We start from the raw sequence: 1,128,572 nt of genomic DNA on the forward strand, positions 1-1,128,572 counted from the left end.
AACAAACAACAACAAAACATTTGATTGTACTCCATTGTGTCTTAGGTTTAACCATCTTGTTTCTTTGTTTCTTGTTTAACGCCACACTCAGTAATAATCCAACTATATGACGGCGGTCTATAAGTATCGAGTCTGGACCAGACAATACAGTAATTGACATCATGAGCATCGACCCACGCAATTAGGATCTATGACATGCATCAACCAAGTCAGTCAGCCTGACCACTCGATCCCGTTTGTCGCCTTTTACGACAAGCATAGTCGCCTACACGTATTTTATATAGAATCATCCGTGACCAACTCGTGCTATTCCGGGACAAGCCGAATAGCAAGTTACGTAAAGGGGAGAGTGGTGACGAATGATGAAGAATGCGTAACAGTACTAGTCAATCACGATCTCCTGTCACTCTGATTTACTGTATTTTTATAATTACAGTTAAAATGTTAACTTTGCTCCACATATTGTTTCCCGGCAAACTACAGTACTCCACGCTACAGAAAAACACACAGTATCATATATGTAGTTTGAAAGAATTTTATTCCTGTTCACAATGGACTTGTACATTGTCAATTATTTGTCTCAGACAGAATTATTTGAAATCGCAAAAGACCCTTTCTCCATCGACGAACCATCTCTCGAGACACTCGGAGTCATTATCCCAGCAGTCTAGGCTGTAGAAAGATGTAATCGAAATTCACGTTGGCATGAACAACTAATAATGTCATAACGACATTGTGAAAATTGGGCTAAATAGTCATGCTCATTTGAAGTTCCCATATATGAAAAGTGGACTTCTTTAGGTTTGGTGTCCGATATTGAAAAGTGGACTTCTTTAGGTTTGGTGTGCACTATTGACAAAGAGATCTTGATACAATCAAAACGTTCAAAACCGATACTTAAAGTGAGGCTTATAAAAGTTATATATGGTCAGTTTCAAAAGAATCAGTTCCGAAAAGATGAGGTTATCACAAATACGTCCACTAAACTTTAATTGTGCCGGAAGTATCAGATTGATTCAGAGTGTTTCAGATTGTGTATGAAGTATGTGTCCGTGTCTTAAAGCTACAATACCACACGTTAGTCAGGACAGGAAAAGAGCTGATCATGATAATAGCCCATTAGTCACATTCCATCTCCAAAGTGATTTAATCAACTGCCGTATCTTTGAAACATTTTCATAAAGAACGCAAAAAACATGTATGATAAAGCAATACTTTCACACAACTTGTAAATATTTCAAAGCAAACCTTCGTTCAGAAAAAGCAAAACACTGTTCGGAAATATAAAATATGATTATGGTAAGAAAAAAGTAGGGAGTCTGTCCGGACCCAGTGATCATGGAACAGGAAAGATGAAATCTACAGTCAAACAATTGACAATTAAACAATCGACAATCGACTGCTATCAATCTGCCCCAGTTGACAGGGAGAACCTTGGTTCTCACGTAACGTAACGGTCAGGTGAGGTGAATTGGGTTTGACGTCGCGTTTATGAATATTTCGCTTATGTAGCGACGTACATGCACCTCTGTGTACGTGGCATCTCGTACTAGTCCTGACTGATACTGGTTTTATAGCGTTAGCCCACTGAGATACCAAGCCAAGGATACCCGATTCAGCTACATTATGTTGACTCCGAACCAACCAGTCTCTGTTGCATTTATTCATTTATTATTTTTTTATTTCTTTTCATATTTGCAGATAAATAGCCACGATTCATGTGGCCACTACATCCCCACGTGACCAGTGGGTGGTGGGACATTTTGAATCATTTGAAGGAGATGCAGGCAATAGTATACAGTATAGTGAGTGAGTGAGTGAGTTGGGTTTAACGCCGCTTTTAACAGTATTCCAGTCATATCGCGGCGTGTCAGCTTAATGTGGGAGGAAAGCCCGAAGTGGTGCAGGTTTTAGACGTTTACCACTTCGGTGAAACCCACGAGCACGGGTATGGTGCTGACAAACCTAGAAACATAATTGGGGCGAACAGTATACAGTATAAAAAGATAAGATCAGATAGGTAAGATAAATGATAAAGTGGATAGGAGATGGGGAGATAGATACAGAAGTATTTTTATGTTACTAATTATGCAGCAATACCAGACCAAAGTAGACACAATTTATGGATAACAATTTCTTTAATACTGTAAAGGCGACGTTTCGGTATAGATACCAGACCATTTGTTTTGAAATGATGCGTTATTGCACCCATGTATGAATTTTTCAATGTAATTATATTTTTATGCTACTAAATATGCAGCAATTTAATATACCGGACCAAAGTAGCCACAATTTATGGATAACGACCATTTGTTTTGAAATGATGAGTTATCGCACCCATGTATGCTTTTTTCAATGTAATTATATTTTTATGTTACTAAATATGCAGCAATTTAATATACCAGACCAAAGTAGCCACAATTGATGGATAACGACTATTTGTTTTGAAATGATGAGTTATCGCACCCATGTATGAATTTTTTCCTTGTTATAACATGGTTTTATCATTTCAGTCTTTGTTTTATCCTCGTTGTGAGTACATGTTGATTTGCACCAAAGTCAACAAAAACTGTACCTATAAATAATCGAGTGGGACAAACCAGTGATTGAAAGCATGAGCAGCACCCGACGCAATCGGGGCACGGCAACACGCAGTCACACCACCCGATCCCCAATTTAGTCGTTTCATACGACAAGCATGACGTACTACGGGAGTGATTGTGACCCCGAATCGCCACGGGTATTCACCAGGGAAACCATGTTATGTTGTGTATTACGACAGGCATGGGTTGCTGAAGACCAATTCCAAACCAGATCTTCATACAAGTGTATACTACGGGAGGAAAAAAGGAATACACAGAATTACCCACGAGTCAATATCTTGTTAAAGCGTACTTGGGGGGGTGGTAGACAGTAGGGCTTCCTGCAATTGACCTGAAGCTCAAAGGCGAAAAGACCGCCTCCGTGGTCTAGTGGTAGAGCGTCCGCCAAGCGGAAGGTCCGGGGTTCGATCCCCGCCCTCGTCATACCAAAAGACGTTAAAAGATGGTACTTGTTGTTACCCTGTCTGGCGCTCGGCATAAAGGGGCTAGAACAAAGGACTGGTCGGCTCGGAGTCAGTATACTGTGTCTAAGTGGGGTATTCATGTTATAAGTATAAGTGCAATAATCTTGGACGCGACGTTAAAACCACATTTTACCTCACCTCAGCTCAAAGGCGAAAAGAGAGGGGAATAGTGTAACATAGCCTGCAAGGGACGTCAAGCTGAATGGTCGGGGCGATGTTGAGGGTAGTGAACAACGTTGACTGCCCGTGACATTCTGCTGAAAAGGAGAGATGAAAGGAGAAGGGCTGAAGTAGTGGCTGTGGCAAGTGGATGAATGGCGAGAGGTGATTGTGAAGGGTAGTCGTTAAGGTTACCTGCAAATGGCGTTGGCATGAAGTTGGCAGATGGACGATGGGTCACAAGCGGACCTGGACGTGATCACCGGCTCTGTTGTCAGGACAATGCCCAAAACGCCTGAAAAACAATTTGTGGACATAAAACCCAGAGAGACAATACAAATGTGTCAATATTCAACGAGTTGTTAGCGTTTCTTAGGTAGTTCACAAACATTTGATATTTTCTTCGAGTTAGTTTCTTGGTCACAGAAGCGTCTTGAACATTATGTGAAATGTTTGATCATAAATACGATATGAAACTTATCACACAGGTGTAACATTCTGTGTGGTGATGCCACTTAAATCACGTTCAATATTCATGTGTGCGCTATGTAAAGGTCAAAGCAACAGACACATGTTGAGCAATACTTTCCTGCATGATCAAGCAGATAACGCAAACTGCATACATGTATGGTCGAAGCAGTGTAATTAAGAACAGTGAAAATATTACTTACTTGCAATGACGAGACAGAGGATAATTCCTTTCATGTTGCCGTCAACACTCTGTCAATAATAGACATCGTAACTCAATATAGCACAGTATATATACTTTACTTCTGAATGCGTTGTGCAGATAAAGTGGCCGTTAAATCTTCAAGTGTGTTTTGCCAGCTCGTGCCTTTCACAGGTAACGATGACAGTCAATGAAAATGTGCTTCATACCTAATATAATGTTTACATGTTGGAACAGAATTGCAATTTTAATCACGATTCGCTCGTAAAAATATTTTCGCCTTAAAACCGTGAATTTTGTGGTCACATTATCCGGTACTTCCCATAATATATACTTCTCGAGTGCCTTCAAAGCGAGTTATGTCATTTTACAGATCTAAGTCCTGAGTTTATATTTGAATGTTTAGTGCCATAAAACCCGCTTGGGGATGACGACCACATCTCAGTGAACACTTATGAAGGGCGTCTATTTTTTTATCAGTCTTTCTTAATTTCTAATGACAGCAAAGAGTGTTATAGTGATATAGTACGTATTTAAATTTCACTACAATGATTTTTTTATCGACATGTACATGTATGTATGGGACAACTTATCTATCCCGGTTTTGCTTACGGCATATGAAACAAAATAACGTTAATGATTGATTCTGAACTTTTTTTTATAAAGTCAGTTAATTATTGTCAGTTAATAGAGCATTTAAGCCGTAGATGCATGCCACTGAGCTGTTGAAATTGTGGAAATGATTTCTTAAAGGTCAGGGAAAGATAACAGTAAGGCAGACTGAACATTCACTGGTATGAGACCGTCACCGTAGTGAAGTTGATCGAGCGTCTGCCCGGAGAGCGGAAGGTCGGTAGTTCGAATTCCCTCTCCGCGTCCTACCAAGAGACGTTAACATTTGGCGCTTTTTGTTCGCCTGAATGGTACTCGGGATTAAAGGGGATAAAATAAGCACTGATCAGCTTGGAGTCTGTTCACTGTGTCTGAGTGGGGTATCCATGTTAAACTACGGCATGGGCTAGCACCATAAAACGCGATTAGTCTGGACTAGTACAGGCAGCCACACGCACACACACACACACACGCGCACGCACGCACACACACACACACACACACACACACACACACACACACACACACACACACACACACACACACACACACACACACACACACACACACAATCCACGTCTCTATATAAGTGCAATATAACCCTAACGCGATCTTAAATTCCATTTCACCTCGTCTCACAGGTATGACATGCCATCGTGCCATATATATTTGTGTATATTGTGTATGTGTTCTAGACTACACTGAGGATCTCGACATTGCATATTACCTATGGAAAATAGTTAAGCAAACTGCAAAACCGTTTCAATTGTTGTAATCATTTAAGATTTCAATTAATATACCACGAGTGTTATGTGATTCGAGGACGTGATTTGAGGGCATGTAATTTGTACTGTTACTATTCTGATGTGATTGCTAAATCAGAGAGTTCAATACCCTACGTGTACCTTCGATCTAAGTATCTCCGTGAAGGGACGTTCTTACATGACCGGGGGCACGGGTTGCCCAGTCGTCTAAGACATCGCAATTCGCTGTGCAGAGTTGCGTCTCTTGGGCATGCCAGAAACCTATGATTGTGGGTTCGAATCCCTGTTCGCCCCGATTATGTTTCTAGGTTTGTCAGCAGACTCGTGGGTTTCACCAAAGTGGTAAAAGTCTAAGACTTGCATCACTTCGGGCTTTCCTCCCACATTAAGCTGACACGCGGTGATATAACTGGATTACTGTTAAGGGCGGCGTTAAACCGAACTCACTCACTCACTCACTCACTCACTCACTCACTCACTCACTCACTCTTACATGACCAAGTATTTTGTTGTCTATCTCGAATGAATAGTCCACAACATTACAAACTGTGCATGGTATTTACATTGGCATTATTTGATATATCGGCTGACATTTATGGCATTATGCTACAACAATAAAGTGTACGTGTACATTACAGTAAACTACGTTTATAACGAACACGCTTTTATCGAACTGGCGGATATAACAAACTTTTCTTTTGGTCAGGCCATTTGCTGTTTATATGCTGTATACATGGTTATAACGAACTACTGTTATAATGAACTAAAATTTGTGGTCCCTTTCAGTTCGTTATATTCGTAATTTACTCTATAACATTTTATGGATAATACCTTTATCCATTTAGAACTGAATTTATTGAATAATGTGCTTGAAACGATATTTATCTTATGTACATGTATTCTGAAAAGATATTGGCTATACATCATATATGACGTGGAAATGCCTCTTGAAATGAACCGGTGAGTATTTATTCATTGAAAGCAATCCCTGCCTATATTATGAGTGAATGCGTATGGTTTTACGCCGCATTGAGCAACATTCCAGCGATTTCACGACAGTAGACAGAATGGGCTCCACGCATTGTTGACCTGTGGGCCGGAATCGAAACCAGGCCTTCTGTATGACGAGCGACCGCTTTTACCACTGGGCTACTCACCGCTCGTCACGTAGATTCATGTGTTATGGAAAGTTATACATGTTTGGTCACAAATAATAATTCATGGCAAACAAACATTACTGAAAAACACCGAATAGCCTGGTTTGAAGAAAGTTTATTCTTGTTTACAATGAGCTTGCAAACTGTGGAATATATTTCTTCAATATATTTATTTCAATTCGCAGAAGACCCTTTCTCCATTGATGTACCATCTCTCGAGACACTCGGAGCCACCCTGGCCATTATCCCAGCATTCCAGGCTGTAGAAATATATAAAGAAAGTTCATGTTATCTTTGTTTCCAATATTGATATAAATTGTCAATGCAAGGGAATAACCAGTCTGGATTATCCACGAAAGAGATTAAATTATATAAAGAGCAAAACAGCTGTGAAAATTACATTAATGGACCACCGAAAACCAGTGATGACACCAGGGCCCACTTGCACAAAGCGATCCTAATGCTAAGACTATTGTAAGCCTATGTTAAACTGTGGGAGTTACGATCATCTTAGCTCTAAGATCGCTTTGTGCAAGTGGCCCCAGGTGCTCGCGAAATGGGTCAGCACGACCAGCCTCATGGGCAGCACCCGCAAGAATATTGCATAAAAAAGTACAGTAAACTACGTTCTTAACGAACACGCTTATAACGAACTGGCGGATATAACGAACTTTTTTTTTGGTCCGGCCATTTGCTGTATATATGTTTATAATGAACTACGGTTATAACGAGCTAAAATTTATGGTCCCTTTCAGTTCGTTATAACCGAGGTTTACTGTAAATATACATTGCCTGACGCCGCACAGCAGTACTCCTGCCATACGGCGGCTGCCTGTAAACAAAGTAGACAGTCCAGTGAAAATGCAATGGCACGATAGTGCATTTTTTGATTTTGTTGAAACTCATAAATATTATAAACCGTGATGTGTTTGATAATCAATCGACATTGACAAAAGATCTTGTAAAACGTATAATGATTTCATGCAAATTGGAAGTCCCCTTAGATAAAATTGGATTGTTTCCCTCTAGTGTCCAATACAGACAAAGAGAATATATAATTGGAACAACTGAAACGTTCAAAGGCAATACTTAAAGTGAGGCTTTGATAAGTGATATCTGATCAAAAATAAATTCCACAACTATGTCTTTATTGTAGGTATGTGATTGTGCACTAACATTTTATTTTCTTATCAAGTACCTGTTTATAAGTAAATATAACACCCTGACGACACGAAAAGAACTGCTTAGATTACGGCCCCTCCGCGAAATTACATTTCCAAAGTGATCAAATTAACTTCATAGTTCTTTTCTCATTTTCATGACGAAAACAATTCTTAAAATTGTATGATAATGCAATACTGAGTGCATTCATTTTTTGAATATAATATATCATCAACTAACTCTAAATACAAACTTACAAAACACAACGATTCTTTCGGAGTGCAAAATGCTACATGACCAGGACTGCAATAATACAATTACTGGTTACAATAATAATACAATTACTGGTTACAATGACCTTGCATGAAATAACAAGGCTTTCTGTCCGGCCACAAGAGCTACGGAAGGGCAAGAGAGCCAAGCAACCGACGGTCAACAGACTGTTATCTTGGCTTCCCAACTCCCAAACTGACAACGACAACCTAGATTCGCAGCTCGTTCATTGACACTTCTACACATTAATACTGGCTTCATGACATCAACACTGGTACGAAAAACGGTATAGGAATAAAAAAAAAACAGTGGTTCGATAGCTACAAACATTTGGCCCAACCTGATTCTAATAGAGGCGTTCTAATTGCTTTGTTCGGTGTAACGGAAGCACGTACGGAAAGCGCAAAGAGATCTATCAAATTAGAAGCAGAAACGACTCAGCTACATGGTCGTATGGAGACAATAATTATACATTCGATTTCAGTGATTAAATGTTAATTAACAACATATTTTATTCGCTTCATACGACAGGCATGACATAGTGGGGACTAATTCTGACCCGGCATCTCCATCTCCACGGGGATTCGACGGTAAACCACATCACGTTGTGTATTACGGTATAACATTGTTAGCATGCATACAACTTTGGTTGGGTTTCTTATATCGATGATCTGATAGCGCTCAATAACAATCAAATAGCCTATTCGCTTCCACTGATTTACCCAGCTGAACTAGAAATAAAGGCGACTAATGAGACATCATCTGTTTCATATGCACAAAGATTCGGGGTGACAAAACACTCCCAAAAAAGACTGTATGACAAGAGGGATGACTTCAACTTTCCAATAGTCAACTTTCCCTTCATGTCGAGCAATATTCCAGCAGTTCCAGCCTCTGGTGTTTACATTTCACAACTTTTGAGATACAATCGAGAATGCTCTTTCTACCGATATTTCAAAGAGCGTCATACGACTCTTGCTCAGGGTTACAACATTCAAGGCCTAAGTGAAGCTTTCAAAAATATTTATGGTTGACGTGTAAAGGACATTTCCAAGTTTGACGTATCAGTGACAGGTGAACAATTGACTTGCCTTTGCATGCGTTTGTGACGGTGCCACCGGAGGGGCATTATACTATTTGATAGTGATTCATAAACACATGCTAATGATATAGTCGGAATCGTATAGTTGACTCTGCTTTATGCAGAGATTTCTATTGGATATGGAAAGGGTTTTGTCCCTTTATTTCACACTTCAGTTCTCCTAGCCATTCAAAACACGATGCCAATAACACACATGTACCCGTATGACATCAGGCAATATGCCACGCTTTGCAATACCCGATCCCACCTTTAGTCAGTCCACACGACAAGCACGACGTACTGGGGACTAATTTTGACCTGTATCGCCAGGGTGGTTCAACAATGAAACCATGTTATGTCAGGCATGAAGTTACAACGTTGTTAGCATGTACACAAACAACTTTGGTTTCGTTCACACGTCATCTTTTCAGTCTTTCCAAACCTTATGCCTTCAGCACGCGTCAGTCCCTACTGATGTAAATATATAACTATACTAGGGGCTATAAACTCCCCTTGAATGTTCATGAGGAATTGTAGACGACATTCATGAATGTCAAATTTTGAATCATGAATCCATCCTAGAGTTTCAAATGTCAATATGCTCATGTAAAATGTTCGAAAGAAGCCAGCGCTACAACAACTACAGCGACTACCCGACCGCCTCAACCCATGTCTTAACACATACTTGTAAGTCAAATATTTAACCCAAAATGTCATCAACTATTAATTTACCATTAGGCATTTTCACCCATATGTCTTGTTTTGAGTGTTATACATTGCATGCTTGCCTTTGCTACATCCTTTTCTTATTTTGGTGTAGGCTACTTGAAAGCTCCGCTGAACAAATACTCAATAACATATGACCTTGATTAGAAGGATGACGTTGAAATAGACTAAGTATATTTGGCCTTCATATAATTCTTTTTATCTTTTTGTTTATACCTATCAAAAAATAGTCTGGAAGGTAATATAAGGTACCGACGTTTACTACAAATTCTAAAAAACTCTCGGACCTACTCCAGTCAAAGTTGGTATGAGATTATTAAACAGTCATACATAACTGGATATTACATTTAAAGACAATCGGTGCATGAATAAATAATGCACGGGAATCACGCACGTTGAGACGCCCAACGCTAACGCTGTATTCGTGCATGCGTGATTCTCGTGCACCCTTTCGAGTTGAGTTGATTGGTTCAACTGTGTCATATGGCCCTGTGACGCAGGGTAGCATTATGCAGATGGCTGTTACAATGAATGCTCGTTCCACCCGTGACGAACAGGTCTGGTTGTTGATGAAATATAGTGATAGCTAAATAGACAGATTTTTTATTCATGCACCGATTGTCTTTAAATGTAATATCCAGTTATGTATGACTGTTTAATAATCTCATACCAACTTTGACTGGAGTAGGTCCAATAGTTTTTCAGATATTGTAGTAAACGTCGGTACCTTAAATTACCTTCCAGACTTATATGCTGAAGAGGGAGAAGGAGTAATTAGGGTTACCTGCATGTGGCGCTGGCATGAAGTTGGCAGGTGGACGATGAGTCACAAGCCGACGTGGACGTGACCGCCGGCTCTGTTGTCAGGGCAATGCCCAACACGCCTGAAAGACAGTATGCAGATATATAACATAGGTGAGGTGAGGTGAGGTGAGGTGAGGTGAGGTGAAATGGTGTTTAACGTCGGGTCCAAGATTATTGCACTTATATAGCGACGTGCATGTATGTGTGTGTGTTTGTGTGGCTGCTTGTACTAGTCCGGACTGATGCCGATTTATAGTGCTAGCTCACTGAGATACCATGCCGCAGTTTAACATGAATACCCCACTCAGACACAGTATACTGACTCCGAGCCGACCAGTCCTAGTTTTAGCCCCTTAATGCCGAGCACCAGGGTAACAATAAGTACCATCTTTTAACGTCTTTTGGTATGACGCGGTCGGGGATCGAACCCCGGACCTTCCGCTCTCCGGGCGCACGCTCTACCACTAGACCACGGAGGTGGTCTATAAAACCTAGAGAAACCATATTGTGTCAATAGTCATCAAGTTTATGCCTTTATTTAAGTTGTTCACATCTTGTGACATGTTCTCCGAGCTGGTCACTGAATCGTCTTGAGCATAATGTTTCATCACTGATTGGAAAAGAAATTTTTGATACTTACAAGCAACGACAAGACAGAGAAACACTCCTTTCATGTTGTCAACGCACTGTCGAATGTAGACATTGAAGCTGAAAACAACACAGTATATATACCACAATTCTGAAGAGTTGGCTCATGAACAAGGGCTATTAAACATTAACGTGTGATGTGCCGGTCTGTGTCTATCACTGGTATCGACGACTGTCAAAGAAAGTGTGCTTATTCCATTATATACTGTTTACAGGGTCGGACAGAATTGCAATTTTAATCAGATTTGCTCGTTGAGATGTTTTCATCCCGAAACTTTGAACTTTGTGGTCACTTTACATGGCATTGTCCCACAAATAAATACTTCTCGAGTGCCGTCAAAGCAATTAAAGTCAGTTATCATTTTATAGCTTCAAATCTCGAGTTAATGCTTGAATGTTTAGTGCAATGAAAATCCGCTTGAGGATTAACTCCACATTCCAATGGACACTTTTGAAGTGGCTCCAGGCCCTTTATCAGTCTTTATTAATTCTAGAGGTGGGTGAACCGACTGTGATAGAGGTAGTTCTCTAAAATGTACATGTAAGTATAGGGCACTATCCCGCTCCCGGCTTTTCGTAGGGCATACTAATTGAAAAAAACACTTTAATACTTGTATCTGAGTTAAACGTTTTGTTAAAGTCAATCAAGCGCTGGACGGTTAATCGAGCATATACGACTACAGATGCATGAGCTGTTGAAATAATCACTCACTGGCATGTGTATGCTGTACCTACTCTATGTTCATGTGTTTGGGATTTGGTGTTGCAAGACAATTTCCAAGATAGAATTTGAGAATCGCAACATCGTAAATTACCTGTGGAAAATAGCTAAGCCAATAATCTTGTGCATTATATTTAAACACAATGAATAAAATGATGTCAAGAAAGTATAACTTACATCTCCAACAATATCAGTTTCATACCTGATGAGAATTTTGAGGACATGATAGGTGTAATTCTACCACTGATCTGATCTAATTGCTGATTCAGAGAAGTCAGTACCTTAGAGTCATAGCGAAAGAATACAGACTGGAGAACTATACAACCGAGCCCCGTTGTCTCGAACTCGGACGTGTCGAATTCCCGGTTACGTCGAACTCACGGTCTGGTCCCGGTTAGGTCAGGTAGTAATATGATCGAGTCGGATGAGTCGAACTCCAGATAAATCGAACTATTTTTCCAGTCCCCAAGGAGTTCGAGACGACAGAATTCGACTGCTTATAATAGTCTTTTTAATACCTGATTGGTAGCTATTTGGCAGCTTCAGACAAGCGAATGAAGTCGACATAATGCTGTTTTGTTTGTGTATATCACCTCACTCGCCGATATTCCAGCTGTTTGACGGCGGCCTATATATAATCAAGTGCGGACCAAAATCGAGTGATTGATGTTATGAGCAATTATCCATGCCGAAGGTGTATGATAATACGGTATCAATAAAGCCTGACCACCCGATCCATGAGGCCTAATCAAAGGTAGACTGAAGTTCAGTTTCCAGGAATAAATGCTATAGTGCCTTTTTAGTGGTAGAGCGTCCGCCCGGAGAGCGGAAGGTCCGGGGTTAGATCCCCGGCCGCGTCATACCAAAAAGACGTTAAAAGATGGTACTTGTTAATACCCTGTCTGGCGCTCGGCATGAAGGGTCTAAAACAAGGACTGGTCGGCTCGGAGTCAGTATACTGTGTCTGAGTTGGGGATTCATGTTAAACTGCGGCATGGTATCTCAGTGAGCTAGCACTATAAATCGGCATCAGTCGGGATTGTACAAGCAGCCACACACACACACACACACACACACACACACACACACACACGTGCATGCACGTCGCTATATAAGAGCAATAATTTTGGACGCGACCTTAAAAACCCCATTTCACCTCACCTTACCTTTCTTGCTAAATGTTGTGGGTTTATTCTTGTCATTGTAAGTCCTAGCGCGTAATATGTACTAATATCTGCATTGTTTACTGGAATATCGAAAATATATATGAAAATTACTGTTTGAGTATGTACGGCGATGTATTGTTTTAGTCGTCATGTGATTCTCATTTCAATAGGCGACCTACATGTCTAGCACGGCAAACATTAACCAATGACAGGAGATAATGCCAATCGTTAATTCATTCAAAACAAGTGTTTGTGTTTAATCATGACACAATGAAGGTACACATATTGTGCTTCGAATGAAATACATATGTCAATATTGATTTCATTTCAAACCTCTAAATTAGCAACTAAATTAAATATAAATATCTCAGAGCAACGACCTATACCCCTAAATTCAGCAAAAACACTTTAAACGGCATTGCTGTCATATCAGTTTTATGTTTAAGGAAATCCGAGGCGATGCAGGTTTTCATACAAGGGACAAGAGATTTCATATTATTACGGAAATGGATTTGTCTGTTCAATAGCCATTCAACACAGGTGAAACCAACGAGCACAGGTATGGCGCTGACAACCTAGAAAAATAATCAGGGCGAACTGGGATTCGAACCCATAATCACAGATGTCTTGCACGCCTGAGCGACGCAACCCTGCACAGCGAATTCAGACGATAAAATGACACGAATCATCTGTACCCCGAATGTTTATGAAAATAAGAACAACACATCCATGTAGAATATATGTTAAGCTCCACCGGCTGCCTGTGTTGTTTTACGGGTACCACCGGTGTGGTAGGATATAGTCACCTTTTCGCGAACACCTTTTATCATCCCTATTTAATAGTTATTCATAAACGCATGTTCATATCTATGTGCATAATACAGTTGATGAAAGCCAATCACGATTCCGCTCATAAACGTGCTCAATCGAGAATATATACTCAACAACAAAAGTTCCTGTGACACCAATATTTTAGTGTATTTTTCAAAGTAAAGTTTGGTTTTCAATATTGTAGTACATGTATGGAATCAACTCACAAAAACGCAACTGCTACAGAAAAGCATGCATTCCATGCAAAAGATGACTTTAATGCAAGTCCCATGCATTTCACTACCCAAGGATGAGTATAAAAACATGTGTGTTGACGATTCCATAAGCATTGTCTAGCATCGTGCTGACAACAACCACTCAGAAAAACAACAAAATTACGCAATTATTCAACATTACGAAATGCCACGCCTGTCCGAAAATGAGCGTCTGCGAGCCATTGGTATGCTTGAAGCAGGATCGAGTCAACGTGATGTTGCAAGACAATTTAACGTCCACAGAAACACCGTTTTGTGTTTACCGACGTCGAGATGAACGTTACGTCAATCATCGTGTCATGGAAGAAGATCGGTTCGGGAACGGCAGCGTTATGGTATGGGGTGGGATTACAGCAAGACAGAGGACCCGTTTGATAGTGGTGGAGGGAAATCTCAATGGACGAGATCATCGGCCCTGTTGTTTTTCCGTCGTCATGACCCAGGCATTACCTTTCAACATGACAACGCCCGGCCTCATTTCCTCGACTTGTTCAGGATTCTCTTCAACAAAACACCGTGAATGTCATGCCCTGGCCGGCTCGCTCCCCTGATCTCTCACCAATCGAGCACATGTGGGATGAGATGGATCGGCGCCTTCGACGTCAACCACATGTTCCACAGACACTCCAGGAACTTCGAAACATGCTCCAGCAGATATGGACAGATATCCCTCAGGACTTTGCGCGACGACTGGTCCATTCCATGAGACGAAGATGTGTTGCTTGCATCGCAACCAGAGGTGGACACACACGCTATTGATTTGTGAATTGACATTTTGGCATGTTCATGTTTTTTAAAGAAATCACGCATTTTCTGAATTCAGTATGGCAAATTAAACCATTTGAACACTTACAGGAGTCTTTTATCTGTTTCAAACCGAAATTGTTTCAGATTTGGTAAAAAACATAACTTGGCATTACATCTTATTCAATGTCACAGGAACTTTTGTTGTTCAGTATATTTGCTGCTACTTATGGGTAACAAAGAGTGACTAAATGTTTGTAATGCCAAGGCTGCAATATGACAACACATCCTGACAGTCTTTACCATCTAGTCGAGCTAGGACACAGTTCATATTTGATAGTGATTCATAAATACATGTTCATGACCATGTGCATGGAATAGTTGGAATTGTAAATCGATTCTGCAGTTAACAGAGATTTCTTATGAATGTGGACAGGGTTCTCCTCTACAACGACGAATGCCAATCACGATTCCGCTCACAAACTTGGCACTTCTTCCCTTCAATATTATGCACGCAAAGATTCGGCTCTGTTTTTTGTTGTCTGCGAATAACATTGAACTATTGAATCAGAGGTAGTCTTAAAAAAGTAACCAACAACGGAATAACACATGGTTCGGAACAAACTTTCATGCTGAATTGGTTGGGACGTGCATGTCAAGACAAATCTTCACCAGTCTTTAATTTGGTTTAAGAGTACGGCGTAAAACGGGCTATGAAGATGGCTGACCACAATACTTCATTACGACTTGGGGGTGTTCTGGCAGTATTCAGTTGTTGTCAATAGTTGCATTTATCATTTTTATACAATGTTTTATAGACCGTACCTGAAGACTGTTCCACAGCATTGAAACTAATTTTAACCTCGCTGAATTTAAATTGATCCTTGATCGCATGTAGTTCTTTAAAGGTGGGTTAAAAATATATACACATCGATTTTATGAAAATGCTTTGAAGGGAAGAAATTGCGAGAGACACTTCGTTCTGTCAAAGTCACGCGTTGTACGACCTCGTATGATATAGCGCGACACATACTATTTTCCCGCAGAAGAAACAGCACAGTATTACACAATAAAACGAATATTGACTTGACAGATTTCTGTACAGTACAACGCACATAATGATGAAAGTGACAATTTTGCGTTTGGGTTTGCTATTTTTGTACCAGAGTGTCATTACTGCAGAAGAAATAAATTTGATGCATTTCGTTTTGTAATGAAGTGCCACCAAGATGGTTTCAAATAAAAACTAGATCGAACATGGGGAAACGGAATAGGCTTCTCTTCAAATTAAGTACTGGTTTAAAGATTATCGTTATATGGAAAAAAAGGTTTTCACATTGTCTCTGATTATACTTTCAGGAAGAAATCTTTCGCTTGGTTAATTTTATGGCAAGGAACAAAATATTGAATTTAGATAAACTTAATATCATCTCAAACATTTTTTTCGGGAACGTTTTCATCTCGTCCATTCGTGTGATCAGCAGAGCATATTTCCTTATGGGAAAATGATGAAAACCTAATTCTAAGTTATACGATCTGTGATGAGAGGGGCGTGTCTGTTTGGTCTCATACATTTCTCATAATGGCTTCCATGTTCTGCTGATGGCTTTCGATCGTTATAGTCCAAGACCTATAATTATGTAATGATATGCTATGAAGGACCGCTAGCTCCAAAGATTACAGGCTTGCTGGCTGAGTTCATTTATTCATTTAACGTGGGGATGTGCAGGAAACGGCTTAGTCACACTATGCTAAAAATACTTTCCTTTACTAATCAAGCTCAGCATTCACAGAATCGGATGAGGACATCAAGTTTTGCTATCAGATAAACAAACCAACTGATGATACTTGCTTTACGTTATTTACTTCACTGAAAAGGCTAGTGAACATCCCTTGGGGACTCGGGTAAAATGTATCCCCAGCATCTCATTGCTGGTTGGTAGAATTGGAATTCGAATTCGATTGAAATTGATCTTCAGCAACCTATGCTTGTCGTAAGAGGCGACTAATGGGATCGGGTGGTCAGGGTCAGTGACTTGGTTTACACGTGTCATCGTATCCCAATTGCGTAGATGCTCATGATGTCAGTCACTGGATTGTCTGGTCTAGATTCGATTATTTACAGACCGCCATCATGTTGCTGGGATATTGCTTAGAGCGGCGAAATCATAAATCAAACTAATGAAACATGAAGGGAAGTATTTATGCAATATTTGTCTTATATTTTCTGCTTACTATATATGTATTTAACCAGCAACCAATGAATCTACTTGGTGGAAGCAATTGACAAATCGAAACGCATTTTCCAAGTTAATGTTCATCATCTGAATGAACAGATGCATGTGCTATATCAATGAGTCATTTAGTGCTTCGTGCAACTCATTGCCTATCAAACTGATTACTCAACGATTAACCTGACAGATATTTTATTTGCTTAAGTGCTCCATATTCTGAAAACAAGAATCATTTAAAAGGGGGATAAAGATGATTTAAAGATGTTTCAGGGACACGTCCTTGGGCGAGTATGCAATGCTTCTTTGATAGATTTCTACAATCGTTCGTAAAATCCTAACACAATGTGAAACAAAGGCTGCATGGTATCAGACATATGTGACTTGTCATCTTAAAATTGATGCTGACATGACGCTGTCGGAGGCATGTGTCGGAGTTTAAATAAGTAGTCATATTCCACGCAGCTTTGGTTCTCTTCTACGTGTGAACCTTTCCCGTACACGTATTATCATGGACAGATATTACTATCCAATAATGATAATGATGATCTAGGAGAAGATGGGCCTTCTGATCAAGGAATGACGCCAACTCTCCAATAGTCAACTTTATCTTTCTGTCGAACAATCTCCCAACAGCCCCAACCTTTGGTGTCTACATTTCACAACTTTGGAAGTATAATCGAGTATTGCACTTTTTACGAAGATTTCAAAGAGCGTACGAGTCTAAAGTTGTTTGATCACGGTTACTTCATTAAAGGCTCTAAAAAGCTTTAAAAAAACGTATGATAGCCATGTGGGGTGTTCGCGAAAAGTTTTTCACATAGTCAATACTACATTTACCATTACAATCATTTATCACATTGTCGAAATGACACCACAGTACAGATTCGGTCGGCTCTATATTGACTTAATTTTAGCGTATCAGCAACAAAAATATGTCCCGTGCAGTTGGCTATTTTAATTTGTAGAATATGTTCCCTCGTGTTTTCAGGTGAACAATTGCCTTTGCATATCTCGAAGAAAAGGAGTCCGTTGAGGGAAACGTACTTACATGACAGAAGAGTAATTGCGTGTATAGTAGAACTCGTTTAATTTATAAAGAATATTCATATAAGGAAACAATATATCCATGAAAAGTATTATGTCCATCCTGCACTAGATAAATTTAATACTTTAATGTGTGACTATGACCAAACTACAATTAGAAATATTGCAATGTATTTGTATAACGCCTTTAATTATCGCGAATATGTATTACTATATTACTATATTTATGCTATACTATTACTATATATGTATATGTATGCTGTGGACCATTAAATGTACCATGGGACGTTGGCCTACACATTTACGAATAAATAAAGACTGCATATTAAGATTAGGTGAGATGGATTCAGAAGAGTAAATCTCATTTGAGTGAGTGAGTTGGTTTAAAGCAGCTTCGAATAATGTTTCAGTTATATCACGGCATTTCATGGTCTTATACGTTAAGTATTTTGGTAAAACTCACTAGCACTCATTTCATTTGGCAAACGTAAGAGGTAATCTTTGTACACAAAAGCACCCAATGCGGAGCACTTTACACCCGTTATTGGACGGATCCACACACGATAGGCAACGATTACAGACAACCTAATGCACTTTTCCTTACGTTTAAAGTAATGGTGCCTGCATGCCAGGACTGTATAAACAATTTTTTTGTATTTCAAATCAATGGATCATTGGATTTATAACGACATGCACTGTATACGTAGGCAGAACATGTTTCTGGAAAACGTCAACGATTTAGTTTTTGGAATAACTGGATCTCAATATACATTACCGTGCAACATCATTCTTTGTATAATATTCAGCACTATATCCTTAGCCCATCTTCTGATTATTCAACCCGTTTGGTGGTTCATAGTCAACAATACGTCGCAGAGTACATAGCTTCAATCACAGACCACTTTACATCTGACCACAACTGATGTCAAACTAGTCCATCTGTACTGTCCTATCCTGCTCCGGTTGACACGCGACCCGTGAAGATTCCGGGGTAGAATAGGTCTTCAGCAACCCATGCTTGCCATAAAAGGTGACTATGGTCAGGCTCGCCAACTTGGTTGATGCATGTCATCGATCCCAATTGCGTGGATCGATGCTCATGGTATTGATCACTGGATAGTCTGGTCCAGACTCGATTATTTACAGACCGCCGTCATATAGCAGGAATATTGTTGAGTGCGGCGTTTAACAACAAACCAACCAACCAACCGGTTGACACGCAGCAAAGGCTGAACAGGGTCAACAAAATATTTGACCAGCGTCTACCAAATTCCAGCGATACGTCCAACGAAGGTCAGTACACTGTTTAACTCTGTCTTTGCACTGTTGAACCAGAAGGCACCTTGAATTAGAAGTGAATTTAATTCAACCTTTGTTTGTTTCTAATGTCGCGTCACAAACTTGATGAGTCCTTAATTTTAGATACTCGCTTGGACAAATGATTGAAGAGCCAAAATGTAATTACAATCTGTCTCCAATATATCATCACATTGATTCAACTTAATGACAGGTTAGGGCCAGTAAGACGACGAGCTTAATTCAAACTGAACAGGAGCGGCATAGAATAGCGCTTAGCAACAGAGAACACTGCTGCATAACATGCGATGAAAATATCAGTAAACAGAAGAACTGACCAATATGTCTTCTGGTACGTTTGCCCTTATAGTGGTATTGGGTTTTACCGAAAGACATAATCCGGAAAAAAAAGATTTTCTCCATGTATAGAAAATACTTTTAAAATATCACATCATGAAGTATTGATTATTTCACTTTCATGTTCTTTTCCCCATATGTCAAAAAAAATAATTGAACGAAAGTCCTGAATCTGAACCAAAGGTCTTGGCATGTGACCTGATTACGGAATAAAGTGTCTGGAAAAGGCATTTTCAGGTTTAAAATAGGTTCTATTGATATGAACCTTTCGACTCCATTCCTTATCGATCTCCTTTACTTACATTGATTAAACAAGACCACAGACGTTAATCTGAAATGCTCATTACACTGCAAGAGTAATTGGTAGCGCCCACTTGATGTAAACGTGTACATCACTCAGGTCCCACGAACACCATCACTGTTGGGAGTGCTCATGGTGGTGGCCAGACTGTTGACATAACGCAAGTAATAGCTTCTTGTCGTCACTTTAATGTATTAGTATTTTCTGTAGTGTGGTTGGCGTTGTTGTCGCCTACGTGATCTCCACGTGTAACACTCTAAATCACCGACGAGTGTCTCTGTTGAGAGGACGTACAATTGACGTTGGACAAAGTTAGCCCTAACTGCTGCGTGAAATGCTATCAATAGATTCAGGTGGTCCTGCTAATGCATTACTTTGATTCCGTGTTATAGTGAGTTCTTTAAAATAACACAGTAATGTCTCACAAATAGGCATTCTTTATCTTTTCTTTTACAGATGGTACGAGGGTTTGGAGGTGTGTGTGTGTGTGTGTGTGTGTGTGTGTGTGTGTGTGTGTGTGTGTGTGTGTGTGTGTGTGTGTGCCAGCTGAGTTCGGTGGGTGTGGGTGTCAATTGGTTTAAGTTGTGACATAGAGAGACAATATTTAACCATAGCCTTGTATTAAGTGTTGGAATCGTATTGAAACCAGCGACTCTTTGAACAATGTTACACTGATCACGGTGTGCCGGATTAATGCCGGAGGAAAGCCAATAGTAATGCTAGAAAGAGGTTTACCATTTTTACCCACGATGACGGGTATGGGTTTTCAAAACCAAAAGTCTTAATGGAGGTGATTTGAAGCCAAGATCAATCTTTGAACGCAAATCTGCAGAGCGAATTGTGTTTTTTTGCTGCTGAGCCACCAGTGTCCTTGTGCAAAATGTCTCGTTTGCAGGATTTCCTGTGAGTGTATGGCGAGGATCTTGACAGCATATACTTTTAAGTTTCAACGGTCTCTGACGCAGTCAGCTTCAACACAACATCCCGGTGGAGTTGTCCAGACGAATCAGTAGCTGATGGAATGAAAAACAATCCACGCTGTCGGTATACATTGTTAGAAAAGTCACAATATGTTGATTTCGATGTCTCCATTTACCTCATTCTTCTGACATTGAAATAGAATACTGTCATATATTGAATAACTTACACTCACATATGAATTAGCGCTTGCCTGTTCTTTATCATTGTACCATGGACATTAGACCCGTGAAGATCCGGGGTAGAATACGTCTTCAGCAACCCTTGCCTGCTGTAAAAGGCGACTATGCGTGTAAGAGGCGACTAACGGGATCGGGTGGTCAGGCTCGCTGCTTTGGTTGTTGCATGTCATCGATCCCAATTGCGTGGATCGATGCTCATGGTATTACTCACTGGATTGTCTGGTCCAGACTCGGTTATTGTGTAGACCGCCGTCATATAGCTGGAATATTGCTGAGTGCGGGGTTAAACAACAAACCAACCAACCAACCAACCTTGGATATTAGATAAACACAGTCCAGTATATAAATGCATTAATAATACGTTGTACGGTATTTATCATTACGATGTTTATATGCAAGGAAACAACTGCCATGTCGTGCTTAATAGTTCATATACGAGGGTTGATTGATACGTTGAAAACCTCACTTAGAAGGAATTGTTAAGAGTGAAAAGTTTGTCATGATGTCATTGAAGTATATCCACAAACACTTGAGTCAGTGTAGCAAACTGTTTCGCTGTGACAAGTCAGTAAAATGAAAAGGGGTCTGTAATTTTGGGAAAATGAACAAACTTGAGGAACATACACTGATAAAGTATCTTTTGGACTGTGCGCGTTAGATAGTACCCTATCGGCGTGGATCGTTGCAAACGCAGTCCTTACCCAGACTTGACTGTCATACAGATGGAATATTGCTGATTCGGGAGTCATATAGCATTCACTCACTCAACCTCTACTGTCTTCATATAAGGACTTTTTTCAACAAATCTATAAACATGTACTTTATGACCGACCCGATGGAAACATCAAACAATTAGCTTTATTACTCATGTGTCCTAAGAACACGAACGGTGGAACGATGTTTGGTTATCAGCTGATCAATCGAATGGAGGCAACTGTGCACAACGTTAACTCCCAGTCAGATAATCTACTCCCGATATACACTGGTAATTTGTACAAAACTCCATACACGCATAGACATATTATGCATGCATCTCAAAACACGCTGTATTATTGACATATTTAATTTGAATTTGTCCGTGAGATTTTTCAGTTGCCTATAATCCATTGCAAAACACGTTTGAATGGAGAGATTATACGGACTCGCAATTGTGTATTGCAGTATTGCAAGCATTGCGGCATCATAAAGGTCCAGCGCATCACTAATAAACAAAACATTGTATTATCACACCATTCATCACCGCGTCTACTTACGACCTTGAACTTTATTTTGAAAACATGAGGGCAACCGGGGGCACGGGTGGCCCAGTCGTCTATGGCGCCGAGATTCGCTGTGCAGAGTTGCGTTCCTTGCGCACTCCAGAAATCTATGATTGTGGGTTCGAATCCCGGTTCTCCCAAATGATGTTTCTAGGTTTGTCAGCACCATACCCGTGCTCGTGGGTTTAACCGAAGTTGTAAACGTCTTAGTCCTGCATCACTTCGGGCTTTCCTCCCACAAGCCGTGATATAACTTTAATACTGCTAAAATCGGCGTTAAACCCAACTCACTCACTCACTCATGAGGGCAACCCTTGGACAAAGTGGCCAGTTGTTAGAAATATGGTCTGACGTCAAATGATGCAATCCCGTATAGTGAACCTTTAGTGCACTGTTATCGGTTGCTATTATCATTACAATCAACTTTATAACATGAATTACCTGCTGACTCGTATGAAACCACATAGCAAACATGACATGACTGACAGAATCGATGACTCGTTCCTCGCTCCGCGGGCCCCCGCGCCTACCCTGAACCGAGATTCATTTTAGGAAGCGTGATTATCCCTATGCCTGCAGATGACTTGGCGATGTTTGCACTTTTAGAATCTGTATCTTATCTTTTCTTACAGTCTAGGAGTGAGCTGCTCACTGTATTGCCATGTTGCACTTTCGTGTGTTAGATACGTTTGAAATACACTCGAAATGAGAACGGTATCAATCGGGGACTCGTTTTGTTATCAATATATACCATGTCAATGCAAGAGAATAACCAGCGTAGGTTTTCTACCGAAACAGATTCCACTTGGCTTAAAGCAAAATAGCTGTGGAAAGTATATGAATTGGACCACTGACAATCAGTGATGACACCAGGTGTTCGCGACAAGGGTAAGCATGTTATATCGTAGACGGCCTCCGCGGTCTACTGGTAGAGATTGGTGGTTTGATCCCCGCCAGCGTCAAACCAAAAGACGCTACAAAATGACACTTGCCTGGGGCTCGAGAGTATGAGCATAAATCACTATAATGTGTCTCAGTAGGGCATCCAACTATCCTAGTACGAACGAATACAAGCAAACACACACGCGCGTGCGGTCGGGTTCAAGCACTATCGCTGTGTAAGTATAATAATCTTGAACGCGACGTACAACCTCATTTCACCTCCCCATTTATATACAAGTTACAAAGATCCAAGCAACTTGTCAGCGTTGATGCAGAGCTTGGTTGATTATACCGGCAATAAGACAGATCTTCCTCAATGATGATGTAGCTTTGAAAATGACACTCATGACACACATAGCAGGATGAACCAATTTTTTCTTACACGTACGACTGTCCACTCCAGCTGAAACAAATACTGCCCATCGAAAAAATCGTGTCATTCACAGTTGAAATGGTCGATATCTACCTTGCATTTCTGATATAACACGCATCTGCCTTACGACCACCGAGAGGACTTCTGCTAAACCAGAGGGAACATCCTATTTTTACACCACCATTAAGACTCAGTTGATTGCATCATTGGAGTGCATTGTGTGGGTTTGTCCCAAGGCTGTGGTAGACTACAAGGATAACTAGCAACACTCCAATTCAATGAAGATGAGGAGTGTCCATGATCACGGTACTATAGTAGCCCTCCAGGGTATAATGTCTTATATTAAGCCGTTCCATCAAGACGAAAATATTCGTAATTGAAATTGAGAAATCAAAAATCCAGCAAATATCTCAAATAAGAATTTCGTTGTGAATGTGGAATACAGCAGACAGCAATATACAGTAAATTTTTATGAACAGTTATACCCAAGAAGAAAATTGCCGTAAGGAGTTGGGATATGAAACACTCAACCAATATCTCGAAATAAGCTTCTCATTGTTAATGTGGAATATGGCTAACGGCAAGATGAACTCGTGATAATCTTTAGCACAGGTACACACACTGCAACTATCACCGGCTCAATGATATAACTTAGACAGCAATTGTTTCTAACGTGAACCTAAGATCTCTTAGTGTACGTTGGTACATATCCCCTGATACTAAGTCCTGATTGATAATTATATATTCAAGAAAATATTGATGAGTCTCCATTATGGATAAGAATGGCGGTGTGGACGTCATCCTGTTCAAGCTAGAAATGCGTTTCTATTTTAGTCAATAAGCCTCTATTACTGTTGGAACTTGTCTTTCGTCCCATGACACTTATGACACGGGGGGCACGGGGGGGCCCAGTCGTCTCAGGCGCCGCGATTCGCCGTGCAGAGTTGCGTCACTTTGGCACGCCAGAAACCTATGATTGTGGGTTCGAATCCCGGTTCGCCCTGATTATGTTTCTAGGTTTGTCAGCACCATACCCGTGCTCATGGGTTTGACCAAAGTGGTAAACGTCTGAGACCTGCATCACTTCGGGCTTTCCTCCCACTTTAAGCTGAAACGCGGCGATAAAACTGGAATACTGTTAAAAGCGACCTTAAACCCATCTCACTCACTCACTCACTTATGACACGTACGTACAGTGAAGTACATTATTTTTAATTGTATAAAGTAGCCAATTATAATGGAATAAGAGCGACAAAACACATTTCCATAATCAGGAGGAATATCTACTGATATTGTACGATTCCGACATCATAAGCATATGGTAATAATTCACTATAAAAACTAGTGATGACACCAGGTGTTCACGAACAGGTGAGCGTAACCTGCCAACCGGCGGCACCAGTCACAATAAGTCCGTGTCGCAATAAAGTGGAACAAACCTCTTTCGAAAATGTTGTCCCGTAAGACACACATTTATTATTTCACAGTAAACACGCGGATCCACTAACACAATTAGTCGTATAATACACCGTGTTCATTTATATGTGCCTATATGAACAGCAGGTCTTCCTCAATTAGGAAGTAGAACAGACATGTTCGCTTTTTGTTCGACCTCGCTTCGACACGGTAACCACAGAAAACTCGATTTGCTCTGAAACGTTTAGACTTTTTTTCTACTTTCAGCCGATTAAGGACACGGAAAATCTTTTACCCTACTGAAAAGACCACAGTCGCACTTGTTACGATAGTCAATTGATCAGATGTATTTGCTGTGTTCCCTCCCGCATATTTAAACTGCAAACAAATATGTGCTTTGGCGCAAAATGCTAATGACTATTGACGGTTGGTTCGATCCGGCGGCTAAATCCGGCATTCTAGTATTTCTATGTCTGTGTTGGTGATTAAAGAGGATGCCATCATAATGGGGGTTACTGACCACCGGAGTCAAAGGAGGTGCCTTTCTGAACAACTGTACTTTGAGCCGTGTGTTTGTGATGTATTCAACACATAATATCTCTGCTGTTAATAAGCCAGACACCATCAAATAATTAGCGATATCAACGAAACTAATAATACATGATCTCAAAATGTAATTACTCATATATCTGTTCTGTTTCGATTAGCACGCATTGATAATTGTTAGAATTCGCAAGAAGTGACAGTGACAGATTCATTTTTCGATAGGATATTTTGGGATTAAATGTGTACACGAACCCTTGTTCATTTGGTCAAGGCCTCGCTCGCATTGTATAATGGTTTTCGCCCGTATCAACACGTGTCATAACTGATTTTCAGTGATCCATTCATATAATTTGTACCGCTATTGTGACTTTGATGCCCAATGTAATCTGTATACGACAGATGCTCAAGACTGATTATTCCCTGGCGTTGGTGTTTTATTTTAAACATGTTTACTTAAACAGTCATCGCAGTGAATAAGAAAACGTAAAACTTTATGGATAACAAGTTCTGGATTTTTGCATAAAGCGACGTTTCGATGTACATTCTTACATCGTTATGAGTGAGTGAGTGAGTTGGGTTTAACGCCGCTTTTAACAGTATTACAGTTATATCACGGCGTGTCAGCTTAATGTGGGAGGAAAGCCGAAGTGATGTAGGTCTCAGACGTTTACCACTTCGGTGAAACCCACGAGCACGGGTATGGTGCTGACAAACCTAGAAACATAATCGGGGCGAACCGGGATTCGAATCCACAATCATAGGTTTCTGGTGTGCCCAAGGGACGCAACTCTGCATAGAAAATCGCGGCGCCTTAGACGTCTGGGCCACTCGTGCCCCCACACCGTTACGTGCTAGATAGGTAACATCACTTATGATTTATCCGGTAAACAATAAAGCTGTTTACACAATGAGACATCATGACACAGTACACACATAGATTTTACTTGACGGGATGAAGGTGATTGAAGCTGGTTGTACATGTGTGGATGAAGCGGGAACTGAAGCCAGTGATGCAGCTACAACTGACTGGATGGTCTAATTAGTTCCTGGTTGTCTGGAAGGGAGAACATGCTTGATCTCTGTTAAATGACGGTTCACGTCCTTTGATGTTGATTGCGTCTGTGAGTTTTCTGATTTTGTAGTCTGAGAGTACGCTGGTTTGCGAAGCCAAATAGTAAGCGCCGACATCCACCACCCATTATTTCGATCATGCCCATAATAACAAATTGATGGTGATTCATACATATAGAGCGTCAAGGCCAAAGACTAGTCTCGATTATCCACCGAAACAGATTCCATTGGGTGTATAAGGCAAAATACATTTCTTATGATACAGTCGGAATCGTACAACGGACTCTGCTTTCTTATGATCCTGGAAATGTATTTGTGGCTTTTATGTAAATGTTTCCCCTTTCTTGCCGTTGTGTAATATAACGAATTTGATCTTCGAATGAAGAATCGGTTTGGAAATTTCTTTAAAAGTAAACTAGGATGAAATATTTCTGTGCACCACAACAAAAGATCATCTACAGTTTCGGAAAGCATATGAATCAGGTTTGTTTCTTGAAGCATACACGCAGTCGGGAAAAGTTTCCTTGAAGAACAAATGTAAGTCTGTTTGTTAAAACTGCATGTTATTCTAAGAAATGCATACCATAACGGGAAATCTTTCTTTTTTTCAAAACTATATTGAATTTTAAACATTACGACTGCATAGAAGTGAACATGTGCATTACCACATTTGTTTCAACCAAACTGATGATTATATGCATATTTTAAGTTAATTCTGTATGTGGTGGACTTTTTTCCATATTTGATGATTCCAACTGTATATTAAGCATGTGTTTATATATCACTATTAAATAGTGATGAGACTAGGTGTTCTCGAAATGGTGAGCGTATGCAGTTCCACCGGTGGCACTCGTCACAAACACCGCAAAGGCAAGTCAAGTGTTTACATGAACAAACACGGCAAAATATGGTACAAGTCAAAATGGGGAATTGTATCGGACATCATTTGGTCACATGCGCCAAATTTAGAAATATTTCTACCATAAAACCTTTTCATAAGGCCTTGAGCAAGAACCGTAGGACGCTCTTTGAAAGCTTCGTACTTAAAGCATGCCAATATAAATGCTATCACAACAGTTTACAAAACTTTGTATCCAAGCCGATGTCTTACACAAAATTCCTGTGGGAGCTCGATATTCGTAGGTATAGTAGATCTTATTTTCCCCTGCTTATCCGAAAAACAAACTTATGAGGATGGCTGCAATATGTGATCTCTCTTATTTCAAGTCATTGTTTCCTGACATGTGTCGGTCGTTGCTCAGGACATCAGCCACTGGCTTGCCTGACCAAGGTTCGATGAGTTGAGACCCGCCGTGATATAACGGTACATGGACTGCGGCCGTCAAAACAAACGTCACTCACTTCACTCTGTTCAAAATTTTACTTGAGACACCAATGTCTTTATTGTGGCATCCACTTCCTTATTTTTCAACCGTCTGAAGCAAAATTCTTTTTTAAAGACGTTTTTTTAACCATTTAGTTTTTACGATAACATTCCCGAAAATCAAATGGTCGATCCCTTACGTCAAATCCGTGTCCAAACTATGTGGGTGGTTTTGATGAAGTACAAGACTTGAATCTATCAAGAACCAATCTTAAGTGTAATTGGGACTCAGCTAACACCGTGCTTAAACCCCTCCGATCTATTCTAATGTCTAGCCGCTCTCGGTATACCTTACCAATATTTCCAGTTATAACAAGTACAGTCCATAATCGAAATATTTCACCAGCCTTCACGATGTCTGACCAGATTGAAGAAATTCTGTATTACGTTTCTGCAAGCTCACATACCCATTTAGCTAAATTGGCTTGAACCCGACACAACCATCTCTCATCGATTTTAATTTCTGTTACCTTGTAGATGAAAGAATAATCAGAAATGTTCATTATGTATTTACGGGCGTGTTGGTGTCTACAACATTTGACTTCTTATGGGGATTATCGCAGTGACTGCAGAAATAATGTATAGTATTGGTATACCAAGGAAGTCAAAATTGTTGAAGATATGAAATTAAGAGTCTTAGGCAGTTCTTCCATTAGTTTTGTATCAGCTACAATACTATACCAACTGGTGGACATTCTTAAATACATGATTGTAAACGAAGATGATTTGATGTAATCTGCCGGGTAAAAGAACGTATACACTTGAAAATTGTATTTGATCAAATCTTTATAAACGTTATCAAAACGTTACAACACTGAAAACAGTCGCCGAAACACAGCAAACCCAACGTCCAAACACAACTGTAATACCCGTATCAAATACATCGCCACTGAATAACCATTTCGTGCTTGTTTCGTTTTAAGCCACCCTCAAACATGGCTGTATATTGTTTGTTTAATTTTTAGCCACCGTCAAACATGGCTGTATATTGTTTGTTTAATTTTCAGCCACCATCAAACATGGCTGTATATTGTTTGTTTAATTTTTAGCCACCATCAAACATGCTTTCTTTTGCCCGCCAGTTTAGTTTTGGTGAAGTCGTACGAGCTGCTCCGAATTTGTACGCAAGTTTAATGAGATATTAATTTCAGCTTCACATAATCTGTGACAAAAAATTCTGGATCAAGGACGATCGAAATTGATACGTTTTCAAAAAAAAAAATCAACATGTATCATGAAGATGTCTTTGATAAAAACCAGTTGTTTAATTGGACCATTTTGCAATTAAATGTGAGTACAAGATAATGCCTCCAGGACAAGCCAATTTCCTCTCACACCAGCAATAGATGTAAAATAATACAAATGCTGTCACACAATAGTGTCATTTACGACCGAATTCGTATTTACATCTGCTTCTAATAAAACACAAGACAGATAGAATTGACATTTGGTCCTGCAGTGCGATTGGTTTTGTTTGTTTGGATGCAGTGGATGGAAAATGACATGTGTCTATGATACGTTTTACTACAAATATCAAATCAATTCTTCAAATATTTCAAATTGATGGTTTGACAGTGAGGAAGAAGGTAACTTGAGTCGAAAACGAGATGGGACGTAAGTGCAGTTTGTATGTTGGAGTAATTAACTGTCCGACTGTGGGAACGGTGGTCACACTTCACATAGTGACACCGAGCAGCAAGACATGTTCCTAACTAATAAACATTGCTAGACACGGGTCAAGTCAAATTGGGTTTCAAGTCGCGTTCAAGATCATTGCACTTAAATAGTGACGTGCGTATGCTGAGAGGGTGAGAGGGAGGGAGACAGACAGACAGACAGACAGAGTTTTTTCTCCCAACCCTCACGGTCCACTCACACACTGCGTTCCCGAGGCATAGAGTTCCATCTATTTCTATCAATTTCTGACGTGCGGCAAAATTTTACTGATGTCGTCACACCTTGCTTTGACGTCACGCAACGTAGTAATTGCTTAACAAAGAGTGGCAGCGCTACCCCGAACACCCCGACTCCCTCCATTCTGTTTTACCGAAGATGTATGCGAGCTTTGTGGCAATTGAAGTACATACACGTTTGGTTTGATATATAATACCTAATCTTCGACAAAATGACCTTTTGTCTTTGATTTTTGACTGAATCGGCAGAACCGTTTCACATTGGCGAAACTTTGATTTAGAACATGTCGTGCAAAGAATTCCGTGTCACGACTATTCCAGACACAAGACACAAAAACACACAGGCAGACAGACAGAAATCCTTTTGTCCACATGAATTAATGAGTTACCACAACGTTAACCTTCATCGCCAAGCAAATAGGATAACGATCGTATAAACTGTCATTGCATGCCGTCTGCGACATGCATCCATCAATTGCATTTAATGTAAAAAAGGGAACTAAATGGAATCTGTTGAACCACACTGACTACAATCAAACTGGTGAATGGTTTGACAAGTGTTGTTAATTCACCTGTGATTGACAAACTCTTCCACTTTGTGCCTCAATATTACGACGAGCACTGCAACAGAAACCCATCACATCGACATGACAAATAGAATGACAAAACCCTTTCCATAATCACACAAAGTTCCACATAAATATATAACGTCAACGGCAGAGATCAACCGGCCTCGATTATCTGCCGAAAGCAGGTTTTATTGGACAAATTAACAGGAAAGGTTATATAATAGGATCACTTGAAATCAGGGATGACATTTTCATGCTTTTATTTTGCCTGGCGCCGCAACGAGTACTGCTGCCATACGACGTCAATTCATGGACCAGATAATTCAGTGACACGATATAGTATTTACTGATTTTGCTGAAGCTTAAAACTAGTTAATTTTAAGTCACACTAGCATATAAGAATTTAAAGGGTATAAAATGCGTTACTTTCTCCTTTTAACTAATTGCTATGAGTTAATACTGACTTTGTTGATTGAATCGCATTGAAAATATAAAAGAAGATGGTATGCGTATGAATGACATTTTTTTCTTTTGTTTTTTCTATTAGTTTTGGTATTCATTATAACTTTATTTTGATGTAAAACAATAGCATTCAATGTAATTATCACAGCTTAGTTATATTCTATATTTCCCGCCCTTCACATAAATTTAAAATGTCTGTTAGTCTATTAACTACTGTGTTATTATATAAAAATATTAAATCTCCTTCCAAAATGTACCATTGTATACCCCAAAATATATTTAATAATATACATTTATCATATGTATATATGTATACGCGTGTATATGTATGTGTGAGTGTAAGCAGGTATATGTGTTTGTGTGTTATAATGTATATATACTGAACAACAAAAGTTCCTGTGACATTGAATAAGATTTAATGCAAAGTTATGTTTTTTTACCAAATCTGAAACAATATAGGTTTACAACAGATAAAAGACTCCTGTAAGTGTTCAAATGGTTTAATTTGCCATACTGAATTCAGAAAATGCGTGATTTTTTATAAGAAACATGAACATGCCAAAATGTCAATTTACAAATCAATAGCGTGTGTGTCCACATCTGGTTGCGATGCAAGCAACACATCTTCGTCTTATGGAATGGACCAGGCGTCGCACAAGGTCCTATGGGATATCTGTCCATATCTGCTGGAGCATGTTTCGAAGTTCCTTGAGTGTCTGTGGAACATGTCGTTGACGTCGAAGGCCCCGATCCATCTCATCCCACGGGTGCTCGATTGGTGAGAGGTCAGGGGAGCGAGCCGGTCAGGGGATGACATTCACGTTGTTTTATTGAAGAGAATCCCGAACAAGTCGAGCAACATCAGTCACTGTTGCTAGCTGGAATCAATTTCGTGTTGTTCGAATCCAGTTGTCTTGTCGATTATTGGTTACGCGTGGCCTGCCACTCTGAGGATGGTCTCTGACTGCATTCGTCTGTTGCCAACGTTGTCATAAACACCAAATGGTGTTTCTGTTGACGTTAAATTGTCTTGCAACATCACGTTGACTCGATCCTGCTTCAAGCATACCAATGGCTCGCAGACGCTCATTTTCGGACAGGCGTGGCATTTCATAATGTTGAATAATTGCGTAATTTTGTTGTTTTTTCTGAGTGGTTGTTGTCAGCACGATTCTAAACAATGCATATGGAATCCCGTTAACTCACATGTTTTTATACCCATCCTTGGGTAGTGAAATACATGGGGCTTGCATAAAAGTCAACTTTTGCATGGAATGCATGCTTTTCTGTAGCAGTTGCGTTTTTGTGAGTTGATTCCATACATGTACTACAATATTGAAAACCAAACTTTACTTTTGAAAAATAGACTAAAATATTGGTGTCACAGGAATTTTTGTTGTTAAGTATATAAGTATATGATATTATATTATCTCATTACTCGTATATAATTTCTATGCACTGTACATTTATTCTGCACTATCATTATTCACATATTACATTGTAAAAAAATGTATATAGGAGAAGGCCTCGTAAGTGTGTCACTTGTGCCTGGGCCATTTAATTTTCCGCAGTACAATATGTATAAATCAGGTTACATGCGTCACCAGTGGGGTGTCCGGCATTTTACGAGCTGAATGCGCATGTACACCGCGGGAAGGTCGAATGGTGTATACGAACGTTCAGTTCGTAACATCCCGTGATGTCCGCTACTGATAGATGTAACGAATGTATTAATATGTATATATTTCAGAAGTTCAGAGACTTAGCGTCGGAGAAATGTGTGTGTATGACATTATCCGATCTGCATTACGACCACCAGAGGTTTCGGTGTGGTGACTCAAAACGTAAAACGGGTCAATTATGACGTGATATAAAGATGACGTCATATTAAACACTATATGATGCCAGATCAGGTCGTCCATCAAACTTGTATGGATTTTTACCAGACGGAGATTGGCCAGCCAGAGAGCTGAATTGTATTTCGAACGATGATACAATGCGTTACAAATTCCACTTTTTTATTTTCACTACAGAAAACGCCCTTTATATCGTCTAATTAATATCAAAGAGAAAAAATTCAACTTCGACTGGTTCTTGTATTGTATATATTCTCAAAGCAAATATGCTTGTTCTAATCCATAGTTTGCCAGCAACGCATTCAAGTTCATTAGTTTCACCTTCGTGGTAAATCCTGTTAAGCCTTGGCTTTGCCTTTCCTTGCACATTGAGCGACAGCTTGTAATGTAAATGAAATATTGGCGTTGAACCCAACTTAATCACCTGCTGTATTCATATCTCTAAATATCCATGATTGTCAAAGATAAAAATAAACATTAAACAGCGTTGGATCAAGAGATAATGAAACTGAAAATATCAGTTTGCCATAATTAAGAACAGAACAGTTTTATATTTTACATTTTCAAACAGAACAACGTCGTCCAACATTATAAATAACAGTAAATACAGATGGTAGTAGTGACCCACACTGAAGAAAGCTGTTTACATGATGGATTGGACGGTAAATTGCTCATCAGGTGATCAAACAGATCCGCCTTATATTGATTCTGACTGTACACACAACAGGAAATAAATTGAATTACGTTTGTCTGTAAAAAGACATGAAGAACCGAATCTAAATTTCTGCTCTGCATGAGTGGCAATAAATTGTTCTTGATCAGTAAGGAAGCAGAAATGCATAAACATGTAGAAGACAATCATCATACAATGTTACTTAGCACATTATCCTTTGGAAGTGAAGGTTGTTTTGAGTGAGTGAGTGAGTTGGGTCGACCATTATTCCAGTTATATCACGGAGATAAACCCGAAGTGATGCAGGTCTTAGACTTTAAGCAGTTTGGTGAAAAGCAAGAGGTATGGTTTTCACAAACCGAAAAACATATATGGGACGAACCAGGATTCGAACCCACAGTCATAGTTTTCTGACCAGCCCAAGAGTCGCTACTCAGCAAAACTAATCGCGGGACCCTAGACAACTGGGTCTTGCCCCCAAGGTTGTTTGATTCATGATTATCCTCACCTTACCTTGTTGTTTAACGCCGCACTCAGCAGTATTCCAGCTATATGACGGCGGTCTGTAAATAATCGAGTCTGGACCAGACAATCCAGTGATTGACGTTATGAGCATCGATCCACCCAAATGGGATACGATCACATGCATCAACCAAGTCAGCGAGCCTGACCATCCGATCCCGTTAGTCGTCTTTTACGACAAGCATAGACGCCTTTAACGGACCCGTGAAGATCCGGGGTAGAATAGATCTTCAGCAACCCATGCTTGCCGTAAAAGGCGATTATGCTTGTCGTAAGAGGCGACTAACAGGATCAGGCTGGCTGACTTGGTTGAAGCATGTCACCGATCCCAATTGTGTGGATCGATGCTCATGATATCAATCACTGGATTGTCTGGTCCAGGCTCGATTATTTACAGACCGCCGTCATATAGTTGGAATATTTCTGAGTGCGGCGTTTAACAACAAACAAACAATGCCTTTTACGGCAAGCATGGGTTGCTGAAGACCTATTCTACCCCGGATCTTCACGGGTCTCACATTAATGAGACATTGCCACAAATGAAAAATAAGTGAATTGTGCTTTTTATGTTTACATTAACAGACAGCATGCTCCCATTAGTTGCATCATATCCTATAAATTGTACAAAAGTCAACTGTTTGTAGGTACGTCGATATTCAGTCGAAGGTTAACACTAATATTAAACGTCAACGTCAATCTCGATCATCTGCCGAAACAGAATGCATTGGGGGTAAAAGGTGAACTAGTTATGAAAATTAAATGAATGGATCACCAGGTGTACGCGAAACGTGTACGCATGCCTCTACAACGTCAACTATCAGGTGAATATACACTCAAAGCTTTGAGATATTGATTTAAATATGTTTTGATTCGATATACGGATGATCATAAAATAGAGAGTGGCAGACTTGGATTCACTGATGTATGTTCAAAAGGGGACTTGTAAAAACCGATAGCTTCCTTTTCCAATTATATGTAGTTATATCCGGAGTAGACTGTATTGAAGATCAGACCAACATCTGTCTGCACATTCTGTATCTACATGTACATGACCATTGAAATGAGTGATCATGAGTGAGTGAGTTTGATCGTTCAATAATAGTCAAATAGCCAATTCCCTTCCACTGGTTTCCCCACCTCAGCTAGACATATAAGAGACCAGTGAGGCCGTCTAAAAACTTTTCATGGGGGATGACGCGAATCAAACTTGTGAACAATGCATGCCCACATATCTCAGTTTTAGGAGGATATTTACAACTAAAATAACACAGAATATTACACCAGCTATCTCATATGCACAGGCTAACATTAATAACCAGACACAAGACATGAAGAAAATTTGCATCCGGATACCTTCCGGAAACCCTCCAGATACCTTCAGCAACCTTCAAATTTCTTGGTATTTTCCAGATAATTTTTTTGTGTGTTTCACACTTAAATGAACAAAATGCAACCCCAAATTTTGACATTTTTTTTGGAAGGTTTCCGGAATGGGTAGGTATCCAGAAGGTTTCTGGAAGACGGAAACCTACACTTTTTTTGCTGTGTCAACTTTCCAATAGTCAACTTTATCTTTTTGTCCAGCAACAGTCTTCCAGTAGCTCCAGCCTTTGTTTATTCAGGCCACAACATTCACGGCCGTAGTAAAGCGTTCACAAAGGTTAATGTCTTTGTGGTAGAACTGTTGTACTATATGGTCCCGTTTCCTGTTTGTGCAGGAAAACAATTGCCTTAAAATCTGTTTGTGACGGGTGGCACAAGTGGGGCAAGATACGATCACCTTTTCGCGAACACCTGGTATCATCACCACTTTGAACAGTATTTCAGTTATACCACGGCGTGTCACGAAGTGATGCAGGTCTGAAACGTTTGCACTTTGATGAAACCCACAAGCATAGGGTTTGTCGTACAAGCCTTGAAACATGCTCAGGGCGAATTGTGGATTCAGATCAACTGTTATAGGATCTGGCACACCTGAAGGACCAAAACTCTGCACAGATAATTACAGCGCCTTTGGCAACTGGGCCACCTGTGCCAATATATTTTCGCCACCACCATATCCAACTGTGACTTCCAGACGTACACAATTATATAAAAGGGGTCTTATCTTACACTTCCCTTAAAGAAAACGTCTCATTTATCGCCACGGGTTAATATAATTTACGTGTTGTCATCATTCTAGGATTGTTTTTGTCAATTCCAGTTTTTAAAATCGGCTGGGAGGTGACTTGTTATAAGAACAAATAATTAATTTACGTTTTTAGTATTCTTACCGGAATTGTAGAATAAAGTATTGGAGCTCTTAAAATAGCCATCGTGTCTAAAAATCTGGTATTTATAAAGATTGCTTCCGATGTGCACTGTAGCTGTAATTTTATTCTTTTGACCACGGTGGTGCTGGTGTTTTTGTAATGAGGATTAATTTTGAAGTACATACCTGACTTAATTATTAAGGTAACTTTTTAACTTGCAGCTGACGGCACTCCGTTGTGCATGGACGGTACCAATAATGGATGGATACAGATCTGGAGACAATGCTGTAAATGAATTGTGTCTTAAAATAGAAACAATACAAAGGCAATATTTGGGTAACTAATTTATTATTACTACTGTATATACACAGCTGAAGAATCGACAATGAGCCCGCTGAACGCTTGGATGGCACGAAACGAGCAGAAGTCGCCAATACACAACCACAGAAAACGTTTGACGTTAAAAAGTAATTCACGTCCTCTTCGCATTCATGTGCATCATGAGGTTCTCTGTACATCCACTTTACAAAATATGAGAGGATCTCCATCCCGACATACGCTTAGATTTCCTACGCCTGACAGCTAAAAAAGACAGGAAAAAAAATCAAGAACACAATGTCATCTGAGGTCTTGAGGAAGGACCAGCCCAGCAGGGTGTTGATAGGGCCTTAATGTGTCCAGGGCGACCACCGACATGTTATGGATGCGTCATACCAAAACCGGAAGTGCCTCTGACAGGCCCAGAGCAGGATGGCCAAGAGTCATACTCATACACAGGACCGCTGCATTACTTTCAAGAAACCCTGAAATGGCTTCACAAGATCTACCACTACCACAATCGTATTCGTGGCATGCGATTCATCTCCGATCAGACGCTTCCTAAACGCCTGAAGGAAACTGGGTTTCGTGCTCGTCAATCTTCCAGACATAAGATCCTGACAACACGTTATCATGCTGAACGTCTACAGTTCAGCCCTGTTCTGTACCGAATCATCTTATTTGCTGCAAAGGAAAGATCGTAGAGCATCAATGTCCTGTGTCATCATATCGTGATGTATGTGATCGAATATTGATGAGACATCATCACTGGCGTCATCACTGATTTCCAGTGATCCATTTATATATATTTCACCACTATTTTGCCTTTTATGCCCCACGGAATCTGTTTCGGCGGATACTCGAGACTGGTTAATTTCTGTCGTTTACGTTTAACATTTCTGTGGATCAAGCTTTAGCAAAAATAGATGTTTGTTCTGCATTTTCACAATTCAATTCATTTATATAATACTGAAGTTTCCCTTTTTCAGGTGGTCTATGATTATATTGATCAGGTTTGAATCCAGTTCTACTTTTCTAAGTTTCCATTTGTGACCAATATCTGAAACTGTGACCTTTTATGGCATAAAATAGCAATACATTGTTAACTATGTTATAAAACTAGGCATCAATGTCTCACCAGAAACTGAACTGTTGTTTTCTTCTTGACAGATGTGTCGCAGCATTGGTTTATTTCAAAATCTAATCCACGTTTTCACAGCTCATCTTGAAGCTGACTGTCCATTACTAACACACTCATCATCGTACTGGTGTTTGAATGCGCGTGCACCTCAGGTAACAAACAAATGCCTGTGATATCAGGTATCATAAAACGGCCTATGTCAAATGTTGCAATATCTCGTATTCAAAGAAAGAAGTGTTTGTGTTCTTGTACCATACCGTATATAAAACCATTTCCTATTCTAGTTGTTCCTGAGTGCCACGGTTCTAACTTTTCGACACAAATACCCCGATGTATTTTCAGCACAAGCGAACCTTACTTAATATTATATGTAAAATAATAAAGAGAAATAACCCATGACTCACATAGTCAAAATAATGTAGCCAACAAAGAAGCATAGCAGTGACATCGGATCCATTACCCGACGGAATAAACACAGTGGGGGATATTTGTCTCATCAAATCCTTCTTCACACTTCCTATTCAGTTGTGATAAAGAGGTAAATGATCCCTTGAAATGGGTAATCATTTGGCTTGAAACATTGGACACCATTTCGCATCGCTCCCATTGAATTTTGTTGCTGTAATCAGGAAGTAGGTCCAATGTTCGTTGTCTTGTTTGCGTAAACGTTGGCGTCCGCTGAATGTATAGCTTACACAACCGAGACCCCAGGGTGACTGTCTTCGTTTAACAAAGGTTGCAAAGACGAAAGAAAAAAATATTAATAGTGTCCTTTATTCAGCATCGTGCATGAGAAATATTTCCGACAAAGAAGACTGTCCCGACTGCTACAAATCATTAATGTCATTCCTCAGTGGAAGTGGTAATCTAATAAGTATCGCATTAGTGTGAATGCGATGGTGCCGCAACTGTTTCGCGAAGAAAAGATTCATGAAAAGCCACTGTAAATAAACATTCTTGAATATAGCCTTCATGGCACGGCAGCCAGCGCAGTTTCGGCACAACACCCGCAATTTGATCTGACAACATTCAACCAAGTGCTGATAGTGTGACCGTATATCAATACAGTGTTAATTAGTTATCTACTGAGGACACATATTACTTCAAAGACTGTTGCTTTTGGAAGACACTTCAATATAACATCACGTAGTGTGACGGTTCTTACAGGAGATACATGTACGTATATGCCCAGGGCTCCCAAAGCTGCCCAAAGCCTTTTTGAATGTCTGCTGGCAGAAGGTGAGGGACAAGGTTATGTGCCAGTGGTCTTTAAGATTATTTTGAATTATAATAATTACGTTTAAGACAAAGACAACTTCAATTCATAGAATACGAATGCGTACGAAGTTCTGTAGGCAAAGACAACTTCAAGTCATGGAATCGGAACGCGTATGTAATTTTGTTGGTGGAGGCATTACAATATTTTGTTATTCCAATTTGAACTTGATCATCGCTATTGATTACACCAGCTCAGTACATTAACAGTACTATGGATGAAGAAAAAAATTATTATTTTTGCCACAAATGGAATCAGTCTGGGTTCGAATCCCAACTCGTGCCTGTTATGATTCTTGGTCTGTTAACCAACGTGATGCATGTATATAATACTTGTCCCGACACACAATCATGTCCACACACTGCTGTAAACGATGCAGGAGTACCTGGATCTCACTGGTGTGGAAAGATTACTCCTGGCGGTGTAACAAACCTCTGCACAAGAAAGGGCATCATCTTTAAAAAAATAATTCTTTGCATAATGCTTGCCATACAGTTCTTTGTTGAAGTTTGGCAAGAGCTGGAACTGTGGCAGTGCCAAATCTTGTTATTAGGAGTTCAAAGTCACAGTCATGCAGTGAAGCCATGGCGACAAAAGACTTGTGCTCAGGTGCATTATCCTGGTGGAACAACACACCTTTGGTTTGCATCACATGCAGCACTTTCGTCCACATCTACCTGGAGCAGTGGGGTAGGCTTGTGGTTAAAGCGTTCGCTCGTCGCATCGAAGGCCTGGGCTCGATTCTCCACATGGGTACATTTCCGGTGTTCCCCGCCTCGATATCTTTCATCTTGATGTAATCTTACACATTACAGTACTAACTACGACAACGCTTGACAGATATAAAATCACCCCAATACCATTTCGGTCGTCAGGAATCCATATTCGTACACGTCACAAATGCATAACTCTGCAAGCTCAGTTGTTGCCCTGTTTGATATATTCCAAGTATTTCTATTTGCTTTGTATATATCCAAGTTATAGTAATTCCTTGTTTCTTTAAGACCTGCAATACACGTTTTGCCAAACTGACCGTCAGGATGTAAAAAAACTTGCACCTGGATCTGGTGGTGCGCGGATTAATGTTATGTATGACACTGTTCTGCCGGAGAATCCAAAGTGATTAGGATAGTCGACCCGAGTGGACCCGAGTATGCCAACAGCAATATGAAAAAATACATTGTATCTTGTTAATGCAATCGTTTACTGGCAGAAATTGCTGTGGAAATGATAATATCATTTTCAATGTGAGATAAAAAAAAACGTCTTGTGTTTGTAATTGTCGACACAAAATTCTTTATTTCAACAAGTGATCCTGTAAAATACACAGAAATGTTTCCCTGTAAATGTCATGGATCTGTAAAGTGCACACGCTTCTCAAGTCCATTCAACATCGTTTCAAACATAACACACTTAGTCTAACCATACACCTCTTCTTTCAATATTTGCCAGCACGGGCAAGCCGTATGTTATATCTCGTTCAGGAGAGAAACGCATGTCCTTCGGTTTATGATCAACCTCGCCTCGACGCAGTCTCAACAGAAAACTCGATTTTCAAGCTGAACCACAAGGCCTTTTTTCTACTTTGAGCCGATACGTGACAAGGAAAATCTTTTACCGTTCTGAAGAGATCGTGTCGACACTTGCTGCGGTAGTCAACGGGTCGAATTCATTTGATATGTTACTTCCCTCATAAATTAACCACAAGCAAATAAGGACATTGGCACTGAATGCTAATGACAATTGACAGTTCGATCCGACGGCTGAAAGGCAGTCTCTGCTTTAAATTTCTGTGTTGGAGACTAAAGATGAGGTTATTGTAATGAGGGATACTGACCACTGGCCAAGGATAAAGCCACTCCTAACAAATATCTTATTCATTTATTCATTATGACAGAATAATATGTCAGTAATGACCCAAAATAGATCAACTGGTTTCAGCACGTCACATATAAGAATGAGATTATTTGTTCGAAATAACCCGGACTGACAGTCTCTTGACTGTGATTTCAGAGATCCATTCAAATAATTGTCATCGCTGTTTTGCCATTTTATCTATTTCGGTGGCTAATCGAGACTGATTATTCTCTGGCGTTGACAAAAACTAGCCACAAGACTTGTCTGTATGACAAGGGGGGTTCAACTTTCCTATAGTCAACTTTCCATTTACGTCAAGCAATACCCTAGCAGCTCCAGCCTTAAGTTTGGTGTTTACATTTGATAACAACTTTTGAGCTACAATCGAGCATGCTCTTTCATACGACTTATGCTCAACCGTTTATGGTCAGGTTTAGAACATTCAAAGCTTTCAAACCGTTTTATTGCTGGAATATTGCTGAAACCATACCAACTGACTCACTCACTCACTCAAACAACAGACTTGATTTGTGACCTGCGCGCTATGCACAGGACCACGTCCCTGCGTGACATATAATGAGAGACCTATTCAATTGTTTTTCTTAAATTTAAATAAATTAGAAATAAACTAAATTCATATTTTATTTGAAAACCCGAAACTGCCTGTCTGGTTTTACTTCCTGGATACCGAGTTATTTTTTCTGCACATTTTTATAAAGCTGAAACATTAACGTTGTACGAGAATTGCGGTTGCGCGGCACTGGGTCAACCATTGACTATAAAATGACGCAGGGATCTAGAATATTAAATTTCCTATCTGATGGTGTTAAGGTAATTGGAAACATAGCCTGTTTCGAAAAAAAGCCCTTTCAATTGGTGTTGTCCGTGATTTTGTTGTGCGCAAAAAAACCCAGCAAATTTCGCCACTTTTTATCGTACACCAATAAACTTACTGTGGGATGAGTATTTTTTATTTGACAACTTTACGTAAACTGTGAGCGAAGAAAATACTGCCTTATACCTGAACGTCAAAAAGGATACATGAAATGGTTTTTGATGCTTAATATCTATATTGTTAGACATTTGACATGGAAATAACTTCTAATTTAAATTACGAAATTTGGGGTTTCTTTTTTACATCAAAAAGAGATAGAGAGGTTTGTTTGTTTGTTGTTTAACGCCGCACTCCGCAGTATTCCAGCTTATATGACGGCGGTCTGTAAATAATCGAAACTGGACCCGACAATCGAGTGATTGATATCATGAGCATCGATCCGCGCAATTGGGATACGATCACATGCATCAACCATGTCAGCGAGCCTGACCACCCGATCCCGTTAGTCGCCTCTTACGACAAGCATCCGTTGCTGAAGACCCTTATCTACATGTAACCTTGACAACGGTTTGACAAAGTGGTATGCACACGGATAAAGTTTAGGGGTCATAACTTGGCTGTGCTTAAAATTAGGCCATTGTAACTCAATTCTCCTCGTGAGAATTTGTTGTGGATCACGACAATATGTTTTCGCCCTTGTTTTGTTCACGCGTAATAAAACTGTTCCACTAGGAGCAATTCGTCATTGATTTGTGGCAAAACGCGCACCTGGTGCACAGGTAGACATCAATTCTCTTTGAATCAAACGACCACAAGCAATTATTTTCTTTCTATATTCCTTCTGCAAATGTGCCTATATTTACATTATTACATGTTAAAATATTATATTCAGTTTAGTTCCAGTTACACCGCGGCTTTTAAGGGATAAAATCAAATGGCTATTAATTAACCTATTTATATAAAGTAATCAAAGGAAATACGAATATAGTGCAGTTAAATTGTCGGTTCATCTTCCAAAGTGGGAAATATGGTATACGACACAAAATGTGTCAATTTCATATTATCTTAATGTTGTTCAAGCAAATAGGACATTATGGAAATGCAGAGATATCCTGTTGTCGTTGTACGTTGATAGGCTTAAATCATGGCGTAACGAGACACTGAAACTTCTGTTGAATTTAACGCATAACTGTAAAATATATATACTAATGGAGAAAAGTAACTGTGCATCATTTTTTAGTGGTGTAAATGTTATGTTATTGAAAATAACAACATGATGTTATGCCATTCGTCTCATCAATGTTTTATCATAATAAATTCATTGACAAAACCCATACCGTATCGCTGGACGTCGGGACCGAAAGCTCTCTCAACCGGTTTCGTACTGTTCTGCCACTAAGTGGTCTCAACCGAGGACTTGTCCGAGCTGTCAATGTGGCAGTTTGGTATCGATTCCGTTGATGCACCAACCGAATATGGTTGACATGACGTCATACGTGGACGACCGGCCCGAGGCAAGTCATGAGTTTTTCCCTACTGTATATAACGTCTCCAAAGAGATGATGTTTTGTTTCGATGAACATCAAAATGTCTGGCAATTTTTTGCGCCATTCTGTTTTCAGCAAATTATGACACTGGGTCAGCAATATTTACAGTTAGAAAAACTTTGTTAATGAGCACACGGTAATATGAACGTGCAAATTGTTAATCACGACCTTAAAGTGGATATGTCTCCATGAATATGTATTGAAAGATGTATTATTTTATTTCATTATAAATGTATTCTTATTGAACTTCATCTAAAGCACAGTTACTTTTGTCCGTTAGGATAATTTGATTCCCCATTTTTTTCTACGATAATCTTCCCATGCACATTCACAATATCGTGAGCCAATGCATACACCGAAAAGACGAATGGATCTCCCAAACTGTTTACAGTTTTAGATTGCACACCGTTTCCATATTTCATGTATTTCGATTTTATTTCATTTGGACCATTTATACTAGTGAAATCAGAGTATATCCGATAATTAGATTTCGAAACACACAAAAGAACGTCGTGAATGGTGATTTAGTCAAATATGAAAGCAGAGACCATATATCGTCTCTGGAAAAAGGAACGATGTTGACTCTGTATCAATTTGCAGAGGTCATTTTCAATAATTTTACTTTATTCCCAAAATAACCATGAGTGATATCACTGAACAGATAGTTTCCCACACAATTCGAGACAAAGCCTATTTGTGTGCGTAATGTAATTTGTTTCTTTGTGTGTTGCTTAATGCATCTCTTAGCAGTATTCCAGCTGTATGATGATGGTCTGTAAATAATAGTCTGGACCAGACAATCCAGTAATTGACACCATGGGCATCGATCTACACAATTCGGATACGATGACATGCATCAACCAAGTCAGCGAGCCTGACCACCCGATCCTATTAGTCGAAGACCATTTCGAGCTCGGATCTTCAACCGGTCTGTGATGTCTTTATATTTACGGGGCGGTCGGGTAGCCTAGTGGTTAATGCGTTCGCTCGTCACGCTGAAGGCCAGGGTTCGAATCCCGAGGTGGGTTCAATGTGTTAAACCCATTTCTGGTGTCCCCCGGCGTGATATTGCTGGAATATTGCTAAAAGCGTTGTAAAACCATACTCACCCACTCACTCTTTAGCTTAACTCAACTTCAAAGTGAGGGTTGAAGAGGAGGGACAAATATGTCCCTGTGGCATCAAGGGAGTTCTAACACATTTATTTATTGCGCATAAACTGCAATTTAACAAGGTAATCAGAAACACGTGTACAAGTTCATGCATTTTAAATGCAACTTTTTAATATTAACATATACCAAAGTTTGCCATGAAACATATGCAAGCTACAAATATGTGACCGACAATGTATGTAACCCCTCTACAGAATACCCCGCCCCTCATTCATGCATTTAAGAGCTTAATAATTGTGATGAGACTCAAAGAGGAACATATACCACGAGAAAGAAGTAAGATTCGACTTTTCTTTCAACTTTCAAGTAGGTAACAAAACACTTTTTTTCAAGCATATAGCTTGATAAATACTTTAATGGTCCACCGTACGGATCTAAACCTTTGGACATAAGAACATTGATCTGCAGGTCCAATATCATATGGAGAATGTCCATTTTGTGACTGGTGACATGCATAGCGGGTGTATGTATTGAAAGAGTGTGAAACACATAAGTTGTCTTGAACGAAACTCAAGGTATTAGAGGGCGGTGGGGTAGCCTAGTGGTTAAAGCGTTCGCTCGTCACGCCGAAGACCCGGGTTCGATTCCCGACATCGGTACAAAGCGTGAAGCCCATTTCTGGTGTCCCCGCCGTGAAATTGCTGGAATATTGCTAAAAGCGGCGTAAAACCATTCTCATTCACTCACTCAAGGCATTAGAAACTTGCCGCATTTTTAGATTCTGACCAAAAACAATCTCCAGGAGAGTTATTTGATCTTGGAACCCGACTGATGATGCCGTTAGATCACGACATGTTGACCCGCATCACATCGACACGACATTTCTTTTATGACATATATATTTTTTTTAATCAGACTCCTGGATGTTTTTAACCGTTCCTTTCAAGATACGAGAAACGCATTTGAATACCACTAACGAACTGAGTTTTTAGAGTCGTTTTCAACACTATTGAATTATGTTCACTACAAGAAACCCATTTAGTGAAATGCTCGACGGTCTGGCCCCACCCAGTCATTGAGAGGTTGGCCATCTCAAGCACATACCAAATTTGAACTACATGTACACTCTATGAACTTAGCGATCGAACATATATCCGAGTCCAAGTAATTTCCCTTCACTGTTCACATTTACGGAATTTAACCTGTCGACTCCCACTGTTGAAACGGTCGATACTTCTTTGCCCTTTGTTACAACTAACCGCAGTGGCCTAATATCCATCAACATGACATGGGGTCTTGGGTGGTTCAGTTGTCTTGGGCGCAGTGGTAGGGGTGCAGTTGCGTCCCTTAGCCATGCCAGGATCAGCAGATCGTATGCTCAAATGCGAATTTGCTGCCATAATGTTTCTTAACCTGTCATCACCATATTCATCCTCGTGAGTTTCTACAAATTCGCGATTTCCTAATACATTGAACTGATATACTGTGATTTAGCTGAAGAAATGTCCAACAGGTCAGGACAGTTATTTTGTCTTATGTTTGATAACCTCGAAATTGATTATCATGACATATTGAGAAGACCCCTTGAATTTGGAGGTGAGGTTAGGTGAAATGGGGTTTAACAAAAGTTATTGCACATATCGATGTACATGCACGTGTGTGTGCATGTGTGAGTCTCTCTCTCACTGTGTGCGTGTGTGTGTGTGTGTGTGTGTGTGTGTGTGTGTGTGTGTGTGTGTGTGTGTGTGTGTGTGTGTTTAGCTGCTAAAGCCGATTTTTTAATGCTAGGCCACCGAGATACTATGCCGCAGTTTAACATGAATACCCCACTGTGACACAGAATACAAACTCCGAGCCGACCAGTCCTTGTGTTAGCCCCCGAATGCCGAGCGCCAGGCAGGGTAACAACAAGTACCACCATTTATCGTCTTTTGGTAGGACATGGTCGGGGATCGAACAACCGGCCATCCGCTCTCCGCGCAGACGCTCTACCACTAGGCCACGGAGGCGGTCCCTTGTCTTTTGAGCTGAATGAATACATGATTGATCCCACTAAAGTCTCCCTTTAGGAAATCACTAAGATATCTTTAATTGAGATCTCATATATAATATGAAGCCACAATACAGTCTACTTCTACCATTAATTGGCTTCAACATGTTTTATCGGGCAATGTGGCAGTTCATGTGCATGTACGTTGTGATTCTGAACATATTTTGATTTTTGTCTTTTTACACTTGACGTTTGAATATATTTAAGCGTTTCTCCTGAATCGAAGCTGCAGATGGTTAGAAGATGAATCCTTAAATGGATCCGCCTTACCATGGTCTCACTTTTGTTGACTTCAAACAATGAGGAACCGCTTAAATCTAGTGGAACCACATTTTGTCTGAAGCTGCAAACCCAAACAGGATGATTTTAGCAAGATCATGGCAAATGTCTTGCTTTCTCACACCACGGCAACAATACTGAATACGACCCGTGAAGATTCCGGGGTAGATTAGGTCTTCAGCAACCCATGCTAAAAGGTGACTATGCTTATCGTAAAAGGCGACAAACGGGATCGGGTGGTCAGGCTCGCTGACTTGGTTGATGCGTGTCATCGATTCCACTAGCGTGGATCGATGTTCATGATATTAATCACTGGATTGTCTGGTCCAGACTCGATTATTTACAGACCGCCGTCATATAGCTGGAATATTGCTGAGTGCGGCGTTAAACAACAAACCAAACCAAACCAAATCAATACTGAATACCAGCATTTTGAATCGTTACGTGGTAGTGTGCGCAGTCGGTATGTTCTAAATCTGTTCAAATGTCGCTTTGACCCTTACACTTTGCTGAATCCAGTCACATGTTTAACCTTTCTGGAACAACGCTACTACTTGACGTCTGTAGATTAATTCAAACTTATCCTCGAGACGGGTAAGGGCCCCTCTCTAGTTCCATATTCCACATTCTGCTTACTAACCGTCATTAGGGTGAAACACTATTGACACTAACTCACTAAACGAACGAAACAGAAACACCGATGTGATATCGGTTGTGCTCACTCACACAATTACATAAGAAGTGAAGTTGGCTCCACCCCCATGTGTATTGCAATAAAGTAAACTTTGCTCTGAACTATTACAACCTCAATTGTATAACTAACTATCAAAATTGCAATTGAAGCGGCTGGAGACGTGGGTCGCGATGACCTGATGTGAAATGACGTAACCGTTGGAGGAAAATGTCAAAGAAGAGAAACAGCGGTCGTGTTGACTACAGTGGCTAATTCTCCCACGCAAAGAACAGAGGGTATGGTCATGTAACTTTTCAAGGATGATTCATTCCTGTGGCATGTGACAGACATGTTTCCCAGCATACCAAGGCCCGCATCAGACAACATTGTGGTGGCTGCAGCTCATGCACAGTTGTTTGTGAATGTTTGGGATGACCCGCAGTGTGGGAGACGGCACGGTTCACATCTTCCTGAAACTGTTTTCACGCATGGGGTGCTGGGAATATCCATGTCCTGAGTTCGGAATCGAAAGGGGTCACTGACAGAAAACATTATTTGATTGATTTCGTTTAACAAGACAGAGTTTTAAACTCCTAACGGGGCAGTTGTCACCATTGGTTTGATACATTCGTGTCTGTTTTCTATTATAAACCATAATGTATGTTTTTTTATCAGATTACTTCACCGATCGATAATTGATGTGGATGTGTCATCGTCATTGACAGGAATGATAGGCAATGTTACCAATGATAAGTTAGCTATTTCACGCGGAGCGGTGCTTTGAACAACACCATGACGTCAAACCATTATGAGTGAGTGAGTGAGTGAGTATGGTTTTACGCCGCTTTTAACAATATTCCAGCAATATCACGGCGGGGGACACCAGAAATGGGCTTCACACATTGTACCCATGTCGGGAATCGAACCCGGGTCTTCGGCGTGTCGAGCGAACGCCTTAACCACTGGGCTACCCGACCGCCCAAAAACCATTATGACGTAGCTCATAAGTATATAATGGATGTATAACCAACGTGCTATTAATGCACTATCGCGTGAGTGGTTTGCAGTTTGAAGCAATAAATAGATATTTTTATGCCAAGTGTATGAATGGCTGTTGCTAACGGTAGGGCAGGACGTGCTTACCCTTTTCGCGAACACCTTGTGTCATTACTAATATCCAGTGGTCCATTCACATAATTCTAACCGCAATTTTGTCCTGAATTTTCTTGCATTGACTTTTTATATTTACATCGGCTGTATTTTGTAAATCCTCCATATAATTAGACCACAGTCTTAGTAAAATGATATCAATCAGAATAACTTGATCATAGGATAAATGGAACATCAGTCGTGCCCTAAACTAAATTGAAGGGCCAAAGAAAGTATACCTCTCAGTTGATTATATCATGTTTCATTTTCATTCACAAATATATGTCACCGACATTATATCTAAAACATTAACTGTACTGGCGCTTAGCACTCAAAGAATACTTCTTCAAGGTTGTATTTTGTAAACTTTAATTTAAAACTTTTAATTCATGCATAATAATCACATGATGCACAAATACCGACGGGTACCTTAGACATCTAGTCTTTGAAAATGAATAAATTTACTTTTTTTCCGACACAAATCTACATTTCAAACATGGTTGGGTCATTTGGAGGCAAAATCACTTCTTAACAGTCTTAATTGGATAAATGTACTTTTACACAATATCACGAAGAGTACTTTTTACAAACTGTAATTGGTGATGGTTACAGCGATATAATCAAATTTAACAACAGTTCTTTAAATTTTCAATTACATAAAAAAATCGGTATATTTTCTTTTGCCCCCGAGCTTATACTATGCCCGAAGTAGGAAACTCAGTTCAGCACAATCTGACAGGAATTTCAGTGTCATTATCCAATTACTATTATTATTTGTTTGAAGAAGGGTATTTTGTATAACTTTTGTATATCTGTGTAAGCTATACTATTTCACCGATAGATAATTGATGTGGATGTGCCATCGTCATTGACAAGAATGATAGACTGTTGCCAATGATCACGTGGGAAAGTGATTTGACTTTGGCCCATGACCTAATTATAACTTAAAAACTGTACCTGACTGCAGGATGAAGTACAACTGGGTGATCTTAGAGGCCCTTTATCATCCTGGCATTCAGAGAGCCCTCCAACCAAACATGTGTTTGTGGCGTAGATATTTTTGCGCTATTCCGATCTTTCTTTGCCATTCACGTTACTTGAAAGCCAGGTAAGTATTGATTTGAGTTCTTTTTGTATTGCATTCTCTTTTATATTGCTATTAATTAGGTAATTGTTGATCTTGTATTCTGTTTAGGAAATCTCATATTAAACAAACTGTAATTCCATTGCGTCAACGAAAGATGTTGACCATTATTAGCTTTTTATTACATGTTACAGTAGAGTGGCATCTTTCTGTTCGAACGGTATACATGATCTTGTCAAGACATTTAACCTAGTGTTCTCATAGAATAATACACTTCTCTAAACAAACTATTGAATCACGTATTTCTAAAAGAGGTGAGGTGAAATGGGGTGTAACGTCGCATCCAAGATTATCGCACTTATATAGCGTCGTTCATGCACGTGTGTGTGTGTATGTGTGTGTGGCTGCTTATACTAGTCCGGACTGATGCCGATTTATAGTGCTAGCACACTGAGATACCATGCCGCAGTTTGCCATGCTTACCCCACTCACACACCGACCAGTCCGAGCCGACCAGTCCATGTTTTAGCCCCTTAATGCCGAGCGCCAGACAGGGTAACGACAAGTACCATCTTTGAACGTCTTTTGGTATGACGCGCCTGGGGATCGAACCCCGGACCTTCCGCTCTCTGGGCGGACGCACGACCAGTAGACCACGGAGGCGGTCTATTTCTAAAAGAACACATCTGAGCAATTACAGAAAATACAGCCAATAATGTATAATTTTGGGGGAGCTGGAATCATAATTAGAATCAAAGTGTCCTTCCAAAAGATGAATATTTGCAAAGTTGACTATACCGATTTTATGGAATAACAAGTTTTCTACATTTACTCGAAATTTATTTCGAAATAAAACGTTTGACTTCCTATTTTAGTTCAACATTGGAAAAACAAAACAAGTGGCGATACAAATTATTTGCTACTGTGAAGTTCCTGACTAACGGTAATTCCCTGTATTGTACCCATGCACCGATGTACGAAGGGATTTGAGACCGCGTCATATAGCTGTAATATTGCTGAATGCGGCGTTATTAAACTAAACATCACAAAAAACGAAGGAATTGAGAATTAAAGTCATCATTACATTTTAGACGAAAACGGCCATTATCATGTTATATGTATGCAGCTATAAATCAACGTGTAAAACAACAATAGATGGTGTATTGAAAAGTATCTTACCATTATCCTTAAAGTTTGCTATCAAATTGCTCGAAAAGTATTACTTGACTGCTATCCCTGGCAACATTACTTCTTGGGTCCAACTCTTACTTAGTGGAAGAACAAGGTACAATGGTAATGAGGTTTTATTGGTGTTTAACGGCTGATTATATGCAATGAAGTCCCGGTAGCGCAGACCGTTTATAATAATATCCATACTACATGTATTGTATAGTAATGATTTACAGAATAACAGGTGTATTTGGTGAAATGAATGAGATAAGATCGTAAGAATGTTCAAGTCATTCCATTCCCGATATTTTGTAAATCGGCATTGTTTGGGTGGGTTGATGAACTGAATTAAGGAGACACAGACAGTAGCTTCAAATTAACGTATAACACTGTTCAAATAATGTTTTAGTTGTTATTCTTCAATCGCATATTTGACAGTCTTTGTAAATGTCTAGCTAAGCATGCAATTTTAATTATGATTGTAGGTCAGCGGACACAATGTAGAAAACCCTTTCTACTATCTCATGTCCAGCCAATCTTAGTAAGCTTTAACTATCTGTCAAGGTCATAACAAGTAGTCCATATTTAACCAGCATTTACGATGACTGACCAGATTGAAGAAATTCAGTATCACCTACCAGCGTGCGCTCCATCAAGCTTTAGGGATAGTCTTGTCATATTCCAAATTAGTATATAATCGTTTGAACCCTCAAACACCATTCCTTATCGACTAATTACAGTTACGTTTATGAGACTATTCAGAAATGTTCTTCAAACATATACCGATATGTTGCTGTCTGTTGAATGTGGTCTTATACTACGGTGAATATGACGAGGATTGTCAGTGTAAAAATATTGTGTAATTGCCGTTTAACACAGAAATCCAATATCGTTAACGATATGACATTAAGAGTCTCTTCTAGACAGTTAATGCATTAGTTTTGTATGTGTCAATGAAAGTGCTATGATTTGTGATAAGTGTGGTGAGCATGCAGTAAAATCAGATGTATGTAAAAAATATACACTTTCACATTGTATTATCACAGATGAGAATTACAACTGTCACGTCCTTCAGAACACATTATATTTAGTGGAGATAAAAATAACCTTTTCACGTTTGCAATTGGCTGCCCTCTCCTTGAACCGTTTGGGATTATTCTCATTTACATTTGTCGTCTCAATCAGGAGGTGGGTCTAATATGAAATGCCCGTTGTCTTGTTAGGGTCATTGTCGGCATCCGGTGAATGTAGAGCTTTCCACAAGCGGTAGCCCAGGGGACTATGTCAAAAGGGCAAACAAAGAACTGCCGTATAACAGTAGCCGAAGAGACAAAAGAAAGCTATTAAAAGTGCCCTTCATTTCAGTATCATGCATGAGGTTTTTCATTGGAAGGGGAGGACTGCCCCAACTGATACAAACCATTTATGTCATTTCCCAATGGAATTGGTAATGTAATAAGTGTCGCTTTAGTTTAAATGCGATGTTGTCACAGCAGTTTCTCAGGGAGAAATGGATAATGGTAAGCAGTGTTCGTGATTACCTTCATCGTATCACGGCAGCAACACGAGATTGGATCTGCCATGTGTTGACGGTGTGACGGTCTGTCAACAGATGTGTCACGCAGTTCTGACAAAGGTCTTCGTGGTGCCATTGTTTTATCCGACACTTGACTGTCTTGGAGTCAGGATGCGTGATAGTTTTGACGGTAGTTCATAGGTTAATAAGTGAATGAATGTTGTTTCATGTAGTCAACGGTATTATTAAAGTTATACGAGGGTGGCATGTAACTTCTAATGCTACAATTTTATTAAAGAAGAGGGGAAATGTACATAGTGCATAAAATTAAATCGGTGATGAAATATATTGTTTATTGCAATGTCCCAGTTATCAGTGACAAATATTGTCCGCTGCAATTCCCTTTTTTGACTTGTACCATATGTTACCCTGTTATTCAGGTGCACAATTGGCTTGCCTTTACATGTGTTTATGACCGGTGCCACTGGTGAAACAACTTACGCTCACCCTTTTGCGAACACCTGGTGTCATCGCTATGGAGACGGGAAGGTATGTGGTTCTGTCGTCATACCTAAAGACGTGAAATGATGGTACGTGTTGTACGCTGATTGGCGCTCGACATCAAGTGGCTAAAACATGGACTGGTCTGCCCAGAGTGTCGCATACACACACACACACACACACACACACACACACACATACACACACACCCTCACTCACATTGCAGTGAAATTGTGTGGTATCACTACAGCATTGACCATTGTCGTAGGTACCGGAATGCACCAACTGCAATATATTTATACACGGTCACTGTCAGTTTACGGACAACAATTGCTGTGGAAATGTTATTTTTTACTGGTGTAGCTGATGTAGCAATGGCAATCAACAGAGCACAATTATGCATGCTGAGAAGAAACACATATTTTTTTGGATGACCCTCTCCGTGTCCTTGAAGAATTTGTTCAAAAGGATTAAAAGGAAAAGCACATTACATGATTGTACAATGTCCGTTTTTACATGACCCTCCCTAGAGATTGTCATATATTTTGAGTGACCCTCTCCTGATTCCTTCTGATTTGATTGGATGGGACAGACAGATCTTCTATCAATTCTATGTCTGTGTCGGAGATTATAGTGAAGGCTGTCGGATTGATGTCTAGAGACCACTGATTGAAGGTGAAGCCACTCTCAACAATATCAAAATATTGATATCTGTTTGTGATGTATTAATTATGACAGGCTATAATTACAGTAATGGCCAACATGGATTTAATGGCTTCAATACATAAAGATATAAAAATGAAATTATGTGTTCCAAATGACTGGAACTGACAAGCAGTATTCTATGTAAGCGCATCTACGAAGCAATTATGAACTAATAACATATATAGTATTTACAGTATGGAACTTAAGAAACGAAATTGGCTTGCCTTTACATGTGTTTATGACGGGTGCCACTGGTGAAACAACTTACGCTCATCCTTTTGCGAACACCTGGTGTCATCGCTATGGAAACGGGAAGGTATGTGGTTCTATCGTCATACCTAAAGACGTGAAATGATGGTACATGTTGTACGCTGATTGGCGCTCGACATCAAGTGGCTAAAACATGGACTGGTCTGCTCAGAGTGTCGCACACACACACACACACACACACACACACACACACACACACACACACACACACACACACACACACTCACTCACTCACTCACTCACTCACATTGCAGTGAAATTGTGTGGTATCACTACAGCATTGACCATTGTCGTAGGTACCGGAATGCACCAACTGCAATATAATTATACACGGTCACTGTCAGTTTACAGACAACAATTGCTGTGGAAATGTTATTTTTTACTGGTGTAGCTGATGTAGCAATGGCAATCAACAGAGCACAATTATGCATGCTGAGAAGTAACACATATTTTTTTGGATGACCCTCTCCGTGTCCTTGAAGAATTTGTTCGAAAAGGATTAAAAGGAAAATCACATTACATGATCATACAATGTCCGTTTTTACATGACCCTCCCTAGAGATTGTCATATATTTTGAGTGACCCTTTCCTGATTCCTTCTGATTTGATTGGATGGGACAGACAGATCTTCTATCAATTCTATGTCTGTGTCGGGGATTATAGTGAAGGCTATCGGATTGATGTCTAGAGACCACTGATTGAAGGTGAAGCCACTCTCAACAATCAAAATATTGATATCTGTTTGTGATGTATTAATTATGACAGGCCATAATTACAGTAATGGCCAACATGGATTTAATGGCTTCAATACATAAAGATATAAAAATGAAATTATGTGCTCCAAATGACTGGAACTGACAAGCAGTATTCTATGTAAGCGCATCTACGAAGCAATTATGAACTAATAACATATATAGTATTTGCAGTATGGAACTTAAGAAACGAAGTAGGATTTTGAGCATTAACATAAATTACGCGACGAAATCTTGAACAGCGAGAAATAATTGACTCTTATTTTCAGCTCAGTTAAACACAAGCGACAAAACCATTTCCGTATTTTTATAAAAATATTTGCTCGCTAACACCTGCCAAGTTTGTGATCTTTTCAATTGACAGATTTGTTAGGATACGACCAACTCTGGATACCAAGACCTTCAAAATCAGTTGGGTATATCCAGAGAACGTTATTCGTATAAACAATGACGATGCGATCTACCCCGGCGATCAGATACGATTTGAATTTTGTTGGGTAGTTCGTTATGTCCGACTTCGTAATGTCTGTCTTTGACTACATATGGTTTTATCCTGCTTGTAGCTGGAAACCGACATGTGTTATTATGAAGACTGCCTCGGTGCCATGTTCGTATTTCCAGGCAGCAAAAAGAAGGACCTGTGAATTAAAGGCAACAAAACATCACTTGGTATTAGCGACCTAATCTGTGGAGCAATGTGTGCGTGATGGATTAGACGTTAACGGCTTATCTGGTGATTGAACAGGCCACCTTTTTTCTTCATCGATTTCAATCGATTGTACAAAACGAAGTGTCCAAATAGTGTTTCTTTTAGATTAAATTGAATTCATGTTTTCTGTTGAAAATTGAAATACCTTATCTAAATTGCCAGTCTGGCTTACTTGTTCTTCAATCGTAAACGGTTTTCGCTGGGACAAATATACACGACACGCGTTTAAGGTGTTTATAATTATATAACAGTTTCATTTCAAACATTGGAAATGCAATGTTTCAATACTCCATCTCTTAGCGCCATGACTAAAGAGAAAGTTAGGGATACTTTTGTGAATGAGTTTTGTCTAAGCATTATTCGAGATAAAAATGGTTATAACACAAATAGCAAAGGAAACACGCATGAAAACCAATACCGAAATATAATGAAACCCCGTTACCCCGAATATTTTTAACTCTAAATAAAAAGCTGATACGATGTAAGATTATGGTTATTGCACAATTTGTTTAATCAACACTCCGCATGTCCGAAATGTATCTCGATATTTTATCACTGGTATGGATGAAATTACGAGCAGTCTGTGTGTACATTTATTACCATATTGATATGAACAAGGATTGATAAAAGGGTTATTGCACCGGTCAGCCTCTTTTAAAGGTTGTCACATTCGCTACGGAAAGATATCCACACAAACCCAATTTGCTTATAAACATTTGCAAGCTGCATATACTGTGACCAGATAGAAGTAAGATTTCATGTCTCACTTTTGTCTGAGACTTCAAGCTGAAGAATATTTTTTGTTTATTTGTTTGTTTGTTGTTTGACGCCGCACTCAGCAATATTACAGCTATATGACGGCGGTCTGTAAAAAATCGCATCTGGACCAGACAATCCATTGATTAACATTATGAGCGCAAATGGGATCAATGACATGCATCAACCAAGTCAGCGAGCCTGACCATCCGATCCCGTTAGTCGCCTCTTACGACAAGCAGAGTCGCTTTTTACAGCAAGCGTGGGTTGCTGAAGATCTCTTCTACCCCGGGTCTAATGAAAAAGTACTTTGTTCAGGAAAATGTGTGAGACTCAATAACTGAATGCTCTCAGCTTGGTTGTATTTTCCGAACAGGTGTATGTCAATTCTGCTGCTATTGATAGAATAACAGGATAATTAATGTTTTTTGCTTGTACATCATTTTGAGGTCATTTTAAAAAGAGTCATGTAAAAACAACTGTTTCAGTAACTACAATCTAGGGATATATCTATGGTTATTCTAACGCCTACCTTAAAGTGCTTACATATAGACTAAGTGATGTTCTTGGTGTATGGAAACCAATTGAGCACAGTTCTGACAGGAATTCTGCTATCATTATCAAATAACAATTATTATTTGGCAAGTTCGGTAAATATATGTACGGTCCGGAGAAAAATGCAAATCAACAAGAACGCAAATATGATGGTCATAGAAGCCTTTCACCATCAAGGCATTCAAGAAGTTTGAGTTAGAAGTGACAAAAACTTTCAATAATCATTATACATTGCTGCTAAAACACGAAACCTCTAAACCAATGCAAAATGTTTTTTGTTGCGTGAACAACTTTTAGCCAGATTCCGATCCGTCTTCTGCCATCACTCCAACTAAGAAGTGTTCAGGAAAAAGGTAAGTATTAATCAGGTTCTTATGTTGTATGCTCTTCTAAATTTGTTGGTAACGAAAATGAAGCGTGTTTCTTTACGTATTACTTTTTATTCTATTTAAAAAATACAATAACCTTTTCCAGAAACTCCTGTACAAGCTGGTACCTAGGATATGTACTCCACAGGCGTCAAAGTAAGATTGTAGATGGCTAAGACTAGTCGGAATTCCCCACTTGTGTTATTTACACAAGCAAAGTACTCTGTGTTGCAGTGGCTCTGTCACATTGTACCGGTGTTGGGAAATGCCTAACGTGGTACACGTGCTCACCTTGAAATAAAATTTAAAACTGTATGAATTTTGGAAGTCTAGAGCAGTTCTTTTTAGCTGTGATAAATCGAACTAACGTACTTTTTGGTTTTCCTTTCCTTTGTAATACGCAGTCGAGATGCATTGCATAATACGAAGAAAGTCAGAGGCCTATAGTATATGTATACCAGTAGTTGGGGTATAATTGTATAATAGAATATGCACCAATAACCACAAAAACTAATGAAATCAGATCGTTGAGTAAGTGCATTCTATCTCCGATTCATAGCCTGGAAAGTGAACAATGACAAAAAACATTATTTGTCACAGTATTTTAAGAATTCAAAGTAAACTTTATAAAAGTGAGGATCCTTTATAAAATAATCTTCAATGAACTGATTTGTTTTAAGTCGATATAAAATGGATGATATTCATCTTAGATATTATTACACACCATAGTTGACAAATTCTGGATTCCACAGTGTCTACCTGATTCAATTAGGAGATATTGAGAGATCCATCTAAATATTTATTCTCCTATCTTACTGATGTTACAGGTATGGCAACTCTATCCAAGCAGTTAAACAAATGGAACGAATTATTACACCTTTACATATTAACGAACAAAATGGCTTCCTCCTTAGAGACAACAACTTGGCCCTACGAGTGACCAATAATCAATTGTTGGGCCATAGAGGTTGCTTCGGTATGTCTTATAGAAGCATCAGCAGACGAGTAACGTAAATGTTGAATATATATCACTTTAGGAGGAACAGGATGGATAGAGTCTGTTCCTACAAATACATAATTAACATAAAAATCTTACTGACTCCAAATACTGACCGCCCAACTCTTGTGAAATCATCATGGACATCCTCGCAATGTCTCGAATACTTCGTTTGTGTGACGATTTCAGGACTGAAAATATTGGATGAATATACAGCAGAGTAAAGAATATAGGAGTGGACATTATGTACTGGAGTATAGAAATAAGTGTAATCGAGTTGTGAAGAAATATCAATATCCGAAGGGAACATGATTCAACTTAGACACCCAAATAAGATTAATTCTGATTGCGGACAGCGTTTTGTCGTTTTTGTTACTTTATCTAATAACCCAGAGAAATCTGTTTAGAAAAACTCGGGAGCCATCACGGATATCGATCTGATCGATTGACGTGAAATAGAAAGTGATAGAATATATCTATAATGAAATCATTCTTTGTTACACAATAATACATATCTGATAGACTGCACTTTAAAGGAATCTTTTGACTGATTTTCATTTGAAGTGTACATATTTAGGGTAATCCATTTCAGCACTGATGAGAAACAGTTTTGCAAACCGTATTTCTTAACAAAATGATAAAAGGGTATTTTATAGTAAAAAAAGAAAGATAAAGAAACTACCCCCACCATCGAAGAGCTGTAGGTTAAATTAGAAGAAGTGAACACGTTGATGAGAAAGCATTCTGCAAACACTCAAAGAAGCAGAATAAAGACCAGAATAAACATCACAAGAACTGAAGTAATGTTGTTTCGATTAAAAGCAGACAGGAAGAAAAACAGAAGTATCCAAATTTTTTGGAATCTAGACATTTTCTAAATATAGCATTTCCCAGACGACAAGATGGTGACAAAAAATTGCACAATCAATTAAGGTAACTCCTATCTTGAGACCTTATATAGTAAAAGTTGGAAGGGAAGCGACGAAGTCTTTACATAAGTACCAGCATTAATTCTACCAATGATTTCCACTCGAAACCAAAACAAGACTTCATACAGGCCGAATTAAAGTAATTAACAGAAACGTACAATGATGCGAAGATCTTATCCTTCTGATTTTACAAAAGATTTATATACATGTCCATTCATCTAGATAAATATATACTATTGTTGTGAAGACATTTAAGCTAGAGTACTCATAGAACTATTCACTAGTCCAAAGAAATAGATTTTGTACAAGCACAAATATAATCAAATTGTTCTCCCCGACGATCAGATGTCAAAGCGATACATTATGAGCAAAGTTCACGGATTTTATATGATACCAGGCCTTCTGCTAATTTAATTAATTTCGAAGCAAAACGTTTGGACAATCCAGATTTCATATTTCAGCTGATACTGAATGAACAAAAGGCTTTTCATAATACCGCATGTAATGACGTTAAAATAGTTTGGTATTGATTGTTTCACAATTCAAAATGATTTACCTCCTCTACGCTTTTCGAATGAGCCATCAACACATGTTCTTGTTCACGCACATACAATATATTTACAATTCAAATACAGTGGAAGCAAATTCATCCGGACCTCACTCTGTACCAAGTGAAATAATCTGTAAGAAAAATCAACATTTCTCATTGATTCTGAGAAATGCTCTTTGTGTGTGGACGTTCCAAGAAGTAAGTCGTCCTGTAAGTGTGGTTTTAGGGCTACCTTTGTGCGGATCAATGTGAGACAAGCTTCTGAGAATATGGTAGTGTCACGTTAGCAGCGTAAAACCATTGTACGACTTTATGGAAAGAAACATACTTGACGTCAAAGCTACAGACACATCCTTTAAACAATTCCGTTATATGCACGTTATGCGACAATGTTTTAACACTACATGTAGCTTTTCCAGTTTGACGGAGGTGTAAACAATGAAAAACCTTTGGCAGTTCATTACACCACGAGGGAATTCTGAATTACAAGAAGCCATCTTATCTGAAACGAAATCATCCACGAGCATGATGTATGAATGTTTTCAATAATTTGAAGTGTAATTAACTAGATATCAGCAGACCCGTGAAGAATCCGGGGTAGAATAGGTCTTCAGCAACCCTTGCCTGTCGTATTAGGGCGAGTATGCTTGTCGTAAAAGGCGACCAAAGGGATCGGGTGGTCAGGTTCGCTGACTTGGTTGATGCATGTCATCGATCCGAATTGCGTTGATCGATGCTCATGATGTCAATCACTGGATTGTCTGGTCCACACTAGATTATTTTACAGACCGCCGTCATATAGCTGTAATATTCATGAGTGCGGCGTTAAACAACAAACAAACAAGATATCAGTAATAGGAAGAATTTGTTTTAATAGATGTTTTTTTTCAATTTTACTACTATCACTACTACTTTTAACATTATCACTACAGCTTCTTAGGACCATATAGTCTAGTTTTGAGAGACGACTAAAATGAGAATTGGGCGGGGAGAATGTGTGCCACGGCGGGTCGTGGACAGTCGAACCCTGGACTGTTTTTGTTCATGTTATACATGTTTCCCTGATATCCGCATATAACAGAGTGACTGAGAAAGTAGGTATTCCGATATTTATGTGAGAAACTTCGATTTGTTTTGTCTCCAAATTATACGATTCGTCACCTGTTTCGTGTTTTTAAGACGTACCTGCTTTTCAGTTTATTCTCAGATGGTTACATTGTACATCATTGTCAGATGGATGTGTGTTATCAATTCCGAGTGAATGACGAATGTCTCCGTCAATGTCGTGGGATATTGTGAGTCATGTTGCAGTCAGACTACAATGTATATAATTAGTTATCAAACTGTTACATCAATAACTGAAGTACAACTACTAAATGCACGTACCGGTACGACATATTGGCCGTATTCCACGTACACTACTGTCTAATGTGTCATAATGTTAGCGTGGCAATGGGATAGCCTAGTGGTAAAAGCGGTCGCTCGCCACGCCAAAACCCGGGTTCGATTCCTCATATAGAGGTGGAATATAAGTCCATGACTGATACCACGGGCATAATCTCGATAATATTAATAGGATTAGATCCAATTATCAATAACATATTTACATATATAGCAACTGAAACCTCATTTTTCACCGCTCGACACGAATGCAAAATTTTCCTAATATATTTTTCAGCAACAATTTCGTGTTTTACTTTTGAGGTAAAAAGATGTAAAAGAATATAAAAATACACTTCACATCGCCATGACCGTCCCTGAAAAGACCTTTAAATAAAGATAATATGTACGTCTTAAATGTACACATGTCTTTCTGGTGCATTCAGTGTGTCTTCAAACATCAATATTTATCATAATGATATAACCCTTTTTTCAATGTTTGCATACAAGGTCTGAAGTAAGTTCTACCTCATTCCACAGAGAAAACGCATGACTTCCAGTTTATGTTCGACCTCTCATAGACACTCGATTTGCTTTCAGCCACTTGGATTTGTTTCCTACTTTCAGCCGACTCGGGACACGGAAAATCTTTTACCATTCTGAAAAGATCACAGTGACACTTGTTACGATAGTCAATTGATCAGATTTATTTGCTGTGTTCCCTGCCGCATATTTAAACAGCAAACAAATATGTACATTGGCGCTGAATGCTAACTACTATTGACGGCTGGTTCCTTCTGGCGGCTAAATTCAGCATTCTAGTAGTTCTATGTCTGTGTTGGGGATTAAAGAGCATGTCATCATGAAGGGCACCCCTAACTAGTGGTCATGGATTGCGCCAGTTTTCATAATATACATACAAAAACACATATTACCATATTCCCAAACCAGGTTTGGACCTTATGCGTGACAAGCTAATGCTTAAACCACTGAACGTAACGTTGACACACACACACACACACACACACACACACACACACACACACACACACACATACACACACACACACACACACACACACACACACACACACACACCATTAAGATCAAGGTTACAATTGAGACTCCAGGAACCGGGTGGTCAGACTCACTGACTAGGTTTATGCAAGTCATCGTATCTCAAATTGCGTAGATCGATTCTCATTGTGTCAACGAGTGCGGAGTTATACAGCAAACAAACAAATTCTGCGTGATGAAGTATATCAAAATTGGAAATATACTGACACACATGAAAAATGATATCAACAAAATCATATATTATACTTCCAAATGAGGGTAGGGAAGAGTACACAGTGAAAATGAAACGGCAAACGCATGTTAGGCTGATTTCATCGATCTGACATAACTGTAATTGAAAAGGGTTATAGGACTCCACGTAGAACAATGGCCGAGTCGCATGTTCGAACTAAAAACTACGTCCGACAAATAACATAAAAGAAATAGAACAGAAAATGGTATTAAGCCCAAACCTGAGGTACAACGTGTACATGATGGATTAGACTGTACAATACTCGTGTGCTGATCAAACAGACCGCTTTTTACAGTTATTGATTCCGATTGTGCAGATAAAAAGGAAAAGAAACCACGACTTTTTAAATTTTAAAGTGAGTTATTTTTTACCATTTTGAAAGAAGCAACTAATCTTATTTCAAATCTTGTCCAGTTTAGGGGAGAATGAATGCAAAGTTAAAGAAGTGGAAGGGCAAAAAATCAACCGATTTAAAAAGTCAGTGAACTCAACAAGCAGTTCGTCATTAGTATTATGTAAACGTTTTGGACATTTGGAGTACTCTGTCTACAATGCCCCATGATTACTAGAGCTGATGCATGTGGCTCCCGTGGTTACAATGTGTGGACAGATTGATACTGTGTCATCATACCATACGACGAGGACCGTTGTTCATACAGTCAGCTACTCGTTCATCTCGTCCTGCCTCGGTTATTTACATACAGGTCTCTTATACATTAACTTGACTAATTCTATATGTGTCATACATCCTATTCACTCACACATTAACACATAATATGAAAGTGGGTGGGGTAGATCTGTTTTCAAGCGTTCGCTGGTCAGGCCGAATACCCTATTTGGATTCTGGTGCCATATAATCATTTGCTGTAATGAAGAAACATGTCGGAGCAAAGGATCGGAAAACGGTTCGTTGTAATTATTCTATTCGAAATAATAGAACTTTTGATTCATTGCCCCCTCCCTCATAGTTGTGATACAACTTGGCGCCTACACCCTCCTTTGGCTGTGTAATTTCGTAATGACCCCCGAATCCCCACCCCCCAACCCCATCCCAAATACTACATGATCAGTGACCAAAGTTTGTAACAAACAACAGGGATTACAGATGTAGATAGTGGAAAGGTAATGTTCTTCATTGTTCCTGGCCTTTACATCCTATTGTCTTCCTGTTTGAGGGGCTGTCAGGTAGCCTAGTGGTTAAAGTTCGCTCGCGACGCCGAAGGCCCGGGTTCGATTCCCGACATGATTACAATGTGTGAAGCCCATTTCCTGTGTCCCTCGCCGTGATATTGCTGGAATATTGCTAAAAGTGGCGTAAAACCATATTCACTCACTCACTTACTTCCTGTTTGATACATGTATCTAGGATAACACCCCCACCGAGATGGAGAACATCAAGGACAAACCATTTAACCAATCAGGCTCACTTCGAAGGTTTTCATCCCAATTTCCGTTGACCTTGAGTCAGTTTAGATTCTTATAGTCTTATCTGTGGATCTTCACAACAACTGATAATGTTATAAAGGGTACCAACAATTTGCAAATAAAGCCACCATTTCTTATCGGATGTTGGCAGTAGAACCGGTAACGGGTTAATTATCTTAAAGACCCTGTTCAAGGAATGCAATTATTTCCACAGTGGACAATCAAAAAGATTTTATTGTTTCTTTCATCAAATTGTATCAACAGAAAGAGCTCTAGAGGCCTAATTTTACTGTTCCTCTTTCCAGCTCTGTCTCTTTGTGTGTATTGACCCGGCTTATCTGACTATGTACAATCTCGTCCTTCCTCCTATTATAGAATTTTATGCTTTCAATTTGTGTCCAAGTTCGGCCATCCCCAAGCCTTCTGGGATGGTAAACACACACTAACCGGACCAAACAGATGACAATATTAATCTGCGCTTGTGGGTTTCCCCAGAGCAGCATCTCGAAGGAAATGGATTTGCAAGCGAGACCAGTCATTATCTTTATTAGGTTGTGTCTACACGACAAAACTGAAGTATTTCATGTTTCATTTCATTTCGGAGACGGTTTCTAAATGGATATCTAGAAACGTTTTAACAATTTTGTACGATATGAATATTTATGTCTGTTTAATGGTTTGTTTCCATTAATGATGGAAAAGAAATAACGCTTGTCCTACTTTACATATCCACGACGTGCCAGAATGACATGTATACATTGATGTGTATATTATGAAAAAGGAAAGCTTAGACATATAATGTGCAGTTTTAATCTCAGAGAGTTATCGTTTCGTTTAACCATACATGACATAAAAAAGGTTTCCTGAATTACCATATATGTTATTATTTCACCCCCATTAGATATCGGGAATTAATAAAGTAAATAAATAAAAGTAAACGTTTTCGTATTGCCGAAGTTACATATCAATAATTCAATCAATCAACGTCATTAGTTCTGTTTATTCATCAAGTGGATTTCTGACCCGAAACCTATGGTTACCATTCAAAAGGTCAAAATCAATGGAACGTCTTCGATGAACCAAGTACAGAATATCCCACCAGTTATAATTCCGAAGACACGCGTTTTGCGGTTGTATACATGCGCGAATGTCCAACTACACGCCGTAAGTGTACATACCCATACAACACACATTGAATTACTTCTGTCTGAGTGCACCACTCTTTGCAATGGTTCAAACTGCCCATGCTGCACTCTCCCTTAAAAAACATTTACCTTGACATCCCCGCAGGCTAAAAATCAGTATCTCAATTAAAGAAAAATACCCCTTGGCTGAGTAAATGTGGTGTGAGAAAGCCTGGGCGCACTCTGCTATTTGTTGTACAAATACCGGAGCCTTCGAACCTTTTTAACGACCCCCAAAACACCAAGTTCTCAAATTTGTAGTGTACCTACGTACACAGAATATGGATTGAAAGAGATAACTAATTTAAAGCCATGACGACTTACTTTATCATTCCTCATAAAGGCTCTTTCATACACACTTTTTCAACTTTTGGGACCATGCTGCATATATTTTATATGTTACGTTATGGTTAAAAAAATGGATACCTTCCCACTCCACTGATGGAATGTTTCCTGACAGGAATCCCTCATAAATTACAACATTTGGTTGTCAATGTTGTTCAATTAGGATCTAAAAGTCACAAAGAAAACTGAAGGTTGCTGAAAGCGTCAGGATGCAAACTGTCTCCATCTTCTGTCTCATGTAAATAATGTTTTGTTCCGATTCCTAGTCTGCTAGTACTTTATGATCTCTCAAATTCCTTTGCGATCCTTAACATTAAGTTTACAGAGGATTATGTACACGTATTGGCCATAACCAACCATCCCACTTAGAATTGCTTATTCAGATTCATCTGACAAAATTGATCACACTCACTTGTTTTTCTTGGTTCATTTACGGATGTATTTTTCCAGCCTTCGGTGGTCGGTGGAAGTAAAATTAAATCAAATTTTGGTATGACACATTTCGTCTAAAAACATGTTCCCACATGGAAAACCTGATTGGCCGAAACAGAAGACGTGACATCTCTAATTATATTTTCGGAATTTCTGTAATATTGTCTGCAGCCTCTGGCTCTTTAACGGCTTTAGCGGAACCAAGACCTTTACATCAATTGCCCTGGGTCACCATGACCTCGAATCCCAAAGTAAAATCGAAATAAATTTTTTTACTACCTGTCAGTTGTACTACTGACAATAAACCTTTTTTGCATCCTAATGGATTGGTAGATATGTGTCAGCGAGCAATTTTCGATATTGCTGAGGCAGGTTTGCTTCATTCGTACGTAATATGTTACATTCTGGGCGACTTCAGTGGCAACTATTTGATGTACGCCAGTATTGCATGACGGTGAAAAAATCTTTTCAGTGTTTTAGAATATTGTTACCATGTTACAAACATTGCAATCTCATTTCATTCTCAGATTTACAAAATAGATTTGAAATTTGAAATTTTCATGGTTCCTATTTGTTTCAAGTTTTCAAAGCAAGGGGAATAAATTGCTGTATATATTGTGTTAACGTTTGTTTTACACTTCTCACTTAATTATTAACAATTGCTGTGACAATGCCATCCAAAATTTGTATGACTAAAGGTTACAAGCATAAACGTTCAGATGCATTCAATCTGCAAGCGGAGATTTCTGACAATATCTATTACTACCTCAAATGTTCACATTCGATTCCGACTTCTTTTCTATTCCCTAATGCATAAACGCTTTAAAGGATGGGTTTTCAGTTGAAATGCTTTCGCTTCACTCTTTAATCTAAAACCTGAAGTCGTAGGTATGTGTTTAAAGTTGAAACGAAACGCAATCTTCTGAAACACATGAAATACATTGTGCCATAACTCACCCAACATTATTTCTTTTATGTGGTCTGAAGCGTTCTCAAAGAATTGAATATCGTCTTCGAACAAATTACATTGTGCTTGTAAACTGAAGCTTGTGATAAATCAAACAATGCTAAGTGCGCTTTGCTGAAATTGAGGCATTTCACCTTGTTGGCAACGACGTCTGTCACGCTAACATTTGCGTCATTGCTTTCTGCCTTGTAGGTCATCGTTCTCGAGCAATACTTACTATCCTGGCGAATGCTTTTAAGGGTGCATTAATGCAAATTCCGATGCAGAATAAATTAACAATCAACAACGAGCTGGCCATCGAGAGCATGCCTGTCTTAAACTATCTACAAGACTCTACAACAAGAGGGATGACTTCAACTTCCCAAAAGTCAACTTTCCCTTTAAGGATTCCAGTAGGCCAGGTCTTTGGTGTCTACATTTCACCAAACACTACTGCAACTGAACAGGATATTAAGACGAAAGCGTAATGAGTATGTGTATAACTCATGTCACCTACGATCACCAACGAACTCCACGATCTTCGCGTGAAAATGATCATGAAGATCAGAATGAGTGTTAACATGGTTACACACGGCCGTAATGTTCCAAGACACACCCATATTGATTGCCATGGCTATCCTCCAATCAAACATTGGGAGATAATGCTGAGCTATCAACCGACCATAACTCTGCTTGACAAGACCATTAAGTTCAGCTTAATGGCAACCGAAGTATCATAATTATATGCTGTGAAAACTCGTGTACACAGTAGTTAACACTTGTCGAGGTCATCAGCGTTCGTGAAGCACGGTTGTCTTCATTCGGTTGACGCCACAGTACTGATAGGTCTACACTAATTCGCTACCGGTGTGAAGGGACGTCAGGACCCCGAGGTTCCTCGGACACGGACTTCTTGTTTCTACGAGTTCTGGTTTTTTATACGACTAACTCACTAGGCGTGCCCTTTGCTGAGTTAGGGAGGAGTTATTGACCATCTGGTGGAAGGTCAGTTCAGTGCAGGTTAGGGTCAAACTACAGAATGCTCATATCAATGAAAAACGTCGGGCAAAATATAAATTGAGAATATAAACTCAAAATATAAATCTTGAGTTCAAAGCTGAACGCTCTCAATAAAGTCAAAGCCACAAATATGTATGCTGTAACCATCCTTCCGTATTCCTTTGGTGTTGCTGACTGGACGAAACTAGAAATCCAGGCTTTGGACACGAAGAATCATGTCAGACAATCGATCCCACCACACTCTCTTCCCTCAATCGCTTATATTTACCAATCATGATGGGAGGGCGTGGTTTGCTTGACGTGGATGCTCTTTAGAATTTAAATTTGAACTTTTGCACACATTTATTTCTCTGATAATCCTCTTGTGAAGCATATCAAGACTCACGATGAAACAAGGCGTTTAAAAATGTTCTCTAAGGATGTGGGACATCATTTCAAAGTCAATGTTGATTTTGTTGATGGTTCTGTACTGCCGGGCGGTACAGTAATGCCATATCAAATCGGCCCAGACACAGTTTTTCAAGAAGAGGCAATATGAACGATCACTGCATCGAGTTCATGTGCAGTGTGTTGAGAAGATCAGCAACCCTACAGAGCCTTTCACTTGGATGAAGTCGGCTGGCCTGAAAAGTGAAACTGAAGGTTTTCTGTCTGCTGCTTAGTACCAGTCAAGTCCCACTCGAAACCGTCAATGTATGATTTTGCATCAAAATGTAGATATGAAATGTAGATTATGCAATGAATTTAATGAGACTGTCCACAACATTGTCAGTGGATGTCCAGATGTCGCACAAACACAGTATCTTAAGTGACATGATAAAGTAGCCTCTTTCCCTATGCGTATGATTTTGACACAGAGGTCAATCCATGGTTCGACCAAGAATATGAAGAGGGGTCATGGAAAAAGACAAATACATAATTCTTTGGAATAGGCCCGTATACAGCCTCAGACCTATACAGGCCAACAAAACCGATTTCACCCTTTTTGATAAATCCAGTGAAATCATTTATAATATTGAATGTTCTGTCCCTTTTGACACTAATGTGATTGATAAGATTCAGGAAAAACATGGCACATAAGCGGACCTTACTTTCGAAATGTCCCGCTTGCATCCCAAGTACCAAGTTGTCCGACTCCCTATTGTTCTCGGTGCCTCAGGTTTGGAATCAGTTGTCTGGCATTGGTACCCGGATTTGGTGACAGGGCAACCTAGATAATGCAGAAGGCTGAATTGTTGGAGGGGGTGGGGGTGGGGGGTGGGGGGGGGGGGAGAGGGGGAGGGGGGGGGGGGTAAGGGTGAGGGGAGGTTTTCACATTTTCCGAAAAGTACTCGGTGGGTTGGACTAGGCAGCGCTTGGAATAAGTCCTATTCGCTGTCTAGGTTGGGGTGCAATGGCCGTGAGCTGATATTAACCATCATGACCGTGCCGGGATCACCCAAACCCCCTTTGCTGCATTTGTTTATTTAAATCTGTATATTATAATATTACCATTTAAACTAAACCATTGTCAAAGCGCTACGGTATTACGCCTGTCAATGGATCAGTGTGCGCTGATTCTCATCACCTTGTGGAGAATACAACCCCCAGTTTGCATGTGAGGCGCTATAAGGTATAACAGTCACATTACCATGTCATCTTACCGGGTGTACATTTCCCGCTGGGTGAACAAAGGCACATTTCGAACAAAGTCACTTGGCAAAGGAGACATCACATGTATCACATGTGCTTCGTTGTGAGGCAGAACCGAAGCGCTAGAAACCCTTATGGTGTCAAGCTGCCGAATAAGATGGCCCATCCAACTTCTCAATATCGCCTGATGTGTGACCTGTGCGCTGTACACAGAACCACGAGCCACCAGGTGCTTTCTAACCAGAGACATTGTTTTTACCAGCAACGTCGTGTTCAATGTCCGTTCATGGAGAATAATGTGTGCTACACTAACGAAGTGAACCATTACATTGAAAGCATGGTATGTGCGATATTGACTGGGATTTAGAAAATGAGGTTTTCGGTGGCTTCCTCGTTGTCATCAAGATCTGTGCAGAGCATAAAGTCAACAACATTGAAGGTAAGTTGTAAGGTGAAAGCTGGAGGTCGAAACCATCCAGCGTTGTTCTTCGATATAAAAGCTACAGACACATGTTGTTTGACAATAAATAAGTATTGCGATTTCGCGTATTTTGAATACCTCTAGCGTTTTCTGTATAATAATCAGAGCATGAAGAACAATATTCACAAAACGCGTATTTTGTTGCAGATATAATTATCTCTAAGCAACGGAAGTGACGCAAGGTCTAAGACAAAGATAATGTCACTACCTCATGATCTCCTGCTACTTACCATCCTGGTTTAAGTGCTAACGCAAAATATCACAGAGGAGGGCGCCTAATTTGAAGGAAAGAACCCGCGATATTTTGCCTACATCCATGGTTTACACGTATGTGCAAATGTTCATTCCTTCACAATCAATTTATTAGCGATTATTCAAACGAGACAGTTGCTTATTTTTGAAGTTTGAGCATGAGGCTTCCTATCAGACAGCCAAATCTGACGAGGTTGGATGAATCTCAGTTGCAAACAGATTGCAGCAAAGCAAAGCATAAGATCGACAGAAAAGATCAGCATTTCATGTTAAAATCAGAGTTCCCTACGTATAACAACATTTTCCCATGTCTACATTATATTCAAACCGAGTATCAGTAATCGTCTATTTATAACAGTAAGTATATAGGGACTGATGTTGAGTAAGATAATAATCTTCAAGGTAAACATATATGCTTTTGTATCTTGTTCCCTGATTGGCACGTTTGACGAGACAAGACAATGGAAAAACTGACGCAGTATTAATGACCTTTCAGTTACATCAGACACTATCTCAACCATATCATTACTATACAGTGGAAGGTTTAACTATTTGATGCAGAACAGAGGCAAAATATTCCAGACATTCAACGTTGCACTGTATCTAACCCAATTCTACAAATACAAGCGACAAATTCCTTTCTACAATCATAATAAATCACTGTAAAAGTACCTCCCGATGTACAATTCCGACTATGGCATAAACATATGTTTATGAATCACTATCAAATACAAGCAGTTTGCGAAAGGGTGAGCGTATCCTGCCCCATCGGTGGCGCACTTTCACAAACACGTGCAAAGGCAAGTCAAGTATTCACCTGAACAGACACAAGAACATATCTACACATATCTTCACATGTCTACAATAAAACTCTTTGAAAGCTTTTCTGGTATTGGATGTTGTAACCCTGTACTCTGTGTACCCACTTTACATGAATTAAGCAGAGTGAATGATATGATGAAATCCATGAAAACGCTCTCGTGTATATTACGATGCCGGCAACAGCAACAGCAGCACTCAGTGTTTTTATTCATTCTACAGCCTGGATGAAGCATGGCTACACACAGCGTGACAAAATATGTAAAACTAATTCAGCGAATATGGCTCAAAACGCTGTGAGCGCCACATATTGATGGAGGGATTGCCATACATCTGAGATTCTTCCCGTGAGTAATGATAGTAAGTATGTAACGTTAGGGTAAAAACGAAGAAAGCATAATTAGCGTGAATACTTCCTTTTTACCATTCCTTCTAATGATGTATTGTATTTAGAATGTGCTGAAAAGATGTCCCGGTGTTAATGGAATATGGTTATGTAGAAGGACGGAAAAAAGAAGATCTCTGCTGGTGCCTAACTAGTATACGACGGTGCTAAGCAATAGCATTTTGAGTTATCCTGTGTAGTTCCGTTGTGCCAATGCCGTGATTAACGAGATTGTCCAGGATGCACTGCTCTGAGCACGCACCTGATGTGCAATATACAACTTCAACGTCCGTGAGTGAGTGAGTGAGTGAGTTGGCTTTAACGCCGCTTTTCACAGTATTCCAGTTATATCGCGGCGTGTCAGCATGATGTGGGGGGGAATCCCGAAGTGATGCAGGTCTCAGACGTTTACCACTTCGGTGAAACCCACAAGCACGGGTATGGTGCTGACAAACCTAGAAACATAATCGTGGCGACCCGGGATTCGAACCCACAATCATAGGTTTCTGGCGGGCCCAAGGAACGCAACTCTGCACAGCGAATTGCGGCGCCTTAGACGACTGGTCCACCCGTGCCACTTCAACGTCAGAGAATAATCAGTCATCATAAGAATAAGCATTAGAAATATGTGGGGATAGCAACACATGTGAGCCACAGATCTTACAATCATATATACCATGGTGTTTGATTTCATTACATTAACCAGTCAGTTCTATCTTGTATTTACCAAACATCCACATGCATACACAACTCTTCCATGACTTCCATGGCAACTGCACGTGGTGCTTTGTTTGCAAACAGTGAGTTTAAGGCCGCTTTGAACGGTATATCAGATCCATCACGGCGAGTCAGTGATATTTTTTGTTTGTTGTGTAACTCCGCAAAATGCAATATTCCAGCTGTACAGGGGCGGCCTGTAAATACTCGAGTCATCCACCAACCGTGTCAGCGAGCCTGACTAACCGATCCCGTTTGTCGCCTCTTCTGACAAGCATGGGTTGCTGCAGACCAATTCTAACCCGGATCATCAAAAGGGAGCTTGAAATGATTCAGTTCTCAGACCCTGACCACGTTATTTTGCTGGAAAAGTAGCAAAATAATCAGGACGAATTTGGAATTGCAACCACCGAAAATTGGTTACTGACAGCGCAAGGGACGCAACTCTGCATAACGAATTGAAACGCCTTAAATAACTGGGATACTCATGGCTCTGTTTCGTGCGTACCCTGACATTTCAATATGTGGCATCTACGTCCTTGTGTCCAGCGACGCCCGTGTCTTCGTTTGCCTGAAGAGGAATGTGTGACTCAGGCGCCACATTTCGCTGTGCAGAGTTGTGTCCCCTGGGCACGCCAGAAACCTGTGATCGTGTGTTCGACTTTTGGTTCGTCCCGATTGGTGTTTCCACGTTTGTCAGTACCATACCCGTACGCATGCTCGTTGGTTTCAACAAAGACGTTAACAAACGTCCGAGACTTGCATCGTTTCGGGCTTTCCTCCCACGTTAAGCTGACACACCGTGATATAACGAGAATACTGTTAAAAGCGGCGTTAAACCAAAATCACTCTTATTCGTTTGCGTAGACAGCGTAGATGTTCCCAGTAATATCAACAACTAGTGGGTCTGTCACAGACTACAATATTTACAGGCCGCAGGGATACAACTTCCGTCAGTGAGTGAGTATGGTTTTACGCCGCTTTTAGCAATATTCCAGCAATATCACGTTGGGGGACACCAGATATGGGCTTCACACATTGTACCCATTTCGGGAATTGAACCCGGGTCTTCGGCGTGACGAGCGAACGCTTTAACCACTAGGCTACCCGACCGCCCCCGATTCAACTTCAGTTTTGCTGACTGTGGCGTCATTGAACCAAACTACACAAAAACTCAAGTGTTTTATTTGAGAAGTCTCTGTAGACACAAAATATAATCTACTGAAGATGACAGGTTTCTTTTTAGAGCTTTGATGATCACACTGCTCTCATGGTGGGCTCGTGTATGATGTTTCACTGTTACATGTACATGTACGTATCATGTCTTGGGTACAATGTGTGAAGCCCATTTCTGGTGTCCCCCGCCGTTATGTTGCTGGAATATTTCCAAAAGCAGCGTAAACCCATACTTACTCACTAACTCACGTATCATGTCTGAAACATGTATTACCATTTTGATATATGTACTTGTCACGTGTATCAAAATGGGAATAATGTATATGGTAATGTATGACACGTCTATATATCATGTACGTACCATGTGTTATACATACATGTATGTGATAAATTTATAAACCATATATGATACATGTATGATACATATTGGGTTTTGTGTGTTACATCTTGTATCATGTGTTATACTTTAATGTATCGTGTGATAATATGTGTGTCCAATATTCGACACATGTATGTACTATGTATTGATGTATTGGTGAGCGAGAACCTAAATCTTCAATGTAATTTAATGGTAACTACCTATATAAAAAAACATCATTTCCCCTTTTTTTCTATGGAAATATAGTAGATTTAATTTACATTGAGTGTATTAAATCACGAAAAGGTAACATAAAAACTTATTTCCAGAATATGTTTTAGAATCATTAGCAAGTGGCATGTCTTTTCTGAAGGGTGGTCTCATCTGGTCAGAAAATCACACGGATTTGTTGAGATCTTTGAAGAGGCTGTATGACGGATAGGGCGAATAGCGTTAAGAGGTGCTTAATGAGAACCACAGCTGGTGTATTGGAATCAACTCATTCTCTTAAGTCCTAACTATCGTTTGGCTGGTCTTGATCCAGTGTCATGTTGTCTTTATACGTTGACTGGACAAGTCTGTGTTCCAACATGATGGGCCAACCTATTCTACATCTCTTTGCGTCCCATGGTAATGAGGGTTCCAGGTTGTCTCCCTGTCGTAGGCCAACATTGAATGAAATTGATGCAGATAAATTTAGAACTTAAAACAGTTGTGGTTATGAAGTTTCTTTTTGTTCTATGCTCTAACTATAGAAACACATGGGTTCATTTAGACGACTTTTTTAAAAGAGTACCTCAAAGCATATTTAAATACATTACGTAACGGATATTACCGACGTGCAAAGGAGAAAAACGTGTTTAATCTACAAAGTCGACACATGTCGAGATTTTGAAAGGATTAGGAGGGAATGTGTTGGCTTTGTTCCAACAATACGGTCTTCGTATAAGGAACCCATCCATGTATGGAATCGGACTCGGTTTTGAGCATAACATCCTTCTCTTTAACCACCACTACTTATACGAATTTTGTAAACAAATAGTATTAAAATACAAAAATACATTTATATGTAAATGCTTACAGGTAAAGAATAAAATCTGTTAACAACACAATTAGATTAATGTTACCCTCCTCCACAAAAAAACCCATCATCTCTGGTTGGTTATGACCAACTGTTAGATGCTGACACTGTCATTTAATTATTATGATGAGTATTATTATCTAAAACTGCCTCGTGTACTTGCTGGACGCCGTCTCCTGTTAAAACAGCGGTAGAGAATACTGATATTTGCGTCTATCATGTATGCATTTATAGGACAAAGGGTAATCAACAGGTTGTATGTCATGAAAATAAATGAAGATACTGGATATGAATATAACTTAAAATGTCAATGACAGAAAAATAATAAAAGTTCATGTGTGTACTGATACTGGCATTCACATATGTCTGCGTATGTACTCGGGACCAAAACCTAACACAAAATTAATCCCAATAAATTGAACGACAGAAACATGTATGATGTCATCATTGGACGAAACATACATTCGAAAGCCCAGTTTCAGAAAAAGAACTTTTCAGATCCAAATATGCATTACGAAAGAATGTATGAGCATGGTCAAAACACAAAGGTCAAAACGTAACACATTGCGGAAACCAGAACATATGTAAACATATATGGTCGCCATCGTGATGAGATAAGTATGAACTCCTTCGAAAATATCCCGAGAACCGAATGTTACTATTCGCATGATAACTCGTCCTTAGCATCCCTACTTTCTCTGTTACCATCGGCTTCGTAATGCGGTTAGATTGATTTGTTTTCTCAAATATTCATTTCGAGCTGTTTGAGAAAGTGCCACTACATTACCGAATTCCCTTCCCCTGATGGCACACTTAACTAATTGCGTCACATTTTTATCTGCTTTCTCAGCTTTTAACGTTTGTAAAATACCCACAGAGGGAAGCTCATATCTTGAGGAAGTATCCACTACCTGATAGGAAACCCTGCGCCTTTCTCGGGCGACCGCGTAATTGTTAGAATCACTATCACCCATTGGACAAGCAACAAGACCATTCTATGAGCCATTCCCCCGCGAGCCATTTTCCGTCCCATTCTGAAAGGGGGTACTTCTACGAGCTAATCCAATTTGTACCTCTTTTTTAAGCTTGAATTTGCAGTGGTTTGCTACAACTTTAACATTAGACAGATTGCTCTTTTGCTTCACATTTACAATAAATAGAGTCTAGCAATCCAGTGTAGCATTGTCCAAGCTGTTCCACTACTTGCTTTGATGACATTGACTCTGCGACTGTGGCGTATAATCATTGACGTGCTAACGTTGGAGTTGAATGGAGTACATGGAAGACTCTATATATTGCTGCAAAGGCAGTAAAACTAATTAGGTTGGAGATTTAGTGTCTAGGAAGGTTTGAATAGAACGTGGCACACGATTGAAATTGCCAAGAAACGTTTGCTCCTTCATGAAAGTTTAACAAATCTGGAAAGATGTCATGCTACAATGTCATTTAGTGTGTTTCGTTTAAAAATATAAACATTTCTCTAATGCCTGTTTCAACATGTCTCACTAAATCACTCCTATTGAAAGGATGGACGTCATTTTTACACCCTTGCACTAAAACTTAAATATAATATTGAAAAGGCTCTTCAAATCCCTCACTATACCTCATCCATCTTACTCAAAAATAGTTTAAATGTATTTAAATTTTCTTCTCTGGAGGCGAGACCAGAATGATGCCATATATTGATTGAATCATAATAACTGACAGTTTAAAATATTGGCCATGAAATGCTTCAATGAATGCACTTAATTGCTACCCTCGGGTCTTCGGTTCTGATTCAGTTGGCCATTAACTGATACTATCCGTCTTTTCATCCCAGCTTCTGCTGTTCAGAAGCCAACGCAACTCATGGACGGAAACAAATGGCCCCCAACGGATTTGGGAAACGGAATCGCTTTGAGCATCTATACAAACCAGTCTCCGGAGGCCCATGAATCGTAGGGAGGCGGTCGTATTCAGATACACCATAGCGTTTAATCATGTTTGGATAATCTAAAGATGACGTATCATGATGTGTTTGTTGTTGTAACTGATGAATGATCGATGTATTAGCTTTATGCAATCGCTGACACTGCCCATGAACAGCTTGATAAACATCGGCTTTAGTTATTTTATAACGCGTGTCTCTAAAGCATCGTACTGAGTCTATATAATCCTTTAACAAGCTGTCTGTTCTTTGACCCCAATACCGTCCTGATGGCCAGACGTTCACAGTCTAGGGTCCCTTGTGAGCTACGCTGCCAGACCATGCTAATATAATGAAAACTATTCATGAGTCTGGCGGTTTATCAAATTAACGGTATAACTTGCAACGTAATCACGTTAGGTATGGACAGCATCTTTACAGATCCAAGTTAACATCAACAATAATATCAGCCATCAATTATGTGTTTATCCCAATTGTTTTCATTGCGGAACGTGGAAACAGTAGCCACAGGGTACATGAGATTAGTAGTTAAACTGAATATACTCTGTACATGATTATTGTGCAATATTTCGTTGTAGACAGAATTGGCTTATACTTTACTGAAATTGAAAGAATAAAGACGTTGAAATGCATGTCAACTCTGTCCTCATTAAAAGTATAGTTTCATTAATGCCAGTTAAAGATGTAATATTTCGTAGGTTCGTCCTTATATCTATGTCGTAACAAAGTATTAATTCGTAAAGTTGATCATCTATCATGACAATGACAATGCAGATTTGGAACATTTAACAGTAAGTGAGTGAGTGAGTGACTGAGATTTTACACCGCTTTTAGCAATATTCCAGTAATATCACAGAGGGGGGATACCAGATATGAACTTTACACATTGCAACAATTGAGGGAGTCTAACCCGGTGAGACGAGAGAACGCTTTAACCACTAGGATATCCCACCGCCCTGAACAATTTATGTTTTAGTTATGATAGATACATTTAAAATCAAGTATAGTTGTCACAGTCATTTGTTCAAGCATTTCACACAAAACAAATAATTCTTGCCTACAAAAATATGAATATTGGTTGATCTATTAATATGAATATATTTCTTTCGTGTTTTCTTGGTACACATGGACTATTTTTCAGTCGTGATATTATTACGTTCCCATTGTACTAAAACATTCCAATCGGCCGTTATTATTATATTCTTTACTGTATTATATTGGTAATATGTCATAGACTATATCACAACTCTTGCAATATCCTAAAACACGGTTATTGCCATTAATGATGAAAATCTTCAAGTATTATAGAAACACAATACTCCCCATGGTAATTCATTTTGTAATAGCAACAGGAGCATAGACATGTCTCGTCCTATAATGAATTTGAATCTAATCCCGGGTCAAGCATTCCACAGCAGGGTTCCAAACAAGAAGACTAATGCTATGTCTATTGGAACGATCTCTGAAATAGACATGCAAATGTCCTATATTATTTCAAGAGTCTCGGAGCCTGAAGCACTGGCACTGATCTCCACGGAGGCAGATCGTGTAACTCGACTCGGTATTGAAATGTATTGCAATGTAATGCAATGAAGATATAATATTCCATACACTTAGGTTTATTGATAGACTTCGATCAAGTCCATAAGGGTGAAAACGTGTGAAGGTACCATTTCTCTGAGATATGAACCACAGTATTGACTGGGTAATTGAACGTAAATTGCGCAAGAGATATGTCAGACCAGAGATTTAGAAGTCGGGTTTCTTCTGTCTGGCTGTTGGTGTTGGGAGATATTTCATCTCAATTGTTCATTTTGCCCTTAAACCGTTTATTACTTGTCAGTGGTCTTCTCAAGCAAAGCGAGTCGAACTGTGAGATCAGCACGTAAGACAATGAAAGAACTAAGTGAATCAAAGGTTATAAGCTGCAGATGGTCCTTGTGAAGGTCTAAAAGATCAAATTACATAGACTGTAGTTGTTGTCAAATGCGTAACTAATAATAGTGGGTGAGTGTGGTTTTACGCCGCTGTAAGCAATATTGCAGCATTTTGGGAATCGAGCCCAGTTCTTCGGCTTCATGAAAGTACGCTTTAACGTAGGCCACCCCACCGCCTTGAAAATAGTCGCCAGAGTACATGTAGCAACAACAGTGCATTTCGGGTACAGGAAACGAATTAGGTTGCAGGAGTCTTAGAGCCAAGACGACCATATCTCACATGCTTTAAGTAAACTTCGCTGAAATCCATGTGGGGAGAGACCTAGTCCAATGAACACGTAAAAGCATACCATCGATCCTGGGGCAGCGAGAAAACAGGAGCAATAATCTAACGAAGTGAAATAGGTGGTGTTAAGATGCAGAGCATGACATGTGGTTGGCCAGGACGGAATACCTTATACGGGTTTCTGTTCGTGGGATGCTGTTGTTCAATGATTACGTTCTGTCCCTGGTTTTCCGTCGGGTGGCAGGAGTACTGCTGTGCGGCTTAAGGCAAACAATACTTACTTCTTTTAATGCAAACTGTTTATTATAAATGGCAGTAGGTAGGGCAGGACATGTTTACCCTTTTCGCAAACACCTGATGTCATCACAGACTTTCAGTGGTGCATTCATATACTTCAAAGTTATTTTGCCCTTTACGCCAAATCGAACCTGTTTCGGTGGATAATCAAGACATAATTCACATTGATTATCACTGACATTCTATGTTCACTAATCGTGTCTAACTCGTTTAACGAAAATTTACAACGATTAGATTTGAAGTTTTTTTTAATGTTTTTAATATCCTTCGTGTGACAATGATACGAAGATTTTTTAAAACTTTTTATTCTGCAGCATTTTCATTTTATATTACGCATATTGTACATGTAGTTATTGTACATTACGAGAAGAGTAAATGACAGCTTGACAAGTACCTTTTAAAATATCCAATATCATAATATATATTTGCAAAATATTTTGTTCGTTGAGTAAGCTCCCATTTGAATCCTGGAAAGTTCGCATATTTTGTTGAATTCGTTTGTCAAATATGAATTTTTTCAGCATCAAAATAATGGTGTTTACAGGATTTTATGTTTTGTTCCCTTTGAGAAGCCAGTTTTCCATATTGGACCAGACTGGGCGTATCTTGTGACATTACCAAAATAGGTGGGAAAAAGTTTCTTTATCATTTCAGCAATAGCTACACTAGTCACTGTCGACGTATCTTATTTTATAAGGTAGCGAAGTTGTATGTAGAATATGATGTGATATTTGATATTAAAACCTCTGAAATGTACATGACTGTGTACACCTAAACGGTATAAGATAGTAATGTTTACGATCTGCTTCGCAGATTTCACTTCCAAGTAGATACGAATATGTATAATCCTTAGGCACTGACATTTTAATTTCCTTGCCGTAAAAAATCAATTCGTGAATGTCACACGCACAGGAAAAAGAGTTGGATAAAAGTTTCATCATAGGCCGGAGTAATCGTTTTGTTTTTATATATGTCATTTATTTATTTGTTACTGCTTGGAGGCGCCAAAGAGAGTAACGATGCTTCTTTTTATGTGTCATTTGTATTTCATTTTAAGAATTGACTAAATGTCGAGGGAAGGGATTTCCGCAAAGATTGTTCTGTTCAAGTTTATGCCTGCATAAACGCAAACAGATATTGAAGTCTCATATTTTATACATAGATAAGTGAACCACAATAACTGCTTATTTAAGCATTGACATAAAACAGACGTTACGAATTCAGTGACATTGTTCATTGCAATAACGCCAAATAGCGTACGAAAGTAGTCCGCTAGTGGTCGTGGCCAATTATTTTAGGTTTATGGAAACATTAACGCAAAGAAATGTCATAGTTAGTCAATAAAATATCATGGTATCACTTGCAATTTATCTATTTCTTAAATCCACTGTCATGAGGCGTGATGAAGTAGTTTTTTGGTCAAAATGTGACCCAAATATTTCTTGGTGTATCTGCCATGATACTGCTGGAATATTGGAGAAAACACCCACGTATGAGTTTGCGTATAATGTAATGGTTACAAATTACCTTAATGTCAAGAAGGACAAGATACTGCTGGAGTATTGCTGAAAGACTTACCTGACGCTCACCTTTCGCGAAGAACAGCTTTCATCATTATTTCATAGTGATTCAAAAACACATGTTCATGATATAGTCGGAATCGTACAATCGACTCTGGTTTTGGCAGAGATTTCTTATGAATATGGAGAGGGTTTTGTCGCTTTATTTATTTGCGTATAATGTACGTGAATACAATTATGTTAATGGACGATATATTGCTGAACGAGTTCACGTATGTCTTGGTGTGTAATGTGACAGCATTATTTATATTCAGTTATATTTAAGTGAAATCATATGCACAGATGTGTCATGTAACACTGACTGATGGCAACCTACATGTACAAATCACAGGTGTTGAAAAAAGAACATTCTTTTCTAAAATATCGTTACTGACGAGGAATTCATAGGATCCACCTTCATTGCATCTTCTCTGGCAAGGTTAAAGGAATGACGTAACTTAATGCAACAAACGCAACATAAACAGTTTTTACTCATTTATGTGGAGAATTGCAGCTTCTTTAAACCCTGTAGCTGAAATTTGTGAACGAGAACTGACAACCAAAGTCCGGACTGTCTCAGTCAAAATTACAAAACGCACGAAATCATTAGCGTCGTGTGACACATATCGAATGTTCCTGTCCCTTGCGATGTTTTTACATTGAATTCTCGATCCAGCATTAGCTGAGTATTGGACCGGTATGGATGAAATACGTTAAAATAGCGAGGATTTCGTATCCTTCGATTCGTGCCAAATTACGTTTTGGAAGGTCTTTTTGCGGAGGAATAATCATCTTGATCGTACCATGGCCCCCGGGTAATACGTCAAAATGAAGTATTTTCATTCAATAACAACTGTCATTTTCCTCATCGCTTTTTCGAAAGGAACGATCAAATCTTATTCAATAGACCATGGCTCATTCTCCTTCTGTGGCGTCGAGTTGAAAATTGTCTTCAAATATCAATATGTATCTGTAAAATAGCTTTAAATTCGTTTTAATGCAGTTGGCGCTTGATGTTTTGGGCTGTTCCCGGATTATATATGTAAGTTACACGGATACCCTTGCTATGGCTTTGTGAAATAGTTTTATTGACTCGAACAGCTTGTATAACTGGTTCCTACTCTAACACAATTTCATTGACAAAACGAGAAAAACAAATCATGTCAACTTATGGTTCTGACAAGCTAAGGAGCGAATCCAAGATTCAAACCAGCGATCAGCGAATCCTGACATTAATAAAAAACTCTTTCACAGTTTCACAAAACACTTAACAATCCAAACGGTAACAATTTGGTGACACCAAAGGTGATTATATTTTCAAACTCGATCGAAAATGCATCCTCCAAACCCATAACATAGCACAGGACTGTTGACACAGTAGTAGCCTCTATGTTAACTGATGTTGGAAACTGTCTCCAAACATTCATTGGCATTTACATTACCTCGAACAATATTTTTTGATGCAATAATAACAATAGCTGGATGGAAATTGCTATCACGATGTACATATAATGATCTTATATTGCTGTTTCAGAAACCCCCCGAGAAATTTATTAGATTGATTCTGCATCAGCAGACATATCCAGGAGCTTTGGTTCCATGTTGAAGTCTACATAATGCCTTTGAAGATGCGTTCAGTCAGGAAAAACTGTTGTTATGTCTGCTGACAAAACATATTTCCCTACTATGTTGGGTGAACCAACGTTATATGTGCTGAAAAGTAATTCAAGTAATATGTATTATGAAAGAGCATACCGTAGCTATTGATATCGATTATATGTCGGGGATATTATACATCTATACGTGATGTACATAGTTACCGTGTCTTTAACTTGTATGGTGTCTAGACACCCATCAAACGTGTAATATTCCACATGATGTGTAAATCACAAAGGACGAACTCAGTGGGAATTTCAGGTAGGTTAAGCATGTATGTACCGATCGTTTATACAAGGTGTGTAAAACGACAGTCAGACTATTTAACAATGCTGATGTGTATTTGTTCTTTGTTGTTTAACGCCGCGCTCAGCAATATTCCAGCTAATGGCGGCGGTCTGTACGTAATCGAGTCTGGACCAGACATTCTAGTGATTGATATCATGAGCATCGATCCACGCAATTGGGATACGATGACATACGTCACCGAGCTTAACCACTCGATCCCGTCAGTCGCCTATGACGACAAGCATAGTCGCCACACGCTTCTCCCATATCCCGATGTGCCTATCACATAAGCTTATCCCAGTAGACCTACTCAATAAGCGTCTTCCAATACGGCAACTGCCGATATGTCAACGGTATAAGCTTCTCCCGATATGTTTGTCTGCTAGTTGATATCTTATTATGTTTGTTTATGTTACAGCTTAACGTTTCCTTACAGGCACGGAGACAAGATCTCACACATGGCATTAATTATGCAGAATTAAATGAAGGAGAGGTGATAGATATATTGATAACTTGGCTTATTAAGAAGCAAAGTATTCACTAGAGCTTACTCTTTGGTGATATTAGATCATGGACTAAGCACATGAATACACACATTAACTTTGTCCACAGGGGAATCAAAAACGTTACGCACTGCTCAAACATACATAATTAATAACGACAAAATCCTTTCCATATTCATAAGTAATCGCTGCTAAAGCCGGAGTCGATTGCACGATTCCGACTACATCATGAGCAAGCGTTTATGAAAGCTAATAACAGTATACACGTTCTGTTTACCGCACCACTGGGTAGTATATACCATGTCAATGATTTGTGGGTGTTAGCAAGAACTCAGCAATTATCATAGTATAGCTCATGAAGTATGATTTATTCAACTACTTAAACTGATTTCCCTGAATGACTTGAGGCAATGTCTCAGGTCCACGCAGTCTTCTATGTATTCTGTCTTGAACAATTCTTGACGTGACCAGAGTGTTCGGCCTAGCGCCATTTTATATCCACACTTTCCTATTATTGACAGTCGGTAATATATTTGTAACCTTGGGATAAGGCTTTGATTTGTAACGCGTTTGTTTCACGACGATTGCGAGTGTCGAAGACTGTTCATTCTGTGTGTTATTATGTATCAAATAGTCATAAGGCTTTTCCGTCTCGATGGAATGAAAGCTGATGGAGCGTTAAGTGTTTGTGACTTCCCTGAGAGAGTGACTCCCGTATTTGCTGAACACACACAATTGATTCCCAGCAGGAGAGCATTATACACAGCTAGTTGTAGATGTCATTTTGACCTGATTCCATAATATTGAAGGTCATGGTCAATCAGTAGGAACGAACGAAGCGTAAAATAACATGTACATTATCCTATAGGATTGCTTTTCATTACATACAAATTACCGTTACGTTTTGGTTTCTCAATGTGAAGTGGTATCCATCAACGAAAGACAGTAGGATAAACAAACAATTATTTAATGTTTTTTTCTTATGTTTGGGGTGGACCCGGGGTAGTAGCTGTGGAGAATTCCTTTTATCCTGTATCTTAAAAAAACATTTTTTTAATACTCCCACCACAACCACCACCCCACTCAAATGAAATACTTAAATGACTCTATTTGAAACTTACTACAGCGGAACCCCGTTAATTCGGAACAATCAGCAGTAATGTCCGCATTCTTTTATTTCCGGATTAACGAACCATGACTTTTAGCACCTCCGCCAAAGTAATCACCTGGGGATGTTTCGCTGTCTTCGTGAATAAGTATATAATCAGTAATGTGTAGAGGAGGGGGTTAAATACAAGCAGGCAGTGTCAGCTAGACTGTCACATGTATGAGTGGAAAAAACAGATCGGAGGCAGTTAGTCAGATGATAAAATCCTTCACACAAATTGACCCATGGGACCAGACACGTATCCACCATTCCGAACGTTCTTCTCACACGATTCTCGTTGTCGGGAGTAAGAAGATGACATGCGAGCATTGCTTGATATGTTCTGAGCCTCATATAAACTGAAAATGGGATTTGACAAAAAATTCAAACGTATTCAAAACGTGACTAGATTGAAAACGGGGACTGATGCAACGTGTGACAGCGGTTAGGAAGTGCCTAGCACGAAAAACTTTGGCCATGGTGTGCTCGAAAGAAAGAGGGTTGCTTTTTAGTTGAATGAAACATACGGGCAGTTGAAAAGAGTATCCATAAACGCCATGAGTATACATTTTTTGTTCAGTAAACTACGGATATAACGAACTCAAAAGGGACCACTAATTGTAGTTCGTAATAACCGTAGTTCGTTATAAGCATGTATACAGCATATATACAACACACGGCCGGGACTAAAAAATACGTTCGTTATATCCGTCAGTTCGTTATAAGCGTGTTCGTTATAAACGTAGTTTACCGTACATATGAAATGATCGTGATAAATAGGATAAAATGGCTTAAGAACAAATATCAAACGTGTACCTTTCAAGCTTCGCAATAAAGACAAAACAAAGAGAAATGCAAGGGCAATAAATCATTGCCATATATGTAATGAAGGCACGTACGTCATTCTACACATTCACGACCTTTGACCTGCCTTTGTAGACTTTCAGAACTCGGATACATTGAAAAAATCATTCTTAACCGATCGATAACATTTCAACATCACACGGCCGCATTGATAATTGCACAATAATCCAATCACCCAATGTCACAATAGCTCCGCAGAAAGTGAAGATCGAAGTTCACAGGTCAACATCTGGCTGTGTCGACACAAAACAGAGTAGCGTTGTCTGAAACACGGCCACGATGATGAAAAAGCATCGTCATCGTTTTTTCCTCTGTGGGGCGTTTGTGATATTTGTCAAGGTGATTCAATCAACACAAATGATTCTGATCTATAATTTTCAGTGGGAGCATTGCTCTTGTGGTGTCGATTATGAGGTTTGTGCCTTGTTGGCCACAGTTGGCAATTCTCTGTGTAAAGCTCCTTAGCCCTGTTAAGATTTGCCATGTTTTGTTCGTGGCCAAAATATATCCGATGTAATTTCCTATTTTATTTTGTACCATGTGTTCTCGTGTTTGTTCATGTGAACGCTTGACATACCTTTGCATGTGTTTGTGACGTGTGTCACCTTTTGGGCAGGATACAATTATCTTTTCGCCAACACCTGGTATCATCACTATTTGATAATGGTTTATAGACATATGGTAATGAAAGAGTCGGATTCGTGAAATAGACACTTCTTTTGACAGAGGTGTCTTATAATTCTTGTCGCTAATGTTGAAATATTCTGATACATGAAGCTGACACGCCTTTGTAACTGCCATATTGTACAGTGGGTATGTGAGTTCGATTAGACAATGGCTGTTTACTACTTTCCTCCAAAACTGCTTGCGTAAGGGGGATACTGCATCCTCGGGGTCGAACATCTGGCAAGATGATTCTTAGAGCCGCTCAAGTTGCAGCCCCAAAATCCAAGAAGATGGACTGAACAGCAGGTTGTCTGGGCAGAACGGCAAGCAACCACTCTAGCCCTACACAGGTCCAGTGTCAGTGGAGAAGATATCTCGCATCCTTTATCCCTACGCAAGAAACCAACTGGAACGTGCTCATTCACCAACTGTAACAAACTAATGTAAAATTGAATAGATAAGTAAAAAAAATAGCATGACAAGTAAAGTTATGAAAATGATTATTAAATGATGGTGTGATATCCATTATTTAAGTAAGGAATACTAACCTTTATTTATTAACATTTATTAATATCCACACTCCTCAAAAGGGTTCAGAAGGACTCTTCGGAACCTATTCCATTTAACCATTCGGATAAGGCGGTCTATACCGAATCGTGGGACTGTGATGGGTCATTGCTGTCTGTACTTACATGTTCCACAATTGTGGCAGCCGAATGGAACAGATTCGCAAGCGTCAACTCCTTTTCACGAATAATTACTTACAATCAAATGACAATTTAAGCAATACTCGCTTGCCTCTTCACTTTGAGTGACCATCCGGTAAAGTGCTGGACCTGGCTGGCTGATTACGATCCTTTTGCTGTAGCACAGGTATTCTTCTTATTATGTATGCTGCATTAACTAAGGTAGGTTGTCTGCTCTTGTCTGCTCTTCTGTTTTCTCGTCTCGATCAACTATCGTGTTTTTGTTGGGTTTTTTTGTTGTTTAACGCCTCACTCAGCAATATTCCAGTTATAGCTATATGACGGCGGTCTGTAAATAAACGAGTGTGGACCAGACAATCCAGCGATTGTCATCGTTAACATCGATCTACGCAATTGGGATACGATGACATGCATCGACGAAGTCAGCGAGCCTGACCACCCGATCCCGTTAGTCGCCTCACACGACACGCATAGTCGCTTTTTACGGCAACCATGGCTTGCTGAAGACCTATTCGTGTGCGTGCGTGCGTGCGTGTGTGTCGTGTCATTACCGAGGGATCTGAAATGGTAAATGTAAATAAGGAAAACATGAATTACTGTATAAACAAATATAAATATATAAGTAAATGAACATGATTAATGGATGCCATCTTCTTCTTTTTTTTTTATAAAACGTATATTTAATATGACCTTTCTTCGGCATCTTCAACGTTTTCTATCGGAATGGAAAATGCCTCTTCTACTATGTTTGAGATATCGGGTACCGTCGTTGAAGCTAGGCTGATGTTGGAGTGGGGAGTAGGAAGTCACTGTCTGTGTATATCTCTTCTTGAGAGGTTTTAAGAGTAACCTGTAACGCGGCTTCAGTCTGTGGCGTGTCTACTCTACCGCTTCCATGAAGAGGTGTCTCGTTGCATTCTGAACATAGGATGCCACTTCCATTGTTCAAAACTTGTAAAGTCCTTCTTTGAGAGGCATTTAGAAGTTTGAGTACTAAGTAAGGATAAAATATATGGATGAACAACTTCTTTATTGCAAATAGAAGCGACGTTTCGGTGTAGGTTCTGACACCGTTATCAAGCAAGTGATGTTAGAAGAATATGGTTGACAAGTATATACACAGGTATGAGACAGTGTTTAACTATGAGATTTGTTAACCGATGACAGCCACGTTTATCCACGTTTCACTGTCTTCTTGCAATCCGAGCAATTTCGCATCATGATGACGTGTGATCATTCCAACTCATGTTATCGCACTTTTATATATATATATATATATACTTTAATGGGTATAGCTAACTAGTTTCTATAACATTTACACACCATTACAGAAGCCATTTCAGTGTCAGTTGTTAAAGATATGTTAAATTATCTAACTGTCTACAATCAATCCACGAAAATACAATCACAAACCTTAATCAACGATGGGTGAGTGAGTGAGTGGGGTTCAATGCCGCCGTTAAGAGTATTCCAGTTATATCACGGCGTGTCAGCTTTATGTGGGAGAAAAGACCCAAGTGATGCGGGTCTTAGACGTTAACTGCTTGGTAAAAACCCACGAGCATGGGTATGGTGCTGACAAACCTAGAAACATAATTGGGGCGAACCGGGATTTGAACCCCCAACCATAGGTTTCTGGCGTGCCCAAGGGACACAACTCTGCACAGCGATAAACGACGATGGATTAGTTTGACGTCTTCAATATTTATTGGTTTGTTTGTTGTTTAACGCCGCACTCAACAATGTTCCAGCTATATGACGGCAGTCTGTAAATAATCGGATTTTCCCGAGATCGCGAGTTAACAAAGGCTTCACCGTACGCGTCTGTATTCTGTCCAGGAACAATAGACTGACTTGGATAAAGACTTGTACAAAGGCGACTTCTCGTAGGTTTGGAGGTTATACTTTAATCAATAGCAGCGTATAGGAAGATGTACAGGAATCACCAAATTACGGATAATTTGTTGCGAGAATATGCACTTGAAGAAAACCCGTATTCCCTCGTTTCTATCCAATAACAACGGCTAGACTATACTGGGCCAGTGCCCATTTTCAGTGTAGTGTACATGTAGGTCTAGACATTTTCATTTGTGTGAATTAGAAACATTAGGTCTGTACCGCTTTAGCATTTGTGAAGACGAGCATAACGTACTGGACCGGTGAAGATCCGGTGTAAAATAGGTTTTCAGCATCCCAAAGGCGACTCTGCTTGTAAGAGGCGACTAACGTAATCGGATGGTCAGGCTCGGTGACTCGGTTGATGAATGTCATCGTATCACAATTGCGTGGACCGATGTTCATGATGTCAATCATTGGATTGTCTGGTCAACACCCGATCATTTACAGACCGCCGTCATATAGCTGGAATATTGACGAGTGCGGTGTTGAACAACAAACAAAACAAAAACCATGTAGCTATAGAACGACTTGTACATGTTCTAAAAACAAACACCTTGCATATAATGCATTTTTTTGTGACAGACAAATTCTTGTTTATCCAACAGGCTAAAGCATTATTTTCTTTGAAGCATTTTCTGGAGCAATTAATTTTTTCGATTACAGGCCAGAGCGCTGGCACATTGTTTCGAGTGGCAGTAGTGTACCCGAGTGGTTAAAGCGTTCGTCAATCCCCGCTTCGCTTCCCACAATGTATGAAGTCCATTTCGTGTGTCGTGATATTGCAGGGACATCGTGAAAAGCAGCGTAAAACTCACCTCACTCACAAACACTGTTCACAAAAGGATTCGATAACGTCCCACTAGAACTCCGTCTCAGAGAAACGTTGATAGTGTAGACATGTAAGTTAAAATCGGACTACACGTCAACTCCATTGAGAAATGTTCATGCAAATTAAAAACTGAAGTCAGATGTAACGACCACTGCACTATTCCATGTGGGATGGGTCAGAAACAGACATTATTAATTGAAATTGATTTGAGTTTTCGATATGTGTAAAAGTTTATAAAACACACTTATTTGCAAAAGTAAACGCTTACGTGCGGAAAAAAAGCCCTCGGGCTTTGGCCCGCTGGCTACTTACGTTCGCATCGTGTCTACTGTTTCGACCAATCCCTTGGAGCGGTGTTTCAGTATATATATAGCTGGAAATATAATTAAGGTAAACAACCATCTTGATGGCATCCGTCTACACACAGTAAGAGTCTCTGAATTATTAAGATAGTTCATTCATAAAGTCACCTTACTCACCCACCTTTATCACTAACCCAGCTTAAAGACACCCCGCCGGTAAGCCAGTGCACGAATCTGGGTGAGGTGCTTCCCTGTGGAAATTAATTCCTTCATCCTAAAATAAAGACATTTGAAAATTTTATTGCAAGGTATAACCTTGTGATCCCGTGGCTACTAAGACCACGGACACAAGCGAGATTTAAAGCCTGGGTTAATTAAGTGGACGTGCTAGTACACAACCTTGTCTCAGTGCAAGAAGATGAGGCGTTGAGTACCTCTTATTACGGTCGACACGGGCGGTATTGTTCAGGAGGCCATTCAATATGCTTAAAGTAATACATGCTCTCATCGACCTGTGCGATATATACCACTTAAAAGAAGTTAAAGAAGATCCGATTTCCATACAACTATAGTTGATCTGACATAGAAGGAGCTCATGCCATGACAGATTAAATACAGTAATATGAAAAAATCGGATGTTATGTAAATTCTTTTAAGTAGAATATAAACAAAACTGATGGGAACTTAGGTTCTTTGGGGAAGTCGAATTGATGTAGGGTTTGTGATGTTGAAACCTACGCTCGTGATGCAAGAAATAACATGGTTGTTTCTCTGAATAGTTACAGTGTGTGCAACCCGTTCACGGTTAACGCAAAAATGTTGAACAAAAGCTTTTGTCTATAAGAACAAGCCCATGTGTTGACGACCGTCTCCGTGGTGAAGCCTCGTGAGTGAAAGGTCTGTGGTTCAATCCCATAGCCGCGTCATACAAAAACACGTTAAAAGAAGGCACTTCTTTATTACCCTGATGGGGCTCTGCATTAATTGGATAAATCAAGGATCGGTCGACTGGGAGTTGGATATCCAATGGTTCTAAGAGTGGTATCCATGTCAAACTACGGCAGGGTATCCCAGTGGGCTAGCACTATAACACCGGCACACGTGCCGAGCTCTCCCGAGCCTAAGTCGGTTAGGACTCTGGAAGAGACTACATATGTATACGGGTATCATACAAGTACGCTACGAGTGTGTTACGAGCCCCATAGGAGTCCCATAGTAGTCCAATAGGACTCTATTAAGAGTTGCATACGACCACAACGATCTCGATACGAGCTGTACGACTTTGGTACGACTTTGGTACGAGGTGGCTACGAGTTGCTAATAATTCGGCGGGAATGTGTTACATGATTTAACATGGAGGTTCGTATAGCTCGTATTAGACTCGGTCAACTCGGCAATAAATTTTGCAGACGATCCTCATACGAGTTCCGTGCGAGCACCACGAGGTTGCCACGATGGTACTACGAGTAGGACGAGTGTGCTACGAGTTTGTTACGAGTTTGTTAGGAATAGGTTGGCGTCCCGAGTCTCTTGAGCAGTTCCAAAACGCTCGTAGGTCAGTACGAGGTATCCCGAGTTACCCCGAGTTTAGTACGACCTCGCTACGAGCTCCATACGAGTTAGCTCGGGTCCATACTCGGGACGCAACTCGGCAAAGTGTGATAGCCCCTTAAGACAATTTTGAACGCGACGTTAAACCCCGTTTAACTTCATCTCAACTTCTTTTGTCGGTGGTGTGATCGTGTGGCAAAAGCGTTCACTTGCCTTATTACTCCATGTAGCCAGGCTCGATTCCCCACATGAGTGAGTGAGTAAGTATATTTTTACGCCGCTTTTAGCAATATTCCGGGACACCAGAAGTGGGATTCACACATTGTACCCATTCGGGAAATCGAACCCGGGTTCTCGGCATGACGAGCGAACGCTTTAAGCATTAGACTACCCCTCCGCCCCGATTCCCCCACAGGAACTCGATGATAGCGTGTATTGCATTATATATTTGCAAGTTCACGAGTTCAAACCCGTGTAGCGCCGTAATTTCCGGCCACCTTTTTCTTGTTTACCTCGGCGGCGAAGCTTAGGGTTGAGATTTGATTGTTGTTTTAAAATAAATACGAGGTGAGGTGACCACAGATGAACACGATTGTTTAGCCTATGGTTTGTTTAGCAAGTTCCAATAGGTTGAAATAAGTGACATTCATATTTCATGTTATATCGAGCTGTGATTCGAACCGAGTGCGAAATCTTGAATAAAGACCAAGATGGCGGGTGTCTATATGGAGTTGAGATACTCCTTGTCTATAGAGGGGTTGAATTTTTTTTCTATACGAATATATTACGCTATACACGCTAACATCGAGTGCCTGTGGATTCCCCATATAAGTACAATGTGTAGAGACAGTTTTGGGTTAAGAACCAATGTAAACGAAAGGTTCCTGCCGAGCCAATCTAGGAGCGGCTGTTGACCTTTGTGGTTAAATCCGTCACGCCTAAAACCCATGGCATTCAATACATCGGAACATTAAAACTTCCCTCTAAATCTGTCGAAAAGTAAATAAACTCAGTTCCGATATGGAAATGTCTCTATGCCACATGTACAATTGTAGTTTCCACATGTACCATTATCAATACCGCCAGCCGGATATAAAGGTTTATATCTTGCTAATTACTCTGTGTTCAATATCACCTGCATCACACTGGTGCCAGATTCCGTTGGACGTGGGTCCGAATCCAAGATCATGATCATTGGTGTATCAGAACGTACAGATTGTGGAAACTCACTTTCTTGACAGAACAATAATTTGTCTATGAAGTTTTACCTGTTTTATCCTTTCATGTTTGAAAAGATGTACTCATATCGCGAGAAAAACTATTGTGAAACACAACTCCAGTTTGTATCAAAACATTCATTTTATCGACTATTGTCCATTTTTTATGTCATGTCGCCTCTAATACTTTTTATAACAAATTAAAGTCACGATCACTTACAGTGTGACCAGTTTTTAAACAATTGCTTTAGAGAATCAGGTTAACGGTTTATGGGTTTAGTTGTTGAATATCGATGGTCAGGATATCAATTATTGGATTTCTAGTACAGATTTTATTATTAACAGTCCGCCGTCATAAAGCTGGAACATTGCTGAGTGCGACGTTAAACAACACTCAAACAAAAAAGAATATCCCATCTATATGACGGAAGTTAGTAAATAATCTTGCTTGGACCCAATAAACGATTGTTATTTCTGAAATCAACGACCATCCGATCCAGTAACTCTCCCCTTACGACAAGCTTATCTTTACAGGGACCAGTCTAAGCCGAAATTAGCAAAGGGAAAAGGCAAGTATGAAATGTATGGCAATGAACAAGAACACAATTTAACATGTACATATCGCGGAGCAAATTGTGAAGCCTCGAGATTGAAAAGTTGCAAAACAACATCAAGCGGACGGAAGTGTTAACATCATACATATCTCAAAGTAAGTTATATTAATAGGAACAAATGTGAACACGCTCCCATGCAACGTGCACAGATATATCACATAGTCAATCGGAAAACTATCCCGTGAAGATCCGGGTAGAATAGGTCCACAGCAACCCATGTTTGCCGTAAGAGGAGACATTTTTTTTGTAGTAAAAGGCGACTAACGGGATCGGGTGGACAAGCTCGGTGACTTGGTTGATGCATGTCATCGTATCCCTATTGCTTTAATTGATGCTCATGATGTCAATCGCTGGATTTGGGTTTTGGACAAACTCAAAATTTGTTTTTCTCTAAGTTACTCGTCGAGGATGCGCGCATACAATTATTCCGAACATCTTTCCAACTCCGAATGTCCACCCCCCCCCCCCCCCCCCCCCACACACACACACACATACACAATAATCCGTGATACTTGAATACTGATCAAAATAGGGCGTTTGATCATATGCCTCATATAGTGTCAAACCGATGCAATATTAATTCACTGGCAAATGAAATTATACACTCGATAATTCATACTCCGCTTGCTCGTTACTGTGTACTGCAAATGTACGTCATGTGCGCATCACCTGCTGTAAGATACTCATTGATATGATGCATGTAATATCGCCTATGATACTCGTACCAAATTCATCACCATCGCATCATCTTTTTCTTGTTTGTTATATATTTATCCACCATAAAACATGGGTGTATACTATCTTTCGCCTGACAGTTTGCATGTCCATGTAAATAGCATACTTTTCAAAGCAAAGTTAATCCGCAAATCCAAACTATCCAAACTGGGAACAGAAACCAATATATCCAAATATCCAAATAACCATCGGTTTTTGAAATCATCTTGATAGAAAAGAAAGGAAAAACTAACTTGTAAGCACTTGTAGAACGTGTTCGTTTCTGTTTGAAAGTCTTCGGTCGCTTACAAGGACGCTCCGTGTCAATCTACAATAAAAGAATGAGAAAAGTAATCAGTTAAACGTAGGCAGGGAACCTGCAACGGTTAGCTAACCTTCATTACTGTCCCCATCCTATCAGTTGATTATTCATCAATGTTTAAACAAGGGGCCAACCTCTCCTTCAATTAAAATCTTCAAAAGAAATGCTGATTTTTCCTTAACGCCTGACTACCAACATCACTGCATAGTTCATGAGATACTGGGCGTAGTGAAGAACGACCAGTTTCTTTGCTGAATTGTTTTGTGATGTGGCAATACTAAAGAAAAACAACGTCGTAAAAAAAGATTTGTCTGAGTCTTGTCGAAATTCTAAGAATGATAAGCCACAACCCTATCTTCCTCTACGACAGCAGACCTCAAGGCTAGCTGCGAAAAGACGTGTTTGTAATTTGAAGATAACAAAAAAAATCGACGGCCCTGTAGAAGAGGTCCTATGTTCGTGTTCCATTACGGATAACTTTCAAGGAAGGTTGTTTAACCGTAGGCTAAAGAAATCGAAAGAATATTGTTTCCTAAAAGTCTTGTTAGAAGAATGTTGCTCTCGTTCAACCAATTCTGGATGTTACGGGTGCAATATCTATTGGTAAAAGCATTTTCTCGTCACTACGAAAATGGGTGTTCGATTACCAATGTTGGTACCCGTAAAGATCCGAGTTTGAATTTTGTCTTAAGAAACCATCCTTGTCTTCAGAGGAGACTTCTTTGTAGTAAGAGGCCAATAACGGGATATGATGGTCACGCTCGCTGATGTGGTTGATTCATGTCACCGTATCCTTATTGCGTAGATCGATGCTCACGGATAGTCTGTTCCAGAATGGAATATTTGCAGACCGCCGTCATATGGAATACTGCTGATGGCGTTAATCAAGAAACAAACAAACAAACAAACAAGGTGTACCGATTCTTGCCCTTATCATGCTATTGCTGGAATAAACAAGAAGGTGGCGTAAATAGCTGCTTTCTCTTGTCGTTGTTCGGTACCTATGATTAGAAGGAGAGTAAAAGGTGGTTTGAACATAGGTTTCGTGCTTACAATTTCTTTAATGACCTTAGATCATCCAATGTCATTATAATTCTCGTGAGGATTTCGGGAAACAATTGCCCCTAGCAACCTGTATGCATGCTGGTCGTAAGAGGCGACTTTATGGACTGGGCTTCCATTCTCCCCACGGGTACAATATGTGAATCTGTACATGTCTTTGTATTACAATCCTATACTAGCGGCAAACAGTAAATATGCTTAAAATACACGTCAGCAAAAATGCATTTATTTTGAAAATACATCTTTCAATTCATAACCATGAAGATGACTTAAAGGTCGGTTTTCACAATTTGCACGTACATGTTGTTTGGAGTATGATATTCACATACGTTGAGCTATCAGGTACTCATAAAATATTTTTGTTTAACTGTAAATAACGCTTGCGCAAAGCCACGACTTGCTGAAATTCAGATCTACGCGCCGTGCACGTGGTTATGCTACAAACAGGAATAACGCAAAACGAATTTGCCAAACAACACTCTTGAATCATGTCACGTCACGTCAACATGATAACCATGTTCGGTTGGTGCATGTACGGATCTACCAAACTGCCACATTACCAGATCGGATAATTTCTGGGTTGTGATCAGTTGGTGGCTCAACCGTTCCCAACCGGTTGAGGGAGCACAACATCCGACATCCGTATCCAGCGATACGCCAAGTTTTACTTCAATGTCACCGTGGCCTCGCTTGATGTAGACAGCATCTGAGGTTCAGAAGTCAAGTGAGTGAGTGAGTGAGTGAGTTGGGTTTAACGCCGCTTTTAACAGTATTCCAGTTATATCGCGGCGTTCAGAAGTCAAGACTGGGAAAGAATATTGTTTACAAGTTGGTCCATGTTTCATATGGACAGCACTGAAGGTCGACAGCCTTCAAGATCATGTTCTTCCCTTTGCGCAAATGCAGGGACGTGAGGTCATGTTGCAGCAGGATGATGTCTGCCCATATGTTGCATATGTTCCACCTGACTTTTTGAGGAAGCATAACATTGCTGTACTGTCATGGCCGTATGTTTCTCCAGACCTCTCCCCCATAGAATATAACTTGATGACAATGAACGACGCCTATAACAGGACCCGAACAAGCCGATAATGCCAATTCAGTTGGACCAGTATTTGATTGACATTTCGAATAAAATCTCCTAGGCTGTTTTCAATCCCTTAGTTTCTTCAATACGCCGCCGCTGCTTCGCCTGTATCAACGCAAATGGTGGTCACACCCGATGTTGACATTGTTAATTGTATAGTATACCACCACTCTTTAAAGGGCGTGTCGCCCTGTCTCCTATCACCAGGTACCAGTTTCATCAATGAATTTGTTCTGATGAAACGTTGATCAGACGAATGACCATATTTTATACATGTTCTTATTTTCTATAACATAACATTTACACCATTTTATATGAAGCACAGTTACTACTTTTCGTTAGTATACAGTATGATAAGACATACCAGTATTACCTTGTCACTGATATAATTAAATAAGTACTGCAATGATGTGTACATTGGCGTGTCAGAGACGGTTTAATGTGATTATTGCCGATCGGGGATGTGACCTGATCGCGTGTGTCGTCGTGCCCGCACAGGGTTGGTGGCTACTCATGCGTTAAGGTGGGCATTCCCCAGACACGCAATAATATAAATGAAAGGCTGTTCAGAGCGGAGTTAAACATATTGGTGTGTAATACTTGAGTGTCCATATCACGGCTTGCCAGCTGAATGAGGAAGGCCTTTCAGAAATGATGCAGGCAGTAGACGTTTTTACGTGTACTTCTGTGACTATACCTATGAGTACGGGTATTGTTCAGACAGACTACGGATCTTCATTTTGCATTCAAACCCATGAAATGCATCTTCCCGAGGCAAGGGAATTAACTAACTTTAAAGTCCAGTTTCCACCCTTGCCGAAATAGGCTGGTATTATGGAGGTACATTTTGACTGGAATAACGAGTCTATACATAGTCCAATCAAACTCGGGCAACGAAATCGAAATCCGGTTTGTAAACTGTCGTGCAGATTTCGGTCGATTGCAGGATTTGCAAAGCATGTGCACCGCCAACTCGTTGTCAACAGATATTTTCCAAACCTTTCCATGTTTTTAAACAAGGTGCTCGCGTGATATATTCCCGTTTTATCACAATATAGATCTTGATTATCGATCAGATCGTCTTGACTGGGCGCCGCCATTTTGTTTGAAAAAAATGCAAGTGATGGAATCGGATTGTCCATAGGAGCATCTTAGAAGGGACATAACTCATGATAACCACTGGTGGCGCTACGATCGAGCCCAGGAATTCCAGCCTATTTCGGCAAGACTGGAAACTGGACTTTTATAGTCACTGACAGTTAAATATTTTGCCTCGGGAAGATGCTGAAATGCAGATCATATAAGTTTATAAAGGTGGTATCATGTTTTAATATCGCTTAACAAATATTTCACAAAAGAGGAACACAGTCAGGCAAACGTCTTTTTCATAAATGTAATCAAAAAGTTCAAAGTAAGCGAATAGGTACAGACAGTCAATCATTTGTCAGTCATGACCCAAAAAACAACAACACATGTTTCATTCTTGTATTTAGTCATTTCTTTTTTCTATTTACTCCTGACCAGAGAAGTTACTCTAAAAAAATCCCTGTTTACAACAAAGTGATTTCCTCGGGCTGAAACAAGAAAGTAAATAAACAAAATAATTCTTAAAGGGACTGTGTACACCGTCCTACGAATATATATGGTAGGTAATCTGTTTCATGACGTCCTATACTTTTAAGACACAAAGGGTCGTATTTTGGTTCATGGTCACTTGTTAACATGTATACTACTGGGTAAATATGTATATTAAATACATATAAATCGGCCTACCATGACATTCTTATCGTCTTTTTGTACAGATATTGTTCGCCTATTCAGTGGGGTGATCATTTCCAACCGCACCAAAAGAACCATATTCGGAAAATATGAAACGACCTGAAGCCGGATCTGCACGCAAACTAAACGAACCGAAGGATGTTTTATAGTGCCTAAGATGTTGTTTTAGCTTCTTTGTCTTAAAAAAGTTGATGAAATCAGACTGGACATAAAGGAACAGTTTTGTCAAGAAATTGGAAAATTGGTGAAAAAACACGAATAAGCCTATCACTCTGCTAATATGTTCGCAAAGCCAAATTCTGATACACAACATGTTTGAGATATGTACAAGCGGTTTGTTTTTAGCATGATCAAATAAGCCTAAGCCTCTTTTCAACGCCTTAATGCCATACGCTATTTCACCGTGATTCCACAAAGCCAAGGCATGAAATATCAAACGAAGGCATACGACTTCGATTTAGATTACTCAGTCCTCGACTCGGGCGAAGATGCCATGTTATTTAAAACCACCATAAAACGTAGAAATTGTGTTCACAGCTTGCCGTGCTGCAAACACTACAACTTTTTCAGGATACTGCGTTTCAAGAAATTTATATCATATGCAGTTTATGGAGACAGGAAGATTTATGTCCCTCTGAAGACAGTTTTACTTGCTATTCCAGATTGGGTAGAATTATTCCAAAGGTGGACCAAAAGATATAAACCCTCATAACAAACTCTATATGTGTTGCGTTCAGTTCTTTAACAATCTTAAAGAAATGTAAATCAGAGTACGATTTCACCTGACTGTCTGGTTTGTTTTCAGGCAGCTGTCGCATGGCAGGAGTTCTGCTGTAGGGCGTCAGGCAATTAATACTTACTTAACTGTGTGCATGGCATGTGCTACCGGTAGCACGCCTGGTGTCATCACTGATTTTCAGTGGTCCATTCAATTAGTTTTCACAGCTATTTTGCCCTTTGTGCCAAATGGCACCACCCGCAACAGCCGCGATTTGCATAAAAAAGTATGAATCCTGGTTCCAAACACTTGCGGTATCAGTCGAGGTCAGTGGGCTCGGAGGTAACATGTGTGACCTGGCTGTGATTGGATCCTCATTTATGGCATGGATCGATGCTCATGCTGCCTTGATGCTTGATGCTTTACAGGTCGCCATTTTAAAAACATATTGCTTTTCTGCGGCTAAAAAGGAAAATTTTAACAATCACGCATCTAGGTTTGGCCAGTGGATTCATGACAATATACGTATCCATTTGCTTATCTGTCTGTAAATAGTGTCTCGATAGTACAGTGTTTGTGCGTTTATTTGTTTGGTTGTGACTGACTTAGGCACTGAGTGTACGTAAGTAAGCTTACAACAGTGACCGGTTAGGGGTGGATCTCTAAAGGTGATGTCTCATACTTTGAAGTGTGGCAATATGCTTCACAGGACAAATAGGTAATAAAAATTGTAAAAAAATGAAACAATGCAATGACGGCACAGTTTCATTTTCCTAATATATAACGGTCATATCTCGAAAGACCACCATGCAGCTCACCAATGCAGCAAATCCCGACCTGATCATATATTCCGGTGAATAATTTATCGGACTTGTGGGAGGACTGAACATACTATAAGAAACATCTCTGTTCAGAATAAAAACTGTAAAAGTAATTTCAGTTCATTTTAAAATAAATAAATAAATAACTGTAAAATAAATAACTTTCCATAATATATCAAGAATTACTAACGTAATTTTGATACAAAAGAACCAGTGAAACAATAATTTGTCAGGAACTGAAAAGAAACTCAAGACGATAAATCTGCTTTGTTACAAAAGCATGACGATAAATCTGCTTTGTTACAAAAGCATGACTATTGTACATTCATTTCAACTTTATCGTTACCTGGAGGAAGCATGTCACAAGGCTGACTCATTTAGAATTAACACATGCAGGTAGATTTTCAAGGATTTAATGATTGTTTTGATAACGTAGGGACCGTGTCACAAGTGGGGACTAGTTAACTGGCGTTCCCCTATACTTTATTGAAATTTTACATTTTGAGTGAGATAGAACTCGTATCGAATCATTAAATCAATCACTTTCGTACCAAATTAACCAAGTGTCGTTCTCGCAGTACCTCCACACCGGGGTAGTCGAATGGTCTTCAGCAACCCATGTTTGCCCAAAAAGGTGACTATGCTTGTCGTAAGAGGCGACTAACGGGATCAAGTGGTCAGGCTCGCTGACTTGGTTGATGTATGTCGTCGTATCCCAATTTCGTGGGATGCTCATACTGTTAATCACTGGATTGTCTGGGCCAGACTCGATTATTTACAGCTCGCCGTCATATAGCCGGAATATTGCTGAGCGCAGCGTTAAACAACAAACAAACAAACAAATAAAAAAAACCTCCACACCTGGGAATAATGTACATTAAGCTTGGCTTTGTCGTCATCAGAGGCAAATATGAAATGCTGACGACACTACACCCAAAGGATATACATGATTGAGCGTGCTCGCTTATTTAGTGGAAACCGCAATATGTCTCGAAGATTAACGATAGCGGTGTAAAGAAACGACCCCTTACTCCATCTGTCAAGAGTGTAATTTGCTGACTAAACTTTCAAAGTTGTAAAGGATATTATATTGTCTTTCAAGAGTGACACAAACATGTACATAGCATGGATGCATACTTTCTTTATCCGTCAGTATACATGTACATGTTATTAACATAGAGTTTCAAGTGGAGTAAATTACCAACATTTAAAGCCCAGTCGTCTAAGGAGCCGCGTCGATATATGCCTGAAATAATGCCGATGCGACGTTAAATGTTAACTCACTCAAAGGAGCTGCCATTTGTTGTGAAGTGTTGCGTCCCTAGGACATGATGCTTGTGGGTTTCACTAAAGTAGTCCACTTCTGAGGCCTACTACACTTCCGGCTTTCCTCCCATATTTTGTTGATACTCACTCACCAAAATCCAAACGTTCCCAATATGTCCACTTAGCCACTTAAACATCGGTTTTTGGTAACACATCATTGCAACCATCTTGATTGAAAAAAAGAAATACCTAAATTGTAAGATCTTGTAGAACGTGTTCGTTTCTGTTTGATAGCCTTTGGTCGCTTACAAGGACGCTCCGTGTCAATCTGCAATAACAGAATGCAATAGTAATCAGTTAAATATACGCAGGGAACCTGCAACGGTTAGCTAATCTTCATTACTATCCCCATCCTATCAGTTGATTATTCATCAATGTATAAACAAGAGGCCAACCTCTCCTTCAATTCAAATCTTCAAAAGAAATGCTGATTTTTCCTTAAAGCCTGACAACCAACATCACTGCATAGTTCATGAGATACTGGGCGTAGTGAAGAACGACCAGTTTCTTTGCTGAATTGTTTTGTGATGTGGCAATGCTAAAGAAAAACAACGTCGTAAAAAAAGATTTGTCTGAGTCTTGGCGAAATTCTAAGAATGATAAGCCACAACCCTATCGTCCTCTGCGATAGCAAACCTCCAGGCTAGCTGCGAAAAAACGTGTTTGTAATTTGAAGATAACAAAAAAATCTACGGCGTTGTTGAGGAGGTTCTGTGTTCGTGTTCCATTACGGATCAGTTTCAAGGAAGGTTGTTTAACCGTAGGCTAAAGAAATAGAAAGAATACTGTTTGCTGAAAAGTCTTGTTAGAAGAATGTTTGTCTAGCTAAACCAGTTCTGATTATTGCGGATGCAATGTCCATTGGTAAATAATTTCATACTTTGAAGTTTACACTGTTTCTTTCATGCTGATTGGCTGAATGGGTAGTCACGTGATCTGATATTTGGAAATCACACACCTGTGAACGGACAAAAAAATGTTCACACGATGTGAAGTTTTTTTTGTGAAATTGATCGTGTGAACTTTTGCCGGAACTACTTTCGGGGGTTACCCCGAATTCTCGATCAGTGTTTAAAATCAACTTCAATCTGTAAAATTACTTGTTTTCGGAAATAACAGGAATCTAGCAACAATGAAAACAATGTAGTACCCTACTCAGATTTGGCCGCTGACACAAAGCAAACGCGACTGCTCCTGAACAATTCCAAACTAAAACACGATTCACAATCGCATCGGGAAAAAAATCTAAGATTTAGAGAAACCATAAAACATAATTTAAAAAAAACACACTTGCCTGTTTTACCGATTGATCATCAGAGACGAGAAAATACCCGTAGACGGAATTAGAAATTTACAATTCCGGTTTCTGAGTTGGCCGACCTTCTCTTTGCATGTATCAGGAATATAATTAATTTAGAATTTTTGCCTTTCTTTTGTAATTTCGTCTGACTTGAAAATAAATAAATGCTTTGGTTCTGGTGTTTAATGTCGTCCAACTGCTAGGCCTAGATGAAACAAAATGGAATGTCCTCACGGTGATTTGGATATGGAATGGCGATCTTTCAATACTAATAACGCAAGTGAAGAAAATGAATTCTGTAAAATTACTGAGGTGAACGAAATTGAGTTATTAAATGAGCAATATTGAATTTGATGCCTTGTTTTCGGAAATGACAGGAATCCAGCACCAATGAAAACAATGTCGTACCCTGCTCAGACGTGGCCGCTGACACAGATCAAAGCGACTGCGCCTGATCAATCCCAAACTAAAATCCGATTCACTATCGTATCGGGAAAAAATCAAAGATTTTGAGAAACCATAAAACATATAAAGGTAAGGAAAGAAACTGTAATTAAAACAAAACAAGAAATACGTGCCTACCTGTTTTACGGAGTGGTCATCGTAGACAATATCCGTAGACGGAATTACCATATTCCGGTTTCTGAGTTGGCCGACCTTCTCCGTGCATTTTAGGCCGAGACGCGGCGGCACATGAGGAATGACGGGGGACAGAAATGGAGCCAGTAGGCCCATCTCAGGTGACAAGAGACACCAGCTAAGCAAAGTATTACAGCACACACGACAAATCCCAAACTCATTTTTCAGCACATCCTGACGTTGAAAACACACAAGTTTCAGAACACTCCATTCAATTCCCTCAAGTACATTCCGCATCGTCCGAATTGGTTTGCGATGTTCCAAACACAAGCAACACATTCATAAATCGGTGATATTCCCAATTTGCTAGTGCCATGAGAGGGTTCACGCGTCGAGGTGTTTTCCATAACTGCTCCATAAACGACATTTTCAACAGCAGTAAGTATAAATTTCATCCTCATGCTCCCGTTCGACTCGAAATGCACCTCTTTACAAACTTATGTGACGTCATATATAAATCCGCGCTTGAAGGTTGACCTCGCCTCGGTGCATCGAGGCCATGTTTATATTTTTGTTCACCTTGCTGTAACCTATTTTTAACATTTGATTTATCCCAAATAATTTTTGTAAATTTGTTCTGAGAACGCAATTATGTTGACATATTTCTAGATTATGTTGTATATACTCAGAGAACTATTTTTCTTTGCGTAACTGAGTATGAGTGGGGAAATGTGACCGAGAGCCTGCAAATGCCGACAAAATAACATTGTTGCTATGTTCTTCGGCGAAACCAGAGTTCTTCAAATTTAAGCAAACATTGTTACGATATTATTCGGCGAGACCAGTAAACTACGAAGTATGAAATTATTAAGCTCGGAGGTTCACACATGTAAACCAGCGCTTTTAAATCGTTCACACTTCAATGAACCCATCCAAACTGACGATCAATTCTTAAAAGCAGTCGCTCGTCAATACGAAAATAGTTGTAACCATATGGGTACACTGTGAACCGGACCGTGAAGATCCGGGTTAAAATTTATCGTAAGCAACCCATGCTTGTCGTAAGAGGAGACTTTTATGTCGTAAGAGGCGACACACGGGATAGGGTGGTCACTCTCGCTGACTTGGTTGATGCATGTCATCGTTTCCTTATTGCGATGATCGATGCTCACGGTGTCAATCATTGGATTGTCTGTTCCAGACTGGAATGTTTACAGTCCGTCGTCATATAGCTGGAATACTGTTAACTGCAGCGTTAATCAAGAAAGAAACAAACAAGGTGTACCGATTCTTGCCCTCATCATGCTATTGCTAGAATAAAGAAAACGGTGGCGTAAAAAGCTCCTCATTACTTTTCTTATCGTTGTCCGGCACATAGGCTTAGAAATAGTGTTATTAGTGGTGCTAACACGTTTCTTATGAATTTAGATCATTCAAGATCATTATAAACCTCCTGGCCACCTCTTTCTGTTTGTTGTTCGTTTGTTTGTTTTTTAACGCCGCACTCAGCAGTACTCAAATATGTGAGGGGTGGGGGAAGCTCTGTCTTTGTATAACAATACTATACTAGCGAAAACAGTAACTATGTTTAATATATAGTTTAAATATATGTATTCTGAAATTATATAATGCATCTTTCAATATATATCCATGAAGACATCTCCTCCACTTTAAGCACTTTACACCCAGGTTTACAGCAGGGTAATGTCCGCCTACATGTTCCAAGTATTGTAACTGACTTTTTGAGGTAGTGTCTCCAGACCTCTCTCCTAGAGAATATATCTGTTTGACATCGAGCAAAGCCTACGACAGGACTAGAACCAGCCGGTATTGCTGGCTCAGTTGGACCAATCTTTGGTGGACATCTCCCAGGCTCTTCTCAATCACATTTTCTCTTCAGTACACCACCGCTGGTGTATCAACACAAAATTAAGGAACTTTGTACACAAAGTTGACGGGTAATTAAAAATAAAACCATCAGTCCGAACCTGAAAGAAGTTATATCATAGGCAAGCCGTTTCATAACACAATCTACGTTTTAGATAAAGAGGTTGTTATCAGGTTCATTGTCAATATGTGTGAATAGGTAGGTATATACATTATAAACATATACGGACAAAGAATATTAAAATCATGCACTGGGTTTGTTTGACAGTTTTCTTTCGGTTTAATGCTTAGTGGCACCGGCATCAGGGGCCACTTCTTCTGCATCAATACACCTTGATTATTTCTTATCTCCTGAGATTTCTTTAACTTGGTTTCAGACACAAAACGTCATTTTGCAGTCTTCTGTTCCCAAAAGAAAATCGAATATGAATCTAAATAGGACTTACACATTTCCAAGCGTACCCATTGAACCAGATTCGGAAAATATCAGACGAACTGGTACCGAATTATATCAATTTGTCAAAAATACGCACGCAAAAGAAAAGAATTGAAGGATGTTTTTTAGTGCCTCAAATGTTGTTTTAGGTTCTTTGTCTTCAAAAATCTTGATTAAATTAGGTTGGGCGTAAAGGAACGGTTTTGTAAAGAAATTGGAAAATTGGTGAAAAGCCATGAATAAAGCTTCTCACTCTGTTGATGTTTCCGCAAAGCCAAATTCTGATATAAAACATGTTTCAGATAACGTACAAGCGGTTTGTTTTTAGCATGTTCAAATAAGCCTAAGCCTCTTTTCAACACCTTAATGACATACCCTATTTCACCGTGATGCCCCAAACCAAGGCATTATGAAATATCAAACGAAGGCATGGGACTTCGATTTTGATGACTCAATCCTCGACTGGAGTGAGGAAGCCATGTTATTTAAAACCACCATAAAACGTAGAAATTGTGTTTACAGCTTGTCGTGTTGCAAACACTGTAGCTTTTTCAGGACACTGCGTTTTAATAAATTTAGATTATATGCAGTTTATGGAGACAGGAAGATTTATATTCCCCTGGAGACAGTTTTACTTGCAGTTCCAGATTGGGTAGATTTTTTTCAAGGTGGACCACAAGATATAAAACCTTTATAACAAACTCTATATGTGTTGCATCCGTTCTTTAACAAACTTAAAGAAATGTAAATCAGAGTACGATTTCACTTGATTGTCTGGTTTGTTTTCAGGCAGCTGTCGCATGGCAGGAGTTCTGCTGTGGGGCGTCAGGCAATTAATACTTACTTACCTGTGTGCATGGCTTGAGCTACCGGTAGGGCAGGATATGCTTACCCTTTTCGCGAACACCTGGTTTCATCACTGATTTTCAGTGGTCCGTTCATATAGTTTTCACATATATTTTGCTCTTTACGCCAAAACAACCCGCAACTCTTACAATTTGCATATTTTTTTTATGTGTTTGTTGCCTGACACCGCACAGAGTCATTAACGTTGAATCTTACGTCTAGAAACAGTTATCGTAGTCCAGTTGGACCCATTTATTAACAAACCAAACATGTAGTAGTAGTAGTGGTGGTGGTGGTAGTAGTGTGGCATTATGCAAAATATTCCGGAATTATATTCTGTGAAGGACCATTCCTTCAAAATCACAAAATTAATTATAGAGAATATTACGCCTCATGATCAGTTAAACTGTCTACGGGTAGACCAGATTTAACCATGTCTTGCTGATTGCCTGCAAGATTTCCAAACTGCAACTTCTCAACGTTATCCTTCGTGGCATTGTTCTTATTGTTCCTACGGACATCATTGACCACGTGGGGATTCCTCATCAGAACAAGTCCCCAACACTTTTAGTACTAGTTATAGTCGAACCCGTGAAGATCTTGGGTAGAATAGATTTTCAGCAACCCATTCTTGTTGTAGGAGTCGACTAGCTGGATCGAGTGGTCAGGCCCGCTGACATGGTTGATGCATGACATCGTATCCCAATTGCGTGGATTGATGCTCGTGATGTCAATCACTGGATTGTCTGGTCTGGTCATTTTCAGACCGCCGTCATGTAGCTGGAATATTACTGAGTGTGACGTTTAACAGGAAACAAACAAACTTTACACCGCTATCGTTAATCGTCAAGGCATATCGCTGCTTTCTCTAAATAAGCGAGCAAACCCGTTGATGATATAATGAGCAACGATAGACAACATCAAGGCACTATCACACACATTTCTCAAGGTCACCTACAGGTTTATGTTATATACTCAAATGAGAGACGTTATAAAAACGTGTACAACTCTGAACCTTAGGTCAACGAATTACCCACTTGATACAGCTGTGAGTTCCTTACAATGTTCCTCATGGAGATTCCGGGGAAGGGTTCTTCTGCAGTGTCCTATGCTGTCTTGAAATCTATCTACTTCACAAATGATATCATGTTCAAAGCTCAGTAAATACAGTGCAGAATTGCGTCCCTTGTGCACGCAAGAAACCTGTGATTGTGGGTTCGTCCCATTTATGTCTCTATGTTTATCAGCACCCATGCTCGCGGTTTCACTCACACACTCACTCACTCCAACTTTCCTATTATTTTCACTTATCCACTTCATCATTGTTTTTTTGTAACACATCATTGCAACCATGTTGATACGGGTGTGTGTGTCGGGGGGTTGGGGGGGGGGGGGGGGGGGGGGATGGGAAAGAAAAACCTAAATCATAAGTACTTGTAGAACATGTTCGTGTCTGTTTGATAGCCTTTGGTCGCTTACAAAGACGCTCCATCTCAATATGCAATAACAGAATGAGAAAAGTAATCAGTTAAACATACGCAGGGAACCTGCAACGGTTAGCTAACCTTCATTACTGTACCCATCCTATTAGTTGATTTTTCATCAATGTTTAAACAAGGGACCAGCCTCTCCTTCAATTCAAATCTTCAAAAGAAATGCTGATTTTTCCCCCTTAAAGGGACACTGATCTAACGCAATTCCCCGGGACTGGTTGTTGCCTATGTTATTGTTTTTTCCCAGTGACTACCCGGATGTATAGCAGAAATCTAGACTAGTTCGCGACCTCTGCTGCGCCATTCGTAAGCGCATTAGTCACTTTTATTGGTAGTGATAAGGGCGTGTGGTCACATTGATAAAAAAACATGAAATACAGTTTTCGAGATAATAAGGAAATGTAGGTATCTTTGCGGCTAGCATCGGTAATGGTGACGAAATTTTGATAAGTCACTTGCTTGGTAATTTTGCGATTTTCGTTTACACTATTTTGACTTGCAACAAAAAGTAAATATTTCACCTGAGCATTGTTTTTTTTATATAGTGTGTATATTTTTTTTACTGTCAAAATGTGTAACATTTTCAAATTTATTAAACGCCTAAACATTCAGTTATTTTACCAAGTGACTGAAAAACATTTCCATCTGTATTATTATGATAACGAATTCCAAACATTTTGATGTTTAATGTCATCACCAAGAGACTGAAAATGTTACGTTGAAAAGTACATTTCTATGTTGTTTGGCTTCTAATCCTACATAATAATCTGTTGTGATGTTTTCAGGCCCTTTTGATCGTCTTAATCAATTTTAGTCAATCTGAAGAATTTCCCAACCAAGACGTAGAGGAACAAGAACGAATCGGTTCAATGCTACAGCAAATGAAGGAAAACAAAATGCAAATACCATAATTACAACCTACCAAATTTATGTGTATAAATTTAAGGCAGCTTCCTTGTTCGAGGAATGTTTCCGTGAATATCCACACAAAGGAACAATATCCCACTTGTCTGCAGCTGTACAAAGAAACTTATTCGATTTCACGTGTCTCTGTAACAATCAAATATTTTTAAAGATATATATCGTTTCAGGATATTATAACCCGTGTTCGTTTTTCAACTGATCACTTAGATTGTTTCAGGTGTTTCACATAGGTGTCAAGTCTCAAGGGTCGGCTGAGAAAGGCCACGTGACAACTATTTTCATAACGTCCACGGTTCCTAAAAAATCCATTGAGTGATAGATAACAATGAGCAATCAATCAACGTATTATTAGTTAACCCTTTGAACAAAGTATGTTGTTTTTACATCGACACTTCACGCCATGATATGAGTGTATTCCCTTTGTTTTAGTAAACCTAGACATGTAAACACTCCCTTTTGACATATCCACTGTGCAAGATAAAAGTGATTAATCAATCAACGTATTTTCTGTTAATCCTTTGACGACTAGGAACGATCTGTTGATTTACAAAAATAGTAAATCAACTGATCATTCACCTCTTGCTATTGATATTACATAACACACATTTCACCTCACTTCAAACCTGGATTTAGATTGAATAATTACCCCAGACACAATAAAGGCCAAATGGGAACCTTTGTCAGGTAATCTAAGTGGTGCTACCACGAATTGTACCTGTAATAAATTCATTAACTGAGCATCAAGTGAATGACGACAAATACACAAGTGTAGGGTTATACCAGAAAACGTGGATGACAACAAGTGAGTAGTAATCGTATTATCGACGCAATCCGAAATCCGAAAATGCTTTCACTGCATGGATACTTTTTTTTATTATTAAACTATAACCATCTGGGGTATTTCCAAAAGACATCCGATGAGCTCCGCCGTTCTTTTTGTCTGTTTGTTTAGGCTGAAGAAATTAAATAACATGCGCCCTTTGTCGAAATCTTTATAGATCACAGTTAACCAATCAGTGTTCAAAAATGCGTAAAACAAATATTGCCTCCAGCCTCCAAGTTTATTTAGCTGTCCTTGCAGACGGTAGCCCAGTCTCTGGTCACGCTCAGTTGCGCTGCGTATCATCCGGGTACTCATGGGGAAAAAACAATAACAGAGGCAACAACCAGTCCGGGGAATTGCGTTAGATCAGTGCCCCTTTAAAGCCTGACTACCAACATCACTGAATAGCTCATGAGATTCTGGGCGTAGTGAAGAACGACCAGTTTCTTTGCCAAAATGTTTTGTGATGTGGCAATGCTAGAGAAAAATAACGTCGTAAAAAAAAATTGTCTGAGTGTTGGCGAAATTCTAAGAATGAAAAAAAAACTTTTTTTTTTAATTTGAAGATAACCAAAAAAAATCGACGGCGTTGTGAAGGAGGTTCTGTGTTTGTGTACGGATCAGTTTCATGGAAGGTTGTTTAACCGTAGGCTAAAGAAATAGAAAGAATACTGTTTGCTGAAAGCTCTCGTCAGAAGAATGTTTGTCTCGCTAAACCAATTCTGATTCTTGCTGTCTATTGGTAAAAACATTTTCTCATCTACGAAAATGGGTGTACACTGTGAACCTGACCTGTGAAGATCCGGGTCTAAAGCAAACCATGCTTGTCGTAAGAGTAGACTTCTATGTCATAAGAGGCACGCTGACATGGTTGATGCATGTCATCGTATCCTTAATGCGTAGATCGATGCTCACGGTGTCCATCCAGACTGGAATACTTACAGTCCGCCGTCATATATCTAACTGGAATACCGCTAAGTGCAGTGTTAATCAAGAAAGCAACAAACAAACAAGTCGTACCGATTCTTGCCCTTATCAGGCTATTGCTGGAATCTAGGAAAATGTGGCGGAAATATCTACTCTACCTTTTATATCGTTGCTCGGAACATAGGATTGGAAAAGTGTTATTGTTGGTTTGAACATGGGTATCGTGCTAACAAGTTCGTTATGAGCTTAGATCATTCAAGGTCATTATAAATCTCGTGGGGATTCCGAGATACATTGCCATGCTGGTCGTAAGAGGCGTCTATATGATTGTAGATCGGGTGGTCTAGCTCGGGTAAGCGTTCCATATGTGTGTTCTGAAGATGTGATCCCTAACTGTGACGCTAAATATTCCATACGAACTGTGTTTCAAATGCTAGGATTATCAATAATACGTGAATCTATCTGCATTGGTCGAACGAAATTGCTGCACTAAACATCCCTTGGACGAGTCTCCCTTTAATAAAACTTCAAGTCACATCAAACATTGGTAACCGTCTGTGACTGTTCAACTCCGTCTTCACAATATGTGAAGCTCTGTCGTTGTATTACAATAATATACATGCGAAAATAGTAACTATGCTTAATATAAAGTTAAATAATATATATTTATTCTGAAATTATATAATGCATCTTTCAATATAAACCATGAAGAAGACCTTAAGCACTTTACGACCAATTTTACTTCCATGTGACACTCCGGCACGACTTGATTGATGTAGACAGCTTCTGAGGCTCAGAATACAAGAGTGTTCACAGATGAGTCCAGCTTTCAACTGGACATCTCTGATGGTCGACAGATCATGTTCTTCCCTTTGTGGACGTTACGTTACATTGCAGCAGGGTAATGCCCGCCTTTATGTTGTTGTTCATGTGTTGAAACCGACTTATTTTGGCAGTGTCTCCAGACATCTCTCCAACAGAATATGTCTGGATGACATTGAGCAAAGCCTACGACAGGATTAGAACCAGCCAGTAACGCTACCCTGTCAAATAAAGTTTACTACGGCCTTGCATACCAGTATTACCTTGTCACTCATATAATTAAGTAAGTACTGCCATGATGTGTACGTTGTCGTGTCAGAGACCGTTCCAAATGATTAATGACGATCGGTTATGTGACCTGATCGCGTGTGTCGTAGTGCCCTGAAGGAGTTAATGGCTACTCGTGCGTTAAGGTGGAGATTCCCCTGACCCGCAATGACAATAACATGCTTTTCAGAGCGGAGTTAAATATATAGGTGTGTAATATTTTAGTGTCCATATCACGGCGTGTCAGCTGAATGTGGGAGGATAGTCAGAAGTGATGCAGGCAGTAGACGTATTTTCATGCACTCCTGTGACTGTACCTAGAAGTACAAGACAGACGAAGGATCTTAAGTTTGCTTTCTAACCCATTAAAAATGCGGATTGCATAACTTGATAAGTGTGCTTACCATAAATTTAACAAATAAGTACTACAAGGTAATGTTCAAGTCTTTTACATAATAGTAATATAAAGGTTCGAAGTTGGCAAAAAGGGAAGCAAAATAAATCCTTTGACAATCATGACTAAAAGTAGGCTCTTTATCTCGTTTATCTATTCATTCCTGTCCGAAATAACTTTTAAGAAGTCACTCTCAGAAATCCCTATTTACAAAGTAATGATCTCCTCAGACTGAAACAAAAAAGTATATAAACAAAATAATCCCAAAGGGACTTTGTACACCAAGTTGCGGCGCTATCAAAAATAAAAAAAATAGTCCAACCTATAGAACAAACATCATAGGTAAGCCGGTTCATAACGCAATCTAGCTTTTAGATAAAAAGGTTGTGATTAGATTCATAGTCAATATGTGTGAATAGGTAAATATATACACTAAAAACATATACGGACCCAGAAAACTAATATCATGAACTGGATTTGTTTGACAGATATCGTACGCCCTATTCAGTAGAAGCAACCGTGTTTAATTCTTAGTGGCACCGGCATGAGGGGCCACTTCTTCTGCATCAATACACCTTGATCATTTCTTATCTCCTGAGATTTCTTTCACTTGGCCATGGTTTCAGACACAAAACGTCTTCTGTTCCTAAAAGAAAATCGAATATGAAATCAAATAGGACTTACACATTTCCAAGCGTACCCAATGAACTTGATTCGTTACGAGCAGGTCCTGGATTATACAATTTGTCAAAAATCCGCACGCAAACGAAAAGAATTGAAGGATGTTTTATAGTTCCTCAAATGTTGTTTTAAGTTTTTGTCTTAAAAATGTTGATTAAAACGGATTGGGCGTAAAGGAACAGTTTTGTCAAGAAATTGGAAAATTGTTGAAAAAACATGAATAAAGCTTTGCAAAGCCAAATTCTGATATAAAACATATTTCAGATAATTTACAAGCGGTTTGTTTTTAGCATGTTCAAATTAGCCTAAGCCTCTTTTCAGCACCTTAATGTCATACGCTATTGCAGCGTGATACCCCAAACCCAAGGCATTATGAAATATCAAACGAAGGCATGGGACTTCGATTTTGATGACTGAATCCTCGACTCGAGCGAGGATGCCATGTTATTTAAAACCACCATAAAACGTAGAAATGGTGTTAACAGCTTGCCGAGTTGCAAACACTGTAGCTTTTTCACAGCACTGCGTTTCAATACATTTAGATTAGTTTATGGAGACAGGAAGATTTATGTCCCTCTGAAGACAGGTTTACTTGCCATTCAAGATTGGGTAGAAATTTTTCAAAGGTGGACCACAAGATATAAAACCTTTATAACAAACTCTATATGTGTTGCGTTCAGTTCTTTAACAAACTTAAAGAAATGTAAATCAGAATACGATTTCATTTGACTGACTGTTTTCAGGCAGCTGTCGCAAGGCAGGAGTTCTGCTGTGGGGTGTGCTTTCGGTACAGGACAGGCTTACCCTTTTCGTGAAAACCTGGTGTCATCACTTATTTTCAGGGGTCTATTCATATAGTTTTCACAGATAGTTTGCCCATTTGCATAAAAGATGTATGTGTTAGGTGCCTGACGCTGCACAGAGTCATAAGCATTGATTCTTACTTCTAGAGCAGGTATCGTAGGCCTGGTTGCAAACTTTACGAAAAAAAGCAACTTTTCAACGTTATCCTTCGTGACGTTGTTGTTGTTGTTGTTGTTGTTGTTGTTTTTCTTGGCTTGCATAATGCACAACCACCCTTAGCTAAAGTGATGACGTAAATCCTGCTGGGGTATCTTGCAGGAAGCCGAGGTACTCTAAGTCCCCATGATCCCAAGTGAGGTGGCCTAGCTTTGGTTACTGATGGCCTATATAGCCCGTGATTTGAAAGTATATACATGATCTTGTTATGCTCAAATATGTTTTATAAATTGTTTTTAAATATAACATTGACAAATGACTCAATTGTAAGCCAATTAACTTGGTCTCGTCACTAAATGGCTTAAATAATGCCGATGCGACGTTACATTTTAACTCACTCACTCACTATTGTTATTTACAGATTAAAACTAAAAATGCAGCAAAGAGGGTTTTAGGTGATCCTGGCACAGTCAGGCTGGTTAGGCTCATCATCAGCTCAGGGCCCTTGCCCCCTCTACATGCAGCCCAGACAGCGAATTGGACTTCTCCCGGGAAGCGCTGCCTCGTCAAACCCACCCAGAACTTTTCGGAGACTGTGAAGACTCCCCAACACTGCAGCCTTCTGCATTACCCAGATTGTCAGAAGGGCTGTGTTCCTGGCAGCAAACCCGGGTACTCTCCCAATGTCAGTCAACAGATTGGAGGTACCAAACCTAAGGCACCGAGAACAATGGGGAGTCGGACAACTTTGTACTTGGGGTGCAAGTGTGACACTTCGAAAGCGAGGTCTGTATGTTTTCCATGTTTTTCCTCAATCTTGTCAATCAAATTACTGTCAAAAGGGACAGAAAATTCAATGATATGATTGATATCATTGGATTTATCAAAAAGGACAAGATCAGGTTTGTTGCCCTGGATATGTCTGAGGCTGAAAGCGGGCCTATTCTAAAGGATTTTGTATTTATCATTTTCCATGACGTATATTCACAAGCCACAAGCATGGCATGGCGGTCATAATATGATCGAGCCACCATATCATGTCGCTTAGGATACTGTGCAAAAGCTGGGCATCCACTGACAATGAGTTGGACAGTCTCATTAAATTCAATGCATCATCTACATATCATGTTTACATTTTGATGCAAAATCACACCTTGATGGTTTTCAATTTTATCATTTTTCAGGCCAGTCGTCCCTGCAGGGTTGCTGATCGTCTCAACATACTGCACATTAACTTGACGCAGTGGTCGTTCAGAGAGCCTCTCTTTGAAAAAGTCTATGATTATTATTATTATTGTTAACTCGGTTTACAACGCCGTTACCCCGTGGGGATTCCTGATTCCCAATACATATGCGGTAACAGTCGACGTCCGTCTGTCCGGAGATAACATGTAACCTGGCTGTGATTGTGGATCCTCATGGATAGATGGCATGGATCGATGCTCATGCTGGTAACGATTTGCTTGCCTTGATTCGTTACAGGTCACCATTGTTACACCATATTGCTTTTCTTTGGCACAAAACGTTAGGTTGTAAATTACTTTGGTAATGGGTGTACGTAAATAAACTTACAACAGTGACCAGTGAGAGGCGGATCTCTAAGGGTGATGTCTCTCACACTATGAAGTATGGCAATATGCTTCAGAGGAGAAAAAAGTAATAACAATGATAAAATTAAAATAATACAATAACGACACAGTTTCATTTTCCTAATAACTGTCATATCTCGAAAGATCATGATCACCATGCATCTCACCAATGCAGCAAATCTCGACCTGATCACATCATATTCAAGTTTTCACTGTGAATCATCTATCGGACTTGTGGGAGGACTGTAAATATAACAAGAAACAAAACTCGGTTCAGAAAAAAAACTCTAAATGTTAGTTCATTTTTGAGTAAAATAAATAACTTATCATGATATATCAAGCATTACTTTTGTAAATCGATACAAAAGAACCAGAAAAACAATATTTTGTCAGGAACTAGAACGAAACTCAAGACGATTAATCAGCATGTACATTCACTTCAACTTTATTGTTGACTGGAGGAAGCATGTTGGCAGGCCGACTTCTTAAGAATTAACACATGCAGGTAGATTTTCAAAGATTTAAGATTTGTTTTGATAACGTAGAGAGCTTGTCACAAGTGGGGACCCGTGAAACAGCATTCATCTATACTTATTGAAATTTTACTTTTTTTAATGAGTTAGAATCCAACCAATGCATCTCACCAAATTAACTAAGCGTCATCCTCGCAGTATTTCAACAGATGCAGATAGTGTTTCCAGGTCGTCTCCTGTAGAATTAACAGATAGAGATTGTGCTGCCAGGCCGACTCATGTAGGTTAAACAGATGCAGGTAGTGCTGCCAGGCCAACTCCTATAGGATTAACAGATTCGGGTAGTGCTGCCAGGCCGACTCCTTTAGGATTAAAAGATGCAGGTAGTGCTGCCAGGCCAACTCCTATAGGATTAACAGATTCAGGTAGTGCTGCCAGGCCGACTCCTTTAGGATTAACAGATGCAGGTAGTGCTGCCAGGCCAACTCCAATAGGATTAACAGATTCAGGTAGTGCTGCCAGGCCGACACCTATAGGATTAACAGATGCAGGTAGTGCTGCTAGACCGACTCCTATAGTATTAACAGACGCGGGTAGTGCTGCCAGGCCGACTCCTATAGGATTAACAGATGCGGGTAGTGCTGCCAGGCCGACTCCTATAGTATTAACAGATGCAAATAGTGCTCCCAGGCAGACACATGTAGGATTAACGGATGCAGGTTCAGCTTGCAAGCACACTTGCCGGCTTCAATTGAAAGGATCAAGGGTTGAATGTTTGTTTTGATAACGTGGGGACCAGTGGACCGGCGTTCACCTATATTCTATTGAAATTTTACATTTTGAGTGAGATAGAACTCGTATCAAATAATTAAATCAATCAATTTCGTACCAAATTAACCAAGTGTCGTTCTCGCAGCACCTCCACAACTGGATATCCTTGAAGATCTAGGGTAGAATAGATCTTCAGCAACCCATGCTTGCCCTAAAAGGTGACTATGCTTGTCGTAAGAGGCGGGATCGGGTGGTCAGTCTTGCTGACTTTGTTGATGTATGTCATCGTATTCCAATGGCGTAGATCGATGCTCATGATGTCAATCACTGGATTGTCTGGTCCAGACTCGATTATTTACAGACCGCCGTCATATGGCCGGAATATTGCGGAGTGCGGCGTTAAACAACAAACGAAACAAAACCTCCACACCTGGGAATAATGTACATTAATCTTGGCTTTGTCGTGATCAGAGGCCAGTACGAAATGTTGACGACACTACACCCAAAGGATATACATGATTGTTCGTGCTCGCTTGTTTAGAGGAAGCCGCCTCGAAGAGTAACGATAGAGGCGCAAAGAAACAACACCTTACTCCATCTGTCTCAAGTGGGTACTTAGCTGACTAAACTTTCAGAGTCGTAAAGGCTTTTATATCGTGTCTCATTAAGTCTAACACAAACATGTACAGAGCATGGATGTATACTTTCTTTACCCGTCAGTAAACATGTACATATTATTGACATAAAGTTTAAACCGGAGTAAATACCAACATCCAAAGCCCAGACGTCTAAGGAGCCACAATTTGTTGTGCAGTGTTGCCTCCCTTGGGCACGCCAGACACCTATGATTCCAGGTTCTGTTACAGGTTCGCCCCAATTATGCTTCTAAGTTCGTCAGCACCGATACTCGTGGCGTTCACTACCAAGACTTGTAACAATTCGGGCTCTCCTCCAACATTTTGTTGACACATCGGGATATAACAGGAGTGCTGTTCAAAGCGGCCTTAAACATAACTCACTCGCTCACTAACCAAAATCAAGACCTCCCCATTTTGTCGACTTATCCTCTTCAACAGCTATTAAGGAAACCCATCATTGCAACAATGTTGATGAAAAAAACAAAACCTAAATTATTATAACTTGTAGAACGTGTTCGTGATAGCCTTTGGTTCGCTTACAAGGACTCTCCGTGTCTATATGCAATAACAGAATGAACAAGGGACCAACCTCTCCTTCAATTCAAATCTTCAAAAGAAATACTGATTTGTCCTAAACGCCTGACCACCAACATCACTGAATAGTTCATGATTTACGGGGTGTAGTGAAGAACGACCAGTTTCTTTGCTAAATAGTTTTCTTATGTGTCAATGCTAAAGAAAACAATGGCGTATAAAAAGATTTGTCTGAGTCTTGGCGAAATTCTAAGAATGATAAGCCACAACCCTATCTTCATCTGCGACAGTAGACCTCCAGGCTAGCTGCGATAACAACGTGTTTGTAATTTGAAGATGGCACAAATTCGACGGCCCTGTAGAGGCGGTTCTGTGTTCGTGTTCCATTACGGATCAGTTTCAAGGAAGATTGTTTAACCGTAGGCAAAAGAAGTAGAAAGAATACTGTTTCCTTAAAAGTATTGTAAGAAGAATGTTTACCACGTTATACCAATTCTGATTCTTTCGGGTGCAATGTCTGTTGGTAAAAGAATTTTCTCGTCACTACTAAAATGGGTGTACCCATTTGGGTACACTGTACTAAATCCGCCTGGTCTTAAGCAACATATGCTTGTCGTAAGAGGCGACTTTTTTGATAGGTTGTGTGTCATCGTACCCGGATCGTTGCTCAGAACATCCATCACGGGATTGTTTGTTCCAGACTAGATTATATTTCCATGAAGCTGGAATATTGCTGAGAGCGATGCTGAACAACAAACATTATATAAACGTAAACACATCATTCCATATGTGTGTTCTGAAGATGTGATCCCTTACTGTAAAGCAAGATAATCCACACAGACAGTGTTTCACATGCTAGGATTATAAATAATACATGTGTCTAACTGCAATAGTCGAACCAAATGGCTACACCCAAGACCATGGGGACGAGTCTCCCTTTAACAGCAACTCATCTCACATCAATCCAGGGTTACCATCTTTGATTGTTCAACACCATCTACACACTTGCAGATGCAAACAATGTTTCTTTGACTGATTTGGCTGACGATGCGGACGAACCCTTGACTAGGGTTCGACTCTCCCCACGGGTACAATACGTGAAGCTCTGTAGTGGCATTACAATACAACACTAGAGGAAAACAGTAACTAAGCTTAATATGAAATATATTCTGAAATGATATAATGCATCTGCCAAACATACCCATGAAGACATCTCCTTCACTGAAGTTCATGATTCAACGTGTGTGAGGATCATACTCCCAAACAGGATGATGCCCGCCTACATGTTCAAGTGTTGTAACTCACATTTTGAGGCAGCATAACATTGCTGTACTGCCATGGTCGTCTGTGTCTCCAGACCTACGACAGGGCAAGAAGCAGCCGGTAACACTAGCTCAGTTGGATCTTTAGTTGATTGATCGGTTGGTTTGTTGTTTAACGCCGCACTCAGCAATATATTCCAGCTGTATGGCCTATGGTATGTAAATAATCGAATCTGGACCAGACAATCCAGTGATTGATATCATGAACCTCGATCCACGCATTTGGGATCGATGACATGCATCAACCAAGTCAGCGAGCCTGACCACCCGATCCCGTTAGTCGCCTCTTACGACAAGCATAGTCACCTTTTACGGCAAGCTTGAGTTGCTGAAGACCTATTCTACCCCGGAATCTTCACGGGTCGATCGTTAGTTGACATTTCCAATAACATCCCCCGGGGTGTATTCAATCACATTGTGTCTTCGTTACGCCGCCGCTGCTTCGCCTGTATCAACGCAAATGGTGGTCACATCCGATGACATTGTTAATTGAAGTGTTACACCACCCCTCTTTAGGGGCGTGTCGCTCTGTCTCCTGTTACCACGAGTTTCGTCAATGATAAAATGTTGATCAGACGAATGACCGCACATTATATATGTTCTTACTTTCAATAACATAACACATTTAAACCACTTTATATGAAGAACTGTTCCTTAGTATATAGTATAATTAAACATACTAGTATTAACTTGTCATTCATTTGATGAAATACGTAACGCAATGATTTGTACATTGGCGTGTCAGAGATGGTGTCAAGTGATTCATGATGATCAGGTATATGGCCTGATCGCGTGTGCCTTCATGAAGTTCATGATTGCTCATGCGTTACAGTGGGTATTCCCCAGACACTAATAATATAACTGAAATGCTGTTCATAGCGGAGTTAAACCTACTGGTGTGTAATACTTGAGTGTCCATATCACGGCTTGTCAGCTGAATGAGGAAGGCTTGTCAGAAATGATGCAGGCAGTAGACGTTTATATATGTAGCGCCGTGACTTTACCCGAGAGTACAAGTATGGTTCTGACAGATTAAGGATTTTAATTATGCATTCAAACCCATGAAAAGCGTATTTCATAAGTTTATTTAGGTGGTATCATTTTACAAATCCGCTTACCCAAAATGTCACAAATAAGTTATACAAGCAAACAGTTGGGCCGTTTTCATAATGGTAATAAAAACGTTCAATGTTCATGAAAAGGGAAAAACAGTTAATACTTTGTCAGCCATTTCCAGAATCCTGTTTTATTCATTTCTTTTTCTTCTATTATTTCTGACCGAAATAACCTTCAGGGATCCCTCATAGTAATCACTGTTTTCAAAACAAATGAATTCTTCAGACTGAAACAAAAAAGTAAATAAACAAAATAATTCCAAAGAGACTTTGTACACCAAGTTGCGGCGCCATAAGAAATATAACCATCCGTCCGACCTAAAAGGCATATCTATCACAGGAAGCCGTTTCATAACGCATTCTACCTTTTAAATAAAAGTGGTCGTTATTAGGTTCATGGTCTTTTGTCAAAATGTGTGGATTTTGGTAAATATATACATTAAGAACATATACTTCGGACCCAGAATATTAATATCTGGGTTTGTTTGACCGATAATGTGGCTATTCAGCGGAAGGAAGCGGGTTTAATACTTCTTGGCACCGGCGTCAGGGGCCACTTCTTCTGCATCAATACACCTTGATCATTTCTTATCTCCTGAGATTTCTTTCACTTGGCCATGGTTTCAGACACAAAACGTCATTTCGCAGTCTTCTGTTCCTAAAAGAAAATCGAATATGAAATCAAATAGGACTTACACATTTCCAAGCGTACCCAATGAACCAGATTCGGAAAATATGAGACGAGCCGGTGCCGGATTATATCAATTTGTCAAAAATCCGCACGCAAACGAAAAGAATTGAAGGATGTTTTATAGTGCCCCAAATGTTGTTTTAGGTTCTTTGTCTTCAAAAATCTTGATTAAATCAGATTGGGCGTAAAGGAACAGTTTTGTCAAGAAATTGGAAAATTGGTGAAAAACCATGAATAAAGCTTCTCACTCCGCTGATGTTTCCGCAAAGCCAAATTCTGATATAAAACATGTTTCAGATAATTTACAAGCGGTTTGTTTTTAGCATGTTCAAATTAGTCTAAGCCTCTTTTCAGCACCTTAATGCCATACGCTATTGCAGCGTGATACCCCAAACCCAAGGCATTATGAAATATCAAACGAAGGCATGGGACTTCGATTTTGATGACTCAATCCTCGACTCGAGCGAGGAAGCCATGTTATTTAAAACCACCATAAAACGTAGAAATTGTGTTCACAGCTTGCCGTGTTGCAAACACTGTAGCTTTTTCAGGACACTGCGTTTCAATAAATTTAGATTATATGCAGTTTATGGAGACAGGAAGATTTATGTCCCTCTGAAGACAGTTTTACTTGCAATTCCAGATTGGGTAGAATTTTTCCAAAGGTGGACCACAAGATATAAAACCTTCATAACAAACTCTATATGTGTTTCGTTCAGTTCTTCAGCAATCTTAAAGAAATGTAAATCAGAATATGAAGTCGAATCATGTTGTGTTGGGTAAGTGCTTGTCAGACATTCAGTCAATGATATCCTACGCAGGATCCGTTTCAGGATTGCTAAGCATCGTGAAACGGTTACAACGATAACACGTGGTATTGGTGATATGTGGTGGTGTGTTTGTTTCAAAACGAATATATTTGTTTCTTAACTTTCAAGCAGCATAATCTCTACTACTTGCACACAGTAGGCGCATGGCAGGAGTATTGTGTGATTGACGTGGGTTACCGGTAGGATTTGGTTTGTTGTTTGACGCCGCACTCAGCAATATCCCAGCTATATGACGGCGGTCTGTAAGTAATCGAGTCTGGACCAAACAATCCAGTGATTGACAACATGGACATCAATTCATGCAATTGGGCTCGATGATATTCATCAACCAAATCAGCGAGCCTGACCCCCCGATCCCATTAGTCGCCCTTTACGACAAGAACAGTCGCCTTTTCCGGCAAGCATGAGTTGCTGAAGATCCTTGAAGATCTTCACGGACCTACCGGTAGGACAGAAGGTGCTCACACCTGGTGTCGTCACTGATTTTCATTTAGTATTGTACCGTTGACGCCGAAAGGAATCTGTTTCGACAGATAATCACAGACTGGTTATTCTCTTGCATTGATGTTTTATATATATTACGGAAATAGTTTGCAGCTAGTCGGAGGGTTTAGTAAGAAGATATAAAACATCAACGCAACGAGATTCTAGATCAGAACAGATCCCCATCACTTCTGATTATAGTCGACTTCTGTGGGTCCGATGGCAACAATGTGTGACCTGGCTGTGATTAGGGATCTTCATGGAAGGAAGGCATGGATCGATGTTGTGCTGGTAACTCCTTGTTTGCCTTGATTATTTCCAGGTCACTATCATCATACTGATATTGCTGTCTGCGGAGCAAAACAAAATTCAACCAATTACGCATCCAGCCATTGGCCAATGGATTCATGTCGGTATCACACTCCATTTGCATATGCGTCTGTAAATAGTGTCCCCACAATGCAGTTTTTGAACGTTTTTTTGTTGGAAATAAATGACTGGCGTTGAATGTAAGTAACGAGACTTACAATAGTGACCAGTTAGAGGTGAATCTCCAAAAGTGATATCTCTCACACTATGAAGTATGGTAATATGCTTCAAAGGACAAATATGTAATAAAAATGGTTAAAAGTAAAATACTATGACCCACAATTTTATTTCCCCGATATCTGTCATATCACGAAAGGGCGCACTGCAGCTCACTCATGCAGCACTTCACGACCTGATCACATATTCTAGTTTTCACTGTGTATAATCTATCGGACTTGTGGGAGGACTGTAAATTTTATGAGAAACATAACTCGTTCGGATAAAACTGTAAACATATTTTTAGTTCACTTTTGAGTAAAATAAATCACCTGACATAATAAAGCAAGGGTTATTTATGCCATATGGATACAAAAGAACCAGAGAAACGATAATTTGTCAGGAACACCCAGAACTCATCAAAATAAAATGGTCAAACTTGAGACGATTGATCCGCTTTGCTACACAAACATGTACATTCACTTCAACTTTAGTGTTACCTGGGAGGAAGCGTGCTGCGAGGCCAACTCCCCCAAGGACTAACAGAAGCAGGTATTGCTGCCAGGCTGGTATCGTTTAAGGGATCAAGGATTTTATGCTTGTTTTTATAAAGTTTGAACTGTGTCCCTTTTGGAGACCAGTGAAAAAATAAAAGCGACAAAATTCGTTCCATATTCATAAGAAATCTCTGCTAAAAGCAGAGGCGAATGTACGATTCCGATTACATCAGGAGCATGTGTATATGAATCATCAAATAGTGATGATATCAAGTGTTCGCTAAATATGGAGCGTATCCTGCCCTACCAGTGACACCCGTCCCAAACACATGCAAAGGCAAGTCAACTGTACACCTGATAAAAACACGGGAATATATGATTCATGTCAATATAGGAGATAGAAGATCCGAGTAGAGAGGAGGTCTTCAGCAACACATGCTTGTCTTAAGAAGCGACTAACGGATCGGGTGGTCAGCTTCGATGACTTGGTTTGATGCATGTCATCGTATCCCAGTCGCGTAGATCGATGCTCATAATGTCAATCACTGGATTGTCCTGTCCAGTCCCAATAATACCCTGCAAAAAAGCCGCAAAAGTAGTAATATCTTAAATATCTGATAGAGTGTAGCTAGAATCCATACAATATTAATTACCAAAAGTGAACTGGCCATTTCTGCTTGGATTGGAATTGATTTGTGTGGAAAGAATGAGGCACTGCAAAAATGTGGTGAAAAGATGGGAAAATCGCAAAAACACAACCACGCGAGAGCCTGGCCCTGAAACACACCAGCATAACATGCACGTGCAACATGATTTTTTGGGCTATGAAAACGTTGGGTTTTCATTTGCATGCCATCACCAATATGACAGCAATTTAGCTGCGAAAAAATGCAGCGGCTGACGGAAGCCCAACGCAACAACACCATCGGTAGACCGCAAACAGGAGAATCATCTTTGGCCGTAGCCAGGATTTTCCACATAACACCAAGCATCATTACAATACCGTGCAACCGTTATCAGACACATAGGACAACATGCGACCACGTATAACTACCAGAACACAGGACAGATTCATACGGCTATGTCACATACGTGAAAGAACCACCACAGAATGTGCACTGTGACGAACCGTTTACGCGCTCAAGATATTCGCGCTAGACGACCATTTCGAGGTGTCATTTTGGCGGTTTTAAGGTCACAGAGTATGGCCACTACTGCTATGGAGACAAATTGCGTTTAGTGACGAGTCACGTTTCAATGCTTCACCCTGTGGGTGGTAGATGTCGTGTTTATAGGCGTTGCGGGCAACGTTGTGCATCGAACCGCATACAGGACGTAGTGTGATGATGTGGGCAGATATCTCCTACACTTGTAGGACTTACTTGGTGCAAGTTCTGGAAAACAACGTTACACGGATGAGATTCTTTGACCACACGTCCTTCCCATTTTCCAACAAGACAATGCCCGACACCACACGGCAATACTCATGAGAGCGACAACAGACCTTTTGCAGGAATCACAACGTCTAGGTCCGCCATGGCCCTCCATGTCTTCATTTAAACCCATCCATGGGATGCACTGGACCATCGAACGCTAGCAAATTAGCACCAACCACAGACCCCCGACAGTTGGCAAAAGGACTACTGCCAGAAGGGGTGAACAGTCCCCAGGCCCCAATTTGGGATTTGTCAACTCGTTTCGTAAAAATGGAATCTGACGAGAAAAAGTGTAGTATTCTCTGTATATGATATATAAAATATACATCAAAAAATCAATTTTGCGTTGTTTCTTTGCAGAGTATATTTACAGACAACCGTTAAACAAACAAACAAACAATAGGGGACTTACGCTCACCTATAGTGAAATTTGAGTTAGGACACGTTTCCAATTAATAAATCAACCACTCTCTTACCAAATTAATTAAAGGTCAGCCTCGTAGTACCTCCCCACCTGGGATGAATGCTACACATCATTCTAGGCTTTGTCAGAGGCAAATACGAACTGATGAGGACACCACATCCAAAGGATATACAAAAGTGGACGTGTATATTAGAAGACCCAGTGCGTTCCAGACATTGCTGGAGGCTATATTTTCTGTTAAACGGCTACCCTGTTTCCAATACAATGTACTGTGTTGATTGAGGCGTCATTGAACATATCGGCAATCTATTATTAAAACCTTAATTAAAGCCCTTTAACTCCAATGGTTACACAAAATATGTCTCAGCAAATATCTACATCAAACAGTGTCCATTCTATTTATGTGAATAATTTGATTTGTTATGCAAATAAAGGTAGATACACTCGTGAACTGGAAGTTCAAAGGGATATTTTCGTTGTTTGTGTCATAATTATGACAGTGATAAACTGCCGGCCAAAAGAAAGTATACACTTGAAAACCGGATTTGACCAAACTATTGCTAACGTTATCAAACGTTACTAGCCTTGAAACAGTCACCGACATATTTCAAACGTAAGGACCAATGCACAACTATGATTCCAGTATTAAATCCATCAATTGTGTCTTGTTAGTTTCATTTCCAGACACCTTAAAATATGGGTGTATACTTTCTATTTTGCGGCAGTTTAGTTCATGGTGGGGATTAAATTGAAGAATAGCGAAAGGGCACCGTTATTGTTTTGAGAAAATACAAGGTACCCATCAAACGTATGTTATTTTAAAAAATGGACACGGTTCTTTTCAAAATAAATATGACACTGATGGAGAGAGCGGTTGTTTCTCTACGCTGCTATCGTCATTCTTCCAGACATATCGCGGCTTCCTCTTAATAAACGCGCAAACCTGTTGATGATAGCATGAGCGACGACCAACGACATCGAGGCACAATCACACACATTTCTCAAGGTCACCTTTTTTCAACAACCCTATCTTACGACAGCGTAGGACACTGCAGAACAATTCTGTCCCGGAATTTCCACGAGGGACATTGTAAGGAACTTACATCTGAATCAAGTGGGTAATTCGTTGACGAAAGGTTCAAAGTTGAAAATGCTTTTATATTGTCTCTCATTAAGTACAACACAACCATGTACATAGCAACCAGGGTGTCGCGGCGTCAGCGCAAAGGGACGTAACTGCAAAAAAGTTGTCTCCTTTGATCAGTAAACGCATTAGACTTTTAGTCAAATCAAAGTATTTGAAACCGGTTAACTGTATCTGAATATCCAAGGACTATATGCAAGCATCAGTTTGTTTTGTTCGTTCCCATTGTCAGTTAACCAACACTTTTCTGCTTATCTAAATAACACTGAACTTTGAACATTTAATGTTTTGGATTTGGATTTGGAGGTAAAAACGCGCTTGTTAACGATAGACAGCCTAGTGGCGTGAAGGAAACTGTATTCTTATGCGGTAATGTTTTTGGGGGATTGGGGAAAAAATCTTTCAGTTAAATAAACATGTCTGTCTACAATACCGTGCCAATGAATACATTTTCTTCCTTCAAAGAAATATGCTTCATTACTGGACAACCCGAATTGCGTTAAAGCATTTTCATTTCTCTGATATGCCGATGGGAGAATTAAAACGAGGAATGTAGCTTTGAACTTTAGTAAACACGATAGAAGCTGCTACGAAAATTAGCCTAAACTTCACGCAGACAATTAAAGTTGTCGGACTGTCGAAGCTCCTGACAGCCCCCTCCGGCTCCTGTCATCCGCAGCAGTGCCATCATTACTCAGACACCTAACCAATCCAGCAGCCATGTTTTTGGACCTCCCTGGCACAGTTATAAATGATAGTTTTGCAAATGTCAACAACTTCCAGACCGGTGACCCTGTTTATGGCCATGACATCACGATCGCCATCTAATTTATGATAAGGATTACAACGTGAAATTATTCTTGGGTGAGTTCTGTGCCGCTAGTGAAGAATGTTAGGACTCGTGATGAAAACAAGGCATTCCACAGTGTTCTTAAACGAGCCAAGGATGTGGGATATGAATGTTGATTTTGTTGAAGGTTCTGTACTGCTGGACGGTACAGAAATGAGCAGCAACCAAACGAAGTGCCATATCAAACCAGACTCAGTTTTGCAAGGAAAGGCTATCTGAACGACCACTGCAGTGTTTACGTGCAGTGTGTTGAGGCGATCAGCAACCCTGCCGAGTTTTTGGCTTGGATGAAGTCGACATGTAGCTTATTCTGGTTTTGACGGGGCGGTCGGGTAGCCAAGTGGTTAAAGCGGTCGCTCGTCACGCCGAAGACCCGGGTTCTATTCCCGACATGGGTACAATGTGTGAAGCCCATTTCTGGTGTCCCCCGCCGTTATATTGCTGGTATATTGCTAAAAGCGGCGTAAAACACTACTCACTCACTCACTCAGTCTGGTTTTGACACAAAGGTCCAACCATGGTACGACTCACGCTATCCACAGAGGGAGTCACGGAAAATTATAAATACAAAATTCTTTCTTATAGGCCCGCATACAGCCAAGGAGCTATCGAGGCCAACAAACCTGATCTTGTCCGTTTTGATAAATTCAATGAAATCATTTATATCATTGAAATTTCTGTCCCTTCTGATACTAATGTGATTGACAAGATTCAGGATAAACATGGCAAATATGCGGACCTCGCTTTCGAAATATCACGCTTGCATCCCAAGTACAAAGTTGTCCGACTCCCCATTGTTCTCGGTACCTTAGGTTTGGTACGTCCCAATCTGTTGACGGACAGTGGGAGAGTACCCGGGTTTGCTGCCAGGAATACAGCCCTTCTGACACTCGGTGTAATGCAGAAGGCTGCAGTGTTGGGGAGTTTTCACATTCTCCGAAACGTTCTTAGTTAGTTCAACTAGGCAGCGCTTCGCTGTCCCATTCGCTGTCTGTGCTGTGTGTAACGGAGGTAAGGGCCCTGAGCTGATGATGAGCCTCACCAGCCTGACTGTCAGGATCACCCAAACCGTCTTTGCTGCATTCCTTTGAAGAAATCAATTTCGTCAAACACACAGTCGTTACAAGCTACTAGCGTATCATCGATCATCGGGTGAATCAGGAATTGAAACCCATGTTACTGAATCTGGGTTCGACCATGAAACGCAACTCTGTCTAAAAAACGTGTTGACCACTGAACCCACCCGAGCCTTCACATCAATAGGTGGTCCTCTTACAATATATGTCACGCATTGCAGAACACATGAAACCTCCGGGCTTTGAGATAGCCCAGTGGATAAAGCGCTGGCTCGTGACACCTAAAATACGGGTTCGACCCCTCACGTGGGAACCATGTGTGAAGCCCATTCACAGCGTCCCCGACTTTCTATTGCGAGTATGATGCTAAAAGCGGCGTAAACCTCAACTCAACCATCCATCTTGAAACCTTGGGTCATTGTTTTTACTCTGAGTTTCTTGTAATGTAGTTTGGGAGGTCGTTATCCGTATATCCATATACAATGTACTACACTGCACCTATATCGCAATGGCCCAGTCGATTATTCCAGTGATGAAACAAATCGTATGTATCGATCTTCTTCTGATCTTCGTTCCAAATCGGGACAATAATAAGTGAATGACTGAGTGTGGCTTTACGCCGCTTTTAGCAAATTATATTCTAACGATATCACGGCGAATGACACCAGAAATAGGCTTCGCACATTGTACCAATGTCGGGAATCGAACCCGGGTCTTCGGCGTGACGAGCGAACGCTTTAACCTCTAGGCTACCCGACCGCCTCGGGGACATAATAAGTTTCCGGAATTCTAGACAATAGACTTTGGATGGAGAAAGCCTGGTTTGAGCATGGATCTGGTATAAAGTGTACCTATTTCATATCTCTTGTTGGGGCGTCACGTATGTTGTTGTCTGACGAAACGCGGTGAACATAGGTTGTGTTGACATGGACGTCCACGTTGTTGCTATTGTTTTGGTGGAGAATGACTACTCACACCATCTCTTATGACTAACCAAATTTTTTTAAGAGAAGTAAAAGAACACCCGATTCGTTCATATTACTAGCCAATGTATGTTGTAATGACCCAATCAATGATACGGTATATATATAACAGCATGATAACTGTCGCATTAAATTGAATAAAGTAATATGAAAGAATCGGGCATTTTTCGTCTTCTTGTCAATAGCATACTTTGATTTTGTGAAATAAGTACATTTTGTCCTTCATCGTAAAGTCCTATTCACGAGTTACCTCATTTCAGTAACCTGTTGTCTCTCAGGCAGATGTCAAGAAGTAGTTAAATCGTATTTTATTTTGCACTCTGTAACCTTCAGATACACCAAAAAAGTCTTTTATGTCATTATCATGGAATAAAATTAATTTGATATGATGTTTTTATCATCTTTGAAGTAAATTGCGATTTGGCACCTAACACGTATCTTAAACGATAATGAGGCATAATATTGACGTGAATTTCCTTGAGTTGTCAAAGGGTTGCCGAGTTACAATTCATTTTAATCATCTTAAGAAAAGATTGGAAAAACGGAAAACGTTTTGAGGTTTAAAGTCAACGATCAAACAATGGTTGCAGGATCTTGATTGCCGGAGGTTTTGTGAAAGCTCATTAAAGTAGGTCGTGCACTGAGTACTTAAAGATTATTTCGATAATATAACTGTTATACAATAACAGTATTCATAACCAATACTATGAACGTAACACAACATTGCTGTAACATAATGTGATAACAGTGACACTGTCATACAGTGGGCAAATTGATAAAATCACGTGTTTTGCTACTGTCTATAACAATAAAAACTGTACTGGAGTATCAATAGAAAACCGCCAAAAGAATATCACGACCAACTGCAGAACAACGGGGGCTACCGATTTGAGTGATCCAGATGGGTCACCCAACGTCCATGCTGCAAGAACCTCTGGCTGTTCCAGGGTTCCAATTGGTAACTTGATGATTCGGTTCACACAGACAGGTCGGCCTTCTGATAGACCTAGAACAGATAGAAGTCACCACGCGTCACAAGTCAGCGGTATGGCCGAACTTTGCGCTTACGTAACTGTTTTTTGACGGTGACGTCATCAGTAGCCATGGCATTATTGATCGAATCGTGTGAGTCGACAGACAGTAACAAGAAGATTGCGTGATGGTGTCAGATCACACAGACCATACAGGGTGACGACAGTGACCAAGAGACATCGTCATGTTAGATAACAATGGTTCAGACATGTTAGGCATTGGCAATTACGCTATTGGCGAATGGCCATTTTTCGGGTGAGAGTAGGTTCTGCTCCTCCAGGAATGATGGCAGGTCTTTAGACGAAGAGGGGAGCTGTGCGTTCGAGACCTATGGGGGTGGTAGCGTCAGGTTGTTGGGTGGCATCTGGCGATAGGACAACAGACTCGTCATCTCTAACGGTAATCTATCTGCTCTAAGTGAACCCTGTTCTCATAGGAAAACGCCAGTCCCCACATTGCACGTCTCTGTCAAGACTGTCACAATAACGTCAACGTCTTGCCAGGGCCTTCATGCTCTACATACATATCATCTGTCGAGCATCTTGGAAACCACCTTGACCGTCAGATTTGATTGAGACAGCAGCCATCATTCAACAGACAGCAACAGACACAACCTCTAACAGAGGAATCCAAAAAGACGTCATCAGAATACTCGATGCATGTGTTCGTTATGGAAATTCCATTTTAGATCCCATGTGTAACCTTTCGGTCTTGATGTCTCAGTTACTTACGGTAGTCTTCAATAACGTAGTGCTGAATAACCTTTATTATTGATTTATTAAACAACTGCATACAGAACTTCCCTCACATTACATCTTAGATCCACATATATTGCACTTGTAAAGTTTCTTTTAAGCCGTGAGAAAATAATTTTGCGATAGCTGTAACAATACGGTTACTTTTTCACACAATACGGTATATATACATGTAGCACAATACGATACCTGTTACACAGTACGGTATACATAACGGAATAGGGTAATAGTAACACAATATTGCCTTTCCATTTGCAGATGGATGCCAAAGGCACATGGTCGTGGGTTGGAGTAGCAGATTCGCCCTGATAATGTTTCGAGGATCGTCAGCACCATACACGTGTACATGTTCCTTTCACCAAAGTAAGCGAGCTGACACGATGCTATACATCTAACATAGCGTTCAATGCAACGGTAAAAACTACTCACTCACACATTCCACTTATTTTGTAGATATATAGTTGTATGTGACTTATCTTTGCTATCACGTGTCAACTGACCATGAACATATGCAGTAAAATTATATTATACTTTGTTTGCAATATAGGTCACACGTTGCTTGGTCTTAAGGTGCCATGCACCTAAAATTCAAAGGTCAACGGAGATATACATGTCACAATCGACAATTTCAATATGGTTATAGCCTCGGGAAACTTCTGGTATCAAAGCCATACGCCTAGACTGACACGTCGCCAGTCGAGGTGAGAGAGCTGACGTCGTTGTGTCTAATGATTACTATTCCATTATGATGGACACTGTCTTGAGCTTCTTTAAGAAATCTTCACTGTGATAGATCCCATAAACTATACTTAGCATTGTCTTACCGGAAGCAATTGCGCCTTAAAATCCGGACAAGAAATCTTCACTGTGATAGATCCCATAAACTATATTTAGCATTGTCTTACCGGAAGCAATTGCGCCTTAAAATATGGACAAGAAGCGGAACAGTAACAGTAACCTTAAATGTTATCTTTCACTACAATGGTTCTCCGTAAACAGTTATCCATGACATATAGTTCAGAATCAAACAGATTTGGATGCAAATGGCTTCCTTAGACTGGTTTTCATCTGTGTAGGATATTTCAAGGAGGAACTTGATCAATCCTGTGTCCATTTTAGATGACGTTATAATTAGTGCCATGTTTAATGTTATGACATTTTTCTCTCTGCATTAAGGATTCGCTGTTAAAAAAACCTGCATCACATCGGACTTTTTTCCCGAGATGTCACTCCATGGCATAACTGAAACTGAAAGAACTTCACCTTTCAAAGCAGCGTTAAACTAAATTCATTCACTCACTCACTTTAACTGTACAATGATCTCGACATTTACAAAAGCCAACTTTGTAGGGCAGCACGTGAGTGTCATCGACAATACGAAATTGTACAGTAGAGATTTGGATTTCCACATAAATGCAATTCAAATATCCTTAGAATTTTGCGATTGCTGTAAAGTGAGAACTCCCACACCCTGGATCCGAAATGATCCCCAGGTTGCCATGCTTGTTTCATTGATTTTTGGGTAAGGATCGGATGTTACATTGTGTTACCTGGACCCGTGTCACGAAGCATTTTAATGCGGCGAGTATCGTTACACTGGGTTAAAATATTGGAGGTAAAATATCAAAAGCTTCATGGGACGTGGTTCTGGTTGATGGTGTGTTGTCGTGCCTGAATGGTGGGATTCGTTGTTCATGCTGTTATCCACTGATGCGTCCCGATTATTAACTGGGGTCCGTGACTGAGACATAAACATTACATCCACTCACTTACAGGTAAACTGTCCCGGCCCATATTTTACCACACTTGAAAGACGGAGATATTTACTGTTCAAAGAGAACAAGTAATCTTGCTTACGCAACCTGTCAGTAATTTAAGCCTCTGTGGTGATCATTCGAACCACTTAATGATAAGAAAAAACGACAAACCATTTCAATGATCATCAGAAATATATGCGATTCCGACCAAAACATGAGCATGTGTTCATGAATCACTGTCAAATAGTGATGAAACAAGGTGAGAATATCCTCCCCCAACAGTGGCACCCGTCACAAACACAAGCAAAGGCTAGGCAATTGTGATAATAATCACATGTAAATATGTAAGTCCCGAAACAAATTTCATCAAACGTTGCAACTTAATGATTCCAAACACGAAAGGAATTCTATTTCTCTGACGAACGCCCATTGAACTCCACTGATGTAATGGTTGGTAGAAACGTGAATATTGTCCCTTTGAAGAAAGAACGCTCCATAATTCATTCGGCCAAAACTCTCTTTTACAAAAAGGGTCTGTTGCCATGACGCGCCGTGCAGTATTTATGTCAAATTTGACAATATTGATAATTTTATACTAAAAATACATCGAATCAATGTTTACTGCCGCTCTGGAACGACGGTACAAGTGTTATGGGAATGCCGTCTCCTCGAGTATCTTCTCAAAACTCCATCGAAAACTACGTCATAAATCTGATTTTACATGTGAAGGACTTGGATGAAATTACACACCCATAAAGTTTGCAAAATTACCCAAATACGACGCCAACATGAAACATATCTGCATGTGGCCTTAAGTGTAAATTACTGGTTTTGCTTACCTACGGTTCTCCCCATTAATACGAAAAGGAATTAGAAAACCCTTATTGAATCAGTTCTAATTCATTAAAAGGATTAATTATAACCTCAAATGTCCTCCATTTGGAATCATCAATTCCCATTGTGTACTTCTTCCAAAACCTGATCTGCTTTTATCTGGACCATCTGAAAATGTTTTAGCTACAGTTTGTATGTGTTGTTGAAGCTGCCATGTTTTTCTCAAAATGAGTCCTGTCACAGACAATGCTGCGTGTAAAATAATTGGAGACAAGTTTGACATGTTTTGTTTTTTTCTCTACGCGGAAACTATCGATTATTTATCAATTTGGGAATAAAGGCCGCCTATAGGATTTGCAATATCAATCTTTTTTCAATTGTGGCAGGTCGGAACTGATTCTGTATGGGATCTGTATGTAACTAATGTAATTTGCCGTAACTTCTGCATGAAGAAAAAGGATGTTTTTTTCAAAAGGCGAAATGGAATTAAACATACATGATATGTAAATTAACAATTTGCTGAAGAACTTAAAAGGAATATTTTTTCATAACTACAAAATACTTTGAATTACAAACAGCAGTTGTCAAGTCACTTTTTAGTGATAATTTAGTTTGTGTAGAAGACCTAACTTAAAATGGCACCAACCGAGAGTTGAATTATATAGCTGTAATTTCAACCAGTGATTTGGAAAAAATATAGTCGATTATAAACAGGTTCTGCGATACGGTTGCCACCAGCAGCAGTGCTATGTTTTGTCGTATGTTTGAGAAATCCAAAACGTTAGTTCACTCAATGCACTGCTCAAGTTGGTCTGGTTTGTTTACGGGCGCCATCGCGTGCAGGAGTATTGCGTCTCACAATGGAGACATACTTTTTACTTGCTGTAGTTCGATCCCCGGCCGCGTCATACCAAAAGCCGTTAAAAGATAGTACCTGTTGTTAGCCGGCCTGGCGCTCGGCATTAAGGGGCTGAGACAAGGATTAGTCGGCTCGGAGTCTTGAACGCGACGTTAAACCTCACCTCACCTCACCTCACCTCACCTCACCTCACCTCACATCACTTGCTGTGGGAGTTGCGGCTGCTACCCGTTTCATGAACTCCTAGTGTCATCGCTGATCTTCAGTGATTCATTCATATTGGCTGTGGGTTAAAATTCCATATTCGATACATTATGAACTTTGGTCTGTCAGCACTAGAAGTATAACCATTCTCGTTGGTTTCACCACATCGTACACCGTCTACAATCTGCTTCATCTGGCTGACACGTCGTGATATAACTTACATACAGTTGAAACCCACTTTTACACCCAACTCACTCATTCCCCCATACGACCAAACGTGCACTGTGAGTCACGAGGATGCTGTATATCGACCATACAAATCCTCACGGGTACCCCAGCTCGCATCGGTCGATGGTAACCAGTACCACCAGGGCGACTGTAACACAACTGGAATATTAAGAGGCATTGACTCTCACTCACTCGATATTCCAAGGTCTGTGTTGACCATTATCTATCAGTTTCGCCATTCTTTTGTCTCTTACGCCAAATAGAATCTTCTTGGTCGGATAATCGAGACTGGTTATTCTCTGGCGTTGACATTGTGTATTTATTTACTGAAAGTAAATTTGCATGATTATGATGTTACCGGTAAACTTTTGAAGACGATATTGTCAGTTTTAACTTAATATGGCACCAACTTATTACTAAAATTATAACACAATACGTCATTTTTGACTGAATAATAAGTCTCAATTATCTGCCGAAACAGATTCCGTTGGTCGTAAAAGGCAAATATACTGTCATTTATTAGACATTTAATCGAAATTGTAAAGGTGCTGTTGGGTAACCTTGCAATTAAAGTGCAGGGGACCTATTCCTCTCATGGATACACTGTCTGAAGCCCGCTGCTGATGTGATATTACTGGAGTATTACTTATTGCAGCGTAATAATATTCATTCATTCACCCTGAACGACCATATCAAAGATCCCCGTTTGCTTAAAACCAACGTTAGATATACACTTTACCTTCAGACATGTTTCACAAGATCGGATCTAGATTGAAGTGCTTCTGAGAAAATGGATTTATCTGTCCTTTTGTCAAGGCAGTTTACTGGTCGGAGAAACGTTGCACTTTCAAAGTTGCCAATTATCATTTAGAAGATGCTTTAGAGAAATAAAATCGCTAATCGATGTTTTTTTTCAGTTTAATATACCCATGTTTCAAGTTACTTTTAACGTGATCGTGACTTGAGTAATAACGAAATTGGGAAGCTGAAACAACAAAACCTCGTTCAAAGAATTAACGAACAAGCTGCATTGAAAACAACAGAAAATCGATTTTATCGTAAAATTAAATCTCCGAATTATCTTTTCAGGCAGAATGCAGATTTAAAATAGCACATCTGTGATAGAGGAGCCTCCAAATGTTTTATTCACCTCGACAGAACGGTAGGAATCACATCTGTAGCTGGTCCCGACGGGTTTCCGTAAGTTTCTTTCAAATACATGGAATTACCATTGACGTAACCTTGGCGTTACTTTGGGAACTAAAAGACACCATATTACTGTAAAAATAAAAGTGTTTTCACATGAATATTCCTTTGTCAGTTCTCTTCTAACGTTTTACATGCATGCAGCTGTGAAGAATTTGGCAAATGTAAACCGACAATGTATGTTAGAATAATGATGTTTGACTCTTCGATCAGATTATATTCACTATTTGAATATCAACCAGAACTAATTATCTCGAACTGAAGGGACCTACAGAAATAGCTTAAAGGTTAAAGAAAATTGAATACTTCGAGGTTTCTTTTAAAATGTGGAAACCTTGGTAAGTGACACATCTAGCTTAGGCAGAGTTCAAGATTTCCCAATTTACAAATTCTCCAGCTGATGCTATCGTGTTTAGAAACAATGTCAGTCAATTGCGCGAGTTTTCAAAGGAAATAAAGTATTTCGGATAGGTGAGTGAGTGAGTGAGTGAGTTGGGTTTATTCCAGTTGTATCAAGGCGTGTCAGCTTTGCTTTGACTCACGTTTACCACTCTGGTGAAACCAACGAGCACGGATATGGTGCCGACAAATGTAGAAACATAATTGGGGGTGAACATTTCTAAAAGCGCGGTAATTTAATACATTTGTGTTTACCTCTTTCTTATGGAAGCAAAGGACCGCCACCGTGGTATAGTGGTAGAGCGTCCGCCCGGAGAGCGGAAGGTCCGCGGTTCGATCCCCGACCGCGTCCTACAAAAAGACGTTAAAAGATGGTTCTTGTTGTTACCCTGTCTGGCGCTCGGCATTAACAAGGTTAAAACAAGGACTGGTCGGCTCGGAGTCAGTATAATCTGTATGAGTGGGGTATTCATGACTGTTAAACTGCGGCATGGTATCTCAGTGAGCTAGCACTATAAATCGGCATCAGTCCGGACTAGTACAAGCAGCAATACAAACACACACACGTACATGCACGTCGCTATATAAGTGCAATAATCTTGGACGCGACGTTAAACCCCATTTCACCTCACCTCACCTCATCTATGGATGCAAGGAGGTACATGTAAGTGTGTGACTATTAAGACTACCGACTTGGTCTGTATCAACGCTGTGAAACAAAGGAAATGTGGTAATTTTCAATGTTCGTAAATTCTTTCTCAGAAAGGTAATACATGTACCTTGCCTAAAACGGACAGTCTCATCATGTCAAGGATATCTCATTGATTAGAAGGTCTGTACCAGAGCAAACTGGCTCTTTCAAGATTCCAAAGCATGATGAAGCAATGGCTCTAAGTGAATAAAAAAGTCTTTCTCTGACATCTGCTTGGCAAAATGCATAATTTTAATCATTTCAAGAGTTTTCGAGAATGCAGTTGTGCCACGACTTAGAAATACGGTTTATCGTGTTTGAAGTTCATGTCTAAAATAAAAGGAAGAGAATCTTTAATAAATTAACATTTCGATCAAAGCCCGATGGCTCTTCAGATCTTATACTTAATAATGTTTTGCTTCCAATTTTAGCAGTTCAGTCAAGTATAGAAATTACTAAAGTTATTAAAGATTCATCCCAAAATCAATACTTTCTTGACATGGAATCAGAAAAATAACTTTATTTCAATTCCTATGATGAAAGGGGCCGTTCGCCATCATGCTCAGAAACAAATGTTGGAATGTTAGGAGGGGGACGTGTTATTTATTTCCAAGTGTGTTACGTATAAATCAGATTGGAGATGGCTGGGGCAAGCGTAGATTGAAATGTGTAACGTAGCGAATAGAATGGCAAATAAAACTGCTCCCTCGTCGAAAACGTTACATAGAATTCCATCGTTTTGAGTAAGGGTGATGTTTTAAATTCGTATTTATAACCGTTATCTTTGGTACTGGTTTTGGAAATTTCGACATAACATTTTCCGCACTGTCCTGTAATGAATCTACTCAGTTGCTGCATTTAGCGCACGTTGCTCTAAACCCTTTGTACAACAGATACTGGCAACCTTAAGTCATGAGTACAACTGAAGTCATCAATACATCTGAAGTCATCAATACAACTGAAGTCATGCATACAACTGAAGTCATCAATACAACTGAAGTCATGCATACAACTGAAGTCACCAATACAACTGAAGTCATCAATTCAACTGAAGTCATGCATACAACTGAAGTCACCAGTGCAACTGAAGTCATCAATTCAACTGAGGTCATCAATACAACTGAAGTCATGCATACAACTGAAGTCACCAATACAACTGAAGTCATCAATTCAACTGAAGTCATGCATACAACTGAAGTCACCAATGCAACTGAAGTCATCAATTCAACTGAGGTCACCAATACAACTGAAGTCATGCATACAACTGAAGTCACCAATACAACTGAAGTCATTAATTCAACTGAAGTCACCAATACAACTGAAGTCATCAATTCAACTGAGGTCACCAATACAACTGAAGTCATCAATACAACGGAAGTCATCAATACAACTGAGGTCATACATACAACTGAGGTCACCAATACAACTGAAGTCATAAATACATCTGAAGTCATGAGAACAACTGAAGTCACCAATACACCTGAAGTCATCAATACAACTGAAGTCATGTATACAACTGAAGTCACCAATACAACTGAAGTCATCAATTCATCTGAGGTCACCAATACAACTGAAGTCATCAATACAACTGAAGTCATCAATACAACTGAGGTCATGCATACAACTGAGGTCACCAATACAACTGAAGTCAAACATACAACTGAAGTAATGGATACATTTGAAGTCATCAATATAACTGAGGTCATGCATACAACTGAGGTCACCAATACAACTGAGGCCATCCATACAACTACCAACATACCTCTACTGCTACAAATACTACTCTACTTCTGTTGTAATTCACGCATGGCATCATCAACACTATCACTATCGTCACTATCACCATCCCTAAATCCCAATTACTACCGTCACTACTACTACCATCATACCCCTAGTGCCATCATCACTAATCCACCAGTTAATTTACATCGTTAATTTACCATCGTCACAATCACCACCCTCATGTCCCTATTGTCATCGTCATTACCATCACCATCACATCCTTATTGCCACCATAACATGTTTTCGCTTATATTTACATGAACCAAGTCGATTTGACATTTTGTCCCCGAGGAATATGACTAGAGTAGCATTTAACAAAACACATGTTGAACGAACAACATAGAAACTGTTTGGGCCGAGACAGTAAAACTACCCCCACTATGCTGCAGACGGGACTGATGCAACATATGGTTTAGATTGCAGTTCTCGTTGTTGTCCGCTGGGATATCATAAAATCGACCTATGTTCAACATGTATGCAATTTCTGTTTCAAAAACGAAATTTCCTTTTCAAATATCATTAATATATGGTCAGTAGAAGAATATTTTCATTTCGAACTCCTCTCCATGCGGTATTTCTTCATGTGGCACAAAAGGTGCAAAACACGTCTCACTGATCCTGAGATCTAACTTTTCAGCTAAAACCATTGAGGCTGCACAAAGTAAGAACAAGACTATACTCTGTGTCATTGACAGAAATTAAACCACTCCAGCAACTTGTGCTGATGAGTGGGACTGCAAACACCAATACCCCACGGTATCGACAAGAGAGTATAGTTCTCGATATTGCTTTGAAACCATTGGCCAAACCAGACTCCACTACATCAAACAAAGACCACATGTTCTTGATTTTAAAGAAATAGCAAACAAGGGAAATAATGCCTTAAATGCACCTAACATTCTCAGACAAAAATAGGTTTCCCAAAAATGTCCCCCAATATGTCTAATTTCAGAAACCAACAATTTCATTATCCTATTCGAACACCATCTCATCCATTTTGTTCAAATACAGGAATGTGTAACAGAACGTTGACTGTTCATAATGTCATGACAGTTCATGATGTAAATTCCACCACTTGTGGAAGACTCGTCATCCTGCTACCAACCCGAACAATATCACCCGTCGTCAGTTATTCACAGAGCACCCTTCTACTAATTTGGATCGCAATCCATAATCATTATGTGTCGAAACACATGCCAACCAATTGGCTAAAATAAAAGAGGAACCTCTTTCACGTCTTTCTGAGTGAGCACAATCAGCATGTGATGTTATCATTGGTAGAATGCACAAAATGAAAAAAGAGGCAACAGAACTGGAATAAACCCAGTCTGTCCTAGCCAGCTGTCATCCTGCATGAACAGTTTGTAGTTGTTCCCACTGAAAAGGCCTCAAATTACATAACCCTTACATGTAAGCAACGCTACATTGACGTGACATATGAACATAACGCAACATGTAAGGCTAGTATGGTTACCGAGGAAACCATGCATCATTAATATCAACTTATGGCTTGACTCTAAAACCCGAAGACAAGTCCATTCATCTGTTGTACTGGATTCCAAAGATCCATAAAAAAACATTCTAATTGAAACACATTGATCGGTCCAGCAAATCCCAGTCTCATAGATTAACCATAATCCTTAATACAATCAGGGAAGGTATTTCTTTATATTCATAGAAGGTATTCAAGATACCTAGATTCTAAAAAACATTATTTGCGACTTTATACAATCGCAGAAAAGAACCAAGCTGAATTATGCCAAAACGTTTGATTCTTCAACTTTGTACACCACTACCCTACATTAAAAGCTTAAGGAAAAAAATCATTCCCTGATCCATGGGTGCCTCTGCTACAAAACGCGGTGACCATAGATACAGTAACATACGTATCTTCAGAGGTTCAGGGAAATTTGTCAAAAATGAAACCAACTTTCATCTGTGAGTGGGTGAGTGAGCTGGGTTTTACGCCGCTTCTAACAGTATTCCAGTTATATCACGGGGTAAATGTCATCTGAAGTTTCTGAGAAAACAATATGTGAAATGCTGGACTTCCCTCATTGATAACATCTATGTAAAACTTATGGGAAAGACTTTTAGGCAAGAAGTAGGCATCCCCATGGGCACCAATTGTACTATCTTTCTTGCTGATCTGTTTGGTTAATGCATATGAATCAGAATGTCTGTTGGCATTGGCAAAGGCAAAACAAGGTAATTTGGACAGGAACTTAAGCCTCAGGAATATTGATGATCTGCTATCGTTCAATAACCATCAAATAGCGAACTCCCTTCCACTGAACTCTCATCTTAACCAGAACTATAACAGACCAGTGAGACCGCATCATCCGATTGATATTTAGATGTACATAACGATTCAGTGTGACTAAAATTCCACAAGACTGTATGACAAGAGGGATGACTTCAGCTTTCCAATAGTCAACTTTCCCTTATGTCGAGCAATATTCATGCAGCTCCAGCCTTTGGTGCTGATATTGAGGTACACTCGAGCATGCTCTTTCTTCAAAGATTTTAAAGAGTGTCATAAAACTCTTGCTAAGAAATTATTTGATTAAGGCTACACTATTCAAGACCTCAGCAACGCTTTCAAGACGTTTAATGGTAGTCATGTCGAGGATATTTCTAAACTTCACGCATTACTAACCAGAATAATGTCAGATGAAGTTCCCTATTTTGACTTGAACCATATGTTGCCGCGTTTTTTTCAGGAGACTTATTGACATGCTTTTGCATGTGTATGTGATGGGTGTCACTGGTGGGGCAGGATACGCTTACCTCAACGCGAACACCTGGTATCATCACTATTTGATACTGATTCATAAACGGATCTTCATGATCTTGTCGGAATCGCACAATCGATTCTGCCGTTAGCAGTGATGTCTTTTGAATATGGAAAGGGTTTTGTCGCCATCGCCATCCCGATCGCATCGTCACTACCATCAACAACGACCGCCTCCGTGGTCTAGTGGTAGAGTATCCATCCGGAGAGCAGAAGGCCAGAGTTCGATCCCCGCCCCCGTCCTACCAAAAGACGTTAAAAGATGGTACTTGCTGTTACCCTGTCTGGCGCTCGGCATTAAGGGGCTTAAACAAGGACTGGTAGCCCCAAAGTCAGTATGCCGTATCTGAGTGGGGTATTCATGTTAAACTGCGACATGGTATCTCAGTGGGCTGGCACAATAAATCGGCATCAGTCCGGACTAGTACAAGTAGCCACACACACACACGTGCATGCACGTCGCTGTATAAGTGTAATAACCTTGGACGCCACGTTAAACCCCATTTTACCTCATCTAACTTACCATCACCATCACATCCCTGTTATCATCATCACTAACCTGTACTTAACATCTGTATTGACATCGCCACTCCCTTCATCACTGCATCCCTGTTGTCACCATCACTAGCATCAACATTACATTCCTGTTGTCATCATTAGCATCGCTATCCCATTCCCATTGTCATCTTTACTGGCCTCACCATCACATCCATATTGATACCGTCCCTACCGTCACGTACCGTTATATCCCAATTGCCATCTTCGCTAGCATCCCCATCACATTCCTGTTGTCATCATCACTAACATCACCATCACATCCCTTTTGTCATCAATACTAGCAACCCAATCCCATCCCAATTGTCATCATCACTACCATCACCATTAGATTCATTTTGCAATCTTCACTAGCATAAGCATTACATCCCTGTTGTAATTATCACTAGCATCACGATCACATCTCTATTGTTATTATCACTGGCATTAAGATCAAATCTCTATTGTCATCATCACTAGCATCACGATCATATCTCTATTGTCATCATCACTAACATCACCATCACATCCCTCGTGTCATCATCACTAGCATCACCATCACATCCCTATTGTCATCATTACTAGCATCACCATCACATCCCTATTGTCATCATCACTAGCATCCCAATCCCATCCCTGTTGTCATCGTCACTAGCATCACCATCACGTCCCTATTGTCATCATCACTAGCATCCCCATCACATCTCTATTGTCATCATCACTGGCATCACCATCACATCCCTAGTGTCATCATCACTAGCATCACCATAACATCCATATTGTCATCATTACTAGCATCACCATCACATCCCTATTGTCATCATCACTAGCATCACCATCACATCCTATTGTCATCATCACTAGCATCCCAGTCACATCCCTATTGTCATCATCACTATCATCCCCATCACATCCTTTTGTCATCATCACTAACATCACCATCTGGATCCTATTGTCATCATCACTAGCATCACCATTAGATCCCTTTTGTCATCATCACTAGCATCCAAATCACATCCCTGTTGTCATCATCACTAACATCATCATCACATCCTTTTGTAATCTTCACTAGCATCACCATCACATCTCTATTGTCATCATCACTAACATCGCCATCACATCCCTATTGTCATCATCACTAGCATCACCATCCCATCCTTTTGTCATCATCACTAGCATCACCATCACACCCTATTGTCATCATCACTAGCATCCCAGTCACATCCCTATTGTCATCATCACTATCATCACCATCACATCCTTTTGTCGTCATCACTAACATCACCATCTGGATCCTATTGTCATCATCACTAGCATCACCATTAGATCCCTTTTGTCATCATCACTAGCATCCAAATCACATCCCTGTTGTCATCATCACTAACATCACCATCACATCCATAATGTTGTCATCACTAACAACAATATCACATCCCTATTGTCATCATCACTAGCATCCCAACCATATCCCTGTTGTCATCAGCACTAGCATCCCAATCCCATCCCTGTTGTCATCATAACTAGCATCCCAATCACATCCCAATTGTCATCAGCACTAGCATCCCAATCAAATCCCTGTTGTCATCATCACTAGCATTCTGATCACATCCCTATTGTCATCATCACTAGCATCACCATCACATCCCTGTTGTCATCATTACTAGCATCACCATCACATCTCTATTGTCATCATCACTAGCATCCCAATCCCATCCCTGTTGTCATCATTCCTAGCATCACCATCACATCCCTATTTTCATCACTCCTAGCATCACCATCCCATCCCTATTGTCATCATTCCTAGCATCACCATCACATCCCTATTGCCATCATCACTAGTATCACCATCGCATCCCTATTGTCATCATCACTATAATTACCATTATATCCCTTTTGTCATCATTACTAGCATCACCATCACATCCCTATTGTCATCATTACTAGCATCACCATCACATTCCTGTTGTCATCATCACTATAATTACCATTATATCCCTATTGTCATCATCACTAGCATCTCAGTCACATCCCTGTTGTCATCATCACTAGCATCCAAATCACATCCCTATTGTCATCATCACTAGCATCTCATCACATCCTTTTGTCATCATCACAAGCATCACCATCACATCCTTTTGTCATCATCACTAGCATCACCATCACATCCCTATTATCATCATCACTATCATCACCATCACATCCTTTTGTCATCATCACTAACATCACCATCTGGATCCTATTGTCATCATCACTAGCATCACCATTAGATCCATGTTGTCATCATCACTAGCATCCCAATCACATCCCTGTTGTCATCACTAACATCACCATCACATCCTTTTGTCATCTTCACTAGCATCACCATCACATCCCTATTGTCATCATCACTATCATCACCATCACATCCTTTTGTCATCATCACTAACATCACCATCTGGATCCTATTGTCATCATCACTAGCATCACCATCACATCCCAAGTGTCATCATCACTAGCATCACCATCCAATCCTTTTGTCATCATCACTAGCATCACCATCACATCCCTATTGTCATCATCACTAGCATCACCATCACATCCTTTTGTCATCATCACTAACATCCCAATCACATCCCTGTTTTCATCACTAACATCACCATCACATCCTTTTGTCATCTTCTCTAGCTTCACCATCACATCCATAATGTTGTCATCACTAACAACAATATCACATCCCTGTTGTCATCAGCACTAGCATCCCAATCAAATCCCTGTTGTCATCATCACTAGCATCACCATCACATCCCTATTGTCATCATCACTAGCATCACCATCACATCCCTATTCTCATTATCACTAGCATCCCAGTCACATCCCTGTTGTCATTATCACTAGCATCACCATCACATCCCTATTGTCATCATCACTAGCATCACCATCACATCCTAATGACATCATTACTAGCATCCCAATCACATCCCTATTGTCATCATCACTAGCATCACCATAACATCGCTATTGTCATCATTACTAGCATCACCATCACATCTCTATTTTCATTATCACTAGCATCACCATTACATCCCTATTGTCATCATTACTAGCATCACCATCACATCCCTATTGTCATCATTACTAGCATCACCATCCCATCCTATTGTCATCATTCCTAGCATCCCAATCCCATCCCTGTTGTCATCATCACTAGCATCATCATCACATCCCTATTGTCATCATTCCTAGCATCACCATCACATCCCTTTTGTCATCATCACTAGCATCACCATCACATCCCTATTGTCATCATTACTAGCATCACCATCACATCTTTATTGTCATTATCACTATCATCACCATCACATCCCTATTGTCATCATCACTAGCATCACCATCATATCCCTATTGTCATCATTACCAGCATCACGATCACATCCCTTTTGTCATCATCACTAGCATCACCATAACATCCCTATTGTCATCATTACTAGCATCACCATCACATCTCTATTGTCATTATCACTATCATGACCATCACATCCCTATTGTCATCATATCTAGCATCACCATTACATCCCTATTGCCATCATCACTGGCATCACCATTAGATCCCTGTTGTCATCATCACTAGCATCACCATCACATCCCAAGTGTCATCATCACTAGCATCACCATCCCATCCTTTTGTCATCATCACTAGCATCACCATCACATCCCTAATGTCATCATTACTAACATCACCATCACATCTCTACTGTCATCATCACTAACATCACCATCTGGATCTATGTTGTCATCATCACTAGCATCCCAATCACATCCATGTTGCCATCATCACTAGCATCCCAATCACATCCCTGTTGTCATCATAACAAGCATCACCATCACATCCATATTGTCATCATCACTAGCATCCCAGTCACATCCCTGTTGTCATCATCACTAACATCCCAATCACATCCCTGTTGTCATCATCACTAGCATCAGCATCACATCCCTATTGTCATCATTACTAGCATCACCATCACATCCCTATTGTCATCATTACTAGCATCACCATCCCATCCTATTGTCATCATTACTAGCATCCCAATCACATCCCTATTGTCATCATCACTAGCATCACCATAACTCGCTATGGTCATCATTACTAGCATCACCATCACATCTCTATTGTCATTATCACTATCATCACCATCACATCCCTATTGTCATCATAACTAGCATCACCATTACATCCCTATTGTCATCATAACTAGCATCACCATCACATCCCTATTGTCATCATTTCTATCATCACCATCACATCCCTATTGCCATCATAACTACCATCAACATAAGATTCCCTTTGTCATCTTCACTAGCATCCCAATCACATCCCTGTCATCGTCACTTACTCAAGCTTTACCATTACATCACTATTGTCATCGTCATTACCATCATCTTTAGATTCACATGACATTATGCCATCAGCCGGTAGGTTTTGATGGTCCAGATAGTGGAAACGTGAGTAACATTGTATCTTTAATATCGTTTCCCTTCTACCAAATGTTACCATGATTCGCACATCTTTTCATCTCTTTGCCCTAGTTGTTTCCGAAATAAATCTGCTTTGTTCTTTACTCTATAACATCCATTTCTTATCCCAATCCACCTTAATACCAACAACTGCTGCTCGTGCAAGCGCTGATGCTGGCATTGTAACAATGATGACTCAACGATAATCACATATTGGACACTGTTTTGTGCGCTGAAGTAACTGTTTTTGCTGTCGACGTCATAGCAGGAAAGGAGTCCGAAGATGAAAGGAAAAGAACTTTCACGCATGACAATGATCCATCTTTCTTGGGCCGGTCGAGCATGAAAAACCTTTCAATGAAAAGGCTTTAATATACTTACCGCTTATATGTTATTACCATCGATGAAGGTGAATCTTTCTACGCTTGACGAATACTCTGCTAAAAATCTTCAACGTGAAAGCATTGGGTTTATTCTATGAGTGTATTTGTTTGAGTAACTTTTGAACTAAAAAATTTGGTATAATTTAATGTTTCAAATATGTCCTATTTTGATATATTTTCGTATGTTGTTCATAGTTGTGACATCGTAGTGTTGATGTAAGATATTAGTGTGCGTGAGGACATTGTAGACTGTCTCGACCGACATGTTCTATCATTTATTATGACGAAGTGGGAAACACAATATATTAGAATACATATGTGTAGGGATGTTACAATGAGTCGTGGCATAATGTAAACCAAATGGGAGTGTGCGGCGTAATATAATTGGTTACGACCATTGTTAATTGGGATTCGAAGTCTTAAAATCTTCTTGATTTGTCATGTCCAACATTCGAGGAAGCAAACCCATCACGCTCGGCATGCGAAAAATATTTACCAGTATAACTTTGATAAAGTTGATCTGTCGCAGCATTCTACATGCACTAACCTGTCAGGTTCAGTTCAAAGAACATGGCATAATCCATTGTAACATGACGTCACATAATGCCAGAGTGACATTATGTATGTCTCACACCTGTTTGTGTACGCTTAGAAACATACTGCTTCGGAAAATTACCTTTACGTTACTGTTTCGTATTTTACAATGTCAAAAACAAAATGCAAATGCACTTCATATTTTTATTATAAAAAGGTTCATTTCACATGACACTCCCCAAATTTCGGTATTCTATTGTATTACCCTTCTCCAGAGACTGTTGTGATCTTTGGTGACCCTTCCATTATTTCCTTTGACCCACCTTACCCTAAACTAAATCACCGGTCCCTAAAAACCCAATAACTCTCTGAAACAAATAATCGTTTTCCTGCCCTTCAATGAAAATAGAACCCTTCGATATTTATTTTGTCATGAAACAACTTCAGTTAGGTTGACACTAAATCCTCCTAAGGTAACAGTAGGTAACGTGTTATTCCCACCAACACCTCCACCCACCTACCCCACCCACACACTACACCACACCCGTCGTGGTATGCCTGGAATAAGCTGCGTAAAACCCTACTCACTCATTCCATCCCTCTAAGACTCTCGAAAAAGTGAAACCGGAAAACAACACCCCCATAGTGACGCAAATTCCTGTAATACTTCTTTATCTTTTAAGATATACGTGCATAATACAACACTGATATTGTTTTAGCGTGATTCAAGAGACACTCCTATTCCAATCTGTTGATGACTGTGACGTCTTTTATCTCTGAATGATCATTCCAAAGTGTGTAGTTTCACTACACAAACGCCACAATCTGAATGGAGTGTCACAAAGCCAGACACATATCAGTCTGATTACACATCCCAGGCTCCAGATCATACTCCTAAACAGATTGAAGACTAAAATGACCACAACAGCAAATGTTGGAATCTTAACTCGACACTCGTCACAAACCGTGATGTTAATGGTGCCGGACAATGTAACCAGCACGAGTCAACATAGGTATTCATCTTCAGTTATTTACTGTCAATGTCTGAAGACAAGTGTATCTCGGATGTCTCCGGAGATGCTGTTCACACAATTACGTCTCATGCCGCTAAAGCTGATTGTACAGAGGATGCTGGACAGATTTAGCCTAAATGTGCTTCTGTGATTTGATTTTAAGACGTTCGAACGCGTATCCTTGGTGAGAGTGAAGTTTACTTTTCTCATTGTTACAGCTGAAACTGCGAAGTTTTATGGCTCAATTAATTTGAAATAAAAGAGATAAAACCATTTCTACAAGAAAGAAAAAATATATGCTAAAAGTAGAGTTCACGTATGTATGTATGTATGTATGTATGTATGTATGTATGTATGTATGTATGTATATATGTATGTATGTGTGTGTGTGTGTGTGTGTGTGTGTCTGTCTGTCTGTGTGTGTCTGTCTGTGTGTCTGTCTGTCTGTATGTCTGTTGGTCTGTATGAGACACATGACCAAGCTACAGGTACCTACTAAGCAGCGTTCTCTGAGAAACAGTCGTTTCCTGCATGCGCAGAGCAATGGACAGTATTACCAACACGTTCGGGCACATGCTATTAAATCTGTGTTTTACCCCTAACCGTTATATATTCAAAGGTAGAACTGCAGGAGATTGTGATGGTAGCTATACCTGTACATCCGAACAGGGATGTAGTGTAGTAGACTCTTTTATTGGATCACCAAACGTGTGTAGATATTGTACATCGTTCTTCATAAAAATAGAGTGGAATCTAAAGATATGTTTGATTCACTTTGAACGTAAGCCAATGGAATGTCATAAATGGAATGAATACCAATCTGCTGTGTATCTTGACATATTAAACAAATGTAGGTGTTTTGATGAGACGATTGTCAAGGTCGAATTGGATTTTAATCTTTCATCTGAAGGTATGAAATAGCCTTTTTCATAGCTTACCATCTAATGACAGTTTCTATGGGTTTGATTATAACCAAGCTAAGCGTCAAGCAAGAAAATGTCTTGTACGATTCAGCTTCAGTAAAACAGATTAACATTAACGTATCTACTACCGTATAAGAAATGTATAAAGAAATGGATGCAGACAAGCTAAACGGAATTTTCAGAGTAGGAAAAGAACAAAGCTTCAACTTGAATTAAAGACTCAGGTTGCTTTTGGAAAGAAATTAGAAGTATTTAAGGGCGATCTGTTAATCAGTCCAATATCGACAATGATTCCTAGTTCACTCATTTTAAGAGTGTATTTACCAAAGGTTATACTCACGTAAATATTAATGGCGATATTGTCCATGATAATTTGACATTAGGTTATGTTGACCTGTATCAGCTCGACTCATGTATAAAAGAAGCAGAACTTAACGTAGCATTGCATCACTTAAGAAATAGCAAATCACCTGGAGAAGATTGTACACTGATTGACATGTTGAAGCATTCTGTAAATAATACTTTTTACTTTTTTGTAAAGCTGTCTAATACGGTGTGTTCGAATCTGCTTTGTTTCCCGATACGAGGACAAATGCAATAATAGTTCCAATTCATTAGAAAGGATTGAGAAATAATCCTGATAATTACAGGGAGATTTCTCTGCCTGTAATTGGAAAAATATATACAAGTATTATAAATAATTGAATTTCGACCTGGGCACGAATTCGGGAAGAGATACCAAGCTGGTTTCAGACAGGGTTATTCCACTGTAGATCATTTTTTTCTTTGTACGCAATCATTAAGAAACGCTTATCAAAATGAAAAAAGAAAACTAATTTGGTTTTAGTTGATTTAAAAAACCCATTTGATTCCATGAATCGCACTAAACTTTTGGAATGCTTATTTTCAGCTGGTTTAAGTGGAAAAATGATAAAAGCACTTGAAAGTATATATTCATCAGTAATAGCATGCATGAGTAAGAGGTAATAACAAATATTGTACTGTTATTGTGAGTGTCCCATTGGACTAAGGCAAGGCTGCATACGAAGCCCATTGTGGTTTGTCTTGGAACTAGCAAAATAAATTTTAAGAAATGGAAAATACGGAGTGCAGTTGTTTCTGGACATGTTCGAAAATCCTGATGATGTCATCCTGTTCTCTGACGTAATATAAGGATAGCAGATGCAACTGCACTTTCTTGAATGATACGCAGATGTGTGGGATCTAACGGTCAATATAGAAAGGACACATATTGGTGTATTTAGAAGAGGTTAAGAGGTGTTGCATATATAAAGGGAAGCAAATGTTATCTGTAAATATATGTATATATATTTAGGAAATATTTTCTCAAGTACTCAGTCTCTATAAATGAATATATGCATTGAAGACATAGCTGCAAGAGGTAAACGAGCTCTAATGGAAGTAACTGTCAATTTAAGCAAACTTGACTTAGTTGTCTCTGTAGTATTAAAAGACATATTTGATACACAAATACATTCAATTCTGTTATATAGTTTTGAAGTTTTGGGCCTACAACATATGATAAGATAGAATATGTACATTTAATGGCATGTAAAAAGTTCTAAATATTGACGAAACATACACATGCTAATCTTAGCAGTTTCTGGTTCGAGAAAGATATTTACCGCAAGTTTGAATACCGTATTGATAATATCCTTATTGTAGTGTTGACATAACTGGTCCTGTTGTACGCTTTGCTCTTGGAAACTCAAAGCAAGCTCGTTGCTCTATCTGGATTCCAGTGTGACACATTATTTAAACAATCGATAATGTCTGTAATGTAACAACAGTGAACCTAATTTGCGTTAGAGTATTTATGTTTGTAGCGGATATAATTGACAAAAACTTTGACAAACTGTTATCTTTATTCATTGAAGTAACCCTAAAGGTTCAGTCTCGTAAATTAAAAACACTGACGATGACCTCCAAATCCATGCATTACCTCTTTCCATCACGATAATGCCAAAAATGCCATTAGTGTTTCAACCATTAAAGCACAGACAATTTAAATAAAAGACACTTTACTTGATTTAATGGCAACAGATATAATCGTGACACACCTAGTCCCAAATTACATAGGAAAGGGTTTGACGTCAGAGCCCATTTTAAGAAAATTGAAAAAACATTTCAAACAGTTACAATTTTGAATAAATAAAACGTTTATGTAAACAATATATGTTATGTCATCCTAGTTCTGGTGTATTTAAATATGTGCCTCATATGTGTCTTGATTCGGAAAGGTTCGTTGATGTAGCTTTGACATGGAACAACACAAGCTCCAAGCATGCGTCCGTAGTGAATGTTAAACAGAAATCACCGAGACCGTGATTTGTATCAGAGAGTGAATATGGTTTTACGCCTTTTTACCAATGTTCCAGCAATATCATGGCGGGGGTCACCAGATATGGGCTTCACACATTGCACCCGTGTCGGAAATCGAACCCATGTGGCGAGGGGAGCTTACACCAACAGGCTGGGTTATCGCTGATAGGAAGATGTCATTTGCACATGTAATGCAGAGATCTGTACAGGTCCTCTACCACCTTATTGTGTTGTTTTCTACAAAGAAAGATGTATGCAGCTGGAAATGTAAGCCGTTTGCACGTTCATCCAGCCTCTCAGATACTCTCTGACAAGCAATATTCATGTGGACGTACTACTGTTTCATTTGTTGGACAAATCCATTTGCAAATTCGGTTCAGGGGAATGAGTAAGTAACGTTGATGCAGAACTTGGTAAGCATACCTATTATAGGCCGCTTGGTGTGGGGCTATTAAGTTAATGGGTAAGCCTATGCAAAGAAAAAATAAGATGATTGTTGAAATGCAACGCTGTATTCCTTCAGCAAGTTTACATGGAGGCAGACACACACACACACACACACACACACACACACACACACACACACACACACACACACACACACACACACACACACACACACACACACACACAAACAAACAAACAAACAAACAAACACTCACACACACTTCTCATTGCGGTTGATACCGCTGGTCGGAACCGAGGAGACCTTCATCTTGAACAGTACTGTATACGACTAACAGTCAGAACATATCGGATGACAGTCGGAACGTATCGGGTGGCAGTCAGAAGTACCGAGCATAGCGACAGTAATGGAGACCGAGTCATCAAGTGGAGCAGGTGCGAGACCACCGATGTAATCCTTGTGGTGAAGCAGTCTTCTTCAGCGCTAATTGCCCCAGCCTTTCCGCTGCAACGCCGTCTCCTTGACTATGAACTGAACTGGGACACTAATATCTTAGCCTGCCTGTATATATATGTATCTATGCAAAATGTAACCAATCAGCAATTCCGGTATCCCCTAGCAACAAAGTACAATGTTTTCCTTGCTATATCAACAGAGCAGTTTGCTTCTAATAGGCCTAGCAAGTTACAACCGACTAAATGCATCAATATTAGAAGCCGTCTGGACTGGTGTTGTTTGCGCATAATTTACTAATGTTGAGTACGACATTTTGGCTGTTTTGATGTACAAGGTTCTAGAGTCATCAGAAATATCAGTTGGGGAAACATAAGACATTACATGTCAACGCAATTATCATATAATCGCTATGTCATGGCCTTTCCGTACTTGCGTACAAGACGGCAGTTGTCGACAAACCCAATCAGTGCTAAATTATGAATCAGTTGCTTAATGTAGCATTTCCTGCTTCCAGACAACAGTAAGTCGTATACGAATGTGTACACGGTACGTTGGAATTGAACCATGTTCTCCTTTGAAGCACAGTAATATGATCATCCTGATCCGTTGTGTGTTGATAACGCTTGGAATTATTGGGTGTTAATGTTGTGACAAGTATATGGCCATACATCATTTAAATTGCCAAGATACATTAGGTCCGTACTTATCTCAGACCGTATCACTCATCCCTTGCCGTAAACCACCCCTTCTATTTAAACCAGTCTTAATTAAAATCAACGGTAAACAGTCAAGAAATTCCTATCGGCTACCGATCGCGTCTAGACACAACCGATATGCGAATATACGCCTTAAGATTCATGAACCGTCCCACAGTGTGTGTCCAGACATTTGTGGTTCTTCTGATGGCCTGGATATGGAGTATTGGTTGCACGCATTCAACTGTAGCTTTATAGATCAACTAAATTGGGCATCGAATATGTGCTAGACGTCATCACGGGTTTTAACTGGCAATGCACAGACCGTTTGGGGAATGCTAAAACCTTTCCTTGCAGCCATTTTAGGATTCATTTTCTGCTGTTGGGACTGTGTGATCTTCTGAGGGTAGTTATGCTTCCTCCAGATTAACACAGCCCTGTTGTCTAGGTTATCCATTGTCCACCAGAAGTCTCGGTTGCAAGTCTTTCGGAGTTGGGAGGACGTTGGAATTCTGCAAATAAAAGTGACAAAATTCATTCGATAATCATAAGAAATCTCATCATAAGAGTCGAGTGTACGATTCCGACTGTATGGTTTTAATTTGTTAATGAATCGCTATCAGATTGTGATGATGGTAGGTGTTGATGAAAACACCCGTCACAAATACATGCAAGGGCAAGTTATTTGTTCACCTGAAAAAAACATGGGAACATATGATACAAGCCAAAATAGGGATATACATCAAAAATCATTTTTGTCATTGATGCGTGAAATTTGGAAATATCTTCCACATGTCTACTTTCTAAAAGCTTCACTGAGACCTCGAATGTTGTAACCTGATCAAACAAGGAATGAACTACACGTGAGTGCAAGTATCACATTGTAATATACAGCCTGGAATCAGTTAACATATGTTTTTTTTTTGTTGTTTACATGACACTCAGCAATATTCCAGCTACTTGACGGCGGTCTTTATATAATCGGATCTGGACCATACAATACGGGGGCTGGAATCATGATCGTCAATCTATCTATACGATGACATGCTTCAACCAAGTCAGAGAGCCTGGCCAACTGATCCCATTAGTCGCCTCTCACGACAAGCATGGGTTACTGAAGACCAGTTCTAAGCTGTATCTTCACTGGGGTGTAACATGGGTTAGATTGTAAAGGTATTGAACAGGTTTGCAATGGGTAGTTGGAATACAAGTGTCAATTTATATACACAACGTGTTTGCATGTGCATGATCACGAGCATGGAAATACACATTTTCAATATTTCTATTGAGGTGGCAATTATCAAACTTGGTATTTCACAACTGATTCGAATTAAGCAATGTAATTACTACATTGATTGATGTAGTTATGAAAAAACTGATTAAATCTAAACACCATAAACAATTACGTTTGGACGCATGAACATGTGCATTCATGCTCATGTAAGAATTCTGGCGTCAGTTATTCAATACGGAAAAAAAGAGATCGAAACTTTTTTTATTTTATTATTCATCTGAAACCATTAAAATTATCAGTACCATTTGAGTCATATCAAGGGATGTGTTTAGTAAGTAGATATATGCTTCCAAGGATGCATTACAATGTGGAAGCTATGCATTGTACAGAGACCAAACATATATGCCATAGAAAATGCTCGTCGTATGGTCTTTAGGATTCATAGTTTCCAAAGGCCAAAGATCAGCAACATAAACCCTTTTATGGTCAATCTTCGACCACAAAACATGATCCATGAAATATTTGCATAATATCGAACCGCCATGTCTTGTCTGTCATCAATATGCACCCAAATGACGGCGTCATGTCGACCACACAGTCGTTAAACGTCGCGTCCAACTTTATTGCACTTAGCGACTTATATACAGACACAGTGTATCGGGCCACGGACTCCGAACCGACCTTGTTTTAGCCCCGTACCGCCGAGCGCCAGACAGGGTAACAAGAAATACCATTTTTTAAGTTGTTTTGGTATGACTCGCCCGGGATCAAACCCCGGACCTTCCGTTCTCCGGGTGGACGCTCTAGACCACGGAAGCGGTCCCACACAGTCGGGATCCGTTCTTACGAGAAACATGGGTTGCTGGGGATCAGTTCTAACCCGGAATCCCCACTGTCATGTCTCTACACGATGAACCACCACGCTAACCAAACGTATCCAAAGTATGATTTACTTATCCTTGCAGCTCCTGTATATGAAAATATAGCTGAAAGGAGATGCGATCCCATCTCTTGGGCTTCAAGAAAAATGACTTTGAAATAAAATTTCAGAAATCATTACAGATAATTGATTTTTCACAGTACCCAAACCTGAAGGGAATTGTCAATTGTGTTATGCTTCATAACTTGAAAAGCAGTTTTTGCTCTTTTGACATTCATGGCTCAAGGACACAGCCTGAAGACGACAAATTAGGACAATAAGAGATTTGAATGTCGTAAAAATCTCTATCTGTACAGTTCTTAACTACCTTCATGTTGCGAAGGTTGTGCAAAGGAAGGGTTGGTTGGTAGGTTTGTTGTTTAACGCCGCACTCAGCAATATTCCAGCTATATGACGGCGATCTGTAAATAATCGAGTCTGGACCAGACAATCCAGTGATTAACATCACGAGCATCGATCCACGCAATTGGGACCAATGACATGCATCAACCAAGTCAGCGAGCCTGACCACCCGATCCAGTTAGTCGCCTTTTACGACAAGCATAGTCACCTTTTACGGCAAGCATGGGTTGCTGAAGACCTATTCTACCCAGGTAATCTTCACGGGTCTGCAAAGGAAGGATGCATGTGTTATTCGTGTGTTATTGCATTAAGTAATTGGTCCCCATGTTTCATTTCGCTAATTTTAACATTGTTTGTACATGATCTGCCAATCTGAGACTTTTATCTCATGCATGTATTGCAAAAAGGTCTGCAGTAATGCAGGTGTACATCTCACACATGTTGACATGTTTAACAGCAATTAATTTCAGTTTAGAGAACAGTATTGATTACAAATCGTGTCTTGAACTCTAAAATTTACATTATGGAATTGTCTTTTAGTTGTATGGTTGTTTGTTTGTGTGTTGTTTAACGCCGCACTCAGCTATATTCCAGTTATATGAGGCGGTCTGTAAATAATCGAGTCTTAACCAGACAATCCAGTGATTGATATCATGAGCATCCATCAACGCAATTGGGATCGATGACATGCTTTAACCAAGTCAGCGAGCCTGACCATCCGGGCCTGACCACCCGATCCCGTTAGTCTTACGACAAGCATAGTCGCCTTTTACGGCAAGAATGGGTTGCTGAAGACCTAATGTACCCCAATCTTCATGGGTACTGTCTGTAAATAATCGAGTCTGGACCAGACAATCCAGTGATTGACACCATGAGCATCGGTCAACGCAATTAGGATACGATGACAGGTATGAACCAAGTCAGCGAGCCCTCCTCAGTTTGCTATGACATTTAATCATCATGTAATCCAATACATCACTTCCCCTTCCGGAACGGAATTAATACCCAGATAGGAAGGATGGATACAGCGCGTGAACCAGCAGATTGGAGGCCATCGTACATTGATGACGTGGATCGTTGTTCATGTTATCAACCACAGGTTTGCTTGTCGCAGGGATATAGTGTAAACTTTGATTCTGTAGTAAAACAACATCCACCATCTCATGTGCTTGTTAACCACATGAAGGAAAATTCTGTATCCTGTAAAATGTACTGATAACAAGTGAAACAATTGACGTTTTGTGTCCAAGGGTAAGGAATAAACAAATATAATACCTCGCAAAACTGAGACGAATATAGTTACACTTGTAAAAACGTTGTATGCGGCGAACATGTATTCCTTTTTCATTGTTTATCACAAGGTGCTTTATTAAATTAACAACATTGGTTTTTGATCCACATGAAACTGCTGATTACTTGACGTACAGCTGATGACAAAACAAATGTTTGTTTGTTTGTTTAAGACTGCAGTAATTCCGCTATAAGACGACGGTTTTTACATAATGCATTCTGGATCAGACAAACCAGTGATTGATATTACAGTAAACTACGGTTATAACGAACTCAAAGGGACTACTAATTTTACTTCGTTATAACCGTAGTTCCTTATAAGTACATATACAGCATGACTACAGCAAGTAGTCGGGGCAAAAAGTAAGTTCGTTATATCCGTCATTTCATTATAAGCGTGTTCGTTATAACCGTAGTTTACTGTATAAGTAATCATACCCGCCGTCGGAGTCCGATGACATACTTTCAACCGAATCACTGACTGACCACCAGATCAGTGAAGTAACAGTATAAAATGGTTCATTCTAGATGCAACTGACCTGCACTCTTGGAAGTTTAAAATAGGACGTTTTATCTCTAATTATCTACGTGACCCCTCAATAATAACGCTGAGTTCACATGTATAGGTACCTGGGCACCCTCAGGGCGAAGAGTGGGAACGGGTGGCCCAGTCGTCTAACGCGCCGCGATTCGCTGAGCAGAGTTGCTTCCCTTGGGTACGCCAAAAACTTATGGTTTTGGGTTCGATTCCCGATTCGCCCCGATTATGTTTCTAGGTTTGTCAGCACCATACCCGTGTTTGTTGGCTTCACCGAAGTGGTAAACATCTGAGACCTGCATCACTTCGGGCTTTCCTCCCACATTAAGCTGACACGCTGTGATATAACTGGAATACTGTTAAAAGCGGCGTTAAACCCAACTCACTCACTCAGGGCGAAGAGTGTGAAATGATGAATACGAAATACAGCCGATTTCAGAATTAATGATTGACATGAGGTATTCTTATTTGAGAGCCCACATTAAACAGTACCCTCCGATATACAATATGGATAACACGACCATGTTACAGTATTGTTGTTGTTGGTATGTTGTTTGCAGCCACACACAGCGATATTCCAGCTGTATGACGGCGGTCTGAAAACAATCGAGTCTTGTGTCACCCGTTAGTCGTCCTTTTCTACCAGCATGGGTTGCTGAATATCAATGTTAACCCGAATCGTCACGGGTCCATGTTAAACCATGTAAACTAATATGTTCCGAAAGCTGCATGTTGGTCATGACGCATACACACCACCAATGAGTACTTCACAACCCGCTGCTTTAGTCACAGTGGTCCGACAGAACAAAGTCGCAAATTAGGTTTGGTATTTGCATGCGTCCTGTCCAGAGGGGGAATACAAATGATGTTCAAATCTCACAATCCCCATGTGAGGTTTTCTTAAACGACACTAGCGGTGTCAACTACAAATATTCATGATCATGGGATTTCCAGGAAACTCATGCACAATGTCCAACCTCTTGCTACTAGTGTTTAATTGCATCCATATATTGCACATACGTTGCAGGTGGATTTGTGAAAAATATTGCTTCGCATTCTTGTGTAGTTGGGGGAATCCATGTTCAACAGAAAGTAATGTCTGCTTTTAAGCTTACTCAGCATCTGTATGTGAACGCGAAGAGGTCGTTTTGCTCAGTGTGCTATTTATATTGCACTGACCTGCGATCATAGAACGTTTATGTCCATTGATATTCATAAGCCAGATAATGAATCTCCCGTTACTATCATCCAAGTTAATTGAAACAGCTTGGTCGTATCTTTTAATATATATAATTTACATGAGGTTTAATAATGACATCCTTAATATATATTGATCGAGAAGATGATTGCTTTGGGACATTCAATTGTCTAATGACACTCTCAGCATTCGCGTTCAAGCATAAGACGTCCCTCAGGTTTCATCAGATTGTGTTGGAAGAGGCAAATGGCATGGGTTTGTACTTGTCATTGCTGATAACCATCTACACTTTGACAGTGAACAGTCGAAATGTTCTAGATGACTTTCAAGATCAAGTAATTTTCTTGATGAAAGTTTACTTTTTGGGTTTTATTCAATTTGACAGATGTAGATTCAATAATTGGCGAAATGATAACTGGTGGATTTCTCTGATGTTTGCTGAAATTTGTCCATAGCGTTCTTCGTGAACCTCTGTGAAATACTCTTCAGTCGAAGATTCAGTTCATGAACTTTTAATAGCTTTAATTTAATAGCTTTAACTGTATCTCTGCTTTCTTTGTGATGCTAAAAATGAGTTGTCTTCATTTATAGCTGCATTACTACTTCTGACGTAGAGTATAGGGCCATTGTTGAAAAGAATATATATTGAATAATGTCATTACTGCACCAATTGGGGTTACATTGAGCTGGAAAGTTCTGAGACCACCAATTCACTATTGCGAAAATCATATTTCGATAAGAAAAATGATCTAACAGTCTTGCATTATATTCCAAGTATGAAAGAAATCAATACGGGACTAATGGAAAAATATCAAACCTGGACCAAAACGGTTGATGAAAACCAAACAGACAAAAGACCATGCGCAGAAAGTAATGGTGAAGTAACCAGGTTTAAGGATGCTATTCAGTAGATGTATTTGGACACATGCTTTACCGTTTTGTCTAGCATATAGAAGACAGGGCTACTCCCTGCTTTGATCTGCAATAAATCATAATTTCCCTGACGCCCTTTGTCAGTCTCACTATTAGCCATCAAAGCTTGACTATGGAACCTAAAGCTGTTATATTTTGCCCAAAATCCGTTCCACGGTTAATATCATAAAGCTAAGTGGGCAATTCTGTTTTAGGTCTACGCACAAGACTCTTCGGGCGATTGGGGAGACCCAAGGCTACAGGCTCTCAATCCTCTGCCCCTTTTTCTCATGCTTCTGAAATCCCTTATACTGTTAGTACTATTTGAGGTGTCTGGGAATTGATTATCCCATTGTAAAGCCTAAATCGCTATCTTCTTGGAGTATTTAACAAATTGATTTCCATCAGTGTAGAGCGATTCTCGTGATGTTCCCTGCCCACTTTTCACCAAGAGCCGATGCTGTATGAAAGTTCAATATTTGCTCAATCGAGACGTGATCAGGCTGGAAAATGGTTACTAGTTCGGTTAACTTGTTTGACTATATGGAAAATCCTGCATTTATGCTTGAAGACTTGCGAAAATGAATAGCACTGATATTTAATTAGCATTGAACAGTATAATGAAATGGTCTAAGCAAATACTGTAACACGGCTTGAATAAGGTTCATATTGTTACAATTGTGTGAAAATAATCTCTTTTTTACATTCGCAAAATTGTTATTGTACATGGAAGATTTTATTATATATGTTTCATTGACGTACGCTACAAGGTATCTTGAAAGAGGAAGTTTAGAAGCTGTGGTGTCAATGAAGACCGATGTATTTCAACTTATCTTTTCTTTATCCCTTCAATGCGAGTGGTACTTGCCTAATAAAGGAACTAGCAGCTGTACCTAAACGTTATTTTAGATGAATAAAGAAGTTGAAATCCATTTAATCCAGTCTGCCTTCATTCATAAGTATGTGAAGCCCATTATCTGGTGTTGTCGCCGTGAGGAGCGGTCGGGTAGCCTAGTGGCTAAAGCATTCGCTCGTCACGCCGAAGACCCGGGTTCGATTCCCGACATGGGTACAATCATTATGTGTGAGGCTTATTTCGGGTGTCCCCCACCGTGAAATTGCTGGAATATTGCTAAAAGCAGGGTAAAACTATACTCACTCACTCACTCGACGCCGTGAAGCTGCTGGAATATTCATATACGGCGTAAAACCACACTCACTCACTTACGCACTCACTTCTGTCATATGCTACAGGTTGTACATATGCTGTTCAGTGTGTACAGCATCTACAATCATGCAGTGTATTTATGGATTTATCTTGGACAAAAATTGCGTGCAGTTGCTCACTCTAACTGGGTCAGTGCTTATCATTTCCTCCTAGAATGAACTATTCACGTTATATGTCTAAATGAAGGGAATGTTATGGTCCAATTTACAACGCAATATTGTTTGTACCATTGAGATATTATTCAGCTCTCTCCAAATGAATAAGTAAATATCCCATTATATGTGTCTCTTAAACGTGGGCTCTTTCAACGGAGAAACATAGTCTCATGCAACCAGCGTCACAAATATTGCGTTAAATGGCTAGCGCAGCATTTTCCAAACAAATCTCTTGACATGTATACAGATCTATGACCAAAATGCTTTCACTTAGGACATGACAATTTGTAATAACCGACATTCGGAATCGTCATATCACCGTTGATGGTATCAGGAACGTTTGATTTACATCCACATAACTTCAGGACATATTCCCGCGATTGTTTGCATTGATTCGCAGCCCGCAGGGAACCCACCATTGTGTTGTTTCTCTCTTGGAACAACGGATATTATCAGAGCTGATCGAACAGAAAGCAATGAATGAGAATTGGCTAGCTAGAAGTGACAACTCTGTGGCACTTGGCGTCAGGAATTCCAAGTGGTCTTACCATCACTTATTTAGACCCACTACTTGACAATGATGTAGCAATAAACGAAGTTTTTATAGATCTTGAATATATTTACGTTAATTATCCGCAGGAATAGACCAAACACCATTTCTATGGCAGGCGATGATAGTAAATTGGTATTGGAAATATTGCCATAATATATTTGTGATTGATAAACAGAGTGATGAGATCTAGGTAGCATTGATCTATATTCCTACAAAGACAGAATAGCTTCTCGGTCGCCAGAGTGATGTATAAGTAGCGAATTAATGTAACTTTGCGCACAGCGGATCACACGGTGTAGTCGATTCTGACTATCCCACCAAAGGCTGTGTTATATTATTTGATATTTTAACCCTAAGCTGCTGATGTGTATGTCAATTCCTAATGCACTTTAATTAACGATGTACTTTGATACCACATGAGATGACTCTCGACGCAAAACCATATTCTTCCCTTGCTAATTACGTTTACTAGGGTATAAAACCTGCCACATGCCATAAGAAAGTGTGCATGTCACTACATGGTGTTCCTTTTATCGAGCTTTATGCCTTATAAAAAAAGGTAATAACATTATTTTCCCCAAATGGACAGTTATGATTAAATCCATGGAGCTCTCATGTAAAAAATGAGGTAATATTTTTGGAAGCAGGCAAATGAGACTTAATCTCATTTTGACTCACATTACAGTTCTGCCCACAATGTTGGAGGCACTGAAGATGATCTTTGCTATATTAATTAAACACGGATATGATTAATAACAATCTTTCTATGATTTTCTAGCTGTTTAAGCAAATCTACGACATATACTTTTCAAAAAGGGGATCGTGAAAACTACATGTAAGTACCAAGTATTCAAACAAAGAAAAGTGTTGAAGACAAACATTGTATGCAAGAATGTTAATGTCTGTAAAACAGCAAAAGACAGCCAATAGTTTGCACATGCTTCATGCAGTAGCGCCACACACGTGCATATAGTGTCGTCATTCCTGATTTTGACACTTTCAAGGAAGGTAGATTATTCGCTGTGGACTATTTTTTCTGTTAATCTTAGAGATTCAGCTTATGATACAGTTCTTTACTTTATTGCAGTCATTGTTTGTATATGAACTCGTGATGTGGTGTCTGCAACGCACAGCGCGTCAAAGGGCATGCTGGAAACTGACAGAAGTTAGTGACGATCGACCCGTTTAAGGCGTACCAGGTCAACGACAAGAGTACAGGATCGATTAATCCAAAAGCAGGCTCAACGAAATCAAGCTCAAACGTCGACTCAAATCAGGCTAATGGGGTACGAGTTACGAGTTGCGCCTGCTCGACTGCCACGTGTTGTGGTGCCACTTACGAATCGTCAAACTGCCAACAGATGTCAGTGGTGTACACAACGTCGAAGGGGGGCACGGGGGGCCCAGTCGTCTAAGGCGCCGCGATTTGCTGTGCAGAGTTGCGTCCCTTGGGTACGCCCAAAACATATGATTGTGGGTTCGAATCCCGGTTCTTCCCGATTATGTTTCTAGATTTGTCAGCACCATATCCGTGCTCGTGGGTTTCACCGAAATGGTAAACGTCTGAGACCTGCATCACTTCTGGCTTTCCTCTCACATTAAGCTGACACGCCGCGATATGACTGGAATACTGTTAAAAGCGGCGTTAAAGCCAACTCACTCACTCACTCACAACGTCGAAACTGGAGTTATCGTCGCTGGTCACGTGTCAAGTTGTCAGATGAGTCCCGATTCATTTTGCAAAGGCGTGGTCATGTCAGTCAAGCCAATGTCAACCTGAGACCTCAAGACAGATATGGCATCACAATGACTCGAACTCCACTCCATATTGTGCAAGGAAGGGTCACTGGACTGGACTATCGGGACAGCATCCTGACACCCTTTTTGTCCCGTTTTGCAAGGCGTGTGGGTCGACGTTTGGTTTTTCAGGACGAAAAAGCCCGTATTCACCATGGATAAATCGCTAATGCTCACCTCATCCGTAAAATGCCATGGCCAGCAACGAGTCCAGACCTTTCTCTCTTTGAACAGGTCTGGGACAAGATAGGAAGACGTGTAGGTCAAAAGCCGCCGACCACGTTGGCTGTACTTGGCAAGGCACTGCAAGAGGTGTGAGACAGATTCCTCAAATCGCCATTGGGAAACTCATACGCAGTATGCCTCGTGAAGTGAATGAATGTTTAACAAACAGGGGTGGTATTACGCACAACTGATCCGAAAATGTCAACTTTGAAATTCCTTAACCCTATCGTCCTTAAAGATCGTTGGTGGCCATAACGTCCACAGTCGTACTTCACTTTATTTTTTTGTGTTCCCAATTTGTTCATTATTATCATACAACTATTGCCAGAAACAAATATATCTTACAATTTTGGAAATTTTAAATTAATTCCGACTTCCCCTTACTTTTTTAAGAATATATATTATGGTGGTATCCTGAATGCTACTTGCATAAATCATGTGCGTTCGTTTGAAACAGTTCTCAGGCCCACAAAGTTTCGTTTGGTATCTTAAATCACACTGTTTTTGTCTTCATTCATATGAACTTGATCAAATACTACAGTAACTGATGAGCAAGAACATTTTATGACATCTTCATGGCATTTTACACACATCTTGGCCAAATGGTATTGTTATTTCGTAGTACCTCCATTGCGTGTTGCTGTAATTTACATTGTGTGTTTGCAGGTTCAAGCTGGAAAATACTCAAACCATCCTATGTGTCCCATTACGCAGAATCAACGAGTGGTCAAGCTGCTTTTAGAAGACATGGAATACTGAGTAGGTGAATGAGTTGTTCAGCACTGCAGCCATCAATATTCGGGGTATATACCGAAGTGGATTGTAGATATATATCGTGAATATTACCATCCCATATTTCAGAGTACAATGTCACACATTAAGACAAGTCACAGAGTTTGACCATCTGGTTCAAATTATTCTGCTCTTACACAAAGCAAGGGAGTGATAGATCTTCAAAGAGCGACTATTACAATAACACCTTCAGAGAATCCAATATTAAGATTGTATTTAAATAATGTATTTAATTCGCAAAGAAACGTGCACCCCAAGCCGGCACATGAAATTTGCCACTGACGACCAACCCAGTGTGGTGGGTTTCAATTGTTTTCCAGGAATTATCTGACGCTTGGATGTGGCGTTGACGTAAATGGGAACGGACGATAACACTGTGTTGACGTAACGACGTCACACGTGGACGTCCATTACTTGGGCGATACTGCCCATTGTCTGGCGAATCTAGATGGGGATGCTAATACCCCCCCCCCCCCCCCCCCCCCCACACACACACACACAGAGAAACACTATTTCAAAAATTATGGATTTGATAGTAGTGTGGTGAACCTCTAGATCTCTTGCGATTCCATCACACAGCTTCCATGATGTTCAGTGTTCGTTGACAATCGTTTATCCCTTATCTGGTTATGGTGCATTCCATGTCACCCCAAAATGCAGTTATTTTGGAACTTGTTTTTTTAAATGTTGAAATTGAACAGTCCCTGTCATGGCGATAGTTGAAGTTTTACTTTTGTAAAAATAAAAACATATATTTTCTGTATTGAAACATGTTCGAACAAATATTAAAATTGAACAATATATTAGAAAAGAACACTAACTTTTAATATTTGCGGGGTCGTAAGACGCCATTAGGACAAACCGCCCTTCCACTATTGGCCATCATAAATCAGTTCTGAAGCACACAGCACGTCGGACCTGTCGAGACACACGCTCGTCTTAATTATTCTGGAAAACAAATGTTCTGATTTCACGTAACCTGGATATTCCTATAAAGTTGAGATGTCAGATTAGGTCGTTGCGCTATGTTTTTGTCAGAAACGGGTTTAACTGATGGTAGGCACTGTCGAAAAAAACAGAAATACAATTTGGGTTCATTCATGAGATGGTCAGAAGTTTCGCAGAAAATCAATGGCGAGAAAGGATACTGACAGATTTGAGAACCGACCTGATCAACCACTGTGTCATAGAAGAAGTCACAGAACCACATTTATACCATATCGATTCCTTAACGATTAGGTCTGGATGTAAGGTATTAACTTAGTTATAGAATTAATGCAGAAAATAGCCGTTTAGTTAATCAATGTTCATAATATTCGCCGTATCCTATGAGGGATGATACTGTCGGGTATGTCCTGTAAGAGGTTTCGTAACCATTTAGTAATGAAACCCCGTTTGTAACCATGGGTGGCATAGCAGTCTTATCATGGAATACCGGGTTGTGTATGAAGAATGATCTGAATTTGTTTGTTCATCGTGGTCTGTGAGCAGATTCTCATATCCACCAGTAATGGTAAATATTGATGCCCCGTAAAACGTTAATGATGCCTTCACACATTTAGCTGAAACACCGTCATATTACTGACATACATTACATATAAAACGTCAGTCTCGATTATGTGCTGAAACAGATTCCATTTTGGGCAAAAGGCAAAACATTGGTGAAACATATATGAATGGATCACTGACAATCACAACAGCTGCTTGACCAAGAACTGACCATACAATCCTGAGACCCGAAAGCAAGTTTACTGATTTGCTGAAATTAATAACTACGAGAGCTGCGCAAAACACCAGAGTTTCTGTTGCTTGCAAGTACATAAAAACACTTAAGAAATATATTTGTATTGAAACTTAGTTTTAAAACAACGTTAAACCTCACGTTTAATGTTTCATCAAACTACAATACTTCCACTGCAATATAACCACATGACCTGTAGATGTGTTTCTCGGTTATATATATTTGATAGTTGGGGCATTGGTAGGCCTGGTTCTGGATGTTTGTCAGGCACTATTCAATCCCAGTTGTAAAAACAGCTGATCCATCTTTATTGTGTATGCTATTCATATCACATTGGGATACTATAGAGGCCAAGCTGTTTCAGTTTCAGTTCCAGTGTGCCGTTCAAATTACAAGGTGCTGCATCCAAGATCTCAGTACCTTAAAGCAAGTACGAAGTACTTTGTAAACGCAGTAATACCCAATCAGCAAGTCAATTACAGATGGAAATTACCCAGATACATATAAATTGTTGCAATTGCCAGTGAGCTTCCTTCCTCTACAACAGCCAGACAGATATATCGCTACATCAGAAGCGAATACGCCCGGAAAAGTAGGTTTAAAGAAGATATTAAGTTTGCTAATGTTTGTCCTCTTCAGGCGGCCCATCCCGTGACCAGAATACCGATCGGTCTGGGCCAGGAATATATACATGTAATAAGACATAGATGTCGCTGTCTTTCCCCAAACCACAAGCTTTTGTTTACTATCCAGATTAAATCCTGATTACCCCAACATTCAGAGATTCCTATACCTCTGCAAATGACCACAATTCTCCATTCTTTTCACAGATCTGTGATGGACACTGTTTACAGACTGGCTGTTACAGAATCGATTTTCGAATAGGTCATGGTCGATTCTCTGATTAGATAATTGGGCCGTGAGCCATGCTTGCTGAACAAGGGCTATCGATGATGGTGACGACAGGCTCACAGTAAGAATGCAAACGATGCGAGGTTAACGTGCTAAAAGATGTACTGAAGCTAATTAGGGTGTACAAGGACTTGGCTTTAATGACTGACCTCTTAATGTTTCCTTTACACAAAAACACAACGTAGCTCTGTGATTCAATACAGTATGTGGATAGATCTTGATATGTATTCTCAGGCATATTTCAGAGATGTTTAAGAACATGACTGATCTTATTTACTTCATATGGTTTATATGTAGTAGTGGACAGCTGGCCAAGCCAGTATAACAGTTTTCCAGGGACAATTAATTTACATTCTACATTAACGCGTCTGTCATTCTGTAATTGGTTCCATGAATCCGCTTTTGATATCAAGAGATGTTGTTTTTAAAGGTTGAGATTCAGTAGGGTTTACCCGTTTGTTGTATATTTTTGTAGTAGATAAGTATTAGCTTCCAGCATTATTCCAGCCAAATCCATGCAGGGAATCGAACTGTGGAATACGTTTTAAGTTCCTTCTGTTACATCATGCCATGTAAATTCAACCAGTCTCGAATATCTGCTTAAATAGATTCCATTTGGACTAAAAGCCAAACGAGTTATGAACCGTTTATGAAATGATCACTGAAAACCAGTGATGACTTCATGTCTTCGTGAAAAGTGTAAGCATGCTTCTCCTGGTCTACCGGTAGCACCCGCCATTCACACAATTGTCATTGAAACAGTAAGCATTGATGAAAGAGGTGCAGATGGTAGACGCCTACTGCTGCAAGGTGTATGTTACAGAACCTTCGTCCGCGAAAACTTAGCTCGTCACACGTATGACGATTCCTCATATGGATACAATATTAAAGTCAAGTCTTTGAAAGCTTTAGAAGTGATACACATATTAATGTTCCCGTCAAAATGTTCACAAAGGGGCAAACGTTCTATTTGAGCTCGCAAGGTCCAGTTATCCAAAGGATTCACTGAACAGGGATTATGCAGCAGATTTTGTACCCTCAAGTAACAGCTGGCATCGGCGACACCAATTACCATAGAAAGGAAAGAGTTTGTTCGTCACACGTATGTCCCGAGTTCGATTCCTCTCACAGATGCACTATTTACAGCCTATGCTCCCATGTGGTCAAGGGGAAGCAAACGACTATGTGCACTTTCTATTTGAGCTGACAATGTTGAGTTATTCAAAATATTCACGCGGAAATGGATTATCCAGCACATTTTGTACCCTTACGGAATGTGACAGCTGGTGCTAGCCACACCAATTACCATAGGCCAGAAATCCACATACTTCTTAAATCGAAGAGCCTCCCGCATCCAACATCAGTACGATAACAATAACGAGACTTGACGCGTCTTAGCTTTAGGGTTTCAGTTAATGAGTTGCACATGCCATTTGTACTTCTGGTTAGGGTGAACCGAAGTGACACGGTATGCTAATATACCTAACTAGTTGGAAAGATCAAGCAAGGTCTAACCAATTCACAACGACCTTTTTATTTCATTCATGGGAATGTCCTGTTTTTTGACAGAAAATCAATGAAGGCCACATCAGTGGACAGGACATAACGGCAGAATAGTGATCTAAATAAGATCAGCATGTTAAAATTGAAGGCAAAAGGAACACTAAGGGCCGCTAAGCCACCAACGCTTCAACCCCTTTTTAAGTACACACATATTCATGTGCTCCTTAATTAAAGGCGAAGGCGAAAATATCAAATCTTATCCGTATAGACAGGTTTTTTTCCTTTCCGATTAGAATTATTTCATAAAAGAAATGTATTTTCGGTTACTACATTAGCGTTGTGGGAACATTGATGAATGTTTGTTTATATTTGAATCAGCCCACACATTTAATTAATTTTGATACAATATATAGCATATTTGTGCTTCTTAATAATAACTGACATTTTAATTATATCAGTTTTAAAAATTGTCGACTAGAATTCAAGAATTACACATGCAAAATGGAAGTTTGTGCTGATACATGATCATGTCATATTCCACTCTGTGATTTGAATATTTTCTTTCATCAGTATGAAAATGTATACACTGTTTCACACAGAACACCCAACTTAACACCGTATGACAGTATGGCACCCTAGATTTCAGTTTATTACAGTATGACAATCTAACATAAGTTTAATACATTGTGACAATCTTACCTCAGTTTAAAATAGTGTGACAATCCACCCCTCATTTTAATACAGTGCGACAATCCACCCCTCTGTTTCATACAGTGTGGCAATCCACCCCTCAGTTTAATACAGTGCGACAATCCACCCCTCAGTTTAATACAGACAGTGCGACAATCCACCCCTCAGTTTAATACAGACAGTGCGACAATCCACCCCTCAGTTTAATACAGTGCGACAATCCACCCCTCATTTTAATACAGTGCGACAATCCATCCCCCAGTTTAATACAGTGCGACAATCCACCCCTCAGTTTAATATAGTGTGGTAATCCACCCCTCAGTTTAATACAGTGCGACAATCCACCCCTCAGTTTAATACAGTGTGACAATCTACCCCTCAGTTTAATACACTGTGACAATCTACCCACTGTTTAATACAGAAGGACAAGCTACCTCTCCAGTTAATACAGTATCGCAATATACTCATTTTAATACAGAATGGCAATCTACATCTCAGTTCAATACAGTATGGCAAGCTACACCTCAGTGTAATTCAGTATGACAATTTAACCTAAGTTTAACACACTTAGGACTCCAGTGTAAATGGGTGAGTAAGTATTGTTTTCCGCCGCTTTTAGCAATATCACGGCGGAGACACAATGATTCACACATTGTACCCATGTGGGGAATCGACGAGCGAAAGCAAGGCTACTCCACCGCCCCCATTGTAATTGTAAATCGTTCACGAGAAACCGTCTTCCTTACCATGAACACATTTCCTCCTATTCAGATGAACATAATTCACATAACATCAACGATACTCGACTCTTAGAGATGAAACCTTTCCATTATCATGTTTTTAAGAACAACACCTTGCGTAAATGTCAATGCCATGTCTTTTTTTTCAAGAATATCGGGGACAATTTATTCCCCTTACAACCCTGAATATCAACAGGTCGGTCCATAAGACAGGTATGAGGATTAGTTGCAAATTGAATGCAACACTAGTTTTGTTTGTTTGTTTGTTCTTTAACGACTCACTCAGCAATATTCCAGCTAAATGACTGTGAATAATCTAATCTGGACCAGTGATTGACATCATGGGCATCGATCCACGCCATTGGGATACAATGACATGCACGTTACAAGTCACCGAGCCTGACCACCCTTTCCCATTAGTCGCCTCTTAATAACGTGTAGTCGCTTTTAACGGCAAGCATGGGTTGCTGAAGACCTATTCTGATCCGAATCGTCGCTGGTGGCAACACTAGTTTTAATATGAGTCGTCAGAAAGGCATGTATGGACCACTTGAGTACGAACTGCCCTCATCTGTCGCTGGGTAGAAATTAACATTGCACGGAAAGTAGACAACAAACAATGAATTATTCAGTGTTTTCTATATGTACATACAGAATATGTTTCCTTGCAATTAATCAGTACGAATTCAGAAAGACTGAATAATACATTGCACGTTTATTCAGGAGACATCCATATCAGAAATCATTACTCTTGAGATCTTCTTAGATAACCATATAGTTGGTGGTCAGGAAAATAGGCAGTTGATCATGAAGGCAAATCGCTATTTCATTTAGAATCTGGCAGCTTAATTAGACCTGTGACTCTATCCTGCGCGCCTATGTAGTTGAGTATGTGAAGGGTGTAATTTCTCCGCTGAATGAAGGGGACTGTGGCATTGGAATCAGAATTACGTGACCCTATTCTGACAGAAGATGCTCATTCTGCTCAATAACAGTAGGATTTACATATTGCTTATTTGCCGTTCCCACGCATATTGGGGTCAATAATTGGAATGCATTTTGTGCTGAAACTCAGTGAATAATGGTTGTATGACTACGATTGCTTGTATGACAAGGGGCAGTTCTGGGTCTTACTGAACTGATGTATGGGTTCGTTAGGTCGTCATCAAGTAGTTATTTAGCACTAGATTTGAGTGTTGTACAACATGATTATAGGCCTCGAAACAAATTTTGAGATCATTCAAGATTGATTTCGGTTTTACTCCAGATATGATGACTCTTGTTATTTACGATAGAATTGGCCTTCAGCGACATTATAATCTGGATGTCATATTTCGACTGTTTAATATCTGTTGTGTTTTACTATGTTAATATTTGCAAAAATATAATAAACAATATGAAATAAACATATGTGGTTTCTCTTACTGTGTCATAGATTAAATCCGAATTTGTTCACAGATGAATAAAAGAGTTAATAAAATATTGACTCGTTATACGCGTCTAAACAACAAAGGGTAACAAAGGATAATATATTAACCTGAAAAATACATTCAAATCACGATTCTAAATCTCAAAAGACGCAAAAGTGTTCCTTTACAGACAAAGGATGTTGCTTTGTGGCTTCCGATGCAACCTTCCATTACAGTGAACTTAGTGGGTTCGAAACATATCCCTTTGTATCGTTCTGGGTTCGAAATATATCTCTCAGTATCACACTGAGAAAAAATATGATAAATGATGTCAGATTAGCATCCAATTATGCAGACATCGATCGATCCCTGTTAATAAAAACTTAGGGTTAGGAAAGTAACATTTCAGAGGCAGCCCGGCAAATACAGACATTGGGACCTGACATAAATCTGAGTCAAGTCCAAAATTACATTTGTTTCACAAAGGCCCGTCTTTCCCCGACCCCTACCTTAATAAGCACCTATTGTTGTTTTGGCAGAGAGCACCCTCTATCAACCTTGCAGTAAAGGCGGAAATTGAAAAGAGCCTCTCGTTGACTTCACTGAAAGAAGTAAGAAAATAAATCAACTTGAACAAGCATCAAGCAAAATGGTCCATCTCAATCTTTCGGGAATTTGATAATAAGACAAAATAAAATACTCCTGTTGTACGTAGAATAATGAATCAATAAACACGTGGACTACTGGCGATGCAGTATTTAGGACCAAAGCCCTAGTTTCTGAGAAACCAAATGATGTTAATATACAATGCAAATGAAATATTCTCGCTAAAAAAACACGATGGAATAACGGCATCTCCGTAAATTACCGTTGACCTTTTCTGTCGACCAAGAGAGCAAACTTTCCAGTAGTTAAGAGTTGATTCAAATTGTGTGCTTCTCTGACCTTTGAGTGTTCTTGCTAGAAGGAACATCCTTTACATCATGTTTCAAAGAATGGAATTTCTGACGTAGCAATTCAGCTTGCAATGTGTAAATATTATTCATTCCACTGTAAAAGGAAAACAAGAGATGGATGATATCGTAGATTCTCGTTGAAAAAGTGCTAATTTTTCTTTTCATCGATTTAAGTTAAATCTTTGTTATACCCAATATTTTGTCGCTCTACCGTTTAAAGCAGCAATTTGTCACATTTTCATTCGGTAATAAAGTATTATTTATGACAAGTTATATTACATTTTAAAGGCATGGTATATACTTTATGTAGTCATATCTAAATCTTTTCGAGTAGAAAAATGAAAACGGGAAAACTTGCCGTCAGAACCTCCTCCGATAACCTATCAGTGGAATTACCTAATAGGATCATTATTACTTGGAACAAATGCTTCTGCAGCTGTGTAGAACACAGCCAGCAATTTATGACTAAATCAGCAAAGAAGTCGGTGGCTGATATGGCTTGCATTCGGGGAAGCAGGACATTATTATGCCGCCTGGTAAACAGGGGAAGTCCCATTTAAATTGAAGTACTATAAACCCAGTCGTGGTCAGTTTGGTCACCTTGTACGACAAATATGGGACATCTACCCCTACAGACACACAGAGCATCGCATTTGGTATGAATACGTATGCCAACACATGATAAGATTGGTGGTGTTGGAGTAATCTCTCAACAGATAGACTCTTAATAGTTCCACACCATATTATCACAACACAATATAAGTATGACCTCTTTTTCTGCACAACAGTTTATTTTTGTCTTGTCAAGTTTCAGGGCTATTTCTTTACATTAAGTGTGTTTTTGTTGACTCTTAAAACTTCTGAGTACATAACAAGGTGAGCTACAGAGCCAGTGGCACTATTCATACAGGATTCCAATTACCTGTTTGCTGGAAAAGCAACATCTAACATAATTGGTTGTGTAACGTACCTTGTGTAATAATCTACATCTACGTCTGAAATGGTTACCCAATGGCACCACGCCTACTATGTTTTCCTATTAGGAAATAGACACGAATCTTATAGACAACGAAATGGTGCATATTTCCCATCTTTAAGGCATCATGTTGTAATTGGAAATGTTGTACACGGACGTAGTGATCTTTAGTTAATAAGACTCTAATAGCACTGCTGCTTTCCATGGCTCCGTTTTATAAAACAAACAAATTATATTCTTCATGAATAGAAATGCCAGAGAGAGTTATTGCTCAATAGTGACGTGGTATTGACATAATGGTCACGTGAAAATTTTGGCTATTTGAAATCAGGTGCCCCCAAAAAACATGTGCCTAGACTATACGTTATTTGAAATGTTTCTTGTGTCAGAAGACGTATGTAGAATTCACATTCACAATTCAATAATTTCATGTACAAGCCCAAACAATATGATGGTTATAGGTGATGTAGTGACAGTAATATTCCACTTTTGCGGTGGCCTAGGTTCATTCAACAGGCCGGAACGAGAATTCCTTTCCCACAATGGTACAGAGTGTCAGCCTCTTATCTGTGTCATAACAAAGAACGTTCTTTTGTTTACTGGTATATTCAAGAATACTGATTGTTTGTGTTGTTTGTTGTTTAACATTGAACAATATTCCATGTAACTTACGGCCGCCTGTAAATAATGAAGTCACATGACCAGAGAAACCAGTGATTGATATTTCGAAAAACGATCACGCCATCGACCCGTGAAGATCCGGGGTAGAATAGGTCTTCAGCAACCCATGCTTGCCGTAAAAGGCGACTATGCTAGTCGTAAAAGGCGACTAACGGGATCGGGTGGTCAGGCTCGCTGACTTGGTTGATGCATGTCATCGATCCCAATTGCGTGGATCGATATTCATGATGTAAATCACTGGATTGTCTGGTCCAGACTCGATTATTTACAGACCGCCGTCATATGGCTGGAATAATGCGGAGTGCAGCGTTAAACAACAAACCAAACCAAAACGATCACGCCGGCAGGAGGCGCTGACACGCTATCATCCAAATCACCGAGCCTGAACATCCGATCCGTTAAACCTCTCACAACAAAGAGGTTGCTGGGGTTCAATTCTAACCCTTAATCCCTACTTGCTCAGTTGAACCACTTACTCGGGTGATGCTTTATATATTTATAGCGTGTTATACTGTGCCATCTTACAGGTGCTTCCCTTCAGTTGTCCAGTAAACAAAATATTTGTTTGTTGTTATAACGCTGTTCACAAATAATATACTTCTCAAACAAAGTTAAGGGTCACTGATTCTTACAAATTACTATAGTTAATCTGTCGTGCTTTTACATATTAACTATAGTGATATGAAGAGAATCGGGTGATCCTTAACTTCTTTTGAGTAGTATATATGTCTGAGCACTGCGTTGAACGAGAAAAGTCAGCTATCTGTATGCTGACGCAAAAGAAAAACACCTGCAACAATACAGTTCCTTTGCGAGCGAAATTGATGGTCAAATAACATCGTTATATTATGTCTCACATTATGGTTGCACCGGAAGAACTAAAATGTTTAATATGTGAAGAATTGATGCATCACACAATCACATAAATGTTATTTACTTCAGCACACATTCACACACACCCTTCATTCCTTAATCCAATAGAGCGTCGATTGTGCCGTAGATTAAGCATTGTTGAACACGTAACAGTATCTGAAGGGTCTAGCGGTTTGGTCGATATTCCCATGTTAGCGCGACAGTCGGTTACAAAGCAGGAACGTCTAAATTGGCACACTGTAGGCGCATTCGGCTTAACATCTTATAGATATGTTACATCTAATTGTATTGTCTTCGCTGTCAGTGCCTACGTGCACACTTAAAACATTTATTGTCATTTGGAACTGTAATTATCAAACCACTGAGTTCAACGAACTCCCATGTCTTTCCTTCCAAGCGGGCTTTCCATGAATGTGCTGATCTTTTGAGGCAACAGGGGGAATTTCAAAGAAAAGAACAGTTACTTCTGTGCGGGATGAAAATGATTTCATTCGTTAATGCCATATCCAAGTTGAATCTTCCTAAAACGGTCTGATCAATCAAATATAAAAGTGTGCGTAATGGTTTTTATTTCTAAAACTGCAGGCATCTTTTAGTTCCCCTGTATTCATCTTGAGAAGATTCCACAGATGCCACCAAGATTACCACACATCACATGAGATTGGCAGACCATGTTTGACTTCAGCAATCAGTTGACCAACATAATGTTCTACATCAAAGACGCTATGTTTAAAGCTTGACATGGGCGATTTAACCATCAGGGGCAACCGCTGGTTAGTTTCCGATTCCCGTGACATGACCATTTTCAACATCCTCTCTTCTCCTCATATTCCCCCGGAGATCTAAAAACCCCACTACGTATACACGCATGTGTCAAATTGTGCTATTTCGTCAGAAGTAGAGAGCATTATGAGCTACAAGCCAAACACTCTGTCAATCTTATTGCTAATTTGTCTGGACTAGTATTTATCACAACTTGCCTCTCAAAGTTAACGGTCAAAGTCTCTCGAGAGGCACACGGTCGATATTTCTTTAAGGACTTTGCAAAGACATTAGACCAAGAATCAACAAGCACTAAATGCCAGTCCCCTAAATCTGGAATTCAGCAATGCCATTATTTGGTTCTGGCTATTATTCTGGAAGCACTATGATTATAATGAAATCTATTGGAGGTCTTATGACTTCATTGTGATCCCTTTTGATTTATGCACAAGGACTCTGAGTATTGAAGAGACGTACTCTTTATTGTCCCAGAATATATGTATATCAGTTTACGAGCCACGTGTATCTACTCACAAATACTAAATAAGTCATGAATGGTCCACAATGGTAATCATTACGATGCTAAAATTGTACCAAAAAAACACACGGACTCCTGATAATGGCCATCAGTACCACCATAGACGCAATAATAAAAGAGCAATGGGATGTGTTTATCTTGTTCCCTTATGAAAATAAACGCATGAATAGTGAAATAATGGGCCGGAATTATAAGGTACCGTAAAAGCCATAACAAAAGGGTTCAAATCAGATTTTGATATAAATTCATTTATCGTTAATAGAAATTTAAAATGTGGTAGTACCCAAGTTGTCACCACACACCATTTAAAGTAATTATCTAAAAAACAAGTTCATTTGATCAGTTTGGTTTTACGCCGATTAAGGCATTGTCTAAGTCAGTCGAATGCATGTCTGAAGTTGTTCACTCATACTGAACCTCCCATTCTAGAACACCGTTATGTGTTGCCAGGAAAATACCGTTTTGAATACCACGCAGAGAAAAGTATATTCGAATAATACTATAACAAAAAACGCAATGTAATATTAATGATCGTATACGAGGTGTGTAATGTTTAAGTCTTCATTGTGCAAAAATTCCAGTTAATTTCGTAGGGGATAATAAGAATTCGTACATATTGTTCGTGCATTGTAAGCATGTTTGGAAGCGACCATGTTCTTAGAACCACTTAACGAGTCAATGCTTTAAACAGCTAGAGAAGACCTACCGTCCTTGGAAATACACTACTCAACCTTTCTTTGGGAAATTGATATTGCCATAATGTTGCAAAACTCATGAGGATAATTTAAAATGATCGAAATGTATTGTAGTGCTAACTGTAACAAAAAGCGGCAAAAAACCAGATTCATATCAACCATGAATACTTTTCGTATGACAACATATCAATGCATTCAGTGAAAGTTTATCCTCATCTGGTATAATACGAATATCGATCCCTATCAAAACCTGATTAGTAAAGGTAAAACAGGCGATGGAATGGATATTTTGACAGATCTTGGAGTACTGATAAGGATCATACCACAGCTGGTTCAACTCTGTGCTGTATGTATAAAAAAAAAACGTTACGAATTTTTGGTGTAGCATACCTTATCAGCTGAATTAAGCGTGACTACAGTGTTCATTGACATATATGCACATATGGGGAGTGATCTATGGCACCAGCAGCAAGATTACAGATACATCGTTACATATACAGTGTCCTTCTAAATACAGGGACGGTCGGGTAGCCTAGTGGTTAAAGCGTTCACTCGTCACGTCGAAGACCCGGGTTCGATTCCCAACATGGGTACAATGTGTGAAGCCCATTTCTGGTGTTCCCCGCCGTGATATTGCTGGAATATTGCTAAAAGCGGCGTAAAACCATACTCACTCACTCACTCTAAATACAAATCAGAGCATAACAACTTACAGAAATGTGTATTTGCGTTTGGTTGATTGGGCAGCCAAATATTTAAAGTGTTCGCTCGACACGTCGAATGCTCGGGTTCGATTTTGCACATTGGTGTCCGCCGCCGTGATATTGCTTTAATAATGTTAAAAGCGGCGTAAGACAAAACTCATTGTCTTTACGTTAATTTTAAACTTGAAGTGGAACTGGAAATGTATTACTTTCATAGCAAAAGCTAAAACTCTCTGTATGTCAACATGTAAATCAAACAACGCAGTCAAATACCCTCCCCGTCTGGACAATTATAATCCTAGGAATTGTTAAGTAATGTACGTCCAATGAAGACAAGGTGTCAGACACCACGACTGGGGAAATACGGTAACCCTGACTTATTGACTTTTACCATGTAGGAAATTCGAAGGAGATGAAAAGACGTCGCGATAATGTGTGTTTGGGCGTGTGCTGTAAACTGTTTGCATGCACCATGGCATTTGGTCTGCACTACAACTTGTTTGACTGCACTCCGGCAGAATCTGGTTACTCCAATAAAATAATGAAAGGTTTCTAATTCCCGCATGGGATGGGAGAGCTATTTTTGAAACCGTAGAATACATTTTTTGTGATGAACTGTGCGTATCTTTCTTATACATCAGAGTTCAATCGATGGCAGAAGAACACGCAAGAAAAAATCATCCAGGGTGAACGCACGAATATTGAAAATGGGCCTGATGGCGACAACTATTTATTTTCCCCCGTAATATAATTTTCTTGCACAGAATGTTGACACGTCTCTAAAAACAAACTGGAAATTTCATCGTTCAATAACCAGTCTAGACTTAGACACTGGAGAGAATCTACGCCAGTGTAAATTTATGAAACTCGTCTCTGTCTCGAGCATGGAAAATGTTCGGCCAACCTCGGCTATCCTCGGCCATTCTCGGTCAACCAGGCTCAGTCGTATACTTGTTTCCATCAATTGTTTCTATGAAATACGTTAAGATAAGAGTTTGGAGAATCAGTGAAAATGTGCTTTACACGGTTTGTAACAATTTCTTAATTTTATGACTGAAATTCTTGTTTGAGGTTGTTTCTTGTCATGGCCACATGAAATATATGAATATGCTTCCTTAATGGATTTGGAAAAATGTCATTTGTTTGATCTTTCAAACAAATCATTTATTTAGGAAATATGTAACAAATCAGCCAAGCTTGGAAAGCAATAGTTATACAAGCCACCACTTAGAGATCTGTACATACATACACACATGTTGCCTTGTGCTAACTTGTAGATGGGTCATAATAACAGTTATGTCAATAAATCTCATTATAATGTACATAATATACTTATGATGAGTGATAGACCTTAACAGAGACATTAACCTTGACTGACACCACAGTCTTCCATAATGAAGCAAATCACACCAGCATGCGAATGTCCGAACCCTTGTGTTTATGAGTCACTATAAAGTAGAGACGATACAATGTGTTCGCGAACAGGTGAGCATATATAGGTGGCACCCGTCACATACGCATTCAAAGAATTGTTCAACTAAAATACCACTGGAATGTTCTTTATGGTACAAGTTAAAATAGGGAATTCCGTTATTACATTATTTTTGTTACCAGTGTGTCAAATTTTGAAATATCCACCATAAACCTCTTTGAAAGCTTTGCCGATGCCTTGAAGTTTGTATGAGTTACAGCAAGAATCGTATATCGATATTTGAAATATTCGTAGCAAGAGCATTCTTCACTGTTGTGAAATGTAGACACCAAAGGCTGGAGCTGCTGGAGGACAATACGAATTAAAGATGAATAAACGTTTCAGAAAGTGATGAATCGCCTGTATAATTAACAAGGCAACCATGCACTATTAGACAGACACGCAGCCACCTTTAAGTTCACATTTGGCTCCAATCTCTTCAGACGCTGTAACTGAATAATGAATGTTGTTTGTCTAATTTCCCAGTAATTGCACAATTGATGAAGGAACGTCTGGACTATCTCCCGGTAAAACATATTACCAATATAAACCAATCAGATGAGGAACTCATTCTATATTTTGCGAGGTTATGTATTCTCTACTCATTCAGTAATCACAAATTTTCACTTTAGCCAGATTGTGCCAGGAAACCTGGTGACCATTGCGACCCTTACTTCAGATGTAGGTTGTCAATGGTCGATAAATTAGAAGCTGCATATTTGACATCACCTCGAAATTTATCAGCTTTGAACTACGTGTTGTGGCATAAGGGACATCTCTGCACAGCGGATTTTGACACCTAGTTGACAATACGATTGAGTTTCCATCAGAACCTGAAACATAATCCTGTTCGAATTAAAATGGATTTGGTGTTTTTCATTGAAATGTGTCCGAAAGAAGTTAAAGTCTTGGATCACTTGCATGCTTCTGTCACACTGAGCTCTCCATTTCGTTTTGTCTCAATTTCATCTTCAGAGGAATCCGATTCAACTGTTAAGGATACGTATTCAGTTTGTAAATTAACCAATAATTCTCAATTTCTATGAAAGTGTGTTTTTTCTTTTACGTACCTTCTTTTACGTTCCTTCTTCAATGTATCATATTATTAGACTAACGTGAGGTTCATGGGCCGATTACAAATACGCACCACCAGTTTCAGTGACACATTATAGACGTTTGTGTTGTATAAACATTTACATTTACATTTACAAAAACTCCATTCACTCCACATCCACACTACATATATATACATTATTTATGCCCATGTCCTCTCCGTTCGTCCTTCACCAATGTCACCATATCATAATTCCCGCTAAATTCTCGAATTCTTCAACTGATATTCTATGAAACCATGCCTTCCACACACACCACCTGGTCATCTGGACAAATGTCCTTGCCATTACGCAATGCCTTCAGCATTCCCCTACGCCAGTTTCAAGAACTCTCATTTTCTAACACCCAGCGCTCCAATTCCCCAACAACTTCCCGTATGGGTCTAGGCTAGGAAAGAACAGGACCCCATTGCTATCCGTAAGAGGTGATTGCATTGGATGGGCTGTCCGTCTCTGTAACTCCACTCATGTTTTCATCCACTGGTTGGCATAAAATAATATGTCCTGCTGTAGGTAGAACATTGCTCAGCCTATATATCTTATTCGCACAGTCCACATATCCAACTATTTGTAAGATTCAACGCATCGCCATGTCTACGCACACATCATGTGTATTGTCGTTGATGGAGGAGATATGTATGACTAACTGGACACGCAATCTTGACAAGCAAAGGCCTGGGCTGAGATGATAATGGTAATCTAGATCCATCGATTTTCTCGTCATTCTTTCCTCAGGTCCATTTACATGCAAGGTTGGTACTGTGTTCCCCTCTAAGACGGTTTCATTTCATTGTTTATATGAATACATTACACACACATGACAAATGTATTTACATCATCATCGATCCCAATATAAGAAATCATCCTACCAATTTCAGTAAATTTCATTGAAATATGTCATCTCCCAAACTCGTTGAACAGAGCTCAATTTGGAATTTTGACGTTTGCTGAAAATGAGCATGATGCAGGATAATTACGAGCACAGGCAAAATACTGTACATTGGTAGACATAGGCAAGAAGTTGGAAGTCATTTCAATTGTATGACTATTATAATATAATTATTAAAAAATTAGCTATACCATGATGCCATTGGTCGTTTGATTCATACTTGCTGAAACATAAGTGTTTCCGAAGGTATTCTCCTATTCCATTTGCTGCACATATTATATGTTTGACATAAACGATACTGTTAGAACATTAGATACATGTCCATTGAAGAGCAGGTTTGGGCAATATAGGAACACACACACACACACACACATACACACACACACATACATGTACACTCACACACGCACACAGTCACTCATACACTCTCACACACATTCATACACCACACATGCATACACACATACAACATTATACATATATGTACGTTAATATTTAATTTCTGTAAAATGACGTTATAAAAAATGAACCATTGTATCATTTCATATTGATGGTTTTATTATCTAGCTCCATGGTAATGTATCAATCCTCAAGACAAATATGTCAGCGTGAAAAAGTTCAGCACCAGCGGCGATATTCATTTGGTATGTATCTTTTAAGTTCGTATTCATGATATTTTTCTTCTGAGTATGTAGTGATGGAAAATAAATATCCTCGGGATGATAACGTGATATTTTGTGTATGACCCGTCTATTTAAACTATCAACAAAGGTTCAATTTATTTGTTTCAAGGACTCGAAAGAATAATACGTGTCTAAAATGCTATTGATTTTTCATATAGTGTCATCAATACATCAAAGTACGATACGTCGTGCCCTTTTTGTTGTCATATGTAAATTTCTTCTCTGAATCCTTAAGATTTGCAAATATGTTTGTATTAACGATACGTTCATGTGGATGCAATTCAATAGTCAATATTGCAACTTCAGTTATAAACGACCCAACGGCCCTATTTGCAGATGCCATAATGTGGTATTTAACGTTGAAATTATATATTTCTCCATATTTGTAAATATTTGAGTTTGTTATTATCAATGACTGATCAAATTCTGGAGCTGATCCAATCGAGCCTATATTTGATCTTTCAACTACATGGAATTGATCATTAAGATATCATTATGGGAGCATGGTTTGGCTGACGAGACCGCGTTTGTATCTGCAGTCAGTATCTGCAATTTCATGCAGATGTTGTATCTGTATTATGTAGTGACACTTCATGTTGATGACACGTGCCACAGATATACCGTGCGACCCTCTGCTGGGTGCTAAGGAAACACCACATATAACATGTGCGGGGCATTACCGATGCCCCAGCAACTCTCAGGAGTCACTCTTGCACGCACTCAGCAATATTCCAGCTAATGGACTGCTGTCTATCAATAATCGAGTCTGAACCAGACAATCCAGCGATTGACATCATGAGCATCCATCGACGCAATTGGGCTGCGATTACGTGCCTCAACCACGTCAGCGAGCCTGACCAACCGATCTTGTTAGCGACCTCTTACTACAAGCAGGGGCTTCTCCGGATCGTCACGGAACTTTCAGAATCAGGGGACACAGTAGACCCAGTGATCCACGATGCTCTGATTAGTATCGTTGATACCACAGCGCAATACGTGAGTTTCACCTCAGTGCAAAACGTCTAAGACCTGCGTCCAAGACCGGGAGCCACCGATGGGGCAGGATACGATCCCATGTTTCCGAATACTTGGTATCAGCACTATTTGATAGTGATTTTTAAACGCATGCTCGTTATATAGTCGGAATGTACTCTGCTTTTAGCAGAGATTTCTTATGATCATGGAAATGGTTTCCTCGCTTTTATTTAATTTAGTCCCACATTAAATCTGATACATCATGTTTATCTAAAGTTACGCACTGCCTCGCAAGAGTTTAAAGTTGTTTCATACTATATTAAATGATTAGGAAAATGACGATTAACAACACGTGGCAAAAAACTATGCATGGAGTCGTATTGTTTCGTTTCACAGAATAAAAGATTCCTGCTTTAACTGGTAATGTATAGGCCTTTAGAGAAATGAGAAGTGACACAGAAAGAAACATCAGAATAATAAAGGCGGTTGAATCCTAAAGAAGTTCACTATCTCACGACATTTGAGGATATTAACTTCTGGTTTTTGAGATAAACATCCTTTACACTGAATGGCTGATGTGCAGTAAAAGACGTCTTTAAACTGATACTCAAATGCTCTGCAAAATCTGTCATAAACCTAAACGCGAATAAAACAAGGTGATGCATATTCCCAAAGGATTTATTGGGATCTAGAACTGTTGATTAACAGTCAAGGTCATGTTAACCCAAAGCGATGCCATGTCTACGGGGAAATATAATGACTTATGCTTCCTCCGAACCCCTTGACTATTACTGATGATAAGTAATATTATCATACACACAGAGTACGGTGGGTGTGTAAAAGCTTGAAATATTATTCCAAAATGGTAGTTGGCTTGCTATTTTGGGACGGACATCAATGTTCAGAAATAGTGCTCTTTGAGGGGCCGGGAAGGTAATAAGAATAATTGATATATGAATATATACATGAACTTTTATGCTCATTGGGGCACACACAAACATATATGGACGTTTGAAATCCCTAGTCCAAAAGGTTCAAGATAAAATGTTTATGATATGTTCTCTGCTAAGCATCATGGTAAATTTGTGTAGGCTTCGCATCGTCCACCGAATCGAATCAAAGTTTATCATTACACTCATACTCACAACTGGTGTGTACCATGCAAGAAAACGTATTGTGACTGTGTCCTAGCTGGTGTTCAAAATAGCATGACATGATGTTTGTCGGGAGAGTACCCCGAGAACGGGGTTAGTTGTCCATACATTAAATAATGATAATCTGTATATTGAAATGACCTCACTGTAACCTTTTTATGTATTCGTGACTGTACATAGAATATCTTACATATAACAGAACCGTTCCACTTCATGTACATAGCCAAACTGAAGTACTGACGAAAAAACAAATGTGTTACATCTAACCACTGATTATATAATTACAGTAATGTTGGACTAACGAAGGTCAACTGCCACCATTTTGAAGGTCAGGTCCATTTCACTTCTGGCAAATTGTCCTGTACTTTGAAAAAGAGATAGGTGACTACATCTATGTTCACAGCGTTTTGTGACACATGTCCTATGAATCAGGAAATGACATTTTACCTTATGTTAATCATGTGAGATAGTGATGTACCAAAATGAAATGTTTTGAAACAATTAAACTTGATTATTTTCTGAGATCAAAAATACTGAGATCAAATGTACGGCGTTTCCTTGAGCTTCCAGTACTGAATAGGAAACGACATGTCTTCAGGTTTTAGAGTCAAGTCAAAAGCTGAGAATTCTGATGCTTGGATTTGGCAGATTTTTTTGGCACATACTGGCCTCAGATGTGGCATTGATATGACACATATATTAGTTCTCGGATTAAAAAATAATATTGTGGTTATCTTATTTGCGGACTCGTCAGTGGAACAACTGCAAACGTTTCATCACGTGGAGCCAGACTTTTGATGGCATCTGGCAAGGACAGAATGGGTTTATCCCAATTCTGTTTTCTCTTTTTTCAGTTTGTGCATTCTGCAAATGCCGTCTTAACCCTCATGAAAGTCATTCAAAACTTTCAGAAATCTCCGTTGTACTATTTCGACTGTTTCATTTGCAGGTCTTTATGAATAACTCTTCATCAGTTATGACACCGGGTAAAACATGTTATGCTGATAATTAAATCAAACTTCAGGAATTAAATGACAGATAACCAGTTACTGATCGCAGTCTAGATTTCTGGTGTATATTATAAATGCCTTTGCCTTAAAATATTCTTATTGTTTGCAGAATAAATTCACAACCCTCATAAATCCGTAAACTGATGACTCCTTTTAAAATACGTTTCGCCAGTTTGTTGATACGTGGAATTGCTACAAAGATAACAATGTATGAACGGTAAAGATTTCAGTAATTGTCTGTGTTAGGGTAAGACGGGTAACCTAGGTTCCGGCATCAGTTCCTGGAAAGGCAGTGTTAAATTTCCAAATTGGTCACAAGTTATGATTCCAGTTGTTGGTTATGGTACTGTTATCCTGAAAGCAGAGCAAAGACTACCCATGGTCCCGCTTATTTTAAATCCTAAAGACCCGCCTTTGCCAGTTTTGGCCACTACATCCATGCATGCGTGAACATAACCTACTTTGCTATACTATCAGGAAGTTTGCTTGCGGGCCGAGGTCGGCATGATAACATAGAACGTATGTCAAAGAGAAAGGTCACTGGCAAGTAAGGTCAATACCAGGAATTAGCTTATAGTGATAGGAAACCCATCACGTATTTGAGAAAATGTCAAAGAGACCTAATCAACTTGATAATCCTCAACGTAGGATCAGTGTTATTGGAATCTAGAGTAAGCAGAGCTAGTTTTCGTTCACCATGTCTTTGCTCATGATCCCAGACCTCTGCAAGGACTGATGTCTAGACACCCCACTGTGCCACCTCTTATCATTCAATATCCTCCATGAATCACAAGTGATCTGACGTTTACCAGCAAAGTAATTGTTTTTGTTTGATTAATATCAAGCAGGGATCCATCACGGCTTCGGATGACATATTGGAAAATGGTGCAAAGAATGTGATTTGTTCGATCAATGGCTGCCAAGACTATGGAAGCCTTGGGCAAATCTTTAGAACGTGCTGTTCCCCACTCATGACTACGATTTCTTACATAGTTGATTTCTGGTGTTGGATGAGTTGTACATTAGCCGAATGTGTCCGATTATATCTTTAAACCAGTGTTTGGTGGCGCTTGAAGACGACCGAAAGTGATACGTGGTAGAGAACATCAATTAACAGCCATAGCCGGGATCTTTGGTTACCGAGACAAGAACTAGTTTCAATATGGTTATGGATTTGAGCTGTCAAAGACCATTGGAAACCGGGGACACTCGGTGTTGAGAAACTGTCGACTCTTTTTGTCCAGTTTTATGGTTATTGAACTCAATTTCCATCACAGCTTTCTTGACAAGAGGATCTCCTATTGATGCAATCGTTGATAAAAGGATACCGAATCAATGCTCGTATGAAGGTTGAAATGGGGTAAATGTTTGGGGTATGTTTGCAGTCACTGCATTGCCTAACGAGCCTGTCTAGGAGACCAGGAGTTATCTATGGCTGTTATATATGGAGTGTAGACTGAACCAGTTTCAAGGGCCTTTCGTTTCAAAAGCGAAGGCCCATATGACAGATTGCCCATATTAGCATTCAATGCCGCCTCAGCTGAATAACACTTGTTAAGTGATCATATTATGGAAATGTGTATGCTAAAGTTCAGGTTTAGATCATAAAAATCTTCCATTGGAATCTAGGTCAAGGAACTTATGAGAAAAAATGGAAGGAAATCTGAATGTTTACTGTCCTAACTTTGATGGCACCAACGAGATTATACTTTATGAAGTCCCTTGCTGCATGTTGTGTTCTAAATATCTTGACATGATTGATACCAGGGCGATCTCTAACAATACAAGTAGTTCTTATCACAGAGCACTGGCAATTCTAAACTTTGGTGTTTTTTTATATCCCAATTTCAGTTACATGACAAAAACGCAATATCTTATCTGTAACTAAATCCTGAAAAGTTGTATGACTGCACCTAACAGTACTACTGTGACTAAGTGTATGTCATAAGAAAGGACCATTATACGGTAATAATGATCATTTCTATTTTACTTAAGCACATTATCAGAGCACTAAGAAATGCATAATAAATCCTAATGCCTTAGAACATTTATCACTTAGAATTTTCCACTTAGATCTTTGAACTACTTGACAAAACAGCATGCCTTGTTGAAGGCGTTCAATAAAGACTTTTGTGTTAACTTCAAAGTTTTAGGATGAAGACGGTGAGCAATTAATGGCAGATAAAATGATTGATGGTACAAGGACCATGACAGAGGTCCGAGTCTCAGATCTCACTGATCTGTCCCTTCGAATCTGAAAATACGTATCTTTTAACCAAAAGCAACCGTTATGCCTAAAAGTAATCTCAATTACGTCAAAGTATTTTTTAATGTTTGCATGATATATATTGCTTTGTAGTCAACCAGAAGACTTTAGAAATGAAGTCACATGCGGTCTCTGAAGACTTCAGAAGCAAGCCTATTTTCCAGTCTTTCTAAACTGACGTGTGTAAGTGATATTAATGCAAGTCCCTCAAAGTTAATATCGTTCATGCGGAAACCCATAATGCCCCATGTGAGGTCGGTAGCTGATGGTGTATTTGTATAACGCAATCGTTAGTTTCCACCAGCGATTGGCATAAACGCTAGGGTCGACGGGTTCAGTAAAATGCTACAGTTGTCCACCACGTGAGGGGTTGGAAACAATAAGTCTTAATTAAAAAAACTATTTCCCCATTGCTCTGACTGACACTGAAGGATGCCCTCTGGGAGAGAAAAGATTGACAACGCTTCTAATAAACCAAATCGTACAATTTGAAATGGTAGATGAAGATGTCCCATGTAAATCAAATACACTGGTGGAATTGCGTAATGAATGATCTGATTTCAAGGGGAATAACATTTTATGCTCCTTTATTTGAAAACATTTGACGGTTGTAATGTTTCTCAAATTTCACTATGATTGATAATGTAGCAATTTGCGACTTGACGTTAGGTTTTATTCACCTTTGGAACTTGACACTCACCATGGCACGTTAGGAGTTTCTACAGAATAAGCGGCATCCCAACATTTATTTTATCCCTTGTATGATATTTATACCATTGTGTGCATGGCATCCATAAATGTGGTATCCCCGACAACGAACCAATACAAGTGGTGTTCCGTATTTAAGCCTGATGTCCATGTACGCATTATAGAAGTGAGTGTTTCCACATGGCATGAAAGGAGACGTGTATGGGCGTGTATTGATTGTACAGAACACACGACACACAGGCAGGTATGTTACATAGCCTATTTACATCGTAGTCATCACTTTTGCGGGGGAGGTGAAATGGGGTTTAACGTCGCGTCCAATATTATTGCACTTATATAGCGACGCGCATGCACGTGTGTGTGTGTGTCTGCGTGTCCTAGTCCGGACTGATGCCGATTTACATTGCTAGCTTAGTGAGATACCATGCCGCAGTTTAACATTGATACCCCATACAGACACTATACTGACTCCTAGCCGACCAGTCCTTGTGTTGGCCCCTTAATGCCAAGCCCCAGACAGGCTAACAACAACCATCTTTTCACGTATTTTGGTATGAGGCGGCCGGGGATCGAACCCGGACCTTTTGCGGACGCTCTATCACTACACCACGGAAGCGGTCCCATCACTTTTGCATTGTACTGGCAATGTATATCCAATGTCGTTGTTATAATCTATATGTCGTGCTTTTCCCTTTCAGACAAAAATTAGATTACATCAGATCCCAATAATAGGATTTAAACCCAGATGTATTTAACGTAATAAATTTACTTAGTTCTGAACCATCCTCCACCTACAATAGAATTACTCGGAATCTAAACACAAGACATTCAGTAGCAGACCGGCTTGATACTTTCAACTTAGAGTTATTTATGTACATGTAGGTAAATCTGACAATATTCCATCCCAGGGGAGTCTACGCAAAAATTGAGGTCAACCTCTTCCAGAGCGAGCCGACATGATCAATGTTGTAAATCTGCTGGCCTGCTCCAAACAGAGGGGATAGGTCAAATTATGTTCCAACCAAACTCATTATTCTATCATGGAACTCAGATTAATCCCTTAACGAAATATCGGACCTGTGTATCACATATAGTAGGGGTATCATTGATATTTGTTCATGGAGAGATGGAGACTTCGTATGACAAATGGTATTTGATAGTTCCTTTCAAGAATGTCATTTACTGTCAGTGATTGTTGAAGGATTATGTATGGCGCCCTGTGCTGTTCGGGTTATCCATGAGGATAAGGGATGTTTGTGCTGATATCTGTTTTGTGCTCTGTGGTCTAGTGGTAGAGCGTCCGCCCGGAGAGCGGAAGGTCCGGGGTTCGATCCCCGGCCGCGTCATAGCAAAAGACGTTAACAGATGGTACTTGTTGCTACCCTGTCTGGCGTTCGGCATTAAGGGGCTAAAACAAGGACTGGTCGGCTCGGAGTCAGTATACTGTGTCTGAGTGGGGTATTCATGTTAAACTGCGGCATGGTATCTCAGTGTGCTAGCACTATAAATCGGCATCAGTCCGGACTAGTACAAGCAGCCACACACACACAAACGTGCATGCACGTCGCTATATAAGTGCAATAATCTTGGACGCGATTTTAATCCTAATTTCACCTCACCATCTGTTTTGTGCTGATGTGTTTGTGTCTGGGACTGAACATTTGATATGGTGGAGACTTGGATTTTATCGAAAAACAGATTGTGCCAGAACATTCTTAAAACACATTATCATGCTTCAAACGAATGAAGGAAAACGGAATTGTCTGCCACAAAAACATTTTTGAAGCTGTTTTTAAAAATTAAAATATGCTCATAGTTTTAATTAAAACTATCTGGTTTTGGAAATGTATCTGAAAAAAGTATCTAGTCAAGCATACAAAACTCAGTTACAGTTTGTCCACATGCGTCCTTGACCTTATTTGATCCTTTGGGGTAAGCATTCCAGGGAATAATGAGGTACTAGTAAAAACATTTGAAAGAACATTTTTGACATTGTATCGTTACGCAGTCTCATGCTATCAACCATTGGTGTGTTTGGTCAAGGTACAAATATGTCACAATCATATAACTGAATAACTGCTGACTACCAATAGATGGCATTCACATCAACAAACATGCTTATGTTAGTATTGAGTGCATTGTTTCATCATAGTAGCTTAATGAATACGTGGTAGCATTTGATTAGCGTGATTTAAATGCAGCTTTTCGTCGCAATATACTCCTGAGCCACCGATGCCCCCTGTTAAAGGATCAGCATGGAAGAAAAGATAGCATCAACTACTTTGACATGACGGGGTACACGGAGTACCGCAATGAGTTGCCCCAAAGATTGTCAGGATCTTTGGAGTGTTGGTTCAAATTTCCGATTCGCCATCAGTCAGTGACCAAATGATTAAAATACTTATCGTTTCCAACCCTTCACGTGGTGGATAACTGGACCATTTTATTGAACGCGTCGACCCTAGCGTTTATATCAAACGCTGATGGAAACTAACGATTGCGTTATACAGATACACCCTCAGGCTGCCGACCTCGCATGGGACATTATGGGTTTCCGCATGAACGATATTAACTTTGAAGGACTTGCATAAATATTACTGGAAAGACTGGCAAAAAGGCTTGCTTCTGAGGCCTTCTGGTTGACTACAAAAGAAGATATATCATGCATACATTTAAAAATATGTCGTCGTAATTGAGATGATTATTTATGACGGTTATTATTATCCTTGGTTTGTCATCACACATACCTCGCGCTATACCCATGCCAGATGTGCATCACTTTGAGCTTTCCAACCCCATTAAATTGACACGACGTGATAGTGATATATATCTGAATATTGTCTAAAGCGGCGTTAAACCGAGCTAACATACTCACTCACCTCTCCATGACCTTCATTGAAGGTGTTTCTTCTCTCAACAAGTGCATGTAGATGATGCATTTTGCTCCACAACAGAATACGTCTGTTAGAGGAAACACAAATGAACTAAACCCATGTCCAGTGAATGCACTAATGGCTACTAGGCTGACTGGCGGCCTCCAGGGAAGGTTCATATGATTGATATTGTACATCATATACTGCACCGCAAAAGAAACGTCACCATGGATAGATATATGAGAAACCGTATTTGTCCAAACAGTGTAAACATACTTTGAGACATATCAAACAGATGAAACTTGGCAACACTAATCATCAAGGTTGAAAATTAAAGCAATCTTGAAGATACTGTCGCACAATCTGACGATCCTGACGTCGGCTGGTGACCCTTGGTCTTCCACTACGTGGTCGGTCGTCTGGTACCGTTGTTGGAGCCTGTATATGGTCCTTACGTGGACTTGAAATGCATTGGCTACTTGCTGGGCGGTTTGTCCAGCATGCAAACGTCCAAGGGCTTGGTGTCGCTGATTTCTTGTCAATCTTGGCATGTGGTGGCAATTCAATAACGAATGAATGTTATCTGATCTGGATTTTTATAGGGCAAGAAATGGGGGAATGCATGTGCATTTCAATTTGCACGGAACTCACGTGCATCGGGTTACCATGGCCGTTGCCGTGATGCGTTTGGGCGATCGGTTGTATTGACATCTGCTTTGTTTTGTTTATCATCAAATTTCATTTTCCTGGATAAGGTAGTGTTACATTTTAGAAACTTTGACAAAAAATACCCAGATATTTAAATGACAACTTTTCATGCAATGTTACTTGGGGTGACGTTTCTTTTGCGGTTCAGTATATAAATGACATTACAATATCCTCTGTTCCAAGCAGTCAGCGGTTGGTGTTGCGAAATGCTATGATCCATGTACCTGGTGGCAGAAGGTCGACACTTCATGATGTTACAAAACTCAACCCTCCTGAGGGTAATGTTATTATTTATGAGTTCAGCCGTAACATATATAAAAAAAATGACCTGTAGCATTTTTTGTTTGAAACCTTATTTGGATTAGTAATTGTTTTATGGAAAATAATTCTGAAATCTAACAAAAAACTAAATTCCCAAATGTCGGCCTGTTTCTTGCCATCCATCAGTTAATTCCCTCAAGAATGTATGCGAACGACAGGAATCTTCTTTGCATAGACAACTCCATAAGGCAGATAATGTTTTTGTCCATTTATTTAAAAATGTGCATATATATTTTCCACCAAGGCTGTTGCCTGGTAACAGTATTTTTTCTGATCGTACGGATAAATCCTTACATCTGTTTTACAGTGTGTGTGGTAACATCGAATTTTGGCTTCGAGTTAAACAGTTTATGTGTTGTCTCTGTTCAGAATATAATTTGTTGTAGTCTTGTGGGTATAGTGCTGGCTCATCACGGCGATGTACCGGGTACCCCGTATTGTTACAATGTGTATCAAGTCCGCAATAGACTTACTCATTCTCTATGTTCAATTTGAAACATCAAACCTGCCTATTATGACCACTAGCCAAACGATAAAAATGACAACGATCTCGGTGTGAGTGAGTGAGTGAGTTGGGTTTACCGCTGCTTTATCAAATTATTTCAGTTAGATCATAGTTTGATGTGAATGGAAAACAGATGCTGGTCTCTGAATGACCCGAGTGAAAGACATACCCATAAATTTCAATGGCATACTAGATAAAAGTAATGACCAATTATGAGCAAAATATAGGTTTAAAAACATCAACCCATCGATTACTCTTTTTAAGTCAGAACAGGTGACTCTTTAATGTTTAAAAAAAACATGGAACCAATAAAGTATCACTTTATAGTTGTAATATTTGAAGATACATAAAACACAGACGAAGAATATTTCCTTGAAAGTCCAGATTTCCGGTATCATGTTTCTTCTCTCTTCTAAATTGCCATGGACTCAAAATTAGATTAATCCCCGAGCAGTATTTAAATCAATACCGTCGTGGAAACTCTATGGAAAAATCCCATTATCCACATTGGAGCACTTGCTTACGCTACGGCGAAGCTAACTCCTACATGCACTCAAAAACTAAGTCGACAAGTCTTCGTTCTGAAGTTTAATCAGAAAGGTTTGTTCCGAATGAAATTGAGCGTAACTTTACAATCTTGTGAAATAAATCATTCTTGATACTTCAATTTAGCCATTTCAAATTGCAATAAATTAAATAAGGTCGTAATAGCGAATGTGAAAAATAATATTCCTCTACTCCAATCACTGGCTGAAGATGAATCTGAAGGATTTACGGATTGTTGCTATAAAATGGGCTGACCAAGGCATCATTTGTGAGGCAAATACAAGTTGTCGTCGATGAAGAAAAAACTTACAGACAGTACATCGATATTTGGAAATCGATAGAACCTCTACTTGCGTTTTTGAAGTGGAAATTGGAAATGTTGATTGTCATTTTCGTGAGTTTTAATTTTTGCATATTCGTTTTGAGCTAAACACTGCCACACAATTTGCCCCAACCTCACGCCGGACCATTGGCGCGTTCCAACGGCAACGCATGGGCACCATCACTAGTACTCCACCCTCTCTCAAGGCCATAACATAGACTCCCAATTGATCGCGGAACGACGAGTTTTACGGTTGACACATTTTACAGTTGTGGTACATTTCGATATAACCGGGTTCGTCAAATCCAAGGGGCAAGGCTGATCTAGTTGTCTAAGGCACTGCAAATGTCACCCATGCGTACGCCAGAAACATGTTTGTCAATAAGTCCCGATTGAGATATAGGTTGGTTAAGGTCTTTCCCTCTGGGATTTTGTCTGTCTGCGTGTGGTTATGCTGGTTCGGAGACTTGGATGGTTGTGAGTCGTCGTACCCCGGCGGCGTGGATCGTTGCTCATAACATTAATCACTAGATTGAGTCAGTCTCTGTGTATTCCTTCTGTCAGATATATTCTCAGTATTTAATCTAGCTGCAGTCCCAAATTAAAAGTTGGGTTAGTTCAATTTTTGAACCTTACCTCTTGGTCTGAACTGTCTAGCATGTGTAACATGCATCTAGAAACAGCTCCAGCATTTATTCAACAGATTCCAATAGGGAACATCAAAGTATCTGGATACATTTCCATCCCAATATCAAGATAAGACATGCATGTAACCCAAGATCCGGAGGTTGAATGCCCGACATGACACCAGATATACATTGTACTGAGAAAGTCGATCGTCTTAGCTGGTTCCAGACTAACGGAGTCTCCCTACAACATAAATCATATGTTTCTATCGTATTCGGTTGTGTAAGGCTACAAACGAATGGGGAAGGACATCTAACCGATCTATCTCGATGTAATCATGCAGGGTTTTTTATACATAGTCACGGTTGTTATCAGAATGTAAACACATAATTTTGCTCAACTATACCTAAAGTAAAGTGGGCCTTATCATGTTTCTAGCTTTGTCAAAACAACACTCGTTCTCGTGGCCTTCAACAAAGTGCTAAACGTCTAAGACCTACCTACATTACGCTGATATGCCATGAAATAACTGGAATTCTGTTCATATTTGTGCAAACAAACCAAAGTCACTCCCTCACTCACTCACGTACGCACACGGACGCACGCACGCACGCACACGCACGCATTCACACACTAACGTCACCTACGATAGTACGCACTCACGTAAATATAATCAAAATTGTTTTGTTTTGCAATACTTCTGAGTCGTTGATGCACGAAACAGAGGCAGTTACGTAAGTGAACAGATCATGTCAGAAAATAGCTTTAAAACTTTTTATCTGAACACAGAACGAAAGAATGTTATCTGCCCAGACCTTTGTATCAGCTGCCCCGTGTTAATAAAGTTTGAGTTGTTAAGGGGGACTGTACGTGACTAATAACTCATGTCATCCAGTTACCTCCCAAAGTGGAGATCTCACACTGAATGTCAAGGATGAAACTACTCGCTACTATGCACAAATACAGTTATACAATCTGCGTCAAAACATATTGAATAATTGCACATGACACTAAAAGCCTCATCAAAGGCTGTAAATTAATTAGCAGATACAATTGTATTATCTCCTTGGTTCCTCTGGGTACTTTGGACAGGTTTCTTATGGATTTCTAAATACGTCGTAAGTGACTGCTGTCTCCAGGCTTCTCCCCCTTTGCACAATGCACGTACACGATTATGAAAGAAGACTTAAAAGTACATCATAATGTATTCACTTAAGAGGCGTTGTTTCCAATACTGGGTCTAAGCTGTATGGCAACGCAGGAGGTTTCCACAAGGCTTCTTAATACTCTTTGACCAACATTAAAGGACACTCTGACAATTAGGTTTCCTGTATAACACTTGTTTAAGAAAATTACGTTTTCCTGTTTGAACTGTCTCTGTATCATAATTGTTTTCGAAATGCGTTTTGATTGATGCATAAGGGACGTGCCTCTATATTCTTTTCATTCCAAAACTTATTGATTCTGTCATCTTCTTAACGGCATGTTATGTTCCATATACCTAATTGCATGCGTGTACTTTTACAACGTCTTCCCTGTCTATCAATTATAACTAATATCATAATATTATTTTATTTCTTATCGCATCAACATTGATGTATTTAGCTTGTCAGGCTTTCAATTAATTTACTTTATCTCGTGTCGCACATAATTATCCCATGTATAACCATGTGCTATTCATTTGTCAATGCCTCCGTGTCATCCGTAATGGTTTGGCTTTGATTTCTTTGTCATTTTAACTCAAGTGACTTCTCAAAATATGTCACATTTTTTAATTTAGTGTCACGTTTTCAATGTGTTTCCATACTGTTATTGTTCAGAGTGTGTGAATAGCTTTGGTCCTATCACGGCGTATCAGCTTGATGTGTAAGCACTCTTCAGAAGTTCTGTGTTAGTATACAAGTTCAGGAACAGACAACTATGGTAACAAATTCTTTTAACGATTCATTTGACTTTATATTGTTTATTAAAATATTATTTGCACTCATGAAAAAACAGGTCTAGGATGTTTTATATACAAATAGGCACATGGATAATAAACAACTTAATATCCCACTCATACTGATTGAATATGAAGGGAAACTTCTTATATTCATTTTGGAATTGAAAAAGTACACGTTAATCAAGACCAACTCTTCCTAGAACTCCTGTGTTCGAATACATTGAAAGAAATAAACAACACACTTGAAAGTAAATATCCTTCACGGAGTAGACAATTCCAAAATGGCGAATATTGTCGTCTCGTCTCTACCTTATAGCCATTTAAAGATCCATCCAATCACATGAGAGTTGATCTACACGACATGATAAATGTATTCAAGTTTACGTTAGCACATCGATTTATATACAATGTACAACGATGATGTCGAATACCTTGTATTTTTCCCAAAACACGACACTGGCTACTGAGTATCGTTCATTTTATGCTATGGAGAGACCATTAGTATGGTCCAAAGGATACCTAGACGATAATGTTATTTCAAAGGTCAAAATACAAAGTGATGAATTTGAAATGTCTGAAAATTAATACTATACATCGTAACATTTACTCAAAAGGTAATCAAAGGTGAATAAGCCTGCAAACGTTAACTAGCTTTAAAATGGCCTCTTCACGTTTCCATACATCGAGGTGCGGTATTTTTAAAAATAGTTTCCTTCGATTTTATATTCGCCCCATTTCCTTCTATTAATCTATGAAGGAACGCCTCATGAATTTGCAAATACGGCTTGACAACGCAAAGAAAGAGAAAAAATGCATGTAAGAGTTGCGAGGTTGAATATAGAGCTAACATACCTCTCCAGGCGAACTACTTCCGATTCCTCGATGACACGAACTGGAATCAAAACCTTCAACAAACATTATGGACCATACGCTGAAGCCTTTGTTGATCATCTTCTCCGATTAATAATTCCAAGAATATGATAGAAAATCTTTCGCTGAACCACATGGTCGAGAAGGCGCCAGGCAAGCTCATGAGCATAGAAATGTGTATTGCCACTTATCCTGTGCGGCTTGGAGTACACAAGATTGCCCTGTCTCTCTAGAAGTATCATGCTAAGGCTCTGCGCAGTATCACATATGTGACCGTTGCTACTGCCTAGTGTTACGCCCAGCGCCGACTGCACAAACTTTCGTGCACCTCTCGTTTACACGCCCTTCTATTTGTTGATGGGTTCCTCAATGGATGCGAGATCGATCACTCACGTGGTGGCACATAACAAAGATCGTTAAACCTTCGTCGTGATCACTACAAAAGCCAACTTGATTCCACCGTGGTGCTGCTACTATTCAACAGTACTCGCAACACTATTGCTTTTGAGATTCTTGGATGTTCTTATATTGGACTTTACTAGAAACAAGCGATAGAAGACCAGAGGTGAGTACAAGCTTTAAGGCCAGCTGTTTTTAGTGCCTTCTTGGGTAACGTCTCGTGTCTTAAAGCACATGTCTGGCTCCAGTCACTTCTAGTGCGTATCCGGCTGCATACGATTCTGTGCAGATATCTTACACACTGCTGGAACTTTTACAAAGATTACAATGTAAACAGGTTGTATGATTAGTGGTAGGGGTGACTTAACGCAATTGGCTCATTGCAGATCATGTAGGAGAGCCATCGAGGGGAGTGGATAGCCAAACTTATATACCAGAAAGGCAGGGTCGAGTTTTTTTACACAGGAGATTCTACAAATATGATTAAGAACTCAGATGGGAGTCATGTACGATATAGTTTGGTGCCGCTTTGTCAATATTTCAAGATGGGTTCAATAAGCACTAGATCAATTCGACGGTAGCTGTCTAACGCATCTTGGATTCTGCCATCTCTTGAACTGGTGTGAGCTGAGGACTGTGTTTGTCTCAAAACCATTCTTTTCAAGAACACTTGCCCATTATTGTTGCCTCTGTGCCAGATGTAAGAACGACGTACTTCTTCAAACCGATGGTTTGGTTGCACGAGACGGGGACGCTTGATAATTGAAGTTACAACGAAGAAGTCAGATGTGTCACTCTCCCTCGCTATAGAGACGGGCTATAGAGAGACCGCTTATTCTGACGGTCAGACAAGCTTAAAATCGATCTTCGGTATTCTCTCTACAATATATCTATTAAGAACAAGCTTCACTTTTATACGGTCATGGCTTCCCTCTACGCCATAAGGCGTACATGCTTAATGTACAGACTGGGTTTAACATTGTCAGTAACCTGAATTTGAAGGTGTAAAACTACAGGGGAACTTGTTATGTACTAATCGCGTGTTGCTGAATTAAAATAAACTTTACATGTAATGATTAACGTTGTATAAATATAAGATCACAACCACGTGTTGGGTAATACAAGGGGGATAACTCTGTGGGGAATTCCGTTTCAAAGCTACGCCTTATCAGAATTTGGCTCGGGTTTGCAGTGTCCTCTGTTGTGTGTGCAATAGTCCTCGAAAAGGGCAGTAGTACATTGAGTACCAAACATGTAGTTCACCTAATCACAAGCTAAACCCCAGTTCTTTGTATACAGAAAAAAAGGAAGTACAATACTTTCGAGCCTTATTTCCCAGAGCACACTCAACACTCGCTTCTATGATAGAAATATATTGATTTGTCCGAGATGTGGCTTCTTGTGGGGCATTATTACTCAGTATGCTGGTCTAGTCGCACATAAGAAATGTTCATCTTAAAACGTGATAGATACGTGCATACTGTATCATGCATGTAGAACTGGCTATCTCGTAGCTGCCTCTACATTCATATTATCAATATAGTGTTAGATTCTTCATGACCATGGACACAGGTCTACGTTTTGCGTTGTTAATGCATGTGACAATATTTGTCATTTTCACTCATAGTGTGTTTTTTACCTAAGTTATCTATGCAAAAATTGTTTCCTTACAAAGTAATATGTATTCTGTTCAGGGTATCTTTTCTCTCATAAAACATACGCTCTGAAGTATGTATAAACTCTTACGTGTTTACCTTCTATCCATTAGGCAATTGTGTCAAGGTTCATCCAAGTTCGTTGTGTTTGTTTCTCATAAACGTATAAGAAGATAACATGTTAAGATGCCCTCTTCGTTTAACGATCCAATACTAGTAACCATGGGCATATAGTGTTATCGATGTGTCGATCATAGAAAGGAAGCAAGGGAAGCCTTTGATTAGTGGCAGAAATATGATGCCCTCCAATTCACACCAATGAAATTGCCACAATTTCCTTTGATTTGTTTTTGGAGTATTGAAATACGGTTACTACCGAATTCGTATACTCCTCTGATATTAAAGAAACATCAGTGAAGTGCAGTCCAACACGTCACCTTTTCTTGTATGACTTACTCGTTTCTAAGGACACAGACTGATACAAAGGTTGAGTTTGAGATACTTCAATTATTAATTAACAATCATCTAACTAAATTTCAGGCTTTTCAGAAAATACGACCTTGAAAAAGTGCAAATTGTAGTTATAAATGAAATCTTCAAGTTGAGTACAATTGCTTTTCGCTGATAATGTGATCTTACTTAATAATGCATAGGTTTACGAAATAAACCACAATAGAGAATACCTGCGGGCTTTGTCTTGCCAACCTAGAGCAACCTGCATATATATATATAATTGAAATGAAAAAGACAAAAAAACAGGTATACGGATTGCATTATTCAAAGTGGGACATGCATGTAGATCCACGCTACTTACTGCTGCATAATGTTCGTTAAATGCTGTACCCAGAAGCACAGAGCTCGTTAAACAAAAAATGATTAAAGTTGGCGTTCGGGGATGGTTAGTTATGGATTATGTATTCCCATTATTTCAAGACCTTAGATGTTGGCTGGTGGGGACATTTTAGCAGACATTATCGATGGCCTATTCCAAACGACAGGGTCTCCCCAGTCATCAATCACTCCCGCAGCAGGTGAATGTATTCAAATAACAATCTTCACCATATGACATGTACTTCTACTCATTAACATTGTACAATGTTGTGTTCATTTCAGTTTATGGATTAGCTGCCTGTTTATACATTTGATGGGCATTGTCGAAGAAGAAAATAAGGTTCTTTTGGAGAGTTTGGTTTCCTTTTAAGCTCATTTGGTAATGATTAACGTAGAACGAGACAATACACACTACGATCGGTAATACCTTTATTTCAAGAATGTAATAATAATATGAGAAACCAATTGAGCCCAGCACTAAAGTGATATAAATGGTTCATTTACATGACTTATTCAGGCTGCATTTCATACAGATAGTTCCATCCGGAAATGAAAGCCTGGAACTCTTGGTTTTCGATGTTTGAACATCAAGCAATAATGACGTTGAACGCGATTACAGTGGAAGAAATATTCAGTTCTTTGTGATTTTGACTCTATTAGCACTTTGGTGTGCACATAAGATTAGAATGAGTGTCAATACATGTGCATGCATATATTATACTCAACTGTGGGGAGAGAATAGGTTTTTCAACAATTTGAATGTTTTCAGTTTTGATTTTATTACTGTGTAAATACCCTCACGTAAAATGTATTGATGATATTCATGTATACGGGTTGAAGGCCTAGAAGTCTTTATTGTGTCAATTAGATTTGAACACGTGGATTGTGTCTCGTTGCCATCTGTCAATAAATAAAATATTAGACAATTAATGCTTCACAAGTCCATGAATTCGTTTCTAACTTTCAAATGTGAAGCAGCACGTTTACATATTGGGCGACTGATCAAACAAGATATTGCGTCTGTCAAGTCGTTGTTGTCTTATCAAAGAGATTGTTGCATCTGCTGAAGTGTTTGCTGACCGGCCCAGGAAAGTATTGCATCTGTTGAAGTATTGGCTCACTGATAAAGGCAGTATTGCATCTGTCGAATATGGCTTACTGTCAAAGAAAGTATTGCATCTATTAAAGCATTGACTCTCCGATAAAGTAAGTATTGCATCTGTTGAAGTATCGGCTTACTTTTAAAGAAAGTATTGCATCTATTGAAGCATTGGCTCACTGATAAAGGAAGTATTGCCTCTTTCGAAGTATCGGCTAACTGTTAAAGAATGTATTGCATCTGTCGAAGTATTGGCTTATTGTTAAAGAAAGTATTGCATCTGTTGAAGTATTGGCTCACTGTCACAAAAGGTATTTGCACGTGCTGAAGTATGAGCTCATAAGTAATGGAAAGAATCGCATCTGTTGAGGTATTTGTTGACTGGTCAACGAAAGTATTGCATCTGTCTTTTGAAGTATTGGCTGGGAAGGAAGGGTGGCATTGTGGTCACAGCGTTCGTCACGCTGAAAACCCGGGTTCAATTCCCAAACAGGGGTACAATTTCTGGTGTTCCTCGACGTGATTGCTGGAATATTGCTAAAAGAGGCGTGAAACTATACTCACTCACTCCTTCGCGTATTGGCTTGTTGGTCATAGGAATATTGCCGCTTTCGAAGTATCGGTGGCTGTCTGTTTCCAGTTTAACTAACTCCTATTTCTGTAACGCTCCTAATCGCTTACAGCAGTCAATTTGTCTCCCTACCCTAGCTCTACTCATTCCGGAGCGCATTCTTATATTATTTCGACCTTAATATCAACCACGGCAAACGGCCTAACCAACAGCAACGAAAGTATCAAGTATCCCAGTGATGTTTTGAGATTAAACTGTTTCATCACTAACGGCTGAGGAACACGACATGTAGGCGTCATCATAGACTAGTGAATAATGTCGTTTTACTGTTATTTTGCAAATTTGTACTAAGGGCTAGAACCTGGTACGGTCAAACCATTGGGGTTTCGACCATGGGCGTTGTATAACATACACGAGAAGCCCAGTCACAGCTGATAGCGGATCCTCCCAAGTGGACAGCCAGTTTCATAGATATTGAATAAACGATATAAACACTCGAATACTTGGACGTTTCTGTACTGGAGTCCCCATGCGGTCAATAAAACTAAGAATTTATTCACGGTCGATAATTTGGCATGGCAGGCATGACAGGATGTGATCAAATATTTATTCACATGCCCGGTATCATTACAGTTCCAGTAGTTCTTTGAGTGAAGTAGCCTTGTGGATGAAGCGCTTGCTCGTAACTCTTGTAACAGGTGGGTTCGAGTCTGTACATAGTACAATCATGTGTGTATCTCATTCTTCGTGTTTATGTCGTGACATTGCTGGAATATTACTTAAAGGGGTATTAATAACGCTCATTCGAGCGCACGCACTCACTCACTCAATCACCCACTCACTGAGAACGTGAGAAAGAGGGAGGCGAGAGAGATACAGTGGGCGAGCGACAGGGAGACATGGGTGAGAGAAAGAGAGAGAGGGAGAGAGAGAGAGATAGGCAAGGAACTGTGTATTTATTATATGACGATTGGATACTGGCGGTTCTATCATGCATCCGATTATTCTGACAACATATCAAACAATCCTAAGCGGTATGCGAAAAAGCGTCACATCGTCAAAGATAAGCCTTTCTCATGGAAAAAACACGTAGATCAACCTACATTTCATAACAAGGTGCGTAGCACGTTCGACAGTAGTATGTGTCTTACACTAACACCCTCATAAGCTGCATTGCATAACGTAGTTACACATCTCCATGTATGACGTCATTGCATTATCATAACGGGTAATGACACACTGTGATAAAATACATACATGCATCTGGAAACACTCGGATCAATACTTCATCCATATGAAAAAGATATCCACAGTGTGCGTCCTAGTTTATTAAAAGCACAGCTACATGTACAAACATACCCAAACAATTTGCACACTATTAAAACGATAACAATCGTACCGTTTGTTAAATCATGTTGCTTGAGACAAGTGAGCTTAAACAGACCATTAACTACATAAAATATATATGTTCTCTCACAAAAAGAGAAGAAGTAAAAGCAAAATGGAAGAGATAGATGATATCCTTGTGGTTCTTGAACAGGACAATTCCACATGTACACCACGTATACCTATACTCCACGTATGTCTAAAGGAGGTATTTTACATCTTTATCGTAAAATAGCAGAGATGTTTGCATCTAACTGTACGTTAGTCTACGACATGATAACTCGTTTTTGATTCTCAGAATGCAACCCTCTTTACTGGTAAATCAGTCCGAATCCGAGCACTGATGGCAACCAATTGTCACCCTCAGCTCCCAAAGGAGTCATGAGGTGTAATTTAGATGCATTGTTAAGTTCCAGGTAGTATTTCAAAGATTAATAGCCTCAGCAGTGTTCGCGATCATTAGAATTCTCTGGCGATTTGTTACTTGCCTTTATGTTTTTATGACGAAACAATTGGGCTCGCAAGGGAAAATATATAGATATCAAAGCGAGCACAAGTTAAAACGCATTAATTAATCTATGTCTCTCCGTATAACAGGGAGGTAGAATCCAGGTCTGTCATGATGATCATCTGTAATAGTCCCCGGGAATAGGCTCCTACATATTTGTCCTCATTCTAATCATTGATATCACAAACTGTTTAAAGTCAGGAACAAGAACAGTCATTTAACAAAGTAAAGAGACAGGCAGTTTTCTCCAATAAAAAGAACAATCTGTATTTGAATAGTCACACTCTATCGCTTAAGTATTTCAATTTCTTGGAGATACCCTCACGCAAGGTTTAGCCACTATTTGTTCCAGTTGCAAAATTGGTTCCCTTGAGGCTCTATTAATAGCAAACTTGAAAACTAAATAATCTATTTCTACTAATTCCTCAAAGCTGACAAAGGAATGTGCACATATACCAAAAAATCAATATTTGGGATATTTCCAATTCAGTGCAAAAATATATATTTATCATAAATATATAATTCTCTTTTCCCGAGTAAAATTGCGTCGGTTTACTCGCCTCGAAGGTGTTTTTAGAATATCCGAACAATGCCCCGTCGTCCAAGTTGTTATAATCATCGCCTTTTGTCTCAAGAAATATCGATAACTTACCAGCTTGTCTGAAAAGCCATTGTTGATAGCTTAACTACTTTACATGAGTTCTTTTAGAAGCGAAACCGGTTTACAGTTGGTCTTTCGTGGCTTGCATGAGAGTTAATTACTCTGCAACCAGCGATGAAGTTACTGGTAGGAGAAGCGCAGAGGTATACATTTTTCACAAGTTAATTGTTTGGGTTCGCGTGATCGCCGATCACTAACATTGCATATAGCATGTATAGGCCATGATCGTCATTCATGTTTTATATCAACGTCACTGAAGGGTTGGGGCCTTTTAAAGTCGAAGAGTTTTTTTCAGTCTGGACCTATCCTCTTTTTATGACATTAAAGCATGAAACAGGATGAATGATGTCAGTCGTGAATGTTTTATACACATCTGCAGCCAATGTGGCTAAAAGGTTCTACATCCTCGCCTGTCGTTGCAGCTAGTTAAGCTTATGACTGATGCTTTGACTTTTACATAGCTCACATGCCATACCTTCCCCACTATGTAAGATGATAACACGTGAATACTTTTCTGGGTCCTGTGTTAAGCTGTTTAAGATGTAAATATTAACTATTTTCACATTGTGTTCTTCAAGGCACATGTAGGCAATGCGGTTTCAATCTTACTTTAGTAGCAGATGAAGTTGGAGACTGTTAGACGACGGATAATATCACTAACATGGATGCCTGTCAACTTAATGTGGGATGAAACCTCGAGGTGATGCAGGTTTAGACGGATACAGTGAAACCACGACCATTGGTGTAGTACAAGTCAGAGGGAACATGAGATTCGAACCCACGATCATAGGGTTCAGTCACGTCTTAACTAAATTGATGAACACATTGAGGTCGTCATGGGATACTCATACCATAGACCAATGTCCACCCGCTCCGACCTTCCCTCCCTCTCTCTCTCTCCTTGTTATGAAATGTAGGTTGATCTACGTGTTTTGTTCCACGTGAAAGGCTTATCTTTGACGATGTGACGCTTTTTTCGCACAGCGATGAAGATTGTTTGATATGATGTCAGAATAATCGGATGCATGATCGAACCACCAGTATCCAATCGTCTTATAATAAATTTCTCGTATATTCTTTTTTTGCGGGAGGTTAAAAGACTCGTTGTATTTAATAAGGGTGCTCCTTGCCTCCCTCCCTCTCTCTCTCTCTCTCTCTCTCTCACACACACACACACACACAATGCTTCAATACGTTTGATCCTGTTGATTCCGTAACTAAGAACCTTGAGGAGCTAATTAAACTCAGTACGGACCTGTATACACTCCTGCTCCCACAGGTATGATGAGCGTCTTGCACGAATTGCTTCAATTGTAAGTCATATTCGCATCTGTTACTAAGGATTGTCATTCTCAAGAACTATGACTTTGAATAAATGTAATTCGCGTTTCAACAGAAAGAGACTTGAAACTGTAATATTGAAACTAGGTTTCACGAGATACTTATGTATGGTTATTACATAATTGGTGGCAGTTGTCCGGGACCAGTTTTCCATGGGATCAGTTGTCCGGCACCAGTTTTCATGGGGCATTTGTCCGGGGACGGTTTTCCAGTGGGCATTTGTCCGGGTATAGTTTTCCATGGGGGCAATTGTCAGGGAACATTTTTTTCAGGGGGCAGTTGCTCAGGACAGTTTTCCATGGGATCAGTTGTCCGGGGCCAGTTTTCTTGGGGGCAGTTGCCAAGGGACAGTTTTCCAGGGGGCAGTTGTCAAGGGGCAGTTTGTCAGGGGGCGGTTGTCAATGGACAGTTTTCCATGGGTTCAGTTGTCCGGCACCAGTTTTCGTGGGGCATTTGTCCGGGGATGGTTTTCCAGTGGGCATTTGTCCGGGGATAGTTTTCCATGGGGGCAATTGTCAGGGAACAGTATTTTTGAGGGGGCAGTTGCCCAGGACAGTTTCCCATGGGATCAGTTGTCCGGGGCCAGTTTTCTTGGGGGCAGTTGCCAAGGGACAGTTTTCCAGGGGGCAGTTGTCAAGGGGCAGTTTTTTTCAGGGGGCAGTTGCCCAGGACAGTTTTCCTTGGGATCAGTTGTCCGGGGCCAGTTGTCAAGGGAGCAGTTGTCAAGGGACAGTTATTTTCAGGAGGCAGTTGCCCAGGACAGTTTTCCATGGGATCAGTTATCCGGGGACAGTTTTCTTTGGGGCAGATGCCAATGGACAGTTTTCCAGGGCACAGTTGCCTCGACACCTTTTCTTACCTATTTTCAGGATCATCCTGACACGTTTCATTGCAGATTCATTGCAGGCGAGCAATTTTGTCATAATGTCATATTGTGTCAACATAGGAGGAGGTCTCAAAAGCATGCAAATGATGCAGACGAAAAGTGTAAAAGAATAAAAAAAATGACCACAGAATTTAACCAGAATTACCCAACTGGTGAAAGACCAATTACGTCACGTAAGTGGCAGAACCAGAAATCGGATTGGGGTGGAGGAATTCTCATTCCTTGTTGATGGATGAGACCATATAATTATTGCATTGAAAGACTTGTATTTCTCCACAGACTATGTCATGATATATAATGATGATATATGTCTGGGCATGTAGCACCGGATATTAAGGATCGTGGCAGTTGATAACGAATGGCTATACCATTGCCATACATGGGTCTATTGACAAAGAATGTCATGATACATTAATGTTGATAAATGAGTAGACGTGTGGCCTGATTGTGTATATTTACAGGTTGATAACAGTGAATGCAACATATTTGTATTTCTTGAGACGATCATGTCATTTTGATTGGATGAATTGATATGACAGAGGAGATTATATGTATCCTGACAGGAAATGTCATGACAGAGTAGTATGTGGTAGTGAATGCACTACTCAATCAGAACCCAGTAGTGTCGGCGCAGTAATTGCCTCTCACGTTACATGTGTGTGTACATTTAAATTTTGACAAGAGTGGCACATATCTCAGGATGTGTGACACGTGTTGCCAGTTACGCCAGTTGCGTCTTTATCCATGTCAAGACCAGGTTCAAATTTCAGATTTGATCCGAGTATTATGTTTGTTTTTTCGTCACCATATACATCCTCATGGATTTTACCAAAATGATCAAAGTTTAACACCTGTGCCATTGTAGACTCCCACATTGATATGCCATTAGACTTGGGTTAAACTCCGCTTTTAACAGTATTTCTCAATTATATGACGGCGTGTCAGGTTAATGTAGGAGGAAAGTCCGAAGTGATGTAGGTCTCAGACGTCTACCGCTTTGCTGAGACCCACGAGTACGAAAATTATGTTGACAGACCTAGAAACATATTCGGGGTGAATCGGTTTTTCGAACTCACAATCATAGGTTTCTGGTGTGCCCAAGGAACGCAACTCTGCACAGCGAATTGCAGCGCCCTAGACGACTGAGTCATCGCTATGAAAGTGTAATCCCCAAGTCAACATTTCTTACATTTTGACCACTTTTTAAATGGCATTGTGTTCGTATTTAGAAGAGGTAGAATACCAGTAGGTGTATTTCACATGTTTCTCTATCACAGCGAAGATTCAGTACTGGCGTACCTTTATGTGTAAGTGGTCACTTCAGACCCGTCAGTAAATCTTCATTGGGTAGCTGATTGGTGAATTTGAACTAATCATCACAGAGATCCTATAAAATATATTGACTTAATTCACTTTCCACATTCATGTATATATGCATATTCAAGTTCCAATCCACCACATTCAACTTTTTTAAGTCGCTCATTTTCAGCTAACTTTCCTGCACTTTTAAATCCCAGATACAGCATAAAATCCAAGCTGTAAGACGAGCCCGTTGCGTTTGCATGAAATTCATCAGTCCTACAAAACATAGCGTGACATGTTTTCCTATGTTCCGGCCCATTCTTAATAGCTGGCTATTCGTGGAACCATCTCGGCAATTACGAAAGCCATGTCCGCCTGAGCTGAGACTTTTCTGGGGTCACCTGCTCAATCCATTTCAATTTCTCAAATAGAGACATTTCTCATGGGTCATACAGAAAATTACTGACTTCTGTGAGACTCTATGGAGATGCGAATGCAAGGAGTTCCCGGTCTTGGGCCAATCAAGCAATTTAACCTCGTGGAGTTCGAATGTCGACAAGAGCTGCTGCATTTAAGCTGCCAAGGCTAGGAACAATTGCTTACAACACGCAAACTATATCAAATTGTGACAAGATATCTAATAAGCACAGATCTAATTTGGAAAGAGTAAGTGGGCCTAGTATCTAGAGTTGTAGGCCAGTCGGACAACCATCCCTGCCTTGAATTGTCCAGCATGCAGTAAAAGATGCTTTTCCCTCCATAATGTCTTCAGTCTTGGCTGGCCACCTCCTTGGCCTTTGTGTCAATGCGGATGACCAGACAGATACTCTCTCCTATTAGCTTATTAAATCAAATATTTATCAAGCTGGCTCTTGTAATTTCCCGCCCTGAGTGTTACCCAAAAGTCGTTCATCTAGGCCATGTGTTTCCTTGAGAGGATGTAGTCATCTATTACCTGTCTCCCGCTAGTCCTTCAAGACGAGGGCTTGGGATTAGTTTACATCTAAACTTTATGGTACCAAGTGTCGGAATCGTTGAGGTTGTAATACAACATGATTCAGAGTAAGAAATGTGTGGCTTTATATGGCAGGAGGTAAGGTATTGACTTGTGGACACGATGAAATGAACGTCCCTGCTACTTGCTCCCGAGGACCTGATACTTGATCTTTATACAATATTAATGACTGTCTGCTGGCTTATTAAACGTGCATGCAAGACAGGAATGAAATAGCAGGAAGAAAGTTTATAGGGTGAGCAATTCATATACATTTTATGTCGGAATTGATCAGGGCAAGGGAAATTGTATTGCCTCTGATTTTGTTATGCGAACATCAAACTAGACCCGATAGTGATTTAGTTCAGATGTAATATTCTAAAGTACAATATTAATTGTGATCATATAATGAACTAATACCATGGTGATATGAATCATATGGCATTTCAAATCCATCAATCATCTTTATTCAAAACAAGGATAAAAATGTCCGTGTGTTATTTTATCATTTGTGTATATGTAAAATCTACACTTGAGAGATAGAACCTAGTCCGAGTTTCTTTCCCACGATGGATGTTTAAATGTCATAAAGTCCCCGAGAAAAGCGTTTTATTTAACGTTTAAACCGATTTTCCTACTTTAACATGATGAATATCTACGTAACAATATGGCAAACGAACATCGGTTGGCCGAATACAAATACACGAGCTGCATGGATTGGTCGAGAGTTGAGTTGTTTTTTCCCTATACAGACCTGGACTCGTGGACATTCTCGTGACAAGAACACGTATTGCTTTGGAAATCATAGAAGGTATTGTGAATTTGTGTGATATTATTCAACTTGTGAAACGTAATTTATGACACACATTTTCGATTGTGATTAATCGCTTCAAAAATGACTTCAAAATATCTGCTCTGTTCATGAAGATGCAGTGGCCGGAGGGTAGCTACATGACGATCTTTAGCGAAATGACATGTGATGTGTAAGGGCTCGAATCCCAGCAGCGGGAACTATAGAACAAGCTAATGAGATGATAAAATCCCTGTGATTTGACATAATGTCCCTTCATTTGATGAGCATCGTGTCATGCTGCCTGGGTACGGCATACAATCGGTCAAGGCATAGTCTCTCGCCCGGACCCACTTTAGTCGGCTGTATCAACCACAAGGTACAGATGCATATTTTGACCTGTATGACCAGGTACATGAGGTGCTACGATAAGTAGGATATGATTACACTTTTCGTGAACACCTTGTGTCATCACTGATTTTCAGTGATCCATTCACTTAATTGCCATCACTATCGTGAATTTTAAGCCCTATGGAATCCTTTTCGGAACATATTCGAGATTGAACATATCTGGCGCTGACGTCTTGAATGTATCACTTTTTGTTCTTAACGCCACACCTGGGTTCCACCTCTCACATGGGTGTAATATGGTAAGTCGTGATATAGCTGGTATATTGCTAAAACTCACTCACGTATTTAAATAGATGGATGGTGCCTATTACTTAATAAAATGGAAGGAGTGATAGGAAGAATATGGACGAAATTTTACTCCAAAGACAATTTATTTACAGAGCAAGAAAACATTATCCTCTGGCAGTAATCCTCTCAGACAGTTTGTCAATTAAAGCTCTCTTGGAATTACACGTGGCATCAGTGCCTCCTTCAAAGGCCACACTTTCTTAATCACACTGAAGATAAATATGGTTTAACTAAATAATGAAACTGGCCAGAATGGCGTTCGTTTCTTGACGTCCGCGACAACACTGCCGTCCTCGTTGCCGGTCTTAAATACCATGTCACTCTTCCATTTTCACGCTTTTTGAAGGCACACGCCCTAAGTTGCTGTAACCAATAACCAGTCCGCTGGGAGTTACGCAAACAGTCTCAATTTAACAATGGAACGACATTTTCCACCATTTCCCGTAATCAGCGGCCATTTAGAAAATTAGGATCATGCGCTTAGTAGCCGCTGTCCCGGCATTAATCAGTGGCTATTTAGAAAATTAGAATATGCTTCTATGCCTACGTTAACAGCAGTTAATAGTGCTTTAGCAAATTGACGTAAAACAGGCCATATTGAAAGCATAAGGTTCGGGTGTCGTATTAAGACCGTACAAGATGTATAAGGCTTAAGGGGTTCTCCGAGTGCGATTGTAGATTGGGTAATAAATATGGCTCATAAAATATACGAACTCGTTGACCATTGTCTCTGTGTACAGCAGCTGATTTATAGCTTATAACCTTTAGAAGGTAATAAGGAAAGTAGTTTTTATAAATATACATATAGGGTAGATTGTGATTGTGAAGTTCCTTCAGATGATGGGCTTCAGGACTAATCTGTACATGTCAGCTTGTCAACCCCTGTCAGCTATTTCCGTGAAATTAAATAACCGTTACTTCATCAGATGGTATTGGTGTTTGCGCTTTCAAGCAGAGATAGTCAGTACACGTCTCAAAAAGTAATTTGATTGAATGGATTCCGTTTGAGTCTGGATTTGTGTGAGACGCATTGAAACTGGGAATAACCTGTATTATCAACGGGCTACATAGAGGGACTGAAAGGAGGCTAAATTTAACCAATAATTCATAACATGACTCTTCTAGATGGATTATTGAAGGAATTCTTCATTTCTGTCGTTCCATAATAATAATAATAATCTGGTTGGGTCTGACTAGGCAGCGCTTCCTGGGAGAAGTCCCATTCGCTTTCTAGGCTGCGTGTAGAGGGGGCAAGGACCCTGAGCTGATGATGAGCCTAACCAGCCTGACTGTGTCAGGATCACCCAAACCCTCTTTGCTGCATGTTTTTATTTTATTTTAATCTGTACATAATTATAATAATGATATTAATAATGAATTTATAATTAACTCTGACCTCCAAAAGCCTGTGGCAAAGGGCTAGGAAGTCAAACTTATTTGAATAGAAAATACTTTGTGAGAAAAAATTAGAAAAATTTCACACATCATATGAATATTTATTCCCATCCCAACGGCAACATCCCATGGTTACATCACACTTCAGAAATGATCCTTCATTTCAATTTATCATATAGGTTCCGTTGATTTCAACCCGAATGGACAACAAAGGCATCGAATTATGGATCTATTCGAGATTACGTTTCTTTCCTCCGTTCCAGAAAGCGACCTTTGCCATACGACTGAATTCGTCTACGTTAAAGTACATGTGCGATTATAGTGCAATCCACCATAATTGTGGAACGGCACTGAGTAACCCAATCTCGAATACCTCATTTATTCCCTTCTCTATTCCAGTGTGGGTGATTCATGTGTGTTGAGTACATGTAGAATAGTTTAGTCAAGAACGTAGATGGCCATCTTTGTGATATTGGAGGGAACCAGTGTGTGTGATGCATGTGTGTTGAGTACATGTAGAATAGTTTAGTTATGAACGTAGATGGCCATCTTTGTGAGATCGGAGGGAACCAGTGTGTGTGATGCATGTGTGTTGAGTACATGTAGAATAGTTTAGTCAAGAACGTAGATGGCAATCTTTGTGAGATTGGAGGGAACCAGTGTGTGTGATTCATGTGAGTTGAGTACATGTAGAATAGTTTAGTCATGAACGTAGATGGCCATCTTTGTGAGACTGAAGGGATCCAGTGTGTGTGATTCATGTGTGTTGAGTACATGTAGAATAGTTTAGTCATGAACGTAGATGGCCATCTTTGTGAGATTGGAGGGAACCAGTGTGTGTGATTCATATGTGTTGAGTACATGTAGAATAGTTTAGTCAGGAATAGAGACCTTTGCGTAGGTTTTGTGTGGAGAATTGTAGTTTTCACAGAGGATGCAAGTACAAACGTCATTACATTCTGTCATACTGAATATTTCTGCAACTACAGAAACCGTTGCTCCACTTGCCAATATGTGGAATCCCTTTGTATATTTGTGACCAGGAGATGCAGAAGGATTTTGTCAAGAACGTAGATGAGCGTCTGTATGGGATTTGAGAGTTTCCACGTGATGGCATTAAATGTAAAAACGTGATTCGTCTGTATCATGTTGCTCATTCCTAGTCATACAGTAGACGTTGACTTAATCAACTTAGTGCAAATACGTAGATCACACAAGGTGATTAATGGATATTTTATTCCAAACGTGTCCCATTCCATAAGCGTATAAGTTACTCATAAAGTGAAGCATGTTGCACTCCATCGGCTCTATGAATATTCATCAGTTCCAAGGGTTATTCTAGTCAATATACTTCGCAGTTTTTACTTAGGAATACATCCAAGGGTATAACTGAAATTTATAAATCTCCACCTGAGATCTAAAGTATCGACCGTTCCTGACTACAGTTAATACTGGCCGTGCGATAGTACAGACTGAAAAGACAATCTGATGGGCAATATACAAACTCAGTGCGTGACATTTCGATTTAAAACAGCATACCAACTTTGTAAAGAAAACGAATACGAAATGATATATGGAATTCTTTCCTTCAAGATACCTTCCTTTCTTTTTCGGAAATGTTTATTCAGTTGGACGGGTGATATACAATGTACATATTTGTTTTTATTTCATTGTTTGATTCAATGCTTTGATGTTAAGATAGTTTATGTCTGTATACATGTAGTTATGTTTGTGAAGCATTTTGGGTGTATGTTTGGCTGTCATGATCTAAACTTTGTTTTTGGTAGATTGAATAAATAAATACGAATCTTTGGAGTTTTTCATGAATACGTTTTACATGAATTCAAATTATCATGATGTTCTCTACAAAACTCAAAATACCGTTCACACGGATTTACAGAGGCACGAATTACGTAAATATTTTTGGACATTATTGGAATAAGCACAAGGTCATTGTGTACTGTTTCGTTCCTTGTACCCATGCTTGAGGTAGAAGGAGGTGACAAAGGAGGATCGGGTGGTTATAATGTGTGAGCAGGCTGAAGGTGTGTCATCGTACCCCGACAGCCTGGGCCACCGCTCATTGTATCAACCACTTCCTGGCCACACTCGATTATTATTACTGGTCGTCATGACAACGCTGTGACTGTAACGTAAAACAACATTATCTCACTCATTTAAAGAAAATAACCAATCGATAGAAGACGAAATGAAAGATCAGTCTCTGAACCTAGGATGTAAGACCAAATAAAGATTACCATGACAATGATGGTGGTAAAAGCTAAGACGGTGCTGTGTCTCAATCTTCCCTATTACCATTGCAAGACTATACGTTAAACTAAGTGAACCGCTAACATCTTTACACACACCAAGCACGCGGTTTTGTTGATATGAACTGAAAGTCACAGCCATACAATCTGCTTCACCAGACCATTACAAGCTTCGGTGATGGAAAGACTACGACAACGTTCTCGTTATTGGCCTTTTGCCCACTACGTGTTATTGCATCAACTGTAGTTGCCAAATTACAAAGCAAATACGATATTCTATGTTTTAAGCACATCCTTGGAAGCACAATTGTCTGTCTGACTCGCTCACCCAAAATAGACCATCCGACCTCAAGATCCGAAGAACAATATCCCATTGTCTACACACAACCTTTGTCTAAGTGCAGCTGTGTAGCTTTACCATTAATAGAAGACTGATTGCATTGTTTCCAGATCCTTGAAAATGGGAGCAAGAAGTCATTTGTTTTTACTTTCTTGGATATCTCTTTCAAAGAGAGCTGAAAAAAAGCGAAAGGGAGACCGGCGTTTGTGGAATTGCGGACAATATGGGTTTCACTCAATAGCTCTGGGCATTGAGTTAAATGGGCGCATTAAAGAATTTCCATTGATTTATCAGCGTGAAATCCTTTTTTGAATACATATTTTGTGTAAAGTACAAGTTTCGGAAGCATTTCCTGTAACTAGCCCTTTAATTATTTCATTTTGAATATAAGATCAGCTGCACTTTTCTTTGAGGGTAAAAGGACATTTACAGGATCTCTGTAAACCAATGGTATGCTATGATAATCTATTAGAGGAAATATATGGGATGCTATGATGATCTCTGGGAGGATATAGGGTATGCTATGAGGATGTATAAGAGGATATATGGTATGCTATGAGAATGTATAAGAGGATATGTGATACGCGTACAGAATGAATTGGATTTGGCTCTTTAACAAATAGCAACAATGTGTACAAATGGTGGTAAAATAAATGGTCACGAGTGGAAATCCACTAGGGGATTTTATTCTACCAGAGATCCATAGACAAGAAATGGAGGCTCAATATATTAACACTAAACGCTCTCCATCGTTATTGGCTGAGTCCGTAGAACAGTATAACATGTGTTCATTGCTATATTTGTGTAAAAGCGACAAAACCCTTTCTATATTCATGAGAAATCTCTGCCAAAAGCAGAGTCGATTGTACAATTCCGACCATATCATGAGCATCCTTCCATGAATCACCATCAAATTGTAACACATTTAGAAAATACTTTCAAATGTTCCAAACATGTGTAATCAAATTAAAGAGACAAGATGCATAAGAATCGTTTCATCACATGCACTTTATCTGAATCAAGCATTTTACAGTTAGGTGTTTTTATTTGAATTAGCTTGTTTTCAAGTGTCTGCTTAAACTCAAAATGAAACCTGTTTCTACGACATTCACCTTTCGCTGCACACGTGACTTAAATGAAGCTTCGGTATTCTATACACTAAGGAATCTGTGAGAATAGTTCTCATTTCGTGCTATTATATCGTTGATCAAAATGCAAAGCACCCAAATCGCATTGTTCAAACGATCTGTGATTTTTAAAGGCTTTGCGTTTTGTACAAATGCCATTAAGTTGTTAAACCATTTAACAAATATGTCATATATATCATTTGGGTATGATCCCGTGTGGATCTTGGGTTAGCATAGGCCCAAAAATCTATGCTGGTCGTAAGGTGTGACTGAATGAATCGTGTGGTCAGCCTCGATGACTTGGTTAATTGCGTGTCTTTGACTACAACGACGTGAATCGTTGCTCATAATATCAATCACTGAACTGCCTGGTCCATATTATTTACAGACAGACGTCATATTGCTAGACAGGTGTTTTGTGCAACGCTAAACATCTTTCAAACAAAATAATCGTTTAAAAGTACATTGATTTAAAAACTCAGTCATGTGAAGCCGGCTAATATAATTCTGCCTGCTAAATTGCAATGGTGTTATGTCCGAATTGGAAATGAATAAATTGGAACACCCCCGAGGTTATTTCCCACAAACTGACTCTCTCTGTTCTCAGACAACCATGGTGTGATTCTTCTATGACTGGCATACACCCTCAGCCCACCTTCTACCTATTTTAATCACCTGTTCTGAATAATTGAAATGTTTCGACCGTGATGAACTCACACGTGACTGAGGGGTCACCGGTGGTTCTAGAACTCACAGAAGGGAATTCTGCGGTCGTGGTTGGGCCACTTTCTATATCATAAAAGGTGGTAGTGACAACACTGCTTCTGTTCGTAATGAAAGAGTCGGATTAGGGCTGATTGTGAGCTCTTCCATTATGCAGGTGGATTCGGTGTAACGTCAATGAAGTGGGTCGTACGGTGGCTTGTTTTCCTCTGTAAAATGTCACAGGGTATGACCTCATGTTGAAACAGCATTTGAAAATGCTCTCTTCAAATATGGTTTCGAGACCTGGTCATAGAAATAACTGTTGAGTGACATTGTTAAGTGATTGTGAGCGAGTTTGGTTAAGCGTCGCTTTTAGCGTTATTACAGACAAATCACACTTGGGGACATCACGATGAGGCTTCACACATTGTGCCCATGCGTGGACGTACATGTAGCTACGACGTGATGATCCAATGCTAAAACTACATGGATACCCATCGACCTGACATTGTTAAGTCAAGATGTGTCATCCTCACGTTGTTAAGTCAAGATCTGTCATAAACTGTCTTTTGTATGAAGTTTAACAGCATGATATATCATCTTGTGGAACATTTCAAGGTCATTGTAAAAGAGCTAATTTGGAATTTCTGTCTCTGCATACTGTTAACGTAAATGAGCTAATTAATCACGGGGTACGTTTGAGTATTCCCGAACCAGCTCGTTATCCAAAATATCACAGTGAATCATTACTGTCACCGCTCCTCATCGCAGTGGCATCATCCTATCAATCTGGGTACATCAATGGAATAGCGAGCTATCGCACTGGCATCTAACGATGACCTTCTGATATACTGAACTCATTATATATATCGTCGATGCATATTTGCAGGTGTAAATGATTTAACCATCACCATGACTCTCCTCAGAATAACCTGCAACAACAAATCCACAAACAGACATGAACAGGGTATATCGTATTTAACTCATTAAACTAACGATCATATCCAAATCAGAAATACCCAAGGGGCATGTTCCGTATGGCAACATATATTCTTAACTTACGCAAACAAATAAATAGAGAGAAGAGTGATATATTAATACAATTCTACCACTATTTGCCTTCTACGCGCTATGGAATCTGTTAATAATTTTCAGTATTTTATGTATCTACGTAGGTAAGGCAAATCATTATCTCGAACTTTCAAAAAGACTTATAAATCAATTAAAAAACAAAAGACATTTCGACTCTGTCACAAAGCTCAAGAATCGTAATGCAGATGTGCAAGTTGAAGCTACCCACTGGCTGAACACAAACCTCTTGCAGAGAATATATGACAACAGACGTCATAAAATCTATGCACTAGCTGCATACAACGTTGATTATGTCACATAAATCTCCTTTGGTTCGATCGTGCTTTCCTTTCCCATTTCCTGCCCTTTGCTTCTATCATGCGATGATCTCATAAATGTGAAGCAAAACTTCAACCACAGTCGTAAATAACGGGATCGTTTTCGAACACATACAGTGCTTACTTTGGTAAAATATCGCATTCTTGAGGTGTGTTTCATATTGATAATTGAGAAATGTCAAAATAGGCAGCATGAAGGACGATATTCACAATTAAATTCCCTCAAAATGTTGCCATTGAATTGATCAGCATGCAAAAGCTATGAAAATGAATAATATTCGAAGTTCACGTCGTGCTTTTTTTTCTTTTTATGTGTCATTGGTAATGAACACCAACATTTAACTTACAGTGTATGTACACGGCCAGTGATCTACGTCACTGCAAATCATTGAATATACTTTCATTCTGTAGCTCTGTCAAGTTCCGATGATCGTGAGTTCGAATCCTATATTCGTTGTTTATGATCCTTGTTGTTTCACCAAAGTGCTAAACGTCTCCAGCCCGTGTCTCTATCCTCCCACCGACACGTCGATAAAAACTGAAATAACGTTCAAAGCGGCGTTAAACCAATCTCACTCACTCCACATAAGTCCTTCTTAAAAGAGTACACTAATGTTGATGTTCTAAGGCTCCTAGGAATTGCATAACAACACATACGACCATTGCATACCATTGTACGGTTTCAACGCGATATCCCTTTATAATCTTTCGGATTGAATATATGATTAAACCGCACAGCTGACGAACATTGAATGTCTTGCCAAATGCCGAGGATCAAGGTATTCAATGGTGGATGTTATGTTGCAAAAAATGTATCAACGCCATTAAGTCTGAAAAGCACGATGTGTTGATTGTTCTGCAAGAGAATATCAGGAAGCTCCTTTCATGGACCGTCTATACTCTACCTTGTAACATCGATGAACATGCATACAAGTGTGCAGTGACGCCACTGGGACTTTGCAAACAGCCTTGAAGTACAATTCTCTTATATGGCGCACTGACATATTGTTCCGTTGAAAGATTTAGGTCAGTGAGAACTGCCACAAATTCTCATACATGGTTCTTCGTGAAAGCATGTTCAATATTTGCAACCATCGTATTAATCACTTAAGAAGGCAAACGTCTGCACAAAAGGAAGTAAATCAATGGAATACTTTCAACAATCACATCCCCTTAAACGCGATTGGTACAACTGCTCCCAATACCTTTGGGATGTGTTTCCGGAATACCAAGATATCAATTGAGTATTAATTTATGAGATTTTCCCTCCCTTTGTGAAGTAAGGATGGTAGGAAAGTGACCTTTCTAAGTTAGGATGAGGATCGGCAACCATTCGATATGGAAATATCATCTTCATTCCAATAATGTGAGATTAATGTAATCAGTTCAATGTAGATTACCTTTAATATGTTTTCTGTAATTGGGAACACGAAAGAAATACATCTGATGCAATTTCTCAAATTACATGTATATCTGGCAAGAAGTGTAAGGATATAATTCCGTTTTATTTCGATATCAGCTAAGGAATAAAATGGAAGAATATTTCTCTGGTATCTGAGCATGTCATTCTTTCAGACTTTGTCATCGTTTGCGTGTGCGCGCCATCCGGCAGTTATTTCAGCTCAATTTAAATGTTTTTCACGTTTCTCCAGTAACATGTTATTTGATCAAGACTTCAAAGATAATTGATTCATTTGCTCGAAGGTGATCAATCATTTCTAGCGTTTAAACATAGCCATTACACAGTTTGTCCCCGAAAATACCACTCTCTGCAGCAAATCTCTTGTTATCGCATAGTTCCTCTTCGGTCCCCTAAACAAAATGCCAGGTCGTTTCAATATATTTGGAAAGGAGAGCAGAATTTCTGCGCAACGTAGGGCTACTTATCATTGCACAGGGATATGACCCCGGCTACTATCTGAGCATTCAATCAATTACGAAGAATTAAGTGATTCTAAGTGACATTGTTTCAAGATCAAAGTTAAACAAAAACTTATTCCGGATTTCAACAGTCTTAATGTCTACCTTTAATCACAGTTTGTGTACTTGGTTTATCAGCACCATATCCGTGGTGGTTGGCTTAACCAAGTTGGTTTATTTCTACGAGTTTGGACGCCTGCTTGGCGCCCGACACTAATGGGTTAAAACAAGGACTGGTCGGCTCAGAGACAGCATAATGTATATGAGTGTGGTAATTATGTTAAACTGATATCTCCGTGGGTCAGTGATAGACACACACATAGTACACACACACACACACACACACACACACGCACGCACACACACGCACACACACGCACACACGCGCACACACGCGCACACACACACACACACACACACACACATGCATGTACTCACCCAATCCTCGGACACGACAATATACCCTATTTTACCTCACCTCACCCCACAACAACTGAAATCAACTCACCTGACTTCACCCATTCTTTGCATAACCAATGGTTTCCGTTCAAACTGACTTCGGTTTGTTGCTCAAAGGAAACAAACAGGGGAACGTGCGGAAACGTGTGTACCAATGTGGTGACATTGTATTTGAGCCTCATCGAACTCCTGATCCCTGATCTGGATGCTAATATTCAGAACACTGTCTAGAAAACATGTTTAAGGGAATGGTGTTTCCTTCAATACAGCGTTGCAGTTCAATTGTTGTGTACTTACTTTATCACATACAATGGATCTGTGAGGTATTGGTGTGACACCTTTAAGTGTGGTAATTTCCCTAGATATTACTGATATAATAAAGTGTTGACATGTGATGGAAAGTTTCAATTGTAAAGTTTGTCTTTACTCCTCTATCATCATGATGCCTTTTATTCAAACCACAGATTGATACGATCACATATGAAACGGGTTTTAGTTTGGTGTTAAATACTTTTTCATAAGTCATTAGAGGCTTGTGTTCTAAATTACTCTACTTTTAAAATTAATCAGCAGAATGTAAATCGTTCTAGCAAAGGACATTGACAGCATGTTACATTACACCTATTCATTAACACCTTATGCATCTAAAATAATGCATCATAGCCTGAACCCTCTCTTATCCAATGTTTTGAAATATGGATGTTTTTATTCAGCAGTGGGACTTTCTACTCATGCTCGTTCTGTTGAGATATAACCAATACGGTAGGACAGAAACGCCTTGAAAGTAGTTGAAGATTTTTCTAATAAAGAGATAGAAGTTGTTAAGCCAGCGAATCATCCTTCAGTGTTGCCTGGCGTCACTTCTGAATTGGCTCCTGCATGTTATTGGTTTAACAACTAAGGAAAACAAGGAATATATCCGGAAGAAGATGGAGTGACTCTTCCGATCAATATAGTTTTTTTCCTTCGCACAAACGTCGAGAGTGTAATTTTACTCAAAGAGTTTTCAGCGAGGTCGTTTTATCAGTCCGAACCGGCTGTTGGACCTCGTGTTGCTCCTCCACAAGAAAGGCTTAGTCCCTGAAACACCGATAGACTGAATTAATCAAGCGCGTTAGTGCTAAAATTGATAAGGAAGCCGCTATTTATGCCACTGCGTATCGACAGACAGGAATTGCTATGCTGAAGCCAATGCAGACACACAGTTGCAGTCATTAAATTTGTTAAACGGTGTCTTATAAATCAGCGAGTCAGGATGTGTACATGACAAGATGGCTAAGGAATTAGAATTTCCCGGTAATTGCGTCAATTCATGCAAATCGGTGATGAACTGTGTAGCGATTCTTCAAACGTACTGGTTGGAACACTGATCAGCTACGCCTGAACGACCATCTCGCAGTGGTGCATGCTATAGCTGTGTCATATTGCTTCTTTATTGGACCTAATGCAGATGCACCCTCACTTTACGAAAGGGCGATAATTGATGGACTAATAACATCACAGGGGGCTTGCAGATAAATGTCAATACGAAGCTGCGGGATTTGGTTCAAGTGGAACCTTCCCGACTCCATGTACTGAAAGATGGCCAAATAGATGTTTTGATGCAAGCTGCCGCTCACGCCACAATGTAGTGGGAATGTAATGGTTCGAATGGCATTGTCTTCACCTCAGAAAAAGATAGCGGCATGGAAATGACAAATTCTTCAATTCAAAGAGAAAGCCATAAGATTTCATTCTTCCTCCGAATCCAGACGGAGGAACAGAAAATGTAGATCTTGGAACAATGTCTCTCTGGTGTTGGTGTTCTCTGAATGCTGAATAAAAAAAATAGGTGAATGCGAATTACATTTATTAAGTATTTGCCAAATGTGACCACATTGATTCGGAAAAAGACTTCTTTAGAAGTTTCAACACAATCCCTCTTTTCGAAAGAACATGCATCATATTGTAGGTTTAGTACTTGTGTTATCTTTTCTTGTGCCTTTGGGCATTCTTCAAAATGACAATGACAGAGAAGAAATATAACTGAACAGTTGTTTTGTTTTGTTAATGTAAACTATAACAAGTTTACTGAAGGAAAATAAATATATGTATGATTAAGCCAAAGTTACAAGTAAATTAAGGACACTTCAGAGGAGGGGGAAATTCATTCTATTCCACCCTGGGCGTGTGGTAAATCTGAAACTGTACTAGGAGAAGTGATTTTCAAAAATCCTACACACCCAAATAATGACAAGGTGTGTGCCGAATTAGAAACATATCTTGATCAGTAGATTGAATATACTCCCCAGAGGCATAACGAGGGTAAAATGAACACGTGAGTGTTTGTCATTACTTTCTTACAAACACTCTAGAATCCATATCAGATGGACAATGGCTTGATCCACTGGAGATTACATAGGTTTACAGAGTACCGGGAACCTTGATGAAATGTCTGCCTACACGACAGTTACATATTGGAGTTATTCTAGTTATCATGGACAACTCGAAGGCATTCCCCCAAGAGGGTGCCTGGAGAATACGACTGAACGATTTGTAAATGACAATAGTCACGAGGAGATATTGCAGAGACCTGTCAAACCGATTTAGCATCTTGGAACATATTTATGAAGACATTTGTCTCGGATATTCATCTGTAACATTTCGTCTTTCTCTTTCCCACTTACCGCCTTACATAAAATGCAGTTCTTTCTCGCAGTTCCTAACACAATGACCATCTTGACAGCAACGTGTTTAAATTGGGATATCGTTTTTATTGGTGCGAAGTAATGCATTCGCCAAGATCATTTTCGATCATATATGTCGACACGGAGTCTACACGTATTTTTAGGCTAGCATGTTTCCTCAGATGTCTCAACCAAAACATTGACGAAATCTATAGGCAATTTGGGACTGATCGGTTAAGGGATCGCTGGGACTTGTTTTAGTCAGGATCCGGCCCTAAAACATGACAGCATCACAATAAGTCAGGGGGGTGCATCTCACCTAGTCCGGTAGTGTTTATGCCAACAAAGAAATGTTACCGTCATCATCGATATATTCATGCTATGCATATGATTACGGACGAACATACAGTGTTTCTTCACTTACAACAATGATAAAATGGTAACAATTTATATCAAATATAGTTTCAGCTAGTGTGAATGCTTTAACTTATTTTAACTTTATTCATCCGAAATATGACACAAATGATTACCCATACATTTGATGCCTTTTACACCAGAAAACCCCAAAACTGTGACAAATCTTCAAATATAGCAAATGAAAGCATTTGTGTCTCAGGAAGATGTAAGACGTGTGTAATTGTTGAATTTGAATGCCGTTCATCTGTCGATGTCAGTTGTCTCACTAAAGATTGAATGCAATATGTTTACTAAAGAATTTTGGCAGCTCTTTTTATATTATAAACAAAATCATAATTGTTTTATGTAAATCCCACTTCTACCATGTAATAGTTACCAATATAAATGTCACACTGAGTACAGCAATTCTTGCCAAAAGGCAATCAAATAAGTTTGAATCCAATCATGTTGCTTGATCAAACATGAATCTACTGAAGGCAATTATCAATTACGGTTTCAGCTTTCTTGAAAGCTTGTCGTTTTCGGAAAGGGTGTTCTCGATCCATTACTACGAGAAATAATTAGTTCTCATCTGTACTAACAATCTACTGTGCCAGTGTGAGTGGAGTATACATGGCTATTGTCAGCTTTAGTTCCCCCAGTCTTTAAGGGCATGGTAAAAACAAGGTCAATATCTAAAACATGGCAAAACTGGAGCAGCCCATACACTTACATGTAGAACTCGAAAACAATATTTAAAATTTCGATTCATAATCACATGACGGAGAAACCGAGATTTTCACTCACGGATTGGTTAAAAGAATTACCAGCGGGTAAATAGTAACAGATGGTCTGTTTGATTCAGGAGTATTTCGCGTTATGAACTTAGCAGTGACAAAAGATACATTACCATGCTACATAACTGAACAGGGAGATGAGGAGACAGTGGTATTCATCAATGCCACGATTGAATATCGTTTTGAAGATAGCTAATTGGCTTGGTCTGGGGTGGAACAGCTTGAATGTGGACAAAATAACTGATTCTCACCATTAAAGCACTTCATGTCTAAATCACAGGTATGTCACACGAACATTGTGCATAAAACCCTAATGCTTGTTCATATCAACGTAAACATCGTATGTGTAACGTTGAACCTTCATGTCTTTTTCACAGATATATCACATGTAGATGAGACTGTTTAGCAAACATATGCTTCATGAACATAGCAGATGAGAGTGTCTATATCATACATATGCTTCATGAACATAGCAGATGAGACTATCTATATCATACATATGCCACTTGAACATAGCAGATGAGACTGTCTATATCACACATATGCTACATGAACATAGCAGATGAGACTATCTATACCATGCATATGTTTCATGAACATAGTAGATGAACCTGTCTATACCATACACATGCTACATGAACATAGCAGATGAGACTGTCTATATCATATATATGCTACATGAACATAGTAGATGAGAGTGTCTATATCATACATATGCTACATGAACATAGCAGATGAGAGTATCTATATCATACTTATGCCACATGAACATAGTAGATGAGTGTCTATATCATACATATGCCACATGAACATAGTAGAGGAGACTATCTATATCATACATATGCTACATGAACCTAATAGATGAGATTGTCTATATCATGCATATGCTATATGAACATAGCAGATGAGACTATCTATATCATGCATATGCTATATGAACATAGCAGATGAGACTATCTATATCATGCATATGCCACATGAACATGGTAGAGGAGACTATCTATATCATACATATGCTACATGAACATAATAGATGAGATTGTCTATATCATGCATATGCTATATGAACATAGCAGATAAGACTATCTATATCATGCATATGCCATATGAACATAGCACATGAGAGTATCTATATCATACATATGCTACATGAACATAGCAGATGGGACTGTCTACATCATACATATGCTACATGAACATAGCAGATGAGAGAGTCTATATCATACATATGCCACATGAACATAGCAGATGAGACTGTCTAGATCATGCATATGCCACATGAACATAGTAGATGAGAGTGTCTATATCACACATATGCCATATGAACATAGTAGATGAGACTGTCTAGATCATGCATATGCTACATGAACATAGCAGATGAGAGTGTCTATATCATACATATGCTACATGAACATAGTAGATGAGAGCGTCTATATCATACATATGCTACATGAACATTGCAGGTGAGACTGTTTATATCATACATATGCTACGTGAACATAGTAGATGAGAGTGTCTATATCATACATATGCCATATGAACATAATAGATGAGACTGTCTATATCATACATATGCTACATGAACATAGCAGATGAGAGTGTCTATATCATACATATGCTACATGAACATAGCAGATGAGACTGTCTATATCATACATATGCCACATGAACATAGCAGATGAGAGTGTCTAGATCATGCATATGCCACATGAACATAGTAGATGAGAGTGTCTATATCATACATATGCCATATGAACATAGTAGATGAGACTGTCTAGATCATGCATATGCTACATGAACATAGCAGATGAGAGTGTCTATATCATACATATGCTACATGAACATAGTAGATGAGAGCGTCTATATCATACATATGCTACATAAACATTGCAGGTGAGACTGTTTATATCATACATATGCTACGTGAACATAGTAGATGAGAGTGTCTATATCATACATATGCCATATGAACATAATAGATGAGACTGTCTATATCATACATATGCTACATGAACATAGCAGATGAGAGTGTCTATATCATACATATGCTACATGAACATAGCAGATGAGAGTGTCTATATCATACATATGCCACATGAACATAGTTGATGAGACTGTCTATATCATACATATGCTACATAAACAAAGTAGATGAGACACTCTATATCATACATATGCTACATGAACATAGTAGATGAGAGTGTCTATATCATACATATGCTACATCAACATAGTAGATGAGACTGTCTATATCATACATATGCCACATGATCATAGTAGATGAGAGTGTCTATATCATACATATGCTACATGAACATAGTAGATGAGATTTTCTATATCATACATATGCTTCGTGAACATAGTAGATGAGAGTGTCTATATCATACATATGCCACATGAACATAGTAGATGAGAGTGTCTATATCATACATATGCTACATGAACATAGTAGATGAGACTGTCTATATCATACATATGCTACATGAACATAGTAGATGAGACTGTCTATGTCATACATATGCTACATGAACATAGCAGATGAGACTGTCTATATCATGCATATGCCACTTGAACATGGTAGAGGAGACTATCTATATCATACATATGCTACATAAACAAAGTAGATGAGACACTCTATATCATACATATGCTACATGAACATAGTAGATGAGAGTGTCTATATCATACATATGCTACATCAACATAGTAGATGAGACTGTCTATATCATACATATGCCACATGATCATAGTAGAATAGAGTGTCTATATCATACATATGCTACATGAACATAGTAGATGAGATTTTCTATATCATACATATGTCACTTCAACATAGTAGATTAGAGTGTCTATATCATACATATGCCACATGAACATAGTAGATGAGAGTGTCTATATCATACATATGCTACATGAACATAGTAGATGAGACTGTCTATATCATACATATGCTACATGAACATAGTAGATGAGACTGTCTATGTCATACATATGCTACATGAACATAGCAGATGAGACTGTCTATATCATGCATATGCCACTTGAACATGGTAGAGGAGACTATCTATATCATACATATGCTACATGAACATAATAGATGAGATTGTCTATATCATGCATATGCTATATGAACATAGCAGATGAGACTATCTATATCATGCATATGCCACATGAACATAGCAGATGAGAGTATCTATATCATACATATGCTACATGAACATAGCAGATGAGAGCGTCTATATCATACATATGCCATATGAACATAGTAGATGAGAGTGTCTATATCATACATATGCTACATGAACATTGCAGGTGAGACTGTCTATATCATACATATGCTACATGAACATAGTAGATGAGAGTGTCTATATCATACATATGCCAGATGAACATAGTAGATGAGACTGTCTATATTATACATATGCTACATGAACATAGCAGATGAGAGTGTTTATATCATACATATGCTACATGAACATAGTAGATGAGACTGTCTATATAAAACATACGCTACATGAACATAGCAGATGAGAGTGTCTATATAAAACATATGCTACATGAACATAGTAGATGAGACAGTCGATATCATACATATGCTACATGAACATAGTAGATGAGACTGTCTATAGCATACATATGCCACATGAACATAGTAGATGAGACTGTCTATATCATACATATGCCACATGAACATAGTAGATGAGAGTGTCTATATCATACATATGCCACATGAACATAGCAGATGAGACTGTCTATATCATACATATGCCACATGAACATAGCAGATGAGAGTGTCTATATCATACATATGTTTCATGAACATAGTAGATGAGACTGTCTAGATCATACATATGCTACATGAACATAGCAGATGAGACTGTCTATATAAAACATATGCTACATGAACATAGTAGATGAGACTGTCTATATCATACATATGCTACATGAACATAGCAGACCAGACTGTCTATATCATACATATGCCACATGAACATAGTAGATGAGAGTGTGTATATCATACATATGCTACATGAACATAGCAGATGAGAGTGTCTATATCATACATATGCTACATGAACATAGCAGATGAGAGTGTCTATATCATACATATGCTACATGAACATAGCAGACCAGACTGTCTATATAAAACATATGCTACATGAACATAGTAGATGAGAGTGTCTATATGATACATATGCTACATGAACATAGTAGATGAGAGTGTCTACATCATACATATGCTACATGAACAAAGTAGATGAGACTGTCTATATAAAACATATGCTACATGAACATAGTAGATGAGACTGTCTATATCATACATATGCTACATGAACATAGCAGATGAGAGTGTCTATATCATACATATGCTACATGAACATAGTAGATGAGAGTGTCTACATCATACATATGCTACATGAACATAGTAGATGAGAGTGTCTACATCATACATATGCTACATGAACAAAGTAGATGAGAGTGTCTATATAAAACATATGCTACATGAACATAGCAGATGAGAGTGTCTATATCATACATATGCTACATGAACATAGCAGATGAGAGTGTCTATATCATACATATGCTACATGAACATAGTAGATGAGACTGTCTATATCATACATATGCTACATGAACATAGCAGAGCAGACTGTCTATATCATACATATGCCACATGAACATAGTAGATGAGAGTGTCTATATCATACATATGCTACATGAACATAGGAGATGAGAGTGTCTATATCATACATATGCTACATGAACATAGCAGATGAGAGTGTCTATATCATACATATGCTACATGAACATAGCAGATGAGAGTGTCTATATCATACATATGCTACATGAACATAGTAGATGAGACTGTCTATATCATACATATGCTACATGAACATAGCAGAGCAGACTGTCTATATCATACATATGCCACATGAACATAGTAGATGAGAGTGTCTATATCATACATATGCTACATGAACATAGGAGATGAGAGTGTCTATATCATACATATGCTACATGAACATAGCAGATGAGAGTGTCTATATCATACATATGCTACATGAACATAGTAGATGAGAGTGTCTATATCATACATATGCTACATGAACATAGTAGATGAGAGTGTCTACATCATACATATGCTACATGAACAAAGTAGATGAGAGTGTCTATATCACACATATGCCATATGAACATAGTAGATGAGACTGTCTAGATCATGCATATGCTACATGAACATAGCAGATGAGAGTGTCTATATCATACATATGCTACATGAACATAGTAGATGAGAGCGTCTATATCATACATATGCTACATGAACATTGCAGGTGAGACTGTTTATATCATACATATGCTACGTGAACATAGTAGATGAGAGTGTCTATATCATACATATGCCATATGAACATAATAGATGAGACTGTCTATATCATACATATGCTACATGAACATAGCAGATGAGAGTGTCTATATCATACATATGCTACATGAACATAGCAGATGAGAGTGTCTATATCATACATATGCCACATGAACATAGCAGATGAGACTGTCTAGATCATGCATATGCCACATGAACATAGTAGATGAGAGTGTCTATATCATACATATGCCATATGAACATAGTAGATGAGACTGTCTAGATCATGCATATGCTACATGAACATAGCAGATGAGAGTGTCTATATCATACATATGCTACATGAACATAGTAGATGAGAGCGTCTATATCATACATATGCTACATAAACATTGCAGGTGAGACTGTTTATATCATACATATGCTACGTGAACATAGTAGATGAGAGTGTCTATATCATACATATGCCATATGAACATAATAGATGAGAGTGTCTATATCATACATATGCTACATGAACATAGCAGATGAGAGTGTCTATATCATACATATGCTACATGAACATAGCAGATGAGAGTGTCTATATCATACATATGCCACATGAACATAGTTGATGAGACTGTCTATATCATACATATGCTACATAAACAAAGTAGATGAGACACTCTATATCATACATATGCTACATGAACATAGTAGATGAGAGTGTCTATATCATACATATGCTACATCAACATAGTAGATGAGACTGTCTATATCATACATATGCCACATGATCATAGTAGATGAGAGTGTCTATATCATACATATGCTACATGAACATAGTAGATGAGATTTTCTATATCATACATATGCTACGTGAACATAGTAGATGAGAGTGTCTATATTTTACATATGCCACATGAACATAGTAGATGAGAGTGTCTATATCATACATATGCTACATGAACATAGTAGATGAGACTGTCTATATCATACATATGCTACATGAACATAGTAGATGAGACTGTCTATGTCATACATATGCTACATGAACATAGCAGATGAGACTGTCTATATCATGCATATGCCACTTGAACATGGTAGAGGAGACTATCTATATCATACATATGCTACATAAACAAAGTAGATGAGACACTCTATATCATACACATGCTACATGAACATAGTAGATGAGAGTGTCTATATCATACATATGCTACATCAACATAGTAGATGAGACTGTCTATATCATACATATGCCACATGATCATAGTAGAATAGAGTGTCTATATCATACATATGCTACATGAACATAGTAGATGAGATTTTCTATATCATACATATGTCACTTCAACATAGTAGATTAGAGTGTCTATATCATACATATGCCACATGAACATAGTAGATGAGAGTGTCTATATCATACATATGCTACATGAACATAGTAGATGAGACTGTCTATATCATACATATGCTACATGAACATAGTAGATGAGACTGTCTATGTCATACATATGCTACATGAACATAGCAGATGAGACTGTCTATATCATACATATGCCACTTGAACATGGTAGAGGAGACTATCTATATCATACATATGCTACATGAACATAATAGATGAGATTGTCTATATCATGCATATGCTATATGAACATAGCAGATGAGACTATCTATATCATGCATATGCCACATGAACATAGCAGATGAGAGTATCTATATCATACATATGCTACATGAACATAGCAGATGAGAGCGTCTATATCATACATATGCCATATGAACATAGTAGATGAGAGTGTCTATATCATACATATGCTACATGAACATTGCAGGTGAGACTGTCTATATCATACATATGCTACATGAACATAGTAGATGAGAGTGTCTATATCATACATATGCCAGATGAACATAGTAGATGAGACTGTCTATATTATACATATGCTACATGAACATAGCAGATGAGAGTGTCTATATCATACATATGCTACATGAACATAGTAGATGAGACTGTCTATATAAAACATACGCTACATGAACATAGCAGATGAGAGTGTCTATATAAAACATATGCTACATGAACATAGTAGATGAGACAGTCTATATCATACATATGCTACATGAACATAGTAGATGAAACTGTCTATAGCATACATATGCCACATGAACATAGTAGATGAGACTGTCTATATCATACATATGCCACATGAACATAGTAGATGAGAGTGTCTATATCATACATATGCCACATGAACATAGCAGATGAGACTGTCTATATCATACATATGCCACATGAACATAGTAGATGAGACTGTCTATATCATACATATGTTTCATGAACATAGTAGATGAGACTGTCTAGATCATACATATGCTACATGAACATAGCAGATGAGACTGTCTATATAAAACATATGCTACATGAACATAGTAGATGAGACTGTCTATATCATACATATGCTACATGAACATAGCAGACCAGACTGTCTATATCATACATATGCCACATGAACATAGTAGATGAGAGTGTCTATATCATACATATGCTACATGAACATAGGAGATGAGAGTGTCTATATCATACATATGCTACATGAACATAGCAGATGAGAGTGTCTATATCATACATATGCTACATGAACATAGCAGACCAGACTGTCTATATAAAACATATGCTACATGAACATAGTAGATGAGAGTGTCTATATGATACATATGCTACATGAACATAGTAGATGAGAGTGTCTACATCATACATATGCTACATGAACAAAGTAGATGAGACTGTCTATATAAAACATATGCTACATGAACATAGCAGATGAGAGTGTCTATATCATACATATGCTACATGAACATAGCAGATGAGAGTGTCTATATCATACATATGCTACATGAACATAGTAGATGAGAGTGTCTACATCATACATATGCTACATGAACAAAGTAGATGAGAGTGTCTATATAAAACATATGCTACATGAACATAGCACATGAGAGTGTCTATATCATACATATGCTACATGAACATAGCAGATGAGAGTGTCTATATCATACATATGCTACATGAACATAGTAGATGAGACTGTCTATATCATACATATGCTACATGAACATAGCAGAGCAGACTGTCTATATCATACATATGCCACATGAACATAGTAGATGAGAGTGTCTATATCATACATATGCTACATGAACATAGGAGATGAGAGTGTCTATATCATACATATGCTACATGAACATAGCAGATGAGAGTGTCTATATCATACATATGCTACATGAACATAGTAGATGAGAGTGTCTATATCATACATATGCTACATGAACATAGTAGATGAGAGTGTCTACATCATACATATGCTACATGAACAAAGTAGATGAGAGTGTCTATATCACACATATGCCATATGAACATAGTAGATGAGACTGTCTAGATCATGCATATGCTACATGAACATAGCAGATGAGAGTGTCTATATCATACATATGCTACATGAACATAGTAGATGAGAGCGTCTATATCATACATATGCTACATGAACATTGCAGGTGAGACTGTTTATATCATACATATGCTACGTGAACATAGTAGATGAGAGTGTCTATATCATACATATGCCATATGAACATAATAGATGAGACTGTCTATATCATACATATGCTACATGAACATAGCAGATGAGAGTGTCTATATCATACATATGCTACATGAACATAGCAGATGAGAGTGTCTATATCATACATATGCCACATGAACATAGTAGATGAGACTGTCTAGATCATGCATATGCCACATGAACATAGTAGATGAGAGTGTCTATATCATACATATGCCATATGAACATAGTAGATGAGACTGTCTAGATCATGCATATGCTACATGAACATAGCAGATGAGAGTGTCTATATCATACATATGCTACATGAACATAGTAGATGAGAGCGTCTATATCATACATATGCTACATGAACATAGTAGATGAGAGTGTCTACATCATACATATGCTACATGAACAAAGTAGATGAGACTGTCTATATAAAACATATGCTACATGAACATAGCAGATGAGAGTGTCTATATCATACATATGCTACATGAACATAGCAGATGAGAGTGTCTATATCATACATATGCTACATGAACATAGTAGATGAGAGTGTCTACATCATACATATGCTACATGAACAAAGTAGATGAGAGTGTCTATATAAAACATATGCTACATGAACATAGCAGATGAAAGTGTCTATATCATACATATGCTACATGAACATAGCAGATGAGAGTGTCTATATCATACATATGCTACATGAACATAGTAGATGAGACTGTCTATATCATACATATGCTACATGAACATAGCAGACCAGACTGTCTATATCATACATATGCCACATGAACATAGTAGATGAGAGTGTCTATATCATACATATGCTACATGAACATAGGAGATGAGAGTGTCTATATCATACATATGCTACATGAACATAGCAGATGAGAGTGTCTATATCATACATATGCTACATGAACATAGTAGATGAGAGTGTCTATATCATACATATGCCACATGAACATAGTAGATGTGACTGTCTATATCATGCATATGCTACATGAACAAAGTAGATGAGAGTGTCTATATCATACATATGCTACATGAACATAGTAGATGAGACTGTCTATATCATACATATGCTACATGAACATAGTAGATGAGACTGTCTATATAAAACATACGCTACATGAACATAGCAGATGAGAGTGTCTATATAAAACATATGCTACATGAACAAAGTAGATGAGACAGTCTATATCATACATATGCTACATGAACATAGTAGATGAGACTGTCTATATCATACATATGCCACATGAACATAGTAGATGAGACTGTCTATATCATACATATGCCACATGAACATAGTAGATGAGAGTGTCTATATCATACATATGCCACATGAACATAGCAGATGAGACTGTCTATATCATACATATGCCACATGAACATAGCAGATGAGAGTGTCTATATCATACATATGCTACATGAACATAGTAGATGTGACTGTCTATATCATACACATGTGTTTGTGTGTGCGTGCGTGCGCGGGTGTGTGCTTGTACTAGTGCGGATTTATGCTGATTTTATCGTGCTCGCCCACTGAGAGACCATGCCGTATTTTAAAATAGACCCCACTCAGCCTCTGGGCCGCCCAGTCCTTGTCATACCCATAATGGTAACAGTAAGTACCATCTTTGAACGTATTTTGGGATGACCTGTCTATGGTTCGAACCACCAACCTTCCGCTGTTTTGGCAGATGTTATGTTATATGACGAAGGCGGTCATTATGATAAGCGCCGACTACCAGTTTTTTTAACTTCTGGGTAAGCAACATTTACACACTTACGTCTATGAATACACAATGCCGTTTTAGAAAGTGGTCAAGTGTAACAAGACTCGTGAAGATTCCGGGGTAGAATAGGTCTTCAGCAACCCATGCTTGCCTTAAAAGATGACTATGCTTGTCGTAAGAGGCGACCAACCGGATTGGGTGGTCAGGCTTGCTGACTTGGTTAATGAATGTCATCGATCCCAATTGCGTGGATCGATGCTCATGATATTAATCACTGGATTGTCAGGTCCATACTCGATTATTTACAGACCGCCGTCATATAGCTGGAATATTGCTAAGTGCGGCGTTAAACAACAAACCAACCAACCAATCAAGTGTAACAAAATGTTATATTTGGAACAACAATTTGCGTTGAGTCCCATCCGGAATTCGAACACGCACTTGCAGAGTGAGGCACTTAATCGCCAGTACTGAAAGTCAGCGATCTAACCCACTCGGCCACAGAGGCTTCCACAAAAAGTCCGACAACAGGCAGTCCATATCATGTATTTTGTGTCCATCTCTGACAAGTGTAAATTGGCACGGCTCCAAAGGCCTAAAGCTATGAATACACAATGCCCTTATAGAAAGTGGACAAATGTAACAAATGTTACACAAATAAATGTGTCTGTCTATCTGTCTTTATTACTTGCCCGTGAAGAGATCACCCGTTTAATAAACATACAGCTGTATTACACATTGTGTAATCCAAAACGCGTGCTTATGTACTCTCGGAACACGTTTCACAAACAAATTTTGAAAACTCTCAACATCCCTTGGCTTATTCAACAAAATTGCGGGTGGAGATGATAGATCGCTGAGAGGAGCTTATGCACACTCGATGACCCCAGCAACCTTGTTGCTAGGCTGACGTCACATGGCATTGTTTCGCAAAAGGATCTTGCAACAAAATTCCACAAATTACGTCATCGGGTATTGTGACGTGATTGTAAACTTTGAGGTACAAGGCGATCGTGTGGTAGCGCAACGACACTCGTTGGTCTCAGTTAAAGTATGTGAGTTGCGATAACCTTAACGCTACGATAATTTTGTGGAACGGACGCCTGAATTTAAAAGGTAGACCGTTGTCTGGTATTAAATTCATACGTTTCAACTTTTGACGTGTTTGAAGTATTTCTGTGTTAAACTCAATTGGATAATGCCGTGGATCGTGTAGGTGTCAGCTTATTCACACTCAACAGTATAATTCTAAAAACGTTATAAATGGCCAGTAATAAATAAAATACTAAATTCACTCCCGTGTAAAACCAAAAAAATGAAACTCGTGAACAGTTGTGGTATCTGACGCGCTTTCGCTCGTCAGATACCAGACCTATTCACTCGTTTCATAAAATGGTATTACACGGGATCTCGTTTAGCATTCTATATACATGGGATAACACTTTCTCAGTAGATCTCTGACTGTGTGGGCGACTAGGTGTTTGACTCCGAGAATGCGGGTTCGACTCCCGGGGGGGGGAGGGGGAAACAACCCAGAAAAGTACTAGAATTTGTACTTTACTAAAAAGGTGTTATCCTATTTGTTACTCACACATTATATAAAAAACTGACACCGAATTACACTTCGTATGAAGAGTAAATTCCAGAATGTCTGCAATGAATAAAAGACCCCATGAGTCCTTCCAACTGTGTGCCTTTCTTGTTTCTAGAAGTTGTGGAAATGCCCTACTACCCCAGCTGTATGTAGAAGTGACACTTTAACGACAGCAGGGGCATGACATGACGAGGTGGACTAATGGATCCTGATGAAACATCTGGGTCAGCGCATTGTGCTTGGAGTGGAGTCACTCCCACACACGTGGGTTAATGTTCGGCATTTTAGATCTTCAGACAAATATTGACATTCACATTTGGAGAGGCTTCGAACCACGAACGACACTAATGGTTGTCAAACTGCTGATACGGCGTAAACATGATTTATGCTTTATTGCTGGTAATAAACATATCAGGTCTAAAGTGACCAATATTTTCCATGTGAGTTGTGCAATTTTAAGACTGTCCATCACGAGAGTATATATCTTAAAACCTGTATAAACAATGTATACATGGCGTGGAAAAGTCAAGAAAGGATGTCAACTCCTCTTAAGTCATGCTGCTTGTCATTGCAACGTTAGCAAGAAGTCTGCGTAGAAATTCCCTTATTTAGGAGCTCTTTGGATGGGTCATTGCTCATACGAACCCAGTTAAAATTGAGTTTTGGGTTACAGTGCGCTTCAGTACTTAATAAGGTAGTCTACAAAACGAACCGTTCAATCGTGTACTTCTAATTGTATATATTACTGACATCCTCAAATTGTCCAGTATACAACATAAATGATGCATTGTTTCATATTTACGATCGACGACTGGATGTTTTTTTCAAATGTTTAATCATGTTTCTTTCGCCTCCTGCAGGTGATTAATGGTCGTATCGCTATTCCAAGCATTTGTATCTCTATAATAGATCTCTTGGGAGCTTACCGGAATTCGTTACATTCTATGTGAGAAATTGCACATTTTTTTAAGGACTAGATAGGGCGCCCCTTGCTTTGAGTGTCCCCGAGCGATAAGGTGTGTCAACCTGTCGGCCAAGATGTCTGTAACAATGCATAATGTCAGACTTGAACTTATACAAATGAGTCGATTATTCGGATATGTGACTTGTAAATCAATAGTTAAATATTTCGTGAACTGTACACGGCGTATCTTAGGTTTAACTAAAACAAATGATACTGGGCCTGCGACAAGGACAGGTTTAACAATACGGGGTTCGTGCATTTTAACTCATAACGTAAATAAATAGTCTTATGACCAACCCCATTCACGCCTTAAGATTGTAAGTACATATACACACCTTGAAGGCTGCCTCAGACATACATTGTAGGTAGCTAACCTTACAAGTTGTTCATCCGCGGTGCTTTGTTTATAGCCATTGCACTATTTAATGACAATGAACGAAGTGTCCATAACAATATAAACCATGGGATGTATGAAGACAGTGGTTTGATAATCCGTGAAATGTAAGATCTTAGAGTTGACAATATGAACTCAAAACATTTTGGGAGCAAAAGGCCGTGATAGATTGTCCTTGCGGATACTTTGTCTCCCCCACGAAGGATGACGACCTAAAAAAGTACTAAAAAGGACTGACTTTTCAGGATCTAAGTGAGAAATGTATCCATCAGAGCAACTGAGCCTTCTGCTCTCATAAACTCTTCAAAGATATTGCAAAGACTGTCTCAAACTTTCTCAAAACGCTGGCCATTGGTTTTCAAATTGAAAGGCGGTTGGGTAGCCTAGTGGTTAAAGCATTCGCTCGTTACGCCGAAGGCTGTGTTCTATTCATCACTCGGGTACAGTGTATGAAGCCCATTTCTGGTGTCCCCCGCCGTGGTGGTACTGAAATATTACTAAAAGCGTTATAAAACTCGAATGGAAAGGTATCAACATGATTACTTTAGCTCACCAAAGATGAGTTCTCCAATTACCGAGGACTGTAATGAGCACTTGCACTTAACAATACTGAACAACAAAAGTTCATGTGACATTGAAAAAGATTTCATGCAACGTTCTGTTTTTTACCAAATCTGAAACAATTTCGGTTTGACACAGATAAAAGACTCCTGTAAGTGTTCAAATGGTTTAATTTGCCATACTGACTTCAGAAAATGCGTGATTTCATAAAAAACACATGAATATGCCAAAATGTCAATTTACAAATCAATAGCGTGTGTGTCCACCTCTGGTTGCGATGCAATCAATACATCTTCGTCTCATGGAATGGACCAGGCGTCGCACAAAGTCCTGTAGGATATCTATCCATATCTGCTGGAGTGTCTGTGGAAGACGTGGTTGACGTCGAAGGCGCCGATCCATCTCATCCCACATGTGCTCGATTGGTGAGAGATCGGAGGAGCGAGCCAGTCAGGGGATGACATTCACGTTGTTTTGTTGAAGAAAATCCTGAACAAGTCGAGCAATATGAGGCCGGGCGTTGTCATGTGGAAAGGTAATGCCTGGGCCATGACGACGCCAAAACGGTAGAACAATAGGGCCGATGATTTCCCTCTACCATTATCAAACGGGTCCTCTGTCTTGCTGTAATCCAACCCCATACCATAACGCTGCCGACCCCGAACCGATCTTCTTCCATGACACAATTATTGACGTAACGTTCACCTCGACGTCGGTACACTCGAATTCGTCCATCGCTGTGACTGAGGTGAAAACGAGACTCGTCAGTGAATAAAACTTGTCCCCACTACATAGCCGTCCAGCGTAGACGCTGTCTGCACCACTGTAGATGTGCTTGACGGTGGTTTCCTGTCAAAATGGGACGTCTGGCGGGTCTTCTGGCGACAATCCCTGCACATCTGAGGCGACGACGTACGGTTTGTGAAGATATTCGTCGAAGGCCAGGGATGCTTCTTGCAGTCACTGTTGCTGGCTGGAATCGATTTCGTAGGTGTGTTGTTCGAAATCCAGTTGTCTTGTCGATTATTGTTTACGCATGGCCTGCCACTCCGAGGATGGTCCCTGACTGCATTCGTCTGTTGCCAACGTTGCCATAAACACCAAATGGTGTTTCTGTGGAAGTTAAATTGTCTTGCAGCATCACGCTGACTTGATCCGGCTTCAAGCATACGAGTGGCTCACAGACGCCCATTTTCGGACAGGCGTGGCATTTCGTAATGTTGAATAATTGTGTAATTGTGTTGTGGTTGCTAAACAATGCTTATGGAATCCCGTTAACGCACATGTTTTTATACCCATTTTTGGATAGTGAATGCATGGGGCTTGCATAAAAATCAACTTTTGCATGGAATGCATGCTTTTCTGTAGCAGTTGCGTTTTTGTGACTTGATTTCATACATGTACTAATATATTGAAAACTAAACTTTTCTTGTTTGAAAAATAGACTAAAATATTGGTGTCACAGGAACTGTTGTTGTTGAGTACATTATTTCCGTAGCCAACTGTTGTAGGAGTATTATCAATTTAGACATAGAAGCTTTCCAGTCGTCACTCCCTGAAGGGATTACCGATCGCGAGGCATATACACAAGGACATGTTTACTTTAAAACGCGATGTAAAAATGCGACATGTTTCCTGGCTTTCATGGTAGTGAACGCACTGCATCTCTGTGGCGATGTCACGCCGTGAAATAACTGAAATATTGTTCAAAGCGATGTTTAATCAATCGCAATCATGTGCTTCCATTATTACGTGTATGACATTTTTTGTTATCAGGACGTTTTCATAAACAATGATTATATATTATTATGATGATTATTTGTTATTATTGCGCCACCTGTTTCTGTGAACATGTTGTTATCACGCCGAATAAGCTGCCCATTTGAAGTTCAGTCATGTGAATGTACTGAACCCTTGTTCCAATAGCTTTAGGATGGTGTGTTTAATGTGTTTAATCGAAAGTGGGGTAGCTTAGTGTTTAAAGCCTTCACTCGTTACACCGAAGACCCGGGTTCGATTCCTAACTTGGGTACGATATGTGAGCCCAGTTCTGGTGTCCCCCCCGCCGTGGTATTGCTGGAATATTGTCAGATGTGTTAAAACCACACTCACTCATTCACACTCTAATTGGAAGTCAGTCCTAAAATGTCTTGATTTTGTAAGAGAAGTGTTTATGTGTCCATAGTTGAGCAGTTGATTATTACACATATGTTCAGTCACAATAAAGCAACGTAAAGCAACGTATCGGTTAAAATTGAAGCAAAAGGTCCCCGTGAAGATCCGGGGTAGAATTGGTTTTCAGTAACTCATGCTTGTCGTGAGGTTGATGCATGTATCCCAATCGGTGCTCGTGATGTCAATTACTGGATTGTCTGGTCCAGATTCGACTGAATACAGACCGCCTCTTACGACAAGCATAGTCGCCTCGTACGGCAAGCATGGGTTGCTGAATACCTATTCTAACCCGGATCTTCACGGGTCAAGAGGTATCTCATCTGTAGTTAGACTACCTCATACTTCTAAACACTGTAGGTGTATCTCCGAATAGAAATGACATATTGTATACTGATATAATTCATGAATATTATACAACAAAACAAAATAGACAAAACGTGTTTATTTCGGGAGCCTGTTAATGGTGATGTTGGATTCAAACGTTCGGAATATTAATTCATCATTAACTAGTAAACAATTATACTTGCATAAATAGCTTATTGCACTGCCAGATTTACGATGGCATGCATTAACCAAGTCAGTGAGCCTGACAACCCGATCCCGTAAGTCGCCTCTTCAGACAAGCATAGTCTCCTTTTGCGGCAAGCATGGGTTGCTGAAGACCTATTCTAACCAAGATCCTCACTTAATGGATCAGGTGGTCAGCCTCATTTACGTTGGTGATGGCGTGTTAACATTCCCCAACAGGGTGGATCGTAATCTCAATCACTGGATTGTCTGGTCCAGAGTCGATTATTTACAGGCCGCCGTCATATAGCTGAACTTTGGAATGCAGCGCTAAACAAAACATACGTATAAACACACACAGGAGTTGATGTGCTTGAGGCAACCAATTATTAACAGGAGTCTATACGTTTGTAAATTCTCCTCCACTACTGTCTTTGGTATTATTGACGCAGAACCAGCATGTCCACCTCCTTATGTATATATGTATACCTTCAATTACTTGGACTTCATGGATTTATTTACTTTTTCTCATTAACAAATCAATCACGAAGACATACACTAACATCGAAGGGATATAGACTCACGTAAGGGTATACATATATATATGTATGGCTAAATGGGCGGATACTGTAAGTGGAATTGTTACTGTTATTATCAAAATTTCGGATCACAAAAATCAATGTCAGTATCAACTTTCATCCATCATCCAGGAAATTTATTACTTGTATAGTTTAATCGCGTGATGGATGCTGAAAGAAATATATAGATTTGTGTATTGACTCCAATAAAAGGGGACATGAAAAAGTCAATACGGTAATGGAGATTGGAGTTGTAAAATGTTGCCAGTCTCTGGGCGAAGTTGGAATTAGGCTCAACCGGGGATCTGTTAAGTCGGGACAGGTTCGAATTGCAATATTTCCAGTTATCGATTCCAATATAAAACTCTTTAAAGTTGAAATAGCCCTCAAGAAAAGTGTACTGGGATTTTTTCCTCATCTGAAATCTCTAATATCGCGGGTGCTGTCCATGTTTCAAAATACCCAGTGGTTGTCTTAGGTCCTCAAATCCTCGTGTCAACACATCAACTGCGTTTACATAATGTATATCTGCGTCTATCTGTGACAAAAAACATGCATTTGCTTCATCCTCAATTGGACACCTTTCTTACAAGGAATAATCTTCTTTATATATTTTCATTCCAAACAAAGATATATTTAGTACTGTGAGATTTCGTAAAGCTTTAACACGCCCACTGTATGTTCTACATATTCATATATATATATATATATATATACATTCAAGTACATCTTATAATTCTCTAAGGAAATCTTCAAATATTTTATGACTGACGACTCGTTTTTAAAAGCGCCTACACATTATATGCATTGGCTGTCTATCTTTGTTGCTTTCAGGACAATGATATTCCGTTTTCTTATTCATTGGTATTCGTAGCAACAGCAGAATATATTCTTCTACTTTAAAGCCCGTCTTTCATCATATTGTTTAAATTAATTGCACTCCTGACACAGAAAGGAAAACATGTCTTACTTCTTTATTAGTGTAACATATAACGCAAGATCCAGACACACTATTGCAAGGGCGTTCTACATACAGTTAGGTTTAAGGCTGGTCACAGGTGTGATGTTCGTCTGAGGAGTTATATGGGCCCGAACTTGAGACGTTACTAATTAATACCATTTCCTTCGATGAGATCGTCTTGAAGCACTACAATGACTTCAACCCTTATTACACAAAGAAATAAACTCAAAACCACAAAATGATCGTATTTTTTCGGACGAAAGTATTTCCCACGTATTTGAATGTCTCTATATGTTTCATATTCTTGTTTGATAATACCATTCGTAGTTTTGATCAAGTAACGTGTTAAGCCAAGTTGCTTAGGTATATGTTTTCACAAGTAAGGATATCGTACTGTAGATGTGTCAAGATTGCGGTAGGGGGCGGTCGGGTAGCCTAGTGGTTAAAGCTTTCACTCGTCACGCCGAAGACCCGGGTTTGATTCCCGACATGGGTACAGTGTGTGAAGCCCGTTTTTGGTGTTATTGCTGGAATATTGCTAAAAGCGTTGTAAAACCACACTCACTCACTCACTCACTCACTCACTCACTCACTCACTCACTCACTTTAGCAGTAGGTAAACTGGATAAACGTCATTGGTTTCTGTGTGAAGGACTCTTATGATGTGAGACAAGGCTGCGTTTGTGGGTAGGCGTAGTCCAAATGCGAGATGTGTGTTGGAGAATTAGTATTAGTATTAGTTGGAGAAAGTTTGTGAACAGTACTCATACAAGTAAAGCAAGGTTCATCAGAAAAGGGGTCATCTCTGAGCAAGAAAGCAACATTTATGACTACACCTGATAAGTGTCCATGTTAGTGGTTCATGAAAAATAGATTTTGTGTTGAACAAATGTGCCCGAACCAGTTGTGTTAATATTGTGTAACGCCGCAGTCAAGTATATTCCAGCTATATCATGGTGAAATGTAATTAATCAATACTGAGAAACTGCCCTCATATTCAGGATACGATGAAAAGCCATCAACCTGACTACATGATCCCCACTGTAGTCGGCACATTGTGGGCTTTGGGCCTACTCTGATCCAGAATCAGAGGAACCTGACAACCCGATCCCATTGTAGTCGGCACATTGTGGGCTTTGGACCTACCTTGATCCAGAATCACAGGAACCTGACTACATGATCCCCACTGTAGTCGGCACATGGTGGGCTTTGGGCCTACTCTGATCCAGAATCACAGGAACCTGACAACCCGATACCATTGTAGTCGGCACATTGTGGGCTTTTTGACCTACCTTGATCCAAAATCACAGGAACCTGACAACCCGATCCCATTGTAGTCGGCACATTGTGGGCTTTGGGCCTACCTTGATCCAGAATCACAGTAACCTGAAAAACCGATCCCATTGAAGTCGGCTCATTGTGATCTTTGGGCCTACTCTGATCCAGAATCACAGGATCCTGACAAACCAATCCCATTGTAGTCGGCTCATTGTGGGCTTTGGGCTTATCTGATCCAGAATCACAGGAACCTGACAAACCAATCCCATTGTAGTCGGCTCATTGTGATCTTTGGGCCTACTCTGATCCAGAATCACAGGATCCTGACAAACCGATCCCATTGTAGTCGGCTCATTGTGGGCTTTGGGCTTATCTGATCCAGAATCACAGGAACCTGACAAACCGATCCCATTGCAGTCGGCTCATTGTGGGCTTTGGGCCTACTCTGATCCAGAATCACAGGATCCTGACAAACCGATCCCATTGTAGTCGGCACATTGTGATCTTTGGGCATACCTTGATCCAGAATCACAGGAACCCCACAACCCGATCCCATTGTAGTCGGCACATTGTGGGCTTTGGGCCTACTCTGATCCAGAATCACAGGAACCTGACAAACCGATCCCATTGTAGTCGGCTCATTGTGGGCTTTGGGCCTACTCTGATCCAGAATCACAGGAACCTGACAAACCGATCCCATTGTAGTCGGCTCATTGTGTGCCTTGGACCTACTCTGATCCAGAATCACAGGAACCTGACAACCCGATCCCATTGTAGTCGGCACATTGTGTGTCTTGGTCCTAATCTGATCCAGAATCACAGGAACCTAAAAACCGATCCCAAAAAATTGCAATTTTTTTAAAAACGTTCCAAGACTGAAAACAGTCCCCGAAACATTCAAACATAAGGCCCAAAACACAACTATGATACCCATATCAAATACATCACCATCGAAAAGCTATTTTCTGTTAGTTTCAATTAAGCCACCATGAAACAAAGGTATATACGTCTTTTGACTGGCAGGTCATAAAGGTAGATGTTCTCCGGACTTTGAAACAAGGCTGTATTTCCGATAGGCTGAGGTTTATCACACAGGATTAAGACAAATCAATACAATTGATCTAAACAGCGTTTTATAAATCACAAAAAAGCGTTTTACGGTGCAAATGTTCGATCTTCGATTGCTTTGATAGTTCTGTTCTGTTTCTCTTTCGATAGTTCGACATCAATATATTTCTTATTCAAACGAAACATTTAACCCTGTATTTTACTGTTATTGATTGAAATGCTGTTCTTCAGAATAAAGTGTATTATGTGTTCGAGAAGTATGCTCATTGGTTCAAACAAATCATATAAGACCTATCCTCTGCTTGCTCCCATACTATATATAACACTCTAATTTGTGAAACTTAAAGTATATTCATTTCATAAGTGAAAGTATAAAGGATAATCGGTAAAGTTCAACCCGTTTCAAAACACTCTGATCAAAGTAACTATATTCACATTTTAGCAAACAATTACTTCGTTTTCCACTTATTATGAGTTTGATTCAACAATAATAAACAGTTATTACTCAACAATCGGTTTAATGCCACAGGGAATTAACTCATCCCCAAACTGTAAAATTCAATGAATAAATAACACACAGAGTAGAATTTTGATCGTTTTTATCTGGAAAGTTATTTCAAAACATAGTTATTTACTCACCATGACGGCAGGTGCAGTTGATCTTGTGTCATGGTGTTTGTCATTGCCTGTCCGTCCATAAATATGTATCTTCCCCGAACCCGCCGAAGTGCAGATTGTCCAGAGACTTCAGGAGGGTGTCTGGAACCATGACAAAAGTAAGATGTGTTGACATATTTAAAATCGAAGTTGTCGTTTTTCATTTGACTTTGTCGAAATCCAAATACTGAAGAAGCTTAACGAATCTTATTTTCAGACACCGCGAGGTCTGGATGTATAATACATATTTTATGGTTTGTAGCAACAAAGGAATTAAAATGTGTCCATGCCAGTAAAACGAAACAAAAAGTTCGAATATCGAATAAAGGAAATATCCCTGCTCGAATAGCATAAACTTCAGGGGATGTCCAGCCCAAACTGAAATAAAACACGTTGTCTATTTTTTAAATGAATGTATTGATTCAGGATAGAGTTCAGATTTTTCATGCCAACAATAAGAAAAGCGTGTCTTTAATTGGTACAACAGTAATCTTTGAATGTTTTTATACATTTTGTAAAGAATAAACTTCTCGGAAGTATGTATAAACAATATTCGTCATTGTTGGAAATTGTTCTGGCATCGTTGTTTGAGGAACTGACAGGCTCAGGGGGATGGTATGTTTGTAAGATGTGTAGCACTACAATGGTGTTCGGATGTTCATGACGTTAGGAATAACAAGTAACCATGACCGATTTAGAACTTGTTGAAGGCATCATCTTCACTTAGCTGTGACCATTGTTGACGATGTGGCAAAACATATGTTACATCTAAGAAACAGATGTACCAAATGTGATGAGACATGCCATGCATATATATATATATATATATATATAGCACTTCAAGCTAAAACACATCCATTCTCCTGACTTTATTGCTAAAGATTTCACTATATATAACATTTTATCTCAATTCGGTTGCACCTATAAAGTAAACATAAACAGTTGTACTAATTGCTGTATATTAAGAAAAGCTGAAGCAACATTTTGTGATTGATGTGTTATTTCTGCAATTGCATTTTATTGATCGCATCAAAACTATCTACAGGAACATATGTTATGATAGGAACCCTGTTGACTGATTGACTTGTATGCTGATTAACTTTACACAAATATGTATCGAATTGCCAAATCAATATAGTACACATTGTTCACTGCATGGTTGTGTCGGTGGGAAAGTGAGGAGCGAGTGACTGGAGAAGGAAATTATGTTATCAATGATCTGAAGCAGGCTAATCTAAAGAAATTATGTGTTTATATGTGCAATATCGTGTGTCCAATTCAAATGTGAATTAGCCACATGTGACCGAGTACAGCAGAGATGTCTCAACATAATGAATTACCAGTATACACCAATCAATGGTCGAGTATTGATTACACCACGTGCTCAAGGTTTATATTTCCCATCCGTTCCATAAGGATTCTTCGAGTATACAGAATATTTGCAACTGTTTCTTAGAAATGCACTTCCCTTTGAAGATTGAATGATTTTGATATTTTCTCTTAGCAGATGGGACATCATATTTTTATGCATATTTTTTTGGTGGATGACAAGCATGTTCTCTTTTTGTGTACCTTTAGCAGAGACTATCTTGTAAAACATATTTATGAAAATGAGCGACAAAACCATTTCCATATTCATGAGAAATCTCAACTAAAAGCAGAGTGGATTGTACGATTCCGGCAATATTTTGAGCATGCGTTTGTGAATCAATATCAAATAGTAATGAAACCAGGCGTTCGCGAAAGCCATTTGAACTCAAAACATTTTAAAAATTGCAGTGAAACATTGTACTATGTTCTTTACAAGATACAGCTAACAAGGATACTGTCAGTGTAAAGTGGAATCGGCAATTTGATCATATATTTTGTTCAAGGTGGGGAGGCCTCATAGAATCTACTACGAGACTTGACTGGCGCCTTACACCAAAACCAAATCTAGGGATTATAACACGTAAATACATATATGTCAGTTGAAAGAAATATTTAGTTAGCAATGGATTATGTCTTCTAAATATGACTTCGATGATTAATTACCACAGTTTGGAAACATGATTTCAAATCATGCATTGTTTCAGATCACATTTGTCAAGAAGATTGAGAAAAAAGGCCTCAGGTCCATGAAAGGGTTGTTACACAGGCCAAATGTTACGACTGTCCGCGTAATGAATTCTTGGTAAAGATGGCGATTTTTCATCTGCCATCTTCAAAGTGAGGAGAAGCTGGTAGAAAGGGGTTATACACGTGAGGATTGCAATGATTAGATTCACTCTCTTATATGATTGATGAGACCTCCAAAACGAGATTTGCAATGGCTGCTGCTGTTTTATTTCAACCTGATATCAGGTTAGATCCAGAAGAAGTCTTCACTTAGAACATTTATTTTTCAAAAAAGTTAAACTAACATTTTAATGTGTTACAAAACATTCATTTGTGGGTAAAACCATCTTATACAAATCAAAACTTATTTAGAAGAATAAAATAGGTTCGTCTTTGTAAGCTCAAACTTAATAACATGATACTTTAGTTACAGGGTATTTTCAACAAGAGTTAGCGTTTGGCTATTATTGATCCACTTCCCGAATAATACACTGATAACAGAATTTAAAAATCGGAGGCGAAAGTGTTTACATTAGCCATCCTTGAAATGTTATTTTCAATATACCCAGTTGACACACTTTTTCTCTCTGAACTATTAACGAATCTTCACTATGTTTACTGAAATGGAAAGCAAAGAATTGTTAGTCTTTGTGGGTAACTATAAAAATATGATCTGTTCTTACGTTACTATTTCACAAACACGTCTTCTATACATCTATGAACCTGTTGCAAACAGGGAAACTGATATGGAACAAAACCACTTGCAAATTTCATGTCATTTCTCATGAGTTTTATCTAGAGCGTGCATGGATAATTGCAAATGCCATTTTAGATAATGTCTAAACTCTTTTCTTAAAACCGATTTAAGCATTGGGTTGAAAGGATAAAGCCTTTTAGACTTGAAAGTCCTCAACTTTTATCCCTCACCTTTGATTCTTTTACTTGTGACCTTCATCTGAGAAGGACTCTCAAACAGACTTCAAAGGACGCCCCTTCCAAAAAAAACGGCGATGATAGATTAACACTCCGCTTTGTATTTGTAAACAACTGAATTGAATAAGTTATTCTTGGCGTCATCTGTTCTGGAACTTTGACAGCATAGCTATTGAGTTGTCCTATCACTTCTTTAATATGAAGATGTAATGGTACCGCAATCCATTCAGAGAACAATGAATATGTGTTTCTTTATTCACACAACATATACATGTATGGATTTCAGAAGGAATTGTAATAAATAGGTAGATTGACACTGATGATATACAGATAGATTGATCCCCGAGAAGTGTACATGTGAGGACAAATGGGAAAATATATAGGTTGAACATGGACAGATACGAAGATGTATAGAAACTATTAGTAGGGTGATAAGTAAAGTTATGAGCATCCATACATGACACACTTCCTACACGAAGTTACGGACCAACCGATTCCTTCAATTTACTATAGAACGCCTCCGTGGCCTAGTGGTAGAGGGTACACCCGGGGAGCGGAAATTCGGGCGTCATACCAAAAGACGTTAATAGATGGAACTTGTTGTTACCCTGTCTGGCGCTCGGCATTAAGGGGCTAAAACAAGGACTGGTCGGCTCGGAATCAGTATACTGTGTCTGAGTGGGGTACCCATGTTCAACTGCAGCATGGTATCTCAGTGAGCGAGCACAATAAATCGGCATGCTATGCGACATTAACTATGGTAATATAAAGGAATCGGGTGATCCTTAACTTCTTGTGAGTAGTATAAACAGAAATATAGCCAAATACAACGACAGATAACATCGGTTTGTATATTTCATTGTTACCTATGATGCCTGGTTCGTTTTAGTTCTACTAGTTCTAATCCACAATAAGACCTTTTGTGATAATTACAACGTGGCTCAAAAAATTCGATTACGAATGACAGTAACAAGGGAGTGTCAAGGTATGACAGTTTTAGGCATTTACTAAATGTGGCTCGTCTTGACTTGCCATTGTCTTTCTTACTTGCCTTTGCATATGTTTGTGACGTGTGCAACCGGTGGGCAGGATACGCTCACCTTTTCGCGAACACCCGGTATCATTACTATTTGAGAGTGATGCATGAATGCATGCTCATGATAAAGTTGGAAGCGTATAATGGACTCTGCTTTATGCAGAGATTTCTTGTGGATATGGAAAGGGCTGTGTCGCTTTATTGTCAACATAATGCGCTCATACTGTGACGTATACGTTTTCACACAACCTTACTCACTTCAAACTTTTTCAATGAAATGAATGTAAATGCTACCGGTAGAGCAGGGCATGCTTACCCCACAGAATCTGTTTTGCAAATTATATTATCTCGCATTGATGTTTATTATTATCTAAATTTCATAAATGAATGTTCAAAGGCATATCACTTGTGTAGACCATCTTTTTACCTGTCTCTGTCAGTGAGTTAAAGGGGCGGTGGGGTAGCCTAGTGGTAAAAGCGTTCGCTCGTCACGCCGAAGACCCGGGTTTGATTCCCGACATGGGTACAATGTATGAAGCCCATTTTTGGTGTCCCCCGCCGTGATATTGCTGGAATATTGCTAAACCATACTCACTCACTCACTCACTCACTCACTCACTCACTCACTCACTCACTCACTCACTCATTGTGTTAAAATGTGTTTCGATCCATCTTGGGATCGCATGGTGTCCATTTCTGTTTGTTCTTTCCAACATGGACGGGATAAATTCAATAAACCAATTTAAATGTTAAGATTTTACAATGATGACACAATGTGGTAGGGGAAAGGGTTATCATGTTCTCACCTAGTGGCACAATAAAGACGAAAGGTGACTCTTGACATATACCATAACATAGTTGGTCTCATGTAATTTGAGGATGGTTTAGTTCTTAAGACCAACAAGAACTGTTGGTTCTCGGGAACAAGGCTTCCGATGGAATGTTTGTTTGTTGTTTAACGCCTTCATGTTCATATCACGACGGCCTGTAAATACTCTGGACCAGACGGGTAAAGTGATTTGCAATCAAGCCACCAAGCCTGACCAACAGATCTATTTGGTTGCCCCAATCTGGGGGCTTATTATAACCAGGAATCTCCACAGGTCCCGGTGGAATGCTAAGTAAGATTTCATTTTTATCAAAGAAATGTCGTTCAGAGATTGACGGTGTTAGCGCCCGCAATCATCACAGACATGACAATGTAACAAAACTGTTATATATGACAAACGAATGTCAGTTGCAAAGTAAAAAGGGCTGAGAATGTGGGTAAGTTTTATGTCAACGCCACCATGTTAATAATATACAATTATTGTAAAGTTGTGAGATATCATCGAAGTCTACAATTGTGCGTGTAACTCATATCCACTGCTAAAACAAAACCCATCAGCTACAACAACAGCCTAGCGTAAGCCACTTTAAAACCCATCCATCTTCACCAATGAGGACGAATCTTTAAGCTATATGGTCATTTTTGCTCCGAAGTTAATGCCAAGACTTAGTATAGATCAATGCCTAAAGAACTGTAACTCAGGGGATTTATTGCTTGAAATAACAAACTTAAGGGTGACAATGCTTCTTTCTACATTGAATCTTCTATCAACTAAACAATGAGAAAATGACTTGTTTATTTTCGAAGTCGTATTTGTAGAGGCGGCGTATATTAGAAGGTAAGTAGTGACTGAACATATTTCCTCAGTAAATTGTACTATAGGAATGTGGCAAACAAGGCTGCAATTATTTCAAAGCCATTACCATAGACCTGCATATGTTGTATCTGTTCGTTATTAAATACATTTATACACACAAAAAAGCGACAAACACTTTCCCCAAAACCCATAATCATATGAAACATATGCTAAAAGCAGAGTCCATTGTAAGGTTCTGACTATATTATAAGCATGTGTTTATGAATCACTATCACATAGTAATGCAGCTGGTATTCGCGAAAAAGTGAGTTGGTTATTAGAAATTGAAACTTGCCTTCCAACAGTTATCAAACCTGGGATAAGTTGACATCAAACATGGACGCTTGTCCTCACAAATAAGTTTGAAGATTTGTTTTAAACCTCGGATAAGTTGACATCAAACATGGACTCTTGCCCTCACAAATAAATTTGAAGATTTGTTTTTGCATCAGGTCCTTTCTGATTGTCATTTATCATGTCCAGAAGTCGCTGCCAAGGACACAACATGATGGTGTGCACTCCTTTATCAACATCACAGTCACAAATAGAAATAATCTGTTTATGTCCATTTCGGAGGGATTGTGTGCGTCTTTCGCTAGAATGTAATTTGTCTTGATCAAGTTCACCTTTAAGCTGGACGGATGGGAATGGATATAACAGCAGAATGCCTCCTAAGATAAGTAAAAAGTCCGAAACTTTTTTTCTGGAATTTTCATCAGAGTTTCAAGACTTGTGTCTCGAACATAAACCCATGAATCACTCATTTTTCCAAAGGTGTCCGGTATTTCTAACGGTTCGAATGAGGAGAGCGTGTACAGTTCATCATATATATCACAAGAAAATATTGCTATTATGTAAAAAGCTATGTTTGCTTTTAATGCTACTATATAAATGCATCTATTCGCGTTTTAAAGTGTTTGCGATATTCACTGACAAAATTGTAAAGTCTTTTTTTGTGGCCGGAGCAATTTCTGTACCTTATACTCATTTATTCGAATAGAAACCGACGAAGCTTTGTTCTTCATCGTTCGCAGTTACATGTATTGTGAGGAGACGTGTCTGTTACAATAATACTCTGTCAATCAGTTTTAAATATGTTTTTAAAACGTCAAGGGCATGTCAATAGATGCTTTCTTTGATCGAAGAGCATTTACAAGTAATTACTTTAAATGTCTTGTTTTGTTTGACTGGACAAAATACTCTCTTATTTATTCATTTTGTTGTAATTTATTTCCCAAAGAAAATACTGATTTCGTAGGATTTCGTTTCAGGCCTCTCTTTGTACTCAGCCTCATGTGAAACAAATGTTTCTTTGTTTATTTTACCGTTTTTCTCTTGCCATTCTCCATAAAATATTCAAGTAAAAAAGTATTTATTAAGTATTCACGTCAGAGTAGCATAGGTCTAATCGTTTACCAAGACAGACCTACTTGACTAACGATAATTATATATTTTTTTATATTTGGGTAATGTTTAGGCAACTGTGAAATCATGATCTGAACAGAAAATAGTAGTACATGTGGAATTATGTTTTAAAAAATATTACAGTACGTATTTTCTGTACTTAATCAGAGTAAGTAGCAAAAGATTCTGTAAACTTAAAATTATGTTTGTTTGTTTGTGTGTTGTTTAACGCCGCACTCAGCAATATTCCATCTATATGACGGCGGCTTAAAATTATAGAACTGTTTCATTGCGTATTAACAAAGTATGTTTTCAAGTTACTATTTTGAATTAAAAAATCTGCATTGGTTCATTTTTTCCAGGATTTATATTTGCAATTTTGATGCATATAGCGCTTTTATCACGTCAAGTCTCACCAAATAGGATGTTGCAAAATAGAAATATATATAGCGCTAATGTGACGACGCACCTGTTGACTACGAATTTAACATGTGTGCACTTTAATCTCAAATGACGCGTCGTCAATTTGATCACAACATAATGTAATTAGATAAATCAACTGGCGCATTCCCTGGGGAAATGTGATGGACCTCCTTCAGCCGAATTCAGTGAAAGGGAGTTCGCGTTATATCTTGGTGGGCAAGAAAGAACAGTACTTCACTGCAAGTTAATCTGAATCATTCGTTTTTCGAGATAAATTACGAATTAGACGAAAACAATTAAATTGGAACATAGTTTGGTGCGTCTTCCTCTTGGATCTCATTGATCGCAACCGTCTATATTGTGGAAACATGCATGATGTATGTCTAACTGTGTCTAGCTGGTTGTGTGGGGGGCAGATTTCCTATGACTACAGCAGCCGTACTCCGAGCAATGGGTTAAAAGGGCCTCGTATAGGTTCCAATAAATTTGTAGTCTAAGGAGATTTGATTCAATTCCCTCAAACACCACTGACAGTGTCTGTTAGTTCAAACTGTATTATGTTTATCAACTTAGCAGTCAATTGTTACTGAAATTACAGAGACATTGTCACCCAGGTACAAAATATATCGCAAGACGGAAAATTTGCTCCAGGCCTCTGATCATAAGAAATGTCTACCAAAAGCAGAGTCGCTGGCACGATCACGACCATATAATACGCATGTGCCCACGAATAACCATCAAAAAGAGATAATACCAGGGGTTCGTGAAAAGAGTGTATTCTGCCCAATCGGTGCGAAGGCAAGTCGATTGTCCACCTGACAAAACACGGGATAAATGGTACAAGTCAAAATAGGGAGTTAAGTTGGGGTTGTTATGCTGATTATGACGTTTGTACTTCCGCATGAAATGCTGAATTCTGAAATAGATATGTACACGCATACTAAGTCATTTTAAAGCACAGTAACCTTATGCGGTGGTTTCCTCTTGTGGCTCGGCTTATTGTGTACTATTATATCCTGACGTTATGGAAAAAGTGAGTGAGTGAGTGAGTGAGTGGGTGAGTGTGGTTTTACACCGCTGTCAGTGATAGTCCATCAATATCACGAATGGGGTGGGGGGGGGGGGGGGGGGGGTGAGGCACCTGGTGTGGGCTTCATACTTTGTACCTATTGGGTGAAAAGAACCGGAGCTTTCGGCGTGAGGACGGAACGCTTTCACCACAAGGCGACGTCATCTCCCCCGACGTCATTGATCCGACTCGATTACGTTAACATCACTACCGTTGGCAACCGTAATGACGTTAATAATATCTCCTCATTAACTAACGTCGGGTGCACTTGTCTTCTTGTCATGTTCCAGTTCCGTTATTATTCTGTTCAATTCTGAAAGACATCGTGCAATACTTCCACCAATTGGATATGATACGGCCACCTTTTCGCGAACACCTGGTATCATCACTATTTGATTGTGATTCAATAACACATTCTTGTGAAAAGGGTGTTGTCGCTTGCATTCAATTTTCAAGGTGGTGTTAGATTGGGTACAGTAGAGGACAGTTTGTCTGAACTGTAAAACAAGCGGGTAACCATTAGTGTCATTTCTGTATACCATTTTATAACACTAGAAATTTGATCTCTTACAACAGGGGGCAAAGTGCATCATTGACCTGACGCCAGCGTAAGGCGAATGGATTACTGTAACCTGGTTTTAAAACAATCACTCACCATCTGGGGAAATAATGAATTATATAAGGAAAACGATTCGTCCTGATCGTACTTAATTGACGACAATACTCAGTCGGTACAAGGAGAAAACATCAGGTTTACATCAGATGGAATCAGCATATTTAAATTTCGGTAATGGCTCTGACATATTGTTTTCTAGGCTTCACTCCAGGTACACTGGCTGGATCCTATCACGTGGAAATTGCTCCCGACCTAATTTTAACTTTGGGCTAAATAACTCACCAGCCGCCAACGATTTCATTAAGTTTTCGTTAATTTGAGGAAATAAACGTTCTGCTTTCGGAAATTTGTAGTTGAGGTCACTGTTAGCTATGAGCTGCGCGTTATAAATACTTCTCCCGCATCGGATTTCGTTGAAGGAGATACTTAATGCTTTTTTGTTATTTTCAATTGTGTCTTTTAAACGCCTGAAGCGATTTGCCGCTTATTTGAATAGTTCAATTTAACTGTCAGTGGAAATGTGTCCATTTAAGTTGCTTTGCAAGAAAATTTAATTTTGGTAATTTGTTTGAAAATTATGTCCGCCAAGTGTTTCTTTATCCCCGATGTCGATTACATTTTATAAAAATCGACCGGGACGTAATTTGCTTTTCATGAGGCAAAAATGTAGGACAGAATTTCATGTCGTATATTCCACTAAATGAAGTGTAATTTGAACTGCCAATTCACAAGGTAATTCAATTTTGCAGAAATCATAAAGTTTCGCAACAAATGGTGTAACAGATGCCGAAACATTCTTCCAGGCTGCTGCTTTGTTGTTTTTTTAATATCGGGGTCGACAAATTATTCCTCAAAATGGTGTTTAATTGCGCTCTTATTTCGCGCAGCATGTTAATATCTTTAGTTGAATAAATGCTATAACCAGAAATCCCTTAGGACCTCTGCTCAAATTGGAGAATGCAGATGTCAGCATCTGATGACCTTGGCCCCCTTTGGTAATGACCGATTTGGGTGGCCATCGATCAGCTTTCGAGATATGCAACCGGAAATCAGGCTCACACAGGGTCTGGTCTGGTTGTATGTTCTGTATTTAACTGACTTGTAACTTGATCGGGGAAATTAAGAAGCATTTAAAGAAACCAAATATTAAATTTAATTTGGCTTTTTGTAAGAACGATCTATTATATAAAAAAAACCATCATCAAAACATGTCCATATATGTTTGAGTTCGGGCCAGAAACAATATTAAACTTGATTTGGCTTTTTGTAAGAACGATGTAAAGAAACCAATACCATCAAAACAGTTCAATGTGTGTATGAGTTTGGGCCAGAAACCGTGTTAAACTTGATCTGGCTTTTTTGTAAGAAAGATGTAGAGAAACCTAATGTATTCAGAAACATGGTTTGAACCAGAAACCATTAATGTTACTCACAACGGTTGACAGAGGGTCCATGGGCGTTGACGACATTTGTTTAGATCTGTCCTCTGCCACGATCAGTTAAAATAATAACATACTCGTTAAGCAACAAATAACACACTAAATCATACCTGTTAATTTATTTTGCTTGTTTCTACAACATTCAATGGCTATGTGTCATTATTGTGTGCATTTCACATAAATACTTACTGACAAATACATCCGTTACTCCTGACGTTCTCATATTTGTCCGGATTATTCAAACAATGTAGACAGATATATCATGGGTATTAGGAGATATCTTGATGTGCCTCTAGTCCACATTGTGTCAAAAGATATGTCAGTATCCAACAGTCAATTCTTTTTCGAACCAATCAACAGCTGCAAATGCGTGTAGGCGTTAACTATTCGTAATATATCTCACAGTCAAGTAATGCAATCATGTGAACTTGTAGAGATTACAAGTAAGGTTGAATGTGACCGAGATGTGCGACTGTGGGAGACGACCCTATCACGTATCGTAATGTCGCTCTGGCCTCACACTATCATCCAACAGTTTGCTTGCTCAAAACTGGACAATAGTACACCGTAAATGCAGCGGAAGCGTGACCAAAATATCATGTCTTCAATATCAGAACAGACAGTGCCATATGCTGGTATCTAAACCTTTACTCGCATGAAAGGAACCGAGTAATTTGGGATCGTATTGTGACAACGGGTGACCTGGCAGGGTATTTAATGTTATAAACAGGCGACGTTGCTCACACTATCAACCATTGGCTTGACCGTTTGCTTGTTCGTTGTTTAACGCCATACTCATCATTATACCAGCTATATCTTAGAGGGCGAAACAATCGAGTCTTGACTAGACGTCCCAGTGATTGGTATCATGAACATCGTCGCCTCCTTTGACAAACATGGGTTGCTGAAGACGAATTCTTACCCGGAACTTCAAGGGAATGTTTGACTGCTCAGGATGCCACGATCTGGCTGTGCCCGTCACCAACATTTCTTCATTAACACCAATTCAGCAAGAACTACTTAATGCACTAGTTTACACGATTATGTAGTGTAGTGGTAAAAGCGTTTGCTGATCAAGACATTGGTACTCGTCGGTACAACGCGTGAAGCCTATTTGAATTGGTTGTGTCTTCACACATGAAAGAAACTTCACCATGGTGCTGATAAAACAGCCTGAGGCATTATCTACTCGCTCCCCTGCCATATGGGAAACCTTACAGTAAGATTGTAAGGGATCCCAACCCGAAGTGTCCTTGATGAAACGGTTGTAAGCCTTTCCCATCAAGCCCAACTTGATCCATCATATGCTGTAAAATCGCATCACATAAACCCATGATTTATTTTATGTTTGATTTTATGTTGCATGAAATAATGCATTGCATAATTTTTCATTATTGTCAAAAAATTAAAACAATTAATAAAAATCCATATAATGTTTACGATGCAGAAAACGTCTCTATTAATTTGAAAAGCTCTCTTGCCTCTCCAACATCAAAAGCTGACATTACATTTCTTGGAATAGTTCAAATGAGGACTTGGACATTGATAACTTCCTAATTCCTTATATTGACTACTAGAGGCCAAGAGGTCAAAGGCGAAAGTCAGCTATCGACGTCAAAGAATGCGGGAATTCCTACGCGATGAGATCTCCGTCAAAGGTGGGATTACTGTTGGGAAATTGCCTCTGATGATTTGCATGTTAACTAGCTTTTCAATCAAGGGAGGACTCGCGCGAAGCGATAGGAAGCTTATGTTTTCTCGACGGGCTCTCTGGTGTTGATCATGATATAAAACAAGACGCCACCACCATCCAGTAGTGGTATGCTTTAAACATACATGTAATTGAAGGTCACTTGGCGACAGGACACCCATTCCACAATTGATATTCTATGCATTCAGATGCGCTTAAGATATCGAGTATGTAGATTCAGAGGGATGAGAAGTCATGTTGTGTTAATAATTGTTGCAGTAAAGTGTTATATTTACCGACATTCTTAGAGACATAGCGAATGCTGTGTACATCAGATCGTTTTCTAATCCTTACAAAGTTGTCTCTAGGTTGTAGTTCAATGAGACCACGTCCAGACATACGACTGTAATTACGTACTCCATGTTTGATTTTTAAATGAGACCACGTCTAGACATACGTATATTATTACGAACTCAACGTTTGATTTTTAAATGAGACCACGTCCAGACATACGTATATTATTAGGTACACAACGTTTTCTTTTAAATGAGACCACGTCCAGACATACGAATGTTATTACGTACTCTACGTTTTCTTTAACATGAGACCACGTTCAGACGTAAATTATTATGTACTGCACGTTTGCTGTTTAAATGAGACCACACCCAGACATACGTATCTTATTACGTACTCCACGTTTTCTTGTTAATGAGACCACACCCAGACATACGTATATTATTACGTACTCCACGTTTGCTGTATAATGAGACCACGTCCATATATATATATATATATATTATAACGTACTCTACGTTTGCAGTGGAATGAGACCACGCATATACGTACGTATGTATAGCCGTTACGTAAGCCAAGTTCGCATAGCAATGAGACCCGTCCAGACGTATGACTGGCTGTTATATCTCAAAGTTTACTGCGCATTGCACATCAAGTACTCGAACCCACAATCACCGACTCTTTGGTTGACTAAGGGATACAAATCTGCAGAGGGAAAATGTGTCGCGTTATCCCACATACTCCGTCCTACTGGTTTAACATAGATCGAACATAGATATTCAAACTTGATTGTTGTCCTCCTCTCTGATGGATGCAATCGATGGTTGTTAATTACTCAATTACTAAAGCTTGAATGCTTTCACAGTTTCCTGTTGTGTATGATATGTCCCTGAGTTACGGTATTTGTACGGCAATGAAAACTCTTCTGTATGTCTTGAAAGCGCCACGCATATTCCGCTAAAGCCATCAGACCGGAAGATTCGAGTATCAGTTGAGATTTCACCCATCGATCAAGCAGGAAGTGGCTATTATCATTGTCTTTAAGCTATCATTGGCAAGTCATACCACTATAGAATTAAAGGCTTACAACATCAAAGCCCTGTAAGACTTATTTAAGGAGAAAACAAGAAAGAGCGTCCGTTATAGCTGCAATTGTTCCACGTCTTTAACAGTTGGGGAACTTTTGTCCCATAATGACATTCTGACGGCATACCGTCGTGTTTACTCTCTCCTGGAGGCTGTTTCAAAAGACAGCAATGATGTTGACCCAGGAACAGTTGTGTCCCTCGAGGCCGGTCGTCTATCCACATGTACGACTTGACATTCGGTAATCGGTGCTTACCATCGAGCTGCTGAACAGAACACGGATGGCTACTGGTTGACCCACGAGGATCTTTTAGCGTGTTCAACTAACAACGTTAGTGGACTCCCTGGTCACTCGTGGCCACTGAAAACAAAACAGATCGATCGCCTGCACCAAAGGGTTCCCAACACGCAAAGAGGCAACATGAAGATCCCTCCGCGTTTTCATCTTGTACATGCACTTGAAGGAGGTGGTGATACAACAATTGATTCACCGCTTTCACATGGGTTCAACGACTTCCGACCATCCCTGTATGTAATGGAGAATTGAGTCAATTATTCCATTGTTCGTTCACAAGCACAGCTATAGGGCAAATCTGACACGGCTTACTTCGAGTGCTGGCTGAAGAAACATATTAAACCAATCCACATGATACCTTGTCGGGCTTCAGGTCATCCGTCAGACAAACGTTTGTACATGTATGTTTCCATAACTGTAAAGACTCAAGGTCCGACACACGAGTGTCTGTCTTAATGTCCAATGCAATTCCCCATTTTGACTTGTACCATATGTTCACGTGTTTTGTCAGGTGAACAATTGACTTGCCTTTGTATGTGTTTGTCACGGGTGCCACCGGTGGGCCAGGATACGTTCACGTTTTTGCAAACATCTAGTGTCCTATTTGATAGTGAATCATGATGTTATCGGAATCGCTAAACCGACTCTGTTTTTGGCAGATTCCTTATGAATATGGAAAGGGTTTTGCCGCTTTTGTTGTAACTGAGAACCGACCCACATTCCGATAGTATGTGGATGATCTCATTTACAACGCAAATAGTACACTATTCAAGGGTGGAACATTCCCATTGCCCATGACTGGCACAAGAACTATTGCGAATCTGGTGGTTACAATGTCTCGCAGGTTGACAGTTTTTCATGCCACTCAAATCACATGGACGTCATCAACCAATATATACTACTTTTATACAAGCCACTTGTTTGTCTGGCCCAGACCATTCTCAGGCTGCTGCTTGCTTATTGCTGGCTATGGCGGAAACAGAACTCCTTGACTCCTTATAGTTATCATCCTTGTTGGTTGGTTCCGCGTTAGGCATCTATAGATCAGATAGTACAAAGCTTTAACTATCACGCAACGGATGTGAGACTTCCAAATACCAGTATGGAAGTTCCCTCCAAAAGAACATTTAATCGTTCTGATCGTGACCGGAAAAGTGTGTGTATGATGGTTCAAACAGCTCTGCGTGTTTGTTTATTAATAATGTGTCTCTCTGGGTGAGTGAGGTTTGTTTAAAGCCGCCTTGTTGTTTAGTTGCATAAAGGATGAAAGCCTTTAAATTTTGAGGAGGCCCAGATAGACTAACAGTGACGCATGTGTGAGACGTTTGTCTTTGTGCACGAGTAAGTACTAAAGTAAGGATCATAATCAGTGAGAATCTTGGATTCAAAAGCCCGATCTTCGAATCCTGGCACGACTAGTAGACACAACCTTGTACAGTCTTTAACCTTAAACTTTTGAGTTTCAAAATTGAATTTTGGATACTTAAGGATTTTGGGTTCTCTAGCCACAGACTAGCTTGTACTGAATAATGTGAGGTGGGAGGGCAAAGGTCCAGACTGTCCACAAAAAGATTAGCATGACATGATTCAGGATAACAAAACACTAATCACAAGACAAGACTGTCTGACAATTTGGATGATTGCAACTTCCAAACTTCAAAGTTCTTTAAATGGAGGTAAATTCAAGCAGCTCCAGCCTTTGGGGTCCACATTTTAAGACTACAATCGAGCATGCTCTTTCTAAGAAGATATCAAAGAGCGTCATAGGAATCGTGCTCAAAGGTTGCTTGATAAGTGCGCCAACCTTCATGGCCTTAGTAAAGCTTTCACAAAACTTTCACAATGTTGCCTTTTATACTTTTATACCGGTGGGGCAGGATACGCGGACCTTTTCGCGAACACATGGTATCATCACTATTTGATAGTGCTTCGTAAACACATACTTATTTCATAGTCAAGATCCGGCAAGAATAGGTCTTCAGCAACCCATTCTTGTCGTAAGAGGCTGAGGATGAGGTGGTCAGACACGCTGACCTGGTTGATGCATGTCATCGTATTCCAACTGCGTGGATTGATGCTCATGATGTCAATCACTGGATTGTCTGGTCCAGACTCATTATGTGCAGACCGCCGTCATATACCTGGAGTGCGGCGTTAAACAACCCACGAACAAACAATGCATAGACTGAGTCGTACAATGGACTCCGTATGGTCATGAAAAGGGTTTTATCGCTTTTATATGCAGGCCTCAGTCAGGATGCGTTCGTTCACTGTGGTAGAGCTTTGTGTTCTTAAAACTGCTCTTGCATTTTACGTTATTAGAAGTGTTGTGTAGATTGCCCTGACGATAAAGCTTAGATCCGCCACCCCTTGTACGTGTACACAGAGAGAGAGCGAGGTTAGTACTAAACGCCTGCAATCAAATATAGATTGTGACAAAGATTGTACGATGTCACATTGAATACATCAATGAACTCCAGTACTACTCCGTTATGAATTTCGAGTTCTCGTTTGTACGTTATCATGGTACCAATGCTTTGCCTGTGGTACACGTTCTCGTCAAACATGCTTCGTCGTCTCTAGTTTCACATGGTACAATATAAGGAGAATATGAAACCCTACAATACACTTCCCCACTTTAGTTAATTTACATTTCCTTTGACACACTCTGACAAACTATGATGATAACGCATTCTCCTGCCCTCTCAAACGTTTATCTTTATTATTTTGGATTCTGTTGAACCTGTTATAGTTAAAAAGTGAAAGTAACAAGCCCGATGTTGTTACAATATTTCAGTCTCCGATATCTACTTAAGGGTTTTCTTTCTTCATGTGTCGATCCTGAAAATAAATTTTATTTTATAGTATCTACAAAGCATGTCCTCCACATGAGATATCGCTCCTGGGCGATTTCGCTGCAATGAAATTACATAACAATGTTTTGAATCGATTAACATGACGTCACAATCAAATTATTCACTTATATCTGCCACCAAGCTTGTTAGCTGTACTTTTTACACACAAGACACTGCTTATTGCTGTTTACAAAATGAAAAAGTTATAAAAATTATGTTGGATGATAAATAGATTCTCACACTCGTGTCTTTTGATATCAAATATATCAAACGTCACTCGAGTGAGCTTCTCTATTTTATAACTACGCTCGCTGTGATATGAATCTACCAACTATGGGCTTCATCAAACTTGTTAACATGTGTGTGTAATTCAAAGACCATTTAATCTTCTTGCAGCCATCACAAATCCCAAGAGAAACATATCTAAATACATATTGTTGTGGCTTTTCAATGATCAAATACATCCCAGTAAGTCTCAAATGAGCAACACCACGACGTTTATCGCTGCAGAAGTGTAGTATTACTCAAAATAGAAAGTTGATAGCGCAAGAGACTCTCTTAACGTTTCATGCATTTCTGGAAACCTCAAAGACACGAAGAAGTCACATTAATAACCTCCCTGATTAGCGTATTATTCCTGTTATCTTACTGAAGTGTTTAGTGGTTTATCACATTAACATTGTCTTTAACAGCCCTAATCGTGGCTTCCTAAAGTTGTCTGCCTGGGAGCCCATTTTAAGTTCCCTGTTAGAAAGCGTTTGCATCTACGAAGTTGATGGCGATACAACAACCGCTGGTTCACTGTTCCCAAAGAATGCGGTCACAATGTTTGTGTACGATTGTCTATTAAGCTATTAAGAATAGCCAAGTAGTCATCAATCTCCTGGTCGTACCGTCAGTGTTAACGTTGCGTGTTTTTTCTGGCTCATTTACAGTTATATTACCGCTCATTCTTTGAATAATATTGTGTTAAAGACAATACAGTACAATGTAGGTTAATGCATCGCCTTCCCTTGTGAATAGATCACTTAAGTCAAATAGGTCATTGGACATTCTAGATATATTAGGATTCGCTGTTTTGGGATCCCTCCGACCATTATTCTTTCCCTAATTCTCACAAATGGCTAAAACGTTTGAAAGTGCAACTGTGGAGGTTGTGTAGTACCATAAAGTGACAGAGATTCGTGCAAAAAATATAAAGTGTTGAAACTGTTTAAGAATATCTTTTTTTCAGAAACTCGACCTAGGGATCTGAGATATATACATCGTGCTCATATTTCTTAACGGTATTTAGAGTGATTTTTTTAAATTGAAAAAAAGAACACCAATTAGAAAAAGATATGTTTTATGCTCTTCTCCTCAGAAACCAGGAGAGACATGGAGCTAAAACAGTATGTAAATGGGGGATTTGAAACCTTGTGATCAACAACACTTTTTTATTGTTGCTTAAAATACGTATTTACTACCTGACTCCAATTGTACGTACTTTACTATTGCTACCAAAACTTGTATCATGCCAAATTACACACACGAACCATAAATGATAATTGATAAATAACGTTGGAAAATGAATAAATGTTATCACTTTTCTTATATATTATTTTACCATGAGTGGGGTCCATTAGTCTCAGGTGTACCGGTCCTGTTTCCCTCAGCCCTGACCGGATCCGCTCATCGTGCGTTGGATTTTCAGATTCGACCGCAGCTATAGTTCACCTCCGTGGTCTAGTGGTAAAGCGTCCGCCCGTAGAGCGGAAGGTCCGGGGTTCGATGCCCGGCCGCGTCATACCAAAAGACGTTAAAAGATGGTACTTTTTGTTACCCTGTCTGGCGCTCGGCATTAAGGGGCTAAACAAGGACTGGTCGGCTCTGAGTCAGTGTGCTGTGTCTGAGTGGGGTATTCATGTTAAAACTGCAGCATGGTATCTCAGTGGGCTAGCACTATAAATCGGCATCAGTCCGGACTAGTACAAGCAGCCACACAAACACCAACACGTACATGCACGTTGCTATATAAGTGCAATAATCTTTGACGCGACGTTAAACCCAATTTCACCTCATTATTATTCAGCATGTATTGTACAAATGATGACCTTCCCATCAACCCCACCAAACTGAAGTTACATAATTTATTGACTAGATGTCGCGAATTGAAAGCTGGGACATAGCTCGGAACTGAAATCATAAATACCCCCAAAAGGTGAGAAATTACATGTTTAATTACGAAATTTTGCCACAGTAGCAATAATTTATGACGATGATAGGTATTGTTCTCATCAGTGTACCTTGCAATGTGATTTTCTGACGCGAACATTTTTTCAAGTCAATCACAGGTAGGGGAGCACATATCAACACAGCGATGTTTATATTAAGTCTAAGATCCAGACCTATAGTACATGAAAACATTTGTTTATGTATTAATAATCATACATGTATATAAAGATGTGCATTGGTAGATATACGTATAAAATACACTCTTGGTAACCTTTACATTGAAACCATAGCATAAAGTTATTGAGTGACTAGTGTAATTTCAGAGAACGATGAACATATATAAAAAGACGAAGAATAGTAGTTTTGCACGTTGAAGGCGTAGGCGTACAAGATGTTTATCGGAAGGATAGCACGCACATTGGGATGTGTATTTTAAAACAAAATGATGGGCGAGACTGGTGGTGTCGTAGTGAAACGTTCACACCGAGTTGGATTCCTCGCTATGTGAGAGACCCTTTCTTAGCGCTCACATCGTGACATGACTAGAACAGTACCAAAACGCTAAGCTAATTTAACCTAACGTTTCTCATTCATATGAAGCTTCGCATTCCACATGAATGCGATAAACATGTGACAAGCTGATGATCCAATATCTCTTTTCTGTGGGAAAATTTTATGTCGACAGTTTAATTTCATTCCAACTTTCCACGGCCATTGATTATTGCTAAAACGATTGGTAGCATAATTGAATACCTAAATGGATAGCAAGCACGCCCTTGTGCCTTGGACATAGGCAATACCTTCAAGGAGAAAACAAAAGCATTTTCATTCTATTTCCCTGTTCTCGGTCGTCAGGGAAATGGAAAAGTTTTGATGTTCTTTACGATGGGAGCAGGTGTCTCATTCCTGCTGTTTAAAAAGAGTGATGGTGTTATTCAGTTGTGTAATTACAAGAAAATCCCCGGAAACTGCATATAAACAAGCAATTAGGGGCACGAGAAAGCAGTTCTTGATGCTAATTGTCGTGGCAGAGGGTATCGACTTGCACTCTCTGGTTTTAAACCGACGTACCTAACGTGTGGCTTCAAAACCTACGAAGTTATTACTGTTTGTGGATTTGTAGTTTGTGGCAAACTGGGTGGTCGTTTTGAAACCTTGGCATCACTGTCTCGACAATAGCAATATGCACATGGTGGGTTCGTAGACGGTGCAACTAGAATTTGATCCTTCTATTCATTTGCGACAATGAGACTTTAGACTTTAGATTATTTGCTCGTCAGAATCATTGTCTTCGGTTTTTTCGACAAAAATACGAAATCACCTTTCTTGTACAGAGGGTCCTGTCTTTGTGTCATAACGCAAAGATACACTTTGGTCCATATTATGAATTAATGGGTAATACATAAGTTTGTTCGTTTGTGTTGTTGAATGCGCTCTCAACAATAATCCAGCCATGGCGATGGTCTGTAAATAATCGAGTTTGAACCAGACAATCAAGTGAGTGACTCTATGAGTGTCTATCTACGCAAATGGGATACGATGACATACATCAACCTAGTCACCAAGCCTGACCACCCTGCTAGACGCCTTTTGCAACAAGCAGGGGTTGCTGAAGACCAATTTTAACCCGGGTCTGTTGATACAATAAATACATGAATTGTATGGAACTGGTAGTATAAGTGAGAAGGGTTTCGGCGTGACGAGTGAACCTATTTATAACCACCATAGTACCCAATCGCCCCAAAGGTAAACATTTCCTACAATGTACGTCTATCTCGTATTCCAAAACAGAAACGACATTTTCGTCTTTAAGAGGTTGTCATCACCATCGTCATCATCATCATTATGATTAACAATGGACATCATCCCATCTTCATTTTGAATTTCTTCAGTATCAGTCATTTATTATGTAAATATAGCCACAAAACCCTTTACATATCCAATAGAAATTACCAGGTGTTCGCGAAAAGGTGAGCGTATCCTGCCAATCGATGGCACCCGTCACAAGCACATGCAAAGGCACATCAGTTGTTCACCCGAAAAAATATGGGAACATAGTGTACAAGTCAAAATAGGGAATTGCATCTGACATCATTTTTGTCACTGATGCGTCAAATTTAGAAATGTCCCCCTATCATAAAACTTTTTGAAAGCTTTACTGAGGCCTTGAATGTTGTAACCTTGATCAAACAACTTCTGAGCAAGAGTCGTATGACGCCCTTTGATATCTTCGTAGAAAGTGCATGCTCGATTGTATCTCAAAAGTTGTGAAATGTAAACACCAAAGGCTGGAGCTACTGGAATATAGCTCGTCATGAAGGGAAAGTTTACTATTGGAAAGCTGAAGTCATCCCTCTTTTTCAACAGTCTTGTGGTGAACGTTTTGTCACTCTGAATCTTTATGCATAGATCTGAATAGAAAACAGATGAGGCGTTCTCACTGGTCTCCTTTATTTCTAGTTCATGTGGGTAAATCAGTGGAAGGGAATTGGCTATTTGATTGTTATCCAATCATCATCATCATCATCATCGTCATCATCATCATCAACAGCAACAACAACAAAAAGAAGATGGTACACAGAGAAGAGTGTTACAGATTGTGTTCATTAACTGCCAGTACGTTGAGTTCGAATTCAAGTTTCACCACGAGTGCGTTTCTTTCTTTTGCTCTTACATACTAAAGTTATTTATATATGTGTGTTAATATGTCACAAAGGTTTTCGATTTCATTGTTTCTCAAATATAAACGTAGATATAAATCATTCATCTTTCGTACCTAACCTTTAAAACCAAACCACGATAAGAGATAGCACTTGTACAACACTTTGGTGTACACAGTGCCATTAGCCAGAATCTGCAGGGTAGATTCATGGCTGGGTCCGGCCGGAACAGGCAGATTCTAGCATTGCAAATTAAGGAAATTGAACACACCAGGTGCTAACGGATGCACTTAGTGTGTTTCCTGGCTCTCATTCAGTTGGAAGGGTCTCACAAGTCTTGCAAGAAAGTATGGACAGCAAGCAGTGCCATAATACTAAGCTTGTAATCTCGTCATTACAAAGGTGTTCACTTTAGAAATTGAATTCTGTCTCACTTTAGACGCATATAATGCGAAATTAATTGATTCTTTGCATCCTCATGCTGCGTGCTAACACGCTTATATTTTCCATGCGTATAAATACATATTGACTTGTTTAGTTATAATTATTCGTTGTGATTAGTAGTGTGTGTCAGTTGTATTATATCTTAACACACCAGGGTCAGTATTGATTAAAACTTCTATACAAAGTGCAAAGTGTGTGGTGCTCGTGGCAACGAACGAGAGTTTTAGTTTGTAGTTATAAGATATTGAAACAGATTAACAATGCAATGAATGCTGCTCCGCTGAGAGTCAAATTGACAAAATAAACATTATTAAGACCATAATTGTGTTAGGATCGTGGTTGAAAAGCCCCCAGTTGCTCCATTTTCTTGATATGGTTATTGTTCATGTCATTCATGTCTCAACAGGGGCACGGGTGGCTCAGTTGTCTTTGGCGCCGCTATTCACTGTGCACAGTTCAGTTCCTTGGGCGTGTTCGAAACCTAAAAATATCAAACTGGGTTCGAATCCCAGATTCATCCTGATTATGTTTCTTGATTTGTCAGCACCTACCCATGCCATGCGGTTTTCACCGAAGTGGTAAACGTCAAAGATCCGCATCGGTTTTGGCTTCCCTCAACCTGACACGCCATGACATAACATTATATGAAGTGATATCGCTCAAAGTGGCACTCTTTCAGCCCTTATTCATTGTTTCATTCGACGGGTGTTCTGTTAGCATAAGGCACCACATTATGTTAAACGTTGCGCTGATCCGCTTATCGTAGGTTCAAATCCAAGATTCGCGCCTGTTGGACCCCTTGGTATAGCAGAACCACATTTGACGTTTCACATAATAACCTTCCATCTTTCCGAGGCAAAGGGGTTAACTGACTGTAAAAGTCCAGTTTTCAACCGTAACGTCACTATTACATCACTGATCAGTCATGTGGATATTTCTCACCTTTATGACTGAGCGAATGAATGGATTAACACCACTATAAATATATCATCCCACATATAAGTAATATCTGCAAAAAAGAAGAGATCATTGTACGATTCGGACCATATCATGAGCATGTGTTTCTGGATCACTATCAAATAGTGATTATTCCAGGTGTTCGCGAAAAGGTAAGCAGCCGTCACAAACACATGCAAAGGCAAAGGCATCACATGAATTATGTGACCAATGAAGGTCAGTTATATAACAACATGGCTGCCCCAACTGGTGGAAGTTTACCACTTTGATTAAACGGACGTGTTCGGAAACAGGAATAATGTTCATTGTGGCTTTAAAACCAAATCACTAACCCACGTCCATGGAGAAGGTATTTTGGGTTCCGAATCTACAACCAGCTGATCCTAAAATGGGTCTCTGCAACCGCACAAGCGTGACCCTGTCTCACTATAAACTCCTTTGGTTCTAGAAATATTTTTTTCCAGGGTCCATGTTGTGTATCTAAGGTACCTAAACTTTCATGGATAGTATGTTTATCTATTCATTTTTGCGTATCTGTCACAAGAAAAGTGTTCATATGAAATGGATGCAACAATGATAATATCCTACCTCATTCATTGAAAAGTTCGACGGATAACACCAGGTGTTTGCGAAAGTATTGAATGATTCTTCACAAGCAATACATTTTCAGCAAAACTGCTTAATGAAGATTTTGAAGATGTTAAATTGATAAAAAAATATTAACTCAATACTATACCAAGTTATAGAATTCTTAAGCACCTCTACTGTGGGTTGATTTGCTGCGTCATTAGAAGTAATGTCACATGCACGCTCTGATTGATAGGAATGGGGCCCACCATGGCTGTATAGCTCTTCTGGTGGTTAGCCAATATAAAACAGAAGGAGCCCTGCTTCATTTATTTACTGTCGCAGGACGGTACGGGCTATAGTATCTGCGAAAGTTTTCCATCATGTCCATGGCTTGATTAAACTGTTCATTTGACATTTAGTGCGTCTTTCAAAAACTCTCAATGCTTCTTGAAAAAAATCGAATCAGATTTGACCGAATAAGCGTTGCGTCTCTCCGTCCGCGTTGCTCAATATCAGCTTCCCTTGACCTCTGATTGGCTTAAATCCCTTGGAACCCCGAAAAGGAAGAGTATTAGAAATTATTTGCCATGTTCCCGCCACCTTTTGTCGTCTCCTTTTCAATAATCAAAATCGCGATAGTCTAATTCAAGACTGACATATACCAAGTATGGACGAACACAATTGGCGAACAAAAGGACTTCTTCAGCAAGTACTATCGACCATCTAGAACTTTATTGGAGGTGGGAGATAAATTCAGCAATAAAAATGGGCGCTCCGTCTCTCCCGTTTTGATGCCTTAACTACGATTAAACAGTCATCATTTTCGACGCGTTAGATACAGCAAATTGTCTTAATCATGTTCAGCAGTAAATTGTACCACCACAGCGCCAAGAGGCCTTCGCACATCAGAACACGTGTCATTGGTCATTTGGCGCCTGCAAAGATCCCAGCCCAATCTTGGCAGAAGTATTGTAACCGGACTCCACTTCCAATTTAAGATGATTGCACGTGATGGTCTGCCTCAATCTTGACCTGGCTTGTGTGAGAGGTCATTGTTTTACGGGTTGTGGCTTTGTGCATATGCAGATGATAATGTTCTGTGCGCGCCATGTCTGATTTCTTGGCATGCCGCAATTACTGCCATAAAGGAGAGAGTCATTTGCGGATATAAGATCTGTCAATGACATTTATTGATTTTAAAATTGTACAGATTTACTTTTATTGCCTCCAGCGCTTATTTGAGCAGGAGTTGTATTCTGAATGAGGCGTGGTTATTACAGCTCATATACTACCACAGAACGTGTGTGCATGATTGCGTTTTGATCCTTTGGGTTCAATGCCGACCAAGTAGTCGTTCAGGCTGGGTGTCTCTATTTATATGTCCGTATTTTGATGAATGCATTTATATAGGGCCTTGGTACCTTATCAACTATTCGTTGATTACTCGATGTATAACACCACTGCACGTCAAGACAAACAGTTTGAGGCAAATAGTTCAGTGTTGAAATGGGGTCTAACGTCGCGTTCAAAAGTATTGCACTTATATAGCGATGTGCATGCACGTGTGTGGGGCCGCTTGTACTAGTCAGGACAAATGACGATTTTATAGTGCAAGCCCACTGAGATACCATGCTTCAGTTTGACATAAATACCCTAATCAGACACAGTATACTGACTCCGAGCCGACCAGTCCTTGTTTTAGCCCCTTAATGCCAAGCGCCAGGCAGGGTAACACCAAAGACTATCGTTTGACGTCTTTTGGTATGACGCGGCCGAGGATCGAAACCCCGACCTTCCGCTCTCCGGTCAGACGCTCTACCACTAGACCACGGAGGTGGTTGGCAAGTAATAATGACGTCATGGCGTTAAGTCCACGCGTGACATGTACAAAATGTATATTCAGGCACTGCGATCACTGCAGAGACAAAGAAACAAAAAATATAAATGTTAAGGCTGGATTTCCGCCATTCTAAATGGACATTTTATGTACCTCAATTTGCAATAACAGAAATCCAGCTGTGATCTAGCTGTGTATTATCGCTCACGTCTATCATGCAAGCACATGTAAAATACAAATGTCAGGATTATATAGAACCCGCCATGTATTTACGTATCATATATTTGCAAAGCGTTAATACCAAAGTGTCCCCAGCTGGGGGACGGATACAAATACCTTCTTATGAACATTCGGTGGACTATTTCTGTTCATATAAAATGCAATAATAATTGATGCCCTAATCTTTATAACCATGGTAAACTATGATAATTATTTTCACAGACGCCAATGCAGGCTCCAGGACGCTAAAAACGGTATACCCCTACAGTGCCATGATTACATGAACGTGAAAACTACTTTGTCTCAGGTCTATTATTTGGTTCCTTGAAAATAGCAATTCTGTCTTGTTTTTATCAAATACAAGGAACTAGCACAAACCTTGAACTCAGCTGTGAGCAAAATTACTCTGTCAATATTTTTGTTGAGGCAAAATAATTTCAGAATGATATGTTTGTTTTTCCCCTGACATTCGCCAAGAGCTGTCAGAGCTATCGTAGTCTAAATTTAATACATTGTTATCCTTTCTTTTGACCATGTCACAGAAAGGGATAGCTGCTCTTTCTTGTTACATGGTACGATTTGTGGCATACTGGTATGTCGAAGATGTGTCTAGCATTCTGTTTTTCTCTCGTTGTGTGTCTTACATTGTCGAAGAAAATAGGGACAGATTAAGTTTTGTTTGTGTGTTATTCAGTTCTAACAGTATTATAAAGAACGTAATATTTTTATGAAACTTACTAATGGAACTTTCTATTTTGTAGTCACTAATATGATTAGGCATGCACGAGCCTTGAGAGACATAAGCCACAGAGAATCTCTTTAATCCGCATATTTCGATTGAAGTTAACTTTCACAAGTCAGAAAATCAATATTAAATTATGAGTTAGGACAATATATGTCGGAGTATATTTTATCCAATGTAAGGCGGTAGACCTCATTTTTCTTCATTTTCTTCATGGACGTTTGGTATATTAAGAAAAGGAGCAGCTATAAGATTGCAGTGATGTTCAAATGATAGGTATCGCTGGTAAGGTTAGTCAATCCGTAGTATGGTCACGACGGCTAGTCATATTGGATTAAAATCATTATGGTGGACGTTTTCTCCAAAACAACAGACATATTAAGTCCTCACTTTGCAAAGAGGATAAGCCCCTTGTTCTCTCTCACACTGTCCCATTTGTTTGCATATTGGTGCATATCTTTCATCCAAGATGGCTGTCATACCAGACGTCCACGCATCGACGAATCACTGAAGATGAACTTGATCACGAATCATTTCTCCAATTCCCTCTCCGAAAGTTATTCCTATCGTATCAAACAGAAATTAGCATGCTTACCCCGGTCCTTAATCTGTGCAGTTTATTTTTATATGTTTAAGCTCCCATAAACATGCATATAAAGAAATGTTTTCCATAATAAGGAGAAATATTATGCTAAAAGAAGAGTCTACTGTGCGATTCCGGCTATATCATAGGCATGTGTTTATGACTCACTGTCAAATAGTGATGACTCCAGGTGTACACTGCCCAATCGGCGGCATCCGTCACAAACTCATGCAAAAGCATATCAATTCTTCACCTGAAAAACACGGGAATAAACGGTACAAATCAAAATAGGAAATACATCAGACAGAATTTGTGTATCCCTGATCAAATAAATAAAGGCGACAACACCATTTCCATATTCATAAGAAATCTCGAAGAGTCGATTGTACGATTACGACTATATCATGTGCATGTGTTCATGAACACTATCAAATCGTGATAATACCAGGTGTTCGCGAAACGGTGAAACTGGTGGCACCTGTCATAAACACATGCAACGGCAAGTCAATTGTTCACTTGAAAGAACACGGGAACATATGGTACAAGTCAAAATGGGGAATTGCATGAGACACCATTTTCGTCACTGATGAGTCAAATTTGTAAATTCCTTCCACATGTCTACCATAGACATTTTAAAAGCTTTACTGATGCCTTTAATATAGTGACCTGTCTCAAACAATATTTTAGCAAGAGTCGTATGACGCTGTTAGAAATCATGCTCGATTGTACCTCAAACGTTGTGAAATGTAGATTGCAAAGGCTGGAGCTACTGGAATACTGCTCGACATGAAGGGAAACTTGACTATTGGAAAGTTGAAGTCATCATCTTTTTCACCAGTCTTGTGGAGATGCATAGATCTAAATATGAAACAAATGATGCGGTTTCACGGGTTTCTTTTATTTCCCACTCAGGTGGGTAAATCAGTGGAAGTGAATTGGCTCTTAATTGATGGTTATTGACCGATACCAGATCATCAACTTACGTGAAGCTTAAGATAAACCTATTGGCCAAAGTGTGCCAATCCCAGCACTAATTCTCACTTGTTTGCATAAAGGAAGAATTCAGCGAGGAGTGGAAAACAAATGGTTCCCATGAGGCTGCCTACTACTTGCCTAAATGTCTTATCCCAAATATCACATAGCTGTTATCTATGAGGAAGTCCAGCTTTTCACATTCTTTTCTCAGGAAAACTTCAGATGACATTTATTTTCCAGTAATATTTTTCGGGTATATTTGCTTTCTGTCTCTCTGAGCCAGGTGATCTACAATAGCCCACAGCTCTATTTGACTCTAACAAAATTCTTATTAATCACCTGTAATGTTACAGACAGCTTAAGAGGCGAGCGATAACAAATGGCCGCAATAGTTGGTATGATTCAATTGAAGCTGCGACGAACATATCAAAATCAATTGAAGTATCATCTACCGGAATTGCAAGAAATTCTAACAATGTTACCCTAAGGAGTCCATGATGTGAAAATGCTTCAACTCTGCAAAACAATTCTAACCCTGCACTATAAAAAGGTATGCCTGCCATCAGAACTAAACCCAGGCTCAGTGTATGCTATTAAACAAGAAGCTATACAAAACAAGTATACCGGAGACCCTTCATCCTTTAAGGTCAGGCAACAGATGAAAGGTTTAAGATGTGTTTGTCCCTCTAACACCGCTCTGTATACCGCAACAGCTGTAAACCCTTTGACGATTATTCCAGTCAAAGAAGCCATAAATAACCAACGGAACAGTGTTGTTGGCCCATTGAGGGAGAGGAGCCAGCATCGAAATAATGCACTTATCCCAACCACGTCAACCCTCATTACAACAGGCTGGTCTGGGATGCATCAAGGAGCTATGTAGCTCTTGCTCTGTTCTTGTCCGCTAAATTCACAATGACAAGGAACATTTGTTATCAAGGTGCTTGTGAATGTGATTGACCTCAGACTGCAGATAGTTCAGTCTTGAGACTGAAATGGTAATAGTTGGAACAGTCGATAGACAAGACTCTTGTTCTCTGTGGAATAGTGCCTGGAAGTGGTCCAATCACCCCAAGACGGAATACTATTAAGAAATACGACTGTTTTATCTATCTGTTTAACCAAAAAGCTGGGTCAGACATTTACAAAACCGCTAATTCTTGTAAATGCTACGTTTTAGTTCCAGGGGAAGCAGATATAGCGTGTAGTAAAGTAGTAAAATACGTTTTTCTTCTGAACGCTGCATCTGGACGGTGAAGTCGTTTCAAAGATGAAAGGCTCAAATGTCAAACAGGTCACACAAAGAGATGCTGATGCATCAACGCCCAAACAGAAAATGTACACCAATATATCCTCATCAGACAAACAATACTGCAATGAAAGGGTGTAAGGTCTGCATAACAGTGATGCTAGTAATGAAAGCATCGGCATGGTATGCTGGGGGTTGTATGGAGTGGTGATGATGCAGATCATGCATGCGATGCAAGATTGATTATGGAGATGATCCGCATTGAATAGTAAACACAGCTCAAAAGTATGACCATGATGATAATGCTTTTGATGGTGATGATAATTTAATGGTACGATACATGAATCCGACCGCAACAAAATTGTCAGTAAAGCTATGAAATTAAGTGACCCCAAAGCCTTTCCCCAGTGCTACCTCGTGCCCTCTGATCGAGCAACAAATGCGAATTGAAGCTAACACATGTGAGCACCATACCGCGCGTGGCACCGTCCTAAAGCAGACGTCCTTCAGACAATCTGATATTTCTGTCCCATCAATCATATCCGGATCTGACATCTGAAGAACCGCCAACCCGTCTACAAGAGGACCTCAAAGTCACATGCTGAACTTGTTCGCGGATTTGGGATAACTATCCCTATTCAATTGGTTACTTAACGAACATAACTGCTGGATCATAGCATTTAATTTGAAAGGGATTGGTGGTACTTAAGAGGGTCGATAGAAGAAGGTCATACCAGGGATTGCTGCACCACATGGTATACGGCATCTTTAACCGGGTCCTATATCCTTGGAAAAACACTTTGGATTTTGTGGCAATATTTGCCTGTCACAATATTTACTCATGTCCCTTGGGAAACAACACTTAGCTCCGATAATTTAGTTTCACTCTATTTTTCAAAAAATGAAACAAATTGGAAAGTTAGCTTTTTATTTGTCATGTGGAGTTTGTGACTCATATATCAACAAGAACTTCTGTTTCCCTGTAGATGTATTGAGTACATCATAAAGAAGACAGGCATGTCGTTAGATGAACACTTGCTGGTGTCCAAGTATGTAAGTGGTGTTTGTTTCTGAGAGAAGTAAGGGAAAATGTTTTCATTGAAATCACAAGAGCATTTATTATACCGTTGGCCGTACGTCTGGAGACACAGTGCTTGGAATCTGAGAACACTCACTTGTATCAATAGACGAATAATGTAAGCTTGTATCTCAAATGGCTATGCTTACATGTACATTGATAATTTTCATATCTTACAAATATGAATACCCAGTGCTTTTGATGTCTTCCTTGTGTCTTATGATTTCTCCTGTCAACTTGTTTGATAGGCATTATTTAGAAGTTGACGGTCGACAACGTATAAGGATCTATACCGAAACGTCGCTTTTTTCAGTATTAAAGAAGTTGTTGTCCATAACATTGTGTCTACCTTGGATTTCTCCTGTCTTATTTTTCTCTTTTTTTATGATTTCTTCCTTGTGTCGTATGATTTCTTCCTTCTGTCTTATGACTTTTTCCTTGTGTCTGATAATTTCTTCCTTCTGTCCAATGATTTCGTCTTTTTTGTGATGATTTCTTCATTGTGTCTGATGATTTCTCCTGTCTTATGTTTTTCTTGTCTTATTATTCCTTCCTTGTCGTATTTCTTCCTTCTGTTTCATAATTTCCTCCTTCTGTCTTGGACACGTTCCTGTGTCTTATGATGTATATCTTGAGTCTCATTATTTGTTCTTTCTTTCTTATAATTCGGTTTGTTTTGTTTTGTCTTAGGATTTCTTCTTTATGTCTCGATTTCTTCTTTATGTCTTGATTTCTTCTTTATGTTTTGATTTCTTCTTTCTGTCTTGGGTTCTTATTCTGCCTTATACCGGTGATTCATACTTGGGGATTGTCAGGCTCTGTGACCTGGATGATGACGTGTCACCGTGCCCCGATTGCCGCGCGGGGGGGTGGGGGTGGGGTTGGGGGGGGAAGTCGTTGCTCTCTCGACATATACCATGCGACGATAACATCAATACTTAAGGGGCTGCTCTTCCTCTCTTATCCGTCTCAAGAAAGAAATCAGAGCCGAATCAATGCTGAAATCAAATATTCACTAATCATTGTAACAGTACTCTTATAACTCAATGCCGTGTCTAACCATTACAGATGGCCTTAGAAAAACTATTTTACTACCGCTAAGTCCAATTACGTTGAGTTTGTTTCAAGTGTATCAAAATTAATCTGTGACTTTTGTAGTTGCACATCTGGGACGCAAGAACATGTACAGGCGACACGATTTGTCTTATGTCTTGATGTTAATTATATTTGTTGCACTAAAATTGTAGTAAGGCCTTCATGTGACTCACTGTAATTCGGAGCCTGCAGTTACATCCGCTCAGCGGGGCTCATTTAGGGTTTCTACCTTGGTGTGGATGGAGTTGTGGTGTGTGGTGTAGATAGAGTTGTAGGGTGCGGTGTGGATGGAGTTGTAGTGTGTGGTGTGGATGGAGTTGTGTTGTGGATAGAGTTGCAGGGTGTGGTGTGGATGGAATTGTGGTGTGTGGTGTGGATGGAGTTGTGGGATGTGTGGTGTGGATGGAGTTGCGGGGTGTGGTGTGGATGCATTTGTGAGGTGTGAGGTGTGGATGGAGTTGTAGGGTTTGGTGTGGATGGAGTTGTAGTGTGTGGTGTGGATAGAGTTGTGGGGTGTGTGGTGTGGATGGAGTTGTAGTGTGTGGTGTGGATGGAGTTGTGGTGTGGATAGAGTTGCAGGGTGTGGTGTGGATGGAATTGTGGTGTGTGGTGTGGATGGAGTTGTAGGGATGTGGTGTGGATGAAGTTGAGGGGTGTGGTTTGGATAGAGTTGTAGGGGTGTGTGGTGTGGATGGAGTTGTGGTGTGTGGTGTGGATGGAGTTGTGGGGTGTGGTGTGGATGGAGTTGTGGGGTGTGGTGTGGATGGAGTTGTAGGGTGTGGTGTGGATGGAGTTGTAGGGATGTGGTGTGGATGAAGTTGAGGGGTGTGGTGTGGATGGAGTTGTGGTGTGTGGGGTGGAGGATTTGTGGGATGTGGTGTGGATGGAGTTGTAGGGTGTGGTGTGGATGGAGTTGTGGGGTGTGGTGTGGATGGAGTTGTGGGGTGTGTGGTGTCGATAGAGTTGAGGGGTGTGGTGTGGATAGAGTTGTAGGGATGTGGTGTGGGTGGATGTGTGGGGTGTGGTGTGGATGGAGTTGGGTGTGGTGTGGATGGAGTTGTGGGTGTGGTGTGGTGTGGAGGATTCGTGGGATGTGGTGTGGATGGAGTTGTAGGGTGTGCGGGGTGGATGTTGATGTGGGTGTGGGGTGTGGATTGAGTTGTGGTGTGGATGGAGTTATGGGGGTGTTAGGTGTGGATGGAGTTGTGGGGTTTGGTGTGGATGGAATCGTAGGGTGTGTTGGGGCGTGGTATGTTGGTGTTTGTGAACAATCGGGGCTTACGGGTCCAAATCGAATGTGTTCGGCCCTAGAAACTGCAATGGAGACCTGGCAATTCGTGACATCTGTTTTGAGGCACTTAAAAGTAATCAAGCCACGCATGTCTGTTGATGATTTCGTCGGATTGTTGTGCATATCTCCTCACAGAGAAATGAATCTTTCTTGTGCTTATTTTCTGTTTTCTAATTCCATCGCATTGCCCGTGTGGATAAAACATTGCGTGGTGGCTGCATGCGAAATGACTGCATTCCATTTTCCTATGACAAATAATACTGTTGCCGGACCATTTAACATTCATGTCTCCTATCCCGCTTTTCTAAAATGATATTGAAATATTGCATGTGAATAACTATACATTTTGTGAACATATTTTGTGACTTACATGAATCTCACTCATATACAGTCAAACACCATTGTGTCGAAGTTGAAGAGACCTGCGTATATACTTCGAGTTATCCGAGGTTCGACACAACCAAATCTGATAATTAAAGGAGGAATACGCAGAGACTAAGTTTTTACTTCGACACATCACTGTTCGACACAACGGTGTTTGACTGTATGTTGTAACTAGTATCGGTTGTTAAAAGAGTTTGGTGTGTACATATTGCATACGAACTAAAGGAAAGTAGACCCAGTGTTCGCCTGCTTCCACGCACAATGTTTGACTCCTATGGATCCTGGCTGAATGTTGTTTAATGACGCAGTCAGGACAATTCCAGTTATATCACCGCGGTCTGTGAATAGTCCAGTCGCGTCACTGAACCTGACCACAGGGTCCTCTCTAGACGGCTCTTACGTCTAATCCACACTGGACTACATGTCCAGAGTATGTTGTTACCCTATGCCTTTTAACAGAGTCTACTACCATTGAAATCAGATGGTCACAATAACTGTGTTTCATGAACAAGCTGGACAGGAGACCATTTGGAAAATTAATTTCATTGTTGGCGTGAGACAATGCAGACTCCGACCTGGATTGATGGTTCCAGACAGGATTGAATATGATACAAATGCAACGCTGAGGACAAAAACGCACCATTAATGATTAATATTTTGTGTAGCTCAGTAATAAGTGGTTACACAACATCTAAACAGGTTTTTTTACGATCGGCAAAGGGCAATGTTAATGAAAAGAGTTAAATGCGTATGGGCATTCATATGTGTACCTTAGTGCCAAGCACAATGACAGAGTTGAAGGTGGCCTGTATATACTGTGTAAACTGTCTGGCCCACGTATTACAAAGTCGAACATCATCATGTGACTCTCGGTCTGCCAAATCACATACTGTAAAACGTGAAATTAACGCGAGCGTGAATTAAATGCGAAAAATGCGAGTGGTCTTTGCTCGCATTATTAAACATCGCATTCATATCAACAATAAGACATTTTGGATAGCAGAAATACCAACTTAGACATACGCTGAAAACAAACAACTATATATTCCACATCAATGTTTATTGAGCAGCACTTGTAACAAGTATATAAACAATGTCATTCAAACACTAATTACATCCTGTGAATTGTCACTGCTGGTGTCAAGACAAGCGTTTTTACTCACTCATGTCATCACTGATCACACCTGCAAGTCCAGACAGACGCCACCCAACACGGTGTCTTTGCTCTTTGCGACTGCATCAAAGGTATTTCAACACACAATCCGCAAAAAAATGCCGGTCGAAAGAGAGAGTGAGTGAGTACGATTTTACGCCGCTTTTAGTGATATTCGAGCAATATCAATGGGCTTCACTCATTGTACCCATGTCGGTATTCAAACCTGGGTCTTCGGCGTGACGAGTGAACGCTTTAACCACTAGGCTACCAGACCGACCGCTGAACAAAAGAAACTAAAGACACATGTCTGGTGGTCGCAACAAATGACACAAACAAGAAAAAAATATTATTTTTAGCTGATGGATTTGATACGGGTACCACACGCGATATCATATGCACCATATCATTAAGTACGTGTTTCAAACAACAAATCAGCCAATTCAAAGTTTAGATAACGTTTGTATTTTTCAGGTCAAATACAATTTTCAAGTGTATGCTTTCTTTTGCCCGGCGTTAAACATACACCCTGTAAACATGCTGTTTGTTTGTTTGTTTGTTTTTGTTTGTTTGTTTGTTGTTTAACGCCGCACTCAGCAATATTCCAGCTATATGACGGCGGTCTGTAAATAATCGAGTCTGAACCAGACAATCCATGACTGACATCATGAGCATCGATCCACGCAATTCGGATACGAAGACATGTATCATCCAAGTCAGGGAACCTGACCATCCGATCCCGTTAGTCGCCTTTTACGGCAAGCATGGGTTGCTGAAGACCTATTCTACGCCCGGATCTTCACGCGTCCAACTATGCTGTAATTACGAATAATAATAATAATAATAATAATAATAATGCTCCCTCTGTTTAACACATATACGTTTCCTATACTCCATTCAAACATTCTAGTTCTAATTATACCACAATTCAATACCATCTTTTCACATGCGAGTGCTTCTTTGGCATATTTAGCGTATACTTAGAAAACCTCAGTCCAATTTTACACTTGACATTACGCCTACCATTACATCAAAGGCGTCCTTAAAACCTATTATTGAATAGCATACAAATGTGTTTGTAACATGTAAATTGAACCCATTTAAACTCTTTATCAGTTCAGATCCCATTGACCTGACTGTGCCACCAGTTCACCTGATCGAATTGTCACTTCTCTTTCGTGGTACACGTTCGTAAGTGCTTCAATCAGTATGGTGCGGCTTGATGGAAGCATGTTCGGTGCGACCTCGCAATCTTGATGGTGTAATATAAATGACTCTATTTCTGTTCCCGTGGTCATTTCGTCTTGGCTGACTACTCTCGCAGGCAAAGGTCGAGCTTAGCTCCTTCCAGCTACCCGCTGATGGTATCATGGGCTGTTTCCTTCAAATTGTGTTCGATCGAAAACCAGAGTCCGTGCCCTTCGTTTCATTGTATCGTGCTGTCTCTCTTTCCTCCTCTCTTAAATCTAAAAGTCTCCGGAGACTCTGATATCAGTGTCTTGTCTCAAAGGGAAGATCATCCGTATCAGAAATATTACAATTGCTGATGGTAAATAATAGGAGCTATTGGATCGAACCCGTCGTCGGGAAGGCGGGATGAAAAATACAGAGAAGAAGCAGAAGAAGTGTAAAGAGATGGTTTTCTCGGATGCAGTATTTACAGCAAGACACGTCTCTGTCTCCGCATCAAAATCCGTGCCCATAGGCGCGGGATGACACGCCTATCCCCATAAGTATTAGCGAACACAACCAGGGACACCATACTACATGAGAAAGGAATCGCAAAATCAATGTGCCCATGTTCTGGTTGGGGTGAATCTTTAAGAGCCAGTCTGAATGAGCCCTAGCCGCCGGCTGGTCTCGCTCAAAGCGCGCATTGTGATAACATTGACTTTTCACGACCAAATGCAAACATCGACTTCTGATACGATCCCGGTCCTGATTAGGAGGAGGGAAGGCGCCTCTTAGCATGAACCATAGACTATGGTACTAAGGGACGATGAAAAAGGGGCAAATACGGGCACTGTATTTCCCTTTGTTGATGCTATCAACGACACCTAGCGGCAACGGAGCAATTTGTTAATCGACACGCCGGTCCCTCTTCGACGTTATCCTGCTCCTTTGTGCGGCGTAAGAAGGCATCAGTGGTTGGGCAAAGGGCTTGATGTTTGGTATGAGATTCTCCTGTCTATGTATGTTATACACCGGTTGTTTCTGGCGAAGACGGTGGCGAAATTATCACCGCCATTACTCCATGATGAGGAGCGACTCTCGAGAGCACTGAAGCAAGATGTCAGATACCCTCAACCTCAGTCTCAAACATTCTTAACCTAATCTCACGTGAAATGTGCCTGCGTCTGCGGCCGATTCGGTATCTAAACACTTGACTATGTCTCATTGATCTGTAGGTAGTTGTCATATTGGTCTGGCTAAAGTGGTGTTATATGTGTGCGAATGTATTGAAAAGATCCGTAAATATGTCATCAGCTGATGTACATTTATATTTTAAATAACGTCATTCATGTCACATGATGTGTAGACATCTGTAGCTTTCTTATGAGTGAACTGGTCTTGTTTATCTTGTTTCTCGTCTCTCACGGAGTGTCAGCTTTACATCTGAGAAAAAACCCAACTGAACTTACCAAGCAAATGTCTTTATCGAAGCAAAAATGGACACGATGCCAGCATCAACGAACTTTGTTCCAGGGACCCAACCTGATTTCTTGTCGCAATATCTACATATAATACTGATTAAGCGAACTACGTTGCCACGATTGCAGGACCGTTCATAAACGATTGCTGCTGTGTTATCTGAGAGCGTACACGATACTTTAGTGAAAAGTCGAAAGCTTCATTTGTCTTGGCTGAAATATGTGGAGATAATTCTTAATGTCAAATCTTGAAATAATTGCTGAAATATTTAATTTTGAAAACAGTCTAGACACTTACTGTTAATCGTTTTCACACCTTACCATGGCGAGGATAACTTTGTGGTGGATAGTGGTATTTCTAGATGAAAGCTATTTTGAAAATACTAAAACTGGCACATGTACAACCTCTTGACAAAAATGCCTAAGTACAAGTATGCTGTCTGGGTCTTGTAGAAAGGTTGTTGATCAATAACGTTCTTTATTGATGAGTTGTCTCATAAAAATGACTCATGCCAATGTCTCACCAGAACATGTATTGGACAATTAAATGGCAAATGCCACCCTCGTTTATCACAACACATGGACATTTCTACTTTTGTACACCAAACCTTTATATCAGCGTCAAACAGCACGGTCTCGTCTCTCGGGATGAATATATATGACAAAGAGGAAAGAGGCTTTCAGTCACAAGCCTTTACTTCATTATCATCTTAAGCAGAGAGGGCCAAGGGTGACCCAGTCGCCCTAGCTCAGGCCATTCCCTGTGCAGAGTTGCGTCCATTAGTCGCACCAGGATTCGAGAATACTGTTTCGTCTCCTGGATTTACCCTCGTGGTGATATTGGGTTTATCAGGCAGGTAGTTTTGTGTTTGTTTAAGACACAAGAAATGTATTAATCATAGACACTCGTTCATTGCAATCCAGTGACCACTTTGATTTTGTTAAAGTGTGAAAGACCTATTTAGTTATGGTGATTTTTGCAATGTTTTACAAAAACATTTGTTTGTACCATATGTGGCTGTGTTTTTTTCAGGTGAACAATTGACTTCCCTTTGCATGTGTTTGTGACGTGTGCCACCGGCGGGGCACGATACGCTCTCCTTTTCGCGAACCCTAATATCATCACTATTTGTTAGTGATTAACACATGCTTATGATATAGCCTGGGTCGGACTATCGACTCTACTTTAGCCGAAATTTCTATTGGATGTATGGAAAGGGTTTTGTCGCTTTATTTACTTCTGGTTAGAAAGTCAGCAGGTATATCGAGTTCAAACCTAAATGCTACACGTATGGTGTCATATTAATAAAACCCAGGCTGGAACATCTTGGAACTCCGGACCCGAGGGAAATGGACATATTCTCAATTTCAACATTGTTAATGGATTCCGAACCGTTCATTATTGGTAGATGGTTCTGCCAATGGTCCCCCGGGATGACGCATGTTATTTTGAATCAGTTGTTTCAAACAATATATATTCCGCATAATAGTTACATTGAAATACATCGCCAAACAGAAAGTTTGATATGTGTGTTGACATGTTTTCATTTCACAGTGATGGTGTGACAATATAATCATTGTGTATATAACAAATCATAGCGTGCATGTACTGAAGAACTGACTTCAATATATTTTTTGTTTATGGCGGAAAAACGTGAAACCCGGTCTAGCAAAGTGTACACACCGGTTTTACGTTTGGTTCTCCATAAACGCAAAAAAACAACTAATAAACATTAATTACTTCACAGACTGCTTATATTTTTACGAACACACAAAAAACTGAAGACAACAGAACGAAATCAGTGACCTCGTTCAGCGCAATAATACAACACAAGCCCCACTCATTCTATTATTAACCGGTTAGCCTAGTGGTTGAAGCGTTCGCTCGTCTCGCTGAAGACCCAGGTTCGATTCCCGACATGGGTACAATGTGTGAAGCCCATTTCTGGTGTTCCACGCCGTGATATTGCTGGAATATTGCTAAAAGCAGCGTAAAAAACATACTCACTCACTCACTCTATTATTATTATTAACCAGTCAGCAAACAGTAGTTTCTAAGTGGGCTTTTATGGTTTTCGGCGTTTTCGGTTTATAGAAACATAAACGCAAAAAATATTGCTGTCCAATCCAATCAAATTCGCTTGCAATTTATTTATATTTACACTAAAGAAACCAGACATATTGTAACAGTTGTCTGGTCTCTGTTGTTACGTTTATTGTGTTTCATCGTAGTCAGTGTTTCAGCTGTATATCCCGTCGGCTCGGATATAATCAAGTCTGGACCAGTCAGACCAGGTTTAATATTTTGAGCAATGTCGCTAAACGTTGACACACAATTAGCCAGGTCCCGTTCCACGAAGCGATCTTAGCGCTTAGGCGGTCGTAACTCTTAATACATCAAGACAGACGTGTATTTGTACGACAGCCGTTGCGCCACGATCTTTTGAGGAACGAGGCCCAGGTCACGGAACCAGACCATCCGATCCAATATAGTCGTCTCTCACGACGAACAGTAGAGTTATGGAGACCTGCTGTAACACCTGACCCCACGGGGGTAGCATGTATCTATATGCAAGGCACAGATAACTTTGAACCCTAAATAATGGTACAACAATGTGAATGTTTGCATTTTGATACGTATTCCTATATGGTAGAAGCCCCATAATGTTGAGCTATGTCGTTCTTTTCCCTCACGATGCCCCGATCAATATCAGCTCAGGTCTCACATCACGAAACCACGTTCCACTCTAATCCATGAATGAAAGTAAAAAAGTTTCTCATTGCCTGTAATTGGCATCATGTGTTTCAATTGTGAGTAAGTGTGAGTGAGTGAGTTGGGTTTAACGCGGCTTTTAACATTATTCCAGTTATATCATTATATCACGGCGTGTCAGCTTAATGTGGGAGGAAAGCCCGAACTGATGCAGGTCTCAGACGTTTACCACTTCGGTGAAACCAACGAGCACAGGAATGGTGCTGACAAACCTTGAAACATAATTGGGGCGGACCGGGATTCAAACCCACAATCATAGGTTTCTGACGTGCCCAAGGGACGCAACTCTCCACAGAGAATCGCGGCGACTTATAATTTAGGGGGAGGGGGGGGGGGGGGTACCTGGTGTCATCACAGAGTATAAGTGGTCCATTCATATTCTCTTCACAGCTATTTTGTCCTTAACGAAATGGAATCGGAGGATAATCAAGACTGGTTATTCTCTGACATTTATACATTCACCCTTCCGATCAATTCCCAGATAAACTGATCTCGATTCATCCCTGGTCGTATTTCGCAGGTTACCGGTTCCGTAAGGTGTAACTATGCATATTTTATTGGAACAGGTAACTACCCTTAAATCAAGATGGTCACGGATTATTCACATCTTCACTCCTTCCGACCTTTATGGATGTGAGCATGTCAATGTTCATGCAGAGGTCCATGGGCACATCTGAGGCTAATGGGCCATAGTGTAGCTTCATCGTCAGACATCTGAAGATGCGAATTACTGGTGTTTTATGGTACCATATTATTAACTAGTTAAACTTCTCAGCCAGTATGAAGAAGGATTACAATCGATTGTGCATCACTGTGTAGCAGGCACATATATTACACTTGTCTAGACTTTCACTGATGACTTAATAATTTTGTACTTGGGAAGCACTTATATGTTAAATGGTCATGTTCGGATTTTAAAATGAATTCATGTCACCTGTGAATGGGTAACGATGGTTTAATTCAATATAACATATATTAACCTGTTGTTAATACTTATCAGTTGTATCCGTCACGTTCAATATGTATTTAAACGCTTTGATGATCATACAAAAAGATGAGTGAGTGATTGTATGAGTTGGATTTTACGCCACTTTTAGCAATACTCCCATATCATGGCGGGGGACACCAGAAATGGGATTGACACATTGCTACCGTGTGGGGAATCGAACCTGGAATTTCGGAATGACAAGCGAAGGCTTTAACCACCAGGCTACACCACCGCCATAATTGATGATAATTTTATTAGTCATAATATTAGCTAACTTATCAATCAAGCAAACACAGGACGGTATACAGTGGAACCTTGTTAGCGATCGAAATTATGTCTAGATAATCGAATTTCGATATAAGCGTAGTAGGATTATGGCTAGAATAGTTCCCTAGGAACCTATGCTGGTCGTACAAGGCGACAATATACATTGGATGATCAGATTCGAGGATTGCGTGTCATCGTACCCCCTTCTGTCTGCGACATTGGTCATACTGTCAGTCACTGGATTGTCTGGTCCAAAATTGACTATTTTCGATCGGAGATGGTAGGAGATGTAGTGATGTAGTGACAGTAGTCCAAGCAGTGGCATATAGAGTGAGTGAATGAGTTGGATTTAACGCAGCTTTAAACAGTATTCTCGTTATATCGCGGCATGTCAGCTGATTGGGAAAAGCCCGAAGTGATGCAAGTCTTTGACGTTTACCAATTTGGTGAAACACGCGAACACGGAACCTTGGAACAGGGATTCGAACCCACAGTCATAGGCCCCTGACGTGCCCAAGGAACACAGCTCTTCACAGGGACTGCTTAAACGACATTGATAAACAATTAATATTAAACTATGAACGGATAAGGGAATACGATAACAGCAGCAAAATATATTTGAACTTTATATATATATTTCTTACTTACAGGTTTTCATATTTCATAAGGTGGGTGGAGTAGCCTTGTGGTTAAAGCGTTCGCTCGTCACGCTAAAAGGCCCAGGTTCGATTCCCCGCATGGATTCAATGATTCAAGCCCATGTGTTTGGGGTTTTTTCCCCGCCGTGATATTGGTGGAATATTGCCTAAAGCTATACTCACACACTCACACGAAAATTGTATGTTATTTGTGAGAACCATTTCAAACCCAGTGGCAAATGTTTGTCATGCTGTATTTGTACTTTTTTATGAACTACGGTTATAACGAACTAAAATTAGCAGTCCCTTTGAGTTCGTTATAACCGTAGTTTACTGTAAGTGCAATAATCACAGACGCGACGTTAAACCTCACCTTACCTCACCTCACCCGTGTCTATCATAAAGGTTTGTACGAAAGCAACTGCACCAAACTTTCATAGAGTAACACAATCATTTTTCATAAACAAAGAATATTAAGTAGGTCAACACAATTATCACGTATAACAAAGTAAATTAAGTAGGTCAGCGTGACCTACACCTGTGTTAACCTGTTAATTCAATTCCCCACCTATCCCTGACAAGTGACGGGTACGATGCATCTGCAACCCATCGCTGCTGTGACAGTTATTGTGCTAAACGGATAAACCTAGATGGTATTACACGCACACAAAGTCTCTAATTGACATATCTGTTGCAAATAAATTTATTACAATTCCTTTCAGACGCCACATCTAGTTAGGAGCCAGACGGCGGGAGCATCAGTGACGTTTGATGTGGAGAGTGACCAAAGTTGTTGTGAATTAGCGTATATTCAATGACAATAGTTTTACTTGAAGTCTCGACGAAGCTTGCTCGGACACGCGGCAGAATGTAATAAGCGTATCATGTGTCTGTGTTTGGATATATAATAAGACCAGCAATCGAAGGGCGTTGATTCATTTAATAACGACTCTAAACCATAGGATAAGTGATTTGATGGTTTGAACAGTTGTTAGCTTGTTGATGATCTTAGTAACCAGTCTTATCACACTGACGTTGCTTTTTGACAATCTTCACTGACACCAACCACTTATCTGTTTGGGTTATTCTGGAAGGAACTGTTGGTAAGTTAAATACATAGTGTTGTGAATGTTTTATTAGTTCTAGTTTATTGATTTTGTTTTGAACACGAATCACACAGATGGGATTCTAATGGTTCAACATAAACGTAGCATCCTTTGTGACTATGAAGATAGTTAGGATGATTGTGATAGTCGAGATGATGTTATTCAGGTGATGACACTGTTCATGTTTACGATATTGGTGATGAGATGTCGCGGATCGTTGCTTATGCTCAATCCTGGTGACAAAGGTTATTATGACGCTACTGATGAATATGCCTTTTCAATTAGGATTGGTAATAATGACAATTGACATTACGGGGATGATGATGATAATGATGATGATGATGATGATGATGATCGTGATGATGATGATGATGATGATGATGATGATGATGATGATGATGATGATGATGATGATGATGATGATGATGATGGTGGTGGTGGTGGTGATGACGACAATGATGGAATTGACAAATGTGAAGACGGCGATGGCAGTTGTGACAACGAGATATATTGTCTAGGTGTACATTGTGATGATCGTATTTGGAAACTCGTCATGATTGTTAAATCAACATTTATTTTTTATTAAAGGCTATCGATGCCCTTTGCGTGGGTTCCACCAAAGTGGTGAACGATTAAGATCTTCGTACTATTGAGCTTTCCTCTACAGAGAACAACCAACCTCTATCGTATGTTGCCAGGAACCAGTTATGGTAGGTTCGAATCCAAGATTAGCCCCAAATATCACCCTTGTCTATCAGTAAAATTCTTTCTTGTGGGTTTCACAGCATGCAGAATGATAAGCATCTACGTACATACATGCACATAAATGCGAATATTACCTTTCCATATTAATATTAAATCTCTCATTAAAGCAGTGTCATTTGTAAAATTCTGATTGTCTGTTAATTGAGTATGAGTGTATGAATCACTATCAAATAGTGATGATACCAACTGTTCTCGAAATGATGAGTTCATCTTGCCTCACCGCTTGCACCCGTCGCAAAGACATGCAAAGGTAAGGCAAGAGTTCGCCTGATCAGACACGTTAACACATGGTACAGGCCAAAATAGAGAATTGTAACGGACATAATTTTCGTAACTGACGCGTCAGTTTTGAAAATGTCCTCCATATATCTACAATTAAAAAATGACATGTCACATTGGTCGTTAAATTTTGTCGTTTGTCTTAATATAACTGAAATGCTGTTGAAGACCCGTTGAACCAAAAGAAGTCATTCAGTCACGCTTTCCTCAATAAGCCGACACTTTGGCTTCCCTGTTTTTGATCGAATATGGCCATATATATATATCAACTGTGCCATAATAGCCAGCTCATGCCTATCCGTGCACCGTGACATGCCATCGAATATATATGCACAGTTTCGTCTGCAACATTAATCTTGGGATCAGTGCCACGTGTAAGGAGGAAATGTATTACCTGAAAGTCTAACAGACACATACGTTTCTGTGAGATGCGACATACGTATGTCCCTTACGTCTTATCCATCCACGATGTATGCAAATTCGTGACTGCTGACGTTGTTTGTACAAGATGCATCATGTAGGTGATATTTATGGGGTTTTTTCCATTATATAACTATGTAATGAATAGAACATACATGTGTTATGTATTATTATAAATGTGAGTGGTATTGTGATTTTGACATTGTTGTAAATGACATACACTCTTCTTTGGAGGAGCCTAGCTTTAAATGATGGTCACAGTAATTATGTATTCTTAACATCGTAAAATTTAATAACAGAGCCAAGTATGTGGGCCATTATCTCAGTGTCAGTGTTGATTTTTTTTATGGTTCTGTAATGTACAGAAATGAGTGCAACCAAGTGAAGTGCCATATCAAATCGGCCCAGACTCTGCATTTCAAGGAGAGGCTATCTAGAAGACCACTGCATCGGGTTTATGTGCAGTCTGTTGAGAGAGTCAGCAACCCTGCAGAGTCCTTCGCTTGGATAAAGTCGGCTGGCCTGAAAAGTGAAACAGAGGGCTTTCTGTTTGATGCTTAGGACCAGTCACTTCCCACTCGAAACCGTCAATTTGTGATTTTTCATCAAAATATAAAATATCAAATGTAGATTATACAATGAATTTAATGAGACTGTCCAACACATTGTCATTGGAGGTCCATCCATGGTACGACCCAGAATAAGTAGAAGGCGTTATGGAAAATGATAAATACAATATTCTTTGTAAAAAGCCCGTATACAGCCTCAGACATATCCAGGCCAACAAACCAGATCTCGACCTTTTTGATAAATCCAAAGAAATCAGTTATATCATTGATTTTTTTTCCCTTTTGACACTCATGTGATTGACAATATTCAGGAAAAACATGGCAGATATGCGGACTTTTCCTTCGAAATGTCACGCTTGCATCCCAAGTACCAAGTTGTCCGAATCCTCATCGTTCTCGGTGCCTTTAGTTTGGTACCCCCCAATCTGTTGACTGACATTGGGATAGTACCCGGGTTTGCTACCAGGAATACAGCCCTTCTGACAATATGTGTAATGCAGAAGGCTGCAGTGCTGGGGAGTTTTCACATTCTCCGAAAGGTCCTTGGTGGGTTTGACTAGGTAGGGCTTCCTGGGAGAAGTCCCATTCGCTGTCTGGGCTGCGTGTAGAGGGGGCAAGGGGCTTGAGAAGATGATGAGCCTAACCAGGCTGACAGTGCCAGGTCACCCAAACCCTCTTTGCTGCATTTTTTATTTCAATCTTTACATAACCATAGTCTTGAATGATTTTAGAGAGGTGCTGACTTCGTTGAGTTCGAGCGTCAGTTGATTTCATAGTTCATCACCATACTATTGGAACGATCTGTGTCAAAATGGCTCATTCTTGTACACTTTGGTACGTTTTAAGTGTATGGATCCACGTACGATATACAATGTATACATGACACTATTTTTATGGATAACATCTCCTTTATTCTTTGTAAAAGACGTTTTAGAGCTACTTCTCGCCATCATTCATTCACCAGATGAAGGGGCAAAAAGTAACCTAGAAATGACCTTTGCAAAGCATAAGGAAGTAGTTATCCATAAAAAAGTATTCATGCTCTTCCAACTTCTAAATATCTATCAAAGATTTTATGCACAACGTACGTCAATTCATGTTTCAGCACAAGCGACGCAAACGTACATTGCATTTGGACCAACTGAAATTATTTGTCAAGTTAAATTCGGAAGTTGGGGCAATGGTGGCCCAGTCGTCTAAGGCGCCGCGATTTGCTGTGCAGAGTTGCGTCCCTTGGGCACGCCAGAAACCTATGATTGTGGGTTCGAATCCCGGTTCGCCCTGATTATGTTCTAGGTTTGTCAGCACCATACCCGTGCTCGTGGGTTTCACGGAAGTTGTAAACGTCTGAGACCTGCATCACTTCGGGCTTTCCTCCCACATTAAGCTGACACGCCGTGATATAACTGGAATAATGTTAAAAGCGGCGTTAAACCCAACTCACTCACTCACTCACTTATGACACGTACGCACAGTGAAGTACATTATTTTTAATTATATAAAGTAGCCAATTATCTCACTAAATTCGTAAGTTACTTGAAATTTGTCATTTTGCAGAGTTGCCATACAATTATTGTTTATAAACAGAGTGGTCATATCTATGACTAGTATCTAGTTTATCATGGACTTTCCCATTTTGGCGTGCATAACACCCATGAAAAAATCATCTTGAAAACATGTTGTCTGAACATTTATGAAAGTTTGTTACTTTCTATCTAACTATCATCAAAAGTACATTGAAAACTTTTCAACACTCTGTAACCTTTATAACAACAGACAAATATACGTTTGAGTCTCGGAACATCTTAGAGCCATGTACTGTATGCCCGAGTTGATGCGGTTATATTAGGGTCATAGCTGCCACAAAATATTCGTTATTTTTGCCCCGCTTATTCAAATATGGGTCAACAGAGACATCGTAAGAAGCAAAACTGTTATCATGCAATGATAGTACGATGGGAGAGGGAGCATCTAATTTGTAGTCACTTACGTTATGACAATCAATACTACGGTCATTAAACTTGGCCCTTGCTCCCCCGGGACGATGTAATTTATAGAAACCTTCAGATATTGTCTTCAGACAATATAAGAGAAGTAAATTCAGTTTGGGGTGTCGATTTTGTCGCCTGCTCGTCAATAATTACACCGAAGCATGGACGACTATCGCATGGGACTTGATCCCTTCCATTGACGTGATGTCAAGGTCATGCGAATTAAACAAACACGGAAACTGTGGAATGAAGATTGACGGATCGGTCGAAGTTATTACACGGCGTTATTGTACAGAGACACTTTCAGGATTAATGCCACTCACAAGATCATTTCTTGAAAAAAGCTAGGCTCACAGTTTGATTCTTTGAAAAGTCGTTTGTAACGGTAATCAACAAATTTCTTTACTTTTAAGCTGGCTCGCGGCTCGTGTTATTTGTTAATTTGGAAATTGATTCAGGTCTTGACAATGTGCTTGTTTGTCAGATGTTCTAGCTAAATCTGAGGAATGAATGCTACTTTTGGGAAGGTCAGGAGGTATTTCCTGGACTTTCTTTTCCACGAGTCTGACACAAATGGTGGTCGCGAATATTCTTAAACAAATTCAAAAACTACAAGCATTATTTTTGTGTAATATAGGATAGCTTCGCGATAAAGAACAGTGAAGAACAAGCGTGGTTTATTTCACGATAAAACATTGTTCTATCACGACGCCATTTCTGGAGATTGGAATATGCGCTCTTAATGTGATGACGTCATATATTGCACGACGTTATTGTTTAGAGTAAAGCTATAGATATAGCTGGACTACGCAGATAAACACAGTGGCCGAACGGTTGCATGCAATAGTGGGAGAGATATGACATTCGGTATTAGGGAAGCCAAAACTAATTAGGTACCAAACTACCCACCTGTTCGTAAAATGGACCTTTCCGACATTTCCGAGGTGGGGTTCTATTCAGGGTGTCTTCATATTAAAATTTGGGTAAATATTTTTGAAGCTTGTACATTTCATCAACATCCTTAAAAAGGCTATACATAATAATATAATTGATATCTCATATAAGAAATAAACGAGTCGTACAATAAAACACTCCCACTCGTCGTTTATTTCTTAAATAAACACCAACATTTGGCACATAAAGTCTGTACATAATGCAGGCGTTGACCTACATGTAAGTTGGAAGACGTTATTCGTAATTATGACAATTGTGATGAAATATGCAGAACTGAACCCAGTTAATCCCAATCGCCTTCTCCTCCAGCAGCTGAACATATGACAAAGAGGTAGCGTGCACGCTGAAACACAATTTGGCCTAAATCCTCCATCGCCGAACCATATTATTTGTATAGTCTTATTCATTATTCGTATACTTTATTCATTGGCCCATCTTTCAAAACTTGGCAGAGTGTGTTGGTCAGCATCACAATAGTCAATACTGCTATGGACCTTAACTGTATATATTTCTGATATACTTACTATTACATGTCTTTGATAGGGATTCAGAAGTTGGGAGAACATGAACACATGAATTTTATGAATAACAACTTCTTTTTATTCTTTGTGCGACGTTTCAGAACTACTACTTGCTCCTTCATCAAGCTTTAAATGTTATAACATGACACTTTTTATGGATAGCAACTTCATTTTATTCTTTGTACGACGTTTCAGAGCTACTGAATCGCCTGATGACGGAGCAAGAAGTAGCTCTGAAACGTAAAGTTGCTATCCATAAAACGTGTCATGTATTAACATTAGCGTGTTTGCTAATTACATTTACATCAATAGATGAATTAAGCATATAAAACGTCTGCTGTGTTGGATTTACAAAGAACTTTCTTGGTAAATGTTTATCACGTAGAGATTTGTATTTCGCACAGATAATTAAAAAATGCCAGGCAATAGAAAGTATACCGTAATGCTTGACGGTCGCGAAAAATGAAATAAACATTAAATGGTGATCTGTTGGATACGGGTATCATGGCAGTGTTTTGAACCTTACGTTTTCAGTGTTTCGGCGACTTCTTTCAGCCTTGTAACGTTTTAATAACGTTTGTAATTTTGGGTCAAATCCAATTTTCAAGCGTATTGTTTCTTTTGCCCAAAAGTTTACATGATCTTCTAATGTCAGGAACATTACAATATTTAGCGATTTCCATCTTAAGACAATGAGACTTTTAAATACAATTCTGTTCTGAGTATACCTTTACCAATGAGTAGTTTCTTGTTTTTGAGTCATCATTAAGCGAAAAGTGTCAATTTTGAATTAACATTTGAACCTTAACATAAATTCTCCACTAAACAACCCTTATGGTCTACAAGCTGTGCTTCAAACTCGGACCACAATGTACACAGTCATGTCCTGTTTGCTTTCATCTATACAGTTTAGAGACGAATACTTTTCGAAATCTCCCGTGTAGAGATGGTCTTCAGACACAGATGCTTATCGTCAGAGTCTAACGGGATCGGGTGTTCAGGCTTGCTGACTTGATTGATACATGTCATCGTATCCTTATTGCGTACATCGATGTTCATTGTGTCAATCACTGGAATGTGAAGCTTTAAACAACTAACAAAGACTCACTATTGGATTACTTTCCAACCCACCACTTCCCTCCTCGCTCTGTCTACTCTCCATCTTGCATCCAAAATAACATCATGGTACAGTTATCCTAAACACTTTTCGCCTCTCGCCAAAGTTAGAGAAATCTGCTGTACGCGACTTTTTAGACTTTTTCCAATCAAATGAAATTGCAGACATTAATCCAGGCACAAAAGCGTTGGCGTCTGTTTCATTCAAAGTATATAACACCTCTTAGTCCTGAGACTAATTCTCCATTAATGAGTTCACCCTCCGAGGTGTAAAATACTTCCGGAACCCAGTTCCTGTAACATCGTAGAGATCTCATCTGTGTCACTGCTCGCGTTATCTCACCACATCATTTCAAAAATAAACTTTTTATCTTGTATCACTCCGAACCCAATAATTCAACTCCTTTATATTGCCCTGTTAAAAACGCTGAAGTTGAGCAATGATTGGGACTTTTATTTTGACGAGACGTTATTCTCAACGACGAAATTTGGACCTAATGTATACAAAGTTGCCGTTACTAAAAGCATTTACAGATATCTGGCCACTATATACTTTAATTAATGTTCGCCATCGAACATTCGAAGCCGGCTTTTCACAAAATTTCGATCCACCGATCGTAAAAAGATCGCTGTAATCATTTCAACAAACGTTTGGATCTTTAAGGAGAGGTCAACCTCTAAAATCTATTTCGTAAACGTAGCAAAGAGTTTGATAAACTTAACATCAACTAGCAGAGCCCTTAATATGTCAGAGGCATTCCACAATCAATACATATAAAGATTATATAAGGTCTCTTAAGATGCTCGGCAATTACATGCTATTTGACCAGCAAAATGGACAAAAAGTATAAAGTAAACAGATCAATATTTCACTGGAGTTCAAGCTCGACAATTGCTTCTTGCGAAGAACAAAATGATGCTAGGAAATTGGAAATTACATTACCATGTCTGACCGCCAAGTACAAAGGTGCCCTGTTAAACAAAACACTTCTTCTGAAAAATGGCATAGCGAATATTAACGGTTGAGGTTGTCTAAATGATAACTTTCATGATGTGAGGTTATAATATTCAAACTGGCATGACACTGATGTTTATTTAGATATTTGATTCACGCTGGTTAATGGATCTTTTCTTTAATTGCTTTTCAAAGGTCGTGCAATTATGCGTGTTTTAGGAAATGTGCGTGGCTTGCATTGTGTAGAGGGAGAGATGGGAAGAGAGCGAAATCGGTTTATTCCAGCACCTCCAACCTTTGGCGTCTATATTTCACACATTTTGAGGTACAGTCGAATATGCCCTTTCTACGAATATTTTAAAGAGTGTCGTACGATTCTTGCTCAAAAGTTGTTTGATCAGGGTTACAATATTCCTGGCTTCAGTGAAGTTTTCAAACGTTTTGTGATATACATGTGGAGGACTTTTCCAAAGTGTATGCATAAATTCCCTGTTATGACTTGTACCATATTGTTATTTTTCATGGGTACTACTCTTGGGGCAGGGTACGATCAACATTTGTCGAATACCTGGGATCATCACTTTTTGATAGTGATTCATAAACACATGCTCGTGATATAGTCGGAATCGTAAAATGGACTCTGCTTTCAGCAGAGATTTCTTATGTGCTGTTTGTTTGTTTGTTGTTTAACGTCGCACTTCGCAATATTCAATCTATGTGACGGCGGTCTGTCAATAACAGAATCTGGACCAGACAATCCAATGATTGATATAAGCATCGAGTCACGCATTTGGGCTACAAAGACATGCATCAACCAAGTCAGCGAGCATGCCCACTGTTAGTCGCCTCTTACAAGATCTTCTAACCCGGATCTTTGCGGGTGAGATTTCTTATGATTATGGAACGTTTTGTTGCTTTTATTTAATTGTAGTCCATTTGACTCAGGGCGTGTCAGCTTCATGTGGGTGTAGGTTTTGAACAATTACTATTCTGTGGAACCAATCGACATGGTTTTGGTGCTGACAAATCCAGAATCATTATTAGGGCAAATCTATGACTCACCCAGGTGCATATCTTTGCCTCAGACCACTGGGCTACACGTTTCGGAGACAGGAATACTTTTTAGAAACCTTTTCTTTGTTGTATCAAGCCGTAATAAACACCACACCGGCTATATAACGGCGGTGTGTGTAAGTAGTCGAATTCAGACCCCACAAACCAGTGACTGATATCATGAGCAACGTTCTATATCGTAGGATTCCACGCAATCAGCCAAGGCGCATTTCCTATTAAAGTGGGCTCTTACGACAGAACTTAACACATATTCTCAACCGACGTACCCACGGGGGCCGTATTCATTTACACCTTACCAGTGTCATTTCGAAATCGGTTTCAAATTAAGTTGCCGAGTGATTAAATGTGCGTCGTGGGACCACGATCGAATATCTGCAACAGTAAAATAGAAATATGTGAGGGTAACGTTGTTCCACTTTATTACAACTATATAAAAATATTGAGGAGACAATTAATGGTGAGGTATTTAAGTACAAAGTTATGTGAACATTATTTCAGTTAAAACTGAGAAAGTCCAGAGGGATGCTTTGTGGACGACTTTTACGATGACTGGTGTCACAAACCGGGAATAATTATCGGTGTACCGTTATTGGATATCGGGGTACCATTTTCAGGATACCATTATCGGGGTACCACTATCGGAGTATCATTATCGCGGCAAATTTGGCTTCTTTTTTTCTGTTTATTCAAGATTAATGACAGCAGACGTTTGAAATTTCTGTACAACCTTGCAAGTTTCAAGAGAAACTATTTTTGCATGACACTATATTAATATGGATCAGAGGCACTGGGGCCCAGTCGTCTAAGGCGTCTAAGTCGTCTAAGGTGCAGAGTTGCGTCCCTTTGGCACGCCAGGAAACCTATGATTTTTGGTTCGAATCCCGGTTCGCCGCGATTATGTTTGTCAGCACCATACCTGTGCTCGTGGGCTTCACCGAAGTGGTAAACGTCTGAGACCTGCATCACTTCGGGCTTTCCTCCCACGTTAAGCTGACACGCCGTGATATAACCGGAATACTTTTAAAAGCGGCGTTAAACTCAATTCACTCACTCACTAATAAGGATAAATTCAATAATAACTCGAAAATCAAAATATTTTATTTCAGAAGGCTCTCAATATTTCACACTTATGAGGTCATTAGTCATTAGACCTTTTATTCGAATGTTTTCTTTCACTTGTGACTTCATTGGCATAGGAAACTTCATAAGGGCCTAAAATGTATGAACGTCAGAGCCTGTGCAGATGTAACATATTTCGTTAGTTTGGTTACACAAAAAAAAGATTTTTATAAGAGCAGCATTAGATGAGGAATGCATGTTAAGAACTACCTCACTAAGCCAGTCAGAGTGACCGCGTTTCGTAATTTATTTACGAAACGCGTAGGACAGGACGTCAAAATGGCCGTCACATTCAGCACGACAGATTTCCAAAGTTGTCAATGAACCTATGGCGATTATGTGTTGATCAGTGGCCGGGCATTCTAACGTGATTATAAAGATGAGTCGGATAGACGCAGAATTAAATTTTTAAAATGCGGTGAGTGCTATAAAGAGAGGTGAGGTGAGGTGAAATTGGTTTTAACGTCGCGTCCAAGATTATTGCACTTACATAGCGACGTGCATGCACATGTGTGTGTGTGTGTGTGGCTGCTTGTACTAGTCCAGACTGATGCCGATTTATAGTGCTAGTTATACTATGCCTCAGTTTAACATGAATATCCCACTCAGACACAGTAGACTGACTCCGAGCCCACCAGTCCTTGTTTTAGCCCGAGCGCCAGACAGGGTAACAACAAGTACCATCTTTTAACGTCTTTAAGTATGATACGGCCGGGGATCGAACATCGGACCTTCCGCTCCCCGGGCGGACGCTCTACCACTAGACCACGGAGGCGGTCGTTGCTGTAAGAGAAGTGAGTGAGTGGGTGTTCTTGCTTTTACTGGTATTTTGAGGGATCTACAACTGTAGTCATCATATATTACAGCGTTATGTAAATGAGAATAAAACAAACGAACACCTACCACTGTACCGTTTCAACTGATTGTTTAGGATCCTATGGTTGTTGGTTCGAATCCCAAATTCGCTCTGATCATGATCATTGGTTTTCCAGCGCCATTCTCATTAAACTGAATCTGATTTAACTGAAATGATGTTAAATGCAGCGTTAAAACCAGCGCACTCTCTTTACGCTTATCAGCGAACGGTACCTGTAGGAGAGACCTATGCTGGCACAGTGGTTACGCGTAAAGAATGAATTTATCCTTTAACCTGTCTTAATCCTTTTAGGATTTAAGTTGATTTCTATAGAAGTTCTGAAAGCATTAGAACTTCATGCATCGTGGTCCTCAATTCATTTGATTAACAGCATCTGACATTTTATAGAATGTAGGTCAACTTGCCTCAGAATTTCCATTTCAATAAACCAAAGAAAGGTTACTGAGCATGTCTGGGAAGGAGTCTACCGAGTGATCGCGATACAACTGTCAACTCGGTCCAAAGAAAACGTATTTCACGACACTCTGTAATTCAAATCAAACTCGAGAAAGATGACTTTCTTCTCAAACTAATCACATCATAGATAGTTTTCCATTATTCATAAGAAAACGAGGACGGCTACAAATCGTTACGGACAGCCTGTCACACAATGCCTCCACAGGCACGGTTGTTTTTTTTAGTTCTGTCAGAATTATAGAAAGCTATTTTATTGTTAGGTATTGAATCTCCACATAAGCATCAACTACAACGGACGAGTCATAAACAAGTTGGCAATATGCTTAACTTAAACCAAGAGGGCTTGGAAGAGCGACATAGTTTATTTTGAAAATGGAATAAGGGGTACAATGTAATATATATTGACAAGGTGGAGCCCTCAATCGATTCACTTCGGGAAGCGTCCGTCAAGTCCTAGAAATCGCGCTGTGAGATACAAGTGAGATTCGTGGTGTTTTTTTCCTCTGAAATCTGCCTCGATGGCTTCTCTGGATCTTCAGGGTCTAATGCCTGTACCGTTGTGGAAAATAAAACAAGATTACTTAGTAATACAGTTCTCCTTGCTGAACAGAGGAGTTAAAATATGACGGATTTGCAATTGAAATGAATAGCAGTGTCGCTCTATGTAGTCTGAGCGAAGGGTTTATTTGATTTCGAATTTGGGTTTCATTCGAGGCGGAGGGCATGTTTCTGTCAGGACGAGTATGCTAATGTGGTACTATCTTTGTCCAAGACGAGTTGATGCTGATGCTGGTGATGCTGGGACTGTGATTAGGCACGAAGATTTCGACCGAAATGTTCTAATGCTTGGATATTGTGATCTGATTAGTCGCTGAAAGGGTACCGGAGCCCTACTAAAGAAAGGTGATAGACTTGATATTAACAAGTTAATAACATCATGTGGAGTATGTCAGTATCATGTGTGATGGTCCTGTCAGCTTGCTAACTACACCGTGTAAAATATGTCACTTTCTTCTGTTATAATATCCGACCTGCTCTTACAACCACATTGAATGTGACAGTTCTTGATCTTTGCATTGATCTTTTCGGAAGGAAAGCATGGTCAAATGGAGAATGAGGGTTTCATCTGTAATTATTCATGACCTGGTAATAGGTGTGCATGGATATGTCTGCGAATTATACCATTATCTCCGCATCACGGAAACTCTCAAAAAGAAGTATACATGTATATGCGGTTCAGTGTTTCCAAAAAAATAGATTATGACATATTTCTCGTTTTCAACATTTTCCAGATGAGTATACACATTTTTATTCAATAAATGAATCTGGATTTGTAAACAAGTCACCTGACTTATGAGTGAGTGAGTGAGTATGGTTTTACGCCGCTTTTTAGCAATATTCCAGCATTATCACGGCGGGGGACACCAGAAATGGGCTTTACACATTGTACCCATGTCGGGAATCGAACCCGGGTCTTAGGCGTGACGAGCGAACGCTTAAACCACTAGGCTACCCGACCGCCCCCTGACTTATGATAATACCGCTCCAGTACAAACTAATAGAAACAAAATTATATTTATCATCCAAAACTGGCTTGGGTGAGATCAAGCGATATCTACATTGTAGATATCGCTGCAATGAAATTTGCATCACAGTGCTTTACAGACGTCACAATCAAATGACATCAATAATGGCTCTTGTACTGAAGTTGTTAGCAGCACTTATTTTAACGTAAGACACTGCCTATTACTGTCTACAAACTGAAAAAAGTGGAAGAATGATGTTAAAATAAAATCTCACACTCGTGTCTGTTGAATAAAAGTGGAAAAACTCCTCGGCATGCCTCGGGTTTTTTCCTCTTGTATTAACTCGTGTTGATATATTTGATATAAAAAAAGACACTCGGGTGAGATTCTCTATTTATCAAGTAATATTGATACATGCTGGTGTATATATATATATATATACACACACATTAAAACAGAACATAAACGAGTGGTCAACAGTTTGGTCCGGTTGATGGAAAGGTATTCAATTCTTAAGAAAAGGAGGTCATTACCCAATTAATTCTTTGTAGTTGTCTTTAAGAATGAACTGAATCTTAAATTATTACATTTGCGCAAATCTACCAGAACGTAGGGTGTACACATGGACCGAATTCAAAATATCTAAATTGACAGATTTTGATTCATTTCCATTGCCGTAAAGCAGTGAATTTATACATTCTTCGCATCAGTATATAACGTTTTTTAAAACGTGACTTCAATAATATATTAAGGAATAAACCGGCTTACACGTTTATATCTCCATAAAGGCAACAACAGTTTCATGTCAATTCTTATAATAGATACGCAGACATAATATGTTTACAGACTGGTTGTTTTATCAATAACGGTTTAAAAAAAGAAACCTCAGACAACATTACGAAATCAGTAACATTTTTCCGCAACACAAGCCCGTCGATTCTGTTATCAACGTTTTTTCCCCGCAAACAAAGAAGCTTGGTTGGCCAACAAAATGCCACAGAATGACTTGCAATTTATATATAATCTGATATTATCTCAAATGACTCTTCTGTCATGTACAGATCTTTTTGATAATGCTTAGTAATCTTAAAACAGCCCTAATCGCTCGTGTGTGTGTGTGTGTGCATACACAATACAGCGCATTTCGTTTTAAATATGGTTCACATTTCCATGTTTTTGAAAACCCTGCAATATCGAATGTCATTCCAGACGGGAAACATGGACACGTTGAGGATGACAGCTGCATGTGTAATTATGCATGACCTGGTAACAGGAGTGGATTGGATATGTCTGCCTCTGTTATGAAAGTCTGACAGTCTGCTTGCCTGACAGTTTTATTTGCAATGACGATTAGCAGGCTAACAGTCTAATCTAACAGAACATGTCATTTGCATTTATTTAAAAAGATTCGTTTTCATAAAATGGATAGGGTTAAATATACAATCAACACCAGAGAAAAGCCAGTCTCGATTATTCGTTGAAACAGATTTCATTGTGCGTAAAAGGTAAAATAGCGGTGACAATTATATGAATGGATCACTGGAATCGGTTATGGCACCGGGTAAGCATGTTCTGCCCTATACATAGCACCCGCGTTCTCATTTATAAACATGTTTTGGTGGGTAGCACATGGTTGGTAGTTTTGATTTTCAATCAGGGGTGCCGGGTAGCCTTGTAAAAGCTTTGCTCGTCACGCTGGTCTGAGTTGGAGTCCCTCCAGACGACCATGTGGAAAACTCGTGGGAAGCCCAACCGTGTGTTCCCACTCCGTCAATCTATCTCTCTCTCACACACTCACTCACTCGCGCACGCACGCAAGCACGCACGCACGAACCCACCCACGCACGCACACACGCACACACACACTCACTCACTCACTCACTCACTCGCGCACGCACGCAAGCACGCACGCACCCACCCACCCACCCACCCACGCACGCACGCACACACACACTCACTCACTCACTCGAGCACGCACGCACGCACGCACGCACGCACGCACCCACCCACCCACCCACGCACGCACGCACACACACACTCACTCACTCGCTCACTCACTCGCGCACGCACGCACGCACACACACACTCACTCACTCACCCACGCACGCACGCACACACACACTCACTCACTCACTCACCCACCCACCCACCCACCCACCCACCCACGCACGCACGCACACACACACTCACTCACTCACTCACTCACTCACTCGCGCACGCACGCAAGCACGCACGCACCCACCCACCCACCCACGCACGCACGCACACACACACTCACTCACTCACTCGAGCACGCACGCACGCACGCACGCACGAACCCACCCACGCACGCACACACTCACTCACTCACGCTCCTCCAGATGGCACGGGTTCGATTCTTACGTGAGACGCTCTGTGAAACCATTTCATGTTGTTCTTGTGTAATCGAATGTTTCTGCGTTTTCAGAGATGATAATATACCACACCGACGTAAGGCGTATTTTATAGTGCCGGCCAACTGAGATACCATGCCGCAGTTTAACATGAATACCAAACTCAGACACAGTATACTTACTTTAAGCCCACCAGTCCTTGTTTTAGCCCCTTACTGCCGAGCACCATACAGGGTAATATCAAGTTCCATATTTTAACGTCTTTTGGTATGACGCGGCCGGGGATCGAACCCCGAACCTTCCGCTCCCCGGGCGGACGTGCTACAACTAGACCACTAGACCAGTCTCATTGTGAGAGGAAATGATCTAAAATGAAAAGAATCACTACATTTTAACGAAAGAACAAACGAGCTAGGACGCCATATTTTCTTGGCCGTCGTCTTGGTCAGCCATTTTGTATCACATTTATGCCCTAAGAAATGACCCCATTTCTGTTATTCGTTTACTCGTGTGTTCTCTCAATGGAAGGGAATAGTTCTTGTGATTACAAAGTAGGAAGTTTAATAAGATTACTCCAGTGCACGTATCAAAACTTTCTTCCATAAACAGTTTGCAGAAGAAGAATACTGCAATTAACTAAGAACCAATACCGGAAAACTCGAGGCTCGCCTAAGTGCAAAAGGCACTTCAATAGATTTTATGCCCAATTACAGAAAATGCACATATTCGTGATTCACTCAAGAGTAATGCTCGCACCGAATTATTCATTTTAGATAAGAGAATTGTAAGTATGCCAAGAGTTCTTTTCAAAGTCTGGGATTAAATTGTCAAAGGTTTTTTGATTTGGGGCATGCAATTACTGTCTTAAAATTGGTTACAGATCACATTTGTTGGGTATAGTTTCTGTCGTTCAATATGTGAAATTATTTCAATTTTTCCGTGTGCTGGGTCAGAAAAGGTTCCGATGTACCTGTATTGGTTATAGCGACTTCATGGATCAGATGGTTCGGAGACTTGGTTGACGGGTGTAGCTCACCCGACAGCATGTCATCGTATGCCAGTAGCTTGGATCGACACTCATGATGTCAATCACTAGTCTGGTCGCCGCAATCTAACCTACCAGTCAAAACAATGAATGAGACGTGTCTCTGGGACCAGACCAGAGTAAAGCAAGTGTGTTGTTCTTTGTTCTTTGTTCTTTGTTGTTTAATTATACATTCAGCAATATTCAGCCGGGCAAAAAAAAGCATACACTTGAAACATTGGATTTGACCAAAAATTTACAAAATGTTATCAACAGATTACTTTGCTAACGATCGCCGAAACACTGTTAACTTAAGCCCCAAAACACAATTATGATTCCCGTATCAAATACATCACCATCGAATATCATTTCTTATTTGTTTCATTTTACGCCATCATCAAACATTTGTGTATACTTTCGTTTATTGTTTATTGTTTGTGTTTATGTGAATATCAGTTCTTGTATGTTTCATTTTTCGCCACCATCAAACATGGGTGTATTCTTTCGTTTAATGTTATGTTTATGTGAATAGGGTTCTTTTAAAGATGCAAATCATTTTTTAAGATATGCATGAAATCAAATCTCTACGTGACAACCTTTACCAAGAAAATTCTTTGTAAATCCAACACAGCAGCCGTTTTCTATGCTAAAAACATCTACTGATGTAAATGTAAATATGTATATTAGGGCTGGGACGGGTAACTCGGGTTACTCGGGTACTTGGGTCGGTTGGGTACTGATTAGGGCCAGGGTACCCACAGGACTACCCGGACCCGTTGTTAATCATGATATGCCCGTAATATATTGTTTCATGACAAAATTTCACTATATAACTACATGGTTACACGAGATTTTAAGTCTCTATTGTTCGCATTTATTCATGACTATGAACACGTTCATTCTGACTTATATATTTTTGAACAAAGCTAAAACTTCAGTCAACTTCAGTGTACGCATGACCACACCGTTTTATACGCGTATCTGAAAACATTCTGCCAGGGCTACTGTCAAACGATTCCCAATCAGACATTTTGTACCTATCTCTTGACACCAATAGTGGGTACCCGGGTAGGGTCGGGTAAGAGGGGTGTGGGTACTCGGGTAGTAAATTTGGACTCGTCCCCTAATGTGTATCTGAAAGTTGTACAGTTAATGTCTTTTTACTGTACTTATACTACCCTGTATTGTATTGCTTACCATCACACTCGAATACACACAACTATGATACCAATATCACACACATTAGGGCTTGGACGAGTCTAAATTTACTATCCGGGTACCCGACCCCCTATTACCCGACCCTACCCGGGTACCCACTGAAGGTGTCAAGAGAGAGGTACAAAATGTCTGATTGGGAAACATTTGACCGTACTCCTGTCGAAATAAATTTAGATACACGTATAATCCGATCTTGTCATTCACACACCGAAGTTGACTGAAGTTATATAATTATGCAAGCATATAAAGTCAGAAGGAACGGGTTTATAGTCAGAAAGAAATGTGTGACTTATAGTGTAACCATAGAGTTCTATATATTTTTTGCCATTAAAGAATATGATCACGTGACTAACCACAGGTCCGGGTAGTCCTGTGGGTACCCGGGTCCTAGTCAGTACCCACCCGACCACAGTACCTGAGTTCCCCATCCCAGCCCTAACACACTTCACCATCACACTTCGCTTTTTGAAATATCCCTATACTTTTCCGATCGTCAAAATGGAAATGCATGCAATGTAATCTTTAACAAAGATCTAGCACTTAAGGCAGCGAAACTAAGTCATCGGAGGCATAGGACGAGGTCTTGTTCTGAGATAGATGGATCTGAAAATAATCGATCTTACCCTTGAATTCCCTTTTGACGAGTGATCCTTTGACCCGAAGTACTTGGTATTCATGATACTTTAAGAACAAAACTAACAAATGCTCAGGCAACCTCAGAGTGATAAATACAATGGAATTTTTTGCCCCGTCACGAAAAACGAAGCTACTTCCTATGCTGGTGGGTTAGGGAATGTGAATTGTCGATACGTATAATAACGTAGAATGTCTCTAGAGTGCAGCAGCCACATATCGAATAAGAGAGAAGGCGCTTTGACACTTTGCTTTAGACGTGGATAAAATCAGTGATTAAAGCGGCTCTCCCCTCCTCTGTTGTGCTTCCGTGGTCGTTGTGCCTGAATATGTGACATTGTTGACCCAAGGCCCTACAAGACAGCACATTGATATGATTGATTGATTGACAGCACATTGATATGCTCTCCAACATGTCGTTTCCAGTTGACTGTTGTTTATTCGTGGGTCCCTACAAGAAATGCTCTAGAACTCTCGTCCTAATAAGCCGGTCACTATGTCATGCTCTCAAGATATTTGCATTCATTGGACTCTATTAGTTCTCTTTATTCCTGACGCCACAAGCAAATCTGGAGGTATGCTCTAAACATACAAAACACATACTGTATGTTGGCAGGGTTGTGATCGCGACTGGTTATTCCCTGTGCGACGTCTATATTTAAAGAATACTGTATTTTATTTCGTTCTTGGTACCACAACGGCACGAGTTCCCTAGTAGTCTAGGTTACACACAACCAAATGTTTTCCCATAGACTTCTATAGTAACGTTATATTATTTTTTTTAAATAACTGAGCATTCAACAGCTATTACCTGTACGTGTGTGCACAGTTTGGCCTTAGAGCAGCAATAAAAACAAAAAAAATAACTAGCTTAGCCAGCTCCTTTTCCAAGTACAGGAAGCCAAACACACCACTCCCAGTTTCGCACCAAATGTCACCTACTTGAAAATAGCTGTGTTCACATTCAGCATAAGTCATCATGTTGAAAAAGACAGTACTAAATATAGAAAAACATGGTCATTTTTAATAACTGGATGGATGTACATTTAAAAGACGTAATTTTTTTACACAGTATCCTCCAATCACAGCCTGCAGATATCTCTCGATCTGCACTGAAGGCTAAAACCGCACTGTCCCAACTTGTTCGGATTTGGTGTAGTAGAACCTCTTGGGCACCGCGGTTCATTGTGCAGAGGTGCTTCCCTTAGGCGTGCTTGAAACCTATGTTTGTGGTTTGAATGTATGTTCGCCTGCTTATCTTTCACATGTTTGTTTGTTAGTTGTTTAATATTCCAATAATCCAGCTATATGACCGCGGCCTGTAAATAATCGAGTCTAAACCAGACAATCCAGTGACTGATACCATAGCATCGATCTACGCAGTTGGGATACGATGACATGCATAAACCAAGTCAGCGAGTCTGACCACTCGATCACGTTAATCGCCGCTTACGACGGCAAGAATGGGTTGCTGGAGACCTTTTCTAACCCGGATGCTTATGTTTCAAGATGGTCAGCGCCATACCCGTGGTAAATAGCTAAGACTGCATCACTTTGGGCTTTCCTCTCACATCAAGCTGACACACTGTGATATAACCGAAATGTTGTTCAAAGCGGCGTTATACCCATTCACTCACTCACACCTGGCTTCACAAGAAGACCACCATGACATGCTGTTCTGGCACGCTTTTCATTTGTTAATGAGTCCTCCTTGCCATACGAGCACAGCAAAACGTTTTGTACCAGTGTTTCTATGCATGCATAGAAACCCTCGCGACTTCCCTACCCAATACCTACAGACAGAACATGCATCTATACAGCCAGTATAAACAGCACATGGTGTCCCTTCGTGATACTTGTTGGTGATCGGACAAACATAACACTGAAGAATGTGCTTCATCGATGTTTGTGTACATCTGCTTGATAGAGATAAAGTAAATAAAATGAAACCAAGTAATTGAAGACATACATATATACATAAGGATGTGGACACGTGGGATAGGCGTCGAGTAGATCAAAGGCGCTGGGGGAGAGCTGTACACACTCCTGTGATAATGGGCTGCCATAAGCACAGCAATATGGCGTATAATGAAGGCAAACAAGATATATAGGTCTCTCCCTCTCGTTCTCTCTCTCCAGCATCCCTTCTCTCTCTCCCTCTCCCTCTGTTCACGTATATTTGAATATATTCATGTAAAGCAAACACGTTTCATAGGGAATAACATTTCACATTTAACCAAACATTTCGATTATTCTGGTACATATACCGTTAATCGTAGGTTTTCGCCGAAATACAATGTGGTCGAAAACATTAAGTCAGACTTGGGATGAATCAGTTCCAATATTTGATTATAAATATTCAGTTTCCAAGCTTGTGGAGTTAAGGGAGTATGGTTTGACCTCAAATATGACCCCATCTCTGGTCATCGCACCTATGTATCCTTGTTGAACAAGCATGATCACATTGTCTCTTCTTGGACATATTATCTCCTGGTTGGAGTCAAAATACACCCTGACACTATTTCTGATCTGAAGTCCACATTATTCGATTTCGGCCGAGATGGCGAAGATGATCAGCAAAAAAATTAATATACGAGATATTTACGTCAGTACGACTTTGTACAGCGACGTTTCACTTTCGCTGACATCGTTAATAACGAAGCGCCGGGCACTGCCGGCCAAACTGCGTCGAATTCGCTGTGCAGAGTTGCGTCCCTTGGGCACGCCAGAAACCTATGATTGTGGGTTCGAATTCCGGTTCGCGCCGATTATGTTTCTAGGTTTGTCAGCACAATACCCGTGCTCGTGGGTTTCACCGAAGTGGTAAACGTCAGAGACCTGCATCACTTCGGGCTTTCCTCCCACATCAAGCTGACACGCCGTCATATAACTGCAATGCTGTTGAAAGCAGCGTAAAACCTAACTCAATCACCATAATATCTTTATGCGAAATTCAATCTTTTTTATCTTCCAGTATGGTGCATTCCAAACTTGTTATAACCTGGCATTAATAAAAAGTGAAAAACCTGTCCCTATTCAAAAGAAATCTCTGATAAAAGAAGAGTCGATTGTACGATTCCGACTACATCATGAGTCGGAATGAAACTTTATCTTTACTGGTTTTTTTTATAAAGATGGGAGAGCATAGTGATGACAAAAGACCTGGGTTCAATTCCCCAAATGGGTACAATGTTTAAAGCCGATTGTTTGTACCCTCCTTCGTGATATTGCTGGTATTTTGCTAAAAACGATCTGGAACCACATTCGCTCACTCACCTATTCCTTTAAAAAGTGATTTGCACTGTCTTCTGCCAAGCGAACAGGACACGAAGAGTTCGCGTCAAGGTCGCGATTATTGGTATGTTTGTTTGTTTGTTTGTTGTTTAACGCCGCACTATATTCCAGCTATATGACAGCGGTCTGTAAATAATCAAGTATGACAAGCCAGGCAATCCAGTGACTGATATCATGAACATCGATCTACGCAATTGGGATACGATTACATGCATCAACCACGTCAGCGTGCTGACCACCCGATGCCGTTATTCGCCTCTTACGTCAAGCATAGTCACTGCGATTATTGGTACGTTTGTCCAAGAACGCTAAAGTGACGCGAAATGCTCGCGTCACTAACGGGACCCAGTGATCGCCTTGAGATTTGGTAAACATTGGTGGCTGTGAAAGGCCGCGAGATCCTGCAATGGTAATATACTGCTACTGTAAATCTACATGTATACTGTGGTGTAACATGTATACAGTTATACATGTATGCTGTTGTGTAACTCTCGACACCCAGCCAAGCCAAGACTTCTACACGTGAACGCTGATGGAAACTGCTGAAGGAAAAAACTGACATCTAACAATTGGAAGGCGGCGTATTAGTTTTAAGTTGAATTATATATCTACAAGGAGGCACGTAGGTGTCCATTTCGCTGACATCGATTTATCTCTGTTCTTTTCTCCGTTTAATGTGCCGTGCTGAACTGTGTGATAACATTTCGAGCAGGAAGCCCAACGAGACTGCAGACCACCAGGGGACGTAACTCCGTGATAACACCTGATTCCTATTTCCGGAGTTTGCGATGTACATGTATATATCAGGTTGTTGTCTGTATACCCATCAGCTGCCTGTATGCATATGCAACATCACCGCCTTATAAAACGTCCTTAAAGGGCATTTTACCGCCGCTTCTTATGGTCATTCGGCCTGAGTACAATGAACATGTCAGTCAGTTTTGTGGACAGTATTATCGGAATTATCGGTTTTTATACCATGCATGTAAAACAATATTTGATTTTCCAGAATATTATAAAATGTGCGGAGTATGTCTTCCCTGTGTGGACAATGTATCGCGTGAAAACAGTAATTTTGCGAAAGTCAATATATATTGTTTTTACTTCATGACAGAGGCAATTACTGATGGTGAGGCTATATTATCATCTAGATATGCAAATATTTAGCCACTTATGTATCTTTGTTCCTAGTCACGCTTCAAGGACATTAATCCTATATGTGCCTTGTGCATTCAGACGACAGCCTCCCACCTCCCACTCTGATCTCAAATAGTTCTGCCCGGCCGCTCTGACCTACATGACACACCCTGGCCGACACAGCACATCCAGGCCGACATACCCTGGTCGACATATATAGTGCATCCAGTCTGACATAAAACACCCTGGCCGACATATCACATCCAGGCCGACATTAAACACCCTGGCCGACACAGCACATCCAGGCCGACATAACACACCCTGGCCGACATACGCTGGTCGACATAATTATATAGCACATCCAGTCTGACATAAAACACCCTGGCCGACATATCACATCCAGGCCGACATAACACACCCTGGCCGACATACCCTGGTCGACATAATTATATAGCACATCCAGTCTGACATAAAACACCCTGGCCGACATATCACATCCAGGCCGACATAACACACCCTGGCCGACATACCCTGGTCGACATAATTATATAGCACATCCAGTCTGACATTAAACACCCTGACCGACACAGCACATCCAGGCCGACATAACACACCCTGACCGACATACACTTGCCGACATATATAGCGCATCCAGGCCAACACAAAACGCCCTGACCGACCTAGCGCATCCAGGCCGACAGAATACATCCCGGTAGACATAGTGCATCCAGGCCAACACAAAACGCCCTGACCGACCTAGCGCATCCAGGCCGACAGAATACATCCCGGTAGACATAGTGCATCCAGGCCAACACAAAACGACCTAACCGACCTAGCGCATCCAGGCCGACATAACACACCCTGGTAGACATAGTGCATCCAGGCCAACACAAAACGCCCTGACCGACCTAGCGCATCCAGGCCGACAGAATACATCCCGGTAGACATAGTGCATCCAGGCCAACACAAAACGACCTAACCGACCTAGCGCATCCAGGCCGACATAACACACCCTGGTAGACATAGTGCATCCAGGCCAACACAAAACGACCTAACCGACCTAGCGCATCCAGGCCGACATAACACACCCTGGTAGACATAGTGCATCCAGGCCGACACAAAACGCCCTGACCGACCTAGCGCATCCAGGCCGACATAACACACCCTGGTCGACAAAGCGCATCCAGGCCGACACAAAACGCCCTGGTCAACATAGCGCATCCAGGCCGACATAACACACCCTGGCCGACGTATATAGCGCATCCAGGCCGACATAACACACCCTGGCCGACATATATAGCGCATCCAGGGCAACATAACACACCTTGGTCGACATACCCTTGTATATAGCGCATCCAGGCCGACATAACACACCTTGGTCGACATACCCTTGCCGACAAATATGGCGCATCCAGTCTGACATAAAACAACCTGACCGACATATCGCATCCTGTATGACATAACACACCCTGGCCGACATATATAGCGCCTTCAGGCCGACATAACACACCCTGGTCGACATATCCTAACGACATTGCGCATCCAGGCCGACACAAAACGCCTTGACCGACATAGCGCATCCAGGCCGACATAATACACCCTGGCCGACTTGCCTATGATGACACCACATTTGAATCATGTGCATCAGTGCTAATCAGGACCGACGCCCCAGACACTCGCAATCACCCATCCAGCTACTCTCAGCGACCAACGTTGATTAACTGCGACTGACATGTGTGACCTGTGCGATGTATATAGGACCAGGTGCCACTAGATGACGCCACCATCCAGACCGACATAATATACCCTGGCCGACATAACAGACACTGGCGGACAAAACAGACTCAGGCCGGCACAGCGAATCGAGGCCGACATAATATACCATAGTTGACAACATACATGTAGGCTAATATTATGCAACATAGTCGACATAACATCCAGGCCGACATAAGACACCCTGACCGTCATTGTGCATAAATGCTGACATAATACACCCTGCCCGACATAACGGTCACATAAAGGCCATCTCTTACAGTCTCATATCGTATCTAAGACTATCCCAAAAGCTCCAAACTGATTTTTTACATGGCGCATGCAGACTAATATTACATCTACGCATCCAGGCCGACAAAGGCTATTAACAAAAATGTCACCGCCACCCCCTGGATTGTCTGGTCCAGACTCGATTATTTACAGACCGCCGTCATGTAGCTGGAATATTCCTGAGTGCGGCGTTAAACAAACAAACAAACAAACAAACATACGTATCCAGACCACCACCCTGACGCTGTTCTACCCACATAGCATGTCCATGTGTTAGATGTTGCGTAATTCCATTGAACAACAAACTTGCATCAAGGACCTGTCAATCCAATTTTAGTTCCAGTCACCCCCACTCATAACGACACACCTGTTCATGTTTTGACGTACGAGACAGACGAGTATGAAATAGAGATACGTCTGTACTGTGGCAGTCCATTTGAGTTCGACGGTCGAGGGAGACAAGACGGCTTTGATAACTCCAAGGCCCGCCCCTTTGAACTATCTCGCTACACACTCGTCATCGCGTTGAACAACCTACACCTGTATCTGGATGTCGATCTCGACTTCAGGTCAGGAGTAGTGTCAGGGTGTATTATATCTTCGACCAGGAGAGTATATATGTCCAAGACGAGACAATCCAAGTCATGCTTGTTCAACAAGGATACATAGGTTCGATGACCAGAGATCGGGTCATGTTTGAAGTCAACTCCCTTAACTCCACAAGCTTGGAAACTGAATATTTATAACCAAATATTGGAACTGATTCATCTCAAGTCTGACTTAACGTATTCAGACCACAATGTATTTCAGCGAAAACCTACGATTAACGGTATATGTAACGGAATATTAAAAAGGTAAAATGTTATTCCCTATAGAATACTGTTCTTTAGAAATGTTTGCGTTACATGAATATATTCAAATATAAGCGAGATGAGAGAGGGAGAAAGAGAGATAGAGAGAAGGGAGGATGGAGATGGAGAGAGTGGAGGGAGGGAGACAGAGAGAGGGAGAGAGAGAACGGATGAGAGAGGGAGAGGGGGGGAAGGAGGGAGGGTAACAGAGAGAGGGTGAGGGAGGAGAGAGAGGGAAAGAGAGAGGGGAGAGGCAGAGAGAGGGAGAGAAGGGTGGAGGGAGAGAGAAAGAGAGGGGAGAGAAAGAAGGGGAGAGAGAGAGAGAGAGAGAGAGAGAGAGAGAGAGAGAGAGAAATAGAGAGAAACTCTATGTGTATCGCTACATATCCGAGATTGTCTAATATATCAATTTGATATCATGATACAGACAGTATCGTGTTCATCACTTTTTTCTCCTTGGTTTGTAAGCTTTGAAAAAGAAGCTTGATACGTAGCATGCACAGACAATCCAACAATAATAAATGTAACATTCTCGTCAACATACATACAGAAGCTGAAATGGTGTTCTACAAAACAAAATCAGTGACAACTTCATATATAATTAAAAATATGAGAACAACATCCACTGTACTTTCTGATAAACTTCGATTCTTTATTTGACAAGTGGTTAGCAGGGGACGCCCACTTCTGTGTGTTAAAATGGCTCCAAAGACGCTTACGAGAGAGACCCATTGCTGGGGTCGATAGAGCATTGTGTACTGTTGGTTTTCACAACGACAAGATATTGGCAGCAGAAGCGTAGACTGCTCTTATTACGTCAGGAACCAAGAAGAGAAACTTTGGCTTGCAGATTGCTGGCTTGGGTCGGAAGCTGCCAAAGCTATTGACGTCTCACGAGGAATAGTCACTTTACATGTAAATTCCGTGCTGGTTGAGGCGATCTGCGATGGGGAGTAACGTTGTGACAATCGGTGTTCACTTTGGTTTTGTCGCTGTATGTCCTGGTGCAAAGTGAGTGTGAGTGAGTGAGTTGGGTTTAACGCCGCTTTTAACATTATTCCGGTTATATCACGGCGTGTCAGCTTAATGTGGGAGGAAAGCCCGAAGTGATGCAGGTCTCAGACGTTTACCACTTCGGTGAAACCCACGAGCACGGGTATTGTGCTGACAAACCTAGAAACATAATCGGGGCGAACCGGGATTCGAACCCACAATCATAGGTTTCTGGCGTCCCCAAGGGACGCAACTCTGCACAGCGAATCGCGGCGCCTTAGACGACTGGGCCACCCATGCCGCCCTCCTGGTGCAAAGAGCTGCGGGTGACATGTTCTAATGTTTGAAGGCAACCTAAATAAATGAGGGTGAAATTGAATTAGACCTGAAGCGTTTGGTCAACGAGAGTTTCTGTTCGCACAGTCGTATCGTTTCGCTTGGCTTACTGAAATTAGAGGTAGTGTCACTTAACATACTAACTTGATAAGCCATTTTAATGTTTTGAAATACTTGTAAGCTATAACCTCGCGATTCTCGACAATACGATATCCTGATTGATAAGATATATTACTGAGGAACCCGGTGATACATAGATACGGGTTAGAATTGGTCTTCAGCAATCCATACTTGTCCAGAGAGGCGACAAACGGGATCGGGTGGCTGACGAATGGCATCGTATTACAAATGCGTAGATCGATGCTCAATCACTGAGTGATTGATTATGTCAATCACTAAATTGTCCAGACCCGGTTATTCACACAGCGCCGTCATGTTGTCGGAATAGTGTTGTATGTGCTGAGCGCGGCGTTAAACAACAAACAAACTAAGTTGTTCTTTTCTTTCCTTTATGCCAATGGCTAAACAGGTGGCCCAGTTGTCTGGGTGTCGCAATTCGCTGCTAACAGTTGCGTCCCTTAGACGAGCGAGGATGCGCTAATTGTGCGTTTGAATCCCGGCCTCGCCCTGATTATGACCTTTGGTTTGTCAGCACCATACCCGTGCTGGTGAGTTCCATATCATGTGTATACTCTTTATGAAGAAGCGGACACGGGTGGCCAAGCTTTCCTAAGAGGCCGCAATTCGTTGTGCAGAGTTGCGCCCCTTAGACGAACCAGAATCCTATGATCATGGGTACGAATACCAGATCACCTTGATTATGTTTCTAGGTTTGTCCACGCCAAACCCGTTCCTATGTGTTTCACCATATTGGTAAACGTCTCAGACCCTCGGGATTTCCACCCACGTCATGATCAAGCTGACGTACCATGATATAGCTGAAAACTGTTCAAAGCAGCGTTAAACACATTTACGTTCACTCGATATTAATGGAACCGACATCGGATAATTCCATGATCCACTTGCACTATACTTCAAAGTGCTTAAGCAATTTCGCAAGTCATCGTTGGGACTTCATAACCACTTTATGCCACAATAACATCACGCTTGGCACAACAATGATTTAATAATAACACCTCGTAGTGCCGTAGTTAACGGACCAAAGAGAGTTGTGTAAGCGTCAATACACTAATTTGCAACTGATAGTCAGCAATTGACACTGATGATAGGCACAAGATCAGATTGCGTGTTTTTGTGTGACCATATGTCATTTGAATAATCGTCTTCAGCAATAATTTGTCTACATGTTCCATTAAAAAACATTACGAGTGAAACTATATATTCAATTAAACGCGATACAGGCTGCTTGTCACTGCTCATGACATCAGTGTGTACACACATTTAATCCCACGTTCTATACCTGACCGAGAGAGTAACGAATGTTTAAACACTGCAAGTAAACACTTCAAGCACAGACTGATTCTAGGAGCGTATTCGTCGCGTATTCGCCGCGAGTTCGTCGCGAGGTCGTCGCGTGTTCGTCGAGAGTTCTCTGCGTATTGGTCGCGAGTTCGTCGCATGTATAATGACCAGTTCCTTATTTCCATTTTAAATTCCGCAGATCATCGTCTGGAGAGGTACAAATTCTACAAAAACTTGAAAGTGTTATTATAATACTTTTTGGTAAATAATTGTTGCCTTCAAAATTTGAAAGCGTGGACCTAACAGCTAGTCTGGGTTCTGAATGTATATGTCCCTGGAAGTTCGGAATGCAATTTCTATGCATCTTCATCTAGTAAAAGCTTGTCCTTTGAGAACGTTTATGTTGAGTCAGATGCTCTAATGCAGACAAATTATATAAAATTACTGAAACCTCGTTTCACATACCTACCAGAGAATTGTTGAAATATGTTCTTGTACGTATACGTCGTGACGTCGCAAAGGCTGTAATTGTGTTGAAGTTATAATGAAATCTTAATTTAGATTATTGGATGGGAAAAGGTTGACTATTACATTTGAACCCCTTGAAGTAGTCCATTAGTAGTTGGTTACTGAAGAGATGAGGAATGTATTATAGTAGCAATTACATTATCTTAACCAAAGAAAGTTAGTCTACATTTGACGTCAGATCACACATTTGATGGTGTTGGTATTTAGATGAGATATAAAGTTGTTTTGTCAAGCGGTTGCTACGATGTAGGAGCGTGTTTCATAAAAGGCCGCATGTATCTGTTTTCAAGCAAGATATTTTCCTGTTTAAGGTATGAATGCCAATGTAATGATCTAAGGAATCGAACCTATGACAAAAGCATGCACCACAAACGAGGACAACCACACATTTCAGATGTGTTCAATTTGTAAATGAGGCGGGCAGTTTATTTCAATTTGGACACGGCGGGCCCTGGGGTCAAAGGTTTTTTTCGATGTTCAGAGTTTTTCCCTTACGAACTGGACGCAACTGGCCACCCGCGAAAAGCCATTTCGATATTAACAATGTCAGCGCAACATGTAAGTGCAACTCTCGTTACAAAGTCGTACTAACGTAAATATCTCACATATTAGCTGATTATAACTTAGCCATCTCGGTCGAAGTCGAATAATGTCTACTTCAGATCAGAAATAGTGTCAGGGTGTATTTTGACTCCAACCAGGGTTTACATATGTCCAAGAAGAGACAATGTAATCATGCTTGTTCAACAAGGATACATAGGTTCAATTACCAGAGATCGGGTAATATTTGAAGTCAAACCATACCCACTTAACCCCACATTCTTGGAAACTGAATATTTATAAGCAAATATTTGAACTGAATGGACCCAAAAGTGACTACAAGTATTCAGAGCACATTGTATTTCGGCGAATACCTACGGTATATGTACGAGAATATTCAAAAGGTAAACTGTTTATGCCTTCTTCCTATTCTTTAAAAATGGTTGCTTTACATAAATATATTTGAATATACGTGAAGAGCGAGAAAGAGAGGGGGCAGGGAGAGAGTGAGAGACGGAGAGAGAGAGGGAGAGAGGGGGAGGGGAGGGGGATGGAGAGAGAAGGAGGAAGAGAGACAGAAGGAATTGAATCGGACATCGGTCCCTTGCTAATGCCATTTAACTGGACAATAACCCTGCCTTCCCCCACCTAACCTTGACCTTCACGTGTGTTTTTTGTGTTGTTGTTTTTTGTCAATTTCAATGAATTGGAAGATGTATGTCGACCCAAAGTATTTTACAAACATGACCACTCTTTCATGTTATTCCATCACAGAAATTCGGCTGTTTAGACCATGCATATGAACCAGTTTGAGCTTCAATACAATTACTTTTAGTTCTTCGAGAGAAAAGGTTATGGGTGTCCTGAACTGTTTACTCTGACAACGTTAATTTCCACTCTCTGACTCAGTTCTAAGGGATCGTTTATTTTTTTGTGCGATATCTCATTATGTGTTCAACGCGTACCGCATCAGTCACAAATGTAAACACATAGCTGGCTATTTATTGGCAGGTCGTATGCTAATCTCGACTGCTCGTTCGTCACGCGTAGAAATAACACACACTACTTTGTGTTGAGTGAAACAAGGTGGTGCGTTGCTCACATTGCCTCTTTCCTTCCAGTTTAAGAACATTGATCACCGGTTGGTTGGATAAGAACGCTGACTTCAACTAATGGCCTTTTCGCCGAACACCGCCTGATGGCAGTTCTGATAATGAAATGTTAATATCCAATACAGCATGCCTTAAACATCTATGAATGTGATGTGTACTTGATGAAAAGTATATAAATGCGACAAAAAACATTTCCATAATCATTATGAAAAGAAGAAGTGGTGAGGTGAAACGGGGTTTAACGTCGCGTCCAAGATTATTTCATTTACACTGCGACGTGCATGTACGTGTGTGTGGCTGCTTGTACGAGTCCGGACTGATGCCGATTTATAGTACTAGCTCACTGAGATACCATGTCACACTTTAACATGACACAGTATACTGACTCCGAGCCAACCAGTCCTTGTTTTTAGCCCCTTAATGCCGAGCATCAGGCAGGGTAACAACAAGTACCATCATTTAACGTCTTTTGGGGATCGAACCCCGGACCTTCCGCTCTCCGGGCGGAAGCTCTACCACTAGACAACGGAGGCGGTCAAAAAGCAGACGAAGAAGAAGAAATTCATTGTACGATTGCAACTATATCATGAGCATCTGTTTATGAATTACTATCAATTAGTGATGATGCCCACTATAGACCACGTATGGCACCAGTAATTGGACTCATACACATTGCCAAATTGGGAATCTATTAGCCAACCCAGTACATATGGTCATTGTATTGTTGTCTTGAAAACGATGATAAAAATAATTGTCTGAATATAACATGGCTTTAATAAACGGCATCCACTATCTCCATGGCATCAGCTAAGCATGGCACTGATGCAACGTAAGAAATAGATGCATTCCTGCACGTTGAATGAGAAATTGATTCTAATGAAACTAGTTTTCTTATGTAACTTAGAACCAGTAATAACGATACATTTTCGAACATGAAATTGCAGCATAAAATGATATAAGTATCAAATGTGATTTCCAAAGGCTCCAAGTCCTTGCGCAAAAAGAATGTTTTACGCGTACGATTTCAATTTGTTAAAAAGGTACAAAGCTATTCAGTAACGTCACGATAATTGCCTTAAGGAAATGAGGAATATTATAAAGTTGAAATGTTGTCAATTTTAGTACAGATATTTTTGTTTTATGTAAGCCTGCAACTGATTAAACTTTAAAAAGAAAGACGTCGAGTTATATGTTTCATACTAATAGGCGAAAGAACCAGATGTAGTTTTCGGCTTGTTGCTTTGCGACTCCAAAAAGATCTGTAGAGACTTCCATGTTCTTTTTATGAGGACTGAATGGATTAGGATTTGATGTCAGAACATCGATATTGTAACAATATAGAAACGACCATACATGTTAATGTACGCGAAAAGCTAAGTATCCAAGAATAAATATATAAAACAAACAAGATCGTAAATATAACACATATAAACAACAGGTGCATTTATGTACTACTCACAATATGTTAAGGACCACCCGATTCTTTCATATTACTACAGTCAATCTGTCATGCCATGAGATAACTAATGCTCTCATCAGTTAACAAGAGGTGAGGTGAGGTTTACCGTAAAAAAAAGAAGATCATTGCACTTATATATCAACGTGCACGTGTGTGTGTGTGTGGCTGCTTGTACTAGGCCGGACTGATGTCGATTTATAGTGCTAGCCCACTGAGATACCATGCCGCCATGTAACATGAATACCCCACTCAGACACAGTATATTGACTCCGAGCCGTCATTTTAGCCCCTGACGAGCGCAAGACAGGGTAACAACAAGTACCATCTTTTAACGTCTTTTGGTATGCCGCGGCCGGGGATCAAACCGCGGACCTTCCGCTCTCCGGGCGGACGCTCTACCTCAAAGCTACGGAGGCGGTCTAGTAGATAAGACAGTTTTTGAAAATAAAAGCATATTACCATGGTAACGTGAAAACCACATATCTTGACGAGTCAGTCACCATGTATGTAATATTATACTATGTTGGGACCAGTGGACGAGTCGTCTAATGATAAGTGAGTGAGTAATGTTTTACGCTGCTTTTAGCAATAATCCAGCAATATCGCGGCGGGAGACACAAGAAATGGGCTTCACACATTCTGTCCACGTCTAGGTTTGTCAACGCCATACTCGACTCTTGCTCAAAGGTTGTTCTATGAAGGTCAAGGCCGCAGTACACCTTTTAAAATGTTTTATGGTAGACATGTGGAGGACGTTTCCAGATTTGACGCATCAGTGACAAAAATTATTTCCGATACAGTTGCCTTTTTTGTTCCCGTGTTTTTAGGTGTACAGTTGACTTTCCTTTGCATGCGTTTGTGACGGGTGCCCACGGTTTTTCAGGATACGCTCACCTTTTCGCGAACATCTGGTATCATCACGTTTTTATAGTGATTCAGAAACGCATACAATTGGAATCGTACGGACTTACCTTCCACATCAAGCCGACACACTGTGATATATACTTTGTAAAGCAGCGCTAAACCAAACTCACTAACTCACTGACTGAGTTGGAACTAAAAACCGAATTACTGAGTGCAAGGATAACCCCCCATGTCAAGGGAGCAGGGGTGGACAACTATCCGCTTGCTATGTTAGATACGTTTCCGATCATTATTTAAATAACAGACCTGTGATATCATGTTGCTTTTTCCGATGTAAATGATAAAGAAACCTTTCGGCGGTTTATTTCTCCTCATCTTTAATAATCGACTTTCTGTCCTATTTTTACAAATTTGTTGATACACTCCACTTTTGGCATTAATTGCATCCAAGTCGATGGTCTCAAAAAGAAGCCCAAGCCATTAACATGTCATACATGTAGTTACATTTTACTCAACGTCTTCTCATAAGAACAACCAAAGTTTACATTCATCAAATTTCTCTACATATCTCTGAAACTTAAATTATCATTTTTGTTAATGCGCGGGGGAAACTGAAAACTGGGACAAAATGTGATTAATTCCTCTTATTTTCGTCTGAGTTTGACTTTCTTTGGATAATTGTTTTGATAAATGCACGAATTGAATGGTTGATTTGGTTCCCTATACGACATAAAAACTTCAAACGTAAATAAAAATGTTATTTTATCATTCATCAATCTTGTGAATTTGTCATATAATGACTTTACTCACGACAGTCGCAGGTGGCCTTCTCTTCCATATGTGATGGATGTCGGCCCGAAAGAAGTTTCAAAGTTTAATTATTTGATGCACTGAATTATATGTAGGCGAACTTTAATTTGTCGTTAGGGTAGTTAATTCGGTCGCAAAGAGCTTGGCTATTACTTAAAAGCAATATATTTCAACAAAAATGGCATGCGTATATATATTTCGATGAAGTCAAATTTGTAAATGGATCTATACGTGTAGAAGGTTAGATGAAACGATAGAGAATTGGTTTGGTACATGAATAATTTGTATAGTTGTAGACCTTATATGCATAGAAAGTAAGTTGGATGCATTGATAGGATGTTGATTGATGGAAGGAAGAAGGTTATAAAAAATAAGTTATAAACGAAAGGAAAGTAGTTTGATTTACAGTATAAATAGGAAGAATAATCTATTTTTACAAAGATTGATGATGAACGAAAGAAAGGTAAAGAGGTTAATTGTTTAGGTGAAAGCATACACATAAATTGACGTGGACGAAAAAAAAGATGGATGAATTTGTAAGAAGCAAGAACAAGAAGGGGAAAAGAAATTACGAGTAAAGAAAGTAACGTTTTGGGAAAATGGCGCTGAGAAGGGCGATTTAAAGAAAATCCCACTGCAGCTCATTTTTATTTGTACGTGTAGTCAACAGTGTAAGTGTCAACTGGGGCCCCAGTCGTCTGAGGCGCCGCAATTCGCTGTGCAGAGTTGCGTCCCTTGGGAACGCCAGAAACTTATGACCGTGGATTCGAATCCCGTTTCGCCCGATTATGTTTCTTGGTTTGTCAGCACCATACCCTTCTCGTGTGTTTCAGCAAAGTGTAAACGTCCTCGATCTGCATCACTTTAGGCTTTCCCCCCACATCAAGTTGACACTCCGTGATTTTACTGGTTAAAAGCGGCGTTAAACCCAAGTCCTGCACCGTAAATGGCAACAAAAACACCTTGAAACGTTGCTGTCAGCATTGATATTCTAATATATTCATAAATCCTCAGGACTAAAACTACTGATTGTAATTAAATGATATCATCACAAGGATAGGCATACATGTCAAAGATCATCTCCTTAGTCCGGTAATTTGCCAAATCCAAATATGCCAAGAATGTAAAAGCATGGTAACTTGGCGTAGAATATGAAAACATGATTCGAACCTCGGGTGTTGTCATCGGTGGGAACAAGCATGTAAGGGTTCAGCTTCATTGATCCAGTGGTTTCTTTGGATAGCATGTTCGCGACGTAAGACACACGACGGATAAACAGGGGACATGCGTAAGCTTGCTTGACATTTAGTCAGATGAGCTACAAATGCGTGATGGAAGGTGATCTGAAAGCGGATAACACAATTTGCGTATGTCATTCAGTTAAGTAAACTTCATTGCTGTACATTCTTTCCAAAGTAGCCCTTTATCAATAGCTAGTTAATACATTCCTTGCCATTATCAGTATGGTAAGGATCTATATTCAAATAAAAATATACATTGATCAAAGTATGAAAACACCCGTCTCAAACCCAAACAGGCCAGAACTGACAGCAATTGAAAGTTGTTTGAAACAAAAGCACCATTATCTTTCATAACCGATGAGAAGGGCTTGAGAATTTCATACGCAGCTTTTGTTCTCATTTGATATAATCTTACATTTCCGTCAGAAAATGCATGAGAAAACGTTATTTCTTGCGATAAATCATCACGGCAATGAATTTATGAATAATAAGTGGCATGGAATGGCAACAGATGAGATTCTCAGACAACCAGTCGTGTTTCAGCATACGTCTTTGAGGAACCTTACAGCCATATGGTTTATGGAACCATCACCGTGCAATCTGTCGTATATTGGTGGTGACTTGATGGTTTATGTGAGTAGTAGTCTCGGATGAAGACTAAAAGGATGTACAAATATGACCGCATCGTGTCTGAGTGAACTGACTGAGAAATGTATTCAAATCAGATACTACACATATGTAGTCTTTATTCATAAACCTTTGAGAATCTGAGCGCACTGTGTTGATAAAAGTCAATTGTATAATCATAAGACATCTCCAATCCATTGTACGATTCAGACTACTGGTGTATCATAAGCATGTGTTATCAAATCGCTATCAAATAGTGATCATATCAGATGTTTGGGAAAAGCAAATTTCATTTTTATATTTAAGTCTCTTCAAAAGTTGAAAACTCTAAACTTTAGATGAAACTAGTTTTATACTTTTATCATTTCCGAACACACATCTAGGTAAATGACATTTCAAGATCAAATGTCACCTTTAGTTTCTACAACCTTTTCTGGAGGAAGATGAGTGCATCCTGTACCACAGGTAGCAGAGAACGACACTCATACAAGTGAAACCATCACTTGTGGCCCCTGTCTGAAATTTACAGTTTTAAATGCCGAAGCGTATTATGTAGTGTAAGCAACAAATTTCCCTAATTATAAAGATTCTTTGTTAAGCAGAATCCATTGTAGGATTCCGACCAGATCATGAATCACTGTCAAGAAGGTGATGGTTGTGGTGAGGCTCTTGTTAGTAACATATAGGGGAACTAAAACATACGGTCATCTTGACATAAAACAACCACACTGTACCAACAAGTACATTCTTCATTCATGGTAACAGGTGTATTTGGACAAAGACACTATCAACATATTATAACTGAAAAGAATATATATTATTATGCACGATAGGGATACGATAGGGATAATTAATAAGATCTAAAGAAAATAGTTTGTTGGTTGATTATATCTTACGTCTAAACATTCACACTGATACGATATCTCACAACTCGAGATTCACATGATATCTGACACCTTGAGTTTGTTTGTTTGTTTGTCCTTTAACGCCGCATTCAGCAATATTCCAGCTATATGACAGCCTAAAAAATAAGCATCGATCCACGCAATACGATGACAAGCATCAACCAAGTCAGCGAGCCTGACCACCCGATCCCGTTAGTCGCCTCTAAGACAAGCACAGTCGCCTTTTACTGCAATCATGGGTTATTGAAGACATATTCTATCCCGGATCTTCACGGGTCCAAAAGATAATAGAGAATACTTTTGTAGCTATTGACTCAAATACATACAATACGAATACCAGCACCAGTATCAATACTAATATGTGAATCCAAGCCAATTTCAAGTATACCAACAGCGAAGTATACGTATGTCAAGTATACCAACAGCGAAGTATACCTTTGTCAAGTATACCAACAGTGAAGTATACCTTTGTCAAGTATACCAACAGCGAAGTATACCTTTGTCAAGTATACCAGCAGCGAAGTATACCATTGCCAACCAGACCGACATAAATGCCGCTGATACTGCTTTCTTTCTGACCTATTGTTACCTACCAGTACGTTCAAAATTAAGAGGAATGTATATCTTAAAATATTCATATTGTTTATTGAACTTAGACTTGTCAAATCGGAAATTGATGGACACAACCATTGTGTATACACGGCATCATGATGAAATGTCATCTTGACTGCTTCTATAAGAAGTACATTATGTTTCGACATCACCACTGAATCCTTTTAGCTTCCACATACTAGTATTTGATTGTCAGCTCTGCAATCTAAAAACGATTCAGCTGAAGTTGAAAAAAAACATAACCTAAATGTGTCTAATTCAATATCTGGAATATAAAAAATAGTTCATTGTTAACAGAAGTAAAACAAAAAGTAATCTGAAAAACATTCTTTTTTTAAATTCTTTTTTCCGCTTTAAAGATGAATGGAGTTAACACTTTGTTTGGAGATGTTTTCAATCATGTTCTGATTTTGCATCCTTTGGACGTAATAAAGAAAATCCCTTCAACTAGTTTCAGTGAATGAATTGTGTCTTAGAACCTTGTCACCAATAATCATAATGAATAAGGATAGGTCTCAAACGTCGTTGGACTGTATATGAGGGCATGATGCAATCTTGACAGAGGTCGTTAAGAAAACCCACGACTAAAGGACTCGGTGATGAAAAACCAAGGGGCTTAATCAGGGTCAATAATAGATTCGAACCTACGATCAGCGGATCCTGGAACTGCTAGAAGACGCCCATAGACGCCCAGTGCGTCGAGGGTATCACTTGGGACTTTGTGAGGTGAGGTGAGGTGAAATGGGGTTTAACGTCGCATCCAAGATTATTGCACTTATATAGCGACGTGCATGCACGTGTATGTGTGTGTGTGGCTGCTTGTACTAGTCCGGACTGATGCCGATTTATAGTGCTAGCACACTGAGATACCATGCCGCAGTTTAACATGAATACCCCACTCAGACACAGTATACTGACTCCGAGCCGACCAGTCTTTGTTTTTCAGCTCCTTAATGCCGAGCGCCAGACGGGGTAACAACAAGTACCATCGTTTAACGTCTTATGGTATGACGAGGCTGGGGATCGAACCCCGGACCTTCCGCTCTCCGGGCGGACGCTCTACCATTAGACCACGGAGGCGGTCCTTGGGACTTTGTACCCAGGCAACCTGACACGCTGTGATATTACTGAAATTTTGTTCAAAGCAACTTTAACATAACATCAATATGTGCAAATATATATTAAAGGATGCAAAGGGGAGACATAAATACAAATATATTTTCATTCTGATCATAAACGAATCCACTCATATTAGTGTTGGGGAATTGTTTAGACTACAAACACATCAAAAAGTGATTAAAAACTGTGTCACGAAATTGAACTGTCTTAAACAAAAATGTTAAGTATCCATTGCTTTGAATTTGTTACGTGGATATAAATGTAATGTCCTGGCAGAACTTGAATCCCTCCTGGAACACCTGCAAGGATTGAGATCTGTTGTTGAATTCTCCAGTAACGAATTTACCGTACATATCCAGGGAATCTTGTGAAGCCAGGAGTGAGTGAGTGAATGGGTATAATGCCGCTTTGAACAACATTTCGGTTATATCACAGTGTGTCAGCTTGATGTGAGAGGAAATCCCAAAGTGATGCAGTCTTAGCTATCTACCACGGGTATGGTGCTGACCATCTTGAAACATAAGCATCCGGGTTAGAAAAGGTCTTCAGCAACCCATGCTTGCAGTAAAAGGCGACTACGCTTGTCGTTAGAGGCGACTAACGTGATCGGGTGGTCAGACTCGCTGACTTGGTTGATGCATGTCATGTATTCCAATTGCGTGGATCGAAGCTCATGATGTCAATCACTGGTTTGTCTGGTCATTATTATTTGTAGACCGCCGATATATAGGTGGAATATTGCTGAATGCGGCATTAAACAACAAACAAACAGTTAAGTTTCAAATACCTACATTCAAACATGTCCTTTTGCGACCCTGTCCATCTTCATTCTGAACCTTAATAGCAGGAACAAATAATGCAAAATGATATTTTGATCAACTAGGTATGTCAATTGATGAATATTCGTTCTAAGTACATAAGACTTCGTTGTCGCTGTCGTTTATTATTCTCTTACCACTCCAAGTTTTCAAATGTTAAAGCATACCCAAATTAGTGTAGAATCAGTGTCCGGGTGGATTTGCAGAAAGCTGCTCGTACTTTAATGAAATACCATTAACAGATAATGAGTGCTTTTCCTCGTATTCAGCTGAAGTGAAAAAATATGAAGCCAGTATTTGAATGATAAAGCTTTGTTTGGCACGTTGTTCTCCAAAAAAACCTCATCTGAGAATAACAGATTAGCGTCGTTTATGGCTCCGCGAACTGGTGTTAAAAATAAAGTGGTGTATAGACATGTAGTAAATATTCTTGGCCGTATTCTCGTTAATTTCAGATTTGATTCTACTTTTTGCAATGCGACCCACGCTTCAATTATCTCATAAAATGAAGGCAATTCTTACGCCACATTATCGTCAGAATTGGACAAGTTATATTGAAAGTGTTCTGGGGTGAGTAATTCAGAATAGGAATAAAATGTAGGCTTGTACAAATGGTTCTTGTACTTTTCCTCGAATCTATCCATTGGCTGGGAAGTATAGTGTCAAATCCGAACAGTCTTTGCTTGGTTTAAGAGGCGACGAAATGGATCGGATAGTCAGGCTCTGGGACATGGTTGTTTGTAATCATGGCATAGCCATGACGTGGTCGGTGCTCATGATGTCAACCACTGGATTGGCTGGTCCAGACTTGGTTATTCACAAACGCGATCGCGGTGTTAAACAAACATCATTTTCTCTAATATCACACGTATCAGTGGAGCGGAGAACATTGTTTAGGCCTGCAATAAGCAGGATGCAGATACATCACGAGCATCTGTTAGTAGAAGAGTCTGGAACAGATAGCAGTGGTTGATAGCATGAGCAGCAATCGTCACCGTGGGAAGGTTATATAAAGTGTTCATTGCATATCTGGACTGTAAGCTGGACTGTTTGTACTGATCAGTTTTGTTCAAAAATTAATTGAATGTTTACACTGATTTCGCCAAAATAATGTGTGAACAGATCGGCATCTGTAATATTCAGGACACTATGTGAGCAGCGTAGGTAATTGTGAGTAGTGTGGTTATTGGTTCCTTATGTTTTGCGTTCTCCGCTTGCTGGTAATTTCAAACTAAATTCTTTACCAATTGGCCAACAACAAAAATCGGTGGATAGAATTATATTTCCCTTCTTCCTGAATGTTTTAATAGGCTGATCTATAAAACGCTACTTGAATGCACAGTAGGAGACAGGGTGGCCCACTAATCATTGGCGTCATAATTCTCGGTGCAAAGTTGCGTCCCTTGCCTGTCAGGATCTGCTGCTCGTGCGGCCGAATCCGGCATTTGCCCCGATTTTGATCGATGCCCGGTCAGGACTATACATGTACAAAATGTACCTCAATGAAATATACCACTCAAAAAGTAAACGAAGACCCGATTCGTTCATATGACTATAGATGTCTGTCTCGGAATGACAGATTGACTATAGCTGTATGAAAGAACCGTATGTTCCTTAACTTCATGTGAATAGTATATACTTAAGAGGCATGTATCATTTAACAATCCCTTTTTACCTGCCTTGTTCATCTGATTCACATCCAACTAAGACCTTGGCATCAGTTTGGCAATATCCTGAATTTCTAGATGAATGAAATACATCACTTAAGTTCTTTAGAAGCGGCCCAGCAAGATAAAAATAATCTCTACGTTCCACTTGGGGTAAACTAAATTATCTAGTCTGTTGAATTTGAATCAGTCGTCGAGAATAGAGACTACCTGCTTGATGAATTGCTTCTGAAATTGCCTTGACCCTTCATTAACCAGGGATAACGTTTTTTAAATTAAAACTTCTATGTTTGGAGTTGATGGGCAGTTGATCACTCATTCAAACAATAGGCTTCATTAACTTAGAATCTTAAAATACATATGTAATACTGAATCACACAGCTTCATCAGTCATCGTAGGTACCTCATTCAATTTTATCACTATTTACCTCTCTTGTAAAGACTCATCTGCATTCACATCCTGTGTAAAATCTCATCAACATTCACATCCCGTGTAAAATCATCAGCATTCATCAACATTCATCAACATTCATATCTCTTGAGAAATCTCATCAACACTGACATCCCTTGTAAAGTCACATCAGCATTCACATCCCGTGTAAAGCCACATCAACATTCACATCCCGTGTAGAGTCACATCAACATTCACATCCCGTGTAAAGCCACATCAACATTCACATCCCGTGTAAAGTCACGTCAACATTCACATCCCGTGTAAAATCTCATCAACATTCACATCTCTTGTAAAGTCACATCAACATTCACACCCCGTGTAAAGTCACATCAACATTCACATCCCTTGTTAAGTCACATCAACATCTACATCCCGTGTAAAGCCACATCAACATTCACATCTCTTGTAAAGCCACATCAACATTCACATCCCGTGTAGAGTCACATCAACATTCAAATCTCTTGTAAAGCCACATCAACATTCACATCTCTTGTAAAGTCACATCAACATTCACACCCCGTGTAGAGTCACATCAACATTCACATCCCTTGTTAAGCCACATCAACATTCACATCCCGTGTAAAATCTCATCAACATTCACTTCTCTTGTAAAGTCACATCAACATTCACACCCCGTGTAAAGTCACATCAACATTCACATCCCTTGTTAAGTCACATCAACATTCACATCCCGTGTAGAGTCACATCAAAATTCACATCTCTTGTAAAGCCACATCAACATTCACATCTCTTGTAAAGCCACATCAACATTCACATCTCTTGTAAAGTCACATCAACATTCACACCCCGTGTAGAGTCACATCAACATTCACATCTCTTGTAAAGTCACATCAACATTCACATCCCGTGTAGAGTCACATCAACATTCACATCTCGTGTAAAGTCACATCAACATTCACATCCCGTGTAAAGTCACATCAACATTCACATCCCTTGTAAAGTCACATCAACATTCACATCCCACACAGCCGACTGTCAAAGCTACAGCTAGAGGTGTAATGAGTGATAACCACTAGCCCATACTTAAAAGGTTAAGAAAGTATCACATGATCCACAGTCATACATCACTGGCTTTTCTCTCACGCTGATGTATGGCGTTTATTTCGCTGCGTCTGTCAGATACGAACACTTCAAAGAGGAGACACATTGGATATAATGTCACACCTCACGACAAAGGCAATCCACAAAGAGACATAATGGCTTGTCCATGTTCCTGAGCACTACGTCAAAGGAGTTCTAATGGAGCCTGTATCAGCGCCGGACACAAATTGGCATTATTTTGTATCGTTAAAGCTCATATTGCGGACTATTATTGCTTCTATTGTCTAATCCGTGTTGGCAAGGTTGTAATTCTATGATTCCTTTGCGTATATTTATGTTGTTGCCTCGATTGAAGACACAATTGGTGCTGAAATGTATCTTCAGAGCACGGAAGCTTTACTGGTAGATATGACCGTCCCAAAATGCACGACTCATCCAGTCAGAGCATTCATTTACATCTTACTATTCTCCAGGAAATACTTAACTTTCTTCAGAACGTATATATGTATTAACACCATAACAAACCATGCATGTCACCACCAACAGATCATATATGTCGTTACGCACAGTGCTTACATTTCACCATCCATAACTCTCCGAAATTCATTCATTCATTCATTCATTCGTTCATTCGTTCAATCATTCATTCATTCTTTCAAAGCCAGAGACCATTCACGTCACGCACAGTACTTACATTTCCCCATCCATCACTCCCCGAAATTCATTCATTCATTCATTCGTTCATTCGTTCGTTCGTTCGTTCGTTCGTTCGTTCGTTCGTTCGTTCGTTCGTTCGTTCATTCATTCATTCATTCATTCAAAACCAGATCATTCACGTCACCCACAGATCATGTCTCCATACAACATCATACGTATACACATACCGCTGTGCAGATCACGTACGTCAACGCGTACGTCAATCACTTCCCCCATACACACTTACATACAGTTTGTGTAGCAAATAAGGACACCATTGTGGCCATTGCGATGATTTCAAGTACTTCGCGAAGCAGTTTTGGTTTGTGTATCAGGTGACTCTCGTTGAAGACATCCCCAACTGTTTTAGTTAAGGTTGTAAACGTTAACTCTGGGTTTATCCTTTTATCGTTAAAACTATCAACCGTGTACATTTTTTTGTCTGCTTCAAAAAGATTAGTCTGAATCCGCTAATGGTACTCTGTTACCTCGCAAAGATCAATACTGATATAGACCAGTCTTCGGATAACGTCGTTGTGTATGCAGTGGCCGCCTATCAACGATGACCTATTTGAAGGAGGCACGAAGAAGAACTATTATTCTTCACCGAATCTTGTCAGTCTTGGTCCTGCTATATGAGTGACGTTCAAGAGAAATTGTCCAAACTTCGACGGCTTGTTTGGGAAGATGTCATAAACTCGCCACCGAGTTTATATCGGCGTGTTTGACGGTATGTATTTGGGACAGCTATTAACTTTACGTCTGTCGAATATACTGTCCGGTGCAGAGGATTTATATCCAATCTGAGAGAAAAGTAGGACTCCATAACACTTTGGCATTATTCGTAGTCCATGGAGGATGATTATTTCGCCCAAGCTAAAATGACAGCGTGATTTATCCTCCCGGGAGCCCCAAAGACAGTGTCTTTAAATACCGTCTTATGCCGGGGAATTAGACATACGGGTCAGCGTTTCATCCAAGCCTTCTATCAATGCGGTATGAAAGCGGCTGCGTTGATAGACTCAGTGGAAAACCGATTCTTGGGGCTTAATGGATTATTAAAAATATGTGTACGATATCAGGCATTTTACTATGTTAATTCCAAATTTGAATCAATTTCACATCTTAAGTCTGCGTCGTTGATGTCCTTCGGGGATGGATGATACTAGTTTTTGATAAGGAAACACGAACTGAAGTCACTTACTCTTAATTGCTGATTAAAGTGAAGTCGTTAAAGTCACGTACTGAAAATATATCACGAGCATTTACAGATAACGGTGGAAAAGGAGTTAATATGTTCAATTTCATTTCCACAGTTTACCAATCGATGCAATTACGATATAATGTGTTTCTGATTCCATGGTGCTATCTGTGTTCAAGAATGTGCAGTCTCATAAGAAAAGTCAACCAATTGGCACCAGAACCAATTCTGTGAATCAATAAATGAGAAAGTAAAGAATAATTGGGGTTTGAACGCAAGAATTGTGTTGCAATATGTTGGATCCCGCAATTTATATCGTATAAAAGACACAAATACATCATACCAAGGAAAAGCAATCAGGAAGAGGTTCCTCAATTGTCTTTTCCCAACTGTTGGAGAATACTAACGCAGTACATGTAAAAGATATAACGCTCCCCAGACGTCTACAGCCAAACGGTTATCAACTTACTATTTGGCGTCCATAAAATCGTATTTCTTGGCTTCCTGGTACGACGTCTAAAGATATTGTTAATTCCCATATGAAGCGATCCGACAGTTATAAGCGGAGAGACGCGTGAAACCTTGGTTTGAACATAAAACTAACCCCTTTCCTGACACCAGTACGTCTCCAGAATTCGCATGTCTAGAAAACCTCCAATTCTTAAGGTTTATTTCAAACCAACACGTTTTCATCGATATATTCAATTATAAGCTCTCAACCTTCAAACGAGCTATCAATACGGCGCCACCATGAAGCCTAAAACGTCCAATATACACGACTTCTCAAATTTGGTCTTGGTGTCGCTGCATATATGTTACCACGGAGAAGAGACGTAATATACATCGGTTTCAGCCTATCATATTCCGAATGGTGCCGTTTAGAGTTCGTTAAAGAGGACGCGAGACGGTGTTAGGAACGTAAGCGTAATAAGATGCACAGTCGTTCCGTGTTCCACTGTCTGTCTGGCCTTGCTGATGATTGCTTGTGAACGACAATTTGAGGAGGCGATTTGATAATGTTAAGATATTTGCATTGCAAAACGATACCGAATTTTGGTAGTGGCACTGTTGATGATTGAAGAAGAAAATTATGTCGGCTACTGAATAGACAGTGACGTTATGTCATGAACTTAGCTTCATCTCGTCTGTCAATATAATGCGTAGCACAGATTCTTGCTATTGATTCTTTAATGCTTTGGTTTGGTTGAAGTGTACCACTGTTTTTAAACTGTATTTTTGTAAGTGTTGTTTTTTGGATGAGTGATGTAAGGTCCATCGACGATTCTTCAAAGAAAGAAATGTAATTGGACTGATAAGTGATCTATATCGATAGTGAAGAGGTCTTAAAAACCTTTCCATACGAAGAAATGTTATGTATTGATATAATTAAGGTTCACGCGGGCTCTTAATGATTATTCTCCGGACTAAACGAACCTCCAAAGAGGTTACAGTTTGCAGTCTGAACGTTAACAGATACTGGAGGAAGCATGATAAGGCGTAACAAATTATTTCTGTTTCTTAGTAAGAAGCTGGTCAAACGTATTTATAGTTAATGTCATCATTATGACAAGTAAGCATTACCCTGAAATCGATTTGTATGTTTCGAAATTTAAGCTATAACTTAGTGTTTATTTAACCCCTTGTGGTGTATCACTCAGGTGAAGATGGCCCAACTGCCTAAGCGATTGATTGATTGATTGATTGATTGATTGATTGATTGATTGATTGATTGATTGATTGATTGATTGATTGAGAGAGTGAGTGAGAGAGTGAGTGAGATAGTGAGTGAGTGAGCGAGTCTTGCTTAAAGTCGTCATAAACCATACGTCAGTTATATCACGGCGTGTCAGCTTAATGTGCGAGGAAGCGCGAGGTACTGCATGTCATAAATATTTACCATTTTGGTGAAACCCATGAGCACGTGCAAATTGCGACACATTTAAATAACTGGGCCACCCGTGTTCCTTCTCTTAAAATATCAAATCAGCTCGAGACACGTACAGTCTCTTCATGCAATAACTTCTGTATCCTCCTCCCTACTATGATGCCGCTCCACATAGTTGATAAACAACGTAACGATCATCAGAAACTTTATGCGTAGGAATACATTTTGGAAAGTTACGCTGCCATGGCGTGATGCGGTGCAATTCAAACTCTACGGAAAGCTAGTTCCCTGTTTGATGTTAGATGTTGACCAATCTGAGTATTAAGTGACTACTTTTCTCATCTTTGATAAGAAAGTATTAAAAACATGTTTTAAAACATCAGATTTAATTTAAACCAGGTAGGATTATACTAGGCTTTGCCTCTGGGGAGAAGTAGCAGACAACATCAGAGTGTCACACAGAACGAACTATTCTTTCATCACAGGGATGAAAGTGATGGAAACCTAATCTATTGACATTTCATCGTGGTTGTATATCACTCCAAATGTTTTACGGGTTAAAGAATGTTCAAGCCGTCGTTCCATAACTTGAGGTCACACAATATTGGTTATGCAGTGTATTAAAAATCTACATTCCATTTTGATAAATCATACAATTAGGTTATTATACACTGGATAATCGAGGATTAATAATTGCTATCACATTACACCACTGTGAAAGAATATATATCCTCGATTAGGGGGATACTAGAGTCTGAACATTTGGCAGTTCCTGTAAAAGGTTTATTCAAGCCATCCCAGATCCACTTTTACTGATTACTTTTGTTGTTGTTGTTGTTGCTGCTGCTGTTTAGCAACGCACTCAGCAGTATTCCAGCTATATGGCGGCGGTCTGTAAATAATCGACTCTGGACCAGACAAGCCAGTGATTGATATCATCAGCATCGATCTACGCAATTTGGATACGATGACATGTATCAACCAAGTAAGCGAGCCAGATCACCCAATCCCATTCGTCTCCACTTACGACAAGCATAGTCGTTTTTTACGGCAAGCATGGATTGCTGAAGACCTAGTATATCCCGGTCTTCACGGGTCTACTGATTACTAAATATACTTATGTCCTTAATACCACAGTTGATAATACTTTAAACAAAGACAAAATGCTGGGGGGAAGGGGGGGGGGATTTTGGCCTCAGGTTTCCACACATAAAACAATCAGTCACTGGACATCGTGGGTGTTTTGATATACTTATGAAGCTGGTCAAACGAAGATATAAATTTAATAAAGACACGAGTGGCCCACCGGTGGCGTTGTGTCTCTTCATCGTGCCAAGAACCTCTGATCATGGTTTGACCGCCTCCATGGCCTAGTGGTAGAGCTTCCGCCCGGAGAGCGGAAGGTCCGGGGCTCGATACCCGGCCGCGTCATACCATAAGACGTTAAAAGATGGTACTTCTTCTTACCCTGTCTGGCGCTCGGCATTAAGGGGCTAAAACAAGGACTGGTCGGCACGGAGTCAGTATACTGTGACTGAGTGGGATATTCATGTTAAACTGCGGCATGGTATCTCAATGAGCTAGCACTATAAATCGGCATCAGTCCGGACTAGTACAAGCAGCCACACTCACAAACACACACACGTACATTCACGTCGCTATATGAGTGCAATAATCTTGGACGCGACGTTAAACCCCATTTCACCTCACCTCACCTGATCGTGATTTCGAATCCCAGATGCAACCAGATTGTTTCTAGACTTGTCAGAACCATACCGTGCATGTGGGTTTCGCCAAAGTGGTAAACGACTGAGACCCGCATCACTTTGGGCTATCCACATCAAGCTGACACACCATGATATAACTGTAAATAAAGCGACAAAACCCTTTTCATATCCAATAGAAATCTCTTCCGGAAGTCGATTGTACAATTCCGACAACATCATGAGCATGTGTTTATGAATCACTATCAAATAGTAATGATACCAGGTGTTCGCGAAAAGGTTAGCGTATCCTGTTCCACCGGTGGCACCCATCACAAACACTCGCAAAGGTAGGTCAATTGTTCACCTGAAAAAAACATGGGAGCATATGGTTCAAGTCAAAATAGGGAATTGCATCGGACATCATTTTAGTCACTGATGCGTCAAATTTGAAAATGTCCTCCACGTGTAATACATTGAAAGCTGTGTTAAACCCAACTGACTCACTGTATGTATATAAGTGTTCAGAATACATTGACGAAATTAATGGACGGAACTAGATATATTCCTTCTTACTACTATCTAGATATATTCCTTCTCACTACTATATAGGCATATGTACTTCTAAAGTTCGATGGATTTATTTCATTTTTTTCTTTTAATAACATTCTGTGGCTGTCTGAAATAGAAAATGTCACATAATCTAACCAATTGTTTTTCAAGACCCAATTTCGACAGTAAATGATGGATATGAAGGGAAAATCGACTGAAATTAACTCAAAATGTACCACATAAAAATCCTGAAGTTTCATTGCAAACAAGTGATTTACACTTCATATAAATCAATTCATTCCCTTTTCACTTAATCATCTCCTTGAGGTGTGCCTATATCGGAGAGTCGGGCTTGTTTAAATATTTGCTTTTGTCACGTGATCAAATTCATCTTTAACAGACTACTGAGTAAATACAATTTTATGATGAAAAAGATCGTCGTTTGTACACTTTCCGTTAGATGATGACTTATGTGACTCTTGATATGAATACGTTTCAGTTTCTGATTACGACCAGCATGGTGCTTGAGGCACACTTTAAGCTTTTGTGTAACATTTGTCGTGAAAAAAGTATTTGAAAAACAGATCAAACTTAACATATCTTAAAGCTTTTCCATAATGGAAAAACATGTAATTATTTCATTCAATTATTTAATGAGAGTGAGTGAGTGAGTGAGTGAGTGAGTGAGTGAGTGAGTGAGTATGGTTTTACGCCGCTTTTAACAATATTCCAGCAATATCAGGGCGGGTATTTAATGAAATATCATGTAAAGAGAAAGATCGCGTTTTGTATAACATATACTTCTAATTGTGGAATTCAGGTTAACCCTTAATTTAGTTATTAAACTGAAGGGCAAAAGAAAGTAAACCGAGTTTGTTTTTATGTAATTGAAAATGGAAGGAGCTGTTGTTTAATCTGATTATGTCTATTTAGTCATAAGTCATTCCTGCAACAGATTGTAAAAAATAATCTGTGGCTGGGTAATTTGTTTAAAAATATATTGCTTCGATGAAGACTGGGGTAAGAAATGAATTTGCAACCACCATGTTAAATAGTGTTAATCTGTGCCGAAAAAAAATGTGTTGATTTTCAAAGATACGATGTCTAAGATCCTCATTTTTTCATTTTTTAAAGTTTTAAAGTCAAAATATGGTTTAAAAATAAAACCGCGTCTGGGCGCTAGTAAAGTTCATTGTTTGGATATAATATCGCTAACTTGGGATATTTTGAATTGAAAATTAAACAAATGATAAAATGAACTGAGAGGTATAGTTTCTGCTGCCTCTCAGTATATTTGGATATATTGTTCAGTGATATCGGTTAGCTGTGAAATAGCTAGACACAGCTCCGCTTTATCATCCAACATCCACTGGTCACTAATAAACCGCCAGGCAAAGCAATATACACACCCATGTTTCATGGTGGCAAAAAATGAAACAAACAAAAATTGGCTATTCCATGGTGATGTATTTGATACGGGTGTCAGAGTTGTGTTTTGAGCCTTACCTTTGCAGTGTTTAAACTACTGTTTTCACTTTTAGTAACGTTTTCAAAACTTTTATTACGTTTGGATCAAATCCAGTTTTGAAGTGAGTGAGTGAGTGTGTATTGTTTTACGCCGCTTTTCGCAATATTCCAGCAATATCACAGCGGGGGAACACCAGAAATGGGCTTCACACGTTGTACCCATGTCGGGAATCGAACCCGGGTCTTCGGCGTGACGAGCGAACGCTTTAACCACTAGGCTATCCGACCGCCCCTAATTTTGAAGTGTATACTATGGTTTGCCAGGCTGTTCACATGGCGGACAGTGGATGTCAGACACTAAAAAACTGAGCAGTATACTTAGCTTGTCCCGAACTACGGATAAAGTTAATAGTAATTAATAGTCCTCGGGTCAACGCGGTTCAACTGTATCATGTTTAAGGTTGTGTGTTCTTGCAGCAAACTATAATTGAAGACGAATATAGTTCAAAATTAAACTTCTTTTCCTCTTGTTATTCGGGAAATTGCGTTGTGTGATGATATATTGAATTACAAGATTCTATGTCAAGGTGAGACTGGTGTAATTTACTTAAAAGTATTTTAAGTGAAGTTTCTTTTTTTACTTCAAACAAATATTTCTAAATTAAACTTATCTTATGTTATTTTTATTCTACATATAAGTAACATGAAACGAAACAAAACACGACTTTGTCAGAATTAATCTTATTAATTCGAGACGCGAATATAAACATGAGGCGTTCTTTTATGAGTAATTTGTTTTCATCACGAATGATATTTATTTTGTACAATTTTCAAAACGAATGATATCTAGTAAAAATCAATGTGGACAAATTAAAACGCAAATATGCATGAACTTATAGCATCTGAAATGTATTATGCAACATACATATGCAATGTGCCCGGTAGCTGAAAAGGTACTGCCTCCATTCAACAGGTTCCATTTGTTTGGTATTGGGTTTCCCCCGAACATGTTATCAGTAGGTTAACAAGAGTTGTTCCCCTTTAATCTCTAAGGTTTACGAGGCACACTCGGTGATCTTTTAACGTCCGTTTGGGTGTCTGTCTGTATTAACACGATCCTCAATCACTATCTCGAAACAAATAGCATATATTGACATTATATATCTATATATACTTCTCAAAGCTTCTACAAAATACATTGAAGCTTTATCGAGACTAATGTTTAAAGATACTGAATTCAAATAAAACTATGTATTCTCTTTCGATGATAGATCACAGTGCTTGCATTCTGCGGATAGGTAAATATTTATCTCAGCCCCGTGTAGGTTCCAGGTTAGACTAGGTATTTGTGTGAAAATCATGTTATAATACGTATATATGTGGTCCATATAAGTTGTGTTAAAATTATGTTACATGTATAATTATATAAATTATACGGTCTTTATAATTTGTGTTAAAATGATGTTATAATATGTTGTACTTATGGTCCTTATAATTTGTGCTAAAATTATGTTATATGTTATATATAAGTAATATGGTCCTTATAATTTGTGTTAAAATTATGTTATAATATGTTATAAACGTGGTCTTTATAATTTGTGTTAAAAGGATTAGTCCATTATGGGAAAGGAAAATAACCCCATAATCATGTGGAACTAACCCCATAATGAACATTAGTATTTGTATTATCAACTGCAGGTAGAATGAGATGTAGGTAGAATGAGCTGTAAGCAGAATGAGCTGTAGGCAGAATGAGATGTAGGCAGGATGAGATGTAGGCAGAATGAGATGTAGGCAGAATGAGCTGTAGGCAGGATGAGATGTAGGCAGGATGAGATGTAGGCAGAATGAGATGTAGGCAGAATGAGCTGTAGGCAGAATGAGATGCAGGCAGAATGAGCTGTATGCAGAATGAGATGTAGGCAAATTGAGAAGTCATCGGGTCATGGGCCCTACTGGCAGTACGGGGCTGCTTTCTGAAATAAAGTGTGCATTAACAAAGAGAAGAGTTTGTTTATGTCTCACTTCTGAACACACGTAGGATGTTTGAAAGACATACATACAAGATACAATATAGATAATTGCTTGACTCATGTATATGAATTCACATAGCATATATATTACTATATCTCAAATCAAATGAAACAAAACTAGCCATGTAAAAATGTTTTCTCAGATTTAGCATTAAAAAGCAGATTTTGAAAATAGTAAGAGAAAAACAGTTTTTGCTAAATATAAAACATTTTCGATATCAGGTATAACTAAACAAATTTGTGTTGAGGGATGTAGCAAAAGCCGCCCCCCCCCCCCCCCCCCCCCCCCCCTTAAATTCCCTACTATTGCCCTCTTCAATAATACAAACACTTCGATTATAACATTTCTAGGAAGGTTGGCTGTCAGGAGTGTACACACATAACGAAAATTAACGAAAATGATTTGGGTTCTGGGAAGGGAAGATTCACGTTTCTGGTTTGGGGAAGACAGCAAGACGAAGCGACGACCCCGACCCCGCGTAATCCATTTTCTGAAATCATCCAAGACTGTTTAGCAGTTCACTTCACTCGGGATGCTAAGCCCAACCAATAACAATACCATCAATTCAGCAAACAAACACAAGTATCTTTAGCCTTGCATCCTCTCACGTCTCTAGTTGAGTCAAACTCGTCTCTACAAATCCACCAGAGTTCAATCACTGTGCATTTTCCACGACAATTCTATTACGATTTATCAATATCTGATTCTAGTCAGTGTCTGCAAAATCCAGGAGGCAAAGTTTCGTAGAGTGCAGTTGAATTAAGATACCCCCTCGACCTTTCATACAGGTCATTGATTCCAGACTAACAGTGAGAAATGCCCTCCGTCTGGTGCCTCTTGTATCATTAAAGCGGACAGTGGTCAGATGCCCGTCTGACATCTTAATTTGACCAATACTAATGTCACTGCCCACAACATCAATTTTCAATTAGCCTGGACTTCAGTGTTCGATTTGTCGTTATAATTGGGACGTTATGCGTTATAACGGGGAGGTTATAAGGACTGATAGTTGAAATTTTAAGATGAAGGTTGTCAATTTGTGATGAGGCGACCTTCACAAATCGCACACACACACATGTTCCGACGGGCCTGTTTAAATCCAAACGTTTGGCAAATGTTTAACTACTACTTCTTGTAGATGGTTGGGTGTTGATTGATGTTTACATTTATGGCCTCTCGGTAATCAAGGGTTAGAAGATGAATATAATTTTACTTTAATATTTTCAACGGGGACATTATCTCAGATTGAAGAAGAAGAATACGTTGAGTCCAAACTTCTTTAGTCGGCAATAAAACAAACAAATACAATTACTAATAGAAATATGTCATGCGGAGATTCCAACTCAACTACAAGTCAAGTCCAGCAAGCAGGTGTATCCTACTCGCGGCTGTACATACAGGTGCTGTCGGAATACCAGACTATGAAAATGTAAACATATATATACACTAATGGATAACACTAGACAGACGAAGAGACAATGGCGTTATCCTGGACATAGGACTAATGGGAGTGATTACAGACACGGCCCCTGGGAAAATGGATTCAATCTATAATTGTCATAATGTGAAATGCTGTGTTAGACAATGGTACAACTGACCGCTGTTACGTTTGGATTACATCATGTTAAATAGTCCAGATTTCCTAAACTAAATGTACTCAACACTGTACAAATGGCAAGTAGTTTTTATAATTCTTTAAATATCATGAGTGATATTAAGTCACTCTGTGACAATATGCAGGGCATATAAGAGCATAAGAAACATCTGTCTGCCTAAAACGTATTGTTATTATCCGAATATGTATATATTTGGAAGGCTTCTGTCTTCGAACGATGTAAGTTTACCAATAACTTATGTAATAATCTATGTCATAGTTGAAATGAAATGAAACAATGTTTTGCAAATACTGGGATAATATGATGTTTGTTTTGTATGAAATCATGGACCATTGTAATATGTATAAAAATGCACTTCCTCTGTGTGTGGGTAGGAGCGGAGGGGTAGACCAGCTGTTAAAACGCTCGCTCGTCACGCCGATGACCCGGGTTCGCATCCCCACAATGTGTATAGCCCATTTCTGGTGTCCTCCGCCGTGACAGCGCTAAGAATATTGCTAAAACCGGTGTAAAACCATAATCACTCACTCACTCTGTATATGAGCCTCTCATATGGGACGATTAAAGACTTGACTTGGCTTCGCTGTTTCCAGTGAATATTGTATACTTTAATGCCATGTTCCACATTTTATGTCATGTTCAATTCCTCAGTGATTTGAATTGGACGAAGCGTGAGAAAAATCTTACCCCTGGTAAATTGCTGGGTCATTTAGTTCTATGACTTTCATCATAAATATCCTATTCCCTTGAAGAATGTTGAAAGAGTGGTGCTTGATCCAATATTGACGTTGGCTGAAATAGTGGAATTCACCAAATCTTATTGGCAGCAATATAAACCAGCGAAATGATTCGAATTCGATATCGCCAAACTCACGAGGGTTGTCGAAGGGGCAAATTGAATTTCTCAATGCGCTTAGCGCATGCTTCCTACTAATTGATTTGTCTCGAACTGGGGTCCTTCTGGTTGAAGAAATTCACATTACTTGGAGAAATTTAGATCCAGTCAATTCGATAGCAGTTCTAAATTCATCCATTTTGATACCCCGAATATTTATGATTATAAGGTTAACTGGCATTCGGTTTGGGGAGGTCTCTCAACGGAAACGGTCTCCTTCGCGTTATCGATAAACAATTTCGTCGATGGGGATAAGAACCAACCGCAAATATTGCTTCGAGCGCAAACTTGCCCAACGAAAAAGAAATATTTTACGAGGGCATCTGTAAGTTATGACTTCAGCCGACGAGGAAAAGGTGAGGTTGGGATGTTCGGAAGCCTCGTGACACTTCGTGAATATCCGGAATTTTAGAACTTGGCGAAGGAAAAAACCATTGAAACTATTTCTTGATTTGGCTTTTTAGGTACACGCTATTTTGGTGTGATCTGAAATATTAAAGAAGAATAATACTTAACAAAAATATTGATTGGAGATGTTTGAAAGGTACCACGTGTGTTCCGTATGTCTCCATTCTGAGCCCAAACTGTGGTATCTTTAGCCCTTTTGAAATGAATTTAATTTTTCAAACGTTTAAAGGGTAAAGCTGATTTCATTGTAAAAAATCGTCCGATAGTCAAAATGGTACTAATCGCAGACTTGATATACGTTATCGAATCCCATTTTCGTGGATCGATGCTCATGATATCAATCACTGGATTATCTGGTCCAGGCTCAGTTATTTACAGACCGCCGTCTTATAGCTGGAGTATTACTGACAAACAAACAAACAATAACAAATATTTAAAAAAAGGAGGACGTGTCAAAGACCTGAGGAATACTATTCCCGATATGCAGAAGGGGAATAAGAGTGTGTAATTTAATACGGCTTTGAGCTGTGATATCAAACCGGGGTTCGAACCCACGATCATAGAATGATGAAACGCCTAAGGGACTTAACTCTGCACAGCGAAGTGCGGCTCCTGGGACGACCGGGGTATCCGTGCCCTGTGAAATGAGTGAGTGAGTGAGCGAGCGATTCCAGACAGGGCTACAACTGGGCGTCCGCCGCCGTCATATTGCCGGAATATTACTCATTCTTCGATGTAATTAATTTAAAATGGGTTTACAAAAGGAACTAAAAATTATATGAATGTGTTTTTCAAATCGTCGTAAACATCGTCTTTTTGGGGCAGGGGATTAGTCCAGTGGTTAGGCGCACGCTTATAGCGCTTAAGACAGGGTTTGACTCCCCACAGGAGCGGTCGGGTAGCCTGGTGGTTAAAGCGTTAGATCGTCATGCCGAAGACCCGGGTTCGATTCCCGACATGGGTACAATGTGTGAAGCCCATTTCTGGTGTCCCCCGCCGTGATATTGCTAGAATATTGCTAAAAGCGGCGTAAAACCATACTCACTCACTCACTCCCCACATTGATATATATTTGAAATCAGTTTTTTCTGTCCCGCACAGTGACATTGCTGCATGGGATATTATAAGGGTAAGCTATTTCTTCTGGCATTATCATTTGCGGAAGTCCGAGGTCTTCCATTAACTGCCCGACGAAGGAGGGCAGTTGAAAAGACCGAGGGCTTCTGCAAATGACAATGCTCTGAAATATAGCGTTACCGTTATTTTAGCTAAAATGGATAGAATTTGTTATCAAATAAAAATAAACAATATCGGTTTTGAAACATTTAGTGCAATAACTTTTGTGCAATTTACTTTTACAAATGTGGAAACGTCATAGAACAAACCAGATGACGTCGCTATTGAACGTGGCCCGCTCATTTCTGATAACATGCGAGCGGTTTAATAATAATTCCATCCATTTTAGCTATAATTAAAAATTACAACGTGAAAAAAACTCACTTACACCGCCACCATTGTACCGCAACAGAACCAAACAGGATAAATTACACTAATCATCCTCGATAGAGCTGCATCGCTACCATCGGCGCAGGAAGGACGTGGAAATAAACCTGCCCGTAATTGGACGGCCACTGTCCTTGTCGGACACGTGAAATGTTATGATTAATGAAAATTGTCAAGTTAACAGAAGAGCTTCGGAATAGAACCAGTCGGAAATGTATCACGGAAATCAATTAACTGTCAACACAGCCAGCTCAAATGTGCTTCTTCTGCCATTAAAGCGAGTGTATCATTCCAACGTTATCGTCACTAAGTATCCTACTTTGCAAAACAAAATTCATAAAAAAACACGTGGAAATTGGAAAACATATCTCTCCTGGTATTATATTACTTTTAAGATTAATTACTTGCCTTAAAAAGCTGAACAGAAACCTTTCTGAAAGAAATAATGTGTGGTCAATGCTCGAGCCCGGAATACCCCCAAAGTTTCAAGTTTAGAGTCGTCAAAAGTGTTATCGTGGAAACGACTTTATTTAAAAAATATTTTACTGAAGTGATTTCCGCTATAACAATACATTGATGCCCTGTAAAAGACGTTGTTTTTCAGTCTTAAATTGATCTCCAACCTTCCGTATCTTTAATACGGGACATTTCGACATTCTCGGCGTAACAAATTTGGTGTCTAAATATAAACGCTATTTCTTCCTATTTGGACGTATATTAAAATATTTTTCTCGAAAGGATAATAACTTTACCAATAGATCTGGGCATGTTTCCCAATTAGATTATGCATGTTTACGCCTTGGCGTTCTCTAAGAAAAGTAACAATTTCCTCAAGGTCGTATGGTATACTTAAGACTCATACGTAGATGAGAGATGTGTCCTCCGGACTCTGGGCGAACTTGTAAAAGGTTTTCTTAATAGACGGGATTCTTATATAATATGTTTATAAATTTAGCCTACATTTCTCTAAATAGGATTAACGGAGGGTCGGGTTTTTAGCTGTTATTTAACAAAATGTCAGCCACAGCAAAAGTCTGAAGGACTCGGAGCTCGGTAACAGTTTTTCTCAAACGCACGCACGCACGCACGCACGCACAGAGAAACAGCTGGAATATTCCTGACTACTTCGAAATAACCAAACTAAAAACATCATCTTGTGTCGCCAATGCGAGGATAATTGACTTCAATAATGTTTATGGAGATATTCATTCATTAACAGACAAACAACCACAGATAACACAAGGCCGTAGTTAACTCTCTTTTTTAACAAGCCCGTCCCATTCTATAATCAGCAAATCAGGAAACTGTAGTCCATTAGTGGGCGTGGAAAAACAGACGCATTTTTGTTTGCTTTGTGACTCAGCGATGGTGGGTTTCAATTCCGGTTCGCCCTGGTCATGTTTCTTGTTTTGTCAGCACTATACACGTGCTTGTGATTTCACGATAGCGGCAAACAACCTGCACCACTTCGGGCTTTCCTCCCACATCAAGCAAACACGCTCTGGTAATTATGTTGAATAATTTTGTGGTCATTTTAACTTCCCGTATACCTAGTGGTAGAGCGTCCGCCCGGAGAGCGGAAAGTCCGGGGTTCGATCTCTGGCCGCGTCACACCAAAAGGTGTTGAATGATGGTACTTGTTGTTCCCCTGTCTGGCGCTCGGCATTTAGGGTCTAAAACAAGGACTGGTCGGCTCGGAGTCAGTATACTGTATCTGAGTGGGGTATTGATGTTAAACTCTGACATGGTTTCTCAGTGAGCTAGCACTATAAATCGGCATCAGTCCGGACTAGTACAAGCAGCCACACACACACACATACACGTGCATGCACGTCGCTATATAAGTGCAATAATCTTGGACGCGACGTTAAACCCAATTTTACCTCACCTCCCATATACCTTCAAATTAATGTGTGTAGCGATTTGCTGTGCAGAGTTGCGTCCATTGGGCACGCCAGAAACCTATGATTGTGGGTTCGAATCCCGTATCGCCCCGATTATGTTCTAGGGATGTCAGCACCATACACGTGCTCGTGGGTTTCACGGAAGTGGTAAACGTCTGAGACCTGCATCACTTCGGGCTTTGTTCCCACATTAAGCTGTCACGCCGCGACATAACTGGAATACTGTTAAAAGCGGCGTAAAACCCAACTCACTCACTCACACAAATTAATGTTGCCACATACCCTTCTTAAGCTTTGTTACACCTAGGAATTATTTCAGATGAGCTCTAGATACCCCATACTAATCAAACGCTTAGCTGAATACTTCTGGTTACTGCAATGTGTTGTGACCTATTTATGTTCTAAGTACCAATCATTTCTGACGCCAATTCCCAGAATCGATATGGAACTACATAACTTTTGACATTGCCACCTCACTGATATCATCGAGTGCAGATATTTTGTCACGATTAACTTTATCGTTATCTATCGTCATCAATAAAGATGTCCATCCCAGATAACGGGACATATTAGGAACAATTTAAAGCGTTATCCACGTCCAAGTTTCTTTGGAAAGAGGGCGATTAGGTTTAAGCAATAAAAGTCATCGCGAGGTATTCAGTATCGCGTGATCGTGAAACATGTACGCATGCGTATACGTGTGGCACGTGAACCTCCTGAATTCTCGGGTTAGGGAGTGCTTGGCTTTTGTGGCGGTGCTGATGTGAGCGATGGATTAGCCATAGTTATAAATGTTCCGGAGGAATAAAAATTCATTTGTAGAAATAGACCTGGGAAATATCGTCCTCGTCCCGGGTATATTGTTCCACAGGAACCAATACTCCTGGTATTTCGATTCCTCCAGAACAAATGTTCAGGGGGAACATATTTACTCTCACACTTATCGTTCTTGATTGAACATGACTTAAAATATTTCTCATCAAAGATTCGCTGTGCAGAGTTGCCTCCCTTGGGCACGCCAGAAACGTGTGATTGCTGGTTTGAATCCCGGTTTGCTCCGATTATATTTCTAAGACTGTCCTCACCATACCCGTGCTCGTGGGTTTCAAACGTCCTAGACCTGCATCACTTCGGGCTTTCCTCCCACATTAAGCTGACACGCCGTGATGTAACTGAATACTGTTAAAAGCGGCGTTAAACCAGACTCACTCACTCACCCTTCAAATACATTCTTGACCTTTGATACTTATTTGTTCAGATGGGTTGCTGAGGAAACTGTGTAATGTCCTTAATGAGATCTTCATCAATTTCAGATTCCCGAGAACGCTTGACCGCATGGGAGTGGCCAGATCGTGGAAGGAGGGCGTGGTCAGCGGTAACGATGACAACAGTACATTGATTAAACATGTTTCGTTTATCATGTCAGGGAGTCTACACAAGACATATAGACTAATGTAGACTCCCTGATCGAGTATTAATGCATGGCACGAAACATGGGTACATCAATTCAACAGATGGATGCGATTTAGTGGTGATGTTGTGACGATTCACGTACCTTGTCCTTTGCCCAAAATATGTATGATTGATTAAATAAGGCAATTATTCCAAAAATATTATGCCATGACAGATTAAATAATAAGGTAATATGATGTTTGTTGCTTGTTGTTTAACGCCACACTCGGCAATATTCCTGCCATTTGATGGCGGTCTGTACATGATCAAGTCTGGACCAGTCTAGTGATTGACTCCATGAACATCGATCTACGCAATTGGGATACGATGGCATGCATCAACCGAGTCAGCGAGCCTGACCCACCCGATCCCTCTTCGCGTCTTCGCCTCTTACTACAAGCATAGTCGCCCCATCACGGACCAAGTTCAGACCGTGGAATGCTCCTGACCGTAAAGTGATTATCATGAAATGCTGAATCTTCATTGGTATAATACTATTAAAGAAAGGGGACTTCTTTACCTTCTTTTGAGCATTGACAGATGAACTATAGTAATATGAAACAATTTAGTGTTCTTTAAATGCTTTTGAGTGTTAAAGACCAGGATTATTCCAGGTGATAAGGTTTTTGTACATGTCTTGGGCACTGGGTTTCACGTCTTGAATATAAATATACACGCTTGAGTTTATTCTGTTTCTTTTACAAAACATGTTTGGCATTTGTATCACATCTGACCATATGTGTTTGTTGTAAATCTTTCTACTGTTGTTTTCTCAAGTCTTCGGTAAGTAAGACGAAATTCCTGTTAGAGTTTAATCGCATAGACATAAGTATGATATGTTAAAAATTATTTCGCCTGCTTCTTATTGTTTTGTCATCTCAGTATTCTACATGGGTGCACATGTGCTCGACAAACAATAGAATGATAAATGTCAAGTATCGCAAAAAGTATTTGTATTCACAAAAGGTTTAGCCTTTAACATATTTTCGCAAAGATAAAAGTTAATCAATAAAAATATGTGTGTCGATAAAAGATAATGAATAAAGTTTGAATCACTTTGCAATTTTTTACGAATAGCACATATCATAGGACGAATGTAAATGTACACGTTTTTTGTCTCCAGCCAATACCTTTGAAAAATATTCATTGTTGTAGATGCAGCATCATACAAATGTCATAATAAAATTCATGCACTTCAATTAAATTAAAAATATTAATGGATATTCAGTATTTCGCAATGATCATTCATGCACGTCTTCATTCTTTTTTCCACATGTGATTTTTTTGTGTTCAGCATGTGTTGTGTGTGTGTTCTTCAACAAACAACCATGCTTACCATAATACGACAGTGCTGCCATATCCCAGACCAACTGCTGCGCCGTATTAGAGTAGCCTCCCCTTGTACATGGTTGGCACCTGCGGGAAAATTGACGCCGCCAAGTGGACATTTGTTTTCAGCAGGTTGCTGCGTATCGAAGCTACTGTGACATATAACGAGGTATTTGTTTCTGTCATACGCAGGTCCAACTCTTCGGAATATCCCCCTTTTGTGAAAATATCTGACGTGTATAAGAAATCCAGCACTAAACTCTATTTGATATGGGTATTAAATTGATTGGGTGTCACCAATGTCAGTAGAATTGATAGGCTATAGTTGTTTGTCATTTCAATGAAAATTGTCATTGCCTATGAAATGCATGAGTGAAAGTTTAACAAATATTTGAGTCAGCAATTTAGGATGCTGTTGTATCAATATGTGTATACAATATCGATAACCGGAAATCATGAAGTCTTTGACAACTTTCACAAATGTCATTGTCATGGTCAAATGTGTCCTGTATGCATGAACATGTCAATGTCTTTACTAATTTAAAGTAAAATAAAGTAAACAAATGTAAAGGAATTGAGACATAAAGTAAAATAAATATTAATTTTCTCACTCTAATTTTTCATTTCATTATCATTGTCATAATGACAATAATTTTTAATAGCTGTCAATTCCAATCAAAGTGACTAAAGTAAATTGAAAAGGCATTTATGATAAGGTTGTGTGATATGATCCAAAATGAAGCTGCAGTCAGACCGAGCGGAGTTGCCTATGACGTCCACCTCTTAACCCCTTCTCACCATACTGCCTGCTGTAACAATCTGTATCACCGTTGTGCCTGATATGCAGGTAAGTACAAACTTATTATATTTTATGGTGTGAAGACTTTTTTGCTAACCATTATTTGAACGTCTCATTTCAACTCAGACCTTTTACTTCAAAGCGATAAATTTCTGCATGACGATCTCATTACCTTCGACAGAAGGCCAGGTCGGGTGAACTACTGAATCATCCAATAAAGGTTGAGGTCCATAAAATCTTGGTACAAGTGAGCAAAGTATTCCGACAAGAATGTCTGTTTTCTGTAATTTGAAATGAACGGCTAGTTCCAAATGTAAATAATTAAAGACGTGCCCTGTCATTTTTAGTGCTATCTCATCTACACCCGAAATGTACTACCATTGAAGAAATATCTGTTTTCTTTCGTTAAAAATGAATGGAGGTGGAAGAGATAAGTAGTTTACCTGCTTGTTTCACAAAGGACAAGGAAGCATTATTCAGGTGTATTTTCGGCCCATTGGGTATGTCAAATTGTAACTTTGAAAATACTGGAATGAATATTATTAGACATTTTTTTTTAAATGGCTGACAACATGCTATATCTCTTTCTTACACTTGTGAGTGAGTGAGTTTGATTTTATGCCGCTTTTAGCAATATTGCAGCAATATCACAGCAGGGGGTACCAGAAATAGGCTTCACACGTTGTACCCATGTTTGGAATCGCACTTTGGCATGATGAGCGAGTGCTTTAACCACTGGGCTACCCCACTACCCCTCTGACACTTGTAAGTTTGGGAAGTATTACAATACATAAAGTTTGTGACCCAACATTATGTTTCATATATTTGTACTGTTTGTATCTCTATATCTTAAGAAAATTAGAACCAGTCAAAGACTTGTTCATGTATAAATATTAGTAAAATCTTTCTGAAAACTTCTAAAATCAGCATTTTAAGACATTTATAGCCTAACATATTTATGTAGTGTTTTTGTAAGTCCAAAACACCGTTTGTTGAAATGAACAAAGTCTGGTCCTCTTTCATGTGAACTTCTGTGATAACTTTCATAGCGATTTGTAAAGGTCTTTCACATGTTTAAACTCATGCAGATCCCATACCTTGTTCTGTCATAGTCATGATGGGAAAAGGCAAATCCAAACCAAAAACATCAGGGTCAATCATGTTGCTTTGGGGTTAATTTCTTAAAAATTATGTGAGTTAATTCTTTTCACAAATATGTTGACAAAAAGATATGAAAAAAACTATTTCCAATCAAATGCACCTTTTACGTTTGTTCTTTTACTTTTCCCAAATTAAAGGTAGGTTTGCCTATCAAAAATGAATAGGGTTTCTTTAATGATGAAGAAATAATTGCCTACCTACTCATACCTCTTAAGGGTTTGGTACCAGACACACAAGTCCTTCAAGGGAAGAGGTGAAGTCATGGGTGAGAGATGCCCACTCACTCACTGCTCGTTAGGGTGTTTGACTGATCGAACCATTGATGCCATGCAATTATCCATGACCCAAAGGGTTAGTTAGGTGAAATAGGGGTTAACATCACGTTCAAGATTATTGTAGTTTACAGCGATGGGCATGTGTGAGAGTAAATATGTTCCTCCTGAACATTTGCTCATGTGGAATTGATATATCAGGAGAATTGTTCCTGTGGTCTATATTCTTGTGGGGTATATTGTTTCAGAGGAACTAGTCTGGATTAATGCCGATTTATGGTCCTAGACCACTGAGATACCATACCACAGTTTAACATGGATACCCCACTCAGACACATTATACTGACTCCGAGCCGACCAGTCCTTGTTTTAGCTGCTTAATGCTGAGTGCCAGACAGGGTAACAACAAGTATCATCTTTTAACGTCTTTAGATATGACACGGCCAGGGATCGAACTCCAGGCCTTCTGCGGTCCCATGACCTGATAGCTATTCACTGATGACAAGATCAAGTATCAGGATAATCACTTTATGGTCAGGAGCATTCCACTGTCTGAACTTGGTCCGTGATGGGGTTGTCCAGAATCCCCATGGTACTGCCCCATTGTGGACGAGGCTCAAGCACTGGAAGTACTCCATTACAGGTTGATGTATCAATTATTCCATCACAAAAAAGGCTACTTTTACATTCAGATAAAACAATCATATAACTTTATTCTGAACAGTTATCTCCCAAAGACCTTCCTTGTATTCTGCTGAATATTTGGACATTAGGGATTTGGCTTTGTGTCAAACAATGTATGGAAATCTATAAAGTGGAAAGATGAAAGTTTTTTTAGCTATTTACTTTGTTACACAGTAGTTTTTGCTTAGTAATATGATCTCCCCATCCCCCTCTGCAGAGGGACCACATACTGTTTGTACATGGAATGTAATTTTGCAACTTAAAACTCCACAATCACTGCTCAGATCTGAGCAAATTCTGACCTCTGGAGGATATAGTATATTTCCAAGTATTGCTATGCATTACTATTGCAGTAGTTGCACAACGGTTTCTGTTATGATAGTGTAAAAGTATTTTAAACATATGTTTATTGCAGGTTAACAATTGACTTGTCTTTGCATGTGTTTGTGATGGGTCACCGGTGGTGCAGGATACGCTCACACTTTCACGAACGCTTGGTGTCATCACAATATGATCATACATATGATACTGTCGGAAAGGTACAATAGTATCCGTTATTAGTAGAGATTTGTTTTATTATGGAAAGGGTTTTGTGACTGTTATTGTCATTGTAACACTATTCATGGTTAGAGATATATTTGTTTTCGAGGATGCCACAAGTGTGAGATTAGTCTGAGGATTGTATCAAATTTTGCTGACCCAACCACTTTATGTAACACTATAAGCCCAACCCCAAAATACATGTAACATTTCTCCTTGACCTCCTCTCCCCCCAACCTCCCACCACATCACCCTCCCTGCAATAAGTGATCAGTCCCCCAAAAAGGTTCAAATTCCTCTAATAAATGACCAGTCCCTTTTTAAACATCTTAAAGAAACTAAATCAAGAGATATTTATTCCAAGAATAAAATTACATTTCTAAATGTGTCCTTCAGACACCAGAAACTTATGGTAACTGTTACAATTTTAACCATTCCATTGGCATTCCAATACAATGAATTTTAAACCCTACTATTGCATTGCTTCAGATGCTACAAAGCATCACAGTTACTGATGGCTGTCATTGACTAATATTTCAGCAGTTGGTTCTGATGAGCTACTAATCGATCAGCATTATAGCCCTTTCTGTGGTCATTAAAAAAAGGACTCTATTAACAGGGAAAAAATATATCTAATTCTCTTAAAGATTAGAACTCTAATATGAGCTGTAGAAAACTGATACATGTAATTGGTAGAACGTCATGTTTCATTTATCTCCCTTTGACTGCTCATTGCCTGAGAGAAAGAACCACGGCATTTGATCTGCATGGAACTGTGTTTTAGTTTGTTTTTTTCATTTTGTGAGAAATTATACACATGTATATTGTTTTCATCTGATTGCTAATATTAAGACATATTTTGACATTTTGGGACAGTAATATGAGAAATTAACTTTATTACAAATATGACATGTTTGTTCATTTTTGTTCTTGTTTTGAAATTAATCATGTTCTTATCCAGACACAAGCAATTACATGTCCTTATGACTGACTGATATTAATATTCGATTGACAGATATTAATATAAAGTCTCAACTTTTTCAATGTATGTTAGGTTGTAATGACATGAGACAATCTTACTTTGCCTGAATGTGAGGTGAGGTGAATTGAGTTGAAGATGGGTTTAACGGCGCATCCAAGATTATTGCACTTATATAGCCACATGCATGCACGTATGTGTGTGTGTGTGTGGCTGCTTGTGATAGTCCGGACTGATGCCGATTAATAGTGCTATCATACTGAGATACCATGCCGCAGTTTAACATGAATACCCAACTCAGACACAGTATACTGACTCCGAGCCGACCAGTCCTTGTTTTAGCCCCTTAATGCCGAGTGTCAGACAGGGAAACAACAAGTACCATCTTTTAACGTCTTTTGGTATGACGCGGCCTGGGATCGAACCCCGGACCTTTGCTTTCCGGGCAGACGCTCTACCACAAGACCACAGAGGCGGTCTGACTGAGTGTGAAATGTAAAGAGAGTTGAAAAGTAAAACATATGACTAGTTAATACTTCAGCATGCAGTCGGATGTAAAGATTGGTCCTGCTTGTTCAACTGCATATCTAATGGATAGAGTGTCTGCTCAGAGAGCGGAAGATTGGGGGTTTGATCCCCCTTTGTCATACCCAAACAGGATTCCCTGTTGTCACTCTGCCTAGCATTTAGGGGATAAAACAAGGACATGGCTTGGAGTTGGTAGACTGTGTCTGAGTGGGGTATCTAGGGCTGGGACAGGTGGGTCCAGAGTAGGTTCGGGTACCCAAAGGACTACTGGTACCCGAATCCGTGATTAGTCACGTGATATATTGTTTAATGACAAAAATGATCTAAAACTCTATGGTTACACTACAAGTCAATGTTCGCATTTCTTTCTGACTATACACCCATTGCTTCTGACTTTTATATGTTTGAATAAAGATAAAACTTCAGTGTATGCATGACCTGTAAATAGTTTTTGCCAGGTCTCCGGTCAAACTATTCCCAATCGGACATGTTGTAACTATCTCTTGAGACCTACAGCAGGTACCCAGGTAGGGTCAGGTAATAGTGGGGTGGGTATACCCGGGTAGTACATCTGGACTTGTCCCAGCCCCAGGGGTATCCATGTTAAACTGTGGCATGGTATCACAGTGGGCTGGCACTTTAAGACCAGCATTAGTCTGGACTAACACAAGCAGCCACACTCACATGTGCAAGCTGATCGCTATGCAAGTGCCAGGTACACTTCCATTGTAGCAGATAGCTGCATTAATTGTTTGATGCTTGTAATGAAGCGACACACTACAGTGTGGTTACCGTATTCGATGTAATAAACGCCCAGGGTGCTCTCAATAATAGAAATAGGGGGCTCTTATTAGAATATTATTTTGGTGGAAAAACAGTTGAAAGATAAATTTTGTGGTTTATGCTGACAGCCTGAAATGTTTATGCATGACATATATTTTTCCAGAATTTAATTGCCCATGATTAAGGGTGCATATAACACACGAGTGCATAGTATATGCGAAAAAATAAGTCTTGTTTACATTGATCAATCGGAAGGGGTGCCAATTGGGATTGTTCGCTAGCCAATATATTAGCAAATATCACCGTGGGCGCTTATTAGAGCGAGGCGCTTATTACGTCGAATGCGGTATTTAAAAAACGGGGATAAATTCAACTTTTGATGAGTCCGGATTAGTAGCAGCAGCCACACATACAAGCACATGCACATCGCTACATAAGCAGGGTATGTTTTAATTCTGATTTACCACCTGCACCAGGTGCAACCAAGTGAATTAATCAGGTTGCACCACCAAAATATGGGCTGCACCATTTCGTCTAAACTGAAACACTGTATTTTACTTTATTTTTGATATTGAATAAATTCAAAGACAAAATAAACTTGAGAATGTGCTCCAGTATTTTATTTTGAGGAATTCTGTGTATGGATTTTCACATTTGATATCCAGTAAACAACCGAAAACAGAAGTTTCAAAGTGTCTGTTTGTTGTGAGTGAGTTAGTGAGTGAGTATGGTTTTACGCCGCTTTTAGCAATATTCCAGCAATATCATGGCGGGGGACACCAGAAATGGGCTTCACACATTGTACCCATGTCGGGAATTGAACCCGGGTCTTCAGCGTGACGAGCGAACGCTTTAACCACTAAGGCTACCCAACCGCCCGTTTGTTGTGATTGTAACACCTCATTAGTGACTGTTCTAGTGGTTATTGTGAAGAAATAATTCTGCAAGTTCAGCGCATTCAGGCGTGTGTATTTCACTCATTTTCATGAACTTTCATTTCCTGTATTCTAAAAGATTTGCAGCCATTTCTAAAAAAATTCAGTTTTTGTCATATAACTGCTGCCGTGCAATTGTGGTGGGAAATACCTGGTAATAATAGTTGCCTTCACTTGAAATGTTTTACCTGCAGTGCTGCAGCTTGGAAATAGCGAAATGGATCCCTGATAAGTGCAATAATCTTAAACACAGTTAAACCCCATTTCACCTCCCCTCCTGCTTGTTCAGTCTCACTGAAAGCTACACCTCGACCAGTGTTTCTACAGTTGGGTCAGATCCGTTTAAATACTTTACAGATCACTTTTTAACCATTTTGCTTTTGGGGCAGACGGTCTTCACCATGGAGGCGGTACACTTGCTTCTGTGAAGATTAAAAGCTTCCTTTACCAACATCAACTAAACTAAAAAGAAAAGGACTGGATAGATCATGTTCATCTGAGCTATGCTGTCTTGTAGCTATCTTGTAAGAAATCATGTTATGTGCCAATATTACATGGAAGGGATCCCCATTTTTCAATCTGGCATGATGAATCTTAGATTTTATAATATGTGTACTGTTCCATTCTTGTCATGAACATTAGTGGGTACTTTAGCCCAGTCCTCTAATGCGCATCAATTCATTGTGGAGAGTTGCATCCCTTAGGCAAGCCAGAATCCCATGGCCATCGGTAATTAATTACAGATTAATTTTGCAACAGATGATGGTTTTCAGATCTGCTGACCCATAGAAAATTAAGGCCACACTTTTTATATTAAATGTTTTATGAATTTGATCTAGGTTTTCCACACAAGGTTGGTTAAATTAAAATAAAAATAAATAGATGTCATCTATCTATCTATCTATCTATCTATCTATCTATCTATCTATCTATCTATCTATCATTCCGGCGTTGGCTTTTTTAAGGAATTTCAATTTCGCATTTATATATTGTATAAGAGGGTCTATGTTGCTTGCGGGAGACTTAATAAAAATTAATATCTTTATGTCTAATTTATTTCTTGGAACGCCTGCGTTTCAGTTGGGGCAGTTGGCGTGTGAAACGAAACATAAAAAAGGTGTAGCCTAAGAATGGAAACAAAATCTGCCAAGCTCTATAGTCTTTATTCCTCCAAGTAGCAAAAAAGTGCATTCAATACATCTAACTGCAGGTCTTCAGACAAAGGCTTTACGAGAAAATCTTGACTCAAAGATGCACATCAGACAGCATGTTAAGGTCAACTTTGAAAGAACAGAAGAAAAAAGTGAAATATCTTTTATGTTTTATAATTTGCCCACAAACATTCGAACTTTCCACAAACTTTACTCTAAGAAATATAAAAGTCACGTAAAAACACTTGAAAAAAACAACATGCATCTCTAAAATGGATAGCGTACACCAGTACGTTGTTTCAGGGATCTACATGGGGCTATCAGTTTTTGAGTCCAAGGGAATTTCAGGAAAACAGTTTGGGGTGTGAGGCATGAACATGGGGGGTCCCAATCTGTTCTAGTCCTGTTCAGATAACCAAAAAATTCAGGATTTCATCCCTGATACATAAACAAAGGCAATCATTGGGGTTTTAAAAGATGAAAAACACATATTCGTGTCAACAAAGACAGGCCGCAGTAACTCACTTTCATATGAATATGTACCAGTTGTGGATGTTGATGTGGTGAAACGTTCTCTGATTGGACTATCGATATATGCAATAGTCCAATCATATTTAGCATAGGAAAGTGGGCTTGTTGTGGCAAGGGTGGAAACATGACTTTGATAATATGGCTAGTGGACACTCTTGCCTCAGGAGGTGGCACGGGTGGCCCAGTAAGGCGAAGCGATTCACTGTGCAGAGATGCATCTCTCGGGCACGCCAGAAACCTATGATTGTGGGTTCGAATCCCTGTTCGCCCCGATTACCGGTATGTTTCTAGGTTTGTCAGCACTATACCCGTGCTCGTGGGTTTCACCGAAGTGGTAAATATCTGAGACCTGCATCACTTCGGGCTTTCCTCCCACATTAAGCTGACAAACCGCGATATAACTGGAGTACTGTAGAGGGTGGCGTTAAATCCAACTCACTCAATCTTGCCTCAGGAAGGTGATCTTCCTTGTTAACTTTATAGATGACCATTTTTGGTGATGGAAATACATTTCTTCTAAAAAGTGTTACTGGAATTATTTTTGGTTGCGTCACTTCAATAAGTTCACAATGAGATACGAGGCAATGGGTTATGATTGAATAATGAATTACAGGATACTATACAAATTTTGCAAAAAAGAGATTTAACGTTTGGGCTGTGTGTCCATTCTGAAACTATACTCACCAACAAAAAGAAACGTGAGTACCATATGTGTTGGTTAATATATGAAGACTTTCTCATATTCAAGAGATATTAAATTGGTTCGATGCAAAACGAACATACTGGTATGTTGTGTGAACCGATGCTCATCAATGCATCACGTGATGTCATAGATCCATAATTCGGAATGCACCATTTGTCTCGTGCAGGATGAGAATCTAAAGTTTGGAAACCACATGCAACATATCGTGATAAGAATAAAGACACTCTCTGCTTACACTTGACTTTTATTTTTGTCATTAATTGGTACACATTGGAAACATCTCTTTTTAATGTACATACTTCAGCAACCCATACTTGCCGTAAAAGGCGACTATACTTGTCGTAAGAGGCGACTAACGGGATCGGGTGGTCAGGCTTGCTGACTTGTTTGATGCATGTCATTGATCCCAATTGCGTGGATTGATGCTCATGATATTAATCACTGGATTGTCTGGTCCAGACTCAATTATTTACAGACCGCCGCCATATAGCTGTAATATTGCTGAGTGCGGCGTTAAACAACAAACCAACCAACGAACATACTTCTCTATCAGTTTCTAAGGTTCACGTTTCTTTTGGTATTGAGTATATATATAGTTCTCCTAAATGTTATGACATCATGTGACTATATGTTACAAATTCATGTCCGTTATTCAGTTATGGCCTGATGACACTCGAATGTGGTTCGAGTTGAAAGCGCTAGCCAATTAAAACTGTGTTCAATCTTATTCCATTTATATATTTTTTACTACTATATATAGTATAGTGATGAACAGTGAAATAAACCTTCTTTTCTGAACAGTGACACATGATGATTAAATGTAATTTAGGAACAAGTAGACTTGGCTGGTTTAGAAATTATGACTCCAAGCTCTCTGGGTAATCTTCGACAGTGTTTCTGCCATTGTAACCTTCTTGGACTAACCTGTACTGATGAACTCTTTATGGTATCAACAAATCAGAATACACTGGCACCGATGTTGTTGGTTCACTTTGGGCAGTATTTTATGGGATCTGATAACGTCTTTGGAGCCAGTGTAATTGTTTGTGCCAAATTAAACTGTATGGTCGTTGGTAGACGATGCCCAGACTGGATTGACCTGATGATTTGTTTCCTTCAACCAATGATTGGAATGAGGTTATTTGAGGCGCCAATGGTGTATCTTTAGAATTCTGTACAATTATTGGAGTTGTAACATTGTTCAGTGGCATATCTTTAGAATTTGGTGGAACCATTTTATATTGACCTATTTCATTTTCTTGGTCAATGAGAAATGGTTGTCATATGATGAGTACATATTTGAGAAACATTCATATATGTTGTGAAATTGGTTTCATCATTTTAAGCTCAGCTTGAATGTCAAGTGAACTGTTTGCGCTGTCCGTTTCATTTACTTTTACGTTTTCGACACTTCTTATACTACAAGACCTATGAGGTTAAGACTCTGCATAAATATACCCCACTATGGTGTCTCTAAATAGGGCTAACATTTTTACGATTCAATTTTCAGAATGTCTGCCATGTCACTATTGCCCATTACTTAGTCATATTTGCATGTTTTTGAAATAAAATAATGTAAGTGTCTTGTTTTATTTTCATTTTTTTACCCAGGTAAGAACATGATGAACTTTGACCTGCATGTACTTATTTGTTAGTGTTAATGCATTTTCAACATCTCTTCTGAAACTACTTTATGAAGCTGAAATATTTGTATAAGATCACTGCACTGATGTCTCTAAATACTGTTAATAGAGCTGATCCCATTTCAAACATGGGGGTTGGGTAGCCTAGTGGTTAAAGCGTTCGCTCGTCACGCCGAAGACGATTCCCGACATGGGTACAATGTGTGAAGCCCTTTTCCGGTGTCCCCCGCCGTGATATTGCTGGAATATTGCTAAAAGCGGCGGAAAACCATACTCAATCACTCAAACATGGCTGTCATATTGGAAATATATATTTTTTGTTCATTTCTTATCCAATTTTGCCTGTATCATTATGAAAGTGGATAACAGTAATTATGGTATGATTAGATAACCAAACTGTGTTTTCAATGTAGGGCTAGGTTACCTGTAGATTTAACCTCGCTAAATTGAATTTGGAACTGAACGCGCAGGTGTATTCTGGCAGGTGTCAAGACTACAAGTTTTGACCTTAATGTACTGCTGTTGGCTCATTGCAGTGACATGTTTGTTTGTTAGTTGTTTAACGCCACACTCAGCAATATTTCAGCTATATGATGGCAGTCTGGAAATAATCTAATCTGGACCAGACAGTCCAGTGATTGACATCATGAGCTTGGATCCATGCAATTGGGATACAATGACATGCATCGACCAAGTCAGGGAGCCTGACCACCCGATCCTCTTAGTTGCCTCTTACGACAAGCATTGTCGCTTTTTACAGGAAGCATTGGTTGCTGAAGACCTATTGTATGACATTCCTGATATTTTATGATGGCAACATTCAGGTGAGCTACAGAACCTTGTGGTTCCATCTTTGGTTTGTAACAGTACAATGTACAATGTACCTTCACATGTACAATCAAAGTATCACATATGCATTTTTATTTTTTACATTTCCGTGGCAACAAGATGGACCTAGGTTCCAAACTCTTCTTTTTTTAACAATTTCCATGACAAACTCCACCTCGGTTGAAAAAAGTTAGGGTTGTTTAGATTTAATTATGTCATAAATTCTGCAACAGGGGCGGGGGATATAGCCACGTTAGTGGCAAACTCTTGTGTATCTTTTCATTTAGCTTGTCAAATTGGCAGTGTCGATATTTTAATGATTTTTGTCTTATACTATGCAAAAGTTATCAAGCAAATAAAAATAATTTACATTCATCATAATCAGTTTCTACCAAAAGCAGAGTATGACGCGGCCGGGGATCTAACCCCGGACCTTCCGCTCTCTGGGCAGAAGCTCTACCACTAGACCATGGAGGCGGTCATCAGTAGCATGTGTTTTATGAATCATTATCAAATGCCGATAATACCAGGTGTTGGTGAAAGGGTCAGCACATCCTTCCCCACCTGTGGCACCCATCACAAACACATGCAAAGGCAATTGTTCACCTGAAAATCACATAAAGTTATGGTAGGGGAGAAAATGGGGAACTGCATCATACATCATTTTGGTCACTGATGCCTCAATTTTGGAAATGTCCTCCACATATCTACCATAAAGCTTTTTGAAAGGTTTTACTGAGGCACTGAATGTTGTAACCCTGAATCTTTTGAACAAGAATCGTATGACACTCTTTGAAAATCACCACAGAAAGAGCATGCTCAATTGTATCTGAAACATGAATTGTAGACACCAAAGACTGGAGCTGCTGGAATATTGCTTGAAATAAAGGGAAAGTAGGCTAGATGAAAGGTGAAATCTCCCGCTGGTCATACAGTCATGGAGAGTTTTTGTCACTTTGAATCTTTATGCTTAGATCTAAATATGAAACAGATGAGGCGGCTTCACTGCCCTCTTTCAACACCAATGATGAATTACACCCCAAATCTGCAGACAGTGCCATTATATTGGCAGATTTAATCTCTGGCTTCCTTGCCTTCATGAGGACATAAAGATAATACTAAACAAGGCATGACCATTCTGACATTCTCCAAAACAGGTCAACCACAAGAGTCTGGACAAAAAGCAAAACATTTTAAGAATTTTGGATGAATTCTTTCTATCATGATAGTTACTTCTGAAGGTGAACCGTTTAATATGAGAGTAAATCGTACTCTCTGGCCTGCAATGAGATTATTTCAGTCCTGTCATCGGGTGTCCGCTGATGAGACAACGATCTATGTGTTCGGGAAAGGCAGGGCCATGGCAAGACTGGTTTGGCGCTAATGAAGGTCTTCTTTTACTTGTGTCCTTGTTTGACTTCACGAACACAGAGCAATCATTTTCCCTCATTTTGTTTGCCCTTTGACAGCTGATCAGTCAAGCTTTAAAAATGGCTCGGAAGCAGAATTAGGTCAGCTGTGGTAGATTTGTTTTCTGATTATGGTAATGTTTTTTGTTGACTTAGTAAATTTTGAAAACTAATTATTTCATTGATCGATAAAAAATGAGTAATTGGTTCTTTTCAACACTGTTTGATATATTCATTTTCTTTAGAATTTATTATTTCTATATTATTTCTGATCCCAGTACCATGCAGTCTCTACACACAAAATAGCATAGAACAGACTAACTTTAGTTCTATTTTATCATTTCTGTCATTATACAACATTTGATATAACTATTTTATCATTTCTTTTATTATGCAACACTTGATGTGACTATTTATGTCTCCCCCAGAATGGAGGGAGACATATTGTTTTTGGCACTGTTCCCGTCGGCGTCGGCGTCGGCGTCGGCGTCGGTGTTCCCACCGTTTCCGGACCATAACTCGGAAACCGTTTAATATTTTTTCGCGAAACTTTGTATACACATTAACCCAGCACTGAAGTGGTGCCTTTTGCTATTTAGAGATTTTTGACATTTTTATTTTTTCTCGTTTCCATGGAGATAAGTTGAACATAGGCTCTGAATGGGGGTAAGCTTTGTTTCCGGACCATAACTCAGAAACCGTTTAATATTTTTTCGCGAAACTTTGTATACACATTAACCCAGCACTGAAGTGGTGCCTTTTGCTATTTAGAGATTTTTGACATTTTTATTTTTTCTCGTTTCCATGGAGATAAGTTGAACATAGGCTCTGAATGAGGGTAAGCTTGGTTTCCTGACCATAACTCAGAAACCTTTTAATATTTTTTCGCGAAACTTTGTATACACATTAACCCAGCACTGAAGTGGTGCCTTTTGCTATTTAGAGATTTTTGACATTTTTATTTTTTCTCGTTTCCATGGAGATAAGTTGAACATAGGCTCTGAATGGGGGTAAGCTTTGTTTCCGGACCATAACTCAGAAACCGTTTAATATTTTTTCGCGAAACTTTGTATACACATTAACCCAGCACTGAAGTGGTGCCTTTTGCTATTTAGAGATTTTTGACATTTTTATTTTTTCTCGTTTCCATGGAGATAAGTTGAACATAGACTCTGAATGGGGGTAAGCTTGGTTTCCGGACCATAACTTGGAAACCGTTTAATATTTTTTCGCGAAACTTTGTATACACATTAACCCAGCACTGAAGTGGTGCCTTTTGCTATTTAGAGATTTTTGACATTTTTATTTTTTCTCGTTTCCATGGAGATATCTTGAACATAGACTCTTTCAATATTATTTCATGAAGTTGTAACATACTAACCAAGTCCTGAAGTGGTGCCCATTAGTTGTTTGAAATTTCTAGGAGTTCTATTTTTGTCTCTGTTATTTAGTAATGGAGGGTGGGAATGAAGAGATGGGGTTTAACGTGAAGTAAACGAATGAATGGGGGTTAGGGGAGTGGGGGGAGACATATGTTTTTACGAGTAAAAACACTTTCTAGTTTATTATTTCTTTTATTATGCAACACTTGATGTGACTATTTTATTATTTCTTTTATTATACAACACTTAATGTGACCATGTTCAGGCCCTTCTAATCCTGACAACATTTGAATATTGTCCACCAGGACAGAAGTTGTCCATTTGTCCATGAGCTTCTTCTCCAACAAAGAATGGGAAGAGCCTGAAACTGTAGGAGGATGTGTAGTATCCTTATCTATTTGATTAGTTCACAGCTATAAATCAAACTTATATGTTTACAAAAATATTTGAAAAAATGATTGGACTGTGAATAATCTTTAAGTGTCTTCTGAGAAATTGCATTGTCTGGGCACCAGAAACATTCACAGAGCAGCATACTGAGATTCAGGATTGTTCCTGACAATAAAGCAACTGCTTCTTTTTTATCAATTTGAAAAAATTCAAACTTTGAAAAATAATCTTTGTCTCAACGAGTGCAAAACCTGAGACTTTATGAAGATTTGTAGGACCGTAATATTACTTTCATTTGTCTCTAAAGTTGGAAACTTTTTAAGGTGTTTGATACAAAAAATATGGCTAACATATTTGGCACAGTTCCACAGCAACATCATATTGGTAGATATGTAGAGGAAAACCAGTGTGGTGTGTTACACTGCGGTCAGCAATATTCCAGTTTGTCACAGCAGTCTGTAAATAATAGAGTCTGGGCCAGATGATGACACACTATCAAACAAGTCACCGACCTCGACAACCCTATCCATTTATGTCCATTCCATCCTGTCTCTTATGACAAGCATAGGTAACTTGCAACTGATACTATCATGGAATCCACAGGGGTGGCAAACCAGTGGTTGACAGTGTGAGCATCAAGATGTACTCATTCAAGCATATCCCTACTGTGTAGTGCCAGATCAGTCCTGTTGTATCACAGCAGCCTGCCTCTAGGAATGATGACATGCAGTCAAGCCCATCTTCCTGAGGCAAGGGCATTAACTGACTATAGGCTATTAACTTTCAGACTCGATCATAGCGCCACTAGTGCCTATTGGGAGTTATGGCCCTTCTATGTCCCTCCTACTGACAACCAGTATCACTTGCATTTGCTTCAAACAAAATGGCGTCTCCCTGTTAAGATGATCTGATAGATGATCAAGATCTATATTGTAATAAAATGAGTCTTACCTTGCAAAGTGTATCAAATCACTTGAGCACCTTGATTAAAAACATAACAAGATCTGTAAAATATCTGTCGATGTCCAGTTAGTGGTACACACGGTTTGCAAATCCTGTAGTTGAAATCCATGTTGTTTGTGAACTTGATGTCTAGTTCGTCTCGCAATTTTGATTGGACTATGCATAGACTTGTTAGTCAAGAAAAAATTTTTATTTATTAATTATTTAATTATCAATTATTATCCCTGAGAAGACATATGGCCATTTTGGGGTGTAGTTCCATGTGAAAAGAATAGCCGGCAGTAGCAATCAGCTACACCAAAGTGCTACGCTTAGGGTTATTATTATTTGAAATACATTTAGTGAAAGCTGCAACTAATATAACATTATATTGGAATATATTATTCCTGATAAAAAAAATAGTTTCAGATACAATTTTTCCCGATCCTTGCATCGAAATCCTTGAAAGTTATATCATTGGGTAAGTTTTAACCGAATCATCGGTAGATTCTAAGAAAGAGCGTGTACAACTGATTGCTGGTTACAGTTTAGTTTACGAGAAAATACACAAGGTAATCTTAATCCCTGCATGTAAAACAATGCTTAGCAGAACATAAAATACAATTTAAACGGTAAATCAACATGTCTTGTGATTTTATATCTCACATTTTAAATTTGTACTGACCAAGTTTCTTATCACCCATTCGTTTACCGAAATCGCTGAAGGGGTACAGTGTAATTTTTTTCGGTGCATAATGTTCGAATTTTTTTTCTTCAAAATACTGAATCCGCTAGAGGGGGGTGCGCTTTTTACTTGGGTGCGCACTATACTCAAGAAAATATGGTATTTTTTATCCAGCAAATTAAGCAAGGGCCTGGTTCCGTAGAGAAGGAAGCAATGACGTACTCCAGCCAATGACCTCAGCTTACAATGCAATACTGCTTGTTGGCTCTACTCCACACACTGCTTGTTGCCCCTACTCCACACACTGTTTGTTGCCTCTACTCCACACACTGCTTGTTGCCTCTACTCCACACACTGCTTGTTGTCCCTACTCCACACACTGCTTATTGCCCCTACTCCACACACTGCTTGTTGCCCCTACTCTACACATTCGTCACCAATCGCCCCTTTCCGTAACCTGCATGAAGACTCGTCCCCCTATCGATGAATGTTATGTGCGAAAATACGACAAACCAATCAGAATGCGCGTATGATTTCAAGTTCTTCATCAAAGAATCCTTCAGAAATATTTTTTGATTTTACATGTCTTGCATCTAAAAATATACCCAAGACACAGTTAAATGTGTTCAATCATACTGTATAATTTCCCATGTCCCGATGTGCTTTAAATTGCATCTGAAATATATATAAAATATGGGGAAAGATATGTGAACCATTACGCAACGAGTTGACAATTGTTTGAGGTATGTCCCTTTGCGCTAAGATGGAACCCAGTTGCAAAAATGGCAATGAGAGGGACACGAGTCGCTATTTGGCTTGTCCCGGAATAACACGAGTTTGTCACAAATGTACTCCACACACTGCTTGTATGTCAGACAATGGTAGGTTCATTTGACTTTCATGAGTTATAAACGACCTCATTTCATCAGCTTACTAAAAACACATACATGGCATAGTGGCCATTTGTATTCCTGGGTGATGAAGGGACTCTTTTTACACAAACCCGCGATCTATTGACAATGATTTTTAATGTCAAGTCTCACAACATTAGCTACTGGAACCCCCATGAGATCACGTCTGTATCACAATATTAAACAGACCATAGAAAAAGATGCAAATCTGACTATGACCTTTCATTTTAAATTGGCATTTTCTTCAAAATTCATCCTGATTACAAATATTTGGCTTTTCTCTCCTAAATTGTGGCATATTTGCTTGAAAAATCAGAATCCATAAAACGAAACCTGCATGAGCTTGGTTTGGCTAGAAAATATTTCATCTCAATGTTCAGCCTACACAGCACTAAAGATGAAAAATTGTACCATTTTCCAAATTTTCTAAGTGAATTGTGAAATGAATTACCGGAGTTGAGTTTTTAGCAGCTTTGAAAAACATCCAAGCACTTGATGTGATTGCCCACAAGGGAAGAGAGATTCAAAAACAGACCTGACAACACTAGCATTTTCAGTGGTGACATTTTAGAAACGGTTTCATAATGAAATTATGGTCGTCGTCAAAGATGATGCTAGTTTAAAGGCTCTGTCCTCCGCAATCGGTTTCACCCACGCCCACACAGCTGTACGCGCTGCAGTCATTATATTCAGATCATTTTCTGTGTGATGTCTAACCCGTATTAGTAATCAATTATGGTAATAAAGAGAAGACGGTATGTTTCTCAGGGAGTTGAGAGCATCCTCTGATGATTGTTCATATTAGGATTTTAATGATCAAGGATAACAGAATAGGTCAGTGTTGCTAATTATTTCTGACATTCGTATGTCTGATGTGAAACATGCTTGTCTCTCGTGTACTAATATCTATGTGTCTGCTTTCTGTTATCATTAACTGAATACATAATACTGATAGTCGTAACATGGTATGGTGGATCAGTCATGAAAGGCGCAAACCTCAGTGGAACTTCACAGAAAGTTCTTGATCTCATTGGTAACTGTAGAAATACTGAAGCATAAAGCTGACCTACCATATTCGAGGTAATAAGCGCCCCGCTCTAATAAGCCCCCGCGACGAGATTTGCTAATATATTGGCTTGTGAACAATCCCAATGAGCCCTCCTTCCTACCCTTTTCGCATTTAATACGCACTGCTTCCTTCCCCTATTCGTGTATAATACACACTTGTGTGATATATGCACCCTTTATTATTGGCAATTAAATTCCGGAAAAATATATCTGTCATACATAAACATTTCAGGCTGTCAGCATAAACCAAGAAATTTATCTTTGAACTCACCAAACTTTCACCAAAACAATATTCTAATAAGAGCCCCCTATGTCTAATTTTGAGAGCGCCCTGGGCGCTTATTACGTCGAATATGGTATATATTTATATATTTATATTCATACTCACCACCAAATGAAATGCGAATACCATGGATGTTGGTTAATATGAAGACCTACATATATTAGAGATATTAGATTGGTTTGATGCACAAACGAACATACGGGTATTATGTGTGAACCATTGCATTGAATGCATCGCATGTGACATCATAGATCCATGACTTGAGAAGTACCAGTTATCATGTTCAGGATTACCGTGGAAAGTTTGGAAATCATGTGCAGCATATCGTGATAAGAATAAAGACACTCTGTATTAACACTTGACTGATTGTTTTATTTGTCATTAATTGGTACACATTGGAAACATCTCTTCTTAATGTAGATACTTCTGGTTTGCGTTTTATATATACATACATACATACATACACACCGGTATATATATATATATATATATATATATATATATATATATATATATATATATATATATATATAATAAAATAATAAAGTCCACGTTAGTCCATCATCTTCTTTATATCAGTTTCATATACATAGTACTTTAGCTGTCTCATGACAGCTCTTCAGTGTAACTGACATTGACATATAATGACGTCATACTTATGATTACGTCATAAATTACAACTGTGACGTCATAATGTATTTACACACTCCAGCGACGACACCAAGTAATTTAACAATTGTAGCGATAAAATGAAACAAGGACTGAATAAATTTAAAATTATAAAAAGTACAAGGCAACCAAAAAATCTCAAGCAAATTCTTTGTCCATCCAAATATTCTTGTACAGAGAGTGTACCATGTGTAAGTAGATGTAACACACCAAGATGCGGCACGTGTAACATCATAAGTGAAGGTACTACTTTCCTTTTTTGCAAATGGCAAGGGTTTCAATGTGAAAGCCGACATGAACTGCCGCAGCAAAGATGTGGTGTATGTTATGAGATGTTCGGGATGCGGCGAAAACTACATCGGTGAAACCGGCATGGAATTAAAAGATAGAGTCACTGTACACAAACTGCAGATTAGAGACCCTAATGTTCGATGCTTAGGTGTCAGCAAACACATTGATGATTGCGGAAACGGGAAATTTACTATTTTTCCGTTTTATAAATTGTATACAAGTAACAAGCAGCTGAGACTGGAAAAAGAACAAATGTTTATCCAATTGATGAAACCAAAATTGAACTCTAGAATGTATTAATAGATTTGTCATTTCAATCGTAATTGTTGCACTGTTACTTTACAAATACTGTATATTTAATTCAAATGTCTCCCTACAATTGTTAAATTACTTGGTGTCGTCGCTGGAGTGTGTAAATACATTATGACGTCACAGTTGTAATTTATGACGTAATCATAAGTATGACGTCATTATATGTCAATATCAGTTACACTGAAGAGCTGTCATGAGACAGCGAAAGTACTATGTATATGAAACTGATATAAAGAAGATGATGGACTAACGTGGACTTTATTATTTTATTATATATTACATGTACACCGAGTGAACATTTACCTCATTTTTGTGTATATATATATATATATATATATATATATATATATATATATATATATATATATATACACATACATATACATATATATACATATACATATACATATATATATGTATGTATGTATATAATATATATATACTTAACCTTGTAGGAGTGAGTGAGGGAGTTGGAATTATCACTGATTTGAATTGTGTTTCGGTTACAGTATGTCATGACAGCTAGATGTAGGACGAAAGCCTAAAGTCGTGCACGTCTCAAATTTTAAGCACTTTGGTGAGCATGGGTATGGCCTTGAGACAACCTGGATACATAATCAGGGTGAATCTGGGATTTGAACCTTCAATCATAGGTTTCTGGTAAGCCAAAGGACAGCAAATGCAGCGCCTTAGACGACAGGGCCACCGTGACCCAGAACTGTGTAGGAACTTCAGCAGGGGACTTTTTTATACCACATGCGTAACATGAAAGGAAATAACCTAATACACCAAATAAGAAACTTCATTTACGAATTACCCTGACCTCAAAGGTAACTTCCAGCATACATAACCCTATTACCAGTTGTGTAGTCTGCAGAGTAAATGACCTGATCTCATTTGTTACCCTGCTCAGACAAAGTAACAAGGAACGACCAGGTTGCCAGATCCCTGGCATGTCAGGACTAGATGATAGGCGAAACGATTTATAGGACACTCTGTAAGATGGTTAAGCACCACTAGATTGTCAGTGACAGACTGTACACACAGGTTGTCATCCCTGATCTGACTTACAGTTTCTGTAGTTTTGTGGTGCCGAGCTGTCACATCAGTTGTGCTTCAGTCATGTATTTTTCAGCTTGTTTTTTAAATTGATATTTGAGATTATAATTTAAAGGAAGAGTTTATGGATGTCAGCTTCTTTATTATGAGGAACACAACGTTTCGGAGTATATACTTATTCCTTCATCTTTCCCTGATAAAGAAATTGACATCCATAAATTCTCTTCCTTATGTGTATCACTTCTAAATGCTTCCTGGGAGTTTGTTTTAGCTGTATATAAATAGATTATGCTAATATAATTATCTTTTTGTATCATCTTAAGAATTTTTTAGATCAAATTGGTTTGATGGAGGAGGGTGAATTAAAGAAATAAATACAAGAAGATCTATAAATAAATATATGTATTAAATTTTTGGACCAACTTGGTTTGATGAAGGAGGAAAAAAAACAACCTTGAAAGTAATAAACATTTCCTGACTTTTAGGGTAACTACTCAAAAAACAACTTCTGCAACTCCAAAAAACAAAACTTCTGTAAGCTGTAAATCAGACTGGCAGAGCATGTGGTCATGACCTACGATGACAAATTACCATAAGCAACATTTCAGTTATTTTCTTTATTAGAAAAATGTTCTGTTTCATGACCGTTTGGCTAAAGCAATTTGTTGATATTTTGCAAACAGTATGAAAAACGCCAACACTAACAAATTCACCAACCACAGCTATAACTAGGTGCCATTTTCAGAGAGACGCAAATGTGCATACGACAGTAATCAGGAAGAAGTTATATGATTGACAGTGACGCAGAAGTCATCCGATGAAATTATTTACACTTCTGCTGATGGCAAGAGGAAACTGCAGAAGAGTTGCTTCTTTTTCAATTTTGTAAGAGGCAACTAACAGGATCGGGCTCGCTGACTTGGTTGATGCATGTCCCAATAGGGTGGATCGATGCTCTTAATGTCAATCACTGGATTGTCTGGTCCAGACTCGATTATTTACAGACCGCTGTCATATAGTTGGAATATTTGCTGAGTGTAGCATTAAGCAACAAACAAACAAACAAACGTTACCATTCAATTTAATCAAAACATATCTGTACCAGACTATAAGCAGAGCTATTTTCCCTAAATCTCCAACTTCCCTAGGACACTAATGCACCTGGAAAAAAAGGACTTGTTAGACTTGACATTATGTTGAAAAGAGCCTAGAAATCTGTATTTTTAGAATAAAATGGTACTGAGCATTGAACACTATTTTAGTTAAGTTACGGCATGTCCCTTGATGCGGGAGGAAAGCCTGAAGTGATGCAGGTGTAGCAGGGCCTCGGAGTCATTCCACAGATGACATCCTTAACTTGTCAGCTTGCTGACAGGGTTAACCTCTTTAGTCATGTGAACAAGGCATCCGACCTCGGATCAGAAGGTCCATGGTTCAAATCCCATGACAGGACTCAGAAATTTTATGGCCGCTACATTGGCGGTCAATGTGGGGGCTGAGCATGTTCATATTAAATTGGAGCAAAATAAGCCACAGGACCCTACTATGCAGCCCGGGTCATGCCTTCTGTTGACTGGGGAGTATGTTGCAGGGCATGGAGTCATCCCACAGATGACATCCTTACCTTGTCAGCTTGCTGACGCGGTTAACCTCTTTGGTCATGTGGACAAGGCGTCTGACCTCAGATCAGAAGGTCTGTGGTTCGAATCCCATCACGGGACTCGGAAATTTTATGGCCGCTACACAGGTCTTGGACGTTTACGATTGAGGTTAAGCCTATGAGTACTAGCTTGGTGCTGATTGTAGGTTTGTGGAACACCAAATTGTGGCGTCTTAGATGACTCGGTCACCTGTGCCCAAAGACACTATCGAAGTTCCATGACAATGATATCGCTGTAATGTGTTTTTCAGCATTACATTGCTATTGCCAATCAGTGAATCGCCAAGCAGATGCTGAGGTGGACAAAGATGACCACTGGTTATTCTATTTTTTATGACGGACAAGTAGGCTGTATTGTGAGCTTATGGAGCAATAAATGTACAAAACAGAGTGCAAACTGTGTACAATCTCACTAAAATCAGATCTTAGTTCTTGCTATCGCTAAACAAAGATGTGAGGACATCCCATTATGGGTCACGTCAGAACGACCTTTCATCCAACCAGTCAAAGCGTCGCTTACCAGAACATGAAAGTGACAGTTGGAATGTATTTTCTATATATGCAACCTCAAAAACGTTAACACAGGGTTTTCCGAATGACAGTTACGACCCGTACGACTGATTCTGTCAAAATTATCGTCTGTCTCTCGGTTCCGTTGGATAAACATTTTAATGGAGGAGGTGTTGCACAGTGCGTACTAAGCACTGCAATACATTCTCGACCATACATTAGACATCCCAGAATGTTCGTTCAGTTTTCAAAATGTTAATCGAGAACTGTGTCAATCAGACAGAAATGGAATTCGCTAGGTTGAAACGAGTGCCGTAAAGCTCAAGTATATTGCTTTCTAATTGGCTGATGTCGACTTCTTGTTAGTCATTTCAGTTGTCGGTCAAAGTTCGTCAAATGTCGTCCTGACTTCACCTTAATTGGATGTCCTCAGATCTTTGGTTAGCGGCAGCGAGAACTATGTTCTAATTTTAATGAGATTGAACTGTGTAAATCTCAGTATTGGGTATCAACACAAAATTTGCAAACCATTACTCCATAAACACAAAAAACCATATTGAATTCTATTAACATAAAAACAGTGTAGATGACAGTATAAAATCAATGATATCGTTCAGTGCAATAATGCATCACAAGCCCTGGCCATTCTTTTATCAGCCAATCAGGAAACAGCGGTCCATTATGCGCATAACCTAACTTTTTTCGGTTTATGGAAACAAATGCAAAAATGTGCTTGGTTGGCCAATCAAAGGCCATGGAATCACTTGCACTGTATTTATTTCGGAAAAATGTGAATTATTGGGAAAAGGGTATGACATGTGACACAAACATGAATACTTGTAGCAACATGGTACTACAGCAGATGGAGGAAATCACGCCTCAAGTCACACTTTCATTTTGCACAGTTCGTGTTAATCGAAATGGATTAATCCACTTAGAGTTTTGCTTTCCACTACTTCCCAATTCAGAAAAATAGTGAAACTAGATTGTAACGAAAGTGGTGTTTATTACATTGTCAGATGAAGCGGAAAAGTTCAGATTTCTTCTGCCGAAATAGATTTATGTAGGTTCTTTGATACACACTCTAAAAAAGTAGCTGGTTAGTCTGTTGGAGATGAGATTACTGGATCTAATGACAAGATAGACCTTTAATGCTGAAATTGATTTGTAAAAAACAGAACTTGTCACAAACTGAAAGCTGTTTAATAAGATCAAGGAACTGTTAAAGTGAGCATAACATTGTTATGATGCTCATTTCATCTGTGTATATTGACGTTATTGCTCTTGCTAGGGTAATAATGTATTGCCTTCCCTTTCTGACAATTTCAGTAATGTCTTTATTGTAAAGGTTCATTGTTAGAAATGTTTTTGATGATATTTATTTCTTCCTAGAAAGATTCCAAAGAGGTTAAGCATGTAGTTAACATTTGTAGCCAATCCAAGTAACAAACATCAATTTACAATGGTGCATTTCAGATATGAATAATAACTCTTGAAATATTTGACAAATATGTTACTGAAAGTACTTTTGTCAGTTGAAACATTTGTTTTCATTTAAGCTCCATGGTCCTGTTTTCATAAGATTTCAATAAATAATATTATTTATTTCAATATTATTTATTAATCAAGCATGTTGTTATTCTCTGTTTGAGTAGGACCCCATTAACTAATCTTTGTCATAAGAGCCAACTATTTCCTTGAGATTGTTGCTTAAAATGGCTGTTGAGTTTGTAGTGAACCTGGCAGTGAGGTGAGGTGAAATGGGGTTTATCGTCTGTCCAAGAGTATTGCACTTATCTAGCGACGTACTTGCACATGCAGTGGTTGAAACTGGCACTAGTCCTATAGTCCTTGCTAAATTGCCCAATCATTAAGGTATCATAAGGACAAGTAGAAATTTGCAATTTTTAAGGGTTTTGCTATGTGTTAACATTATAAGGACTAGTGGACTAAAACTGTTAGTTTCTATCGTTGACATATGTGCCTGATGGTCTTGTACAAGTTGGACTGATGCCAGTTTCCTAGTACCAACCCACTCGGGAAGGTCCCGGGTAGAATAGGTCTTCAGCAACCCATGCTTGCCGTAAATGGTGACTATACTTGTTGTAAGAGGTGACTAACAGGATTGGGTGGTCAGGCTCACTGACTTGTTTTATGAATGTCATCGTATCCCAATTGCGTGGATCGATGCTTTGATGTCTGTCACTGGATTGTCCGGCTCAGACTCGATTATTCATAAACCGTCGTCACATAACTGGAATATTGCTGAGTGCAGAGTTAAATAACAAATAACAAACAAACTAACAAACAGTACAAGCCCTCTGAGATACCATGTCACAGCTAACATGGATACCCCACCCAGACACAGTACACCATACTGACTCTGAGCCGACCAGTCCTTTTAACAACAAATATTATATTTAAACGTCTTTTGGTGTGATGCGTCGGGGGAGATCAAACCACCTACCTTCTGCTCTGCAGACAGACACCATATCCACTAGGTCATGGAGGTGGTCATGGCATGAACGTTAACCTGGAAGGATGATCTTAAGAAAAGTTTCTGTCTCAATGATAGCGTTTAGTATTGTATGTGACTGCATACTTGTAGTGCCTAAGCCCACTGAGATACCATGCCGCAGTTTTACATGACTACCCCACTCAGACACAGTATACTGACTCCGAGCTGACCAGTCCTTGTTTTAGCCCCTTAAAGCGGAGCGTCAGACAGGGTAACAACAAGTACCATCTTTTAACGTCTTTTGGTGTGACGCGGCCGGGGATCGAACCCCAGACATATCTAGACGAATAACACTCTTTGAATTCTCTGACGAAAGAGCATCTTTCATTGTACCTCAAAAGTTGTGAAGATAAATGTAACATTTTTCATGACTGCCCTCCCTGTAATAAATTACCAGCCATTAAATAATGTTAAAATTCATTACCTTTTACCTGAAAAAAAATAAAACTGTGATATTTTCTTGTCAATCTGTCTCTATTTGTACATGGTGCCGGTCTGTTTGACAAGCATATTGTATTTTCTTTCTATGTGCAATATTTTCAGGTACCTTTGAGGGGATCATGCCCACATGCTAATAAGGTAGGCACATTTTCTATATGAAGGCTACACATACAGAATACTGGATACCAATCTACCATGCTTGTTTAATGCTGTTAATATAACAGCATGTGATGTGACTTTTTTGAAAATAGGGGGATGAAACTCAAAATAGTCAGAAAAAATGACCCTAGTTGCATTTGTCTTGTTTAATATGAATAAACCTCAAAATTGAATATCCCAGCAACTCATAGACATTGGAAATTGGACATCAACATTGAAATTTTACTCAACAATAAAGTCCCATCATGGTCTGTTACAGCCTCATCAGTGACATCCATTGGGGCCACTTTTCAATAAATAGGGGATATTTTTTAGAAACTTTGGAAACTAAATATGATACTTATGATAGCAATTGTTTCAGGTCGTTGTGTCGGTCAACCCCCCCAAACCCTCGGGGTTTTTTAGCGAGGCAGCTAAAATTTTTGTACACATCATGGCAGAACTTATGCACATTACTTAACAATATGGTGGATGGTATCAGGTGTTTTGAAGTTTAGCCGTTGTTATAATTACATTCCAATAAAAAATGTGTGGACATTTGCATTGCACAGTCAACTTTAAATATCATACAACAGTTTATAGAACTGTCTGGAATAGATACATATGCCTGTATCTGACATTTCCTCACAGTGAAAGTAACATCTTATGAGTCGTCTCCTAGGCAACTAGAGTTTCTATCATCATATTTAGTAAGCCCTTACCAAACTATTTTCTTGTATTACAGATTTCTTGTTTTTATTTGTTTTATGATGATGTTTATAAAAAAACAAGAAAATAGATTGGTCTGGAATACTTATTTCAGTCAGTCAGAATTATTATGTCCATTGTTGACTGGGTTCAAGTCTATGATTTCAAGCATGTTTTTTCCATGATTAACACAATGATACATGGTTTTAATAACTTTGACAACTGATTAATGTTTTCAGAATACATTTAGATTGATTAACTGACAGGATGTTTTAGTGACCCTGTTAGTTATTACTTGATGGTATTTAAACATCTTTACAGATGATAATGTTCGAAAACACACTGAACATATTCCTGTATATATTGCTGTCTGAGACTCAATCTCCAGTATGCATGGCTAGAAGATATATTGTTTGGTATATCTATGACATTGCCATGGTAACGTTAATTTGGATAAATCATGAGTTTCTTTTTAGTTTTATGATCTAATGTTCCCATCTTATTAAAAAATCAGCAAGAGGTTTCAGCAATAGATGATATTGTATTGTGTTTGAGTATAATTGTATTTTTAAAATTGTAGTTGAGAATGATAAAACTTGAACACAAACGGATCCACTGTTTGGGGAACAAATTAAAATTTAACGCATTTGAGCAGATACTAAAGTACTCACTGAAATGAACAAAAACTGTTTTCCTCAATTTAAAAATCGACACAAAGTGTTACGTAGCTGTAAATACGAAATAACAAAACAACTGGAAAAGAAATAGTCTGGATTTGCTAGTTTGATCTCAGTGAACAATACAAAATGTACTTTACAGGAGGTAATTTGTCGGCACTTTCAACATTCAAAAATAAAACTAAGTCCAAATTGACATACCAGAAACAGACTATAGGCATTATGCACCTGTTCTCACCTGTCGTCAAGGTGTCATAGGTCATGGACATTCACCTTGATCTACTTTTTACACCTGGTTATGCCCTGTTTCACAATAGTCTGTTTTATTCACATTTTTACACACTTTTACGTGTAAAAAGGCATAAAAACATTTGATACGCTGTATTTGTGCCACGGCCCAATTAGTACTAATTAAGTTGTTTGAATATTTACATATTTTGTATATTAACTGCATTTATTTAAGATCTGAGGTCGAAAAAACAGTTTTTTTCATTTCCGTGAGTACTTTAGTATTAGGATATCTGCGGTATGTAAATGTATATTAATAATAATAATAATTTGTAAACAGTATGGTATGAAAAATCAATAATAATGTCTGATTTGTGTGAGGATAGGTGTGTTTTAAACGTGAACAAATGAGAATACTTTCAAAATCATTTCAGTATAAAAATAAAAAACCATCTGTTCTCATGTTTCCATCTATGTAAGTCTTTATTAATACCTTGCCTCTCTTAAACTCTTTCTTAATGTGTCCTGTCTAATATTGTTTGCCCTCTGATATTTCTACAAAAATCAATTTCATGTTGTATCATTGTAGAAAGTTGTTTCAAAGTTCCATGAAATTTAATTTGTGTATTTTTTTTCTTTCATCAATATTATCAAATGGCTCATGCTAGATTTTATTAAGGAAATTAATTAATTGCCAGTGGGTATGTAATATAATGCATGTTGTTACAGATGACATGAAATGTACACTCGTCAATTTCACTCGTCAGTTACAGTCATGTTGTTCTTTTCACCCTGAAACATACAGCCGGGGCTGACTTGAGCTGTCAGCAACAAGCGTTGAATAAAATCATTTTGTCTGGTGTTGTTGGTATTATTTCCTGTTTTTCTGGTTATATATTTTGAACCAAATGTTTTATGATCATGTTGCTTCTTTTCAGAGTCTTTTTTCAGTTGATGAACATTGCATCAGAAAAAATATCTACATCAAGAGGATTTTCAAATGGTCATGTAATGGACAATTGATGTTTTGAGAATTCTTTCTGAATGTGGTATATTGTGTAACATATGTGTTTTATCATCAACACATATTTTAGGTCTGGTTTGTTTTCAGTGCTAGTTATATATGATCAAGTTTGGTTCAAGATTGTTGAGATTCATGGTCTGTTTTCAGTGCGTAATCAATTTAGAATGGCCAAGGGAAAATTAAAAAGGTCACCTAATTCATGCACGGGACATCAAAGAAAACGATTTGTCTGTTCCAAGTTATCTGTTTACGTTATATGATAAATATGCTTTGTGTTCATCCTGGTTGTGAAAAGGTCAGCCCCACAAAAGTGGGGGCATTGCCATTGATGGGTTCATTCTTTTAAAAAGATCACCACGAATCTGTTTGATTAAATGACAATGAATCAATACTTATTTCAACTCCCATTATTTTGATTATTTGATTATTCAACCCCACTCCTGCCAAGAGCTCCAAGCTCCTCACAGTGACACCTTGTTCACTTAGCTCTTTGCGAAGAGGTAAAATGTGTCCAACACTGTGAAGGAGCTTGTAGTTCACATGTTGATGGCAATCGTCACCATTCACCCCTTTCCGTAACCTGCACGAAGACTTGTCTCCCTATCGATGAATGTTATGTGCGAAAATAGACAAACCAATCAGGATGCGCATATGATTTCACGTTCTTCGTCAAAGAATCCCTCAGAAATATTTTTTTTATTTACATATGTCTTGCATCTAAAAATATACCCAAGTCATACTGTTCAGTCACTGTGTTCAGTCATACTGTATAATTCCGCATGTCCCAATGTGCTTTAAATTGCATCTGAAAAAGATATAAAATGTGGAGAAAGATATGTGAACCATTAGGCAACGAGTTGACAATTGTTTTAGGTATGCCCCTTTGCGCTAAGACGGAACCCGGTTGCAAAAATGGCCATGAGAGGGACACAAGTCGCTATTTGGCTTGTCCCGGAATAACACGAGTTGGTCACAAATGATGTTGATGGATGCTGTATGTTCTGTTTGTGTTATCACAGAGACCATGTACTGGTATATGGTCTCTGGTTATCAGAAGCATTTGTATGGGAAAACCTGATGCCAACTGCTGCATATATATCCAATTGCTTGCACCATGATTCAAATAGATGCTGCTCTACCAAAATGCCATACTTAAGAATGAAAATCATTCAAAAATATAGCTTTTACAGTCTCCTGTACCGTTGAAATGAATAAGGATTGTCCACATAGTTCATGTGATATAAGAAATATTTCACACAAGCACTGTCTGAAACAACCTGTTATGCTCTGTTTATTCTTATGAATTCTTATGCCTGGGTTGGTGTACTATACTATGCTTGTTGTAGGAGGCGAAGTGTATGCTTGTTGTAAGGGGCGACCAACGGGAACAGGTGGTCAGGCTTGCTGACTTGGTTGATACATGTCATTGCACCCCAATTGTGTGGATCGATGCTCATGATGTCAATCACCTGACTGTGTGGTCCATACTCAATTATTTACAGACCGCCACCCTTTAACTTGAATTTTGTTGAGTGTGGCATTAAACAGACAAAAACAAACAAACTGCAATAATTATGCAAATTGTTTAATAAGAAGATGGATTTCTTCAGTACTTCTCCCTTTTATGATTTCAAGTATATCCACAGTTTTTTACATGTAAAACATAAATTAATAAGGATAAAATAGATCTATGGGTCATGTAATTTTTTTAGCAATGACAAAATGTCATATTTTCATGTTAGAAACAGACAGTTTTTTTTCTTAAACATACATACGTTTTATGTGTTTCATTGTACTATTTCCAAACAATATATTCATATATGTGTCGTATTAATACAAACAGTGTGTAAGCTTAATAAAAAACCTATATGTAAAATCATGGGCTTTTAATGTTTTAAAAAATCCAGAATAATGTTCAGTTGAACCTTTCTCAAAATATGAAAGAATCATTCATGATATATTATATATTTTTTAAATCTTATTCTTAAATCCAGGATGGATGGCAACATGCTGTGAAAATGGTTATGCTTGATTGGGTGATGTCTGCATGAACGGTGTCCATGTAAGAAATATATTTGATATTTTATGGCTCTTTAAACAGTTTCACAGTTATGTCTGTTGTGAATCAGTTTTTTTTATATTTCACAGAAGCAATAAGATTTCATATTTTAGTATAAGCGAAAATTCCATGGAGACAAACTACTTGGAAAAGATTGAAGTTCATGACAAGTGGTTGACAGTTCATATAGCTCTTTGAAAAACATGAGACTTAATTCTTTATAACAACAATTTAGGGCAACTTGTTTCCTCTTAATCAGGGGGCGGTCGGGTAGCCTAGTGGTTAAAGCGTTCGCTCGTCACGCCGAAGATCCGGGTTCGAATCCCGCCCTGGGTACAATGTGTGAAGCCCATTTCTGGTGTCCCCCGCCGTGATATTGCTGGAATATTGCTAAAAGCGGCGAAAAACCATACTCACTCACTCCTCTTAATCAGACGAATAACACCGAGCCCCATCACTACATCATCATTATATTTAATTGCCTTCTCTTTCTTTTACCTAATTGGCTTTTCTCATGATATCGCTATAATTGTACATTGATCCCACCTTGTGGAAACATATAATCATATTAGGTCAATACGATTTTTTAGTATTCACCTGAGGCAAGAAATAACCCTGAAATGTGATTTTAAAGAATAAATTTATTCAATAAACATTTCAAGTTCCTGTAAGTGTTCAGTAGTATTTAAGGTAGAAGTATGTGAATGTCTATAATAGTTTCATTGAGACCATGAATCATCTTTTGAATTATTGTATAGCTGGTCACAAAATATTTGATTCGATAGGGAAATATTTGTTTTATTTTGTAGCCAAAAGGATTGATTCAGATACCTACTCCAATGAAGTTTGAGATGCATAAACAATTACTCATATCGTAGAAAAAACATTGTCTATTTAGGCTGAAGAAACTCGCAGTGAATTGTTATGGAGCATGGTTTGAAAGCAAACATAAATTGTCTACATCCTCTTATTACAATCATTATTAGCTGAAGTCAATAATGTCACGAACACTGCTCAAGAAGTCTTTAGGTAAATGGCATGTGTATTTTTGTAGTGGGATATTTAAAGGTTTGATGACATTTTGTTTAAGAGCATTTTGATTTCAGTGCTTTAGTGTAACAATGAGCTGTATGCTATTTGTTGCTGGGGATGAACCGTTGCTTGGAAGAAATTCTTATGATGAATATACTGACCAGAAAGATGTAGTTGATATTGCTTTTTGACAATAAGAAAACAATTGCTTTACAGGGTCATTTTACAGTTGTTTTTCATGGTGGACCCTCAGATTAAGAGACTAAAAACCAGCTATAACAAACTATGCATTCAAGAAAATAAAGGGATGTTGGAGACATCATCTGAAATTTATACAGACAGCTAATACATTTGTTTTGTATGTGAGTCTGTCTGTCTGTCTGTCTGTGTGTCTGTGTATGTGTCTGTCTGTCTGTCGTGTTTTGATGACCATGTGTCTTGGTGACTCTGTGTGTTAAAACATCAGTGACCATGTGTCTTGGTGACTGTGTTTTAAAACATTAGTGACCATGTGTCTTGGTGACTATGTGTGTTAAAACATCAGTGACGAGGTGTCTTGGTGACTCTGTGTGTTAAAACATTAGTGACCATGTGTCTTGGTGACTATGTTTTAAAACATTAGTGACCATGTGTCTTGGTGACTATGTTTTAAAACATTAGTGACCATGTGTCTTGGTGACTATGTGTGTTAAAACATCAGTGACCATGTGTCTTGGTGACTATGTGTGTTAAAACATCAGTGACCATGTGTCTTGGTGACTGTGTGTTAAAACATTAGTGACCATGTGTCTTGGTGACTATGTGTGTTAAAACATCAGTGACCATGTGCGTGGTGACTGTGTGTTAAAACATTAGTGACCACGTGTCTTGGTGACTGTGTGTTAAAACATTAGTGACCATGTGTCTTGGTGACTATTGTGTTAAAACATCAGTGACCACATGTCTTGGTGACTATATGTGTGTTAAAACATCAGTGACCATGTGTCTTGGTGACTCTGTGTGTTAAAACATCAGTGACCATGTGTCTTGGTGACTGTGTTTTAAAACATTAGTGACCATGTGTCTTGGTGACTATGTGTGTTAAAACATCAGTGACGAGGTGTCTTGGTGACTCTGTGTGTTAAAACATTAGTGACCATGTGTCTTGGTGACTATGTTTTAAAACATTAGTGACCATGTGTCTTGGTGACTATGTTTTAAAACATTAGTGACCATGTGTCTTGGTGACTATGTGTGTTAAAACATCAGTGACCATGTGTCTTGGTGACTATGTGTGTTAAAACATCAGTGACCATGTGTCTTGGTGACTGTGTGTTAAAACATTAGTGACCATGTGTCTTGGTGACTATGTGTGTTAAAACATCAGTGACCATGTGCGTGGTGACTGTGTGTTAAAACATTAGTGACCACGTGTCTTGGTGACTGTGTGTTAAAACATTAGTGACCATGTGTCTTGGTGACTATTGTGTTAAAACATCAGTGACCACGTGTCTTGGTGACTATATGTGTGTTAAAACATCAGTGACCATGTGTCTTGGTGACTATGTGTGTTAAAACATCAGTGACCATGTGTCTTGGTGACTATGTGTGTTAAAACATCAGTGACCATGTGTCTTGGTGACTATGTGTGTTAAAACATCAGTGACCATGTGTCTTGGTGACTATGTGTGTTAAAACATTAGTGACCATGTGTCTTGGTGACTCTGTGTGTTAAAACATTAGTGACCATGTGTCTTGGTGACCATGTGTTTTAAAACATTAGTGACCATGTGTCTTGGTGACTATGTGTGTTAAAACATCAGTGACCATGTGCGTGGTGACTGTGTGTTAAAACATTAGTGACCACGTGTCTTGGTGACTATGTGTGTTAAAACATTAGTGACCATGTGTCTTGGTGACTATTGTGTTAAAACATCAGTGACCATGTGTCTTGGTGACTATGTGTGTTAAAACATCAGTGACCATGTGTCTTGGTGACTCTGTGTGTTAAAACATCAGTGACCATGTGTCTTGGTGACTCTGTGTGTTAAAACATTAGTGACCATGTGTCTTGGTGACTATGTGTGTTAAAACATCAGTGACCATGTGTCTTGGTGACCATGTGTGTTAAAACATCAGTGACCATGTGTCTTGGTGACTATGTGTGTTAAAACATCAGTGACCATGTGTCTTGGTGACTATGTGTGTTAAAACATCAGTGACCATGTGTCTTGGTGACTATGTGTGTTAAAACATCAGTGACCATGTGTCTTGGTGACTATGTGTGTTAAAACATCAGTGACAATGTGTCTTGGTGACTATGTGTGTTAAAACATCAGTGACCATGTGTCTTGGTGACTATGTGTGTTAAAACATCAGTGACCACGTGCATGGTGACTATGTGTGTTAAAACATCAGTGACCATGTGTCTTGGTGACTATGTGTGTTAAAACATCAGTGACCATGTGTCTTGGTGCCTATGTGTGTTAAAACATCAGTGACCATGTGTCTTGGTGACTATGTGTGTTAAAACATCAGTGACAATGTGTCTTGGTGACTATGTGTGTTAAAACATCAGTGACCACGTGTGTTGGTGACTATGTTTCTGAACCTGATGATGAACTGGGTGCCAAATATTAATTTGGTTTGATGAATAGAATAGTGACATGGGTACATGGGTTTATGGATGAAATATTCTGTCAGTACTTAAAGAAGTGAAGGGCTGAAATTGCTGGAATAGCTCAGCATACAATCATACATTGGTTATTAAAGACTGACGCTTGGTTGATAGCTGATTGATACAGAAGTTCGACTCAAAGACTATTATCACATCATCAAACGTCAATATCACATCTCTCTCTTTGATTCACCTTTTAATCTGTCCTACACTGTCTTTCATCTTGGCAAATCGTTGAAGCTTCCTATTCCTCGTTATATTCCCTCTTTAATACTGATCCTTTTCCATTTTTTTCCCCATACTTTTCCAGGATCCAACTTTTTGTATGTCCCTGTGTGAATTCTTCTTATTTCTTTCAATTTGACTTCCAATTTCCTTTTGGTATTTTGTCTTCACACAGCAACACAAGTGAAAACCATCCTGGAGGAAGTGATGAAATTATTTTCATGTTCGACATGTACGAAAAGCAGTATGTGTTAAATCTCACTCACTCACTCACTCACTCACTCACTCACTCACTTACTCAACAATACTGTTAATCACACTTTTGTTCTAATTCCTTTTGCTCAAATGAACATAAAATATTTACCATGTGTAATCCCTACCACAGCTGACAATCACAAATAAATACACTTGTCAAACGTGTAAAAATTCCTTCAAGTCAATCCAAAATCTGTCCAAACCACTGTGTAGTGCACTGACTTTGAATGGTTCAACACATTCAGTGAACACCTTCATCATGTGACTTCGTGACAGCACCTTCTTTGTCATCTTTGCGAGGCAAGAGATTTAACTGACTTTAAAAGTCCAGTTTTCACCCTTGACGAACTAGTCTGGAATTCCTGGGTTCGATCGTAGCACCACCAGTGGCTTTTACGAGTTATGTCCCTTCTGTGCCTATCATATGGACCAATCAGATTTCACCACTGGTATCACTTGCATTTGCTTTAAAAAAAATGGCCACACCCAGGCAAGATGATCAGATCGATAATCAAGATCTATATTGTGATAAAATGGATCTTACATCGCAAAGTGTATCAAATCATGTGAGAACCAAATTAAGAACAGGAAATGATTTGGAAAATATCTGTGAGACACCGAGTTGATGGTGGACATGCTTTGCAAATCCTGCAATCGACCAAAATCTGCATGACAGTTTATGAACCGGATTTCGATTTCATTGTGCTATTTTGGTTGGACTATGCATAGACAAAAATCTAACTCCATAATACCAGCCTAGTTCGGCAAGGGTGGAAACTGGACTTTTATTGTCAGTTAACTCTCATCCCTCAGGAAGATGCTTCTTTGTGCAAAGTATCCTGCTGCAGCAGACAAACTCTTGCTGTGGTTAACCCGTAATAAATAAACTTCTTGGGATAAGAGTGATTCTTCTGAACCTGACTTTGTCTTGTCCTGGTTTGACTGTAGGTTACGATTCCTTGTGATGTATTCTCAAACAGACTTAACGGACAAACAGACTAATCTCATAATCCAACATATCTCATTCTATATATCACCCATCACACACAGTTAGTGGGGTAGTGTAGTGGTTAAAGCTGTGCTTGCATGCATTAGCTGGGTTTGATTCCTCCCATGGTTACAATATGTGAAGCCTGTTTCTGGTGTCTACTGGGGGCGGTTGGGTAGCCTAGTGGTTAAAGCGTTTGCTCATCACGCCGAAGATCCGGGTTCGATTCCCCACATGGCTACAATGTGTGAAGCTCATTTCTGGTGTCCACCCGCCGTTATATTGCTGGAATATTGCTAAAAACGGTGTAAAACCAAACTTGCTCACTCACTCACTCCACTTGCCATCATATTGCTGGAATATTGCTATAAGAGGTAAAGGACACTTCACTCACTCATGCACCTTCAGTGTACAATGATATCTTAATGTCATAGAAAACACTTTGCTCAACTGACTCAAGTTTTTGTGGATATACCCCTATGACATCATGTAATGTCGACCACCTCCGTGGTCTGGTAGTAGCGCGTCCACTCGGAGAGCGGAAGGGAATGGACCCATATTGTGCTGAACACCACCACCCCACATATTACGTAACGATTTTTTATTTCCACCACCCCACCCAAAACACACTCTGTATCCACATCAAGCCTCCTCTGAATGTCTATCATAATTGAATAAATTTTGTATTAAGTAATGTTCAAGGTAATCATTTTATTATTTGAAGAAACAGAAATGTGTCAATTCTCCACCCCCAACCAGGGGCATGGGGGGTCCCAGTCATCTAAGGCGCCGCGATTCGCTGTGCAGAGTTGTGTCCCTTGGGCACGCCAGAAACCTAAGATTGTGGGTTCGAATCCCGTGTCGCCCCGATTATGTTTCTATGTTTGTCAGCACCATACCCGTGCTCGTGGGTTTCACTGAAGTGGTAAACGTCTGAAACCTGCATCACTTCGGGCTTTCCTCCCACGCCATAATATAACTGGAATAATGTTAAAAGCGGCGTTAAACCCAACTCACTCACTCACTCACCCCCCCACCCCCCACCCAGCCATTTTAGTTGTAAGTTTTGCGACCCCTCTCCATTGCTGTGTCATATTTTCATCCCCCCATCCCCTTAATATCACCAGCCCCCATAATAAAAAAACAGTCGCCAGCATCCCTGCTTTAATGTGTGAGAGCTTCAGTAAGATGGTCTTTGTGGATGCACAGTCTCAGCATCTCATGCCATGATTGACAAAACCTTATACCCTCTCAGTCACTTAGTAAACATTTAGGCAACATTGCCATGCTCTATCCTTCAACTCCAATCTTTGTCTGGACTCCCTGTCTCTCGCCATCACTTTGTAATGCTGCTTTTTGTGTGGTTCTTTTCTACTCATTGCACTCTCATTTCTCTCTCATACCAACGTCTCTCCATATACATATCTCCTTCCTTTGATCCTAAAGTAGACAGCTGGTCCTGTAGTCACAAACTACATCATCATGTCATCCTCTTCTCTTTAATCTCTCTTTTTCATTCACTCCTTTTCTTTCACATGTGGTCCTAAAAAAACAGCACTTATATGAGCCTTGGTAACCACTCACTTCCAGTGCCTAGCCCGACCGTGGCAAATATCCCATGGGTGGAGTAGCGTAAAAGCAACATTATCATTCATTTATTTCACTCACACATATTTAGTTCTCTCTGTCTATCACTCGTTTCTGCTCTGCACTCAAACATTTCAATTTTCCTTTCCCTCGTGAGTCCAACACTCCCCTGTACTGGTTCTGCCGCCATGTTGTATTGTATGACATGTTGTACTTGGTAAGACTGTATCCTCACCGTGTTCTGGGACCTACTTCACTGCTGAGCTGCTGGTTAATAATCCACTTAGTGGCGCTGTGGAAGTTTCTCCCACCTACACATGTACTTACTTAGGTACAGGCAGCTGGCCAAGTGGGAGGTGGGATGAGAAATGTGATGAGACAGCTGACTCACTAACCCACCCACCTGCCCATCCATCCTTCCTTCCTTCCCTTCATCTTTCATCCATCCATCCTTCCTTCCTTCAACTGTTTGATAGGCATTACTTAGAAGTTGACAAACGACAAAGTAGACACAGTTTATGGATAACATCTTCTTTATTTACTGTAAAGGTGATGTTTCGGTGTAGATACTTATACTGTTGTCAAGCAAGACCATAAATTGTGTCTACTTTGTCATCCTTCCTTCCATCTTCAATCCATCATCCATCCTTCCTTCTTTCCATGCATCTTTCTATCCACTATCCATTCAATAAGGGATTGACCATGCAATAGTCTGGGGGTGCCTGCTCATCAATCTATATATCCATCCAAAGACCCCACTGTTCCCTCCATTCATCCATAGACCCCACCCTTCCCTCCATCCATCCATAGACAACACCCTTCCATCCATCCATAGACAACACCCTTCCATCCATCCATCCATAGACCCCACCATTCCCTCCATCCATCCATAGACTAAACCCTTCCCTCCATCCATCCATCCATTCAATAAGGGATTGACCATTTGATATTCTGGGGGTGCCTGCTCTTCCATCCATATATCCATCCATAGACCCCACCCTTCCCTCCCCCCATCCATCTACCCATCCATTCTTCCTATGCACCCATCCACTCAGTAAGGGATTGACCATTAGATATTCTGGATGTGTCTGCTCATTCATCCATCCATCCTGCCTTCATCCCTCTTCCTTCTATTCACCCATCCATCCATTATGGGATTAACCATTCGATATTCTGGGGGTGCCTGAGATATTTTTGAAAATCCTGGAAGGAAATAATTTCGCCTCAGGTTTAAGAAAAAGACTGTTTGATGGATGATGGATGCCCAGAATAAAATGTTGTGAAATGAAATAACATTGTTAGACTCCTCCTTCTAGAGTTTTGAAACCAAGACCCCAAAAATATCTTGTTTTCAACAAAAATCCCAGACCCCCAGGGTATTAAGTGGACGGTCTGTAGGTAGGTTGGCACATATGTGTACAAAACTGTCAAAGAACATATTCAAAAAACATTTGAAACCATTTCAAACTGGTGTCTAACTAAGGCTTTCTAAATTTGACACATCAGTGACAAAAAAAATTTCTGATGCAATTTCCCAGTTTGACTTCTGCCACTTATTCCTTTACTTTTTCAGGTGAACAATAGTTGACTTGCCTTTGCATGTGTTTGTGATGGGTTCCACCGGTGGGGCAGGATAAGCTCACCTCATCGCAAACACCTGTTATCATTACTACTTGATAGTGATTCATAAACACATACTCATCATATACATGGAATGGTACAATGGACTCTTGCAGAGATTTCTTATGATTATGGAAATGGTTTTGTCACTTTACTTGAATCCATGATGATTTGCAGAAAGGACATTTTCTGTTATGCGTTCACACCAAGGTGAACTAAGTATTTCTTGCCTGTTTCTCATCAACAGCGACAAGTTGGACAATGCTTTTGGGACTCAGCAGCTGCAAAGCCAATAAGGGCCAAGCCGTGGCCTTTGTTAGAATTTCTCTGATCATCATTATCACGATAATGCATTGTAGAAACCGCTGGCCAAAGATTAGGTACAAAAATTTCCAACCATGAATGCATTTTGTGCAGGCTTGTCAGTGTTAATTAGTATTTTATAAGTTACGACAGGATAGAAATATCAAAATCAATACATTTGTCACAATGCATGCTCTTAAACATTGTATTTGCTAGTCCCTATGGTCAACTGAAGTTCATAAATATCAGCCTGGCCTACACATGTGATGCCATCTGTCATCTGTGAACAATGATGACATTAACATGTATCAGATAAGTGATGATAAACAAAACATATTGAAATAGGTGTTTGAATATAGAATGAAATCCTTGAACAGTTTCCACTTGAATCCGAACAGTTTTCGTTGCATTTGTTTTTAACATATTTATTTATTGAACTGAAGTCGTGAGCATGTTTTCATTTCATGATGTATTTGACCCGTGAAGATTAGAATTGGTCTTCAGCAACCCATGGTTGTCGTAAGAGGCGATTAATGGGATCGGGTGGTCAGGTTCGCTGACTTGGTTGATGCATGTCATTGTATCCCAATTGCATGGATCAATGCTTATGATGTCAACCACTGGATTGTCAGGTCCAGACTCAATTATTTACAGACCGGCGTCAGCTGGAATATTGCTGAGTGTGGCGTTAAGCAACAAACAAAGAAACATGTTTTTTATGACGTTTTTGTATTTGATAATGGGAAAAATGATCTTTCTTTTGTATTAAAAATAATGTTACAAATGTTATATTTGGGACGGGACTCAACCCCAAAAAAGTATGAGAAAGTGTTATCCCAAATATAACATTTGTTACATTTGACCACTTTCACTGTTTTTAAGGTACTCTTGTAGCAATGTCAGGGGCATTGGTGGCTTGATACACCTCGTTAGATGTGTTGACATTCTGCTGGCTTTGCCAGTTGCTCTGGTGATGATGGTTGTAGCTTTGAGTTCCAGATAAATACTGATAATTGAGGGTCTAACATTCAGTGGAAGCTGACAAGAATGGTCCAACTTTCTGCTATTAACTAACAATTAAAGCACCAACATTCTTATATTAACTGACAATTACAGGTCCAACATTCTGGTATTAACTGACAATTAAAGGACCAATACTCTGGTATTAACTGACAATAAAAGGACCAACATTTTGATATTAACTGACAATTAAGGGTCCAACATTCTGTTATTAACTGACAATTAAATGACCAACATTCTGGTGATAATTGACAATTAAAGGACCAATATTCTGGAGTTGACAGACAATTAAGGGTCCATCATTCTGGTGTTAAATGACAATTGAGGTCCAGCATTCTGTGTAGACTGATATCTGATATCTTTTGATATCTAGACTGATATCTTTTGGTTCATGTGCTTACTGCGTCACAAGTCCGCCATCAGGTGACCTGCATCACTTCAGGCTTTCCTACGACATTAAGCTGACACGCCGTGATATAACTGGAATAATGTTAAAAGCGGCATTAAACCCAACTCACTCACTCATTACCTGTTGTTGTTAATGTTAATCTGATGCTGATAACAACATATCTTGTGATACCTCCATGTCAAAATGATGAGATCTGATGGGTCCACGTGATCTTGATAAAATATTGTGTAACCAGCCTGGGAAGGGAATAAATTTCTCAGCGGGGGAATAAATCTCTTATACCCCGCCATGTACAAATCAGGCTGCACGTGGATTCTGAGAGACAGAATAAATTCCTTATACCCTGCTTCAAAGCAAAAAGCCACACTCTTTTTCCGAGTCAATGGAAGTCACAAGACATAGCCCAAGCTAACCTCAGCTCAATTGAACAGCTGTTTTCTATCAATTTTCAATTTGTTTCAATTCTTTTACAATGTCATATTCAAACATGTTGGCGAGATAAATCGCACTAGGGGTACATGGGGTTTTATGCATCCCCCGTTTTATACCACTCACCTCCGACATAAAACCTCCGCATAAAACCCCATGTACCCCACATGATCATGCTACAACTTGTAATGTGTTTATACCTCTCATCACTTGGTTATAGTCACTGCAGCTTGATAACGGTGTAAGAATCTGCAACAAAACATCACTAAATATAATAAACCAGAGATATTATCCAAAAAGTTGGCACTATTTTTATCTGGTCCCAATCCACATCTAACACAGAGATCACACAAAGTTTGAAAACAGCTATCACAGAACAATGTCATAGAATCTCTCGTCAATAGCACCACAATGTAAGCTGTCATGCTTTATAACACCATTCTTACACAGTTCTCACAAAACATTCCAAATAACATCTTCATCGAACGCGAAAGCCATAAAAACAATTCTTAACCTTTTGTGTAAAGTATTCTACACCATAAATTGGCAGATAGGAGATTTTTTAGTTTTATTGACTGACTCAGTCCCTTAGGTGTGGCGGTAATTTGTCTGACTGCAGTTATAATTCAAAGCTTAGTGGCGGAGTTCCAATATATTAAAGCTTTTGGTACCCTGATACTTTTGTTTGATTGGTCAGGTGGAATTGACATGGGACAGTTGTCATAGTAACAGAGTTTTTGTGATGTTGCGATAACCATGTCAAGGTATGGCCACATAAAGAGTTATTTGTTCTGTCCAAGATGTGTTTTTTAAATGCTTTGGGGAACTTGGGCAGGCTTTGTTTTGCATTGGTGTAAATTTACTGTGATAAGAAAGTGGGAATGGTTGTAGGAGATTGTTTTCATCATTTGGGAATAAGTATTAAGTGTGCATTCTTATTTATACTTCTGATGGCACTTTTCAAATTTCCATTGTTTGCATTTTGTATATGATACACAAAGTAGACACAATTTATGGATGACAACTTTTACTGTCATGGTGATATTTCAGTATAGATCCTTATACCATTTTTTAGCGATCTTAACCGAACGTCATCTTTACAGTAAAATTTAGACGTTGTTATCCATAAATTGTGATTACTTTGCCATTCGTCAACTTCTAAGAATCGACTATCAAACAATTTATGATACACAAGGTTGAAATATCTGGATAATTGTGTTTTGTACATATATGTTCGAAATTCAGTTGATGATTAAATATAAAGGATAAAATTGATTTACATGTAACACTTTCACACCCTGGATGAGTTTTTTGTTTGAAATATTGTAAAAGGAACCTTTCGGAAATATTGTTATGCACTAAAATCCCTTTTGTAAATGCCATTTAAACTGTAGATGACACTTGTCAGATAGTATCATGGTTTCAGTAAGACCTTGGCCATCAGTTGATGCCAGACAAATCTCCTGCAGACGATCTTTCCACCCACGCAATGACCTGTCGGAAACCAACTTCAAGACGTAATTGAATTTAACACACTTTTGTTTCCCAGTTGTACAAAAACAATACTTCCTGATTCATCATTTTCTTGTACCTTGCGGTTTATTTTTTTTCAAGAATCTTCATGGCAAAAGGATTGTAGTAGTGTATTAATCATCAGGGTGCTTTACCCCCAACAGCCTCCTCAGTACAGAATCAATATGACATTTTAATTCTTCATCTGTTTATAAGATGCTTATTGTGTGACAAGATGAAGGAAGAATTAGGAATGTGCTTCAAGTTTAACATCTTCAGATGCGACACAGGCAACAAGAAGGTATTGATCAAAATGAGCACCTTCATCCTCTGTGCTAAGTCAAGAGAAAATGTTTTGATAAAAATAAAGATAAACAGAAAGTATAAGACTTTTATAGCACCACATGAGAGAGATACAGAAAGGAGCACCAAGATGACAGTGTCTTTGAAGAACTCCTTGTGTATAATTTTGTAATGGCACATGTGTTGATTTCTGTCCCTAGATCTGATTGAGATTGGTATGGATTAAATAGCATCATGGCTAATCCGAAATGGCTACTCACACCGAGTCGTTTGATGCTGACACCTACAAATATGGCAAGATGTCAAGAAGCTAGATCTCGCAATTTGGCATTGACACATCCCTAACGTGCACAAGTTGATGCTGCTGCAGATTTTTGTGACCTATGCTCTCCATTGTAAAATCCTGAAGGAGCTTAAAATGTCATTGGTATGCTGCAAGATACGGAGACAAGAGTTTCATATCATTAAACTTTCAGTGAGTCACACTCTTCTCAAATGGCTCCCTAGATAGGTGCGTATCCAAACGCTAAGGGTTAATGCATTTCCTCAGCTTTCGCATCATAAGGTTAATATTTAATCAAACTGTCCAGAAATATTTCTGTCAAGCATTTACAAACACTTGAATTTGATTGTGGTTTATTCTTAGTTACTGAAAGGAATTGTCAAGTTTTAAGTGGGTGCTTGCTTTTACTGCTTGTATGGTTGGATAACAGTCGTCACCAGTTGTATTTATTCAGTTGGCAAAAGTTGAAAGAAAGATTTTATAGATTCTGTTTTAGTGTTGTTTGTGTTCTGGTTGATGAATGGAATGGAATGGAATTCAGGTGATGTTTAGCTGATGGGTCAAACGTCACATGGCAACAACATATCTGAAATTATATCTTATGAAGTTATAATATTTCAAATTTTCATCTGCTATTGGTGATGCTTTCTTTCATTTCATGTTGGCACAAAACAAGTGATTCTCAGATGACGCCTTGAATGAGCATCACCATTTTCCCATTGTGTAGATCAGATCAAGGCTGTGTGGCAAGCAAACATCCAGACCATGTGGCTACATACTATGATTTGATGCATGTTATGTCATGGTTGAACTACACAGGGTTGCATTTGCAAGGGTTGCATGTGGCCTGAGGCAAGGGTTGCATGTGGCAAGGGTTACACATGGCAAAGGCAAGGGTTACACATGGCAAGGGCAAGGGTTGCATGTGGCAAGGGCAAGGGTTGCATGTGGCAAGGGCAATGGTTGCATGTGGCAAGGGCAAGGGCAAGGGTTGCATGTGGCAAGGGCAAGGGTTGCATGTGGCAAGGGCAAAGGCAAGGGTTGCATGTGGCAAGGGCAAGGGTTGCATGTGGCAAGGGCAAAGGTTGCATGTGGCAAGGGCAAAGGTTACACGTGGTAAGGGCAAGGGTTGCATGTGGCAAGGGCAAGGGTTGCATGTGGCAAGGGCAAGGGTTTCATGTGGCAAGGGCAAAGGTTGCATGTGGCAAGGGCAAAGGTTACACGTGGTAAGGGCAAGGGTTTCATGTGGCAAGGGCAAGGGTTGCATGTGGCAAGGGCAAGGGTTGCATGTGGCAAGGGCAAAGGTTGCATGTGGCAAGGGCAAAGGTTACACGTGGTAAGGGCAAGGGTTTCATGTGGCAAGGGCAAGGGTTGCATGTGGCAAGGGCAAGGGTTGCATGTGGCAAGGGCAAAGGTTACACGTGGTAAGGGCAAAAGTTGCATGTGGCAAGGGCAAAGGTTACACGTGGTAAGGGCAAGGGTTTCATGTGGCAAGGGCAAGGGTTGCATGTGGCAAGGGCAAGGGTTGCATGTGGCAAGGGCAAAGGTTACACGTGGTAAGGGCAAGGGTTGCATGTGACAAGGGTTGAAAGTGGCAAGAGTTGTATGTGGCAAGGGCTGCATGTCGCTTGTGGCATGGGTTGTATGTGGCCTGTGGCAAGGTTTGCTTGTGGCATGTGGCATGTGGCAAGGGTTGTATGTGGCAAAGGTTATATGTGGCAAGAAGTTAGGGTTACATGTGGCATGTGGCAAGGGTTGCATGTGGCATGTGGCAAGGGTTGTATGTGGCAAGGGTTATATGTGGCAAGAGGTAAGGGTTACAAGTGGCACGTGGCAAGGGCAAGGGCAACCCTTGCCAACCCTTAGGTGTCTGAGGCACAGTAATTCTCTGTACAGAGTTGTAACCCTTTTTCGTCATCTGAAGCATATATAAGTAATATTGATAATAATGATTCATAGAGAAGTGTTTGAGCATTATTCACTAGAAAACTGTTTTGGCCTCCTGTGTCAGGTATTTTTAGCATTTTATACACAAGAAAATACTAGACTAGGCCTAATGCAGCAATAGATTTGGTCTTTTGTTTTTTTCAGAGATTTGTGTTCTTATTTGTTTCCTCCTTCTTTGGGTATTTTTGGAATATTCCACGCAAGAAAATACTACAATAGGCCGAAAGCAATAATTTATTTTGTCTTTGATTTTTTAAGATATTTGTATTCATATTTTCCCATCCTCCTTCAGGTATTTGTGGGGCAAAATTGTGTAAAATAAGTAATTAAGTAGCTATTATTGCATCAGTATTTGAAGCAGTTGGTGATGGAAGTAGGTGTTACTAGTTTTATGGCAATGATGTTTAATTTCAAAGACCCCCATGTTTATCCCACATACTAATGTATGATCCAGTATCTGGAAATGTTGGGGAAATACTTCAATTAAAATGTCATTGATAATTGATAAATTTGATAAATGCAAGCCAATGATGATTAATTTACAATTTTCTGGCTTTGAAGAAGTTACAACTTTGCGGCATTCCTCAGTGTCTGAAAACCAGACGAGACTGACCAATCACATGTCGTGCAGGAAGAACGACATGTTGTCGTGGTCTATGACAATACCACGACCTTCCATCAAGACGTAAATTGATTTAATTAATGCCTTCGATGAAACACATGAAACGAGATGGGTGGAAGGAGAGGGTTATAAATGGGGCTTTAGTGCTTTTATCAGACTGATCATGAAATAGTCAAGCAACATCACAAGAGGGTAGGAGACTTACTAGATATATATATACTGACATCATACAGGTTTTGTTGTGAAGTAATTCAAGGTTGTGTCCTTAATTAGGTCGTAAGAAAACTGGGAGATCTCATTCTTGGTTATTGTTCCCTGGTCTTTGTTGTTAGCGAATTATCTGAACTTCAATATGGATTAGGTTCAGATTTGGTTCAAAGGCATCTTAATGGAGTTTGAGACTCCAGTTGATAATTTTCCAGTCTCCTCCACCGTGATATTGCTGGAATATTGCTAAAAGTGGTGTAAAACCATACTCACTCATTCACTCCCGTTTGTAATGGCAACCTTGACCTTATTTTCGAGGTCATTGGAAGCATTTGATAATTTTTTTTGTTAGCAAGATATCTCAAGAATCTCTGCATGGATTTGGTTCAAATGTGGTGCCAGTGTGTCCTAGGGCCATCTTCAAACCCAAGTTGATAACAGTGACCTTGACCTTATTTTCAAGGTCTCGGAAAACATTTGATGAATTTGCTGTTTGTTAGTGATGAGACATTCCATACCAATTTTATGTGTTTCACTGTATCAGCTGTGAAGTTTAACTACTCCTTATTGCAAATCAGGTTAGAACAAAATACTTTTCATAAGAATATCTAGTAGAGTGAAATAGTACAGAAATATTAGTCAAGAAATATTCTAACTTGCTGGTGGCGGGTGACTTGTTAGTGGCAAATACTGAGAGAGAACAAACACAGTGTGTTTAATGTCATAGGCCTATTTGGACTTTTGCAAGGTAGGACACTCCTTTGAAGTGCTAGAATGATGAACACGTTAGTCTATATGTTGAACTGAAGTGTTACAACAATCCTAGCAGTATCATCCCTTTGAAGCCCTTTGGTTCAATCAAAATAATGGTGTAAAGGGCTTACTTTTTTTTCAAAACCGATCTACCAAATTAAACGTAGGAGTAGGAAGTAAATCTCACGAGGGCTGAATATTTATCTACAACAGACGCAACTCAACACTCCATCCTAGACAATACATATTCACATCCTGAAACGGAAGCCATTATTCATAGTGTTGAAATAAGTATATAAAACTAAGAACCAAACTAGCAGAAAAGACCTGTAGCTCATGTCCCTGTTTTCCAAATGAATTTTAGACCTGGTCATTCAAAGATTCCAAGGGGAATTTTGATTGGCTAATCTTCACTCATCTTCATCCATTGTGGCTCCATCTTCATCCATTGTGGGGGCGGTCGGGTAGCCAAGTGGTTAAAGCGTTCGCTCGTCACGCCGAAGACCCGGGTTCGATTCCCGACATGGGTACAATGTGTGAAGCCCATTTCTGGTGTCCCCCGCCGTGATATTGCTGGAATATTGCTAAAAGCGGCTAAAACTATACTCACTCACTCACTCATCCATTGTGGCTCCATATTCATCCATTGTGGTACTTTCCAAGTCTGCCATTGCATTTTTATCTGCTAAAATAATAATAGTGGCATTGTCTGAAGTGCAAGAATATTTATGTGATAAGTTTTTTTAATTTTTAATTTTGATTGTTTTCTTTGGTTTTGTAATAGTTCTGATGTGTTTTCCTGGGATTGGAATTGTATGTTTCTGCTGAAGCAGTTGATTCTATTGAAACTTGATAAAATTTAAATCACTTGAAATGATTTACTTCATAAATAACCCTTTTTAAATTCAAATTTAGAATTAATAAGAATCCCCAAATACGAGTTTAAATAACATTTTAAAAAATAGTCCAGAATGACAATTGTTTTCTAATTTTCTTCTCATCTTTAGCTAAAAGGACAATTTGAAGCCAGTTAAAAGCATATTACAAAAGAAAAGTCTCTTTCTTAAGGTGAGGCATGTGTGTCCTTATTACAGACAGAATGTTTTCTCAAGAGGACCACCAGATTGTATTTTAATGTAATGACAGTTTGGTCTTTAAAACACTGGTATGTTTTTTTGCAAGAGAGCAACCAATCTTGGATTAAGCATAACAAAGTTTAACTGTTTTTTTTGTTTACTTTTCCGTAATGATTTCACTGTCATGAAATTTTAAAATCTGCATGATGTATTTCAGCCACCACAATAAAAGCCTGCAATCTGTACCATAAATGTATCTTGTCATGGTCTTATGACACAATTCTGCCTTCTTTACATATTCTTTTGAAGATAATAATTTCCAAATATGACTAAGTAAATATATGTTCATAAATGTCCGGCGCTCCTAGAAGGAAATGGATCCACAATTTAAGTGCTAATATTTTGTTACGTTTAATCCCAGGATGGTTGATCTGAAAAAAAACCATGCTAGCTTTTTAAAATCCGAAAAATCATTGTTTCAATTGTTTGGGTCATGGAAAGGAAATGTGTGTGTATTTGGCTGAAAGCAGGAGTAGTATGTACGTACAAAGTTCTAGTTTATTGTGTAAAAGACTCTGATTTCAGAGTGAGTGAGTTGAGTCCTATCCTGCTTATAGTAATATCCCGTTGGGAGACACCAGAAATGGGCTTCACACATGTCAGCAATGTCACGTTGGAAGACACCAGAAATAGACCTCACACATGTGGACTAACATCAGAAGTACTAAACAAGCTAGTGTGATTGTATTTTTAAGAATATGTTTCTGTTGTATCTGATGTTCATATCAGTATAATGCTCACTGATGTTATTACTTTCTGTGTAGAAAATATGCTATCAGCTACAGCAATGATGTTAATTTCAGTAAGTGGCCCCTCCATAAATCTTATGAGATACTTATTCTGATTGGTTCAAATATAGACCAATCACACTTACCGAAACAAACAAGATGGATGGCTGCAAGCATACATCATCTCTGACAGCATGTAGATAGCAGCCATTTATTATGCCATTTCATTAGATCAGATAACCCACAACACTGTCTTGGACTCCTGTGATCTTTGACATTTGAGTAGAAAAGGAAATATGACTGTGTTCCTTTCAGTGTGCTTTTACTAAAAAGATGCAGTGTATTTGTATGTGAATGGGGTTAATGTGACATCATCAGAAACATTTCAATACTTACACATTAGGCAGTTATATTAGATCACGTGTAGAGAAGGAAAAATGGTGGTTGATAAAATGAGCATTTTCCTTGGATTCAGTATTTGCCTCACTGCTGATCACCCATGGTTGAAGGGTTATCAACTGATATTCACCTAAGGTTGAAGGGTTATCTTCATAGATGATCACCCAGGGTTGAAGGTTGTCTCCATTGATGATGACCCACGTTTGAGGGCTTTCTTCATTCATGATCACCAAAGGTTTAAAGTTGTCTTCATAGAAGATCACCCAATGTTGAAGGGTTGTCTTCATAGAAGATCACCCAGGCTTGACATCCTTAGGAGCTTGGTAGTTAACTTAGAATGTACACATTGGCACTTAAGTCTTCAGTCCCAGTAGAAATTGTGGCCACTGGGTACCAATTTTTGAAGCCTCTTAGAACTAGCAGGGGTATGGGTGGACCAGTGTTGTACTGGTACTGGGAATTTGCAATGAAGAGTTGTGGCCCTTAGTTGTGCCAGGAGCATGGGCTTGAATTCAGATTGTTCTGATTGTGGTCTTTGGTTTGTAAACACTTACCTATGATCGCTGGGTTCACCAAAGGTTGCACCAATGACTATGACCTGCATCATGTACAATTGGTTCTGCATCATATACACCAGCATCCAACCCCTAACATTCATCCAACAAACTGCTTATTTGCACCACAAAGAATTGAAATGATATAGAATTATGGATTCTCCAAATAATTGAACATGTAAACCACTGCATGAATTGTCAAAAATATCAGACACATTATTCAAGAATATTTCTGGTTTTCTTCACAAAGATCTTAGCAATCATATGTTGTATATAGATCTTGATATAGAAGCCAAGCTAATGTTCATGATGTTAATTGTACTTGACGCTGCTACACTCTCTGAAGAATTAATAGCATGTGCCAAGAAATAATACATTTCACCAGCAATACTTTTGACTCAAATCGGATCGTATTTTACTCCAAATCACTTTGGTGCATGGACTGTTTGAAGGGAAACCAATAATGTTGCAAGAAGAGTGGCCGTTTGCTTTTGTAAATAAACTCACTGAAGATTAATGTGTTGGGGACGTATTTTGTCGTTTGGGTTAGTCAGCTGGCGATAGTTCTGTGCAGGAACCTGAAGACAAAATATGATGTAGGACTCTCCGTTTGTCATATCATGCAGTGAATCTGCCCTTGGGTGTTTCTTGATTGTCCCACTGGGATTTCAAGATGGCATTTTTATTCTCTTTTTTTGCCTGGTCAAGTTGTGATGTGTTTTTAACTTCGCACTTGTGAGGAATATGTTACTGAATTGTCACTCTCATATAGCTGCAAGAAGATTTGTTCCATTGAAAAGCCTTCTGAGGTCATGATAATGTATTCAGGAACCTTGAAAATCATGGAATTATTGAAGGATTTGGAAGATTTGTCAGGATCAAGAACTGTTAAGTTTGAGCCTGAATGATGAATAGTTTGTAAAATTGCTGTTCAGTTTGATACATGTTTATGATGAAACGAGGAAGTCAATAAAGAGGAAAGACTTCAGGGATGTCTTAGATGACGTTGATGAGATGTCCTCGCCCGATCTGATATGTTTTGCCACATTCTCGGATTATTTCGGTGTGTTTCGGGAGAGTTGATAGTAAGGCAGTTGTAATGGTGAAGGTAACAACCTTTTTAGGTCATTGGTCACTCATTGAGGAAAGCATGGCAGTTGAGATTTCAAGAACCCCATGATTGTAGTACTAGCTGATTATTGAGGATTGGGTGGCAAGAATGTACTGATTGTGTGGCATTTTGCAAAAGCAGTGTCATGTTGGTAATTGAGATATTGCTGAGGTGAATAACAATACTGCAACCTGAGAAACAGAACTTTTTATTTTTTTTATTTTTTATTTATTCAATTTTCTGAGGAACAGAACATGTTCCTTTCCAGAAGAGTTTGGATTGTGTCACAGTTCCAAACCACCTTTTCTCCTGGCACTGACTGTTTGTTGAACATACATCAGATACATATTCAGTCAAGTCTGTAGCATTTTCTGTTTCATTCACATAACATCTTCAAGACTGATAGATAAATTCTGAGCCTCACATAGAGGGAATTGCATTATAGTGAAATCTTTTGTTCTGGACAATACATGATGTCATAGAGGTATATCCCCAAATAATTGAGTTAATTGTGGAAATTGCTTTGCTATGACAAGTCAGTAAAATACGCAGAAATCTGTGACTTTTGGAAATTGGTAAACTTGACGAATGTGCAGAGATCAGTACTTGCAGAAAAAGGTCTTAACACCAACACCCATCCATAAAGATGTCAGTCCAACACTGGGGGAGGATGCCCCTTCCTATATCACTGTAAAGGGGGGGGGCAGCAGTGCTAGCCAGGGGGCAGGGTTGGTTGGTTGTTTAACGCCGCACACAGCAATATTCCAGCTATATGACGACGGTCTGCAAATAATCAAGTCTGGACCAGACAATCCAGTTGTCAATAGCATGAGCATCGATCCACAATTGGAATAGATAACATGCATCAATCAAAGCCAGGAACAGGGAGAGCCTTGAAGACGACCTCTGTCCCAGAGGATCTGTCACATCAGCAACACCAGAAATGATCTAGAGAATCAGCAATATGTTGACGACTGACCAGCGAATGCCGAGCAGTGCAGTGCAGTGACCATGTCCCAGGAGAGAGTACATTCCATTATTATTAAACTGTGGCAATGTAGAAAGTGTCAAGATTGTTAGTTTCCAAAGGTTCTGACATTTGATCAAGAACACACCAGGCACAACATGTCTTGTGATAATCCTGCTGTGTTTGAAGCTGATCTAGAAAGATTCTGGCAAGGATTTGTGACTAGGAATGAAACCTAGGTTCACCACATCCAGCCTGAGTCCAAACAACAATCAGTACAGTGAAAACTGTTGACAACAAAGAAGGCAAAGGCTGTAACATCCGCTGGAAAGGTTACAACCTCCATGTTCTGGGATGCCGAGGGTGTCATCTTTCAAAAGGCCAGACAATAAACGGACCATGTAATGCTGCACTTTTGAGGCAGTTATTGGATGAAATTAAGACTAAGAGATGAAGATGTAAAATCCCCCCTATTCATTGTTCACAAAAGTTAATAATGTTGAAAAATAAAGTACTTAGGTCGAGTCTTTCTGAAAAGGCTCAGAACATATCAATCACCCCTCGTATTATCATTGCAATAACCATCATCATCATTGCATTAAACATCATCCCAACCACAATGACATCACCCCGTTGCAAAAAATATCAACATCACCATAATCATCATCATCATCATCATCATCATCATCATCATCATCATCATCTCTGCAAGAATCATCATCATCATATTCATCATCATCATCATCAGGCATTGGGGTAGCCCAGTGGTTAAAGTGTTAGCTGGTCAAGGCCGGGTTCTGTTCTCCACATGAGTAGAATGTTGCAAGAACAATTATTACCACTACAACATCCATTATCACAATAATCATCATCATCCTTGCAACAACGAGTATCATTATCACAACTATCACCCTAACTGCCATAATTAGTTTCATCATCATCATAATCGCCATCCTCATCATCATATCCACAGCCAGCATCATTGTCACTACAACAGCTATCATCACAACAAGAATAATCATCTATGAAGATAGGATTGACTTTCACATTTCAGTTTCTATGTTATTCACAGTCACTGTGTCCATTTTGGTATGGGTACCAGAACCAAAACATTGCCAAGTTACAATAAGAAATAATTTCAAATCCATAACTCAGTCATAAAAAGCTACATCTTCTCAATACCTCTCTAAGATGTAACCATCATCATCACCACCGCTCACCATCACAACAAATATCCTCATATTGTTCAAGGTCAGTGAAACCACTCCCAGAAACTGAGTTTTACTCCCTTTCCTTGGCACTTTGTAGCTGGGATAGAAACTAAGGACACCAGCATGATGGAACTAATTTCTGAGAGACATAAGCTTGGGTGAACAACCTCCATTATGAGGTGTGTTCAAATTGAATCTGGACCGGTGGCTGGCGAGAGATTGGTCCGGCTGCGGAGATGTGTCGACAAGATGTATGATAACCCTCGGGGTGAGATTGTCACTTTCATTTTGCTCTGAAAAGCACCTAATTGCAGAGTTCAGTAAAAAAAACTTTCTAATAGTGTCAGGTTTTTAAGAATATTTTAAGGATTTTTTCAGGGACATGGACAATCTTTGAGGTATGATAGATTTACGTTCACTCCAAAACCAATAAATTCCAAAAAAGGAAGCGTGAATTTTTTAGCGACATTTTTGCCTGTCATATCTTGACATGAAAAGGTATCCAAATGGTTTCTGTCATGGTAATGTGAAGTGCAATTTGCAAAGATTTCAACTATGCTAATTCCGGCATCTATATATGGCAACCACTGTGTTGCAAAAAAAATGGTTCACGGAAATCATACTTGGCCTCTCATGACCACTATTTTTTCCCCATTTTCACCTGTATGTTTAGGAAGCGAGTCATACCTCGATAGAACTTCTGGTTTAAGTGAATATGATATGTAAGCCACAGGAGATTTTTGTGAATATATGATCCTACAGAAATTCTGCAAAACATTCACCAAAGCTTACTTTCAGATTATCTTTAACAAATACTCATTTCTTCCTTTGATACGTAAAACCATTTAGTAGGTCTGTATAAAATATATCATAATAATAAAATGAATCGTTATTTAAACCATACGATTCCATTAAGGATGTAACTTGAGAAAATTTCAAAGCATCATTCAATGGATCTTTAACACATTTTATTAAGTATGGATAAGATATATGGATGAACAACATCTTTATTACATTTAGGAGCGACGTTACAGTGTAGGTTCTAGCACCGAAATCAAGCAAGTGATGTATGGTTGACAAGTATATAAACAGGAAAGGAGGCAGTGTTTATACAGTTGAGTAAGTTAAGATGCAGTTACACTGCTGGAGTGGAGAAGCCTGTTACACAGAAGGATAAAACTTGTCAACCACACCATGTACATCACTTGCTTGATTACGGTGTTAGAATCTACACTGAAACGTTGCTCCTAATTGTAATCAAGAAGTCCATATGTCTTATCCTTACTTTGTACTCCAACTTCTTAATGCCTCTCAAAGAAGTTACACATTTTATTAATATTATATTCACTGCAAATGCTAAATGGTTGGATTGATGGATCAAATTAAATGTTTACTTAAAAATATCCCTTCAGATTGACTTTTTAATGCCCTGGAGATGTAGTACTCAGTAGAAGTTAAAAAAAACCAATTTTTTCTAATGACTACAGTTAATCTGTCATTATTCAGTATAATCATAAATTGCCTCCGTGGTCTTGTGGTAGAGAGTCTGTCCAGAGAGCGGAAGGTCCGGGGTACGATCCCTTGTCACGTCATACCAAAAGAAGTTAAAAGATGGTGCTTGTTGTTACCCTGTCTGGCATTCGGCATTAAGGGGCTAAAACAAGGACTGGTCGGCTCAGATGAGTCAGCATACTGTGTGGGGTATTCATGTTAAACTGCGGCATGGTATCTCAGTGAGCCAGCACTATAAGTCGGCATCAGTCCAGACTAGCACAAGCACCCACACCCACACATGCATGCACGTCGCTATATAAGTGCAGTAATCCTGGATGCGATGTTAAACCCAATGTCACCTCACCACACTATAATCATATGAAAAAATTGTGTGTCCTTTAACCTCTTTTGAGAAGTTTAAAAATATGCAACATTTCAATTTTGATTTATGACCCATTCAAATCTTAAACTTCAACGCCAAAGAATAATCACGATATTCTGTTGAAACATTCCACTGGAAGTAAAAGGCAAAACATCTAAAAATCAGAGATGACGCCAGGTGTATGTGAAAAGGGTAGGTGGCAGCACCCGCAACTCGCACAATTTGGATAAGAAATAAAGGTTGAGACGAAATTGAACTTGTACTTCTGAACCGCCTGTGCTAAATACTCATTGAAGCTTGAAGACACATCCACAGCTCCTTTGACAGTCAGTTAGTACTCCAATGATTATTTAATTCCCAGGGTATGTGAATACGACCACACACATCGCATACGCAACAGTGATGCTGTTGTCTACAGCCGGCATCAAACGAGGAGGGACTCTTTAAGGTAGTGCTTCATGTGGCTCGTTCTTGTTTATCAGATTGATTAGTCACCACTAATCAAGTCTAATTAATAATTGATCGTTGTGGTTATTTAATGCATTATCTCCGTAGATTTGCACACATGCACTCAATACCCTTCAGATGGCATGGAGGGTGGAGCCTTGGTGATGATGGGTCGTAGTCCAATTATTGTTTTGAACTGTAGAATCCCCTGGGGCATCTTACAAGTAGTGATAAACATAGGTCTTGTACGATGCTACCCCGCGGACATACCTTTGCACTTTGGTGCAAGTACGTAATACTTACATGGGAAGCTTACCTAGACATACTTGTTTATGTAGGTGTGTTAGGTTGTGGATGAAGCATCTGTGATTATACAAGGATAGGTTGGTATTTAAGCTGTGGATTTGCAGTTGATTGAATGTCTGGGTAAAGTGTGAGAACTTGTTAATGCACTGTGCAACCTGTGGATTGATCGCTCAATTACTGTGCCCATGGGTAGCTCAGCTATCATGTTAATTGACTTCTGTTAGTGGTAGAAATAATGAAATAATTATGCTTTCAACTTTGAAATAACAGGTTCAAATCCAGACACATTGCTTTCAAATATATTATCCAGAATTCGATTATTTCCTGATTAATCTTACTATAATTTGAAACTTGTTTGAATCTAAATTGTTGGGGGTTAAAATGGAAATACAATTTGAAAAAAAAGGTTATTAATTTAGTTCTGAAAAGAAAGGTTATTGGGGTAGTAAGGTGAAATAAATAAATAATGCTTTTGCGGAGTGGTAAATCAAAGGGAAAGTTGTTTTCCCAAATGTTGGCTTAGAAGGTTTTTTTCTGATTTAAGTTATAAGTCTTTGCAGGAGCACAACAATAGGCTATTCTCAATTTTTTCTGGTAATCCACATCTGTGACTTATTGATCCATGAACTGTGATAAACTAGAAGAAATTTGTGCTTTGGGTGGGAATTTCTGTCATGACTCTGAAGATAAACTGAAGAGAGAAACCTGTTGAGTTTCTATGTAGAGCAAGGTTACTTGTAGATTGAACTTTGTTACATTGAATTTGGAATTGAACACACAGCAAACTGACAATGAGTCTGAATGAAGTACTTTTCTGTACATATTAGCGTTTGTGTTAAAGCGGACGTTAAATCGTCATTCAGTGTTAGGTGGTTATTGTGATTTGATACCTCTGATTGACCAGTCACAATCAAGAATTGTCCCAATTCATGGCAGAATTGGAAATCAACTGTGGATCGAGTTTTTGTGTTTTTTGTTTGTTGTTTAATGCCGCACTCAGCAATATTCCAGCTATATGATGGCGGTCTGTAAATAATCGAGTCAGGGCCAGACAATGGAGAGATTGACATCATGAGCATCAATCTGCGCAATTGGGAAATGATGGCATGCATTCACCAAGTCAGCGAGCCTGACTGCTCGATCCTAATAGTCACCACTTATGACAAGCATAGTCAAGCAGGGTGAGGTCTCAGGAGGTCAGGGGCGGTTGGGTAGCCTAGTGGTTAAAGCGTTTGCTCGTCACGCTGAAGACCCGGGTTCGATTCCCGACATAGGTACAATGTGTGAAGCCCATTTCTGGTGTCCCCCGCCGTGATATTGCTGGAATATGCTAAAAGGGGCTTAAAACCATACTCACTCACTCTTAGGAGGTCATGCTCTTTGTATTCCTTTAAACTATTTATCAAACCTTTATGACAGAAAATGTTGTTGGCATCCATTATAACTGTAAGCAAATATTTTTGGTGCTGAAAGTTTCAATTATATGATATGAAATTATACATATATGAAAGAAATGCAATATCATGCAAATAACAGCTTTATTAGATAATGCTATTGATATTACCACTGCTAATGACTTGACGTACCTAATCATGATCTATTTGCTTGGTCATGAAATGCCATAGCATCATTGAAAGCACATTAACTGATTGCTATGTTACACTTTGCAAAGAATAGTGGGAAATACACAGAAAAAAACACTTTAGTAGCACAATTAGTTTAGCATTACACAATCGGTTTTACTTTACTGACACTTGCCTAATACATTTGTGCATCCCAACCAAAATTAATAATTTAGTTAGATGATGAATCTTCATCTTGTTATTGAGCTATCCTCATCTATGAACACTTTAATCTCTTCTATTTATGTGAAATATTGTCCTTCAGGAACAGCCAACCAAGCTTGACATAATCATTTAAACACTGAGAAATAGTCTGTCATTAGTTTACGTACTTGGTAGTCCATCTATTAATTTCTATAGAAATGTAACAGTCTGTAGAGCAATTGAGTTAGCTTAATGTAGAATTGTTGTAGTCCAGGGTCAGTGGAATAGACATCTAAAGGGAGTCATTTTGTCTTAATGCATATATGATGTATGCATGCTCATATGGGTCAGACTGCTGTTACAGTAAAATTGGAATTACGATGAGTGTAGTTTTTCGTTTATATATAATTAGTGTTTGATTGGGTAACCTTGTTCATGTTTTTCCAGCTCAAAAAATGTTTGTTTTGCTGACTGAATATAATCCTTGGAAGCCAGGACATGGGTTATGGAAATGTAGAGTAAAGAGATGATAGTCTGAAAAATGAATTACATATCCCTAGAGTGTTGTACGAGAACCTGGATGCTGGCTTGTGATAGTTCGGCTTCAAGGTTCAAGAATACTGCTTTGTTGTAGGTAGTACTCGGTGTGGAGAAGTTTTTAGATTTATTAAATATTTGACATTTGAAGTAGAGTGTTCATCTTTCAGCTTATCCCATTGTGATTCATGGTCTGCTTGGCTGTCACATGTCTTTGGACTGAAACGTTTCACTTGCAAGTACAACTATGAATAAATGTGTTGAGCAAATTTTCAAAATGGCTGACAGGGCAGCCATGTTTATGTATTGACTTTCGACATTTTGACGAATTTCTGATGCCCTGTTTTAACAATGTCTGCAGACACATAAAACACCTGATGTCTGTTTTTTGCTTGAAATGAGGTCGGTAATTGTAATTGTGTGCAAAGAAATGAATGATTATTCAAAAGGTAATGCAATGCAACTGGTCAAAGGAATACGAAAAAGCCATTGCGTCACACCATTTTAATTAAATGTGACCTGTATCTTAAGGCAGACTAATTCATTCAAATGTGCAGTAAACATTTTAACGTACAAAGACCAGAATACATGGTCATTGGAGCTGGCAGTTGTGACACTGTCTGTTTTAAAAAATATCAGACGTCAATGTTAAACATCAATCAGTTTCAACTAACTGCTGAAACAGATTCCTTAGGGCATAAAAAGCAGAATAGTGATGAAAATCATCTGAATGGATCACTGAAATTTCTGATGACACCAGGTGGTTGAAGGTGTCCTGCTCTTCAGGTGGCAGTAAGCCACTCAAACAATTTGGTTTGTCAGCACCATACCCGTGCTCGTGGGTTTCACCGAGGTGGTGAACGTCTGAGACCTGCATCACTTCGGGCTTTCCTCCGCGATATAACTGGAACACTGTTAAAACCCATGTTAAACCCAACTCACTCACTCACTCGAATAATTAGCATAAAAAAGTAAGTGTTTGTTTGATGCCAAATGCCCTACAACAATACCCTTGCAATATGATGGCGGCTTGTAAAAACTCAAGTCTTAGACTCCATTTGGAAACAAATTAGCAGTAATCATTTTATTCCTACTCATCTTGGAAACATTGAAACTTGGTAACTCATTGTCTGACATCAGTGATAACTGCCATTTATTTAAATGTTACTTTTTTAATGTTTTTGCTTCTTAGATTAATGTTATTAAAATCCAAAATAGGCAGGTTCAAGATTACATACTGTCAAATAATAGGATTTGTGTAGGAAATAATGGCAGCTTATATCAGTTTCGAAGCTGTTAAAAGTTGAGATGAGATTTATATTCAGGTAATCACAAAACTATTTATGTGTAAAAAGCATGAAATTATAATAAAATTCTACTCTGAATGTGAAAGATGAGTATATGTTGTTTTTCTCAAATACCTAATATTTTTGGATCTGTTACTCCAGTGAGAATTAAGCTGATTGGTTTGCATAAGACATGCCTCTTTAATTTCTTGGTTGTTGGATCTACTGACCGATCATAAATTTGGAGTAACATTTAGGTTTTGAAATCAGTTGTTTTCTTCCTGTTGTGTTTGTTAATTAATTTTTGTAACATGGCTGATATGTCTTCAAATATATACTGTGCAGAGTTGTGTCCCTTTAATCCCAGTTCACACAGATGATGTTCTAGGTTTGTCAGCTCGGTACCCATGCTCATTTTTCACCAAGTTTTACAAACGTTGTACGTGTCTGATACCTGCATCTTTTCAGGTTTTCTTCCCACATCAAGCTTAGACACTGGGATGTAAATGGAATGCTGTTCAAACTGGCATCCAACCAAACTCACTCACTCATTTGTGTATGAAATCTTTTTGACCACTGGCCCTATGGTTTTGGAAATCGAGTCGGTAATAGAAGTGATTAAAAAAGCAGAAGCAAACTAGAAAGAATGTTTAATGTACCCTGAGGTCTTGTAGGAGCAATATAAGCACTATATACTGACAGTTATCTGAGCTATAACAGAGAATATCATCTCTGTATACTGACAAGTTAGTAATTGAAATGTACACCTCAGTAGACAGTTATCTGAGCAGTAACAGAGAATATCAGCGCTATATACTGACAAGTTAGTAATTGAAATGTACAACTCAGTAGACAGTTATCTGAGCTATAACAGAGAATATCAGCGCTATATACTGACAAGTTAGTAATTGAAATGTACAGCTCAGTAGACAGTTATCTGAGCAGTAACAGAGAATATCAGCGCTATATACTGACAAGTTAGTAATTGAAATGTCCAGCTCAGTAGACAGTTATCTGAGCAGTAACAGAGAATATCAGCGCTATATACTGACAAGTTAGTAATTGAAATGTACAGCTCAGTAGACAGTTATCTGAGCTATAACAGAGAATATCAGCGCTATATACTGACAAGTTAGTAATTGAAATGTACAGCTCAGTAGACAGTTATCTGAGCTATAACAGAGAATATCATCTCTATATACTGACAAGTTAGTAATTGAAATGTACACCTCAGTAGACAGTTATCTGAGCAGTAACAGAGAATATCAGCTCTATATACTGACAAGTTAGTAATTGAAATGTACAACTCAGTAGACAGTTATCTGAGCAGTAACAGAGAATATAAGCACTATACATTGACAAGTTAGTAATTGAAATGTACAACTCAGTAGACAGTTATCTGAGCAGTAACAGAGAATATCAGCGCTATATACTGACAAGTTAGTAATTGAAATGTCCAGCTCAGTAGACAGTTATCTGAGCAGTAACAGAGAATATCAGCGCTATATACTGACAAGTTAGTAATTGAAATGTACAACTCAGTCAACAGTTATCTAAGCAGTAACAGAGAATATAAGCACTATACACTGACAAGTTAGTAATTGAAATGTACAACTCAGTAGACAGTTATCTGAGCAGTAACAGAGAATATCAGCGCTATATACTGACAACTCAGACAGTTTTAGTATATTCTAGTTTTTATCAAATGTATTAATTTACTTTCTCATTTCAAGGGAAGTTTGGGGCGGTCGGGTAGCCTAGTGGTTAAAGCGTTCGCTAGTCACGCCGAAGACCTGGGTTCAATTCCCGACATGGGTACAATGTGTGAAGCCTATTTCTGGTGTCCCCCGCCGTGATATTGCTGGAATATTGCTAAAAGCACTCTCACTCACTCACTCACTCACTCACTCACTCACTCACTCACTCAAGGGAAGTTTATCTAGGGTACTGGATATGTATTTCACACAATAATGTGTATGTAAAGTTGCAGTCTTTTGATTTCAAAATATCAGAAAGTATGCTTCCTCATTGTTTTATTTTATTGTATTGTGTTATGATTTAGAAGATTTATCCAATAGTTTATCCTTGAATCTCCAGGGTTCATGTTCTGGTTAAACCTACACAGCATGGTTTAATGGACATCAAGACATCCTTTCCATCGAAAAGATTTTTGAGGGCTTTCTATTACATGTCAGTCAGTCAATGTTGAATTTCTCACAAACTCTATCGTAATCAAGGGGACTGACCACCATCTTGTTGATATCGCCAACCTAGCATTGAATAATAGCCTTCCAATGCAACTTGTCAATGAGGAATACCATCAATGGATTTTTATTTGCCCTCAAGACAGTTGAGTTCTCTTGGCAAGTAATTTTGAAGGCAGCTTTTGACTCAATGAGGTTAGAGTTATGGACACACAATCAACTCAGTCACCCAGTCTGACCATCTGATAAGTTTAGTTGTGAGGTTTTGTTTGTCTGTTTGTTGTTTAACGCCGCACTCAGCACTATTCCAGCTTTATGATGGCGGTCTGTAAATAATCGAGTCTGGACCAGACAATCCAGTGATTGACAACATGAGCATCAATCCACGCAATTTGACAGGATGACATGCATCAACCAAGTCAGCGAGCCTGACCACCAGATCCAGTTAGTCGCCGCTTACGGTACAACAAGCATAGTCGCCTAGTTATGAGGTAATCAAATGGTATCCCATTTATGTAATTTAATTTAAGTTTCATTTTCTCTTCTGACACAAAATGTGAAAAACATTCTTGTTGTGCATCATTGTGTGATATTCTTGGAATATTGTTAATATTGGTGTAAAACCATACTTGCTCACCAAGCTAGATGGTAGACCACAAGTGTGAACAACACTTTAAAGACATTGTATTATGGCTTGTTTTAAATCTGTTTAGTATCCTGATGAAATATTGAGCAGGAGGAAAATGGAATTAAACTTGTAATGCTTTGCACATTGTAAATCAGGATTTCTAACATGTATGAATGCATACCAATCAATAAAATGGTCTTATTCAATAAAAAGACCAACTTATTAAGTAAACTTTGAACATGATTTTCAATGAATTTATTCATGAAGTTTATGGAAATGATGAACATTTGACACACTGTAAAGAAGATTTTTGGAAACCTTAATCCATTTTGTCACATCCAGGATTGATCAGGCAATAACTTGGCAAAGTATCAGATTCAAATAAAAATAAAACCTTCCCACATTGGCAAAAAATCCATTTCTTGGAACTCACTGTCATATATGATGAAATAAACAAGGGCATTTAAACATGGAAGATGTCAAGATACAAGATAACCATGCAAGATGATTTAGTATGAAATAGTAGGTGTTCTAAATTTGTTCATTAAGTTGTTTTCTCAGAAAACTGATTCCTTATATCTTGATGGATCACAAGTATACTGTTGGTATAAGGTGACCAATGTTCTGTGAAAGCTTATCTGACTTTGGCGCCTTGCTCTACTGATGGCTGGGTTTTAAAGGGTATCCTCACATATTTGTTACGAGTGCCATTTGTTATCATACGATGAACTCTGTAGAGCAGTGAACTTTTAGTAGAGATTTCTTATAATTATGGAAGTGTTTTGGGTTATTTTAAAGTGCAAGTAAAGTGAGAAAATGAGTGCAATTCGTTGTGAATATCAATTTTCAAAGATACACTTAGTCAATTCCCCAGAGAGAGAAAAATTCATAATATTTGTAGAATTTTATTTAAGTGTCCAAGTTAAAATGATGTAATCACATGTTCCACAAACGGCTTCCAAAACATAGCTTTTTGGGTGTGTGGCCTGAAGCTACCGGTGCCACGGTGACGACTGTATCCATTGGCTGATGTGTTTGCTGTGTTTATCTATCTTGTGATTCTTAGCCGTTATACTAGCTGTTTATTTTATTCCGGTTAATCCTACGAAAATAACAACATTGCATACATTGTTGAATGTGTGAAACAACCTTTGATCATGAACATGGATATTACAATTAACAATCAGTAACTAGTGTTTTATTACTAACATCCTGTTTGGGTAATAAAACACCTGCTGACCTTGGCCCTATATTCCAAACATTAAATGCATGACAGGGATTAATCTCTTGAGGAAACAACTGAAGGCATCTTCAGTATTATTACTAAGGTGACATAAGTTGTGGACACAGTAATCACAGGGATAAGCAAACAGAAAAAAGATGAAAGTATTAAAAAATCCAAGGTTGACGGGGCACCCGTTTGTCATCGTGGTCATTGAAATTGCACAGTGCGTCAAACACTGGGATCCCGTTTTAACCCAAATGAGGGGAATCCCCTCGGTGGCAGAATTTTTGTTTGGGGAACGATTTCGCCTGTTGTTTTTATCATCTGTTTCACGCTATTTCCGGTTTTTTTCAAATTCAATTTGTGTCAAGCATTGTGATTAAGTATGCCCTAAAATATGAAAATCACCAAAGTTGCTATGTTGACTCTATTTCCCTTTTAATTAGACAACAAGATAACATGGGGCTGAGTACACCTCTTGCCCACTTGCACAATTAAAACGATCTTAGCGCTAAGACTATTGTAAGCCTATGTCAGTGTATGGGAGTTAAGATCATCTTATCGCCAAGATCACTTTGTGCACGTGGGCCCTGATCCTTTTTTGATGGTCCACCCATTGCAGAACATATCTCACACACACACAGAGACACGCACACACACACACCACACACACACACACACACACACACACACGCACCGCTGCACACACACACACACACACACACACACACCACACACACACACACACACACACACACACACACACTGAATAAAATTAAAAAATGTCAGCCAGGAGAATCACAAACACAACAGCCAAGTGCGTTGCTATAACACACAACTATGAGAGGTTAACAAGTGCTTTACTGCTTGGCAAAACTGCCATTGTATCTTTTCTCTTTAAAGCAGAGATGTAAAATCATTAACAAATTTGCATTATTGATTCTAAAGTATCTATATCATCAATCGAAAGTTAAATTTTCCAGGAGCCATATCAGAATACAAAATGCTATCACTACCCAGTTAATTACAGACATTAAAATGGTATTATATATATTCATGATTGAATCAATAAATGAAACAAATTCAATTCAAAGATAATGTGAGTACTCACCCCAAGGATCAGTAGGTATGGGAAACTTAGATCAGCCTAAGCATGAGTTGACATGAGTTAACATGATGTAACATTATAGTCAACCAAGGTTAACTTGGGTTTATACCTTGGTCAACACAGATTCATTTGGGTCATCCAATGGAAGCAGTAATACCATGTTTTAAACATATTTATTTCACAACTTGTGAACTGGATTGGTAAACAAGCAAAAACAAGCACGCACCCTCTCTCTCTCTCTCTCTCTCTCCTCTCTCTCTCTCTCTCTCACTCTCTCTCTCTCCTCTCTCTCTCTCCTCTCTCTCTCTCTCTCTCTCTCTCTCTCTCTCTCTCTCTCTCTCTCTCTCTCTCTCTCTCTCTCTCTCTCTCACTCTCTCTCTCTCTCTCTCTCATGTAATCTACTGAATAATGTGGGTGTTAACATATAGGAGAAAACTGTTTGAATCCAAGATTTGCACTTAGTATCAGCTTTGGTTTGTCAGCACTGTACCCATATATGGTCGGCCCAATCTAAGGCACCTCATGCCAGCAGATGTGGATTCCATTCCTGGGTCACTCTGATTACATTTCTAGGTTTCTCAGCACAATATCCGTGCTGAAGAGTTTCACCAAAATGTCTGAGATCTGCATCAGGGCAGAGAATAAACCAATCAGGGCTGTGCTCCTCATGGTTTCTTCTCCTTGCAGTGTTTTATTGTACGATAAACAACGACCGCTCTTATTTCTTAAATAAAATGTCGTTAAGAAACAGAATCTGTTAGAACAGTTTAGAATAAAACTGTAAATAATTATCCTATTTATCTTTCTGTAGATTGTGTGGACAGTTTTAAGGATGAATATCCCGGAGTTATCAACACATGACTCTAATGGTGATCACATGTAAATTGATAGTCTTACATGTATCAGGAATGTGCCAACTAACAACTAAATGAGAAGTTTAGTTAATGAGAGCAAAGACAACTCACATTTTTTGCAATTTAATTCACACTTGCGTTAATTTAAAAATTTGTAATTGTTCTAGAAAAGAAATATGACTTCGTCGTCGTCTCTAATTTTGTTTATCACAATCTGTTTGTTCTTTAAACTGTTTTCAGTGTTGGAGCTTAATTAGGCACCATCTCAAAAGTTGACAGCTGGAACAAAAGATGTCTAAACTTTGAAGTTCCCATGCGTTTTCCTCTCATTAACATGCATGTCATGTGTGTTTCTTTACCTTGTAAATGGCATGTGAAGATGGCAGTTTTACAACCATTCTAGAAAATACTCAGATCATAGAACCTAAAGCAGCTGAACCCATTGAGTCAAACATTAATGATTCTTTAGTGTGTCCTTAAATGCTCATAATTTACTATAGAACCAGTTGTGCTAATATTTGAAGTACACTGTGTTGTCTTTCACATGTCATTTTGTACATAATCCCTGAGGTTTCCCTGGTTCCGTAGAGGTTAAAGACTTTGCTGGTCACGCGAAGGTCATGCTCAATTCCCCATGTGGGTAACGTGTGTGAAGACTGTTCCTTGTGTTCCCCAAGGTGCTACTGGAACTGTGCTAGAAGTGGCTTGAAACGCCCATAGAACTATGTCTTCATCATCATTGAAATGTTGTATTCCTGGTACTGGACAATTAATATTTGGTGATAACTTTGGTGCAATTATATTGAAGCACACTGAAGCACATGTAGAACAAGTAGTGTTTCCTTGGGTAAATGTCTTTGTTCAAATTGTGCCTCTGTTCACCCAGCAGTGAATGGGTACCCGGTAGGATGAAATGGCAATGTGGTTGTTAACCTTCTAGCGCCTAACAGGCAGCTTTGGTTGTATACTCCCCAGGGAGCTGAGAAGGATTGTTGAGTGCACACTGATCCATTTACTGGGTTAATAAATGTCTAAGCACTAATATAGCATGCTTATGCATGGAGTACAGCGCCATATAAATGGACTATTATTATTTATTATTATTCATTATTGTTAAATTATTTGCAATGTATCAAGTGATTTGGAAGATACTGATGTCTGTCATTTCTGTGTTATTTTTTTGTTACTTTTTTGTGGGAGGAAAGCCTGAAGTGAGGCAGGCCTCAGATGTTCACCTCTTGTACAATATCCACAATTAGTTGATCCTGCCACAACCAAGGGATGCAACTCTGCACAGTGTATTGTAGTATCATAGGATGAGACACATGCCCCTGTTTATGTCCAGACTGGAACAGTAAGAAGTCTGTTGATACTTTGAAATGGGAGTTTTCCTTTAGTCAGAACCCCGTTCTGATATTCCTGGAATATTGCTAAAATTGGCTTAAAACCATACTCACTTATTTTGATTCTTGCAATTGTTCATTAACATATGCAAACTGTAAAGTAGGCCCAACCATTAAAAGTAAAAAAATGCTCTGTCTGAGTACATATTAAATAGTTAACAATTTAATTCCGCATTACCTATCCCTTAGCACACAAAACACATCCCTGACACAAAAAACGTAAGGTTAAGTTGTCTAAGTCAACAAATAGGGTTTAACTTAGTCTTTTCCATGCCAGAATGCAGATGCATATTTTACCACAAAGTTTATAAACAGAGTTGCCCTGGGACATTTGAAATCTTGCCACGAAAGGGTTGGTCCACTGACATGATGAAGACTATTTTGATCAAAAGACAATGTATTGTTTAAGAGCAGGCATCACGAAGCCAGACTACAAAAAAGCACCAGTGGCTGAAAAATTAATGCTCTCCTAAGCATCACCTCTTTGAAATGGGACATTTAGCTAATTAACACCGACCAAAAGTTGGCGCCAATGGAGTGTGGTCTTGCTATAGACATTTACCATTGCTTTTATGCATGAAGTAAGTGCATCTAACTCTACACATTAATGGGAGCGTATCATGGTGGAATTGTGTGTTGCTCTTATCTATCTGTTCCTTATTCAACACCTTCATTGCTTCTTGACACAATCGTTTAGTGTTTTAAAGCGATATTGTCAGGTTCGAAGGCAACCAAGTTCAACTGGCACATTCTCCAATCCACCGATATTTTTCTAATTGAAGGATCTGCTAAAGATGGACGCTTCTAAATCAGTTTGTCTTTCAACCTGTTGGGTTTCTGTCTGTCAATTTGGGCAGTGCTGAAAGGCCTGACAGACTAAAATGTGTGATATCGGTTACAAGCTAAAAAAGGCTGAAAACTAGATAAAAACGTGACAAAGCAAGCTGCGATATTTATCTCCCCTGTTGGTTCCAGAATAGCCCTTCCAGGACATAGCGTCTTGATTCAATTAGTGTTAATGGCCTAAAACAAAAGAAAAACTTTATTAGGTTTGATGAATTAATTCAATAAAATCATGCCCAAAATATTCAGCAGCTTGCATCTTTGGTGTGTTTGGCTAATTTCTCAATTGGAAAGTTTTGTTTGATTAGGTTATTTTTATGCCTGATGATTCGAAAAGGTATTGCCTGAAGTTATTACATCAAGAATGGTATGAAATATTAAATATTTACCCGGCTTGCTTCTATTTTATAACATGTACAGGAGCACGATAAAACTGACTAGGCATCGTAGCAGAATTCCTGTTAGTTACTCTGTCTTTTACATGGGAAGCTAATCAACCGTAAACTCAAATGTCATTAAGTAGATGGCAATGAATTATTCATGTTTTATGCTTTGTTTATGGCAGGAACAAGGTGTGTGTAAGATTTGGGTCACATAGGAGCCTGTTTTGAAGGATTTGTATTCATTTGGTCAGCACTAGTCTCAGAATCTTAGGTGGACATTGGGTGATCGTCGTGGTTGTGATATACTTACTGCCAAAAGAAACGCGACCCCTAGAAACATAGAGACGTATGTATGTTAAGAAGAGATGTTTCCAATGTGTAATGATAATTATGACGAAACTATCAATCAGCCAAGTGTTATCACAGAGTGTCTTTATTCTTATCACAATATGCTGCATGTGATTTCCAAACTTTACGACCGCCTACGTGGTCTAGTGGTAGAGCAACCACCCGGAGAGTGGAAAGTCCGGGGTTCGATGCCCGTCCGCGTCATATCGAAAGGCTTTCAAAGATGGTACTTGTTGTTACCCTTGTCTGGCACTCGGCATTAAGGGGCTAAAACAAGGACTGGTTGGCTCGGAGTCAATATACTGTGTCTGAGTGTGATATACATGTTAAACTGTGGCATGGTATCTCAGTGAGCTAGCACTTTGAATCGGCATCAGTCCTGACTAGTACAAGCAGCCACACACACACATGTGCATACACCTCGCTAAATAAGTGCAATAATCTTTGATGCAAGGTTAAACCCCATTTCACCTAACCTCCAAACCTTACACACTTAACCGAGACAAATGGTTTATCTTGAGTCATAGATCTATGACATCACATGTGATGCGTTCATGAGCGTTTGTTCACACAACATACCAGTATATTCGTTTCTGCATTGAAACAATCTCATGTCTCTTGAATGTGAGTAAGTCTTTTAAAATTAACAAACATGTATGGTATTCGTGTTTTTTTTTGGCGGTGAGTATATGTTGATTTTGTGTTTGTATACTTGACAAATGAATTGCTGTTCACACTATCAACCACTGGTTTATCTGGTCCAGACTACTGTGGTAATATTGATGACTTTGCAGGAAAAATTAAACTCGCTCAATTTGGTAGTAGGGTAGCCATTTTGACCCTGGCTGATGTTTCCCAATTACAACTTGCTCATGCATACATCATGCTTGTAATGCACTGAATGCATGCACCAAGGATTTGGGTAAAACTTGAATGCAAAACATTTTTTGATTTTGGAGGATTATTTTGTGTGTGTAAATGGCAGTCATCTTTCTCTCTAGCTGAGACTAGATTTATGAAATTTATGGAATTCCCCAGGACACAGGAGATGTATAATACATAAATACTCCTTCCCTTCTGATCACCAGACATAATCTACCCTCACCCGAAATTCAAATTGTATTTCCAACCAACAGTAGACAATATATGTTTTATTAAGAAGATCTCTAACAACCTTACTCTGTCCAACAACCCAATTAAGCTGATAACTGAATTTGGCAGATCTTCATAGCTTCCCCGATGGTCTCTATGCAAATGAGGACCCCTATCAATAGACTTTAATATTTGCTTTGTTGTGTAAACATTGCTAATTGTATTTGTAATTGACACTGAATGAGGTGAGGCAGATATGTCTGGACCATGTGCATAAAAGAAGAAAATTAGCAGATTATTGTCATTGGATTCTTCAAATAGAGACGGGGCAGACGGACATGTCTGGGATGGCAATAAGTCCTATTGAGGTCGGTGTTGTCGGGATGGCGGACTTGGTGGTCGGAGCATGCTCACCTCCTGTTGGTACAGACCACGTGCCACGTGTCTTAATTCCTGACACGACAGAATCGAATTTAGGAGTGTTTCCTGTGGTGTGTGATGAAAAAATAATATGTTCCGGTGAGGCCAGTTGAGACCGTAGAATGCTGTGTTGGAGTGTGTTTTGGTTATGGTGTTTGAGCTGGTGTTGGTACCAATGGTTTTGGTTATGTGTGAAATTAACAGTATTCTTTTCAGTTTAATTTTTTTATATATATATAATTCAAACAAGTTGTTGATTGCTTTGAACCTAGTGTCTAGTGATGTTTTATGTCAAATTTCATACTTTGACCAAGTTTGTTATACCTGTTTGTTCACTTGAAGTCGTTGAAGGGACACGATAATGCTGATCAATTATTTGGACCCTGAAGGTAGCGTTGTTTGTTTTTTAAAATGTCTGGACTGAAAAATTTAAATGTCCGGTAAGCAATATTTTAAACCGGACATTTGAGATTCGCAATCGGACTTGTTCGGTGCATGTGACTGTTTCTGGACCCCTGCTTTGAGGTCATCTTAGTGACGACAGTATATTGACATGTAGTTAAAACAATTTTTTATTTCTTGAAAGACTGCTATTTTGATTATTATAAGTCACTCAAATATAATGTTTTGTGAAGGGTAACAAAAAAGGTTGCGTTGGTGATGATGAGACGATGAGGAGATTGTTATAATGTAAATCCATCCCTGATCACTCTCCTACCCAGTGATCCTTGTGGACAGCCTCGTACGTCTGTCACAGGCCAGCGGGAAAGTGATGATTCGTCACGTCTTACCCATGCATGCAACAAATTATTTGTTTATTGTCCATTTCAATTGAAAATAGTCTACATATTTAGATGAACATTTGTCATGAAATGGTTTACTTTCATTGAGAAAGTATGGGAAAACATGAAAACTATTTCCATTTGCGTATCTATGCTTTGTTTACAATGGTTATTTGGCTCCATGTGCAGTCATCGATGCCCCATGGAAAACTATCTATAGTGAGTTTAATGTATACTCCCCAATGTCACTGTTGTAGTAGCATATCAGAATATTGGATAGAATAGGATTGGAGCTGGGTAGGAAATAAATAAAACAAAAACATATTTATTTTTATTGTCTCCCATTGATAATATATCGTAGACCCTCTTATAAAATATGAAATGTTAGATATCAATTCCATGTCAACATCACAATCAGTGATTCAAGAAGCCAGCTGCAGTTTAACTCCATGGCAGAATGACGTTCACATAAATATATAAATGATTGACATACCGGAAGCTATTTTTTTTTTTATTTCGACTGGCCTTGTGTTGAAAAGCTGGAATAAATCCGTGAAACATAAAATGAAATAAATGAGGCCTTAATCAGATTGAAAGGCTTCCACTTGACCTGACTGCTAGGACTTTTTAATAAGCGCATTTGTTCACAATCAAGAGAACATTCTGGTCAGTTGAGATGCAGATTAGCTTGTGGCAGTGTGTCATGCAAAGTTGCAAAGTGTATGCCATGATGGGATGTGGTAATATTTCTAAAAGTGGCTTCCTACCACTTATTTAATTACTTTCACAATGTGCATCATGTCTGATTGAGTGTCATCATCATGGTTGCATACATTGTTGTTCATGCTATCAACCACTGGTTTTCCTTTGTCTATTTAGCTGACTGCAACAAAAAATGACCTTCACTCTCCCATTCCTTAAAATGATTCATAAGTTCCATCCATCCATCCATCCATCCATCCATCCCCATCCATCCATCCATCCATCCATCCACCCCCCATCTCCCGATTTCCTACCATACGGTGTATAACCCTAAAATAATGACAGAGCAATTTCTACTGAAATGTAACCGACAGTTATCAATGTGGTGGTCATATAATGTCATTCTTCAATTCTGTGCTCGAAAATCTCTTCCCATCTCTCACAAACAATACCTAAACATTTCTTAGAATGTGCATATTAATAAATATTATGTCAGAGGGTAAGTGAGTGAGTGAGTGAGTTTATGCCTTATGTCACATCGGTAATATTTCAGCCATATCGTGACTCAGAGGGTAAGTGATGTGTCAGTCAGACAGTGACAGTAGCCAATATAGTTCCAACTGAAACCTGTTTCTAATACAGGGAAGTAACTACATATAGGCAAAACAATAATTGCCTACACAAATTGTATTTACTTGGCTTTCACAGAAATCCATCAGTCTGTCCGACAAAGTGACTGCCCTTTACCAAAGGGTACCTACTCTATCCCTAGTCTATGAAACATCACAGCCACAGTCAGACGTTGTTGACAGTCAGCCTGTCCTATACATACATATCTCAAGGTCAAGGTCATTACATATTTATTTTTCCTTTTAATGACAGTCCATATTCTTTATGACAAAATGTCTATGAAGTTACTGTTCCATCAATGCTAAGCTAATCCTGGCTTTGCATGGAACCCTATTAAATTCGTTTTTATCTTCTGGAAATATTCCTTTGTGATGTATCTTGCCTTTTCTCTCCATTTTATTCATGTTTGTATGTGATTACTTTACATTACTTCTATCCATGCATGTACAGAGGCTATTAAGCCTGTAGTGAATTAACATTGTGGTCTAAATTCCTGGGATGAAATGATATGGCATGATTTCATGTGAAAAAGTGGAGGGGAATATGCTTGTTTTATCCCTGAAATGATGTAATAAAAGTTACTTATGATGTTTTTATGTTGTCATGCTGCTTGGTGATAAAATTAAGCTCTTTTTCACACATTGTTTTTGTAAGCCAAATGGAAAGGAATCTGTTTTATGTTCAAAGTTAGATAAGTTGTATATGAAAATAAAATTATTTCTGGGTATTTGGCTCAACTGAGCTATAAACTTAAGTTAGTCTATGTCACGGCCTGCCTGTTATTGCCCGGTCATCGTCTGTAAACATCTTCTGATCAGAAACTTCTAGATTTGCAAAACTTGATGCTCGTATGGGTTGTTTATTATTCTCACAAAACCAATGGAATAGGTATGGTGCTTAGGTTATAAATATTTTTAACGATCTATCCAACTCAAAGGAATTTAAATGTGAAAAACATTTAAAACTGAAAAGAAAAATGCTTATTTGGTCGACCTGAAATAATTTTGATATTGAAAACCCCAACTGATTTACTGCTGCTATCAATATAAATAATTTATTCAAAATATTATTGTTATTAAAACCTGTTGAAAATTCATCTTAAAATCTTGAAAACACAATTATGACAAATCACGAGAGGAAATCTAAAACAATATTTGGTATTGGATTTTACATTATTTTTCTTTGTCTGTCTCCCTGAATTATTGGGCCAAAAGAAACTAAAAATATCTGGCCTTTGATTAACATATGATCTCTGAAATGAGAATATTTTCAGACATTTTTCTTTAATTGAGTATTAGTACTTAACAGATAGGAGCCCTGAGATTCTCTTCATTTTCTGAAACCTGAAATCTACACAAAATATTGTGTGGACTGGCTTGAGAGTATCAGATGTGTTGTATTCAGGGTCTGTTTGTTAGTTTGCACTCAGCAGTATCCGAACTACAGGGATCTGGTGGTCAGGCTCACTGACTTGATTGATGCATGTCATTGTATCCTAATTGTGATGTCAATCACTGGATTGTCTGGTTCAGACTCGATTATTTACAGACCGCCGTCATATAGCTGGAATATTGCTGAGTGTGACGTTAAACAACAAACATATGAGCATTTCATTTTGACATTAGACAATATTGCAAGCATACATTTTCTCCTTCTTCTCAGAAACTGCTGCCCTTCATGTCTTAATAATTGGAAGAATGTATGTCCCCATCATGGAGTAAAAATCATAAGGTAATTGAAATTGAATAGTTTAGTTTCTTTTCTGGTAAAATACAAATAAATATATGGAAAAAACTCTTCAGAAAGTATAAACTCTGACAGTTCAGAGAAATGAACCTTGGGTTGGCTTACAGATACAAAATTGCAACCTTTTTGGGGCCTCTGAAATTGACTGGGAAGAAATGAAACTTTATAAAAAGTTTGAGTTTTGTTGAAGGCATCAAGATTAAATGATTTAATCATCAAAGAAAAAATTAAATAGCAATATGTTTTTAAAAAATATATTCTCCATAGGTGCATGGCCTGGAGAATTGAATCTTTGTGTGAAAGCAATCTGGTGGTTGTGTGCAATAACACTGTCAGGTTTTCACGCCACTTTGAACAGTAATACAATTTTTTTCCGGTGTGTCAGCTTCATGTGGGAGGAAAGTCTATACTGATGTGGGTTGTTTATTCAATTATTATTCTATCATGAATTTGGAAAATACTTGGTTGAGATTGGTCAATCAGAGGTATCAAATAACAATAATTCCCTCTGAATGAAACAGCTGATTTGATTGACAACCCTCTCAAAACACTTGACTCAACCCATGCCGATTCACTCAATATATTTGCATACGCCAAAGAGTTTGCATTTATTTAGTCCTGGTAGAATGGAGATAAACATTTGGTGTTTTCAATGTAGAGCTAGGTTACCTGTAGATTTAACAGTGTTAAATTTAACATTTGAAACCTCATGCTGCACTTTCGGTTCGAAATTTAATTTAGAGCAGTTAAATCTACAGGTAACCAAGCTCTACATTGAAAACACAGTATGTTTATCACCTAATTATTATTATTAATATTGTTGTTTGTTCTAATGTGGTTTGGATCATGATGCATGAGCACCATCATGATAGTCATAACAATGCCTTTCTTAAATAGTATAAGATGTCTAACTCATAGGACATTGTAGGCATCAAATGGATTGAAAATATGCTGCACAAAATATGTTAGGGATCATGAAATATGTGTATATGTGAAATATGAAATTGTGGACCTTAAGAGGTGTTGACCAAATGCACAGGCAGGTCACACAGAAGACAACATGTTGGGAAAATCTAAGAAATGTTTTTTCAGAAACACATTCTCACATGCCCTCTCTCAGTTACATTCTCTGACAGAAATTCTCTCCATTTTGGGTGCATGAACAGATATTCGTGATGTCTGTAGAGAGAAAAATAAATCGTTTGAAATGAGATCCCAACAGTTGAATGATCTTGTTTCTTTGCCCAGGTTCTTTGATACTTGAAACTGACTTAATGATTATTCTTTTGGGAAAGACTTCTTGCAGTATAAAATATATTACTATGCAGCCTTGAAGCCATTTGATTGTAACATAAGAGAGCATCAGACTCTCTGTAACAATATCCTCAATAAAGGCAGAGGATTTATGGATGTGAAATTCTTTATTATGAGGAACACAACGTTTCGGAATGTATGCATACTCCTTCATCAGGTGTATGGTGAATGATGAATGATGAAGGAGTAAACATATACTCTGAAATGTGTTCCTCATAATAAAGGATTTCACAACCATAAATTCTCTGCCTTTCTTGTACCACTTCATTCAAAGACTTTGTCCCCAATATTGAATCAGGGGCAGCGTGTTGCTTGTCCTTAGTGTTGACAAATTGGGGATTGTGTGGTTAAAATGTAAAACCTAATAGTTTATGTGGTATCGTTGTTGGGGTTCCTTGTGGCTAAAACCATTTGGACATGACCTGAAATCCACTTTGAGCAATTCATCAATTCCAATTCCAATTAGATTTTTTCCCCCATAAAATGAAAAAATTGACATCCAATTTCCTTGATAATTTTACTGGAATATAATTGATAGAACAGTGTAACGGAATAATAGTAATAAATTTCAAGTTGAATTAATTGTATTTGTTTTTTTTATATTCATATTAGTTCATGAAAGTTACAAAAAAGTTCCCAATCCCAATGTGGACTCCAGGGAAGAATTTGCCTCTTGGCTGTTGACAAAACAGGCATTCAGTGGCGAAAGGGTGAAACCTGACTGATAGATTATTCATGTAGAAGTGGAAGGTTGGGCTTCCTTGAGGCTAGAGTGTTCAATGTGCATGTTTACCTCCAATAACTTATCCCATGGGATTCAGAATAAGTCCTGAGCATCCTATTCTGGTTGTAAGAGGCAACATATTGGCTTATATATATATTTTTTTAATACTTTTTATTTCCCCTTTTCCCTGTTACATGAGGAGGATGGCCATCCAGGGCAATGGTCACCCTCACATTCTGAAGACAATGGGAAGACATTTGGGAAGAATTAAATACAAGTATTGGAAATGGTGCCAAGGTGATTTTTAAGAAATATAACAAAACATACACACAGTCAAACAGATATTGGCTTATATTGCTAGACTTGGTGACTTAAAACTGGCACGTCATCGACCCCAACAGCATGGATCCTTGCCCATAATATCAATCCTTGGATTGTCTAGTACAGTTATATTTACAGGTCACTGTCAGAAAGCGGGAATATTGCTGAGTGCACATTTAACATCAACCTCATCTTGTACCAGATGAACTACTGTGCCGTGGCTTGATTCATTATTGGAACTTTGATATGAAACCATTTGGACATGATCTGAAACCAGCTTAGAACATGTTCATTAATTCAAGTTCCAATTATATTTTTTCCCCATCATAATGAAGAATTTCAAAGCCAATTTCCTTTTTAGCTGGAATTATAATTGATAGAACTGTTGGGGAATAATAGTGACAATCTTCAAAGTGAATTAATTATATCTGTTCGTTTGATATTCCTATGAGTTGCCAAAACTTGCATAAGGCCACACATCTTGCATTTTTTGTTTCATGGGCCGACCACCCTTACTGAAAAGTAGCTGATCCAAGAAATAAATTACCGTATTTTCTTGAGTATAGTGCGCACCCAAGTATAATGTGCAGCCCCCTCCAGCAGATTCAGTATTTTGTAAAAAAGAAATTCAAATAATATGCACAGAAAAACATTCAGCGAGTTCCAGTAAACGAACGTGTGATGAGAAACTTTGTCAGTACAAATTTGAAATTTGAGATAAAAAATCACCAGACACTTTGATTTACTGTTTAAATTGAATTTTTTGTTCTGCTAGGCATTGTTTTACATCCAAGGATTAATTAAGATTACCGGTACATTGTGTATTTTTTTGTAAACTAAGCCGGAAACAGTAATCAGCTGTACACATATTTTTTTGGAATCTACCGTGATTCGGTTAAAACTTACGCAATGATATAACTTTAAAACATTTTGATGCAAGGAATGGAAAAAATTGTATCTGAAACAATAAAATATGGTAGACATAAAAATATTTATTTTTATTATGTCTCCTGTCAATAACATAGACCGTCTTATTCAACAATAAATGTTACATAAAAAAAACATGTCTACGTCACTATCAGTGCTTCAAGGAGCCAGCTGCAGTTTAAACTCCACAACAGAATGACATGTAAAGGAATAAATAAATAACCCGGTAAATAATTGACATAGATAATTATTTTTAATTTTATTTCAACCAACCTTGTGTGGAAAACCTGGATTAAATCTGTGAAACATCAAATAAAAAAGGTGTTGCCTTAGGGACGCCATGTGAACCTAGGTTAGCGTGGGTGCTGGTCATAATGGACCATACTGGATTGTGTGGTCAGACTTGCATGTCATCCAAGCATAACCTGGGTTATTTATTGTTGAGTTCCAGGGTACTCCAAGCCTTGAACTGTAGGGGTTCCAGGTTAGAAAATATGGGTCCCAACCTACAAATTGAAGGTGCAAAGTAATGTCAAAAATTGAATACAGTACTCTACCACAAGTGACATATGATTGCTCATGTTCAGAGGCCATTAGTGAAAAATGGATATGGGGCCCCCAAACTGACTAAATTCTACAAGTGCTTGCACTAGATTGTCCTGAAGCATTTGGTTTTTTGATTATTTGCCCAAATATATTATACTGGGCCTAAAAAACAGGGAAGGAAAAAAGTCGAAAATAGCAGATAATTTTTTACCAGCATGTTTATGAGAAGTCACCATAATTTCTGTCAGTTCCAGATCTGATGGATATGTTTAAAGCCAGGTGCAATGTCTGACCAATCGTAGCATTAGGGTATTAATGCCACAAAGCATAGAATAACGTTTCTAAGCCTTCTTTATCCACTGTGAACACAGTGTAACACTATATAGATTTATGTCTCCCTAATGCCTACGCAGCATTCCGGAAGTGACTATGTTTGGAATCAAGGCTAAACAGCCCCAAGCAAACTGTAAAGATTTACCTCATAGTGTGCCTTCTGTTCTAATCATGTGCCTTCTGTGCACTTGTATAGATCGTTAGTTCACCTCAATCAGGGAGCTTTCATTAACTTCATGAACAGAGGTAAAGTCGTTTGACTCTAATTAGCCCAGCATCACCTAACCAGCTTATGGCAGTGATAATCTGGTCGTCGGGGCTGCTTGATCCTGTATTTTTAATGTCACTGCTTTGGGGCAATAAACTTGACACGCGTACTGCAGAGAATTCTGGGAAGACCTCTCCAATTGTCTTACTATCCGATGGTATTGTACCAATTGATCAGCTGAGCACGCTATATGCCAAAAGTTGAACTGGGTTCTTCACTTCTTCAGACTTTCTGGAGGCATGATTTGAGTTTTTTCATGAATGATTTTCTGATAAGTTAATATTGTTAAATGAATCACAAATCAGATCTGACAATGAGGTCCAGCATTCCTGTGTTATCAAAATGAATCTTAAATTCTAAGACATGCACAGTGCTATGTAAGTGCAATTATGATGAACGCAACATTCGACCCCATTTCACCTCACCACCTTAAATTTTAAGAATATTGATGATTTTGAGTTTTTTTAGATACAATCTTCTTGTAAAAAAAGGAAAGGGTTTCTTGTGCAAGTTTTATACAGTATTATTCATTAAAATGATGTACGTGGTTTAAGTTGTGCTCGACAGAAGCATTATATTTATTATTTCTGTTTTACAACTCTGAGGTGTGTTAGCTAATTAGCACATTTCTCTCCAGTTCAGTTGATTAATCTCATCCTTAATTACTGTTATTTATTGAGAGACACCAAAGGATTGTCCGTCTGTTTTATGTTATCCTGTAATTACTGAATGAGTGGGAACTTTACTGTCCCATCCCTCCAAATTCAAAATGGCCGACAGTAGCAGACGGTCAAGTACCGCATCAATTATGTACTTGAGACCTACATCTACAAAGAAAATAATTTATAACTGTAAGTTTCATATCAGTAGGGCAGGGCAACTTGTGATGTCTTGTTCAGCCTCTAAGCTCACAAGGTACATGAGTATGTAAGACATTTTGATGAGGAAAGCTAGGTTCAATGAGGACATCAGTGTTCTGTAGTCTTCTATGGTGAGAATGAGAAGGATTTTGGAATATCAAATTCACTGTTCAAAGACACTGCACACGGAATGATTGGTGTTGTTGATGGATCATTAAATGAAAAAAAATATAATATTAAAATACTTGGCTGCCAATTTGGAAATTAATCTGTGAAATCGATTCCCTCTCTGTAGCTTTGTTATGTCATATATATTGCATTAACCTACCTTTGAAACACACCAACCTTAGCAAAATTAATATCAAATAATCAATTACTATGTGCATCACGTTAAAATGTTGGCCATTTGGGAGAATTCAGAGAACAAGCAAATAAAATGAACAGTTTCCAAGCAACTGGTACCAAGGGTAATCTTTCATAAAAAATAAGTTTCAAATTTAACTTGTTCTTTTCTAAATTGACAATTAATTAATCAGAGATGAGACTGTTGTATTTCTTATATTATGGCATATACATGCTTTGTTCTCTTTTTGAATGTGTTCATTTTTTTATTCATATAGTATGGTAAATTCTTGGGGTCACTGCATGTGGGTGAGTGAGTGAGTGAGAGTGAGCACAATGGGTGAGAGTATGGACATGTATTTTAAGATGGTAGAATCTGGATTGTTGATGGATGGATGGATGTATGGAAGTATTGGAACATGATGGATTAAGAAGTGATGATCACTGTTATAAGAAGTAGTAAGTTTGCATGTGTATTTAATGGATGATCAAATGATCTGGTAAATTGGTTGATGGATGACCAGACTTCATGATGGATAATGGATAATGGAATCAAGTTCGAGTTGTTCTCTACGAGAGACCAGTCATTAAACTTGTTGACTTCCTGCATCCCATACCCTAAGAGGACCGCCTCCGTGGTCTAGTTGGAGAGCGGAAGGTCCGGGGTTCGATCCCCAGCCATGTCATACTAAAAGACGTTAAAAGATGGTACTTGTTGTTACCCTGTCTGGCGCTCGGCATTAAGGGCCTAAAAGAAAGACTGGTCGGCTCGGAGTCAGTATACTGTGTCTGAGTGGGGTATTCATGTTAAACTGCGGCATGCTATCTCAGTGAGCTAGCACTATAAATCAGCATCAGTCCGGACTAGTACAAGCAGCCACACAAACACACATGCGTACATGCACGTCGCTATATAAGTGCAATAATCTTGGACGTGACATTAAACCCAATTTCACCTCACCTCACCTCACCTCAAAATACCCTAAGACAATGGGATGCAGACAATGGGGAAATCCAAAACAGAAACACTTGACAAGATTTTAGCAAAACATTCTTCTTTACTGCCTGGCTCTGTATTCATTTACAGAACTGTTTCCAGTTGGACATTTCTCATGTACATGTAAGCAAGGATTATACCCTAGCTAAATATTATCCCGGGGAAGTATAGTATCCTACCTTAGTGTGGGAAATCTGGGATAGGTTATGTCCAAAAATTAATGGATATTCATCCAAGTGAAACATACCTAAGTGGAAATAGGAAAATGTATCCTGGGATAATTTTCACTAACTTGAATCAGTGTATGTTATCCCATGACAGACTTCCTTTGCACATGCATTGCATGCTGGCATGACATTCATGCTGTCAACTGATCACATGACTTCATGAGGTTTGACATTGACATTGTTAGTTGATTTGATCAACCAGGGATGGAACAGAGCATTCCAAAGTATTCAATTACTTAGAGGACAAAAATATTCTTGCATTTTCATGTTTGGTTGGGGTGTGGGGTGGGAAATGAGGGGTTAAATACATGTTGATAGGATTAAACACACTGGTATGGGTTCAAATTCACAAGGGAGCATCATCCTGACACTAAGAAGAATTTCATCCCCAGGATAAAAAATAGAGTAGGATAATATTCACTCTTACACTTACACATGAAGTATTATTTTTGATAAAAGAGAAAGGTATATTTTTGTTTGTACAGAAGGTCAGACATATCCTTTAGCCAGTTCGCCCATGGGATCCAGGGATAGTATTGGTTTCTTTGCAGTTAGGAATCCCATGTAAATGGGGATGCTGTCAGTTTTTTTTCAGAATTTGACTTCCTCCATTGCACTTTGTTTTTGAAACTATTCTGTGTCTCCCTTATAGGTTGGGGAAATGTTTTTAAGTCATGTCATGTCAAGATATGTCAAGACATGTGAAGGGTCAATGTCATCCTCAATGTCAATAGCCTGAAAAAAAAGTTTGAGAAGTTTGGAGAAGGATTTAATGTTAGTCAATAAAACTTTTTATATGTCACCTTAGGGCAGATCCCAGATCGAAGAGGACATGAATGACTTGTCTGCAAGGTCAAGGTCGCAATGATAGCCATGCATTAAATATGTATGTCAATTTCCCTAAAATGCTCTATTCCTAAAGATAGTTTTGAAGACTTATGCTTTAAATGATTTGTCAATACTTCTGCATGACATGATTTGGTGGTCAGGCTCGCTGACTTGGTTGATGCATGCCATCATGTCCAAATTGCAAAGATCGATGCTCATGATTTCAATCCTGGCTTGATTATTTGTAGACTGCTGTGAAACATGAAACAAAGAAATTATTATCTCAACCATTGTTTTGTCTTACCAACATTTTCTGCAAATAACAGGGGGCACGGGTGGCCCAGTCATCTAAGGCATCACAATTAGCTGTGCAGAGTTGCGTCCCTTGGGCATGCCAAAAACCTATAATTGTGGGTTCGAATCCTGGGTCATCCTGATTATGTTTCTAGGTTTGTCAGCACCATACCTGTGCTCGTGGGTTTCACCAAAGTGGTAAATGTCTGAGACTTCCGTCACTTCGGGCTTTACTCCCACATTAAGCTGACACTCTGTGATAAAACTGAAATACTGTTAAAAGCGGCGTTAAACCCAACTCACTCATTTTGTAAATAACATCAAGAAAGTGGCTCCAAATATGACTGCATTAATCTATCAGTTGACTAGTTCAAATTTATCAATAACAATTATGCACGTTATCTTTACTTATTGGTTGAAATTTAATATTCATACTTGTACGTTATTAACTTAACTTGACAAAATATGTCAATTGCTTGATCTTGAATGATTGATTTATAATAATTATGATCAAAGATGCAGATAAATGCTCACTTTGCAAATGTGTCTCTGAAGACTATGTTACTAATATGTAGTGACTAATTATAGAGATATAGTGATTAATGAAATTTTAAAAAAACTGCTCTCTGAATGAAAGGTGTGCTGCATAATGATGGTGCAGTTGTACATCTTTCATAACTCTTTATTCCACTCCCACATCACATTCATTTATTCAAAATGATTTCCACAGAGGGAAAGCCCTTTTGTCATGTTTATTAACTTTAAACAATTTCAAAAAAATGTTGATCATATTTGCCCACAAGCTATGACCTGCACGTCTTCAAACCAAAAGAGGAACATTTACAAAAAAATATTCTTTTTTTTTTAAATAGTAGGAGGAAATCCCAATTTACCACACAATGTCTTAATAGATTCCATGTCCAGGTCTGTGAAAAATTGAATTTCAATGGAGCCTCGTCTGTATGTTAGTCTCCTTGATTTGTTGAACATTTCATAGATGAAAATTCCTGGATTGAGTGTTTTTATGATGTAATGCGGGGATGGTGAATACTCACAAGCACACTTCTGCCTTATTTTCTTTCAATTTGCATAAATCTATACGGCTAGTCAATTTTATGAGAGTTCTTTGTGACCACTAAAACCTCGATTGCATGGAAAACTGTCATTTCTCGCGAGGAGAACTGGAGAAAGGAGAGACGATATTGGTAAAAAAGTCAACACACTTGAACCATAGCCTGCTTGTGTTGCATGGACAAGGAAAGCGAGTGGTTGAGTGAATGTCTCCAAGAATTACCGTGCCTGTTGCTGGGTAATAGTGAAATGGTCTGATGATGTCGCTCTCTGATTATTTCTCTGTTGAATGTTATAATGGGTATTCGAAGGATGTGGGGTTTTATTGCTCAGATGATAGATTGATTGCTTGTAATGACTTTCGTGGTGGAGGGTTAGGAAAAGTGGGTTGTTGTGGTTGTGAAATGTGGCAAAGCCCCTAGGGATGTGGAATATTTTTTAAATACGTGTGCTGGTAGTATTCTTGTAAGTGGGTGGACTTCGAATGATGTCAATAATGTAATGTCAACAGTAATTTACAAAAAAAGATAAGTAAAAATATAAGTTAATATTATAAGTTGATATATTACTCAAATTTGTTTTAATACTGCCAACAGTAATTGTACAAAAAAAATGAGTAAAAAAATAAGTTAAAAAATAAGTAAAAAAATAAGTTAATATGATATAATACTCAAATTTGTTTGTTTGAAAAGAGGTTTCATTGCGAAATATAAAATATACGGCTAAGTGCTTATTGCAAAGTTTGAAGCAATGTAGACCGATAAGAGTTATACCACTTTGTTTTGACATATCCGGTTGTGAGGTCCTTTAGGCGGGAAAATAGCGACATTCATGTGTCTTGTGAGTGCGGTCAAGGGGCATAAATTCAGGAATTTCATTTAACGAAAATTGTTTTGTTTCCTGACCATCAACATTGTAAGAACAATACCAACACCCATAAACCAGCTATAAAAAGCATTAATTGCCTTATGTTTGTAATAAATATGAAAATGATTATGAATCATAACAACTGTTATTAAGGTGATGATTAAGAAGGAATTATAATGACTAAGTAATGCTAACTAATTTAATATCTTTTGTTGAACAGAAATTTGCTTTAATATGTCAGAATGTTAAAACAAGATCAAAATGAAAAACAATCAACTTTTATAAAGTATAGGCTATAGGTTCACCCATAATAAAAATAAATTGGTCTAGACATACCGTGGTAATAAAAAAAAAATGACACAAAACAGGGTATGAGCTCCTGAAATTTCATATTTTTTTTATTACACATAGATTTGCTCTGTGAAAAAATTCAATTATCTGACCAAATCAAACCCTATCACCAATTTCAGTATCAAAATTCTATTCCTCATTTGTATTCAATCAGTAAGAATTATGATATGATACCTATGATATGATATTTCCCAAAACTTTCAGCCAACTTATACCAACATCTTAATTTATCTACAGCCATGTGATACTCTTGATAGATGATAAATATTAACATTATCATTTTCTCATCAGTTTGTAGACAGTCTGCTCAAATGCAGAAACAGACATTTCTGAAAAGGGCCAGACCATTTGGTGGGATGCAAGCATTTCAGTGCCAATCCACCCATCTTAATTATTGCCCTGTATTTCATTGTTCCTTCCTGATGAGGATAATGAGTTATGTCTGATTAATCTTGATGATGCAGGGGGCATGGGTGGCCCAGTCATCTAAGGCGCCACGATTCGCTGTGCAGAGTTGCATCCCATGGGCATGCCAGAAACCTATGATTGTGGGTTTTAATCCCGGTTCGCCCCGATTATGTTTGCAGCTTTGTCAGCACCATACCCGTGATCATGGGTTTCACCAAAGTGGTAAACATCTGAGACCTGCATCACTTCAGGCTTTCCTCTCACATTAAGCTAACATGCCGAAATAGAACTGGAATGCTGCTAAAAGCGGCGTTAAACCCAACTCACTCACTCACTCACTCACTCACTCACTCACTGATGTATCTTCTGCATGTAGGTTTAGTCTGAATTACCTGATTCCAAGTTTTATGACTAAAAGGTGGCGAGAGCATTGTCCCTAACAAATAGCAATTGTAGTCAGTGGTTAGCTGTTCATGAATGGAGATGATATTACTGGTATACCAGAACACCACAATTGGAAATACAAATAAATATGTATCACAATACGCTTGGAAAATACCAGTATATTGATTTTTTCAAAGTCATGCATATTTTCATCAAGTTTACATAAGTGTCAAGTCAAATTGAAATTATAAAATTTAGAAATTAGCAACAGATTCCTATGATGAAAAAGCAAAACTATTCGTGACCAGTTTCCTGTATAAGCAGTGAAGAGCTGCATTCCTTCTGCATGCCAGAAGCCGTGGGTTCGAATCCCCGATCACCCCTGATGATGTTTCCAGGTTTGTCAACACCATACTCGTGCTGGTCAAATTCACCAAAGTGGTATCCTGCATCCCAAATAAAGTTGACAGGCCATGAAATATAGTGGTATTAAAAACAAATTATCCCCGGGTTTAACGTGGCATTCAAGAGTCTGTCTGTCTGTCTGTCTGATCACCCGCCCACCCCTCCATCTGTCAGTCCATCAATCTGTCTGTACTAGTCTGAACTATCTAATTCCAGTTCTATCATGCTAGTCCATGAAGATACCATGCTACAGTTCAACATGAATGCCCTATTGAAACACAGTACACTCACTCCTTATTTTAACCCCTTAATGCTGAGCACCAGGCAGGGTAACAAGTACCATCTCTTAACATCTATTGGTATATTCTAAAGTAATATTGACCATTCTGACAGCCCCACTCTGCCTGGGCTTACAATTGTCTTTGTGACGTTTTGTCTGCCATCTATTTTCATAAAGAACTAACAAGAGGGTGTTTGGAGATTCCATAGGCACATCTCTATAAACAGGGTTCTTACATAAATATATTCTTTGTCATCAAGTGCTAGATAGAATTGACAAATATTCCTTGTCAGTGAGTATAAATTTGACAACTAGAGGATTGTTCATATTAATAGAGGACTGCTGATTAAATAGTTCAGCAATATTGCAAGACAAGAAAATGTATATCTGATTTTTAATGTACTTTATTGAACATAATTATTATTTCAGTGTTTCTTGTCAGTAGGTATGCTTTAGGTGCCAGAAATTCAAAAAGCAAATCCTCAATTGTGGATGTCCCCCCCGAAACCCAAATAGCAAATTCATGTATTTTGCATCAAGTGTATGTCAAGTCATTTTTTGTTTATAGTTTCCTGTAAACTCTTGGCGTCTTTGAGCGACACAGCTTACGCTGAACTGGTGTAGGTCCAGTTCAAGGTCAATTCTGAACACTGTAACTTGAGAATTTGGTGAGAACTCGAGACAGTGTCAATAAAGGTAACAGCTAGATTCAGAGACAAACATCCCACAATATCACACCGACGAGAGTCCCGAGACCTGGTAGAAACATTAGATTATAGGTACACCAGTACTTTTGGGGCTTATACCGATATTACTGGACACAGACAATTGTTGATGCCAGACATTAATTCTTCAGTTACAAGTTGAAGATGACATTCATTTCAGAAGATATAATCTCAATTAAATGTTATTACCAGCAACTGACGGGGAGGTAGCAAACCAGCGGTGATTCACATAGAAGCTCATGTCAGGTCCTGGAACCCCTGTCTGTTACTATCATCCTGGGAGTAAGCTATTCCAGGTCAATATTACTGTCTATGTAGATTACGCTGGTTACTCTTGAGCTCCAAATTGATTTTAATATGTCTTACTGCGATGAGTTCACTGTTAGCTGAGTCTGTTGAGAAGAACTTATTTTTGGAATTTTTTGTTAAGCAATAAGGATGTTCCAGAAGAAACATTATTTACGAGAGGTCGGGATAACATCACATTAGAAAACAGCAGTGTAGGCGTTGAGGATGAGATGGTTCACTTCATACAAACCGGTATTGATTAACTAACATGCTTTTTTAGTTGTGATTAAAAAAGTGCATAAAGTTTGTAAAATAAAAGGGATATCTATTTCATTTATATCCTGAAGTTTCTTTATAGGAGTGTACAGAACAATTCTATGGAGTTATCTGTGAAATGAAGATTAATACTTTTTTTGTTTTCAGCAACTCTTTAAATTCTTTATGTATTGATAGTCTTAAAAAAACCTGATTTATTATGATATTACACTCTAAGGCAAGATATCTCCAACTTTTTGTGGATTTAGGGGCCATTCAATTTGCTGAAACGTTTTTATATTTTGTTTGAAAATTGAGAAAAAGTATACTTTGGTTGAAAGTTGTACTTTATTAAAATACATGAGCTGAAGAATAGAAGTTTAGTTTGTTGATGAATTATAGCACAGCAGTATCGGTTACATTAGTGGATTCAAATTTACATTTTGCAGTCAAACCATAGAGGTTCCATAACAGAAAAGGCCCCCGGTGTATCCTACTGGTCATATGGGGTAGCGTAGTGGTTAAAGCGTTCGCTTGTCATGCTGAAGGTCCAGGTTCGATTCCCCATATGGGTACAATGTGCGAACCCTTGCTGTGATATTGCTGGAATATGCTAAAATGGCATAAAACCATCCACACCCACTCACTTTACAGACTGAATAATTTGATAACTGTGTACACAACTGATTACTGCCAAGATCCAACAAATGTAACATGGTCTAGTGGATAGAGTGTTTGCCCAGGCCTGGAAGGTCGGAGTTGCGTCCCACCAAAAGATGTAAAAAGACTGTACTTGTTGTTACCCTGGCTATTGCTTGGCATCAAATATATAAAACAAGACTGGTCAGCTCGGAGTCAGTATACCGTGTCTGAGTGGGGTATTCATGTTTAACTGCGGCATGGTATCTCAGTGGCCCAGCAGTATAAAACGTCTGGACTAGTACAAGCAGACAGATACACACGTGCATGTACATCACTATATAAGTGCAATAATCTTTAACACAATATTCTCACCTCACCTACCTCACCTCACCTTGCCTCGCCTCACCTCACCTCGTTTTGAATAGAAATCCTTACAAGAAATCTATATTCTTTCTTACATCTGCAACAGTGAAGGAAAAGTACCAGGCATTTCATAGTTACCTTGTGTGAAGAAGACACAAATTACAAGGCTAAATCAAAGTTAGTTTTGATTTATATGTTTTTTGTTAAATTGAAAGGGTTCAGAAAGACTATTGGGTACGTCCACTTTACAACAGACAACTCTACATCTTCACATCCTTCTTAGAGTGAGTGAGAATGGCTATAGCAATATTCAAGCAATATCACAACTGGGGATACCAGAAATTGATCCTTCACAGACCTTTGGCAATTGCTTTAACCATCCCACCCATATTGATTGCCAAATTGTGAAATAGAAGCACACAGGACAGGAAGTTTACACAGGACAGGGTAATAGATGATATATTGAGATGGTATTGCCAAAGTTTGTGTATTTCTCTGATTCTGTTCTGTAAGTACACAATCTAATGGGCAGGGGCATGGGTGGCCCAGTCGTCTTAAGGCTCCACGATTCGCTGTGCAGAGTTGCGTCCCTTGGACATGCCAGAAACCTATGATTGTGGGTTCGAATCCCGATTCACCCTGATTATGTTTCTAGGTTTGTCAGCACCATACCCATGCTTGTGGGTTTCACTGAAGTGGTAAATGTCTGAGACCTGCACCATTTCGGGCTTTCCTCCCACATTAAGATGACAGACTGCGATATAACTGGAATACTGTTAAAAGAGGCGTTAAACCCAACTCACTCACTACTTGTGTCTTTAAATATAGTTGGATTTCTGACCATATGGTGTATAAACATAAATCACTAACTCACACATAGAATTAAACACAATTTCCTCTCAATAACTGGTATACTTGACAGGCCCAGTGAATTTGTTTAAGTCCATCAAATACCAATTTAGCTGTCTGTTAGGTCCAGTTTATAATATACTGAACCAAATTAAAAACTTCACAATCCTAAAATTTTAACATTTTGACCAGTTATCATGGTGGGCCCTTATTGTGTATTTAAACAGTAATGGCCACGTATCGTCTTCAGATAACACCCGTTTTTGTGCAGGTAAATCGATCAAAATCATGCGCACAGCACTATAGTGGCAAAAGTGTTTTTTCACGTACAACTGGTCACGTGGCCATAATACTGCACGTGTTTTCAGCCATACTTGTTAGCCGTCATTAACAAAAAAAAGAAAAACACAAGAAAACAAAAGTCTTTACGGACATTTGTCATGCCACGCCTTTCAAATGTGCAACGTGAATGTGCCATCGCAAGGACGATGGGTTGTAGTCGACGGACTGTTTATGATGTACAGACGCGTCTACAGCAAACGGGTACACCGCTGATTGCCCTCGGCCAGGTCGACCACGTGTGATGTCACATGCAGAGGATCATCAGATTGTCTTATGTCACCTCCGTAACCAATTTTTGACGGCTACATCAACCAGAAATGAACTGTTTAGGGGTAGACTGAGTGCGCAAACTGTTTGAAACTGTCTGAGAACTGCTCACCTTCAAGCATGACGGCCATACTGCGGGCCGGTTCTGACTCAATTACACAGATGTCAATGTCAATTGTGGGCACAGCGACACTTACGATGGACTCAGAGGAATTGGAATCAAGTCGTCTTTAGTGATGAATCCGGATTTAATTTTCGACTTGCTGATGGTAGGGCGAGGGTGTGGAGGCGCCGTCATGAACGTTACGCCCAGTGTTGTGTACAGGAAGTTGACAGATTTCGAGGCGAAAGTGTCATGGTGTGGGGTGCTTTCTGTGGCAATGCATGTTCCAGGCTTCTTGTCATCCGTGGCAACCTCAACGCTGCTGCCTACTGCGACCAGGTACTGGCATCAGAACTTCTGCCTTTTATGGCAGCACATGGACCCGGTTTGATCTTCCAACACGACAATGCCAGACCCCACACAGCAAATTTGAGAAGGAATTTCCTTCAGAATGCGGGAGTCAATGTCATGGACTGGCTGTCAAGGTCTCCCGACCTCAATCCCATCGAACACGTCTGGGATGCTCTTGGCAGAAGTCTGCGCACTCTCCAGAACCAACCTCAGAATTTGCAAGATCTTGGCACCACAAGCATCACAAGGTCCATGCAGAGGCGTTGTGTGGCAGTTGTCAACGCACATGGTGGCCATACACGCTACTGAACTTGTGTGCCATCAGATTCTCGTGCTTGGGACTTATGATTTAAACTGTTGATGTTATTACCGAATACCGTAGGTGCTGGGAACAAATTATGGTTACCACTGTTAATTAAAATCCTTCTTTGGACATTAATGATAAAAAATTACCTTCTCTGATACATTTGTCCGTTGTATATCATATATGGGATTACTATTAAAAATGTGAAGTTTTTAATTTGAGTATATATGAGATGTATCAATCTAGCAGTTACCCAAATAGTATTAAGTATATGTCTTGTTAATAAAACTGACGAAACCCTTTCCTTGTGCTTGTTTGTTTGTTTTTTGTTTAAAGCTGCACTCAGCAATATTCCAGCTATATAACGGCAGTCTGTGAATAATCAAGTCTGGACCAGACAATCCAGACAATCTTACGACAGGTATTATCACCTTTTATGGCAAGCATGGGTTGCTGAAGACCTATTCTACCCCGAATCTTTCCATAAGCATTCAAAATCTATGTCCAATCCAGAGTCTAATCCAGAAAGCCAGAAAATGGAGTGCATTCTAACTTTAATGAATGCATATATACTATGAAATGTACTTTAGCTTCAAATCCCTTTTTCACATAAAGTTCAAGAAAATATGATTCTTCTGCAATCTTTTCCTAAAAGGACAGTTTCTCAAGACCTTTCAGAAATTATTCAGTTGACATTTGGGTTATGTTGTTGAGAGCAAGTCTCTACTTTATTGTTGTGTATCAGATGAGACTCTTCGACCAAAAGAATCTAACTGGTAATGGATGTTTTGTGAAAACCTACACTCATTTATGAAAGTAGTTTCTAGATCATGTGTTGGCATCAAGAAAAATGATACCTTTATGACAAATAAAGTTTCATTTGAGAGTACGTTTAAAACCTGATTCCACAATCATAGCAATTGTTGACATTCATTTGTCACAAACTGTGTTTTGTGTTTTTAAAGTGAAAACATGGAACACAGTTAAAAGTTTACAATCAGGTTTCTCTACAGTCTTTTGTCAAAACTCACCAACATGTATAGCCAGATACATTCACTGTACCTTCAAACTCACCAACATGTATAGCCAAGTACATTCACTGTACCTTCAAACTCACCAACTTGTATAGCTAAGTACATTCACTGTACCTTCAAACTCACCAACATGTATAGCCAAGTACATTCACTGTGACTTCAAACTCACCAACCTGTATAGCCAAGTACATTCACTGTATGTTCAAACTCACCAACCTGTATAGGCAAGTACATTCACTGTACCTTCAAACTCACCAACATGTATAGCCAAGTACATTCACTGCCCATTCAATGAATTATTATTGACTATGACAGTATGCAACATCATGCATATATGAGTTATATTTGAAATATTTTGTTTTGCAATAAGAAACAAAGCAAAAGACTTGCATACAAGTATAATAAAAGCAACAAAACCTTTTCCATAATCGTAAGAAAAAAACCTCTGCTACAAGCAGTCTTATGTACATCTCCGACAATATCATATGCATGTGTTAATGAATCAAGACCTAATAGTGAGTAAACAGGTGTGACGCTGTATGGAATCTTTGTAGAAAGAGCATACCTAAAAAGTTGTGAAATGTAAACACCAAAGGCTGGAGCTGCTAGATATTGCTCGACATAAAGGGAAAGTTGACTATTGGAAGGTTGAAGTCATCCCTCTTGTCATACAGTCTTGTGGAGAGTGTTTTCTCTCTCTGAAACTTTATGCACAGATCTAAATATGAAACAGATGAGGTGGTCTCACTGGTCTCCTTTATCTCTAGTTCAGGTGGGTAAATCAGTGGAAGGGAATTGGCTATTTGATGGTTTTTGAATGATATCAGATCATCGATATACCTGTAGCTAAAGTTTCTTCTTAGCTAAATTACCTTGTTTTGACTTTACCAACCTGAGCAGAAAATTGGATTCATATGCATAAAGAAACTGATGAGTAAGAACAGGGGCACAATTGGTGCTCATGGTGATGCCTGATTTCTGATTATATGTCTTATAACATGGTAACATTGTGTACAAGTCAAAATACGGAATTGCATTTAACATCAGTTTTGTCACTGATGCATCAATTTTGGCAACATCCTCCACTTATCTACCATCAAACTTTTTGAAGTTTTACTGAGGCCTTGGGTGTTGTAACCTTGATCTGACAACATCTGAGCAAGCATCATATGACACTCTTTGAAGTCTTTATAGAACAAGCAGGGAAGGAGTGGTCTAGTATTTGAAAATGGACCCATACTTGCAATGCTACATCTTTCTGCTGTGACTCAATCACATTCCCCATGTGTTTCTCCTGACGAAGTATGTCATATATGTAGATCCTAAGCCCCTTTATATCTGAACAGAGGATCAAAGTCTGGCAAGGGATCTGAACGTCAATGACATTTACATCCTACATTGACTTCTTGCACTATGTTGCTGTGTCTTATTTATCAGCAAATAAAATTCACTTGTTTAATTGGCTCTAAATATTTCATGTTGTCTGCGCCGGAGAGTGGCAGAGTTTAATTGGCGATGGAACATGGGAGTTTTATTGCACTGCATCACTATTCAGTCCTGCCTGGGTTTGTGCTCACATCATGTAAAGTCTTTGATTTAACAGTATACATGGAACATTGAAGTCTGAGAATCATTTGGGATGCAAAATGTAATTAAATATTTTGAATGATCTCCATAACTCCAACATAGAGGATATCATTGCAGCTAATATTTCGAGGTTTGTTGCCAAAACAGTTTCAAGAATGTTTGAATACCAAACCTGAAATTACATTTGAAAAGAAGAGAGAATTTGTATCTTAGTCCACAGAGCTTAAAATTACCTGGAGTATTATATTGACACACCTGTTGTTAAGAAACTGACTCCTCCTCCTCCTCCTAAAGGGTGGTCGGGTAGCCTAGTGGTTTAAGCGTTCACTCGTCATGTCGAAGACCCGGGTTCGATTGCCGACATGGGTACAATGTGTGAAGCCCATATCAGGTGTCCCCAGTCGTGATATATTGCTGGAATATTGCTAAAAGCGGCATTAAATCACATTCACTCACTCACTCCTCCTCCTAATATCAAGTCGTATGTCCGTAAGGTACTGCATATAAAAGTTCTCTAGATGATATGACAGAGATCAGAAATTAAATTCTTCTGATCTTCAAGAGCGTTCAATATTTATAGATTTTCAAGGGTTTTTTTTCTATAAAATGTGATACAATGACATTAATGTTCCCACATGCTTTTCCAAACCTAGGTCTTGAGTATGCTTTTGTTATCTTGATCATAATCATCTTAAATAGATGACAGATATGCTGGCAAAGGATTCCGGTATAGTAGACCTGTGTTTTACGAAGACCAACTATGATAGCATATTTATTTCCAAATGGAGTTCACTGAGACCCTTTGACATCCCCTCCTCGGTAGCTCAGATCGGACTCTGATGTGGTATAAGTTTGCAGCAGATACCTTCTGATGCCTCTCATATTCTGCTGAACAATGTCTTAAGAACAAATATGTACAATAAACTACAGTTATTTTAAGATATTGTCCATTGTTCATTGAATACCAACACCCCATTTGCAAGGTTTTGAAGATCAGAACAGAACCATAATAACTGAGGGACCTCTAATTTTAGCTAGTTATAACCATAATCCATTATGAGCGTATATACAGCATATATTTACAACAAATGGCCAGGGCCCACTTGCACAAAACGATCTTAGCGCTGAGACTATTGTAAGCCTATGTTTAAGTATGTGAGTTAAGATCATCTTAGGGCTAAGATCACTTTGTGCAAGTGGGTCCAGGACCAAAACATAAGTTTGTTATAAGTGTGTTCCTTATAAACATAGTTTATTTTTTAGCTGAAAGCTCAGATTACAAAAGTTGACTGCACAACCAGGCCATCAAATCATAAGTCAATCAACAACTGAAAAAAAAGTTAAGCCCCAAACCAAGAGAGAGTTGTAGTGGGAGTCATTGTTCAAAATGAGTTTTATGGGTATTATTTTATGGCACAATTCAATTCTAGTTTCAGCGGTCAGAGGTTTCCTGTAGCAGGTTCCCAGGGGTTTGTTCGGAGAGATGGGGAACTGCAGTCCTTGGTTTCAAGGATGGGATGCCCTCACACTTCATTTAACTAACGACACTCGTGGGGTTGGGGATAAAAATCACCTTGTATAATAGGCCACTGATACCAGCTGAAAGTGTTAGACCATGGACCGGCCGTTGGCATAAATTCGTTTTCATTATGTATTTGTCATTTCATGAAAATTACTATATTCAACATAATAAGAGCCTTGCTCTAATAAGCACCCACAGCGATATTTGCTAATATATTGGCCAGTCTGTAAATACTGTTAATTATTGGCATTTAAATTCTGGAAAATGTATATGTCGTGTAAAATACGCACAGGCTTTTCTTTTGTATCATATTAGGCTGTCAGCATAAACCACAATATTACCAATCTTTCAACTCTGTTTTTTTTTCTTACCAAAACTATATTCTAATAATAGTGCCCTAGGCGCTTATTATGTCGAATACGGTATGGTTAAAAATTCATTTGATGCATTAGTGGAGTGCTTTTGGACGTGTACCAATTGAGATTATTTTGACTTTGGAACTTCTGGAGAACAATAAAGAGTATGTGTTAGTTGAAATGTTTGTAATTTTTTTGTTAGTTTTTAAGTTGGGAATATAGGCTCCATTTGATTTGTCCAGTTCATGTGTAGAGACTGGGCCTTGTGTTGCTGAGAAGAACTGCAAGATTGCTATTGTGGCTTGGAGCAATAATCATGGCCACGAGATCTTGTATTACCAATAGGGACCTAATGTGTATTTAAGGAACTGACTCCATGAAATGAGGGTAATTAGCTATTTCTAATTAAGGTCATCGACTTGAGTAAGTATATGGGTGTAGTCCTTCATATTGTTTTATCTCCTTTTTCTCAAGATGATTAGATCCTAGGTAGAAAAGGTCTTCAGCAAGCCATGCTTGCCGTAAAAACGTATGCTTGTCGTAACAGGCGACTAATGGGATCGGGTGGTCAGGTTCACTGACTTGGTTGATGCATGTCATCGTATCCCAATTGCGTGGATTGATGCTCATGATGTCAATCACTGGATTGTCTGGTCCAGACTTGATTATTTACAGACTGCCGTCATATAGCTGGAATAATGCTTAGTGCAGGGTTAAACAACAAACAAGACAAACAAGCAAAAAAATCCAAATGATTACGTTTCATAGAATGGTTGTGTGCATGTTATGTGAAGAGACTGTCAATGTAAGTCGAGAGACACAAAAAATCCTATGGACAGTCTGCAGACCTTGCAGACTTCAACAGGACATACAAAGTTTTAACAAAGTGCACACAACACTTCATCAATGGAAAGACAGCTTGGTCACAAGAGAACTAGACTATATTCTGGTGTTAATTTTGTTGAATCTTTTCCAGACCCATCATTTATGGAGTCTGGACCCCTCTCTGAATAATTGATCAAAATCTTGCAACTTCTTGTCCACACTGTAAGACTTTGTCCCTAATTGTATTATTTTCACAATCAAGGAGAATAAACGATCTACCTGTAGGCTGTTTATAGACTTGATGAGTGTATCTTGTCTGACAGGGATTAATTACTTTGTTACATTGCTCATGCTGGTCCATCCTGAGAAGCGAAGATGCTGTAAGGATGGTTCATAGGTTGTATGCAGGGATGAGATGCTGGTTGCAGTGTGAATCAGATGGTGTGTATTTTTCTGTCAAAATGAACAACACAAATTTGTTGGGACTGTTTATAATTGCCACATTCTTGTGGAAAAAATGCCTCCTTCCAAACCATAAGAAAACTATTTTTCAGGATTCAAAGCAGCTGCGAAACCAAGTGATAAAAGCATTATGGTGTTAGAGACCTTGGTTTGATTGCCCACGTGAGTACTATGTATAGCTCATTTGGGGGTTCCACTTTGATGAATATGTCCTTTCCAAAGATTTAAGCATGGTATATTGGAGACCAAACTGGTTATTATGCCCTTCTCAAATGAAATTTGCCTGTGGCTATAAACATTTGGCTTCATCTATCTGTCTGTCTGTCTTGTATCCAGACCATGCCTTATACACATCAATGATTAATGCAACACAATGTGCAAATGCAAATATTCAAACTCTAATCTTTATTATTTTAGAACCAAACACACCTACCTAGTTTGCAACTCAAACAACTCTAAATTGGATTATCACCTAAACAAATACCAATTTTCCTCCATCTTATTCACATTGATCATGTTGTGTACCGTAGCTGTTATAAATACATAAATATGTGTGTGTGTGTGCATAAAGATTCAGAGTGACCAGACACTCTCCACAAGACTGTATGATAAGAGGGATGTCTTCAACTTTCCAATTGTCAACTTTCCCTTTATGTCGAGCAGTATTCCAGCAGCTCCATCCCTTGGTGTTTACATTTTACAACTTTTGAGATACAATCGAGCATGTGCTTTCTTCTAAGATTTCAGAACGCTCAGAAGTTTTTGATCAAGGTTACAACATTCAAGGCCTCAGTAAAGTTTCAAAACGTTTTATGGTAGACAGGTGGAGGACATTTCCAAATTTGACAAAAAATCAGTGCAATTCCTATTTTGACTTGAACCATATGTTCCCATATTTTCTCAGATGAAGAATTGACTTTGCATGTTTTTGCGATGGGTGCCACCGGTGGGGCAGGATACGCTCACCTTTTCGCGGACACCTAGTATCATTGCTATTTGATAGTGATTCATAAACACATGCTCATGATGTAGTCGGAATCGTACAATCAACTCTGCTTGTAGCAGAGATTTCTATCGGATGTGGAAAGGGTTTTGTTGTTTTAATTACACTCTTTACTTATTCTCCAAAATACCTTGACAGAATCAAGTGAATTCTTCTATGGATGTTTGCTACAATAAGTGGGTTTAAGTTTGTTGCAGTTTCAGTATGGCAGCATTGGTGGGTGAGATTATACCTGTATAGTTTCCATACATGTAAATAAAACTCAAACGTGTCGGTCAGCAGACTGAGAAAACTGAACCTTGACATGTTTATTTCTTGTCATGATGACGTCACATTTTGTTCAGTATTTAAATGTGACCTCTTTATATATGCTGAAAATATTTGACTATAAATTCTTGCATCAACTTTTTGTTAAGTTGTGCTCAGTTGACATTTTATACTGTTTGTTACTTAACAAGGTGAGCTACAGAACCATAGCACTGTTTTAGGAGAGTGTTTGAAAGAATAAAGAACGAGAGCTTACTAAACAGTTTGCTATAGTTTCAGACTGTTGGAATTTCACAGAGACAGGTTTCCAGGGTGATACAAAAATCTTTCAAGTACTGACAACCAATTACAAACTGATCACACGTGGCACTTCTGCTTCATCCAAGGAGTTTTTTACTACATTTGACCCAATTATGGTGATGTGAATAAGTATAGAGACAGTTATGTTGTTCTAACTGGTTTCATTTTTTGTTGATGGAGGGTAAAGGTGATTTGTCAATGTCATGTCTTTATCAGGTTGGGGACTTGATCATGTGGATGTGAATGTGTCAGATATCTGGTAGTCAGTGACAAGGCAGGGTAAATGTTTTGTGATTGAATTTTAAACTGTTGGATTGTGTGGATGCAGTTTTCAAAGTAAGTGCTTGCCCGTCGGCCCGTGGCAGGTAGATCTTGTGTCGGGGCCCACAGTTTCTGATTTGTATGGGTCCTTATGGCCCGCAGTAAAGTTATATGTTTGTTTTTACATACCGTACATATGACCGCGTATGAGCCAAATTTTGGGGACCAGAAAAAAGATTCTGTAGAAAGGGGTCGGCTTATCCACAGGATACACTTTCATGATAGTATTTTTCAGATCGTGATCTGTCCGAAACATCGCCTGAGTGACGGTCCGATAGAATACAACTTCCCGAAAGTTTGGAAGTTGCCACGACTAGAGCCATTATTGTTATAAATTATCAATAAAGTTACTATTATACACCAATGTTGTCATTATTAAAACAAATGTTAAGCATGTTACTACTTCTGATAATAAGTTTTCAAAGTTCAAAGTTTATCGTTCTTCACAAACTCCGCAATCTTTACATGTAGGTAACAATATATGTTATTCACAGCTATAATATATAATCCCCAGATGAAATTGCCAATAGCTATTATGTACGTTTTGCAAAGTTCATAAATTGATAGTGGACAAGTATCTACCTTATTATTCTGGAAAAATATATCTGTCACATATAAACATTTCAGACTGTCAGCATAAAACACGAAATTTATCTTTCAACTCTCCTTTTTTCATCAAAATATTATTCTAATAAGAGCCCCCTATTTCTAATTTTGAGAGTGCCCTGGGCGCTTATTACTTTGAATACGGTATATTTAATTGTCACAATCAGCTGCTGCTGTTTCATAAACAAATTGGAGTTATTTATAGGAATGACAATTTCTGCTGGCAGTTTATCGCTTCAATTATCGAAGTTGAAAAAAATGGATAAGAGATGAACTTCATGAACACAAAAGTGTCACCATAGGTTCCATCCAACTTTGACTCAAATATACAGTGCCTGAAGAGTGCTGTAAGGGCCGGTAGCTTCTAAAGTCCGGCAGCCAGGCTATTTCATGTGTTTTAAACACTGTATTTATAAGGAAGAGAATTTATGGATGTCAACTTTTTTATTATGAGGAACACAATGTTTCAGAGTACATGCTTACTCCTTCATCAGGTGAAAAATGTATTTATGTTCAAAAGAATTGTTTTTCTTTGTAATCTTGTCTAAGAAGTCACAAGTACACAAGTGCATTTTAATTTTTTTTATCATTAAATTCTAATGTTTTTATTGTGATGGAATTTTATTTCACAGCTGTCTCTGAGCTGTGGCTGTTCAACTCACATGCTGAGAAAATGCTATTTTCTAAAGAACTAAGCCTCATTCACCTTAGAAATGAAATCGTGCAATTTTTAATTTCTTTGTTTTCAGTAAGATGGGTAGGACATTTAATCCATAGACAAGCTTGTATGAAACAAACAGTTAAAAACAGCTGAGAAAGAAATTAAGTGTGAATGTGCATTGAATTCATTGTGGAGCTAGATTGTCGAGAAAGTGTTCTCTTGAGACTGGTTTTAAAGGGAATTGCATTCCAGTGAGCATAGTATCGTCAGACAATTACCCAACACAATTATTCTTCTTGATTGAAATCAAGTTAGCTTGGTATGTTGCATCACTGAACAAAACCCATCTCACCTTTATGATGTTCAGATTTATGGTAACTTGTCCGTAATAGAACTGAAGAACCTTGAGCCAAAATCTGAAGCAAGAATATTCGGTTTCTGTGACAATAAACCAATAAAGGAAGAAATATCATGATTGTTAGTTGTAAGCCTGATGTTATGAAAAGCGTAATCTTATTATGTGTTTTTGGTTTTTGAGATCTGAGAGTTGAAATATGTGTTACTGTTTTTATTCATATAGGCTGATTAACAGTCTCCAAATTCTGTTAAAAGATCTGACAGATTTGTTCCTTAAATCAAAGAATTGTTTTGATGTTAATTTTGATCTGACATTTTATTAAGATCAATTGATTGACAATGAATATTTGTTATTTTCTGCTTTTTAAAAAATGGGTAAACACATTTGTTTCAAGCAGTGGGGAGTTCACATTTCCACAAAGGAATGGAAGATAAATTATGATTTCCATGTCTTGGCTCAATTTTGTGCAGTGGCTAAAATATTTTTACCCAAATCGTGGAAGGCAGAATCTTCGATTCTATATGGTTGATCTAGTTCTTTCAACTACAAACTCATTGCAGCCTGACAAATACCAATACCCATACTTCATTATATAACTGATTTGTCTATTTCCTTATCAACCATAGATCATCCTTTTCTCAATAAACCTATCTATCACATGATGCATGAACTACCTTGAGTCTTTTCAGCCATAAAAAAATGGAGATGGCCATTCTTTCGATTATCCATCCATGTACAGAACAATCTCTCAATCCTTTTATCAGTCCGTTCGTAGTGCTCCACAACCGAATCAGTCACACTCAGAGAGAAGGAGGAGAGACATGTTTCCTCAATATATTTGATTGTTTCAATTGTTTTTACACATTTAACTTTCAGGAAAGAGTGGTCTGTGTCTTAGAGTGGGAAACTGAATAATTGCTTGAGTCTTTTAAAAAAATTAATCAAGAGAAGAGCTTTATATGTGTAGCTTGAATCCTGCATTACGTGCATGTCACAGAGTATTTGTCTTTTATCTGCGAACAGGTAAACTAATACTTTTTTTTGGCCATATGAAATAGATATTTGTGTATCTTCAAATCTTGCTGATGGCCACCATGGTCTAGTGGTAGAGCATACACCCTGAGTTTGATCCCAAGCCGCGTCATACAAGACGTTAAAAAGATGGTACTTGTTGTTACCCTGTCTGGCACTCAGCTTTAAGAGGCTCAAAGAAGGACTGATCTGCTCAGAGTCAGTTTACTGTGTCTGAGTGGGATATTCATGTTAAAATGCGGAATGGTGTGTCAATGGGCTAGCACTTCAAAATTGGCATTAATCTGGACCAGTACAAGCAGACAAACACACACATCCACACATGCACACATACCACACCCACACATTGCATGTTGTTCGAGAAGTTATTGAGAAGGAAGATGGCATCATTGAGAAGAGAGGTGGCATCATTGAGAGGGATGATCATTAAAAAGGAAGATGGCATCATTGCAAAGGAAGGTGACATCAGTGAGAGGGGTGTTGTGTGAACCGATGCTCATGAACACATCACATGTGATGTCATTGATCCATGACTAGAGATCGACCATTTGTCTCCTAACACATGCAGCATATCGTGTTAAGAATACAGACATTCTGTGGTAACACTTGCCCGATTGTTAATTTTTGTCATTAATTGGTACACATTGGAAACTTCTCTTCTTAATTTCCATACTTCTCTATATGTTGCTATGGTTCACGTCTCCTTTGGAAGTGGGTATATTTGAGAACATGACGGTATTTATTTAGCTATGAACATTAATAAAATGTAACATTTTTTAGAAAACAATTAGGATGATAGTGAGCACGCCCTGAGGTAATGTTTTATGATTTTGTCCCTAGATGCCAACTTTCACTCAAAGGCATTAATCTGATGATCAATTTCTTACAATTCCTCAAGAATATTGAATCATATGAAATCAATCGTTCCACATTATATTATTCCCAGTGCAAATGGGTAACAAGCTCAATATTATGTCATGTTTCAAAGGAAGAATCCAGCAAGGTGAGGGTGTTATCAATGCGATCTATACAAGTGATGCCTCAGTGTTTCAAGCCATGTTCCCTTGAGAACATGAAACAGGAATAACAAGAAATAAATAAAATTGTAGATAAATGTATGTTGTTTACATTGAACAATTGAAGGAAGGACTAGGTCATGATAAAACAATTGATGTGTGGAAAATGTCATCGTGAAAATGATATCAATGCTTCTTGTAAGACCTCACTAGAAGACTACCTCTGTGGTCTAGTGGATAGAGCATCCGTCTAGATAGTGGAAGGTCTGTGGTTCAATCCCCTGGCCACGTCATACCAAAAGATGGTACATGTTGTGACCCTGTCTGACGTTCGGCATTAAGGGGAGAAAACAAGGTCTGTGGTCTAGCGGATAGAGAACCTGCCCGGAAAGCAGATGGTCGGTTGTTTGATACCCAGCCAAGTCATATCAAAAGTCTTTAAAAGATGGTACTTGTTGTTACCCTGCCTGGTGCTCTGCATTATGGATATGAAACAAGAAATTGTTGTCTTGGAGTCAGAATACTGTGTCTGAGTGGGATGTCTGTGTAAATCTGCGGTATGGTAACTCTTTGGGCTAGCACTATAAAACTGGCAAAGTTCAGGACTAGCCCACTCACGCACGCACGCACGCACGCACGCACGCACATAGCTATATAATTGCAATAATCTTGACCACGACATTCCACTTCACCTCACACGCTCACTAGAATGAGGATCACACTGTTTGACCTTGCGTCAATGTCAACTGGCATGACTCGTCTATTTCTCGCTGGAAATGTTTATAATGTGCATTATCCTTAATTAGTGAGTAAAAAATAGTCTCTGGACCAAAGGTGAAGAATGATCTTGGGACTAAAGATGGTTGTTTCACAGTGATATTCATCAGAAATAAAAATATAATCCTCAAAGGATGAATTAGGTCAGAAAATTGGCCATAATCATTATTCACCCTCCCCTTTAATCTCATGAGAGCAAATGCAATTCATATACATCAGGATTAGACATTAAGAGGTTATACACTTCAGCAATGAATTCATTAATAACAATTTCATCACTTTTCTGCAGACTTTTTGTGAAGTTTATGTAGAAAAGAAAGTTTAAAGCAAATGGTCTTAATTAGTTAACAAGTTTGTTATTACTTATCAAGTTTTCTAATGGAGTTTACAGATTTCCGCTGAAACACAGTATTTCTGAATGATTTCTGAACATTTTAGGTTAAAAACCTATATATGTTGAAAAGAGATGTTACTTTAATGGTAAAGTATTTTCTTCACAAGGAGAGCAAAAAACTGACCACATAAAGTACAGAAGCATTTATTCTGTATTTGGCAGACAACTAGTCCCAGTGACTTGATGATATGTAGCCTCTGTATCAAATCACTGCTCTCACATGGATCAAATCTAGTAATATATTTCAATGTCGGCTTAAATCCATCTCAGTAATGATAAAAAAGACCCCTGAGCTATTACACCAGTTATATTGTCTGGTTCAGGTTGGTGGTGAGTGTGAACAAGTTGTATGGAAAGTAGGATCTTTGTATAGAATCCATATATAGTTACTTTCTGGCCTCACACTTTAGGATGGTTTGAGCATGGAACTCCCTGATCATGCCAGGTCGACGGACTTGTTTGGTGCAAGAGAAAAAAGTTGCAATAGACATATTGCTGTCAATAGCTATTTCATTTAGGCAATTATTTGGAGTGGCTGTGTTGTTGCGTGTATGTTGATATAGACTTGTGTTGCTGTAAGTAAATTATGGAGATGTGATTTGTACGTGATGAAAGCAATATTAAGTGATAGCTAATATTTTGGTAGAAGAGGTCTGTGCTGGACATCTAATCGGAATGGGAACTGCTGAAGAGTTATGGATCCTGAGTTCTGGTAGTGAAATGATGTTTACATCCTAGATTTACATTACCTGAAATGGTCAATTAAAGGGACTCTCCTGGTTGTTTGTAATGCATTTTTCATATTTGTGTCCGGAGTGGCATTTAGAGAAACTCTTCTGGTTTATGCAATTTCTGCATCTGAATGAAATTTAAAGGGACTGTTGTAGTTACTTTTTATGCATTTTCGACATCTATATCTTGGGTGAAATTTTGAGAGACCCTCTGATTATTTTTATGCAGTTTCCACATCTGTGTCTTGGATGAAATTTAAAGGGACTGTTGTAGTTACTTTTTATACTTTTTCGACATCTATATCTTGGATGAAATATAAAGACTCATCTGATATTTTTTATTCATTTACCTACTCATGTACCTGTGTCCTTAATTACATTTAAAGGGACACTCCTGATATTTCTGTGGCTTTAACCATGCCTTGGATGACATTTAAGGGAGGTATGTGTATTACTTAGTTTTATGTATGTTTATATCAGCAGTTTCATTTTGAAATTGGTACAAATAATTGTTGGCTGTTATTCTTGTAGATTATTTCATTTCTACTGATGAACAAAACTTGGTAGCATCAACAGGGTGTTGCAACTCTTTCATATCCCTATGACCTTTTGTGACGATGGTGTTTCTAATCTTTCCTAAAACAGTCAATTGTCTACATATGTTTCATCTGTCATTTTTCACACTATAATGTAGGACACAATCAGACTGACATTATTGCTGTTGCAGAAGATTCCATTTCGTTGGTAAAAAAATCTTTCTACCACTATAAGCCTTTGTCTACAGCATAAAGCTGTGTGTGTGAGACGACAAGCTCTAATGATGATTTTTGGAAGCCTTCAGGGCAGGAAATTTATCTTTGTGAATAAAACAAATGCCCTGGTACCCGTTTTGAATGTCAGGATGCAGAACCCTTTTGAAGCATCATTACCTCTGACCGTTGAACAAGTCAAAATTATTGATTTTCGACGATCGGACGCCCACAAAAAATGTTCCCGATCTATGAGATTTTCCAATTTTAGCTGCGCCATTGCTTCCCAGACAAGTTCTGTGTCCGTTAAGCTAGCTTCGTTTGTTTACATACGACTTTTTCGAAAGGTTTGCAATTAATCAAAGGATATAGAGCCTCTCGTATCTACCTGTGAGATTGAGTTTGCTTGATAGGATCATTCTGATGAGTTACAGTGTTAGTTATCATTTTATAAGTGTATTTACCCATACTTACTCGATTGGCCGATCCTTTTGACAGATTGTGCAAGGATTGTTGAAGGTTTTGATGGAAGCTTTCCCTACACAATAGATCTTGCCATGAATTTCGTTCCTGGCAGGAGTTGGAAATGATATGGCCAATAGATATTACAACGCTTGATTAAGTTTTCAGTCATTCAGGTTCTGAGGTGGGGCACGATCAGTAAGTTCAGGACCGAGTCTGATGAGGAAAAGTCTAGACAAGAAATCAAAATGGTCACGAGACTTGTGTATTCCCAACAGTTTGCTGTGGATATAGCGCAAATTGGCAAAAATATTCCACAGTTGGATGTAATCAAAATTTTCATAATTTCAAGCTGTGTCTGAAGTCCCATCTGCATCTGTGTTCCCTTGGCAGCTGTGAAATATGTGTCTAGCTTGTCGAGATGAACAAGACAAACGGTTGGAATTTGTCAAAGTTGAGAAAGATGCCAATGCAAGAACAGGTCCTCTGTGGTTTTATTGTCATCCTACACTTGTATCTGCATTCCGATAGCAAAGAACTGTAACTCATGATTTCATTACTAAACATGATTCCTAGAGTGTTAAACAGTAATTACTGGTATAACTGAAGTGTGACATTTCAAGAAGAAAAGAAAACTAGAGATCTTTGAAATCTGGGGAGGCGCAGATGGTCATTGTGTAAGACTCTTTCGTAGGTGTGCAGAGTTCCATCCCTAAGCACTTACAGACTTGCTGGTCAAGGGTCCTAATCCCAGAAAGGTAAAGATCTATGACATCACTAGAGGCACTGATGTTCGACATCATTAGAGGCACTGATGTTCGACATCACAATAGGCACTGATGTTCGACATCACTAGAGGCACTGATGTTCGACATCACTTAGCACTTACAGACTTGCTGGTCAAGGGTCCTAATCCCAGAAAGGTAAAGATCTATGATATCACTAGAGGCTCTGATGTTCGACATCATTAGAGGCACTGATGTTCGACATCACTAGAGGCACAGATGTTCGACATCACTAGAGGCACGGATCTTCCAAGGTTGAAAATAGCTGTGCAGAGTTGCATCCCTAGCCCAGACAGGATTTACTGATTTTAAACTCACTCATTATGAGATCTACATCAACAAAAGTCAGTGTTTCTTACATTATTACATAATGTGAAAGATCGTATTGCAAGGATCTGAGGCTGACACTCCTTCTGAGGTCAAAAAGCTTCACTCACATGGATATTAATGGTTTAGCATTTTAGATTTATTATTTCAACTTCTCATTTTAAATTAAATACATCATGTGTGGGGACAGGTTAAAAAATAGCTTTTATTTTATGTAGTCATGTCATTTTATTCATAAAAGCATAGATGGTTTATATCAACTGCTAGTCGCTCCTGTACTGCACATGTCATTAGTTTCCTTGTCAAATGTCAGCCTGTCATCTTGTCAACCTGAATTAAATTTACGACATTTGGATCACATTTAGTTTATATGAAGTTTCTTTTTAAACATGAGAGCCAGCTGGAGTAATCCATATTTGGTCAATAATCATGACAAGCACCATGATTCTTTCTGTTTCTGCAGGGCAAGAATGAGCAACCAGGTTTGTACGTAATAACCTAGGAAATATATGATCAACAGTTCAATTGTTCTCAGACCTGGTTCATGAAGCAGTGAGTCGGTGAGTCAGTGAGGGAGGGAGGTTGGTTTAAACAGTATTGCATTTATATGATGCACGGTATGTCAGGTTGATAAGGGAGGAAAGTGATGCAGGTAAAAGATGATGACATAAGAGCTCTACTGGAATACATTATGTAATAGAAAATTCAGTCTCTGCCCTAAGTTTTATAGGTAATATATATCGTACATCAAAAAACTCTCACTGGATATACATTGTATTGTAGAATGGGCTGATGTCCTACACGACTTGATAAATAAAGATTTTGTTACTGAGATACATATAATTTTACACACACACACACACACACACACACACACACACACACACACACACACACACACACACACACACACATACTCACACTATTTAAAAGAAGTTACCACCCAATTCTTTCATATTATCATCGCTTGCAAGATTGACTATAGTCATGTGAAAGAAACAAATTTTCTTCAACTTCTGTTCAGTTATATGTCTATGATTTGGCGAAAGAGAAGCTGAAATTGTGTATACATGGTTCCACCAGAGGTCAATAAAATCCAAAAAAGTTAGTCTAATCTTCAGTATATAATCATGGTAGCCATTATTTGCTTGATGTTACTACTTGTCTGGCTGAACTTCAAATTCTACATACCGTATCCAATGTAATAAGCGCCCACGGCGACATTTGCTAAGATATTGGCTCGTGAACAATCCCAATTAGCACCCCTTCTGATTGATCAATGTACACAAGACTTATTTATTCGCATTTAATATGCACTCTGTTATATGCACCCTTAATTATGGGCAATTAAATTCTGGAAAAATATATCTGTCTTACATAAACATAATAGCGTAAACCGCAAAATTGATCTTTCAACTCTTTTTTTCCCCACCAAAATAATATTCTAATAAAAGCCCCCATTTCTAATTCTGAGAGTGCCCTTATTACGTCGAATACGGTAAACTAGAAATCAACCCAAAAAACATATTGTTTGAAAGCTAACACAGGACAGAGACAGAAAAACAGCATTACATCAATGATCTACACTTGTCTTCATGTTCTTGTCAAATATTGATTACATCCATGGGCACAGACTTCTTAAAATACAAAAAAAATACTTTGGAGATAATTTTGTTTTTTTACGGGATGTTTTTATTTTGTTAAAATATATATGGCATGCATTGGTAAAGTAAAAATGTCACAAAAATCTTTATAGTTCCCGAAGGCTATGCTCAGGCATGTGTGTTAAATGGAGGATTCTTGACATTGTTGCTCCTGAACTGGTTACATCTTCCTCAGATGACAGATTTAATGTGAGTTATATGCATGATCACTCTTTGATCTAAGATACTTTTTTAAACAAAAACAACCCTGCCTGCACATGTATTACTTAAAATATCAATCTAAATATTTCTACATATCTCACTCCAGTTGTCAGAAAACTTTTGACTAAAAAGTCCACAAGTGTGTTTCTAGATAAAGTAAGCATCTACTCTGATACATTTATGGTTAGACTTGATTATTATATTTTTCAAATAGGATTTAATTGTTCATGGTTCACCGTCATAAAAGAGTTATATTGTGAGAACAAGATTACAAACATGTGAATCGATCTATATGATAAAATATTAAAATTATGAAAAAATAACTTGCATTTATATCTTCTATGAACTGCTCCCTTAATCCCTGATATACGGTCCAACAGTTGTACCAATGATCTTAGGATCTGTGAAAATCCAGGTTAGAATAGGTCCTCACTAACCCATGCTTGTAAAAAAAGGTGACTCAGAGGATCCAGTGGTCAGGCTAACTGACTTGTTCCCAGTAGATCGAGGCTCTTGATATGAATCACTGGATATTCTGGTCTAGGCTCGATTATTTACAGACTGCTGTCATATTGCTAGAATATTGACGAGTGTGGTGTCTAACAACAAATCATCAAACTATTTGTCTAGTTATTTTGATATAAAAAGTTCAGCAATTTGATGTGCAGAGTGAGCCAGGAATTGCATGACCTGATTTCCTTCCATAGATATTAATACATATGCTGTGATGTTAAGCCCAACTCACTGCATAAGGGGATTAACTCTGCCACCATGTCACCTGTAGAAAATTTAAAAATTTGGATATGGAGACACCATGCTACTGGGAAGGAGAGCAAAGTGAACTAGGTGACCCTCTATTTTGCTACTGGAGGATATGTCCATTTCAAGGAGCCTGAATTTTAACACCACTCCAGATAAAATGAGAAAGCCCTGAATGAATGATAACTTCTGAAAAGTAATAAAGATTGTTGTGACATGGGATTTATTTCATGATTTAAAAGATTCAAAGTCTTCAAATTTCATAAATTTTAGTTTTAAGCTAATACTATTTAAGTCAGCAATTTACAGAAATCCATTCCTTGAAATATGGTAAGTTGTTTAAACTTCCCCAGGAACACACACACTGTGTACATTTTTAATGCTGACACGAGGCTAAGAATGCATAAATGAAATTTCTGACACAATATCTTGATGTGGGAAAACAAAGTTTATCCATTCATCCAAAGTTAGTAATTATTTTTTGTAGAAATAATTGAATCCTTGCACAATGCGAACTTGTTCATATCACTTCAACAGCTGACAGAGGCACTTTTGAAGGCCTGGATTTGGCTTCCATGATGATCATATGTCTCCCAGCGCCTTGAGAACATTCATTCTGAGTTTTCCTCAGTCCTCATTTCTGCATTATTAAACTTTTTGGATCAAAGAATCTTCACAGTCTTCTAAAATTTCAATATCATCTGTCCCTCCCTGGGGATGATTACTTTTGAAAATGGAGTAGATTTTGAAAATAATAATTATTTCATAAATTATAAGCACGTAATTGGTATTTGTAAGTTTATGGTCAAAGAATTAATCTACATTTATTGCTTGTTGCTTTACTATTTATAGTAAGTTAATTGCCAAAATGTTGTGCTTATGAGGAATCCTGATGTTTCAATGGTGTGGAGTGAATGGCAACACCGTGAGGCTTTCTCTTAATTACTGACTGTCTTTCAGATGGAGCTTGTTAATGACTCACTAATCAATTTTTAATTTTTTTTTATTCTTTCAATGCAATGTTTGGGTACTGATGTGGGTATGTTTATCACGCAAGGATATTAAGATACTAGTATCAGTCAGACATGTCATAATGAAAGAAAAAACGAGGTTGAAATCAGTATGTGTTCATTGATACTACAGCTTCTAATATGCCATTTAAAGTGACTGTGCCAACAACCTTTAGTTTTGGCCACTCTTTGTTCTAGGTCATACTGATGAAGGAAACATAAAGATGTCAGGAATTAAAAACACCTTCATACCATAGCAGTCCATGTGAATAAAAGGCCACTATACACCTTGAACTGAAAATGACTTCATGAGAGTAAATTCATCATAACAATTTTACAAGTGAATAAAAGGCCACTATACACCTTGAACTGAAAATGACTTCATGAGAGTAAATTCATCATAACAATTTTACAAGTGAATAAAAGGCCACTATACACCTTGAACTGAAAATGACTTCATGAGAGTAAATTCATCATAACAATTTTACAATCAGAAATTGAGAGATACAGATCTGCAAATGTGACTATCCAACATAAAAAAATAATACAGAAAACATCTACATTTGGATGTGCTTGTAAATATCAAATGTCAGCACAAGAGAATAACCACTTGGTGAGCTGACGAAACATTGGCGTAGAAGGCAAAATAGAAGTGAAGATTACATGAATGGATTACTGAAAATCAGTGATGACACCATGTGTCGCAAAATGCATGACACTCGGGAAGACAGTGGTGATAAGATTTAGTGATTCAGTGATTCCAGGCTGGCAAGGCATGCACTGCAGTCTGTCAATCAGAACCTCTTAAGTATTGGACTGTCTGCTACCCAACATTGTCTGAATTGGTTTATTGTCATCTCCAAACATTCCTTTTCCAGGGTATCACTTTTAAAAAGATGAGGATCTATCTGCAAGTGTATTTATCTACATGCCTTGGTAATGCTCTTTGTTCCTCAACAGGATGAGTCAGACGTTTAGCTTTGAGGTTAACTTGTATGAGTGAGTGAGTAATGAGTTGGGTTTAATGCTGCTTTTAACAGTGTTCCCATTATATCACAGCATGTAAGCTTAATATGGGAGGAAAGCCCGAAGTGATGCAGGTCTCGGACGTTTTCCACTTCGGTGAAACCCACGAGCATGGGTTTGGTGCTGAAAAACCTAGAAACATAATCGGGGCGAACCGGGATTCGAACCCACAATCATAGGTTTCTGGCGGGCCCAAGGGACACAACTCTGCACAGTGAATCATGGCGCCTTAGGCGACTGGGCCACCTGTTTCCCCTTAACTTACATGAAGATGTATCCAGTTTCATGAAAACATCCAGTGTGACCCAGGCAAATACAGAATGTTCCTAAACTGTTGATCACATTGTCAATATAATCGCACCTATTGACACTTGTATACTTAAATTAGAATATATAGTTTGCAATTACAAGGCTTGAAAAATCCACTCGTTCCCTCGTATGGACAAGTGGTAGCATGTGCAGGGCAAGAAAGAATTGAACAAATGCTTGTCCTACCGGGCGAGTACATAATTCAATCGTATCAATTCATATCTTGGTGGTGGGGTTTTCTAGTGGTTAAAGCAGTCGCTCGTCATGAGAAAGACCCGGGTTCGATATATCGAACATGAAAACATGATATGTGGAAAGAATGAACCTCAATTTACCGATATACCGGTAATACCTCACACCCTTAATGGCTTATATTGTGATGGTCTGTATGTCTTGATAGGAACTGAACATACAGGTTCTAACAGCTTGCTACATGATTAACTCCCAAACAGAACTGGACAGTATAAAACCAAATGCCTCCTTACATTATTGATGATGTGTGCATCTTCTCAGGAGGATGAAGAAGTTTCTAAAGGCTATGACCTATGTATTTGATTAATTCTATAATTTTGGTGCTGGGTCTTTCATAATTGTGTTATTTATTTCTGCTGTCTTCCCTGCATTGCCATCACGTTTGGCCAAATTGAGAATTGCTGGAGGAAATTAGCACAATAAACAAATGGCATTAGAATCTAGCTGCGAGGAGTGAGTCTGGCCGTGAAACGTTTACTAACAGAGGTCAGCGTTTACATTTGTTCTACAACAGGCATCACTCTGCATTCAGCTAATTTGGTCAATCAGGAGGCGAGAGTTCATTTACTTGATTTGCATTTACAAGAAGTCCAGCATCAGTCTCTTGTTTGTGTCTTCATGCCGGCCTTAATGGAAACACTTCAGCTTGTTTCAATACCTGGTGATGATATACAGTCAAACCTCACTTATCCACATGAGTTTGCTTAAATAGTTTCTGGATACACAACTTTTCAGATACCGTATTCAACGTAATAAGCGCCCAGAGCGCTCTCAAAGTTAGAAATAGGGGGCTCTTATTAGAATATTATTTTGGTGGAAAAAAACAGAATTGAAAGATAAATTTCGTGGTTTATGTTGACAGCCTGAAATGTTTATATACGACGGATATATTTTTGCAGAATTGAATTGCCCATAATTAAGGGTGCATATAGCACACGAGTGCATATTATATGCGAATAAATAAGTCATGTGTACATTGATCAATCGGAAGGGGTGCTAATTGGGATTGTTCACTGGCCAATATATTAGCAAATATCACCGTGGGCGCTTATTAGAGTCGAATACGGTACTTGAATCCTTTGCCAACTGACAAGAGGTATCTCCCTTGCCTAAATTCCCAAGAGTCAAAAACACCTCATATGTTAATTTTTGAGTAATAAAAACTACAACATATGTTGATGCAATGATGAGAAAGAAGAAATGTGCCTGAAACAATTGTTTTATGATGAATAAAATATTTCCGTATTATGCTTTTTTAGTCGCAGGTTTTTCTATATATATTTTAAATAATAATGACTATAAGCATAGCACATTTCAAGTCATCAATATTGGTAATCTGATTGTGCACATGGTTGCTGTAAACAACGGTGAGTTTGTGCGATCTCTTCCGACATTATTTTGGTGAAATCATTGTAAACAACATCCAATTTAAATTCTGAATAAAATTGATTACAAACATTCCAGGTTACAGTCCAGATATACAATGAATGCTTTATGTAACAAGATTGATATAACAGGACTGTAACAGGATCGTAGCTTAAATTCACTGTCCGGATTCAGAAACCCGATTTCAGGTTAAATGAAGCATTTTATGTAGTTCATATTTCATTTTCAGGTAATAACATCCGGTAGGCAAGGTTTCTGGATATCAGGGTGCCATTGTACAAAGCAATCTTAGCCCTTAGGTGATCATAACTCCAATACCGTAACATAGACATACAACAGTAGCGCTTAGGTTGTTTTGTACAATAGCACTGGTGGATTTTGAGAAGTATTTGTATTCCCAGCAAATAAGATATTATTATTTGAAGCAAGTTGATAAATCCATTATGGGCAGTTGGGTAGCTCATCATAGTCAAGGCCCAGTTTTGATTCCCCACATTGGTTTGTTTCTTTGTTTGTTTGTTTGTTGTTTAATGCCGCACTAAGCAATATTCCAGCTACATGACGGCAGTCTGTAAATGATTGAACCTGGACCAGACAATCCAGCGATTGACATCATGAGCATCAATCGACGCATTTTGGATCGATGACATGCATCAACCAAGTCAGAGAGCCTGACCATCCGATCTTGTTAGTTGCCTTTTACGACAAGCATGGTTACCTTTTACGGCAAGCATGGTCGCCTTTTACGGCAATCATTTGTTGCTCCCCGCATTGGTAAGATATGTGAAGCCAAGTTTTGGTATAACCTACATTTATATCAGCCCGGTTACATCGCGAACATGTCTCTGTTTCATACAAGACACTACAATTACTGTTAGGGCTACAGTCAAGATGTAACTATTCTTTATTTGTTTTCTGTTTGCTTAAGGATACTATCAAAACCCTTGTACATACTGTCACTGTACTATGGACCTCATGGCCAAAAAATATGAATAAAATGTCTGTCTGTCAATCAATCAAAATTGATTATTTTCCAGGTCTTTTCTTGAAAATACCTCTGCTGGATTAGATTTTTAGACAAAACAATGTAAAATATATGGTTGCAATGATCATATCATTTCCTTTAAGTCGGTTGTTTGTTACAAGAAAATGTAAATGATACACCGTGACATTATAAAGAAATGGTGCTTTTGACTATCTTGGTTATATACAGTAACTATATGAATCGTAAGACTGTATACATGACTATCAAATAACAAAACTTATCATATCAACACACATGAGGGTGCCAGGTCCCCTCCCCTGAATTCCTAATACCATCAAATTTTTCACTTATCTGCTTACGGAATACTACAAATCTCCAAAGCACATGCCAGAATTCACTCTACAAAGGCATAATGTCAATCACAAACGAAAACCTATTGAACGTATTCCTAGGTCATGAAAAGTCATGATTTGAAGTTAAATTACCGAAAAAAATAAACGAGGTTAAACCCAACTATCCCAAATGAAAATGACACTATTTACTGAACGACCAATCAGCACTGCAAGGGGTTGTGTTCCCAAACTGTCCCTATTTAATGTCACACTCAAATCACCTAATACGAGTCTGCAGGTGACCAGGTCTCACCCAGAATCCCAACAGAGGTTCCCAAAGGACCGATTTAGACCCCCAAAGGGACTATAGTGATCCCTCGCTATTGAGCTCTTCAATATAGCCCTAACTCGGGAATAGCGTGCAGTAAAGCATGGCTCCCAAAATGTACTGACATAAACTCAAGTCCTATTATCATAACATCTGGTTATAAACAAATTGTTCATTGTTTATCTGGACTAATGTTTGCGATATATTTTATGAATCATGTTTAAAATTTCATTCAATAATTATGATATGTTTACAATAGTTTTGGCGAAATAGTATGCGAAGTGATCACACAACTCACCATTATTTACAGCAACCTTGGTCAGATTACCGCTACTGATGCCTTGAAACGAACTTAAGCTGCAAGAGAATGGATACACATATCATAAATGCTGTACCATGACTCACTAAAAGTCATATTTGAGGCAGTTTGACTATTAAATGTCCACATGACGTTTTCGTAATCGAAATACATGTAGCACAGGAACAGGTCAATTGTTTAATACGTAAAAAAATATCCTGCATACCACCTGTACCAAAGTGCTACGCTTATGATTCTTATAATTTTAGGTTTATATATATATATTAGAAGCTCCAACTAAAATAACACGATATTGGAATAAATTTCTCCTGACAATTGCATCAAACTTCTTTGAAGTTGTATCATCGATTGGGTACTTTTTAACTGAATCACCGGAGGAAACGTGTGCACAGCTGATTGCTATTTCCGGCTTAGTTTATAAGAAAATATACACGGTAATCTTAATCGCTGCATATAAAACATTGCCTTGGAGAGCAGGAAATACATTTTAAATGGTAAATCATCCGTCTAGTGTTGTTTTATATTACATTTCATACTTTTATTGACCAACTTTGTTATACCTGTTTATTCACCTGAATTTTGCTGAAGCAGAGACCATAAAATAGATATTATATTGTCTCTGGCTGAAGGGATACAATTTGTTTTTTGAAAGCGCATATTAATACTGGATTAATCTTTTTTTACACTATGAATCATAAACAACTTCTGTTCTAATCTTTTTTTAAAACTCTGAAACATGCAACGTAGGTCGTGTTAGGTTGGAAGAGCATGTATACTGTTTTGTTGGTCATCTACCACCTACGACTCCACCTTTGTTAAACTGCTGATCATCTATAAGGCTCATCAATTATTTGGACCATTTTAGATCCTCATTAGGACTACATGTATGTTTGATCTTAATAAGCTAGGATATGTGAAGCCATAAGGATATGTGATTACGGACCCGCCGACTCTAATTTAATTTCCATATTTTCTTCCCCCGCCGATAGCCACGTAGTCTGTTATTTTATTTGTTATCATCACCTTTTAATAAAAAACATATGAATTTACTGTTGTAAACTAGTAAAGAGATACATAATTGATCTTTGTTGATCTCGAAGCCGAACATGAATAGCCTCCCTTGACAATTGTCTGTGTTGTAAGTGCTGGAATTTTTATTGTTACAAGGGGCTTTATCGTCACAAATGGTGGTCTTTTGAGCACAGAATCTATTCATAAAGTATGCCAGAGGCATTCTGCATTAAAAAAAATATATCTGGCTTTTTTCTTTTCTTTTTTTCCTCCTCCAACCCTGGACTTTGGGCTGAATAATCCATAATCCTAAAAATAAAAAAAAGCCTGGCCTATAAGGACTATTTTAGATCCTCATTAGGCCTATATGCTAGATCTTCATAATGACTATTTACAAATAAGCTCAAGTTATACCATAAATCAGTTGATTGCCTCAGTGCTACAGCTTATCAAAATCAAAATGCGATGTCACTAACAACGTCCAACCAATCCTCATTATGGGTCAAATATCCTTTCATTTTAATCTTGTTTAATTGTTTTGACTATTTTAAACAATTATCTGAATGACCAATCCATGCACTGTCATGCCCTCCAGTTATCTGCCAAACATGTTATTTTAGAAAATTACCTGGCTGAGAAGCATGGCTTGATTTGTTTTGCAAGTGAAGTTGCAGACCACTTCATTTACTTGACCAACTGGACATTGGTCATCAGGGGAGTCCAGAGACTTGTGAAATAATCAAAAGTTGTGAGGTGCTTGAACATTTTCTGACCATTACTGCTTAATGATTGCCTAAATATTTCTCTTTGGTTTCGACTTTTAGTCTCGGGGGACTCATTAGCTGGACGCCTGGTATCTGGTGGAGTGGGCATTATCAGGACATTGTCAGACAGACCGATGTACAAGGAAGACTGCTTCTCATTGTTTAATTAAACAACATGTGTCACACACTCAGGGCAGTCGAGGCTCCCTCTGTCAGTAAGATCATTTACACAAGACTCATTTGGGGGGATTGGTCGAAAGATTCTGATGCCACTACAAAAATGAAAAGTGGAAAAACCTGCAAAATTTATTCAATTCTGCTGAAGGCAAACTTGCTGGTCTCTCTGAAAGTTGTGGATACATAACGCCAATCTGCAAGACCATAGGTTACAAAAGGTTTCCTGACCAGACAAGCTGAACTAAAACTGCACCTAAGCCACATATTCACTTTTTGTCCCACTTATAATAAAACAGTCCAGCTATTAATTTTTGGCATAGCACGTGTTGTTGAGTTTTGCCTTTGGCATTTGAAAGTCCTTCGGGTAATCAAAAGAAGCTATAGAACAACATTTTGCCTCAATCATTAGATGATATATTTGCAACTCTCATACATGATCAGTCAGTGTGAGACCCGTGAAGATCCGAGGTAGAATAGGTCTTCAGCAACCCATGCTTGCTGTAAAAGGTGACTATGCTTGTCCTAAGAGGCAACTAACGGTATCGGGTGGTCAGCCTCGCTGACTTGGTTGATGCATGTCATCGTCGTCTCATTGCGTGGATCGATGCTCATGTTAGTCACTGGATTGTCTGGTCTAGACTCCATTATCTACACAGACTGCAGTCATATAGCTTGAATATTGCTGAGTGCTGCGATAAACAAACAAACAAACAGTGTGAATTGCCAATTCGCAAAATGTCCTTGTTTTTCAAGAAGCTGTTTCTGTGCTTGATGTTTGCTTGTTTGACTCAAGTTTGATCCATGCAAACAACACTTGCCAGCATTGTACATATTGATCAAACAATTTCTGATTTTATAAATACTGGTATCAGAATTCTGGACACAATGATTCCTTTTTACACATGGTAGTCATTACAGTGGGCTGGTGAGTTTGGTTTAATGCCACGTTGAACATATTTTAGTAACATATCACACCTTGGACGACTGTGTTTTGTATGTTTGTTTGTTTTTTGTTTAATCCCAAACATAGCAATATTCCAGTTACATGACAGTAGTCTGTAATTCATTGTCCAGACAATTCATCGATAGACATCATGAACATCAACCTACACAATTAGGATACGATAATATGCACCAACCAAGTCAGCGAGCCTGACCACCCGATCCCATAGTCACCTCTTACGACAAGTATGACACTAATAATTAATAGGCTTTATATATGGGTGATGCTTACACAACCTCACAGCTCCCCGAGATGAGACTCCCAGAAGATAAGGAGGAAAAAGTTGCACAGAAAATTAATACCAAAGAAAAGGAGAGGGAGGAGGGTGCCGACTTCTGTCCGCCACCAGCAACAAGCGCATGGCAAGTGACAGTCCCACCAATATTCTGATTGGCTAAACTAAGATAATTAGTCATGTGACTTATCCAAAGTCAGCAAGCCTGACCTCCTGATCCTGTTAGTTGCCTTTTTAGACAAGCATTGGTTGATGAAGACCAGCTCTAACCCGATCATCACTGGAGTAGACGACCATCTGCCCTGAAAGTCTTTGGTTGGTTGGCTGGTTGTTTAACGCCGCACTCAGCAATATTCCAGCTATATGACGGCGGTCTGTAAAATAATTGAGTCTGGACCAGACAATCCAGTGATTGACATCATGAGCATCGATCCACTCAATTGGGATCGATGATATGTATCAACCAAGTCAGCAAGCCTGACCACCCGATCCTGTTAGTCGCCTATTACGACAAGCATAGTCGCCTTTTACGGCAAGTATGGGTTGCTGAAGACCAATTCTACCCTGGAATCTTCACAAGTCCCCTGAAAGGCATCAAGACCTAAACTGCATTGGGGCATCAGACCACTAAACATTTTGTTACAGTGTGAAGTCAAACTCCATCATAAATAAAAAAAACATAGCAAAATTTAAAAAGTGGTTTCATCCCAAAGTTGAAACATGATTACGTAAATGTTAAGTTGGCCAAAGAATTGGGAATGATTGAAAATTCAGACTCTGTACTATAAAAAAAGCCAGACCTATCCGAGCAGTAAAAATTGGAATGTACACCAGTGTAAAACATTGCCAGTGTAAAAGACTGAAGAGTACGAGGTCATCTGACATCTACTTGGTTTGATACATGAAGCACTACACAAGAACACAGTTGCTCCACTGAATGATTGCCCATTGCTCTTTCCATTGATGAAGAAACACTATAAACATCTCACGCCCTGCTTTTTATGACCTGGGCTGTACACACAAACTTTGGTTATAGGTGTATGTAATGGTCATTGCCATATCATTAATACGTCGTACCATCTTTCATACAGGAGTTGATCAGTCCTGGTCTGTACATACAGGAAGGATTTGCTATAAGAGTAACGCTATTTTCGAGGCATCATCATTTGCAAAGCCCGGGGTCTGCAATCAACTGCCCCAGGAAGTAGGGCTGTTGAACAGTCTGAGAGCTTTTGCAAATGGTAATGTCCAGAAGACAAGCATTACTGTTTATATAGCTAACATGGAGAGAATTTGTCCTTAGGATCTTAACATCGTAGAATCCCTAAAACAACCTTATGGGAGCAGGGGCTGTTATTCACATGAGAAGACAACAGAAGTCAATGTGACACTGGCCCTGAAACATGTCATCGGCAATGGATTAGGTCACTTAGTCGTGATTCCAGGGTAGAATAGGTCTTCAGCAACCCATACTTGCCGTAAAAGACGACTATGCTTGTCGTAAAAGGCGACTTACGGGATGGGATGGTCAGGCTCGCTGACTTGGTTGACACATGTCATCGATCCCAATTGCGTGGATTGATGCTCATGATGTCAATCACTGGATTGTCTGGTCCAGACTCGATTATTTTACAGACCGCCGTCATATAGCTATAATTTTGCTTAGTGCGGCATTAAACAACAAACCAACCAACCAACCAAGTAAGTCGTGTGACATCATACGACCTTGGTCTTGGATTCTGCAGACATCAGAGGGAGACAATTTTGTCAGTTATTCAAACATTAATTTTGAGAGTTTGCAGGCCATTGACATTGTGATTGATTTTGCAATGATTGATACAGCAGTGATTGAGTTTACAATGATTGATGCTGCCACCTACAACAAAGGTCAGAGTGCAAAAACTGCACTTCCACTGTCGCGTCTGAATTGTATCAGTGGCGATTTAATGGATTGTGTTGTCAGGCTCTGGGATGTGGTTGGCGTGTATGTCATCTTATACTGAGATGGATTGTTGCTCATACTATCAATCACTGGATTGTCTGGTCCAGGTTCAATAATTTACAGGATGCTGTCATATAAGTGGAATGTTGCTGAGTGCAGCATTAAATAACCAACAAAACATTGAAGTATATATATATGTTGATCTTGACGGATAAAGACAGTGATACCTTTCCCAATGATTCCCATTCTGTTCCTCATCCATATTTAGCAATTTATATATGTAACAGATGCAGTGAATTCATACCAAATTCAATAACTGTAGATGACCGATAGTTCACTCGGGGATATTGTGAAAGCTTACAAAAGTAAACACACCACACAGACCATCAAGGCATGGCCACAGTGCCTTGAACTTTACCACCTTGGGGCATCATTGGCTTTCTGCCAGCAGACTGAACTATCTTGATGCTTCTCTCTTGAGGGCTGTTTAAAAACTGGTGGAAAAATGGGTGAAAAAGGTGGCATGTGGTTGTTTCTCCATGGAGAACTTTCTTATGTTTCCAACAAATGGTCACATGTCATTTCCGTTTTTAATGCTCTTAGTTTTTTGTCGATGAAAAAAGGATTTAAAGTGCTTCTTGTCAGAAACAGTTCCCATAAAAAGGGTCAACGTGAAAGATTCATTTACGGTTCTTGGTAACTTTAAATGTCTGCCTGTGTGTCTCATATGTGAGTATGTGAACTCATGCAAGATGTGTTTTTAAACCAGCCTGAGTTGCTAGTAAAATGTTAATCCCCTCAAAAATGGGCTTGTGTTTAAGTGCTCTAGTTTGATGCTTCCTGTGCAGTTGGCATGTTTGTGGCATGGATTCAGTCACCTGGAAAAGTGTGTTCAGTACTTGGTCACTCTCCAGAGCCTTACACCTTAGGACCACAGGCCCTTGTGTTTTTGCTTTAATATTTCAAGATCAGTTAATATCATGAGTGTCAGAAATGCACTATCCTATTATATCTTTACGACAGGCCAGACTACTCATGAAGATCTGGGGTAGAATAGATCTTCAGCAATTAATGCTTGCTGTGAAAATCGACTATGCTTGTCGTAAGAGGCGACTAACGGGATAGGGTGGTCTATCTCACTGACTTGGTTGATGCAGGTCATCGTATCCCAATTGTGTTGATCGATGCTCATGTCAATCACTGGATTGTCTGGTCCAGACTTAATTATGTACGGACTGCCGTCATATAGTTGGAATATTGCTGAGTGCGGCGTAAACAGCAAATCACCACCAACAACAACACAAGGCGAGACACTCCTTACAGCACCGCTTTCCTTGTATCTCTGTTTCTTAAGTAAAGTCGCAAATCATGTACAAAAATTTCATATCTACCTTGTCTAGGGTGATTATTCTATCAATTCCAATACGTGACACATACCAATTCTTTATTGCTATGAAAGAATACCAACCGAAAGCCGTCGACTCACAACTTTGAAACAAAGTAGGCACAAATGGCCGACATCAGACCCACATAAAATGGGGGTGTATTGGAAAGCAGCTCTCTATTTGTTTACTATTTCCAAGGTTTACTCCCACAACTAAAAATATCAACCAATCTGAAAGCTGCTTACTGACACCGCCCCATTCTGTGCAGGTCTCACGTCGGCCATTTGTACCCAGTTGCCCTTGTGCCCACAAGAGCCTGTGCCTTACATATCAGGACTACCTGTGCCAGTTGGATGTGTTATGATGGATATACACAGGTGGATCCAGAGGAGGGGGCAAGCAGACCCACCTCCGCCCATTTTTCCAGACGACCCGTGAAGATCCGGGGTAGAATAGCTCTTCAGCAATTGCGTGGATCGATGTTCATGATGTCAATCACTGGACTGTCTGGTCCAGACTCGATTATTTATAGACCGCCGTCATATAGCTGGAATACTGCTGAGTACGGCGTTAAACAACAAACAAACAAACATTTTTCCAGACAGCTCACATGACAACTCTGCCCTTGTCCAAGCCACTTTCAAAATCCTGGATACTCCTCTGTGTTAGCGTGACATAGAAAGTGTATCAATCAAAACGGAAATTACAAATAATCGAAAATGTGATATTCATTAGGCTTGTACAATTTTCTTGATTTAAAAAGATTTCTCCAGTAATGGCATAGAGACTAGATTTTCACCATTCTTCCATGAGGTATATAAATATATTCTGTCATATTTCATTGCAACCATGGAAGAAAGTGAATTAATCAACATTAAAAACAGCTTGCACACAAGATGCAAAAATTGTTTCATGGATCGATGCTCATATCAATCACTGGATTGTCTGGTCCAGACTTGATTATTTACTGACCGTTGTCATATAGCTGGAATATTGCCGAGTGCGGTGTTAAACAACAAACAAACAAACAAACATTGAAAGGTGAAGCCAAACATTTTCACAACCCTTTTTTTCCCAAATGTCAGAAAACTAATTTCCATCATTTTCCCCCCAATCCCAGGGGTTGAACACAGTGTTCAAGATTATTTCATTTATATTGTGATGTGTGTGTATGTAGCGGTATGTGGCTGCTTGTACTAGTCAAAATTTATGCCAGTTTCATAGTGCTAGCTCACTGAGATACCATGCTGCAGTTTTACTTGAATACCTCAATCAGACACAGCATGCTGACCCTCAGCTGACCAGTCCTTGTTTTAGCCCTTAAATCTGAGTACCATCTCTCAACATCTTCTGGTATGACGCAGCCAGGGAACTGAACCACCAACCTTCGACTTTCCAGGCAGATGCTCTATCCACTAGGCCAGGGAGATGGTCCAAAACTTGTAGTTATGGATACTTGTTATAGTTGAGACAGTCAGGTGTTGTGCAGTAAGGTGGGGCAAGGTGGCCCAGTTGGGTGCTGCAATAGTGCTTGTTTGTATCAATTTGATCTCCTGGTTGTGAGTTCAAGTCCCATTCTGCCTGCATGTTCTTCCCTTCGCTGTCAGCACAATACTGTGAACAGTGAGTATGGTTTTACGACACTTTTAGCAATATTCCAGCAATATCATGGCGGAGGATACACAATACATGTGAGTTTCTTAAAGAATGCAGAATACCGGACATCTTCCTTTTGAAAAGGGATGTGAACAAGCTCCTTCCTCAGTAAGTTTCTAAGTTTTTCAGACACCATTTTTTGTTGCCTTGTAAAAATAGGTGATTTGCTTGAATAAAACGCTTCCGTAAGTGAATGTAATTTTTAAGCACAAAAGTTATCACAAAATTACGTGTGTTTTTAAATGCGGTTGCCCCGATGGATTTCACTGATGAGGTTGTCGCACGCCATTGTGGAACTTCTACTTTTTCAATGTTGATGTCCAACTTTCAATGTTTATAGATTGCTTTGATATTGAATTTCAAGGTTTAATCATATTAAACCAAACAATTGCTAGCAGTCATTTTTTTCTACTTATTGTGAGCTTTATCACTCTATTTATCAAACAGTGATGTCACATGTAGTTATGTTTGTCGCATCAAACAAACATGGCGGACAGGTGTCCTATAAGATGTGTGTGTACCATGGGTGCCCCTGAACGTGTAAGACCAGAGGCAGATCCAAGGTTTAGGAAACTGAGGGGTACACATAATATGAAGTGATTTGTCTGAGGTCACAGTTACCCCCCAGCATCCCCCTTTCTGGTGCCGCCAGTGAACACTTAATTCGCTTAATGCTTTCCTCCCCCTTAATGTTGTCACTCACTCACTCACTCACTCACTCACTCACTCACTCACTCACTCACTCACTCACTCACTCACTCACTCACTCACTCACTCACTCACGTCAACAACCATTCAAAAACTCACTAAACAACTCACTCACTAAACAACTCACTCAACAACTTACTCATTCAACCACTCACTCAACCACTCATTCAACCACTCACACAACAAGTCAACAACCATTCAAAAACTCACTAAACAACTCGCTAAAAACAACTCACTCAACAATTCACTCAACCACTCACTCAACCACTCATTCAACCACTCACTCAACCACTCACTCACTCAACCACTCGCTCACTCAACAACTCGCTCACTCAACCACTCACTCAACCACTTAACCACTCACTCAACCACTCAAAAACTCACTAAACAACTCACTCAACCACTTAACCACACAACCTCTTAACCACTCACTCAACCACTAAACAACTCACTCAACCATTCAAAAACTCACTAAACAACTCACTCAACCACTCAACCCCTTAACCACACAACCATTAAAAAACTCACTCAACAAGTCACTCAACCACTCACACAACCATTCACACAACCACTCAACCACAGTCTCAATCAACCACTCAACCTCTCTTATTCCATTTTTAAACATGCATGTTGCTGGGTTTGATAACAAATCTGTAACATAAAAAATAACTTGTCTTGCGTTTTTGTCACATCAATCTACCGTTTTCCTGGGATACTGGAATGAAAACCGGAATGTACCATGGCATTAAACTTTAAATAATGACTAATAAAAGCTTGGATAAATTTTTTAATTTCCTTTTTATTGTCAGAAACAAGGTTATTAATCATAGCTACACATAAACAATAATATAACCATGTAATTGGTGAAAATATCAAAGAATATGTCATCGTGGAAGCTTGATGAATAACAAAGAGGTGGAGGAGTGATATTGTTTGTCATACATTGCACGACTTTTCACTCCAAACATTTTTCATTGTCACAAGGAGCTATGTTTAGAGATTGAACTTTGAATTAACATCAAGAATTGAATTGAGGGTTTGGTTTCATCAGAATCTCAGGCAAGAGCGACACACTTCAGCATGCTGGCCATAAACTATGCTTGACATAAGAGGCAACTAACAGGATCGGGTGGTCAGGCTCGCTGACTTGGTTGATGCATGTCATCGATCCCAATTTTGTGGATCGATGCTCATGATATCAGTCACTGGCTTGTCTGGTCCAGACTTCATTATTTACAGACCGCCGTCACATATCGTATGGAATGTTGCTGAGTGCAGCGTTGAACAACAAAACAACAAATAACTTTATAGTGCCAAACTGACTATAATGCCCGAGATTTCACTGATATTTTTGTTATTTCACTGTTTACAATGCTATCCGTCATGTATCACCAGATGTTTTCAGAAAGATTTTTCATCCACTGTTTATAAGACCAACCTTGCTGTATCACGATGATTTCAAAAAGATTGTTCTGTCACTGTATAATTGGGGGCACGGGTGGCCCAGTCGTCTAAGGCGCCGTGATTCGCTTTGCAGAGTTGCATCCCTTGGGCACGCCAGAAACCTATGATTGTAGGTTCGAATCCCAGTTTGCCCCGATTATGTTTCTAGGTTTGTCAGCACCGTACCCATGCTCGTGGGTGCACCGAAGTGGTAAACGTCGGAGACCTGCATCACTTCGGGCTTTCCTCCCACGTTAAGCTGACACGCCGTGATATAACTGGAATAATGTTAAAAGCGGCGTTAAACCCAACTTACTCACTCACGGTATAATGTTTCTCTGTTAAGATCACATGGGTAAAATAATGCCACTACCACAATGTCAGAAAACAATGTCCCAGATAACGCCCAAACTGGCTTATTTAAAAAAATGCAGACGTAATTTTGTAATGAGATTTTTTCATGTTTATTTAACTTTGATAATCACCCTGGTAGGGGCAAAGTGAGCAGTGATTAAGCTAACCCGCCAATAATTGCGAACCTGGTTATAATGCCTGGTAAAATATATCTCCATTATAAATGCTCTGTCTATATGTCCATCTGATGAATGGCTATGTCAACATGACAACCCTATGTTCAAATGTCATTAGGGCTGGAATTAGGTTGGAGTTGTTACAGTGTGTGTCTAGCTGAATAGGTATCACATGGTGAGTGAGTGAGTATGGTTTTATGTCCCTTACCAATATTATGTATCATTGGGGGACACCAGAAATGGGCTTAACACATTGTACCCGTGTTGGGAATCAAACCTGGGTCTTCAGCGTGATGAATGAATGCTTTAACCACTAGGCTACCCCATCACCCCTGTCCTATATGGTACCCTGATGCATATGGTGCTCATGCTGTCAGTCACTGGTTTGCCTGCTTGCTGACTTGTTGATGCAGGTCATTGTATTCCAATTGCGTGGATCAATGCTCATGATGTCAATCCCTGGAATGACTGGTCTAGACTCGATTATTTACAGACCGCCATCATATAGCTGGAATATTGCTGAGTGCAGCGTTTAACAACAAACTTCAACTAATTTGCATGAAAAACATTCATTCATTAATTTTTTATAATCTGACTTACATGTTGCCAACTAAGTCAATACAGATAGCCTTAGGTCTGCGTGCTTGTGGGTTTCGTCTGAGACCTGCTTCACTGAGGGCTTCTCCTCACAACATTATTCACCCAGCTCACAAATCATGTAAATTTAAGCAAGTTGGTCGCAGAGAGGAGTTGGATAGGTAACAATGTTCAACAGCTTGACTTCTGCAGTTTCTAGGCCTTTGGTCCTGCCCCACACTGAAGCATATGGCAACTGACTTTGTTTGAAATATGCTTTTGTTCACCCCGCAGTGAACTGGTACCTGGTAGGATGAAATGGCAATGTGATGTTAACCTTCTAGCACCTCACAGGCAGCATGGGTTGTATACTCCTGAAGAAGCTGAGAATGTTTGTTTGTTTTGTTTGTTTGTTTGTTGTTTAACGCCGCACTCAGCAATATTCCAGCTATATGACGGCGGTCTGTAAAATAATCCAGTCTGGACCAGACAATCCAGTGATTGACATGAGGATCGATCCAAGCAATTCTATCCCGGAATCTTCACGGGTCTGCTGAGAATGATGATCGTGTGCCTACTGATCCATTGACAAAGGTACCGTAATAATGTAGCCCCATGATCATTCACTTGGTGGAATTTAGCATATTATGAATGGCTCTTCATTAATTGAAATAAATAAATTGACCAAGATATGTATCTGTCAGGCAGAAAGGGATCAGGCCCTAGATAAAATGTTTTGCTTGTGATATTTTTGCAAATGGCTAGCATTCTGATTTATGCTTCGACTGTTCCTATGTATAGCCCCACAGTGAATACTAACACGAGTATAGACAATATAGATGGATGTATAAGTATGATTTGCTGTTAAGAATATAAATATGCATGTTGTGGACAATATAATCCAGTTTTCTGTCTGCAGAAGTGATTACTTTGAAGGTTTCACACCCATTCCATCATGGAGTATACATTTGAATCTGAATAAAAACACCATTGGAACCTTCTATATAGTATGACCTTTATCGATGCAAGTAAACTCTGTTATAGAAATTACCGTAGCAAAAGTGTATTTGGCATTTAAGTGTTTCCATTTCATATCCTGAATACTGAAGCTATATCATATTTTTGCCAACGTCTGAAGAGAATTGACAACCTTAATGTCTTTGAAGAGCTGGAATTCCTTTATTCTGAACTTGAACCAAATAGGCTATATTTATGTCCAGAATGGCTAACCATTACAATCCCAGACAGGCTTTGTCATTTTGTAGATGAAACTGCAGAGACATGTGTTTGTCAGCCATTGATATCAACAGTGACGAGCAAATCAGATTGCAGGAGAATGAGGGGCAATAAAGCCAGCCTACACTTGTCTCATGAAACTGAAAGCTGAAGCCTCGCGTCCTCTCTCCTTACGATGTTAAAGGCTCTGTCTGGTTAGTTTCAATACCTGGCACTCCAAATCCACACACAATCAAATTTTCTGGAAATTTGCAGAGCTTTGCGAATGATAAGCTTGAGCACAGGAGGTAGATGGGATGCACTGATTACACGAGGGCAAAAAATTAGCAAGTGGATAAGCTTTGCAGACTGGTGTGAGATTTATGCGGATGTTTTTCCACTGATTTCATTTGCTGATTCAATTACTGATGAGCACACAAGGGTCATTTTGAATATACAGGCATCATTGCTGCTTGATTTAGGTGGTAAACCCTTGCTCGCTGGTCCCAAAGGATCTGCCCCTTTCCAACGTTTTTTTCCAATTGAATCAGGGCCTTAGGACGTTCAAAATAAAAGTCTGTTACTAACTTGCTTAAAATGAAGAATTCGATAGTTAATCAACTTTTCTTGTTGGGGCAAAAGCTGTTGGTGACTTGTACATGAAGATCCTTTTAGGAAATTCTAATGAAGCCACAAGCCTGGTGCAAAATCTGTCATGGAAAGATTACAATGCCCCACCTTCTTCTTGCTTGTCGCCCATTTTGCTGCAAATCCAATAAGTTTGATTAACAAAATATTTATGTCCAAGCTTCAGGATGATGACCCAGCATCTTCATTTTCTTCATGGAAGACTCATTGAGTTAATAGAAGCTTTTGCCCCGATTGATTCAACGATCATTTGGCCACTTTTTTATTGTCATCAAAAAGTTGTACACCACTAAACTGGGAATTAAATTGAGCTTTTGGATTCTAGTCAGATGTTGAAACCTTTCCATTGTGACTCTCAAAATGGGATTGGATCTTCCTTGTCATTAAAATGTCAGTTGACTCTCTTTCAACTGATTGAATAAGGAAAACGTCCAGGGAACAAGGTGTTTAAGGAATGCTGTATTGGCAACCACTAGGTCCATGTGGTGTCGGACTGAATGTTAGAGCCCTAATTCCATCTTCATCGTTCAGAGAGCTGTTGGAAGGAATGGGACTAGTCGAGACACAGCTTTTCTATGGTCATTAATTCCAAGTTACCGATGTCTTAATGTAGTTCACAAGTGTACTGAAAAAAGATAAAATGGCTATTTTTTTAACTTTCATTCCTTTTCTTATGTGATTTTATTTCAACCTTCCCTTTTATGATTTTTTGGGGTACTTGTCCTTGAGAAAAAGTGAAATGATCCAAGGGTCTTTAATGAATTATTCAAAATACAATTTGAGAAGGACTGAAATAGCAAAATACATATGGTTTATATATTTACTTACGAATGTCATATTACCCAGAGCAAATGCAGATGCAATTGCAAAATGGTATCTGAAAAATATCGCTGATGTATCATATTGCTTATAGAATCCATGATAGAAATATAATAACAATGAGTTGTTCCAGATATCAGTCTTCATGATGGTTTCAATCAAGATTGTTTTCTTCGCAATATTCCAGCACTAATTTAGGTCCCTGGTACTCAATGCTAATGATATAAAATTTTGCTGGGAAGAAGGGTCGGTTTGATTTGAATAGTGAGTGAGTGAGGGAGTGAGTGAGTATTGTTCTACCTCTGCTTTTTGCAATATTCTCACAATAGTATGGTGGAGGACACCAGATATGGGCTTCATTTGATTTTGATGATGATGATGATCATCATCATCATCATCATGATGGTATTAGAAATAGCAACAGTAATAATAATAATAATAAGAAGAAGAAATTCAGGGTATTGACACCCTCACACGAAGAATCATTTCAGACAATAGATCCCACCACCCTTGCTCGTCCCTCAATAGCTGATATTTACCAATCATTATGGGAGGGCGTGGTTTGATTAACGTTGGGGTTCTTCATGATAGAATTGTTTTGTGCACTTTTGCACACATTTATTTGCCTGATGATCCTCTTGTGAAGCATGTCAAAACTCATGATGAAAACAAGGCATTCCACTGTTTTCGTAAAACGAGCCAAGGATGTGGGACATAATTTCAGTGTCGGTGTTGAATGTGTTGATGGTTCTGTACAGCTGGGCGGTACAGAAATGAGTGTCATCCAAGCGAAGTGCCATATCAAAGCAGCGCAGTCTCAGTTTTTCAAGGAGGGGCTTTCTGAACGACCACTGCATCGAGTTTATGTGCAGTGTGTTGAGAAGGTCATCAACCCTACAGAGTCCTTTGCTTGGATGAAGTCGACTGGCCTGAAAAGTGAAACATAAGGCTTTCCGTTTGCTGCTCAGGACCAGTCGCATCCCACTCGAAACCGTCAATGTGTGAATTTGCATCAAAATGTAAATATCAAATGTAGATTATGTAATGAATTTAATGAGACTGTCCAACACATTGTCGGTGGATGCCCTGCCTTGGCACAAACACAGTATCTTAAGCGACATGATGGAATGGCTTGATCATTTTATTACCATCTTCGCAATGCTTTTAGTTTTGAAACAGGGGTCCATCCATGGTACGACCCAGAATAAGTAGAGGGCATCATGGAAAATGATAAATACAAAATTCTTTGGAAAAAGCCCGTATACAGTCTCAGACGTATCCAGGTCAACAAACCTGATCTTATCCTTTTTCATAAATCAAAGGAAATCATTTATATCATTGAATTTTCTGTCCCTTTTGACACTAATGTGATTGACAAGATTGAGGAAAAACTTGGTAAATATGCAGATCTCTCTTTGGAAATGTCACGCTTGTATCCCAAGTACCAAGTTGTCTGACGTCCCCATTGTTCTCGGTGCCTTAGGTTTGGTACCTCCCAATCTGTTGACTGACATTGGGAGAGTACTTGGGTTTGCTACCAGGAATACAGCCCTTCTGACAATCTTGGTAATGCAGAAGACTGCAGTGTTGGGGGTTCTTCACATTCTCTGAAAAGTTCTGGGTGGTTTGACTTGGCAGCTATAACAATAATAATGATGATGACGTCAATGTTTGTTAGAAATGCTGGATGTCAATGAAAATAAACATGTTATGAGAATATGCAAATTGATCAGCTCTTCTTTTTCAGTGAAAAAAATTGTATTACTGTATTTAAATCTGTGACTGAAAAAATACCCGTATCTCCAACAAAACTCCCAGGTCCTCCAAGTAACTTCAATTTCAGTAAATGTCCTTTTTATGTAGTTTTTTTAGGACAGTTTAAACACCTTGTGGTAGGTTGTGGTAGGGTTGTGTTTGGTGGAGATCACTTTTGATTTTCATTCAAGTTTCTAAATATAATTTAAACGTTTTCACACTGGCACTTATGTGTTTTTATATGTCCCATTATTTCTCTCCAAATTAAACACTTTGGTCTCAACCATACCAGTAATTGGTGAAAAGTTTCTGGTGGAACCATTTTTTATACTTCTCTTTGTGGTATTCTATCTGATCCAGAGACTCATGAATTTAAGATAAGAGCAAAAAGAAATGATTTAAATCAAATTAAATTAAAATGTTAATTTCAGTTTAGATTTGGTGACTGGTGTTACATGTTCGTGGTGATAAGCTGATAATGTTTTTTGATCTGGGGTAAAAACATTGTGTCAGTGTAAAACTTGAGTTTGATAAAAATGTAAGTAAATTTTGGGAGCCATGGGTTACTGTGTGCTATAACTGAGTTAGTGCTATATTGAAGGGGGCAATATCAAGGGAACACTGTAATCTGGAATCGAAATGATTTCAGGAAATTTGCATTTGAATTTTACAAGTCTGTTTGTGTACCTGAGGGATGGATAGCTGGTGAATTGGGCTACTGCGTGTGGTACTAGCAAGTACAAAAGTAGGATTGATAGTAATAATACAGATATGAATGTGGACCAGATACCTGTAATATGAGGATATGGTTTCTTCTTAAAAGCATTTCGTTTGTTAAGAATTTTTTATTTTTTTAAATGATATGATAGAGTGTGAGAGGACACTGACCAATCTCTGATGAGGATGAAAATGTCATTGATGAGTATGATTCTGGGTAAAACTGGGGCAAGCGAAATTTTCTTTGCCAGCAACTGCCTTCACAGCCAATGCCAAAACAATTGGTGTCCTCGCAACTGTCTTGGAATTTTTCGATTACTTTTCCATTCATTAATACTCCTTCCATCATTTATCAATATATTATTATTATCAATTATTTATATAATATTCTGTACATTAAAATATTGTTCATCTTCAAATCCATCCATCCATCCATCAATAGTACATCAACCCAATAATAGTTATCTATCATTCATTCACTTACAATCCATTCAGTATCAATCATCCATCAATAGTCATTCTATCTGTCAGTAATATATCCACCCATCCATACATCGATAATCCATTCAGTCATTGATTTCTGTACATTTATCAATCAATATTCCTTCCATCAGTAATATTTTATCCATCAATAACTGATTCATCCATCAATCAATAGTCTATCCATCAATGGTTCATTTGTCCATCAATAGCTATCTGTCAGTAGTTCATCCATCAATCAATAGTCTATCCATCAATAGTTCAATTGTCAATTAATAGCTATCCTCAATAGTTCATCCATCAATCAAAAGTCTATCCATTGTTAGTTCATTTGTCCATCAATGGCTATCCATCAGTAGTTCAACCATCAATTAATAGTAAATTCTTTAATAGTTCAGCCATCAGTCAATAGTCTATCCATCATGGTTTATCCATCAGTCAATAGTATATCCATCGATAGTTCATTTGTCCACCAATAGCTATCTGTCAACAGTTCATCCATCAGTCAAATGTCTATCCATCAATAGTTAAATCATCATCCATGAATCAATATTTCATCCATCTACAATCCATTTATCAGTCATCATTAAATACTAGTTAAACCATCAATTAATTGTATATCCTTCAATAGTCTATCCATCAATAGTTCATCCATCAATTAAAAGTCTATCCATCCATCCATCCATCTCCAAATCCTTTCATCAATAGGTCATCCATCATTCCACACTTCTTGTCAGGTGAATTTGTTTCCATCAAGTAAGCAATGATAGCGCTATAGAGTCCAATTACCCATAGAACACTTTTCTGGTCTGCAGATTCAGGTTTTGGGATCTTTAAGTTGAAAATCTAGGGTTACTTTCATGCCCATCTGGCAAATCTCACCTTGACATGATACTAGAACAGTCTAGACACAAGTACTAAACCATGAAAATGAGCCTACTTTACCTTCCCCAGCAACCAACCATCCATCTACACATACCAAATCCAAATGTTATACCATTAAAGGTGTACACCATCAGATTTGTACATGTGCTGTTTAGTATTCTGAGTGAAATGTTTCATAGTCACAATTTAGATGAGATTTAAGACTGAAAAGTATATTTACTTCCAACTGAACCTGGGGCTGTCGGGTAGCCTAGTGGTTAAAGCGTTCGTTCGACACGCCAAAGACCCGGGTTCGATTCCCGACATGGGTACATTGTGTGAAGCCCATTGCTGGAATATTGCTAAAAGCAGAGTAAAACCATACTCGCTCGCTCTAACTGAACCTGTCACCACAGAGGATGATCATCATGTTGTATTTTGTAACACTGATAACACCTTCTCCCTCAGTGATATCATTATATCCTGCTGAGACTGTAATAGATATTTCACTTGCTCCAGAATGAACCCCATCAAATTGGGACTGGTTCCTGGTTGTATTTGCTTGGCATAATCTTTATGTCTAGAGATGGATTCTTTACACTGATAACCATGTTGGAAGATCTCATTGTTTATGAAGCCCAATGACTTCATGTAAAGCAAAGTAATATGTGCCATTTGATTTCTGATTTTGAAAACTAAAATAAATGCAGAACTTGGAATTCCAATCTTGTGCCTTTAATACCACGAGATGAGACACTCTTTTGTTACCACCACTACATAACACTGTCTCCCTTCAACTTGCTGTGATATTAGGCCCCAGATTCTTGTTTTTTGCAACTGAAACTGCATCCTCTTCCATAGAAATCCTTAAATTCCATAAATTCAAACTCTTGAATGTTGATATTAAACTTCAGAAGAATATATCCATTCAGCATCAACCAAATCTTATGATAGTCAGTGTTCGATTGACAATTTCCCATCCGAAAAATTTCCACATACAGCAAAGCTAAAGGTCCACTGGTACCCCAATTCCTAGAACGTTGTTTGGAAAGTAGTCTTTACACACAAGCAATGGCTTTGGTGTTGGCAGTTCAGAAATGAAGTGGATCTTTCCTCAAAACCATTAGCTACTGACAATCAGAGTAAGACTGCCTTAAAACTGTGACCACATAAATACTTATTTTCAGACTTTAGTCTGGGTAGGAAAGTCACATTTTCCTCCGCAGGAGGTCAAGTATTGATTTTTTCCTCCTGTGATCACTGTTTGTTACATGTAGAGTCAAGAGTTTTTACTGCATCCAATCACCTGTATTTCCAAGTGTAACCATGCTATGTCTATGGTTATTTGGAGATAGAATGTCTGTCATCCAAATCACAAGGTTTCCTTCGTGGAGGTTGCTGTTTGAGCAAAGAATTTAATGGAATGCCCTGGCAATTATTCGGCCACATTAGGAGGTCATATTTGAAGATGTTGAAGATTAATGAAGGTGTTGTTTGAGGAGCAAATTTTGTAATTGAACTGCCAGTGAATAATTCGAATCAGGGTCAGTATCATCAGCGATCGAGGGGGTCGGCAAATATACTTGGCTGTTGTCGTGCGAGATTGAACTCTTGAATGAGTCTTCCTAAATGGATATTTTTAATGCGTTTGTGCGAACTATGTTTTTTCTCTCTCTTCACTAGATTGTATATTGACACTTTAGACATCCTGTATCTTGCTGTGTAAATTGCCTTTGTGTGTGCTGATACTATCTACGCTCTTAAAGGAGTTTTATTCAAAATGAAAAAAAATCAATTAATTACTGAATTTTTCATAATATAAAACCGGGTAAAGATATTTTTAAAATTATTCCAAAGTACCTTGATATTCATGATCTTTATACTAGATAACAGAGCATGTTATTTTAGTCTAATTTTAATATTTAAAAACATCATGATTCTGGATAAGAATAGGCGCTTAACCTATGCTTGGCGTCGTAAAGTGCCACTTGATGGGTCGGGTAGCCTAGTGGTTAAAGTGTTTGCTCGATTCCCGACATGGGCACAATGTGTGAAGCCCATTTCTGGTGTCCCCTGCGGTGATATTGCTAGAATATTGCTAAAAGCGGCATAAAATCAAACTCACTCACTAATGGGTCGAATGCCAGACTAAGTGACTTTTTGATAGTGTGTTGAACACCAGACACTGTGGATTCTTGCTCATAATATTAATCACTGGATTTGCTGGTCCAGAGTTGACTATTTACTGGGAGCTGTCATATCGGTGGAATACTGCTTATCGTACAACTGAGATTTCTTGTGGCTATGGAAAGGTCTTTGCAGCTTTTATTTCGTAGTTTTGCATTAAAATGTCAACACACATACAAACAAAACTTGCTTATTTTAATTTGATTTTTGCTTATTTTAATTAATTTGTTTAGATCAGGTGTTATATGTTCATATAACAATGAGTAATGCCTAAGCTGCAGACCAAACTAGACATTGGTTTTAGATTATCTGAGATTGGCCATGGTGTATAATCTTGGAGAATGTTCAGTAGAATAGGTTTCTACAGATCACCTCACAGAGACTAATTATGCTACAGCATGCTTGCTGCCTGTCGTGTGTCTGTCCACGCAGAAAGCTGACCAGTCTGATGACCAATGAGGCTGACCACGGTCATTTTGTCAACGCATTGTACCGGTGTTTTCAATCATCCTCTCATTGTCCTCATCATGCCTCAGACAATGGTGGTAAGTTCCTGCACTGGTCAGACAAGGGGATATACATACAGTAGTAATTCCTTATGCTTAGAATGGTGAACAGACTTTCAGATAAATGAATAAGTTAAAGAGGGATGATACTCAACTGTCTTGTTGTTTGTTTGTTCATTTGTTTGTTTGTTTGTTTGTTTAAGACAGCACTCAGCAATGTTCCAGCTACATGACAGTGGTCTGTAAATAATGGAGCCTGGTCCAGACAATCTAGTGATTGACATCATGAGCATTGACACACGTATCTACTGTATTGTTCCCATGTTCAGTTTATCTCTAGATTTTGTTATTAGTTTTGTGTGAATCTTAAGACATTGTCTTATCATTAGTAGGTAATTTTCCATGAATTTGGAAATTGTTCCAATCTGATTGGCAATCAGAGGTATCAAATGAGAATATAGATACACTTATGATTGAAACAGCCAATTTGACATTCGCATCATCAAGGAAGCTACTTCATTGTTGGTGGGGATTACCCAGAAATTGACTATAAGTTTTAGGGACCACAATGGGCTTGACGTTTGGCGCTTCTAAAACTGACTGTGATTTTTTTCATCTCAATGAGCGGTGTCACATCATAAGTGTTAGATGAGCTGTACTTGTTCAGCTTGCTAAAATTTGTTTTGGGGCGCTTACTTCACATTGGATTACAAAGCTGAAATGCTGTACACTTTCAAGGTCTGTTAATATGTGAGTGAAGTATTCTTAAGACAGTGTTTGAGGATATGCAGCACCAGCCTGTGTTTCAACTAGTATCAGTGTAACCTTTATTTAGATAGACAACTCTCTGGACATATTGGACTTCACCCATGACGCTTAAATCCGTATTTTAGCTGACACCAAAGGTTTATCATGATACAGTGAGTGAGTGAGTTAACGCTGCTTTTAACACTATTCCACTTATATCGGGCGTGTGAGCTTTATGTGGGAGGAAAGCGCGAAGTGATGTAGGTCTTGGACGTTTACCACTTTGGTTAAACCCACGAGCATGGGTATGGTGCTGACAAACCTAGAAACATAATCAGGGTGAACCGGGACTCGAACCCACAATCATAGGTTTCTGGCGTACCCAAGGGATTCAACTCTGCACTTTCATCATAGGAAAGAGACGAATATGCTGTGTTTTCAGTGCAGTTGAAGCGAGGTGAAATGGAGTTTGACATCCTGTCCAAGATTATTACACTTATATAGAACTGAATGGTCACCCAGAGGTATTTTCCAGTGTGAAAAATTTTAAAGCAAGTTAGAAAGAGAGTGTAGCCTAATGAATGAGTGCGTGTGTGCGTGCGTGCGTGCGTGCGTCTCGCGTCTCGTGTCTCGTGACTGTGTCGGTGTGTTTGTTGAATTGTCACCAAACAAAAACAATCTGCCACTGGGGTTAAAACAGGTGTCCTTGTCTATGTTACACTGTGCAATTTCAACGAACTAGCCAGCACCTGTCTGCCCGCTTCCACCTCTGATTTTTTAATCGCATTACTGTGCTTTTCTGTCTGCTCATTCATTTGATTACCTTGTCCGTGTCTCTGATCTCGGAGGCAGCAGTTAGCTTGTGGTCCCCATCCAGGATGAAGGTCATAAAAGACTAGTCACAGACATTAATCGTTATATTTATTTATTAACAATGTTGTTTTAACCCGCTCAACAATGTATGCAATGATGTTTTTAATAAGAGACATTATCACACATGGAAGAATACATTACAGTAGGCTAATATGAGATGGACACTCAAAGCTAGAGATACAACTGTAATATTAGATGGATACCTACGTCAAAGATTGTGGTGATGATGGTGAAAATGATGATTATGATGAAGATATTATTGTGGAGGTTATGGTGATGATGACTGAAGTTAATGCATTAAATAACAGCTATGGTAAGAGATAATTGGGTGATAATGATTATTGTAATTATTTTTAATAGATTAAAGCGTGATGTCAAATACCTGGTTCAATGTGTGAAGCCCATTCTTTTTCATTTTCCCTGTCTATGTCTGTAATATTGCTGATAGCAGCACAACTCACTCACCCTCTCACCCGCCCACCCACTCACCCACCCACTCATTCACTCACTCACTCACAAGGCCACACTCATTTTTCTTACTTGCTTTACAATTTTTCTAACTGGAAAATACCTCGGTGGGTGGGTGAAAAAACAAAACAAATGCAATTCAATCTTTTTCTTCTTTTTTTCTGTTTCTGCTCCATGACAGGTTGGCTTTTTTAAAAAATAAAAATTGTTTAATGTGGGAGGAGAGCTTGCAACACAACACGTTGCTTTAACCAATTCAAACCTGACGAATCAAGTGGGAATATTGTTGTTCATCTATGCATCCTATCAATTTCAGGAAAAACAACAAACTTTATTTTGATTCCCATGTTTTATAAATGTCAGCTGCAGTGGGTCCTTGTTTAGAAAATATTCTTTGGTGCAAAATGGTATCAGCTTAACGGCAGGAAAAAAAAAAGGGCAAATTCTGATTTATTTATTTTTAAATTTCGACAAAATGTAACCGGCAGAACCGTAAAAGAAATATGTAAAAAGTGTGGCCTCAGTACATGCCTGGAGACTTTGTCAACAAAACTTTCCAACTTCCTCTATTCACTTTCATTTTGTTTCCACTAAAGCAGTTAATGTACCAGAAAGGGTGATAACTCATTCCCCTCGACATCTGAGACGCCCCCTGGTGAGAAATCTTGATGGTCTATTTCGTTGTACTTTCACAAGTTCAGTGTCCGTGAAGTGACATTAATGATGCAAATACAAGCCTGTTTGGTTTTCTTCAAGTAAATGTAACCTTTTGTTACTGGTGAAAATTACGGTGTAAATTTTATATGATTTGTGTCCCAGCACTATTGACTCCTCGACTGTATTGGTTAAATTTCATAGCTGGTGATGTCAGTCTCACTGGTCGTGTCATCAGTGACCTTGGAACTGCAGCAGTCTTGCAAAGTCTATGATACAAAATGGAGATCTAAAGCTTTTTTCTAATTAACTTATTCAAAAAGAAAGTAGACAATCCCTTCTAGTAAGGCATGTATATGCATGGATAATGTAGAGCCAAGACATTAAAAGCATGAATGGCGAATGTTGTTTATTTCAGTTGTGTATTCAGAATGACAAGTGCATGCCATTAGTGAAATTGATTAGATTGTAAATGTCAAAATGAAAGGAATGGGTCTAAATAGTTAATGAGTGATTCTTTGAAACGTTCCTGAAAACAATGTCAGTTGCATTAAGAAGACATAATGGAATTGTTTACTGGAAAATACAGGTGTGTATTGTGTTTTGATCCAAGATGGATACAAAGGCATCTGTTCTAGTTGTTTCAATATGTTCTATAAAAGTGACGTTAATATTATTATATTTTGAACACTTATTTAAATTCATGAATTCAAGCAGCCTGAATAGCACAGCAATTTGCTGTGCAGAGTTGCATCCCTTTGGCATGCCCAGAGCTAGGATTGGGTTGAATCCCAGTTTGTTCTGAAGATGGTTATAGGTGTGTCAAGACTGTTGCCATTTCTCATGGGTTGCATTGAAATAATACATGTACAGCATCAAGCTAACATGCAGTGATATACAGAACAATCTGCTCAAAGGGGCGTTGAAGCTATAATTTATTCACTCAAGAAATCCCTTGAAACCAGTTCAGTTCAGTTCAGAGTAATATGAACTCGTTGAGTGAGGGAGTATGGTTTTATGTTGTTTTTAGCAATATTCCAGCAATATCACGGCGGGGGACACCAGAAATGGGCTTCACACATTGTTCCCATGTCGGGAATCGAACCCCGGGTCTTCTGCGTGACGAGCGAATGCTTTAACCACTAGGCTACCCGACTGCCCCGACTAATGGTTGAAGCACAATGTACCCTTTTTTATGCTTAACAGTGACATTCAAATTGTCTAAACTCTTATTTCGAAGGGAGAATTATAAATTCAAAAGTCAAAATGAACCTATCAACAAAGAAGATATATGTTGATCTAGTGAGTGAGTGAGTGAAATACTAAACTGTGATATTCTAGTTGTTATACCACTCCCTCACTCACTAGATCTGTTAATACTGTTATTTGTTTGAAATACTGAACTGTGATATTCTAGTTGTTATACCAAACAAATAACAGTATTAACAAGATCTGACAATTACATGACAACACAAAATCAAAACCTGGCCATAGATCGCCAGCAACCAAACTTTGCCAATCTTACATAGGTCAAAGAAACATAAAGTCACCTTCACACTTCAGTTCTGGCGGTTGTAGGAAAGTTCAGCCAACTATTAAAATATTGCATTTAAAACTGTGATAGAAAAAAATCATTGAACAATGTGATCTAACCCCTCAGAGTGAATATAATTTGACACTATTTCAATCCATTTGAAGGCGAGGCTTTCTGAGTGGGTGTGTGGGTGTGTGTGTGTGTGTGTGTGTGTGTGGGTTGGATTATTGGTAGTCAGTTTTCAGTCTTCTAGGATGGCATGTAAACAGGCAGACCATCGACTTCAGTAGGAGCTAAACTGAGATAAAATTGAGATAAAATACAAGAAAACATCCAACTCACAGATAACGTGGCCTCCCGATTCTGTTAAACTTGATCCTTGGGTTGTTTGTTCATTCATTGTGGAACACCACACTCAGCAATATTCCAGCTATATGATGGTGGTCCGTAAATAATCAAATATGGACCAGACAACCCTAGACCAACATCATCAGCATAGATCTACGCAATTGGGATACGATGACATGCATCAACCAAGTCAGAGAGCCTGACCACCCGATCCCGTTAGTTGCCTTTTAAAACAAATATGGGTTGCTGAAGACCGATTCTAGCCTGCATCTTCATGGGGGTTTATTCTTAAGACAAGCATAGGTTATAGGGGACCAAATACATCCTGAAATCACACGACTGTTGATTTGTCCACTTATGCCAATCATCTCATTTGATGATTATTTGTTTCATCAAGTTGTCCACTCATGCTTCCAAAGTTGAATTCCGTGAATAACAGATGCTGTTACCAAACTACGCTGTGATAATACAAGTTGCATGGCAGCATGAAGATAACCTGCCATCAACTTTGTTGAGATTACACAGATTCAATCTTCTGAGTGACAAACCATTTTGAATTGTCAAGATAGTGACAGAACTAAATTGAGTGTCTAAATTTGAACGAAACAAGAGACGTTTTAATGTTGTTTGACCATATCTCATTCATGAATATCATTAGGCCATGCAAAAGCATCTCTCCAACCAGGCTGATGGTTAAGGTGTTTGCTTCATAGGACTAAGACCGAGTTTGGATTCCCCTCATTGTTATTGTGTGTTGATGTCATTATTGTTGTGTTTGCAGTCATTTGGCTGAGTGTTTAAAACAGCATGACACCATGCGTTCACTCACTCACTCAACCTCTCAAACATTTCCTCATTCAACCATTCACTTATTCAACCAAACCACTCACTCACCAGCTCCACCCCTCACTCAACCTCTCGCTCAACCACTCACCTTAAAGCTTTACCCTCCAACCCACACACTCATGCATGCTTGCACGCACACACATACCCAAAACGACTCACTCACCCTGGCACCCTCTCACTCCCTCCCTCCCTCCCTCCCTCCCTCACTCCCTCCCTCCCTCACTCACTCAAGACACATTTCCTGTCTCCTATCACCACAGGGGCGGCCAGGTAGCCTAGTGGTTAAAGCGTTTGCTCGCCACGCTGAAAACCCGGGCTCGATTCCTGACATGGGTACAATGTGTGAAGCTCATTTCTGGTGTCCCTTGCCGTGATATTGCTGGAATATTGCTAAAAGCGGCGTAAAACCATACTCACTCACTCTTATCACAACAAGAAAAGCAGAGGCTCATTATGATTCACTTTCTGGCCATAAAGTTCGAATACATGACTCATTAAACTTTAACTACTGGTTCCCAGGAGATGCAATGTATCTGTGTCAGTCCTCCATACAAACAGTCAGTCCATTGTCTATATTTGGACAGTTAAAATGCTATCAACATCCATCATTTTTTGTGCTGCATGGTGTCACTCATAATCAATACTGACTAAAAACGTCACACGTTTTTGGTCAATGTTCTCTCGTGTGTTTTAACCACATCTGTGCCAGGGTCATGAAATAGTTAAAAAAATGATTGATGGTTTGTTATTAATCAAAATTAATGGGTAGCATTACACGACTGTGCAATTTGGTATTTCCCATCGCCGGTCCCACTCTGCAAATTGAGGATAATGGTGCTTATCAAAAGGCAATAACTACACTCTGTGCTATGTCTTGGTATATGATATATCTATTGTAAAGTCGTTCTTTGGGGATATCTCTGCTAGATAATGATAGCTACAATTTCAATTTGGGACAGAAATGTGGATATATTGCCCAGCAGTTAGATGTGGCTGTACTGTCTGTTATTAAAGTCCTACTGTTGTCAAGATGGCTTTGTCAGCTTTCAGACATAATAACAGTATTTGAAGATGGAACTTACTCAAAATTATATTTATGTTGATTATTTCCTCAAATGTTAAAATTGGGGTGAAGTAGGATATCAGTAGTAGTAGTAAATATTGGAAATGGGTACAGTACCACAAAATTGGTAATTTAATTCCTGATATTAGTCTTGTGGGCATTTGCACTGATACCTTTTGGGCAAGGGATTGGTTGGTTGGTTTGTTGTTTAATGCCACACTCAGCAATATTCTAGCTATATGAGGGCAGTCTGGTCGCAGAGAGGAGTTGGATAGGTAACCATGTTCAACAGCTTGACTTGTACAGTTTCTAGGCCTTCGGTCCTGCCCCACACTGAAGCATATGGCAACTGACTTTGTTTGAAATATGCTTTTGTTCACCCCGCAGTGAACTGGTACCTGGTAGGATGAAATGGCAATGTGATGTTAACCTTCTAGCACCTCACAGTCAGCATGGGTTGTATACTCCTGAAGAAGCTGAGAATGTTTGTTTGTTTGTTGTTTAACGCTGCACTCAGCAATATTCCAGCTATATGACGGCGGTCTGTAAAATAATCAAGTCTGGACCAGACAATCCAGTGATTGATATCATGAGCATCGATCCACGCAATTGGGATGGATGACATGCATCAACAAAGTCAGCGAGCCTGGCCACCCAATGCCGTTAGTTGCCTGTTTCGACAAGCATAGATGCCATTTAAGGCCAGCATGGGTTGCTGAAGACCTATTCTACCGCGGATCTTCACAGGTGTGGCAAGGGAAATAATCTTGACAGCATGGTTTTGGTGTTCTGCTAGCGGTGACACAGGTGGCTCAGTTGTCTTAGGCACTGCAATTCACTGTGAGTTGCATCCCTTGGACACGTCAGAAACCTATGATTGTGGGTTCAAATCCTGGTTCGCCCTGCTTATGTTTCTAGGTTTGTCAGCACCATACCCGTGCTCGTGGATTTCACAACAGTAGTAAACATCCAGTGACCTGAAAATCACATAACAAGAATCAGGGGTAGAATAGGACTTCAGCAACCCATTCTTGCCGTAAAAGGCCACTATGCTTGTCGTAAAAAGGCGACTAACGGGATCAGGTGGTCAGGCTCGCTGACTTGGTAGATGCATGTCATTGTATCCCAATTGCGTGGATCAATGCTCATGATGTCAATCACTGGATTGTCTGGTCCATACTCGATTATTTACACACAGCTGTCATTTAGCTGGGATATTGCTGAGTGTTAAACAACCAAGAAAGAAAGAAACAAAGGAACAAAACCAAGAAGCATTATTTCTTTTTGTACCTTTAATCATAGAGTGCTGTTTGTTATTTCCATGTTTCTCATTATATGAGTGAAACAATTGTGATCCCAATTACACCTCACCTCACCTCACCTCTGCCCAACTGCATGTTTCTCCCAACTAAACATGGCTGGAGTGAGTGAGTGAGTTGGGTTTTACGCCGCTTTTAACAGTATTCCAGTTATATCACGTCGTGTCAGCTTAATATGGGAGGAAAGCCCGAAGTGATGCAGGTCTCAGACGTTTACCACTTCGGTGAAACCCACGAGCACGGGTATGGTGCTGACAAACCTAGAAACATAATTGTGGCGAACCGGGATTCGAACCCACTATCATAGGTTTCTGGCATGCCCAAGGGATGCAACTCTGCACAGCGAATCGCCGCGCCTTAGATGACTGGGCCACCCGTGCCCCCAAACATGGCTGGAGGGGAGGTCAACTGACTCCAAATCCACATATCTTCCTCCAGATGAGTTAACCATTATGAATTATTTCATTTCAAAATAATGACGTGTCCTCCTACATCATGTGATATAACAACAAACATCAAGAAAATTGGACATCTTTGTGTCAACTTTCTTCAGTTAACTGACCATCCAACTCAGTGTTTTTAACCAGGGGTTACACAAAACACAAAAATAATATTTCCCAAATTTGTACATTATAGAATGATGGATCGGTATGAACTGAAACCCTCACTACATAACATTGGTGTATGTAATCCAACTGTCATATCTTAAAGAAAACAAAAACTTTAAGATTGATGATGCTTCAGAAGCAGCATGATAGAACATACGTTGCAGAAGCCTTTCCAAGAGAAGATGGGGTCAAATTATTCCGAAATTTTACCAAACATGCTGCTCTGTCTAAGCATTTCCCCTACTAATATCACTCTAGTGAAAGACTGCTTTTATAATTTGTCCGAGCAATGTCAAATGGGACCACAAAGATTTCACGATCTCGAGAGACTAACAAATTCTAGATGGCGATCCTCGATTTGTGATCACAATGCTGCTTAAGCCTAGAGGATAATTATATTCTCGTTGAATCCAGCCTACTATCTGTTCACAGAGGAAACTCCCTAAGGATTTTATAGGAGAAGCAGTTACATGGCCTGTGAGAAATTTGACATTATTTATACCATCTAAACGCAAGGTATGAGATCGGTATTGGGAGTGATTCGGGCGACTGGTTAAGAGACTATGCTATCTGCGTTGAGTTCTTGTCGGGAAATTCCAATCCAATTGTCACAGAATCTCTCCCGAGTAGTTTAAAATCAATAAATAGGGAGAGGAGGTTGGATGCCAGTACTCTCAGAGCTCGCTGAGGATTTGGTCGAGGTAGCTACCTCTTGCCCCTAATTGTGAAAATAAACTCTCCCGTTATCGGAGACTAAGCGAGGCTGTAGGACTGTGTTTCCACTGACTGTACCGAAGTATGGACCTTCTTGTTAGGCTTGTTTAAATGATATTTTTCCCACCAAAGGGCTTACTTTGGATTCCTATCTGAATGTGATTCCTTGGATTTTAGTGCTACAGTGTTGTTAAGACCAAACTAGCAAGGTAAGGAATGAAATTGAGTGAAATTTACGCATGTTCATTTCAATGCAACAGAGCAGCCTATGCGTCTTACAGGTGTTTCTGCAATAAGTTTGATAATGACGGTGAGAGTTGGGATGTTACAAAATAGATACATTTATTCAATTATCCAGTTTAAAATTGTTTTCAGGTTCATGTGCTGTGGTGTTATATTGGATATAGAATAGAGTCATGAAAAAGGCAAGTGATATTTCACGCACAGTGGCATATCCACAGTGGTGTTTTATATACGTATGCAATATTCATGTCTTGAAAGGTTTGCTTGGTAATTTGCATATAGCAGCTATGACGGAAGCTGATTTGTAGATGTTTAATATATTACCCACAAACTGTTGTACATTTCCCTCGTATCAAGCCTTATTGTCAAGCCTGTCATTTGTTTTATATTAAAGAAATTATTGATATTGTTACCAAAACTCCATTATACAACACATCATAGCTGGAGACAAACCAATCTCCAGACTCAATAGGGGTAATTAATATTTTAATAAAAACGACTTACTGTTTTGGAATTGATTCAAAATTTGGAAAAATGTGTGCAAGAGGTTGATGAAATGTCTATGCTTTCAACAGTGACAGCTCCACATTTAAACACTTTTTTAACAAAATTTACATGCCCTCTCTAACATTTACATTTAATAAATATGAACTTACGAAAATTACCATATATTCATGATTATCCATGATTATATTCGCCTTTATGAAACTCTAGTCATTATTCTCCTACATGAATATGAAACTTATTTCAGAGGATTATGTTTAAGCACAAGACATGATGTTCAGAAAAAAGGAAAATGTGATGAAATTTATTTCTTTAGCTCTTCTCTCTGTGAACAGTTCAAGTCTATTATGTTGTACAGGCCTAATTTCTATGCTGATGTTTAAGCAAAAACAGAACTTTGATAGCTGGTGCACATTGGTAATTGAATGAATATTGACAAGATGCAGCTCGACCATGTCCTAAACGTGTTAAGGTAATGCTCCTTTGCACTTGGCCACGTGATTGACACGTCTGTATCAGCCTAAGAAATTTGTGAACATGTTTGCAGTTACACCTCTGAATGAGTGTTATAGGTGTTCATGTTCTCGAGGGATATTGGCATTAACTTGAAGTAAAAAATTAGTCCTAATCTAATAATGCTTTCATTTATTGCAGAGGGATAAAATAGGGAAAAACGGAAATCATATTTCCCGATATCAAGTGGACATTGATGAAACATTAAAGGCCATAGATTTATATGTCTGGTTATGATGAAGCAAACTTTATTGACTATTCCCTGGTGTGTAGCAACCCTAAAGTGCTGAATATGCAAATAATAATATCATTTCAATTTTATTGAATTTCAAAGTTTCCAGGGAAAAGAATTCCATTGATTTTTGGAATGATGTACAGGTTTTACTGGAACACTTTGACAGCAGTTGATCAGTGAAGATGCTTGCTGTCACGGAACATTATTAGTTTATATTTATTATTGTATTTTCTTTGAGAAAACTTTGGTTTTCTAAAGAAAGATTAATATTGTACTACTTTCAGAGTTGTAGCGTTAGGGATAGGGAGGTTCTTGTGTGCATGGTTTTATTGACTTTCCGATAATTGTTTCACTCCATACATAGGTTTTTGCTGTTTTTAATCTAAAGAAATGTGTGTGAATCAAATAATTGTTGCTGTAGTACAATCAAAAGAAGTTGAATCGAATTTGTCATTGCTGACCAGTGTTTTTTTTTTTCTGTTTCTGTGTCAAGATTCAACCTTTCTCTAATGATTGTGCCTCTAGTTGTTTTGGACCAGCTCCGTGGTCTAGAGGATGGAGCACGTGCCTGGAAAGCAGATAGCCGATGGTTTGATTCCCATGTCATACCAAAAGTCGTTAAAAGATGGTACTTGTTGTTACCCTGCATGGCGCTCTGCATTATAGTTATAAAACAAAGAAGTGGTCGTCGGAGTCAGTACACTGAGTTTGAGTGGTGCCTCGATGTTAAGCTGAGGCACAGTATTTCAGTTGGCTAGCACTTAAAAAATGGCATTAGACCAAACTAGTACAAGCAGGATGTATATATAAGTGCAATAATCTAGATGTTAAACCCCCTTTCACTCGACCACTGGTGGCAAAACTGCCTGAATGTAGCACCAGTCTAGCATATGTCTTACTGCAGACATTATCTGCCTTGTTTGTCATAGTTATACTGGTTGGTCCAATGACATTCAATGCTCTTGTAACTAATTCAAAGAGGAGGATTGTAATGAGTTATTATGGAGATGTGAAAAGTATGATCTATCAGATTTTGTTTTTATGTAATGGGTAGGCTTCCTGGCAGAATAAAGCCAACAGCTTGAGGTTTTACTAAATTTTGCTTTGTTTCATTTCGTTGCTGTGTGGGATATCTGATTGTTTTTTATAATGACAATGTAATATCATCGTCTCATAGATTAGAGTAGCTTTGATAAAGGGCCATTACTCTAGTGGATGGAATGATTGATTGCCATGAAAGATCGTCACTGACAAAGTTATTTTTATTTAAATCGCCTTTAAAAATCATAAATATATTTTGCCCCTACAAAATCAACCAGAATCTAAAATACATGTTTCAGTTGGAACTATATCACCTGATTTTACGGTCCAACTGACTAATCACTGAGCTTGTGATGTAATATATTTATGCGCAAAGCTTGCTAAATACAATGGTCAACCCTAATACAGGACATTGCCATTCCCAAAAACACAAGCGTGGTAACATCTTTATCATATTTTGTCACTCTTAAATTCTATTGTCAAACAAAAAATACACAAACATTTCCTAGAATGTGTGCATTGATATATTGGTGGTTAGACAGTCAGATAGTGACAATAGGTTTTAGGTAATATAGTTTGCCAAGGCTACTGAATACAATGTTATTCCTAATACAGGATACTGAACCATTCTGAAAACACACTCGCTTGATAACCTTGACATGTTTGAATTTTGAAGGTATGATGATGATGATGATGATGATGATGATGATAAGCAAAATAAATAATAAAGATTATGATGCAACATACATGTGTGTGTGTGTGTGTGTGAGTGTGAGTGTGAGTATGAGTGAAAGATTGTGTATGTGTATGTACATATACGAATATACACAATTATATATGCATATGTGATAAATATTCATACGTCATACTACAGCTGGGATTTCACTTAAGCAAGGTAAAGATGAAACTCTTTTATCCAGAAATAGTAATTTTGCTTCAGTGAACAGATAACACATCCCACACTTATCCAAAGTAAATAACCTTTTAGAAACATCCAACATTCATAAGGTCACCCACTCAAGTTGTTGTAGTTCATTTTCATTGGCTTTAAAAAAGCATATAGAAGTGGGGACTGTATATCATCCTCTTTTAGGACTCATAACATCTGCTAATTATTTTGGTCTGTTTTTTTTATTTTCAATTTAATCTTCACAGTCCCAACTGAGTCTTCATAGCATGGTCATAAAATCAAGTCCAGGCTTTAAGGGAACTAATTATTAACAACAATTTCTTGCAAATTTTTCTGTATTAGATGTCGCCTAAAATGATGCACAGGAGAGAAATAAAAGGAGACATTGAACCCTTTTTGCAGAGTCTGCATGAAGGAATGTGTTTAGTCATGTGATGTTTAATTTTCAATTCCGTTACCATTTTTCATTCCTTGAGAAGTGGACCCAAGGGGCCTGGACAGATATTTCAAGAAAATTAGACCGGTCTTTCTGGGAAAGTGGGAATTTGCCAGAAATCAATAAATTTGTTGTGAAGTTTGGTACTGAGCTTATACTCTATGGTGATGCAATGTGTTGCCATCATGGATGCTTATACTCCACGGTGATGCAATGTGTTGCCATCATGGATGCATATACTCCATGACAATGCAATCTGTTGCCATCATGGATGCTTATACTCACAGTGATGCAATGTGTTGCCATCATGGATGCTTATACTCCATGATGATGCAATTTGTTGCCATCATGGATGCTTATACTCCATGGTGATGCAATTTGTTGCCATCATGGATGCATATACTCCATGGTGATGTAATGTGTTGCATCATGGATGCTTATACTCCATGGTGATGCAATGTGTTGCCATCATGGATGCTTATACTCCATGGTAATGCAATGTGTTGCCATCATGGATGCTTATACTCCATGGTGATGCAATGTGTTGCCATCATGGATGCTTATACTCCATGGTGATGCAATGTGTTGCCATCATGGATGCTTATACTCCATGGTAATGCAATGTGTTGCCATCATGGATGCTTATACTCCATGGTAATGCAATTTGTTGCCATCATGGATGCTTATACTCCATGGTAATGCAATGTGTTGCCATCATGGATGCTTATACTCCATGGTGATGCAATGTGTTGCCATCATGGATGCTTATACTCTATGGTGATGCAATGAGTTGCCATCATGGATGCTTATGCTTACAGAAGAGTGTTTACTGAATGGCCAAACTGAGATAAAAGAGTGTTGATTGAATTGCCAGACTGAGGTACAAGAGTGTTTATTGAATTACCAAACTGAGATAGAAGAGTGTTTATTGAATTACCAGACTGAGATAGAAGAGTGTTTATTAAATGGCCAGACTGAGATACAAGAGTGTTTATTGAATTGCCAGACTGAGATTGAAGAGTGTTTATTGGATGGCCAGACTGAGATAGAAGAATGTTTATTGAATGGCCAGACTGAGTTTTTTAAGTTAGACAGGTGTTTAATAAGTAAGATTGGTCTTTATTAAGTAATATGGGTCTTTATTAAGGAAAGATTGAGTGCTTTTTTAAGTAGGATGAGTGTGTATTAAGTAAGGACATTGGTTTGTTTTGTGCCTGCAGAAGTAATTAAATGATTTGTTTTGTAAATACTGAATACCACCCTTATTGATTTGTATTTAATACACATTTCCTCCCCTATAATTTACAGCTGTGTAGAGAGGTGTGTGTATTCCAAAGTGCTACATTTAGGATTTAAAATTATTTTGATACATATCCTTTAAAAACAGCAATTAAAATAACAGGATATCAAGTATTTTCCCCCTGGTACAATACTAGTCCTTTTTAGATATCAATTCTCTTCAAAACCTCTTTTAAGTATTTATAACTGGATCACCATTTTACAAGAACAACTCACATGATAATCGTGGTTATGGGAAATACAATACAAACTGTAAATCTGGTTGACAACAGGGAAACAGAGACAATGTAAGGTAAGATGAGATGCTACACTGTCATCAGCTCATAATGCCAAGTCATGTACTGTTATTTGATTATAAAGGGTATTAACACAAGGTTGATGTTGAAATGTGATAGATTTTATTGACAGTTAGTGCTACAGATACTATATGCTTACTGTTACTCATTATAGATAAGTCTTTTTACTGTTGGATCTGTTTTCAGGATTTGAAATGTTAAACGGTTCTATGAGAGAGAGATTAGGCTTATTTGGCTCCACAGTTTGTGTTCTCATTGGATTTGTTCCAGTCCATTTGCAGAGCTCCAGATAACCTTTTGGTGTTGTGGGTATTTTACCCATGCATTTTAAAATCATTGGGTATCAGTAATTCTATCTGGGTATTCAAATTTCTGTTACCCACTAGTTTTTACACATGTGGGTATTTAAGTTAAATATTTAAAAACACTATTCATCTATTCCCTGCAAACTGGTGTCGTGTGGGTTCGAGAGCTTTATAGGACTAAAAAATACCACGATACTTCCACAAGAAAGTGTGATGGCAAATGATTGTGATGTAACTGTCATCGTGGAGTTGCGCAAGGTTGACGGAATGCCTGTTTATAATTTCAAAATAAGTTGCTGATCGAATACTCAGGGTTACTTCACAATATTTTGATGATACGCACAAGTTTTATTTTTGTAGCTTATCTGTAATGTTCGTTGCGTATTTGATACGCTTGGATTCTATTTTACTGCATATTTCTGCATTTCTGATGTGTATTTTAGGCAGATATGCAGCTTATCTGGAGCTCTGTTTTCCCTCTGTTTATTGTGACATATTGCAGTACAGGTTTCTTTGACAAAACTTATCTCTAGTGGAATTTGAAAATATTGAAATATTGCTACATTGCTGTAATCTTTGACATAACATAATATAATATAAGTGGAACATTTAATTGACAAACTTTGCATCATGACTGACTTAATGATAAGTTCATTGTTTGACTCTAAATCATGTCAGTAAATATCAAATTACAGTCATGTAGAAGCTAGGACTGGGATGGGTAACTCGGGTACTCGGGTAGGTACTGAGTAGGACCAAGGTACCCACAGGACTACCCGGACCCATGGTTAGTCATGTGATATATTGTTTCATGACAAAAATTCACAATATAACTACATGGTTACGCGACAATTTTAAATCTCTAATGTTTGCATTTCTTCATGACTATGATCACGTTCCTTCTGACTTATATATGTTTGAACAAAGCTAAAATGTCAGTAAACTTCAGTGTATGCATAACCACATCGTTTTATATGTGTATCTAGATACATTCTGCCAGGGCTACTATCACACTGTTCCCAATCAGACATTTTGTACCAATCTCTTGACACCAACAGCAGGTGCTTGGGTAGGGTCGGGTAATAGGGGTGTGGGTACCCGGGTAGTAAAATTGGGCTGGTCCCAGGCCTAGTAGAAGCTAATACCAGCAATTGAGAGCAAGAATATTTTTTAGATTTTAATCATCTTGAAAAATCAGCTCTTACTTAAGACAAAACAAAGTGTCACGTGAATAAATTTTCATCAAAAGGGGCTTGTAGGGTAGCCTACTAGTTAATGTGTTCACTTGTCATACCAAAGTCCTTGGTTCGATTCCCAGCATTAACAATATGTTATGTCCATTTCTGGTGTCCACCACTATTATATTGCCGGAATATTTCTAAAAGCACTGTAAACTCACTCACTCATCAAATGGATTTTTTACATAGACATTTCTTCATGCTCGGAAAAAAAATCCAGGACAATTCAGGATCTGGGAACCTTGCATGGAATCAATGGAAAACCCACATAGGACCTGCTGAGGCATTGTTGGCTCCATGAATTGGTCACTCTCAGCTCTTGCGATAGACATTGATCCTAGTTTTTTCTTGCTAACGAGCCCAGCAAGCCACTTGGTTAGAAAAGGTAAAAACGAGGTTGACTGGAACGTTAGTTCTGTAGCATGATGTCCTGCCATACCGAGGAGGCAGGTGCAGCGGTTTTAGTTTCTAAGGAAGTTTTTGATTTAAAAGATGATTTAACTGCCAAAGATTTTTGCTTGAAGAGATATTCTAGGCACAAATGACATGAAAATGGCAGATGGTTTCAGGTCAGATGATTTCTTTTTGAAGATGAAGCACATGGTGGGAATAGTAAGACAAAAACAAAAGCTGTTTTCTATTTTGTGGTGTTGTCCAGTATTATCTTTCAAGCTTGTTATTATTGTTTGAGGGTCAGTCGGGTAGCCTAGTGGTTAAAGCGTTCGCTCATCACGCCGAAGACCCAGGTGCGATTCCCGACATGGGTACAATGTGTGAAGCCCATTTCTGGTGTCCCCCACCATGATATTGCTGGAATATTGCTAAAAGCGGTGTAAAACCTCCCTCACTCACTCACTCACTATTATTGTTTGATAATCCAAAAATTACTTTCTAAGTAGTATCAGTTATTGGCCTTTCTCTAGTACTTCTGTATTTTTCTTAGTATAAGTTTGTCATGGTGAATACTTGACTGTCCAATAAATTGTTATTCTTTAAAAATGAATTCTGTCTGCTATGTCCAAGCCAGTGCAGATATTGAGTTAGACCATTGTTAGACCATCCTATGAGATTTGTATTAGAATTTTTGTGTTAATTGTTAGCATCGCCTTAGCAATATTTCGGCCATCCTTTAAATAATCTTGTCTGTATCAGACAATCTAGTGATTGATATTATGAGCACCATCCAACTATGACATATCAACATTGTCTGCAAGTCAGACCCCCCTGAACCATGTACTTACCTCTAAGGACCAGCACAGGTTGCTGAGGCCTATTCTAGCCTGAGTTCCAACAGGGCTTGATGTGATATTGAAATGATAGCCGTTGTTTCAAAGTATAACAAATACACATTCCTTTATGATAAATTGAGTTTGAATGATGAATCATCAAAGAACTATGCACCTTGCTCATCCATTTAGAAGGTGAATTATAAGATCCGTGATGAATTTCAAGATTGGTATTCCTCCTAGATAAACGTAGGACATGGGAACAGTGTCTGACTGGGCAACTAGATGGAAACAAAGGACTAAACGAACAGTGTATGATGGTGTTCTGACAGTGTTCTGACAGTTTTCTGAAAGATCATTGTTTGTATAGACGTCAGGCCATGACAAGACAACAAGTAGGACAGTAAGGGCTAAATTATCAGTATTTGATGATATTGTGAAGGGTTCTGAAAGTGTTCTGAAAGATCAATGCATAGAAGTCAGGCCGTGACTCTAAGACAACTAGTAGAACACTAAGGGCTAAGCGAACTGTATTTAATCTTGTTCTGAAAGTGTTCTGAAAGTGTTCTGAAAGTGTTCTGGAAGACCCTTGTATGAGAATACTATGGCAGGACTGAGGATCTTTTGATTTTCTTTGAAAAATTGATTCAATCTGAACGTGTCAGGAACTTTGTAGAACTAAGGAAGCTGAACCGTCTATAGAAAACAGGAACTATGCAGAGATCTGATTGCTGATCGAATTCATGGCTTCCAGAGAATGGAAGTATTCTTTTGGACAGGAATCAAAATGTATTTTAAGAGTTGGATGAAAATGGAAACCGATGATTAGGGATACAAAATAGCTCAGGTGTCACCTGGAGGCTTCAGGACCGAAGATTGGGAGACACTGCCTTGACAGTTGGACAGGAAAGTGATTATAGCGCTACATCTGTCGTAAGTCTATGTTAAACTTTGCTTATGCTATGTTTAATCGTAGTATAGGATTATTGGTGATGCAGGTGCTCGTGAATATGATGAATATGTTGATGTGTGATGTATGGACCCAATTTGGTGTGAAGACAGAGCCATTTTGGTGTGATGTACGGACATATTATAGTGTGATAATGGACACAATTTTGTGTGATGAACAGACACAATTTGGTGATATGTACGGACACATTTTGGTGTGATAATGGACACAATTTTGTGTGATGACAGACACAGTTCAGTGTGATGTTTGGACACAAATTAATATGTGTAAGGACACAATTCAGTGTAATGAGCAAACACAATTTGTTCTGATGTATGGACAAACACAATTTGTTCTGATGTATGGACAAACACAATTTGTTCCGATGTATGGACAAACACAATTTTCTTTGATGAACAGACACAATTTGGTGATATGTATGGACACAATTTTATATGATATACGGACACAATTCAGTGTATTGTGCAAACACATTCTGTTGCTTGTTGTTGGCCAGGCTATATGACTTGGCTGACTGACATCCTACGTGGACTGGGACGTTGATTGTGCATCAGTGACTGATTTGCCTGTCCCAGTCTTAATAATGTTTAGGCCATAGCCTTACAAACACCTGACATTGTGTTGCTGAGTCAAAGGTAAAAGTTGTAGCATATACTTTTTTTGTGAGCTAAAACGACAGTGATACTGGCTTTTTCTCCTGATGTGCTTGAAGTATTCAGCATGTATCCATGTCAACAGTATTCCATGCAGTGATGCACATACAACTATCATCCCCAATGTAATTGCTTCATGGAAATTGTTTTCTTAGGTGAACAATTGACTTGCCTTTGTATGTGTTTGTGATGGGTGCCACCGGTGGGGCAGGATACACTCACCTTTTCGCGAACACCTGGTGTCATCACTACTTGATAGTGATTCACAAACACACCCTCATGATATAGTCGGATTCGTACAATCGACTGCATTTAGCAGCGATTTCTTATGAATATGGAAAGGGTTTTGTCACTTATACTTTCATTGACAGTTCTATTTTCTTACAAGTATCAATGATTGGTGGCAGGTTAGCGGTTCCGGTAACAGTCCAGGGTGCTACCTTGTTGTCCATGCACCTTTCAATATGTGAGACCACATCTGTGGTCTAGTAGATAGAGTGTCTGCCTTGTGAGCAGAAGGTCAGCGGTTTGATCCCGACCTGCGTCTTCTCAAAAGACTCAGTCCAGGGTGCTACCTTGTTGTCTCATGTACCTTTCAATATGTGAGACCACGTCTGTGGTCTAGTAGATAGAGTGTCTGCCTTGTGAGCAGAAGGTCAGCGGTTCAAACCCTGGCTGCGTCTTCTCCAAAGACGTTAAAATATAGCTCTTGTCGTGATCCTTCCTGGCGCTTAGCATTAAATGGCTCAAAAAGAACTGGTCAGCTTCGGAGTCAGTATACTGTGTCTGACTAGGGTATCCATGTTAAACAGCGGCATGGTATTTCAGAGGGATAGTGTAAGAGTGAATATTCTCCTACCCTATTTGTTATCCCGGGGATGAAATTCTCTAGTGTCAGGATGATTCTCCCAAGTGAATTTGAACCCATACCAGTGTGTTTAATCCTATACTATACTATACTCTAGAGTAAAACCCCCGGGTTAATATTTAGGTAGGATATAATCCTTGCTTACAATAGTGCTATAAAAATGACAAGTGCACGATGACACAGAAACAGGTACACACATGCTTGCACACATGCTTGCACTCATGCACTCATGCACTCAAGCACATGGTGACAAACACACATCGCTATGTAAGTGCAATAATCTTGAACATGACAATAAACCCCATTTCACCTCAGCTCCAATACTTGACCTTCTTCGTGTATCTGACACCGTGAGCATAGACAAGGAAAGGATGGGGATTGATGCAACTGAGCTGGTTGACATGCGAAGGTCGGGGAACCACATCTTTGATTGATAGGGCCTAGGTCAATGAATGTTCACCTTTACCAATATCACGAAATGTCTGGAACATTGGCCTGTGATAACTGATATCTTTTGTTGAAACTTTAACATTGCCTATCAGACCTTCGTATTTCAATATGGCTCAGTCTGTTTCTATGTTTGGATGTTTTAGAGGATAGTAATATTATACTTTTGCACTTCTTTTGTGATGTTTTCATAGTTATTTGAGTCACTGAGTTTGGTCTAATACAGTTGTGAACACTACATATTTCATTTATTTTATTCAGTGTGAAAGATTAGGAGAATATTTTGAAGTTAATAGCACTCGCTGAATTGGTTGATGCATGTCATTGTGTCCCATTTGGGTGGATCGATGCTTGTGTTATCACTGGACTGTCTTGTCCAGACCCGATTATTTACAGACCGCCATCATATAACTGGAATATTGCTGAGTGACGCGTGAAACAACAAACAAACAAACAAAACCTAGCGCCAGAGATGTAAGAAGATTGTAAGAACCTCCATGTCCATTTTACATATTAGAAGGATGCACAGTGCATATGTAAGCGAGGATTAATATTATCCCGGGGGAAGTTTTACTCCCTAGAGTATAGTATCCTACCTTAGTGCCACACTGGTATGGGTTCAAATTCACTAGGGAGAATCATCCTGACACTTGAGAATTTCACCCCTGGGATAAAACATAGGGTAGGATAATATTTACTCTTACGCGTAGTCATTGATAATATGGTACTGTAAATAGTGAAATAAATGCGTCTCCAAAAGAATGCGACCACTGGCCCTTAGCCCAAAATGCAACTCAATATGAATGCGACATCCCCTCCTCTCAAGCATCAGTGGATTTATATCTATACAAAATGTCCTGTCAGGTTTACAGGAGAATCCTCACCTTAATCCAACCTTACATTAATCCAATCACACACCAAATAGCACCACTTATTAGCGCTAAGTAGAGTACTTCCGCTTAAACAGTACATGCGCGCTGACTCGTGCCGAATTTGACGCAGACGTAAAGAACAAAGACACTGAGTTGTGTGGGTGGCGTCTGTCTGGACTTGCAGGAGTGATCAGTGATGACATAAGTGAGTTTAGAACTCTTGTCTTGACCCAAGCAGTGACAATTCACAGGATGTAATGACATTGTTTATATATATATACTTGTTACAAGTGCTGCTCAATAAACAGTGATGTGGAATACAGAGGGTTTTTTTTCCAGTGTTTGTCTAAGTTGCTATCCAAAATGTCTTATTGTTGATATAAATGCAATGTTTAATAATGCGAGCAAAGACCTTTCGGATTTTTCTCATTTAATTCACGCTCACGTTAATTTCAAGATTTACAGTATTTTACATTTTCTGTTTGAACAATTATAGTTGCAATGGAGTCTCTGAGGATGTACTTCCCTTTTGTTTTATAATTAATGCCTAAAGAGCATTTTTGTGTTTGTGTAACTAGGCCTTCTACCATCTCAAAGCAATAGTTCTCACATAAAGTCTTTAGGAGAATTGTCTGGTTTGACGAAGAAAGTCATAAACATCTGCAACAATCTTCCCACACAACCGTTGTGTCATTACCATGAGTAACTAGTACAGCGATCAGCCAATCAGATCAGGTTCCAAGAGGTCATGTGGTATGCACTGTATGACCATAAATGGAAATAGCATGTTTTGGGGGCTTGGGTCATTTCGGTAATATACGTAAGATGTTGTTTCCAATTACAATCAGTTGCCGTAACTCATTCATTATTTTGTGAGTCTAGTAATGGAAAACAATTAACACAGAGGAGTGTTGTAATTAATTGATAATGATTCTCCCAACCCTTCACCCACAATATTTAAGATATGTACAACTGTACATTATATAATGAAAATGCTACATGCGTACAGCAGTACTTAGAAAACATACAGGAGGATATTGACAAGTGGACAGGGATATCGAGCCATCTTGGGAGACAATTTTTGATTTTGGATTAACTAATTAGATTTTAAAGATCCAAGCGTGAAGGTAAGCAGCCGTAGAAATTGGCACTAGTCCTGTAGCCCTTGCCAAACTGCCCAATAGATAAGGTATCATAAGGACTGGTAGAACTTTGCTATTATTGAAGGTGTTGCTATATGTTATTATAAGGACTAGTGGACTAAAACAGTTAGTTTCTATCACTGAGGTAAGGGAAACATTTGAAATGCTTCTTTATCTATTCATATACAACCAGTCTGAGAATAAGTGTTAGAATTAAATTAAATTGATTGAAATGCATATGAATAATTTGTGTTTTCCTGCTTCTAGATATGCTTTCCACAGCTACTGAAGTAATTGATTGAACATGAAATGAACAAAACACGTAGATGCCCTTTCGAAAACGTTTGAATCTGATGTGCATGACTTCCTACCAACATGGTAATGTCTTTGACAACTGACTCGTGCTTATATTGCTTGATCCTCGGGAGAAATCTTTGAGCCTGAATAAATCCTGCATGTACGAGGGCTGTAAGTATGTAGTTTGTTGCAATACGATATATGTTTTGGTTTAGGTTAATGATTCATTTTGTGGACACTTGACACTTATGTTAAGATGCTGTAAAAAGTCTTGCATGAAAGAAAATGATAGGAAAGCCAATATGAATGTATGTCGCAACTGTTCTACTCAAACAGAAACAGGGATGAGAAGTCTTGCACAGATGACGACACTAGAAAATAGTGTTAGACAGTTCCTTTTCATATCATAAAACATGTCCTTTCTATATTATGCTATATACTCCTTGAAACCTGGTTCACCCTGGTGATGTTTCTATGTTTGTGAGCAACATACACTTGCTCGTGGGTTTCACCCTGGTTGTAAACTTGTAAGATCTGCATCACTTCAGGCTTTATATATTATATGATGAATGTGGACAGTTTTCTATCTACTGAACTATTTTTGTGTAACTTTAATATACAAATATAGGCGATTGATTTAAAACCAAATGAGGGAGACGTAAAACTGCATGTACCCAGCGTGGCCCTGCTACAGCGAATTTATCTAACCAACATGTTATAATATGACATTGGAAAGGGATTAAAACAAATTCAAAATTGAGTTTCGACTGAACTGAGGTTAGCTTGTGCTATGTCATGTGACTTTCACTGATTTGAAAAAATCAGAAATACACAGCCTGTTTTGTTCCTGGTTGGTATAAGGGATTTATTCTCCCGCTGAGAAATATATTTTCCTCAGAGACTGAATTCATTGTATTTTTTCAAGATCACAATCTGTGTGTAATATCACATATTATATCCTTGACAACCATGTGTAATTTCATCATTATATGTTTAACATAATCTTTGTGTAAAATCATTGATGAATTCCTGATAAACATGTGTTGTTTAGAACATCATAATGTGTTATACACCATCTTTGTGTAAAACTGTTCATGAAATCCATGACAACCATGTGCAATTTCATCATTCTGACTCTCTGGAGAGCTTCATGTATCACAAGCTGTCAAACCGAGGCGAGATAGAGTTGATCTTACCCTCATCAAGCACAACATACATTCAGTGTACATAAACATTGCTTTACATTGCTCCTTGAAACTCACACATCTCCAACAACAAAGCCAACTAATTACACAAAGGAGGCCCCGACCAACTGTGTTTTAACTCAAAGATAGGTCAAAATGTTAATGACATCACGTTGAGGTGGACAAGTGTCGCCTCACATCGCCTCTCTCATGGTCATCAGTGGCTGCATCAATAATGCAGAGATCTATATAGTGCAGCACTAGTGCTTCCATTGTGTGGCGCTACCAATTCTGTTAAGTGATATCGTAGAGGATTAGTGTATGTCACTGCAGATGTTTCTCAATGCCTTATCACAAAAGCAGATGAATCAGCAGTGTTGAGAAGAATGGTTATTGTGTACATACATTTTGTGTAGGTTTGTTAAGATACATAATGACACACCCTTGAGAATATTCTATGAGGTGGTATTTGAACTAGATTCTATGAAAAGTTATACTTTACGTGAGGAGGTGTGAATGAGTGAATGTAGTTTTATGTCACAATGATATGTAGCAATCTCCTGGTGGGCAGTGAATAAATGAGTTGGGGCTGAGCAGTTGCCATGTGGTCACTTTTAAGAATATATGGAATGATGAAAAAGTGCTGGTGTAAATATCGATGACTTCATTGTGACACCAGAGTGGCTTGAATCATTGTGATGAAGACATACGGCAGATGAGGTACTCAGTTCAGCATTGCATTGGAAGGTCATTTCAGCATTGCTACATACACCTGCTGCATTGGAAGGTCATTTCAGCATTGCTACATACACCTGCTGCATTGGAAGGTCATTTCAGCATTGCTACATACACCTGCTGCATTGAAAGGTCATTTCAGCATTATGTGGAATTTACGGTAAAGCCGATGTAACCAGTTCAATACTGTGCTGAATTGAATGTTATGTATCCTGAGGTAATCTGTCCAACATTGTGCTGAATTGAATGTTAAGTTGACCCTTAGATAATCCTTTTATTACTGTGCTGAATTGAACGTTATGTATCCTGAGGTAATCTGTCCAACATTGTGCTGAATTGAATGTTAAGTTGATCCTTAGATAATCCTTTCAATACTGTGCTGAATTGATTGTTATGTATCCAGAGGTAATCCATCCAACATTGTGCTGAATTGAATGTTAAGTGATCCTTAGATAATCTTTCCAGTATTGTGCTGAACTGAATGCACAACTGAGACAATGACTTCAGCTTCCTTGCTGAATTTACACTGAAGTTAATGCAGGTTGTGAATGAAATACAAATTTCAACCACATTGTTGCTTGGATGACTATGTCAGCATTGTTCTAAATAATTTCAGATACCAATTCAGCATTCATAGCTGAATTTCAGACGTAAGTTGGCTCTTTCACCATATTGGCGCAATACCTTACTTATATAGGTTGATTATTTGGGCTTGTCTGCCTGAATGTATTCAGCATCATTGTATTTTAATGAGCCACTAATGGATATATTGATGCTGTCAAGTCTCATTACATGATGGTAGATGTACCCTCCTCAGGGAGTTGAGAGCAGAGATGATACAATGATCTTCTGTTTGGCCAACAAACCTTTTCATAGGTTTATATTTGATTAACATTGTAGCCTGATGTTAATGTGCCTGTGGCAGCTTTCATGTCTGACGCTGATGTGCTAATGGTACTACTAATACGACGGGATGTTGCTGTCATTATCAGAACAGCAAACACCTGCAGCATTGCAAAACTTTATCATTCATGCAACTACAACAACTGATCCCGTTGGGATTTCATGGCTGAATAGTCCCTAAGAACCCCATCCGTGAATGAGCAAACTCAGATAAGGGTCAGATTGTTGCAGTTTTGGACGTGGTAGATAGAATAGTTGATCATGCTATCAAGCACCAGCTGGACCTGACCAAACACATGCTGCTCTGTTTCTGCTACTTCTTCATCAATTGTTTGTACTACTAGTAGTACTTTTACTGCTATTGCTGCTACATCTTTGTCTTTATAGCTACTACTACTACTACTACTTATAATTCTAGCCTAGTGGTTAAAGCATTCGCTCGTCACGCCGAAGACCCGGGTTCGATTCCCGACATGGGTACAATGTGTGAAGCCCATTTCTGGTGTCCCTTGCCGTGATATTGCTGGAATATTGCAAAAGCGGCGTAAAACCATACTCACTCACTCACTTATAATTCTACTGACACTACTACTATAGCAAAAACAACTACTACTACTGCTACTTCCACTACTACTACTACTACTACTACTACTACTACTGTCACTACTACTACAACTACTCCTACTACCATTGTTACTATTCCTGCTACAGTTTTGTGTTTTATAGCTAGTACTACCACCACCATACCCACTCCTACTACTACAACTACTACTACCTCTACAACTACAACTACTGCTACTACTATTACCACCACCACTACTACTACTACTGCCACTAGTACTGCTACTACAACTACTACTACTGCTACTGCCACTACTACTGCTACTGCCACTACTACTACTACTACTACTACTACTACTTCTACCACTTCTACTACTACTGATTCTATTCCTGCTACCACTTCTTAGGCTAATTCTGCTACTACTATTGTAACAGTACTTCTACTCCTACTTAGTCTATTATTGCTACTCATAATAGCACTGATGTGCAATAGAGGGTTGCTATGCACCTTCTATGAACCACTGATTTGCTAAACCAGATGCCTGGCTCAATTGCTTACAAGCCACCATGATATATCTGTTCTATAACGGACAGCAGCGTAACACAACATTCACCTACTCACTCTTTTAGAGAACCACATATATCAGTCTTGGAAAAGTCACAGAAGTTATTCAATAATTTCACTGCCTTCATTCTATCACTTTAACAAGCTTCACTGATGCTAACATGCTATTTTCCAGATCGCTTGATTATAAGGTCCATGTGTTCTGAGACTACACAGACAACAAAACAATCCTGGCACCCATGTTCATCTGTTTTAACTACACTATGTAACATCAAAGGGACAATTGAACAATTGTTCAGCGATTCTTCTTTGAAAGTTCTTTAATAAGAACTGCATGTTAGGCATCTATCAAGTTAACACCATTCATTTTGATTTCATTTTTTATGGAAAAGATTATGTGGAATTTACTCAGCAAAGTTGAAATTCCCGGTCATATTTTTCCTAATTTGATTTGGTAACTTTTTTATTTTTCCTCTTTGCATTTTAGTTAAGCAACTATACATTTTGATTTTATCTTTAGACATTTAAATATTCTTTCTTGTCACATTAAATATTCAAATTAGCAACCTCTCGGCTCTATTTTGGGCAGTTATCCTCAGGGAAAGACAATCTAATGTATCATGGTAATTATGCTGTCAGAATAAACCCAAATTCATAGCTCCAAAAAACTGTCAGGAAACGGCAAACATGATCAGTTGGCTTTCTGTTTTTGAAGTTGGGAGACATGAATCTTAATAAATAGAGAGCCTTGATGTGATTGTATAATTTGGAAATAACTCTTGTTCCTTATATTTTGATTCCAATTAAATGCAAGATGTTCCTAATGTATGCAACTCTATACTACTGAGAGAGTGAAGTAAAAATAGCAGTCCACTTAATACTGATTTTAGAAAGTACTCATTGTCTATGGTCTTTCAACCAGGTGAGCTACAGTGCCTGAATATTTTCGGGATTATTTTTTTTATGAAATTGTGTGCTCAGTCTTTACTACTTAAAAAATATTGATGCCAATATTCATGATCCTTCACTTTTTTGTGCAGTATTTATTCAATACTTGTCAATATTTAAAAAATATATATATTTCTATCTATTTCTAAACAGATGAAGCCTTGTGATGTGGAAATAGTCCTTATGTTGTGTGTGTATGCAATAGAATATCAAGTTCTCCATGTTCTTAAATTCTTTGTTCCCATTTCATGTGAATGCTTAGGGATTTCTTCCTAAGTTGTCATAATCCCCCAACTACTTGTATCTCACGAAACACATGATCCAATCTTTGGTGACATCACTGCAGTTTTTAAGATGCTGCTGCTCCCACAGATGGATGGCAACAATGTACATAGTAAATGGTCATTAAACACAGAGTGGATTTTTATCACTGGAATCGTTGTCTGTCCCTTTGCCTTGTACATGATACATCACTTTACAAACCAGAGTAAAATAATGGATTAGGTGTCATGCGTTGCCATGGGCAACAAGCAGTTAGCAGTGTATATATTACTAAACTTCTGCAAAAGTTTATATTTCTGTAAGTAGTTTGTATGAAGATGTAAATGTTCAATGAAGTGAATTCATTACCTGTACTCAATCATATTATGTATCATGAAGATATTTTTGAAAATAACTTGTATATTCTTATTCAACATAGGGAATTTTGGGGAATAAATAAAACAAATGCAAGACATAATTGCAACATAAAGACAATGGCTAGACTATTGCAGACAAAACATTGCAATAAGCTTACTTATCAATGTCAAAGGTCAACTATTATACTTAATGACCATTGATAAACTGATTATGTCACAAACAAACACTTAACTTCTTTACTTTCAAAATGAAACACTTACTTTTGTTTAAGAGTTGTTTAATGAGGGTTACAAGATTCAAGTCCTTAGTATAGCTTTTTTAAAACTTTATGGTAGACATGTGGAGGACATTTCTAAGTTTGACACATCAGTGACTAAAATGATATCCGTTTCAATTCCCGATTTTGTTGTGGTCCATATTTTTCCAATGTTTTATGAGGTAAACAATTGACCTGCTTTGCATGTGTTTGTGATTGCTGCCACCAGTGGAGCAGGATACGCTACCCTTATCTCTAATGCCCGGAATCATCACTATTTGACAGTGGGTATTTAGCACATGCTCAAGATTGAGCCATTGTCATTCTCAAGTTTAAGAAAACAAACATGGCTGCCATGATGTGAAGTTGGTGCCAGTTCTTTCATCCAAATTACTGTTTGTTTGTTGTTTAACTCCACACTCAGCAATATTCCAGCTATATGATGGTGGTGTGTAAATAATTGAGTCTTGATCAGACAACCCAGTGATTGACACCATGAGCATCGATCCGCTCAATTGGGATTCAACGACATGCATCAACCAAGTCAGAGAGCCTGACCATCCGATCCCGTTAGTTGCCTCTTTCGACAAGCATGGTTGCTAAAGACTAATTCTAACCCGGAGTCTTCACGGGGCCCGAAAATTGGGGTAGTTTTAATCATCAATGATAACCATCTGAATTTCATAATGGTTCACATTTGTGCAGGAAAGGTGGGCTTAGTCCCATATCTTAACAATTCTGGAGTGAACACTATATCACCAACAGAAAGAAATTAGGTCTACAAAGAACCCCATACACTCCATTAATTCCCAGCTCAATGACAGGTTCATATAAAATCAACTAACTGTGTGTCCATGTTATTTAAATTTTTTCACCTTCAGTAAATACATAATGACTCAAAGTTATAAAAAGTTACCTTACCATCTATATCAATACATGACACAGTGACCACATAATATTGATCATATACTATGACATAACCTCTTAGTGGAAATTTCCCAATGGGCCATTCTGTCATAGTGTATATAGCCCCGAGTCTGTCAGAGGAAAGCAACCAATTACTTTGTTGTGATATGTCAGAGAAGACTGATTCCAGAGGGCAATAGGGAAACGCAAGTTAGGCTGACTGAGACAGGATTCTGTTAACCTTTGAATTCATATTAAACTTGGTACGGAATGTTAATTTTCTATGTCCAGTATGATCTGGTTTGATGTCAATTGGAAAGACACTTATTTGACAATAAAAGCAGCAAAACCCTTTCCATAATTATAAGAAATCTCTGGTCAAAACAGTCCCTTGTATGATTCTAACTATATAATGAACATATCTTTATGAATCACTATCAAATAGTCATGAAACCAGGTGTTTGCAAAAAGGTCACTGGTGGCACCCATCACAAACACATGCAAAGGCAATCAAAGGCGCAGAACACAAATTTGGTATTTGTTCAAGACTGTTTCGATTTATGTATATAATGCTCATCATTTGGGTGCTTTAAGAAGTTGTTAATTTGAGACTGGGGACGGTCGGTTAGCCTGGTGGTTAAAGCGTTCGCTCGTCACGCCGAAGACCCGAGTTTGATTCCCGACATGGGTACAATGTGTGAAGCCCATTTCTGGTGTCCCCCGCCATGATATTGCTGGAATATTGCTAAATGCGGTGTAAAATCAAACTCACTCACTCACTCACTCACTAATTTGAGATTGATAGTGTATTAATTAATATTGCTCGCTCTAGTATTTTAAAAATTGATTTTTGATAATCACATCACGTTTTAAAATCTGTAACTCAGTATTGAGAATTCAAACTGACACATTTGAAAATCGGGTATTTCATAATAATATATTCATGCAGCCTGAAGCATCTGATCTGAAAGATCAAAGAGAATAACATTTGTCCACTGTTTACATGTTTAATATTGTAGTTTTAAGGTGAAGAACTATTATCCTGACAACATTACTGAAGTTGATGAAATCAGAAATGGAAATATCTAGACTGTCCCATTGATTTCAAGGTAATGAATAGGTTTAAATTTTTGAGTGAAATTGATTTCATTGTTTGAAATTGATTCCAATTTTTCTATCCATAAAAAATCAAACAAGCACTAATTTGTCAAATTTGAAACAGAATGAAATCAATTCTTGGCTACAATTGGCCTTGAAAACACATTTTTAGAGGAACAGTGCAATTGACAAAATAATTTAAGACAATTGTGGCATGTTCAATTTGAGAGTATCAATTATTACTTAATGATAGGTGTAAAATATTTCTTAAATCAAAATTAGGTTGGAAGGTCGCTACTTGCCTGAAATCAATTAGATGTCATTTCAAGACCACGTCAACTTGCAATATCTGCACAAGGGAACACAACTTGAAATTGCGGTTTGGCGTGTTTTAACGAAGAATCACTCAAAAAGAATCCAAATTCTGTCTGAGTCTTGACAGCTTAATTTCTCTGCACAACATGAATCAATAACCTAGGTGTTTTTCTGTTACATTTTTTTCACTTCCAAAATTGTTTGTTTTTCATTACACGATTGGGTTGGATTTTTGACGTTCGATGAATGCACATGTTGAAGAAGTTGCAGCATTACATCACCTACTTTATCAGGAATTACATTGGCAGATCAATTGGAATATGTCTCCAAATACTATTGATAGATTATTGTTGTAAAATTCATTGAGGGGTCGGAATTCCTATGGGATGCTTTGACATTTTGATTAATGCTTTGGTTCATTTATTCTTCTCAGTGAATTGAATATCTATAGATTACCAGCTCGGACCATTTCAGCGGTTGTAGATTTTATCACTTTGGTTGGGCTTTGGGTAAACTTGATCTTTTCAAATATTCATGATCATGATCATGCGTGGTAGAACTTGATATGAAACCATTTGTTGATGATTGTTAAATCTTGCAAGCTTAAGTTTAAAATGTTCTAATGGTTTATACATTGATGCTGATATTTAAACAAGAATACATGCTTGTGAAGAAGGATGTATTGATTTGTAGAGATTTTATTGAATAATTCACTTGAGATTCCTAGTATCAGTACTGAATATTAAAATGAATTTGATATCTTATTGAAATTAGATTTTTTCTGAATAAAAATGACCAATGTTAAAGTTGTTAATGTAATTTTGAACATTCAAAAACATTTCCTAATCCATGAATAAACTGCAAGGTAAAAGATCGATGCATTTAAGAAAATAACACCCTTACACTTTTAACACTGATATGTTTTTGCTGGACTAAAATAACCCAAGAAAAATGTTTCATTTCTCATTTAGCCTTTTTCTGCTAATTGATTCTCACCTGCATTCGCGTAATCTAATTTAATCCAAGTAATTCAGGCACTTTTTACTGTGTGGATGTATATGCAGATCCCAAAATAAATTTTCCCGGGCTAGGAAATTTGAACTATGAAGTGTGCAAAGTTCAGAATAATTTGCACAAGTAGCACAAAATTATGGTTACAGCTTGTCCCATTGCAACCAATTATTGATCTATTTCTGCTCCTGCTGTCATAACACGGAAAAAGAAGGCTATTTTGGAACCTTGATCTGACCCTGTGGAATCTGACATTTTGGTTCCAACCAAAATTTAGCATTGATCCCATCATTGCCAGGCGCAGACCGATTAGCAAGGTCACAAAGTTGTTTTCAGGGTCTTTTTGACATTAAAATGGCAGTTGTTAAAAGTGGCAGATAGAAATAACTTGACTGTTTGTGACTTTGTGAAGAGGAGAGTATATATCATTGTGGACTTCGAGAGTATTGAAACAGAGAGATGGATGGGACTGATGCCTCCATACTGGGATATGTTCAGCTTTGGAATCAGTAGGAGAATTTTTTCGGTCAAATTCGAGGGTAAGGATGTTTTATTAAACATATGTTTCTCTTATGTTACTGTTTCTTGAAAATATATTCAGCATTCTCCAGTTTTAGTGTTGGTGCTTGAGCATGGTGCAAATAGTGATTCTAAAAGTACATGACATTACAATGTCTTGGTGATATATTAAGTTTGATGTCTCTGTTTCACTTGAAAGTCCCAGTTGATGTCACTGGATTGTCTAGTCCATACTTGCTTTCACTGGATTGTCTGGTCCAGACTTGCTATCACTGGATTGTCTGGTCCAGACCTGACTATTTACAGGCGACCATCATATGGCAAGAGTATTGCTGTATGGCATTGAGGAACAAACAAACACTTACTTTTTTGTGCAAAGTGTGAGAGTGGACATACCTCCCCTTTTGCAAACACCTGGTGTCATCGCTGATTTTCAGTGATGCATTTATATAATGTTTGTCACAAGTTTGCCTTTTACGATAGAATCTGTTTCGGCAGATAATCGAGACTGATTTTTCTACGCCATTAGCATTTTTTGTTGATTTTCAGTGACCCATTTATATAACTTTCATCACAATTTTGCCTTTTACACCCAACAGAATCTGTTTCGGCAGATAATCGAGACTGATTATTCTCCGGCACGAACATTTTTTGTTGATTTTCAGTGACCCATTTATATATTTTTCATCACCATTTTGCATTTTACGCCAAATAGAATCTGTTTCGGCAGATAATCGAGACTGATTATTCTCTGGTTTTGATGTTCATGTCTACTCAGCTGCTTGGAGTCTGGGACAGGATAGATCCCCAGTAGTCCATGCTTCTGTAACAGCTACTAATGAGGGTCAGACAGTTACAATCTATGACCTGACTTACTCTCTTTCAGTGTACCCCGACTGTGTAAATCCTTGTATATACTACCATCCACAAGTTGGCATGCTTGTTCGACAACGACTTGATTGTGTAAAGGTCTTCATACAGCTGTTTGATAACTGATCAGATTAAAAAGTACATTCCCTCAGTTCCCTCACAGTCTTGATTTGAAAGAGATAGATTGTTGATGTAATATATTCATGAGAGTGCAGTTCTTACAGCAACAAAATGTCTTCCTCTTTATGATCGCCTCGTTGAAATGGAGTATGCCTCACATCGAGACTTTTTATCTTTCGTTGTATTCATTGGTTCAGTTAATCGTGAAGTGTCAGTCTCTTAGCAACTGATGTCACAACTCATCTATGTCGCATTCATTGCAGGAAGAAATGCATCACCCAGCTGCATAATAGCCAGAGCTTCATTCTCATACACACAACTTACTTGCGTTTTAAGCTGAATAAAAAATGAATATTTTATAAACTCTTTCAAGATTTGGGCCAAATGCTGACTTAATCTGAAAATAATGAAATGATAACATGGTTATGTTATGCATTTCAATTTTCAACTTTTTCTTTGTCCAACTAGTTCTACTTACGAAAACAGAATATGAAGTTGTAATTTCTCTCATTTGGCACCAGGAACTACTATGGTCATGAAGAGGGTCTCTTGTTGGTTAAGAAATCAGAGATAGAAATATTAGTTTCAAAGAGTCACCTTTAGTTTAGTTCGTTGTCATTGTACCATGCTATTATGGTTACTTTGAGATGAGGTGAGGTGAGGTGAAATTGAATATGTCGCTTCCTAGTGACATTCAAGCACGTGTGTGAGTGAGTGAGTGAGTGAGTGAGTGTGTGTGTGTGTGTGTGTGTGTGTGTGTGTGTGTGTGTGTGTGAGTGAGTGAGTGAGTGAGTGAGTGAGTGAGAGAGAGAGAGAGAGAGTGTGTGAGTGTGTGAGTGTGTGTGTGTGTGTGTGTGTGTGTGTGTGTGTGTGTGTGTGTGTGAGTGAGTGAGTGAGTGAGTGAGTGTGTGTGTGTGTGTGTGAGTGTGTGAGTGTGTGTGTGTGTGTGTGTGTGTGTGTGTGAGTGAGTGAGTGAGTGAGTGAGAGAGAGAGAGAGAGAGTGTGTGAGTGTGTGAGTGTGTGTGTGTGTGTGTGTGTGTGTGTGTGTGTGTGTGTGTGTGTGTGAGTGAGTGAGTGAGTGAGTGAGTGTGTGTGTGAGTGAGTGAGTGAGTGAGTGAGTGTGTGTGTGTGTGTGTGAGTGTGTGAGTGTGTGTGTGTGTGTGTGTGTGTGTGTGTGTGTGTGTGTGAGTGAGTGAGTGAGTGAGTGAGTGAGTGAGTGAGTGAGTGTGTGTGTGTGTGTGTGTGAGTGTGTGTGTGTGTGTGTGTGTGTGTGTGTGTGTGTGTGTGTGTGTGTGAGTGAGTGAGTGAGTGAGTGAGTGAGTGAGTGAGTGAGTGAGTGAGTGAGTGAGTGAGTGAGTGAGTGAGTGAGTGAGTGAGTGAGTGAGTGTGTGTGTGTGTGTGTGTGTGTGTGTGTGTGTGTGTGTGTGTGTGTGTGTGTGTGTGTGTGTGTGAGAGAGAGAGAATTTGTGTGTGTGTGTTTGCTTTTACAGTCCCAGTCCGATGAGATAACATGTATACCCACTCAGACACAGTACACTTACTCCGAGGAACCAGGTCTGGTTTTATCCCCTAACGCTGAGCACTGGGCAGGGTAGGAATGGGGGGTACCATCTTTATAATATTTTGGCATGACTCAACCAGGGAATCAAACCAGAGATCTTCTCTCTGGGCAGACACTCTATCCCCCAGACACTACTTGGTTATGAAATGACAACATTGTTGCATGAAAGTATAAAGATTTATCATCTGTGAGCTATTTGGCATTGTGGTCCATTATAACTTCATGTTATTAAATCAAAGAATTGCTATTAAGTATTGGCCCCTTGGTGACGCCATGTTTCTATATGAGGTAGCACTTGTTATAATCCATGGTATTGCATAGTGGCTTGCACATGTGAGTAAGGGAGTGAGTGAGTTGGGTTTAACGCCGCTTTTAACAGTATTCCAGTTATATCACGGCGTGTCAGCTTAATGTGGAAGGAAAGCCCGAAGTGATGCAGGTCTCAGACGTTTCCCACTTCGGTGAAACCCATGAGTACGGGTATGGTGCTGACAAAAAAAAGAAACATAATTGTGGCGAACTGGGATTCGAATCCACAATCATAGGTTTCTGGCGTGCCCAAGGGACGCAACTCTGCAACTTAGACGATGGGTGGGGCTGCTTATACTAGACCGGACTGATGCCGATTTATAGTGCTAGCTCACTGAGATACCATGCCGCAGTTTAACATGAATACCCCCCTCAGACACAGTATCCTGACTCCGAGCCGACCAGTCCTTGTTTTAGCCCCTTAATGCTGAGCGCCAGAGAGGGTCACAACAAGTACCATCTTTTAACGTCTTTTGGTATGACGCGGCCAGGGATCGAACTCCAGACCTTCCGCTCTCCGGGCGGACGCTCTACCACTAGACCACAGAGGCGGTCCTCCATATGTATTGTATCTAATATAATCATGATAGTGATGATAAAGTACAATTGTTTTCTTGCTAATCTTGGCACCAACTCAATTTTGGCTTTGCATCAAAACCACCTAATATTATTGCCATTGTATTATTCCATAAAGACACTGCATGCAATCAATCAGTCCTCAAACATCATAGTGCTGCCAAAATAAATCCACATTTTGATATTTATTGTTCCCCAAGGAATTCTTGGTCAGAATTGGACCCAGGTTCCCAGAGAGTTGTAGCTCATGCTGGATGCAACAGAGTGATGTAGCTCATGAAGGCAACAATGGAGTGTTGTAGCTCATGCAGGCAACAATGGAATCTGTTGTAGCTCATTCAGGCAACAATGGAGTATTGTAGCTCATGCAGGCAACAATGGAATCTGTTGTAGCTCATGCAGGCAACAATGGAATCTGTTGTAGCTCATGCAGGCAACAATGGAATCTGTTGTAGCTCATGCAGGCAACAATGGAATCTGTTGTAGCTCATGCTGGCTGCAACAGAGTGATGTAGCTCATGCAGGCAACAATGGAGTGTTGTAGCTCATGCAGGCAACAATGGAATCTGTTGTAGCTCATGCAGGCAACAATGGAATCTGTTGTAGCTCATGCAGGCAACAATGGAGTATTGTAGCTCATGCAGGCAACAATGGAGTATTGTAGCTCATGCTGGCAACAATGGAGTGTTGTAGCTCATGCTGGCAACAATGGAGTGTTGTAGCTCATGCAGGCAACAATGGAGCGTTGTAGCTCATGCAGGCAACAATGGAATCTGTTGTAGCTCATGCAGGCAACAATGGAGTATTGTAGCTCATGCAGGCAACAATGGAGTGTTGTAGCTCATGCAAGCAACAATGGAATCTGTTGTAGCTCATGCAGGCAACAATGGAGTGTTGTAGCTCATGCTGGCAACAATGGAGTGTTGTAGCTCATGCTGGCAACAATGGAGTGTTGTAGCTCATGCTGGCAACAATGGAGTGTTGTAGCTCATGCTGGCAACAATGGAGTGTTGTAGCTCATGCAGGCAACAATGGAGTGTTGTAGCTCATGCAGGCAACAATGGAGTGTTGTAGCTCATGCAGGCAACAATGGAGTATTGTAGCTCATGCAGGCAACAATGGAGTGTTGTAGCTCATGCAGGCAACAATGGAGTGTTGTAGCTAATGCAGGCAACAATGGAGTGTTGTAGCTCATGCAGGCAACAATGGAATCTGTTGTAGCTCATGCAGGCAACAATGGAGTATTGTAGCTCATGCTGGCAACAATGGAGTGTTGTAGCTCATGCTCGCAACAATGAAGTGTTGTAGCTCATGCAGGCAACAATGGAGTGTTGTAGCTCATGCTCGCAACAATGGAGTGTTGTAGCTCATGCAGGCAACAATGGATTGTTGTAGCTCATGCTGGCAACAACGGAGTGTTGTAGCTCATGCAGGCAACAGTGGAGTGTTGTTGCTCATGCAGGCAACAATGGAGTGTTGTAGCTCATGCAGGCAACAATGGAGTGTTGTAGCTCATGCAGGCAACAATGGAGTGTTGTAGCTCATGCAGGCAACAATGGAATCTGTTGTAGCTCATGCAGGCAACAATGGAGTGTTGTAGCTCATGCAGGCAACAATGGAGTGTTGTAGCTCATGCTGGCAACAATGGAGCGTTGTAGCTCATGCAGGCAACAATGGAGTGTTGTAGCTCATGCTGGCAACAATGGAGTGTTGTAGCTCATGCTGGCTGTAATAGAAGTTGTAGCTCACGCTCACGCTCACTGTAGTGGAATTAGTTGTAGCACAATCAGTTTCACTACACATATTCATCACTGGCACAAGAACAGACCACTTGTAACTTAAGACTCTGACATTTGAATCAAAGCAACAATTGTATTCCCGCAGGGAATTAATTAAGGAAAGATCTGCAGACAGTTTGCAATTAATGAACAGTATATGAAAATAGTCAGTCTTTTGTAAGCCAATAAGTTTGCAACTAATGAGCCATTTCTGTAGAAAGTCAGAAGGTAAACCCACAAGGAATATTTTATTAATTACCTTTGTAAAAATGAAAAAGAATCTTTGCAGGAAGTGATTTGATGTCTGAATATGCATACATTGCACCAATCATCTGAATATCAACATTACCTTGGTCAAATAATTGTAGATGAAAGCTGTTAGTGTAAATGACAAACGCATTTATGAGTGTAACTCACATTTGCTACAGAAATAGTTGTTTGTATAAACTTGATATGCCATGTGTCATAAACAGAATCAGACAGGAAAATGGTACTATTTCCATACTAAATATCAGTGAACCTTTATAATACCCTTGCAACTTTTGATGTGTTAGTGTTATGGTCATTTGATTGCTGGAATGCCGTTAGTACTTTTACGAGCTGACATCATATTCTTATAGCCCAGTGACATTTCCACTGATGTGTGTGGCTTGAAATGATTGTTTTGTGTTCAAGGATCTTGGTTCTTGTTTTACCTGTCTGAATCTGATCTTTAGTATCTGTATATGGATATAGTGGTGTTAAGTTGGTTTTTATGTCAGTACTTAATGATCAGTATGCCATATGCCATATGGGAAAAGAGTTCGTCCGTCTGTCCTTCCGTCTTTCCATCTATCCAGGATCCACTTCTCAAAGGAGAATTTTTTTCTCAAAATTTACGTCAGAGAAATTAAATTTTACACACAGATGTTACTGGTCATGATCTCAAGAGAGTTCCAACATTGGTGGAGTAACATGAATGAAAGTTTGCAGGCTTAACTAAGAGATACTTGTTAAAAACTAAGTTACTTGATCCCTTCAATTATTATTTTTACAGAGTTATTGCCCTTGATCTGTGCTTTTCAACTTCGTGCATACTGTGTGCAAGGGGGGACAAGTTTTCTCAGCAATTACTGAAGTTACCTGAATGATAGTTGAAAATTGGTCGCGTAATTTTATTTTTCACAGAGTTACGGCCCTTGATCAATGTAATTTTACTAGCTTTATCTAAGAGATACTTATCAAGACTGAGTTTTTTTCCAGAGAAGGGGCCATTTGTGTAAATTATATTACATTTAATCAAAATTTACTGATGACTCTTTTTTATAGTTTATGTTCACTATTAGAACGGAGTTTTAATGTGCCCCATGGTGGGTGATAGTGATAACACTGTTATCTTTTTTAAAATACTAGTGAGCGTAATCTCAGCTGGCCCCAAGTACACTCATATTTTACATAGGAAAGTGTGACAGTTTCAGGCTTTTTCCATTGGCCTTGATGTGGATATATAAGACTAAGATGTAGCAGTTTAAGTTTATGACTGATTGCGACAAGCACTATGACAGAGGCTCAGTGAGACAAGCACTGTAACAAGCTAAGTGGGACAAGCACTGTAACAGAGGCTGAGAGAGACAAGCACTGTAACAGAGGCTCAGTAAGACAAGCATTGTAACAGAGACTTAGTGAGACAAGCAGTGTAACAGAGGCTCAGTGAGAAAAGCACTGTAACAGAGGCTCAGTGAGACAAGCACTGTTACAGAGACTCAGCGAGACAAGCACTGTAACAGAGGCTGAGTGAGACAAGCATTGTAACAGAGGCTCAGTGAGACAAACACTGTAACAGAGACTCAGTGAAACAAGCACTGTAACAGGCTGAGTGAGACAAGCACTGTAACAGAGGCTGAGTGAGACAAGCAATGTAACAGAGACTCAGTGAGACAAGCACTGTAACAGAGACTTAGTGAGACAAGCAGTGTAACAGAGGCTGAGTGAGACAAGCACTGTAACAGAGGCTCAGTAAGACAAGCACTGTAACAGAGGCTGAGTGAGACAAGCACTGTAACAGAGGCTGAGTGAGACAAGCACTGTATCAGAGGCTGAGTGAGATAAGCACTGTAACAGAGACTCAGTGAAACAAGCACTGTAACAGAGGCTGAGTGAGACAAGCACTGTAACAGAGGCTGAGTGAGACAAGCACTGTAACAGAGACTCAGTGATACAAGCACTGTAACAGAGGCTGAGTGAGACAAGCACTGTAACAGAGACTCAGTGATACAAGCACTGTTACAGAGACTCAGTGAAACAAGCACTGTAACAGAGGCTGAGTGAGACAAGCACTGTAACAGAGGCTGAGTGAGACAAGCACTGTAACAGAGGCTGAGTGAGACAAGCACTGTATCAGAGGCTGAGTGAGATAAGCACTGTAACAGAGACTCAGTGAAACAAGCACTGTAACAGAGGCTGAGTGAGACAAGCACTGTAACAGAGGCTGAGTGAGACAAGCACTGTAACAGAGACTCAGTGATACAAGCACTGTAACAGAGGCTGAGTGAGACAAGCACTGTAACAGAGACTCAGTGATACAAGCACTGTTACAGAGACTCAGTGAAACAAGCACTGTAACAGAGGCTGAGTGAGACAAGCACTGTAACAGACACTCAGTGAGACAAGCACTGTAACAGAGGCTGAGTGAGACAAGCACTGTAACAGACACTCAGTGAGACAAGCAGATGACTTTACAAGTCATCACAACCAGACATACTCAAAGTGCAGGTTATAAAATTATGACAATCTGAACAACTCTCAACAGAATTAACTTTCCCACACTCTGTGGGATTACAATGGGTTTGATAGCACTTCATGGATTGCTCATTCTGTAAAATGGTTCTTCCGGTATTCTGATTTTAAGAGTTGAATTTGTGGTAGAAATTCGATTAACTTTGATTTAATATTTTTGAAACAATAAGATTGCAAACTGATTGAATTTCATGTTCACTGCAAATGACAACCAAAAACCATCTCCAAACTGACCTCAAAATCTGAGTACCTCTCAACAAGCCCATTCCTCTTGCTTTTTATGCCAACAAAAATTGTGGGCCTTTGCAATGGAACTAAAAAGGAAATTTGGTCTTCGTACATGAGTGTTTTTCTTGTGAACCATCAGAAATTGAAAATCTTTTACTCTCGAATTGATCTTTTTAGCTTTTTGTGGATGAGTGTTGTTTTGGGGAGTATAAATAAAAGAAATATGCATTTCTTTCCACGTCAGTTGAGTTATTGAATTAAAAAATCGATTTTACAACCCATTGATAATTCTCTTCTTTGTCATGTGACTAGGACAAATGTTGCTGAAAAAAATTTTGACAGGTTCTTGTATTCTCGTTAGTTGGAAATTCCGATTGACAGCCAGTTCAGTTCTTTATTGCATCCCTGTCATGTGTTTTTGAGATATTGGATCACAATAAGAAAACACCATTCCTATTTACACTGAAACTGGGAATTTCTCTCAATTTTTATCGATCTTATGTCCAGCAGAAAATAGATTGAAATCAAAGAGCAGTTTCTTTCAATTCCCTCCTCTCATTGTTAAGTTACTGAACAGGTTTGTCTTATGAAGCCATTGACAAGGATGTCCATAACATATTTATAGATATATACTACTCAAAAGAAGTTAAAGAACACTTGAATCTTTGCCCAAATTAATATATTAATATGAAAAGAATTGGGTGAATTAACTCTTCTGAATAGTATATAAGGTTTCAGGAGTTTCAAACAGGGAACAATTTGTCCTTGGCTGCTTAACGCATGCAGTGCCATGAGCATTGTGCGGTATTAGTGCTAAAACAGCTTTGAGCAAGAGGATCATGGCAAGGCTGTAGTTAACTTGGTTGACAGGGGGGGGGGGGGGCAAAATATCTATACAAGTATCACTTATCCCCAACTTGTATTTTCATGATTCAAATAAAAACTGTTTTTCTATATAAAAGAACACCCCCCCCCCCCCCCCCCCCCCCCCCCCCCCCCCCCAGCTTGCTACGGCACTGCATGGTCTTCAATAAGAAAACCCTCATGTATTTTTTTTCTATATATCTGTGATGCTCAGATTCAGAGATCTATCTTCTCATATATCAGAGTCAGCTAGGGAAAGCTGGAATGGAGACTTTGTTATAGCTACATCAACTGCAGTTAGCTATGGTAACCTTATTTCTGTGCTGTTCCCCTTTAAAGGATTTTGATTTTGACTTGTGGCTGCACAAAGTTAGAAACTCCCATGGCATTTCCCCAATAGATTTTCCGATTCAGGACAAACCACACTGACAACCCTGCCATAATTGTGTATGTATATTTCAATCTTGCAACTTTCTCTGTACTTATGTGTTGGGAACCATGGGAAATGTACAGATTTTGGGCTGGCCAATGGTGGATAAATAATCATTTTCTGTTGGGTTTCATACTCGATAAGTGAATTTAGTGTTGCATGATCTAAAATATAAGTACTTGTTTTTGTCGGTTTGGAGGTGAATCATGTTGCATTTGACATTAGATCACAATCCATACAATTTGCTGAAGCATAAAGAGTGATGCGGATTCGGATTGGGGATGTATTAGGAAAACACTATGAGACAGGCCTTAGCTCTGTGACAATTCAATATCCAACTGTTCGTAAGGAGCAATGGAGAGACATAGTTACCACAGCTTAGCCAGGGTTAGTCGTGCTAGATGCTTGGTTCTACAAATTTGTTTGTATATATCCAGTTTTTGTAGATAGAAATTATCCTTTAAAAACATTATGAATTTTCTGTTCTCCATGTTTATTAATGTGGTTGCCTCACAGTTAAACATATGAATGTGAAATATATAGATAAAGACAGATGCCGATCAAAAATATTTTGCAGGTTTTTTGTAGGGATCAAATCATAAAATTGCATTTTGTCAGAAGTACAAAAATAGTTGTATTTTTCGAATATATTTTTCTCAGTTTGTATTTTTTGTTGGGTCTTGTGTATCCAACACATGTGTTTTGATAGACACATTTAGCATGTGGTCCATGTCATCTGAGACACTTTCAAGGCCAATTGTTTAAGAAAGAAATTCAACAGGCAAAGGATTTTTGTGCAAACATATTGTGTGGCTTTGTACTACTGTCAATTAGGCCTCATGGGTAATGGATTCTGGGTGAATATCACCAGTTTGGCAGAACAAACATGGGAATTGTGAGGAGGTTAAACTGTAGAATGTTAATAGAGATTGCATTATTGAAATGCAATTATGGATGGCGTCACATTTACAGGATATTATTTTCTTAGATTAATGGGGCTGGTTATCTGTCGGGCTGAGAAACTGGGAGACTGATAGAAGTTTTACATGGAATATTTTAAATTCAAGTTTTTGATGTTCTGTAACACACTGCCTCGCTGATTTTAATGTGCATGAACAAAGTCGGCAATCTCTCTTTCCTTGTTCAGAAAAAAATAAAAACAACTCCTTTGACCTCACTTGCATTATCAATCTTGTAATCCCAGCACTGAAACATGAGTTTGACGACCAACAGTGCAGCCTCTTCTCGTGACAGGAATGAAATAACTTGGGTTTTGTAAGATTTTCATGTTTCTTGTTTGTTTGTTGTTTAATGCTGCACTGCTGTCAGTCTGTAAATAATGAAGTATGGAACAAACAATCCGGTGATTGATATTGTGAGCAATCTCACATATTTGGGATACCATGATTTACATCGACCTTGTCATTGACAACATGATCCATTTAGTTTCCTGTGACCAGCAAGGTAGCTTGAGACCTATATACTGATCTGCTATATTCTCAACTTTGCTAAAAGACATATATATTTGACGCATATATGAATTTGTCAAATTCTACCTGAGTTTGCATGCATGTTTACGTAAAATATACTGGGCTATTAAATGACAAATATATAATTTGATCCTGATTTCTTTATTTACCAAGTTTTATTTCTACTGGTTTCAGCACAATTTCGAAAAACTTCATGCTCTTGTTTATATCTGTAATTATTGTGAATTGAGTATTGAGTTTCTTTTTTTTACCATTATCAGTTTCGTTTAAATTTGTGTTTTGCTTCTATAGGTTTCAGCACAATTTAAAAAAACTGTATGCTCTGGAGTAAGGCATGATAAGGATATATCTGTCATGATTGTGAATTGAGTTAACTCATTTCAAAAGTCTCATTTCTGAAGAGGTTAATAACATACAGTGAAGAAAAAACATCATTTCAAAAACTAATTTGAGATGTACATAATCATAAAAAATAAAATCCTAAAAGTCAAACCCAACATGAAAACTCTTAGTCCTGTGTGTTATCATTGCTGTGTTAGTTTTAGCAACTAAAGCCCATTACGAATAAAACTGACAAAGCAAGTGTTTGATCAACTCACGTTTATATTTATTTAATATTTTATCCCAATTCGAGCCCCAAGTTGAAGTGCACAGGTCTTGTGAACAACTCTTGCCACGCGTGATATGTTGTTGAAGATAACAACAACGAAAACAACTGTCTGTTCAGAAATTCTGATGGCGACTCTTACCAGAGTTAACTTGTTGATGTGCGGGTCATAGCATGACAAGGGTGTTTACTGTATAAACATGATTTCCATACAATGCTTATACTGATCTCATCAACATCCAATAAACGCTACATGTTACCGATTTCTGACAACCATTTCTAGGAAAGAAACGGAAATGATTTCGTTAATCAAGTTTCACAGTACTGAGGGGATGTTGATTGAAATCAATTATTCAATAACAATGCCCTTCCTTGCAGTATTATTTAATAACTGCCTAGATGCTGCAGAAGGGTTGTTACTGATATTGTTGTCGATGTAATGAATGTTTATGTCTTACGCCATTGTGGACGCCATCTTGAATGTGTTCTGTACAAGCTGGTGATGCTCTTCACATTATCAAGTTTCTTGATTTTTAATCATCAAAGCAATTTGGTTTTGTAATGGAGTTTGGTTTTGTGATGGTTCAGCATCATTCTGGTAATGTCTTGGTGGCCAGAAATGGTCATTTTATTCTCAGAAACAGTATTTTATGCAGAGATTTCTACTGGATTTGGAAAGGGTTTTGTGGCTTTATTTATTTTCAAGACATCAAGTGTATCAAGCAAACAATTTTTAATACCTCCTCCAGCCAAAACATATCTTGTTGTCAGCTCATATTAAAACCAATGAAAACAATTATTGTGAGCATACTGTACTCTCAATGATATGAAGAATCTGTCACCTTCAGTCACGTCACCTTGACATGGACACATGATCCCCCCCCCCCAACCCCCCCCATCCCCACCCCCATTCCCCCTTCCTCCCAGCCCTCCCAGTGTAGTGGTCCATCATCTGTTGCAATGTCTGGTGTATGTGTGTGGTCATTACACCGCGTACATGACACTTTAAATAAACAAGCATCTCAGTAACCTTTTGGTATCCAGTTAACCGACGATGTGTCTGCAGCAGAAATGCTGGTCATTGTTGGTCTGAGTTCCAGTCATTCTGCCCAGTGCCAGGTGTAGATTTATTGTGGAAGTAGTCTGAATGAGAAGAAGTCACCTCCGTGGTAGAGATTTCCATTTCTTAATTGATGGATATAGATGTGCAAAAGATGAAGGTAGAGTGATTTTGTCTATGATGATCTGATATACAACTCAACATTTGCATCCTTGCTGTAAAAGGCGACTATGCTTGTCATAAGAGATGACTAATGGGATCGGGTGGTCAGGCTCGATGACTTGTCATCGTATGGCATCGTATCCCATATGCGGGGATCGATGCTAGTGATGTCAATCACTGATTTGTCTTGCCCGGATTCGATTATTAACAAACTGCCATCATATAGCTGAAATATTGATGAGTTTTGACTTCAAGGCATCCAGTCATTGTTTTAGCCCCTAAATGCCGAGCGCCAGACAGGGTAACAACAAGTACCATTTTTTAATGTTTTTTGGTATGACGTGGCTGGGGATCGAACCGCGGACCTTCCGCTCTCTGGGCGAATGCTCTACCACAAGACCACGGAGGCCGTTGAATGTTGAGCAGTTACACAGTCAGATAGATACTGTGTTTAGGTATTGACATGTTAGTTGTAGTGTTGACCAATAGATATGTTTGGGGAACAAATGGTCCTGTAGTCTAAGGTGCCACAATTCACTGGGCAGATTTGCGCCACTTGTTTATGCCAGAAACCTTAGTGTTTGAATCAAAGTTCGCCCCGATTATGTTTCTAGGTTTGTTAGCAGCACCAGACCTGTGGGTTTCACCAAAGTGGTAAATGACTAAGAACTGCCTCACTCCGGTCATCCCTCCCACATTAAGCTGGAATAACTGGAAAACTGTTACAAGAGGTGTAAAACCCAACTCACTCACTCACTCACTCATTCACTCAGTCGATTTGTTGTTGCTAAATTATGCCTGATGATGTCTTTTGAGACTTTGGTGACTGCAAAGAATACATGTTATTTTGGGTTTTTTTATAACAAAATATTTTGTGAAACATAAGATACAAAAATACTTATACAGCTAAATAAGTTACACAGATTTTCTTGAATTCTAATTATTTTAATGTAAGATTATGTGTCAATCTAATGGTATAAAAGTTACAGCATGCATGCATGCTTGCGTGCTTGTGTGCTTGCTTGCTTGTGTGCATGCATCCATGCTGGTTTTTGTTGTGCTATCCAACAGAGAAACTATGCCGCAGTTTAACATGAATACCCCTCAGACACAATATACTGACTCCAATCAGATTACTCCTTGTTTTGTTCCCTTAATCGAGCACAAGGCAGGGAAACAACGTGTACAATCCTTTAGTCTTGGTATAGCACAGCCAGCTATCAAACTACTGACCTTCCTTTCTCCAGGCAGACGCTGTATCCACGGACCACTAGCAGAGGTCCAGATGATTTGACAGTGCAAAAACCAAAAAGATTAACAACGTGCACAATTGCAAAATGATGAATTTCTTGTGTGAGGCGTTACATTGTTAAGTTCCTTTGAAGTGATGTCTGCATACTTGGGAAATGTTTTCTTATTCTTTGAGGTCACAAGAGATTTCAAAAGAATCCATCAAAATAGTCAAACTACTGTAAGAAGGGCTGGTGGTCTTAATCTAACATTGCTTGGTCACTGAATTCCGATAAACCTCATCTGCTGTGAGTCTCCTTTGTGAAGTGATGGACGACAAAGAAGAAATAGATGTTTTCATTTTCTTTACAGTTATAATATACTTAGAAATGTATCCTTCTAAATGACCTTGGTGAGGTCACTATATGGTGATTGCAGGAGGTATTAAAGGAGGACTACACTTGGTTAGTTTGCTGTCTTAATTGTTAGTCTGTGATAGAGACAGGAGTTATTAAAGGAGGACTACACTTGGTTAGTTTGTTGTCCTAGATGTTAGTCTGTGATAGAGACAGGAGGTATTAAAGGAGGACTACACTTGGTTAGTTTGCTGTCTTAATTGTTAGTCTGTGATAGAGACAGGAGTTATTAAAGGAGGACTACACTTGGTTAGTCTGTTGTCCCAGTTGTTAGTCTGTGATAGAGACAGGAGGTATTAAAGGAGGACTACACTTGGTTAGTTTGCTGTCTTAATTGTTAGTCTGTGATAGAGACAGGAGTTATTAAAGGAGGACTACACTTGGTTAGTCTGTTGTCCCAGTTGTTAGTCTGTGATAGAGACAGGAGGTATTAAAGGAGGGCTACACTTGTATAGTTTGCTGTCTTAAATGTTAGCCTGTGATAGAGAAGGGGGTATTAAAGGTGGACTACACTTGGTTAGTTGGTTGTCCCAGTTGTTAGCCTGTGATAGAGACAGGAGGTATTAAAGGAGGGCTACACTTGTATAGTTTGCTGTCTTAATTGTTAGCCTGTGATAGAGATGGGAGGTATTAAAGGAGGACTACACATGGTTAGTTTGCTGTCCCAGTTAGCCTGTGATAGAGGCAGGAGGTATTAAAGGAGGACTACACTTGGTTAGTTTGCTGTCCCAGTTAGCCTGTGATAGAGACAGGAGGTATTAAAGGTGGACTACACTTGGTTAGTTTGCTGTCCCAGTTAGCCTGTGATAGAGACAGAAGGTATTAAAGGAGGACTTCACTTGGTTAGTTTGTTGTCCCAGTTGTTAGCCTGTGATAGAGACAGGAGGTATTAAAGGAGGACTACACATGGTTAGTTTGCTGTCCCAGTTAGCCTGTGATAGAGGCAGGAGGTATTAAAGGAGGACTACACTTGGTTAGTTTGCTGTCCCAGTTAGCCTGTGATAGAGGCCGGAGGTATTAAAGGAGGACTACACTTGGTTAGTTTGCTCTGGTCAGTTGGATCAGAAAACCAGTATACAAGATCAGTGTTGCCTTAGCTCATTTAAGAGTAAGTTGACAACGTTTCAGTTCTCATCAGCAATAACCTTGACCTTCACATAGTCGCTATTTAAATGCATATTTCAACAACACTCACATTCCTTAGATTCCAAGAATTTTGAATTGAATTAGGATTGATTAAAAACTTACTGATAAGAATGCCAGCCGTATCTATGTGGTAAGTCCTATCTGTGTTTGATTGCCTCTCTTATTGTCCCATCACTAAAACAACAGTTGTTTATCTTACACTGGCTTAAGTAACCTTTTCATTTGGGCATCCAGCTGCCAGATCCTACCTGACAAGGTGCGTTCTGAATGTCATTTAAATTCCACCTTCATATATTTTGGTGTTTCACATAGTGTACTAGCTCAGAGGATGTACTTGAGAACCCCTTTAAATGACCAGCTTGCAGACATGTGATACACGACTCCCACCTTTAAACCATGTAGCCTGCAGACATGTGATACACAACTCCAAACCCTTAAACCATGTAGCCTGCAGACGATACACGACTCCCACCTTTAAACCATGCCACCTGCAGACATATGATACACGACTCCCACCTTTAAACCATGTAGCCTGCAGACATGTGATACACGACTCCCATCTTTAAACCATGCCACCTGCAGACATATGATACACGACTCCCACCCTTAAACCATATAGCTTGCAGACATGTGATAAACGACTCCCACCTTTAAACCATGCCACCTGCAGACATATGATACACGACTCCCACCCTTAAACCATATAGCTTGCAGACATGTGATACACGACTCCCAGCCTTTAAACCATGCCGCCTGCAGACATGTGATACACGACTCCCACCTTTGAAACCATGCCACCTGCAGACATGTGATACACGACTCCCACCTTTAAACCATGTAGCCTGCAGACATGTGATACACAACTCCCACCTTTAAACCATGTAGCTTGCAGACATGTGATACACAACTCCCACCTTTAAACCATGTAGCCTGCAGACATGTGATACACGACTCCCAGCTTTTAACCATGTATTGAATGTACCTGATTTTGCTGCAACATGATATATTTCTTCTATGCTGGAAAGGTTGTATCAATTATAATGTAAGATCAACCAATTCCTCCTGCTATGTGTAACCGCCTCCATGGTCTAGTATAGAGCATCTGCCCGGAGAGCGGAATGCCCAGGGTTCAATCCCCGGCCGCGTCATACCAAAAGGCGTTAAAAAATTATACTTGTTGTTACCCTGCCTGGCACTCGGCATGAAGGGGCTAAAACAAGGACTGGTCAGCTCGGAGTATACTGTGTCTGAGAGGGGTATTGATGTTAAACTGCAGCATGGTATCTCAGTGAGCTAGCACTATAAATCAGTCCGGACTAGAACAAGCAGCCATACACGTGCATGCTACATAATTGCAGTAATCTTGGACTCAACGTTAAACCCCATTTCACCTCACCTCTTGCTATATGTGGATAAACTAAATTTTGCACAAGTGAAATATGTGCCTCAACAGAACTATCATTTCATTTTGTTATTGTTTTTACTAATATTTGCAGTAAATATTTGTTTGCAAATATGATCATTAGTTAAAAGCAACAGATGTTTTCACAGTATGGATTCCAGAAAAGAATGAATCCTCAGTATTCAATTCCCCACATGGGTACAATGTGTGAAGCCTATTACTGGTGTCTCTCCCCCCCCCCCCCCCCCCCCCCCCCCCCCCCCCCTCCTCCCTTTTATTACTGGAATATTGCTAAAAGCGGCACAAACCACTCACAAGCTCAATCACTTAATCTTTTTCCAAAATATATCCATTACAATTTGAAGGGACCAAGGCTCAAGTCCTTTAGAAATACAAGCAAATTAGACCTAAGTCATGCAAACACCTCTTAGTTCGTCGGCTGATCCCACTTTAATGATGTACAATAAGCTAATACGTTATGATCACCCTAATTACACAGAAGCCATGTCTCTGTTACACACATGGCACTGTAATTACAATGTCTGGACTTGGACTTGGACTTGGCCGTGGTGCCCCTTTAGGAATCTGTTCTGTGTCCCTGCTTGGCTTCAACAGAACATCATGATATCCTTTAGTGTTTGGTTGTTAAGAATCTCCAGAAAACCTTGTCAGTTTTTACTTTTCACATCCATGAACCCCATGAAATATTTAGAAAGGATCACCATATAATTGTTAACCCTGCACCATGACTGTAGGATATATGTATTTTATGAAACAAAAGCAAGTCTAGCTAGCTACCAGTATTCTCTATTCCATAGCTTAGCATTGGCAAAATGTCACTTTAATTTTACAGGAGAGAAATGTATTGTGTAATTTAAGATTTCATAGACTACAGTTATAACAAACATTTTAGATTGGTGGAACCGTAGTTCCTTATAAGCATACATACAGCATATTCACAGCAAATGGCTAGGAACAAAAATAATTTGTTATATCCATCAGTTCATTATAAGCATGTTCGTTATAAACATAGTTTACTGTAACTGTGTATTTGGTGCGAAATAGGTCATATATACCCACACTGTGTGGGTATCTAAAGTATTTCCAGTATATGAATCATTTGTTGGGGGCATTTTGCTTTGCACTGTTGATTTGTAGTGAGATTATAATGAATGTGTTGACTTGATGAATACAGCTGTCAGCCACATATGATGGCAATTGCTTGTATAAACCTAAATAATGTCCAGAGTCCATTGACTGTCAAGGGACTCCAAGAACAACAAAGAATATCTATAGGGAGGGACTAGCAGGTCTCTGTCTGGTAACTATTTCCTGTCAGGGTCCAGACACTGTGACCAGTGACATGTGGGCAGTGGTCTGTAATTATGGTAATCATTAGCTGCCTGATTCATAACATCATACAACTGAGTCAGTTCCAGCAGACAATGACACATGTATGAAGTTTGTTGGGACTGTGGCCAGAATCTAGTCACCCTTTGTGGATGCTCTGGAAATATCCTAGCCTTCTGAAAATACAGCCAAGACATTTCGGACGGCATCAAGAATTCAAATTTGGCAGAATGTAACATCTAATACTTGATGGTCTGGGTTGTTTGGCGAAGGTTATGATTGGTGAGGGTCATGTTTGGTAAAGGTTATGTTTGGTGAGGGTCGTGTTTGGTGAAGGTCATGTTTGGTGAGGGTCATGTTTGGTGAAGGTCATGTTTGGTGAAGGTCATGTTTGGTAAAGGTTATGTTTGGTGAAGGTCATGTTTGGTGAACGTTATCTTTGGTTAAGGTCATGTTTGGTTAAGGTCATGTTTGGTTAAGGTCATGTTTGGTGAAGGTTCTCTTTGGTGAAGGGAAGGTCATTTTCGATCAAGATTGTGTTTGGTCTGGATGATGTTTGATTTTTGGCCAAAATCATGTTTGGTTCAAAATCATGTTTGGTCCAGGTGATTTTAGCCAGATATTTTTCGTCTAGGAAATGTTTCATTTAGCTGTGTTTGACCTTTGCTGGACCAATATTATAACCTTCTTTGGGTTGAAACATCTATACCAATCCAGCAACCTTAGATAATTGTCTGAATGTGGCTTTATTACATTTGAAATGAATTGATACCTAATGATAATGGATGCTACTTAAAAGGGCACTTTGCTCCATGGTCTGGTGCTCGTTCCCATTCTAAATGTTGTAATTATCATGCCATGATACTGATACCATGTGTTTCAGTATTTAGGGTAATTACGACCTGCTAGATTGGTAACCAGGAATTCTGAGTCGGAAGACAAATAATGTTTAGTGTTAAGTGACTTTAATCAAACTTGAACTTTCTCCAAGCTTGTTCCCCTTTTTAAGTTTATTTGGTCTCCTCAGGAAGAATCTACTTCATAGTAATGCCAACCTCACTATAAAGCACCACAATGCAGTCAGTACTGAAACTGATATTAAGATAGAATTGTCTGCCTGTGAAAACAGCCTGACTGATAATTGTGGATTTAATAATTCAACAAGTCCTAATGTTCCTGATAACTTAATGATATCTTCAAGACATAGTGCCAGGAATAATTGAGGCTATTTGAAGAACGCATTGATGTTTGACGGTGGAATTTCGTAAAGTGTACCTATGTGGTACCAGTCCGATCAGTCTCGATACTAGAACAAATTGTCCAAACCCGCTGGTAGAAGCTGCTGATGACAGCTACCAGTATAGGGGAACAGAACAGCCTCTAGTCTTGGTGATCAGGTGGTGTTGGCATCCACAACATTTGTCATTAACTTGTGCGACATTTTGTTTGCCTGGAACTCTTGGTAATTGCTGTAGCGGCAGTTTTTCTCAAGGGTGCCATTTCTCTACTCTGCTGCTCTGCACTTCCCACCTTGCAATTATGATAAAATGGAGCTTGGTCGACTTGCTAATTGTACAGAGAAAGGCCTAGTATGGTGACCCTTGAAAGTAGACTCTGATATGGGGCTCAAATACATCATGTCGCCAAAGCTTTCTTCCTCTTTCCTCTTTTGAAGTTTTTGAAGGGGCAATCGCATTTATCCCCCTGGCACTTTCTGTGGTCACCCCTCCTCTTCTTATTGATCATATCGTCAAAATATTTACGACAGTAATTTCAGACGCCCAAAACCAATCCGTCAAACCATTTTTACTTTAAAAACTGGGTCATTCTGCCATACCAGACAACATTACTCTTACAGCTTTCACCCACAGCGTGCTTGTTGCATTTATCTATAATTTGATTTTTCCCCCCAACTTGCAATAACTCAGAACATTGTAAGTATGAGGAAGTTTATGAATCTGATCAAAGTAGTTCTTGCAATACCAGTGCCATTAGATGTTGCATGTCTATTGTTAGTGCAGGCGTTTTTGTTGATGCATTTTATCATCGTAATGATGTACGGCTTGTTTAAACAGGCACAGTATATTATATATATATATATGATAACAGTTTCACCTCAGTAGGAACATGTTTGTTTTCTGGAAGCTTAAATGCACTCAGCACAACCACTGCAGGGTCTTATGGAAAGTGTTCTAGTGGTTCCAATGAGACGTTTCCAAAGTGAAAATTCTTCGTTTTGTGTCATGAGTGCTTTGTGATTGTTAAAAGGTAGGAAACATTTAAAGAAAGTTTCATCAAAATAATTTTGGGGCAGTCTTTAACTGTATTTGAAAATGTGTTAGAGTACTTAATCTTCCTTCACAAATTAATGTGCCATTGTTGTTGATGGGTACAAATGTAAATGTTCCTTTACAGTTTACACATTCTTGTTAATAATAATGATAAAAATAATGATAAAAACATCAACAATAATAATAATAAGGCTCTTTCTGAAGCCCAAGATTCCCCATCACTGGGGGACATGCGCAATGTATATATACAACAGAGAGGGGACAGAAAAAATACAAATGTACACATTCTGTTGTAGCATTCAAAAAGGTACGTTTTGAGTTCTGATTTAAACATAATGACACTAGGTGTAGATTTGAGGCTGAAGGGAAGGGAGTTCTAAAGAGAGAGGCACCAGCGTGAGAGAAGGATTGAGCACCAAAGGACTAAGTTTGTATTTTGGTACACACAAGACAAGACAAGATGGTCATTATGTTGATATTGATGTTTGGTACATCAAGGAAGAAAGAAACAAAAAAAAGAGCCAACTATTTACAAAATACAATAGCTGTGATATATACCCCGGAAATTAATGACACAATGTTAAAATAAAAGGAAAACATGCCACATTTCTTTTGTGATGGGTGCAACTGGTGGAGCAGGATACGCTTGCCTTTCATGAATACCTGGTGTCACAATTTGATAGGGATTCATAAACACATGCTCATGATACAGTCGAATTCGTACAATTGACTCTGCTTTTAGCAGAGATTTCTTGTGACAATGGAAAGGGTTTTGTCTCTTTTATTTACATTTTCATTTGTTTAATATTGCTTTTAGCAAATCTCCAGGCCTATCATGATAGGGGACTCTATGAAAGGACTTGAGACATTGTATCCATGTGCAGAACTGAGCACAGTCCTTCTGCTTGATGAACTATGGCTATATCCTCTTGGCTAACACAATGCCCCTGTATTTCTGGTGAACAGCATCCGGAGAGTCCAGTTTTTACCTTTAATGTCCAGATTAAGAAATATATTTATTAAAAATGAATATACTAAATAATAAAAGTTTTATAGTAGATAGTGGAGAAATTTCCAAATTTGTTGCATTAGTGACAAAAAAAAAAGCAATGCCCTATTTTGGATTGTACCATATATTCCAGTGTTTTTTCAGGTGAACAATTGGCATGCCTTTGCATGTGTTTGTGATGGGTGCAACGGATGGGGCAGGATATGCTCACCTTTTCGTGAACACCTGGTATCATTACTATTTAATAGTGATTCATGAACACAGGCTCATGATAGAGTCGGAATTGTACAATCGACTCTGCTTTATGCAGAGAATTCTATTGGATATGGAAAGGGTTTTGTCACTTTATTAAAGAACCAGTATTGAAAAAAACTAGAAATTTCCAAATGGGATCCTGTAAACAGTTTGCACCTTGAGTAGCTGAGTTTTGATCAGCAAGATGCTGGAATAATGAGGCTTGGAAAATCTTAGCAACATCTTCAAATTCAGAAGACAACCGTTCAAGTGTTTAATATCAAATCAATGCTGTTCAGATAGTAATGTTTCAATGTAAGAAGGTCCCAATTGATGAGGTTCTGGAAGAGGTCTAGATAATCAAGACTCCACTGTTTTCATTCATATAACGCTTTCTGACATCCTGATATAGATAGCACCAGATAGATGAGATTCAGCCCAAGCAACTCACACAAACTCTGACCATGATAAATACATTTGTGAAGCATCTTTCAAAAATGGAACTCAGCAGGAATGATATGGATGTAATTACCAAGATATGTATATATTGAAGATATAAATCTCTACCAAACTGTCAGTAAATACCCACGGGAGCATAGCAGGAGGAGGCGATTTATAATCTTCCCTTTCGTCATCATCGCGTCCAAGTCTGGACACTTTCGATCCTCTGCTGGACCTCCATCCGCAGTTGAGAAGGTAATTTCCTGGGCCCTTGCTGAGGACAAATTGGGTCTTACTTGACGATGAGACAGACTTGCTTGGTCTGTACAATCATGAATGGGGCTTGTTTACTTGGTCAGATTCACTGATGGTAACTTCGGCTGAGGTGCATTAAACTGCTACTAAATTGAATACATGTATATTTCCCTAAATGATATAAGGCTTGAAGACTGTATGTATGTGTGCTAAGTCCCACAATCATTGTGTGTATTCATGGTCAGCCACAGCCACTGGTCCATAGTGCAAAGACCAGTGAAGATCTGGAAGGACTATTTGTATCTCACAAACTCTAGCTATGTTACATAAGCTTGGAGTCTGACTTGAGTGACTTACCACTTAGATGGGTTTTTTTAAAATGGCAATACCCTTTACACCTTTGATAAGAAATCTCTGCCAAAACTGAGTTGATTTTATGTTTTCAATTATCTCATAGTGTCTTATATCCTGTCCCACCAGTTGCACCCATCACAAACACATGCAAAGGCAGATCAATTTTTATTCACCTGAAAAAACACAGGAACATGGGGTACAAGTCATAGTAGGGATAACAAACCCATCCCCTTTATCTGATAGTTAATCATATTCAACATTACATCAAATATCTAGATAAACCAGGGGTCAAAAGTGTAAGCATTAATCTACATTGTCTGGATGCATTAGCACTATATCAGCAAGGTTGTAATTGAATTGATCTGAGAACAAACAATTAATGGCTTGTGAAAAAGTCATTCTTAGCTCTATATTAACACTTACATGGTGTGACGGTTACCATCTGATTCATGCCTTGATCAATTTTGGTGACCGTTCATCACTGACAGACACATTATCATGGTATTTTCATTACTGGAACTAACCAACCATACCTCTATCTAATATGGCAAGTCCTGAACCTGAAACTGTTGTGATTTATCAAGAAATACTCATGGCTACACGTAACATGCACTGCAGCTCATAATGACAGCACATGTGAAAATGGTAATGGCTACAGTTCGGACATCTATCAAACAATCCAAATAATTCACAGCTCAGAGTCTGTATGGTTTCTGTGAGTGAGTGGTTTGGTTTAATGCTGCTTTGAAAGCATTTCATTTAGCATGCCAGTTCAACGTGGAAGGAAAGCTCAATATGATGCAGTTAACAACTTGGTGAAATATGGCTCTTGTGATGGCAACGTCATCTCATATTAATTCTGGCTACTGATGTGGCATTTACATTACTCTAATAATGATGTTATTTGGTTTTTTGCTTGTTCATATTAGTTGACATGGTCAAACATCAACATAATTTAAACTCAGACAGTATTGATCCCCCTCTGCTATATTTACAACCTTAAAAAATAACCCTTGGAATAATTTGATTCTTGGCCTACCTTTGGCGACATGAGACTGGACACGGTTTCAGTGAGACTTGCTGTAACATCAACAACTCGTCTCTGTTGTATAACACAATTAAATAGCCCAGCTTCATTCAATGTCTGGTTCTGATCTGATGTCTGAGTTAGATTGATTTTCAATATATTCCAATTTATGTGTTAGTTCTGAGACTTTTATTTGGATCTACAGGCTCCATGTATAGATTCTTTATCATTTACAGAGATTAGTATCATTATAGCATCCTTGGGGATTGTAGGTTTGTTTTCAGTAGATTTGTCCTGGGTATAAAGTTATCACTATGTTTATGCTTATTGTAGATGCCAATTGAGATATGAATTTGATGGATGGTTGGGGAAGAATCATTTGTATGAGTGTATAGTTTTGATGATTTATTATTTTGAAATATTGAATCACTTTTTAAATAATGTATATTGAATCAATAATCCACTCGCACTGCTCATTTGACATGTTATTAACATCATAAATTATTTCAAAGTGTTTATTGTGATTTCTGTACCAGCCACCCTAGAAATACAAACATGCTCATAAACTATATCAGAAGGCATATGGATTAGCTGTGTCTGGGTAATCAATTGGTATATTCTGATCAGATAAATAAGATACTCTTGACAAGGCATCTCATATTTATGGATCTTGAGTAAGATGTTGAGATTGATTGAGACTGAGGGAGTGTTAGATTTAATATTGTCACTCTATGCTTCTGAGTGGTCCATGTCTAGCCAGACCATCACTCATGTCTAGACATTTAACCTTGCAGCATACTAATGCCAGGATCCATGAACCTATTTTGTGGGATCCATAAATTATTCATAACATTTCTTTCATAATTACTAATTGCATCAATCTCCACTAAAAAACAGTTTGTCATTCTTGAAGGCTACGCCACCGTAGGATTGAAGACCCTACCAGATTGCCTCTTTGGTCAATCCCAGATATGCAAGGACATTGAACAAACAAAACTAAGATATTTTGCATAGTCTAGATACAGTATTTTAAGGAAAATTGATTTTTTATATTTAGTTTGTAGACATATCATTTGAAAAGAGAAGCAAAACTTTTCAGCATTATGTGTCCATTTTATATTCAGTACTATATGCCAGAGATTAACCAGTCTTGATTGTCTGCCAAAACAGAATCCGTTGAGTGTAAAAGTGCAAATATCGTACATAGCCCCTGATCTGAAAGTCATAATTATATAATGTCAGACAAAAATGTCACATGAAGTTAGACATGGTTGTCTTCTCTTCTTACTATACTCTTTCAATATATATTTTCTTCCACTTGAAGTACATGTGTTCTCAAAACTACTCACTTAGTTTGAAAAGAAAAAACCTGTAGGGGTTCTTGATGTGGCTCTTCTCCTCATGGTGGAAATGCCATGCCCCTTACGGTTGTCTTTAACCCACAGAAGATGTCTGGCCCAGCTCAAGGCATCAAGACAATCAGCAACCATTGATGTAATGAGAATGTCAATGGTACAGTTGACCCTCTTGTAACTTGATAACGGTCAGTACGCATAGTATTTACTCTGTAACAGTAGAGGCCTGCTGGAATCTGTTACTCAATTAACTGACAAATCATTGAAATTCATGATTCTAGGTTTTCAGTTGCACAGTTGGTGGAAATTTGCAAGGGTGTATATTTACTCATTAGAGGCTTTTCAGGAAGATCATCAGAATACGATCTGATCTTGACATGACTGTTTGGCTTGGATAATTAAATGTAGTTGGTATTGATTTGAAATCTCTTTGGTTAACCTAAACAGAATGTTTTTAGTCAAAGTATATAACTCCAGATCTAAGCATTAAAGAAAATAAACATTGATACAAGGGGTGGTCAAAAAGTTCCAAGCCTGACAAACAAAACTAACAATTGTGAAAGTGTTTCTAGTTGGGTTTTTTTAAAAAAAAAATCTTCCTGCTTTTCAATACTCTTTTCATATCGATAGTGAAGCTTTTCAATTCTAGTCAGGAAGAAGTGTTCTGAAGCCACCCTGAAAAACCCTTTCACAGCATCTTTGAGGTCATTGTTGTCATCATAGCGCTTTCCACGAATGTGTTCTTTCAGTTTAGGAAACAGGTGGAAATCACTTGGTGCCAGGTCTTGCGAGTATGGAGGGTGTGGAAGCTCTTCGAACCCACATTGTCACACAGCAGCCTTTGAATGTTTAAAGGTGTAAGACAGTTTAAGGAAAGTGTTCCAGCCCATGCACTTGGATGTGTCTGTAATATCACCCCATTATCATAACTAATAGGATCATTTCGGAAATGTCACATGGAATGAATTAGAAAGTTGAAATTCAAAAGTCACCTCTGTCTTCATTGATACGTACCACAGATTCTAAACTGCCACTTACAGAGATAGCTTAGCGTCCATTTCAGGAAACAGATAAGCTATGTAAATAAGCCGAGGGGCCAACCACAATTACATAACGTTTGGTGAACAGATAAGTGGAGGGGCCAACCACATTACATAATGTTTAGTGAACAGACAGATCAGCTATGTAAATTAGCTGAGGGGCCACCCACCACACCTAACTTTTAGTAAACAGACATATAAGCTATGTAAATTACCTGAGGGGCCACCCACCACACCTAACTTTTGGTGAACAGACAGATCAGCTATGTAAATTAGCTGAGGGTCCACCCACCACCCCTAACTTTTAGTAAACAGACATATAAGCTATGTAAATTAGCTGAGGGGCCACCCACCACACCTAACTTTTAGTGAACAGACATATAAGCTATGTAAATTAGCTGAGGGGCCACCCACCACACCTAACTTTTAGTGAACAGACATATAAGCTATGTAAATTAGCTGAGGGGCCACCCACCACCCCTAACTTTTAGTGAACAGACATATAAGCTATGTAAATTAGCTGAGGGGCCACCCACCACACCTAACTTTTAGTAAACAGACAAATAAGCTATGTAAATTAGCTGAGGGGCCACCCACCACCCCTAACTTTTAGTAAACAGACAGGTAAGCTATGTAAATTAGCTGAGGGGCCACCCACCACACCTAACTTTTAGTAAACAGACATATAAGCTATGTAGATTAGCTGAGGGGCCACCCACCACACCTAACTTTTAGTAAACAGACAGATAAGCTATGTAAATTAGCTGAGGGGCCACCCACCACACCTAACTTTTGGTGAACAGACAGATAAGCTATGTAAATTAGCTGAGGGGCCACCCTCCACACCTAACTTTTGGTGAACAGACAGATAAGCTATGTAAATTAGCTGAGGGGCCACCCACCACACCTAACTTTTAGTTAACAGACAGATAAGCTATGTAAATTAGCTGAGGGGCCACCCACCACACCTAACTTTTAGTTAACAGACAGATAAGCTATGTAAATTAGCTGAGGGGCCACCCACCACACCTAACTTTTAGTAAACAGACAGATAAGCTATGTAAATTAGCTGAGGGGCCACCCACCACACCTAACTTTTAGTAAACAGACAGATAAGCTATGTAGATTAGCTGAGGGGCCACCCACCACACCTAACTTTTAGTAAACAGACAGATAAGCTATGTAAATTAGCTGAGGGGCCACACACCCTACTCAGAGGATAAACAGCACAAATTAAAAAGAGGCCAGTTTGATATTAAATCAGTAATTTTGTTTCTAACCATGAAACTCTGTGCCACTGTTAATTCTCCATCACCATGTATCACAAACAAATGTTACTTTCCCATAGGCACTTTCTTACTTTTTTTTATTGAAAGTGTATGAGTGGCATTTGCTACCGGTAGGGCAGGACATGCAAACCCTTTTTGCAAACACCTGGTTCTATCAATGATTTTCAGTGATCCATTCAAATAATAATGGTGCTCATATACAGTAGATAAAAGTTCCCAACATAAAGGCTGGTTATCCAGGCCAATGAGTGAGTGAGTGAGTTGAGTTTAACACCGCTTTTAACAGTATTCCAGTTATATCACAGCGTGTCAGCTTAATGTGGGAGGAAAGCCCGAAGTGATGCAGGTCTCAGACGTTTACCACTTTGGTGAAACCCACGAGCACGGGTATGGTGCTGACAAACCTAGAAACATAATCGGGGCGAACCGGGATTCGAACCCACAATCATAGGTTTCTGGCGTGCCCAAGGGACGCAACTCTGCACAGCGAATCGTGGCGCCTTAGACGACTGGGCCACCCGTGCCCCCAATTGACATATTTTCTTAGATATTAGTGCATATCAAGAATTACCACCACAAGACTAAAAGTGTTAATTTGTAAGACAACTACCAAATTACACTGAGAGGTAGGTAAAATGATTTTATGAAGAAAGTGACATGTTGTGAATGACAGATGCAAAATCTTTGTTTTTAATATGTGTGAATGATCAACTGCTTTTAGGGGTTTTATTTTAATCAACTCTTTTCAGTTCTATGGGTCCTTTACTGTAGAAGTGTTCAGAATTATCCCAAACCAGACATAAACATATCAGTCTAAACATTGCATTTTCATTCACAATGCTCACCCTTCAGCTATATGACCCATACCAGTGTTAATGAACAGACATAACAAATGTGTAGTCCTGGTCATAGAATCCTGGCTGCCAGCAAGACTGGTCATCTCAATAGGACTTTTGTGAATTTGGCTGTCTGGAATATTTACCAGAGGGCTATGGAGTTAACAAGGAATAGAAACGGGTGTTGTAGTGTAAGGTGGTAAAGTTACCCTGTGTGGTGTCAGTTTCCAGAGATACAAGATGATTCAAACACAGACTGTGTTTGTTCCTCAGACAAGAGTGCTAAGGCTGACTACTGGTTTTTTTAAACTATTGAGATATAGTATTGCAATAGTTGTCAAGTATTGCAATAGTTGTCAAGTATTGCAATAGTATTAAACCAACTTTAATGCTTGATGATAATAATAATCAGTGCAATAGTAATGAATTGCCAAATTTTAAAGTCGGCCATTTTCCTCCCTCGCGACTCAAATCAAAGGGAATTAACTCCAGTCTGAAGTCGTAATCCTTACTCATAAACACATGAGTTTTCTAACAGATAATTTATGTTTTATTTATAACTTAATGTGACAACTGAAACTATTGAATGGTATTCCTACTATTGGCAATACCATTTTACTATTTTAATTCCCATTGATCATGTGATAGTTTCAAGATGGTTCAAGATTGTAACAGTGGAGAAGTTGATGTGTCATCAATTGCAAAAATGGGTACCAAGCTGGAAATTTTAACTGTACAAATTTTTGTCAAATGAATTAGAAGTTGATGTCCACATTGCAACCAAATTCTTACTCACTCTGTGTAATATCAATATCAGCCTTAGAACTGAAGTTATGACATGTTAAGGTAAAACAAAACATTGCTTCAACTAGTTGTGTACATGGGTACCCGGTAGAAGTAGACATCTGAACAGTAATCATTAGAACTAATGAAGGAAATCCAGAATTTGGTTTGATAGTTTGGGCAAAGCGACATGTTTTACACAAGACACTTTGTAGCGAAGAAACATTTGGACTATCTTTATTCTGTTATGTTCCTTTAGCATCTGGGGCGGTCGGGTAGCCTAGCGGTTAAAGGGTTCGCTCGTCACGCCGAAGACCCGGGTTCGATTCCCGACATGGGTACAATGTGTGAAGCCCATTTCTGGTGTCCCCCGCCGTGATATTGCTGGAATATTGCTAAAAGAGGCGTAAAACCATACTCAATCAATCACCTTTAGCATCTTATGCCCCTGTTGTATTGTTTTCATTGTGCAATCAGACCCGTGAAGATCCGGGGTAGAATAGGTCTTCAGCAACCCATGCTTGCCGTAAAAGGCAACTATGCTTGTCGTAAGAGGCGATCAGGTGGTCAGGCTCTCTGACTTGGTTGATACATGTCATTGTATCCCAATTGCATGGATCAATGCTTATGATGTCAATCACTGGATTGCCTGGTAAGGGCTTAATTACAGACCGCCGTCATATAGCTGGAATATTGCCGAGTGCGGTGTTAAACAACAAATAAACCAACAAACAAACATTATGCAATCAACCAGTTCTGTGTAAAGAGCTAGGAGGTGTGAGTGATATTTCAAAACATTTCAAATATCACGCCTGGCGTACGCCAGTTACACCATTATCACAAGCTAATTTGCTTATAATGTGACCAGGTTGTTCTTGTGTTTAATAAACAAATGTTATTGTGAAAACTGAACAGGCTGTTCTGATAGAAGCCTTTTAGTGTGCTTTACATACTGTTTTGCATAATTATGTAGATATGCTACTAAATCTGCGACATGACAACATATCTCTACACATCAAAGGGACCATACAACCAGTTTTAACAAAGAATAAATTCGCAAAAGGAATTAGTTTTTCACATTTTAATGTATTTCTCATTAAAAGGTAGCGATTTATGACATGTTGATCTAAATGTGTAGACTTTTCAAAAATGACATATGCAGTTTTTTAATGTCAATTCTCACTGGCTTGTGGCTGACCAAAAGGAACTCTGAGTTGGAGTGTACAAGTATTAGTACCGTATTCGACGTAATAAGCGCCCAGAGCACTCCCAAAATTAGAAATAGGGGTCTCTTATTAGAATATAATTTTGGAGAAGAAAAAAAACAGAGTTGAAAGATCATAAATTTTGTGTTTTAAGCTGACAGCCTGAAATGATACAAAAAAAAGTTATATTTCCAGATATATTTTCCAAAAGTGAATTGCCCATAATTATGGGTGCATATAACACACGAGTGCGTATATTATAATGAATAAGTGTACATTGATCAATCGAAAGGGGTGCTAATTGGGATTGTTCACTAGCCAATATATTAGCAAATATCGCCGTGGGCGCTTATTAGAGCGGGGCGCTTATTACGTCGAATACGGTATTATGATTATCATAACAGTTGAAAGAAATTGCCCCATAGGAACGTCAGTCTTACCAGGGGCGGTAGGGTAGCCTACTGGGTAAAGTCTTCACTGGTCTAGCTGAAGACCCGGGTTCGATTCCCAACATGGGTGCAATGTGTGAAGCCAAATTTCTGGTGCCCCCACCTCCCCTCCCCGGCACAATATTGCTGGAATGTTGCTAAAAGCAACATAAAACCATACTAAGATATACCTTAAGGCCACACTGACCTAAGGTCGGTTCGGCGTCTCCCTAGGGTCAGGAAATCTACCATCCTCTAAGATAGACCCTGTCTGATCTCTCAACTCTTAACTTAACTGAAGTTGAGGTAAGGAATGAAGTATGTCAATAATTAATGATGAGGAAATGGACTCAGCTCTTCAGTCTAGGGTCAAATGACTGTACTAATTAACCTATCACTTTAGGTTCAATGATTCTCTTGTCTGAGTGGCGTGTGACTTGTGTGATTATGTGTGATTCATAGGAGAATCGGTGAGATTAGCCGATTTTAGGGAGATTTGGAAAGTTTCACATGGTGATTGATGATAGCTGCCCTGATGTTTGTCAGTGATAGACATTTTGAAGTGACAAAGTCGATTTCAACATGGTTGACATGGTTTGATCAGCCTGGTTTGAATGTTAGTTCGCTTGTTGTTGCATCAGAGGATAGTTCTTCAAACAAGTCGAATGGTGCCCCCTGGTAGCAGATGATTTTTTGCGTCTTTGAACCAAATCCCATGCTGACGCCTTCAAAGCTTGACAGATTCCTGTTAGCGTGATAAATTAAACATTTATTCTTTGGACTTTGTAACATTAGTGTTAGTTCATATACTGGTACTGGCATCAGCCACAACAGATGAGTAATCCTTAGTGTCCTATTTAATAGAGCTGAGTATATGGGATGATGAGTGAGTAGAGTTGGATGACATTTTTATCAATATTTCAACTCTATCACAGCAGGGACACAAGGAATATGCTTCACACGCTGTACCCACATGGAAAGGTATTCTGTGTTGTGGAGTGGCCAGTAGATGCGTTAGCCATTTGGCAACCTGCCACCTATGTTTGAGTGGAATCATAGATCTAAATTCAAAGTTGTTCCACTTTCTGCATGGAGTCCCATAGATTATTTATTATTCTTATGTATGTGATCCTGTTCCCTAGCAACTCTCACTCTTGTGCACACCATATCTATATCAAATGAATCAATTTTAATTTTTAATATTTAAATGATCATTTCACATACTGGCATTTGAAACTGTAGATGTAAGGACTGGTTTTCGCTCTTGTCGATCCAAGGATTCCAGTCACTGACATCACTGTTACTGTCTAAGAACCTCAGGCTTTTATTACTGGCTTTTTTGGACAATTAAATATTTGGTATGGCTTCCAATTATGAATTGGCGAGTTGGGTTCAATGCCAATTGGAACAGTATATCATTTATGTTATGGTGTGTCATCTTAAAGCTGGAGAAAATCTCAAAGGGATGCAGACATTTACCACATTGGTATAACCCAAGGATCATTACTGGTGCAAATCGAGGATTCAAAGTCACAGTCAGCAGATCCTGTCGGAGCAAAGTCTGATAAATCATGGCATGACTTCAACCTGCATCACTTCATGCCATTGTCGGGCGGTCGGTTAGCCTGGTGGTTAAAGTGTTCGCTTGTCACACCGAAGACCCAGGTTCGATTCCCGACATGGGTACAATGTGTGAAGCCCATTTCTGGTGATATTGCTGGAATATTGCTGAAGGCAGCGTAAAACCATGTTCACTCACTCACTCATGCCGTTGATCCACATTCAGATCATGCAATATGATATAACTAAAGTAATGATCAAGCATTGTTAAACATATCTCACCCACTCAAATATTCCATCACTGTCCATGTGCAGCAGCCATTATGACCCCCCAATCTCGGTTTATGTAACCCTCCCAATAAAAAAGGGGTGTGGATATGGTTCTGCTCTTGAAGCACTGCAGGAAGAATCTCTGTGTGTCATACAAATTTTAATCAAATGTCAGCAGTAGGTATAATAGAATCCATCAAACACATCCCTGTACGGGTAATGCTCGTCTATAAATAAAAACAATCTTCAGATACCATGTTTTCATAACCTCTCTAAAAATCTATTTCCTTTATGCAAAAAAGTGTATTTCCAATGGTTTTTGACATGAAAATAAATGGCCTCTGTGGAGTTTTTTTATTCACGCTTCAAACGCCATTTATTACAAGCGTAATCTGAATTATTCCCAAGTTGGAAGTGGTAAACTAAGCACCAGTCTGCAAGTTGCTGCTAAAACATACATGGTTTTATGCTGCCTGCACTCCATATAAAGACATACAAATATTCCAACTTCGGAAAGCCAGACCAGTTATTTTCATGTCTGCATTCTGTTGTTTCCTCAAATATTCTGATGTTATTGATTTCTGTAAAGTGGAAAGCATTATTTCCCAGGAGTTTATGCAAATGCTGAGACTTGTATATTGCAGCGTTCAAGAATCACCTTGTGTTTCACTACGCAACATTCCATGGAATTGAATTGCCCAAAATGTTTATTCAATAACTTCACAAATCTCAAATTGCAATTTTTGTCATGTGTGAAATCATTACTCCAAATCATGCTAAATTAATGATGGTTTCAAACTGTGATTTTTTTTTTCAATTAGAGTGGTTCCTATTCAGGGAATGGATTTGACTTGGTGTTTTTTTGTTGTCAGTGTTAAAAAAAAAACAAGACATGAAGATGTTAAATTATGTTGATATGTACTCTGCAGCTATTGTTTATGAATAGATCTTTCACAAATGATTTAAGCCAAATTGTCAACAAAAATGATGTCACATATAATTTATTTACAATAAAAGGGTTTATATATGTATAAAACACATTGTGAACACTGGTTGTTAGTATGGATTTTCAGTGGTCCATCCATATAGTTTTCACTGCTATTTTATCTTTTGCGCAAAATGGAATGTGTTTTTTTGGATTGACATTATATATTTCACTGGCATTGGACCCGTGAAGATCCGGGGTAGAAGAGGTCTTCAGCAACCCATGCTTACCGTAAAAGGTGACTATGCTTGTCGTAAGAGGCGACTAAAGGGATCGGGTGGTCATCCTCGCTGACTTGGTTGATGCATGTCATCATATCCCAATTGTGTGATGTCAATCACTGGATTGTCTGGCCCAGACTGGATTATTTACAGACCACCGTCATATAGCTGGAATATTGCTTAGTGTGGTGTTAAACAACAAACAAACAAACAAAACACTGACATTGCCTGTGTTTCTACAATACGACTTACAGGTTAAAGTTGATAAACCAAATTCTCTCATGATATAACTGACATAACTGATCTGGGTTAGAAAAGTTCTTCAGTAATCCATGCTTGCCGTAAAAGGCGACTTGTCTGTCATAAAAGGCAACTATGCTTGTCAGAAGAGGCGACTACAGGGATTGGGTGGTCAGGTTCACTTACTTGGTTGATGCATCATATTGTGTCCCGATTGTGGAGATCGATGCTCATGATGTCAATTACCGGGTTGTCTGGTCCAGACTGGATTATTTACACATATAGCTCGAATATTGCTGAGTGAGGCATTAAACAACAAACAAACAAACACAAAAAAGTTACTCTCCTAAAAGTGCTTTCACTTTTTTTATGTACGTGACGTTAAACAAGAAACTAGAAACAATGAACAAACAAACATGATATGACTGGAATACAGTTCAAGGCAGTGTTAAACCAAACACACTCATTCCCAATGTGATATTGCTGGAATATTACTAAAATAGGCATAAAACACATTCTCTCACTCATCTAATTCAACTGATTGTTTGTTTTGTTTGTTTGTTGTTTAACACCGCACTCAGCAATATTCCAGCTATTTTACGGCAGTCTGTAAATAATCGAGTCTGGACCAGACAATCCATTGATTGATATCATGAGCATCGATCCACGCCATTGGGATCGATGACATGCATCAACCAAGCCAGCGAGACTGACCACCTGATCCCGTTAGTCGCCTCTTACGACAAGCGTAGTCGCCTTTTACGGCAAGCATGGGTTGCTGAAGACCTATTCTAACCTGGATCTTGTCAGGTCCAACTGATTGTAACAGAAAACTAGAAGCTTCATTAAAATACCAACATCAATACCATATGTTCTAATGGACAAGGAGCCTGCAAGATCTTTAAACCTTACTGCCAAGACAAATGAGCTGAAAAAGGACCCTAATTTTACCCTCTTCCGAACTCTGTGTCCTTGAGCACTTAGTGTAAGTCAAACATTAGAAAGGACTGAAAAAAACATGACACAAGAGAAACTAATGTGTTTTAATGGTGCTCCATACTACCAAGCATATGGGAATGTTAATCTGTGAGACAAAACATTTTGGAAAAAACAGTTGTACATCAGTCTAATGAGATGAAGGTGACGCTCACCAGCCATTCTTTCCTCCAGATTTTGGTCATACCCCATCATTAATCATGGTTTCAAAATTAAATTTACAAGCACAAAACAATTGCCACAAGTTGCAAGTGTCGAGAGTGAGCATGTGCAGAACAGGCAGGCAGGATGAGGAAGCTACAAAAAGTGGGAAGTCACTGACTGTACTGTTGATTGTGAAGCAGTGATAAGCTCCAGAGTTACTTAGGAAAGGTTTGCCTTCAAATGGGGTGAAATAGTGTAAAATTATATTCACTCTGAGGGGTAAGATCACATTGTTCAATGATTTTTTCTATCACAGTTTTAAATGCAATATTTTATTCGTTGGCTGAACTTTCCTGCAACCGCCAGAACTGAAGTGTGAAGGTAACTTTATGTTTCCGTGGACCTATGTAAGATTGGCAAAGTTTGGTTGCTGGCGATATATGGTCAAATTTTGATTTTGTGTTGTCATGTAATTGTCAGATCTTGTTAATGCTGTGTCATTTGTTTGAATGAGGGAGTATGGTTTTACGCCACTTTTAGCAATATATCACAGCGGGGGACACCAGAAGTGAGCTTCACACATTGTACCCATGTCGCGAATCATTCACTTCCAAGCTCAGTTGTTGAGATATATCAATGCTATAACTAAGGAGGTGCTGACACTTACTTAAATATCATTTGATATTGAACTTTGTCGATATTACCCTTTGAAATTATACCAGTACCACTAAAATCTGATTGAGACCAAATGACATTTAGCTCTGATTGAACATACTTGCTTGAATTAGTATCAGCCATCAAATGTCAAATATCAGCATTTGAAATATCTTGTTAGGTTTTCCATTCACAAGAACGTGATTACTTTGTCGACTGTTTATGAGGAAAATGAAACTTTAACCAAGAAAGTTAATTCATGTATATGTCACAGGCTGGTACAGCCATAAATTAGATAACCAGAAAATGAGATAATATTGTGTGTAATATGAATATTATTTAATGTCTGTTTTATCACCCAATAATATATTTTAGCGAACTCAAGTCTGTCAAGTCAAGTCCAGTCCAGGCAATCTAGTTGTCACTCAGGTCAGAGTAACCATCCAATCCTCTTAAACCTACCCTTGTGATAAGCATGGGAATGTATTCTGCTATAGAATCTCCACATGGAATTTGGAAAGGGTTTGTTTGTTGTTTATAACTGCACTTAGGACAAAACTAGGGTGACCCGTGAAGATCCGGGGTAGAATAGGACTTGAGCAACCCATGCATGCCGTAAAAGGCGACTATGCTTGTCGTTAGAGGCGACTAACGGGATTGGGCGGTTAGGCTTACTGACTTGGTTGATGTATGTCATTGTATCCCAGTTGTGTGGATCGATGCTCATGGTGTCAATCACTGGATTGTCTGGTCCAGATTGGATTATTAACAGACTGATGTCATATAGCTGGAACACGGCAGAGATTGGCTTTAAACAACAAACAAACAAACAAACAAACAGCAAAACTAGGGTAGGGGGTGTTAGCAAAATATGATACATTCCTAAGGCCAATCCTGCAACCAATGGCACCCAATGATAACACTTGGAAAGACAACAATTCTGCATGTAATTGTAATATATGGACACCAGGTCTCCTATCCTGGCTCTACTCCATACATTAGAGGTCAGAACCTCTTAAAGACACCATGGCTCCCAAACCATCAGTTCTTTGGCAGCAGTTGATTTCTATTGCATATTATATAAATATTCCATCTTCAATCATCCGGAAACCCTTCCATTTCCTAATGCTTTTAAACGTTATTACTCTTGGTTACATAGTGTTACATGGACAGGTAAATTATTACACCACACATAAGCCATTAAATGTGTTCTCGGTGATATTTCATAAATGATTAATCTTTAAACTTCAAAGCTTGTGAAAGTTTGAGTTTGTTAAGAATATTTCTCATTGGCTGTGAGGAATGATGAGGGTTCCATGTCCGTCGTGTGGAAAGTGATATGTAGTCATCTCAACATGGTAATATCAATCTGTTACAAATGTCAGTATTAATTTAGCAAGTTCTTTGTGCAGTGAAAGCATTGTTACAAGATGAAAGCAAGTGAAATTCATTTCCCGAACTCATTTTGAAACATTTTTATGAACACGTAGGTACTGTTGTATGAAATGTATGTTATTCTCATGGATGGTTCGAAATGAAAGATTTGAGATTAGGTATTATGAAGTTTCAGAGAAACTTTTTGCATGTCAGTAAATGTTATTTCAAGGTGACTTTATTCCATTGTCTGATGTGAGAAATATCATTTGTTAAAATGTAATAGAAAGTAATTTAATATTTGTGGCATAGCTCTTTATATACCAGTGGAATAAATGTATCGAACTGAAGTGCATAGGGTTCCAATTGACATCTCATTTTGATCACAGCAAATTACATTTCAAAGTTCCAATACAATACATAAAGCCAGCAGTAATTAAGACATTAAATATTCAATACTTAATCTAAGCAATGATTTGAAAATACTTCAAAAATGTCCCACTCACCACCGCTACTGCTACCCCTACACACACACAGAGACACACAGACACACACACACAGACACACACACACACACACACACACACACTCACTGGTATCTCAGTGATCATAAAAAAGATATGCTTTGAAATTGCTGGGTGCTTTTTCAAAAGCCTGTTTTGAAGATAAAGAATTGAAATGGTGTTCATTTGATATTTGATATTAATAGAAAATTCATTAATGACAACAGTCCAGCATTCAATTTTTTCCTAAAATCAAATCAGGCTTCCAATCCTAGAAAACTGTTGACAATTTTCAATGATTCGAGCTGCACTTTCATGTGGAAAGAATTGATGAAATACTCCTGTTTTGTTTGCAGCAATGTTTTTGCCATTGAGAAGCATGCTGTGGCAATGTTTGCTTTGTACTGACGTTCTTCTTGTTGAGTTCTGACAAACAGGCTTCATCTGTTAATATGCTATTTGGTAGTTTCGTCATCCAAACCAATCAAAGGGCTTGCCCCGCTTTGCTTAACTCAATATTTTAATTTTAGATGTCTTACAAAAACATTGTTATCCAATTTTTGACATTGTTTGGGGTAAATAATCAGAGAAAGACTTTTTTTATAGTGATCAGAAAAACCCATTCAACATTCCTAACAGCATCATGATCAATGTCTCATGAGATATTTTATTAAATTCATATTGACTTTAAGCAGTGCTGATGATTGTCACAACACCATGCTGTGGTGTCATTACAGGGAACACATATTCTTGATGGGCAACACATGATGTCATTGAGGGTTTCATTTCAGTGAACACATAATGTCATTAAGGGCAACACATGATGTCATAAAGGGCAACACATGATGTCATAAAGGGCAACACATGATGTCATGAAGGGCAACACATGATGTCATAAAGGGCAACACATGATGTCATAAAGGGCAACACATGATGTCATGAAGGGCAACACTTGATGTCATTAAGGGCAACACATGATGTCATGAAGGGCAACACATGATGTCATTAAGGGCAACACATGATGTCATTAAGGGCAACACATGATGTCATAAAGGGCAACACATGATGTCATTACAGTGAACACGTGATGTCATTAAGGGCAACACATGATGTCATTTCAGTGAACACATGATGTCAATAGCTAGAATGACTTCTATTTGTTCAGCAAGTAGACTACATTATACCATCAAGAAATGCACAGTAACAATGACTTAATATTACAAATGTCCTCACACCTCATACATAAGAGACTACTTTATAGTGAGCAACAAAACCCTTTCCGTAATCATAAGAAATCTCTGAGTCCTCATGAGCATCTGTTCACAAATTACTATCAAATAGTAATGGCACGAGGTGTTTCAAAAGGTGAGTGTGTCCTGCTTATCTGTGTCACAGATTGCAAACACATGCAAAGGCAAGTCAACTGTTCACCTGAAAAAAAATAAACACAGGAAAATCTGGTCCTGGTCAAAATAGGGAATGGCATCAGACATCGTTGTTGTGACTGATTCATGAAATTTTGAAATGTCCTCCACATCAGCTACATGGTGGTCGAACGTCTTGGTGTATTTGGAAGCTATTCCGCATCATAACACAATGGAATTCAACATTGGAATATCAAGCAGGGTTAAGAACTAGTGTCAGAACTAGTTGAGCACGTACCATGCTGTTATTGGCATTTAAACCTCAACCTGTCCTGGATCTTTAAGGGCAGTGCAGCTGGTCGAAGTATTGACACACTAACAAGTCAAATCAAACTGGCATCCCTGCAACCATATCTAATTTGTTTCAACTTGCTGCCATTAACAGAGTGTTGAAATAGCCGGTGGCATCTTTGCCATTGATATGAAGCACACAAAAATCACAAAGTACATAAGCTGATTCAGGGCCTGTGATCAGGGAAGAACATCTATCATCATGCATCATGCACTCCATGATTGTTTGCATAGACAAATGTGTTCTGTTTGTAACACAACTCACGGTTTATATCTGCAACGAGGTAGAAAATTGCGATGAAACAGCAACCGAAGCAATTTGGAAAACCTCCCCTATGAGAGTACATCTGTATTTGAGAGATCTGTTACACAAATATGCCATACCAAGAGATATCGGTCAGACATTGACACATCTCAGGAACTCGGCAATCAATACTGGTCTTTTACTAAACTGCACAAATTTCAAACGAAGTTTCATGTGAATTTTCCATGCCCGATCATAGAATGTTATCCTTATTGAAGCTCTGCATCCCTGGTTGTACAGGCATCACAATAGACATGCATCCCTCGAGATGAGCATTGTAAATTTGTTCTAGTTCAGTGGTGATCAGCATGGGGAATCATGTTTGTGAGCATTAATCAATCAGCTGTTTGATATTGACATGCAGGCTGCAGCTCCTGGGCTCAAATACATACATGATAAGCCGAACACACTGACTTGTGGGTTACAACCATGTGATGATGAAAACACAGTTTTGGCATCTCTCATGGGAAAAACTTATATAAAGAGGATATATTCAAAGGCGCTCGTAGTTTTTAGAAATATTTGTACCTTAAGAATGTAAGCCTAATGTATTCTTGCCAAATATATGTTGAAAATTACTGATAATGTTTGTAAATCATACAAGCTAGGTATCCATCAGTACAATGTTTGTGAACCATACAAGCCAGTCTTTCATCAGTACAATGTTTGTAAATCATACATGCCAGGTTTCCATCGGTACAATGTTTGGAAATCATACAAGCCAATCTTTCATTAGTACAATGTTTGTAAATCATACAAGCCAAGTTCCATAAGTACAATGTTTGTAAATCACACAAGCCAATCTTTCATTAGTACAATGTTTGTAAATCATACAAGCCAAGTTCCACAAGTACAATGTTTGTAAATCATACAAGCCAATCTTTCATTAGTACAATGTTTGTAAATCATACAAGCCAAGTTCCATAAGTACAATGTTTGTAAATCACACAAGCCAGTTTCCATCAGTACAATTTTTGTAATTCATACAAGCCAAGTTCCATATGTACAATGTTTGTAAATCACACAAGCCAGTTTCCATCAGTACAATTTTTGTAATTCATACAAGCCAGTTTCCATCAGTACAATGTTCATGATGTTTGTAAATCACACAAGGCAAGTTCCATCAGTACAATGTTTGTAAATCATAGAAGCCAGCTGTTTACTCATATTGTCCTTTCATGATCTTCATAATCCGCTGGTGGCAACTATGGCCCAGTAGTCTAAGGTGCTGCAATCTGCTGTGGAGAGTTACAATGCTCAGCCTGGTCAGAAAACTATGATCGAATCCCAGACTTCCCCTGATTATGTTTCAAGGTTTGTCAGAACCATACAGGTGCTAAAGTGTTTCACCAAAATGGTAAACACGTAAGACTTGCATGACACCAGGCTTTCCTCCACATCAAGCTGACAAACATCCAAGTACACAAGTAATACTTTGTAAAGCAAAATAACACGCAAGAGTCTCGTACTGAATGAAGAAGTGGAAATAACGCATGGTAAAAGAATCCTTTCCTGAGTATAACTTGTGGATTTAATATGTACGCTTGTTCATTGCAAACATCATGACATGCCCGTAGTATACATGCAGGTGTTCATTGCATGTGTAGCCGGGCCTGACGTCTTCTCACAGATGACATCTTTACCTTGTCTTCTTGCTGACGGGGTTAGCCTCATTGGTCATATGGACAAGGCATCTGACCTTGGATCAGAAGGTCCGTGGTTCGAATCCCATCAAGGGAATTGGAAATTTAATGGCTGCTCTACCACACTTCCAGCAACATCCATTGTCAAGGTATCAGATCTCATGTGACTGCTCCTGTGAAAGTTTGCCGTAGGAATGTATTGATTTTTTTTCATTTTAAATTGGTTTAGCTTTTGCAGCTGCTTCTATGAACTTTCAGCAGCTATGTGACATACCAGCTTGTGACTCGCACATGCCACAAGTAATAAATAACAAATCAAATTAATATCTGATGCTTTGAATGACATTTGAAGTTACAGACTCGGCGAGGGGAAGTATTTTGAGAGAAAAGATCAACATGTTTTTGTGTTAATGAGGACTAGTTGTGTAGCAATTAATGTAGTGCATTAGAGATGGTTACATGACATGAACAATACCACCAAGAAGATCCGGGTTAGAATTGGTCTTCAGCCTCCCATGCTTGTCGTAAGAGGTGACAATAGGGATCAGGTGACTCCTTGACTTGGTTGATGCATTTCATTGTATCCCAGTTGGGTAGACTGATTACACATTGATTGATGTCAATCACTACATTGTCAGGTGCAATCGCATTTAAATCAGACCCTTGTTATCGCTACTGCTAAACAAAGATCTAAGGACATCCCAGTAGAGGTCACGTCAGAATGACCTTTCATTCGACCAATCAGAGTGTCGCTTACCAGATCATGAAAGTGACAGTCCGAATGTGATTTCTGATCATGCATCCTCGAAAACTTTAACACAGGGTGTTCCGAACGATAGTTACAGGTTTAACAATTGAATCCATACAATCTAGTCCATCTATTAGCGATTCCAAAATGTTCTTTTGTTCAGGTTTCAATTTTTTAATTGAGAATTTGTCAAAATATGTTTTGAAGCGTTGTCGCCAATTTAAAAATAGTGCCATAAAGCATGAGAAAGCTGCCTTTTGATTGGTCATTCCATTGGTCGGTCAAAGTTCGCGCAAGGTCGGTCTGACGTGACCCGTAATGGGATGTCCTCAGATCTTTGTTTAGTGGTAGCGAGAACTAAGATCTGATTTTAATGAGATTGTGTCGGGTGTAGACTATCATGTACAGACCCCTGTCATACAGCTGAACTATTGCTGTGCGCCAATAAACAATGCTCAAAAGTCACAATACTTTTCACCTACACCAAGTTTAAAAAAAAAAATAATAATAATTTCAGTCATGATCATTACATGATCATTTTAGATATTTTTGTGGTGGTTCTTTCACAAATGAAACACTGACCTATGAAAATGAACTATTTCCAGATCTTTAGAAGAATACCAAGCAAATATCATCCATGTTTGGCAACACTATTTTCTGTACTTGTTTGGTTGTGCTAATGGAGTACCATTACTGATTAATAATGACGGGGTGGCTGTGACCTGGCTTATTGTGTTCCATTGTACCCTATGGCTTAGGTGAGGTGAAGTAGGGTCTAACATCATGATCTAGATTATTGAACTTATATAGCAATGTGACATGCTCGTGTGTGGGACCCCTTGTCCCAGTCCAGACTAATGACATTTTTATCGTACTAGATCACTGAGATACCATGATAGAGTTTAACATGAATACCCCACACAGACACAATATGCTGACTCTGTGCCGACCAGTCCTTAAGCCAAGCACCAAGCAGGGTAACAACAAGAACCATCTTTTCACACCTTCTGCTCTCCAGGCATGCACTCCACCCACTAGACCACAGAGGTAGTACCCTTCGGCTTAGACATGGTCATGCTATCAGTCACAGGATTGCCTATCCAGATTTAATTATGTATATGCTGCTGTGATATGGGTAAAATATTGATGACTTTATCATTAAACAGTATTCACTCACTAACTCTTTGTCATTGCCAAATGAATTGGCTACAGTGAGCAATGATGGCTCTACCTCCATCCCTCATCCTGCAAGGTCAAGATAACCTTGTTCTGAACAGTGATGTTTTCAGGCGACTATTGTGTGAAAGACCTTCAAAGCATTAAGTCGATTGTAACTCCCAGTCATGGAAACAAGAGGTTCTTAGGCCAATCACTCAGGTTGGGTTATATTATTATGACATCTCCTCCTCATATGCCGTTTTCTTTCCTTACATTTCCAGAACAGCTAGCATAGCCATGACATTGTGTTCATGTCACAAGACTACAAGAGTGGTACATTATTGAAATCCTATATGAATCTTTGAATGTTCAGCTGTTGAAGTATGGGCAGGCTTGTGTCATGTTTCCTTAACCTTATACATGAAGTATGAGAAGTTATTATAAATAAGCATAGAGATGATGCTACTTAACAATGACAGTTCAATTGAAAGCATTTGATTTTTCCACATTACAAAACCCATCTTTTGTTGAGGTAAATTACAGTATGGTATCTTATACTGATATATGAAATTACACAAGTGGTGCTTTTAGAGAATTGTGTAGAATTGGCTATTTGCCCTAGTAATTTATAACCCCAGTGTTCCTTTGTTAATTTTGTATCTCTGGAGAAACTGCCACTCTAAAAAGACGAAAGGGGAATTTGCACTCACCAAACCCAAACCCTTTGTGTCATGACCTTTAACTAAAATTGGGCTTCAATTTTGTTGGTCATTGCCTTGCCTCTCAAGGCTGTTTGCTTAAAGGAGCAAGCTTACACAAACATCAAACACATAGGGCTAATACAGCCAGTATCCTGACCACCAAAGCCATCAATATGGTGTAGTAGAACAAAGGCTCTGGACATCTCCTTAGTCTTTGCTGAATAGATGACATCAAAGGAATCAGTTTCTATGGTAGTAATTTGCTTGAAATGAGTCTTACTGACAGACTTGTGCTGCTGCTCCCCACACTGGGCTCAATGTCATGCAAATCCCAAACAACCCAAACCAGAGAAATAGCAAAACGACAACTAGCAGTAAATTCAAAACTCTTAGCTCTGAAATACCAATTTCATTGCAAGCATCGATGGATTTGATGTTGGTGTGACAGTGATGTGTTTTTCTTGCCTCATGGTTGGGTATTTAGATGTAAATCTTATCAGAATATTGCCACAATCGTCCTAAGCAACTTGTTTTTCTGTCCAACTGACTGCATTGTCCTGGGCGACGCTACCAATTAGCCCATCGGCGCTATTGATTGTCATTTTCCTTACTCGTCAGGATCAAATTGTTCTCGGCAAAATGATTTATTTCAAAATGATGAGGTATCCCTCATGTGGTTGGCAGGCGAACTGAGTTGGCAATATGCTTTGTTGGGCCACTGTTCTTTGGTGTGAAGAGTATAACTTTGGCCCAAGGGCTGACCATGTTGTGTATACGAACAATCTTAAACTAGCTGTATAAGAAAACATACCTCCAGACCAAACGCAGGATGCCATGGGGGGAAAGAACTAATCTGTTAGAATATTGACCTGGGCATGCAATTTGACAAGTTCAGATAGACCAATTTCCATGTGGATATTTCCAATGCTGTATCCATCCAGCTGGGTTTTTTTCCAACACTTCTTCAAGCGACTATGTAACCGGGTTTGGCACTGAAATGGAATTAAATGTAGGCCAAATTGCTTCCACAATGTCTGTTTGTGTTTGATGCAAGAGAGCAATGTGCAAACCAAACTAATGCGATAAAGTTTTTAAGTCAAATATTGTCATTGATTTTGGTGAATTCTAGTTTCAGGTTCAGATAGAAGTGTTCATTCTGATTTTTGAAGCAGATGTCAAGGTTTTGTCTGGTATCATGAGCTATAGAAAAGCGACCTCTTGCACAAGCTGAAAAATGTCATGCACAAATGGTATCTCAAGATTTTTTTTTTTTTCAGCACAATCTGCAATTGTTTTGATTGAGCATGTTGGAAATCTATAAAATATTGGCAGTTTGGTTCACTTCACAAGGGTGATGCATCTCGTCTATCTATGGTTTCTTCGGAAACCTTTTCACTTTACATGAAAACTGTTTTGGGTTTAATCTTCTTCTCCTAGAACCTAGCTGTTAACAAGAACCAACATTGAACACATGGTAAAAACTTGTTGATTTATAAGATGTGCAGGAAGAACAGCCATCTTGGATCCCGGCTAATATCCTGTTCTTTGCTCCCTGGGCCAGATAGAACTGCTTAATGAAACAGCTGTAGTGATGACGTCTTTCCAGTCTTCTTGATTTCCATCTTGGTATAAATCGTTCGTTTGCTTGTTCCACTGTTTAAGAAAGTTAAGGATTTCTTCAGCATTGTCAGAATTAACCATTTACCCATTTCTTAAATGAAGCTTTCATATGCATTTGTAGTATTTTTATTTTTAAAAAAGTTGGTTGATGAAAAACAATATTTTGAAAGTGCAGCACAATTAGAAGTGATAAACATGGACTTCCGAAATAAATAACATCAGCCCAAAACAATGTTTTTGTTATTTGAAATAAAGACTTGAATAAGAGATTAAGAATATTTGACACCAGATAATTGTTTGAGCTGTCAGGAAGGAAATGGACAAAATATGGCTTACTCAGAAGAAATTTCCATCAACTTAAAATATTAAATATAATTTTCAGTGTATGATCAATGTCATGCTAGTACTGTAATGTCTTACAACAGGGTTATGGAAGAGTAATAGATCACAGTAGAGGTTTACAATAAAAAGATACTGTCAAGACAGTACCCCCAGCAAGAATCAATCCAAAGCAGACCACCCCTGTGAAGATCTAGGTAAGAATGGTCTTCAGCAAACCAGGCTTGTCATCAGAGGTGACTATTCCAATTACGTGGTCAGGCTTGCTGACTTGTTTGATGCATGCCATTGTATCCTAATAATTGCGTAGATCGATGCTCATGATATCGATCACTGGATTGTCGGGTCCAAACATAATTATTATATGGCTGGAATATTGCTGAGTGAGGTGTGAGACAACAAATAAAAAAGAAAACAGAAAAGACAGATAATTGTCTCTACCAGTTACGGTTTGTTTTGTCCAAGATAAAGTCAAATGTAATGAAATCTATGGCGCCAAATTGCACTCCTGTCAGAATGCTTATAGCTCTACAACATTATTACCAAAATCAATTGATCAGTGTTCACCCAAATTTTATTCATTTCCCGGGGAGTATACCACCCTGTGACATGCTAAAAGGTGAATAGTCACATTACCCTATAATCCTACTTGGTACCCATTCACTGCTTGGCGATCAGAGGCATATTTTGAAAATCACTTGTCTAAGGGGACCCCACACTGTTTTAGTGAGATTTTGTGCGATCATGGAAAGGGTTTTGTCACATATATTTCAGTGTCGGTCAGAACCAAAGCCCCAGAAACTCTCAGGTGTCAAGCTTGGTCAACCATCCACTTACTCTCCATGATCAACGTTATCTAACTTAGCCTGATTCCTGACCTGGGTACTTTATACAGGACTACCACCAAGCAGTAGTTAAAGTCCTGTGAATGTTCAGATGTTGATTGAATCTTGGCCATAATCCTACAGCATAGGAAAAAAATATCAATTTTTATATTTTGATTGAATATGAATGACTAAATGAAGAAAAAACTAATAAGGTGAAAAATAGAAATTACCAATAGATAACCACTTAGAAGACAACAGATACGTCGCTTTAACTCGATAATATTGTCCCAGTGTTTGGTCTGTTGAAATGACACTGGGGACAAAGTGACCTTTAAGATAAATGTGACAATGCACACCTCACAACCATGACAGCAACATCACAAATTCAATTATTTCATACGTAACAGAAGACCTATCATAAAATTCGTCACTCGTTCGATAAGAAATGCTGTAGATCTATTAGTCTGATATTAGTATGGGTAATTTTACTGCACGACTTCCAATCGACGATAGACTGGGTATTTACTTCAAATTTGTCATCAGAGCTTTCCGATTAAATTCAGTTGAACACAAATTATGTTAGGAGAGGTCCATAAGAAGCATTTCCGATAATGGAAAGGATTCCAGGTATAAGAAAATTAATGAATCCGTACTTGAAACTTGAAACTTTTATTTAAGTCTGAATTTTCATTAATCTGAAAATGATCTGCTTTTATCATGCTGAGCAAATATGGTAGTTTTCTGATAATAGCTCCAGGTCTGTTTCTTAAGGAGAAACACAATCTGACATGTCTGAAGATCAAGTAAGATAGATGGTTATCACCAGGATCTGTTTTGCCTAATTAAGATAGTTTGGATATTTGTAGATGAAAGTGACAAATCATCAGGATGTCAATTGGCTATAAAAGTGAAAACTTGTTTAATGCTGTGGTTTTTTAAGTTGTAGTTTTTGCTTGAAGTTTACCAGAGCAAGGTTGTAGTTAATTCGAGTGGGATGAGATTTCATGGTATAATTATCTTTATTTAAGAAATAAACGATGAGTGGGAGTTGTTCATCTTACAAAAACACTGCAGGGAGAATAAATATGAGGGGTGCAGCCCCAAGTGTGTGTTTTTTCTCCCTGCAGTGTTTTATTGTACTATAAACAATGACGAGTCACTTGTTTCTTATCTGCAATATCAACATTTTGTACAGCCTCTTTAATATGCTCGCTTATATATATACATACACACACACACACACACACACACACACACACACACACACACACACACACACACACATACATGTATATATATATACCACATGAGCCAAAATATTATCATATCTGCATGCCTAATACAACATTTATAAACCTCCGGTGACGTCATTTGAAGCCTATTGTTCTCCAGTCAGGTTAAATCGCATAAACAGGGACGTTGTAATGTCCCTTGGATTTTATATACTATCCCCAGGATTTTATAGGATATTCAAGTCATATTTGCTATATAATGTGTTATAATATCCAAGGGATTTTGTATAATGTCCTGGGCATTTTTTTATATAACTTCCGTTCAGATTGTAACATGTAATGAAATGTAAAATCAAATGACAAATGTTTTCTTTATATTCCCAAGTATCAAACTCGCAACCTTCATATCTGTAGCCCAGTGAGTGTACCACAAGGCTACAGAGGTGTTGATAAGGTGTTGATTTAATCCCTCGGGATGCGGGTTTTAAATATCATCACAACCCTTGGACATGTTATATCCTATACATATTACATAACATATAATGTCAGTTTCATTGCTTGACGTTATTTGAGAGTACTTGGTTTCGATGAATGAATCATCTTTTGCTAGGTAGGATTTGTATGTATCACATGAGAAGAACATGCATGCTTATGTCAATGATGATCCGTTAGAATGGAATTACTTCTATCCGGAACAAGTATTGCCTTGTGAATATATCCCAGAAAAATGTTCCTTGAGAAAACTGTTCCTTGAGAAAACTGTTCCTTGAGAAAACTGTTCCATTGCTATAAATCCCCAAGAGGAAAAAAGTACTAAGGAACATTTTTTTCTACAGGAACCGATATAATCTGTGAGACTTATAAATCCTGTCTGGGACGACTTGAACATTACTTTTATACTTTATGTCACTCAAGACATTATTACCAAATGATAATGACAACGGTCGCTCCTCTGGTTGGGATAGTAATGAGTTCCATTCTTGTATTATCGGTAGACAGGATTCTCTAGTGTTACAGTATCAAGAGCCATGTTATATGCCAGAATCTAACAACACGTTGTTGTCGACATATTGATTTCTCCTAGAGGGCGCTGCTATAGGGAGGACGCCCCCATGATGCACCATCCGCGACAAACTAACTGAAATTGGTAATAGAATTTACTTCCCTCAGTGTCTCTGGCTAAAGGATCGCGTGCATTATTTATGCACTCTGTGAAAATGTCTTACATGGGGGCCGCAAAGTGACAGACATTGTAAACTGGTGACACGTCACTTGTCACTTTCAAATATCGTTACACTTTATTCTTTAGGCATATTTTGAAAAGATTCATTTGTGTGTTTTGAAATTGTCAAAATATTTCATGCCTTGGGGAAGAACTTGCAGGATTCAAGCTCATATGTCTAATAGGGACTGCAGCAAATTTGCAAATGATTAGCTGCAGGCTTTTGAGGTAGGTATTCCACTGGGAGCCCACACACCTAAGAAGAACCAATGTTGAATTAGCAAACCTGCCCTTTGGGTGAAACCTGATATATTGAGCAGTCCGCTCAAACTGGAACGCTTTGATCATGTTGATGTGCATTACTTGCATGTGCAGCAGAAAAACGACCTTGTGCATGAGGGGAATGATTAGCTTGCACCTTATTGATGATTGTTCTGCTCGTTGTAATTAAAGTCAATTGGAAGGTTGCAAACTTTTTTTTAAGGTGGTGCATAATCACTGTATATATATATATGTAATACACATATTTCTTTCATATAAGTTAGTGATGGACACTCATGTCTAAAGGAGTATTTTTCTTGAAAAAAAGAGACGAGTGTTTTTTATTATTTTATATTGTAAATTTGTACAGCACACTTTTCAATTTATAGCTGTTCAAATGTCCTTAGACCATGATAGATTTTATTATGACACCGGTCAGTGTGTCAGTTTTCACTCAAGTTGCATTCTCAGCTGCCTGAGGAGTATACAACCAAGGAGCCAGCGTGGTGGTAGAAGGTTACTGTCATGTTACCATCATATTCACTGCTTGGCGAACAGAGGTATATTTCGAACACGAATGAGCTTCACATATTAATTCCGCTAGGGAACTAAACCCAGGTCATTGGTGTGATGAACTGACACTTAATGGGGCGGTCGGGTAGTCTAGTGGTTAAAGCGTTCGCTCGCCACGCGGAAGACCCGGGTTCGATTCCCGACATGGGTACAATGTGTGAAGCCCATTTCTGGTGTCCCCCGCCGTGATATTGCTGGAGTATTGCTAAAAGCAGCATAAAACCATACTCACTCACTCACTCACTCACTCACTAACACTTAATAATTAGACCACCCACTGCCAAGTAGTAATTCAGAGAAATTGAGGGCATTGATAATAATCACTGGTTACTTGGGTTTAATTAAATATGTTTATTCACATGGATTGAAAAGGATTGAGTTCAAATTGTAGCAGCCTTCAAAAGATGATAAATAATTAATTTTCAATAACATTTCTTGTTTATTTCTGTGTTGGACCAATGAAAATGCAGGCACCTGAATTGTAGGATTGTGGCTTTAACTCTTGGATGCTACTTGAAAGCAAACATCCTTTTAAAAAAACATTTTGAAATAACTTATTACAAGTTGTGAAGGCCAATCTAGAACCACTAACCCTAAATACATGAAACTGTAAATCTTGCTGAAATGAGAAGCATGCTCACTGGACTATAAGCAACAATGGAAGCAGATGCTTCCTGGCAGTCTTGGAATATTGGTAGTGGTGATCCGAAAGAGGATTTGGGTCTCAATGGCTGCCAGACATATAAGAAGTGTTGGAGTGCATGCATCACACATTTCATTTATGTCACATAACCACTGAGGCAGGGGTTCCATGTGGATGACAATTAAAACTGTGTGATCGGCCTGCCTTGAGTGACACAGATCTCACACCCAAGTCTTTAAAAGGTATTAATTTCAAGCTAAGCTTTAACCAGAAATCTAAGAGGACATGCGTTTTCGTATTGATTCCAAGGCCCAAGATGTCAGTTTCATCACTGGGGGACTTCTGAGGGTATTGGGAGAAATTAAGCTCCGCTAATGACACTCACTGTCAAAGACATGGACAGGTGAATCCCACCGACGCCTTCAAAATTGACAATGCTCAATTTTGTTTGTGAGCCGGAGGAGATCAACATTTACTGCACTGAGATATTTCTTTTGTTGTTGTAACATTTTAGAAGGTAGTACAAGAAAGTTACTAGGCAGTTTTCTTATCTGTGATGTATAACTTAAGAAATTGAATTTGTGTTCTTATGATTATTGTTCTGATGTTCTTTTGTGAACTAATGTACACAATTAATTATCGTCTCCAAAAGATGTCCATTTTTTGCAGATACACTAAATGCTTGTATTTTTTTAACCTTTTAACCTTCCCTAGTAGTTAATCCCATTAAAGTTACACAAACATACAACAGTAAATAAATAACTGAACGGAAATTTACACAATTAATTATAGTCTCCTAAAGATGTCCATTTTTTGCAGATGCACTAAATGCTTGTATTTTTTCCACAAACCTTCCCTAGTAGTAAATCCTATAGTCATACCTCCATGTCAGAATGATGAGGTCTGATTGGTCCACATGATCTTGATAAAATACTTGATCATACCTCCATGTCAGAATGATGAGGTCTGATTGGTCCACATGATCTTGATAAAATACTTGATCATACCTCCATGTCAGAATGATGAGGTCTGATTGGTCCACATGATCTTGATAAAATACTTGATCATACCTCCATGTCAGAATGATGAGGTCTGATTGGTCCACATGATCTTGATAAAATACTTTATCATACCTCCATGTCAGAATAATGAGATCTGAAAGGACCAAGTGATCTCGATAAAATACTGTGTAACCCCACCTTGGAGGGGAATAAAGTTCTCTGCAGGGGAATAAATCTCTTATACCCTGACATGAGCAATACAGGCTACATGTGCATTTCTGAGAGACAGAATAAATCCTTTATACCCCGCTTCAAGGCAAAAAGATGCATATTTTTTCAAGCCAGTGGATGTCCACATGACATAGCGCAAGCTAACCACAGCTAAATGAAGCAGCTGTTTTCTATCAATTTGGTATTTATTTGAATTATTTTACAATGTCATATTTAAACATGTCGGTAAGATAAATTCGTTGTAGCAGGATCACTCGTGGGTACATGGAGTTTCTGGATCGTGGTATAAAACCAAACGTGATGCTTACCGTAAAGACCCATGTACCCGTCATAATCCTGCTACAACTTGTAATGTATCCCGCCTTGAAGGGAAATACATTTCTCAGCAGGCCAATAAATCCCTCATACCCTGCAACGAGCAAGACAGGATGAACGTGAATTTCTGAGAGGCAGAATAAATCCCTTATCCGTCTTAAAGATTTTAAGGACCAAGACCTCGGCTTATCTATGTGATGGGCTCATCTATGGTCACACCCTGTTTCACAGCAAAAAGCCAATGAAAGTCACGTGACATTACACACGCTAACCTCCATTCAATCAACCAGCTCTTTTCTATCAATTTTGAATTTGTTTTAATTCTATTATTATGTCTTATTAAAACATGTCAGTAAGATAAATTCATTGTAGCAATATCACTCAGGGGACATGTGGTTTTATGTGTCGCTCGCCTACGGCTTGTATAAAACCTAACCTGGGACGCATAAAACCCCATGTACCCCTTGTGATCCTGCCTCAACTTATGTTAAAGTTACACGAAAATAGTTCAGTAGATAAATAACTGTCCATGTTCATCATGACTAAATTCCTCAATATTCCTTATTGTTTCAAATTGGGATTGGCATAGCTGCTTACTCTTTTTCATGATTCAGTCATGTGAATATAAACTGAAGTGATAAAATTGTGAGATTAGGAAGCTTACACAACTGGATATGTGAGAAAATTGATAAACGTTGTATCAGCCATTTTTGAACTATATTTGGAGTCTTGAAGATTGATTGCTCATTCAGAATACTTCCTGAATCCTTGTATATCTTTCAAAGTGTAACATTCGTGTGTAAGATGCACAGACAAAAGAAATGATCACAAAAAAACATATTTCCCACAAATCCTGTACCTTGGAGCATTGGGGCAAGAAGTAAACCTAATCTGAAATTGAACTTAAATTGAATTTAAGTTTTTAATAAGAATGGATTCAAACTTTTCTAAGGGAATGTTTTTATGGGTCAAATATACGAGACACGTGTCATTGTATGGAGTTGTGTCAGTATTTACTGGTGTAATGTTATCCTTAAGGATATGACCTTAGTTTGTTTTCCATTGTTATGGTGACAATTGGCAGTTTTCCATGAAGTTGACTTTAGAAGTTCTGTCTGTATTTTGAGTGGATGTTAGTGTTGCTGTTCTCCCATCAGGGACAGATGATGTCAAGGAATTGTTCCTGTTGTATTGTGAGGCTGCACAGGGATGTTGCTGCAAGGTTAGCTCCATGCTCTGTGACATCAAGACACAAGGTGATGACATTTATTCTGACATGTCTTCGGCATGTCTTTCTCCAGGCTCGTGAGCAGTGAGTGAGTGAGTGAGTGAGTGTGGTTTTGCGCCGCATTTGGGCAATATCAGATGGGGACAGCAGAATAATGTGAGTGAGTGAGTGAACGGACAGTTGGGTGAGTCAGTTAGTGAGCAGACGGATGGATGAACATGACAATGTTTCAGTCAACAGTAAATGAGTGAGTGAGTGTACGGATGGATGGGCGAGCGAGTGGCTGATAATGGTTTGCCCATACCAATTTTCTGGTCAGCTTCATTCTTCTCGTCCCCCTATCGATAAATGTTACGTGCGAAAATACAACAAACCAATCAGAATGTGTGTTTGACTTCAATTTCTTCTGCCAAAGAATCCCCCAGGAATAATTTTTGATTTTACATATGTCTTGCATTTAAAAATGTACCCAAGATACATTTAAATGTATTCAACTATGCAGTATCATAATATAAATCCCAATGAGTTTTCAGTAGCATCAGGAATATATATATGATATATGGGGGAAATGTATGTGAATCATTACGCAACAAGTTGACAATTGTTTTAACGATGCCCGTTTGTGCTTAGACGGAACCCAGTCGCAAAAATGGCCACAGGAGAGGCACGAGTCGCTATTCGGCTTGTCCTGGAATAACGTGAGTTGGTCGTGAACGGGTCAGCTTATGACTTGGCAAAGACCTCTGTCTCTGGGGTTGCATGAGAAACATCTACGGATGATCCCTACATCCATCTTGACCTAATCAGGCAGATGTTAGCCCTCAGAAAATGTGAATAATTTCCTCTCCAATCGTTATTCATTTACTGAAGGGGCAGTGCGCATCACCTCAGCTTAAATGTTCTTCATTCAGAAGCTGTTGTGCAATTATCATCAAAGGCACTATTCAGTGGAGTTGGCAATAGCATGTCAGTCTACTTCAAGGATGCTTCCAAATTAGGATGGTGTTAATCGTTCTTGTCTTGAATTTGCCTGAGAATCATTCAGCAACTAGAATCCGTGAGTCTTGTTCCAGGAACTCTTGGTCAGTGGGTGATTACAGTTTACAGGGTAGAGCTCCTTGAATGTTGTTGTTCTTCTTTGTTGAGCAATATTCCAGCATCTCCAACTTTTGGTGTACAATCAAGCATGCTTTTCTACAAAGATTTCAAAGAGCATCATGCAACTCTTGCTCAAAGGTTTTCTGGTAGACATGGGGAGGACATTTCCAAATCCCATGTTCTTAGGTGAACAATTGACTTGCCTTTGCATGTGTTTTGTGGGGCAGGATACTCTTTCAGTTGAGAATACTTATGATTATGGATATTTTGTGTCACTGTATTTAGAAAAAGTAAAACTATTATATTTATTACAGAAACAAAATTTGTTAATCAGAGGCAATCTCTACCAAAACCAGAGTTCATTGTACAATTCTGACTGTATAATAAGCATGTATTTATGAATCACAATAGCGATGAAACCAGGTGATCGTGAAAAACCGTATTCTGCCCCACCAGTGGCACCCATCACAAACACATGCAACAGCAGGTCAATTGTCAATTATTCAACCATGTGGATATGCTAACACTAAGCCATGTCCTGACTGTAGCCGCATCCTTCATGTGTTGTGTTGAATGATGTCATCGGTGTCACAGCAATGCTGGCAACACAAGGGACTCTCACTACAAATGACTACTTCCAATGCAGTATTGATTAGCATTGTGGATGCTTATGTATTGTGTATGATGAGGACGAGCTGCATATACAACACAGCATCAGCAACTTGTTTCATCTTCATTGGCTGCATCATGTAAGAATGTTGAGCAGGCTACTTTACGCCATCCTGTAGCGGTATATCTGAAACACACGTCATTTCATATATATATATATGTGTGTGTATGTATGTTTGAAGTGACATGGAAATATGTGTCAAGATATATATACAGTAAACTACAGTTACAATGAACTCAAAGGGACACTAAATTTAGTTTGTTGTAACCGTTGATCGTTATAAGCTTATAGACAACATAAATACAGCAAATGGTCAGGACAGAAAAAAACAGTTGGTTATATCTGTCAGTTCGTTATAAGCATGTTCAGTGTAAATCTAGTTCACCTCAGTACTGTATCATTGCATTCTCTTTCTTGTGTCCCCTGCACTGATATTGCTGGAATATTGCTAAAATATTCTCACTCACTCACTCACTCACTCACTCACTCACTCCTACTCAAAATGTTTCCTATAATCCTTCTTGTAATGGTGGACTCTTTTGTAATCACACATGCACATACACTCATACATACACACACACATGTACACACACACACATGTACACATACAAACATACACACACACATGTACAGACACAAACACTCTCACACATTATGGGGCACAGGTGGCCCAGTCGTCTAAGGTGCAGCGATTCGCTGTGCAGAGTTGCGTCCCTTGGGCACGCCAGAAACCTATGATTGTGGATTCGAATCCCGGTTTGCCCCGATTATGTTTCTAGGTTTGTCAGAACGGCGTTAAACCAAACTCACTCACTCACTCACACTCTCACACATTAGAGCTGGGACATGTCCAAATTTTCTACCCGGGTACCCAAACCACTATTCCCCGACCCTACCTGGGTACCCGTTGTTGGTCTCAAGAAATAGGTACAAATGTCTGATTGGGAATAGTTTGACTGTAGCCATGGTAAAAGGTATTTAGAAACTTGTACAAAACGATCTGGTCATGCATACACTGAAGTTGACTGGAGTTTTATGTCTATTCAAACATATCAGAAAGTCAGAAGGAATGTGAACATTAATTACTTATAGTGTAACCGTGGAAGTTCTAGATAATTTTTGCCATGAAACAATACATCACGTGACTAACCATGGGTCCGGGTAGTCCTGTGGGTGTCCAGGTCCTACTGAGGAACACCCCAGGGTTACCCATCCCAGCCCTAACACACATATACATAAATACACATGTACACACCCACATACACATTCATACATATGGACACACACACGTGTACACACACAAAGATGTCTCAGTATCTTAGCTATTCCTAAATCTTTCTATTAACAGCAAGGACAGTTTCATTAAGAGTTTGAAGATAAAACTCCTTTCAGGATTTCCTCCATGTAATTGCTTGGCATCAACTGCAATCTCTTGCAAATTTCAAATGTTTGAAATAAGCTTTATAAGGACAAACTAACACTATCCCTTGCCATCACATGTCTTTGTTGCCTAATTCCATTTTTGAGAAAAAAACATTCTTGTGAATTAAGATGGATCAAATGAATTTTTATCAAGGTTTAATTTGCATGCATTAAGGCCTGTGCTATCCATCTCTCAATAAATTCTAAAGAAGTGCTACCACAAAATGTGCGAAAATCAATTCTAGATCAGTACCATTGAAATCCTGATAGAGTTTAGAGTTTTGGAGGACACATTTGATGAGTTTCCTTCACCGTCATTGACATGGAATGGTACAGCAATCAGTTTAGAGTTCCTTAAATTTTACAAAGTGTATCCATCTTCAGTCAAGATATTGATGATTTCATATTGTAGATTAAACTTAATGGAATTTTCCCAATTTTGAAAAATTGGACAGTGCATTGATTCGATTAGAACCTTTCAGTTGAAATAAAATGGTAATGAAGCAAACGTTTACTGGCCAGATAAAACCAGAATTGATGTTTATAATGGTGTATATGCCAGTAAGAAGGGCATGACATCATTAATGGTGTCCTGATCTGCTCCAGTGGATCATGCTCTTGGATGTCACAGTATCTCAAACTTGTGTGTGCCGTCTCCTAGTCTGATGTAATGAGATCCCACCGAAGTTGTACACGGTAGCATGTTTGTGATAGCTGTTCTTAGCCATGCATAGGTATTCCTCTTGTAACCTTTAAGGAATCGGTAATAAATGTTTTTGGAATGTCGGGGAAGCTGAGTGGTTAAAGCTGTCGTTTGTCATGCCAAAGGCCTGGGTTTGATTCCCGAAATGGATATCACATGTGAAGCACATTTTCGGTGGCCCCCACCATGATGTTTGTGGAATATTGCTGAAATAAACTCATTCACGGATCCCACATAGGGATTCTGGTGTAGAAAATCCCCAATGCAACTTATGCTGGTCATCTGAGGCTACCAAAAGGGGACTTGTTTGATTGTGTGTCATTGTACCATGACGATGTGGATGATTGCTCACAATATCAGTCACTGGTTTGTCCGGACCAGACTCGATAATTAATAGGCCATTGTCATATTACTGTGATATTACTGATTGCAGTGCAACGTAAAACAGCAAACAAACAAACAAACAAACAAACAAACAAACACTAGTTTGCTGGAAAATCATATTCTGGTTGGCACATGTTTACCGGTAGCATATCTGATATCTGTTCTCGATGTGTTGTGATATTGCTAAAATGTTGCAAAAAGAAACGTTAATCCAAACATAGGTCTAGTTAGATATAAGCAGCCTTAATCAAACCCAATTCTGCTTTTGTGTCACAAATTCAACACTGCAACTGAAATATGAACTTACAGATTTGAAAATGTACACAAGTTAAAAAGTCTCCTCTATTTCTTTACTTTTCTTTTCAAATTAAACTTGCAAATCAAAAGATCATGGCCCATGACAGCAGTGACAAACTTTGTTTGGACGATATTCTCTAAGTAATTAATGCCATACTGATTTTTTTTATCTGTTCACATTTCATTTAATCTCTTTAATTTGTTGATTAACAGTCTCAAAGTAGCTGAGACAAAATATCAATCAATGTTAAATCTCAAATGAAATCACCCACAAACATGCTTGTTATTGCTCAAAGCAGAACTGAGGTTAACGCATCGCATTCCTCTGGTCTCAGCAATAATCACCTTTAAAAGCATTCTAGCGTCTAGGTTGTTTTATATAATTAGAATTTGTTTTGTGGCTTCGCCTTTGTCCCAAAATGGAGGCTAATGAAGTGAAATTTCAACACTATAGTTATTTTCTTTTTCTTTGATGGCCTTTTGCCACAAGGCTATTGTCATGCTGGCCATGTTCCCAAGAGACAAATGCTGAGAACATGAAACAGCAAGTACATTTTGTCAGTTGATTGGAAATTACAAAATCTCACCTTGGTGATTGAAATCCTGGGATAATGATATTATTTATGTATTTTTTACTTTCTCCGTTCCATTATGAGGCCATAAAGTTCAAAACAGATTTGAATTTTTAAAAATGTACATCTGGTAAAATTTTAAAAGTAACATTATCTAAATTGAAAGAGTCAGAAAGAGTTGCAATATCATATCATGTAACAAGCAGGTCAATAAGGGAAAAAAATATTTTATTACAAATCCTTTTATTTCATTAGTGCGTAATTGAATCAAAGAGATTGGTGACAGAGAACTTGCAAAAATGAATGTTCTTAAAAGGCGCATTAAAAATGTTGAAACATCTTCTTGTGACTCACGGATGTAGTCATGGGGTTTGATTTCTTAGAACTGAGAAATGTGTTAGGCTTCAAATGATGATGTATTATTATTTCTACTAGGGCTGGGACCGGTAACTCGGGTACTCGGGTCGGTGGGTACTGAGTAGGACCCGGGTATCCACAGGACTACCCGGACCCGTGGTTGGTCATGTGATATATTGTTTAATGACAAAAAATATCTACAACTCTATGGTTATACTACAAGTCACAAATGTTCGCATTTCTTTCTGACTATGCACCCATTAATCTGACTCTTCGCATCTTTGAATAAAGGTATAACTTCTGTCAACTTCAGTGTATGCATGACCAGATTGTTTAATACATGTATCTAAATACGTTTTGCCAGTGCTATGGTATCTCCTGATACCTACAGTGGGTACTGGGTAGGGTCGGGTATTAGGAGGGTGGGTACCCGGGTAGTAAATTCGGATTCGTCCCAGCCCTAATTTCTATGACTAGGTTTTCTTTTGATTGAGAAAATGCTACAAAGCATACACAGCAGGAAGAGACGAGTTCCCTTGTCTCCATCCACAGTTTGTGTTAGTTCAGTGTGGTGGGTTGTCTTGAAGTGAAAGATTCAGTACCCACATTTTTGGTGCATCCCACCATAGGCTGGAATCACAGCAAAATTCCCTGCTGTCTGAGCCACGTATGTAATCTGGAGAAATTCAATTTTGAAAACATTTATGAATATAATCAACTCCAGAAACTAATCAGTCTTGATAATTTACTGAAACAGATTCCATTTGGTGTAAAAGTAAAAATAGTGGTAAAAAATTATATGAATGGATCTCAGTGATGACACCAGGTGTTTGTTTGTTGCACAACGCCATACTGCAGTACTCATGTCATACTCCTGTCATCGTGTCTCAGCTGCATGGAACGATGCTCATGATGTCAATTGGGGGCACGGGTGGCCCAGTCGTCTAAGGCGCTGCGATTTGCTGTGCAGAGTTGCATCCCTTGGGCACGCCAGAAACCTATGATTGTGGGTTTGAATCCCGGTTCACCCCGATTATGTTTCTAGGTTTGTCAGCACCATACCCGTGCTGGTGGGTTTCACCGAAGTGGTAAACGTCTGAGACCTGCATCACTTCGGGCTTTCCTCCCACATTAAGCTGACACGCCGTGATATAAGTGGAATACTGTTAAAAGCGGCGTTAATCCCAACTCACTCACTCACTCATGATGTCAATCACATGATTGTCTGTTCCAAACTTGATTACATACAGACCACTGTTATATAGCTGGAATATTGCTGAGTGTGGCGTTAAACAAACAAACACACAAACCAAAGAAAACCTTTTAACCTTGTCTGATAAAGCTTTGTTTCAATACACATGCTATATATACTACAGCACATGATTAAAACTGTGATTGATTTATGTGAACAAGAAACTGAGATGTCATTAAGTTGTGTGGATTTAGCAGTCTATGTAATGACTTGCCACCTGATACCAATGTGTGTACAAAATGTCTGAAAGCAAGGGCTATCAATTGCAAAGGTTACTGTGCAGCCCAGGCCTGATATAGATAATTGAAATATAGACATTGAAATTAAGAAACCGGATTAGGATGAATCCAATTCAATTGTTTCAGTGTTATTAAGTAGCCATTAGATAAAGAAAGGTCAAAGAAAGGTTATTTCAAAAGTCCAGGATCGGGGAGATTTACTGTTATAAGGAAAGCATACTTACGTTAGATGAAGCTCAAATAGTAATAGGGGCACAGGTATCACAGTCAACTAAGGCGCCGCAATTCGATGTGCGAAGTTACGTTCATGAGAGTGACAGAAAACTATGATTGCGGGTTCGGTTCCCGGTTAGTCGTGATTATGTTTTTAGTTTTGTCAGCACCATGCCCATGCTCGTGGGTTTCACCAAAGTCGTAAACATCTGAGACCTGCATCACTTCGGGATTTCCTCCCACATCAAGCTGACACACCATGATATAACTGGTATACTGTTCAAAGTGGCATTAAAACCAAACTTACTCACTCAAATAATGAATTTGAATACGTTTGATACAAATCTTACAATCAAACTTAATGCACCTTACAACATAGAATTTTGTTAAAAAGATGGCTCTGTTCACCTATCAATGAATGGGTACCCGAAACTCACTTAAATATATCATGAAGAAACAGAAATCTATTCCTTACCAATGAGTGAGTATGGTTTCACGCCGCTTTTCTGCAGTATCCTAGCAAAATCACGGTGGGGGACATCAGAAATGGGCTTCACACATTGTATCCATGTGGGAAGGAACTTGGGTCTACAGTGTGACTTGCGAACGCTTTAACCACTAGGCTACCTCACTGTCCCTTTTACCAGTGGTAAGGCAATAAATGTGGATTGCTCCTTGTAAGCCCCTGTTTGATGAGGGTTGGTGGGATAGCATATTGGTTAAAGCATTAGCTCATCATGTCAAAGACCCGGGTTTGATTCTTGTCATGGGTACACTGTGTTGTCTCCCCCGTTGTGATATTTCCCAAAAGCGGTGTAAATCCTCACTCACTCACTCACTCACTCACTCACTCACTCACTCACTCGCTCACCCAAACACTCACTCACCCACCCACCCACTCAATCAATCAATCACTCAAAACTCACTCACTCACTCACTCACTCACAAGCATGTTAATATCAATAGAGAACTCCAAGCCTTAGAGAAAATACTGTTATGTTATCTTGTTAGGACACTATGTAGGAGTCCCACTTGACTTGAGGAGAAGGAACAGAGGTCCCCTGAGTCCATCTCAATCACTGGCAGTTATTTATTTGACATTTCCAAGAAGTTTGATCTGTAGTGATCAAACACTTGGGTTATTTAATTTCATCCAATTTTATCATGTCATAACCTGTGAATTAAAAATGTTCTCTTTGTTGATATGCCCTTATCAGTAAAGCTGATGCTGAGGTCAAAATTTGAATGCTGGGGGTGTTGATTCCAATAAAATCAAATTATCACTGACAGTTTCCCTCTTGTACAGGACCATTGGCACGATTATTAAATGAAGGAAATTATTGATCATCATTTTTTTTTATTCTAGTTGCCCTCTTCCTTAGTTACTTCAAATCTTCATGAAAACATTTCTAGGTTTGTCAGCACCTACATGTGCTCATGACCGCCTCTGAGGTCGAGTGGTAGAGCGTCTGCCCGGAGAGCAGAAGGTCTGGGGTTTTGATCCCCGGCCACTTCATACCAAAAGAGGTTAAAAGATGGTCCTTGATGTTACCCTGTCTGGCGCTCGGCATTAAGGGGCTAAAAGAAGCACAGATCGGCTCGGAGTCAGTAAACTGTGTCTGAGTGGGGTATTCATGTTAAACTGAGGCATCTCTGTGAGCTAGCACTATAAATCGGCATAAGTCCAGACTAGTACAAGCAGCCACACATACACACACACACGTGCATGCACGTCGATATTTAAGTGCCATTATCTTGGACGCAACGTTAAACCCAATTTCATCTTTCCTCACCACATGTTCTCATGAGTTTTACCGAAGATGTAAAAGTATGAGACTTGTATCACTTTAGGCTTTCCTCCCATGTCAAGCTGACATGCTGTGATATAACTGGAATGCTGTTCAAGGCAGCATTAAACCCAACTCACTCACTCTTCATGAAAACAAGAGCACTGGGGTAGCTTGTATGTTAAAGCGCTCGCTCGTCACTCCAATGATTTGGCATTGATTGCCTTCAGTTTGTGAAGGCAAGCCTACCCCTCCCAGAAAACTGTTATCATGAGATGGAATCACCTGACAGTGTTTCAAGGTTTATCAGCAACATATTCTTGTTTGTGGGTTTTTACCTACATCGCTAGTATTTCTCCTAAATGAAGCTCCAACTGCAATGCTGTTTTATGCAGTGTTAAACTCACTCACTCACTCACTCACTCACTCACTCACTCACAAACCCACCCACTCACTCACTCACTTACAAATGATAGTTTTGGCAAAGAACACTATAACTTGTGATGTGTTTCCCATAAGCAGTGCTAATAAAGAAATTACCGGTAATAACAAATCATTCTGACCCTGTATATGGTGAATGCCTCACAATACTGTTCATCAAGTCGTGTCCATACACCATGTTCAATAATTCATAAACAATTTGGACACACTTTAGATAGTTTCGATTCTAATCAAGCTGGAAATAATTATTTCCTGATTGAAATATATCAAAGATTCCTTCATCAGATCATGTGGACTAAAATTAGTTCCATTTATCCATTATAGGAAATATATTTACACATTCTGTCAAAGGACCAATGTGATCATTAAATTCAATTGTAAGTTCCCGGTCTCAGCAAAGATCCCTGCTGTCTCATAAATGACATTCTCCTCGACTTCCTTCCAATTATTTGAAATTATGTTGGACATGGGATGATGGTGTCTTTAAAGCTTCAGCTGTGATGGGGTTATTTTCGTATATCTTCCTGCAGTGTCATGCTGTAAAACCATGCCTGAGGAGTCGAAAATCTGCCATTGAAATTACCAGTGTCATGTTGCTTCTTTGAAATCAAAGAAACATGTTTCTTTTCACCATTATCAAATGTGCTGAGTCAGCTGCTTAGAATCAAAGCTCTCTGACTGTGAGGTATTTCCCAGAAGCCTATTTTGCCTATGAAAGCGCATGTACCCATGGTTTTAATCCTCATCCTCTGCTCCTTTAAGCAAGATGAAGTGGAGCCCAGCTTCATTTCCTTTCTTGAAGAACCGTTGGTGCCGAGGACACATACACTATTTCCTCCTTTGCATTTGATCTTTGGTCCCCGAGTTCAAATGAAAGATAGTTTGGCAATTACATGGATGGGGTGTCTGTAGGGGAACAATCTGTGGCTAATCTTGATGAATGGACCTGTGATAATTAGTCACAAAACTGTCATTAGCTTCTTGCAATGGAGGCTCTGCAGTGTTTGAGGCCTGATTTAAAGGTACAGAGTGTCCTTGATGGAAAAGTGGAACTGGTTTTAAAGCATTGAAATGTGTTCTAAATTGCTATGCTGTTTAATATTGAACTTAATATTGAAATTTTCACTTCGTTAAGCTGACTTTTCACAAAAATTCAGCAATGCAGATATTCTGGCTCAAGTTCATGATATTGATCACTGGATTTTCTTGTCACTATCACTGGATTGTTTGGTTCAGATTTGGGTGTTTACAGCCTGCCATCTCATAGCAAGAGTATTGCTGTGTGTGCATAAGGCAAAAAACACACACTTGCCTTGTTATGAAAATTGTGTGAGTGATGGAGTACAACAGGACATGCTTACTCTATTTCACTGATTTTCAGTGATCCATTCATATAATTTTCATAGCTATTTCGCCTTTTATGGCCAGTAGAATCTGTTTTGGCAGATAACTGAGATATAATATTTGTAATATTTACAAATGTATACAAAATTGCTCTAAATTACATAAGTGGTTCAGTGAGCAGGGTGTTTATTCTCGTGGAGCACCTTTAGAATACAGTACCACAATTTCTCCTGAGGATGACCTCTGCCGAAGGTCACATTTCTCACAGACATGCAACCAGTTTTTGTGAGAATCCATCGGATGCTAACTTGCGACCTTCAAATTGTTAGCCCAACAGTTAACTCACTGAGCTTCATCCACACTGTGAAACTAAGTGCAAGTTCACGTTACCTACAATGGTACTCACGTGTCGCTGTATTTTCTGGTATTTTCTGTATATCAATCACTTGATTATCTGGTTTGTTTACAGGCTAATGTCGCATGGTATGAGTACTACTGTGCTGTATCAGGCAATAAATACCTAAATACCTACTTTTTAAGCAAATTGAAAGAATGTTTGGTGCTACCAGTAGGGTAGGACATGCTTACCCATTTTGCGAAACACCTGGTGTTATCATTGATTTTCAGTGGTCCATTCATATAATTTTCATAGCTATTTGCCCTTTACGCCAAGTAGAATCTGTTTCGGGAGAATATCTAGGCTGGTTATTTTCTCTTGCACTGACAATTTATATTTAATAATTTATTCGGTGATTTTGTCGTAGAAAAGTGTAGGTGGTTACACAGTAAGACAACGTAGATCCTATTGAGGAACTAGGAAGGCATAGACATCGCTACTGGAGGCACAAGACTGAGTCGGCATTGAATCATTACTGACAAAGTGTAGGCCTAGTGAGTGAAAATCATGAATGTGGATTGGATGGAAAGTCCATGACAGTTTCATGTAGCCAAAAAGATTTAACATAACTACTTCATCCTGTCAACTGAACATTTTTGTGAGGAGAATATATGCCTCTGAAAAAGAGAAAACAATAAAAAAAAAAGAATACCCTGACAAGTGCATTTATTTGCAGGCTTCGTTTCTTCAGCTTCAATGCTTGAAAATGCATTAGAAGGGAGTCTCCATCTTTGTCAATACAAATCTAATTGATTTATTTGAAAAGAAGTCTCACAGTTGATAGATAGTGTTTGGACTGGCGACGTTTAGATGTGTGCAACATCGATAAATACCTAATAAACTGCATATTTGTGCATTATAATGAAAACGACCAAAGCAAAAAAATAAAATATGCATATTAGTTCCCATTTACAATACATTCATCCGACTGAGTTAAGTTGAAACCGTAAAAAATATATCGAAGAAATGCTTTCATAAACTGGTGTCTGCTGTAAAACGTGTCGCCACAGGCTATATTTACTGAACACATATTGAAAAATCTCAACATCGCTGGGCTTGCTCACATAAGATCCACAGATGATAGATCACTGAGAGGAGTTTATACACACTTGATGACCCCTGACGTCACAGGGCATTGTTTTACCAGTGTATCTGGTAACAGAATTTAACAAATTACATCATAGGGTATTGTGACGTGTTAGTGGTTCTTTATTCTAAAGGTAGGCTATGCTTGTTGATATCTTGAATTCATTAGAATTCCTGTACGCTAATTGTGTATTTAACTGAAATGTTTCTATATATAATTCAGCATATATCAGTTATTGATAGTGCTTAAAGTATGCGACATACAGATGTAGCGGCCATAAAATTGCCGAGTCCCGTGATTGGATTTGAACCACTGACCTTCTGATCAGAGATAGGACGCCTTGTCCATATGACCAACGAGGTTAACCCCGTCAGCAAGCTGACATTAACAGAAGGCACGTCCCGGGCCGCATAGTAGGGTACTGAAGCTTATTTTGCACAAATTTAAAATGAACGTGCTCAGCCCCACGTTAGGCCCCAATGTAGCGGCCATAAAATTTCCAAGTCCCGTGATGGGATTTGAACCACAGACCTTCTGATCAGAAGTCGGACGCCTTGTCCATATGACCAAAGAGTTTAACCAGCAAGCTGACGAGGTAAGGATGTCATCTGTGGGATGACTCCACGCCCCGCTACATACTCCCCCATTAACAGAAGGCACGTCCCGGGCCGCATAGTAGGGTACTGAAGCTTATTTTGCACAAATTTAAAATGAACGTGCTCAGCCCCACGTTAGGCCCCAATGTAGCGGCCATAAAATTTCCAAGTCCCGTGATGGGATTTGAACCACAGACCTTCTGATCAGAAGTCGGACGCCTTGTCCATATGACCAAAGAGTTTAACCAGCAAGCTGCCAAGGTAAGGATGTCATCTGTGGGATGACTCCAAGCCCTGCTACACAGACTTTAAGCTAATGTGAGATGGTGAAGGTCATGACCGGTGATGAAGCTATGGTGTGCTACTGGTGCTTTTGTTCAGGAGGGACTCTGTGGTTTGAGGTATCGATGGTGTAGAGACATAGTTTTGTGTTTAGTGATAGCTCAAAGTTGGTATTCTCAAATCACCACAGATCCAAGAGCTTGCTTCTAAATGTTTCTTTATAAAACTATCAACTGTCTCTGTGATCTGCTTTAATTGAATCTCCAACTTCCTGCAACCCAATTCCTCGTACACCAATTCCGATTCATCCCTCCCAACGAAAGGGAATTTAAAAAAGTATAAAAAATTCTAATTTTGAAAGTGGTCGTAAGCCAAAATAACTGCTCTACAAATGTTTCTTGTGTCAAAACAATGAATATTTGATGGCAATGGTAAGTCTTTGAAATTCATTTTTCCTTTGAAGGTCATCATCATTAAATGTTACAGATTAGAAACTATTTTAGAGCACAGCATTCGTTTCTTGATAGTTTGTAGTTTTTTGCAGCTAAATTGCTAACTCCTTGGTTATATGCAGTGCATGGAAGTATTCAGGACCAATTGTAACCATTTAATATGGCTGCATTGCATGTTTAAGGTATTTGTATGATGGTAATCTTAAATATCAGAGTTCTCCTTCAGCTTTTCCATGGCAAATGATTGTGTTAGCAACCAGCAATCTAGTTTTTATTTTCTGTGGTTTCCCACATGGCAACTGTTTTTATTTAATTATGTATTATTGCACATGCTAACCTTCGGATAGTAAGTGTACTTAACTGTAAGTATGTCAGACCCAGAAGATAAATCTCTCGTTTTATTTCAAAATTGACAGTATAATGCTTCTGATGTGTGGTATTAGAAGAAAGCAGATAAAGTTTCAAAGGCCATGTGCCTCCATGCCATCATAAGATTTACATATCCTTGCCATGTGTTGTTTGTTAAAAAATAACTACCTTGTTGTCTTGTGTATAATGTGTTCTTCGGAATAACTCACACACATCCCTTCTTTGGTACGGTTTTGGGAAACATTGCTATTTTGTAATATACTCACCAACAAAACAAGAGGAACAAGAGGAAACTAACGGGATCGGGTGGTCAGACTCGCTGACTTGGTTGATGCATGTCATCGTATCACTATTGTATGGATCGATGCTCATGATGTCAATCATTGGATTGTCTGGTCCAGACTCACTTATTTACAGACCACCATCATATAGCTGGAATATTGCTGAGTGTGGCATTAAACAATAAACAAACAAACAAAAACAAATGAGATAACAAACTTGTGTTTCCGGTTACACGAGGCACTTTTATATGCAGAGAAGAAGATTATGTAATTGTCTCAATGAGTAAGTCCAAATAGCAATCAACTGTATACACACCTAAAAAAATCAAAACTCATTGTCTGTGTGTATTATTATTGAACAGGTGTATTTTGGGAGCATAGGTTTGACAGTGTATACTCCAGAAAGGATATGGAAGTAGCAGGTAGAATTAGAAAACATTGTTTCTTGAGGATACCAGAATAAGTCCAAAGTAGTTCAAATGGGGATTAGATGGTCAGGATTTGTGACCTGACGGATCGCTTGTCATTTGGCCCAGGTCACTTGTTGCCCTTTCATTCAGACACTGTCTCCTTCACACTCTATTATTTACAAACTGATTGGCTTGATAATGGCTGACTGATTTAAAACAACATTCGCTCACTTGTTTGTTTTATAAACTGAATTTGCCAACATAGAAATGCATCATACATTCGACTTATTAAATATTTAATCTGACATGGAATATTCCAATTCACCAAGCCTAGACCATTAGGTGTGACCTTGTTCCTCCTGAATATATTTTCGTACCCAATATTCTTGATAGATTATCAACTCTGACCTGCAATATGCATATTCATGATGACTCATGTCATGTCATTTCCATCAAAACGTCTTATCAGAGGTAACATTCAATTAAAACCCTGCTGCCGATAGGGCAGGATATGCTTGCCCTTTTTGCAGGCGCCTGGATTTGTTACAGTCTTAAGTGATCCATTCATGATTTCTTTGCCGGTATTTTTCCTTTTAGGCCTAGTGGAGTCTGTTCTGGTAGATGGTCGGCACTTTTTGTACTCTGGCATTGGAACTGTATATCATTTAGAGAATCATTGGCGGAAATGATACAGAAGCATGTAAATAAATCATTAAAAGTCTTGAAACTACTCTTCATTTAAATTCACTTCAAACAAAAAAACTAAAGACACACCGGTAGCTTTCAATCACAAATTATTGTAATCAAGCAATAAATCACATATTGCATCAATGACTGAAATCAATAAGATTCATTTTATTAATTTTTATATTCATTTCTCTTTAAGTACATAATTCAAAACAAATATCAATAACCTTAACCGCATGTAGAATTATCTGTTTTTTAAACAAGCATGAGCAAGATGATTCCTATTTTTGTCATTAACAATGCTCATTTCATAGTGACGTTTATATGTTTTCCTGGAAAGAGAATCTGTCAATGACTACCGGTAGTCATCCCTATAATTATCTTATGGCCGATTCAGTCTCATTCTGGCATGGACGAGTGTTGGATTCCCATACCAATATTAATTTACAAGATCTTTCTGCTATTGATCTGAGAACATTGTTCTGGGGTGTGCACTGCACTGAGGACGATGTAGATGCTGTCGTTGTTGCTCATTCAAAAGTGTCAGCGTCATATCGTAAGTGAAAATTAGAAGGACTAACGTCATGCGGGATCGTTTGTCTTGAAATATAAATGTTGAGAAGGACATGGATTCGTAACAGGTGAAAGATACTTCTCTCGGAGGAGTTCAAAGTGTGGTTTGCTTGTTCATGGAAATACAACATGATCGATGATTGTCTCTCATTTTTGGCATGAAGGTATGGTGCAGTTTGTTTTACAAGTGTATAATGTGTCTGGTTACAGTTATTTGTTTTGTGTATTCAATACAGTGGTTGTCTCCAGTCTGAGCTGTAAATTTTTAATGGTTGGAATTGAAAATTGCATTACTCCATGTGATTGTGTCGCAAGGGTTTGTGTATGCATGACAATAGTAGTTGCAGATTCGGTGTGGGGATTTGAGATTGTATGACATCAGGGATCCTATGCATATCTCATGAAGTCTGATTCACCAGTGAAATGGAAACAAAAGCTTCCAAACCCTTTCCATCATCATTAGAATTCTCTGCTAAAAGTAGAGTCTATTGCACAATTCCGACTATATCATAGGCATGTATTTATTAAAAAACCTATGAAAAAGCGGTGATATTTGGTGTTCATGAAAAGTGAGTAATGTAAATAATGTATAGTTGTTATAGCATTAATATTGTATTGTATATATACATAGAAATATATAAAGATAGCTACATGATAAATCACAAAGAACAATGAAAAATTAAGTGTGTTATTTTTCATGATGAAACATTGTTCAAAGGTGTCGTCATTTCTGGAGATTCGAAAATACGTTCGCAATCTTATGATGTCATATAGTGGATGTTATTTTTGAGAGGGAAGTATCCAGTAAGTTGTAAATAAACGCAGTGGCTGAACTTTCGCAAGCAAAAGTGAAAGAGATATGACAATCGGTATTGGGAGAAAAGGTACAGATAATCAACGTGAGGATTGTGACAATATGCGGGAAGTACCCACCAGTTCGTAAAATGGACTTGTCTGACATTTACGAGATCAGATTCTGTTGAGGGAGACATCACTATTAAATTTGGGTGAATATTTTTAAAGCTTGTACATTTTATCAACATCCTTAAAGAGGCTATATATAATGTTGAAATATCATATATATATGTTTATTTATATTATATATTATTGAAGTGATTCATCTTGACCTTTGTATGTTGAAATTATTGGCATTGATAAATGGTGATGACGTATATTCCAGAAGGTCAGGAAAGGCAAACATGTGATTGACATTCATTTCTTTCATAAAGATTAGGACAAGGAGTTAATCAAATTCCACAATGATCCTTTAATGTTGACTGTTTATTGTTCTTGTATATTTCATGGAATATCCATTGATGCTTATCTTCTAACTTCAGTGGTAGATAATAAGAAACTTGAAACATTCTATAAACATCTGGTGATTGTTCTAACGATATGACAATACATTTCCAAGACTAATGCATCATTTAAAACTTCATTTGTAACTTATATTGAAAATGACACATACATTTTATTTAATATAAAATGTCAACGCCAGAACAGATCATAATAATTAATTTCGACCCTCTGATGAAACAGATGTCATTGATGTCACCCTGAGCAAGTGTATTATATGCCTCTGTTCACCCAGCAGTGAATGGGTACCTGGTAGGATGAGATGGTAATGTGACTGAAAACCTTCTAGTGCCTCTCTGGCAGATTGGGTTGTATACTCCCCAGGGAGTTGAGAATGAAAGTCAACAGCACACTGACCCTTGAGTTATAAAATAATGATGTGAAAGAGCCTCTGAGCAGGCTAGCTAGTAGCTAGTACTTAGCACTAAATAAACATTATTATTATTATTATTATTTACAGATTAAAATATAAAATGTGGCAAAGAGGGTTTGGGTGATTCTGGCACAGTCAGGCTGGTTAGGCTCATCATCAGCTCAGGGCCCTTGCCCCCTATACACGCAGCCCATACAGCGAATGGGACTTCTCCCAGGAAGTGCTGCCTAGTCAAACCCACCCAGAACTTTTAGGAGAATGTGAAGACTCCCCAACATTATTATGATTATGATTATTATTATTTCTGAAATGATCGCCTGGAGAAGAGCCCTTGTCCTACCCTTGTATTTTGTGTGTTCATCAGGTGTGAACTCTAGGGAGAATAGAAAGGCTATTGTCAAACAACTTTAAACCTGACATTCTGGTCACACAGAAAAGTTACTAATAATTTGTTCCAGGATCCTTTTATATGATTTCTTGCAGCTTTAGGAGATGTCAGGGAAACGGATCAAATTTCAACATAAAAATCAATTCTCCTTAGCAGTTATCACAAAAAAAACTGACATGTGTCAATTTCTTTTTTTTCATTATATCTGTAAGTTGAAGTTTTTAAAAGAAAATGCACTGTAATATTAAATATAAAAACATATGTGTGCAGATATTAGTGTTTAAGATCTGCTAAGTATTTAGGAATTTTGTTTATTCAAATACACCAAGATTAATTAAATATGTAATTAAAACCTGGCAGAGAAGTAATTAGAAGTTCTACACACAAAGTCAAAATGTAGGTTAATTGACAACCTGTCAATCATTTTCAGAAAACATTGACACCTCTGCTCCCCACAACATTAATCAAATCTGTGATTAGTTTGAATGAGAAAGGTCTAGAAATTGTCAAGTTTAGTGAAAAAGGTCCACCTGTATTTGAAAATCATGAAGTTTCAATGCACTTCCAAATTAATAGTGTCAGTAAATTCCCACTTCTTTATTGAAATCAATGATTCTGGTAGAAGTGGATTTAATCAATGTTGTTTGTTAAAGGGGCTGACTGGGGTTGTGGATCTGTTAGTACAAGATACTCTCACCTCCACTGTGTCTCGTACATTCTGTCAGTAGGGGGGCATGGGTGACCCCGTCGTCTAAGGCGCAGTGATTCGCTGTGCAGAGTTGCGTCCCTTGGGCACACCAGAAACCTATGATTGTGGGTCCAAATCCCAGTTTGCCCCAATTATGTGTCTAAGTTTGTCAGCACCATACCCGTGCTCGTGGGTTTCACCGAAGTGGTAAATGTCTGAGACCTGCATCACTTCAGGCTTTCCTCCCACATTAAGCTGCCACGCCGTGATATAACTAGAATAATGTTAAAAGCGGTGTTATACCCAACTCACTCTCTTACTCTGTCAGTGGTATACAGTTTAACATTTTCCAAATTGTAAGTAAGAAATACTTAAAACGAAAGCAACTAAAAGCAATAAGCCATTTGACCTGTGAAGATCCGGGGTAGAACAGGTCTTCATCAACCCATGCTTGCTGTAAAAGGCGACTATGCTTGTCGTAGAAGGCAACTAACGGGATCGGGTGGTCAGGCTCGCTGACTTGCTTGATGCATGTCATCGATCCCAATTGTGTGGATCGATGCTCATGATATCAATCACTGGATTGTCTGATCCAGACTCGATTATTTACAGACCGCCGTCATATAGCTGGAATATTGCAGAGTGTGGTTAAACAACAAACAAACCCACCGACCAGTAAACTATTAACATAATCATGAGAAATCTCTGCTAGAAGTATTCAACCATTTCGACTATATCACATACATGTGTTTATGAATCACTATCAAATAGCGATGACACCAGGTGTTCGCAAAAAGATGAGCGTATGCTGCCTCACCAGTGGCACCATCACAAAGAAACAAATCCATGAAAAATTCTTGAGAATATTTGATACAAAATACAATGTAATGGTTTCAAAAGTTCAATCACAGTACAGATCTGTCTGAATTGTTGATAGGTAACTGTAAAAGATATGGCCTTAAAAGGTTAAGTTTAATTTCCCTTAGGACGAGTTATGATAACAGGACCCAAATTAGTGAAGCTTGTGAAATGAATTGTGGATTGGTATGAAATGGGTTGGACATGATATGTGACTTGCAGGCAGCATACCATGCCAGCCACCCCTGTGATGATCTAGGTTAGAATGGTCTTCTGCAACCCATACTTGACATAAGAGGCAACTAAGGGGTCGGATGATCAGGCTCACTGTCTTGGTTAATGCATATTGACGTAACTTATGTACGTAACAAATGTTATGTTTGTGATCACACTTTCTGAGAAAAGTACAGATTCTCATTCTTTTGGGGGGGTTGAGTCCTGTCTGGGATTGAACCCACACTGCCAGAGTGATCGTCTCATGTCAATCACTCAAATATTTACAGGCCGATGTCATATAGCTGGAATATTACTGAGCGCGGCATTAAACAACGAAGCAATCCTTACACTGTGGCCTGATGATCATGCAGTCGACCACTGGTTGTCTGGCCCAGACTTCATTGTTTACCGGCTGCAGTGAAACTAGTTTTCATCTCAAATTTCCACTAAAATTACGTGCATCTGTTTCAGGAGTTTGGTGTAGCAGATATGTATCTGATTTGATTATTTCAGCATAATTCACCACTCATACTGTTTTTTTTGCATTTAATGTTATTCTGAAACCATATATGTGGACCAGTAATAGCAAGTGGAAAACAGACTTCATGTTACCGATTCCCTTGTCTTAGAATGGCACCTTTTTCTTTGTGTCTAATTTCATCATGCCAGTTTTCCTTAATATGGATGTGGTGTCAGGTTTACACAGAGGAATATATTTTATTTATATACAGAATTGTCAAGCCACCTTCAGAATACAAGATTGTTTTTTCAAGACGATTTTAGACATTTGATACTGCTGACTTCAGAATATGAATTTTTTTTATCAAGATGATTCTGGAGTCTTTTGATACTGCAGGAGACAGAGGGCGATATTTCAGGAAACAATTGTCCCACATGCTTCTTGACCAGGGAAACGAGTGGTTGATAGCTTGAGCAAAGATTCAGTGGTATTATAAACAGGACACAGGTAATAATAAGAAATTATTTATATAGCATGAGCTATCCTGCTGACATGTTGTTATTACCCCAGTCGGTGAATCAGTGTGCACTCTCAGCTCCATGGGGAGTATTCATCCTACCAGGTACCCATTTACTGCTGGGTGAATAGATCAAGGCGTATTTTAACATTAGGAGGCTTTCCTTTGGAGACTCTTCATATGCTTCAGTGTGAGTCAAGACAGAGGCCCTAGAGACTCTAAGTCAAGCTGCCGAACATGGTCACCTCCGCAATCAACATTGAACAGCTTCACCTGATTTTTGACCTGTGCGCTTAGGGCTGTACACAAAACCATGTCACAGACAGGCTACCAGCCATCATGATTGTTGGATCCGTTGGCAAATATGGGGGATTATTCTATTCTCCAAGGGTTGCTAGGTTACATTGCTTGATGAAGAATGCCTGGAACTGCTTAGTTCCATTGAATTTCCTATTTATCATTTCATTATAATATTCAAGCTGAATTCTAGTAGGTACTATTTGATTCAATAAAAATGAAGACAGGTCTAATGTGCTGGTACAATATGTAATAGTTTTAACAGATTATTATGTGCAACAGTTGTTAGTGTGTTGGAATACATGTATTGAATTCAGAACAGCTGCCATTTTCTAACATGGTGGCTAGCTGTTATGACTTTAACAGTGTATTTGTCAACCACTACCGTATTCGACGTAAGAAGCGCCTTGCTCTAATAAGCGCCAACGGCCATTTTTACTAATGTATTGGCTAGTGAACAATACAAATTAGCACCACTTCCGATTGGTCAATGTACAAAAGACTTATTCATTTGTGTATAATGCGCACTCGTGTGTTATATGCACCCTTAATTATGGGCATTTAAATTCTGGAAAAATATATCTGTCGTATATAAACATGTCAGGCTGTCAGCATAAACCACAAAATTTATCTTTCAGTTCTGTTTTTTTTTCACCAAAATAATATTCTAATAAGAGCCCCCTATTTTTAATTTTGAGAGCGCCCTGGGCACTTATTACGTCGAATACGGAATTTAATATTCTCCATATATTGGTGTGATGAGCTGAAGATGATACTTTGAATAAACAGTGATCACAATTGTCACACTTTAGATAAACAGGCATCATATTCAGACATGGGGATAGGATATATTACATTTAAAGGAACCGCCTCGATGGTCTATTGGTAGAGTGTCTGCCCGGAGCGGAAGGTCCAGGGTTCGATCCCCAGCCATGTCATACCAAAAGACGTAAAAAGATGGTACTTGTTGTTACCCTGTCTGGCGCTCGGCATTAAGGGGCTAAAACATGGACTGGTCAGCTTGGAGTCAGTATACTGTGTTTGAGGGGAGTATTCATGTTAAACTGCGGCATGGTATCTCAGTGAGCTAGCACTATAAATCAGCATCAGGAATATTGTTTCACTTATCCTGATTAAAAATTCATGTTTAATACTTAAATTATTAAAAAAAGATTATAATAAGGTATGCGTCGGTAAAGAAGCTAGCCTTAATAAAGTTCAAAATATCAAACATTTATTCAGATATTTTAGTGTATGTTTCCTGATCAAATGAAGATAAAGATCTTCTTTTGTTGTAAAACGAATAGCAGCATTGCCGTGCCCACGTTTAATGACGAGGATGGATCTATACTTTTTGAGATAAGGAGATGTAGTGCTTATCAATATTTAGTGAAATTTTATTTCTCGTGTCCAGAAACTAGATGAGTCATGCTGGTGGCTGTTTTGTTAATTTTAAATATGTGAGTGAGTGAATGAGTTGGGTTTAACGTCGCTTTTAACAATATTCCAGTTATATCGCGGCATGTCAGCTTAATGTGGGAGGAAGCCTGAAGTGATGCAGGTCTCAGACATTTACCACTTCGGTGAAACCCACGAGCACAGATTTGGTGCTGACAAACCTAGAAACATAATCGGGGCGAACCTGGATTTGAACCCACAATCATAGGTTTCTGGCATGCCCTAGGGACGCAACTCTGCACAGCGAATTGCGGCGCCCTGCAAATGAGGAATCATGTTTAGTTATAAGGGTTGATATGTACCCCTTAAAAATGTGTTCAGATTCCTGATAACAAGTTAAAAAAGTAACCCTTTTAACCACCAATGTGTTGACTTTGTTATCAGTCCAAGTCTTTCCATGTATCAAAAGCCATAATTTTCATTTTTTGTGCAATTTCACATATTCATTCAAGATGTTAGGATGCTCTTCAATTTAATCAAAGGATAAGTTTAAAAAAAGACTGGTAGAAATTAATAAAGAATGATGTTAGATTGAAGGGTATGATAAGATAAGGTGACCAGGAACTAATGTGTGCCTCTGCTTCACTGACCAATACAATTAGTGTCCAGAGAACTCGTTTACAAATGGACAACATACTCAATTACTTTCTGAGAACCAGAGCCTTGATGTTCATCTGTCAATGGCCTCATCATTCACAGCAGCAAGAGTAATGTTCTGGAAAATGACCTTGACCCACGTCTCTTTTAAAGGTCAACTGGTTCCACCTTTCTTTGAGATCATTGAGATAACAGAGTTTATTCAGTTTACTCGTTCATTAATAAGACTAGTCATTTAGAATTGCAGATACTTGTTTCCTTGCATGTGTGATAATTACTGCCATGGTCAAGCTTACCATACATGCTTCATGTGGATATTCCTTTACCACTCCCATTTTTCATCTTCACAGATTTATTAAATTACCCCATTTCCTAATAAGATGGAACTGATGTATTTTACCATCCAGACACTTCAGAAACATTCCGATGAGGAACAGAGTGATTCCTTATGTGTGACCTTGACCTGCATTCTTCAAGAAGGTCATGGTTTGGGCTGATGTTCCAACCGTTCAAACATTATTGACTCAGTCATTACCCCCTCTTTGCATATATTAGTCAAGATGGATTTTCACTGAAACTCAAATATTTGCCTCAGGTCTTTGGTGTTTGGTGGGTCTATGTTTAGCATCATGGAGCTTGTCAGACATCAATTTCAGGACACTGGAAATAGCTCGTCCTCAGACGAAATTGTCAGCACAGTCGACTCTGAGAAGAATAGATATAATCGGGGCATTTAAACATCTTTCCTGTGTATTGGACAGAAATGAATAAAAGCATCATGTGTCATGAAAGATCCTTTCAAGATATGATGGTAGCTGATGACACTAGCTGATAATAGTAGCTGATGTTAGTAGCTTTTAACAGTAGCAGAGGACAGTAGCTGATAACAGTAGCTGATGATAGTAGCTGATAACAGTAGCTGATGATAGTATTTTGTTTTTTGTTTACCATAACACTCAGCAATACTCCAGCTAATGTGGCGGTCTGTAAATAATTAAGTCTGGACCAGACAATCCAGTGATTGACATCATGAGCAATTGGGATATGATGACATAAATAAAACAAATCAGCAAGCCTGACCACCCAACCATGTTAATCACCTTTTTACGGCAAGCATTGGTTGCTGAAGACCTGTTCTACCCCGGATCTTCACAGGTGCTGATGACACAGTAGCTGTTGACAGTAACTGATAATAGTAGCTGATGACTGAAACTGTCTCATCCTTTGTCGTATGCTGGCAGAAATTCAATATTGTTTTAATGTTTGAATTCATATTTGCTTTAGCCAGACCATTGATTAAAAATATTTTTCAGAGCTATTTATGACCTGATCCAGCTACAGAGGAATAGTGCATGACACTTTTATCTACTCTTGATGATGATAAAACTGAATATGCGGTTGCCTTTCTGCTGATGAAATCCAAAGCAGAGACAGCTATTGGATACTGTTTAAAGCAAAATTAATTTTCCAAGATAAAGAGACTTAGTTTGTGCTTAGTCAATATTAGGTTGATGCTGATGTTTAATACTGGAAGCAGAATAAAAGATTTTCCTTAAGATGCTGGATTATATTCGAAGAAAAGATATTCTCTAGCTCTTCTTTAAGATATTACAGAAAAGGGACATTCTCTCTTGACTTAATCAATGCGCCTTCAAGACACGGCTGCAACACGTTGGCAAATCCTTTCAGAGTTGGGCCATGTAATAACTTCTCACGAATAGGATCCACATAGTAAGAAGCCGGAATCAATGATTGAATTTTTTATCAAAAGGCAACATTTATGGCATAGATTCACACAAATGTGTCGGCGAATTGTTGGAAAGTGTTCGTCTCAGACTCTGATCTCGATGAGGTCGATGTTGCACTGTGGACAACGATGCTACTTGCCTGTTGTTGCTGTTGATTGACTGTTTCTCACAAGGGATTAGATTGGAATGAGTTGAGAGTTTTCGGCCGACCATTCTCTAAGAAGAACAAATGCTGTTTATTTTGTACTGGTGGTGGAGGAGAAGGGGTATTTTTGTCTGTTGTAGGTGCTTGTCTTTGATCTGTTTTTTTTGTCTGTTTCTTTTCTTAGAGCTCGACAATGGATGTCATAGTGAGTCATTTCCTGTTCTTTTTGGAAGAACGAAACAACTGCAAAACCAGGGCTAAACTAATCCTCCACATGGAGAAAAGTTGTTTTTGTCATCAAGGATTCGACACCATCACGTTACAATAGTACTTTTTGTTGTATTGGACTTTTCTTTTAAATTCCACTAACGGTATCATGTGTTCAGGCTTGAGACTTGGTTGTACAATAAATACACTGGGACTCAAGCCCTGTGGGGAATCCAGGCTACACTAGGTCCCCAGAATCCCATGCTGCTTGTGTTAAGTAGATCAGGTGTTCAGGCTTGAGACTTGGTTGTACAATAAATACTCATTGTATCCCAGCTACTGGGACTCAAGCCCTGTGGGGACACCAGGCTATACTAGGTCCCCAGAATCCTTTGCTGCTGGTGTTAAGTAGATCAGGTGTTCAGGCTTGAGACTTGGTTGTACAATAAATACTCATTGTATCCCAGCTACTGGGACTCAAGCCCTGTGGGGACACCAGGCTATACTAGGTCCCCAGAATCCTTTGCTGCTGGTGTTAAGTAGATCAGGTGTTCAGGCTTGAGACTTGGTTGTACAATAAATACTCATTGTATCCCAGCTACTGGGACTCAAGCCCTGTGGGGACACCAGGCTATACTAGGTCCCCAGAATCCTTTGCTACTGGTGTTAAGTAGATCAGGTGTTCAGGCTTGAGACTTGGTTGTACAATAAATACTCATTGTATCCCAGCTACTGGGACTCAAGCCCTGTGGGGACACCAGGCTATACCAGTTCCCCAGAATCCTTTGCTGCTGGTGTTAAGTAGATCAGGTGTTCAGGCTTGAGACTTGGTTGTACAATAAATACTCATTGTATCCCAGCTGCTGGGACTCAAGTGCTGTGGGGACTCCAGGCTACACTAGGTCCCCAGAATCCTTTGCTGCTTGTGTTAAGTAGATCAGGTGTTCAGGCTTGAGACTTGGTTGTACAATAAATACTCATTGTATCCCAGCTACTGGGACTCAAGCCCTGTGGGGACACCAGGCTATACTAGGTCCCCAGAATCCTTTGCTACTGGTGTTAAGTAGATCAGGTGTTCAGGGTTGGGACTTGGTTGTACAATAAATACTCATTGTATCCCAGCTACTGGGACTCAAGCCCTGTGGGGACTCCAGGCTACACTAGGTCCCCAGAATCCTTTGCTACTGGCGTTAAGTAGATCAGGTGTTCAGGCTTGAGACTTGGTTGTACAATAAATACTCATTGTATCCCAGCTACTGGGACTCAAGCCCTGTGGGGACTCCAGGCTACACTAGGTCCCCAGAATCCTTTGCTGCTGGTGTTAAGTAGATCAGGTGTTCAGGCTTGAGACTTAGTTGATTCCGTGTCACCGTACCCCTGCAGTGTGGATTGTTGCTTATAATATCCATCGCTGGATTGTGACTTGATTATTTACAGGCCACCATCATATTGCTGAAATTTTGCTGTGTGTAGCATTAAACAACAAATAAATATAGAAACAAACACAGGAGACTAAACACAATTTTTTTATGATTATCTAATAAAAAAATTATTTCTTTTGTTACATCCTCAAATTGAGTAAATAAATAAAGCATGTTCTCTAGTTTTCAGGACATTTTTCATCATGATATTGACAACATTCTCAAATAGCAAAGAGTCTTTCAGCAACATTGTAATGCTCTGTACTCGATGCCAGACAGCATCAATATATAATGAACTCCACTGTAACAACATTTCAGCTCTATCAATATGTTCAAATATTTAATTTTTTATTATATTTGTGAGTAATTTGTCCCAGTGATTCGTCTCAAATTTCATATAAAAATATATTTCTTTTCTTTCAGTGAGTCGTCTCAATTTCATAGCCAATCTGGCCTGATTCATTGTAACAATACGTAGACCAGGCCTACCATCCCAACCCTTCCTTGTAGTCCTCTCTGACAACAGGGGTATCTGAACACTAGGGTGTTTGACAAGTAGGATGTCTGACAACTCGGATGTTAAACTCACTCACTCACTCACTCACTCACTCACCCACCCACCCACCCACCCACCCACTCACTCACTCACTCACTCACTCACTCACTCACTCACTCAAATTGTTATGCTTCCAGTGTGGCCAAGAAACCAATGTGTATTTTCACCCAAACTGCCTTTGAATTCAACCTAAACTTCAGGTTTCTATTTTGAACAGTATTTCCAAATTTTCAAATAAATCATTTGTCTTGTTGATTTTCATGTTTGACATGTGTGCATGGGATTAATGCTGCAAAAAATGTGGAGTCCAGATGCTCCATCAATCATCAGTCCGCACATCAGCTGTTTTAAATGGTATAAAAACATGTAATTGACGGCTATTGATGTCAGTAAATTGCCATTTAACAGTGTAATTGACACATGTACTTTATCAAAACAATTAAATCAATTACATTCACAATCTATGAACAAAATCTGACGGTGCAATTTGAAATATGCCTTGACATGATATTACCAGGTTAAGAAAGCCAAAGTTTTAAAAAATCATTCAAGTCTTTAATTGATGATTTATTTACCCTTTTTGACCACTGCTATTAAGACTAGTTGATGATAAAGGTATGTTTTGAAATGATACAGATAACAACCAGATGCACTATATATATGAAGCAACATAACTTGTGTAATAAAGAACTTCATTAATCCAACAACTTGTCTAAATCAAACCAAGCTTTGTTCGAAACAAACACATTACACTTGACTTGCCTTTGCATGTGTTTGCAATGAGTGCCACTGGTAGGACATGACATGCTCACCATTTTTGCGAACATCTGGAATCATCACTTTGTGATAGTGATTCATAAACACATATCCCGATAGTCGGAATCATAAAATGGACTCTGTTTTCAGAAGAGATTTTGTTTTATGGAAATGTTTTTTGTCGCTTTATAGTTTTTTGTCGCTTTATAGTTTTTTGTCATAGTCTTACAGTGTGTGTCATATGATTGCCGAAATGATTTTGCCTATTTGTTCTAAAAGGATACACATGAAAGGATTATTATTCTATTTTAAATTCTTAAATTACACTGCATCATTTTGACTTTTTGTTTCATTTTTTTATGGTAACTTTATCCCATATCACATGATATCTTATACATTTTGAATACTGGACAGTAAAGCAGGAATTGTTTTGCTGAATGCACCAAATGCTGAAGGACTTTCCATAATGGGCAGCGGAGAGTCTTATTTAACATTAAAAATATACCATTTAGAAAAAAAAAATCACTGAAATTTCGACACAATCGATGCCATTTGCAGAAGTCTTTCTCTCCAGTTAGTGGTAAGCACATCTGTAATAAAGACCACAAAACAATTTCCATAATCATAAGAAATTTGACAAATGTTTGTTACTCATGAAAATCAATAACACTGAACTTGGTAAGGAGATCTCGTTCAGCTATCCCGTGTTAGATGGGAAGTTGAACATAGGGGATTAACAACTGATGGGGCCAACAATGCACTGCAATTGCCCATGGCCTGATAGTAATACATAGAGAATGGCACCAGAGCATCTTCTCATGTCAACTATATCAAGATGAGTCGATAAAAGTTTAAAACTTTCGAGGTGTTTTAAACTTTGATAAACTCATGTTGATATAATTGTAATAAATAAATTCTTATCCTTACTGTACTCTAACTTCTAAATGCCTATCAAAGAAGTTATTTCATGCTTGTTGTATCAAATAACTAGAGGTTCATATTTATTCATCATCAATATCATTATTTTCATCATCATCATCATCATCATCATCATCATCATCATCATCATTATTATTATTATTAATTATTATTATTTAATGACAACTTGACTTTCAACATTATTATTAATTGTAGTAGTAGTAGTAGTAGTAGTAGTAGTAGTAGTAGTAGTAGTAGTAGGAGGAATAGTTAAAAATATCTTCAATTTCTTTCATGTATGTGAGCTGCAATATAAAAACAAATATTTCACCGCAAATAACAAGGCTTCAAACTGCGTAACAACACCAAGCCAGTGTTGAGACATTCAACCAAACAGCAAAGCTATTATCCTGCGGTGTGACTAGGTTTTAAGTGTTGCCAGTCAATACAGAGGGATTGATTCCCTATTAACCGAATCTGGGCAAACCGAGGAATATCCTTATCTGCTGAAATCACCTGCAAAGGTATTTATTCCCAACGAGAATCCAGCGAAGCATAGGGCCGCAGTACAAAAGCCGAGCTCACATTGTGATGAGCCTAGTGTTGCGATCGCTGATATGTGAAATGGTCTCTGGTTACCAGTTTCCTGACGTCTGCTCAGGTGGCCATGATGGATTTTGTTACAGTTTGCATCAATTAAGTGTCTGGTGGTTGGAATCATGAAAAAGCATGAAAGAACCTTTTACCATGCAAGGATGACCCAGAGCGTATATGGTCTCATTTTTTGCATACATATCTTGATGGGAAAAGAAATGTAAGTCCCATCATGCTTGGGACTATACTGAAAAAAGAGAGAAATAGAATTGTGCAGGAGTGAAAGCCTTTGGGGTGATTTACCAGAATAAACGCATTATGAAGATCATTGATATATAGGAATGATATGAAGACATTGTTGGGAATTATATTCTTGGTGGTTAATGACCTGTGCATCCATATTTTCATAATATACATAACACACTATTCATAGAGTCCACATATTGTTCAAATGACCCCTTGTTCTTTGAGAAAAATAATGTAAGTTGTAGCAGGACCACGAGGGGTACAAGGGGTTTTATGCATCCCGTGTTAGGTTTTATACCACAAGCTGGAGGCCAGGTATAAAACTTAACGAAGGACGCATAACAGCCATTGTACCCAGTGTGATCCTGCTGCAACAAATGTGTGTTTAGAACAAATTCATAATTGATGGAAAACAGCTGTTCTTATTGAGCTGAGGTTAACTTGAGCCATGTCGTGTGACTTAAGACTCAGAAAAAGCGTGCGTTTTTTGCTTTGAAGCGTGGTGTGAAGGATCTATTCTGTCCCTCAGAAATCCACGTGCTGCCTGACTTGCTCATGGTGGGGTATAAGGGATTTATTCCCCCAATGAGAACTTTATTCCCCTCCAAGGCGGGATACACAGTACTTTATCAAGATCACATGGACCAATCAGATCTTGTCATTCTGACACGGAGGTATAACACTATATGAAGGTGATTTTCATGAACAAATAACTGATTCGTATAGTTGGAATCGTACAGTGGAATCATTCAGTAGAGATTGATTGAAATGTATTTGTCGGGTATATTTATTAGTGGCCCACTGTATTAACACACCACTGGAACAGCCTAGACATATGGCCACATTCCATAAAACACTCTTAGCACTGGAGTGTTTTAAGTCTATGTAACAGTATGGAACACTGAGGAACATTTGTGGAAAGTGGCCATGCATTCTTTGAACTCTCAGGACAGACAGGACAATTCTTATCTGTAAGACAATTTGTTTTATCAGGCAATTCATTTTGGGGATAAATGGAACGCAATAAACATTCTGTGTCTACCTTTCCATGATCAGAGAGTACTTTTTATTGATTTTTTTGGATTCAGTGGATAAATATGAATGATAGATATAAATAGTTTCGTGAATTGGTTCCCCTCGTGAATGACCAACTGTCAGTTGTGTCCTGGGACCCATTACATAAGTGATCATAGCGTTATGATGGCAATCGCAGAACTAAGATCACTTTCCTGAACACCTCCAGCTTATAGTGTGTTTTACATCAGATTAGATTGTTAATGTATAAAAGTGCAAGATTTGCTTTTGAGTCATAATCTTATGATCAATGTTTGTTTTAGTTTACCAAATAACATACTAAAGTTTGAATAGATTTTACATCCCAAAATATTTTATTATATAGTTATACCAAGGTTCCATCTGTCCGTCCGAAAACTTTGTCCGCGCGATTTCTCTTCAACTATTCAGTGGATTCATCTCAAACTTAGTACATAAAATCTGTGTCATATGGAGGGGTGCAGTCAAAAGAAAAAAATGTTTTTATTAATTTTCAATTTTTTTATGAATTTTTTCAAACCCTAACCCTATCCATTCTTTAATTTGAAACTACCGGTACTGACACACTAGGCGGGTCAGGGGTATTGGTGAGCCACGCTCACTTTTGCCCTTGTTGTTATGCTGTTTTTTAGCCCACCTTTTTTCATTCACTAGATATCACCACCAATAGTAACATTCCATGTACACAGGAATACCCCAAACTCCACACACACACAAATTGTTATTCTTTAGCATCAGACCTGTGAAGATCCAGGGTAGAATAGGACTTCAACAACCCATGCTGGCTGTAATATTTCAATATTCAATATTTTTTACATTCATTTCGGCGAAATCGTATGAGAAGTGAACAGAAGATCGCACAACTCACCATTATTTTCAGCAACCATGGTCAGATTACCGCTATTGACACCTTTAAACACACTTTATGGATAGAGAATGGATATATATATCATAAATGCCATACATTGACTCGCTGAAAGTCATATTTATTGTAGTTTGACTAATATATCTCAACATAAAGTTTTTGTTATGCGAGCATGGGAGCATCGACGGTGAATGGTCAAAGTGTTCCATACGACCAAAATATCAATACATAATCAAATCTAGAGAAAATTAACCAGTGATTGATATTAAGAGTATCAGGGTAGCATGACATGTATTATCAACCAAGTCATTGTGTCATATGGAGGGGTGCAGTCAAAAGAAAAAAAATGTTTTTATTAATTTTCCATTTTTTTTATGAATTTTTTCAAACCCTAACCCTATCCATTCTTTAATTTGAAACTACCGGTACTGACACACTAGGCGGGTCAGGGGTATTGGTGAGCCACGCTCACTTTTGCCCTTGTTGTTATGCTGTTTTTTAGCCCACCTTTTTTCATTCACTAGATATCACCACCAATAGTAACATTCCATGTACACAGGAATACCCCAAACTCCACACACACACAAATTGTTATTCTTTAGCATCAGACCTGTGAAGATCCAGGGTAGAATAGGACTTCAACAACCCATGCTGGCTGTAAAAGGGTACTAGGCTTGTTGTAAGAGACAGGATCGGGTGGTCAGGCTCGCTGACTTGGTCGATGCGTGTCATCGTATCTCAATTGAGTGGATCGATGCGCAAGATGTCAATCACTGGATTGTCTGGTCCAGACTCCATTATTTACAGACCGCCGTCTTATAGCTGGAATATTGCTGAGTGCTGCGTTAAACAACAAACAAATCTTAAGCTTCATGGTTGTTGAATCATCCTATAACAACAGGTTCTTCTTGCAGTCTTGTCTGCAAAATCCATGTTTAATTGTCAGGCAGCCTTTTTGGTACAGAACAGTTTACAAAATGCCAGTTCCTGTATCAAATACAACGCCAACCTAGGAATATTGTGATTTTATGATGAATTTTGCCCACCATGGTCAATTGGTGGTGATGAAACATATTTACAAACTTGAGCATGGAGATGCATTATTTCCCCTGTCAAATGTTGTATTTGTTGTGTAATTTTTTACTTTTTAAAGTTTACACACATTCCATAAACTGCAAACATTCTTCACATTATTCCATCTGTATGACAACGGCTTACCGTATATATCGCTGTGCATAAGGCAAGTCTTTTGTACCTAGAATTAGGGGGCTTTCAAGGGGGTCGTCTTATACACAGGGTTGAAGAGTTTTGATGTTTTTCACCCAACACAAAAACGTTACTGTGAGCACGTAACACAGGAAATTCTATGTCAACAAATCTGTTCTGAAGTACGCAAATTAATCATGTCATTACACTGTCTGGTTATAAAAAGAGTTCATTGTCATATATACTGATGTGTGTAATCTATTTTATCAATTTTATTCAAAACTTCATTCAATATTTTTTATATTCATTTCGGCGAAATCGTAGGAGAAGTGAACGGAAGATCGCACAACTCACCGTTATTTTCAGCAACCATGGTCAGATTACCGCTATTGACACCTTTAAACACACTTTATGGATAGAGAATGGATATATATATCATAAATGCCATACATTGACTCGCTGAAAGTCATATTTATTGTAGTTTGACTAATATATCTCAACATAAAGTTTTTGTTATGCGAGCATGGGAGCATCGACGGTGAATGCTCAAAGTGTTCCATACGACCAAAATATCAATATATAATCAAATCTAGAGAAAATTAACCAGTGATTGATATTAAGAGTATCAGGGTAGCATGACATGTATTATCAACCAAGTCATTGAGTCTGACCACCTGATTCGTTTATGTGCCTTGTACAAGAAACAGGGGTTCCTGGCAATTCTAATTCCTTATTCCCACAGAGGCAAGGCCTTTGATCAGTGCCCGGGCAACACCTAATTGGAAGAAATGACGCCAGGTTTCTAAAACATGCTGGGTCCAGTAGAACAGTAAATGAATTATCCCCATTGAGAAACCATAGCACCAAGCCTGTGATTGGCACCAGGTGACCAATAAAAAATAGGACATCACACTGACAAAAAACAGTTTGCTAGGGGAAATATACATGGTGACAAAATCACAGGCTATGAAATCACATGCAAATCTGATTGTCAACGGGGACCAAGCCACGAAAAACGCCAGCCTGTCAAGTTGGATTTAAGTCCCTAAAGATACACTTCCCAAGTGAAGATCCGGGTTGGAAATGGTCTTCAGCAAGCCATGTCTGTTGTAAGAGGCAAGTATCAGGGATGGCTGTTCGGGCTCGCTGACTTGGTTGTAGCATGCCATCGTATCCCAATTGCTTAGGTCAATGCTCATGATGTCAATCACTGGATTGTCTGGTTCAAACTTAATTATTTCAGACTCAAATTATATTTAATCAAGGTAATGACTACTCCAATAACACAAAAGTAGTGTCTTAGTTTCACACATGGCACTGATCTAGACCGAGCCTGGGATGGCTGGGTAGCCTTGTGGTTAAGGCATACACTCATCACACCGAGATCCCAGCTCGATTCCCCACATGGGTACAATATGTAAAACCAATTTCTGCTGTTCCTGTTGATATTTCTGAAATATTGCTAAAAGTGACATAAAACCATACTCACTCACTCACTCACTCACTCACTCACTCACTCACTCACTCACTCACTCACTCACTCACTCACTCACTCACTCACTCACTCACTCACTCACTCACTCACTCACTCACTCACTGGACCTAGACTTGAATTGGCTAGTGGACTGTAGTCTCCCTTCAGCTGTAAAAATTGAACCTGTAACTGAATATCAGTATAACATTATATATTCATTTAATGTGAAGTTTACACGACATTGCAAGCTCTGACGGTCATTTAGTTTAGCCTTGACTCTATAAAGGATCATACTTCAATGCACTTGCACAGAGTTAACTCTTGTGTGTGCCATGAAGGGTTGCTTGAGATAATGAATTGATTCGGATCATATGATCTTTAGGAAAATTTAATTACATGTACCATTCAAGAGCAAAGATAAAAAGTTTAAAGCGAAAGCTTTGTTAATGTTTCATCAATATATCTGCCACACCCAAATCAACTTAATTTTTTTTGTCTGACCCCAGACCCCCTTGGTGGAATACGATTAAATCACTTTACCTCCATAAAAATTGTGGTTACTCCCAACATTGCAACTCCTTGCCAAGCAAGACTGAACACTTTTATCGAAAAACAAGCATTATAAAATATTAATGATTATATTCATGATGAAATTTATGTTTTTTCATCTTCGATAAACAGAAGCTTTACATAACCAACTATGCGGGTTAATGAACCAATGTTAGAAGTATTCATACGTATTGAATATCCTTCTTGGAGCAAATCACCTGTGAAAGTGTTTATTCCCGATAACAAGTCAGTCAGGCGTACAACATAGGAGACTGTGGTCTGTATCACCTTGAATGAGTTCCACCTCGAGATTTGTGCAATGGTCTGGAGAATTTGTTTTGTGACGTCTGCTTTGGCGGCCATGTTTAATCAGCAGCCACTGAAGAAGCACTGTGTTCACTTTTGTCAACCATTATCACCAGTATGGTTCAATTCCTTCAGAAAATGGGAAAGTAAGAGCTGCGCTTGTATTTCCAGACTTAAAAAAAATAAAAACCAGATTTTATTGTTTTTCGTATTGTGTGAGTATTGATCAGTGTGCTTAAATAATCTTCAGGAGTGCCTTTATAGATTTATGATTCTGCAACGATTCTAAGTAATCTTTATGTAGGAAGTCAGGTTGTTAAACTGACGATCAATACATTAATTGAGTGAAAATTACAGTTTTATGGAAATAATTTAATTTGGTTTGTGATAACAACATGTTAGCTTGCCAGTATTTGAAGTGCAAAACTAAAGATTCAAACATTGGTTTAGCAGCAAAAATAACATTATAATCAAGTCAACACTCATTACGATATTGGTAAATCATAGTTGATAACATTTGAAACGCCCATCCGGTATTTGCAGTTTTGGAATAACTGTCATTGAAAATCTTCGCCCTTTTGGAATTCATGATGAATATTTAATAAAGAACTTTTATTTGATTTTTATAAAAGGTTTATTATAAGTATCATTATTTGTGTTTCTGTTGGTTCCAACTTTAATTAAGATCTGGTGGTAATCAAAGCCTTCTGGGTTGATCAATCGACCAGACATTTCTCTCCAATTTGGTCTTGCTTTTATGATGTTTTCATGGTCTCGTGCAGGCAATAGTCAACAGGGAATTAGTATATGGTGCCTTGTTGCTCTTCACCTTGTGTTCACATGCTGGTGTACATCGGGCAAATCTGTTGTTCTGTTGGATATTTGTGGTGGTCTGGCTTCATGATAGACTCTGCTAATGTCACCCAGAGCTTTATCTTTACTTAATGAAACATCAATGTGCCTGCGTATGAATATCAGCCGGGGAGAATCCTCATGGGGGACACCTTGGGAGCAAACATGGCTGTTGAGACAGAATTACCCATGATGCCTCAGTCTTGCTGGTCCAACTCAATGCACAATTAGCGTCTACACGTTATTTGGGAAAGGTAAACAAAAAATTGCCATCGTGTATTATCTTGGTGAGCTATGCTCATCAGACTAGCTTCATCACTGAGGACCCATTAGGAATATAGTACGAAGATGTGGGTCTCAAAGATGGCTCCCAGCTTTGATGGTCGGAATGGTATTTTAAACTGGCTGTACCAATATTAGCCGATTCGCCAAAGTCACTTCTCTCTGTTTTGCTGAGATTCACCTCTTAGTTATTTCAACAGTGATACTCGGATTATAGTGCTTCAGAGCCCAATGAGACAGAGGAGGCGAAAGTGGAAACACTGTTGATAGAAGTTCGGCAAATAATATTCGTGGTAATAATCGGCAGAATTTGTGATTTTGTGATTTGAGACTTTCTCTGGTACCTGAATTTGACATTTGTTTAGGGTAATGAGAAGTAACCAGTTTGATATTTTCACTTTCATATCATCACTTTCGTATTTCTGAGGGGACACAATTGTAAGGGGAATAATCGATCAAGCTTGTCATTAAAGGGTTCAAATTCTGCAAATTTGAAATGTTGGAAGGATTAAATATTAGACTACATCTTTAGATTGATAGTGAGAACTTTAAGTGTTTGCTGAGTTCAGATAGGGCAACAGTTAGCTTTTAAGACCCCTTTTAACTTTGATACCAAATTGCAACGAATTTATGGATTATTTTATGAGTTTGAAACAAAAAATCACAACCGAAATTACATAACGTTGCAACATCTTTAATGTCAATTCATTTACAGGAAAAATAAATATATTTTGCTTATGAAGATTATATAGGACATTCTTTAGAGGTTCAGGGCTTTTAACTGTTTAAATTTGATATGTTGCAATGTTAATTTTTTATCAATATTCCGGCAATGCTTTTTTAAAACGGATTTACAAAATTGATTGCACAACATGTGACAGTTCATCAGTACCCAACACAATATTTGTTATCACATGAAAACGAAAGAGTCTTGAATTTGACATTTCTAAAATTTCTGAAATAACATGCATTGCTTCATTTTACAAGTATGAATGTTTAACAAGGTATTTCAATGCAAAAATATTCTGAATTCTTTAATCTTTACCATTGTGAATATTTTTAAAGAATTTGAATCTTTATGTTTTCTCGAAAAGTGGAGAAGAAATGCCATTTCAAATTGCTTGTGAGATGTTTTATGGATTGACATGTTTTGTATGGATTGACATGTTTTGTATGGATTGACATGTTTTGTATGGATTGACATGTTTCTTGTGGATTGACATGTTTCATATGGATTGACATGTTTCGTATGGATTGACATGTTTCGTATGGATTGACATGTTTTGTATGGATTGACATGTTTTTTCATTTGTATAATCCCCATTGGGATTCCTGGTTCAAAATGGTCCCCAAAAACCGATGTTGGTCATAAAAGGTGAGCAGATGGAGCAAGCGATCAGGCTCGGTGGCTTTGTTGATAGCGTGCCATTGTACTCCAATGAACTCCAATGGCATGGATTTTTGCTCACAATATCGATCACTCATTTGTATAAAGAAATTCATTTTGGCTCTTGATCAAGGAATATAATAAGATGGCTGTCCTTCTCATTAATAACTCAATGTGAAAATAGAGCTTTTGAGGTTGTAAAAACTCTTATACACTTCATGAAAATGCTCCAGATGTTATTTCCTATATAAATAACAGATAAATGTTTTTGAAAAAATATTCATCCAGCATGTACTTGAACACCTTGAACCTTGACTTTCTCCTGAAGGAATGATGTTTTGTGTGTAGGATTTATGAAACAATGTCTGATTTCATGTAGGCTTTCTCAGTCATTGCATGGATGATAAGAACAAGGATATATTTCTGAAAACAGTCGTCAGGGACCTTGATACTCAAAGTATTGGTTTTACAACTATTTGAATGGTATTTATTACATTTTTATTAAGCTTTATAAACAGTATTGATTTCAGTAAAACCTTTATGCCTTGTATCAAAAGCTTTGCGGCAGTAATATCATGTTCGCAACACATTTGTAATCTAATGACTAATCAACATTGATATTTGATGTCAATTGCACCGTACATTACAATGTGTTTACAAAAGAAATTGATCATTAATCAATGAATAATGGTGTTTCTTTCTCTTGCCATGGAGCAAGCTGTAACTGTGATCTTTCCTACCAAGAACTCATAATTCTTTTCACTATTGTGGAACATTGGCAATGCAATTCGTAGTCCATTCACGTGAAGTCAGATTATTACATGGGATAAATTTCCCTCACACACTGACCCGCAGATTTCCGTCAGAGAAAAATAACTCTGTATCATCGCATTAGAGAAGAGTGATTGACTAGTTAGTGTGCATCCTCGTTGAATAGGGGTGGGAGATAAATTTGTGTCCTCATTCCGAAGGAAACGATGAACTTGTGTGCAGAATTGGAAAGTGGTTTGCTATAAATGGATAAAAATTGTGGAATGTTGACACTGGTATGACTTTAACCATGTAAATTTCAGAAATTCCTCTTTGTAAATTGAATTTATTTGTTCTTTTAAATTTAAGCTTTTAAGATTTAGTGTGATATTCACCATTGTAAATTGGACCCATTCAATCTTGTACAGTTCAGAAAGTCTTCTATCTTTCTGCTAGGTTTGAGTTTTGAGTAAATTGTTTCACTGTGCAGAATGTCAATCACTTTGCCATCCACATTTGCAATCAACCAGTGCAAACAGTTTTACTTCAGCTGTTTGGACATAGGTTACAATAAGGCTAGCGTCTGTTGATAAGTTGTTGAGGATACCTGGTGTCTTCACTTACCCAAACCCCCTGAAGATCCGGGGTAGAATAGGTCCTCAGCAACCCATGCTTGTTTAAAAGGTGATTATGCTTGTCGTACGAGGCGACCAATGGGATCCAGACTCGATTACTCACAGACTCCATGGTGATTTCAGGTTAAGAACATGTCCCTACCCACCTTCCCCCATTGTATCGGCTTGGCTCGCTACTCATTCTATAGACAACTGGTGAGCCTGTATATCTGTTTGACCCATGGTGATTTCAGGTTAAGACCATGTCCCTACCCACCTTCCCCCATTGTATCGGCTTGGCTTACTGCGCATTCTATAGATCACTGGTGAGCCTGTATATCAGTTTGACCCATGGTGATTTCAGGTTAAGAACATGTCCCTACCCACCTTCCCCCATTGTATCAGCTTGGCTTGCTCTTCATTCTATAGACAACTGGTGAGCCTGTATATCTGTTTGACCCATGGTGATTTCAAGTTAAGACTATGTCCCTACCCACCTTCCCCCATTGTATCGGCTTGGCTCGCTCTTCATTCTATAGACCACTTATGTGCCTTGCACAGAAAAAACCCCTGTGATATTGCTAGCTGCGGTAATTTTCACCCCCTCATCAGTTGTTTTTCTGGTTGGCTCTCTGTGGTCATGTAGAACTGTCAACATTCAGAAGCATCATGTCAGTTGAGTGAGTGAGTGAGAGAGTATGGTTTGACGCCGCTTTTAGCAATATTCCATCAATATCGCAATCTCTGTGGTCATGTAGAACTGTCAACATTCAGAAGCATTATGTCAGTTGAAAGAGTGAGTGAGTGAGTGAGTATGGTTTGACGCCGCTCTAAGCAATATTCCAACAATATCACATTCTCTGTGGTCATGTAGAACCATCAACATTCAGAAGCACCATGTCAGTTGAGTGAGTGAGTGAGTGAGTGAGTATGGGTTTACGCCGTTTTTAACAATATTCCAGCAATATCACAGCAAGGGACATCAGAAATGGGCTTCACACATTACACCCATGTCAGGAATCGAACCCAGGTCTTCGGCATGACGAGCTAACACTTAAACCACAAGGGTACCAGACTGCCTCCTCAGTTGTATGAGGGTGATGTATGAGGTTATGGTCTAAATGTCTGAAAAAAGTAGAGATAAGTTTAAGATAAAGGACACTGTCAAAACATTAAATAATACTGTGTGTTGACTATATTGTGAACAATAAAACTAAGAAATTAATTCACATACAGCAATTCTCATCACAAGCACATGTATTTTCCCAATATTTCTCAGTATGTCAGTGATCCATTCACATGATTTTAACCTCTATTTGCCTTTTACGCCCCGTTGAACCTGTTTTGGCAGATAACCCAGACTGGTATTATTATTTATAAATGTTTTTCACAAGAACTAATGATGAAAAATACGAACAGTTTTTATTGGTTGTGTATTGTAATAATGCAAACATCAAGATGTTTCTTTTCATGGTTTTCATGTTTAGGGTCATGTGACCAATACAAAAAAATAACTCTTTTTGGCCTGAAATCAGTCACTAGTTGGTCATGAATAATCAGAAGATAATTATTCATAACAAATCACCATGTAAAAACAATTCCATGTGCCACTGATTTTATTTTAATCTGCTGTCGATGGTAAAGAATACAGATAATTCATGTCTTAAGCATGACATAGGCCATCAATCCTATTCTCTAATAAAGGATATTTTCAGATTTTTTTCCCATTCTCCAAGATTCTCTTATGAAACAACTGAGGTCATAAATACATATTTATTGAATGTCTATTTCAAATTCATATTGACAGAAACTCAATGAATCACAGGTAACATGATCTTCTGAGATATGTTTCTTTTTAAAGATGCAATATGAGTTTGTATGTGGAAATAATAATATGTATACGTATGTACAAAGCCATCTTTCCATTGCAGCGCAGTTCCAGGATTCTAAAAGATTTCAGCTTTTGTGTTATAGTCTCTTTCAATTTAATATTAAAAAGACAGAAAGCTGTGGTTGTTTTTCAATTTATTCTTGTATATGTCATGTTTTCTAACTATGAAAGTGTTTTCTTGTATATTTCTGATGGAGTGAACATTTCTTGTACATTTCACGTGGTATATTTTATGATATACTGAACATGTTCTTGTACATTTCACATGGGTATATTTTATGATATACTGAACATGTTCTTGTATATTTCACATGGGTTTATTTTATCACATGCTGAACATGTTCTTGTACATTTCACATGGGTATATTTTATGATATGCTGAACATGTTCTTGTACAATTCACAAATGTATATTTTATCACATGCTGAACATGTTCTTGTACATTTCATGTTGTATATTATATGATATGCTGAACATGTTCTTGTACATTTCACATGGGTATATTTTATGATATGCTGAACATGTTCTTGTACATTTCACATGGGTATATTTTATGATATACTGAACATGTTCATGTACATTTCACATGGGTTTATTTTATGATATGCTGAACATGTTCTTTAACATTTCACGTGGTATATTTTATGATATACTGAACATGTTCATGTACATTTCACATGGGTTTATTTTATGATATGCTGAACATGTTCTTGTACATTTCATGTGGTATATTTTATTATATACTGAACATGTTCTTGTACATTTCACATGGGTATATTTTATGATATACTCAACATGTTCTTGTACATTTCATGTTGTATATTTTATGATATACTGAACATGTTCTTGTACATTTCACATGGGTATATTTTATGATATACTCAACATGTTCTTGTACATTTCATGTTGTATATTTTATGATATGCTGAGTGAGTTCTTGTATATTTCACATGGGTTTATTTGTGATATGCTGAGTGTTCCTATACAATTCACATGGGTATATTTTATGATATGCTGAGTGTTCTTGTACATTTCACATGGATTTATTTTATGATATGCTGAACGTGTTCTTGCACATTTCACATGGTATATTTTATGATATGCTGAGTGAGTTCTTGTATATATATTTCACGTGGGTTTATTTGTGATATGCTGAGTGCTCTTGTATATTTCACATGGGTTTATTTGTGATATGCTGAACATGTTCTTGTATATTTCAGATGGAGTGTATCTATATGTAACATTTCTTGTACATTTGATATGGGTATATTTTATGATATGCTGAATGTGTTCTTGTATATTTCAGATGCAGTATTGGTTTGAGGGATTGCTGATATACATGTCATATCTCATGTCGATAGGTAACACAGTCAATCCAGGTACGTCCATTTCTCTTGCTAATTCTAGTCAATAACACTGTCCCACAGCGATAGCCATCAGAAGCATTGTGTGTAGTGGATTTCGCAGATTTGTTTGACTGATCAAACACCTGTACTCAAACTATTTACATAGTGTTGATTAATATCACAGATATGGACCAGTAGACTAGAGAAAATTCATAAATTGATCAAAAGTATTGTTACCCAATGGATGCAGGATGATCAAACCGAAAGTGCCATTAATTTGGATTGATGAAATATACAGATCACAAATAATGAGACAAAACAAATTTCACAGAACATATGTTTGTTTTCCGTGATGAATGAGTTCCTAAGAAGGATAATACTGTCTTATACAGCAGACTGAAAGCTTCTTTCATTAGTTGGCGCCTCAGAAAAGGTCTTATTAATTATGGTACATAACAGACAGCGCTCTGTTAGCTGGTAGCAGATTACCACTCTGGCAGACAGAATTAAATGCATTGTCATGATTGTTATATAGCTTACATGATTATTCTCTGGTCAAGTCTTTCATAAATAAGGCATGATATAGAACTCAAAGCTGTGCCCAGACAATATCACGTTGTTATTTATTTCTTAAGAGCCCCCCAATGACTTTATAATAGCCAGTGAAGGATCCTCCCCCGCTACTGATGCTCTGATGAAAGGGGGAGACGGAGCCTGTTTTCTTTGATCAGGATACCATTACAACATGCGCAATGATTTTTGGATTCTTCTTGATAATTGTGGCCAACAGAAGCTAATATTTGTTTAGTTATGATATTGTCTCTTTCCTTGGTTGGTTAGTGTATCATAAAATAATGCTTTTGTGATAAAACAGGAAAATTACTACATTTTCGTTAAAAGCTCTGGTTTATGATGATCTTGAATATATGTGATGTAATTTCATGGAATATATTATGTTTCTTAACTTACTAGTATTTCATAATAAAAAAGTAACATTTTATTGAATTTGCAAATTACAAATTTATCTGACAAGATAAGGGACCTGATATGTGAAAAAATTGAATTTTGACTTTTCGTTATGTTTTAAAACTATAGTATCTTCGGAAAAAATAATACAATTCACAAGCTTCAATTCATATTTAACACAGAGTTACAAGGCATCACACATTTGGACTCATTTTCCGACATATAACATGTAATAATTGCAGGTTTTAGACATAATGTCTGATGAATGGAAAGTAGACATGTATGCTGAAAGATTTTGAAATAATGTTTTTATAATGTTTTTGATAATTATGTACAGGCCACACACATGGCAATCTTCATTGAAGTAATTTGACGTCAAAAGTCTTTATGACATCACAGCACAATCGGGTCGTCATATCTGGGCAGGTCACATATCACTTTCCTGAAATGCAGTATAAAATACTGTTCCTTTGCGTCAATTTCTAAAGGACACTGGGGCAGATAGAACTTAAATATTTCATATCAAGAGATGATATGAACTAATTTCGATTTTACATGCTATGAATAATAGAAATAGAATTTGAGAGCTTAAGCAACACCCACTCAAAATGTTGATCCAGGGTCCATATAGTTGTGATATATTCAGTTCGGAGCTATAGAGTTCGCTCTATTAGATTCATATGTAATATGCATATCTTGCAGTCAATGTGTGAAATTAGCAAATGTGTACAATGACTGAAATTTTCACACAGGCAATTTATGAAATGCCTAATTATTTTAGTTATTTTACAAATTGACTAAAAAATCTGTACATTTATTTTATTCTGATAATGAATTTCAAACATTTTTATGTTTAATTTCCTCAACCAGTGATTGAAATCATAAGATTTAAACAAAATTAAGGCACCCCGAATATATATTTTATTATTTTTTGGCTTCTCATCCTAGCATGATTAGTCTATTGTGATGTTTTTTAGCCCTTTTCTACTTCTTAATAATTTCTAGCCAATCTGTCAAATAAATAGACAGATTTTTCATTCGATTTCTAAATTGATTGAATATTTAGCATTTTATATATTGCCAAAGAGGATAACATTTTACACATTGACTGATCTTACACATTGACTGTATAGACCTTCATAAGTGTCTTCAGCCATTCAGATGTATGTGTATGATCGTCCCATGTCTCTTGAAGGATGTTTATTGCTTGAAAATAATACAAACTGCATAAACCGAGTTGTATACAGTGATCCCTCGCTACAAGGCTACCTTTGGGGTCCAAATAATTGACGAGAGTTATAGATGATCAGCGGTTTAACGAAGGTCGAGTCGTAGGTGGTAGATGACCAACAAAACAGTATACATTAATCTGCCTACCTAACACAATCTGCGTTGCAGGTTTCAGAGTTTCAAAAAAGATTAGAAGAGAAGTTATTTATGATTCATAGTGTAAAAGAAATTTCGAGTATTGATATGCGCTTTAGAAAAAAAAAACATGGTATCCCTTCAGCGAATTCAGGTGAATAAACAGTTATAACAAACTTGGTCAATAAAGGTATGAAATTTGATATAAAACATCACTAGACATGATGAGTTACCATTTAAAATGTATTTCCTGCTCTCAAAGGCATTGTTTTATATGCAATGATTTAGATTACCAGGTGTATTTTCTCGTAAACTAAGCCGGAAATAGCAATCAGCTGTGCACACGTTTCCTCCCAATCTACCGGTGATTCAGTTTAAAAGTACCAAATGATACAACTTCAAAGAATTTTGATGCAATGGTCAGAAGAAAATTTATATGAATTTATTATAACAGGAATAATATATTCCAATATCGTGTTATTTTAGTTGCAGCTTCCACCATTTATGCTTAAAATTATAAGAACTTTAAGAGTAGCACTTTGGTACAGATGGATATTTTTTGACATATGGAATGTTTTGATCAGTCACTGTAGTCACGTTATGTTGACATTTCATAGTCACACAGCCTTAAATATGACTTTTATCAAGTCATGGAATGGCATTTATGATATGTGTATCCATTCTCTTGCAATTAAAGTTCAGTTTCAAGGCATCAATAGCGGTAATCTAACTGTGGTTGCTGTAAATAACGGTGAGTTGTGCGATCTATCGATCACTTGGCATACGATTTCGCCGAAATTATTGTAAAATTATTATAATTATTGAATGAAATTTTAAATATAATTAATAAAATATGTTGCAAACATTAGTCCAGATAAACAATGAACAATTTATATTGTAATAATAGGATTGAATTGCATACTTCAGTTCGGATTTGTTGACTGGTATTTCTGGTGTTATGTGATTGCGGTGATGTTTTCTGAGATGGGGGAAAACATGCTGTCATTGGAAAACTTGAGTTTATTAAAAATGTTAGTAAATTTGGGGAGCCATGCTTTACTGCATGCTTTAACCGAGTTAGCGCTATATTGAAGAGCGCAATAACGAGGTAACACACCAGTACACACACTATTCGTAAACCTGTTTTAATGTTTCGCAAACTACTAGTGTCATCGCTGATTTTCAGTGCTATTTTGCTTTTCATGCCAATGGAATCTGTTTCAGCAGATAATTAAGACTGATTGTTCTCTGATATTAAAGTCACATATTTTCTAAATTAGATCGTCTTTCAACAAGTTAGTTTATTTGAAAGTTTGTGATGAAGGCACAGGACATAAAGTTAATTTATTTTGAATAGTTGTCATCCTGTAAATAGGATGCTGGAATGATACTTATCCCTGAAAGCCCTGTGCTTCCCGTAAAAGGCGATGATGCTTGTCATAAGAGGCGACTAACGGGATCGGGTGGTCAGGTTCGCTGACTTGGTTGATGCATGTTATTGTATCCCAATTGTCTGGTCCAGACTGGATTATTTACAGACTGTCATAATATAGCTGGTATGTTGCTGAGGGCGTCATGAAACCAAACCCTGTGTCTGGTGTCCATGTTAAGTCTGAAGTCAAGTGGACCTATATTCCCTAGTGTGCTTCATCGGGTTATCAAGGGGCTCAAGTAGGCCTATATCCCCCAGTGTGCTTCATTGGGTTATCAAGGGACTCAGTTAGGCTTAAATCCCCCAGTGTGCTTCATTGGGTTATCAAGGGGCTCAAGTAGGCCTATATCCCCTAGTGTGCTTCATCGGGTTATCAAGGGGCTTAAGTAGACCCATGTTCCCAATTGTGCTTCATTGGGTTATCAAGGGGCTTAAGTAGACCCATGTTCCCTAGTGTGCTTCATTGGGTTATCAAGGAGCTCAAGTAGACCCATGTTCCCTAGTGTGCTTCATTGGGTTATCAAGGGGCTCAGTTAGGCTTAAATCCCCCAGTGTGCTTCATTGGGTTATCAAGGGGCTCAAGTAGGCCTATATCCCCCAGTGTGCTTCATTGGGTTATCAAGGGGCTCAAGTAGGCCTATATCCCCCACTGTGCTTCATTGGGTTATCAAGGGGCTCAAGTATGCCCATGTCCCCCCGTGTGCTTCATTGGGTTATCAAGGGTCTCAAGTAGGCCCATGTTCCCTAGTGTGCTTCATTGGGTTATCAAGGGGCTCAAGTAGGCCTATATCCCCCAGTGTGCTTCATTGGGTTATCAAGGGGCTCAAGTAGACCCATGTTCCCTAGTGTGCTTCATTGGGTTATCAAGGGGCTCAAGTAGACATATATCCCCCAGTGTGCTTCATCGGGTTATCAAGGGGCTTAAGTAGACCCATGTTCCCTAGTGTGCTTCATTGGGTTATCAAGGAGCTCAAGTAGACCCATGTTCCCTAGTGTGCTTCATTGGGTTATCAAGGGGCTCAAGTAGGCCTATATCCCCCACTGTGCTTCATTGGGTTATCAAGGGGCTCAAGTATGCCCATGTCCCCCCGTGTGCTTCATTGGGTTATCAAGGGTCTCAAGTAGGCCCATGTTCCCTAGTGTGCTTCATTGGGTTATCAAGGGGCTCAAGTAGGCCCATGTCCCCCAGTGTGCTTCATTGGGTTATCAAAGGTCTCAAGTAGGCCTATATCCCCTAGTGTGCTTCATTGGGTTATCAAGGGGCTCAAGTATGCCCATGTTCCCTAGTGTGCTTCATTGGGTTATCAAGGGGCTCAAGTAGGCCCATGTCCCCCAGTGTGCTTCATTGGGTTATCAAAGGTCTCAAGTAGGCCCATGTTCCCTAGTGTGCTTCATTGAGTTATCAAGGGGCTCAGTTAGGCTTAAATTCCCCAGTGTGCTTCATTGGTTTATCAAGGGGCTCAAGTAGGCCCATGTCCCCCAGTGTGCTTCATTGGGTTATCAAGGGGCTCAAGGGGCGGTCGGGTAGCCTAGTGGTTAAAGCGTTCGCTCCTCACGCCGAAGACCCGGGTTCGATTCCTGACATGGGTACAATGTGTGAAGCCCATTTCTGGTGTCCCCCGCCGTGATATTGCTGGAATATTGCTAAAAGCAGCGTAAAACCATACTCACTCACTCACTCAAGGGGCTCAAGTAGGCCCATGTCCCCACAGTGTGCTTCATTGGGTTATCAAGGGGCTCAAGTAGGCCTATATCCCCCAGTGTGCTTCATTGGGTTATCGACCGCCTCCGTGGGGTAATGGTAGAGTGTCCGCCCAGAGAGCGGAAGGTCCGGTGTTCGATCCCCAGCTGTGTCATACCAAAAGACGTTAAAAGATGGTACTTGTTGTTACCCTGTCTGTCATTCAGCATTAAGGGGCTAAAACAAGGACTGGTCGGCTCGGAGTCAGTATACTGTGTCTGAGTGGGGTATTCACGTTAAACTGCGGGCATAGTATCTCAGTGTGCTAGCACTATAAATTGGCATCAGTCTTGACTAGTACAAGCAGCCACACACACACACACATACACATGCATGCACATCACTATATAAGTGCAATAATCTTGGACGCAACGTTAAACTCCATTTCACCTCACCTCACCTCATTGGGTTATCAAGCGGCTCAAATAGACCCATGTTCCCTAGTGTGCTTCATTGGGTTATCAAGGGGCTCAAGTAGGCCTATATCCCCCAGTGTGCTTCAATGGGTTATCAAGGGGCCCAAGTATTGCCCCCAAGCCAGGAATTAATTGGCCATTCTGACCATTGGTGTAAAACAAGAATAAATTGTAGAGACGTTATATATCAACCATAACATGGAGTGACGCTGAAATCTGTGGATTTCTTCATAACAAATTCAGGTGCTAAAAGGACCAGATTCTATAAAACAATAGAAGCAACAAAACCCTTTCAATAAAGCAATCCAGTTGTAGTGTTGCATCCCTTAGCCCATCCAGGATCTGCTGATCATGGTTTGAACCCCACATTTACCCTCATTATGATCATTGGTCTGTCAGCACCATACCCATCTTGTGGGTCAACACTTTTGGCTCAAGCAACATTAATCGGCCATGCCGTGATATAATTGATATCCTTTTTCAGAGTGATGTTAAATCAGAACCACTCCCTCATTCACTTATACATGTGTTCCCTGTCAGTTTGTGGATAAGGTGCTGATGTCATATGCCATATCAAAAACAGATCATGTAATATGTTGTTTTGTCGTATATAATTCACTGTGCAGAGTTGTGTCCCTTGGGCATAGCAGAAACCTGTGATTGTGGGTTTCGAATCCCAGTTCGCCCTGATTATGTTCCTAGTTTTGTCAGAACCTTACTCATGATTGTGGGTTTCGAATCCCAGTTCACCCTGATTATGTTCCTAGTTTTGTCAGAACCTTACTCATGATTGTGGGTTTCGAATCCCAGTTCACCCTGATTATGTTCCTAGTTTTGTCAGAACCTTACTCATGATTGTGGGTTTCGAATCCCAGTTCACCACGATTATGTTCCTAGTTTTGTCAGAACCTATCTCATGATTGTGGGTTTCACCAAAGTGCTAAACAATTCAGACCTGCATCACTTCAGTCTTTTCTCCCACATAACACGTCGTGATATCACTGGAATACTGCTAAAAGAGGTGTTAGACCCAACTCACTCACTCTTGATATACTGACACACTATGAAACCACACAGTGGAATTTGGGAAATAAGTTTCAATGAAGTGACAGAAAATGAAGAAATTGATATGTGGTAGTGATCGAGGCCTGAAGGCATGCAACATTGCAATAATGTTGTCTGAGTTTGAATCCTGATTTGTGTTGTCATACCTAGATATAAGCTTCCAGTCACCTGTTACTTATCAAGAGTCAAAATCCACTATGCATTGCAAAGTGTTTTTAGTGAAAAAACCATGACATGTACAAAAGAGAATCCAAATTAACAGTTTCAAAGTTTCCAATTTCTTGCACTTTTACACTTAAATAATGCACAGAAGCATATTTAAAGAATGAGACTTATAAGAATTGTATTCCAGTATAATGTTTTACTCTCAACAATATTGTCTTCACTGTGTTGGCACTAATTAGCACCAAGAGAGCAAAGACTTCACACACTAATCTTGACGATGAATTGTCAGGCTCATTCGGATGGTATCGTCTTACCAATAATATGGTAGTCTTTTATTGATTCCAGGATAGGAATAATTACGTTCCAAATTTGGAATGGATGGAACCGACTCCTACTGCTATTGGGATTATAGGAACCTAATATCTTTTGCAATCAACAATATATATTTAGAAGTTAAATATTTTGTTCCACCTAGAAATGTTTCCAATTAGATTGATTTGAAAAAGCGACCAACTTGAATTTGTTTTTTTGTAATGAAAAAAGGATACATCTTAGTCTCACAAGGTTAACGTTAAAAGTCAGTTTGAAAAAAGTTTTATTTTAATCTTGAAATTATTGAAAAGTACAGTTTTGCCCAGACTTTAGAGTAACCATTGATCTGGTTGACATGCTTGACATGACCTCTTGACAATGGAGTTTTTATTCATGGCAACCATTCCAACCGGCGACATGTAAATAAAATGTTGCATTTTCTATATTTTCAGTATGTACCAAAGTCTAAGTTGGACCTTTGTTTCCTAATGTAAGATTAGTTACCACATATATTCTAAATTAATTGAACTCTCGAGACACAAATCTTCTGATCAGATACAGTGTAATGTCACCCACACCAATCTATTTAAGTTCCAGCATTGACAAAATATGGTTAAACGCTCTAAAAAATTAACGAAGTCTAACTGTCGCCAGCACTCCATCTTTCCACGTATCACCTGCCTGTTATTGTTCAGATTTCCAAATGGACATAAAATTAAATGGTTCCTGGAGGCAAGAGGTCTGTATAATTGAAAGGTCACTGGTTACAGCTTGGACAGGTCCAGATGCTCATTGTGCCCAGTAATCCTGGTTTTGTGGTTTAAGAAGAGAAATAAAACACCGTTGAGGAGACAAGTGGATGTCATCTTCTGGCAGGTTCTGCTCTCCTTACCCAAGCATTGAGGACCAAGACATTACCAGGCCTTTAAGTTTTCCTTGCAGCTTTCAATTTGAGCCCTCTCTTGCTGCAAGGGGTTTTGGGGTAATTGGGTCAAATTGGGAATGGTAAACAGAAGTGTGGCTGATCTTGTGAAGCACTTGCCTTAGGGTGGTAGGATGGAACTGGTCCTGGTTGAAAGGTTTTGGATGAAATCAGATACTTCTTGTCAAATTCCCGAAGTCAGCGTGAGGTGCTGCTTTGTTTCTGCTGTCATTGTTAGGCCCCATTAGTTCCTTTTCCTGGGTCTGTAATGTTGTGTCAAGAGGTTTGAAGTGTATTAAGAATGGACTTGGGTCAAGAACGAGTTAGTGTGAAAAAAATAATCCTGATTATGATGGTACTTGTCATATTCCAACACTAATAGTATTAGGTGTTTGTGGGAGAGTATGGAACCCGTTTAGTCTGCTGTATTGTGAGATGGAGTTGGTTTGTTGGGTTCCAGCATTACATCAAGAATAGCAACCCATGCTTGCTGTAAAAGGCAACAATGCTTGTTAAAAGGATAGGGATCGGGTGGTCAGTCTCGCTGATTTGGTTGATGCTTGTCATCGATCCCAATTGAGTGGATTGATGCTCATGATATCTATCACTGGATTCTCTGTTCCAAACTTGAATATTTACAGACCGCCTTCATATAGCTGGAATGTTGCTGAGTTTGGCGTTGAACAACAAACAAACAAACAAACATCAAGTATACAGAGTCATGTGGATATGTTACCAAGGAGGGAACCCTTGAAGATGTGGGCTTAGAATTGGTCTTCAGCAACCCATGCCTGTTGTGAGTGACAAATATGCTTGTCGCAAGAGGTGACTAAGAGGATGGGTGGTCAGACGCACTGACTTGGTTGATGCATGTCATTGTGTCCAAGTTGTGTAGATCAATGATGTCAAATACTGGATTGTCCAGACCAGCCTGGATTATTTACAGACTGCCATCATATACAGTACACTATGGTTATAACAAACTCAAAGGGACCACTAATTTTAGTTTGTTATAACCATAGTTCTTTATAAGCATTTCGTCTGTCAGACATCTTGGATAGTGACATTTCCTTACTCTAGAAGTCGCTTTTTATAGAATATATCCTCTTCAGTAGCTGTAACGTAATCACTGTTGTTTTGTTAATTGAGGGTGTAAATTGAAAACAAGATGTTGAGTGTGGGGTTAAACAAACAAACAAACAAACCAATGACGGCATGATTCACTGCAGAGTTGCATCCCTTAGGCAACTGCCTCCATGGCCCAGCATTAGAACATCTGCCCAGAGAGCGGAAGGTTCGGGGTTTGATCCCCAAAAAGATGTTAAAAGGTGGTACTTGTTGTTGCCCTGTTTGGCGCTCTGCATTAAGGAGTTAAAACAAGGATTGGTCGGCTTAGAGTCAGTATACTGTGTCTAAGTGGGGTATTCATGTCGAAATGCGACTTGGTATCTCCGTAGGCTAGCACCATTAAACAGGCTCGTCTAGGTAGCCATGGACTTGTACAAGCAGCCACTCACACACACAAGTGCATGCATATCGTATATAGGCACAATAATCTTCAACGCGACGTCAAACCCCATTTCACTTCCCTTCACCTGCATCCTGTGATTGAGAGTCTGAATCCTAGCTTCATCTTGATCATGTTTCTAGGCCTAGGTTTGTCAGCATTACACTCATTGGTTCCACCAAAGTGGTAAAAGTCTGAGACCTGCATTATTTTGGGATTTACTCCCACATCAAGCTGAAATCCTATGAAATATATCTTCTAAAGCATCCTTTAGCCCAACTCACTCACTCACTGACTCTTAAAAACATATATTATCAGCATTTCATATACTACACATCCAGGTACTGCATTATTCGGTAGTGATTCATAGACAAATGTTTTTGTGACAAGTCGGAGTTGTACAATGAAATCTGCTTTTAAGCTTTAATTTGAGAATTCTTATGATTATGTAAATGTTTTTTGGCACTTCTATTTTGATCACATGATATCTAGACAAGGGTTAGTATGAACATATATCAAACATACATCAACGTGGTGTCCCACATCCATGACCATGGTGCCATAAATGGCAGAAATATTTTATTTTTACCAATTCTGATCAGACTAAATTCAAATCCATTTGAGGAAACAGGAACTATGTTCATGTACGGGTTATCAATAGAATGAGTGGATTATATTCAAGTGACAAGACGCCGGTAGAAGAGCTTCCTATGCACAGAACATGGCTCATTATTTTCAAAATTCAGGTTCTCGAGAAGTTCGGCCATATGTGTCTGGTCTGAAAGAGGATGAGAGGAACGATCTTGTGAGACGTTGCTCATAATTAATATTAGGTTTTCTAACCATTGGGATCAAGTGAATAAAATGTGGAATTGTCATTATCTTTCACTTCAATGTCTGTAAACACCAAAACACTTATCTGAAAATATTCATTGCATTTCCCGTCAGATATTTGAAGATATTATCGTAAAATACCATACTTTGTCCAACATCACTGGACCTGATTAACATTTACAGAAAATGACTTTTTGTCATCTTTGATAGCTGATAACTAACTGCTAATAAGAAGGATTTTAGTATTAATCTCAGTCATTTTTCAAAATTTTCATTTTTTTTCCCTTATGAAAAGTAAAACATAATAATAAAGTATAACAACCTGATCATGTTAAGAATTGTTTCAAGTGTGACCTAGACTTTTACAAGATCACTCAACAGGAATCAAGACTGAACCATCATGTTTAAGGGCCAGACCTTTTTGAAAACTTGGTTCACAAATCACTGCCTCCTAAAAATTTAGATATGAACAAATACATTGAAAAGCAGTGTTTGGGGTGCTTTTCGTCAACCAAAAATAGATAAAATTTAAAAAAAAACACAACTCATTTACTGTCTCTATCAGTATAAAAAAATATTTAAAATACTATCATAAAAGCCTGTTGAAATTTATCTAAAACTTAAAAACAACAAGAGTCATTGTTTCATTGAAATGCTTTCAAGTTTTTTAGCTCAATATGCTTCTTAGTTTTTATAGAAATATGTTTTGAAATTTGGTCATCGATATGGTGTCAAATATGCTCAATGACTAATTGATTTGAACTGTGAAACACATTCTTGTCAAATATTCCAATTTTTTTAAGTGTCATATGTTATTTTAAAAATTCACATCAATTTGATGACTATTATGTTAGGATATTTATCATCAAGTTGCATTATTTTATAATTTTGTCATTCTTATTGGAATTCTAAGAATGCTATATTAGTCAATGTAATAATGTTTACGTCAATGTGGCATATCACAAAATAGTGATATTCAAATGAGCCGACATTTACATCAATAATGAACTGAAATTGTTATTCGATGGAGATGTATTTAATACAGGTATCATAGTTGTGTGTTGACCTTGCAGTGTTTTTTGGTGACTGTTTACAAGAGCCTCGTAATTTGATAATGATTGTAATGGTTTTTGATCTTCAAATGTATACTTTCTTTTGCCTGGCGGTATATTTGGAATTTTAATGATTCTGCGAGTTCCATGATCTGTTAAAGATTTTCCTTGTTTATTGCATCCTATTGCCAAGTTTTCAAAGTAGAAGTGACAAAACCCTTTCCATAATCCTTAGTGAGTGAGTGAGTATGGTTTTACGCCACTTTTAGCAATATTCCAGCAATATCACAGCGGGGGAGACCAGAAATGGGCTTCACACATTGTACCCATGTCGGGAATCTAACCCGGGTCTTCGGCGTGACGAGCGAACGCTTTAACCACTAGGCTACCCGACTGTCCCCCATAATCCTAAGAGTCCATTGTATGATTCTGACTATATCATGAGCTTTTAACATGGGAGGATTTGTTTGTTTTGTTTGTTTGTCTGTTGTTTAATGCCGCTCTCAGCAATATTCCAGCTATATTACGGCGTTATGTAAATAATCGAGTCTGGACCAGACGATCCAGTGATTGACATCATGAGCATCGATCCACATAATTAGGATCGATGACAAGCATCAACCAAGTCAGCTAGCCTGACCACCCGATCTCGTAAGTCGCCTCTTACGATAAGCAAAGTTGCCTTTTATAGTCACCTGGGTTGCTGAAGACCTATTCTACCCTGGATCTTCACTGATCTAACATGGGAGGAATTTGGTACAGAATATAGGTCCCCAGCAACCTATGCTTGTTATTAAAGGTGACTAAAGGGATTGTTTGAGCAGGATTAGTAACCTGGTTGATTGTTTGTCAGAAAATCCCAATTGCATGGATCGATGCTCATGATGTCAATCACTAGACGGTCTGGTCCAAACATGATTATTTACAGACTACTGTCATATACTTAGAATATTTGTGAGTGAGGCATTAAACACTAAACATGCATAAACACTAATAAGCATGTGTTTATGAATGACTATCAAAAGGTATGACACAAGGTGTTTGCAGGAAGGTGGCAATATCACAAATACATGCAAAGGCAAGGCAATTGTTCACCCAAACAAACATGGGAACTGATGGCACAAAATAGGAAATGGAATCGGACATTATATTGGTCAAATTTGGACATGTCCATGTCTGTAACCATAAAACATTTTGGAAACTGGAATGTTGTAACCCTGATGAAACAACTTTTTAACAGGAGTCGTATGACATTCTTTGAAATCTTTGTAGAGAGAGCATACATGCCTAATTGTGAAATGTACACACCAAAGGCTGTTGTGACATGAAAGGAAAGTTGACTATTGGAAGTTGAAGTCATCCTTCTTGTCGTATACCCTTGTGGATAGTTTGTTGTCACTCTGAATTGCATTGAACTGAATATGAGACAAATCAAGTGCTTTCACTTTTCTCCTTTATTTGTAGTTCAGGTGGGTAAATCAGTGGAAGGGAAGTGACTATTTGTTCATTATTAACAACATCAAATCATTAATACATAAGGTATTTTTGGATGTTGATTAATAGTAATTGGAAAGTGGATGAGCCTTGGGGATGATCCTTAGGTGAGGTGAAATGGGGTTTAACATCGCGTCCCAGATTATTGCACTTATATAGCGACGTGCATGTACGTGTGTGTTTGTGTGGCTGCTTGTACTAGTCCGGACTGATGCCGATTTATAGTGCTAGCTCACTGAGATATCATGTCGCAGTTTAACATGAATACCCCACTCAGATACAGTATACTGACTCCGAACGGACCAGTCCTTGTTTTAGCCCCTTAATGCCGAGCACCAGACAGGGTAAGAACAAGTACCATCTTTTAACGTCTTTTGGTATGACGCGGTCGGAGATCGAACCCCGGACCTTCCACTCTCCGGGCGGACGCTCTACCACTAGACCACGGAGGCGGTGATGAGCCTTAGTGATGAGCCTTAGGGATGAGCCTTGGGGATGAGCCTTGGGGATGAGCCTTAGGTATGAGCCTTAGGGATGAGCCTTGGGGATGAGCCTTGGGGATGAGCCTTGGGGATGAGCTTTACGGATGAGCCTTACGGATGAGCCTTGGGCATGAGCCTTGGGGATGAGCCTTGGGGATGAACCAGAGGTACTGTGTCAGTACCCGACGACACCTTGGACATTTGTTTACCGTAGTTCCTCCAACAAACACAAAGGATGTTCTCCTTTTTTTAACAACTTTTATTCACCCTTTACTAGTCACTCAATTAAGAGACCTCGGCCGCAAGGCTTCAGTCTCAGCCAAAATTGTGGTGTCTTAAGATTATTTCAGAGTACGAGTTTAGTGACTGTAAGGCAAGAGCGGATGTGCACCGGACTCCAGATTTGGGGGTCTGCCCACACCTTAAAACCCGGTTCCCACGTCACAACAATCATCATTTTCATTTACCAGTGGTCAGTAACCTTTCCCCCCTCAGACTATTCTCCTCTAGTCATAGCTCTTTCACCACGAATCCTTATTTGGCCTTCTGTTAGACAACTCCACGATTTCCAGGAATCTGAGCTCGCCTCCCTAAAAACCGTATATGTTTTATTTGTTGGTCGGTCTCTTATCAGTACTGCTCTGTTTCTGACAGTTTAGATGTCATTTCTAACCTTATTACTCTTACCATGATACGTGATCAGAGCTCCAGATAAGCTGCGTATCTGCGTAAAATACGCATCAGAAATGCAGAAATACGCAGTAAAATAAAATCCAAGCGTATCAAATACGCAATGAACATTACAGATACGCTACAAAAATAAAGCTTGTGCGTATTATCAAAATATTGTGAAGTAACCCCGCATATTCGATTAGCAAATCAGCAACTTATTTTGAAATTATAAACGGGCATTCCGTCAACCTTGCCAAACTCCATGATGACAGTTACATCACGATCATTTGCCATCACATTTTCTTGTGGAAGTATCGTGGTACTTTTGAGTCCTATAAAGCTCTTGAACCCACACGACACCAGTTTGCAGGGACTAGATGAATAGTGTTTTTAAATATTTAACTTGAATACCCACATGTGTAAAAACTAGTGGGTAACAGAAATTTAAATTACTGATACCCAATGATTTTAAAATGCATGGGTAAAATACCCACAACACCAAAAGCTTATCTGGAGCTCTGGTGATAGACCCCTTGCCCTCCTGGCCTTGTGCTGCTCTCACTTCGGAGAGCTGGATATCTACTCAAGGATGATACCTGCTCAATAATGTCACCCCCCTCTTGTCATTATATCGGCTATATATTCCTCTTTTTTCCATGAGTTAATGATTTAGCTCCCCTTTTAGTATCTAATTACTTATCATAATTTCATGTCTATAATACCTGAAGCTTAAACTTAACTTCTTGACCAAATTCTCTTGTTTTGATTGTGCCAATCCAAGAAGACATTTCAATTCATATGCATAAAGAAACAGATCATCAAGAAGGAGAACACAAATGGGGCTCTTGGGGATACCCATTTCTTGCCTAAATGTCCTGTCTCCAAATTTGATGATCAATGAGCATTCCAAAAAATCCAAAGGAAATTGTACAGGCAGTACGTATGCCCAAAGTATTTTCTCTTCAAAATCCATGGTTCAGTCTTGCAATTTGGCGATATATGCTACTTTTTTGCATTAATAATATGTTATTTTTGTTATACATGGTCCCCAAAGCATATACAAAATTCAACATAATAAGTTGAAATTTCACTTATTTTTTTGCAATTTTTAACTTTAAAATTTCAAATTATCATAGAAACCAATTACAAATGTCGGTCAGTAGGCCTGAAAATTAATAGGTTTTCCAATCTTTTAGCAAAAGTCAGCCTTTCTAGTATTTCTATATAAAATTATAATTTCCCCCTTTTTTTATTGTAATTCCTTTCCTGTCAAGTGCCTGTCTGTCTGTCCGTCTGTTTTACCCTATATCTAAGCAGGCATGATTCTGTAAGCCAGTTCATGAAAACAAATTCTTACAATTTTCAGCAAAACACAAAATCAAATCAGCAGAGCATCTTTATTAGGGAAATAATTAACATAATGCTTAAACAATCTTTGAAACATAAATGCCTTCTCATTTATCACTTTAACTGGATATTGTAATTGCATGAATAAAATAAAATAGTCCTGCACTGTGAAAATATGTTTTTTCCAAAATAACTTAGACCTTTTAACACTGAACTTTTTTCCAACCCAAAACATTATATGTGAATATGAAACTTGCGACATTCTGACTCCTGGTTGAATTTGTGAACGTTATTATTGTACTGAAGATTACTCTATTGTCTTCTTTTGGAGACAAGCACATCTATCTAATCTCAAGATTTGTCCCAAGGATGCCCCATTTGAATGTTTGACTTGCAACAATTGATCTTCATAACCGTTGTGAAATGAGAACAAGATTACGACACACAGATGTGTCACTTTCTTGTCTTTGTATTGTGGGTCATGTGTTTGACGTAGATCTAGACCTTCAGGTTCGTAAGATGTAGTCTTGTCCTCAACTGATGAAGATGGTCAGTGCATATGTAAGTGATTTATGGGTCCTGGGAGGAATGTCTCAAGGGAATACTCCAATGGTAATAGGTTGCATGGAACTAATAACTCCTTCGATTCCCATAACAGACTTCTATGAATATGGAAAATTACTGACAGCCAAGGGGTGGTCGGGTAGCCTACTGGTTTAAGCGTTCGCTCTTCACGCCGGGTTCGATTCCCGACATGGGTACAATGTGTGAAGCCCATTTCTGGTGTCCCCCGCCATGATATTGCTGGAATATTGCTAAAAGCGGTGTAAAACCATACTCACTCACTCATTGACAGCCAAGTAAAACAATATTCACTCACTCACTCTGTTATTGGGAGAAGTGGAGATGATATTTGATTGTTGCAGTTAGTTGTCACCAGAAAGCAATAAACATAGACTTTCAGAAGCCTTCAATATACAAAAGCGCCAAATTAACAATCAAATATTAATAACACAAACTAAACATACTTTTTTTTCAAATCAACAGGAAAAACTGCAAATTTATATGTTGTCTACAATGCTCTTGAGAAGGAATTATGTGAAATCAATAAGGAACGTGTCTCTCTTTACTGGATGCTATTTATGTGTCTTTCCAAAACAGGTAATTTTAAACACTGTCTTATTGCTAGTAATAAAATTGGAAGTGTGTTCATGTCTTCAAGCTTTATTGAATGCTGAGAATCCTATTGAATCAGAAAAAACAGCATGGCTTGATATGATGATAGATTTGTTATTTCCTCTATGTTCCAAACACTAAAGATTTAAATTAAAGAAAAGCTTTCACCAAGGAGATACTCATTCTCCATGTTTTTCAAATTCTTCAAAATTAGAACCAGAGTCTCAATATTCTAAATATTTTTTAAATATTTTTATCATTTTACAGGATAAAAGTTTTACTGAAAAGATGCATGTTGGAGAGATTATTCTTCAGAAATCTGGAATAATGCTTCCCAAATTTTAATGATGTCCCTTGAGTGACAAAAGGAAGCTTATTAGAAGTGCACCTTTATGCTCAATGTCTTCCTCTAGGCACATTGGAAAATGTTTGAAAATACTATTATTTCACATCTCATCTTACTGTTTCAAGACTACTCACAGCATCCTACCAAGTGAAACGACCAAACTCTCATCCCCATAATCATCGGGGATTTTTTCAATAGGTAACTATGTAATTTTAGGCTTCAAACAAAAAGCAATATCTTGCTCCTTTACACAATGACTTTTTATTCCCTTCCTGAGGCAAAAAATTAGATAAAAAAAACTGTCATTATATTGGGGGAACCTCTCCTGGTCTATCCCCCTGGCTGACGAGAAAATTCCAACTGCAAGGGTTCTTTCGGTTGCTGTTTTTTGTACGACTTATTGATTTTTGCCCAGGGTATATTTTCTGCTTGTTAAGGGCTTTCTGCAAGAAAGTGTGAGGTTCACTGTGCTGGTGATATAGCGATGTAAATGTCAAGCAGAGCTTGTACATCGCAGTCGTGTTGTATGTTGGTGTACATGTCGACAGTGGTCTCAGATGGACAGAGTTGCATATTGCGGTGTATATTTATTTTTATTCTTAGAACTTGATATAAATGTCAAAACAGTATGCTCATTCCATTTCGTTGTATTATGTCGAGCCATGTGATGATGGAGCGGGATGTCTTTTGCATGAAAGTGGTGTACATTTCAGCTTGGAAATATATAGGTATTGTCATGCAAAGGTTTTTATTTCCACTGTGGTTGTTTATTGCTTGGATACTGATGTAAATGTCAAAGTTGAATAATGTGCTGTTATTTCATGCAGTTTTTATTTCTTAATTGGTTGTTAATTGCTGGGACATTGTCAATATAAGTTAAACAAAGTTCTGTTTCAGCTGTTACATATCTTTTAACTTTTTGCGTATTACGTTTCCGGTCGTTGGATATTTGATTATCCAGCTGTGCCATAAGTACTTGCTTCCTGGAGTAAATGTCAAACATAGCTTGTCCATTTCAGTTGATTGATGTTCCAACTCCATCAACAGTGAGACATTAAACACAAGTATATATCATTTTGTTAGGGTATCATCCCTGTGTGCACAAACATTTTTAGAAAAAAGTATTTCTTTGCACGTTCCATGTTGATTTCATACTTTTCATGCTTGTGTGGCATAGGATGGATTGCCTGAAGCACCTTTCCCTGTTGTGCTTTACTGCACAGATGAATAGATGAGGTTTGTTTGTTTGTTTGTTTGTTTTTATACGCTGCACTCAGCAATATTCAAGCTATTTGATGGCGGTATGTAAATAATTGAGTCTGGACCAAACAATCCAGTGATTGACATCATGAGCATTGATCCACACAATTGGGATCAACCAAGTCAGCGATCCTGTTAGTCGCCTCTTACTTAAAGGTCGCATTGAAGATTATTCTGTCTGTCTGTCTGTCTGTCTGTCTGTCTGTCTGGTTTAACATGGATACCCAACACAGTATACTGATTTGGAGCCGACCAATTCTTGTTTAATCCCCTTGATGCCAAACACCAGGCAGGGTAACAACAAGTATCTTCTTTTAACATTTTTTGTGTGACGGCCAGGGATGGAACCATTCACCTTCCACTCTACGGGCAGATGTGCTATCCACTAGACCACGGAGGCGGTCCTGATGAATAGCATGGTTACAATGGTGGTGCCTACTGTGCATGTCATGTGTGTCACGTCAGGAAATGTATTGTGTCGTAAATCCATCTATCATCCTGTAAATGCTTTTTGCAGATATTCTGCCATTTCAAAAAGATATTATTTCTGCTGGAGAGAATTCTCTTTATGTGCATATTTCATAATCAGACAGGCATTAATTTCTTTTATTTCGGTTACATTTTTGTATTGATTTCATTGTTGTCAGAAATATTTCTTAATCTTGCATATTTTGTTGATTGATATGAACTACATTTCAGTTTTTATCGAGACAATAATCTATTCAAAAAGTTTTCACAGGTTTCCTCGGAGGTCTTTTGGGGACTTTTATTTATTATTTATTGTGTTCAGAGTAAGTCTACATTGCTGTGCCCATAGCTGTGCTTAGAACACCTGGTCAACAGTTGAATCTCTGAGTTTTTCACTGATTATGATCTTTAATTTGCTATCTCCATGCCAGTGTTTGTAGGTTCCACAATGGTATTGTTTATTTGTTTGTTTGTTTGTTTGTTTAATGCTACACTCAGCAATATCACAGCTCTATGATGGTGATCTGTAAATAATCAAGCGTGGACTAGATGGTCCAGTGATTGACAATTATGAGTATCAACTGGGAAACGATGACATGCATCCACCAAGCCAGCGAGCCTGACCACCCAAACCCTTTGTTGCCTCTTACAATAAGAATGGGTTTGTATAAGACCAATTTTAACCTGGATCTTCATGGGGGACAAGCATGGGTAACTGAAGGCCAATTCTAAAAATGGATCTTCACAGGGTACAAGCATGGGTTACTGAAGACCAATTCCAAAAATGGATCTTCACCAAGGGACAACCATGGGTTGCTGAATACAAGGTTCTTACAGACTTGAAATGGCCTTGAATTTAAGGTCCCTCTTAAAAGGCCTTTTAAAAGGTTATTAGTGTCAACGTTGAAAAGCTTTGAAAGTCACCCAAACAGTTGAAAAGACTTGATTCTGTATAAAATAACATTACCTTGTCAATGTAAGTATTAAAACACACACAAAATATAGTTATGTACCAAGTATGTTTAAGTGTGATTCATCACAGTCATAGATTTGACACTTTGCCAAATACCTTGTTCAATTAATTTATTTTATTTGTTGGGTGTGAAAATAATTCTCGTTTGAAATCTTTTGATGTTCACACTGCTTTTTGGGTCTTACAACTAATATATTTTATGCATGATTAAAAAAAACATAAATATACATATATTATTGACTGAGGCCAATAACCCAACTAAAAACTCTTGATTATCCACCGAAACAGGTTCCATTGGGCGTAAAAGGCAAAGGTGAAGGTTAGGTGAAATGGGGTTTAACGTGCATGCACGTGTGTGTCTGGACTGATGCTGATTTATAGTGCTAGACCACTGGGATACCAAGTTGTAGTTTAACACGAATACCCCACTCAGACACAGTATACTGACTCCGAGCCGCCCAGTCCTTGTTTTAGCCCCTTAATGCCGAGTGCCAGACAGGGTAACAATAAGTACCATCTTTTAACGTCTTTTGATATGCTGCTGTGGGAGATCGAACCCTGAACCTTCTCCTCTCCAGGCGGACGCTCTATCACTAGACCACAGGGGTGGTCATGTGAAAGGCAAAAGAGCAGTGAAAATTATGATAATGGAAAATCAGTGATAACACCATGAAATATCAATGCTTGGAACACATAATTCTGCAAACAATGGTGAAATATGAAAATCTTGTCTGTAATTTAGTAGCTTTTTCCTATCTAAGACTCAAATAAATCTCATTTCCAGATACAAAGTCTTGTGACACATGTATGTGTACAGAACGCGTTCCTAATAAATTGACACCATTTTCATACGGATAACATTTTCAGAAAGATCGCTTTCTTCTCATAGATATTCCATGACATGACAGATCCTGGTGCTGTTGTGGTGGAAAGACTGCTGTACAATGTAGACTTAAGTACCAAATAGCCGTCGATTATCTTCCCCTTTAATCCTACCTCAACTGAGGGCAGATTCAATTTGACTAATGCCAAATGTAATTCAGCACCGATTTCCCTGGAAACGGTTCTCTGAGTGATCCCGTGGCTTCAGTCTTATTTGATGAATAGACTATGGCTCTGGGAGTTTTAGGAAAAACTAACCTTTGCTATAATGAAGCACTTCAACCATTATCAAAAAGCTTTGAACCCTTTTGATGGATACGTTTTTTCTTAAAAAGTTAATCTCATCCAACAATTTATGTAGTATATGTTCTAAAAAAGGTTTGAAGTTGTATATGGATTGATCAGATGGAAGCAATTCCATTATTTCTTGGAAGTTCGATTTTTTAGATTTTTATCTGCGTTTAAAGGTGGTGCAGGGGTAAAAATCTAATTTAATTTCACATTTTTTAGATTTTTTTTGTAGCAGAGATCATCTACTATCGGTGAACTTATTCTTCTGCTTATATCACATTGGTAAATTGTCATTTTATGATATTGCACAGGATCTCTCGGCTGTGCCGAAAAATGCAGTCTCAGCATTTAATTTAGCGAGATTATTCACAAAACACTTCATCATATATATCTCATACTAATGCTTGAGAAATATGGATCGGTCTTCAGAGCATGGATACTTCGTAAGAGCTGACCAAATTGGTGATTGGGTTGATAAAATGGCCGATATTAGACTATTGCTCATGGTGACTTCCATTTGGGAGCTGGTTTGAACTTGAATATTTACAAAGATTGTTGTAACATATCTGACAGCTGACTCCGTTTCGCACATAAGTACAGTTTTAGCTATCAGTGTTGCACAGAGATTATTTCATATCCCATGGAAAGAATTTTCTGAACATCAGTTGTCGCACCCATTCTGGCAGAAGTCGTGCTATGCCAAGCCATGAAAATAAGAAAAGTCATTTTCAAACCAATCGGAACTGAAATGAGATCTCCGTTTATTTTCATATGTTGTCATCTTCCTGAGGCAAGGGCATTAACTGACTATAAAAGTCTAGTTCCCACCCTTGCCAAACTTGTATTACAGAGTTGCATTTTGGATGGACTAACGAGTCTATGCATAGTTAAAATCGCGTAAAAAACTACATGGATTTCAACGTGCAGATTTCAGTTGACTGCAGGATTTGCAAAGCATGTGTACTGCCAAATGGGCATTGACAGATATTTTGCAAATATTTTCATGTTTTTAATCAAGGTGCTCAAGTGAGTAGATGCACTTCACGGCATAAGATTATCGATCAGATTGTCTTGACTGGGTGTCACCACTTTGTTTGAAGTAAATGCAAGTGATATGAGTGATGGACTCTGATTGGTCAATAGCAGGGACGTAGAAGGGACATAACTCATAATAGCCACTGGTAGCACAACGATAGAACCTGGAAATTCCAGTGTAAGTTCTGCATGGGTGGGAACTGGACTTTTGTAGTCTCTTAATGTCCTTGACTCAGGAAGATGATATGTTAGGGATACAGGCAGACAAAAGTGTTTCAATTGCACATGACTCAGATTGTTGCTTTGAGTCACAATACTGTGATGCCATCATCGTTCAAAACATTTCTGAGGTACATCAAGTACTGTACTTTTTTATTGAGGAGTAGTCCCATGTCCCAAGTCCAATCAAATCCCAAATCAAGAAGGTTTGAACAAGAATTCTTCTCTTCCTCCTCTACCATCCTCACACCCTACCTCACACCCCCACCTCACACTCCCACCCCACAACCCCACCCCCACCTCACATTCCCACCTCATGCCCCTGCCTCACACCGCCACAATTCTTCAAACATTGATGATATCATAAAAGGTAAGCATATCCTGCCACACCGGTGGCACATGCACATGCAAAGGCAAGTCAGTTGTTCACCACAACAAACATGTGAAAAAATAGTACAAGTCAAAATTTCACCAGTCATCATTTTGGTCACTGATGCATCAGTATCGGAAATGTCCTCAACATGTCTGTCATAAAACCGTTCTAAAGATTTGCTGATGCCTTGAATGTTATGACCTTGATGAAACTACTTTGGGGCAAGAGTCATATGACCTTCTTCGAAATCTTGATAGAAAGAGTATGTTCGATAGTACCTCATATTGGTAACTAATGTGCCAAATTTGGAAATGTTCCTGACATCTGAAATCTTTACTAAGGCCTGATGAAACAAGTTTTGAGCAGCACTGTTCATCCAGAACCCTCATTTTCTGGACAGTAACTGCTAGGAACATCTGTATCTGGAAATGTGTGAATTTGTATGCTTCCATCTGGGGATATCTGGATTAACTTAATAACACTGTATGTCATTCATGATTGGAATCTCAATAGGTATTCAATATGTTACTTTTAACTTTCTTTCGGACATGCTGCGACTTAACACTATATTGCTCTATGAAACAGGGCTCAGCTGCATGGATGGGTCAGTCATCTTAGGCGCTGCAGTTCACTGTGTGGGGCGGTCGGGTAGCCTTGTGGTTAAAGCGTTCCCTCGTCACGCCGAAGACCCAGTTTCGATTCCTGACATGGGTGCAATGTGTGAAGCCCATTTCTGGTGTCCCCTGCCCTGATATTGCTGGAATATTGCTAAAAGCGGCGTAAAATCAAACTCTCTCACTCAGGTCACGGTGCAGAGTTGCATCCCTTGGGCACGCCAAAAACCTATGCTACATGTTTTGAAATCTGGTTCGCCCTGATTAGTTTTTAGGTTTGTTGACGTAAATGACTGAGACCTGCATCACTTCAGGCTTTCCTCCCACATGTAGCTGACATGGCATGATATAACTGGAATACTGATCAAAACAACATTATACACAATTCAAGGAGAAGAAACAGGCTTATGAAGCATTGTTATGAAAGGACACTGTATCTACAGTATATTATTGATCAAATACAAACTTCGATAAGATTTTGTCAATTTGGAACATTATTCACTTCATAGTCAGTATGAGGATGATCACAATCAAATTCCACAACTTTGACCTCAATAAACATAAATCTTAATGTTATCTTAATAATTTCACATAAAAATAAAATCTAAAATATAAAAACATGCATTAATTCTTTCTGGCTGATCCATCTTGGCGTCAGGAATCGTTTTTTAGATGATGGTTGATATTTTTTGTTGGAAGAAAAACCTGATATAATTTTTCTTTGTTTTGAATTAAATCACCATAGTAATAGTAGGGTGTCATTCAGTAAGTGTCACAGAGAGAAATCTGGAATAATGAACTCCAAAGCAGAATTTATTACAGACATTGATAAATGTTACTTAGATGAAGAACATATGATAAATGATGGTTAAAGATCTGCCTTTTGGACAGAAGAGGAAAAAAGACCATTGTTGCCGACTTGATCCCAATGTATTATGGTGACGATGCTGGCACTTGCCCATTCTTTCTAAGCTTAACAAGTCAAGGTTCATTTTTGTCTCTGATAGAAGCCATTCCTACATGATTTAGAAGAAGCTTAAGAAGGATTTGTTTGCAGGAATGTTTCATGTTTAACAAAATTATGTGGAGATCTCGACAGTGCAGTGCATCAGTTAACCTGCTGTTAATGGTTCAAAACACCTGTCTCATTTTTGTTAATTAACATGTTGCACTGAGGGTTATCCGTTGTCGTGTGTTGTTACCCTGTCTGGTACTCGGCATTAAGGGGCTAAAACAAGGACTGTTCGGCTTGGAGGCAGTTTACTGTGTCTGAGATTGGTATTCATGTTAAACTGTGGCATGGTATCTCAGTGGGCTAGCACTGTCAATCGGCATCAGTCCAGATTAGTACAAGCTCACACACACACACACACACACACACACACACACACACACACACACACACACACACACACACACACACACACACACACACACAGACACACACACACCTCACCTCACCTCACCTCACCTCACCTGTTCGTCACGATATGGCTGAAATATTGCCGATGTGATGTAAAGCATAAACTCACTCACTCACTCACCTCACCTGTCATCATGATATGTTGTAGAGTATGCATATTTGCATTTTACTTTTACATGTGGTGATCCTTTATTCATTAAGGCTGACACTTAATATGTATTGCTCTTGAAATCTCTTTAATATTCAACAAGGCATTGGTTATAGGACATGGGAAATTAATAATTTGTTGCACAATCTTGTGAGAGTACATCTAAGTTTGTTCTTTGAATTTGGATGACTGAGATATTCGGTATATCCGAAGTTTGAGTGGACACACAATTGTTCAAGCTCCTACAAGATTACCTTGTTCTTTCAAAGAGCGTCATACGACACTTGCTCAGAAGTTGTTTGATCAAGATTACAACATTCAAGTCCTCAGTAAAGCTTTCAGAAAGTTTTTTGGTAGACATGTGGAAGACATTTCCAAATTTGACGCATCAGTGATAAAAATGATGTCCGATGCAATTCCTATTTTGACTGGTACCATACGTCCCGTTTGTTTTTTCAGCTGAACAATTGACCTGCCTTTGCATGTGTTTGTGATGGAAGCCACCGATGTGGCAGGATAGGCTCACCTGGTATCATTACTATTTGAAAGTGATTCATAAACACAAGCTCATAATATACTGTAAACAGCTTTATTTCTGCGCCGTTAAAATATTGCGAATACCACGCCAAAGACAATACTGCGACGAGATATTTTTGCGAGTTGCCGTGTTGCGATGACCCCTCGCGTACCAAACAATAGACAGCTTCTCTCCGAAGCTAGTTTTTCTGAGTTGGCCGGAAAGTTGACCGGAAAGTTGACCGGAAGAGATTGCGACCAATTATCAAATACGATAATTGACTCAACTCAGTGTCATGTCATGTGTGGACAAAATTGCAAAGGACACTGATGCAATCAAGCGAGGTTGGAAGAAGGCAGGATTACTGTGAGGTAACAGTGACACTAACTGGTCTGTTTACACTGTCATTTGTGATGTATTGTGTGACCATTCTGCATTCATTTCTGTTTTTAACTTATTGAGTAACTTGTAGTTCTGGTTGATGATTTCAACATTTGATGACGTGTTGCAATGAATAAAGTTTGTATGTATTATTTATACTTATTTTTGCGTCTCGTTCGCAAAACTCGCAATAATAAAACGGTCGCAAAAAATTCCCTGTTTACAGTAGTCGGAATTATACAATCGACTCTGCTTTTTGCAGAGATTTCAGTTGGATACAGAAAGGGTTTGTTGCTTTATTTACTGGCTTCAACTAATCTCTGTGTAAAAGGCCTCATGTTATGTACTCACCGACAAATGAAACGTGATTACCATACATGTTGATTAGTATATGAAGAATTACTCATATTTAGGAGATATTAGATTGGTTCGATGCACAAAGAACATACTGCTATGTTGTGGGAACCAAGTCTCATGAACGCATCACTTGTGACGTCATAGATCCATGACTCGAGATAAAACTTATATCTTGTGCAGGATTAGTGTGTAAACTTGGAAATCACGTGCAGCTTATCATGATAAGAATAAAGACACTATGGTAACACTTGACTGATTGTTAGTTTTGTCATTAAGTTGTACATATTGGAAACATCTCTTTTTTAGGTACATACTTCTCTGTATGTTTCTATGGTTTGACTTTCTTTGGCGGGGAGTATATATTATTTGGTTTTTTTTAATTATTTTCGAAACTCGGGCTTAGATTCTTTTGAAAGTGATTTCTCTGAAGAGTGCTGGTCAGTTGTTTCTTGTGATGGCACGACAAAGGGTTCCATCAACTTAGGAATAGAACTACGATGAAGTTTGGGACTAAGAATTATTTTTGAATAATTTGTTCCAGAAAAGACTTGGAATTTCGCTTCAGGTTTATGCCATATAGGCTTGATGTCCTGAAGATATGACTTGATGCTATAACCGGAATAATCCTGACGCTTAGCTAAAATCCATTAAGTGACCATTATTATTTAGTTAGATAGTGCAGATCATTGTAGCTTTACAGCTCAGCTAAATATGCTGAGTGAGTGAGTGAGTATGTGAGTCGAAGAATGGCAAATAAGATCTTAGCACTAAGATCACTTTGTGAAGAGGGCCAGAGTCATGTATCAAAGTTTTCTTTAGTAAATGGACACTTTTCGAGATCGCCCATCCTTTAACTGTGACCAACACATATAGTGTCATTAAGTGAGTGAGTTGGGTTTTACATTGAACAGTATTCCAATTATATCACAGCATGTCAGCTTGATGTGGGAGCAAAGGCCTATGGGCGATTCTGGTCTCAAACATTTACCACTTTAGTGAAATATGAATGACAGACAGGACATACTTCTTAACAGCAAAATGTTTTGAAAAGATATCAAGCGATATAATAACTACACAAACTGAAATTTAAATTGCCTGAAGTCAAATTCGACATAACATTGTCAATAAAGCAAACTGTGGAATGTGGGCCTTTAAATTTCACTCCTGTGTTTACTGCCCTTGGGTCTTGAATATTTGGCAATTGCTCAGGTCTCTGAGATTGGTTAATTTTACCATGACTTAGATTTTGATAAAAGCACCAGGCAATGTGATTCCAGGATTAGTCTAGCTCACCAGACAATTTTCCGTAAACTTGAAAAGCACTGACAACTTCAGGACCAAACAGAGAAGCGAGTATTATTTGATTTGTTTTATCCGCCCTCAAGCCGGGGTTGGAGAATTAAATTGTAATCACTAGTTGAAATTATTTGGGCAAGGATTGGCTGAATGTGTCCAATATGAAGTTATTATTGAGCTTGGCAAGTATCATGGGAATGCAAGTAATTTGAGAGATTGAAGGACTGTACTAATTTCGGGAAAGGCTGCAAGGGTTTCTACTGGTGGCAAAACAGTGGTTTGCGAGGGAAGGGCTGTTTGTTCATAAGTTCTCGATGTTATGGACATATGCAAACAAGTGATGGAGATTTCGATGGGTCTACAGTATTCCCCAAGAAAAGAAAGTGACCATTAGTGTCTCCTGTGTTTCTGAGATAAGAAATAAAGTGCTTTAAGTGTCCTTTTTGTGGTCCTTTAGATAAAATGATGTCTTCAATGTCTGCAGTGTTCCCTGAGGTAACTGAGATAACATGTTGTGATTACCGGTACTCATATAAAAAGTATTGCTATCTGATTGGCCAGTCATGGTCTTATGATTCAAAGTGACAAAAAACATTTCCATTATCACAAGAATTATCTACTAAAAGTAGAAACCTTTCTATGATTCTGACCATGTCATAACCATGTGTTTAAGAATCACTCTAAGATATTGATGACACCAGGTGTTCGAGAAAAGGTGAGCATATCCTGTCCCGATGGAACCTGTCACAAACACATACAAAGGAAAGTCAATTGCTTCCCTGAAAAAACATGGGAATAAGTCAAAATAGGGAATTGCATCGGACATCATTCTTGTCACTGATGTGTCAAATTTGGAAATGTCCTCCACATGTCTACCAGAAACTTTTTTAAAGCTTTACTAAGACTTTACCTTGATCAAACAACTTTTGAGCAAGAGTTGTACGATGCTCTTTGTAATCTTAGAAAGAGCATGCTCGTTTGTAAGTTATGAAATGTAGACTCAAAGGCAGAATCTGCCGGAAAATTGCTCGACTTAAAGGACCGCCTCTATGGTCTAGTGGTAGAGCATCCGCTCGGAGAGCGGAAGGTCCGAGGTTTGATCCCCGGCCCCGTCATACCAAAAGATGTTAAAAGATGGTACTTGTTGTTACCCTGTCTGGCGCTCGACATTAAGGGGCTAAAACAAGGACTGGATCGGCTCGGAGTCAGTATACTGTGTCTCAGTGGGGCATTCATGTTAAACTGTGGCATGGTATCTCAGTGAGCTAGCACTATAAATCGGCATCAGTCCGGACTAGTACAAGCAGCCACACAAACACACATACGTACATGCACGTGTCTATATAAGTGCAATAATCTTGGACGCGACGTTAAACCCCATTTCACCTCACCTCACCTCTACTTAAAGGGAAAGTTGACTGTTGGAAAGTTGGAGTCATCCCTCCTGTCAGACATGGAGAGAAACCCATACAAATCCACTGCACTTTGTGAAATAACACAAGTTATTTACAAAACTGAATTAGCATCGACAGAATTAAGATTTTGAAGCCCATCTGATGACTGCAGGACGCAGAGGTCATATTTTTTAAAAAAAGGTCAAAGGTATGATCAGTATAATTTAGTTTTGCTGAGAGCATTGAGTACTTCACATCAAATGTGAAATGTTTTTTGACAGGTTTAACTGACAAGGAGTCCCTTGCGACCCACAATGACCCCCTTGGTGCTTCTCGAATAACTATACATGACTTTGCTTTTTCATTTTTTGCACAACTAGAGTTATTCCATTTCTATTTGACATCAATCAATGCATACAACAGAGAATGATTGGCAGGTTTGATTGCACTGTGTCACCGAAGTGTTTTTTAATGTTGTGACATCAGCATTGAAGAAACAATTACATTTCAGTCATACTTGATCTGCTATCTTCCACACACCATCAAAAGAAAGACAAATAGATGACTCTAGAACTTGTCAAGTACACATTACCTCTGTTTGCACAAAACATTCGTCAACAGAATGATAACATATTTGCTTATGTTTGCAATATTTACTCAAACTTAGGTGCAATCTTGTGTCTAGCTGGTCATACAGTGCATTTGTGTTACTATTTGTCTGCATAATAATCACTCAGATTCTGAAATCGATGTTCATTGATTTTTGTGTTTGCATGACATGTAAATATTTCTGAATTCCCTGGAGTGTAGTTTCTTGGTGGTCGGACAAATAATTTCAATTTCATTCATGATGGAGAGCATTCTGTAGAATCAGTACCAAGTACATCCAATTCAAGTCATAAAACAACCAGAACGATTCTGTTTCGGTAAAGACTTGGACTTTGTACCCCTGTATTCGTGGAGGAAATATTTTACAGCATTTAATGATTTTACTTTGAAATTGAAAGGTGACAATTAAGGAAGAGAATTTGTAAGTAGGATATACTGAGATAGGACAGTAATTGTCAGGACAACAGTGAATGGAGGAGCAGCATGTCTGGATGGTGGTTTTTAAGAACACAAAGCCTGTCCAGGAATACGATAATCATGGAGCCAGAAAAAGGTCAAAGGAGATAGTTCTTTACAGACTCGTTTAAGGACCAGGAACAGATCTTGGTTAAAAGCCTTGGACTGACAAGCATAATCTATCTTGATTGTGATTTAGGTTTATACCTGGAAATTATTCCAAACTCTTCGGATGATGAGATTGATGAGATTGATGAGGAGTTTGTGATGAGCATACTTGTCATGCTGGAGACACGGCTGCTAGTTCCCTCAGGATGTAATGGCTGAAGACGAGTGTTGGTCAATACTGTGCACGTTTGTTTGTGTGAAGTTGGGTCTCAAAGGTTTCAAAGTGTCCCATGGTTTCTGTTAGAGCAAGGATATGATTACACTGGGGTGGCACAGTTAGTGTGTGAGTGTTTGATAGTGTGACATTGTACCCTGACTATCTGGGTTGTTGCTCATGCTATCACATACTTATCTTCCTGAAAGACTCAGTCTGTGCCAAATAGTTTTGAGTTTCTAGCCCTAACTGTGCTGTTAGCATCACTTTGTCCGCTTTGTGTTGATTTTGATGTTATTATTTGACTATTACTAGCTGAACTTAGTAGAACGAACAGAATGTTACTAGACTCTGGCTTCGGACAGTGGCTAAAATCACAGACTGCAGAGACTGCCCTCATGGTCTAGTGGTAGAGCATCCGCCCAGAGAGCGGAAGGTCCGGGGTTCGATCCAAGGCTGCGTCATACCAAAAGATGTTAACATATGGTACTTGTTGTTACCCTGCCTGATGCTTGGTATTAAAGGGCTAAAGCAAGGACTGGTCAGCTCAGAGTCAGTATACTGTGTCTGAGTGGGGTATCCATGTTAAACTGCAGCATGGTATCTCAGTGGGCTAGCACTATAAATCGGCATCAGTCCGGACAAGTACAAGCAGCCACACACACACACGTGCATTCACGTCGTGATATAAATGAAATAATCTTAGACGTGCAGAAGTTAAACCCCATTTCACCTCACCTCACAGACTACAGACTTAATTATTTATTGGCAACAGTGATGTAGCTTGACTGTGGTGTCAAACTATATTCACACACACTTTAAGAGCTCGAGATATGTTCATCCAGTTTATCCAAAAATATTTGCCAGAAAGCTAGCGTATGAAAGTTGTTGTGGACATACTTTGATAATTCCCCACTTGCTCTGTACCTTGACACAAAGTATTATGGTTGACCGCCTTATTGGGGATTCCAGGTTAGAACTGGTCCCCATCAAATTACCATGATGGCGGAATCGTTGTTCACAAGAACAATCACTGGATCGTCTTGTCCAGACTTGATTATTTAGAGGATGCTGTCAATATGGCTGAGTGCGGTGCTAAACTATAGAATAAAATTCAGTATAAAGGGTTATATGTTAAAATAACAAGGTTATTAGCAGCCCCATGGAACGCGGGTTGTGAATTGGTCTTTGGCAACCCATGCTTGTCGTAAGAGGCGACCAACAGATTTGGGTGGTCAGGCTTGCTGACTCGGTGATGCAAGTCATTGTATTCCAATTTGAGTATTTGATGCTCATGATGTCAATCACTGGATTGTCTGGTCCAGATTTGGTTATTTACAGGCTGCCATCATACAGATGGAATATTGCTGAGTTCAAACAACAAACAAACAACACTGCAGAGATTGAAGCTGATGTTTGTGGATGATAAATTGAATGTTTGGCCACTTCATTTAAGCATGCTCAGGTCATGGGTGGCCCAGTTGTCTAAATACAGCAATTCTCTGTGCATTGTTGCATCCCATAGATGTCCCAGGAACCTATAACCTTTGAATCCCAGATTGGAATTTGTTTGACAGCAACTTATCATTGCTCATGGGTTTAACCAAAGTGCTAAACATCAAAGACCTGCCTCACTTCATGTTATCTTCCATATCAAGCTGACACAGTGTGTATAATGTTTGAAGTGGCTTTGAACCTCACTCACTCACTCACCAACCCTCTCACTACACTCACTCACTCACCAGCCCACTCACCCACCAACCCTTTCACTCACTCACTAACCCTCTCACTCACTCACTCACCAGCCCACTCACTCACTCACCAACCCTCTCACTCACTCACTCACTAACCCTCTCACTCACTCACTCACTCACCAGCCCACTCACTCACTCACCAACCCTCTCACTCACTCACTCACCAACCCTCTCACTCACTCACTCACCAACCCACTCACTCACTCACTCACTCACCAACCCTCTCACTCACTCACTCACTCACCAACCCTCTCACTCACTCACTCACCAGCCCACTCACTCACTCACTCACCAACCCTCTCACTCACTCACTCACCAACCCTCTCACTCACTCACTCACCAACCCTCTCACTCACTCACTCACTCACTCACTCACCAGCCCACTCACTCACTCACTCACCAGCCCACTCACTCACTCACTCACCAACCCTCTCACTCACTCACTCACCAACCCTCTCACTCACTCACTCACCAGCCCACTCACTCACTCACTCACCAACCCTCTCACTCACTCACTCACCAACCCTCTCACTCACTCACTCACCAACCCTCTCACTCACTCACTCACTCACTCACTCACCAGCCCACTCACTCACTCACTCACCAGCCCACTCACTCACTCACTCACCAGCCCACTCACTCACTCACTCACCAACCCTCTCACTCACTCACTCACCAACCCTCTCACTCACTCACTCACCAACCCTCTCACTCACTCACTCACTCACTCACTCACCAGCCCACTCACTCACTCACTCACCAGCCCACTCACTCACTCACCAACCCTCTCACTCACTCACTCACCAACCCTCTCACTCACTCACTCACCAACCCTCTCACTCACTCACTCACCAGCTCACTCACTGAAAAGAAATTTGTATTTCCTACTACTCATGTAGCCTCTACATTGTCTTATTAGTAAATGTGATTTATGTGGTGTTTGAGAATATCTGTCATGACATTGATTTTATATGCTTATTTTGTGGTATATCTTATTTCACTCGACTACTTCTTGCATTCATTGAATGAGAGCTGTTTGAAAAGAAAATAAGTTAATCATCACCGAGGAAATTAAGAAATAGGCTAAACTAATATCTGAAAGTGTAAATTCGTTTATATTATTATTTTGTATTCATTTGATCCCTTTGATGCCTCAAATGAGACACAACTGTGGAAGTTATTATATTTATGGGCACAATAAAAGTTTTAATGGATCAAATTTATAGACAGCAGACACGCACTTTGCGAAAGATGTGTATTTCTGTGGTTGCTTTGGCTTAGTTCTTGCTTGATATCAGCCCATTACAGCATGGGAGATCAGGAAGAATGATGGACACTGTCTTCCCACTGGTGATAATTTCAACTGAAAGAATATTATAAACTGCATATTTCATTTCTTGTGCCCTAGCCGTTTCATCGACTGGTAGAGCAGGACATGTTTACTGTTTTCATGAACACCTGGTGTCATCACTGATTTCCAGTGATCCATTCATATAATTTTCACATCTAATTTGCCTATTATGCCAAAAGGAATATGTTGTTTGATAGGCCTTAATTCAAAGCTGATGGGTGGCAAAGTAGACACAATATTTGGATAACGTCTTTGACAATGGTGTAAGGATCTACATCGAAACATCGTCTTTACAGTAAATAAAGAAGTTGTGTTCCATATATTGTGTCTTCTTTGTCAAAAGGAATATGTTTCATCAGTGGGGCAGGATGCGCACTCATTTTCACAAACACCTGGTGTCATCACAATCTTATCATGATTCAGAAACACATGCTTATGATTTTGTCCGAATCCTACAATGGATTCTTTTTGCTTATGGCTGTAAATAATCGAGTCTGGACCAGACAATACAATGATTGACATCATGAGCATCGATCCACTCAATTGGGATATGATGACATGCATCAACCAAGTCAGCGAGCCTGACCATCTGATCCCGTTAGTTGCCTCTTACAAAAAGCATAGTCGCCTTTTACGGCAAGCATTGGTTGCTGAAGACCTATTCTACCCCGGATCCTCATGGGTCGATAGCCATTACTAAGCCAACTTTTCATCAAACAGTTCTGACATGTGGTATGGATTTACTTAGTAATGCTTAATATATTTTAAATTCATTCATAATGCATAATGCTTGGCTTTGGCATCAATATTTCTTTTTCTGATGACATCATAATTTTTCAAATCAGTTAGGATTTCTGTATTAGTTTAAGTGAGTGAGTGAGTGAGTGAGTGAGAGGGTGGGTGGCAGGGTGGATGGATGAGTGAGTGAGGGAGTGAGAGGGTGGATGGATGGGTGAGTGAGTGAGAGGGTGAGTGAGTGAGTGAGTGAATGATAATAGTTTAAAGCTGCATCAGCACTCTTGCTGCTATTTGCAACAATGCAGAAGATATTTATATATCAATGCTGACAGCAACTTGAAGTGTCCCTCTTTGTATACATTTTAAACTGTTGAAACTGTTGCCATGGCACTATTTTTCAAATATATAAGAATTCTTTTGTGACTTCATATTCATCATCATACCATTTTCACAAATACTTGTCTGGCATTAACAGAGAAAGACATCAATAAAGAATTTTTTCAAATACAGAAAACAGTAAGTGTTTAAAGAAATCACATGATACTTTGATCATAACTACTAATTTGAAAAAATAGATTTTTCCCAAAAAACTATTTCATTGATCCAGTATTTTTGCCATGGTTTTGTTTTCAGTGTCTTTGTTGTTTTCCAAAACAGCTGACACTGCAACCTGACTTTTTTGCTTGACAAGAAAAATTAGAAGTTTCTTATTTGCCTGATACCAACGGTAGAGTTGAAAAATTGAATGTGTCCCAGTGAAATTGACGTGATCTGTCTAACTGTGTAACATACATGCAGACAAATGAAATTGACCATGCACAAGTGACAGCTGAATTAACTTGATTCATACTGGGTTGCATGTTCAGGTTGTTTCTAAGAGGGTTTAAAGAACAAGTTTTGATTTGTCTGGCAACTGAAAGAAGTCTGGTCAAGATGTAGAGTGTAAGGTCACGTTGAAAGTGATGTTCTAACAATGTTATGCACCCTTGTGAGCTTGAGTGATATGATTACCAAGTCTGCTTCCATATTTAGAATTCAAACTTCAGAAAGTGTTTATCATTGCATTGATCTTCAGCGTGTCATGATTGATAGTTTCGTGTGATGTATGTCTAGTTTCTTACTTAACTGCCAGAAAATATTGTTTGTGATCATTTTACACTTCAATGGTAAGAGCTGTCCTAAATGTTAAACAAGCTGTTTTTGTGAAATTGAATATGGGTATGTTTATAATTCAAGATGAAATGTCATGACATTTTGTTGAATTTTAATGAGGTGCTTAAACTACGCAGTTGACTTTCCATGTTTTAATGTCAAATGTTAACATGATAAACATATCCTTTCAAGAACACTGCATGTGGTAGGGTGTTGTGGCAATTCCAAGGGACCATGTTTGAGGTATTGATATTTACTTGAAATATTTGATGGTGGTCCACACAGAGCTACATCATTTGTATGTCCTTTTTCCTCAGTTGGTATGAGAAAATGTGAACTATGTTATCTAAGAGACTGCCTCAGTGGTTTAGTGGATAGAGCATCTGCCCAGAAGGTGGAAGGTCTGTGGATTGATACCCGGCGGCGCCATACCAAAAGATGTTAAAAGATGTTCCTTGTTGTTAAGTTGGCTTGGAGTCAGTATACTGACACGCACACGCACGCACGCACGCACGCACACTTCAACTTCAGTGTATGAAAGACCAAATTGTTTAATACATGTATCTATATACGCGTTGCCACGGCTATGCTAAAAATGTTCCCAATCGGACATTTTGTGACATCTCCTGAGACCTACAGTGGGTACCCAGGTCAGTATACTGTGTCTTGAGCTGGGTATCCATGTTAAACGGATGCATGGTGCCTTGGTGGGATAGCACTATAGTTGGGACTGGTACACGAACACAGACAGACGCAGACAGACACGCAAACACGCACACACGCACGCACACACACACACACACACACACACACACACACACACACACACACACACACACACACACATACACACTTCAGTGTATGAAAGACCAAATTGTTTAATACATGTATCTATATACGTGTTGCCACGGCTATGCTAAAAATGTTCCCAATCGGACATTTTGTGACATCTCCTGAGACCTACAGTGGGTACCCAGGTAGGGACGGGTATTAAGGGGGTGGGTACCCGAGTATTAAATTTGGACTGGTCCCAGCCCTAGAGCACAATACACATATCCTGAGTTGCATGGGTTCTACCAAATCAGTAAACTTGTTCAATTTGAGTCACATTTACTTAACGTAAAGTTCACACAGATGTAAAACCTGACTTTCTCAAGGGTGGATGACCGTTCACATGTGAGGGTGTAGTCAGGTAATTGCAACACTGTCAAAAAGGATACAAAATGGGAAAGGTTTCCCAGTGCTTGTTGCTGATGCCTGTATCTTAAAGAGCAGATCTAAAGTTTGCCATCGGGTAAAAATCTTAATTCCTTAAGTTTTGTACTGCAGTGTTGGGATTTACAGTTCACGGCAATAATGACAGCTCTAATCGTCATATATTTATCCTGAAAATAAACAGCATCTCCATTGTTAGTGAGGTATAAAAATGAGTTGAGTGAAAAAGCAGTCATCTTGACATTCTCATTCTGCAGCATCAGCTTTTTAATTCATTATGAAATAGGATTTCTTTGTCAAAGGAATTTCTTTGAGGTGGCAACATGTTCACAATTTGTGGAATTTTGACGGTAAAAGGAGATGTCTAAATATTTAAAGAATTAGTTTTTAGCCTACATTGAACTTTCTAACTGCTCCTCTATTCTCATGGGTCCCCAGTGGTCTTAGGTTCCACAACTTGCTGAGCAGAGTTGTGTCCCTTTGGTATGCGTTCAAATCCTCATTTGGTCTAACGATGTTTCTAGGTTTGTCAGCACCATATGTATGTTCATGAGTTTCACTAAAGTAGGAAATATCTAAGACCTGCATCACTTGAGACTTTCCTCCCACATCAAGCTGACATGCCGTTATGTAACTGAAATACTGTTCAAAGTAGCATTAAACACATCTTCCCGAGGCAAGAGAGTTAACTGACTTTAACCAGTGGCTATTACCAGTTATGTCCCTTCTAAGCCTCTCCTATGGACCAATCAGATTCCACCTCTCGTATCATTTGCTTTTGTTTCACACAAAATGGTGGCGCCGAGTCAGGACGATCTGATTGATAAGGAAGATCTATATTGTGATAATACAGGTCTTACATTGCGAAAGGCATCAAATCACCTGAGCACCTTGATTAAAAACATGAAAAGATTTGGAAAATATCTGCTGACAATGAGTTGGCGGTTCACATGCTTTGCAAATCCTGAAATCAACCGAAATCTGCACGACAGTTTACGAACCGGATTTCGATTTCAGTGCACGATTTTGATTGGACGATGCATAGACTCATTAGTCCAGCCAAAGTGTAACTCCATAATACCAGCCTAGTTTGACAAGGGTGGAAACTGGACTTTTATAGTCAGTTAGCTCTCTTGCCTCGGGAAGATGCATTAAACATCACTCATTCACACACAGCGACATACTCTATGAAATCAGCATCATATTTAACACAATATTGAATATTGGCATTACATAACATGCATGTTGGACATTTCTCCATATGTAAGACAAGTATGAGGTATTTTCTAAGATCTGATGTGAAAAACTGCAGCTTTATTCAAACTATTGATCAAATGTCAATGGCGCCATTCCACAAAGTGATCTTAGCGCCTCCACTGACATTCTTCCTACTATAGATTAACATACACTTATGTAGTCTCACTGCTAAGACTTCTTTGTCCAATTGGACCCAGGGTAAAATGTCAGGAGAGCCTGTCCATGGATTTTACTATAAAAGAAATTGCATCATTAGAGCAGATAAACTTCTCCAAGATGTTTTATGGCAGGATGCAATCAGTACCAAAGAAGTAGATTAAGGGAAAGGAAAAGGAAGATTAGACAAGAAAGGAAGGCCATTTTCTTGGGCATGTCAAAGAAAGTACAAAATTCTCATTAGGCCATAACAGCATAATTGTCAGTTGGAAAAAGCTACCATTTATTTTACATGTGAATAATTTTCCTTCTTTTTTTTTATATATCATTATACTCCAATTGCTATATTTAACTACAAAGTGAATAAATGACTGTAAGGAGAAAAAAGAGGTCTATTCATGGATATGATTCTGCTTTGAATATGATCTGGAGAAGAAGCCATGGTCAGCAGATAAATCAAGGAAAGGAAATTCTGAACTTTAGATAACACCTGAATCTGGTACCATTTGGTTAAAAATAGTTGAAAAAATGCCATTTTTTTTCATAAAAATCCATTAAACAAGGAATTACGTTTTAGGTATTGTTTTTTTCCCTATTTTTTGTGACAATGATTGAATTGATGGCATCTTTAAAGAAGTCCTGAACAAGGTGATGAAACTGAGGTTTGGACTTTATATATGGGTTACTAAGTTAATAATATATAATTTATGAATATTGGTGTGGCAATGATATATGGAAACTATATTTACCTGGAATATGGGGATAGAAATAAACTGCAAGTGAATCCATGGCATTTGATTGGCTAATCAGATTTAGTTTGTGTTCATGTAAGCCTTGCCCACCAATGAACTACTGTATCCTGATTGGCTGATAATAGAATGGGTGGAGCTTGTTTAAACATAAAAACCAGGTGCACGCTTTTTGTAAATTTGCTTTGATTTATAACTCCATAAATGCAAAAATATTGATGTCAATGTAGCAATAATCATCAACAGGGTCAACAGGATTTTGAACTGATGACCAACAAAATCTGGCAGCTACATGATTATACTTGAATTGTGGTGGTACGCTTCACTGGGCTTTCTGTTGAAATGTTTGTGTTCTGTGACCATCATTTATCATCCAAAACTGGCTCCCACAGGAGATATGGCTTGTGTGGGATCAAGCAAATTCTACATTGTAGATATCGCTGCAATGAAATTGCATCACAATGCTTTGAAGGCCATTGTGACATCATTGGTTAGTAACCAATGGTTACCATGACGTCACAATCAAACGACATCAGTAATGGCTCTGCTACTGAAGCTGTTAGCAGTACTTTTTACACTTAAGACACTCCTTATGACTGTCTACAAACTGAAAAAGTTGGAAGAATGATGTTGGATGATAAATAAAATCTCACTCGAGTGTCTTTTGATATAAAATATATCAACAGTCGTTGGCAAGCCTTGGAGTTTTTCCACTTTTATCCACTCGTGTTGATATATTTAATATCAAAAGACACTCGGGTGAGATTCTCTGTTTTTTAGTTGTGCAAGTGTTTAGAATACACTAGTACATGTTAAAATTATGGTTAAATTGTATGGTTACATGTGATGTGTCATAATCTGGTTAAAGTTACACTTTACAGTCAGTTGTCATGGTTTTATTGAATTTTGTGGTAACAGTTACACGTAGTTACATATTATGGTTGAATTACATGTTACAGTCACATTATATGGTTACATGCTGTAGTAATGTATCATGGTTAAATGCAGATGTCACATGTAAACATAAGATGTTATCTTTCTGGGAGACAAGCAAATTTGTGTTAGTCCCTCAACCAGTATTCATTGCTATTTCAAATTATATTATGTATATCAATTTATCAGTTATTGATTTCTCTAATTACGCAGAGCCAATGTATCAGTTTCGTCCATGGTGTTACCATGTTGTGAGTGAGTGAGTTGCGTTTACCGATGTGAACAGTATTTCCATCGTATGTCAGTAGCATTTTATGAAAATTGAGTGAGTGGCGGGTTCTGCTGGTAGAGAAGGTTTTGACTTACATCTAGCCTCTGAAATGAACATTTTTTCATGTACGCCTAATGAAATCTGTTCGGCAGATAATCGAGACTGATTATTCTCTGGCGTTGACGTTTTGAATTCCACATTATTCCACTGGGGAAACCAATAATAGGCTGCCTATATATGGAATCAAACTCAGATTGATGAGTGAACACTTTAACCACTAGGCTATGCACTGGTGTATGTTAAATAACTCAAAGTTTGTGATAACATCTAATTATGAGGCATCATGTCATACTTCCTCTCTGGACATCCGAATACAGAAGAGGGATTAGCCCAAGAGGAAGGAAGCGTTTGATTGGTGGGGGTCAAACACACTGGTCATGTTGGAGCATGTGTGCAAAGATGTCTGACGCCTATCAGGTGACCTCAAAAGTGCCAGTAATTGGTCAATTTCCAGACATCATTTCCTGAAACGCTTGCGCCATGTGTCGAAATTGCAATTGTTAAGGATGGTCTCGCATCTATGATGCATTACGTTGAAATTGAGAAGTAGTCTCTTGTCATATGAACAACTTTTTTCGTTGTGATAATGCAATTGACGAACACGTTACATGTCAATTTCATCATGTCATTCATTTCTTCACCCAAGCAAACTGGGGTCAGGACTACATGCGAAGGAGGACTCTTACACTGGTGATGACCAAAGTACACAGTGTATATTACTACACCTTATGGATGCTTATGACGTCTTTTTTTTCTGTTTGTATTTGTCTTTGGTAGGACTACGGACAAGGGAAAAATACATTTGTTTTATGAGTTACAGAAAAGCCTCATGAAAGCAAACAAATGTTTATTAAATTAGGATTCATTTATATGAGTGAGTGAGTTGGGTTTAATGCGCTTGGAACTGTATTCCAGTTATATCATGGCGTAGCAGCTTAATATGGGAGGAAAGAAGGAAGTGATGCAGGTTTCAGATATTTGCCATTTTGGTGAAAGCCTTGAGCACAGGTATGGTGCTGACAAACCTAGAAACTGGGATTTGAACCCACAATCATAGGTTTCTGACATGCCCCAAGTACACACTCCTGCACAGTAAATTGTGGTGCCTCACAAGAGTGAGTGAGTGAGTTGGGTTTAATGTGACTTTTAACAGTATTCCAGTTATATCGCAGCGTGTCAGCTTAATGTGGGAGGAAAGATCGAAGTGATGCAGGTCTCAGACGTTTACCACTTCGGTGAAACCCACGAGCACGGGTATGGTGCTGACAAACCTAGAAACATAATTGGGGCGAACCGGGTTTTGCCTCACAAGACTGGGCCTCCCATGGCATTGGTAAATATATAAGACAGATTGGTCAATTTTGGTAGATAATTACAATCTCATTGTCCAATGATGCCATCACATGATGAAGATGTAATCAGGAAGGGATATGCCAGCATGAAGATCCTGTTAGAATTGATCTTCAGCAACCCATGGTGACTATGCTTGTCATAAGAGGTGACTAACAGAGTCAGGTGGTCAGGCTCACTGACTTGGTTGATGCATGTCATGATATCCTAAATGCGTAGATGGATGATCATGATGTCAGTCCCTGGATTGTCTGGTCCAGACTTCTATGCAGACGACTGTCATAGCTGGAAAATTGCTGAGTGCGGCATTAAACAAATAAGACAAAAGGGATATGTCACCTGTTTTATCCTGGTAATTCAATCTTATTACTGTTTACTAACCTTTCCACTGGGCACTTGTCAGTTTTTCTTTAGGGTTTTGATGGCGATATACAAAAGATAAATAGTTTATGTATGTGTCAGGCAATGTCAATTGCCTTCCCTAGCTGGGAAATATACCGCAGATCATACTAGCTGTTTTTTTCATTTTGTGACTGAAACTTTGAAACAAATTGGATGATTTACAGAATATTTCTACTGAATTAGGAAAATATTTAAAAAATCATTTGTAGTATCTGGGTCTTAAAGTCATACATTTGACTGAAACTTTGAAACAAATTGGATGATTAACAATATTTCTACTGAATAAGGAAATCATTTAAAAAATCATTTGTACTATCTGGGTGAGGTGAGGTGAAATTGGGTTTAACGTCGCGTCCAAGATTATTGCACTTATATAGCGACGTGCATGCATGTGTATGTGTGTGTGTGGCTGCTTGTACTAGTCCGGGCTGATGCCGATTTATAGTGCTAGCTCACTGAGATACCATGCTGCAGTTTAACATGAATACCCCACTCAGACACAGTATACTGACTCCGAGCCGACCAGTCCTTGTTTTAGCCCCTTAATGCCGAGCGCCAGACAGGGTAACAACAAGTACAATCTTTTAACGTCTTTTTGTATGACGCGGCCCGGGATCGAACCCTGGACCTTCCGCTCTCCGGGCGGACGCTCTACCACAGGACCACGGAGGCGGTCTGTACTATCTGGGTCTTAAAGTGATACATTTGACTGAAACTTTGAAATAAAATTGGTGATCAGTAGAATTTTTTTTAGAAATTGCTGATATCATCTATCCACTGGATCTTCTACTTTTCTACACTATCTGCCTATCCCACAGAATGTCTGTGCGTGTTCTGCACAGGTCGAAAGAGAAAGCACATATCCAATAGCACCATGAACTACACACAATGCTACTGATTAAATCCGCTCACATTTTTTCTTTGTTGAACCAAATTGTTGAGGTTCATCAAAGCATTTCTATTCTTTGGATTTATTTTACAATGTGTGTATCATGTTTTTTAACTGCTCATGCTGTAAACAAATCCTAGAAACCAAATTCAGCATGGAACATTTTTCAGCCAAGACAACTGTCTTTTGAATAATTTCTGAGCACCGCTACTATGGGGCAATTAAAGTTGCATCTAAAGTTTCCCACGATTAACAGAATCTTTGAAGGATAGAGGTGTATTAAGTTCCAATTTTAATCACTTTCTTGGTCTCTTTAAAAAAAGGGAAGGAATTTCATTCTCTATGGAAAAAAACCCGAAATTGAATTCTTTTTAATAGGAAAGGTAGAGGCAGGTGAAAGTGACACTTGCAAGTCTTGTTAGTCCTAATGTTGTTTTCATTAAACTTCTGTTAACCCTTGTGGTGAGGATGGGAAATTGAATTAACCCTCAAGCTGTCAGATATTTTGGTTGATTTTGTAACAATGGTTACAATTTGGTAAGATTATCATGTATGGTTTGGAAATAAGAGTCAATTCTAAGAATGAAAGTATAAGCGTTACAGAGTCTAACTGAGAATTTGTGGTCTGCTGGATGTATTTTGATATTTTGAATTTTTATAATAAAGTTTATTTGATGCTCAGAAAGTTGACAACAAGCTTATAGCTAACATTGAGTGTCTCATAAGTGATAGTCAAAGAAGAATTGTCCTGTAAACTCTCTAACGAATTGGCAATATAAATTGTCAAATTAGTATGTGTTAATAAGGGGATGTAATATCAAGAATGCTTGCAGTAAGATGCGACTAACAGGATCAGGTGGTCAGACACGCTTAGTTGGTTGATGTATGTCACCATATCGCAATTGCAAAGATCGATGTCAATCACTGGATTGTCTGATCCAAACTCGATAATTTACAGAACACCATCATATAGCTGGAATATTGCTGAATGCGGTGTTAAACAACAAACAAGCAGAACCAAAACGGTAACTAGGATTTAGATAGTTTGTCATGTATTTGTTTCATCCCAATCCAACTATATAACAGTCTTCTTTTCTCTCTTTGTTGTTTACCCTTGCAGCTCAGGAGCATTGCATTAATTATGAAAGCAATTATCATTTGGCCAAAGGTAACATGGTGGCAAAGTTCTACTTGAGATATACAAAACAATATGAATATTTCAAATTGTCACATTTGATTGTATTTCTACAGTTATGGCATTTGAGATATATTTTCTAATTGATTAATTATCAAACATCTATAGTTTGATAAGGTATGTTGGATAAAGATGGATGTCAGATATGATAGTGGTATCTTTTATAAGGAGGTGATATATATATATATCATATATTAATTATTAATATTTGACATGAGTTGTGTTAGTATTCATAGGTATGTATATAGGGGAGAAACAGTGCATATTATGACAAATATATATATATCAGACAAATATGTACAGATTGCAATATGTTTGTCACACTATACGTATATTTCACAAACAACATTGTGTACGCTTCCAGCAATGTTATTACGCAACTTAAGTCTGTCATAGACATGCAGGGATAGGCACTGCTTCTACAAAAAATCCAACGACCCTTATATGTTATTGACAGATGTATATTTCAGTAGTCTGATGTACATTGCAGGATTTGATGTGTATTTCATTGACGTGATGTATATTTCAGTGGTGTGATATGATTTGATTTCATTGATGTGATGTATATTTCAGGCTGTGAATGTGTGATATATCAGAGCAATGGTGGCAGCACAGGTCGCTTCACATCCCCCAACTTCCCCCAGTACTACCCCCGCGACGCCAACTGCATCCTCTACACATTCATCGGAGATGTCAAGGAGCTTGTAGAAATTACTTTTCTGCAATTTGATATGAAAAAGGCGACATCAAATAAGTGAGTAACTTCAAATATCACTTCCTTACACATCAAATTCCAATACTTTCATACATGTATTGTCCATTTCTCTGATCAAGCTCCTCACAGGGATAACCCATTCACGCTCCCTCTACTGTCGCTGTGATAGGCAGCCACAACCATGCTTGGAATTAGACCTCACAACCGACTGACCATTATGTTTACAAACATCTGATGACCAAATACTCATCCCTCTGCTAAATTATTTTCTTTTTTTTATCTTTATTTAAATTCCTACTAATGTCAACTATTCGGGAGTGCTTTTCCATTAGTCTGCAATATCAAATCAATTCTGATTAAAGTGAGTGAGTGAGTTGGGTTTAATGCTGCTTTTAACAGTATTCCAGTTATAGCACAGTGTGTCACCTTAAGGTGGGAGGAAATCCCGAAGTAATGCAGGTCTCAGACAGATACTACTTCTGTGAAACCCAGGAGCACCGGCATGGTGCTGACAAACCTAGAAACATAATTGGGGAGAACCGGAATTCAAACCCATAATCATAGGTTTCTGTCGTGCCCAAGGGATGCAACTCTGCACAGCAAATCGTGGTGCCTGAGACGACTGGGCCACCCGTGCCCCCTCTGATTAAACAAACAAAATGAAATTCATATGGAACATAGTAAGTTAGTCGTAAAACTTTTCAAAATTCATTTTGATGGCATTTCCAAACACATTTACAAAAATATAAATGTCACATTTGGGGTTAGAGGGCAAATGTCAAAGTTTTTGTAGTGATGGCTTCCATACTGGTGGCATCGATGTTATCTGGAGGATGACAAAAGGACCATGAACTGGTGAAGAGCTTGAGCTCTGATGGGCCAACGATTTGCTGTGCAGGTTGTGTCCCTTCCTTGTTGGTGGGTTTGAATCCCATATTTCACTTGATCTGTGTGTGTCAGTAACATACCTATGGATTATAGCAAAGTATTTTCATCATTCTCACTTAAAACGGGGGCACGGGTGGCCCAGTCGTCTAAGGCGCCGCGATTCGCTGTGCAGAGTTGCGTCCCTTGGGCACGCCAGAAACCTATGATTGTGGGTTCGAATCCCGGTTCGCCACGATTATGTTTCTAGGTTTGTCAGCACCATACCCGTGCTCGTGGGTTTCACCAAAGTGGTAAACGTCTGAGACCTGCATCACTTCAGGCTTTCCTCCCATATTAAGCTGACACGCCGTGATATAACTGGAATACTGTTAAAAGCGGCATTAAACCCAACTCACTCACTCATTCACTTAAAACTGATGCAGCATGACTAACTTACTGCCCCAAAATGGTTGGAACAGCAACTCACTCATGCCAGAAACCTATGATCGTATGTTCGAATCCCGGTTCGCCCTGATTATGTTTCTTGGTTTGCGACACCATACCTAAACATCCACTAATAGGTGTAGTAATATACATAAAGGCATTAAACCCAACTCACTCACTCACTGATATTATATGTGTTGGGCACAGTTCAAGGATGAGCGATCATTAAAAGTGTCCATTTGCTGAAGACAATTTTCATGCATGACTGTGGCCCCCTTCCACACAGTGATCTTAGTGCTAAGATCTTAATTGCCATTCTTTAACATATAGTTGTAGCACTAATATCACATCATGGATTGAGCCAGGGTCGTGATGATGTGCATCCATTGTTGTTTCTCTGGGAGCGACCTTCCACATTGTACATTGGCAGGCTGTGAGATGGCTGTGAGATAGCAGTAATAACATTTTAATGACATTCTATTTTATTTTTTTCACGTTTTCATCTTTGCATTATATTTGTGTCATGACAAAATATGTGCATTTCATGAATTTGAAACTGGAAGTTCGAACTGTTCCATTTTCAAGAAGTATCACATAAAAATTCCACAGAAGTCCTTGGAATGATTGGCACTTTGACATTATGTTAAAATTTATTTTCCATAAATAAATAACAGAGCTATGGAACCGGGCCTCTGGTAACAATTACTAATGTTTGAAAATCATGGTAAAGTCAACTTTCAACACATTGTCATGTTCATTGATACCATGAGTGACCTCATTTGCCCTTCATTAATTGTCTGTTTGACTTCGTAATAATTCAATTTATCATATAATGGGTAGGTTTCTCGGTAGATAAAACCAACCAATTAATATGGTACGTGTTAGTGTCATTTACGAATCAATATGCAAATGCAAAAGGTCAGGTAGGAACTACTTTCAGTGTTTGCAAACAAACTTGGCGTTCCCCTTGTCTATTGAATCAGAATTGACAATCAGGGATCTTGACAAATTACTCAGATAATTGTTATCATTATATGAATAAAAGTCTAAGATACCGAAAATACTAAGGGGGTTGATTTTGATTTGGTATCCACAATGTTTTTAGGGTATTGTAATTTTTTTGACCCACTGTTTCTTGACATTTGGGTATTTCTACTTGAAAACCTTTTTCATAATAATCCCTGTCAATCATTTAAAACTAAACGAATAATAGAATACCCATCTGTGTCTGCTTGCAGCTCCCTCGATCTCTGGGAAGCCATTTTTGTTTGCAAAACCAAGTTATAGAAAGAAAAGCCATATTTTTTTAATCACCAATCAGCTACTGTTCAAGATGCATTGACTAAGCAAGATGGCTCAATTGGCATCAATATTTGCATCAGTATTTGAGTTTGTCGCACAAGCTTGTCCGAATGTAACTGTTGGTAAATGAATTTTGATATACACAATCATTTGTAATATAAGCAATTGTTTTATCTAATAGTTGATATATATTTATGAATTAGTTATATTTCAATAGCGAATTTATAGTTTTTCATGCGTATTTGATAAACTTTGATTTGATTTGTCTGCGTATTTCAGTTTATTTATTGCGTACTTTACGCAAATATGCCTCTTATCTCAAGCTCTGGTTGACCGCAAAAATTGCCAATGCTTAGTACATACAATGCTTATTCCTAATACAGGATATTTACCATCAAAAACGATCACTTGCGTGCTAATCCTACATTCTAATGGATATTTCTTTTGTTTTAGGAATATTTGTTTTCAAGTGCTGTCATACACTTAAAGTCTCTTTTCAATTTCACAAAATATTTATGATACTACTGGAACTGGGAATATTTGGACTTCCACAATTGTATATTCTGAATGGGTATTCCACAAAGTAACTCTTGTGTAATTTAATCACAAGATGCATTGCGTAACTTTCATATCTTCCGTACCAACTGCATGTCATATGAGACAATTTATGGTATTCAGCACCTAAAGGGTTAATAGGCTACATCAATTCTCAATTTTCAAGCTGAATAATCCACATCTAGTAACAAAGATTATACAGAAATAGCTCCAAGTTCAAATTATGAAAACCTTTTAAAAGGGCCCCAAACATGTTATTTAGCTCTGAACATCCATCAAATATACAGGTTTGAAATTGTGACACCCTGAGGTGGCAGATCAGGAGAGTGGCAGCGATGGGCTGCAGAGTTACGATGAATTGCCACCTCCCAGACAATGTTTCTAGCTTGTGGCTATCATTATATCCAAACACCATTAACACCTATATCCATGAAATGAACAACAGCGACATCCACCAGCCATCTTTGTTCCCGAGATGTCGGATTTGCGATGCTTTACCGATATTGATCACGGAGCACGTCAGCCATGATTGGAGTTAACCCCACTAGTGTGGCGGAAATTAAGGTCGCATAGCCGTAGGTGAAGGTTAATTAATGATGACCAAAAGAACGGACAGGGGATTGCCGATTGAGCGTCTCGCTTTGAAATGTACATGAAATCCACCTTTGAAATCGACACTTGTCATTGATGTTAAAGAGCACGAAGGGATGCAATCAGCCGATTCTGAAAGTTAGGGTTTTCCTGGTGGCTTCTGGGAATTATTTAGCAGATTTGCACCTCTGCCTGAACAAATCTCTACCCATCCATTCTGTGCTTGCAAAGTATTTTATGTGAGAGGTAGTTGTGACGCGGCAGCATCTTTGATGTGTTGTTCATTCTTTTCTTTCCATGTGTCTTCGTGGGGAGATTATTCCAGCTACTAAAAAAGATGTGGCACATTTTTGGATGATGTTTTTAAATTCCCATGGTAACTAGGAGGTGCTTTGTGTATTTGGAAGTTGAATTGATGTTTGAGGTGTGGTTGGGGTGAGGTTGTATTCAGGGATGATGATGTGGAGAAAGTCTGACAACGTCTCAGTCGTGCACAGAGGCAAAGTCACAATAATATACACAGTCGCAATCATATCCATAGGCAATGACATAATCGGACACAATAACAGTCACAATCCACTAACATAGTCATTATCACATCCACATGCATTGGCACATCACACCTACTAATAGTCACATCCTTACTCATGATCAGTATCATAATCACACACACACACACCAACATCAACATCCAGGATTCACCTACATTCTACAATCCACCCAAACACACCCAGCCCCAACACCTAAGTACACTTAGCCACCCAGTCACAAGCACCCACAACATACCCCGATCACACCCTAAACCCCACATCTTACCATTAGCACACCTTGCCACCACACCACACCCAGATCACACCCTAAACCCCACATCACACCATTAGCACACCTAGCCCCAAGTCCACACGCCGATCACACCTTTGCCCCCACACCACACCCTCCTCACACCCAAGCAACCACACCCAACCATTAGCACACCTCACCCCAACCCAATCACACACACACACCACCAAACCACACCCTAACAGAACACCAACTTGTCCAGGGAGCTAAACATTACTTGGAAGAATATCTCATCTGGGAATGTTACCTCCACGGACAGACAAGATCCTGAAGCTGTTACAAAGCCACACAGTAATCCATCTTGCCTAGACCTGTGTCCACACACTGTGACCTGTGTCCACTTCCTGCATCTTAATCACCTTCATCGTTGGTAACTTCAAGCCGCTACAGTTGTTAAACCATAATTTGACTGAAAGGAGTCAAAGAGTACAAAGCGCCTTCAACATATTCAAAGAGATTTCACTTTAAATGACAAGATTACTTCAGAGTAATTGAAATTCTTTTAAGAACTTCTAATCAGTTTGAGTAGAATTTTTAATCACTTTAATGCATCTAAGTTAAGTGATTTATGGTCTACTGAAAAGTTTATGGTGTTCTATGTTAAACGAAAACAATGAAAAGTCTCGTAACTTTCCTCATCAGTTTCAGACTAAAGTTGTATAAAGTTTCAGTTTCATTGATGGAGGAAATTAAAGTTCATAAGAGGCCCCTGACCATATGTGATTCCATCTTGGATATATGATATCAATTCCAAAACTAATCAGTGTTCAATACATGCAAAGCTCCCCCTTAAAGATCCGGGTTAGAATTGGTCTTCGGCAACCTTGTTTGTCGTAAGAGGCGAGTATGTTTGTCGTAAGAGGCGACCTTGTTTGTTGTAAGAGGTGACTATGTTTTTTGTAAGAGGCGACTAAGTTTATCCTAAGAGGTGACTATGTTTATCCTAGGAGGCAACCTTGTTTGTGGTAAGAGGCGACTATGTTTGTCGTAAGAGGCGACTAACAGGATCGGAAGGTCAGACTCACTGACTCAATCGATGCATGTCATTATATCCCAATTTCACAGATCGATGTTCATGATATCAATCACTGGATTGTCTTGTCCATCCTTGATTATGTACAGGCCAGAAAATGCCTGGAATATTTCTGAATGAGTCAATAAACATCGAAAAAATACAAAATGATAATTTGGCAGGAGGAGTCTCTGAAAGTGGGTCCTGATTAGCCTGGTTCCAATGAATTAGAAAACAGCTTACTCCAGCTTTGTGTTAATCTGTGGGCTTCTGGTGTCTGGGAATGGTGAGGAATCCCCAGATGTGCTGATATGAAGCAACAGGAATCATTCCATGCAGGACATGTGTGAGAGGACTGCGTTCACGCGGCATAATGAATAGTTATTTGTAGCATCAGTAAAATAAACATTTGTTCACATTATGTGGGTATTTTATCATCACAGAACAGCGTCTAATGCTATATATTTGCCAGCATCCCAGAACCTGTTCTATAATCAGATATTACATCGATGGGAATATCTACCGTTTCCATGGTAACATTGCATTTCATGGTGAAATGTTGCATTTCATTAATTAATATTCTTTATAATCCATAATGCAGCTACCATTCTTTTTCATGATGAGGACGATGTCAGTGTTTGTGGGAGATGATTTAAAGGCTTTAGCCATGATACATGGCCATTATATGTGAATGGGATTCAAATATAGACCTGACATTCAAACGTTGGTAACATGAAGAAAAATACATGGTTTTCAACCAGTTGATAGAATTTGATGCAGACATCAGAGGGATGAACTTTCATAATGCTGTGGATTTGTTTGAAGTTAAGAACAACTTTGAAATATTTTTTATGGCAAAGTGACTATAATGTTACATGCATTAACTCTTGAAAAAAGTCTTCAGAGCGATGGATTTTAGCTTGGAGGATATTTGTAGAATGTTGTCCAACGGTATATCTGTTGTCAGACAAATAAGATATTTTCACAAATTATACGGTAACGAGGGAATAGTTTGTCAGACCATAAGGTTTGATATACAGAATGAAAGTGACAAAACCCTTTCCATATTCATAAGAAATCTCTGGCAGAAGAAGTCGATTGTATGGTTCTGACTATATCATGAGCATGTGTATATGAATCGAAATATTATTGAGATAATTAGGACATACTTAACATACCAAACAAAATATTCTATTCCTTTTAGTTGTAATGAAGTTGCCTGAAATTGTTAATATTGTCAATATTGTGATTGTGTAATGATGTCATTATGATGTCATTGTTCTGTGATTTACAGATGACATCAAAAAGTTTATTTGAAAGTGTCTCTTGATTTTACAGCATATTCTGTCTGTCACAGTTGCTAATTGTGTTTATCTGTGTATGATTTGGGTGTGGGTGCCCCAGTCATCTTGTGCGCTAGAATTTGATATGCAGAGTTGCTTCCTTTACGCATACCAGAAGCCTCTGCTAATGGGTTTGAATCCCGTTTTGACCTTATTAATTTTCAAGGTTTGTCAGCACTCATGGGTTAGAGTCTAAGTGTAGATGTCAAAGACCTGCACCAGTTCTGGGTATTATTTCCTCCAACAATAAGTTGAAATGCCATGATATGACTGAAATAATGGCATTAAACCAAACTCACTCACTCACTCACTCACTCACTCACTCACTCATTCACCCAACCCAACCCAACCCAACCCAACCCAACCCAACCCAACCCACCCACTCACTCACTCACTCACTCACTCACTCACTCACTCAATAGCTATGATATTAATTGTGTTGCATAGAATTTATTTTTAAAACATTGTCATGAAAGATATCTGAATAATACCTATCACTTTGATTAAAGTCAGGGTTTGAATTTTGAAGTTTCTGATTGGTCAGTCATGTGGTTTGATTCCCATGCTGCTTGGTTTGATGGGTCAAGGTAACCTTGGTATTTATGCTGCATTGTCTGGTGCCAGTTTCTAGATGTTGTATGTGTGGAACTGAGACTGTGTTGTTAGAGTAATCAGTAGCTGCCATACTGATATGGTTACTTAAATTTGAGTAATCAGTCAATTTGAATTGCTTGATAGGATTGTCATTCAACCCGAGTCTTGTACCTCTTTAAGCACATATCACAGACAATCTGACTTGTGTCCAAGAACATTGGTAATGTACCCAAGCACTGTGCGCTGGGAAATGGATAATGTATGAAATTTCATCCGTGATAAATCGCAAAGAACATTGAAAAACGAAGCGCGATTTGTTTTCACGATAAAACTTTGTTCTATCTTGACATCATTTCTGGAGATTTGAATATGCGCTTGCAAGTTGATGACGTCATACATTGGACAGTGTTATTTTTGAGTAGGAAGTGTCAGGTGAGTTGTTCCCCATAGATGTAACTGGGCAATGCAGATAAATGTAGTGGCCGAAGTATTGCATCCAAAGAGAGATATGACAATCAGTATTAGGAGAAAAGGTTCAGATACTCGACTAATTGTGAGAATATGAGGGAAATACCAAATTTAACCCACCTGTTAATAAAAGGGACTTGTCCGACATTGCTGAGGTGGAATTCTCCTCAGGGGGTCATCATTATCAAAATATGGGTAAATATTTATATTGAAGCTTGTACATTTTTTCAACATCCTTAAGAGGCTGTACATAATTTTTAGATCTCATATGAGAAATACGGGATTGGGTGGTCAGGCTTGCTGACTTGGTTGTTGCATGTCATCGATCCAAATTGCGTGGATCGATGCTAATGATATCAATCACTGGATTTTCTGGTCCAGACTTGATTATTTACAGACTGCCGTCATATAGGTTGAATATTGCTGAGTGTGGCATCATACAACAAACAAAACATATGAGAAATATATGACTTGTCGTCGTTGTTTATTGTAAAACACTTGGCTGTGATCCTCATGGTTTATTCTCCCTGCATTGGTTTTTCGTATGACAAACAACTCCAACTCCCACTCGTCATTTATTTCTTAAATATTTACAGTTCGTTAAGCCAGAAAATGTTGTGACAATTCACTTTACATCACAGAGTTCGTCCACACCTACCCCTGATCCTAATGGAGGCTGATGATGGATTGTGAGCTTGTTATTCCCTGTAGGAAGGCATGGAATTCATGAGATAGTCTCTGGTGTGTTTATGGTAGCTGTTGTTCCGCTGCTATTGGTGTTGGCACAAAGCTCAAACTGCATCACATGCATTTCTTTGGGTGCACTCATGACATCTGAGCTGCATATTTATGCAGTCGGGAGTTATTAAGTATTTATGGACCCTTCCTGGTAGGTTTTGTCTGTTTGTTTTTTAACGCCGCATTCAGCAATATCCCAACTATATGACAGCAGTCTGTAAATAATTGAGTCTAGTCCGCACAATCCTGTGATTGACATCAGGAACTTGAATCCACGCAATTTGGATACGATGACATGCATCAACCAAGTCAGTGAGTCTGACCAACCGATCTTGTTAGACGCCTGTTACGACAAGTATAGTCACCTATTACGGCAAGCATGGGTTGCTGAAGACCTATTGTACCCCGGATATTCATTGGTCTCCTAGCTGAAGTTACCTTGACGACGTTCTTGAGTCAGTAAAGTTATCGACAGTTGTAATGGTAGACATGTAGAGGACATTTCCTAATTGGCACATCAGTGATGTCGGATGCAATTCCCTTTGATTTGTACCATATGTTCGCATGTTTTTTTCAGATGAACAATTGACTAGCATTTGCATGTGTTTGTGATGGGTATCACCAGTGGCGCAGGATACGCTCACCTTTTCGTTCATGAACACCTGGTATCATCACTATTTGATAGTGATTCATCAACACACATTCATGATATAGTCGGAATTGTTCAATGGACTCTGCTTTCAGCAGAGATTTCTTTTAAATATGGAAAGGGTTTTGTTGCTTTATTATATAGCCATATTGTGTCCCAAATTTGAAACTCATGCAGTGTTCCTGTAGTCATTATAACAAAAAAGCCGCTTTAGATGCTGTTGAAGGTGGTGACAGTCATTTTTACAGTTGTCACAGTTTGCAAATGTATAATGGTCTTGATTAGGCCTGGGACGAGTCCAAATTTACTACCTGGGTACCCGACCCCCTATTACCTGACCCTACTCGGTTACCCAATATCAGAGGGATGAACTTTCATTACTACCCGGGGACCCAATATAGGTTTCAAGAGATATAAAATGTCCGATGGAGAATATGTTTTTATCACTGCTCTTGCAAAACGTATTTAGATACATGTATTAAACGATCTGGTCATGCATACACTGAAGTTGACTTAAGTTATATCTTTATTCAACCATATGAAAAGTAAGAAGGAATGGGTGCAAAGTCAGAAAGAAATGCGAAACATTAGTGACTTGTAGAGTAACCATAGAGTTCTATTTTTTGTCAAAAAACTATATATCACATGACTAACCACGGGTCCGGGTAGTCCTATGGGTACCCGGGTTCTACTGAGTACCAATCCGACCCGGGTACCCGAGTACCCGAGTTACCCGTCCCAGCCCTAGTCTTGATGAACAAATCTGAAGGAAGAAGACTTCATCAGGTGGTGCTGGCGTTAGTGAGAGTCTTTTCACACATATAACAATTAGTGTAAATATTGTCTGATAAACAAAACGTCGAAGTAAATCCTCAAATCCCCATGAGGTCCCCAGTTGGTGTACACAAACTACAATCCAACCTATATTACCATGATGACCTTGAGAAGAAGTAGTCTCAAGATTTTGTTTTCCTTGGTGTCGATGTAGTTTCATTACATCATTTAAGGCCTGCTAAAGGTTGAATGTTTGGTCTTTTCTACGGCTGTGAAAGGATGTGTGACAAAACTTCAAGACTACATTTACTTCTCATTAACTCTGCACTGATAGGAAGAGAAACACATTGATTGGTTGAGAGATCTGATAATTTTGCCCTTTATTTTGCTTTATTTACTTAAAAACTATATCTATCTCATTGTGTTTACCAGTGATGGGAAACTGTTGACATTTTAATATTGTCCTGCTAAGATCTCTGTGACAATTGTAGTCAGGATTATTCATCTTTCTTCCAATTTCCTGGACTTTGATCAGTGGAACATGAGCAGCTCACAGCTTGGCAGGGTCCTTTGATCAAATCTGAAATTGATTAGAAATAATTAGGTTTTGTTTTAATCAGGGTCATCTCAAGTTTGTGACCGCCTCCTTGGTCTAGTGGTAGAGCCTCCGGAGAGTGGAAGGTCCGGGGTTTGATCCCCGGACACGTCATACCAAAAGACGTTAAAAGATGGTACTTGTTGTTACGCTGTCTGGTGCTTGGCATTAAGGGGATAAAACCCTTAAGGACTGGCTGGCTTTGAGTCAGTACACTGTGTCTGAGTGGGGTATTCATGTTAAACTGCAGCATGGTATCTCAGTGAGCTAGCACTATAAATCGGCATTAGTCCAGACTAGTACAAGCAGCCACACATACACGTGCATGCATGTCACAATATAAGTGCAATAATCTTGGACACGACGTTAAACCCCATTTCACCTCACCTCTGAAGTTTGTCTTTGAAATATTTCACTTCATATAGATTCCATCTGTCAAATTTATCAAAACAGAACAGTGTATTGAAAGGAAACCCCTTTGGAATACAAGTGATCTAATTAGATGAAGATGAAACAAACCTTTTATTCAAAACACATCGTATTACACCCATCATATCATTGTTTTACTGCTTATTGATTCAGTTCTTGAAACATATTTGCCGGAAGCTTTTGTCCAAAAGAAGAATACCATAGAAACTTGTCATGAGCAGAAGCCAGAAATTGGAACATATCATTTGAGTTTGGACTTACAGGAGGCATCAAGTGCAGAGATTTCAACTTTGTGTTAGTTCATATCATGTAAAAACTGGAGGAACTGTAATTGAATATTGGCGGTAATGGAGAACCCAAATAGCATTTCTAAAGCTCTGGGAGGAATACCAAGGAGAGGTGTAATACATTTTAGATACTTTTTTTGGAAATAATGAAGGTGTTAATATAGCACCTTGTATGCCTCCAGGTGGTGTCTAATGGATTCCTGTTCGAAGCCTTTTTTGAGTTTTTCATCAGGGTAACATTTTAATAATGTGTCTGGAAAACTTCTGATGCTCTGTTGAGCAGTCATCACTCACTAACTCTGAAACTAGCCAGCAGTAACATTATACTATATCGGTAACACTATTTTTCAGGGCATTATCATTTGCAGAAGCTGAGGTCTTCCATTAACGGCCCGACGAAGGAGGGCAGTTGAAAAGACCGAGGGCTTCGGCAAATGATAATGCACTGAGAAATAGAGTTACCGTTATTATAGCTAAAATGGATGGAATTTGTTATCAAATAAAAAGAATTAACGATACTGGTTTTGAAACATTTACTGCAACCAACACGAATGTCACTGACCCACTTTTACAAATATGGAAACATCATAGAACAAACCAGATGACGTCACTCTTGAACGTGACGTCACCTATCCCTATCCTATGACGTCACCTAACAACGGGCGTGATAATGGCCCGTCGTCAAGCAATATGAGGGCATTATCAAGTTACAGTGGCCAGCTCATTTCTGATAACTTGCGGGCGGTTTAATGATAATTCTATCCATTTTAGCTATAATGACAGTTAACAGACAATGGGTACCCTTACATGAGATAATTTTAACAGTCGTGGGGATACCAGTTAAAAAGAACCATGACACAGCATAGGGCCATGGTTTCAGTAACATCAGAGGATCTGGCAAATCCTTATGTGATGTCACATGATAGATGTTCTGGCATTGTTCTGTGCAGAGTTTTTTATATATAGGTAGTAAGTCCAGATTATGGTGTGATGGATGTTCTGTTTTAACCATTGTTCATGAAGTTCTCTCCACTTCTTCATCAGAAATCCAGAGTGGATGAAGGTTGTTCCATCCTCATGAGATTAGGAACTTGATGTGTTAGATGAGTTATTTCAATCTGCATGCTCCTAGGGGAAATAATTTTTGATACTATAAATTTGGAATTTTGACTTGCTCATATTTCATCGGGGTTTTGACAAGTCAAGGATGAAAGATTTCAAAGTTGATACCACAATCCAGGCCGCCATACCGGATTAGGAGTGAAATATGACAATGCACATGAAATGTACACAAGGCTATCTGTCAGATGATTTCCAAAGCATTATAACAGAACATTCAGCTTAATCATGTAATGCATTGATTCTTCATAGGTAACAGCTCAGTGGCAAATCTGGAGTCGTGTGATAATATTAAATGCTATATGATAGCATGCGATAGTGGCACATGGTCCTGTGTTTTGCAACTTGACTCCTGAGAGTTTCTAGGGCTTGTTATGCTCCACACTGAAGAACATTTAGGCAAGTGACTTTGCTTAAAATATGTCTTTGTTGAATGTGTGAATATGATAATAATATGACTGTTAACCTTAATGATAGCAACTCACAGGCAGCTTGGGTTGTATACTCCCCAGGGAGATGAGAATGAAAAACATACTGATTTGCTGACCGGGGTAATAATGTAGCACTTTGAGTGTGCTTCTGGGTGTGGATTGGGCGCATTATAAATATGCACATAATTATTGTTAACATTGGTTACTATGATATGACCTGGATGAAAAGGGAATGAGATGACAATATGTACAACATGACATGACATGACATGACTGATGTCAAGCGGCTGGTATAATGTGACGTCGATCATTGCTCATTATATCAATCACTGGATTGTCTGGTCCAGACTCGATTATTTACAGGCTGCCATCATATAGCTAGAATATTGCTGAGTCCAGCGTTTAAAAACAAACAAAGAAGCTTAAGTCAATTCAGGGTCAGTCTCTATCTTAAGATTATCAATTTTCTCACAAACTCCAGACAGTTGAGACAAATATCATTCGGAATCTGTATTGATCACCAAAACAATTGGCACAGCTCCATGAACATTCACTACCCAGAAGCTAACTTCAAGATCCAGATGAAAAAGGGGATAGCTCAATCATAATTTAAGTACATCGATAACGATGTAGATTTAACATTGAGTGGTTGTGAACGGCCAGACTGAGGTGAAGCCCCTGCTAATTCTAGTGTAGATTATGGTAACATTGTACCTGGTAGCCCAGGGGACTCGGATGACAACTGTATAGCTCTTGGGACAAATGATACATGGCAGTGTTCGGCACAAATTAGGTTATGCTTCCATTCTCTGGCTTCGGACCAATTCTGTCAGTGTTGGTGATGGTGAGCAAAGGTGCTTCCTTCGTCCACGAAGTACTAAAAAGTAATCCAGGATTGGTGGACTGTGGTAGCATACATATAGGCTTACTCATGGGATCCATCAATGGATTGCCCTTTTCAGAAACTTAAGTGTTGCTATTCATATGTCAGTGTTGTGTCCCTTTGATGTACAAGGATCTGGTGATGGTCCAAGATTTGTCCTGATTCTTTGTCTGTCTTGTGTTTGTGCTTGTACAACCAGCATAATTTTGGACATCACCTGCTGAGGCAAATTTTTTAATGGTTGATACAGGAAAGGGTACATTGCTTTTCAGTCACGTAGACTAAAATATGTTTAAGGACAAGATGGCAATGCTAATGGATGATGATATAATTTTCTTGGGAGTGGTGAGGGGGGTCCTGGGATTTTTTGGGGAAAATTATTTGTTTTTACAACAATATACTGGATGTCCTGAAAACAAATAGTCATAAAAATCAAGAAATGTTAGCTCATCTTCATCATATAATTGGAATATTGTTGAGTGCATCTTTAAATAACATCCAAACAAACAAGCAAATGACTAACGGGATCAGGTAGTCACGGACGTGGTTGATGCATGTCATCTTATCCCAATTGCATAGTTCGATACCTATGGTGTCAGTTGGTTGACCTGTCTGGACCAGACTCGATTATTTAGAGACTGCGGTCATATAGCTGGAATATTGTTAAGTGTAGCGATTAACAACAAACAAACAAACAAACAAACAACCAACCAGGAACACTCAGCTTTTGATATATTTGAGTGAGTGAGTGAGTTGGGTTTAACGCCACTTTTAACAGTATTCCAGTTATATCGCGGCGTGTCAGCTTAATGTGGGAGGAAAGCCTGAAGTGATGCAGGTCTTAGACGTTTACCACTTCGGTGAAACCCACGAGCACAGGTATGGTGCTGACAAACCTAGAAACATAATCGGGGCGAACTGGGATTCGAACCGACAATCATAGGTTTCTGGCGTGCCCAAGGGACGCAACTCTTCACAGCGAATCGCGGCGCTTTAGACGACCAGGCCACCCGTGCCCCCATGATATATTGGATATGGAGTATCATCATGACCTTAATTGCACAGACTAAAGTTCACATTATCAACCACTAGAGTTTCCATTCACACTTAATCTAAGCTCACATCAATAAAGCTGCAATAGTGCTGATTATGACATGAAACCCTCTTCTCCCATCCCATGTTACCAGAGATAAATGGAGAGAGAACTAAGCTGGATTCCTTAACCGTTCATAGAACATAGAACACGTGACCACAGGCACCACAAGACCATTGAAGATGTCCCAGCCACAAATAGCAGACATGTTTCTTTAGATCTGTCTTGTATCACAGGAGGAACTTACATTTGATCTTGTGTAAAATTAATATGGTACACGCTAGTTTGACCTTCAAATCCAGCTAGATTATACCACTGCATGGAAATCAATTTCTATGGATATAATGAAATCTTTTTTATTGACTTCACATGACTAGATCAAGCATGTTCATGAGTCGGTATATTAAGAAAACTGGGAGTAACTTCATTAAATGCCATTCATGTTCTGTGCTAACTTTTCTAATTCCGCCAATAGAACATGCTTTGAGAACTCCAACTGATTTTGATGTGGATTCCTATGATTTGAGGCATTGTGAAAGCAGGGCTCTTGAATAAGATGTTTCAAACATGATCAGAATAAAAGCTAAAAAATTGGAAGCATATTCCCTGAAAATTATGTTTAATAGGTTTGAATCAAGAGACTTTTCTACATGCAAAGTTTTCGGTTTTTTATGTGTTTGACATTGAAAGAGTTAAAGTCCTGAGGGCTTCAAGATAATGTTTTCATGCATTAAACATCCACCTGGATGTTGATAAAGTAAGGACTTCAATATCCTTGATCCATGATTTGAAATGGTGATACCTGGGAAATTTAACTGTTTATGAAGATTAAACTAACTCACTCACTCACTCACTCACTCACTCACTCACTCACTCACTCACTCACTCACTCACTCACTCACTCACTCACTCACTCACTCACTCACTCACTCACTCACTCACTCACTCGCTCACTTTTTCTTCCAAAATGCCAGCCAGAGTTGTATAACACTATGCAGCATTCTTTGGGACAACCTATCAAAGGGGAATAATTTGTTTGTTAATAAATCAGAAACCTTTAGAACAGAAATATCTTAACTTCACAAGTCGCCAAGCTTTATACAAAGTTAATGCTTTTGAATTTTGCTACATCGGACAATGAAGTGTCTCGTGTTAAGTTTATCACATATGCCTCTACACTTAAGAAGTAGACGCCGCCATTGATTTCTCCAGAGATTACATTTCTTCAACAAATGTAGTATAAAACTTAATTTTCTGTGAATGTAATAAATTAAATTTCCTACTTGACAGTGTCTCGAGAGACGACCACTATCCTTTGAAGGTGTTACTTGCTGTTTTATGCCTAAACAATGCAGACTAAATTCATTTGTGCCTTTTTGGCAATGAAATGGCAAAATGTCTGCTAGCATCCTTTGAGGCATTCATGTACCAGAGCTATGTACGAGTGTGATCTCTTGAACCTGTGGACATTATTAATAGATGGGTATATTTATTGATGCTGTACCCAAGCGGTTCGCCTTGTGTAACCAAGGCGAGAAGATTGTTATGAATTTGTCTTTACTTGTCCAGCCTCAGTACCGACTGGTTGTGCCATATTTCATAACGGAGACAGACCAATGTTCTGAATAAGGTGAACGCTTCCAGTATGAAGAATTAGATATTGGTTTGTTGAAAATGACTTTGTGAAGGTAGCAACATTTTCTTTTTCCACTTGGATAAGAAAATTATGTACCCATTGAATCTGTAAAGATTTCTATTCCCAAATGGATTTTGGGAACCATTCTTTGATAGTACCATCATACTTTATGTCTCCATTAAGTGGAGGTAAAGCAGTCGAGCATGAAAGAATTCTTGTCAAACAAACTTTTGTAATTCGTTTTCAAATATTTGGTCGTAGATCTATGTTGAATGGCAATAACTTGTCAGAATGAAGTCATCTTTAAGAGAATTGTCCTTTTCCTAGATATTCATAAACCATTTATGTGTGCTCATGAATCATAATCCAATTTTACTTTAGCAGAGATATCTATAGAGGTTTCATGATTCAATCCAATATTTTTTTACCAGTTCCTATATGTTGTTAAATAATGCTCATGAGAGAGAAGAATGGTTATCTAAATCCTCTTGGCTCGTATCGCTATTGATTTAACTACAAATTACTTTTGACTTTTCTTTATTCAATGATTATTTTTTTCGTGTTTATTTATTCCTAGAATTTTATAATGTGCAGTTTATATTCAATCTGTTTGATAGCTGGTATGACATTAGTTATCTGTTTGCTTAGTGGTGAGGTCAGGTAAAATGGTGAGGTCAGGTAAAATGGTGAGGTCAGGTAAAATAGTGAGATCAGGTGAAATGGTGAGGTTAGGTAAAATGGTGAGGTCAGGTAAAATGGTGAGGTCAGGTAAAATGGTGAGATCATGTAAAAAGGTGAGATCAGGTAAAATGGTGAGGTCAGGTGAAATGGGGTTTAAGTTTGTGTTCAAGACTATTGCACTTATATATAGTGACATGTGTGTAGCTGCTTGTTCAAGTCTGGACTAATGCCTGTTTCATAGTGCTAGCCCACTGAGATTACATGCCACAGTAGAACATGGATACCCCACTCAGACACAGTATACTGACTCCAACTGACCAGTCCTTGTCTATCCCCTTAATGCCAAAAGCCAGGCAGGGTAACAAGAAGTACCATCTTTTATTATCCTTTAGTATGATGGTACCAGGGGATGAAACCACCGACCTTCCGTTCGCTGGTCAGATGCTTTGTCCAAAAGACCACAGATGCAGCCTGACAGATGTGGATTAAGAAAGGGGATGGCTGTTTTGTTTCTAGTTAGGGCTAGGATGGGTAACTCGGGTACTCAGGTCGGGTGGGTCCTAGGTAGGACCTGGGTACCCACAGTACTACCCGGACCCGTGGTTAATCACATGACATATTGTTTAATGAAAAAAAATCACTAGAGCTCAGTGGTTACACTTCAAGTCGCTAATGTTCCCATTTCTTTATGATGATGCACACATTCCTTTTGACTTGTATATGTTTGAGGAAAGATAAAGCTTCAGTCAACTTCAGTGTACACATGATTTGATCGTTTCGTAAGAGACCATATATCTATTATATGGTCTCTGGTTTCATACATGTATCGAAACAGTTTTTGCCAGGGCTACAGTTAAACTATTCCCAATTGGACATTGTGTTCCCAACTCTTGAGACCTACAGTGGGTACACGGGTAGGGTCGGGTAATAGGGGTTTAGGTACCCGGGGAGTAAATTTGGACTTGTCCCAGCCCTGTTTCTAGTGATACGTCATACATGTTAGGGTATTGTTTGTGATAGTGACTTGAAATAAAACACAAAGCAGCCAGGCTCTTTCAATGACTAACCACTTTTTCCTAATATCTACAAATTGAAAAACAATATTCAATAACCACACATCTCTTTTTTTCATTCTTTTTATCATCCCTCAATTCTAAGATGTAACAAATTTATAATTTGCAACAGTTCTAAAAGCATTTAAAGTAGGACTCTGCTCCACAGTCTAGACAATGTAATTTGTGCTGTGTGTGAACTGGAGACATTGCCTGAAGATTAGTGCAATCATGGACTGTTAGATTGATCTATGTAACAGAATTTGAGTTAACTGAAAAACAAAATGAGTTTTGGATGACTTGAATGTAATTTGCTGGGATGGCCAATTTGCCAGTGCCTATTGCTCTCCCCCCCCCCCCCCCTTTTCAGTTGAATTTTTTTAAAAGGAATGCATGAGAAAGATGAGGATGAAATTGAGTTAGTGAAAATTTGTTGAATATGAATGCTTTCTTACTGTAACTTTGATGTAGCATTCCTCTCAACATCTGCTAAAGAGGGAGCCAACTGACTCAAAATCTGTCGGATCAGCAAAAACACCGAGCTGACTTGAGTTCAAGTCTTTAACAGGCTGATGTTGGAGGTGAGGTGAGGTGAGGTGAGGTGAGGTGAAATGGGGTTTAACATCGCGTCCAAGATTATTGCACTTATATAGTGCCGTGCATGTACGTGTGTCTGTGTGTGTGTGGCTGCTTGTACTAGTCAGGACTGATGCTGATTCAAAGTGCTAGCTCACTGAGATACCATGCTGCAGTTTAACATGAATATCCCACTCAGACACAGTATACTGACTCCGAGCCGACCAGTCCTTGTCTTAGCCCCTTAATGCCGAGTGCCAGACAGGGTAACAACAAGTACCATCTTTTGACGTCTTTTGGTATGACGCGGCCGGGGATCGAACCCCCAGACCTTCCTCTCTCCAGGCAGACACTCTATCACTGGACCACGGAGGCAGTCGGCAGATATTGGAAGAACATGAAGACATAGATCTTCTGTGGATAACAACTTCTTTATTGCGTGGAATGATGTTTCAGGCTACTTCTTGCTCTGTCACCAATGGTTTGTGTTTGAGACAAAATAATGATAGTACAATACATTGTCAAGATATATAATCAAGTCTTTCAAAAGCATTTAGAAGTGATACACACAAGGAAGAGAATTTATGGATGTCAACTTCTCTATTATGTATATGAGGAACACAACGTTTACTGTAAACAGGGAATTTTTTGCGACCGTTTTATTATTGCGAGTTTTGCGAACGAGACTCAATCGCAAAAATTAAAAACGCAAAAATAAGTATAAATAATACATACATACTTTATTCATTGCAACACGTCATCAAATGTTGAAATCATCAACCAGAACTACAAGTTACTCAATAAGTTAAAAACACAAATGAATGCAGAATGGTCACACAATACATCACAAATGACAGTGTAAACAGACCAGTTAGTGTCACTGTTACCTCACAGTAATTCTGCCTTCTTCCAACCTCGCTTGATTGCGTCAGTGTCCTTTGCAATTTTGTCCACACATGACATGACACTGAGTTAAGTCAATTATCGTATTTGATAATTGGTCGCAATCTCTTCCGGTCAACTTTCCGGCCAACTCAGAAAAACTAGCTTCGCAGAGAAGCAGTCTATTGTTTGGTACGCGAGGGGTCATCTCAACACGACAACTCGCAAAAATATCTCGTCGCAGTATTGTCTTTGGCGTGGTATTTGCAATATTTTAACGGCGCAGAAATAAAGCTGTTTACAGTATATATATATATGCTAACTCTATCAACACCTGATGAAGGAGTAAACATACACACCGAAACATTGTTCCTCATAATATAGAAGTTGACATCCATAAATTCTCTTCCTTAAGATATATAATAATTAGCTTCTGATTCAAGGACCAGAACTCTACATGCGGGAATGTCAAGTTTCTTATTCTATTCCATTCATCCTCTTCAAAGGATTTAGGATTCAACAATGAGAGCTGAATGGGAAGTTTCACATTAAGAAGTCTGGCAATGGTCAAACATATCTTAGAATGGCAGCATTAAGTTAGAATGTGTGTGGCAAGGGCACACATATCATCACAACAACATTAGAAAATGTTATCTATGGGCTTTGAAATATGTAAAATGTTCTAAAATCTTCAAGTGGCTCTTCTCAGGTCCGAGGCAGTAGAAATATATTCCACTGGAGCATTCAGATTCACTCCAGTCCTGGCCTTCTATTCAATCACTGGCTTCTCTACTTAATCACTCATTCAATACATCACTCACCGAGCACTACCTTTCTTCCAAAGCATGGATTCTTCCATCATCTCTGCTTCTGTCCACAGGCATGATCAAATCCTTAAGCTATAGATCCCTTTGGAAACTATCCATCAGTAGGATGTCTCTCCATCCATCCACTCAAACCATCCATCCACTCAACCACCTACCCACCCTCCCAACCAACCTGCCTCCTATTCATTCATTCATTCATTCATTCATTCATACTTATTTCAAACTCATTCATTCATTCCTACTTATTTCAAACTCATTTGATCATTCATTCATTCATTCATTCATTCATTCATTCATTCATTCATTCATTCCTACTTATTTCAAACTCATTCATTCATTCATTCATTCCTACTTATTTCAAACTCATTCATTCATTCATTCATTCATTCATACTTATTTCAAACTCATTCATTCATTCATTCATTCATCCATTCATTTCCCCCCAATTCATGTAAACCTTCACACACTCAATGAACACTAAATCTCATAACATAATGTCATACATGAAATATGAAAAACAGTTTCAAACTTTGATATCCAGACATACCAGGGTATCAGTGTTAGTCCCTAGAGGGTTAAAACCTTTCGCCAGGGCTTTAACCATACAACCCTCTAATTGGTGTAAACCATCTATAGCCTGTGGGCCAGTCTGAATCATAAATATTTGAATTCTTTGACCATTTCATAGTCTGGGTCACTTTGCTTGAGGCCTTATTGATGTCTACTACAAGATTACACGAAATCTGTCGTCAGCTTTGAGACAAGAGTTGCACTCTCAGCCCCCATTTATGTGGAAGGCACGAGAGGTCAGGCTAAATATATCTTAATTACTATCCTCCCAACTAACTGCTGTCCTAGACAAGCTAATTGGCGGTTAAAAGTCCATGAAACAAGTGGAAATGATCAGGTGCCACTAATGAACTATCTATGTCTATAGGTAAATGGTCACCTGTCTCCAGTCCTGTTCTAAGGTGTGGAATTTAACTCTTGTAGAATGAAAATACTGAACCCCTAGAGCAAAGCCAAACCTCCAATTGTCCAGTCCCAGATGACGTCTTTGGTCATTGTCCAACTTTGTTCTTGTAGGACTCTAATGACTTTAGTTGCGTCTGTGGAAGCTTCCAATATTATTTAAAGATGCCTTTGGTTTGCAGTTCCTTCCTTTAATAGGTACAAGATTTGTGAATGGTTAAGTGTTTCTCCTGATGTGTTTCTACTGAATGTATATCCCATCAAGGGAAAACCATTTGGTTGTCTTCCAATTCTTAGCATTAGTTAGTTGCTTCAGGAGTGAAGATGTTGTCTGCATGTACCGGTAAGTGATGGTTTTGCGAATGAGTTAGCTAGATATTCAAGAATATATTCAATTTCTTCGACATGATTATATGTTTCCAGTGATGACCATTTATTGAATCTTTCCATCAGAAGAAAACTGACCTTTGTCCAACTGTGACTTGCACTGGTCATTCATATTTCAACTGGAGAGATATTTTAGAGGTGTTGATCTGTTATGAGTGCACAGTTAAAAATTACACATTGACTGGCAATTTACCCCTGGGCTCAAACTTATATCCATAATTTTCTCCACACAAAAAATGAGTTGCAATACATCCTAAAATATCAATGATATTCTTAACAATTTCCAACACATGAGAACATTAAACACAACTCATTTATAATTTTCCTAAAAATAACATTGTTGGGATTCACAACACTGGCAAAGAATCACTTGAAATGCCCATCAGAATGTCTACCGCATTTAGTCAGACAGCACCTCTCAGTGGGATGCAGAATCTGTTTTATCAAATTACCCAAGATGTGATCACCTCGATGGCAGTTGCTGTCCTTTGTTAAAGACCAGACAAGCCTAGAGTTTTGACCTGCCTGTCTCCAGTCTGTGATGGCTGCTTTAGTGCATGTCTTGTTAGACAAGATAATGCTGTAAATTCAAGACTCTCCACCTTAGGAACCAATAGGGACCATGCTTCAAATCCACAACTTCATGAATTGTTGGACGTGGTTTGAATAAACGATCTTTGTAACAAGATACATGTTAGTAAACTTTATCCCCCCAGCTTCCCAATGATGTATTAGATAAGCCTGTTGATTCCAGTGAGTTGAAGTTGAGGTTCCAGTTAGTTTGCTGTGTTTGTCATTGACTTTGTATACATTGTTAAAAGTATTCACATTGCTCAGATGAACTCCTATCAAAAACATGTATGGAATATGGAATTTCACCAGGTGTATTTGGGAGATGCTTTTTTCAGGAGTTTGTACAGATCATACCAGATCATTTCATTGATGTTTTACTCAGACTCTGAAAGATATATACAGTCAAAATTGGCGTTTTTCCTTATCAGTATCCTGGAAACTATCAAGTTATTCCCTCTTTGAAAACAGCTTCTAAATATTTTATCCGTTAACCAAGTTTACAGAAATTTGTTTCGTTAATGTCAAGAAAGAATGTAGTAATGACAAAAAACCTGTCAATGTACATATTGCATGCTATGACGCTAAGAAGTTCCACATGTGTTAGCTTATAAATGTATGTATACCCATTACTGTATAACATGTACTATAGGCCTATGGCCTCTCACCTTCCCGAGGCAAGAGAGAAAACTGACTATAAAAGTCCAGTTTCCACCCTTACCGAACTAGGCTGGTATTATGGAGTTATATTTTGGCTGGACTAACGAGTCTATGTATAGTCCAATCAAAATCATGCAACGAAATGGAAATCCGGTTCGTAAATCGAAATTTCGGTTGATTTACAGGATTTGCAAAGCATGTGCACCACAAACTTGTTGTCAACAAACCTTTTCATGTTTTTAATCAAGGTGCTTTCTTGATTTGATACACTTCGCGATGTAAGACCCATTTTATCACAATATAGATCTTTATTATCGATCAGATCGTCTTGACTGGGTGCCACCATTTTGTTTGAAACAAATGCAGCTGATGGAATCTGATTGGTCCATAGGAGAGTCTAAGAAGGGACATAACTTGTAATAGCCACTGGTGGCGCTATGATCAAGCCCAGGAATTCCAGCCTTGTTTGGCAAGGGTGGAAACTGGACTTTTTTACCAGTTAGTTAACTCTCTTGCCTCAGGAAGATGATGGCCTCTCAATATTATTACAAAACACATATTGAGTTTGTATTGCACCAAGGGGATGTCTCTCTTCGTCTCGTGTGGTACAGTAGGCCAGTGGTATAGTGTTTGTTAATCATGCTGAGGACCTAGGTTTGATTACAATAAGGTTCTAAAAGTGGTGTAAAATAACGTGACAAAAACCTTTTCCATAATCATAAAAAATATCTTCTAAAAGCAGAGTTGATTTTACAAATATGACTATATCATGAACATGTGTGTATGAATCACTATAAAATATAAATGATACCAGGTGTTTGGTAAAAGGTGAGCGTATCCAGACCAACTGGTGGCACCCATCACAGGCACATGTGGTTCAAGTAAAACAAATAATACAACTTTAACTGCATGAAATGTTTAGGAGCTTACTTTGCCACACACAAAAAAACTTCTTACATGTAAAGATAAAACAATGCCAGACAATAATTAGTTTTGATTATCTACCGATTCCATTGGGCAAAAAGCATAGAAATGCTTCATCCTCCATGTCTTTTGTCACTTGTCACTTGTCACTTTTCACAAACATCTGACACAGTACAATTTAAAATGTTTCCATCTCAATTGTGAACAGACACACAGAAAGTGTTATTCACATCTTTTATAATTCAGGAAATAATTTCTTTTGTAGGCAATGTAAGCCCAAAAAATTGGTCAATTTATTATGTGTTTTATTCTAATACATCAATATGATCAATATGTTTCAAACAGTATGCATTCCATCTCATTAAAAATAGAATTTTCTGTTTTTCAGATGTGAACAAAGATTTGTTTGTGATGTATTTTTCTCTTGTAAACCTGTTATTTGGTTGTGACATTATACATAAGATATGCTGGAGAGTGTCCCTAATTGTCGTGCCACATTTGATTGAATCACATCTCAAATGCCAATAATTTGCCCACAAATAAGTTTGAAGTGTCATCCCCATTGCCATTCATTTTGCAATTGTGGTCATTTTCTTGTCCAAACTTGTAGAGAAATTGCATTACAATAAAAGAAATAAAATATCATTTTCTGAGTAAACCCCTTTCTTGCCTCTTTCATAATGATACCATGCTATCCTTGACACGGACAAAATATATTGTGTTGTGATAAGTTTAACATAATGGGTAGCAGGTGCAACACATCAAATTTGATAGAAGTTGTTGCCATAACACAGATGTGATAATTTCTCACAGGAGGTGTAAGAAGCAACATTTTTTTAAAAAACTGGTGTATTATCAGTCTAAAACTCTGCCCAACAAATGAATTTTAGAGAATAATAGATAACAGATATAAAAATATTCATGAATTATTCAAAAGGCAAACGGAAAGTAAAGTGGCACAATAGTATACTTTTAGCTATCTGCTTCAATTGGAAATAAATTGTCTTGTTGGTAACCGTGGCAACAACTGGATGATTACTTAGTCCTTGACAAAGCTGGAAAATATATATACTAGCCATATAAAGAAACTGTGCACGGAGAAAATATATTCTGGATTGAAATACAACACAGCAAGAACCAAATGATGCAGACACTGTAGCAGCTGAATGATCGGACCATAAGAAAATGTCAACAGGACCTGAACAACATCTGTTACGATGACGTCAGAAGATCAAAATGGAGTATGGGGTCAAACGACAAAGTCACAATGTCAATAACGGGTATGACCACCCTGTGCGTGAATCACAGCAGTGCATCGGCAATGCATGGAGTCCATCAAATGGGCATGGAAGGCCTGGGGAATGGCCCGCCATATCCTCCTCAAATCCTGTGCCAAGTCACGGACGTTATCTGGAGGATGTGGAAGACGATGCAGACGGCGCTCCATTTCATCCCACACATGCTCTATTGGGGAGAGATCTGGAGAATTTGCAGGCCATGGCAGTAACATGACATTGTTATGGTGAAGGAAATCCATTGCGACCCTAGCCGTGTGAGGATGAAGGTTGTCCTGTTGAAATGTCAATCTCGGGCCATGACGTTGCAGGAAAGGAATGACCACAGGCCTCAGAATCTGATCTCTGTAGCCAACACCGGTGAGATTGCCCTGAACAACCACCAAAGGGGTTCGGTGCCGTGCTGTTATCCCACCCCAAATAATCACAGAGCCACCTCCAAAACGATTCCTCTCCACAATACAGTTGCGTGCATAACGTTCTCCCAAACGCCGGTAGACACGTTGGCTCCCGTCACTGTGGGAAATGTTGAACCTCGATTCATCTGTAAAGACAACATTTCTCAACCATATTCGATGTTGGCGAACATGATTTCGATACCATATTAGACGGTTGACTCGATGACAGTGTGTCAGGAATGGACGTAGGGCAGGGCGTCGTGACAGTCCTGACAGTGTTGGGATGGATACGGCGCAGTCCAGGAATTGTCTGGGACGTCGTTACTGCCGTTTGGAACCTGTGTCGGAGATGTGTAACTCGATTCCATCTGTCCTGTCTTGGCGTCGTTACTCGGGGACGTCCTGAACGTGGGTGGTCGGCAACGTCATTCGTGTTCTGATAACGCCTCACCAATGCCGATATCGTGTTACGATGGCATTGGAAATGTGTTTCCACCTGTTGTTGCCTCATTCCCGCTCGGATCATTCCAATGGCTTCATGATGCTGTGCAGCTGTCAATCTTGGCATGATTTGCTTGTGATATGCTTGTGTCTGCGCCTGAGAAGTTTTGAATTTTTAAATGACCACAGATCATGCTTTCCAAAGTGACAGCGAATTTTGAGTTGCACATGCTGTGTACAGCTGCACAGGATGCACGTGCAGTAAAACATTGCACGTCCATATAGGCCCCCATCAATGACGTCATATCGCATGGCACGTGCATGAGCGTTTGAATGTCTCCAATAATTGCTGTGTTCAAACCTATATTTCATATATGGACGGTGTGCCCTTATATCTATATTCTCTCTGTGCACAGTTTCTTTATGTGGCTAGTATAGAATCTGCACTTTTGTATTCACTGAAGGTCATTGAAGAACTTATCACCCTTCTGTCTGTTTGTTTTCCTTTGTGAAGGGAATTTGAAGATAATGGCCCTATCATGAAACCTAATGTGTGCTGTACCCGTTGAAGAAACCATTTACTTGGTATACCATATTTGCCATAATAAGCGTCAAGGGTGCTTTGAAAATTGACAAATGGGTGCATGATAAAACCATACACAATGAGTTAAATTTGTTTTCAGAGATCGGTTTGGAGTGATGAAACTGAGTTGACAATCAAACGGAATCATTTTTGATAATAGCCACTTGGCAATTATACACCCATTCTTATCACTGAAGAACACTGCAAACAAACTGTATGTTTAAGAAATATTAGAATATGTGGTACAAAGCATTTCTCCCTCAGATGGTGATGTAACCGGGGATGCAGGTCTCATACCCACCTGTACTTCCTTTTTTAACACCTTTGATTTATTAGAAAAAATTCAAAATACATTAACATTTTTTTGTTTCTTACAAAATTATTTCCATATGTTGTGCATTAAATTTTAGTAATATTAAGTGGATTCCCCTCATTTCCAAAAGCTGTGCTTGCTCCTCGTGCCATATAGTCTTCCTTGGTAATTCTGATGCATTGTCAGTATACTGTGAGAGGGCCTGACATTTGAACCAAGTGTCACCTACTCCCTCTGTTGTCCAAGTCTTGCCTGGTCCTCCATGTGGGATATTTGCTGAGACACTGTTTGAGGTGTAGGTGTGAGAGGTGAAATTTAAACTTGATAAGGCCATTCCAGGAGGTGTTGATTGCTTCTGTCAGTGGTCACTTGAACTGGCTGACCACACTGGTGGGAGACTGAAAGATGGTCAGTGAGTCAAAGTTGAAGGTATAAAACCTAAACATGTGGCTGATGGGTGTCACAATGGAATTCCCTTTCTGCTCACGCCAGCAGCACAGCATATTTCTGAGTGCGGTGTTAAACATCAGGGAAACAAACAAATTTCATATTTACATATTGAGATTACATCTAAATTATGTGAGAAACCAGCATAACTCATTCATCATCATCATCATCATCATCATCATCATCATCATCCAGTCAATTAACCTGGGTTTCATATTGCAAGTCTTTTGATTACTGATTACATAGTGTTTTGAATATCAGCGGTATCGTAGTCACAAATCCCCGCGGAGCGACTATTTGCAATCGGAGCAATAATACAGTCTGAGGCATTATTGAGGTCTGTGTTGGACTATTTCCTCACGCCTCGTACGTTTCTCAGCACGGGTGTGGGATTATCCTGTCATGATTTGGAATATTGCTTTCTTGCATACGGTAGTCTTGCCTTTTCCCTCCTGAAATCTCACTGAGGTGATACCGAGTGACAAAAACATTCTGCTCAGTTCTGCTGTGGACACTTCACAATTCTCTCTTAAAATATCATTTGCAAGAGAATTGATAGTTCAAGCATTTTGACACTGGAAAACTGATTTGTCTAAACATATTTCAATATGAGCCACACTGACGGATTTTCTCTGAAACAGGGATTTTTTTCCATTTCATTGTCAAGACCTGATGGATAGTATAACTATCTTTTGATTGTTTTCAATATCTTCAGATGCTGGGTAAAAGGAAGAATTATGTTTGTTGTTTGTTGTTAACGCCTCACTCAGCAATATTCCAGCTATTTGATGGCGTCTGTAAAAAAACCCGAATCTGGACCAAACAATCTTGTGATTGATATCATGTGCATCAATCCACGCAATTAGGATACGATGATATACATCAACCAAGTCAGTAAGCCTGACCACCTGATCCAATTAGTCACCTTTTACGACAAGCATGGATGCCTTTTACATCAAGCATGGGTTGCTGAAGAACTATTCTAACCCGGATCTTCACGGGTTGTATAAACGTAATGAAGGATTATGATCATCACAGGACATCAAATAGGTGACTGTCATTGCTTGTAAAATAGTAGAATATTTTAGAATTATAATAGGAAAGTATTGATCATTTTAAATGATTTATTGATCAGAGGTCATCAAAGAAATGTTGTCATTCAATGTTTCTCCATTGAGATCCAGGTGAGATGGGTCTTCAGCTGCCCTTGTTTGTTGTAAGAGGGATCAGATGGTCAGTCTTGATGACTTGGTTGATGCATGTCATCGTATTCCAGTTGCGTAGATTGATGCTTTACAGACCGCCCATGGCTTGAATATTGCTGAGTGCGGCGTTAAACAACAAACAAACAAACAAACCCTGAAATTTGAAGGCTGCCCATCAAGCTTATATGGCATGAGGGGTGGTCAGGTAGCCTAGTGGTTAAAGCGTTTGCTTGTCATGCCGAAGACCCAGGTTCGATTCTCGACATGGGTACAATGTGTGAAGCCCATTTCTGGTGTCCCTCGCCGTGATATTGCTAGAATATTGCTAAAAGCGGCGTAAAACCATATTCACTCACTCACTCACTCCCTTATATGGCATGAAAGGGATACTGGTGATCCTGTCTTCCCCAGGGTTATCACAGAGTGTGATATAGATGTGATTATGTTAACACTACCCTGTATGTTTAGAGAGCTATGAAACATAGTCAGATGTCAACATGAAGCATTTTACAAACACATTAACAGAGACACTGAGTTAAATTTTAATGTTTAGAATTCATGCAGTCATCCTTTTTGTCTGTCTTATTGATTGAAGAAAAAAAAAATTCTTGATCAGCTCAAGTTGTTTTTTTAACAACAATCAAAATGGTTTCATGTCAATTGGTTTCATGTCAACTGGTTTCATGTCAACTAGTTTTATGTATCATTGTCAAACTTCCGTGCACTCAACAAGTGGGACAGGCAGTCGTGTACAATAAATATCCAGTAAATGTGCTGTTTATGGAGACAAAATAGTAAAATACCGATATTCAGAGAAACAGGGAGGACTTTGTGTTTTATCACTGGCAGGGGAATTTGTTTTTGTGCACGGCTTTACTGGATGCACAATATTGTGTCCTGTACCCCATGTAAATTGAGGATGCATGCAAATAACTTCCGTAGTGAGTCCTATGGGACACAAAAAGGGAGGGTTATTGGAATCATTAAATTCATCAACATTGTTGAAGTACTGGTGAGAAATACATTCAGGGTAAGGAAGAGACTGGTTGGCTTGGAGTCTGTATGCAGTGTCTGAGTTGGGTATCCATGTTCATCTATGGCATGGTATCTCAGTGTACTTAGTATAATAAAACCGGCATGAATCAAGATTTTTATAAGCAGGCACTTGCATGCACACACACTTGCATGCACACACACTTGCATGCATGTCGCTGTATAACTGCAATAAACTTGAATGAGAAGTTAAACCCAATTTCACCTTCACCGCCTCATTTGTCTGGGGGTACAATGTGTGAAGCCCATTTCTGGTGTCCCCTGCCATGATATTGCTGGAATATTGCTAAAAGCGGCGTAAAAACCATACTCACTCACTCACTCATTTGTCTGGACCCTGTTAATCTGGAAACTTCCTTGTCAGACTATTATTGTTATGTCTAATTATATTGAAATGAAATTACTCCTTTATAATCTTTTGTTGATCCAGAAATTTGTTAATCAAGTTTCACAGACCCATCAAACCTTGTACATGCAGAATTAAATAGGAAATCCCACTTATTTCACAATTACTGCCAGGAACATCAAATAGTATTCAAGTGACATTGCTCAGGAAAAATAATTCTTTTGTGCAAAAATTTGTTAATCCAGACAAATTCACTGGAAATTGTATTGTTTGCATTCGCAGTTTTTCTGGAATATATTATCAAATGTCATGTGCACTGGAATGTGTGACAGACATTCACTGGAATATGTGACAAACATGCACTGGAATGTGTCAAACACATGCACTTGAATATGTGACAAACATGCACTAGAATGTGTGACAAACATGCACTAGAATATGTGACAAACATGCAATAGAATGTGTGACAAACATGCACTAGAATATGTGACAAACATGCACTAGAATGTGTGACAAACATGCACTGGAATGTGTGACAGACATGCACTAGAATGTGTGACAAACATGCACTGGAATGTGTGACAAACACGCACTGGAATGTGTGACAGACATGCACTGGAATGTGTGACAAACATGCACTAGAATATGTGACAAACATGCACTAGAATATGTGACAAACATGCACTAGAATATGTGACAAACATATGCACTAGAATGTGTGACAAACATGTGCTGGAATGTTTTACAAACAGGCACTGGAATGTGTGACAGACATGCACTAGAATGTGTGACAAACATGCACTGGAATGTGTGACAAATATGCACTGGAATGTGTGACAAACATGCACTAGAATATGTGACAAACATGTACTGGAATGTGTGACAAACATGCACTAGAATGTGTGACAGACATGCACTAGAATGTGTGACAAACATGTACTGGAATGTTTTACAAACAGGTACTAGAATGTGTGACAAATATGCACTGGAATGTGTGACAGACATGCACTAGAATGTGTGACAAACATGTACTGGAATGTGTGACAAACATGCACTAGAATGTGTGACAAACATGTACTGGAATGTGTGACAAACATGCACTAGAATGTGTGACAAACATGAAATGGAATGTGTGACAGACATGTGCTGGAATGTGTGACAAACATGCACTAGAATGTGTGACAAACATGCACTGGAATGTGTGACAAATATGCACTGGAATGTGTGACAAACAGGCACTGGAATGTTTGACAAACAGGCACTGGAATGTTTTACAAACAGGCAATGGAATGTGTGACAAATATTCACTAGAATGTGTGACAAACATGTGCGGGAATGTTTGACAAACAGGCACTGGAATGTGTGACAAACATATGCACTGGAATGAAATAAAGGCCTTCTGTTTAGTAGGAGCATCAACAAGTTTCTACTTGACACTTGTGGTAGACAAATGTTTTATCAAGGCTATAAACTCTGCCATTTAGCTAGTCTCCTTGGAATGTAGGAATGCTTTGAAAAACATTTGAAGAGTAGAGCTGACTTTCCATCGATCATGTGGTTGGAACTAAACAGAAAGTTGTAGTAAAAGAACATGTAAATGTGATAAGTTGAGGGGAAAAACCTTGCCTGGCCTTGAAAAGCTTCTAAGCAATCCAGATATGTGGACCCCAAATTCCCAAGATCAACCCCAACTGTTAAATCTCACACACTATAATTATCATGGCACCTCCCAAGCATATTTCCATTGATAATTGCAGAGCAGACGAATTACAATGGGAGAAATTCCAAGTCCCTCGGGATCCATTAATCACCAAAGACGTAGATCAGGCTTGATTGTAGGGGTCGAAATGGTCCTGAGAGATCGCTTTTAGGTTGACTTTAATTATCACCAGAAAAGGAAATGAATAATTGACTTGGATTATAACACATTCTTTGACTTGGGAACTTAGACTTTGGGTCATGTTTTTTCTTTAGGAAGGGAATCGGTATCAGTATTTTTTGCTAGACAGTGGTCGGATGTGATTACAGTAAATTGTATTATTGGTGCTCCGTCTTTGGTGTTTGGGTTGGAAGCTGTTGAAACGTCCATCACTCAGTTGGCCAGGAGAGTTATGTATTTGTGTGTTAACTGTTCTTGTAGAATGGGGCAGGGTTCAATCTTCCCTGGAACACACAGGTGGCCATCTTGACCGGTGCTATTATGAAAACACTGACCAAATAAACACAACAAATGTGTTATTGTAGAAGTATGGGCTATGACTGTCTATTCTCTATCTGGCCACACAACCATGAACGGCATAAGAAAGAGAATTTATGGATGTCATCCTCTTTATTATGAGGAAAACAACATTTCGGGGTACCGTATTGGACATAATAAGCGCCCAGGGCGCTTTCAAAATCAGAAATAGGGGGCTCTTATTAGAATATTATTTTGGTGAAAAACAACAGAGTTGAAAGAACGTAAATTTTCGTTTATGTTGACAGCCTGATATGTTTATATGCGACAGATATATTTTTTCCAGAATTTAATGTCCTATAATTAAGGGTGCGTATAACACACGTATTACATAACAAATTCAATCGAAAGGGGTGCTAATTGGGATTGTTCACTAGCCAATTGTTTAGCAAATATCGCCGTGGGCGCTTATTAGAGCGGGGCGCTTATTCCATCGAATATGGTATATGCTTACTCCTTCATCAGGTGATTGAAGGAGTAAGTATATACTCCAAAACGTGTTCCTCATTATAAAGAAGTTGACACCCGTACATTCTCTACCTTATGTGTGTCACTTCTAAATGCCATTCAAAGACATAATGAACAGCATGTATAAAAAAAACCCAGGGAAATTTGAGAATTGTAGATGATAAATTTTGGTTTCCAGGAATTAGAAGATAACTATGCAACACGTACTGGTCAGGTCAAGTATATAAGTAGATTACTGTCTGGGCAACATTTCGCTGGTATTTGTATAGTGGGCCAGCGTACTTGTGAACCCCCATGGGATTGGCTTTGTGGAATTTGTAAGATGAACTCGTCTACAGGAGGATTTCAGTTGATCAGATTATGAATTGTTATTGGACTTAAAAGGGGCTTATTGCAGACTGTGATATATTATGGGTTGTTGTAGATCTTTCAGGAGAATGTACATTCATCTTATATAGGACTATAAGGGCCTTGCAATGAACTGATATAGGACTTTTAGGGGAAACACAGTTAACTGGTTTGGGAATTTAAAGGGAACACAGTGAACTGGTTTGGGACTTTTAGGTGCACACAATGAACTGATAGGGATTTTATGGTAATTAAAACATTATGAGTTGCTGGACAATTTCATGTGAACATACTGACTCCTTGTGAAGTCCCGCCATTATGGGATGATAGATGACCACAAGGGCATTGGTCGATGGTCACTGTTTTCCTGCAAAGGGATCTGCTATAATGACTATAGGATTTGGAGATGGTGTATCTAAGTCACTGATACACTCCAAATGGATCTTTGAGACCTTGATCTGTCAATTGATTCACATATAAGACTGAAGACAGATTGAATAGGACCTCCTCCATGGTCTTGTGGTAGAGCGTCCGCCTGAAGAGTGGAAGGACCAGGGTTCGATCCAGGGCCGTGTCATGCCAAAAGACGTTAAAAGATGGTACTTGTTGTTATCCTGTCTGGCGCTCGGCATTAAGAGGCTAAAACATGGACTGGTTGGCTTGGAGTCAGTATACTGTATCTGAGTGGGGTATTCATGTTAAACTGCGGCATAGTATCTCAGTAGGTTAGCACTATAAATCGGCATCTGTCCGGACTAGTACAAACAACCACACACACACACATGTGCATGCACGTCACTATATATAAGTACAATATATCTTGGGCGCGTCGTTAAACCCAATTTCACCTCATCCCACCAGATTGAATAGAATGCATAGACCAGTAAGATAGATCCAGACCTTTATTTGACAACAGTTGTATTCATACAGATTCTTACTTTTGAAATTAGTTCACAGTTACAGATGGAACTGGTTCACATTGATGGCTGACATTCAGTGACTTAGGTTCACTTGTACAGCTGGTCCCCAGTGAGACAGGTTCACTGTTACAGTTTGTGTCATTATGAAATTGGTTCACTGACGTATAGAACTTGCATTTGTCTGTTACGACCCTTCTGCAAATGCCAAGACTTTAATTGACCATGATGGAACTTCTAAAGTACAAGACAATAATAGACATGGTTTGGACTGGTATAGAAATACAAGATGGTTGGCACCAGTGTAAGTCTTCGGATTTAGTTGGCAGAAATGATGTCACGGGTTTGTCTTATATATATGTGATAAATACCAGCCAGGGGTCTTGATGGTTGGATGCAGAAACTAGGGACCAGATAGGAGAAAGTTATGCATGACTGTTACAAGAACTCAGCTCAGTGGGAGGTGTGTGTTTCGGAATTGTTGTGGCACTTCAGAGAGGCATGACAGTCTCTGGAGAAACATTTGACCATATGGATTGATGGGTATTTGTTCAATATTCTGTAAACAGTCAGTGATCCTCACATCAAACAGCATAATTTCAACATTTAAGTCACTTCAATGTATTGAAAAAAACATTTTCACTCACCTACAAACACATGTGCATATAATGGAGTTAGTTGGTCATGTCAGGTTATTCCCTGCAGGATTAAATGACAAATACGTTACTAAAGTTGCACTTCAGAAGATTAACTTAAAAAATTATAACGTTCAGTGAAATAGGTTGTGCACTATTGTGTCGACACATTCTATACAAATGCTGTGCTGCCTCATTAACACAATTGTACAGGTTACGTAAAAACTGACATCAATATTTTTTTACGCTTATGGAGGTAGAAGTGTTAAACAAAGTGTGTGAATCCGCACATCAGATATACGCAAAGTGTGCACATTTTTTTACGTTTAAAACGCAAAACATATTAAAGTCAGCTTATACCATTGTCATGTTTTCAGACTTTCAGGTTTTATATAGTATTTGATGCACAGGAAATGTGAAACACGTGGTTTTCTGAGTATGAAGATACATGTAGCAGGTGATCTACTCTGCCTTTCATGTTCCCTCTTAAGCCACAGCTTGACTAAACCTTGCACGATTCACGAAATTTTGATCACCATGCATAATTGTACACCTACCGTTCCAAAGCTTGAGAAATCAAATGAGTAGCACAGAATTGTGTTGCCCTATGAAAACTTGCTACAGTTTAAAGGTCAGTTTGTGAAACAGTTAGGATCGATTGCATGGTGATTGACTTTTTCAACCTGACCATGTCCTCTTGTGTGTACTGTCGATTTCACGTCAATTTCGCAACCATTGCATCAGGCTTATAATCACATCCATATGATGAAAATACCTTTGGGAATTTTAGAATGAATTTCTTCATGATTGGACATTTATTTTGAATGCAAAATCATTTGACATGCTGGTCATAAAGTAATCAATTTTCTCCCAGCTGTCAAGATGATTGACAGGTTGTTGAAAACAATATTTCATGTGTCAGTATCTCTCAAAGTAAGATGACATGTACATTTCATCTACTTTCTATCATACATGAACCTGCAGGAAATAAACTAAATTATACTCTTTAACACTGAAAAGTCTTCAAAAGAATTCTCTTTTTCTTTTATCACAAGGTGTTACTCCAATGTTCATCCCCTTATTCATTTCAAATTTCATGTTTAATTATTTCTTCCAAATATTACATGAATTCTATTTGCTCACAATGTAAGGACCTTGATGTGACAAAGCATCGTAAAAATACAATGTCATATGTCAATTACGACTAGAACCCAGATGCAAATATTTTATTAATCATTTCCTTGGGGATGGCAAATACATTTGTTTCCATGCTTTGTCTGAGCTACTAATGTAACCTCTTGCTTCCCAGGAACATTCGGATTAGGAATTGTTATTTATCTTGTCCAGCCTTGGCGCATTTCATCATTATCAACAATTCTTTGAAGCTCTTGAGAAAAAGATCAAAATATGCACAAGCATGATAACTTCAGTTCTGGCTTTTCTCGACGCACTTTTAAAAGTGCGTGCTCAATTTGATTGGAAAAGGCTGGATTTGACACTCGCTTCCATGCTGTCGTCAGAATCTTTCAAATGAGCTGTACAGATTGTGTTTCTTCTCCACCGAATGGCACTGGCATGTGTTAGCTCTGATCCTTTCAAATTGCCTTTTCCTGACTTGGACGGAAGGTGGATTTTAAGGGGAATTTATTTAACCTTGGTCTTCTTTCGTGTAATGATTTTTTTTCATTTGGCCACAGATATCGCCACATATGGTGGCTTATAGCACAGATGCATGTGTCATCTTTTCCGTGACTATACTTATCCAGATTGGATTTAGAAACGATCTGGTGAATAAATTTGAATCTCAATTTAAGGAAGAGAATTTATTTGGTATTTGTTCAAATCCACATCTCACCATATCAGACTTGCCTTTGCAGACAGTATGGCCTTCAGAGTGGTTACATGTTCTGGTAAAAGATTGTTTTCATATGTTCAATTGATTGTTGGCTATCAAAGTATGTAGATTTTAAAAGATACTGTTTGACATTTTGCTGCTGGTAGGGCAGGACATGCTTACACTTTTCGTGAACACCTGGTGTCATCCCTACTACATGTACATTCATATAATTTTCATTGATCTTTTGCCTTTATGCCCATGGAATCTGTTTTTGGTGACTAGTTGGTCTCTGGTGTTGATGTTTATAATTTAATACTTCCATTATGAAAATATTTTTTCATCACAATGCAAGATGCAGCACAAGCTGAAGTCACGACAAGTAAAATTTAACAACTTTTCATCACCTGCCCCGGTTGTTCAGTGGAAAAACAGTCAGGTCTTACTGGGAAAAAGTAAAACCTCATACCCGCGATCAGGTCTTACTGGGAAAAAGTAAAACCTCATACCCGAGATAAGGTCTTAATGGGAAAAAGTAAAACCTCATATCCGCGATCAGGTCTTACTAGCACAAAGTAAAACCTCATACCCGAGAACAGGTCTTAATGGGGAAAAAGTAAAACCTCATACCCGCGATCAGGTCTTACTAGCACAAAGTAAAACCTCCCAAGAGTATATTACGAGATAGGAAGATAGCTACAATACAATAGGCCATAGTGGCAGTAGGTTTATGAGGCTTAAAACAAACCCATTCACTCATTCAAGTTGACAAATTGGTTTTAAGGGTGTCACAGGTGGCCCAGTCATCTAAGGCACAGCAGCTTACAGTGAAGAGTTGCATCCCTTGGACGTGCCAGAACCCTATGATCATGGGATCGAATCCCAGATTCACCTCATTATGTTTCTAGGTTTGTCAGCACCATACCCGTGCTTGTGGGTTTCACCAAGCTGTGCTTATCCCAACTCAATCACTCATTCAACCGTTTTTTATACTTTTAGACTTCCAGTCTCAAAGAATAAAAAAATGATACATACCCTTATTTCAATGATGCCATGGAGCTGTGCAGATGTTAAATCATAATGTTTCACTTATTGTAACCAAAAAGTTTCACACATGTTAAATTTGTTTTCTATCTATTTCAGTATATGTACAGACTTTTTGCGATTATTTCTCTACTTGGATGGCCCAGGAATTAACGAACATGACCGACATTCGGCAGAACTTTGTGGTGTCCTGAACAGCACCCAGAAGAAATACTATTCTTCAGATCGAGCCCTCATCCTGGAGCTACATGCTGATGGCTTGCCCGGGAACTTTACAGGGTTTCAAGGACGATACCAATTTTTAGATAAAGGTAAGAATGGTTTCAGAAAATTGAATCCTTTTTACTCATGATTCAAAGTTGATATGTGATTTAATGAAATGATGTAGCTTAGAGCATCAATGTTATGCGATTCAGTTTCATTATCGTCTTAAGTGGGAGACATAAGTGCCTGTTTTTAGGATCTGTATGTTCCATTTGTGTTCCTGTAGCCTAGTGGCTCCAATTGTCTTGATGGAGTCTTGGAGTACAGCTGGAAGTTTTAAGCATGCATCCAGGCTTAATGTAGTAGCTTAGAAATATTCAGTCCCAGCTGCGAAATCTTTCACAAGACCGTTATGTATTAAAAGTTTCTCTTAAGTTGACATCTGACTGACGTTAAAGCAGATGTGAAACATATTATGCTGGTTGCGGAGACTGGCAACAACCCACATAAAGAAGATGTTCTAAGAAAATGTCAAATTGAATCATAAGATGAGTGAGTACTAACCAATGAAAATGTACAAGTGTCGTATACCCTATTCGATGTAATAAACGCCCCACTTTAATAAGCGCCCACGTCGATATTTGCTAATATAATGGCAAGTGAACAATCCCAATTAGCACCCCTTCTGATTGAACAATGTACACAAGACTTATTTATTTGTGTATTATGCATGTGTTATATGCATCCTTAATTATAGGAAATTAAATTCTGGGAAAATATATCTTTCATATATAAACATTTCAGGCTTTCAGCATAAACCATGAAATTTAGGATCTTTCTTTAGGATCTATTCTAATAAGAGCCCCCTATTTCTAATTTTGAGAGTGCCCTGGGTGCTTATTATGTCAAATACAGTAGTATATGCATTATGTAAATAAATTTTACCATATGGTAGTATATGCATTATGTAAATAAATTTTACCATATGGGGGCTAGATGACATATCATTACCTCTCTGGTATTTATATCAGTACCAAAAAATTAATTTTGATGTTTTGAAGGATATTTAAGGGCACGATGTACCAGATAGTTTAAAATTAATATAACATCTTAATCAAAGTTAGGACAGAGAATATATCCTTTTGTAAAGCAAAAAAGTTAAGTTAATACTTTCTATTTTTTAAAAATATATATTTTGGACCTGTTGTAAGACATCCTTGCATGACATTGCATGACAATGGAACAGCCAGTCCTCTAGAACACTCATGTTAAGAAATTGACATTGTGTGATGACAGTAATTGTTATGGAGAATGGAGAGTGCTTACTTTTTTCTTGTGTACTGGTTAATCTATAATTTATTTACAATATTTGGAGAACTTCATTTTACATATGTTTATATCTTAGAAGCTCAAATAACATAATTCTCTTGATCCACAAGGTAATGAACTGAATTCCCCAAACTTAGGTTTGAGAACAGAAACAGAAAAGTGTTCAAACACAAAAAGGACGAATGATAAATATGATCCATATACAAGTCTTTGAAGAAATCATTAAGCTTGTCTTATGTAATTCATATTTTGAGTTGTTCAAAGTTGTATTTTTTGTTGTTAAACGTTAACATTTGATGATATTGATACGAAAGGTCATATGTGACTTTTCATAAACGTAAATATTAAAAAGTATCTAATTACTTGGAACATGTTGTGTACACCAGTGATCATGACTTGGGGATATGGCAGGATTAGAAATGCTTGATAAATAAAGATTTTGTAATCGGTAATATTTTTGTGTTATTAATCAAGTTTTTTTAGTATTTCATATAGTGTTACATCGTATGACAAATGAATAGATACATGATATGCAGCATTTACATTCAACTGACAAATGAATAGATACTTGATATGCAGCATTTACATTCAACTGACAAACATAAAAGTGTCAAATCAATCTCTAAAAGAAATGAAACTTGTTTGAACTTTGTTATCATTTTTATATCCTGTTTTCTTTCAAAATTATTACATGTATGACAAATGATATTTCTGTAGCAAAATTAAAAATAGAAATATTAATTTAATAGACTCACATTTGTACACAACTTCTCAATCTACCTTGACAGGTAAGGGAAGATGAAGATTTATTTATCTGACCACTTCTTCCTTCTCCACTGTATCATTCTGTAGTTGATGACCTTTACGACCTTCTTTGTTTTGTTTCCATAGTTGATATCTTAATGTTAACATTACATGTTTTGATTCAAAGCCAATATGAAAAAATGTATGGCTAAAAAACACTCATGATTGCTACCAAGGTTTGAGATAACTTTCTAGGGACAAAGGGAGATAACTCTTGTTTTGTTGAGTTGGACACTGAAGTTTTGCTTTGTAGATTGATAGAAGCCTGAGTAAAATAACTCATTATTTTCAGTTTTTCATAGAGTTTTGACATTCAATACTTTTAAAAGACTTGTGGCACTTGTTATTTTCAAATTCAAACACTGCTGTCAAACCTATGCTTCTAGTGCTTGAACCCTTTAGGAATATGTCTTTTGATTCATGCCTGTCTTGTTGATCAACATGTGAATGGTATTTACTGTGTTTTAGAAGTACAATTTGAAGTTTATTTTAGTTGGCTATTTATCTTTTTAACAAATAACCTGCATCTAACTTTCAGAAAACTTGAGTCGAAAGGAATTAGAAAATCGCCAGTCAATGTTAATAAACTCACCTAAACATGGTAAACAAGCAGTGTGCGAATACTAACATCGGTGTGAAGCTTATAATGTGATATGCTGGTCCTTTGACCAGGGCATGCTGACCAATACCTGAGTGGGGGGAGTGGCAGTGGGTGGAGGGAGAGGCAGTGGGAGAGGCAGTGGCTGGTGTTATAGGGGGTGGAGGGAGAGGCAGTGGGAGTCCTTGTGTTATAGGGGGTGGAGGTAGAGGCAGTGGCTGGTGTTATAGGGGGTGGAGGGAGAGGCAGTGGCTGGTGTTATAGGGGGTGGAGGGAGAGGCAGTGGCTGGTGTTATAGGGGGTGGAGGGAGAGGTAGTGGCTGGTGTTATAGGGGGTGGAGGGAGAGGCAGTGGCTGGTGTTATAGGGGGTGGAGGGAGAGGCAGTGGGAGTCCTTGTGTTATAGGGGGTGGAGGTAGAGGCAGTGGCTGGTGTTATAGGGGGTGGAGGGAGAGGCAGTGGCTGGTGTTATAGGGGGTGGAGGGAGAGGCAGTGGTAGTCCTTGTGTTATAGGGGGTGGAGGTAGAGGCAGTGGCTGGTGTTATAGGGATGGAAGGAGAGGCAGTGGCTGGTGTTATAGGGGGTGGAGGGAGAGGCAGTGGGAGTCCTTGTGTTATAGGGGGTGGAGGTAGAGGCAGTGGCTGGTGTTATAGGGGGTGGAGGGAGAGGCAGTGGCTGGTGTTATAGGGGGTGGAGGGAGAGGCAGTGGCTGGTGTTATAGGGGGTGGAGGGAGAGGTAGTGGCTGGTGTTATAGGGGGTGGAGGGAGAGGCAGTGGCTGGTGTTATAGGGGGTGGAGGGAGAGGCAGTGGCTGGTGTTATAGAGGGTGGAGGGAGAGGCAGTGGCTGGTGTTATAGGGGGTGGAGGGAAAGGCAGTGGCTGGTGTTATAGGGGTGGAGGGAGAGGCAGTGGCTGGTGTTATAGGGGGTGGAGGGAGAGGTAGTGGCTGGTGTTATAGGGGGTGGAGGGAGAGGCAGTGGCTGGTGTTATAGAGGGTGGAGGGAGAGGCAGTGGCTGGTGTTATAGGGGGTGGAGGTAGAGGCAGTGGCTGGTGTTATAGGGGGTGGAGGGAGAGGCAGTGGCTGGTGTTATAGGGGGTGGAGGGAGAGGCAGTGGCTGGTGTTATAGGGATGGAAGGAGAGGCAGTGGCTGGTGTTAGAAGGGGTGGAGGGTGGGGCAGTGGTTGGTGGAGTGAAGTGGTGAGTAAGTGAGTTGGGTTTGATGCTGCTTGATGTCAAACAGTATTTCAATTATGCCATGCAATGCTAAAGTATTTATTTAGGATTGATTACAAAGTGCCCCTGGCAGGCAAATTGGGAGTGTTTAATGACATTTGCAGGCCTCTGAGCAGGTCTAGATACATCCCTGTAGGTTAGCATGTTGTGGGAAGAAAGCAATGAGAGTGTGACATTGGTGAATGAGTGTCATGAGATTTTCACAATTTCCAAAAATGGTTAAAAAATAAATTGAGCCAGACCACAAATATCTCGGAATACCAAGGGGGGCAACTCTCGCATCCTTGATGCTGACAATGAAAAGGATTTCTTTATGTCAAAGGATGATGGTTCAGACATGTGATCCAGTGATCACCATATGGGCTCTTTATATCCTTAATGCAAGTTACATAGACATAATTACTCAGGTGTTGGTCTGCTGTATCAAACTTTTGCAAACTAGATGTGATTTTTTATATTCCATATATTATACCAAACCCTATGCATAGAGCAACCTGTACAAAAATGGATGTCGTTTTTTTTTCTTGTTACCAACAAAACTAAAATTCCTCTGGCATACTGCTCTGCCAAGATTTGTTTTAGTTTTTCCTTTAAACAATACCTTATATTTTTTTTTTTTTTTTTCTATTGATGTGCCTGGTATCAATTCCTGTATTTAATGTTGTCACTCTTAACAAAACACTCAATGCCAGAATTGTCTCTGCCTTACTCATTGTTGCCTATTGTGCACTACTAATGTTATAGATGAAAGTGGCTTACCGGGTTTGTATCATAACAACTTTAATTCATTTTGGGGAAGCATCTGACATAAGCATACACCATCTTCCTGAGGCAAAGGTGTTAACTGACTATAAAGGCACAGCTACGCTCGAATTCCGGAGTCTCATTTTGGCTGAACTAACGAGTCTATGCATGGTCCAATCAAAATCACGTAACGAAGTAGACGTCCGGTTCATACAGACGAAAGTCACAACACAGATTTCAACATGCAGATTTCGGTCAAGTGCAGGATTTACATTTTATGTGTACCGCCAACTGGGGGTTGACGGATATTTTGCAAATATTTTCATGTTTTTAGTCAAGGTGCTCAAGTGATTTAATGCACTTCACTGGGTAAGACCAGTTATATTTCAATATAATTCTTGATTATCGAGTGAGTGAGTGAGTGAGTATGGTTTTAAGCCGCTTTTAGCAATATTCCAGCAATATCACGGCGGGGGACACCACCAGAAATGGGCTTCACACATTGTACCCATGTCAGGAATCAAACCCGGGTCTTCAGCGTGACGAGCGAACGCTTTAACCACTAGGCTACCCGACCGCCCCTCTTGATTATCGATCAGATTGTCTTGACTGGGCGCCGCCATTTTGTTTGAAGCAAATGCAAGTGATGTCAGAAATGGATGTCTAATTGATCAATAGGAGGGACATAAGAGGGACATAACTCATAATATCAACTAGTGGAGCTACGATCGAGTCTGGAAATTCCAGCCTAGTTCGGCAAGGGTGGAAACTCTACTTTTGTAGTCTGTTAATGCCCTTGCTTCAGGAAGATGAAGCATACACAAGAAACCTTGATGTTGATTGGCTTTCTTTGTGTGGTTGTCAGATTGTCATGGAGAGAGGCATCATATCAGAGTAAAGATCTGATTATAATGAGATTGTTGTAGCATCAATGAGGATCAGTGGGGAAGTCGAAGCTCATTCCATTGACCACTGTTTTCCAACTCATGGTCAAACTCCATGTATGTTCCAAGCTGCGCCTAAAATGTTTTAGGACTGTCATGGCGGGGGACGTCAAGAATAGGCATCCAGTGATAGAAACTAACTGTTTTAGTCTTCTAGTCCTTATAAAGATAACATATAGCAAAACCCTTAAAAATGGCTAAAAATAACAGTTCTTGTGATACCTTAACTATTGACCAGTTTGGCAAGGACTATGGGACTAGTACCAATTTCTCCACTGGGTATCACATATTGTACCCTGTGTGGTATGAAACCCAAATCTCTGGGGTAAAAAGCAAACGCTTGAACTAAGTTGCTCTTTCACTATAGAAACAGCACAATGTACCTGGAATATTGGCCACAACTGCATAAAACCCAAACATTCATTGTGGATAAATATTACTAATGTATATCCTTTAAGTGGGGAATGTAACTATTCTGAAGTTAAACATTCTGAACAATGATATTGATATATTTAGCAATAGCTTATGTTTGTGCACCAGCTTTTATATTGAGTACATTTGTTGTTATATATGCACACTTATGCAAATCATTTGAATCATATTTATTCATTATCTTTGTGTATATTTTGAGAAATGTGATAAAAGTGTTATACGTATTATAGAAGATAATGGCATGATAAGGGATGCAGGAAGGGGTTAGTGAGGATGTAATTTTGCATGCTTAAGTCTAAATTTACATGTATCTCAATCATATGTGCACTAGGACTTTGTGTTTTGTATGTTTCTCTTGATTCATTCTTATTTCATCTGTAGATCTTGAAGTTCTATATAGTACCAATGTTTTTAATGAGGCATTTAAGAAATTGACCTTTCTTGAAAATAACTGGTACCGGGTATATGTCTTTTATTTTGATGTCATCAAACTGATATAGTTTTAAACACAATAGCAGTATGTCAAAAGACTTATTATTTTATGTTTCTTAGATTTATTAAGTAATCACCTTTATGGCGTTCAATTTGGCAAATGGTTAGCAGATAGAGGTTTGTTTCCACTTTCATTGTTGGTATTTATATGTTTTGTTTGATTAGGCTAATAACTCGTAATTTTATTATAATTAATTCAGGTATGAAAATAAGCAGTGATGAATTCAAAATTCATGAAGTCATCCTGATTGACATGAACATTGATAAGAATTAAGCCGTATATAATTTGAAAAAGAATTTAATGGAGATGAATCGTAATTGCCTTAATAAATGTACCATGTTTTAGGTAAAATGATGAAACAAAATATTTTCTTTCAGAAACATCATGGAATACATTCATGTTTATTATGTTTCCTTTTTTCCATCTTTTTCAGAACAATTTGTGATATCTGGAACTAAAATGCATGGGACCCAGTGTACATATTATTTTGATAGTAATAACACCAAATCTGGTCGACTCTTCTCTCCGTTTTACCCTCAAAACTACCAGGCCATGTCCAAATGTCAGTACCATTTCCAGGCAAAGAAAGGAGACAAAGTGAAAATATTTTTTCAAAACATACAGCTGTATCACACAGGTGGAAGGTAATTATTATCTTTATTATCATCCTTATTAACATTAATTATCAGTTTCATCATCATCCTAACATATTTTGTTTTACATGTGGGGTTTTATTTTGGATGAGGCATACATCTGTAACAGGGTTGAGTATCTATTAATATCATTTCAGACATATTTGTTTTTTCCAAAACATGCTTATCGGTGGAACAAAGTTTCTAAAACATTTAGCTGAAACAGAACATAATCCTTGTATCATATGTATCAACATTTAACCGAAGAGAAAAGAGCTTCTGGCAGTGAAGATGTTTTTCTGAATGGCATGTATCATTGTAAGAAATAGAAAGTTTTTCTTGGATAATTAGAGTTTGAGCTAAATATGATATATTTTTCATCTCAGTTGGGTGTTTGAAACGTCAAACCTTCAAACAGTGTGTGAAATAGTCTCAAATTGTTGCTAGCCTGATGGGCCAGCTATAGCCTTAAAGATTACTAGCCATAGAGAACTGCCCTGACAATTTGTAAGAAATTTTCTGTTCCCAGCCTGACTTTTCATACTTCAGTATTCACACCCATTTCTCTTCATCACTCATGTTGCGCTTAAGCTATGGACCAGCTTTGACCCCCTGAAACAGGAATGCATGTTGCGCTGTTGGGGCATTTTGAGCGTCACAGATTCATGGTCAGAGTCAAATTGTTAAAGTAAAAGAGAAAACAGTCAGCATGCCTGCAATATTTGAGCCAAAGTTTGTAAAATAACATAGGTTGTGATTAGTTCAACTACGTATTACAACCAGTCAAATCATGTTTGTTATACACAGTGTTACAGTCTCTCAAACAAGATGAAAGGGGGTAACTCTGATCTCGCAACCTCGATTCGGATAGTCATTTAAAAAAAATAAAATTTGAGAGTCGTATTGATCTAAAGCAACGGGAGAATTTTTTGTTGTTGATCAGCTAAGAGGTGTGCGTGCATAGGAACATGTGTTAAAATTCCAGTATCCAGTCAGAATCTTTAGCTCAACCGAAAATTTGCTATTTGCACATGGCTATTTCGCACACTGATCTCAAGTATTCCATTTTTACCATTTTTACCATTATACATCAGTACCTTTACTGTCAGTTGACACTGATCTATAATACTTGTATAGTTTCTGCTTAAGATGCGATTTCAGATGTTTATGGAATATGCAAATTTCTAATTTATATCTTTCACATTTTTTGATTTTTGCACAATAGCAAAGGAGAGAAAAGGTATAGTGGCTGTGCGATGAGGTGTATCCCACACGCGTGGTGCTTTTCTTATATCCCCCAACAACCTTCACCTTTGTATTTGTAAACATATTTGAAAAAGCTGCAAATCAAAACAATTCACAATATCCTACAAAATATGCATTGTGTGTATTAGTTCACCTAGAATCGTGCTGAGCTGGCGTCTAAAAAGTTGTGCAGTTTTTTATAAAATCACATACACAATGTCATGCATAAAATGTATCACTTTCTGAAAAAATGCCAAAGTTTCCTTTCACTGTGTTGTTGAAGAATATTTTCAGGAGTGTCTGCAAACATTGCGATATATACTGAACAAAAAAAGTAAGGGATCATGAATATTTTGGGGTATATTCTTATGAAAATGTCTGCTCAGTCAGTATCCCCAAAAGTATTCATGATCCCAACTTTTTTGGTTCTGTATATTTCCCAGATTCATTTGTTATACTAATATTTCCCATTTTTACAACTGATGACGGGATAATCACTGGACTTTTGTTCCCCCAAATATAATTTTGATATATATAGCTGATCTCACATGAGTAAGTGTCAGGCCCCATAAGAATGAATTCGAAGTAGCGTGTTGTTTATTTTGTAAGTTGGTGACTAAAGTGTTGCCTTTATTTTGCAGTTGTCGTTACAGTCATGATGCTATTGTTGTTTACAATGGCCGAGACAGAAGTGCAGATGTTATCGGTCACTACTGTGACATCCAGAATCAAGTGGAACTTACTTCAACTGGCCGTAATTTATTCATTGAATTTTATTCTGATGACAAAAATGAAGCTCAAGGCTTTGCTGCCAGCTACACCTTCGTTGGATCCTCCATCCACAGATCTGTGACAACTCAACCCAAAGCAGAGCCTATTAACGGTAGGAGCTCATTACTATAGCTCAGCTACTATAATATACTAGTACACACACACCTTGTGTACTCCATGAAAGTACCCCTCTGTGTAACTCATTGTAGTAGCCCTCTATGTACCTCCTTATAGTACCTTCCTGTGTTCCTCCTCATAGGACCTTCCTGTGTTCCTCCTCATAGGACCTTCCTGTGTTCCTTCTTATAGGACCTTCCTGTGTTCCTCCTCATAGGACCTTCCTGTGTTCCTCTGAATAGTACCTTCCTGTGTTCCTCCTCATAGGACCTTCCTGTGTTCCTCCTCATAGGACCTTCCTGTGTTCCTCTGAATAGTACCTTCCTTGGTTCCTCCTCATAGGACCTTCCTGTGTTCCTCCTCATAGGACCTTCCTGTGTTCCTCCGTATAGGACCTTCCTGTGTTCCTCCATATACGACCTTCGTGTTCCTCCTCATAGGATCTACCTATTTTCCTCCTAATAGTACCTAACTGTGTTCCTTCCTATAGGACCTTCCTGTGTTCCTCCTTATAGGATCTTCCTATGTTCCTCCTAATAGTACCTGTGTTACTTCTTAGAGTACCTAACTGTGTTCTTCGTTATAGTACCTGTGTTCCTCCTAATAGTACCTAACTGTGTTCTTCCAATAAGTACCTGTGTTCCTTCTTATAGTATCTTCCTATGTTCCTCCTAATAGTACCTAACTGTGTTACTTCTTAGAGTACCTAACTGTGTTCTTCCAATAAGTACCTGTGTTCCTCTTTATAGGATCTTCCTATGTTCCTCCTAATAGTACCTAACTGTGTTCTTCCTTACAGTACCTTCCTGTGTTCTTCCTTACAGTACCTTCCTGTGTTCTTTCCTATAGTACCTAACTGGGTTCCTCCTAATAGTACCTAACTGTGTTCTTCCTTATAGTACCTTCCTGTGTTCTTCCTTACAGTACCTTCCTGTGTTCTTTCCTATAGTACCTAACTGGGTTCCTCCTTTTAGTACCTAACTGTGTTCCTCCTATTAGTACCTTACTGCGTTCCTCCTATTAGTACCTAACTGCGTTCCTCCTATTAGTATCAAACTGTGTTCCTCCTTGTAGTACCTAACTGTGTTCCTTCTTATAGTACCTAACTGTCTTCTTCCTTACAGTACCTAACTGTGTTCCTCCTTACAGTACCTAACTGTGTTCTTCCTTATATTACCTAACTGTGTTCTTCCTTATAGTACCTTCCTGTGTTCTTTCTTATAGTACCTAACTGTGTTCTTCCTTATAGTACCTAACTGTGTTCTTCCTTACAGTACCTTCCTGTGTTCTTTCTTATAGTACCTAACTGTGTTCTTCCTTATAGTACCTAACTGTGTTCTTCCTTATATTACCTAACTGTGTTCTTCCTTATAGTACCTTCCTGTGTTCTTTCTTATAGTACCTAACTGTGTTCTTCCTTATAGTACCTAACTGTGTTCTTCCTTACAGTACCTTCCTGTGTTCTTTCTTATAGTACCTTCCTGTGTTCTTTCTTATAGTACCTAACTGTGTTCCTCCTTACAGTACCTAATTGTGTTCCTCCTTATAGTACCTAACTGTGTTCCTCATTATAGTACCTAACTGTGTTCTTCCTTATTGTAACTAACTGTGTTCTTCCTTATTGTAACTAACTGTGTTCTTCCTTATAGTACCTAACTGTGTTCCTCCTACTAGTATCTAACTGTGTTCTTCCTATTAGTGGGGCGGTCGGGTAGCCTAGTGGTTAAAGCGCTCACTCATCACGCCAAAGACCCGGGTTCGATTCCCGACATGGGTACAATGTGTGAAGCCCATTTCTGGTGTCCCCCGCAGTGATATTGCTGGAATATTGCTAAAAGCGATGTTAAACCATACTCACTCACTCATCCTATTAGTACCTAACTGTGTTCCTTCTTATAGTACCTAACTGTGTTCTTCCTTATAGTACCTAACTGTGTTCCTCCTTATAGTGTATAACTGTGTTCCTTCTTATAGTACCTCCGTACCTTCTTATAGTACCTGTGTTCCTCCTTATAGTGTATAACTGTGTTCCTCCTTATAGTACCTAACTGTGTTCCTTCTTAGAGAACCTAACTGTGTTCCTCCTTATAGTAACTGTGTTCCTCCTTATAGTACCTGTGTTCTTCATTATAGTACCTAACTGTGTTCTTCCTTACTGTACCTAACTGTGTTCCTCCTTATAGTACCTGTGTTCCTCCTTATAGTACCTGTGTTCCTCCTTATAGTACCTAACTGTGTTCGTCCTTATAGTACCTTCCTGTGTTTCTGCTTATAGTACCTAACTGTGTTCCTCCTTATAGTACCTAACTGTGTTCCTCCTTATAGAACCTGTGTTCTTCCTTATAGTACCTAACTGTGTTCTTCCTTATACTACCTAACTGTGTTCTTCCTGATAGTACCTAGCTGTGTTCCTCCTTACAGTACCTTCCTGTGTTCTTCCTTACAGTACCTTCCTGTGTTTCTCCTTATAGTACCTGTGTTCTTCCTTGTAGTACCTAACTGTGTTCCTCCTTATAGTGCCTTCATGTGTTCCTTCTTATAGTACCTGTGTTCCTCCTTGTATTGCCTAACTGTGTTCTTCCTTGTAGTACCTGTGTTCTTCCTTATAGTACCTAACTGTGTCCCTCTTTATAGTACCTAACTGTGTTTGTCCTTATAGTACCTGTGTTCTTCCTTATAGTACCTTACTGTGTTCCTCATAAAAGCGCCTTCCTGTGTTACTCCTTATAGTACCTTCCTGTGTTCCTCCTTATAGTACCTTACTGTGTTCCTCCTAAAAGCGCCTTCCTGTGTTCCTCCTTACCTTACCTTCTTGTGTACCTCCCTATAGTATGTTACTATATATATGTCATAATGTGTTCATCATAATGCCCATGACTACCTCATTATAGTGTACCCATATGTTTGCTTATCATACACTCTATGTTGTTTAGCTTATCATATAAGTCATGTTGTATCTCATGCCATATAATTATATATCAGTACACTGTAATCACACTGCAGCCAGACCCGTGAAGATCTGGTGTAGAATAGGCAAAAGAAGCTCTCATAAAATATAGAGAGCCCCAATCATCACTTTCTTCAAATTCGGCCAGTCAACAGTGGCTTTGATTTTATGCAATACTTTGATTGTGCTTTTGTGACTTTGAAATCCACTGAGTTTTCTTAAAAAATTATTCCAGTAGATTTATCTGTTTCTGTAGGGGTAACATACCAGCCACGGCCCACCCACCCCGGTGAGTACCCATTTTTGGATGTACATGGTTATTGTTGCATAGTTGATTTAGATTTGAGATGGATCCTCTTCTTGAAGCAGTGAGTTCTAAAGTATTAAGAATATAAGGAATACACATTCTGAATATGCCTGATATAAAATCTCCTGAAGGAATATTCTCCTTTGTATATGTGACATGAATTTGAACGAAGGAAACCAAGCTTAGACTGCTTCAAGAATAAGACCTTGCTTTGAATTTGTCTATGCATTGTGACTATATGTATATACAAGGAGAGTGTTGTACTGAGAGATGGAAACTTGGATTTGACTGTGAAGCTATAGACAGTTCTTCATTCTGCTAGGATAGTGTTTGTACAATCTACCTGTGACATAAGTGTAGGTTATCTTACCAGTGCTCTAATATTTAGAGGTTTCAAATGGAGATTTGATACCTGTAAATTTCATTTGAAATAGAACATGAAAGCATAAGGCTCCGAATTTGAAAATTTTAGAGATGGTTAAGAATATGACTTTTTTTTGGAGCCTTCGAGCTCCAGTGTATCCCTATTCCCGGCCAACCCACCTATTGGTGTAAAAAAAACACTCTTTACTTACACAGCCATGTTTTCTTCAGACTTCAGGACTTATTTTTGTGTGTATTTTTTGCATGATCCTGTTGGTGATACAGCAGCCATCAGTATGTGTTTTGTTGACAAAGCTGGGCTATAGAGTATCATGTTGTCAGTGCCATGATTGTAACTTGCTATCTGGAATCGGATTGAAGTGGACCTTACACCACATACTTTCAGACCATTACTTTATTTCATGACTCAATTCTGTTCAGAAACTTTTTAATCAACAAAGGTTTCGTGTTCATGCAAATTTGATTTACAGTTTGAAGTTAACATATCTTGATTTGCTTTTCCAGCGAGATGGTTTTTGATGTCAAAGAATATTTGTTGTTCTATCAGATCAAAGAGAATTCTATTACATCTCAGTGTATTGCACTTTGGTATTAAGTTGCCATAACTACAATGAGTTGTCTAACATGTAATATCACAACAGGGGATATTGCATTGGGGATGTTCTTAAGAACTATATATTTACCCATGTAGTATGTAGCCAAATTTTCCTCACTTTAGAAACATTTGGATGGGGAATGTGGAAGAAATGGATGAGACAAAGAAATACATTTTGAAATCATTTTCGAAAAAAGTAGCCCACTTGCTATCTCACTGTGTGGGCAGATAGAGGGTATTATTTGTATAACTGCATTTTAGCTGTGGGAACATTGAATGATTTTGTTAATGATATTTAGTACATTGCATGTAATATTGTATATGCAAGACTGAACCTACATATTCTTTAATGTATACTAATTCTAAGGATTTTGTTCAGCTGAAAAGAAGAGAATTGTTTGTTTCTGTTCTAACTGGTTGGCTACAGTGCACTGCCTATTGTGTCTATTTCAGTCAGAAATAGAAAGAAAATCAAATTAATCATAAATGCATGATGGCATGCTGCTCAAGGGTTGTAATTACCTGCCCTTGAGAGTCATCTGCCCTGAGAGTTACCCACCCCTGAGTTACCTGCCCTTGAGAGTTACCTGCCCTTGACAGTTACCAACCCTTGAGAGTTACCCACCCTTGAGAGTTACCAACCCTTGAGAGTAACCCTTCCTCAGTGTGCAAATATTCCACAGAAAAACAGCCCCTGCATATTGTAAAACACCAGTGAAGAAACTAGAAACAAACTATTCTCTCTCTTCTGTCATGCCTTTAATATTTTTTATGTATTGTTCATTGTGTAACTGTGAAATCTGCATGTAACATCAATATACCGGCTTGTCTCCCTGAGGCACATACATCATGCTAGTGGTACTGTGAACACACGCAGATACTGGATCATGACAGTTATGATTGAATATCAAATTCCAGCTATGATTAAGGTAGGTATTGTATGAGCATGAACATACATGAGAATATTATATACATACAAACACACATTTGATCCTGTTACGGATGTATGTCATGTCTTGTCTGGACAGACACATGGCAAGATTGTTCAATCAAAGGTCTAAATAGTGTACATCTTGATGTACTCGTGGATGACACAATGTACTTCAGCCAGACACCCAGTTTGACAATTAACCTCTACCTACACGGGAAATATAGTACCATGCCTAAGTTAGATGTCTTATGATGTTCCCCTTTTTACCACTGTAATACTTGGTGGTGTCAAGGATGGCCTAGTCATCTGTGGCACGTTGGCATGTCAGAAAGCTATGGTCATGGGAGCGAATCCCCGTTTGCATTATCTAGGTTGTCAGTTCCATACCCATTGTCATGAGATTCGCCAATGTCTGAGACCTGCATCACTTCCCGACATTTTGCCACATCAGACTGACATGCTGTGGTGTAACTAAAATACTGTTCAAGACATTGTTAAACTCAAACCACTCACCCGCTTCAGAGCCTTTGTCTGTTTATTTCAGTATTTTTCATCTTTTTAGATATTGTATTGTGCATATCAATAATGCGCCAAATCCACATCCTAATGCATGCTCAAAGAGGTACATTATTACTCCAGTCACTGGGGAGTACACAACCATCATTTATTCATCATTATTTAACCTCTGATGTTACGGTTGTCTCAAAGTCATTTTCCGGTCCCAAACACATTCCAACACAAATTTACTCTGATATGGTACTCTCATTGGTCAGCATGGTTCAATTAACAAGGCTTAACAAGCCGGAAACCTGCTCTGCATAGAGTTCAATGTGTCAAAGGCTTATTGTCTTGTTAGTTACACTCAATCACATCTATCTTCAAAGAAATATTTCATTAATGTGTTTATGGAGAATTAACAGGTCATTTGATGACGTTGTCACCATCGACAGATGTGAAAGGAGTGATTGTCACGTGTTCATCTTGTTACAAATTGTGGAATGTGTTACAGATTAGTAATTGTGTTGATAGTGTTTTAGTTTTATTGGTGAACGTTATAAAAGGAAAATTAAATAGTAAACAAATCAGCAGCAGCAAAATGACTGAGCAATCTGGGGAAGGGCCTGGCTTTACCTGGAGATTAGTGAGTGAGTGAGTGAGTTGGGTTTAACACCGCTTTTAACAGTATTCCAGTTATATCGCTGTGTGTCAGCTTAATGTGGGAGGAAAGCCCGAAGTGATGCAGGTCTTAGACATTTATCACTTCGGTAAAAAACGACAAGCACTCGTATGGTGTTGACAAACCTAGAAACATAATCAGGGTAAACCGGGATTCGAACCAACAATCATACATTTCTGGCATGCCCAAGGGATGCAACTCTGCACATCAAATCACTGAGCCTTAGACAATTGGGCCACCCGTGCCCCCTACCTGGAGATTAACTGGAGCAGATGTTCATAAAAAATGTAAATTAACAGTAAGATTGTACACTTGCTTCATTTCCTCCTTGTTTGTTTATCACATATGTTTTGTGTTATCCATTCTTCATGCCAATCAGTAAATATATGCTAAGTTCATTTCACAGTTGTGTTGAACCTGGAATACATTACAGTGTTTAAGTAGGTCCCTGTATTTGAAAACCTGAGATTCTTTCTTGAATCTGAACTTTCATTGTTGTTAATTTCAAAAGCAGGCAAGTCTATTTCACACCCTTTCAGTTCTGCTGAGTGTGGTATGACAAGTTGATCATGAGCTGCAGCAATGGATGCAGTTGGTCATTCTTTCTTCAGGGAGGCATGTCGTATCAGATTGAGAGAAGTATTCATATTCTGCCAGAGCAATTACAAATGAAGAAATGAGATGGGGTTTTATTGATTTTGGAGAGTTTCGTTTTCCTCCGGCTCGGTGCTAAACAACTCAACCTAAATATGGCAACTTCACAAAATTCGTCGTTGAATTTTCATCAGCCATGGTTGTCTGAATTGTATCCAACCCAACAGCTCCTTGGTAATGCCGGAGCCAAATTCAACTGCTTGGTTGTTTGAATTACAGCTTGGTCTCTCAGCATTTTGTGTGAGAGCCTTGTCATTTTGATTTTCCTTGGAAATTTCATTATTCAGCTGCAGTCAATGGACAGGAACTGTGAATAATTTTGAAGTGTTTTCTCCCAGCCAGAAAGCCAGTCTTTTCTCTACTTTTAACCCAAATCATTGACCAGTGTAAAAGTTGTTTTCATTTACTATTCATACATTCTTGTTATATTGTACAAAACCATTTTTTCTTGTATCATATATTCTTATTTGAAAACTACAACCTAAAGTGCATTTTGGTATTCATAGAATATTTTACTGATTTATTTGGAAAGTAAATTATGCTTTGAAAAAAAAAAAGACGTATTTGTGTTCATATAAGATGAATAATAGATTCAGAAGAGTGATTAATTTCAGTGAGTTTGTTTGTTTGTTGTTTAACGCCACACTCAGCAATAGTCCAGCTGTATGACGGCAATCTGTAAATAATCGAGTCTGGACCAGACAATCCAGTGATTGATGTCATGAGCATCGGTCCACACATTTGGGACTTGATGACATGCATCAACCAAGTCAGCGAGCCTGACCACCCGATCCTGTTAATCGCCTCTTACGACAAGCATAGTACCCTTTTACGGCAAGCATAGATGCCTTTTACGGCAAGCATGGGTTGCTGAAGATCTATTCTACCCCGGATCTTCACGGGTCATGTTCAGTGAGTACATCATGATGTAGAAGTTCCACTATCAGGGCATCAGTACTCCATTACGAAGCTCACAAGGTGACTGTTATAAATAGTATGATGTATCGGTAGTGTTGAACACTAATGAGTCTACACCTGTCATATATATCATTCCATGGTATATCATATGTAATGTCACATATGTCATTACCCCCTGAAGATCTGGGATAGAACATATCTTCAGCACCTGATGCTTGTTAAAAGAGGTGACTGATGTGATCGGATGGCCAGACTTGCTGATTTAGTTGATGCATTTCATCGTCTCTCAACAGTGTAGGTTGATGCTCATGATGTCAATCACAAGATTGTCTGGTCCAGACTCACTTATTTACAGACCACTGTCACATTGCTGGAATATTGTGGCATTAAACAACAAATAAGCAAACATGTTATATATTTGTGAGTCCCTTAATGACTCAGACATTTGAAAAACTCTAAATTGTTGCAAGTTCTTTAGAAGGCTATGTAATGTCATGAATTGAATGTTTGACATTTTCATTTTATCTTAATATGAGATTTTCTAAGGATTAATCATGGTTCTTTGCTGATGTCATTTGATATTTATAATGGCTACCTTGATGTGTTATAAGGTTGGATGGTTGGTTGGTTTGTTTGTTGTTTAACGCCGCACTCAGCAATATTCCAGCTATATGACGGCGGTCTGTAAATAATCAAGTCTGGACCAGACAATACAGTGATTGCTATCATGAGCATCGATCCAGGCAATTGGGATCGATGACATGTATCAACCAAGTCAGCAAGCCTGACCACCCGATCCCGTTAGTCGCCTTTTACGACAAGCATAGTCACCTTTTACGGCAAGCATGGGTTGCTGAAGACCTATTCTACCCTGGAATCTTCACGGGTCGTGTTATAAGGATTATGGTATGTCGTGAAATATAGGAAAACTGATACTCTGTGAAAGATACTGTACAAGTAACAGAAAAATTGTTTTGTGCCCAAATTAGATTTAACAAAGGCATCTTTTTCTGTACAGCACAGATGAATGCAATGGCTGAACAGTGGGGGAGATATGACAATCGGAATTGGGATTTTCCCAAACGTTGCAGATAATTGACGTGAAAATTGTGAGAATACCACACTTAACCCCCCTATACATAAAATGGACTTGTCTGACATTACTGAGGTTGGATTGTATTCTGGGATTCATCATTATTTAAATAAGGGTAAATGTTTTTGAAGCTTGTACAATTTATAAAGTCTGTACAAACAGTTAATATCTCTTATAAGGAATGAACGACTTGTGAGACTTGTTTATCAATTTTATTAATTCATCATACTATAAAGTTTTTTGGTAAATGATATATTGGGAAAACAATATTTTGTACTTTTTTAATAAACTGCCAAAATGCTATCCATAATCATAAGAAATCTCTGCAAAAAGTCTATTGTACGATTCCAACTATATCACAAGCATGTGTTATGAATCACTATCAAATAGTGATGATACCAGGTGCTTGCGAAAAACAATTTCCATCTTCAGATTAAGTCTTTTCAGAAGTTTCAAACTTCAAACTTTCGATGAAAGAGAAAAGAAATTATTTTTTATACTTTTGACATTTCCGAAGTCACTTCTAGGTAAATAGCATTTCAACATCAAATGTCACCTTTAGTTTCCAAAACCTTTACTGGAGGAATAGGTATCATGATGACATGTTGCAATGTGCGAGCTGAACGCAATACTAATGTTGCTCAATAAACATGATACTGAAATGCCATGCTAATCACGATATTGAACTTTTAAATTTGCAGTCATGTATATAACCTTTAAACATTTGAACTAGTTTTAATAAAGACATCATGTTACAGTTATAAATAAGAGATTGCGCATTGCGGTGCCTCAGATGACTGGACCACCCATGCGACTATAAATTTGTAAAACAAGTGATTGTGTTGGATTTGAGTAATTTTAATGTAAAAAAGCACAAGAACAAGTGACACACTTACAAGTGATGTAGGTCTGGCATGAACTTTTCCTTTAAGAGTTTTGGCAGAGGTGTTGAAAAGTCATCAAATAGCTTTGTGTTATTTGTGAGGTTATTTTCTCAAACTGGTTAGAAATTAGAACAAGGAGTTATATAATTGTTGTTGAAAGATCTTATGGTAATATAGTTGGTTCATCAGTAAAGAACTTGCAGTGATCTTTTGCCTTGTCTAGAAAAAAGTAAAAAGTTTAAAACAATTATTTACCTCAACAAACATTCAGATTAAGTATCAAATTAAATACTTTGATAACATGAAAACCTGAGCCTACGAGACTGAAATTTTATCACATGCACAATAAGCCTCACAATATAATTTCCTATGCTTAAGGTTGTAAATGTCAGAGCAACGTCTGCAAGGCGTGACTCAACCGTATGAACCTTTCGTGGCAAAAGAAGCTGAAGATTTGCTGATGGATCAAATACAGGTGCAGTCGGGAATGGCTTGTGATAAAAGACAGTTGGTGGAAACAGGTCTTAGCGTTTCTCGCGCACCTTTCAATAGAATTTAAATCAATTACTTGTTTTTGATCAGGAATGGCAGTTTGTGTGAACGGCTAGGCTGATAGCAGGTTTTGAATGATCATGAGCGACATTTTGAGAGATGGCAATTTTCTTGACTTGTTTCCAAAATGGCGACGAAAACATGGAAATATGAAACCAGGTGATCCTAGGACATGACAAATACCTTTACACACCAGAAATGCCGGGCTTATGGGTCTAAGCCATCATGTTTCATCACGGTTTACTATCCTCGTCAAACGGATCTTCAAGCCTCCAAATATTTTAGGTGGATATTATAGTTTAGGGCTGTTTTCACAGTCTTAATCTTAGGATAATGAATATTTGCAATTCTGTGTGTTGATAAGTAGCCAAGGAAATGTCATTATTTGTCCGCATTTGACTTTAGCTTTGAACTACAAAAAGGATTTGTTAAGGATTTATTGGTTTGGGTATTTTTTGTTTAGATCGTGCATGAATATGATAAAAAATGGTGACCTATGACATTTGTATGTTAAAGTTCAATTAAATGAATCAGCAACAGATCTAATGACACTTTATAAGCAATTTATTTTTGTTGCATTTATGCTCTTATTTCCTGTTTTATGACGATGCAATAGGACGGCTATGAATCATTTGACCTTTTGTAAGTATAAAGTCTATGCATTGACTGTAATTTGAGTATATCCTGTTTGATGGGAATTACTGTAGAAAATTAAGTAAAGTTTACTGGTTAAAATTGTAAGTAGATATGTTTTGTGTTCCTTTTCTGATTCCGTGCTGGCAGAATAATTTAGATGTAGCTGTATCCCTCGTGGTAGATGATGTGGTTTTGTGTGTCCCACGTTAGATTTCATACCATAAGCTGGAGGGAATGCATAAAACCACATACAGCACGAGTGAAACTGCTGCAACTGTTTATCTTGCTGACACGTTTAAATCTGCCTTTGTCAAAGAACTCAAACAAATTCAATGCTGTTCGATTGAGCTGAAGTTAACTTGTTCTGGGTCACGTGACTTTTATTGACCCGTAAACAATGTGCAGCTTTTTGCTTCATAGAGGGGTGCAAGAGATTTATTGCCCGGCTCAGAAATCAATGTGCAGCTGTTTTCTTCATGGTGGGGTATAAGGGGATTTATTGTCCCCCTCAGAAATTTGATTTCCCGTGTTTTATAAAGATAACGAAAAAGGTCACAACATTCTGACCTAGAGTAAGATAAGGGAATTAAAATGTTAGATTATGGAATGTCAGTCTCATGATTTTAGCTGGGGACTTAATGAGAGTCTTTGAATTGTATCAGTTTCAACTGTTATTTTGACAACACACCAATGTCAGTCCCATCATGACCATTTCAATATTAACAACAGGTTGACAGGTTGACCTTCAACACACCATCACGTTCAGCCTGTAATCTAATATGCCATAGCAAGTTTGTAAGAAAATAACAAGTTCTTGTTATGAATGCCTGTGTTTGAATCTGTGTGAGCCTCTTATGTTATAAAGAAAGACAGGGTCTAGCTCTTCTAGCCAGCCGTACTTGTAATGACGCTAATTATCTGAGGAAGCATGAAAGTTTATGGCCATGATCTGCTTTGGGCAATGGGATACAACCTTTGGGCATGGCAATATGTTTCCTCCAGGATAACATAAAAGTACAGAAGCCTTTCTTTTGTTATGACTTGGTGTTCATAGTTTGTATTCGAAGGAACTGTTGTTGAAAATGTGCATAAAATGTATTTTAGACAAAAGGAGAAAATAAAATGAAAGAAACACCTTGTTTGGTGTCTTTCTTTGATGAGAATTCTATCCATCTAGATCTACTTTGGAGTTGTTTTTTAGTGCAGTTATTTTACATATTTAGCGAAGTGATTTTTTTTAAAATACACTGTGTTAATTTTAGTTCAATTTATTTCACATTTGATCATTTTTTGAACAGCTAATCTCTAAATGTATTATAAATGGAAGGCCAGGAATTTTAAAAAATTGTTTTATGAATCTGTTGACTCCCCAAAATGAAAATGTGAAAAAAATAGAATGAATAGCAATGTTTTTTTATTCAGCGACCAGAAATAAGTAAAGTGTCAAAAGAATCATTTACTGTTGTTATCAATATAAATATATTAGTTATAATACTATTATTAAAACTATGGAAAATGTATCTTAACAACTTGTATGATGAACCGCATGAGGAAATAAAAGACAATTTGAAATTGTAATATTTTTAATTGTAGTATTTAGATCTACCAACATTGATTTTGGGCCCAAAAATCTGTAAACTGAAAAAAGGTCTGAGCTAAACGCTGACAATGTCTTGCAATCTCATATCTGGTATGTTCTCTTAGATCTCGATGGTACATAGTGCTCCCACATACGTGTCAGTACAGGTGTGATACACATGTGTTGGACAAAGGTCAGAAATTATTACAAGTCATCAGATACTACACAACTATACCAAATGGCTTGATGTGTCGAACACGATCACTGGTCATTACAGCCGCCATCACAAGTCATCAAATGACAAACATTATCCCTTAGTACCTACAGAGACAAAGTCGATTTTTGAATTAGATTCATTACCAACCTTTAAGGGCAAGGGTGGTCTTTTTTCCCTCTACCACAGATATAATGACACACCATAATTACTTTCCCGGGAAAAATACTTTTTCCTTTCACCATTTACTGCCCAGAGAAATGGGCACAAATTATACCCACAAGATATGATGTGAGGGTCTACTTTAAGAAGCTGCAAATAGCCATGCTCTCCAGCATCTTCCTCATCGGAATGGATGGAAATTGCGCTCACTTTATTCGGGAATCTAGCAAACTCGGTCTTGTGTTATTTTCAGTTGGCATTACGTTACAGGAAGTTGCAAATATGTTGCATACAATTTGTCTGTTATGAAATTTGAAGCAGTGTTCAATGAAAATTTAATTATATTACCAGGATGGAAATAGTTCAATTTTGTCAATATTTTGTTCACTTTATCTTTTTAAAATCTTTTAGTATTAAATATATGAAATGTATAGAGCTTTTGATTGGAAAGTACTTTTGGGGGTTGAATTTTATTTTGGATTTATTATAAATGGCATAAATTGTCCTTATTCACTTGTGTTCAGAGATGTATGAAACAAATTTGTATTTTTTTTGTGTAAAAACTTGATTGAATTATTTTTAAATTAGTAATCTCAGAACTGTCTTTCAATCAAAAGTGGTACTACTAGCTCTTGATCATTATCTCTTTCAAGCTCAACTCAGACACAAAGCCAATCAAATAAAACACATCTTCTTGTGCTAAGAAAGTGCAAATAAATTGTTAGATTTAAGACCTAGAACATAAAACCTTTAGGACTCAGCTGCAAAACTTAGCATTGAGTGGAATGACACAATACAAAAAGGTTCTCCTTATTTAAATGAGGAAATCTTACAGCTGGGAAAAAAACGTAACTTTTCAGTCATGTAATCCTGTTTAAGCTTCTCATCAGAATGCCCTGGGGTGGTGCAGAATTTCACAATCACCACCTTATAACAAATCCTGAGGCTTGAAAATGCAGGACTAATTTGAAAAGGGGATTTAAGATGCTCAACATGCCTGATTCTCCTTGCAGACTTGTCACTATTACAACCACTGATTCGGAGGTGAACCTGCTCTACGTGGAGACGAAATCCTTGATTTAAAATGATGGGAATAGTAAATCTATGTGCCTACTGCATTTGAATCATGGAATTTTAACTCATTACCGGATTCCACAGAAACGAGGGTTTACGGGTCGGAAAAACTCTACAGCATTGGGAGCATTGCATTACTTTCAAATTGATTCACCAAAGAAAGTCTTTTCATGTAATACTCTTTTTAGGTATCACATAAGCACATAGCTTTGCTTTATGTAAATGTTCCACAGTCTCATTAATAACATAAAATGTTAGGCCACAAAATAATCATTATAAAAAATATGTTTACGAATACTTTCAGGGTATTTATAATACCCAATGAGGTCAAATGTTTAATAAAGAATTCATTTAATAGAGAGAGAGAGAGAGCGAGAGAGAGAGAGAGAGAGAGCACATATAGAGACATGTTGAGATGAATATAATTTTCAGTTCCAATTAGAATCAGTATAGAATTGCATGAAAACAATCTTTAACCCTGAATTCACGATGTCACACGTAGAACACAGAATGTTTAAAGTGATGAACACAAAGAAGAGGGACATTAAGCAACTTCCATGTTTAAATCGTGTGTTTGGTGGTTTCATTATCTTTATAATCCTTTCTCCAGGATTCCCCATTTTTCATCAATATTGGTGCAATAAATTTAGAGCTTTGACAATTCGAGAATGTGAAATTAACGTAGTGTCAATAACAAGCACCATAATGTTCCCCTAACTGCATGTTCCGTCACTGTTTGATAGGAAGCAATGACCAAATAACCTCCTAGGTCCTGATCTACGACTGTCTTAGTGAAGATCTGTGGCCAAAGTAACCTTCTGCCCAAAAGCAAGATCATCTATAATGCTTAAATAGCACAACACAGGAGCTGGAACTGGAGGAGCAGTTTCAGTGAGATAAGTCAGAAGAAAATTGGAAAAGCTTAGGAGATTCAGAATTTCCCCTTTTTGTGTAAAAAACAGCTGTTTTGTATTTTTGGTATGTTCTGTTATTTCCAAACTGGAACTCGCAGTGACCAAAATGATGTCCAATTCTATTCCTTATTTTGACATGTTTCTATGTTTAGTTTAGTGAACAGTTGACTTGCCTTTGCATGTGTTTGTGATGAGTGTACCGCTGGGGCAGGATACGCTATCTTTTCACAAACACCTGGAAATGTCACTATGATAGTTGGACTCATAGCAGAGATTTCCTATGATTACAGAAATAGTTTCGTTGCTTGTATTTGTAAGAAGAAATATTCTAAGGATGTTGTACTGATGTTCAAAGAAGATAAATAGATTATATCATTCTAAATATGTGGCAGTGATGTACAGGAATGTTTCAGTGTAAATAATACTGTAAATCTAGCATGTATTGTTTTTAAGGTGTTGTGAGAAGGTATGGCTCAGTCATTTTAAATCAACAAAGCAAGTCTGCAAATTTTAATCAAATGCTTGATCAAAATTAAATTTGAAAATCAAAAATACAAAATAGATGTTAAAAACCAAACACAAAATCGTCCCCCAAACTAAAAATGTCCTCCAGTAAGGGGATTGGCCCTATTTATTGTCACGAAGGTGATTTGAGCCTCCATCTCGTATGTAATACAAAACAGTCTTGATGTGGTTACCTGGGTCAAGCCAATGAAAAGTTATGCTAACTATTAAAAATATTATACATCATTGATTGTGAACTTTGAGTGATGTAATACAGCTGTATGTTTATAAACGGGTGACCTCTTCACGGGCATGTAATAAAAACCCAAAACATTATGATTAAAAACCATGAATTTAGACATTTGAAATTCCAATTTGGGCATTTTTGCTGACATTTTGTGCAGACTTGGGGCCAAATATTTGCCTCTGAGCAGGTCTAATTTAATTCCTGGATAAAATACAACCACAATGATAATGAATGCATGTAAATTATGCATACTCCACAAGGAGCTGAGAACGCAGTTTGACGTCACTCTTCTCCATTGTCCAGGGTAATGATTGTGAAGAGCCTTGAGCATGCAATTAGGGTGTGGATATGACGTTATAACTAAGCATTGTCATTAGTGCTGTTGGCATCCCGTATAATTCAATAAAATATCTTCACCTTCAAGAATAACATGAAGTGATAGTAGCATGATAGCTGCAGTATTTCGTTACAAGACTAGGAGAATGGAAATGTTTCTTATTCAAGTAGACAGTCATGATCAGTTTCCATGGAAACACATCTGCTTGCATATTTAAGTGTAGTAATGAGTGCGGGTTGACACAGTTTAATTGGATTCCTTGTCTACACCAGGAACATTATTGTACTGTAGCTTTGTGTCGTACTTTTGTCTCAGACAGAAATCAAATAACAAGTATTCTCAAATGAAAGAGATTTATAGACATTTCTTAAAAAGTATGGAATGTCTGGAAAGTTTATCCCTAAGCCTTTTTGGAATAAAGTACTAAATTTGTGATAGTAACACTTGATGTATGATAGATATTAAATGAGGTTGTGTTAAAAGTTTATTATCTTTTGCAAAAAAAGTAATTGAAAACCCAAAATATATGGTTTAATTGCCATGAAGTATTTTGAAAACATTATATATTCATGTCTATTGTCTGCAAATATAATGCATATGTACATACATGTATATAAGAAAGCTACATGATAAATCGCAAAAAAAAAAGAAGAACAAAACCCTTTCTATATCCAATTGAAATCTCTGCATAAAGCTGAGTTCATTGAACGATTCCGACTCCCGTATTTCATGAGCATGTGTTTATGAATCACTATCAAATAGTAATGATACCAGGTGTTCGCACCCATCACAAACACATGCAAAGGCAAATCAATAGTTCACTTGAAATAACACGGGAACATATGATACAAGTCAAAATACTGAATTGCATCGGACATCATTCTTGTCACTGATGCATCAGATTTGGAAATGTCCCCCACATGTCTACCATGAAACTTTTTGAAAGCTTTACTGGGGCCTTGAATGTTGTAACCCTGATCAAACAATTAATTTCTGAGCAAGAGTCGTACGACTCTCTTTGAACTCTTGGTAGAAAGAACATGCTCGATTGTATCTCAAAAGTTGCGAAATGTTAACACCAAAGGCTGGAGCTGCTGGAATATTGCTTGACATGAAGGGAAAGTTGACTACTGGAAAGTTGAAGTCATCCCTCTTGTCATACAGTCTTGTGGAGAGTGTTTTGTCACTCTGAATCTTTATGCAGAGATCTAAATATGAAACAGATGAGGTGGTTTCACTGGTCTCCTTTATTTCTAGTTCAGTACACAAATGTACAGATTTTGGGAAAGCAGGTTATGGTTACCTGCCCTTGGTTCAAAATTGGGAAAATAAAGAAGCCTGACACCCATGGGACCAGAAACATAAATTGTTCTTTGGCATAAAAAAGCCTTTAACAAGTGTCCAGACACTTCAGTGGTTAACTGGACTGAGCAATAGCTGACTGGTGCTCCTTGGTCCAGGGCATCAGGGTGTACACTAGTCAGTGAGTGAGTATGGTTTTACGCCGCTTTTAGAAATATTTTAGCAATATCACCGCAGGTGACACCAGCAATGGGCTTCACTCATTGTAGTCGAGAATCAAACCTGGGCCTCCAGCATGATGAGCAAATGCTTTAACCACTTGGCTACCCCAACGCCCGCTACACTAGTCTGCCATGACACACATTGTAACCTCATTATCACTAGCATTGGCCATCACATTGATGGTCCGGTGCCGATTTCCAGTCATGGTCTTGACGTAATTAGTACCCTGGGTTAAACTGAGACATTGTCTCTGTGTCATTTGGGTATTCATTAGTTGCTAGATAGATGTAGTACAGTCAATTTTTGTTAATCCGAGAATCGGCTTTATCCGACACTAATGATGGGAACCAATTAAATCAGTGCTATTTAGATCCATTAATCCAACAGTCTCGCACTCCGACTCCAACACACCCAATTTGCAACAAATTACTGAAATCACTCATTAATCAGTCTTGTTAATCTGACACAGTGATCAGCATTCTCCACGCTCAACTGCCTGCGAGTTCACAGCCTGTGTTTTGATGCGAGACAAATAGGCTAGTAGCAGCATTTTACAGCATTTTTAGAGATAAACTTGCTTAACAATAAACAATTGATGCTTTAAATAAACAAAACAGGATTAATCACATGATTAGATTACCTCAATCTCATTCAAATTAAATACAAGTTCTTGCTACCGCTGAAGACATCCATTTACAGGTCACATAAGAATGACCAATGAAATGACTAATAGGAAGTCAACTTTAGCCACTAAGAGAGCTGCTTTCTTGCAGCACCAGTTTCAAACTGGCGACTTCCATTCCAGAATGTTCTTTCAAAAGTAACAATGTTACAACAATATGATTATTCACTTTTCAATTTTGTTATAACTTGTGTGTATTAACATCTATCGCGTAGTTGTCCAATTTTCGATCACAAACATTCATACAACTTAATTTCGTTTATATAGACATTCTCCTTTATCCGACATAATCATGTCGGATTAACGGGACTTGACTGTACATATAAATTTGAATGTGCTGACAAGTTGGTATTACAGGATTCAAGCTAAGACTGCCTGTTGACAAGGCCCCTTTCGTACTTGTCTTTTTGGCTGTAGTGTTGGTGTGGGGATATGCTGCAGTAACTGTGGAGGGTCAGAAGCATAGAAGCAATGACCACTACGTCCAACTTCCCTCCCCTCTCTCTTTCATGCCCAATACCCCCTTGCCTCATGTGTTCGTAATGCATATTATAAAATCATGTCTTTTCTGTATCTAAATTAAAAAAACAAAGAAATAATAATCAAAGAAAACAAATTTGCCAAACTTGTTCTGTGCAGTGATTGAACCACTAATATATGCAAATTTATGAAAAATAAAAATGTTTTTACATTCTTCATGATTTCTTTGTAAAATGCAATATGAAAATTGCATCACCCAATACTACAGTTTGTAGGTAAAATTAAGTTCAATGATAATATGACCAAAACACAATGATGCAATACAAAAAATGCAAAATCTTTCACTTTTGGATTTGGTTCTCCTTTACTCATTTTAATAGTGAGTATGTCATGAAGAGGGGCACGAGAAATGAGCTCATTTTTTTTTATAGAGTTGTGTATGTATATAAGTTTTTTTTATTATCCACTTCAACAAAATACTTCTAGACATCTGAGAGGAGATGAGAAAAAGTTAATGCAAGTAACATGTTTCTTTGCTCCGCACAGATCCAAATTGTTAATCCGACACTCATTTCAGCTTTTATTAGTGAAGTCAGACATCCTACAAATACAGTGTTTACTTAAGCAGAATTATGTCCCCAAAATATCCCTGATGTTTATGGAATCACTTTTGAATACATCAGATCCATTAGGTAAATGCCATGTCTGTCAAAACGTTTGTGTATGTAATCAGAGGCTAACATTTTTTGGATATATGAAAATCTTCTTGTCAAAAGAAAGACGTACTATGTCCCAGCATTTGATCAAACGCATACAAGATCTAATTAGATATTTTATTGAATATTGGGCAAGTAGCCCAGGATTATAGAGTTGCGGTCACTGTCGTAGCATCAATTATGTGATTAGGCATTCAGGTGAGAATCTTTAGATCTTTCATGATCTAGAATAATGGTTATCAGATGAAAGGTCATGTATTACTTTGATTGTGTTGGAACATTGAATGTTCAAAGTTAGATCAGTCTGAGCCTTACTGGAAGTGGTAATGAACTTTTGTACTTTGGGATAGTATAGTTTATGTTGTTGGACGGAACGCTACATTTATCGGAAACGATGGTTAGGTTTTACCTTAATAGTGTATGTTAGTCGAACCTTTTTGTATAGATACATTCTGATATGGTCCACAGTGAAGGTCCTATTTTATATGATCACCTTGATCACCAGCTTTTCTTAAAATTTTATTGCGGGCATGAACAGTTTCCCAATCTATATGTCCTATACTCTACAGTCTCCAAATCTGTATAGCTATGCCCAATACTCCAGTTTCCCAATCTATATGCCCTATGTCCTATACTCCACAGTTTCCCAATCTGTATGCCCTAAGTCCTATACTCCACAGTTTCCCAATCTGTATGCCCTAAGTCCTATACTCCACAGTTTCCCAATCTGTATGCCCTATGTCCTATAGTCCACAGTTTCCCAATCTGTATGCCCTATGTCCTATAGTCCACAGTTTCCCAATCTGTATGCCCTATGTCCTATACTCCACAGTTTCCCAATCTGTATGCCCTATGTCCTATACTCCACAGTTTACCAATCTGTATGCCCTATGTCCTATACTTCACAGTTTACCAATCTGTATGCCCTATGTCCTATACTCCACAGTTTCCCAATCTGTAAGCCCTATGTCCTATACTCCACAGTTTCCCTATATGTATGCCCTATGCCCTATACTCCAGTTCCTCCTTCTGTATGCTATATACTCTACAGTTCCCAATCTGTATGCCCAATACTCCAGTTTCCTAATCTGTATGCCCTATGTCCTATATTCCACAGTTTCCAAATCTGAATGCCATATGCCCTATACTCCAGTTTCCCTATCTGTATTCCCTATACTCCACAGTTTCCCAATCTGTATGCCCTATACTCCACAGTTTACCAATCTGTATGCCCTATACTCCACAGTTTACCAATCTGTATGCCCTATGTCCTATACTCCACAGTTTCCCAATTTGTATGCCCTAAGTCCTATACTCCACAGTTTCCCAATCTGTATGCTCTATGTCCTATACTCCACAGTTTCCCAATCTGTATGCCCTATGTCCTATACTCCACAGTTTCCAATCTGTATGCCCTAAGTCCTATACTCCACAGTTTCCCAATCTGTATGCCCTAAGTCCTATACTCCACAGTTTCCAATCTGTATGCCCTAAGTCCTATACTCCACAGTTTCCCAATCTGTATGCCCTAAGTCCTATACTCCACAGTTTCCCAATCTGTATGCCCTATGTCCTATACTCCACAGTTTCCCAATCTGTATGCCCTAAGTCCTAATCTCCACAGTTTCCCAATCTGTATGCCCTAAGTCCTAATCTCCACAGTTTCCCAATCTGTATGCCCTATGTCCTATACTCCAGTTTCCCAATCTGTATGCCCTAAGTCCTATACTCCACAGTTTCCCAATCTGTATGCCCTATGCCCTATACTCCACAGTTTCCCAATCTGTATGCCCTATGTCCTATACTCCACAGTTTCCCAATCTGTATGCCTTAAGTCCTATACTCCACAGTTTCCCAATCTGTATGCCCTATGTCCTATACTACAGTTTCCCAATCGGTATGCCCTAAGTCCTATACTCCACAGTTTCCCAATCTGTATGCCCTAAGTCCTATACTCCACAGTTTCCAATCTGTATGCCCTAAGTCCTATACTCCACAGTTTCCCAATCTGTATGCCCTATGTCCTATACTCCACAGTTTCCCAATCTGTATGCCCTAAGTCCTATACTCCACAGTTTCCCAATCTGTATGCCCTATGTCCTATACTCCACAGTTTCCCAATCTGTATGCCCTATGTCCTATACTCCAGTTTCCCAATCTGTATGCCCTATGTCCTATACTCCAGTTTCCCAATCTGTATGCCCTATGCCCTATACTCCACAGTTTCCCAATCTGTATGCCCTATGTCCTATACTCCACAGTTTCCCAATCTGTATGCCTTAAGTCCTATACTCCACAGTTTCCCAATCTGTATGCCCTATGTCCTATACTACAGTTTCCCAATCTGTATGCCCTAAGTCCTATACTCCACAGTTTCCCAATCTGTATGCCCTAAGTCCTATACAAATGTCTCCAAATGTCAATCCCTATTCCCCTTTCTCCATCATTTCAAATCTTCCCTTTTTTGTTTCAAGTGATTCTCTGACGTCCATTCCTTTCTTCCCACATTCTTGCAACAAACTGTCCATCTTTCCTTTCTTTCACTCATGTTTTAGCGATTCTGCTGTTATTACTTCTCTCCATTCTGTCTGCTGCATTTGAACTCTTATCCCTTTTCCTGAATTATTGCAAACAATTGCTACTAGACATTACTGTAACTCAGTAAACTGAGTCATTCACATTTATTCTTGGAATCACTGTCCTGGTTGTCATGGTAACAAACTTAAGATTTGTCTAATTTGAATACAGTTGATTGAGTCATGGAAAATAAAATTTGCTTTAGTATTCAACACCTAGCCATCCCTTAACGTAATTTGCAATTACTTGAGGACTGTCGCAAAATCTTTTTATAGATTTATAGAGGCAGCGATTTAAGGACACTTCCCTTAAGCAATTGGTTTTTAGACAACCAGCCAGAACCATCACCATAGCAACCTTTCAAAATATCTGAATTCACAATTTTGACATAATGGTAAATTAAATTTATCTTGAAAATAACTGTTGAAATCAAACCAGAGATGCTGATCGGCCTTAATGCATTATACTGAATTGAAAAATGAATTTGAAATTTCTCTTAATCATATTATGCTTTTCATCACCACTGAAATTGATTTCTTTCCTTGCACATATACAAAATTCCTTAACATTTAACCTTTAACCAACAACCACAGATAGAACAACTTTGGGTATACAGAGACACACCGTATTCGACGTAATAAGCGCCCACGGCAAATTTGCGAATATATTGGCAAGTGAACAATCCCAATTAGCACCCCTTCCGATTGATCAACGTTCACAAGACTTATTTATTCACGTACGATACGCACTCGTGTGTTATATGTAACCTTAATTATGGGCAATTAAATTCTGGAAAAATATATCTGTCGTACATGAACACGAATTTATCTTTTAACTCTTTTTATTTCACCAAAATAATATTCTAATAAGAGCCCCCTATTTCTAATTTTGAGAGCGCCCTGGGCGCTTATTACGTCGAATACAGTATATGTAATTGCTTATAACTAATAACACATGGAAAATTATATCTAGATTTTGCTGTAGGCAAAATGTGTCTTTCAAATTTTGATGAAACTGAAATTGATTTCCCAGTGGATGCTGTACTAACAGGCATAGATAACCTAGGGTTTTCCTGTAATTAGCCTGTTCTCAGATTTGAAAATCATACTTTTCATGTTAAAAAACCTCAGAAGACTCTCTCCTCAAATATCAAGCAGAGACCTCCCTCGGTGTGCATATCAAAGTGAGGGTTGTTTATTTCATGTAATCAGTCGTAAATGTCACATTGATTTCATAGCAGGTGACTCTGTGGGGATGTGAATGTGATCTTTAATCGACAGTAGAAACGTCACTGCAAAGTTGATGTGACATGGTGTTCAACTGTAAGTCACCTTCATTAATAGAAAATGACTTTGGGGGACTCAATGATGACTTGCTATCACAGTTCTAAAATGTCAAGGATCAGGGTGTGTCTCTGACATTCTTCCACAAATTAGTTTGTTTATGAAATCAGATGATACAGTTCAACAATCATTGTACACTGATAAACACATCCGACTTAAGACCAAATATCATTCATGCAAATAAGATAATTTCTATAAAATTCTTATGTCGGTTTCGAAAGACATGGAATATTGATCAATTTTAATAATATTGGATTCTTTTTCTTATAAAAAATTAAATTTAATCCATATTTAGATTTCAAACAGGGACATTTTTTTTTATTAAATTCCTATTTGAAATTCAGAATGTCAATGCCAGAGAATAATCAGTCTCAATTATCTGTGAAACAAACTCCATTAGGCTAAAAAACCAAGACAGTGATGAAAATTATATGAATGGATCACTCAAAATCAGTGATGACAGCAGGTATTTGCAAAAGGGTCAGTAGGCCTGCTCCACAGGTAGGGCCAACCACTCACTTAATTTGCTTTAAAAAAGTAAATGTTTTTGGCCACATACTGCTGCTGACAGAAGATGACAGCCTGAAAACAATCGAGTCCAGACCAGACAATTCCATGACAACATGTGTCAGTCTTGTCATACAGTTCCAGTGAAGTAAGGAACTAAAGTGCTCAGTCTGTTACAAGCACCAGGTGCTTGAGTTCCCAGCGGCGATGGATAACAACAGGATACTAAACACAACGTAATGTACAACAATGGGATGCAGCCGGCAATGTAATGGCATGAAATATTGACCGAATGATCAACCTGGTTTGATCACGCAGACCATATTGAAGTCTACACTTTCTGGTTGCTGATATTCATCGTGTTGTTTGTTTCTTCTTTGACACTGGGTGTTTAAGAATGGTCCTTACAAGGCAGTGGCTTATAGATTCATTTTTTAGAAAATATATTTTGTATATAATATATTGAGATATAACATAGAGATCTTAAGTTGATGTTGGTGACTTGATGAGTAATACCGGAACCCTAAATACCGTATTCAATGTAATAAACGGCCCGCTCTAATAAGCGCCCACGGCAATGTTTGCTTATATATTGGCTAGTGAACAATCCCAGTTAGCACCCCTTCCGATTGATCAATGTACACAAGAATTATTTATTCGTGTATAATACGCACTCGTGTGTTATATGCCCCCTTAATTATGAGCAATTAATATCTGGAAAACATATTCAACTCTGGGTTTTTTTCTCACCAAAATTATTTTCTAATAAGAGCCCCCCTATTTCTAATTTTGAGAGCACCCCGGGCGCTTATTACGTTGAATACGGTAATAAGATTGAGACATAGAGATTGTTGCAAAATGATCAAATATAGACTGTGATGAGCAGTTTGATCAAATATGTTTGGACCTGTAGTGGTTTCTTTTTTATCTAAAAAGTTGTATGAGTAGTTGTATCAGTGTATGTCTGTTTAGTATTGAGTGTGTTGTCTACTAGTCTGCTCCTGTATGGCATCGGTCACATTAGTTTGGATGGACTTTGTGTATGGCTTCTATGGTATTGTTGGATAAAATCAGGTTAATTTACGATGAAGATTGAGCATGTAGAAATGTAACTGTAGAAATTATATTATCCTTGGGTAAAATGACAAAACTTTCTCCTTTGCTGTTTGTGAAATATTGATATTCTTACTGTCTTTGTCCACTTCCTCAGTCTCCAATTATGCAGAAACATTGTATCATGTAATATGCCAGTTCTCACTTTCTTCGGTCAACCTGCCCCAATCTTACATACATATAAGAGATAAAATCCTTTCCATAATCATAATATATTCATAAAACAACAGCAGCAGAGAATACTCTGAAATATCTGCCTAAACAGATTCCATTGAGCATTATTGGCAAAACACTGATGAAAATTATATGAAATCGATGATGAAAAATCTTTGCTAAAAGCAGATCCATTGTATGCTTTCAACTATAAAACATTGTATCATGTAATGTACGAGTTCTCACCTTTTCCATCATTCTACTCCGACTGTGTAAGGTTTCCTGTTATTCATGTAAAAGCATTTAGAAAAGATCTAGCTCTTTGACATTTCTAAACTAATCCTGGATGACAAGTATAGATGAATTGTAATATTGTCAATATGTATGAAAAGTATAGAAAAAGATTGCAGGGAATACTGCATATCCTTTTGTTGAATACTGAATACACAGTGCTTCTCATAATTCTTAGAAAACACCATCTATGTTAATCCCATCAATCACACACTTCAAATCTAACTTACATGAGGCTGGAACGGAATCACTCAAAGCAAAGTGATATTTTCTTATAGCTGCTAATCTTTTTGCCTAAGATTCAATTTAAGAGAATTTCATTATAGAAGTTTATACATCAGCAAATCACTGCTTAATAAACGAACGCTTCCCTTATATGGTGACTGGTTGAAGGCTGACTGACTGACTGACAGAAGCGCGATGACAGGCCCTCGTCAGTGACAGTTGAGTATACACAAGAGAAACGAGAACTTGACCTGGCCTGTGCTGTATGTAACCACCCAGAGAGCGGAATCTGGCAATCTGCGTTAAAGAGCAGAGGCTGTTCAGATTTGCACTGCCTGGATGCAAATGCACACTTGATCTTTATAATCATAGCAGCAAATCATTTCCACAGCCGTTGACAGAGAGTTCTGTTGTGGTATGGACACTACAATGACTGTCACGGGGCTTCGAGATGCGTGCTGGCGAAATGTTTTGGAATTTGTGTTGATTACTTTCTTCCTCGCCACTTTCTTGACACAAATTGATGGAAAGCACTCTCCGGCCCAACAAAACCAAGGTAAATCTAACACTTTTCTCACGTTGATGCAAAATCTAATTTTCACCATGTGCAAAACAATACTGTTTCCTTGTACTATTGTATAGCCATAGCCTGAAATATCGGCTTTCATCTTGAAGGCAATCAATAGAGATCTGTCACAACATTCTTGTAGTGGGTTTCTGATTATTTTCGTGTAATCAGCTGTGTTTGTGAGTCTTGCTCAATTCACATAGAATCATCAATACCTCTCTTGTCATTTGCACCTAAAAATACTTCATTGTTGTCAGCTATCGTAGCATTGGAGAACTATTTCCGGCTTACTTTAATCTTATCCCTGTGTATCAATCCTTCCTGTAAAGACCTTTGTTTGCCTTCTGGGGATGATTTCAGGGTTAGTTGTCTTACTGATGAATGCAACAGGGCTGTGTAAGAAAGAGCTTTTAATTATGAGTTTTAAACTGTTTTCCTTCAAGTATCTTTATAGATGGGTAATCATTCTGACCAATATTTTGTGAGCATTATTTCATTTTCGAGCTGAATCAATTTGCTATTCAAAGTATCATTTCTCTGTGCTCATCATCTTGTAAATGCCAATCAACCTTCCAGACCAATTTGTATTTCTCAGTTTTTATGAACCCAGTGGTTAAAGCATTGGCTTCTCATGTCAAAGACCCGGGTTCCATTCCCCACATGGGTACAATGTGTGAAGCCCATTTTCAGGTGTCCCCGCCATGATATTGCTGGAATATTGCTAAAAGCAGCATAAAACCATACTCACTCACTCACGACTAAAAAATGAAAAAGATACTTTGCTTGATTGCAAATTTGCACTTTTTAAAAATTCTTAATGCTAGTTGTTGTTTTTTATAATAAGTTAAAAAATTAATGATTTAAGAAAGTATATTAGAAAGTAAAACAGCTATAATAGTCTTATGATCAATAAGACTTTTCATAATGTTTTTTTATGTTTGGCTACTTTAGGATATATTTAGAACTAACCTGTCAGTTTTACTGTCATCTTGGCATAAACACATATTGGCAAATTAATCTCTTCTTGATCACAAGAAAAGAATAATTAATATATGTAATATGATCGATGATATATGTTATCAATGTTCATGTTATCTGTAAACTAAAGTTGGTTGGTAGGTTTGTTGTTTAACGCCGCACTCAGCAATATTCCAGCTATATGACGGCGATCTGTAAATAATCGAGTCTGGACCAGACAATCCAGTGGTTAATATCATGAGCATCGATCCACGCAATTAGGATCGATGACATGCATCAACCAAGTCAGCAAGCCTGACCACCCCATCCCCTTAGTCACCTCTTACGACAAGCATAGTCACCTTTTATGGCAAGCGTGGGTTGCTGAAGACCTATACTACCCCGGAATCTCCACGGGTCTCTGTAAACTAAAGGATAAGTAAAACAAATATGAATAATGTAATAATAACAAGTATCCACTTTCATCATAATCATTATAATGTAGATTGTCATAAGTTCCATGATAATAAATTTATGTTGATATTAATATTGAAACATCAAATATAAATGATGAAATAGTTTTTATAACAACGTATTTCATTCCCTACTATAAAATAGTCTGGTTTTGTGAATCATATCGTAAAATTTTGTACTCAGATACGTCATCTTTTGATCTTCTGGAGCATGTGGAGTAGTACAATGGACTCCAGTTTCAGCAGAGATTTCTTGTGGCTATCAAAAGGATTTTGTCACTTTTAATAATATTTTCTGAAAAGATTTAAGTCAATCAATACATTTTTATATCCTATTTTGTGTATCAGTACATGGCACTAATATTAGCATTGGATGTATAGTGATCTTCAATGAATAAATCCATTTAGTTACTGCCTGAAATGTATCCCTTGAAATGTGTAGATTGAATATATATTGACATCAACCTCAGAATGTAATTATTTTTGAGGCATCAACATAAAGATCGATACATATCAAGGAGGTCTGGTACAAGATTTGAAATTAATACCAAACTTCTGGTTCTGATGTCTTGAATTGTTCACAGGTTGTGAAAGGCTTTTAGAGGAATCACTTCAGATCTTGGGAGAGTGCTTTCTAAAGCCACCGTTCGGACCAGCCTAAGTGTTGTTGGTTGGGAAAGCGATTTAGTAATTCTTGGCCAGTAGTGCCCTATAGGCTATCCCCTTCATCTGGTCAGTGCTGGAAACCTAATAAGGGGATCACTTGTGGATGTTTGGTGTGACCCCTTTTAATAGATGGTTTTGAGAGGAATTCCAGCATTTACATGTTGGTGTGTCTGTCTGTATCACAACAAAAGCTCTGTCAGAGAATTCCTGCATGACCTGGTCATATGCAAAAATAAATTCATTTCCCAAATTATTCAATCCAGCATTATATGAACATGAACTCTAGTTCAATTCCTCAAGCTAATATGATATGAATCTCAGTTTGACCTTTTAAGAAGCATTATGGAAAATATTGCATGGGTGTATTGTCTGTCCAATATGGTTCTTCAGTGTCCCTATCCAATATGGTTCTTCGGTGTCCCTATCCAATATGGTTCTTTGGTGTCCCTATCCAATATGGTTCTTCGGTGTCCCTATCCAATACGGTTCTTTGGTGTCCCTATCCAATACGGTTCTTCGGTGTCCCTATCCAATACGGTTCTTCGGTGTCCCTATCCAATACGGTTCTTCGGTGTCCCTATCCAATACGGTTCTTCGGTGTCCCTATCCAATACGGTTCTTCGGTGTCCCTATCCAATACGGTTCTTCCTTGTCCCTATCCAATATGGTTCTTCCTTGTCCCTATCCAATATGGATCTTCAGTGTCCCTATCCAATATGGTTCTCCTGTGTCCCTATATCCAATATGGATCTTCAGTGTCCCTATCAATACGGTTCTTCGGTGTCCCTATCCAATATGGTTCTTCAGTGTCCCTATCCAATATGGTTCTTCAGTGTCCCTATCCAATACGGTTCTCCTGTGTCCCTATATCCAATATGGTTCTTCGGTGTCCCTATCCAATATGGTTCTTCGGTGTCCCTATCCAATACGGTTCTCCTGTGTCCCTATATCCAATATGGTTCTCCTGTGTCCCTGCCCTATATGATATTCTTTGGTGACCCTATCCAATACGGTTCTCCTGTGTCCCTATCCAATATGGTTCTGTGTCCCTGTCCTACATGGTTCTTTGGTGTCCCTGTCCTATATGGTTTTCCTGTGTCTCTGTCCTATATGGTTCTTTGGTGTTCGTGTCCAATATGGCTCTCCCGTGTTCTTTATTCAGGCTTTAATGAAGTAGTTGGCACCACATCTGCTTGAAAATATGACTGGAAAACCCCTTCCAGTGACACGTGTCCAAGTCAAGCTGAGAATTATCAACACAAGAGGTCCTTTGTGAAAACCACCTTGGGGCACACGATAACAAAATGAACAAATCAAGCAAGTAGTTATTGCCATGGCAACCAGAACATCCTGATTATTTCTTATAACACTTGATAAAATAGTCCAGAAATTTTCTTTGAAAACTTTCAGCCATGAACATTCCCAATTTGCCCTATTATATCTGTTTTAAGAGACCTGCAAAATTAAGTCAAGCAAACTTTAAAAAAACCAGTATTTGTAAGTGAGATTTAACTATTTGTTCAAATTTAAAAAAGCGTGTTTATGGTACCTTTTTGGAAGCAACCAAACTCTTAATCAGCTCCCTGATATCCCCTAAGGTAATTTTTCAATTGAGAACAGCTGTAATTTTTATACCAGCCCACCAAGTGTCCTTTCAACCATACTTCCATCTGAAAAAGGCTGAACTGTATTTGCTTACAATGTTGATAGATTTGGCTTCAAGATCTTTCCACATTAAATCAATGTGCAGTAGGGTTTGGATAAGTGGAACCGACATGACGTCCAATTTATTAGATATAGATAGAAAGTGGAAGTCCCTTGCTCTCCTCATGTTATGCATCAGGTCTGATTGAAAGCATTTATTGCTGAAAAAAGCCGACCAAAGGATTAATGAGCTTATATGGGATCTCATCAATTGCTGCATTCTCCTTCTCATTGCTCACATAACGATACCTTTACTTGTCAATGTAATCAGTGTTTATTGCAAATATATTACCTCTCAAGCTGATTACCACACACATTGAATCTAGGAATCCTGTTCTTTGTTTTCTTGTAAAGACTGACGGTGGAGGCTGACATGAGATTGTGTGAAGAGGTGCTGAAATGATGATTATTGAAATAAGTGCATTAAATGATCTATTCAGATGTAGTTTCAATAATGTCAACCAAATATTTGCTTTGTCATCATTTCTTGGCATAAACTGAAATTTACATCACAATGTCTTTCATTAGCCCTGTAAAATCCAGGACCAATCACTGGATTGTCTGGTCCAGACTCAGTTATTTATAGCTCGTATAGCTAGAATATTGTGAAATGTAGTGTGGAACAAATAAGAAGTTAAAAAAAGTCTTTCAGAAAAAGATGAATTAACTCGTATCTATCTCATAATTTTATATTGAGAAGTTGACTTAAAATTCATAGGACCAAGCATGATAAGATGTAATGAGACATTACGTCTGTTTATTTATGGAATGAGAGGAGACAGTCTGATGCAAAGTGGGGACGATGCTTAACAAGGCAATCAAAAACACCGTCTAGGGATATTCATCTCATGCTATTATTCATTTCATGCCATGAAAGTTCCTGATGCATTTATATTATCATGGAAATATTCATTAGACTTTACTAATGTGGTTTAACGATATCAGATGTTTGAATTGTGGATCATCTCAATAAATTTGGATTTTTAGTTATTCATTATAATCATGATTATTAAATTAGTGATTGTCATTTGAGGAATGTGTCTGTCAGTCCTTGTATAAATTAGATTACCTGTTCAGAAATGTGATAAAGATGAGAAGGAGAAATAAAAATAAATTCATATTGAATTGTGTTAAAGATAATTTTTCTGTTCTTTTTATAATATTGGCATTCCACACATTTGTTTAGCATAAGTTTAGTTGATACCTGTCAGATTTAACTGTTAGATTTTGTGATGAATATTGTATTATTGTATTATCACTTTTTCTGTAATAATTCAGGTGATGTAAGAATTATTTTTGGGAATTTTCTAAAAACATTATGAACCAATATTTTTTTTTCTGAGAAATAACAGTGACATTAGATATTACATGCTTTGGAATTATTCATGGACTCAATCTGTGGTCAGGACATTTCAAGTCGCACTTTGACACTTGGAACCTTCAGTGGAATGGCATGAAGTCCATGAACTGTTAACTTCTCACTCAGTTTCATGGGTTTTTTACATTAACCGTATTTTCTTGAGTATAGTGCGCACTTTTTTTCGGAAAAACACAGCTGTGTAGAAGGGGGTGCGCATTATACACGAATTATGAGTTTGGATGTTTTTTCCTCCCATGGAAAGACATTACCGTGAGCACGAAACACCGGAAATACCATGTCAACAAATCCATACTGAAGTACGCAAAATAATTACGTAATTACACTGTCTGTCTATAAAAAGTGTTCTTTGTATTTCTGGACTTATGTTTGTAACTTACTTCATTAATTTTATTCAAAATTCCTTATAATATTGTTTTTATTAATTTCGGCGAAATCGTGTGTGAAGCGATCGGAAGATCGCACAACTCACCGTTATTAACAGCAACCGCGGTCAGAATACCGCTATTGACGCCTTGAAACGCACTTTAGTTGACAGAGAATGGATACATATATCATAAATGACATACTTTGACTCCTTAAAAGTCATATTTGTTTTTGTTTGACGATTCTATGTCAACATGAAATTCTCGCGCTCACGTGCTCACGTGCGCGTGAGCCTTGACGGTGACTGGTCAGACATGTTCCATGTAAAAAATAATACCCGGGAATCGCGATCAGCTGCTTCGCTTAGGGTTATTATTATTTTAAATATGTTTAGTAAAGGCTGCATATAATTAAGAAAATAATGGAATATTTTATTCCTGATAAATAAAATAGTTTCAGATTCAATTGTTGCCGATCCTTGCATTAAAAATCCTATAAAGTTATATCACTGGGTGTGTCTTGACCGAATCACCGGTCGATTCCAAGAAAACGTGTGTACAGCTGATTGCTGTTTCCGGCTTAGTTTACGAGAAAATACACAAGGTAATCTTAATCCCTAGATATAAAACAATGCCTAGCAGAACAATAAGTACTATTTAAACGGTAAATAAACATGTCTGGTGATTTTTTTATCTCAAATTTCGAATTTGTACTGACGAAGTTTCTCAGCACCCGTTCGTTTGCCGGACTTCGCTGAAAGGGTACGGTGTAAATTTTTTCTGCGCATAATATTCAAATTTCTTTTTTTCCAAAATATTGAACCCGCTAGAGGGGGGTGCGCATTATACATGGGTGCGCACTATACTCAAGAAAATACGGTAGTTTCTTTAGGAAATGTCAAGTCAGCTGATATTATGTTTCAAGTTTTCAGATGGCCTGAAGATTGGTAATGATAGTATAGTGAGATGATTTTTTTATGGATTTAATATATTATTTCAACATAACCTCCAACCAATCATTGATAAGTGCTTCCAGGGTTGGTGGATAGTCAAATGGTTAAATAAAATGGCTTAACCCTTACAGATCTGACTCTTTCTTGCGCATGTGTTTAGTACTCACTATCAAATAGTGTTTGTGTTTGGGAAAAGGTGAGTATCCTGCCCTACTGGCTGAATCCATTGCAAATGATAATGCCCTGAAAAATAGTGTTATCGTTATGATAGCTAAAATGGATGGAATTTGTTATAAAATAAAAAGAAACAACAATATCGGTTTTCAAACATTTACTGTAATCAACACGAATGTCACTGACCCACTTTTACAAATATGGAAATGTAATAGAACAAACCAGATGACGACACTATTGAACGTGGCCAACTGGCGGCACCCATCACAAACACATGCAAAACCAAGTCAATTGTTCACCTGAAAATACACAGGAACATATAGTTTTAATCAAAGTAGGGAATTACATCAGACAACTCTTTGAAAGCTTTACTTAAAGCATCCCCCGTTCAATTCCCCACAAAGTACAAACTGACACAATGATAGTCTTGAATATTTCTAAAACTGGGGTCAAATTATATCCACTTATATATTCATAAGTGGTATATAGTTATGTGAATTGTGTTAATTATTAATTGTAGGGCTTGCCATGCAAATACTTCTTTCACATTATGCCATATTTATCTTATTACTGCCGAACAAAATTATTATAAGTAGAAGATTGCCTCTTTAATTCTGTGGAAAGCAAACCAAGTATGTCAAATTCATGAAGTTCTGTTAACCCTAACAATATCTCATTAATTAGTTCTCATAATTATTCCCACCTGATTTGGTATTTCTGCTTCAATAGAATACCATGTTTCCTCAACACACAAAGAGTACAAATGATATCGCAGCTTCAAAAGAAGGGCAATGATTCCTCAATACAAGAAGAGTAGGAAGATATTGCGATTTTAGGAGAACTGCATGGGAGTAGGACTCTCGGAGGAGAGGTTTAACTACAGTGCTACCAGATTCCTGGCCGTGCGCCCGCAGTGACAAGAAACACAGGACAATTGATTATCTTGGGTTTTATGAATTCTCGCGTTGACAAAGGTTACTGAGGAAGTCCGTGATACAGAAGTGAGAGCATCTCCGCAATATATATTGGAATTACACTGCACTCAGACAGGTCTGTAATCCAAGGCAGTCTTTGATGATACACTCCACTTCAACCAGCACAGGCATCAGGAGAAGTTCAGGATATAATTAATAAATCATTGATGTTAATAGTAAGCGAGTGAGTGAGTTGTTTTACACAGCTTTGAGCAGTGTTACAGTTGTATCACAGTGTATCAGCTCGATGTAGGGGAAAATGAGGGTGATGCATGTCTTTGATGTTTACCACTTTGGTGGAACCCACAAGCAGAGGTAACATGGTGCTGAAAAACCAATGATCATAAGCAGGACAAATCTCAGATTCAGACCAATGATCACAGGATTGTGGCACACCTAAGGGACACAACTCTGCACTTCACCATAGATGACTGTGTCACCGATCTCCCCTTGATGTTAAAAAGTCAAGAATATGGTTATTTGCCAGCCCAAAAATTGCCATCAAGCTAACCTGTACAAAATTTTGTTTGTTTTGTTGTTGTTTAGCACTGCACTCAACAATATACCCGCTATTTTATGGCGGTCTGTAAATAATCGAGTCTGGACCAGACAATCCAGTGATTCATATCATGAGCATCAATCCAGGCAATTGGAATATGATGACATGCATCAACCAAGTCAGCGAGTCTGACAACCCGATCCCGTTAGCCGCCTTTTACGACAAGCATAGTCGCCTTTTACGGCAAGAATCAACCTGTACATAAGAACCTTGTGTATCTCTATTTTTGATGATTGGATATTCATTCTGAATTAATAACCAGCCTATCATTCTGGCTTTTGAAAAATGGAATATGTGCTAATTGTGTAAAGTTACATGTTATAGGTGCTTACAAAATGAAACACATAGTTTTGGATACAATTTTAGGAGAGTTCAAGCAATAAGGAATAAGAAAGTGTTTTTAGTGATCTAAATTAATGTGGAAAATCGACTTGGCAATCACACTTCTGTTCCCAGGTGATGTGTGATTAGAAACTAGAATTTTGTTGACAAGAGAGAGTTTGATAGAATAGCATAAAATGAAACCAGAGGATGTGTAATGTAGAGAAATTATGCATACAGCGGAGACACCGTCATGAGGGACATTGCAACATGTCACAATGTATTACCACCTGATCACACATGCACACTCAGATATTCCTCCTGGGCTCCATCACAGAGTTAGACCAGATTCAATTCCAAGATCATCTTCATGCTGCGAATAGTATAAGTTTATGTCACTATAGTTATTGTAGTTCTAGTATTAAAATCTCAGGGCCCAGTGTAAAGTATTGGGCGGAAGTGGAAAAAAAACGTATGCCTGTGTTATTGTCACCAACCACTCATCTAATGTGGGAAAAAATTCTTTCATGCCTCCGGTTATCTCTGCTTGCTCCAATTACACTTGGAGTCATCATTATAATATCTGTATGATTAATGAGTGGGTTTGGGTTTTTTCATTTCTGTGTCCAGTTTCTTTTTTATGCGAAACAGAGACAAATATGAATATCCCTAAGGCAATGTGTTGATAGAGACATGATGTTGATATGGAAGGATAGAGACATATAGATGTTTAACAGAGGCATGGATCTGTGCAGGGACACATCTTCTATGACTCGTGTAGGTCTGTGTTAAAGTGTCATCGTAAGAAGTGATTTGATGCATGGACTTCCCCAGTTTTGGGAATCATTTTGGGGGATTTTGCATTGCGACCAGATATTTTTTCAGCAACAGCTGCAAAACCAGATATTCTTTCTATAAAAACTATGAGCCTAAATATTTTAAAAAAAACAAAACACATTGCCGCTAAGTAAATTTTTTTGCAGAGGATTTCTTCCCCCCCCCAACAATATGGTGCATGATTATTTTTTTGGGGGGGGGATAAAAGATATTTATATTTTCAATGAAATCCCAGGCCCTCACAAATATCAAATGGTCAGCCAAGTTAGATGCTTCAGTTAGACTTTATGATCCAGTCAGTAAAATTCCAGTTGTCATGGCAACTTGTCAATAGTAATCAAGTCTTGACCAGGCACACCATGGCTTGATGGCATGAGCAACCTTCTGCCCTGTTTGGTATGATGACACACAGTGCGTCAGGGTTCATTTCTTATGACAAGATTTACCCTTAATTCCTACAGGATTCAAAACCAATCTCACAACGGTGTACAGTGGCCTTATTTTATTCTCACTGATAAAGATCACTTAACGAGGTAGTATCATGAGAATTCATCATTATAAAAGTATCAAAGCATCAAATGATTTTAGCCTTCATCAGTTTACCATCATGCATTTCCATTAAGGCATTTAACCGTCACTCGTGTGAATACAAATTATCGTGTACAGGTATCTCCCAAACTTTTTACATTCATTTCATGCTGAGACATTCACAAAAATGGGCATAAGATCCAGAAATTACAAATTGATACCACGAGTGTCATGTTGACAAGTTAAGCCTTTTATTCAGGGCCTTCGATTGTGGAAACTCCAACAAAAAGACCGATTTGCGTGGAAAAACCAAAGTGGGGTGTTCCATCACTCATAGTCCATCCATCACTCTGGGAGCACTTTGATTCTATGGTCTGACAGATCTTAGGGTTTAATCTCATCCATTAAGCTGCTGTGTTCAGCATCGGAAATCAACAACAACACATGTGAGGCCTAATGGTTGGGGGCGGATGTCGTGATTGCAACAGAGGGCAATTAGTGATGATGGCATTAATATTGCAAAATTGGTGAGTGCATCGTTGATAACCTGACATCGTCATTTGGGGTAATATTTGACAAGGTTTATCTTCTGTCTTACGTTCTCAAGTACCATAAAAGATAATGTCCCCATCATTGATTGAACAATTTTATGTAAGGATAGCCCTGTAATTGGGTGATCTTTACAATTTGCCATGATGAAAGAGTTATATTTAGGGAATATTGCTTTAATAATATTCTATAAGGAAAACATTGTCAATGGGACTCAAGGAAGGACTGAGGGACAAAACTAAATCAAAGGATGAAGGGAGAAGGCAATGGAAGGAGGGAGTAAGCAAGAAACGGTAGGGAAGGAAAGAGAAGAGAAGGAGGCAGGCAGGGAAAAGAAAGAGAAGTTGCGAATTGGTGAGAAGGCACTGAAGGGGGAGGGGAAAAAGACAAGGAAAGGAGAGAGAAGGCAATGAAAGTTTAAGGAATCAAGGAAAAGTGGGGGAAAAGGATGCTAAGGGTAGGAAAAGAGGAGAAAGAAAAGGCAAGGAAAGGAGGGAGAAGGCAATGAAAATATAAGGAATCAAGGAAAAGAGGGGGAAAAGGCTGGTAAAGGAAAGAAAAGAAGAGAAAGGAAAGGAGGGAGAAGGCAGGGGAAAGAAGCTGAAGAGAAGGGAAGGAGGAGGCAGTCAAGAAAAGGAGAAAGATGGGAGGAATAGGAAAGAGAAGACAGGAAGTAGGGAGAAGGCAATAGAAGGAGGAGTGGACAAGGGAAGGAGGGCAAAGACAAGGAAGGGAGACAGAAGGCAAGGAAAGGAGGGAGAAGGCAATGGAAGGAGGGTGGAGACAATGTCAGGAAGCAGGAAGCAATGAACAGCTGGTGAAAGAAAAGGCAAGGAAAAGATGGGAAAGAAAGAGAAGGCAGGCAAATGAAGAGGAGTAGACAACAGAAGGAGGGAGAAGGGCGAGAAAGAGGGAGAAGGCAGTGGAATATTGAATGTTGGAAATTAAGGGAATGATGGTGGAATTAGGGAAGGAAGGAATAAATAGGCAAGGAAAGGAATGAGAAGTCAAAGGAACAAGTGTAGGAACAGGCAAGAATGTGAATGAATGTAGGACATATCATTAACATAGTGCCAAAGAAGGAAAGACCAAATGCATGATAAAATCTATGAACTAGTTTAGTAATCTACATCACATGTCACCATATCAAGTTATGAAAGTGCCAGGATTCATAAGTGAATGTTTTAGTAGATGCAGGAAGATTACTTTAGACATATATGTGAGAAAGAATGACAAAGTGGTAATGGAAACATCACGTGCCTGGACACATTTTCATGGATGGCCTGCCATTTTTATCGAGCACTCTGATTAGAAATGGTGCGGAAATTGTAAAATTTCCTGTACATAAAGGTAAAGATAGATTCTGACGGCTGAAGTCATGAAAGAAAGCATCTGTCATTTTCAGATATTAATGGGCTCTGAATAAACTCAGAATACTTTTACCCATGATCAGGTGGCTTGTATGGATAACAAGATGTTGGCGTGATTTTTTTCACAAATAATGGCTTAACGTTGAGGAGAAATGGAAAACAATTCAATGATTTTTTCTGAAATTTTTATATTTTTTGTTTGTTCTATTTTTATTACAAACCGTTTGACAATATTAGAAGTTGACTTTGTAGTGATGTTTTTGCTACTTCACTGTACTGCGAACATCTCAAATTTTGGTGAAGAGCTTAATATTTTCAGTTTGAATTGAAGAGTAATTTTTGTAGCATTTATCTAGTAAATTGACATTTGGAAGAACCAAGCAACGATAGCATTGGTTTAGTAAGAATATTTTGGAATCAAGGGAAAATCCACTAAAGTATGAAGTATGCATCTGGGCTCTTAGGTGACTCTTTGAAAATGAAACTCTCAATCTTCATGATTGACAGAACCCATTTTTACTGCAATATAAACTTGTAAGACTTCTAATGTAAAAAGTATGTTAATATACTCAGTGTCATTATTGAGGGGTCATGCAGATGATAAGTGATAAAAATATTTAAAAAATCAACTTCCCAAGGGCAGTTCAGGTGCATCTGGAATGAACCATTTTATACCCACATTGACTGTTACTTGTCATGTTTGTAGAGGGGAATGTCTGAGTAACTCTCCATTCCTTAAAAATATAGGAGTGAGTGAGTGAGTATGGTTTTACGTCGCTTTTAGCAGTATTCCAGCAATATCACGGCGGGGGACACCAGAAATGGGCTTCACACATTGTACCCATGTCGGGAATCGAACCCGGGTCTTCGGCGTGACGAGCGAACGCTTTAACCACTAGGCTACCCCACCACCCTAAAAATATAGGAGGAGAGGCCCACTATAGTTCAGGAATGGTGAGTGAGTGAGTTGGATTTAATGCCGCTTTTAACAGTATTCTAGTTACATCACGGCGTGTCAGCTTAATGTGGGAGGAAAGCCAGAAGTGATGCAAGTCTCAGACGTTTACCACTTCGGTGAAACCCACGAGCACTGGTATGGTGCTGACAAAGTTAGAAACATAATCGAGGCAAACCGGGATTCGAACCCACAATCATAGGTTTCTGGTGTGCCCAAGGGACGCAACCCTGCACAGACGACTGGGCCACCCGTGCCCCCTTAAGGAATGGAGAGTTATGAGGATATCCCCCTACTCAAAACACATCCCTACTTTTACACTTTGACAAAATATTTTCTTGTGGTAAATATTTGAAAAATAAACGAGAGATCTTTGTAGTCTGTATTCATACTGCGTGAATCGCCCTTGTATGATGCACAATAAATACATTCTCTGCCGCTGTTGCACGTGCACCAAGCTGCGTCGCAAGCTGATAGTTATGATGCATGGTACACAGCTCTATGTGTGAAATATGTGAACAAATATTATCTTCACAATAGATTGTTTAAAATGAATGAATGAATGAATGAATGAATGAATGAATGAATGAATGAATGAATGAATAAATAAATAAAAGATTGACAGATTGATTTTTCACATCTTGTAAACCTTTGACAGAGCTAAATACACTAACCATTTGAAATGTTCTACATTTCTGGAGAATGAGAAAGGTTTCAGATTTGTTGGTGGGAACTGAAGTGACGTTACATTATGATTTGTTGCAATGACAAATATTCTACAAAAAACATTTTTTTCTCCCTGTAGTGCCTATGTTTTAAATGCATGCATCTCAACAGGCAAATTTTGTGTCCATTCATTGTGTAGACATATAGACATATATGGTGCATTATGTGTACCCTTTTGGTTTGTGACTCGTGAAGTTCCGGGGTAGAATAGGTCTTTAGCAACCCACGCTTGCCATAAAAGGCGACTATGCTTGTCGTAAGAGGCGACTAACGGGATCGGATGGTCAGGCTCGCTGACTTGGTTGATGCATGTCATCGATCCCAATTGCATGGATCGATGCTCATGATATCAATCACTGGATTGTCTGGTCCAGACTTGATTATTTACAGACCACGGTCATATAGCTAGAATATAAAACAACCAACCAACCATTTGGTTAGAACAGCTAGTACAAGTTTTCCTTGCTTATAGCTTGTTTTCTTTGTTTGTTTGTTTTTATTTGACCGCATAGTTTTCTGTGTACTTGAATGTCTGTTTCAAATGAATCTTAATTTGCATACCTATTGTATACAGTATATACATATAATACCAACGCCCGAGAACAACCAGTCTCAATCATCCGCCGAAACAGATTCCACTGGGTGTGGGGGCACGGGTGGCCCAGTCGTCTAAGGCGCCGCAATTCGCTGTGCAGAGTTGCGTCCCTTGGGTACGCCAGAAACCTATGATTGTGGGTTCGAATCCCGGTTCGCCCAGATTATGTTTCTAGGTTTGTCAGCACCATACCCGTGCTCGTGGGTTTCACTGAAGTGGTAAACGTCTGAGACAAGCATCACTTCTGGCTTTCCTCCCACATTAAGCTGACAGGCCGTGATATGACTGGAATACTGTTTAAAGCGGCGTAAAACCCTACTCACTCACTCACTCACTTACTCCACTGGGTGTAAAAGGCAGAACAGCAGTGAAAAACATATGAACAGACCACTGAAAATCAGTTATGACACCAGGTGTTCACAATTCAATAATGCAGCAAAGTAAAAGAAGTAATATGTCTTGAAATAATCTTTTTGGAAAACATAAGATTAAAAAAATATAAATCGATATTATTCTGTCAATGCTCTTCATGCATAGTTAGCCTGGTGTATGTTAGAAGTATTTTTTTAAATTCATGAAAACAAAAACTATTTATTGATCTGGCTAATAAATCATTGCCTTTGAGCAACTTAAGCAGAATCTATTAGCAGTACATGAACAATTTCTTATCTGAACATACATAATCTATTTTTTGAATTGCCTATTGTTAATTGAAAATCAATCCAGAAACACTATGACAAGCATCATATAACTTGTACTCACCAGAAACTTCAGAAATTTTCACTTGTATTTTTTTTTAAATTGCCATTCAATACTGCCCTTATTGCAGAATTCAATTTCCTACATATTTTTTTTATCAAGATTTCAAATTTGAGACAAAGTTGAAGCAAAGTCATTCATTTCCTCTCACTCTTCATTCCATACCACACTTGGAGCATCGTCCCTGTTAACCCAGAGGGGTATCCAAGCTTGCCGAAAATAATTGATCAGAGGTTGGGCAAATTGTTATTGATTACAGCGCCACCTATGTTTTGTTATGTGGCAAGGCTCCTTTGTGATCATAGCAAGCAGCAGTCCAATTAGTCGTTCATTAATGTGCCGCACAGCACATGTACTCAACATCATCTCCTGGCTTGTGCATGTCAGTTGTAAGTAATGGATGGTACACGCAGATTTATCAACTTCATTCATACTTGTCTTCATCCCAAGGAGGTTCCCTAATATAGGCAAAGCTCTGTATAGGCTGCTGGCCTGGTGCTATTCCTGTATCAGTTGTTGAAAGGATTTTGTAAGATTGAAAACTTGTGCTGTTCGGTTTGGTGATGTGTACATGGTGTTGGTTTACATGAGTAACGATGATGATGATGATGATGATGATGATGATGATGATGATTTTGATTTTCAGGATGATGGTGATACTAAGAGCCATTGACAACTCTGATGGATCATTTTGATGACATGTACATGGTGTTCAGAAACTTGCATGAATGAATGATGATGATGATGATGATGGGGATGGGGAGGATGATGAAAAGGATGACAGTGACAATTGTGGTGATGATGCTTATGGTAATGATAATGACGATTATTGTGGTGATGATGCTGATGGTAATGATAATGACTGACTGACTGAGTATGGTTTTACGCCACTTTTAGCAGTATTCCAGCAATATCATGGCGGGAGACACCAGAAATGGGCTTCACACATTGTACCCATGTCGGGAACCGAACCCGGGTCTTCGGAGTGACGAGCGAACGCTTTGACCACTAGGCTACCCGACTGCCCCTAATGATAATGATGACAATGATGATGATGAGGATAATGATGATACAAGGCTTTGACAATTCTGATCAGTGGATCCGTGAGCATTCAAATTGCATTCTCAACTCCATGTGTACAGCTGTAGACATAACTACTGGTCAGTTCCTCAGGTTTCACTGTTTTTGCTGTTCTAATCAGGAAATAATTATGGTAGCTAGGGCCAATGCAATAATTCGTATCAGAAATAGAATTGCACATTGCTTTAAAAATGAACTCCTGTGAAATTGAATCGATACTGTATTTAACAAAATTGTGTGCATTCCTACCCTTAAGGCATTCTGCAGAAACCTCAGTTTTCCTAATTTACATAAGTTTGTAAAGGTCACCCCAACATTATGAATCCTTTCACCAGACACATTTATTGATTTATTTATCAATTTGATAGGAGCGACAGAATTGCTTTTTTTATTTTATCCTTTTAAATGTCAGCAAAGCAAGAACTTATTCCAAGTTTTAATTTGACCTTCTTCTAACACAATCTTATTGAAAGCAATTTAAAAAAAAACTATTTCCTGCAGCAAAACAAATCAGTCTAATTACGTTCTACATGAATTTCATATGTTTTTGTTTTGTTTGTAGACAGCAAAGTTGGTGCTATTAAGCAAAAACATTGCTTGAACCTTAAAAAGTAAGACCTAAACTGATTAATTAGTTTCCAGGAAGTGTCCCAATCCCAGCTGCATAGTCAGTCTATTTTCAAAGTGAGAATTTGTTCTATTTTAACCTATTGTTTTTTCACCCAAGTGAGTTCATCCCTAGTCTAACCCAAGGATGAAGAACCGTTGATAATGCATCATTGAGTTTTCTCCCTCATAAAAACAATGGAATTGAAGTTGATTAAAAATTAGACTAATTCAAACACAAATAATCTTCAGCATTTTGAATTTGTAAAGGCAGACAAAATAAAGTGTATGTCTTAGCAATGTAGAGGTAATCTTATATATATAAATTAACTTTTGTACATGCTGTGAATAGGGCAGAGAGGTAGCCTAGTGGTTAAGGTGTTGGCTTGTCATGCCGATAGCCTGGGTTTGAATCCTCATATGGGTACAAAATGTGGAAGCAGTTCTCATTGTTCCCCTGCATTACATTTCTTTGTTATTGCTAAGAGCACCAAAATAAATAAAGAGCACTTTTTACTCAATCAACTCATAGACTGTGAGTGAGTGAGTATGGTTTTACGCTGCTTTTAGCAATATTCCTGCAATATCACAGTGGGGGACACCGGAAAATGGGCTTCACACATTGTACCCATGTCGGGAATCGAATTCGGGTCTGCATGTGACGAGCCATCATTTGAACTACAAGGCTACCCCACTGCCCATAAAGTGGGATAAAGTGAAACATAAATAAACAAATTATTAAAATGATGCACCATTTTGTGGTCATAATTGTTCTTAAACCTTTCCGGATCTCCATGTTTTCAGAATCTATAGGAATTGTTAATTAACAGAGGTTGGAACCTTTTCTAAACAGCCTGATGTGTTCTGCTACTTACAGAGGTTATTTTCTGTTTATTACTTTTAACAACAAAACAATCTAGTAACTGAAGAATGTTATGAATGACTCGTGCATTAGTCTGATCATGCTTTTATTTATCAGGACAGATGCTGTATGTCTGGTTTTCTACTCTTTTTTCTTCAGTGGCCCTGCTTGCGTCTCGTTCCATGAAGGCTCGCTCTCTTGCTTTCATTCTGAGATAGAATTACTTCTTTGAGACTACTTGTTAGACTTTGATGGTCATAAAATTCTTCTTGGACTCACTCTTTATGGATCCTGACTCTCAAATGTAGCCAAATTGTCATGGTTTCCGTTCTTGGCTTCTGCAATACTATTTAAAAAACAACAACTTAGTAAACAAGTGAAGCATTTAAGTCTATTGTCCTTGAAGTGTAAAGTTTATCTCTGGTGGTGATGAAGCCTGTGTATTTTGAAACAATCACTGGAGCAACCACTGAAACAATCACTGGAGCAATCACTCAAACAATTGCTGAAACAATCACTGGCATAATCACTGGAGCAATCACTGAAACAATCACTGGCATAATCACTGGAGCAATCACTCAAACAAATACTGGAACAATCACTGGAGCAATCACTCAAACAATCACTCAAACAATTTCTGAAACAATCATTGGAACAATTACTGAAACAATTACTGAAACAATAACTGGAACAATTACTGAAACAATCACTGAAACAATTACTGAAACAATCCCAGAACAGTGACAGGAACAATGATGGGATCAATGACTGAATGTAAATGGCTGGAACAATCACTGGAACAATCACTGAAACAATCACTGAAACAATCACTGGAACAATTACTAGAACAGTGACAGGAACAATGACTGAATGTGAATGACTGGAACAATGCCTGATACTGTGGCTAAAATTCAGTTCAGCCAGCCAAGACTGTACCCTAACTGTACAGATTTGAGTCCCACAACAATTTCCCTTGCTAATGCTGTAAGGATGAAATAGGGATACTACCATATCAATCTAAGGCATGTTTATAGCCTCGCCAGCACATGACTAAAAACACTGCTTGATTTATCAGTTATAAAAATTGGTCTCAGGCTTCCATATTAGCTCATCAGCTCCTATATAATGGTTTGCATTAGATCTATATACCTTATCTATGTTGTAGCAACTTTTGGAAGTTCCAAGAAAATACAATGCATGATTTTCCATTATCTTCAGTTGCAGGTTCTGCAATAACATTCAATCATAAGATTGGCAAAAATATCATTCATCAGTAATTGGCTTGGAACATTTTGAGTGGCTACAAAGTCATAGATGATAGGATAAGTTATGACACATCCTATGAAATCTGAAATGATTTCCCCGATATCCATTTCCTTGATAATTTGACTCGATCAGATTATTGGGTTTTATTACTATTCATATTGGGTGATATCAATCCAATTTTGTATGAAGATGATTTCATTTAATCAGATTTCTTGACACTCATCAATTTCTTTGCCCCGAAGAATAGTTTTTTGTCTTCAGCCAGCTTGCCACATTAAACCTCAAGGGTAGTGAAGGACTTAATGGGCTGAGGCGATATTCTTAAAGAACACAAGAGCGCTATTGTGGCAACTTCCTCAGTTTGCACATACGTGTTAGGTCTGGGGAGAATAAGTTGGTAGTGCCTGACTCACTGGTTGATCATGATGTTATACATTCATGAACATTTCCTAGTCAGGCTGACGAAATAAACTTCAATAGGTTTTGTTGCTCCTTTGATATTGATGGCCGTAAAACTGACTGATTGCCTTTGGGAATTATTTGAGTTTGTCTTTGAAAAGAATCGCTGAATTGAAGTGCGTGTAATTCAGCCGGAGATTCAGTTGTGTTTTGTGCTCTATTAGGTTCTACAGTTTTCCATTTCTCTATCCTACCTAATGTCTCATTTTCTCAACATTTTAAAGAAATGCTGGTAATTTCTGCAACGTCAACAGAGAAACGCACTTCAGTAGTGCATGGTTTCTAACACTGTGTTGGACTCTGGCTCTTTGGACACAGTTTGATTGAGCAGCTGTAGATTTAGCTATGATTTGATTTGTCATGGAGTTATGGTGAAAGTTTTAAAATCTGAACAGAAAAGTTTCAACAAAGATGGTCCTCATTGATAGGCTTCATGAATAATGCAGCATGGATAATAATTTGGAGGATTTGTCTCAATCTGTACTTGTCTGGAAAGTGTGGTTTTGTCTGTGGACACGATTGTTTACATGCCATTGTCGCAATGCAGTAATATGTCTGGGTGCAGTATTAGGCAACAAATGAATGCATACCATATTTTCTTGAGTATAGTGCACACTTTTTAAAAAATAAAACACAGCTGTGTAGAATGGGGTGCGCATTATACACGCCATAATGAGTTTCATTGTTTTTTCCCCCAACGCAAAGGCATTACCGTTAGTACGTAACACCGGAAATACTATGTTAACAAATCCATACTGAAGTACACAAATTAATGATGTTATTACACTTTCTAGTTATAAAAACTGTTCTTTGTAAATTTGGACTTATGTTTGTAAGTTATTTCATTAATTTCATTCAAAATACCTTTGAATAGTTTTAATTAATTTTGATGATATCGTGTGTGAAACGATCGGAAGATCGCACAACTCACTGTTATTAACAGCAAACACGGTCAGATTACCACTACTGACGCCTTGAAACGAACTTTAGTTGACAGAGAATGGATACATATATCATAAATGCCATACTTTGACTCGTTAAATGTCATATTTGTTGTAGTTTGACGATTCAATGTCAACATGTAGGTACTTTTTTTATGAAAATTATATGTTGCGCTCACTACCAGTACAGCAGGAAACACTTACCCTTTATGCAAACACCTGGTGTCATGACTTGTTTTCAGTGATCCATTTAATCTTCATCACGATTCTGCCTTTAACACCCAATGGAATATGTTTCAGCTGATAATCAAGACTGGATTGTTTGGTCCAGACCTGATTATTTACAGACACAGTCATATAGCTTGAATAGTGCTGATTGTGGGATTAAGCAACAAACTAAACATATATGTTAAAAAACATGGAAATGAACTGAGTCTTGCTTCTTTAAAATAAAATCTGTTTCCAACTTTAAGTATTGTCCCCATCGACACCTGCATTGTGGGTCAAGGTTATCTTTGTGGGCCAACAAGATGTTTTTTTCTCCGTTGGTTTATTAGCTGCATTAGCAGAAAGCAGGTGGCATTACATTGATGTGCAGGCCTCAAAGTTACGCCTAAAAAGGTAGCCAATGCAACATAAATTTCAGTTTGTCTACTGTCTAAAATTCAGAGGTAGCCAAATGACTACCTTGAAAAATATCTTGTGGCGACTAAATTCTATTGCTACACATCTGTGGACACAAAAATAAATAACAGCTGTTATTGTAAAACATGTCTGCTAATAATTGTACTCACAAATAATTCCTTCTAAAGACGACAATGAACCAAAATACATAAAAATTAATGTAATTCGTACTTTATTTTAGTTGACAATGCTCATTGAATAAGCAAGGACATACCTATGTAATCTAGTTACATAAATTGCATCATTGTTCAAGTCACAAGTTACAAAATTCAAGTACAGTTTCCATTAAGATACAATTTCAAGACTAGTGCTGTAACTAGTACATATTATAATAGTTTTTTTGATAAAGATAATTTCCAATGCTTTTGGCTACCTACAATATTGGCTTGACTTCTTGATTTTACCAGTGCATGGCTACCTGGAAAAAATACTTGTAGCCACTTGGTAAAAATTTAAACTTTGAGGCCTGGATCTCCATAATTATGAGCTTACATTCACCTTCCATTCTGCCAGATCCCCCAGTATACTGCAGCGGCCATGATAGCTTCCACTACGCAGCAGTCATCTTCTGTCATCATCATCATCATCACTCTGTTACATATGGAAATTGATTGAGCACAGTAAATTTGATTTTAGGGGACAAACTTGAATTCCTGTCGTGGGAATATGGAGGAATGGACCCAAGGTTACATTAGGAAGAGTGAGATACATTGGCCCTTATTCCTGACTACCAGGGATTATATTGTTTGGGAAGGGCGTGGAGGTAGTGGGTTGTTAATCTCGATAATAAGCATCTCTGAGTGGAAGGGATGTGGAACCAGCTGAAGAATTAGTTTGGCCTTCTTTGGTGGAGCTAGTGTAATTATTTAGGAAGTCAGAGACAAATTCTGTTTAGGACAGCAATGGTATTGAAAATAGGAAAGGGTATTTGTTTATGATCTTTATTTGGTCAATCAAGACAACTGTTTCGTCAAAGCAAGTGTTCTGAAGAGAATGACATACAATGGAGGAATGTTTTGTATGAGCAAGTCTTTTGAAAAGAAGGAGTGAGTGAGTTGGGTTTAACACCACTTTGAACAGTATTCTGTTGTTAACTTTATGTGGTTTGATAGGAATGGCATCATTTTGACCAATATTTTGTGTGAGAATTTTTTTCACAAAACTATTTCATCTGAGTAGGTGTTAGGAAGGGATGGTCTTCAATGGCGTGAAATGGTGATACAACACGTTTCGGAAGTACAGTAAACTACGTTTATGACGAACACACTTATAACGAACTGATGTTTATAACAAACTATTTTTGGTCCCGCGCATTTGATCTATCTATGTTGTACCTATGCTTATAATGAATAAGTTATAACAAATTAAAATTAGTGGTCCCTCTGAGTTCGTTGTAACCGTAGTTTACTGTAGTAGATTTGATTTGTATAAGTTGAACAAGTGCTTAGGAAGAAAGTGGTACTTGACATATATCTACTTTGTTTGGAAAACAGCTATGATGAAAATGGCCTTTGTTGGAGATTTTTATTGGCTGAGTGGGTGTTTAGAAGTGTGTTGTGATGGCATCTGCCACAAACATTGATCAAGTCAGTTTAAGTAGAGAAGACATGATTAGCATATTTCTTTCAGTGCTGTGCAATATGGCCTCACTGATACAAAATGTATTTGAAAAGGTTCGGCATGGTTTCAGATATGAGTGAGTGAGTTAGTTTTAGCTCTATTCATTTTACGCAACGTTGAGGAACCAAGAATGGGTTTCACAGAGTGTACCAATTGTGGAAGTGAACCAAAGCTTCCTGTTTGACGTGTAAATGCTTTAACCATTAGCAAGCCCTCTGCATATTTAACATTATATTGCTGAACTCGTCCACACCATGCAAATAATTAGACTTCAATCATTAGTACAGTAAATACCTTTTTGGTTAAGATCACCCAAAACAATATGTGTCAAAGAATATCTGGCATAGTATTTTCTCAATCAAATCAACGCTGGCATGTGCCCCTTTGTTCTGAAGCCACTGGTTCCACTGGAAATATTCCACCTTTGTCAACGTAGGCCAAAATGTCACCGCTGACCAAAATATCCTGTCTGAGACATTTCCAGGAACTGTATCTCTCCGTGATGACTATCAGGAGTGATGACCTTTGGTTTGAAGGATCACCACAGGAAGATGACTCACACTCATGAACATCTTGGACAAACATCCTCTAACTCGTGTCTGTGTACCGAGCAACCTGCAAGGATATCAATCAGATTTAGGATGTCTATCTACCTATTCCCCAGTTCCTCTTCAGTGTTGTCATAGCAACTTGATAACAATGTCTGTTGAACTTACCATGGGATAACAGGTACTAGATTTATTTAATCAAATCTACCTTGGATTACACTTTGATTTTTTTGCGCAAAGTCAGTGAACAAAAGCAGCAATACCCTTTTCATAATCATAAGAAATCTCTTTGCCAGAGTCCATTGTCTGACTTCTTAATGAGCAAGTGTTTATGAATCCTTATCATTGAGCCATGTTGTCTGGGTCTGGTGGCTTTTATGCAAATAATATAAACTGTCTGTCTTAACTTCTTTTGAACTTACCATATTTGACGTAATAAGCGACCAGGGCACTCTCAAAATAAGAAATAGGGGGCTCTTATTAGAATATAATTTAGGTGAAAGAGTTGAAAGATCGTAAATTTCGTGGTCTATGCTGACAGCCTGAAATGATACAAAAGAAAAAGTTGTTCGTATTATACACGCCAGATATATTTTTCCATAATTTAATTGCCCGTAATTAAAGGTGCATATGACACACGAGTGTGTATTATACATGAATAAATAAGTCTTGTGTACATTGATCAATCGGAAGGGTGCTAATTGGGATTGTTCACTAGCCAATATATTAGCAAATATCGCCATGGGCGCTTATTAGAGCGGGCACTTATAACTTCGAATATGGTAACATAAAATGTTAACGCCAGAGAATGACAAGTCTAGATTATCCCTGAAACAGATTTCATTGGGCTTTGCATTGACAGATTTCATGAAAAGGCTTTGCATTGACACCAAGTGTTAAGGTTAAAACAATCCTACAGATCCATGTCCAGAGTTTAACCAGTTGCTACATAGTGTAAATCCTTATTATGCGGACCCGTGAAGATCTGGGGTAGAATAGGTCTTCAGCAACCCATGCTTGCCGTTAAAGGTGACTATGCTTGTCGTAAAAGGCGACTAACAGGATCAGGTGGTCAGGCTCGCTGACTTGGTTGATGCATGTCATCAATCCCAATTGCGTGGATCAATGCTCATGATATTAATCACTGGATTGTCTGGTCCAGACTTGATTATTTTCAGACCACCGTCATATAGCTGGAATATTGCTGAGTGCGGCGTTAAACAACAAACAAACCAACCAACCTTATTATGCGAACAGAATAGATACAGATCAAATCAACCAATGTTAATATGCATAACTCTGAATGGACATTATCGCTTGTGACAGATTCTTTCATCCTTGAAAATAATGTCAGTTTGTGTCAGCACTGATTTATTACATGATCTGTTTCTCGTATGGAAAGGTGTAACAGGTGCTTCAGTGGACGTGCTGATGTCATTGTCTCATGTGTCTCCTGTTGCTGTGACTCATAACGCTAGTTTGAAATAAACATTGTCAGTTTCTAAATGTCACATGGCATGAAGGGAAACTAATCCTGATGGAACGAGATATCCATAAACGGAAGTTTTGACCAACTTAGCTACATAGACACAAAACTTTGAGATATATATTGTCTACAAGAGACAATTTAGTAGCTGCTTCAGTCATCTAAACACTTACAAAATGGCTTAAGAAAACTAAAACTATCGTTCAGTATTTGTTGTTTATTATGAAGTGAATAATTTAGCGTAAAATTTGAAAACATGATTTCTTGAGAAACAGGATGTTGCAAATTGTGACCATGGTTGATTGCATGTCACCACTGCTGGTGTGGAGCATGCTCATACTATCAACCACCGGTTTGCCGAAAACTGACTCAATTTGTTTTCTTCTCCACCTAGTGTCATTACAGATTTTCAGTGACCCATTCATAAAATTTCACCGCTACTTTACACCCAGTGGACTCTGTTTCGTCAGATAATCAGGACTGGCTTTGTGTTGGTGTAATGTATTTATAGGCCAGCATAATAGAGCTGGAGTATTCCAACTGACCTAAAATAACAGTTGCCATGAGGTGAACTTTCTAATTAGCCAATCAGCAAGTAAGCAATGCAATATCAGGCTATCTGATTTCTGTATCTTGAAATGACCAGTCCTGAATGGCTACAAGCAGTTCCTTTTGAACATAGTAAAGGCCTGCCCTTATATTATTGTTGATATGTTATACAGTCATTTCTGAGTGCCATGGCATCAGCATCCAAAAAGGGGCGGCATCAGCATAAAAAAAGGTGCACCATCAGAGGTATATTGGTGTTTTTGGTTGGTTATTCTTTTGCCAAGTACAAAATTTCCAAATAGAGGTAAATAAAAGCAACAAAACCATTTCTATAGTCAACAGAAGCCAAAAGCAGAACTGACTGTGTGATTCCGACAATATCATGAGGGTGTGTTTATGAATCACTATCACATAGTGATGATGCCAGGTGTTCGCCAAAAGCTTAGCGTATCCTGCCCTAATGGTGGCACCGATCATAAACACATGCAACTTCAAGTCAATTGTTCACCTGAAAAAAGGGGCGGTCGGGCAGCCTAGTGGTTAAAGCGTTTGCTCGTCACGCCGAAGACCCGGGTTCGATTCCCAACATGGGTACAATGTGTGAAGCCCATTTCTGGTGTCCTCCGCCGTGATATTGCTGGAATATTGCTAAAAGCGGCATAAAAACATACTCACTCACCTGAAAAAACATGGGAACATATGGTACAAGTCCAAATAGAGATTTTCATTGGACATCATTTTTGTCACCATTGTGTCAGATATGGAAATGTTGTCATTTGTAAATAAAGAAGTTCATCCAGATCATTTAGAAAAGCTGACGTCTGATTGGCTCAGGAACCCATGCATCTTTCATTTTGATTGGATGGTCAAACATCACTCATGGTCCACCAGACACAGCCTTCTATGGAGTTATTTTCCAGGTCTTCATGAAGAGAGGTATTGGTGGCAGTTAGTTGGCATTTGGTATTTTTTGGAGCGGTGGAGCGAATAAAGTATATATTCTGCTTTTAGCAATGTTCCAGCAAACTGATGGCCACCTGGTGTCCATATGATGAATCAAAATCTTTATATGATGAGCAAATAATTCAGCCTCTATATTCTACACCACTTTTTGATGGGACATCATATAGTCCTGCACCATGACTGGAATATATTTATTTTATGAAAACAAAACTCTGTCCTAAAAAGCAAGTCTAGTCAACTCTAGTATGAAATCAGCATCAGGAAAATTATTTGTTTCAATTTTAGAGACGAGATATGTATTGTGTAAATTGTGTAAAAGACTTTATGTTAGTCTAGGACATCATACAGCATAGGGCAGTATTGCAGTGTACAGGGGGCGGTCGGGTAGCCTAGTGGTTAAAGCGTTCGCTCGTCATGCCGAAGACCTGGTTTCGATTCCCGACATTGGTACAATGTTTGAAGCCCATTTCTGGTGTCCCCCGCTGTGATATTGCTGGAATATTGCTAAAAGCGGCGTAAAACCATACTCACTTACTTACTGTAGTGTACAGAAGTGTAGTGTACAAACAAAGGCATAAGGAAACACTATGCATGTATTTGGATCTTCTCGTTTTCATATCTTATTTAAGGTGTAAAGCCTATAAAATTTAAAATATTTGTTGGATGTTTCTCCTTTCCATCAGTAATGTATTGGATGCATATCCCTGTAGGGTCCAGGGTCACCAGCCATACTTTTCTCATACATGGACTTGGTGTGTGAGTCAGTAGGGGCGTGCCACTTGTAGCAATATTTAAGTAATGTCATTTTAGGGAATGGTGAGTAGGGGTTGACTCCTGACATAGTCTTCACATATTTACCCGAGATGGAAATCAAACTCAGGTCAAGCATGACACCAGACATAGTCTTCACACATTTACCCGAGATGGAAATCAAACTCAGGTCAAGCATGACACCAGACATAGTCTTCTCACATTTACCCAAGTTGGAAATCAAACTGGGGGCACGGGTGGCCCAGTCGTATAAGGCGCCGCGATTCCCTGTGCAGAGTTGCGTCCCTTGGGCATGCCAGATACCTATGATTGTGGGTTTGAGTCTCGGTTTGCCACGATTATGTTTCTAGGTTTGTCAGCACCATACCCTAGGTAGTAAACGTCTGAGACCTGCATCACTTTGAGCTTCCCTCCGACATGAAGCTGACACGCCGCGATATAACAGGAATACTGTTAAAAGCGGCGTTAAACCCAACGCACTCACTCACTCACTGGAAATCAAACCCAGATCAAACATGATAGGGTGAAGGGGTAGCCTAGTAGTTGAAGCATTTGCTCGTCACGCCATAGACCCAGGTTCGATTCCCCACATGGCTACAATGTGTGAAGACCATTACCATTTCCCCATCATGATTTTGTTTGAAAATTGCGAAAAGCGGTGTAAAACCATACTCACTCACTCAAGCATGAGGAGCCAATGCATTACCACCCTTCATATTAGGTAGTATTTCCTATGTTAGACACATGTTTCGAAGATCTAATAGCCACATCAATATTAAGGGAAATTCTACCATGTATTGCATGTGCTAGACGTTACTCACCTCCTTGAAACTGTTCCTTGCATCATGGCTTGATTGGAAGCACAGGTTGAATCACGCCAAGTGTTGATTGCATAACTGAAATTTTCATTTCATCAGGCCACTTGTTCAGAACAGCTTGACTGGAAATGTAAATTGCATTACTTCAAATGTGCATGAAATGATTTAAATATATATTGCCCAATGTTGGATGCCTAATAAAAAATGTAAATGACATCATTTAACATACTTGTACTTTTGCTGAAAATACTTCCAAGTACGTACGCACAATGAGAAATATTCACACATCTGAAATTTGAACTGCTGAAAGCCTAAGGGGCCAAGGCAATATACATCTAAACTCCATGGTTAAGATTGATGACAAGCGAGAGTTCCCTTTGAACCGCCTCTCAGTACCTGCTAGCAAATGTCATACAGCATAACGTTTCTACAGAAGCCAATTCCTCGGAATTGCAATTATGTAAAACTTAAACGAAGAACTTTTTTCTTTCGGATTAAAATCTCATTCATCTAGAATCATTTTCAATTGACATTCCGTCCTGTCTCAGCAAGGAACTGAAGATAATAGAGGAAATAAGTCCATCATACATCATACAAACATGATAGATATTTTTTGGGCGGCAGGCTTTCCGATATCCATGGTTTTGAATCATTTTACCTCATTATGAAACAGCATGCTGACAAAATTGACTGTTTTTCTTACCCATGATGCATCAAAGCTCAGGACCTGACTTCCCAGGGGGTAACATATTAACCTGTAGTTTTTGGTCCCAGGATCAAATTGTCTTGGGAGTACAATATCCAATTACGGTTGGCTGTCTTTGCTGATTAATCCTAGCCTACCAACATCGATCCCACGCTGTTACAAGCCATGTCTTGCCTCATTCCTGTTTCCGTTTTTAAACATTGATGTATTTATTTGCAAATTTCACACCTTGTGCCAAATTCACATCTGAGGTTCATCCTTGCTTACCAACTCACGCTTAGAATGGTGATATATAATTCGCGAGATAAAAGGAACGGCGTGAGGAAGATAATCGGTGCTTATAAGGTGAGACAGGATCAAAGTTTTTTACTGTGAACCCCAATGAACTTGTTGTCTGACAATTATAGACCTTCCGACGATGGCTTGATCCTTCACGCTTGACAAAATTTCTTATTCGATGGTGTCAAGAAAATTTGAAGATTTCACCAACGGATACACAATGTTTTTTGCTTGGCGTCTGGGAAGTTTCACTTGTGAATTGAAATTAGTTTTGTTCAAAAAGGTGGGAAAATTAACCCTCACACATCATTTGAAAGCAGATAGTGTTATTACTTATGGATGACACTTAGTATAAACTCTTGCAGCTTTGTCATGGAGCCCCTTTTGTCTAATTGGTAGTCACATGTCTGATTGCCTCTATTCCTGATGGTCTTGTGGGAGTCTCTGGCCTCATTTTGGTGTTTCTGGAACTGTTCTCTTTCGTTCCTCTTCAGTTCTGCATGCCGTCTGCGCCCGCTTAACTTTCCCGCCCTCGGCTATGCACCATGTTTAGATTTTATTGACGATGTATGGAGGCTTTCTGTGGATTATTAAGGATATTGTTTTGTTCACAGAGGAATTATGTATGTGTGCATTTTCTACATCAAAGACTTTTATGAAGACAATCAACAGGGAATCTTTAAGATGATTTCTTATGCGGCTTCCTGTTGGAATTTCATCGACATATGGAAAATGAGGTCCTCTATGAAATAATTGCTTTTTTGGACAAAGACCCAAGATATTGCCATCCAGCTCAACCAACTTGCCCAATAGCTGGTCTAGATGATCATAAATGTCATGTTAATTGGACATATTGTTGAAAGAAATACCTCAGTGCATTATCAGGGCAAGGAAGTGTCTTAATATTTAGTTTATGTGAATCTATGATTCAATATCTTCAGATTTATGTTTCTCCATCAACCGCCTGCCTCCATTTCAACGCCGTTGGTCTTGTCTGAGAATTAATTGAATTACAAAAAGGCGAGCCTTGTACTTAGGCACAATTTGTGTTGGAGTTGACAAGAAACTTTCATGGGATTTGTCAGCACATTTTTTTAGCAGGGGAAGTTAGTTGATGTCGCCATCACCATAAGCTGTTCATTCTCAGAAGAATACACAAGCTGCAGACTCTGCCACTTGCATAAAGGGTCTTTGAACTGGCGCCAAACTCTAAAGCCCTTTCAAACAGAGAAGTATTTCAAGACTTTGAGGACATTTGCAACTGTTCAACAGGCTTCAACCCCAAGCCTAATTCCTAGGAAATTAGACCGAAGGATAAACTGGATGCAATTAGCTTCTGAAAATCTTGTCACAAGTCTTTAAATGAGTGGGATATTTTTAAAGTGTCTAAAGATTTCAAGAAGCATTTTTACCGTTGTGAGAATTTCATGTCAGCCGGCCTTTTCAAGGTGTGCACCTTTCCTCACGCACAAGCCTAAAGCTAGAAACCATGGAAGTATGAAAAAAGTGCAGCAATATGGATTTTAGGTCTGTAGATCTATCAAAGACATTTTCTTTGATTTTTACGGGAATTGTTCCCCACAACTCCCATTAGAGGTGTATGTATTGTGCTGACCTTGGTTTCACGTATCGGACCCAAGTGCCAAACATAATTCCGGAAGGGAGTCGGTGAAAGTTCCTGTATTCTATAGATTTTTTGCCAACTAGAAGGATGGCTTTTGAAAGTGGAATAGTGCTTTTAAATGTAAATGTTAAAGCCACACATGCATTGTAACATTTTTTGTCTGCCTATTAATGTGACCATCTAACTTCTTGAAACTTGCATCTACCTGGACTTGTCAGCAATTCCTCTGCGTCTTTCTATTCAGTAATGATTGTTCAAAAGGAGAATTTCCAACACCCTTGTGTCCGATGTAAATTTCAAGTCTAGATATTATTTGGGGCTGTTTTTCAAAATCTGATTTTAAAAATGTTTGTGGTGATCAAATTCCAATTTTCATATAAAGAAAGTAATTATGAGTTTAATAAGCGATCGTCCCAAAGGACATTTATAGGATATTGAATACTGTCAGGCTTGAAAGTTTGAGATCACACTGTGAGGTTCACCTTGTTATAGATTTTCTTTATAATGAATCGCTCAGATAGTAATTAGGTTCTTATGAAGTTACTTAATTTTGACATGATCATCCTCAAAAAAATTCTTCACAGAAAATCATTTGAAACCTATCAATTGCTCTGTATTCTATTTCAAGTGTACAAAGAAGAGAAATAAGATCTGAGAGTGGTTTGAAAGCCTGATCTGAACATCCTTTCGTGATTATTGCTTGACACTGATTGGACAACAGCCATTGAAGATTCAGAATCCGGAAGTTATCAAAGTGACATAGTTGATGTGTATTAATTTATTCAGGTGACGGATGAGGACATCCATGCTAAATCTATACGTGAAAGATAGACCAAAGAGGACATTATCTGGAACCAGACATATTCATTAGGACTCTGCCTTGTGAAGAAGCATTTTGAATGTCTCTTGATTGTGTCTCAGTAGTTTATCAAAGTAAGTATATGCTGTCCTTTCTGGTTGCAGTAATTGATGTTCCACACCTGAAGGTGACCTATCATATTGACACTAGGATAAGCACAGTGTAAGATCACCGATTGTTTGGCTTATTGTTAAGTGGACACAGCCGCCATTGTCTTCAAGAATGGTCAAAATTACAGACCAGTTGTAGCATCTAATTGACACTGGACCTTGGAGCAAGATCTGGTGATGGTTTAGTGTTAAAGTTGCAAGGATAAAGTGCACATCATCATAATTACAAAAGTTCAGCAAAGTTTGAGGAGTCCATTGTCTAGGAGTCAACTTTAAGATTTTATCAGTTTCTCCTTGATGGTGTGGGATTTGTGATTGCCTGTATTGGAGAGGTTCCTGTTTACATGGACATGAACTTATTGAAAGAGGTAATGAGCTGCATCTGGAATATGTTTCTGTGATAATCTATTATAAAGAATGTTCTACCTTAAAATAAATGTGAATGTGAAAGTTGCTCAGTGAAGGTGTGGTTTTGATGGCTCGTAAATGAAAGTGGAATTTTATACTTGATAACTTTGGAACTTTGTGAGTTATCTGATTCTTATGATTATAACAGCTTAAAGATAACGGAAACAAAGGAGACATTGCCTGACTCTCGGGCTTGTTCTATGTACCCTTCTGCCAAATATCTTTATAAAGTTTGACGCTTTATCAAGAGCTATGATGTGGAGTGTTATTTTAAAATTTTAAACTGATCTAAGGATAGGGTTGTACTGACACTAAGAGTACAGGTCCTGCTTTTCATTCAGATCTATAGCTACTTTGACGTCAAGCCACAAAAATTGTCCCACTCCATCTGTCCACCTCAAACGATTGTTTTTGTATCAGGACAGTTAAATTCGAAGAAGTTTCTGCTAAGAGAGCACCAGATTTATGCTTCGTCTTGTGATGCTGCTTTTTCATATTGTTGTGAACAGAATTTATATCATCCGGAATTGGTGAACAAATACTTCAGACAGAGTGTGATTGACAACATCTGGTTCAGAAGAATACACTGATCAATCATCTTTGAATTGAAAAGCAAACACATCATTCATTGTAGTGGTGTAAAGTGTTAAACAGACAGTGAAAGACAAAAAACACCTCATCTGAGGAATTATTTTGTCTAATTAATACTTTGACCAAATCAAACAGACCAGACTCTGTGACTTTTTGTCAAAGTTTGTATTTCAAAGACTGCCAGAAGAGCTGGGCATCCCATATTAAGGCGAGTCTGTTTAATTGACAGTTGGACAGTGGGCAAGTTCAAAGATATAGAGCCTCGCAGATTTTATTGACACTGACTGACGAAAAGTTGCTGCAAATTGTCACTGATTTATCGACAACAACCTTGACACATAACAATCGGCCTGTGTTGGTGTTGGGAATTCAATAGCCAAGATTGTTGTCTTTTCTGTTGGCCTACGAGTCATTGTGAGAGCTGGAATCGAAGAAGGTGCCAGAGGAGTGTTCTTCATTTGTGGCCATGAGTTGGTGTGCTTATGTCGTCACCATCAAATTGTATGTTTTCATCATCATCTTCATGAGTCTTATGGAGAACACTGTCTCCAATGATTATGATTATTATGACTATGAAGAAGACATCGACTGGGAGGAACTGGCATCCAAATTAGGTAATTGCTGTTTGTTTTTAAAATATTGTGCTTTTATTCACTGTGGTTTGGTTTTGACTGATTCTTCATTTTTTTAAATTTGATATTTGATGATTTCTATCAGTAACTAGAGAGGGTAAGTGAGTGTCAAAGTTATATGGCTTGACAATATCTTTTGAAACTTGCTTGAGAAATTCTGAATGTAAGGATAAGAATCTATGGATGAACAACTTCTTTATTACAATTAAAAACGACGTTTCAGTGTAGGTTCTAACAGGTTATCAAGCAAGTGTTCTAACAGTGTTAGAACCTACACCGAAACGTCACTCTTAATTGTATTAAAGAAGTTGTTCATCCATAGATTCTTATCCTTACTTAGTACTCCAACTTCTAAATGCCTATCACTGAAATTCTTAATGTATGTGTTTTATTTGAAGAATTGATTGGATATTAGCTTTATGAATAAAACATGTTTTGTGTATGTACAAAAAGACAAAATTCAAAAACAAAAGTATTTTTAATAATTTTCTTAAATAATTTTATTTCTTTTCACCATCTGCCTAAATGCTTTTTACATCAAAATACCTCTAAGTATATTTCAAATATGTTTTATGTATCCTATCTTTTCCAAGTCGAAAATGAAAATATATGCAAGAATATTTCCTCAAACACATTAGGATGGCACAGTGTGAAAATCTTGCCTATGCAAGACAAAAAGTACAGTTTCAACAGATCCCACGTGTGTCTCTCCCTCTGAACATTATTTTCTGGCATAGTTAGCACGGATGCAGGTGGGTCTTAGCTCAAGGGGACAAGTTGATTACATTAGAGAGATGTAATGATGGGCCGAGACCACAGCCGCTCGGCCAACAGCTATAGTACATGTAATGGGTTTGTTCTTATTTTGGTATTCACATTATTGAACATGTTTCAAGGCATGTGTATGACCAGGATCTGGGAGAATCTTCATCCTTACAAAAGTACATGTATGGCTTGTGAATTTTCTGGTGTACTCTAGTCAATGTTTCTAGCACTGTAATTTTAAATACTTTACAAATCAGCATTACACAAACTCTCTCACCCTTATTCTAACAGTTAGGTTTGAATACAATGCAAATAAAAATGACGAAACCGTTTCCTTGTTGATAAGAAATCTTTCCCAAATGCAGAGTCCATTGTACAATTCTGACTGTGTCATGAGCTTTAGTTTATGAATCACTATCAATTAGTGATGATTACAGGTGTTTGCAAAAAAGATATCCAAAGAATATCTCTGCTAAAAGCAGTCCATTGTATGAATCTGACTATATCAAACTCATGTTTTTTTATGAATCACAAAAAAATAGTGAAGATACCGGGTTTTTGCAAAAAGGTGAATGTATCCTGCCCCGCCGGTGGCATCTATCACAAACACATGCAAAGGCAGGTCAATTGTTCACCTGAAAAAACAATTGCATCATCATTTTTGTCACTGATGCATCAAATTTGGAAATGTCTTCATTTGGTACCTATCCTGTTACCCTGTACAAAGTAGTGTTAGTCACATCTCTCTCACCCTTATTGTAGCACTGATTCGTTCAGCATGATGTGCATTCAGTTCCAGATTCAAACTAGCATGGTTAAATATACAGGTAACCTAGCTCTACATTGAAAACAGAGTGTGAGTGTCTCCTGACTTCCTCTTTTCCAAGACTCCATCGTCTAGTGGTAGAGCCTCCGCCAAGAGAGCAGAAGGTCGGTGTTCGATCCCCGGCTGCAAGATACCAAAAGACATTAAAAGATGGTACTTGTTGTTATCCTGTCTGGCGCTTGTCATTTAGGAGCTAAAACAAAGACTGGTCGGCTCAGAGTCAGTATACTGTGTCTGATTGGGGTATTCATGTTAAACTGCAGCATGGTATCTCAGTGAGCTTGCACTATAAATTCGCATAAATTCGGACAAGTACAAGCAGCCACACATGTGCATGCACGTTGCTCTATGAGTGCAATAATCTTGTACGCGACATTAAACACAATTTCACCTCACCTCACTCCCTCTTTTCCATGTATGATATCATGTATATTTGAAACAAAGAATTGATGTCTTCATTCTTCAGTTTTCGACATCATCAACAAGTTTGAAACAGGAATAATGTATATCTAGCAATGATGATTATTTCCAAACTTTCAATACTCACAGTCCTACCAGACAGAAAATTACTATCATATTTCCATTTTTCTTCATGTTTTGAATTGATTCATGTTTGGCATGTTGAATAGTCAAAGAACTAGACCTTTTTTGTCTGTCTTGGGTATAATAATAGTAATGATTATTCTCCGGTGAATATTGTGGGTGATTGGGTATCAGTTTGGCTCTGTTTTGTGCCAGAACGTATAAAGCTATGTTGGTTTTGGGACAGATGCACATGTCTTCATCATTGTTGCTTTGGGAGCCTCCTGCACTGAACAGTCTTTGAATAACAAAACTGATCATGCCTGGCTTGGATCATTTCTACATCTTTCAACAGCATTAGTCCCCTGCGTAGTAAGATAGGCAAGATATCAGAAAGTAAGTGAACCTCACAGGGAGAATATTCCAGCAATATCCGGACAAAGAAAACCAGTGTCTGGAAACAGAAAGCAATGGTCTCCCCATAAGCCTACGATGACATGTTGTCTTACCAATTTAGTTTGAATATAGTGCAAAACAGTGTCAAATATAAGACATCAACACCAGAGAAAAAACAGTCTCGATCATCCACCAAAACAGATTACATTGGGTGTAAAGCAAAATGAATGGATTGCTGAAAATCAGTGATGATGTAAGCAAGGATTATATCCTACCTAAATATTATCCCGGGGGAAGTTTTACTCTAGAATATGGTACAGGATAGGATTAAACACACTGGCATGGGTTCATATTCACTACAGAGAATCATCCCCGGGATAAAAATTAGGGTAGGGTAATATTCACTCTTACAGTGACACCAGGTGTTCACGCAAATGTGTAAGGATGTCATGCCCTTCTGGTAGCAGGATACGATGACATGCAAACAGATGTGTCACAGAGGTGGATAACTTAGTGCCTAGTTTAGCCAGCTCTTAGCATGAGGTCCAGGGGATAGATTCAGTGTGTAATTTAAAATAAAAATTAATCAACTTTGTACACTGGTTAAATAAGTGAGTGAATATGGGTTGACACCCTATTTGTCAGTATTTCAACAATATTGTGATATTGGCTTCCAGGAATGGGCTTTACATATTTAGGATTCAAACCATGCATTTGGTGGGATGCTTTAACCACTGGGCTATCCACAATGTAAGAATTGCTTGCATGATATTTAAGTCCCAAAAGCAATTGACCCGTGAAGATCCAGGGTAGAATAGGTCTTCAGCAACCCATTCTTGCAGTAAAAGGTGACTATGCTTGACGCAAGAGGCGACTAACGGGATCGGGTGGTCAGACTCGCTGACTTGGTTGATGCATGTCATCGATCCCAATTACATGGATAGATGCTCATGATATCAATCACTGAATTGTCTGGTCCAGACTTGATTATTTACAGACTGCCCGCATATAGCTGGAATAGGGCTGAGTGCGGCATAAAACAACAAACCAACCAACCAACCTAAAATACAGCATATGATGTTCTGGGAAGGTAAAAAGCAGAAACTTGATGCTCCCAACTTATGATAGCTTCGATTTTTTTTCTGTCTTGATCCATGTATAGCATGTTGCTAACTTGACTGTATGGAAATGCTGAATATTTCCAAATAACTTAGTTGATAAGGCTGAGGGCAGAAGCATCTATGCTGATCAGTCATTCATGGGAGCTCTCTATTAGCTTTGGCGACTCACAGCGTATTACCAATGTCTAGTCATTTAGAACTAAGCCTTTGATATTGATGGGCACAGAATGTTCTCAGGTCAGTGTGTATCAGAATGGTTTCAAAGGCTTTACATGAGATTGATGCTATGGGTTGGGTGCGGCATGCTGACCCATTGTACAAGTGGCAGATCCACAAAGCGTTTATAACAGTACACTATTTGTAAGCCGATGATGAACTACATCATTATGATAACCTATAACACTAGGAAGGCTTTATGGATCGAGACCCTGTACAATAATTATCCCTGGATAAGAGTGAGATGGTTTTGCGAGTGAGTGATATGTTCCCATGTTTTGTAGGTGATCAATTGACCTGCCTTTGCATGTGTTTGTGATAGATGCTACCGATGGTGCAGGATATGCTCATCTTTTCGCAAACACCTGGTATCATCACTATTTGTTTGACCATCCAATTTACATCTAATGAAAAGTATTTGGGATTTTTTAACAAGAGGACCAAGAGCTTATGTCATCTTAATATGTTCAGGTTTAGTTCTAGTGAGATAATTTATCAATTGTTTCCTCCATCATTGTTTCATTTCTACTTTTTGAATGCACTTTTTAGGGGGAAAAAACTTCAAAGACATAAGATAGTTCATATTAAATGTTCTCATCCAGCAACCCTTTAACAGTTTCTAATACAGTAGAACATGGATATAACAAATTACAAGGGACTGGAGAAATCAGTTTGTTATATACATTGTTCATTATATACCTTTTCACTTGGAAATGTCTGCCATCTTAGATAACACAAAAAACAATACACGTAACTGCAGCATTGCCGGCCATGAGAGCATGTGCAAGTGAAGTGACACTTTGACATAATCCCAAGAAATTTATGTTTGTCTTACAGACAAGATTAGTCCAGTTACAGGTAAGATTAGCATAAAGCAAGTTCAACAAGTTTTATATATTATATATATATATATATATATATAAATAATGTGTGTCCAATGGCTAAGCTAATAAAGAGGAATTCAGACAAAAGAATATTATTTTTATTTTCTGTTTCTTTGTGTTAGTGCTATCAGAGAAACATGTAGTAACAATAAGTAAGAATTTTTAGGTCTCAGTAATGACATTCGGTGTGTATTGATTGTCTCCTAGACTCATCGGATCTTTTCTGTGTGAATCATGTTCTTACCTCCAACCCCTGTACAGAGAGATATGAATGTTTTAACAATGTGATGATGATGTTTTTGTATTATGGAATCAAACTTATGTTGTGAACAACCTGTGAAACACTTACATCAATGCTGATAAACTTGAGATGCATTCTATGTGCTGATAAACATATTGAGTTTATGATAACAAGTTCGCCTTCAGTGACACTATTCCATGCTTTACCCTAGCTTTGTTAATACCCTTCTCCTCACACAATTGGAAATTGAATTGATAAAACAGCTTTCGTCCCAAGGTATTACCTCTGGACATATCTAGTTTTGTGATTAAATAATCCTCTGATTAATGCCCCCCCGTGTCTAGTAAAGCATTTGATGTTGTAGTTTCAAAAAAAATTTGTTCATCTTCCTCTAAGTGTTTTTCTTCATCAATTCATCCTTGAAAAGTCCACCAGAAATGGGATTGGGGTTAGTTATTAAGAGCTAAAAAGGAATGGTGTACTCATACCATATTTTATCAGTCCCTGTGGAAGGTATGCCTGCATTGACATTACTTGTAGAAGAGCCATGGCAGATTAAGGAGAAGATTTGACTTAGAAAGAACAAATGCATTTTTGGAGAAGAAATGGCATAAGTGTCAGATTCAGTGATCTCATTTCTGAAACTTTAATTTCCATTGAATTGCCAGAAATTTAAATTCATAGGAAGTAAAGTAAGCAGGTGTCTGTGACCTTTGGAAAATGGAATTTGAGGAACGTGCAGTAATCAAGTAATTTTGCAGAGTGTTGTTTGGACATTTAAGTAAGCAGGCGTCTGTGACCTTTGGAAAATGGAATTTGAGGAATGTGCAGTAATCAAGTAATTTTGCAGATTGTTGTTTGGATTCGGCCTAGAAGTGGTGAACCCAGGTTTCATCCATAGACACAAATCGTTGCAAGAATCTTTCTGGGTCAGCTTCAAACAGAGCTGGATTATCACAAAACATGGTGCAGGACTGGGGTCGTCTTCATGGCTCTCCCTGAAAGTACTTGATCACTGCACGTTCCTATTGGTTGTCCTTTTTCCAAAAGTCACAGACCCTGCTTATTTTACTGACTTGTCGCAGTGACAGTTGGCTCAAATCACTCACATTTTTATGGATATACCTCTATAGCATTATATAATGTTCACAAAAAAAGATTTCACAATTGCACAATTCTTTCTGTGTGAGGTTTAGAACTTATCAAAAATCAATCCTTGTATATATGGTTAAGAATGAATATATTCATAAAATTTCCAATTCCATCTTTATCACGACACAATTTCTGAAATTGATGCAATGCAATTCAGTGGCTTTGTTTCTGCCTATGTGTTCACAAACACCTATCTCATCCCTTGTAAACAAATCAAGCCAATCCCATGGGATTCATCTTACAGGCATCTTGAAGACAAATACATTTTAATTTCAAATGAATGGAATAATGGTGAAGAATTCAATCACTGATAGACATGGCCTCAAACTCCAATCCTTTCTTATTCACACCACCACAATCTAATCAGCTTGGCTCGTTCAGGACCTGACAAAAAAGGGGCTCATTTGTTGGAGGAGTGTGACCAAAATCAACTTGATTGAGTAGCGCAGGAATGATATATCCTGATCTTGCTTCCAGTTGCTGAGTGTTCCAAGCTACCCCCTCATTGCTGGCTTCCCATCCCTAATTAGCAAGGCTCCTGCTTCATCTTGATGAGGTGGACACTTGTATCTTATTCCAGATCAATATCAGAGTCAGTGTTGTCATTAGAGCCATCAATCAGAAGGAACCTACCTATGGTCTCTGTGTTCCCTGGTACATTTCACACTGTCTGGTACACTGTACAACACATGTATGGTTTTATTTATCTGATGGTTAATACTACGAATGTTGATACATGAAAGACGTTACCGGTAATTATGATTTCATGTGGCTTCAGGCAGTGTTGTTGTAATGATGGATCAATGTTGATGTGGTACAGACATTGTTGATGAAATATTACGTGATGTGACAGTTGGGGATGATGTTACCTTTTATCATTGTTGACACCATGTCTAAACTGGTAGATGCATGACATGGATTCCTCTATAGAACATTGGGCAACTGCAGGACACAGTTTTCTCTGTAGAAGATGGGCAACTTCAAGAAACGGTTTTCTCTGTAGAAGATGGGCAACTTCAAGAAACGGTTTTCTCTGTAGAAGATGGGCAACTTCACAAAACAGTTTTCTCTGTAGAAGATGGGCAACTTCATGAAACAGTTTTCTCTGTAGAAGATGGGCAACTTCAAGAAACGGTTTTCTCTGTAGAAGATGGGCAACTTCATGAAACAGTTTTCTCTGTAGAAAATGGACAACTTCACGAAACAGTTTTCTCTATAGGTCAAGGGGCAACTTCATGACATAGTTTTCTCTGTATAAAATGGACAACTTCATGACATTATTTTTGGTACACTGTTAGCTTCATGACAGAGTCTTCTCCAAAGAAGATAGGGCAACTTCATGACTTTTTCTTTGGTTCACTGTTAGCTTCATGACACGTTCTTCTCAATTGAAGATTGGGTAACTTCATGACATTATTTTTGGTACACTGTTAGCTTCATGACACAGTCTTCTCCAAAGAAGATAGGGCAACTTCATGACATTGTTTTTGGTACACTGTTAGCTTCATGACACAGTCTTCTCCAAAGAAGATAGGGCAACTTCATGACATTGTTTTTGGTACACTGTTAGCTTCATGACACAGTCGTCTCCAAAGAAGATAGGGCAACTTCATGACATTATTTTTGGTACACTGTTAACTTCATGACACAGTCTTCTCCAAAGAAGATAGGGCAACTTCATGACATTATTTTTGGTACACTGTTAACTTCATGACACAGTCGTCTCCAAAGAAGATAGGGCAACTTCATGACATTATTTTTGGTACACTGTTAGCTTCATGACACAGTCTTCTCCAAAGAAGATAGGGCAACTTCATGACAGTTTGGCATATTTGAAGAAAAAGCTCAATTTCTCCTACACTACTTATTAATATGAAATAAAATAGGTGAGGTGCTGAACATATGATGACCTTCACTCAGACAGGGCTTGACAGTTATCCAATGAGAGTTTTTTACATGGCTTGTTTTGGTAAAAAGACTTGGTTGATCCACTGTGAAACTAGAGGATTAATGTCTGCAATGTAGCCAGTGTAACAGTTTGTGAAATGTACAAGATATTTCAAAAGCTCCTTTGGTGGGTACCAATACTTCTATGTGAAATTGACATGTCTCCTCGCATATATTTCAGCAACACCTGTTTTCTAGATATACATTTCATGCATACAGTGTATATGACAAGAAGATTTTGTGAGGAATGTCCCTGCAAATCTTGTGTGGTCAGTTAAGCTGAAATAACAAATGCCTGAAGTAGCTTGTCACTCCAACATGCTAGGAAGGTGGTTGTCTGGCAATTAATTTCATGTCTGAGTGACCAGACTTGTCTGTATCACATACATAATGTATTTATTGCACATTAATTGTTTCTTGAAGAGTTGAAGTCCTCAGGGACTTGACTACATTTTGCAAGATTTGATTGTCTGGACAGGGTTTAAAAGAGGTTTTCAACATGATTTATTGATAGATTTCAATAGAAATTCTTTTAGAAAGCTGTTCGTGGTTCATTTAAGTAATAAGGTACCTCTGCTAATTTCTTCTGATTAAGAGACTTCAGCCAAGCAGACTTTTCAAATATTGCTTCATATGCAAAACAGACTTATTTCTGGTTGGATAGTGAAGGCTATTGTTTAGGGATTTTCTGAGACATACTGGCAACTACTGGTACAAGGTGTTAAAATTTTGATCATATGCGGCCAATAATTACATTATGAAGACAATATTGAAATAAAATAGAACTTCTCCCTTGCTCATGGAACAAGTCAAAAGAGGGGCAAAAGCAATTTCCTCTAACTTCTGATAAAAAAAATAAGTTGATGTGGAACAACAAAGGACATGTGTTATCAATCTGTTGGTATTGATATCATTATCTGCTGTAACTAATTGCAACCCATCCCTGTTGAACATTACTCTGAGATCCCATGTTTGTCCCTCGTCAACTTGGCGCCACCTCACAATCTTTTGACAGGTTTATGTAACAAATAAGAATCTCCGAACATAGTTTATACTCCACAAGATAACCTGTGTCGAGTAAAGAGCTTCACGTGTCGTGTGGTTTATTTCATGTGTTGATGTGCAATATTGCAGACTTGGTAATTTGTTGGATCAGCTTGTAGCCATCTTTTATCATGTGCAGCGTGCAGCTATGCTATTCGTCATGGTGCCATCGTCAACTTTTGATACCAGATGCTTCCTGTGGCCCAGATTAAATGGATTCTGTTTTTGTTTCTGATTCTCTTGAGAAAGATTTCTTGTGGAAGGTGTCCCATAATCACTTGTTTCAGAGACCAATATCCCTGATCCTTGTTTTCTTTAGTCTTGTTCCCACAAGGAATAAATGTCAACTAAACCGATCATTCACTCAAACTCCCTCAACTTGACATATGTCTTGTAAACAATGTCGCTTTCTGGTCCTGATAGAATCCTTATGGGCACCACGATCTAACATGGCCATTCTGTTTGTTGGAAACTACAGGTAACTTATATATGACATGAATTTTGGACGACTCATGAAGATTGGGTTAGAAATGGCCTTCAGCAACCCTCTTGTTGTAAGAGGCAGCTAACGCTAGGGCAGGGACGGGTAACTCGGGTTGGGTCGGGTGAGCACTGAATAGGACCCGGGTACCCACAGCACTACCCAGACCCGTGGTTAGTCAGGTGATATATTGTTTAATGACAAAAATATCTAGAACTCTATGGTAACACTACAAGTCAATAATGTTCGCATTTCTTTCTGACTATTCCTTCTGATTTTTCATATTGTTGAATAAAGATATAACTTATTTCAACTTCAGTGTATGAATGACCAGATTGTTTAATACATGTATCTAAATACGTTTTGCCAGGGCTAAGCTAAAAATATTGGACATTAGCTGGAGTACAGGAATTTAGGATGATATTGGGGATTTTGAGCAAAGTTGTTTTTGGAGATGTGAATTCATGACATTCATGTAAAGTTGTCCTCGTAATGTTTAACAGACAAAATCTTCTTTTGTTTGTCAGGATATACATATGTCAATGATATTGTATGAAAACCCTGCGTTCTCAGACCATTCACCAGGCTCACCTCCAACCCCCACCCCATACTCACACACATACACACAAACCCACCCCCACCACCGTACCCCCACCCCCCCCCCACCCCCAACCCCCACCCCATGTTAAAGCTATACTATATACTTAAGACTTTGACTTCAGTGTTAGTTTGCTGTTTCTCCAATATTAGAAAGTTTAGAGACTGGCTTTATGGACTGCTAATGCAGTGTCTACTCTGATTACATTCTACGTAGGAAACAGTACAATCTGAAACAGGGGACAAGGAGCCATTACTCTCTCTGTAAAAGGGCAACAAGTATATATGATCATCATAAACATTTTCTTAATGGCACTTTCCTGATATTTTATATGAGTATTTGAATGAAACATGATCATTGGTCACATTAGTGCTAAGAACGTTTAAACAGTGAGATAAAGTAAAATATACTGACAGAAATAAAATAAGGAACATAAAGATAATGCAGAAAATTTTCCATCTGGAACTCTTCAATCCTACATGTTCAAATTCTTACCAACAAAGCATGATACAGATTAAAATGTTAGCATCTGATGCTTATCAGGAGATCTGGCTACAATGGGAACTCGGTGGCTATAATGTGCACATCCAGCAGCTTGGATTGTTGTTCATGCTATCGACCACTGGTGTATGAATCCAAAAGTCCAAAATGACCTTGATGTGATGACATTAACCTGCAAAATGAACCAATCCTTCACAGTTCGAAGTTTTAACAGATATGTTTCCACTGCAACATTTCTAATCTATTTTTCCAGTAACCATTGTGCACTATGGTCTAGATCTCACCTAGGGGGAAAATGAGGACAAAAAGTAAAGGTCAGGCTAACAATGGTACTCAATATCAAGAAAGTAGACTAAATTTTCTCAAAATTAATTGTACCAGCTAGAAGCTGGCTATTTCTTCCTAAAATCAATAAGCTCAAAGATCGGCTACGGTGAGCGGGAACGTATATTGCTGCCAAAGTAGTTTACACCAGACATTGTAATTGTGCCTAATGCTGTAAAATGTTCATGGATCACCAAGATACTGAAAGGTTTTACCTACAGAATTAGACTGGCCTTTAAGTAAAGACATAAATCCACTGCTGCTATGGCAGTTGGAGGATATGAGAATCTCTTGGTGTAGCGTGTATGTTCTATTCAAGGTATAATGCTGTTAATACAAGTTGTTATGTGGTGCTTATTTATGTCATTAATATGGTTATATTGCTGAGAAACTGACACATATCTTAATCAGTCATTGTTTATTTCACTCGTGTCAGTTTCATGCAACTTTATTGTAAAGGCTAAGTCTCCAAATTGCTACCAGTTTTGTCACTTTGAAATGTCTTGGGATGGAGTATTTGTATAGGAAAGTAGTTTCTAGGCTATGTTACATTAATATACATGTTTTTCGTTTGTCTGTTGTTTAAAGCCGCACTCAGCAATATTCCAACTATATAACAGCGGTCTGTAAATAATCGAGTCTGGACCAGACAATCCAGTGATTGACATCATGAGCATCTATCAACGCAATTGGCATATGATGACATGCATCATGTCCATTATCTACATAAACATTTTGGTACAATCGAGCTGGCTCTTCCAACAAAGATTTCAAAGAGCGCCATTCAACACTTGCTCAAAAGTTGTTTGATCAGGGTTGCAACATTCGAGGCCTCAGTAAAGCTATCAAAATGTTTTATGCTACACAGATGGAAGACATTTCCAAATTTGATGTATCAGTCCAAGTCTGTTTTGACTTGTACCATATGTTCCTGTGTTTGTTTCGGTGAACTATTGACTTGCCCCTGCATGTGTTTGTGATAGTGCCGGCGGTAGGGTAGGATGCACTCACCTTTTCATGAACACCTGGTATCAACGCTATTTAATAGTGATTCATAAACACATGCTCCTGATATAGTTGGAATCATGCAATTGACTCTGCTTTTAGTTGAGATTTCTTAAATAATCAAGACTGGTTATTCCCTTGCATGGGTGTTTTATATCTATTATGATTATGGAAATGCTTTTTGTCGCTTTTATTTTGAATTAAATGTTGATATCTGCAATAAGCCTGACCTGTGATTTAAGAATATAAGAAAAACACACGTTGAAGCTGGAAACTTGACATGCCCCTTGGAGAGTTGTAACATTAAGCAAATATGATTGTGCTGGTGGCAAATGTTCTCTATATCCTTAGGAAATTTCAAGACACCCATTGACAGCAAGATATGTGATGTGTCAGAAATTCTGCAAATAGCTAAAAATCGTTTCCGAAATGATTTATTCACAATAAAGTTAGAAAGAACAAAGATAATTCTTTTGATGATGTTGATGAAATGTTTTAACAGATTGAAGTAATAAAAATAACAACAAAGGGAGCAGCATTTAATATTCTGGTTGGGAGGTTATGGCTTTGGGTTAAAAAATAATCAATTATAAAAATAACTGGAAAAGAATATTTGCCTCCCGGTTTACAACAAAAAATCGATCAATTTGGTATGCTGGATGTTCTGAAAGCTGTTTTGAGTCCGAATTTTGTACGAAATTGTTTGACGCCTTATTTCAAAGAAAATAATTCTTTTGAAATGCGACCCGTGGAGATCTGGGATAGAATAGGTCTTCATCAGCCCATGCTTGCCATAAAAGGCGACTATGCTTGTCATAAGAGGAGACTAACGGGATCGGCTGGTAAGGCTTGCCGACCTGGTCGATGCATGTCCTCGATCCCAATTCTGTGGATCAATGTTCATGTTTTCAATCATTGGATTTCTGGTCCAGACTCGATTATTTACAGACTGCCGTCATATAGCTGGAATATCGCTGAATGCAGCATTAAACTACAAACAAACAAAACTTTTGAAATGCTGACCGATCAAATGTTCCATCTCAAACAAAACTCCCATCTGATGTTGTTCCAGCATCATAAGCTCTTGACCAGCCCCTTCAGGCCACAAGTATTGGTTGTAATGACCCTTGTCCAGCTGCCCTCAGAGTGACCCTTATTATGTAGTCAAGATGGTGTCTCCCTGATAGTTATCAGTGTGACATATTGGGAATCCCTAAATGGATTATCCAAGCTCCCTCGATCTTTGGCCACTCTCAGAAGAGTCATCATTTGAAATTTATTCCTGTTGACTGACTTCAGACAATTTGTTGTACTTCACGAACCACAAGTTTCATGCAATCTTTTCAAGTCTTCATCTTTTCCCTCTGTTTGCACGGGGCTAACATAAATGATCATACCTGAAAATGGCCATGGTCCTGATTGCTGTAAGAAACGTCCAGAAATAGGATGTTCCCATTTATACCATCTCAGAACCAGTGGGTTTATTTGCTCAGTGCATTACCATGGAACACTTTCTTGGCTCTGCAGAAACTGTGTCAATAAAAGCTTGCCCTCAAGTCATCTGCTTGCTGCTGAAAAGTTGGAAAAGGTTATGAAACCTTGGAATAATTTCCCTGTGGAATTCTGATAGAAAAATCTTTTTGAAATATTTTGAATTGTGAATTTCATTTCTTTAATTATTTTCTTTCCTCATTCTGGCGTGCCCAAAATTGTATATGAGTTGTCATTGTAATAACAGTTTTAAAAATATTTGTATTTCCACAAAGAAAAGAATTATTTCTGGAGAGGATTTATGTTGTTCAATTTGATTTTGTGAAGGATATGGTGAAATGTTCATGTTTTATGATTTTAAGTTCAATAAAATATTTGGAGGAAAAATTTGAAAGAGCTTTTGAAAGTTTCAAGAAAATTTAGAATTATACTTAATAGTGATTTCCTTCATACACAACAGTATTCTAATATTCAGATTAACGGTACTGATGTTGTCTGGGATAAAGATCTGAAGGTTCAAAGTATGGAATGCATGATTGATTCAAAGATGTAATGCCCAGATATTAATTTCTTCATTTGTATATGTAATAAGTGTTATTGTCTCCGTTGCTAGGCAACACATTGTTTTTGACAGGATATGCACTTCTCCGAATCTGATTGATGTGAGGATATCATCTGGGTATAGCCTTATGAATTTTCATTACAGACTGATGTTCCTGGTCAAATTCTTGATATTAGGAAAAATTGCCATATTTCCCTAACAACTTATATAAGAAAAGTTGGTAACTCTAATCACAAAAGTTCTTTTTGGATTCTATGTAATAATTCTCTACATCTACATCCCAAGGTCATGAAATAATATGAAACAAATACTTCCATAAATGGCGAGAATTGGTACAAGGCAATGCATTTAAGAAACATATTTTTTATCTTGTTCCTTAAAGGTGTAATAATGACAACATAAATGGCTTTCAGATTACATACGTCTGATGCTAAATTACATATTTCACATGTGAACTGCATTTACCTTGAACATCGCGTTGGTGAGTGGGATGGGAAAACAAGGATGGAATAATATTCAACAGAGGCTGGCTACACGTAATCATTCATTTCAAGCAGCGTATGTACCAACCAGACATGTAAATATCACCGATAATGAAAAATGCCATGGTTACAGCACTGTGGACTGATTTACCCAGAATTTTGGGAGAATACCCAGTATTTTGGTCCGTAAGCGATAGCATTCTGGCGCCGACCATTGCCCAAGATCAGATGGCTTGAATCTGTCATAATCAAGCGCTGATGGTAAGGAAGATGATGAATACTGTGTTCACTTCACTGATCGCTTTCATATCTGGTCCGTCATTAATTTATAGTTAATCCTCGGTCAGTGTCATATTATGATTTATTACACACAAATATGGGGTAGATCTTGAATAAGGGTCTTGCCACCTTATCTTCCTTGTGATGAAAATATGGCTTTCATACAGGAAGTCATTACAAAAGTCATTTTCAACTTTTCGTTGACTTCAAAGCTTTGAGGAGAAACTTTCAAACTTTTAAATGCAGACATTATACTTATTGCTGACTCAAACCAGATATTTTTTTTCTGTTGTACCCTTGAGAAAATGTTTTCAAAGCAGATGCTCTTTTAATAGAGTGGCTTAACTTTTATCATTTCTGCTGTTTCTAATTTGACCCTTGCAAGACTGCTGTCAAAGAAAATCTTACCAAGGATTAAGTCATAAACATTTGAAATACTGATATCTACAGCTTCTTGCTCAAAGGTGAAGCAGATTTGTTAAGGATTCTTTGGTGCTCTGTTGATTTTTTACATCCGTATTTTTCACCTATTGTCAAAGCAGTTTCTTATTCTTGGTTGCAAGTAGGTATATGGTGGGTTCAACAATCAGGCACTCAATAATATAACATGGTGCCAAACTTGCAGGATGTGATGGATAGAACCATGAGGATACTGGGTTAGAAAATGTCTCCAGAAACCTTTGTTGGTTGCAAGAGACGAGTTAATGTTTGTTTTGTTTGCTGTTTAAGGCCACAGTCAGCAATATTCCAGCTATATGATGGCGGTATGATTGTTTGTTTGTTTGTTTGGTGTTTAACGCCACACTCAGCAATATACCAGCTATATAGCGGCGGTCTGTGAATAATCCAGTCTGGACCAGACAATCCAGTGATTGACATCATGAGCATCGATCCACACTATTGGGATACGATGACCTGCATCAACCAATTCAGCGAGTCTGACCAACCGACCCAGTTAGTCACCTGTTATGACAAGCATATGGATCACTGCTTGTAATTTCAATCACTGGATTGTCTGCCACAGACTTTTTATTTATCAGCCGTTGTCATATGACTGGAATATTGTTGAGTGAGTGAGTGAGTGAGTGGGGTTTAACACTGCTCTAGACAGTATTACAGTTAAAGCATGGCGTTTCACCTTACTGTGGGAGGAAAGCCTGAGGTGATACAGGTCTCAGATGTTTACCACTTTAGTGAAACCCGCTAACATGGGTATGGTGCTAACAAATTAAGAAACATTTTTGGGACAAACCGAGATTCCAACCCACAATCAAACTGCTGAGTGTGATATTTGACAGCAAACAAAAAATAAACAGTATGAATGTTATTACACCAAAACCATTACGTAATCGCTAACAGAGGTTGTTGCTTCTTAAAGTTAGCAGAAGAACAGAATAAATATTCCTTAAATAAGGTTAAAAGTGCCCCCCTCCCCCATAAAATTATTTTGTTTAAATAACATAAAAAATCTAAGGTGATTTTCATTCCTTAATCTTTTTCCTATTGAAAATCAGAAAGAGACAAATTTGTTTGGGGCTGAGCATGTACAAGGAGTTGAACAAATATTTTCAGTACTGGTCTTATTAATTGAATAATTGGGAACCCATCAAAACTTGGGTAGTTGACAAGCGGTCAGACGCAAACAAGAATCTCTACAAATGTAGACCCATTCCTGCTGGATTGTCATTTGAGAAAAGAGTTTGCATCAATTTCCCAATTTCCCGAAGGAGAACAACTCTTAATGTTGAAGCAGCTAACTCCATTTAAGTCAGGAAAATAAATTGGACAAGAGATTATGTCCAAACACAGTCAGTATGTTGCTGACAGATGCCCCCCAGGGAGCTGAGCCGGTATAGTCTCTAACACCCTATTTCGTTACAGATCCACTGTGGCTATGTGGTATGATGAATGAAAAACTGTTCTTAAGCATTTATTCTATTAATTTTGGTCACAGGATTTTATTTGCAGCTTAACTATTCGCATGTGTACAGCTGTTTGTATTAGGATTATTGATTATTGATATACACATTGTTGTGTATAGGCCAGCTCTGTGGTCTAGTGGATAGAGTGGTTGTCTGGAGAGAGGATGATTAATGGTTTGAATCCCCTGCCCCTTCATACCCATAGACTTTAGAAGATGGTACTTGCTGTGCCCTTGCCGGGCGTATGGTATTTAGCAATGAAACAAGGAATGGTCGTCTTGGGGGCTTACATGTAATGTGTCTGAAAGAGGTTTCTACGTTAAACTGCAGCATGGTGTCTCAGTGGGCTAGCACTATAAAGCCAGCATTTGTCCAGACTCTGCAGCCACACACACTCGCAGCCGCATGCATGCACGCACACACACACACATACACACATGCAAATACAAGCTATACAAGTGAAACAATCTTGAAAGTGGCGTTAAACCCCATTTCACCTACACCTGGGCCCCTTAGCACAAATCGATCTTAGCGCTACGATTATCGAAAGCCTTTGTTAAAATATGGGAGTTACGATCATCTTAACGCTAAGATTGTTTATGCAACGGGGCCATGGTGTATATGACGGTATTTTATGTGCTCTTGGAATTCAAAATGACATGTTTTACAAGCTATTTTCTTAGTTATCAAACAAAAATTCATTACAGACGCTACAAGCCGCATAAAAGGCAACCCATGTATTGTGACCAAATTACATGGATCGATGCTTTAATGTCAATACTTACAGAGGAGCAGTTGGGTAGCCTAGTGGTTAAAGCGTTCGCTCGTCACGCCGAAGACCAGGGTTCGATTCCCGACATGGGTACAATGTGTGAAGCCCATTTCTGGTTTCCCCCGCCGTGATATTACTGGAATATTGCTAAAAGCGGCGTAAAACCATACTCACTCACTCACTCAATACTTACAGACTGCTTTGATGTAACTGGGATATTGCTTAGTGTGGCGTTCAGCAGTAAACAAACAAACGACAAGGATAAGTTCAAGCCTATTAACTAACTCATTTGGGACATGATGAGTGCCCACATCTACCCATTATGCATATAGTTAGATTTGCACAGCTATACATACCTCAAAGTGGATTATATATTATTAATATCCTAAGTCAAATATGATTGAAATAAACTATTGAAAATATGCTGTCATGTATATCACTTTTTACTTTCATCAAAGCAACAAAACCCTTTCAATAATCATATTAAAATCTCCGCTAACAGCTGTGTCCATTGTACCATTCCCGCTCTATCATGAGCACGTATTTATGACTCACTGTCAAACAGTGATGATACCAAGTGAGCATTTCTTGCCAAACCTCACAGGTGGCACCATCACAAACACATGCAAAGGCAAGTCAATTGTTCACCTTGAAAAACACAGGAATATTTGGTACAAGTCAACTTAGTAATGTAGTGCCTAACAAAAAAAGTGTGCGGTGATGAAGGGTGCAAAGCAAAAAAACTTGAGATTAAAATTTATTTATATATTTTTACTTTAAACTCATGTGAATCACCTGATGTACGATATTCAGTAATATAGTTCTCTGTCATGTTTTATTTGAACAAATCTCAATGACTCATTTTTCTGTTTTCTTTCAGAATTATTCAACAGGCTCCAATAAATTATTGATTATTCAATCATTCTCATCTTCTTTTCTTTCAGGAATCATATACTGGCAGAGCTTCAATTAGAGTTGATTGAACACTGAAATTATGTCCAAATTTCACAATATATCATTCTCTTTTTTCAGAATTTAACTGCAATAAAGAGATCAACAGCCAGATCCACGCAAACGGCACGATACAAAGTCCCTTCCACCCCAGCCCCTACTCTGCTGGTGTGACATGTACCTACACATTCACTGGAGTCGGACGCGAGAGGGTGCAACTCAAGTTTGTGCATATGGATTTATTTTTCAATGGAGGAAATCCAACAGAACCCCTTGAGTAAGTTACTTTTTAAGCTTATTAACTTATTTATTATGCATAAACAACATTTCAAGGCTACTTATTTCTTGGCACCCATGAAGATGCGGGTTGGAATAGGTCTTCAGCAACCAATGCTTGTTGTTAGAGGCGACTAACGGGACCAGGTGGTTAGACTCGCTGACTTGGTTGATGCATTTCATCGTCTTGTGTTGAAGATGCTCATATCAATCACCGGATTGAGTGGTCCAGACTAGATTATTTACAGACTGTCATCATATAGCTGGGATATTGCTGAGTGAGCGTTAAACAAACTTCTTGCTAATTCATAAGGTGCTTTGAACTACTCTGCAGCACCACACTTATGGTAGGAGAAGGGTATTGGGTATACCCACTGACTGCTCTGTGTGGGTAGTACTTGGATGAGAGATCACTTGAGAAGACCCTGCAGTGAACTGGCTGATTCAGTGTATACTATAACATAAGTTTGCAGAGTATGTTGACAAGTCAGTTTAATTTTGGAGGAAATACTGAATCATTGCAGATCTTTGAAAGTTACAACCATTTGTAAAGAATACAATGCTGATAGAGCTATGATCATAATCAAGGCAAATCCAGGATATGAACCCATGGTCAGTGGATCCTTGCTGTTACAAGGGATGCAACTCTGTACAGTGAATTGCAGCGACTTTTACCCCTCGGCCTCACATACTCTGCTGATCACCTCTTCAAATATTACTTTTTCCAAATCTCCTCAATGACCTTGAAACTAAAGATGAATGGATGTATTTATGCCGTCTTCAAAGAACTGGGCATAATAAGTGACCTTTTTAACTCTCATGATCTGAGAGGAGTCTTTGACAGGCATTTAGAAGTTGGAAGAATGTGAAGACACAAAACTTTTTATGGGCAACAACTTCTTTATTCTTTGAAACAACATTTCAGGGCTACTTCTTGTCTCTTCATCATGTGATGAAGTAGCCATAAAACAATGAATGAAGAAGAACAAAGAAGTTGTTCTCCAAAAAATTCATGTCTTCACTGTCCTCACTGAAAAATAAAAGAAATGAGCACATTGTTTAGAATTGTTATGAGCTATCTACCTCCATGTACATATAAATAAGTACTAGACTTGATTTCAACACTTGCATGGTTTTGACTCTTTAACAACACAAAATGAAAAATCAGATGTTATTTTTTAAATACTTGAACAAGAGCAAGTCTTTGATCCAACCTGATTTTCTTTGGAGTTGCTGATAAAGATATGGTAAAAAATCACCTTGGGTCACGAACTTGCTCTTCAGTTAGAATATCTCCTGAAGTGAGACATTTTCCTCATTTTAACAATTCCTGTGCGCTTGAACGTACCAGATGTAAAAACCTTGCAAGTGTAAGAAAGAAAAAACGCTAGTTACCAACCATTTGATAAGTTTCATACCATTATTACAAAGTTTTCCGTAACTTTTAAATTTGACACTTCCTGTGTGCCAAAAATGTTTTTATCCGACCTCGTCCTTTATAAGACTACAATAGAGAAATAATTACAACCACCATGGCGCCATTGGAAAGAGTAACATCATTCATCATTACTGCAATATGGTGAAAGTTGTTGATCAGTTATCCTGTATCAAAAGCAATGATTAATTGTATGTGTCCATAAGTGATATTATTCATTAAAAAATACTATATGATATCAAATTTTTATTCAAAATGTTCTGTCATTCCTTTGATCTGCCACTGATTACACATTCATCATCAATATGCAGCTGATCAATTATTTTCATTTATGGGCTAAAGTTCTTGAAATTTCCAATAAAAATCTTTGACATACAATTTCTGCAAAATACAAACATGAAAAGATTAATGATGATTGATCTGTTGGAATCTTCCTATCGGGAACAATGATTGATAAAATGCCAACATATTGTCAGTAGGGATTCCAAGTTAGAATTGGTCTCCAGTGATCTAATGGATCGGCTGGTGAAGCTCGGTGACTTGGATGACAGTATGTCAGCATACCCCAACAGTCTGTTGGTCAAAGTGTAGGCTCGTCAAGCTGAAGACCCGGGTTCCATTCCTCACATGGATGTCCCATGCCATGATATTGCTGGAATATTGCTAAAAGTGGCGTAAACCATACTGACTGACTGGCTGGCTCACTCACTCACTCACTCACCCACTCACTCTCAAATCACTCACTCACGCACTCACTCACTCACTCACTCATTTTCAAACAGCCAATGCATGCCTGAAACATTGATGAGTGAGATGTTAACAAACAAACATTATAAAAGAAAACATTTTAGTATTTCTCTGATGATTTATAATTGACCTTAACCTTTGTTCACCTTCACCTTTTCAGCTGTGCTGGGTCAGATTCCATCAAGGTCACAATACCTCTGAGTGGGAAGGTTGTGGAACTGGGTGTGTATTGTGGGAAGAAGCTTCCACCTGTTCTGATGTCTGCGGGGACAAAGATGACAGTGCAGTTCCACAGCGAGTCCTCATCCAAGGGAATGACAACTGGCTTCAAGGCTGTTTACAGTTTTGTCAACAGTGTGTACAGTGGTTTTATTCCTTAACAGATTGAATCAGTGTGTCTCGTTCCCATGCATGTCAAGTCCACGTCTAGACACTGTACTGTGCGTGCCTTGCGCGAAACAAAGAAGCAGTTTTCTTTAGGATTATTGGAACCTGTTTTTGTAAGATTAAGCTAGATTTTAAAGTTACATCAATAACGCTTTCTGGTACCACTACATACGTCATCCCTTGAAGACATTGGGCATATCTGTGGTGTAGAGCTGACACTTGTCTAGTTTCAGTCAGCTAATGACATGAGGCCATGTATAAGTCACGGAAGTCAAATGAGTCTTCCGTTATGCATGATGGACTTAGTGGAACCCAGCTGTGACCTGACATTTGAGCACTGTGTAGAGCAGATGCTGCACAGTCCACACTGTACACTGAGTGGAGAACATTGCCACTTGTTCAGTGTAAACTGACTGGCCTCTGTACTATTTGTTTTCCTTCACACAGCAACCAGGCAGTTGCTTGATTTGTTGGTTACATATAGTCACTACACTGAAAAATAGCCATATGTATTCATGAGTGATGGAGGAACGTAGTTGAGTGATGGAGGAACGTAGTTGGGTGATGGAGAAACGTAGTTGGGTGATGGAGGAATGTAGTTGGGTGATGGAGGAATGTAGTTGGGTGATGGAGGAACATGGTTGGGTGACGGAGGAACGTAGTTGGGTGATGGAAGAACTTGGTTGGGTGATGGAGGAACGTAGTTGGGTGATGGAGAAACGTAGTTGGGTGATGGAGGAATGTAGTTGGGTGATGGAGGAACGTAGTTGGGTGATGGAGGAACGTAGTTGGGTGGTGGAGGAGCATAGTTGAGTGATGGAGGAACGTAGTTGGGTGATGGAGGAACGTAGTTGGGTGATGGAGGAACATGGTTGGGTGATGGAGGAACGTAGTTGGGTGATGGAGGAACATAGTTGAGTGATGGAGGAACATAGTTGGGTGATGGAGGAACATAGTTGGGTGATGGAGGAACTTGGTTGGGTGATGGAGGAACGTATTTGGGTGATGGAGGAATGTAGTTGGGTGATGGAGGAACATAGTTGGGTGATGGAGGAACTTGGTTGGGTGATGGAGGAACGTATTTGGGTGATGGAGGAATGTTGTTGGGTGATGGAGGAACATAGTTGGGTGATGGAGGAACTTGGTTGGGTGATGGAGGAACGTATTTGGGTGATGGAGGAACATGGTTGGGTGATGGAGGAACGTATTTGGGTGATGGAGGAACGTATTTGGGTGATGGAGGAACGTAGTTGGGTGATGGAGGAACGTATTTGGGTGATGGAGGAATGTAGTTGGGTGATGGAGGAACGTAGTTGGGTGATGGAGGAACGTAGTTGGGTGATGGAGGAACATAGTTGGGTGATGGAGGAATGTATTTGGGTGATGGAGGAACATGGTTGGGTGATGGAGGAACGTAGTTGGGTGATGGAGGAACATAGTTGGGTGATGGAGGAATGTAGTTGGGTGATGGAGGAATGTAGTTGGGTGATGGAGGAATGTAGTTGGGTGATGGAGGAACATAGTTGGGTGGTGGAGGAGCATAGTTGAGTGATGGAGGAACGTATTTGGGTGATGGAGGAACGTATTTGGGTGATGGAGGAACGTATTTGGGTGATGGAGGAATGTAGTTGGGTGATGGAGGAACATAGTTGGGTGATGGAGGAACATGGTTGGGTGACGGAGGAACATATTTGGGTGATGGAGGAACATGGTTGGGTGACGGAGGAACGTATTTGGGTGATGGAGGAACATAGTTGGGTGATGGAGGAACTTGGTTGGGTGATGGAGGAACATATTTGGGTGATGGAGGAACATGGTTGGGTGATGGAGGAACGTATTTGGGTGATGGAGGAACGTATTTGGGTGATGGAGGAACGTAGTTGGGTGATGGAGGAACGTATTTGGGTGATGGAGGAATGTAGTTGGGTGATGGAGGAACGTAGTTGGGTGATGGAGGAACATAGTTGGGTGATGGAGGAATGTAGTTGGGTGATGGAGGAACTTGGTTGGGTGATGGAGGAACATAGTTGGGTGATGGAGGAATGTTGTTGGGTGATGGAGGAACATATTTGGGTGATGGAGGAACATGGTTGTGTCACGGAGGAACGCATTTGGGTGATGGAGGAACATATTTGGGTGATGGAGGAACGTATTTGGGTGATGGAGGAACATGGTTGGGTGATGGAGGAACGTATTTGGGTGATGGAGGAACATGGTTGGGTGATGGAGGAACGTAGTTGGGTGATGGAGGAACATGGTTGGGTGATGGAGGAACATGGTTGGGTGATGGAGGAACATGGTTGGGTGATGGAGGAATGTAGTTGGGTGATGGAGGAACAGAGTTGGGTGACAGAAGAACGTAGTTGGGTGATGGAAAAATGTAATTGGGTGACAGGAATGTAGTTGGGTGATGGAGGAACATATTTGGGTGATGGAGGAACATAGTTGGCTGATGGAGGAACATGGTTGGGTGATGGAGGAACATAGTTGGACGATGGAGGAACAGAGTTGGGTGATGGAGGAACATGGTTGGGTGATGGAAAAAATTTAATTGGGTGACAGGAATGTAGTTGGGTGATGGAGGAACATATTTGGGTGATGGAGGAACGTATTTGGGTGATGGAGGAACATGGTTGGGTGATGGAGGAATGTATTTGGGTGATGGAGGAACAGAGTTGGGCGACAGAAGAACGTAGTTGGGTGATGGAAAAATGTAATTGGGTGACAGGAATGTAGTTGGGTGATGGAGGAACATATTTGGGTGATGGAGGAACATATTTGGGTGATGGAGGAACATAGTTGGGTGATGGAGGAACATGGTTGGGTGATGGAAAAATGTAATTGGGTGACAGGAATGTAGTTGGGTGATGGAGGAACATATTTGGGTGATGGAGGAACGTATTTGGGTGATGGAGGAACATGGTTGGGTGATGGAGGAACGTAGTTGGGTGATGGAGGAACATGGTTGGGTGATGGAGGAACATAGTTGGATGATGGAGGAACATGGTTGGGTGATGGAGGAACATATTTGGGTGATGGAGGAACATATTTGGGTGATGGAGGAACGTATTTGGGTGATGGAGGAACATGGTTGGGTGATGGAGGAACATGGTTGGGTGATGGAGGAATGTAGTTGGGTAATGGAGGAACATAGTTTAGTGATGGAGGAACATGGTTGGGTGATGGAGGAATGTAGTTGGGTGATGGAGGAACAGAGTTGGGTGACAGAAGAACATATTTGGGTGATGGAAAAATGTAATTGGGTGACAGGAATGTAGTTGGGTGATGGAGGAACATATTTGGGTGATGGAGGAACATAGTTGGCTGATGGAGGAACATGGTTGGGTGATGGAGGAACATAGTTGGATGATGGAGGAACAGAGTTGGGTGACAGAAGAACGTAGTTGGGTGATTGAAAAATGTAATTGGGTCACAGGAATGTAGTTGGGTGATGGAGGAACATGGTTGGGTAATGGAGGAACATAGTTGGGTGATGGAGGAACATGGTTGGGTGATGGAGGAACATAGTTGGATGATGGAGGAACAGAGTTGGGTGACAGAAGAACGTAGTTGGGTGATTGAAAAATGTAATTGGGTGACAGGAATGTAGTTGGGTGATGGAGGAACATATTTGGGTGATAGAGGAACATGGTTGGGTGATGGAGGAACAGAGTGTATACAAACCTGTGAAGTATCAACAATGAGTTAATAAAGTTGATAAGTTTTGTTTCAATTAACTGCTGCAGCTCTTGACTCTAGGCATCATTACTTGTTTATGTTCAGAACAACCCAACTGTGAGGATTCAAGAACAGAATGGGCATATTTAAAATAACTGCCGGCCTGCTATCCTGTGGCCAGTAATTCAGTGAACACACATATAATCATCATAGCTAATATCATCACTGTAATCATTATGTAAAGAGAGACGAGACTCAGCCCATTGGCAGCCCTTGCAAGTTTGAAGTCAGTCATGTAAACACCAACTTGATTGTCTGTTAACTGTAATTGTATGAAAATATCAAGTCAGCAGTTGGTGATTACCATTACAACAGGCGACAATGTGTCGGTTTCACACAGACTCTAATTACAGTGTCTAGACCGGGGCTTCAGGCCTTGGAGAATAGTCCCACATTGATCTATAATTGTATGTCTTCATATTATATAGTATATAGTACAGAGACCATTGTTTAACAGTTGAATCATCAATGATTACAATCTTTGAATGAGTAGGGTGCTCTCTAAGAGTTATTGGTCTGTCTATATGGTTTCTTCTTCGAGAGGCATTTAAAAGTTGGAGTTCTAAGTAAGGATAAGATATATGAATGAACATCTTTATTACAATTAAGAGCGATGTTTCGGTGTAGGTTCTTACACCGTTATCAAGCAGATGATCATCACTTGCTTGATGATGATGTTAGAACCTACACTGAAATATCACTCCTAATTGTATTAAAGAAGTTGTTCATCCATTTATCTTATCTTTACTTTGTCTATCTGGTTGTATGTTTTTGATATTTCATGGACTGACAAATAGGATCCAGTACCTCATGGTTGTAACACCTGGGTAAATTGGGATAAAGTGGTTAAGGTATATGACATTATATATTGCTAATGGTATGCCATGGGACATTAACATCATAGATTGCTGCTCATACCTTCAACCACTGGTTTGAATGTTGATGCAGGATGTGATGTACCTGTATTATTCTTGACCATCATGCATATCAATGACAATATGTTTTTGTTTTCATCTAGATTTCGGAATATCAACTGGTGAACGAGACAGCAGAGGAGGTGAGTATCACAATAAATGATTGTCATTATGTCATTGCATGCTTGTCGTAAGTGGCGACTGACGGGATCAGGTCCTCAGGTTCGCTGACTTGGTTAAAAATCTTGGTTGCTCACAACGAGATCAAGCTTTGTCTTGTTTACTTCTCCTGGGACATATTACTGATAAATGATAATTATTTGGATATTCAACTTCTGTAATAAATATATAACCACTCAGCTCTTTGCCATCAAGCTACAAAGAGTTAGCTCCCTTGGTAGTAATGTTGCAAGTGCAGGGATGGTTCTGAGGGAGACTTTGCATTCATAGCAGGTTCCTGGAGATGACTACATTGGAACCACGGAGAAATTATCACTGATGATAGCAAAATTGGTTTAGTCTCGATATCCAAATGTCTGATTTGATTAAGTAAGGGACTGGTCATTTATTACAGGAGGGGGTGGTCAGAGGAAATTGGGAGGGTCAACAACAAATAATACAAATATTTTAATAAATACGGAGGGTCATGAAAAATGGACATTTTATAATACAATTTAAAATACTTTTGCATTTTGTGTGTTCATGGAGGGTCACGAAAAAAAAGTACACCGACTTGGTCGGGTAATCTAAAAATATGACACGTGTTAGGGGAGGAAATTATTTTCTGTAGAGTTTTGCATCAAAAATCTCATTTAAGAAATGAAGGGTTGCCATGTTAATTGCTTGTTACCTAAGCAGGGAGACTGCTATGTTCTATTAATGTAATTATATTTGAGCGAAACTACAATGCTACAGCTGCGTGGTTGCTGTTAATAACAGTGAGTTGTGCGATCTTCCGATCGCTTCACACACGATTTTGCCGAAATTAATTAAAACAATATTAAAAGGAATTTTGAATAAAATTAATAAAATAAGTTACAAACATAAGTCCAGATATACAAAGAACACTTTTTATAGCCAGACAGTGTAATTACATGACTAATTTGCGTACTTCAGTATGCATTTGTTGACATGGTATTTCCGGTGTTACGTGCTCGCGGTAATGTCTTTCCATGGGGGAAAAAACATCAAAACTCATTAATTTGTGTTTAATGTGCACCCCTTCTACACAGCTGTGGGGTTTTCTTAAAAAGTGCGCACTATACTCAAGAAAATACGGTATAGAAAGATATAAGGAGGATTATGAAATATTTATCAAAACTAGATGTCAGCTATTGATTATATTACAGAGCAGGATATTGACAATGACTTTCATAGTTCAACTCCATTCTAAGAGCTTTCCAAAATATGCAGTATAATGCTGTAGGCCAATCAGGTTATTTTTCAAAAGAAAGTGGGTCTGTGCCACAAACTGATTTTAACGCTATGACTGTGATATGTGTGTGTTAAGCCTGGGGGGTATGACTGTCCTAGCCCTAAATTGCCTTATGGAATGGGGTCCTTGTTCTTGATTACAAGAAACAATCAAAAATGCTCAAAGTCCACAAAAACAATTAAATGAAATCCTGCTGGAGTGTTTTGATATGTTTGTTCAACGTTGCTTTCAGCAGTATTCCAGCTATATGACTGCAGCCTTTAAATTAGTGAGTCTGGACCAGACAATCCAATGATTGATATTATGAGAACAATTCATGCCATAGGGTTACAATAAGATGCCATCATCCAAGTTACTGAGTCTGACCACTGAAACATTACAGTCCTCATCCAGAATCTCCACAGGGGTGTTTTGATACAAGCAGTGCCTGGAGCAAAGACTTATGTTTGACATGCTCACTCTCTTAAGATCAATGTTTGACATGTTTGTTCCATTAAGACCAATGTTTGATGTGCTTGTTCCAATAAGACCAATGTTTGATGTGCATGTTCCAATAACACCAATGTTTGATGAGTTCGTTCCATTTAGACCAATGTTTGATGTGCATGTTCCAATAAGACCAATGTTTGACGAGTTCGTTCCATTTAGACCAATGTTTGATGTGCATGTTTCATTAAGACTAATGTTTGACTTGTTTATTTCAGTATGTGTATTCAACTACTACAGCCAGCGCGAGTCCCACGGAACCTTCACCTCCCCCAACTACCCAGGCTTGTACCCTCGCAATACGGAATGCCACTACCTGTTTTATGGCAAAGGAAAGGAAACCGTCCATATACAGTTTCCAGTATTCCAAGTTGAAGGCATTGGCCCGAGGTGATTAAGACCCTGCTGGATTTGACATTGTTCTACAAACTGGAACATCTTTAACCTGAAGCCCTAACCTACATTATAGACAACAAAAACACCTTTACTTCAAGTTAGAGGCCACAGGCCCATAGAACATAACATTTCAGGAATACAATTACTGATAATGTGACTTATACAATTTCATTGCATTCAATATATAATCAGACAAACAAAGAATTCCAGTGATTTACAAAGTATTTAGGATCAATGTATCAATATCTTAAATAATTAAAAGCAGGGCATACAAGTGCAAAATGATATTCATTTTTCACTAGACTAACATTTAATTGAAGACAATATCTACACAAGCGACATTCTGGATCGATGCCTTTGCATGCGTCTGCCCATTTCGATCATCAAATGATGACAGCCACATCTAAATCTTGACATTTTAGACAACATACATTCAGTAGAACATGGATATAATGAACTACAAGAGACCAGAGAAATAAGTTCATTATATACGTTTTCGCTCTTGGATAAAACACAATACACATAATTGCAGCATTGACTTGTATTAGCAGTGATCACTTCATAGCATTCATTTAAGTTGAACAAGATTGATCCGTCACCACTGATTGTGTTGATTCGCTGCGATTGTATTGATTCACTGCTGATTGCGTACAGCCAATTATCAGTGACACTTGACACTGAGTGAGACTTCTTAGTTCGCTATACACGTTACTAATTAGTGGTAGATGGGCTTGTTGGGGATCAGATATCAGCTTGCTGTATCCATTAGGGCGCTGTAGAGAGTTTGTTATATATGTAAATTTTGTATGATATTATATAGGAGATAAATCAGGGATTTTTTAACAGTTTGTTCGCTCTATCCGTGTTTGTTATATCCATTTTCTATTGTATTTGTTTTATTATGTTTTATTTAAGAAATAAACAAGTAGGAGTTGTTTATCATGCAATAAAACACTGCTGGGAGAATAAACACTGCAAAATTTTATTGTACAATAAACAAGACCACAAGTCGTTTACTTCTTATCTGAGAGAATCAATTTTTTGTACAGCCTCTTCAGGAATGTTAATAAAATGTACAAGCTTTAAAAATATTTACCCATATTTAAATAATGATGACTCCCTGAATAGACTCTGACATTGGAAATGTCGGACAAGTCCATTGATCAGGGGGGTTAAATTTGGTCTTGTAATTTGCACGTTGATTATCTGTACCTTTCCTACAACACCAATTGTCATATCTCACCCACTATTGGATGTAATCGTTCGGCCGTTGCATTTATCTACATAGCCACGTTACATCTACGGGGAACAACTCACTAAACACCTCCTTCTCTAAAAAAACATCATCCAATTTACAGTCATCAAGTTGTGAACGCATGTTCAAATCTCCAGAAATGATGTCATGATAGAACAATGTTTTATCGTGAAATTAACAATGCTTCGTTCTTCATTGTACGTGTATAGTTACCAGTACGTATCTGGATAACCTAAACTTGTTAATCCAGACTGTTGTGATGGAACTGGTTGGATTATTGTTGTTCTGCTGTACAAAGGATTGATCTTGAACAAATATGTTGCATGTTTTGAGTAAAATGATAAAATCTCATTTGATTTCAAATTAATACTGTCATTATAATAATAATTAATGATAATTTTAATCATCTTTTTGCTGTTGTGATATGGTTGTAATTAGGGCTAGGACGAATCCAAATTTACTACCCAGGTACCCTCTGTAGGTTTCAAGAGTTGGTTAAAAATTGGGAATTTTACTACAGCATTGCCAAAATTATTTTGGATACACATATGACTATCTCATCATGCATACACAGAGGTTGACTAAAGCTTATCTTCACTCAAACACATAAGGAGAAGAAATGAATGCTTATCCTAAAGTCATGTGAATAGTAGGGTCTTGTACATCTTCCCAAGGCAAGAGAGTTAACTGACTTTAAAAGTCCAGTTTCCACCCTTGCCGAACTAGGCTGGAATTACTGGGCTCGATCGTAGCACCACCAGTGGCCATTACCAGTTATGTTCCTTCTAAGTCTCTCCTATGGACCAATCAGATTCCACCTCTCGTATCACTTGCATTTGCTTCACACAAAATGGTGGCGCCCAGTCAAGACAACCTGATCAATGATCAAGATCTATATTGTGAGAGAACAGGTCTTAAATGCATCAAATCACGTTAGCACCTTGATTAAAAACGTGAAAAGGTTTGGAAAATATCTACTGACAACGAGTTGGCGGTGCACATGCTTTGCAAATTCTGCAATCAACCGAAATCTGCACGACAGTTTACGAACCAGATTTCGATTTCGGCGCACGATTTTGATCGGACTATGCATAGACTCGTTAGTCCAGCCAAAACGTAACTCCATAATACCAGGCTAGTTCGGCAAGGGTGGAAACTGGACTTTTATAGTCACTTAACACTCTTGCCTCGGGAAGATGGGTCTTGTAGGGTAATCATGCAGTTTTAATGTTATTGTCATTAAACAATACCTCATGTGACCACCGGTCTGGGTAGTCCTGTGGGTACCTGGGTTCCACTCACGACCCACCCAACCTGAGTACCCAAGCTACCCATCCCAGTCCTAGATGGAATATCACAAACTATGTTTTATAAAGAGAAAATAAACACATAAACCATGTTGCAATGAATTTTTCATCCTTTCAGATGTGATGAAGGAACTCACAGTGACTACGTCTCCTTTTCTAACTTTGCCGATTCAGAGGACAGGAAGTTACATAGACTGTGTGGGGCAAGCTCCGAGGGGAAAAAGGAGTCCATCGAGTCAGACGGACCCTTCTTTAGAGTAGTGTTCAAGTCAAATGATGTTTATGATGATGAAGGATTTTTTGCATACTACCAGTTCAAAGGAACAGATAACCCCATAACACCCGTCAACAATGGAGAAGTTAATCCAGGTAAGATGCATTCTTGGACAGTGGTCAGTTATGTCAACATCGGTCCTTTCTTTGGGATCTTGCCCACTGACATTGTGCTGGTTACATATTGTGTTTTGTGTTACTGTGTCCAGTTCCGAATTTTTGTCGGTACGACTTTGGTAAATCTATTGTAGAGCATAGTAGTTACTTTTGTCATAGAGCTATGATCGCTTTGTGGAATGGGGCCTTGGGAGAACTTCGTACACAAAATGTTTGTAGGGTCAGTTTCATCACGCTATCTTAGCACTATGACTGTCTTTTAGAGATAGGCTTAGGTGGGCAGAATGCGCTCACCTTTTTCATGAACACCTGCTATTGTAAGCAACGATTATATCCTACCTAAATATTATCCCAGGGTTAAATTTGGTCTTTTCTGCATTTTCATATAATTTGCACCTTGATTATCTGTACCTTTTCTCTCAATACTGATTGTTATATCTCGCCTACTTTTGGATAATGTTCTATAATTGTTCTATAATGACATCATTTCTTCTTAATTCGTCCCTGAGATTTATCGTGTATCTTATATCGGCCTATAATGTGTTCATGTCTTTTTTTCAGGTACAATGCATCGATATGACGGACCTAGTAGTGGCTCAGGTCAGAGGTTATCGACAAGTTCACTAATCATCTGTCTCCTGACCCTTGCCTTCCTTGCTCACAAGGTCAACCACTGACCTGACCTCCTGACCTTGAACTATGACCTCCAACCTCTGCCATCTTCAAGGAATGTGAAAAAATATAGTGTCATGTTCAGTTTGGGCCTCTACTACAATTGTCTAATGACAAGACAGGTTATTTAAGCTGGTTTTGTTCAATATGCCTATATTATATGCTAATGCTTACTATAATGCCTTGCATGATTTCCCTTTTGTTTGACATTAAATACCATGACCTCATTATGTAAATATATTCAAAGTTCATATGCCTTATTGTTATTTGGATCATTTATTGCTGAAAGTTAGTGAATGTTTTTTCATTATCATGATGGTTTTATTAACATATTGAAAATTAAAAAAAACGCTACAATATTTTCAATGCTTAAGACGCTGACCATTTTCACAATAGACACAAGCCATCTGATATTCAGATGCTGTTTCTATGGCCTGCAATTAACATATGATGAGAACATCCTGGAATTCTTTCCTCTAAAAACAGAATGAAAAGGTTTGGAAGCAAAGCCAGCAATTCTTCTTATTATGATTCCTGTAAGACATGAAATATAAAAATGTGCCATTTTTATATTTAAATATTTTATTGGGTCATTGTTTTGGGGACTGCATGAGTCCTTCAGAAAACAATCCTAAAATGCAATTTTATACAAGTCATTGTTTGTAAATGGTCCACACTCTCATATTCTGAAATAAATAAATTTATATTTCAGAAAACAGTGTGTTAAATAGTAAGTCAATATAAATTGACATAATTTTATGATTTTTGAAGGAGTTTTGAATTGCCATAATGTAATTATATTTTGGAATAAATTTGTTTAACAATTGAAAAATAATATGGTTTGGGGAACTCAAAATGTCCCTGTACAGTTCAAGAACTGAAACTTGGAGAATATGTAGTTTTCATTTTCCGAACTACCACACATGTGTATGCATACAAGGGCACAATGTAAATACCTATTTTAAATGCTGCTGTCATTGACGTGATGGCTGAACCAGAGAAGTATCTTGTTTTTGTCATCCGATGTGTTTATCAATATGTCTCAGTTATGTAATCCTCCCAACCAATGAGGATTAACTATCAGGTCAGCTGACTGCTGATCTTAACTGTGATTGGTTGAAAGTTGTCAGTGTTACAAGTGATACACCACAAACTTGCCTTAAATATCACCAGATGTGACAGGAATTAGAGGGGTCATATCAAAAACTTCACATGTCTTTTTCAAAAAGTATATTATACTACACATGATTTCGATGCTGGAATGCTGTAGTGTGCTGAAACATTCATTTATAGTGAAACATTTAAATTCATGATTTCAATATATATATATTTACCAACATTTAGAAAAAGACATGCAAGAGTTTTGTGACGGTCCCTAGACGCATGATTACCAAGTGTACATATGCCAAGTGAAATACTGGTAATTAGACATGCTGTTTCTTGTAACATAAACAAAATTGTGACAACATGCTAGTATATGTAGATATATAGCCTAGTGACATTTGAGTCTTTGCTGTGGTGCATGCCATCAGAGAGCACAGAGACCCTGTATGGCGGCATATACTCTCTGTATAGCATCAGCGTTAATTTGCACCTACATGTTGCAGAATGAATGTATAGGAGAAGCAAAGATCACTACAACTGACAAATGTAGGTGTAGTCCTGTAGATAATATGCTTTTTTGCTTAAGTCAAGTCTTTTTCACCCATTTTGATTGATACATGATGTCAAATTGATTGTACATGAGAAATTGTTGAATCAACATAAGGTTTTCAGTCATGTTCATTTTCCACTGAAAAAGAGAAATATATATATAACTGTTACATGAAATCATCACAGTGTCAGGCTGAAATGATGTATTCTGTTTAAAATACTGTTTATTTATGACAATTGGAGAATTATGTGCATGAAGTCTTTTCATGCTTGCTTTTGTGGATTGGGGATCTGATGAGATGTTTTCAGGTTGCTAGAACAGTTATGCTCAGGTTCATTAACAATAGCCCCTCTTAGATTACACCCCACCCACCCCACCCCACCCCAACCCCACCTCACCCCCACCTCACCACTCCCCACCCCCACCCATCATTTCACCCACTCCTCATCTTGGTGTAAGAACATAATGAAAGTGATCACTTTCTATTTCTTGAGATATGTGCTTACAAGTGCAAGACCAGTTTATCACTGAACATAGTATTTTTTGTGGCCCATTTATTTTTGGTATACTGATGTAGACTTTCATCTACACACTTACGTGAACAACTAAGCATGTTCAAATTAACTCAGCACCCTCATTCTCTGATGTGTGGCACTGACTGTGATGTCACAGTTTGTCATCAGTTTGTGTGCACAAAGATTTCGATAATTTCCACACAGCAGTATCTCATTTTCATTACTGAGGATATCAATGTGTCATAATCATCATAACAACCGATTTCATACAGACTGGTTTATGGATTTCAGTGCACTGCAACATCTTTGTGACATATAAGGGTAGTGAATATCCTTTGTTCAGTGTGACATGTCTGCATATTACCAGTATGTTGGTTATGAGTGTCATATTTTTAGTTGGTTTTCCATATCAACTTGAATTCATATAAAAAATGAAACCATCTGGACACTGATCTTGCACTTTTAAGAAAAAGCATGTTCGATCCAACTATATTCGTGCCCATGTTAGGTCATCCCCCCCACCCCTTCAAACCAATTCTCCTTTACCTTATGTTCTAAGTTGAATTCTGTTAAAGATCCCACAACCTTATCCGTAAACAGCTCTCAAACAATTTATGAAAACACAATTTTTGCTATTGATTTTATTTTAATGTAAGCAAAATGAACTCCTTGTAAGCAGCAGTGTAATGGGGGGCAGGGGGGTGTTCGATGATCTATATTTGGATTGGGGGATTTTTGTTTGAGAGTTTGTTTGACAATCCATCCTCCAAGACAAATGAGGAGAGAGTAAAACAAGGAGTCCAATAGGGCTGGGACGGGTAACTGGTCGGGTGGATCTTGAGTAGGACCTGGGTACCCACAGGACTATTCGGACCCGTGATTAGTCATGTGAGATGTTGATTAATGGATGTAACAATTAAAATGAATGTTCACGGTTATACCACCCCCTGTACACTGTATTTTTTTGGGGAAAATGTGCACATTATACACACACAAAAAACAATATTTGTTTATAATCTGATTGTGAATAATGTAGTTGACGAATGTCTTTGTGAAGACCGCTGTACATCAGGTACCCAGGTAGTAAATCTGGACTTGTCCCAGCCCCAGAGTCAAATATTATTTTTGGACCCAAAACACATTCAGAAACATTTTGGAAACTGACAAATCTATTTTTCAAATTCCCATGCTTTGTACACGCGCACACTCATTCACACGCACACATTTTCACGAACGCATGCAAATCTCTCACACACACACACACACACACACACACACACACACACACACACACACACACACACACACACACAAAAGACGTTAAAAGATGGTACTTGTTGTTACCCTGCCTTGTGCTTGTCATTAAGGGGCTAAAACAAGGACTGGTGGCTTGGAGTCAGTATACTGTGTCTGAGTGGGGTATTCATGTTTAACTGTGGCATGGTATCTCAGTCAGCTAGCTCTATAAAATCTGCATCAGTATGGACTAGTACAAGCAGCCACACACACACACACACACACACACACACGAACACACACACACACACACACACACACACACACACACACACACACACACCTCCTTCCTTTCCCTTCTTGCACATTCATCATAACATTTAACCACTTACAACTTCGATAACCCTTCAGTTACAATTTGAGATTTGTTTATGTGGAATCCCTAGGAGATGTTGATCAGTAGATCAATAGACATCGATTGCACCTTCATGCAGCATTTTCTCGATGAGAACAAAACACATTGTACTCATGAACTCAAGGAATTATATGTATGAAAATGTTGATTTTAGAATTTATACTCATGTCAGAATGTTGATTTATACGCATGTCAAAATGAAGTCAGATGTCGATTTATGCTGTTGGAGCTGTTGTACCATGTCGAATACCTCGTTGTTAAGCATCAAATAACAAAGGGGTATGTGTTAGTTGTTGCTTTTCTTTCTTGTTGATTGTCTGTTGTTGATGTAGGTCGACACTGTTTATTTATTGTCATTTGTCAGTGGTTTAGATTGTTGATGGTGCCACTGCCGTAATTCACAGAATCTGGTGCTCTGTTGGGCCGGCAAATATGTTGAGATGGCACGCCAGAAGGGTAAAAGACAGCACTGCATCAATAGGTACATGTGCATTCCTGCTAGGATGTTTCATGCTCATGTGATTAATGAAAAACTATTTCATAAAAACTGAATTCCACATTAAATCCCTAAGTAATTTATTTCATATTTCATATAATTTCTTTTGGGCCAATCAGTTTATTTCTTCTTTAAAGCATATAATGGTTATTCCAAGTGTCAAAAGTAAAAAAGTCACGGTTGATTTAATTTTTTCTTTAAAATAAATGAAAGAAAGGTTTTCACTCAAATACAATTCAAAAGATCTTGATAAATTATTTTTAATGAAACTTCGCATATTTATTTTTAGCTTTACTATAAGAAAGTTAGGGGTAGGATTATGATTATGATATGAAAATATGTTGGTTTTGACTGTAATATGTGATGAAAAAATCATGAAAACAATTGAGATCTGAACAGAACTGAGTTAATGTTCCTTTATCAGTTTTCATCAAATTATTTGAAATATTGTTTAAATATGCAGGATCTATTTTATTGTATGTGGCAGATTGATGTAACCACTGCATTATGGAACATGGTCAAACTGTCAGCTCAGACACAGTTAACTTGTCTATTGGTTATGATGTGATGTTTTTTAAATTGTATTTCTTAGAAAAAAAGAAGTTATTTGGAAACAGTGGGTAGTCCTGTGATGCAGAAAGTGTATATCATCATTCAAAGGTGACTTTGTGAAGTTCTATATCAAGAAATCTCTCAGGATAGATGTGTTTATTAGTGGAAGAAAAATAATGTTAGATAGATTTTTTCTGAGGGTTAGTGAGTTTAATTGTTTAACAAATCTAACAATGTTGTAAACTGCTTAAGATTTTCAGATTGATCTTTCAATTTGAAAAATGCAATTGCTCTATCATGAATGAGAAATGTTAATCTTGCATTTAAAGCAGACACTTTTGTGTATATAACAGTAAATAAAATCATAAATTTTTATGATGTCTATTTACTATATTTATAAATGTACACCTACAGGAAACAAAATTTCAGTGAATTAAACAATTGGGTCATTAGCCTTAATATGTTGATGTCATCTTGTGTTGACTTAGCTGTATAGACCAGCATAAATTCTTTAAAACAAATTGTCATCGGAAAAATCATTTAAGTGAGTGAGGACCGTTTTACGCTGCTGTTAGCAATATTCCAGCAATATCACGGCGGGGGACACCAGAAATAGGCTTCACGCCCCAGGAAAAATCATTGATCCTGGATTTCGTGATCAGTTTCTTGCCAGGAAAGTGAGGAAACTGAGACCAATGATCTGTGACAATGATCACAAAACAGCATTACCAGTCAGATCGCTGGAATATTGCCGAGTGTGGTGTTTAACAACAAACAAACAAAAACAAATGTCACTCTGCGGTGTCATGTGCTCTGACAGTGTGTACTTGTTCTGACGATCTGATTTTGGTTGAAGATCAGTGAATGTTGTCATACACAATTCATTGTGATCAGTGTCTTGAACAGTCACTCATTTAGCCTTGATGTACTGCAAAATATTCAAAAAAGGGAATTTGGTACAATCATAATTCAACCGTTTCCTCCAGAATTATTAGGAAATATACCAAAACTTACTAAAAAATAAATCTATACAGGAACATGTACTTCTTGTAATTATTCATGAACACTTAATACATGTTGTCGAAGTTATTTTATCTGTATCGTATATATTTATTTTCACTGACAACCCACCCATCCACACGTCAGGGTGTGTCTAATGTCTCTCTCATATAATGGTACCATTTTCCCATCAACATCTTAGATGATTTATTCCAGGATACTGTTGGTCTGACAGCTGTTTTACAAATAGGGACAAAGTGTTGCTACAGATAGAAATTGCATTGATTTTTCTGTTACCAAAGTTTCGTATGTTTAGTATTCAGTTCAGTTTTCATAAAAAAAATGTTCCGTATGACATCATCGAAGAATGACTTTTAGTTTAATTTTAATTTAGTGGTCATTTGTCATGAACAAAATTAAATCATAGCTCAAATTATCACTTGTATAAATATCATCAATTCTTTGTGCAGTGTTTTCATGTCATTTTCAGAAAATAATACATTTGTAAACAACCAAAAAAATACAAAAAATATCAAAAATGAAAATACATTTATAAAAATCAGTTCTTTTTAAGAAATAATTTTCTGTATGATACTCAAGCACAAATTCATTTCCAGGTATGTATTAGAATGCATCCCAGTGTATATAAAACAGCTAGGAGATGAGAATATTCGCTCTGTTTTAAGTATTTGCATGATTTATTATTATTATTATTTATTGAACACTTTTAAGAAATGTAAAATTAGAAGTTTTGATTTTTAAGCAGTTGTTTTAATTTTCTAATAGATTTATTAAGAGTTAAACAAGAACTATTTTGACTTGTCCAGTTCTGATGATTCTACTGTATATATGTATACATATAGGGTTAACTCACACATTAACCATCTAAGGGTTAACTCTTACCCACTGTCAAGTGTACATATGTATACAAAATAATATCTTCAATTTCATGCATAGTACATGCTGCAGATGAGAATAAAATTTTCTATTTCTGTACAAACAATCTGTTGTCGTGTCATATTTTTTCAGTGAGCGAGCGAGTTTGGTTTAACATTTCTTTGAATAGTATTTTAGTCATATTACAGCATATCATCTCATAAAATTCTCTGTATTGTTACATTCTAATTTGACCCGTGAAGATCCGGGTTAGAATAGGTCTTCAGGTGAGGTGAAATTAGGTTTAACATGGCATCTAAGATTATTGCACTTATATAGCGACGTGCATTCATGTGTGTGTGTGTGTGGCTGCTTGTACTAGTCCGGACTAATACCAATTTATAGTGCTAGCTCACTGAGATACAATGGCGCAGATTAACATGAATACCCCACTCAGACACAGTATACTGACGCCGAGCTGACCAGTCCTTGTTTTAGCCCCTTTATGCAGAGCGCCAGACAGGGTAACAACAAGTACCATCTTTTAACATCTTTTGGTATGATGCAGCCGGGGATCGAACACCGGACCTTCCGCTCTCCAGGCAGACTCTCTACCACTAGACCACAGAGGCGGTCAGGTCTTCAGCTACCCATGCTTGCCATCAGATTGCGTAGATAGATGCTCATGATGTCTGTCACTAGATTGTCTGATCCAGACTGAATTATTTACAGATGGCCATCATATAGCTGGAATATTGCTCAGGGCACAACAAACAAACAACATTCTAATTCAACTGCCTCCATGGACTTGTGTATGGAGAATCTGCTCAAAAACCGTTGTTACAATGCCTGGCATTCGACATTAAGTTGATAAAGCAAGGATTGTTGGCTTGGAACCTGAGTATACTGTATAACTTGTGTGAGTGGAGTATTCATGTTAAATGGTACGTCAGTTGGCTAGCACTATAAAACTGACATTAGTACAGACTAACACACACACACACACACACACACACACACACACACACATGCATGCACATTGCTTTATAATAGCAATAATCTGGAATACACAATTAACCTCATTTCACCTAGCCTTACTTCTGATTCACAGTTTGGTAAAGGTGGACCAGTCGTTTATAACAATAACTATTTAAAGCAGCATTAAATAAATTTCACTCACTCACTCACTCACTCATTCATCGTGTTGAGGGAGTTATCACAGGGTACTGTCTCGAATGACACTCGCTGAAGCTACAGAATCGAGGAGACTTGATAATTTACAGACCGCCGTTATGGAGATGGAATATTGCTGGAATATTCACTCACTCACTCACTCACTCAGTATCATGTTGGAGGAGTTATCACATGGTACTGTCTGGAATGACACTCGCTGAAGCTACAGAATGGCCGGTGCAATAAGTGTTTAAGATGGTTGAAACTGATTAGTTACCAATGTTAATGATGGATGGAATACTACGTCTATTACATCATTGCCATAATCCTTTATTATGGGTGTCATCACACTATAAAAATCTTTTTGATTTTCAACAGATGTCCTCTTCACCATCAGATGACCCTAATTGTTTGTGTGGATAATAGTCTCCTCTGGCAGGAAAACGGGTGGCCTTGTCGTCTAAGGCGCCACGATTTGCTGTGCATAGTTGCATAGCCAGACATGCGCCAGACTGCATCAGCTGGTAGTGGACCGGGATGTTGTACACTGGGTTCTTGTGTTTCTGATGTATATGTGGGGGCACGGGTGGCCAAGTCGTCTAAGGCGCCGCGATTTGCTGTGCAGAGTTGGGTCCCTTGGGCACACCAGAAACCTATGATTGTGGGTTTGAATCCTGGTTTGCCTAGATTATGTTTCTAGGTTTGTCAGCACCATACCGATGCTCGTGGGTTTCATCGAAGTGGTAAACGTCGAAGACCTGCATCACTTCGGGCTTTCCTCCCACATTTAGCTGACACAACTTGATATAACTGGAATACTGCCAAAAGCAGCGTTATACACAACTCACTCATTTACTCATTCCGGTGAAAATCACTCAAGATGTTATGTGATTTTATGTCAATCATGACATTGTGAAACTGTAAAATAAACAATAAATTTTGAGTATAATGCTTTATAGCCTTACACAATATGTAATCCCGCGAACACTATACATGCAGCATTTGTTACTGACATAATGATTACAATAAGAAGGATAGAAAATACACAGAGCTGAGACTGACAAAGGCATTGCTGTTGCTTTTAGTGCCGTAATAGGATGAGGTCACAAGACACGTCTCACCTTGTTATCTCCCTTGCCTCAGGAAGATGCAAGCTCCTCACAGCGATAGTCCGTTCGCGGAGCTCTCTATACTATCGCTGCCACCAGTCAAAACTCCCCACTGTGAATAGGTGGCCACAACCATGCTTGGAGTTGAACTCGCAACCGAATGACCCTTATGTTTACAAACAAGTGACGACTGTCGTGACGTCGAATACACTTATCGCTGCTAAATTACTTTCTTCGTTTGTCAATTTGAATTTCTGTTTCATTAAAACTATCGTGTTATTGATATAATAAGAATGTAATGGAGAATTTGGTTGATTTTCCGTTAGTCTGCAATCTCGAACCAATCTGATTATAAAAACAACAAAGTAAATTCATCTGGAAAACATGGTCAGTCGTAAACCTTTTCAAAATGAAATATGATAGCATTCCCAAAGACATAAACAAAAGTATAAACGTTACTACATATGGGGTTAGAGGGCAAATTTCAAGATTCTTGTAATGGCCGCGCCCACACTGGTGGCAGCGATGTTACCGAGAGTGTAACGAAGGTGTCACGCGCTGGGAAGGAGCTTGAGGAAGATGTTATCTATGTGACAACTACCAAAAGTGTGCTTCATATTTTCAGATGTTTTTTTGAGATGTTGACTCTAGCACACAGAGAACAGAAGTGAGGTTTTCCTGCCTGGAGCATGCACAGAACAATGCTTGAGGAAAACTATTATTCACAGAAGTTAATAGGGCCAGCTGATGGTGAAGAGAACTTCTGTTGAAAATCTAAAATATTTATAATGTTGGTTGGTTGGTTGTTTAACGCAACACTCAGCAATATTCCAGCTGTATGACAGCGGTCTGTAAATAATCGAGTCTGGATCCGACAATCCAGTGATTAATATCCTGAGAATCCATCCACGCAATTACAATCGATGACATGCATCAACCAAGTCAGCGAGCCTGACCACCCGATCCCGTTAGTCGCCTCTTACGACAAGCATAGTCGCCTTTTACGGCAAGCATGGGTTGCTGAAGACCTATTCTACCCCAGGATCTTCACGGATGGTGTTGTGACAGCCATAATACATGGAGTGTGATCATTTTCCTACCAGATACCAGGGCATGGTCTCACTACATCACACATTAACACTGGTTCTGTAGGCTTTCCTCCTCAGTGCAAAACAAACCGTATTCGACGTAATAAGTGCCCGGGGCGCTCTCAAAATTAGAAATGGGTGGCTCTTATTTGAATATAATTTTGGTGAGAAAACCCCCCAGAATTGACAGATTGTAAATTTTGTAGTTTATGCTGACAGCCTGAAATGATACAAAATAAAAGTATGTGCAGATCATACACGACAGACATATTTTCCAGAATTTAATTGCCAGTAATTCAGGGTGCATATAACACACATTATATACACAAATAATTAAGTCTTAAGCAATTATATAATAATAAAAATCTCCTCAGGCGTTTATTAGAGCGTTGTGCTTATTACGTCGAATACGGTAGTTGTCATGTTAATGTTAAACCCTAATAAACAGTTAGACCAACCAGTCCATAAAACTGAAATGCACCTGTCAGATTTTGTATTTTTTTCAGCCAAATGACCAACTTTTTGGCTTTCAAAATCTGTACATGTAAACAAAAAAGTCTGGTTTGGGCTTCAAATGTAACTGACAGGAGAGGAAGGGCCAGGATGGGTGAACACTAAACCAATTTGATGAAAAACAACACATAATCAGTTGATATGCCACCACTGAATCCACCATTGGACTTTCTCTCACCTCAAGATTTATAAATTATATATTAATTTGTTTTGGAGTCTCTGACTGCTTCCAGTCTGGCCTTTGTCTCCGACTTGGATCGGTGTCTCCGGGCATTCTGGCTATACAGGAGCAAAATGGTCCGCTTGTACGACATTCCTCTTAAGTATAGATTTTCTGAGCGGCATTTTGGAAGCTGTATAAGTATTTTTTGTATTATTTGATAAACTTTATCCATCATCATGAAAAGGTATAATTTTTATTTTTTAAAATATTAAAAAATCAACAATGATAAAATGCTGGGTTTTTTCCAGATTTTAATTATTATTCTTTTAAGTAAATACAAAATGTAACCTTTGATAAATGCCAGAAATTGAAACTGACCACTCAGTGACCATCATTATGCTGATTAAGCAAATTAATGTCTGAAATGTTGAGGTAAAATGTCCATCCAAAGCATGAGTTAATTCTCAAATCAAATCATGTTTGACTACCAGTAGATTCAGTATGTCCATCAAAGAAATCCATCAAATTATCAGGCAATTTTTAAGATGGACATTACATTTAGCAAAACAGATTTTCAGTACTTTTCAGCAATCTTTTTGTGATAATAAAGATGACTTGTACAGCGTTTTACATGGCGCAGGAACCCATCATATTTAGCACAATTTTCATCTCATTAAAATCTTCTATGAGTCAAATTTGGATGCAGCATATTTTCATCAGCCAGTACTAGTTCCTGCATAAACATCTAAGGAACTGTAAGAGAAATAGCTTATTTATTCATGCATTACATGGTGTTTGAATAATATGAATGGCCAAGATGATATAATTTGTTATAAATATCCTGTAGACAAAAGTTAAACCCACACATGACCCTCTGTTGGCATGGCCGGATAAAAATATGCTGTCAGTTATGATGACTCACAGTTTTAATTGAGAAGCTAAGTGAATATCTACTTCTCATCATCATCATCATCATCATCATCATCATCATCATCGTTGTTGTACCATCTTTATAAAGCTATACAAGTGCATCATCATTATCATCATCATCATTAGCATCATCTTCATCGTCATCATCATCATTATCATCAGTAATTTTCATCCCAGTTAAAAAAATAACAATCTTGAATGCCTTTAAGTACTGTTATTTCCTTGGAAGGATTTACAACCCTAGTCAACTGAATTTATGATGAAATATAGAGAGAGAGAGAGAGAGAAAGAGAGAGAGAGAGATAGAGAGAGAATAATGTTTATTATAGTGTCACATGTTATATACACTTCTTACTAAAACATGTACACGAACAATAAAATATAACATCCGACCAGGTATGGGCTACGAGACACTTAGACATAAAAGCAAATTATAACGTCATGATATGGATAAGGTAAAATAAGACATATACTAATTAACACAATGTTTAAAATTAAGGTTGGGTTATGACAACGCACGCTCGCACGCACACGAACACACACACGCCAAATTACTTATAAAGTCACGCACGCAATCATACACAAACACGTTGATACCCACACACCCACCCCACACCATACCACACACACACACACGCACACACAAACACACGCACGCACACACACATACCATAGGTACATTATACCACCCACACGCACACACACACACCATACGTACTGTATACCCCCCCCAAAAAAAAAAAATATGAAAATCATTTGAAAGAACAAAAAAAAGTAGTCCTTGTGTTTAGAATTCAAGTTCAAACATGCTGTATAAACTAAACAGTCCCTACAGATACAAAAATATAAAACTGGATAATTTCAACAAAATCATTAAAGTAACACGAAACACAAAGCAATCACACTTAAACTTGTAGAGTTTATTTTTACTACATTAAGAAAAAGGCATTTAATTTGATTACATTAAAAAGTACCTGCATTGCCAAGCAGATGAAAGGCACTCTGCGCTCGCCTTCAACTATGATTGTGGGCTGTGGCTATATATAGCTGCTTGCCTTGACATCGATGACAAGAGGACAGTTCTCGGATATTGAGTGTTTCCTAGAAGTCGTGCAGTACACGGAAAAACACTAACATTCCACCATATTGATCACACAAAGAAAAAAAACCCCATTTCATTGTGGTTGTTTCTTAGTAACATAATCTCATGTCAGTATGACATTACTGTCTATATTTCTGTGATAATGAAATCATTCAGTTATCATCTATGTAGTACAAATTATTTATTTCTCAAACATGATTTTATTATATTCATTATTTCATCTGTTCTTTATTCATTCTAAATTGTTGTTAGCTCCTATATATCTTCGCATGTGTTTATGATCTATCATCAAAATGAAGATATAATATTTACCGGTACTTTACAAACTTTTGTTATTTATTTAATTTTATTTAATTTGGTAAGTGATTGAGTATGGTTTTTCGCAATATTCCAGCAGGGACACACCAGAAATGGGCTTCACTCATTGTAGCCATATGGGGAATCGAACCCAGGTCTTGATATGATAAGAGAAGGCTTTGATCACTTGGCTACCCCCTTCCCCTTAATTTCATAAGAAATCTGACCTAAATAATCTAAGCTTTGATTACGTCATACTTTGAAAGTAATGAAAGTTATTCTAATTATATCAAAGTTATGCAACTTTTCACATTAATTTTCTAAAACTGTCATTATAATTATATGATATCTTACAATGACCACTTGAAATTTTCCCTTTCTTTCCTACTTATTAATATACTTTAATATGTGTTTAATTTAATAATGATCATGGCCACCTGTAAATTATACCTGGGGGAGACTGAGGATGTGAACAATAACATTCAAAGAGCCTTGTCACACATTGCAGCCACCCAATCCTCATTGAAGTCAGCTCTTAATTGGCCCGTGAAGATCCAGAGTAGAATAGGTCTTCAGCAACCCATGCTTGCCGTAAAAGGAAACTATGCTTGTCGTAAGAGGCAACTAACAGGATCGGGTGGTCAGGCTCGCTGACTTGGTTGATGCATGTCATCGATCCCAATTGCGTAGATCGATGCTCATGTTGTCAATTGTTGACTGTAGGGAAGAGTTGATATTGGCCAAGGTCGATAAAACCGGCATACCCTGGTGTCGGGAGGTAGGACGTGATGACATGACATTTTGGGGGGTTGACTATGGTGATACGAGGAGTGTTCAGGCAAAATGGGTTTTAGAGGCTGAAAGTTTCCTGGATGTTTCCGCACAAGGATCAAAAAGTAGAAGGAAGAATGCATAGCGTGAGTTAGGATTAGATTAAATATATGTCTCTTTCACAACTGACATTTTTATTGGCTTTAGGTGAGGTGAAGGTGAGATGAAATGGGGTTTAATGTCTCGTCCAGGATTATTGCACTTATATAATGACGTACTGGTACATGCACATGTGTGTGTGTGGCTGCTTGTACTAAAGAACTAAAAAAACACACACTTTTTTTCGATCTCAGATTTTAAATAAATGCAGTTAATATACAAAATATATACATATTCAAACAACTCAATTAGTACTAATTGGGCCTTGCCACAAATACAGCGTATCAAAGGTTTTTATGTCTTTTTACACGTAAAAGTGTGTAAAAATATGAACAAAACAGACTGTTGTGAAACTGAGCATAACCAGGTGTTAGTGGATCAAGGTGAATGTCCATGACCTATGACACCTTGACGACAGGTGAAAACAGGTGCTTGAAACCCACATGCATGTGATTTGTCAGTGGTTAGTGATTTGTGAGTGGCATTGTGGGATAGTGAATCATCGTCAAAATATCAGAACGTAAAAGTAACATATTCCCTTCTCAAACAAAAACTTACATGTCATTATTATTATGTACACAAACATAGCTGTTATTTTTATTGTTGTTTTTATAACTTTTTTCCCAGGCTAATTTGCATAATGCCTATAGCCTGTTTCTGCCATGTCAGTTTGGACTACCACTAGACCACAGAGGCGGTCTTCACTGGCTTGAAATGTAAGTCACTCAAAACTTTCAGAGGTTGTGACAGGATACCCCAAATGACCATGGGCGATGGATCAGAAGTATGACATGTTGTATAAATCTATTACTTTCTTATACTGATGGACATTCATGTTTTGTTTGTTGTTGTTTAAAGCCACACTCAGCGATATCCCATCTCTATGAAGGAGGCTGGTAAATAGCCAAGTCTGGACCACACAAACCAGCAAATACCTATGCTGTTGGGTTAGGATGACATGTCATTCAAGTCATCGAGCCTGATTATGACAAGCATAGGTGCTGAGGAACTACTTCTAATCCTCATGGGGTAACATGTATGTCTGACCTGGAATTCCCATAGAGTACTCTTTTGCGATTGTGTCTTTGTAATTTGTGTGGGTATTTCCATTCAAAGTGTGCGCATATTCCATAGTTTTGTAGGCCTCTGTTGTTTCTTTGGTAGGCCTGTCATAACCAACATTGAACACATAGAGAATCCCACCCGAGTGTCTTTTGATATCAAATATATCAACACAAGTTGAAAAAAGTGGAAAAACTCTGGGTCTTGCCTTGTTAATATATTTGATATCAAAAGACACGAGGGTGAGATTTTATTTATCATCCAACATCATTCATTCCATTGTTGGGCACTTTCTTCTTTTCATAAACATTTAACTTTTAAATCTGATATTCAGTACCCTTATGTTCATCTCTCTGTTCATCTTCTGTAATGTTTTGTATTTTTATGTCTGTGGAGGAATTGTAGACTCTCACCACTCACTAAGCATCATCCGAAGAGTGAGTGAGTGAGTGAGTATGGTTTTACGCCGCTTTTAGCAATATTCCAGCAATATCACGGCGTGGGACACCAGAAATGGGCTTCACACATTGTACCCATGTCGGGAATCGAACCCGGGTTTTCGGCGTGACGAGCTAATGCTTTAACCACTAGGCTACCCGACCGCCCCTCATCGTCAGAAGAAACCTACTGTATAAATGAGGTCACTGGTTCATGATTTCATTCATGTCAGCTTGGATGAGTCACAGGATTTCCACGAAACAGGTTCTCTACGCCACACACACTTTTCTTCTCATTCAACTGAAAATCATAAATCACTTCAAGTAAAAGATAAGAGCGGAAATTGGGTTTAATGTAGCGTCCAAGATTATTGCACTTATATAGCGACGTGCATGCACGTGTATGTGTGTGTGTGGCTGCTTGTACTAGTCCGGACTAATGCTGATTTATAGTGCTAGCTCACTGAGATACTATGCCAAAGTTTAACATGTATACCCCACTCAGACACAGTATACTGACTCCAAGCCGACCAGTCCTTGTTTTAGCCCCTTGAATGCCGAGCGCCAGACAGGGTAAGAACAAGTACCATCTTTTAACGTCTTTTGGCATGACGCGGCCGGGGATCGAACCCCGGACCTTCCGCTCTCCGGGCATATGCTCTACCACTAGACCATGGAAGCGGTTTAAAAAATAAGAGGACCAATTAAAGTATATTGGATACAAAGGTACTACCCCTGAAAATTTTAAGCACAGTTAAACATGTTTTGCATGAAAGACACAGGCAGCAAGCATTCCTAAATCTGTATTGACAACATTATTGGGAAATATAAGATAGCTACGCGATTAATCGCAAAGAACAATGAAGAATGAAACATGTTTTATTATAAAACATTATTTTATTAAGACATAATACCTGGAGATTCAAACATGTTCTCGCAACTTGATGGCGTAAATTGGATGGATGTTATTTTTGTCTGGTACTAGTATCTGGTGAGTTGTTCCCCATAGATGTAGCTCAGCAACACAGGTAAACGCAATCTTCGTGGGAGATATATGACATCACTATTGGGACAAAAGGTACTGCTAATCGATGTGAAAAGTGTGACAAAATCCGTGAAATACCACACTTATCCCCCCTGTTTATATAATAGACTTCAGGGAGTCATTATTTAAATATGAGTAAATATTTTTAAAGCTTGTACTTTTTAAAAAGATACTTAAAGAGGCTGTACCCATAATGGTTTATTCTTCCTGCAGTGTTTTATTCTATGCTAAACAACGACCATGAGTCGTTTATTTCTTAAATAAATAGACTCCACATCATCATGGACTCTCATAATGACAGACAGGCCTTCATAATGACAGACAGACCCTCATAATGACAGACAGACCCTCATAATGACAGACAGGCCCTCATAATGACAGACAGACCCTCATAATGATAGATAGACCCTCATAATGACATACAGACCCTCATAATGACAGACATACCCTCATAATGACAGACAGGCCTTCATAATGACAGATAGACCTTCATACTGACAGATTTTCATAATGACAGACAGACCCTCATAATGACAGACAAACCCTCATAATGACAGACAGACCCTCATAATGACAAAGACCCTCACACTGACAGACAGACCCTCATGACAGACAGACCTTCATAATGACAGATATACCTTCATAATGACAGACAGACCCTCATAATGACAGACAGACCCTCATAATGACAGACAGACCCATTATGAGGGTCTGTCTGTCATTATGAGGGTCTATATGCCATTATGAGGGTCTGTCTGTCATTATGAGGGTATGTCTGTCATTATGAAGGTCTGTCTGTCATGAGGGTCTGTCTGTCAGTGACAGACAGACCCTCATAATGACAGACAGACCCATTATGAGGGTCTGTCTGTCATTATGAGGGTCTATATGCCATTATGAGGGTCTGTCTGTCATTATGAGGGTATGTCTGTCATTATGAGGGTCTGTCTGTCATTATGAGGGTCTATCTGTCATTATGAAGGTCTGTCTGTCATTATGAAGGTCTGTCTGTCATTATGAGGGTCTGTCTGTCATTATGAGGGTCTGTCTGTCATTATGAAGGTATGTCTGTCATTATTCCTGGAGTATGACCCTCATAATGACAGACAGACCCTCATGACAGACAGACCCTCATAATGGCATATAGACCCTCATAATGACAGACAGACCCTCATAATGACGTATAGACCCTCATAATGACAGACAGACCCTCATAATGACAGACAGACCTTCATAATGACAGACAGACCCTCATAATGACAGATAGACCCTCATACTGACAGACAGACACTCATAATGACAGATAGACCCTCATAATGACAGACTCTCATAATGACAGACAGACACTCATAATGACAGATAGACCCTCATAATGACAGATAGACCTACATACTGACAGACAGACCTTCATAATGACAGACAGACCCTCATAATGACATATAGACCCTCATAATGACAGACATACCCTCATAATGACAGATAGACCCTCATAATGACAGACAGACCCTCATACTGACAGACAGACCCTTATATGCATACTTAAAGAACTGAATACACTGGGTCAAGTTAGGTCATAAAAAATATATGACAAAAAAATTAATAATGGTCATAAATATGTTTTATTCAACACTGTGACACGCCGTTCTAATGAGAGAAGTTTTTTACATAAACATAAATATTCACTGAAAGTAAGTTGTTTTCTTTTTCATGATGAGACATTCAACTTGGCTAATTGTTTATGGTTTTCATGTGAATGTTTCACGATAAAACGCAAACACACACATATATGTGTGCACAATGTTTACAAGTGAACATGATGAAACTACCTGTGTTCACATGCCTGTATCTATACTACTCTAAAGAAGTTACAGAACACCAGTTTTCTTCATGACTGTTGTTATATTTGCTTACCATGACAGATTAACGGTAGAAATATGAAAAAATCAGGTGTTCTTTAACATCTTTTGAGTAGTATAATGATATGACAATTAATGAAGAACACCATATGATTAAGGTGCTTTCTGGCCAACACAAGTGCAAATTTCACATTATGACAAAAGGTTGAAAAACAATTCCCGAAAAGTTTTGAAAGAGTTCATATGACTGACAACTTCCATTTTTCTTTTCACACTTTCTAGTTTTGGACTTTCCAGTGGGAGGACTCTAAAATAGTGAAAAAAGTCAAGTGTATGTACAGCCGTTTCACCATGAGCAGGATCTTGATCCAAACTGCTTGTTTTAGATCACAAATTTCTTCTTTGCCTTTGAAAAGTCATTACCGTATTCAACATAATGAGTGCCCTTATTAGAAAGCTCTTATTAGAATATTATTTTGGTGAAAAAATACAACAGAGTTGAAATATTGTAAATTTCGTTGTTAATGCTGACAGCCTGAAATGTTTATAAACGTCAGATATATTTTTCCAGAATTTGATTGCCCATAATTAAGGGTGCATATAACACACAAGTGCGTATTATACACGAATAAATAAGTCTTGTGTACATTGGTCAATTGGAAGGGGTGGTAATTGGGATTGTTCACTAGCCATTATATTAGCAAATATGGCCGTGGGCGCTTATTAGAGAGGGGCTCTTATCATGTCAAATACAGTATATTGTATAATATTCAAAGTTGAATACAACAAGACAAATGTCTAGTATTCAGTCCTTTGAACTCTTCCAGAAAGTTTCATAGCAAGTTTCCAAAGGTTTCCCCAAGTTTAGATTCGTCAATTTTATTGGACAAAAAAAATAGTCCTCACAACCCATCCTTGTTTGCACAATGTCAGTAGTAGGTATCCCATGTCAACAATACACCTTCATTGATGGAATTCAACAGAAAAGACATACAGACACCAGAATATATACCTAACTTGACCAGAAAGAAGGTCTGGACATGACAAGTTACTGTGCAGAGTTTTGTCCCTCAGCCCTTAATCTGACTTTTAGAGAAATCAATGGTGATTCCTGCAATATCACGGCGGGAGACACCAGAAATGGGCTTCACACATTGTACCCATGTCGGGAATAGAACCCGGGTCTTCAGCTTGAGGAGCGAATGCTTTAACCATTAGGCTACCAGACCGCCCCTCCCATACATAGAATGATATCACTTTCTACGAGAAAAAGTGAGGGATCATTTGATCGCTCTAGGATGGGCCAAGCAAGCTTAGGAGACAAGGCATAAAATTATCAATTCTTTTATTGTTCACTTAAAATTATTTTTTGTCCATACATGGGATAAAATTTGCAATTTGTTTTTCTTGGGTATTTCATGTGTTTCCTTAAGTCCAATTGTTTCAGCAAATCCCTGGATCAATATGCACACGCACATATACATCAGTGAGTGAGTGAGTGAGTGGGTTTAACGCTGCTTTTAACAATATTCCAGTTATATTGCGGCGTGTCAGCTTAATGTGGGAGGAAAGCCCGAAGTGATGCAGGTCTCAGACGTTTACCACTTCGGTGAAACCCACGAGCATGGGTATGGTGCTGACAAACCTAGAAACATAATCAGGCGAACTGGGATTCGAAACCACAATCATAGGTTTCTGGCGTGCCCAAGGGACGCAACTCTGCACAGCGAATCGCGGCGCCTTAGACGACTGGCCCACCCGTGCCCCCACATATACATCAGAAACACAAGAACCCAGTGTACAACATCCCGGTCCACTACCAGCTGATGCAGTCTGGCGCATGTCTGGCTTCTTAAGTAAAAACCAAATATAGTGACATCATCACCAGAGTCCATCTGTCTTTGATGGATTTTTTATTCATAATTATCTGAGAAAAGGGTAAAACATTTAAAGAATAAATCCTGTCAGTTTTGGATAAATAAATAATTGCACAAACACTCAGCAATGTTCAGCTATATGACCATGGTCTGTAAATAATCGAATTTGGAGCAGACAATCCAGTGATTCATATCCTGAGCATCGATCTACGCAGTTGGGATATGATGTCATGCATCAACTGAGTCAGCGGGCCTGACCACCCAATCCCGTTAGTCGCCTCTTGATGGCATGATACATGTGCTCGTGGGTCTAGTGGTGTAACGATACGGCGATACAGTATTGTATCCCGATGCATCGATTTGGAAAGCATACATACGATACATACGATATTTTCATAACACAGTTTTACTTAACCGGTACTTTTAAACATGAAACAGTTTAACAGTTTCAAAGCCAGTTTGTTGTTTTAGTAAAATATACTGTATTGCTGACAATTTGCTGTAACAGTAAAATTTTTAAACACCTTATATCTTCTTCAACTGTACTTGTCACATCTTTTAAGAGAGCAGAAAGACATCAACCTGGCTTAGCTTGTACCAGTAAACACTGTATCGTGTTACGTATCGTATCGCGACCCTAGCGTATCGTTACACCTCTAGGGCCTACAGCCAGCATCCCTCTGGAGTCATCTCCTCTATCACTAACCTTATACCCGACATGACTTAAATAATGTTCAAAGGTAAACCCAATTCACTCACACTCTCTCTTTATCATATTATCAACTTTCATGGCAAGCACATCAGGACTTATAGCAGCAGTATAGATACACTTGTCTATCATCACAAGTGTCATGTTGCTTGTTTTCAGGCTCAATGATCACATTGGTTAGATTCATAAAACCAAGGGCAGGTAACTCTAAATTGTTTCATGCCACTGCCACATGTTGTTATGTCTAGTGAACCTTCATGGCATTTTACATGCCAAATCTGAAGTTGATGGTGACGCCTCAATTATTCATTTTTCAATTATGATATTTTAAGAAATATCACATTTGTCTCCATGTTGAACAATGTTCACAATCATCTTGCCAAAGGATAACGTGACAGCCACTCAATGACCTGAGGATGCTACTCCCAGCATCAGACTTATTTCATGACTGCCTCTACGATATTAACCAGAGCCTTCTTGGCATCAGAATGGGGGAAAACATCTAATGCTTGGATCGCTTTTTGACCATATTCTTCACACAACGCGAGGCATTCGTTCAACGACTGAGAGGACTTGATCATAGACACAATCTGAAACATAAGACGTAAATGAGAATTTTATTCATTTTGAATAAATATTACATAGCATCCTTGACTACCTAGGCTATACCTCCCTCTGTAGTAGTACTAAAGGGTGAGATGATGTGAAATGGGGTTTAACGTCACATTCAAGATTATTGCACTTATATAGCAATGCATGCATATATCATAAGCCTGATCACGAGGGGTAGATTGGGTTTTATGCATCGGAGGCGAGTGGTATAAAACCTAACGAGGGATGCATAAAACCCCAAGTGATCCTGCTACAACGAATTTATCTTACCGACATGTGACATTGAAAAAGAATTAACACAAATTCAAAATTGATAGACAGCTGTTTGATTGAGCTGTGGTTATCTTGTGCTATGCCACGTGACTTCCTTTGACTCGGAAAAAGCGTGCATCTTTTTGCTTTGAAGTAGGGTGTAAGGGATTTATTCTGCCTCTCACAAATCAACCTGCAGCCTGTATTGCTCGTGGCGTGGAATAAGGGATATATTCCCCCGCTGATAAATTGATTCCCCTTCAAGGCGGGTTAAATAGTATTTTATCAACATCACGTGGACCAAACAGATCTCATCATTCTGACTTGGTGGTATGATAATTGTGTTTATGTGCCTGCTTGTACTAGTCCGGACTAATGCCAGTTTTAAAGTGCTCGCCTATTCAGATACTATATGCAGTTTAACATAGATATCCCACTCAGGCACAGTATACCGACTCTGAGCCGACCAGTCCTTGTTTTAGCCCGTTAATACACAAGATGGGGAAAGAACAAGTACCATAATTAACATCTTTAGGTATGACGCAGCCAGTGATCGAGCCACTGACATGTTCCAGCAGACACTCTCTCTATCTACTTGACCACAGAGGAGGTCACTATTATAGGAGTAAAAGTACTCATATTTAAGGTAAATATCTTGAACCTGTTCAGAACAAACAGCTTTGTTTTAAACCTGATTGTAATGATGGGGCTTAAAATATCTGTTCAAGCAAATTACTCATGAGCGAGATAAATTGTGTGTTTAGTTAGTGTGAAGGGAGAACAAGACGATGACATCACTTCCCCAACAGTCTAACAGCAAATGGGTCCATGGTACAGATATATTAATAATAGAAAGCAGATATAGTACCCTTGATAATAGAAGATAACACATCTATTTAACTACAAATATAAGATAGCTACGTGATAAATTCCAAAGAACAATGAAGAACGAAGTGTGGTTTATTTCATGATAAAACATTCTTCTACTTAACCACAAATACAAAACTACATACTTGATTAATTCATCCGTTATGTTATAGCATCCAGTAGATACCAGTGCTTTGTATGAGAAATTGTGGCATGCTATACTTTGGCCAAGAGACATGTAGACAAAGATTAATCAATATCCTTCACCTGTTTCCTGTCGGAGGAGCTGAGAGGAGAGGTGAATGTGTCAAGGGAGGCAACTCCATAAGTCTCTGCATACTTCATCACTGGAGCCGACACTATTGTCAGTTGATCAAGGAATTCCACCGGGTTAAGGAATGGTGCCATGTCTTCATTGAGCTGCATTGGATAAAACAAAGAGAATCAATGTACATATGAAATTGTTCTTGCCTATCAAAATACAATTTACGACAAGTCCCAGGACAAGAGTAAGCCTTCCACTAGCCCTCAGAGTTTGTATTGTAGCTAGTCCTGCTAGACAGAAATGTTTACAAAGTTTAAATTTTCTGTCAGTTTTATTCAGATCAAATTTACCGTATTCGACGTAATAAGCGCCCTGCTCTAATAAACGCCCACGGCGATATTTGCTAATATATTGGCTAGTGAACAATCCCAATTGGCACCCCTTCCGTTTGATCAATGTACACAAGACTTATTTGTTCGCGTATAATACACACTTGTGTGTTATATGCACCCTTAATTATGGACAATTAAATTCTGGGAAAATATATCTGTTGTACATAAACATTTCAGGCTGTCAGCATAAACCACGAAATTTATATTTTAACTCAATAATATTCTAATAAGAGCCCCCTATTTCTAATTTTGAGAGCCCCCTGGGCGTTTATTACGTTGAATACAGTATACCAAAATTGAAGCATTGAGAACTGGTTCAGAATTATAGCCCCCACATGCTAGTCAATACATGCTTCATACTAGTCAATGAAGACGACCATCATTGGTTTTTTTAATACATGTCGTCAGCACAATTTAGAAATCTCAGGCTAGTGAACAAGCGTGAATGTTTGAGGATGGAATCAGATATTTGTAACATGTGGACTGTATTGTAACCACATCACTACCCAATGAAACAATTCCTGGCGTAGGGATACAGCAGCAGCTGCACTACTTGTATCTCCATCTTGACCAGCAAACCATGGTGCTAGCACATGCTTTCCAGTTGTTTTTTGCATGAGGTGGAATCACTCTTGACAATGAAGTACCCGTGCGTCAATTACAGTGAGTGAGTGAGTATGGTTTTACGCTGCTTTTAGCAATATTCCAGCAATATCACGGCGGGGGACACCACAAATGGGCTTCACACATTGTACCCATGTCGGGAATCGAACCCGGGTCTTGGGCGTGACGAGTGAACGCTTTTACCACTAGGGTACCCGACCGCCCTGCGTCAATTACAATACTACAATATTAACCTTCAGTTCAGATGCTGTTAAACTGGTCACACCATCAGATATGGTCTTCTATATGTTTAAAACTTGGGATGAAATGATACAGCAAGGTCACGATACGATATGAATCACTATATACAGGTCACGATACAATATCTATTGCGATACATATATTGGAAATCATGTGGAAACTTCTTGACTAGAAATATTTCAGAACAGGTTCAAAAGGTAAAACTAGCTTTAGACACATGTTCTTAGTGGCTCTTATTAGTGAGTGAGTCCTTATGGTTTTACGACGCTTTTAGCAATGTTCCAGCAATATCATGGCGGGAACACCAAAAATGGGCTTCACACATTGAACCCATGTGGGGAATCGTGCTATTATTAGTTGTGAACTTGAAACCCTAATAACAACACATTACGTGATATTTGCCTGACAAAACTACTGGGTGTCATTAAACGTGTAGTAAGTAAATTCTCTTAGCAAGTGTACCGTCTTGTATCGATACCAAACAAATAAGTATTGTGTATCTATCGTCTCATGAAAACTCAAGATGCACTGGTTCACCGATGTATCGTTTCACCCCTATAGGAATGTCTAAGGACACAAGTACGAACCTGTTGAACGTACGCCATGTTACACCCAAATTCAAACGCTTGTTCCTGAACGTGGTCACTATGTTTCACCAACTCCATGGACGACTTGCAGCTCTTGGCCAACAGGCTGCCAGACGACAGGAATGTTTGTTTCAGCCAATCAGAGAATGTGACAGAGGACGGTAAAACTGGATTGCCTCTCCTGTCCCGAAGTCCTGTAAACTCAGCCTCCATTAGGTCCCCGATTGCACTTGACATGATTTCAACCACCTGCAAAATGAGAGGAACTTTCATGTATGGTCTGGAAGGTAATTTAAGGTACGGACGTTTGCTACAATATCTGAAAAACTATTGGACCTACTCCAGTCAAAGTTGGTATGAGATTATCAAACAGTCATACATAACTGGATATGACATTTAAAGACAATCGGTGCATGAATAAAAAAATCTGTCTATTTAGCTATCACTATATTTAATCAACAACCAAACCTGTTCATCACGGGTTGAACGAGCATTCGATGTAACAGCCATCTGCATAATGCTACCCCTGCGTCACAGGGCCAAATGACACTGTTGAACCAATCAACTTAATTGAAAGGTTGCACGGGAATCATGCACCCACGAATATGCTGTTAGCATTGGGCATCTCAAGTTGAGACTCTCAACAATAATCTCATACCAACTATGTCTGGAGTAGGTTCGATAGTTTTTCAGATATTGTAGTAAACATCGGTACCTTAAATTACCTTCCAAACTTTACATTCAGGGATTAGATGATGTTGTTAGGAGATAACCATTATGTGTTTCAGATGTGCAGTTCTTAATGAATATTTGAATTTCGGGCATCAGATACTCAAAAACACTCACAATTCTGAAAAATGTTTACAAAAGTTATCACTATATTCCACAGAACAGACATGACATCACCCTGGCATGCTGAGATGTCATGCGAGAATGCTTTGAAGTCATGTTTTGTTTGTTGTTTAACGCCACACTCAGCAATATCACAGCTGTATGACGGTGGTCTGTAAATAATCAAGTCTGGTTCAGACAATCGAGTGATTGACATCATGAGCATCGATCCGTGCAATTGGGATCGATGACATGCATCAACCAAGTCAGCGAGCCTGACCACTCGATCCCGTTAGTCGCCTCTTACGACAAGCATAGTTGGCTTTTACAGCAAGCATGGGTTGCTGAAGACCTATTCTAACCCGGATCTTTATGGGTTATGAAGTCATGAAATCAGTTGATAATATATTGGTCCCGTTTATCTAATTTGAAATGACAAGCACAACAATATTTCTTCTCCAAAAACAAAAACATCCAGCTACCTTTGTGTTTTTTAATTCTGCCAATCCTGTTGAGGCATTGGCCAACAGGAAGTCTCCACTTAGGACAGCCATCTTGTTTCCAAACTCCATGTCCTTGACTGGTCCATCAAGAACTGGGTCAAGGTCGGAAAGGTTGACAACTCCTTTGTGAATGAGGTTAGCTGTATGGATCATTTCTGTGACCTCTGCAAGTGACCTTTGTCTGAAAGGGGTAAAGAGGTGAGGTGAGGTGAGGTGAAATTGGATTTAACGTTGCGTCCAAGATTATTGCACTTATATAGCAATGTGCATGCATGTGTGTGTGGCTGCTTGTACTAGTCCGGACTGATACCATTTATCATGCTAGCTGACTGAGATACCATGCCGCAGTTAAACATGAATACCCCACTAAGACACAGTATACTGACTCCGAGCCACCAGTCCTTGTTTTAGCCCCTTAATGACCAGCGCAAGTCAGGGTAACAACATGTACCATCTTTTCACGTCTGGTATGACGCGGCCGGGGATCGAACCCCGGACCTTCTGCTCCCTGGGCAGACGCTCTACCATTAGACCACGGAGGCGGTCTGGAAGGAGTAAAGAAGGGATTCACAGCTAATATGATTCACAGTGAGTGAGTGCATGTTGTAACATGCCTCACTATTCGAGTAGTGTCGTAGTGGCCCAGGTTCATTCCAGTTACAACAAACCAGTGGTTGACAGTGTGAGCAGTGATCCCTGCCATGAGTGTACAATGACACGCAAGCAGACATGTTATACTAAATATTCTGGTCTTCTGGCATGCAAGGGGTTCTGAGAACATATTCTTTCTGTTCGGGCCGGGACAAGTAGCTCAGGTACTCAGATCAGGCGGCTACTGAGTAGGACCCGGGTACCCTAAAGATTACCTGGACCATTGGTTAGTCATGTGACATACTGTTTAATAACAAAACTTATCTAGAACTCCATGGTTACACTACAAGTCACTAAAGTTCGAATTTCTTTCTGACTATACACACATTCCTTTTGAATCGTACATCTGTTAGAATAAAGATAAAACTTAAGTCTTCAGTGTATGCATGACCAGATGGTTTTATAGTGTATCTAAATACTTTTTGCCAGGATACAGTCAAGTAATTCCAAATCGGACATTTTGTACCCACCGCTTGAGACCTATACAGCGGGTACCTGGGTAGGGTCGGGTAATAGGGGCCTTGGGTACCTGGCTTAAATTTGGAATCATCCCAGCCCTGCTCATGCTACTTCCTAAGGAAACTCTAAGGTTCTATTCTACCCCAGAATGGGGTGCCACAGACCCAGGTCCCGTTTCTCAAAGCAATCGTAGCTCTTTGACTATCGTAACTCATAAACTTAAAAGTAAACTTACAACAGTCATAGTGCTTTGTCATAGCCTGGTGTGAGAGCTAACCGATCGGTGACACTTGTCAACTTACCGTGGACATATCCCTGTGATTTTGTCCTTTTCTAGTATCTCTCCTTCTAACTTTGGCCCTGGACCTGCAGCCTTCGACAGCAGCAAGACGATCAGCCCCCGGGTCTGCAAGCCATGTTTTCCATCATACACCAGGCCTCTGAAGAATATGAACAGATTCAGGAATAGACATAATAAATGAATACAAAAAGGTGAAAAAAATCTATGTGGGTGTTATTTGAAGAAGACCGGATTCAAAGCAGTAATAGAATTTTCTTAGAATGCCTACAAGCCTGAATAGCAATAACACCCAGGGACATACAGGAGCACCCCTCCAAAATGATAAACATTCTATCAGCCCTTGGGATACCTTTAACATTAGTGATACTAACTTGTGCCAGTGGGCTATAGTGCTAATGTAATTTTTACCCCTGTAAAAGTCTTTCAGTGCCTAGTCACTGGCTTGATCGTGATCCTTATAAAGCAGATGCATGAAATAATTTCTCAGTGTGATTTCACATGCCTGATTCAATTCTGAAACCAAAATAAAAGAGCTCCGCACAGTGAAGCTGACAATGCAAGTGTTGTGCGGAGTAAACTGGCTTCAAATTGTTTTCAATAGGGACAAACTGAGGAGAAAGCTTGTGTGTTTTTCTTACAGGTGAGTTTTAAAATACTAACTGCCAGCTTGCTTAGATTAGAAACCAGTGTTTATCAAAGCCAAGCCTACAATATAAAAATGCCTGTCGTATAAAGTCAATCGCTTTTCCATCCAGAGTTCCTTGCGGCCAGCCAAGTACCTTTGTCACATCGTCACATCTTACACAGCTAGTCCATTCATGTGTTTTTCAACTGTTTCATTTTGGACAAGTCTACACATTTTGATAAACAAACGTAATGAAATGTTTAACTTTCACTGAGAAAATATTCTAAAAAGTGAAAAATATTTCAATATGTTTATTTGTCCTCCACGTCCTAGTCATCGAAGCCTTACAGTGAGATAGCAATATATGGTCACTTTGATGTGAAAAGTTATATTGTCATGCTCCTCACTGTTGCGGTTGTAGAAGTATATCTATATAATTATGTAAAACGTACTGACCCTTTAACTATTGGTAGGTCCAAGACTTGTTAATTGCAGTGTCACAAAATACAGAGCTATATCATATATGCTCTTCTGATCCTTAGGTGGAAAAGAAAGCAAATTTAACACAACCATACCAATGAGCAAGTCAGTTCAAGCGCTACAACACATCCTGAGTGAGTGAGTATGGTTTTATGCAGCTATTAGCAATGTTCCAGCAATATCACGGCGGGGGACACCAGAAATGGGCTTCACACATGTACCCATGTCGAGAATCGAACCCGGGTTTTCGGCGTGACGAGTGAACACTGTAACCACTAGGCTACCCAACCGCCCCCTACAAAAATCCTGACTTACCTTGCTGTTCGCAGTAATGGATGTTGTGTTCCTACAAGTTTCCTCATGTGAAGAACTACGTTAGAAATTTCATCACTGAGCAAACACCTGAGGCTCATAAAAGATGTGGGATAGCCAACGATCTTTTCAGCATTAGAAACAGCTTTATTCCAATCACTTGGCTCACTGCTGCTCCAAAGGCCGACATTTCTCTGTCCAAGATGCAATAATTTCGGCACCCGTGACCTTGGGCTGACGTAAACATTTGAGAGGTTTCGTGAAAAACTCAAGAAATGATGTCTTCCTCTCCATCTTGAATGAAAATGTTTTGTTTGATTGTTTAACGCGCGCGACAAGCACCTCAGTAGGATCCGTGAATGCGAGCACATCGTGTCTAACTACTTCCTACAAGAAACAAAACAACAAGCGGCCATGCTTGCTCGCAATATTTTTGGGAATCCCCTTCAAATCTATAAATAACTTTGTCGCCCCCATCACAATCAAATTAATTCACTTGCAACAAATTTGCTTCTTGAACATATCCACCTCGATTTGATTTGATAATGAACTTTAGAAATATATCATAGCAATCTGCTTGCATAACTAGTCAATAAATCTATATTGTTATTGTTTGACGGTGTTTAATGAAATACATCCCTGTGTAGTTTTAACATATTTCATTGTCTATAGAGTTGACGTATGGTACAGTTCAGTTTGTATCTTACATTCCCAATATCGATAAGAAGGAAAATTGATGTAGGAAGAATACTTCACGGTATACTGGGGTAAAGAGTGGCTTGCTTTGTTGAAACGCAGTTCCAGGAAAGTGTGGATATAATATTACCGGAAGCAATTACGCTTTACACCGGGGAAAATAGGTGCCCATCCGATTTGTAATCAGGTGCACTTCATCCGTGAAAGAAACCAAAACATATTGGCGTACATTTTGTTTAAAATCTTTAGGTAACGATGTCCCTGCTTCATTCATTAATAAAGGTCAAAAGAGTAAGTATGAAGTTTATATTTACTCAAGGATTTAAATGTCAACAAAGATCAACTTAGATCTACGAATGAAACAGAAAGCGAAAGTAGGTCAATTTATTTCAGTTCTTGGAATGACAGGGATACCGAGAAATGAGGTCAACACGCTCGGTGTTATCAGTTCCGAGAAAGTCGAGGCTTGACTCCACACGTGCATTTGTTTGACAGTCTTGTTGGATATAAAACATGTAAGATTAGGAACAGAAAACAGGTGGGTTTCAGTCGGTGTCAATGTTTCATTTGGTATTTTCTCAAATGATCTATTTTATATCTTGGTGCATACACGCACAATTCTTATTTTGAAAACCTCTTTGTTTATTTTTTTCCTGTTTGATGTTCATGCTCACAAAGAGTTAAAATTTAAGTATGTATTATGATGTATTATAGGCCTATAGCTTGAGTGTTTATTTTTTCATTCTAGTGATAGAATATTGTTTTCTTTTTGTGTTTTTTTAAAATTGTAACAGTACATTTAGCATAGTCTAATTTTAGCTTAGTCTGCCAGTGTGGAATAATGAAGTATATGCTGAAAAAATGAGGCTATAGATTCCTACGGCCTCATCTGTACCTGGGGGCACAGGTGGCCCAATCGTCTAAGGCACTGCGATTCGATGTGCAAAGTTGCGTCCCTTGGGCATGCCAGAAACCTATGATTGTGGGTTTGAATCCCGGTTCGCCCCGATTATGTTTCTAGGTTTGTCAGCACCATACCAGTGCTCGTGGGTTTCACCAAAGTGATAAATGCCAGAGACCTGCATCACTTCAGGCTTCAATATAACTGGAATACTGTTAAAAGCGGCGTTAAACCAAACTCACTCATCTGTACCCACATTGAGTAGACCTATATTAATGACTATATTCGTATTGTGCTCTTTATATTTTAAAGAATGGATAGGTTTCTTGGCAAGATAGAGCCAATGGATAAAAGCGGTATCTTTTGGGTTCATTTGTGGATGAATGTGCAAATATGGAAGAAGAAATAGGTGTTACTTTCAGTGTTTACAAACAAAATAGTGGTGCTGCCCTTCTCTATCAGCAATTGAGTTAAATTAACAATCAGGGACCTGGATACATCACTGGGAAGTTCTTAAATAATTGTAAAGATAAATAATTGTCAGGCATTCAAAAAATTTGTGATACTTTGGTGATATGAATTGTGTAATCATTTAGTGAGGACACAGCAGAGTTATTTAAAGTATCTGCTTGTACGCTACTGGCTTTGGGTCTTGTCCCCAATTTATAACATCTGGATATGGCTGAAATATGTCTGAAATGTAACTTTGTTTCATTTTGGCTGTGTGAACTATTGACTGCATTTTGTAGCATAATGACAGGCCAGGCCGACTCTAAATACCATGAATACCGATAAATGTGATATCTAATCGACGAGTAGCTTCCCTTTGATAGGGATAGAAATTCACCAAGAAAGTCTACAGCTTGAATAGTTACATCATATAGTAACATCCCCCAAATTTGTGAAATTTTACCAACCCTTAGGAAACCTTTGCATTTGTGATAATGGCTCAGGCGAGCAGGCTAGTGCTAATTTCTATATAAACATGATAAATAGAGAATCTCACCCGAGTGTCTTTTGATATCAAATATATCAACACGAGTTGATAAAAGTGGGAAAACTCCGAGGCTTGCCAAGGTTTTTTTCCACTTTTATCTACGAGTGTTGATATATTTGATATCAAAAGACACGAGGGTGAGATTTTATTTATCATCCAACATCATTCTTCCAACTTTTTCAGTTTGTAGAAAGTAATAAGCAGTGTCTTAAGTGTAAAAAGTACTAATAACAGCTTCAGTAGCAGATCCATTAGTGATGTCATTTGATTGTGACGTCATGGTAACCAATGATGTCACAATAGTCTGCAAAGCATTGTGATGCAGTTTCATTGCAGCGATATCTACAGTATAGATATCGCTTGATCTCACCCAAGCGATATCTCCTGTGGGAGCCAGTTTCGGATGATAAATATATATATTTATATGTAAATACATGTACTATACAAATTTACTGTGCTTACCATACGAGTCTTGCTGTAATAAGTGTCCCTGATCAATTTCCGTGGCAAAACTGTAATTTATCTTAAAGCCCCAAACTTAGCCCAAACATTTATGTTACTTTCAGTCCTTTATTTTCTTTTATATGTTACAATTCTTTTCACAGAAAACAGCATTGTTTATGGGGTATATAACTGCCTAGTAAATATTATCAATAAAGTTTTAGTTTCACCGACATTTGGACAAAGTTTTTGGTTTACAGTATTTCATTGTTACAAACAAATTGAAATTGCGCCACCTTTATGAAGTAGTTGAAGCATCTATATGGTAATTAAGGAAGAGAATTCATTGACGTCAGCAGAGACCATATGATGTCAGCTTCTTTATTATGAGGAACACAACATTTCGGAGTATATGCTAACTGCATAAGCGTCCAGGATTGTTTGAGAATGGTATTTATAGATCAAAATACAACAAAGGATAAAATGATTTTTTTTATCACTGTGTCTAGGCATGTAACCATGACAACAGTTATCTTCTCACACGCATGAATGCACACACTTCCATGTTCATATATACCGGGTATGTTATTGCAACAACAGCTGTGGTTTCAGTTGATTAATCATGTTTTGTAAGTGCGATGTTACAGATTGAAATGTCATTGATTGCAGATGTTACAGTTTGAAATGTCATTGACCGCAGACCAAATGCTCATGCAATAACATTTTATTTTCAACAATCTAACCATGCGGTTAGAGTCAAATTACATGGTCTGCAATTACTGACGGGAAAACAGTGACCATGGGTGTGTGTTTATATTGATTTACACTTTCTGTTTTGTCAGGTACTTCATTCTAGACTTCCATATGGTTACAAGGCACTCAAAATCCCATGGGCAACCATGGCATCCACTGCTGATCAGATCTTCGGAATTCTGGATTCAACATTTGTAGTTCAGGATACTGGCGTCCATATTCAAGAGGTATGCTTGAAAATTATTGTTTGGAAGATGGGATTTTAAGTTCTTAACAGTTCACCAGGGATTTATCTAGACCTGGTCAGAGGCCGATATTAGGGGCCAAGGCTGCAAGAAGGCAGGGGTTTACCTTGACCTGTTTAGAGGCCAGTATTCGTCCCCCAGGGTTTACCTTGACCTGTTTAGAGACCAGTATTCGACCCCCAGGGTTTACCTTGACCTGTTTAGAGGCCAGTATTCAGCCCCCAGGGTTTACCTTGACCTGTTTAGAGGCCAGTATTCGACCCCCAGGGTTTACCTTGACCTGTTTAGAGGCCAGTATTCGACCCCCAGGGTTTACCTTGACCTGTTTAGAGGCCAGTATTCAGCCCCCAGGGGTTTACCTTGACCAGTTTAGAGGCCAGTATTCGACCCCCAGGGTTTACCTTGGCCTGTTTAGAGGCTAGTATTTGTATCCCTGGGGTTTACCTTGACCAGTTTAGAGGCCAGTATTCAACCCCCAGGGTTTACCTTGACCTGTTTAGAGGCCAGCATTTGTACCCCTGGGGTTTACCTTGACCTGTTTAGAGGCCAGTATTTGTACCCCTGGGGTTTACCTTGACCTGTTAAGAGGCTAGTATTTGTACCCCTGGGGTTTACCTTGACCTGTTTAGAGGCCAGTATTTGTACCCCTGGGGTTTACCTTGACCTGTTTAGAGGCCAGTATTTGTACCCCTGCGGTTTACCTTGACCTGTTTAGAGGCTAGTATTTGTACCCCTGGGGTTTACCTTGACCTGTTTAGAGGCTAGTGTTTGTACCCCTGGGGTTTACATTGACCTGTTTAGAGGCTAGTATTTGGCCCCCAGGGGTTTACCTTGACCTGTTTAGAGGCCAGTATTTGGCCCCAAGGGTTTATCTAGACCTGCTCAGAGGCCAGGGGTTGACCTGCTCAGAAGCCAGTATTTAGCCCCCAGGGTTTACCTTGACCTGTTTAGAGGCCAGTATTGCAAATCACATGTGTTGCATATGCTCCAGTCTAAGGCAGGACCAGAGCCCTAGACATGCTCAGGTGTCAAGGTGCCGAACGCTGTCATGCTTCCTAATACTCTCGGAGGCTGCCGCTGTTAACTTCATCTGAACAGGTCCATGTGCCAGCCTATGTATGCTTGCTGGTAATGATGTCCTAGAATCATTTAGAATAAACACAACACATGTTTAAGAGTTCTCAATGAAAAAATGATTAATACCAGCTAATTTTGCAATTCATGTAAATTATGTATGCAGATTCACAACCAACTTAAATTCTGGGTAACATATTTTAACTAGGGCTGGCAAAAAAGTTTGATAATTGGAATTATCATCGATGAGAAGAATTATTAATGATTATCGATATGAAAACTGTGTCATCGCTAATAACTTACATAGACTATTGTTATGAAGTAAAGTTTAGATTTACCAAAACAGACATGTTATTTTCAATAATGTTAATTGCTGAAATGGAAAGTAACTGCTTTTGTTGTATCTCAAATGTCCACTAAATAATCCCTGAATAAATGTGCCACCGTTCACCCGTGGAGTGAAATATTTTTGCATATTTGCTCAAAGATACTTCTCCGATATTTATCGATAATTGATCGATATTTATCGATTATCGATCTCTATGATCTGTTTTGATAGCCAGCCTTAATTTTTACACAACTCTAATAGATGAATAGATGCACAAAATATTCAACACGATGAGTCATACAGCTGACATCATTACGAAATACGAAGTGAAACGGATCATTGACTCTGATATCACAGCCCATCTTCTATGGTCAGGCAGGCAGGAATTTGGAACACTGATATGACGATTTTAGAAGGAAATAGTGTTTCATTTCAATAAACAGAGTTCCAGATCATTTTTTGAGCAATCGATTATGTATTATCATTCACATTGGGTCTTGATATTTTTCTTTGGGTATTCAATATACATGTACTTGTACTCCATTGGGTCCAGTTTGAATATATTATACCAAATTATTTTGGGTGTTGACTTCTAATTTGTATCTTCCCCAAATGTCTACCATTTGGCATAATCTCACTACAGTGACATAATTTATGTAATACATGTCTGATTAACAATAAATGAGACATAGAGCCCTTTTTATGCTTTATTCACTGAGTTGATGTATGTGTGATGCTGGCATTGGATCAGTAAATAAGGCCCTCCGCCCCTACTGAAAAGCAGCCAGTCCAAGAAATAAATTAGACATAAATATATTTATTATTATTATTATCATGATTATTATAATGATGATGATGATGATGATGTCTCTTACTATTAACATAGACCCTCTTATACAAAAGTTCCACATAACTTCCATGTCTACATCACTACCAGTGATTCAAGAAGCCAGCTGTGTTTTAACTCCACGGCAGAATGATAAATAAATAAATAAATAAATAAATAAATAAATAAATAAATATTTTATATATTTTATGGTCATAAACATAGTAACGCACCCCCCCCCCCCCCAAATTGACTTAACATGGGGCATGTGACGTAGAAAACATACCTGTCTGTGATCACAATTGCCTATCACGGGCACTTGGGCAGCCAGGAGTTTGAACACTGGTAAAGGTGATTTCTTTTACAAATATTTTATGCAAATATGCAGCTTATCGGGACACAGTAAACCTACTGAGTCGGCATAGGTTAAACTAAAAACAGGTGTTTTTTGTCTTGAGGTAAAAACCACTAAATAGCCACTGCTCGTAGGCAAAAGGCAAACATGATACACAGGTAAGACCACAAGAGATCACGACCCACAAAATGTATACATGTACAAGATGGGTACAGCAATACAATTATTGTACGTGTTGTTAAAACAAAACTGTGTACATTGCACAGTTGCAGCTAATATAAGATGATCAGATTTTACAGTGGAGAAAATGAGCTTACATTGATAACATTGTATTGACAGTATCTAAATCTTTGAGATAACTGAAATAGGGACAAGAATATTTTTTTTTTCTTTTATCTGAAGCCAGGTAGGCAAGGTCTGAGTGATCAGGCTTATGACAAGATTTGAAAGTTGACATGCAGTTATGCCAGTAGCGACATTCAGTTCTAAGAAAGCCACTGAAACAACCCCTGGTTTCTAGGAAATGGTTGAAATTGGGTCAGTGAGCTCGCTGTCAGCGTCATTGATCAGGCCAGTTTGTACAAATAGATAGTCCACCCCTCATAGCCAGTTTCCCACCTGATTGTTGGTGTTCATCGCTATTTTGTATTAGTTAAATTTTGATGTAGAGGCGGTGTGTTAATTGTGTTATGCAATAGAGGTGAGGGAGTTCCCCCAACCCAACTAGCCACTGCTTGGTACGGATGTTTGGTTTCAAGTTTATTTTGTGTGTATATTTTGTTTCATTTATCCTACATTAGGTCTTTTCAGGATAGTACTTCCTAGAACCCCAAACTTGTCATGGCAATTGGGAGCTGTAGGATAGCCTTGTGGTTAAAGCATTTGCTCGTTATGACAAAGACCTGGGTGTGATTCTCCACATGGGTACAATGTCTGATGCCCATTTTTGGTGTCATCCGCCGTGATATTGCTGGAATATTGCTGAAAGCAGTGTAAAACCATACTCACTCACTCACTCACTCACCTTTTTTTCTCGGTTGAATTTTCTGTTAACTCATTAGCATTTCTTAAAAAGTCTTTAAAAAACGAAATTTTGGGAGCCATGCGTTACCGCGCGTAGTAACCGAAGTAGCGCTTTATCGAAGAGTGCAATAGCGAGCGATCACTGTACATATACACTGGCTGTCAATTATATATATACAATAATAAGTGGTGAGATTTCCACCAGACTTTTGGGCAGGTAGGAATAAATTTCCCCTATCTTGACGAAAGTCTTACCAGCAACGGGATTGTGGACAGGCAGTTATTTCGGACACAGATACAAGTGCACAGAGTCCAAGAGATTATTGTATTATTGACATACCAAAGTTTATTGCAGAACCTTTTGACAAGCGGTGCTTATGTGTCCGTATTGTTACAGGGATTGCTTCGGCATAATCATTCCTTGAACCTTTCATCTTGAATCTACAAGATCAAGAATTGACAATCTTTATAGTTTAAGATTGTGAGCATGTTGAGTTCATTCCTGAAGTGGCCCATTTCTGGTCTCCCTGCTGTGATATTGCCATCTTCCTGAGGCAAGGGAATTAACTGACTATTAAAGTCCAGTTTCCACCCTTGCCGAACTAGGCTGGAATTATGGAGTTATATTTTATGCATAGTCCAATTAAACTCGGGTAATGAAATTGGCATTTGGTTCGTAAACTGCTGTGCAGATTTTGGTCGATTGCAGGATTTGCAAAGCATGTGTACCGCCAACTCAGCGCCAACAGATTTTTTCCAAATCCTTTCATGTTTTAATCAAAGTGCTCACATCATTTGATGCACTTCGTGAAGTAAGACCCATTTTTTTCACAGTTTAGATCTTGATTATCGATCAGATTGTCTTCACCACGCCACCATTTTGTTTGAAGCAAATACAAGTGATATGAGTGGTGGAATCTGATTGGTCAGTAGGAGAGACGTAGTAGGGACATAACTTGTAATAGCCACTGGTGGTGCTATGACTGAGCCCAGAAATTCCAGCCTAGTTTGGCAAGGGTGGAAACTGGACTTTCAGTCAGTTACCTCCCTTACCTTGGCAAGATGTGATATTGCAGGAATATTGCTCAAAGCAGCTTAAAACCATATTAACTCACTCACTATTCAGAAAGTATTTGTTTTTACATGGGAATCAAGTTCAGGAACAATATGACTTTGCTACATATTGCAGCCGACCCGTGAAGATCCGGGGGAGAATAGATCTTCAGCAACCAATGCTTGCCGTAAAAGGCGCCTATGCTTGTCGTAAGTGGCGACTCACAGGATTTGGTGGTCTGGCTCGCTGATTTGGTTGATGCATGTCATTGATCCCAATTGCGTAGATCGATGCTCATGATGTCAATCACTGGATTGTCTGGTCCAGACTCGATTATTTACAGACCGCTGTCATTCAGCTGGAATATTGCAGAGTACGACACACAAACAAACATATTGCAGCCAGAAGACAGTACTATTATTAAGTATTTAGCATGCTTAGTGTAATGTTTCCATTTTCAAGACCGGTTAAATATAAATCCTGTTAAAAGTTGTTTTTCGGACAAATAGAGTATCCCAAGAATGAGATGTCCTCATACCATCATTTCTTGTTGCGTGAATTTGATGCTGCCGTTTTTGTACCTGCCGGAGATAGATAGCTGTTAGGTTTAATAAAAAACTTCTTTGCCTGATTGACAAGAATAGGTCTTCAGCAAGCCATGCTTGCCGTAAAAGGCGACTATGCTTGACGTAAAAGGCGACTAACGGGATCGGGTGGTCAGGCTCTCTGACTTGGTTGATGCACGGTCATGATGTCAATCACTGGATTGTCTGGTCCAGACTTGATTATTTACAGACCGCCGTCATATAGCTGGAATATTGCTGAGTGAGGCGTTAAACAACAAACCAACCAACCCAGAATTGATCAGAATCAAGTATTTTCCATACTTATTGATACCATTGTAAATCTTTAATTGTCAATGTACCATAACTTGGCATATGCTACAAGGTGGGTAAGACTTGCTTGCCCTTTTTGTGTCATCACTGATTTTCAGTGATCCATTCACCATGTTCACAGTATTTTCCCCATTATTCACCTTTTACATAAACATGATAAAGCCCATTGAAATCTGATTATTCTCTGCTGTTGATGTTCTATATTAAGAATATTTGTTTTGTTTTTATCATTCAAAAATTTCAAATGACAATTACACAAACCTCTTGATGGCAACATGAATATGAAATATCCTTTCTCATACTAATTTGATGCTGCCTAGCTTGGACTGTAACATTTACTGCATCCCACCTTACCAAGGTTTGTTTAATGTAATGATAATGATGATAATAATAATAATAGGGAGGATCAGTCAGTTTACTTGGGGGAGGAGTTATTGACAATCTCCTGGAAGGTCAGGCCTATACGTACTTAGGAATGCAGATTAGGGACACACTCCAGAATGCCCATATCAAGGAAAAACTTCGGGCAGAGTACAAATGTAGACTTAAAAAAAATCTGGAGTTCAGAGCTGAACGCTCGCAATAAAGTCAAAGCCACAAATACTTCTGCTGTACCTGTCTTATCATATTCTTTTGGTGTTGTTGATTGGACAAAACAAGAAATTCAGGGTATTGACACCCTCACACGAAGAATCATGTCAGACAATAGATCCCACCACCCTCGCCCTTCCCTCAATCGCTTATGTTTACCAATTTTGATGGGAGGGCATGGTTTGATTAATGTGTAGGCTCTTCATGGTAGAATTGTTTTGTGCATTTTGCACACATATATATTTGTCTGATAATCCTCTTGTGAAAACAAGGCATTCCACAGTTTTCTAAAACAAACCAAATGAACGTTAACCAAGCGAAGTGCCATATGAAGTCGTCCCAGACTCAGCTCTTCAAGTAGAGACTTTCTGGACGACCACTGCATCGTGTTTATGTGCAGTGTGTTGCAAAGTCAGCAATCCTGCAGAGTTCCTCGCTTGGATGAAGTCGACTGGCCTGAAAAGTGAAACAGAAGGCTTTCTGTTTGCTGTTCAATGCCAGTCACTTCCCACTCGAAACCATCAATGTGTTTATTTTGCTTCAAAATGTAAATAAGAAATGTAGATTATGCAATGAATTTAATGAGTGTGTCCAACACATTGTCAGTGGATGCCCAGCTTTGGCACAAACACAGTATCTTAAGTGACATGATGGTGTAGCTCAATAATTTTATTACTGTCTTCGCCATGCTTGTGGTTTTGACACAGAGTTTCATTCATGGTACGACCAGGAATATGTAGAGGGTGTCATGGAAAATGATCACTACAAAATTCTTTGGAATAGGCCCGTTTACAACCTCAGATGTATCCTGGCCAAGAAACCTGATCTTGTCTTTTTCGATAAATCCAATGAAATCATTTATATCATTGAATTTTCTGTCCCTTTTGATACTAATGTGATTGACAAGATTCAGGAAAAACATGGCAAACATGCGGCCCTCGCTTTCGAAATGTCACACCCAGTACCAAGTTGTTTGACTCCCCATTGTTCTTGGTGTCTTAGGTTTGGTACCTCCCAATCTGTTGACTGACATTGGGAGAATGCCTGGGTTTGCTACCAGGAATACAGCCCTTCTGACAATCTGGGTAATGCAGAAAGCTGCAGTGTTGGGGAGTCTTCACATTCTCCGAAAAGTTCTGGGTGGGTTTGACTAGGCAGGGTATCCTGTGAGAAGTCCTATTCGCTGTATGGGCTGCGGCCCTGAGCTCATGACGAGCCTAACCAGCCTGACTGTGCCAGGATTACCCAAACCCTTCATTATCATTTAATTGAAATATTTAATATTTTAATCTGTTAATAATAAAAATAATTATAATAATAATACATGTATTTCCATGATTATGAAATGTAACCTAATTTTGTTTTCAGGCCAAGTGTAAGTCATTTATCAGTTTCTATCGGAATCTAACTGTTCAAGGAGATAGAAGCTTGTTCCTGAGACTCATGGCTGAGCGATATGGAATCAACCACGACTATGTGATGCAGCTGTCTAGAAACCTCCCTGCAGCTCAGGTAATGTGTCAGTCTGCCATTTGACTTAGGTAAACATTGCCATTTGATACCTAGCACTTGGTCAAACTGTGCCATTTGATATCTAGTACTTGGTCAGGCAGTGCCATTTGATATCTAGTACTTGGTCAGACAGTGCCATTTGATATGTAGTACTTTGTCAGACAGTGCCATTTGATACCTAGCATTTGGGCTAACACTGCCATTTAATACCCAGTACTTGGTCAGACAGTGCCATTTGATACCTAGCAATTGCGCAAACAGTGCCATTTGATACCTAGCACTCCTTCAAACAGTGCCATTTGATACCTAGCACTTGCACAAACAGTGCCATTTGATACCTAGCATTTGCGCAAACAGTGATACTTGATACTTAGCACTTGTGCAAAGAGTGCCATTTGATACCTAGCACTTGGTCAAACAGTGTTATTTGATACCTAGCACTTGGTCAAACAGTGCCACTTGATACCTAGCACTTGCAAAAAGAATGCCATTTTATACCTAGCACTTAGTCAAACAGGGTTATTTAATACCTATAGTATCACTTGGTCAGACAGTGCCACTTGATACCAAGCACTTGGGCAAACAGTGCCACTTGATACCTAGCACTTGCGCAAAGAGTGCTACATGTATTTGATACCTAGCACTTGGACAGACAGTGCCACTTGATACCTTGCACTTGGTCAAACACTGCTATTTGAAACCTTGCACTTGCGCAAAGAGTGCCATTTGATACCTTGCGCTTGGTCAAACAGTGCCATTTGATACCTCACACTTTGTCAAACAGTGCCATCTGACCTTTTTCTTAAATATATATATCTGGCCATAAATTTCAATATGGCCACCATGGCAGCCATTTTAAAAGTCAAAATTTGCAGCATTACTTGGCTTATAATGGTGAGGATGTAGTGAGTGCTTTACTGCTTACTTTACCATTTGGTTGCCAGGTTTGGTTGAAATCTGAGTTTTATTTGTTCCATCAAACAAGAAAAAATAAGTAAATATTTTTTTGAGTTTCACAGGGCACCCTTTAGGAATTTCGGTGTGTCCCTTGTAATTTAAGAGTGCCTTTGTTTAAAATACTTTGAACCTTCTTCCAACTTGGTCATTTCACCATGATTATATAACATACAGTTATAATTTGGAAAGTTTGTCCCTTACCATTTCATTGACATTGATAAATTCCCTATTTAATCACTGGCTTCATATAACAACATATCGTTGGTGAACCAAATATGAATTTTAAGTGTGCCCTTCAGAAGATATTCCCGGCCAGGTCATACCAAAAGATGTTAAAAGATGTTACTTGTTGTTACCCTGTCTGGCGCTCAGCATTAAGGGGCTAAAACGAGGACTGGTCGACTCGGAGTCAGTATACTGTGTCTGAGTGGGGTATTCATGTTAAACTGCGGCATGGTATCTCAGTGGGCTAGCACTATAAATCGGCATCAGTCCATACTAGTACAAGCAGCCACACACACACACACGTGCATGCATGTTGCTATATAAGTGCAATAATCTTGGACACGACGTTAAACCCAATTTCACCTCACCTCACCTTCAGAAGTTATTACTCAAATGTGATATTGGCGTTAAAATACAAGAAATCTCAAAGCCAAAGCTGGCAGTTTAACAGGACATTAGTGTTAAATGCCTATAAATGCTAAAATTATTGGAAACAACATGGAAATGTATGTATATGTGGATGTGTGATTGTACAATTGACCTGTTTTGTTGTTTCGGCAGGACCGCAGTGAAGCGATGTTGTTAAAGACGGAGGAGAGGTTGCGAGGTGCTCTGATGCCGCGATATCAACAGTTGTTTGGTCAAATTGGCAAGGTCGACAGTGGGGTCAAATTTCTGGTGGACATGAGAGTGGATGTACTGGTCAGTTGCAGGATTATGTCAAGATACAAACAAAATGGCTGCCTATACAGCAATAGAAACTCACTGTTTTAGTCCACTAGTCCTTTTAATATCACACAGGAAAACCCTTTATATAAAAATAATAATAGTAACTTTCTACTAGTCTTTATGATACCTTAACTATTGGGCAGTTTGATAAGGACTATAGGACTAGTGCCAATTTCTAACGCTGCTATAAACATTGTTCTCAAACAACAAACACTTCCAGCTAATATATTTAATAAAAGATATCAAGATATTGGAATATATTATTCCTGATGATAAAAAATAGTTTCAGATACAAATTTTGCCAATCCTTGTATTAAAATCCTGTAAAGTTATATCAGTGGGTGTATCTTGACCGAATCACAGGTAGATTCCAAGAAAACGTGTGTACAGCTGAATGCTGTTTCTGGCTAAGTTTATGAGAAAATAGACAAGGTAATCTTAATCCTTGGATGTAAAACAATGCCTAGCAGAACAAAAAATACAATTTAAATGGTAATTCAACATGTCTGGTGATTTTTTTTATCTCTAATTTCAAATTTGTACTGACCAAGATTCTCATCACTCGTTCGTTTACCGGAATTCGCTGAAGGGATACGCTGTTATTTATTTCTGCAAATAATATTTGAAAGGGTTTTTTTCAAAATACTGAGTCCGCTAGAGGGGGGTGTGCATTATACTCGGGTGCAAACTATACTCAAGAAAATATGGTATGTTATCATACTCATACCTTTATATCTACATGTGGTATATTTCATGTATTTTTGGTAGAAACATTGCACCCCAACAGTAATGACAAGAGACTGATGTTAATCACCCTGTTTCCTATCGGTTCATACTGTTCAGGGGGGCACGGGTGGCCCAGTCGTCTAAGGCGCCGCGATTCGCTGTGCAGAGTTGCGTCCCTTGGGCACGCCAGAAACCTATGATTGTGGGTTCGAATCCCGGTTCACCCCAATTATGTTTCTAGGTTTGTCAGCACCATACCCATGCTCGTGGGTTTCACCGAAGTGGTAAACGTCTTAGACCTGCATCACTTCGGGCTTTAATTCCTCCCACATTAAGCAGACACGCCGTGATATAACTGGAATACTGTTAAAAGCGGCGTTAAACCCAACTCACTCACTCATACTGTTCATGTACAATGACTACCACTTCGGTTTCATCCGACACTAGACTGCCTCAATGGAAGTGAGAGCCATAGCGTCTGCGTTAGCGCTACATGGAAACTGCTCCATCCCAACGATTATGAAAAGTTGTTGCTGGAGATCAGATATGGTTTTCACTAACCATTGCCTCAGAGATCTTTCTGGAATTCACCAGTTCGGACTATTAACTATGCCTAACAGAAGATCGGCCGTTGCCCTGGTTTTACTGTGTAATGAGCATGATCGTGTACAGAGCATGAGTTGAAATGATTATGTTAAGATTACCGTATTCGACGTAATAAGCGCCCCTCTCTGATAAGTGCCCATGGCGATATTTGCTAATATATTTGCTAGTGAACAGTCCCAATTATCACCCCTTCCGATTGATCAATGTACACAAGACTTATTTATTTGTGTATAATACGCACTCGTGTGTTATATGCACCCTTAATTGTGGGCAATTAAATTCTGGAAAATATATCTGTCGTGTATGATACGCACATACTTTTCTTTTGTATCATGTCAGGCTGTCAGCATAAACTACGAAATTTACAATTTTTCAACTCTGTTTTTGTGCTCACCAAATTTATATTAAGAGCCCACTACTTCCAATTTTGAGAGCGACCCAGGCGCTTATTATGTCGAATACGGTATGTCCTTTTCTAAGTACTTGATCGTTCAAAGTAAGTGAGGAAAAGTCACTTTCCATCAACAAACTTTATAAATACCGAGGCTCTTATTAGAATATTATTTTGGTGAAAAATAAAGTTGAAAGATCGTAAATTTCGTGGTCTATTCTGACAGCCTGAAATGTTTATATATGACAGATATATTTTTCCAGAATTTAATCACCCATAATTAAGGGTGCATATAACACACGAGTGCGTATTATACAAGAATAAATAAGTCTTGTGTACATTGATCAATCGGAAGGGGTGCTAATCGGGATTGTTTGGGTGAGATGTGTTCTCTCTTCTCTGGGAACACAGTTCAGGAAGTTTCCACTACCTTTGGGAAATGATTAGAAATAAGTATGAGTCAGGAAAAGTATAAGTAATATTTTCACCCTAAAAGATGCATGTTTCGATCTTCAGAACTCCATGTCGACCTGCACCAATGAAGTAGACATGGCGTACTATCAAGCCCTCAACCTGTCCCTCAAGGAGCTGTTGGTGCTGTGGTTCTCCGTGGGGCTTCTCAGTCTCCAGCGAGTCACGTGGGAGTCTCCATGTGACATGGTCCAGAAGGTCAGTCCAGCATGCAGTGTTACTTGGATTTGTTTGTTTGTTTGTTGTTGTTTGTTAAATGCCGCACTCAGCAATATTCCAGCTATATGACGGCAGTCTGTAAATAATAAAGTCTGGACAAGACAATCCAGTGATTGATATAATGAGCATCGATCCACGCTATTGGGATCGATGACATGCATCAACGAAGTCAGCGAGTCTGTCCACCCGATCCCGTTAGTTGCCTCTTATGACAAGCATAGTCGCCTTTTACGGCAGGCATGGGTTGCTGAAGACCTAATCTACCCCGGATCTTCACGGGTCTTGTTACTTGGAATATGGTGTTACTTGGAATATAGATGAGAAGGAGTGACCTTATTGCTTCCTTGATGCATTTAATAAAGGGCTACTCACTCCACAAAACATGTGCTGCTTGAATTACAATTTTCACTGGCCAATGTTCAGTCTATGTATACTTTACATTCTCAACTCCCTGGGGAGGATTACCCTGGTCAATGGCTTAGTGTATTTTCACTTTACATTCTCAAAAGTACAACTTTATGGATATCAGCTTCTTGTTTATAGCATGTAGCTATGTTTCAACCATGCAGGGGTTGATTTAACTGCTGGCCCATCGGCCATTGGCCAGTTAATGATATGAAGGGCTTGCTGAAATGTAAAGCTGGCTAGTCAAAACCCCTTCTCCCTGTTTAATTTTTTATTTGGACACTACTCGTGAATTGTGTAATTTTGATAAGAAAATGTTTAGGGGACTGAGGTCATGTGAATGGTTAACTCAAAGAAAGATAGATCTTGATCATCTCGGTAGGATGATAACAAGCGGCCATTTTGTAATGTGTATGGCAACAACTTTCACGAAATGAGGCAAATGAAACCCAAGATTTAATCTCAGCGTGCAGGAAAAGGTGTTTTGGGGGTGAGGAGTTCTAAAATGTTTGGGATTCCGAGGTAACTCAGTCGCTACTCTACATAGTGCTTTGCAGCCTCCATCATTTAGTAGTAGAGCAGTTATTTTGGAGAAGGGCCAGTAACTTTTAAAAGGAGCAAGCCCTGCTGGCTTCATACAAATTTGTTGTTAAATCTACCCCTGCCATGTGTTGCTGCACATCAAATCAAAGTTTCACTGCATGATAAAAGGGGAGATAACTAAAAGGAATTACCTCCCCTGTTCCATAGACAATCTCCTATTCATGATTTGCTCCCAGCAGCCTATCGTTATTTTGCAAAATAGATTTGATATTATCATTATTATCATTATCATTATCATTATTATCATCATCATTTGTGGCATTTCATTCTCCAGATAACAGACTATGAGGCAGTCCACCCAGTGAGGAGCTGGACAGACGTCAAGCGGCGTGTCGGACCGTACCGACGGTGCTATGTCTTCACCCACAACAGTATGCCGAGGGAACCCGTTGTTGTACTCCATACAGCCCTTACAGACAATATTTCATCATCAATACATGTGAGGAGGGTTGATAAACAACAATATGAACAGACACTGTCTGTCCATGGGTTATGTTTCGTATCCGGCACATAATTCATAACTTTAGTATAGCAACAAGTATAAGGATAGCTAAATTAACTTTATGTTCCTCTGGATTCATATTTAACAAAAACAAATATACTTTTACACATAAACTGAAGAAACAGATTGGTAATGAGCACATGAACGTGTTAAGGCACAGTAGGATTCACAAAAAAAACCTGCTGATTTAGAATTCGAGAAGGGTATCATATGTCAATGAACGAGGAGGTGGCAAATTTTCTAATTACAACTGTTCATTATCTAGCCCACTTTCGGTGAAATGAGATTCACAAATTTCAACACCTCTGAATTTCGGAAAATAACTGAAAGTGATAAATTTATCCCTCAGTCCATCATCCAGTCCCCGGGGTTCCGAGGCAGCAGCAACCCTGAAGAGTCTAGTCCTGAGATCCTGGACCCACCCACAGAACAAGAGGTCGAGGACCCTTCCAAGATATCCACCGCTGTCTTCTACTCCATCACGTCCACACAGAAAGGTAGGAGCAACATTCAGGTTGGGTTTGACTTTGTGGGCGCCACAATTCGCTGTGTTTTGTCCCTTTGTTCCTCCAGAATTTGCAGATAATTTTAGTCCCACATTTGCACTGATAATAATCCTTGGTTTGCTTGTGCTCAGGGTTCCACCAACCTGAACCCCTAGGGATTCTGGGTAAATATAGGACCCCCGCAACCAACGTTTGTTGACTAAATGGATCAAGCGTTCAGGCTTGGAGTCTTGGTTGATTGTGTGTCATTGTATCCCAATTGTATTTGAAAGTTTCGCGCACAACATTTTGTTCACACACTAAATTTGTAGTGTAGTTGATAACTGTTTATACTGTTTCGATACTGTGGGGTAGCCTAGTGGTTTAAGCATTTCCTTTTCACGGCGAAGACCCGGGTTTCATTCCCCACATGGGTATAATGTGTGAAGCCTATTTTCTGGTGTCTCCTGCCGGGGTATTGCTGAAATATTGCTAAAAGCGGCGTAAAACCATACTCACACACTCACTCACTCACTTGACTGATATATGCAATTTACAACAGCCATGGCTTTGATGATAGTTTTCAAAAATTGCTGTTTTACTGTTGTCTCAGATTGATAAATAATCAATACTTTCACAACTTGGATGCTTATGCAGTTAATTATCTTTAGAACTTCTGTTTCACATGACTGATTGAGGGAGTTGTGTTCAATGCAGGGGTCCGGAAACCGTCATATGCGCCGGACATGTCCGATTGGGAATCTCAAATGTCTGGTTTAAAATATTGCTTACCGGACATTTAAATTTTTCTGTCCGGACATTTTAAAAAGTATTGTCCGGACATTCTTAAATTTTGACCGGACATGATCAACAGTTAGGACTAAGCAATTTCTGTCTGCAATTGTAACACAATGAAGATTATCTACACTGACAAGCTTTCTTTGTTTTGATTGCTGTAAATACATCGTACCTAGAATGATAGTCCAATCGGTCAATCACTGTAATAGGCAATAAACTGAGTTGACACTGATTAATCGAGGATTTATTACTGAGAACATCTTGTTAATTTGAGTAAAATGTGTTTACAACTGTACATAAATACCTTGCATCATCGATGTACCTCATTATCCTCACAATGCTACGATATGTAACCTCAGACAAGAAGCGAAAGCGTGACGACAGCCAGTCGACCGGATCTGCCAAACCCACAAAGTCTGAACGATCATTTTGTAAGTCGTGGCTAACGACTTTCACTTGGTTGACATACTATGAGGATTTGCAGATTTTATTGTTTTCAGTAGCTAGTCGTTTATTGAATCTTGATTGACCGCCATTTTGCTTTCTGTGACGATCGATATCAAATTTTTTTATGGTCAATAATTAAGTACAGATGAAAAAGTATTCAAATAACTATTGCTATCAACGATAGTTTAGGATTTATGATTATATTATCTGTCTTGTTTTTAAATAATCTTTAGTTTAAAAAAAAAATTTCCCGTGAGGTCACGTGATAACCAAATATTGGATAATGGTACACTTGAGCAGACTCATGAATATTAATTAGACCGTTCACAACGTTGACAGATCGTTATTATAACAGAAACAAACGTATGTTTTCCATATATATCTAAAATGATATTATTTGTTATTAATTGTCCGGTGAATAAAACAATTTAAATTGAAACAATTCATAATTCATCATATTATGAATACGTAACAACTTGTAATTTGTGTGTAAAAAGTCGTACTAAAACACGCTGTTTGAAGGGGGCGTGGCATAAATGTAAATGTCCGATTGGGATTTTAAATTTTCCGGACCCCTGGTTCGATGCTAGGTTTAGCATTATCAAGCCGTATTACAAACCACAAATAGGCTACATACATTGTACCCATCTTTGGACTTAGTTGGCGTTGAATCTGTATCTTTGGCATGACGAGCCAAACCTGAAACTCAAGCATACCCCAGTTTCGATAATAGAGGTGGTATTACTGGTATACCAGATCACCACAATTTGATGAATGCGAATCACAATACATGTGGAAAATACTAGTATATTTTGTTTTTCAAAATCATGCATATTTTCAACTTGATGGCAACGTTTATGTTAGTGACGATGGTGACAAGACAAATTGAAATTATGAAATTATGAAGTTAACAACTGATTCCTGTGATCGAAAAAGATTTTTTTTTCGCAACCAGCTTGCTGTGTATAAATGTGTCTATTATGCATGGGTTGTGAACATAGCGCCATTCAACAAAATGGTGAAACACTACAAAAATTGCAGGCTAAATCTGATATACGCCCTTTTTTAATTCAGGTTCATAACAAAGTTCAGATGAAAGAAGGTACATGATATATTGTGGTACCTATCGCAATCAGGAATCATTGTTGCAATAAATTGCAATATGAAAGTCAGGCCATTACCCATCACAGGCCCTCCATTTTGGGTTGATCAGATATATGTCTTTTTTATAGGTCTCCAGAGTGTTGATCTTGGAAACTACTTGATAAAGAGAGTTGTGAGAGAGCTGCAGGTCGAATACCCACAAATAGACAAATTTTCAAGTATGTCTCCCATACCAGGCTTCCGAGTATGGCTTATAGGGGAGATAAACAAGGCCCTACACATCAGTGGTAAGTGTGGCCTATAGGGGAGATAAACAAGGCCCTACACATCAGTGGTAAGTGTGGCTTATAGGGGAGATAAACAAGGCCCTACACATCAGTGGTAAGTGTGGCCTATAGGGGAGATAAACAAGGCCCTACACATCAGTGGTAAGTGTGGCTTATAGGGGAGATAGACAAGGCCCTACACATCAGTGGTAAGTGTGGCCTATAGGGGAGATAAACAAGGCCCTACACATCAGTGGTAAGTGTGGCCTATAGGGGAGATAGACAAGGCCCTACACATCAGTGGTAAGTGTGGCTTATAGGGGAGATAAACAAGGCCCTACACATCAGTGGTAAGTGTGGCTTATAGGGGAGATAAACAAGGCCCTACACATCAGTGGTAAGTGTGGCTTATAGGGAAGATAAACAAGGCCCTACACATCAGTGGTAAGTGTGGCTTATAGGGGAGATAAACAAGGCTCTACACATCAGTGGTAAGTGTGGCTTATAGGGGAGATAAACAAGGCCCTACACATCAGTGGTAAGTGTGGCTTATAGGGGAGATAAACAAGGCCCTACACATCAGTGGTAAGTGTGGCTTATAGGGAAGATAAACAAGGCCCTACACATCAGTGGTAAGTGTGGCTTATAGGGGAGATAAACAAGGCCCTACACATCAGTGGTAAGTGTGGCTTATAGGGAAGATAAACAAGGCCCTACACATCAGTGGTAAGTGTGGCTTATAGGGGAGATAAACAAGGCCCTACACATCAGTGGTAAGTGTGGCCTATAGGGGAGATAAACAAGGCCCTACACATCAGTGGTAAGTGTGGCTTATAGGGGAGATAAACAAGGCCCTACACATCAGTGGTAAGTGTGGCTTATAGGGGAGATAAACAAGGCCCTACACATCAGTGGTAAGTGTGGCTTATAGGGGAGATAAATAGGGCCCTACACATCAGTGGTAAGTGTGGCTTAAAGGGGAGATAAACAAGGCCCTGCACATCAGTGGTAAGTGTGTCTTATAGGGGAGATAAACAAGGCCCTACACATCAGTGGTAAGTGTAGCTTATAGGGAAGATAAACAAGGCCCTACACATCAGTGGTAAGTGTGGCTTATAGGGGAGATAAACAAGGCCCTACACATCAGTGGTAAGTGTGGCCTATAGGGGAGATAAACAAGGCCCTTCACATCAGTGGTAAGTGTGGCCTATAGGGGAGATAAACAAGGCCCTTCACATCAGTGGTAAGTGTGGCTTATAGGGGAGATAAACAAGGCCCTACACCAGTGGTAAGTGCATCAATGTGGGGATAGAATCATTGCCCCTACAGTCATATTTCCAGGAGTTTAATTGTCCCTACTGTCATGTTTCCAGAAGTTTAATTGCCCCTACTGTCATATTTCCAGGAGTTTAATTGTCCCTACTGTCATGTTTCCAGAAGTTTAATTGTCCCTACTGTCATGTTTCCAGAAGTTTAATTGTCCCTACTGTCATGTTTCCAGAAGTTTAATTGTCCCTACTGTCATGTTTCCAGAAGTTTAATTGTCCCTACTGTCATGTTTCCAGAAGTTTAATTGTCCCTACTGTCATGTTTCCTGGAGTTTAATTGTCCCTACTGTCATGTTTCTGGAGTTTGATTGCCCCTACTGTCACTCACTTTCATGTTACAGACATTGGAGAGGTGATAGAAGACAACCTCCTGACAAGGTCAGAGCTGCTACAGCTTCAACCTCATGGGAAGAATCGAAATGCTCTGGAGACATTTAAACATTGTATACAAAGTCACCAGTGGCTGAACAGTCCCGACCTTCTTGATATCATTAAGGCACCACTGATGAGACTGTGTGCTCAGTACCTTTATGTTGAGAAGAGGAGAGGATATGCACTCAATCCCGTTGGTAAGAATGGTTACTTTTTCATTTCAAACATGTATAATTCTGTTGGTGAGAATGGTTACTGGGTCACTTCAACATGAAGTACCATCTTTTAATGTCTTTTGGTCTGACGCTACCAGGGATCAAACCTCTGTTCTTCCGCTCTCCTGGCAGATGCTCTATCCACTAAATCAAGGAGGCGGTCTCTAAGTTAAAAGGGGGCTAGACTTAAGTCAGTTGGCTATCTAAGTGGAGTTGTCCCATGTTTATTTAGATAATGACCTCAGATAAGAAGGTCCTCTTTGGTCATGTGTACAAGGCAATGACTTCGAATCAGAAGGTCCTCTTTGGTCTTGTGAACAAGTCAACGACCTTGGATCAGAAGGTCCTCTTTGGTCATGTGAACAAGGCAATGACCTCGGATCAGAAGATCATATTTTGTCATGTAAACAAGGCAATGACCTCGGGTCGCAAGGTTCCCTTTGGTCATGTGAACAAGGCAACAACCTCGGGTCACAAGGTCCCCTTTGGTCATGTGAAAGTTGTGCCGAAGACCTGGGTTCGATCCCCGACATGGGTACAATGTGTGAAGCCCATTTCAAGTGACCCCTGGCGTGATATTGCTGGAATATTGCTAAAAGCGGCGTAAAACCATACTCACTCACTCATTTGAATAAGGCAATGACCTCGGATCAGAAGGTTCTCTTTAGTCATGTACACAAGGCAATGACGTCAGGCCAGAAGGTCCCCTTTGGTCATGTGAACAAGGCAATGACCTCAAATCAGGTCCTCTTTGGTCATGTGAACAAGGCAACGACCTCAGGTCAGAAGGTCTCCTTTGGTCATGTGCAAAAGGCAAAAACCTCAGGTCAGAAGGTCCCCTTTGGTCATGCGTACAAGGCAACAACCTCAGATCAGAAGGTCCACTTTGGTCATGTGCACAAGGCGACGACCTCAGATCAGAAGGTCCACTTTGGTCATGTGCACAAGGCAACAACCTCAGGTCAGAAGGTCCTCTTCCATAGTTGGAATCCCATCATTGGACTCAGCTAAGTTATTATAATGTTCATCAGTCCAGCAGTTTTATGATTTCCTTAATTATGCTTAATTATTACCTCTGTCAACATAGAGGCTGAAAAGAGGCTTCATGTCGTGTGTATACACATGGTATGGTCCAAATGTTTCACTGATGTTGTGAGCAATGTTCAGTCCCAACAATACTGGTCTCACCTTTTATAGGGTAGGAAATATTTTTTAGAAGGAAATGTAGTTTTAAAAACAAAAGATGTTTTGTTGGTGTTTATGGAAATATACTATTGAACTGCCTTCTCTATAATCCTTAGCAACATTTCACCTAAAGAATGGAGCCGTGATGTGGAGACTGAACTGGTTGGCCGATGCGTCGATGCGTGGACTCACTCAGTCATGTGGCATGATGATAAACTATCGCTACTTCCTAGACACTACAGATGAAAACAGCCAGAAATATCTCGAAAACCACACCATTGCAGCCTCACAACAGATAATAGACTTAGCTTCAGGTGTGACACCGCAAGATTAGAGTGTGACGTTTAAGGGCTGTGTAATAATGAACCTACATGTTGTGTCAAGGTGTTGTGTGTGGATGTCTGAGAGCGTACTGTTACCCATAATTCTATGTGTGAAGTCCAAGATAACTGAGTGCTTCTCATGTGATCAACGTGTGATCGGATGAGGACATTCATCACTGCCATGAACATGTAGATTGTGTCTCATTGTCATACAGACATCTGTTTTGGAGGTGTCTTAGGTTCCAAGACTAGAAGAAACTGTGACCATGGATACAGGTGAACAATTGTTTCCATGGTCAGCTGAAACACTATTTTACAAAATAGATGAGGTGGATCACAGATTATCAAAAGGGGTGCACATTACGCTCAAGTGATGAAGAGACTTGGCCAAGGGTGAAGTTAGCATGTAAGGGGTCTGAAAAAAGGAGGATGCACACCCCTGCATCCCCCAGGGTTCCACCAGTGAATAGTTCCCATTAGATTACACTAGATATCATTTCAGTATAAGTTCTCATCACTGTTTCTGAAGAATATGCTTGTTATTTAATGCTTAAATATTATTGTGCAAATTCACAGATGACCTCTTTCAAGTATGGTCATGGTGTTATTGTACATCTGGAGAGTTGGAAGAATCTATATAATTCTCAATCACATACAATTAAGAATTGCAAACTTTATCAGGTTCAGAATTTTGCGAGTGTATTCATAGTCCAATCAAAATTGAGTGACGAAATGGGTTCATAAAGAACATGGCGAATTCTGTTCGCCCCGATTATGTTTCTAGGTTTGTCAGTACCATACATGTGCTCGTGGGTTTCACTGAAGTTGTAAACGTCTGAGACCTGCATCACTTCAGTCTTTCCTCCCACATTAAGCTGACATGCCGTGATATAACTGGAATACTGTTAAAAGCGGTGTTAAACCCAACTCACTCACTCACTCTTTGTGTTTACAGTATGTGAGTGAGTGAGTTGGGTTTAACGTTGCTTTTAACAGTATTCCAGTTATATCACGGCGTGTCAGCTTAACGTGGGAGGAAAGTGATGCAGGTCTCAGACGTTTACCACTTTGGTGAAACCAACGAGCACGGGTATGGTACCGACAAACCTAGAAACATAATTGGGACGAACCGGGATTCGAACCAACAATCATAGGTTTCTGGCGTGCCCAAGGGACGCAACTCTGCATAGCGAATCGTGGCGCCTGTTTACAGTATGACAGATTCATATTGACTAACTGAAATGTAACAGGGATTTATCTAGGATTCAAACCTCAGTGTCCCTGGCAGGAAAATTGGGATACAAGTTATTTTGTTTAAATATAACATTATTTAAATTCATATTTTTTTCAAATTCAGAGTATTTTAATATTGCATTTTGATATAATATTAATCAAAGTGTTAAATGCTCTTTATTGGTCATTTTATCAGTGAAAAACAGGTTCCTTTTACAAAGCCATATAATTTGTTATTAGTAATACATTGTACATATTAATGTGACTGGGCAATTGCTTTTGTTCTAATTTTGGATTTTGTAGTGACATTTGCTGCCGCAAGTGGCCAAATACCGGCCTCTGATCAGATCTGGATAAATCCCTGTAACTAAAATTGGTTATCTTATGTCTCATGACTGTTCCATGGCAATAGCTGCTTGACTACACTTACAATGGAGTCATCTGGTTCTTTGCAATGTAATATGATGGTACTTGCGATCATCTAGAGAAACTTCACTTAGTGTTCACGTATAGTTTTGGCAGGTACCTGTGGCATCATGATTTTAAGATAAGATCAATATCATATGTCTGTTTCCAAAAGATACGTGATGGTTGGGTAGCCTAGTGGTTAAAGCATTCGCTCGACATGCCGAAGACACAAGTTTGAATCCCGACATGGGTACAATGTGTGAAGCCCATTTCTGGTGTCCCCTGCCGGGATATTGCTGGAATATAAAAACCATACTCACTCACTCCAAAGGTACATGAAAGTTTCATATATGTGAAATATGAAGTGGTGTTACATAACTATTTTCAATGTGTATACATCCTTCAAAATTCACGCTAGTCTGCTAGATCGAGACTACTAAATAGTGCTGAGGACAAGTAAAAATCCAATGAGTAGTCTTCAATTCTGAATCGAAAGGTGTGGGGAGAATTATTCTGGTATGGGAGTAGCTGAATTAATAGGTCAAGGGCTCATCTGCTGACCAAGGTCAAGGTCATGCTTGATCTCTAGGGTTTGGTCCCTGATTAAATGTAGTGGAATCTCAGAGCTGGTCATCGTCTCCAGGTTGTCAAATTATTGAACATCAAACAATAAGGTCATTTTCAATTAATAATCTGAAAATGAATGTGTTGGTAAAAAAAAACCTTGTTCTGTTCTTCCTTTCAGAGAAAGAATTTGTGTCTTGACTGAAATAATTATGTGTTGCTGTCCATTATCTCAACTCTCTCACGCTGTGCCATAACTTCAATACTGTACAAGTATTGTCAAACCCAGCCGTTGCCCTCGCTCACTTACTCCACTTGCCTGTGGGGATTTCAGCTTAGAATAGGTCCCCATCAACCTATGCTGGTCTTCCTATGGGGATTCCGGGTTAGAATAGGTCCCCAGGTCAACCTATGCTGGTCTTCCTATGGGGATTCCGGGTTAGAATAGGTCCCCATCAACCTATGCTGGTCTTCCTATGGGGATTCCGGGTTAGAATAGGTCCCCAGGTCAACCTATGCTGGTCTTCCTGTGGGGATTCCAGGTTAGAATAGGTCCCCAGCAACCTATGCTGGACTCCCTGTGGGGATTCCAGGTTAGAATAGGTCCCCAGGTCAACCTATGCTGGTCTTCCTGTGGGGATTCCAGGTTAGAATAGGTCCCCAGGTTTACCTATGTTGGACTCCCTGTGGGGATTCCAGGTTAGAATAGGTCCCCAGCAACCTATGCTGGACTCCCTGTGGGGATTCCAGGTTAGAATAGGTCCCCAGGTCAACCTATGCTGGTCTTCCTGTGGGGATTCCAGGTTAGAATAGGTCCCCAGCAACCTATGCTGGACTCCCTGTGGGGATTCCAGGTTAGAATAGGTCCCCAGGTCAACCTATGCTGGTCTTCCTGTGGGGATTCCAGGTTAGAATAGGTCCCCAGCAACCTATGTTGGACTCCCTGTGAGGATTCGGGGTTAGAATTGGTCCCCAGGTCAACCTATGCTGGTCTTCCTGTGGGGATTCCAGGTTAGAATAGGTCCCCAGGTCAACCTATGCTGGTCTTCCAGTGGGGATTCCAGGTTAGAATAGGTCCCAAGTTCAACCTATGCTGGTCTTCCTGTGGGGATTCCAGGTTAGAATAGGTCCCCAGGAACCTATGCTGGACTCCCTGTGGGGATTCCAGGTTAGAATAGGTCCCCAGGTCAACCTATGCTGGTCTTCCAGTGGGGATTCCAGGTTAGAATAGGTCCCCAGGTTAACCTATGCTGGTCTTCCTATGGGGATTCCAGGTTAGAATAGGTCCCCATCAACCTATACTTGTTGTAAGAGACAGCTTAATGGATTGGGTGGTCGGGCTCCAGACTTGGTTGATAGTATGTCAGCGTACCTCAGCAGTAAAAGTGGTGTTGCTTCCCATAACAGGCGACTAATCTTGTTGTAAGAGGTTTAACAGGATCTGGTGGTCAGGCCTGCTGACTTGGTTGATGCATGCCATTGTATCCCAGTTGCATAGATTGATGCTCATGATATCAGTCACTTGATTTTCTGGTCTGGCCTCGAATACTTACAGACCGCTGTCATGTAGCTGGAATATTGCGGAGTGCAGGGTTTAACATCAAACAAACAAAGAAACGAATCAAAGCGGCGTTTAACCAAACTCACTCACTCACCACAGGTGTTATGTGAATGTTGATTGTTTGTGCTGTTCTTGCATATCTGTTGCAACACCCTGTTCATTCTCTTGTCAACCCGTGAAGATCTGGGGTAGAATAGGTCGTCAGCAATCCATGCTTGCCGTAAAAGGCGATTATGCTTGTTGTAAGAGGCGACTAACAGGATGGATCGGGTGGTCAGGTTAGATGACATGGTTGTTGCATGTCATCGATGCTCGTGATATCAATCACTGGATTGTCTGGTCCAGACTCGATTATCTATAGACCGCAGTCATGTAGCTGGACTGTTCCCGAGTGTGGCGTTAAACAACAACCCAACCAACCAATCATTCTCTTGTCACTCCTGACTAGACAGGTGAAATGGGGTTTAACATCATGTTCAAGATTATTGCACTTAAATAGCTATGTGTGTGTGTGTGGCTGCTTGTACTAGTCCCGACTAATGCTGTTTTTATACTGCTTGCCTTGCACTCTGAGATACCATGCTGCAGACACATGGACACCATCTCAGACACAGTATATTGACTCGAGCCCACCTGTTCTTGTTTTATCCTCTTAAAGCTGAGGGTCAGACAGAGTAATAAGTACCATCTTTTGATGTCTTGGTATTTCCTGGCCATGGATTGACCCACTGACCTTCAACTCTCTGGGCAGATGCAGAAAACCTGGGTTCATTTCCTTACATAGGTACTATGTATGAAGCTTCTTTCTGCTGTCTTCCACCAAGATATTTCTTGACTATTGCCAAAGTCAGTGTAAAAGTGTACTCTCACTCCTTGACTAAATAGAAGCAGCTTAATCAATGAGCCGACTGTAGAATAGGAAACTCGGTAATAGCAACAGTTACTTCTGATAAAAAAATATTTTATCTCGTAGGTAATAGAAACAGTAAAAATATTTTTTCTCGGCAGGATTCTTTGGTGGTTTGTTTGAGACTTCATCTTTCCAGGGGGGAGCTGTGTGGTAAAAACGTTCGCTTGTCATGCAGGAGACCCGGGTTCGATTCCGACATGGGTACAATGTGTGAAGCCCATTTCTGGTGCCCCCGCCGTGATATTGATGGAATGTTGCTAAAAGTGGCGTAAAATCACTCTCACTCATCTTTCCAGGTTATTAAAAGAAATTATAGTAGTGTCTGAAAGTAGTTTCGTATGTTCGTACAGGTATCCCTGGTTTATCAGAGTAAGATCAGGTTAAATGAGATTAATATTCTGTGTTTTGTGTCATGTCTTTTTCAAAACGTATCGTTTCATTCATGACCAAACTTTGTGCATGTATGTGTCGACTTGGTTCGTACACATGCTAGATATTAGTGGAATGGTATTGCCCACAGTGAGACCTATGTTGTGGCGTGCTATTTCATTTCAAGATGTTGAAGAACTGCGGTATTAAAGAAATTGTACAACAGTCTCTTGTTTTATTTTGAGTGCTGATTTTATCTTTTATTGGTTATGTTTGGACCCCCGCACATTTGGCAACACCTGACAGTCAACCCCTGCTAATGATTTTGTTTGTTGTTAATCGCTGCACTCAGCAATATTCCAACTATATGACGGCGGTCTATAAATAATCGTGTCTGGACCAGACAATCCAGTAATTGACATCAGGAGCATCGATCCACGCAATTGGGATAGGATGACATGCATCAACCAAGTCAGCGAACCTGACCACCCGATCCCATCAGTTGCCTCTTACGACAAGCTTAGTCGCCTTTTACAGCATGGGTTACTGAGGTTACTGAGGACCTATTCTAGCCCGGATCATCACGGGTACCCTGCAAATTAAAGGGTATGTATACATGTGCGATAGTCAGTTCGACCCCTCGCATATATCCATGTGGGATAAGCAAGTTTGACGCCTTGCTTCGTAGAGGTGGTGAGATGCCACAAGAGAGAAATGGTTTTATAAAGGTGAATTTATCAATGTGAATGAATACAAATACCTTGCCATATTGTTTACCCATACACTGAATCTGAGGCGAGGGAAGGTGAAATTGGGTTTAACGTTGCGTCCAAAATTATTGTACTTATATAGCAAATGTTTTCATTAAGCAATTTCGCATGCGTGCCATTGATATGTTTCATCAGAAATGGCATTCAGATATTTACGAAAGTTCAAGATATGATACTTATCGTCAGTTCAATTCATTGCTTGAACCAGAATCTCTTTCATCAACGTATCAAACTTACGTTATAGGTATTTTCGCAACATCATTATTAGTTTTAGACTTGGCATGAATGATCTAAAAATTAACACAGGAACATTTTTATCTTTTGAAAAATTCCTAAGGTTATGCCCATCCTGTGACATTGTTGTCGAAGATGAATAGCATTTTATGTTTATTTGCACTGTATACGTAAATGTAAGAAACAGGTACTTACCGCAGTGGTCTCATTTTAATGCTATAAAATAGTCTTCATTACTGTCCTGCAAGGATCCTCTAATACAACATCAACTGGCTTTGTACATACATCGTGCGTTTGTGTTACGACGTGACTTTGTATCTTATAAAATATGTTATGTAACTTCGTTGTATATGGGCCTGTGGCCTTTCTTACAATAAAGAATTGATTGATTGCTTGTACATGTGTTATAGTCAGTTCGACAACTGGCATGTATCCATATGCGATTAGCCAGTTTGGCGCCACGCTTGTCGTTTTTATTGATAGTTGCGCATATCAGCTCCCAAAGCGCATGAAACCAACAAACAACCAATTAATGGTACACAATCAACAATTGGAATTCAAAATTAACTAGGTTTACATATCAATACAAATTACTGCACGACAATTACAATGGCAGTACATAATAGAGTGGTAGTACAATATTCAATGGCAGTATGAATGTGAGGGCAGTGGAAATGACAATGACAAGAATAATAATCTTCACACTAAAGCTGGTCTTGATGTAATGTCAGATGAAATGTGAGAGGTAATGTGAGATGAGACAGGTTTCCATAATGCTTGACATCCATCCATGCTATTCTGGGAATTCTACTGATAATTCGAGCATCTGAATATAATAGCTTCTTCACCAATGCTTACATTAAATACTACTACATTCCTGAGAACTAATCATTGTCCTAATACATGCAATGAATTTCTACTGAATCTCAACAGAAACCATGTAATACAGTTGCAATAACTGTTTAACAATAAATTACACTGCCATATAACAATAGTAAAAACGCCATGGCACATGATATTTTCATTAAAACAGATTCATTTTGTTGATATATTTCTTTCAATTAATAGTTCATACAAACAAATACACACACAAACAGTTGAACGCATGTAATCAGCTGGCTACGTTATTTTTTGCATCATTACATGTCATAATTTCACAAACTTATATCCTGACACAACTGACTATGAATTGACATTAATCGTTATTATACTGTATAAATAATCAATGTTTGTATATATACTGACACATGCCTATGATATGGTAAGTCTACGACGTTACGACCGCATCACTGCAGTGAATACGTGCGACAGAAAGAGGGTCTGTTTGTATGATGATTCAATTCTGAGAGATTTAACAAAACAAAAACTGTACGAGTTGATGGTAGTTGGCTGCGTGAACAAATTTACTGTCAAGGTTGTTGAAATGGTAGTGCCTGGGTAGTTAGTATTAGGAAGTTACATTGGCTGCAACAGATTTAAACAGCAGTGATATTGATGAAAGTTGTCTCGATTATTTACATACCGCCGTGATATCGCTTGAATATCGGTGAGTGCGGCGTTTAACAACATACAAACCTGAAGCATAAGTTATACGTCTTGGCCAAATTTCCCTGTTTTGAGTTTGCCAATAAGAACAGAAAACCCGATTCATACCCATAAAGAAACAGTTCAGCCAGAAGGGGTGCACAATTGGTGCCCATGGGGATGCCTAATCTATGCCTAAATACCTTATCCTTAAATTTCACATGGATCAATTAGGGAGTCCAGCATTTCACATGTTTTTTTCTCAAAACACTTTTGATGACATTTGCTTTCATTTAAGACAAAATTGTCCTGATCCTCTGAAGATAGATAACTGTAGTCACCACGCTTTGTAACGCATGCCTCATTGTTTATCATCAGGGATATTTATGAGGGAAAGTTGAAAAATTAAATGTTTTGACAAAATAGAAGGATTGTAGCTATTTAAGCAAATCCTTTGAGTTTTTGAGAATCCACATGGTAATAATTCCACTTGTCTCAAATACACCGTGTTATTTGCGTGTTATTTTGCAGATTTCGTTAACTTACTGGCCTCATCCTAATACGTGGCATTATTTGATATATCACTCATCCCAAGTTCTTTCATGCGTCTGTAGTACCAATTTGACACTAATTTTCTTTCAGAACCACGAACATCGAGGCAACGGATTAGTCTTGTGTGCCACTTAACACTTTGTCCCTTAGCTTTTAACGCTCATAATTTATTTTCACAATTCAATGGAATTAGTGTTTTACTTACTCACGAGATTTGAAAATGACGTAAAAAACCATGGTTTTTACCAATGTTTCCACTGAGAATTAGAATAACAGTTATATGAAACAAAATGTTTGCCAAATTCAGATAACCGAACACATTACCTGTAATCAAAGACATACTTTGGATAGTTTAATGACTTAAAAAAATGTTACAGCCAATTTTGTCAAATTATGCATCTTTCCTTCAATTTATGCAATTTTGACCCCCTGAAAATTCACGCACACACTTGCAAGCTTACTACCCAATGAAAATTGTGTACAGATACCTCCTTTATGCAATAGAAAAGGTTTAAGGTATACAGGAAAATGTGGGAACGAAAATCTAAACTAAACCTCTTTTCCGCTGGTGGCCAACTGACTATCACGTCAAAAAGATTTCATCTGTGAATCATGTCTGAAAGCATACAAGTCTAAATAAGGCCTAACATGTGAAAAGAATCCACTGTAATCATTAACATCAGTGAAAAATGTCTTCTATCATTTCCAGAATGATAAACATCCTGAACATGTCGTCATGTTGGCCTATCGGCTGTCTGAAAGGCAGGAACAGGTATAAATGAGAATTTGTCAAACTACAGCTTCCACGACAGTCAGCTTTTATGTTAAATGAACATATTGTTAAACCACCTACGATCAACTCATCAATTTTTGTTTCGTTACATATCTCGGAATATATACATCGCAGAAAGAAAAAGGTTGATACAAATCCTAAAATAGCCTAATAGAGATACAATTGACACACAATTGCGCTGTTACGAAGTAAAAAGGTTGGTTTTACGGTTTAAAGCACCTAGTTTTCTAAATCACATTTTTTTACTGTCCAGCAAGAAAATGGTATATGCTACCTACCAACATCGGATTTGGCATGGACAAGGCTAACCCCATGTGAGTCGGGTTGTCAACATTCTTGTGTTCACGGATTCCCTTTGACTAACACTAAGTCTATGAAAACATTTGATTGTAACTTTTTTTTCGTCACAAGGACCTTTCCTCTTCTGCTGTTTTCATGTGGAATCAAGGAAACTTGTTTTAGTTTGATCTAGACCTGCCTTGGCTTTTTGTAATTTTTTATATTCCACAGTCATGGCACCAGACTCGGATTACCCTTGATATTGACTCGTGATGTGTTGAATTGGCCGGATGTAATTCGATCCTTATCCTGCGACAATGTTAATGTTTCGCTCAAAAGGAGGCTGTCGAAGGTGTCTGTGCATAGCCATCCTCAGTCCAGACAACGATTTTTCCAAACTCGCCATTTCTGTTCCTCACTTCAATAAAGAGTCGAGTATGTCCAGTGACAGATTCACGAACTCAGGCGGTTGTCCCTGACATTCGAGCCGTCCAAATAAGTATAACATATGCTAATATGTAAGGGAAATTCATATATCAGGTAAGGAAGTTATATTTAGACTATCGGTATATTTTTTGACAGAGGTTAATTATTTCATAGTTTTATTACTGAATCATTTAGGCCCCCGCCCTTAAAAGTCTTGACACCCAGTGTCGTTGATGTCTGTGTGCTTTTGCTTTTGGAGTCAAGAGTTTTGTTTTCCAATCCCTTTTCATCGATGGGTGAAATTAGCAACTTTTCAATCGAATGTATGGGCATGAATGCAGCGGTACAATGTGTTAAGCCCATTTCTGGTGTCCCCCGCCGTGATATTGCTGGAATATTGCTAAAAGCGGCGTAAAACCACACTCACTCACTCACTCTTAGCTTCATCACTTTTCTACAGCGCCTGCAATCCCAGATATCGCCTTTAACAGTCGGAGGGTGTCTACCTCCCTATGAACATGCCTTGTCCAGAAACTCATCAATGGGAACTGGACGGCCTTGGTTTGTTCCCTCTGCCGTCTCTTCAGTTTCTGGTTTGAGACCAGGTTTATTGAGATGTTTATGAACTTGGACTCATCGTCCAGCGACAGAAGAAGGTATAAGGTGCAGGCCCGATTCCGTCTCAGTCTCGCGATTGAGACGGTGGGCCCAACCCTCTGCATCATTGGTTCGGATTCATTTGCTCCAGTGGCGGGGTGTCCAGACAGAAAGTCAAATCTCGGCAATCTAGTTGGCAAAGGCTGTCAGGTTACTAGGGCTGGCATCGGACGAAAACTGGTTTTACTTTGTTGGCCGACAGGTTGGGAGTGCTAAGACGTTCCTGAGGAAGCACTTCAGGCATTTGACTTGAAGAGCATTTGACTTGAAGAGCAAGTGTCAAAATTAAACATAAATATATATTAAATAACTAAGTAAAATGCATAAATATAGTATGTATACATATGTATAGATATTAATGACAAATAAATCAAATAAATAACTTATGGGTTGTGACAAGTGGAAGGAACATCAACGAATCTAAATATGTCCTGCTCAAAATGTGTCCCCACCACCCCGTCTTGTGGGGTAGACGAAGTGGTTGGGTGGGTGGATGGAGGAGGAGGGGTTCGTCTTCAAGGCTTTCCCTGTCACACGTAAACTCTGGTGTCCACCTCTTTACGGCAGCATGGGAAGTGACACCCCCCCCCCCCCCCCCTCCCACAACTGTTGCACTCGTATCTTCATGGATGACTTTTGGCGTATTGTCTACCCAGTAAACACATCAATGTTGAGTATTGTACTTGAACGTTGAACTGATATTGATTTGTGGTTGGATTTGAAAGGTGAAATGATTTTGAAATGTTGAATCAACATCAGATATCAAAGGGTTTTTTTCATTGGATATTGACTGATTATTGATTGCATATAGGTTGCGTCGATACATACAACTCTTTGGCATGTATATAACCACATCTAATGGGCTCCTAAACTCTACTAGTCGTCCGACTGTCACCTTCATAGAAGCTAGAGGGCGTTGAGTGAGGTCCAGGGTTCATGTCTTGTCGGGCATTCCAGTTTTATCATGTTGGAGACCCGTTTCAGATGCGGTTTAATCAGGGTGAAATGTTGCCTTTTGAGATATCCAAATTCACTATTGACCTGTCAGATACTCGCAGGAACTCGCAGGCCTTACTAAATCACATATCCATAGTGGTGGAATAGATTCTCATTATACCTGAAATACTTGTGCAGCATTTAACCAACCAAGAACTCATAATTACACATAAAACGTCGACGCCAAACCAGTCTCGATTATCCAACGAAACGGAATCCATTGGGTGTAAGAGGCAAAATAGCTGCGAAAGTTATAAGAATGGATCACTGAAAATCAGTGATGACACAAAGTGTTCACGAAAAGGGTAGCGGTAGCACCCGCCACTCAAAATAATTGCATAAAAGAGTCTGTACTTGTTGCCTGACGCCACACAGCAACACACCCGCCATGCGACGGTGGCCTGTAAAGAAATAGACAAAAAAGTGATGGGCCAAACTTCCAGTCACACGATAGCGCATTTACTGATTTTGATGAAACTCAAAACGATACATTACCTTTGAATTACGTCCGCTGTGTACAAGTGCAGGAATTCTGCTGCTTATAAGTAAAGAAAACACCTTTTAAGAAATATGTTCGTTTTGCAAGTTCTGCATCAAATATTTCTTTTGTTGTCGACTAGCATAACTGATACGTCATGCTAACATCTTTCATCCCAGAAGGTATTGTAGAGCAGGGTGAGCGAGATTCCCCTCAATTTCCTCCAGGTCATGAGGTTTTGTTGGTAAACTGTAGGGTTCCGCATGATCTTCAATGACACTAGGATTATTCTTCATCAAGTCCATAATTTCTCTCTAAAAGTAGATAGCCCATCGTTACCATTCTGAAATGTTGGTAGACTTGACCTTTCAGGAATGAAATAAATAAATAAATAAATAAATGAAACAAAAAAGTACAGTACAAGTATTTAGTAATGTTGGATTTAGAAAAAGTACCCCACATGCATTATGTACAGACTTACACAAGCTAAAACAATAGTATTCAGCATCAACTACTTTCCTTCCAATTAATCAAATTTCTGTATGAGCTTGACCAGATTCCTTTTGTTTACTGCTCTTTTCAAAATCATGCTCTAATATGAGAAAGAGATAGGACTTTGACCGCATCACAGATCCATACATACTCCAGCATGTATACTGATAATTGCGATGTTTGATACTGTTAACTGTGATGTTAACCAACCTTACATACAGCCAACCTTACATACATGACCTGCTGTGTCTGAACTGTCTCCGCTTATACTAGACAACATAAGAGAAGAGCCCGATCAGCTCGAGTGTGGGGTTCGGTTGTGTGACCTCAGTGCCGACCTAGGCTTCCCTGTAAGATGCTTCCTCTGACAAGGCTCTCCTTGAATGGTGTTGGAAAGACTGAGGGTTTGTTTGTTTTTTGACGCCGCACTCAGCAATATTCCAGCTGTATGACGGTGGTCTGTGAATAATCGATTCTTGATCAGACAGTGAGTGACTTCATGATCATTGATCTACGCAACTGGGATATGATGACATGCACCAAACCAAGTCAGTGTGCCAGACACCCAATTCAGTTTGTCGCCTCTTACGATAAGTAATGGTTGCTAAAGACAAATTCTAACACGGATCTTCTCGGGTCCAAAGAAGTCTCATATCAATCCGGGAGATAATCACGATGATGGGCTGTATGAGGCCTGCGTTGATAAGGAGGACGATGTGGAGAATGATCAGGTCAACTATATATCATTTCATATGGATTGGAAGACTTTCGGGATGTAGGAATGTTTCCGTGTTGACGTGAAGTACAAGGACGACTTTGGTGAGCTGTCGACCGGGAATGAGATCTTGACAATGATCTTACACTCCATGACTGAGTTGAAATTAGCCCCGACGTTTCTCGTGATGACCTTGCAGTTCATCCTGATCTTGAACTTGATGTATTTTTGAAGATGACACAGCTGTACATGACTGCAGACAACTCAAACCAAGAAGGGTCGGGACGCCGAGACTTCTCCCTATCTGTGAATAGGAAACAAGTATTTTACTTAAGCTGGGCTAGCACTAGACGTAAATATATTTACGCCAAACTGTTATTCATTTCTTGAAAACTAGGAATTAACTTATAATTTTAATTAATATACGTTTGCCCAAACTATCTCAAATGTATTTAGCCAGGTTAAGAATCAGTTAGCAGTTGATATAATTAACATTAAGATTTCCAATGTACACTTGGGTTTCAATTGATGAGATATAAGGAAATCCTTTACTGGCTTTAGCCCAGAGAATATATTTTGGTCTCGGCCCCCGTTAATCTTTATCCGAATTTGCCGACAATGGCGAAATTCTAGTGCTAGCTTAGTTAAGGTCTGTAATAACACATTGTGGGGAAATATTGACGTTAATCCTAAGGGAAATGTTCTTGAAGATTGTATTGCCGATAACAACTTATGCATTGTCAATGATGGATCAAATACATATTTACATTCTGCTCCTGGAACGTATTCCGCTTTAGATCTGTCACTGTCAACAAATTCACATGGTCTGTCCATGATGACTTGTTTGGAAGCGACCATTTTCCTTCAATTCTAACAGCAAATAATTCATCTGATGTTCCACTTACATCAAGGTGGAGGTTTACTTAAGCAAACTCTGTACTGAAGCCTGATAGGTTCAGTAATGTTATCGATCCTATTCAGTTGTTTTCGGATAAGCTGAATGAAATTGCTGACATAACCATTCCAAAGTCCTCTGCTAATCCACAAATTCGAAAACCATGGTTTGATGATGAATGCAAACAAGCTAGGAAGGGCAGGAAAAGAGCGTGGAATATTTCCGCCGACATCCATCTTTACATAATTAGAATCATGTAAAAATCGTTCCTAGAAACAAAATAAGCGTAAGTCTTGGAAGAATTATGTCTCTAATATCACTTCTCATCATGGAAAAGATAATAATGTGGTGTTTTCACACCACGAGCTCAAATACTGCGCTAGGTCAAGCTCCCGATAATGCAACGGGAGCTGATAATATTCACCATCAGCTCTTACAGCATTTGCATAATTCATGTCAATAGACCATTGTAGGGAATTTACCTTGGGCCATATGTCATAATTGTTACTTTATAATGGTAAAACTTTAAAACTTGCTTCAAGACATCTTCAAAATTTGACAGACAAGGAAGATGGTTGACAGCACATTCAAAACAAGCAATTCAAGCTTATGTACTACGCAATGCACTGGTACAACATGCTTTTCTTGTGTGCATATTTTGGCTGTTACACTACTTTTGCTGAAAAGCATTACTGAATCCCCATCAAAATTCACGCATACGAAAGTTGGGCAACTTGCTTCTGTAGTACTCAATATATCATCAAAACAAATTCCTACTGATTCCACAGCTTTTTGAATTCCACCCAGCACACCATCAGGATGCAAAGGTTTAAGAGGTACTGTTCCTGCATGGAAACATACTGATTGACCATGGCTTACATATCTTACAAACATGGTTTCGTGTTCCAAGATGGCACTATCTGTGCTCCCATCAGTGAAACTTGTCAAAATCTGGCTTTCCTTATTTCGGGAATAAATTTCTTCTGGAGTGAACGTGCAATGGCTTTAATAACTCGCGTGCAACTGCAACGTTCCTGTACTTGTTTCCAATGCCAACACAAACACAGTCAAGTAGCTCTAAATTAAACTCAAAATGATTGAGGTTTGTTTTCCCGGTAAGCAGCATGGAATGCAGTATTGAATATTTTTTCTTTTTGTCACAGTTGTGTAAAGCTTTCATGATAGGACTCACATTGCCAGTGCTACTAATGACAAAATAATTCTTGTCTTAAAAACAGAAAACTTCTGATTAGGCACTTAATTTATTACCCTGATGAAAAAAGTCATGTATCCCTCAAAACGATGTCCACACAAGTCGCCGAAGCTTCAGTAATTGGCCTAGCCACTGTTAGCATTCACACGTTGACGCATGCTGTTCATCAGGCGTTGGAAATAACGTTGAGGTATTGCTTGCTATTCTATGACTAACCGCTGAGCCAGTTGTTGGAAGTGACGACAGGGACGTGATGTGATCGAACCCGCCTCGCTAATTCATCCCAAGCCTGCTCAATGGATTAATGTGCAAGCAAATCCGTGTGCGTTGTTGTCCTGGAACCAAGCTCCTGGTCCCATCCACCGTTGAGGTTGAACAATCTCATTGAGATTATGCAGACCAGTCAAGTTTCGGTTGACAACGTACAAAGGGGTTCTGTGGTACAAGGATATCCCCGCCCACACCATCACACTTCCTCTTCCAAATGGTAGACGTTGAGCAACGTTGACATCAGCAAATCTCCCTCCTTATCGACGATAAACACGAGCCCGGCCATCATTGAAGTTGAGCGAGAGGGTGTTACTCATCTGTTAAAATTTTGTCTACCCACTGACCACGGTTACACCGGATATGACGTAGGCACCAATCTCGGCGAGCCCTTCTGTGACGGTCAAGAAGCGGTGGTCGGACTGCAGGACGCCGGCATTGCAAACCTTGAGGACTGCTAATGGTCTGGTCGGACATGTTGGTGCTGCTGGCTTCTCGTGCTGTTGTTGATCGGGGTCTTCCAGAACAGGGGCGATTCTGAACAGCATTAGTTGTCCTGAACCTCTGCCAGGGTCTGCTGATAACGCTTTGGCTTACATTTAGACGCTGAGCAACAGTTCTCTGAGTTTGTCATTCTTGTAAACAGCCAATGACCCTTCCCCTATCTAGGATGCTGAGTGGTCGTCGAAGCATCCACAAATTTCAGTTGATGATGAATGGAAAATGCTCATTCCTCAACTTGGAATGCATTGAATGACACTCAAAACATGGGCCCCATACAATGTTATGTCTATCGTCCACATGATAACCCAAAGGGGAATATTCTGACCCCATCTGGCTGAAAAAGATTTACACTTTTGATAACAAAATCTTTTGACCATTAACTTCTTTTGAGTAGTATATTTTTGATAATGTTATATATTGTAGAAAGTAAGTGATTTTTAATTTAGTAGAATGAATTTATAGCTGAGATTGTTTGTGGCTGTACCTTCAAAGGGTGTTGAAGTAAGTCCCATTTCATTCAAAGTATTTTTCATCTCTCCATTGTTTTAATCGTAGAATACTTGTTGGTATTAACTGTTTGGTTTAATACAATCGCCAGAAGCCAGAGCAGACAGACAGGTTTATTCAGTATTATGGCCATATGGCCTAAAGTACAATTGAAACTAACTCATAATATGATGTCACGTGCATATACTGAAATTACATCTTTTTGAATCTGATACAAAAAAACATGCTTTATTTAAGTAGCCACTGAAAAAATAACATGTTTATTTTGTGAGTTGATAATATTGATCATTAACATTTCAGATTTATAGTCATTATTCAAGAAGGGGAGATATGAAGATCTTAACTTGGAATACTTGTTACACTTAGATAAGACATGTAATTCATCTTCAACTTCACCTCTGTCACAATTGGTACAAACACTGTTAACAGGATCAATATCTTTTGATTTACGACACATATTTACATTAAAATTATGTTATGAGATTTTAAATTTACAAAACGATCTTATTAATGATTTGTCTGGTAAGACAAATAAATACATTTCCTGTAGAAGATGTGTCTTTAGTTTACTATAATTTCTAAAATAATGCGAAGATGAAACAGTTTCGTTCCAGCTTTGTGCAAACATATCTTTCACCCGCTGCTTAAATATTCCCATAAATACTTGAATGTTTCCAATATCCTGTGCAGAGCATGGGGAACCATGCGGGAAGCAGGTATGCCGTTGTCCCTAGCCTAACTTGTGTTGCTGGTGATCAATAGTCCACATTTATATTTTTTAATACTACTTTGAGAACATTTTGAAAAGGAAATTATTACTCAAAATCACAATATCAAACTAGGCTGAAGACCGTCAGCAATCAAAGTTAGGCCACCATACTAGGGACCCTTGGCCGAATGTATTCATGGGTAATCGAAGAACATAGTGTATACAACAAGCACTTACACAGTGTTTTGGAAGAGAGAGAGAGGTGATTTACTTATTACACGAAGTTATGCCTGAGAAATTAAAAAAATTTGGTTGAAAACACGACATTAAATGATTCAGTTATTTATATTTATGTTGTTTTTACGTTAATTCAAAAGGTTAAAACGTAGTATACCTAAAAAGGAAGAGCCATACCAGTAGATGACAGCACGTGAAACGATCCACACTGTCTGTACTCGATGAAACCAATCAGCCAGGCCTTGCGTGGTACCTAAACGTTTAATTTTGGGTATTTTCGACCTCATGAACCTCGAGTATACAAGCTGTTATTCAGTGTATATGGTCTGTACAAGACCCTTTCGCACGGATTCTGTCTTGTGATGTAATTCGGAAAAACTAAAAAAAAGACATGATCTGTTCGACTGAGAATGAAGGTATGAAGCAAGAAGAATGCCTGGTGAAGATCTATTCTGCCAATGGGAAGAATTCTTCTTTCAGCCGAATTCATTGTGATGTTATAACCTCCGTTATTCATGGAAATTACCGCCGTTGGCCAAAACAAGCAACCAATCATTCCACAGATTCATTCCAAATTCTTTGTTGCAATAATGATAACACACGTTATAATTTGTCAGTCAAAACCTATATAGAGCATTATCACACGTTAATGGGACATTTGCGATGGTAATTCACAACGACACATACTTTTTACTACCATCGACTACAACGTATACGTATGATAAATCATTCTATGTGAAAGAACCTGATACATTTAAAGAGGCAGCGGTTCTGCCTGATTTATATGTCACCGTATGATAAAGTGAACTCAAACTGCAGGCAGATGTGTCCCGAGTTGACGGCGGCACCTGTCATACCATACCATCAGTCAGGATTGGTCAGAACGGTCATGGTGATCTTCTGGATGATGTCGGGGGTGTTGCCATTTCCTACAGGAGAAAATACATGCAAAGAAGTGGTAAATGTACTGCTATAATGATGTAGTGTGCATGGATCTTATGGACAAATGAACCGTAACAAAATACTGCACTCAAAGAATACTACTTACCACTTCATCCAGGGTCCTGCTAATCTATTCTAAAACACCAGATCTTATTCAGGGGACAGTCTTTGACCAGAACTTATTTTTTCACGCTTGCAAGCACTGTGTCGGATACGGCTGTTGTTAATTGTAATATACAACCACCATCGGTGGCACATGAGCATAAATTATAATACAATTCATGACACGCCAGAACATACCAGATGGCTTATACATATATTGTATCATATAGTACATGTCTATCAACTAATGGCTATGATTTCTATATTTGGACAAATAATTACATAGTACATTGGATAGTTTCATGGGTCTACTATTAAAAGTTATTTTCTGCCAAATGTTGTCTTTTGCTTATAGATCTTAATGTAAACTTTTCAGTCAGGCGTTGAGTTTCTTAATTGCCCAGCCAACGTTAATTTAATACATGTATGTATGTGTTTTGTTTTGTGATATTAAAAATTTCAAACCCACATATTTGTTTACGTCTGTGTTAAAATAGAAGCAATCAAGACATCTAAAGCAGAAAGGAGGCAGTCAAGAGGCAATTGTGCATTGCGTGTTATTTTTAATAAACAATACACAGCCCTTTCTATTTTCAGTCAATGAGTAAATGCTCCTAACCATTCTTTTATTTCCATGTAGATTTGTTTCTATGTGAGTGAATGAGTGAGTGAGTGAGTGAGTGAGTATCCTCTTACCCCGCTTTTAGCAATACTACAGCAATATCACAGCGTTGGAGACCAGAAATCGAACCCGGGCCTTCGGAGTGACGAGCGAACGCTTTAACCACTAGGTTGCCCCACCGCCCCTATTTCTGTGTAATACATAAATATCAACTTTATGTAACAAGATTTTGTCTTAATTGCTGGACATTCTCCAAATATTACAATATTGTTTGTTTAAACGTTAACGTCTACTGTATTAACTGCATATAAGTGCAATATAAGTTAGACACGCATTAGAATGTCACTTTCCCGTTGCTGTTCAATATGTATCCAGTTTAATTCAAATGTGTTTCTGAATAAGATATATTGAAAAAAGAAGTGGGGATAAATGTTCTCCTTGTTTAACCCCAAACTTACATGCGAAATACAAGGATGAGGTACATTTTGATCTTATCTTTTATTCTGTGTCCATATTCTTCACAATTTAGAAACAGTTCCTTGCGTGACAGCCATATGTAGTTGTGAACAAAATCCAATTCTTCACACTTAATCAAATGCTTTGGTAAAACCTATGAACGAACAATGCAGTGTTTTTCTTTCCAACGAATAAGATATTTATTAATACAATTTATAATGAATATATTATCATCTGTTCGAAATTGTTTTCGAAATCCTGCTTGAAAGTTGAAAATTATATTATTCCCATCCATGCATTTACTTAATCGAGAATTTCGAATACAAGTAGATAATTTGTCTACAACGCGTACGCAGCCATAGTGATTGATTATAACAACTGTTTTGTATTTGATATAAAAACAAGAATGAACCCTGAATCTTTCTTTCACATTATCAATCATGGAGTGAAACATTAATACTACTTCCAGAACAAACAAAAAAATACTTAGTTAAAAGGACGTTCGTCACTGAAAGGTCATGTTGTGCGACGTTAACAAAATTAAGTAAACTATGGTTATAACGAACTCAAAGGGACCACTAATTTTAGTTCGTTATAACCGTAGTTCGTTATAAGCATATATACATCATATATACATCAAATAGCCAGTACAAAAAATAAGTTTGTTATATCGCTCAGTTCGTTATTAGCATGTTCGTTATTACCGTAATTTACTGAACTGTATTTCTGTGCACATTTGGAGAAGATAATTAGCAATCCCATTTGACGTTATAACAGATGAATACGTTAGGAATAATTACTTCTCAACAGATTATAACTCCAGTTTTCTACTTCCCGTGTTATCCTGTGTTGTCTGGGGAGACAGTAGGCGGCAGTAAGGGTCTAGATTTTATTACGCGACCATAGTATGACATTAGCTCGTTCCTAATGTAACTTTCAAATATATCAGAGACATTTGGAATAAGAAAACAAACTTACCGGCCAAGGTACAGAGAAGGATTGTAAGAAGTGTGTTCATCATTGTGGATCGAGATGAAGTGACAATGTGTGCAGTCAGGTAGTCTATTTTACAGATCGGGGCTAATCATATGTTCTTCTCCCACTATCATAAATGTGCCATTGTGCATAAAGTAGGGAAACTGTGCAACTATCGAGGAGTTTTATGGCTCTTTATAATTGTAAACGTCAGCATTATGCAACAGCTCCCTGGCGATGCCTTGCGATGCGACACTATTTCATAATATCAGTTATGCTAATCCCATTTTTGTACCAGAAGGCATATGGATTAGACTATGTGTCTTGGGTAAAATATGGATGGCAGTTGACGTGTACGTCTTTACACAAAAATATTCTTTCTTCACATATGCAATCATGGTCATACAACTTAATATGCTATAATTTGTGGTTACTCGAGATATAAACTACAACAAAGACAGCGGTTGCCTCTTGAACGAACTCAATGTTTAGTTGTTTGCTTGTTTGTTTAACGCTGCACTCAGTAATATTCCTGCTATATGACGGCGGTGTTTACATGATCGAGCCTGGGCCGGACAATCCAGTGATTGAGATCATGAGCATCGATCTACGCGATTAGGATACGATGACATGCATCAACTAAGTCACCGACCCTGCCCACCCGATCCCATCTTCCCGAGGCAAGGGAGTCAACTGAGTTAGTTATGTCCCTTTATGTAGCTCATATTGGTCAATGAGATTCCACCACATGCACGTGCTTAAAACAAAATGGCGGCGTCAAGACGATCTCATCCATTATCAACATCTTTATTGTAATAACAATAGTCCAACCTCGCTACGTACATGAAATCACTTGAACATCTTGATTAAAAACGCGAAAAGATTCGGAAAACATCTATCGACGCCTAGTTGACGGTACACATGCTCTGCAAATCCTCAAATCGACCGAAATCTGCACGGCAGTCGCCATGTTGTTTACGAGCCGAATGCCGATTTCGTTACGCGATTTTGATTGGACCATGCAAAGACTCGTTAGTCCAGCAAAACTATTACTCCAGAATACAAGCCTATTTCGGCAAGGGTAGGAGCTGGACTTTTATCGACAGTTACATCTCTTGTCTTGGGAAGGTGACCCAATGCCGTCAGTCGCCTCTTTCGAAAAGCATGGATTGCTGAAGACCAATTCCAACCGGGATCTTCACGGGTAAGATTACTTTGTCAACGGTCCAATGTACGAACCCTTTCACTTTCTATGTTTTTGTTTAATATAGGGCGGATAGCCTAGTATTAAAAGCGTTCGCTCGTCACGCCGAAGACCGGGTTCGATTCCCAACATGGGTCCATTCGTGAAGCCCCCTGCCATGATATGGCTGAAATATTGCTAAAAGCGGCGTAAAACCATACACACTCACTCACTTAGTTTGATATAGTTTCTTTCTATAGTTACCCTTCCACGATCATATAAGAGATTGTACAAGTAAATTACTTGTCCTTCGACAGTGTATAATAGTGCTTAAGCATTTGCTTATCTGGTAAGCGAAACACGTGCCGTAATATCCTGTCTACATTTAGCGACATTTGGAAATGATGATTTATGTTATGTTGTAATACCGACTTCACACTGTAAGACCATCGCAACGGGAGTCTGCTTTAGTTTCAAGTGCCCATTATGATTAATATTTAGAACAGGAATACAACAACTGGGGGTTCCCATATGTTCGTGCATTCTGCATCAGTCTGATCTCTGGTCAGCCCAGCTGTTATACAATGTATATGTACCCTATATTTTCTTTTATTTAATTTGCCCAATGAGAAGTTATGGTGCCGAACGTTAATGACAGGTTTTCACTATTATAATGCCTCAAAGTTAGATTGACCAATCAGAGAGGAGAACTACTAATGAGCCCGTATACCGTCAGTAAAAATTCAAGCTGGTTGTTACTGACGTAATATGAGACTGTATACCTTCAGTAGCGGCCATTTTGGATTTCCCAACACCCACTTCACGTATTTCACAAGAACATTCTGGTACAGAAATTAGTTATTCGACACTGTTTTGTGTTTTAATATAATTAATTGTGATGTGCAAAGACATTAATTTTTAAAGAAACTACGTTCGTTACTTTTTTACTAAAATTATAGAGAGAGAAACCTTAGAACGGAGGTCACTGATTTACAAATAGCAACGTCATAGAACATTATATAGCATGACATCATAAACAAGAAACGCCAATGACGTCACATAGCAATAGAATAGATTGCAACCCGTCGTTAGGGATAAACGGACGGCTATCAAGTTCCAGTTGACCGCAGATTTCTGTTAACACGCGGGCAGTTTAATAATAATTCTTTCTATTTTAGCTATAATACTTGTTTAAACGTTCACATTTAGTGCATTATATATTCCATTGTTAACGTTTGTGTTTACATTTGAGCATTGTATGAGAAACATATGTTCTGGTCCGGTCATATATGCCGATTGTAAGTTCAAGGTTTCACGTGCGACAAAGATAACGAATAGTGTAAACCTTTAGGCATAATAAATTCGTTATGGTGTCTTAAATGGCCGTATACGGTGTCATATTAGCTCACGCCTCGCCCAATATTTTTCTGCTAACCTAATATGACACCGTATACCAAGGACACAATAACTAATATGATTAGTTCTTCATATTCTTGTGGTGGCTCGACCTGCGGTTTATTTTCACTTTCTAAGAAAAATGCGGAATAATAAAACTTCTGAGGTGAACTAACCGATTTTCATTTTCCATAGGTTAAAGAGAGGATATACACACAGCTTATATAAACACAAATTCAATCCTCCTTTGAACCACTTCTGAACGTTGAATTATATTTGAAATTATGCACTATCACTGCAAGATTTAGAACAGCTTTGTCCCAGCTCCGTTGCATTTGACATAATCTCACATAGAAACCGGTCGGTATCATGTTGTAGTCCAAGACATGAATGGATTTGCCTCAACTGCAATACTAATGTTGTGTACATTTATCTGCCAATAATCGTAGAATATTACCAAACATTGTTCTATATTTCTTAAATTTGTTCTGCACACCACGTTCTTACTGTGCCCAGTTGAATCAATTGCATGATGTGAATTTGGGCCGATGGCGTACACTCTTACGAAATAAACAAAATCAACTGATAAGTAGATTTGGTTCGGTCTGTTAAACTAACGTACTTTTTTATTTATGTTCATTTATATACATTTTTAACATGCGTAATCAATAAAACAATAGACACATTCTCGAGCTGCCTATAGCGTACTGTGTCCAGTGTAGTTCGGGAGTTTATTATTGTTGTTAGGGTACTGTAGCTGACACTCAAACTGTCACCACAATACGTATTGTTCCCAGTGTAACAATTATCACTCCAAATTCCAAACATGTAAGTAAACTTCAGACTACAGACAGTATGTAAAAGTGTCTACTAAGGGACATACCTCACGTTGGTGTAGGAGGTGATAGAGGAGTGCCACTCCAACTACACTACGCATGCCAAAAGCTGAGACGGTAACTGCTAGCACTGTGAATACCATGAGGAAAACATCAATTTCGCATCTCGTAAGCTTATGAGGTCATTTCCATCTTGAAACGCAGAGAATAACTTAGAAAACGGGTGGAAATATACACATGAGCATTTATTAAGCACCACTCTCTTTTCAGATATGTGCTACATTAAAAGAAATACTCACCAGGGGTGTGTTGCAAAGCGCCAATCGCTTGCAAGCGAAGCACAGCGATTCGCCTTACAACAGTGCGCTTACTTTCAGCCGCTTGCAAGCGAAACAATCTCTGGCTGAGGTCGCTTTTTTCTCACACCAAAATGGCGGCTGACTTTGACAGCGGAACAAGAAATTCTTGACTGAACAATGAAATGAGTGAGTGGTATGGTTTTACGCGGCTTTTAGCAATATTCCAGCAATATCACGGCGAGGGACACCAGAAATGGGCTTCACACATTGTACCCATGTCAAGAATCGAACCCGGGTCTTCGGCGTGACGAGCGAACGCTTTAACCACTAGGCTCCCCGACCGCCCCGAACAATGAAATGAACAAGGCAGCTAAGACCCCATCATCCTCAGTCTGCTCCACATCTTCAATGTTGTCAGAATTTTCATCAGCCCGTCATCACTACCTCTCAGTTGCAAATTGAAGAATGTGACATTTGGATGGCGACACGACATTCATTATATATTTTGAATACATAAATTGAAAGCTAGTGTTCAATATATGTATTCAAAATTTAAACAACGGGTGCATTGGCTGTTTGTGTGTCGCCATGCGGATTGTATCTCATACTATCTGTCAATTGTATGTCTGGTCAAGACTCGAGTATGTGCAGGACGCCGTGACATAGCCGAATAGCCATATATATATATATGAAGGGAGCTATTTTGTTGCCTTTATATTATAAAAAGTCGACCTAGAAACTTCCATGTGGATTAATTAATATGAGGTAGTCAAGCGTTGTGAACATGAAGATGTGGTTGTCATAGGCAAGCCATTAGATAAGTCTTTAATGAACTGATTCATAAGGCACACTATTTAAACAATATCCAGGCTGTTATACGTCCTTTTCTATTATGATGAATCCCCTGGACGTATTCGCCAACACAGCTGCGTTGTGAACCCTAGTCTTCATGGTAAATAAACCAATAAACCACCAATAAACATACTCTCATGAGCAAGAAAACGTGTTAAATTAGTACCTTCAGTATGGTGTAAGTTGGGAAAATAACCATTGTCTTAGTTGCTTATAATCTCAGTTTCAGCTGTTTATAACACCAATTATTGGTTTTAAAATGCGTATATAGTCAACAGAATATACAGTTATATTTTTAGTTTTAAGTTCAGCTGAATATTAATATTAACTTAATAAGCGTATAATAGATTGTGGCCTCGCAAACAAAAGATGTATAAATCTGATCTGTATAAAAGACTACCTGTCTGCACACATTGTCACTTCATTTCGATCCACAAGGATGAACGCACCATCCTACGCTGCGTCTTGGGCCAGTAAGGTCGTATTCTTATTCTAAATGCCTCGGATCTATTTGATAATTCCACAGCCAAAGAACTTATGACAAACTATGGGCGGGTTTCTAATTATAAAATGTGAAAAGTATGACTAGGGTCACTTATATCCTTCCGTAATACATATACACTATGCATGGTGTTGTAGCTACGGCCCTGGCTGAGATCAGCCCCAACATCGTTGGAGGCAGCAATGCAGCTGCAGGAGAGTTTCCCTGGCAAGGAAGTTTTCAGGTGAGGAGTGGCAATTTACAATGATAACACACGAAGCAGAAAACTACAATTAAACCATGTTAAGAAGTAAATACTTATATTACCTGATTTAACGATCCGATAATATGCTGAGGTCACATGGCAGGAACGACTTTTAAGCGCCACACGGGGCAATGCAATGTCTGCTTGATATAATGGAGCGGTTCACTCGAACATGGTATCCATACGCGGATTTAAAAGTTACTTCATCACCGAAAATACCGATAATTATTGTGAGAATAACATTATCTGATAACGAGATTATTACTTTCGTGTGTTTCCATATCGTAAATTTCATATGTTAGGAATACAAATATGTATTATGCTGGCCAAAGACTCGCATCATACCCATGTTATTCTTAAGATATCATGCTTACAATACTGAAACACGCTTGGTTAGTAGAAATACAAATCAACAGTGTTTTCGTGAGGGACTAAGTGCGGATGTTTTACCACATAATTAAAAATGGAAGCTTCCATCAATTTTTGTTTATGCACTGAAGAAGCCACAGGCCTAAAATACATTTCCTTATAAGATAACCATTTTTCATAACGTGCTAGCTATCGACGATTTGTAAGACTACGTTCTTTAATTGTCTCCATCAACAGTTAGTTTCAATTCCTCATAATAAGTCTCTAGCTGACCAATCTGTCTCTGCAGAACATTAATATTGCCTGCAATATAATCTGTAATTTTGAGATAACAACTTTGTAATCACTGGATGTTACTGAATCCCATTTGTGCACTCATCTTGAATCTTTGTTATCTGTAGAATGTAATCTGTTACCTGTGTAAGCTCAGACGATTAAGCATAGACTAACTTTAAGAAAATATTTGAATTATTGGTTGTGTGGCACTCGTGTGAGGAATGATGTAATTACTAAATACTCTATAAATTGTGTCATGCAACACTGGTGATGTCTCTCGCATGACATTCACAGCGCTAGCAGTTACCGTCTTCGCTCTGGCATACTCAGAATGAACGAAAATGATGGAACTCAACAGTACTCCTCAGTCAACTCCCTAACGTGAGTTATATCCCTTAGCCTAAACACTTTCACATAATGTCTATCGCCTACAGTTTACTTTCATGTTTGTATTTTGAAATGGAACTGTAATACAGGGAATTATATTCCCCATCTTCCTCCAGAAGGTCGACATGACCGTGCTGACCAACACCGACAGTCCCAACAGATGGTCTAGTATCAGTGGTGCCACTGTCAACTCTGGACACCTGCCTCTGGCAAATCTGCCTGCAGTGTGAGTTCACGTTACCACGCCTACGTTTGTCCTCGTAATCGTAGATAAGCTACTCCTGTACCAGTGTACTACGTTGTTTCACATAAAATGATTTAACATACGAATACGTTGTTGCAGTATGACGTGTTTGTCATTGTTAATTACCATCTTATATCCTCCATTAACGTGTGATAATACTCTATATCGTTTTTAACTGATTTCTTTCGGTTTTAGGGTGACAGTGGTGGCCCGCTGGTATGCGGTAATACGTTGACTGGAATCACATCATGGGGTATCAGCTCCTGCTCTTGCAATTACCCCAGTGTCTACACTCGTGTGTCCTCCTTCAACTCCTGGGTCCAGGGACAGTAAAAGACACTCTTGTAGAACTGGCGGATGACGTTTCAAGACTAAAATGCACAAAACATTCAAAATATCTTTCTTTACGTAAGACTCAGTCTGTATAATACGTTGTGGAAAAGTCGAATTGAAAAGTCAACGCTTTAACTATGGACTACCTCCTTGTCTCTGTGGATTCTTACGGCCAAAACAACTGAACACGCTTAAGACAAGAAAAGGAAATAGGAAATAATATATAAATGTGATTTATGTTATTTTTATACATATTAGTTCGCTTGATACAACAAAACTAATGAATAATTGATTATCCTATGGCAACCGTCCATTATGTGATAGTATGTAATACCTGATCGGTGCCGTCGGTTTACCGAGCATTACGCAGTAAATGTAACTTAATGGAAACATCTGTGGTAATGTGGTGTATTCTTATGATATATGGTATGATGTAAAACGCCTAAAGTGGTTTTTTTCACTTATATTTACACTTCCACATAGTAAGAAGTTGAAAATTAAATGTGTATCGATTGTCAACAAACACGTCCTGTAAAACGATAATTATAAGTTTCGGTAGATCACCCGCTAAAAATATTTGGTTGGGTGTGTGAATGCCAACAGCTTGACTAGGCTGCACTTCCTGGGAGAAGTCTCATTGGCTGTATGGGCTGCTTGTAGATAGTTTTCTAAAACGAGCCAAGGATGTGGGACATAAACGTAATGTCGGTGTTGAAGTTGTGGCTGGACGGTACAGAAATGAGTGTCAACCAAACGAAGTGCCATATCAAGTCGGCCCAGACTCAGACAAGGAGAGGCTTTCTGAACGAGCACTGCATCGAGTTTATGTGCAGTGTGTTGAGAAGATCAGCAATACTGCAGAGTCCTTCACTTGGATGAAGTCTCCTGGCCTGCAAAATGAAACAGAAGACTTTCTGTTTGCTGCTCAGGACCAGTCACTTCCCACTCGAAACCGTCAATGTGTGATTTTGCATCAAAATGTAAATATGAAATGTAGATTATGTAATGAATTTAATGAGACTTTCCAACATATTGTCAGTGGATGCCCCGCTTTGGGAAAAAACACAGTATCTTAAACGACATGATGTTCGAGCTCGATCATTTTTTTACCGTCTTAGCAATGCTTGTGGTTTGGACACAGATGTCCATCCATTGTACGACCCGGAATATGTAGAGGGTGTCATGAAAAATAATAAATATAACATTCTTTGGAATAGGCCCATTTACAGTCTCAGACGTATACAGGCCAACAAACCTGGTCTTGTCCTTTTTGATAAATCCAAAGAAATCATTTATATCATTGAATTTTCTGTTCCCTTTGACACTAATGTGATTGACAAGATTGAGGAAAAACACGGCAAATATGCGGACCTCGCTTTCGAAATGTCACACTTGCATCCCAAGTACCAAGTTGTCCGACTCCCTGTCGTTCTTGGTGCCTTTGGGTTGGTACCTCCCAATCTGTTGACTGACATTGGGAGAGTACCCGGGTTTGCTACCAGGAATACAGCCCTTCTGACAATCTGGGTTATGCAGAAGGTTGCAATGTTAGGGAATCTACACATTCTCCGAAAAGTTCTGGGTGGGTTTGACTAGACAGCACTTCCTGGGAGAAGTCCCATTCGCTGTCTGGGCTGCGTGTAGAGGTTGCAATGGCCCTGAGCTGATGATGAGCCTAACCAGCCTGACTTAGCCAGGATCATCCAAACCCTCTTTGCTCCATTTTATATTGTAATCTGTAAATTCTTCTTCTTCTTCTACTACTACTACTGGTACTACTACTACTACTACTACTACTACTACTACTACTACTACTACTACTGCTACTACTGCTACTACTACTACTACTACTACTACTACTACTAATCACCCAGTCAGCCCCCCTCCGGTATACAAACCAACCAAACTGGGGATGGGACTTGCCTCAGGAGTAGGCACACAGACTCCACCCTTGTACGCAGCAAATGAACTCCACACTTCTTGAGTGTGCGAAAGCTAGCACGAAATATCACAAGTAAATGGCAAACTTTTGACTGGGAGAAAGCCATGCCAATGTATGCATAACTAACTGACAGAACAAAACATCCGTGACCAGCTCCGGCGACTAGAATTATATTTGTGCCGTGAACCTGGTGAGCTAACTGCCAAAACTGATTTTGAGTTTTCTTCCGATTCCGACCCGTCTTTTGTCAATTATCTTTCTAATTATACTTTGTATATTTTGTTTATGTCATTCTATAATCAAATCTGTTATTTACCGATTGAGAAACGGAGGCCAATGAAACAATTTCACAAATCATTTGCACAGAATCAACTTGATACATTCAATAACATTATTTCTGTCACTCTTAATGGTGACTGTTCTTTGCATGACATTAACTATGGCTGGTGTCCCCGGTCGTGATATTGCTGGACTATTGCTAAAAGCGGCATCAAACCATACTTACTTTCTCACCCACTCATACATGATATAGGTATAGTATCGTGGATATCCAGAAGGGTAGAATCATGTAGCTTTATTTCCACTTACAATATTTTCTCAGCAATATCCATCAATGTCATCAAGTGATGGTTTTGATAGGCGATTCATTTGAAAACTTTAAGATTAATCTACAGTTTAAATTTCTTTTCGAAATACCACTGTCAATGTGGGTAAGATTGTACTCTGGGCCACGGGGCCTCCAACACTGAACTACAACTCTGTGTGTGTGTCTGTCATTACTACACTCTTAGCGGAGTGCACCACTTGAGTGCAGGGGTGTAGGGAATAGTGTATGCATCTATACCACAACAACTTTTGACACTGTTGGCATTCGCACACCCAACCAAATATTAAGGAAGGCGATCTATCGACACTTTTCGTTTTACAGGACGTGTTTGTTGGCAATCGATACACATTCAAATTTCAACCACTTACTGTTGTGGCATTGTAAATAAAGTGAAAAAAAACCAAAAAAAACTCTTAAGGCCTTTTACATCATACTATATATGATATGCATCGACATTACCACAGATGTTTCCATAAAGTTACATTTACTGCGTAATGCTCGGTAAACCGACGGCACCGATCAGGTATTACATACTATCCCATAATGGACGGTTGCCATATGATAATCAATTATTCATGAGTTTTGTTGTATCAAGCGAACTATAATGCATAAAATAACATAAATCACATTTATATATTATTTGCTATATCCTATTCTTGTCTAAAGCATGTTCAGTTCTTTTAGTCGTAAGAATCAGGGAGGTAGTCCATAGTTAAAGTGTTGACTTGTCAATTCGACTTTTCCACAACGTATCATACAGAGTCTTTTTGCGTAATAAAAAATCATATTTTGAATGTTTTGTGTATTTTATTCTTGAAACGTCATCCGCCAGTTCTACAAGAGTGTCTTTTACTGTATCTGGACCCAATTGTAGAAGGAGGACACACGAGTGTAGACACTGGGGTAGCTGCCAGAGCAGGAGCTGATACCCCATGATGTGATTCCAGTCAACGTATTACCGCATACCAGCGGGCCACCACTGTCACCCTAAAACCGAAAGTAATTTGTTAGTTAAAACCTATTAGAGTATTATCACACTTTAATGGAACATATGCGATGGTAATTCACAATGACAAACACGTCATACTACAACAACGTATCCCTATCGTAAATCATTTTATATGAAACAACGTTGTGCACATGCAGAGGTAGCGGTAGGGCTGGTACAGGAATGGCTTATCTACGTGATTTATATGTCAACTAAGGTAGACGTGGTTATGTGAACTCACACTGCAGGCAGATTTGCCAGACGCAAAGATACAGATGTGTCCCGAGTTGACAGTGGCACCACTGATACTAGACCATCTGTTGGAACAGTCGGTGTTGGTCAGCACGGTCATGTCGACCTTCTGGAGGACGTTTGGGGTGCTGCCACCTCCTACGGGAGCAAACACATGAAAACAAGTGGTAAATGTACTGCCATCATGATGTAGTTCGCCTTGGATCTTATGGACGAATGAACTGTAACAAGGTAACAAAAAATGCACTCAAAGAGGAATACTGACCACTGAGTCTTCCCCATCCGCTGATCGTGCATGTTTGTCCGGCATAGTCGTTGCTACCAGAAGCCAGATTGACGGTTGACACAGCTGAACTGCTTGTGTCCATTGAGGTTGACAGTCTCAGAACTGCGATGTCGTTAGGATAACCACCAGCATTACCATTGTAGTCAGGGTGCTACACGAGATAAACAGACAAAATAGTGCTCAGTTGCTGATGCTTAAAACTGTCAACACAATATAATTCCCTGTGTTACATTTCCATTTCAAAATACAAACATGAAAGTAAACTGTAGACGATAGACATTATGTGGAAGTGTTTAAACTAAGGGAAATAACTCACGTTGGTGTAGGAGGTGACTGAAGAGTACTGTTCAGTTCCATCATTATCGTTCATTCTGAGTATGCCAAAGCCAAGACGGTAACTGCTAGCGCTGTGAATGTCATGACAGAGACATTATCAGTGTTGCATGACACAATTTACAGAGTATTTAGTAATTTAATCATTTCTCACACTAGTGCCTCATAACTAATAATTCAAATATTTCCTTTGAGTTGATATCTGCCAAATCATCTGAGTAAGGATAAGAATTTATGGATGAACAACTTCTTTATTACAATTAAGAGCGACTTTTCGGTGTAGGTTCTAACACCGTTTTTAAGCAAGTGATTTACAGAGTGCAGTAAGCAAGTATATATACACGTAGGAGGCAATGTTTATACAGTAGGGTAGATATACTGGAGTAGCGAAGCCTGCTGTGTACACACAAGGGCAGTGATGATGACCATGGGTGAAGTCAGTGCCGTCCTCGACATCCCCCAACCAGGAACCCTCATAAGCTACGACGTTGTCGACCTATTCACGAATGTACCCCGGGATAAATTCTTATCCTTACTTAGTACTCCAACTTCTAAATGCCTATCAAAGAAGCAAATCATCTGAGCTTACACTGAAAACAGATATACAGATAACACAGATTCAAGATGAGTGCACAAATGGGATTCAGAAACATCCAGCCATTACAAAGTTGTTATGACAAAATTGCAGATGACATAATTTTGTTTTCAGGTAATATTAATGGTCTCCCGAGTCAGATTGGTGAGCTAGAGACTTATTATGAGGAATTGAAACTAATTGTATATGGAGACAATACAAACATCGTAGTCTTAAAAATCGTGGAGAGCTAGCACGTTATGAACATAGTTCTTTAAAAGGGAATGTACTAGAGAGCTGTGGCCTCTTCAGTGCATAAAGAAGTACTGATGGAAGCTACCGTTCAATTGTATTTCTACTAACCAAGCGTGTTTCCGTATTGTAAGCATGATATCTTCGGAATAACATGTGTATGATGGGAGTCTTTGGCAAGCATGATATATTTTTGCATTCCTAATAAAATTTACGATATGGAAACACACAGAGGTAATAATCTCTGTATCATATAATGTTATTCTCACAATAATTGACGGCATTTTCAATAGATGAAGTAACTTTTAAATCCGCGTACGGATACCATGTTCGAGTGAACCGCTCCATTATATCATATAGTGCCAAACAATTTTGGGCCATGTTTATCTACTGAAATACCCAAACATCTGGAAACTCCTATCTACACTTCTTCTGATTTATTTATCAAGCAGACATTGCATCAGCCCGTGTGGCGCTTAAAAGTCGTTCCTGCCATGTGACCTCAGCATATTGTCGGATCGTGAAATCAGGTAATGGTAGTATTGACTTCTAAACATGGTTTAATTTCAGTTTTCTGCTTCGTTTGTTATCATTATAAATTGTTACCTGTTGGAGAGACAGTGAGCGGCAGTGAGGGCCTTGCTGGTGGTGTAGAGGACGCAGCCACAGATATGGAACCAGCTGCTGCCACTCCTCACCTGGACACTTCCTTGCCAGGGAAACTCTCCTGCATCTGCATTGCTGCCTCCAACGATGTTGGGGCTGATCTCAGCCAGGGCCGTAGCTGCAACAGCATGCATAGTGTATATGTATTACGGAAAGTATATAAGTGATCCTTGCCATACTTATTACATTTAATGATTTAGAAACCCGCCCATAGTTTGACGTTAGTTCGTTGCTTTTATAATTGTTAAATAGATCCGAGGCATTTGGAGTAAAATACAAACTTACTGGCCAAGGTACAGAGAAGGATGGTGAGAAGTGCGTTCATCTTTGTGGATCGAGATGAAGTGACAATGTGTGCATACAGGTAGTCTTTTATACAGATCAGGGGAGTGCCATTTGTTCCTCTCCCAACATCATAAATGTGCCATTCTGCACAGTGTAGCCAAAACACTTACTATCGTGAAGGTTTATGACTCTTAATTGCGAACGTCAGCTTAACTCCACAACTCATTCAAGATATCACGTGATCTCTTGTTTGCCAGTCCAGAATCTATTACATGCTTATCTGTTAATATTAATATGCAGCAGAATTGAAAACGAACAAATTAACTGTAAATTCTGTTGAGCCTTTACATATTTTTAAACCATGTAAACAGCTAAAACTAAGACTATAAGCAACTAAAACAATGGTTATTTTCCCAACCTACACTATACTCTAAATACTAAATTAGCACATATGTTTTCTCGCTCACTAGGGTAATTTGATTGGTGGGCAATCTTTGCCATAATGACCTTTGAATAGTGTTCACAACGAAGCTATGGTGGCGAATACTTTAAAGGGTATTTATCATGAGGACGCATAACACCTTGGATATTGTTTTAATAGTTTGTCTTACGTATCAGTCATACCATTTCTTTGTTATGATTCTAAGGTGTTTCACTGCGCAGTAAGCAACCACATGTTTCTGTTCACAACACTTCAAAGCTGATATTGATTATACCACATGGTAGATTTGGGCATAATAATTCCATTCTAGGTTGTAATTTGAATGTAAAACCATCAAAAGAGTCTCCTTCAAGTCAACGTGTAAACTTTTCGCTATATTTATTTACATGTGAAAAAGCAGCAGGTACTTTCCAAGATCTGAATAATATTTCCGTAGATACTATACAAACCTCGTAATCCCTGGTCAGCCAACGCTCAGACCGTCACTCTACTTTGTGCTGTGGCCATCGATATAAATTTTCTTATAGTTTCAAAAGGTATTTCAAAGTGAGTGAAGGGTGCAGGGATGGAGGGATTGATGGATAGAATGAATGTAATTCAGTAGCCAAATTCGTCTGTGTCACGGCGTCCTGCAAATGATCGATTCTTGACCAGACACACCACTGACCGAGAGGATGAGCTACGATCCGAACGGCAATACGCAAACTGGCAATGCACCCGATTTATGAAAACTGTGTTTCGAATGATGATGGTCCTTTGGGCTATAATGTCGTTGTGTGAAGATCCAACTAAATATGTTTAAAATCTTACTTAAAAGAAGTAAATCCCGAAAGCAGGTCATACTTGAAAGTAAAACCTTCCTATTATCTATATTTAAAGTCAATGGGATGACTTCACGTCAAGAGCCAGTGTAACAAAACACACACACCCAGAAGACTGAATGACAAGGAGAATGACTCCAACTTTCCCTTTAACATTCAAGAACTTTGTAATGTTTCATGGTAGACACGTGGAGGAGATTTCCAAATTTGACTCATCAGTGACACAGATGATGTCGGATGCAATTCCCTATTTGACTTGTACTTGATGTTACTGTGTGTTATTTTTCAGGTGAACAATTTACTTGCTTTGCATGTGTTTCTGACGGGTGTCGCCAGTTGGTCCTGGTATGCTCACCTCTACGTGAATTTTTGGTATCATGTCTATTTTGATAGTGATTCCTAAAATATAAAACGTCAACGCCAGGGAAGAACCTCTCTCGAAACAGATTCTTTTGAGTGTATAAGACAAAACAGCGTTAAAATTATTTCAACGGATCACTGAAAATCAACGATGACACCAGGCTTTCGGGAAAAGGATAAGCATGTCCTGCCCCAACGGCAACTCACACGACATGCATGAAGAAAGTTTGTGTTTATTGCCTAACACCGCATAGCAGTACTCATGCGTTGCAACACATGTGCTTGTGACACTGTTGGAATTGTACAATCGACTCTGCTTTTTGCAGAAATTTCTTTTGAATTTAGAAAGGTTTTTGTATGCATTCTATTGTATGCCGATACTGATAATCTTTGAGCAAGAATGGAGTTGGACCAAATAGCATGAGGAATCTCCACATTAATCACGGAACATTATAAAACAATGAGTGTGCTTTAAATTTGATTGATAAAAAAACTCTCATTATTCGTGATCTTTCACCGCATATGTTTACTTCTGATAGATATCACTTCTTCTCAGTTGCATATTGAAGAATCCCACTTCTTAGGAATGACTTACGGAAGATTAGATTCATTAACGTGTATCAGTGGTAACACGTCGCAGCATCACTATTTGACAGTAATTCATAAACACATGCTCATGATGTAGTCGGAATCGTACAATCGACTCTGCTTTCATCAGAGATTTCTTATGAATATGGAAGGGGTTTTGTCGCTTTTTATAACATTAATCAATACATATATAGAAAACACAGTTTTAATATATCGGGTGCATTGTCAGTTTGTGTATCGCCGTTCGGATCGTAGCTCATCCTCTCGGTCAATGGTGTGTCTGGTCAAGAATCGATCATTTGCAGGACGCCGTGGCATAGACGAATATTGCTACTGAACTACATTCATTCTATCCATCATTCCCTCCTTCCCTGCACCCCTCACTCACACCGAAACAGCATTTGAAACTATAAGGAAATGTATAACGATGGCCACAGCACAAAGTAGAGTGACGGTCTGAGCGTTGGCTGACCAGAGATTACACGGTTTGTTTAGTATGTACGGAAATATTTATTCAGATCTTGCAAAACACCTGCTGTTTTTTCACATGTACACAAATATAGCTACAAGTTTACACGCTGACTTGAAGGAGACTCTTTTGATGGTTTTACATTCTGAAAAGCAAAATTACAACCTAGAATGGAATTATTATGCCCAAATCTACCATGTGGTATAATCAATATCAGCTTTGAAGTGTTGTGAACAGAAACATGTGGTTGCTTAAAGCGCAGTGAAACACCTTAGAATCATAACAAAGAAATGGCATAACTACCGATACATAAGACAAACTATTGAAACAATATCCAAGGTGTTATGTGTCCTCTTGATAAATACCCTGTACGTATTCGCCACCATAGCTTCGTTGTGAACCCTATTTAAATGTCATTATGGCAAAGATTGCCCACCAATCAAATAACTCTTGTGAGCGAGAAAACATATGTGCTAATTTAGTACTTGCAGTATAGTGTAGGGTGAGAAAATAATCATTGTCTTCGTCGCTTATAGTCTTAGTTTCAGCTGTTTTTAACACAAATTACATAGTTTAAATATATGTAAAGGTTCAACAGTATATACCGTTAATTTGTTAGTTTTAGGTTCGGCTGCATATAATTATTAACGGAATATGAATGTAATAGATTCTGGACTGGCAAACAAAATGATCACGTGACATCTTGAATAAGTTGTTGAGTAAAGCTGACGTTCGCAATTAAGAGTCATAAACCTTCACGACAATAAGTGTTTGGCTACACTGTGCAGAATGGCACATTTATGATGTTGGGAGAGGAACCAATGGCACTCCCCTGATCTGTATAAAAGACTACCTGTATGCACACATTCTCACTTCATCTCGATCCACAAAGATGAACGCACTTCTCACCATCCTTCTTTGTACCTTGGCCAGTAAGTTTGTATTTTTGTTCCAAAAGCCTCGGATCTATTTAACAAATACTAAAGCAACGAACTAACGTCAAACTATGGGCGGGTTTCTAAATGATAAAATGTAATAAGTATGACAAGGATCACTTATATTCTTTCTTTAGTATATGTACACAATACATGCTGTTGCAGCTACGGCCCTGGCTGAGATCAGCCCCAACATCGTTGGAGGCAGCAATGCAGATGCAGGAGAGTTTCCCTGGCAAGGAAGTGTCCAGGTGAGGAGTGGCAGCAGCTGGTTCCATATCTGTGGCTGCGTCCTCTACACCACCAGCAAGGCCCTCACTGCCGCTCACTGTCTCTCCAACAGGTAACAATTTATAATGATAACACAAGAAGCAGAAAACTGCAAATAAACCATGTTTAGAAGTAAATACTCCTATTACTTGATATCATGATCCGATAATATGCTAATGAGATCACATGGCAGGAACGACTTTTAAGCGCCACACGGGCTGATGCAATGTCTGCTTGATGAATAAATCAGAAGTGTAGTTAGGGGTTTGCCGATGTGTGGGTGTTTCAGCAGACAAACGTGGCTGAAAATTATGATATTGAGCGGTTCACTCGAATATGGTATCCGTACGCGGATTTAAAAAGTTACTTTATCTACTGAAAATACCGTCGATTATTATGAGAATAACATTGTATGAGATTATTACCTTGGTGTGTTTCCATATCGTAAATTTCATATATTAAGAATACAAAACTATATCATGCTTGCCAAAGACTCCCATCATACACATGCTATTCCGGAGATACCATGCTTACAATACGGAAACACGCTTGGTTAGTTTCTCGTTAAGGACGTAGTGCGGATGTTTTACCACATAATTAATTAAACATGGAAGCTTCCATCAATACTTCTTTATGCACTGAAGAGGCCACAGGCCTATAGTACATTCCCTTTTAAAGAACAATTTTTCATAACGTGCTGGCTATCCACGATTTTTAAGACTGCAGTTTTTGTATTGTCTCCGTATATAGTTAGTTTCAATACCATTCCTAATAATAAGTCACTACCTCACCAATCTGTCTCTGTAGACCATTAATATTATCTGAAAACAAAATTATGTACTCTGCAATTTTGTCATAACAGCTTTGTAATAACTGGATGTTACTGAATCCCATTTGTCCACTCATCTGTGTTATCTGTAAATTGTACAACTGTTCCCAGTGTAGGCTCAGATGATTTAGCATAGATTAAGTAAAAGGAAATATTTGAATTATTGGTTATGTGGCACTAGTGTGAGGAATGATTTAATTATTAAATACTCTGTAAATTGTGTCATGCAACACTGATAATGTTTCTGTCATAACATTCACAGCGCTAGCAGTTACCGTCTTGGCTTTGGCATACTCAGAATGAACGATAATGATGGAACTGAACAGTACTCCTCAGTCACCTCCTACACCAACGTGAGTTATTTCCCTTAGTTTAAACACTTCCACATAATGTCTATCTTGTACAGTTTATTTTCATGTTTGTATTTTGAAATGGAAATGTAACACAGGGAATATAATTGTGTTGACAGTTTTGAACGTCAGCTACTGAGCACTATTTTGTCTGTTTATCTCGTGTAGCACCCTGACTACAATGGTAATGCTGGTGGCTATCCTAACGACATCGCAGTTCTGAGACTGTCAACCTCAATGGACACAAGCAGTTCAGCTGTGTCAACCGTCAATCTGGCTTCTGGTAGCAACGACTATGCCGGACAAACATGCACGATCAGCGGATGGGGAAGACTCAGTGGTCAGTATTCCTCTTTGAGTGCACTTTTTGTTACCTTGTTACAGTTCATTCGTCCATAAGATCCATGCGAACTACATCATGATGGCAGTACATTTACCACTTGTTTTCACATGTCTGCTCCCGTAGGAGGTGGCAGCACCCCAAACGTCCTCCAGAAGGTCGACATGACCGTGCTGACCAACACCGACTGTTCCAACAGATGGTCTAGTATCAGTGGTGCCACTGTCAACTCTGGACACATCTGTATCTTTGCGTCTGGCAAATCTGCCTGCAGTGTGAGTTCACATAACCACTCCTACCTTTGTTGACATATAAATCATGTAGATAAGCCATTCCTGTACCAGCCCTACAACCTCCTCTGCAAGTTTCACTAGTATGTTTCACATAAAATGATTTAGGATAAAGATACGTTGTTGTAGTATGACGTGTTTGTCATTATGAATTCCCATCGCATATGTTCCATTAACGTGTGATAATACTCTATATAAGTTTTAACTGACAAATTACTTTCGGTTTTAGGGTGACAGTGGTGGCCCGCTGGTATGCGGTAATACGTTGACTGGAATCACATCATGGGGTATCAGCTCCTGCTCTGGCAGCTACCCCAGTGTCTACACTCGTGTGTCTTCCTTCAACTCCTGGGTCCAGGGACAGTAAAATGCATTCTTGTAGAACTGGCGGATGATGTTTCACGAATAAAATACACAAAACATTCAAAATATGTCTTTTTTAAAACGACTCTGTCTGTATGAAACGTTGTGGAAAAGTCGAAGTGTCAAGTCAACGCTTTAACTATGGACTACTGCCTTGTCTCTGTGGATTCTTACAGCCAAAACAACTGAACACGCTTTAGACAAGATTAGCAAATAATATATAAATGTATCGTTCGCTAGATACAACAAAACTTATGAATAATTGATTATCCTATGGTAACCGTCCATTATGTGCAATGCTGGGGAGTCTTCACATTCTCCGAAAAGTTCTGGGTGGGTTTGACTAGGCTGCACTTCATGGGAGAAGTCCCATTCGCTGTAGAGGGGACAAGGGGCCCTGAGCTGATGATGAGCCTAACCAGCCTGACTGTGGCAGGATCACCCAAACCCTCTTTCCTGCATTTGTTATGTTTAATCTGTACATAATGATAATGATAATGATAATTATAATAATAATAATAATAATAATGATAATAATAATAATAATAATAATAATAATAATTTAAAAAAACAACAGTTTTCGAAAACGAACCAAGGATGTGGGACATAATCTCAATGATTTTGTTGATGGTTCTGTACTGCTGGATGGTACAGAAATGAGTGTCAACCAAGCGAAGTACCGTATCAAGTCGGCCAATCTTTTCAAGGAGAGGCTTTCTGAACGAGCAATGCATCGAGTTTATAGGCAGTGTGTTGAGAAGATCAGCAATACTGCAGAGTCCTTCACTTGGATGAAGTCGTCTGGCCTGCAAAATGAAACAGAAGACTTTCTGTTTGCTGCTCAGGACCAGTCACTTCCCACTCGAAACCATCAATGTGTGATTTTGCATCAAAATGTAAATATGAAATGTAGATTATTTAATGAAGTTAATGAGACTGTCCAACACGTTGTCAGTGGATGCCTCGCTTTGGGACAAACACAGTATCTTAAACGACATGATGTTGTAGCTCGATCATTTTATTACCGTCTTTGCCATGCTTGTGGTTTGGACACAGAGGTCCACCCATTGTACGACCAGGAATATGTAGAGGGTGTCATGAAAAATGACAAATACAACATTCTTTGGAATAGGCCTGTTTACAGCCTCAGACGTATGGCAGGTCAACAAACCTGGTCTTGTCCTTTTTGATAAATCCAATGAAATCATTTATATCATTGAATTTTCTGTGATTGACAAGATTGAGGAAAAACATGGCAAATATGCTTTCGATATGTCACACTTGCATCCCAAGTACCAAGTTGTCCGACTCCCCGTTGTTCTCGGTGCCTTAGGGTTGGTACCTCCCAATCTGTTGTCTGACATTGGGAGAGTACCCGGGTTTGCTACCAGGAATACAGCCCTTCTGAAAATCTGGGTAATGCAGAAGGTTGCAGTGTTGGGGAGTCTTCACATTCTCAATTTCTGGGTGGGTTTGACTAGACAGCGCTTCCTGGGAGAAGTCCCATTTCGCTGTCTGGGCTGCGTGTAGAGGAGGCAAGGGCCCTGAGCTGATGATGAGACTAACCAGCCTGACTGTGCCAGGATCACTCAAACCCTCTTTCCTGCATTTGTTATGTTTAATCTCTACATAATAATTAATAATAATTTTATATTTTAATCTGTAACTACTACTATTACTACTACTACTACTACTACTACTACTACTACTACTACTACCACTCACCCAGTTAGGGCTAACCTCCCCCAAACTGGTTTAAAACTGGGTTACAGAAAGCCATTAAGACATTCAACTAACAACGCCGCAGCCCAGTCAGCCTCCCTCCGGATTACACACCAACCAAAGTGGGGATGGGACTTGCCCCAGGGGGAGGCACAGACCCCACCCAAGAATATCCATGGACGCAGCAAATGAAGTCCACACTTCTTGAGTGTGCGAAAGCAACAGGACGGCCCGAAATATCACAAGTAAATGGCAAATTGTTGACTGGGAGAAAGCCATGCCAATGTATGCATATCTGACAGAGCAAAACATCCGTGACCAGCTCCGGCGACTAGAATTATATTTGTGCCGTGAACCTGGTGAGCAAACTGCCAACACTGGTCAGGCGCCTTTGCGTATTTGTGTTGAACCAACAGTTCCAACAGTAGCAATCCCGAAATTGCTAATGAACCTTCGCATTATTCTTCCTCAATTACCTGATGCAGTTGTCACTGATGATCCACACATGGGCTAACAAAATGAAATTCCTGATGGTGGCCTCGAAGATTTTGAGTTTTCTTCCGATTCCGAACCCGTCTTTTGTCAATGATCTTTCTAATTATCCTTTGTATATTTTGTTTATGTCATTCTATAATCAAATCTTAGATTTACCGATTAAGAAACGGAGTCCAATGAAACAATTTAAAAACCCTATTAAGGCATTTTACATCATTCTATATATGATAAGAATCGACATTATCACAGATGTTTCAATAAAGTTACATTTACTGCATAATGCTCGGTAAATCAACGGCACCGATCACGTAGTACATACTATCACATAATGGACGGTTGCCATAGGATAATCAATTAATGATGAGTTTTGTTGTATCTAGCGAACTATTATGCATAAAATAAGATAAAGCACATTTATATATTATTTGCTACTTCTTATAAAGCGTGTTCAGTTGTTTTGCCGTAAGAATCCACAGAGACAGGGAGGTAGTCTATAGTTAAAGCGTTGACTTGTCAATTCGACTTTTTCCACAACGTATCATACAGACTGAGTCTTTTTGCGTAAAAACAACAACATATTTTGAATGTTTTGTGTATTTTAATCGTGAAACGTCATCCGCCAGTTCTACAAGAGTGTCTTTTACTGTATCTGGACCCAATTGTAGAAGGAGGACACACGAGTGTAGACACTGGGGTAGCTGCCAGAGCAGGAGCTGATACCCCATGATGTGATTCCAGTCAACGTATTACCGCATACCAGCGGGCCACCACTGTCACCCTAAAACCGAAAGTAATTTGTCAGTTAAAACTTATATAGAGTATTATCAAACTTTAATGGAACATATGCAATGGTAATTCACAATGACAAACACGTCATACCACAACAACGTATCCCTATCTTAAATCATTTTATATGAAACAACGTTGTGCACATGCAGAGGTAGCGGTAGGGCTGGACAGGAATGGCTTATCTACATGATTAATATATCAACAAAGCTAGGAGTGGTTATGTGAACTCACACTGCAGGCAGATTTGCCAGACGCAAAGATACAGATGTGTCCAGAGTTGACAGTGGCACCACTGATACTAGACCATCTGTTGGAACAGTCGGTGTTGGTCAGCACGGTCATGTCGACCTTCTGGAGGACGTTTGGGGTGCTGCCACCTCCTACGGGAGCAAACACATGAAAACAAGTGGTAAATGTACTGCCATCATGATGTAGTTCGCATGGATCTTATGGACGAATGAACTGTAACAAGGTAACAAAAAATGCACTCAAAGAGGAATACTGACCACTGAGTCTTCCCCATCCGCTGATCGTGCATGTTTGTCCGGCATAGTCGTTGCTACCAGAAGCCAGATTAACGGTTGACACAGCTGAACTGCTTGTGTCCATTGAGGTTGACAGTCTCAGGACTGCGATGTCGTTAGGATAGCCACCAGCATTACCATTGTAGTCAGGGTGCTACACGAGATAAACACACAAAATAGTGCTCAGTAGCTGATGCTTAAAACTGTCAACACAATATAATTCCTTGTGTTACATTTCCATGTCAAAATACAAACATGAAAGTAAACTGTAGAAGATAGACATTATGTGGAAGTGTTTAAACTAAGGGAAATAACTCACGTTGGTGTAGGAGGTGACTGAGGAGTACTGTTCAGTTCCATCATTATCGTTCATTCTGAGTATGCCAAAGCCAAGACGGTAACTGCTAGCGCTGTGAATGTTATGACAGAGACATTATCAGTGTTGCATGACACAATTTACAGAGTATTTAGTAATTTAATCAGTTCTCACACTAGTGCCTCATAATCAATAATTCAAATATTTCCTTAGAGTTAATATCTGCCAAATCATCTGAGCTTACACTGAGAGCAGATGTACAGATAACACAGACGCACAAGATGAGTGCACAAATGGGATTCAGAAACATTCAACCATTACAAAGTTGTTATGACAAAATTGCAGATAACATAATTTTGTTTTCAGGTAATATTAATGGTCTACCGAGTCAGATTGGTGAGCTAGAGACTTTAAGTTATTATGAGGAATTGAAACTAACTGTATATGGAGACAATACAAACATCGTAGTCTTAAAAATCGTGGAGAGCTAGCACGTTATGAAAAATGGTTCTTTAAAAGGGAATGTACTATAGGCCTGTGACCTCTTCATTGCATAAAGAAGTATTGATGACAGCTTCCATATTTAATTAATTATGTCGCAAAACATCAGCACTTGTTACTAAGCGTGTGTCCGCATTGTAAGCATGATATCTTCGGAATAACATGTGTATGATGCGTGTCTTTAGCAAACATGACGCATATTTGTATTCTTATATATGAAATGTACGATATGGAAACAAACGGAGGTAATACTCGCTGTATCATATATGTTTTTATCACAATTGACGGCATTTTCAGTAGATGAAGTAACTTTTAAATCCGCGTACGGATACCATGTTCGAGTGAACCGCTCCATTATATCATATAGTTCCAAACAATTTTGGGCCATGTTTATCTACTGAAATACCCACACATCTGGAAACTCCTATCTACACTTCTTCTGATTTATTCATCAAGCAGACATTGCATCAGCCCGTGTGGCGCTTAAAAGTCGTTCCTGCAATGTGACCTCAGCATATTGTCGGATCGTGAAATCAGGTAATGGTAGTATTGACTTCTAAACATGGTTTAATTTCAGTTTTCTGCTTCTTGTGTTATCATTATAAATTGTTACCTGTTGGAGAGACAGTGGGCGGCAGTGAGGGCCTTGCTGGTGGTGTAGAGGACGCAGCCACAGATATGGAACCAGCTGCTGCCACTCCTCACCTGGACACTTCCTTGCCAGGGAAACTCTCCTGCATCTGCATTGCTGCCTCCAACGATGTTGGGGCTGATCTCAGCCAGGGCCGTAGCTACAACAGCATGCATAGTGTATATGTATTACGGAAAGTATATAAGTGATCCTTGCCATACTTATTACATTTAATGATTTAGAAACCCGCCCATAGTTTGACGTTAGTTCGTTGCTTTTGTAATTGTTAAATAGATCCGAGGCATTTGGAACAAAAATACAAACTTACTGGCCAAGGTACAGAGAAGGATGGTGAGAAGTGCGTTCATCTTTGTGGATCGAGATGAAGTGAGAATGTGTGCAGACAGGTAGTCTTTTATACAGATCAGGGGAGTGCCATTTGTTCCTCTCCCAACATCATAAATGTGCCATTCTGCACAGTGTAGCCAAAACACTTATTATCGTGAAGGTTTATGACTCTTAATTGCGAACGTCAGCTTTACTCAACAACTTATTCAAGATGTCACGTGATCATTTTGTTTGCCAGTCCAGAATCTATTACATTCATATTCCGTTAATAATTATATGCAGCCGAACCTAAAACTAACAAATTAACGGTATATACTGTTGAACCTTTACATACATTTAAACTATGTAATTTGTGTTAAAAACAGCTGAAAATAAGACTATAAGCGACGAAGACAATAATTATTTTCTCACCCTACACTATACTGCAAGTACTAAATTAGCACATATGTTTTCTCGCTCACAAGAGTTATTTGATTGGTGGGCAACTCATTCAAGATATCACGTGATCTCTTGTTTGCCAGTCCAGAATCTATTACATGCTTATCTGTTAATATTAATATGCAGCAGAATTGAAAACGAACAAATTAACTGTAAATTCTGTTGAGCCTTTATATATTTTTAAACCATGTAAACAGCTAAAACTAAGACTATAAGCAACTAAAACAATGGTTATTTTCCCAACCTACACTATACTCTAAATACTAAATTAGCACATATGTTTTCTCGCTCACTAGGGTAATTTGATTGGTGGGCAATCTTTGCCATAATGACCTTTGAATAGTGTTCACAACGAAGCTATGGTGGCGAATACTTTAAAGGGTATTTATCATGAGGACGCATAGCACCTTGGATATTGTTTTAATAGTTTGTCTTATGTATCAGTCATACCATTTCTTTGTTATGATTCTAAGGTGTTTCACTGCGCAGTAAGCAACCACATGTTTCTGTTCACAACACTTCAAAGCTGATATTGATTATACCACATGGTAGATTTGGGCATAATAATTCAATCCCAGGTTGTAATTTGAATGTAAAACCATCAAAAGAGTCTCCTTCAAGTCAGCGTGTAAACTTTTCGCTATATTTATTTACATGTGAAAAAGCAGCAGGTACTTTCCAAGATCTGAATAATTTTTCCGTACATACTATACAAACCTCGTAATCCCTGGTCAGCCAACGCTCAGACCGTCACTCTACTTTGTGCTGTGGCCATCGATATAAATTTTCTTATAGTTTCAAAAGCTATTTCAAAGTGAGGGAAGGGTGCAGGGATGGAGGGATTGATGGATAGAATGAATGTAATTCAGTAGCCAAATTCGTCTGTGTCACGGCGTCCTGCAAATGATCGATTCTTGACCAGACACACCACTGACCGAGAGGATGAGCTACGATCCGAACGGCAATACGCAAACTGGCAATGCACCCGATTTATGAAAACTGTGTTTCGAATGATGATGGTCCTTTGGGCTATAATGTTGTTGTGTGAAGATCCAACTAAATATGTTTAAAATCTTACTTAAAAGAAGTAAATCCCGAAAGCAGGTCATACTTGAAAGTAAAACCTCCCTATTATCTATATTTAAAGTCAATGGGATGACTTCACGTCAAGAGCCAGTGTAACAAAACACACACACCCAGAAGACTGAATGACAAGGAGAATGACTCCAACTTTCCCCTTTAACATTCAAGAACTTTGTAATGTTTCATGGTAGACACGTGGAGGAGATTTCCAAATTTGACTCATCAGTGACACAGATGATGTCGGATGCAATTCCCTATTTGACTTGTACTTGATGTTACTGTGTGTTATTTTTCAGGTGAACAATTTACTTGCTTTGCATGTGTTTCTGACGTGTGTCGCCAGTTGGTCCTGGTATGCTCACCTCTACGTGAATTTTTGGTATCATGTCTATTTTGATAGTGATTCTTAAAATATAAAACGTCAACGCCAGGAAAGAACCACTCTCCAAACAGATTCTTTTGAGTGTATAAGACAAAACAGCGTTAAAATTATTTCAACGGATCACTGAAAATCAACGATGACACCAGGCTTTCGGGAAAAGGATAAGCATGTCCTGCCCCAACGGCAACTCACACAACATGCATGAAGAAAGTTTGTGTTTATTGCCTAACACCGCATAGCAATACTCATGCGTTGCACACATGTGCTTGTGACACTGTTGGAATTGTACAATCGACTCTGCTTTTTGCCGAAATTTCGTTTGAATTTAGAAAGGTTTTTGTATGCATTCTATTGTATGCCGATACTGATAATCTTTGAGCAAGAACGGAGCTCGACCTATAAATCTTTCAAGATATGCCTTGAAGATGGTGTGAAGATAATATCATGGCAGATAATTGGGACAAATCTAATATTATGCACTTTGGTACACCATCAAGCCCTTGAGTCTGTTGTGCTTTTAGTTGTGCTCATTTGATTGTAACTACTGTCGACAAGACCATATGGATCGTGAGATGAAATAGGGTTTAACGTCACATTCAAGATTATTGCACTTACATGAGTGCCTGTGGCTGTTTGGCTGCTTGTACTATTCCGGAGCCATGATGAATATATTGCAATAGCACACTTATATACCATACCAAAGTTTGCATCCACTGACAATGTGTTAGAGAGTCTCATTAAATTCATTACTTAATCAACATTTCATATTTACATTTTGATGCAAAATCACACATTGACGGTTTCGAGTAGGAAGTGACTGGTCCTGAAAGCCAACAAACAGAAAGCCTTCTGTTTCACTTTTCAGGCCAGCTGACTTCATCCAAGCAAAGGACTCTGCAGGATTGCTGATCCCCTCAACACACTGCACATAAACTCGATGCAGTGGTCGTTTAGATAGCCTCTCCTTGAAAAACTGTGTCTGGGCCGACTTGATATGGCACCTCGCTTGGTTGACACTCATTTCTGTACCGTTCAGCAGTACAGAACCATCAACATAATTAACACTGACTTTGAGATTATGCCTCACATCCTTGGCTCGTTTTGGAAAACTGTGGATTGCATTGTGTTCATCATGAGTCTTGACATGCTTCACCAGAGGACCATCAGACAAATAAATATGTACAAAAGTGTACCAAACAGCATGAAGAGTCTCTACATTAATCACGGAACATTATAAAACAATGAGTGTGTTGTAATTTGATTGATAAAAATACTCTCATTATTCGTGATCTTTCACGGCATATGTATACTTCTGATAGATATCACCTCTTCTCAGTTGCATATTGAAGAATCCCACTTCTTAGGAATGACTTACAGAAGATCAGATTCATTAAATGGTATCAGTGTTAACACGTCGCAGCATCACTATTTGACAGTGATTCATAAACACATGCTCATGATGTAGTCGGAATCGTACAATCGACTCTGCTTTCATCAGAGATTTCTTATGAATATGGAAGGGGATTTGTCGCTTTTTATAACATTAATCAATACATATATAGAAAACATGGTTTTAATATATCGGGTGCATTGTCAGTTTGTGTATCGCCGTTCGGATCGTAGCTCATTCTCTCGGTCAATGTTGTGTCTGGTCAAGAATCGATCATTTGCAGGACGCCGTGGCGTAGACGAATATTGTTACTGAACTACATTCATTCTATCCATCATTCCCTCCTTCCCTGCACCCCTCACTCACACCGAAACAGCATTTGAAACTATAAGGAAATGTGTGACGATGGCCACAGCACAAAGTTGAGTGACGGTCTGAGCGTTGGCTGACCAGAGATTACACGGTTTGTTTAGTATGTACGGAAATATTTATTCAGATCTTGCCAAACACCTGCTTTTTTTTCACATGTACATAAATATAGCGACAAGTTTACACGCTGACTTGAAGGAGACTCTTTTGATGGTTTTACATTCTAAAACGCAAAATTACAACCTAGAATGGAATTATTATGCCCAAATCTACCATGTGGTATAATCAATATCAGCTTTGAAGTGTTGTGAACAGAAACATGTGGTTGCTTACTGCGCAGTGAAACACCTTAGAATCATAACAAAGAAATGGCATAACTACCGATACATCAGACAAACTATTGAAACAATATCCAAGGTGTTATGTGTCCTCTTGATAAATACCCTGTACGTATTCGCCACCATAACTTCGTTGTGAACCCTATTTAAATGTCATTATGGCAAAGATTGCCCACCAATCAAATAACTCTTGTGAGCGAGAAAACATATGTGCTAATTAAGTACTTGCAGTATAGTGTAGGGTGAGAAAATAATTATTGTCTTCGTCGCTTATAGTCTTAGTTTCAGCTGTTTTTAACACAAATTACATAGTTTAAATATATGTAAAGGTTCAACAGAATATACAGTTAATTTGTTAGTTTTAGGTTCGGCTGCATATAATTATTAACGGAATAAGAATGTAATAGATTCTGGACTGGCAAACAAAAGATCATGTGACATCTTGAATAAGTTGTTGAGTAAAGCTGACGTTCGCAATTAAGAGTCATAAACCTTCACGATAATAAGTGTTTGGCTACACTGTGCAGAATGGCACATTTATGATGTTGGGAGAGGAACCAATGGCACTCCCCTGATCTGTATAAAAGACTACCTGTCTGCACACATTGTCACTGCATTACGATGTTTCACATAAAATGATTTACGATAGGGATACGTTGTTGTAGTATGACGTGTTTGTCATGATGTTTTCCCATCGCATATGTTCCATTAAAGTGTGATAATACTCTATATAAGTTTTAACTGACAAATTACTTTCGGTTTTAGGGTGACAGTGGTGGCCCGCTGGTATGCGGTAATACGTTGACTGGAATCACATCATGGGGTATCAGCTCCTGCTCTGGCAGCTACCCCAGTGTCTACACTCGTGTGTCCTCCTTCAACTCCTGGGTCCAGGGACAGTAAAATGCATTCTTGTAGAACTGGCGGATGACGTTTCACGAATAAAATACACAAAACAATCAAAATATGTCTTTTTTAAAATGACTCTGTCTGTATGAAACGTTAGGGAAAAGTCGAAGTGTCAAGTCAACGCTTTAACTATGGACTACCGCCTTGTCTCTGTGGATTAAAATTGTCAATTGAATCGCCTAATAAAAGCCTATCTCTTGATGACATTGATGGATATTGCTGAGAGCGTATTACAAGGGAAAATCAAGCTACAAATCTACATGATTCTGCTCTGAGGGAATACACGATACTCTATCTATATCATGTATGAGTGAGTGAGAAAGTAAGTATGGTTTTGCACCGCTTTCAGCAATATTCCAGCAAATTACGGCCGGGGAAGGTTGCAATGTTTGGGAGTCTTCACATTCTCCGAAAAGTTCTGGGTGGGTTTGACTAGGCTGCACTTCATGGGAGAAGTCCCATTTGCTGTAGAGGGGACAAGGGGCCCTGAGCTGATGATGAGCCTAACCAGCCTGACTGTGCCAGGATCACCCAAACCCTCTTTGCTGCATTTGTTATGTTTAATCTCTACATAATGATCATAAAAATAAAAATAATAATAATAATAATAATAATAATAATAGTAGACATAATCTCAATGATTTTGTTGATGGTTCTGTACTGCTGGATGGTACAGAAATGAGTGTCATCCAAGCGAAGTACCGTATCAAGTCGGCCAATCTTTTCAAGGAGAGGCTTTCTGAACGAGCAATGCATCGAGTTTATAGGCAGTGTGTTGAGAAGATCAGCAATACTGCAGAGTCCTTCACTTGGATGAAGTCGTCTGGCCTGCAAAATGAAACAGAAGACTTTCTGTTTGCTGCTCAGGACCAGTCACTTCCCACTCGAAACCATCAATGTGTGATTTTGCATCAAAATGTAAATATGAAATGTAGATTATGTAATGAAGTTAATGAGACTGTCCAACACATTGTCAGTGGATGCCCCGCTTTGGGACAAACACAGTATCTTAAACGACATGATGTTGTAGCTCGATCATTTTATTACCGTCTTTGCCATGCTTGTGGTTTGGACACAGAGGTCCACCCATTGTAGGACCCGGAATATGTAGAGGGCGTCATGAAAACTGACAAATACAACATTCTTTGGAATAGGCCCGTTTACAGCCTCAGACGTATCCAGGTCAACAAACCTGGTCTTGTCCTTTTTGATAAATCCAATGAAATCATTTATATCATTGAATTTTCTGTTCCCTTTGACACTAATATGATTGACAAGATTGAGGAAAAACATGGCAAATATGCGGACCTCGCTTTCGAAATGTCACACTTGCATCCCAAGTACCAAGTTGTCCGACTCCCCGTTGTTCTCGGTGCCTTAGGGTTGGTACCTCCCAATCTGTTGTCTGACATTGGGAGAGTACCCGGGTTTGCTACCATGAATACAGCCCTTCTGACAATCTGGGTAATGCACAAGGTTGCAGTGTTGTTGAGTCTTCACATTCTCAAGCTCTGGGTGGGTTTGACTATACAGCGCTTCCTGGGAGAAGTCCCATTCGCTGTCTGGGCTGCGTGTAGAGGGGGCAAGGGCCCTGAGCTGATGATGAGACTAACCAGCCTGACTGTGCCAGGATCATCAAAATCCTCTTTGCTGCATTTTATATATTAATCTGTAACTACTACTACTACTACTACTACTACTACCATTACTACTACTACTACTACTATTACTACTACTACTACTACTACTACTACTACTACTACTACTACTACTACTACTACTACTACTACTACTGCTACTACTACTACTATTACTCACCCAGTTAGGGCTAACCTCCCAAAACTGGTTTAAAACTGGGTTACAGAAAGCCATTAAGACATTCAACTAACAACTCCGCAGCCCAGTCAGCCTCCCTCCGGAATACAAACCAACCAAAGTGGGGATGGGACTTGCCCCAGGGGGAGGCACAGACCCCACCCAAGAATATCCTTGGACGCAGGAAATGAAGTCCACACTTCTTGAGTGTGCGAAAGCAACATGGTTGCCAGAAATATCACAAGTAAATGGCAAAAAATGTTGACTGGGAGAAAGCCATGCCAATGTATGCATATCTGACAGAACAAAACATCCGTGACCAGCTCCGGCGACTCAAATTATATTTGTGCCGTAAACCTGGTGAGCTAACTGCCAACACTGGTCAGGCGCCGTTGCGTATTTGTGTTGAACCCACAGTTCCAACAGTAGCAATCCCGAAATTGCTAATGAACATTCGCATTATTCTTCCTCAATTACCTGATGCAGTTGTCACTGATGATCCACACATGGGCTAACAAAATGAAATTCCTGATGGTGGCCTCGAAGATTTTGAGTTTTCTTCCTATTCCGAACCCGTCTTTTGTCAATGATCTTTCTAATTATCCTTTGTGTATTTTGTTTATGTCATTCTATAATCAAATCTTAGATTTACCGATTGAGAAACGGAGGCCAATGAAACAATTTAACAAATCATTTGCACAGAATCAACTTGATACATTCAATAACATTATTTCTGTCAAACTTAATGGTCACTGTTCTTTGCATGACATTAACTATGGCTGGTGTCCCCGGTCGTGATATTGCTGGAATATTGCTAAAAGCGGCGTAAAACCTTACTTTCTCACCCACTCATACATGATATAGATATAGTATCGTGGATATCCATCAGGGCAGAATCATGTAGCTTTATTTCCACTTAAAATACACTCTCAGCAATATCCATCAATTTCATCAAGTGATATTTTTGAAAATTTTATGATTAATCTACAGTTTAAATTTCTATTCAAAATACCACTGTCAATGTAGGTAAGATTGTATTCTGGGCCACGGGGCTTCCAACGCTGAACTAACACTCTGTGTGTGTATGTGTCTGTCATTAATACACTCTTAGCGGAGTACACCACTTGCGCGCAGGGGACAGGGAATAGTGTATACATCTATGCCAAAACAACAACTTCTGTTGACACTGTTGGCATTCACACACCCAACCAAATATTTTAGCGGGTGATCTACCGAAACTTGTCGTTTTACAGGACGTGTTTGTTGGCAATCGATACACATTTTAATTTCAACCACTTACTGTTGTGGCAGTGTCAATAAAAGTGATAAAAACCCTATTAAGGCATTTTACATCATTCTATATATGATAAGAATCGACATTACCACAGATGTTTCCATAAAGTTACATTTATTACATAATGCTCTGTAAACCGACGGCACCGATCACGTAGTACATACTATCACATAATGGACGGTTGCCATGGGATAATCAATTAATGATGAGTTTTGTTGTATCTAGCGAACTATTATGCATAAAATAACATAAAGCACATTTATATATTATTTGCTATTTCCTATAAAGCGTGTTCAGTTGTTTTGCCGTAAGAATCCACTGAGACAGGGAGGTAGTCTATAGTTAAAGCGTTGACTTGTCAATTCGACTTTTCCACAACGTATCATACAGAGTCTTTTTGCGTAATAAAACAACATATTTTGAATGTTTTGTGTATTTTAATCGTGAAACGTCATCCGCCAGTTCTACAAGAGTGTCTTTTACTGTCCCTGGACCCAGGAGTTGAAGGAAGACACACGAGTGTAGACACTGGGGTAGCTGCCAGAGCAGGAGCTGATACCCCATGATGTGATTCCAGTCAACGTATTACCGCATACCAGCGGGCCACCACTGTCACCCTAAAACCGAAAGTAATTCGTCAGTTAAAACCTATTAGAGTATTATCACACTTTAATGGAACATATGCGATTGTAATTCACAATGACAAACACGTCATACCACAACAACGTATCCCTATCCTAAATCATTTTATGTGAAACAACGTTGTGCACATGCAGAGGTAGCGTTAGGGCTGGTACAGGAATGGCTTATCTACATGATTAATATGTCAACAAGTTAGACGTGGTTATGTGAACTCACACTGCAGGCAGATTTGCCAGACGCATAGATACAGATATGTCCAGAGTTGACAGTGGCACCACTGATACTAGACCATCTGTTGGAACAGTCGGTGTTGGTCAGCACGGTCATGTCGACCTTCTGGAGAACGTTTGGGGTGCTGCCACCTCCTACGGGAGCAAACACATGAAAACAAGTGGTAAATGTACTGCCATCATGATGTAGTTCGCATGGATCTTATGGACGAATGAACTGTAACAAGGTAACAAAAAATGCACTCAAAGAGGAATACTGACCACTGAGTCTTCCCCATCCGCTGATCGTGCATGTTTGTCCGGCATAGTCGTTGCTACCAGAAGCCAGATTGACGGTTGACACAGCTGAACTGCTTGTGTCCATTGAGGTTGACAGTCTCAGGACTGCGATGTCGTTAGGATAGCCACCAGCATTACCATTGTAGTCAGGGTGCTACACGAGATAAACACACAAAATAGTGCTCAGTAGCTGATGCTTAAAACTGTCAACACAATTTTATTCCCTGTGTTACATTTCCATTTCAAAATACAAACATGAAAGTAAACTGTAGACGATAGACATTATGTGGAAGTGTTTAAACTAAGGGAAATAACTCACATTGGTGTAGGAGGTGACTGAGGAGTACTGTTCAGTTCCATCATTATCGTTCATTCTGAGTATGCCAAAGCCAAGACGGTAACTGCTAGCGCTGTGAATGTCATGAGAGAGACATTATCAGTGTTGCATGACACAATTTACAGAGTATTTAATAATTAAATCATTTCTCACACTAGTGCCTCATAATCAATAATTCAAATATTTCCTTAGAGTTAATATCTGCCAAATCATCTGAGCTTACACTGGGAATAGATGTACAGATAACACAGACGCACAAGATGAGTGCACAAATGGGATTCAGAAACATCCAGCCATTACAAAGTTGTTCTGACAAAATTGCAGATGACATAATTTTGTTTTCAGGTAATATTAATGGTCTACCGAGTCAGATTGGTGAGCTAGAGACTTATTTTGAGGAATTGAAACTAACTGTATATGGAGACAATACAAAAACTGCAGTCTTAAAAATCGTGGATAGCCAGCACGTTATGAAAAATTGTTCTTTAAAAGGAATTGTACTATAGGCCTGTGGCCTCTTCAGTGCATAAAGAAGTATTGATGGAAGCTTCCATGTTTAATTAATTATGTGGCAAAACATCCGCACTACTACCGTTCAATTGTATTTCTACTAACCAAGCGTGTTTCCGTATCATAAGCATGATATCTTCGGAATAACATGTGTATAATGCGTGTCTTTAGCAAAGATGATGCATGTTTGTACTCTTATATATGAAATGTACGATATGGAAACACACCAAAGTAATAATCTCGTTATCAGATAATGTTATTCTCACAATAATTGACGTCATTTTCAGTAGATGAAGTAACTTTTAAATCAGTTTTCTGCTTCGTGTGTTATCATTATAAATTGTTACCTGTTGGAGAGACAGTGGGCGGCAGTGAGGGCCTTGCTGGTGGTGTAGAGGACGCAGCCACAGATATGGAACCAGCTGCTGCCACTCCTCACCTGGACACTTCCTTGCCAGGGAAACTCTCCTGCATCTGCATTGCTGCCTCCAACGATGTTGGGGCTGATCTCAGCCAGGGCCGTAGCTGCAACAGCATGTATTGTGTACATATACTAAAGAAAGAATATAAGTGATCCTTGTCATACTTATTACATTTTATCATTTAGAAACCCGCCCATAGTTTGACATTAGTTCGTTGCTTTAGTATTTGTTAAATAGATCCGAGGCATTTGGAACAAAAATACAAACTTACTGGCCAAGGTACAAAGAAGGATGGTGAGAAGTGCGTTCATCTTTGTGGATCGAGATGAAGTGACAATGTGTGCATACAGGTAGTCTTTTATACAGATCAGGGGAGTGTCATTTGTTTCTCTCCCAACATCATAAATGTGCCATTCTGCACAGTGTAGCCAAAACAGTTACTATCGTGAAGGTTTATGACTCTTAATTGCGAACGTCAGCTTAACTCCACAACTCATTCAAGATGTCACGTGATCTCTTGTTTGCCAGTCCAGAATCTGTTACATGCTTATTCTGTTAATATTAATATGCAACAGAATTGAAAACGAACAAATTAACTGTATATTCTTTACATATTTTTAAACCACGTAAACAGCTGAAACTAAGACTATAAGCAACTAAAACAATGGTTATTTTCCCAACCCACACAATACTCTAAATACTAAATTAGCACATATGTTTTCTCGCAAACAAGAGTAATTTGATTGGTGGGCAATCTTTGCCATAATGACCTTTGAATGGGTTCACAACGAGGCTATGGTGGCGAATACGTTCAGGGTATTTATCATGATAACGCATAACACCTTGGATATTGTTTAAATAGTTTGTCTTATGTATCAGTCATTATGCCATTTCTTTGTTATGATTCTAAGGTGTTTCACTGTGCAGTAAGCAACCACATGTTTCTGTTCACAACACTTCAAAGCTGATATTGATTATTCCACATGGTAGATTTGGGCATTATAATTCAATTCTAGGTTGTAATTTGAATGTAAAACCATCAAAAGAGTCTCCTTCAAGTCAACGTGTAAACTTGTCGCTATATTTATTTACATGTGAAAAAGCAGCAGGTACTTTCCAAGATCTGAATAATATTTCCGTAGATACTATACAAACCTCGTGATCTCTGGTCAGCCAACGCTCAGACCGTCACTCTACATGGTGCTGTTGCCATCGTTATAAATTTCCTTATGGTTTCAAATGCTATTTCAAAGTGAGTGAAGGGTGCAGGGATGGAGGAATTGATGGATAGAATGGATGTAATGCAGTAGCAAAATTCGTCTGTGTCACGGCGTCCTGCAAATGATCGATTCTTGACCAGACACACCACTGACCGAGAGGATGAGCTACGATCCGAACAGTGATACGCAAACTGTTAATGCACCCGATTTAGTAAAACTGTGTTACGAATGATGATGGTCCTTTGGGCTATAATGTTGTTGTGTGAAGATCCAACTAAATATGTTTAAAATCTTACTTAAAAGAAGTAAATCCCGAAAGCAGGTCATACTTGAAAGTAAAACCTCCCTATTATCTATATTTAAAGTCAATTGGATGACTTCACGTCAAGAGCCAGTGTAGCAAAACACTCCCAAGAAGACTGAATGACAAGGAGAATGACTCCAACATTCAAGAACTTTGTAACGTTTTATTGTAGACACGTGGAGGAGATTTCCAATTTTGACTCATCAGTGACACAGATGATGTCGGATGCAATTCCCTATTTGAAATGTACTAGATGTCCTCGTGTGTTATTTTTCAGGTGAACAATTTACTTGCTTTGCATGTGTTTCTGACGTGTGCCGCCAGTTGGTCCTGGTATGCTCACCTCTTCGTGAATATTTGATATCATGACTATTTTGATAGTGATTCCTAAAATATAAAACGTCAACGCCAGGGAATAACCAGTCTCGAAACAGATACCATTGAGTGTATAAGGCAGCGTTGCAAATTATATCAACGGATCACTGAAAATCAACGATGACACCAGGCTTTCGGGAAAAGGATAAGCATGTCCTGCCCCAACGGCAACTCACACAACATGCATGAAGAAAGTGTAACTGTGAATGTTACTACTGTCGACAAGACCATATGGATCGTGAGATGAAATAGGGTTTAACGTCACTTTCAAGATTATTGCACTTATATAGTGACGTGCATGAGTGCCTGTGGTCGTGTGGCTGCTTGTACTATTCCGGACCAATGATGAATTTATTGCAATAGCACACTAATATACCATAGCGCAGTTTCAAAAGGATTCCCACACAGACACCAAGTGTCGCGCGCCAGGCAGGGTAGCAACAAGTATGAACCGTATGATGTTAATAATTTGGTTCACAATGTGTTGGAGAGTCTCATTTAATTCATTACATAATCTACATTTCATATTTACATTTTGATGCAAAATCATACATTAACGGTTTCGAACGGGAGGTGACTGGTCCTGAGCAGCAAACAGAAAGCCTTCTGTTTCACTTTTCAGGCCAGATGACTTCATCCAAGCAAAGGACTCTGCAGGATTGCGGATCCCCTCAACACACTGCACATAAACTCGATGCAGTGGTCGTTCAGATAGCCTCTCCTTTAAAAACTGAGTCTGGGCCGACTTGATATGGCACCTCGCTTGGTTGACACTCATTTCTGTACCGTCCAGCAGTACAGAACCATCAACATAATTAACACTGACTTTCAGATTATGTCCCACATCTTTGGCTCGTTTTGGAAAACTGTGGAATGCATTGTGTTCATCATGAGTCTTGACATGCTTCACCAGAGGATCATTAGACAAATAAATGTGTACAAAAGTGCACCAAACAATTCTATCATGAAGAGCCTCCACATTAATCATGGAACATAAAAAAAACAATGAGTGTGCTGTAATTTGATTTGAAAATACTCACATCATTCGTGATCTTTCACGGCATATGTATACTTCTGATAGATATCACTTCTTCTCAGTTGCATATTGAAGAATCCCACTTCTTAGGAATGGCTAACTGAAGATTAGATGCATTAACTGGTATCAGTGATAACACGTGGCAGCATCACTATTTGACAGTGATTCATAAACACATGCTCATGATATAGTCGGAATCGTACAATCCATTTCTGGTGTCCCCCGCCGTGATATTGCTGGAATATTGCTAAAAGCGGCGTAAAACCAAACTCACTCACTCACTATTCGACACCATAACTTGGTTATGAACCCTTTTCAAAGATCATTATGGCAAAGATTGCCCACCAATCAAATTACTCTAGTGAGCGAGAAAACATATGTGCTGATTTTGTACTTGCAGTGTAGTGTATAACATGGTTTAAACATATGTAAAGGCTCAACAGGATATACAGTTAATTTGTTCGGCTGCATATTAATATTAACGGAATAAGAATGTAATAGATTCTGGACTGGCAAACAAAAGATCACGTGACATCTTGAATGAGTTGTTGAGTCAAGTTGACGTTCGCAATTAAGAGTCATAAACCTTCACGATAATAAGTGTTTGGCTACACTGTGCAGGATGGCACATTTATGATGTTGGGAGAGAAACAAATGGCACTCCCCTGATCTGTATAAAAGACTACCTGTCTGCACACATTGTCACTTCATCTCGATCCACAAAGATGAACGCACTTCTCACCATCCTTCTTTGTACCTTGGCCAGTAAGTTTGTATTCCAAATGCCTCGGATCTACTCGTAGTTAACAATTACAAAAGCAACGAACTAACGTCAAACTATGGGCGGGTTTCTAAATGATAAAATGTAATAAGTATGACTAGGATCACTTATGTCCTTTCTGTAGAACATGTACACAATACATGCTGTTGTAGCCACGGCCCTGGCTGAGATCAGCCCCAACATCGTTGGAGGCAGCAATGCAGATGCAGGAGAGTTTCCCTGGCAAGGAAGTGTCCAGGTGAGGAGTGGCAGCAGCTGGTTCCATATCTGTGGCTGCGTCCTCTACACCACCAGCAAGGCCCTCACTGCCGCTCACTGTCTCTCCAACAGGTAACAATTTATAATGATAACACACGATGCAGAAAACTGCAAATAAACCATGTTAAGAAGTAAATACTCCTATTACTTGATATCACGTTCCGATAATATGCTCATGAGATCACATAGCAGGAACGACTTTTTAGCGCGGAACGGGGCGATGCAATGTCTTCTTGATGAATAAAACCGAAGAAGTGTAGTTAGGGGTTTCCAGATGTGTTGGTATTTCAGTAGATAAACATGACTCAAAATTATTTGGCCCTATATGATATAATGGAGCTGTTCATTCGAACATGTAATCCATACGCGGATTTAAAAGTTACTTCATCTACTGAAAATACCGTCGATTATTGTGAGAATAACATTGTATGATACAGAGATTATTACCTCCGTGTGTTTCCATATCGTAAATTTCATATATTAGGTATTGGCTATCCTCATAATAAGTCACTACCTCACCAATATGTCTCTGTAGACCATTAATATTACCTGAAAACAAAATTATGTCATCTGCAATTTTGTCATAACAACTATGTACTAGCTGAATGTTGCTGAATCCCATGTGTGCACTCATCTTGAATCTGTGATATCTGTAAAATGTACAACTGTTTCCAGTGTAAGCTCAGATGATTTAGCATAGATTAACTATAAGGAAATATTTGAATTATTGGTTATGTGGCACTAGTGTGAGGAATGATTTAATTATTAAATACTCTGTAAATTGTGTCATGCAACACTGATAATGTCTCTCTCATAACATTCACAGCGCTAGCAGTTACCGTCTTGGCTTTGGCATACTCAGAATGAACGATAATGATGGAACTGAACAGTACTCCTCAGTCACCTCCTACACCAACGTGAGTTATTTCCCTTAGTTTAAACACTTCCACATAATGTCTATCGTCTACAGTTTACTTTCATGTTTGTATTTTGAAATGGAAATGTAACACAGGGAATTATATTGTGTTGACAGTTTTGAACGTCAGCTACTGAGCACTATTTTGTGTGTTTATCTCGTGTAGCACCCTGATTACAATGGTAATGCTGGTGGCTATCCTAACGACATCGCAGTCCTGAGACTGTCAACCTCAATGGACACAAGCAGTTCAGCTGTGTCAACCGTCAATCTGGCTTCTGGTAGCAACGACTATGCCGGACAAACATGCACGATCAGCGGATGGGGAAGACTCAGTGGTCAGTATTCCTCTTTGAGTGCATTTTTTGTTACCTTGTTACAGTTCATTCGTCCATAATATCCATGCGCACTACATCATGATGGCAGTACATTTACCACTTGTTTTCACATGTCTGCTCCCGTAGGAGGTGGCAGCACCCCCAACGTCCTCCAGAAGGTCGACATGACCGTGCTGACCAACACCGACTGTTCCAACAGATGGTCTAGTATCAGTGGTGCCACTGTCAACTCGGGACACATCTGTATCTTTGCGTCTGGCAAATCTGCCTGCAGTGTGAGTTCACATAACCACTCCTACCTTTGTTGACATATAAATCATGTAGATAAGCCATTCCTGTACCAGCCCTAACGCTTCCTTTGTAAGTGCACTACGTTGTTTCACATAAAATGATTTACGATAGGGATACGTTGTTGTAGTATGACGTGTTTGTCATTGTGAATTACCATCGCATATGTTCCATTAAAGTGTGATACTACTCTAATAGGTTTTAACTGACAAATTACTTTCGGTTTTAGGGTGACAGTGGTGGCCCGCTGGTATGCGGTAATACGTTGACTGGAATCACATCATGGGGTATCAGCTCCTGCTCTGGCAGCTACCCAAGTGTCTACACTCGTGTGTCTTCCTTCAACTCCTGGGTCCAGGGACAGTAAATTGCATTCTTGTAGAACAGGCGGATGACGTTTCACGAATAAAATACACAAAAAATTCCAAATATGTTTTTTATGTAAAAGAACAATGTCTGTATGATACGTTGTGGAAAAGTCGAAGTGTCAAGTCAACGCTTTAACTATTGACTACCGCCTTGTCTCTGTGGATTCTTACAGCGAAAACAACTGAACACGCTTTAGACAAAATTAGGAATAATATATAAATGTTTCGTGCGCTAGATACAACAAAACTCATGAATAATTGATTATCCTATGACATCCGTCCATTATGTGATAGTATGTAATACGTGATCGGTGCCGTCGGTTTACCAAGCATTACGCAGTAAATGTAAGTTCATGCAAACATCTGTGGTAATGTGGTGGATTCTGATCATATATAGTATGATGTAAAATGCCTTAAGTGATTTTTTTCTCTTTTATTGACACTGCCACATAGAAAGTGGTTGAAAATAAAATGTGTATCGATTGCCAACAAACACGTCCTGTAAAACGACAAGTTTCGGTAGATCACCCGCTAAAATATTTGGTTGGGTGTGTGAATGGCAACAGAAGTTGTTGTTTTGGTATAAATGTTCACACTATTACTTGCACCCCTGAACTCGAGTAATCTACTCCGCTAAGAGTGTAGTAATGACAGACACACACAAGTTGGAGTTCAGTGTTTGAGGCCCCATGGCCCAGAGTACAATCTTACCCACATTGACAGTGGTATTTCGAATAGAAATTTAAACTGAAGATTAATCATACAATTGTCAATTGAATCGCCTATAAAAAGCCTATCTCTTGATGACATTGATGGGTATTACTGAGAGTATTTTACAAGGGGAAATCAAGCTACAAATCTACATGATTCTGCTCTGAGGGAATCCACAATACTATATCTATATCATGTATGAGTAAGTGAGAAAGTAAGTTTGGTTCTACGCCACTTTTAGCAATATTCCAGCAAATCACGGCCGGGGAAGGTTGCAGTGTCTTCACATTCTCCGAAAAGTTCTGGGTGGGTTTGACTAGGCTGCACTTCCTGGGAGAAGTCCCATTCGCTGTATGGGCTGCATGTAGAGGAGGCAAGGGCTCTGAGCTGATGATGAGCCTAACCAGCCTGACTGTGCCAGGACCATCCAAGCCCTCATTCCTGCATTTGTTATTTTTAATCTGTACATAATAATAATATAAATAACAGTTTTCCAAATCGAGCCAAGGATGTGGGACAAAATCGCAATGATTTTGTTGATGGTTCTGTACTGCTGGATGGTACAGAAATGAGTGTCAACCAAGCGAAGTGTCATATCAAGTCGGCCCAGTTTTTCAAGGAGAGGCTTTCTGAACGAGCACTGCATCGAGTTTATGTGCAGTGTGTTGAGGAGATCAGCAATCCTGCAGAGTCCTTTACTTGGATGAAGTCGTCTGGCTTGAAAATGAAACAGAAGACTTTCTGTTTTTCTGCTCAGGACCAGTCACTTCCCACTCGAAACCGTCAATGTGTGATTTTGCATCAAAATATGAAATGTAGATTGTGTAATGAATTTAATGAGACTGTCCAACACATTGTCAGTGGATGCCCGAAGGTTGCAGTGTTGGGGAGTCTTCACATTCTCAAGCTCTGGGTGGGTTTGACCCATTCGCTGTCTGGGCTGCGTGTAGAGGGGGCAAGGGCCCTGAGCTGATGATGAGACTAACCAGCCTGACTGTGCCAGGATCATCCAAATCCTCTTTGATGCATTTTATATTTTAATCTGTAACTACTACTACTACTACTACTACTACTACTACTACTACTACTACTACTACTACTACTACTACTACTACTACTACTACTACTACTTCTACTACTACTACTACTACTACTACTACTACTACTACTACTACTATTACTCACCCAGTTAGGGCTAGCCTCCCAAAACTGGTTCAAAACTGGGTTACAGAAAGCCATTAAGACATTCAACTAACAACGCCGCAGCCCAGTCAGCCTCCCTCCGGTATACAAACCAACCAAACTGGGGATGGGACTTGCCCCAGGGGGGAGGCACAGACCCCACCCAAGAATATCCTTGGACGCAGCAAATGGAGTCCACACTTCTTGAGTGTGCGAAAGCAACAGGGTGGCCCGAAATATCACAAGTAAATGGCAAATTGTTGACTGGGAGAAAGCCATGCCAATGTATGCATATCTGACAGAACAAAACATCCGTGACCAGCTCCGGCGACTCAAATTATATTTGTGCCGTGAACCTGATGAGCTAACTGCCAACACTGGTCAGGCGCCGTTGCGTATTTGTGTTGAACCCACAATTCCAACAGTAGCAATCCCGAAATTGCTAATGAACATTCGCATTATTCTTCCTCAATTACCTGATGCAGTTATCACTGATGATCCACACATGGGCTTACAAAATGAAATTCCTGATGGTGGCCTCGAAGATTTTGAGTTTTCTTTCGATTCCGAACCCATCTTTTGTCAATGATCTTTCTAATTATCCTTTGTATATTTTGTTTATGTCATTCTATAATCAAATCTTAGATTTACCGATTGAGAAACAGAGGCCAATGAAACAGTTTATCAAATCATTTGCACAGAATCAACTTGATACATTCAATAACATTATTTCTGTCACTCTTAATGGTCACTGTTCTTTGCATGACATTAACTATTACTGATGTCCCCGGTCGTGATATTGCTGGAATATTGCTAAAAGCGGCGTAAAACCTTACTCTCCCCCTCACTCATACATGATATAGATATAGTATTGTGGATATCCATCAGGGTAGAATCATGTAGCTTTATTTCCACTTAAAATATACTCTCAGCAATACCCATCAATTTCATCAAGTGATATTTTTGATAGGCGATTCATCTGAAAATTTTATAATTAATCTACATCTCATACATGATATAGATATAGAATTGTGGATATCCTTCAGGGCAGAATCATGTAGCTTTATTTCCACTTAAAATATACTCTCAGCAATACCCATCAATTTCATCAAGTGATATTTTTGATAGGCGATTCATCTGAAAACTTTATGATTAATCTACAGTTTAAATTTCTATTCGAAATACCACTGTCAATATTGGTAAGGTTGTACTCTGGGCCACGGGGCCTCCAACACTGAACTACAACTCTGTGTGTGTGTGTGTGTCTGTCATTAATACACTCTTAGCGGAGTACACCACTTGCGCGCAGGGGACAGGGAATAGTGTATACATCTATGCCAAAACAACAACTTCTGTTGACACTGTTGACATTCACACACCTGAACTCCAACTTGTGTGTGTCTGTCATTACTACACTCTTAGCGGAGTAGATTACTTGAGTTCAGGGGTGCAAGTAATAGTGTGAACATTTATACCAAAACAACAACTTCTGTTGACATTGTTGGCATTCACACACCCAACCAAATATTTTAGCGGGTGATCTACCGAAACTTGTCGTTTTACAGGACGTGTTTGTTGGCAATCGATAATTTCAACCACTTACTGTTGTGGCAGTGTAAATAAAAATGATAAAAAGCCTATTAAGGCATTTTACATCATTCTATATATGATAAGAATCGACATTACCACAGATGTTTTCATAAAGTTACATTTACTGCATAATGCTCGGTAAACCAACGGCACCGATCACGTAGTACATACTATAACTTAACGGACGGTTGCCATAGGATAATCAATTAATGATGAGTTTTGTTGTATCTAGCGAACTATTATGCATAAAATAACATAGCACATTTATATATTATTTGCTACTTCTTATAAAGCGTGTTCAGTTGTTTTGCCGTAAGAATCCACAGAGACAGGGAGGTAGTCCATAGTTAAAGCGTTGACTTGTCAATTCGACTTTTCCACAACGTATCATACAGAGTCTTTTTGCGTAATAAAACAACATATTTTGAATGTTTTGTGTATTTTAATCGTGAAACGTCATCCGCCTGTTCTACAAGAGTGTCTTTTACTGTCCCTGGACCCAGGAGTTGAAGGAGGACACACGAGTGTAGACACTGGGGTAGCTGCCAGAGCAGGAGCTGATACCCCATGATGTGATTCCAGTCAACGTATTACCGCATACCAGCGGGCCACCACTGTCACCCTAAAACCGAAAGTAATTTGTCAGTTAAAACCTATTAGAGTAGTATCACACTTTAATGGAACATATGCGATAGTAATTCACAATGACAAACACGTCATACTACAACAACGTATCCCTATCCTAAATCATTTTATATGAAACAACGTTGTGCACATGCAGAGGAAGCGGTAGGGCTGATACAGAAATGGCTTATCTACATGCTTAATATGTCAACTAAGGTAGACGTGGTTATGTGAACTCACACTGCAGGCAGATTTGCCAGACGCAAAGATACAGATGTGTCCCGAGTTGACAGTGGCACCACTGATACTAGACCATCTGTTGGAACAGTCGGTGTTGGTCAGCACGGTCATGTCGACCTTCTGGAGGACGTTGGGGGTGCTGCCACCTCCTACGGGAGCAAACACATGAAAACAAGTGGTAAATGTACTGCCATCATGATGTAGTTCGCATGGATCTTATGGACGAATGAACTGTAACAAGGTAACAAAAAGTGCATCCAAAGAGGAATACTGACCACTGAGTCTTCCCCATCCGCTGATCGTGCATGTTTGTCCGGCATAGTCGTTGCTACCAGAAGCCAGATTGACGGTTGACACAGCTGAACTGCTTGTGTCCATTGAGGTTGACAGTCTCAGGACTGCGATGTCGTTAGGATAGCCACCAGCATTACCATTGTAATCAGGGTGCTACACGAGATAAACAGACAAAATAGTGCTCAGTAGCTGACGTTCAAAACTGTCAACACAATTTTATTCCCTGTGTTACATTTCCATTTCAAAATACAAACATGAAAGTAAACTGTAGAGGATAGACATTATGTGGAAGTGTTTAAACTAAGGGAAATAACTCACATTGGTGTAGGAGGTGACTGAGGAGTACTGTTCAGTTCCATCATTATCGTTCATTCTGAGTATGCCAAAGCCAAGACGGTAACTGCTAGCGCTGTGAATGTCATGAGAGAGACATTATCAGTGTTGCATGACACAATTTACAGAGTATTGAATAATTTAATCATTTCTCACACTAGTGCCTCATAATCAATAATTCAAATATTTCCTTAGAGTTAATATCTCCCAAATCATCTGAGCTTACACTGAGAATAGATGTACAGATAACACAGATGCACAAGATGAGTGCACAAATGAGATTCAGAAACATCCAGCCATTACAAAGTTGTTCTGACAAAATTGCAGATGACATAATTTTGTTTTCAGGTAATATTAATGGTTTCCCGAGTCAGATTGGTGAGCTAGAGACTTAAGTAACTTTTAAATCAGTTTTCTGCTTCGTGTGTTATCATTATAAATTGTTACCTGTTGGAGAGACAGTGGGCGGCAGTGAGGGCCTTGCTGGTGGTGTAGAGGACGCAGCCACAGATATGGAACCAGCTGCTGCCACTCCTCACCTGGACACTTCCTTGCCAGGGAAACTCTCCTGCATCTGCATTGCTGCCTCCAACGATGTTGGGGCTGATCTCAGCCAGGGCCGTAGCTACAACAGCATGCATAGTGTATATGTATTACGGAAAGCATATAAGTGATCCTAATCATACTTATTACATTTAATGATTTAGAAACCCGCCCATAGTTTGACATTAGTTCGTTGGTTGTGTAATTGTTAAATAGATCCGAGGCATTTGGAGTAAAATACAAACTTACTGGCCAAGGTACAGAGAAGGATGGTGAGTAGTGCGTTCATCTTTGTGGATCGAGATGAAGTGACAATGTGTGCAGACAGGTAGTCTTTTATACAGATCAGGGGAGTGCCATTTGTTCCTCCCCCAACATCATAAATGTGCCATTCTGCACAGTGTAGCCAAAACAGTTACTATCGTGAAGGTTTATGACTCTTAATTGCGAACGTCAGCTTAACTCCACAACTCATTCAAGATGTCACGTGATCTCTTGTTTGCCAGTCCAGAATCTATTACATGCTTATCTGTTAATATTAATATGCAGCAGAATTGAAAACGAACAAATTAACTGTATATTCTTTACATATTTTTAAACCACGTAAACAGCTGAAACTAAGACTATAAGCAACTAAAACAATGGTTATTTTCCCAACCTATACTATACTCTAAATACTAAATTAGCACATATGTTTTCTCGCACACTAGAGTAATTTGATTGGTGTGCAATCTTTGCCATACTGACCTTTCAATAGGGTTCACAACGAAGCTATGGTGGCGAATACGGAGTATTTATCATGAGGACGCATAATACCTTGGATATTGTTTTAATAGTTTGTCTTATGTATCAGTCATACCATTTCTTTGTTATGATTCTAAGGTGTTTCACTGCGCAGTAAGCAACCACATGTTTCTGTTCACAACACTTCAAAGCTGATATTGATTACACCACATGGTAGATTTGGGCATTATAATTCCTTCTAGGTTGTAGTTTGAATGTAAAACCATCAAAAGAGTCTCCTTCAAGTCAACGTGTAAACTTGTCGCTATATTTATTTACATGTGAAAAAGCAGCAGGTACTTTCCAAGATCTGAATAATATTTCCGTAGATACTATACAAACCTCGTAATCCCTGGTCAGCCAACGCTCAGACCGTCACTCTACTTTGTGCTGTGGCCATCGTTATAAATTTTTTTATAGTTTCAAATGCTGTTTCAAAGTGAGTGAAGGGTGCAGGGATGGAGGGATTGATGGATAGAATGAATGTAATGCAGTAGCAAAATTCGTCTGTGTCACGGCGTCCTGCAAATGATCGATTCTTGACCAGACACACCACTGACCGAGAGGATGAGCTACGATCCGAACAGCGATACGCAAACTGCCAATGCACCCGATTTAGTAAAACTGTGTTACGAATGATGATGGTCCTTTGAGCTATAATGTCGTTGTGTGAAGGTCCAACTAAATATGTTTAAAATCTTACTTGAAAGGAGTAAATCCTGAAAGCAGGTCATACTTGAAAGTAAAACCTCCCTATTATCTATATTTAAAGTCAATTGGATGACTTCACGTCAAGAGCCAGTGTAACAAAACACTCTCCAGAAGACTGAATGACAAGGAGAATGACTCCAACTTTCCCTTTAACATTCAAGAACTTTGTAACGTTTTATGGTAGACACGTGGAGGAGATTTCCAAATTTGACGCATCAGTGACACAGATGATGTCGGATGTAATTCCCTATTTGACTTGTACTAGATGTCCCCGTGTGTTATTATTTTTCAGGTGAAGAATTTACTTGCCTTTGCATGTGTTTCTGACGGGTGTCGCCAGTGGGTCACGGTATGCTCACCTCTTCGTGAATATTTGGTATCATGACTATTTTGATAGTGATTCCTAAAATATAAAACGTCAACGCCAGGAAAGAACCTCTCTCGAAACAGATTCTTTTGAGTGTATGAGACAAAACAGCGTTAAAATTATTCCAACAGATCACTGAAAATGATCGATGACACCAGGCTTTCGGGAAAAGGATAAGCATGTCCTGCCCCAACGGCAACTCACACGACATGCATGAAGAAAGTTTGTGTTTATTGCCTAACACCGCATAGCAGTACTCATGCGTTGCAAAACATGTGCTTGTGACACTGTGGGAATTGTACAATCGACTCTGCTTTTTGCAGAAATTTCGTTTGAATTTAGAAAGGTTTTTGTATGCATTCTATTGTATGCCGATACTGATAATCTTTGAGCAAGAACGGAGTTGGACCTATAAATCTTTCAAGAAAAGCCTTGAAGATGGTGTGAAGATAATATCAGGGCAGATAATGGGGATAAATCTAACATTATGCACTTTGGTACACCATCAAGCCCTTGAGTCTGTTGTGCTTTTAGTTGGGCTCATTTGATTGTAACTACTGTCGACAAGACCATATGGATCGTGAGACGAAATAGGGTTTAACGTCACGTTCAAATTTATTGCGCTTACATAGTGATGTGCATGAGTGCCTGTGGCTGTTTGGCTGCTTGTACTATTCCGGAGCCATGATGAATTTATTGCAATAGCACACTTATAGACCATACAACAGTTTCCATCCACTGACAATATGTTGGAGAGTCTCATTAACTTCATTACATAATCTACATTTCATATTTACATTTTGATGCAAAATCACACATTGACGGTTTCGAGTGGAAAGTGACTAGTCCTGAAAGCCAACAAACAGAAAGCGTTCTGTTTCACTTTTCAGGCCAGATGACTTCATCCAAGCAAAGGACTCTGCAGGATTGCTGATCCCCTCAACACACTGCACATAAACTCGATGCAGTGGTCGTTTAGATAGCCCCTCTTTGAAAAACTGAGTCTGGGCCGACTCGATATGGCACTTCGCTTGGTTGACATTCATTTCTGTACCGTCCAGCAGTACAGAACCATCAACATAATTAACACTGACTTTCAGATTATGTCCCACATCCTTGGCTCGTTTTGGAAAAACTGTGGAATGCATTGTGTTCATCATGAGTCTTGACATGCTTCACCAGAGGACAATAAATTTGTACAAAAGTGCACCAAATAGCATGAGGAATCTCCACATTAATCACGGAACATTATAAAACAATGAGTGTGTTGTAATTTGATTGATAAAAATACTCTCATTATTCGTGATTTTCACCGCATATGTATATGTCTGATAGATATCACTTCTTCTCAGTTGCATATTGAAGAATCCCACTTCTTAGGAATGACTTACAGAAGATTAGATTCATTAAATGGTATCAGTGGTAACACGTGGCAGCATCACTATTTGACAGTGATTCATAAACACATGCTCATGATGTAGTCGGAATCGTACAATCGACTCTGCTTTCATCAGAGATTTCTTATGAATATGAAAGGGGTTTTGTCGCTTTTTATAACATTAATCAATACATATATAGAAAACATGGTTTTAATATATCGGGTGCATTGTCAGTTTGTGTATCGCCGTTCGGATCGTAGCTCATTCTCTCGGTCAATGTTGTGTCTGGTCAAGAATCGATCATTTGCAGGACGCCGTGGCATGGACGAATATTGCTACTGAACTACATTCATTCTATCCATCATTCCCTCCTTTCCTGCACCCCTCACTCACTCCGAAACAGCATTTGAAACTATAAGGAAATGTGTGACGATGGCCACAGCACAAAGTTGAGTGACGGTCTGAGCGTTGGCTGACCAGAGATTACACGGTTTGTTCAGTATGTACGGAAATATTTATTCAGATCTTGCAAAACACCTGCTGTTTTTTCACATGTACATAAATACAGCGACAAGTTTACACGCTGACTTGAAGGAGACTCTTTTGATGGTTTTACATTCTAAAAAGCAAAATTACAACCTAGAATGGAATTATTATGCCCAAATCTACCATGTGGTATAATCAATATCAGCTTTGAAGTGTTGTGTACAGAAACATGTGGTTGCTTACTGCGCAGTGAAACACCTTAGAATCATAACAAAGAAATGGCATAACTACCGATACATCAGGCAAACTATTGAAACAATATCCAAGGTGTTATGTGTCCTCTTGATAAATACCCTGTACGTATTCGCCACCATAACTTCGTTGTGAACCCTATTCAAATGTCATTATGGCAAAGACTGCCCACCAATCAAACAACTCTTGTGAGCGAGAAAACATATGTGCTTGCAGTTTAGTATAGGGTGAGAAAATAATCATTGTCTTCGTCGCTTATAGTCTTAGTTTCAGCTGTTTTTAACACAAATTACATGGTTTAAATATATGTAAAGGTTCAACAGAATATACAGTTAATTTGTTAGTTTTAGGTTCGGCTGCATATAATTATTAACGGAATAAGAATGTAATAGATTCTGGACTGGCAAACAAAAGATCATGTGACATCTTGAATAAGTTGTTGAGTAAAGCTGACGTTCGCAATTAAGAGTCATAACCCTTCACGATAATAAGTGTTTGGCTACACTGTGCAGAATGGCACATTTATGATGTTGGGAGAGGAACCAATGGCACTCCCCTGATCTGTATAAAAGACTACCTGTCTGCACACATTGTCACTTCATCTCGATCCACAAAGATGAACGCACTTCTCACCATCCTTCTTTTTACCTTGGCCAGTAAGTTTGTATTTTACTCCAAATGCCTCGCATCTATTTAACAATTACAAAAGCAACGAACTAACGTCAAACTATGGGCGGGTTTCTAAATGATAAAATGTAATAAGTATGACAAGGATCACTTATATCCTTTCTTTAGTATATGCACACAATACATGCTGTTGTAGCTACGGCCCTGGCTGAGATCAGCCCCAACATCGTTGGAGGCAGCAATGCAGATGCAGGAGAGTTTCCCTGGCAAGGAAGTGTCCAGGTGAGGAGTGGCAGCAGCTGGTTCCATATCTGTGGCTGCGTCCTCTACACCACCAGCAAGGCCCTCACTGCCGCTCACTGTCTCTCCAACAGGTAACAATTTATAATGATAACACACGAAGCAGAAAACTGAAATTAAACCATGTTAAGGATTAAATACTCCTATTACTTGATATCATGATCCGATAATATGCTAATGAGATCACATGGCAGGAACGACTTTTTAGCGCAACATGGGGCGATGCAATGTCTGCTTGATGAATAAATCAGAAGTTAAGTTAGGGGTTTGCCAATGTGTGGGTGTTTCAGCAGACAAAACATGGCTGAAAATTATGATATTGAGCGTTTCACTCGAACATGGTATCCATACGCGGATTTAAAAAGTTACTTTATCTACTGAAAATACCGTTGATTATTGTGAGAATAACATTGTATGATACACAAATTTTTACCTTGGTGTGTTTCCATATCGTAAATTTCATATATTAAAGAATACAAAAATATATCATGCTTGCCAAAAACTCCCATCATAAACATTTTATTTCGAAGATATCATGCTTACAATACGGAAACACGCTTGGCTAGTAGAAATACAATTGAACGGTTTCCCGTTAAGGACGTAGTGCGGATGTTTTACCACATAATTAATTAAACATGGAAGCTTCCATCAATACTTCTTTATGCACTGAAGAGGCCACAGGCCTAGAGTACATTACATTTTAAAGAACAATTTTTCATAACGTGCTGGCTATCCACGATTTTTAAGACTGTGGCATTTGTATTGTCTCCATATACAGTTAGTTTCAATACCATTCCTCATAATAAGTCACTACCTCACCAATATGTCTCTGTAGACCATTAATATTATCTGAAAACAAAATTATGTCATCTGCAATTTTGTCATAACAGCTTTGTAATAACTTGATGTTACTGAATCCCATTTGTCCACTCATCTGTGTTATCTGTAAAATGTACGACTGTTCCCAGTGTACGCTCAGATGATTTAGCATAGATTAAGAAAAATGAAATATTTGAATTATTGGTTGTTTGGCACTAGTGTGAGGAATGATTTAATTATTAAATACTCTGTAAATTGTGTCATGCAACACCGATAATGTTTCTGTCATGACATTCACAGCGCTAGCAGTTACCGTCTTGGCTTTGGCATACTCAGAATGAACGATAATGATGGAACTGAACAGTACTCCTCAGTCACCTCCTACACCAACGTGAGTTATTTCCCTTAGTTTAAACACTTCCACATTATGTCTATCGTCTACAGTTTATTTTCATGTTTGTATTTTGAAATGGAAATGTAACACAGGGAATTATATTGTGTTGACAGTTTTGAACGTCAGCTACTGAGCACTATTTTGTCTGTTTATCTCGTGTAGCACCCTGACTACAATGGTAATGCTGGTGGCTATCCTAACGACATCGCAGTCCTGAGACTGTCAACCTCAATGGACACAAGCAGTTCAGCTGTGTCAACCGTCAATCTGGCTTCTGGTAGCAACGACTATGCCGGACAAACATGCACGATCAGCGGATGGGGAAGACTCAGTGGTCAGTATTCCTCTTTGAGTGCTTTTTTTTGTTACCTTGTTACAGTTCATTCGTCCATAAGATCCATGCGAACTACATCATGATGGCAGTACATTTACCACTTGTTTTCACATGTCTGTGGCAGCACCCCAAACGTTCTCCAGAAGGTCGACATGACCGTGCTGACCAACACCGACTGTTCCAACAGATGGTCTAGTATCAGTGGTGCCACTGTCAACTCTGGACACATCTGTATCTTTGCGTCTGGCAAATCTGCCTGCAGTGTGAGTTCACATAACCACTCCTACCTTTGTTGACATATAAATCAAGTAGATAAGCCATTTCTGTACCAGCCCTACAACTTCCTCTGTAAGTGCACTACGATGTTTCATATAAAATGATTTAGGATTGGGATACGTTGTTGTAGTATGACGTGTTTGTCATGATGATTTCCCATCGCATATGTTCCATTAACGTGTGATAATACTCTAATAGGTTTTAACTGACAAATTACTTTCGGTTTTAGGGTGACAGTGGTGGCCCGCTGGTATGCGGTAATACGTTGACTGGAATCACATCATGGGGTATCAGCTCCTGCTCTGGCAGCTACCCCAGTGTCTACACTCGTGTGTCCTCCTTCAACTCCTGGGTCCAGGGACAGTAAAAGACACTCTTGTAGAACTGGCGGATGACGTTTCACGAATAAAATACACAAAACAATCAAAATATGTCTTTTTTAAAACGACTCTGTCTGTATGAAACGTTGTGGAAAAGTCGAAGTGTCAAGTCAACGCTTTAACTATGGACTACAGCCAAAACAACTGAACACGCTTTAGACAAGATTAACAAATAATACATAAATGTATCGTTCGCTAGATACAACAAAACTCATGAATAATTGATTATCCTATGGTAACCGTCCATTATGTGATAGTATGTAATACGTGATCGGTGCCGTTGGTTTACCGAACATTACACAGAAGTTGTTGTTTTGGTATAAATGTTTACACTATTATTTGCACCCCTGCACTCAAGTAATGTACTCCGCTAAGAGTGTAGTAATGACAGACACACACAAGTTGGAGTTCAGTGTTTGAGGCCCCATGGCCCAGAGTACAATCTTACCCACATTAACAGTGGAATTTCGAATAGAAATTTAAACTGAAGATTAATCATAAAATTGTCAATTGAATCGCCTAATAAAAGCCTATCTCTTGATGACATTGATGGGTATTACTGAGAGTATTTTACAAGGGGAAATCAAGCTACAAATCTACATGATTCTGCTCTGAGGGAATACACGATACTATATCTATATCATGTATGAGTGAGTGAGAAAGTAAGTATGGTTTTGCACCGCTTTCAGCAATATTCCAGCAAATTACGGCCGGGGAAGGTTGCAATGTTTGGAAGTTTTCACATTCTCCGAAAAGTTCTGGGTGGGTTTGACTAGGCTGCACTTCCTGGGAGAAGTCCCATTCGCTGTATGGGCTGCAAGTAGAGGGGGCAAGGGCTCTGAGCTGATGATGAGCCTAACCAGCCTGACTGTGCCAGGATCACCCAAACCCTCTTTTCTGCATTTGTTATGTTTAATCTCTACATAATAATTATAATAATAATAATAATAATAATAATAATAATAATAATAATAATAAAACCAGTTTTCGAAAACGAACCAAGGATGTGGGACATAATCTCAATGATTTTGTTGATGGTTTTGTACTGCTGGATGGTACAGAAATGAGTGTCAACCAAGCGAAGTACCGTATCAAGTCGGCCAATCTTTTCAAGGAGAGGCTTTCTGAACGAGCACTGCATCGAGTTTATAGGCAGTGTGTTGAGAAGATCAGCAATACTGCAGAGTCCTTCACTTGGATGAAGTCGTCTGGCCTGAAAAATGAAACAGAAGACTTTCTGTTTGCTGCTCAGGACCAGTCACTTCCCACTCGAAACCGTCAATGTGTGAATTTGCATCAAAATGTAAATATGAAATGTAGATTATGTAATGAAGTTAATGAGACTGTCCAACACATTGTCAGTGGATGCCCCGCTTTGGGACAAACACAGTATCTTAAACGACATGATGTTGTAGCTCGATCATTTTATTACCGTCTTCGCCATGCTTGTGGTTTGGACACAGAGGTCCACCCATTGTACGACCCGGAATATGTAGAGGGCGTCATGAAAAATGACAAATACAACATTCTTTGGAATAGGCCCGTTTACAGCCTCAGACGTATCCAGGTCAACAAACCTGGTCTTGTCCTTTTTGATAAATCCAATGAAATCATTTATATCATTGAATTTTCTGTTCCCTTTGACACTAATGTGATTGACAAGATTGAGGAAAAACATGGCAAATATGCGGACCTCGCTTTCGAAATGTCACACTTGCATCCCAAGTACCAAGTTGTCCGACTCCCCGTTGTTCTCGGTGCCTTAGGGTTGGTACCTCCCAATCTGTTGTCTGACATTGGGAGAGTACCCGGGTTTGCTACCAGGAATACAGCCCTTCTGAAAATCTGTGTACTGCAGAAGGTTGCAGTGTTGGGGAGTCTTCACATTCTCAATTTCTGGGTGGGTTTGAATAGACAGCGCTTCCTGGGAGAAGTCCCATTCGCTGTCTGGGCTGCGTGTAGAGGGGGCAAGGGCCCTGAGCTGATGATGAGACTAACCAGCCTGACTGTGCCAGGATCATCCAAATCCTCTTTGCTGCATTTTATATTTTAATCTGTAACTACTACTACTACTACTACTACTACTATTACTACTACTACTACTACTACTACTACTACTACTACTACTACTACTACTACTCACCCAGTTAGGGCTAACCTCCCAAAACTGGTTCAAAACTGGGTTACAGAAAGCCATTAAGACATTCAACTAACAACGCCGCAGCCCAGTCAGCCTCCCTTCGGAATACAAACCAACCAAAGTGGGGATGGGACTTGCCCCAGGGGGAGGCACAGACCCCACCCAAGAATATTCTTGGACGCAGCAAATGAAGTCCACACTTCTTGAGTGTGCGAAAGCAACATGGTGGCCCGAAATATCACAAGTAAATGGCAAATTGTTGACTGGGAGAAAGCCATGCCAATGTATGCATATCTGACAGAACAAAACATCCGTGACAAGCTCCGGCGACTCAAATTATATTTGTGCCGTAAACCTGGTGAGCTAACTGCCAACACTGGTCAGGCGCCTTTGCGTATTTGTGTTGAACCAACAGTTCCAACAATAGCAATCCCGAAATTGCTAATGAACATTCGCATTATTCTTCCTCAATTACCTGATGCAGTTGTCACTGATGATCCACACATGGGCTAACAAAATGAAATTCCTGATGGTGGCCTCGAAGATTTTGAGTTTTCTTCCGATTCCGAACCCGTCTTTTGTCAATGATCTTTCTAATTATCTTTTGTATATTTTGTTTATGTCATTCTATAATCAAATGTTAGATTAACCGATTGAGAAACGGAGGCCAATGAAACAATTTAACAAATCATTTGCACAGAATCAACTTGATACATTCAATAACATTATTTCTGTCAATCTTAATGGTCACTGTTCTTTGCATGACATTGACTATGGCTGGTGTCCCCGGTCGTGATATTGCTGGAATATTGCTAAAAGCGGCGTAAAACCTTACTTTCTCACCCACTCATACATGATATAGATTTAGTATCGTGGATATCCATCAGGGCAGAATCATGTAGCTTTATTTCCACTTAAAATATACTCTCAGCAATATCCATCAATTTCATCAAGTGATATTTTTGATAGGCGATTCATTTGAAAATGTTACGATAAATCTACAGTTTAAATTTCTATTCGAAATACCACTGTCAATGTAGGTAAGATTGTACTCTGGGCCACGGGGCTTCCAACACTGAACTAACACTCTGTGTGTGTATGTGTCTGTCATTAATACACTCTTAGCGGAGTACACCACTTGCGTGCAAGGGACAGGGAATAGTGTATACATCTATGCCAAAACAACAACTTCTGTTGACATTGTTGACATTCACACACCCAACCAAATATTTTAGCGGGTGATCTACCGAAACTTGTCGTTTTACAGGACGTGTTTGTTGGCAATCGATACACATTTTAATTTCAACCACTTACTGTTGTGGCAGTGTCAATAAAAGTGATAAAAACCCTATTAAGGCATTTTACATCATTCTATATATGATAAGAATCGACATTACCACAGATGTTTTCATAAAGTTACATTTACTGCATAATGCTCGGTAAACCGACGGCACCGATCACGTAGTACATACTATCACATAATGGACGGTTGCCATGGGATAATCAATTAATGATGAGTTTTGTTGTATCTAGCGAACTATTATGCATAAAATAAGATAAAGCACATTTATATATTATTTGCTATTTCCTATAAAGCGTGTTCAGTTGTTTTGCCGTAAGAATCCACAGAGACAGGGAGGTAGTCTATAGTTAAAGCGTTGACTTCTCAATTCGACTTTTCCCACAACGTATCATACAGAGTCTTTTTGCGTAATAAAACAACATATTTTGAATGTTTTGTGTATTTTAATCGTGAAACGTCATCCGCCAGTTCTACAAGAGTGTCTTTTACTGTCCCTGGACCCAGGAGTTGAAGGAGGACACACGAGTGTAGACACTGGGGTAGCTGCCAGAGCAGGAGCTGATACCCCATGATGTGATTCCAGTCAACGTATTACCGCATACCAGCGGGCCACCACTGTCACCCTAAAATCGAAAGTAATTTGTCAGTTAAAACCTATTAGAGTATTATCACACTTTAATGGAACATATGCAATGGTAATTCACAATGACAAACACGTCATACCACAACAACGTATCCCTATCCTAAATCATTTTATATGAAACAACGTTGTGCACTTAGAGAGGTAGCGGTAGGGCTGGTACAGGAATGGCTTATCTACTTGATTAATATGTCAACAAGGTAGACGTGGTTATGTGAACTCACACTGCAGGCAGATTTGCCAGACGCAAAGATACAGATGTGTCCAGAGTTGACAGTGGCACCACTGATACTAGACCATCTGTTGGAACAGTCGGTGTTGGTCAGCACGGTCATGTCGACCTTCTGGAGAACGTTTGGGGTGCTGCCACCTCCTACGGGAGCAGACATGTGAAAACAAGTGGTAAATGTACTGCCATCATGATGTAGTTCGCATGGATCTTATGGACGAATGAACTGTAACAAGGTAACAAAATTCAAAATACAAACATGAAAATAAACTGTAGACGATAGACATTATGCGGAAGTGTTTAAACTAAGGGAAATAACTCACATTGGTGTAGGAGGTGACTGAGGAGTACTGTTCAGTTCCATCATTATCGTTCATTCTGAGTATGCCAAAGCCAAGACGGTAACTGCTAGCGCTGTGAATGTCATGAGAGAGACATTATTAGTGTTGCATGACACAATTTACAGAGTATTTAATAATTAAATCATTTCTCACACTAGTGCCACATAACCAATAATTCAAATATTTCCATAGAGTTAATATCTGCCAAATCATCTGAGCTTACACTGAAAACATGTTCAGATAACACAGATTCAAGATGAGAGCACAAATGGGATTCAGAAACATCCAGCCATTACAAAGTTGTTCTGACAAAATTGCAGATGACATAATTTTGTTTTCAGGTAATATTAATGGTCTCCCGAGTCAGATTGGTGAGCTAGAGACTTATTTTGAGGAATTGAAACTAACTGTATATGGAGACAATACAAACATCGTAGTATTAAAAATCGTGGAGAGCTAGTACGTTATGAAAAATTGATCTTTAAAAGGGAATGTACTCTAGGCCTGTGGCCTCTTCAGTGCATAAAGAAGTATTGATGGAAGCTTCCATTATTAATTAATTATGTGGCAAAACATCCGCACTACTACCGTCCAATTGTATTTCTACTAACCAAGCGTGTTTCCGTATCATAAGCATGATATCTTCGGAATAACATGTGTATGATGCGTGTCTTTAGCAAAGATGATGCATGTTTGTACTCTTATATATGAAATGTACGATATGGAAACACACCAAAGTAATAATCTCGTTATCAGATAATGTTATTCTCACAATAATTGACGTCATTTTCAGTAGATGAAGTAACTTTTAAATCAGTTTTCTGCTTCGTGTGTTATCATTATAAATTGTTACCTGTTGGAGAGACAGTGGGCGGCAGTGAGGGCCTTGCTGGTGGTGTAGAGGACACAGCCACAGATATGGAACCAGCTGCTGCCACTCCTCACCTGGACACTTCCTTGCCAGGGAAACTCTCCTGCATCTGCATTGCTGCCTCCAACGATGTTGGGGCTGATCTCAGCCAGGGCCGTAGCTACAACAGCATGCATAGTGTATATGTATTACGGAAAGCATATAAGTGATCCTAATCATACTTATTACATTTAATGATTTAGAAACCCGCCCATAGTTTGACATTAGTTCGTTGGTTGTGTAATTGTTCAATAGATCCGAGGCATTTGGAGTAAAATACAAACTTACTGGCCAAGGTACAAAGAAGGATGGTGAGAAGTGCGTTCATCTTTGTGGATCGTGATGAAGTGACAATGTGTGCAGACAGGTAGTCTTTTATACAGATCAGGGGAGTGTCATTTGTTTCTCTCCCAACATCATAAATGTGCCATTCTGCACAGTGTAGCCAAAACAGTTACTATCGTGAAGGTTTATGACTCTTAATTGCGAACGTCAGCTTAACTCCACAACTCATTCAAGATGTCACGTGATCTCTTGTTTGCCAGTCCAGAATCTGTTACATGCTTATTCTGTTAATATTAATATGCAGCAGAATTGAAAACGAACAAATTAACTGTATATTCTTTACATATTTTTAAACCACGTAAACAGCTGAAACTAAGACTATAAGCAACTAAAACAATGGTTATTTTCCCAACCCACACAATACTCTAAATACTAAATTAGCACATATGTTTTCTCGCAAACAAGAGTAATTTGATTGGTGGGCAATCTTTGCCATAATGACCTTTGAATGGGTTCACAACGAAGCTATGGTGGCGAATACGTTCAGGGTATTTATCATGAGAACGCATAACACCCTGGATATTGTTTTAATAGTTTGTCTTATGTATCAGTCATTATGCCATTTCTTTGTTATGATTCTAAGGTGTTTCACTGCGCAGTAAGCAACCACATGTTTCTGTTCACAACACTTCAAAGCTGATATTGATTATTCCACATGGTAGATTTGGGCATTATAATTCAATTCTAGGTTGTAATTTGAATGTAAAACCATCAAAAGAGTCTCCTTCAAGTCAACGTGTAAACTTGTCGCTATATTTATTTACATGTGAAAAAGCAGCAGGTACTTTCCAAGATCTGAATAATATTTCCGTACATACTATACAAACCTCGTAATCCCTGGTCAGCCAACGCTCAGAAACCGTCACTCTACTTTGTGCTGTGGCCATCGTTATAAATTTCCTTATAGTTTCAAATGCTATTTCAAAGTGAGGGAAGGGTGCAGGGATGGAGGAATTGATGGATAGAATGAATGTAATGCAGTAGCAAAATTCGTCTGTGTCACGGCGTCCTGCAAATGATCGATTCTTGACCAGACACACCACTGACCGAGAGGATGAGCTACGATCCGAACAGCGATACACAAACTGCCAATGCACCCGATTTAGTAAAACTGTGTTACGAATGATGATGGTCCTTTGGGCTATAATGTCGTTGTGTGAAGATCCAACTAAATATGTTTAAAATCTTACTTAAAAAGTAAATCCTGAAAGCAGGTCATACTTGAAAGTGAAACCTCCCTATTATCTATATTTAAAGTCAATTGGATGACTTCACGTCAAGAGCCAGTGTAACAAAACACTCCCAAGAAGACTGAATGACAAGGAAAATGACTCCAACATTCAAGAACTTTGTAACGTTTTATGGTAGACACGTTGAGGAGATTTCCAAATTTGACGCATCAGTGACACAGATGATGTCCGATGCAATTCTCTATTTGACATGTACTTGATGTCCCCGTGTGTTATTTTTCAGGTGAACAATTTACTTGCTTTGCATGTGTTTCTGACGTGTGCCGTCAGTGGGTCACGGTATGCTCACCTCTTCGTGAATATTTGATATCATGACTATTTTGATAGTGATTCCTAAAATATAAAACGTCAACGCCAGGGAATAACCAGTCTCAAAACAGATACCATTGAGTGTATAAGGCAAAACAGCGTTGCAAATTATATCAACGGATCACTGAAAATGAACGATGACACCAGGCTTTCGGGAAAAGGATAAGCATGTCCTGCCCCAACGGCAACTCACACAACATGCATGAAGAAAGTGTAACTGTGAATGTTACTACTGTCGACAAGACCATATGGATCGTGAGATGAAATAGGGTTTAACGTCACGTTCAAGATTATTGCACTTATATAGTGACGTGCATGAGTGCCTGTGGTCGTGTGGCTGCTTGTACTATTCCGGACCAATGATGAATTTATTGCAATAGCACACTAATATACCATAGCGCAGTTTCAAAAGGATTCCCACACAGACACCAAGTGTCGCGCGCCAGGCAGGGTAGCAATAAGTATGAACCGTATTATGTTAATAATTTGGTTCACAATGTGTTGGAGAGTCTCATTTAATTCATTACATAATCTACATTTCATATTTACATTTTGATGCAAAATCACACATTAACGGTTTCGAACGGGAGGTGACTGGTCCTGAGCAGCAAACAGAAAGCCTTCTGTTTCACTTTTCAGGCCAGATGACTTCATCCAAGCAAAGGACTCTGCAGGATTGTGTTCATCCCCTCAACACACTGCACATTAACTCGATGCAGTGGTCGTTCAGATAGCCTCTCCTTTAAAAACTGAGTCTGGGCCGACTTGATATGGCACTTCGCTTGGTTGACACTCATTTCTGAACCGTCCAGCAGTACAGAACCATCAACATAATTAACACTGACTTTGAGATTATGTCCCACATCTTTGGCTCGTTTTGGAAAACTGTGGAATGCATTGTCTTGACATGCTTCACCAGAGGATCATCAGACAAATAAATGTGTACAAAAGTGCACCAAACAATTCTATCATGAAGAGCCTCCACATTAATCATGGAACATTATAAAACAATGAGAGTGCTGTAATTTGATTTGAAAATACTCACATCATTCGTGATCTTTCACGGCATATGTATACTTCTGATAGATATCACTTCTTCTCAGTTGCATATTGAAGAATCCCACTTCTTAGGAATGGCTAACTGAAGATTAGATGCATTAACTGGTATCAGTGGTAACACGTGGCAGCATCACTATTTGATAGTGATTCATAAACACATGCTCATGATATAGTCGGAATCGTACAATCCATATCTGGTGTCCCCCGCCGTGATATTGCTGGAATATTGCTAAAAGCGGCGTAAAACCAAACTCACTCACTCACTATTCGACACCATAACTTGGTTGTGAACCCTTTTCAAAGGTCATTATGGCAAAGATTGCCCACCAATCAAGTTACCCTAGTGAGCGAGAAAACATATGTGCTGATTTTGTACTTGCAGTGTAGTGTATAACATGGTTTAAAAATATGTAAAGGCTCAACAGAATATACAGTTAATTTGTTCGGCTGCATATTAATATTAACGGAATAAGAATGTAATAGATTCTGGACTGGCAAACAAAAGATCACGTGACATCTTGAATGAGCTGTTGAGTCAAGTTGACGTTCGCAAGTAAGAGTCATAAACCTTCACGATAATAAGTGTTTGGCTACACTGTGCAGAATGGCACATTTATGATGTTGGGAGAGAAACAAATGGCACTCCCCTGATCTGTATAAAAGACTACCTGTCTGCACACATTGTCACTTCATCTCGATCCACAAAGATGAACGCACTTCTCACCATCCTTCTCTGCACCTTGGCCAGAAAGTTTGTATTCCAAATGCCTCGGATCTACTCGTATTTAACAATTACACAACCAAAACAACTAATGTCAAACTATGGGCGGGTTTCTAAATGATAAAATGTAATAAGTATGACTAGGATCACTTATGTCCTTTCTGTAGAACATGTACACAATACATGCTGTTGTAGCCACGGCCCTGGCTGAGATCAGCCCCAACATCGTTGGAGGCAGCAATGCAGATGCAGGAGAGTTTCCCTGGCAAGGAAGTGTCCAGGTGAGGAGTGGCAGCAGCTGGTTCCATATCTGTGGCTGTGTCCTCTACACCACCAGCAAGGCCCTCACTGCCGCTCACTGTCTCTCCAACAGGTAACAATTTATAATGATAACACACGAAGCAGAAAACCGAAATTAAACCATGTTTAGAAGTAAATACTCCTATTACTTGATATCACGATCCGATAATATGCTAATATGCTACACAGGGCGATGCAATGTCTGCTTGATGAATAAAACCGAAGAAGTGTAGGTAGGGGTTTCCAGATGTGTGGGTATTTCAGTAGATAAACATGGCTCAAAATTATTTGGCCCTATATGATATAATGGAGCTGTTCATTCGAACATGTAATCCATACGCGGATTTGAAAGTTACATTATCTACTGAAAATTCCGTCGATTATTGTGAGAATAACATTGTATGATACAGAGATTATTACCTTGGTGTGTATCCATATCGTAAATTTCATATATTAGGTATTGGCTATCCTCATAATAAGTCACTACCTCACCAATCTGTCTCTGTAGACCATTAATATTACCTGAAAACAAAATTATGTCATCTGCAATTTTGTCATAACAACTATGTACTAGCTGAATGTTGCTGAATCCCATGTGTGCACTCATCTTGAATCTGTGTTATCTGTAAAATGTACAACTGTTCCCAGTGTTAGCTCAGATGATTAACTATAAGGAAGTATTTGAATTATTGGTTATGTGGCACTAGTGTGAGGAATGATTTAATTATTAAATACTCTGTAAATTGTGTCATGCAACACTGATAATGTCTCTCTCATAACATTCACAGCGCTAGCAGTTACCGTCTTGGCTTTGGCATACTCAGAATGAACGATAATGATGGAACTGAACAGTACTCCTCAGTCACCTCCTACACCAACGTGAGTTATTTCCCTTAGTTTAAACACTTCCACATAATGTCTATCGTCTACAGTTTATTTTCATTTTTGTATTTTGAAATGGAAATGTAACACAGGGAATAAAATTTGGTTGACAGTTTTGAACGTCAGCTACTGAGCACTATTTTGTGTGTTTATTTCGTGTAGCACCCTGACTACAATGGTAATGCTGGTGGCTATCCTAACGACATCGCAGTCCTGAGACTGTCAACCTCAATGGACACAAGCAGTTCAGCTGTGTCAACCGTCAATCTGGCTTCTGGTAGCAACGACTATGCCGGACAAACATGCACGATCAGCGGATGGGGAAGACTCAGTGGTCAGTATTCCTCTTTGAGTGCTTTTTTTTGTTACCTTGTTACAGTTCATTCGTCAATAAGATCCATGCGAACTACATCATGATGGCAGTACATTTACCACTTGTTTTCACATGTCTGCTCCCGTAGGAGGTGGAAGCACCCCAAACGTTCTCCAGAAGGTCGACATGACCGTGCTGACCAACACCGACTGTTCCAACAGATGGTCTAGTATCAGTGGTGCCACTGTCAACTCGGGACACATCTGTATCTTTGCGTCTGGCAAATCTGCCTGCAGTGTGAGTTCACATAACCACTCCTACCTTTGTTGACATATAAATGAAGTAGATAAGCCATTCCTGTAGCAGCCCTTCCGCTTCCTCTGTAAGTGCACTACGATGTTTCACATAAAATGATTTAGGATTGGGATACGTTGTTGTGATATGACGTGCTTGTCATTGTGAATTACTATCGCATATGTTCCATTAAAGTGTAATATTCTAATAGGTTTTAACTGACAAATTACTTTCGGTTTTAGGGTGACAGTGGTGGCCCGCTGGTATGCGGAAATACGTTGACAGGAATCACATCATGGGGTATCAGCTCCTGCTCTGGCAGCTACCCCAGTGTCTACACTCGTGTGTCCTCCTTCAACTCCTGGGTCCAGGGACAGTAAAATGCATTCTTGTAGAACTGGCGGATGACGTTTCACGAATAAAATACACAAAACATTCAAAATATGTTTTTTTTATGTAAAACGACTGTGTCTGTATGATACGTTGTGGAAAAGTTGAAGTGTCAAGTCAACGTTTTAACTATTGACTACCGCCTTGTCTCTGTGGATTCTTACAGCCAAAACAACTGAACACGCTTTAGACAAGATTAGCAATAATATATAAATGTATCGTTCGCTAGATACAACAAAACTCATGAATAATTGATTATCCTATGGTAACCGTCCATTATGTGATAGTATGTAATACGTGATCGGTGCCGTCGGTTTACCAAGCATTATGCAGTAAATGTAAGTTAATGCAAACATCTGTGGTAATGTGGTGGATTCTGATCATATATAGTATGATGTAAAATGCCTTAAGTGGTTTTTTTCTCTTTTATTGACACTGCCACATAGAAAGTGGTTGAAAATAAAATGTGTATCGATTGCCAACAAACACGTCCTGTAAAACGCCAAGTTTCGGTAGATCACCCGCTGAAATATTTGGTTGGGTGTGTGAGTGCCAACAATGTCAACAGAAGTTGTTGTTTTGGTATAAATGTTCACACTATTACTTGCACCCCTGAACTCAAGTAATGTACTCCTCTAAGAGTATAGTAATGACAGACACACACAAGTTTTAGGTTAGTGTTTGAGGCCCCATGGCCCAGAGTACAATCTTACCCACATTGACAGTGGTATTTCGAATAGAAATTTAAACTGAAGATTAATCATAAAATTGTCAATTGAATCGCCTATTAAAAGCCTGTCTCTTGATGACATTGATGGGTATTACTGAGAGTATTTTACAAGGGGAAATCAAGCTACAAATCTACATGATTCTGCTCTGAGGGAATACACGATACTATATCTATATCATGTATGAGTAAGTGAGAAAGTAAGTATGGTTTTACGCCACTTTTAGCAATATTCCTGCAAATCACGGCCGGGGAAGGCTGCAGTGTTGGGGAGTCTTCACATTCTCCGAAAAGTTCTGGTCGGGTTTGACTAGGCTGCACTTCCTGGGAGAAGTCCCATTCGCTGTATGGGCTGCATGTAGAGGGGGCAAGGGTCTGAGTTGATGATGAGCCTAACCAGCCTGACTGTGCCAGGATCACCCAAACCCTCTTTTCTGCATTTGTTATTTTTAATCTGTACAACAACAACAACAACAACAACAACAACAACAACAACAACAACAACAACAACATAATAATAATAATAATAATAATAATAATAATAATAATAACAACAACAACAACAACAATAATAACAACAGTTTTCTAAAACGAGCCAAGAATGTGGGACATAATCTCAATGATTTTGTTGATGGTTCTGTACTGCCGGATGGTACAGAAATGAGTGTCAACCAAGCGAAGTGTCATATCAAGGCGGCCCAGCTTTTCAAGGAGAGGCTTTCTGAACGAGCACTGCATCAAGTTAATGTGCAGTGTGTTGAGGAGATCAGCAATCCTGCAGAGTCCTTTACTTGGATGAAGTCGTCTGGCCTGAAAAATGAAACAGAAGACTTTCTGTTTGCTGCTCAGGACCAGTCACTTCCCACTCGAAACCGTCAATGTGTGATTTTGCATCAAAAAGTAAATATGAAATGTAGATTATGTAATGAATTTAATGAGACTCTCCAACACATTGTCAGTGGATGCCCCGCTTTGGAACAAACACAGTGTCTTAAACGACATGATGGTGTTTGACTAGGCTGCACTTCCTGGGAGAAGTCCCATTCGCTGTATGGGCTGCGTGTAGAGGGGACAAGGGCCCTACTACTACTACTACTACTACTACTACTACTACTACTACTACTACTACTACTACTACTTCTCCTACTACTACTACTACTACTACTTCTAATACTCCTACTACTACTACTACTACTACTACTACTAATTACCCACAATTGGTTCAAAACTTGGTTACAGAAAGCCACTAAGACATTCAACTAACAACTCCGCAGCCCAGTCAGCCTCCCTCCGGTATACAAACCAACCAAACTGGAGATGGGATTTGCCCCTGGGGGGAGACACAGACCCCACCTAAGAATATCCTTGGACGCAGCAAATGAAGTCCACACTTCTTGAGTGTGCCAAAGCAACATGGTGGCCAAGTAAATGGCAAACTGTTGACTGGGACAAAGCCATGCCAATGTATGCATATCTGACAGAACAAAACATCCGTGACCAGCTCCGGCGACTCAAATTATATTTGTGCCGTAAACCTGGTGAGCTAACTGCCAACACTGGCCAGGCGCTTTTGCGTATTTGTGTTGAACCCACAGTTCCAACAGTAGCAATCCCGAAATTGCTAATGAACATTCGCATTATTCTTCCTCAATTACCTGATGCAGTTATCACTGATGATCCACACATGGGCTAACAAAATGAAATTCCTGATGGTGGCCTCGAAGATTTTGAGTTTTCTTCCGATTCCGAACCCGTCTTTTGTCAATGATCTTTCTAATTATCCTTTGTGTATTTTGTTTATGTCATTCTATAATCAAATCTTTGATTTAACGATTGAGAAACGGAGGCCAATGAAACAATTTAACTAAATCATTTGCACAGAATGAACTTGATAAGTTAAATAACATTATTTCTGTCACTCTTCTGGCTGTTCTTTGCATGAAATTAGCTATTGCTGGTGTCCCCGGTCGTGATGGCTGGAATATTGCTAAAAGCGACATAAAACCATACTTACTTTCTCACCCACTCATACATGGTATAGATAAAGTATCGTGGATATCCATCAGGGCAGAATCATGTAGCTTTATTTCCACTTACAATATACACTCAGCAATATCCATCAATGTCATCAAGTGATATTTTTGATAGGCGATTCATTTAAAAACTTTATGATTAATCTACAGTTTAAATTTATTTTCGAAATACCACTGTCAATGTAGGTAAGATTGTATTCTGGGCCACGGGGCCTCCAACAATGATCTACAACTCTGTGTGTGTGTCTGTCATTAATACACTCTTAGCGGAGTACACCACTTGAGTTCAGGGGTGCAAGGAATAGTGTATACATCTATACCAACACAACAACTTCTGTTGACACTATTGACATTCGCAACTACCGAATCTTGTCGTTTTACAGGACGTGTTTGTTGGCAATCGATACACATTTATATTTCAACCACTTACTGTTGTGGCAGTGTAAATAAAAGTGAAAAAACCCTATTAAGGCATTTTACATCATACTATACATGATAAGAATCGACATTACCACAGATGTTTGCATAAAGTTACAATTACTGCGTAATGCTCGGTAAACCGACGGCACCGATCAAGTACTATCACATAATGGACGGTTGCCACAGGATAATCAATTACTCATCAGTTTTGTTGTATCTAGCGAACTATTATGCATAAAATAACATAAAGCACATTTATATATTAATTGCTATTTCCTATTCTTGTCTAAAGCGTGTTCAGTTGTTATTGCTGTAAGAATCCACAGAGCCAGGGAGGTAGTCCATAGTTAAAGCGTTGACTTGTCAATTCGACCTTTCCCACAACGTATCATACAGACTGAGTCTTTTTGCGTAAAAACAACAACATATTTTGAATGTTTTGTGTATTTTAATCGTGAAACGTCATCCGCCAGTTCTACAAGAGTGTCTTTTACTGTATCTGGACCCAATTGTAGAAGGAGGATACACGAGTGTAGACACTGGGGTAGCTGCCAGAGCAGGAGCTGATACCCCATGATGTGATTCCAGTCAACGTATTTCCGCATACCAGCGGGCCACCACTGTCACCCTAAAATCGAAAGTAATTTGTCAGTTAAAACCTATTAGAGTATTATCACACTTTAATGGAACATATGCGATGGTAATTCACAATGACAAACACGTCATACCACAACAACGTATCCTTGTCATAAATCATTCTATATCAAACAACGTTGTGCACTTGCAGAGGTAGCCGCAGGGCTGGTATAGGAATAGCTTATGCACGTGATTGATATGTCAACAAAGGTAGGCGTGGTAACGTGAACTCACACTGCAGGCAGATTTGCCAGACGCAAAGATACAGATGTGTCCAGAGTTGACAGTGGCACCACTGATACTAGACCATCTGTTGGAACAGTCGGTGTTGGTCAGCACGGTCATGTCGACCTTCTGGAGGACGTTTGGGGTGCTGCCACCTCCTACGGGAGCAAACATGTGAAAACAAGTGGTAAATGTACTGCCATCATGATGTAGTGCGCATGGAGCTTATGGACGAATGAACTGTAACAAGGTAACAAAAAATGCACTCAAAGAGGAATACTGACCACTGAGTCTTCCCCATCCGCTGATCGTGCATGTTTGTCCGGCATAGTCGTTGCTACCAGAAGCCAGATTGACGGTTGACACAGCTGAACTGCTTGTGTCCATTGAGGTTGACAGTCTCAGAACTGCGATGTCGTTAGGATAGCCACCAGCATTACCATTGTAGTCAGGGTGCTACACGAAATAAACAGACAAAATAGTGCTCAGTAGCTGATGCTTAAAACTTTCAACACAATATAATTCCCTGTGTTACATTTCCATTTCAAAATACAAACATGAAAGTAAACTGTAGACGATAGACATAATGTGGAAGTGTTTAAACTAAGGGAAATAACTCACGTTGGTGTAGGAGGTGACTGAGGAGTACTGTTCAGTTCCATCATTATCGTTCATTCTGAGTATGCCAAAGCCAAGACGGTAACTGCTAGCGCTGTGAATGTCATGAGAGAGACATTATCAGTGTTGCATGACACAATTTACAGAGTATTTAGTAATTAAATCATTCCTCACACTAGTGCCACATAACCAATAATTCAAATATTTCCTTATAGTTAATCTATTCTAAATCATCTGAGCTTACACTGGGAACAGATGTACAGATAAAACAGATTCAAGATGAGTGCACAAATGGGATTCAGAAACATCCAGCCATTACAAAGTTGTTATGACAAAATTGCAGATAATATAATTTTGTTTTCAGGTAATATTAATGGTCTACCGAGTCAGATTGGTGAGGTAGAGACTTATTATGAGGAATTGAAACTAACTGTATATGGAGACAATACAAACATCGTAGTCTTAAAAATCGTGGAGAGCTAGTACGTTATAAAAAATGGTTCATTAAAAGGGAATGTACTATAGGCCTGTGGCCTCTTCATTGGATAAAGAAGTATTGATGGAAGCTTTCATGTTTAATTAATTATGTGGTAAAACATCCTCCCTACGTCCTTAACGAGAAACCGTTTAATTGTATTTCTACTTACCAAGCGTATTTCCTTATTGCAAGCATGATATCTTCGGAATAACATGTGTATGATGCGTGTCTTTAACAAACATGATATATATCTGTATTCTTATATATAAAATGTACGATATGGAAGCACACCAAGGTAATAATCTCTGTATCATACAATGTTATTCTCACAATAATTGATGACATTTTCAGTGGATGAAGTAACTTTTAAATCCGCGTATGGATACCATGTTCGAGTGAACAGCTCCATTATATCATACAGGGCCAAATAATTTTGGACAATGTTTATCTACTGAAACACCAACACATCTGGAAACCCCTACCTACACTTCTTCTGATTTATTCATCAAGCAGACATTGCATCGCCCCGTTCGGCGCTTAAAAGTCGTTCCTGCCTTGTGACCTCAGCATATTATCGGATCGTGAAATCAGGTAATGGTAGTATTGACTTCTAAACATAGTTTAATTGAAGTTTTCTGCTTCGTATGTTATCATTATGAATTGTTACCTGTTGGAGAGACAGTGAGCGGCAGTGAGGGCCTTGCTGGTGGTGTAGAGGACGCAGCCACAGATATGGAACCAGCTGCTGCCACTCCTCACCTGGACACTTCCTTGCCAGGGAAACTCTCCTGCATCTGCATTGCTGCCTCCAACGATGTTGGGGCTGATCTCAGCCAGGGCCGTAGCTACAACAGCATGTATTGTGTACATGTATTACGGAAAGTATATAAGTGATCCTACTCATACTTATTACATTTTATCATTTAGAAACCCGCCCATAGTTTGACATTAGTTCGTTGCTTTTGTAATTGTTAAATAGATCCGAGGCATTTGGAATAAAAATACAAACTTACTGGCCAAGGTACAGAGAAGGATGGTGAGAAGTGCGTTCATCTTTGTGGATCGAGATGAAGTGACAATGTGTGCAGACAGGTAGTCTTTTATACAGATCAGGGGAGTGCCATTTGTTTCTCTCCCAACATCATAAATGTGCCATTCTGCACAGTGTAGCCAAACAGTTACTATCCTGAAGGTTTATGATTCTTAATTGCGAACGTCAGCTTAACTCCACAACTCATTCAAGATGTCACGTGATCTCTTGTTTGCCAGTCCAGAATCTATTACATGCTTATTCTGTAAATATTAATATGCAGCAGAATTGAAAACGACTAAATTAACTGTATATTCTGTTGAGCCTATACCTATTTTTAAACCATGTAAACAACTGAAACTAAGACTATAAGCAACTAAGACAATGGTTATTTTCCCAACCTACAGTATACTCTAAATACTAAATTAGCACATATGTTTTCCTTCATAATTGTAGTTTGATTGGTGGGCAATCTTTGCCATAAAAACCTTTGAATGGGGTTCACAACGAAACTATGGTGGCGAATACGTCCAGGGGATGTATCATAAGGACGCATAACACCTTGGATATTGTCTTAATAGTTTGTCTTATGTATCAGCCATTATGCCATTTCTTTGTTATGATTCTAAGGTGTTTCACTGCGCAGTAAGCAACCAAATGTTTCTGTTCACAACACTTCAAAGCTGATATTGATTATTCCACATGGTAGATTTGGGCATAATAATTCAATTCTAGTTTGTAATTTGATTGTAAAACCATCAAAAGAGTCTCCTTCAAGTCAACGTGTAAATATTTATGTACATGTGAAAAAACAGAAGGTGTTTTGCAAGATCTGAATAAATATTTCCGTATATACTATACAAACCTCGTAATCCCTGGTCAACCAACGCTCAGACCGTCACTCTACTTTGTGCTGTGGCCATCGTTATAAATTTTTTTATAGTTTCAAATGCTGTTTCAAAGTGAGTGAAGGGTGCAGGGATGGAGGGATTGATGGATAGAATGAATGTAATGCAGTAGCAAAATTCGTCTGTGTCACGGCGTCCTGCAAATGATCGATTCTTGACCAGACACACCACTGACCGAGAGGATGAGCCACGATACGCAAACTGCCAATGCACCCGATTTATTAAAACTGTGTTACAAATGATGATGGTCCTTTTGGCTATAATGTCTTTGTGTGAAGATCCAACTAAATTTGTTTAAAATCTTACTTGAAAGTCTTACTTAAAAGAAGAAGAAAATCGTCAAAGCAGGTCATACATGAAAGTAAAACGTATCTATCTATATTTAAAGTCAATTGGATGACTTCACGTCAAGAGACAGTGTAGCAAAACACTCACGAGAAGACTGAATGACAAGGAGAATGACTCCAACTTTCCCTTTAACATTCAAGAACTTTGTAACGTTTTATGGTAGACACGTGGAGTAGATTTCCAAATTTGACACATCAGTGACACATATGTCCGATGCAATTCCCTATCGGGTGCATTGGCAGTTTTCGTATCGCCGTTCGGATCGTGGCTCATCCTCTCGGTCAGTGGTGTGTCTGGTCAAGAATCGATTATTTGCAGGACGCCGTGACATAGACGAATTTTGCTCCTGAATTACATTCATTCTATCAATCAATCCCTCCATCCCTGCACCCTTCACTCACTTTGAAATAGCATTTGAAACTATAAGGAAATTTATAACGATGGCCACAGCACAAAGTAGAGTGACGGTCTGAGCGTTGGCTGACCAGGGATTACGAGGTTTGTATAGTATATACGGAATTATTTATTCCGATCCTGCAAAACACCTTAAGTTTATTCACATGTACATAAATGTAGCGAAAAGTTTACACGTTGACTTGAAGGAGATTCCTTTGATGGTTTTGCATTCTGAAAAGCATAATTACAACCTAGAATTGAATTATTATGCCCAATTTTTTTGTAATCAATATCAGCTTTGAAGTGTTGTGAACAGAAACATGTGGTTGCTTACTGCACAGTGAAACACCTTAGAATCATAACAAAGAAATGGCATGACTGATACATAAGACAAACTATTAAAACAATATCCAAGGTCTTATGCGTCCTCATGATGTGCAGAGTTGCGTCCCTTAGGCACGCCAGAAACCTATGATTGTTGGTTCGAATCCCGGTTCGTCCCGATTATGTTTCTAGGTTTGTCAGTACCATACCCGTGCTCGTTGGTTTCACCACAGTGGTAAACGTCTGAGACATGTATCACTTCGGGCTTTCCTCCCACATTAAGCTGACACGCCGCGATATAACTGGAATACTATTAAAAGCGGCGTTAAACCCAACTGACTCACTCACTCATTATGGCAAAGATTGCCCACCAATCAAATAACTCTAGTTAGAAAACATATGTGCTAATTTAGTACTTGCAGTATAGTGTAGGGTGAGAAAATAACCATTGTCTTAGTTGCTTATAGTCTTAGTTTCAGCTGTTTATAACACAAATTACATGGTTTAAAAGTATGTAAAGGCTCAACAGAATATACCGTTAATTTGTTAGTTTTAAGTTCGTTGGATATTAATATTAACAGAATAAGCATGTAATAGATTCTGGACTGGCAAACAAAAGATCACGTGACATCTTGAATGAGTTGTTGAGTTAAGCTGACGTTCGCAATTAAGAGTCATAAACCTTCACGATAATAAGTGTTTGGCTACACTTTGAAGAATGGCACATTTATGCGTTGGGAGAGGAACAAATGGCACTCCCCTGAACTGTATAAAAGACTACCTGTCTGTACACATTGTCACTTCATCTCGATCCACAAAGATGAACGCACTTCTCACCATCCTTCTCTGCACCTTGGCCAGTAAGTTTGTATTTTTATTCCAAATGCCTCGGATCTATTTAACAAGTACAAAACCAACGAACTAATGTCAAACTATGATAAAATGTAATAAGTATGAGTAGGATCACTTACATTCTTTCTTTAGTACATGTACACAATACATGCTGTTGTAGCTACGGCCCTGGCTGAGATCAGCCCCAACATCGTTGGAGGCAGCAATGCAGATGCAGGAGAGTTTCCCTGGCAAGGAAGTGTCCAGGTGAGGAGTGGAAGCAGCTGGTTCCATATCTGTGGCTGCGTCCTCTACACCACCAGCAAGGCCCTCACTGCCGCTCACTGTCTCTCCAACAGGTACATATGTACACAAGAAGCAGAAACAGGCAATTAAACCATGTTAAGAAGTAATAATTCCTATTACTTGATATCACAATCTGATAATATGCTAATGAGATCACATGGCAGGAACGACTTTTAAGCGCCATACGGGGCGATGCAATGTCTGCTTGATGAATAAATCAGAAGAAGTGTAGGTAGGTGTTTCCAGATGTGTTGGTGTTTCAAAAGATAAACATGGTTCAAAATTATTTGGCCCAATATGATACAATGGAGCGGTTCACTCTAACAGGGTATCCATACGCGGATTTAAAAGTTACTTCATCTACTGAAAATACCCTCGATTATTGTGAGAATAACATTGAATGATACAGAGATTATTACCTTGGTGTGTATCCATATCGTAAATTTCATATATTAGGAATACAAATATATATCATGCTTGCCAAAGACTCCCATCATACCCATTTTATTCCGAAGATATCATGCTTACAATACGGAAACACGCTTGGTTAGTAGAAATACAATTGAACGGTTTCTCTTTAAGGACGTAGTGAGGATGTTTTATCACATAATTAATTAAAAATGGAAGCTCCCATCAACATTTCTTTGTGCACTGCAGAGGCTACATGCCTATAGTAATCCCCTTTGAAAGAACCATTTTTCATAACGTGCTGGCTATCCACGATTATTAAGACTGCGGTTTTGTATTGTCTCTATATACAGTTAGTTTCAATAACATTCCTCTGTCTCTGTAGAACATTAATATTACCTGAAAACATAATAATGTCATCTGCAATTTTGTCATAAAAACTATGTAATAACTGGATGTTACTGAATCCCATTTGTGCACTCATCTTGAATCTGTGTTATCTGTAAAAGGTACATCTGTTCCCAGTGTAAGCTCAGATGATTTAGCATGGATTGACTCTGTGGAGATATTTGAATTATTGGTTGAGGACTATAGTGTGAGGAATGATTTAATTATTAAATACTCTGTAAATTGTGTCATGCAACACTGATAATGTTTCTCTCATGACATTCACAGCGCTAGCAGTTACCGTCTTGGCTTTGGCATACTCAGAATGAACGATAATGATGGAACTGAACAGTACTCCTCAGTCACCTCCTACACCAACGTGAGTTATGTCCCTTAGTTTAAACACTTCCACATAATGTCTATCGTCTACAGTTTACTTTCATGTTTGTATTTTGAAATGGAAATGTAACACAGGGAATTATATTGTGTTGACAGTTTTAAGCATCAGCTACTGAGCACTATTTTGTCTGTTTATCTCGTGTAGCACCCTGACTACAATGGTAATGCTGGTGGCTATCCTAACGACATCGCAGTTCTGAGACTGTCAACCTCAATGGACACAAGCAGTTCAGCTGTGTCAACCGTCAATCTGGCTTCTGGTAGCAACGACTATGCCGGACAAACATGCACGATCAGCGGATGGGGAAGACTCAGTGGTCAGTATTCCTCTTTGAGTGCATTTTTTGTTACAATGTTACAGTTCATTCGTCCATAAGATCCATGCGAACTACATCATGATGGCAGTACATTTACCACTTGTTTTCATGTGTCTGCTCTCGTAGGAGGTGGCAGTACCCCCAACGTCCTCCAGAAGGTCGACATGACCGTGCTGACCAACACCGACTGTTCCAACAGATGGTCTAGTATCAGTGGTGCCACCGTCAACTCTGGACACATCTGTATCTTTGCGTCTGGCAAATCTGCCTGCAGTGTGAGTTCACGTTACCACACCTACTTTTGTTGACATATAAATCATGTTGATAAGCTATTCCTGTATCAGCCCTACCACTACCTCTCTAAGTGCACAACGTTGTTTCACATAAAACGATTTAGGATAGGGATACGTTGTTGTGGTATGACGTGTTTGTCATTGTGAATTACCATCGCATATGTTCCATTAATGTGTGATAATACTCTATATAGGTTTTAACTGACAAATTACTTTCGGTTTTAGGGTGACAGTGGTGGCCCGCTGGTATGCGGTAATACGTTGACTGGAATCACATCCTGGGGTATCAGCTCCTGCTCTGGCAGCTACCCAAGTGTCTACACTCGTGTGTCCTCCTTCAACTCCTGGGTCCAGGGACAGTAAAAGGCACTCTTGTAGAACTGGCGGATGATGTTTCACGAATAAAATAGAAAAAACATTCAAAATATTTTTTTTATGTAAAAAGACTCAGTCTGTATGATACGTTGTGGAAAGGTCGAATTGACATGTCAACGCTTTAACTATGGACTACCTCCTTGTCTCTGTGGATTCTTACGGCCAAAACAACTCAACACGCTTTAGACAAGATTAGAAGATAGCAAATGATATATAAATGTGCTTTATGTTATTGTTATACATAATAGTTCGCGAGATACACCAGAACTCATCAATAATTGATTATCCTATGACAACCGTCCATTATGTGATAGTATGTAAAACGTGATCAGTGCCGAGCATTACGCAGTAAATGTAACTCAATGGAAACATCTGTGGTAATGTGGTGGATTCTTATCATACAAAGTATGAGTGAGTGAGTTAAAATTTAACGTCACATCGGCAATATTTCAGCCATATCGTGACGAGAGCATTTATAAGATTTATGATATCTAAATTGAGATGAATAAAAACCTGTCATCAACGGACAGTATTATAACTAGACTATCACAGTTTAGTTGAGAACAAGTAAAAGATTAACCTATTATTTGACAATACATTATAAAAACGGGCTATAGATCGCCAGCAACCAAAGTTAGGCCACCATACTATAGACCTTGGGGACTTACGATACCTTCACACAATCCCTTCAGTTGTTGGCGATTGTACGCAAATTTTAGCCACAATTAAAATAACAAATATTCTACGTTTAAAAACGTAGCAGAAGTAAATATTCTTTGAATGACAGGGACTTACGATATACTCTCAGAGGGACAATACTTTTACAGTACTTTAACCCCCTTCGAGGATACTGTCAATGATAAGTCAATAATTAAATGAGAACTAATCGTAGTAAAAAGATCCCTTATAGAAGAAACCTTGAAATATTTATCCCTTGTGATGGAAAAATCAACGCAATTAAGCAGGACATGCTTGACGGTGATTTTCTCATCACAAGGGATACAAAATGGAGGATCCTCGCCTTTTAAGATATATTCGTGTGTATACCTAGAATGGCCAATACGACATCGTCGCATAACCTTTTAAATCTGGACTGACAACCCAAGTAGGTGTAACCGATATTTGGTTTAATTTCATGTAATTTATTGATACCACTTGAAGGGGATTAGAAGTTGTGTCACAGATTTGTTGAGTGCTTCTTTTGCATCAGCATCAGCCATTGTGTTACCAACGATTCCAACATGGCTGGGTAACCAACAGAAAGCGATGTCGTATTGGCCAGTAGCTAGATCATTATATAATTCAACTATTTCGAGGAAAAAGTGGATGTGTACTGGACATATTGTGAATAGCCTGAAGACACGAAAGAGAGTCTGAAAATATTATGAACTGCTTATGCTTAGATTGATTTTGCATGTATTTAAGAGCTGTTAAGATGGCGTGTGATTCTGCCGTGAAAATTGAACTGTCATGTGGCAACCTGAACGATATTGCTCTGGATGAAATGATAGTAGCGCTAGCAACTGCGTCACATACATAGTATGATGTAAATCGCCTTCAGTGGGTTTTTTCACTTTTATTTACACTGCCACAACAGTAAACGGTTGAAATTTAAATGAGTATCGATTACCAACAAACAGGTACTGTATAACGACAAGTTTCGGTAATTCACCCGCTAAAATATTATTAAATATAAACAGAAGTTGTTGTTTTGGTATAGATGTATACACTATTCTCTGCACCCCTGCACTCAAGTGGTGTACTCCGCTAAGAGTGTAGTAATGACAGACACACAGAGAATTGTAGTTCAGTGTTTGAGGCCCCGTGAACAATCATACCCACAAAAATATCACTTGATGACATTGATGGATATTGCTGAGAGTATATTGTAAGTGGAAATACGTGACAGCCCTGATGGACATCCACGATACTGTATGCATATCATGTATGAGTGGGTGAGAATGTAAGTATGGCTTTACGCCGCTTTTAGCAATATTCCAGCAATATAACGGCCGGGGTCACCAGCAATAGTTAATGTTATGCAAAGAACAGTCAGCATTAAGGGTGACAGAAATAATGTCATTGAATGTATCAAGTTGATTCTGTGCAAATGATTTGTTAAATTGTTTCATTGGCCTCCGTTTCTCAATCGGTAAATCTAAGATTTGATTATAGAATGACATAAACAAAATAAACAAAGGATAATTAGAAAGATCATTGACAAAAGAGGGGTCGGAATCGTAAGAAAACTCAAAATCTTCGAGGCCACCATCAGGAATTTCATTTTGTTAGCCCATGTGTGGATCATCAGTGACAACCGCATCAGGTATTGGAGGAAGAATAATGCGAATGTTCATTAGCCCTAAGATCGCTTGGTGCCAGTGGGCCAAGGTTTTCCTGTCCCATCCTAGAAGTTGTTTGATGAAGATTACAACATTCAAGGAGTCAGTAAAGCTTTCAAAACGTTTTATCGTGGATATGTGGAGGACATTTCCCAATTTAACGCATCAGTGACAAAGATGATGTCCGAATATATTCCCTATTTTGACTTTTACCATAAGTTCAGGTATTAAATGATTTGTCTTTGCTTGTGTTTTTTTTTTGGTGCCACCGGTATGGCAGTAAACCATTACCTTTTGGCGAACACCTGGTATAATCACTATTTGATAGTGATTCATAACCGCCTGCTCAAGATATCGTCAGAATCGTATATCGACTCTGCCTTTAGCAGATATATTTACGAACATGGAAATTGTTTTGTCTCTTCTATTTTCACAAGTGTAGGCACCTTTGGAAATGTAGGCCTACAATGTGAAAAGATTCAGCGAGGTATACTTGTGGACATCTGCGGCCTGGGATCTTTTCCCGCGTTGGATTTGAACGAAATATTTGCGAATTTTTACCTTGTTTCATTTTGTCCAAACGTTATGACAGGCCAGGAAGATGCTAAACAAACCGTAACGTTTCATTGGTAAAAGCAGCAGGCGAACCTATGGATTACCGTGAAAGACGATTACTGAGAAAGTTGATACATTATCTCCAGGTAACTGTCTTTTTTGTAGTTACCCCACTGTCTAACAGACAAATATCAGTTGGTTGATTGATAATTTCTGAGCCTCACATAGAAAGACGTCACCTAAAGACATTAAAGTGATATATCTGTCAGCACAATCAACATTCATACACTTTTGCAAACGATGTTGGGGAGATTAATCCCACTTTCGTAGTCAAGTCCTTCTTTGACTATCTAAAAGGTTCTCCATAGCTGCTATGACGTCATCGTTCGAGTCAACATGGGTCCCAAGTTGAGCTTTATTCAGGTCAAAGACAAAGGTCTACTGACATGTCACAGTTGGACAATTTTCACCTTTGAAGTTTTTTAGCATACCTCCATCATGTAGATATGAGTACTAGTATTACGCAATTGGGCCTGTGTGAGGTTCAGAACTTATCAATCAACCATCGTATTTTGACTGTTGTCACTGTCCGACTGACCAATCACTGCCATTGTGACGAACTATATTAATTGTTTGGTTACCATTTGCAAGAGATGATCATACTTATTTTGATGATATAATTTAAGCACCACATCATATGATAAAGAGGTTATCACGCGTATGTTTTAGGATGGTACCTATCTGTATCGGAAATAAACACAATGCACCAAAACAAATCTCTAGCTACTTTATAAACTTTATGGGAATAAAAAAAAGCTTGAAAAGTGGATGACCGTTTCTTCAGCCTTGTTTCAATTATGGTTGTCAACGAGGACAGGTGATCCAAAGTACTCATGCCTTTTCTGCAACGATTTTGCTCCTCAATAATAACGCCAGAAGTTTCGGCCTGAGAGGATAACCTGTTGTTTAAGAATATTAGAAAATGCCTTGTAAACAACATTCCTCGTCTGATACCTCTGTATGAAAGGGAGCCCAAGGGTTCAGTTGTTTGTGTTTGTTTGGAATAAATAGCCAATGCATTTGAAGTCCACGTAAGGACCACATACAGGCTCCAGCAACGGTACCAGACCACCAACACTACAGATGACCGACCACGTAGTGGTAGACTAAGGGCCATCACCCGACGTCAGGATCGTCAGATTGTGCGACAGCATCTTCAAGATCGCTTTGTTACTGCTGCGGAAACTGCTCGACAGACCATGGGAACACACCAGCGACACATTAGTGCGGACACCGTGCGTCGACGATTGAAAAGCAGACACTTCCAATGTCACAGGCCGCACGGAGGATCATTTCTGACACCACGTCATCGCCGGGGCCGTTTTCAGTGGGCAATACAGCACCAGCATTGGCGCCACCAGCAGTGGAGAAGAGTCTTCTTCTCAGACGAGAGCCGTTACTGTATCTCAACAGCAGATGGCAGAGAGAGAGAGAGAGAGAGAGAGAGAGAGAGAGAGAGAGAGAGAGAGAGAGAGAGAGAGAGAGAGAGAGAGAGAGAGAGAGAGAGAGAGAGAGAGAGAGAGAGAGAGAGAGTCTGGCGACGCCGTTGGGAGCATTATTCGGATGCTTGTGTTGTTGAGAGAGACTCGTAGGGTGGTCCTAACATCATGGTGTGGGATGAAATCGGTCTTGCACAGAAGGTCAGCCCTGTGATCTTCCAGAACATCGGTCCAGGGAGAGCCAATGGTGTCACAGCAGCTCGGTACATTGATCTTTAGACCACACGCCATACCTCATTAGGCACATCGCCGCAACCACGAGTTTCAGTATGATAACGCCCGTGCCAACACCGCGAGAACAACAAGAGACTTCCTCCAGCAGAATGGCATGCATTGACCTGCCCTCAGTCCCGATTTAAATCCCATTGAGCACCTGTGGGGCGAGATTCAAAGACGGCTGAATGACGTCCGACCAAGGCCGACAACTGCAGCTGAACTGCGTCAGGCATTCCTCCAGAGTGTGGGCTCAAGTGCCTATGGCCTTCATCAACCGCCTCATCCATTTCATGTATCGACGTTGTACGGCAGTCATCAATGCACATGGCGGACACACTAAATACTAACTTGTGATGCCATTTTCTCAGACTCTGGTGTTGTGCTTCACTTTAAGAACATTTGACACTTTAATTTCAACCTTGATAAGTTTTGCCAAGTTTCATCTTTTTAATATGTCTCAAAGCATGTTTACAGTGTTTCGACAAATAAGGTTTCTCATATATCTATCCATGGTGACGTTTCGTTTGCGGTTCAGTATACATATGTAATATATACACAGTAACTAATAATTCTTTGACAATTTATAAATTCGGACCCCCAGTTACATCCGCGTGAGAATTGGTCTTCAGCAACCCATGCTTGTCGTAAGAGGCGGCTATTATTAAACGGAATCGGGTGGTCAGACACGCTGACTTGCTAGATGCATGTCATCGTATTCACATTGTGTAGAAAGAAGCTCCTGTCAATCACTGGGTTTTCTGGTCCAGACTTTACTGTTTACACAGTCATATAGATGGAATGTTGCTGAGTGGGGTGTTAAACAAAGAAAATCAACAACAAACAAAACAATTTCGGAAATCTCACATGTAAATTGTTTTACGTTTACGATAATGCGGTAAAACTTCTACCAACTTCGATGTTGTATCGGGCTGTTTAATTTTAATTTTGTTTCCGAAATCGGATTTTCAGCAGTTAGCCTCGATATTTTACGTGCGCATCCTTCTTTAGAGAAAACGCGATCAATAACTCGCTGTGAATAACGTCTTTGAAAACAACCACCTGTTGAGCCTTGACATTCATTGCGCATGTGCAGTATCACCGGGAACTTGTTGATTCCATGTTCCTGAATCACATGCAACACGTGCAGTACGTGCAAATAAGCGAGTGTCAACAGGGATAAGCGAAATACACGAGAGAAGTTTAGTATGCCACTTACATCCAACATGGCATTCTATAACGGCAAGGTAGGTTACGAAGCATTTCCAGGATCGTCATGGAATCATTATTGGCACCATCGGTATCAATCGTATACAGTACGAGAAGAGCCAAGGTTATCGTATCCGCTTCAATATATAACCGTAGTAAATTAGTATTATTTTATTGCGGAAAGAGCAAACTGGTCACAATTCATGCTATTCACGAATAGCGATCGCTAGTTCGCCAATAGTGTGTCATATTAGCTAATGATATCGTTGCCAAGACAACTATTGTATTTTGGTTACAGCGACCAGATTTAGACATCTGAGTGGAAAACTACCTCTGTGTTTTGAGAAATCTTGCCATATCGGTGCCTTTCAATATCGCATCTACAAGTGGGTATTACACTATGTTTATACAGTGTTATCTCGTTAAATTATGCTATTGTTGATGCATCATATTCGTCCATTGTATTTAAGATTTGTTAACAGCTGTTTAATATCAACATTTATCCAATATTTCTTTATCATCGTTAATGCTACATGTTTTATGAGAGGCGGATCGGGAGGGGTGGGGGTGGTGTGGTGTGTGTGTGTGTGTGGTTATTTTTGTTGGTTGTTGTTTTGTTTTGGGTTCATTTGTTGTTGTTTTCGTGTGGTTTTGGGGTGTGTGGTTTTTTTTGTTTTTTTGGGGGGGGGGTCTGCATTTTAAAGTATAAATTGAAAAACCTTAATCTATTCAAGGCTTCCTATAACCACCACACATGCGTCAATTATCTCTAATTCGTACTTTTGTGTCATCCATTTTTTAAACATTTTTGTAGCTGCATTTTTAAGTATATAAATGAATGACACAAAAGTACGAATTAGAGATAATTGAAGCATGTGTTGTGGTTATAGGAAGCCTTGAATAGTTTAAGGTTCAATGTGTGTCTTGGGCAAAATGAAAATTAGTGGATTCAATAAGCTTTTAAATGTCAGTAACTTAGTGCATCGGCAACGTTAAATCCCATTTCATCCCGCCTTACCTTGTCTCATCCATTAAAGTAGACATTTTCACCTGGTAATGGTGTTTGTTGCCAGTCATGGGCGAGAGGTTGTAAAATGGGGTATGTGTGCAACTGAGACATTGTCACTCTTTTATTATGGCAACTGATAGTACAGACGGATATAGAGTTGCCCGAATCTAGTCCCCGTTTATAGTTGCACTACTGGACAAAACTCCTTGTTGCGTTGGTCGATATTGCTACAATGTGTGCAGTGTATGGTTGGCTCGGTGAACATGTCATGAGAAAGGGAGATAATCCAGGCTCAACAATCGCTACCTTTTTGTAGTTTGGCTGGTGATTTAAGACGTGGGCATTTTCGCAGATATTGTCGAAAACAGCAAAAAATTACCAGATTTAGCTTATGACAAGGTGAATTACTCCCATTTGTTTCTGGAAGGCGGTTAGGGGTCCTTGCTGGACCTGGCTACTCTATGCATCAAATATGGAAATTTTAGATAACATATTTTCAATGCTAATAATACATTAACTAGGATCTCCCTCAATGTGATAATAAAAGTCGAAATAATAATATTGTCGAAAACAATAAATAATTACCAGATTTAGCTTATGACAAAGGTGATGTGTGCACAGTAGGGTGTCGGGTAGCAATAAGCGGTTAATATGAAATTAATTAGTTTAGGCTTTTGATGTGAAGCTTAAACTAATTGATGTCTTTTTATTGTAATAATTTATAATCATGGGATTTCCATCACTCTTTATTTCCTGTGTGAACAGTAAGGCATTTTCGTTCTTTAGATGTTCATTTGTAGAGTTAAAAAAGCCAGTGTCTCAGAAATGGGAGAAATATTGATGTTTTGTACCAAAAGAGATAGTTTGAGGGAAGGGGACACCACACACAACAAGTTACATCTGCTGTGAATGATTGAGCGGTTGTGAGTGATTGAGCGGTCGTCAGTGATTGAGCGGTTGTCAGATTGAGCTTTTGTCAGTACAAACTTAGTTGAAATGTTGGGAAAGCTACAATTTTCTACAATGATTAGTAGGCCGTTATATGCCCCTGCTATGCTGTTGGGTTCTGTTAAAGAATCTGTGACACATGAAGATCCGGGGTAGAATAGTTCTTCAGCAAACCATGCTTGCCGTAAAAGGCGACTATGCTTGTCGTAAGAAGCGACTAACAGGATCATTTGGCCAGGCTCCTTGACTTGGTTGAGGCAAGTTATCGTATCTCAATTGCGTGGATCGATGCTATTGATGTGAATCATTGGATTGTCTGGTCCAGATTCGATTATTTACAAATTGTCGCCATATAGCTGGAATATTGCTGAGTGCTGCATTAAACAACTAACGAACAATTAACAATCTGAAAAATAAACAAAAAATGTGGACAGTCATGTATTTTTTTAAAATGTCTCCCATTTTTTTCTGGAAGGCGGTTAGGGGTGCTTGCTGGACCTGGTTACTCTATGCATCAAATTTTAGATAAGATATTTTCAATGCTAATAATACATTAACTATGATCTCCCTCAATGTGATAATAATAGTGCCAAGAGGGACTGGTATCACTTAAAGGTGGAACATGATCCATTCATCCATGCAATTGGTTGGTTGGTTGGTTTGTTGTTTAACGCCGCACTCAGTAATATTCCAGCTATATGACGGCGGTCTGTAAATAATCGAGTCTGGACCAGACAATCCAGTTATTAATATCATGAGCATCGATCCACGCAATTTGGATCGATGACATGCATCAAACCAAGTCAGCGACCCTGACCACCCGATCCCGTTAGTCGCCTTTTACGACAAGCATAGTCCCCTTTTAGGGCAAGCATGGGTTGCTGAAGACCTATTCTACCCCAGAATCTTCACGGGTCCCATGCAATAGAGATGTGATGACATGTATCAACTAAGTCTGACCACCCTATTTATTCAGTGGCCTCTTATGACCAGCATAGGTTGCTAAAGACATATATTCTAACCAAGATTTGACATGGGGTCTGAGCACAAATATCAGGTGTGAAGCACAGAAGAAAACCCTAGAATACTGCTGGCTAAAAGTAGTAGATTTATACACTCTACCCAGTGCAGCAACAAAGGAGCATGTCTTTGAAGACCAGTTTCACAATGAGCCATGAACAGAATTGCTATCACATGTTGGTAATGAAGTAGCAGATGTTTAATTTATGGGGAAAATATTAGGTGTTTTCAGATATGCAGGTGTTATTGAATATTCAATGCTTATAAATTTTATTTGGAAATGAAGGCATTATCCGGAGGTTCATATTCAAATATTGAATACACCTGCAAAACGTTTATTTATGACTCAGTCGACGCATGTAATCATATCCCAATTGCATAGTTAGATGCTCATGATGTCAGTCACTGGCTTGTCTGGTCCAGACTTTACATTTTAAAGATCGACATCATATAGCTGGAATATTGCTGAGTGTAGCGTAAAACAACAAACAAACAATCATATTTATCGGATCTTGGGACCAAGTTATCTAATTGGTTTATCACACCAATAACACCCACCATAATATGATAAACAAGGGCGGTAATTAACATGGTAGCAGCCTGTGATCCAATGACCGTCGAGTCAGAAACTCCTTCAAGTCAGAAACACATGATCCAACCACCCTTAGGGTCTGGTCATTTATTTTTGGGTGGAATGGTCAGGGAGAATCGGGAGAGTCACTAGAAAATATAACAGTCTCTAGGGGAGGGTCATAAAAATATACACATATTCCGAGAGGTACATAAGAAAATGGATAGTTTATTATAAAATATAAAGTTCTTTGACATTTTGTCTTTTCAGGAAGGTCATAATAAACTGTACAAGGACATGTGGAAGGTCATGCAAAATATGCCAAGCATAAGGGAAGGGTCATCTTGACACGCAAGCACGCACGCACACACGCACACACACACATCCACCACACCTGTATTGTCAAACTAATTCCTCATTCGTATTGCTATTTAGGATTTAACAGTACAATTGCCATGACAACCGAGACATTTAAAAATATCTCTAGATGTTTACTCTGAGTCATCTTTGAAGCCAGCTATCAGCTGTTAATGTCACAGAGCGGTGCTTCAAATGAATAGCATAAATATCCTGCAAGCAACTCAGGTGACATTTTGTGGAGTGCTGCTAGCCCTGGTATCTGATACTGTGACATGTTATTGCCATGTAACTAAACAGGGTCATGCAGATTAGTGGTAAGTTTTTTGTATAATTTCTTTTGTGATCCTGAGGAATTAGAAGTTAAATCATGGAGTTGAATGTGCATTATGTCTGTTGTGCCCTGAAGTTTCTTTTTTCGTCATCATTTGAAAAATGATTGAGATTATGTTAGAATGTCATAGTATGTGGCAATTCACCAAGTCTACTTTGTGAAAGATTTTACTGTTGGGTATTTCAATATAATCCTACAGATGGTATTTTTCAATTAGAAAACCATATTGTTCAGTGATTTTGATTGACGTAGTGATGAGGTTGATGCACATTATTGTTTTTGTTTGTTTTGTTTGTTGTTCAACTCCGCACTCAGCAATATTCTAGCTATGTGATGGCGGTCTGTAAGTAATCCGAGTCTGGGTCAATTAGGATATGATGACATTCATCAACCAAGTCAGCGAACCTGACCACCCGATCCCGTTAGTCGTCTCTTACGATAAGCATAGTCGTCTTCTACGGCAAGCATGGTTTCCTGAAGACCTACTCTACCCGGATCTTCACGGGTAGGCCATAAAAATGATGGGTGTGGGTGCCAAAAATTTCGCTGTTGCAGAAATCACGCCACGACATAAGGGACTGCATATTTGATATTCTGAGGGGGCCTGGGATTTTGTCTGGAGATTAGACCAGATACAATTTAATTTAAAGTATCAGACTGAATATTTTAAAAGAAAAAACCTGGCAATAATGTAATGATTTTACGACAGTCTGAAGAATTGTCCTGCGATGAATCTTGTTTATTTGCCTAACATGGGATAGACACAGACACTAGTCCGTAAGTCCAAGACTAGTAACAATCTAGGCCGACAAGTTGTTTTGTTCCCATAAGTAGTTATTTTACATAACCACTATTTGGATATGACCAATGGTGTCCAACACCGCTAGCCAACAATCAGTTGTTCTGTATCATATTATTATCCCATATAGTCACATAAATATTTGTTGTAGCACATATGTACTTAACCCTAGAAGGATTTTCATTGGTCAGGTAAATCTCTGTGATCGCATCGCTTTCTTTCATATATGTTTGCTACAAAATATTACGGAATATAAAAATCTCCTTTTAACGGGACGATCAGTTTCTTAAAAATAAAACTCTAATCTAGGAATAAATATGACACAAGACATATCTTTTACACAAAACATGTATTCATACACCCAATAATTACAGCAATACAGATATTAAAATTGTTATCAATCTCTTATCAGAGATAAAGATATATAGTATCATCGCAGACCGTAACATGGCTTCTATTATACTTCTATTATAGAGAACGCCGTGATATAACTCGAACAATGTTAAAAGCGGCGTTAAACCCAACTCACTCACTCTATTAGAGAGAGATGGTAAATGCAACTCAGCCTGACAAATGGGGAAGTAGATAAGGTGTGGTCATCATTTGGGCAATAGTAATCCCCAAGCCACAATACATTGGTGGCTAAATACTTTCCATTTTGGCATGCGACCTGTGAAGATCCGGGTTGGAATAGGTATCCAGCTTGTCGTAAGAGGCGACTGACAGGATCGAGTGGTCAGGCTGGCTGACTTGGTAAATGCATTTCATTGTGCCCCAATTGCATAGATCGATGCTCATGATGTTAGTCACTGGTTCAGACTCAATTATTTTCAGAACGACATCATAAAACTGGAATATTGCAGAATGAGGTGTTAACAATTAACGGACGACGAACATATATAGCGGGTTTTGGGCTTTTCTTGTGAAATAACATGTACTTGGAATATTGCTCAGTGCGGCATTAAACAACAAACAAAGAAAGAAAAAAGTTTGACAAAGAGTTGCGTCCCAAAGTAGTGCACAACTTACATCTGTCATCAACACAGGTGGAGCCATGTCATCTGATTTTGTCCACACAATATTTGGCTGTTCAATGCGTAGTAGGGTCTTCCACATCAATGTTGGGTCAGATGCTAAACGTGGATACATGGCTAACATTCCCATCATCAGTATTTCGTCTGATGAGTAGACAGTACGTTTGTACATGCCACAGTTCCTTGTTCTTCTTAATTAATATCTTGTAGTTAGTTCCCTTGCTGGCCTTCACCTCATACAAAAAAACCACAGTTTTCTTGGCCTAGTGTTTTGAACGTTTGAGATCACGAGTGACAGGAAGGTTTAATCGTCAAAAGATGGTTCTACATCATTTCTTAAATGCATTTTCAAGTGACGCTTTTGTCAGTTATTATTTGAATACTGGCGAAAGGCATATATTTTATTGTTCACTATTTTCATATGATATATGTACGCGACCTTTGCGTCATTCTACATTTAGCTGTCGTTGGGTGAATGAATTTGATTTATCTCGTTGCTTTTAATAAAAAAGATAATAAATAATAAGGAAATCTAAATACTTGCTCGTGTATTAAACTCTCTATAATTCACAGCTAGAATGTGAATTAAACGGGGGCAATTATGTGAGTCAGGTGAGCTAAATTCTGTTCCATGTTGGCCATCTACTTTAGTTTGGTAAATATGCTGTTTAAATTGGTCCGTTACTTTGACAACGTCATTAAGATAAGTGATATGCCTTTTATGTCATGTTGGGAAAACTCCATTATCGTCTCAAATAATTACTTGGTATAGGATTACATGTAAATTCAAACCTAAAACAAAATTACTTTCATGCACTTCATTGTCTCAAAAGGGAACTGTTGATTGCATTATAGCATGACATGATTACATTCTTTAAATCTCTGCACTTTGGCTAATTGAATTCCCAAATGTCCAACTTTTGCAACAAACGCAATGTTGCCGAAGCAACACATTAGAAACCTATATATTAACAACATTTCAGAGCAAGTTTGAGAGTTTGACAGACAGCTGCGGCTGCTGCTGTTAACAATTGCTTGGTATTTGAACTAATGCCTTTGGTAGATTTAAAAGACTTAAAATAGATTCCCAACTGGATGACTGATACGAGTTTTATTTTGGCATCTCATGTTGTTCCAATATTGTAGGGAATTATTGTGATTTTTTTTTCAATTCATTGCATCATTTCAAAGATGCATTGTTGAAATCAATATGAAGTCGACGTTGTCACACAGACAGGTAAGCATATGTACTGGACAATTATTGATTCTTGGTGATCATTTGATGTGGCAGATCCAGTGATGGTCCCTTTTCTTCCCCCAAGGCAACAAGTTGTCGGAGAGACCGGAACATAACTCGTAAACTGTTCAATATTTCTTTGTGAATCTTTGTTTGCACATGAGTTAAGTGCTGTACTGGTACCATTTGCGGCTGGAAATTTAAGAAATTTTAGAATTGCAGTGTTTCCTCGCTAATGCGCCCTTCGAAATAGCGCTAACTCGGTTATAGTGAGCGGTAACTCATGGATTCCAAAAGCTATGTACATTTTTAATAATTCCATCCCCCAATCACAAAAAACAAAACAATTTCAGCTGATCACTGCGAGCATGGAGCACCAGAAATACCAATCAAGAAATCAAAACCTAAGTCCGTAATTTAATCTTATTATTACACTATCTGGACATAAGATATGTATAGGCATGGGTTTCAAAGTTGTGTTGCAACAATTTGTTTCTTCGGTGTGGGTGGCACGGGTGGCCGAGGCGTCTAAGGCGCAGCGATTCTCTGTGCAGAGTTGCGTCCCTTGGGCACGCCAGAAACCTATGATTGTGGGTTCGAATCCCGCCCAGATTGTGTTTCTAGGTTTGTCAGCACCATACCCGTGCTCATGGGTTTCACCGAAGTGGTAAACGTCTGAGACCTGCATCACTTCGGGCTTTCCTCCCACATAAAGCTGACACGCCGCGATATAACTGGAATACTGTTAAAAGCGGCGTTAAACCCAACTCACTCACTCACTCACTTTAACTAACAGATTCAGGTGGTCAGACTTTCATGTCATGATTTCAATTGCTGGATTGTCAGTTCTGGACTCAATTATTTGCAGACTTACAATCAACAAACAAACAAATATGATCTCTCCCACTGGAATTCAGGGATACAGTGGAACTCTGTATTCAGTATATATTCAGAAATATTTGGATGATGACCAGTATGCACAAGACTATTTAGTCAACAGGGAATAGACAGAAGATGAGTTAATGGGATTAAAAGGTACATAATTATTCACTGAATTTTGCAAAAACAAAAGGCAAGTATTTAAACCACAGCCAATTAAACTGCCTGACAATAGAAAGTATATGTTAGAAATGTGGATTTGCATAAATATGCAAACATTATCAAGATGTTACAAGGCTAAAAACAGTCGCTACAACACTGCACACCTTAAGGTCCACAACACAACTGTGATACCCGTATCAAATATATCACCATTAAATAACCATTTCTTGATTGTTTGATTTTTAGCCACTATCAAAAATGGGTATACATCTTTTGCCCAGCAGTTTACTTGAGTTCCATTAAAATGATATTGTGTACACGTTGAACAGTACATGCACTTGTAACTCTTCACTTTCCACTGAAACACATGGCCCTGGGATCTATATAAATTTCTAGGTGCTGTTGTGTAAAGTGTATTGGTTGGAATACTTGATTGAAATACATGTGACCCAAATGACGACTGCCCAATATATCACAACCTCTGGCTTCGCTTTACGAAACTGGTATCAAAAGAGTTGTTATTGTAGTTTTGTTTCTTTGACTTTCAAGTCTTTAGTTTAATCTTTTTACAGGCAAATTTCTCTGAGGGCCAGAATTCATCCTTCAAGTTTGTCCTTGACCTTAACTACACAAACGTGGTCAATCAAGAGATGTGGATGGAAAAGCTGATTGGTTGTAACAACTGGGAGCCAACCAATCATATGCTGTTTCAGCTGGCCAATGTGGCAGTGTTGGTTGGCTTGTGTGCACCAGACACAACATATGGAGCCTTGTTTCTGCATATTTTCTTTGTGTTTGGTAAGTGAACAACTTTACAGAAGGAGTTCTAATTATGACATAATGTAGCTTGGTTTATTGATCTGCCATCCTGATATTTTAAAAAAAAGTGAAATAAAAATAATATTTTTTATGTTGTAAGTCAGAAGTGGAAGCGTCGTACCTGCTTTACTTGTCACGAAGAGCATACCACTTTTCCGTATTTCTCTTTATATGTACTTCTAAGCAGTGTATGTCTTTGTGTCATGTATATTATCAAACATCTAGCCATGTACCTTTATTTTGTTCAGTCAGGAACAGAAGAGTATGTCTGTGTGCTAATCTGACCTTAGAGTGGCATGTGCACTTCAAGGTTTTAGGTCTTTTCTTGTGTATTCATTCTCTTGTTTCCTGAGTGCTCTGGTAGCCAAATGTTGTAAATACTCAACACTTGTTTATCAGAGTTTGCTGGGTCAGGATCTGTTGGTCTGGTTGGAATCATAAAGTTGTTTGGTTTTTTTCCCTTGATCTATTGATCAGTACTGGCCAATACGTACAATGTTGCAAGCCTGAGTTGCTTGGAGCTTGCGGCTTCCTGCTGTCCATCTGGTCCAGATACTGCTTCGACTTGCTAAGGGTTTCTACTGCCGTCCACCTGGTCCGGATACTGCCTGTCTACCTCCTCAGGGTTTCTACTGCTGTCCATATGGTCCAGATACTGCTTCTACTTCCTCAGGGTTTCTACTGCTGTCCACCTGGTCCTGATGCTTCTTCTACTTCCTCAGGGTTTCTACTGCTGTCCATCTGGCCCAGATACTGCTTCTCCTTCCTCAGGGTTTCTACTACTGTCCACCTGGTCCTGATGCCTCTTCTACTTCCTCAGGGTTTCTACTGCTGTCCATCTGGACCAGATACTTCTTCTACTTCCTCCGGGTTTCTACAGCTGTCCACCTGGCCCTGATACCGCTTCTACTTCCTCGGGGTTTCTACTGCTGTCCATCTGGTCCAGATACTTCTTCTACTTCCTCAGAGTTTCTACTGCTGTCCATCTGGTCCAGATACTGCTTCTACTTCCTCAGGGTTTCTGCTGCTGTCCATCTGGTCCAGATACTGCTTCTCTACCTCAGGGTTTCTGCTGCTGTCCATCTGGTCCATATACTTCTTCTACTTCCTCAGGGTTTCTACTGCTGTCCACCTGGTCCTGATGCCTCTTCTACTTCCTCAGGGCTTCTACTGCTCTCCACTTCATCCTAATACTTCGTGTTCTTCCTCAGGGTTTCTGCTGCTGTCCATCTGGTCCAGATACTTCTTCTACTTCCTCCGGGTTTCTACTGCTGTCCACATCATCCTGATACTTCTTCTTCTTCCTCAGGGTTTCTACTGCCGTCCACCTGGTCCTGATACTGCTTCTACTTCCTCAGGGTTTCTACTGCTGTCCATCTGGTCCAGATACTGCTTCTCTACCTCAGGGTTTCTGCTGCTGTCCATCTGGTCCAGATACTTCTTCTACTTCCTCAGGGTTTCTACTGCTGTCCACCTGGTCCTGATGCCTCTTCTACTTCCTCAGGGTTTCTTCTGCTGCCCACCTGATACAGATACTGCTTCTACTTCCCCAGGGTTTCTACTGCTGTCCACCTGGCCCTGATACCGCTTATACTTCCTCAGAGTTTCTACTGCTGCCCACCTGATACAGATACTGCTTCTACTTCCTCAGGGTTTCTACTGCTGTCCACCTGGTCCTGATACTTCTTCTTCCTCGGGGTTTCTACTGCCGTCCACCTGGTCCTGATACTGTTTCTACTTCCTCAGGGTTTCTACTGCCGTCCATCTGGTCCTGATGCTGCTTCTACTTCCTCAGGGTTTCTACTGCCGTCCACCTGGTCCTGATTCTTCTTCTACTTCCTCAGGGTTTCTACTGCCGTCCACCTGGCCCTGATACCGCTTCTACTTCCTGAGGGTTTCTACTGCCGTCTTCCTGGTCCTGATGCTGCTTCTACTTCCTCAGGGTTTATACTGCTGTCCACCTGGTCCTGATACTTTTTCTTCCTCGGGGTTTCTACTGCCGTCCACCTGGTCCTGATACTGCTTCTACTTCCTCAGGGTTTCTACTGCCGTCCATCTGGTCCTGATGCTGCTTCTACTTCCTCAGGGTTTCTACTGCCGGCCACCTGGTTCTGATCCTTCTTCTACTTCCTCAGGGTTTCTACTGCCGTCCACCTGGCCCTGATACCGCTTCTACTTCCTCAGGGTTTCTACTGCCGTCTTCCTGGTCCTGATGCTGCTTCTACTTCCTCAGGGTTTATACTGCTGTCCACCTGGCCCTGATACCGCTTATACTTCCTCAGGGTTTCTACTGCTGTCCACCTGGTCCTGATACTGCTTCTACTTCCTCAGGGTTTCTACTGCTGCCCACCTGATACAGATACTGCTTCTACTACCTCAGGGTTTCTACTGCTGTCCACATCATCCTGATACTTCTTCCTGTTCCTCAGGTTTATTGCTGCCGTCCATCTGGACCTGATACTGCTTCTACTTCCTCAGGGTTTCTGCTGCCGTCCATCTGGTCCTGATGTTGCTTCTACTTCCTCAGGGTTTATACTGCCGTCCATCTGATCCTGATACTGCTTCTACTTCCTCAGGATTTCTACTGCCGTCCATCTGGTCCTGATACTGCTTCTACTTCCTCGGGGTTTCTACTGCCGTCCATCTGGTCCTGATGCTGCTTCTACTTCCTCAGGGTTTCTACTGCTGTCCATCTGGTCCAGATACTGCTTCTCTACCTCAGGGTTTCTACTGCCGTCCACCTGGCCCTGATACCGCTTCTACTTCCTGAGGGTTTCTACTGCCGTCTTCCTGGTCCTGATGCTGCTTCTACTTCCTCAGGGTTTATACTGCTGTCCACCTGGCCCTGATACCGCTTATACTTCCTCAGGGTTTCTACTGCTGTCCACCTGGTCCTGATACTGCTTCTTCTTCCTCAAGGTTTCTACTGCTGCCCACCTGATACAGATACTGCTTCTACTTCCTCAGGGTTTCTACTGCTGTCCACTTCACCATGATACTTCTTCCTCTTCCTCAGGTTTATTGCTGCTGTCCACCTGGCCCTGATACTGCTTCTCCTTCCTCAGGGTTTCTACTGCTGTCCACATCATCCTGATACTTCTTCTTCTTCCTCGGGGTTTCTACTGCTGTCCACCTGGTCCTCATACTGATTCTACTTCCTCAGGGTTTCTACTGCCGTCCACCTGGTCCTGATACTGCTTCTCCTTCCTCAGGGTTTCTTCTGCCGTCCATCTGGTCCTGATACCGCTTTTACTTCATCATAGATATTCTGCTGCTGTCCATATGGTCCAGATACTGCTTCTACTTCCTCAGGGTTTCTACTGCTATCCACTTCATCCCGATACTTCTTCTTCTTCCTCAGGTTTATTGCTGCTGTCCACCTGGTCCTGACACTGTTTTTACTTCATCATAGATATTCTACTGCTGTCCACCCGATTCTGATACTTCTTCTACTTCCTCAGGGTTTCTTCTGCTTCTGTCCATCTGTTCTTGATATTGTTTTATTTCCTCAGGGTTTCTGCTATTGTCCATCTGGTCCTGGGTGATCTTGTGTGCCCCCGACTTCTTCTCATGGAACTTTGCCTTTATGCTGATCAATGGTGTCCAGACGCTGTTCCTCATGTATCGCATCCGACCTGTCAAGTTTTGTGAGGAACTGGAGGATGTATACAGCTCCACGTTTGAACCTCTCAGAGTTCCAAGGTATTAACATTGACTCAATAGTCAACTTCCCAATATAACAGCAGCTCCACCCTTGGTGTCTACATTTCTTCCATTTTAGAGCTGCAAAGATATAGTTCTAACTGAAACCTGTTTCTTATACAGTGACGTAGCTACATATATGCAAAACAACACTTGCCTACACAAATTGTTTTTACTTGCCTTACGCGGCAATCCATCGGTCTGCCCGATAGAGTGAACCTCACAGCCACAGTCAGACGTTGTTGACAGTCGGTCTGTCCTGTTATAACCTTACAGTCAGATGTACACACACCGACAAAACGAAACGCGGTAACAATTAGAACATATTTCGGCCAAATCCAACTGTTTTAATTCGTGTAAAAGCTTCCAAGTTGCAGAGGTCTTCAAGCACAGATATGGAAACTGATCCCACTTGGCTAGTGCCCTCGCAAAACTGTTTCCCAATTTATATCTCTAAAGTTGCCGAAACTTGTAAAACGCCCTAGCTACGTCACAGTTAGACACTGATTTTATGTTTTTTAGACTATTCTTGTGATAATGATAGCAATTATCCAAGCAGTTTCTCCAGGTTCCCGATGGTTAATTCTGTAGCAATATCATGTTTGTTTATAAACACTGAAAGTACTTGACCTATGATATTTGCATATGACCCCAACAGATATCATTTTTATGGCTTTATGCTGCCGAGAAACCTACCCATTATATGATGAAAGCTGATACAAGATCGTTGTTTGAAAATGGTTCTGCTTTGACCCTAAATTTACCTAACTTCCCCTGTCTTACTAAGTAATTCAGAACATGAGTGATTTTACGCCGATTTTGGCAATGTTCCAGCAATATCACTGCGGGGGACACCAGAAATGGGCTGCACACATTGTACCCATGTCGGGAATCGAACGCTTTAACCATTAAGCTACCCGACCGCCCCTCAGAACATGAGCGATAATGATTGTGTCAAGATAATGACCTTTAATCAACACAAGAATTGTTCAAAGTAAGCTGGAATATAATTCTATGCACACTTGCAAAAACTAAATTTCTTGATTCTTTTCTTTCTCTCACAAGTATGGAGGTGGTTCCCAACTACAGATTGATGTCCATGAAGACGTTCCCATGGGGTGAATTGAACAGATCACGATCTGAATCACGCATATGGTGGATCCCACCACCAACTGTGGGATTCAAGCAATTGTATTAAATAATACAGAGTAATTCCCTTAGTTCTGTCAAATTGTTGTGAACCCGTGAAGATCCGGGCTACGATAGGTCTTCAGCAACCCATGCTTGTCGTAAAAAGCGACTATACTTGTCGTAAGAGGCGACTAACGGGAGCGAGAGGTCAGGCTCGCTGACTTGGTTGATTCATGTCATCGTGTCCCAATTGCGTGGATCGATGCTCATGATGTCAATCACTGGATTGTGTGGTCCAGACTTGATTATTTACAAACAGCCGTCATATAGCTGGAATATTCCTGAGTGCGGCGTTAAACAAACAAATAAACAAATGCATCCAAGTGGAACGTAACATTTGTTATTTGTTCCAACAGGTCTGTGTTCAAGAAACTTGTAAGCCCGGAATATTGTACTCTGATGAATCTTCATGAAGGTGAAGCTTATGCCACACAGTCCATTACCAAGACTGACAAACTTGGCATCCTCATCTCAGGACAGTGAGTACATCATGGGTATACTTCATGTTATAAGTGAGTGAGTAAGCTGTGAAAATGCTGCTTTGAACTGTATTTCAGTTATATTACAGCATGTCAGCATGTTCCATTGTATGTTTGAACCAGTAGATTTTTTACCAAGAAAAACTTCTTGAAAGTAACAGTAATGCCACTTTTAATGGAAATGTGTGTTGCTGTTCCTAATTTTGCTGGAGCTGTACAAGGAAACTTCAAAGTTCATGCTGAGCAGGACATCAACCCAAAGCAATTAAATACAGGCTAGCACCTTTCAGCCAGTCTGCAACAGACTTGTCGCCAGATTGTGTAATTCACATTAAAGGGTTGTCTGGATGTTTTGCTGCTGATCCAGCTCCTTGTACAGGAATTCCAAGGCATTTCACTACGGGGTATGAGGCATACTGGTGAGCTTAAGACAGTTGGTAGTCACTACAATAAAGTGTTTAAAGGAAGTTTCAGATGTCAAATTAAAGTCCAATTTGATGTTACAAAAAAAGATCCAACTTTTTTTATCTGACAAGGGCCACTGTTGGCCTTGTTGTCTACAGCGCACTGGAATTCACTGTGCCGAGCTGCGACCCATAAGTGTGCCCGAAAGTTATATTTGATGGTTCAAATCCCAGTTTTCCCTGATTGTTTCCAGGATTGTCAAAGTCGTTAAGACCACAACACTTTTATTGAGCTGCTTCAACATTAAGCTGACACACTGTGACATAACCGCAGCGTTACTTGGCATAAAGGGCAAATAGCTTTGGAAATTATATGAATGGACAATTGAAAATAAGTGATGACACGAGGTGTTCGCTAAAAAGGGTACGCATGTCCTGCTCTACCTGTAGCACCCACCATTCGTACAATTTGCATAAAAAGGTAAGTATGTATTGTCTGATGCAGCAGAGCAGTACTCCTTGCATGCAACATCAGCATGTATACAAACCAGACAATCAAGTGATCGATGAACCAGCTATGGTAGAATACTAGCAAGGATACATGCAATTGAGTTTGCGGGCTTTCTACCATTTGAAGAAACCTTAAGAAAAATAGGATGATGTCACTATGGGTTAACAAGTACATAACTTTCATCATGAATATTCATAGGCAATGAGTAATGCCCTGAGAGACGCCTGTTGTTAAAATTATATGTTGAACATTGGTTGTTCGACTTTACATGGAAGCAGATACCGATTGTTTAAGAAGAGCACTGTAATGTGCACTGGAAGGATGCTGATGCTGTTTCTGTGTAAGAGGCTGCTCTGTGTCCCCTGGAGTAGCTATTAGATTGTGCACCGTGAACACAAACAAGAGCTTTTGTCACTATCATCCCAGTCTCATTGTGGTTTTAGCATGTTTTTATTATGGAAATTTGAGTTGGTCGCAGAAGGAATGAATTATTCACCAAATATGCTTTAGTGTTTACTGGGTCTAGTTTCCCTGTATACTTTAACATGCTTTCATCAGTCACATAGGAAATGTCTGTCACCAGTGACTACTTAAGGATATACATGAAACCTTCCATTAACACAGAAGTCCTTCATGCTGTTACTGAATCTGAATATTGCCCAAAAAACAGGATATCGGTTAACTTTTTTGAAAACCGTTACTGACAAAGTGGTTTGTTTTTGGGTGAAGCCATTAGTAAATTGGATGAGCTCTCGTCACACTAGAGGCCTAGCTAAATACAGTAGACTGGTTCATAGTTCAGGTGTCACTTTTTCAGCACTTGTATCCTGAATCTGAAACAAGTTTACAATATCTCTAAATGTGTTTATAACGGTATCATTTTCAAAAGACAATTGTTTATCTTATTTACACCCATCGTGCCCATGGTTCAAGTCAGTTAAAACTTGATAACAATCTGTCACCGAAAATCAAAGCAGAATGAATTGATGATTATCCCTTGAACAGTCTGTGTCGGAAACTTTAAAGTATATTGGCACTTGACATCATTTTAAGTAGATTTAAGTGTTAATGGATGGACTTTCATTGGCAGAGCCTACTGGACTGAAAGCAATTCACTAGACTTGGCCTTGGGACTGGTTAAAGTCACACGATGCTTGTAATTGTCTTTCAGTTTCGGTATTCCGTATTCAGTTTCGACCTTTCTCTGTATATATTGCTATTACCTGACAATTTGAAGCTGGTTCAATCATTTGGCATCGTGAAAGCAAATCCAAGTAGCAACTGAGTGTCGTAAGAGTTACGTGCAAAAAGTAGTGGCAACAGGCTTTGTCAGTTTGTTCGTAGTTCTGAAACTACACAGACATGTTCCTTGTTCTTGCAGACAAATCCCCTTGCGAATGCCCCAATTGTTCTTACAGATGACTCTGTTGTTCTTGCAGATGGCTCTTGTTGTTCTTGCATATAATTCACTTGTTTTTATATATGGCTCAGGGATTTATCTCAGATTCCAATCTAAGTGCTCTTTGCAGTCAAATGGGAAACAAATCTTGATATTGTTCAAAATGGGATTTTTGGCAGTTCATATTTTTGTAAATTCTGAGGAATTGGGAAATCGTAAATTCAAATTGGGAATTTTTACTTTCATTTGCTGCAGACCGAATATCATCCCCTGCGAAGGTCTAGTTATATCCCTGCCATTACCTTGTTCTGGTACAAAACTACCTTGTTCTTGTATATTATACCTTGTTCTTGTATATAATACCTTGTTCTTGTATACAATACTTTGTTCTCGTATAAAATACCTTGTTCTAGTATACAATACCTTGTTCTTGTATATGATACGTCGTTCTTGTATACAATACCTTTTTCTTGTATATACATGTAATACCATGTTCGTATATGTCATACCTTGTTCTTGCAGAATGAATGTATACAGCAACAGGAACCTACTGCATACAATCCGCTCCAAGCAGTTCATTGACTCTCCTGAGTTTGAGTCCAGTATAAGTGGAGATGAGAAGTTCCAGGTGTCTGTCATAGCAGCCAGCATGTGTCGCTACATCTTCTGGCCGCGTCGTAGTCTGGAGTACCTTCTGGTGAAAGAACCCTACCTGGCCAACATCATGAACACCATGCTGGGAAGGGACATTACCAACAAACTGTATGCTCTCAATCAAAAGGTAGGTGTGAGTCAAAAGGTAAAGTATTCATTGAGCATAAGTAAAAGCTTTCAATATCTTGAAAGTCTTTACCCGTTCCTCCAACAGGTTTTGAGATTTAAAATAAGCTGAGTTATTAACCCAGGGTTGTTTCTCAAAGCAAATTAAACCTGTGAAGATCAGGTCTTGAGCAACACGTGATTGCTGTAAAATGCGACTATGCTTGTCGTTAGAGGCGACTAACGGGGATTGGCTGGTCAGGCTAGCTGACTTGTTTGATGCATGTCATCGTATCCCAGTTGTGTAGATTATTGCCTATGATGGCAATCACTTGATTGTTTAGTCCAGACTCAATTATTTCTAGACTGCTGTCATATAGCTAGAATATTGATGACTGCGACGATAAACAACAAACATACAAAAAACAAATTAAAGCAAATTTAGTTCAAACTAAGCAGTTGAGATCAATTGCAGTTCATTTTCTGTTCTGTTTCTAAAATGGAAATTATTTTGTTTCAGTGGTGTAATGCTAAGTCACCACTGTGCTGTGTGTGGGGTATGATGTGGGAAGCTCGTTTCAAGTGACCCCAGCTGTAATATTGCTGAAATATTGCTGAAATATTGCTGAAATATTGCTGAAAGTTTGTAAAACCATAATCGCTCTAAAGTTGAACCGGTCGGTGATGTTTGTTGTGTTTCCTCTGCAGGTGAGTACCCCTGCTGGCTCCCGTCTGGACATCCGTCTGCCCAGTGTGTCGTCAAGCATCAAGGCCAGACAAGATATCCGCAAGGCCGTGGCAGGCGTTGAACCAGAGGGGGCCATGGATGGTGGGGAGGGGGAACCAGATGAAGACGACGAGGATGGTGAGTCATATTGTCTGTTTGAAATAATTTCTTCAAACGGTTTGTTTGCATGTTGCTACAGTTATTTTGGTCTGTACATGTGAAATTTCATATTGTCAATGATGTCATGCATTTTTCATTTTTTTGGCATTATTTTGCATGTGTTGTCTCCTGTGACTTATCTAGGATTCTAAACGATGTGAAATTCAAATTTTATTCCAGATAGGACTTTTTTCAAAATAATTTTCCTCAATTCTGAGATAATTTAACATTTTATTCGGGGCAATAATGTAAAACTAAGCATTGAAGCCTCTTCTTCTGTAATGGTCCTGTTATAAGTGATGGACTAACATCTAGTCTCTGAAATGAACATATTTTACAGAAAAGTCAAGAGACTTTCTTCATTTCCTGATACTGCAGTAATTGAGACTTACCAAATATCACAGACTTGCATAGGGTGGTATTTGATATATTTCATTCAGGGTCTGTATGACGGACTATCAGTGATACACAAATTACCTTTACAAACATAACATTAGTTATTCTTGTGAGTATGGACGTAAATTGGGATTTTTTTCAATTTCAATTTGAGAATTTGTATTGACATTTGCTGCAGATTTGGGTCCGATTATCAGCCTCTGAGCAGGTCTAGATAAATCCCCAATCTGTCTAATCTACTGGAAGGCATTGCACATGTTACATACATAATATATATGTGGCTTACCTTTTTAAATATATTTTGTATTCTGCAGTGCATTCGTAACAAATTTTAAGTTGTTACTAATAATCTGTTGCAAGCTGTAGGGTGCCATAATACTCCTTAGTACAAAATGCAGTGACAATGACAAAGTGATATCGATAGATCATAATAGTAGCTACAATATTTGAGTAAAGCTATCAATTCTTATATCATATATCTGTGTGCTTTCTTATGGCATCAAGGGAACACAGCCATATTGTGATTATAAACGTGATACCTCATTGATTTGCTTAGTCAAACATTTGATCACCAAACGGTGGAGATGATTCTTGTTTTCTCAGTAGATATAGAATTTATTCAAACTCATTAGCGGCTGTGGCAGCAAACTTTAATCAAGAAGAACTAATGTTAATACCATGAGACAAAACGTGTGTAGAGACAAAACAAAAATGACTATGATTATCTTCATAACCCTTGGGGGATTTTTGGTCTGAATAGGTCTTCAGTAGAACATGTATAGCATGAAGCCAACTAACATGGGGATCGAGTGGTCTGGCTCTGTGACTTGTCTGAATATTTGTCATCATTTACTGATGGTGTTGATATTTGCTTATGCTCTTAGTCACCAATTTGGTCCATAGTCCTGTAAAGATTCTGGGTTAGAAATGGTCTTCAGCAACCCATGCTTGTCGTAAGAGGCAACTAACGGGATCGGGTGATCAGACTCACTGACTTAATTGATGCATGTCATTGTATCCCAACTGCATAGATCGATGCTCATGATGTCCATCATTGGATTGCCTGGTCCAGAAATGATTATTTACAGACTCAGTCATGCAGCTGGAATATTACTGAGTGTGGCGTCAAACAACAAGCAAACAAACAAACCTGGTTCAGAATCGATTATTTACAGGTGGCTGTGATATAACTTGAAAATTGCTGACTGCACTGACTAGAACTGTTTGCAGCGGCATGATGATCATATAGGATGGGAACATGATATTTCTTTTCAGAAACATTTCTTGTTAGTTTCAAACCTTTCATGAACTAAGGTCAAAAATCTCTCTCAACATGTTCACCCTCTTTACTTCATGATTTCAAAGTACAAACACAGCATAATCTGTGTGTGAAAAGTAGGTTGTGATTATTAGTTTTAGCTTGTGATGGTGCAGGTTCTATGGTACCAACAATCACTCATCCTCCGAGACCTCTCCATTGTCTTTTGTACAACCGCACAAACACTCCATAAACATGTCCTCATAAACTCCACGATCCTCCAGAAATATCCTTGCTGAAATATTACTTTACCAGAATCCGATTCGTTTAGTGAGGCTCCAAATGGGGACATGAAAATATAACATTTTTCATATGAGGAAAATTAATCAAATTTTACCAGATGAACTGCTTCTGATTTGAATGGAATGTATTTTTCTACATCTCAGTTCTAGAAGTGATATTTCTGCATGTGATCTGCCTCTATAATCTGTCGTTATGTGTTGTTTGATGGCTGTGCGTGACGCCCTCGTCAATATCCTCCCACATTGCATCCTTCTGGTATGGATTTCATGGCTTGTGCTGTGTGTCTGATGCACCATTAGCTATGTGGAGTGTACATTGCATGTGTCAAGGGCTGTGTAGTGGTCTATGCATCAGTGTGTAGAGGGAAAATGTGGTGTTTATATTGGCTCATTATGTGCTTCATTACACTCGTTGGTTAATGTCAGTTTCATAGTGCTAAGTTCCGTTTATGCTGAGTAAGTTTATTGTAGATTGTTGAGTTCGTTACTTATAGGATAATTAAGGTATCATTAGGACAGCATTAATGTAAGCTATCATTAGGAAAATATTAATGTAAGCTATCATAAGAACACTTAATTTAAGCTATCATAAGGGCCATTATGTAATCATTGTAATCCCAAAATTAATGTAAGCTAACATTAATGTATGTTATCATAAGGATGATATTTCTGTAAGCTATCATTAAGGATAATATTGTAAGCTATCATTAGGACACTTAATGTAAGCTATCATAACGGTAATTATATAAGCTATCATAAGGACAATATTAATTTAAGGTATCATGAAGACAATATTTGTGTAAGCAATCATAGGGAAATATGCATGTAAGCTATGATAAGGACAATATTAATGTAAGATTTCGTAAGGACTATATTATTGTAAGCAATCATAAGAACAATATTAATGTAAGCTTTCATAAGGACAGTATTAATGTACGCTATCATAAGGACTCTTAATGTATGCTGTCAGTAAGACAATATTAGTGTAAGCTTTTATAAGGACACTTAATGTATGCTGTCATAAGAACAGTATTAGTGTAAGCTTTTATAAGGACACTTAATGTATGCTGTCACTAAGACAATATTAGTGTAAGCTTTTATAAGGACAGTGTGCTGTCATTAAAACAATATTAATGTAAGCTATCATAAGGACACTTAATGTATGCTATCATAAGAACACTTAATATATGCTATCCTTAGGACTATTAATGTAAGCTATTATAAGGACATGTAATGTATGCTGTCATGAGAACAATATTAATGTAAGCTATCATTAAGTTTGTTTGTTTGTCCGTTGTTTAACACTGCACTCAGCAATATTCCAGCTATATAACGGCCTTCATAGGACACTTAATGTATGCTATCATTAGGACTGTGTCAGCTATATAACGGCCTTCATAGGACACTTAATGTATGCTATCATTAGGACAATATTCATGTAAGCTATCATAAGGACACTTAATGTATGCTGTCATTAGAACAATATTAATGTTAGGTACCGGTGTCATAAAGATAAAATGCCAAAATTTGGAGTTGGTAAAAGCAAGAAAAATTGTTTACTTATTGGTTCTATTCATTGAGCATGAACATTTGGCCTTTTCTTTTTGATTCAACAAGTAAACATATACATTTATGATGTGTAAATCTCCATACTTTCGAAACTTCTTGGGAGCAGTTTCCTGGCTGTAGCTAAGTCTCCAAAGAACTTTAGCTTATGTAAATGACTTACCCATGATTTCATATTATAAAACACAGCACTAAAACCTTGGAATGAGGTTTTTCCCCGCTTTTATCCCTGTGCTTAAGCTTGTCAGTTATCCAAATGTAGTGGGTGACAAATTGAGAAAAGTGTTTATTATACATGTAGTTGATGCTAATAATTCCAGTAAGACAAAGGACAGCTTCTTTTAAGAATGTTTCGTCTTATTATGCAGGATGTTTTCAATGCAGACTGCAATAGTAAAATTGTGATCTTACATCACTTATCTAATTAATTATTTATGCAGCAAATTCATATTTGGGTTTATTTATTCATTTGTCTTCATAAAATATGCACATTAACATGATTACCCAAATGCAAACTATGTCATGTTGTCATTATTATTTTTGACAATAACATTTTTTTTATGTCTCAAGGCGGTTTAATTAAATAAATAAATAACAATATATGTATATTTGTTAAATATGATTCATTTCGTAACATAATTTTTAATGTTTAGAACATACAGAACAGATTGTGGTTATGTTTATTTTTATACAATTAATAAATTAGAAAATCAACATGTTACTAAATAATGACAAATTTGCAACTGCTTTTGTTTACAAGATCAAGTTTGAATATGTTTTCATTGTTTCTATGGATTTCCTTGATTGGCCATTTCAGATGCTTATGATGATGACAATGATCAGTGTGAGAAGATGGAGCTACTGAATGGCCATGCAGTCAAGATATTTCCAGCAGCTGTGTCCACCCACAGTGGCTCTCGATCCTCATCACAGGCCTCTGTTAACTCAGGCATACAGATTGACATGTGAGACCAGCAGACAAGTGAAGCCGATCACGGTGGCTTTTGATCCTTCTGACATGCCTCTGTTAACTCAGGCATACAGATAGACTCGTGAGACTAGCAGACATGTGAAGCCGATCACGGTGGCTTTTGATCCTTTTGACCTGCCTCTGTTAACTCAGGCATACAGATAGACACGTGAGACCAGCAGACAAGTGAAGCCGATCACAGTGGCTTTTGATCCTTCTGACCTGCCTCTGTTACCTCAGGCATACAGATAGACACGTGAGACCAGCAGACATGTGAAGCCGATCACAGTGGCTTTTGATCCTTCTGACATGCCTCTGTTACCTCAGGCATACAGATAGACACGTGAGACCAGCAGACAAGTGAAGCCGATCACGGTGGCTTTTGATCCTTCTGACATGCCTCTGTTACCTCAGGTATACAGATTGACATGTGAGACCAGCAGACAAGTGAAGCTGATCACAGTGGCTTTTGATCCTTTTGACCTGCCTCTGTTAACTCAGGCATACAGATTGACATGTGAGACCAGCAGACAAGTGAAGCCGATCACGGTGGCTTTTGATCCTTCTGATCTGCCTCTGTCAACTCAGGCATACAGATTGACATGCGAGAGCAGCAGACAGGTGAAGCCGATCACGGTGGCATTTGATCCTTTTGATCTGTTAACTCAGGCATACAGATTGACATTTGAAGCCACTCACAGTGACTGTTGGTCCTCCTGACCTGCCTCTGTTAACTCAAGCATACGGATTGACATTTGAAGCCACTCACAGTGACTCTTGGTCCTCCTGACCTGCCTCTGTTAACTCAAGCATACAGATTGACATTTGAAGCCACTCACAGTGACTCTTGGTCCTCCTGACCTGCCTCTGTTAACTCAAGCATACAGATTGACATTTGAAGCCACTCACAGTGACTCTTGGTCCTCCTGACCTGCCTCTGTTAACTCAAGCATACAGATTGACATTTGAAGCCACTCACAGTGAATCTTGGTCCTCCTGACCTGCCTTTGTTAACTCAAGCATACAGATTGACATGAGAAACTTGTGGATTACTTTTTGCAGATATGGCATTTTCACATAGACATGTGAAGTCTGCTGACTTTAACGTGAAACCATCAGATTCATATTAAACTTCCTCATACAGATGTAAAACTGATGCTGACTGACATGGGAAATCATGATATTGGTATGTGGCACTATCAAATCAAGATGTGAAACGTGCAAACTGACATGTAAAACTATCAGCACATTCAGACTGAGATCCCAGTCTTTCAGAATAACCGACATGTGAAATGTGCAGACTGACTTGTGAACGAGGCTGAAATGTGAAACTTGTAGAATTGGCATGTGAAACATGCAGACTGACATGTGAATGAGACTGACGTGCTAAAGTTGCTGACTTGAAGTACAGACATGTAAAAGTGTATTTAAAACTGATCAGAGATTACCTGTCATTAATGGCATGTATGAAAATTATCTGTCTGACACAATGTGATACATATGTAGTAGACAATTACAGTTGAAAATTTTGTAGAAGTTCATCCTAATATGAAAACTGATCATGTGAACTTCATTCAAGGAAGTGAGGGCCGGTCGTGTAGCCTAGTGGTTAAAACATTCGCTCGTTATGCCAAAGACCCGGGTTCAATTCCCGACATAGGGACAATGTGTGAAGCCCATTTCTGGTGTCCTCCGCCGTAATATTGCTGGAATATTGCTAAAAGCGGCGTAAAACCATACTCACTCAAGGAAGTGAAGGAAGTTTCTGTAGCTATATCACGTACCCTTGTTTTATGAATTATATCTTGAAATGTGAATCTCGTTTCTGGAAATCTAATTTAAATTTGAACCAAGTGCAATTCAGAATATATTATCTGGTCAGAATAAAGGCACATGTATGCTCGATATATTTATAAAACAGGGCCTATGTGCACAAAGTGATTATGGACAAGATTATTGTAACTCGCATTCTTTAAGATAGATGTACAAGATTTCTATATGCTGTGATATATTTGTGAAAGCAGGCCTAGTTTGGTATAGCAATTGTGAAATGTTTGTAAATAGCAAATGTGAAAGTTCGTGTACATATTTTCTGTGTTGACATGATCTATTGCTGTTGCCATGACAACTGTGACATGTGAAAGGTTGTGATATTGTGTGACATAAAATGTGAATCCAAATGTCCCACACGTGACTGACAATCCTTATGCTGATGTCATGGGGAATGTTCAGCTATACTGATGCTAGATGCACTGTATCACTGTCTTCATTCCAAGCTTTCGGTGGTCTCGGGTGCTCAATATGCTGAGTGGTGCTCCACAGCACCGAGAATTAAATGTTTGTCAAAAATAGAATCAGTGTTTCGTTTACCGCTAATTTTTTACCGGTAAAATTAGGCTTGGACCGGTAATTCATGTTACTTGCCAGTCCCTGTTGACCTGCAATTAAAGTACCTTATAAATCTTTGTTGTTGAACAAAACATCGGCGATATTCATATGAGTATATTTTTCGAACGAAGTCAGCTTGTCTGTTACCATCAGGGTTTCCCCTTGTTTATTTTAAGACATGGAAATATCATTTCGCTTTGCTTTGATGTTATATTTATGTTTGAAGCGACTGAGTCTCAACATATTCTAAAAACAAGAGAAAATTGTAACTGAACTTTGTGTGAATGATGTGTTGACCTAACTAAGTTACTTCAGAGATGTTGCTTATGCGGCGTTAAGCAATATTCACTCACTCATTACTTCAGAGATGTCGTCATTGAATTGACCATGGCGTTGAAAGTATTAAAACCAAGTAATTTTCACACGGTTTTTTATTTGTTGAAAATTTTGGACTGAGTTAGCAGGGGGGCCTAGTCAGATAATTCACCACAATTTGATGTGCAAAATCCTAACGTCTTTGGTTCAAAACCAATATTTCTCCTGAAAATGATTCTTGGTTTATTAATACCATATCCATCCTCTTGGAGGGAAACATGCTCATGTGGGCTTTCCTTCCATATTAAGCTGACATGCTGTGGGAACCTTGAGATCAGAAAATAGTGCCAGTTATCCGTACCATTCACCAAGACAGCCATGGGAGCACCTGCTTTTTGGAATATTTTCCCCACTGAACTCAGATCCTCTTTTTTCCTTGATGAATTCATGAGACACTTGAAAGCAAAACGTTTTTTTTTTTAGATTTTCCTGTTATAGCTGTTCAGATGATGTGAGTTAAATACCGTTCAAAGTGGCTTGAAGACCAACTCCATACTCCATGCCGTATAACCATGTTAGTCGAGACCCCTTTAATCCAGAATGCCTGTCATCCAGATAGTTACTTTCGGGAGCATCTTTATGTTGTTAAGGCAGATAACTGATTACAAAGGATTTATTAATCTGGAATTTTTATTTTGGACAATTACGCTGGGAAGGCCACAGTCTAGATTAACATACAATGTACCATATATTAGTATTGTGACATAGACAATACTGATGCAATGCTTCATCCTGTAGTATTTGTGCTATGGGATAACCTTTTGGTTAAAGCGATCGCTAGTCACACCGACGACCCGGGTTTCATTCCCGACAAGGGAATAATGTGTGAAGCCCATTTGTGGTTTCCCTCACCGTGATATTGCTGGAATAGTGATACAAGTGTTGTAAAACTCACTCACTCACCTTCGCCTGCACCTTCTTTGAATATGTGTGATGATTGTTAAAGGCAGATCTGAAAATAAAATATGAACATCTATTGATTAGTTTATTTATTATTTGTGATAAAGTGTTTGTTCATGATTTGCTTGAGCGCCGTCTGAGGAGATCCATATCAAAGTAGGGGTTATTCTCAATGTTAGGGGACAGGACGTTGACCGTTCTAAAGCTTTGATCTTAAACATTAGCCAACAACCCCCACAGATCAAGAGGGGGTTCAAAGACTCCGTCCCATTCCTTTAAAAGTAAAAAGTGGTATGTTGTAGGCAGTAAATGTTTCTGAGAGGGAATTTTGATATTTTGGACCCTTCCCTTTTAAAAATGCTGGATCTTCCCTTGACCCCCAAGTTTCAACGATGTGATGCTGCTGTGCTGCCTTATTCCGTCTCTGGTCACTACCACACAGTGGAGGCTTATCACATGACAAGACTTTTCTCAGATGCACCTATTCCGTAAAAAGAACAGACTGGCCTAATGCAATCCTTTCAGTGCGCTTTACATATTGTTTAGCATATTTATGACATGTCTGCCCGCAGGAAACTCTGGGTAGGAGAGTGATTAGCTTAATATGGCCGAGGCATATTTATATTGTAATCCAGGCTCTGATAAACACTGGTATCTAATCTAATCAAGCTGGCAGTTAATATTGTGTAACTCAGCTGTAAGAAAAACACACAAGTTTTCTCTTCAATTTTCCTCTGATAAAAACATGACTGAAGCCAGCTTGTGCAGCACTTGCCTTGTCGGCTTCAATGTGTGGCGCTCTATTGTTGGATAAAAACGCAAAAGTAAATGATATGTGAACAGCATTCACGGGATTAATAGATTGGAATTATCAGCAAATTAAATGTGTTCACTGCTATGTATGATCAATATCTGATGTTGAAATTTGGCATGTTAGTATGAACATGAATGGACACTCCAGAGTATAGTCTCTTCAAGGTGACTGAGGGGACACGGGTGGCCCAGTCGTCTAAGGCACCGCAATTCGCTGTGCAGAGTTGCGCCCCTTGGGCACGACAGAAACCTATGATTGTGGGTTCGAATCCCAATTCGCCCCGATTATGTTTCTAGGTTTGTCAGTACCATATCCGTGCTCGTGGGTTTCACCGAAGTCGTAAATAATACATGGTTCGAGGGTGACTTCCAGAAACACCAATGGAATCACTACGATACTACTGACAGACCCAGGACAAGCAACTTCCCTGGGTCACCTGGAGACAATGCCCATCACACTATCGTTATGAAGGTATACCTGACTAAAATAGAAAATGTTTTCACTGTAATGACAGCTTGGAGACGAGGTTCATGTTTTGTTTCACTGCGTATTATATGACGATAACAGGGCAACTCTTTTTAATGAATTAATTGATAGTGAGAGAGTGAATATGGTTTTACGCCGCTTTTGGCAATATTCCAGCAATATCACGGCGGAGAATTAATTGATAAGTCTCAGAATCCTTTAGATAAAACTAATATCGACAAACTTTGTTCTATATATACTTGTAAAAGTCTGCTTTTTAGTTCTTAATCGTAGAAAGCATCTGATATATGAAAAACCCTCTACTATAGTGAGTGAGTGAGTATGGTTTTACGCCGCTTTTAGCAATATTCCAGCAATATCCCGGCGGGGGACACCAGAAATGGGCTTCACACATTGTACCCATGTCGGGAATTGAACCCGGGTCTTCGGCGTGACGAGCGAACGCTTTAACCACCAGGCTACCCGACCGCCACCGTGTGGCTAAATCATCCTTATAGCATATCTGTACGAATATCACATAATTCTGTTGAATGGCACTGTACATTCTATCATATATTATGTATGTACAGAAGTGAAACCTTAATAACTATTGTCTGTCTGTCTCTCTTCGAGTTCATTTTTGCTCCTGGCCGAGCAGAAAACAACCTAGTTGAAACAAGTACAGTACATTGCTGGTCAGAGCATGAAGAAAAAATATCAAGATATTCGGCGGAATCTTGATGCCTTGAAGACGAGATTGGAAGGCCATGACATCGATACCATGTACTTTTCAGACTATTGTCAGTACAGATTAACCATAGTGATATGAAAGAATCAGTGGTTCTTTAACTTCCCCAGCGTAGAATATAACAGTGTTTAACTCTAATAGCCTTTTATAACTTGACCTTAGGCATGACTATTTCTTATTAGCCAAACAAACAGAACAAAACAACACAAAATCCAAGGAACCTGGTTATGGACAGACAAAATATATGACACATAGCTACGCTAATAATTAACTAACAGGGGTAAGACAAGAGGCCGAGTTTTGTGACAACAGCAAAGTCCCGCCAATATTCTGATTGGTAAATAGTGACGATAATGGTGTCATGTGACCCTGAGTTCGATCCCATCTAAAGCATACTTATTCAAAGATTCCTCATTAGCCAGGCACTTTCGGACATTATTGAATTTTCTGTATCTTCAGAAGCAATATCTTGATGACCTTGGAAAATTAATTAAGAACTATGATCCTGGGAAAATTAGTGGAGACAGAAGTATTTTATTGATGGTTCAATACTGTCAATATTGCTGAAACAAGACTTCATTAACCTGTGGACTTTGAAAAGATAAATCGAAGGTGCATGTTCCATCTGTTGTAGAATTAATGAAGAACTTCAAATGGATTTTATGAATGGGGTAAATATCTACATGTACAAGATTGGGGACCATGTGTAATTAGTGAACATTAAAACTGTTCATTAATTATTTTAAAGGTCCGACCAAAACAATTAGTTTACATGTGTTATGTCGTATTGTTCAATGTGCCAAGCGACGAGACATTTAACAACTGTCATGGCTGTTTTGAGGTTAAACTTAATATTTAAAGGAAAAGAAATCAAATTTAACATATTTTTCCGGAATCCTATGATAAAGCACAAGGTTACAATGTCACACGTTGTTGAAGAATATTGGATTTGTAGCAATTTATTGCCAGGTTGATATTTAGCAATTATCACAGATGATAACAACAAACTTGGGTTGTGTGGTGGAGGTCAATATATACGGAACCGGAAAAGAAATGTCACCATGGATAGATATATGAGAAACCTTATTTGTCCAAACACTGTAAACATACTTTGAGACATATTAAAAAGACGAAACTTGGCAAAACTGATCATCAAGGTTGAAATTAAAGTGTTCTTAAAGTGAAACACAACACTAGTCTCTGAGAAAATGGCATCACATGTCAGTATCTCGTGTGTCCGCCATGTACATTGATGACTGCCGCGCAACGTCGATACATGGAATGGATGAGGCGGTTGATGAAGGCCATGGGCACTCGAGCCCACACTCCGAGGAACGCCTGACGCAGTTCAGCTGCAGTTGTCGGCCTTTGTCGGACGTCATTCAGCCGTCTTTGAATCTCGTCCCACAGGTGCTCAATGGGATTTAAATCGGGACTGAGAGCAGGCAACTACATGGTTCTGATGCCATTCTGTTGGGGGAAGTCGTTGTTCTCACAGCGTGGGCACAAGCGTTATCATGCTGAAACTCGTGGTTACGGCGACGTGCCAAATGATGTATGGCGTGTGGTCTCAAGACTTGATCAATGTACCGAGCTGCTGTGACACCACTGCCTCTCCCTGGACCTCTGTTCAAGACCAATTCCACCCCATACCATGATGCTCGGACCACCTCACGAGTCTCTCTCAACACCACAAGCATCCGAATAACGTTCCCCACGGCGTCGCCAGACTCTCTCTCTCTCTCTGCCATCTGCTGTCGAGATACAGTGAGGGATCTCTTCTGACAAGAGGACCCTTCTCCACTGCTGTTGGCGCCAATACTGGTGCTGTGTTGCTCACTGAAGACGGTCCCGGCGATGACGTGGCGTCAGAATGGGTCCTCGGTGTGGCCTGTGACAGTGGAGGTGTCTGCTCGTCAATCGTCGACGCACGGTGTCCTCACTAATGTGTCGCTGGTGTGTCCCCATGGTCTGTCGAGCAGTTTCCGCAGCAGAAACAAAGCGATCTTGAAGATGCTGTCGCACAATCTGACGATCCTGACGTCGGGTGGTGACCCGTCTTCCACTACGTGGTCTGTCATCCGTAGCGTTGGTGGTCTGGTACCGTTGCTGGAGCCTGTATATGGTCCTTACGTGGACTTGAAATGCATTGGCTACTTGCCGGGCGGTAGGTCCAGCTTGCAATCGTCAAAGGGCTTGGTGTCACTGATTTCTTGTAAATCTTGGAATGTGGTAGCAATTCAATAACGAATAAATGTTGTCCGATCTGGGTGAATTTTTTTAGGGCAAGAAATAGGGGAACGCATGTGCATTTCAATTTGCACGGAAATCACGTGCATCTGGTTACCATGGCCGTTGCCGTGATGCGTTTGGGCGATCGGTTTTATTGTCATCTGCTTTGTTTTTTATCATCAAATTTCATTTTTTCCGGACAAGGTAATGTTAAATTTTAGAAACTTTGACAAAAATTACCCGGATATTTAAATGACAACTTTTCATGCAATGTTACTTGGGGTGACATTTCTTTTTTCGGTTCAGTATAAGATGTTATGATTTTATGTTGACCATTTTTAAACTTGAGTATCGTTAGAAAAAAAGGATGAAACAAATATTGTATCTTAATCTATCTGATAATTTATCCCGGTGTTTGTCTTAATCATTGAGCTGTATTTTGTGAAAGGCTTGAAAACAGAAAGTCAAGGATTTTGAAACTTTTGGTGTGTAGAGTACATAAAAATGTAAAGTGTCTGCCTTTGCTGACAACCTGTAGAAATTCCAGGTTAGGCGAGGTCCACAATAACCTGTGCTCATCGCAAGGGTCCAATTAAGCAATCGTGTGTCAGACTCGGTTACTTGGTTAATTGTGGCGTGGATCTATGGAACACTGTCATGTAGCTGGGATATTGCTGAGTATGACGTTAATTATCAATTTCAAACATTTTAAAAAATTGACCATGTGTACACCAGGTGAGCTACAGTGTCTGGCATTTATTTTTAGAATCACAAATCTTGCTCTTCAATAGAACCCATGTCTTTATACCCACACTATATTCAATCTTACAATAACAGTCACTAATGAACACACTGTGTATTTGATTATTCATAATTAATTTTGTGGGGAGAGATCATAGAAATGATTCCATGAGAGAATTCCTGAAATTATACAACCATTAGGAGCAGACGAAGATAACTCTACCGATATTACTTGGATACATAAGATAATAAAGTCATACATCACATTGACGTGCAATTACCAGTATGGTCAGGACATCATTAGCACATCTTTTGCAGCACAACGGAGGGCTGATTGACTGGGACCATTGGTTTGATTGACACTGAAATGAGATCCGGCAAACCGTAGGATTTCTCCCATGTAACGGAGCCTGTACAAGTGTGGTAGAACAGACAGTGATGAACAGTTGTTAGGCTGTCGAATTGTCCGGAAAGGTCTATGGCTCTCCAACGGTCACATATTTCCCATTGTGACGTATTTGTTATGTCTATATTTGAATGTTTATCAGACAGGGTGTCTGAACATAACAGCTGAATCGCGATAGAAGTCTCAAAGATCAAGATAACCTAAAAGTTAATTCATAAAATGTAAATAGTTCGATGTATTTCGGGGTTTATTGATTTTTCTTGAAAGTTGTTTGGTAAAGGTTTGTTTCAGTATACAAATCGAAAAAGTGAATGTCTTGGACACTTATTCTTTTTGTGTGTTGAAACAAAATAATTGATCTCACTGTTTGCAAAATTGGTTGAAAAATAATACTGGAACTCAATTGGTTATATAGATTAGACCAGAAACACAATAGGAAATAGCACAATATTCAGTAGTGAATGAGAATGTTTCAAATTGCACTAATCAAGCATTCATTACACCCCTACCGCCCCCCCCCACCCCCCCCCCCCCCCCACACACACACACCCCTCTCTTCCTATCCCTCCACTGCCCAGGCTATCTCTACTCTTTCGCCCTCCTTATACTTCATTTCGGACAATTAAATCTAAAACTACATGGGGTCACCCATTTCTGAATTACAATGTAGCGTGAATCAAATAATTCATAACAATCCGAAACTACTTTTATGAATAAAAATTAAGGAAGATCGTTTGGGGCTTTGATATTAGACTGTCTTTCGTCTTAACTGATAAGCACTTCTACACAGCAGACATAACTCAATATTAAGATACTGTTTTTAGTTTCAACAAAATCAGTAAATTTGCTGTCGTGTGACTGAATGTTTGGCCCAACATGTGATTGTCTGGTTTGTTCACATGTCATCGTCGCATGGCAAGAGTACTGCTGTGTCAGGCTACAAACATACATGTATTTTTGGGCACCTCAATACCTTGCTCTAAGTCAGTTGCTGTGCATTTCATCGCCGTGCTTTAGGTCAGTTGCTGTGCATCGCAAAATCGTGCCTTTTGCCAGGCTCTGAGTTTTGGAGCATATGAACTGATTTCTTGTCAATCTTGGAATGTGGTAGCAATTCAATAACGAATGAATGTTGTCCGATCTGGGTGAATTTTTTAGGGCAAGAAATAGGGGAACGCATGTGCATTTCAATTTGCACGGAAATCACGTGCATCTGGTTACCATGGCCGTTGCCGTGATGCGTTTGGGCGATCGGTTTTATTGTCATCTGCTTTGTTTTTTTTATCATCAAATTTCATATTTCCGGACAAGGTAATGTTAGATTTTAGAAACTTTGACAAAAATTACCCGGATATTTAAATGACAACTTTTCATGCAATGTTACTTGGGGTGACATTTTTTTTCGGTTCAGTATAATATGTTATGCTTTTATGTTGACCATTTTTAAACTTGAGTATCGTTAGAATAAAACCATGAAAGAAATATTGTGTCTTAATCTTTCTGATAATTTATCCTGGTGTTTGTCTTAATCATTGGGCTGCATTTTGTGAAAGGCTTGAAAACAGAAAGTCAAGGATTTTGAAACTTTTGGTGTGTAGAGTACATAAAAATGTAAAGTGTCTGCCTTTGCTGACAACCTGTAGAATTTCCAGGTTAGGCGAGGTCCACAATAACCTGTGCTCATCGCAAGGGTCCAATTAAGCAATCGTGAGTCTGGCTCGGTGACTTGGTTAACAGTGACGTGAATCGTTGCTCATGAAATCAGTCACTAGTGGCTATGGAACACTGTCATATAGCTGGGATATTGCTGAGTATGGCGTTAATTAACAAGTTACAACATTTTAAAATGTTGACCAAATGTACCTCCAGGTGAGCTACAGTGTCTGGCATTTAGTTTTAGAATCACAAATTTTGCCCTTCTATAGAACCCATGTCTTTATACCCACACTATATTCAATCTTACAATAACAGTCACTAATGAAAACACTGTGTATTTGATTATTCATCATTAATTTTGTGGGGAGAGATCATAGAAATGATTCCATGAGAGCATTCCTGAAATTATACAACCATTAGGAGCAGACGAAGATAACTCTACCGATATTACTTAGATACATACGATAATAAAGTCATACATCACATTGACGTGCAATTACCAGTATGGTCAGGACATCATTAGCACATCTATTGCAGCACAACGGAGGGCTGATTGACTGGGCCATGGGTTTGATTGACACTGAAATCCGGCAAACCGTAGGATTTCTCCCATGTAACGGAGCCTGTACAAGTGTGGTAGAACAGACAGTGATGAACAGTTGTTAGGCTGTCGAATTGTCCGGAAAGGTCTATGGCTCTCCAACGGTCACATATTTCCTATTGTGACGTATTTGTTATGTCTATATTTGAATGTTTATCAGACAGGGTGTCTGAACATAACAGCTGAATCGCGATAGAAGTCTCAAAGATCAAGATAACCTAAAGGTTGATTAATAGAATTTCAATAATTCGATGTCTTTCGGGCTTTATGGATTTTCTTGAAAACTGTTCGGTAGAGGTTTGTTTCAGTATACAAATCGAAAAAGTGAATCTCTTGGACACCTATTCTTTTTGTATGTTAAAACAAAACAATTGATCTCACAGTTTGCAAAATTGGTTGAAAAATAGTACTGGAACTCTATTGGTTATATAGATTAGATCAGAAACACAATAGGAAATAGCACAATATTCAGTAGTGAATGAGAATGTTTCAAATTGCACTAATCAAGCATTCATTACACTAATTCATTACACTGCGTTAGGTCAGTTGCTGTGCATCGCAAAATCTTGCCTTATGCCAGGCTCGAGTATTGGAGCACATGAACAGGTTACTTTGAGATAGTTCCTTTTCAGTTTGACCAGTTCACACCAACACCTTGTTTTAGGACAGTTCTTGTGCACATCAATACTTTCCATCATGAAGATAACAATTCTTGTAAAAATCTGCAATTATTCTGTCATAAAAGCATTATCACAACGGTAATGATAAGTTAGAAAGAAATGCGGGCATCAATAAAAGTGGTTAAACACCTTCGCCAGCGACAAGTTGAACTTCACTAACAATGGGAGCAGTGCATTGGTCCGGAACAGAACTCCAAAACAGTTGAATATTTCTAGATGAAATTTGCAATACAGATCAGTCTTATGGTGAGTTTGTGCCTTTTGATGATTTGGGATATTAAATTGAAATCTAGTGAACAGCATTACGTTTTTCTTCACTGAACTGAATGTATCCAATGGCAATGAACCAAAAGTGGAGTATATGTAGCCAAACTCCATTTCCGAGTTGCGCCATCTGATGTCTCTTGTTGTCCCCCGCCGCGCGAAAGCGCGAAGCGGGGGATATAGTATTCACGACCGTCCGTACATACGTCCGTACGTAGGTACGTCTGTACGTCCGTCCGTACGTCCCAGCAGTTTGTTGCCGCGATATCTCAAGAACTAAACACCGGATTGTCTTCATATTTGGAACTATGGTGTATATACAGACTCAGCAGACACCAGTCGGTTTTGGTGACCATGACCTCATTTTCAAGGTCACAGCAGGCACATCTGCTTTTGGAGTTGGAAAACGGTGTTGCCGCGATATCTCAAGAACTAAACACTGGATTGTCTTCATATTTGAAACTATGGTGTATATACAGACTCCGCAGACACCAGTCGGTTTTGGTGACCTTGACCCCATTTTCAAGGTCACAGCAGGCAAATCTGCTTTTGGAGTTGGAAAACGGTGTTGCCGCGATATCTCAAGAACTAAACACTGGATTGTCTTCATATTTGGAACTATGGTGTATATACAGACTCCGCAGACACCAGTCGGTTTTGGTGGCCGTGACCCCATTTTTAAGGTCACAGCAGGCAAATCTGCTTTTGGAGTTGGAAAACGGTGTTGCCGCGATATCTCAAGAACTAATCGCAGGACTGTCTTCATATTTGGAACTATGGTGTATATACAGACACCGCAGACACCAGTCGGTTTTGGTGACCTTGACCCCATTTTCAAGGTCACAGCAGGCAAATCTGCTTTTGGAGTTGGAAAACGGTGTTGCCGCGATATCTCAAGAACTAATCGCTGGATTGTCTTCATATTTGGTACTATGGTGTATATACAGGCGGGCTTTGTGACAAATACTTGTTAATTTTGTTATTGTCTTTTGTGAAAGCATGTAGTCGATTGGTATTGAACAAAATAATATTTGATACCAATCTCTGACTGAACATAAACTGGAAATGTCGCTACTATGGTGATTCATATGCCTCCCTCCGGAATTACACATTTGCTACTCATGATATCAGATATGATTGGATCTTCTTCCGTCGTGGGGCTTCGCATATAGTTGTTTCTATTATTTTAAATGACTTGTATTTAGTATACATGTATACAAAACTAAAAAAGCACGATATTGGGATATATGATTCCTGTTAAGATATACGTTTCAGATACATTTCCTTCTGGTGATTGCATAAAAATATTGTATGTTATATTACTGGGTATTTTTTTAACTGAATCACCGATAGTTTGTGTGCTGGTCTGATTGCTATTTCTGTCTTAGTTTACGAGAAAATACTCACAGTAATCTTAATCTATGCATATGAGACAATGACTAGCAGAAAATGAAATACAATTTAAATGGTGAATCATCATGCCTAGTGATTGAAAATTTTACCACTCCTTTGAACAGGTTTGTTATCTTCTGTTCGTCAATGTAGTTTTTTACTGCATACACAATATAATATCTTCCTCAAAATACCTCATTCCCCAATTATCTCCAGCGGGGCCTTTTAATCACAACAGAATTAGCTCGCACCTACTCGCATCCATTCTTGGAAACAACCCACATTCTGCTCAGAGTACGGTGCACCTATAAACAGAATTGGCTTGGAGGAGGGCAGAGGTCCGCTGCCTGTCCCAGACTGTCTGCACGTTTTGTGTCACGGAGAGTTTATCTTTTTGTCGACAAGACATGCATGAAAACAATTTGTGATATATTTTATTTTATTGTTAAGTAGGGTTTTCTGACTCGGTGGTAATGAAAAACCTCTTAATTGAGAATCTTACTGTTATCCTACTTTCTTCATTTTGATACACCGTGCCTTTCAGAAAGTGGTCAAATGTAACAAATGCAAAGTATAAAAGTATAAATTCTAGTACTTTCTGTTGGGTTGAGTCCGCCCGGGTTTCGAATCCAAATATTCAAGCGTTTCAGGTGTGCCCCAAACAACGATCAAAAACAAACAAACACATGGGTAACAGAATGCAGAATGCTGCAACCACTGCCAGTATATTCAGAAACATGATCAGATCCATACCAATGCCATAACACGCCGGCTGCGAGAGCATGGACTGTGTTCACGGCAGTTTCAGCTATGATGATGTTATCAGCACATCTACCATCCTCTTGTTCACAGAAGAATCCAGATTGCAAGTTTAGATTGGTCGTCAACATGTGTATTGCCACAGAGGTGAACCATTTGTTCTTGAAATAAATAATTTTATTTGAGCCTCTGTGATGGTCAGAACCCTCCTCGTTGTCATTTAGAGATATTGACGTCTGTTACATTTCGTGACACCATCTTGGCTCTAGTCATTCAGCACCATGACCCAGGAGACATTCTTCAACAAGATAAACCGCCTCCGTAGTCTAGTGGTAGAGCGTCCCCCCAGAGTGAGGAAGCTCCAGGGTTCGATCCCCAGCTGCGTCATACCAAACGACGTTAAAATGTGGTACTTGTCGTTACCCTGCCTGGCGCCCGGCGTTCAGGGTCTAAAACAAGGTCGGGTCGGCTCGGAGTCAATATACTGTGTCTGAGTGGGGTATTTATCTAGTTTGCGGCATGGTATCTCAGTGGGCTAGCACTATAAAGTCGTCATTAGTCTGCGCTGGTACAAGCAGCCACACACACTCACGCACACACGCACGCATGCACATCGCTTTATAAGTGAACCTCAACTCAACAAGATAAGGCATGACCACATACAGCCCAATGATAACATCCTTCCTTGGCCAGCAGATTCATCCGGAGAAATATTTTGATAAATAGGAGAAATATCGGACCAATGAAGAATGTCGCCATTGTGCTGTACATGGTCGAGCCTTATCTTGTGGGGGGGCACGGGTGGCCCAGTCGTCTAAGGCGCCGCGATTCGCTGTGCAGGGTTGCGTTCCTGCGCACGCCAGAAACCTATGATTGTGGGTTCGAATCCCGGTTCGCCCCGATTATGTTTCTAGGTTTGTCAGCACCGTACCCGTGCTCGTGGGTTTCACCGAAGTGGTTAACGTCTGAGACCTGCATCACTTCGGGCTTTCCTCCCACATTAAGCTGACACGCCGCGATATAACTGGAATACTGTTAAAAGCGGCGTAAAACCCAACTCACTCACTCACTCACTTATCTTGTGGGATAACATAGATCCGCTCCCTCTCCCCCTAACAGTGTGAACTGGAAGAAGCACTCTTGAGGATATGCGGGACGCCATCCCACTTGTTGTCAGTGCATGCTTCATTGCATATATGAGACACAGGCGCACTGCGGTGATAAATGCACACCCATTATTGACGTTTGTGATTATACCAATCCCCCCACCCCACTCCTGTGAATGGATGATGATGATGCAGATTCATTCCCATCACCTGAATACAACTGCTTGTATTTCACATTAAGTTTGAATTATCTTTCTGGTTTGGTAAGCACAATCTTATAATTAATAGCTCTTGTGCAGTTTCTTTTGGCGCCTAGTTTATATCTGATATATAATGATCGATGTTTGTCAGTCCATGTGACGGCATATGTACGTTCCTCTGACTACAAATCAAATATCAAATAACAAAATAATACAGGATGTTGTTTTCAAATCATATTGAAGTTGTGATTAACTCTAGACATTCTACTACATTATAATGAGAAGGTTGTTGAATTTCTTTTATTCAAAATAATGATTTCAGTGCCCTTTGTAATTTCGCAAACACACTTTATATAACTAATTTTTCAACATATTTTCCTAGAAACCTAGATTTCCTAGATTAAGTTTTCTACTCAATGCTTTTTCCTTTATATGGTTTCAATATAATTACAACCATGAACACGAATATGATCATGTGGCGTCCCAGAATGACATTTCTTTAGAGAATGATTACATGTTTGCATCAGTTAATGATATCTCTGAAATGTTGATTACAGTGTTCGTCTAGTGCAGAAATCTACTGGCTGGAGGATCTCTTCATAAAACAATTCAATTGAAAGTCAGCAAGCCACTAGCATGAAGACTCTTGTAGACCCGTTTGGATGATCCTAAAATAGGGTTCATTAGCATTCGCCATCAAATGAAGCAAGTATTTTGTTTCCTACATGAAAATGCTCTTGCCAAAATGAACATCAGTAGAGCAATTTGTTATGCTTTGGCTGGATCATAGAGGTACGTTTCGTGGGTAGTAACACTGCCTTTATGAATCTATTACCTAACTGCCCAGGTGTTTGCCGGGGGATAGTTTGGTCAGATTTTCCAACAGATATGTTAATGTCTTGGGTGTACCTGTGGATCTGGGCATTGTCGACCACTCATGGTTTTAGCGTGTGGATTCCTGACATGTAACTTGCTTCTTGGCGAAACGGAACCATGATTGCTTGTTATCTTTGTTCCTATAGGTTTTGTCTGGCATCAGTTTGTAGTCGAGACCTGTCCTTGCCCAGTTGGTAATCTATTCTTCCTCGTAGACTTCTGATTCAATATGATCTCTCAGAAAAGAGGGATAAACACTATCAGCATATTCTTCAGTTGCCCTGCAACATCAAATGACTTGATCGATGCCATGTAGTACCTGGAATTTCCATATAATGACCTTTGAAGGGTCTTGAAGGTGTCATCGGGTACATGAATGTCTTGGAATAGATTTTGCATGTTTACAATCTGACCAGACAGTGCTATGCCTTCCTGTCTGGTTTACATGAGTGAGTAGAGTTTTACGCCACTTTCAGCAATTTTCCTGCAATGTCACGGCGGGGGACACCAGAAATGGGCTCCACACATTGTAACCATGCCGGGAATCGAACCCAGGTGTTCGGCATGACAAGTGAATGCTTTAACAACTAGGCTACCCGACCGCCTCTGGTTTACATGAACCACCCAACAAAGCTGCAATCATCCATATTTGCAATCCAGCAACCTCGCGAATCTTAAATGCAAGGTTCTGCAGGTACTTTCCCACAATAAGCCAAGCATAAACAGGTCCATGCCGGAATTTGATGAACTATTACTTCATAATTCATCTTCTTTGACCGCCTCACAATCTCTTGTCTTTACTATTGTAAGCTTGTCTTTTAGATTTAGTCTCATTGGTTCCCGTGATGGTAACGAATAACGAGTCGCTGTGCTAATTTACCACTGAGTGAAAGAGTTTGTTTTAATTGCCTTGAATATTATGAGGATAGATGCCATGTCTTATTGTGCTGACCACATTACCGTGAGCTTTCAGATATTCTTGTAACGAAATGTGTTGAAGTCTGTGATAGTTTTATTGCTTTAAGTGAATTTGATAAAGTTACTTTTAGTATGTCCAGTTCTGAAAAGTTCTATTTAACGGCCACCACAAGAAAACATTTATTAGAAAAGAGGAAACATATGTTCAGTCATTATGCTTAAGTTTATGGATGTATATTTCATTAGTTGTATGTCTTTTATTATGTAGCTTTAAATTGATATTTTGTTGTTGTATATCTAGTCTCTCATTACGTTAAATGGGTGGTTTGTAAACATTTATATCGATATGTATATTGCTTGTATTGTACTAGGTGAGACTTTCATAAAGTATCTCCCTGTCTGTCTGTATTTGTTCTATGCACTTCGTAATGCTACTCAAACAATTAAGGTTCGATGAATGTTGTTTGTTCTGATTCAATACCGCCCACCATTGTTCTGTTGAGGTTATTGTATGAACACACAGTCTGTGTGAAGATCAAAATCGACATCTTCACTTACCAGTCACAACAAGCTGAGATGGGAAATATATTGATCAATGCAGCTTTATTTTCTTGTGACTGTGGTTTTCTGTTTTGTGAGTGGATTGCTGCTGTACCTGTTTTTCAAATTTATTTTCTTCTGGTGCAACCATGAGATGATACCTGTTTCACGGATGAAAGACATATAAAATATAAAAGTTTGGAATTCGTTATTTCATTTCAGTTTGAAATCGGAAAAAGAATATCAAAATATTTGCTTCTGATCTCACTGAAACTGGAATCATAACATACATAAAATGTGGCTACACATTAAATGAAGTTATATCTGGGAACACGAGAGCAGGGTCTTGTAAGGGGTGAATAAGTTGGCTTGGGATTGTCAGATGCTCGACTTCGTGATGCTTCCCACTTCATGGTAAACTCACTACCCAAACTGAACTAATTATATTAATGGTGAGTAGGTGAGTTGTGTTTAACGCCGCTTTTAACAGTATTCCAGTTATATCGCGGCGTGTCAGCTTAATGTGGGAGGAAAGCCCGAAGTGATGCAGGTCACAGACGTTTACCACTTCGGTGAAACCCACGAGCACGGGTATGGTGCTGAGAAACCTAGAAACATAATCGGGGTCAACCGGGATTCGAACCCACAATCATAGGTTTCTGGCGTGCCCAAGGGACGCAACTCTGCACAGCGATTGACGACTGGGCCGCCGCGCCCCCTTATATGAATGGGATAGTTGGTGGAAGTATCACAGTGTTCAAGTCTTAAGTGGTTCTCCTTGATTGGTCTGTGACAAATGTCAATTAAGCAACATTGCTTGCAGGCTGCTGAATTTTCCTTGGTAATGTTTACCTTCAGTTGGAACTTAATTTTCTAATAAAATATGAGGGCTGACTGATACGATCTGAACCTCACATAGATGGAATTCCGTAATAGTGAAATCTTTTATTGTGGACATTAGATGATTTCAAACAGGTATTTACTGACATACATGGGTCATTTGAGCAAATCGTTTCACTTTGTCAAGTCAGAAAAATAAATGGACAAACTTGAGGAACATGCAGTGATCAGGTACTTACAGAAAACGGGCTTTACATCAGAAGCCACCCATGAAGGTGTGAGTACAACACTAGGGAAGTATGCTCCTCCCAATGCCACTGTACAATTAGGTGGGCAGCAGAGTTTAAGGGTGGCGGGGAGAGCCCTTAAGGTTCTACTACACCAAATCAGTACCAGTTTGGAGAGTGCGGTTTTCGTAGGGAGCCTTCAGTGCAGATCGAGAGATATCTGCAGGGTGTGATTGGAGGATATTCTGTAAGATTTTTATGTCTTTCAAATGTACATCCATCCAGTTATTAAAACTGACCATGTTTTTCTATATTTAGTACTGTCTTTTTCAACATGATGACTTATGCTGAATGTGACCACAGCTATTTTCAAGTAGGTGACATTTGGTGCGAAACTGGGGGTGGTGTGTTTAGCTTCCGGTACTCGGAAAAGGAGCTGGCTAAGCTAGTCATTTTTATTTTTTTTATTGCTGCTCTAAGGCCAAACTGTGCACACACGTACAGGTAATAGCTGTTGAATGCTTAGTTATTTAAAAAAAAATCATAACGTTACTATAGAAGTCTATGGGAAAACATTTGGTTGTGTGTAACCTTAAGACGACACTGTCATTGAATATGTAACCAGAAATGAGTCTGAGAATGGTGATGACTGAGTGTCATACTGTTAGTTCGGTAGGCATTTCCCACGTGAGAGTGCATTCCATTTTCACAGAAACTTTGGCAATGAAGAAAGTATCAGATGATTTGTTTCCAAAGCTTCTGACATCTGATAAAAAATGCACCAGGAATCAAGTTATTCTCAATCATAATCTAGCACTGTTTGAAGCTGATTCAGAAAGGTTCTTGAAACGGATAGATAAAGCCTGGGTTAACCACTTCCAGTCCAAAAAGCAATGTGCTAGTAGTTGATCACAACACGTTCCTCAAGCTTGTCCATTTCCAAAGGTCACATATCCTCGCTGCACGTTCTGCAAACTTGTCCATTTCCAAAGGTCACATATCCTAGTATACTTTACTTCTATATGAGTCTCAGCACTCATCAATCAACCTCCTGTGATCAGCTATCAGGCTCTCTGAGCAACATTTTCTTGTAAATGACATCAAAGGTGAAGATATTATTGCCGATGTATGTGGATAATATCAGGATGCGTATTAACTATTTTGTAAAACTTTGTGACTATAAAACATATGAAGATAAAAATGTTCATTGAGCAAGCTATCTTGTATCTTTGAATGAAAAAAACAATGATTTGAGTTTGTATTCCATATAAAGCTGCAGTAATTTGATTGAGTGTATATTATAGTGTTCAACTGCACTGATATTAAAAGCAAATGTTAAAGATGTCATATTACATCAGCAACTATGATATCCTTGTAGGGATAAACTAGCTATTAGTGCAACAGAGGAGATAATTTGCATATTTGTTGATATTAGGGAAGGACAATTTGATATTCTGGGAGTGACTAGATATCTCTTTCAGCTACAGCTACAAAACCTTTATTTTTTTATTAAAACTACAAACCTAAATACATTTTAAGAGTTGGTTTTTCAGCTATTCAAATTCCATGGACTCTATTGCAATTTATTTATAATTTGTCGAATGTCCTTTGACACACTGCCCTCTTTCATTTAGAAGATAAATCTATTATATTATCAATTTAAAGGGATTAATCTCATGATTCAATACTGTATTCAATATTTCTGTGTCATGTTTTGCAAGAACAACAGCACAGTCTGTTTTGTACAAGGAAAGCGCTCCTGCACTGAACCGTCACTGATTGAGTAGAATATTTACGAAACAAGTGCTGGTAGATTGGTCTATACCTTTCCAATCAGACCAACCACTGCGACAAAATCTAAATGACAGGCTTACACTTCACAAGACAAGATAGATTGTGAGGTGGGTCAAAGAAAGCGAATCGTCAGTGCAAGCATTCGTATATCAACTGGGATTCTGCAGGGGGGGCTGGGGGGGGGGGGGGGGGGGGGGGGGCTTGCATGAGTAGCATAACAGAACTGCATGACATTTGCTTTTGAGATTGGAGGACGAAATCTAAAAGAACTTAGAAGCATAGTCAAGAGAAGATAGATGTTTTGAGGAGGGTCAGAGAATATGAATTTCTCATTAGATGCGCTGGGTTTACTGCGGGAACTGCAGATGGATGGCGATATGATGAAATGAAACCCCGCAAGAGCTTGTATTGGAGCCACATGCACGAGATTGAATGATCAGAGAAGATTCGAGGGGCAAGTGACTTCAAACAAACCAGACAAGGGAATACCACTGTCGGGAATGATAGCGAAATGCAAGCACAGCAACAGGTAACCCCACCTGCTCACTGCAGTCTCAATAATGTCTGGATGCAGCAAGAGGCAGACCCTCCCTGTTCACCATATCCCTCACTCTGCACTTTAATAAAGACATTATAAACGGCCACTATCAAGAGATTGCAGTTACAGTGACTGATACAAGATAGGCTGGATCCATCTTTCCTAAAGTTGGGACCCGTGACGATCCGGGGTAGAATTGGTCTTCAAGTACCAATTCTTGCCGTAAAAGGCGACTATGATTGTCGTAAGAGGCGACTAACGGGATCGGGTGGTCAGGCTCGCTGACTCGGTTGATGCATGTCACCGTATCCCATGCCTTGGAAGAGGATGTGCTGATGCCCTGGAAAAATGTCTATATTTGTTAGCTGTTGATGCCAATGTTTTCCATACACATAGATATTTCAGCCACTCAGTATTGTGCTGTTTTGTCAACACTAAAAACATGATCTTCTCTCACATATATCCTGTTTGACCATCTTTACCTTTATGCTGAGCATTATTCCAGCATCACCAGCCATAATTTCACAATTTTTTGACGTGCAATTGAACATCCTACAAAGATTTCTGAGAGTTTTGTGCAACTGTGTTTATGTTACAACATTCATAACATCCACAAAGCTTCCTTATGTTTCCATGTCCTTTAAATGAATTGACTTACCTTTGCATGTGTTTGTGACAGGTGCAACTGCTAGGGCAAGATATGCTCACCTTTTGATAAACCCATGCTCGTGATAATAGTTGGATTGCTTAATTATGACAACCTGTTGTAACCAATCACGTGTGGGTAGTTCATCTCACCTCACAAATGATTTATAGTGGTCTCAGTGGTCTCAGTGGACACAGTGTCTTTGATGTTTGACATGAATTAAGAATGTTTAGTCTAAATTCAGGCGCCATCCATGATTATACAGTGTATCATATATCATATTGAAAGATCTCTCATAAATTACTTCTTAATGGGTTTGAATTCGTAACGTCAATGCCCAACAATAACCAGTCTCGGTCAACCTCAGAAGCAGATTCCACTGGGCGTAAGACGCAAACTAGCTGTCAAAATAATATGAATGAATCGGTGAAAATCAGTGATGACCAAAATTTGCGAAATGTGTAAGCTTGTCCTGCTCTTATCTTATCCTGCACCCGACGCTTTCCATGAAAACGTTAATATTGGTTAAATGCCAAATCCATCAATACTCTTGCCATGCGACGGTTGGTTGGTTGGTTTCTTTTTTCAACGCTGCACTCAACAATATTCCAGCTATATGACTGCGGTCTGTAAAAAGTCGAATCTGAACCAGACGATCCAGTGATTAGTATCATGAGCATCGATCGACATACGAAGGCAACATGTAAACAATTGAGTCTGGATCATGAGCAATGATCTAAATCATTGGGTTACGATCAACAATCATTCAAAATGTGGTTAAATCCACAGGTAACCAAGCTCTACATTAACCATCTACTGAAACACCAACATCACTGCGCGTAAAAGCAAAACAGGAGTAACCACTACATGAAGAATGGATCACTGAAAACCAGTGACAACACAAGGCGCCTACGGAAAAGACAAGCATGCCCCGCCCCACCGGCAGCAAACCCCCCCCCCCCCCCCCCCCCCCCCCCCCAACCCCAACCCCAACCCCCCCTCTCCCCCCCAACCCCAACCCCCCCCCACCACACACACACACACACAACTTGCACAACAACGTGTAGTGTGTGCTGCTCGACACTGCACATCAGTACCACCGTACACAGTTTCTTTATCGCCTATTATTGGACCTCTGCAGAAAATGGATTTCTTAGCGGGAGCCTTCGGTGGAACAATATAAGTTGTTGCAACATCACGGGCTGAATACATGTATGTGGTATTAAGCGTCCCGCGTTAGGCTACAACGAATTTGTCTTGCCGACATGTTTCATTCTGCCACTGTAAAAGAATTAGAACAAAATGAAAATTGATAGAAAATCACGTCTCACGTGAATTTCATTGACTCGTACGCAGCGTGCAGAATTTAGCTTCGTAAGAGATTTATTCTCCCGCTCAGAAATCCATGTGCAGCCTCTTTTGTTCGTGACAGGTTAGGGATTTATTCCCCTGCTCAGGAATTTATAAATGTATTACCCTCCTAGGCTGGATACATAATATTGTATTAAGATCATGTGAACATTCTGACATGGAGGTACTGTGGATAACTAGCTACTGAGATGAGACAGAGGAGGTCTCCCTCCATGTGTCAAGAAGACACAATATGAGGAGAACACTGGGAAGCTCGTCAACACAAGACACAAGACACAAAACACAGGGGTCATGCATTATCATCAGAAAGTCATTATCCCATAATAGAATCGCCAACTCCCGGTAGAGCGATACAAGGACCAGCGAGAATGAACGAAGTCCTTCCTTCTCCCTGGATGTGAGACTAATTAATCTTTGTCTACAACACTTCATTGATTTCCAAGCTCTCTGAAATGGCAGGTGTTGGTAAGTTGGCAGTTAATTACAGGAAGTGTCAGTGAAGAAAGGATCCACTCAGAAGTTGGCACTGTTAAAGTTGTAAGTACCTCAACAACTGAACTAACGGTTGGTCGATCCAGAGTATGATGGTGACACACTATGAGCACATTAATACATTGTAAGGCCACATGTATTTAATTATTTGGTTAGTAGATATACAACTTCAAATCCGTGGGGTCAGTCGTTAAACTACGAATAAGAATATCTTGCCCAAATCAGGTCAGGTGAAATAGAAAAATGAAATGAAATAAGTTTTAAAGGAAAAATCAAGGGATGATTGTCGCATCTTGTATATAGCTACGTTGAAGTTTTTTAACATGAAAATATATTAACTGACTTGGCAGGAAGAAAAAAAAGTGATCTCAGCCAAAGAAATTCTTGCTTAGGTGCTACATGTATATACAGGACATAAAATGTTCTGGGAATGAAGAGGGCAACCTTGCTGTCTATGAGGATCTATTTTATGACCTTGTTATGGTAGGAAACAATTTCGGTATATGTCTGTGTCTGTGTCTGTGGTGCCATAAACACCACCTGCTTCTGTTTTGATAGACATTTAAGAGATGAGGTGAGAAAGGAATTGGGTTTTAATGTCGTGTTCAAGATTATTGCATTTATATGACGACCTGCATACACGTGTGTGCTGCTGCTTGTACTTATCCGGACTAATGTCGTTTTTAGAATGTTAGCGCAATGAGATACCATGCCGAAGTTCAACATGAATACCACATTCATACACAGTGTGCTAATTCCGAGCCAACCAGTCCTCGTTTTAAGCCCTTCATGCCGAGCGACAGGCAAGGAAAGAACAAGTACCATAATTAAAATTCTTTTGGCACGACGTGGCCGGGGCTCGAACCCCGACCTTACGCTCTCCAGACCAGGGAGGCCGTGGACATTTATGACAAACATTGGGTTCTGTGTATGACCGATTCTGACATAGAAACTGAACTTGGCAGAAAGGCAAGCGATACATGTTATGAAGTGAGAAATACAATGGTTTAATGCCATTGTTTCATCAAGTTCTACTCCACAAAACTAATCCAAAGTCATCGTTACTGATTCAGTCTTAGGGTTAACAGTGGTGGTTGTTTATCTGGAATCTAGGCCTAGGACTTTTTCAAGGAAACAGTCTGGTACTGGACAAAATTCAACTTCATTTCAAAAACAAAAAATATAGTGGCAGGTAAACGGAGTTTCCCTGTACTGTAGTCCATTTGCAACATGATTGATGGAGTGTTATGTGTTTGTGTTACATTGTGTTATCAAGTGTCATCTGCTCTCTGATGGATTGTTACGTGTTCCCTTGGGGTTAATGTTAATAGTTCAGGACTTACTGGCAAATACAGGAAGGAAACATCTTCAAGTTACTGTTGACCCAAAGAATATCATGTGTGCAGTCGCAGCGTTCCTTTACCTCAACTAAGGACTTTATTGTCAGGATATGGATCAGCTGGTATCACAGCTACCAACAGGGTGCATACTGTTTCAATTTCAGTTTGTTGTTTAACATTGCACTCACGTGATGTGCATGTTACGTATTCAAATTTCGTATTTTTTCTGATGAAAGAAGAGTGAGTTAGTTCAGCGCCGCATTGAACAGTATTCCAGTTATATCACGGCGTGTCAGTTTAATGTGGAAGGTAAGCCCGAGGTGATGCAGAGCTCAGATATTTACCACTACGGTGAAACCCAATAGCACGGGCATTGTGCTGACAAACAAAGAAACATAATCGGGGCAAACCGGGATTCGAACCCAGGATCAATGGTTTTCTGGAGTGCCAAAGGGACACAACTTTGCATAGCGAATTGGGGCCACCCGCGCCCCCGATAAAAGAAGACACACACTATTAAATTATAACTTGTGAGACATAAACGTTCCAGTTAAAATGCTGATTGATGGCTTGTCCATGTATTGTTTATCACTTGATATTTCTTGACTTTATGATGCAGTTTTGTTGCATTTTGTATAATGTACAAATGAAGACCCACAGTCCTTCTTCAACTCACTCAGAGTGGAGCCAGCCGTGTTTGATGAGTTGGTGCAGAGAATGGGGCCAAGGATAGAGAAGCAGGATACCAATATGAGGAAGGCGCTACCTCCAGGCTTGAAGCTGATCATCACTGTGAGGTTCCTGGCTTCAGGTGACAAGTACCCCAGCCTCATGTACAGTGTGGCAAGAAACACCATCAGCCTCATCATCCATGAAGTCTGCCAAGCCATTGTGGAGGAATACAAGGATGAGGTCATCACCTGCCCCGCCACTCCAGACGAATGGACACCTATTGGGGAGGTCTTCAGAAACAGGTGGAATGTTCCTCATGCTGTGGGTGCTCCAGATGGCAAGCATGTGGCCATCAGGAAACCAGAGCAGCTCCTTGTACCACAACTACAAGGGCTTCTTCTCCGTGGCCCTCATGGCCCTTGCGGATGGAGACTACAAGTTCCTGTGGGTGAACATCAGTGCATATGGAAGTGTGTCTGATGCTCAGATCTTCAACGAGCTCAATGACTGCCTTGAAGACGGGAGCAAAGGATTTCCTGAGACATCCCCAATACCCCAAGATGACGAGCATATGCCATACTTTATCCTGGGAGATGATGCCTTTGGAATAAGGACCTTCTTGATGAAGCCACATGGTCACATGAATCTCCAGAGGGCCGAGAGTTTCTGCAACTACAGGAAGTCCAGGAGCCGATGTATGGTGGAGAATGCATTTGGAATCCTGGTCCAGAGATGGCAAGTCCTCCTCACCACCATGGAGCCAAAGCCTTCCATTGTGCAGGACATCGTTGAATGCTGTGTCTGCCAGCACAACTTGATGATGATCCGTTATCCTGCTCTCCACAATAGTATGGTAGATGAGGAAGATGACAAGCACAACGTGGTGCCAGGAGCCTTGAGACAACTTGCTCAGCTTGAAGATGTGCAGTGTGTTGCAGGAGGAACCAGAGACACCTAGGCTGGAAGGAGGTAGCGGTAGATCCTCAAGCATTATTTCAACATCCCAGTAGGATCCGTTCCATGGCAGAACAGGATACTTGATGGATGAGAGACTGATATGATGGTGACATATGACATATGTACACTGGATTTGTTGTTGTACCAAAAAATGTTATCATTATTGAAAGTAATAACTGCTTTTTGCTTCATATTTAATTATGAAACAACATATTCAGCTTTAAAAGGGGGAGAAATAAGATAAATGTTACATTTGTACTCAAAGTATCTGTTTACCAATAAAGTTCCAGGGTCATTAAAATTTTATAAGTAATTCTAACTGTATTTCTATAAAACATATTACAGTTTCAATTCAATTCAATTAAATGTAGACTGACGTTCCAGTGGCAGCTGGCCGCGTTTTTATGCGACCCGGCGGGGTTCTGAATTACGTCCGGATCATTCAAGGGCCAATCGGGACCTCCAGACTGCATTCGAGCCACATTCGAGCGGCAATCGAAAGATTCTGACGGCATTCGAAGTGCATTCCAGCTGAATTATTTTAATATCGAAATAGATTCCGGCAGCAATCGAGATGCATTCGAGGTGCATTCCGGCTCGTTCGAGGCGCATTCGTGACATTCTGGCGTTTCGATTCTCCCTCGAATCCGATCAGAACGTTTCGAATGTTGTTGGAATGCCGTAAGAATATTTAGAATGCAGTCAGAGTGCTGTTAGAATACACTTCGAATGCCGTTCGATATTTCTCCTCTTCGAATGCAACTCGAATGTTTTGAGCATGAGCAAAACATTCGGGCCGGCCACAAGAATGGGCCCGAATATTTGGAATGCACTCAGAATGCTGTCAGAAGTTTTAGAATGCACTTCGAATATCCAGGAATAAACAAAGAATTTTCATTCTGACGGCATTCCGGCTCATTACGCCTTTAGTGTGACTAGGGTCTAAGACTGGTAACAATTCATATCCATAAAAGCTTGTAAATAAAATCATTCATGTCCATATATTCACACAAACTGGGCGGAGATCGGAATCGTTAAGGCCGAGTGATCTTAATGGATTAACACATTTTCTTGCCTTTTAGCAACACATCATGGTTCTTTCTTTACAGGATAAATTACTGTTAATGATTATTCCGCGATATTTGACGGAGACGGAGGTGTCAATTGTTGCATCGCCAAACTTGTAGATTACTTTATTATGAAACTACAAGAGATTTACTCTTAGAGGCATTATAGGTGAGTCTCCATTTGTTGGCATCTAAACAAACTGAATGAAGTGAAGACTGTAAGCTCCGAGGGGTTGTAGGCAAATGTGTTCAAATAAATAAAACACAGGGTATATAGATTCCATGCCATCGTTTGCCTTCCTTATTTCACGTACAGTAAACTACGGTTATAACGAACTCAAAGGGACCACTAATTTTAGTTCGTTGTAACCGTAGTTCGTTATATGCATATATACAGCATAACTACAGCATATAGTCGGGACTAAAAGGTTAGTTCGTTATATCCGGTAGTTTGTTATAAGCGTGTTAGTTATAACCGTAGTTTACAGTATAAGATTATTTATGAAAACGAGAAAGAACCATGCTAACATAACTCGACCTTGCCCAACACCTTGTTTGATGGGAAACTCATCAGATATTTATCCGTTGTATCATATAAAAGCACAGCTGTCTGTATAGCTTTGGAAAAGTAGGTTCCATAATTTACCCTTGACGCCAAGGTCATGTAATTTAACAAATAGACCGTCGTGCGAAATGCAATCGAAAGCCTTTTCATTATCTATGAATGCAGCAAACACTTGCGATTCTCTTTCTAGGTAAAGCTTAACACATTCTAAAACGGTGAATACAGACATGATTGCTCCATGTTCTTTTCTGAAACCAAATTGTAAAACATCGGGGAAGGATTGGAGGTTTCTGGGTGTATATTTTTCTATTGTACTTAAAATGATTGTCTCTAGGAGTTTAGATAGACACGATGTAAGAGTTATGCCCCTGTACTTACGTGGATCATGTTTGTCGTTTTGCCTTTATAAATAAGTATTATCGTACTTTGTCTGAAGGCACATGGATAATACTGGGATGCAAGTATTTGATTAAATAGGTGTTTAGGGGTTATTGCAAGCGTCTCTCCTCCATATATTACGTGCTCATTTGTGATACCTGTACTGGAGACTTGTTTCTTTTAAAGTTGAGTATATGTGATCTGATTTCTGAGTCTTGGATGTCTGTATACAAAAAATCATCTAGTGGATCATGATTACGACGATTGTGTTCCATAATTAACTGGCATACGAGAGTGTCATCTTGGAAGTGACGTTGCCTATCTTATTGTCAATAGTCTTTAGTTTGGTGTCTATTTGACAGTTAAGACAAAGTAGTTCATGTTCAAGGTCGTGGACTCTTTTCTTGAGTGTTTTAATTTCTTGTGAGTCGAGCGTGAGTAGTGCTCTTCATTCTGATCATCTTAATTCTGAATCTTCCAGTCTTTTAGCAAGGTCATCAATTGTCTTGATCTTGTGGCCGATTTCAAGATCGTCTTCATTCAGTTTCAACTCAATATCCGAGAACTTCACATCAGTGGATTTTTTAGCCTGTGAGACACACTGTTTAAGTTGCACGATGTGACTCAGTATGAGCCCCATGGCATCAGAATCGCCGGTGAGTTTTCGATCTGTATCAATGTAAGCGTCATTTTCATCATTGTCGTACGAAGGTATAGCTGACAAGGACATATGTCGGACACTAGCCCTACTTAGTACTTCAGTCTGGAGTACATGTTCTGGTACACCTCCTTCAATGAAGTGAAAAAGATAATATACATCTTATGCACATTTATCGAGGGCATTGTGAACACCGTCATTTATATTTCATCGTTTGACAAGCGATCCTGGTGGGAAGTTGTCACAATTATCCTTTGCATAACCGTAAAAGCTCTCTCTGGCGCGATTGATGTCATGAATGCTTTTGGCGTAAATACTAAGTAGGCTTTCCATGAATGATCGCTTTTCTTTGTGTCCAAGTTGTTTCTTAATCACCAGATACATGGCTTTGTCCTGTTCATCGTGGAGTCTCCATTGTTGAATAGGCTTGGGTTGTTGGTTATTGCAAATAGTTTTACAGATTCCGACCAGAAAAACAACATTAAATTCACTTTCCACGAAACTTCGTTTTCATGGCATTGTTATCCTGTGATGCTCAGTTGTTAGTAGGTACTGTCTCAAGTTGTACAGCTGTACAGATCACGAGATAAGTAGCACTTTTCTCAGAGCGATGTTACTTGCGACCGTCCCCTTCGACGGTGAACACTGAATATTAACAAACATGCATGATATTCGCGTTTCTTTTGTCGGTGAGTATATTAAGTTTGCAATTATGGGGATAAGTATTTATATAGATATTTAGATGTTACTACTTCCCTCTTATCGTTATAACTAGTTGGAAAATAAATAATTTCGATCATATTGGTATACCGTTTTGAAGCAATGTGATTTCATGTATATGATGGGGTGAATTTGTTTTTGTTTGTTTGTTGTTTAGCGCTGCACTCAGCAATATTCTAGCAATATGACAGGTGTCACGATTGTCAATCAAGTGACTGACATCATGAGCATCAATCCACACCTTTTGGATACAATTATATGCAATTAACCAAGTCACCAAGCTGACCACCTGATCCATTTCGTCACCTCGTCCATTTCGTCACCTCGTACGACCAGCATGGCTTGCTGGGACCTATATTCTTACCCGGAATTCCCACGAGTAGATACTCTAGGAAGTGTGAGTGACACATGCACAGAAGCTGATGGGGGCACCAACCAGGTAACATTTATCCCCTGCGCTGTGTGCATACTACGACCCTGCAATTAAGAATTGACTTTCACTTTGTGTGAGTTCTTTGGAGTATGCACCTTCATAGAGTGAGGGCCAAACTGTATGAACGTCGGAGCTTGAATTTTTTTGAATTTTATACTCAACTTAATCGCATGTTAAAAACTTCTAGTGCATATTATCATCAAACACATTATTCAACAAATTCTATTTCTATTCAAATATGGAAAACCTGGTACCATTAAATAGTTTCACTTGATGCATGCTAGTCTTCCTTCAAATAATTTTCCATAAAATAATGGAATATACATAAATCTGAATTTGGGACTTCTTTCATTCACCAAAATTCAATCAATGTCCATCCGTTTTTAATACATGAGCTAGAACTGAATCTTTAATTCGATATATACAAACAAACATTTTTTCACTTCATTTTTTGCCTTTTACGCCAAATGGAATCTGTTCTGGCAGAATGAAGACTGGTTCCGCTCTGTTGTTGACATTTTACGTGTATATTTACGCTTCTGTAGATGACACTGTATGACATGATACACTTCCAAATTCCATTTTGCCTTTTCGTATGTTACCAAACCAGAAGTGTGTGTTTGCCATCTGTGTCTGATTATGAGATATATCACCTGTGTTGCTTTATGCATGGCATATTACAAAATTAAAATCTATGGATTAATACTCTTCAGTTGATGTATGAATGTGGATACTTTTTTTGGTGACGTCAAGTCATTGATATGTTACAGTTGTGACGTCATTTTATTTTGGGACACAAAGAAGATGACAGCCATGTAACAGTGAACGTGTGGTGCTTGGGTCACATACAGCTTGTCATGGCTGTGACACCGTCCACTGTAGTCTCCTTGTATGGGATAAGCTTATTTAGTACATCTGCGTTTGCTACTTTAAAGACCCAGATTTCATACTTCATGTTAGGTCAGGGGCGGTCGGGTAGCCTAGTGGTTAAAGCGTTCGCTCGTCACGCCGAAGACCCGGGTTCGATTCCCGACATGGGTACATTGTGTGAAGCCCCTTTCTGGTGTTCCCCGCCCTGATATTGCTGGAATATTGCTACAAGCGGAGTAAAACCATACTCACTCACTCACTCACTCATGCTAGGTCAACATAGGTGCACAGTTAAAAGGAGACACGGCTTTTTTATGTATACTGAACAAAACAAATTAGGGATCAAAACAATTTTTGGAGATATTTTTATGATGTGAAGACTGAGTGCTACAATTTCATAAAAATGTCCCGAAAATATATTTATGACACCTAACTTATATGACAGTGTATAAGCCATTGGTGTTTTGTTTACTTTTTTAAAATCATTTTTCTGAAAAGGTACGCCAGTTGTTGTTGCTTTACTTTTGGCCATCGATAAACACATAATTTAAGTTGATGAGGTTTCCCCGTGGAAGACCTCGTGTTCAAGGGAAAACAAATAGGCAAGTTAATTTGGATCTCTCAGGATATTAATGAGAAGAGGTTTTGAGTCTGTCTCGTCTTCCTCTGTTTAATTTCCCTAGATGTTGTCTTACAGTGATCGTGTCACCTCCAGTCATTGCAAATATATTTACTTGACACTTTTCAGCTCTAAATGTCGTCAAACTTGTTACCATGGTGAGTATGTATGGGTGTGCATCTATATCTTTCTATTTTGGGGTATTCCATTTACGCTGACAACGACATCAGTGTTCCCATGTGATAGGTGGATTGTATTGTTGTGTGGAGAAATAACGCAGTGCAAGTTTAATCAACGTAGTTACCTACTTTGTACTGTAAGTGTACTGAAATGCCCACAACAATGACATGGCTCTATTGAAATGCCAATCAAGGATGTTATTGAATCGAGGGGGAGAGTTATGCTCTCAAGGGAACAGATTAAGGATTTACATATTATTACATATAATTGAAGCTTGAATATAGTTTGGAATTACTTTTGAGGACTGCCATATATATCTTTTGCTAAGAATGAAAATATTTTACACCTGTTTTTGTTTTTTTCTTTGATGCAAAGACTGCTGGATAGGCATAGCCGCGGGATGTACTTATCATGTTTTCACATTCGAGATAACATCCTTAACAACCTGACCTGACTGGATAATGTGAGCAGATGTTATATTTCTCAAGTCGTCTAAGGCGCCGCAATTCTCTGTCGAAGGTACTACGGCACACAGCCGTGAGTATTCCCCTGTGATGGAGGAAGGTAGTGCGCATTCACGGAGTATTCATGATGTAGCTTTCTTGTACACAACGCTCCGATGTATCATCAACAAGAAAACACTAAATTAAATATTTTTCGAAGTATGGTTCGCTACTTATGTGTGTGTGTGTGTGTGTCTAAGGCGCCGCGATTCGCTGTGCAGAGTTTTGTCTCTTGGAAATGCCAGAAACCTATGATTGTGGGTTTGAATCCCGGTCCGCCCCGATTATGTTTCTAGGTTTGTCAGCACCGTACCCGTGGTCCGAAACTTCGCGCTTTCCTCGCACATCAAGCTGACACGCCGTGACATAACTGGAATACTGTTTAAAGCGGCGTTAAACCAAACTCACCCACTCACTTCTTAAGATATAGGTGAAGTATATTCAGTCAAGTGGTGGTAATAAGTGGTCGGAAGTCACTTTAGTGATTTGCCCCGTGAAGATCCGGGCTAGTATAGGTCTTCAGCAACCCATGCTTACCGTAAAAGGCGACTATGCTTGTCGTAAGAGGCGACTAACGGGATCGGGTGGTCAGGCTCGCTGACTTGGTTGATTCATGTCATCGTATCCCAGTTCCGTGGATCGATGCTCATGATGTCAATCACTGAATGGTCTGGTCCAGACGCGATTATTTCCAGACCGCCGTCATATAGCTGGAATATTGCTGAATGCGACGTTAAACAACAAACAAAACTAAAAACCAAAAGCTTTAGTGATTTGTCTAGTAAATACTTTTGCATTTGGTTGATGGAAAAGCTCCTTTCCTTTTCAAGTATTATTTCATTTTCTGTCAGGTGGTCTTTCGTCGTAACGTCTTGTCTGTAGCCCGTTTTTGAAACTCCAAGGCCTTTGGAACTAAAACTGCGTATGAATGATTCTGGCCATGGTGTCTTTTACATTTGCTCACAAACCTGTAACGCCTTGGTACTGTGACAGAGTTGCCCTTGCAACGACACAGCAATGTATTACAAACTTGAAGTCCACAGGCAGATCGGTAAATCAGCACGCAATGCTGTTAATCAACAAATAAGGGCTTCCAAAAACTGGTTATTGTCTCCAGAGAAATGAAGGACAGTGGGGGCTGTCCAGGTGACCATTAACACTTCAACTATAGGCAATGATTTCAGCAATTACTCTGTCATGAGGATATAGAAGATGTGACAAGGTCTTGACGATAGTCAAACAAACATCATCCATTTCAGGACATTTCCCCCGATGCATACGTATTAAATAATTACAGTTCATAGCAGTCACACAAACTTCCTTCCTGTTTGTTCACATGACCAATTCTTGATTGATATAAATTCTGGTGAAAGCAGTCACACCGATGTCATTTCAGATTGCTTGGGTGGAACTTCTCTGGTGGATACTACATATGGTTCTCACAATATTGACTTTTTCCTTTATGTCGATGGTCAAATAAAGCGACAAAACCCTTTCCATATCCAATGGAAATCTCTGCATAAAGCAGAGTCGATTTATGAATTACTAGCAAGTAGTTATGATAACAGAATCAAATTAAATCAAATCATATGAGATATAGAAAGTTTGTAACTCAAAATCTCTGCTAACCCAAATGAAAGGAAAACTGTCTGAGATGAGATACAGCCTGGTCTCACAGTGAAATATATACTGAGTATAAATCTGACTGCTGCTGCATACATTTTGTTAAAATATCAAAATCAGCCTCTATTGTTTACAGACCACCGTCAAATAGCTGGAATATTGCTGAGGGCGGCATTAAACAACAAACAAACAAGTTCAAAACTGGAGAAGGTGGTAGTTACTGATATTCCAGTTGTTGACGCCTATGTGGCATTCTCTAATTCAATGAAGATTATTGGGGTTCATCTGGACAGTAGACTTACTATGGAATATCATGTTAGCCACATCTCCCGACACTTTCTGCCTTCCACCTCCTTGACAGAGGAAGCCCTGGGTATCAGCTGACAAAGCAAGCTACACATCTTATTGCTGGATGTTTAGTCAAGTCGCAGCTTGACTGTTGCAGCAGTCTGAGAGCCTGCATCTTGTATGAACAACTCCAGAGACGCCAACGTATACAGACTACTACAGCATGTAACATCTAGTTTGGTGTCCTTGACCTCAAAATACAATCAGGCAGGACAACAACAAGTACCGTTTCTTAAAATCTTTTCGGTAGGACTCGACCAGGGATCGAACCAACGACTTAAGGCTCTCCTGGCAGACGTTGTATCCACTAGACCACGGAGGCGGTCTCATATAGCTGGAATTAATTGTGACATTAAACAAAAAACATACCAATTTTACTGATCTTTGAAGAACAAAAATACAAGGCAACTAAACTTGTAATGGAAAAGGTTTAGTAAATGGATGTCGAAAGTGTCATTGTTTTATTTTTGCCATGCATGTTTTACTGATGTAGTTGGCGCCCGTCAGTCAAGACAAATAGCATACTGCTTCTGTCTCTTGGAATAATGAATGATCAATTACCTGTTTTTCATAAACTAGAAATTATTCAGACATATTAAATGTGCAAGGACATGTATGGCTATGTGCAGTCTAAACTACGCTCAATCACATCTCATCCCATACAGTCACCCATTGCCCAGAGAAACAGAATACACACAGAGGAGTTGTTGTTAATGATACATTGTTCATCATACCCCCAGAGGGAATAGGTTCACGAACTGTTTCCAAATTATTGCAATTCAATAGGAAGTCTTCACAAACCACTGGCACGATGACACAATCTGAGATTATATCCAAGCCCCCTTGATCACATTTTGTAATGTTGCCCGGAAAATAGCACATCCATTCAACTGGAAAACCGTATTGACAGGTCAACACCAAAGCTTTGTGGCTCTACTTGCAATTGATGAAGGTGATGGTGTGACCACTATTTAATCAGGGGCATGGGTAATCTAGATGAGAAAGTCTTGATGGATCTTCTACAAGGTTCCGATGAGGCATTGTTCACCTAATTACATTGGTGCTGACCCTGTAATAGATCTATTCATATTTTGTAGATCGATATGATACCTACAAAAGTAGGCCTTGACACCACTGGCTACAGCAGAGGTATATTGCCATCCCCTGCTGTGATTAATAGTGATGAGGATGGATATTATGTGACCAAAAGGCTTGGTGGCATGATCTCTGGCTGACAAGGGACCAGCCATATGATATCTGGACAGGGAATTAAGGTGGCTGGGATTGTTAACATATATTTGTTCAAGAAATAAATGAAACAAATATTTTACTCTCCGAATTAAATTATTCAGCTCATTTCACAGAACATTATTCTGAAACATACCCTCAACCCCGAATATCATATGGTGGTTCCCGATTCGGTTCTTGTAGAAAGAAACCATAGATCAATAACATATCCAAAGGTTTGTCAAATGAATCTCCACAAGGGGAGTCAAGGTTACATTTCTTCTATACTTTTAACGACCGCCTCCGTGGAGAGATGGATAATCCGGTGTTCGATCCCCAGCCGCGTCATACCAAAAGACGTTTAAAAACAGGTACGTGTTATCCTATCTGGCGATCGGCATTAAGGGACAAAAACAAAGACTGGTCGGCTCGGAGTCAGTATTCTGTGTCTGAGTGTGGTATTCATGTTAAACTGCGGCATGGTATCTCAGTGGGCTAGCACTAGTACAAGCAAACACACACACACACACACAAGTACATGCACGTCGCCATATAAGCGCAATAATCTAGGACGCGACGTTAAACCCCATTTAACCTCACCTCACCTTCAACTGAACCCCTTTCTGAGTGCCTACAAATATCAAAAGCGAGATACTAAAATATCGTTGGGAATAGATTACAATAGTATTTAAGTACACATTTTGTGAGACATTTGAAAACAAAATATGATTAATTCATTATTCATTAAGTACTGAATTATTTCCTGTATGTGTGAATAATATTCTATCATTGGTACTTCAAAACAAATTTATTGGAGCAGTATAGTGTTTTTATTTCCATTTACGATATGGAAAGATCATACGTTCTTTCCTTTGAACGATTCACTCGCACAGTGAGTGAGTGAGTATGGTTTTACGCCGCTTTTAGCAATATTCCAGCAATATCACGGCGGGGGACACCAGAAATGGGCTTCACACATTGTACCCATGTCGGGAATCGAACCCGGGTCTTCGGCGTGACGAGCGAACGCTTTGACCACTAGGCTACCCGACCGCCCCCACTCACACAGAGCATGCCTATAACCTCTAGGACAAGGTGTCGACACCGATTCAACGTTCAGCACCACTGACCTAAACTTCCAGATATTTCTCCTGTGTTTAGGCAAATGCGAAGAGCGTAGGTGAAGACAAATTGCCTGCAGGACTGAGGTGAGAGGTCGTTAGTGCATTGCCCTGGTGATGACGCTTGAAGCACATTTGCACCAAAACATGAGGCCACTGTGGCTAAGGCAGCAAAAAGTAGTTTAATCTTTTGGACATATTTCCGACAGTTTGGAGTAAATTCACACCACCTGTTACATTTAATGGCTGATGAATTAAGAAATTTGGAGACGTGTTTATGGTGACATTTGGAAAGAGATCAAATTTAAGACGGTGTCTGATTTAAATAATCGAATGAAAGGCTTAAATTGAAAGATGTGGTGTATTTCGAGATCTTTTTGACAACGATTGATTGTTACAAATAATTAAGAGTACTTCATTGTCAGGTGCTCCTTTTAACTTTTAATCATTTTAAATTTCTGCAAAAATATTTAGACTTAGATGGTTTTAACAGTAGTCAAATAATTAACTTTGGTAACACTGCACTGTTTACGGTATGATTGAAAGGATGCTTTCAGATTTTCGTTTGTTGCATGTACAAAGTTAAGAAAGGAAAATAATATTTGGGTTATTATTTATTTATAATTTTGATATTAAGGTTTCCACTACATGGTGGTATTTTATCAGGCATAAACAATTAGTTTTCAAAATGACATCATTTGGTATGCTGTGCATGTTCCACTTTGATCAAGCTACAAACTCTTCCATTTGGTTAATTCAAGTTTTTACCATCAACAAGAGAATGAGTGAATGCTGTTTAACACTGAAGTCACAAATGAAATGCCAATCAAAGATGGTATTGAATCGAGGGGCGGATTTATGTTCTTAAGGTAGCAGATTAAGAATTTATATATTATTATATATAATTTATATAAATTAAAGCTTGCATATACTTTGGAATTACTTTTAAGGACTGCTATCTATAATTTTTGCTAAGAATGAACGACCCGTGAAAATCTGGGGTAGAATAGGTCTTCAGCAGGCCATGCCTATCGTAAATGGCAACTATGCTTGTCGTACGAGGCGACTAACGGGATCGGGTGGTCAGGCTCAATGACTTGGTTGAAACATGTCAATGATTACAATTGCGTGGATCGATGCTCATGATGTCAGTCACTGGATTGTCTGGTCCAGACTTGGTTAATTACAGACCGTCGTCATATAGCTGGAATATTGCCAAGTGCGGCGTTAAATAACAAACCAACCAACCAATCTTACCTATTTGCTACATTTGGTCATTAATATTTAACATGTATGAGTAAACAAGAATGAGCAAAAAGGCACAGAATTCAACTCAAAACAATTTTAAAAAACATAAAACATGTTATGATCGCATGCCATAAACAACTACTGACCTGTTTAATGACCCAGCTGAATTTTCAGGAAGTAAGTTTTCAGTATACTCAAAGATATACAGTAGTAATGGACAAAATGATGGTCAAATTTGAATTCACTCAATCTCATTAAAATCAGACCTTAGTTCTCGCTACCGCTAAACAAAGATCTGAAGACATCCCATTAGGGGTCAAGTCAGACCGACCTTTCATCCGACCAATCAGTGCGTCGCTTACCAGATTATGAAAGTGACAGTCGGAGTGTGGTTTCTAATCATACAACCTCGAAAACTTTAACATGGGGTATACCGAACGATAGTTACGGGTTTAACGACTGATTCCTTGCAATCTAGACCATTTATTAGCCATTCAAGAATGGTTTTTTTTCAGGTTTCAAATTTTTAATCGGAATTTGTCAAAATATGTTTCGAAGCGAAGTCGCCAATTCGAAACTAATGCCGTAAAGCACGAGAAAGCTGCCTTCTGATTGGTCATTCCATTTGTCGGTCAAAGTTCGCGCAAGGTCGGTCTGACGTGACCCGTAATGGGATGTCCGCAAAAACTAAGATCTGATTTTAATGAGATTGGAAATCACTGGGCAAATTTGAGACACTTCTGTTTGGATCAGTCCTGCAAAAACCTACAATCACAATTCAATATTTAATAATAATGCTCAAGTACCTCATGTTTGTGAGCTGTTTGAAATAGTGATCAGTTGGTTCCCATATATCAACTGACTGATGGCGACATCTGTCCTGATACTGGCGGACATGTGTGTTAAAGATGAGCAGAGACCTTCCATCCATTTGTGACAAGTGGTCGTCACACATACTGGGGAAAGTCTCAATAATTTTGATTTGGGAAAGAGGATACGTGTGCAATATGTCTGGCTCCTGGTACATGATACTCTTATAGGCAACAGATCCACTCACATTTGGTCGACAACTGTAGCAACCGTCTCGGGCTACTGTCTCTCTTCTGTCTATGTCTCTGTATCGACATAATGATGGCAACTCCATGGACATAAGCAGTGTTGTGGATGTATTTATATTCTGCACATGTACGTTTGTCACGTGTTGCGAGCAGTTCAAAACATACACCTGTAAATACCACCTATAACTCCCCAAAATTTGGCCTGTGTCATTTATTCCTATTCATTGTGCAGAGTTCACCCGTCAGGCATGCCAGAAACCTATTATCATGGGTTCGAATCCCAAATCGCCTGATGTTTCTTGGCTCGTCAGCACCATACCCGTGCTGAAGGCTTTCACTTTTTCGCAGTGGTAATACAAAATATCAAACGTTAATGCCCGAGAATATCCATTCTCTATTATCCCCCGAAACAGACCCCATTTCGGCGCAAAGGGCAAAATAGTGCAGGCAATTAAATAACAGGATCACTGCAAATCAATGATGACTCCAGTACTCACGAAAAGGGAAATACCTAAATGAGACCAACATCACTTCAGGCTTTCCTGGGGCGATGGGGTAGCCTAGTGGTTAAAGCGTTCGCTCGTCACACCGAACACCCGGGCTCGATTCCCGACAATGTGTGAAGCCCATTTCTGGTGTTCCCCGCCGTGATGTTGCTGAGTATTGCTAAAAGCGGCGTAAAATCATACTCACTCACTCAGGCTTTCCTCCAACATTAAGGTGAAACCTTACGTTGCTATAGCTGTTAAAACCATACTAAATCATACACTCGCTCAATGTCTGTCAATTAATCTACCTCACGTTTGCCTGGTTTAGACTTCACACATGCTGATTTATAGTGCTAGCTCACTGAGATACCATGCCGCAGGAGTCACAGGTTGCCGAGTCGTCTAAGGCGCCGCGATTCGCTGTGCAGAGTTTTGTTCCTTGGAAATGCCAGAAACCTACGATTGTGGGTTAGAATCCCGGTTCGCCCCGATTATGTTTCTAGGTTTGTCAGCACCATACCCGTGCTCGTTGGTTTCAACGCAGTGGTAAACGTCTGAGACCTGCATCACTCCGGGCTTTCCTCCCACATTAAGCTGACACGCTGATATAACTGGAATACTGTTAAAAGCGCTACGTGTGCTTCTTCAACATCTCAAACAGAAAATAGGTATCATGGGTGGCCCAGTCGTCTAAGACGCCGCAATTCCCTTGGGTATGCCAGAAACGTATTATCGTTGGTTCGAATCCTAGATTCGCCTTGAATATGTTTCTAGGTTTGTCAGCGGAATACCTGTGCTTGTGTGTTTCACCAAAGTGATAAACGTCTAAGACCTGCATTCCTACATCAGACTGTCTTCCCACACCAAGCTGACACGTCATGACTTAAATGAGATCAGAGACCATTTACCGGACCCGTGAAGATTCCGGGGTAGAATAGGTCTTCAGCAACCCATGCTTGCCGTAAGAGCCGACTAACGGGATCGGGTGGTCAGGCTCGCTGACTTGGTTGATGCATGTCAATGATTACAATTGCGTGGATCGATGCTCATGATATTAATCACTTGATTGTCTGGTCCAGACTCGATTATTTACGGACTGCCGTCATATAGCTGGAATATTGCTGAGTGCGGCGTTAAACAACCAACCAACCAACCATATACCGATTGTCCCTTCTGAGATACTGCCCAAGGCGGTGTTAGACGAATTCACTCACTCAACACTGAAACCTGTGTTTTCTCATTTCAACATAACACTACAAGCCCTTCAATCATTAGATACATCTGGAACATTCTTATGTAAGATTCAGTGTGATGCATTTCTATGATCATCCCAGTGTATATATCCCCAACACATGCCCATGTGAACAAGCACGTCCAGGTTAATTGAGGTTTTCAGGCAACACTCATCAGGCTGGCAAAGGTGAGTCTGAGGTACAAAAATAAAGGCTCTCCTTTATTAACTCTGCCCTGATTTCCTTGCAGGTCAGATTTGTAATAAACATGAACAGGCGTTGTGGTGAAGGCACGGGACCATGAGGTGTTTCTGTTTTGAGGAAATGTCGAGAATCTCTGATGTTTTGGTTTGGTTGTTTTGGTTTTTTTTAACGCCGCACTTAGCAATATTCCAGCTATATGACGGCGGTCTGTAAAACATCAAGTCTGGACCAGACAATCCAGTGATTAATATCATGAGCATCGATCCACACAATTGGGGTCGATGACATGCATCAACCAAGTCAGCGAGCCTGACCACCCGATCCCGTTAGTCGCCTTTTACGACAAGCATAGTCGCCTTTTACGGCAAGCATGGGTTGTTGAAGACCTATTCTACCCCGGAATCTTCACGTGTCTTTGATGTTTTGAATTCACCGCTGGTTGGACGTCCGGACATCATTCATGATTGCCGAATCTGGATGATTCAGTTGTGGAAATTATATTTGAATAGTGTGTGTGTGTGTGTGTGTGTTCTCTGTGTGTTGTGTGTTTTGTGTGTGTGTGTGTATGTGTGTGTGTGTGTGTGTGTGTTCTCTCTGTGTGTTGTGTGTGTGTGTGTGTGTGTGTGTGTGTGACTTGCCTTTGCTAGTGTTGGTGACGGTGACACAGGTAAGGCGGGATACGCCCACCTTTCCGCGAACACCTGGTTTCGACACTATTTGATAGTGATTCATAAACACGTGTTCATGGTACAGTTGGAATCGTATAATCGACTCTGCCTTTAACAGAGATTTCTTGTGAATAAAGAAAGGGTTTTGACATTTATATTTAATATCGTTCTGCTGTTTCCAGATTATTCGTATGTTTTCATTTCCCTTCTTTCTGAGTTAGAGAACTCATTTATATTTATGAGTTGTGATTATTTCACAGCATGTGTTTGTGGAATGTTATTAGAGAAGCATTTTGCCATGTCAGTTACTTCAAACCTGATCAATAATGTTTCATCTCGTTAATACATCTAATTTATTAAAATATGCAAACAATCATCAAACGTTCATCATAACATTTAAAAACAATTTTGATAGAAATTCTAAAAGTTTGTTAAATGTAATTTATATAGAGTTTCAGTGTTTCAGTTCAACTATGACTATCAATCGTTGCAGTACATAAATAAATTAATGATATAAAGTAATGTTCTCGTACATTTGATCTTTGAGATGAACTCAAACAAATTCATCCAAGCCAAGTAACGTCCACATCACATTTCTGCTGTTGGTTTGTATACTTATCTAAATGTTATGGGATTCTATCGAAAACAATTAATTATCCCCGTTACAAGAAAAGTTTATGCTTCATATTGTTGGCAAAAAAGTGTCTGCCACAAAAATTACAATGTTTCATTGTGTTGTTTTTTTATTTTTTAAAATCGGCTCATAATCTTGTTTTCCAGCCTCTTCCTCTCCCAACCAGAATATCAAATGGTCAGTCCCTAAAGAAGACTGGTAGAAATTTGAAATTTTTGATTTGATGACTAAAACTAGGATAAATAAGTACAGAATTTCTTTGAAAAGCTAAGAAAATAAATATTGCAGTGATAGAATTTCTGCGGAAAAACGAATTGAGAATGTACGTGTGACATGAACTGTCGATCTCGGCGATGCTTTTTAAAGATTACAGTTGACAGATCGTTAGACGTTGCTAGATATTCCCCATGGGGATTCCGGGTTAGCATAAAGATAAGTAGGTCCCCTGAAACCTATTTTGGTCGTAAGATACGATCAAATGGATCGGACGGTCATGCTCGGTGTCTTGGTTAACAGCGTGTGATCGTAACCAGGTGGTATGGATTGTTGTTCATAATATCAGTCTCTTGGTCGTCAGGTTCAGACTATTATTTACACGTTGTCGCCATATAGCTGGAGTAATGAGTGTGGCGTTAAGCAACATATAGATCTATATAAACAAACTTGTAGAACGTTTATTTTATTTAGATGTATATTGATAGTGTATCGGCTATAAAATATCCTAGTCCTGTGATAGGATTGGAGTCACGACCTTCTGACCCAAGGCCGGACGCCTAGTCCACAGAGCCAAAGCGACAAGGTGAAGATATCATCTTTGGGATGACTCCATGTCCTGCTACACTAGCACAGAAACTGGTTACGCGGGGTTGCAACGGATGCGGTCGTAATTTAACATTCGTGACCAACACGTGTTATTCCGGGACAAGCCAGGTTACGGAAAGGGGTGAGTTACGAATGGCCGAAATGCACGTCTGACAAGTGCTACTTGCGCGAAGATTCAGTGATTGACAAACATAGCTAACAACAGTGAACGTACACTCTGAAATTATCCCAAACAGATGAAGTTCATTACCAGGTAACTATCTATGATACTTTAATCTTTAACATTTACTTTAATGTCAAAATTATGAATGGACATTTGCAGATAGTCGTGAAATAACGAAAATAGGTGACACAAATAACTGGACCAGATAATCCAGTGATTAATGTCATGAACATCGATACACGCAATTGGGATACGATGACATGCATTAACAAAGTCAGCGAGCCTGACCACCCGATTCCGTTAGTCGCCTCTTACGACAAGCATGGGTTGCTGAAGACCTATTCTACCCCGGATCTTCACGGGCCAGATATCATATGGTCTCTGATTACACTTACTGCTTAAAAATTGAACTTTTACAACAATATATGACTCTTACGACAGAGAATAAACAGTCTCGACTAGCTGTTTCCTTTGCGCACAAAACACAAACACCAGGTTGAAAATCATGTGAATATGGAATGAAAAAAAAAATCAATGATGACGCCAGGTGATGTCAATAAGGACAGCGGTGGAGGCAGTAGCTGGACACTCACCAAACATTTACTTATAGCTAATTAGACAGGCAAGCATAATCCTTTCCGAATATGTCATTTAAACGTTCGTCTGCTGGAGATAACTCTCTCAACAAACCACCCAGGATGTCCTTTTCAACCTGATTGCCACGCCCATACACTGTCTTATATTATGGGGGGCGGTCGGGTAGCCTAGTGGTTAAAGCATTCGCTCGTCACGCCGAAGACCCGGGTTCGATTCCCGACATGGGTACAATGTGTGAAGCCCATTTCTGGTGTTCCCCGCCGTGATGTTGCTGAGTATTGCTAAAAGCGGCGTAAAACCATACTCACTCACTCACTCTTATATTATGGGAAATAAATGTTGTTTCTGGTTTTAAGCTGGTGATTGTTTGTTGTTTAACGCTGCATTCAGGAACATTCTAGCTATATGACGGCGGTCAAATTCAAGTCTGGACCAGACAATCCAGTGATTGATATCATGAGCATCGATCATGCAATACACAAATCCAGTCCCAATCGATAAGCCCCGCCCACAAGTTGCCGTTCTTGTTTTAGGAGTTTGGGGGGCAACCACTGGCTATTCGCTGTGGCGTCACCGCCGGCGAAACTTGAATGCGCGAGCGATGAATATGGCTCAGAATATTTTGGTACCAGTCATGTGTCAAAAATATCTAAAGAGGAGGGTTATATATAATCTGTTTGGGGTTATATTTTTATGGTCAAATTGTATATTGGGGAGTGAAAATGAATCATATGTCCGATCTAATGGTATATCGAGGAAGTCACCATGGCTGAAAGTTAGAAGCATGCACTATTTCGAAGCACTCATGTCAGGCAGAGTATATTATATTGTCAATATGTAGCATGTCAGTACCGTATATGACCGCGTATAAGCCGAATTTTGAGGACCAGAAAAAAGATTCTGTAGAAAGGGGTCGGCTTATCCACGGGATACACTTTCATGATAGTATTTTTCAGATCGTAATCTGTCAGAAACATCGCCTGAATGACGGTCCGATAGATCACAACTTCCCGAAAGTTTGGAAGTTGCCACGACTAGAGCCATTATTGTTATAAATTATCAATAAAGTTATTATTATACACCAATGTTGTCATTATTAAAAAAATGTTATACATGTTACTACTTCCGATAATAAGTTTTCAATTGAATGTTCAAAGTTAATCGTTCTTCGTAAACTCCACAATTTTTACATGTAACAATATATGTAATTCACAGCTATAATATATAATCCCCAGATGAAATCGCCAATAGCTATTACGTACGTTTTGCAAAGTTCATAAATTGATAATGAACAAGTGTCTACCTTTATTGAAAGAGGCAAATAAACAACTGTATCGGCGAGTTATTCCGTTCGCCATTTGCAAAAACATGTGATCAGCTGTTTCCTGTGACGTCACAAACGGTGATCACTGTGATTGCTTCCTGTTGTTTAAAAAGCAACACGGTACACAAGGAAATGAGCATTGATAATAACGGGCCGATTGGTATTGTCATGTTGTTTACACAAACATTTTCAAGTTGTGGGTGCTTAGCGATCGTGTTGGGAGTAGGGGCTTAATTCCTTTGTTTTCGAGAGATTAGTTTAATAAACTGGAGAAGCCTGTGAGTAAGTGATAGTCATTCAATGTGTTCATAGTATGATAGTTTATTTAATTCAATTGGATTAACATACAATAGTGGTGTAAAGGGGGTTATAAAAGTTAGTATATTTTTACTGACTGACATTCTCATCATGAGTTTGAAACGAATACGCCATGCTTACGATGCTGAATTCAAACTCGCTCTAGCTGATATATTTTCTCACGGGTTCATAATTCTATATACACCGATTCATAAAATGGCGCTTGTTGTTGATGGCAACATATAACGATCATTATGAGATTAAAAAAAACAACGAGAAACAGCTTCCCACATTATGAAAGTGGATGACTGGTTTGTTAAATCTTTATTAGAAATAATAATGACTTTTTCAATATAATTACAACGTTTTTCATCTTATATTTTTGAATATCTGCGAGTACCGGCACATGTCTTGCAGTCCGACTTCGCAGTGTTTTTTGCCCTTCAATTCCTGGTTCGGCTTATCTGCGGGTCATATCATTTTCTCTCGTATTTCAATGGTCAAGTTAGCACCTCGGCTTATCTACGGGGTCGGCTTATCCGCGGTCATATACGGTAATATATTATTCACCTTGTGTTCCTCATAATAAAAGGTGGTGTTCCTCATAATAAAGAAGTTGACATCCAGAAATTCTCTTCCTTTTGTGTATCTAAATGCCATTGAGAAACTTAAACATATCATAAGTTCAAAGCTTTAATCAACAAATTTACCTGTTGACATCATGACTGTTACTGATTTAGAAATATTTGTTTTATTGCACCAGAAACCACATGCCTATAGGACCTAACACTAATAATATATATTTCATTTTACAAATCACATGTGAAGTGACAAGTATTACATATGCATGAAATAACATACATTTAAATGCAAGTAGCAGGTAGCTGAACACCTGGAATTCATTAGATATTTAAACATACATCCCAAAGATGCTTCACAAATACTAGGTTTCCGGAAAAAGGAAATCTACACTTTTTTTGCATGACTTTTCCTTAAATGATAAAACTACACACAAACAGGAATTCAGACCAGTTCCTTTACCTGGATACTGACTGATTGTCATCCATAATGTCATAAAGTTGTTCTAAAATTTGGTAAAGTCCTATCAAAATTTGAAAAAAACACAGATGAAAATGTCCTGAAGCCTGACAAATCACTGTCAAGAAAATATGAAGCTCATTTTCAACAATTACAACCAAATCTTGAACAATATAACCAATCAACACTAGCTCTTGCTCAATTATCAAATATTGACAATCTCCTCAAATCCTGGTAAAGAATTACTTTTTGGGTTAAATACATTTCAATATTCATCACAGTTATATATGAAAAGTATTAACAATTATATAATTTATTCTGTATCTGAATTGATCAGGCACTCTGGAAAATGTCTGATCAGGGTGTGACAAAGAGATACTGCCTTGGTTTTTACAAATTCTTTGTATCTAGAAATAAGTTTTACGCGTTATGATATTGGTAATCACTTTCAACACTATCTTTTTTAAAAATATATTATTTGAAATATTTTTTAATAATATTATGTCCTGTAGAAAGAGCTAACAAGCTAAGTTTATACCAGGTGGATGTTGTACCATGAATCATTTAGTGTTTGTTAGTTCTGCAATTAAATCATATTAACCTGATAAGGCATCAATTAAATAATTGGTTGGAATAATCATTAATTTCTTGATTAGATTATAATTTATTTCATTCTCTGAGTTCATAAAAATCTTGCTATCATTTTCAGTAAATTAATTAAAATGACTTATAATCGTTTTTAACAGTTGTAATATTTCACTAAAATGTATATTGGTAAGCTTCCACTACCAGTGAATAAAGTGAATAAGTTATGTTGTAAACAATTCTAAACTAATAACTTTCTTATGTTAACTAAGATTTATTTTATATTTCAATCTGTCAAAATATTTAAGTAATTCACTTCCTTCTCACAAAATTTTCCTTTTCTTGCTAACCTTGAAGGATGATACCATTTCAGAAGAATAGGATCAGGTAGTTCATTACTGCATGTGTCCCGTCTCTTCATAGAAATGCTGAAATATTCAAAGCATGATTTAATGGTAATTAAATTTTTGATTTAAATTTTTTAATTAAAGATTTTGCGGGGATGATACTTCTATGTTTAAAGAATTATTACTGCTAGAGTATTGAGTAATTTGCAATATTAATAGATATAGGCTTATTGCGACTTTTGTGATTAAACTAAAATCATGTCGAAAAATGGGTAACAAATTAAAAAATATCTGAGAGAGAGGACAACAATTTCCACCAGATTGTACTTCAATATATATAATGTTAGATTTCGATCTGCATTAACCAAAATCAGATCACTGTCACATTTGTTTACAGTGTGTCACAGCCGTCTCGCGTGTCTCATTTCAGCAATATTACCTGCTAACTCAATGCCCGATGGTGTCAAAATACATAATTCAAAAATGATTTTGAACATGCGTAAAATCGTAACTTGCTAGTGTCATTTAGTCGTATCGAATATGCATATGTGCAAAAGTGTGGAAATTCGTGCAAATTCTCACCTTGAGCAGACGTAGGTCCCGTGGAAGATGTAGGCGACATTTAACTGATGGTAAGGCCTACCACTCACCTTGATCAGCCTCAAACATTTTTCTCCCGACCATGTGGGTTTGGGTAAAGGAAAACCTCTAATCCCAGTGGTGGGTGAATATATATTATGATCACTGACTTTTGCTATCAGTTTCACCACTGTATTTATGTATTTGATCCTGACCACTGCCATCATATTATATATTGCCATTGAATATTGTACTAACACTTTATTGTCTACTGCCAATGTTATTGCTGGGCAGTAATTTGTATTGATTTGTAAACTTAGTGAATTTTGTAATGCATTTGCTGATTGAATAAAGGTACCTCTTGTTTTTGTTGTTGATTTCACCCTAATTTCTTTTATGTACAAATTTATGGGATAACTCATTGTTTCAATTTGGGAATCGACACGTAACACTATTTAGATGTTCATATCCTTAAGTAGATTTTTTTCAGAAACAGTCTTAATGGTCTAGGCGTACTTACTGATTATTGCGTTTTAATTTCTAAGATTATTTTACATATCTATAAAATCTATTCTGTATATTTAGATATACTAATATCTGTTATAATAACATTTGAGAAGTTAGCCAAAATGAGAGTAATTTGTAACCTTCATATAACCTTGAAAATCTTAAAACGGCAGTTGAAGCAGTCACTGCTAGCGGAATGTTCGTGAGAAAAGCATCTGTATCCTATGATATTCCCCAAAATACACTCTGTGATGAAAAAAACACAAAGTGCAAATTTCAAAGATTGGGTACCGTTGTGCCAAAATATGATCATTATAGTGTACGTTGGTCATATGTCAGTGATATCAATACACAGGTATCTATAATTTATAGATAACTATCATAAAGGTGCAACTTACTTTGACATAAATTACCTGAACATGATTATATTGTTGCTTATGTATTTAGCGTGTGAGATATAGCTGAAATGCTGCATGTTATTGTAAACATAAATACAAGTACAGTAAAGTACGGTTATAACAAACTCAAGGGGACTACTAATTTTAGTTCGTTATAACCGTAGTTCGTTATAAGCATATACAGCATAACTACAGCAAATAGTCGGGACCAAAAAAGTAAGTTCGTTATATCAGTCAGTTCGTTATAAGCGTATTCGTTATAACCGTAGTTTACTGTATATTTTCTTTCTTTTGATAGGTATCACATTTTTCACGTGATACCACTTGCGTTCATGGCTTTGATGATGCTTTTTGAAGCCGACCTAAGGTTTGACATGAATGCAGTTAAGATCATGATGATGGTATTAGTGGATATATACACAGATATCACGTAGATGCGACTACCAACAAATAGACCAATAGTTCGTGATATTGCTGGTGCCATGGTCTGATGTGTAAGATGACAGGTAATCAGGTTTTTAGCCTAACGTTTTGGGACAACAAAAGTATCAGTATAACGCATTTTACACTGAAAGGATGACCCATAGGCCCAACTGGAGGCAGTGCTACACAGCTGGACTGTTTTTTTTAGTGTACTTCATGTTTTTGCCGAGAGACATCTGGTTCAAGAATGTATTGAACGTCTGCAGAAAGTGGGGGTCGATCAAGATGCGTTATTAATGTAGATTGAGATTAACAGCTTACTAGGAATGACATTTGATATTATTCTTTAGAAATCGTTCAAATTTATTGTTTACTGCACCTGATCAATTGATGTACCAGTCGGAGCCAGCTATCTTAAACTAAGCATCTGATCTAATACAGCCAAGATTTTATTATAAGACATGGTAAAAATGAAATGTATGTTGCAATGTCTTCATTCCATTCTACTCTGTTTCCATGTATTTTGCAATGTAAAAATAGACAACATATGAAGTGTCTGAGTACTGCGTCTCTAAAACCATCAGCAGTTGTCTCCCTTGGTATGAGCAATTTCCTGGTCAATTCTGAGTCAGTTGTATTGCGATGATTTTTATGTGTCCAGGTACTGCCAACCCTGCTAAAAAGCATGTCCTGCTCCCCCAGTAGTGCCCACCACAAACATAATCTGCACAAGAAAGTAAGTGGTTTTTTTTTTATTAATAGTGCCACATATATGGCAGTACTCTAGCCATATGACATCGGCCTGCAAGCAATCGAGTTCTGGCGACAAATCCTCATATATTCCATATATATACGTTATTTATTAAATGAAAACATTCTTTTCAGCAACTAACATTCAATTTAATTAAAAACTTTTAAATTCGATTAAAAAGACCTTTGCATTGTTCAAGTAACATTAACTGGATGCAGTGATCAAAGTACGAAACTAAAACATTGTTTATCATTCTTCATCATCGAATGCAGAATAAGCAATTTTGAAAGATTCAATGTTTCCTTTTATGTCTCCATAGAAAATGACACCCTCCCCAGTACACTTCACAACGCACAGTCAGAATACCATATATAGAAACAGACTATAGATGGCTATTTCCCTTGCAGACACAAAAGGAAAAAGGTAGCATCATCTCTCCGTTAGCTGCAATCTTTGAAGAAAATGCCAATGGAGGTATTACAAGTCCTCAAATACCAAGACCATTCCAGAAGGAAACCCTTCAATGACAATTAAGTGAACACTGTGACACGAGACTCACAGCGTTCATGAATTGATCGTGATGTGGTCACTAGCTGTGGAACAACAGGTGTGCTAGGCAGTCCTACATCAAACAAGAAGTCTAAGGTAATTACACATGATTTTGTCATTTATATCAGATTTGTGTTTATGTATATTGATTTTCAGTGTTGATTTAACATGTAGTGGCTTACGCAATTATGCAGCTGTTAATGCATCACTGGCGGAGATGATAGGACTTGTCTGTTTTGTACAAGGTAACAGGCTGCAGCTGGAGATGTATATGTCCTGTAAGTTTCAATTTGGTGTTTTCTAACAGTAATTATTCAACAAAATTTACATAACTTGCAGATCCAGATGCTAAATGGCATATGTTTTCCCCACTGGGCTGCATTTAAATATGCAGTATAGGTGCAGTCAAGGGGAATGCAGTATGCATGCTGTGTTTAACTGTAGTATCTCGTACACAAATTTATATGAAAAAATTATTAAATTTTCCATTGCTCTGAATTGCATTTTGGAGATTTTTAAATAGTCTTTGTGCACTTGTGTTAATCATAACCCTTCTTGCTGCATACCTTAGTGTAATCATCCATCCATCATTCATCATATGTGCATATATCACCTGTCTACCCATCATTCATCACCTGTTATTGACCAGTCATCACCTGATATCCATCATTCAACACCTGTCTACCCATCATTCATCGCCTGACATCCATCATTCATCACCTGTCATTGACCATTCATCACCTGTCATCCACCATTCATCACCTGTCATCCATCATTTATCACCTTTCATCCATCATTAATCACCTGTCATTGACCATTCATCATCTGACCAATCATCAACTGTCAATCCATCATTCTGTCATCTTTCAATCAATCAGTTATCTCTCCATCCACCATTCATCTCTCCATCCACCATTTATCTCTCCATCCACCATTCATCTCTCCATCCTCCATTAATCTCTCCATCCACCATTTAACTCTCCATCCATCATTCATCTCTCCATCCTCCATTCATCTCTCCATCCTCCATTCATCTCTCCATCCACCATTCATCTCTCCATCCACCATTTATCTCTCAATCCATCATTCATCTCTCCATCCTCCATTCATCATTCATCTCTCCATCCTCCATTCATGTCTCCATCCTCTATTCATCTCTCCATCTACCATTTATCTCTCCATCCATCATTCATCTCTCCATCCTCCATTCATCATTCATCTCTCCATCATCATTTAACTCTCCATCCACCATTCATCTCTCCATCCTCCATCTCTCCATCCACCATTCATCTCTCCATCCTCCATCTCTCCATCCACCATTCATCTCTCCATCCTCCATCTTTTCTCCATCCTCCATTCATCATTCATCTCTCCATCCTCCATTCATCTCTCCATCCACCATTCACCTATCCATCTTCCATTCATCTCTCCATCCTCCATTCATCTCTCCATCCACCATTCACCTATCCATCTTCCATTCATCTCTCCATCCTCCATTCATCTCTCCATCCACCATTCATCTCTCCATCCACCATTTATCTCTCAATCCATCATTCATCTCTCCATCCTCCATTCATCATTCATCTCTCCATCCTCCATTCATGTCTCCATCCTCTATTCATCTCTCCATCTACCATTTATCTCTCCATCCATCATTCATCTCTCCATCCTACATTCATCATTCATCTCTCCATCATCATTTAACTCTCCATCCACCATTCATCTCTCCATCCTCCATCTCTCCATCCACCATTCATCTCTCCATCCTCCATCTCTCCATCCACCATTCATCTCTCCATCCTCCATCTTTTCTCCATCCTCCATTCATCATTCATCTCTCCATCCTCCATTCATTTCTCCATCCACCATTCACCTATCCATCTTCCATTCATCTCTCCATCCATCATTCATCTCTCCATCCTCCATTCATTTCTCCATCCACCATTCACCTATCCATCTTCCATTTATCTCTCCATCCTCCATTCATCTCTCCATCCACAATTTATCTCTCCATCCATCATTCATCTCTCCATCCTCCATTCATCTCTCCATCCACCATCCACCATTCATCTCTCCATCCACCATTCATCTCTCCATCCATCATTCATCCCTCCATCCACCATTCATCTCTCCATCCACCATTCATCTCTCCATCCCTCCATTCATCTCTCCACCCACCGTTCATCTCTCCATCCACCATTCATCTCTCCATCCACCATTCATCTCTCCATCCCTCCATCCACCATTCATCTCTCCATCCACCATTCATCTCTCCATCCCTCCATCCACCATTCATCTCTCCATCCTCCATTCATCTCTCCACCCACCGTTCATCTCTCCATCCACCATTCATCTCTCCATCCTCCATTCATCTCTCCACCCACCGTTCATCTCTCCATCCACCATTCATCTCTCCATCCACCAGTCAATAAAACTAAATCTACCAGTCTGGAATTCTTGCATGTACCATCAGTTATTTCCGTACCCATGCAACCTTTGAAAGTGATAATCAGATATGTCATGTAATTAAATGTGTATGATGAAAGATAAACATAGATACCTGTCAAAATTGGAGTTGCATATACAGACTTCACTCTGTTATGTTCTTAAGAATTGACCTTCACTTTGTGTGAGTTCATTGGAGTATGAACCTTCATAGAGTGAGGGCCAAACATTGTATGAACGTCGTCGCAACCAAGAAGGTTCTTACTCCAATGAACTCACACAAAGTGAAAGTCAATTCTTATAATTTTTTCATCACAATTTCTTACCTCAAACGATGTAGGCCAAGATCTAAACACAATTTCATTTACATACGTGTGACTTCATGTTTACACTGACAGCCATACAACAACCAGCTATATCGCAGAGTAAAATAGTTCCTCAAAAAGAGAGGTGACATGGGCGTATGGATGCACAACTTGCTCTTCAGAAACATCTTAAGCAGCACATGTGTTCAAATCATATCCTCATTAGATGAGAAAGGTCTGTAAAGAACTACCTCAGTAAGTCAGTCACAATGACAGCGCGTCGTAATACATTTACATCAAGTACAAGACGTCAAAATGGCCGACACGATAAACGTGACGGGAGAGATTTCCGAAGTTGTTAATGAACGTGTGGTGGTTACATGTGTATGTCATCATTGATCAACTGGCCGATCATTGAAAGCTGAATAAAGATGTATCAAACAGACACTAAGGTAAATTCATAGATTGCTGGAGATGGTCAATGTCAGCCTTGGCACGGATCGAGTCGACACTACGATAGTTTAGATGTGCATTTCATCGTTTGTTCATTAGGATAGGCCGCAGCGAGGATATTTGTGAAAAATCATGCAGTCACGCTCTCTGACATTTCTCAATGTATACTGAAATGCTGAGACCAAGAATAAAGGTTCTAAATGATCAGAAAGAACGCTTATGTGTGTTTTCGTGCTAGGGAATTCCCAGGGGTTTCTCCAGGAATGTGGAAGTAGTCCGTCAGTGTTTACGTCATTTAAAGAACACGGTCTCGTGAAAAACGTATGAACGTCAAATTGTGTCGTTCAAACACTTATGAACGTCAATTTCACGCTCATGTGATTAACCTCTCGTCCAATGGATTAGACGTATATCGTGTAAACTTCAAATTAAAAAATTATAGATGGATGACCTTCCAATGTTATATTCTCATTCAACAGGTGAATGTATGACATGTGACAGTGCAGCAAAGCCAATCGATTACCCCTGTCAGTGAAGCCAACAGTATTCTGCAGTGACAAGGAATCCCAGATCATGCAGACAGTTGCTTCTGTGAAAGTCTGAAGCGTTAGTCTGCTCTCTGCCCACTAAAAGATATGTCAAATTATAACAAATAATACAACTTGTACTTAAATCAGTATCATTGGACATAACATAACATTGGCCCATGATCTCTCAGGCAGAAGAAGAAGTACTCATGGAAGCTGTCTAAAGCAAGTCGAGTTGGCAGATTGAGTTAGCCTGAGCTGGTCAGAGCTGGAATCATTAGGTCTCATCAGATTGAACAGGAGTGATATGAGTGAGGATTAGGATTAGTGGGATTGTGGTTATAATCAGATTGTTCTTGGGCCCACTTGTACAAAGCGATCTTAGCGCTAAGATGATCGTAACTCCCAAACTTTAACATAGGCTTACGATAGCGCTAAGATCGCTTTGTGCAAGTGGGCCCAGGTTATTTTTTTATAATTTCTACTCCTTCTCTGAAACCCACAAGTGCTATGGAGATGAAATGTTATCTGAATACTCCCAGCTATGTATTCTCTAAAACATGCTCACAAAATTCTGATATGATATAAACATTGCTTCCATGATATTTCTGCATGTATCATTATGACGTTTAATATGCAGCAACTGCAAGTATGTGCCTTTTAGAAAAACGTGTGATATGTTCTTTGAAAGTTTCATTTTTTTAATCGAGCTATGACCTTTGACCTCTGTTTTATTGTGTGACTGCATTTTCAACTTCTCCTGGGAAACTGCAAGGCCCACATAGATGAAACTTTGCATGGATTATCTTAGATATGTATCATGTCTCTCAATCGTGCTCTCAGAATTTTCATCAGATGTTAAGCATGGCTAAGAAACCGATTAACAGCTATTACTTGGCCATGATTTTGCAAAGTTTATTGAAATTTGACATAGGTGTAGTTAGTAGTTGGGTGTAACATATTTGTCCTATCTTTTTATTGTCATGGATGTTTTTGTGATTCAAATTTAACAGCATGATAGTTAGGTGCAAGGTTTGTTTGACATATCTGACCCTGTTGTGTACAAGCCTGCCACCACATTTCATCAAATAACTGCTTACATTGGGGAGCAATGGCAAAAAGTGTGTTTTTGCATGTGGTTGCTATGGAAAGTAAACTTGTCTTGAAAAATAAATGGTTTGAGCAATCTTAATCTTAATGTTGCTTGGATATTTCCATGGAACTTTTCCTTTTTCTCAGCCTTCAATGACACTGCGACCCGTGGTAACTCTAACATGGACCTTTGCAGTAGAAAGACATCCATGCTCTTCAATATCTTCTCCTCTGATACTGCTTAGCCGATGAAGCTGAAATTTGGAATGGAGATTCTTCTCATGAAGACATTTTCTATTGTGCTTTTAAATGCTTGACTGATGAAGATGAAATCTGGCATTCCCTCTCATCTTATATTGTTCCAATCAATGTGATTTTATTATAAGTATATTTTTTAAAAATATTAAAAAAATCATATTTTACAATAGATTTTAAAATCTGATTCCAAAGAACCACATGGCACAGAGAACAGAACTGTTGGTAAATGGTAATGAGTGTAAGATGATCCAAGCTGTTCACGCCATCATGACTTGCACTCGACATAGTTGTCGCAAACTATGTTGGAAAAATACTTGGTATTTTATCTCCAATGTTTTACACCATTTTTTTCATTGACACACTATTGATGTTTTCCACCGAAAAAAGGTTAAAGTGTTCTAAACCTATTTCAGGTGAGCTACAGAGCCGTCTGGCTCTAGTTTTTTGTTTACTGATCATGCTGATTAGACAAAAACATTGTAAAAATGATAAAATATATATTGTTTATTTATAAAGAAAAAACACATCCATGTAATTTCTATTCAGTTACCTGTCAGTCCCATACATGTCTCCCTCACATTATTGCGGTAAACTTTTCTACAAATGTCATGCATTTCAGGATTTAAATAAAAATGGAACTGAACAACTAAGAAAAAGTCCAGAATTTTAAGAGTTTACTAAACCAAATGTGACATGTTATAACCATTCGTTTAAAAAAATAGAAATGCATGTACTTTCTATTCAATTATCCATCAGGCCATATTTCAATTACCCACAAGTCCCACAGCCTTTTCAGAAAAATTTAACAACTAGACGACAGTCGCATAGCTGCTGTGGAGCAATAATCGATCAAGTACATTGTATTTATATAGGTTCTTAACATGTTAGTTTAGAACCTTCCTGCACTTTAACAATTTAACAATTTAAAAATTATGTTTCCCCACTGAATCATGCCAATTACAGATAACAAATACTCAGCATCCCAAATTTATTTTATTTTTATTTTGACCAGCTCAGACTAATTGGTTGGGAAAACCTGTAAATCATAAAATAAGATGGGTGTTGCCTAACTTGTGCTTGAAATGGGATGTATTGATAAGCATGCAAAGCCTTGGTGGCAGGCTGTGAAGTGGTGGTACTAGTATCAACAGCTTACTGGTTGAAATGGCATTTTGTCAATTAAGGTACTCTGAAAAAAGTCTGGAGTCAAGAACTGTGTCAATTATTGAATACTTTTTGCATCAGGCATCAGGTGGCAGCGTGCCCTGAATGATACCCGCAGATAACCTGGCCGAGGTTGTTGTGACCGTACTGAATTCCTTGCACAGCCGAAAGGCATCATGAGACGTTTATGTATAAATAACACTAGTGTGAACTGTTATCGCAGCACCAATTTGATTTTGTCTATGTGAAATATACCTTATGTTTTATACTCAAGTGCCTTGTACATTACTGTACCACAATGGATGCCTATCAAAGCAAATCCCAAGGCTAGGACATTCATAAATCCAGATTTTCCATCAATATGTGCACATATCTTGAGCTGATTTATTTTCTTTATGTTAAGGTTTACAGATTTTTTTGTTATTAATTAGTTAGGTAGTTTGCAAGCTCCGTCGTTCACACAGTTTGCACCTGACTCATTCATACTCTAATGAACTCTTATCATTTTTTATGTCCCTTTTGTGTACCTTGTAGGATGTAATACACAGTTTCATTGAGTACATGTGACATAATGTTTACACAACCAGCTGTATCCCTGGGAAAATGTTCCCAAAGCAAGAGATGACTTGGGCATATTTATGCACAAACTGATCTAAAGTATCTAAAGTGTAGTTTGGATACAACAAATAGACTTTAAATGATCTTTTTGTGTAAATAACATCTTTATCTTAAGATGAGAAATACCTGTTAAGAATAACCTCGTTAAGTCAGTCAAACACTTTGATGTTTTCCAGTGTATACAGAAAGCTTGAGTTCAAGATTAAAGTGTCTAAATGATGAGAAGCACTGCTTCTGTATATATTTTTACTAATAAAGTTCCCAGTGTTCTTCAAGGAGGGTGGGAGTTGTCTGTCAGTGTTTATATTATTTCAAGAATACAGTCTCGTTTGAGTGTAAAAATGAGTGATTCATATGATTATAAACATCATTTTTACGGTCAAGTGACTGGGCCACTGACCAATGTAAAAGTTGTTAATAAAAGTAATTATGTTACAGAAACCTACAAAAATAGGTGAAACCTGACTCATGAAGCAGCATAAGGCTGACCTGAAGGAGACAGAACCAGTACCCTTAAAAGATACAATGATCAGCTAATGTTACAGTGTTAAGACAGACACCTAGAGATAGGGGGTTGGCACCCTCACGTATACCCAATATATTGTTGAGCACAGTGTACATCAACATTCACCTGCTCACCTTACCACTTCCGGGGTTCATCAAGTCAGAATCTGGTGGGTCAGTTGGATTGGCCTATGTTGTATAGAAAACTTTTGGACATAAGACAATTGCAGGCAAGTTGAGTTGCAACAATTTTTTTCTTAGGTGTGCTGGAATCCAATGATGGTGGGTTTTGAATTCCAGATTTTCCCTCAATTATGATTCATATTTTGTTAGTACTATACCATTGCACATGGCTTCCACCAAAGTGATGAATGTTTCATATAAAAAAGTCTTTCCTCTCACGTTTACCTGATATGTTGTGATGTGACTGAAAAAACATTCAATGTCAACCCAACTTACTCATTTATCTCTGAGACTGAGACTGATCTCAATCATGGTTACCTATGATGTCTCATCTGAATTGTCAGTGAAGTATAGAAAAAATGTAGCCTATTCTTCTGTTGGACCATCATTCACAGGAGGAGACCACTGAACAATTGCTGATCCAGACAAGCTGTGATGGCATATAAGTCTGGAATTTGTGATAAAAGAATCTTATGAACCATTTATGACAAGGAAAGCTGTTCAAGTCAGTAGACTTGACAATAGACTTTGTCCATGCATCATAATCCAGACTCTCAGACAGACTTCAGATCCACGAAAGGAGCTAATCTCAGTGGGTGCTTCCACTGATCAGACCCCGGCAGCACTGGGAAAGATTCTCTTGTTGGTTTGTATTTTACCTGATGAACTATATATACAGGAACTGCATTGCTAAAGGTTGTGTATAAATGTACTCACTCACTATGGAAATTAAATGATAAATTCAAAAATAAGACCTCTCTGAAAAGATCATAAGCATATCTTCTCTGTCAACATAACAACCAAAGTTGTTAACATCTACATTTCCTCAATCACTTTCAGCAGTACTGTTCAAGTTGGCGTTCAAACAAAATGTTTTGAGGGACAGGGAGATCTGGCAGAACAGTCACATGAACTAAAGTATTTGAGGGCTTCTAGTACAAATGTATTTGCTGAATTAAGTTGTCAATTTTAACTTCACAACTCATAGAAGAAATACTATCCTATCCAATTTCCCTCTTGATTGAAAAGAAATCTTTTCTATCAGTATTGCGATATAGGTCTGGAACAGAATACTACTCCATTACATTTGATGTAAATTTATTGTGAACTAAGATTGCCATGAGTTACAAAACATCTTGAATGAAAGCCTCCAGGTTGCATATTGAGGGGCAATGGATTTCAGGTTGAGCTGTCAAGATTTATGTCCTTATAACAATAGTTGTCTGCAAGACTGCACTGTAATCTATGTCTGCGATGAGAAGATTTCCGCACTGCACAGAACCCTACAGTGTTTAGATTGATCTGGACAAGTGGACCAGCGTTTAGCCCTTGAAGTGTGTTCTTGATGGCCGGGAGGGAGGGCTTGCAGCTTATTGTATAGATCAAATAAACGTGAAAGCAATTAGATGGGCATCTCTGTAATTGTGAAGCATGGTATTGAACGGGTTATGATGTTTTTTTAAAGTGTAAATTAGATGTCAAAGGATTGAGATGGATTGTCACCAGCATTATGTAAAGAATATCTATCTACCTGCTTTAAGCTGCTTTCATTTTATCTTGTTTGTGGATTGGTTTGAAAGTGTTCGTAATTCAGCCATAATTGTGCCTAGACAACGTTGTATAGTTTGGTGTTAATTTTAAGTTACACAGCTGTGAGTAGATGGCGACCTACTATTATGGAGACAAGTGTTATCCTTGTGTCTCCTTGTTTGTGTGGACAGTGTGTGAATTATGATATACTTCAGTGTGAACAACTGAGCTTTCTGAAGTTGAGAAAAGTGATATTTTCATTGCAGTGAACATAACACTTGATATTTCACTGCAGTGAACATAAAGCTTTGAGGGAACTATTGACATACAAGACAGCCCGAACACAAACTGTTGACGTCCATTTTACATTAGTTACACATTGACACAGGCAAAATTATGAAAGATGGTCATTTATGGAGTTAATCTATCTTCTTGCCGTTTGTTATTCTCTGGTGAATGTTCGGTTATAAACTACATTTCTCATTGAACTCGTCAATCGAGACTGTTTGTTTTGCAAAGTGCCATTGTTGACCAGCGTGTATTCTTTCGCTTCCAACAGCGGTCTCCAAGTTTTCAAGTTTTCAGTTTATGTTATCTTCTTGTTTAGACAGTTTGTGATATCTCCTTGTGTGGACAGTTTGTGATATCTCCTTGCGTTGACAGTGTGTGATATCTCCTTGCGTTGACAGTGTGTGATATCTCCTTGCGTTGACAATGTGTGATATCTCCTTGTGTGGACAGTGCGTGATATCTCCTTGTGTGGACAGTTTGTGATATCTTCTTGAGTGGACAGTTTGTGATATTTTCTTGTGTGGACAGTGTGTGATATCTTCTTGTGTGGATAGTGCATGATATCTCCTTGTGTGGACAGTTTGTGATATTTTCTTGTGTGGACAGTTTGTGATATATTCTTGTGTGGACAGTGTGTGATATCTCCTTGTGTGGACACTGCATGATATACTTCATTGTGTGGACAGTTTGTGATGTCTTCTTGAGTGGACAGTTTGTGATATCTTCTTGTGTGAACGGTGCATGATATCCCCGTGTGTGGACAGTGCATGGTATACTTCCTTGTGTGGACAGTTTGTTATATCTTCTTGAGTGGTCAAGTTTGTGATATCTTCTTGAGTGGACAGTTTGTGATATCTTCTTGTGTGGACAGTGCATGATATCCCCTTGTGTGGACAGTGCATGATATACTTCATTGTGTTGACAGTTTGTGATATCTTCTTGAGTGGACAGTTTGTGATATCTTCTTGTGTGGACAGTGCATGATATCCCCTTGTGTGGACAGTGCATGATATCCCCTTGTGTGGACAGTGCATGATATACTTCTTTTTGTGGACAGTTTGTGATATCTTCTTGTGTGGACAGTGCATAATATCCCCTTGTTTGGACAGTGCATGATATACTTCTTTGTGTGGACGCTGCTTGATATACTTCCTTGTGTTGACAGTTTGTGATATCTTCTTGAGTGGACAGTTTGTAACATCTTCTTGTGTGGACAGTGCATGATATCCCCTTGTGTGGACAGTGCATGATATACTTCTTTGTGTGGACAGTTTGTGATATCTTCTTGTGTGGACAGTGCATGATATCCCCTTGTGTGGACAGTGCATGATATACTTCTTTGTGTGGACAGTTTGTGATATCTTCTTGTGTGGACAGTGCATGATATCTCCTTATGTGGACAGTTTGTGATACCCCCTTGTGTGGACAGTGCATAATATCTCCTTGTGTGAACAGTTTGTGATATCTCCTTGTGTGGACAGTTTGTGATATCTTCTTGTGTGCACAGTTTGTGAAATATTCTTATGTGGACAGTTTGTGATATCTTCTTAAGTGGACAGTTTGTGATATCTTCTTAAGTGGACAGCGTGTGATATCTCTTGTGTGGACAGTTTGTGATATCTCCTTGTGTGGACAGTTTATGTTATCTCCCTGTGTAGACAGTTTGTGATATCTTCTTGTGTGGACAGTGAATGATATATCCTGATATCGTGATATCTCTGACATCCTATTGAAAGAGTCATGAAACCAAATCATTGCTTTTATTTTTGATTCCTTGGCCAACTGAGCCATAATGCAAATCTCACCAATGAGACAAGCAGTAGAAAGTGAAACATGCCTACTCATTTGTATTACAGTTTCATGAATGCAGAACATTTAGAATGTTCCATACAGAAGCAATCAACAGACCTAAAAAATCCAATAATGCAAAATAAAATCTAAAAAAAATATCCAATCAGAGCAACCAGTTAATACATGGCTCAGAAACTTTGCAGGAAACTGATTACAATTACATGTAAAACTCTGATTTTAATTGCAAAAGTCTTTTTTGAGTTAAAAAATGCATTTGATGAAGATGACATTTTTAGTCATCTGGTTCTGTTTTGCTGCACCAGAACCTGATGATGGAAGTTTTGGAACAATGACCGAAGGATTCTTCAAATTCAGTCTGAACAAGACTCAGCAAAACAATATCTAAAATAAGTTTATAGGAGTTTAACATACCTGTGTTTAATAATAAGGTTCATTCTCAACAGCTCTTTACTTCACTGACATGATAAGGCACATATGCAGCTAGATTTAATGAGTGTAAAAGTGTAACCATATAATAAGGTGCCATGCAGACACACCCTCCGGCGTAGTGGTGACTCAGCAAAACACCACTGCCACAGGCTAATTTACATATCACGTGGCCGGACTTTTGTAAACAAACGCGCTTTTTCAGAAATCAGTATAGAACGGACTGCAAGTATTTGAGGGCGCCTTACATATTGTTTTGCATAATTATACAAATTTGTTACTACAGCTGCGACAGTGAGTTGCATGACAAAATATATTTATACATCAAAGTGACCATATCGCCAGCTCTTCATTGGGCTTCGATGACAGCGCATGGGGCCGTACAAACAATGTAAATAAAGCATAACTACGCAGAAACAAGTAGATTTTCACGCATTAGGATACTTTCTTAATGAACCGTAACTGTTCTTTGACATATGTTTATGAAAATGTGTATACTTGTCAAATATGAAACGGATGAAAAGCATATGCAATATCTTGAATAGACTGTGAAAGATGTGACGAATCGGCGCTGGCGCTGGCCTGTGGCCATATGATAACAATAAATCTTTTCATGTTTAATTTATTTCTTTTTTAACTGCTTTTCAGTAGGGGCGTCGAGCCTGTGAAACAAAAAATAAAAAATGTACAGACAACTGGGCTTGCAAGTGTAGATTGGATTCAAACATCTCTGATATGAGTGTTGTATTTTTGTCAGGCTGTACCCCGATATGTTGCTTAACTTGTGAGGTAGGCCTTCCTCCAAGGCATATCATTTAGGAAGTGATTTCAAGGGTCGATTTTTGGCCTTTGTTAGATTTCGCCCAGTACTGGTACTTTGAAATATAATATGCTTAAAAAACATATGAGACAAAAATAAATATTCAGATCTGATGTTATCTACATCCCAAAATAAGGCTGGCACGGGTAACCTGTGAATCCCAGAGTCGCCCTGATTATGATCCATGGTTTGTCAGCACCGGGGGCCATGGGTGGCCCAGTCGTCTAAGGTGCCGCAAACTTGCCGTGCAGAGTTGCGTCCCTTGGGCATGCCAGAAACCTATGATTGTGGGTTTGAATCCCGGTTCGCCCCAATTATGTTTCTAGGTTTTTCAGAACCATACCCGTGCTCGTGGGTTTCACTGAAGTGGTAAACGTCTGAGACCTGCATCACTTCGGGCTTTCCTCCCACATTAAGCTGACACGCCGTGATATAACTGGAATACTGTTAAAAGCGGCGTTAAACCCAACTCACTCACTCAATTGTCAGCATCGTGCTGTGCTTAGGGGTTTCACAGTAGTGCTAAGGTGTAAGACTTGCATCACTTTGTACGTTCCTCTCTGATCAGGCAGACATGCCAAAATTATACCTGAAATCTGAAATACTGTTTGATGTGGCATTTGATCCAGGTCATTCACTTCTAAAACATTATTGTAAGCGTATCCTGTATTGATGAGTATCACTGAAAATATGGATGATTTGAATTTCTCTTTGTGGTCTTTATGGTGGAGGTCATCAAATGAAAATTTGGGTTCTTCCCATAGGTCAAACAAAAGATTTAATTCTGGAAGGCACATGAGGTGAAATGGGTTTCAATGTCGCGTTCAAGAATATTACACTCATTTCGATGTGCATGCAAGACTATTGCCATTTTTATAGTACTAGCCCATTGAGTTCCAATGCCAGAGTTTAACATGGATACCCATGGTACGATTCCTTTACTTGCAACGACATATCACTGTCATCACATACTGATCACCATATTGTGTTTGTTAGACCGTTAAGATCTGGGTTGGAATAGGCCTGCAGAAATCCATGTTTGTCGTAAGAGGCAACTAATGGAATTTGTTGGTGGTCAGGCTCGCCGACTTGGTTGATGCATGTCATCGTATCTCATTTGCGTGGATCGATGCTCATGATGTCGATTACTAGATTTTCTGGTCCAGACTCGATTATTTACAGACCGCTGTCATATAGCTGGAATATTGCTGATTGCGCCGTTAAATGACAGATAAACAAACACCATTTAGCCTTTGGAAATCTGATTGTATTCGGCTTTATTTATTAAGCCTTGAGAGTAAAGCAGGTGATATGATTGGTCATTATATTCAGCTTTTCTTATAGGCATTAACATGTATGTAACTTAAAGATGAAGAGGAATTTGAGTGGCTAATGTGTATATAGCACAGATTGGTGATCCGTCGTGTACCTCAATAAGATGAAATAAAAGTAATGTTATTTAAGTTTGTTTATATTTTGTACACATGATATAGATTTAAAGCAAGTGATATTTATTAGCCTTTCTATGGTTTATTTATTATATATTTATATGCTGTCAGTGCAGTCTGCTTATAAACTTGTGCTGCAAAAGCTGGTTTTAACTTGCACCATTGCAGTCTTGTCAATGGGAAATCACAACCTGTAGAGGAATTCACATACAGTACAGACAATCACATTTACTGTGAGCCTTGCCCTCTGAAATGTCAAGATTCAACATCAAGGGCAATTATAGAACACATGACAAGCCAAGACATGATGGTTAATTCACCAAAAGGCAATCAGAGACTTTGCTTGTATTTGTTGGAAAATAGACATTAACAATGAAATGTCAAGAGGAAAGCTTGACAGACAGCAAAATCACTTGTGGGGAAAAATGTTCCACTTGGCAACCATATTTTTGTTCCAGCTGACATCATACAGCATGGGAATGTCTTGTTAGAATGTACACTACCTTGCAACTCATGTATTAGACTTGTCATGTTGTCACATCACAGGGATGTTTTGGTTCTGGATATAATCCAACTTAATGAAAGTGCTCGTTTGGAGGTTTAAGTTGTCTGTTAAATTCCCAGTGCTGGTTTAGGTTTGAAACAGGTACAGCGAATGCAGGAGTTTCTTTGATCAACACTGAAGATAACCTTCATTAAGCTTCAAATTAACATTCCAGATCTTAAGCCAAAGGCATGTTTTTAAGCCACATTATGCATTATGCTGATATGTTGCTGATGGCACTCAAAGATCTCACACAGCTGCACAAGTACTCTTCTTGTAAAGAAACATCCTGTTTTACCATGGTTCTTTCAAAGCTGGGGCGGTCGGGTAGCCTAGTGGTTAAAGCGATTGCTCGTCACACTGAAGACATGGGTTCGATTTCTGACATGGATACAATGTGTGAAGCCCATGCCATTTCTGGTGACCCACGCCGTGACTTTGGTGGAATATTGCTAAAAGCGGCGTAAAACCATACCGTACTCACTCACTCTTTCAAAGCCCTAATGCCTGAATCTGTGAACCTAAAACATATATTCAAGGTTCAAAATTCATACATATCAAAAGAGAAATCTTGAATGTGTCATTAAATATTAAGATATAACCAGTTAAAATATTCCATGTTTGACAAGGAATTCTGATAAACATATCAAGGTAATTAGGACTTCAGGATTATCTTTGTTTTGGTCCAAAAACAGGATGACCAAGATTTTACATTTTCATAAATAAAATGTGTGCATTTAATACTCTTTCCATCATGCAATTTTGTATTGCCCAATGTCAACTTTTGGCAAAAATGGTTAATGATGATCATCATGGAGATTTTATGATTGCTTCTGGTAGAGCCGAATTTGCACTGAGACAAAAATGGTTAGATTTTCCAAATGTCATGGGTCTATTAGTGTTGCCTTGATGACACAAAGGAGTCCTTGGGGTTCTAGGTAAGCACAGTTTAGTTCATCAAATACCTGATTGCATGGCTCCTGTCTGTCTAATGAGTGTCAGACTCAATGGTGACAAATATCATTCTACTTTGGAGAAAAATCAGCAAACAGATTTGGAAGCAATCATACATCTCACCGACACACCACAGAGGAGACAGTCCTGATTGGATCTGGCACCCAAGTCCCCTTGAATAATCAACTTATTTGGCCTGACAAGAGTTGTTGAGAGACAGATGCATTTGTTCGTTTCAACTTCTACTGAATGTCACTTTTTTAACTAGAATAAAAACTGAGATGATCCTCTACACAAATATTCTAGCTTAAAAATGTTAATAGTCCTAAGTGACTCCTAAAATGCAACAATCAAGTAGTCAAATTGCTATCCTCTCTTCTCATTTGGCTTTCAGATGGAACAGGATTATTCAACAATCTCAAAATCAATATTGGACCATTTTCTCTTTGGGTTTTGATTTATTAATCAATTTCAAACATCATCAAATTTTCGTTTATGAGAAAATGTCAAAATAATTCTGAAATCAATGAATTATAGGATGTTAAGTAAGTTAAATATGCAGCTTCCTTATGTGCTATTTGTAGAACATTATCAATGAAGCTTGGATCCACATGTATGTCATCCTGCTTGTCCAAAGAGGATCATGTGATGCGAGGAGCTGATTGACTGTCATGATTGCATGGATAGCTGCTCATTCTGTGAACCATTGCTTTACCTATCCCTGACACCTTCATCAACAGGCCATCATGATATAGCTTCCTGAATTAACAGTAAATGACTAGCATGCATGGCAAACACTTTGAACTTTGTTGGATGATCGAGATTGGTTATTCTTTGGTGCTGATGTTGTATATTTAGATCTATGCATAAAAATTCAAAGAGACAAAAAAGCTCTCTGCACTGTGTGAGAAGAAAGATGACTTCAACGTTCATTTTATGTCAGACATATCAATCCAGCAGCTCCATCCTTTGATGTCTACATGTCTCAACGTTTGAGAAGATTTTAAACAGCATCACATGACACTTATCAAAAGTTGTTTGATTAGAGTTGCGAAATACAAGGCCCTAGTAAAGCTTTCAAAATGATTTATGGAAGATATGTGGAGAACATTTCCAAATGTGACACATCAGTGACAAATATGTAAATAATAACGTAACTGTAGTTATGAAAGATAATCCAGTAATTAAACACTCACAGAACAATACATATCTTTAATGTCAATTATACAATGTATGCTATTTCTCATGTCACTTTGAATATATTGTAATTTGTATCATGTTTGGGAGAGGCATTCAGATAAGCAAAATTTGCTTGTTTGCCAATCCCTCCATATTATGGAAATAGATATGTTTATATCAAAATGGTGTCTTATGCAATTCCCTATTTTGACTTGTATCATATATTCACGTGTTTTTTCAGGTGACCAATTGACTTGCCTTTGCATGTGTTTATGATGGTTGCCACTGGTGTGGCAGGATTTGCTCACCTTTTCACAAACACCGGATATCATCACAGTTTGATAGTGATTAGTAAACACAGGCATATGATGTAGTCAGAATCTTACCATGGGTTCTGATTTCAGCAAAGATTGCTTATGATATGGAAAGGGTTTGGTTGTTTTTCATTTAGGAGTCTTCACAAGTCAACATGTGAAAGCAATCACTTCAACACTAGCAAAGATAATGATAAATGATGAAGGACTGGAGTGACAGTATATTATTGTCGTCCTGACCGCTCATTGAAAGCAATTTACATGCAGAAAGATGATGAGACTGTCAGTTTCAGTCAGCTGTCTACAAATCAAAGTATGTGATGCGTTTGAAATGTCTTTGCCTTGTTAATTTCTTGTGTCTTTCTTAGAAGATCAAGGCATACTGGTAGGGAGAGATTGTCCTGAAAATAAGTGCTGTCGACAAGATATGCATTTCTGTTACAGGAGTTCATAGTTGGTAATGGTTTCTTATTTGTTACCATAGTAACACAATAGTATATGGTTCCACTCATATTGCGTCATATTATTAAACTCTGGATCTTTCCCTAGCAGGTGGAGATTGGAGGTTGGCAACAAATCAAAGCCAGCATAGTGCTGCAACTTCAGGCATCTGCTTACATCTTTTCAGAAACCAATATACTCCACTATCAGTTTTGGTGAACAATCACTTAAATTTTCCACCTTGAGGCATACAATTTCCATAAAATTTCCAGTGACCAGTTCATTTCTAGAAGTACTAGGTTTAAATATTGTATATGTGGAGCATTGTTAACTCTTAGAATGAAAGTCGTGACAATAGTCGCACAGGCCTACTGAGTACTCCAGTGCATGTTGCCACTATTGTCGCTCAGGAAAATTGCATGCCGCCCATATATGGCAGAGGCGTGTCCATTACAGTTGTCTCAGAAGTCAGAACTAACGACATATTCCTATTGACAGAATCACATGCTTTTCAATGATACCAAATTATCTAAATTTGATGAATTGTTCATCGAAATATCATAGATTGAAAATTACAGTTTCACATGAAAGTAAGGCTCATTGAAAATGGGTGGGTTTTGGTGTCAGTGCAACATGCACAGATCATGATCAGAAACATAATGGTGGCGATGTGGCCGTATAATTTTTTTGATAAAAAATATCAACCATGACAATGCACTGAAGTTTGCATAAATTGAGTCAAAACCTGGATTTGGAGACAACTTGTCATTAATATTTAACTGTATATTTAGCACAGGAATTCTCGTTCAAAGATTGGCTTCTCCTCAACTGGAAAACAACAAATACTGCCAGTATTCAGTCAAATAAACATTGCTGCAAAGTTGTTTTTGGAGGGAAAAAAAAGTACATTGGTTCCTTCAGAATCAATCTATGAATCTGAGTTTAAATTTTTGAAAGAGTTAATTATTTAATAACAGCGTACTCCTCAAATAACTACAAGGATAACTGGCTGATCATTTGTGAATTTCAGAACATCGAGTTGCAAAGTGAAATCAAACTGTTGGGTCACATGAATTTTGTAGATGTTCAAAGATAAACCCACTGATGCCCACATCACAATAAAAACCTCAGATCCAATCAATAAAAATACTAGAGAACATGTTTTATTGAAATTAATAACTTTTATCAGTAGGAAAAATGGAAATAACTTGATCGAGATCGGTACCCCATGGAACTGAAATATGCAAACCATCAACGGGGCTCCCGAAACTGTAAACATCTGATTCCACCATGAATTACTGAAAATGTGTGTATGTTAGAGGATAATTGGCAACTGAAAAGTATTACCATTTACGTTAAAATTTCTGTATTTCAGTTCATTGTCGACTTTAGGAGGAATTATTTGTGATTGTTACCCCGATCAGCTGTTCATTTCGTTGACATACTTTAGACGACAATCTGCCATTATCAGATTTCTAGGTCTTTGACAATGTGTGTTTAGATTAGATGAGTATTATCAAAGTGATAAGACCTAGAATGACGACTGTTGTAAATGGTTTTACAGTCTACTGGCAAAGAAGGATATTACTTACATTAAAAAATGATATTTTGTAAATACGTTGCTTTCGTCAATTTTGCTGTCTTTTACCGTCTGTAGTGTTTACCGTATTGAAAGAAATATTGTTGAATTTTCATTTAATTAGTAGTGACAGTTCATAGTATGTTGAATAAAAAATGAATATACATATATGAATATATGTATTACTCCAATATTTCTGATCCCGAAGAAAGACAGCAAGAAGTTCCCCATGATCTTCAACATGAAGACATTCAATGCGCTGTACCTCGAAGAACCGGCCCATTTTCACATGATTTCCATCGCGCTTCTTTGTTCGATCATTCGACCAAGGGACTAGATGGTCAACCTTGACCTCCAAGATGCCTACCTCCTCGTACCCACCCATAGGGAGCACCACCATTACCTCCGGTTTTTTTTCACTACCAATTGTGCTTTTCACCCATATGACAAAGCCAATCACGAAGTTCACATCACACCAAACCTCGAGTTCAAGGTGGTCATTCTGGCGTTTTCCCAATGGGCGGAAGTCCTCTGAGTGTTGCATCTCGTGATCCAGTCAGAAAACATCTCAGTAGTCTGTAATGAATACCTCCAGCATCTATGGCCGCATCAGTGCTTCTTGATGCCCTATCTACAGGACGACGACCACCGTATCCCCATGCACCATCATCTGGAGTGGTAGTTGTCCAAGGTGAATGTCTGCAACGGAGTCTCTTTGAGACCATTCGTCCCAACACAACATCTATTCATGGATGTGTAAACCGTGGGCTGGCCAGTTCACCATCAGAGTCTTCAGGTGGCAGGGGCTTGTCTACAGAAGAATTGATCCTTCACATCAACAATCTTTCTGGCAGTTTCACTTTGGGCGGAAGTTCTCTGGGCGTCGCATCTCATGACAACAGCAGACAACATCTCAGTTGTCTGGTATGAATACCGCCAGCATCTCCAGTCTATCAGGAAACTCAAGGCTTCCACATTGGCTACCTGTCTTGTGACTATTAACTTGGTCACTGCTACCATGACGTCCCGAAGGTATCTACAATTGCTGAACTCCAGTCTCTCATCTGCTCTTACAACTCACTGACAAATCATCCAGATTTCAGCCTTCTACCTGGGACATCTACCGTCGGAGGAAAAGGATTTAGACGGTCTTCCCCCTGGCTCTAGCAACAGCAGCTAGGCTCAATGAGATACATGCACTGGACGTCAACAGAGTTTGTTTTGAGAAGTGCTGTCAAGGCAAGGTTCATCTCCGTCTTCGCTGGTACTTCATCGCGAAGAATCAGCTTCCAGGTCAACCAGATAGATTATTCACCATCTCATCCATGGCTTCCATCCTGAACATTTCATTAATCCCGGTCAGAACCCTCCAAATCTACCTTCAGCATTGTCTGCACTCTGCCAATTACAGAAGAGGCTCTTCATTCCATTGTCCTCAGCAGCCAACTCAGAAGTCTCCCATACCATGGTCTCCTGGTTACATTTGACGATCATCTGTACCTACACCTTTCCAGCTTGCCTCAACCTACTGTCGCCTCCATGGAGGGATGTTTTTGGAAGTCTGATACTGTCTTTGCTTCCCATTATCTACGTGACATCTCCGTTACCAATGTACAAGGTCTTCAATTTGGTCTGCTGGTCCTGGCACAACAACCAACGACAGCTCATCAACACAGATAGTCGATACATGTATCTGCTATCATACACCCGTACTAAGTATCTTGTTCAATCTGAATAAATGATTGACAACCACTCCTTTGTTTATTGTTCCCAGACTGAGAGTGTCTACTCATTTGAGAGCGTCTACACTGTTCTGTAAAGACTTCAGTCTTCAACATTGAAGTTGCTGTTTCGTCGGTGTGCCAAACCCTTACCTGATCACCTCTGTCTTGAGTATGTGATGTCTCAGAATTGGTTTGAAGATCCTCTTATGGATGTTGTCGATTGTACCTTCTTCTCATCTTAGCATACTTCAATCCCGCAGGATGCCAAGCTGATATGCCTTACATCATCGAGCGTATGTGGTGGTTTGTCTTGTAGAACTAATTGGCTGGAGTGAGTGAATGAGTTGGGTTTAACGCCGCTTTTAACATTATTCCATTTATATCACGGCTTGTGACAATGGGGACAATGTGCAGCTGTATAACAAAACAACCAATTGTGAACTGTTTCTATTGAAACCTTTCATATTTAGTGTATGTTTCTTTTTCCACTTCAAGTTATCATCAACAGGTAGAAAGATATAAGTACATGTAATCAGTATTGTGAAGGAAAACAAATTCGAAAAAATTCTGCATTTGTGTGAACCATGCAAAGAAACATTACTTTAGTCTTACAAGGGTTTCCTTACAACCTTAATGATTAAACTGAAACAACCTTCATTGAAGTGTACAGCACATTGTATCATGACTGATAGCTGTGGGTGGTCACTTTTCTTTGTAGATGGTGATTCCAGAGAACATCATAAACTGAAATAGCCTTCATTGAAGTGTACAGCACATTGTATCATGACTGACAACTGTGGGTGGTCACTTTTCTTTGTTGATGGTGATTCCAGAGAACATAATAAACTGAAATAACCTTCATTGAAGTGTACAGCACTTTGTATCATGACTGACAGCTATGGGTGGTCACTGTCCTTTGTTAATGGTGATTCAATATAAGATCAGGATATGGTGGCTGCTTTAACAAGTTGATGACCCCCCTTAGTATCATAGCGTGTCTGAAACACTTCCTGAGGGGACTAATCCTGAGTCATCACACCATTTGATGAACTAATGAGGTACTGATGTTCCAATGGTCTCATGTTCCGTCAACATGACCTTCAAGTCAATACCTTCTGGGCAGAGTTGTCCCATTACGGAGTCTTCAGCAGTATCGGGCGGTTTCTATCACCATGGATACGTGAGTGGCAGTTCTAATCACATGAAAATTCCTCATTGACATGAACCAGTGATAAGAATTTGACACTTGTGCTATAAAAAATGTATTTTCGTTCAAAGGTTTTCAAATAGCTTTGATAAGGAAAATCAATAATTGTCTCTTTGAAAATTTTGTTGGTTTAAGGTTTTAGTATTCCAAACTGGCTTCAACATGAGATATCCTTGGGTGAGAGCAAGCAATGAAATTGCATCACAGTGCTTTGAAGACCATAGTGATGTCATCGGTTACCAAGACATCACAATCATATGACATCACTGACCTCTGGCACTGAAGCTGGTTACCTGTACTTACTGCACACACACACACGCACACACACACACGCACACGCACACGTACACATCTGATTGATATCATGAGCATTGATCCACACAACTGGGATTGGGGGTTGGGGGGGACACCATAAATGGGCTTCACACATTGTACCCATGTTGGGAATCGAACCCGGGTCTTCGGAGTGACGAGCAAATGCTTTAACCACTAGGCTACCCAAACGCCCCTCCTTTAAGGAAAATTACATGCTCAGTACATACAGCTGAAATGCATGTTCCTGTCAGTAATTAGGACAATTCAAGAGTGACGTTGCAATGAGTAATGTTTTTTTTTCTGCTTAGAACAGTATTTCACTATACTATACTACTCAACCTTTGGTAGGGATACTGAGATATGTAATACTGTTATGAAACTATAAGAGAGCTGCATATTGAATTGTTAACTTTAATGATTTACTTAAAATGAAGCTGCACTTGAAGTTCCTTTGCAATATTGAATACTATTCGTATGACACTAACTTTCAGCAGGCAAACAGTCGCATTTACTTCTATTCTGGACACTATGAATATCCATATCAAAACTTGAGTAGTTTTTAATTCCAAAAAGAAAGACAAAGAAATATTAAAACAGTTATACCTCCTCAACTTTTATAAAAAAATGTTGTAAGAATTTAATTGCAAATTGCATCTTAGCTAATTTATTTTTTGAAATTGTATTTGAAAATTTATTGTTCTTTTTTCAGGGTTTAGTTTTGGTGTGTTTTTTTGCCATCATATTTGCAATTCATTTGTATGAAATGGTCCCATTTAATCTGATGCTCTGAATGGTTACACTGTCCACATCTGAGAATTGGTCTATTTTTGATTACACACATCATGAGCTGGAAAAAGTGACAAGTACCGCATGTGACATGGGAGGATGGGCGGGTGGTCACAGGGACTTCAGACACTCACTGTTCTTGAGGAAAGATAATGGAGATCTTGAGGACAGTTAATGGAATACATAGCACTGTGCAAAACCACTGTTTAACAAAGTAATTTATATCATGATGAATAACTACTTTGATGACACCCACAAGCATGTCTTTAGTCCTGACAATCTAAGGATTATAACCAGAGCAAATCTGGAATTGAGGCCAGCCTATTTGATAAAAATAGGCAAGTCTATCTAGCAATATTCCACATTTAAAATTTGTAATTTTTTGAAGCAGAGAAATTTATTGTTTTATAGATGACTATATGTTACCATATTTTCTTGAGTTTGGTGCACTCCTTTTTTCCCAACAAAACCCACAGTGTGTAGTCAAGGGGATGCTCATTATACACCCCATTATGAGTTTTGATTCCCCCCCACTCCCACGCAAAGACCTGACCATGAGCACATAACACCAGAAAATACCATGTCAACAAACCCATACTGATGTACGCAAATTAATCATGTAAATACACCGTCTGGTTATAAAACGTGTTCAGTGTATATCTGGACTTATGTTGGTAACCTATTTTATAAATTTTATTCACAATTTCATTCAAAATTGTTAACATTAATCTCAGTGAAAACATTTGTGAAGTGATCGGTAGACCACACAATTTACCATTATTTACGGCAACCACGGTCAGATTACAGCTATTGAAACAAACTTAGTTGCCGGAGAAGGGATACATGATCATAACTGCCATACTTTGACTCGTTAAAGTCATTTTGGTTGTGGTTTGACTATTACCTGGTGTATTTCAACATAAAGTTTTCGCAATTGTGAGTGGGCGAGCCTCAGCAATGACTAGTCAAATTGCTCCATACAAAAAAAAGATCTGGCAATTTGCAGCGATCAGCTGTACTAAAGTGCTACACTTATGGGTATCTTCATTTTCTATATATATAGTAATGCTGGAACTGAAATAACATGATATTGGAATATAGTTTTTCTGATAACATAACATTTTAAGATACAGTTCTTCTGATCACCGCATCAAAATTCTTTTAAGTTATATTATCAGGTAATTTTTAACCGAATCACCCGTATTGGGGGAAAACATGTGTACAGCTGTTTCCGGCTTAGTTTATGAGAAAATTCACACAGTCATCTTTCTGCCTATAAAATGCCAAGCAGAATGGGAAATACAATTAAACGGTAAATGTCAACTGATGTTTTATCTCAAATTTGTATTTACCAAGTTGATCATTTCTCGGTTTACCGGAATTCGCTGAAGGGATACGATGTAAGTTTTTTCTGCATATATTAATCGAAAAAATATTGTTTCCAAAATACTGAATTACCTAGATGGGGTGCGCATTTTAGTTGGGTGCGCACTATATTCAAGAAAATACAGTAGTCCACAGCCAAGCAGAAAGTTCACTGATATCTGTCATTCTCATATTATATGTCTATTGCGGAATTAGTTGGAGTACAAGAAACCCTCAGAAAGGAGGTAATTACATTTCTGACTGCTTTTGCTGTCACTCACTCTACACACATTGTCATCCTGATTACAGGTCTTTCACCAGCACAGTGATTGGTGATTAGGCGTAACAGGGAAGCACAGATTTCATGTTTGGATATAACTTCAGTTTGCGAATACGAATACCATTTGCTGTCATCCAGTGTAGAAATATTGATGGTGCCTATTTTCAGCGCTTGTTTTAGCTTCATGAACGGTCCAACTGTAATTTGCTGCTCAGGTTTGAATGGTATTATTGCCTTGCCATGATCACTGTTGATTTGAATCCCAGATCATTGTGAGTACCATTCCCATGCTCTTGGCTTGCTCTCATGCGAACACCTTGTGTCATCACAGATTTACAGTGATCCATTCACATAATTTTCACTGCACTTTTGCGTTTTAAAAATTATGCCCAATTGAATCTGTATCATTAGATAATCGAGACTGGGTATTCAATGGAATTGATGTTTTTTGTTTTCATAACCAACATCAAATCAAGTTTTTCTTTTCAAGAGTTGTTTGATCAATGTTACAACATTCAAGGCCTTAGTTAAGCTTTCAAAATGTTTATGTGGGGGACATTATGTATTTTATGTGGGGGACAATTCCAAATTTGATGAATAAGTGACAAAAAATTATGTCTGATACCATTCCATATTTTGATTTGCACCATACGTTTCCTTGTTTTTTCAGGGGAACAATTACTTGCCTTTTCTTTGTGTGTCAGGTACCACCAGTAGAACAGGATATATTCTCGTGAATGCCTGGTTAAATCACCACTATTTGAAAGTGATTGATGGACACTTGTTTATGATACAGATAGAATATAACAAAGACTCTGCTTTTAAATCACCACTATTTGAAAGTGATTGATGGACACTTGTTTATGATACAGTTGGAATCGTACAAAGACTCTGCTTTTAAATCACCACTATTTGAAAGTGATTGATGGACACTTGTTTATGATACAGTTGGAATCGTACAAAGACTCTGCTTTTAAATCACCACTATTTGAAAGTGATTGATGGACACTTGTTTATGATACAGTTAGAATATAACAAAGACTCTGCTTTTAAATCACCACTATTTGAAAGTGTTTGATGGACACTTGTTTATGATACAGTTAGAATATAACAAAGACTCTGCTTTTAAATCACCACTATTTGAAAGTGATTGATGGACACTTGTTTATGATACAGTGGGAATCTTACAAAGACTCTGCTTTTAAATCACCACTATTTGAAAGTGATTGATGGACACTTGTTTATGATACAGTTGGAATCGTACAAAGACTCTGCTTTTAAATCACCACTATTTGAAAGTGATTGATGGACACTTGTTTATGATACAGTTGGAATCGTACAAAGACTCTGCTTTTAAATCACCACTATTTGAAAGTGATTGATGGACACTTGTTTATGATACAGTTGGAATCGTACAAAGACTCTGCTTTCAGCAGACAATTCTTATTATTATGGAAATGTTTTTTTCATTTTTATATACACGTCAAGCTGCAACAGTGAGACATAGCGGAAATACTTCGTGAATAGAATGGACTTATCAAATGCTGTGGTGGTTGCAACCCTCTCACTTATTAGCACTTCACCGGTCAGTACACGTAACATGTGCATTGCATTCACAATGTTAATCTTCATGAGATGTTAGTGCCTAAAGTAATATATTTCCGACCTCCAATGTTCATGAAGTCAATATTCATGAAGTTCATGAATTTTTGACAATGATGGATTTCAACTCGCCACTTATTGTCTATGCAAGACTTAACAAAGTATCAAACTGACAGCCGCGTTAATCCTTCTGAATGCTGATAGTTAATCATAAAGCTGACAGTTTTCCAAACCTTGAGTAGTCATGAATACAGAACATATCACTCAAAGAGCATGACATGTCAATAATACTTTTGCTGTTGACATTTCATCCGTATACTGACTTCATCTACAAGACCAACAGCACTGACTGCTGGCTATTAACAGTATTTACAGCTTTTGAGAAAGCACTACATTTTAATTATGCTTTGACAGTGACATCACAAACACACATTTAAGTCCTCATTACCCAACCATTCGGTCCTGACTGGAATAGAAGCACAACCATTATCCTCTTTCCGTCTTGGCGCCATGGGAGTATTGGCTTATAACCTATTGAGAATCTGTTGGCTTTATGCCTTTGCATCAGCGAGCTTCATAAGTCACTGTGGATGTTTTCAAAAGATGCCGGAGCTTCAGGATTGTATTTCTTTCTTTATGATGGACAGAAAGGCAGAAAGCTCTCTGTAATCACACAGTTCACATTCAACTGCAGGTAGTACTCTACAGAGTTGGATAATTTTGTCAGAATATTTTCACCCGGCTTCTCGATGTTTTTTGCATTCCTGTGGGATTCTTTGAGACAAATGTATTTCTACATTTCTATCACAAAGCAATCATTTTGTATCTTTTACACAATAAACTTTTCCTCAGGATCATGTGTGGTGCTGAGTGTGAACTTTTAGCAACACTTCTTTTTTGTGAATTGATTTATGTTCATCTCCTGAGATTTCATGTCATTTTCTGTTTCAAAATATAAAACTAGAGGTTAAAAACTGCAAATGTTCTAGCAATTCACACTGCCTGAATGATAGCTGTGACAATGATATTTTACTGATCATATTCTTTGAAAGTGAAATTTTGCAAAACAGTGACTGCAAAACACCTCAGATACTAGCCATGCAATGCCATCAGTCCCATGAAAATCTGGGGAAGAATAGGTCTTCAGCAACACATGCTTGCCGCAAAAGGCTACAATGCTTGTCATAAGAGGCGACTAACGGGATCGGATGGTCAGGCTCGCTGACTTGGTTGATGCATGTCATCGTATCCCAATTGCATGGATCGATGCTCATGATGTCAATCACTGGATTTTCTGGTCCAGACTCAATTATTTACAGACCACCGTCATATAGCTGGAATATTGCTGAGTGCGGCGTTAAACAACAAACCAACCAACCAACCAACCCAGTTGTTTGGATCGATGCTCATGATGTCAGTCATTGGATTGCCAGGTCCAGACTCTATTATTTACAGACCGCCGTCATATAGATGGAATATTGCTGAGTGCGGCAAAAAACAACAAATAAACAAACTTACAATAAAAACAATGCCATCGTCCACAATTTCCTGGATTAGAATTATTCTCTTGTTTTCTGTTGTCCACTACTGAATAGTTCTATGCCTGCTCATGGGACTGGACTGTGCTGCACTGCAACTCTGTTGTGGAGACTTGTGATGAAGAAATCCTTGGTTTAAATCCCAGGTTATGATCCTTGGTTGGTTGCACTCTAGCAGGGCCTTGGTTCAACCATGGGGTATCCATCCAACCAACCCACCAAGCCAGAAGTATTTCAGCTGTCACAGTGGGAAACTAAAAAGTGCTTCTTACATTTTCCTCATATATCTTGTTTGTTTCATTTTTAAGACCACACTATTCCAGCTATATGACAGTGGCCTGAAAATAATTAAGTCTGGACCAGACAATCCAGTGATCGATATTGTGAGCAACGATCTACACCATTGGTCAACTAAGTCACTGAGTCTGACCACCCAATCCATTAAGTCACCTCTGATGACCAGCCAATGAATCAAACCAGAACTCCCTACAGGGTGTTCACATATATACGGGGAGTGAATGAAAAAACTAGGCTCCCCTTTATGTTAATCACTTGTGAGGATTTCCTGGAGGGGTTTGCATTGGTCAGACTCAAAACTATGTTTAAGGATATTTATTCACTTCATATTCATCATTCAGAAATATGTTTTACATACAATTTAGAATTTTCGATATTACCTGATTAATTGTTTTTGTAGGTTTTTATTTTGTTGCTTCTTTTTATTAAAGGACAATTCAATTTCTTTTGCAAAAGCATTGCAATGTCATTGCCAAAACATGTTCCTCATAATCTAGCCTGCTTCTCAGTAAAGGTGCATAGTGCCCTAAGCTTGTAAGAGTCCTCTATAGTGATTTCTCCATATATATATATACGGCGCCCTAGATGAATGGGGCACCCGTGCCCCCTCATGAAAACTGAAAACAGAAGTTGGATCTAAAGAGGGCTGGCTTAGCTACAGCTAGTGATTTCTCCCTATATATATATACTTTACAAAACTAAGCCATCAGTAAAAATAAATAAATTCTCGTCATTTAAAAATAGATAAGGGCCAGCGTCTACTATGGGCCTGGTCTGCAGGCAATATGGTATTATTATTAATATATTATACATTTATGTACCGCAGGTATACAGATACTAGAATCTGCTTACATGTGGTTTTGTTTGTTCCCAGACCAGTGGATCCATTTGCAATCCAGTTATCATTCTCAACTCTCTGGGGAGTATACAACCCAGGCTGCCTATGGGCGCTTGAAGGTTTTTACATCCACATCAGATGAGTGGGTTCTGAGAGCACAGGGTGTATGCACTAGTGGTATGTGCAAATTGTGTGAGTGGTGGCAGTCATCCATACCCATGATTACCCACTTTGCAAACACCTGCTGTCATCACTTAGTATCAGCGTTCCATTCATATAATTTTTACCGCTATTTTTGGAGTGTTTGTTTGTTTGATTTTTGTTTAACGCCACACTCAGCAGTATTCCTGCTATATGATGTCAGTTTGTAAATAATTAAGTCTGGACTAGACAATCCAGTGATTGACATCATGAGCATCGATCCATGCAATTGGGATACAATGACATGCATCAACCAAGTCTACGAGCCTGACCACCCGATCCCGTTAGTCGTCTCTTACGTCAAGCATAGTCGCCTTTTGTGGCAAGCATGGGTTGCTGGAGACCTATTCTACCCAGGATCTTCACTGGTCAGTTTAGTGAGTTCGTGAGTGTGGATGGTGTATGAGTAAATAAGTGTCTGAGTAAGTGTGTGTGGAGTATGTGTGAGTATGTTTGTGAGTGAATATAGAGTGACAGAGTGAGTGGGTTATGAGCAGTAAGTTAGTCAGTTGTGATGCAAGTGTGTTTTTGTGTGTGTGTAGGGTGTGTGAGTGAGTGAGTACGTTTGTGAGCGAGAGGGGATGTGGAGTGAAAGACTGAGTTGTGAACAGTGAGTGTCTCGGAGTGACAGTGAGTGGGTTATGAGCTGTAAGTTAGTGAGTTGTGATGCGAGTGTGTTTTTGTGTGTGTGTAGGGTGTGTGAGTGAGTGAGAACGTGTGTGAGCGAGAGTGAATGTAGAGTTAAAGAGTGAGTTGTGAACAGCAAGTGAGTGTCTCGGAGTGACAGAATGAAGTGACTGAGTGAGTGAAACCCACAAGGAAAAAGTTTGTACAAATTGTTCACCTCATCCTTGCTCAGACCAATGTTGCATGTCATGAAGCAATGTTGCCCAAAATCGGCAGTTCCCCAGAATATTATCTGATGGAACCTTATATAATATATACTGCATTGTACTGCATTAGAATGAAGAATGCAAATAGGAAATACAATTGTATTGAAAAACATGATCAATATCTGCAAATTGTTACGTATTATGTTATGCTATACACCAATAAGGCATTGTGAACAGCCATATGTGGACTACACCTATAACCAGCAATACTCAACAGAGAAAATCATCATCACCCAAATTCATAACCTCCTCTGAGAGTGATGCAGTTGGTTTTCTGATTTCTGTTTGCCTGCTAATATTTGACCTATTCTGTCAGCAATAGCCTGTAATCCTACACAAACCAAGGCAGTGTTGACTTGCCAATGTTATGCTTCTAACTCAATGTAGTGTGCCTCACAGCCAATATGTACAGAGGTCACAAGGGATGTTGATGGGAAATTATCCCTATTACAGATTATCTGGGAAAAAGCAGTGAGAGGAGCTAGTTTGACATATTGCTGATAAACATTGTATTTGTTCCTTCTTGCAATTCACTATCTCAATACTAGTTAGTATTTTGTGCGTGACATTATTTCAATGCCATGCAAATTGTCAAGTATTAACTTCTTAAGAAAGTCAGACATCTACCAGTAAGAGTGGTCAATGCGTTTAGTCCAAGTTTATTATCAAGATCCAACACACATGGAGATTATCAGCCGAGTGTTTCTGTCTTGTAAATATCAAATATTGGGAATAAATTTTGTTTTATTCGAGCTTGTGTCTGGCATAGTACATAAGTTTCATTCCTAATAGATTATATTTACAATACTGAAATACACCAGGGCAATAATCTCTTTATCATATAAAGTCATTCTTAAAATAATCATTGCAACAAATGTGTGGATCTTTCCATTTATCACATAGTCCCACATGACTTGCAGCCATGTTGGTATACAGAATCATTCACACACCAGGAAACCCATATCGAAACATAAGGAATGGTCAATATCTCAGTGATCATGCAGACATGCATGTTGGGAGCTAAAATATTGTTCGTGCTGGCGGACTTCATTTGCATACATATTGGATCATGATACCAAGTTTATTAGATTGGGGCGGTCGGGTAGCCTAGTGGTTAAAGCGTTCGCTTGTCACGCCGAAGACCCGGGTTCGATTCCTGACATGGGTACAATGTGTGAAGCCCCCCGCCGTAATATTGCTGGAATATTGCTAAAAGCGGCGTAAAACCATACTCACTCACTCATTTATTAGATTGTGTTTTTAATTGATAACCCAATCAAGTATATGATAAAATAAATGATCTGTGTGGTAATTTATAAATTTAGTTCCTTACGAAAATACTTATAGATAAAGTTCTCCTTGTCACAATATCCTCCTGCTCCTGCATCAGTTATGGGACATGGTTTCAGATTTTTCGTGAGTGTATCTATTGATTATATATTTCTGGGAAACCTAATTAGGCTTATTGTCTGTTTAATGTCACGCAAATGAACCTGAACATAAAGCAGGCATTAAATAGATTGCTTGCACTCGACTACAAGCAGGCAGAAAAATAACATGCCGTATAAACCGCATGATAACTATAAACAAATTCTGATGTTCAACATGTGGAAGACCTTTGGAGACAAGCAGACCCCTATAATGTGTCCCCTGTGGGCATTTCAAGGCTGAGGAGCTCTCATGGAATATGAATATTATAAAAGGGGACATGTCAGGCTATACAAGCACTGCACACAGATATTTGACAGTTGGTAACTGTAGCAGATCACAACACAACACAGCCAGGCTGGGCAATGATTTCCTTTTATCCCCCGCCATGAAGTGGGAGGGAGATATAGCAGTTGTTGCTGTCCATCCCTTTTTCTTTCTGTGTGTCCATGCATCTGTCCATCATGTTTTATTTCCGGAGCATAACTTGGAAATATTTTATGAGACTTGGCATATGTATCAAACACATGCGGAACTGGTGCCTTTTAATGTTTGCTATTTCGTAAAAAGACTCAAATACGCATAGCATTCGTTTCCGGAGCATAACTCAGAAACTGTTTGATATATTATTATGAAACTTTGCATGTTTATAAAACTCAAGCTGCATTGGTTCCTTTGATGTTTTGGTATTTCTGAAAAAAATCAGACAATAGTTATTGTGTATAACTCTAAGAATACTACCTCTATTGCATGCGCAGATGCAGTGTGGCAAAGGATAGGGTCTACCTACCAATTTTTGGGATAATTCGCAGAGGAGAGGACATCTGTTGAAAAATCTAAAGATTTTATAGTGTGATTATTGTCAAAATGGGAATTTATGGCTATGATGTAATAGAGGTAGGATATTCATAGGAATTATATGTGTTGCATTTCCTTGGCAACAAACTGACAAACTCAATCAGAGTAGCATTCATTTCCAGAGCATTACTCGAAAACCGTTGGATATTTTATAATTAAACTTTGCAGATGTATCAAACACATGCTTAACTGGGGCCTTGTACTGTTTCCTTGGCAACAAGTTAGACTTAACCCAAATACAGATCACTCTCATTACCAGAGCAGAACTAAACAGATGGGTTGTAGTGTTCATTTCTGGATCACAATTTTTTACCCATATAAACAGAGTATTGAAATTGTCATGTTGTTTTTAATTTTTCTACAAAAAGATCTTCACTGGGTTGACTGGGAACCCTTACCTTAGTTACTTGATTGAGCTTTATAACACTTGACAAAGGAACTTGTACAAGGTATACGTAGTGAATGGTGAAAATAAACACAAACCAAAATTTACAAATGGGACCCAAACCAGCCTAGTTCCTCGCAGTGGGTTTAATAATTTGGGCTATTCACAAATGCAGTTGGGCTATTCACAAAAGGTTCAAGTGAAGTTGTCAAGACTGAGATAAAAAATTGATGCCATAATGTTTTTTGCTGGAGTTACCTTTCCTTTCTCCATGTTTATTCACTGCTATTATTTATGATGGACATATGAACTTCTAATGTTCCCCATGGTGGGGGATAATAAAACCGCTTTTTTTTCTTACAATTTTTATTTGTTATGATAAGCTTGATGATAATCAATCATGTTTGTTGTTAGTGTAGCAGAATTATGTGTGTGCATCGATAAATGATGTCAAAAACACAGCTACGGGTGTGATTCGTTTATTAGATGACGAGTGGTATAACCTTTTCGTTCACACCCTGAAATGCACAATAACACTCAATAAGAATCTTGTAAATTATGACAATTAAAATGAGGACATGATACATCATTAGAATTACCTTATACATATTATAGAGGATATGTATACGTCAGAACATGATGCATCATTACAAATTACATTATACATACATATAGTATATGCATACATCAAATCAAAATACTTCTTAGGTCGTGTAAAACGTGATCAATAGATAAACATAATAATAATAATATATTTACATGTGGAGATAAGTAAACATACCAGAAGTATGGCTTCTAGGTGTAGGTGACACTTTAGTCTGTCACGACTACATGGTCAGGGCTACAGTGACATCAAAGTACCTATAAATATGGAAGTTATTCTAAATGTACAATAAAACTAGCTTCCTTACACAATGCTCTTGCGCGTGTGGACATTATTATCAAATCAGTGCTAATGTTTATACATATTTACAGATCTGAACACAGCACTACCATAAAACACAATAAATTACTAAACATCCTAAAACTATCATAAATGTCCACACACTTACAATACATTTAACACATATATGAAAATAGCCTCATAAACATAGTCAAACAACACTCTGTCCAGGAGAATCAGACATTGACTAAATCTCACACACATCATAACAAATACCTTATTTAACATACACCTATTTATATAATCTTATTTATGAAAAGATAGATTTATATATGATTGAGTATTAAATTGGAAACATACCTTGACTTTACAAAATCTTTAAAATGTGCCCACTTGCTGTCGCCTGTCAGTGACTTGTCTGTGTAGTGACTGAGGTGCAAGTGAGGGTTAAAAAGCATGCAAAGCTGACCCTAAGGAAAACAATAGGGTCAACCACTCAACCAGAACATTTGCCCTGACTGACACAAAGGAGCTGATAGGGTAGTGACTGACCCAAGCATAACTAAGTTAAAAGGAATTGTATCAAATCTTCATTAAAATCCCTAAAACCCATACTGCAAACTAATACTAAATACTAATACTAAATACTAATATTAAGTACTAATACTAAATACTAATATTAATAATAATACTAATGCTAATACTAACTACAGTATCTATTATTTACACTATATACTAATACTGACACAAATAACTAATGCTAATATTAATACTAATACTAACTACACTATGTATTATATACACTATATACTACTGGTATATTACTGGTTAGTTGACAGTTAAACAAATCCTGTAACTGCCACACACTTCCCCTCCCTGTTTAATGACCATTCTTGCTTACCAGCTACCAAGTTGACCAACGCATCCAGTGCCTTCTCTGATCTGCCTGCAAATACACCCTTAGCCATTAGGGAGCTGAGGTACTCTGCACGACCAAGCCAGTCTGATGATGGTGATGGTGATGATGATGATGGAGATAATGCAGACATTACATAATCTCCTCTGGTCTGCCATGCTGGTCTTGTTCTCTCTCTGGTAGATCTCCGTGGTGCTGGTATAGGTGGGACTGCGACCTTGGGTTGGGTCTGTGTGTCACCAGGACCGTCTTCAGGAGTCTGTGGTTCGTTCTGTGAAGAGTCTGCATCCTGCTCCATTCCTTGAGCATCAGAGCTGTGGACATCTTCAGCAGCATCTACCACTTCCTCTTCTCCTGTCACGACCTCATCCAGAACAGCACTGTCTTGTGCTTCTCCCTCAGTCGGCCTGTCATCTGGATTATCAGTTGACACTGACGGGTCTGATGGGTCAAGAGAAACAACAATGGTGATGTCATCTGTTTCTTCTTCCTGGTCCTGATCTTCGTCAGACAAGGGACTCCTGTCTTCCTTGGGGGATGGTCCAAGCAGTGTCCTGTCTGAGTGTCTTGGCTTAGGAATCGGTGTCTCCAATGGTAAGGAACTGATGGGCAAAAGCAGATTCCTATGGAGTGTACGGGTTTTTCCATCTCCACGCTCTTTCTGTACAACATAAACTGGAATGCTGGGATTTGGCTGTTTAATTACGATATACACATCCTCCTCCCACTTGTCTGACAGTTTATGTTTCCCATCGAATGCCACCTTTTTCACCAGTACCCTATCTGCTTTTTCCAGTTGTGTTGCTCTCGCTCGGTAGTCGTAGTTTGACTTGTGCCTTGTCTGAGACCTCTTAGCATTGGCAGATGCCAGTTTATAAGCCTGTTGTAGATTGTCCTTGAGGTTCCTGATGTATTTAGACATGGATCTCGACTTCTCTGGCTCAATGTCTAAACCAAATGCCAAATCTACTGGTAATCTTGGAGCTCTCCCAAACATCAGATAGAATGGTGAATAATTTGTAGCCTCATGCCTGGTGCTGTTGTATGCATGTACCAAAGGTCCAACGTGGCTCTTCCAATCCTTCTTGCTCTCTGGGTCAAGTGTCCCAAGCATGTTGAGAAGTGTCCTGTTGAACCGTTCGCACATGCCATTACCCATGGCATGATAGGGCGTAGTGCGAGACTTCTGCATGTTGGTCAACATACACAGTTCTTTCATAAGAGCTCCTTCAAAGTTGGCACCTTGATCTGAATGAATACGCACAGGTAATCCATAATGTACCACAAAGTTGTGAAAGAATACATCAGCAGTGGTCTTGGCAGTCATATTTCTGGTTGGATATGCCTGTGCATATCTGGTGAAGTGATCGGTGACTACAAGAATATGTTGTTGTCCGCCCTTGGATGGTTCCAGTGGCAAAAAATCCATACAGACTAATTCCAGAGGTTGTGATGTTTGTATGTTCACTAATGGGGCTCTTCCTGGGGTAGTCTTGCGTCTAGTACACCGTTCACAATTCTGTACATGTCCCTCTATATCCTTTGTCATCCCTGGCCAGTAGAACCTTGCTTTTATCAATGAAGATGTTCGATCTCGACCAGGGTGACCAACATTGTCATGAAGACTATGCAGCGCTCCTTTACGGCATCTTGTTGGTAGCACTAACTGTTCTTGTACCTCTCCATTGTCATGGATTACTCGGTAGAGCACACCTCTCTTCAGCTTGAAGTGGTCAAAGCTCTTCAATAAATTAATCATCTCTGTGTTTCCAGTGTAGTCTGTGTAATGTGGTCTTGTCCGATTCCTGAGATGGGTCATAATAATGTCTAGAGCTGGATCTCTTGTTTGGGCTCTCCGCCAGTCTGTAGCATTGATGGAACAGGTTTCTTCAGTGATGTTTAGTTCTTCATCAGGCAGAGCATCTGCTGAAAAACAAACACATTCCAACAGATTTGTAGGTAAAATCGTGCCACAAATAGCATGTACGGAGTCTTGAGAAATCACATCCACTTTCTCGTTTACTTCACTGGACTCTGGCAGCCTAGATAGTATGTCAGCATCGACATTGGCTTTTCCTGCTCTGTATTTGATGTCAAAGTTGTACGATGCAAGGGCAGCTAACCATCTGTGTCCGGTGGCATCCAGCTTGGCACTAGTGAGGATATAAGTGAGTGGATTGTTATCCGTCAGTACAGTGAAGTTCTGTCCATAAAGATAATCATGGAACTTCTCACAAATGGACCATTTCAAGCACAAAAACTCAAGCTTGTGGGCAGAATAGTGGCGCTCCGACTTGTTAAGTCCCCTGCTGGCATAAGCAATCACTCTTGGTTGTCCATTCTGTTGCTGGTATAGCACTGCTCCAAGACCATGACTGCTGGCATCTGTGTGCAGTTCAAAGGGGAGAGAATAATCCACATAACCAAGAACCGGAGGTGTAGATAGACACGTCTTGAGTTCTTGAAAGGCACTCTCTTGAGTCGGTCCCCACTGCCACTGAACTTGCTCCTTCTTAGGAATGTGAGATTTCTTTTGATGAATCTTTGGCATTAGTTCTGAAAGAGGCTTGGCAATTGTGGAAAAGTTCCTCACAAACTTCCTATAGTAACCAGCAAATCCAAGGAATTTTCTGACGTCTTCTGGTGTGCAAGGTGTGGGCCAGTCCTGAATCTTGTTTATCTTTTCTGGATCTGCCTCAATGCCATCTTCAGATACTATATATCCCACATATTTCACTCGTCTTTTGAAGAATTGGCATTTCTTTGGGGCCAGCTTCAAACCACATTCCCTCAATCTCTGTAGGACACGTTCCAGTCGCTCCAGATGTTCCTCAAATGTTCTTGAAAAGATAATCAGATCGTCAAGATAGATTAAACATATATCAAGATGTAATCCAACGAGACACTGTTCCATTAGACGTTGGTAAGTCGCCGGTGCATTGCACAAACCAAATGGCATACGATGGTATTCAAAGAATCCAAGAGGTCCAACTGTGAACGCTGTACGCTGCTTATGGTCCTCCTCCAACTCAACCTGGTGGTAACCACTCTTCATGTCCAGGACACTGTAATATTTCATCCCTCTGAGACGATCCAAGAGTTCTTCAATCCGGGGAAGAGCATAGGAATCCTTGATGGTCTTACGATTCAGCTGTCTGAAGTCGACACACATCCTCAGCTGGCCTGACTTCTTCCGTGCTAATACAACATTCGATGCCCATGGGCTATGAGAATGTCGTATCACTCCAGCAGATAAGAGTTGTTGAAGGTGTGTCCGGACTTCATCATACATGGCAGGTGGTATACGCCGGTGTCGCTGTTTAAAGGGGACATCATCAACCAGATCTATCCTATGCTTGACAGCATCTGAATGGCCTATGTCCTCTTCACCTTTTGAGAATATATCACGAAACTTCATGATGACTTGTATCCCTTTCTCAAACTCCTCTGGTGTTAGGGTACTGTGTTCAATCTCAACTTGCTCTGTCAATGCAACTCCTTCAAATGGCTTGCCAATGGATGGATGTTGTAAAGTAACTGGTTGGAGTTCACAAAGAATCGCTCTCGGTTGTATCACAACAGTTCGTGTGGTAACATTAGCAATATGCACGTCTATGTATCCAGGATAACTGCTGTCATAATCAATAATCGTAGGGGCTATGTCCAAATCTGTAGGAATGGATGAACTGTTTGTTGGCTGTAAAAGGGCACAAACTCTTGGACATCTGACTCCTTTGGTAACGTGGCCTCTAAGCACCGCACGGCTGTTGGCTGGTATGATAACTCTGGAACCTTCAGCGTTGTATACTAGTCCAAGTCTCCAGTCATTCTTCTCCAAGTTCTTCTCACATAAAGTAATGGTTCTAAAAGCAAGGTACCAAGGCGTTATTAGGTTGGCATGCTGCAAGAATCTGGCACCATGTCGTACCTTGCATTCCTTCAAGAAGTGGGTAAGCACATTGGTTCCTAATAGCACAGGCACTTTCCCATTGTACTGTGTATCTGGTACCACCAGTAACAAACAAGGAATAGCTTCACTAGTACCAGAACCTATTGCATTGACCTTGACCTCAATGAAACCATCGTAAGGTAATGTTTCGCCATCCGCGCATTCGATATCCAATAGATCTCCTAAGGGCTCAATAGGAATACTTGAGAGATGAGAATTGTAGAAGGACCTAGACACCAAAGATACTGATGCTCCTGTATCCAACAATGATCTGACCTGTGTATCTCCCATATATAAATCAACCTCATTCGTATTCCCAACTAATCCCTCAGGAACTCTGTTCATGGGCTGTCTTGAAGGACCTATGGCTTGCCCCTGCCCATAGGCCTGCATGAGTTTAAAGTCCTCCCACGACGACTGTGTTCGAGTCTCACTCGGCATCCATACTGGTAATGGCCTCTCTGTCCACATCGCCAACACTCTGGATCAGCTGCTTCACTTCCTGCTCGTTGGGATGAATAAGGCGAATATTCAGAATGGCCTTCTGGTCTTGGGTTAGAATAGTTGGAGGGCTGTCGACTCCTCCACTGGTTATCTCCCCTTGGCGCTTGTCTATAGTCCTGGGATGTTCTCCAACTCTGTCCTCTTTGGTTTTTCATGTCGGCCATGTCTGTAGTAAGTTGGTGTAGGATAGTCTTCATATCAGACATTTCCTTCTTCCACTCTGGTTCAGACTCCATGGCTCTCTTGACGGTACAAGCCTGTTTCTCTTGGCGAGCTGATGTGGCGCTATGTTGATCTGCCTCGATTTCACGTAGTGCTTCCAGTAAGTCCACAAAGTTATGGATGCTGTCAAACTTGTGGCCAGATATATTGTTCAAAGAGGGTTTAAGCCCAGTCCACAGCATATTATGGAGCATCTCATCCCGTGTCTCATACGTGATGGAGTTATCCCTCATGGCCCTTGAAAGAAGTTCCTCTAGTCTACAACTCCATACAGATACATCCTCTTTCTCTTCCTGCCGAGCGCTGTAGAAGAGTGCCATACTGCACTCTCTCCTCTCCACAACACCAAACACGCTTTTGAACTTCCTAAGTAAGTCAGTGGTGCTGGCGTCTGGTTGCATGTGAACGGCAATCTTGGCCGCCTCCCCCTTTAAAGAATCCCTTATAGCTTGGTCCTTAGCTTCAGAGGAATAAACCTTGTTGTTAATGAGACAGTCTACATGGTATCTCCAGACTTCATAAGATGTATCTTTGCCGGATTTGTCACCGCTGAAATTTGGAAGTCTGGGGAACTTCTGATACATGTAGGTAGGCATGCCTGATGGTGGCTGTGGAGCTGTAGCTTGGGCTATTCCCTCCTTGGATTCCTTCTCTGATTCGACTGCAGAGTATTCATTCATCCATGTTGCAAAGTCCTCTGGGGTGTCTGCTTTGGGTTTAACACCTAACTTCTTGAAAGCCAGGACAATATTCTTCAATTCATCACCGGTGAGTTCCATCCTTATAAATAAATATTCGTCCAAGACTCAGAATGAATTGTTCACAATGACTATCAGAGTAAACAACTAAAACAAACTGAAAACCATTCTAAGTGTAGAACGGATACAACTGTCGTTTTATAAACGTACAGTGAAAAACAGTTACAACTGTCGTTTTGTTGACACACGGTGTGTATGTGTGTACGGTTTGGGTTTAAATTGGATTAGATGGTTTAATTTTGGTTTAAATTGGTTTAAGTAAATATAGTTGTCGTCCAACTATACAGCAAAGTACATTGTACAGTGTAAGTATAGAACAGTTTAGGTGAAAGCAGTTTCAAAAGTTACCTTTTCTGACCCGATAATACCACCTCTAAATGAACTATCACACAATTACACTGTCACTTACAGCAATTACTTCACCTCACCACCCTCTTGTGGTTAAGGAAGTGTAATACAGTTATACCTGTGACAGCAACACATTGTACTTATTGTATGATAACTGAAACGGAAACACAATCTAAGGTAGGTATTAGTAGTACTAAGTAACTGTATAGGAATAAGTAACTTTAATTACTTAATGTGACTAAGTTACTTCATGGCTAACTACTACAAGGTTAAACATAACACCAATAATACTGAATGAATATGATACTGTACTGTGATATATATCCTATTTGTGTTCAACCCCACTGACTAACCAATAACTAAGGTCAAACTATAAAACATTAATCCTATTAGAAGTACATGACCCAAAACAATACTAAATTACTAAATAGCAAATGTTAGTATGCAGGGTGAGTGATTAATACGTGCTATATTGTCTGTTCAGTTCAGTGTTCTGTCTGTTGTCAATGAATAAAAACAATAAGGAAACCTACTAGCCTATATAGGTGAAGGTGTAAGTATTTACGTAACTTTAGGGTAAGTTAGGTTTATGTTTCTTTGGAATGAAAGTTAATAATTTATTTACTCTCCCTCACAACACAAGATTCATTCACACTAAACTTGAAACTGAGATTGAATATGCCAGCATGACTATAATAAACCATGGTATACCAAAGCATGAAAACAACAGGAAATATATTTCAAATGGATCAAATTAAATAAACAACACAATCAGTGATCACCGGTATATTTGCAAATCACGACAACACGGCGCGTCAAGGGGATCCCGCGATCTGTGAAAGTGGCCAAGCATCTCGTTTCCACGTACTTACAACGAATAGTCCAAACATATATTTCACGAATGTCACCATCAAGAGTCACTAATCATGCCACGATAAACATGATAACGCGTAGGCCTATATGACAATACGTATTTTAGATAACGTGAAAGGCTGAATTAATCAACTATTCAAGCACTATGGCATCCCGGGCAAACCATCACTGTTCATTCCAACATGTAGACGTCAGATCCACTCTCAATCATCAAGGTCCTCACTGGGGGCTCCATTTTGTAGCAGAATTATGTGTGTGCATCGATAAATGATGTCAAAAACACAGCTACGGGTGTGATTCGTTTATTAGATGACGAGTGGTATAACCTTTTCGTTCACACCCTGAAATGCACAATAACACTCAATAAGAATCTTGTAAATTATGACAATTAAAATGAGGACATGATACATCATTAGAATTACCTTATACATATTATAGAGGATATGTATACGTCAGAACATGATGCATCATTACAAATTACATTATACATACATATAGTATATGCATACATCAAATCAAAATACTTCTTAGGTCGTGTAAAACGTGATCAATAGATAAACATAATAATAATAATATATTTACATGTGGAGATAAGTAAACATACCAGAAGTATGGCTTCTAGGTGTAGGTGACACTTTAGTCTGTCACGACTACATGGTCAGGGCTACAGTGACATCAAAGTACCTATAAATATGGAAGTTATTCTAAATGTACAATAAAACTAGCTTCCTTACACAATGCTCTTGCGCGTGTGGACATTATTATCAAATCAGTGCTAATGTTTATACATATTTACAGATCTGAACACAGCACTACCATAAAACACAATAAATTACTAAACATCCTAAAACTATCATAAATGTCCACACACTTACAATACATTTAACACATATATGAAAATAGCCTCATAAACATAGTCAAACAACACTCTGTCCAGGAGAATCAGACATTGACTAAATCTCACACACATCATAACAAATACCTTATTTAACATACACCTATTTATATAATCTTATTTATGAAAAGATAGATTTATATATGATTGAGTATTAAATTGGAAACATACCTTGACTTTACAAAATCTTTAAAATGTGCCCACTTGCTGTCGCCTGTCAGTGACTTGTCTATGTAGTGACTGAGGTGCAAGTGAGGGTTAAAAAGCATGCAAAGCTGACCCTAAGGAAAACAATAGGGTCAACCACTCAACCAGAACATTTGCCCTGACTGACACAAAGGAGCTGATAGGGTAGTGACTGACCCAAGCATAACTAAGTTAAAAGGAATTGTATCAAATCTTCATTAAAATCCCTAAAACCCATACTGCAAACTAATACTAAATACTAATACTAAATACTAATATTAAGTACTAATACTAAATACTAATATTAATAATAATACTAATGCTAATACTAACTACAGTATCTATTATTTACACTATATACTAATACTGACACAAATAACTAATGCTAATATTAATACTAATACTAACTACACTATGTATTATATACACTATATACTACTGGTATATTACTGGTTAGTTGACAGTTAAACAAATCCTGTAACTGCCACATTAGTCCTAGCCATGACAATCAACCCAGTGTCGTTAAAATCTGATCTTAGTGCTCGATACCTATACATCAAACATCTGAGGATGTATATTACAGGTCACTTCAGAACAACCTTTAAACAAACTTTGACCGACCAATGAAATGAGCTATAATGCACTAGTTTCAAACTGGCACCTTCTATTCCAGACTACACTTTGAAAACTATTTTCACAAAAATTTAAAACTGATCAAAAGAAAATTCTGGAATGTCTAATAGATGGACAAGATTGTATAGCAGTACTTCCCACGGGCTATGGGAAGTCTCTTTGGTTTCAAATGTTTATCGGGGGCAACTCACTCACTCAAATGTTTATCATGCTGATAGACGATGATTTTGATGGCATCAGTCATTAGAGCCCCTTAACTGTCGTTTGGAATATCCCATGGTCACCTTTTCGAGGTTGCATGTAGGGCTGGGACGAGTCCAAATTTACTGCGATTCGCTGTGCAGAGTTGCATCCCTTGGGCATGCCAGAAACCTATGATTGTGGGTTCGAATCCCGGTTGACCCCGATTATGTTTCTAGGTTTGTCAGCATCACCATACCCGTGCTCTTGGGTTTCACCGAAGTGGTAAACGTCTGCGACCTGCATCACTTCGGGCTTTCCTCCCACATTAAGCTGACACGCCATGATATAACTGGAATAATGTTAAAAGTGGCGTTAAACCCAACTCACTCACTCACTCAAATGTTTATCATGCTGATAAATGATGATTTTGATGGCATCAGTCATTACAGCCCCTTAACTGTCGTTTGGAATACCCCATGGTAACCTTTTCAAGGATGCATGATTAGCAAACACATTCCGACTGTCACTTTTCTGATCTGGTTAGCGATGCGCAGATTGGTTGGTTGAAAGATTGTTCTGAGGTGACATGTAATGGGATGCCTTCAGATCTTTGTTTAGCAGTAGCGAGATCTAAGTATTGATTTTAATGAAGTTGCAGTCAATCGGGATAGTCATAAGTCCTAGCCAGAGTCTCTACACAGTGACACTTTATTGTTGATAAATATATAATATTACAGTGATATTTTGTCAATGTTTAGCAAATATGTTGTATTTTTTAGGTGTTATTATAATATAAGATGGCAGAATAAATCCCTAGCAGTACCTAAGGCTTGGTGTAACAGCAAGCTCAGGATTAGCAGGTGGTGATAATTTTGGCCTGGGTTGATTCTCGTTTGATTCATAAGTCACTTGTTTGTCAAATCAAGCCTTGATTATTGGATCATCTTGATGTGGCTGTGATATTGCTGACCTCAGAGTAATAACAGTTCACAGTCTACTGGTTAATCAGGGAAGTCAGTAGTCAGTCAGGAATTCTACTGTCTACTGTCCACTAGTTGGACAGGGAAGTCAGCATTCTCCTGCTTAGACAGGGAAAAGTGTGGAAACTTAACAAGTCTACTGGTATGTGTAAGAACTCAACAAGTCTACTGGTATGTGTGAGAACTCAACAAGTCTACTGGTATGTGTGAGAACTCAACAAGTCTACTGGTATGTGTGAGAACTCAACAAGTCTACTGGTATGTGTGACAACTCAGCAAGTTAACTGGTATGTGTGAGAACTCAACAGGTCTACTGGTATGTGTGAGAACTCAACAAGTCTACTTGTATGTGTGAGAACTCAACAAGTCTACTGGTATGCGTAAGAACTCAACAACTCTACTGGTATGTGTGAGAACTCAACATCTCTACTGGTATGTGTGAGAACTCAACAAGTCTACTGGTATGTGTAAGAACTCAACAACTCTACTGGTATGTGTGACAACTCAACAAGTTAACTGGTATGTGTGAGAACTCAACAAGTCTACTTGTATGTGTGAGAACTCAACAAGTCTACTGGTATGTGTGAGAACTCAACATGTCTACTGGTATGCGTAAGAACTCAACAACTCTACTGGTATGTGTGAGAACTCAACATCTCTACTGGTATGTGTGAGAACTCAACAAGTCTACTGGTATGTGTAAGAACTCAACAACTCTACTGGTATGTGTGACAACTCAGCAAGTTAACTGGTATGTGTGAGAGCTCAACAAGTCTACTTGTATGTTTGAGAACTCAACAAGTCTACTGGTATGTGTGAGAACTCAACAAGTCTACTGGTATGTGTGACAACTCAACAAGTCTACTGGTATGTGTGAGAACTCAACAACTCTGCTGGTATGTGTGAGAACTCAACAAGTCTACTGGTATGTGTGAGAACTCAACAAGTCTACTGGTATGTTTGAGAACTCAACAACTCTGCTGGTGTGTCTGGGAAGTCAGTACTGCTACCCTTTGAGGTCCATTTACTTCATATTTATAAAAAATATTAACATCTAAAGCTTATATAAAAAATATGAATTAAAGGTTTGATGTTCAACAGCTCAGTCCCTTTCATGTCTTGTTGAAAATAGATTGAAATATGTTATCTTGGAATGTAGGAGACAGGCAAATCTTGATTCTGATTTGTAAAAAAACAGTTTTATTTCACAGAAAAGTATCATCTGGGGACTTACTGGTATTTAGGCTCGGAGATAAGTTAGCCATTGACGTCAATGTCGTCTTTGAGTGTCACGTTTCGATCTTGGTTGATTTCATCAGGGATTTATAAGCATGCTTAAGTTGATGCATAATGACAGCTTGTTGTTTATAGAAGATCAGTTTCTGTGATCCAATGCATGGTAATAATCCTGCAAGGTTAAGGAGAAAGAAATTATTGTTTTGAAATAATGTGACAAAATATAGGGAAAGACTGATAGTACTGATATTTGTTGAATATGCTCAAGAGATGGAGAAATATTTTGTTCATTAGCAAATAATTGTTACATCTTTAAAGGGAATTTGTGTTGCAGACAAATCAGTTTCATATAATTTTATCGTCACATTCATTTTTATGTTTGAACAATTAACAGAAATGGTTTTATTCCTTGGTGGACTACCTCCCAAACGGTCACACCATTAATGGCCAATCAGACAACTTCATGGTCACTGTACCTGTTGAAAAGTATTTCATGCAGCATATGTGTGAGTGTTCTTTTTGGTATATGTTTGGCTACAGACATACAGACAGCTTATGACTTGAGATTTTATACTGTTATGACAAACTAGGCAAACATGACCTACTAATTTACTGTCGGAAATGCTAGAAAACTGCTTTTTGCCTGTTAAAAAGGGATATAATTTTTCACAGACTGTTGTTATTGAAATATCGAATAACTACCGATCGCCCTACCTGTGGTTTGAAGTATTTCAGGTACAAGGAGTCCTATCGACAAGTTTACAGGAGACAAATTCGAATGAAAACACGAAGTTCACATTTATTTTAAGTCCAATGATGGCAGTCCGAATCAGACTATAGAAATATGCCCACGTGACTCCGTTACAGTGATAATAATGTAGTCTTCAAAAAACATCTACTCCACACACAAAAATCATTTTGAGAAAATTCTTGATGTACATCTTCTAAAATGACAAAACGACGCTGCGTTTGTTTTGTTAACATTGCTCCCATGATGCAGGTTACATTACACTTGCTTAGCCATAACCAAGGTACACAATATGGAATCTGTACTTGGAAATGCATACAAGTTCTTTACACTTTAGAGAGATAGAGGGAAACCATTTATCAATTTAGATAGGGCGAAAATATTCCATCCTGTCTATGAGGTCACATTATCTCCAAACCATTCATAACTATCACAGTCAGGGCGTCCAGATAATTTACCTTGATGAATCATTCCACTGACTACATGTGGCTATTGGCAGATGGACAAAAAGCACCCATGGTACCATCAGGTAAAGGTAATCGTGTCATTGTTTTGCACGCTGCAACCCATGATATGGGGCTCATTGACGGATGTTTTCAAGGCGAAAAAGAAAACTGTTGATTTTCATAAGGAAATTATAGGAGGTGAAGTGTTCATAGACTAGTTGGAACTTCAGCTATTGCCCATTTTAAACAACGTCAGTGTGACTGTCATGGATAACGCCAGTTAATAAAACGTCCGGGAATCAGATACTGTCACCCAAACCATGAGTAGTCTGAAGGCGACCATACAGGAATATATGACATTGGTCAACTTCAGACCATATGAAACGACAGTTCAGCTCATGGAGAAAATTCGGCTGAATAAGAAACCAGTAAAGTACAAGACATACGTGCTGGCGGTACAACACGGTTACGTTGTCTTACGTACGGCAGTCAGACATTGTGAGCTCAACCCTGTTGTGTCTAACTTGGCTAAATGTTCAGGGTTCGTGGCAAGACATAACACAACATTCAAAAGTACAGATTCATATACGTCATTGGCAGAGATAAATGCTACCTCAAGAAACCATCTGTAGAACAACAAATACTTCTTGATTCCAAACCCGCAACCTTCCAATATTCATCCAGTTTCATGGCTCTTACCTAGTCCATCATGTTTCCAAGCAAATAGAATGCAGTACATATCCTAAATTGCTACCTCATCAACGCATGTCAATTAAGTACAATAACAGTAATATTTTGAGACCACCCCCAAGTCGGTGACATTTGCACCTGGGAGAATGCACAGGACTGTGTGAGATCATCACCTCGGGACAAGTGTTAGGTAACAACCTCAGGTTATAGGCCATTTCATACATGCATGACAACACACAAATATTATCTAAGTTTATCATCACTTTACCTGTAAAAGTACATAATAAGGGTAATCACAGTATCAGTTAGGACAGGCTAGGTTAGGGCAATTCAGGTTATTTTGATATATGCTCTTTTTATAGTCCTATGACTCATATTTATGAAATGAAGCCAGAAAAGCAGTTTTCTAGCATTTCCGACAGTACTCTAGTCTCTCCAGTTGAGTAAAGGCCATCATGGTGGCCCAGTTGTCTAAGGTGCCGCAGTTCGCTGTGCAGAGTTACATCCCTTAGGTATGCCGGAAACCTATAATCATTGGTTTGAATCTGATTATTTTTCAAGGTATCATACCCATGCTTGTGGGTTTCACCAAAGTGGTAAATATCTGAGATCTGCATCACTTTGGGCTTTCCTCCAACATAAGGCTAACATGCCATGATATAACTGGAATACTGTTCAAGGCAGCGTTAAATCCAACTCCTCAGTGCTAAATCCAATCAACCTCAGGACGTTTCCTGAGAGCGGCACATCCTACTCGAGGTCGTCCTTGCACCAGCTAATGCTCAGAATACCAAGCTGACTACAGTGTAATGGTAACACATATATAGTAATGAACAACAATGGACAGACAATGATGTTGCCCTGGACATGGGACTTCTAGGGGTGATGAACCGACACAGCTCAGGGGATGAACAGTAAGGCAACAAATGTCATACTATAAATAACAGTAATTAACAGGAAGTGTTATAGTAGCCCAGATTGGCTGCTAGTCAATATACAATGAAATGTTGGTGAGGATTAACAACGGGGATCAGCGCCTTATACATAATGACAATTAAGTTTTGGAGACATGCACATGTCATGGCTACAGGGTAATTAGCCTTTGTAATCAAATCATCTTCAGACAATGGTGGTCGTAAATCAGTCGCAATGACAACTTCCCCAAGCTTAAACAAGTCCAAATTTATATGTGTGAACGTTTTCACCAACAGAAACAATAGTGAAGATGTGAACATAATCAGTAAGATAAATTCATGATATCGTTGAAATCCTTGTGCAACAAATATACCTGTGCAATGACGGTATGAAAGTGATAGTCTAGCCAATTTGATTTAGTGGCAGTTTGAAAGTGATCTTTGTAATGTGCAATTTCACCACAAGGTAATTATGGCTTTGCACAGATTCAATAAATATGTCACTGAAGGTTCCTTGAATTCAGGACTCTGGCTTGGCGGTGTGACTCAGTACCGAATAATGATAATGAGTAATGTCATAAAAAGTACAAATGAAACATCTCAGCAAATATTTCGCATAAAGAAATTTGAAACCAGGAGTCTTAACTTTACTGCACGACTCAAACGGTACTTGTGGGTACTTTTGACCTTTTAAGTACAATGGGTGCTCTTCCCGTGTCTTTGACAGAGCTTACCCAGATATTGTGGGTGCTATGCCCAAGAAAAAAATAATCCTTATTTCCGACATCAAAACTCTGAAATGCTGAATACTGCTTTGCTGTTAATTACTTAATACTGACATACCATATACATAGGTGTGGGGGTGGCTTACCCAAAAATATCCCTAATCTGAATTCAAAGTCCTAGACAATACATTCAATTTTGTACCAAACTGTGCACCTGAATAACTTGTAACAAATGACGAATTTTGTTGTTTAGTTTTTTGAAATTACGAGTCTAGCTTAAAGATGTGACTTGATAGCCCAACAGCTTAGGTTTGTCTGGGCTCTAGCTGTATCTGTATGTCTGGCATGGCGTAGAGACATTTCAAAGATTCCCTACACAGTAACTTCAAAGATCTAGCTTGTCTAAGGATTGGAAAGACACATTTTGGCATTAATATACTTGCTGTGATCAAACATACCTGGTGCCACTTATCAACAGTCACACAATATATATCCTGGATTGAGTCCATGTAAGTACACACACATTAGTAAGTCCCAATGAGATATATTGTACACAGTGTCCATCTCGTAGATGCCTGTGAGGCGTTTTCTGTATTGTGCATGATGATGGCTTTGGTCGGATCCCTGTGGGATAGGCGTGTGTATTTCTTTGGTCCTGTGTAGGAACGAAATCTTGAAGGGGAAATCTCATCAGGAAAGTTGGCATTGGGGAGATTTTTGTTGTTTTCTTCAATCTTGTTTCTTTGCTCTTCATGACTTGAGTTGATGATTGTTCTTCAGGATGGTAGGCATATAGAGTGCTTACTGGATCGGGAGTAAGCTCAATAGTTACTCAAGACGGATTCTAACACCAGATGTCAGGGTGCATGTTGACGGGGAATTAGCTCTTGGGGGAATCAAGGACAAAATCGACGTCAGTGTCCCAAAAGTTTTATGCACAACATGTAAACAAATGCACAATGAGCGGAATGACTGCTCTGACAATACAAACACAGCGATGAGTGGACATTCCAGCCCAGGCATACATAAGGTGAGCGTAGCTCCAGCTCAACCTCAGGATGTTCCCTAAGAGCGGCACATCGTGCTCGAGGTCGTCCTTACACCAACGCTCGGAATATCAAGCTGACTACAGTGTAATGGAAACAGTAATTAACAAGAAGGAATATAGTAGCCCAGGTTGGCTGACAGTCAATATTCAATGAAATGTTGGTGAGGATTAACAACGGCGATTAGCGCCTAATACATAATGACATTTAAGTTATGGAGACATGCACATGTCATGGCTACAAGGTAATTAGCCTTTGTAATCAAATCATCTTCAGACAATGGTTGTCGTAAATCAGTCGCTATGACAGCTCCCTGGTGTGGTGTTATAAACCGTAAACTCTGTATGTTTGTGTTGTGTGCTCCGTGGCATGGTGTTATAAACCGTAAACCCTGTATGTTTCTGTTGAGTGCTCCATGGCATGGTGTTGTAATCCATAAACCCTGTATGTTTCTGTTGTGTGCTCCGTGGCATGGTGTTGTAATCCATAAACCCTGTATGTTTGTGTTGTGTGCTCCGTGGCATGGTGTTCTAAACCTAAACCCTGTATGTTTGTGTTGTGTGCTCCGTGGCATGGTGTTGTAAACCTAAACCCTGTATGTTTGTGTTGTGTGCTCCGTGGCATGGTGTTGTAAACCTAAACCCTGTATGTTTCTGTTATGTGCTCCGTGGCATGGTGTTATAAACCGTAAACCCTGTATGTTTGTGTTGTGTGCTCCGTGGCATGGTGTTGTAAACCTAAACCCTGTATGTTTGTGTTGTGTGCTCCGTGGCATGGTGTTGTAAACCTAAACCCTGTATGTTTCTGTTATGTGCTCCGTGGCATGGTGTTGTAAACCTAAACCCTGTATGTTTCTGTTATGTGCTCCGTGGCATGGTGTTGTAAACCTAAACCCTGTATGTTTGTGATGTGTGCTCCGTGGCATGGTGTTGTAATCCATAAACCCTGTATGTTTGTGGTTTTTGGTCTCTGGCATGGTGTTGTAACCCTAAGCCCTTTATGTTTTGTAATAATTCTTACCAAACTTCTACCTCTACTACACATCTGCCTTACTGTATTTTGGCTTCAATCATACTAACTAAAATTTACAGATTTTCAACAGACATCCTCTTCACTGTCAATTACACACAATTAGTTGCTGCCAAGTAGTCTCGTAACTACCCACACCATGTTTGTGGTTTTTGGTCTCTGGCATGGTGTTTTAACTAGGGCTGCAACAATACACGTAAGTCCTGATACGATACGTATCTCGATACTTACATCACGATTCGATACGTATCTCGATACGCTACGATACATATTGTGACAAGAGAAGACAAGAGATAAATGAATTTAAATTTGAATTATTAAAATGAAAAATTAAATGAAAGTGAATAAATGTTCATGAGTCATAAAATATATACTGTAATGAGTAATTTAACTTAATAAATCATCTGCCATTTGCATGTAATGGCTAGCAAACACAAAAGTAACAGTCCTACAAATTTGTGACTAGATGGTAGGAGTAAATACTAAATGTACCAGTGTCCAGTAACTTATGATTTGCCATTTTCATGTATAAAGGCAAAAAACAATTAAAAACAATTATAGCAACAGCCATGTTATACAACATTTGAAAGGTCTAATCCTAGTGTTTATAAATATGAAAGTTATGTTGATCACATTATTTAAATAATGCATTGACAACTTAATTAAGTTCGTTTAAAATTATAAAAATGTGAGCTAACACATTCATAACGTCCAAATTAAGGACCAAAGAAGCGAAAATTTGACGATTTGGGGCAAATATAAGATTTCAAAAGATCTGCTTATCATTTCTTTTTTATTTTCATTATTTACGTAATTGAAAAATTATTTTAAAAAGAATTATGAATAGTATCTGTTTTCACCCATTTCCGGATAACAGCGGCTGTCCGCTCAGTAACATGAAGAGATACCTCCGTTTTCGAAAGCTTCGTATGAATAACACGTTCGTCGAAGAAAGCTTTTTTGTTCAGCTACACGCTCGTAATATTGCCTGGAGTCTTTTCTTTGCTATAACATCAGATTTCATTGGATAACAAATTATTTCTTATGACGCTTTTTTGCCGAAATCTGCTACAAGGTTAATGATTGGTCAAATTTGAGCACGTGACTTGAGGCAGGCAATCAAATTACAAATCCTCGTGTATGATGAATTTCAGATTTTTACGAAATATTTTGGTTAAATCGTGTTATTCTGAACGTTTTAAGCAGGAAATCGCGATCTGTATTAAAAATATGGAGCTTCGTGGATGTATCATTTTAGGTTACAAGCTGTGACAAAGATTTTTCATGCATATATTTTGGCATTGAACATCGTGTCCGAGCCGAGATGTCATTTGACTAACATTACACGCGATCGCATGAAAAGATGGAAATAATAACTTAGCTGTAAGTTTGACCACTTTTAGATATATTTTTATTGATTTTATTTATCCCTTTGTATAACATATTTAAAGATTTGCTTGAAACGTCTTTGTTTTGCTTTTTGACATGTTCGATGTGCACCCATTGTCGAAGTGTGAGTCCGAGAAGTATATTTTCAATGACATTGCGGGAAATAGGGAATAACTTTTTAATCTATCGATAAATAATGATAAATTGAAATAGAATACGTATTTCAGACATTGTGAGATGTGATAGATTTAATAAATGAATGGTATGACAGGTAGGTTCTTAAAACTATATACTATTTTGACGTGACTAAGGCTTGGTCGGTTAACCAAGGGACTCGATGCTTCTTGGCCGGTTTACTGGCCTACAGCGTTGAAAGAGTTAAAACACATTTAAAACGTATCTGTGATAAAAGTTAATTACAAAAAACAAGACGTACATAATAATATACGTCTTTGAAAAAACGTATAGTGAAAAATCGAGATACAGCACCTCACAAATCGCACACCGCATCGTATGGAGTGAATCGCGATGCATCGGTGTCCCGGGATATTGTTTCAGTCCCAGTTTTAACCCTAAATCCTTTCTTTTGTAATGTTTGGTCCCTGGCATAGGAATACAACCTTCATACTCTCCATGTTTGTATTGACTAGTTTCTGGCATGGTGTTATAACCTGTTTTACCAATATGTTTGGAATCTTCTAAACACTGACATCCCGTGTGTCGCTTCCAAAGTCTTGGAGAAGTCATACAATGAATCTCCTGAAAAACACATATGCATGTGTATATAAATGTCAATGACTGAGGTTTCAAACTGTCAAAAAAAGCTGCAAAACATTCCACAACCAAGTGCCACTAAACACCATGCTTTGTATTGTCAGTGAGGAAAGCGGTTCATTAAGATAGGCATATGGGCTTACAAGCATGGTTTAAGATGAACAAGAATGCTCACATCAGGTTGATTGAGTTTGCCCATAGTGGCTTTAGGCAAATTTGTTTTAAGATGGTGATTGGAGGTAGCTGCAGATTCTTGATGAGAACCATATCACTGAGACCTAGAGCTGTAGCCCTGAATAGAAACAAGTATGTTTAACATTTAAGAGGATCAGTGTTGCGTTTCACTTTCATGGATTTTACATTGTGGCACATTTGCAACAATTAGGTGGAATATGTTGGTCACCTGAAAATGTATGGCACAAAAATAGGTTTGGCATTATTTGCCTTGACACTGAATGTTGATAGAGAAAGAGTATTTCTATTCAGAATGTTTTTTTGCCACAACTGTGAGTAATTTTCCTTATTTTGACATTTTTTACTGTAATTCGCTGTGCAGAGTTGCATCCCTTAGGTGTGCAGGAAAACAGTGATCATAGGTAAGAACCATTTCACCCTGGTTATGTTTCTATATTTGTCAGCACCATACCCATGGCTTCACCAGAGTGCTTTCTCCCACCGTCTCTCTCGCTCACATACTGTAAATCGTGAAATTAATGCATCTCCAAAAGAATCCGACCACTGGACCCTATATAGCCAAAAATGTGACTCAATATGAACGCGACACCCCCTCCTCTCAAGCATCAGTGGATTTCTATCTAAAGAAAATGTCCTCAGTCAGGTTTAGAATCCTCAAGTTAATCCAACCTGACAATAATCCAATCACATACAAATAGCACCGCTTATTAGCTCTGAGTAAAGTACTTCCGCAAAAACAATACATGCGCGCTGGCTCATGTCGGCCTTTGACGCAGTCGCAAAGAACAAAGGGTGGCGTCTGTCTGGACTTGCAGGTGTGATCAGTGATGACATGAGTGAGTAGAACTCTTGTCTTGACCCCAGCAGTGACAATTCACAGGATGTAATTAGTGTTTGAATGACATTGTTTATATACTTTATATACAAGTGCTGCTCAATAAACAGTGGTGTGGAATACATCAGCGTATGTCTAAGTTGGTATTTTTGCTATCCAAAATGTCTTATTGTTGATATAAATGCGATGTTTAAAAATGTGAGCAAAGACCACTCGCATTTTTCGCATCTAATTCATCTCGCGTTAATTTCAAGATTTACAGTGTCTTAGTATGTTCTGTTTGTTGTTTAACATTGCGCACAGCTATATCACAGAGGCAGGGATCTGTAAATAGTTAAGTCTGGACTAGACAAACCAGTGTTTCACATCTTGAGCATCGATCTATGCTTTTGGGATACGATGACCTGCATCAACCAAGTTCATGAACCTTACCCACTCACTTCCAGTGGATGACATCAAGTATGGATTTGCATTGCATTTACGTTAAAAAGTGTTGCAGACATAACTAGATAATGATTGTACGCTTGGGCCATTAACTTTCTTATCAAATTTTGTTTGTTGTTTTATGTGAAATGCAGTCTCTGTGCATTTCACAGCAACTTGTATATGACTGTGTTGGGACCAGCCCAACCAGTGGTTGATATTATGAACAATTGGTTGCAATATGATAACATGCAATCGCCCATGTCACTGAACCTGACAAGATGCATCTGATCCAATCTGAGTGTGGGGATCTGGGCGACATCCTGGTACATAGAATGGATTACATGATACACAGAGTCCCCATTCAGTGAAAACTGGTCACATCACGACAATCAAACTGATGTTCATGTGTGTATGAACGACATATTTTGACTTTCATACATTTTTCATGAGATTCTATTCTTGAAATGACATAAACGCTGACAGACTACTTCCTCTTTCCTCCGGGGAAACACCTGAATGAATAAATAAATAAATAAATAGTTAAATTCAGAATGATTGTTTATGATTGTGGACACTTCAATCTTGAATTTTTGAATACATTGGAAAAAAGGCTGAGTTTTTGACTGCATGTCAATAAATAAATGGATATTATAACTATGACCGAACCTTGTGATCATAATGAAGGATTTGACACTAAAACTATTGACTCTGTGTCTAACTGACGGTTACCGGTAACAGCTTTCTGTAAATGTAATTATCTATGAAATTACTTCAGCACATATTCAGCACATATTTATCATCACCACTAAAATATCCCCCAAAGCAGCAATGATGACCAACTCTAAAATCCCTCCTGCTTGTTCAACATGGCCATTTTTACATCATCTGCTTGAAATCAATGTATTACAACACACTTTCTTCTCAGTTATAAAGGTTGAGATTTAAAACTGTGTGTGAAGTGTTTGAATTGTTCTATTGCAACAATACCATGCACATTTACATCTTGCATTCATTATTGCAGAATTGGTTTTCATTTTTTGAAAATTGATGTACAAATCTTGTGTTTCTTATTCTTATGGAAGTGCTTTTTGTATAAATGTCCAAGCCCAGCTTGCAAAAAGCGATCTTAGCGCTAAGATCAAAACTCCCATACTTTAACATAGCCTCACATAGTCTTAGCTCTAGGATTGCTTTGTGCAAGTGGGCCCTCCGGGGATGGTTGGTTTGTTTGTTTGTTGTTTAACGTCACACTCAGCAATATTCCAGCTATATCACGGCGGTCTGTAAATAATAGAGTCTGGACCAGACAATCCAGTGATTGATATCATGAGCATTGATCCATGCAATTGGGATCGATGACATGCATCAACCAAGTCAGCGAGTCTGACCACCGCCTCCTACGACAAGCATAGTCACCTTTTACGGTTGCTGAAGACCTATTCTACCCAGGATCTTCACAGGTCATGGAAAAGCCCTCAGTCATCAATACTTACCCTACTTGTCTGTGATCAGACTTGGTGACGTGTAGTTGGTATCATCATTAATAAAGATGTGATTCTATGTTCATGTCTTCAGTCACTGGTTTGTCTGGTCCAGCCATGAGCCTTTACAGGCTGCTGTAATGTTGTATCAGAAACATGAAGGGTTAAAGTCCTACAATTACTCAGAAAATGAGGTTTATTTATTTTCATCAGGGGTCGGTAACCAAGGCCAGGAACCCAGTGTTACGCTTCAAGGGATAATGAAAATATTGGTTCCATAGCTTTGGGGGATTGGAAATATAATAGAAGCTTTGGCAGACCCTTTAGACAACATGACATGGAAATGGAATGAGTGTGTTTTCTACCACTGGAAGAGATTCCTTGAGGAAAACATTAATAAACTGCAGGGCAAATTGGATTTCATTAAAAACTTTACAAACCTTATCAAAACGTTACTTTGCTGATGAAAACAGTTGCCAAAATCAGCAGTAGAATCTAACATTTTCAGTCCACTAGTCCTTATAATGATAACATATAGCAAAGCCCTTAGAAATGTCAAATTTCTACTAGTCTTTATGATACCTTAACTATTGTGCAGTTTGGCAAGGACTACAGGACCAGTGACAATTTCTAACGCTGCAAAATATGACGGCGGTCTGTAAATAATCAAGTCTTGTCCAGACAATCCAGTGATTGACATCATGAGGTTTGATCCACTCTATTGGGATACGATGACATGCATCAACCAAGTGAGTGAGCCTGATCACCAAATCTTGTTAGTTGCCTCTTACGACAAGCGTAGTCACCTTTTGTGGCAAGCATGGGTTGCTGAAGATCTTCTTGGTGTACTGCACATCAGTGTGTGTGTGTCTTGTACTAGTCCAGATGCTGGTTTTATAGTGCTAGTTCTCTGAGATACCATGCTGCAGCTTAACTTGGATACCCTACACATTATTCTGACTCAAAGCTGACATGTTCTTGTTTTACCCCTTCAATGCTGAGTGACTGGCAGGGTAACAAGAAATATGATCTTTTAACTTCTTTTGGTATGACGTGGCTAGCACATTGGACCATCAACCTTCCTCTGTCGGGGCAGACCCTCTATACCAGATCACAGGGGCAGTCTTGAATAGGTGACAGCACTCAGACCAATGGTGCCTAATCGTTGGAACCGGTTAGTTACAATCTGCACCTCAGACTTTTACTAACCATTTCAATAATTAGACACCGGTTTCTCATGCCCTAACCTTCATAATTATAATAAGCATTGATTCTCAGGGGACAGATTTCTGTACTTTCAATTGTGAGCAGGCTATTCTTTGCAATGATATATTACCCATTGTCTTTTTTTGTAAAACACTTTGAACAATATTCAAGAGACAGCTCAGTCCATCTTTTGAACCCCCCAAATATTTACAGAAACAATATTGCTTTTGGGGTTTCTTGTAAACAAGCAAATCAATTAACCATTGGACATGGAGTAGCCATTCAGCTAGAGCAGAAATAATGTTACTCGATCTCTTAGTGTCATTTGAAGTTGGAGTTGAAACTATCGACAACAGTATCAGTGAAGCCTCCTGAGACCCAATCCATAAAGCGATCTTAGCACTACACCTGTCGTAAGCCGATGTTAAAGTATAGGAGCACAGTCATCTTAGCGCCAAGATCGCTTTGTGGAATGTGGCCCTGATAACTGACAGACATGTGCCACTATCATGACTATAGGTAATACGTATCTGTAAAACATAATGACTTGGTTTATTTCAGGAGGTGTTTGGATTCGGGAATTTCATGGATGTTACGACTTAAACAAGGTACATATAACATATGACCATATTTTAATGAGTACGAGAAAAATGTTTGTATGTTCATGATGATAGTTTTCACTCTTGGGACTAGATACAAAAGCAACTGTTTTAATTTCTGGTGTGGGTGTGGGCATGGACGTGGGTGTGGGCATGGACGTGGGTGTGGGCGTGGACGTGGGTGTGGGCGTGGACGTGGGTATGGGTGTGGGTGTGGGTGTGGGTGTTGGGATGTGTGAGGGTGTGTGTGTGTGTGGGGGGGGAGCTTGAGGCTGGGTGTTGGGGTGTGTGAGGTTGGGTTGTGTGAGTGTGTGTGTGTGTGTGTGTGTGTGTGTGTGTGTGTGTGTTTGAGGTTGGGGTGTGTGAGGGTGTGTGTGGGGGGGGGGGGGAGCTTGAGGCTGGGTGTTGGGGTGTGTGAGGTTGGGTTGTGTGTGTGTGTCTGTGTGTGTGTGTGTGTGTGTGTGTGTGTGTGTGAGTGTTAGGGTGTGTGTGTGTGGGGGGGAGTTTGAGGTTGGGGTGTGTGAGGGTGTGTGTGTTTGGGGGAGCTTGAGGCTGGATGTTGGGGTGTGTGAGGTTGGGTTGTGTGAGGGTGTGTGAGAGAGGGTGTGTGTGAGAGAGGGTGTGTGTGAGAGAGGGTGTGAGTGTGTGTGTGTGTGTGAGTGTGTGTGTGTGTATGTGTGTGTGTGTGTGAGGTTGGGGTGTGTGAGGGTGTGTGTGTGTGTGGGGGGGGTGAGTTTGAGGTTGGGGTGTGTGAGGGTGTGTGTGTGTGTGGGAGTTTGAGGTTGGGGTGTGTGAGGGTGTGTGTGTTTGGGGGAGCTTGAGGCTGGATGTTGGGGTGTGTGAGGTTGGGTTGTGAGGGTGTGTGAGGGTGTGTGTGTGTGTGGTGTGTGAGTTTGAGGTTGGGGTGTGTGAGGGTTGGTGTGTGTGTGTGTGGGAAGTTTGAGGTTGGGGTGTGTGAGGGTTGGTGTGTGTGTGGGGGGAGTTTGAAGCTGGGGGTTGCACTGTGTGAGTGTGTTTGTTGTTCACAGTGGTTGTGGTTGTGGGTGTGTCTGGATTAGAATTGGTGCTCCTATTTAATGACAGAATTACCAATTTCATTATGTCTCTTTTCACAACAGCTTATCAATTTAGTCAACTATTATCGTCACAATTTGTAGGTATAATATGCATTTTACACATATTGTACTCTCCTTATTAGAAAAACTTGTGTAGTTAAGGTCCAACTGTTTTATGCTGTTCAGGCAAGGGTTACTTGTCTATTTGGAAGTTATAAGTAATGCTCTACATTAATGTCCTTTGACGCCGAAAGCCGAGAAGCTGGTGTAAGTTCTTGGTCTGGCAGAAGTCAGATGTACTGTTGCTGTGCTTGGCTTTGAACATAAAAGATTGAAATCAATGCAGATGGACTTCTTCTCTGTACATTCAATAAATCCCTGTAAGATAACACAATGGCAATTAAAGGTTAGGCCATGCCACATGTGATGATCATGATAATGCCATAGTTGTGATGTTACTTGATATCCATGGTGATGACTGTGACTATGTAATAGGAGTGAGACGATACATCGGTGCACCAGTGCTTCGTGAGTTTTCATGCAACAATACAATTCTTACATTTCTTGCTGTATTGATATAAGACGATATATTCGCTCAAATATATTACTTATTGCTTGTTTATTGACCCCACGCGTACTTGTAAGTCAAATATTGCGAAATGGGTTGTAATTTGTGTTTCAAATTCATGACAGACATAGCTGCTACGGACGTGTCTACATGAGGCTTTTCATTTTCAGCCTGCTCTGAAATATTTATAGGAAGGAAGTTTCAACGCAATTTGATGAATATATATGTATTGCGATACGTATCGTATCATGATCTTCCTGTAACATTTAACCCATGCTATGTAACTCCTGAATATTGTCATGCCTATGACTGAATGCCATGAGTGATGCTTTGTCAATGACTGGACACGATGCCAGTAAGGTGACACTATATGTCCTTAATGTGACAAGGCCAGTAAGGTGACACCATATGTCCTTAATGTGACAAGGCCAGTAAGGTGACACCACATGTCCTCAATGTGACAAGGCCAGTAAGGTGACACCATATGTCCTTAATGTGACAAGGCCAGTAAGGTGACACCATATGTCCTTAATGTGACAAGGTCAGTAAGGTGACACCATAAGTCCTTAATGTGACAAGGCCAGTAAGGTGACACCATAAGTCCTTAATGTGACAAGGCCAGTAAGGTGACACCATAAGTCCTTAATGTGACAAAGCCAGTAAGGTGACACCATATGTCCTTAATGTGACAAGGTCAGTAAGGTGACACCATATGTCCTTAATGTGACAAGGCCAGTAAGGTGACACCACATGTCCTTAATGTGACAAGGTCAGTAAGGTGACACCATATGTCCTTAATGTGACAAGGCCAGTAAGGTGACACCATATGTCCTTAATGTGACAAGGTCAGTAAGGTGACACCATATGTCCTTAATGTGACAAGGTCAGTAAGGTGACACCATATGTCCACAATGTGACATGGCCAGTAAGGTGACACCATATGTCCTTAATGTGACAAGGTCAGTAAGGTGACACCATATGTCCTTAATGTGACAAGGTCAGTAAGGTGACACCATATGTCCTTAATGTGACAAGGCCAGTAAGGTGACACCACATGTCCTTAATGTGACAAGGCCAGTAACGTCTTGGTCAATTTGTCTACAAAATCCAGAGGAAGGGAAATGTTATTAGCTTGTCCTCAAAATGAAGTGAGACCTGTGAAGATCCGGGGTAGAATAGGTCTTCAGCAACCCATGCTTGCCGTAAAAGGCGACTATGCTTGTCGTAAGAGGTGACTAGCAGGATCGGGTGGTCAGGCACGCTGACTTGGTTGATGCATGTCATCATTGTATCCCAATTGCGTGGATCCATTCTCATGATGTCAATCACTGGATTATCTGGTCTAGACTCGATTATTTACAGACCGCTGTCATATAGCTGGAGTATTGCTGAGTGCGGCGTTAAACAACAAATAAACAAACAAAATGAAGATTCCTTTTCTTGCTGAATTTGCATATTACAAACTATCTAATACATTTCGATATGTGGAGCGGAAACAAGCTGCATTTGTTGATATTTAATTCCATTTGTTTGAGAATTCCTCTCCCTCTGTGATTAAAAACTGTATTCTAATGAATTGTAGTCTAAAACAAATGGCATGTTTATGGCTAAAAACCATTATGAGTGCTTGTCAATGTCGAAATGGTGTCATTTGCGTAATGGACACTAATATGTTACATGCTTTAAAGAGATTTACTTAGCACTTGGCCGAAACTTTACCATGTTAATTGCAGCGGTAAATACCCCAACCAAGCATTCCAGTATCAAATACATGATAGCTATTGATTAATGTCGGGCCATGTCTCGAGATCACTTCCTTCTGATAAGGATCAATGATCAAAATGCGTGTTGCATTTCCGAGAGTTGCAGTGTTGAATGTCACGAGAGGCTGATCCAACTGCCTTGCTCACTGAGATCGGTGTAATCAATTACGCCCCAAGAGCATGCCAGCAACAGCTGGAGATTCATGTGACACGAAGCTTTGATGTTTGTTTCACTTTGCTTTTTGGGATTACTCACATAGACATTCATGGTCAAGATTAAGTGGAAAATGAGGAACAAATCATTGAATGAAATGAACAGGTTGTTTTTCCTTTCAAGTGCAGTCAATCATTATCAAGGCATTGTCTGCTTGATGAAATTGGCAACTGATACAGGATGAAATGAAGTGCAATGTCTCAATGTCTTTCTTTCGATGGGATAACTGGTTAAGTAGACATCTCGAACACCTCATGCATGTTCAGTAGTTGAGCTGAAATGAGTATTGGATGGCTACAATGGTGGCTGACTATGGCTCGTGTCGATCAGTTAGCAGCTCTCAGCTGTTCATCGTCTTGACCTTGACTGCAGGGATCTGTGTACGTGCACACTATAAACCTCAAGTATTTCCAGGTGAAACATTTTAACAGCCTGAGATGAAAGATGTAATATTGCTGAATATGATGCAAAACACTAACTCACTGACTCTTGTGGGTTCGAATCCCAGTTCGCCCTGATTATGTTTATAGGTTTGTCAGCACCATACCCGTGCTCGTGGGTTTAACCGAAGTTGTAAACATCTGAGACCTGCATCACTCCGGGCTTTCCTCCCACATTAAGCTGACACGCCGTGATATAACTGGAATACTGTTAAAAGCGGCGTTAAACCCAACTCACTCACTCATTGATTCAGACACTTACTGACTGATTCACTGACTGACTGACACTATCACACACTCACACACTCACTCCCTGGCACTCTCACTGACACCCTCACTGACACTTACACACACTCACTCACTGCCTATCATACCCACTCACTGACACTATCACACACTCACTCACACACTCACTGACACTCTCACTGACACTCATACCCACTCACTGACACTATCACACACTCACTCACACACTCACTGACACTCTCACTGACACTCATACTCACTCACTGACACTATCACACACTCACTCACACACTCACTGACACTCTCACTGACACTCATACTCACTCACTGACACTATCACACACTCACTCACACACTCACTGACACTCTCACTGACACTCATACCCACTCACTGACACTATCACACACTCACTCACACACTCACTGACACTCTCACTGACACTCATACTCACTCACTGACACTATCACACACTCACTCACACACTCACTGACACTCTCACTGACACTCATACTCACTCACTGACACTATCACACACTCACTCACACTCTCACTCACACTCTCACTGACACTCATACTCACTCACTGACGCTATCACACACTCACTCACACACTCACTGGCACTCTCACTGACACTCTCACTGACACTCATACTCACTCACTGACACTATCACACACTCACTCACACTCTCACTGACCCTCTCACTGACACTCATACCCACTCACTGACACTATCACACACTCACTCACACACTCACTGGCACTCTCACTGACACTCATACTCACTCACTGACACTATCACACACTCACTCACACTCTCACTGACACTCATACCCACTCACTGACACTATCACACACTCACTGGCACTCTCACTGACACTCTCACTGACACTCATACTCACTCACTGACACTATCACACACTCACTCACACTCTCACTGACACTCTCACTGACACTCTCACTGACACTCATACCCACTCACTGACACTATCACACACTCACTCACACACTCACTGACACTCTCACTGACACTCATACTCACTCACTGACACTATCACACACTCACTCACACACTCACTGACACTCTCACTGACTCTCATACTCACTCACTGACACTATCACACACTCACTCACACTCTCACTGACCCTCTCACTGACACTTACACTCGCTCACTGACACTATCACACACTCACTCACGCTCTCACTGACACTCTCACTGAACCTTACACTCGCACACTCACTCACTGCCTCTCATACTCACTCACTGACACTATCACACACTCACTCACACACTCACTGACCCTCTCACTGACACTTACCCTCACTCACCCACTCACTGACTCTCATACTCACTGACACTCATACTCACTGACACTATCACACACTCACTCACACACTCACTCATTGGCACTCTCACTGACACTGTCTCACTCACTCACTGACTCTCATACGCACTCAATCACCCCCTCACTGACACTCACTCACTCAGTTACACAATCACTCAGCCACAGACTTACTCACTCACACACTCACTGGGTCCATGGTCTTGTGGTAGAGCATCCGCCCAGAAAGTAGAAGGTTTAATTGCCAGCTGAGTCATACCAAAAGACGTTCAAGGATGGTACTTGTTGTTACCCTGTCTGGTACTCTGCAGTAAGTGGCTAAAAATAGGACAGGTCAGCTTGAAGTCAGTATACTATGTCTGAGTCGGGTATTCATGTTAAACTGCAGCATGGTATCTTAGTAGGCTAGCACTTTAAAATTGGCATAAGTCCAGACTAGTGCAAGCAGACAGACTGATTCAGTAACATACACACTCACTGATGCTCTCCCTCACTCACTGGCACTCTCACTGACACTTATACTCACTCACTCACTCACTCACTCACTCACTCACTCACTCACTCACTCACTCACTCACTCACTCACTCACTCACTCTGCATCAGAACTACCATGTTAATAATCCATATACAGTAGAACATGGATATAACAAACACTGATAGAGTGAACAAACAGATACAACTACTGTTACAAATGAACTCTCTACAGCAAACTAACATTTATAGCAAACAGATACCCGATCCCCTGACAACTTACTTACTTACTTAAATTAGGAATTAAACATGCACTTTCCCACATATGCGTATTTCGCGCAGGGACCGCCAGGCCATTATGTGATTAGCGAAAAGGGTGTGTCCAAAAAGGTGAGCAACCCAGGGGAGGCTTTTAGGGTTGCTTTCTTAATTTACAGAACAAATTTTGAATTTTGAAATATGCCATGCAAAAGGTGTGTGTAGGGGGGGGACTAAGTTGAGTTTTTGTGAGTTTTAGGGTTTATTGACAGCTTGTTTGTTGTACTGTTTTAGATGCGGCCTGTTTTGGTTAGATAGATGCCTAATGCTTTAATGGTTTGTAAGTCATTTAGGGGGTTTAGTAGCGTTGCTAGTGTCATTTGATTGTTGCAGTTCAGTGTGTATCAGTGTTGTTGGTAATGTGTGCAATATAGTATCACGTGTTCAGGAGTTTCTTTTCAGTTTCATTTACCGGTTTGGTGTTTTTTAACTTTGTTTGGCCTGTTTGTAGTTTAGTTATTACTCTGTCAATTTTTGGGGTTTTATGATGGATTTTTGTTTTTTGGAGTGGCTTTTGTTTGAGGTGTTTTAGTTTGCAGTCAGATTTCTGATAGTTATTTTACCCTTTGGGAAGATTTCTTCCTTTGTGATACTTTTATTTTCGTTTTTTATATAAGTGGGTTGATGCAAAGACGTATATACGTCTTTGGTTGATGCTAACTTCTTCTAATTTTAGTGCTGATTTGGCTGCTTTGTCTGCACGTTCGTTGCCAAACACTCCAATGTGGGCAGGGATCCAAACTATTTCTATGTCTTTACCTAGCTTACGTAGATTGTTGGCGCTTTTAATTATCTGATGTATTAGTTTTGGGCGCTTTTTGTGTTTTTGCTTTTTATGGCCCGGAGCCTACTTAATGAGTCTGAAAGGATTAGGGTTTTTTGGTGTCTATTTATTTGAGCGCTATGCAGGGCTGTTATTATCCCCATTAATTCGGCTGTGAAAATTAATTGATTATTTGGGAGCCTATAGGATGGTGTTTCTTTTGGGGGTTTGTTGATATGGATGCCGAATAGTGTGCATTTTGAGCCCGGGTCAAAGGACCCGTCTGTGTAAATGTGGCACCAATTTGGCCATTTTTTGTGAATGTATGCTAGTGTGGTGGATTTAGTGGTATTTGGATCAGTTTCTTTATTTAGTCTGGCGGGGAGAGATATGTCAATTTTTGGCATTTGGAGTTTGGGTAGGAAGGTATTATTTGGTCCTGTGTTTAGTTTTAGATTATTTAGGTTGTGTGTTTTTAGGTAATTTATTATGTGTTGAGAGATTGGTATTAATTGAGGCTTTTTACGAGCTAGAGCTTGGAGACTGGGGCTTATGTTTGTTGTAAGGATTTGTTGAATTTGTGGGGTTTGTTGGGTTGAAGTCTAGTAGTATATTGTTAGGTGTTCTCGGCGTAGATCCAAGGATCCCCAACAAACCCAAATACTACTAATATAGTGACGTGTTTAGCAAACTGTGTAATCTCACTCAGTGTCAAGTGTCACTAAAAATTTGCTATACGCAGTCAGCGTGATTCCATACAATCAGCGGTGACAATGCAACCTTGTTAAATTTACTTTATGTTAATCTCACCTGTAATTGGACCAATCTTTTCTGTAAAACAAACATTAATCATTAATTTCAAGAACTTGTCTCAAAGTGTCACTTCACTTGCAATTGCTATCATCGTGGGCAGGAAAGCTATCAGTCAAGGTAAAAAATTGCGAATCATAAATGATATTGATGTAGGTATTAAAGCTTAGAAAGACATTGCAGTGGAATCTGACTTTTACAAATCAACATTGAGTATCATCATTAAGACGAGAGAGTCCATTCTTGAATCTTGAGTTGACTGACTCTGGCCCTGCCCAGAAAAAGTGACAAGCTGCCAATCACCAAGACGGAGAAAACACCCTCTCCAAGTGGTTTCAAGTTGTGAGAGGCGAAAACATTCTTCTTAATGGCCTGTTACTGCAGACCAAGGCTGACAAACCTAGTGAAATTAGGCCATGACAATTTCCCGTGTAACACTGCATGGATCGACTGTTTAAGCAGAGGAGGGGCATCATAGCTAAATCTGCGCATGGTAGTTTCACAAATGCAGCCAGCAAACGAGGCCATAGCAAAATCACTGACTACTCATCTTCCTGTATGTAAATCATGAAATGGGGTGGTCGGGTAGCTTAGTGGTTAAAGCGTTCGCTCGTCATGCCGAAGACCTGGGTTCGATTCCCGACATGGGTACAATGTGTGAAGCCAATTTCTGGCGTCCCCGCCGTGATATTGCTGGAATATTGCTAAAAGCGGCGTAAAACCATACTCACTCACCCCCCTAAATCATGAAATGTTCTAAAAATGTTATGAATTTTATGTTCTGAATGAATGTTATGAAATGTTATTAACTGATGCTGCAATTATGTGTATTGTGTCTTGTTTTATCTAAGATGGCAGACGTGTACAAGCAAAAACATATATAACGAACAACATATATAACAAACTCTCCTGTTCCTTGTAGTTCGATATATCCATGTTTTACTGTTCGCACTGTCACCTCATACAACAACCATGGGATGCTGGGGACATATACTCACCGCCAAAAAAAACACGAACCAAAGAAAAATATAGAGAAGTATGTACCTTAAAAACAGATGTTTCCAATGTGTACCAATTAATGACAAAACAAACAATCAGTTAAGTGTTACCACAGAGGGACTTTATTCTTATCACGATATGCTGCACGTGATTTCCAAACTTTACATGCTAATTCTGCACGAGACAAATGATGCATCTCTAGTCAAGGATCTATGACATCACATATCATGCATTCATGAGCATCTGTACACACAATGTACCTGTATGTTTGTTTGTGCGGTGACCCAATCTAATGTCTCTTGAAAATGAGTAAGTCTTCATATATCGGCCAACATGTATGGTATTTGTGTTGGTGAGTATATATGTTTCCTCCCTTATTTGTATACTGTTAAAATGGCATGTACAGACCTGTCAACCCCTCATCATGACAATGTGGGAGATTTGACTTCAAAATGGGGGAGATTTGCCTCCAAAGGGGGAGATTTTTAAAATAGTGAAGATAAGATAATTTCGAACTTTTATTTTTAATAATGTTACTAAGAAAACAAAATATTTTGAAACAATAAATAATCAATGTTTCTTATACATACAGCTTGCTTAATTTCCGTTTGCATTTTCCTCCTCCAAAAATAAACCCAGCACAATCTACCCATATAACTTTCTTTCAAAGATCATCTCAGATAAACCCAAACAGATATTGAAATTTCACAATCGGTAGCTTGACCAGTTGACGATGTGTTTAATCCGACCAGTTGTCAGGTGCAGGTTTTCTGAGTATTTGGCGCGATATTGGTTACAAAATTCGCCAAAGAAATACCAAATGCATTTATCCTGACGCAACATCATCGCCCCTAATTTCAATAAGATATACTGTTTTTTTTTCTGTATGTGGTAGTCTATTGACAGTCCCATTACTTCGCTTTTTAAATTTCCTAGAAATGTTTGCCATATTTGGAAGTACTATTATGTTTTACTACAATTTATGAATGAAATGAGTCTCGTTGTCGTTGTTGACCTTTCTGACCTTGACGTGTATTAATCTCATTGGTTGACTAGTACTGTTGTATGTAAATTAGATTGCAGATCTGGAACGCAAGCAAACTATTAGCCAATCAAATCGTGTAAAATAATCACATGATACATTCTCGCGAAATTTGACAAAGTTCTATTTTGATATTTTCTGTGCACACAAGTCACGATATCAGTCAAAAGGAAATTTATAAGTTTCACTTTAAACTTTGACTTTGAAACCCTAGCTGTGAGGAGGCCTCATCGTGTAACTCATTGTTATTTTGACTACTTAATCAACTAATCATGCATAGTGTTGTTTCTGAAGACAGCGCTTGCAAGACATATTTTGTTTTCATTTCAAAGAGTTCAATGATGTAACTTTGAGGTATGTTCATGTTTTAACAAAGTTTCTGACAAATCTGATAACCAATAAAGTCATGTGTAACTGGACTGGCCAAATGTTCTTAAATTATGGAAGAATAAAGACGCTGAGAACATGAAGACAACAGTTCATTTCATGAAGTGATGAATACTTGGCTGATTTTTCATTTCAAGTTCAACCCTTCAGGCACCTGTTAGGACTATCCGAGTTTTCTTAACAGTTTACATTGTTTAATAGTTCACCATATGAATTTAATTACCAGTTGATTACTGGACAAAGGCCCATCTGGGTCCCCCTGCGTGTGGCTGTGATAAGGGTCGCTAATCCGTTAGCCTATGGCCACATCGGGACGCAAACTTCCGTTCATTGTTTTTACTCACGGGGCAATGTAAGCGAATTTAAAATAATGAAGAATTCTGTTTTTGCGGGAGAAATAGTCCATATTGCGGGAGACTGGGAGATTTCATCAAATTGCGGGAGTCTCCCGCCAAATGCTTGAGGGTTGACAGGTCTGCATGTATGTCACAATCCAACACTCCTATATCAAAAATTGCCATTGCACATCATTGCTTGCTAAAAGAAAGAGAAAATCATAGGATACAACGGAAGTAACAAAGGGCACAATTTTATCCCTAATAATCCTTATGTCATATTTCCACCCACCTCACAGAGAAACGAGAGTAACATAGTGGGTGCCACTGTTGGCATTTTCTGCAAAGACCACTAGAATCAGACAGTCTTATTCCACACCTATTATCTTCCTGATATTTGCTCTTGTGTGTTGCCTGGCAAAATGGATGGAGATTGATGAATATTTGTTTTATTTGGCCAGCAGCAGCCAAAACAACTTGACATTTCTCTTGAGGGTCATATGACAATAAAACTGAGTGATTCAAAGCAGCATGGAGGTCACAATGAATGGTTACAACACTAACGGCTATTTATTTCTGGGGGCTTTTTTTGTCCAAAGGACAATGGTTCCATCAGATGAAGGCTTCTACCATTGTTTTGACATTCACCCCATGTGGTTGCTGGGTTGGAATGCATCCCAGTATTCAATTCTTTTCATAATAGCTGACTTCATGAATCAGACTCTGTGACTTGGTTCTACATATTACCCAATGACATTTTCAGAGAGAAAATAAAGAAAAACATGTGAAATGTCAACCCTACAGAGAGCTTCACTGAAAGCAGCCATTCAGATGACGTAAAGAAATCAGTTTGTGACGCTATGAACAATGGAATAATAAGCACTGTGATGTCATTTCGCTTCAATTGACCAATGAGCATTGAAAATTGCTAAAATGCTGACGTGCAGATATTGGAATTCACCTTACCCTGACAGCGTGGATCGTTGCTCGTAATATCAATCACTGGTTTGTCTTTTCCTGACATGATTATTGACAGACTGGAGTCATATAGCTGCATATTATTCTCATTTTGGTGTTCAACAAATACACAAAACAAAAAATGCTTCATGAAGTAATAATGGCAATGCTTTAATAGCTTTTGACTTCAATATGAAGTTTTGGACATGTGGACATATCGTTTACAGATATATTTGAATGTGATTGTTTTTGTGTCAGAAATACAAGTACTAATACTGTTTCATCGTGAGTGCTTCCAATCTATGAATGTAGGCAATTTGACTCAACAATTTATAGAATTTATTTTGCTTCTCAAAATGGAAACAAACACTTTACATTTCACGAAGAATTATCGCTGTAGTTATTGCCAGCAGTACTACAGCTGTAGACATGTTCAAATGTAACACCTCTCTCATTTAGATAGAAATAAAACAAAATCAATGACTGCTCTTCTGATCCAGTGCCTGAAACTTGGCTTACACTGTCAAAGAGTGAAATGAGAAATGATGATTTGGATGAAATGAGAAATTGAAAATATATTTTTAAATGTTGATATCTTGTGACAGAGAATTTTTTAAGTGATGCTAAACTGATGATGCAATAACTGTGAAAATATTTGTTTCAGTTTGGATGCTGAAGACATTTTATCATTTCATCATTCAACATTTTGATTCATATATTCAAGACTAAAATAGGACATATTTCTCTTTAGTCAGTAGCCACAGAGTATTTTTCTTGAGTAATTTTTTAATATGGGAAATTTCAACCGTGCCTTAATTAATTGGTACTTGTCAAGCGTTTGTCAAGCCAAGTACTCAATATTTGGACAAGGTTGATATTCCCATATATTAAAAAATAACTTGAATTGTGAATTCTATTTATCATTTCAACCAGATTTCCCCATTTAGTAACTAACATACAATTGTTGAAATCTTATGATACTTTATGCATAGAGAATACTACCAGAGATTCATATTCATTGGCAACACAAAGCAAACAACTTTACCAGAATTCGGTGAAGGGGTATGGTGTAATTTTTTCTGTACATAATATTAAAAAAAAATTTCTCCAAAATACTGAATCTGCTGGAGGAGGCTGCGCATCAAACTTGGGTGTGCACTATACTCAAGAAAACATGGTAACCTAAACTTCTTTTTGGGAAATACCATTTTTCTGGAAATTCCATTCGTCAAGAAATAAGTTCCTGGAACTATTTGTTAAAAAATGACTGAACAACATGTGGTATCATATGCAAAACTGTATGACAGTATTACAACAACAATACTAAAAAAGATCATTCTGTTACATTTGATAATATCATTGGTATAATTTCTCAATATTCAGTCATTCAAACCTAGCTGCACTCTCACTTGCAGAACATCATGTTTTATTTGTTTTTTGTTTAACGCCGCACTCAGCAATATTTAGTTTGTAAATAATCGAGTCTTGACCAGACAATCCCGTGATTGACATCATGAGCATCAATCTATGCACTTGGGATAGGATGACATGCATCAGCCAAGACAGCGATACCATTAGTCGTCTCTTACGACAAGCAAAGTCGCCTTTTGCAGCAAGCATGGGTTGCTGAAGACCTATTCTACCTCAGATCTTCCCAGGTCACACATCATGAAGGCGGATAGATCACAACAGTACATGTTATTCGGTGTCACTATTGACAGTAAAGTTTGAATTCTTAAAAGTACATATATTAGTCCTGGCAGATTTACCTGAAAAATGAAATATTTGCTGATGTATGTGTACACGGTGTGGAGGAGTTAGTGAGTGAATAGATGTGGGAGAGAGGCTGAGATAACATAACCAGAGTGAAATTCATGATGCCAAGCTATGATCATTGGTTTCTGGCATGCCTAAGGGCCACAACTCTGCACAGCAAGTCACAGTAACAAATGACAAAATGAGGATACACAGTTGTAGCAAAAACATTCATGCAAAGAAACTTGATCAGTATTTCATTTCTATCTCGGCATGTCAGCATAATGTGGGATGACAGCCCAAAGTGAAGCTTTGACATAAACCATCTTAATGGATCTCATGAGTCTCGTCTGAAACTGAGAACCCAACAAACGTACTCAGGATTGATTTGAGATTTGAACCCATGGTCATAATTTCTGGTACACCTATGAAGACAATTCTGCACCAAGAATGCCTTAGATGTCTGATCCATCTGTATTCCTCGTTGACAGGAAAAATGACAAAGATTTTGTTGTTGCTAGCATTATTAATTAAGGTCTTGAAATCATGTTGCGGACATAACTTCCATCTTTACTTTCATAATACCCCATTCAAAAAGATTTTGTTAAATTTATTTATATTTACATTTTTGGTCAGTTCATCCCTTTATCCATCCATCCATCCATCCGTCCATCCATCATGTGTTAAGTGAAAAAAAGTCAAAGTTAGCTTGGAAACATCACATCCAGATGCGTCCATATCAAAAAGTGAAATCAATTATAAACAATGCTGTATTGATTCCCTTTATCTTTTGTTTGACAGATGGTTGTCACGTTTCCAACAGTCGCAGACAAATCTGCCCAATGACTTCACTAGTACAGGAGGCAACAATCTCCCGCACTAATGTAGCGTGTTAACGACAGCCGCAGTCTACGTACATGGTGTTGACAGACTGAAGTCTATGTTCATGTGATGTGCAAATGTTTAGAAAAATGGATACCACACAGACTTGATCAGCAGACAGGCAGAACCTCACTGACGAATGCATGGTAAGTTTGGCCTCCAATTCACAAATGCCACATGTTGATTGTTGTGCTGGGCTGAGGTGTTGTGTCCATATTTTGTCTCGAGGTATTGATCCAGAGGGATTCTGTGGCACTCTCACAGAGCATTAACCCTTAACGTGGCATTTCTATTAGGAGTTTGTGATGTCTTAGAAGTACAGTGGAACTCACAAACCTGTCTTTAAATGGTGGGACAGAGTATAAAAGGGTCTGTGAGATAGTTGAGAATATGTATTAGAGAATTGTGGCCTGTGAAATTGTGGACATGGATAAGAGAGTCTGTAACTGTAAGATTGTAGACATTGACAAAATGGTCTGTGAGATTTAAGACGTACACAAATGTGTCTATTAGATTGTGGACATAGACAAAAGTGTCCATGAGATTGTTGAAATAGACAAAATGGTCTGTGAGATTGTAGACATGGACAAAATTGTCTGTGAGATTGAATGCGTAGACAAAAGTGTCTTTGAGATTGTAGACATGGACAAAATGGTCTGTGAGATTGAAGACGTAGACAAAAGTGTCTATGAGATTGTAGACATGGACAAAATGGTCTGTGAGATTAAAGACATAGACAAAAGTGTCTATTAGATTGTGGACATAGACAAAAGTATCCATGTGATTGTTGACATTGACACAAGTAAGGAGGAGAATTTATGGATGTCAACTTCTTTATTATGAGGAACACAACATTTCGGAGTATATACTTACTCCTTTATCAGGTGAAATGCCTTTTCTAAATGTCTATCAAAGACATGGACACATATGTCTATGAAATTGTGAACAAGAGTGTCTAGTTATGGGATAGTTCAAGAATATTTATGATGGATTGCAGAGTATAAGAGCCTTTAGGTGATGGTTGAACAGTTCAAGAATGTTTATGATGGATAAGAAAGTGCCAGTTTTATTAATGTACTGTAGCATGCATGTTCCAAAAACAAAAGTTATGTCATAGTACTTTCAGGGTTAGATCTAGGTTGCATTACTGTGGCATTGACACATTATTGTAATAATTAATGCATCAAAACGGGATATCATGTGCCCTTGGGTGCATTATAATATGTGTGATGTCAAACTCGTTTTACAAAATCACTTTCCACTTAAAGCCTATTCCGAGTTTTAAGTGACCTTCTGGATCTCAAATATGTTTGGTTTGTAATCTGTTTCCTGATTGATTAATAGTCTTTCTAATGACCAATGAATGGCTCTCATTAAGTTTCATGTCATTTGGAGAATGTTAGTAACAAATGTCATTGTCCTGTTTTCGATCAGTGTTCTCAGCATCATGCCTTTATTATTGGTCATGACATGAAGATATTATATCAGTGTTTCCGTTTACCGGTAACAACCAATAAAATTGGGCTTGTACCGGTAATTCATGTGACTGCCAGTCCCTGTGGACTGGCAAATAAAGTACCTTATAAATCTTTGTTGTTGAACAAAACATCCACGATGATCAATATACAGTATATTTTCGAACGTAGTCACCTTGACTGTTGTCACCAGGGTTCCTGCTGTCTGTTTTGTCTGCACAGAACATGATGTTGAAAAAATTAAAACCAGGTAATTTGCATATTTTTTCTTTTACATGTATTTCAAAGTTTGGGGATCTGGTAAATATTTAGAGTTGCCAGTCCACCTTGACTGACAAGTTTCAAAAGCCAGCAGGAACACTGTATATGTTGTATTAATGTCTCTTATGTTTACAATGTTGTCTTTTTTTTCAACAAAAGGTTTTTGAAAGGGTAAGTTTTTATCAATATGCTTCAACATGGGGAAAGGGTCAGACATTGCACACTTGCGACAGTTGTGACCTAGTGTCTGGGGGATGGAATGTGAGGTTTATGCCAGTGTAGCCCCAAGACCTGGTGGGTAACCAGTTGCGCTGAAGCTATGCCCAAGTTGTGAAAAGTACAGATTTAACTTTGATTTTTTACTGTAGTTACCCACACAGACAGATGCACAGAAGTAGCCTTAATTTCTAAACATGCTGTTTGGACAAATACATTTTGCACCGATTCTGCTGTTGGTACCTCAGACGCCAAATCGATGGATTATTGGTGAATGTGGTGAACCGTGAATTTATAGAGTTTTATGATATAAACGAGGCAATGCCAAAATACATTTGTAGAAATATGCTTTATGATATACCCGGTAAAACAAGTTATCCTGAAAGAGTACCATAACAGAAGATGCATAAGACACAAGTACAATTAATATAAACAGATCACGAGGTTATCAACTTACAGGCAGTGAGTACTCATGCTGCTGATGTGTTTACAGATAAAGCGCTTGAGAAGATCAAACTACAAAAGAGTTATTGATGTATTTACAGTTCCAGTGAGTCTAATAACAATGTGAATGTGTTTACAGATAATACACTTGTTTTTGAAGATCGAACAACCCGAAATTTTTTCATATGCTGATTTGTAATTATTGTAATAACATCGATGAGAGTGACTTTACTAGAGAGTGTGAGAGGTGGACAGCAACTGTACTATGGCAAGTATAGGTTTCAATGCACAAGGGTACACACTGAAACAAAGTACGTATGGGAGATATGGTGTTGCCTGGTGTACTGCACACCTATTAACCTGTGTAGGCAGATTCTGCAAGAACTGAGTAAGTGAGTGAGTATGGTTTTATGATGCTTTTACCAATATTCCAGCAATATCATGGCACAGGGCACCAGAAATGGGCTTCACACATTGTACCCATGTGGGAATCTAACCCGGGTCTTCAGCGTGACGAGTGAATGCTTTAACCACTAGGCTACCTGACCCCCTCTGCAAGAACTGAACTGGTCCACACTCATCCTGCCTTCCTGAACATTGATGTGAATATGTAAATTTTAACATGTTTAACATTTTACTTTACAAGCATAAATGTGGTTATGAAGTTGATGAGCCGAACTCCTTTGTTCTCATTATATTTGCCTTGTAAAGGGAGTGCCTAATCCTGTGTCACTGAACCACGTCTGAGCCCTGACTGACCCTGGGAATGCAACGAGGTCTTTCCTTCCTAAACATCAAATTTGGCGCTTCCAGGCCGATATAATTTTTCCCCAACCAGATGTGATGTCGTTACAGTGGAAGTGCAAATAACATTATTTTTCAAGTAGCTAGAGGCAAGGCGCCTTCATCTGCTTTGACTTTGTACTAGGGATGTATTTCCCCAAACCAGAGGTAATGGTATCACGAGGCAGGAGTGTTCAATTAGTATGCCGACTTGCCCGACCTGTGAAAGTAAAGTGCTGGGCCAATGGGAACATATAATTCAGATGCCCTCGGGCAAGCATGAAAATCGGTGGTATCAACTTTGCAACTTAGAAGATGCATCGGTCAGGTTGTCAACTGCAGATAAAGTATCTGACTTGACATTTTTATATTTCACACATTTCATTAGCTGTTGCTTCAGTTAATGAAGTCAAAATTAATGTTTTCTTCTGAAGTTTAAATTCAGGCTGGGTAAGTAATATTTGTAAGTTTACTTACTCTTTTGGTTTTTGAACACCCCTGTTAGGGGTGACTATTGGGGCTATTGTTTTGAAACAGTTCGCAACACTTGCTGTGGTATTGCGATAGTATTAAACCAACTTTAGAGCTTGATAATGATGTTTATCAATGTAATGGAATTGTATATAAGTATTGCTGCCAATGTCAAAGACCGAATACTAATGGTGTTGTTGATATAGTACAATCGTTGGGCAAACAGTTGCAATACATCGATAGCTAGTTTGATGTATCTTTACACACATGGCTATCATATATGAAATGTGTGGCGCTATGTAATGATGGGCTATCTGGAATAGAAATAGCTCTGCAGGGACTGCTTCCATTTTGGAAGGCCCTTGCAAACAAGCATCTTACCTGTGGTCATGCATTGCTGGAGGAAAAGAGGCAAATTTCGAACTTGTCTGAGGTAACACCACATGATGTGTAAGTGAGTGAGTGAGTTGGGTTTAATGCTGCTTTTAATAGTATTCCAGTTATATAACGATGTGTCAGCTTATTGTGGGAGGAAAGCCCAAATTGAAGCAGGTCTCAGACGTTTACCACTTCAGTGAAACCCACTAGCACGGGTATGGTGCTGACAAACCTAGAAACATAATTGGGGCGAACCTGGATTCGAACCCACAAACATAGGTTTCTGTCATGCCCAAGGGATGCAACTCTGCACAGCAAATCGCGGAGCCTTAGACGACTGGGCCACCTGTGCCCCCACATGACGTATAACCTATGTAGGCTGAAGCCCTAGAGAGTCTTAAGCTTTCTGTGCATGGTTTACATCCACCTACTCCCTGTCACATTGCTTCTTAACTTTGCCTGATGTGTGATCTGCGTGGCCCACACAGTACCTTGAGTAACATGAAAAGGCCATGTGATGCGTGCTTTAGGAAGATTAATAGGAATTGAGAGATGTAATTTGTCATGATTTGTCTTGTTGATATTAAGCAGTGATTTTACAGCCTCTTGCCCTGCTAATGCTCTGATATAGCTCACGCAGTTACATTACATAATCATCAGCTCTGCATCTATCAGTTACCTATACACAATGCAGAGATATAAGATATTCAATCATGAGACCACATTCACTAAATAAAGGCAATTATGTTAAAAGACATTGGGAAACTATTTCCAGCAGTGAGAATGATTTATCAATGTCAGAGAATCATCAATCTTGATTATCTGCCAAAACAGATTCCAGTGGGAGTAAAATGCAAAATAGTGATTAAAATTTATGAAGTGAATATTGAAAATCAGTGATGACACCAGGTTTTGCGAAAAGAGGTAAGCATGTCCTATTCTACCAGTAGCACGCACCACTAACACAATTTGCATCAAAAAAGTATTTGTTTGTTGCCTAAATCACACCCAGCAAAACTCTTGCCATGCAATGGCAGCCGGTAAACAATCGACTCTGGACCAGACAATCCAGTGTTCAGTATCATAAGCAGTGATCCACATCTTTGGACACTTTCAACCAAGCCATAAGCATGATACAAGCAAGTAGGTAGGTGTGAAAACCATGTAAGGTATAGGATAGCATGGCTCATCATGTTGACTAACGATGTGTCAAATTCCTTTGAATGTTTACCTTAAGCCTTTGACGTTTAACCTTGATGAAAAAGCTTAGTTGTAAGCAAAATGCGATGTTCCATGAAATGTGAATAATGTGAACATGGTCTTAAGTACACAAGCTGGAGCTGTTGGCATATTGCTCAACATGATGTGGAAATTCATGATGTGGAAATTCATGATGTGGAAATTGAAAACAAGAAAATCCCTCATCATACAGCTTAGTACAAGGGTTGCCATTATTTTGATTTCTATGCATAGATAAGGTGTTGGTATTTTGTACAGGAAGGTGTGGGACGCAAATAGTTCCATCACAAAGATATCCCCAAATGTATCTCACGCTCATCACCAAGACTTAAAATTACCAAAGTAGTGTTGTGTTTGGACTAAAATCACAGAAAAGCTAATGTAAAATGTGCACCTGATCTACCCTAATTGAGTAATTTACCAATAATTTCATCACCCTCCGACCAACCTTTCATTGAATTGTTCAAAGAAAAAGAATCATTTTCATCATCTAAGAATTAATCTATTTTATTCCAAAATAGAACAAAAGGTCTTGAAAGTGTTTTTGTCAAATGTTGTAATTGGTTATGTTAATCTACTTGTTACCTATTTCAATAACTAATATCTAAGTGAGTGAGTTAGTGTGGTTTTACACTAGGGCTGTTACGATTCACTCGCATATTCGGTGAATCGAACTGTATCCATTCATGAATTGAATTCTTTATTTGTGGTCACTAGAATTGAATATTTATAAATTTATGAATATGTACTCATGTGCATTCACATACCTTGACCCTTAAAATATCCATAAGAACATATTATATGCTTAGATTTCTTCAAAGACAACACTCTTTAATACTTAATTTGACAGTATTTTAGTCACTGGTCATTGTCACATTTGAGCAGATTCTAGTAGCTGGATAAGTGCAGTATATAAATGTATAATCAATTAATAATTAACAAACCATGTCAAATAATTTATTTTGTTATTGTTTCACTGAATATCATAAATAATTCATCGACTGCTGACTTGTTATAGTATTCGTGAGGGGTTGCGGGGTAGCCTAGTGGTGAAAGCTTTCGCTAGTCACGCCGAAGACCCGGGTTCGATTCCCCACATGGATACAATGTGTGAAGCCCATTTCTGGTGTCCCCCGCCATGATATTGCTGGAATATTGCTAAAAGCGGCGTAAAACCATACTCACTCACTATTGCATTCGTGAATAAATATTTGTATTCATACCCTATATTCATGATACGAATTGTATTCGCCTAATACTGTATTCGTTACAGCCCTATTTTACAACACATTTAGCAATATTTCAGCAATATCATGGCGTGGGACATGAAAACTGGGCATTACACATTGTACTAAATGAAGAATTGAACGGTCTTTGTCGTGACAATCGAACGCTTTAATCACTAGGCTACCCCATTGCCCCTGATGTCTAAGCTGTATATACTTATGGCAACAAAATGTTCCTTATTCACATTAGTAGTATTTTTTCTTGAATTTGGAAAGTTGCTTCTGTCCTCTAGAAATGTTTTGATGAAAACCTTTTGTTTTTGCTGCAATGATGGGAATAAATTGTATAGTCTTATTTTAGTTGCAGTTTTTATTTTATATACAGTATCTAAAATAATAATTACCATATGCACTTTTGTACAAAAGATTGCTGTTCCTGGATATTTTTTTACGTATGGAACAGTTTGGTCAGTTACCATTGAGATTTCCCCAATCATGTTGGCATGCAAAGTCAAACTACAACAAATATGACTTGTAGCGAGTCAGGAGCATTTATTATGTATATAACCATTCTCTTTTTAGTAATGTTTGTTTCAAGGCCTCAATATCGTTAATCTGAATGAGAAATAACTCACCATTTCACCAAAATTAATGCTAACAATATTGAATAAAATTTTTGAATAAAATAAATAAAATAGATTACAAACAGAAGTCCACATAAACAGTGACTACTTTGTATGACCAGTGTGTGTAATAACATTGTTAAACACTGCGATCACATGATCCCTGGCTCTCGCATGTTGGATGCCGGGTGATGAATTGCGAAACAAAGATCATCAAACGTGGTAGCTGTCCGGTAAGTGGGACACAAATGTGTGTTTTTTGCACTGTTGGTAATTGAAATTTACTGTCCGGATCCGGAAAGCTTTTCATGTAATATACATTACGTTTCAAGTACATGTTGTCCGGTTGGTGAGGTTTCTGGATATCCGGGGTCGGGATAAGAGGGGTTCCACTGTATATAAATTCATTATCCTTTGTGCATTTCTGTTTAAGTCAATAGTTGGGCATTGTTTCAAATGTATGGTTTGATTGATATAGCCAATACGGCTTGGACATATAACTCAGGTACTCGGGTCTGGTGGGTCCTGAGTAGGACCCCGGGTACCCACCAGACTACTCAGACCCCATGGTTATAATAGTCATGTGATAGACTGTTTAATGGCAATAGCAATAAAACACCATGGTTACACTACAAGTTGCTAATGTTCGCATTTCTTCCTGACTATGCAAGCATTCCTTCTGACTTTTATGTGTCTGAGTAAAGACAAAGCTTCAGTCAACTTCAATGTCTTCATGATCGGATCAGTTGATAAATGTATCTAAATAGTTTTTAACAGGGTTCCAGTAAAACAATTCCCAATTGGGGTATTTTGTACCCAACTCTTGATACCTATAATGAGGAAGCAGCAGGATGAGGTAAAAGGGGGTCAGATACCCGGGTAATAAATTTGGACTCATTCCAGGTGAGGTGAAATTGGGTTTAATGTTGCGTCCAAAATTATTGCACTTATATAGCGACATGCATGCACATGTGTGTGTCTGCTTGTACTAGTCCGGACTAATGCCGATTTATAGTGCTCGCTCACAGAGATACCATGACTCAGTTAAATATGAATACCCCACTCAGACACAGCATACTGACTCCAAGCTGACCAGTCCTTGTTTTAGCCCCTTAATGCCGAGCACCAGACAGGGTAGCAACAAGTACCATCTTTTAACGTCTTTTGTTATGACGCGGCCGGGGCCCTCTGGGCGGATGCTCTACCACTAGACCATGGAGGCGGTCGACTCATTCCAGCCCGAATAGACAGTGAATCTAGAAATACTAGCTTTTTTATATCGCCTTATAGTTTAAAAACCACATTCTTGATGAAGCAGGAAATTTGTCTGTGTTTCCAGGAAATTGCTCTCAACCAATTCTTTCCATTTGACAGTGATATTGAAACAGTTATTGAAGTATCATCAATGCATAACTTAGCATACAGTGAGTATATTTATAGTTTAAACATTTTAGGTTGTGCATGCTTTGTGATTAGGACCCAGCTCTGACACAATACTCAGAAAAAAGATAACTCTTTAGGAAGAGTGACCCTAATATAAGTAGAGGAATGTACCTGGTCTTTAGATTATAAAAGACTGGGTTCGAATCCCGGATGGGACTCAACTCCAAAAAAGTACAAGAATCTGTACTTTACTAAGAAAGTGTTATCCCAAATATAACATTTGTTATAGAACAGACTGTTCATTTTTTAAGTGAGCAGAATTTAGAGAAGACCCCACTTTTTGAGCAAACAGCATTAATCATCAAGATAATCGGACAACAGAGGAAAAACATGAAGAGAACTGAAGTCATTATTTTCGAAATATTTTATTTCAGTAGCTCTGTATATATACATTTTGAAGATAATATGTTCACATTCAGTGACTTCACATCTGTACATTAATTCTATACACAACAATAGCAAGAACCAGTTGGCATACTAGTTTCTTGTCTATTGAAGTGCAGTAAGTTTGAAGATCCATGCCCATTCACATGGCATTTTGTTGACGGGGATTGGAGGAATCTGTATGGTTATGCCCCCTCCGGCTCGTTCTTGAAAGCTGAAGTTACCGTCGTATCCGAGCAAACTGACTGTAGTGGCTGCAGTTGTCTTGGGTGCCCCGAGCTGAAGCTCTGCATCCGGCCAGTTCAGTACAATGGCATAGACATTGCTCTGCTTCTGTACATACCTGGGGATAAGACTTACAATATAGGTGCCAGGCAATACCAAATGGGAAGAATAGATACCAGGTGTCTCTACATGCTGTGTCTGGTATAACAGTAGTTGAATGGTCCAAATTTCTGAACCATATAATCAATAGTCCCCAACTGTGATGAAAAAATAGATGTCAGGTCTCTGATAGAGATTTGAGTCTCTCATAAAAAAGTGGTTAATAAGAATATACATATATAGAAATGATACACTACAGACAATTGGGACAAGTATTTGTTAGTTGACGTTAAGGAACCTAGTTTTTTTTCAATGAATGTATTATGTGACATAAGCTATACCAGTTCATTGAAGGAACTAATATTATAAATCTGCCAGACATTAGGCTGCATAAGTTTCTTCCTTTAATACCACATGAGGCATCTGGGTTGCCTGGCTTGTGATAAAAGTGTATGTTATTCATGCCAATGACGGTGCAATTCTTCTCACAAGTTCTTCCCCTGCCAAGATATTGAAAGCTTATTGCAGAGTAGTGCTTTAACACTCATTCACTCTTAGTTATACATTTGATTTTAAAGTATATCTGATATGCCACTCACCAGATTCCTTTGGTCACTGTGTCATTCTGGGAGGTCCATGGTTTTGTGGAATAGATACCCTCCCCATTGACGCTCAACCATCCGCCTAGTTGGCGCAGTCTTTCCTCATACAGCGCACTGATCATACCGTATTTGGTTGGCCCTACATTGATGAGCATGTTGCCTCCACAGCTGGCAAAAGAATAATGAAAAAGTGTAAGGACGTCTTTGCCATTATTTTCTTTCTTTTTTTTCTTCAGGAGATATCACTCAAACATATGTACTACATAAACCCCAAAGACATTTTACTACTTTCAAGCTTTGGATAAAGTGGCAAACAGCAAGAATAATTTACATAGTCTATAGAGACATACATATGTAAGGAGATCTATATATAGTGTTTAAGATTTTAAAAAAAATGTCTTGCTGCCATCAAGACACATATACTTTAGAAGCTGCAGGCCCTGACCAAACTCTTCAGGCCCTCATTTAAAAAAAACTTATTGTGACAAATAAATCAAGATGAAAATGTACTGCAGGCCATAAGGACACATACAAATTTAAAACTAGGGCCCGACATAAGATCTACCAGCCACGGGCATGCGTGCGGACGCTTATTTCAAACATTTTGTATGTATGCAAATAAGGCAATATTGTAGCAAGAGTGTCACTACATGAAGATAAAATGTCTCCTGGAGCCTCCAGTTTTCTCTGAACCTGTACAGACTCATTATTCATCCTCACCTGATGGTCTCGGCAAATGTACTTAAGATTTCTTCCATGTTGAGGTAGGCTGCCAGATCAGCATTACGCCGGAAACCCCATGACTTCTTGTCTATTGTCATGGCATTCTCAAACTTACGGGGCTGTAGTGTTCCTGTGGAAACAAATGGCCGGAATATGTAACAATTTCAGTCAGTAGACAGTTTCATGGGATATTGATTGATGGACCTGTTTCTCCCTTGAACTTTAATTTGGGCATGATTTGTGTTCCATTCTTCTCTGTAGTTTGGGGGCATGTAAGTGCCAATGAGCTATTGCTGAGAGGTGTGATAAGTTAATGAACATTCAGCTTCTATGGTGGGCCAAGTAGAATGCACTAAAATGAACATATATAATACTGTGTATGTATCTGCCACTAGTCCTAAACTCCAGTCTGTCTGTCTGTCTGTCCATCCCTCTGTCCGTCCCTCTGTTTGTCCCTCTGTCCATCCCTCCATCCATCCCTCCATCCATCCCTCTGTCCCTCCATCTGTCCCTCCGTCCATCTGCTTATGTATATATACATGCCTGGGTTGTATCTGTCCATGCAGGTGAGGAAACCTCCGTGATGACATGTGGCATCTTTTCCCCATCGGTCGTTGGTCACCACAGAGTCCTTGGTGGGACTGAAATGCAACAGTACAATGGGGTCACCACAGAATCATAATGCATGAGAACTTGAACTGTCTATGGATAAAAGTTATTTTTGTTGTTTAGCTCTAAGGGTTGGCTGCAAAGTTCTGAGCCTTAACAGGTTGCATGTATCACACACAGTACTTTCTATGCATTAAGTACTCTACTTTCCATGCCTTAACAGGCTGCATGTATCACACACAGTACTTTCTATGCATTAAGTACACTACTTTCCATGCCTTAACAGGTTGCATGTATCACACACAGTACTTTATATGCATTAAGTACACTACTTTCCATGCCTTAACAGGCTGCATGTGTCACACACAGTACTTTCTATGCATTAAGTACACTACTTTCCATGCCTTAACAGGTTGCATGTGTCACACACAGTACTTTATATGCATTAAGTACACTACTTTCCATGCCTTAACAGGTTGCATGTATCACACACAGTACTTTCTATGCATTAAGTACTCTACTTTCCATGCCTTAAAAGGCTGCATGTATCACACACAGTACTTTCTATGCATTAAGTACACTACTTTCCATGCCTTAACAGGCTGCATGTATCACACACAGTACTTTCTATGCATTAAGTACACTAGTTTCCACGCCTTAACAGGCTGCATGTATCACACACAGTACGTTCTATGCATTAAGTACACTACTTTCCATGCCTAAACAGGTTGCATGTATCACACACAGTACTTTCTATGCATTAAGTACACTACTTTCCATGCCTTAACAGGCTGCATGTATCACACACAGTACTTTCTATGCATTAAGTACACTACTTTCCATGCCTTAACAGGCTGCATGTATCACACACAGTACTTTCTATGCATTAAGTACACTAGTTTCCACGCCTTAACAGGCTGCATGTATCACACACAGTACGTTCTATGCATTAAGTACACTACTTTCCATGCCTAAACAGGTTGCATGTGTCACACACAGTACTTTCTATGCATTAAGTACACTACTTTCCATGCCTTAACAGGCTGCATGTATCATGAACAGTACTTTCTATGCATTAAGTACACTACTTTCCATGCCTGAACAGGTTGCATGTATCACACACAGTACTTTCTATGCATTAAGTACACTACTTTCCATGCCTAAACAGGTTGCATGTATCACACACAGTACTTTCTATGCATTAAGTACACTACTTTCCATGCCTTAACAGGCTGCATGTATCACACACAGTACTTTCTATGCATTAAGTACACTACTTTCCATGCCTTAACAGGTTGCATGTATCACACACAGTACTTTCTATGCATTAAGTACACTAGTTTCCACGCCTTAACAGGCTGCATGTATCACACACAGTACGTTCTATGCATTAAGTACACTACTTTCCATGCCTAAACAGGTTGCATGTGTCACACACAGTACTTTCTATGCATTAAGTACACTACTTTCCATACCTTAACAGGCTGCATGTATCACACACAGTACTTTCTATGCATTAAGTACACTACTTTCCATGCCTGAACAGGTTGCATGTATCACACACAGTACTTTCTATGCATTAAGTACACTACTTTCCATGCCTTAACAGGCTGCATGTATCACACACAGTACTTTCTATGCATTAAGTACACTACTTTCCATGCCTTAACAGGCTGCATGTATCACACACAGTACTTTCTATGCATTAAGTACACTACTTTCCATGCCTTAACAGGCTGCATGTATCACACACAGTACTTTCTATGCATTAAGTACACTACTTTCCATGCCTAAACAGGTTGCATGTGTCACACACAGTACTTTCTATGCATTAAGTACACTACTTTCCATGCCTTAACAGGCTGCATGTATCACACACAGTACTTTCTATGCATTAAGTACACTACTTTCCATGCCTAAACAGGTTGCATGTGTCACACACAGTACTTTCTATGCATTAAGTACACTACTTTCCATGCCTAAACAGGTTGCATGTGTCACACACAGTACTTTCTATGCATTAAGTACACTACTTTCCATGCCTTAACAGGCTGCATGTATCATGAACAGTACTTTCTATGCATTAAGTACACTACTTTCCATGCCTGAACAGGTTGCATGTATCACACACAGTACTTTCTATGCATTAAGTACACTACTTTCCATGCCTTAACAGGCTGCATGTATCACACACAGTACTTTCTATGCCTTAAGTACACTACTTTCCATGCTTACAGGTTGCATGTATCACACACAGTACTTTCTATGCATTAAGTACACTACTTTCCATGCCTGAACAGGTTGCATGTGTCACACACAGTACTTTCTATGCATTAAGTACACTACTTTCCATGCTTACAGGTTGCATGTATCACACACAGTACTTTCTATGCATTAAGTACACTACTTTCCATGCCTTAACAGGTTGCATGTATCACACACAGTACTTTCTATGCATTAAGTACACTACTTTCCATGCCTTAACAGGTTGCATGTATCACACACAGTACTTTCTATGCATTAAGTACACTACTTTCCATGCCTTAACAGGCTGCATGTATCACACACAGTACTTTCTATGCATTAAGTACACTACTTTCCATGCCTTAACAGGCTGCATGTATCACACACAGTACTTTCTATGCATTAAGTACACTACTTTCCATGCCTTAACAGGTTGCATGTATCACACACAGTACTTTCTATGCATTAAGTACACTACTTTCCATGCCTTAACAGGCTGCATGTATCATGAACAGTACTTTCTATGCATTAAGTACACTACTTTCCATGCCTTAACAGGTTGCATGTATCACACACAGTACTTTCTATGCATTAAGTACACTACTTTCCATGCCTTAACAGGCTGCATGTATCACACACAGTACGTTCTATGCATTAAGTACACTACTTTCCATGCCTTAACAGGCTGCATGTATCATGAACAGTACTTTCTATGCATTAAGTACACTACTTTCCATGCCTTAACAGGTTGCATGTATCACACACAGTACTTTCTATGCATTAAGTACACTACTTTCCATGCCTTAACAGGCTGCATGTGTCACACACAGTACTTTCTATGCATTAAGTACTCTACTTTCCATGCCTTAACAGGCTGCATGTATCACACACAGTACTTTCTATGCATTAAGTACTCTACTTTCCATGCCTTAACAGGCTGCATGTATCACACACAGTACTTTCTATGCATTAAGTACACTACTTTCCATGCCTTAACAGGTTGCATGTATCACACACAGTACTTTCTATGCATTAAGTACACTACTTTCCATGCCTTAACAGGTTGCATGTATCACACACAGTACTTTCTATGCATTAAGTACACTACTTTCCATGCCTTAACAGGCTGCATGTATCACACACAGTACTTTCTATGCATTAAGTACACTACTTTCCATGCCTTAACAGGTTGCATGTATCACACACAGTACTTTCTATGCATTAAGTACACTACTTTCCATGCCTTAACAGGTTGCATGTATCACACACAGTACTTTCTATGCATTAAGTACACTACTTTTCATGCCTTAACAGGTTGCATGTATCACACACAGTACTTTCTATGCATTAAGTACACTACTTTCCATGCCTTAACAGGCTGCATGTATCACACACAGTACTTTCTATGCATTAAGTACACTACTTTCCATGCCTTAACAGGCTGCATGTATCACACACAGTACTTTCTATGCATTAAGTACACTACTTTCCATGCCTTAACAGGCTGCATGTATCACACACAGTACTTTCTATGCATTAAGTACACTACTTTCCATGCCTTAACAGGTTGCATGTATCACACACAGTACTTTCTATGCATTAAGTACACTACTTTCCATGCCTTAACAGGCTGCATGTATCACACACAGTACTTTCTATGCATTAAGTACACTACTTTCCATGCCTTAACAGGCTGCATGTATCACACACAGTACTTTCTATGCCTTAAGTACACTACTTTCCATGCCTTAACAGGCTGCATGTATCACACACAGTACTTTCTATGCATTAAGTACACTACTTTCCATGCCTTAACAGGCTGCATGTATCACACACAGTACTTTCTATGCATTAAGTACACTACTTTCCATGCTTACAGGTTGCATGTATCACACACAGTACTTTCTATGCATTAAGTACACTACTTTCCATGCCTTAACAGGTTGCATGTATCACACACAGTACGTTCTATGCATTAAGTACACTACTTTCCATGCCTTATCAGGCTGCATGTATCACACACAGTACTTTCTATGCATTAAGTACACTACTTTCCACCCCTTAACAGGCTGCATGTATCACACACAGTACTTTCTATGCATTAAGTACACTACTTTCCATGCCTTAACAGGCTGCATGTATCACACACAGTACTTTCTATGCATTAAGTACACTACTTTCCATGCCTTAACAGGTTGCATGTATCACTCACAATACTTTCTATGCATTAAGTACACTACTTTCCATGCTTACAGGTTGCATTTGTTAACCAAATGCACAACCAGGCAGCATTTTTCTGCAGGGATCAAAGTGAATAGGTACTTTTTGTTAATGAAACTAACAAAATTGGCTCCATGCTGTTATCAAGTATCTCCAGCTGAAAGGGCTAACTTCACCAGCCATCCATGTGTCCATGGTCTTCATGGTGTACTCCTTCCTTTGCCACTGTTAAGAGGAGTTAAAGAGGGAAAAAGTGAGCCTCGAAGATGATCCAAGATCAGGAAGACCTTCAACTGACCACTAAGGAAAGTTTTGTTAACATTTTATTGAGGATTCACCACACACCACATAGGCATTACCAAAATCTCTCATCAGAGTGTTGACAGCTGAACATGACAAAAGTTCGGCATGCGAAGTTTGAAAGCTTCTGAATCCTGATCAGAAATGCTCCAGGTTCATTATCTGTTGTGAGATTTAGGTCATTTTGAAGCAGACCGAGCTGATTTGTGATTTGTGACCATGGCTTATTCTTGGTTTCACCACTATCAGCTGGAGCTAGACTAGATTACTGTCAAAGTGGTGGAAACATCTAATGTCTTCTCCAAAGGGAAAATCAGTTCCACCAGCTGGCAGGATGATGGCTTCGGTTTTCCTGAATTCCAAAGGAATCCTACCTCCTGATCTCTCTGATAGTTAATGGCCAATAGTATGCTAATCTACTTTGGTAATATAAAGGGCGCTAAAGCTGTGTTGTTCCATCTGAACAATACACCTGTAGATAAGTTTGGCGTTGCCATTGCCAATTGGCGAGCATTATGCATATGTGGAGAACTTTTTACACCATCAACCCAGGAAGCCTTCTAAACAAAAGGGATACAGGCACTCCAGCATCTTTGGCAGAAATGTGGATCTTAGAGGGGATGATGATGAAAAATAATTAACAACCAAATCAATCAACCCAGTCCATCATATGTAGGCTCAGAACATTTTGTATTTCAGATAATTTTGATCTACAATGTACAATCAAAAGGACGAGTTCTAAATACCAATTAAATGATATTATAATGTAACCTTATCATGAGACTAGGGTGGTCTAGTGGTTAAAGCGTTTGCTCATTGTATTGATGGCAGAGGTTGGAATTCCCACAATGGTAGATTGTGTGAAGCCATTTCTGGTTTCCCCGCCAAAATGGCTGGAATATTGCTAAAAGCAGCTTAAAACCATACTCACTGACTCCCAGGTCCTCACCTTTCATTATATAGCCAGGCCAGAAATTCTGCAGATTTCCAGTAGGAGGAAGGTGCCTCCCAGTCACCGTCAGACCAAATTACTTCAGGCTTGTACTTCTCGCTAATCTCAATCAACTCAGGAATTGTCTTCTCCTGTAATGAAAGGGTAAAATATTTATATATTTTTTATCCTAGTCAAATTCTGTAAATCGTGATGGTCTGATGATATTCATTATAATTTGCTTGAACACAGATTCTTTTTCTCTTTCGACCCGTGAAGATCTAGGGTAGAATAGGTCTTCAGCAACCCATGCTTGCTGTAAAAGGTGCTTATGCTTGTCGTAAAAGGTGACTAACGGGATCTGGTGGTCAGGCTCGCTGACTTGGTTAATGCATGTCATCGTATTATAACCAGGGTATTTTAGAAAAAGGGTCCCAAATGTGTGGATCAATGCTCATGATGTCAGTCACTGGATTGTCTTGTCCAGACTTGATTATTTACAGCCTGCCGTCATATAGCTGGAATATTGCTGAGTCCGGTGTTGAACAACAAACAAACAAACAAACAAATAAACAACCTTTTTCTCTTTCAAATCTCTGCACAAAAAAAATGTTTTAAAACATTCAAAAGTTTTTGTAAATCACGTTTCTGGCATTTGTGAAATTGGATGTTGTTTACTCAAGAAATTCAAAGTTTTCATTTGAGAAAGTCATTAAAGAATCCTTGACATTATAATAACGATGAAAGATACAGAAAGAGATTAGTTACTGAACTAGAAATAGAAACTGCCTCATCTGATGCCATGCCTTATCTATGTTTGGTTTGAGAGAGTTACATAGGGATAAGTATTAACTGGAAAGGTTTAACCAGACTTTTAGAAGATACTCTATCTTTGTCTCACATATGTATAATGATATGCGTACCAACAAAATTCATTAATTATTGTGAAAATATTTTTAATAATACTCCTAACTGTCAATGATTACACTAAACATATATCTGTTATTTGGCAGCAATCATAAGAGGGAGACATGTTCTATCCAAGACTGGTTTACCTGCCCTTGAGTGCTTGCACTCCCCTCTTGCAGTCACTAGCATCTAGCAGGTGAGGGGAAGGGTACCAGTCAGACTCTATAAAACCTATTTTCCCATACAGCATTTCAATTCCTGTGTGCCAGTTGGTCCTCTGGATCAAACTTATCTAGTATGTTTTTAGGTTCAGAGTGACAAAACTTTCCACAAGTCTAAGACAAGAATTTGCATGTGACATTCAAGGCCTCAGTAAAGTTTTCAATTTTATGGTTGACATGTGGAGGACATTTCCAAATTTGACGCATGAGTGAGTCATTGATGAAAATGATGTCCAATGCAATTCCATATTTTGACTTGTACCAAATGTTCCTGTGAATTTTTCATGAGTTTGTGATGAGCACTTTGATAGTCATTCATGAACATGCTCATGATATAGTTCAATGGAGATGTCTTATATGAAAAGGGTTTTGTCTCTTTTTTTGCTTTGCGTCCTTGACATATTTATAACTTTGATATGAATTTGATGTAAACAGAATTCATTCTTCGAGTAAAATTTGCAGTTAGGTTAAGAGAGGCAAACATTTCACATTAAACTCTTTGAGAATAATGATACCTTGATGTTTTTTTCAAAAGAGATATTCTCAAACATTGTGGTTTTGACTAAATCAGATGAATACCAACTAAACATGGATGCTCTTTGTTATCAAATCTGGTTATCTATACTACCCAGGGTTAGAACTAAACATCAAAGCTTCAAAGGGCAACTAGGTATTAATACTAAATGATACTTACATCAATGCTTCAAAGGGCAAGTAGGTATCACTACTACCTGATACTTACATCAATGCTTCAAAGTGCAACTAGGTATTAATACTAAATGATACATCAATGCTTCAAAAGGCAAGTAGGTATCAATACTACCTGATACTTATATCAATGCTTCAAAGGGCAAGTAGGTATCAATACTACCTTCTACTTATATCAATGCCTCAAAGGGCAAGTAGGTATCAATACTACCTGATACTTATATCAATGCTTCAAAGGGCAAGTAGGTGTCAATACTACCTTCTACTTATATCAATGCCTCAAAGGGCAAGTAGGTATCAATACTACCTGATACTTATATCAATGCTTCATAAGGCAACTATAGGTATCACTACTACCTGATACTAATACATCAATGCTTCAAAGGGCAGCTAGATGTAACTACTACCTGATACTTACATCAAAGCTTCAAAGGGCAAGTAGGTATCAATACTACCTGATACTTATATCAATGCTTCATAGGGCAACTATAGGTATCACTACTACCTGATACTTACATCAATGCTTCAAAGTGCAACTAGGTATTAATACTAAATGATACATCAATGCTTCAAAAGGCAAGTAGGTATCAATACTACCTGATACTTATATCAATGCTTCAAAGGGCAAGTAGGTATCAATACTACCTGATACTTATATCAATGCTTCATAGGGCAACTATAGGTATCACTACTACCTGATACTAATACATCAATGCTTCAAAGGGCAGCTAGATGTAACTACTACCTGATACTTACATCAAAGCTTCAAATAGCAACTAGGTATCACTACCACCTGATACTTATATCGATGCTTCAAAGGGCAAGTAGGTATCAATACTACCTGATACTTATATCAATGCTTCATAGGGCAACTATAGGTATCAATACCACCTGATACTTACATCAATGCTTCAAAGGGCAAATAAAGGTATCAATACTACCTGATACTTACATCAATGCTTCAAAGTGCAACTAGGTATCACAACTACTGAAAGAAACATCTACCACCAAAGAAAGTTTATTTTTTAACCTTGTGATTGTGATCACCTGCAAGCAGCAGAAATACAAGGTAAACTGTTATCTAATAATACTAAATGATGGTTACACCAACACCTCATAGGATAACTAAGTATTAACACCACATGATACTTACAGGAACTACTAATACTAACTGATACCTCCTTCACAGAACAGCTGTAAGTATTGATACTATATTATACATACATCAACAAAGCGTGATGTAGAGAAGTTGTTGGCCTTGTCTTGAAGGTACAGGGGATGGAACCATTCAAACAAGGAGTGGTACAGACCAAAGCGGATGTTAGTGTTTGCTCGTATCGCCGCTGCTAGTTCACCTGTAAGGAATTGTTTGAAGATCAGATGCGGTATATATGGCAGCAAATGGATCAAAATAGTGTTTCTGAACCAATCTTCAACAATATCTTATATATAAATATAATTTGAGAGATGAAATGAATTGAGGCATTGATATTTGAATATTTTCTTTCAGTATCTGATATTAAACATCATCGCCTCAAAATGATGCACATTCCATAATGTAAATAGATGGAGCAGGTTAGATAGTTGTCCATGACTGCATCCTTGAGATTTGCTCACATTATCGACCACTGGTTATTCAGGCATTAGTAGTGTGTGCTATCCACATTGAGTTGAATAATTGCTGGCACAGAGGCTGAAAGCTAGTTCAGAATTGTTTCAATAAATTTTGCAGTATATAGGGATAAATGGTGTGCACATTTTTAACATGTTTACCTCCATTGATGTAAAAAATGTTGACGTCAATTCTTATGAATAAATAAGTCAACAATAATAACTTAATCAGTAACACAAAAATTTATATTTTACTCATACACTGCCAATAAACTGTGTTTCTTACCCACGAGATCTCTGTTGGGTCCAAGCATCTGAGAGTTCCAGTTGAAGGAGACATTCGTTGGCCAGTTGCAGAAACCTTCATGATGCTTGCTGACTAACACAGTGTATCTGGAATAGTATGACAATTGAGTATGACTTAATTTGAAGGGGAATCATAATATTGAATATGATATATATTTTGAATTTCATGTAGAACACTAAGTATGATAACAAAATGAAAAGTAGCAAAAGTCAAGGTACATTTTACTATTATAGTTATCAGCAAGGTCATAACTGTCATCACTGTGGGGATCCTGGGTGAGAATTTCTCCTGCAGCTATAAGACAACTTAATGGATTCCGTGGGCTGACTCGGTAGCTTGGTTGATTGCGTGTCATTGTACCCCAATGGCATTGATTGGTACTCCTAATATCATCACTGGATTGCCTAGTCCAGACTTGATTGCGTTCAGACTGCTGTCATATTGCTGTTATAGTGCTAAGTGCGATGTTAATCAAAACAAACAAACAGACGAAACACATTTAGGAAAGGTAAATATCGTGGTAGGTTTTCAGCAGTGAAAGAAATAGAAACCCTTACAATGGACTGTATTCCCTCTACATTTTGGTATTTTAACCCAGACAATCCATTAAACAATAAAGTACATTATCATACCTCTATGTCAGAATGATGAGATATGATTGGTCTTGATAAAATACTATGTATCCCGCCTTGGGGGGAAATAAATTTCTCACCAGGTGAACCAATCTCTCATACCCCACCACTAACAAGTCTGGCTGCAACTGGATTTCTGAGAGGCAGAATAAATCCCTTATACTCCGCTTCGAAGCAAAATGCTGCATGCTTTTTTCAAGTCAATGGTAGTTACGTGACAAGTTAAACTCACCTAAAAACGAACAGCTGTTTTCTATCGATTTTGAATTTGTTTAAATTCTTTTACAATGTCATATGATAACATGTCGGAAAGATAAATTTGTTGTATCAGGTTCACCCCTCATGATCCTGCTATAACTTATATTATCTGGCCTAGGTTTGAAGCGATATATTGTCCTCATTCGTCACCACTCGCCCCTTTCCGTAACCTGCAAGAAGACTCGTCCCCCTATCGATGAATGTTATGTGCGAAAATACGACAAACCAATCAGAATGCGCAAATGATTTCAAGTTCTTCACCAAAGAATCCTTCAGAAATAATTTTTGATTTTACATATGTCTTGCACCTAAAAATGTACCAAAGACACAGTTAAATGTGTTCAATCATACTGTATAATTTCGCCTGTCCGGATGTGGATTAAATTGCATTTGAAATATATATGATATATGGGGAAATGTAAGTGAACCATTATGCAACAAGTTGACAATTGTTTAAGGTATGCCCGTTTGCGCGAAGACGGAACCCGGTCGCAAAAATGGCCATGAGCGGGGCACGAGTCACTATTCGGCTTGTCCTGGAATAACACGAGTTGGTCACGAATGATATTGTCCTCAGCAGGAACCCTCTTTCTGCACACTTTGTTGTTTACACCACCGTCAGCAATATTCTAGCCATATAATTGTTCACTGTAAGTAATCAAATCTAGGCCAAGATTGATATTAAGAGAAACATTTGAGGTTGTCAGGGTACAATAACATGCAAGCAACCAAATCCGTGGGTCTAACCACCCAGTTTTCATGTGATATGCATTAGGGGCAGTGGAGACGTAATCAGATATGAGTTTGTTTGTTTGTTTGTTGTTTAACGCCACACTCAGCAATATTCCAGCTATATGATGGCGGTCTGTAAATAATTGAGTCTGGACCAGAATATCCAGTGACTGATATCATGAGCATCGATCCACGCAATTGGGATAGATGACATGCATCAACCAAGTCAGCGAGCCTGACCACCGGATCCCGCTAGTCGCCTCTTACGACAAGCATCTAAGTCGCCTTTTACGGCAAGCATATGGGTTGCTGAAGATCAATTCTACCACGGATCTTCACGGGTCCTTCAGATACGAGTCCCAATGTGATCACACTCCACCCAGAACATAATATAGTAAATGTCCAGAAACTTACTGAACCAATTAAAACACTACAATATGAAATTGATAGATGATAATTATCCTTGTTAAAGCTATCCCAGGTATTGTAACCTGATGAACTTACTGTGCACCAGATGCATTGAAGATGTCGGCCCACTGTACTGGATCAAAAAACTCAGCTGTAAAATCCCTGGCAAAATCTGCATATGTCCAGTCTGGTCGGTAATTGTCTTTCATGAAAGCAACAACGTCTGGAACCTTCTGCCCTTGCCAGAGCCACCAGAACCACTCAGAACCATAACTGGGCACGGAAAAGATACCCCAGTGAATGAAGATTCCAAGTTTGGCTTCATCGTACCATGCTGGCAGAGGTCTAGAATCTATAGAAGCCCAGTTAGGTTCATATCGAGTGAATTTTGCTTTGTCCTTTGCTGTTGGTGTTGCTACACACAGACAGACAAAGGCAAATAGCAGAGAGCCTTCAAGGAACCTCTTCATCTTGGAGAAAGATACCTTCGACTATCCGCTGGTGAAGCTGTGAGATTATATGTACTGACAGGTAGATGACACTTACCCTGACCTCTATCATCCACCAGTATCACATCTTGTCCATGCTGGCTGTTCATGTATGTAACGTTGTAACTGGGTGCTTAGCTCACCTGGTATTTAGTGGTAGAATTAAGGGCATATCATTTTGTCAACAGTCAAACCTCTTGTTGATGCACTACATTCCGTTTGAAAAGCTATATAGGTAAGGGTTTTGAGTACATTTCACAAAGTTATTTTGGCAATATGACTATTATAACTTACTTAAGTATTATTATCAATATACAAATCATTTCTCTTGACGAGGTCAGTATGCAAAAACAAGGTCCCAAGGACATGAGAATGCGACCCCTGATGTCGTCTGACCAGCCTGAGGCCTCAATTCTCGTGATTTGGAGGTCTACATTGAAATGTATTGTTTCGTCACACGATACAAACTAACCAATTGAAGTGCAAGATTTTTTTATAGAGGTATAACATCATATCAGCACCTGTGTATTGTGACACATCATATCAGCACCTGTGTAATATGATACATAAGGTATAGGCACCTGTGTATTATGATACATATCGTATCAGCACCTGTGTATTATGATACATATCATATCAGCACCTGGTACATATTGTATCAGTGTATTGTGGCACTTATTGTATCAGCACCTGTGTATTATGGTACATGTTGTATCATCAACTGTGTATTATGATACATGTTGTATCATCACCTGTGTATTATGATACATGTTGTATCAACACCTGTGTATTATGCATACATTAGTAGGTATGCAATTGTTCATGGCCTGATGGGTGACATGTCAAGATATCATGCTAAAAGATTGATAGGATCAATAGATGTACTAAAATAAAAAAATATATTTGTAGTGTTCACAGCATTTACTCTTCATTTGTTTTGATCCCTTTCTTAGTGGGATATGTGATTTAGTGTTTTAGATAGTTAAAATGTACTTGAAATTCATCCCCTCATATGTCACAGCCTAATATGTTGTTGTTTCCGACACACTCTGCAATATTTGAGCAATATGACAGGTCTGTAAATAATCAAGTCTGGACCAGACTATACAGTGGTTGATATCATGAGCAACAATCCATGCAATTGTGATATGATGACATGCATCAACCATGTCAGTTTGCCTGACCACCTGATCCTTTTAGTTGCCTCTTTCAACAAGCATAGGTTGCTGAAGGCCTGTTCTACACATGGGTCCTTGTTGTATCATTGATTTGGTTGGTTGGTTTGTTGTTTAACGCCGCACTCAGCAATATTCCAGCTGTATTGGGATCGATGACACGTATCAACCAAGTCAGCGAGTCTGACCACCGGATCCCGTTAGTCGCCTTTTACGACAAGCATAGTCACCTTTTACGGCAAGCATGGGTTGCTAAAGACCTATTCTACCCCGGATCTTCACGGGTCATGTATCATTGAACTAATGTATATCAGGATGCCTTGTATCAGAGCTTCACCCATATTGGCAGCCAGGTATAAATAAAAGCAACAATAACCTTTTCCATAATCTTAAGAAATATCAACTCAAAGAACAGTCTCTTATACTATTCTGACTGTATCATAAACCAAATGATTATGATACCAGGTGTTTGAGAACTGGTGAGCATATCCTACCTAACTGGACACCCATCACAAACACATGCAACTGAAAGTCAATTGTTTTCCTGATGTGTCAAATTTAGAAATGTGCAGTTTATTGTAAACAAGTACATTGTCTTAATTTGGATATATTGCAGCTCTAATCATTATCATATGGTATATGTTGCGTAGTAACAAAAGTTTTTACTTCCGGTCGGGCGGGCTTCGTACGCAGCCGGAACTTATGTGAGTTTTTCAGCAGCCATGCGGCCTTAAGGAATTGGGTTTCATTACCCACCCTCCCATCCCATACCATCTTAGCTGTATGAGGAGTTTTTTTTCTATCCATGATAGTTCATGTTCTGCAAAGTTGGAATAGGTGGTACACATTGTACACGTCTCAGGTAGGGTGTTTTCTCGCACATTGTTTGACATCTCATGCTGCAACTACAAAGTTCGCAAAGATTTGGTATTGCCTTGGATCAACATTCAACTGCTATTAAACTAGTAAATAGTTTTGCTGTATGAGGGGTTATTCCAGTATTATCAATCCATGATGTTTTATGCTCTGCAAAGGTTGACAGGGCTTTTTACTGCATTGCCATTATTTTTATTTTTTTCGTCGCCAAGGTAAACAATGTACTCGATTTATATAGGGAGTTTCTCATGCTTTATCTTTTGACACTTCATGCTGCAAAGCTTGCCAAGATATTGCATGGCCTTGCATCAACACCCATATGAAACCCATATGAAACAAGTGTGTAAAGTGGCCCTATTAGGAATTATTCAAGTAGCAACAATCCATGATATTGTATGCTCTGCAAAGTCTGGCCAGGTCTTGAACTGCTTTGCCATTATTTATATTTTTTATTCATCGCCTATGTACACAATGTACCGTATATCGCTGTGTATAAGGCGAGTTTTTCGTACCTAAAATGAGGGGGCTAAGAAGGGGGGTCGTCTTATACACGGAGTCGAAGATCTCACATTTTTTTCCACTGGCGATGTCAACCGGCGTCCGATAGCCAGCCCAGCATTTGACAATAAAACTTCGCATTTCGTCCTAAATAACTGTTCAAATAACTATTTCCATACATAAACATGATTTGTATCTCTTTTCCTTGAATAAAGTTTAATAATTTCTGCAAATAAAGTTGAAATGACCCTCTCCTCGATGCAGATTGTCAAACCAGCTGACACGGTAAAACAATCAACATCCGTGAGTAGAGAGCCGGAAGTACCGGTAATCATTTGCATATTGCACATGTGACCTAACATGTGATAACCGGTGAAGCTGAAATCAATTCCCGCTGTTTTTACAGTTGTATTAACAAGTGTTGGAGACGGTGTGTACAAGTGATTGTGGAATAAAAACGCTGAATGTGAAGCAAACATAAGCCTAGTTAGTTACAACATAGTTAATTGGCGATTAAATTACTCACCATTGTCTCTTATATGTTATTACTTCATAAATGAATTTTATTTTACGGGCACCAATTTGGTGTCGTACCGTGTAAACACAAAATGGCGACATGTGCCGGAGTTACACACGCGACCTATCATTGTAGAAAAAAAAACAACGCAAGATAAACATATTTTTATTGCATATATAAGGTTTGTGTGCGCACTTGTGATGTGTGCGAAATACGCATCAGTCGGAAAGCGCACATTCAATCTCCAAAGTAACTAACTAACTAATTTGTGATGTCCGTGTGCGAAATACGCTACAGTCGGCAAGAGCGCGTTAAATCTTCTACCGGTATATCAGTCAGACTTGTGATGTGTTTCATTCCAGGTCGCCTTATACACGGAGTATAGGATTTTGGGTTGATTTTTAAGGCGTGTACAGGGGGGTCGTCTTATACGTGGGGTCGCCTTATACACAGCGATATACGGTACATGTTTTATGTGGGAGTTTCTCATGCTTATCTATGGCATTTGCATGCAGCAAAGTTTGCCAAGATATTGTTTGCCTTGCATCAGCAACCAACTGTTAAACTAGTTGGTCTCAGCATCCAACTGTTATTAGACAATGTTGTCATTTTGTGTAGATTAGTTGAATAAATATTATTGCGCCCGAACCGGAGTTTGTTAAAACTTCAATATTCAGACAATAAAAGCACAATTAGTTGAATGTATAGGTGAGCTACAATTGTCCTCAGGTGAATATTGTTCTAGATGTGGTCACAAGACAGGACAGGTCAGATGTCTTGATTGGGGAGGACAATTATATCAGTCATCGTCTCTGGTGTGTTTGCTGAGTGCTGATATCACATGAACTTGCATCTTCAAGGTGGATAACAGATGGATATGAAACATTCTCGTTCATGTTAAGACGCAGAAGCTATTTGACTATCTATTTATATCATGTTCTTATTTGTCATGTGATAATTTGGTATGTCATTTGAGTGATAGGGGCAGTTGTGTAATGACTGACCCAGTAAGTAGAAATTTGGCATAAATTGGTCTGCCTTGAGAATTACAACACCATAAAGCTAACAAACATTACAAAATACCCTAAGACATGGTCTGTTAAATTGTGTTGGCAGTGAAACAATGCCCTGTGACGTCAGCCTTAAAACAAGGATGCTGGGGTCATCGAGTGTGAACTCTTCTTCATTGATACCTCACATCTACAGGCCATGTCATTGAATAAACAGCAATATTAGGAGTTTTCACATATTGTTTGACTAAGAATAACCTAAAGGTGGTGCATTTTTTAGCAAGTTGTGAAAGATTTGCTATTTATGAAATAGTTAAATGTTAAGCTTCATTCATGGGGCAATAGCAGTAACAAGTTGGGATCTAATATATGTGATGGTCAAACACATCAGACTTCAGTGTCATGGACCATCAATGGATTGTCTGGTCCAGGCTCAATTATTTACAGTGAGTGAGTGAGTGAGTGAGTTTGGTTTAACGCCGCTTTTAACAGTATTCCAGTTATATCACAGTGTGTCAGCTTAATGTGTGAGGAAAGCCCGAAGTGATGCATGTCTCAGACGTTTACCACTTTGGTGAAACCCATGAGCAATCAATAGAGAAAAAAAAGGGCAATCACGGGTAAAGTTTCAAAACACAATCAAATTTCAATTTTGGAATAATAACAAAACAGACACTAAATGTATATACCTACAACTCTTCCCCATAACTTTCAGATCACAAATGATCGTATTTTAGATAAGATGGCACTGGTGGGAAAATTTTCATGAACTTTTCGTGTAACGTACAATGGCCACCATGTGTAAGTTACGAATTTGAACTATTTCTAGCGGCCATTAACAGCAAGTTGGATTCAGATTTTTTATAATATGCTATGATACGTTTGCTTCCAGATTTGTCAATGAAAATTGAAAACTGTGACTTAATCATGCAAATGTAACTCATAAACATCGTGAATGTCAACAGTCCTTTCGACTTCCGGTTACTCGTATACGTTTTCTGGCTGCTGCACATGGCAAACATGCCGCCTTCTGTGGGAAATAAATGACTTAATTGTTGCTAATTAAACAAAAGTGTGAACCCGGAGCAATAGTTATTGTATGATGAACTGTCACTTCTAATTAATTGAAAAGTATATTGATAAGATTTCATGTGATTCAGTACACACTACCGACGGAAAATTGATGAAAGCACTGGAATGTAAATAATATTTTTTTTGCCAACAAACTCTGACACCAAATACAACAGTCGCTTTTTAGGGATAATTTTTTGTAACAATTACATGTCAAAGTAACAAAAGGGATAATCAAATTCCATGGCAGAAAATTATGTACATGTAAATGAGATACTGAGCTGTAATGAGATTTGCCAATTATGTGTTTCCACCTGTCATTTGTAGCCAGGCCATACATTCTGCAGCTTTCCAGTAGTAGAAGGTGCCTCCCAGTCTCTGTCAGACCACACCACTTGAGACTTGTGTCTTTTCCTGCCATAAAAACATGACAAAAGTCAAAAGTCAAATTTGGATGTTTCTGAAAATCAAGGGTTAACAAAAAAGATGATGCCTCACACGATATCACTGACTTGATCTCAATACTTGAAATCAATCAATCAATTTCTTACTCCTTTCCATGACATTTTGGTCTTTCAGAATGGAAATAGCAGCTGCTGCAATGTAGATGATTTAGTATGCATTGTATTCTCAACTCTGTGACTATATTGTTTTGCCTATCTTAACTTCTTGGGAATTGTATTGATTTGTAATGTCGTTGATGTTGATTGTCACCTGAGGTTGGTGGATGTCTGATCTATATATCAGTTACTGTTTGTTCATGATAACCCACATCTCAGCGGGTTTATTATTATTGTCACTGCTAATTTGCCCTTTATGCCCTATGTTTCTGTTTCGTTGGATAATCGAGACTGCGAATTCTCTGGCGTTGACGTTTTATATTTACCCAAACAAGGGATGATTCCACAGGTAGTCATATGTCCCGTTTGCTACATCTCGATGTATTAGTGGTGAAACTGAATATGGTATTGCAAAGTTAGAGTCTCCTGTTCTTTAGGATAAGAATTGCTTGATGTGATATTGTCTGGAAAAGCTGGCAAGTTAAATTTTGATCTGTTATAAACTGTTGCTACTGGTTACTACTGCTAAATAAGCAGCTTCATGTGTATGGGGATGAAAGTTGTATCAATTTTAATACTGCTGCTCCAGCACTTTTGTAGCTTATTGTAGGTCAGTCTACAGAGTGAGAAAGTTGTAAATGACAACTGCATACCATGTCAATGTCACAGTGAGGGTGATTTGCAAGGTATGTTTTTCACTAAAATCTCTTTTCCTGTGGGGTCAGGATTTCTTTCTAAGTAATCAAGGATACATTTCACTAAAAAATATGTATTGAATACAGTTATTTTTATTTATTTAAAATAAATAATTGTTCACAATAGTAATATTTCTGTAGGCAAATATAATATACAAAATGTTCTGATCTCAAATCAAAATCATGGCCCTGCCTGTTACAATCAGATCGTTGCTCTGTAAAGCAAGATGCATGGGATCTACTCTCTGTTTTAATGATGTTCTCCCTTTTAGTGTTTTCCAAACCTGAAACGATGAAATCATTCTGAAGGTGCATGTAACTTCCTTATGAAGGCAGCTTCAGGCATTTGACTTTCTGTTGAAAAGCTGTCCTCCTTTAGAGATTATTTTTCCTAAATGAAGTTTAGTGAGTGAGTGAGTGAGTGAGTGAGTGAGTATGGTTTTACGCCGCTTTCAGCAATATTCCAGCAATATCACGGCAGGGGACACCAGAAATGGGCTTCACCCATTGTACCCGTGTCAGGAAATGAACCCAGGTCTTCGGCGTGACGAGCGAATGCTTTAACCACTAGGCTACCCGAACGCCCCTGCTAAAGTCATCAGGGTCATGTGTGTTCTCAGACCACACATATTATGAATGTCATTGTGTCAGCTAGATACATGGCCCTTTCATCTGGATTGGGGACCTTGACATACTGCAATGTTGTGGTGACTATGCTTGCAACATGTTGTGTAACACAACCTGTATGAGATTGATTGTAAGTTAGTTTGGTTAATGTCTTTTTGAAATGTCAAATCTTAATGTTCTGGGTCAAAATTTAAAAAGGTGCAACAAAGACTTTTAAAGTCTTTTGAAGTGGCATTAATGAGAAACACTAGGTGATGGTTTGACCTTTTGGAGGATGTTCTGCAACAGGCCAATTGAAAATACAATCTTGGTTTTCAAGCACTGAATGCATGCATCAGTAAATAACTTCTGTATGACAGCATTTTCTGCTTTGAGACAGCAGGGTAATAAGAAACTGTCTGTCTTTTCAGACAAGACAATAGATGCCCTTTTCAACCATTTGGGTTCACTTTGACATCATCAAAACAGAGTATTTTAAAACCAAGGTTTTGATAGGCGCTGGTTCAGAATCTGGTGTCTTAAAACCTAGGTTTTGAAGTAGAGCCATTTACTTATCCAGTCTAGGTTTAACAGGGGTTGTGTGGAACCTCATATATTACACACCAATGCAGGAATAGGTCAATAAAGATGCCTGCATGTTTGTTGCATCTCCTGATTATTCAGAGTATGACAAGTTTATGACCATGACCTGTATATCTGCATACTTGAACTCACATGTAGTTATATGTGTGACCTAGTGTATGTATCCTTCAGAACATTGACTTTACTTGAACTGCAGAGGACAGACAGAATGGCAGGATAATAGAATGTAGGTGATCATTGAGATTAAACAGTAGTCAGGTGAACGTAGTATATAGTATTTGACCTTAATGTACTTGTAAGGGTGTGCATTTTTTTAAAAAAAGCCTTCCCTACATTTAACTAATTTAAAAAAATAATTCACCAAAACTATGTGTTCAGTCATGTGACCTAAATGTACTTGTAAGGTTGTGCATTTAAAAAAAAAAAAAGCCTTCCCTACATTTAACTAATTTGAAAAGATAATTTACCAAAAGTATGTGTTCAGTTAATCACAGCATTTTTTTCCTCTATTTTGTAATTTTGTCAACACATCTGAAAGTAGGAATATGCCTAATGTTCTTGTAAGGAGAACTACCCATGGGGATAGGTAATTCCGATTTATTTGAAAAACATTGAAATTTGTAAAATCTTGAAGGATTTTCTTCATCACAATCAATAAAGACAAAGTTTGGCACTACATTATTTCGGAACAGGTGCTGATACCTTTGTCAAGCAAGCTTTCAGTACATGTAGGAGAAATCAGCAGCACAGTTGAGATTATTGGTTGCTGCTGAAATAGCAGACTCATAGAACAGATGGAAGGTACCTGCATATCCTCTTGTATTATAATCTAAACAGATCAAATAATAACGTTAATGAAAGGACTTTTACCAAGTTGTGCTAATAATTTCTAAATATGGACCTAATGTTCAATGTGAAAGTACTGTTTCAAAACAAAGTGTATCAGATTTGATCAATAGCAGATGTGTCTGATTTCAAGCAAGTTAAGCTAAATTAAGCTACTTTAATAGCCATACACCAGAACATTAGAGTGAGGTAAACAATTAATGAATGCTTGTTTTAGAAACTCTATAAAAGGGTGATGTATGTCTGGAAAAGATGTATATCAAATGTCATGGAAAGCAGGGAAGAAATGTTCTGTTGAAACACCTCATTAGAGCTGAAAGATGGATGTCTTTGTGAGTCTCAATGGTTCTCAAAGCAGCAATGATTTCATGGTTACTGTGGTTATACTAAATTATTGAGAAAACAGAAAATCATCCATTGTTCATAATGTCACAAATTGCATCTATCAGTAGACTAAACCCATTCCCTATGTCTTCATAGTGTTGAATTTGATGAACTTTTTTGCAAATGCATGCTGCTGCTCCTGGTGATGATAACTCTATTGTTTGGTGTTTCACAGCATCGTCCTCTTTGTGATGTGATGTTCAATTGATGTTTGAGCTTAGACCTACTGGCATCATGATATCACTACTTTGTGTGTTGAATGATAAGTAAATGTGTTCAAACAAGAACTTATGTTTTCAAGCACATTGTATGAGTGGCGTGTGCTATTGTATGCAAGAATTATATCCTACCTAAATATTATCCCAGGGGATTTTTTACTCTAGAGTATAGTCTAGTATAGTATAGGATTAAACGCAATGGTATGGGTTAAAATTCACCTGGGAGAATGATCTTGACACTAGAGAATTTCATCTCCGGGATAAAAAAAGGGTAGGATAATATTCACTCTTACACTATCTGTAGAGCACATCAGAGTGTGTCATCACTGATTTTGGGTGATAAAATCATATAATTGTCACCACTATTTTGCCTTTTACACCTAATGGAATCCTTGGCAGATAAATGAGACTGATTATTCTCTGGCGTTGACATTAGATATCAATAGTGATGGGACTTGCCTCCCTTATACTAGACAACACAAAAAAACACAGTCATAATTTTGATGGAGTGGAACTGCAATTAATTAGTGTGCAGCTTTTCACAAGAAATAGGTAAAGAGACGGTAAGGCTTTGCAGCAGAAACTAAATGATAATCAATTCAGTGATCTGTTACTCTCTCAAATACTAAATGTTTTTCACTTTTCACTCTGATAATCAAGTGATTCAGTCACAAGTTTCAGGATGGTTGTGAGTTCATTATCTTGCATCACGATAACTGTTCCTTGTTATATATCAGACATGACCCATCAGTGCACATGAGCTATTGTATATATAATGACATGAAGATGATAACAGAACTATGTGATAAATACAGCACGTGATCAGTCATGAGTATATGTTATCAAACACGATGACAAGCACATTAGTCCCTTCAATACTAATTACATGACAGTGTTGTTGGTGTGTGAAATGGGTACAGAGTTGTCAGCATAGTTTTATCTGACTACTGTTGGAGAAAATGAACTCACAAGGGAAAAAGGTTATGGCAAACGATTTTGGTTGCAAATATGTCCGAAGATAATTTGATGTTTTGTCCACAGTGGGTTTTCCATCAAATTTAATAAAACATTATTGATTAACAGAGCTATATTGGAAGGCAACTGAAATAACAATTTCATAGACACATGTATATAATTTGTTTCATGCCATCAAACATGATGGAATTGTACAATTGAATCTGCTTTTATTTAGCAGAGGTTTCTTATGAATATGGAATGGGTTTTGTTGCTTTAAATAGAAAAACTGAACTCCAGATAGTGAAAAAGTGAAAGTATTTATTCTGCATTTCAGTTTTGAAAGAGTAAGCTTGCTCAACAACTGCCATTTGATTAAGAGTCAAATAATGACTTTTTTATAACCAATTTTATATTCCAGATATAGCTATACATAAACTGTTCCATCGTGTACCTGACAGTGAGGTGTTCTAAGTCTGACCATGGCCTATATATATATTAAGTGGAGTACTCCCAATCTCCTTGAACGGGGTTAATACCACATCTTTCAGTCATGTTGGTATTTGGGGCTCAAGGTCATTTGGAGATTAATGTGATATAAATAACTCTCTGATATGATATT

The 1,128,572-nt window shown here is 38.9% G+C and overlaps 8 protein-coding genes, 1 long non-coding RNA gene and 9 pseudogenes across 14 annotated transcripts; 10 read left to right on the forward strand and 8 right to left on the reverse strand.

Moving 5' to 3' along the window:
- Positions 1 to 196,431: 196,431 nt before the first annotated feature.
- Positions 196,432 to 348,068, forward strand: LOC139473800 (uncharacterized). The gene is made up of 3 exons (XR_011653965.1): positions 196,432 to 196,560; positions 345,778 to 345,839; positions 347,988 to 348,068. It is a non-coding gene; the product is annotated as an uncharacterized lncRNA (long non-coding RNA).
- Positions 348,069 to 373,430: 25,362 nt separating this feature from the next.
- Positions 373,431 to 799,768, forward strand: LOC139473673 (suppressor of lurcher protein 1-like). Of its 6 annotated transcripts, none has more exons than XM_071256369.1 (15): positions 373,431 to 373,450; positions 610,178 to 610,250; positions 654,575 to 654,755; positions 692,560 to 692,771; positions 694,743 to 694,781; positions 699,676 to 699,886; positions 701,100 to 701,114; positions 701,761 to 702,002; positions 705,193 to 705,243; positions 779,564 to 779,759; positions 782,101 to 782,294; positions 787,084 to 787,122; positions 789,119 to 789,290; positions 791,977 to 792,227; positions 792,810 to 799,768. In XM_071256369.1, exons 2-15 carry the CDS (start codon positions 610,178 to 610,180, stop codon positions 792,923 to 792,925), a joined length of 1,992 nt encoding a protein of 663 aa, XP_071112470.1. In that variant the 5' UTR covers positions 373,431 to 373,450; the 3' UTR covers positions 792,926 to 799,768. The 6 variants fall into 6 exon arrangements, with proteins under 6 accessions (XP_071112470.1, XP_071112469.1, XP_071112472.1 ...); XM_071256368.1 differs by lacking the exon at positions 373,431 to 373,450 and adding an exon at positions 491,225 to 491,375; XM_071256371.1 differs by lacking the exon at positions 373,431 to 373,450 and adding an exon at positions 491,225 to 491,375 and having other exon boundaries at positions 705,211 to 705,243.
- Positions 799,769 to 813,627: 13,859 nt separating this feature from the next.
- Positions 813,628 to 822,359, reverse strand: LOC139474903 (all trans-polyprenyl-diphosphate synthase PDSS2-like). The gene is made up of 6 exons (XM_071258094.1): positions 821,959 to 822,359; positions 820,540 to 820,677; positions 819,107 to 819,308; positions 817,794 to 818,042; positions 815,953 to 816,105; positions 813,628 to 814,544 (listed from the first exon to the last, which is right to left on the reverse strand). The coding sequence occupies exons 1-6, from the start codon at positions 822,324 to 822,326 to the stop codon at positions 814,392 to 814,394; spliced, it is 1,263 nt and encodes a 420-aa protein (XP_071114195.1). The 5' UTR covers positions 822,327 to 822,359; the 3' UTR covers positions 813,628 to 814,391.
- Positions 822,360 to 822,832: 473 nt separating this feature from the next.
- On the forward strand, positions 822,833 to 846,941 carry LOC139474902 (malonyl-CoA decarboxylase, mitochondrial-like). The gene is made up of 10 exons (XM_071258093.1): positions 822,833 to 822,942; positions 825,833 to 825,970; positions 833,504 to 833,647; positions 835,391 to 835,531; positions 837,798 to 837,950; positions 839,254 to 839,418; positions 839,831 to 839,978; positions 842,444 to 842,602; positions 844,251 to 844,478; positions 845,798 to 846,941. Exons 1-10 carry the CDS (start codon positions 822,907 to 822,909, stop codon positions 846,013 to 846,015), a joined length of 1,530 nt encoding a protein of 509 aa, XP_071114194.1. The 5' UTR covers positions 822,833 to 822,906; the 3' UTR covers positions 846,016 to 846,941.
- Positions 846,942 to 876,712: 29,771 nt separating this feature from the next.
- Positions 876,713 to 879,539, reverse strand: LOC139475949 (chymotrypsin-like serine proteinase; annotated as a pseudogene).
- A 3,532-nt stretch (positions 879,540 to 883,071) lies between these two features.
- LOC139475862 (chymotrypsin-like serine proteinase) lies at positions 883,072 to 885,560 on the forward strand (annotated as a pseudogene).
- A 2,853-nt stretch (positions 885,561 to 888,413) lies between these two features.
- LOC139475863 (chymotrypsin-like serine proteinase) lies at positions 888,414 to 890,902 on the reverse strand (annotated as a pseudogene).
- An 8,477-nt stretch (positions 890,903 to 899,379) lies between these two features.
- On the reverse strand, positions 899,380 to 901,631 carry LOC139476070 (chymotrypsin-like serine proteinase; annotated as a pseudogene).
- A 3,349-nt stretch (positions 901,632 to 904,980) lies between these two features.
- On the forward strand, positions 904,981 to 907,203 carry LOC139473551 (chymotrypsin-like serine proteinase). The gene is made up of 6 exons (XM_071256200.1): positions 904,981 to 905,020; positions 905,189 to 905,366; positions 906,121 to 906,211; positions 906,377 to 906,548; positions 906,678 to 906,823; positions 907,066 to 907,203. The coding sequence occupies exons 1-6, from the start codon at positions 904,981 to 904,983 to the stop codon at positions 907,201 to 907,203; spliced, it is 765 nt and encodes a 254-aa protein (XP_071112301.1).
- Positions 907,204 to 911,171: 3,968 nt separating this feature from the next.
- LOC139473550 (chymotrypsin-like serine proteinase) lies at positions 911,172 to 913,010 on the reverse strand (annotated as a pseudogene).
- A 4,305-nt stretch (positions 913,011 to 917,315) lies between these two features.
- On the forward strand, positions 917,316 to 919,816 carry LOC139476074 (chymotrypsin-like serine proteinase). The gene is made up of 6 exons (XM_071259314.1): positions 917,316 to 917,355; positions 917,523 to 917,700; positions 918,746 to 918,836; positions 919,002 to 919,177; positions 919,298 to 919,436; positions 919,679 to 919,816. The coding sequence occupies exons 1-6, from the start codon at positions 917,316 to 917,318 to the stop codon at positions 919,814 to 919,816; spliced, it is 762 nt and encodes a 253-aa protein (XP_071115415.1).
- Positions 919,817 to 923,757: 3,941 nt separating this feature from the next.
- On the reverse strand, positions 923,758 to 925,720 carry LOC139473585 (chymotrypsin-like serine proteinase; annotated as a pseudogene).
- Positions 925,721 to 929,062: 3,342 nt separating this feature from the next.
- LOC139476022 (chymotrypsin-like serine proteinase) lies at positions 929,063 to 931,245 on the forward strand (annotated as a pseudogene).
- A 3,680-nt stretch (positions 931,246 to 934,925) lies between these two features.
- Positions 934,926 to 937,445, reverse strand: LOC139476077 (chymotrypsin-like serine proteinase; annotated as a pseudogene).
- Positions 937,446 to 940,218: 2,773 nt separating this feature from the next.
- On the forward strand, positions 940,219 to 942,702 carry LOC139473549 (chymotrypsin-like serine proteinase; annotated as a pseudogene).
- A 5,889-nt stretch (positions 942,703 to 948,591) lies between these two features.
- On the forward strand, positions 948,592 to 971,583 carry LOC139475779 (popeye domain-containing protein 3-like). Its single transcript, XM_071258985.1, has 7 exons — positions 948,592 to 948,630; positions 957,515 to 957,740; positions 961,274 to 961,463; positions 963,011 to 963,133; positions 965,970 to 966,228; positions 966,915 to 967,071; positions 971,432 to 971,583. Exons 1-7 carry the CDS (start codon positions 948,592 to 948,594, stop codon positions 971,581 to 971,583), a joined length of 1,146 nt encoding a protein of 381 aa, XP_071115086.1.
- A 26,027-nt stretch (positions 971,584 to 997,610) lies between these two features.
- LOC139475594 (uncharacterized) lies at positions 997,611 to 998,523 on the forward strand. The gene is made up of 2 exons (XM_071258786.1): positions 997,611 to 997,805; positions 997,900 to 998,523. The coding sequence occupies exons 1-2, from the start codon at positions 997,611 to 997,613 to the stop codon at positions 998,521 to 998,523; spliced, it is 819 nt and encodes a 272-aa protein (XP_071114887.1).
- A 105,182-nt stretch (positions 998,524 to 1,103,705) lies between these two features.
- Positions 1,103,706 to 1,117,944, reverse strand: LOC139474230 (alpha-L-fucosidase-like). The gene is made up of 8 exons (XM_071257151.1): positions 1,117,546 to 1,117,944; positions 1,115,399 to 1,115,505; positions 1,114,726 to 1,114,856; positions 1,111,682 to 1,111,815; positions 1,105,903 to 1,106,000; positions 1,105,357 to 1,105,489; positions 1,104,634 to 1,104,804; positions 1,103,706 to 1,104,053 (listed from the first exon to the last, which is right to left on the reverse strand). The coding sequence occupies exons 1-8, from the start codon at positions 1,117,917 to 1,117,919 to the stop codon at positions 1,103,816 to 1,103,818; spliced, it is 1,386 nt and encodes a 461-aa protein (XP_071113252.1). The 5' UTR covers positions 1,117,920 to 1,117,944; the 3' UTR covers positions 1,103,706 to 1,103,815.
- Between the last annotated feature and the right edge of the window lie 10,628 nt (positions 1,117,945 to 1,128,572).

This window comes from Haliotis cracherodii, unplaced genomic scaffold (genome assembly GCF_022045235.1).
Source record: "Haliotis cracherodii isolate W230 unplaced genomic scaffold, xgHalCrac1.p SCAF_3, whole genome shotgun sequence".
NCBI classification, from domain to species: domain Eukaryota; kingdom Metazoa; phylum Mollusca; class Gastropoda; order Lepetellida; family Haliotidae; genus Haliotis; species Haliotis cracherodii.

Bases quoted from the DNA above. Each gene is read 5' to 3' on its own strand.
- LOC139473673 (XM_071256373.1), top strand. From the start codon at position 610,178: ATGCAGTATTGGTTTGAGGGATTGCTGATATACATGTCATATCTCATG. The intron at 610,251-654,574 runs GTACGTCCATTT...TGTATATTTCAG, and splicing joins AGGTAACACAGTCAATCCAG to GCTGTGAATGTGTGATATAT. The intron at 702,003-705,192 runs GTAGGAGCTCAT...TTATTCCAGTAG, and splicing joins CAAAGCAGAGCCTATTAACG to ATTTATCTGTTTCTGTAGGG.
- LOC139474903 (XM_071258094.1), bottom strand. From the start codon at position 822,326: ATGTGCTCGCATTCACGGATCCTACTGAGGTGCTTGTCGCGCGCGTTA. The intron at 820,678-821,958 runs GTAAGTCAGGAT...CATATTCTTCAG, and splicing joins CCATTACTGCGAACAGCAAG to AGGCCTGGTGTATGATGGAA. The intron at 816,106-817,793 runs GTTCGTACTTGT...TATCCAATGCAG, and splicing joins ACATGGCGTACGTTCAACAG to CTCAATGAAGACATGGCACC.
- LOC139474902 (XM_071258093.1), top strand. From the start codon at position 822,907: ATGTCCCTGCTTCATTCATTAATAAAGGTCAAAAGA. The intron at 839,979-842,443 runs GTAGGAGCAACA...TCTTTTTTATAG, and splicing joins CATCACGTCCACACAGAAAG to GTCTCCAGAGTGTTGATCTT. The intron at 844,479-845,797 runs GTAAGAATGGTT...TATAATCCTTAG, and splicing joins ATATGCACTCAATCCCGTTG to CAACATTTCACCTAAAGAAT.
- LOC139473551 (XM_071256200.1), top strand. From the start codon at position 904,981: ATGAACGCACTTCTCACCATCCTTCTTTGTACCTTGGCCA. The intron at 905,367-906,120 runs GTAACAATTTAT...TAACATTCACAG, and splicing joins GCTCACTGTCTCTCCAACAG to CGCTAGCAGTTACCGTCTTG. The intron at 906,824-907,065 runs GTGAGTTCACAT...TTTCGGTTTTAG, and splicing joins CTGGCAAATCTGCCTGCAGT to GGTGACAGTGGTGGCCCGCT.
- LOC139476074 (XM_071259314.1), top strand. From the start codon at position 917,316: ATGAACGCACTTCTCACCATCCTTCTTTTTACCTTGGCCA. The intron at 917,701-918,745 runs GTAACAATTTAT...TGACATTCACAG, and splicing joins GCTCACTGTCTCTCCAACAG to CGCTAGCAGTTACCGTCTTG. The intron at 919,178-919,297 runs GTATTCCTCTTT...TGTCTGTGGCAG, and splicing joins TGGGGAAGACTCAGTGGTCA to CACCCCAAACGTTCTCCAGA.
- LOC139475779 (XM_071258985.1), top strand. From the start codon at position 948,592: ATGCCACTTACATCCAACATGGCATTCTATAACGGCAAG. The intron at 957,741-961,273 runs GTAAGTGAACAA...TTATTTCCTCAG, and splicing joins GCATATTTTCTTTGTGTTTG to GGTTTCTGCTATTGTCCATC. The intron at 963,134-965,969 runs GTGAGTACATCA...TTGTTCTTGCAG, and splicing joins GGCATCCTCATCTCAGGACA to AATGAATGTATACAGCAACA.
- LOC139475594 (XM_071258786.1), top strand. From the start codon at position 997,611: ATGGGGCCAAGGATAGAGAAGCAGGATACCAATATGAGGAAGGCGCTA. The intron at 997,806-997,899 runs GTCATCACCTGC...TGGGTGCTCCAG, and splicing joins TGGAGGAATACAAGGATGAG to ATGGCAAGCATGTGGCCATC.
- LOC139474230 (XM_071257151.1), bottom strand. From the start codon at position 1,117,919: ATGAAGAGGTTCCTTGAAGGCTCTCTGCTATTTGCCTTTGTCTGTCTG. The intron at 1,106,001-1,111,681 runs GTGAGGACCTGG...GTTGCATTTCAG, and splicing joins GCCTGGCTATATAATGAAAG to TCCCACCAAGGACTCTGTGG. The intron at 1,104,805-1,105,356 runs GTGAGGATGAAT...TTCTTTTGCCAG, and splicing joins ACATTTGCCGAGACCATCAG to CTGTGGAGGCAACATGCTCA.